The following is a 1,153,433-nucleotide window of genomic DNA, read 5'->3' as shown; positions in this document are numbered from 1 at the left end:
AGTGAAAGGAAGGCTTTCACACAGAAAAAAAGACAGACGTGCTATAATCATTCAATTGAAGAGTGTTTCTTTCTAGCATTTAATAGTTAACCAAATAAATTTCAGGTGTATATGAATGTGTTATGGTCATCCTGCAAAAGCAGAGGCATCTGTTCTCAAAATTTAACAAGACTGATGACACTGCACACATACCAAGAGGCTATAGAAAGTTTATTACTTACATAAGTGAGGTCTTTGGGGGAGAGCAGGGCAAGTCTCTCAAATGGTTCCAGAATTTAAAGGCAAAGGGCACGGGAAGGAGAGTGGCCTGGGAGCTTACTGTGGTTGGGGGAGGGGCTGGGTTCTCGTGTGCAGCCAGGGACTTATATGGCTAGAATTGTCCAGTGGCACCAAAGGAGAAAGCAGCCAGTCTTTCTTATCAGCTTGCCCAGAAGTGGGACACAAGGAGATGAGGAAGGGGTGAGAGTAAAAGCTGACAGCAGACACAACATCAAAATATGGGGTCAGACCACTAAGTGGGGTATGTTTGTGTGTTTGATTATTCTCAACTACTCCTGTCTCTGTGCATGTAAGGCTCTTCTATATATCCACAAGTAACCCTCACCTTCGTGAAATGGCATTGTTTACCTTTGGCTTCTGTTTCTGTAGCCTCAGCAGCCAATTCTTGATTTGCTTCCTCTTTCCAATTTCCTTTGTTCACAAGCATCCTTGATGCCCTTGAGAGCTACTTTTTCATTTATTTGTTTGTTTTAATATAGCCTGGCTATTCTCAAAAATTTTGTGATGCTTCAAGTATTTCTAAAGCTCATGTCCCAAAAACCTAATGAAAAGTGCTTTGCCTTTAAAAAATAAATCCATCATTTTTGTGTAACCAGCACAGAGATAGTTCGCAACTCCAGTTTCTATTCTTGGTCTTAGCAATGGCCACCTCATGGAGAGGAAAATGATAGTGTCCACTGAAGGCAATCCTTGGTTTCCCACTTGTGGAAGGCAGAATTCTAAGGTGGCATCTAAGATCCCTGCCCTGTGGGATACACACCCTGAATAATCCCTAAAGTTTGTCAGTATGATTGATAGTAAATCCCATGAGGAGGTTATGTTAAATGACACAGCTGACATCAAGAAAGGGAAATCACCCTGGGTTGACATGACCTAATTAGATAAGCCCTCAAAGAGGACTGGAGTTTTCCTAAAAAAGCAGATTCTCCATTGCTCGGTTTCGAAACGGAAAGGCCACCTTTCCATGTGTCATGCATTGTTCTCCAAATAGTCACAGGAAAAGACTGAGCTCTTAGTGAAATATTTTTGTTATGGTTGAAAATATTCTCCAACTCCTTAAATAACTTCAGTCATGTAAACCCATGCATACATTGTCCTCTTTATTTTAGTCAAAACCTCATTTTTTACCCTAAATGATATGACTCAGCTGATTATCTACCATACTTCTCAAACTTGTCTCCCAAGGCAGTGGCTGGAATGAAGAAATTTGCCAGAGCAAAGAATCTGTCTGATCCTATGAAAGATAAGGTAGCTTCCAGCACCTGGATATTTTAAAAACTGGCCACACTCCTTAATTCACTGGCTTTCAAATATATGCTTCCTTGGATTATTGAAAAATATTGATTTCATGTCTTGAGATTGGTTAAAAATGTATGTGGTTTGTTTAGCATAGCTCCCCTCTAAACTGCTGAAAAAACAAGGGTCAACTACCAGAAAACATAAACTTAAATTCCAGCTAACATTTTATGCTTGTAACACATTTTTAGCTAAAACTCTGATTGTGAAAAGAAAATGTATATAACTTTACTCCTTTCTGTTTTATAATTGTCCTAGTAATTTCCATCCAGGTTAAGGTAACATTTGTGCCCTTTCCCCCAGCATGAATTCTTCTCTGGACATGAAGGTCAGTGTTTCTTAGATTATCATGGAAAGAGAATGAAACCAAAATACATTCGCAGTGTCAGCCCAACACTGTCCCTCTAGCATTCAAGGCCACATATCAGTACTCATCAAGACATTTTAAGGTAGAATATTACCATTTCACAGGGGAAGAAAAAGAAGATCAAAGAGGCAAATCACTTGCTCTGCATTGATTACCCTCTTCTCCCCAGTTATCCATTACTAAATGGCAATTGTAAGTAACTATGGGAAGATAATTGGTACTGCTCTGACTTTGGCAGGTACAAGTATGCTTGGTTTCCTAAGACAGGGAAGAAATTACCTTGATAATCCCAGGCATTTCTTTATATGGATTGTACATCTGAATCCCTACAGAAAACCCCAGAAGGAAAAAGATACAATCATAATCATACCAATCCACTCCCTTTCCAAATGAATTGATATCTAAGAAGCACTGAAATTGCAAAAGAAGAAAGTTCTAAGTTAATGTCAAGCACTGGTGAGAATAAACAAAGGGGAGAGAAGATGAGGTTAGTGTCATTGGTCTCCCAAACTGAGACCACATGATTGAGGTACACAGAAGACTTATGGATAAGACACCATGTGAAACTTGAATGCAATGTCAAACTGTTCATAAAGGCAAGCAAGGTCAGTGCTCTTACCTTAATGTGATGGAAATAGAGCCAGACTTGAGCAATATCTATATAACTTAAGAAGTTTTTATTTGTGAAATATGAATAGATAGTCCAAGATAACACCTTAAAATAAGGGCGAGGAATATTTTTTTTCCTCCCCGAACTTTGTGGAAGTTTCCAAATCTCATTTTAGCATACATTAAGTCAATTGTATTTTAATCACTAATTTGGGATTTCTTTAAAATTGCAATTATTAGAAAAATGGAATTTTGCATGTGTAAAAAGGTATCTTCTGACCTTTGGAAACCTTTGTTCTTTAGTTAACAAATTGTATGCAAATGAAAAATCAGTGAGCGTATTTAAATGTTAATTTTACATCTTTTCTCTCATTTTTTTTTAAAGTAGTTCTAATTCTTTCATTGGTTTTGTGCCAAGAGCTCAAGAATGTGGTTTATTTATGTTTCCATTTCTGCTGTGTACCTAAGATGTGAAAACAGTTTGTACCATCATTAAAAAGTCATTTTAACAAATGACCATAGAAAGCCTCACTACTTCTATTCACCCTCTTCACTCTCTCAAACGAGCCAGAAGCACTTGGGTTCACACTCCTGTAGAAGCCAAGGCACCCTGCCTCCAAATCTGAGATGCTAATAGCACAATCTTTAGCATGCCCTCACCACCAAGCAAGATTGATGAGGCCTCCACCAACTGACACCACTGAGCCTGTCTGGTTTCTATGTTAGCTGAACAGTTCTCAGTAAAGTCAGTTTTCAGGCTGGTACCAATGTGGTAGACACACAGTGGCACAGGGGAAAGAAAATGAGAAATTCCTACTGAACATGTGGTCTGTACCCCACACTGTGCAAGGCATTTTACATATTTCATGTCATTAAATACTCATAACCCTGCAAAATCAGGCAAACTCAGCATCATCGTACTCATTTCCAAGTGAGAAATATTAGTATCGCATTGAGGGAAAAAACCAACCAAACAAAACAAAACAAAAAAACAACCCAAAGTCAAATAACTAAAAAGTAAGAGGATTCAAATTTAAACCTAGGCTTTTCTGAAACTAGATTCCTCAAGATTATATGATTTATTTTGTTTTATTTGCTTGTTTCAACTCCCGCCTACCGTCCTCCTCTCCCCTAGACATATACAGTCAAATAGACCCTGAGGTTGTGTTTAGCCTTGCCTTATACATCAATTCAGTGAATACTGCTCATGCACTATGACAGAAGGGCTTTGTCAAGAGCTCCTATTTAATAATTCCCCATGGTATTTCTTTGCCAGTGTCTGAAATTCCTCCCATCTGAGATACTGGAGTAGTAGGGGCTTCACCCATATGTTAATTTACTCTTCAGAAGCATTCACCTTGCTTCAACTGTGTCTGTAGTTTGTTCTAATGATCAACTTCAATCAGATAAATGAAAAGTATTAAAGGTGAACCACCTGAACCAAATGCATAATCTTAATTTTCAATAGCAAGCCTAGGCTGATGAGTAGGAATACACAACACAGAGCACATAGGAGCCTGTTGCACCTGTGCTCTTGCCAGGAACTACAAAGCAGCTGACAGCAGAGCATTGTCCTTCATCCACATATCTTCCTTCGTCCTGTCTAACATTGCAGAGACATAAGCCTTCTCTTTGCAACAAGACTCACCTGGCCCAGGCCTTACCATTCAGCTGGAAGAGCAGAGGTACAAAGTCATGGGAGAAGAGTTGACCTTTTTCCATTCTTCAAACCAAGATTCCATGACACTTTGGAGTATTGTCAAAATTACATAGAAAATACTTTTCTTCATGCCCAGGATGTATTTATTGAGTTTAGGCATTGTATCATTGTTAGAGTATAAATTCCATTTTAGTATTAAAAATTGGCTCTCATTATCCCATAAAATTAGACAATATCTAATCCCTCGAATAATGAAATGTGTGAAAGACAATTAGTAAATTAAGAGATGTATATTCACTTAAGTGTTTTAACAGTGCTTTTCACATAGTAACCATTGTGTTTATATATACATATTTTAAATAAACTATCCACCTATCCAAATATCTAATTATTTACTGATGATCTATTCATTAGTCTATTTTCTATTTCTTTATTTATAGTTTTATCTATGCAGAAAGATAAAAAGAGCAAATCAATTCTATGATGGGTGAGTGACTCATCAAGGGGAGAGCATATAGGGATTTATGAAGACAAGTAAAATAAGCTCTTTAAGAACTTATAATTAAAAACTATATACATAAAAATTTCAACAAATACTCCAGAAAAAAATGTGTGTGTGTGTGTGTGTGTGTGTGTGTGTGTATTTGTGATGTGGTTGCAACATGTTCTATAGAAAAGAATAATTTGCAGGCTGGGGAAATCAGAGAAACATTTGGGATATGGGGTTTAAAAGATGAGTAAGGAAGATTATTGCTGTTTTCCAGGCACTAAAGATGGGTGGTAAGTATTTTGCATGACTTCTTTCATTTAATTTTCATAACACAGTAAGCTGGATATTATTTGTCATCATTGTACAGATGAGGAATCTAAGATGAAGGTCACAGAGCTACTGTGAAGTAGAGCAGGTGTTTTGGATTCATACTCCTTTAATCTTCATGAAAGCCTGCCCCTTCAAAGAAGAAAAGAATCCTAGGTTATTTTAGGTGGAGAAAATGGCAAACCCAAATATGTGGCATACAGGAAAGAGGGGAGAACAAAACATTTTATGAAAGTAAAAGGAAGCTAAAAGGTGTTTAGAATTTTAATGTTTATTTCACAATAAAGGAAACCAAGAAACAGTAAAATCACTGTAAACTGTAGCAAAATTCAGCATTTAAAAAAAAAGATTTTATTTATTTGAGAGAGTGAGAGCAAGCTTTGGGGATGGACAGAGGGAAAGAGAGAGAAATAGACTCCCTGCTGAGCAAGAAGCCCAAATCAGGGCTTGATCCCAGAACCTGGAGATCATGACCTGAACTGAAGGCAGATGCTTAGCTAACGGAGCCACCCAGGTACTCCCAAAATTCAGCATTTTGAAGCATTTTGTACATAAATGATTTGCCAAAATACGAATATGATCATCCTGATATTTATCTTGGTTAAACTGCTTCTGTGATTCACCATTGTGTGAGAGATGTGGTCCCAACCTTTTGGTGACTTTAGAAATTGGCCACTGTCCAGCACCTCACTCCCCAATATATATGCACACTATCACACACTCACTCACCTTTCTGCCCTCTTGTTCTCTGGCCCTCCATTACCTCATCAATTTCAATTCCTGCTATATACTTGATCCTCCAAAATCTCTGTAAAGCTTGGAGTTGTTTTCAGCTTGGAATTCTCCATACCACGCTTTGGTGTTTTCACATCCATGTCTTTGCCCATTCTTGTCCATTTCTTGTCTCTCTCTCTTTCTGTATGTAGATGGAGATGTTATAACATATATATATATATATATATACATATATATGTGTATATATATATGAAATCTAAAAATGAATTCTCTTTCTATAAGCCTCCAGTCTAGTGCCCTTGCTTCTGAAGTGTCCCTGACCACTGTAGCTTCCACCAAACCGCCCCCAGATTCATTTAAATGCTGTCTCATTTGCTCTTTGGTATTTATTTCTGTCCTAGAAATTTTGCCATGATTTATAATGATCTATTACTTTATCACTTTCTCATCTAAGGTGTGGACTTCGTTAAGGTATGAATCATGTGTTCTACTCATCTTTGTGGCCCCCATACATGTCAGCAGGCAGGTTGAGAAAAGCCTTTGAATTAATTAATCAAAAATGATTTTTCTCAAATTATCAGGTTTTCAAAGGCTAGAAGATCTTCCAGCACTTCTATTTGGAAAACAAAAACAAAAACTATTAGTTGTAGTTGACACCTTTTGACCCGACTCCTAATGATCTCTGCCTCCTGGTCTTCACATACTTGTGTCATCTTGAAATAGTGAGTATGAACCACACCACATGACTTCTTTCATTAACCAATAGAATAAGACAAAAGTGATAGGATATCACTTTTAAATTGGTTTATAAAAGATAGTGAATTTTCTGTTACTCCCTCTTTGAGCTTCTAGTTTGCCAGTTCTAATGAAGTTACCTGCTGTATGGAGAGGCTCCTGTGGCAAGGATCTGAAGGCAGCTTTTGGTTGGCAGCCAAAGAAATAAGATCTTCAGTCCAATAGCTCAGAAGAAACTTCATCCTGCCAATAACCACATGAGTAATCTGGAAAGCAGATCCTTTCCCAGTCAAGCCTTAAGATAAGACCACAGTCCCTACTGACATGTTGATCATAGCCTAGGAAAGATTCTGAGGCAGAGGGTCACAGCTCAACCACACCTTCTGTACACCTGATATACAGAAACAATGAAATAATAAATGATGTTGTTTCAAGCCACTACATTTTGGGCAGTCATATGCATAACAATAGATGACTAATACATCATGCTATGAGAGTTTAAGCTTTATTGAGTTTGTTTTGCACAGGTACACAAACACACACCCAGTTTAGCAACCTCATTATTTTTAATGATTTGTACAGACCTAATCATATCTACTTACATATTGCTGAAATAAGACATGCTCTCAGTTGTTAAAATGAGTTAGATACTCTTAGAAATTAAAATGGAGCCTGGATATAAAATAACCTTCATGTCTCACAAGCTTTAGAAGGCAAATACTTATACAATTCTAATTTTCACTAGAGAGAGAACTCCTGAAAATCAGACAAATAGTTTTTTAAAGACATCAATTTGTATTTAACCAGGTAATTGTAACTCCATTTAATATCCAATCTCAAATCTAGATTGGGATTCTGTTCAAGGTTTGGTTAATCTCAGGCATTGGAAATGAATTATATTTTGAAGATTATTCAATATACAATCATAATATCTTTTAGTAACAACATTTCAGGGCTGATTTCAGTTTATTCTGGAGCAATCTAATGACATTTATTGTTATTCGTTCACCTAGAGACAGTGACAATATTTTGTTTTTCCTCTCAAAATACCCAGGGATAACATTCAGTATCTTCAATTAAGGAGATTCAAAAACCATCAACTTGGCATCTCAGAGAAGACATAAAAAAACAAAAGGAACAATGGAAACTAGTCAAACAATACAAAGAGAAGGTAAAGTGTCAGGGAAACTTCCTCAACAAGGAATGCTTTAAAGACATGTTTACTTTAAAAATTCTATCTGATTTTTATCTCTAACTCAAAATTCCAAGTTGAATTAGAGCTGAGATATGGAACTTGAAACCACATAAAATATAGTTATTGAGCCAAATACTTCAAGAGGGTCAAACTCACTCATCTCTTCTTAGAGCATGAAGCACAGACAACAAGGTAGGAAGTGAGATGTTTCTAACTGCAGAGCAGTAGCAACCCAGCAGAAGGATTTTCTTACCAAAGGCAAAGGCAATGGGGTTGTTAAAGCCAAGACAATAAGTACATTAAAGAAATAAATTTTAAAAATACATCTTATTTGAACTGATTGCATAGGTTTTTGCCACAAACCAAGGTTCACACTTTTGTGTAACTCTCAGAAAACATGAGAAAATGCAATAATCTTATATATGCCATAGCATAAACACCATAAAAGTAAACTCAGTGGAATATAAAATAATGACACTGTTGAGGTGTATGTTTTTATGCTTCAGTTTATTTTTTATATTTAACAGAACTCACAACTTGAAGCAAGGGCTTTTCTTTTCTTTTTGAAGAAACCATGGGTATTCTAGTGCTGCCAAAAGTGCTTCAGTAATTCTCAGAGTGCATCCTCAAACACCCTTCAGAGACAGTTGGTAAATAATGAACCAAATTCAAATGCTCACAAAGAGGCAGATAATCCAATTAATTTTAGCAGGTTGGTTGAAGTTTGGTAAATGTGATGGAATCAAATGAGCTGGAAGATACGTGTCCCAGGTATAAGGGACAACCTCCAATCAGCTCTGGCAATTGTTGTCCTAAGGGTTCTCTGTTACCAGATGTTCTCAGGTTTAACAGAAACTGGAAATATATATTTAATGTGAATTTCCATGAATTTTATGTTGGTGATTAATTTAAATGCAAAATTCTTTTGTGAACTAAAAGGCTCAAATGAAACAAAACAGGTTGATGAGTCAGATTCAGTTTAGGATAACAGGTTGGTGGTTAATCATTTATTCCATTGGCAACCTAACAGGCTTGGTTGGAAATGGCGATTGGGTGTTAGATAAGGATGGAGGAGGGGAAAGATGCAATGTTGACAACCTTCAGTGAAAAACATTTGAAAAATAAATGTAGGACCAGGGCAGAAAAAAATATATTAAAGGAAGTTTCCAAAGCCTACAACCTAAGATTAGAGATGCATCAAACCAAATGTTGGCATTTAAGAGGAAGAGTTACAAAATAGGGAAGAAATCAATGGAAAAGCTAAAATAACAGAATTTGAAATAACCCTTAAATAAAGAAGGGCCCCCTCATATAGTCTCCTGAGAATGACTCTTGGACTTAGTAACCTACATATGTAGTTCTGTTGCTTATACAGAAGTCTTGTGAAATTACTTTAAGGTTGCTTGTTTGTGAATGATAGCTTCCCAAAAAAGATACATATTTTATGGAATAAAAAGCCAATTGTTAAAATGATCATATTATTTCTGCTTTACACAAATATTTGTCTATTATCAGAATAAATAGGTAGACCAAATAGGAAGATTTTAATCCACCAAAAAATATCTGCTACAGATGTCTTTGCAACTTGGGTAGGCATTGCACTAAATCCATAGGAAGTTTTGAGTAGTATTGCCATCTTAGCAATATTGTTTTCCAGTAAATGAACATGAAATGTCTGTCAATTTATTTATGTCTTCTTTAATTTTTTTCAACCTGATTTTGAGTTTTTAGTGTACAAGTCTGTCACCTGCTTGGTTAAGTTTATTTCTATGTATTTCACTTTCTATTATTCTATTGTAAATGAATTATTTTCTTAACTTTCTATTTGATTTGTTTATTATTAGTTTATAGAAACCCAATTAATTTTTGTGTTGATTTTGTATGTTGCAAATTTGCTAAATTTGTAGTGCTAGTAGGTGTTTTTTGTTAGTTGCTTTGTTGTACAATCTTTAGAGTTTTCTCCATATAAGATCATGTCATCAGTAAACAGGTTTAATTTTACTTCTTCCTTTCTCATTTGTGTGACTTTATTTCTTTTTCTTGCCTAATTGCTCTAGCTAGCCCTTCTAGTACTATTTAAAATTGAAGTGAGAAAAGCAAACATAATTTTTCTTATTCCTGATCATAGAGGAAAACTTTAATATTTCATCATTAAGTATGATGTTAGCTGTGGGTTTTTCATATATGGACTTTATCATCTTGAGAAATTTTCCTTTTATTTCTCGTTTGTTTAGTGTTTTTATCATGAAAGAGTGTTGAATTTTGTCAAATAATTTTTTTTCCTTTTGTGGAAATGAATATTTTTCCCCTTTCATTCTACTAATGTAATGTATTAGATCAATTAATTTCTATATGTTGAAACTTCCTTGGAATAAGGGAATAAATTCTGCTTGTTTAAGGTTTAAAATACTCTTACTACTGTGCTTTAAATTTGGTTTGCTAGTTTTTGTTGGTGATTTTTGCATTGATAGGCATAAGGGGTATTGGTCTATCATTTTCCTTTAGCATATTTGTCTAGCTTTAGTATAAGGTTAATGTTGGTTTTAATAAATGAGTGAAGGAATATTTCTTCATCTTCAATTTTTGAGGACAGTTGACTAATGTTGGTATTAGGTTTTTTTGTTTTGTTTTGTTTTTTGTTTTATTTTGTTTTGTTTATAATAATTTTTTATTATGTTATGTCACCATACAGTATATCCTTAGTTTTTGTTTGTTTGTTTTTTAAGTTTGGTAGCTTTACTAGTGAAGCATCTGCTCCAGGGCTTTCTTTGTTGGACAGTATTTTATTGTTAATTCAGTCAACTTACTACTTATAGGTCTATTCTGATTTTCTATCAGTAATGATTTAGTCCTGGGGGGTTGTTGTTTCTTGGAATTTGTGCATTTTATATAGGTTATTCATTTTCTTGGTATATTCTTTTATAACATAATAATAGTATTATTTCATATATATTTAATATATATGTATATATCATTACTTTATAATCTTTTTATTTCTATAGAGTCTGTAATAATGTCCCTATTTCCATTTCTTTTTTTTTTTTTTTTAAGATTTTGTTTATTTATTTGACAGAGAGACAGGCAGCGAGAGAGGGGACACAAGCAGGGGGAGTGGGAGAGGAAGAAGCAGGCTCCCCGCAGAGGAGCCTGATGCAGGGCTTGATCCCAGAATGCCGGGATCATGCCCTGAGCCAAAGGGAGCTGCTTAATGACTGTGCTACCCAGGTGCCCCCCTATTTCCATTTCTTACTTAGTAATTGGAATATTTCTTCTTCTTTTTTTTTTTTTCTTGACAAACTAATAGTTTATTTTCTGGAATTTTTCCAAGAACCAACTTTTGGGTTTATTGTTTTATTTTATTGTTTTTCTATTTTCTATTTTATGTCTCTGCTGTATTTCTTATTATTTCTTTCCTTCTGCTAGGCATAGGTTTGTTTGCTATTCTTTTTCTAGCACCTTAAGATGTAAATTTATTTATATTTATTTTTTGGAAGATTTTATTTATTTATTTGACAGAAAGAGAGACAGCCAGCGAGAGAGGGAACACAAGCAAAGGGAGTGGGAGAGGAAGAAGCAGGCTCCCAGTGAAGGAGCCTGATGTGGGGCTCGATCCCAGGACTCTGGGATGAGGCCCCGAGCCAAAGGCAGATACTTAATAACTGAGCCACCCAGGCACCCCTTAAGATGTAAATTTAGATTGACTTGACATTTTTCTTCTTTTTTAAAGTAAGGTTTTCCAGCTATATCTTTCCTTCTTAGCACTGCTTTCACAGTATCCCATAACTTTTGTTATGTTGTGGTTTTGTTTTATTTGTCTCAAGGTATTTCCTAATTTACCTTCTGATTTTTTTATCACCTTATCCTTTTTATGAGCAGTGCCCACCACTTTTCCTTTCTGTTTTTTGAGTTATGCACAATAAGGATTATTATCTTTCTTCTGTCCTTTAGATGTCCCCCAGTCCAGTTAGAACAGACTTACACAATAATTTTATTTTTTTAAGATTTATTTATTCATTTTAGAGACAGAGAGAACACAAGCAGGATGGGCAGGAGAGGGAGAGAGAATCTTAAGCAGACTCTGCATTGAGCACAGAGCCCCACATGGGGCTGGATCCCACTATCACTCATGATCACCACCGAGTGGAAATCAAGAGTCCAACACTCAACCAACTGCACTACCCAGGAGCCTCCACAATAATTTTCTGATAAGATCTATTCTGCTTTCTCTAGTTCAGGGTGGGCAATGGGAGCCAGTGGTTGCTGCTAAAGACCAACATTGTCACTGCACCAGGAAGGAGTAGGGCAAGGCTGAGTAAAAATACCATAAACCTTTCTGTTTTGAAAACTGCTTTTTCTTAATTGGGCATTTGCTTGGATGCTGTGAAGTTCTGACTGTTTTTCAGACCTCTAACAATGTTGGTTCAGACAGCTTCTTGTTGTCCCTTTGATGTTTCTGTGGGGAAACAAGAGCTGATTTTTAGTCTGTTTTTTTCTGAATCACTCCCACATTGTCTCCATCTATTTTTTTCTATATGTTTATTTTGATTGGTGGATAATAACATGTCAAAATTATTACTTTTTGATGGTCAGGGACACTCCACTTTTCATGACTTTATGAAGGAGGTATATTTTTCATTTTAAAAGTATTTTGTTTATTGAAGTTGCCACTTTATGCATTAATTTTTTTAATTAAATTTGGCTACATTTTACAGGGTAAAGCATTAGTCATTCTTAGTCTGTTTTTCTTATTGTTTTAAACTTTTAGGAATAAGTGTAGTTTTATTATCTAAAATTTATGTTATGGCACATATGATTAATGATTGATTATAACTTAGCAGAAATTTGTTATCCTAAAAGTCTATCTTTTCAGGCAATACTTTCAGACTATAATATATAGGTTTTCAAGTTTTCTTTTCTCATCCTTGCAAATATTAGACTTCACTTTGGTCTCTCTGTTCCTAATTCCTCCACTTTTCCACTGAAGAAGTATACAAATCTATTTGTAAAGAGTGGAAGTACATTTGCATGTTTATTGTTTTCTCCTCTCCATTCATTACAAATGGATAGATTTCTTTCATGCAAGCAGCATAGACTATTGCCAGGACTGATAACACATTGCTCAGAACAGTTCTGGGCCAGGTTTGCTGCCCAGCATACTGGCTTCCTGATCTGATTACTCTTTCTGACATCCTGACCTACTGAGTTAAGGGATTTTGAAACTGCAACTCCAAATATTTTAATTCATTCAGATGATGCTCATATGATTACATCTTTACAGAACCAATTTCTTCCACTATTTAGATTAAAAAGGGGGGGCATTTTCAAGATCTTCAGGAATTTGAAATTATGTGGTATCAAAATCTTCTTGAGTCAGAAGACTTGGTAAAAAGGAGGGACAGAGTCAGAACACTCTTATCAAATTAGTGCTGGTCAGACCTACTGACCATACACACCAAGAGTTTTGGATACTGGGGGAACAAGGAGGAGTGGGGCAGTTGAAAGATACTGAATTCATGCTGATCAGAAATAAATGTTCTGAAAGTATTACTGTAACTGTCTTAATCATGTATACATGTGCTCACTTATACTTTTATTTATCTCATGTACCTATGAGAAATTCTTTCTCTGTCACCAGCATGCCCCTCTCCAGAACCACCACCAAACCACCAAGAACTAGATTTTAAACAACTCAACAAAATAGTCCCTTGTGTTACTTATTGATTAGACTACAATATACTGTAAATCTAACATGTGTTTCATAAATACTAATTTTTGGTCTGAAGTACAGATGGGTGTGAACAGATGGGCAACTGAGGCTTATGATAGACTCCTTCAATAATGTTATACTAATGAGTATATCCACATTTTGAAATAATTTTCAGTTTACAACACATTTTGATATATGTCATATCATTTACAACTTCATAATAGCCTTGTGGAATATATGCTACAAATGTTTTTGTTATCATTTTCATTAATGATTAAGATTAATGAATTTATGTATCTGATCAAGGTTTAGCAGGTAATAAATCACACAGGCAGGACTTAAACCATAACTTTTAATCTAAATTCAGATTTTTTTTTTCAAAACAGCATAGGTTCCTGACAAAAGATGTTATAGAGATATAGAGACAATCTGAAATGGAAGGTTTACCCATAAAATGTTGGAAACTGGCTATAATAATCAAAGATTTCCCTTAAAAAATCCTGTTCTGTGTCTCTGCCATCACTTTATGGGTTTTGAGTAGCAAAGCTTTGCCATAAGCAAAAATAGGGGAGGATAGTGAGCTGGCTAAGTTAAAGAAAAATTAAACTCTAATATTTTGATCAGAACTTAAACATTTCATAACCAAGATATGTGTCATTTCTGATAAAATATGAAATTAAACTCTGTAATGATATAAATGGCATATTGCATGAAATTGTGGTGCCTAAGCGAAAGTGGCAATAGATTTTGTAATCTAGTTTGAAAAGTGACAGATTTCTTGTAATAGCATTTTCTCTGTAAATGACCAAACTACATAAACATAAAGAAAAAGTGGTGCTTAAAAAGCCAGAGTAAAATATTTAGCAGATATAGTCCATTGTAATCAATAAAATATTTATATGCAGAATCTGGTTTCCTATTTGACTCAAATACATATTTATAGCATATACTATTTTTAATGCTCTTATTTCCTTTATTACAATTTAGGACTAGCTCTGCAGGTCAAATGGCAATGTTGTGTTCTTGAGTTTTTTCTCTCCATCATCCCCTCAAAATAAAATAAAATATGGAGTTACTGATGTTAAATGCCTCAGTCCACCAGTTAGAAATTTTCCGTAAGGAGAGAAAAGAAAAGAAGCCAGAGAGAAAAAAAGTCAAAGTTTTACAGAAGAGTGTATATATTTTCCCCTGAAACCTAATGGAACAACACTGGCAATATGTATATATGAGATAACTCTGATCTCTTAAGATGCAATTATTCATGTATTTGTGTACTGTTTAAACAGATTTATTATTTTGATTTCCAATTCCTAAAACTTGCAGACCCCTCACAGTTATATCTAACACCTTCCAGTTTAGATGCTGGTGCATGTTAAGAATTTTAATCTATTCTGGATTAAATAAAAACCTGATAAAATATGATAAAGCATGTCAAATCTCCTACTTTCCATCTCCACAAAGTCACATAATTTTATTAGACATGCTTAAGGGTTAATCACTGATATTCTCTCTGCCTTAAAATACAAATTGATAGTTACCAAAAAATATTTTTATAAAACAATATTTCATATGCATACTTCATTCTTTTTCAAATTCCTTTGTATCTGTCTAATTCACCTCCACAAACCACCATATAAGAACTAGAAAAAGTATCTCAATTCCTGTTTGACACATACAGGAATTGAGGCCAAGTTCATGGCAAGGTTAATAACATATATCTTGATATCAAGTTCAATGTATGGCAATTAGCTTATGTAAAAACTATTAGAATGATGAAAAAGATGGGTGAAAATATTGATAAGAGCAAATGCTGGAGTGGATGAAATGATGATGAAAATTAGTTGGAACTCTCATAAATGACTGGCGACAAAGTGAAATGTTATAGCCATTATGGAAATCAAATGGCTTTCTCTTATGATGTTTCACATACAGTTACCTTATGATCCAGCAAGCCTACTCCTGGGTTTATCCAAGAGAAATGACAACTTACCTTCACACAAAAAATATGTACATGAATGCACATAGCAACTCTATTCATAATCATCCTAAAATAGAAATAATGTAAATGCCCTTCAATGGTTGAAAAGATAAAGTATGGTCCATCTGTACAATGGAATACTACCATGGAATAACATCAGAACAAACTACTGTTGTATACAATTTAGTTGAATCTCAAAGCTGAGTGAAAGAAGTCCATTTCAACCAGTTACACATGGTATGTTATCAATAATGTGACAGTTCCCAAGGAAATACTAGTGTATCAGAAAACACATCAGTAATTTTCAGGGGTTATGAGTGGGAAGGATAGTGCAACTATAAAGGGATAACATGAGGAAGGATTTTGGGTTGATGTAAATGTTTTGATTCCTGACTGTCCTGGTGGCTACAAGAATCTATAGGTGTGCTGAAATTTTTCAAAGTATATAAAAAATTCCATTTTACCATAAGATAATTTAAAAGCTGTAATCAAAAAAATAACTATATTTTTTTTCACCACTGCTGTTCAACATAGTACTAGAAGTCTTAGCTTCAGCAATCAAACAACAAAAAGAAATAAAAAGCATCTAAATTGGCAAAGAAGAAATCAAACTCTCACTCTTTGTAGATGACATGATACTCTATGTGGAAAACCCAAAAGAGTTCACCCCAAAATTGCTAGAACTCATACAGGAATTCAGTAAAGTGGCAGGATATAAAATCAATGCACAGAAATCAGTTGCATTTCTATACAGCAACAATGAAACAGAAGACAGAGAAATTAAGGAGTTGATCCCATTTATAATTGTACCCAAAACTATAAGATACCTAGGAATAAACCTAATCAAAGAGGGAAAGGCTTTGTACTCAGAAAACTATAGAATACTCATGAAAGGGGGCGCCTGGGTAGCGCAGTCGTTAAGCGTCTGCCTTCGGCTCAGGGTGTGATCCTGGCATTCTGGGATCGAGTCCCACATCAGGCTCCTTGGCTGGGAGCCTGCTTCTTCCTCTCCCTCTCTCCTGCTGTGTTCCCTCTCTCGCTGGCTGTCTCTCTGTCACATAAATGAATAAAATCTTTAAAAAAAAAAAAAAGAATACTCATGAAAGAAATTAAGAAAGACAAAAAGAAATGGAAAAATGTTCCACAATCATGGATTGGAAGAACAAATACTGTTAAAATGTTCATGCTACCTAGAGCAATCTACACATTCAGTACAATCCCTGTCAAAATACCATTGACATTTTTCACAGAGCTGGAGCAAATAATCCTAAAATTTGTATGGAACCAGAAAAGACCCTGAATAGCCAGAGGACTGTTGAAAAAGAAAACCAAAACTGGTGGCATCACAATTCTGAAATTCAAGCTCTGCTACAAAGCTGTAATCATCAAGACAGTATGGTATTGGCACAATCACAGACACATAGTTCAATGGAACAGAATGGAGAACCCAGAAATGGACCCTCAACTCTATGGTCAACTAATCTTTGACGAAGCAAGAAAGAATAGCCAATCAAAAAAAGATTTGTTGTCTCTTCAACAAATGGTGTTGGGAAAATTGAACAGCCACATGGAGAATAATGAAACTGGACCATTTCCTTACACTATACACAAAAATAGATTCAAAATGGAAGAAAGACCTAAATGTGAGAGGGGAATCCATCAAAATCCTAGAGAAGAACACAGGCAGCAACCTCTGTGACCTTGGCAGCAGCAACTTCTTGCTAGTCATGTCTCTAAAGGCAAGGGAAACAAAAGCCAAAAATGAACTATTGGGACTTCATCAAGATAAAAAGCTTCTGCACAGCACAGGAAACAGTCAACAGAACTAAAAGGCAACTGACAAAATGGGAGAGGATATTTGCAAATGACATACCAGATAAAGAGCTGGTATCCAAGATCTATAAAGAACTTATCAAACTCAACACTCAAAGAACAAATAATCCAACCAAGAAATGGACAGAAGACATGAACAGACATTCCAAAGAAGACATCCAAATGGCCAACAGATACATGAAAAAGTGCTTAACATCATGTGGCATCAGGGAAATACAAATGAAAACCACAATGAGATACCACCTCACACCAGTCAGAATGGCTAAATTTAACAAGTGAGGAAGTGGAGGAAGGGGAATCCTCCTACACTGTTGGTGTGACTGCAAGCTGGTGCAGCCACTCTGGAAAGCAGTATGGAGGTTTCTCAAAAAGTTGAAAAAATAGAGCTACCCTATGACCCAGCAACTACACTAATGGGTATTTACCCCAAAGATACAAATGTAGTGTTCTGAAGGGCCACCTGCACCCCAATGTTTATAACAGCAATGTCCACAATAGCCAAACTATGGAAAGAGCCCAAATGTACTTCGACAGATGAATGAATAAAGAAGATGTGGTATATGTATACAATAGAACATTACTCAGCCATCAAAAAATGAAAATCTTGACATTTGCTACAAAGTGGATGGAACTAGAGGGTATTATGCTAAGCGAAATATGTCAATCAGTGAAAGACAATTACCATATAATCTCACTGATATGTGGAATTTAAGAAACAGGGCAGAGGGCCATAGGGGAAGAGGGGAAAAAATGAAAGAAGACTAAACCAGAGAGGGAGACAAACCATAAGACACTCTTAAACAGGAAACAAGCTAGGGTTGCTGGAGGGGAGAGGGGTGGGGTATGGGGTAACTGGGTGAAGGGCACTGAGGAGGATATGTGTTGTAATGAGCACTGGGTATTATATAAGACTGATTAATCACAGACCTGTACCCCTGAAATAAATAATATGTTAAAAAAATAACTGCATTTTTAAAAAACTGTGTATGGGTGGTTTAGGTCAAGGTAAATTTAATTGATTTCCAATACACTTTGCCAAAAATTTATCTACAGTATAAATAACAAAAACAAAGATTTTTTTGGTCAAATCTGAAATATTTTTTAAAACAGCTAAGGAAAAATTACCTAAATGATATATTCAGTGAAGTATCATTTTTAATCATAGCCAATACTTTCTTGATATCTTATAAGACTCCAAACGTACCTTTTTAACCTAGATTGATGGTTGTCAATGTAGGTGTTATGCATTCAAAGTAACTCACATTTGGAGGAAGTTAAGTGATTTACTTTTTAAAAACCCATAGCTGAACAGTTTTAAGAGAATTTATTTGTCACTGATGCTGGGGGAAAAGCTAGAAATAATATTCTCAAAGAAGCCGGTTCAAAATAATAATAGAAATGCTCTGAATGATTGTGGACTGATTAAAGAAGAATTATCCTCTGTTCTCCCCTCTAGGATTCTGAAATTTGCAGCAGGTGCCCATAAATATTGAAGACAGATTCATGAATTCCTCAGGGGTTTCCATTCACAGTTCTATATTATTTCTGATTAACATGCTAATGAAGTGATTTAATTCAATAGTAATATGTTAACATTCAGAAAGCAAGCTGATAATATTCTGTAGATAAATTCAGATTTCATTTAAACGGTTTCCTTTCTATCAGATTATTTTGGGTCAACAAATTCAGATAGAAGTTGCTTCATTTGTGGCTTTTAAATTATAGTTTTTAAATGCACAAATAATTGAGGTAAACAAAATCTACACAATAATATCAGGGGTTCAATAAGATAGATATTTAATGAATAGATTTACTAATAGATGATAGGAGTATCCCACAAAAAAGAAAACTTTTGTGGACTTAGCAATTTTATTAAAATATAATTTACATGCCATGTGATTTACCTATTTTAAAATACAGTAGATTATAACATATTTACAGACTTGGGCCTCCATCACTAAAATATAATTTTAGAACATTTTAATGCTCCAAAAATAATGTTATGTCCATTTGCAGTAAGTTTCCATGCCTCCCACCCCAAGGAAATAATTAATTTACTTTTCATCTCTGTAGATTTGCCTGTTGCAGGCACTTCATAGAAATGGAATCATACAATGTGTGAACATGTGTTTTGTGTGAGTATGTTTTTCTCCTCTTGTGTAGATACTTAAGAGTATAATTTCTGGGTCTTATTGTAACTCTGTGGTTAACATTTTGGGAAAATATCAAACTGCTTTCCAATGTACCGTTAAAAATGGTACCATTTTACATATGTACCAGCAAATTCTAATAATTGTAATTTCTCCACATTTTGCCAATTCTTCTTATTATTATTTTAAAATTTATAGACGTTTTGGTGGGTGTAAAGTGGTATCTCATTGTGGGTTTGATTTTCAATTCTCTAATAACTAATCATATTGGATTCTCATTTCATTTGCTAATTGGCCATTCATATGGCCACTTTTTAAAATTATATGATTTCATATTACTAAGCTGTAAGCACTCCTCATATTCAGGATATAAGACCCTTCTTAGATAAATGATTTCCAAATAGTTTCTTCCTGTCTGTGGATTGACTTTTCACTATTTCCTGCTGGACTTTGGAATGCAAAAATTTTATATTTTGATCATCAAGTAACTTAAGATGTATGCAGAAAATGTGCATTACGAGGGTCATGCAAATTCTAGTATTCTTTGTAATTTCATAATAGACTGAATCATGATCACACATCTATTCTTTAATGTGAATTTTGTGCTGAGCTAAAAGCTAGTGTGTTAGCAATAGTGAGCTGCTATTGCTACAGACGTGTTGTTGAGGTTTTAGTCCAGCTTTCTGGCAGCTGTAATTTTCACCTGCATAACTGTGTGTCCATCCTACTGAGACTCCCAAAATCAGGGGATGGTGGAGAAAGGAGAATGGAAATATTTACAGCTCTTCCAGTATTCCGGTGCTCTCCCTTCCAGGCATGTGTTAAGATTACATTTCTTTATCCTTCTAAAGCTCTGCCCATGTCATGTGAACACAAGTGTCAACAATATTTTGACTATTTGTCAATAGTGATTGTCAAGTACTTTTCCTTATGCCATGCAGGCTAGCAATGTTCAAGAGAGACACTGTCCTCATAGACTGTGTTCTAGACTGACGATGACATGGAGCAGAGCCCCCAGTTCACTTTCAATGGACATGACACATGAGTAAGAAATAATCCTTGGTTGCTTCAAGAAACTTTTAAATTTCATAGTTGTTCATTTCTGCAGCATCACCGAGCTTCCCTGACTTGGCAATTGCAGAATATATTAAGCACACATTTCCCATGGCCATGGGTCATATATTTTCTTACTATTAAATCGGCATTTTATCTCCATTTTGCAAATAAGAAAACTGACTTTTTATAGGTTATAGTGCCTTGGGCATTTTAGTAAATTCCCTTAAACCTCAGAGTTGTCTGAATTTAAAGCTCACATTCCACAAAACTGTTTTCTGGGCCCATGAGTACTTGTGGAAAAAAACACACCTACAATCACCATGACTGAAAATTGAAGTGCTATTATTAGGTTTTGTTTTATCTACTTCCATTTCTTAACATAACATCTCTGTTACAGATTCCTTAATTAATTTAGATCCAGATACTTATATAATTGGATTTCATATTTTAGAGTTATAACCCCCATCCAGAAAACAAACAAAAAACAACAAAACGAAATAAAAGCTGCATTTTGCAACCTCTTTTTTATGAAAAACATATTAGATTTAAATTAAAAACACAGGAAGGCAAGAAGCCTATTTGGCTGAATATTTCATTTGCAGACAAATAAAAATCCATAGAAATGTAAAAGTCAGAAAGGCCTGAAAAAGGACTTAGAGACACTTGAACTCCAGATGCATATAGGAAGCAAAGAAGAAAGAGCGGGAAATCAAGCATACTTAAAGACTAAAGCAAAGACTTTTCCCCAAAAGAGCAAGTACTGGATCTCTACCAGTTATATAGTTATGCCCTGTGATTTGATGAAACAATATGTATTATCAGAGAAAATTCTGTTATCTGTGTCACGAGATTTTACCATATCAACAAATAAATTGTAAGATTTGTGTTGTTGTTTGGTTGGTTTTGCTTATTTGTTTTACCAAAATTGAAAGAAGCAGCTATGAGGTTGTCTGGGAGACATATACAAATTCAATGCCTGAGCTATGCGGGAAAAGAGGAAAATATTCTGTGCCTGCGTGTGTGTGTGTATGCATGTTGTGCACGTGTGTACATGGTTTCTTAGAGACATAGTTGCATGCAGAAAGAAATGGAGATAGTGAGCACAAATCTAAAGCCACCACTTAAGGTGCATTTAGGGGTGGAACAGATGTGCTAAGTGAGGTTGGAACAGTTGCCTTAATCCCATTATTTCCCAGTTAAGGAGAAACGTGGAACAGGGAAAGAAAATGAGTTGGAAATTAGGCTTACTCATTTTTAATCCTTTTTGTTTGTTTTTAATGCATCCGGCTAAGTAGTTTACCTCCTTTGCAAGTTTGTTGTGCAAATTAAAGGAGTGCATCTTGTAATATTCCTGGCATAATGTCTAGCACACAATTTACACTCACAAAAGCACTTGGACAGCATGGGCTATTATAGATGAGAGGACAGTCACACTGAAAGTTTCGTTTCCTTCCCCGTAAACTTATGATAGAAATATTCTGCTGGTTGTAGTGAATACATTGAGAAATATGTGTAAAATGGCAGAAAGCATTAGCCGCTCTCCCTTTATGAACACACACACACACACACACACACACACACACAATGTTTTCCTTTTTTCCCCACATAGCTCGATCATTGAATGTATACTTATCTCAGATAGCCACATAGCTTCTTCTTCCAATTTAAGTAAATTGAATGTTGCTCCTTTCATAACACGACAAGGAAAAATCCTTTCCAAGGGTCATATTAAACTTTATGTGACAAATAAATAAATTTAGGACTTTTCTCAGTTTATTGCTAAATTCAAATTTTCTGACAAAAGCAGAAACAATACAAACACGAGTAGGCCTTCTTAGAATAATCCTGGCATTAAGAATTTTATACAAATTCAGCCACAGTATTCTGCTCTCCTTCTTTCATTTCATGCTAAACTCTCGTCTGAACTTTTAATCCTACCAGTTGTATCTATTAACCTTTCTTATACATGAATCACACATTGGACTTCTGAATGCAAGGCTCTGTTGTACTCTACCCTCTGTGCTTGCAAAGCTCTCATGTATTTGTTGCTTGTTCATTTGATTATGCCTTATTTCCCTAACTAGGGAAGGAATAAGCAAAATTGGGAATGCAGTCACCATTGTATTCTCCGAAGAATAAAGCAAAGTAATTGACATAACCTACATGCGAAACATATGCCTCAATATAATTTAATATTTATCCTTGGATGGGGATTCATATATGTTAGTCCTTATAAAGTCCTGATTAAAAGGACTTTGTAATCAGAATCAACCAGGTTTTAGTCCCAGCTCTGTTACATATTAGATATGTGTCTGTGAAGAGAGCTGTGGAAGCCTCAATTTACTGATCTGTAAAATGGGGATGCTAGTCTTTAGCTCATAGACTATTGTGAGGATTAAAGCATGATTTTCTAACATGCCTAACATGCATAGTGCCTTTCAGTAACGTGGATTTTATGTTTTACAGATGAAGGAACAATGCTTAGGTAAAATGATTTGGTCAAGATCACACAACTTATTAATTACAAAGTCAGGAGACACAATATCTAATCTCCTTTATAAGATTATATCTTGCTGTTCAATTTATGTAAATCTGCAGCTTTTCCTCATGTGAGAGCCAATATCTTTTGTGCTGCCAATTAAAGTTTATTTATAGTCTGACCTAAAGAACCTTTATTTTAAAATTGCTTAGTTATTAGAGGAAGAAAAAAGATGGCGGAGGAGTAGGGGACCTTTTTTCAGCTGGTCCCCTGAATCAAGCTGGATATCTACCACATCATCCTGAACACCCACGAAATCAGCCTGAGACATAGGAAGATACATCTGGATCTCTACAAATGAACATCTCTAGCGCTGAGTATTGAGGTACAAAGTGGGGGGCCATGAATCCATGCACAGATATCGGAAGATAAACAGAAGGGGGAGGGAACCACTGCGCTCAGGCGCCAGGAGGCAGTAGCCACTTGCACTGGGGAGCGGACCAGCACCCGTGAGAAAGCAGACTGAGACCGTGAGCCTGGGAATGCACGTGCGACCAGACTGAAAACCAGGAGCTCTGGGGCATGCACTCGAACTAGACTGAAACTGAGTGCTTGGGAGTGCGAGCACGTATCTAGACTGAAAACTTGAGCTCTGGAGCATGCAGGAACCACACTGAAACAGGGAGCTCAGGAGCGTATGCAGGAACTGGGGGCAGCTGGCAGTGTTAGAAGCATAAAGGACAGAGACATGCAAGCCCTGGGAGTGAGGACTGGGAGAGCGGCTGTGGGGCGCACAACCCAGGATGCTGCAGGGGTTTTTAGCAGCACCATCAAAAAACAGAGTTAAAGTGGACAGGAAAGCTCAGTGGAGAGCAGACTGTGATCTCTCTGTTTTGAGACAGAGGCTAGGATACGGCCACTGCTGCTCTGACTCTCAGAAGAGTCTCAGAAAACCACCGGGAAGGCTGCCAGAGAACAAAAACCCAGAAATACCAGTTCACATTGTGCCCAACCCCACCCCTTCTGGCAGGGGACAGGGCAACTCTACCCAAACAGGGCTGCCTGAGTATCTGTGAGGCAGGCCCCTCCCCCCAGAAGGCAGGCTGAAAAATCAAGAAGCCCAGATCCCTAAGGTCCCTATAAAACAAGTGCACATTGCCTGGATCCTGGTCAATAATTTGGGCTCTGTGCATCTTGGCAACCTTGCCTCATCAGAATGATGAGGAGGAGAAATCCCCCCCAGCAAAGAAAAGATAATGAGTCTGCGGCCTCTGCCACAGAACTGATGGATATGGATATAACCAAATTGTCAGAAATGGAGTTCAGAGTAACAATGGTCAGGATGATGTGTAGGCTTGAAAAAAAATATTAATGAAAATATTAACGAGAATATAGAATCTCTAAGGGTGGAAATGAGAGTGAATCTGGCAGAAATTAAAAATGCTATGAATCAAATGCAGTCTAAACTAGATGCTCTGATGGCCAGGGTAAATGAGGGAGAAGAACAAATTAGTGAATTGGAAGGGGGTATGATAGAAAATAAGGAAAAAATGGGAACGTGGCTCAAAAAAGTGCAATCCCAAGAATGTAGATTATGGGAGGTTACTGACTCAATGAAACATTCCAATGTCAGAATCATTGGCATCCCTGAGGGGGTGGAGAAAGAGAGAGGTCTAGAAGAGATATTTGAACAAATCATAGCTGAGAACTTCCCTAATCTGGCAAAGAAAAAACAAGCATTCCTGTCCAAGAGGCAGAGAGGACACTCCCAAGATCAATGAGAACAGAACTACACCACGTCACATAATAGTACAATTTGCAAATATTAGATCCAAGGATACAATCTTGAAAGCGGCCAGGGGGAAAAGAATCCTCACCTACAGAGGGAGGAACATCAGAATAATATCAGACCTGTCTAAAGAGACCTGGCAAGCCAGGAAAAGCTGGCAAGACATATTCAGAGCACTAAGTGAGAAGAACATGAAGCCAAGGATCCTTTATCCAGCAAGGCTGTCATTCAGAATTGATGGAGAGATAAGGACCATCCAAGACCAGCAGAAACTGAAAGAATATGTGACTACCAAGCCAGCCCTAAAAGAAATATTAAGGGAGGTTCTATAAAAGTAAAAAGACCCCAAGAGTGATACAAAAGAGAAATGTACAATCTATAGAAACAAAGACTTCACAGGCAACATGACATCATTAAAATCATATCTCTCAATAATCACTCTCAATGTGAATGGCCTAAATGCTCCCATAAAACCCCACAGGGTTGCAGATTAGACAAAAAGACATGACCCATCCATATGCTGTCTACAAGAGACTCATTTTGAACCTAAAGATACATCCAGACTGAAAGTGAAGGGATTGAGAACCATTTTTCATGCCAATGGAACCCAAAAGAAAGCTGTGGTAGTAATTCTCATATCAGACAGGTTGGATTTTAAACTAAAGGCTGCTATTAGAGATACAGAAGGACCCCATCTTATTCTTAAAGGATGTAACCAACAAGTGGATATGACAGTTATAAATATCTATGCCTCCAAAAGGGGAGCAGCTAGATACACAAGGCAACTCTTAACCAGAATAAAAAGACATATAAATAATAATACATTAATAGTAAGGGACCTCAACACTCCTCTCTCAGCAATAGACAGATCACTTAAGCAGAAAATCAACAAAGAAACAAGAGCTTTGAATGACATACTGGACCAGATGGACCTCATAGATATATACAAAGCACTACACCCCAGAACAACAGAATACTCATTCTTTTTGAATGCACATGGAATGTTCTTCAGAATAGACCATATACTGGGTCACAAAAAAGGTCTCAACTGATACCAAAAGACTGAGATTATTCCCTTCATATTCTCAGACCACAATGCTTTGAAACTGGAACTCAATCACAAGGAAAAATTTGGAAGAAACTCAAACACTTGGAAACTAAGAACCATCCTGCTCAAGAATGATTGGGTAAACCATGAAAACTAAAAATAAATTTAAACAATTTTTGGAGACCAATGAAAATGAAAGCACATTAGTCCAAAACCTATGGGACACTGCAAAGGCAGTCCTAAGGGGAAAATACATAGCCATCCAAGTCTCACTCAAAAGAATAGAAAAATCTAGAATGCAGTTTTTATATTCACCTCAAGAAACTGGAGCTGGAACAGAAGAACAGGCCTAAACCACGCACGAGAAGGCAGGTGATCAAGATTAGAGCAGAGATCAACGAATTAGAAACCAGGAGCACAGTAGAGCAGATCAACAGAACTAGAAGCTGGTTCTTTGAAAGAATAAATAAGTTCGATAAGCTGCTGGCCAGACTTTTTCGAAAGAATAGAGAAAGGACCCAAATTAATAAAATTATGAATGAAAGGGGAGAGATCACGACCAACACCAATGAAATAGGAAGGATCATTAGAAACTTTTATCAACAGGTTTATGCCAATAAATTAAACAACCTGGAATAAATGGATGCCTTCCTGGAAACCTATAAACTACCAAGACTGAAACTGGAAGAGATTGATTATTTAAACAGACCGATTAATTATGAAGAGATTGAAGCAGTGATCAAAACCCTCCCGAGCAACAAGAGTCCTGGGTCTGATGGATTCCCCGGGGACTTCTACCAAACATTCAAAGAAGAAATAATACCTATTCTCCTGAAACTGTTTCAAAAAATAGAAACAGAAGGAAAACTACAAAACTCATTCTGTGAGGCCAGTATTACCTTGATCCCCAAACCAGGCAATGACGCCATCAAAAAGAATTACAGACTGATTTCCCTGATGAATATGGATGCCAAAATTCTCAACAAGATCCTAGCTACTAGGATCCAGCAGTACACTAAAAGGATTATCCATCAAGACCAAGTGGGATTCATCCCTGGGATGCACGGGTGGTTCGACATTCACAAATCGATCAGTGTGATAGATCATATCAATAAGAAAAGAGTCAAGAATGATATGATCCTCTCAATAGATGCAGAAAACGCATTTAACAAAATACAGCATCATTTCCTGATTTAAACCCTTCAGAGTGTAGGGATAGAGGGTACGTTCCTCAATTTCATAAAAACCATCTATGAAAAGCCTACAGCGAATATCATTCTCAAGGGGGAAAAGTTGAAAGCCTTTCCCTTAAGATCAGGAACATGACAAGGATGCCCACTCTCGCCATTATTATTCAACATAGTACTAGAAGTCCTTGCAACAGCAATCAGACAACAAAAAGGGATAAAAAGAATCCAAATTGGGAAAGAAGAAGTCAAACTGACTCTCTTCGTAGATGACATGATACTCTATATAGAAAACCCAAAAGACTCCACCCCCAAGCTACTAGAACTTATAGAGAAATTCAGTAACGTGGCAGGATACAAAATCAATGCTCAGAAACCAGTTGCATTTCTATTCATGAACAATGAGACTGAAGAAAGAGAAATTATGAAACCCATTCCATTTACAATAGCACCAAAAATTATACGTTATCTTGGAATTAACATAACTAGAGACATAGAGGATCTATATTCTAGAAACTACAAATCACTCTTGAAAGACATTGAAGAAGACACAAAAAGATGGAAAAATATTCCATGCTCATGGATCGGAAGAATAAACATAGTTAAAATGTCTATGCTACCCAGAGCAATCTACACTTTCAATGGCATCCCGATCAAAATACCAATGACATTTTTTGAAGAACTGGAACAAATAGCCCTTAAATTTGTGTGGAACCAGAAAAGGCCCTGAATCACCAAAGAATTGTTGAAAAGGAAAAACAAAGCTGGGGGCATCATGTTGCCAGATTTCAAGCTATACTACAAAGCTGTGATCAGAAAGACAGCATGGTAGTGGCACAAAAACAGACACATAGACCAATGGAACCAAATCGAGAACCCAGAAATGGACCCTTGGCTCTTTGGGCAACTAATCTTTGACAAAGCAGGAAAAAACACCCAGTGGAAAAAAGACAGTCTCTTCAATAAATGGTGCTGGGAAAATTGGACAGCTACATGCAAAAGAATGAAACTTGACCACTCTGTCACACCGTACTCATAGATAAAGTCCCAATGGATGAAAAGCCTCGATGTGAGACAGGAATCCATCAAAATCCTAGAGGAGAACATAGGCTGCAACATTGGCCTATGACATTGGCCACAGCAACTTTTTTCATGACACATCTCCAAAGGCAAGAGAAACAAGAAAAAATGAACTTGTGGGACTTCATCAAGATGAAAAGCTTCTGCACAGGCAAGGAAACAGTCAAAAAAACTAAGAGGCAGCCCAGGGAATGGGAGAAGATATTTGCAAATGACACTACAGATAAAAGACTTTCATCCAAGATCTACAATGAACTTCTCAAACTTAATACACGAGAAACAAATAATCAAATCAAAAAATGGGCAGAAGATATGAACAGGCACTTTTCTAATGAAGACACAGAAATTGCTAGCAGACACATGAAAAAATGTTCAACCTCATTTGCCAGCAGGGAAATTTGAATCAAAACCACCTTGAGATATCACCTTACGCCAGTTAGAATGGCAAAAATTGACAAGGCAAGAAACAACAAATGTTGGAGAGGATGTGGGGAAAGGGGATCCCTCTTACACGGTTGGTGGGAATGCAAGTTGGTACAGCCACTTTGGAAAACAGTGTGGAGATCCCTCAAAAAGTTAAAAATAGAGCTATCCTATGATCCAGCCATTGCACTACCGGGTATTTACCCCAAAGATATACACGTAGTGAAGAGAAGGGCTATATGCACCCCAATGTTCATAGCAGCATTGTCCACAATAGCTTAATTGTGGAAGGAGCCGAGATGCCCTTCAACAGATGAATGGATAAAGATGTGGTCCATATATATAATGGAATATTACCCAGCCATTAGAAAGAACGATTACCCAACATTTGCAGCAACATGGATGGGACTGGAGGAGATTATGCTAAGTGAAATAAGTCAAGCAGAGAAAGACAATTATCATATGTTTTCACTCATTTATGGAACATAAGAAATAGCAGGGTGATCGGTAGGAGAAGGAAGGGAAGAATGAAGGAGCAGTATACAGAGGGGGAATGAACCATGAGAGACTGTGGACTCTGAGAAAAAAACTGAGGGCTTCAGAAGGGAGGGGGGTGGGGGATTGGGATAGGCCAGTGATGGGTATTAAGGAGGGCACATATTACATGGAGCACTCGGTGTTAACTCAAACAATGAATCATGGAACACTGCATCAAAAACTAAAGATGTAGTGTATGGTGACTAACGTAACATAATAAGAAATTTAAAAAATAAAAATAAATAGCTTAGTTATTTAACATATTATATTTAGAAGATTTAATTCATATCTTAGGTGCCTGAATTTATGATTTGGATTACATGTCATTGCACATTTTTGATGTGCAAGATGGTGAGACTGATACTAAGCCAGATGGAATGCTAGGACAACTAATGTGAAATGGAACTGTCCTGAGCAAGGTAGGACACATAATTACTCCATTATAAGAATAAGATCAAGGTGGAAGTCCTAGAAAAAATCAAAGTACTACAACTTTACATAAGTCTAATAATAACTAAATTGAATGGAAGGTGTAAGAAAAAGAAACACCTTGGTGAATCATTAACTCATATCTATGATTATTATTCTGAGTTTTGTGAAATATCCTAGTTAACATATTTGCTAATATTATGAAAGAACAATGTCTGTGTCAATTACTCAGTAACAAATGGACAAGCTGTTTCTTCGAAATGTACTAATGAATCTTCAATGTTATAAACTTGTGCAGGTTAATTCTCTGACATCAATATCTGGGGAGTGTGCGTATGTGGGTTGGGAAATACACCATTGTTTAAGAGACTAGCAGGAAAGTCATCCTAGCCCTTATTTCCCTTCAAGTTTCCAGTCTTACAATGTGCTTATAAAATGACAAAATCTCTCATTATTTTTTTTTTAGTTAGGAAAAATAAAAAAGCACATCCATGCCTCTCAGTGTCTGACTTTTATAAGGTTATGTGCTCATGTGCTCCGTATTTTGGGCACTGATTTGCCATGAGAATGAGTTTTCTAGCTCTCTTCTAGTAACCTATGCAGCTATTACTGACTTTGCAAAAGCAAGAAAAAAATGTTAAAGTCAAATAGTTACAAGTTAAATCCTTGAGATTTAAAATCACAATGCCCACAGGGCACCTGGGTGGCTCAGTCCTTAAGCTTCTGCCTTTGGCTCAGGGCGTGATCCCAAGGTCCTGGGAAAGAGTCTTGTGTCAGGTTCCCTGTTCTGCTATGAGCCTGCTTCTTCCTCTCCCACTCCCCCTGCTTATGTTCCCTCTCTCACTGGCTGTCTCTCTCTCCATCAAATGCATAAATAAAATCTTTAAAAAAATAATAAAATCACAATGCCTGTACATAATAAAATTGAGTACCAATAAGGATGACCTAAAATGAACATTATTTCAAAATTATATTAGCAAGTTTAATTAACTAATACACTCACATCTGCCATTGCATGATATGTATCTTATCATAGAAATCAGGTGGATATAGTTTTCTGCCAGTGTTTCCTCCATGATGAGGACTGACCCAAAGTCTGTCTTATTCACTGTCATCCAAGGACTTAATCTTGAGAGGCACTTATGTATCTGTTGAATGTGTGAAACATGAGTTAATGCAGTGGGTAAATACAGAGCTCCATTTGGAATGGCTATAGTTGCAAACCCACTGCATTTCCTGTATAGAACTTGGATAGGAGTTGCTTTGCGAGTCAGGCCTGAGTTTCCTCACTGTTTTAGTAACTCACTAAACACAGTTTTTATTCTCTTCCTGAATGAGTTATGCCCTGCCCATAGCAACCTATCCCCTAGCTCTGCGGGATGATCTACTACAGTTTACACTTGTAAATTAAGCATATAATCTGTGTTCTAGACATGTTTAATTGATCCTTGTTGGAGGGAAGGAAAAATTAAAGAAATAAAATTAAAACAATAGAGAAAACAGAAAAGGACAAATTCTTATGTGACAAGACTTTTGTGTATACGTTATTTCACATAATCTTCACAAAATATTATATACTTATAATCCCTTATTATATATAAAATATTAATATTATAAAATATGTATAATAAATGCAGTATTAAAATACTAGAGATCCATTAACTTCCACCTTACACATGAGAAAACTAGGATTCAGAAATATTAAGAGATGTAATGAGCACTGGGTGTTATATACAACTGATGAATCACTGAACTCTACCTCTGAAACTAATAATACACTATATATTAATTAATTGAATGTAAATAAAATTAAAAAAGGAAATATTAAGTGATTTGCCTAAGATTATATGTAAGTTTACAAAATGTAGAAATTGTATCTGTCTCATTCAGAGTCATGCTCTTTCAAAATGCCACTCTGCTTTTCCTAGGAAAAGGCAAATTGTGGATTAGGAGTAAGGAAGCTTGGAAAAACAGATGTTAAACTGAAGCAACTGAAAGAACAAATGAAGATTTACTAATCTCTCCCACCTGATTCTTCATCTTGTCACTGATAGCACAGAACTTGGAAGGTCAAGCAGAACACTCAAAAAAAAAAAAATCCCTATGTAACTTTGGGAAGTAATCTCTGTAATTCTCTTTTGTATACATGCATTTGGCAATATGTTTATAGACTCAACAGCTATATTTTAAGTTTTATAAACTTTTGCCAAAAAAAAAGAAGGAGAAAGAAAGAAAGGAATGAAGGAAGGAAAGAAGGGAGAAAAGAAGGAAGGAAAGAAGGAAGTAAGTGGAAAGGAAGGGAAGAGAAGGGAAGGGAGGATGGAAGGAAGAAATGTTTCCACTCTGGCATTCCCTGGTTTCCTCCAGAGCTTGGAAGCATTTTTTCCAACATCTTATGCTTTTATGCTTTCTGCAAAGATCTATGTTCTTTATTTGTTAAGTGTCTAAGAACATTTGCTTATATAAAGGGAGCCTTAAAGTATTAGATATTAAATGTTTGCCTGGTTTAGAGAAACATGGATCTTTTGGAATAAGTAGTTATGCCATCAGCAAAAAACATATTGAATAATAAAATGTTTGCAGTGCCCAGTATTTTTTGTAACTCTAAATTTATTTATAGATTTTGACTTTCTAATAGTAGTCAGTGCATCTCTGTTTTATGGCATGCAAAGGAACCCAGAGGGAGAATTCATTCTAATCATATTTAGCATCTCAGAAATAACCACACAAACAAATCAGCCAGGCCCTCACATTGTAAACACTGGGTAGATAGATGATTACATTGCTAAGTTATTTTACCTTGAAACTAATTCTCACTTGTTGAAATGTTGATTTCTTTTCTACAAACTGCATTTCTTTCAGCGTAAAATAGATTTTAAAAATCTACTAACTTTGGGACAATGTTTGAATATCTCTTTTTCTTTTTACATTATTGATTGACCTATATAATCTAAGAAAGGACCAAATATTTTACAATAAAATGTCAGGTAAGTCTAAAAAAAGTGAATGCATGTAAGAATAAAACAGAATAAAAATAAGGAAGTAGGAGGAAAAAATTACATATAAATTAAGTCACATACATACATCTTTAGTTATTTGCCATGTCAAAAAAGAAAACCAATGTGTTATATTGTTCTGTAGGAAAAGTGGATAACTCGGTCAGAGTCTGTAAATGAAATCCCTCACAATCTTCCATACTTCATCATTTTTTTGTTAGTTTGTACGAAACACCTGTGTTATAACCATTCTTATAATTCTGAATCATAAAAAGAAAGGAGGATGGCATATTAATTAATTTATATATGTATTTCTACTACCAAATAGAAGGCTGAAGCTGTGCCCTTTTTTATTGGCTGTTGTTGTTATACCTCCAATACAGTTTCTTGAAAGGCCAAGGAGTGGAAACTGTTATTGAACCAACCCTGAAATTGGTAATTATATGAGAGAGAGAGGCTTATTAGGAACCCAGGCCATAGGTAGGACAATGCCGCCAAATAATGAAAACCTGAAAATGAGGAAGCCAGGGAAATGAAGAACCTAATTTCACTCACCACCTGCACTCTAATTGGCTATGTCTCCAAGTGGTTAAACCTAACTAGAAGTTGGATGAACTAGAAGCTTCTGCTACAATCCATAGAAATCAGCCCAGCAAGATACAGAACAGCATGATCAAAGATGGAACATGGATCCAGTACAAAATGGAAACAACAGTTAGAAGAAGAGCCAAGACACTCATCAAGAATTTCTAGTTGGAAGGATTTGTCCTATCAAATGTAATGATTTTTTACAAAGGTACAGTAATTAAGACAGAATGGCACTGGCATAAATTAGGTAATTAGAGCAATGGAACAGAATTAAGAGATTAGAAACATTCATGCATGGGTAGATTTTTAAAACAGTAAAAATAGGATAATATTTTCAATAAATGATTTTGCAACCACTGGATATAGTATGGAAAAAAAATGAAACTTTCATTCAATACATAGTGCAAAAAGACTGGAAAGACTAAAAAATTACTCATATCCAGATTGTATAAAGAATATCTATATACTGATGAGAAATAGAAAATCTAATTGTAAAGCAGCCAATGTACTTAAAAATATACTTTATAAAATTGGCTGTTCAATTGGCCAAGCAGTATATGAAAAAATACTCAAGGATCATTTACCCACAGGAACAGGAGGGAATGGAGATTTTGAGGATCAAGATACATGTTGGTAATATGTGTGTGAGAGGAGTATCATAGTTATCTTGCAATTACTTCTATTTTCTCATTGAAATAAGAAACAATGTTAATGGCGATGAGTAAAGATAGTGAGAGGAAGTGCTGGACAGCCTAAAGATATGAATAATTTCCTAGAAATAAACAACCTATCAAGACTGAATGAGGAAGAGACAGTTAATCTGAATAGACAAATAACAAGTAAGGTGATTCAATCAGTAACAAAAACTTACAAACCAAGAAAAGCCGAGAACTAGACCCTTTCACAGATGAGTTTTACTGAAAATTTAAAGAAGTAAAAGGAATCTGAATCAGAAAGAAAGATGCAAAATTGTCTCTGTCTTCAGATGACATGGTCTTATATATAGGAAACCATAAAAACTCCACAATAAAACTGTTAGAATTAATAAGTAAATTCAGTAAAGTTGCAGGATACAGAATCAACATACATAAATCAGTTATATTTATATACACTAACAACAAACTATCTGAAAAAGAAATAATGAAAATAGTCTCACTCACTATAACATCAAAAACAATAAAGTACTTAGAAATAAATTTACCCAAGGAGGTAAAAGACCTATATACTGAAACTTATATGATATCATTGAAAGAAATTAAAGACAGATACTAATAAAAATAAGAACAAAAATAAATGGAAAGATATCTTTTTTTTTTAAGATTTTATTTTTATTTATTTGACAGAGACAGCCAGTGAGAGAGGGGACACAAGCAGGGGGAGTGGAAGAGGAAGAAGCAGGCTCCTAGAAGAGGAGCCTGATGTGGGGCTCGATCCCAGAATGCTGGGATCACACCCTGAGCCGAAGGCAGACGCTTAACAACTGTGCCACCCAGGCGCCCCTGGAAAGATATCTTATGTTCATAGATTAGAAGAATGAACACTGCTAAAATGTCCATACTACACAAAGTCATCTATGGAGTCAGTGTGATCTCTATCATGATTCAATGGTGTTTTTTACAGAAATAGAAAAAAAAAATCCTAGAATCTGTACAGAACCACAAAATATGCCAAGTAGGAAAAGCAATCATAAGAAAGAGAAACAAAACTGGAAGCATCATCCTGCCTGAATTCATGCAAAGCTACAGAAATCAAAATAGTGTGGTACTGACATTAATATAGACACATTAGCAATAGAACAAAATATAAAGCCCAGAAATCAACCCATGAATATACAATAAACTAATGCTTAAGAAAGTCTTGAAGAATATGCAATGGGGAAAGAGTCTCTTCAATAAACAGTGTTTGGGAAACTAGATATCTACATGCAAAAGAGTGAAACTGAACCCCTGTTGTGCATCACTTACAAAAATTCACTCTAAATAGGTTAAATGGAAGACCTGAAACCATAAAACTCCTAGAAGAAAACATAGGGAAAAACTCCTGGGCATGGGTCTTGACAATGATTTTTGGATGTGACACGAAAAACACAAGTAACAAAAACAAAAATAAATAAGAAGGACTACATCAAACAAAACCCATCTGCACAGCAAAAGAAATGATCGATGAAATGAAAAGACAACTTATAGAATGAGAAAAGTACTTGCAGATTGTATTTCTGATAAGAGGTTAATATCTAAAATGTATAAAAGCCTCATACAATTCAATAGCAAAACCCAAATAACTCAATTAAAAATGAGCAAAATACCTGGATAAATACTTCTCAAAAAAGATTAATAAGTACATGAAAAGATGCTTGACATCACTCATCATCAGCGAAAAGCAAACCAAAACCCAAGGCAGTGTCACCTCACATCTGTTAGAACTGCTATGATCAAAATACAAGAGAAAACAAATTCTGGTGAGGATGCGGAGAAATAAGAACCTTGTGCACTTTTCCTGGAAATGTAAGTCGGTACAGCCATTATAAAAATCAGTATGAAGTTTCCTAAAATGCTAAAGGCAGAACTACCATATGATCCAGAAATCCTACTTCTGGGTTTATATCTGAGGAGCTGAAATCACCGTTTTGAAGAGATATGTGCTCCCCCACATTCATTGCAGAATTATGTACATGCAGCCAAGACATGGAAACAACCTAAGTGTCCATTGACAGATGAATGAATAAAGAAAATGTCATATGCACACACACACACACACACACACACACACACACACACACACACAGAGCGATATCATTCAGCCATAAAAAAGAAGGAAAATCTGCCGTATATGACAGATGAACTTTTTAGGCATTGTGCTAAGTGAAAAAATCAGAGAAAAACAATTTCTACATGATCTCACTTATGTGTGGAAAGTAAGAGAAAGCAAGTCATAGAAATAAAGTAGATTGGTGGTTGCCAGGAGTGGGAGTGAGGAAGAAATGGTTTAATGTGGTCAAAGGGCTTACAATTCTGGTTATAAGATGAGTACGTTCTGGGAATCTAAGATGCAGCATGATGACTATAGTTAACAATACTGTATTGTATCCTTGAAAGATGCTAGGAGAGTGGATCTTAAAAGTTCTCAACACACACACACTTACATGAAAGGTTAAGTATGTGAGGTATTGGGGAGCTTAACTATCCTTATTGTGGTAATTGTTTTGCAATATATACCTATATAAAATCATCACACTGGACAGTGGTACAGTTTAAATTTACACAACGTTTAATGTTAGCTATATCTCAATAAAGCTGAAAAAAATGAAAAGAAAACACTCAGCTTTTGAGAAGGCTAAAGGAGATGTGGTTTCTTCAAGGGAAAGTGATGTCAAGGTTCAGAGAAGTGAATGAAGAGGTATAGTGTGCTGATAACTCACTGGGTAGAATGCAGTCACATAAGGACATGTGAGTGTGATTCAGGGAAGGTAACGGTGAAATGATAGGTGGTGGCAGCATCAAGACAAAATCTTAAACCAGAGCCAGAAGGATTTTCCACTGTGTTGAAAGTGTTCTATGAATGAAAGAGGAATCCTAGGTGATTCCATATATTTGAACTTGAGCCTCTGAATTAATACTGTTATTGACCAAGATTAAAAAGGCTGAGAGAATGACAAGATAGAGAGGGGGGTAGGAATAAAGATTTGAGCGTATGGACTTTTAAGTGCCTGTTGGCAGGGAGCTGTTGGAAAGCAAATGGGTGCAACAGGTCAAGACAGCAGTTGGTGACATCAGCATATACCCAGAGTATATTTTTACATTGTTTTTATTGTGAAATATACTTACAGAAAAGGACATAAAATCAATATGTAAACTTAAGCAGATATCAGTAAAGCAAATACTCATTTGCCACCCTTCAGATAAAGAAATAGAGCATTGTAAGAACCCTAGAATCCCCCGGCTCTTGACACCCTTACCTAGGTTAACCTCTCTCTCACCCCAACCAGAAGAAAGCAAATTCCTGAAATATATGATATTAAACTACTTGTTTGCTTTATAATGTTCACATCTGTCAAGGCACTCCTAAACAATATAAGTTAATTTTGTTTGTTTTTGAAATTTACATGAATGGAATTATCTTGTATGTATGCTGCAATTTAATTTTGTTTCTTTTGCTCAGTATTACTCCAGCCAAGACACTTAGGTGATAGAAAGCATCCAAATGGGAAAAGCCAAAATAAAATTATCTTTTTGTAAATAAAATGGTCTCATATATAGAAATTGCTAGAGTCTCTTTCTTGGCTTCTCTCTCTTTTTTTCCCTTTGTTCATTTGTTTTATTTCTTAAAGCCACATATGAGTGAAATCATATGGTATTTGTCTTTCTCTGACTGACTTGCTTTGCTTAGCATAATATAATCTAGTTCCATCCATGTCATTGTAAATGAAAAGATTTCATTCTTTTTTATGGTTGAGTAATATTCCATTGTGTATATATACACATATTTCTTTATCCATTCATCCATTGATGGACACTTAGGCTGTTTCCATAATTTGGCTCTTGTAGCTAATGCTGCTATAAACATCAGGCTGCATGTATCCTTTTGAATTAGTATTTTTTGTATTCTTTGGGTAAATACCTAGCAGTACAATTGCTGGATCATAGATTAGTTCTTCTTTAACTTTTTGAGGAACCTCCATATGTTTTCCAGAGTGGTTGCACCAGTTTGCATTCCCACCAATAGTGCGAGAGGGTCCCCCTTTCTCCACATCCTTGTCAACACCTATTTTTCCTTGTGTTGTTGATTTTAGCCATTCTGACAGCTGTGAGGTGGTATCTCATTGTAGTTTTGATTTGCATTTCGCTGATGATGAATGATGCTGAGCATCTTTTCATGAGTCTCTTGGCTATCTGGATGTCTTCTTTGGAGAACTATCCGTTCATGTCTTCTGCCCATTTTTTAATTGGATTATTTGTTTTTTGGGTGTTGAATTTTATAAGTTCTTTATTATTTTGAATTTCATTTATATTTTCAAATCAAGTTCAAAATATTCATAATACAATCATTTTAATTTGCAAACCATTTTTGTCAATATCCTGTTTTTTTCTTTCCTGGCATTATTTATTTCTGCCTTATTTCTTCTTTATAGAACAACCTTGAAATTTAATATCCCTTTTAAATATGTCTACTTTTAGCTTTGTTGGTCCACTCCATTCTATTTGTTTTCCATGTCATTAGTTTATAATTTTGACTTTATTAATCTGTTTGTACTGAGTTTGTACTACTAGTGCAGTTTATACTGCAGTTCTTTTTAAAGCTTTAGAAATGGATATTTAGCTCATTAATTTCAATACTACTTTTCAGATAAATACATAGAATCTTAATTATTACTTTTAGTTGTGTCATATACGTTTTTGTTCACAATATTTTTATCATTCACTTAAACATATTTCTAAAATTTATCTTTGACACACCATTTATTTAGAATTTTATTTTAAAATTTCCAAATATATGAATCTTCCTAGTTATTTTTATAGTTTTTTAAATTTCTATGTTAATTGCATTGTAATCAGATAATATGTTCTATATGATTTAAAGTAGTTGAAATTTACTGAGACTTGCCTTATGACCTATTGTAATAGTCAGTTTTTGTAAACGTTTAGTATGTGCTTGAAAATTATGTGTTTTCTACACATTTTTGAGAAGCAAGAACAAGTAGGAAGACAGCACCCACTATACCTCTTCTGGGCAATAAGTATTTAGATAGAGAAGCAAGAGAAAGTAAATATTGATCACCCAATTCAAGAGGCAGTTCACAGAGATCTACCAAGGCCATATGTCAGTTTATAGGAAAGGAAATTTATATTTGTATTTATTACTATATTTAATTATGTGAGAGTTTTAGGCTGCATCACCGATAAATAATTAAGAGATGGGGTCCTGCTTGGTAGACTTTCAGTACAAGACAGCTAACTTTGGCTCCCAGTTCTGTGCCACCACTTAAGCATTCATGGTTTCCTGATCCCTGACAATCAGGAAGCTGGAGTTCAAGCCTTGCTTTTATAGATCTGTGATATGTTAAGCCAATGGCTTGAGCCTCCAACCTTAGAATTCTACCAGGATCAGTTGCTTTAGCACTTCAGCTAAAATGTATTTGCATGGAGTTCTATAGAAGATCCATTGTCTAAGGCCAGCCTAAAGAACTCAGTTTTGAACAAATTGACCCACATGGATCCACATACGATATGTCAATTTTAAATTTGCCTTCTATATTAATTTTTTTATGCTAGGTGATTGTTTTCTAATTATTCTATGTGTTATTGAAAGGAGGTTTTTTCTTTTTTAAGATTTTATTTACTTATTTGAGAGAGAGTGAGAAACAGAGTGCAAGCGCGAGTTAGGGGAGGGGTAGAGGGAGAGATAGACTCCCTGCTGAGTGTGGAGCCTGACATGAGGCTTGATCCCAGGACCCTGAGATTGTGACCTGGGCCAAAGTCAGATACTTAAACAACTGAGTCACCCAGGAGCCCCCTGAAAGGAGTTTAATGAACTCCTCCAGGATGGTAGTAGATTTGTCTATTTCCCCTTGCAGTTTTGTTAAGTATTGGATTAAAAATTTCTGACTGTATGATTAAGTACATAGAAATTAAAATTTTATTATTTTTGTATTAAGTGAATGTTTATAAAAAAGGGACACTTTATGTTTAGTGTTACTTTTTCACCTTAAACTCTATTTTATTTGAGTTAATAAAGCTATATATGTTTCTCTTGGTTCATATTTGCACAATTTATCTTTTCTCAACATTTTTCTTTCAAACCTTTAGTATATTTTTTTTAGATAAAAAGATAGCACATAGGCGGCATTTCAAAAATCTAATCTTTGTTATTTCCTACATAACTTGCATTTATAGCTGACCCTAGAATAACATGGGTTTGAATTGCATGGGTGCATTTATATGTGGATTTTTACAGTACAATACTGTAAGTATATGGTCTCTTCATTATGATTTTCTTTTTTTTTTTAAGATTTTATTTATTTATTTATTTATTTATTTATTTATTTATTTGACAGAGAGAGACAGCCAGAGAGAGAGGGAACACAAGCAGGGGGAGTGGAAGAAGAAGAAGCAGTCTCCCAGCGGAAGAGCCCAATGTGGGGGGTTGATCCCAGAACTCCTGGATCACGCCCTGAGCTGAAGGCAGACGCTTAACGATTGGGCCACCCAGGCGTCCCTTCCCTATGATTTTTTTAACAACATTTTCTTTCTTTCTAACTCACTTTATTGTAATACTACAGTATATAATACATAAAAATACATAATATGTGTTAACTGATTATGTACGTTATTGGTAATTCTTCCAATCAATAATAGGCTATGAATAGTTAAGTTTTAGAGAATTAAAAAATTATTCACAGATTTTTGACTGTGCAGGGTGTTGTTGTCCCTAACCCCTGCATTATTCAAGGTCAACTGTAATGTCACTATTGATGAATATTAACAATGAGCATAACATTTTATAACATTTGTTCTATTTATTTCAAATTTTCCATGCTTCCTGTTTTCTTTGTTGACTTCTTTTTGCATTAAATGTTTTACCACTCTTTTCCCCCCATCTACTAATTTGGAGATTGTACACTGTATATTCAGTTGTCTTGGAATATTCAATACACATACTTAAATTACCTGTGTCAGGTTTAACCAATACTTTAAACATCTTCCAGACAGATTAGGGATTTTAAACAATTTTATTTTTCTCACTCCCAATATTATGCTATTATGCCCATGGTATTTTGATTATTTTATTTAACTCTTTTAAAACACTCTACAGGACATTATATTTACTGTTGTACCCACTCAACATTTGTTAAGATTTAATCATAAGTTTAGCTTTCCCCAAATCATTTTTTATTTTTATCTCATGCATTTTGCATTGGGAAACACAATCCTTCTGCCTAAAGTATCTTATTGAGAATCTCCTTTAATGATCTAATGTTCTCAACCCTTTAGTTTTGTTGGTTGAAAAAATGTCTTCAATTTGTCACTGATCATAAAGACAATTTTCCCTGGACATAAAATCCTATGTTGACTGTTCTTTGTAAAATAATAAATATATTTTTCTATCATTTGCCAACTCATCAATGCTGGTATTCTATCGTAACATTAAAATGAATGTGTTTTTGTTGTTGTTGTTGTTTAATCTCCAGCTCCTTTTACAATTTTCTTTGTCTTTGCTGTTTGTTTGTTCTCCCCCCAATGTGCCTCATTGCAGTTTTCTTTATATCTCTCCTGGTTGAAGTCTGTTGTGCTAATTTAGATTAATTTCTTGTATTATTTTTAGAAATTTTTCTCCCATTGTATCTTCAGATATTGCCTCAATTTTGTTCATTCTCCACTCAAATCATCTTATACTTCCTCCTCTATGTTTTTTAATCTTCATCCCAACTTTTTATCTCTGTGCTTCATTCTAGAAGATTCTTCTGATTTACCTTCAAAAATTCTCTCTTGAGCATTATTTATTCTGCTATTCAACCCAACCACTGAGTTTCAAATATTAGTAATTATATTTTCCAAAGATCAATTGGTTTTTCATTTTCAAGTTTACCTGTTCACATTTTTTAGTTTCCCAGTCCGTGGGGAAATTTTCAAGATAGAATTCTTTCTTTCATTTCTCTAAACACAGTAAGCATGCCTGTTGTATAACCCATGTGTCTGCAATGCTCATGCTACTGTCATTATACTATATGTCTATATGTCTGTCTGTGTTATTTTGTTCTTATCTCTCTCATAGTTTCTTCCCTGTGTCTGCCTAGAGTTTTTTTTCCCCACATGTCCTTATTATCAAAAGATTATTTGTGTGGGTTGAGACCTAAGATGAAATTCTCTCCTCTAAAAAATTATCCAAAACCTATATAATACCTGAAGCCCCTGAAAGGAAGTTGACAATTTGAGTTATTCTCCTAAGAAGCATATAGTAGGACTACTACTTGAAATATTTTGAACTGAATACATGGATTGAATATTTGGGCTTTATTTTTGTTTTGGATTTTTATTGTCTTTTCTTTTCAGAGCACATAGTGTCAGATTGCACTTAAAACAACTCAGAATGGCTATTTCCCACCTATTGGATTCTGGGCCACAGTATGTATGCTTTCTAATCCTTGTGATGTGGTGGAGGAAAATTTATGGGGGTTCATCTTTACCCTTATATTACTGTCTCTTTGTGTCTTCAGCCTCCTGTGGCTGGGTCTCCAGTTGGCTAACTTCCTTGGACTGAGGTGTTTAATTTCTGATTCTTGTAAGTTTTGTGAAATCATAAACAAAGTTCATGTCTGTTAGATCAGACATGTTAGATCAGCAAATGCCCTCAGAGCAAAAGCTACTCAAGACTTCTCACTCTGGATTCCAATTTTCCCTTTAACTCTGAATAAACTAGCTAAACTATCTTTAAATTCTTTGATGCTATAAATAAAACATATATATAATTGTTTGCTTTTGATGAGATTTAGTGCAAATAACCTGGCCTATATTAGTTTAAGAAATTATTTTAGGAATGGTATTATAACACAAGTTATTATATCCACATATTAATATCACAAGCTTATTTCAGATTAGAACTGCTAGATCTTACTTATTTTTTTTCTCTTAAGGGGCATAATAGTATGCCATTTGGATTAACAGTGTTTGTTTAATTGGTGGAGTGTCAATGGCCCCAAACTCCCAACTATTTTGAAAAAATAAACAAACAAATGAAAATCCTAAGTAATTTATTTTAAGCAAATAGGGAATCAAAACCACAGCTGCAGGATATATAGAACCTAAATTAGAACATTATACATTGCAAATTATAGAAGTGTTCTTAATAACAGTAAACCCCCTCCAAAAAAATTACTGTTAGTTTAATTTTTTTTTAAATTAGGGGACTTCCACTTCTGGGTACATACACTAGATGTACATTCTCTCTTCTCCCCATTAAGTACAACAAAAATCCATGGCATTATATATAAAACAAGTAAGTGTAGAGAAGGCTGATTATCCAGAAATCGTGGGAACCAAGTAACCACATAACAATGAGTTTTCTCATTCATCTTTTAGCTTTATATATCCCACACTGGATACTGGAGAAGCTGACAATCCAGAAACCAGATGGCACAGATGATAAAAAAAAAAAAAAAAAAAAAGGAAGTTCCCCCCCTCCCAAAGTCTGTTCTCTATAGCCAAAGGACCAAGAAGGGGAAGAAAACTTTTAGATGATGAGCATTCTACTCAAATTCTATATGCATACATAAGTCAGGTGGGGAGCCTAGATTCCTACCCTTGCCAAATTGTAAAGAGACACCTTTCCCACCAGTGTCTGTGGAAACCAGGTTGGGAGCCTGGCTTCCAGTCCAAATGGCAATACCATGGTGCCCTTCCATGTCCTTGTAGGGGTGGTTTCAAAGGAAACCTACTGGAGACCCAAGACTTTCATCACTGCTCAGAAATGAGACCAACCACTCTGCATTGTCACTAGAGTCCATGTAGGGATGATGTATGTCCATCTCCACACAGAACTAGTGATCACCTTCATCTTCCCCACTGTGGTGGTGTGTGAGGAGGCCTGAGAAAAATAAGCATTTATGCCACCTGTCAGTGGTAACAAGTCCACACCTCAGTGGCAGCATGGGAAATCATTTGATGGGCAGTAACAAGGAGCCCCTGGCCTTCCAAGCCAGGATGCAGACAAAGTGAGATGCCTGAGCCTCTGCTCTTCATCAGCAGTAGTAAAGAGCCTACTTCCTGACATCAATGGAAGCTAATTATAGAATCTGGAAATTTGCCACTCATCTGGAAATAATGAGATGGAAACTTCCCTAAACATATTTGAATGCCAACAGAGGACTCTTTCTAAAACATAATATTTTTAAAGATTCAGTTTTAAACAGTAATCACCCTAATGTTCAGTCTTCAATAAAATAGCACATATTATACAAAAACCAGGAAGTTCTTAAACTGAAGGAGAAAAGATAAACTTAAAATGCCGTCACTGAAATGACATAAACACTAGGATTATCTGACAATACTTTAAGTGGCCATCATCAAATGTTCTAGTGAGACGTCCCAAATATGTTTGATACAAATGAAAACGTCTTAAGTGTCAGCAAATAAATAGAAAGTTTCAGGAAATACATAGAAGATATATAACAAGTGGAAGTTTTAGGATTAAAAGTTAAAATAACCAAAATAAAAAAGATAAATAGGCTTAACAGCAAATTGGAGGGCACAGAGAAAAGACTCAGTGAACTTGAAGATAGAACAATGGAAATTACACATTCTGAAATACAAGAAGAAAATAGGCTGGAACAAATTAACAAAGCCCCAGCGACCTATGAAACTACAAGAAAAGATGCCACATTTTAGTCCTCAGAGTCCTAGAAATAAAGAAGAAAGGGGGCAAGTCTATACAAGAACGTAAAGAAATAATGGCTGAAAACTTCTCCACTTTGGCAAAAGGCATAAACCTACAGATATAAGGAGTTGCTGAAACTCTAAAACATGATAAGAAAAGAAATATTAACAAGGATATTTCCTAGTCAAATTCACAAAAACTAAAGATCAAAATAAAATTTGAAAACAGCCAGATAAATAACACATGAGTATAGGCGAATCTATTTGAATGACAGCAGATTTTTGAAAAAAAAAACTGTGGAGGTTGGGGTGAAGTGGAATCATCCATCATCCAATAGATGAAAGAAAAGAACTGCCAGCCTCCAATTCTATATTCAGTGAAAATACCCTCAAGTGTCAAGACTTCTAACAAAGCTGTTTTAAGGTGAAAAAGCCTTCCTCCCCAACATGGATATATTCTAATCCTTGCAATCTGTCAGTCTTATCTTAACTGGAAAAAAGGTCTTTCCAGGTGTGATAAAGGAATGTATTGTAAAAGGAAGAGATTATCCTGGGTTATTTGGGTGGTTGATAAATGCAACCACAGTGTCTTTTTGAGACAGGCAGAGACATTGTAGACACAATGCAATTCTGGGGCAGTGTAACTACGGAAACAGTAGAGTGACACAACTATAGGTTCAGGAGTGCTGGCAGCCACCAGAATGTAAAAGAGGCAAGTGATGGATTCTCCTCTAAAGGCAGAGTATAATCCTACCTAACCTTGATTTCAGCTTGAAAGTAGGGTTTTCGGACTTTGGTCTCCAGAACTGTGAGAGAATAAATATCTATTATTTTAAAATTTATATAAAATCTGGTAATTTGTTACAGCAGCTGCAGAAAAATTATACAAAACCAATGATAATCAAAACTGTGATATTGGCAGAGGGACAGATATATAGATTTGTGCAACAGAAGAAAACAAACTTAAAAATGAACTTACACAACTAGTTGTTGCAACTAGTTGTTAACAAAAGTATGAAAACAATATAATAAAAGAAAGATAACTTCTTAATTAAATAGTGCTGGATAATTTGGACGTACATAGACAAAACAAAACAAAACAAAACAAAACAAAACTTCAACCTGTCTCATGCATGATACAAACATTAACCCAAGATGGATCATGTTCTTAACTGTAAAATGTAAAACCATGCAACCTTTAGGAAAAAATGAGAGAAAATCTTTAGGATCTAAGGCTGGGCAAAGCATTCTTTGACCAGGTTCCAAAAGAATAATCTGTAAAAGGAAAATGTATAAGTAAGACTTCAAAGTTTAAAATTATTCTCCATGAGAGAGACCCTGTTAAGAGCATTAAAAGAAAAGCTAGGAATAGAGAAAATATTTGAAAACTGCATATCTCTTAAAGGGCTAGTATTTAAAATATAAAAATAACTATCAAAATCTAAAAATTAAAACCTAAAATTAAAAAGAAGTCCAAATACAAAAAACACAAAAAAAGGATGAACAGAATATTTGAATGAAGAGAATATGCTGTTGTTAATTAAGCACACGAAAAGAGTATCAGTGACATTGGCTGACAGGGTTTGCAAATTAAACTGTAATCTGATAACACTATACACCTTTAGCAAGGCTAAAATAAAATAGTAACAACAAAAACTCCAAAGATGTGGAAAAACCACATCCTTCATACATTGCTTATTGGAATGCAAAATGTTACAGCCACTCTGGAACACAATCTGACAGTTTCTTATAAAATACATAATTGGCATTCATCCCAGAGCAATGAAAACTTTTTCATAAACTTGTACATGAATATCTATAGGAGCTTTAATCATAATTACTCTAAACAGGAAACAACCCAGTTTTTCAATACATGAATGCTATTTAAATTATTCTTTAAGACTGTAGTACATCCATACCTTATAATACTACTAAGAAATAAAAGGGAATAAATTATTGATACACACGATGATCTGGATAAATGGACAGAAAGCTATGTTGAGTGAAAAAATCAACCCCAAAATATCATATATTATTGCATTTATGCAATATTCTTTTTAATTATTTATTTATTTCTTAATTCAAGTACAATTAACTTAGTGTTATATTAGTTTTAAGTGTACAGTATATGATTCAACAATTCTATATATTACTCAGTGGTTACCATGGTATGTGTACTCTTTATCCCCTTCACCTATTTCACCCTCCCCCACAACCTCTCTCCCCTCTGTCACGGGGGTATATAACATTCTTGAAATAATGAAATTACAGAAAAAGAGAATTGGTTAGTGGTTGTCAGATCTTAAGTAGGGGTGGTAGCAGAAGGGGAATGAGTTTGGCTAAAGAAGGGAATCTTTAGGAAACACAGTGTGGCAGTGATGTAAGGATAGACACATAGAACAATGGGCTGTAATTAAGTGTTCATATAAGTGTGCTAAGACCATCCAGTGAAGAAAGCCAGTCTATTCAACAAATGGTGCTGGGACAACTGAATATCCACATGCAAAAGAATGAAGTTGGACCTTCTCTTATACCATATACAAACTAACAATTCAACATCGATCAACAACCTGAATACAGGAGCTAATACTAGGAAACTGTTAGAAAACATTGGAAAGCATCTTCATGACCTCACAATTGGCAATGGAATCTTAGACTTGACCAAAAGTATGAACGATAAAAGAAAAAAACAAAAGATAACTTAGACTTCATGAAATTTAAAAACATACATGCATCAAAGGACATTTCAAGAAAGTGAAAAGACAGCTTAAAAAATGGGAGAAGATAATTTGCAAATCATGTGTTTGACAAACATCTTACACTGGACTGAGTGTTGTGTTCCAGTACCCATTACATGGTATTTACAGATACAGCCTTTAGGAGATATTTAGGTTTAAATGAAGCCATGAAGATGGGCAGACTCCTGTGATAGGGTTAGTGTACTTATCAGAAGAGGAAGAGACCAGAACCATCTCTCTTCTTCATGTAAAAATACAGATAGAAGGCAGCCATCTGCAAACCAGAAAAAGGGCTCCTGCCAAACACAGAACCTGCTGGTGCCTTGAATTTGGACATCCTGGACTCCAGAATTGTGAGAAATAAATGCATGTTGTTTAAGTCACCCAATCTGTAGCATTTTGTTATTGTAGCCCAATACAATGCAACTAAGACAGCTCTAGTACCTAGACTATATTAAAAAAAATTGTACAGCCCAACAAGAAAAAAGAAAATTAAGAAATTGAACAGTTAGCATAGGAGTTAAATAAGACATTGCTCCAAAGAAGCTATAAAAATAGCCAACAAGCTCATGAAAAGATGTTCAGCATTATTAGTCAGTATGGAAATGCAAGTCAAAATCGCAATATGTTAACACTTCACACCCACCAGAGTAGTTATAATAATATTTTAAAAAAATAAAAACAGAAAATAACAAATTTTGGTTAGAACCTGGAGAAATTGTAACTCTGTGCCCTGCTGATGGGGTTGTTAATTAATTCAGCTGTTATGGTAAACAGTTTGGTGGTTCCTCAGAAAGTTAGACACAGAATTAAGATGGCCTAGCAATTCCATCCCTAGCTATATAACTGAAGGAAATAGAAACATTTATGCAAGTAAATCCATGTGCACATGTGTTCATAGCAGTACTGTTCACAATAGCTAAAAAGTGTAAATGACACAAATGGACATCAATTTTATGGATGTATCAGTAAATTGTCCTGATTCATAAAATGAGATTATTCATATCTCATTGTATTCATTCAATGAGATTATTCAGCCATGAAAAGTAATAAAGTACTGATGCATGCAACAACATGAATGAATCTTGAAAACATGCTAAGTGAATGAAGCCAGACACAAAAGGTCACATATAGCGTAATTCCATTTTTATGACATTCAGAATAAGTAAATCTGTAGAGATATAATACACATTAGTGATTGCCAGATGCTTGGGAGTGGGTGGAATGGTGAGCATGTGCTTGCTGACTGTGGTGTTTCCTTTCGGTGTAATAAAGTCTGGTAATAAATATAGCTGATGGTTACACAACATTGTAAGTGTACTAAAGACCACTGAAGTGTTCACCTTTAAAGGCTTAATTTTATGTTACATGTATTTCAACTTAATAATTTTTTTAAAGATTTATATGGAACCTACCAAAAAAAAGATATTTCTAATGCAGTTTAATTTTTTGAGGAGACACTCTGAATAGATTGTTAAAAAAGAAAGAAGAAAGAAAGAAAAGAAAGAAAGAAAGAAAGAAAGAAAGAAAGAAGAAAGAGAAAGTGCAATGAGAAAACTGCAAGCCAATCTAACTTGTGAATACTAATACTATAAAAATAAATCCAGAATTAATTTACAGAGTCCATCTGTATATTAAAAATATATTAGTCTATGACCAAGTGAGATTGCTTTGAGAAATTACTGAAAATATAGGAAAACTCTTGAAAATAATTAATCAGTTTAACACACTCCAAAATACAACAATATACTTAATCATGGGAAGTAAAAAATAATTGCATTAACAATTCAGAATAAGAACATATTTTCTCCATTGACATAAAAAGATAAGAAAAGAAAATGAAAGTTTATTTACAGAACAGGAAAACAAGAACAACAATCTATTTCTTTTCTGGTAACGTGATAATAGAGAAAAATCAAAGTAAACCAGCTGAAAATTATGATAAGAAATAAGATATATTATTACAAGTCCAAATAGATTCATTAGGATGGCCATCTTTTATGTAATAATTTTGTTTACATTAAGTATTGAAAGAATATAAACCTTACAGTCCAGCAAAACGTATTTGTGGGCAATATTTAATTCTCAATCTGATAGTTGTTTATTTTTGGCAACATTATAGTTAACATTTTTCCTACATTATAACTTAAAAAATTGAGATTTTTTAAAAGATTTTATTTATTATTTGACAGAGAATAGAGACAGCCAGAGAGAGAGGGAACACAAGAAGGGGAAATGGGAGAGGAAGAAGCAAGCTTCCAGTGGAGGAGCCTGATGCGGGGCTCAATCCCAAAATGCTGGGATCAGGCCCTGAGCTAAAGGCAGATGCTTAACAACTGAGCCACCCAGGTGCCCCCAAAATTGATATTTAAAAATATTATACAATGTTTATAAATCTATACTGTGTCAGAACCAGTATTTATATCCTTATCTTTCTGAAACCAAATCATGGGATACAATTACTAATCTAACCTCTAGCAAGAAATAATTAAAGAAGACTGAAAAATGGGTAGTCATTCATGTGTATCTATGTAATTTTAAGAGAAAATAAACATTGGAACCCTACAGAAAAAAAAAATTCACATTAATGGTAGTGTTTAGTCACCAAGTTCCTCCTTCCCTTTGTTCCTTTGTTCCTTCATTCCTTCCTTCCTTCTTCCCTCTGTCCATCTCTCCCGCCTTCCCCTCCTTCCATCCTCACATTTCCTCCCTCCTCTCCTCCCTCCTCTCTTTTTCTCTCTTTCCCTCAATCTGTTACTATCTCCATCTCTTTGTCTCTCTCTCCTCCTTTGTTTTTGGTGAGGGAGGAGTTCTTCAGAAGAACTGCTCTGGTCTAGGCTGATGAAAGTGTACTCCCCAGCACTACAAAGTCACACAGAGCCTAAACTCATGCAAAATATTCAGAGGTTACCAAGAAAGAATGAGAGCAATCAGGACAAATGTAGAGAAAGAGGATAGTGGATTGTTTATCAAAGCCAAAAAATGAAACTGAAAATTCAAAGCCTAAGCACTTTCTGAAACTTTGAAGAAGTAACAAGAATGTAATCTTAGGGTGTGCTGAATGGCTTAAAACTCCAAGAGCCAATTTTAATGGTTCAGGCAAGTCATGCCTTTAATGTTCATACTTTTCTTTAACATCTTTCTAGTTGCTATGTTATGAGACTGTACTTCAGTGAGGCCAGGTGCAAAAAACTCATGAAATTAATGCAATTCATCAAGAGATGGAAAAGAGCCACTAAAAGTTATAATTACCTAAATACTTGCCAGTGATATCATCTTTGCTATAGCAGTATTGTTCAAAGAGATGTAAAGGGCCTTAAGTGAAAATCTGTGACAAAGGGAAAATTCAAGTTATAATGCATTTTATTATAATCAACTGACCTCATCTAAATTAAATTAAATAAACAAATAAAATACGAATTTTTGTCATGCCATTTATCAAAACTGAATTCTACAAGAAGATAATTCAACATATCTGCCAAGTATATAGCCAAAGTATTATTTTTTCAAAATTAAAATAGATACCTTTTTGTGATGAAGAGGTTTTACATTTATCTTTCTACATGTATCAGTCTCAGAAGTGGAACAGGAGTGGTTTACTTGCCATCATGAAAGATAAAGACATTAGCATATTAGCATTCCTTGCAACCTGTCCACCCCCCATACTTGTTGGTTTCATGGGCATCCAATGGGATTGTTTTTTCCCAAAGGAATGATTTTTAAATTATTTTTATGACATATGGCTATTATTTTAAGAATTATAATGTGTATTACATATTATAATATACCATAGATATAAACTCAATTTGATTTTCAAATGTACAACATATTCTCTATAAGACATTTCACATGCAAATTCCTGCTTCCTCTAAATAGATTTCATGATCAAGCTTGAAGTGCTTGTTTGTTCATTTTTCTCCATTAAAAACCAATGGTAATAAAGAGAAGAGGGAAGAAGGTGGAAGAGTAGGGGACCCGCATTTGATCTGGCCCCTTGAATTCAGCTAATTTGTCTATCAAATCATTCTAAATACCTATGAATTCAAATAGATATAAAAAAAATAATTGCTGCCATTCTACAAATAGAAAAGTGATTACTTTTTTGCAAGCAGGGAACAAAAGCCACATAGAGCAATCTGAAGCAGCTTACACTGAGCCTGGCCCCCTGGCAAGGGGTGGTGTAACTCCACCCACGCAAAGACATGAGGAATCAGTGCAACAGGCCCCTCCCCCAGAAGACCAACAGGAACATCAAGGGAATATCAAGTTTATGGATCACTCAGATAGGAAATAGAATTTGAGGTTTTTTTCTCATGAGTCTTTAGTCTTTCAGTTTAAAATTTTCTTTTTCTTTTTTTCTTTTTTCTTCTTTTCAACAAGTTTCTTATTTTATCAACTCTTTGTTTTTAAGTCTTTTTTAAAATTTTCATTTTTACATTTACATTGTCTAGATATAGTCTTCATTTTTGGCTTCCTTTCAATCTATTCAATTTTATTTTTGTATATGTATATTTTTTCTTTTTTTACATTTTTGGGATTTAGTGTCTTCTTTTTTTTTTTTTTTAAAGATTTTATTTATTTATTTGACAGAGATAGAGACAGCCAGCGAGAGAGGGAACACAAGCAGGGGGAGCAGGAGAGGAAGAAGCAGGCTCATAGCTGAAGAGCCTGATGTGGGGCTCGATCCCACAACGCCGGGATCACGCCCTGAGCCAAAGGCAGGCGCTTAACCACTGTGCCACCCAGGCGCCCCGGGATTTAGTGTCTTCTAACAAGCAGACCAAAATATACCCAGGATCAAGTGGATCACCCTGTTTTGTCCCCCTTGAGAGTATATTCTCTCTCCCCCACCCCCTTATTTTTTCTTTTCTTTTTTGGTTTTTGACTTCCTTGGACTTGCCTATTGTGTATTTTGCTGGGGTTGTGGTTGGTATTTTTGATTTTGTTCTCTTGTTTATCTTTTCTTCTCTGGTCAAAATGTCTAGAAGGAGAAATTAACAGCAAAAGAAAGAACCAGAAATAATGCTCTCTGCCATAGATATAATCAATATGGATATAAGTAAAATATCAGAACTAGAATTCAGAATAACAATTATAAAGTTACTAGCTGGGCTTGAAAAAAGCATAAAAGACACTAGAGAATCTCTTAATGCAGAAATAAAATCTAATCAGTCCAAAATTAAAAATGCTTAATTGAGATACAATCTAAAATAGATGCTCTAACAGCTAGGGTAAATGAGACAAAAGAGAGTCAGTGACACAGAAGACAAAATGATGGAAAGGAAAGAAGCTGAGGAAAAGAGAGAAAAACAACTAATGGACCATGAGGAGAGATTTTTGAGAAGTCAGGGATATCATAAAGCAAAATAATATTAGAATTATTGGGGACCCAAAGGAAGAAGAAAGAGAGAGAGGGACAGAAGGTATATTTGAGCAAATCATAGGTGAGAACTTCCTTAATCTGGTGAAGAAAACAGGCATTCAATTTCAGGAGGTATAGAGAACCCCCCTGAAAATCAATAAAAATAGATTGACACCTGAACATATGATAGTGACGCTTTCAAATTTCAGAGATAAAGAGAAAATCCTGAAAGCAGCTTAAGACAAGAGGTCCTTAACATACAAGGGTACGGACATTAGACTGGCAGTAGAGATATCCACAGAAACTTGGGAAGCCAGAAAGTGCTGTCATGATATACTAAATGATTAAACATGCAGCCAAGAATACTTTACCCTGCAAGGCTGTCATTCAGAATGGAGAGAGAGATAAAGAGCTTCAAATAGAAACTAAAAGAATAAGATACCTAGGAATAAACCTAACCAAAGCAGTAAAGGATATGTACTCCACAAACTACATAACCTTCATGAAAGAAATTGAGGAAGACACAAAGAAATGGAAAAACATTCCATGATCATGGACTGGAAGAACAAATATTGTTAAAATGTCTGTGCTACCCATAGAAACCTACACATTCACTGCAATCCCTATCAAAATACCATCGTCATTTTTCACGGAGCTGGAATAAATCATCTTAAAATTTGTATGGAACCAGAAAAGACCCCAGATAGCCAGAAGAATATTGAAAAAGAAATCCAAAGCTGGTGGCATCACAATTCTGGAATTCAAGCTTTACTACAAAGCTGTAATCATTAAAATAGTATGGTACTGGCACAAAAACAATCACATAGATCAATGGAACAGAGTAAGGAATACAGAAATGGACCCTCAACTCCATGGTCAACTAATCTTGGACACAGCAGGAAACAATGTCCAATGGAAAAAGGACAGTCTCTTCAATAAATGGTGCTGGGAAAATTAGACAGCCATGTATAGAAGAATGAAACTGGACCATTTTCTTACACCATACACAAAGATAAACTTAAAATGGATGAAAGACCTCAATGTGAGACAGGAATACACCAAAATTCTAGAGAACACAGGTAACAACCTCTGTGACCCTGGCAACAGCAACTTCTTGTTAGACATATCTCCAAAGGCAAGGGAAATAAAAGCAAAAATGAACTATTGGGACTTTATCAAGATAAAAAGCTTCTGCACAGCAAAGGAAACACACAACAAAACGAAAAGGCAGCCTAAAGAATGGGACAAGATATTTGCAAATATTATATCAGATAACAGGCTAGTATATAAGATCTATAAAGAACTTATGAAACTCAACACCCAAAAAACAGACAATCCATCAAAAAATGAGAAGACATGAACAGACATTTCTCCAAAGAAGACATACAAACACTCAACAGACACATAAAAAAGCGCTCCACATCACTTGGCATCAGGGAAATACAAATGAAAACCATGATGAGATACCATTTCATACCAGACAGAATGGCTAAATTTAACAAGTCAGGAAGCAACAAATGTTGGCAAGGATGCAGAGAAAGGGGAATCCTCTTACGCTGTTGGGAATGCAAACTGGTGCAGCCACTCTGGAAAACAAAATGGAGGTTCCTCAAGAAACTAAAAATAGAGCTAACCATATGACCCAGCAATTGCAGTATTAGGTATTTACCCCAAAGATACAAATGTAGTGATCCGAAGGGGCACTTACACCCCAATGTTTATAGCAGCAATGTTCACAATAGCCAAACTGTATAAAGAGCTGAGATGTCCCTCAACAGATGAATGGATAAAGAAGATGGATAAAGAAGATTATATATATATATATATGATTTTATTTATATAAATTTTATATATATATGATTTTATTTATATAAATTGTGTATATCTAGATAGATAGATAGATAGATAGATAGATAGATAGATAGATATATGAATATTACCCAGCCATCAGAAGGATGAATACTTACGATTTACAGCAACATGGATGGAACTGGAGGATGTTATGCTGAGCAAAATAAGTCAATCTGAGAAAGACAATTATCATTTGGTTTCACTCATATGTGAAATATAAGAAACAGGGCAGAGGATCATAGGGGAAGGGAGGGAAAACTGAATGGGAAGTCATCAGGGAGGGAGAAAAAGCATGAGAGACTCTTAACTATAGGAAACAAACTGAGGGTTGCTGGAGGGGAGTTGGGTGGGAGATGGGGTAACTGGGTGATGGGCCTTAAGGAGGGCATATGATGTAATGAGTACTGGGTGTGATATGCAACTGATGAATTATTGAACTCTACATCTGAAACTAATGATGTACAATATGTTGACTAATTTAAATTAAAAAAATGGTAAGAAAGCTATTGGATCTTTTCATATTTGAGTATGTCTTTGCTTGGGATTCACATGTGTACAATAACTTAAATGCCTGTGGAAATCTCAGTTCAACACAGATATCTCTTCAAAGCTGTATATCCTATTCTATTTCATTCTGGAATATGAATATGTTGTAATTGAATAGAAGTCTGGGAACAGCCTATTTTTTTTTCCTTTTGTACTTTAATCCAGTCTCAATGTTTGTAGGATTTTTTTAATCATTATGCTTAAAATTAAATACTTTCTTAAAATATAACTTCATACATACTACTCCTACTTATCCTAGAGAATTACTACACAACATTTATGAACAAATTCTGTTAGCACATGAATTTTTTCTCCAATTTTATTTGGGAAAATTTCTCTGTTCATTACTATGTTCTCTGTTGGAGAATCTCAACTTCATAAATTTAACTTTCTATTGTCTGTTTTCTTTGAGATACTTTCCTTGAGATCACTAGTGCTGATGACATATTAAATTCTGTGACCATATAATCTGAATATGTGAATTGTTCTATTTGCTCACATAGATATGTTTTTTAAAAATATTTATTTATTTTATTTTAGAGAGAGAGAGAGAGCACACACAAAATGCGGGAGGGGCAGAGGGAGAGAACTTCAAGCAGACTCCCTGGTGAACACTGAGCCAGATGTGGGACTCAATCCCATGACCCTGAGATCATGACCTGAGCTGAAACCAAGAATCAGACACTTAACAAACTGAGCCACCCAGGTGACCCTCAAATAGACACATTTTTAGTCTACATTCTTAACATTGTAATTTTTTGTATTGTTTCACAGTGTTAACACTTTTGTTATTTTCTTTTAGAGAGTAACATACTTTCTGCCTAAAGTCATATTCTTTTCTAGAACTGAATTGTCCCAAACTCTGTATGGTTCTCTGAAAAAATACACATTTTAAAAAAACTTTTCTTTTTTGAAGTGATTTTAACACCTCCTGCAGATTGTTTATATTGTTTGTTCATCTCTGAGTAGAAACATATTTAACCAAGTCTTCCTTTTTCTCTGAAAAGATTCTTCTTGGCAACTTTATTTACCATCACATTACTTCAGTCCCCCTGGTGGGAGTAAAGGTAAAGGGCAATTGCCTCAGATTTCTGTTATATAGGCAACTCTATCACCTGTACAGCCAGAAACCCAGCATTTCTGTAGCTTGCCATAAGAGAAGTTTGTTTCCTGCCTACAGAACAATCCAGTGTTCGTGTTCCTAGTCTGAGGTAATTAAGGAATCTTGGCCTCTTCCATTTTGTAGCCATAGGATTCTCTAGGCTCCAAGTTTTTTGTTTTCAACAAGCTAGCAGCACAAGAAGGCAATGTGGAGAAAATGCCCTGGTGGAGAGTAACACTCTTAGCATTTGCTAGTATTTAATTGGCCAATCTACCCCCTTAGTCACACTTAGAAATGGAAGAGAGGGGCTGGTAATGTGATATCTTCCTGGGCAGCTTCTTTGTATGTCTATATACCAATATAATGGAAGGGAGGGGTATACATGTTGATATACAGCTTCTACCTCTGTGTATTCCATCCCTCTGACCATTATCAATGAACATCCTTCTCACATGTGGTACATATTCATACTTCTCCAAAGCAGACAAGTCAAAGCCTAGTCCAGTCACAAGAACTAGCTCAAAGTTCAGGCTCTCTGGGTGATGTGCAGTCCCCTCATTCAGTTCTGGATGTGGCTTGACATGTCATTTTATCCCTATCAAGGTAGGAAAAAGACAAGATGAACTACAATAAAAACCCCCACTCAAAGAAGGGAAGAATGTGTCCATAGTGAGATAAATACCTGCGAGGCAGGTGTTATGAAGACCCCTGCCCTGGCAATGGGGGCAGTTTCTTGTTTGGATGCTGCTTCTCTCCCTGGGAAAAACTATTTTGTTCAGGTTTCTCCAAATGCCCTTGGCACTGACTTCTGAGTTGAAATTCCTTGTCTTTCCTGTAGCGCTTTCCAAAGCAGTCACTGGGGAGTATGCATTCTTTGGAGAACATACAGCGCCCTCCTTGTGCCAGTTATTATGCAACTGTTTTCAGCTCCAAACACACCCTTTTACCTTCTGCTTTGTGATACTGATGCTGGCACTATGCAAGCCACAGTTCTGCTTTGCCAGCTGGCTCCCTATTAATTTCTGCCAATAGGGGCACTGAAGGAAAACTGTGAGGCAGAAGTAGTGAGAAGAAATGTGTTCTTTCCTGTCTGTACTCCAGAAATATTTCTTCACCACAGCTGTAGTAGTTCCTTCTTCCAGCTGAATCCCTAGAGTTTGGCATTTGTCCAACACTTACAGATATAGCTAGGTTGCACATCCCTCAGAGACACAAACATCAGCCCAGCAGTTCCTCGACCGCACAGGTATGGAATCCCTTCTCGAAATATCTAAGATTTAATTATTTCAACCTCTTTACTTTGTTCCTCCAGCTCTAGGGATATAGCTGCCTCCTGAAGTGATTGCCTCTAAAAATATCTTGGTCTTGTCTCTTTTTAGCCTTTTTAGTTATCCAGTTAACAACTTCATATCTGATGAGCAACTCTTTATATTACATTATCTTTGTTATCTTATGATAATGTCCTCATGATTTCAGCCTGCTGACTGGACCATAGCTGATGTAGACATGGGTATGAGAACAGGTACTAAGAAGTGGAAACCTGAAGATGGCTGTTATTCACCCATGGCTTTTATGACAGATTTTTATGATTATTGTGAAGCATCTACAGAGATTACAAACTAAGGTCATTAGACTCTCAAGTCACAGAGAATGAGAGTGCTCCTAAGGAAACCTTAAATTCTCTCTTTTTTCTTATAACCACAGAAATAGTATTTCTGAAAATAAAACCAAAATTTAATTGTGTGGGTCATGGAGTTACAATGTAATCTGAGTTCACAGTTTCACCAGTCTTTAATGTAGAAATCTTAAAGCATGTCTGAAACTTAGAGCAGGGACTTCTGGGTCGATTCAGATGAAGCTAAGAATCTTGGAAGTCCGTGTCACTGTGAGTTTCCTTTGGCATAGAAGCCCCTTTCCCTACCAAGTCTGTGAAAACTAATATTTTTCTTTAAAACCTTATAGTAAATATATCCAGAGCAGATGATTTATATAGACGTACCAATTATACCCAAAAGCCCACCCCAACCAATCTTTCCTGCCATTGGCCCCACAACTATGGAAACATATTAGCATGTTCCAGGAGTCAATTACAAAATCCGATCCAGTAAGAAGTAACTTACACATCCAAAGTATTGCAAGATTTTATTGATTTGATTAAGCAGAAACTTGAAGAATATGTATATTGTCATTCAAAAATGTTAGACCAAGGAGTACAGAATACAACACTGGATCAAATGTTTTGTTTTGTTGTTGTTGTTTATTTGTTTTGGTTTTAGTTTTGGATTTTTATATACGTACACTTGCTAGAGATTCTAAGAATGTGTCCTCCATTTCATTTGGCTAATCGACTGAACTTGGCTTAGCAATGACTGATATTCAATGAGGTTGAGATGTCAGAATTTCCTTTGCAAACATGGAGGAAGATCTAACAGCTTAGGAAGATAGAAATGTTGGAAAGGATTTATCATATGCATTCCCTTACCTCACCTCCTAAGAGAGCCCAGAGACCACTCTCCTCAGTAAGGCATTGAAAAATCTACTCGTGAGGGGAAAGCTCTATGGTGCTGTCCTGTCTTGGCCAGGAATAATGATGGCAAAGGCCACCATTAAGCTGCCTGATTCAATAGGAATTATAAAATCCCAGAGTAGCAGAGGTCAAATGATGTTTGATTATTAAAGATGAGGCAGGTGCATTTATCTGAATGGTCAGCAGGTACAAAATAGTTATCAGAATGTTTAACTGCAGGATCTTCATCAGTAGCTCATTTATGATGGTGTTCCTAGGAATGAAATAGATGGGTGTTTCCTTCTGTAACAGGAAAAAATTCTGTCCAGTGGCCAGAAACATGAACTGATCACCACAATGAAGAGTCACATCTTTTGGGGGCACCTGGGTGGCACAGTGGTTAAGCGTCTGCCTTCGGTTCAGGGCGTGATCCCAGCGTTATGAGTTCAAGCCCCACATCAGGCTCCTCCGCTATGAGCCTGCTTCTTCCTCTCCCACTCCCCCTGCTTGTGTTCCCTCTCTCACTGGCTGTCTCTATCTCTGTCGAATAAATAAATAAAATCTTAAAAAAAAAAAAAAGAGTCACGTCTTTTCACTCTACTTTCAAATTTAACCCAGTTTGCAGTTTTCATGATTGAAGGAGAGGCTGATTTTCCTTGAATAAAACCTCTACACTTCTGTCACTGTAAATCATCCTCCAAGCCGTCTTCTGAGAAATTAATAACTAATTACTTGAGTAACTGTGTCTTAGGGAAGAGGGATATGTAGTTTTTCAGAGATTACTAGATACTAGTCCTGTGTCACCCTGGGTACTGAGTCCTAGCCACTGTGGTCCATGGTTTAAAATGGCAGTTATGGTGGGGTTTTGACCAAGTTCAAATAAGAATGTGCCATGCACCTATTAGGTCTACATATCCCTCTTGTGGGTTATTTCCCCACTTATTGAATATATACTTGGAATGGCCATTCTTAGAAGATGGTAGAATGCTCCCATTAAATCACAGGATTTTCTACCCGCCTCATGTTCTTTCTGGTAATCTATTTCCTTCAGGAACAACGTAGTCTTCTGATCTATTGCATCCTCCCTGTTCAAAATCCCAGGAACCACATTAAAAGTTATCACTTAGACCTAAACAAAGCTCATAAACGTTTTGTGCTTCCTTGCCTTATTTATGGGGTTGAAATAAGTTAAGAGGTGCTACCATAGGATCATCTAAAAGAAATAGGCTATAATGAGGAGGTAATACCCTTAATCTAATCTGGCCTTCCAAGTTATCATGGGAAAATATTTTACCAAATATTTTGTGTATTTATTATCACAGGCTTCTAACTTTAACATTCGTGATTTTTTTTTCTCTCTACCTGAGGAGAGGGTATGAGGAGCAGGGACTGTGTGGCATACACCTCCAATACCTGGGGTTCCTGGCTATGCTGTCACTGCCTGGGGTAGGAGCTAGAAAAAGTGTGTAGTGTCTAAAAACAAAAGAATGCTAGGGTGCCTGGGTGCTTCAATTGGTTAAGCATCTGCCTACAGCTCAGGTCATGATCCCAGGCTCCTGGGATTGAGTACCGCATCAGGCTCCCTGCTCAATGGGGAGTCTGCTCCACCCCCCTCTCTCTGCCACTCGCCCTGTCTCGTTCTCTCTCTCACTCTCTTTTAAATAATAAATAAATAAATAAATAAACAAAATCTTTAAAAAAATAAACCCATGAAAGCTGTGGCCTACAGGAAGCTAGAACCACAAGGAGTCATCCAGGGGAGAAAGTGTGCTCTGCAGCAGCCTAGTGCTCTAGAACTATAAAGAGACAATCCTTTCTTCTTCCTCTGTTCCCCCTGTGCTTCCTATTGCAAGGCTTGACATTGTACCACTGGCAAAAAGAAATATTTGCAGGACCCAGCTGCATTACAACAAAGCAGGCAAAAGCATCCATTTATAGTTGAGAGATACTACATTGATAAGTGGCACAGCTGGCAGTAACACATCACCCTTGTTCTCAGAGCGTCAGTCATACAGTAACATTCAGATAGGAAGGGGCTGAGAAAATGTACTTCCTGAAGGGCAGACTTTTCTCAATAAATACCATGTCCTGGGACTGAAAAATGGAATTTTCGTGGAAGCAACCATTTCTGGTACAATTCAAGTTATCCATGCATTCATCAGCTTGTTGGGAATCGAGAGAATATGAGACTTAGAGGTTTTTATTTATGTTCATTCTATTGAAATTTATGATAAATCAACTGTGGGTTCAACTTGCTGATATTAAGGAGTTTCAGAATCCCACTGGTATTTATTTCCTGCTCTGATGTGAGCCAATCTCTTTAGTGAGAAGTTGAGAAAGGAAAAAATCAGAACCTCTGTCTTTTTGGATTTGAGGATAGTATATATTATCTAGCATGTAGTTCTCTTTGCTGTTTTCAGTCTACAGTTATGAAAGTTGTTCCCACTAAAATATTTTCTAGGTATACAAGAGCTCCCCACTGACACTGGAGCACCCCCCCCCACCATGTACCATTCTTGATGCTAGTTTTTATACTTTCATACCGGGGATATTAATCATTTCTCTTCAATCCCTACACTGACTTCCTGAATAATATGCTCCCTCTTAAGAAGAAGAACTATATTCCTAATAAAGTTTTGGTCTTTTTTTTCCTTAAGTTTGGTCACATATTCAGATTCTTGGGGGTTTCCTGTTTTAAAAATCAGTTTAATTAATGCATTATTACTAGGAATTATTTACTTACTTTCAATTAAGTTAATTGAATGAAAATATAATTTTGGGACAGACATGTATTAATTGTTGTTAAATTTGTATAAAGAAGCAAAGTAATCCTCAGTGATCTTATAATACAGAAGGTCTACTATTAATTTTAGGGGCACATCTTTATAGTTCCTTTTGCTGCACAAGTTTAATATATTTTAATTTATACTAAAATATACTTTATCCTTTTAAAAATAGGATATGATATTGAATCCTTGTAAACATAGATTGTAATGTTTGCCTAGCACTTACCAATATTAGTATGCCATGTTTGAAGTAGTCACTCCACTACATTTGGAATTTGTATCGGATCTGATTTTTCTCTATTATGCTTAAAATTGTGATAGACAGGTTTACAAATAAAGCAGAAACAAGGAATTGTTCCCCTAAATTTAAGTTATTTAAAAACAGATTTACAAAGGTCAAATTTCAAAATTAAAAATTATGAAATGTTGGGGTACCTGGGTGGCGCAGTCGTTAAAGCGTCTGCCTTCGGCTCAGGGCGTGATCCCGGCGTACTGGGATTGAGTCCCACATCGGGCTCCTCCGCTATGAGCCTGCTTCTTCCTCTCCCACTCCCCCTGCTGTGTTCCCTCTCTCGCTGGCTGTCTCTCTGTCACATAAATAAATAAAATCTTTAAAAAAATTATGAAATGTTTAGGTCTTGGTATATATTGACAATTGTTTTCTAAAATAATTTTTCAACTTGGGGCACCTGGGTGGCTCAGTTGGTTAAACATCCAACTCTTGATTTTGGCTAAGGTCATGATCTCAGGATCATGGGATCAAGCCCTGCAGTGGGCTCTACACTTAGCAGGAAGTCCACTTGAAATTCTCTCTCTCCCTCTCCCTCTGCCCCTCCCCTCTCATGCAGTCTCTCTCTCTCTTTCTCTCTCTCTCAAATAAATAAATAAATCCTTAAAAAATAGTAATGATAATTTTTCATCTTAACAAGAATTATGACATCATTTTAATGAAATCATCACCAGCACCAACACATGTTTTAAATGTCCTTCTACTTGAACTGATATTGTCAACTTATAATATACTTTGCACCCAATTTCATCCTAAACACCTGCTGTTAGAAATTTCTATCATGTGACATTGCAATTATCTGTCTCTGAAAGTCCTCATCTGTCCCCATTTCTTTGGGAGATTATCTCATATCTTTTCTTTAATACTGATATTTTTTATTCTTTCCCTGAGAAGTAACTAGGAAAATAAAACTAGTACTTCTGACATAGGTGTACTTGATTTTTTCATATGTGAGGAGTCTTCTGATATTCTTGATATTTATAGATGACAATACTTCCTATATGAAATCCTATGTAAGAATAAAAGAATTAGCTGTGTCCTGAAAAAAAATATAAGACTCGTGGTAATAACATTGAGTTTGGTGGGCACCTATTTGCCAAATACTTGGTAGAAATTACCATATTCAAGTTTTAAAGTAACTTTGAAATAGTGTTAACTCGGGTACCACATATGATGTTTTCACACAGATACCAACATTCAGTGAACTCAACATAGTGTAGTAGTCATCAGCTTCTTAGCCAATATCCACAGTTGGCTCACATGCCTGCCATTGACTCACTAGCAATACCTCACGTAACCCTCAGTGATTCTCAGCCAGGGAATGATGCCACCTTTTTTTCAGGAAATCATTTCTACTGCATAATGTCATCCCATCCTACACAAAACAAAACAAAATAAAATAAAACAAAAAACAAACCCTTATGATTCTGTCAGCTGGCTAGGTGGATCCTCTGTAGGTTCCTTCTGGTTTACGTAGCAGCTACCAGAGGGTCAGTTTGGAAAGATGACCTCATTCACATATCCAAAAGTTGCCACTGGCTGTTGGCCAGAGAGTCTTGGTTTCTCCTTCATACGGCCTCCCATACTCAATAGGTTAGATTGGCTTCTGTTCATGAAGGTCTCAGGACAGCATTTCAAGAAATCGAGAATAGAAGATGCAAGGCCACTTAAAGTCTAGTCTCAGAAACTGTCTAACATCACTTTTGTTAAATTGTATTGGTCAGTCAAGGTAAATCACAAAGCTAGTCCACATCCAAGGAGTGGAAAATCCAATCCTCCACCTCTGGATTAGAGAAGTGGCAAAGTTACATTGAAATGACCACACATATATGATTGGAAATAATTTATGGCTATATTTTGCAATCTATCTTAGACCTTGTGTGACCACCATTATTCACATTTCTCTTTCATTAAAAATTCACTCACAGGACCCATAAGTTTCATCCAATTATGGTATTGGGCTCAAAATTCCAGTACCTCATGATCTGAATCTGGCTCATATACAGATGAGACTTCTTGGGTATAGCTCCTCTTCATCCAGAAACCTATGAACTAAGAAAACAAGTTATCTACCTCACCCACCTTCCCAATACACCATGACGGGATGGGACAGGATAACCATCAGACATTCACATTCAAAAAACAAGAGTAAGAGAACATAGTAATCCCCAATTTATAGCAATTTGGAAATTCAGTCAGACAGATATTGCCACTTCTCTACTCTGAGATGTTGGTATGATCCTTGATAAAGACCTTTTTTTTTTCCCTCCAGGAATACTTTTCTAGTGCATTTTCCCAAATACCTCTTGCCTCTTCCCTCTTGAATCAACAAAGAGAATTTTTTTAACATGAAAAATAGTTTAAATTTATGACTGCATTATTCTCTAACCCTATTTTTCTGACCATATAAATTTGGTGAAAAAGGTCTCTTTTTATTTTAAACTATCTCAGTTTATTTTTACATAAACTGACACTGGTTTCAATAATACAACTCTATTTTGAAGTATGTGGGTTTCCTAGAAATCTAATTGTCATTTCCTCATGCCTCAATAGACTCATCCATAATTGTTTTGAAAACAATCATTCTACTTTGGGTCATGTGTGATGCTGCCATGGGTTACACACCATATTTCTATTTTTATAAACACTTTTTTTTTTTTAGCTGCAAAGTTTTAGTAGACATTTCTTAAATTTTTCAGAGTGCTTAATAAAGAGTTTTCTGCTTTGTTTTCAAATTTCCTTTTTTGCCTCAGGGTTAATTCTTATTTTGGCAATCTCTTCTGGGCTGACATGAGATGAGAAACAGCTTTATTTCCAATTCAAACATATGCTGAATCTTCTTGATTTTTTTCTATATTCTGCTTGAGAACTAAACATTTCCTTCATAAGTTCATTTCTGTTTCACATGCCTTATAATAGCAATCCAAAAATATTCAGCCGCCACTTTCAGTAGCATGCCTGGAAATCTCTATAACCAGTTTCAGATATTCGTTAATTACGTGTCCAATATTCCACAGTATCATAGAAGACAATTCACCAATTGTTCTGCCACTACTGAACACCAGTTTCCCTTTTTCCGGTCTCAGAGAACAAGTTTCTCATCACTTTTCCAGCCTTGATGCACTTTCTGGTCCCACAGCCAATGCCACATTTGAGGTTTCTATTCAGGCAACACCACATTTCCTGACACCAACTACAGTAACATATAAAAACACCTCAAAACTCAGTGACTTAAAACCACGACTACCATTTATATCTTCCATTTGGTTTTAGGCTTAGCTGGGTGCCTTATCTCTGTTCCATTTGGCTCAGTCATATGTTCCTAGTGATTGGCTGGAGCACAAATCTGCTATCTCAGCTGGCATGACTGGCATGCTAGGATCTGGTTGTTCCTTTCTCTATTCTTGGGTCTTTTTATTCTCCAGGGCTTCTCTTTCCATGTGGCTTTTCATCTTCAAGGAGGTTCCTTTAAGTGGCATCTCAGAGTAGTAAGAGAGCAAAAGCGGTAGCTGCAAATCCTCTTAAGGCCCAGATTGGAATTTTCACAATGACATTTTAACATTCTACTATGGAAAGAAGTCAAGGATCAGGCCAGCTTCATTGTGGAAGGGCAGTGCACAAGGGGGTAAATTTAGCAAGATGTGATTCATTGATGATAATTTTACAACAATCCATCACATCATCCTGGAACAAGTGACATTTTATAGCTCTTTAGGAGATATATAGATGTATATATAGATATATATATATAGTTTTAAATATCCTTCTAGAGATTACATAATTAGGGACAATTCCATTATAACGAATTCCTAAAATGGTTAAGAATATTAACCAAGTAATCGAATAATTGAGGGGAAGCATAGCATAATGGTTAAGTTAAAGTCATAAGCTAGAGAAGGAATACCCAGCATCCTGGGTTGTCTACTTGTTGTTACATAATTTTGCATATTGCTCTTTGAGTCTCAATTTTTTTTATCTTCACAATGGGATGGGGACGCTAATAACTATAACCTATCTTATAGATGAAATTTAAAAGTTTGTAGAATAGTTTCTGGCATAAGGTAACCTTCATCAGCTATACATTGTACAAGTGTATGAATAAAATTGGAGGCAGATGAGAGGAAGGAAAACAAAATTATAGCTGAGGGTTTAAATGTTTTGTTAAATGTATTTTCAAGATCCTAGGGAAGTTCAGAATTGGAGCATGCAAAGAAGATTGGGAGCACTGATCGAATATATGAGTGGGAATAAATGGAAGGAGAAGTGGCAACATGGAACCCCGGGAGAAAAAGAAGCTTGTGGAAATGCAGGGCAGGGAAACTGAGTAGGGCGGGGTCATGGTTCAACAGAAGGAGAGGATCAGGGATGAAGGCTAGGGTCAAAGGGGTCCTGTGGTCTTGATAGGGTATTTCCTTCCCTACTTATATTTATGGGAAGCTATAGATATATCTTATGTAGAGTAATTTCATGCATAGATTTGTATTTTAAAAGAACACTCTGTCTGCAAAGCGATAAAAGTTTTAAAAGACCCTCGGAGAGAGAATCTCTGTAACCTGGTACCTGGTTGGATGGTGCTGTTTGCAAGTGAGAAGAAAGTGTTGATGTTTTAGTGTATAAGAAAAGATTTCTATATACATACTGTTTCTTGGTAACACAGCTGCTGCATAAAATGAGGTGTATATGTACACTTATGAATATGAAAGAGTTTTCCAAAAAGTAATACAGGTCTACAGACATTTATACAAAATCCTGAAAGCCATAAAGCTCAAAAAACAAACTTTCTTTTGGCAACAGAAGCTCACTCTACTTAACATTAGTGGTAAAATTGACTGTGATCGATATGCAGTATTTATTAAGTTTTCCCACTTAAGTAATATTTATACTTTAGCGATTTATTTTTTAACACAGGGTGTATATATTGCAAAATATATATACACCATATTACCATTCTAAAACACTATATATATATATATATATATATATATATATATATATATATATATATATGAATTCTGAAATACTTCTGGTCCTAGGAGTTTAGATAAAAGATTATGTCTCTGTGCTATATAATTATAAGAATTTAATAGCATTATTATCCAAGTCAGAGCAAGAAAAGCAGTCAAAATATCTAATTAAATGCATTTCAAATGGAGAAAAGGAATTATTTCCATACACCTTACATCATCTAGAGCCAGATACTGTTAACTTCCAATCTGGTTGACAACACCAAATTCTGCCCAACCTTGTTACATTCAATCATGACTCCAGTGAACCAGTTGGAATAAACAAGTGTGTTATGACTGTCATATCTTGTTAAAAGGAGATAAAAACACAGAGCTGGAGGAGACCACTGCATATGGTCAGGAGATTGTAAAAGCAAGTACTAACTAGAAACCAGAAGAAGAGCCCACAGCGTTGTTCTCAAACCATCTGCTTACAAACTAGCACTTCAGTGCTTGCAAGATCATTATTTTATAAATTTAAAAAGATCCCTATGTATTTTCATATCATTTAAAATAGTTAAGATGTCATTAATATAGGGAAGCATTTGTAATGATTGTATGCAGCCTCTGAGTCTTCCGAAATTTATTTATTTATTTAAAGATTTTATTTATTTATTTGAGAAAGAGCAAGCATAAGTGGAGCAGGGGCAGAGGGAGAGGGAGAAGCAGACTCCCCACTGAGTGCAGAACCAGACATGGGGTTTCAATCCCAGGACCTGAGATCATGACATTAGCTGAAGGCAGACACTTAACCAACTGAGACACCCAGGAGCCCCTGACTCTTCTGAAATTTAAAAGGTCTCAGGAGAATGGACCTGAATTGCCTTCAACCTGTTTTATATTTTTCATAGCTCCCAGTACAGTGTGACTTGCAGGTTTGGCGTCAGCAAACCCTTATCGGTTGCATTAATTTTCGATTTTCTTCTAGACTTTCGAGGGATCAATGAAGTCACACATAGGCTATTAACTATTAATAATACATGATGTTCACCGTATTCATTTTGGTCAGCCATGACCATGTGAGCACACTGTCCAGTTTTTCTAAGTGTACATGAAATTTAAGGTGTTCGTGATCCTTCTCTTGATGTACCAAAACATTTCAAATTTCCCTATTACAGTAGCATATATAGAGTCCCATAACATATTATAGTTTTATTCCATCACATAAAACTTTTCTTTGGTAGGGCACCTTGGTGGCTCAGTCGGTTAAGCATCCAACTCTTAGTTTCAGTTCAGGTCATGATCTCAGGGTCATGAGATTGAGCCCCACATTTGGCTCCACACTCAGTGGGGAGTCTGCTTGAGATTCTCTCTCCCTCTGCCCCACCCCACCTCTAAAATAAATGAATAAATCTTTAAAAAATTTCTTTGGCCAGTGATGGATATTAAGGAGGGCACGTATTGCATGGAGCACTGGGTGTTATATGCAAACAATGAATCATGGAACACTACATCAAAAACTAATGATGTACTGTATGGTGAATAAAATATCATAATACAAAAATAATAAAAAAATTTCTTCGGCTATCTAGAATTAACTGAACATATCTTTCATAGACAAAAATATGGGATGACAGATGTTTATTATGCTATCAGTGACCAGTCAAATCTGGGAATCTCCTTATGTAACTCTCTCATATAAATGACAACTTGGCTGGATAGATAGATAGAGCCTTTTTGAGACATCAATTTGCTCCCAAAATTTATAAATGGATTCACTGTTTTCCTGGAAATAACACTGTAAAGAAGTCTAACATCACAGTGATATTTCCTCTCTGACCTTCTGTTTGTGCCTCATGCTTAAAGAACACATTACTTAACCTTGAAGTTCATGGCTTTCACCAGGATCTATGTTTTCACATTTGCTGATGTGTGCAGTGAAAAATATTCCAAGGATATATACTTGAAAAAAGTCTTCATGATCTCATAATTTGATGAATGGATTATACTGTATCATCCTTCCTGAAGAACTATGGTACATACTAAAATGTCAAACTGTGAGAAATCTTGCAGTTGGGAAACCTGCTGAATCCTGGCTCTAATTGATTTCTCCAAACTCTTTTAAATATTCAAACACTTGTTTCCTATCACTTCAGCCACATCCATGAACCAATCATTCTCTTAAGAAATGTTTTATAAATATTAGTACCTTTAAGTAATTTTTGACACCTTGTGAGCTTTTTCAATATAGATATAGATAGATTAGATATAGATATAGATATAGATAGATGATATATAGATATAGATATAGATATAGATATAGATATAGATATAGATATATCTCCCCATATTATGTTTCAGTGGAAAAGCTTTGTTATACTGCAATAATTAAAAATTATTGTTTCTATTTTGGTTTTTCTTATCTCTTCAGCAACATTTGACATCCTTCTCCTCTCCTGTATTTACAACATTATTTCCTCTTCGTGTGTTTCCACAACTTTCTGAAGTTTACCTCCAAAATCACATGGATCAGTCAAATTTCTTGGTTCTAGACAACAGAAATGAAATTTTCACAAAATTCAGCAGAAAGGGTATTTGTAGAAAGCATATTTAAATACTGAAATTGCTCCCTGAAGCAGTGAGTGGGCTGCAGAACTGCACACAAAGAGTTTGCAGGAACAGATGGTGGCAAAGCACAGATGAGAGCATCACCAGAGACCATCTGACATAGACACTGCATGGCCATCATGGCCACTGGATACTCACCTGGGTCACTGTTGCCAGTACTCCTGGACATGCAAGAGTGTCTTCTGGTGCTCTGCTCTCCATGACTTTTGCTGCCACACTGCTGTATCCTTGATCTACTAGCAATCTCTCCAAAAATTCCCTAATTTTTCTATGGAGCAGTATCCCATTCAAATTCCTGAGCTGTGCTATCAACCTGGATAACTTTGACCACATGACCTCACTATGTGGCAGAGACACAAAGGGGGGAATATGGACTCTTCTTTAAGGGGAGCAGGGCTTTGTTTCTTTCTCATTTTGAGATCCGCCCCCCCCCCAATTTAAGGGATGCTTTTTGACGAGGCAACCAAAGACACACAGAGCAAAGTCCATTAAATCACTAATTTGCTTTTTGAATTATCCTTTTTAAGGATATGTGTAATGTGAATTGTTTATAATTATGTTGATGCATATTTGATTTTATAGCATTCTTTATATTATCTTGCTTATTTGTTTTAGATTTCTGCTTGCCTTTCAATTAACTTTTCACCTCACACTGTTATCCTATCTTATCTCTCATTTTGTAGAATCCATGCTTCATAAATTTGACTAAGATAACAGCAGATGCTGTTTAAAGTTTACTCCTCTTCCCTACAGTGAAGCTCTTGAAAAATATGTACTTCTGCCTTTTATTGTTATGTTTTGTCTCTTTGACATAATAGAAGATTTCCTTTGGTTTAATATTATTTTTTCCATCTTTATTCATCCTTTTAAAATGAGATAACTGTTAAGATTTAGTGTCTGCTCCTAAAACAAAGTAAGGATAATTGTCTTTGATATGTCACATTTACATTTATATGTTTCCTCTTGTATCTGTGGCTGGTGAGCTGATTCAGCACCCCAGAATATGTACAAAGGGCCGGAGTCACAGGGAATTGAGCAGGGGAAATTCCTGACCCCTGCCAGGCACCAAATCTCATGAGGCTTATATGCTTTCTTGCTACTATCATCTTTAGTATCAAGGAATAGCATATAGTCTTTCTGAAGATACTCCTGTCATTTCTCCAACCCCCCATCAAATTTGTTTGGTGGCTTCCTCCCTGTGCTAACACCTGTCTCAACAGAAAAGAACACTCATGTCTCCAAAGATGCCACAGGGGGCCATTCCATCATTCATGGATTCATGACTTACTGAATCCTGGGTTTATTGGATTATTTTGCACACATTTTCCAGCTCCATTCCTGAAACTGCCCCCTGCTGCCATCTAAAGGACAAGAACTAACTTTTTCTCCATCGAGCCACAGTTGATACCCTTCTTTTAGGTGATGCCCATTCCTTGGACCTCCAAGGTATCATCCCCCTCAATTCTGACTGTCATTTGTCCAAGTGTACTGCCTGTTCACCAGTGCAGCACATTTCTACTCTGCGGAAAATCATTCCCTTGGCTCCACACCCAAACAATTTCATGGTTTTTATTCATTGGATCCACAACAACCTCTACCCTTGCATTTTGCATTTCAGGCTTTCTGTACATCCTTCTAGATTCTTGATGAAAGTACTAAATATAAAAGTCACAATGACAAAAGTGCAGGCCATGTCATAAAAACCCTTTTTCCATCTCCCTAATGTAAAGTAAGGTATCTCATCACAAAGGAAAAAAAATAATGACTATGATTTTCCTTAGTGAGTTTAACTTTCTTTTATTAGTGTGCATAGAAAAGCAGTATCAATAATTTGTCTAGAACTCTATTGTTTCTACATTCTAATTTGTCTAGATTATGTAAGTGCCAAGGATTGGTTGTTTTTTAATTGAACAAAATCTTCTCTGAGCAGAAATTACCTCACTTAGAAATAAACACTTTTTTTTTCTTGATAGAACACAATACTGATGAAGAAGCAAATTCAGTAGTTGTTTTTCATGGTAAAATGAAGTAAATTCCAATGACTCCAAAATTTGACCTGATCACTCTGAACATAATTGTATAATGAAAGATTAGTTTAGAATCTTTTGACATTTTAGAAAATGTACAAGATATTCTTATTCTAATAACCTCTTGTCCCTAAGACCCAAGTCACCATTTCTACTTTGGCAGAAAGCTTCTCCCATGAGTAGGTTCATTGTGAAGAATTAATCTTTTGAAAAAAATCTGTGTTTAATTCTAGGTCACAGTGGGAAGAAGGAAGAGAAATAGGATGGCTGGAGAAGGCCATTTATCAAAGGTGCCATTTCTAAGACTTTAAGGAAAAATAACTTTATACATTACTTAGTCGGTTGGTTATTGGTTTCATTTTAAATTGGCCAGTAAATTAATATGAGGCATAATATAAACTATAGGCAAACTTCACTACATTTTGTGGAGTGTGCTTTTTTGGAAACTTGTTTTTTATTTTATTTTCAGTGAAAGCAAACCCTCAGGTAGACATAGCCGTGAGCAGCCACAATACACAGGCTACCTAGTATTAAACATTTCTGGTGCAATTTAAAAGCAGTTCATGCTTGTCCTGTTTTCTGCAAAGTTCCCAAACTAAGACAGTGGTGTGGTGAAATACACGAGGGTGTGAGGCTTATTTCACTTTTTCTTTCTTGTAGAAAATTAAACATACCAAAATATTTAGGAAAATGTATGTGCTTTCTTAGGTTACTAGATCCTTCTTTCAAAAAGAGAATAAGTAGGGGTATATGTTCTTGATCTTCCAAAGTACATGAATTTAGCACATAAGTAATAAAAACTTGAGGATCTAGATAAAATATTTAACATATCAAATGTTGAAAACAATTATTAAATACAGAAAAATATCAAAACCATTGCTAAAATACTGAACATTGAAAAATCGAAGTTGAAATGTCTTTGGGGTCAAACATAACCATTAAGTTAGACACATCACTGGAAACATAGCTATGGGCTAGATGTGAAGAATAGGTAGAATACCAGGAATTCCTGAGTGGACCCCAGGACTCTGGGATCACGCCCTGAGCCGAAGGCAGACACTTAACAACTGAGCCACCCAGGCACCCCACTGAGTAGACTTTTCTTACAGGTATGGAGAAGGTGTGGAAAGAATGGCAGAAGCAGCAAGGAAATAATTCTGAAGGACAGAGTAGTTCCATCCTAATTATTTTCACTGGTTCCACCAGTGAGAGTCTGCAACCTAAGCTAACATATCCCCAGTAAAATGTGCTTTAATTATGTTTTCTTTTTTTTCTAGTTTTTACATATATTTTATCAGACTTATTCTTATTTGATAATATTTGTTGCCATTATAAATTATATTTTTTTGAATTACATTTTCTAATTTCTTGTGAGAGAAGCAGGCTTCCCACTGAGCAGGGAGCCGGATGCCGGGCACGATCCCAGGACCCTGAGATCATGACCTGAACAAGGCAGACGCTTAACAACTGAGCATCCCAAAATTATGTTTTATTTTCATACACCTATATATACTTATATATACTTATTCATATCAACAAATATGTGTTATTTTTTTAAAACCTGTGAATATTGAAAAGATTATTGGTAATAGTTTAAAATTAAAAAGAATCTAAATGTCTAACAATAAAAATATATTACAGCATACTCAGTGAAATATCAGACTGTTGATTCAAGTGATTGTTCATATCTGATAATAGTTACATGTGAAAATAATTATGATGTATAATTATAAAGTAAAAGTGGTTGTGTTTGGATATCAAATTATGATCCTTTTTGGTTTGAGGATACTTACCCAGTTATGTTAACAAATATTTAATAAAATATGTAGTAGCAATATAAACAACATAACACATTGAATGTATATTATTAAATAAAAGAAACCAGTCTGAACAAGCTACATGCTGTATGATTCCAACTATATGACATTCTAAAAAAAGCTAAACTATGGAGACAGTAAGATCAGTGGTTGTGGGGGTTTGGGACAAAGATTAGGAAGGGAAGGATGGATAGACCAAGCACAGCGGGTTCTCAGGACACAGAAACGACTCTGCATTATATAATAACAATGGAGCCATGCCATTATATATTTGTCCAAACCCATAGAATGTATAACAGCAACAGTGAACTGCCATGTAAATTATGGACTTTGAGTAATTTTGATATGTCACTGTAAATCCATCAATTGTAACAAATGTACTACTCTAGTGGGAAATGTTGATAATGAGGGAGGCTATGCATGCGTGGAGGCAGGGCGTATATGAGAATGCTTTGTATCATCCCTCTAATTTTGCTGTGAACCTGAAACTGCTCTAAAAAACCAACAATTTAATTAAAAAATGTTAATATGGATTTTGTTAAAGCACATTAGTTTAAGTAATAACTCCAAGTACTGTTCCAAATAAGTCCCCAAGCCCTAGGGTTTAAACGTAATAGAACACTGCAGTAATTTTACACTATTTTTAGGAATAAATAATGTATTTGTAAGACAGGTAGCAACCAACACCATCATATATTTAGAGCCTAACAAATTATAAGTACTACATATTCTATCTCCAATTTCAGTACCTCATGCCAATATACATTGCTATGTATCTTTATAAATATGATAACTAGGGGTTGGAAAACTTAAGTAACTTGCCCAAGATCATATTGCAATTAAAAAGAAAAGCCTGGATTCCAATGCATATCTGTGTGACTCCAAGTTCACGTCCTTTTCCACATGGAACGTTCATCCATTCATAAGCCAGTACCTTCATAGTAACAATGAGGAAGCTCAAGGTGACATTTCTCAAGACTTCACTCATGAGGCCTTGAGAAAGAAGACAATATACCTTCACTTTGTCCAATGTTAGTAATTGTTTTCACAAAACTTCAAGCCCCCACTATGAGAAGGTCTGCGTCTGATTAGCTATTACCATCCCCTGATTTACAATAGCCATTAGTTGGGGCAAGTCACTTTTACAGGCATCCATGTTCCAGTAAAGTGATTTGTCCATAGCCGTATATAATTATATCCAATTGGATCAGGCAGGGACCGTCCAACTGCTCAGACATTCATTTTATTATCACCCTTGATTTGAGCTTTAATTAAATAATAATTTATTCAGTACCTCCTTCAAAGCAGCCTGCTGTGATTAATACTCATACATCACTTCAAGTGTCTATACATACTGTGGAAACTCAATAAATGGCGCTAACTTCATGCCTGGTGGAAAGAGAAATATCGTTGAGGCAGTTGAGGTGGAAACAAACCCAGTTGTGCAATATGCAAAATTGAATCAGTTGATCTTTTCATTAGTTAACACAGGGACACAGCCAGGCATCAGATGAGAGGCAATAGTTCAAAGCCATGTAATATCAGAAGCAGCTATCTACCCTTAACTGCTGTGCCCACTGGCTTATTTCCCGTGTCCTTAGAAAGATCAGCTATGGCATTTTCACAAACATGCTGGCATTTGACATACCAAGCTTCCCTGGGGCTAGTTGCATGGCGACCCTGGTCTGAAGCTTCATCAGCCACTGCAAGATAGCACTCTTTCCCCTAAACACTGGGATCCACACAGGAATGGCAAATGCATGCTGTTGACATATAATAATACCATGCTGTTTATTTCTAGGGAAAGGCGTTAAGATTAGTCTGCAGTGGAGGGAGTTCACTAGCTCTGCGCACACCATCTGCATTCTACAGATAAGAATATAAACATCCAATTATAAATAAAACATAAATAAAACAAATGAAGGTAGTCAGATCACATGCACACCATACATACAAAGCACAAAGCATTAACCATGATAATTGAGAAGCGTAAATGGCAATGAATATTTAAGAAGGGACTTACCTATATCAATGGGTCAAATAGATAAAAAGCCAGTGATTTATCACCAAAATTATTCTTAGGTAAATATAAAACACATAAGAATGGATTAATACGCAAAGCCATCTCTGCACCTTTGAATCCCTTGCTTCTAGAAGAAATAGGGATTACTCTGCTCCCTCGTTCTCCATTCCCAAGATCTCCCTTCACTCTCCTTCAGCCAAAGACAACTATGATTTCTCTTTCTGTGGACACACGTCTCATGTTTCTGCTCTTAGGTTAACTATCAGGTTTATTTAATCATAGAGTTTCATGAACCTTTTCCTGAGCAATGAGGCTAAGGGATAATGGGAGCAACATTGGATTCCTTTCTTATGTGAGGATACTTGTATTTATATTAACTTTTTTTTTCTTTTTCAGAAATGGAGCCAGGTTCTTTTCCTAACTAGACAGCTTTTACAAGCTCCTGAGGTTTATCCAGAATTGCAAAGCTGTGGAGCTCATTGTAAACTACAGAGACTAATCAGGATGAAAATAATGACTATCTTGCCAAGCTTCATGACTAAAGGAACTGCGACAAAGAGGATTTTTTGAAATCCATAAGCACCAGTAGACAATGTTTTATAAGTACAAGGGTTCTTCAAAAGTTCTCCTTTACTGGTATTCCCCATTTTGATAAATGAAAAATTTAGTTCACCAGCTGTTTAAAGCCAAACACCCAGAATTATTTTGATTCTTTTCCTTTACTTCTGCTATGCATCAAAGCCATCAGCAAATACCATGAGCTTTGCCTTAGGTTGTGTTCCTGTCTGCCCACTACTTCCTACATTCTCTGCTACCAGCCTAACTAGAGTCTCAGTCATCCTTTGCCTGGAATGTTGGCAATACCATCTAAACTTATCTCTGTTCCCAACATGGCCGCCATATACTCTTTCTCAAGGTATGGGACCTAGCACTATTCTTTTAAAATATTAAACAGTATATTATATTATATTATGGTATCCTTTTGCTTAAAAGCCCTTAAGAACTTTGATTTCATTTAAAATAAACACAAAAACCCTATTGTGGTCGAAAAGACTCTAAATGACCTGGCCCCTGCCTACCTTTCTGTCTTCACTAACGTGGCCTTAACTTTTCTTTGCCACCCTATTCAGATGGGATTCTTACCACAGGCAGTCTCCCACCTTAGTGCTTGCTTGTATTTGATTTTCTCTACTGGGACTTTTCTACAAGGGTAATCTGCACATTCACAGTGTTGTGTAACTATTTATTTCCAGACGGTGTTCATCATTCCAAGCAGAAATTCAGTACAAATTACAAAATATCCCCTTCCCTCCAGAACCTCGTAACCTCTACTCTCCTTTATGCCTCTTTGAATTTACTCCATACAAATGGGCTTATACAGTATTTGTCCTCTTCTGTCTAGCTTATTTCACTTAGCAAACATTTTCAGGGTTTGTATATGTGATTGCAGGTATCAGAATTTTATACCCTTTTAAGGCTGAATAACGTTTCCTTGTATACATATTTCACATCTTGCTTATCTGTGTATCTGTTGGGCATTTGGATTGTTTTCAACTTTGAGCTATTGTGAGTAATGCTTCTATGAACATGGGTATACAAGCATCTGATCAAGTTCCTGCTTTCAATTCCTTCGGGTGTATACCAGAAGCTGAATTACATGGTAATTAAATGTTGAATTTTTCGAGAAACAGCAAAACTGTGACACCCAAAGCATTCCAATTTTTCCACATCCTTACTAATGTCTGATATTTTCCATTTTGTTGATAATAGTCATCCTAGGGGCACCTGGGTGGCACATTCAGGTAGGCATCGGACTCTTGATTTCAGCTGAGGTCATGATCTCAGGGATGTGAGATCGAGCCTTACCTGAGTAGGGGTCCATGGTCAGTGGGGAGTCTGCTTGGGATTCTCTCTCTCCCCCTCCCTCTGTACCTCCCCCCACCCATATTCACTCCCTCTCTAAAATAAATAAATCTTTTTTTAAAAAAGATAATAGTCATTCCAATAAGGATGAGATGGTATCATATCATGGTTTTTATTTTCATTTCCTTAATAACTAGTGATGTTGAACATCTTTTTGTGAACTTATTGGTCATTTGCATATCATATTTGGAGAAATATCTGTTTAAATTCTTTGCCCATTTTTAATTTGGTTTCTTTGTTTTTGCTGTTGAATTTAAGGAGTTTATATATAGCCTGGATAATAATGTTCATTATATAGAGTGGAAATATTTTCTTCTCCCATTCCATTGATTGTTCTTTTCCCAATGTTGACAATGCCCTTTAATGCCCTTTGATGCACAAACTTTTTAATTTTTAATTTCAATGTGGTCCACTTTATCTTTTTTTTTTTCTTTTGTTGCCTGGGCTTTTGATGTCAAAGCCAAGAAATCGTTGCCAAATTCAATTTTGTGAACATTTTCCCCTGTGTATTTATGAGTTTTACCTTTTAATTTTTATTCTATTTTCATCTAGGTTTTGTGTGTGACATCATGTAAGGGTTCAAATGCATGTATCTGCATGTAGATATTCAACTTTCTAAGCACTATTTGTTGAAGACTGTCTTTTCCTATTGAATGATTTTGGCACCCTTGTTGAAAATTATTTGACCATGTATGTGAGGTTTATTTCCAGTCTTCCTATTCTATTTCTTTGGTAAATGTGTTTTCTTACAACAGTACCACACTGAATTAACTACTGCAGCTTTCTAGTAAGTTTTGAAATTAAGAAAGTGTAAGTCCTCCAAATTTGTTCTTTATTCTAGATTTTTTTAGCTACTCCAGGTCCCTTGAGAGTGAGTTTTAGGATTTTTTTTTCAATTTCTATTTTAAAAAATGCCAATGAGATTTTGATAAAAATTGAAGCTAAACTGTAAATCGCTTGGGGCAGTAACATCATTGTAACACTATTAAATCTTCTAATATATGAGCATGGGATATCTTCTCATTTATTTATGTCCCCTTTAATTTCTTTCAGCAGTGGTTTATAGATTTCAGTGTATGCCTTTCAATTCCTTAAATTTATTCCTACATATTTTATTCTTTTTGGTACTATGGTAAATGGAATTGCTTTCTTAATTTACTTTTCAGATGGTTTGTTGTTAAGTGTTTAGAAACAGAACTGACTTTTCTGTTTATATTTTGTATCCTGCAAACTTGCTGAATTTATTTATTAACTCCCACATTTTTCTAATGGAATCTTTAAGGTTTTCCCCATATGAGAGCTGGTCATCTGCAAACATAATTTTAATTACTAAATTCCAGTTTGGAAATTTCTTTACTTTATTTTGTTTTTCTTTTAATTTTTTCTCTTCTCTTTTCTTTTCTTTTTTCAGCTAAGTGCTCTGGCTAAAAATTCCAATACTTTGTTGAACAGAAATGGTGGAAGTGGACATCCTTGTCTTATTCCTAACTTGAGAATAGCTTTCATTCTTTCACCACTGCTCATGACATTACCTGTCAGTTTTTCATATATGATCTTTATCACGTTTAGGTAGTTTTCTTCTATTCCTGGTTTGTTGAAAAGTTTTATAAAAAAAAAGGTATTGAATTTTTGTCAAAGGTCTTTTTTTTCTTCTTTTCTTTTTTTAATTATGTTCAATTAGCCAACATATAATACATTTTTAGTTTTTGATATAGTGTTCAACAATTCATTAGTTGTGTATAACACCCAGCGCTCATCACAACAAAGGTATCAATTTAGACTTTAATGTAGGATTTTTATGTTTAATCCATTAATGTACTATATTACATTTACTGAATTCCATATGTTGAAGCATCCCTGTGTTATAGGAATAAATACAACTTGGCCATGATTATAATCCCTTTAACATATTGCTGAAAATTTTATTAATTTTCAAATCAATATTCTTTTTTTAAGTTTTTATTTAAATTTCAGTTAGCTAACATACAGTGTAACATTAGTTTCAGATGTACAATATAGTAATTCAACACCCATACAGCACCTAGTTCTCATCACAGCAAATGCATTCCTTAATCCCCATCACTTATTTAACCCAACCCCCCACCCCTACCCCCTCCATTCTGGTAACTATCAGCTTTTTCCCTATAGGTAAAAGTCTGTTTCTTGGTTTGCCTTTCTCTTTTTTTCCCTTTGCTCATGTGTTTTGTTTCTTAAACTCCACATGTGAGTGAAATGATAAGGTATTTCTTTCTCTGGCTGCCTTATTTTGCTTAGCATAATACTCTCTAGCTCCAACCATTTCCTTGCAAATGGCAAGATTTCATTCATTTTATGACTAAGTAATATTCCTTTGTGGTGATATATCTATCTATCTATGTATCTATCTAGACCCTCTCTATATATAGATAGATGATAGATAGATAGATAGATAGATAGATAGATAGATAGATAGATGATAGATAGATGATAGATAGATAGATAGATAGATAGATAGATGATAGATAGATAGATAATCTGTTTCCATTCATTAGTTGATGGACATGGGCTGTTTCTATAATTTGGCTATTGTAGATAATGCACATCAGAGTACATGTATCCCTTTGAATTAGCATATTTGTACCCTTTGGGTAAATACTTCGTAGTACAATTGCTGGATTGTAGGTAGTTCTATTTTTAACTTTTTGAGGAACTTCCATACTGTTTTCCAGAGTGATGACACCAGTTTGCATTTCCACCAACAGTACAAGAGGGTTCCCCTTTCTCCACATCCTTGCCAACACCTGTTGTTCTTTGTGTTGTTGATTTCAGCCATTCTGACAAGTGTGAGGTGATATCTCATTGTAGTTTTGATTTGTATTTCCCTGATGATCAGTGATGGTAAGCATCTTTTCATGTGTCTGTTGGCCATCTGGATATCTTCTTTGAAAAAAAAATGTATTTATGTCTTCTGCCTATTTTTTAATTGGATTATTCTTTTCTGAGCATTGTGTTTTATAAATTATTTATATATTTTGGATACTAACCCTTTATCAGGTACATCATTTGCAAATATCTTCTCCCATATTGTAGGTTGCCTTTTAGTTTTGTTGATTGTTTCCTGTGCAGAAGCTTTCTATTTTCAACATATGGTGTTGTGAAAACTGAATAGCAACATGCAAAAGAATGAAACTGGACCACTTTCTTACACCAAATGCAAAAATAAATTCAAAATGGATTGAAGACCTAAATGTGAGACCTGAACTATAAAAATCCAACAGGAGACCATAGGTAGTAACTTCTTTGACTTAAGCCATAGCAACTTCTTTAGATATGTCTACTGAGGCAAAGGAAACAAAAGCAAAAATAAACTATTGGGACTTTATCAAAATAAATCAATACTCAAAAGGGATATTGCTCTATAGTTTTTTGTTTAATTGTTTCTCATGAAATACCTTTGTGTAACTTTGGGATCAGTGTAATGTTGGCTTCATAGAATGAATGAAAAAGTGTTCCATTCCATTCAATACCTTGGAAGAGTTTAAGGAGGATTGGTGTTAATTCTTTAAACGAAGTGAGACTATTTGGCCCAAAGAGTTTCTTTATTGAGGGGTTTTGATTACTGATTTAATCCCCTTACTATTTGTGCATCTATTAAAATTTTCTATTTTTTCATAATTTAGTTTTGGTGCATTGTATTCTTTGTATTTTTCTAGGAACATGTCCATTTTATCTTTGTTATCCAATTTCTTGGGGTAAATTCATTTATAGTATATTCTTAAAATCCCTGTTAACTATAAATTCAGTAATGTATTCACTTTTATTTCTGATTTTATAAATTTGAGTCTTCTTTTTATTAGTCAATCTAGATAATGGTTTTTAAAAAGTATTGCTGATTTCTTCAATAAGACAACTTTGGTTGTATTGATTTTTCTCTATTTTCTTTTTTTAGGGTGTGAAAAATATTTATTTATTTATTGTTGTTGTCAAGTTTTTAATTTTTTTATTTAATAGTATTTTTTTATTATATTATGTTAGTCACCATACAGTACATCCCTAGTCTCTATTGTTTTTCTAAATCAATTCTATTTATCTTTGGTGTAAGCTTTATTACTTCCTTTCTTCTGCAAGCTTTGGTTTTAGTTGGCCCTTTTTTTTTCCTAGTAAAAATTAAATTCCTAGTAAATTTAAGTTTAATGTATGTTTTTACAGGTATAAATTTCCTTCTTATCACTATACTCACTGCATTCCATAAATTTTGGCATGTTGTGTGTTGTGTTTTCACATTATTTGTCTCCAGATATGTTCTAATTTGACAATTGGTTGTTTAAGATATGTTATTTAGTTTTCATATATTTGTGAATTGCCCAGTTTTTTTCTGTTGTTGAATTTAGTTTCATTCCATTGTGGTCAGAAAAGATACCATGCAAGATTTCAATGTCCATAAACTTTTTGAGATGTATTTTGTAGCCTAACAAAAGTTAAACTTCTTTATAGTCTAGCTTGTGCTTTGGTCTTCCTGCAAAATGTTTATTGTGTACTTGAAAAAAAAAAGTGTGTTGTTAGATGGAATGTTTTACATACACCTACTAGGTCTACTTTGTTCATAGTCTTCTTAGTTCTTCTATTTTCTTATTGATCTTCTCAATAGATATTCTATCCATTTTTGAAAGTAGTGTATGGAAGTTTTGTATGTATTACTATAGAGTTCATTCTCCTCTCAATTCTGTTTTTGCTTTATGTATTTTTTGTTCTCTGATGTCTGACACATATATACTTATTATTATATCTCCTTGGTGAAGTGACAATTTTTTAATATAAAATATACTTTTGTCTCTTAAAAATATTTGATATAAGGTCTATTTTGTCTGATATTAGTTTAGCCACCACAGCTGTCTTTTGGTTACTATTTGCATAGAATATCTTTTTCATCCTCTCACTTTCAATGTATTTTATCTATTTAGATCATTTTGACCTATTTATATCTACAGCAGTTTCTTATAGATAGCAGAGAGTTGGATCATGAGCATTTGTCTATTCTACAAGTCTTTGCATATTTACTGTGAAAAAAAAATACGCTTTTACATTTCAAGCAATTACCAATATGGAAGGAATTAATTCTGTCATTTTGCTGTTTGTTTTGTGTATACTTTATGATTTTTGTCCTTCATTAACTCCATTACTTCTTTTCCTGTTTAGTTGTTGTTGTTGTTGTTGTTTTAACAGTGATACATCTAGATTCCCTTATCATTTTATTCTGTGGATATTCTATAGATATTTACTTTCTTACTAATATGAGTATTACAAATAACATCCTGAAATTATATCAATCTATTTCAAATTGATGCTAATTTAACTTCAATTGCATACAAAACTGTAATCCTATTCAACTATGTCCCTTACCCATTTGTGTTATTGGTGTCACAAATTACATTTTTTTAAAGATTTTATTTATTTATTTGACAGAGAGAGACAGCAAGAGAGGGAACACAAACAAGCAGGGGGAGTGTGAGAGGGAGAAGCAGGCTTCCTGTGGAGCAGGGAGCCTGACACGGGGCTTGATCCTGGGACCCTGGGATTGTAATAATATTCACTTTTTTTTCCTTATGTATTTACTTTTACCATAAATCTTTTTGTCTTTAAATGGGTTTGAATTAATGTCTAACATCCTTTTATTTGAAACAAAGATTTCCTTAGCCTTCTTATAAGGCAGGTCTAGTGATAATGAACTCACAGCTTTTGTTTCTTTGGGATTACCTTAATTTACCTTTCAGTTCTGAAGGACGACTTTGCTGGATATAGGATTCTCAGTGACAGATTTTTGTTTGTTTTGTTTTTGTTTTTGTTTTCATTTTTTTTCCCTTCAGCACTTTAACTATATTATTCCACCAACTTTCTGCCTCCAAGGTTTCTGGTGAGAAACTGACTGAAACATTATTGGCAAACCTTTTTATGTGAGTTACTTAACTCTTACTGTTTTCAAGATTTTCTCTTTATCTTTGATATTTGACATTTGGGTTATAATGCATCTTGGTGTGGGTGTCTTTGAGTTTATTCCACTTTGGATTTGTTGAGTTTGTAGAATTGTGTCTTTCATATAATTTGGAAAGTATTCATATATTATTTCTTTGAATATTCTTCTGCCACCTATTCTCTATCTTTTTCTTCTGGAATTCCTACAATGTGTAAATTGGTCTGCACTACGGAATTCCACAAGACCCTTAGGCTCTCTTCACTTCTTTATTATTATATTTTTTCTTTTTGTTGCTCAGACTTGGTAATTCCAGTTGTCGTCCTATTTCATGTTTGCTGATTCTTTCTCCTGAATTGCTCTAATTTTCTTTCAATTCCTCTTGTATAATTTCCATTTCAGTTATTTGACTTTTTTGTTGCAAAATTACTTGTTGGCTTCTTTTTATAATTTTTATCCCTTTACTGATACTATCATTTTGTTCATACATTTTCCATCTTTGTCCATGTCATCCTTTAGCTCTTTGAACATCTTTAAGACAGTTGCTTTGAAGTCTTTGTCTAGTAATTCCAGTATCTTAGTTTTCTCAAGTGTATTTTCCATAGATTTATTATGTTCCTTTGAATGGGTCAGACTTTCTTGTTTCTTTGTATGCATTGTGATTTTATGTTGAAAATAGGACATTTGAATCAGATTCTTCCTATTCCCGTGGGTGTGCTGTTTTAACAGTCATTGTATGAATCAGGATGAAATGGAAGCTTCTTGGTTAAATATTCAGGAAAAAAATCAGTTTCTATGTTATTTATGTTCAGTATAAATAGTGGATGGTTTAAAAATCTAATGTAAAATGCAGAGTCATAAAAACATCAAGAAAAATTTAGTAAGTTGCATTGAGCTTGTAAATGAGTGAGATATTAATGAGCAAGACAAAAACTCAGAAGCTATGATTTGACTATATAAAAAACTAAAAGAGTTGAACAGCAAAAGGAGAAATAAATAAACAAACAAAGTTATATATTGGAAGAAAATACTTTCTTCTGGTAGAGATAACACATAGTAGAATTAGTATCTAAAATTTATGAGTTCTTCAAATAAAAAAGGAAGGAAACAAACAAACCAAAAGATAAATTAACAAAGGATTAAAACTGGCAATTCCACAAAATAAAACATACATAAGGCCTGAATATGTGAAAAGATGTCCCACTTTACTAGTAATTAAAGAAAAGCAAATTAAAATAACAATGTCTACACAGATTGGTAAAATCTGTCAAAGTTTGGTAATATTGAGGGTTGTCATGGGAATGTGGAAATAGAGTGGCTATTTCATAAACTGTAGATACAGAGCAAAAAATTAGTTCAGCCTCTTTGGATTTTCAATATGCACAGCCTTTGACTTAGAAATCGTATTTTTCAGAATTCATCCAGAGAAATATGTATGCAGGTATGAGAGAACAAACTGAACATAGTAAAATAAATAATAATAATAATAATATAGCTATTGTTAGGAATAATAAGGAGTTATTAAAAAGGATGTATGAAGTCTGTATATATTGAAACAGAAAGTTAGGTAAGCTTTATGTTAAAAGCAGAGTGATAGTGCAATACAAATGCCAAGATTCATGTGCGCTTAGAACAAAAAAGTTTGGGAAAATATAGTCCTATTAACAGTAGATATCTTTAAAATTAGTGTCTGAAGAGAGGAAATCAGCTTGGGCAAGTAGGAGGAGAGCTGATGGGAAATTATTACTTTTGCTCCACATTTTTCTGTATCGTTCTTAACAGAAATATATATTCATTCTGTAATGAAAATGAAAAAGTTCCATAATTATAAAATAATATCATCAATGATAGGCATGTCCTGCACATTAGGAAAGGACAGAGGTTATCTAGAACTAGCAGAAAAAGAGTTCCTTAAAAAGTTGGTATAATAAAAAGAGCAGAGGGGTAATATTTTCTGAAAAGTCTGTGCTCTACAAACAGACTTTAAATCACTTCTGATTACTATGATTAGTAAATACTGTAGATGAGTATATCCTAAGATCATGCTTGCCTATATCCTTGAATTTTATCAGAAATTTCCATATGAAATCCAGATTTGTCTATGAGAGTATATATGTGTGTTTGTGTGAATAGTCATGAATTTAAGATTAGAGACTTAAAAAAATATATTGTTTATTTATTACTTATTGTTTTAAGGTATTGATGAGACAGAACTTCAAAGTATTTCCTCTTTAACCTGTATCTCTCATCTTACTATTGCTTGAGGCCTGCTGATGTTTATTTCCAAATAAATTGTGGATATAAAACAACAAAGGAATGATGTTTCCCCTAGATATGCAGCAATTGAAAAAGAAGCTTTTGATCATTTTGGAAAAACTAAAATTCTTCTGTCTCTGTTAAATGTGATTTTTTTTTCTCTAAGGCCTTTTACAGTGTAGTTGCAAGATTGACTACCAATAGCTCTCCCTAGGTGTATTTATTGAATTTAGTACTTTCATTTTGTTGCCAGAAATGTCATAATTGTGAAAAACAGCAAAAGATAATAAAATATAGATAGAACCAGCCTGATCCTGTCATCTCTGGAAATGTTTTTTGTAGGCCTTAAATTTGAATTCTGACTCTATTTCAGTCTGTTCAGTGTTGATGGAACAATGAAAGGCAGACCTTACTAGCCAAGGAAAATACTACTCGAATCATCAGGTAGGTGTGTGGCAGGCAGCCATAGAGGAATTTAAGCTCAATAAATCTAAAAACCCATGCAAAGGGGGAGGCAGGGAGCCTCAGAACACCATTGCTGTGGACAGCATCTGTTCATTTTGCCAATCACCAAAGGCAAGTTCAAAACTCTACATCTCTTGAGAGAACTGAATACACAGATTTTTCATTTATTTCAAAAGATCTAGTCTAGAAGTGTTATCTGTCTCTTAACCAAATCTTTTTAACCAAAACTGCTACTCTATGGCTGGAAAAGTAGTTGCTCACAGAAACTTTTTTTTAGTTAAGTATTTTTCAAAGTACTAGCATATCAGAGCTATGCAGTTTCTGCAAAGATTAATAAATTATCTTCTGTATTTTAGAGATGGGACACTTACGTGCAGTAGAAGTTACCTGACTTGCCTAGATTCATAGCAAATTGACAAACACGAGACCATGTCCAGAATATTTTCTTTCACAATCCAGGGCTTTTTTAATTGAACCACACTAGTTTATTGTAATGAAATGTGAATTCCAGAAACCATTGACAAAGTAGGGGAAAAAGAAGGAGGTTTCACATGAAGCAAAGGAATGGACAGAGAAGGAGAGAAGAGGGCATGAAGAAGAAGGGAAAACAAGATTGAAAATAAGATGAAAATAGAGAAAAAAATTGGAATCAAAATTAAGTAAATCCATTATCAGTTGTTGGTAAAATAATGCATAGGATACAAAGGTTCAGGCATCATTCCTTAGGACATGATTCACTCCAGAAACCTGTATTGAAGATCTACTATGCTACATGAAAAGACACCAAAAGAACACAAAAGAATAGGACTGAGATATGGTCCACCCTAGAAAGAAAGTCAGACACCAACGTTCTGTCAAATCCATGTCATCAAGTCTTTCCAAATAACTCAAGTTAGTTTTTCTGACATAAAAGAGTACAAATGGGGAGGGAAAGAAGGAGGGAGAGAGAGAGCGAGACAGACAAACAGAGAAACAGAGAGAAAGAGAGAGAGAGAGGAATACAGAAGGAAAGAAAGCTGTTTTTTATTGCAGTCATTTAGAATTTGTTCATGTAATATTAATTTAAATTACGTAAAGCACAGAAAATTTGGAAACAACCACATCCAGTAGGAAGAGAATGGAGCAACCATATTAGACAAGGACTTACTAGCAGGGAGTATTCAGGATTCCATTAACATCAGTCTATAAGGTTTATGGAGTGTAGATTAATGCAGTGCATTACTAAGTGGAAGTCAGTTCAAAGAGCTTCTACTGTAAATGACCAATAACCATATGTTGCCCTTTCAGCTCTAGCTTTCTGAAATTGTTCTGGAAATGAACTCAGTTGGGAGGCATTCCTCTAAGTGATTTAAAAGAATGAATTTAGAAGCTTCAAATGTATTCTGACTGTGAATAAACCTTGTTCTAAATTCAGAAATGATAATTTTCTCCTTCCAAGACGATACCTCAAAGTGGGAAACCCCATCTTCCAGCAGCCAGTCAGAGTGATTTCAGCAAACCATTAGCCCACAACTAGGATTATAGACTCCATGTGTGGCATTCTTTCATATGATATCTGTAAGATGTGAGCCAAGTTTTTCGTAATGTTTTTCTCCAAGTTTAAGGGAAAGTAGCTGAGTCAGATGCAAGATAAGTTATTTAAAATTATTCTTTTGAATCATTGAACATTTCTGGTGATAGAAAACATAAATTTGGTAAAAATTAGCTCAGAGTTTCTGAAGAAACAGGTAAAAAACGATATTTTTCAGGATCTGATTACTAAGTCTAAATATGCATACATTTGTGTCCACACACATGTGTGTTCATGTGCACATTGCCTGTGTCCCTTTCTTGATAAAACCCCACTCTGTAACCATCCAAAGAAGCTAAGCAATAATGGGGACAAGTACTCATTTTATAAAAATGTTCACTAAATATTTGCTGAAATAAAAGCTTCTTATGTGTACTTGGTTCCACTGAAACATACTTAGCTTTCTAGGACCACATTAGTGTAAATAACTTGGGATTGATGCCCACCATTAATTCTGCCTTACCATCCACAGAGAATATAATTGAAGGACAATAAAGCTTAAGAGGACACAACTCCATACAGGTGTTTGTCCTGGACCCTTCTTACTTTGCTCATAATCTGCTTTCCTTCTCTGATCCAGTCCCACCCTGCATTTGAATGGGATTATTATTCAACTATCAACCATGGAGGGCCTATTATGTGCCTATTGAGTATTTTAATAATACATATGCCTTTTAATTTTTAAAGCATTTTTGTTACATTTCCTATTTTCTAGATAAGGGGAAAAAATAAACTTGACTAGTGTCACATACAACTATGACTGGAAACATCCACTAACTCCAAAATCCATGGTTTCCCAGAGTGTTTCTTAGCTCCCCAGGGAACATGGGATTTCCACTCACTATTTTCTCTAATTTAATGCACATGAGTAACTTAGCTTAATGCTAGCCTTTTGGTTAGCTCCATTTCTTTCTTTCTTGGTTCTGCAGAACTAGGTTAGTAATATACAAAATACGTATGCAATTAGAAAAAAAAAGACACTATGTGCATTCTGAGATTTCCTTTTGTTTGCCTTATAATAAGCACAGCTAAATTCACTGATATATATAAAAGTATGCCTCAGGAAAAGGCCACATCATGATGTTTTCATACAAATTATTCAAAAATATTATCTTTGGGTTGATGTTCTTAACCCAGTTTTGTCCTGTAGATTTCCAAAATAGGAGTTCTAGTTACAAAATAGGCAAAATAATTCATCAGAGGTAAAGAAATTGCTGGCATGTCTTGGCTTCACACTCACTCCTGCATTAACATTTAACAAATACGCATAACTGCCTTCTAAACTGGTGACAGCACCAGGTCCAGGGGCTCAGGACGGCTACATTGTTTGTAGGGAGGTCTCCCCTACCCCGGGATTGTGCTGGTCCAATTTAATTAACCAGCTGTGCTGGTCTTTTAATTTAAAAAATAAGTTTCAAAAAACAAAAGCATTTCTTTCTAGTCTCTCATTTATTTGTTGTTCTCATGTTAATATTTAATAATGTATTTTTTTATGATATGCTAGTCACCATACGGTACATCCTTAGGTTTTGATGAAGTGCTCCATGATTCATTGTTTGCATATAACACCCAGTGCTCCCTGCAATATGTGCCCTCCTTAATACCCATCACTGGCTAACCCCCCCCCGCACCCCCCCCCCTCTGAAGCCCTCAGTTTGTTTCCTAGAGTCCATAGTCTCTCATGGTTCATTTCCCCTCTGTTTACCCTCTTCATTTTTCCCTTCCTTCCCCTACCAATCTCCCTGCTATTAATAATGTATTTTGTGCATGATTGGCTATTATCCTATCCAAATGCAGATGATTTCAGGAATTGTGCTCTTCTGTTAATAAATGCATGGTCTTTATATATTTAAATAGACTTAGATGTTCCTTTTCATTCACTGCCCATTATTACTACTTTTTAAACAATGAATTATGTTTTTTTTTCATGTAAGAATGGAAAGCTTCTTTATGTCCAAATGCACTATAAACAAAGGGAATTAGGAAAAAATGTTTGCTAACATGTAATAAAACTAATATTCTTAACAAAATTTTACACATCAGGAAGAGACACATTCCTAAATTAAGTGAGAAAAAGATATTAGTGTGTGACACACGCACAGACACAAAATAAAAGAGGCCTAAAACATGAAAAACCATAAAACCTCACTAGAAATAGAAGAAATGCAAATTAAATAACAATGGGCTTCTCATTCTCTTTGTCAAATGAGCATTTATTCAAAGGGTGATGCTCAATGTTGATAGCAGTACAAGAAAAAATCTTTCATACAGGTTTTAACAATCAATTTTAGAATGTTTTAAAACTGATTGGGTTTTGCACCTCTTTAATATCACATAGATTTGGGGAATCTGGGAGGCTCAGTGGGTTAAGCATCTGCCTTCAGCTCAGGTCTTGATCCCAGGGTCTGGGGACCAAGCCCCATGTCAGGCTCCTAGCTCAGTGGGGAGCCTACTTCTTCCTCTTCACCTGCCCCTCTCCCCTGCTCATGCTTTCTCTTGCTCTCTCTCTCTCAAATAAATAAATAAAATCTTTAAAAAAATAAAATCGCATAGATTTGAAAAATCTGTTAACTTTTTTCATCAGCAGTTATCCAATTTTCATATAATAAATATGTATCTTTTTTATAATTAACAATGTACATATATGCATTTTTTAAAATTTTATATAAATGGAAGGGGAGATGAGGAGAAGATGTTCGTTGTTTTCTTTTTTATTGTGGTAAAATACACATAAAAAATTTACCATCTTTTCCATTTTTTAAGTAAACTTTTCAGTAGTATTAAATAGATTCATGTTATTGTACAACTATCACCATCTGTTCCCATAACTCTTTTCACCTTGTGAAATGGAAACTCTATACCTATTGAACAGTAACTATCCATCCCCCTAATACATAATTTTTTAAGATATTTACTAAATATCTGCTATGAGCCAGGCATTGTGCTAGCTACTGGATATGCAATGTAATTAAGAAACATCATCTTTGCTCTCATAAAATTTGAAGTCTAATAGAGGATTTCAGCTCTGACAAGTAAAGGGCATGGAAGTCATTACTCATATCCTTGTAAGAAAAAGCTATACTAATGGAAAATCTCTGACATTTCTTGGATCCACCAGAAAACTATAGCTGTAGGGCAAACTTCCACCTCTAGAGAGTTACAGCTAAAAACTATTTAGGTGGAACAGAAGCTGCTGAGGAATGGACTAACTGGAGCATTTGATTGGTAATTTTGATAAATTGCTGGTAGCTGAGTGTAGGATTAGTATGAGAATGAGAAACTTCTGAGGCTACAACCTAAAGGGGACCCCTACACTTTCACATGCTTTACCTCCAGACACCCCACTAAGTTCTCACAGTGACAATTTTAAAAAGATACCATCCATTATGTAGATATACACCATGAATTTTTAGATAGAACACCAAAAACATGGTCCTTCAAAACAAAATTGATAATTTGAACTTTATTAAATTTAAACCTTCTGCTCTAAGAAAAAAATACTATTAAGGGAATGAAAGGACAAACCCCAAAATCAGATAAATTATTTGCAAATGCATATTTGATAAAGGGTTTGTTTCCAAAATGTAGGAGTATAGGAATAACTCTTATAACTCAACAATAAGAACATAAATAACTCAGTTACAAAATGGGCAAAAGATACTTCACTAAAGGTGTTATATAGATGAGAAATAAATATAGGAAGAGATGTTCAATATAGTCAGCCATTAAGTAATTGCAAATTAAAATAATAATGGGACACCATACACCCCTATTAGAATGGCTAAAATTGGCAAACAAACAAACAAACAAACAAAAACTGGAAATATTAATAGCAAGCAAGGATGAGGAGCAGCAGAAACTCTCATTCACTGCTGGTAGGAGTGAAAATGAAAAATGATACAACCACTTTGGAAGATATTTTTATACCCTCTTACAAAGCTAAATGTAGCCATACTATATGATCTAACAATTGTTTTCCTCTTGATTTGTTCTCCTCTGATTTGAAATCTTGTGTCCAAAAGGAAAAAAATCTGCATATATATATATTTTTTTCTTTTTTTAAATTGCAGCTCTTTTTATTATTGTCCAAACTGGAAGCCACCAAGATGTCCTTCAGGGTTTTGTTTACTGATTGACTCTCCTTACCAGATATAGGTACATTCAGATATTCTATTTCTTCATGATTCATTCTTGGTGGGTTTTGTGATTCTAGAAATACGTCCATTTCATCCCAATTGAAATGAATGGTTACCCCATTTCATCCCAAATGAAATGAATTGGTTACCCAATTCATTGGCAAATAATTACTCATAGTGCTGTCCTATTTTTTTTATTTCTGTAAAATTGGTAGTAATGTTCCCAATTTCACTTCTGATTTTGGTAATTTGAGTCTTCTCTCTTTTTATCTTAGTAAATTTAACTTCAGTTTGTCAATTTTGTTAAGTTTTTCAAAGAACCAATCTTTGGTTTCCTTGATTTTCTCTACTGTTTTTCTGTTCTCTATTTTATCTACCTCTAATTTGTTATTTCCTCCATTCTGCTACTTTGGTTTTAGTTTTCTACTTCCTGAAGGTATAAATTTAGGTTTCTAAATCGAGATATTTCTTACACATTTCCTTCTTAGCACTACTTTCACTGGCTTCAATAAATTGGTATGTTGTGTTTTATTTTCACTTGTCTCAAGGTATTTTCTAAATCTTCATATAATTTTTTCTTTGATTCGTTTGTTGTTTGAGTGTGTTGTTTAACTTCCACATATTTGTGATTTTTCCAGTATTCCTCCTTTGGATCTCTCATTTTATGCCATTGTGATATGGAAAAATACTTTGAAAAATATCAATCTTTTCAAATGTATTAAGACTGATTTGTGGCATAACACATGGTCTATTAAAAAACGATCAACGTACACATGAGAAAAAAAATGCATGCTGCTACTGTTTGGTGGAGTAGTCTGTATATGTCTGTTAGACACACAGTGTGGTTCAAGTCTTCTATTTCCCTATTGATCTTCTATCTGGTAATTCTATCCATTATTGAAAGTGGGATATTTAATGGTTATGCAGAAATGTCTATTTCTCTATTCAATTCTGTTCAGCTTTGCTTCACAGTTTTTTATATTCTAATGTTGGGTGTATATATTTTTATTATTCTTAACTTATTGATTACTGTCCCTTTGATCAATATACAATATCTTTCTTTGTCTCTTGCAATAGTTTTTGACTTAAAGTCTATTTTGTCTAATAATAGTGTAGAGGCCCAGTTCTCCTGTGTGCTCTCTCTCTTTTACAATTTACGTGATGCGTCTTTTTCCATTGTTTCAGTTTTAACCTACTTGTGTCTTCAGATATAAAATTAGTCCCCTATGTGAGCATCATAGAATTGGATGTTTTTTAACACATGTCATCAATTTAAGCCTTTTGACTGAGGATTTTAATCCATTTACTTTTAAAGTAATTACTGATAAAGAAAAGTTACTTTTGCCATCATATTTTGTCTTACTTTTTTTTTTTTGCCCCTCATTTTCCTTATTACTGCCTTCTTTTGTGTATAGTTTTTTTTCTTAGCGACAAGGCTTTTGATTCTCAAGGAATGTCTTAAATTATTCATCATTTTTTAAGATAGTTTCCCTGGATAGAAAATTTCCCCCCAATACCTTAAACATAACATCACACTGCCCTCAGGCCTTCAAGGTTTGCTAAGAAATCTACTGATGATCTTCTTCTTCTTTTTTTTTTTAAATATGGAATCCTTCACGAATTTGCGTGTCATCCTTGCGCAGGGACCATGCTAATCTTCTCTGTATCGTTCCAATTTTAGTATATGTGCTGCCGAAGTGAGCACTACTGATGATCTTCTTGAAGATTCCCTTTTAAGTGACAAATCACTATTCTCTTGCTGCCTTCAAGATCCTCTCTTTTTCTTTATCTTTTGAAAGCTGGATTATAATGTATCTCAGTGTGAGAAGCTTTGGATTTATCCCACTTGGATTTCATCAGTATCTTCCCTTAATTTGAGGGTGTTTTTTGCCATTATTTTTTTTCAAATAATCTGTCTGTCCTCCTTTCACTCATCTCCTTGTGAAACCTCCATAATGCATATATTGATCTGTTTTGTAGTATCCCATAAGTCCTTTTGTTTTCTTTTCTTCACTCTTTTTCCTTTCTGTCCTTAGCCTCAATAATTTTAATTTTCCTGTCCTCAAGTTTACTAATTCTTTTTTTCTGACTACTCAGAATATTCAGTTATTATGCTATTTTAGATCCAGATTTTCTGTTCGGTTCATTTTATCATCTCTATTTCTTTGTTGATGTTCCTATTTTGTTCATATGTTGTATTCCTGATTTCCTGTAGTCCTTTTCTATGTTTCCTTTAGCTTTTTAAATAAAGTTAAGATACTTTTTTAAAAGTCTTTTTCTAGTAAGTTTAATGTCTATACTTCATCAGACATGATTTTTACAAATTTATTTTGTCCCTTTGAATGAATTATGCCTTCCTGTTTCTTTATAGCGTGTGTGTGGGTGGGTGGGTGGGTGGGTGGGTGGGTGTGTGTGTTCAGTGAAAATTGTTGATTTGAGATAACAGTAGCCACAATTCCCAGTTTCTGTAGACTGATTCCATGCCAAGGCAGTCTATCTTTGATTGGCTGGGCCTGCTCTAAGCCCAGGGATCTACCCAAAATGAGAGCTTGAAACATTCCCAGATGTGTTTTGAACATATATCTCGATGGCATCAGATGGTCAACTGTATTCCTCTAACAATTATCTCTTGATCTTTTGTTTCAGGTGTCTGCAGTGCTTCTACAGCTTTCATGACAGGGGGTGTCTGTTTTTCTCTGCCTGAGATTTGAGTTAAGTATGCCAGAAACTTGTCTTTCAGGAAGCACCTAGACATGTTAAATTTTTTAAAATAATCTGCTTGTTGAACTGCTGTTGAAAGGAACTGGGTTATCACCTTCTCCAGAGCAAGGCTATGCCTTACTGCACTGAGAAGTTGTGGAGCTAAGGTGAATAAAGATGCCACAATTTTTCTTGTTATTTTTAAGGTAGGCTTTACTTTATAGGGTATTCCACTGGTTGTTATACATATTTCACTATTTGCGAGAACTTCTATCAGGTTACTTCAACCAGTCTCTTATTGTTTTGTGACATTTTCATGGGACAATGAAGCTTTAGAGTCTCCTTGTCTGTCATTTTGCTATCACTTTCCCAATTAACCTAAACATGTGTCTTGTTACTGAAATAATTATGAGGAAGGCATTTGCCAAAACATGCTGCTACTCCTGCATGTGTGTGTGTGTGTGTGTGTGTGTGTGCACATGTCTATATTTCTAGCAAAGCCCATGTGGAGTTGCAACAAATTACATCTATGAATGGAAAGATGTGATCTTTTGCTGTGCTTCTTCTTGTTGCAATGTCCAAGTACCATTTTTTTTAAGTACCAGAGAAGTGACCAGGCATTGTGCTTTGAACAAAGTATATAAGGGGAGATAGGATAAAATTAACATCTATCCTAAAGATACAAATGGACACCTGCACTCCAATGTTTATAGCAGCAATGTTCACAATAACCAAACTATGGAAAGAGCCTAGATGTCCATTGACAGATAAATGGATAATGAAGATGTGGTATATGTATACAATGGGATGTTATGTAGTTATTCAAAAAAATGAAATCTTGCCATTTGCAATGATGTGGATAGAATAGAGGGTATTATGCTAAGTGAAATAAGTCAATCAGAGAAAGGCAATTATCATATCATATCACATATCTCACTGATATGTGGAATTTGAGAAACAAGGCAGAGGATTATAGGGGAAGAGAGGAAAAAAATGAAACGAGACAAAACCAGAGAGGGAGGTAAACCATAAGAGACTCTTAATCTCAGGAAACAAACTAAGGGTTTCTGGAGTGGAGGGGGTGGGAGGGATGGGGTGGCTGGGTGATGGACATTGGGGAAGGTATGTGTTGTGGTGAGCACTGGGTATTGTGTAAGACTGATGAATCCCAGACCTGTACCCCTGAAACAAATAATACAATTTTAAAAAAGGATATAAGGGGAGATAGGATAAAACTAATGTCTAAAGTGTTTCATAGATTAAAATTAACATCTGAAAATTTCACAGGCAGTTGAACACATTTTATTATAGTTTGAGAGCTGCCACATAAGAAAAGTATACAGGAGGTGGGCATGAAGGAGTAAAGAGGAAGTCATTAAATGTTTTGGCAATGTCAGGAAAGAGTCCCAGAAAAGCAATACCTCAACCAAGTTTGAAATGTAAATCACTATTTGTTTCAGAGAATTGATATAGGATCTGCAGACAAGAAAACAGCATTGCAAAGGTAATCTGTGCTGAATTTAAGAGGATTCACTCATTTATTCAAAAAGTATTTATTAAGTGGCTACCACATTTCAGGTACTGTTCTAGGTGTTAGAAAGGCAGAAGTAGAAAAAAGCAAAGTACCCAAATGTATAAAATTTAAACTCTTTTTGAATAGAGGATAAAAGTTAATGATGATATTCTCCTTTGATTATCAGGAAACATTTTGCTAAGGAGGTAATATTGAGCAAAGTCTTGCAAAAAGTGAGGAAATAAGCTACGTGAATATCTGAGGGAAAATCAACACTAACTGAGAGTTCCATAACTGTAACAATTTTGTAGGTGAAGTATACTTGGCTCATTAAAGGGACAACAAAAATTCTAGGTACCAGAAATAGAAAGTGGAAGGAAATGAAATCACTGAGGTGAGCACATAACACCTTGTTGGCCTTGTTGCATTATGTCTGAAAGTAGACCATAATCATGCCTAGTGCTGTGGAATGGGATGGGGAATTGGTGGTAAGAGCAATGGAGTGGAGAGTTAGATGAAACTCACACAGCACAAACTCAGTAGCTGGTGGTCATTCTGAATTTTACAAAAAAAATACACACATGTGGACAGAGAACAGCTGGAAGCAAACAGATCAGCCAGCAAGATATGTGTGTGTGTGTTTACATTTTTATATTTTATATACTTAATAATATTGATATTCATATTGATATTCATAGAACTCTCTATCTCCCCACTCCCCTCCACAGAGCAGCAGCAATTAAAAATGCTTTGAGAGTAGAGCTTTAGCCTCCCAAAGTTTTCTATATTTTTTCTTCTCTCTTTCTCTCTCTTTTTTTTTTGAACCTCCTAGATTTCTATGATAATTCCCAAACCCTTTCTTATCAAGATGAAATCTTAAGTAATGATAGGGTTTTTTGCTATATAAATTTAGGTTCAAAGCAAATATCTGATTGCAACATACAACTATATTGCCACCCAATAATTTCCTCTTGGGTAAGCCCACGAGCTGGCATTTGTTTTGCATTGAACTTACGTGGATAATGCTAAGGATGTGAGATACAGAGCAGTGTGCATTTTTGATTGGCAGACCAAACACACAGTTACGATACTGGCTGAGCAGGAGTACCAAAGTTATTAAAACTTCCAGGAGAAAATCACTTTTTAAATCTGATTGACTCTTATTTATTTGGGTATTTGAGGGATGGGTAGGGGAAAAATTAGAGTATCAGTCTTTTGGCACTTCTGGCCTCCAGAGTTCTTCCATTGGTCTGATACGGCAATGATAATGGGGACATGGGGACAGTAGACTTGAATGATAATACAGGATGAACAAAACCTGTGTTTGGAAAAAGTCGTCTTGAAGAATATAAAGACAAATACATTCCTTAGAATACCAATTAGAAGGAAGAGAAAATTCCTGCTAAAAGAGAAAGAGATTAACCTAAAGCCCAAGCTGATGTCCCCAGGAATATTGTTCAAAAGAATACTAAAAGCATCTATAAAAAAAAATTAAAAACATTCATGTCAGTTTGAAATACTCTGAATATAATAAAGTTATTTTTTATTTCTTCCTTAAGATGCTTCTTAGCAGTTATGATATTCAAATAACAGTCCCTGTGATTAGGCAAGGTGGGGTATAGAATACAGCATTTCCTCTGATAAAATTACCATCATCCTGCTTTCCTGGGAGTATTCATTAGCACCTCTTAAAAGTGGTATCTTCAATGCCAAATTTGAGAAATTTTTGGGCAGGTAGTATTTTCCTAGAAATGGAGAGCTAGTATTACCTTTTCAATCCTCTACAAGGATGAAGATTCCTTTGGAAGAGACTCTTTTCACAGCAATACCATTAACTTCTTTTTCTTTCCCCAGCTTCATTGAGATATATTAGCAAATAACATTGTGCAAGTTTAAAGTGTCCGATGTGTTGATTTCATGCATTTATATATTGCAAAATGATTACCACAGTAGGGTTGGTTAACACCCCCATCACCTCCCATAACTACCAATTCCTTTTTGTGGTGAGAGCATTTAAGTTGCTGCTCTGAGCAACCTTCAAGTATATGGGACAGTATTATTAACTATAATCACCCTGCTGTATATTAGTTATCCAGAACTAATTTCTCTTACAGCTGGAAGTTTATAACATTTGACCAACATTAACATCTTAAGCTAGTTTTTCTAAAATTTGATATTTATTAACTGAAGCTTGTATTATTTCTAGCACTTAATGACTGAATTTTATTGAGAACCCTGTTTTTTTGATAAGTTACATGCCTCTTCTTGTTTGTACACATTTATAAATAAAATGACTGCAGTTTATGAAAATATACATTGTTAATGTTGGTTTAAGGTAGTCATGGTTAACAATTCCTTGAGCTCTATGTAAATGAACTTTACAATAGTTTTGCAGAATTAGACTTCCTATTGCTGTTCTAGTATAATTGCTATCTTGTAAATATTTTGATTTTTTAAAATTCTCTGGCATCAGTAAGTTCTTACTTCCCTAAAATATAAGAAGAGGGGAGTAATGGACCCAGAGACATTTACCTGGCTTTAAGAGGGCTGCCAAGCAAACAAACAAGGAAAACAAAATCAAACACACACACACACACACACACACACACCACCACCACCACCACCACCAACAACAACAACAAAGAAAACTGGCCAGGAACCACTAATTCACACTTACCACATATATGACTGTATGTTAGCCATGCTGGGAGTATTCCTGAAATTCAAAGCAGTCTTTCTCAATTGTCTTATCTGTAAAACTGCATCTACCTTCTCTGTCATCATGTTTGCTTTTACCCCTCTTTTTTCTCAAAATATATGTCAGTACCTGAAATTTGCTTATTTGGTTTCTAAATTAATTTATTTTCTCATCCCCCTTGAGAAGGCAAACTTCGTATGGATGCTTTACTTTGTCACATTTATTACTAAATTCCTAGTGTCTAGGACAGTGACTGGCACAGAGTAGAAAATAATTATATACATATTTTGCAGGAAGGATGAAAGAAAAAAAGGAAGAGAATAAGGAAAGGTTAAAGGTGAGAAGGGAAAATAGAAACAGAAAGAAGGAAGGGAAAAAAAGAAGGAACAGAGAAAGGAACAGACACAAATAAAGGAAAGAGAGGAAGAAAGCAAAAATTGTCAGGGTCTCATACTCTTTCGTACACTGGTAATGCCCAGCATAATATTTAGCACAGCATCTTTCTTATATAGGCCAATAACCTGAAAATAACCTGAAAGCAAAACTTCAATATCTTGCCCATTGCATTTCTCCCTTGTATTTTGCACTCAACATGTACCAACTCTTCAAGGCTCTTCAATGCTGTGATGTCTTTCCCCTTTGCCCTCCAATCCTTTTGCTATCCTCCTCTTCTAGGTCTCTTTGTACCACATAAGCCCTAGAGAGATGGCCTTTTAACAAGTATCCCTTCATTCTCAAAATCCCGTCAGGTTATTCTTCCTAAAGCACAGATCAATTCATGCCCATTCAAAAAACAAAAATTAAAAGTCCTTAATTCTGTAGAGAACAGGGCTGAGTCTTCTTATCCTCACATTCAATAGATTTTCTCATAAAACTACCCACCAGATTTTCTACTTGATTTCTTACCAATAGTGGTAAAACATGTAGGCTCTGGACACAGACCAAAACAAACAAACAAGCAAAAAGCCTACTCTGAGGTCATGTGGTTTGTTTTCTGTGCTTCCAACTTTCACATAGAAAAAAATGCATATGAAAGATGTACCTATATTATAAACTTGTTACATGATCACATGCTATATATAAAGTGCCTAGCTCTCTGGGTTCAAATCCCAGCCACTCCATACTTACTGTGTAATTTTGACCAGTCACTTAGCCTCTCTAGCCTCAGTTTCTTAACTCTAAAATTAGGATAGTACCTACTTCATAGGCTTCTTCCAAGGATTAAATGAGTTTACAATTTCAAAGTCTCCTAAAGCACACAATAATGTTCATATATGCTAATTCATAATATATTTATGTTTTTATGCAAATTCTCCCTTTAAAAATAGATTTCCCATCTTCATTTTTTTGTATTTTTTTTAACTGAAAGAAAGCCCCTCTGACAAATCTGCCAATCAAAATTATTTTCACTCTTCAAAACTTCTTCCTGAAGCCTTCCCTTCTCCCTTATTGAGGTCCTGATCTACCTGACAATCCTAGTTTCTTTTCTCTTTAAGACTTCACTGATGTGGGGTGCCTGGGTGGCTCAGTCGTTAAGCATCTGCCTTCTGCTCAGGGTGTGATCCCTGTGTTCTGGGATCGAGCCCCACATCAGGCTCCTCCACTGGAAGCCTGCTTCTCCCTTTCCCACTCCCCCTGCTTGTGTTCCCTCTCTCGCTGGCTGTCTCTATCTATCTCTGTCAAATAAATAAATAAAATGTTTAAAAAAAAAAAGACTTCACTGATGCATGGCTTTCTCATAGCATTGTTCTTGCTCTTCATTTACTGACTTATTTAAAAAATAGTTCCTAATTAACTGAAACCTACCTTTTTTTCAGATACTATACTTTTTTTTTGCATAGATAAATAACTTTTTTTAAATTTTTTGTTATGTTCAGTTAGCCAACATATAGTACATCATTAGTTTTTGATGCAGTGTTCAACGATTCATTAGTTGCATATAACACCCAGTGCTCATCACAACATGTGACCTCCTTAATATCCATTACCTGTCTTAAAACTAACTACACTGGGACATCAGGAAGATGGAAGACTAGGAAGCTCCAGTTCCTAAATCTCCAAAGGAAACTAAATTAAAAAAAATAAAAAAATAAAAAAAGACTGAGCCTGGATAGCTCAGTCAATTAAGTGCCTGACTCTTGATTTCACCTCAGGTCATGATCTCAGGGTCTTGAAATCAAGCTCCACATAGGGCTCCATGCTCAGTGCAAGTCTTTTTAAGATTCTCTCTCTCCCTCTGCCCCTCCCCCTGCTCATGCACTTTCCCTCTCTCTCACTAAAAATAAATAAATAAAATACTTTTAAAAAAGAATAAAAGGTACATACAAATGATATGACAATCTTATTCACCCTTACCACATGCTCTCCCTCCTACGGCATGATGAAGAAAAAGAAGCCCAGTTCCTGGTTCCCTCTCTTAGACAGGAAGGAGCAAAGCAGAATTTATTTGCAGAAGTCAAAACTTTCCATGGTGTGCCTCAGGGACTGGTTTGTTTTGCCTGACTAGGAACTTAGATGAGGAAAGGCAGCATAGCTCCAATTTCAGGCTGGGAAAGGCCACAGAAAGAAAAGGTTGACCCCACCATTTGTGACAGCTTTAGGAGGACTAAACACCTAAAGGAACCTGGAACAAGAGATTGTGGCTAGAAAAATACAATCAAACCCCTAAGGCCCTGAGAAAGAACTGAAGTTAGTCTTTGGGAAATTAAGATGTTTAAAAGTCACTGTGTATATAAGGCTTTGTTGTTGTTGTTGTTGTTGTTGTTTTAAAGCACACACAGTCCACATAAGACATTTCTGGAAAAGAGACATGAGACGATACTAAGCTTTCACTTAGAGTTGATCCCAAGTTCACAACATGCCCTATTAATTAATGGAGTTATCTCCTGCCAATCTGCTAAGACTCTGAGAGGTGGCTGTTTTCCCAAATTTGAAACAGAACATCTTCAGGCATACAAAGAAGCAGGAAAATAGAAATCATTCAAAAAAAAACAAAATAAATCTCCAGAAACCATCTCCAAAGAAACACAGGCATCACACTTGCTGGACAAATACTGTAAAAGGACTGTTTTAATATACTTAAATAGCTAAAGGAAAGCATTGATAAGGAACTAAAAAAAATCATGAGAATGATATATGAAGAAAATACAAATATCAACAAAAAGATATATATTATTTGAAAAAAGGAGATGAATAGAAATTCTAGAACTCAAAGATACAGTAACTGAATTTAAAAATCAATGAAGGAGGAATCAAATAGGCTGAAGAAAGAATCAGTAAAACTGGGGATAGGACAATTACAATTACTGAGCCTCAGAACAGAAAAAAAGAAAAATAACAATAATATGGGCCAAAGTGATTATGAGATATGATCAAGTCAACCAATACATATATTGTAGTAGCAGGAGAAAAGAGACAGAAAGAGGCAGAGACTATTTGAAGAAGTAATAGCTAGAAACATCCCAAATTTGAAGGAATACATGAATCTGCAAATCCAAGAAGTCCAATGAAATTCAAGTAGGATAAACCCAAGGAGACTCACATAGAAACACACTAACATCAAATAATTTGAAAGACAAAATGAAAAGAGAATCTTGAAAGCAATACACAAATAGTACCTTGTCACTTAAAAAAGTGATCTTTAAGAAGCTTATCAGCAGATTTCTCAGCAAAATCCTTGGGGGCCAGAAGGCAGTAAGATGATCTATGTTAAGTGGGTTAAAGGAAAAACTATAAACCTAGAATTCTGTATCTGCCAAAACTGTCCTCCAAACATCAGAGAGAAATTAAGGCATTTCGAAATAAACAAAAGTTGAGGGGTTTCATTACCACTACAACTGCACTACAGGAAGTACTAAATGTAGTCCTTCAAGTTGAAATGAAATGAAACTAGACTGTTAGTCACATGAAAATATGAGTTCTCTGTGAAAGGTATACATACATGGACAAATATAAAACCAATATAATCGTAATTTTGATTTGTAACTCCACTTTCTATTTTATACAGAATTTTAAAGACAAATACATATAAAATACTGTAAAATCTATGTTAATTGGTACGTATGTATAATGATGTAATTTGTGACATCAACATCATAAAGTGCAGGAGAGTTTGAACTGTGAGTAGAGTTTTCATATGCAATTAAATTCATTTAGTATCAATTTAAAATAAAGATCAAAAACTTTAGGATGTTATATGAAATCTCTATGCTAATCTTTATGATATAAAGAATATATCTATAGACTATATGCAAAAGAAATGAAAAGGGAATCAAAATATATCACTACAAAAAAATTTTAAGCAAATAGCAAAGCAGTAATAGAGGCAACATAGGACAAGAAGTTAAAAGACACACAGAGCAAATAACAAATACCAAAAGTAAATCATTTCCTAGCAGTAATCACTTTAAATGTAAATAGATTAAATTCTCTAATCAAAAGATGTAACTGGATGAATGAATAAAAAAATAGGATTCAACTACAAGCTGTCTGTGACAGTCTAACTTTAGATCTAAGGACATGCATAGGTTGAAGTTGAAAAAAATGAAGGGAAAAAAGTCCCATGCAAATATTAATTAAAAGAGAGCGGGGATGGCTATACTAACATCAAACAAAAGAGACTTTTAGTCAAAAACTGTAGCAAGAGACAGAAAAAGACATTATATAATGATAAAAGTGTAAATTAACCAAGAAGAGATAGCAATTAAAATCATACTTACACCAAACATAAGAGTTCCAAAATATATGAAGTAAACCCTGACAGAATTGAAGAGATAAATAGACAGCTCTACAATAATAGAAAAGGACTTCAATACCCTACTTTCAATAATGGATAGACCAACCAGACAGAGAATCAATAAAAACATGTGACACAATACTGTGTATAGCATAATGCCATGTTTATCTGTGATCAGAAAAAAATATCCACCTAAGTATTAATAACGACTATACTATACAAATTTCTCTGTTTTGCAAGTTTTCTGTAGTCAGTGTATACTATTTATGAAATGAACAAAATTTATGTTAAAAAAATAAGGATATAGAGGACTTGAACAACACTACCACCAATTAAAACTGATAGCATTTGACAAAATTCAACATCCTATCCTAAGTAAAACAAACAAAACAAAACAAAACAAACAAACAAACAAAAACACTCAACAGACCATGAATAAAAGGAAACTTCCCTGACAGGATATGGGGAATTTTTGTAAAATCCCACAGTCATCAGAGTTGAAAGATGTTTTCCTTAAGATCAAGAACAATGTAAGTGTGACTACTTTTGAGTTCTATTTCATATAGTACTAGAAATTCTAGCCAGATAATTTAGGCAAAAAAAAAAATAAATTAAAAAAAAATCAAATTGAAAAGGAAGAAGTAAAATTATCTTGGTTTGCAAACTACATAATCGTATGTACAGAAAACTCTAAATATTCACACACAACTGGAAAAAATAATAAATGAATTCTGTGAAATTCAACACACAAAATTCAGTTTCATTTCTATACACTAACTGTGAACAATCTGAAAATGAAGTTAAGACAATTACGTTCATAAAACTTTCAACAGGAATAAAATACTTAGAAGTAAACTTAACCAAGTGGCATATTTATACACTGAAAACTACAAAATGTTATTGAAAAAAATTCAAGGTAAACACTAATAAGTGAGAAGACATCTTATGTTCATGCATTGAAATACTTAATATTGTTAAGATGTCAGTAGTAGCCAAATGATCACAGATTCAATACTAAACCTATCAAAAATTAAACTTTTTTTTGCAGGTATAGAAATATCCATCTTAAAATTCAAATAAAGTCTCAAGAAATCCTGGATAGCCAAACAATCTTGAAAAAGAGTAAAGTGGAGGCCTTACACTCCTGATTTGTATACTTACTGCAAAGCTATGGTCATCAAAATTGTGCAGTGCTGGAGTGAAAAAGACATATAGACTAACAGAATAGAATAGATTGCCTAGAAATAAAACCCTACATTTATGGACAAATGATTCTTATCAAGAGTTCCAAGACCATTCAATGGGGAAAGAACATCTTTTCACTAAATGGTGTGGGGAAAACTGGATATCCACATGCAAAATAATAATAATAATAATAATAATAATAATAATAATAATAATAATAATAAATAATAAAGTTGAGCCTTTACGTTACACTATACACAAAATGGATTAAAGACATAGATGTAAAAACTAAAACTCTAAAGCCATTAGACTGAAACACAGGGAAATCTTCATGACCCTGGATTTGGTAATGATGTCTTGGATATGACAATAAAGGCACAGGCAACAAAAGAAAAAATAGAGAAATTGGACTTCATCAAAATGTAAAACTTCTGCACATCAAAAGACACTATAAACCAATTAAAAAGGCAACTCGTAAAATTTGAGAAAATATTTAAAAATCACATGTCTTTTAGGAATCAATATCCAGCATACATGGAGAACTTCTAAAACTCAACAACAACAACAACAACAACAACGAAAAGATTCAAAACTGCGCAAAGGACTTGGATCCTCCAAAGAAGATCTGTTAATGGCTGATAAGCACATGAGAAGATGCTCAATATCACTAATCGTTAGGGAAATATAAATCAAAACCGCAGCAAGATAGCACTTCACACCCACTGGGATGGATGCCTCTTATAAGAACAAAAAACAAGAGAAAATAAGTTTTGTTGGGTCTGTGCAGTAATTGGAAATCTTGCCTACAGCTGGTAGGAATGTAAAATGGTGCAGCTGCTATGGAAAACTGTGTGGTGGTTTTTCATAAAATTAAACATAGAATTAATATATTACCCAGTAATTTCATTTTGGGGCATGTACCTAAAATAGTTACGAGTATGGATTCGAAGAGATAGTTGTACATTCATGTTTATACCAGCATTATTCTCAATAGTCGAAAGGTAGAAACAACGCACGTATCCATCAACATATGATGGCTAAACAAAATGTGATATATAAAACAATGGAATTTTATTTAGCCTTAAAATGTAAAAAAAAAAAAAATTCTAATACATTCTACAACATCAATGAACCTTAAGTATATCATGCTAAGTGAAATCAATCAATTACAATGGTACAATAATTCCTCTTACTTGAGATATCTAAAGTAATAAAAACCATATAGAAAAAAAGTAGAATGATGGTTGCCTGGGTAAGAGAAAGGAGCGATGAGTTGTTTATGTTTAATGGGTACAGAGTTTCAGTTTGAGAAGATAAAAAAAATTCTGGAGTTGGATGGTGGTGATGGTTGCACAACAATGTGAATGTACTTAATGCCTGTGAACATTTAAAAATGGAAAACCTAAAATCACAGTCCAAAAATATAACTCCTATAAAGGAACTTATAATCTATTGGGAATTGCAAACTCACACACTTTCAGCACTGGGCAATGTAAAACAATAGAATAGTAATGATGATGTTATGACAAAACAATGGGTTTCCCACCTAACAGCATTCAAATTTAAACAAGCAGACACATAAACAAAATAAGCCAGTAGATTATATATAACTCACAAGCCTTAAATTTAAGCCTTCTAGTCTAGACAACATTTTTTAAAACACACACACACACACACACACACACACACACACACACACACACACAAGCTGTGAAAGGTATGTAGGTAATGAGTTGCAGAAGAAAAACTGTAGTGATACAATGCTGAATGCATTGAAAGAGAAGGGAGATCTCTCCATGGCGGGGAAGGGGGCTGCGGGGGTTGGGAGGGGCACAGGAGAGCCAGGTTTTTCTGCCGGGCTGGGTACCACTACTGTGTCCTACTAGATTGTCCAATTCTGTTGCCTTCTGTATCTGATGCAGTGCAGATCAGACTTTTGCTAGATGGCCAAGTAATATGTATTAGATTGTATATATTGAATTCCATCTGTACAATCACTCTTGGCTTCCATTCCTGATTCAATTCCTTGACAGCTCATCCTGCTTCTCAACAGCTAAAGACTTAAGCTCTAAATTGACAATTTCCCAAATCAGCCTGAAATCTTTTAATGTGAAAAAATTTCAGCATAAACGCTGCTCTCTGGTATTCCATTCTGGACTCATAGGGGCAGCTCTCTGGGGTTAATAATGTGACATAAAGAGACATTTTTTTCAGTGTTTATAGTTTAAAGGGTCACTGTGTAAAAGCAGTAAAATTAAACTCCCAGAGGTACAATTCAGGCATGAACAGAGCTGTATCATTATTCTTTCAGTTCTACCACCCTTTAAGCAGAGATTTTAAACTTACCCTTCCTATTTCTTTGTCTGTTAATAAGGAAAATTATAGAACTCCTTCTATAGTTGTTTCTTCACTCTAATGACACTTGAAATGTACTGATTAGGCCATTATAGAAAGGACCTTAGCAATCTTGCCTCCTGTCTGCTTCATAGGAAAAAAAAATAGAAGTCAAGGCTATCAATGTGACTGCTAGAAATGATGTCCAAGATGTACACATAGGAGCTTTCTGCCTCTGACTCTTTATCTTCATTTGAGGAAAAGCTTTAGAGGAACAGCATGCCCATGAATCTTTCCCACCCCACCTTGTCCATCAGAATTAATATAGAATGTATTTCTTGTTTAGACCTGCATCTCTTTGGGGTCTTTTGCATGACTCATTCCTAGGGAGAGTCCCTCTTCCCTCAACCCTGCACTTGCTTACTCCCATCATATGTGTCAGTACTTGAATGCAAATAAGAGGAAGTTTGAGCTTGTAGACACTGCTTTGCACTGAGTTCCTTGACAAGTTTTATACTATTACATGCCATCCTTTCTGTGTTCTTGGAGATCTAATCTGCTAATTCGTAGAAATATACTTTTGACCAATACATAGCTCTTGAAAATATGTCCAAATTTAAGAAGAAAAAGAATATAGGAACCTAATCACTGAGGGTTTAGGATTGTAGACAGCATATATTTGGAGAGATTTAGGGGCAAAGAAGCCTTCACAAAGTGACATGCTAAAGCTAGCCTTTTTCCCCCAGAAGTCAGTGTGGCTTCAATATTACTTTTAGAGTAAGATTGGTTGGGATTAACTCACTGAGTTAACATTTCTAACTGTGTGACCTTGGGAGCGTTGCTTGCCTTCTCCGGTGTCTTATTTTCCTCTTCTACAAATTAAGCTATAATAATAGTAATTAAATCAAATCTTTTGTTACAAGGGGCCAATGAGTAGTTCATGTAAAATACTTGAAAAGAGGATGTTTGACAGAAAAGAAGGGCTCAGTAAGTTTCTAACTGCAGGATTCATACTTATTTTGGTATCAGGCTGACTTGGTTCAAATTCCAAACCTACTTCCTAACTTAACTGCAAGAACTTTAGTTTACTCATCTACAAAACACAGACAAAAAGATATATAGGCAGTCACTGAGACAGTGCACATAAAAATCATTAAAATGGTGGAAATCCAATATTAAATAACTTGATAAACATGATGATAATGTATTTAAAATAAGAGGTTAGTATGAAGTCAGTAAGGAATAAATATTAGTTTTCTGTCTCTAATACTCTAACCTCCCACTTTGTCAATGTCTTCAGTCTGTGTAAAAAATGTGGCAGATAGAAGGAAAAAAAAATTATTTGACCCAAATTAGCTAAGATATTTTGTACTTCAAAATCAACCTATGTTTGAAATTAATGACTATAATAGTCACCATTTACTGTTTGTCCTCTTACTGCTTCACACATCATCTTGGTGCTCTGAAGAGTTTTAGAAGCCCATTATTATATAATTATCACTCTTGCTTCTCTGATGGATAAACCATGGCTCACACAATGAACCAAGCCATGCACAGACATCACAGATAATACAAGGCAGAAATTGACTTTGAAAGCAGAAGTGTCCATGCTTTTTTTGTGACACCTGCCTTAAAATTAAAGTAAGTGGTCTCTTTAAATATTATAGACTTAAGTTTTATGAATGTGGTATTCATTTTCAGAGCTCTTTCTATAAATCATTCCTAAATATTGAGACTATTAAAAATAAAAATAGAAAACTAATTCCATTCTGAAACACAAACAAAATATCTAGGAAGCAAATGAGCCTCTTTAAAGAAATGATGACTGAGAAAGGATTATAGAACCACCCTGGGCGGGTAGTTATCTATGGAATAGCCAGCTTTCTTTAAGCAAACAGGCTGGGTGGATATTATACGGTGAAGTCTAACTCAAAGAAAATCACACCTGTTGAACATTTAAAAGAGATTCCTGGACTGTCTTCTCCACTGTTTGAAATGTCTAGGGCTTAGAGAACATGCTGGCATGCATTTAGTGTCTGTTTCTTTCTAATGCTGAGACTTATTAAAGGAGTGAATCATATATAAATTATTGACAATTCTCCTTCATACACTAAAAAGGGCTGGGTTGTAAAATGTTAAAATTCAGTCATAAGTGATATTGGTAATATTGTAATTAAATTATTATCAATTATTGTATTAAATTAAATTATCAATTGTAATTAAAATATTATCAAATATTATGTAATATTTGAATTAAATTAAACTTAAAAACTTAAAGCTTTGAGGAACAGAGAGTCTGACCTGTTTTTTTTATTTGTTTAAATATTTATTTATTTACTTATTATTTGGGAGGCAGAAGGAAAGGGAGAGAGAATCCCAGCAAACTCCCCACTGAACATAGAGCCAGACATGGGCTTGATCCTATGACCCTGAGATCATGACCTGAACTGAAACCAAGAGTCAGATGCTCACCTGACTGAGCCACCCAGGCACCCCTGGCCTGATTTTGAATAAACTTCAGAGTGGTCCTTTGAATAAGAGTTCCACAGAAGAAGAACAAGTGTTGGGTGTTTATACTTAGCTGACTCAGAAAGAATTTAATTCTACCCCTGACTGCCACCTTTAATTTGGTCGCTTTGTCAAGTCTACCCAACCCCAACATAATTCAGTTCAATCACCATTTGGTGTTGACTCTTTTGTCAGGTATCTGCCATTCTTCTTGGCAGTGAGGGTTCAACAGTGACTGCACAGACAGCCTGCTCTCGCAAACCCTCTAGTCTGGTAGAGATGAGCATGAACATTTTCCTTGCAATTGATATTTGCTCCAGTACAGAAGGATAAAGATATTTGCAGATCAGTTCTGGAACCAGGATGGGATGCTGAGATGATCTAGAATTCCATATTGTACTCTGAATATTTCCTTTCATCTAATGTTTAGGTATTGGATAAACTTGGCAGGGCAGAATACACCTGAAGAACTTAATTTATCTGATAAACATTCAAAATTCATTATAGAATTTGTGGAACATATTGCTATAGTTATAGTGAAATAGGTTAACTCTGATGTCAATTTCCCCATCGTTTTAGCCTATAGAACATTCTTCACACTCTAATTTCATCCCCTGTAGAAATGTTCTTAATTTCTATATATTCCCAGCAATGTTATAGTTTTATGTTTACTCTAGTTCTGAGGTGGGGTTTTGGGTTTTTTTGTTTGTTGTTTGTTTTGTCCTGCTGAATCCATTACTAATGTTGTCAGCTCAAGGTTATATTCCCAGTGGCCCCCTTTCAATCAGCCCTGCTGTTAGGCTCTTTCTTTTGACTGCCACTGCTGCTTGAAACTTAGTGATGTGAAGAGATTATATTGCAGCAATGCAAACAACTTTAAATTCAATATTAGACATTTCTATGATTAAAAAAATCACTCTTAGAGGTGGTTTAAGATGGTGGAGCAGGAAAATTCTGAACTCAGCTCCTCCGATAAATATAGAGCTACATGGAGAATAATTTACTCCAAAAAGAACTTGAGAACTTGCTGAACACCTGTTCTACAACGAAAGATGGAATGACCACACTGAGATAGGGAGGAGAAACAGAAACACTTGAGCCCAAAACTCCACCCCTGGGGTAGCAACCCACAATTTGTACGAATCTGAAAAAACAAACAGAAATATAAATGGAATTTCTTCTACAGGGTAATGCCACGCCAGACACTCCAACCTTCAATTCCTGCATGAGAAACAAGCCCCCAAAACATCTGGCTTTAAAAAACTATTAAGATTACATTCAAGGTAAATATAGAGCTATGGAGAATGAAGATTCTGGTCTTTAAGGGCTTGTGTGCAGATCCATTTCCCTCGGGACCCCACACAAAAAGCAGCAGTTTGAAAAGAGCCTAGACTGTAAGTAAAGAAGATTAACTTGCTAAACTTAAAGCATCTGCCAAAAGGGCAGAAGTCTGTTGGGACTCTCTCCAGCAGATAGTGGGCAGATGACATTTTTCTGGGTCCCTTCTACATTACCAGCACTGAGGCTGGTGGGCACCATTTTTGCACCTTAATTCTAATGACCTAACAGCAGCAGGTAAATCCTCCTGCTCCCCCACCACTCATGCAGTAGTTCCAGGCATGAAAAGTGAGCAAATCCACACCCCCTTCTGCTTGTGCTGCTCCAACAGGCACAGCAGGAGACATGTGCCTCCCCCACCACACACCACTCATGCAGCCCCAATAAATAGATGCAGCAGGTGAGAAGTCCTGCCTCCCAGTGCTGCTCATGCAATCTTAACAGAGCCAACAAGTACACCAGCCCACATAGAGGACTCCCCTTGAGCACCAGACTAAAACCACCAGGAAGAATTGTGTTGCTGGACCACACAAGCCAGAAACAAGCAGAGTGAACACAAGAGACAACCAAGTACTATGGAAAAGTTAAATGATAAGGAACATCTTTTACACAGAGCCATTCCTTAAAGACAAGGAGAGATAGCTCTTTCACATAAGACATAGAAACACAGAGAATCAAGCAAAATGAAGAAATAGAAAAATATGTTCTCAATAGTTTCTAAGTGATACAATAGAATGGATGAGTGACTTAGAAGACAGGGGAATGGAAATCACCCAAACAGAACAGAAAAAAAGTATAATAATAATTAATAATAATAATAATATCTTAAGGAATTGGTGGGACATCATCAAGTATATTAACATTTACTTTATAGAATTCTCAGAAGGAGAAGAAAGAGAAAAATGGGCAGATATCTTATATGAAGGAATAATGGCTAAAAGCTTTCCTAGCCCAAAGAAGGAAATAGGATCTAGCTTCAGAAAGCAGAGAGTATTAAGTAAGATGAATCCAAAGGGATCCACACCAAGATATATTATAATTAAAATGTCAAAAGTTAAAGATAAAAAAAGAACCTTAAAAGCAAGAGAAAGATAACTAATACAAAGGAAACCCTGCAAGACTATCAGCAGATTTTCTAGTAGGGACTTTGCAGGCCAGAAGAGAATAGCATGATATATTCAAAGTGCTGAAAGAAAAAAGAAATCCAACCAAAAATACTATACCCAGCAATATTATCATTCAGTATTGAAGGAGAGATAAAGAGTTTCCCACACGAGCAAAGAGAATTCATTACTATTAAACCAGCCTTACAAAAACTGTTAAAGGGATTTTTTTTAAGCTAAAAAGAAAAGGCTATAACCAAAAATAAGAAAATATATGAAAGAAAAGAATTGCACTGGTAAAGCAAGTATATAGTAAATGTATTGGATCAACCACTTACATAGCTAGCATGAAGGCTAAAGGTAAATATAGTGAAATCAACTGTAACTATGGTAATTAAGGAAGAGATATACAAAATAAAGAAATGTAAAATATGACATCAAAAACATGAAATGTGGGTGGGGGGAGTAAAAAGTAGTGTTTTTATAATGTGATCCAACTTAAAATAGACTGTATTTTATAGATGGTAGATGATTGATAGATAGATAGATGATAGATAGATGATAGATAGATAGATGCACTATTATATATGAACCTCTTGATAATTACAAACCAAAAACCTGTAATAGACACACATAAAAATAAAAAAGAAATCTAAACGTAGCACTAAGGAAAATCATTAAACTGCAAAGGAAGAGGGCAAGAGAAGAATAAAGGAACAAAGAAGAACTACCAAAAAAAAAAAAACGGAAAACAATGAATATTATATTCCTCAGCCACAAAAAAGAATGAAATCTTGCCATTTGTGACAAATGGATGGAGTTGGAGTGTATTGTGCTAAGTGAAATAAGTCAGTCACACAAAGAAAGACAAATACCACATGATTTTATTTATATATGGAATATTATAAAACAAACCAAACAAACGCAAAACAAAACAAGAACAGAAACACTGACAGAGAAAGCAGACTGATAGTTTCTTGAGAAGAGGTCGGTGGGTGGGTGAAATGAGTGAAGAGGTTCAAGAGGTACAAACTTAATTATAAAATACATTAGTCATGGGGATGTAATGTGAAGTATGGGGAATATAGATGATAATTATGTATTAATTTTGTATGTTACAGAGGGTAACTGGACTTATAATGGTGGTCATTTTGTAATGTATATACCTGTCAAATCACTATGTTATAAACCTAAAACTAATATAATATCACATATCAATTATACTTCAATGCAAATTTCATTGCCATTTCCCGAATTTAGAGTACAGATTATTGCATTTCCTCTCCTCCCATGTGTTAATCCTCTCTTCTAATCCCCAGGCTCTAGTATCCATTTCTAGTCAGATGATTTGTTCATATATGAATATTTGTGCCTTTGTCTAGAGACAACTTAGGCTCCTAGAGTTTTATCTGCTCCCCCAAGCAACATTCAATATTTCTAAAAGAAAGAGAAATTCTGGGCACTAACTTCAAGATGATATACAGTTCTACTTTTCTACCGTATGTAAATAAACAGATGATTTAACAATGAAAGTCATATATATATCTTGTCTCCCAGATGGACTTTATATTCTTTGTGAATGATATTCATATTTTAAACTCCTTTGAATCCTATATTTCACTTAAAATAGCACTCTAAACACACTACTCATGGAAGGCAGAGAATGTTCTGCATGCTAAGAGAACATATGTTGTCCTTTTGGTGGCAAAAGCAGAATGCAGAAGGTAGAATGTTATGGAAAAACAAGCTTTTGAGCTAGGTTTTATTAGCTGCTTACTGTATGAATTTGGGGTAAATCATTTAATTATTCTGCACTTTAGTGTCTTCATTGGCCAAATTTATTCTATATGTCTCAGTAATGGGAGAACCAAATAAGGTAAGAAATCAAAACACAATTATGTTCCTTTCTCTTCACTGTATATAGTTTTGTGAATAAAAAAATTATAAAATGAAAAGTTTTAGGTGCTCGTCATGGCCATCAAGCCAATGTAAAGGGAAACTTGGTTGATTGAGAGTCTGGGTATTATGTCTTTTTGCCCTTCAGCCAACTTGCATTCACTTCTAGTGGACAACAGTGTGTTGTTGATTATGTTTCTAGCTTCTGTAAAAATGGTGCTTTAACATCTGCCATACATGGATATGCTGGAAACGCTTGGTCTGGGACAACATGATAATATGTCTCAATTACCTGCTCTTAGCTCCTGTCTCCCTTATGGCTCCCTTCCTCCTCAGGAGGAGCCCTCCTTTCACGGGCATAATTTTTAAATACAAAACTAACCAATCTAGAGTTCACACCCCAACCACCTACTTTATCGGGCTCTCAAACTCCAGCTACTATACACCTGTACTAGGTACCAGACAACAAAAGACAGCTGTCATGTTTATTCAAATTAGGGGCACTTGGGTGGCTCAGATGGTTGGGAGTCTGCCTTCTGCTCAGGTCCTGATGTCCAGGTCCTGGGATGGAACCCTGCATCTGGCTCCCATCTCAGACAGGAGTCTACTTCTCCCTCTCCCTTTGCCTCTCCCCCTGTTTGTGCTCTCTCTCTCTTTCAAATGAATAAATAAAAATCTTTAAAAAAAGAAATTGTTCAAATTAGCCAATCCTAGACTGCTGACCCTGCCTTACCTGTTTTATTCTGTATAAATCACAACTAAGGCTCTTACAGTTCTCCCCTTTCCTTCCACCTTATAACTAATCCTGGTGATTGGTTATAATCCTGCTGATTCCCCATTTGCTCCATGACCCCCTCCCACCCCCATGCCATGATGTGTACTCCTCCTCTTGGGATCTGTGAGTAAGCAAACTATCTTTTTAATGACAATCCTCTCCCAATCTATTGTTCTTACTATACCTCAATTTTTTAGTAATACACTTTATTTTAAAACATACTGTCAGCATAAATCTGTGAGGTACCAATAGGAGCTTCTGATTCCTATTGTGCCATTAAGCCAATTAATCCAAGTTGACTTTTTCTCTTAACTAGATTTCTGAAAATGAATTAGATTGGCCTATAGTTATATGATTTATTTCATTTATGAAGAACACTCAGTATTTGGTTTCTTTTTGGACATTAATATTGTTATTTTTGTTATTTTTTTAATATATAATGAACACACAGGTTCTAATGGAACTCAAACACCAGTAGGGGACACACACACACACACACACACACAGAGAAAACAAGATGTAGGTATATGACATACCAGAGAGTTGGTTAAAGAAGAGCTTTGTTGCTTCTCTCTCATCAACCATAGAGTCTTCTGGGGGGGAAAAAAAGTAGAAACCAATAGAACATGTATATTCTTTAAAAATCCACAGAACTCAGCTCAACTGGCATAGTTTTGATATGAAATTTGATAATAGGCACATTTATACTGATTAATGACCAATCCCCCATGTTAAACATATTTGGGGAGAAAAAATAAGTACCTGACACAGCAATAACACAGTATTAGAATACTGACGTTGAAAATGGGACTAACTGGAAATGTAATAAAATATTTCTTCTTTAATGTATTGGAGAGATATTACAGTACATGTAATATATGTTCAATGTGTAGGAAATACCATATCATCCATTTGTTCGTTCCTTTGTTCATCCATGAAATATTTACTAAGTTACTGTGTTATACATATACAGGGTGTGATGAAGAGTCAGAGTTCCCATGTGAAGGCATTTACAACAGAGGTGAGGATACCGTATAGAGACCGACACATCATTACAACACAAGGATAGCTGCACATAAAATGTCCTAAAGGAGACACCAAGGAGGGAAATTAGATTAGACGGAGAGTCCTGAAGGCTTTCTAAAGGAAAAGACACTTGAAAGGAGTCTGAAAGAAGTAAATGGCATTATTCTCACTGAGATTCTTGCCACAACTAACACATAAGCAAAGGAGACAGGCTGAGAACACAAGGAAATGAGAAGATTAGGAATATCTTCTAAAGAAAATTTTATATAATTTTATAATCAGAATCTCAGCAACTTATTCTTCATTTTATAGATAAAGCTTTGCTGAGACCTGGGGAAGTCAAGTGACTTGCTAAGGGCTACACAACTAATTAGCTCCTTAGCCAGAACCAGACTTTCTGCCTCCTAACTCCACAGCATGTGGCAGGAACTAAAGCCATACAGAAAAAGTAAAAGGACTATAACATAATGGTGAGGTATTTTAGGGACATGTTCTTATCCTGGAGTCTTTTTCAAGGCTTTGTGCTGCCAAATGTGTTTGGGAATAGATTCATTTCCCTGTCCCCATGTATCCTCAGAAGGTTACACTGCAATTGACCCTACTAGGAAAAACCCACAGGTGAAAGGAAAGCATCATTGCAAAGAAATCAGCTCACATGTGGGGTCACTAAATAGAGAAAACAAAACTTTAAATCAAGGTTGGAAGAATTTTTTAAATAGTCAGAAACTTAGACAACAAGTATCATATTGACTTATTAGTTTCTTCTCTGTCTTTCCAGAATATATGTTAGCACAAAAGAAGAACAAAAGTTTTTCTTTCTATTTTTGCCTAAGGGACCCAGATAGGGCCTAGAAGGATAACTTTAGTTTTGTTAGTTGTGTCTTCAAAAACCTAAGGCTAGTACATAATTTTCCCTTACCTAAATAGCACTTTTATTAATCAGTTAAAGCAGTCACTCAGAAAATAGTAATTGAGTACTTACCAGTAAGACTTACATTGTGCTACCATTTGAGATAGACCATTATTAAGCTCTCTCTTCATTGAGAGCTTAATATCTCTTAAGGTTGGGGGGGGGGGACCTGAAAACCAAAGGCCAGCCTATCTCTCAGCCTGTGAAATATCCCACCTTTATCGAACTTAGTTGGGCTTACTCTTATGATTGCTTTAAATTTCGACTCACATATCACCTTCTCTTCTTTTCTTGGCCTACCTTTCCCAAAATAGGTCATGTGTTCTTCCTCTGTGCTCTTGACATCACTCTTACATATTTCAATAGTACTGACTGCATCAGACCATGATTATAGGTTTCTTTATTTCTCATTAGATTGTGAGCTCCTGGAGGTCAAGGAATATATTTTATTTTACACACTTTACATTCTGAATAAGATAATATAGAGTGTTGTAGATGCCTAAGCAATGATTAAGTGAAGAAAACTAAACACCTGCCCGACAGCTGTACAGTTTATATAGGTGGGGATTGCATCATATTCATGTTGGCATCTGAGAGAATTCTGAGCTTCATACAGAGTAGGAGCTCAATAAATTTGATGAATGAATGTGAATGAATGGAAGGTAAACTGAGGGGGGAAAGCATTATATGTAACTTATAATAAAGAAGAAAGATATTAATGTTAACTAAAACAACAACAACAAAGGAGGTTTATAGATAATGAGAAGATATTAACTGGACCTTGGAAGAGCCTAGATTTGGATGGACATTCAAGGAAAGGGGCAGGAACTTCAAGTGGGAGATAACTAATACAAAAATATATTAGTGAAAATGAACCCAGAATATCCGAAGATCAGTCTCTTGGCATACGGGTTGGGCAAGTCTGAACAGGCAAATCTACACAAGATTCACATGCCATATCTTACAGGTCCTTGATGGTATATTACGAGAAACATTGAATAGATACAGATTCATACTCCCATTTTAATCAATCAAGCACAGTTATTGCCTTGTGATGTAATGACAAGTTCCTACAACAGTCTTTACATGAGGTTAATCTCTACTCTTCTAATTAATACTAAATGGAGATACAGATTTGTTAGACTTTTCACACTCCATAAGATGTAGCAATATGGCAAATTAGCAGTTAATAAAATTTCTTTGGCAATATTATCTAAAAATACATAAGTTTTCATCAACATGACTTAGACACCGATACTTTGGTTTAATCACATAACTCTGTTAAAGTCACTTAAAGAAAAGTACCAAACCAGAAGATTTCGGTCTTACCTATCCAGGACTGTGTGTTCTGACTAAGATATTTCCAAGGGTATTAGAGATAACTTCCTCCAGAAAAGCCAGCACATGCACTGGAACCAGATGGGTCTTCTTTAAATACCTGCCTCACTACTTACTATTACGGAAGATACTTAACATGTTTGAGCCTGATGCTCATTTGTAAATGCCTACCGTGTGATACTCACCTCAAAGGATTATTGTCAAGATTAAAAGAAATAATGTATACAAGATTTTGAGTATAGTATCTGGAATATATTGGGCACCAATAAATGAAATTATTTTTCATAATTTGTTTATTTTCTTTATTACAGTTCACTTATTTATTGACATTCATGTATTTCTTCATTCATATATTTATTGTGTGATAACTATGTGTGTTTAGTTCTATTGTTATGTGCTGGTGATTCATCAGTCAGTTAAAGAAACAAAATCATCCCTGCTCTCTTTTGCTTATGTTCTGTTGGGGAGAGGGGGAGGAAATAACAACCCCAGTGAAATAATGAAGTAAACCATATAGTATCTAATACAAATGGTAATTACTGGGGAAGGGAGATAAAGTAGGGGGAAAACAGGGAGTGTCAGAGGCAGGTTGCAATTTTAAATAAGGTAGTCAAGGAGTGACTCCCTAAAAACTGACAATGAGCCCTCACTTTTAAGAGAATGAAAGAATGAGCCATTCAGGTGTCAGAGAGAACATTCCAGTCAGAGAAAAGAAAATGTTATACCTTGAGGTGGGGTTGGCCAGACCTCATCTAAAGATAGCAAAGAAAATGGTGTGGTTGGAGCACAGGGAGCTGGGGAAAGCAAAAGATGACTTCAGAGAGGGAGTGGGGCCAGACAACTAAATAATTAGTGGCTTTAGCTTTATTTCTGGGTGACATGGGAAGAGTGGAAGGAACTGAGCAAAGAGATGGTGTCACCTGACAGCTGATAGATTTTAATAAGGTGGTTCTGGCTGCCTTGTGAAAACAGACTACAGGGAGCAAGAACACTAGCTGGAATCAGAGTGGGGACAGTGGAAGGACTAAAATGGGTCAGACTCTGGATACAGTGCAGATATACTAACATAGAATGTGGGAAAAAAAGAACAGTGTCGAGAGCGACAGCAAAGTATATTTGTCAGGACAACTGGGCGGCTCAGTCGTTTGAGCATCTGACTCTTGGTTTTGGCTCAGGTCATGATCTCAAGATCCTGAGATCAGCCCCTCATGGGGCTCCACCTTCAGTGGAGAGTCTGTTTGAGATTCTCTCTCTCCCTTTGCCCCTCCTCTCACTCGCATGCTCTCTCTCAAATAAATGAAGAAGTTTTCCTTAAAAAAAAAAAAAAAGAATGACACCAAGGTCTTTGGTCAAAACCTAGAAGAAAGGAATTGCCTTAGGAGATATGCAGAAAACAGTGGAGGAAACAATCACATCCTTTTGCAGCCCTCATGCCTCCGTCCCAAAACTGCAAATTCTACAAGGACCATATTATGTCTATATTCCACTTGTATCCCTAAGAGGTTCAGAAAAAAATGCTGGTCTCATATAGCCAGTGTTAATAATTACTTGAACAGAAAAAAATTAACTTTTGTTATAGTGTCTCTATGGCACCATACTATGTTAAGAACATCATATACATTATTCATTTAATGTTTGAAGGGTTTTGTGACATTGTTATATTAGTAAGTAAAACTTGAGACTCTGGATGGTCTGTCTACACATTCCATTAAAATTGTCAGTGACTTTTGGCATCTGAAACATATAGTGTTATTACTGATATGTCTCGCAAACCCATTGAACCAGAATTTTTTTTTGTTTTGAGCCCTACAAATCTGAGTTTTTAACAAGGGCATATGATTATTTCAATACACTCCCAAATTTTAGAATCACTATTTCAAGGCATAGCTGGCTGAATGATGGATGATTGTAAAGGAATAAGGGAACAGAATAGATGATCCTCCCTGGTAACTATAATTGCACTCCATTACTGCTTTGGTTCTAGCCATCACTTTGTTTTTACTGCAGATGTTTGAATATGGGTGTCTATAGAACATATCTGCATATAGCTTATTACTTCACCACTGAAAAATTGTGTCAATGTAGGGAAGTCACAGTCTCCAAATAAGCAAGAATAATGTAGTCTAGATTTTATAAGAAGATTATATGTAAAGTGTCCAAACCACACCTCTATTTACAGGCGAGCAAAAGTAATTGGCTTACCAGGTAAGATATTGTTCTTTTATAGGAAAAACACTTAAACCCACAAGTGATATCTGTTCTTGATATCATTCTATAATAATCAGTGTTTAATAGATAGCGTTGGTAGTTTTTTCCTTAACAACAAAAACTTTTGACAATTTCAACCAGAGAGAAGGCTTATATTTTCTTTTTAAAAACATCAGAATTAAGGATTAACTTTTTGGGCGAAAAAAAGAATTCATGATAAAGAAACAGAAGGGCGTTATTACTTAAATAAAATTTAAAAAAACTGGGACTATATTTAGTTTTGTTATTCAAACTGCTTTGTTAGTCACTCCCTGTCTACCACTCACCATGCTCACTCATTGTTGAATTAGAAAACCATAGGCATATCCTGGCTGCAGATTTAGATCTGCAAACAATCCAGATAGTTTTGATAAAGTTAGGAATTTAATGAAAGTTATTCTATTATGCTCACCAATGGCAGTCTAATATTGAATGATTGAGTACAGTTTGTGCCTGTGGCATCTTTTTCTAGAGTTAAATCAACTTCAGCAATGATTTAAGTCCTTTCTTACACATTATAGTTTCCACTGAACTAGATCTTTATTCACGAAAGTATACTTTTCTAATTTGTGTTCTAAGGGACACTAGTTCCAGATAATGCCCTGACGTCAAGAGAATATAGGAAATATGTTGTCTCTTAAAGTATACCATACAGTCTAGCAAAATAAAGGGTCGAGACATCCTGCAATAAATAAATATGTTCAATTTTGTTTACTTCAGTGTTACCCAATCTTATTATATCATGGAACCATTTGCCACCCAACAGTGCAGCAAAATGGAGTATGATGACATGCACTTGGGAAGCACTATTCTTAACCTAACTTACAGGTAACTTTGACCATTAAGTATCATAAGTATGCCAGAGTATATATAGTTGCCATATCACTTCACAACACCAGGGATTTTCCAAGTATTAATTTTCAAGACTATAAGTTCTATAAACTTATCATACTGCCTGTAATCACTGATCCTACTTTGTTCCAGCCACTTTGGTAGGCACTGGGGATGCAGTGGAGAATATAATCTCTCAGCAAGTCACAGCAATAGAGGAAGGGGTGACAAACAGTTAACAACTAGAGTTGTGATAAGGTTTAAAAGAAATAATGCATGTGAAGAACAGTGCCTGGCAGTTGGTATATGTCCTACTGTTATTTTCTCTCCTTTCTCTTCCCTCAATATTGAGAGGTAGCGCTGCGTGAAGAAGTGAGCGGTAGATATTAAAAGCAGGTCTTGGTAAGAGCTCAGTACCAACTCTCAGAAGTCTGTCTATGGAAAATAAGCAGAGAACTCAAATCCAGAGGTGGACGCTGGTGGATGCTTAGTAGACTCAGGAATGAAGATATGTACATGGCAATGTTGTCCCAAAAAGGACTGAGAGTAGCAGTTTGGGGGCAGGAAGGAAGCATCTCATCCCCATCCCCTGCCCTCCCCCACCCAGGATTAGAAAAAAATGAGATTTCTAGTCAAGAATATTAATAAGCAAAAAAGGAGAATTATTTTTGTGAAAATGAAGCAACCAAGCCAGGAAAGGTAATCTTCGGTTTACTGAAGGAAAAGAAGATGACCATTGTATGATCCACACGGTTTGACCTGATGTGAATACCCTGGGTACTGACTTGCCATTACCTAAAAAATCTCCTATCCAGAGTCAAGCAACCTCATGCCTGGGACAGAACTCCAGGTAGGGGACCAAAGGACATCCAGAAACCTCTAATACCTCCAAGGCCATTTTGCTGTCCGGAGAAAAGGGAAGTCAAACTGAATCCAGAACAATAAGCTCTAATCTTTTAGACTGTAAGCCTGAAGTCAGAGTGGTTAAGGTTATAAAGAAAAGTCAGGAATAAAACCAAAATGTTGTACACCCTGGGACAGACTCTTGGGGCTGGTTTCTGCTTTTTGTCCCTGAGCGTCCTGGGTATGCATCTGCACGCACACACACACACACACACACACACACACACACACACACACACATTCTGAAAACAAAGGAGCCTGCTGCTGCTCCTTTAGCTAGACCCCTATGGTAAATTTTGGGCAAGTTATCCCAACTGTCCTAGATACAGTGTCCCATGAAGGGGTTATATGGTGACTTGGTCATGTGAAGAATTCTTTTTTAACCTACAGATTGTTGGCAAATTGTTCTTCTTTTACCAAAGTAGGGGACAAGACAGATCTTTCCACATACCTACCATCTTTTCTTTTCTTCAAGACATGTTACTGTATCAGATAAAAGTGGTCAGCAGAAAACGCTTGTTTGCTAGGTTTGCAAAATAAATATGATTTGACAATGATACATTTCTATTATTCTCTCTCTTTGGGTTGCTATGTGTCTAGTTCAGGTTGGGGGGAGGGGGTCTAGCTACTACCCCCAACTCCCTAAATCCCTTTGCTTTAGTTGTCTACTCAGGCATCTCCTCTTCACTGATGTTTCTGTTTAAAAAATTCTCTTCCCCTTTTCCTCACCCTCAAATGCTCATTTCTTTGGTAGGTGTTATAGAGAAATATGGTTGATTAAAATAGTTTGTGTTAAGGTGCGAATGACTCATAACTCACTTGATGTGCCAATGTGTGTTGCATCTTAATGAACACCTTTCTGGCAATGATAGTGGAAGTAAAGTATTTCATATTAGAAAGAAGAAGAAAGAACCTGCCTAGAATTTTCTAAACCTCATTATTTAATGCAAGTGTTCATTTTTAGTCTCAGTCTTCATAGATGATATGAAATTTGAGGTAACTTTAAACATAAAGAGAAGGGGATAGAATTTGGGTCTAGAATGATCTATATAATTGCTTCAGTTCTGTTTTATTTGGGCTTCTCATAACTGGATTTACCAAGAAAAACTTCTGCAAGAAGCTAACATTAACAATTCCAACAGAGCAGTGAAACTCTAAGAAGTATAGCTAATGGAGAAGCCATACAGAAATAATGAGCTATGAGTTTCAATTGTTGTCAAGCTAATGCTGCATCCTTATGACAGAAACACTAATCAAGTTTAGAACATCCGGTTCATTTCCAATTTTTTTTCTTAAGTAACCAAATTAGTCACCCATACAATATTAAATCTCTTGTTTATTATCCATAAAATGTTTTGCTTTATTTTTGGATAGAAGTTGCTGAAATTAAACAGAGAGTGACACATAAAGCTATAACTAGTTTTCCTGTAAATGGATGTCTTAGTATGGCATATATTTTCCCTTTCTCAAATGCAGTTGGCTTCAAACACATCATAATTCCTGTAGGAAATTCAATTTTGATACTTAAAACAAAAACATTCCTGCAAGTTTTATTGTCCTGTATTATCTAGTGCAACTCTCATCTTCCCAAAAGTTCAGCCACTTTGCTAGAAAAGGGACCAACTGAATTGGTTATCCTTTTGCTAAATTAAGCATGAGTGTGCATGTGTGGGTAGGGTATTTAATAGAGGATCAGACTTAGAGCTGGGTCAGAGTCAGGACTGTGACTCCACATCACTGAAGCTAAATCAGTATCTGATTCTTTGGGCTATCACAGAGCATACTGGAGATTAAGGGAAAGGAGGTGAAGTGGATGGTGAGTAGGAAACTATGTTTTTGTAATCGGCTTGAGATAGATGAAGAAAGCTTACCAATCAACCTATGCTGCAAATAGAAGGCAGAAGGCTGACCTGGTTAGTGCAAGGGATATGGTCAAGAGAGTGTGTCTTTTCTGCAAGGCTGTGTGCTGGTGAGGTCATCTTGGAGAAAGGACCAGGTAACCCTGCACATCTGATAGTGAGGCAAGACTGCTGCTGAGTCGATGCTTACTTTGCAAGTAATATAAGTAAATGAAAGGTATAAACTTCCATTGTATATATGATGACTTTGCAAGTGACACTCTCTCTGAGGCTGTACTTCCTGAGAAAAGGAATGATTAGTCATAAAGAGAATTTCATACAAGCTGTTGTCCCTGGTAGCATATCAACTACCTGGAGAAGAGCTATTTGTTGACTTGAATGCTCATATCTGCAATATTTGCATCTCTCTTCACAGCATAGGATACTGTGCTGCTCTTGTCCTCTTTGTTTGTTTGTTCTTAATGTTTCATGTACCTACCAGATAGTCATTAAGGTCACCACTTAAGCAATAGCCAAGTAGCTGTGTCTATCCATTTAGGAAATGCTATGACTCTTTCTAGGTATTAGGAATTTACTTTGGAGAAATGGCAACAATATTTACTTTATCTCCAAGAGTTTGAAAAGCACCTACTTTTATCTCCAGATGTTGCTTTCAGTGGCCCAAATCCTCTAGTTGCTAAACAACGTTATAGACGCTCGGATTTCCAGTATAGTCAGAGTGGCCAAATCTATTGACAGACTACAGGGTGTTCCATTTTGGACACAGAATTTTAATGAGCAGCATCATACACTGCCCACTGACCTCATAAAAGCATCCCATATCATTAGGCTTTCATTTGGCAGCCCCTCCGCAGGGTTGATTGCCATGAGAAGTTCAGAGAGAACCTCAGGCTATTGGATTATGCTGGAAAATGCCATCCACAACTGGTAGCACCATAAAATTGTGCTAACTGCAGCTGGGCCCCACTGAACTTTAGCATCCCTTTTATTCATCTCTAGTTGGCTTATCAATATCCCTCTGGCAAAGGGGTTTCACTATTTGCAATGCTAAAATCCTCTCACTCACCACGGATGAAAACTTACTAGTGCTTCCCGAAGACCACTAAGGCCTTTCTATAGACGTTTTCTACTTCAAAATGATCTTCCTTGTCCATTTTATCTATCCTTCCTTCAATCCTTCTTTTCTCTACCCTCCTTGGTTTTTCTGCTGTGTTTCCTTCCATTTTTATTTAAATTTAATAAGCACCTACTCTGTGGTTTATTAATCCAGCGGTTTATAATCTAATGCAAATTCCCTTCTGTCTCAAAGTAAATGCCCCTCTTCTTCCTAAAATGAGAATTAAAGACTTAAATCAGGTATAATTTCTTCTGAAAAGTGTTCTCTGAACTTCCTAGGCTGACTTGGATTCTCCCTTTCTGTGCAGTCAAAGACCACATGCTGACTCTTAGCAAACTCAACTGTAATTACAACTCACTGTTACACTGCTGGTTCCACTCACTTGCAATCTCTTTGAAGAGACTAGTTGGCTGCCTTTGGTTATTCTTATGCTTTTTATAGCATCAGGCACAGAGCAAGTTCCCAATAAATATGTGTTGGATCACTAAAACACACATACAGGCAAGCAAAAATTATTTCTGATCCTTCTCTATGCTTTTTTCATGAACAAATTATTCCCTGTCTTTACCTGGAACACACCCCATCTTCCTACCATCTTCTCCTTTTAGCTTAATAGGTGTTTAATCTCCCCCCAATTAAAAAGGCATCTTCTCAATCTTCTTAATAACTCAAAATATCCTTCATCACTTGGGAGAATAATTTCTATTTGTTCTCTCCACTTTATCACCTCTAATTTACCATTCTACTCCAGTGGCTTCTCAAATTGTGGTTCCCAGACAGGCATCATTGACATCTCCTGTGAACATGTTACACATGCAAATGCTTGGTCTCTATCCAAGAGCTAGTAGATCAGAAACTCTAGGATGGAACCGGGGATGTACTGTATGGTGACTAACATAATATAATAAAAAATCATTATTAAAAAAAAAAAAAAAAGAAACTCTAGGATGGGACCCAACCATCTATATTTTAATAAGTTCTCCCAGTGATACCAAAGCATGCTAACGTTTGAGAACCACTGTTTTTGAATTATTTTTTTCCATATGAAAAAACATTGATTTTTTTCCATTGATTCCATATGAATCAAGACCTTGATTTTGTTTTCAAATTAAATACAACTCTTTAGTTTTCTTCCTAATGGAAATTTAGGAAACATTCATAGAGCTCAATAATACATCACATACTATAATGACATATAGCTAAAACAGTACTTAGAAGAAAATTTATACCATTAATTGAAATTTTTAAAATATTGCTTCTTATTTTTCTCCATAAGTATTTATAGTGTCCTTGTTTCTAAATATTTGAGGGAAGTTTTTATTGGTTTCTAATTTTATTTCATTGTGATCAGAAAACAAGATCTATAAGAATAACTATCCTTTGTTATTTTTTGACAATTTCTTTGTGACCTAGTACATGATCACTTTTCCTTTTGTGTTTGAAAAGTATGTGTATTCTATAAATTGTTGGTTATAGTTCTCTATCTATGCTGTTTTAGGCTTGATGATAGGGTTGATAAAAGCTTCTATTGCCCTAGTAGGTTGTTAGGTTGTTGTCATATGGAAATTAATATTACTGACAATAATATTAATTGTGAGTTTGTTAATTTCTACTTCAAATTCTGTTACTTTTTACTTTGTGTAGTTTGATACTATATTATTATGTACATAAAATTTTAGATTTCTTTATATTTTATTGGTACATTATTTTTAGTATTTAGTCCTCTTTAGCTGTAAATGTATGTTGCCTTACTATTATTAATATAGCTATACTAATATCTTGATCATTATTGAATTGTTAGATCTTTTTTCCACTTTTTATTTGTGTGTGTGTGCTTTAGAAGAAATTAGTAATGTGAATTCAGTCAAATGCTTAACAAAAATAAAAATGCATTCTAATTTTTAAAAAAGCAGTTTCTTTTTGGTGGAGGTGATATAAAGTGAAAAACAAGGCATTTTTATGGCAAGAAGCATAAAAGTTGAAAATAGTAAGGAAAGATGGGGTGCCTGGGTGGCTCAGTCCCTTAAGCCACTGACTCGAGAGAGAGAACATGCAGGCACACAAGTGTGAGTTGTGGAGAGCAGAGGGAAAGAGGAGAGATAATCTTAAGCAGGTTCTATGCCTATGGTGGAGCCCATTGTGGGGCTGGATCCCACCACCCTGAGATCATGCTCCTGCATGTTCTCTCCCTCTCAAAAAAAAAAAAAAAAAGAATAAAAAAGAATAAAAAGAAAAGTAAGGGAAGAGATGGGTGCTAAAAATGAAAATGTTGAAATAGAAAAGATCCTTGAAATGATTCAAGGCAGAGGAAAAAGACAAAAAGAGTAATAGAAATAGACTATAAAAGATGTCAGGATGAAGAAGAACTGTATCCTTAGCTCCTGGCACTTCAACTACAAAGAACACTGAACACTGTCCTTTGGACGTGGTGAGGGGTCCCCAGTGACTGGAGGAGTTCTTCTGGAGCAGGGTAGGGAGGACGCCAGAATGGACAGCAGTCATGGAAGAACAAGCAAAGCGAAGACAAGTACAGGCAAATTTTATGAACTGTTGCACTTCCAAAATAATAATGATAAAATAATGTTTAAATCAGTCAGTCATAAAAACTAACTCACTTATAAGGGAAAACACAAGTATAGTTTGCAGGAAGAAAGTGGAATGACATGGAGGATAGAACATTACAAGCAAATAATATTCTCAGTTGATTGATTGACAGAGGACATGAAAGTTATAATCAATGTATACCATGTATAACTTGGAAATACAGACAGTATTCATGTAACTTTCTTTAAAAGAAATAAAACCTGACAAAGTCCAAATAACACAAATGGCTGTGGGCCACACCTCCAAGTATCCAAGCAATTTTAAATGGCCAAATAAATTTATATTTAGCTAGGTTTTCCTTATATTTTAAAAAACAACACACAGACAAGGCCAATAACACGAGAAATCAGAATATGCCAGGTCTGATCTATTTTTATAATAGCTATGTTGTGATGAACTAGGAAAAATATAAACCAAAATAAATGACTGAGGAATGAAAAAGCTATGGCAAACAAACATGCAGTGAATATTTCATCCCCTGAGATACTGAAATAACATTAAAACCATCTGGTAATTACACTTACAGGAAAGAATGCAAATGTTCTGAAATCTAACAAGGTTAATTTTTTTCTCTTCTTACTTAACTAAAAAAATATGGAGGTCAAAGGATGGAAGAGGTGAGAAATCTTATGGTGACTATTTTTTCAAGTTTTGAGGTAGGGAGAAAATCGCTGTATGTAAAATTTAAATATGTTATTAATGTGAAATCATTGTAAATGGAAAATACTAATGCTTTAGAGTAATTTTCATAATTAAAGAGATATTTTAAAAATCAATATTTCTTGTTTTGATTAAATATTTATCTTATGTTTATCCATTTTTAAAAATTCACCTTTGTTTTGTTATTTTCAAATTTGATGATATAAATGAAGTGATATAATTTTATTGTTTTATAAAATTATTTCTAAAAGCCTATTAAGCTACTTATGAATACTTATAAATCCTTTTCTGTATATAACCATAATAAGATTTTTGGAATGTTAGTAATAATTTATACTAGATGATGATATTATTATCCTCTCTCTTTTTTCTATACTTTTTAATACTGTTGAGATTTTGTTGTTGTTGTTGTTAATAAGAGGCAGGAGTCAGATTTATAAAATTATGGTATCTTAAATTTTATGAAATATAATACATTTTTTGGGGCGGTGTTGAGTTTGATAAGTTCTTTATAGATTTTGGATATCAGCCCTTTATCCGAAACGTGATTTGCAAATATCTTCTTCCATTCCATGGATTGCCTCTTAGTTTTGTTGACTGTTTCCTTTGCTGTGCAAAAGCCTTTGATCTTGATGAAGTCCCAAAAGTTCATTTTTGCCTTTTTTCCCTTGCCTTTGGAGACGTGTCTTGAAAGAAGTTGCTGTGGCTGGTGTTGAAGAGGTTACTGCCTATGTTCTCCTCCAGGATGTTGATGAATTCCTGTCTCACATTGAAATCTTTCATCCATTTTGGGTTTATCTTTGTGTGTGGTATAAGAGAATGATCTAGTTTCATTCTTCTGCATGTGGTTGTCCAGTTTTCCCAGAACCATTTATTGAAGAGACTGTGTTTTTTCCATTGGATGTTCTTTCCTGTTTTGTTGAAGATTGGTTGACCATTGAGTTGAGAGTCCATTTCTGGGGTCTCTATTCTGTCCTGTTAATCTATGTATCTGTTTTCGTGCCAATACCATACTGTCTTGATGACTATGGCTTTGTAATATAGCTTGAAGTCAGGCATTGTGATGCCCCCAGCTTTGGTTTTCTTTTTCAACATTCCCTGGCAATTCATGGTCTTTTCTGGTTCCATACAAATTTTGGGATTGTTTGTTCCAGCTCTGTGAAAAATGTCAATGGTATTTTGATAGGAATTGTTTTGGAACTGTAAATTGCTCTGGGCAGCATAGACATTTTAACGATGTTTTTTCTTCCAATCCATGACCATGGAATGTTTTTCCATCTCTTTGTGTCTTCCTCAATTTCTTTCATAAGTGTTCTGTGGTTTCTAGAGTATAGATCTTTTACCTCTTTGGTTAGGTTTATTCCTAGGTATCTTATGGTTTTTGGAGCTGTTGTAAATGGAATTGATTCCTTAATTTATCTTTCTTCAGTTACATTGTCAGCGTATAGAAATGTAATTGATTTCTGTGCATTGATTAATCCAGTAAAAAAATGAGCAGAAAACATGAACAGACACCTCCCCAAAGAAGACATACAAATGGCTAACAGACACATGAAAAAATGTTCAACATCACTAACAATCAGGGAAATACAAATCAAAACCACAATGAGATACCACCTTACACCAGCTAGAATGACAAAAATTAACAAGGCAGGAAACAGCAAGTGTTGGGAATGTTGTGGAGAAGGGGAACCCTCTTGCACTGTTGGTGAGAATGCAAGCTGGTACAGCCAATTTGGAAAACATCATGGAGGTTCCTCAAAATATTAAAAATAAAGCTACCCTACAACCCAGTGATTGCACTACTAGGTATTTACCCCAAAGATATGAATGTAGTAAAAAGAAGGGGCATATACACCCCAATATTCATAGCAGCAATGTCCACAATAACCATACTGTGGAAGGAACTGAGATGCCCTTCAACAGACAAATGGATAAAGAAGATGTGGTCCATATATACAATGGAATATTACTCAGCCATCAGAAAGGATGAATACCCACCATATGCATCAAGATGGATGGAACTGGAAGGGATTATGCTAAGTAAAATAAGCCTAGCAGAGAAAGACAATTACCATATGGTTTCACTCATATGTGGAACATAAGGAATAGAGCAGAGGACCCCAGGGGAAGGGAGGGAAAACTGAATGGGAAGAAATCAGAGAGGGAGACAAACCATGAGAGACTCTGGACTCTGGGAAACAAATTGAGGGTTACAGAAGGGAGGAGGATGAGGCGATGGGGTGACCAGGTGGTGGGTATTAAGGAGAGTACATGTTTGGATGAATACTGGGTGTATACACAACTAATGAATTGTTGAACACTATAACAAAAACTTATGATGTACTATATGTTGGCTAACTGAACAGAATGAAAAATTATTAAAAAATTTTAAAAATATATAATACATTAATTATAAAATAAGTTTTGAAAACTCAAAGAAAAGAATACAGGTCTTTTGTATTCATTCCACCTGGTACTGAATTTACTTTCTTAGAAAATCCTTAGCTCCCCTCCACTGTCTCCAGTATGGAACTCGGTTGACTCCCTAAGTCACAGGCAAACCTGTCAAACCCACTTCATCTCTCTTGGTACTAAAATGTGTCAATTGGCTTTGGGTTGGTAAAATTAGAATATACATATTGAAGTGACCACATAGCTACAAACTCTATTCCGCTCATTTCTTTAAAACGAGACTCTCACTGACGCAAGTCTGTTATTCACGAGATGAGCTTGCCCTGGCAGAGAAGATAGAAGGATGATGTAAGCTTCTGATCCAGTGAATGTGAGGTGGTGGTAAAGAAGTCAGTGGGTGTCATGTAAGCAATAGAAAATGCAGGATTGGGCAGGAGCTCTGGGCTGGCAATCTGCATTAGGGAATGTGAGAGCAGTGGACTCACTGCTAAGTAAGACAAAGCTGTCCAAGTTTTTTGTGGGGGGTCAAGCTGGGTGCAGAGAGTCTCCAGGGGACACCACATGGGCAGGTATCACAGGATGATATCATTATTTCTTTCCCACAGTCATTGAAGAGCAGCACTGTAGCCCATCAAGATTGTCATTTGCAGTCTTTCAGGCGACATGGAATACTGTGTAATTAACACATGTAAAATTAACACCACTGGAAAGCAACTGTATTTCTACCAAAAATTTTCAGTGTTAGGTTTTTCTTTTATTTGTGGTATATATACTGGTTTTAATGTTTCTTTCAAGCTCTGTAGATATGTGTCAGGATAACCAAAGAAGAAAGCGTGAAGGTATATTTCATTCCATTGAATACGTGTATATAAAGGTCTTAGGCATTCTTGGGTGTTGACTGAAAGTTTCATATTTCCTAGGAAATCAGAATGATAGAATCAGAATTGGTGAAGCACAAAGTTTTCCAGATGATCCTCTTATAGACCAGAATGTTATTAAAAATAATTACTAAATAATTCAGTGGTTTTGTCTGCATTTTTTTCTTTCATCACTTCAGCTTAACATTTTGCTGTACTTCATGGTACTCAGTAATTTGGGCTCCAAAAATAATAGCAGAAAATGACACTATCATTTGGTGGAGCAAACATGGACATTAGGAGAAAAAAAAAACTGAATGAGATTCAAATACCAGTTCCACCATTTAATGGCTGTGTGACCTTAGGAAAGAAGTTCACCTTTCCAGTTATAGTTTCCTATGTAGCAACATGGGGCCATGCCCATCACACACAGGGGTTGTAAGGATGATATGTGTGCAAAGACTTTAGAATGTAGTAAGGGTTTAATAAGTGACAACTACTGTTGCAATAGATGGCAGAAAAAATCATATTTTGAAAGTTTTGCCCCTTTAAAGGATGCATAATTTGACATTCCAAAATCCTTATAAATTTTAGCATTTTTTTATTAGCATCCTCATTTCATTAGCAGATGTACTGTCGTTGGCACATGCTGCTATTTCTTAGGTAGGAACATTTGCTTTCAGCTTATTTGGCTGACATTCTCAGTTATATCCTAACTAACTATGATCTCATATTCTGTCCCTGAAGTACTGAGCACTCAAAAGCACACTCAATTTTTTTTGCATGAAACAGACATGAGTATGATTGCACAGTTGTTGATGACATAAAACAGTCATCAATATGGTTTACTCATCTGATCCAAATAAGTTATGTATCCTGGATCAGATTCAATTAGATAAATCTCCCTTTCAAGCCCAAATCCTTAAAACAATTTGGATAAAGAGTAAAGCATGGATTGGACCATGTGTTCTCCCTGTTTGCAATTCTCCTCCACTATAACTCAGCTTATACTTTGAACAACAATGCTTCCATTTGATAATATCTTAAAGATTTTTAAATTGCCCATGTGTGAGGCAATGTGTTAAATGATTTATATACATTAACATATTCAATCCTTAACAACAATCTTGAGAGGTTATTTTCTATTTTAAAGTGAGAAAGTTGAGGTTCAAAGGGATTATATAATTTGTCAGATATCACACAGCCGGAAACCAGCAAAGCTAGACTTTAAGTTGTGTTTTCCTGACCCCTAGTTCCAGAGGTTTTATAGTACACAGCACAGCAAAATTATGGTCACTAAAACATTGTTTTTCTCCCATATGATTTTCCAACCAAATACCCATCACTGACTCCTCATTCCCTCAGAGGAAAAGGTCACATGTTTAGATCATTTATAATCTTAACTCAAACTTTGGTTCAGTTTAATTAAATTACCTATGATATCAAAGAAGGCAACCTGCCTTCTGGCAACCCTGTGTCCCTCATTCTAGTAAGCACCCGGTGTTCTGAACCCACTCTGGAAAGAAATATGTAAATCAAATCTATCTCAAGCCAGAATGACTCAGATGATTTCACAGGGAGCAGTGAAGACCTACAGAAAATGTTAGGGGGCAATTATTAAGGAAATCTTTAGAACACCTTATAGCTCCTTATTTTATTGACTTGTTTTTCTTCTGAAAGTGAGTACTTCCAATGTTCTTTTTATCTACAATAGCTAGGGCATTTTCTTGGTATGGAACATGATACAAAATAGAAAACACAATCTTTGTTTCTGATCACTTTTGATTCATTTCAAATTTTCATTAAGTACATAGTATAGACATATGCTAGGTTTGGTGAAATGCATGGTTAAGTTAAATAGTTCCTTCTATTTAAAGAATGGGATACAAAGGCCATGTCACATTTAGACAGTTTTCAACTATGGGCAGGCTTGCTTGGTGCTAGATGCTCCGTTAAGCCCCAGTGAAAGGGCTGAGAACGAGAGATGGCATCCAAAAGCGAACTGACCATACAGACATAGACTCACTTCTAGTAACCCCTGACTGAGTCCCACATTCATTCTAATTATGAGTTTCAATTTTGGAATTTCATAAGTTGACTTCATCAGAGGAAGTGATTGGATTCAAGTGTACTTATGTAAACTGAATTTACTTGACTCATGTATAAATTACACTTCAGGTGACTTTTATATTTTTTTTTCATTTCCTATAACTGAAATATTTGTCCCACATTCAAGACCCTTCCCTTTTGGTGTCAGGGTCTCTGAAAATTGAATTCATAATCAAAATGTTGAAGCGAAGGAAAATGGATAGTCTCTGGGTAATATTTATTGGATCAACGGTAAGTTTTGTTGAAAAATTTGCCCCAAAATAGGATACGCCACCATAGGGCTCAGAATATCCAGGCTAGGACAATCCTCTGTATTTTTATAAATAATTACCTCTGTAATGATAACACTGCTTGAGAACCGTTTTACTTGTTTCCATTTTTTTTTCTTTGCAGATGACTTCTGCAACTGACTGTATCTCACTCCCTGTGGAAGGAGTCTGTGGGGATCCACACAGTTGTACTGCTGGAAAGGGGTGCCAGTGTGGGTGGTTGTTCACTGAGAGGCTGCCCCTGGCTCTTTCTTGTTCCCAATGAGAGAATCCAGGTTTATTCTTAAGCAGCTCCTCTCTTTCTCCATCCTCCAAGGGGGCTCTTACTTTGTGACATTGACTCTTGTACTTTTGCCATGAATAATAGAGTGAAAATACAGAAGAAAGCAGGTCCCTGAGAGTGCGTGAGAGCCAGGGCGGGGGGTAGTTTTTCAGGGACACTGAGGAAAGTAGCCCCTGTGAAACCATTCACCCTGTTAAGAACTCCCTACTTGGCATGTAACATGCATTGGCTTTATTTGAAGGGGAAAGCAATTGGATTTTTAAAAGCTTACAAAACAGGACTATTTTTGTTGTTGTGAAATTATGCATCTTTTGTATGAAGGAACACAAATAGAACACATAAATTTGAACTTCCACTTGATTTCATAGACTTAACAAAATTAAAAATTAATCCTCTAATTCCTTTCAGCCTGGTACAACCTTACCATGCATTTGTACAGCCCACTTTTTCAGTGTACCGAATGCATAGTTTTGTAGTTACATATTATCGCAAAATGCATATGTTGTTTGCATACTTTTTAAATTTATATAATATTATATTAGGTAGCACAAGATTTCTTCTATCTTTTTATTAATCACTTAGATTTTAAGATTCATCTATATTCCTATGTGTACACCTAATGTAATGCTTTCATTAATATACACTAATATGCTGCAAAAAACTCCAAATGTTTAGCTGTCCACACTGCTGGTTCTAGCCACACAGATCGCTCCCAATTCTCAGACACTACACATAATACTGCAATTAATATTTTTGTATATATTCTTTTATGGACCTAGGTAAAAATTTATTATTATTTTTTAAAGATCTTATTTATTTGTTTGACAGAGAGAGAGACAGCCGGTGAGAGAGGGAACACAAGCAGGGGGAGTGGGAGACGAAGAAGCAGGCTCCCAGCGGAAGAGCCTGACATGGGGCTCAATCCCAGAACTCCGGGATCATGCCCTGAGCTGAAGGCAGACGCTTAACGACTGAGCCACCCAGGCACCCCCTAGGTAAAAATTTATTTGATGGATATATATAGGGATATATTTGAGATACATACCTAGAAGTGGAATTGTTAAGTCAAAATATTTGTATATATTTAATGTAACTGTCAGTACCCACTGCAAACATTGGGCTTTCACCATCTTTATAATCTTTGTCAGATTAAAAGTTTACAACTTAGTATTTTAATTCTAGATGGTGCTATTTTAACGATCTTAAGAATTTTTAAGTGAGTAATACAGGTTACAGTTTTATAAGGACCACAACTCTATACTTCCAATTAAGGAAAAGCAAATAAGGACAATTCTAGTCAAGGGAAAGGTTGAAGCCTACATTTAACTAGTTTTGGTTTGTAAAATAAAAAGAAGGCAAAAGTCAAAGAACTCAAGTAGGCAATTGAGAGCTTAGCATAGTGGCTCTCAAACGTATGATGACCAATATACCATTTTATAAATGTTTCATAATGCCCCTTTACTATTTTCAAGTGGAACTTACAGATAATGTAACTTACCAACACAATAGTTTTAAAACTATTGCTCTAAGACTAATATAAAAGAGAAACAAAGGGAAGTAATTTATAATGAAACAGTATGCTTTCAACTTGCAAATGACCAGAAAGCCCTAGTAAAGAAGACATAAAGGAATAAATGCTCGCATCTGTACACAGAATGATAATGAAACGACAGCTATAGAAGCTGCCTGAAACAGGTGTATTTTATTAGCAATTCAAATAGTACAGCATTGTTGCTCATGATGTGCTTTTCCAAAAGAGTGAACAATTCCTGGCAGCATTCTTAACGGAAAAATAAAAAAGAGTAAAATCTTGCCTCAATTTACAGGTTAGTTGCATTCTTGAAAAAAAATTAGAAATATCATAACCATGAAAAACAAAACCCCATGTTTTCTAAATGCAAAATGGATTTAGCTTCTAGGCTCAAAATTCTTGAACAAGTTTTTCCTCCTATATGAATGCCCGTTCATATATTTGAAATGATGCAGAATGCAGGGTAATTCATTTTGGGGGATCCTGCCATGCTCTACTGTTTGTCTCTCCATTAAACCACCAGCAACACACCTCGATAAACCAAAACATCCCCCAGACACGGAAAACTATTGGCCTGGCTAGGTGATCATTGAAATCAAATATAAACGTGTCATTACTATTTTAAGTGTGGTTAAATCTTCTCAACCTTGCAAGTCACTAACCAGTTACTGTTCAAGCTGAGCAAATACCAACATCTAATTGCTCAATCTAAATAAATTACATACAGAAACCATGATGTGTGTATGAGAATAAACAACTAAATTTGATAAAGTCAGGGTCAACATCTCTCTCATCCTCTATGATAGAAGCAATAGTTGCCAAGAATAGGGAATATAGGTTTTTGATCTATTCAAGTTTGGTTTCTAATCTGATTCTCTCAGTAGGATGTAAAATCAATCAAGTTACATATCCTCTGTAAGCCTCTGACCTAACTCAATAGACCGGGTTGTTGATATTTGATACACTGCATCATTGTTTAGTACAAACAAAATAATATATGCACTACCATGCCCCAGAGCAGACAGCCAATGAAGGTCACTGTACTTCCAATGATGGATAACTATTTCATGTTCAATGACTTCATGTCATTGACTGTAGGAATTGTGTCTGCATGGCTTCATCTCAGTAAGTATACAATAAGTTTTGTGGATTGATCCACTTCTAACTAATTATAGACAGAATAATTTCAAGTAAAATCTGCTTTAGAAGCTGTACTTTGTATTAACTCAAAAGAGAAAAAGAACGATTATTGAGAGGAAATATTAAGCAAGAAATTGGGCAGATGAAACTTTTTGAACATTGGGGTTAGGTCTTTGCTCCCTGATTCATCCTGTAGTGTTTCATGAGTCTTTGGAAGGCCAAGCAGCTCGAGTTTCACTTCGGATGTCTAACACCTCAAAAAACTGCACAAGAAGGATAACATCCTTGCAGTTGTTCTTCAGTCTCTAAAGTGTCCACTGTGTGTGTGTGTGTGTGTGTGTGTGTGTGTGTTTGCATGTGTACATTTAAAGTGCATCTGTCTATTTAACTTTATGATGAGCTTTAGAATTTTAATATATTTAGGTCTCCGGTCTCCTTTATGTGGATTCTGTTATAGTGTGCTATTTAAGAATTGATTTTTTTCAAGTAATCACTCCATCTGTCCTATTTCATGTATCATATGGAGTTGGTCCTAAGGTTTCATTTTCCAAAACTCCTTTTGAGAGACCATTCTCACACAGGAACTACATTTTAATATTTACCTACAATGCCATTTAAACAATTCATACATTTTAGAGAAACAGGAACAGCTCCAGCAAGCACACAGACTCTTTCCATTAGTCTACAATCCACTGACGCAATGCAATGTCATAAAGAGAGTGGCTTGCATCCAATTTCCCCTTTGGGAACTAAGGACAATAGCAAATTTTGTAAAGCATTTATGTAGTGGTTAGAGATCCTGAGATGAAACATATAGGAGAAGGGAAAAGCATTGTAAGTGGAGTACGGTGGCTTTTATCTTTTAAAGGTACAGTATGATCTTTGCTTTCTGCATCTCTTCAGCCAGGCACAATGGGGTAGGGGAGGAGTATGGGAGTGCACAGGCGCACAAGTGTAAGGAAAGGAGATGGGCGCAGGCGGATGAAAAGAGAAGTGGAGGCTCAAAAGCTTCTTTCCAGACTACAAAGCAAGAAGGTTCTTATGAGCAGACAAATTTACAGATGAATTTGATGCTCTTTTATCTTGCTGTTGCTTTTCAACAGTTGAAAGTGTTTAGGGGCAGACAGAGCTGCCTGCATTGAGACTGTTTGTTTTAACAGGATGCTGCATTCAAAGCCTGTCCAACAGCAAGAGTTCAGATGATCTTCTGCCTTCACCTGGAAGAGAAAATAACCCAGTCTCACACCTCCACTGCAGCAAAAGTGTGTGACTAATTATGGGACAGAGTTTCTGAGGTGAGGCCACACATGGCTGAAAATGTAGAAAAACAGGATATTAAGAGCCTGAAATTTGGATAAAGATGCCAATATTACCAAAGAAATGCACTGCAATAAGACCAGATTGGTCATGAGGATAAAGAATAAAAATGGAATGTACTTTTGAACTGGTACATGGGAATGTCAAATTTAGAGAAATCAAGTTAGGCAAATCTTGGGGGACAAGGAAGTTTCGACAGATCTATCAAAATCATAAAGATCAGAAGGATCAGTCAAAATAAAAAGGAAGAGAGGGAAATCAAATTCTTACTCCCTACAGATGGTTAGACCCTGTGCTAAGGCCTTTGTTTTTAACAGTTTAGTGGTTCTCTAACTGTGGCTGCATTGGCATTACCTGAGTTCTTCGCATAATTGTGAATTCTCAGGTTCTACCCCACACCTGGACTCAGAACTTCTAGGGCAAGCTGGAAAATTTTGGCTTTAACACATCTTCAGGAAATTCTGATGTGCCCCTAATTTGAGAAACTCAGTGTTAATTTATGTAATCTTCACAACAGCTCTGCAGGCTGAGTATTGTTTAGATTGACTTTTAAAACAAGGAAGCAACTCAGTGAAATTAGGGAACATGTAGAATGTTAACATCAGGCCTAATTTTCACACCCAGATCTGTCTTGTTTTAGAACCTGCTTCCTGTCTGATTTTTCCCACACTGTTTCCCAATAGGCACTATAAATATCTGGTATGGATGTAAAGGGAGGAGAAGTATTGCATAATCAATCAAGGCATGAAGGCTCAATGAAGATGTAGTAGGAGTTAGGCGAGGAGTTAAAAAGTTTGAGACTGCAAAGGTTTTGGATTCTGACAACAGAATCCTTAGAATTGGTTACTGATAGCAAAAGATTAGAATAGGTTACCCACAACAAACAGCCAAATACTGAGCCCAAAGCGCATGTGAGCCAGTATCTCCCTGGTCAGAGTAATGATTTTCAGTGCGCTCTGGACCAGCAGTATCACTTAGGAACTTGTCACAAATTCAAACTCTGGGCCCAAGAAAGAGGCTCGCATGGAGCAGAGCAGCCTTTATCTTAGCAAACTCTCCAGGAGACCAAGATGCATGCTGAAGTTAAACTACTGAACTGGAGACAAAATTGGGCTCTGAGGGAGGACAGGAGAGAGGTCATGAAGGAAGTAATTAGTAATTAAGTGGATTGGATGAGCGAGGAAAGTGCAGGGAGCAAGCCAGTCTAAAACACGGGGCTGCAGGAAAGAAAAACAAGGAACCTACAGAAGAGCAAGGTGCGCCTAGGGAAAAGAGTCGAGGGCACATCAGTTTTCTTTTCCTCTACCACCTTCTTTCTGCTTGATCAATGCAAACTATGTGTCAAAGGTAATTTATTCACTGCTAGTGATGCAGTTAATGGTGTTGTAATTTTCTTCTGAATAAGATATTATACACTTATTATTTTATGTATTTAACAGAGCTTGAAATTAACACTGTCATCAGACCGAGACTCATAGACGTTGCCTCCAGCCCTGGCAGGAAGTGTCCTTTTGCAGAGGCAGTATCCTCATGCTCCTCTGTCAGTGGGGATGCTTCCAGTGTAGCTGCATGATAGACTCAGAAACAATTAGGTTCCTAAAGTCATTACCATTTTTTGTTATTAGCACTTGTTGTCAAGGTCTGTAATGATCATTTTTCAGTTTATGGGTTTATTTTACTGGTTAGTGAGGTTAGTTTTAGGAAAAGGAACATGTCTGAATGACCTAGCTCATTATGGAGTAAAATAAACATAAGAACTCTACCTTGGATCCTTTTCTATATATTTAGGTAGGGCTACTACCCCCACAACACAGACCCTAGCCACACTATGTCATTTAAGAGGTGACATAAAAGCAAAAGGCAATGAGATTTGGCACCAGGAGAATATAGATCTTTAGCTCATTAATGAACTAGACTGCCCTGAAGAAGTTAAGTTTCCTGATCCTTGGAGCCTCTCTTATCTCAGAGGTACATCAGGAATGATGAATCCTAACATAATCATTGCTTGTGGGAGCCAAACATGATAACAATATAAACAGAATGGAACAAAATAATAGCTAGCTTTTATTGGGTACCTACTCTGATATACACTTGCTCAAGTTTTTTTTTTAATATTTATTTTGTTATATTAGTCACCAGTTCTTGATGCAATGTTCCATGATTCATTTCTTGCATATAACACCCAGTGCACCATGTTTTGTTTTGTTTTGTTTTTTACCCTAGACCTTCTCAAACATTTCCACTGTAATAACTTTAATAGCAAAGGGAATAGAAATGATACCACAACAATCCAGAGACAGAACTCAATGTGACCTACAGATAGCATTAAGTTTGTATGAATACATGCTTTTTTGTGTTAATTTTTATGTGAATTACAAATGTAACTCTGGAATATAATTCTATTTGTTTTTATGAAAATATATTTTTAAATTATTTAATCCAAGTAAATAAGTAATCAGAGATATGCTACCTTTACCCCTGGCTTCAGTTACAATGAATGGTAACAAAAACTAATTGGAAAGCAGAGTGTGTCTTTCCTGCCAGGGACTTGGTGAAAGGATTCCCTTGCATTATTTTCTTTAATAATTGCAATGATCTCATGTGGTGGATTCCACTGTTATTCCCACTTTATGGTTAGAGACAATGCATATTGAGAAGTTAAGTAAACTTTTCAAGATTGCAAATGTTGAAAGGCGTAAGAATTTGAACCCAGGTGGTCGGCCTACAGACACCAGACTCTATTTCACATCCCAGTGAAAGTTTTTTTCTCCTTTGATTTCTCTCCTCATCTATACATGTTTATTTCTGAGTTCTGCTTAGAACTCAATTGTTTTTCTAGTCTCTATTTCATTTATTTCTGTTCTATTTTTGCCATTTCCTTCCTTCTGCTACCTTTGGTCTTAGTTTGTTCTTTTTCTAGTTTCTTGAGTTATAAGGTTGGGTTGTTTATTTGAGATCTGTCTTGTTTCCTAATATAGGCATTTATAGATTTAATCTTCCCTCTTAGATTTGTTTTTGCTGCATTTAATCAATTTTGGTATGTTGTTTCCATCTTCATCTATTAAGATTTTTTTTTCTATTTCATAAGGAGTATATTGTTTAATTTCTACATAATTTTGAATTTTTCCATTTTTAAATAGATAAAGTTAATAAACTTTTAGCTACATCAAGAAAAAAAGGATAGAAGGTTTAAATAAATAAAACTATAAGTGAAAGAGGAGACATTACACCTGGTAGCACAGAAACAAAAAGGATGAGTAATTACACACCAACAAATCAGATAACCTAGAAGAAGTGAATACATCCTTAGAAACATACTGAACCTGAATCAAGAAATAATAGAAAATCTGGAAGACCGACAACGAATGAGGAGATTAAAGCAGTAATCAAAAACTTCCAAACAAACAAACAAAGCCAAGGACCTGATGGCTTCACTGGTGAAATCAACTGAGTATTTATAAAAGAATTAACACCAATCCTTCCCAAATTCCTCCAAAAATGAAGAGCAAGGAATATTTCCAAACTCATTTAATGAGGCCAGAGTTATTCTGAAAATGAAGCCAGGCAAAGATACAAGAAAACTACATGCTAATATCCCTGATGACTACGTGTACAAAAACCATCACCAAAACACTAACAAACTGATTTGAAATACACATTAAAATGATCATATATCATGATCAAGTGAGATTTATCCTTGGAGTGTAAAGATGGTTCAACATACACAAATCAATAAATATGATCCTTAACAGGATAGAGAATAAAAATCACATGATCATCTTAATAGATGAAGAAAAATACACTTGACAAAACTCAACATGCTTTCATGATAAAAACTCTCAACAAATTAGGTATAGGAGGAATGTACCTCAACATAATAAAGACCATATATGACAAGTTCACAGTTAACGTCATAGACAAAGATGAAAAGCTTAAAGCTTTTCCTCTAAGATTGGAAATAAAACAAGAATGCTCACTGTCACCATTTCTACTCATAGCACTAGAAATCCAAGCCAGAGCAATTAGATAGGAAAAAACAAATAAAAGGCATCCAAATTGAAAAGGAAGAAGTAAAAGTATGCCTGTTTGTAGATGATGTGATCTTATATATAGAAAACCCTAAGGGCTCTGCTAAAAAACAAAAACAATAATAAAGTAAAATTTAAAAAATGTTAGCACTAATAAACAATTTCAGTAGAGTTGCAGAATAAAAATTAGATATGAAAAAATAAATTGTACTTCTATATGCTAATGAGAAAATATCTAAAAAAGAAATTTAGAAAATAATCCCATTTATAATAGTACCAAAATAATAAAATAATTAGAAATAAATTTAACAAAGGAGGTGAAAAATCTGTGAAGAGTGAGAGTTTGACCTCTTCTTTGCCAACTTGAATGCCTTTTATGTCTTTTTGTTGCCTGGTTGCTGAGGCTAGGACCTCTAGTACTATGTTGAACAACAATGGTGAAAGCGGGCATCCCTGTTATGTTCCCGACTTTAGGGGAGAAGCACTCAGTTTTTCCCCATTGAGGATGATACTCATTGTGGGCTTTTCATATATGGCTTTTAAGATATTGAGGTATGTTCCCTCTATCCCTACACTGTGGAGAGTTTTAATCAAGAAAGGATGCTGTATTTTGTCAAATGCTTTTTCTGCATCAATTGAGAGAATCATATAGTTCTTGTCCTTTCTTTTATTAATGTGATGTATCACATTGATTAATTTGTGAATGTTGAACCACCCTTGCATCCCAGGAATAAATCCCACTTGGTTGTGGTGAATAATTCTTTTAATGTACTGTTGGATCATACTGGCTAGTATCTTGGTGAGAATTTTGGCATCCACGTTCACCAGGAATATTGGTCTGTAATTCTCCTTTTTGGTGGGGTCAGCCACTCTGGAAAACAGTATGGAAGTTCCTCAAAAAGTTAAAAATAGAGCTCCCCTATGACCCAGCAATTGCACTGCTGGATATTTACCTCAAAGATATAGATGTAGTGAAAAGAAAAGGCACATGCACCCCAATGTTCATAGCAGCAGTGTCCACAATAGCCAAACTGTGGAAGGAGCCAATATGCCCTTCAATAGATGAATGGATAAAGAAGTGTGGTCCATATATACAATGGAATATGACTCAGCCATCAGAAAGGATGAATACTTACCATTTACATCGATGTGGATGGAACTGGAGTGTATTATGCTGAGCAAAATAAGTCAATCAGGGAAAGACAATTATCATATGGTTTCACTCATATGTGGAATATAAGAAACAGGGCAGAGGACCATAGGGGAAGGGAGGGAAAACAGAATGGGAAGTCATCAGGGAGGGAGAAAAACAATGAAAGATTCTTAAATATAGGAAACAAACTGAGGGTTGCTGGAGGGGAGGTCGATGGAGGGATGGGGTAACTAGTGATGCACATTAAGGAGGGCACATGATGTGATGAGCCCTGGGTGTTATACACAACTGATAAATTATTGAAAATACATCTGAAACTAATGATGTACTATATGTTGACTAATTAAATTTAAATTTAAAAAAAAGGAGGTGAAAAATCTGTTCACTGGAATGAAATTGAAGATGACACAAATAAATGGAAAGATATCTTGTGTTCATAGATTGGAATAAGTAATATTATTAAAATGCCCATACTACTCAAAGAAACCTACAAACTTAATGTAATCCCTATCAAAATACCAGTGTTGTTTTTCTCAAAATAGAAAAAAATAATATCAGAATTGATGTAGAATCATAAAGTTCCTGAACAGCCAAAGGGATCATAAGCATAAAGAACAAAGCTAGAGTCATCATGCTTCCTCACTTTAAAATATACTACAAAGCTATAATAATCAAAATAGCACAGTACTGACATAGAAACTGTCATATAGACCAGTAGAACAGAATAGAGAACTCAGAAATATGTCCACACCTTTATGGTCAATTAATCTTCAACAAGTTGCACACAAGGGGTAAGGACAGTCTCTTTAATAAATGGTGTTGGGAAAACTGGATATCAATATGCAGAAGAATGCAATTGACTCTTATACCATATACAAAAATTGACTCAAAATATGCTAAAGACTACATTAAGATCTAAAAATTTAAAACTATTAGAATAAAGCACTGGGGAGAACATTTATGATATTGGTATGGGCTATGATTTTACAGATATGATCCTAAAGGCACAGGCAACAAAAACAAAAATAGACAAATAGTATTATATCAAACTAAGACACTCTGCACACTAAAGAAAATAATCAACAGAGTGAAGAGGCAACCTACGGAATGGGAGAAAATATTTTCAAATCACATCTGATAAAAATTAATACTCAAAATATATAAGGAATTCATAAAACTCAATAGCAATAATAAAAAAAGAACAATTTGGAAATAGGCAAATGACCTTGAATAGACATTTCTTTTTTCTGGGGGAATAGACATTTCTTAAAAGAGAACATATAAATGGCCAACAGGCATATGAAAATATCCTAAACATCATTAATCCTCAGGAAAATGCAAATCAAAAGCCACAATTAGAGGTCACCTCACACCTGTTAGAAACATTAAAGATAAGTATTGGCAAGGATATGGACAAAGGGGAGCCCTTACAAACTGTTGGTGGGAATGTAAATTACTATAGCCGTTATGGAAAACAGCATAGAAAATTGTTCAAAATTCCTCAGAAAATTTAAAAGAAATACACTTTTATGATCCAGCAATACTACTTCTGGATATATATCCAGAAGAAATGAAATCAGTGTGTTGAGATATAAGCACGCCCATGTTCATTGCAGCATTATTCACAATAGCCAAGACATGAAATCAGCCTGAGTGTCTATCACATTTGCAACCATATGGGTGAAACTCGAGCACATTACGCTGAGTGAAATAAGCCAGGCATAGGAAACAAACAAACAAACAAACAAAACTCTGCATGATCTCACTCATGCATGGAATATAAAACAAAACAATTTCACAGAAGAGAGCAGAATGGCTATTTTCAGGGGCTATGTGGGGGAAATGAGAGATGGTCAAAATACACAAAGTTTCTGTTACACAAGATGAATAAATTCTGTAGATTTAATTTACAGCATGATGACTATAGTTTAACTAAACTGTATTTTATACTCAAAATTTACTGAGAGTAGACTTTAAAAGTTCTCACCACACACCCAAAAATAACTATCTGAAGTGATGAAAATGTTAATTAGCTTGATTGTGGTAATCATCTCATGACATATACATATATCAAAATATTTTGCAAAGTAAATATATATAATTTTTGAAAGTTATATCACAGTAAACCTGGAAAAATAGTCTCTCAAAATCTTTCCGTATTCTCCATTCTCACCACTCCTGCTTTTGTTTAAGATTTCCTCATTCTGCAACGAATTACAAGTAAGCAGTTATTATAAGGTAATTATTTCTATAATTGAAGATGGTAAAATTTGTTGCAGAATTCATAACAAATAACCTGATAAATAATAAATAGTACAATCTAACACCAAGATAAATACTTTATTCGTAAAAAGGGTTTCTGTAAATGTTTGCTGAATTTAATAAAAGCTTGTAAGGAAAGCAAGTTAATAAACCAATTTAGTTATCTTAGAAGAAACTACTGTATAAAATTATTATAGTAACTGATTATAACCCAAATATATTTTTTAAATAACTTCCCAAAGTGCCTTAAATTCCTTCAGTGTAATCCAAGCTGTTCATTCACTCCACCATTTATTCATTCATTTATTGAACAAACATTTATCTACTGTTTACAATGTTACAGAAACAATGCTGAATCCAAGAAATATAAAGGAGAATCAAACACAGTATTTGCCTTTCAGAAATCACGACCTGGTTAGACTACTGATAGAATTTGTTTAATTGTTATGTTATCTGAAACGAATGAGGCTATCTTTACAGTCATTCTACATAAGGTTTTTTTTTTTTACCAATTCAGACTAACAAATAATCAAGTTGGTTAAATAAGGAGGATTTGAAGTAGACTTGCCAGATTTAGCGAATAAAAATAGCATGCAATACATTTGCATTTCACATAAGTAGTGAATTTTTTAGTGTAAGTATGTCTCGTGTAATACCTGGGCTATGCTTATGTAAGATGTTATTTTTTGTTTATCTGAAATTCAAATGTATCTGTGTGTCCTGTATTTAATCTGGCCACCCTAGTTTGGAGGCTTTTATAATTGCGTTCCCTCCTGGTTTTAATAGAGTTGTAAAGGTGTACAGAAAAGAGCACAGCCCACTGAGACCTCTTACCTGGGTGCTCAAACCACAGAGTCTCAGCACCTTAAACAAAACTAATGAGGTTTTGAGACCCTTGTATGAAAGGCATTTTTCTCCAGGAAAATTATGTACCCTGTCAGACATATTTTCCACTCAGAGAGCAATAGTTTTCTCATTTAAGTCTGCCTGTCAGGGAATATTTTGAGTGCAGTGATATTTTTAATATCATATTTCACTCAAGGATTTCAAAGTACGTTAGAATAATTACATTATTAATGCCTTGTAACCCCCGTGAAGTAGCTAGGGGGCATGTATTATTTATAATCACATTACGGAGGGAGAAACTGAGATAAAGAAAGGCTTAGTGGTTCGATCAAGGTCACCAGTGAAGCCAAGCCCAGAACTTACAACAGGTGAGCAGTATAGTTCTGTGCACTTAGGCGGGGGTTCACTAGAGGTAAAATTTGGGGGAAAGTTTGAAATAGAGGGGAATCATAACTACAATAAACTGCGATTATTATGTATGTTCTTTCCTTGTCCCTTGCTCATCTCTCCTGCCCCATCCTGTTGCATGGCAGGTGACATGAGAGATGAAGAACTTCAGGGTGTGACATGATCTGTGCTCTGGTCCTCATCCTAACCAGATGAGGCAGACATTAGAACCAAAAAAGGTCATTCTCAGTTCTAGCCCCATCACTGCACTAGATGTGTAACATCTAACTAGGTGTGCAACCTGAGACAGCCACCTAAGTGTCCCAGCTTCCTGCTTTATCTCTATTATAAAGATATTAGTATCAATTTTGACATGTGCCATTCTCAATGCAATTCATAAAAGACTTAGCAAGTTGTTAGTACATATTTTGACCAAACAGGCTAAAATCAAATATTTACATAACTTCTTTTCTCTGGTTCCTGGTTTCATCAGCAGAAGAAAATGATGGCATTAGGAGCAGATGACCTCAGACGTCTTCTCTGGCTTTAAGATAATATGATTTTATGGATAGGAAGCTTTGAAAAAATCATGGAGGTTCACCTTAAAACAATGCTTGGTTTATAAGCTGTCTCTTAAATGACTTCAATTCTGTACGATTCCAGTGCAATGATGCTGCTACTGATAATCCATGTGCAGGGTGCAGGTATCATTCTTTTACACACATATAAGCACCCCCTGATAGCTGATGGTTTATTTTTGACATTAGATAGAACCGTTTTTTTTTTTAAATCTCAAAAGCCTCAAGTTATGGTATTTACATTCAAGCTGTGGCTATAAAAGTGGGGTATCTGCCTGAAACCAATTTCTCTGCATGTTGGACAACCCAGAAACAGCCCTGGACTTTGGAGATAGACCTTCTTTTAACCTTGGATGAGGACATTAACTTCCCTGGACCTTGTTCAGTTACTTTATATGTGAAATAGATGTAAAATGATCTAACTTGTAAGTTTGTTATAAGAATGAAATGACATAGTAAAAATGTTCTCTTACATAACTTTTCATTTTAATTACATTTCCAATGAGTTGAGTTGGAAAACTTCATTCGGTATACGTCCTTTCTATATACAGGTCTTTTCAGGCTACTCTGCAATGAACAAATATAGAAGTGTATTTTTTTAGAGATTCATTCATTCATTCCATTCATCCATTTTCTCATTCATTCATCCCTAAGAATGTTCTCTTTTTTATTTAAAAACAATAGCAAGTTGTTACAAAGAAGGGCATTTTGCTCAGATTAACTAATATACATTATTCTTTTTTCTTAACAATTCAACATTTGAAAACGCGTGCTTATAAGAAAAAGTATCCTTTAATTTTTCTATTATCAGTCGACTAATCTTCCACCCACAATTTGAAATGTCTGCTTAATTTGTGGTGATGTGCCAAATGAGAATAAAAGAAAAAAGAAAAAGTAGAAAACTACAAAATTGGTAGCAAGTTTGCGCACACATGCACGCACACACACAATTAAAAAGAAAACATTGCACTGAAACAACACATTGTTTTAGGTAACTGCTTACAAAATCCCAGAATAATGATTCGCCTTTCAAATCCCATTTCTATCATCTTACCTACCTTTACTCATGCTATTTCAGCACCTCAGACAGAACATCAGAGAGAACTCCTGCCTCATGCAGGGACTATAGCCCTGATTGTTTACCAGGGCAGCAAAACACAAAATTGCTCTCCCACATGGAACCATGATCCCTGAACCACACTGCTTGCCACATCTCCAGGCCACCCTCTCTCTATCTGTCAACCTCCTAGTTGTGACACCCAGGTCTATCTCTCAGTCCAGCTCCATCGGGTACCACTCCCATCCATCTTATGCTCCTTGCCACTGCTCTCCTCTCTCACTTCATGGCCAATAAAATATGAGGACTTCCACACGAGGCTCATGCCTCCGCGTTTTTGCTAGTGCTGCTGTCTCTGTTCCTGACACCACTCCCAACACTCTTCAGTTCCCCTGATGCTCCTCTACTCAGATTCTGTTGCTTCTGTAAAGACTTCCGTGGCCCCTCAGGCTAGCCTAGACACATTTTCTGCTGTGAGCTGTGATCCACGATGCCTCAGTCAGAGCACCTACTACCATATTGCCTGTCTTGAGCTGAGGCAGGCCAGGGCTATGAGAGACCATGTTTTTCATTTCTGATTCCCACTGCCTAGCATGTGAAAGCTAAATATATGGTATATGAGTGAAATAATGGGTAAATGAAAGAACATATTCATTGATGTCTTCCATAGAGGACTCTGTAGCCAGTCTGTAGGATGGTGCCTGGTGCTTTTCAGTATTTATTTATTATTATTTATTTATTATTAGTCCCTATGATTACTATATCCCTTAACACTGATTTAGTGACCTATTGATTCAAAAAATCCACTTGCCACATATATATTGAGTGTCCATGATATCTCAAGCATTCTTCTTGATATTTATTTTATCCTCTATGTGATAAGCTTTTGGTGACTATATTTTTATTGAAGTTAACTGGCATATAATATTATATTAATTTCAGGTGTACAATATATTTTACTTATGTACATTATGAAGTGATCACTACTATAAATCTAGCTACCATCTGTTACCAAACAAAGTTGTTACAATATTATTAACTACATTCCCTAGGTTGTACACTGCATCCTTCTGTCTTATTGCATAACGGGAAGTTTGTACCTTTTAATCTCCTTCCCATATTTCCCCCACTACCTCACTCTCTTTCCCCTCTGGCAATCATCAGCTTGTTCTCTGTAGCTATGAGTCTTTCTCTGTTTCTCCTGTTCATTTGTTTGTTTTCTAGATTCTGCATATAACTGAAATCATACGGTATTTGTCTTTTTCTGTCTGACTTATTTCACTTAGCATAATACTCTCTGGTTCCATCCATGTTGTTGCAAATGGCAGGATTTCATTCTTTTAATGATTGAGTTATATTCCATTGTATATATACATACCACATCTTTATCATTCATCTATTGATAGGCAATAGAGAACATCCAGTATGATTAGCAGCTTTTTTTTTTCCCCAAGAGGTTCCTAATTTTCTTGAAGGTGCGAGCAGATCACTAAGACTCTCTGACATTTCCAGGGCTATTATAAAAAAGGATCCCAGTCTTTGCCTTTGAGGGAAAACAGGATCACACTGGATCAAAGATGTGTATGGCTTTTCTTGAATTTAATTCACAAATTTGATTTAGTGTCTACTATGTGTTGGACAATTTCTTGGGCACAAGGGATAAAAAAGAAAAAAAAAAGAAGCCTAGGCTTTCAGAAGCTCAGTTACAAAAATCAATCATGACAAAACAATTTGAAAATGTCCATCATACACAAGCATAAGCTATGAGAGCATATAAAAGGGGCACCTAACAGTAGGGGAAGGAGTGGGTCAGGGATACCTTCCTAGAGGAGGTGGTGGCTAAAATAAATTTTGAAAAAAATTAGTGTTAATGAGATAGTAAAGGAGAAGTTTTCAGGAATAAAGAATAATGGTTTGAAGGCAAAACATATAAAACAGCAAAATGCACCCAATTGATTATCCATGCATAATTTAGACATGTTTAACCACAATATGCAACATTATTATATACATCCATCTTTGTATTTTAGACAATTAGATTTAAGAGAGGTGAAAATTCAAAAGAATATATTTTGATGCGTAAAGCCCAGATGTACTGTTAGTCCAAATTTTTTGATGAAGCAATTTAACCCTTGATAACTTCACTCCACTTATCTCTCTAGCTTCCTACTTCCCTCTTCCCTAATGCTAGTCTTCATTTTGGGTGTGGGCATAGTTTTTCTGTGAAGGACCAGATAGTAAATATTTTAGATTTTGTGGGCCAAGCAATCTCTGTTGTGTCTACTCAACTCTGTTGTTGCATGGAAGCAGCCATTGGCAGTACATAAACATATGGGTATGGCTGTGTTCCAAGAACACTTTTTTCATGGACTCTGATATTTGAATTTCATGTAACTTTCACGCATTACGAAATTGTATTTTCTTTTGACTTGTTTTTCAATTATTTATAAATGTAAAGTTTGTTAGCATGTAGGATATAAAGAACAAGTGGAGGGCTGGATTTGGTCCTCAGAACTACCAGCTCCTGCTTTAGAAAATCATTACAACTTCATGGTTGAAAGTTAAAGCAGAAGGCTGATGGCATGGGATTTACTCCCAACTCAGTCACTTAATTAACTTTTTAATCTTGAACTTGTTAGACAGAGTTTAAGTAGCTTGCTCGAGATCATCCCCCTGTAGGTGATGGGAAGTCATTTAAAGATTTTAAACAGGACAGCAGAGTAGTATGATTTGCATTTTAGAAAAGCCTTTTTTACTGAAGGGTGGAACTTCAACAAGAAGGAGCCAGTTGGATAAACAGAGGACAGTTAGGAAGAATTGTAGAACAGATTTTATTCATTAGCTATTCTCATTGTTATATCTGAAATCAGAATATACCATATTTAATTGTTTTATGTATCTATACTAAACTTACTGTTTTTTTTCTTAATGTCATTTACAAACATGCCGTATTTTCCATTGCAAAGTATTTAAAGTTCAACTGTATGTGATGACCTTGTGAGTATCATGACAGGAATAGAATCAGAACCTGTGAACTGCAGATAGGAATGCCTTTGTAAAGCATTTTTACCAGGAACATGGACCATCTGTTTCCTTGGGTGATACAGTATCTCAGTCCACGATGTGGTTCCAAATGAATAATGGAGATTGGTTTTTACAAGTCAGCTTTATCTGTTGCAGCAATGATTAATAGCCCCATGGTCTACCTTGCTTACAAAAAGGAAGAAAACATGTGAAAACAATTTTGTATCTGAGTGAGATGAATCCAAATTTTGGAAATAAGATTAAAGTCAACAGACGCAGTTGCCTTTGAGGCTGGAGCTTTTCCTTATTGTTCTGTTTAAGGGAAAGAATGTGGGCATTGGAGACTGTATGTCTTGGGTTTGGAACCAGATTAAGCCTTTTATGTGGCCTCTGACTAATCACCTAACATCACTGAACCTTCATTTCATCTCTGTGAAATGAGGATGTCAACACATGCCTTGTGCTATTTGAGTAAACATTTATCATTTTGCATATATAGGGCCTAGAACATGGTAAACTACACAGTATTCAATCACATATTTAGATTTTTTTGTTTTGCAATGATCTCTGTGTGTGTGTGTGTGTGTGTGTGTGTGTGTGCGTGTGTGTGTTGGGTATACATTTAATTCCATTCCAATCCAAAAAGCTCTTATTCCAACTTAGCTCTCAGTTGGGACCCAATGACCTCCATGTCCTTGAAATAGACTTTTTTTCCCCACTTACCTTATTTAACTTCTAAGCACTATCTATTATTTAAAAAATTATATTCCTTTGGCTTCTTGAATACCACGTTCTTTTGTTTTTATTCCTACTTCTCTGATCTCTCTCTCTTTCTCTCTCTCCTTTTACTCTCTTTCTCTCTTCTTTTTTCCTTCAATAAAAGACCATTAAGCATCGGACCTCTTTAAGGCTCAGTCCTAAGGCATTATTTTCTTTTATCCTATGTTCTAAGCCTAGAAAACATTATTTGTGCCCATGATTTCAAATATTGTCTATACCCAGATAGATGACTTACAATATATGTGTCTAATGCAGAAGTCTCTTTTGTGCTGTAGAATTAATTAAAACCTAATGAACACATGACAACTCTCTTTAGTTGACTAATTCAGCAATTTAAATTCCTTCAAACCCAGTATGTTTGCTGTGTTTCCTATAGTATTGTGACAGTCTTTCTGTTACACAATATCCCTGATACCTCTTCCCATTCACCATCGTTATATCAATTTTTCTCCCAAAATACTTTTTAATAATATTTTTATTATATTATGTTAGTCACCATACAGTACATCCCTAGTTTTTGATGTAAAGTTCCATGATTCATTACTTGCATATAACACCCAATGCACCATGAAATATATGCCCTCCTTAATACCCATCACCAGTCTATCCCATTCCCCCATCCCCCTCCCCTATGAAGCCCTCAGTTTGTTTCCCAGAGTCCACAGTCTCTCATGGTTCATTCCCCCTTCTGTTTACCCCCCCTTCATTCTTCCCTTCCTGGTCCTACCGATCTTCCTACTTCTTATGTTCCATAAATGAGAGAAACCATATGATAATTGTCTTTCTCTGCTTGACTTATTCACAAAACTTATTCAAAAGAATAGAGAAAGGACCCAAATTAATAAAATTATGAATGAAAAGGGAGAGGTCACAACCAACACCAATGAAATAGGAACGATCATTAGAAACTTTTATCAACAGCTTTATGCCAATAAATTAAATGACCTGGAAGAAATGGATGACTTCCTGGAAACCTATAAACTACCAAGATTGAAACTGGAAGAAATTGATTATTTAAGCAGACCGAATAATTATGAAGAGATTGTAGCAGTGATCAAAAACCTCCCCCAGGGGCGCCTGGGTGGCTCAGTCATTAAGCGTCTGCCTTCAGCTCAGGGCATGATCCCAGAGTCCTGGGATCAAGCCCCACATCAGGCTCCTCCGCTGGGAGCCTGCTTCTTCCTCTCCCACTCCCCCTGCCTGTGTTCCCTCTCTCGCTGGCTGTCTCTCTCTGTCAAATAAATAAATAAAATCTTAAAAAAAAAAAAAACTCCCCCAAAACAAGAGTCCAGGGCCTGACGGATTCCCCGGGAATTCTACCAAACATTCAAAGAAGAAATAATACCTATTCTCCTGAAGCTGTTTCCAAAAATAGAAACAGAAGGAAAACTACCAGACTCATTCTATGAGGCCAGTAATACCTTGATCCCCAAACCAGGCAAAGACCCCATCAAAAAGGAGAATTACAGACCAATATCCCTGATGAATATGGATGCCAAAATTCTCAACAAGATCCTAGCTAATAGGATACAACAGTACACTAAAAGGATTATCCATCATGACCAAGTGGGATTCATCCCTGGGGTGCAACGGTGGCTCAACATTCGCAAATCAATTAGTGTGATAGATCATATCAGCAAGAAAAGAGTCAAGAACCATATGATCCTCTCAATTGATGCAGAAAAAGCATTTGACAAAATACAACATCTTTCCTGATTAAAACCCTTCAGAGTGTAGGAATAGAGGGTATGATCCTCAATTTCATAAAAACCATCTATGAAAAGCCTACAGCAAATATCATTCTCAATGGGGAAAAGCTGGAAGCCTTTCCCTTAAGATCAGGAACACGACAAGGATGCCCACTCTCGCCACTATTACTCAACATAGTACTAGAAGTCCTTGCAAAAGCAATCAGACAACAAAAAGGGATAAAAGGTATCCAAATCAGCAAAGAAGAAGTCAAACTGTCTCTCTTCGCAGATGACATGATACTCTATATGGAAAACCCAAAAGAAGCCACTCCCAAACTATTAGAAGTTATAGAGCAATTCAGTAATGTGGCGCGATACAAAATCAATGCTCAGAAATCAGTTGCATTTCTATACACGAACAATAAGACTGAAGAAAGAGAAATTAGGGAATCCATTTCATTTACAATAGCACCAAAAATCATACGTTATCTCAGAATTAACTTAACCAGAGACGTAAAGGATCTATATTCTAAACTACAAATCACTCTTGAAAGACATTGAAGAAGACACAAAAAGATGGAAAAATATTCCATGCTCATGGATCGGAAGAATTAACATGGTTAAAATGTCTATGCTACCCAGAGCAATCTACACTTTCAATGCCATCCCGATCAAAATACCAATGACGTCTTTCAAAGAACTAGAACAAATAGTCCTTAAATTTGTGTGGAAACAGAAAAGGCCACAAATCACCAAGGAACTGTTGAAAAGGAAAAACAAAGCTAGCGGCATCACAATGCCGGATTTCTAGCTGTACTACAAAGCTGTGATCACAAAGACAGCATGGTACTGGCACAAAAACAGACACATAGACCAATGGAACAGAATAGAGAACCCAGAAATGGACCCTCGGCTCTTTGGGCAACTAATCTTTGACAAAACAGGAAAAAACATCCAGTGGAAAAAAGACAGTCTCTTCAATAAATGGTGCTGTGAAAATTGGACAGCTATATGCAAAAGAATGAAACTTGACCACTCTCTAACACCATATACAAAGATAAACTCTAAATGGATGAAAGACCTCAATGGGAGACAGGAATCCATCAAAATCCTAGAGGAGAACATAGGTAGCAACCTCTTCGACATCGGCCATGGCAACTTTTTTCATGACACATCTCCAAAATATTTTTATATCAAGGTTTTCAACCTTAACACCATTGATCCTTTGGGTTGCATGATTCTACATTGCGGGATACTATCCTATGCATTGTAGGAGGCTTAGTATCATCCCTGACCTCTACCACTAGAGGTCCTCCCAAGTTATGACAACCAAAATTACTTCAGCTATTGCCAAATAGCCTGGGTTGGGAGTAGAGAGCAAAGTTGCTTCTGGTTGGGAACCATAGTGTATCTATCCATTTCTGTCCAACTCACTTTGATCACATAGACCAGTTTGTATCTCCCTACTCTGGATGGCGGAAATAGCCTTCTAACTGGGTCCCCATATCTACTCTTCTCTCTTCCCGTTCTCACACTGTAAGGGCAGTTTAGTTTGGGAGTTCACAATGTGGGTGCTGAAGTCTGACAGCTGGGGTCTCCTCTGCCACATTTTTGCTGTGTGAACTTGGACAAGACAATTGCTCTATTCCTCAATTTCCTCACTCTTACAGTGTGGGTATCAATACAAACCCGTAGGGAAGTCATGAGCATCCAAAGTGTAACACAACGATAGTGCTGAGAAGAGTGTCTGGCATAGGGTAAACTCTCAGTGAATATTAGCTGTAATAGAATGATCTTTTGAAAACAGAAATCGATAATTTCAACTCTTTACTAAAAAATATGCTTCAACCAATTTCATGGCTCTTAGAATTAAAAAAAAAAAAAGTCATTAACATCGTCCACGGAATCACCTGACATTGTCCCTATGTATCTCCTCGGTCTTAGCTTGCACAAAGTTTTCTCTTGATACCAAGCCCCAGATGCTTTGTTTGTTTATTTTTGTTTGTTTCATGATACATGTATCACTAATACTTCAGCCTCCAAGTCTTTGCACCTGCTGTTCTTTCTGGAATGCTCTTTCTTCCCCTAACCATATACTCATGGCCTTAATAACCTCTACTCTTCCTTGGGTTTCTGTCCAATCACCATTTCTTCAGAGAAACCTTCCCTGGTCCCCACGACTAAGACCTGTTATCCTTATTTAACCAGTCTATAGCCCCTTATACTTGTTCTTCACATTTACTAAATTTGTTTTATGTGATTCTTTGTTAAATGTGCACTTTCTCCACTAGACTGTACACTCTTTGTGAACAAAGTTTCCTTGTCGTTTTTTAGTTTTGCTTACTATTAGATCCTTGCATCACATAATTCTGGACTTGTAGGCATTCAAGAAATATTTTGTGTTGAATGAAATAGATAATTTTATAACTGATTAAATGACTTCATAGTTATAAAATTAATGTATGCTGGTTTGTTATAAAGACAGATGTCTTTGCTAAGTTTCTTGAAAAAAGCAAAGACTGAGAAAAAGCCTTACGTATAAGAACTTTATCTAGCTGATTACCACTGTGGGTAACGATGTATAGATCCTGCTAGAGAACCCATAGAGAATGCAGCTGAGAATTGTCTAGCCAGTTAACAGAAAAGTGGGTCCTTTATCTACCAGTTTCTATTGCCCATGCTCACGTGTCCATGACATGAGTACTAACCTTCTCATATATCTGTTTTTTTTTTTTCACATGCACTAAGTGGATGCCCATGTGGCAAAATCAGAGAATATACAGAACAGAAAACAGAATAGCTGAAGAGCAAACATTGATGTCTAATCATTTTAATTTATATTTCTAGTACTTGCGTGAAGTCACATTTTCATGTATTTGTTGGCTATTTTCTTGTTCATACGATGTGCAAATGAGTTTTTTGTCTTGTCTGCTCACAATTTTAGGGGATCTTTTCTAGAGTTAATGCAATCTCTATGTCTCTCATCTTTTTTTTAATATAGTCGAATATGATAGTTTGTGCTTTATATTTCTTTGGTTCCTTCTTTTGTTTCCTGATACCAAGGAAAAAAAATAATTAGAATTTTTTTTTCTAAAAGGCTTATACAAAATATGTTATCTTTTTTATGCAAATATTTGATCCACTAAGAATTTCTTTTGGTGCATCTAAGCAATGTATGAGTGATTCAGATCTTTGTCATCCTTGGCAACATTTGGCTGTCATTATTTTTATTTTATTTTTTAAAAGATTTTATTTATTTATTGTCAGAGAGAGAGAGAGCATGCACAAGCACGGGGAGCAGCAGACAGAGGGAGAAGCAGGTTCCCCACTGAACAAGGAGCCAGATGCAGGACTCAATCCCAGGACCCTGGGATCATGACCTGAGCCAAAGGCAGATGGTTAACTGACTGAGCCACCCAGGCATCCTCATTATCACTATTTTTAAAAAGCCATTTTGATAGATGTGTAGTGATATCTCATTGTAGTTTTAATTTGCATTTCCCTAATGGCCAACAGTGTTGAACATTTTTTTATGTGTTTATTCATCAGCTGTATTTCCTCTTCCATGACATGTCTGTTAATATTTTTTTTCATTTCCCAGTTAGATTATTTGTGGATATTTTTTTTCTTTCTTTTTTTTTTTTCTTTTTCTTTCTTTCTTTCTTTTTTTTTTTTTTCACTGTTGAGTTTTGTGAGTTCTTTATACATTTTAATTACTAGGTTATTTTTGCTGAATATGTAGTTTGTAATTATCTTCTCCTACTGTTTAAGCTTGCTTTGACCATTTAATGAGATCATTCACAGAGCAAGAATTTTTAATTTTTTTGAGGACTAATTTATCACTTTTTCTTCACGCTCTCCCCTGAAGTACTCTCTACATTCACTGTTTAAGATTCTCATCAACCACTTAAAAATACAAGCATACAGCTCACAAATGCCATTAGTTACTGTGTAGACCTAATTACTTCTTGTTTTTTTTCCCTCATCTATCAATGATACACAAAAGTTTATCTATAAACAATCTACACATTCATTGAGATATGCTCTCCCTAGAAAGAATAATGTTGAGCCATAGGTTTAAATAGCCCACAGCTGTTTCTACTCAATCAGAGGCATGTGGTTAGGGACAAGAAGAAGAAAAAAAATAAACTGTATTAACACCACATATCTTAAGCAGAGTATAAGTAACTATTAGGAATGTCATGTAAGTATTAAGTGAATGATCTAGTGAAGATAAGCTGTAGCCATTTAGAGTGAAAAGATTATTGTTAGGATAAATTATCCAAGAAGCGCATCTGTTTCATTAGACTCATGGCTTGGAATGCTACGTTCTCCCACCCTGCTACCACCCAGTCGAATACAATCTAGTACAGGAATGGAACACCGACAGCATTGATTTCACATTTGAAGTAATACTAGAAATGAGGATGAACACCAAGGAACAGAGAAAGTAGGAGATTCGTGTTTCCTCTCTGGGAAGATCTAATCTAGCGCAGCAAACAAAATCTAAGGGCCGTGGGACCTCTAGGGCTGGTCTGGAGGAGTTATCAGTTGGAGAGGTAAGTACTACATTTCACAGAGAAAACAATGCAACGAACCTTGTTAGTAACTACAAGAGATGAATCTGAAAGAATTAAGTTGAACTTGTGTTCAACTAGCAAAGAAGGAGTAAGACCTATGGCTGAAGCTAGATTCAGTTGGAGAGAGTCCTGGGGAAAATTGCTTAAGCAAAGTTGTCAGGGGTAAAGGGCATGAGAGCCATGGCTTTAAAACTGAAATCAAACCATTTAGTAACTTGGCTTCATTTAGTTTAATTGCATTTAATGATTATTTCTCCAATTCCAGCTATGTGCTTGGCGGTTAACTAGACATTGGAACTATGAGAGGAAAACCACAGTAAAGGTTGTTAAATAATATTTTAGTATATCAGAGGAGACAATCAGCTAAAATAGTAAAAATCCAATTATAATGACAATGTGCAATAACAGAAATTTGTAGGAGCAAATAGCTTCTATTAATTAAATGGATTATGAGCATGACTTTTAATGAATACAAGAGCCTGGTATCTATGTTACCTTTTCTAAGTGAGAACAAAGGTTGTTAGTGTTACTTTCTTGATCCGACCTACTTTTCCTGCCACTCTCATAATTCTTTCTGGTCCTTATGATACATACATTCCAAACAATATTTTGTTCTTGGGGTTTGCGAACATCTTTCCCCTGTTCTCTCTTGCATTCACCACAGTTAGGCTCTTGTCCCAACCTCTCCACAAAAGCTCTCTCTGTCTTTCTTCCCTATGGATCTTCGATTGCTCCAGCATCACTTCCTGAGAGGATAGCTTTCCTCCCATCAATTGCCTTTGACCTTTGTCAAAACACAGCTGAGCATATTTAGATGAATCTATTGTTGGTTCTCTTTCTGCTTCACTGCCTTCAGTGCCTTTCCTTCTACCAAGACTATGCTATCTTAATTAGTCTAGATAAATATTAGCTCTTCCATAAGGGTAGATTGATTTTTCCCACTTTACTCTCCTTTTACAAGATTTTCTCTTTAGTTACTCTAGTACCTTCTCATATAGATTTCATTTAAATTCTAATGCCTTTTCATATAAACACGTATATCCCTCCCACATTCCCTACTGGGACTTCACTTGCATGTGTGTTAGACCATTTCGTACTCTCCCATAAGTCTCAGATCATCTTTTTGGTTCTTTAAAATCTATTTTGGTCTTCATATGTCAGTTCCCTGATCCTTTTCTTTGTTGTGTCTGGACTATGGTCAAGTCTATCAAATGTCTGTTCATTTCTAATGTATTTTTTCATTCTAAAATTGCCATTTTTTACTTTTTGCAGTTTTCCTTGAGTTGCTAAATTCCTTATCTGATCCTATATATCACTTTTCTTTTCCACTTGGCTTTATTATATATTTACCATAGTTATTTTAAAACCCTTCATTAGCCTGCTGCCCAGCACCAAGCAATGGTCTTGGATGTTTTGGGAGTAGTTTTATTGACTTTATGGCTTACTCCTGAGTCTCTTCTGTACTGCTGCCCTCAGTGGAAGGCCCATGGGAAAAACAAAGTGCTGATTGCTGTAGATTCACTCTGCAGTCAGGATATCTGGGAACTCTCATTCCTCACACCAGGACTCACAGAGTCATTTGAAGGTGGGCTTTTTCTTCAATTCCCTCTTTTATGATTGCTCCGTTTGGCTCTGGACCAGTGATAAAGCATCCACGGGTCTCTACACTCTTAAGAACAGCCTAATCCTTTCAGAAATTTAGCTTATTTATGTTTCTTTGTGTTTTCTGCTTCTTATTAAGTATCTTTTTGTCATTATATGACCAGTGGGCCAGTCTGCTGCAACTTCTTGTAAAATAGAAAAAGAAAAAGGTCTAGAGCGATCTTTTAAAATAAAAATCTTATCATATGATTCTTCCCAAAGTATGTACTAGATAGCCCAACATTAGATAGCTTATCTTCTCTAAGCCAAAACCAAAATCTTAAGAACTTTCTTCCAGACCGGTAAGAGCCAGGGTTCTCCTATGTGATCTCATTTGTTTCTAGTCTCCTCACCACTAACTCATTCTGCCCTACTGATTCCTCTGCTATTCCTCTGACACACCAGGCACATTCCCACCTTTGCAATCATTTCTCCTGCCAGGAATACTCCTGGTCAATAACAGCATGGATTACCCTTGACCTCTTTCAAATTTTAAAAACTAAAACAAACAAACAAACAAAAAACAATCACAAGAGCAACAAAAAGAAAAAAAAAAGGAAAGAAAGGGAAAAATTTAAAAAGGAAGCGCCTTCTCACAGTGATGTTTCCTAACCACACTACTTAAAATTGGACCTCCCCTTCTTTGAAATGTATTTGCTCTTCTTCTTCCCTGCTTTCATTTTCTCCATAGCATTTATCACCGTCACACATAAGGTAGTGTGGTGTATGTGAGGGGTGTGTGTGTGTAATTTACCAGTTTATTATCTTCTTTCCCCAATTGAATGTAAGCTTCACACATGCAGGAATTTTTGCCTAATTTGTGCTCTGCTGTATGAACGACCCTTCAAACAATGCCTGCATGTAGTAAGTGTTTGACAAATACTCCGAAATAAGCAATTAGGTAACACATAGTTTGAAAACATGATAATCTCTTCCATGTCCAAACCTTATTCGTTATAAGCTGTTTAGTGATTTGTGACCACTAAAGAAGGCCTGAGTTTTACATATGGCAACATGAGCAAGGAAACACCCTTGTCAACTTGACAAATTAAAGCTTCTACTATAATATCGTTCTTGCTGAATCCAGTGTACCTGATTTGTATGTATAACTGGATACTTCCTTAGAAATTCTAGGAGTACTGAGGAGATTAATGAGGTAAAATATGAACTATTTTATTTCTTCTTAAGAAAATGTGCCATTCATATGTCTGTGCAACCTCACATGACAAATAATACAACTGAGTAAGTAAACCTCATGGTCAAACCAAGATATACAATTGATTTATGGGGAGAACTTCAACAGACTTTTTCAAAAATCTAATGAATAGAAAAATAGAAAATCGGGAAAATAATCCTTAGTAATTTTTCCCACATTTCACATTAAACCTACAGGACAGCACAAAGTATTCAGATTCACTGGGATAATTCCTAACTCTGTGTTTTGCTGCCCTTAATTTGGCTGGTGTGCCTCGGGTGCCTTGCCACCTAGCCTCTCCATGTGAGAGTGGTGGCTGGATTGGATTTCAGAGCTCTTATGGCTGCAGCAGGGAGCTCAAAGAAGTGAACTTTGACATTAGTAAGTCCTGGTTTATAACCCAAGTTCCATATGATACTAGCTGTGAAACTTCCTCTAGACCCAGTTTCTTTATCTGAAAGTGAAATTATTGACCTTACAGGACTAATATGAGGATCAGAAATAGCAGGTGTAAAGAATTGTGCACATGGTAGGGACTCAGCTAATGGTAGCAGATACTGTGCTAAATGCTTCCTAAGGAGACATGTGCTTGTACTTAGTCTCAGAACAGTACATACAGGCTAAACATGCAAAGATTCTGGCTACAAGACTTCTCCAACTCTTGAAAGACCTCTGAGCCTTGGAGGCATGCTAGAGAGATTTTATAGGACTGAAGATACATGATACTTAATGCGTATATGTTACAACAATGAAAATATTAACTAACAACTTGGAGATGTTTTTAAATATAGTTATTTTAAAAATTATTTTATTCATGATTGTAGAAATATTTATGCCATATATATAATTATAATAATATATAAGTATTATTCAATAATATATGTACAATAATATATAGCATAATACATAATATAAAAATTATAATATACTAACAATAAATATACATATATAAATAATGTTTTATATAATTATAACATATAAAATGTACATATTTCTTATACATATATAATATATAATATACATAGATAATATATATAATATATAGTGATTACTATATATGATATATATAATAATATATTTAAGGCAAAGAAATCTTGAGTACATTAGCTAATATTCACTGAGTTTTTTTCTAGGATCTTCTATACATAGGAATCATCAAAACACATCAAAACAACCCAATTCTGTCTAGCAAAAGCAGAGGAGGGCACACTTGAAGAGTCAGCGGAAAGCAGTGAAGAGGGGAAGGAGGCTGTGCCAAGTTAATGCACACACCACACATATGTTCATGTGAGAAGAAAAAAATGAATTGGAATCTGAAAAATGTGCAGCTATAGCCTCTAAATACATTTATCATTGCAATTTGTCTTCTATCATTATCCTTATTTTGCCTATGAGTAAACCAAAGAACAGAAAGCTAAATTATTTGTCCCAGTTCACACAACTAGTAAGTGGTGGAGCCAGGTACAAACCCAAGCAACAGGACTCCACACCCATAAATCCAAACATGCATTTAAGACTATCTGCATGTTTACATTTTTATTTTTTAGAATATGAATAAGCAAAGTGATGTATCACCTCTTACGTGTCTTAATATTTCACAAACTGTGATTTGTGGGGCACTAGTTCCAGGAAGTTTCACCCTTGGCCATAGAAGGTAGAGATAGACTGATCATTGTCTTCCTTTTTTTTTTTAATAATAATTTTTTATTATATTATGTTAGTCACCATACAGTACATCCTGTCTTCCTTTCTTTGAGACTGACAGTATTTATTAACGTATTAAGGCTCTCTGTAATAAAGAAACCTGTAATAAAAATAAACCATTTAGCTTTAACAGTTATAGAAACAAACTTATTTATGCATGGAGAGAATAAATATTTCCTTTGTTCATCTATCAAGAGTCCTCAGTATGGTATTTCTTTAATAGTACCTTGGGGAGTATGACTCAAGGTCATTCTCAAATTAGGACCCAAGGGTGATGCCAGCGCATTTCCTTCTACAGGAAGATTCGGCACACTAATTAGCTCTGTGGTACATGGTAATATCTTCATTCACTTCAGACCTTCCTTGGCACAGTTTCTGACATAGTCCTGATGAAGATGTCATTTTCTGTTTCCTTCTTAACATTGGTCAAAGTGGGGAAATTTAACTTGCAGGCATTGGGTATTATGTTACAATATTTTCCATTAAGCAAACCCTATCTCAAGCATTACTTATCAATAAGAAATCTGCAGAAAAGTTTTCAAATTCGAGGTTTAATATTTGGCATGTGTTAAGATTCCCAGTTGAAATTTTACAAAAGAAAAATTGAACTCAAAATAAGACAGCCTGTTTTCTAACTGGGAACACACTGAGTGTCTGGGGGCACAGTCTAATCTAAGTCAACAGTCTTCCTCTTTACCTTCGCAGCTTCTGTTGCAAATGAGGCAGAGGGCACAGCTGAGGACAGATTGCCAAGCAAGGAAGGTTCAAACTATGCAAGTTTCTGCACGCTCATCACGTGTCGCTGTGAGAAAAGGAAAATGAATGGGACTGTGAAGATTCACGGGGCTACAGTTTAGAAATCTGTGTTTGTCCTTGCACAGGTCATGTTACAGCTCAGTGCTTCAGGTTCTTTATCTCTAAATGGGTTCCCACATTTTTCTGTTTCTACTTTTAACTTGATAGCTTGTACTAGAGAACACTGTCTACATGCCTACCCCAGTTCCTTCTAAGGACTTTTAGGCAACTTACCAAATTGATAAAACACATTTTTAAACTCAAAGAAAAACCAAAATGAAGTATTTGACCACAGTGAAAGTGAGCACATAGAAACACTTGCATGCATCAAGACTTTCACAAATCTTAAAGATGGGCTATTAGCTTAGCTCAGAATTTCCAGAAGCTAAAGCCAATAGAACAATTGGAGGTCACAAGTTTTGTGTTGTCAAAAAGTACCACTTTCTGGTGCTTTGAAGCAGGAAGGCATTTTTATTGAGAGAGTATGGAGTAAAACAAGTGCGTGCTCCCTGCAAGGGGCTGCACACATTGTTCTGGCAACAGCAGGAAAGTGGTGCATGATCCTGCATCACATCTGTGTGAACAGCTCTTCAACCTGTATTCTTTTACAGCCATTATAAACACATGTGGCAGATTTGATGACATCTCCACAATTAATATACTAGAGACAAGACTTTCAAAGTGGTTATTTCTCATAACATTGATCACAAAATTCAACTCTATATTTATTTGTTATAATTTTTCAAGATCACTGGTTTAAACCCTAATGACAAGCATATTAACTTGGGTTTGTTGCTCAAATAACACAGGCAGCATGGCCACTACCAGCAAAATGTTTCTGATTTGGAGGAAAATAAACTATTTGATTTTAAATACCATTATGGACACTTAAGAGAATGCTTAAGTGACTTTTATAGTTTAGTATATCCTTTATTACCTATGCTCTGCAGGAAATGTGCTTCCTCCACTCCCTGTTTTAATAAGGAAGCCATAGTAGAGAGAACATTGCACTTTCTGGCCTTGTGACTCTGATCTTTCCCGCTCCCATCATAGGATGCTCAACCATATGAAAAAGTCAATGGTGTCTGACTTCTGTATGTAGTAATAATTAATATTGAATTTATTTCATTCAAGGATATTTGTCGGTGGCTACTATTCCAGGTACCAACCTAGGCATCAAAGAAAAAATGGAAAGAGCATGGTTATTATCTAACGATGATGTACCTTAAACCTGTAAAATAGCCTTTAAGTACTAGTTACTATTCTTATTGTTTATAGACAATGCTGATGTTTTAACTAGAACAGGAATAATGGAGATATCAGGTCGATTATGAGTAAAGGTTATGTGATTACTATCTTCTAAACTTCTCATCTGCTCACTGGTATTTGGAAAAGTAGATGGCAAAGTATCTGCAGCTACAGTTTGCTTGAAATGTGGGAATCCGTCCCAGAGATGCCCCTGAGATTTCATTTCCTTATAAGATATATCTGAACTGTGCATATCTGTTCATAAACAATTCATGTGGCATTGTGCTAGGTGATCTAATAGATACAAAAATTACAGAGCATACTCCATATCTTAATTTGACGGAACAGATATAATCCCTTTAAAATGTTAATTATGAGGAAATATGAAATTATTTATTTATCAGAACACCCTGTGGACTATATAAGGATGCAGTCTCTGGACAGACTATAATTGCAACATGACTTCCTCTATGCATGTAAACTTTTTAAGATAGTCCTTCCTTGCTCTAGGCAGATGCAGCTTTATACTAGGACACACAGCTTGAGTAGCCAGCATGTGCTAGATATCTTTCCCCACTCACCCCTTTAGCTGGACAGCTTTGGACAGGTCCCAAAATACAGGGGAGTATGTGCAATCTTGTGGATGCCAGGGTAGTAAAATATTAATTAGAAAATTAGTAAAGCAATATTGGCCTTAAGATATTCAAAGAAGAGCTCCCCTTGGGCCTTTTTTATTTTTTCCAGGAAGACTTTATAAAAGATGAAGACAGAGTAATTGCATTTGGAGGAATAGGTAGAATTCACATAGGTAGAAAAAACCGTAGAGATACTTTCAGTTGGGTAGATGAAACAGAGTGAACAAAAAGTATAAAGATGGGAGAGGGAAATTTGTGAGAACAGCTGGTAAAAACATTTGGTTGGAACTGTTGTATTGAGTGTGAGAATTAGGATAAGAGAGGAAATGCAGCTTGCTGCCAGCTGACAGAGGACTTTGAATATTAGAATAAAGAATTTAAACTCTACCCTTTAGGCAACAACAAATCATTGAAGCATTTTGAGAAAATGATTGATATAATTAAAAGGAATCATTTTGGAAAATGCCAGTACAATACAAAAGAATTTTTTCCACTTAAAATGAAAATCAGTAATGGTTGCTTCTGAGAAATGGTAAAATGCAGATAAGGTAAATAAAATAATCTCTAATTCAACTACAGCAAGGTAATGAGTACTAACGCTTTAGTGTTCTTCAATCTAGTTTCCTTCCATACATATAGTGCATTTCACAATTATATAAGCATATATGTTATAAAAATGATGCCCCACTGTGCATAATATTTTAAAGATACTTTGTCATTGAGCCAGATAATATGGATTTATAGTTAATAAGAAGAACATCTCCTATTGAACCCCATAGAAGTTATATACACACACATGTGTGTGAATTCAATTTAATTATAAGCAGTACAAACAAACTATCATTTGTACACAGATAGAAGTGTGAAACCTGGAAGAAGACTGAAGACCTGGACATAGGCAAACTTCTGTCAGAACTCACTAAAGACAGAATTAATTCCCAAACAATATTGGATTTGAAAAATTGAAAATAATTCTGGATATATAACTGAGATTTAAAAATCAGAAGAAGAAATTATGAATAACTTCAAATTATATATAAGAAAAAAGTAAAAATGACATTTTCTATCAATATATCATTATAAATTATCTACACAAAAATTATAAAATCTAAATATATCCAAAGACATAAAAGAAATTAAATCAGCAAGTAAAAGTTACCACAAAATATTATTTGTTAGTTCAAAATGTTCTATAAGCTAGTGTTAGGAAACCTTCAAGAAAGTAGAAATTCCTACAGTGTACCTTTTTTTTCCCGAAAAACACAGTATGAATATTTGTTTAATAAATAAAAGGAAATGGCTAACAAACTTTAAAAGGATATAGTAAGATTTAAACCAAACAAAATAAAAAGAGTTAAAAAAATATAAATGTTAGACCAACTTTCTTCCTGAAAAAAATGCATTAATAATTATAAAAATAGAAAGCACATAACATTTCATCTATATTAGTTTGTTTAATGTTTAAAAACCACTATGAGATAATTGATATTATTTCACTTTTTATAAAGAAGAGACTTGAGTGACAAGGAGATTAAATACTTTTGTTCATGTCCCAGCTACTTTCTATAGAACCAGGCAGTCTAGGAAAAATATGTTCTTCTACTCCTTTCATTATATTTCACCTCCATATTAAATAAAATATGCTAAATCAAACAAAACAGTATATTTGGAAAAAAATATTCTAAGTGCAAATGGGTTTTATCCCAAGCATGCAAAGTATTTCAAGAAAAGATAATATATTTATGTAATACATATTATTAATAGATTAGGGGAGAAAACATAATTGTATCAATACATGTTGATAAACCACTTGATAAAACCCACAGCTAACATCACACTTAATGGTGAAAGACTAAAAGTTTCCCCCTAAATTCAAAAACAGCACTAGGATGGCCATTCTCATAATTTCTATTTAATATTTTACAAAGATGGTAGCCAAGGCAATTATGCAAAAACAGGAATAAAAGATATTAAGATTGGAAAGGAAGAAATAAAACTATCTCTATTTTCATATGACATGATCTTGTGTATAGCAAGTCCTCAGAAACATATAAAAATATATGAGAAATTATGAGCTAATAAATAAATTCAGCAAGGTTTCAAGATACAGTATCAATATACAAATTTAGTCGTGATTTTATACACTAGCATTGAACAATCTGGAAATGAAATTAAGAAAACAATTTAATTTACAAAAGCAAAAAGTAATAAATTAAGTAGAAATAAAAGAACTACAAAACGTGTACAGTAAAAATTACAAAACATCACTGAAAGAAATTATAAAATACTAAATACATAAAAAGACATACCATATTCATTTACTGGAAGATTTAATATTATTAAAATGGCAATCCTGTTCAAATTGATCTATAGATAAAATACAATTTCTATCCAAACCAGCTAAAGTTTGTTTTGTGGGTTTTTTAAAAGAAATTAATAAGTTGGTCTTCAAAATTTGTGTAGAAATGCAAGGGTTCCAGAATAGCCAAAATAATAACAAAAAAAAGAAAAAATTAGAAAAAAATTAGAAGACTCACACCTCCTGAATTCAAAACTTACCACAAAGCAAAAAAATTAATTCTGTTTGTTATTGGATTAAGAGAAGACAAATGAATTAATGGAATAAAAATGAATGTTCAGAAATAACACCGCACATTTTTGGGAAACTGATTTTTGACAAAGGTACCAAGACAATTCAGTAGGAGGAAGAAGAGTCTTTTCAACCATTAGTGCTGGGGGACAGCTAGTAATCTCATGCAAAGTAATGAAGTTGGACTCCTACCTTACACCATATACAAAAATTAACTAAAAAAAATCAAAAAACTCTAAGAGCTAGAACTATAAAACTCTTGGAATAAAATATGTGTTTAAATATTTGTAACCTTGAATTAGGTAATGGTTTCTTAGATGTAATTCCTAAAGCCCAAACATACGAAGAAAAAACAGATAAATTAGATTTCATCAAAATTAAAAGTTTTTCCATATCCAAGGACACCATCAAGAAAATGAAAAACTACCCACAGAAAGGGTGAAAATATTTGCAATTCATATATCTGATGAGTTCTGCATCCAGACTATATTAAGGACTTTTACAACACAACAAAGAGACAACAACCCAATTAGAAAATAAAGAAAGGACTCGAATAGACATTTCTCAAAGGACTTGAATAGACATTTCTCCAAAGAATACAAATAGCCAATGAGGGCATGCAAGCAGGTACAATATCACAAGCCACTAGGTAAATAGTTATTATAGCCACAATGAAATGTCACTTCATACCCATTAAGATGGCAATAATCAATAAAGTGAGAGAATAAAAAGTATTGCCATGTATGTAGAGAAATTAGAATCCTCATCAATTCCTTGTTGAAACATAAAATGGTGAAGCTCCTCTGTAAAACAATTCGTCGGTTCCTCAAAAAGTCAAATATAGAGTTATCATATGACCCAACAATTCCACTACTAGGTATATATTTCTAATAGAATCGAAAACATATGTTCACACAAAGAAAACCATGTATATGAATGTTCATAATAACATTATTCATAATAGTTCCAAATGGAAACAACACAGATGTTCAACAACTAAGAATTGAGTAAACAAATGATGGTATATCCATACAATGGAACACTATTTGACCATAAAAAGAAATAAAATATTGATATGCACTACAATATAGCTTAATTTTTAAACATTGTGCTAAGTGAAAAAAGCCGGACACAAAAGGCCGCACATGGTGTAATTTCATATAAATGAATTGTCCAGAATAAGCAGATCTAAGAGACTGAAATCAGACTAGTGGCATCGAGGGCTGGGGGAGGAGAGAATGAAACATAACTGCTAGTGGATATGGAGTTTTTCTTTTGGAGTAATAAAAATATTCTGAGCTCCAGATAGTGGTGATGGTTACGGAATCTTGTGAATATACTAAAATCCTAATAAGTACAAAAACCATACACTTTAATAGGGTGAATGTCATGGTATGTGAATTATATATCAAGAAAAAGATACCAAATCTAAATGTGAAGTGTGATTCCAGAGCAGAAGTATAAATTGCTGTAGCAGACATTGTTGAGACAATCAACAAAACTTGAAATCTGTACTGTAGCCAATAGTATTGTATTAACATTAAGTTTCTAGTTTTGGGATAATTTGGGGAGTTGCACTGACATACTTAATGGGAAAGGAGTCAGTAATTGCTGCCTGCTCTCTAATGAATCAGAAAGAGAATAATAAAATAGAATGTGACGAAATTTCAGCAATTGCTGAATCCAGGTAAAAGGCTTAAAGAAATTCTTGGTACTTTTCTTGTCATTTTTAACTAAGTTTAAAGTTGTTTCAAAATAAAAATGTTTGCCATAAAGTCAAAAAACAAGTGAAAAAGAAGGGAAGGAAAACTTAATTTATCTAGCAGCATGTGGATATCATCCTTTCTAAAAAGAGATGTTGAATTCAATGATTCTTTAAGGTTGCTGGAAGCTTTCTCAGCCTGCTATTAGCAGTGACCTTATAACATGTTAAATTAGCTGTTGAAAAAAAAATGTCCACTATTTTGTTAGGAAAAAAAAAAGACCTTTATCTGATGGACTTATAAAATTAATTTTATTATCGATGTTTGAATTTGTTTATATTAGTGAAGTTTATAAAAGATGGATGATAATTTTATGATTCAAATGAACTTCAATCAGAATTCAAGAGAAATGAAAAGAATTATGGATTGATAAAATATTATGATTAAATATTGATACAGCAATTACATTTACATTTCCTGACTCTGCATTATTTTACTTATTAGCATTGTTCCTAAATCACCAAACATTAATATTTTATTTTTGAGTCTCAGAGTTTTTTTGCCCCCTACCTCTATGAATTATTGCATGATTGTTGACATAGCTTTAAATTTGAATTTTTTACTACTAGATTATAGTAGATATTCTGAATGTGAGTTTGTAATAAAGCCAAGAAAAAAGTGCAGATAATTAAAATAATTCATTTTATCTACCCTCAGATGCAAATAAAAATTCATCTTCACTTTCTCCCCACTAGCCCACCAACATTTCTCTCCCACTGAGAAATATCTGACATCAGGGAAGTGGATTAACACTGAAAGACAGGAGAGAAGACTGCCCAGTCCTGCCCAGCACTTTTCGGTCACCAGATGTACTCTTGCACTGAGTATCTGGCACCACAATGGGGAGACCTCTGTCACCTCAATCCTTCACAGTGTTAACCTGCACTAAATACCCTGGCCTTCCTTGTTCTCCATTTTTCTCATTTCTTCCCCATCCTTCTTGCTTCTGAACTTATTTCTCACCAAAGGCATTAGAAGACCCCTATAGAGCCAAGTACAAGCCAGAAATTGTCCTGATGTAGGGATGTAGAGATGAAAAAGACAAAGTCCTTGCCCTTCAGGAGACTCATGTATGTTGGGAGAGGCAGACAAAGCCATGACAGTTCACTATGGTGGCTGATAGTCTGAGATGTGTGGGGAGTGCTGTGGGAAGACGGAGGAGGGACATAAGTGGGACCCTGGAAAGCTTTCTGAAGTGAGTGATGTCTGAGCAGTGTCGCCCAGGTGTTACAGGCTTCAGGTGTTGTGGAAAGGCTGGGAGGCCTGACGGGGATACATTCCCGCATGCCTCCCCATAACTAGGAGGAGTGTGTGTGGGTAGACACACCAACGGTGCCCATTTCTGCATGTGCTTTACCAACTGAGCCAGCCAGACGCCCCGAAATTTTCATTTTTTAAACATATCCTCCGCATTGATCTGGGGTTCAAACCACTCCATTGTGACTACTGATAGATCCTCAGGTTCGAGGCTCCAACGCCAACTCCTTCTGCAGCCCCTGCTGCCATGGCAGCTCCCAGGGCAGTTGTTTTGGGCATCGAGGGCTTCACTGAGGGAACATGGTGACATCAACATCTTTGCAGTTACATATGCCTAAAATACCAGTTCTTCCAAAAGAAATATTACTCTCGAAAGGTAAAGTAATGAAGGCTCACTGACCTACGGGGATATACAGATTGTCTGCTTGCAGCTGCATAAGAATTTTGTTGTTGGTCATTCCTCCATCTACCTGCAAATGACTGAGTGGAATTCCACAGTCCCGGTTCATGGCATCCAAAATCTTAAATAAACCAACGCAATGAAGGTAATTAAACTACTACTCCATAGTGACATCTCTGAAAATGGTAGTCTTCTACTCAAACACCCTCAGGAGCTTCCCAAAGCCTACAGAATCAAATTTAGATTTCTTATTCTCGTCTTCCAAGCCTTCCTTCATGTAGTCACACCAACCTTTCGTCTCACTACCCATCTGCCCGCACCTGTAGAGCCAGCCATGCCGAACACCCCAATTTTGCATCCTGGTTTCCTGCCTTGATGCCTATGTTTGTGCTATTTATTTCCCTCACCTAACATGCCCTACTCAACATCCCCCTAACTGTAAAACACCCAGCACCTGGCAGATGACAGGAACTCAGAAGGTAATGACAGCTAAGAAAAAGAGGAGAAACTTGTATTTATTAGAAGAGAGCTTAGGCAGGCTTAATTTTTGATGAGGTATTTAATAATGAAGTATTTAATAAATTTTCAGCATTAATTAAAAAAAAAAGAAGACCCCTAATAGCTCACACTATATACTTATAATACTCCAGGCTTTGAGTTAAACATCACGTCATATAATCCTCACAAACGTTATCTCACTTTTTTCTCACAAAAATAGGGAAAAGCAGATGGGTTTCCAGTTCTGTCAAGGTGGAGGAGTCCCATTCCTCACAGGTCTTCCCCGACACAGCAAAAAAGCCCTGCACATAAAGCAACAAACAAACATGGAAAGCCTCTGAAAGGTGAGAAGAGGAAAGCATGCTGCTCTGAGAATGGAGGACTTGAGGAATAGCATGGCAGGGGGTTCCCTGGATTTCTTATTGCCCTACGAAAACATCCAATCCTGAACCACCAACAGGAACAAATTAAAAAAGCTCCAAGAAAGCCTGCTACCCTAGCCAAATGGCCCAAAACAAGACAACCCAACATTAGGAGATATTTTCTGGTAATCTATTTTCTATTCCACCTAAATACCAACAGAAAAACCAGGACTCTGCCCTCCCTCCCCACTGTGGTTTCATTGGGACTGAGCAGAAAGCTGATGGTTTTTCTCCCACCTCATCCTCTCTTCTTCTCCCCTCCTCCCACCCTCTGAGCAGGCAGAGTGTTTCTCAGATTACCTCCATTTAATTTAAAATTCCTGAAAAATAAATCTTTGGGCCAAGATTGTTCCTCTGGAGAATTTTAGCAGACATTTAAGGAAAAATTAATACCCATTTTATACAATTACCTCCAGAAAACAGAAGAGGAGGAAGCACTTCTCAAGTCATTTTCATGAAGCTAGTGTTATTTTATTACCAAAAGCAGACTGAGACAGTACAAAAAGAAAAAAAAAATACCCTACAGATAATATCTCTCATGAACTTAGATGCAGAAGTTCTCAACAAAATACAGCAAATCTAATCCAGCAATGTCTACAAAGAATATGTGTACCATTATCAGGCAGGATTTACTCCAGTTATGGTACAGTGTTTTAACATTCAAATACTAATCCCTGTAATCTGCCATATATATGAACAGACTAAAGAAATTGTATAATATCAATTGATACAGAAGTAGTATTTTACAAAATCCAAAACCCATTCATAAGAAAACTTTTTTTTTAAAGATTTTATTTATTTATTCGACAGAGATAGAGACAGCCAGCGAGAGAGGGAACACAAGCAGGGGGAGTAGGAGAGGAAGAAGCAGGCTCATAGTGGAAGAGCCTGATGTGGGGCTCGATCCCATAACGCCGGGATCACGCCCTGAGCCGAAGGCAGACGCTTAACCGCTGTGCCACCCAGGCGCCCCTCATAAGAAAACTTTAACCGTACTAGACACAGATGGGAACTTCTTCAGCTTAATAAACAGCATCTACAAAAACCTCCTATAACCCACATTACACTTAATAGTGGAAGACTGAGTGCTTTCCGTCTAAGATTGGCAACACGGCAAAGATCCCATCGACCATTCTTATTTAACAAAGTATGGAGGCTCTAGCCACTGCCATGAGAGAAAGAAAGCAATATATAGACTGGAAATAAGTAAACAAAACTGCCCCTATCTGCTGATGGTATGACTGTCTATTAAAAATCCATGGGGAACTACCAACAACAACAAAACTCGAGAACTAATTAGTAGTTCAACAAGGTCACAGAATACAAGATCAACACACAAAAAGTAATCACATTTCTACATACTAACGATGAACATGGAAACCAAAATTAAGCACACAATGCCATTTAACTACTGCATAGCAAATTAAAAACATAGCTGTAAACTTAATAAAACATGTATAGAATGGGTGTGCTAAAAATTAGAAAGTGCTGATGGAAAAAAAAATCTAAATAAATATGTGTCCAAGATTCAATGATTCTGTCAATTCTCCCTAAACTATCATTACATTTAATGCAATTCTTATCAAAATCCCAGCAAACATTTTTGCAAAGATAAACTCATAGTAAAATTTACACAAAAAGTCACATATCCTGCAATAGCTAAAGCAAACTTGACAAAGAAAATCACTGTACCTAATATAAGGCCTGATGTGTACCTACAGATATCTGTCAAGGCAATGTGATGTTGGAGGAATGGAAAACACACAGATCAATGAAACTAAACAAGATAACCCAGAAGCAGACCCATACAAATATGTCCAAATGATTTGTTGTCAAAAATGCAAAGAAAAAAACAAACAACGAACAAAAAACAAGCAAACATAATTCAGTGGAGGAGAAACTTCTTAGCAAATGGTACTAGAGAAATTGGGCATCCACAAACAAAATTTTTATTATATTTTTATCTTTATTTATTTATTTATTTATTTATTTAGAGAGGGAGGGGGAGGAGCAGAGACGGAAGGAAAGAAAGAGACTCTTAAGCAGGCTCCACACCCAGCTTGGAGTCCAACGTGGGGCTCAATCTCACAACCCTGACATCCTGACCTGAGCCAAAATTAAGAGTCGGACACTTAACCAACTGAGCCACCCAAGTGCCTCCCATAAGCAAAACTTTAAAAGAACCTAAGCCTAAACCTCGCATCATACCAAAAATTAATCGAAAATATATCCCAAATTTAAATGTAAAACATAAAACTATAAAAGTCTTAGACAAAACTAGAAAAATATCTTAGGATCCAAGACCTTGGTAAAGATTTCTTGGACTTGATACCAAAAGCATGATCCATAAAAGTAAGCATTGAGCAATTGTACCTCAGCACATTTAAAATCATTTGTTCTATAAAAGATCCTGTTAACAGGGGGGAAAAAATGATGTTACAGAATGAGATAAACTATTTGCAAATCACATATCTGACAAAGGACTTTTGTCTAAAATACAAAAAAATAAATAAAATAAAATTCAATATGGAAACAATTCATTTGGGAAATGGGAAAAGGATATGAATAGACATTTCACCAAAGAATATATATAAATATAAATAAGCACATAAAAATATTCAATGTCATCATCAATCATGGAAATATAAATTAAAATCACAATGAATTTTCACTTTGCACATATCACAAAAACTGAAATTAAAAATAATAGTCTCAACATCAAATATCCATGAGGATATAGTAAAACTAGATCCTTCATATGTTGTTGGTGGGATTATACAATGGTACAGTGATTTTGAAAAACAAGTTGTTAGTTGCTTATAAAACAACTTATGTAACAACCAAATGACCCAATTGCATAGTTGGCCATTTACCCCCAAGAAATGAAAATTCATGTTCACCCAAAAAACTGTACACAATTATTCAAAACGGATCCATTCATAATTGCCAAGAACTGGAGATAATACAGACATTCTTTAATGGGCGATTGGTTAAACATCCTGGGGTTCACCCATATCAGGGAATACTACTCAGGAACAAACTCCTGATGCACACAACTACTTGGATAAATTTCTATGTAATTTTCTGAGTGGGGGAAAAAAAGCCAATCCCAAGAGTTTATATATCCAATGATTCATTTATATGACATTCTTACAAATTAGTTGTTGCTGGCGTTCAGGGACCAGAAGAGGGAGGTGGGAAAAAGATGGATGTAATGCTAAAAAACAACAGGAAAAATCCTTGTAGTGATGCATCTGTTCTGTGTCTTGACTCTATCAACGTCAGTATTCCAGTTGTGATATTTTACTCTAGTGTTGCCTGATGTTACTATTAGGGGAAACTGGACATTTTAGTTTTCTAGGGCTGCCATAACAAAATACCACAGGCTTGATGACTTAAACAACAGAAATTTATTTTCTTGCAGTTCTAGAGGCTGAAGGTCTGAGATTAAGGTGTCAGCAGATGTGGTTTCACCAGAGCGGGTTCTGCCTCCTCTCTCCCCTTGTCTGGCAGATGGCCACCTTCTCCATTTGGGTTCACATGCTCTTTCCTCTATGTCTGTGCCCTGTTGTCCTCTTCTTATAAGGACACCAATCAGATTGAATCAGGGGCCACCTGAGTGATCTCATTTTACTTTAATTACCTATTTAACAGCCCTATGTTCAAAACCGACACATTTTGAGGTACCAAGTATTAGGACTTCAACATATGAATTCTGAGGGACACAACCCAGCCCATAACACTGGGTAAAGGGTACATGTATTTTTATGAATTATTTTCTGTATTATGTCTTTTAACTGCATGTAAATTTATAATTATCTCAAAATAGTTTTAGTTAAAAAATAATGTGAATCATTATTATACCTCATTCTATTAAGAAAATAACTGAAACCCAGATCATTGCAGTTACTTTGAAGTTATAGGCATTGCAAGGTAGCAACAGGCTATAATTAATTTATTGCATTCCATTGAGATTTTAATAGGTATCTAATAAGTATCTGGTGTGCCAAGTGGCATAGTAATTTCTTAAGATACAGAGGTAAGAAAGATCTAGGTAGCTGTGATGGTTAATTTCATGTGTCAACTTGAGTGGCCTATAGTATACCCAGATATTTGGTCACACATTATTCTAGATGTTTTTGTTCTTAGATACCCATGAGGGTGTTTTTAGATGAGATTAACATTTCAATTAGGAGACTGAGTAAATCAGATTGCCCTCCCTAATGTGGCTTGTCCTCATCTAATCAATTGAAGGCCTGAATAGAACAAAAAATCTGATCCTCTCCCAAGTAAGAAAGAATTCTTTCTGCCTGCCTGACTTCAAACTGGTATATCTGCTTGTTGGTTTTTTTGTTTGTTTGTTTTTGGCTTTGTCCTCAAACTTCAGTTTCAACATGGGCTCCTTCTAGGTCTGCAGCTGGTACCTTCAGACTAGAACTATACTATCAGTTCTCCTGAGCCCCCAGCTTGCTGACCCACTCTGTAGATCTTGGGGCTTGCCAGCCTCCATAACTGTGAATCACTTTCTTATAATAAGTCTTTCTACACACACACACACACACACACACACACACACACCACCTATTGGTTCTGTTTCTCTGAAGGACCCTAGGTAATACACTGATTCAGAGGCTATAATATTCTCTTCAAATGGAAGATTGATTTTCCCACCCTCAGTTCTCCTCTTTATCCCCATCTTGCTTAAGCACACGTGGGCAGCAGAGTGCTATAAGTTTCTCATAAGATTCGGCTCCCTGAGGAATTGTGTGCTGTTCTTAGAGGCTCTGAGCACCTGAGTCCCACATTTCTCTTTGCCTTCACCTTCATTATTCCTGGAGTGTCCCACTTCCTCTCTGGAATAAACATCACTGGAAACATGTGATTCCAGCTAAATTCTCCCCAGTCAGAGCCTGGTTTGAATGAAGCTCCCTGAGCATGTGTATGCTGTATCACCAATACCTAGAATAGGAAGTCATTAGATAGAGAGAGGTAAATATATAGAAAGATAGATGATAGATAGATAGATAGATAGATAGATAGATAGATAGATAGATAATAGATAGATAGATAGATAGATAATAGATAGATAGATAGATAGATAGATAGATGATAGATAGATAGATAGATAGATAGATAGGATGATTGATTGATAGAGTGATACATCCTATCTATATTTTGAATGAATAAGTCTTTTTTCTTATAAGCAAATTTATATCTAGAATGAGTTTGTGAGCCATATTGAGTCTTATCTAGAAGTAGGTGGGTCAAATAGAGGTTGCAGGTGGCAGATAGGTACTTTCTTTCATAGGTTGTTTTATGTTACTAGGTTCCAAAAGGACCAATGAATGTACCCACATCCAAAGCCTTTCTTCTTTAGTCAATGATACATGCTGGGTTTGAAAACAGGACAATTGCCTGCCTCGAACAATTTTGGTTCCATGTGGCATGACTGCCTCCATACTTGCTAGATGATATATATATATATATATATATATATATATATATATATATATATATATATATATATATATATATATATCAGTTAAAGGTTTGTTCAAGTTAATTTTTCCAGAGGTGAGTTGTCAATATTCGCAGAAGTCCTAAGAGGAACAGGTTAGAAGCAAAGCACAGTGGCACTGCACTCTGAAACCAAGCACCCTAGAGGGTCATACATACATGTAATATTTGAACGGCACACTTCATCAGGGCACCAGGGTGGCTCAGTTGGTTAAGCATCTGCCTTCAGCTCAGATCATGATCCCAGGGTCCTGGGATGGAGCCCTGTGTTGGGCTCCCTGCTCAGTGGGGAGCCTGTTTCTCCCTCTCCCTTGGCCTTTCCCCCTGATTATGCTCTTCTCTCTCCCTGTTCTCTCAAATAAATAAATAAAATCTAAAAAAAAAAAAAAAAGAACAGTATGCTTCATCTTTCACAGTGTGCTCATACCCCTATTTCTCAATAACCATGGGGCACATCATACATCATCCATATAACATTCTTCAACTACGAGACACATTGACTTGCTTGCCAAGAGCTATGATTGCTCCCTTTACTATTCCAGCACTAGAATAGCAGGATTCTTTGATTGGACTGAGGTAACCAGTCTCTTTAGTATATATTTAAGAATCAAGACCACAATCTTATTTAGAAATATCCTGAGGCAAACAGATAGTCAAGCAGATGATTCTTGCTTCTCCCTTAACAATCAAAATGGCCATCATTCAAATTCCTTACAACAGGATGAGTGAATGTCAATATTATTTTTGCTACAATGTCACTGTATTATTAATAATCATTTCCTGTGTGCTGGGGTTGGACCAGGCATGAAATCTATGAATTTTTCTGATAAGAACACAAAATGGGAGTGGGATGGGGAGACTGCCATTTGCTTAGAAAGTGTGGCTATCCAAAGTTGAGTCCATGGATCCTGAAGAAATAGATTAGAATTCAGAAGACAGAAGTTGTTGCAACAGTAACTACGGGCTTCAGTGTGGGAAGATACTGTGTCTTCATTTTTCTCTTCTGTCCAAAATTGTTAACTCCTATAATCGTCTTCTGCTTTTTTCCAGTGCTTTAAATTTCACTGTCCTGGCCCCTAAACTAATCCAACTTACACACTCCCTCTCTGACACAGAAAAATTTTTTTAAAAAGAATTGGCAAATTATTTCGAACATACAGTTACAGGAAATAATATAGCAAGTACATATCAGGCAGATGTGACACATGTTTGCCCTTAATAATAATGTTTCCAATTCTTTTGTTAAAGAAATACAACAGATGAAATCTTCTTCCTAACTCTTCCAGTTGACATTTCCCTCCCATCCCCTCCAGGAATAGCAGGTGTCTGAAGCTGGTGATACCACTTCTCTTTATGTTTAATAATTTTACTCCATATACAAGTTATCACAATCACTACAGTATTGCTTGGTGCGTTTTGAAACATATAGTAGTGGTAACTCTCTCTACGTGTTCATTTGCATCTTCTTTTCTGTAGTGTTTCAAATATATTTTCAAAGGTGAAAGGTGCTTGCATTTCTATCCTTCTAAAAAGCTAGTCTTATCATGTAAATCCCTGGATATAAGTATTCAGAAATCTTTCTCACAACATGAACTTAAGTCTTTCTAACATTGCATAAAAGACAAGGACAGGAATTACATAATTGATATCTACCTCCTTGGCCCTGTGACATAGCATTGAAAAGCATTTTGTAAATGGATAAATGGTCTCCTGTATCCAACTTATATGGTTAAGTCAAAGAGTAAATGAAGCAGTGGAAGTGGGATTGCTTTAAAAGGCTCAAAGTTCAAAATAAAAATGAGGTCATGTGTGTACTCTCAGTGGCCGAAATAATAATAATAACAATAATGTTGCTGAAATCTTATATCCTTACTGCAGTGTGTGAGAATTGCTCCCAACTTTCTTATCCTCTGCAGCCAGGCTATCTGTGGTGCTACAAAAATACATCCAGGATGAGAAGCATATCCACAAAGATGCTTCATAGCTGCATTGCAATATCACTCATTATTGACTCTATAATTGTGAGGACAATTCCTGGTAAAGCTGGCACTATTTTCTTGTACTTTAAATTAAAAATCGTGCTAGACATCATGTAATTCTGTTTAGATGTTTGTATTGAAACACTTCTCACTTTTGATTGCTTATAAATCTTATGGTATTCTCATATAATTCTCATTAATCATGAAAAAATAGTCACAAGTTACACACTCCTTCTTGTTATGGACTCCTGGGGGACCCACATTTGCACTATCTAATTTTATAGTTGGACCATGTTTTGAATGTTTGCAGTTTTGCAACCAGTTCCCCTTCCAGCAACTTGTTTTCCTCTGGCAGACACACTTCACTTTCCAGTGCTTACTTCTCATTTCATGTGAGTTTTATTTCATTTTGTAGTGATTATGGGTGTGCTTCCTCTTCCCCACAGCCCATCTGCACAGATTACACCTTCCTTTAAGTAGTTCCTTTTCTTCCCTTGGGTACCTCTCCTCAAGCTTACCCTGTGGTCTAAATTCCATGAAAAGTGTGCCAGTTTTAAGCTCTTCTCTCTCAGCTTCAAACCTGCAGTTTATACTCTGCTGTATGATGCTGAAACTGATTCTCAAAACCACATTGACACTGTGCACAGCTGCTTCCTGTTTGGCTCTACCTGTGGGGAATGCAGAGGACCCAGCAATGTCTAGAGGGAGAAGAGACTTGTTCCTCCTCTCCTCTTCCTTTCCTGTGAGGATCACACTAGCCTTGCTGCTTCACTTTGATGGCTGTGGTTTATACTAGGAATAGTCATTTAATTCAATTTTCAGTGTTTCCAACATTCGCAAGACTAGTGTCTTGATATCCCCTCAGACCCTCTCCTAAGATGTCTCAGTCCCAGGGAAACTTCAGAGACACCAGCCCCAGTCTAGCCATTTTGTAGAAATCTGAATTCAGCATTGCAGAGTTCCTACTCCAGGTTTCTAAATTTAAATAATCTCAGCTTCATCTGCTTTGCCTAGCCAGCCCTAGGGGTGGCAACTACCTCATCAAAATCTTAGTGTTCTCTTTCTACATTTTTAATCTTTAGACCTAGTTAATTCTTATTTATTCTTTTTTATTTCCTCTGATAAAATATCTAATATGGTTTCTGTCTCCAACCTAGACCCTGCTTGATTAGGGAAATTAGTAACAAAAATAATCTCAGGAAATAGGCCAACAAAAATGAAACTCAGGGAGGGTTTAATGTGAAGCTGGGTAAGTATTTCTGTAAAAAAACAGATAGAAGTAAACACTTTTAGCCTCTTGGGTCATAAAAACACTGTCACAACAACTTAATTCTGTTATCACGTGAAGGAAGTTCTACATAATATGTAAACAGTAGGTGTGGCCAGATTTGACCTATTGACTATGATTTGGAAAACCCTGATTAATGGAAAGGGATCCAGAGTGGATTCTAGAGACAAGAGTTCTAGATCTGAGTGGTTGCAAACAAGCAACCACTGACCTCCTCTCAAAAAGCAGGGTTTGGAGATCAAATATCTCAAAGCTCTTCTTCATCTCTGTATTTCTGTGAATCTAGAATTATTCATTTAACTTAATTATGTATCCATGTACCCGTGGATTTGACACACAAAAAAAAACAGCTGTAGTAATTGACTTGAGGAATGACAGTGAGAGGAGCTCCCCTGACCTGCTCCCCAGTAAAACAAGAAAAATAATCACAAAAAAGCAACTATTTAAAGTCTTTGGGAATAGTCCTAAAGGTATGCAGCAAATGAAAAATATATCTATTCAAGCAAAAGCTACTGAAGTTCAGTAACAACACCAAGAGTCTGTGATATTTCAGAAAAAAAAAGACATTAAGGGAGAAATTTGGGAAACTCGAGAATATATGGAAATTGAAAAACACACTCCTAAATAACCAATAAGTCAAAGAAGAAATCACGACAGCTCAGGTCATGATCTCAACGGACAGATGGAGCCCTGCATTGGGCTCCGTGCTCAGCAAGGAGTCAGCTTGAGGATTCTGTTCCTCCCTCTCCCTCTGCACCTTCCCCAACTCCTGCATGCACATTCTCTTTCTCTCCCTCTCTCTCTCTCTCTCAAATAAATAAATAAATCTTTACAAAATGGAAATAAGACAATACTTTGAGATAAATGAAAATGAAGACACAATCTCCTAAAACTTATGAAGATATAGATAGATCAATGTAAATATCTACGGTAAAAAAGAAGATCTCAAATTAATAACCTAATGTTTCACCTAAGAACCTGGAGAAAAGAAAAGCAATTTAAAAACTAAAACAAGCAGAAGGAGAAACAATAAAAGTTAGAGCAAAAATTAATGAAGTAGAGAATAGAAAAACAATAGAGAATAATCAATTTAAAGAAAGCTGGTTCTTTGAAAAGATCAACAAAATTGACAACATTTTCATTGTATTGAAGACTCAAGTAACTAGAAACAGAAATGAAAGAGGGCTCATTACTAATCATCTTATAGAAATAAAAAGAATTATGAAGGAATACTGTATATAGTCATATGTCAATAATTCATATAAATTAATTAAAATGGGCAAATTCCTGGAAATACATAAGCTACTGAGACTTGACTGAAGAAGGAGACAATCTGAGTAGACTGATTTAAAAAGAGGATTGATTAATAATAATAAAAAATTTACCCCAGCACACACAAAACACCACCCAAATGGTTTCACTGATGAATTATTCCAAACTTTTAAAAAAGAATTAGCACAACTTCTTCATAATATCTTTTATTTTAAAAAAGATTTTATTTATTTACTTGAGATAGAGAGAGAGAGCAAGAGAGCATAAGCCAGCAGAGGGAGAGGGAGAAGCAGGCTCCTGCTTAGGGCTCCATCCCAGGACCCAGAGATCACGACCTGAGCCAAAGGCAGACCCTTAACTGACTGAGCCACCCAGGCTCCCCTTTCATAATATCTTTCAAAAGCAGAAGAGGAGAAAATATTTCCCATCATTTTATCAGGCTGCTTTTACCTTGCTATCAAAACCAGACAATGACACTACAAGACACAGACCACTACCACTTCTGAGTGTACTCTCAAAGTTCTCAACAAAATATTAGCAAACCAAAGCTAGTAGCCTATAAAAAGAATTACACACCATGACTAAGTAGGAATCCAAGATTACTTTAATATTTAGAAATCAATTAATATATCATGTCAATAGAACACAAAACAGAAGACACATGATGATCTCAACAGATTCAGAAAAGCCATTTAACAAAATCCAATACCTGTTTATGATAAAAACTCTCAAAAAACTAGAAGAAAATATTCCGAACCTGGTAAAGGGCATGTAGAAAAAAAAAAAAACCCACAGCAAAAATCATACTTAATGATGGAAGACTGGCTTTCCCCAGTTAGTCTAAAAATAAGACAAGGATATCTGCTCTCATCATGTCTATTTAACCCATCAATTGTACGTTTTAGTCAAGCAAATTAAGCTATAAAAAGTACTAAAAGGCATCCAGATTGAAAAAGAAGTCAAACTATCTCTATCTGCCGATGACAGAATCTCATATGAAGGAAATCCAAAGACATCCACTAAAACATCATTAGAATTAATAGATGAGTTCTGTAAGGTTGAAGGACAAAATCAGTATACAAAATCAATTTTCTTTCCATAAACTTGCAATGAACAATGTGAAAGGGAAACTAAGAAAACAATTCCATTTACAATAGTATTAAAGGGAATAAAATAATTAGAGGTAAATTTTACAAATGAAGTTCAAAACTTATACTCCGAAAACCATAAAGCTTTGTTTATAAAGGTATTTTTAAAATATCTTGAAAATGGAAAAAGATTCTATGTTCATGGATCAGAAGACAACAATGTTAATATGACAATAGTCCCCAACTGTCTTTGTAGAAATTGACACGTTGATTCTAAAATTCATATAGAACTCCAAAGGACCTAGAATAGCCAAAACACAATTTTAAGAAATAACAAATTTGGATGACTCACACTTTCTAATTTTAAGACTTACTACAAAGCTACAATAATCGCAAAACTATGATACTGGGCCTAAGAATAGACATATGGAACAATGGAATAGAAGTGAACATTTTATTCCAACACTTATTTTTATCATCAACTTATTTTTGAGAAGAGGGCCAAGGGCATTCAATGGGAAAAGAGCAGTCTTTTCAGCAAATGATACTAAGACCACTGGATAGCCACATGTAAAAGAATGAAATTAGATCCTTACTTCATCCCACATTAAAACATTAACTCAAATGGATCAAAGGCTAAAATGTAAGAGCTAAAATAATAAAATTCTATATAAATACTATAAAAATCATGGTATTTAATCATTATGACCTTGGGCTGGACCTCAGATGGGTTCTTAGGTATAACACCAAAAGCAGGAACAACAAAAGTAAAAATAAATAAATTGAACTTTATTACAATTAAAAACATTTATGTTTCAAAAGACACTATGAACAAAGTAAAAAACAAACCCACAGAATGGAAGAAAATATTTATAAATTATATTTGAAAAGAGACATATCTAGAACATGCAAAGAACTCATACAACTCCCAGTAAAATCCATGGTGAAGGGGAGAGGGAGGTACAGGTTTTCAGTTATGGAATGAATAAGTCACAGAATAAAAGTTACATCATAAGGAATACAGTTAATGGTATTGTAATAACCTTGTATAGTGACAGGTGGTATCTAACCTGTGAGCACAGCACAACATATACAGTTGTTGAATCACTATATTGTGCACCTGAAACTAACATAACATCATGTGTCAACTATAATCAAATAAACATTTAAAAAATAATATATATTTCAACACAAACACACAAAATATGCAGATGATCTGAATAAATATTCCTCTTAAGATAAACAAATTGCTGGGAAGTACATGAAAAATGTTTGACATTATTTGCCACAATAAGATACTATTTCACAAGAATTAGGATGACTAGAATCAAGAAGTAAGATGACAGCAAGTATTGGCAAAGATGTGCATCACATGGGATGCCTGGGTGGCTCAGTTGGTTAATCGTCTGCCTTCGGCTCAGGTCATGATCCTAAGGTCCTAGGATTGAATCCCACATTGGTGGGGGTGGAGGGGTGGGGTTCCCTGCTCAGCAGGGAGCCTGCTTCTCCCTTTGCCTGCCACCCTGCTTGTGCGCTCTCTCTGACAAATAAATAATAAATAAAATCTTTAAGAAAAAAAAAGATGTGTCTCACTCACTGCTGGTGGAAATACAAAATGATGCAGCCACTTCTGCAACTAGTTGGCAGTTCCTCAAACAATTAAACATCACGTGTAACCCAGTAATTTCCCTTCTAGAAAACTCTACACCCAAAGGGAATGAAATATGTCTACACAAAACTTTTACATGAGTGATTATAGCAGCATAATGACTAATATCCAAAAGTTAGAAACCACTGAAATGTTTGCTGCGTAATGACTGGATTTAAAAAATGTGGTATATCCATATGAAGGCATACTTTTGGTCATAAGAAGGAGCACAGTACTGATACATGCTCTACGTTGATGAATCTTGACAACATCATGCTAAGTGAAAGAAGCTAGTAACAAAAGACCACATACTATATGATTGCATTTATATGAAATTCCTATGAAATATGAAACCTATAGATAAAGAAAGTGAATGAGTGGTTACTTAGGACCAGGGCAGGATGAGATAAGGAAGTGAGAGCTAGAGTGTATGGGGTTTCCTTTTGAGGTGATGAAAATGTTCTGAAATCTGACTATGGTGATAGTTGAACATCTCTGTAAGTACACCGAAATCACTGATTTGCACACTTTAGATGGATACAATAAATAGCATGTGAGTCACAGCTTGATAAAGTTGTTAAAATATTAGCTGTGATGGGAATTGGGACAGAGGTCTAAGCAAGAGGAGTTACTTTAAATCATCGCACATTCAGTTTGCTTACGTGGTTGGTTGTAGTCTTTGAATCCAGATGACTTTTGCAGTTCAGAAGACTCAAAGCGGGAAAGAGTTGAGGATGTCTAGGAGGTGTCATTTTGATCCACTTAAGGGGCATTTGATCTTCTCAGTGATTGATAGGGGCAGAGGTTGGGGATAGGAGAGCCTGCTTTTTTAACCTGCAGCACTTGAAACTGTTGAGTGCTTCCTGGCTTGTGTTGTATGAAATGAGGAAGACCTGGTCCATTTATGTGGGCTTCAGAGGTCTGCATGATCAGGAGCTCTTTGTAGAGGCTGGACAAGAAACCTCCACAAACTGCCAGAGGACATGCTGGCTGCTGTCCCTCATCTTTTCCTTCTATTCTGAAAAACCACCAATGCCTTTTTCTGTAGTTACCTCCCTGTCAAGTTTTAATAGACTGCAATATTTGTGAGGACTTGTGAGCTGAGTCTTCTTTCTGCCTGGGAGTTAGATAAACGAAACTGTCCACTTTGCTTCTCTTCCCTATTTGTGTCTCCACTCCGCTGGTCATTTCCATTAACTCTGACTTATAAGACATCTACTGCTTTGCTTCAGGCTTAAATTTTCCTACAATTTAATAATATTTGGGCAGTGGCCCCATTCTGGAATCCTAACTGGTACATAAAATGCACTCTGAGATGTTTTATTCAAAGTAGTCTATGAATGGGAGCCAAGAGGCCTGAAGGTTGGGGGCTTCGTCTTAATGATTACCTCTGTGGTCCGCAGGAGAGTGACTGGTTCATGGCATGCTTTAGGCGCATGTGTGATGAACAGAACTGAGATATCATCAAAGGTGTCGCAAAAGGAGTGGGGCAGTTGTTTGGGGGCTATGAGTAAGTGTTGACAAGATGCTCAAGGGTCACATGCCCACTGCATCATCACATGAATATGTAAACCTGACCATGTTACCTCCTGATATAATTACAAAAGGATTCCCAGGCTAAACTTTCATTGCGTTTACTTTTCCTGAAACATTAGAGTTACCTCCAACTGCAGGAATCCATACATGAGACATTTTACTTTGTGTTATTTCTGAACGTTAATTTCTTTTCCTATTGTGGAGTCTTGGATTGCATAGCTATGGGCATTCTAAAAATCAATCCATCAATGAATAAAAATGCTGACATTTTTTTACCAAAATTGCTTTTATAATTAAAGAGTGTATGTTTTGCCTCAAATGTTTCCAAACTAAGGAAATAGCCTGTGGGGTAAACTGGGACATGGGTCGCTTTTTCTCTACCAAATAAATTAGTATAAATGAGAAATTGATAAAGTAATTCATTAAAAGTCAACTCTAAAATTCCTAATGTTCCTTGTGACTATGAATCCAAATGCTCGCAGTCTATTTTCTGAGCTCACATAAGAAGAGCGATTAAAATGAGCTCCTGTAAGCTGTGACCTGCTAGGTTTTAGGACTCTGAGGCTGGATAGGCAGGCTATTTAATGGTAAAGAGAGACCATTCTGGAATTCCACACACTTTGAGTGGAGTCCTAGATCCACTACTTACTAGCTGAATGAACTTGAAAAGTTGTCTTACTTTTCTGGATCCCAGTAATTTAATCTATAAGATAAAAGTAAGAACAGAACCTTTGGTGTAAAGTGATTATATGAGTTAAATAGAGAACAAATATAAAGCATTTAGCACAATCCCTGGCACGTGTAAAGCATTCATGAAAAGTCTGTCATTATTATCATTCCTTGGACAATGTGCAAAAGGGTATTCAATTTAGTGCATAAAATGACATCACTAATGCAAATCATGAGAAGTGAGGCCATGAGTAAGCACCTTGCCTCATCACCCTTATTTTGGTTTCAAAAAAATAATAACTCTGATTATGAAACATATTCTTTTCTCATTAAATAATTAGCTTAAAATATACAAATGCAGAAAAATATATAAGTAAAACTTTAAAAAGAATCCCACAACATGAAGAATACAACATTTGGTATATAACTTTTTTCAGCCTTTTTGGGTGTGTGTTTGTGTGTGTTATAGTTACATTTTTTTAAAAAAAGATTTAATGGTTTTTAGAGAGGTTTTAGGCTTAGAACAAAATTGAGAGAAAGGTACAGAGATTTTCCATATATCCTTGTATCGCCCACAAATGCCTCTCCCTTTATCAACATCACTCACCAGACTGGTACATTTGTTACAACTAATGAACCAACCTTGACACATCATAATCTCTCAAGGTCCACAGTTTACATTATGGTTCACTCTTGGTGTTGTGTATGGATTTGGACAACTATATAATGTTATGTATCCAACATTATGGTATGATGTAAAGTATTTTCACTGCTCTGAATACCTTCTATATTCACCTCTTCTTCCCTTCTTGCTCCAGTCCCAACCCCTGGCAACTACTGATCCTTTTACTATTTCCATAGTCTTATGTTTTACAGAATAATATACAGTTGGAATCATGTAGTGTGTGGCCTTTTCAAATTAGCTTCTTCACTTAATACTATGCATGTAATGTTCCTCCATGTCTTTGAATGGCTTGATAGTTCCTTTCTTCTCAGGGCTGAATAATATTCCATTGTTTGAATGAACCACAGTTTATTTATCTACTTACCAACAAAAGACTATCTTGGTTGCTTCCAAGTTTGGGCAATTATTACTAAGGCTGCTATAAATACCCATTTGTAGGTTTTTTGTGGACATAAGTTTTCAACTCCAATAGGTAAATACCAAGGAATATGATTGCTAGGTTGTGCGATAAGAGTATGTTTCATTTTGTAAGAAACCACAAAACTATTTTTCAAAGTGTTTGTACCATTTTGCTTTCCCACCACCACTGAATGAAAATTCCTGTTGCTCTATATCCTTGCCAATGTTTGCTATCGTCCCTGTTCTGGATTTTGGTCATTCTAAATAGGTGTGTAGGAGTATTTCCTTGTTTTAATTTACATTTCCCTCAAGAGATATGATGTGGATGGTTTAAAGTTTTGATCACACCTAATATATATATATTTTTATCATGTGTTTTTTATTTAATTTCCCAGGATTTTTGCAAATTCCTCACTAAAATTTTTTAAAAGAACTGCTTGTGGGAGAGCACAGTGAATTGTGATTAAAGATGCTGGCTTTGGAATCAGGAAAACTTGAGATCAGAGCCTTGCTCTGAAGCTTTCTATGAATGAAGATACTCATTACTTTTACCTCTCCGAAGTCCAGTCTTCTCAGATTAAAATGTGGATAGCATATAATTCTAAATTAAAGATTCATGGGGTAGTTAAATGAAATAGTACATTTAAAATATATAGTGAAATTGCTGACTCAAAGGACTTTTCTAGTAAATAACAGCCATAATTATTATCATGATTTAAATAATTATGACCTATCTCATACATCGCCTTCTCTTCCCCTCCCAGGACTTTTGTATTATCTAATTAACAACATGATGAATACTTTTGCACATGAGGGCTTTTTACAATGTAGACTTTTTCTATAAAGCCGCAACTTTTTTTGAAGCTCTAATTCACATTTTGCATATGTTAGGCTACCATTTTACTGTCACAGTAGCAAAGACCAAATAAGTGTCTTATTCGCATTATCACATAGTCAGTATGACATCACAGGCAGACATGATAAAGTGTGGTCTAGAGCCCAAGCCTCTTGATTTCCAATTCTAAGCTTATTCTATTAAACTCATTTTCTACAGCCCTTGCAGAAGGGCAGATGATCTTTCGTGCCTTCCTGTATGACTCATTGCAACCAAAATGATTTAGTTTGGAGGAAATTTATTCATACATGCACCCAAATATCTCACACCCACATCAATGAACTAATAATGTAAATACTTGCCAATTTCATTCAGAGTCAAAATATCTTAAGCATTAAGATTTTAGGGAAAATGGATTACTACTAATGGCAAACCACCATCCCAGGTCTTGGTCACAGGATATGACATATTTCCTTTGTTTTGTTATGTGGTCCACTAACAGCAGAAAGTAAAAGTCTAAATCAAGTCAATGAAGAAAATGGAGATTTAAGGAGAAAGAGGGAAAAGAGGGGGAAAAAAAACAACTAAGTCTAAGGATCCAGCCCAATTCATTTAGTTTTTATATTTCTGGTCAAACAACCTTACAATTTAGTGAAAGAACAATTTAGTTAATCTGAATTTACAACTAAAATGGTTTATTTTTGTTTGCTTGGCCGTCAGATTGGCAGTATATGATTAGAAAAGTCCTCAAAGGAGCTGGACAGTCCCCCAGGACCAGATATGTGGAGTCAAGAAAAGGAATCCACTAGGAAAAAAATCAGGCCCTGGAAAACAGAGTCAACCTCAAGATGGACTGGTCAGTGTAGGATATTTATCTAGCAGTTCTCAGTGATGGAGATTCCTGCACAGGCCACAGGTTGACTAGTCAGTTATTTTCTTCTGGGATAAAAGCCAACTTGGAAGACCAAATTAATTCAAGAGCTGCAGGAGGAAGGTACCTGAGTGGGAGACTCCATAATAACCACTAATGTCCATTCATCTCATGCTTATTTATTTTTTTCCACCAAGGGATACTTTTCTATTTATGACTGCTCAGTTGAATTAAGTAATTAGCTTAGTTTAAAATGCAGTTCTTATCAGAATGGCCATAAAATAAAAATCATGTTTCTCTCATAGCTGTAGCATTTCATGTGGACATGGGGTGGGATGAACATGTCATGAACTATAGTATTGTACAAAAAAACTGGCTGTGTGTCTTATGATGAACGAACATTAGTTTTGTCAACCAATAAAAGAAAAACACAATTATCACCCTCCCAAGTAGCTGCAAAAGTTAAATAAAATGCAATATATAAATTTCCCTTATGTACTGGACATATTTAAAAAATATTAAAGTGTTTGGGGAAATTAAAAAAAAAATGTTTCCAAAACCTAAACAAAAAACGTTTTCATACCTTGAGGCCAAATTGATTTCATTTAAAACCTTGTAATAATAATAATAATAAATTATTTGACTAGTATTAGGTGCATAATGGGTGCTAGGCATTGCTTTAAGTGTTTTACATATATTAACACAGTTAACGTTTGCAAAAACCCAATAACTCCAAGAAGTAGATATCCTTACCCTCATTTTTCAGATGAGAAGTTCTTAGCACATATGGGTCGAGTGTCTTGCTCAACATCACAGAGCTCTTGTAGGCAAAGTCAGAATTATAACTCAGGCTGTCAGACATTAGAATGTGTCCTCTTATCCACCTTGCCATCTGTGTCAATCAGGATGGATTAAGCTATGCTTCAATAATAACCAGGCTCCAAATGTCAGTAGATTAAAGCAAAAAGTATTATTTCTCACTCATGCATGTCTATTTCAAAACACACAAAAATACGTACGGTCTACAATTGCTTCACTCAAGGCCTCCACCATCTTGAACTGGTAGCCATGAAAATAAGAAGAGAATGTAATAAATATTTTAACGTCATCCACAAGTGACAAATATCATGTCTGCTCACATTTCACTGGCCAAATCAAGTGAGAGGGCGATACCCAACTTCAAAGGAGGGGCTTACACAAATTAACCATGGCAGTAATGAGAATATTGTTAAAGAACACTACTGACTCCGAAACTAGGCATCAAGCACACACTCATACACAAGCATACTTGCATGTACATGTATGCACGCACACAAACCCATCAGAAAGCAGTGTGTATATTATCTCCACATATAGAAGCAAACTGAAAATTTCAGTAAACCATTTTTCTCTTCCTTCTTCCCTTCCTTCCTTTCTTTCTCTCTCCCCCTCTCTCTTCCTATCTTCCTTCCTCCCTTCCTCCCTCCTTTCTTTATTTTTCTTTCTTTCTTTCTTTCTCTCTTTCTTTCTTTCTTTCTTTCTTTCTTTCTTTCTTTCTCTCCAAAATTTTATTTTTATTGAAGATCATTTTGTGCCAGTTACTCTGAGAACTATATGGTAAACTACTAATACAGGATGTCTTTTTTTTTTTTAAATATGAATTTGGACATGCAACAGGTCAAATCCCTACAGTGTGATGTGGAATTACTCTGACATCAAACTCTGATATTCTAATTAGTCTGTGACCTTTAAGCTACATCCTTCTAAGTAGTATTATAAATTACTTTATCAACAGTTGGTCTACAGCTATTCAAGGATATTCAAATAGTTGCATACATTTGTCTGATTTTCATCCAAATAGGAATGTTAGTCTTATTTTCTTCTTGGTAATTTACCAAGCACACATATTTACATACAAGTTTCATTACATATGATTCACATGTAAATCAATCATCAGTTTCTGGTAGCTCCAAGTTTCCTGTCTGTCTTATAACATTTTTAAGGAGTGTCCCATCATAGACATACCAGAAAAAATCCAGCGTACCATCAAATATTTCTGGAGATTTGGAGTAGGAGTGAATAGTTGTAATCTACCAGGGACTTTTTCACTCTAATTGTCTACCTCAGATTTTTTTTAAATCTTTCTTTTGTTTTACTTCCTGCAGTTAATGCTTTTAAGTGCAAACATGGTTACTGACCCTTTTTCTATAATCACTTGTAAATAACATGTATTAGTTTCCTCGGTTTGCCATAACAAAATACCACAGGCTGGATGGCTTAAAAAAATTTTTATTTTCTCATAGTGCTGAAGCCTGGAAGTCCAAGATCAAGGTGTGTTGGCATGTTTGGTGTCTCCTCAGCCCTCTCTCCTTGAATTGCAGATAGCTGCCTCTTCTGTCCTCACATGGCCTTTTCTCTGCAAGAACATTCCTGAGATCTCTGCCTCTTCTTGTAAGTAAACCACTTCTATTGGATTAGGGCCCCACCCTTATGACCTTATTTAACCTTATTTACCTGCTTAAAAGTGCTCTCTCCAAATGCAGTCATACTGGGGGATAAGCCTTCAACACATGAATTTTAGAGAGGACACAATTCAGTTGATAACATAGCACTACATAAGACTCAGGAGTATTCTATACTTCCACCGAAAACATGGCAAAAATAGCATTAGTACATTATGGCACAATCAAAAAACTATATTGTTTTAATTTCATTAGATTATATTTAGTTTTAATTTTTGCTTTTTGGCACTGTGTATAGAGTTCATAAAACAAACAAACAATACTGAAAACTAAATCTTAGACATCAGAGTTCTAGAAAATCTTTTGACATTCTTTCCATTGGGAATTCCTCACTCGTTGCCTCTATATGTACAACCCTGATTTTCATCATGGCTAGGCTCCTCTTCCCTGTCTGTCCTTGCAGTCTAGCTGCCAGTCTTCCACTATTGTTGACCATCCTCAGCCCTTGACTCTGTCTCTGATGTGGAAAAAGTGAGCTGTGTTCTGCCTTCCGTGTCTCCATCAGACCCTATACTAAAGAATTTTCACCTTCCATTCACTACACAGCTTCTTAGAGCATTTTCCTAAACAAAGAGCCAAATACTAGGGAAAGGAATTAGCTCCAGCCCTAGCAGAGGGAAGGCAATACAGCCAACTTTGATTTTTCTATGGATTTTAAGTTGTTAAAATGGTGATTGGAGACAATAAAACCAAAGCTTAGAGTTGCTTTAAAAATAACTTGAGGGGCGCCTGGGTGGCGCAGTCCTTAAGCGTCTGCCTTCGGCTCAGGGTGTGATCCCAGCGTTCTGGGATCAAGCCCCATGTCAGGCTCCTCCGCTGGGAGCCTGCTTCTCCCTCTCCCACTCCCCCTGCTTGTGTTCCCTCTCTCGCTGGCTGTCTCTCTCTCTGCCAAATAAATAAATAAAATCTTAAAAAAAAATAACTTGAGAAACTCTGGGGGCACCTGGGTGGCTCAGTCAGTTAAGCATGGGGCTTGGTTTTGGCTCAGGTTGTGATCTCAGGGTCATGAGATCGAGCTATGAGTCCGGTTCTTCTCTCAGTGCAGAGTCTGCTTAAGATTCTCTCTCCCTCCCCCCTCCCTCTGCCCCTCCTGTTCTTGTTCTCTCTCTCTCTTTCTAAAATTTAAAAAAAAAATTTTTAAAGCAATTTGAGAAACTCTGAAACACAAAGGAATATGTCATATTGTATAGAAATAAAACAAAAGATCCATTCTTAAAGCATATGATAAACTCTGATATTTTCTCTACTATTGCATATGCTGTTTTGACCATTAAATGATTTTACAATCTCTAATGGGTTGTGACCTACAGATTGGAAAACACTAGCTTAAGGAGGTTAAATTAATTAACAAAAATCCAAGAGCTACTCAGTGTTGGAGATAGAATTCCAACACTAGCTTTCCCAGATTGAAAGCTTGTACAAGCACTATTAAAAACCTGAAAAGCTTATGTCTTCTCCAGGGGATGAACAATGTATTCATGAGTCTGCAGGAGTTCCTGGTGGAAGCAGTTCACAGAGAAGTAAAGAAAGAGTTTCCACCTTTTACCCAGAATTTCTCATGCCTGCCTGGGAGGGTGACTGGCTTCTCCTTGAAATGGGAATACAGACTTGGTTAGGCAGTTCACTTTGAAGATGTTTTCACAACTGCTGTTTTAAAGCTGTTTTATAAAACTCAAAGCTGTCATTAGAACTGTGATCCTTGAACAGGGGTGATATCGTAGCTCATTAGGGATGTGCGAGTTTTAATAAAAAGAGGAAGAACTGCATGGTGTACTTAATGTGGTGAGTTTAATACCAAGATAAGTACCTACAGTAGATTTTTTTCCTCTCCATTAGAACTGCACCAATCTTGGATTAAGTACACACACATATACACAAAACTATCTTACAAATAAAAATATTTTATCCCCAATGTCCAAAGGCCAAATGGAAAATATGTAGCAAATATTCAACATTAGTAAGATGGAATAAGACAGAAGTAGATAAGGGCCAAGAATTTAGGACAAAATGGCAAATAGAAATAGCTCCTTTACTTTGTCCATACTTCTAAACTAAGGGCTGCTTCTAGGGCCTGCCTGCAACAGGGGCAGAGGAAACACTCACTTATGGAGATAACAATGAAACAGACTCCAGCTTCACCCACACATCTCCCACTGCCCCATCACTGAAGTCTGAAGGGCCAACTATAGTGGTTTCTTCTCCTGGGTTAGATTAGACAATGACCCTGAAATGAGATGGTACTTAAGTCACAATGGGTGGTGTCCCTGGAACAGAGGACTCAAGGCAGCATGAACACCATTTGGCAAGAATGGAATAACAAATGGGATAGGCAGGAGAACATGAAGGAAAACATATGCATGTCATAACATTTCAAATGTCAAGAATAGGCTTTTCTATTTTCAACAAGACATCCCATATGACCCCTCAAATGAGGTTTGAAGCTATTCCACCACATCATCCCAAACCAGCTATCAAACTGAATATGGTGAAGACCCCCTCTGTTTAAAAAATTCAATCCTGCTGATGGATAGTTTTGTAAAACACAAAACAACCTGGATAATTCGTTCATTTCAATCTCTATACAATATCTAAGCACTTTTCCTACTTTCTTTACTTATCTCATCTTGGACTATAATAAAAAGTTACAGCACTCATGTAACTATGTTTTAACACCTCCAGCATTACCACAAAGATCGTTCTGTCTTGAGGCAAGGTGATTGCATTTCTGCACCTTGACAGAGTGAAGAACATGTGTCAGGCATTCCGCTGGGTGAAGGAGATACAAATGTGAGTAAACAGGATCTGTATATGGAGGAGTTCTCAGCCAAGCCCAGAAACTGTGAAGGTTTGGGGAAAGCTTCCAGAAGAAAGGGTCCAGAGCTGTCTTGGAAGAACAGGAACTAATCAGATATGATGGGGGGAAAAAAGACTGTTTTGAGCAGAACAAACAGCATAACATAAACATATGTTTTCCTAAACTTATGAAAATGTAAATCAGTATACAAAAAACTACAAGCATTCTGGTGTACAGGAGCTTAAAGCTCTCAGTAGCCCCCCCCACACACACACACACACTTCTCTCTCTCTCTCTTCCCCCCCATATAAAGCCATATTGGTCCCTCCGTAACTTCTACTCCCTGATCCTAGTTATACTTGTGGGGACCAATATCAGTTAGGGACTTTATCATCACTAAAGGCCAAAAGAAAAAGAGAGGAAGAGAAATTGAGGGGAGGAGGGAAGGGAGTTAGAGAGGGAGGAAGGAAGGGAGGATAGAAAAAGGAAGCAAGAAATCTCAAATTGCTCTAAAAAAGGAAAGAGAATTGTGTTAAATTTCACAGAAAGGGCAATATTTTCCATTCTTCAAATCTCCAGTCAATTTCTCATTGGTTTAATTAGCTACATTTCCTTAATCTAATCACTCTGCCAGAGCAATGTGGGATATGCGTACAATTGGAACTTCGCACTTTCTACTCTTGAAGCTGTCTCCAGTGAATCCCACCTAAATCACATTGTTGCTAATTAGGAAAGAGAGAATTCTTTGAACAAAAATCAGAATACATTCTGGAAAGAAGGAGAATGGATATGGGTCAGGGCCACGTGAAGGCCACAGTAGGCCTCCCAGCATATTCTAACCCTTCTTACATACGGCAGGATTGCAAATCTTTCAAGCACTTTTGAGCATTCCTTCAGGTTAAACTAACACAGTGTCTTTAAATGTGCCCTATATTTCAGGTTCCCTCAATATCTTGGTGACCATATTTGGGAAGATAAATATATCAAAATATTTCATTTTTAAAAAAGGAGAAATGGAAACTCTTCAGTGACTTCCTGGAGGCCTTAGAACCATGCTTACAAGGTCTAATGTAACCCAAAAGGGTCCCCCATGATAAATCTTGCCCCCAAATCCAGACTATCCTCTGCCATACTACCTCTCAGCTCAGACTATTCCCACTATTCTCACCTGGCTGTCCAAGTCCAACCCCTCCCCTGCCCTGGACCTTTGCACACATGCCTTTTTTGTGCTCAAAACACTCCTTGCTCCCCCATTTGCCTAATGCCCCTCCAACGTCACCTGCACCTAGGTAATCTTTGAGTTCTCTGATTTGATGTCCTGTCTTTACAGAGTACCTCTCCCCCTCCAGTACAGGTTCAGTCTTTCTGGTATATGTGCACACTGAGCTCGCACTCACTCTTCTGCTTTCCTCTTTTATAAAGTAGTTGATAAGAATTGTAACTACATAATAATTGTGATATCTTATTTCCCTCCCTAGGATGAAAGCTCTATGAAACTAGGGAACCTGTTTGTTTGGTCTTTCTACACATAGTATACTGCTTCTCCATATTTGCCATGTAACAACTATTTGCAAATGAGTATGAGAATCTGTCAACTAACATTAATAAGAAGTACAATTTTCTGAGTACTTACTATGTGAATATTTAAAGACCAATATTATTAAAAAGTAAGGCAAGAAGAGATGAACTGACTTGTCTAGGGTGACACAGTTTAGCAAGCAGCCGAGCTGGAATTTGAAGAGTGACAGCTCTACCACAGACTGAATGTACTTACCTATGATGCTCTGCTACCTCTCAGTTACTAATTGTAATGAAAACCCAACACCATCAAAAAACTAGAATTGTGGCTTTCTTTTCCCCAATCTGCACTTAAGCATCTTTCACTCTCACACTGCTCCAATTTATTTAACTCTTCTAGAGCATTTATTGGGAAAGGAAGGATGGGGTTTGGATTAGAAAATTGGAAGCCCATGTCCTGGAAAGTCTTGGCAGTGAATTCACCTTGTGGAAACAGTACTCCATTGCTCCCCTGGCTGCCCAGAGCCTTGACTCTGGGGACAAAGTCCATGAGAAAGACAGCTCTGTAACCTTTTGTTTTGGGGCGAGGAAAGCAGGGAAGGCAAGGTCCTGCAATCTCTGGCATTGATGGTATGGAACACTAAAGGTATGACGAGACTTCAATCCCTCAACGTGGCCCACTATCATCATTGCCAGCTTCCACACTGAGGATTTTATATCATCTCTTGGTTTACGGGGTAGGAGAGAAGAAGGATTCTACAAGATGGCCACTTGATCCCACTGGGAGAAATGGCCTTCATGCAACTCTGCTAACCCCGTAATACCACAGAACAGACATTTCTTTTTTTTTTTTTTAACATTTTATTTTGTTGGTTTTTTTTTTCATCGTGATCAGTGTAGTCTTTAATTCATCAACTATTTCCCCTATCCCCCTACCCACCTCCCCTCTGGTAACCATCAGTTTGTTCTCTATAGTTAAGAGAGACACTTTTTAAAAAAAATTTTTTAAATCAATGGATCATGCCAGAAACAACAAAGCATAAATATGTGAGGAAGAAAGTTTGAAACATTTTCTTGCCTGCAGGAAATATAATTTCTTAGAAAAGGAGATGGTTTTGTTTGAGAAAATACCTTGATAAGCTTTGGGGGAGGAAGGGAGAAGCCTGAAGGTGTTAATGTTGGCAGGAAGCAAACAAAAATAGGAAAAGCTCAAGTCCTCTGCTCCACAGCATTGGCAGACTTGCTTTGTGCTCAGTGAGTGAGGGACAAAGGCTGGGGGGAGGCTGAGAAAGATGTGTGCATTGGTAAGAACAGGGGGCACATGAAGCTGGGTACTCTGCAGGATGAAGCAAGCAGGGAAAGGCCAAGTGCAAGGCTCACCAAAGGTCATTTTAAACCAGAGGATACTTAACATTCCATTTGGGGAGTTTTGCACAGTTGTGATGGATATCTGTCCCCTTCTACACCTCACCTCAATTCTAATAAAGTCTACTGCACACATATGTCCTAGTTTATTTTTTTTTTGCATTGTCTTTTAGGTTGTGTCATTTTATCTGTTATGAAATATAGAAAGGGGCAGTTGCCTGCCTGGAGTGAGGTGGTGCAGAAAGAAACAGCATGTACAAGAAAACAAGATATAGAGATTTAATTAGGAGGAAGTGGGGAATGTGAGGCCCATGAGTCTATGATATGATGCCAGCTGGAATTCTAAGAAATTACAGATGAGAATTTAGATTTTTTCACTCTTGGGATTGTTCCATCTGATTCTATTTAGATGTCAAAGTGACTAGGATCTCTCCCCTACAAGTGAATTAAAATTAATGATCGTTTTATGCACACTGACATCGATTTGTCCTACTTATCTGCCCACACTAGAACCACAATAAGGTTCAGGGCTCAGAAGAGACACACTGCATTAACACACTCTAATGTTCATGTGAAATGCTGATGACAATGAAAGTCTGTTGAGAATAAAAGTGTCAACTGAAGCATTCTCTATCAATATGGGGTTGTTGGTAAACATTTCTAGCCATACACATATGCAGGGTGGCTCAGCCCTGGAGGATAGCGTGTCTGTCCAAAACTCTACTCATATTTACCAACTACCCCTCAAGGTGATCTAAAAATAAATTTTAAAAAATGAAACCTTAAAAGTATTGCTTGAATCACTCACTTTGAAAAGAGAGATGAGGCTTAGTCACCTCCACTGGCCTAGGAGGATCTGTGTCCAGTAGGTCCCGAAGATATCCAAAGGGGTTGTGTTCTTGCCAACACAAAGTTCAACATAATGAGAAAGAAGAAAAGCAACTTGAGAATCTTTCTTTTTTCTTTCTTTTTTCCTTTTAAGAAAGAAAGAAGTTGGGAAATATATCTACTTCAACTTATTTTTACGCCCCTCTACCTTCCATCCTTGTGACCAACTTGATAAAAGTTTATCATTGGCTGTTTGCATTCCTGAAAATAATCGTACTATTGTTGTAGCATGGAGATTCAAGGTCTGCATGTTGGTAGTGAGATGAAAGAAGGAAGGAAGGAAGGAAGGAAGGAAGGAAGGAAGGAAGGAAGGAAGGAAAGGGAGGGAGGGAGGACTGGAGGAGAGAAGGGAGAAGGGAAGGAAGGAGTAACCAGCACTTAGATCCAGAATATCAACAGTACCTCAGAAGTCCCCTCGGTCCACCCCTGGGTTACTATATTCACCCCCAAAGTAATAGGCAATTTGCCTATTTTTGAATTTAAAGAAATAAAAGCATATGGTATATCTTTTTATTCAAAATTACTTTCTTGAGATTCATGTGTATTGTAAAATGTGATTGTAGTTCATTTATTTTCATTGTAATAGGCTGCTCCATAAATACGAAATTTATTATTCCAGTTTACAGTTAACACACATTTGAGCTGGTCTCTCTCTCTCTGTTTCTCTCTCTTTCAGCAACTATGATTAGTGCTGCTATAAATATTTTTGCATATGTTGGTGAACTATTTTATTCCTTACCTGGAGTTCTGTGACATTATCAATTATAACTTCATCTCTCTTCCCATAATACAGTGGCTTCACAAATACATTATTATTTGATGATCTGGCTCTAGCATATGATTCCCTAGAAAATTTGTTATCAGCTACATTTTATGAAAACAAAATTTGTGTCCTTCTCAAAGATGTGATTTCTGGCAACTTCCTTGTCCTTAAAGATTCTCTGAAAGGTGGCAGAATGCTGTTCTTACATAAGGATAATTGGCAGCCAAAGAGCATTACAAAAGATATGAGTCCCATAATGCATGATTAAGATACTCAGGCTTGGCTATAAATTAAGACACCGTGGAAGAATGAAGACCATCATTCCAAAGGGAGATGTTAGTTAGAAATAACAGAAATAATAAGATAATAAAATCATGTAATAATGATGATGATGCTAGAATTTATTGAAGTAGGTAGCATGGCACAGTGGTTAATAGAAAGGGATCGGGATCCAAACTGCTTGGTTGAATCTTAAATTTCAACTCTGCCACTTTCTCGGCAAATGAACTTGTGCCTCAGTTTTATCATCTGTTGGATATGGAGAATAACAACAACCAGGGAGTTGTTGATTAAATGAGATACCGTGTGTAAAAGACAGAGAACAATGTTTGAAATAGAGGAAACGTTGCACATGTATTAAGAGCTGTCATTGGGCACCTGGGTGGCTCAGTCGGTTGAGCGTCCAACTCTTGATTTTGGCTCAGGTCATATCAGGGTCACGAGATCAAGCCCTATGGTGGGCTCTGCTCCCAGTGGGAAGTCGGCTTGAGATTCTCTCTCTTCCTCTCCCTCTGCCCCTCCTCCCTCAACTAAATAAATGAAATCTTTAAATACGAAAGAGTTATAATCAGGATTTTTGAGTATTTACCCACATTATTTCTTTTTTTTTTTTTTTTAAGATTTTATTTATGTATTTGACAGAGAGAGAGACAGCCAGCGAGAGAGGGAACACAAGCAGGGGGAGTGGGAGAGGAAGAAGCAGGCTCATAGCGGAGGAACCTGATGTGGGGCTTGATCCCATAACGCCGGGATCACGCCCTGAGCTGAAGGCAGACGCTCAACCGCTGTGCCACCCAGGCACCCCACCCACATTATTTCTAACTCATTTTACAACCTCTCTAGATAGCTATCACTATCCCTAAACTTATATAAAGTGCCTTTTTTTTCTGATGTCATATTTAATTTTCTAGTCTTCTGTGCTTCACGTGGTTTCTCTAAAAAAAAAAAATGTATCTTGTACCATATGTCATTAACTTGCCTTTTTGAATGCCTGTCTTCACTGGTACTTTCCATCTGTGTTGTCTCAGTGCATTGAAGGCAAATCTAGGTGGAATTTTCTTATAGCCTGCTTTGTGGATTCAGTTATGAGGGCCCATATAAGTTAAATAACTTACCCAAGGCTTTACAGCTTATTAGGTAACCAGATTGGTGTCTTCTTTCCTGCAGGCCCAGAGGTCTTTTCCTCTTTCTTGCTGCCCCCTGTGGCTTAATGGAAAAATCAAGTTTTCCATGAGTGTGGCTATTGTGAACTAGTCTTCATCCTCTGAGTTAGTTAGATACTGACGTTCTGGATCGCCATTCCTGGACCGCCACAGCAAAAAAGTCTTGCCCAAATTGCCGGGCCAAATTTTGATTTCTAATTTTGGTGATTTGAAATGCCATAACTAGCAGAGAAAAAAAATCCAAGTAATGTATATGATGACATAAGTAGTTCTGTCTTTTCTGTGCAGGATTTTTAAGCTATATTGAAGCTCACATCAGTTATAATTTAAAAATAGTTAATAGTGAATTAAGAGATTCTATTTCTGGTAAAGATGAGTAAGTGAGATGTTGATGTGTCTCCCACTAAATGGAACCAAAAATCTGAGCCGAATGTATCAAGAAACTATCTGAGAACTGAAAAATAGATAATGGCAGAAAGATTATAGTCAAAAATGTGATGTTTGGAGCTATTATTGAACTGATGGTAAGTTTCCCTTTTTATTTATTTCTTTCAGTTTTTCCTTAGCCTGGAATCAAAGACAGAATGCTACTCAGAGTGTACACCCAACGTGGACAGAAGTGAACTTCGGAAGAGACTCTCTGTGTAAGCAGTGGGACAGGGAGCAGGTATGAGGACAATATAATAGGAGAAAGGCCACTAATTTTTTGTTCTTCTCTCCTAAGCTGGACCCTTGGCAGTCTCACGTTGGCACAGAAGCAGCAGCAACTTGGAAGACACCTAAAATTCCAAGACAGAAGTATCTGTGGTCTCATAAGAAGGCAGGGGATCCCTATTGTCTAGAGACAGATATAGTCACAGAAAGTTCATGACAGAATAAGATTATGTCCAGGTTTTGCTGTCAGGAGGTCAGAACCTGGATATCCTGGTACAAGAAAGTTTCAAGGAAATTAGGGAAGAAAGACATTTCAAGAACATGATCTCATCCAGTGGTGTGTGCACTACGGAACTCACCCTCAACCTGTGCATGCACATCCATCTATGTAACCTACCAAGAGTCTGGGAACTGAGCTAAAGCACTGACCACCACTCAGGTGCTAGACTGGCCACCGAGTGGTCCGATGAAGAAGACCTGAATAAAACAGCAAAGCCTCTGAAAACTGAGCTGACATGGGCACTGGAGGCCCTCGGGGGTAGAGGGACTTGGCTGCAGAACACAAGGCAGTCGATGGCCTGCTAAAACAGAAAGATCAGGGGCGCCTGGGTGGCACAGTCGTTAAGCGTCTGCCTTCGGCTCACGGCGTGATCCCGGCGTTCTGGGATCGAGCCCCACATCGGGATCCTCCGCTATGAGCCTGCTTCTTCCTCTCCCACTCCCGCTGCTTGTGTTCCCTCTCTCGCTGGCTGTCTCTGTCAAATAAATAAATAAAATCTTAAAAAAAAAAAGAAAAAAAAAACCAGAAAGATCAACATTGTCAGTAGGACTCTGAGACTCATAGTATCTAATAATACACAGATGTAATGCATGACTCTCAATTGGAAATCTTGACATCCTGCGGGGCGGGGGTGGCTGATGTCAACTCTGAGATGACATAGATGTTGGAATTATCAGGAAAAGATTTTGAAACAGCTGTTATTAACATGATCCAAGGAGTCAGGTTGAATGTTTTTGAGACAATTGAAAAGATATAGTCTCAGAATAAAAAATAGAAAATAGGAAAAGAAACAAAATAGATACATTTTATCCCTTTTTGTTGTCTGATTGCTGTTGCAAGGACTTCTAGTACTATGTTGAATAATAATGGTGAGAGTGGGCATCCTTGTCATGTTCCTGATCTTAAGGGAAAGGCTTCCAGCTTTTCCCCATTGAGAATTATATTTGCTGTAGGCTTTTCATAGATGGTTTTTATGAGATTGAGGAATGTACCCTCTATCCCTACACACTGAAGGGTTTTAATCAGGAAAGGATGCTGTATTTTGTCAAATGCTTTTTCTGCATCAATTGAGAGGATCATACGGTTCCTGAGTCTTTTCTTGTTGATATGATGTATCATGCTGATCAATTTGCGAATGTTGAACCATCCTTGCATCCCAGGGATGAATCCCACTTTGTCATGATGGATAATCCTTTTAATGTACTGTTGGATTCTATTAGCCAGGATCTTGTTGAGGATTTTGGCATCCATATTCATTAGGGAAATCAGTCTGTAATTCTCCTTTTTGATGGGGTCTTTGCTTGGTTTGGGGATCAAGGTAATATTGGCCTCATAGAATGAGTTTGGTAGCTTTCCTTCTGTTTCTATTTTTTTTTTGAAATAGCTTTAGGTGAATAGGTATTATTTCTTCTTTGAATGTTTGGTAGAATTCCCCAGGAAAACCATCCGGGCCTGGAGTTTTGTTGTTTGGAAGGTTGTTTATCACTGACTCAATCTCTTCATAATTAATTGGCCTGTTTAAGAAATCAATTTCTTCCTGTTTCAGTCTTGGTAGTTTATAGGTTTCCAGGAAGGCCTCCATCTCTCCCAGATTGCTTAATTTATTGGCATATAGCTGTTGATAAAAGTTTCTAATAATCCTTCCAATTTCATTGGTGTTGGTTGTGACCTCTCCTTTTTCATTCATAATTTTATTAATTTGGGTCCTTTCTCTATTCTTTTGGATTAGTCTTGCCAGTAGTCTGTCAATTTTATTGATTCTCTCAAAGAACCAGCTTCTAGTTCTGTTGATCTGCTCTACTGTACTCCTAGTTTCTAATTCATTGATTTCTGCTCTAATCCTGGTCAACTGCTTCCTCGTGCGTGGATTAGACCTGTCCCTCTGTTGCTGTTCCAGCTTCTTGAGGTGAGAATATAAAAACTGCATTTTAGATTTTTCTATTCTTTTGAGTGAGGCTTGGATGGCTATGTATTTCCCCCTTAGGACTGCCTTAGCAGTAACCCATAGGTTTTGGGGCGTTGTGTTTTCATTCTCATTGGTCTCCATAAATTGTTTAAATTTATTTTTGATTTCCTGGTTTATCGAGTCATTCCTGAGCAGGATGGTTCTTAGTCTCCAAGTGTTTGAGTTTCTTCCAAATTTTTCCTTGTGGTTGAGTTCCAATTTCATAGATTTGTGGTCTGAGAATATGCAAGGAATAATTTCAGTCTTTTCGGTATCGGTTGAGACCTGTTTTGTGACCCAGAACATGGTCTATTCTTGAGAATGTTCCATGGTTAAGAGTTGGCTTGTGTATCTTGCCCCCTGTTGGGGACATATATATTTATAATTGTCATATCCACTTTTTGGATACATCCTTTAAGAATAATATAGTGCAATTGGCAAAGAAGAAGTCAAAATGTCTCTCTTTGCAGATGACATGATACTCTATATGGAAAACCCAAAAGAATCCACTCCCAAACTATTAGTTATAGAGCAATTCAGTAATGTGGCGGGATACAAAATCAATGCTCAGAAATCAGTTGCATTTCTATACACAAATAATGAGACTGAAGAGAGAGAAATTAGGGAATCCATCCCATTTATAATAGCACCAAAAACCATACGTTACCTTGGAATTAACTTAACCAGAGACGTAAAGGACCTATATTCTAGAAACTATAAATCACTCTTGAAAGACATTGAGGAAGACACAAAAAGATGGAAAAATGTTCCATGCTCATGGATTGGAAGAATTAACACAGTTAAAATGTCCATGCTACCCAGAGCAATCTATACTTTCAATGCTATCCCAATCAAAATATCGATGACATTTTTCAAAGAGCTGAAACAAATAGTCCTTAAATTTGTATGGAACCAGAAAAGGCCACGAATCACCAAGGAACTGTTGAAAAGGAAAAACAAAGCTGGGGGCATCACAATGCTGGATTTCGAGCTGTACTACAAAGCTGTGATCACAAAGACAGCATGGTACTGGCACAAAAACAGACACATAGACCAATGGAACAGAATAGAGAACCCAGAAGTGGACCCTCAGCTCTTTGGGCAACTAATCTTTGATAAAGAGGGAAAAAACATCTGGTGGAAAAAAGACAGTCTCTTCAATAAATGGTGCTGGGAAAATTAGGTAGCTACATGCAAAAGAATGAAATTTGACCACTATCTCACACCATACACAAAGATAAACTCCAAATGGATGAAAGACCTTGATGTGAGACAGGATCCATCAAAATCCTAGAGGAGAACATAGGCAGCAACCTCTATGACATCGGCCAAAGCAACCTTTTTCATGACACATCTCCAAAGGCGAGAGAAACAAAAGATAAAATGAACTTGTGGGACTTCATCAAGATAAAAAGCTTCTGCAGAGCCAAGGAAACAGTCAAAAAAACTAAGAGGCAGCCCAAAGAATGGGAGAATATATTTGCAAATGATGCTACAGATAAAAGACTGGTATCCAAGATCTACAAAGAACTTCTCAAACTCAATATGTGAGAAACAAATAAACAAATCAAAAAATGGGCAGAAGATATGAACAGACACTTTTCCAATGAAGACATACAAATGGCTAACAGACACATGAAAAAACTGTTCAACATCATTAGCCATCAGGGAAATTCAAATCAAAACCACACTAAGATACCACCTTACGCCAGTTAGAATGGCAAAAATTGACAAGGCAAGAAACAACAATTGCTGGAGAGGATGTGGAGACAGGGGATCCCTCCTACATTGTTGGTAGGAATGCAAGTTGGTACAGCCACTCTGGAAAACAGTGTGGAGTTCCCTTAAAAAGTTAAAAATTGAGATACCCTGTGACCCAGCCATTGCACTACTGGGTATTTACTCCAAAGATACAGACGTAGTGAAGAGAAGGGCCATATGCACCCCAATGTTCATAGCAGCATTGTCCACAATAGCTAAATCGTGGAAGGAACCGAGATGCCCTTCAACAGATGACTGGATTAAGAAGTTGTGGTCCATATATACAATGGAATATTACTCAGCTATCAAAAAGAATGATTTCTCAACATTTGCTGCAACATGGACGGCACCAAAGGAGATAATGCTAAGTGAAATAAGTCAAGCAGAGAAAGACAATTATCATATGATTCCTCTCATCTATGGAACATAAGAACTAGGAAGATCGGTAGGGGAAGAAAGGGATAAAGAAAGGGGGGGTAATCAGAAGGGGGAATGAAGCGTGAGAGACTATGGACTATGAGAAACAAACTGAGGGCTTCAGAGGGGAGGCAGGTGGGGGAATGGGATAGACTGGTGATGGGTAGTAAGGAGGGCATGTATTGCATGGTGCACTGGGTGTTATACGCAACTAATAAATCATCAGACTTTACATTAGAAACCAGGGTGACTAACATAATATAATAAAAAAACATTAAAATAAAAAAAAGAAACAAAATAGAACATTTACAAATGTAAAACATAATAACGCATTTAAAAACAAACTACATAGGCTCAGTAGTGGATGGAGATACCAGAGGAAATAATTAGTAAATTTGAAGATACATCAATAGAAATTATCTAATATGAAAGAAAGAGGTGGGGGAGAATGAAAATATTAACAGCATCTCAGGGACCTGTGAGATAAAACCAAAGATCTAGCATTTATGTCATCAGAGTCCCAGAAGCAAGGGAGAAAAAGCAGGAAAGCAGGCTCATGGAAAAAAAATAAATAAAATAAAGGAATAATGTCTGAAATAAGATGGCAAAACATATGAATTAAAAGATGCAAAAATATCAGTGAATCCCAAACAGGATAAATTCCAAAATATTCATGCTCTGATACACCATGAGACAACTGAACACTTTTAAAAAATTAAAAAATATGAAAGAAGCAAAAGAAAAATAAAGCATTATTTGTGGGGGAACAAAAATTCAAATGATTGTGGATTTCTTAAAAAAAAAAAAAAAGCCAAGAAGGGCTGAAAACAGTTTATCTTTTTAAAGTGATAACAGAAGGGGTGCCTTGGTGCGTCAGTCAGTTATGCATGAGCTGAAGCCCAGGTCATGATCCCAGGGTCCTGGAATCAAGTCCTGCATGGGGATCCCTGTTCAGCTGGGAGCCTGCTTCTCCCTCTGCCTGCCACTCCCCTGGCTTGTGCTCTCTCTCTCTCTCTCTGTCAAATAAATAAATAATTTAAATAAATAAATAAATAAATAAACAAACAAACAAACAAACTGGTAACAGGAAAGAGCTGTGAACTCAGAATCTATATCCTTCAAAAAATATCTTTAAGGAATAAAGGGGTAATAAAGAATTTTTTAGATAAAGGAAAAGTGATAACATTTGTTAGCAGCAAATCTGTGTTATAAGAAATGCTGAAGGGGGCTGCCTGGGTGGCTCTGTCAGTTGAGTGACCCACTCTTGGCTTAAGCTCAGGTCATGATCTCAGGGTCCTGAGATTGAGCACCCAGCGATACCGCAGTTGGTGGGGAGATTCTCCCGCTCCCTCTGCCCCTCTCCCCCTTCCCTCCCTCACTATAAATGCAAGTGTAAAAGTAAAGGACAGAAAATGGTACAGGATGCAAACACTAATGAGAAGGAAACAGAAGTGATGGGAGACCATCTCCCTGGGTATCTTGCATTTCTGTGTCTCTTGCAAGCCAGCCACTGACTAACCTTTGTTTCAAACTATTTTTTCTATAGTGAATAGTCTTGGGAGACAGACACAGTATCTTACTCTGAGCCAAAAGACGGGCATTTGACTGCCCATTTTGAAAGATGATTGGTCTCCACTTAGACTTCCTTACTTGGAACACAACCTGATGATTATGCACGTGTCCTCTGGTTCCCCTCCTGTTTCCCTGTGGGAACGGGGGCTTGGGAACCCTAACCTAATAGCCCGGATACTGCGATTTCTGTGAGACATAAAGTGCCCTTAATCTCTGACTTGATATTCTGTCCTCCATCAATATTCATGGAATTGTCGCATGCTATTAGCTTGCAAGTAAAGTCTCAGACTCTCACAGCTCTTGACATGGAGTGGCTACATTAGTATGAAACAAAGTATACTTCAGAACAAGAAATATTAGGGAGAAAGAGACATATTACATAATGAAAAACATGTCAGTTCATCAAGAGGACATACAGATCCTGAATGCCTAGATACGGAATAACAGAGCCTCAAAATACATGAAAAAGAGCTGACAAAACAAAAAGGGGAAGTGGACAGATGTACAGGTATACTCGGAAACATCAATATTCTTCTTTCATTAATAGATAAAATCGTATTAGAAAAGATATATAACAACAAAACAATACGATCAACCCTTTGGAATCTAGTTGACATTCACAACACACTCCACGTAAAACAGCAAAACACAAATTATTTTCAAGTGTACATGGAAACTTCACAAAATAAACCATATCTTGGGTTACAAAATATCCTTACTACATTTAAAAGACTTAAAATCACATTTCAAATACATCGCCTGACTATAATGAAATTAAGCTGAATATTAGCAACAGAAAGAGATATGAAAAATCTCCACATATGTGGAAATGAAACAGCACACATTTCGATGATCCATCAGTCGGGGGAGGTCTCAGGTGCGGGTGGGGGAGGATGTAAATGGAACTATATAGCCTAAAAGGATGATCAATTGTGTTGTATAGAAATGTAGACATTTATAACAAAAAGGTTAAAAACCATAGCTAGTGTAGACAAGGAGGCAAACATATATCCACTATTGATAAATTTATTTTTAGCCAGTAGTCATATCACCTTATATGGAATTTTGAGTCTCTGTAGAGCCCAGTACACAGGTATCACCCTCCTGGAAATGGCCAAAGGAGCAGTGCTTCCAGCGCTATAATGCAGCTTTAACTGATTACAAAGGGGCCCGAAGGCCCAAGGTAAATTGAAAATGGCAATGTTAATCATCAAAATATCGGTACATTGAATACACTTGTGAAAGCACCCATTATTCTCACTGCGGAGACCTTATTTATGTATAAAATAATAAGAATGGAGACTCTGGAGAAAACAGAATACACTACTTACTGGCTTATGATCCTGAACCGTTACATAAAATCCCTGAGCCTTAGCTTCTTCATTTTAAAAATGGGGCTAATGTAGTAACTATTTCTCTGAGCTGTAGAAAAGAGAAAATTAAATCCGTATCAAGTGCTTAGAACAGGGCCTGAAAGAGTAAAAAGTCAATATGTGTTAGCTATTATGGTAAGCTGAATAACGCCTATCAAATATGTCCACATCCCAATCTCCAGTACCCAAGAATATACTGCTTTTCATGGCAGAAGGGACTCTTCAGATGTGATTACATTCAGGATCTTCAGAGTATCCTGAATTACTCGGATGGGCCCAATGTTATAGCAAGGGTCCTTTCCTGCAAGTGAGAGAGGGAGGTCTGAGGGTCAGAGTCAGAGAATTCAGAAGATGCTCTGCTATATACTTTTAAGTAAGGGGCATGAGCAAAGGAATGAGGTGACCTCTAGAAGCTGGGAAAAGCAAGGATATCTGTTTTCTCCTGGAGACCACAGAAGGAGCACAGCCCATCGACACCTTGATTTTAGTCCAGAGAGACCCATTTCAGACTTCTGAATGTCAGTGCTGCAAAATAATACAGTTGTGTTGTTTTCAGCCACCATCTGAGGTAATTTGTTGCAGCATCGATAGGGAATTCATGCAATCCTTTCAAGCAAGTAAGTTCTTTCTTGTTTTCTTCAATTTATAAAACTGTTCTTTTGCCACTTTCCCAATACTCTTTCAAATTCTCTGTTATTTTTCTTGCAGAAAATAGACACTTCGAGATCATTCATAAATGCATTTGTGCAGTGATAGAAACTCAGGTTTAGTGTTGACCAAACCTGGATTCAAATTCTGACTCCAACATTTACCGGCCCTATGACTTGCACAGGTTATCTAACTTCGGGTTCGTGTTTCCTTATAACCCATACAAGGATTAAACGTTGTCAGCCTGTAGGGCTGTTATGAAAAACAAGTGAGATATTGTCACAAATCATTTAGCACAGAATCTGGCTCTTAATTAGTGGTCATTAATGAGAATTATTAATGCAATGTTTATCCAACATCCTCACTGTAGATGACGAAATTGACACCCAGAGAAGGGAAAAATCTTGTCTGAGGTACACAGCTGATTCCTAGAATATGTGGGACTAAACCCATATCATTTTGCTCTAAGAAGACTGCAAGCTTCTCATAAAGTTGGCTGTTTCTGAATATCTTTGTTTTTCCTTTAGGAAACTTTGAAGGATAAGCGGAGGTTGGCACTGCTAGGTTATGGACCCTACCTGTCTTCTTATAGAAATCACTGTTCTGGATTCTCCTGAAAAATTTCACATTTCCCTTATCCAATTTCCTTTACCCCATGACAAAGCATTCTTTTGAAAGTATCCTTTCAAAATTTCAATTAAAAACCTGCACCGAGTAAAACTGCCTCCTTTACCCTTGCAAAAATAAAGGTCTCCTATTTTCCTCCCCTTCAAGTGTCTTCTTCTGAAGTAAAATAAGTCAAATGACAATGACAACATCATAACCCCCCAGGTATGAAATCATGCTTCCCTAGACCTTTTTGCTGAAGAGGTGGTAGGAAGAAGAGGGAGAGGGGCCCAGTTGGACCAGGAGTCACTACTGTTTGCCACCTGGTGGACATTTGCTCTTACTGCAAAATAATTTCAAATCCCTGCTTTTAAAAGCATCTTTCTTTTTTTTTAAAGATTTTATTTATTTATTTGACAGAGATAGAGACAGCCAGCGAGAGAGGGAACACAAGCAGGGGGAGTGGGAGAGGAAGAAGCAGGCTCACAGCAGAGGAGCCTGATGTGGGGCTCGATCCCATAACGCCAGGATCACACCCTGAGCTGAAGGCAGACGCTTAACCTCTGTGCCACCCAGGCGCCCCTAAAAGCATCTCTGATCAATAAACTTCATTCCTTGGTTGTGTTTTCTGCCAGTGAGTAGAGATCTACTGACAGGAGGACAGCTATAAGTGTACTTCATTATCCTTACTTTAGGAGAAAAAAGGTCTATATTCAGTAAGTAATTAGTTGCCTGGCAGTTACAATTACAATTTCTTAAATGTTCTCAAAGAGACCCTAAATACAACCCAATGGATCACTATCGCTGAAACCTGCATTTCTCATGGCTTTAAATTAAAATGTTACTACCTGTTGATTATTTTTTAAAAAATGATTTCATATCCTCCAGTAGAGCCAAAGTGTTCAGGGTCTATATATTTCAATTTCCTTGAACAAACCCAAACAAGCCCCCCCCCATCACGCTTGACCTAGATCCTCTTTATGTGTCCATCCTCATCTTTGATCATTTTTTAAACTTCATTACATCCATCCTTCATAGGATCCTTTAGCCATAGTATATAATTTGTAATTGCCTGCTATGGACTGAATGTTTGCAATTCCCCCAAAATTCACAAGTTGAAACTTAATCCCTAATGTGAGGGTATTTGGGAATGGTGTCTTTCCCTTTTAATTCTGTGGAGGTAAGTAGGTAACAAGAGTGAAGGAATCATAAGGGGATGAGTGCCCTTAGAAGAGATAGCAAGCGAGAGTGTTTGTTTCCTCTCTCTCTGCTTTCAACCATACAAAAACGCCTCCATTTGCAAAGCAGGAAGTGGGTCTCTCCAGGAAGTGCCCCAGCCAGCACCTTGATCTTGGACTTTAACAGCCTTCAGAAATGTGAGAACTAAATGTGTGTTGTTGAAGCCCCTGGTGTCAGGTATCTTGCTCTAAGAGCCCCAACTGAGCAGGACAGTATGTGCCATGGTCTCTCCTCTCATGCTTCCCTGCCTTTGCATGTGCTATCTCCTCTTCGTGGGGTGACCTTTCCCCTACTTGTTTTAATGCCATATCTTACTTAGTACAATATATCCTGCAACATGTAATCAATAGACAGAAATAAATAATAATGGGCTTTTTTGCATTTGCTTCTTCAGACTAAGTTTCCAAAATTCAATGTATAGTTTTCACTTACAGAGCATTTCGACGCAGTTAAAAATTTAATTTCTTAGTCATATGAGCCATATTTCAAATAGCCACATGTGGCCCCATTGGACAGAGCTGCTCTATATAATCTGGGACAGACTCACCTCGACACAACCATCATTGAAACAAAGATGATACCATTGTCATATGGAAATTTGCAATATGGGTTTCTGTGTCAAAAGAATGATCTTATTCAATTTTAGCATTTATTGGGCACTAAAATAGATGGAGAGGGCCAGCCAGAGTTGAGACAATATCTTCTTCCTCCATAAAGCCCTTACTTTTTGTATCTAGCTATTTCTATGATTTTTTTCCAATTAGCTCCAAGCTTGCTCTTTTGGAGGAAGCAGAAAGCAGCCCCTGATCTCACAATCTGGTCTAGAAGGACCCTCAGTATCTCCACACATCTTTTATAACAGTATGTCATCAGTGGATTCATTGCTCTGTGCTCTAATTGCCTGTTTGCTTGGCAGTTTTTCCCATTTGGTGGTGTACTCCTTGAGGTGTAGAGTAGCTGCACACCCAGTGCCTTCTCTCTACACCCAGTGCCATAAACACTCCTGGCACAGAGTTGGGCTAACTACCATTTGTTGAAGGAATGAATGTCAATCCTTTTAGAAGGCCTAGGTTAGGTAACAGTCACTACAAAATGTCCAACTGGATGTGATTTGAATTCAAATAACTGGGGAAAAAATACTGCTGCCTTAACCCCATCTGAAACTCTGTTTTATTTATCATACTTATTGAAAATACACTTTTGAGACTTTTTATAATACATCTTGAAGGCATTTTTGCCACATCCCATTGAAATTCTAACCTCTTTGGAATGGGGGTGCTTTTCAAGACATTAGTTATTGTTAAATGGGCTTATCAATAGTGACAGGCAGCTGAAGGTAATGTTCTTTGGGAGGAGAGCAACATGGGGAAAAGGGACTCAAAAATAGAGAGAACGGATTATGAAAAGGCAAAAGTAGCAAAATAGTAAAAACAAGTATTTCTAACAACACAGCTTTGCCTATCAATAGATCTTCCTTCTGCTCAAGGACCTACAATTAATATTTTGTTAAAATACCAACTTGAATTCCATTAAAGCTGAATTCAACTCCAAATTCTCCACCTCTGAAGACTCTGAATGACAGAAAGTTATTCATACTCTCTGAGCTTCACCTTTTCTAATAGAAAAAGAGGGACACAAAGCGTATTTTGCAGGGGTTCTTTGGGGTATGATACACACATGATGCATGCCTTATACGATGCTGGACTCATAGCAGAAACTCAATAAATGGTACAATATAAATCCCTTCTGCCCAGTGCTTAAGGCTGTTTACTATGTGTCAGCAATCTGTCTGATATTTTGTCCAACTTCTTGCCAACAACACAGGCTAACATCCATTTCCTGTGTGCTCTTCATGCATTTGACCACCGTAACTTTCTCCATGCCATTCCTGTACAAATGTGCTGAGCAGATTACTCCCAAACTTTCCTATTAACACAGAATTGTGCATGGATTTTAGAGAAAGCATGTGGGTCGGGGCGTTCATTGCATTTTGGGGTGAAAAAACAGGAACATTTCCTTGTTAATTGGATTTTGGAAACCACTTACTTTGCCAACTAAATGCCTGGCTAAATATATGCACAGGAAGTTTAAACTATTTCACATTTATTGGGTGTCTTTGATGCATAAGACTCAGAGCTGTTTTGTCTATCATCTCTAGCATTACAGGGAGGAAAGTTAACAGTCAAACATTATACGACATTTTTCTACAATACCTTTCCATTTCACCAGAATTAAGCTCTGAATTCCCTTAAATGGTATGTGTAGCCTCTGCACAGGCATATATCTGTTGCCCAAAAGAAGTAGACTACATTCCTAGAAACTCTGACATCAAGTCGTAGGAAGAAAATGTCCCTGAGGTTGAATTAACCATTGCCGATGTTAGGCTGAAGTACAGAGATCCTGCAGGGGCCTTGCTTTTTCACTAAGAAATCTGCTGATGGAGCTTGAGCTCAGAGCTCATAATATCCTGTTCCACCTCAAAATCAAATACAAGTCAATCAAAGATTATTTTGGGCCTGCACTATGTACAATTGCTAGGAAGGCATGATGGGGATGCAGTTAAGTCTGATAATGTGTCTGCCAAGCTGCCTGCATTCCCACAACACAACTAAAAGGGCAACTCCGGGCACAACATCTATTCATCCCCATTTGGAGTATTCATGTACTCGGGGTTGCCTACCACAATTATCACCCTAGGACGATAGCCATATGGTAATGTGGACACATTCTTTTCCATCACCACTTATATGTATTAAATCAATAGCCCACTAGCAGAACATGTTTTCTAACTTCTATAGGATTTTGTCTATTACTGCCGTTGGAAAAATATACTTTTAGGATTTACTAAAAGAAATCTCGAGCTTCTGAGTCAAACTTTTGATGAGTAAACATTACCTTATAAATATACTAAACAGCTAAGGAAATCATCAATTGGAATTACATAATCTCTCTCTCTCTCAAAATGTACTGAGTTCATACAAAAATACAAGGAAATCTGTTCCTCAAACTCCAGTACATAAGACATGTACACACACACACATATTCAAATAGAAAGTATTTGAGGGGCACCTGGGTGGCTCAGTGGCTTAAGTGTCAGACTCTTAGGGTTTCAGCTCAGGTGATGACCTCAGGGTCCCTGGGATTGAGCCCATGAGTCAGGTTCCCTGTTCAGCAGGGAGTCTGCTTCTCCCTCTTCCTCTGCCCCTCCCTCCACTCATTCTCTCTCTCTCTCTCTCAAATAAATAAATAAATAAATAAATAAATAAATAAATAAATAAAGTCTTAAAAAATATATTTGAAAATCCTACATGTGGGATATTATGACAATATTGGATTCATCTCTGAAAACTGTTCTGAGTCCTTTGTAGGGGCTAAGTACTTCTATTCTAATGTTTCCCTAGAATTCTGTGCCTTTTTCTATTAAAAAAAAAAGCATTATAAGACACTATATTTAATTATTATATATTTTAGCATAAATCTGCTTAGGGTCCTATTTTTTGAGAGCATAGTTATGTTTTATTCACCTGAAGTTTTCCCCAGCAAACCACACAGGATTTGGCATACAGGCTGTGCTCAAGAAATATAAGTAAAACTACAAATGAAAAAAATAAATTCAATGTTCAATAAATGTTAGAGACATTAACCACTCATGAAAGTTTGAGAATAAGGTAATCAGTGTGCGATGAAGTTAGGACCGTCATATAAAGGAAATGAGAATAGGTTAACTGTTCAGGATTTGTGAGGAATTTATATTCATCCATACTGAGTTTAAATGGTGTTTTCAGTTCCATTTTTAATTCTGAATTTATCCATTCATTCAAACATATATATTAAGTTTCTTTTCCATACCAAATCTTAAAGTGAGTCCTAGGTTTACAGAAAGTGTAAGAGAATCTCTTGAGGACAGGAATGTATCCTCAAGAAATGTACAAGCTAAGAATTGTATTTGTTGGACAATAACAAATTAATTTAGATAGATTCCTATTTAAAAACCCAAAGAAGAGAAAGTATTATCTTCAATTGATGGGTGAAAACACTAAGGCTCAGGGAGTTTAAGCGATAAACCCTATACATGAAAGGGGTGGATTTGGCTTTCAAACCCAAGACTTCCCAGCTCTGAAGCTGTTTATTTTTTCTACTACACCATAAGGTCATCCATAAACAGGAAGTTGCAGGTAGGTAAAGGGAACAGTGAGAAACATGACCTTTCTATAATAAGGTACATAGTAGCGAGCACCAATGTTGTTTCGGGAGTGATACATTAGGGATATACTTATTGAACGCCCTGAGCCGCTCCTCCTGAGCAGCCAATTTAGGCGCCAATGCAGTTAAAAATAGGTTCTCTAGACATTTTCTGTTGCTCTAGCTCCAGGAGCTGACCACATTACCTCACCTCACCCCCAATTAGTTCCCAATACAAAAGCACTTTGGCTACCAGCCATTTCTAGAGCCAGAGAAGCAGACTTCAGACCCAGCCTGAGCCTAATTCCAAAAACAACACCATAAGGGGAATGATGCAGAGTGGAGAACGTGGGCCGGATGGAGAGAGGTCACCCGACAGCATCATCCACAGTTCATTTGCCATTAATAACAAGACAGCCTGCTTTCCTGGGCCTGCTCCAACCTGATAATAGGTACTCTCTGGGGATGGTCTCAGCCCTCCTCCTCCGGCAGAGTGGAGCCACTGCTGAGGCATCTATGGACTTGAATTCTCATTTCTAACAGCAATCAGACCCTACAGAGTTCTAACCTTTGGTCGCTCCTCCATTCCAGTGGAAGAATTCTGGCTTCCTGGCCCTTCTTGTCTTCTGTATTCCTCATAAATGAGGGCATTTAATATGTCATCCTAATTCTCTTCTGTTTTCCATTTAAACACTCTCTTTATTAGAAGCACAAGAAATTGATTTAATTAAAAGGTTAATACCAGAGCAATCTAATCTTCACTCCCCACCCTTCTCATCTGATTTATCTGGGGTTGTAGCATACATGAGAAATCACATCGAAGGAAAAGGGAAAAAGCATCAGGCTAGTTTTATAACTAGATAAATCAAAGGACAGCTGGGGAGGGCTTAGTATAGTGAACACCGCACTTTGAATGGAGATGTTTTAGATTTATAACTCAGCAAGAATCTCATCACAAGGTGTTTTGGACAAGTCCCTTCCCTCTCTAGGGTTCAGTTTTCTAATCTGCTAAATGAGTGGGGTTTTCCAAACTTGCCTAATTATGAGGATCATATAAGATACTTGTCAAAATAGATTTCCAGGACCCACCTCAGATGAATTAAATCTGAACCTTCAAAGAGGAGGAGGGCACCTTAGGTGTTATTCATGGTCGGTTGAGTTCAGAACACTCTGGGCACATGGGCCCTGCACCCTTGGCCATCTCTGACATCTTGTCCACATCTGATTGTGATTCTATTACATTTGGGTTATAGATAGAATCAAGGGTTCAGATTTTATTTTTTTGATTTTTTTTTCCAAAACGCCTTTGAAGGTGCTAGAATACAGCAGTCAGAATGTTTTCCGGGTCACGATCGTCCCTATAAAAATTCAGAAGACAAACAAGTTTATTGCATATCCTGCCCAAACTGCCCTTTATACAACCCCGCTCTGTCTCCATTGCTCACCTTTTTGGCCAAGGTGCTCTTTGGCCCAAAGCTGGTTTCTGCTTTATCTAGATTGCCCATCATGTCTGCTCCAAGGACTAGTATCCCATTCTCCCAGCCATCCCTTCTTTTCTGTCCCCTATGAAACTATTCTCAACTCTGTCTCACTAGACAGTATCTGAGAACCAATTAATATTTATGTATTAATAACTAGTTTGGGTGTAATGTATTTCCTTAGGCAGAGTATTTGCATTTTAACTAGATATATCACCTAAACTTGAAAGAATTATTCTCTGTTGGAATTTTGAACAACATGCATAATCTGGTGTGGAGCTATCTGGGGCCAATGAGTTGCTTCTGACACACTAAATCACATCATACCATCATGGAAGAAAGTGCACTAATGGGGCTTTATTTTTTAATACTTTGATGTGTATAGAAGATTTAGCTACTAGGCTAAAAATCTCTCTGCCTCATCCACATGAAAAGGAATTTTGAAAATTTAATCAAAAATCCATTTAGCCCTTTCTGATATTACCAACCAAGCTACCTTTTCTCCCCCCCGCCCCCCACTCCTGCCCAAGTTAGGAGTATCCCTAAACCTTGGCTTTTTCCAACAATGAAGTCTGATTTTCTGCAACACAAATCTAAGAATAAATTAGAACCTTATGAAATATGTGTATCTTTGAAATGTTTAGAAAGGAAATATGATTGTAAGTGTCAAAACCACAGGTAACCACATTTGAGAGTAATGCGGTGCACTTTTTTTCCATAAAGCAGAATGGACTCTCTTGATTTTTTTTAAACAATATTTGCAACATTAAGATAGAATGCCTGAGGATTTTCCTGTGTGCAGAATAGAAAACAATGGGAGGATAATGTTACCAGAAGAGACAAAATTTAAAGGAATATATTTTCACCAGTATTCATCTTATAAAGTTCACAGTAAGGCCAAGCAAAAGTGTTTTTTGGTTCTGTAAAGAAATGCACAATGGCTCAGTACCTAGGTTCTAAATACAGACTCTCTGGACTGAAATGGTGGCCTGCCACTTTTAAAATATGAGTCAGTGGGTAAGCAGATTAATTCCCTATGCCTTGGTTTCTTTATTTATAAAGTACTAAAATATTACCTACTCAATAAAATATTACCTACTCAATAGGATTCCTGTGAAGAATCAATGAGATCATGCATACAGGAAGCTCAGAATAGTGCTTTGGTACCCAATTATCATGGAATTTTAGTGACAAGTGTTATTATCATTACTCAACAGGCTTTTTACCCAGAGGAGTTATTAACCAGGAACAATCTTTGCAAATCTGAGCTCTCAATTCCTGTCTATCACTTTGGTCCTGATCATGACCAGCTTCCTTATGAAATGTTGAGAAATAAAGGAAGTCTCAGGACCCTTTTCACCTTTAAGACTTAAAGCTGGCAGAGTCTTGCCCTGAACCACCTGCTCTAGGCTTCCTTTCCCTTCAGCCTCCACCCAAGATGGCAGGATCCTTCCCGATCTTCCCCTACCAGCGCCCTGCAAGGTAAGAGAAGCCCCAGGAGAAGAGCAAGAAAACTCTGTCTCCTTGTCCCCTACCACTTCCACCAATGAAAAGCATGGACCGACATATTCATTGGTGTACATTTGTGACTTTCATTCTCCATGTATCCATTTTCCTTTATCCCCTATTGATTTTAATGTGAGTTAAATGTGTATCCCCTGAGAAGTCAATAACTATTTATTGAGAGCCAACTTTACGGCAAGCACTCATAAGGACTAAAGATATATTGATGAAAAAGACAAATAGGATTCTCCCTCACTGACCCTGATAGTCAAGAGACAAAATAAACATTTTTCAAAGAATTACAAATGATTAAACCATCACAGGTACAATAAGTGCCAAGAAGGAACAGTAGAGGTGGTTTGATGTAGTCAAGGAAGTTGGGAAAAGGACATGTATCAATTGGACATGGGAAAGATAAGTCACAGTTGACAAAGTGGAATAAAGAGAAAAGGCATTTTACTCAGAAAAGAATATATAAGGAGGCCATGTGAAGGAGAATATAACAAGCAAAAGCGTGATGAAAAAAGGAATGGAGGACAGAGCAAACAGTTACCAGAGAGAAGCAGAGCCAGCTCCTTTATGACCTGGGAGACTATGTTAAAGATTTGAGTATTTTATGACAACAATGGAAAATCACTGAAAAGTTTTTACTAGAGTAAATAAAAGTTCGGAATTGTTTTTAAGAGACCAGTTTGGCTGTAGTATAGAGGTGTCTGGCTAGGGGACAAATAGATGGGAGTCCGTTTAGGACACTACTTCAGTAGAATATGTAACATATTATGGTGGGTCTCCCAGTGTGCTAAAAAAGGAGCTGAAAATAAGGCAATAGTCTCTGGACATATACAGGGATTAGAATTAATGGGATGTGTGTGTGAGAAAGAGAAGGTAAAGGAGATTCTGAAAAATTCAGGGAAATGTATTGGGTCTTGTGTGGGCAACACTGGAGTAAGATAACTGGGACATGATAAGTTTGAGGGTGTCAAGGACATCTCAGTAGAGGTGTCAGGCAGGCAGCCGACTATGTGGATCTGGAGTTCAGATGTGTGGTCTTGGCTTTGGATGTAATTTTCAGCAATGAAAGCATGGGAGAATAAGAATTCACCTAGGGAAAGTGTATTCGGTGAAGAAATGAAACAATCTAAAATTGAGCCTTGAGGAACTCTAAAGTTAGAAGAATTAAGAGAAGAAAATAAACTCTATAAAGGAGCTATCAGCAAAGGAGGAGACACTGAATAATCTGTAGATTCCAAGAGGAAAGTGCTTCAAAACAAGACAGTGGCAGAGTATTTCATACTCTCAGAGAGGTCAAGTATGCTAAGAACAGCAATGTTCAATGGCTCTACCATCAGGGAGCACTGGTGATCATACCTTGAGCCATTCTGATGGCTTGATATAGTTGGCATGTGACTGGGAAGTAAAGAAACCTAGATGGTAACTCTAGGGAATTTGTCATGTTTTTTGGTAAAAGGGAGGAGAAAGAATGTGAGAGTTTGATGGAGAATAGAGATCAAGGTAATGATATATAAGGTTGTACTTTGAAAGGCTAAGGGAGGATATCTAGTATAAGGGGAAAAGAAAGAGGTTAATCTATGTCTCAGAATTCCTGAGAAAGTGAAATGAATCAGAGAAGAAGTGGAGATATTGGTTTTAAATTGGAGAAAACATACCCTCAAATCCTTCAGTTTACCAGGAGAGGAGAATACACAAATACATGAAAGTCCTAGTGAAAGCTTTTATATCATTCCTTCCAGGCTTTCTACTGTGAGCTCCACTGTTGTAGTTTGAGCAAGTGTGGAGCATGTGACTTGTCTTTTCACTTCCTTGGTTTTTGAAACAAGATAACCCAAGTCTAGAACTAGTGTAGAGAGGTACATATCACTTTGAGATCCCAGAATGTGACCTTGGTGCTCAGGCTGGATGTATTCTCAGTCGTTTCACTTAATGAAGGTTTGAGTGTGTTCTTTTCTAGAAAATAGCAAACAAGGGACTGAGTTTCTGAAAATAACACACTCTATTTCTTAATCCTTACACTAGATAATCTATCTAAGAATCAGGATACACTAGGTTTATGATACCAAATCAACTATGTCTTTCTTTTGTTACGTGTTTATTTCAGGTTGTAAGAGGGAGGGAAGTTGCTGGCAATGGATGATTCACTGTCTTGTAGCTATACCATCTGAAAGCACAGTCTCCCAGTCAATGGAATAGATGACAAAGAAAGTTGAAAAATTGTATGCCATTTCTTGCATGTTTCAGTCCAGCAAGATAACCTGATATTTCTTCCCACAGTTATAGTGGTTTGAACAAGTCACCTGGTTCTGCCTAAATATAAGAGGGCTTGGAATTCTGGGTGAGCACCACTGACCACTGCCTTTGCCATAATCCACACTTCTGGTCACTAAACAGTTCTTTTCTTTTTCTTTTTCTTTTTTTTAAGATTTTATTTATTTATTTGACAGAGGGAGAGACAGCCAGTGAGAGAGGGAACACAAGCAGAGGGAGTGGGAGAAGAAGAAGCAGGCTCCCAGTGGAGCAGGGAGCCTGATGCGGGGCTCGATCCCAGGACCCTGGGATCACGCCCTCAGCCAAAGGCAGATGCTTAATGACTGAGCCACCCAGGTGCTCCCCTAAACATTTCTTTATACTCTTTTTCTACATATATAACACACTCAAATCCTCAGCAAGTGAAACTACCCAAAGTCTCATCCATCCAGGACATTAAGCTCAAAGTCTGGGATCTCAGGCTGATGTTATGTAGTTTTGTCACTAGTTGCAAGCATAACTTGTCTTAGAATAGAGACCTATAAAGCAAAAATACAAATCATGTACACTACTTAAATTCTTCTGTGGAACAAAGACAAGGTAACCACAATAAGCACCCTTATCTCATTCAGAAAGGGAAAGAAAGAGATAGCCAGCAGACATAGATCTATAGAAACCTGAACATTCATTGGACGAATATTGTGAAGACCTCCTGCTCTGGGTCAGGGAATATTTTTTGGCTGTACTTGTATCCAAAAACTCAAAGCCTCTAGTTCTAGACTCTGGAGTGTTCTTACTTTTCCATTATCATCCTTGGACACATCTGAAGTCATTATTTAGAAATATGTCAGCTTTCTTGAGAGCTATACAGCTTTGAGAAAAAGTTGAAAGACCTAAGAATTACTATGAGTCTCAAAGAGTTTTTAATTTAGCTTAAGCTCCTGGTTTCCTAGCAATACAATTCTCTCAAAAAAATTAGTATGTTTCTTCTGTATTTGATATCAATTAGTTTAAAGATGATGTCTATATTTGCTTTTTTATCACCCACTCCCCTTTCCATTTGAGGGGGCTATCTTGAAACTAAACATAGTTTATTTTTAAAAAAAAAAAACTGTTGCTTTATGATCCTTGCCTGTGTCAGTTAATTCCATTTTTAGGAAAGATTTTACTATGGGGTATATCCTCATATTTGCCCTATGGGATTTTTTTCATTTGAAAAGTTTTATCAACAGGTGTGAATGACATACCTATGTGATATGTGTCAAGAAACTACTTTAATCCTTATCTCTCAAAGATTTCTCAATTTTATTTCTTAGTCTTTGGGATCTCGAGGATATCTGCTCTTTCAGTATTGTAAGGCTGAATTTCTGGAATCACTCTGCTCTGTTTTATTTCTGCTTGACACCTGAACCATTCTTTCCTGAGATGATTTTTTTTCGTGTAATACCTTTCCAAATGCTCTCTGTAAATATTATTTCCTCTCTGATATTTATTAGCTCATATATGGATCATTAAAAATGTCTCTTGATTTCTTTCCCAGTAACTAATCTCTCCTATTGAAATTCAGCTTCTATTTTCCTACCTGATTAAGATCATGAAAGCACAATTCTGATCCCATTTATTTTTTTAAGTATCTTCATATATAACCAAGAGAGCATTTATGTAATGAGTATCCATTTTGTGCCAGACATGGTTTCATGTGTTATCTCATGTAATCCTTGTAGCAATATGATAAATAATCACCCCATCTAACTTGTAGGCCTCTCAGACATAGGGAGGCTGAGCAACTTTTTCCAAGTTAGACAGTATTAACTGGCAGAGCTAGCTTTGAGGCAGTGGACTGCCTTGATTCCAAATCTCATCTCATTCCCTCCCATGCTTACCCCTGAAAGAGTTAAATGATGGATGCAATCTGTAAACTTTAGGCAATTAAATCCCCTGGAGTGCTATGAATGGTTCAGATTTTGCACTCTGCAGATAAGGTTTGTCTGAATTAAAATGTCTTGGGTCCCAGGCACCTTGGTGTCCTTAAGAAGTCACTGCAATTTAACACATCTTCTAGATATATTTAGAATGTCAAATTGTAGGCTTTTTTTTTTCTTTTTTGCTAGCTTTTTTTTTTCCACTTTCTCCTTAATAGAAATCTGGCAAGGATAAGTGTGGGTGAAATGAGGGAAACCTCTTTCAAGTGCAGAAATGACACCAACACCTCAAACTACAACCTGATGACCACATTATCAAAAGCCTTAATTTAAAGAACTGACAGAAATAACACTTGGTGTGTGTGTATGTGTGTGTGTGTGTGTGTGTGTGTGTGTGTGTGTGTTAAAGGTTTTATTTAATTAGAGAGAGAAAAAGAGAGACAATGCACAAGCAGAGGGAGGGGCAGAAGGAGAGAGAGGATCCCCAAGCAGACTCGTTACTGAGTGAGGAGCCCATAGTGAGTGAGTAGAGCCCAGTACAGGCTCAATCCCAGGACCCTGAGATCATGACCTGAGCAGAAGCTGGAGGCTTAACTGCCTGAGCCACCCAGGCACCCCACGTTTTTTAATGTAGCAATTTTGTCTCACTCCTTTTCTCATTTCTTAATTCACACTGTGATACTTCTAGATTTTTTTTTTTTTAACAGGCAACGCTGTTGTTTGGAACACTCAATTCACACTCTATCTTTTCCAGTTCGTTCACACTTCCAGAAAAACATTGCTTAAAACTGCCATTTATATGTCTTAGATCTTAATGTATTACATCTCGTCTTTTGAATTTTAATCTCTTAGTGACTATCTTCCTGAAAAAGAAACAGCCCAAAATAAAATTAAAAAATAATCAACCAATCTGTGCTCACACACAGTGTCTGAAATATAGTAGACATGTGTGATGTTTATAAATGAAACAAAATAATATGAGCTGTGATTTTCTCAGTGATTACACCATTGAGCCAGTCAGCCTTTGTTTTGCAAACTAACGAGAACTGGTCACTTAAGATTTAAAATTTTTGCTCTGGCTTAAAATAATATAAATTTATAGAAAATGTGAAACATTCGATAAAGTAGAAAAACCCCATCAACAAAAGAGAAATATCGCCCACTTTTATATTCATATGTTTTGTAGAGCTGCTTATATATATTGCCCACATGATGTATATTGATTTTCTTTTCAACAATACAAAGAGGCATTTCTAATATCTTTGCAAATATCATTAATGAGTATCATATTCTAATCCATCATGCCTTAATTTACTTAATGGTTAAGGATTTATCTGGCTTTTATGTTCTTGTGGGATAAGTACAACTCAGGCATGGATATCTTTCTAGTGTTATTTCCTTAGAATTGATCCCAAAATTGGTATTTCTGGGTCAAAGTTTAGTGATGTTTTCAAGCCCCCAAATACACATCGTGAGAGTGTTTTCCAAAATGGTTGTACAATTTTAGGGGTTCAACAGTGAATGACTGATAGTCATTTCACTCTAGCGAATGCTGAGATTGGTTAGAACATGTAACATTTTTCATTGATAACTAGTTTATAGTAAGCTTATCTGCTGTATCTCATAATTTGTTAAGTGCTGGTATTTTTAATATGCTTATATATACTATATTTCATTCAGGAAGCCTTGCAAAAAAAAAAGATGGAGAAGCTATTATTAGACTCATATATAGGTGGAGCATTTGAGGCAAATTACAGTCAAATAAATTGCCTAAGTTCACTCAACGGAGGAGCGGAGAGTATATGGGTCACATTCTGCAACCCTCAGGCTGATTCTTTTCTTTCTATCCCATTTGGCTTTGTTTGAATGAGTCCAGAGTCTGTGCATTCTCTGCAGGCAAGAGTCACGCTTCCCTACAGCACTAAGACAGGTGCATGGCCTCCATTTAGCTACCATTTTTTTTTTCTGTCAAACATATCCATTATGATGGGACCCACTAAATCCTTTTATATTATGTCTAGGGCCATATTGATATAAAATACTGCCAAGAGCTGAGATAACCCTTTAAATTATTGGGCCATTTATAGAAAGAAAACTGAGGAAGAAACATGTGCTAGATTCATGATCACGGGGGATACTGGTTCATGCTCATCACTGTTAATAAACCTCATGTGTACATGAAGAAAGTATAGCACAAACCCACGTGTGTGCCTAGCACAGAGCACAAAGCCAGTCCTATTGATTTTCTGTTTTCCCCCTCCTATTGTCTTCCTTGGCCAAATATTGTTGCTTTGAACTCAGAAATATGCGATAAAATCTCACTTCTACCCCTCACTTCTTGCCACCTCATTTGTAGCTTGATTTTATATCACAAACCAGTAATAATTACTATGCTAACATTTTAATTAATGTGGTCATCAGTTGTTTTTTTTTGCTCTATGATATCCATTGCTACATTTTGAAATTATTTTTTAGACCACTAACGGATGTAACAACACTAAAGAAAATTTTCTAAAAGGAAAATCTCACAATGTTTCATTCTAGCATGTCTATTTCAATGTTTGCTTATTCCATTATATCATTTGTCCATATGTACATTATACCCGCATATTTATTAAATTTTGAATCTACATTGTATGCTAATTTCCCTTCTTATGTCATGCAATTTGGGGTCTGTATTTTCTACATAATTATGGTTTGTAATGGTTGTGTAAAGTTTTATTGTATTGTGGGGTGCCTGGGTAGCTCAGTCAGTTGAGCATGGGACTTGTGATTTGAGCTCTGATCATGATCTCAGCATAGTGAGATTGAGCCCCCGCACTCCCCCCCCCATGGAGCTCCACACTGGGCATGGAGCCTGCTTGGAATTCTCTCTCTCCCTCTCTTTCTGCCCCTGCTCTCTGCCTTGCACTCTCTTGTGCTCTCTCGTGCTCTCTCTCTCTCTCAAAAAAAAAATTATATGTACCGTTTGCTTCAGCAGCATATATGCTAAAATTTCATTGTATGTATATACAAAGATTATTTGCTATATATCATATTGAATAGGCAGACTACACATATATATATATTTCTTGAAAAGAAAGCTGTAATAAATATTCTTGTGTATTTTTAGGATTCTGTATGTAGGAAAACTTCCTCATGATAAGTTCTATATTTAGAAGAATCTCCCAAAGGCCACTCCACAAAAGTGACATCACAGTGTAACAAAGTATACACATCTGGCAATTCTTGATATGTATATCATAACTACCTTGCCAGAGGACAGTGCTCTTTTTATTGATTTTTTTCCCTCCAAGTTTTATTTAAATTCCAGTAAGTTAACATATGGTGTGATATTATTTTCAGGTATAGAATTTAGGAATTAAACATTTATGACACCTCATGCTCATCACAAGTGCCCTCCTTAATCCCCATTACCTATTTCCCCCACACACCTCCCCTCTAGTAACCACCAATTTGTTTTCTAGAGTTAAGAGTTTATTTCCTGGTTTTCCTCTCTTCCCCCCCTCCATATTCATCTGTTTTGTTTCTTAACTTCCACATATGAGTGAAATCATATGGTATTTGTCTTTCTCTGACTTACTTTGCTTAGCATAATACAGTCAGTCTAGCTCCATCCATGTCATTGCAAATGGTAAGACTTCCTTCTTTTTTATGGCTGAGTACTATTCCCTTTTGTAGATATAGATAGATAGATATGCATATATCTCTCACATCTTCTTTATCCATTCATCAGTCAATGGACAGAAATGAACTCAAAACTATACGGTCAATTAATCTTCGACAGAGCAGGAAAGACTATCCAATGGAACAAAGACAGTCTCTTCAACAAATGGTGTTGGGAAAACTGCACAGCAACATGCAGAAGAATGAAACTGGGCCATTTCCTTACCCCATAGAAAAATAGACTCAAAATGGATGAAAGACCTCAATGTGAGACAGGAGTCCATCAAAATCCTAGACAAGAACACAGGCAGCAACCTCTTCGACCTTGGCCACAGCAACATCTTGCTAGACATGTCTTCAAAGGCAAGGGAAACAAAAGCAAAAAATAAACTATTGGGATGTCATCAAAATATTTCTATTGATTCTTACAAAGATTTCTGAAGTTGTAGACCATGGTTAACCCATTTTATTGTAGATGTTTTAAGTTGTGTGCTTTCTAATGTAATAAGGAAAGCTGATGGAGATATGTACTAGTGGAACACAAGTCCCCATTATAGGGTATAGCTTGTGATTCCTCTCCTCAAGAAGTTCTTAAGGAAGGAAGAAGAGCTGATATTTGGTCTCTCTTTTCCAGTTCTAAATGGCTAAGTGGGGAAGAATCAGACTAGACCAAACTTTAAGTCCAGTCAGAGCTTTCAAGAAGTTCCTGGTTGTCTCCAAGCCCTGCTTTCACTAGACTGATCCACCAGGCTGCTGTGACTCAGAAGAGAAAGCCATCTGAAACAATGTGCTTTCCTAACCTCTCATACTCTGAGCACAATGAGACTGGAGAATGCCTGATAAGTAGGAGAATGCCTTCAAGAAACAATAAACCCTCTCTTTTATGAAAATGCTAGAATCTGGAGCAAATGTCAGATTTGACAATTTGTTCACAGCTATATATATACACAGACCATTATTTCCTATAGTGGGTTTTGAAGAAGACGTGTCTGTGGCTATGGTTCCACTCACATAATCCTTTAACATTTCTATATCTAGTCTATTTAGAATTCCGTAACATGTTAACTATCATGGAGCTTTAGGGACAATAAGTGTTTGCCTAGTTCTTGCATAAAAGATCACGCCCTAAGTCACTCCAGTTCGAAAGAATATTATGTGAAAATTAATCCAGGGAAACCTCAGTAAAGTAGACTCAGGAAACTAAAAAGGAAGGTAGTGTCACTCAATGTCACTTATAGGAAGGACCGTCAATTACAAATCCCAACAGAAGAATCATCAACAGGAAAGAGTGAGTCATCACAGGCTCCAACAGGACAGATGTAAGTTGAATCTTCTATAAGAAATCAACTACCCCTGCAATTCAGTCAGTGGGAAACCATCATCCCTCTTAACTTTTGCCTTTCTCCATGAACTTTCATTCAAACAACCCCTCCCAACTTCCTCCTTTTTCTCCATAAAATAACATTCCTCTCCATTTTCCACTGGACTTGTCTTAGTTTGCAAGTTCCAAATTACAATCCTCTCTTATTCCCAACAGGGGGAAGAACTTGCTGGTAAAATAAGTAACTTATATTTGAAGGTTAACAGTTTTATGTAGTTATAAACACAGTGAAAAGATCTGTAAGTTGTTGTTTAGAGTTTAAATTCTCTTCAAAGAAATGACTTGATTGCTTACAAAATCATTTTCATATTTGGCCAGTATCTACTTCTGTTGCTTTGGGAATTTAAGAAGTCAGGGAAAACACAACTGAAATTACTTTCTTTATTAAGTAACTCACTGAACTAGCCAAACATTGGTTGCTCTGTTCCCATCCAGGCTAAAACTAATATGAGCAAATTTGAAGGGAGGAAACCAAATATGTTATTGCAATAATTAAAAGTTAAGACATTCAAAAAAAATTTTTTTTCTATTTCTTTACAAAAATTCCATTGGAACTTTGATAAGGCTTGAATTAGTCTGTGGATTGCTTTAAGTAGTATGGATACTTTAACAATATTAAGTCTTCCAATCTGTAAGAACAGGATATCATATTTGTTTGTGTTTTCTTTAATTTTTGTTTTCAATTTTTTGTGGATTTCAGTGTACCATTATTTTGCCTCTGTATTTAGGTTTATTCCTAAATATTTTATTCTTTTTGGTGCTATTGTAAATGAGGATATTTACCTAATTTTATTTTCAGGTAATTCATTGTTAGTGTATAAAAAGGCAAATTTGTTTTTGTTTTTTGCTTGGGTTTTTTTTTTTTTTTTTTTTTTTTTTTTTTTTTTGTATTTTGGTTTGTATCCTGCATCACTATTGAATTCGTTTATTAGCTCCAACTCTGCCCCCCATGGAGTCTTTAGGGTTTTCTGTATATAAGACCATGTCATCTGCAAATAGGGACAGTGCTATTTCTTCTTTTCTGACTTGAAAGCTTTTTATTTGTTTTTCTTGCCTAATTGCTCTGGCTAGGACTTCCTATACTATGTTAGATAAAAGTGATGAGAACAGGCATTTCAGTTTTTCACTATTGAATATGATGTTAGCTGTGGCCTTTCATATGTGGCCTTTATTATGATGAGGTAATTTCCCTTTATTTCTAATTTTTGAAGTTTTATCATGAAAGGATATTGAATTTTGTCAATGCTCTTTCTGCACCTATTTAGATAACCATGTAGGTTTTATCCTTTTTTCTGTCAATGAGGTATATCACATGAATTGGTTTTTGTATGCTGAAACATCTTTGCATCCCGGGCATAAATTCTCCTTGGTCATGCTCTGTGGTGCTTTTATTGTGTTGTTGAATTCAGTTTGGTAGTATTTTGTTGAGGACTTTTTCATCCACATTTATTAGGATATTGGCCTGTAGTTTTCTTTTCTTGTGATATCTTTGTTTGGCTTTGGTGTCAGGGTAATGCTAGCCTCATAAAATGAGCTTGAAAGTGTTCCTTCCTCTTCGATTTTTCTGGGAGAATTTGAGAAAGATTGCTGTTAATTCTTTTTTAAATGTTCAATAGAATTTACCAGTAAAACCACCTAGTCCTGAGCTTTTATTTGTATAATTTTTTTAAAATACTGATTTCATCTCCTTACTAGCTATAGGTCTGTTTAAACTTTCTATTGTTTCAGGATTCAATCTTGGTAGGTTGCATGTTTCCCAAATTTTGTTTATTTATTTTAGGTTATCCAGTTTCTTGGTATATTATTGTGCATATTAGTTTGTTTTAATCCTTTTTATTTCTGCGACATCAGATTTAATGTCTAATCTTCATTTCTGATTGTATTTATTTTAGTCTTCTCTCTCATTTTTCTCCATTTAGCTAAAGGTTTGCTAATTTTGTTTATCTTTTCAAAAAGCCAGCTCAGTTTTATTGATTATTTTCTGTTCTCTATTTTGTTTGTTTCTTCTTTTCATTCTTTTATTTTTGCTCTTCCTTTTTTCTACATTTCCAAAATTCACGAGGAACCCAAGGGATCTTGAATAGCCAAATCAACTTGAGAAAGAACAAAACTGAAGGCATCATACTTTCTGATTTCATAATATATTACAAAGTTACAGTAATCAAAACAGTGTGGTACTGGCATAATGACAGACATATAAACCAACAAAACAGAATAGAGAGCACAGAAATAAGCATGCACATATATAGTCAACTGATTTTTGACAAGGATGCCAAGTCTATAGAATGGGAAAAAGATAGTCTCTTCAACAAATGATGCCAGGAAAACTGGATATGCACAAGAAAACAAAACAAAACAGAAAGCACCCCCCCCCCAAAGGAACAAAAGAAAGAAAGGGAGGGAGGGAGGGAAGAAGGAAGGAAGGGGAAAAGAAGAAAAGGAGGAAGGAAGGAAGGAAGGAAGGAAGGAAGGAAGGAAGGAAGGAAGGAACAAAAGGAGGAAAGAAAAAAAGAAATCCTTATTTCATACCACACAAGATCAACTCAAAATAAAGACCTAAATGTTAGACTCCTAGAAGAAACTGCAAAACTCCTATAGGAAAACATAGGACAAAATCTTTATGACATTAGCCTTAACAATGATTTCATGGATAAGACACCAAAAGCACAGCCAACAAAAGCAAAAATAGAAAAGTAGTACTGAATCAAGCAAAGGCTTATGCATAGCAAAGGAAACACTCAACAGAGTCAAAAGGCTTCCTGTAGAATGGAAGAAAATATTTTTAAACTGTATATCTGATAAAGAGTTACATTTCCAAAATTTATAAGGAATTCCTACATTTCAACAGCAAAAATCTAATAACCCAATTTTAAAAATGGGTTAAGACGTGAATGGACAGTTCCTCAAAGAAACACATAAAAATAGCCAACAGATATATGAAAAGATTCTCAATGTCTCTAATTATCAAATTCAAATAAAAACTGCAATGAGATATCATGTCATATCTGTTAAGAGGGCTATTGTCAAAAAAACCCCAAAGCAATAATTCTGATGAAGATGAAAGGAAACTGGAACATTTGTACACTGTTAATGAAACTATATAATGGTACAACCTCTGTGAAAACCTCTATGTATGGAGATTTCTCAAAAATCTAAAAATGGAGCTACCATAAGATTTAGCAATCCTACCTCTGGGTATTTATCCAGAAGAACTGAAATCACGATCTGGAAGAAATATTAGCACTCCATGCTCATTTCAGTGCTATTCACAATAGCTCAGATGCTGCAATAATCAAATATCCATTGACAGATGAATGATTAAGAACACACACACATACACACACAGAGGAATATTATTTAGCCTTTAAAATTAAAAGAAATTCCCAGTATGTAACAATATGGATGAATCTTGAGGACATTACACTAAATAAAATAAGCCAGTCACACAAAAACAAATAATGATTCTACTTCTATGAGGCATCTAAAACTCATAGACTCAGACAGTGGTTACTAAGGCCTGGGAAGAGGGAAAAAGTTGGGGGGGGGGGTTGCTAATCAATGGGCATGAGGTTTCAGTTATGCAAGATGAATAAGTTCTAGAGATCTGCTATAGAACATTGTGCCTATAATTAACAACACTCTCTCATGCACTTAAAATTTAATTAAGATGGCTGATCTCATTTTGAGTGTTATTACCATAATAACATAAAATAAAATTTAATATAAAATAAAATTTAAAATATTATCATGTTATGTATTCCCATACACTAATAGTGATGGCTATAGCTTTTCTAAGCCCAAACATAAAAAAGATGCTACTTCAGATTAACATTTGCCTTCTGTACTCAAAATCCCCTTTCTGACTAATCAGAAATATAGACAACATTGACACATTTACTACTACATATACTACTTATTCTTCTCATTGTGTCTGTATGCATCCCAGACACACATTTATTTTAGTTTACTAGAAAGGTTCAAATTTTCCCCAGCACATGGCACACAGACTCATAACTTTGGATTTTTGCTTTCTTCTGAAATTCCCTCCTTTGCCTCCACAACAGATGAACTTTTGTTAATTGGCTCTGGATTTAAAAAAAAAAAATCTGTCTTGGTGAGTTTCAGGAAAGCGGAGTCCATTTCTTCCCGCTCTAGCTTTTCCTGATACATTCGTCATTGGTATATATTTAGTGGTTATGATGTCTACCTTACCATCCACCTGTGGGAGCATTTTGGGAGCAGAGAACATGGATTATTTATCCTATAGCTAGTGCAACTCTCATGTTGACCTGGCACCTGGAGGGTGTTCAATATGTTTGTTGAATGTATGAACTCTAAATTGTTTGACTCCTCCTAACACAGACTAAAACCCTACTGCAAAAGGTCTAGAACTACATTACTTATCGAGTCCTCAGGGCTCTGATGACACATCAAGAACATCAAACATGTCTATGGAAATTACCCAAAAAGAAAATATGTGTCATTTTTTGATCAATGTCCCCAACGATCTGCTGTGAAGAATTAACCCACGTAAGCAGAAATGGGTATAATTTCAAGCCATGATTCAAAGTCTTGATAATAGAAGCAAATAGCCTGCATTCCTAAATCAGTCTAAGTAGGGAAATTTGATCTTTCATAAATTAAACCAAAGTTACCAAAGTCTTTAATTTCCTTCTTAGTTACAACACATTATTAAGTGATGCTATCATCTTCCCCTGTTTCACTCTAACACATTTGGTCTGGGCTGGCTTTATTTTCTGTTTAATAGCAGAGCAAATGCCATTACAGAGTTATGCAAATAGTTCAAAGATGGTGAGCTGAAATAATTAAAGTCCCCCTTATGAAAAGCTTGATCAAAATTAAATTGTATATATACTTTATTCATACACACCTTTTCCCCAAAATCTGATTGAATTCTATCCAATCCTATAAATCTAAAGTTGCACACTAGCAATTCATAGACTCATGCTGAATCAAGTTCTCATTTTCATCCAAAGAAAAATTGCTAGAAAACCAAGATGTGGGTTTTGAAACCCATTAATCAGATTTTCTGACAAATAAGAGGAAAAAGATGGTAATACCATTTTATATAGAATTCTAAGAATATAGTTAAGAACATTCCTGAGAAACCAACTAAAGTTTCTCCATTCTCAATACAGTTATGGACAAAATGCTTTCTTGAGTAGGATGACTCTTTTCTAAACCAGGAAATAACATCATACCAAGGAGAAAGAGTTGTACATTAAGAAGTGGAGGTAGTCAGTACATTCTGAGCAATGGAATTTCCTTGAGAAGTATTTGTCTAGTATATTCAGCACCAAACTTTTCAACTTCAGCATCTATAAACCTAATCTTCCCCAATCTCTAATCATTTTAACCAAAATCACTGAGCTACAATTTTTGCTTTTACTCTAAAGTCCTCTTTTTAAAAAAATAAAAAATCCTCTCTAAATAAATTGCTTTCCATCTGTCTTTTTCCCATTATAAATTTTTAAGACAGACTTTATTATGCCAACTCATTCTGGCTGTATTGAAAACAAATTATTTTCAAGGTTGAGGTATCATCATTTAGATTCTGAAACTTGCTATTAATTCTTCAGAAATAAGTCATTGTCCACCAGAAACAAATTGTCAGATACATGCCAAAAACAGAAAATTTGTGTTAGCCACATTCTACAGTCTTGTTTCCCCAGGGGAATATGATTATTGTTGAAAACTACGGTATTGCTACCCCTATGAAGCTTTGCTATGTGAAAGACATTGAAGAGTCCCAAAGAGGACTTGCTGGAAGTTAAATCAACATATTTAACAGCACCAAATTGTGACTAACAACAACCATTTCATGAGGACTTCCAGCACTAAGCACTGTATTTCATTTGTAAAGTGTCACAACCACCTTGTCATTTGGCACCATTCTGTTTTACAGTTAAAAAGAATTTAAATAATTTGTCCTCTATCATATGTCTAAAGTGAGATGAAAACTTAACATATGACTAACACTCTGGACACCAAATCCCAAATCCATAAGCTGATATTTCTTTGAGCAAGATGTTAGATGATGTGGGAAACAAAGGCAGAAGAAAAATTATTAAATTTCCTTACTACCTACAGCCCACTGACAAGTCCTTGAAACAGACAGAGTGACGTTCCTCTAGGGACTCAACTGCCTTGATGTGGACACCTTGCTAAGGGCAAAAGGCCCACTTAGCCAGACCCCCACCCCATCCTGTAAGTCTGCTTTAATATATAAAAATTCCTTCAGAAATAATCCTTTATCTCTAAACCCCCAAGATACGTGTTGACATTCACCCTCCAAGCATATGGTCCACCGATAAATATCTGAAGGGTCTCATAGTTAAGGTTTTATTAGACGGATAAATGACATTTTTCCAACAACATCTAGCCCCCTCAAGGCCCTGGAAACCTTGCTTCCAAATTCCTTAGAGGCTTATATTATCCCTAACCCCCTCCCAACTTAAAGTATATAATGGGCCACTCTGCACGACCCTGGTGAAGCTCTTTTTGCCCACAAGTCCTGTCCCCATGCTTTAATAAAACCACCTTTTTGCACCAAAGACATCTCAAGAATTCTTTCTTGGTCATCAGCTTCGAACCCTAATGTCTTTCCTACATCATCAGAGATATCTAAAGTGAAAACAAATGTTGAAAGGAGGAGTGTACATTATCTCCTTGTAACTACAAATGTATCTCTGAGAAATGACCTGACTGACATCTAGAGCCAAAGAACTACAAAATATGAAACCATGAGTCACTTCCTTCCTTTAAAAAAATAATTAAAAGTCCCTACAATACCTTTACTATCTCCCACAACAGATGCCAAACCCATAACAACCTTTCCATGAGCTGACTCTCAGTGAAATCACTTTTCCATTTGGAAGCTAGCTGCTGGTTGTTCCGGCTGTCTTCCTCCTAGCCATTCTGCTCCCTCCACTCGAGTTCCTTCAACACACCCTCCCCCTCCCATCTCCCTCAGCTCACCTGACAAGTTATTTTCCCTAGGAAACTCCCTGGCCTCAAGAGAGGTCAAGCCCCCTTCCAGGTGTGAGCTCCTGGTGTGTGGGATTTGTTCTCCTTCACAAGTAATGCAATTGTAATTAGCTGTCAGACAGGGACAGAATGCAGATCTCCCTTGACTTGTGGTGGGGTTCTGTCCCGACAAACCCGTGATAAGCTGAAAATATCATAAGTCAAAAATGCCTATAACACACCTAACGTATACCATAGCTTAGCCCAGCCTACCTTAAGCATGCTCAGAACACTTATATTTGCCTACAGTTGGGCCAAATCTTCTAACACAGAGGCTACTTTATAACAAAGTATAATATACAAAGTTGAATATCTCATGTAGTTTATTGAATACTATGCTGAAAGTGAAAAGCAGAATGGTTGTGTATGTACAGAATGTATCAGTTTTTTACCCTCATGATAGCTTTGCTGACAGGGCTCGGTGCTTCACTGTTGCTGCCTAGTGTCATGAGAGAGGATTGTTACCACATTATCACTAGCCCAGGAAAAGATCCAAATTCGAAATTTGAAGTACCATTTCTACTGAATATGTATCACTTTCAGACCAACATAAAGTCAAAAAAAATTATAAATTGAACGAACTTAAGGCAGGAACTGTCTGTGTATTAAACCATGAGTATTCATGAGCTTTCACTGCTATTCTATGCCTGCTACTTTCTGGACCTTTCCTTATGTTAATCCAGGTGTTGGATGAGTCAGAAAATTAGAGGAACTGTAGAAGTTTATGGCCATAGAAAGAAGGGGAAGAGAGGCAGAGAACATATATTATTAAGTAAGTGGGTAAAATTTTTAAAAATGCTTAAAGTAAAATGTATATAATAGGAGTCTTTTGCCATTATATAACTTTGAAAGTATGCCACAATAAATACCAACATGTAAGCATGCATGAACACATGCAGTCAATAAGCAACAGAAGGTTTTTTTTGGAAGACAATCAAAATTGCTCAATAGGGGCACCTGGGTGGCTCAGTCATTAAGTGTCTGCCTTCGGCTCAGGGAGTGATCCTGGCGTTATGGGACACCCATGAGCCCCGCATCAGGCTTCTCCGCTAGGAGCCTGCTTCTTCCTCTCCCACTCCCCCTGCTTGTGTTCCCTCTCTCGCTGGCTGTCTCTCTCTCTCTGTCAAATAAATAAATAAATAAATAAATAAATAAATAAATAAATATCTTTTTAAAAAAAATTGCTCAATAATCTCCAAAGATTAAAAGAATGAGAACGAATGCATTTTATATTTTTTTAAGGAAGTGAAATAATGTGAAGATCCAAACTCAGCACATTTAACAGAAATGTTTTTAACCCAATCTAATTAGCACCAATAAATCTACATATCCAGCCTAGATTTTCCAAGACTTCAGTGATTATTTTGTTAGTCAGCTTATCCCATGGTATCTGATATATCAAAGATAAAAAAGAAAAAAACTCTGAATGGATGAACTGTATCATGTCCTCCATTGTATAGTAGTTCTGTACCTTGTATTCTGCTCCGGTGTTGCACCTAGTAGACTCTACCAGGGGTCAGTAGAGTCATCTATTAAGTAATTTAGGATTTGCAGGTCATATAATTTCTGTGGAACTTCTCAACTCTGCAACCGTAATGCAAAGGCAACCATAGATAACATGTAAACAAGTTACCATGGTTGTATTAAAAAAAGAGAGAGAGAGAGGGAAGGAAGGAAGGAAGGAAGGAAGGAAGGAAGGAAGGAAGGAAGGAAGGAAGGAAGGAAAAAAATTATTTGTAGACACTGAAATTTATTTATAGACTGAAACTTCTTTGTAGACACTGAACTTTGCATTTCATGTAATTTGAAAGTGTCATGATACACTACTCTTTGATTCTTTTCAGCCATTAAAAAAATGTAAAAAAAAAACGTTCATAACTTGTGTACTATTCAAACACAAACAAAAGGCCGGGTCTATTTTATGGGCTAAGGTTCCCCAATTCCTTGTCTCTATCTTTTTTTTTTTTTTTTTGCTTGTATACTAACCATCTTTCTTAGATTGTATAAAGCTTTTGAGCGGTTACTATCTATATAACCCCATCATCTAATTATACATGGGTAGATTTATAATAGGATCCCAGATAGAGATGTTACGTGATTTGAATCAAGACACATTCCACTTAAATGAATTCACGTAACTGATTCTTACTGCAAACATCCCTATTTTAACAATTTTGGCTGGAAAATGTCTTAAGTAATATGTACATATTATTATGACCTTTAAAAGAGAGTTTCTTTTATGCTAAAACAAAAGAAAAATTGTATTTACCATATAGTGAGTTTCCCTGCAATTTGAAGGCACTCATTTTCATAACTATGCCACAATTTCCTTAAAACTGCAGATTGTCCCTAATTAGGCTAGTAAGTGAAGTTTCTCAAACAGGGCAAGAACAGAGGAGACACTTAGTAGATAGTGATTGACGTGACATATACAGAAAATAAAAATGGGCCTATGCAGAAAAAATATATAGTCAAAAAGTCTATTTCACTACACATATATGGAACATTGAAAATATTTTTTTCTAGATTGTGCCGCTTTGAGTGATTAAAAAACTCTAAGTTTTTCATTGAAAGAGAGAGGTGGCATATTTATTTTTAATAAAAATAATTAAGATAATGGATTTTATTCAATATGTCTGATCATAAACTTTTATTATTCTTGGTCATGCATGATTTCTTAATGGACATAATATCAGAGTTGTAAGGAAAAATTTAAAGTAAGTCATCAACAGATTTGGTTTTGTTGCATTACCCTCTTTAGCATCCTCTCTCCACCTTCCCCCAAATGAACAATAATTCAGCAACCTACAAAGTTTCCCACGCTGCTGCTTCAAATCTGCTCCAGGTTTTTTTCTTCCCACTAGTCAACACACCCCCTGCTGGCTCCAGGCTAACATTCATTCCACCTTATTAGAAATGCCAATAAAAAGCAAATTATAGATGTTTTCACTGTATTTTCTATGCTGATTCAAAAGCAAAAGGGACAAAAGGACATAAATGCTAGGGATTAGGTTACATAATGAAATAATCCTTTGAAATCAGCTCTTTCTCCTTCCAAATAATTTATTTCCTGAAAAATATACCTTTAGAAAATGTTAAAATTTTGTAGAAGTTTTCATAGTAGAGCTTACCACAGATCTTATGTTCAGATGTCAGCCTGACTTACCCAAAGATCAGGTGAGTAGTTGGAACTGAACAGATTACCACTGCTCTTCATTACTTTTCTTTAACCAAGTTAGTAATAGCAAGTTGGCTTTAGAGACAGAAGCAGGGCAGCAGTACCCCAAATAATTTTTTTATAGTAGAAATCAAAGTGTCAGTCATATTGGAGATCAAATGAGCAAGTTAAATACACATACACACACACACGATTAATAGATGTATTTCATTTCTAAGCACCTGTGGCACTAGCGATGGCATGATAAACCAAAACTCTGGAAACAGAACCTCTGCATTTCTTCTTAATAGCTTTGTGCTTTGGACAATGTTACTTAATTTTCATGAGCCTAAGTATCCTGATCTGCTAAATGTAGCTAATGATACTTCCCTCAGAATTTTGTCATGAATTCTAAAGAGAAAACAAAGTCACAATGCCTACTGCAGGTTGATACTTAATACATGTTCTGTTTTCCTTTAGAGAACCTAACTAGCAGTGCTTAAACAATACAGACATTTATTGTTCCAGAATAGAAGTAACTCAATATTGTCATTAATACCCATGACATGTCTCTGTTTTTGGCCATGTCATTGTCCTGGCCATTCCCTTATATTCCCAAGCTGGCTACTGGAGTTACAAACCTTATGCCTTCGTGAGGTATTGACCATGCTGTGGGGAAAGCTGCAGGGACAACAGGATTTTTATTCATGCTCCTCTCCCTTTTCTGAGAAGAAAACCTCTCCTTTCACTTAAATGTTATTGGTCAAAAACTGGGCCACAAGACAAGCATCAGATAATCACTCTCAAAGGGAAATGTACTTGTAAGGCTTAGTCAAATCAAGATTCCTTCGACAGCCTGTTTTACAAATAAGGAGGAAGTTGCAAATTGTTGTTGGTCAAGAAACCAATAATGTCTGTCACTTCAATGGACTTGAGAACCACAGAGTTAGTATTTTCTCTCCATAAGCATCCATTACTTACATTTCCATACATTATGGCCCTATCTAGAGATTGAGAGGAGTGTAAGAACCTTGAAGACAGGTCTAGGCCAACTCTTTCTATGGCACCTATTTAACCAAAAGGAAACAATACATGCCTAGGCACATTAGCGTTGCTCAATAAATTAATGTTAGTTAATTGAATTATTGTGATGCCTGTAAGTAATGAATTATGTATATTTCCCATAGAACAGGTAACGTTTTTAGATAGTTACATGTATTTTTACTCCAGGGATGAACTAGCAAATAAAATGCATAAGAAATCCAGTAGTTAGAGGCTGAATAAATTGTTTTCTTTGGACTAGGGCATGATATTTATAACTTGTGCCTATATAACAAAAATGCTTTTACATGTATGATTCTATTCACTATGCCAAAATACTTAAGCCAGAAATTATCACACTTTACAGATGTGGAAGCTGAATCTCAAAAGACCAAATTATTTACTCAAGGTCTTGTACCTGGTAAGCTGCAAAGTCAAGGCTAATGCTCAGGGTTTCTGATTCTAAGCTCAGAACACTTTCCATTAAACTCCAAACAGGTTTGTCCTGAAACATGATAGATATCACAAATGACTTCTCAGTGATCGTAAGGAGGACTCCCCTCAGAAAGAGCCAGAAATAAGTGAAGACGAGAGATCCTTTTCCTGACATATGTTTCTGGATGTGGCATGGTGGGGATTGCACAAATATAATTACATAAATACTTTAGAGGGTGAATTCCTCTCCCCAAAATAAATCCAAGTATTTGAGGAATATATGTCTAGGTGAACTATAAAGTTATTAACCTAAACTCCATACCTATTGATTTTCCATGTAATCGACACCTTGATTTACAAGGTAAATAAGAGTAACTGCCCTCAAAGGAGCCTCTGAATTCTGGTGCAATGGGTGAATAGGAGTGAGGGTAGGGGTTGGACATAGCCTTTTAAAAATTTGACAAGGCCTTTTTTAAATCTAACATTATTCATTCATCAAATATTTTTTGAAAGCCTACATGTATGCTGAAGACTCAGAATTGAATGTTCATTGATAAATTACTCCTGCGAAACTACTCAGAGTTAGGAAAACCTACGTGAACAGAAACATTGCACAGTAATCACCCAAGACTTCAAGAGAGACGTGGTACCTGAATTTGGAGTGGAATGGTCAATGAAAATTAGCCATTTGGGAAGAAGGAGTCCATAGAAGGAAGGAAGGAAGAGTAATATGTGTAAACAGCACGACATATACCAGCTGAGAAACATGCATTTCAGGTAAAGGTACGTAAAGGGTTCATCTATTTGTGGAAGACTGATGTTAGAAGTTGACTAGTTTTGATGTCAAGGGCGAGTATGGTGGTGACAAGACTGAGGTGGCACAAGGAGAGAAAAATAGTGGGGAGAGGCTCAAGTGAATTATAATCAACCTTTGGCTGAGGTTCATTTGCCTGAATAGAAAAGCCGGTCCTGTAAAAGTAGAATTTTGCCTGCAATTCTGCACCCTAAAATGTGACTTCCTGTGAGGCAAAGATACCTGACCTAACCTGACTTGAATAACAATCTTCATGGCCCAGGGTGACTCAAATCCCTTTACGCCCAAAGAGACAACTACTTCATTATGCCAACCACAAGTTTTCCTTCCCAGAGGAAACTATCTTGTCAACTTAAAAACTCCTATCGCACTTATTATCTGAGCCATTTGGCACTTAATCACATGCTAACTTGTATTGTTACCTTAACTTTTTAATGTGTTTATATCCTACTTTCCCAAATCATTTTTAGCTCCACGAGAGCAGGAACATTTTTCCTATTTCCTACACCCTACAGGTGTAGCATGTTACTGGCCCCAAGCTCTGAATAGGAAAAAAGAAAAAAAAAAAAAAAAAGAAAAGAAAAAAGAAAGAAAACATTTTTTTAAAAAAGAAATAAGGGGGGGCACGTGGGTGGCACAGCGGTTAAGCGTCTGCCTTCAGCTCAGGGCGTGATCCCGGCGTTATGGGATCGAGCCCCACATCAGGCTCCTCCGCTATGAGCCTGCTTCTTCCTCTCCCACTCCCACTGCTTGTGTTCCCTCTCTCGCTGGCTGTCTCTATCTCTGTCGAATAAATAAATAAAATCTTAAAAAAAAAAATAAAAAAGAAATAAAAAATAAAAAAGAAATAAGGGTGAAAGGAAAAATATTAAATTAACTTTTTGCCACATCATTACTTTTAAAAACTCTATTTTAAAGATATGAATGGCAGCAGAAATCATCCTTCCAACTTTACAACAAACCATAAATATGTGAACTTGAAATAATCCAAAAGTACTGATACAACATAGTAGCCTCTTGTAACCAATGCCGACTCTTCCCCTATATGTGACAGGTACCCATATGTCACAGTGAATTTGACCTATTAGCTCTCTAAAGATAAAGGAAAAGAGATGAGGGGTTTTCATTTTAAAGTGCGATATGGGCTGGGGCCATTAATTCTGTATGATACTTAACATGTCAATATCTGTCACCTCTTAGGATCCCATCCGTAAAATGCAGATGACCAAACATACCTGCTACATACCTCACAGAGGATTATGAAATCAATGAGGCAAACCACTTGTTGAATATTCCAAGGCTAAGGTGCCAGTTGATGAATGATTCTTTCCCTTCTGCTCTATTAAAGGGAAAGAAATAAAAGGGCCCGAGGGAAAATTAAAGGGACATGAACACCGAATCCTGTCCACTTCATTCCTTTTTTAGGATTTTGGACAGAAGTTTCTCTTGAGAAGATGTTCAGATTTATCATTCTAAAATGCAGGCATTTGAGGATTTCAATTATCTGTTTTCCCCCATTTCCTGTTAGCAATCAATCTGCTCTATCTATGCATAATTTTTAAGCTTCTTCAAAGCAAGGCACTCTGCAAGTATGAGTTCTTCTTCTATATAAAGCAACATGGGGGAAATGGGGAGAAAATTCAGCTTCTATTCCAGCATGTGAAAGGTGGATTTATCAGACTAAAAGGTTTACAGAAGAATTTCAAAAGGTAAATATCAATCTGGCTGAGAACAGTTTTAACAGTGATTAATATTCTACAGCTAATAAAAACTTGTTGGCAAAATGCCCCCAGAAGATGGCATTGTTTACACTATTGTCTAAGAGGAACAGCTGTTTACCCCTCGCACCATTCAGAGCTGCAGTATTCTTACTGAAATGTTAACAAATCTTAGACAAATGTCTGCTGTTTAAGGCTCAAAGTTGCTCTGAGAACAGGTGTATTTGAGAGAGAGAGAAAAAAGCTACAACTGTAAATAGGACTTTAAATTAGGTGCAATTTATGTAGTATACACTAGGTTTGCATATGGGCATCTAAATGCAGAGTTCTAGTACTTACTAATAACCAGAAGATTATTCACAGTTTGGGAGCTTCACATAACAATTTCGCTGGTTGTCTTTTAATATATATCTCAAGCACATTTTATTGACATAGATTCAATTTAAAGTCATTGTGATAGGAAATGAAGCCCACATCTTCCATAATTAAAAAAATATATTTTATTTATTTAAATATTCTTGGGTTGGTGCAGAAGATAGGTGATGTCGTGGAGCATTAAACTCAGTGGACAAAGATTTGTATTCCCTGGGTATCATTTTCCCATCTGTAAAAAGAGAGGTCTTAAAGTTTTGGCGAGGTTACGGAGCTAAGGGGACTCTCACACACTGCCAGTGGGGGAGGGGTGCAAACTGCTAACATCATTTTATAGAGCAACTGGAGAGACCTACTAAAGCTGAGGATAAGCATTTCTTATGACCCAGAAATTCTACTCCTAAGTACATATTTGAGAAATACTAAGGGACAGGTACAAGAGTGTACAGTTTATGTTGAGGGGGGAAAAAAGAAAACAACTCTGGAGGGGTGTCTGGGTGACTCTTGATTTGGGGTCAGGTGATGATCTCAGGGTTGTGAGCTCCAGCCCTGCATTGGGCTCCGTACGGGGCCTGAGGCCTGCTTAAGATTCTCTCTCTCCTTCTGCCTCCCCACACCCCCAAAAAAAGAAGAAAGGAAAAGAAAAAAAAAAAAACCAACAACCTGGAAACAGTCTGTAGATTCATAAGCAGTAGAATTAATGAATAAATTGTGGCATATTTATAAAATGAACTATAACACAGCAATTAAAATGAAAGAATTAGCGCTACATGTATCCAAATGCATAAATTCAAAAAGTATAATGTTGAGTAAACTCCAGGTGCAAAATGAAACAGTATGATACCATTTATATATTGATTAAAGACAACCAAAGTGATACCATATATTGTTTAGGGATGTAAATATGTGTGGTAAATGTATAAAAACATGATGTATAAGAATGAAAAAGAAAGTGTTTACTTCTAGGTATGGTAGGAGATAAATGGGATCAGGCAAGAATGCAAAAGCAACTTAAATTATATTTGTACTATTTTATTTCTTCTAAAACACATCTAAGTGTTAAAGAACATAGAAAGCTGGATAGTGGTGCATATTTTTTCTAGACTCTCTAGTGTCATTAAACTAACCTGATCAAACTAAACTGAAATGCTCAAAGGCCACAGATGGGTGGCAGCCGCCGGGGGCTCTCAGTAGAAGGAGAGGCAGGCCTGATCAGCTTGACTTTGAACACCAGGCCCCCTCCTTACTCAGACCCCTGCCAACCCCAGGGAGCTTTTTGGATCACCTCACCTTTCATGTGTTGTGATTCACCATCTCCTGGGGATGGCCTTCCTCCCACAGGAAAAGCCTATGCTGCAGAAGTCTTCTGGTTGCCCAAGAATCTAGTAGCTAACTAATTATTTTCAGTTAGAACCTTATAGACAAGGTGCGCTGGGGTGGCTTAGTTGGTTGTCTTTGGCTCAGGTCATGATCCCTGGGCCTTGGAATTGAGCCCCACCTCCCTGCTCACCAGGGAGTCTGCTTCTCTCACTTCCTCTTCCTCTCTGCCCCTCTCCCCCCTCTGCCCACCTCCACCCCCTGCCGGCGCTCTCTCAAATAAATAAATAAATAAATAAATAAAATCTAAAAAAAAAAAAGCTTACAGACAAGAGGGTCTATTGTAAGTTACAGGAGAAAAGCCCCTCAGAAATCTTTTTATCTCTAATAAAAGAATAGTGTCACAAATCCAATTGTCATTCAACTACCTTTCCGTATTTCGATGCAGTGAGTCCAGCTCTAACCAAAACCACGAAGTTAACCTCAGAATTCACGCAGAAGCGTCAAGAAACCCAACTCAATCTGCTATTGCCCGTTCATCTGATAGCTGAAGACCAAAGGTTGTTCAGGCATCTATAGTGTGAAATAAGTCCGCCTGGGCGCTGCTGCTGGGGTGGGTGGGTGGGGGGGTAGTGGGGAGGGAAGAGGAGACATCAACTTCCTCTGAAGTGACTCTACCCCTAACTTGATTGTTAGCTTCACATAGGAGAAATCATTACGGTCTCTCATTTTGTTACGGTTTGACAGCTCTCTGACAGCTTCCAATAAAAACAAAATAAATTGATTTATGGTAAAGCAGGAGAGTCCCCAGATGTAAACTAGAAGCCAAAGACAGAACCAGAGTTTCCAATAGGAAGCTTCTAGGAAGAAACCAGAACTACTCTTTACCCATTTTAAATTTAAATCCCTCCATGTAAGGGAGAGGGGGAGGGGGAGGGGGGGAGGCTGGCTCAGATCTCCAATGTTAGGAGCCAACCAGGACCCCTACCCTGACTCGCATCATTTGTCATTGAGAGACCTAATTTGTCTTTCCCTCTCTCGGGAACCTAAAGCCCTTAACACCTTGCAGTACTCGCCCCAATCTACGTGCCAACAGCGAGGAGGGAGGCGTGGATGTGGTCGCCCTGAAAGTGCGAGCGACTGGAGCCGGGCGCGGGTCGAAGAACAGGGACGCGGATGTAACGTTAAACATTTAAATCAGAAATCCCAATATCATTAATACCCGTCGGCTTTCCACAGCAGGAAACAAACACCGGGGGAAAAATCTCGCATCATTCAATAATTCAAGTCTTCCCTCTTCACTCAAAAAAAAAAAAAAAAAAAAGGCATTTCGTGAGCTCTTTGCCAAGCTTTCCAAGGGAAATTCGCTCTTGCTGATGCGTTCTGTCTTCCAACTCCTTTCAGCATCCCATGGGCAGCAATGTTCTTGGAAAACCTGGTTGAAATGTCAGTGTAAATTAGCGGCCCCCCGAGCGGGGGCGGGGCGGGAGGCAGAGGAGGGGTGGAGGGAGAGAGGCGCGCCCGCGGGAGAGGGACCCCGGCCCCCAAGCAGCCGGAGCGCACGGCAGCGGCGCGGGGCCTGGAGCGAGGGCTCCTAAGCGCGCAGAGGACCCGCCCAGGCCGGTCTTATAGGAGAGCGCGGGGCGGGCCTGGCCGGGGGCGGCGCCGCGCGCCCCGCTCGCCTATAAGGAGCGGCTGGCCCGGGTGCGGATTTCAGCGCCGGCGGCCGAGGTGCAGTGGCAGTCCGCCCGGCTCGGCGCCTGGTGTTGCAGCGGGGTTTGGATTTGCACCTTTAAGGAGGGGGGAGAGGAGGAAGAGGCGGGCGAGGAGGGCGAGTACAGCAAGCGGCAGTTGCGGGGACCGTAGCTTCAGCCGCAGCTCAGAGGCAGAACCCGCTACGCTTTCGGTGGAGCGTCTGGACACGGGATGGAGTGAAGCCGCGAGTGCCTCTCTTAGGGGGGGTGGGAGGGGGTCAGGCGGTGCCGAGGAGAGAGGGAGAGAGAGAGAGAACAGAAGAAGAAGCCGCGGCTGGCGCCTGCGAATTTGGGATTCGATTGGGAGGGACCGCTTACTCGGGGGAAATGGATTCTGTACCAAGGCTGACCAGCGTTTTCACTTTGCTGTTCTCCGGCTTGTGGCATTTAGGATTAACAGCGACAAATTGTGAGTACCAGGAGCTGGGGGCGGGTAGATGAGGTGGGAAACGCTAGCGTTGGGGAGAGACACTCAACTGTCCAAGCATGTTCAATTGTCTGCTCTGAGCAGAGGAGACGGGGGGAAATGCTGATTGGTGTGGTTCTATCACTCAAACCATCCCAAAAGTTAGCAGAGCTCGGATGAGCCAGCCCCACTGAATTTCCTGCCCTTCTCCCCGAATCGCAAAGTTCAGGGGAGAAAGGAAGGTTCTCCTCCCTGAGCCTCATGCCAGGTCCGCGTTCTATGCCCGCCTGGTCTCAGCCGGAGCGTTTCTGGAGAAGGGCCCCGGGTTCAGATTGTATGCACTGAGGGCTTCCAGAGAGAGATGCTACCAGCCACCGCACTCGGTGACAGTGGCTCATCTCTGAATGCAGCTGCCTGGGATTTGCAACATACCCAGTACCTCACTAGACATGGCTTTCAGCTCTCGCCTAGGCAGAAGGCTCCAGTTGGGGTATCTTGCAACCAATAGGCATTGCTTTAATAGGATTGGGAGTTTTGGCCTAAGAGTCATGGCCCAATGTAGTCAAACCACAAGATCAATGGCTGCCCCTGTTACAGAAGGAAGAGCTTTGATGCACACTCCACCCCCAAAATCTTTGTGCCAAAGAACACATAATGAGTATGCACTAAGTGTACGCTCTGTCGTCCAAGCTCTAACCTCAGCAAGTGCAGGGCATTTAATTTAATAGGCAGGAAGGCTGGACACCTGGGGATCCGCCACCTGCACTGTGTATTTAAAGAACCCCGTTCGTCAAAGTTGAATAAATCGCTAGAGCCATCAGAGGTTCAAGCTCAATTGCTCAGCTGCCTCTCTAGGCAGAGAGAGGGAAGTTTTTTCCAGCTTGGAAACTCCTAAATGAGAAGGAACGCAATTAAGCCATCTGTGTTGTTTCCAAAGATGGTTTATCAAGGTTCCTTGAGTTTCTGGGCTTGCTCCTCTGTCTGCTAACCCCGCCAGGAACCTCAGAAATGCCTAACTGTACTGGAACATAACACCGCTCTTAGAGAAAGATAGGAAGACTACTTAGTACTTGTGAGTTGCCCTACTTCACTCTCCACCCTCTTAGGTTCAAGAGAACCTTGAGTAAGAGATACTCAACCCAGAGTTGCACCTCAAAGGAAGACAATTAGACGAATGTTGTTTAGTGAAAATGGTCCAAAGCAGAGCCGGTGTTTCTGTGATTGGAAGTTTTGGAGGTTCAGAATCTATAGTTAGTGGTAATGCCTTATAAAAATTTTATTAAAGTTTCTACTCTGAAGGAGCGCTGGAGAGGTCAACCTCTCAAAAAGGGAGGAGCCACAGGGACTTAGTGTAGAAATCGTTTCAGAGAATAGGTAGGAAAAGGTTAGAATCTGATGTTTCTTGTCTCTTCCTCCTCCTCTTGTCTCCTCCCTCCTCCTCCTCCTCCTCCTCCCCTCCTCCTCCTCCTCTTCCTCCTCCTCCTCCTCCTCCTCCTCCTCCTCCTCCTCCTCTTCCTTCTTTTAAGTGAAATTGTTCCCATGGTGCTTTAGAAAAACATCTAAGTGGTTTAGTTAGAGAAGTTAGGCATGGTGCTAAGCTAGCCTCTCTATCTCCTAAAACACTAGAGGTCAGTGTTGTCCTAATGATGCAAAGGTGTAGCAGTGAAAGAGCTGTTTTTCCTTTAGCACAGTTACCTATCTGGAAATAGTGAATATTTTGAAGATCCACAAAGGTGGGGTGAGGAATAAGGGTAAAATAGATAGAACATACTCTATAGGAATATGGTTGGGGCTTCCTTATGTAGCATCTTTTCTTAAGAGCAAGGAAAAAAATAAATTGTAGAATGCCAATTTCTGTAAATTAATTGAATTATGGTTTATATCTTGTAATAATGCTCATAAAACCTAAATGGCATGGATTTAAGGCTCATGCTTATCATTACTGATGCAGCAATAAAGCTAATTCTCAACATTTAAAATGAAACTTTGTGATAATGAGCTTTAGTATTTCATCAGTGACAGTTTAATTTCCTTATTTCCAATCAACATTTCAACTGAATGCATGCTACTTGCTAAATATTTTGGGGTCAGTGTTCTTAAAGAATAATGGTAAATGTTTTTTATTATGCTGAACAAAATGTATTAATTCAATAGCATAGCAGCAGAAAATTACTTCTCGGCTCAGTTTATCTTGGTGGTCTTTCAGAACCTGTGATGCAGAACTCTTAGGGGAAAACATTAGCATTCCACAATTCTCCCCGACTTAAATTGTCCACATACTTTATCCATTAAATTTAGGGCTTTGATTTACTATTTATCTACAGTCCATTAATATTTATATGCATGTATTGAGGAAGCTCAGTCTCCTTTCAAAGAGTCAATTTGTATAAATATACAGATTATTTAGATAATTTTTTTCAAGGAGATTATTATTTTTTGAGATAACATTTTATGTAATTTGTGAAAGTATCCCTAAACATGGGTTATTTAGCCAAAATGTTCCATGGTATCAGTATGCCTGTGAACTGTATTCAAATAAAAATAACTCTTAATTGTTTGTATTATTCTAGTAATAATGTATTGTTATTACTGTTGTTGCATGTAGAATGTATATGTGTGTGTGTTTAATTTTCTTATAATCTGACCAAAACTTGGACATTTGTCTGCAAGAGAGAAATGAATGCTTACCCAATCATAGATTTATAAGTTCCTAATTAAACAAAATTAAAGTCAGGTTAGAAGGCCAGCTACAGAATAGATATTATGAATCTGCGCAGAGAACATAATTACCAACCAGTAATAAAAACTCTGGAAATTCCCCCATTCCAGATTTTCAGGGTATTAAGTAGCTACAACATCTCCTTTGGGTTTACGCTGAGGGAATTAGTTAATTTCGAATGTAGCTATGATAGGCCAGTGTTAAATGAAAAACCATTTTACATATAATATCAACTCCTTTGACACAAGAAGAAACAATGTGACTTGATAGTTGGTTCAAGTGAAACTAGGAGTTTGAAATGCTGCTGGTTTTTGCCCCGGTTATGCCACAGCTAACATGTCAAATGCCCGTCCAGTTATGCAACTTTGCCATGCTCACAGGCTTGGGTATAAAACAGCAATTGAGATATGTATCTTCTCCCAAACAGAACAGCAGCTCAGTATTCTACTGAGGAGATTCTTCAAATATTAGGCGCGTGGAAAGACTATGATAATGCAAGAAGTTGCATTCAGAAGATAAGAGCAATGCACGGCATACTTACAGGGTCACTCTTCACTTTATTTTTGCCAATAATCAGATCTTATGTGATTATGACTGCCTTAATTTTGACCCAGTAAGTCACTTTGATCTCCAGGCATCTTAACCGTTTGGTGCTACACACCAGGTTCAAAGAGATAACAGCCTTGAGAAAGAAATCAAAAACTCTTTATTCTGTGATGATGCCTTTCATCACAGACAGAACTTCATGTAAAATATACAAGGATGTCAATCATATTCATAAACATCTTTAAATAAAGAGATGCGATATACCTTGAGTTATCTGAAGTTTATGCACAAACCCAATCGATAGGTGATATTATAAATAAACAAATATCAGGCTGACTTTTTTCAGCAGGAAAGTGTTTGCGGTATACTTTTTTGGCAATTACACTCAGCAGAAGTGAAGGAAGCACAATAATGTTCATTTGGAAAGAGTCCTGAAGATTTTCCCATGGTTGAACAGGCTTATCGTTGACAAACCATGTGAATTCTCTTTCCCTTCAATCCCTCACAGCCCACATCTCCAGGCCAGATTCATATTTCCACTATTGGAACATGTAAGTGAAAAACTAGAAGAGCCATGTCCACAACTGGGTACAGAATTATGAGAAAATTAGTTTCCATTAGAATAACCTTACTCTAGCCCCTATTCTCATTCAAATGAATGACTGTCTTCTAAGTTAAAGGTTTCTTTTTTCCCCCCTCCTCTTCCCAATTACCTCTTTTTTCTTCAGTAGAACCCAGTTTTGCTTACCTACATCGCTTTACTTTTCAGTGCTCATTTGTTACAAAACAAAGTATTGTGCTATTGTTTGAAATGTTCCTAAAAGCTTTAGTTGGTGATCCAAAGCCCTTTAGTTTGTATGCCAGAGCTCTGCTGAAATATGTTTTGTATATACAAAGCTAATTATCCTCGCTAGTGAGGAAGGTGGGGCCAGGGTCTAGTTACCACAAAGATCATATAATACAGTCGTGATTCGCTCAGTGGAACTTTGTTTTGAAGAATCAGTGTACTCATTTGGAGCTCATAATGGCATTTTTCATACATAAGGGAAGCTGTCTTCATTCATCAAAACTCTGACACTTTCCAGAAAGTGTCCTTGTGGAGTTACCGACTTGTCCTAATGATCGTGGTGTATTAATTGAAGGAGTTGGATCAGATGCTTATTAAGGTCCTATCTAGTCCTAATGTATTTTTGTCTTTACTGATGTTACCTACTTACTGGTTATTCCATTTGGAACTTCTGGGATGGTCATACTCAAAATTGTTAAGCAGTTATATTTAGAATAACAACATAATTGGGTTTTAATTCCTACTAACCGGTGTGCTCTTTGTATCTCTCACTTCATATGCCATGTGCACATGATTTGGCAAGGCAGTACAGCTAGGTAGACTTTATTAAATTCAGTTTACAGATGAGTAAATTTAAGGTTAATAGAAGTTAATAATTTTCCCAGGATCATAAAGCTATGCAATGAAAAAAAAAAAAAAAAAGATCAGGATCTGGCCCTCCATCTATCTCCAAAGATCAGACTCTGCACGATGTGAAATTCATTCCCATGCATTCAGTTGGGGGCTGTGTGTGAGCTGGCAAGTTGCCTTGTGATCTCTATGGTTAGTCTCTATAGCTCTATCCATAGCAAAGGACAGGGAGGTAGCAGTTTCCACCAGAGCCAACTCCTGAGTTACACCTTACCAAAAAAAAATTGGAATGTAGATTTGATGCAAGATGCCTAATATCACAATGGTCAAAAATAAGAGGCCTCATATCTGGATATCTGGATGAGCACCAGATGCTTTAATTTTCTTTTACAAGTTTCAGTAAAGAATTGGGTAGGGCAAGGGCATAGCCTTGATAAAGACGTGTGACCACACACACACACACACACACACTACCATGAAAGCTACCTCTGTTGGCATCATGTCTTCTAAGTCTCTAGATGTCAGACCAAATGTATTAATTAAATAGTAGGAATGACCCCTTCTCCCTGCACAGGGCTGCTCCTAATCTGGCCCTGCCTACTGCTCTAAATTGCATGTCCACCGTTACTGCCCTGTCCCCTAATTTCCAGTTTAGAAAACTCCATATTCTACAGACAAGCCATGCTATCCTGCATCTTCCCTGCATTTGTTTGCATACACTATCTGCTTAATCTAGTTACCTTTTTCCAGTTTTTACACACCCTCACTTTCTCCCAGTTACACACAAACACACACACATACACACACAAACACACACCCAGGGTTTCCCCACACTGGGCCAAATGCCCCTATGTATGACTTAGTATATTTCCATAGCACTTTCTTATAATCTTTGTCTCCCCAAGTAGTTACAAAGCTCCCTGATTATCATATTTCATTCCAATGTCTATATTCAATACATAAAACATTGGGTAAATGAATGGATGAGAGAAACAGTGAATGGTTTCTAAGAATTTTCATTTCTAAACAACAACAAAAAAGTCTTTCTATGGCCCTGTTGCTAAAGTCTTTTAAAATTTACTTGGTTTATTTTGTTTTTAACTGACAAGTCTTATTTATTATTGCTTTGGAAATGCTAAGAAGATCTGACCTCAGTACCAAGTTTGAGCTAATTTTATTAACTTGCTTTTGCAATTTTAATGAACATTTCCTGTGTGGCTGAAAATACACAAATACATAGCTATAAAAATCTTTCTTCATAGCCCAGAATTCAGTATAAAAAGGAAAAGTTTGAATGCTGTTTAATAGGATATTAGTAGTAAATTAGTGGAAAGATTGTATTTTATTGCAGACCGACAACATGACCCCAATAACACTATCCTGAGCCTCTGATACCCTCTCTCTAAGCTGTGATTGGACGATTTAAGTGTTAATAGTTCACGTGTGTTACTCATTTGAAAAACTTATTGAAGAAATGTGTCTCAACCGAAGGCTCTCTTTCCTAAACTCAAGTTTTTCTAGAAACAGTAGAAATAAAGATAAATAAGGAGATACAGTCCATGATCTCAAGGAACTTTGAACATGGACAGCCAGAAAAAAAATCTTTAATCACGTCAATGTGATAAATGCCGTAACATAGTTAAGCACAAGGTGTAATATGAGGCACCAAATGAGCGCCTCAAACTGCTGGGGCATCAAGGCCGGCTCTTGGAGGGAAGTGAGGTGGAAGGTAAGACTTGAACAACATCAGACTTCACTCACTGGAGAAATGGGGGGAGCTTCTCACAGGCTTTTTGTGTGAAGGCTTAAGGGTGAGACCTGTTGTAGTGACTACTTGTGGGAGCGGCTTATAGGCAGAGGGTTAGAAAAAGAAATAAGGGAAATTGGGGGGGGGGTCTTATTTTTACTGTTCAAGCTATGAAGCTTCATTGAAGGATTTTGTATATGTAATTAGATAATACAGAATCAGATATTTGTTTAAAAAATCACTGTGTGAAGGATAGACTGACCCAGGCCAATAATAGCAGTGAGAAAACTAGTGAAGAGCTTATCCCAAGAACCCAGGTTGATAATAAAGAAGAGCCTGAAGAAGAAAGTTTCAGAATCTGCAAAGGTCACAAAGAACCAGAAAGAAAATAATGGCCAAGTACATTGAAAACATAGGGATATATAAACTGGGAAACTCACAGAAGGCACAGATTTGTGGTTAAAATGTATTCTATAGCTGCTCCCATTGTTTTTGACAAATGAGAGCTATAGATGCTAGAAAAGGTGCTCTGTTCTCTGAAATGAAGTTCTTCTCTGGGAATACCAAACGACCATATTCTCAGAGCAGTGTATTTCATATTTGCATGACACTGTATAGCATATGCTGTCTGTATCCGTCATTCTGATGCATCTTCTAGTCTGTAAATTACGCCGATTTTTGTCAGCAGAGTGAGAACTAGTCATTAAGAAATGTGTAATTAAACCTCAGTGTTTCTGTTCTTGATCCTCTTCTGGCAGGGGGTGAACCAGGGATCAGTCCTACTATCAGTGGTTGCTCTTTGGAAAGAGAAACAAGGGGAAGTTGGGTGTGCCACGTTGATTTGCTATCATTGGTAATTGATTTGCTGGCATAAATTCCATGTCTCTACATTTCTAATTGCTTTTGTGCATATTCTTGGGGGTTGATTAATGCCATCTGTTCACTGGATCAGCCGAATTGATTGAGTTTTAAAGGATGACAACAGTAACGTTGAAGATAGGGAAAAAAAACGAAAGGGAAATGCCAAAACACACTCATGATGTATATTATTTTTAACTATCCACCTTTGGAAGCAGAAATATCCCTTTGAAGACAGTCCAAGGCAAATAGCAGTTTAAAGAAATTCGCCTAACAGACAGATGCTTGTAGGTGTTAGTCTAGGCCACTGTTTGCTGAATACGCATGTTCAGTTCTCTCCCTCTTCTCCCCCTGCCCCATCCCTCTCTCCCTCCTCTTGCTATTCCTTCCTCCCTTTCCCACTCCTCTCTCTGTCATGTGGCCATGTATTTTTGGTATTACCATTGGCTCTTCCCTGAGCTCATGATTGTGTTCAGATGTGAGATGAGGGGAGAAAAAAAAGGTCTGTTGTATTCAAGTGCTTCCTTGTTATAAACGACGTGGGCACAGTCACCAAATGTGAAGCCTGACAGGGATCTGCTACCCACAGGACACTTGGGAAAGCCCACTTGATTCCAACACCCCCTACCCATCTGTCCCCAAACAGCTCTTCCGCCAACTCCATCAGTGCCCCAGATTTGTAAATATGGGGAAAAGACTTTCAATGCATGGAGGTAAGCCTTAAGACACAAAGCCCCACTGGAGAGAAAATATAGGGATGTATATCTCTGCTGAACTATTCTCCCCTGAGAGGAATAGACCTTTGCCAGAAAACAAAACAAAACAAAAAGTTAATGGAAGAGAAGATGCTGGGTATTGAAGGAGACGAATGTTCTGAGTGGGGGAAGGGCAAAGAATAGGGATGTTCAAGGTGTCTAAGACAAGTGTTGCCAACTTCCTGATTTTGTCCAGGACCCTCCATATTCCAAGCAGTTGGGCAATGGGGAGGTGGTGAAGGAGAGCGGAAGGGGTGTAGGTCATCAGTTATAATTAGGGCAAAGACGTTTCCATTCTTAAGCAAAGGTGGAAGGACTCACTCTCCCTTCATCTGGGTGAACAGACAGCTGAGTGCCCAGGCAAATAGAGACTTGTTCTCATTCTCTGATGTCAAGAGGTATGTGGGCAGAATCCATTTCCACCTGACAGATACATGACTGCTGAGATTCCTCGCTTGATTCCTGAGCTCTGTCAGAGGATGACCACTGCTTCTGGGCCATGGCCAGTAAAACTGCTACCTGAAAAGCTCACAAGGGGAGGCTCATAAGAGTGGAACAGGGGTGTTCATCTAGAAAAATAAGGAGAGCATTTCCTCCAGAAGTGTGAGCAGATCCTTGCAGATAATGTCAGCATTATGGGAGAAGTGTCCTTGATCAGACCTTGAGAAAAACCAGTGAACCTGGGCAGGAGTATGTGTGAAGTGTTCCCCGCGTCCGAAGCAGGAGGGTCAGGCAGGAGTTTGGGAGAACGTTCTTCTCATGCACTGCTGAATCCTGCCCTGGATGGAAAATAATAGACATGCTCTTGTTAATGTTGAGTTAAAAATCAGGTGCTGGTACAATGATTGGTGTATTATTAGTGCTGCTTCCATTTTCAAGTGAATCATTCATTCATTCATTGATTCAAAAAATGCTTCTGAAATGCCTGCTGTACGTTCATTTCTGTGTGCATTCCTAAAGCCTTTTGTTCATTGACTATCAGTTGATGGGGGATTAGGATTGCTGTCCACATAGCCCCAGAAACAACAACAAAAAATACCAGTAGCTCTTCAAAACAAGGTCGTGGCACTGTAGCCCCTCTGCTCAGTTCTTGATCAATTTCTTAAGCAGCCTTTCCTGTTCCCAGAGCTTTTCTCTCTGCTTCCTTATCTTCAGTGTTTCTTCCCAAATTTGCCCCAACTCGCCTGCCTCCTGATACTGTTTCCTTTTCTTTCCCCTTGTCCCATCCCTCCCTTCATCTACTCTTTTCCTCGTTCTTCCTCAGTTCCATCTCTCTCTCTCTCTTTTTTTTTAAGATTTTATTTATTTATTTGACAGAGAGATAGAGACAGCCAGCGAGAGAGGGAACACAAGCAGGGGGAGTGGGAGAGGAAGAAGCAGGCTCCTAGAGGAGGAGCCTGATGTGGGGCTCGATCCCATAACGCCAGGATCACGCCCTGAGCCGAAGGCAGACGCTTAACCGCTGTGCCACCCAGGCGCCCCCGCAGGCAGACTCTTAACAACTGCGCCACCTAGGTGCCCCCTCAGTTCCATCTCTATCTCTGTTTCTCTTCCTTCACTTGGCCTGTCTCAATCAACATTGACTAAATGACACCTTTTTATGTGTTATGGCCAACATTAACACTTTTCAAACTTTTCCATTGAAGTGCCGCTCACCAGAAAAATAAATAAATAAATAAAAAGAGGGCAGGAAAACCCAGAGGATTCTCAATTCCCCCTCAAGTAGCCACTGAAGCATGTAATTTCTTGAATTTTTGTCTTAAGCTCTCAGACACATTTGCATTCTGCTCTGCATTATACCCATGTTTATATTATGATAAAAAATAGCTTCCCAAGATCTCCAATTAAAAATTGATGGGCAAAGTTGATTCACTTAACCCATGGCAGAAGGCCACATGCACCCGGAGGCTTAGGTCTGAGCTTTTCAGCTCTTTCTCCTTGCATATGCCTTCCAGGGTTCCTGTGTGAAGGAGAACAACTCCCCTGTCTCTCCTCTCACCTTGGAACAATAGCAGCTTCATTTGCCATTAACGGTGACTGGTCTGTGAGCTGCACATTATGATTAATCAATAATGGGAGGTGAGAAGGGCTTATCAATTCACAGGAGGAAAGGAAACCCACAAGCCTACCAAGTGAATGGAAATGGAGCTGTTTGGAGGGGCTGTGGGCAAGCAGTCTGTGCAGCCCCCTCCAGGTCTGGGCTGCACCCCACTGCAGTCACTGGCAGTGTTCTGCCACATGCATGAGGTTTACCTCTGAGTGAATGAGCTCTGCCAGGTGACAGGATTGGGGTCAACAGGGGCAGATTCTTTCTGATTGGACACAGGCTGAGCTCACCAGGATATTAAAAGAGAGATTAATGCCTCTCATTCTACAACAATCAGGAACCTTTTGACACAATCAAAGGAATTGAATCCAGCAGATTGGAATGTTGGAACACTCCAGATTAGAGATAAAGTTAAGTAATGTGTTTCTTCATTGGCAGGGTTTCCAAACCTCCACCTGGTGCCAAGGTTAGGACCTCTGTTCCTAACCGCAGCCATTGTCTTCTCTATAATAGACTGAGGATGTGCTGGTGCGGATAGTCAGGTTATTTACCCAAGACCAAATAGCTAGGAGGTGGTCACACTGGGATTATAGTCCCTGTTTGCCTGACTGCAAAGTCTGTACTTGTTTTCATCGTGCTTGCTGTTTCCTCGAACCCAAAGCCAAGGCTGAGCCATCCTTGAACTCAGGTTGTTGTTCAGCCTTGCAAAGCGAGCCTTCTCTCTGATGCAGGGTGAGAACACCCTTGTGAAGCTAGACCTACAGATTCCTCCCGATTGGCAGGTCATCTTTTTCTAACTTTGTGGGCCATCCTTTCCTAGAAATCCCTGTGGCAAACAGCTCCTGTATCTCTAACCATTTGTAAAAGTTGATTGTACTACTCATTAAAGCTTGTGCCATCAACTCTCTGTGGCCAGGCTCCAGGCTTATCAGTAACGGCGTTATGTATTCCATGATCAGTGCCCACTCTTCGTGTGTCTCTTCCTGTTTCAAGCTCCTTTGGGATCTTCCTCTGTAAGTACAGTATTTTTTTTTCCATTTGCATCATACTGCACTGCTCTTAGAATTTGTTAGGTGGATGTTCTTTCTTTCGTTCTTTTTGTTTTTTAAGTTTGTGCTAATAAGAAAAACCCTATTTGCGATACTTAGGTCACAGGTTTGAATAAGGCAAGGATTGGATGGCCTTCAGATCTGTTCTGCGTCTTTGGGCTACAGAGTTCGCCCCACACACACAGCCCAAAACCTCCTTCCATCCCGTGGGTGTAGATGGGAGGGCGGGTTTAACAAGTGCGTACCCCGTACCTTTACTCTGCCACAGACTAGGTGCGATGATGAGCATGTGCCCTGCTGTGCTTGTAGTGTCTGCTTGATAGAAGAGGACCAGCCCATGTTTGAACTCCCTTTTATCACAAGCTGTGCGGAAAGCCAGGCCAGGCAATGGTTTGCTTTATTCTTCAGCTTTCCTGCACTTGTCCCTTCGATCTGGGCTATTGCTTGGCTCGGTTGTGAGGTGTGTCTTTGTGTGTCTCCTTTGTCCTCTTTGTAAGTGATTTGCTCTTTTCTTGTCTCAGTGGACCTTCTTGCTTGGGTTTAGAGAGGCAGTCTGTTGGCCAGCACCCTCCCAGTCTTGCCTCTCTTCCTCTATCAGTGGCTGTCAGGAAAGGAAACAGAGAATCCCAAAGTAACTTACGCAGAGGCAATTCATAGATGTTGTGTTCTAGCTCTCAGAATCAGTGTTTCAAAGAATAAGGCCTTAAATATTAAAACTTACTTCAAGAGCAGGAATTTTCGGCTTCCAAAATGAACTCTTACATAGACTTTCTGGGTGCAAAAAAAAAAAAAAAAAAAAAAGACAAATACTGCTGTTTGGGGGAAATGGGGAGAGGAGGCAGAGAATTCCACGGCTCAATCTACTCTTTCTGATTCTTCGTAGGAGTATCATGTGAATGAAGCCTCAGGCTTATTTGCAGGAATCTCTAAGTTTGTAATTGTATGCAGATGTGATTAGGCATAGGAAAATTTTGAGGAAGGGGGAGATGGTGCCCTCCACGGTGGCCAACATTTGGCTGGTGGGCCAGCAGCACACCTGCCCTGAGCACTCACCACTTGCATCTGCTTACAACAGTCAATGATCTGCTGTTGAGGTTATGAGGTTATGAAATATTTTGAATATTATCTCTGCCCAGGTGCCCATAATAACCCCTTGGAAATGTATTTTTGTCCTGATGCTATTTTATAGAACTCTTAGGACAAGAGAATCTTATTGGCATTTACAGATTGGAAAAGAGAGGAGTTTATCCAGGACATGTCTCTTCATGTTGATCTCCTCAGTGAAGAGTCAGTAGCACTTCTTATTCTAAAAAAATATTATTTCGTTAGGGCCCTTGAATTATCCACCTCCATCCCCGCTATTCCCTGGGGACCTTCTCAAAAGAAGAGATTTCATGTTAGCCACACAGCAAATAGCAAAATAACTACTTGCTAGACTGAATTAAAGCATAAACACTTTACGTGAAACCCGAGTGCACACAGCAAGCCTGGAAGAGGGACAGGAATAGAGGCAAACCCCTGAATGCTGGCCCTCAGTTCACCGTTCGTTGATGGAGGCATAATCTCATGCCTCTGCCTCTTAACTTTTGTGAGAAAAATAGACCTTCAGTCTCCACCAGTGAGGCCCTCTCAGTGTGCTCCCTAATGTTAATTAATTTGGCTAGAAGTGGTAAAGGTACACAAATTAAATGAAATTGTTGCACATCTGGATTCAGCCTTGGTTCCTGATTCTGTTTAGACTCTTAATTTTAATCACATGCTTGTGTGTTTACTTACAGTTCCGTGCATTAGAAAAATCACATTGCATATGGATCTCCCCTGTACTTATATAGGAAAATAAAACCCCTAGTGAACTCCAAATGCTCTTGTTCTGCATTCTTAATAGAATTTAATATAATAAATAATTTAAGATAATATATATGCATACACATATGTATTATATATTTGAGTTTTCCTTCATGGTTAATACACCAGGTAGAGTTTTACATGTGTATACAGTCTATGTGAACTGCTTATTCTGGCAAATGTCAAAATTTATTATCCCCCAAGGTCAATATTGACTTGGGTGTCACCTTTGTGAATATTTACTTCTGTAGATAATGAATTGAAACGGGCATTTGGATGGAAATTAATATCTATTTATTTTCTGAAATCGAATATGTTTTGCCAGGAAGGTGGATAAATGCTGGGGGTAGGCATGCAGACATGCTGCGCTGTGGCTGCGCTGTTTCAGGGCAGTGGTCAAGTAAGCATCCTTTGCATTCCAATTTACCGTGGTTATTTTTGTATAGTTCTTTCACATGGTTCTTTTACCTAACGGACAGAATGGAAATCTTCAAATATATTCAGCTTGACATTTCAGTAACATAATCGGGAGATAATGATACTTGAGCATCTGGATAAGTATATATGGGATTAGTGAGCGCCTTGACCTTGGAATTTATTTAGGCCAAGATACTATTACCTGAGAAGCACAAAGCTCCTTCAACAATGATCTGATTAAATGAAGAATACAGGAAGAGACATAAAATTATAAAGTGGTTCTTTTGGTTTTGAGGTATTGAGATTTGTCTTGAAATAACCCTATGGGTCGTCATGTTTTTGAAACCCGTGTGTGTGTGTGTGTGTGTGTGTGTGTGTGTGTGTGTGAAGTGCTTGCTTCTTTATTAACAAAAGTTAGTACCACATGTTGGGCACCTTTTAACTATATCAAACCAGGTTAATATTCTTTCTAAAATTGTGAGTCTACGGTAGACATCTTCCTGTTGTTCTTGTCATCACTGTTTTGTCAGTTTTGGGTACTGAGTTGCCAAATACACACACACACGCACACACTCACATACACACACATACTGAGTAATGTTCTGACTTTATAAGAACTGATAAGACACTTAAATGAACGTATAATTGTGGCAGGTCTGTGTGCTGTCATATATGCATGGAATGTAGAGATGCTTTTCTATGCAAATACTCACCCACATTGCATTCCTGATTTTGTCCTTTGTAAACAAGATGGAAAAGTTTAGCTGTCATGTCAGCAAATTTTTTCCTGCCATTAGTGGTCTGGTAAAAGATCTGGACTTAGGAAAGAATATCATAATTAAACACAGACTGTGGCTTAGTAGTCAAGGGAATAAACCACTGTGAAAATTCATTAGTAAAGTTAATCCAAGAAACATTGGAGCAAGTGAAACAAAATCAATTGAAGGGGAGAATGTATAACTCTATTGATGTTCTCAGCCTTGTTGATACATTGTTTGGGGTAAAGATTTCTATGTTTTCTGTATAAATATCAATTTTATTGGAAAATTCAATTTGACTTGTCAGGTTCTTATAGCTAAGTGTTTTGTGGCTTCATTGGGGGAAATGATGTCATTTTGTATGTTGAGAAATAAAAATACCTCACGTAGTGTCCAATGAAACTCTGATGTTACACACCTTCCTATTCTCATTCCAGATTAGAAACCAAAGCCAAGATGGCACCTCTGCTTCTTTTGTGGTAGGAAGATGTAATTCCTAGAAGAAGCCAAAGGCATCGGGTGTTCCTTTGTTGTTGCTTCATGTGCTTGTGCACACACCTATGTAAGACACATACGTGCTCAACGTCCATTAGTTTAGTTTGTGCTTCTCTTAAAAAAAAAAAAAAAATCAACCTGGTAGTGTGAGGTCAGTAGTTCTCAACTGGAAGTGATTTTGCCTCAGGAAACGTTTGTCAATGTCTGGAGATGTTCTCAGTTGCCACATCTGGAGTCTTGCTACTTCATCTAGAGGGGAGAGGAGCCAGGGATGTTAGTAAGCATGCAACAGTGCATGGAATGCGCCCCACATTAGACAAGCAGATAAGTATCTAGCATCGAAATGTCATGATAGCCGGAGTCTGAGAAACTGTTTCGATCCGTCAGTTATTTATGGAACACCATGTGTTAACTGAAAAGACAACACACACACACACACACACACACACACACACACCAAAGCTTTCTTCTAACATCTAGCTCTCAGAAAGATCCTTAGAGCAGAAGAAGAAATATCCTGGTCCTGATTTCGCCACTTACTGGCTGCATGACTTTGTGCTTATCCTTCCGCATTTTTCCCAAATAAGGGTCATGTTATCTGCCCTGACTATCTGCTATTGTAAATAACAAATGAGATAAGGAGTGTCTTTGGAGAAGCTGCACATGCATATGTTTGTTATATTGATATTTATTATAATTTTTTTTTTTAAATTATGTATGTATGTATTTATTTTTAGTTTTTGGAGAAATGATGGTCTGGCTATACTGTCCTGGTAGGCTTTAGACAAACAAAGGCTAACGGGGGAGATGTAGGCACAATGTGAATAAGGACAAAGGAGACGTATCCCTGACTGGGAATGGCAAGATAAATTTCACACCCTTTTTCTAGTTACCTTGTGGTTCAGTTTTAACTTTTATCTTGAAAGTCATCTGGTCATGCCACCTTAGAGTGTCATGGTGCTATCATGCAGTAGTGAAAATCTGTTTCATAGCAAAGCATTTTCTAATTTTTGTCTTTTTTTTCCCCCTTTTTATAGCACCCCCCTCTAGCATACATGTATATTTGGGAAGTTCTGGGAACAAACAAAAAGTGCTAAAGTGGTCTATGGAGGTGCTTCCTGACACTCAGGAAAGGCCATGAACCAATCTATTCAGATGACATTTTCTACTTCATCTAGTAACTCAGAGACCAGTTAGATTAGGACCCTGGCTTTGATTACTTATCTGTTCCAATCAGATCTTCAATTTTTAAAGCAATTAAAGCAGATATACAGCATTAAAGTCTTCTCAATGGAAATGGGATGATTGGCCTTGGCCTCTGCTGGAAGCCTGTTTTTGAAAAAGGCAGGTTATAAACGTCAGAAAATGCAGAATTGGTGGGGTGCCTGGGTGGCACAGCGGTTAAGCGTATGCCTTCGGCTCAGGGCGTGATCCCAGTGTTATGGGATCGAGCCCCACATCAGGCTCCTCCGCTATGAGCCTGCTTCTTCCTCTCCCACTCCCCCTGCTTGTGTTCCCTCTCTCGCTGGCTGTCTCTATCTCTGTCAAATAAATAAATAAAATCTTTAAAAGAAAAAATGCAGAATTGGCAAAGAGACCTTTGAAGTTATGTATCCAGCCATAACTTGTATAACCTACGTAGATCTCCACATTCCCTAAAAGCATTGCAGACAGCTGGTAACTCCATCGTACTTCTTTCATAGGACACCTCACGTTCCTCCCCCAAAATTATAATTAATAGGGCATTCTTTCTTCAAGCCGGCCTCCATGCACCACCAAACCACGGCCCTTAGCTCTGCTCACTGGGGCATCTCAAACCAAGTGCCCTCCCTCTTCATCATGATTTTTCTGCAAATCCATAAGGACAGCAACTCCATTTGTCTTGGTCTTCTAATCTCTTCTTTTCCTTTATTTTTTCCTTCTGCATGGTTACCCCTCCTTGCACTTCCCACCATCATGTTCCCTTATTTTGTACACATTCTACTTTGACAATGCTGTATTTAAAATATAATGTCCAGAAGAGAACACAGTCATTCCTCCAGACTTGTCTTACTTTGTGGGAGCTACAATGTGACGACCATTAGGAAACTTGGATTGCAGAGGAGATTCAGAAAGATTTGACAACGACATAAGGCTTTCAGTTGAAAATGAAGCAAGCTAGCAAGCACCAAATAGATGTGTTGTCTAAAGGCCATCGGTGTCTTTTCTTTCTCCCTATTACTGCTATCACTTAATTAGCCCACCACTGATAACAAATGGTTCTCTTCACTCTGTTCAAGGATATCTTGCAAAGGCTTTTCTTGCTGGTTTCTCCTGAATTCAGAAAAATAGAAACACTCATCTTAACCTCTATCTTCAGAGATCTCCATGGTCCAGTTCTCAGCCTCTCTTCTCTGGACTTCATTACTATTGCTTTCCTTTAAACCCTTAAAGCCTATACAATATATATTATGTCTTTATACCGTCTCTGTTTATAGTATTAGTAGCTACAGTGATTGATTGCTTACTGTGTGCCAGCCCTTGTCATTAACGTGCATTTGCCACTAATCAGCCCCACAACCTTATATGGTTAATGTTTGCTAAGAAACTTAAAGTTTAGAGAGGGCTGAATAATCTTCCCAAGTCCATACAAACATTAAGTAGTTGATGTGAAATCCTGCGCTGGTCTGTGATTCCAAAGCACTATATTCTTTCTAATGAGAAGAGAATTTTAGACCCTTGGTAGGAGCAGAGGTCCTAACAGGTTCTCAATATATTCTGACTGGAGGAAATCACATTCTGGTTGACTGGAGGAAATCACATTCATTTTCCCCAAGTTTCTGGAATACAGTTACAAACTAGGAACCGATTTTAGCTTTTTAGTGAAGAAACACATTCTACTTCTGAATATAAACTATGACTACTTTGGCAGTGAAAGACAGAGTGCCACCAGCCTGGGGTTCTGCTCTTCCAAGGCCATGTTTATGGAGACGGTGTCTGTATTGGCCCTTAGGCAGTAGCCCCCCTCTGTGATTTTACTCTTAAATTTTTCATAAAGCCCTATGGTTGTTCCTGTCTCCTCTACTGTCATGATGATGGATGCTGTGAAATGATCACAGCATGTTTGAGGACACATATCATTCAGGGTGACCTCATCTCTGAACCCAAGCTTTTCAACTGTAGCTTTAGCACTATTCACACCACAGAAGGAAGCAATGATAATGAAGAAATACACACACTCACACGCACACACACATCAGTTTAGTTCCCGGAGAACCAGTTCATACAAAGGTTAAGAAATGCACATTATTTTAATATTAAAGAAAATACAGATATGTTCTGAAGTAGGATATCATGAAATATATCATGAAATATAAATCAAATGGAACCTTAGATCTCAAACATGTCTCTGACTTCAAAATGTGTATCCAGTCAAGGTTTATCGGTTCACCCTTCTCTGACTTCTGGACTCAAGAAAAAACTTGATAGGGTTTCCCAGAGTCCATTTCTCTGGGCCAACATTAAGCATTTCAGTTTGGCCTCCAGTTGAAAACGTCTCTTGAAACACTTTCCCCCCCACTTTAAGACAGAGTTACTAGATTGTGTTTATGTCCTGTTACAAAAGAATGATATTATAGTTGTGTGTGTCTGATTTCTCCTCACCCTCTGATAAAAAGGTACTGTGTGGGTACCTTTTTATTCTAATACCAATTTTTATTTTTTTATTATTTTTTAATTTTTAAAAAATATTTGTTAGAGAGAGGGAGAGAGCATGGCAGGGGGGGAGGGGTGCAGAGGGAGAGGGAGGAGCAAAACCCACGCTGAGCAGGGACCCAACTGTGGCTCAATCCCAGGACCCTGGGATCATAACCTGAGCCAAAGGCAGAAGCTTAACCAACTCAGCCACCCAGGCGGCCGTCTAATACCAATTTTTAAACATAGCTCCACTACTGGCTTGATGTGCTGGGAAAGACAGTGGAATGAAGTGATATTGACAGAAAGCCCATATTTCTGCCCCAGCTCCCCACCCATCCCAACCTCCTCAGGAAGTCCAGCAGGGACCCTGCATTAGCACTCTTCAGGATTTCCACTTTGCGTTTAAGAGGTTCTGTGAATCTCCTGAAATTATGCAGGAATTGCTGTGTTTATATATGCATCTGTGCATTTTTCTTGGATAAAGGGCTTATGTTTCACCTGATTTCCAAAACACATCCATGACCCAGAAAAGATGAAGAGAGAAAGATTTTGAGAGCCTCATTACCCTGCATGTCCTCAGGGAGGGGAGGAGGGGAAGGTCTTATTCTAGATGCCAGTGATTGTGAAATTTTTCTAAGTGTGCATGAGTGGCATATTCTTTCCCAGCTTCTGACAGGATGGGTGTGAGCTCTGTGAGGACTGGCTGGGGGGTGGGGGTGGGGGGATCTGTGTGAGGAGAAGTCCCTCAAAGGGGAGAAGCCAGACAGAATCTGAAAGACAAAGACAAGAAAGGAAAACTTTGAGATTTCACAATTTTGCCAGTGGCCAAATATTCACATGGCAAACAAGCGGAATTTATACAGATGAACATTTTTATTACAAAGAAAAGAGATTTTAAAAAGAACTTATTCAGAGCCTGTGCCTTTGTCTTTTCCAACCCCTCCCCTGTTATCCCTTCATAAAAGAGAAAAAGACAAAGAACACTTAATGTCTGGCATTTGCAAGTCTGTGAATATCCACCTGAAAACAGCTACCCCCCATAGAGAAATCACTGAACCTTAATCATTTTCCATTGCTTGAAAAGAAAGATGGCTGAGGTATCCATTTTTTCCTTTAAATGTCAGGTGCCCACAGCAATTAACTAATCACACTCTTACCAGGTCAGGTTACAGGGTGAGGTACATTTCATACAAGAAAAGAAGACAGTTGGGTCGTTAATGCAAAGGGAACCTTCTATAGAGAGACAGAGAAATGAAGAAAGGTTTTCACAATAGCTGAAGGCTCCCTGGGAGTGGCTTGACAACCCCTGAGTAATCCTGTGCCTTGCGACTCAGAAGCCAGGAAATAAGGGTGAGGCTGGGCTGTAGCCTTGGGCACACATTTTTATTAGGTTAGTACTGGAATGGCCTTTAAAATCTCCAATGTAAGAGATTTCTTTGATACTGAAATCTCAAAAATCCCTAAGACTAAGCGTGGGAGATCAGCTTGTTCAAATCATCCTTCCGCAGTGTCTACCGTGGCCTAAAAATTGAGTGTTACCATGTGACAGCAGTAATAAGAACAAAGAGGGCAAGGAGGCCTAACATTTATGGGACATTACAGACCAAAACAGTCTTCTCATTCACATCTGTTAGCACACGATCTTCGTAATAACCCTGCGTGCTAAGGATATGTCTAACCTGAGTTTACAGATAAGGAAACAGAGGCACAGAGAAGTTAAATCACTTGTCTGAGGTCACACAGCTGGAAAGTAGAAATGTCAGCTCAGACAGTCTGGCTCCAGGACCAAAATCTTTGTGTCTGAGGTTGGTATTATGATACTCATTTAATGAAGGAGAAAATGAAGCTAATCATTAGTGACCATCATTAATGGTGAAGAAGCTTACCCAGGGTTTATCACTGGTTCACACAAAGCTTGGCTTTGACCTAGGTCTGTCTGACTGTCCATACCTTTTCCTGTGCAATATTCCTTCATAGAACCTGTGTTGCATATCATTATTTGGGAATTCAGTCCTGGAGGAGATACTGGTTCCTACTTCTGGTGCCCAAACACAGTGAAGCAGAAAGGCTGTAGCTCAACTGGACTCTATTAAGCTTGTCACCCTGGACCTCCAGTACCTCCAGTCAGTACCTCCACTATGAAAGGTGTAAGATAGAGGCTCCTTACTCAGAAATGTAGTGTCTTCCACAAGCCAGCTAGTGCAGTAGTGATAAACAGCCAGTCCTTGCCATGTGAAACTGTAAGGAAGAAAAATATTATTTCCTCTACTTGTCTAGGTTTTTGGCTAACCCCTACACCCCCATAAAAAAAGAAAGATTAACATGAGCAAAAGACCCCCAGAAGTTTAATAATGTAACGTCATATATACGTGGGAGATAGGGAAAACTTAGTAACTCCCCAGAATGACCCAAGACTTTACCATAAATACTTTCTTCAGCTAAAGACAAAAGAAAGGTGTTGGGGATGGGAGAGGCCAGTTATGGGGGGGGGGGTCACTGGGAAAAGTGCAGTAACAAGGGTACGGTGGCTGTGCAGATTTAAGTCTGCCATCTTCATCGGTGAGTGTTCCCAGAGTTTTAGTCCTCTTCCTCTTCCTGGAACAGAGAGGGAAACACCCTTACAAATGGAGATTTTTCCTTATAAATGTGACTGTTTCTTTCAAGACGGTAACCTCTACTGGGTTTTTAGAGTTTCTCCTGTGTCTGCTGTTTCTTAAAAATAACCAACTCAAGATAATCCTTATGCCAAATAGACATATTTTGGGATAGCACGTCCTGCTCCCCTTAAGCACATAGAGGTCAGGATCGGAGAGGCCTGTGGGGCTCTGTTTCTGGAGCTCTCATTGCTTTCCTACTGTTCCCTGGCCCTGCCTATAGTGAGTGCAGGCACACATATGCGCAGGATGTCTACAGAGACTCAGTCACAGCCGTTCCCAAGCCTATGCTGAGACCTTCATTTCTCTCTGTTCTCTGAGTCCCTTATGCATTTTTCTGCCTGTATTACTAGTTTTCCTGTCATGCGTGTGTCTAATCTTCCCACCCAATAGATCTAGAGCTACTTCTTACGTAGTGGTGGTCATCAGCTCCCATTAAACTGGCAGCATGAGGTAATGAAGGCATGCTTTAAAGTCATACAGACCTGGGGTCAATACCTAGCTCTACTCGAGGAACATCACCTTGGGGAAAAACCTCTAAACCACTCTTTTCCCATCAGTAAAATGAGAATTCCTCTCCCCTCCCCCTCATATTTATTGAACACATTCCTTCCAGATACAATGCTCATATGTCATTTAATGATGACTCTTTCCTTTTTCTCTACATCTAGTAAGTGCTCAATAAAGAGTTTTATTGGTTCTTCCTAAGGTACTGAGGATTAAAGTTGTAGTACTCTTGTTTGCCTAATTTCTTTTTAGGGGTCTGTTAGCTGGGTCAGGGCACAGGGGTCCATGGACATCTGGAAGGTAGAGGCAAACTTGCTTAAATTATATGTGAAGTTGATTGTGCGTGTACTGTTGCATTCATCTTTGGAGGCAAACAATGCCAACAATTCGAGAAGATACAGTGCTGTATTTGCATCTCATGAGACAAGCAGAGGTGGTGGTAGAGCCTGTGTAAATCTTAAGCTAATGTTCAAAGAATGACTCTGGTGTTTATTTGCAACTTGGTCAAAGGTTTGGTGTATAATTTTCACCCTTTGAGGCACAGACCTGTATTTTTCAAACCAGAATAAAATTGTCAGGCCTGCTGTATTTTCTGCATATATTTTATATTTTCTACATATATATACATATATGTACACACACACACACAAATATTAAATAAATAAATAAATAAATAAATAAATAAACACACACAATACTTAGGGATGAGTTGAATCTGAGTTTAAATGTAGGCTCTGTTATATTCTCTAGATTGGGAACTCCCTGAGCTTCATATGGAAGATAATGATAATATCCACCCCTTATGATTAAGGAGAGAGTTAAAGGAGCTACCTTTTACATTATACTTGAAGTATGGTGCTGAGCAGCCAATAGGTGCTCACCCAATAGGAGATATTCTTGGCTTAAAGTCTATGGGCTTAACCACTAGGCAGCACTGCCTTGCTTTGAGAGATATTATTAAAAGCAACTGTGATCATCAAGATTATGTTAGTAAGATCTTAGGAAGGTAGGTTGGGGGTCACAGTAATAAATATGCATGTAGGGTGTCTGGGCTTGTCCTAGCAAACCCCCTAGCGCATTTGGTCACCTCCCATCTGCCCCTGCCTCTGTGCGCTGCTCTTTCTCCTGCTGTGGGGCCTTTGACACGCTGGAGAGAATGTTGAACGGTTTTGGGCCCCAGGTTCCTCTCAGATTTCAAGGCATAGCTCTGGACTTTGATGAAGACTACTTTTGAGTGAATTTCAATTTCTCTAAAATATCAATCTCTCCAAATGTCTGCAGCTTTGGTTACACTTGGCACACTCTGCTCGGGCACTGGCACGTACTGAAATAAAATTTATAGGAGGAACCAGCTCAGAGACACCATCTCTCTTCAGAGTGTGTTATTTCTGAATGAAATAGGCACCAGGAGAAAATCAACAGTGCTTAATCTTAGGCGTGCAGAAAGTTCTCTGGGACTGTAGCATGTTAAATGTCCATGGTCAAAACTTGAAAGAGAAGTGTGCACAGTTTTTCAGTTAATCTAAATTACAGATAGCTGAGGTGGGATAGGAACAGATATAATGGCATGTGGCAAAGGGTTTCCTGGTGACATTACAGCCTATGTGTACATCTACAAGAGTGTGAAGCCTTAACAATGACAAAACCTAGTTTTCTTTCCATCTCTTCTCTCTTGTCAAAACGAACATGTGCACACACACCATCCTTGTAGATAAACACCAAATGTCCCCTTAGACACAAGACATATTTCGAAGTTTAATTGTTCCTGGATAAAGACCTGATGCAAAGACTTCCCCAGTAGAAGCTTTGGTGGCTTCTGAGAGGTCCTTCACTTTGCTCCTCCAGAGTGCTTGGTACCGCCTTTCTTTTAGCTCTAAAGCACTGTGTTAATAGCAAGGGCAACTCTAGGGTCGTACCAGTTATCCAGAATATATTGAAAATCATTGTTGCCTCTGGCGCTGTGCTGTGGATTGTGGACATTCTTTTTGGGTTCCTACACTCAATTCCAATATAGGGGTGGGGTCCTCTACACACAACACCAAGCAATCCTCAGACACCAACAGGGTGTCCAAAAATTCAACTCAAATCTGACACTCTCTACTGAAAATAGCATCAGACCCCACAGGTTAAGGGTTCAGTCCCAAAAGACTGCCTTCCCCTTCCTTCAGAGCTGGTTGCATGCCTCAGACTGTTACCTATGTTTCTACAGACTGGCAGTTCTGATAGTTTCCTCCTCAGGTTTGATTAATTTACTAGAGTGGCTCACTGAATTCAGAGAAACACATACTTAACACTTACCAGTTTATTAAAGGGCATGAATCCACAGCCAGATGAAGAGATGCATGGGGGGAGGTATGGAGAAAGGGCACAGAACTTCCATGCTTTCTCCAAGCACACCACTCTCTGTACTATCCATGTGTTCACCAAACTGAAAGCTCTCTGAGCTCAATCCTCTTGAGTTCTTATAGAGATGTCATTATATAGTCATGATTGAATGTCCCTGGCCATTGGCTGATTCAACTCCAAGCCCCTCTCCCTTTCCTGGAGGGGGGGATTAGGACCCAAAATTCCATCCCTCTAACCACATGGTTGATCCTCCTGGCAACCAGCCCCTGCCATTGGGTGGGGTCCAGAATTCAACTTCATTAAGAAAAGACTCACTTTTCACCTTCATGGCTCTAACATGTTTTCAAGAACTGTGGATGAACACCAAAAATATCAGAATGTGCAAATATATATTTCATATAAATCACTGTATGACAGACATTTAAAATAGTGTATTGTGTGGGCCCTGAACTTAACAACTTTTCCGTCTCTTGAAGAAGCTAAACCTAATTTTAGCAATAAATTCTATACTTTGTAACAGGGGAGAAGGGGGTACTAAAGAGTATTGATTTGGGGGTTACATAGATTTGAGGTTGAATTCCAACCCACATAATCGACATGAATGCTGGCAGCTCCGGTTGTTTCATTTGCAAAGCGGCTGCAATAATGTCCATCTCACAGAGCCTTGGGAAAGATCAAGTGAGACATCCAGTTTACCTGCCCGACATGGTCACTCAGAAATGTGAGGATTGTTTTGCTTTATTTTATATTCTTATGGCATTCATTTTACAACAGAAAGTAGAACAGGTTTCTCAGACTATCTGTGAGGAAGGACCAGTCCCTCCTACATCTCTCCCTCTGGCCCCATCCATCACAGACTAATACATTTGTTAAACACAACAAAATGAATTACTGAAAAAGTAGAATGAAGAAAATGCCAAAGATAAAAAAAAATACAAGCCAAATATTTACCATTAGATTCCACATGGAGAAAATTACACATCCAGGTTGCTATAGGTTTCTAAATGCTCACAGGGAAGTTCTGTACCTGTCCCATCCTGGAGTGGTAGCAGAGGGTTCCTGGGCCTGGCCTGGTCTGCAGTGCGGTCTGCAGATCACAATTTTGAGGAGCACAAACTGAAAGACAGAGACGGTGTCCTTAATGTGGTTGAAAGTGGAAGTCACTAAGTTACTCTATTTGAAGCCTAATATCTCCAGAGAGACCAATCTTCATTTGCAAGTGATGATAAAAAAAAAAAAAAAAAACTGACCCAAAGAAGTAAGCATGCACATACAGGTATCAAGGACAAGAGCAGGGAACTACTCAGAGGACAGTTCCCAGGCACAGCACAAGAGATGAAGGAATTAGAGGCAGCCTGGGCTTTCTACTTAGTCCCTTTCAACCGAGCAGCCTAGTCATAGCATAGAGAAAGTGGAAATTAATGCATATGTTTTGACGTGTAGAACTTTTTGTGTTTTATAGATTTTTCATTCCAAAGTTTCCATTCAGTAATTATTAATGATCCTTTAGCTTTCTGGCTAGGGTGGAGATCACTGGGCCTGTGCTGTGAGCTTCCATCTCCTGCCTCTTTGGGGCCTCTTCCACTTGAATTCAAATGATCTAAATGCACAGTGGTCTATGCCACGCCCCTTTGTGCTGCTTCAAGACCCCGAGGCCTGTTCCTGGCTGACCTCAGGGTTCCTCCCTAGCTCTGCCCTTGCCTGGCATTCAGTATTCTAATTGTTCTGAATCCTTAGCAGTTCCCTCCCTCCCTCCTTGTCCACACCTCACTCCTGCATTCCTGTGTGCCTTCTTTGGTTCATGCCTTTTTCTACTGTGTAGCCCGGCATCGACCCCTCCTTGTCTGGCTGACTTCTAGTTATCCTTCAAGAATAACTTCAGCTGTCCTCCAGAATGTCTGCCCTGACTCTCCCTCCCTCATTCTGAGCTAGATGTCCCTGCTCTGTGGGCCCCTACTTCCCTCCGCATACCTTGACCGCTGAACCGACCACATTATTCAGCAACCATCTGTTTGTCCTCATTTCCTATTCATCGACAAATGCCCAATAAATGTTTGAGAAGTGACCATAACTGAGGTAGCTGTCATGGCCATGTTGAGAGGCACTCAAGGATAGACCTGCATACTGATAAGCCAAAAACCGTAATTTATTGCACAAATTTGGCTGAGGCAAAGCAGAACCGAAGATCATCAGATTCACCTATCAGTTAAATATGTAATCAAGGCAGTCTCTGGATGCAGCTCTTCTATTTCTTTGCCCTGGCTGCCCTTTGATATAAACTAAGTACTTATACATACATTTTAAGCCCAAGTAATTGAGCACCATCAGCCATCAGCACAAAGGTCTCCACTTTGGGGTAGCAAAGAGCATGAGAGATATTAGGCTTGGTCTAGAATAATGGAGAGAGCCCCCCCGTTTGATTGGAATTTTGTCCTTGCTACTTTCAAGCTTAACAGATTGTTGACCTTTCTAAATCTCTGTTTCTTCAACCGAAAAAAAAAAAAAAGTAATAACCTATGTCATAGGATTATTTTGAGGGTTAAGTGGCATGATTTACATAAATACCTGGTACAGTCAGGCACAATAAATGGTAGCCATTGTGATTCTAGGCAACTCTTTATTTATATTCTATTTAAAAGCTTGCTTTATGTTACTCTGCTATGTAATTTCTTACAGTCTAATGTTGCATTCCAGAAACAAAGTTTAGGGGGAATAAACTCTAGAAGGCCTATCACAACATGACTTTACTCTTCTTAAAATCTTCCCTAGAAATTATAACAGACATTTAATCTTAAGAAGTATTTCTTAGCTTTCCCTATAATGAAGATGTTGGAGAATCTGAGTTTTACCAAATTATGGAAACCCTGCTGAGGAACAGGATGAAATGAAATGAAGGCAAGAAAAGATGCCAAATGACTTACTGGAAGAAAATGCCTTCATACTGGCATCAAAGAACAGTATAAATTAGACAGGGATCATGGCTACAAATACAGAGACAGATGCCTCACCTAGCTTAAAGGACCACTAAAGATGCAAGAGAGCCAGTAAAATTCCTACATTTGTGCATAAAAAAGAAACATGTACCCTTTGCCATCTCCCATGAAACTATATACTCTTAGCTTTTTGTCCAGATGCTTGGATTGGTTTTCTTTTTAAGCTATGTGTCTGGGTCGGGGCGCCTGAGTGCCTCAGTCAGTTAAGCGTCTGCCTTTGGCTTAGGTCATGATCTCAGGGTCCTGGGATTGAGCCCCGCATTGGGCTCCCTACTTGGCAGGGAGCCCAGTTCTCCCTCTCCCTCCTCTTGCTGCCACCCCTGCTTGTGCTTTCTCTCTGTCAAATAGATAAATAAAATCTTAAAAAAAAAAAAAAAAAAAAAAAACTGTATGTCTGGGGGAGAAGGGAAATAGGCATTTGGAAAGTGGGAAAATGCTTTTGGTTTTTTTCAGGAATGTGATGTAGAAATATTAAGCAGGGTTAAAAATATTAAAGAACATATTATCGCTGATGCAGTAGGGTCTTTGGGGTCCTGGGACCCTGTTCTCCAGACACCAAGAAAGTTGAACCTAGATCATGCTTCAAAAGGAGCAAGGATTGCAGTGACCTGTCCAGATAGAGCATCTGGCAGTGGCATCACTCCACCTCCAGTAGTCTGGCTGAAAGTTGCTGGAAGCAAGACTCATGAAAAAAGGAGCAAAGAATACAAAAACACTAATTTGAAAAGCTATATGCACCCCTGTGTTTATTGCAGCAGTATTTACAATAGCCAAATTATGGAAACAAACCAAGTGTCCATCTATACATAAATGGATAAAGAAGAGTGCTATATGTATATACAATGGAATATTACTCAGTCATAAAAAAGAATGAGATTTTTGTCATTTGCAACAACATGGATGAACCTAAAGAGTATAATGCTAAGTGAAATAAGTCAGAGAAAGACAAATACCATATGATCTCACTCATGTGTGGAATTTAAGAAACAAAACAAATGAAGAAAGAAAGAGATAAGCCAAAAAACAGACTCTTAAATAAAGAGAATCAACTGATGGTTGCCAGAGAGGAGGTGGGTAGAGGGAATGGGTGAAATGGGTGAAACAGGTGGGGCGAATGAGTGAAATAAGGGGATTAAGAGTACAGTTATCATGATGTATGGAATTGTTGAATCACTGTTCTGTACACCTGAAACTAATATAACACTGTATGTTAACTACAGTGGAATTTAAAAAAAGGGGGGGGATAGAAAACCCAAGGAGGGAAGGATACACAAAATAAGTTTAAATATCTTGGGGTTTTATTGCTGCCCGAATCCCAGATTTACTGCAGTAGATCCTGGCCCCAGGTGCCTTGGTAGTCTGCGACTATTCCTTATAGCTCTCAGGGCTATGAAGACTACAAAACACACTTCACCAAAGCCCTTTATTTCCTTTGCTTCATTGATACAATTACCTTCCCTCATCTAGGTGAAAGAAATACTTGACTTCTCTATTTTCCTCCCTACAACTGCCCCAGAATTCATGCCTTTATTTCCAGAAATCATTTCTGCCATTAGGACAAAGAGAGTAGATTTTCTTATATGCAAAAGGGCTCTCATTAGAAAGTGACTATTGACGCCTTCCCACTAATTATGTACCTAAGAAAGTTTATGGACTGGAACTATATGGGTGGTGGGAGTGTGGACTTGGAAGCCTCTGCTTCCTACCTGTGTGATCTTGGCCAAAATGAGCAGAATCGCTACCTACGTGAAGATTAGATAGAGTGTATGTAAACTCTTTTTCCAACTCAGACAAGGAGTCAACCATTTTTTTTCTCCTTTCCGCGACATCATGGGATAGACTTGAATATCAACATCTTTAAACCTAAAACAGGACACTTATTGAAGCCAATGGTGATTGTCTACTTTGGAAACACTTGATAAAGGATGAAGTACAACTTCTTCAGCTAGACTGGAGATCTTTTCAGAAACTAAGAATCATCTAATTCCATTCTCCAACATCCCCCAACAGTATCCCTCCCCTCCTCATATCTCTTTCAACACTTCTGTATTAATTTATAGCCTTTAGATAATGCCTTTTCACATTTCGTGGTTGCTCATTCCTCTTGCAATGTTTTTCTCCCTTTATTCCACCAGTCCACATTCTGTTGAACTTTTAAAGTTTCACCTCAAACCTCACCCTTTCATGAATCCTCCCCAGAGTGTCCTCATGCAGCTATTCCTAACTAGTGGTGTGTGATCCCCCTAGTGGATCACACAGCTTATCTAAAGTGGACATCAGGTTTTGCCATAAGTTGCTGAGAGTTACCTGACCATGGAAGGTGAGGGAATTCCAGGTCCTTTGGCCCCTTCCTGAGCTGGACCATTTAAATGCCTTGGCCCTATTTCTACATGCCCTTGCTAACCCACCACTCTATGTCCTCTAAGGGGTTATTCACATTTTCATTTCATTTTATTCCAGCTCCTATTTTTACCATCAGATCTCATTATTTTCAGCAAATGTCTCCTAAGTCAGTGAGAAAATGGAAAAATAAAGGCCATCTCTCTGGGGAGACCTTCCTGAACTCTTCCTCTCCCCATTTAAAAAGACACTTATTGTAGCCTTGATTCCTGCTCCTTCACCATTCAAATGTCTATGGTCATGGCTTTGAATTCCACTCCCTCTGTGACTGTACAAATAAACATGCATTTCTCCTATACCTTCATCTCCTCCCTCTCTATGGTCTCTTTCCCCTTTGAATGGAAACATACTTTCATTTTTCTTTCTCAATTTCACATCCCTTCATCTCATGTTTCTTTCCCTTTGTTTTCATACACAAAGTTTTAAAAAGAATCATTGATGTGCAATGCCTCTTGTCTATCACCTGTTATTCACCCTTCCACTTATTGGACATGAGTTTCCTGACATTTCCTTCACAGGTAGCATGTGATAGAGGATGGACTACAGGCTTCCAGACTGAGCAGAGGTGAGGCTAAAGTGAGCTTTCTCCTCTCACAGGCCATGTCTGTGGGCAATTTAATAAGTCTCTTTTGTGTCTCATCATCTTCCATAAATCTGGAGTTAGCATTCTGCCATGTAGTCAGGGTGAAATGCAAATGATAACATCATCAAGTAGAACATAAAGGCTCTGGGCACTTTGAGTCTTTATGAATCTGACATCCCATAAGAATTTTCACACTATAGAAAGTCTCTCTTGGAATTCACTTTACTTTTGTCTTCAGTGATACCTGCCTCCTAATTTTTCTCCTTTCTTTTTCTGGTTATTCTCTCAATTTTCTTTTTCCAAGTTACTATCTTCTATCAAACATTGCCTTCTCCAAAATTCTATGGATGTCTTTGTTTTTCTTGCTTTTTTGTGTTCTTAACTCATCCAGACTCTGACTTTAACAAATAATAACAGTTTGACAGTTATTAGATGCTCATGTCCAATGCTGATCTCCTGAGCTCTGTTACATGAACTGACATCACAATCTGGAAGAAGTACCGGCAAAGAATGCCCACTATGAGCTCATCTCTCCCTAATCAAGCTCCCACATTGTCCTCCTGTCTTCCCTCACTGCATGATAGATAGCACCACTTTTCAAGAGTCATTCTTGAAATCTTTCCTTTTCCTTGTCCCCTACATAAATGTTTTAACAAGTTCATCCTTACTGAGTGCATGTATCACTACTTACCTGGATTATAGCAATAACTTACTAAGGAGTAACTCTGCCTCCCATTTGCCTCATGTTTTTTTGTGTCCGAACCAATCTGCAATTTACTGTACCAGAATGAAACTTTAAGTGGGTAAATATGGCCAATTTGCCCATTTAAAAACTTTCCAGTAGTTCCTGCTCATGAGAGGATTGGGATGTTGGAAGTACCAGAAATACCAGAAGTAGTATAGCCTAGAGTGATTGTTTATAATGCTGATTTCTAGACTTAAACTCACAGTATTTCCTGGCTGGGTGATATTTACACACTAATATTTGGGAACAACTAACTCCAGAATAAAGATCAAATCTCATAGACTGTTACATAAGGCTTTGGATAATTTAGCCTCTGACTGCCTCTCCAACCTCACTGTCAACCTTCTGGCCATATCTCTTGCATGCTCATCACATAGTCTGATCTTTCATACCACTATAATTTTGCATAATGTCAGAGTCCTGCCACTCCTGGTTCATCTTCCACATTTGTTCGTCCTTCTAAGACTAGCTCACATCAATCATCTTCCCCTTAGCACAGCTTCCCAGGAACTCTTTACTCACCACCCATTCAATCTGAGATAAATGTCCATCTTCCATGCTTCCATAATCCAAGGCATCATCAGGTCACAATCCCTTTCCTTCTTGTGCTATCCCCAAAGTCAACAATATTTTTGTACATATATCACTGTCATTAATTGCTTATTTGTCTCTTTCTCTCACCAGCTTAGAAAATTCCTAGCACTTGGAAAAGATGCATGGCATGTATTAGATCCTAAAATATTATTTGTTAATTGAAGAATTTTATCTCTTTAAATCACTATGTCTACTGGTTGTCTCCTACCAGTCCTACAGGCTAAATCTTGTCTATCAGTGACCTTCTGAAATTCAAATGGTAACCTTGTGTGGAAAGTTTTCATCTTCCTGTCCAGTCCTGCTACTTCTAAGCAAGTGCTTTTGTAAGCCGCTTCCCGCTGATCCAATCTGCCAGGGATATTTAATTGGCCTTGTGCCTATTCCCCTGGTATTCTGAAAAGTAAATTATTGTCCCACCTGGTGATGGAATTATTTCTTATTTCATAGGCTTTTTTTTTTTAAGCTATAGAAGTAAAATTATTATCAGGGATATTACTGCCAACAATGTTATTGAAATTTTAGTTGCTAATGTATTTATTGTTCCTTGTTTATGTGATAAGTCATGAAAATAAAATGTATTTTCAATAACACTAGTGCATTTTTTATTTATTATATTTATTCTTTACTCTTACCTTAAGTAGTAAAATTTGCCCTTAGCAGTGTTACTAACATTTTCAAAAACTAATGGACTCATTAGATTTGTTTGTGTGTATTTTAAAGTCATGACTATAAAATGGATTCACTGGTTATTAAAATGATGTACATACATCACATTCCTTTGAGCAATAAATAAAATAATGGAAAAGCCTCTAATCCTATGAATGCCCTCAGAAAATTATGCTTTTGCTTTTTCTCCCCAAAGGGAAGCCATGATACACTTTACTGAGCAGAGCCTTTCAAATCAGACTAGGTTTGGGTCCTGGCTCTCTAAGCTATTAGCATAATCTTCAGATTTTCCTTCTATAAAATGGTGGTAATGATATGAACTTTGTAGGGATGTGGTAGTAGAGGTAAAAATAACTGGGAGTGCTTATTGCTTATTGCTTATTGTGATACCTGGCCCATATCAGGCACTCGATACATATATTTCCTGTCTTTTTATCTTTTTTCTATCATGGTGGGGGGCAGACTTGTTTTTTCATAGATCCGTTAAGGAGTTGAGAAACCACTATTCTCGTGGCTCTGGAGCAGCTTTGTCAGCCTTGATTATCTTCTGTCTGACATCACTGTAAAATTATTCAATATACCTGTGACTCTGGTCTCTCAACAAGATGCAAGTTTGTCAAGGACAAGAGCCCACAACACAGAGTGTGCTCAGTAATAAAAATATCAGATGAATGTAATAAAAAAATGCAGGAATAGCATTATGTAAGGGAAGCAACATTGTGCTTGAAAAATAATTCTCCTTCTCACAAACATAGTTTCCTTAAAATAATGACGTTACAAATGGAGATGCTTCAGATCTTTTCTGATTCTAATGGTCAATGACTTGTCATACTCTTTCTGTAGTTGACTGAGGTCCATAACCTTTAAGCCTCAGCATTTATGTGTAGCTGAAGGAGAGTTTTATTTTATTGTGTGGAGGGTGGCCCTTTTACCTTTCCTGAGCTTAAGCACAAAGTGGAATTAAAGGCTGAGAGAAGCCGGTATGAGAAATCCATCCACTATGAAGACATCTGTCATGATTAATCAGGCTAAGCAATTCTCAATAAGGAAAGCATGAGTGAGTTTGTTTTGCTACAAAGGCATGCCCTGATCACATTAATTTGGGAGGCAGCTGGAGGTGGCAGCTTACCAGGGGAAAACAGATTGGGGGACCTATGAAATTATTCAGATGCTTCTGGGAAACTCTTCCCGTAATCCACAGGCCAGTATTCTTATAGCTGAGAAGCAGAGTTACCTGAAAGTCCTGTCAGAAATTGTAACCCATGGTAGTCAAAAGTGTGAACTGCAAGGAGTCTATGTATGAGACACCTGTGTGAGTGCCTGCTTTATGTGCTTATGTGGATAGGGAAGGTCCTTCAGGCAACAGAAAAATAGATGATAGATAGATAGATAGATAGATAGATAGATAGATAGATAGATAGATAGATGATAGATAGATGATAGAATTTAGCACTGAGCAGATTTTATTTTGAGTCCTAGCTCTGCCACTGCCTGGCTATGTGAGCTTTTGCAAGTCATGTGAATTTGGTATTCACATCTGTAAAATAGAACAATAAGCCATACTGCACAGTTACAAGGATTTAGTGAGACCAGGTTCTTTCACATGTGGTTGATAACAAGAAAAGTCCTCACCCTACCAACTCCTATTTCTAGGTAGTTAGGAATAGGATTTAATAAACATTTGAAAGTTCTTTACAAAATTATCTCCCCCATCATCTTACAGAGTGCCAGAAATTTTCACCATGGTCATTTTGCTCTTATGGTTAAAATAAGGAAGCTGCTTTTTAAAATGCAACACTGCCCTTAGGGGAAAGATGATATATTATAACATAATAATCTTTAAATTCAGATAAACATTTTGGTGGCATCTGGACCTCCAGTGGGCTCTTGAAAGGCTTGGTGTCAGAGAAAGGAAAGTCTGGTGATGAGGAAGTAAGGGTGCATTAGTAACATAGGGGATTTTCTGGATGCTGCCCCAAAAGTCAAGGCCCCCAAATCCATAGAGATTTGTCATCTGGGGGGGGGGGGGTAATGAGATTTATCTTGCCTCACTAGAAGTCTTGCTGGTGTATATGCCATATGCTGCCCTTTACACCTCCAGATTATGCGTTCATCAAGAACATGAAAAATTTCCCTTTCATCTTTGTATTGCCAGTGTCTAGAAGAGAGCCTGATACAGAGTAAGTCCTCAATAAATATTTATCCAGTTAGGTCAAAGTGAGACTTCTATATAGAAGAAAAGACACCAGCAGAGATCCAAGGACCTTTATTTACTTCAGAAAATGAACATCACAACTGAACATAGTATTCCTCAGGGACTACAGCTATAGACTTTCATCTGGAATCTCATGGATGGGGTTTTTCCAGTTCTTTTATAGTCTGGTTTTCTCTGATATTATTGTCACAGATGTTTCTCAGTGCCAGGAGCTTCAGGTCCACATTTTTCCTCTTAGAACCCAGGACCTTTTAAATCTGACTCTCTCCTCAGCCAACTTTGTCTGCCAGACTTTGTTCCAGTCATTCTGGTGTCCTCATCTCCTGCTTGCTCTCATGATCCCATAGTTCAAGTCTGTTGTGTCTTTCTTTCTCCCAAAATTGTGTTCCTTCCCCTACCCCCAGTCCAGCCTATCCACATCATCACAGGGCATCCACCACAGCTGTCTTCTCTGTTTCCTCCTGCACTTAACCAACCCCATGGCATTTCACATTTCCTTAACTCATTGCTTCCCTAATTGATTTGTGTGCAGCCGCTGTACCTCTCCAAATAGACTACAGAGAAATAATGCCTACCTGCGGAACTGTGGTGAGGATTAAGTGAGGCAACAAATGAGACGAAGATTAGCTCAATAAATAGTTCTGATCTTCCTCCTTCCCTTCTTTTACTCTTCACATAGAATCTTAAAATCATCTGGACTTTGGACATTGTATATTTCAAAGTACATTAAGAAATATTCTACAGCAGTGCTTCACATCATAGAGCACAGAAAATCAAAATAGCAACATGGACCCCTAGGTAAAGGCAAAGGCAGCTTTTGGTCATAAACAACTGGCCAGAGACTTGTTTCATCAAGGCCCTGCCTTTCTACTCAAGAGCTGAATCAATTCTTTGGTCTCTCTGTGACCCAATGGTAGCATACTGAACACTATGGCTGAGAGACACACCTCCCTGAGAAAGAGCACTGCTATTGAGAATGCTGGCTTTTACCTCAGGTTGAACTAGAGTTTTTCTCTAAGATCAATGAATCCTTGTTTGGACTTTCTAAAACAATTACAGAAATTAAGTTTAAACCCCTCTTACAAAAAAAAATACGTTAAAAACAAAGAAGATTCTCTCAAGGTGCTCACTCCCCTTATCCTACAGTTTGGAAGCCTGCAATGACTCTGGAGTCCCGCAGCTGACTCTGAAATTCCATAGTTAGAACAGAATCCCACAGCCACTCCAAGAACACTACAATTACTCTAGAATCCCAGAGTTACTCCAGAATCCCACAGACACTCCACAGTCTCACAGCTATCCTGCCACACCTTATAAAATTACATTTTCAGATCTCTCACATCCCTGGCCCATTTTCCTCTGTGTTTACCGTGCCTACTGCTTTCTCATTGGATAGGAAACTTACTGATATAAGCAATTATTATATCGTCCAGGAGTGTATTTAGCACTGCAGTAACTTCTCTGTAATTTCCTAGAAGTGTGTATACAATGTAGGGAAATGACCAGTCTTATATGTGAGTCCCTATCCAAGCATCACCTCACTGAAAGCTGGGACCCCATTTCAATCAATTGTTTTCATTGGAGTACCTATTACAGTCTCTAGCACATAGTAGATGCTCAACAAATGCTTTCCAAACAAACTGAAAGACTTCTCATAGCATGTGAACATGGTTAGAGACAGGATGGGGGCTACAGATTTAAGGCTAGAGGTGCAGAAAGTTCTATGCTGTCCACGTAGGAAATCCTAATCCTGAATTGGAGCCAAGTTGAGTAGAATGCAAAAAAAAGATAGAGGCTTCTTTCCTCTGTGGAGGTTTTTGTTTTTGTTTTGAAGAAACACACAGAGGGTCCTTCTGGCATTTTTCCATGGGAGAGCCAGCATTCATATTTATCTCTCCACATTGGCAGAAAGGACTTTGGGAGGATGTATCACATTTACTCAATTGTGAATTCATCTAATTAATGACTAAAAAGAGTTCTAATTTTAGTGATAAGAGATGCAGGTTGTTACGGGGGTTTTGTTTGTTTGTTTTGTTTTGTTATGCTTTTGTTTCTTTTTCTGGGTTCTAATGATTTTCTCTTGATGGTTGTGTTGTAGCAAAAAGATCAAGAGAAACTTGGGGTCAGTCATATCTTTTTTTTTTTTAATTCCCCATAAAGTCTAAAAAATGATACAACCAAAGTATGAGCTCTGAACTACTAATTTATGAACCAGTAGAAATCACAACACATGGTAAAGGGTAATTTGTCAGTGCAGTTGGAGTTAGAAGATCAAATTATATTTCCAGTTTTGTCATATCAGTTATGTCCTCTTAGACTAGTTAGTGTACATCTCCAAGTGTAACTTTCCTCTTTTTTAAATAGGAATATTGATTTAGATAATTGCTAAGATTCCTTACAACTTTGGTATTCTGATTCTAAATTCTGTAATTCCAGTTTAAGTGATTTCAAATGTATTTACTGAAACCTTTATGTTTAGCAAAACCAGCCACAAAATAAGAAGTTCTGGTTCTTGTTCTTACTGAGTTATCATCTGGAAAGAGAAGTTTAAAGTACAAGAAACATTAAATGAGAATTATGAAAGCACTTACGCTCAGCTTGATTTACAGTACTCAACACGTATTTTTCACATCCAGCACACACTCTTCAAGTCCTTCTATATGCCAGGTACTACAATAAAGTGCCTGCCATACCAAGGGAAAAAAGGCAAAGTCTTTGCCTATAGTATAGAAACACAAACAGTTATTCAAATAATTTTTCATTTCAGTATAAGTGACTTAAAATATAGCATTCATAATAAGTATAAGATGTAACAGGATTATAAAGGAGTAGGCTGTCAAGTTTACCCCTGTTGTATCCTGTGAGACGGGATGGCTTCTTTTCAATAAGATGAAATAAAAATTGCAACAAAAAATATTCAATTTATGCTTCTTTTCCATTGGCTGCAACTTTGTCTCATGCTCACTTACAGCTGTAATATAGACTTTAGTTGTGTAAGCCATGTGCCCAGATGAAACTTAACAGAAATCTATTAGAGGATTGGCAAATCAATTATATCACTGCCATAACATGGTCTTAGCCTGGGGGAGGGAGGTCCCCATGATTAAAATATGGCAGCTATGCAGGATTCATTGGCTGAATAGAGTAGGGATAGAGGTGGGAGATGTGCAGTGGAGTGAGTTTGAGGACAGCATACCAGTTAGGGAGCTACCAAAATCATCTACCCAAGAGACAAGAGCCTTTGTTAATATGAAAGCCATTAGGATAGAGAGCAAGGTCAAGATGCAGCTTCTGATCCAAAGAAGAGTCAGACAGAAATGAACCCAAAGGGGTCTAGGTTGAGAAGAAGGTATGGGGAATCCTTCATTTCCAGGCTTGATAGAGCTCACATCTCAAGACACTAGTGAAGCTGTCAAAGTAGTAGGATAAATCTGAGCATAGGACATTCCACACTGGGTGGATAGTTGAAGGCAAGTATAGTATTTCCATACAAGTGCCAGAGATTTTGTTCAGGGATGGTTAGGACTATTGCTCATTTTGCCCAATGAGATGCAAAGCAGAATCTGCCATATTTTCTGCGAAAGAGAAGCCAGCCTCTTTCTCTTGCTGGAAATGACAAGAAAATATGTTCTTCCAGCTGCTGCAGGAAACTATCTTATAAACACTTACAAAACCAGACCTAGGATGAAGCTGATGCTTATAGAAGGGAAGTATGGAAAGAAATTACCTATCCAATGATATAATGGAGTGGCTAAGTCAATTAACCTTAAGACTGTTCTCCCTTTGGATTTCTGGATATCTAAGATGAAATCCTCCTGCATTGGTTAAGTGCATCAGAATTGGGGTTTCTAATACTTAAGTAGAAAGAATAAAACTGATACTGTGAACAGGCTTCACATTGGTATTAAAGGTCAAGAATTAAGAACACTGCCTGATAAATGTCAATAGTTGTAGGGTTAATCTAATTTGTTTTTCAGGTATAGTAGGAAGAATCCAGGCAAAGATCCATAGGCCTTCCTTTCTCTCATTCAACATGTCCAATCAATCACAAATCCTGTCAATTTTGTGACCCTTCTACGTCTTACTTTGCTCCATATCTAATGAGGTCATCCCAGTGCAGACTGCTGTCTTTGCACACCAGGATCACTGCTCTGCTGTAGGCATCCTACTGTCTCCTACATCCATCCACTTTTCACTCCTCTACTTTATTTATTTATTATACTACCATATAAATCTCACATCATCATTCCCTGGCTTAAAGAACATTTTCAGTGATAGTTCATTGCTCATTGATAAAGTCCAAACTCTTTAAAATAGCTTATGAAAATGTCAGTAATCAGGTTTCTGCCTACTAATCCTACATCATTATTTACCATTCCTCTGTCTTCCATGACTAGATTCTAGGTTTCAGCCTTTCTGAATCTCTTTGAAATCCTACTAATGCATGTGAGTCCTCACATGCCCTTAATCCTCAGACACGCTTTTCACAGGGAGCGTCAGGCATGTCATGCCCTCACAGCAGTCTGACTCCTGACTGTCTTCAGGTTTTGGCTACAATGTCAGTTTTTGTGAAAGTTCTCTTCTTCTTCTTCTTCTTTTTTTTTTTTTAAAGATTTTATTTATTTATTTGACAGAGAGAGAAACAGCCTGCGAGAGAGGGAACACAAGCAGGGGAGTGGGAGAAGGAGAAGCAGGCTCCCAGCAGGGAGCCAAATGTGGGGCTTGATCCCAGGGTCCCGGGATCACGCCCTGAGCTGAAGGCAGACGCCCAACGACTGAGCCATCCAGGCGCCCCATGTGAAAGTTCTCTTCTGACTCAGTTTAGATTGCTTCTTTCTGCGAGACATTCTCATAATACTGTATGTAATTTGTCCGATTCTAGTATAATTGGTTGTTTCTCTTCATTCCTGCAGGTTCTAGTCTGTCTTGTTCACAGTTGTAATCCCCAGTGCCCACCTAGAGTGAGTACTCCATACTTACTGAAGAGGTGAATCATGTGAGGCCCTGGGTAATCAGGCAGACAAGGCCTTAACAAGGCAGTCATATTGGGGCAGACACAGACAATGATGATAAGTAAAAGTGTAGTTTGGCAAAAGAATAACAATTAATTACTCAATATTCTGTCCTAAGAGTGAGCAAATGACAAGCATTAAAAAAAAAAAAAAAATACATGACACATTGGTAGATTCCCTGAAGCGGACCCTGAGCCATGTCATTATTCCTGGCCAGTTTCACTCCAATTGTCCAACCTGGTCCCTATGTGCTGCAGAGGTAATTATTCAAGCTAATTATGTAGGTACTAAGAACAGGAGAACTGCCCAGAGTCAAAGGTGAGCCCACAGTGTCAATATAGAAATGAATGAGTCACAAAGAGCTGAGGTCAGAAGCCAACATGACTAATTTCAAGCTCCGTTACTTTGGTCAAGTTTCTAAATCCCCCTAAGTGTCTGTTTCCACATCTTGAAAGTGAAAGAATATTAATTCTTTAAAGAGTTGTACAAATGCAGACTTTGTATGCATAACGGAAACTATAATGCACTGAAAAATGAAGCTTGTCATTATAATAACACAAAGGATCCAAATTTAGAACACTAGAAGAATGGCAGTAGCAACCAACAGAAATAGGAATTCAAGTGCTGAGCAATAGCCACTTCGTCTCATGGTTGGTGTTCTCAGTTTAACATGGTTGAGCTACAATCCACAAACTAGATGACTCATAATCAAAAGTAAAAAAATCCAATTTAGTTCACAGTGTTGATACTAATGTTAGTCTCCGTCTGGAGGTTTATCAGCTTAAAGTCCATCTGCTTTATAACGCTAAAAAAGCTTGATGTGTTCATAGTCTGATTTCAGTTTCAAACTGAGAAATACTTTCTGGAGCTATTAACAGTAAGTGGATATGCTCTCGAGGTAGAATTTCAAAGTCGCCACTGCAACAGTCAGAGGAATGCCTCAGTGCTTAGATTCCAAAAATCTAAACTCAGCTACCATGGGAACTGTTGCGAGTGCATCAGGGACTGGGGTGGCGGAGCCTGCTGACACGTGGGGTGCAGCATGACAGACAGCATTTCTTTTCTTCTTAGTTTTTGGAGAGGATTACGGACAATAGACACTCCCGCTAAACCTCTAGAATGCTTGTGTTTAATTCCAGTGATTTCACTTTAGCTTTGAGAGGAGGATAAAACCAGTTTACTTTTGGAAAATTATCACATTTCTTGAAATTTAAGATAGGCTTTGTTGTAATATTTCATTGTAGTATTTCATTGAGTTTAGGATATGCATATTTAATCTAGTAGTGAGTTTTTTTCTCTTTGAAGATTGTTATTAAATTAGTGACATTCCATTTAATCAATGGCATCTGAGCATTGAATGAAAATGGTATATACTCTTCTGGGTGGCCAGATCACCTGTCAGTAGGAGAAGATACAATCCTTTTATTGTTCTCAGGACCTTCGATGAGGAGACATGTCACCTGGTCAGTGTTCCTACATCTCTCCTCTGTCTTACTTTTTCATCCCGAAGGTACTTCTAACTGGCACTCAACCCAGACAGTTTTTAATAAAAACACCTTTATTGTTTTCTCATTATTAAAAAATCAGGACATTAGAAAGCATAAACAAAAAGAACATGAAAACAAACACTAGAAACCCACTACCCTGACAAAACTGAATCATGACTTCCTGGACCATATACTTATGAACATTTTTTATGCCCTGCCAAAATTATTTAATGGCACTGGGTTTTTAACATATCAATGCATGTGAAGACATTTCTAGGTGAATACATTGTTTGCAACCACATTTTAAATAGCCAGATAATATTCCACTATGCAAATATGCCACCATTTGTAACCAAGTGCCAGAATTTGAGTGATGACACTATCTTGTAACAGTTCCATTCACCTGTTTATGTAGGTTATGAGCATCTATATGACAGGAGACTTGTCTTATTCAGATTTGTATTCCAGCTGCCTTGTACTTGTAGGTACTTGATAAATGTTTTTGGATTTGAATTAGCTCCACGAACAAAGAGATAATGGGATAATATGCAAACTCCAGGAAGATAATGAATTAGTTTCCTATGGCTGCTGTAACAAATAACACAAACTTGATTTCTTAAATTTCAGAAATGTATTGTGTCTCACAGTGTAGAATCCGGAAGTCTGAAATTATATCACTTGGCCAAAAATGAGGTGTCGGCAGGACAAGCTCCCTGCCACCGTAGACTTTAGGGGATGATTTGTTTCTTGCTTCTTCCAGCTGCTGGAGCCTGCCAGCTTTCCTTGGCTGTGGCTGCACCTCTCCAGCCTCTGCCTTAGAAATCACATTGCCTCTGCCTCTTCTGTGTGTAAAATGCCCCTCTGCCTCCCTCTTATTAAGGATAAATGTGGTTGCATTTAGGTCCTATCTATGTACTGCAGGATAATCTCTCCATCTCAATATCCTTAACTTCATCACATCTGTGAAGACTCTTCTGTTTTTTGTCCTATAAGGAAAATTTACAAGTTCCAGAAATTAGGACATGGATATCTTACTCTTTTTTTCTTCTGGGGAGGAGGATGTTTTTTAGCTCACCTTTAATAGTACACAAATTCAGCTTTTAATCACAGATTATACTTCTGTAGGAAAAAAGATCATAATATCTGTTATGTGCTTGGTATTGTTAGTATTATTACAAATTGTCATTCGCTGTGGGCAAAGCACTTTGCATAGTTCATCTCATTTAGTCTTCAGGGCAATGCAGACATTTCTTCTTTTTCTGTGCAAGTTGAAACTGTGCAAAGCAGACTCAATGGCCAATGCGGAGAAGTATAATTATTCTGTGACTTCTCTTTTTTTGATTTTTTATAAAGATTCTATTTATTTATTTGAGGTGGAGAGAGAGTGAGCACCAAACTGGGGGTTGGCGCAGAAGAAGAGGGAGAAGCAGACTCTTCACTTAGCAGGGAGCCTGACTCTGGGAGCCAAACTCCGGGGCTCAATACCAGGACCCTGAGATCATGACCTGAACTGAGGGCAGCTGCTTAACCAACTGAACCATCCAGGTGCCCTTGTTCTGTGACTTTTAAAAATTACTCTCAAACATTAAAAGACATTCTCATAGTTAATTTTAAATATTTGGGAAAATAGTTAAATTAATAATTAGCTAGTATACTTTAATTTGAAATACTAGAAACACAGGGAATCAAAGTGTTTCTTATTTCTTTGCAAAAAAAAAAAAAACTTACCAAGAACAGTTGGAGCAGTGTTTGCCTTCATCTCATTTTACCACTTACAGTATGGAACAGGCATCTTTTCTGTGCCTTGGTGGATTGGCAAACTTCTTTCTCAGTTTGGATCAGCTTTTAACATTTTATTGTTTGTCCTTTCAGTGTTGAAAAATATCTCTGAGGGTCTCTTATTTATGTATATATTGAAGTATAGTTGACACATGATGTTACATTAGTTTCTGGTGTAGGACATAGTGAGTCAACAAGTCTGTGCCTTATGCTGTGCTCACCACAAGGGTAGCTACCATCTGTCACCATTCAAAGCTATTACGATATCATTGACTATATTCCCTATGCAGTATGTTTTATCCCTGTGACTTATTCATGCCGTAACTAAAAGCCTGTACCTCCCACTCCCCTTCACCCATTTTGCCCATGCCCCTACCCCCTTCCCTCTGGCAACCATCAATTTGTTCTCTGTATTTATGGGTCTGTTTCTGCTTTTTGTTTGTTTGGTTTTTTTTAGTTCCACATAGAAGTGAAACCATATGGTATTTGCCTTTCTCTGTCTGACTTACTTCACTTAGCATCAGACTCTGAGGTTCTCCTTGATGTGGCTTTTTCCGTCATTGTCACTTCCTCTGGAACATCTTCATCGCATTTATCATGACACCTTTTCTCATTTATGTTGATAAGTTTGCCTTCCCTAGAGTCTGGCTTCATATGAAGTCTCTTGAAGAGCAGCACGTCAGAATTCCCAAGGTCAGCTCTTGGCTTTATAGTTCCATTCATATTCAACTGGCATTTCATTTCCGGTGTCACCACTTTTCATTTCTTTACTGCACTTGCATTTTTGCCCAATTTCCTTTTTCAAATACCCACATTTGTAAGATGCCACCTTCCTTGTATCACTGGAACAAGGAAGCAACACAATCATACGCCTGTCTGTCCGCATGTGAACTAAATAACAGGCACAGTGCCTGTGAGAGACGTGACACGATTGGCCACTCACTGACCATGCCACCCATCTGTAATATGTGTGGTGATGTGAGGCCTCAGGAACTAGCAGCCAAGTCTTGACTTATGCAGCTACTCACACTTAATATACCATGGGAACTGAAATTTGAGCCATGTCATTGGAGGACTTTGTTATTTACCTAATGGTGGTAAGTCAAAAGTGTGCATGCCAGAAACATGCAAAGTGAGGATGCTTCTCTCCTGATCTGAAGTAGGGACTATTATTTTGCCCATTTTATGAAAGAGGAAATTGAGCCAGAACAGATTAAATGATTTACCCAAGGTATTAGGAGGTGAAGCCGGAATTAAAATCCAGGCAGCCTCACTCCTTACCACAGCTTCACCTTCACACTTTTAGGCTTCAGCCTGAGCCCCCTTCCACAGCCCTCTGATTGCTAATCCACAGATTCTGATTGCTAATCTCAGTCACTTCTGCCTCTTACGGACAGTAGTTCATTTTGCATCAGCTCTCTTTCAGCAGGGACCCTATCTTCTGCTGTTATTAGAGTCTCTAGCTTCCCCATTTTCCTGAGCAGCTATAGAGTATGTATGGCAATGTCCACATCTGATGTTTCTCCTTGTGTCCTCCACCCCCTGACTATGCCCACTTGTTTGAAAACTTCAAGCTTGTCCTTGAGTCTCCTCCTTCAGTTAACTGTATTGGACCCAATGTCAACTCCCCTTTGGCTCTTGTTTCTTTTCTACAAACACCTTCTTGGTGCCTTTGATGTTTTCCCTCACTAACTTTTGCCAGCAGAGGAGAAACATGTGCAACCCTCTTTTCTTCCCAAGTAGTTCCTTTGCATTTTTCCATTTTCAGGAGAGTGTGCCAACCCTCATTCTCTGACTAAGGGTTGGAATAAGCTTGAGTATTTGGTACTGGAAGGAACCAAAATAGTGCACAATTATTGAAAAGATTGAAAGACATAAAGCCATCTCTTCTGTTCAGATAGCTAGCATCTACTCTTTTCGTGATGCCAACATGACCAATGTCTTCTCTGCTTTTGTTACCACTTTCCAGAAAGAATAACAAACTAAAAAGATAGGGCTTAAAGAGGAGATTAGTGCTTGTTCCTAAGTGGTGATGCTAGAGTTGGAGCCAGCATAATATAGAAGAAACAGCCCCATGTATGAGATGCACAGGCTGGTCCCATCACCTACTATCTCTGGGGCTTAGGGAAAGGCTGAGCATTTTAAAACCTCCTCCATAAAGAAAGAAAAGCTCAAACTCCCATTAAGCAGTAAGAATTAAAAGATAGTTAATGTCAAGTGTCTTGTTATGAAGACTTAGAAAGTGGGACACAATGGCATGTATATTATGCACATTTTTTTCATTCATTCATTTATTCATTTAGAAATATTTTGTCATATGCCCCAAATCTGTGCTCCAGTAATTCTTGTGAGCAAGTTCATAGACCAACTTATTAAGTATATCCCGGGCAGCATGCTTCCAAATGACTCTGAATATAGCCCTTTTAATTTGACAGGTGTAGCCAGAGAACTTTAATTAGAATTATAAACTTTGTTTGAGAAGAGGTCCTTGGCAGTAGATTGTCCTCCTAAGTCAAGCTGTTTGACAAACCACAGGTAATCTCCCAAATTCACACTCCATATCTAGTTTCCTGACATTGATGTTGTCATGAATTATTGGATGACCTTGCTTGAGAATATCTTATGTAATACCCGTAACCAGATAGTAGTGTCTGATGAATATACACAGGTAAGGGTATGTTGGAATAGGTTCTGGCCCCTATAGAACCGTAGAGGTTCTGCTGGAATCCCCCACCTTTTGTCACCCAGGCCTTTGTCCATGTTCTTTCAGCTTTGTATCTGTTTTTAGTGCTCTCCCAAATGTAGTCATGACTTGGGTTTGGACTGGTCCTTCTGACCCTACTTAAACAGATGGATAAAATGAGATTTTAAAGCTCTGATACCAGCTTTAGGGAAAGTCAAGCCAGATTCTCTCTGGCTTGTAATACAACTTGACTTGAATCAGCCTTTCAGAGTTAGGGTTTTGACACTGCTCTAAAAGGATTCTGAGCTATACCATCAGGATATTTGGAAGATATTCGGACATGGTTCTCCATTTCCTTACAAAGCTCACTGCTAGATTGCATGAATGGGGGGGGGGGGGCGTTGAAGGAACAAGGACAGTGTAGTCAACCGTATTATTTGTTGAGTTAGCTCAAGAAATGTATGTTGACTGCAAAAATAAAATGTTACAAAATGTAGAGAAAAAAATGCTAAACAAAACCCAAAATTCTACCCAAAAAAGGGCAACTACTCTTTAAATTATAATATATAGCCATGAAATTTTATTTTTTTATAGTCATGTATACCTTACTCCTATAGATGATATGTTTACAAATAAGATCATGGTCTACATATTGAACTGTAGCCTGTTATTTTTATTCAACAATATGGTATGAACATCCTTCTACATCTATAAATATATTTCATATTTTTATGGGTTCATAACAGTTTATTGTATATAGGCACAATGATTTTGTTTGCATCCATCTTTAATAATACCCTTCAGAGAAACTGCTAGGAAAAAATTCTGGGTTAAATTCTATAATATTATTCTAAGCTGCAGAGGGCTAAGAACTGGCCTGGGTTTGAATTTCAATTTATTTACTAGTATTATGATTTTTGTTCTTAGTTTCAAACTATTTTTGGCTCTGTTTTTGGTTTTGCCCTCTAAACTGTGATAGAGTCTTCACCTAGGAACACTTTATATTATTTGATCAATTATTTGATATGTACTAGGTCTTCCACTAGAGATAGAATATAGTTCTGTCATTTAGTTCTCTTCTCTTAATTCATGTTACACTGATGGTAGAGACTGAGACAAGGATTTGGGTGCAGGTAATTTATTTGCAAGGTGGTCCCAGAAAGAATGAGTAAGGGAGTGGAAAGAATAATACAGAAAAGAAGGGGAAGCCAACATAAAGGACAGTGGCCTGGTAGCTTCTATATGCAATGGGAACTCACTTCTGTGGGATCTCTGTGAAAAGAATAGTTTCCAATTTGTCTGTTCTGAGGACAGGAAGTTGGGGATTTATTCACCAGTTGTAGATTGCCTCCTTGGGCATTAATTCCTCTGAACACGTAGGAGATCGAACAGCTCAAGAAAAGACACAAGGCTGGACTTAAAATGAGACTCCATCAGTGTAAGTCTGAGCTTAGATAAATCTGTCCACTGCGGTTGTGGTTGAACTCATAAGTAGGATGTGATTTCCAGTAGCAAAATCATCTGCTACATTATTCCAGAATAACAGACAAGATCTCAGAGAGATTAATTATTTTCCTGAGAATACTTGGATAGTAATTGGCAGATCCAATCTTCAATTCTGGTTTCCTGGCTCCTGGTTCGACCCATCATACCACATTGCCTCCAAAAATTGTAAGCACTTTATGCTTGTGTGGAAGCTCTAGGCATTTTGCTCTCTTCCATAGCTCCTTGGGTGTATCACAGTGGCTTGCCCTGAGCACCATTCATCAACCTCTAAATCTCCTGTAGCTTCAGTACTTAGACATAGGATCTTCATCCTTTTTCCTTTTGCAACTCCTAATTTCCTGCATAGCACAGATAGTGCACTGTGCATTTTATTTCAAGCAGTAGTTTGCAATATATTGATGGGTTGTGAAATTAGTTTAGTGGGCCTCATCTAGAATTTTAAAAATGAAATAGATGAGAAAAGTATTGCAAGTTCATGGGGTCTGTCATTTCAAAAATGTTTCTTTCCATTGTGTGTGTGTGTGTGTGTGCGCACGCACACGTGTTCACTTTAGGTATCTACAAGGAATTTGTTTCATATAACTTATCCTGGATAAGAAACTTTGAGGGGTGCCTGGGTGGCATAGTTGTTAAGCATCTGCCTTCGGCTCAGGGCGTGATCCCGGCGTTATGGGATCGAGCCCCACATCAGGCTCCTCTGCTATGAGCCTGCTTCTTCCTCTCCCACTCCCCCTGCTTGTGTTCCCTCTCTCGCTGGCTGTCTCTATCTCTGTCAAATAAATAAATAAATAAATCTTTAAAAATAAAAATGAAAAAAAATAAAAGAAACTTTGAAAGTCATTCCTTTGGTGCTTGATAATGTTCAAAACACCTGGGGTGAAATCCCGGTGCCGCTACACATTATCTAGATGTGTCTTATTCTTCCTATCTGTAAATATTACCAACCTGAAGGGCTGTTGAGGAGAATAAATGGATTACTATATATAAAGTGTTGGGAACAGTGTCTGGCACATTAAGATCAATAGGTAAATGTTACTGTTATTGCAAATGTTCAATCAATCCATGAAGTATAAGTTTTTGTGCAATCTTTGTTTAATATGGAGCAAGGGAGATGAAAATCACCAAAATTTTCAAGTGTTTGGACAGACTTATTATTGGGATGGAATTAAAATAAACATTTCCTGGGGCACCTGGGTGGCTCAGTTGGTTATTGGCTCAGGTCATGATCTCCATCCAGGTCCTGGGACCAAGCCCTGTGTCAGGCTCCCAGCTCAGTGGGGAGTCAGCTTCCCTCCCTTCCTCTGCCTTTAGTCCTGCTCATGCATGCTCTCTCTCTCAAATGAATAAATAAAATCTTTAAAAAAAACAACATAAAATAAAAATTTCCTGCAATTTTCTATGTATTGTCTCCCAACTGTTCCTCATTAGCAAATGTTATAGCTCTATATACACAGTGTTTATTAATGTATTAATTTAAATCGTGAATACCTTAAAAATTAATGTAAACATTTTACATTAGTAAGCTAAACTACATTCAAAAATATGCATTTTGTCCAGTGTCCTGGAGGATAAATGATATATGTAATATGACCTATGTCATAAATAGTCTTGCAGTCTAAACAAATAACTCTTAAATTGCCATAAACTAAAATAGAATTATACTTTCTAGCTAGAAAGAACTCTGTAAATTGGGCTTTTTGACTGTGACCTCAAAACCTTGAACGAGTATGGGTGTGTTCTGTTTTTATAATCTAGGGTAGTCATTCCTGAATAGTGTACATCAAATTCATCTGGGGGATTATTAAAAGCACTTTCCCAATTGCACTGGACCAATTGTGTAGGAAACCATGAGAGAGCGCTCAAGTCCGTCCTGTAAATAGTATTCCTGGGAGATGACACTGGATCCAAAAATAAACAGTTCTGAGAATTGAATTTGCAGATTGCTCTTTCTTAGGTTGAAATAATATCATTGCAATTATTTTTAGTACATCTGCAGCAATTATACAATAGTTGATTTTCACAGGTTCTCCAAAACCAACTTCAGAAAATCATAGATCCTAAGATCCTGAAATGTCAAGAAAGGATCTAAGAGATCACCTTTCCCAGAAGGTCAACTGTGATAAGAACCCTTCTTCCAACATCTTAGATGCATTTTGTTAGATCTGCCTGAAGACTTACAGTGATAAACAGGCATGTATCTCTAGTGAAAACCCACACTCACCTTCATGAACAGCCTTCAAAATTGTCATAGTCATGACCCATCTTATTTACTTATAGTTTTCTTTAAAAAAATGTCTTTTAAAAACTAGGTATATTTTTAATAGAGAATGTATATATCCTATTTTAAGTGAAAAATTTGTATTATTAGATGTACTATTTTCATTTTTCTAATACATATACAAATGAGAACATAACAATTAACATGAAATATGTTAGTTCTTACACCACCTAAAATCATCTGTATGAACCACCCTTTGGGAAACACTCTCTATAAGTAAGAGGAAATAAGCTCCCATTTGTCTTGCCTAACAGCCTTTCAAATACATGTACCTGCTAACATTTCTCCTCTCCAGGCTAAATTTCCATATCTTAACTACTTCTCATATGAAATGACTTCCTGACTACTCTCTATCCTATCAACCTTTTTTAGATGCTCTCCGGTTTGTCAAAATAAATTTTAAAATGTAGAAGCTTCTCTAAGGTGTTAATTTATGACTTGTCTCCGGAAAATGTAAGCATTCCACTATAGCTTCCTTTCCTGCACTGCAAACCTAAGGGACTCTCTTCCAGAAAGTGTAAAGGAATCAGTGGAATTTCTTACAGTGCAGTAAATTTTTTTTTCTGTTTCTCGTTAGGGGATCAGATAGTGAGAGTTTGCCTTTATATGAGGACATTGGGTGGAATATCAAATGTACTTTTTTCCAAGGATAAATAGCATAAGGCAAATATCCCACAACATTCTACATTTTAATTATTTTTTAAAATTTTGAGATTATTGTAGCTTCAGATGCAGTTGTAAGAAATAATACATAGAGATCTTATATACCTTTTACCGGTTTCTCCCAATGGTAACATCTTCCAAAAACTATACACCATCACAATCAGGATAATGACATTAATACAATCAAAATATAGAAAATTTCTATCACCACAGAGATCCTTCTTATCACCCTATTTTAGTAAATTTTCTCCCAAACTGAATTTCTCCTTACCTCCTGGCAAGGACTCAAACCTTTATTCCAGTAATTTGTGTCTTATCAACAGGAGTATATGAATGGAATCATACAGTATGCACATTTGAGGGTTGGCTTTTATCACTTAACATAATCCTCTTGAGATTTATATATCAATAATTCTTCCTTTTTCATTGTTGAGTAATTTTCCATGTTATGAATGCACCACTCTTTGTTTAACCATGTACTTATGAAAGGACAATTAGGTTATTTGCAATTGTTGGCTATTACAAATAAAGATGATATAAATTCATGTGCACGTTTTTGTGTGAACATATTTTATTTTTATTTCTTTGAGATAAATTCCCAGAAGTACGATTGGTGGGCCATATGGTAGTAACATATTTACTTTTTGAAAATACTGCCAAACGTATTCCAGATGTCTGTACCATTTTACCTTCCCATCAGCAATGTGTGAATGATCCAATTTCTCCGTATCCTTGACAGCATTTGGTGTTGTCACTATTTTTTATTTTAGACATTCTGATAGCTGGGTAGTGAGGTCTCACTGTGGTTTTAATCAGCACTCCCCTACTGCCTAATGATGTTGAACATCTTTCATGTGCTTATTTGCCATCTGACTATCTTGTTTGGTGAAATTTCTCTCTCTGTCTTTTGCCCAATTGTAATTTGTTTACCCACTATCGACTTTTGAAAGTTAGTTGTATGTTCTAGATACTATTCCTTTGTTGGACATGTGGTTTGAAGATATTTTCTGTCACTCAGTAACTTGTGTTTCAAAACCACATATGGGATATTTTGTGCAGCAGAAGTTATTAATCTGGATGACGTCAAATTTATCTTTCTGAGTTACCTTTTGATGTGAAGTCTAAGAACCCCTAATCTTAAATCCTGTTTTTCTAAAAGTTTTATAGTTTTCTGCTTTATTTAAATTTATTTTAAAAATAATAAATAAATAAATTTGTGATCATTTTGAGTTAATTTTTTTATATACAGTATGAGAATTTAGTCAAGTTTAGTTTGTTTCATTTTCCTTTGTTTTGTTTTGTCTATGGATGTTCAATTTCTCCAACACCATTTGCTTAAATAATGCTTTTTCTCCATTTAATTGCTTTTGAGCCTTTGTCAAAAATCAGTTGGGCATGTTTGTGTGGGTCTATTTCTGAGTTCTTTTTCTTATTCCATTGATCTATATGTTCATCCCTTCACTAATGTCACAGTCTTAATTGCTATAGGTATAACAAATCCTGAAATTGACTAGACTGATTCTTCCCACTTTGGTCTTTATTTTGTGTGTGTATCCAAAATTGTTTCTGCTGTTCTGATTCTGTGGCTGTTCTATATAAATTTTAGAATAATCTTGTCCATATATGCCCCTCCCCCCCAAAAAAAAACTTCCTAGGAATTTAATATAAATTGTGCTAAATCCGTATATCGATTTGGGGAGATTTGACATTTATGTTATGTTGAGTCTTTCAATCCATGTACACTGTATATGTATCTTTCCATTTTATATAGATTTTCTTTGATTTCTTTCATTGTTGTTTTGTATTTGTCAGCATATAACTCCTGCTCATGTTTTGTTAGATTTAAATGTAACTACTTATTTTTGAGTGAGTACTAGTGGTATGGTATGATATTTTTATTTTCATTTGAATTCATGTGTTCATTGCTAGTATATAGAAATACAATTGATATTTTATGTTTATTGTATAATCTCACCGAACTCACTTATAAAGCAGTCCTTTTTTGCAGATTCTTGGCTTTTTTCACTGGCTACTATTTCCAGCATTATGTTAAGCAAGAGTTGTAAGAGCAGGCATTTTGCTTTGTCTCGCATCATAGGGGGAGAACAGTTTTTCACCATTAAATATGTTAGCTGTAGGTTTTTGTTAATGCCATTTATGAAGCTGAGAAAGATCCTCCTGTTTTTATTTTCTGAGAGTTTTTATCATGAGTGAATGTTTCATTTTATGAAATGCTTTCACTTCATTGATTGATATTATGTGATTTTTCTTCTTTAGCCTATTTATATGTTATTTACCTTGTTTGATTTTCAAATATTTAACCAGCTTCACATCCCTGAGGGTGGAGGGGGGAAATTCCGGTCAGTAATCATGTACAATTATTTTTATATATTACTGACTTCTACTTGCAAATTTTTTTCTTAAAGATTTTTGCATTTGTACTCATGAGGAATATATATGTATATACACATATAACAACTGTTGTATAGGGACTTCATATAAAATTAATACAAAATAAATAGTGAAGAGCTTCCCTGTACTCTATTTCCCAGAAGAGATAATGTAGAACTGGTATTGATTCATCTTTAATCCTTTGGTAAAATTCCTCCCTGAAACTCTCTGGGTTTGGAGATTTCTTCTCTGAGAGTTTTAAAAATTAATTCAAGTTTCTTAACAGACATAGGAATATCCAAATAATATATATCATGTTTGTTGAGTTGTGGTAGTTTGTGTTTTTTCAGAAATTGACCATTTCATAAAAGTTTCAAATTTATGAGATAGAGGATTTAAAAAATATATCCCTTTATCCTTTGATGTCTGTAGTGATAGCTCCTGTTTCATTCCTGATAGTGCCTCTTCTCTCTTTCTTTTTTCAGTTTTGCTAAAGTTTTGCCATCCTTATTGATCGTTTCAAAGACTTAGCTCTTTGCTTCATCGGTTTTCTTTATTTTTTCTTCAATTTCTTTGATTCCTGCTCTTTATTGTTGGTGGTGGTATTTTTTTTTTCCTGTCATTTCTGTGCTTTCTTTACTCTCTTTAAGTTCTTGAGGTTAGAGCTTATATTATTGATTTGAGCTCTTTTTTGAAGCATGCTGTTAGTCCTCTAAATTTCCCTCTTAGTCATATGCCCCAAATTTTGACATGTTGTATTTTTGTTTTCACTCAGTTCAATATATTTTTGATTGTCTTCAAAACTTCCTTTTTGGACCTATGGATTATTTAGGATGATGTTGTATAGTTTCAAAGTATTTGGAGATTCTCCTGTTTCTTTCTGTTGCTAACTAGTTCTATTCCATTGTGGTCAGAAAACAGGCACTATTTGATTTTGGTTCTTTTAAATTTGTTGAGGTCTGCTTTATTGCCTAGTATATGGTCTATCTTGGAACTTGAAAAGAATGTATATTTTGCTGTTGTTGTTGGTTGATGGTGTTGTGGAGTTCTTCTATAACCTCACTGATATTCTGTCTTGTTCTATTAATTATTTAGAGAATGGTGTTAAAGTCCCCAACTATAACTGGATTTGTCTATATCTCCTTTTAGTTCTGATAGTATTTGCTTCACATATTTTGTAGTTCTGTTGTTTGCTACATACACTTTTATGATGCTATATCTTCTTGGTGCATTGACCCTTTTATCATCATATAATATCCCTCTCTGGTTATGACAATTTTCTTTGCTCTGAAGTATACTTTATTTGATATTAATATAGCCTGTCCTATTTTCCTTTGATTAAGATTTTCATAGTATATCTTTATAAGTCTACATATATATTTATATTTTTATATATATTATTTATATTATTTGTGTGTGTATATATGTATATATACATATATGTGTGTATATATGTATATATACATATATGTATGTATATATATATATTTTTTTCAACCTGCCTATACTGCTATAACTATAGTAAAGTTTTATAAACAGCATAGTTTGGCAATGGTATATAATCCACCTGATAATCTGTCTTTTAATTCATGTATTAAAACCATTTATATTGGATTTTAATATTGATAAATTAGGGCTTAACATTTGTTTTCTGTGTGTTGTCTCTGTTTTTCACTTCTCTGTTTACATTTTCTTGTCTTCATGTGGATTACTTGAACATTTTTTAGACTTCCATTGTGATTTTTCTATAGTGCTTTTGAGTATCTCTTTATATAGCTTTATTAGTGGTACTGTAGGTATTATATTATACATAAGTAATTTATCAGAGTCTGCTGGCGTCGGCATTTGACCAGAGTAAGTGAAGCATAGAAAGCTTACTTCTTTTTAAGTCCCTTTAGTCTCCTCCATTTATAATATAATTATTTACAATATTTCTTTCACATACAGTTAGAACCACATCAGACAGTGTTATGATTTTTGCTTCAGTTGTCAAAGATAATTTAAAAAAACTCAAGAGGAAGAGAGCCCATTGAATCGATCCACAGTTTTGCTTGCTGTGTTATTTTTTGATGTTCCAGGGTTTCTTCTTTTATCATTTTCTTTCTGTTTAGATAATACTGTCTAGCCATTCTTTTAGGGTAGGTCTTCTGGTGACAAAACATCTTAATTCCCCCCTTTTCTCTATTTCCTCTTGATTCTTTATTTCCTCCTCATTCTTGAAGAATATTTTTGCTGGGTTAAGGATTATGATTGACAGTTTTTTCTTGAATATGTAAAAAATGTTGTGCCACTTATTTTCTGGCCTCTGTGGTTTCTGATGAATAAAATGCTGTCACTCTAATTTTTTTTTTTTTCTTAATTGGTAAGGTGTCATTTTCCTCTGGATGCTTTCAATAATTTTTCATTGCTTTTAGTTTTGAAGTTTAATTACAAAGTGCCTTGATATGGATTTCTTTGGGTCCATCCTACCTGAGGTTTACTTAAATTTTTGAATCTGTAGATTTATGTCTTTTGTCAAATTGGGGAAAATTTCATCTATCATTTCTTTGAGTTCTTTTTCAGCCCCACCCGCTTTCTTCTCTTCTTCTGATACTGCGATGATACAGGTGTTAAATGTTATTTATAGACTCTCGGTCACTGAAGCTCTGTTTTTTCTTTTTTTCAATTTATTTTCTGTATTTCAGGTTGGGTAAATTTTACTGGTCTTTCTTCCGATTTTTGATTATTTTCTCGGTATCTTTTCTTTTTTAAAAATATTTTATTAATTAATTAATTAATTTATTTAAGAGAGAGAGCACACAATGGGAGGGGCAGAAGGAGAGAATCTCAAGCAGAGTCCATGCTGAGTGGGGAACCTGATGCCTAGACAGAACAGGCTTCTATTGGGGTGTTATTTTTTCTATCCCTATAGGTATTTCCAGATTGCCAGTTTCTTCACCTCCGTGTTTGAGGTATGTGGGGCAAAGAGAAATCTCAGGGCACTCACCACTGTGTCCTTCCTCAGGTTTCAAGTTCCCTAGCTGGTCTGTTTTTTTCTCTACTACTTGTTTTAGTTATAATGTCCAGAATTTTCCATTGTACTTAGTAGGAAGAATAGGAAAAAGTATGTCTACTCCATCTTCTTAGAAGCTGAAGACCCCCAGCTTGTACTTGTTTTTTAAGTACAAAAGGAGAAAACAAACATTTTGATGGATTACTGTATCTCAGGCATTTGACTTGCATCTCATTTCATATTTCCCTACTTTCCTTATGTTTTCCCAAGTGTACATATGAAGTATTCGAGCTCCAGAAAGTGTAACAAACTTGCTCTAGGTCACACAGATGGAACATGAAATAGCTGGAGTTCGGGGCCCTGATGTGACTAACTTACCAGCGTATGCTCTACTCACTATGCTTTGTGCCCTCCTTCAATGAGTTAATATTTTCAGGGTAGCAAAAGCTTTATAAAACAGTTTAACAGAAATCATTCTCAAGTGTTATAATAACTTTGTGAAGTTAGTTAGAGGAGGAATTATTAATCAAAATTATAGAACTTGAGAATAAAGAAACCTAAAAGGTAATTTAATTTTCTGAAAGGGGTAATTGTTTAGGTTCAAAATATGCTTCCTAATCCAGATCTCCTTGATCCATGGTGCATTTTCTGCTACAACAAAGGGACAGTGAATTAATCCATTAATCCAATTATGAATTGAACACAGCTTAGTTGAGCACAGCTCTACAGAGATAATAGAATGTTTACAAAGGCGTTGGCTTCCTGGAATGTTCTTGTCTCACCTAATCCCCACCTTTGAGTCCACTCATGGTCATCCTTCAAATCTCAACTTCCAACCTATGAAGCATTACCAGAGCTACCTTTGTACATATGCCATTATGATGGTCATCTCATAGTGCTATGGCTTCCCTGTGAATCTGCATTTCCCCCTGAGAGCACCGTTATTGAGAGAAAATTCGAACTTTCTCTTTACAATACTATCACCTGTCCTGGCCTACCATAACATGGTAGGGCCTCAAGAAACAATATTGATTGAATATACGGATAAGGTAAAGAAAGTATAATTGGCCCAAACAATCATATATTTGTGAAAGGTATTTTGTGATTGTTTTATGTAGTAAAAATATACTGCCTATATTGAAAAATAATTGGAGATGATTGTAAAACTACACAAATTATCAGTCCCATCATGCTCTAATTTTTATATAATCTTTCTCAAAAAAAGAAAAAGAACCAATTACTTTTGATGAGAATATTTGTTTTTTTCCAGTAAAAATACCAATAAGAAAACTTGCAAAGCACTGCCTAAGAGTAAATTTTCTCATGGGGTTATATTGATTACTTTATCTTGGGTTAAAGGTAAAGCCACTGATTTCCCCCATTATCTAAGAGACTCTACTTAATCAATATCAGATATTTTATTGATTGATTCCTGTATGTTCAAAAAATCCCAAAGGCTAGAGTGACAAAAAAAGAACCATATTGTATGGACTTTCCTTTCATGTTATTCACATTGTAATTTACATGGTTTCTATTGGAGAAAATACATGTTTTCTATTGGAGAAAAAAAAAATGAGAGGGAAAAAAATAAGACTGGAAATGGAGCACTGGGTCGTGTAGGGTATGTTACATAAACACAGTGTTAGCCTAAAAAGGAAAAGAAGGAAATCGGCATTAATTGCCTACCATGTAGTAGCCATGATTCACAACACTCTAAATGTTATCCCTCAGAAAAACCCTTCAAAATAGATATCAGTCTCCTTTTATACATACGAGAAATTTGAGACTTTGGGAAGCTGAATAACTTGCTTAATGCTACACATTAACTGAAAGAGCCAGGATCAAATGAGGTTTGAAATAAAATCTATTCTCTGTGGAACACATCAAGCCCATTGAACTGAATAAGCAGTGAGAATGTAATAAATAATATGCATTTTAGAAACTAAGAGAAGAATGAGCAGGAGAGGGAAGAAAAAAGTCTGTATAGAGGAAGCGTGGAGATTAAAATGTGTAGGGTTTGGATCATGGAGAAGAGAAGACGGAGGAGGAGCCTGGCCAGAGGCATGAAGAGACCCTTCAAACAGGGAAGAGCAGATATGGATAGAGATGCATGGGAAGTGAATGAGGCCTCTCCTGGGAGGGTCAGGTGATGAACAGAGGCCTATAAATTAGACTTGATGGGAAAAGAACTAGAAGGACATCAGAAACTTTTGGTCAGAGGAGTAGCATAATTTTGGTATGATTCAGAGGCTAACCTTGCAGTTGGGGCAAAATGGATCAGAAAAAGACATACTCCCAGGGAGGAAGAACAACTAGGGACAGGGGAAGTTTATCCAGGCCTGGATTCAGAGAGGGAGGAGGTATTGTTGGTAGGAAGGACTGCCCCCCCCCCCAGATCTGGGTAGGGGCTGAATGAGAGGGGATGACAGGAATGACTCACATAACTCACACCTGCCTGGTTGTTAGAGCAGGAGAAGCACATGGTGGGAAGATGGCTGTGGCTGTGACCTTTCCACATACTAGTTTGTGATCTGAGAATGTTATTTTACCACTCTGAACCTCTTTATGGGTTCTTCATCATTAAAGTGAGAATATAAGACCTACTCCACAGGGTTACTAGCAAAATTAAATGAAACAAATATGTTAAACACCTGGTCCATAGAGCCTCCCAACAACTGCAAGTTTATATCCTTGGATGGATGGTAGTGCCTTTACAGGGAGAAGAAACAGAAGAGTGGGCAGAAGATGAGTGTGACTTGGGAGCCCTGATGTGTGTTTGTGTAGAGAGCCCACACTCATTTGGAGGGAGACACTTGATGTGAACCCTAATGTAGACCAGGGCCCCTAATCACGAAGTTAGAAACAGCCTCTGTGCCCTAAGATTCTCAGGTAAAAACAGCACAGAGCTGTCTGTGCCTGTGATACTGCACATGGCTTCTGCTGAAAACCCAAAGTAGGTCTAACACATACGACCCCAAGTCCCAAGGGCTTTGCATATGGCATGTCCATGGCTTCTCTGCCATTTCTGTGTCAACCTGGGCCCTTTTGAACTTTAATGAATAATAGTTACCACATCACTTCTTTTTCTTTTTTATTAAGGATTTATTTATTTTAGAGAGAAAGCGAGAGAGAAAGAAGGGGGAAAAGAGAGAAAGCAGAGGGAGAGAAAGAATCTCAAGCAGATTCTGAGCTGATTGTGGAGCTCCATCTCATGACACTGAGATCACAACCTGACCCAAAACCAAGAGTTGGATGCTTAACTGACTGCACCACCCAGAAAGCCCAGGCTCTACATCACTTAAATGCCCTCTTACATTTTTTATCATATTATGCTTTCTGAAAACACTTCCTCCTCTTCCTTCTCCCTCTCCTCCTCCTCCTCCTCCTTCTCCTCCTCCTCCTCTTCCTGCTTCTGCTGCTTCTTCTTCTTCTTCTTCTTCTTCTTTTTTCCCCACAATCTCTGGGCTTTACAATTATCCTATTGCAATGCTAGGCTATATTATATAGGGAAGTAAACTAAGCTACAGGAAGGAGAAGGGATTTAGTTGGGTTATAGAATTGTGGAAGAAACTGAGGATTTGAAGAAATGAGAGCCATCAACTATCTCAGGGGTTGGCAAACATTCTAAAGGGCCAGCTAGTAAATATTCTAGGCTTTGTAGTCTATCTATCCTGTCTGTTACCTGTTATCCTCCCCCTCGTCCTCTTTCTTCTTCTTCCTTTTCTTTAATAATTCTTAAACTTAAGAAAAATAAACAAAAATACTTTAAAAACTTAAAAAAATCATTCTGGCCTGCAGGTTGTACAAACAGTGCATGAGCCAAATTTGGCCCAAAAGCTTTAGTTTGCCAACTCTGAGCTAGTTCAAACATTTCATTTTATAGGTGAGGTAACAAAGAGATGTTTAGTGAGGTGTCCATCTGAAGAGATGGAGATCAGCAGGCTAGAGAGTGACAGAGCTGGGCTAGACTGAATGTTTCCTTGTCACCATAAATCAGTATCTTGGATACTTTCCAGTTGTGGAAATAGTTACTTACCTGTTTAAAGTCCAAGTAGGACCACTTGAAGGGCCATTGGAGATTGCGACAATAGGCCTTGCTTCTCCCCTCTGTACCTGTCCTCATTAATCTTTTCTTTATACAGTTATTTATTGCCTTAGTCCACAGAGTATTTGAGATTGTGTACAAAAGCACAGATAACCTGTGATAATTAAAAAAAAAAAAAAGAAGCTATCACATGAGGCACAAAGTAAAATAAGAAAATAAGAATGCCGGGGGCGCCTGGGTGGCACAGCGGTTAAGCGTCTGCCTTCGGCTCAGGGCATGATCCCGGCGTTATGGGATCGAGCCCCACATCAGTCTCCTCCGCTATGAGCCTGCTTCTTCCTCTCCCACTCCCCTGCTTGTGTTCCCTCTCTCGCTGGCTGTCTCTCTGTCAAATAAATAAATAAAATCTTTAAAAAAAAAAAAAAGAAAATAAGAATGCCAAAAAGATTAGCAGTAGGGAATAAATTTTGCCTTGAACTTCTGAGTACTTATCGCAGAGCGAGATTCATGGTTAGTCACAAAAGCCATGTCCAAAAGATTACAAGGAATCAGTTATACACATTTTCGTAGTTTTGCGATTCCCCAGAAGCTCCACATGAAAAGTGCACTATGTGACAATGTGACCCACGCTGCACAACTAAGATGGATATAATTATAAGACCTGGCATGTTGCTCGGATTCTGGAGAACCCCATTTCTTTTATCTCCAAGATTTGGGAGTGGGGATTCTCATACTTTGGCTAGCATTTTAAGAAGCCTGATTTTCTAAGCTCTTAACAGATGTCAATGTTAGATCCAACTTCTAGGTCTGACAGCTGCAGGGAATAGACTTCCCTGCGCTCTGACCTTTAGCCTCACTGCAGCTGTAAGGCTTGAGATAACGAGGAGGAAGGTGGGGCAGTTGGTGGCAACAAGAGCATACTCTCACCCCTCTGGCCATGTGCCCTAAGCCTGTCCCACTCTCCTTCTGGTCTGAAGACTTTATGAGCCAGACCTTGTCAGAAAGACCAGCTCCGAAGTGGAGGAAGAAGGATAATAAAATCTGGGGAAGGAAGCCAAAGCCTTCCTCATCGAAACAATTCTTATCATACGCAGAGGCTTCATGGCCACGCATTGTTTTCATTCAAATTACCAAACACTCTGCACACAGTAGGTACATAATGCTACTGGATTTCTTGTCCACTCTGCCCTGATGTCCGCCCCTTCCCAATATGGCTGAGGGATTTCGATGTTTCAAGACAGCATTTACTGAATTTTTCACCTAGTCTGGTGACTGTCCTTCATCTTGCTGTCTGATGAGATGAAGGCCAGTCTCAAGTTGTTGAGGCCCAACATGCACCTGGAAGCATCTGAGCTGTTCTCTGAGCCTTTGCCCTCACATACACACAGTTTCCTCCTCTTTCCCTGGCCCGCTTCCTTCTTGGTGGACATTTGCTTATTCCTTCTTTGTTCAGCTTTCTCAGGCTAGGTGCATGCATAATCCCTCATCCTAAACCAAGGTACTAAGCATTTGGAGCCTGTCTGTCCTCTAAGCTCTCCCTTTCCAGGCATTGCTTTATCCCATCTGCTCCTTCTCAGAACCATGGTCCTTATTTTACCTTCTCCATCTGGATATCTTGCAGTTTCTCAAAGACCTACACCTCAAGTCATGCTGTGCAAACAGCCTGGGGATGGTAATTTGGGGGGAATAGTCATTCTTTCAGTGGATATTTAGTGAGCACATTTGGGGTTCTTGGAATATAGTGGCAAACAAAGCAAGGATTAGTGATCCGCTTATAATTATAGAGAGCACTATTCACTGAAGTATTTTCAGGCTTGTACATTTAGTTATCCCCCTTACTGAAGTAGTGAACTAATGGGGACTTGGCTTTCACTTACAATTTCAACAACATGAGCTCACTTCTTTGGGTAGTCAGTATCCTTCTGTTCCCATTAAACACCTGTCCTCCAACAGTCTTTCGTGACATTCCAGGATATTTACAGTGCAACTTTATTTCCACTCATAGAACTAAGGGCATCATCTCTTGCCGACATAATCCTTGTCAGCAAGTGGGAATAGGATTAGGGAAAGGAGGCCTTTCAGCACAGCACAAATCCAGATTATGCAAATGGCTAGATTTTACAGGATCTTCTTCATTTTGTTCATGGTTTTTATTTCATAATTATTATCACTTAAGAGGCTGAGTTTATTGGCCAGACCATGGCCTGTGGAATTAGGCAAGTCCGTTTTGAAATCTTATTCTGGTGTATTCTTGTTATGTGGTTTTGACAAGTACCTTGACCTTTCTCCTCTTCAGTGTCCTTATCTGTGACATGAGAAATAATAATAGCTACCCTAAGGCCTGTGGTAAGGAGAAGTAAATAGATGTAAGCCTCTAGTCAAGGCCAACATGTGATCAATGTTCAATAAATGGTACCTATTATGAATACTCACTGTAGAATTTTGGCTTACATTTTGAAGGAGTGATGATTATTTCAGCGTCAGCAGCTCAGTACTGATTTGGTATCAGATGAATGCTTGATGATTCTCTGTTAAAGCCTGAATATGAATGATTAGACAGTAGATGTTCAGGTTAGTGGAGGAGAGGATGGGATCTTTTCCTTTTCAGGAAAATGTGCACCCATAGTCACATTAAAAATTAAAGAACATTTGACATTGTAAAAGGCAAAGCACAACAAAGCCACAGTTGGTATTCATCTTGCTAAATGTCTAGTTGGAATTCTTATTTTCACACTGTCTCTAATCTCTGTATTCTGGTATAAGATAGGGGAAATAGCTCATGGGATATGGACCACAATAATAATCGCATTGCATTTACAATAATAATCGATGGGGGTGAAAATAAAGATGTTTATTTCAACTCAGCATTATTGTACATGATTTGTATTACTGATATCACAGCTCCAGTGTTCAAAACCAAGCTTGGAAATTTGCAGATGCTACTCAATTATGGGGAACAACAAATAATGAGGTACAGTGCATTCTGATGGAGAAGGAATTTGCTCGTTTGTGCACCTCAGGCAAGCAGAGAGCTAATGGATGGCAAATACAGTTTGGTATAGATAAATGTTGAATAATGAGTTTTGAAATACAGACTAAAGAGAAGGAATGCCTAATGAATTGGAAGTGCTTCTGTACAATGAATCAGAGAAGGTTGGTGAGTTATTAGAGGGGATGGTCTAAACTGAAAATTCAAAGTGTACCTCCTTTGCAGAGTCACTAGAAGGAAGGAATGCGTTGGGCAATTGGGATTTCAGAGAACAGAGAAAGCAGGGACTTTTGAGTCAGGCCTATGTGAATTTAAGGTCTGCTCTGTCATTTTCCAAGCTCATATGATTTGGGACAGTTCTATTCATCTAGCCAAAACTATTTCCCTCTGATAATAGGATTAGTAGTATCTACCAAGGCTGTTTGTATGGTGTTGTTAGTTGAGCACTGTGTAATATGCCTCAGCTGAGGGGGCATTCCCCACATTGGATGCAGGATAGGTTAGTACATTTGTTCTTGCAGATGGCTCCAGATCTTTATGGTTTTTTTTTTAAATCAATATATTATAAAGCATTTCAAATATATGGAGGCATAGTATGTTGAGAAGGGGTGCTTTTTTTTTAAATTGTCAAAGACACCATAGGAAATAATGGCAGCCCCAAAGATTACATGGCTCGAGGTGTGCATAATGCCTGGAACAAGGAGGTACAGAGTAAGGGGCCAGTTTGGGAGTGAAACGTGGACACAAGCTCTAATGGTTACTCCTTCAGGATTGACATTGCCCACCAATAAGATGGTGGCCTCACCAGGGATTGATGTGCGACTATGGAATATTACAGGGTAAATGAACCCATTGAGGGCCACAAGACCAATCAACCAGGTATATACTGACTGTCCTTCTCCACAATCCTACCTTTAAATGCTACAATGCAATTGTCAGTTTAGCTGCCTGGTCTTTCCCTGAAGTGTGAGCTTCTTGCAAGGATGAGGGAAAATCTGAATGTCCCTGTTTCCACAGGAAAATGCCTGAGCATATTAAATATGGGATTCATTGTTTCCAAATCAGTCATGAATGAATCTGTCTTCTGCTGCCTTCCATTGAGAATAAAATCATATTTCTAGGGTAATTTTTTTTTTAACTTGCCATTTTTTTTTCCATTTTCATGTGCACTTTTTTTTTCTCTTCTTTATTTTTGGTTTCGTCAGCTTTTATTGAATGCCCACAGCACGATAGTCATTGTGGTAAACACTTTTCAGTCCTTATTTTATTTTATTTAAACTTTAAAACAAACTTATAAGATAAAGACGTCAGCCCCATTCTCCAGATTTAAAAAATTGAGGCTTAGAGAGGAAAAGAGTAACTGCCCAAGGTTGCACAGTCAGCAGATATCAGAGCAGAGACTCAAAGCTGAATCCACCTGTCTCCAAACTACTCTCAAACCCTACTCCTTAGAATCCTTAACAGGGTTGCTCTGAGCCTTCTCCCCACCCTGCTCCCCAAAGTTACACCAATATTTTCCTGTTAACATTGACCTACAAGTGTTTAAGTATTTGTACCTCACTGCATTCTATTCTGTTAATCTCTCCCATACACACCAAGTGCCCTATGATTAATTCAGCTTTCACTAATTGTCTTTAGTTCCCATTTGTGTTTAGATGAATAACTTACCTAATCAGTCTTAATTTTGTCCAATTTTATATCTACCCATCAAAACACATTTATGTGGGCCATATGGGGACCCTGCTAAAAGAATTACAAGGAGTTCCCTTTGGGCAAGAGTTATGCATGAGAAAATTGAGTTTGGTTTCATCACTCTCGTGCAAAAGCTTCCATTGGGTCCTTTCTGCTGATTTCATCAGCTCCATTGCTTGCAAGTTGGGAGCCTTTCCTTTGGGGTCTAGACACCATTTCCAAACATACTTCTTTCGTATTCCCTGACATAAACCCTTGTGTGACCCCCTGATTAACCTATTCTTTTCAAGGAAAAGAAACATGTCCTATTCACTACAATGAGCTGTTTGGTGAAGTTTATTCACAAGTATGCATGAATTATTTTCCTCTCTGTAACCCAGACAAGCCAGATCTTCTCATCTCCACATTATTTCTCTGGCTGGCTTGTCATTACACTTCTTTGTCATCCAAACTTGACCCATTCTTACTAATAACTAGAATGTGGGTGTTCTTTTAGAGCAAATGAAGCATGTTCATATATATTATCTCACCCAATTCCCACATTATCCCTCTGAGAAAAATATATTAAACATTTTTATTTTTCAGGTGAGGTATGTAGAGGTTACTTGACTGGCCCAAGGGTTGCCAAACTAATGAAGACTCTTGTTGGTTTTCTGACAGAGCCATTCTGATTCTAAAGTTCACCTTTTAGAGTTCTGCCATGCTGCCTCCCCCTGGTTCCATCTGCATCATGATATCTTTGCTTCTGACCACTCCCTCCTCTTGACTTCTTCAACCTCTGATGACAAAGACAGGTGTCTTCTTCAGTCCACCAATGTCATGATTGTATGAGCAACAAAATAAGCACACAAAGTAAAAAAACAGCATGCATGTTTTGCAAACACAGATTAAAAACAAGTCCTTTCCTCTCCTATATTCTCCTACCCTCAACTTTTAATCAAGCTCCTCTTTAAAGACATTCTGGCAACAACAACAGCCTGGGTTGTCTTACTGTGCTGGTGGCACTTAACACATACCACCTTGCAGTGAACGATCAGGTCCTTCCCCTCCATTTTCTCTGTGCTTTACCTAAAGAACAGGGGAGATAACCTTAAAGCACATATCCCAAAATGGGGTAGAGGAGGAAGATCTGCATGATTTAAGCCATTAATAGCAATTAAATTTACTGACTACTTGCCATATTCTAGAGATGGTTCTAATGATATTTTGTGTATTCAGTCATGTAACCCTCACAACAATGCCAAGAGGTGATGTACTCTTTGTATCCCCATTTTACAGATGAAGAAACTAAAACACAAGTAAAAAAAGTACTTGTCCAGAGGCAAAGCTTGGAAGTGTAAGAGTTGGAATACATATTAAGACTATTCTACCCTAGAGGTCTGTGCTCTATGACTCTATCTGTGCCTAGGATAGGTTAGAATTAGAAAAACAAAAAACAAAACCCCAAAAAACCTAGCAAGATGTCAGCTTGAAGAATGACTTGGAGCTCTACACAAACTGATTTTACTCATTTGGGAAAAGTCAGGAAGGGGTATAAAATGTCTGCAGCCCTATGGCAGCGATTTCACATGTGAAAGGGCATCAAGCCTATGTCAGCAACATCAGTCTGGACACTCTGCACCAACTGCCCTGTTAGCAGAAGTAATAATAATACCATCTACTATTTATCAACTAATTCCTATGATTCTCCCTGTCTCCCTACTACCTATGAATAAAGTCCCAAATCCTTTGTGCAGCCCTCAAGAACCTCCACAATTCAGAGCCTGTTCACTTTTTCAGACTCACCTCCCACTTTGTCCCTCCTCATCCTGTAAGCTCTGATAAAAACATGGGGTTCACTGCTCCTACTGCACCCTAATGTTTGAGGGCATTACTTATGCTCTTTTTCGCCTGGAAGGACCTTCTGGTCTCTGGTCCAGGAAGTTTCCTCTGGGCACACAGTTCGGAGGTGAGATCTCTTTCCTCTGGCCTCTAGAGCACCAAGTCCTCACATAACATCTGAATATTTACTTATTATTAGGACCTTGTCAGTTTGTGTATCTGTCATTAACCATGTAGCAGGATCCTTGAGAACGAGTCTGCTGTAATCACTTTTGTGTCCTAGCATCTAACACAGCACCTAACACGTGCTAAGTATCCAAAAGGTACTGAATTATTTATCAGATCGAGTATGGTACCTTGAATCCAGCTCTAATCTCAACAGAGCCTCATGAATGTGACGTTACCAAGCCAACTTTACACATGAAGAAGCATAAGCTCAGAGAAATCAAAGAACATATTCAAAATTTCATCTAATAAGCAATACATATAATAAGGAAGTGATAGAAACAGGAAGGGCTCAAACCTAACACCATTCAGAGTCTGGCATTGGTTCCCAGGTTAGCACACTGCACCACACTGACTTTCTCCCCACAAGTGAGATTACAGTTTGGGAAACAGCAAAAGAATCATGAATCATGAGAAATGCTGACACACAGAATAGGAGGACAGCTTTTGAAAGACTTTAGGCAGTTCTTTCTTAACACCCATGGCTTAGCTAGAAAGGGCTGGGCCCGTAGAACTTGGCCAAGCCTAAATCACAGTAGTAGGGAGGTAAGAGAGCCCTGGGATGGGTCGCATTAATGATGTTCCTCGTGAAAATAAAATAGTCATAGCTAATATTTCCAATCATTTACGATGACGTTGATGGTTTTAACTGCTTTATGTGTATGATAGCTTTCCCTTATAAAACAGGTACCGTCTTGATTTATTAAATGAGAAAACCAAGAGAAATTAAGTGACTTAAAATTTACACATGCCAAGTGAAAGAACCAGATTCCAAAACTCAAACTCAGACTGTCTGACTCCAGATCTTAAACCCATGACGAGAATCCTACACTGTCTGACTGGGGTTGACCTCCAACGAGGTGCTGACTCTGAGCTATGTCAGGATCCCAGACAAGGCCAGACAAAGGATGATGTCACCAGACAGGGCAGGATGTATTTGAGGTGGATTTGGAATTTGCACCGGGAATCCCCAGCATGCATTGCAGCTTCCTTTTTGACACGGGACTTGACTTGAGGGTAGAAGTGCTAAAGAACAAAGCCAGATAAGGTATTACTCTGATTACAGAATATATCCCAAAGTTTAATTTGAAAGCTTGTTTAATTCAGTGATTTGCTCACTCCAGTCCTTATAAACCCATGGATGGGAATGCTTAGGGACTGTGCCAATACACCCCTGATACTTGAACCAAGTCAGAAGCAGCAAGTCAGTGTTACCATGGAGTACTTAAATGGCCACCCCACATTGATCACTTATTTGAGGCCTTTTTGCAAATAGAATTAGGTCAATTGTATTAGACATGTGCTTTATTTAACATGGATCAGTAGTTCTGTCTCAAACCAAGCATAGCTTCCTTATGCCTTCTCTCTCTCTCTCACCAGCTAATGGGGTCCCTGGCAGCATATCCCTGTCAGACTGCTGCCAGCTCCACAAACGCTTGCTTACGTCTTCTTGAACCCACTGCACATGTTAAAGACAACTATGACCTCCCTGTAAACTGAGCCCCTTATAAACACTGAGGCTTCCACATCTCCTCCACCACCACCCAAACTAGAATTCGATATGAGGGAAACAAGATACATTGTACTTTCTAGAACTGACCTCTGAGTTCTCTTTTGCAAATTTTTTTAAAAATGCCACAGGCACAGAAACTCATCCCAATCTCTTGGGTCACTTTTCAATGGAATAAAAAGTAAGTAAACCTCTACAGGAAACAAATGAAGAAAGTACAAAACTACTGGCAAAAATTGCTGAATAATAAAATAAAGAAATTTAAATCATCCTCAGGGGTTAATTATATCCTGGACTCTGGTTGACTTAGCAGATGAAAAGAGCGAGCACAAGGCAACAACCAAAGAGAGCACGGTTTTTATCCCGAGTCTGCCCATCCACTGGCTTCGTGGCTGCACCTCAGGCGAGCTAGCAGACTCTTTGGCGTTCAATTACTCTTCTGCTGCAGAGAAATGATAACACCAGCAGAAGTCACAGAAGCGGACCTGAAAGCATTAGAAAGCCAACCAGTCTGTCTCTGTCTCTCTATTCTCATTGTTAATTCAAATGGAGATCAAGAAACCATCGCCCAGTGCCAAGAATGGAGTCTTCTTCTGATGAAAGTTGATCTCAGTAAAACTGAAGAAAAACTTTAGTTAATCATAGTAGTAAATATAAAGGATATAGATCGTCACCTCTTTGGACCCTTATTCTCATCTAGTGACAAGCTAACTTATTTCTCCATTTTCTTGTATAGCCGGACTTCTTGACCAGGTCCTCAGTATTGACAATCTCACTTCTTTTTCTATTTTTTTAAGGCAAAATAAAAATATAATGAACCCCATGTAATTCTTACTCAGATTAATCAATTATCCACTCATGTTTCATCCAGTTGATCAATTTCCCATTTTGTGCATCATTTTGAAGCAAATTACTGACATCATATAATTTGTCCCTAAATGTCAGTAGGTGTCATTGAGAGGATTATTATTTCTGTTTTTTGAATTTCCAGTCACTCCTCTAGAAGGGTACACTTGTCCATTACAGACATAGATGTGATGACAGATTGGTAGATCTTTCTCGGTTCTCTGGGAACTAGTGCATGGCCTACGTTTCTCCAATGTGTGATTTAACCATTCTGTTCCAATTGCTATATATTTTTTTAAGTTTTTGGGGGGTTTTTTTGGTTGTTGTTTTTCTAAGCAAGGTAGATACAACTTCCACATTGTCCAGTCTAATGGGAACTATTCTGTCCTAGCTATATTTGATTTTCTGAGTCCTTTTAATACTTTACAGTGAGATAGGGCTAAACTAATACTAACATTTGAGGTAAGTTACCTTGCCTTGTTAACATTTATTTTTTTAAAGCTTTAAAATGGGGGAAAGTTATAAAGCATCATATAACATAATTCTTGGCATAAATACCTACTCTATGAGAAGTAACATGACTAACACTACTTAATTTTCCATTTGGTTTCCATGGTGCCTCACCCTCTTTGTTTACTTCCTATTCATCATACCTTCAAATCACTTCACAGCCATAGGTTTTGTCAAGGTTGTTGTATTGGCATTGGAACCCAGGCCTTATTTCTTGGCTTTCTACATAATTATCTTGGGGGAGCTCATAGTCATTGCTTTAGCTCCCAAGTCCATGTATATGGCCTGATTCTCTTTGGCCTGGTTCCCCTTCATCCACTGCCAATGGGTACTTCCACTTGGGTAATCTCACAGGCTCCCCAATTTTTTTTAAATATTATATTTAGGGGCACCTGGATGGCTCAGTTGGTTAAGCATCTGCCTTCAGCTCAGGTCATGATCTTAGGGTCCTGGGATGGAGTCCCACATTGGGCTCTCTGCTCAGTACAGAGCCTGTTTCTCTTTCTGCCTACTGCTTCCCCTGCTTGTATGCTCTCACATGCTTTTGCGTGGTCTCCCCCTCCTCCAATAAATAAATAATCTCGAAAAAGAAAGATTTTATTTATTCATTTGAGAGAGAGAGAGAGTGAGTGGGAGGGAGAAGGAGAGAGAATCTGAAACAAACTCTGCACTGAGCACAGAGCCTGACTTGGGGCTCCATCCACAACTGTGAGATCATGACCTGAGCTAAAACCAGAGTCAGATGCTTAAATGACTGAGTCACCCAGGTGTCCCCACAAACTCCCAAATTAAACATTCTCTAATAAAATCTGTCCCCTTTCATCCCGAACTATTTCTCTATGAATTATCTTAGTTATCCCAGTAACTTTACTGAATCACACAGGCATTATTTTTTTTTATAAAGATTTTATTTATTTATTTGACAGAGAGACAGCCAGCGAGAGAGGGAACACAGCAGGGGAGTGGGAGAGGAAGAAGCAGGCTCCCAGCGGAGGAGCCCGATGTGGGACTTGGTCCTGGAACACCGGGATCACGCCCTGAGCCAAAGGCAGATGCTTAACGACTGCGCTACCTAGGCGCCCCCACACACGCATTATTTTTTGCGCTATATTTGGGGAATCGGGATAAAAAAAATATTACTTTGATTTTCTTGCTAATGAATCTCTCTGACAGCACAAGGTATTTCTACGCCATGTTTTTAATCCTTCATCTACCACACTAGCATTGCCTAGCTCAGTTGTCACTGTGTATTTGCTTGTTCCCTCCCACAGATGCACAGATCCTTCTAGGGAATAAGTCTTTATTTTTTGTAATCCCAGTGTCTAGCTCAGTGCCTGGCACACAGTTTTAAATTAATGCCCGTATTAGATTATTTTTTATATTATTGTGTGAAGTTGAGACCTCATGTGGGGAGACAATGGCAAAGTCTGGTTTCTATTGCTTTTATAGCTGTGGAAAGCACTTGTGAATGCCTGGATTAATTGCACTTTTAAGGTAAATATAAAGAAAGAGATAAGGCTAGAGGTATTTCATTTGGTTAAAGAAGGAGTAGCTACAATTTTACCCTCATCGTCATCATCAACCTTCAATGAAGAGAAAAAATACACCCATACTCATTTTCTCCTTCATCCTCATAAAATTTATTATATTGTATAGATTCAAACTCATCAAAGTACATATCAGATATGTTCAGTTTTTGTATGTCAATTATAGCTTCAGAAGCTGTTAAAAATAAATGAAAGAATGGTGATAAAAACTCCACTTAGTATAAGAAAGCCTATTAATTGCCGTGACAAATGTTAACAAAATTTTCTCCTCCCCCCAGAAGAGATTTAAAAACTGGAAGGAGAAATGAGATATACGTATAAATGACTATATGTAAAAAGCACCCTGCATCGAAGAGGGGTGGCAGGAGTTTTCAGGGAGCAGGCAGGGTATCAGCTGTACAAATCAGGGGAGGCAGAGTGCCTGGCTGGCTTAGTTAGTTAAGCATCTACCTTCAGCTCAGGTCATGATCTCAGGGTCCTGGGATAGAGTCCCTCTTCCAGCTCCCTGCTCAGCAGGAAGTCTGCTTCTCCCTGTCCCTCTACCCCTCCCCCCTGCTTATGCTTTCTCTCTGTCTCTCAAATAAAATAAAATCTTAAAAAAAAAATCAGGGGAGGCTTGGAGAGTGAATATGAACTGGCTTTCAGCTTCAGCAGGAATGGCAACATGCAGAAATAGGAATGGTGGGAGTAAATGTGAGAATCCATGTGCGAGCAATAAAATGAGAAAGCAGTGGATTCAAGGATGCCTGTATGTTTGCCAACAAGTGGGTATTTTGGTATCTTTGGAGCAGAGGAGGATTCACATGGAATGAGGTGGGTGCTGAGTTTGGTTGCAGTGCTTGCCTGGGCTGTGGATGGTCTTGAGTACCACGTGAGGGATGTGGATCTTGGAGGACTATGGAATATACACATCATGTTTGGGGAGAAGAGTGACAGATGTGATATACGAATACTGTGTACTATTTGCGTGTATATAAATGCCCCAAATTAATGTTGGTTTATTACCATCTACTATATGGTATATAGTTATCTATGTCAATATGCAGTAATTTTCTGCAATTTTGTTTTATCCTCTGCGCCCCACCCCCAATATAGGCAGTGTGCAATCCCGTTGGGAGGGTCTGATACTTGGTATAAATAAGAAAGACTTCAGAAGTTATATTCAGTTTCCCAGACTTGATATGAATTCTAGTCTATGATTTTCTAAGTGGAAAAAAAAAAAAAAAAACAGAACAAAACAAAACACAGTTGCTTACCATACTGGTCACTTTATTTTGTTGGGCATAGGGTGGCTATTGTTAATTAATTAATTAATTATAACAATCACATTGTATACTGTTAGAAATGTATATGAAGATAGGCAGATAAAAGTCTCCTGACCTACCTCTCTCCTACAAAACCAGGTCCCCTCCCTGCAAACAACACATTTCCAGTCTACTGTGTACCGTTCAGGGATGTTCTACGAGTATTCAAACTTATGGAGATATTTTTAATACACACATATTGGTGTAAAGATGAGCTGTTTTGCATCTTGCTTTTTTCACTTAACAACGTATCTCTGTGATCCCTTCAGATCAGCACATATAGAACTTCTTCATTCTTTGTTAAGACGTAGAAAATTACCTTGTATAGGTGTAGTATCGTTTCTTTAACCTGTCGTTCACTAATAGCCCTTTAGATTGCGACTAATCACTGCCATTAAAAACAATGTTGCGGGAAATAACTCTTCCGCATTCCACAGTTTGCTAATGTTTGAGTACATGTATAAGAAATTTCTAGGAGTGAGGCTGCTGAGTCAAAACATGAACAATTGCTATTTTTAGAGATAGTGTCAAATTGTCCTCTAGAGAATTTGTACCAATATACACTCTCCAATCAGCAATTAAAAGACTGGGTTTTTCCAAACACTCTCATCAAAATAGTTTTATTAATCTTCCCGATCTGTTCACGTCTAATTAAAGAAAAAATGGTATCTTGGTCTAATTAATTGGCATCTTCTATCAGCTTTGCTTTATCTAGATTCATTAAATATTAATATGTTTGGTATCCATGATTGTCATTTTCTAAATATTCAGCATTTTTTAGTGTTTATCATTCACTCTTTAACATGGGAGTTGTTTTAGCACATCGTTGTCTTTTGCTGTTCGTTCTTGTTGTTATTCAGTTTCCCAGTGGAGGAGTTAATTGATTTCCTAGCTTTTATATTGATTCTAGTTTTGCCCCATTGTGATCAGAGAATACGGTCTGAATTATTTCTGTTTGAAAACATATTGAGAGTTTCCTAGTGGTCATTTATTTAGAATGTTCTGTGGATCATCTGAAAAAAATATTTACTCACAATTATCAGGTTACAGAGTTTAAAATACATCTATTACACCTGCTTCTTAAATTATATTATTTCAGTCATGTATATACCTCTTTTGGCTGACTTGATTTTTCATGAAATGAAAGAGGGGAATCACATTCTACTATCAATTTGTTTCTGTAAATTTTTCCACAGGCCTTCATTTCTTTTTCTTGATATCTTCTTGTTATAGGAATTAGGCCTACACAAATGTAAGAGAAGCTGAAGAAGTGAAGGGCAGCAGGTGGCAGTGGGAGGGTCAGAAGGTCAGAAGGTCCCCCCATGGACTAGCGCTCATGAAACACCAGTGCAGAAGACAGTGGAGACTTTTAGACACTTTGGAGGAGCCATTATGTTCAGTCGTTGAAGTGGGACTGAAATAGAGCTCAGGGAAAACAGAAGCGGGTGGCCTATTGTAGTGAGTGCCTCTGTGGGTCCATAGCCAGCCTCTGGTGACGTACAGGGGACCACTGATAGTCAATAGGACTAGCGGTGGGCGGGGGGAGAAGAGCTGGATCTGGAGTGGAGGACAGTGAGGAAAACTGGAGCCCATACCATCTGTCTGTCTTTTGAACTAACCATGAAGACCTTCCAGAGGACACCTTCCAGTCTACCTCCCAAATCCACCTGAAGTCACCCTTCTGACACAAAGAGCCATATAGGAAAGGGAAATCTGGAGAAATATTATTTCCTGGTTTAACAAGGTTGGCTCAGTACAATCCAGCTCTCTTTGCTCAGTATCTTACTTCTAAACTCTAAATTATTTATTACAAGTGTGTCTCTCATATACAGTATAAAATTGGGGTTTGCTTTTGTCCAATCTTGGAATGTCCTTTTCTCATTTAATAGGTAAGTTCAGCTATACAGAATTTATTTCATGGCAGAAATATTTTTTGTTAGTTCCTCAAATATTTTCCGTACAATTTTATTCCTTGTAGCTTTAGAAAAATACTTTTCCAAGTAGTCTATGAGTTCTTAGCTTTGTTTTGCTTGTTTGTTTGTTTACATATTTATTTATTTTAATATTTTGTTTATTTGAGAGAGAGAGAAAGAGAATGAGAAGCGTAGAGGTTGGGGGGGAGAAGCAGGCTCCCCGCTGAACAGGGAGCCAGACACAGGGCTTGATCCTAGGACCCCAGGAACACAACCTGAACTGGAGGTGGACACTTAACCCACTGAGGCACCCCTTGGTTTTGTTTTAGTGACATCTGTGTGTGTGTGTGTGTGTGTGTGTGTGTGTGTGCGCACACGCGCACGCTGGCACACAGGCTCAGGTGCAGAGTGGGTATCTATTTTGAGTAGTTTGGAAGGCTAATATCTTTGCTCTAGTAGTTAACTTTAGAGCAATGATTGTATATAATATCCTTCATCTTCTCTTTCGTTGAAGAAAAACATCTGGTTATGATCTAATTAAATGAATCTTTCCTCTAACTCGCACTTACCTGTCACCACCTGATCTTAGTATGTGCTCTTTCTCAGTATTTACATTTATAATATTAAATATACTTATTCCCCTATTATTTGAAATTTTGGTGTTCAGCAACAGTCTGTAAAGAATGACTTCCTCTCATCTTCTAATACTTTTGCCCTTCTAAACTTTCTCCTTTACATCTCTCTCTGTACCATGTTTGTAACATGTTTGCATTTCTTTTTTTTTTTTTTTAAGATTTCATTTATTTATTTAGAGAGAGAGTGTGTGAGTGCGGGGAGGGACAGAGGAAGAGGGAGAGATAATCCCAAGCAGACTCCGCGTGGAGCCCAGAACCCAATGTGGGGTTCCATCTCACAACCCCAAAGATCATGACCCGAGCTGAAATCAAGAGTCAAGTTAGCCCAACTAATAGAGCCACTCAGGTGTCCCCATAATTTGTTTCGTATACTGTTGCTTCTTAATGCTTTCATGTCATTTCTCAGAAGAGAAGAGGAAATGCCTACTTCACTCTGTCAGATGCACGTTAGAAGAACATGGGTAATTTTTAACAGTTCAAAATAAATGACTCCCAAATTCGATCCTTTAGATGATATTAAAACCAGTTCATCTGCCACAGAGCATGCTGCTTTTAGGCACACACAAGTTTGTGGAAGCCCCGTAGTGGTGAACCACCTTTTCAGTACAGATATAATAGCAATTTCCTTAATACATTTCAGAAACCAAAAGTAATCAGAAAATGTGTTTTCCAAGTTGGGGTCATAAAGCCTTGCAGGAGATTTCCTTAGTGTCTCGCTTCAGCCGGTGTCCTCTTTATGCACCCACAAGTCTAACAAACCAGATTATGACCAAGTTCCCAACACATTAAAAGCACAAAATCAGAATTTTCGAGAACTGTATTGAGTAAAGCTTACATCCTGGCAAAAAGCAAGGAGATGCCAGGAAATGTAACAATACAAGGTCATCAGGACAAGCTTCATTAGTATGCGTCAATGTGTTCACAGAGCCCCGTGCCCAGAAGTTTCTACTTGCGAACCCTCGAAATTATTAATAATTTTACCTTTGAATTTGTACTTTGTAAGAGATGTCCAGTGGGACAAAGAAGCATGTGTAGGGGGCTTAGAACTTCGGCTCACAGATGGATTTTGAGCTGCCAACTTCCCCACCCACTGATGCTCCAGGCTCCCACTCCTGGCACCCACATAGGGACAGCTGCCACCCTCCACTCATGGCAGGACCTGGTCGCACACATGGAGAGCGTTAGGAATAAACACACATTTCACGGCATCTCAAGGTGGATCATGACAGCTGTCCCTGTGCCAGGTGGGTAACACGAAGGCACATTAGGCAGGTGACTCAGTGGAGGCAAGCCTCTTTCTCACTCCTAATGCAGATGCCAAACATGTCCTGGAACAGACTTCCCAATCCCTTAGGGGCTGCCTACCTGCCATAAACTGGCATGCAGGCCCTTGGGAAGGGGACACCAACTTTCTCACTAAGCCCTGGCCATGGTACATCTGTTGGGCAGCTGGTAGGAGGGATAAACTGACCATTGGTGAGCCCATGAGCACCTGTGAGAGTCTGCACTCACCAAGCGAGTATCCCTTTGCCTGGCCGAGTGTGACGTTAAATTAAAAAAAAAACAAACAACAAAAAAAAAAAACCACTTTGTAACAGGTCAAAGACACTAGGAAGAAAGGAAAATATATGTATATATATTTTAATACTTTTAATGGCCCCTTTTTCTGTTTATTTTTTAAGAAAGGACCCAGGTTTTTATTTTGCAGTGGGGTTCTCAAAGCATGTACTCAGATCCGTAAGTAATTTAGGTACAAGACAAATTGCTTTACTAATGTTTCTAACTTTTATTGCATAATTCCATGAAATTATAATGAGTGCTCAAAAACACTATTACAGTTTATACTCTGGACACCAAGCACATGGAGAGATAGGAATCAGGGTTTGGTTGTTTGCTTGCTTCAGTAGGTCCAGTCATGTGCAGAACATCTCTCCAGGTTTTGATTGTCTTGCTGTCAGCTCAGTGGAAGCATCTGGATTCCAATTTGCGTCATCTTCCCATTAAATCATCTGAACATATGCACGGACTTCCTCCTTGGAACTAAGCCCAGGGCTTCCTATTTAGGAGTGGGTGGGATATGCAAGGGTAGGTGACATGCTGAATAGGGATTCCACTTGTCAAGCTCTCTGTGGGCTCCTACCGTCAGTGAATCCACACGCATGGAGTTGGCACTCTGTTTGGCTCTAGGAGGGGGGAGGTTAAGACAATAAAGAACTTTTTTGTCTTTGGGAGCTTGGAATCAAACTGGCAGCTAAGCACATAGGCACATTAAAGAAAAACAAACAAAAAGCATAATACATTCATGATGCTGCCAAATGAGCCATGCCATCAAAGAGCTATAAGGAAGGGAGAACTCTGCTTTTTGAATACTTGCCATAGACATGGCACCGTGCTAGCATTTCCCATAGGTGACTTCATTTTTTCCTTCCACCCATCCTGAGAGATGGCTATTGGTATTCTCATTGTAATTACAGACAATGCAACTGAGTGGCATATAGCTTAGGCTGCTCCCCAGGGTCACACAAGTGGTTGGCATTCAAAGGCAGGTCTATGTGACCTCAGAGCATTCTACTTTAAGAGCGTACCTCCCAAGGACAACTGTCTCTATTTATTCAGTACATTTACCATTCAAAGAACTCTTCATCTATTACCTCATTTGATCTTCACAAAGGCCCTTGATAGAGAGCTCACCACCAGAAAGGGGAGCCGGGGACACAGAGGGGGTGAAGGACCCAAGTTCATTATCCATTCACACGTGTGGTTGCTCTGATCTCCCATGATCTCTACTTGTCTGGTAAATGAATGGACTGAAAAATGACTGTATAATCAAAGTGCAATTTGTCCAGGGTGGTACTGTATGAATAATTTATGTAGCATAAATACTGCTGGATGGAGCACTTAACTAAACCCTTGATCAGATGCCTGTTATTATCTGGCTGGCAGACAATCAAAAAATGAAATGAAATTTGGGCAAATTCCATACACACTTGGGAAAGGCCACAGAGAGCAAAGGAAGAACAGAAAAAAAGAGGGGGAAGTATTGAGAGTTTAAAGTGAATGTAGATTTCTGGGACTGCTGGAAGCCCATTATGAAAACAGGCTAAAGCATCGCAGCATATCTTAGAGTTAAATTATGTGTAGTGACTGTGATTGCGGATAAACCAGAGCTTCCTTTCTGGCTATGGGATGGGGGTTGGGTGTCTCCTACATTTTCTGCCTGTAGCGACTGATTCTGACATTGTTCCCGGGATCCATATCACCTGTACGCTGATAAATAGGAGTCTGTTACAGTGTATATTTGACAATTCATGGAACATAAAATTAGTGATCTCTCCAAGACCCTCAAATCATTGTACCCTCACCTTGTGCTCCATGAGTGATGTGGATACCTGGAAACAGCCCTCATGAAGAAATTACAAGATGCCTGGAACAAAACCAGAAGGGCAGCCATGATAAGCAATATTGAGTGTTCAAAACTCTGAGGCCCTGGGCCAATGATACATTGGGAGTGCCATAAAAATTTCTGTTAACACCACATTGTCTTCTTTCTGGACTTTGTCCACATTAATCATAGAGTCGGTCTCCCTTCCAAGTAACAGCTTTCATATCTGACTTCACAATTTCTCCAAACCCAGAGCTCTGAATCACCAGCCTGTGCCTGTCCAGAGATTTTTCATCGCCATCTAGTTCAGCACACCCACTGCTATGGTGCTGCTCAGGCCCTTCCCACTTCTGTCCCATCCCGGGAGACATCCCTGATGGGTGACAACGTCTGCAGTGATTTATCCCTCACTGAACATCAGAGTCCCACCTGCTGGAGTTTGCTGGGCTCTTGTGCTGCTATAATATAATAGTAGTGTCTGATATGTCTTCCCAAGGAAATTTAAACGTCTTGAGGGCTAACAGAACACATGTCTTTTCCATTCAGGTATTTGTATGTAAACCTGGCTTGCCCAGTTGTCAAGCTAAAAGAACGAACCAATGCCTGTCACTGGCTGGCTTCTTTAATATTCACAATGATTACATTCCAGTTCACTCACTTTGGTTTTTCATTCCTTGATATCATTTTCCCTAGTTCTCAAAGACATTGAGTTCCCATTCGAGCTCCTAGTGCCGCCTTAGGTTTTCCTAGAGTTGACTGCGTACCTTGACCTGATGTTCAGATCAGATCCAGGGCTCTGTCTCAGACACGAAACATTGTTCTCCCTCCAATTAGAAGCCTCAAAATTCCATCTATGAGATGTTCTGACCACCTGTCTTGCTCAAGGGACCCATGTCAGCTGTGCCAGCTTGTCACACTCCTCTTAAAGAGGACAATTAAATTAGTTATCATCCTTCTTTACAAAATAAAAGTACTTAGCTTAACGATGCATTACAAAGTGATTACCTGTGCAGGTAAGATTCATATCAAGGAAAGAAATATCGCTGCCACCCAAAAGCCCCTGACTGAGCCCCCATACCACCTCCTCCCTCTTCATGAAAGACAGCCACCTCTCCTAGTGTTGTAGTAACCATTTTCATGTTTGTTTGTTTGTTTTTGTAGTTTTATCTCTGCGTAAATCATCCCTAAGCACCATACATTTTTAGCTCTATAAATAGAATCATTTTGTATTTGGCTTCTTTTGTTCCATATTATTTTCTTTTGAGATCCTTTCAAGTTGTTATTTGTAACTATAGTTCATGAATTTCCAATAGTAATTAGGGAAAAATTCACTAAAGAAGACTGCATATACAATTGACAGAAGGTCTAAAATTTTTAAAATCCTGACAATATAAACACCAATAATATCAGGTGTTATACTGCCGGTGGAAATGTAAATATATACAGACACTTTGGAAACCAGTTTGCTATTAGATACTGAAACTTGTGATGTGCATACCCAAGGCCTGTAATTTAGCAATCCTACTCCTAGATATCCATCCCCCAGAAAGGCATGTACTATTTATACCAGGAAACATACACAGGAATGACCATAGCATTATTCACAGTATCAAAAACTGGAAATACTCTAAACAAATCAAGACTAAGAGACAAATTATTACATTCATACAATGAATTATGATGCGTGAGAAATCTTAGAGTTTTAAAGTTTTTTTGTGTATGGAGCATCTGGGTGGCTCGGTTAAGCATCTGCCTTCAGTTCAGGTCATGATCTCAGGATCCTGGGATCAAGGCTGGTGCTGGGTTTCCTGCTCAGCGGGGAGTCTATTTCTCTCTCTCCCTCTCCTTCACCCCTCCCCCACATTCATGCTGGCGCTCTCTCTCTCTCAAATCAGTCATCAATCAATCAATACATTTAAAGTTTTTTGTGTACTTTTCTGTATAGGTGTTATATTTTTCACATATACAAAAAGGCTAAAAAAAAAAACCTTCATTTAACAAATTTGAATAGAAGTAGAACTCTACACCCCCATGCTGAGTAAATGAACTACTGGGTCTGTTCAGGCCTTCTGCCCATTTTTCTATTGGATTATATATATATATATATATACACACACACACACACATATATGTATGTATACATATATATATATTATTTATGGGAATTCTGTGTATATTGTAGATAGAAACCCTTGGTCTATCATGTGTCATAAACATGTCCCATCCTATTGTTTCTTTGTTCGCCCTTCTAATTAAGTTCAAACAGAAGTCCTTAATTTTAATGATTTAGTTCAGAAATGTTTCTCTTTATAGCATCTTGTATCTTATTTAAGAAATCATAAGATGTTCTATCATCTACAAGCTTTATATTTTACCTTTCACATTTGTATCTATCATTTTTCTAGACTGTATTTTTGTGGGTGATGTGGACTGAGGTCACATTTTCTTTTATTTTTTTCCAATTGTCCCAGAATCATTGAAAAGACCATCATGTTTCCAGAGCTTACTGTGTCGCTTTTGCTATAAATCAATTGTCTACATGTATGGGTCTATTTCTAGGTTTCTGATTCTGTTCCACTGGTCTATTTGTCTAACCTGGAGCCAATATCACATGGTCATAATTACTATAGTTATAATAATTCGTGATAGATGAGAGAACAAGCCCTCCCACCTATTCAAGAGCACCATTAGCTCTTCATGTCTTTTGTTTTAAATTTCCATACAAATTTTAAAATCCACTTGTCAAGTTCCAAAACAAAATGAGTTGCAATATTGGTCAGGATTACACTGAAACAATAGACCAGTTTGGGAATAACTGACATCTTTACAACATTAAGTCGTGAGCCAATGAATTTGGTTTGTCTATGTCTCTCTTTTCATTTATTCAAGTCTTATTTTATATTTCTCTCAATAATAGAGTTTTCTACATAGAAGACTGTACTTCTTTTGTTCAATTTATTCTTAGGTATTTTATATTTTTGAGGCTGTTATAAATTGTATCTAATTTTCAAATATCGTCTCCTAATTTTTTGTTGCCAGCACAGAGTAGTAAATGTATTTTAGTAAGTTGACCTTGAATCCATCAGCCTTGCTGACTTCGTCAATCCTAATAATTCATCTATGGATACATATTTTCTATGTATATAATTATAGCATACATGATTAATGCTAGTTATATATTTTCCTCTCTGATCTTAATGTTTAAATCATTCTTTTGCTGTACTGCACTGGATAGGTCCTTTAGTACAATGTTAAGTAAAAGTGAACAATGGACAATCTGTTACTTCCTCATCTCAGAATAATAGCTTTCAAAGTTTCATCAGTAAATATGTCTGTTCGCATTTGTTTATAGATTCCTTTTATCAGATGAAGAATTTCTCTTCATATATGCTATGTTCTATCTCTATATTAGTAATTGCCAAGTACTTTTTCTGCATCTAAGATGATTTTTTCATTTTGTTAATATAATTAATTCCACTAATTAATTTTCAAATGTTAAACCAACCTTGCATTCTAAAATACACCCAAACTGCTCATGAGAAATATTTATATATAAATATACATTTATATATATAAAATGGAATGTTATGATATTATGATAATAGTATCTGATATTATGGTGTTATCATATCATGACATATAAAAATCAAGATTTCTATATATCCTTTTTAGATGTTGCTAATTCAGTTTTTAACATATTTCTGCATCTGCTCTCAGTTAACACAAATCCATAACAATGAAGACAAACATTGACTTATTCGAAGGGCTGGTTTCTTTAGGTAAAAACAAAGAACTGACAGGAAGGAGAATGTGGGAGGAGTTCCTTCCAAAGGAAGGTTCAGACCAGACTGGATCTCAGATTGTGGGTCCCCCCTCTGCTTTTATAACAAGGATAAAGTGGGCAACAGGTGTTCAAACTAGAAAATGATGGACGGGGCACTGCCTGCGAGGGTGTGAGTCCTCCCACCTCAGCCCCCACAGCAGGAGCACATGACCTGTTACTTTCCTCAGGGTTACAGGAGGACAGAGGGTAACTTCTCTTCTGCCCGGTTATTGACACAAAGGAATCTGAGAGAAGGGAAGGGGTGACAAGAGCTGTGCTGGTAGCTAGCTGGGCATCCGCAGTTTTCGTAATTATACCCGTGTACTTGGTCTCCTGAGGTGAGCTTTGCTGTTGCTCTCCATTTTGGTGGCTCAACATGGGCTTCCTGGCTGTGCACGGAGCACAACAGATACCTGGAGTTCTCTTAAGGTGGCTGTGCTCCTCTTAGAAGATGAACTCTTCCTTTCTTACATGATTTTAAATGTGTAGCCCAGAACTCCTGGACATTTTGGGCTGTTTCTATTATGAATTTTGAATTTATCTATTAATAACTTTCAAGTATCTGAGTTTCTGTTAACACTGCCTTAAAGAAGGGCTATTCTTCAGGATCAATGTCCCCTGTGACCTTCTTCCTACATCATCCTACTTGGTTATGTATTTCAGGGTTGCATATATTTCCCCAACAAACTTGGTTCTAAATCCAATACAGTTCACTGCAACTGAACTAGAATCTCAGGTGAAAGAAGGCAGGCCAGGACTTTTAAGAAAATGAAACATGGTTACAATTTTAAGCACAAGTCTTTGGCATGTTTTGCCGGTGTTTCCATTTTACTGCCCTTAAAACTCTAAGGGATTTCTTGAATTACTTTCTCCCCTACCTGTTTCCCCAAAGAGTGCTACAGACTAACAGTATCAACATAATTCTCAAAGTGTTGCTTCAGCTTACCTTCTCCTTACTTCCTTTTGATTTTCTGGTTTGGCTTTCAGAGGATGCAAACCAAACGAACATTTTCAGTCATCCTAGGACAGAAATCTGAGGCCAACTCTGGCCCCTTTAGCTAAGCTTCACGTTTTCTCGAAACTACCTCATTCCACTTTCCCAGTTGATATTTCTCTATCACTATTTAGCATACTATGCATTTTATTTAATTAACTTGTCTCTTCTCCCCTCCCTTACCAGAATATAAACCCCACAGAGGCAGAGATTTGACTATAAGTATCCCTGATGCCTAGAACAGTGCGACATGGCATTTATAGCATATACTCAAAAAATATTTGTCAAGATAATTATCTCAATTTAAAACAAAATGCATTGAATTCTAAATTATCTAGGCTAGTTTGGGGTGAGGAGTTAGGTTGAAGGATGGGGGAAAGGAATATTCAAACGATCAAGCACAAATCTGACCACTGAGAGCAGTGGTCCTCAAATGCAAATTCTGAGTCCCTGCCCCAGGGTGACTAAACCAGAAACTCTGGGAGTGGGATTCTGAGCAACATGGGCTTTAGGCTCCCCAAAGCATTCTGATGAGTGCTCAAGTTTGAGAACCGTTGGTCTATGTCTTCTTTAAAAAGAGAGACCGCTGTTTTATCTTAAAATCATCCTGTTTCCGTTCTGAGAGAGGATTTAAAAAAAGAAGATCATGACTATGCAACATATTCATATGAATATGTAAATGTATACACACATTAAATACGTACACACACTCACACAGGCATTTAAGAGCCACACGTATATCCTCCACTGCTTTGATAATTGAAGAGCGTTAAAAGCCACAATACCTGCCTCAGATTGTCATTTGTGTATGCTACATGTCTTGCATTCATCTTAGAAGAGCTGACAAGTTCTTCTCAGACCTGTCCCTTCCAGAGGACACCCCCGTTAGGGGGTTGATTGAAGGGATAGGAAGGAGGGTGCAAAAATAATGAGGCTTATTTCCCGGTAAGGAAGTGACATGACAGTAAGCCAGTTTGCTTCTTAAATCATCATGACCAGGTCTGCTTGGGGGAATTCTGTGCTTTACAGAGAACATGGGAAGAGTGTTTTGGAGGGGGAGAAGGGTAGCGGAAGGTCAAGGAAAAATAGCTCTGTGATAGAGGTCATTCTTTTTCATCCAAGGTGCCTATTCTATGACTTATGAAAACCTGGTATTGATACCTTAGGGAGATGAGTGAGGTGAGGAGAATAGATATCTGCTAAATGCCCACTATGGACTGAGAGTATCTCAATCTTCATAATGACATACTGTCTAAAATTACATCTCCAATTTAGAGAAGGAAACTGCAGTTTACAGCGACCATACAGTTTGTCCAGGATCATAGATCTAGTCAGTGGGGTCATTCAATAGCAATTACTATATGTTTATTGTTGGACACTCTAAGGCAGTGATTCTCAAACTTGGGACCACCTCAGGGGTTTAGAACATACTCATAGCTAGGGTCCAACTTATAGTTCCTGATTTAATTATTCTGTAGAACAACCTGGACATGAGGATATTGAAAGGGTCCTCAGATCACTGGATGGCACAGCCAGTTTGAGGACATCTGCTCTGGGGATAGAGCACAAGCTTCAGTGGATGTCAGAGTCTGATAAAAGTGACAGACACAGCAGTTATGGTACAGAGCCCGAAGTGGTGTCTAATAATAACAGTGACCTGTGGGTGCCATGGGAGCACTGAGTAGTTGCTTCTTAACCAGTCTGCACGTCCCTGCCCAGAATGTAAGCAGGCTGACAAAGAACAGAGAGACAAAGAAGGAGAAGGGACATTTGTGGCAGAAACATAGTTTACATAAAATGGGGAGGAACAGAGATGAGCTAGAGAGAACGTGGAACCTGAGGAAATGATAGGTGAGGGGAAGGGAAAAAAGCCAGGTCTGGGCAAGTATCTCTGAAAGACTTGAGGCATAAGCAGAATATTAAAAGATGGATAGAATAGGAAGAGTCTTAGAGGAAATGAAGTTAGATTTAGGAGAAGCTAGAGTTATAGAGAGTTTAGAAATGATCTGATCTGATCAGCTCATTTTACACATGAGGAAACTGAGAAGGGGAAGGGTTAGTCAACCTGTCCCAAGCCAACAACCAAATCATGTCAGGGGCAGAGACCCCATATAATAGGCTTGGAGACTTCCAGGCAAGTTTCAACCACTGAAGTGCTGTCAGGAGAAGTTACATTAATGAAAGCACAATGATCTTTGTGTGTCTGAGTGAGAATACTGGTTTTACAGAGAAAAGTAGACACCAACTGAATGGAGACAAATATTGCTTTTATCTTGTTGTATGACCTCAGAAAAGTCCCCAGGCACGCATTCACCCATACTCTGGTCTTGTTTCCAAAGATGCTCTTTTTTTTTTTTTTTTTTTTTAGCACAGTTGTACATGGGAGGACTATATGTTCAATCTATTCTTTGTGTCTTCAGTGTGGTATAAGTGAATAGATTTTGGAAACACCATGGTGGATTTGGGATATTCAGACCGTCCAATGTGTCCCTAGTTTTGGCTACCACCATCGTACTGGCAGTGTTTCTTCACCTTAAAAGGATGGGAGCTTTTGGTATTACTGCTCTACCCACTCCACACACACACACACAGAGGTGTGCACACACATCCATGGCCTTTGCTTTGAATTAAAAGAGTTTCCATAAGTGTCCCGTGAGTTTCTTAACTCAGTCTGCTTTAGGTACAGACTGGCCATTTAAAGCACATTTCATCAATGCAAACCATTGATGAAAAAAATGCAACACTTCCTCCCCAGCTGGTTTTCTAGCACATTTTTACATTTTCCTTCCCTGCTTCCCATACTTATTTTCATCCCCGAAATATTTCAGAGGCTTTCTCCTTTATCTGTATTTTGGTTTCATTGAAGTCTGCACAGTCAACACAATTACTGCTTATGTCTGGCTTCCAGGACTTTTATCATTATTGAGGAGAAACGCAAAACCAAAAGCGCATGCCTTTGTGGTCAAATGCTGAATTGGGCTTTAAAAGAGTCTACATTCGGGAAATTTCTGGCATATTTTGTCATGAGATGTTATCAGAGGAAATGAGATAAGGAACTTATTGTCCCCATGCCCCAACCCAACCTGAATTACCCAATGCACCCAATTTTTGCAACCCCCATCAGGACCTGAAGCTTTCCCTACCACTGCAACCCACGTGTTGATCTTTCCCTTATATGAACATCAGCTGAGTTTTATATCATGTACCAAACAATTTAGCACTTAGCGCTAATTAAATGAGGTTAAATAAAATCACTTCTCTAGAAGTGCCTGCTGTGAACTGTAGTAGACAGATGCATGGGACTATTACCACCATTAATTAGATTAATTGCCTTTTGTATGTTCATTCTTTCTCCTCGACTCTTTTGTAAGCTCTCTACTGAAGGTTTATATCAGCTAATTCATGACAGAAAGAGAGGAGATGCTAAATAGCTGTGGATTAATGAAAGATGGAATTTTGTGGAGGGTCTGATCCATAGCTCCTTATAGAAGGTAGTCTCATTTCCTCCTGCCGCCATTTTCTCCTTGAAAATTCTCGCTCATCCCTGCAAAGGGAACAATGCCAGAACTCTAGCCAGCTATATTTAGACAGCCAGAAATGAAATAACTGTAACATGATTGATAACCTTAAGTCCAGGAAAATATTACTAATTAAATCGTGAAACATTAGGCAGACTGTCAAGCACAGATATATTTAAAGTCGTAACAGCTCTTGCTTATTTTTAAAGTGTTTGCATATTGAATGGTTCTGGTAAAATTGTTTCTATTTATCAGACCAAGTATAAAGTGCTCATTTCCATGGTATCTGCAAGCGTAACAGGCAATCTAAGAGAAATCCGGGTCCAAGAGAGCAATTCAGAGAATTGGTCAGGTTCTACGAATCTGAGCCTCGCTCAATTTTGGAATTAGAAAATCGAAAACTTTATAACTTCTAGAATCAAAGTGTGTGGGTGAGGTAAGACAGAAAGGAAAGATAGAAGTAACCAAGCTACAATTTACTGAATGCCTATTTTGTGTCAGGCTCATCCACAGATTACTAACCTTACTAGTCCCATTTCACAGATGAGAAAACCCAAACACAGAGATGGAAAAAGAAAGAAAAAGTGAACAAAGATCATTTACCCCATATGGTGCAACTAACAAGGGGCAGATCGTGCTTTGAGCTGAGGGCCCTCTAAAGCCAATGCCAGAGCTCCTTCTGCTAGTTGAATTCCACTTCCTCTGAGGGATCTTCCTTCCATGCTTACTACCTTTATATCTGGTAAAACCCTTAAATTTGGTGATAAGAAAGGCTAAGAAAAAATTATCTCACATGAAAGAGTAGGTGAGGGTATAATTCTTCTTCAGAAGTGATCACATTCGTGAGTTAAATCCTTTTAAGGGGTGAATCTCTAAAGCCAGGGAGGAGTGAAGAACCGTTGGTGGGCTTTAGGGTCAAGCAGATCTTTTGTCCCACTGGCAGTCAGACAGAGGATGGTGTGACCACTAACATACTACTCCTCAATTACAGGAGTCCTCGCCCCCTTCTGTAGAATGGGGTAATGATACCTACTTTGATTGTGTTTAAGAAGATTGACTGGAGATAATGGTAAGATATCTACAAGATGAGAAAGGAAAGGGGAAGACGGGGAGAGAGCAGGCCTTCCCAACATTTCCAAAATTGCATTTCTATGAATGTTTGCTTATTCTCTGTTTAAAGATGGCCTTTGATATTGCATATTGTACAAATTTTGGCAAACATAATAGGCACATCCTGCTCCAGCACAAGATATTAGATTGAGCATAATAAAATTCTGGTTTAAGATGAAAGACCTGAAAATCATGTTAAATAGGATAAGGAAGCCTTAATTGGAGCTTCAGCGTGATTGCTTTAAAATCTCTTTATCTCGGTTTGTTATTTTCCCATCTGATCGGGAGGGAAGGATGACCCCAGCTGACCTAGCTTACATTCATTCTAACAGGCTTTCTGTCACTGTTGCAAATGAGTAAACAGATACTGTCCCTAATCCTGAGTGCTGCAGAATCACAGTGAATTACATGCACGGAAGTAAAGAAAGGTCTTTTGGCATTAAATCCCAACCTGGGACCTCATCTTCATTCCCTATGGATTGTCAACTTGCCAAAATCAAGGCTACAAGCTATTGTTGTAATTAGACTTTGAAAATCTTCTTCTGATTTCTCTTTTTCTATAACAAGGATTTGCTAGTTAAAATTATAAATTGCAAATATATTGCCAGGGTCTGGATCTGATCATCTTTCATTTCCTCCCTGAGCTCCAAGAAATTGCTTTTGTTTTCAGTGTTGAATTTGGGTGGTTTAAAAGTGCTAATTCTGCTATGAGTGAGTGGAGGAGGGAACGAGAAGGAAGTGCAGACCCTTTCTTCCGTGGGCAGCAAGGGTCCTTCCCAAGGCCAATGCAGCATCTTTGGCCCCACCTGGTAAGAGTCATCCACAGCATTGCTCTGCAGACTTCCTCCCAGCTACCTGTCCCCTTCTTTCATGCACGCTGATCGTTTCACATGAAATGACTGCCTTTTGGCCTATCCATGCAGTGGTCATATATTTTTGAGGGTGAAAGGAACACAGTTAATTATTATGCCTGAAAAAGATTCATAAACTGAGACCCATCTAGGCCAGCCAGGATATTCTGGTCACCCCAGTTATGCTACCCTCCTCTCCAGTATTCTTTGACACCCTGCCAAACATTCATTGTGAGCCCCCAGGTTCTTCTTGATATTTAATCTTTTCTTTTTTGTTTTTCTGCATGATTTTTTAAAAAATACTTTGAATATGTACTTTATCTCACCAACTAGGTTTCTAACTTCAGCATAGAGACTCTCTTCCTTTAGTGCCTAATAAAGTGTTATGGGGTGGTCAGAGTAGACATTCAAACACTGAATGAATAAATACACATCAATTAAAACTATTTTGGATGGTTTCTTTCTTTCTTTTCTTTTTTTTTTTTTTTGTAAATGGGAAAGAAGAAAGGGGATGCTGGTATAACAGTAGCAATCCCAGAAGGATAAAAATGCCAAGAATAATATTCATAATATTCTGTAAACATTAGCAGCAGCAGCTGCTTTTGAAGTTTGATTTCTTTAGAAAAATCTAACAACCAGGGTACTAGTTGACCTGTTTTCCATTAATATGAGTGCTTGTGCTTTAAAAAAAGAAGCACTGGCCTAAGGACATCAGTTGACTCAGAGTATCTTCTTGACTCTGATTGAACAGCTGTGTGACCTTAAATGTGTTATTTCAAGTTGATGGGGCTCCACTTTTCTGATCTCTTTATTGGGTTAATAAAGCAGATCTTTTTTTCTCTAATTCACAGCCATTCTGTGACGATGCATTTGATACTATGACCATTAAGATCACATTCTAAATGGGAGATGCTTTATTGTTCCTCCTATTAGGAATGCAGTAGGGTGTTTCTGATACAGGATGATTAGTTATTCCTAACTTCACTTGCAGATAAGGAGGTGGAGATGAAGGGTTAAATAAGTTGACCAAGTTTGTAACTGCTGGAGCTGGGATTCAATCGGACTCTGTAATCAGGAATTGAATTGTGTCATTGCTTCAGCAAACCCAACAATTTCCTGATGGGTAGGTGATTGGGAGGTAATAGATTGGGAATTGATCTCAAGATTCATTTAGCTGCAGTGATTCCATGCAGATTCAATCCGAATGTGTTTTTGTAGGTACAGCTGCAAGACATTGCTTTTATTTCTCTATTGAGGAAAGTGGGTGGTTTCTATGCAGAAGCTAAATGAAAGCCTTTTAGAGGGGGGAAAAAAGTCCCACCGGTATGTTACAAGCATTCCTTTGTTTACATACGTTTCCTTCCCACTACACAAGTTTTAGAAAGTGATTCCATCTCTTATGAACCCCACTTTTTAGATCTGCAAGGACAAGGACAATGTTTCATTTAGCTCTCTGTTCTGACACTGCCTCAAGCATAGGCATGTGTAAAGATTGGATGAAAACCAAGGGCCTGGTCCTCTCCGGGTAAGACATCGAAGAGGCATGAGCAGAAGTAGATTCATAAGTATCTATTTAGTCTATTGAATGTGTTCACATTCTTTTCGGGGAAAAAAAAGGAATACATGGGGGTGTCCTGCTCTACCATGGCAGGATAAAGGAGAATATTTAAATGTGCTATACGGGCAGTCCAATTAGGTTTAAAAGGAGCCTGTTTTCAGAGCACACCTGAGCAGGAAAGATGTTGACACACCAAAAGGGCACTGAAACCTCTCCCATGGCCATAGTCTGAGGGGATGCTGCCATGGAGCGGGGGCGTCAGAGAACACAAAAGCAGGGACGTACAGCTAGAGAGACACAGAAGAGCAGAGCCTGGCTCAGAGTCAGCCAGAAAGGACTGGGGCTGTATCCGTGATCAACATCAGGGCCCCAAGAAAGAGGCAGGCATCCAAACTGTGAAGAGGCCAAGCACTGAACCTCAAGCGTGCACGTGTTGAGGCTACGTAACAATTATCTTGTTCCTGAGTGGAAAGGCCTGGATATTTGGTTCTTCTTTTTGCTTCTTCTTTACAGATTGCTGACTATAAGAGCCCACAGCCTTGCAGGTGGTGCTCACTATAAAAAATGGGCATGGTCACTCTCAACAAATCTTTCTGTTGGCTTCAGGCACTGAAGAGTTTATGATAGTTAGATATTTGAATATAGTGTGACATGCCCAGCTATTGGAGTTAAAATTTTCTTGCACAGATAGATATTCCCTATGGAATACGGTCTTCCTGTGACTTGCATTTATCTGGACTTATTACATAATATACTTCCAAATGGGTCATCCGACTTTTCCATTCAGATAATTCTGTGAGATAAACAGAATCAACCTTATTGACCCGATTTCATAGATCAGCTGTTTGGTTAATTATTATTTCTCCTGGCGATATCCAAATATTCAAACAGTATGAACATTTAGTAATTGTGATATAATAATAGTAATACTAAAATAACAATGTTAACTAATAACTAATATCTAATGAGCACTCACTATGTGTCAGGCACTCAGCTAACAATTATCTCCATTTCTCACCTGCAAATTGGAGATATAATTACTGTCTCGTCAATTTCACAGGGTTGTTGAAGAGTTAGATGCAGTAATGAATGGCCAAGTGCATAAATACCACTCAATAATAAGTGTTCACTTATCAGCCTGCCAACTGTATAAACACACTCCTCTCCCTCGCTCACTGAATCAATTGTCAGTTCTGCTTTTCTCAGGCACCTCTATACATTTCTCTCTTTAAGTCCTTAATAATGATAACGACAGAGCAATAATAATAAGGATAATAATACTACATTTCTTCCATTGTGGAAGCCTGTCTGGTTTGCAAAACACTTTACATATTTGATCTACAAACCATTCCTGTGAGGAGAATAGATCAGATACTATAATCCTCATTTTCCAGAAGAGGTGTCTGAAATTCAGGAAGACTGACTTCTCTAATTCATGTCAGTAGCAAGGTGGAACTCACACCCAGAGTTTTGTCATTCTCCTCCACAGCTGCCTCTGTCTTAAGTGCCTGTTCCTCTCCCTTCGAAGTCCTTTTGTCCAGAAAAAAAGTGCCTGGAAGAGTCCCTCCGCCTTCTTCAAAGCTTCTTACGTCAACAGCCACTGCAATGTTACTAGCCGCCCAGGTGACCTGAGCTCCCAGACAGTCTGGAGGAGGCTCTCCTACAATGATCATTTCTTGTGCTGCTTCTCTCTGGAGGACCTGGTCACACAGATGAGGGCCCAGGGGTCACACTGCTCTCTCTACAGGAAATGCTCTTACCCTGCTTATCTCCATGGAGTGTTAGAAGCTGCAGCTCAAGTGTCTCCTCAGCTGGGAAGCCTTTGCCAACACTCTTTCTTCATCAAGCGCTGCTCTCTGTGCGTCCCTTTTGAACCCAGCCCTGATTTTCAGTGAAGCTGGACCACGCTTTCCTTCCCCACATAGTCACAGATCTGTCCCATGGGGTACACTGTGGGACACTCGAGAGGTGGTGCCACTTGGCCTGTCTGTGTGTCCACACTCCAGTAGACACCAAACCCATAGTAAATTTTCGAAATGAATTAATAGGAAAATAAACCAATACATAAAACGTGTTGCTCCCCTAAAAGGACAGAGTGTCTTTTGCTGCAGTAAAGCGGCTGTGGTCTGACGGGAGCTAAAGTGGCCAAAGCAGCCCCCTCTTTTGTCGTGGGTCCTTAATTGCTGTTCCTCCCCACGACATTACCAGTGTAATGTGCTAATTCTTCCTACGCGTCACCTGAACACATTTTCAAGTGCATGTGGAGCCTAATTCTGGTTTCACTCATTTGTAAAGACTAAAGGTGAGATGTTGTGACAGTTTCCTTTCCGTGAATCGATGAGTTTCTTTGGGGTTCATTCCCCGGGGCCATTAGTTACCTCTTCTCACCCTCATTCTCTTCCTGTAGTGAAAAGGAAAAATTACAAGGGCAACGTGACTCTCTCCATTAAAGGGAAAGAGAGGTGAGACGATTAAAAGACGCTTCCCAGACTAATTAGCTCAAGGAAAGAGGGGAAAAGATGGGTAAGTTTTCTCTGACATTTACATTAATGAACTGGGGTTCCAGACAGTAACTGTGGGCCTATTAATAAAAATTAGTTTGGAAACAACATTGTAGTGGGTTCTTTTATATGGCAATCTCTTCTTCAGAAACCTTGCTATTAGTAAAATACCCCCAGCAAGGCGTCTGGCACAATGCTATTTCTATTTCGTAAAATCCATATTGTCTACTTCTAGTCAATAAAACACACTATCTAATAAAACTCAATTGTGCATGGTCCTGGGGCCCGGAAATCATGTGGATAATTGAAATGAAAGACACAGAAATACAAATAATTGGCTGTAGTCAATAGTTCTAACGATCTGCCCCACCTGGTGTTGGAGATAGACCTGCATTTCTCACCACTCTTTCCCGATCTTAGCAGCCAGTATTCCTCAACAGTCCCCTGACCTGACCCCACCCCAATGCTTCATCCTCGTGGAGAACATGTGACATTGTGGACAGAGCACTGAGCGTCACAGTCAGACCCACTAAGCTTCACATTCTGAGGTTTCCTCTTCCCCTGTGTGGTCTGGCATTTTATGCCAGCATTTCACTTTCTTCATTTGTATAATTGGGATAAAAGTATCTACCATAAGATTATTGGGAAAACTGAATTAAATTGAAAGGGACAGGGGCTGCCAGCAGGACTCACTCAGCTCCATCTTAATTCCCATTTCTTTCTCTTTGAAGCAGGAGGTCCTCAGTAGACAGGAAAGAGGGACAAGAAGTAAGAGCCTCAGAAACTCGAAAATTATATAATGCTTCTCTGCATAAGCGGACGGATGGCCAGGCTTTACACCTCTTCTGAAGCCTTATAATTACAATTTTCTGAGGATTCATACCTGCAGGAGAGCAGGGCATTTCCCAAGCCAGCTCTAGTGGAGGGCCAGATGTGTATCCAGAAAGCAAGATGAGTGCTGGCGGCTGATGATTCAGCTTCGCATCAAGGCTCAGCCGTGGGGAAGAGGAGGAACCTGGGCAGTCTTACACCTCTTCAGGTCTCAGTCTTTCCCTATATGAAGAGATGTGTGCTTGATGGTCTCCTTTGCTCTGTTTCTATTATGCACATCTACACTGGATTAGAAAGGATGGGCTTGAAGAGAGATAAGGAAAAAAAATGAATGGACAGCTCAAAGGGTCCTAAAAATAACTTAAGGCATATCTTGCAGATATCATGGGTTTGGCCTCAGAGCACTGCAATTAAGTAAATATTGATATAGGGCAAGTCAAATGAATTTTTTGGTTTCCCAGTGCAAAAGTTATATTTATGTTAGTCTATTAAGTGTCTAATAAGTTTGTTAATCTATTAATTATATGTAGAAAAACAATGTACACACCTTAATTAAAAAATGCTTTATTGCTGAAAATGCTAACCATCTTCTGAGCTCTCAGTGAGTTGTAATCATCGATTGCAGATCACAATAGCAAAGACAATAATAATGAAAAAGTTAGATATATGGCAAGAATTACCAAAATGTGACATAGAGACACCAAGCAAGCAAGTAGTGTGGGAAAAATGGCACTCATAGATTTGCTTAATGAAGGATTGCCACAATCCTTTAATTTATTAAAAAAAACCACACACTATCTCTGAAACACAGTTAAGTGAAGCGCACTAAACTGATGTGTGCCTCTGTATTTGTCAAAGGGATGTCTCTTTTTCCTGTGAAGCTGCAAATATGAGTCCCTCTACTGACTTTCCACTCCTCCTCCTTTCTCTACACCTACTATATGCACCAACATCTAGATCTGCACCTTTATCCGCATCCACATCCATGCATGAAGAAAAATCCTACAAAAAACGAGGTGTGGAGACCTAGGTTTTGTGTGTTTGTTTTGTTTTGTTTCTAAATTGTTTGCACAGACTGTGATTCATGCTGCTCTTTGCCCTACAAACTTCATTTATTCTTATTTCATCCTCTGAAGCTAGGACAAGCACAACCTCTTTCATAAAGATGTATTGATGGCCTTGATCTTTATTTATCATGCAATTCTCTGAACTCCTGCATAATGTATTATGGTGGCAGCCATGAAACCTAAATCTATATGAAATGACTAACATTAGATGAGAAGTGCTGAAATTGTGTCAGAATCTGGGGCATGTGGTCTTCATACTTAGATAATCCGATGTTCATTTCCAATTAAATACAGTTCCCCATTTTTAAGGGTATAGTCTTATCACGTATAACCTGAGGCTTTCAAGGATGGGCCATGGGTATTCCATCATGGTTAGCTCCACAGCTCTAGCTGAATCAGAGAAGCCTGAAAAATGGACACAGGCCTTCACATTTTAAGCTTTTCCATTCCTACAAGCTTAGGGTGACTAGAATGGGAAGAGGAACTAACAATTGGGGGAGAAAGTGAAGCAATGATTGCCACCCGTAGGGCAAAGATATGCACCTGCACAGGTGTGTGTGTATGTTTGTGCTAGAAACCTACAGAATCAAGTTGGAATGCTGAAACTGCTGGCTGGGAGCAGTGGACATCTTCTATACACACTGCTTTGATTAACTGTCAAGTCCTCTAGGAAGTGTCCCTTCATTGGGAAAACTCTGGCCATTGTAAACAACATGCTTTTCTTCCTACATGCTCTGTGCCCTTTGCCATTGTATATCCTGTAAGTGTGTCCTTTGGGGATGCCCTGTCCCAACTTCTTTAGGGACTTAGTCATAGCATCCTTTCCGAGGGGTGACTCTTTCTAATCTAGGTTGGTTAAGATGTCCTTCTCCTGGGTTATTCTGTCTCTTCTTCTTCTTTTTTTTTTTTTTTTCTTTAGCGTGACTCATATTGCATTCTACGTGCATGGCTGTCTTATTCACCAGGTCATGAATTCCTCAAGGGTCAGATGGCCCTTTTCATCTTCACATTCCGTTGCCTAGAATAGGTCCCCCCTCAACATTGACATGCCATCTGTGTTCTTTGAATGCGTGAATGAATGAACACATGAATAAATAAAGCCACCTATTACACTTTTATGTTATTTTTCCTCTGTTTTTTTTTTTTCAAATTTGTTCTTCATGTTAATTTTAGACAGATTTTATTTGTACATAAAAGAAAGGAAAGAAAGAAAAAGCTCAATTCTGACTGATCCACACATGGCTTGGTGTAGAGAAAACCCCACTGAAATCTATTGACCATGAATGGTAATCTAACATAAACTCTGAGCCTGTTCACTAATTATGTAACTTTAATAGCTCAGAACCAAATTACATGTGTGAAGTCCAATTCAAGAGAAATTTTTCTTCATCAGTACTCATGCTTTGAACACACACACACACACACACACAAGACATTGCTCTTTGGATGCTTTAAGAGAATAGAAGATGAAACTAAAACCAGTCTCTAAGTTTAAGAAGCTTATACTCTGTATAAGGTGTGTATATCAGTGCTATTGCCAGGTATAGAAACATTGTCCAAAGCTTTAGAGATTGACATGAATTTGAACTTGCCACTGAAGAGATGGCAGAACATGGGGAGAAGCTGGTGGCCATTCTGGGTTAAAAGAAATCACAGGATTAAGGCAACCAGAGAGTTCTGAGCCTGGAGCCCAATGTTGTTTTGCTGAAGTAAACAGCATGTAGAGAAGGGTATTGGGGTATAAACCAGAAGGTAAGCCAAGGGGATACCCTGTAAAGTCCTTCTCTGTCCCACTTGAGCCATATTTGGGGGGCAATTCAGTTTTGATTGATTTTGTGGAAAACTTCAGCAGTGAACACAGATTTCCTCAATGAAAAAAGGAGAATTGAAAAATGTTAGCTCCAAGGGAAATGTTAGAGATTATCCATTGCAGATGAGGAAGCTGGGAGAAGGAAGGCCATAGGCCCCATGCCCCTGTCAATGTCAGCTTCTCACAAAAGCTTGTGATCAGAGTTGGATAGAACCCAGGTACTGTCTGGAGACGAAATGTATCTGTGCTCCTTTTCCCTTTGCCTCTTCACATGTCCTTTCCTCCACAGCAGCAACCAAGCAAGAGAAGAGGGGAGAGCATATGCTAAGGTCTACTGGTTACTTAAAAACATTCGTGTCATGATTCCATATGCAGCAATTATCAATATTTGTTTTCATTCAGGGTTCTTAAAATTGTCCAACAGCACTGCTCTAGGGGATCTTGCATCCTTAGTGGGGCAGTATTGAAAGAAGTTTTGATATGAGAGTTAGTTCATTTCAAGGCCTATTTGACTGTGACTTTTAGGAATAGATAAGCATGCCTTTTCATAAAGGCCTTAAACTCTATTTTTTTCACTTAAGGGGTTAAGTTTTGCTATTTTATCCCTCAACTGCCATACATTGAAGCTTCAACTATTCTGGCATTGTTGGAACGTCTGGAGCTATAGAGGAAGCTGGGCTCTACTCTCAAAACCAAATTGAAGAATTAGTCCCTGCGGCTGAAAGAAAACCTATTTAATTTGATTATTGACAGAAGAATAAGTGGCTCTATTACTTCTGACTAATCTCTTTAATATGGCTTATACGAACCCACATGATTTGATTCTCTCCAGCTGCTTCCTTTCCTCCAGTCTCTCTCTTTCATCTCTCCCTGTCTCTCTGTCTCTTCGTCTCTCTCTCTCTCTCTCTCTCTCACACACACACACACACACACACACACACCGCTATGTGTCAGCTCCTGGAATTACTCATAATTCTACAAGAAGCTGTGTTCTGCCCACACAGCAAACGTTTCCTCTTCAGAACACTTTTTGCCTAACCCTATTAGCCCCATGGGATGGCATTAGGGTACCGTATACTGAGATGGGTTCCTTTCTACTTCACCCCTACAGCTCTTCAGACTTCCCTTCATCCTGGAAATGAACCTGTCATGGTAATTATTCATTTACTTGTTCTTTTTTCTTATGAGTCACTCCTAGGTAAAGGCCATGCTTTTTATCTTTAATCAAGAAATCCTAGCATATTTCTAACACAACAAATGGTGTAGAACAAAGTATTTAATATGAAAACTTTCTATTTCTGCACACCACAACACACATGCATACACACATATGCGTACACACACACACACACACACACACACACACACACGGAGTCCCAAGCGTTACAGAACTCCACGAAATGCCATCTGATCATCTTCATGCCATTGAGCAAAGACTCGTTGCCAGTTGAAACATACTAAAGATAAGAGAAGTTAAAAGAATCTCCTGAAGTACATCCAGCCCCTGAAAAGTAGTGGGATGGTTTGCTCTGTGACATTGCTTCTCTTGGTGTAGCCTTTCTCCAACTACCCTTCACCTCTTCAGAGGAAGAAAGATGAGGTCTCAGTGTTAACACTCAGAGACAGTATACTTGTCACGTGAGGAAGGCTTCAGTTTGCTCATGTTCAGTGTTCTCTTTAGAGTGGCAAAGGAGACTCTGGTCTATAATTATCTACTTCCTTCAGTTTCTCATTAGTACTTGCTGTTGCTGAATAGAGATAAGTCTATTTTTGAGAATTCTGTGCCCAATCATTGTTATTAATTATAGGGAGGATTTGATGTTTTTAAGTATTTTTAATGGGATTTTGAGCTTTGAATTTCATGGGAAGAATTGAAACTTGATACATGTTGCTACTGACTGTAAATAGTACACAGCTGACAAAAATTCCCATTGCTGGTGTGTTGAATAAATAACACCTTGCAGTTGTACAGCCATTTTTACTTTAAAAGGCCTTTCATGAGAACTGTTTTATCTTCAGAATAGCCCATTTAAAGCAGTAGGGCAGAGGTCACCATACCCATTAACACAGAGTAAGGGAGACCGAGGAGCAGAGAGAAACAGATGGGTACTCGAAGCCAGGAAGCTGGTGCTAGCTCTCCTGACACCTGGGCAGGCGTACTTTCCACTGGAAGCTGCCACTTTGGTTTGCTTCCTAGTTGCTAAATGCCCAGATCCTTAATGTGCCAGAATCACCCGTACTGCTAAGTTTTGTTCCAAAACATGTGTGTGCGTGTGCACGTACACACACACGCACACACACACGCACACACACACACACACACACACACACAAAACCCACCTCTCCTGATGCTTCCTAAAGGAGCGGTGGGACTCAAGAATATTAGAAATTTTTCAAGTCAGATTCAATTTCTTTCAATGCTAATGAGCTTAACAACCTGGCCCTTTCAGGTAGGAGTCCTCCTTCTAGAAATCTATCCTAAATAGATAGAGACATGTGAGCAGATTTTGATGTTCATCTCAGAATTATGAAAGCAAATATTTGAAAATGAACTCCAACATTAGAAGAATACTTAAATAATTTATATTGTATCCATATGCCAGAATTGCATAAAGCTGTTAAATTTCATACTTACCAAGCATACTTCACAAAGACGGGGAATGCTTTGTGACTGAACCTTAAATAAATCAAGAATAAATAAAAATAAAAAAGATACATCAAACTGGTATTAGTATCTTGTATCACAGACTCATGGATGATTTATTTTCTTCTTTCTTCGTTTTAGTTACAAATTTTTAAACTTATCATTTGACTAATAAGAATTTAACAAATATTTTAAGTTCCATTTGTCAAACAACAAACTAAACTAATGTATTCTTTCATTCATTGTGTTTTATGGAGCTCCTCTTATGGCCAGACACTCTTTTAAGGAGATGGTTACATCTTTCCCTGCCCTATGCAGCTCACATTTGGGTGATTGGGAGGTGGGAGTGCGCGATTCACATAATTAACAATAAACATACCAAATAAATGCCATGGCATTTCTTTATTTAACAAACATTTTATAATGCTTTCTCTGCGACAGGTGCTAGTAGTACTAAGTAATTAGGTGGTATGAGAAAAACAAGATACAGAGTTTTCAGGAGAAGGGAAAGCTGCAATTTAAAAAAGTGGTGATTGGAGTCAGCCTCCTCATCAAGAGGGTCATCAAGGAAATGAGAGCCTTAGCCAAAACACAACCCCGTTTTTGAAACCTTGGCAACATGTTTGTTTTCAGAATTTTTTAAAATTTAGAGAAAGAATTCAATGCATGTACTGTACGTTAACTAACACTCCAATGAGGTCTAAGGCAGTATCCTTAATCAAAAACAGTAATATTTCTATAGAAAAATGTGTGAATATTCATACAAAGTGGAATAAATAAAGAGTATATTAGTCTACATTAGCTCAGGGTAGGTTTCTTTCTTTTTTTTTTAATAATAATTTTTATTATGTTATGTTAGTTACCATACAGTATATCCTTAGTTTTTGATGTGGTGTTCCATGATTCATTATTTGCGTATAACACCCAATGCACCGTGCAATACGTGCCGTCCTTAATACCCATCAGGGTAGGTTTCTTCATCAAACAAGCTATGGGAAAAAATGGTTTAATTTCAGATCTTTTTGGATTTCAGAGTGCAGACAGGGGTTGTGAAATTATAATATACAGAGTTCGGTTGAAGCTCTGCAATCTGAAATAACCCTTTATAGTTATTGCCATAAAAGTGTACCATCTTGTTCCAGATGCCTTTCTGACAACGCTGCATCCCTGGGGTAGACTTGGCAATAGTTCAGATGTTAGTAGATGGAGTGAGCTTCTTACAGCCTGTGCTGCTGAGCTGTTTGTCCCCGGGAGTCCAAGTGGGCCAGGCTTTGTACCGGAGAGAATTCTTGCTTTGCAAAGAGGCTTGGGCCAGCTTACCTCCTTGATTGTTCTCTACTTTAAGAAGATTCCAGTCCATCAAGGCATAAACGTACTGCATAATCTCTTGATGCCTGCCTTCCACAGTGACTATTCCAAAGGGAGTACACTGATACAGATGCTGGAAAGATGTTGGGTAAAAACTACCATTTGCCTTTGTAAACGTGATCTTGATACATGTGAAGTATTCAATGAATATAAGTTGAAGGGATTTTTGAATTAATGAAGATGCCTGGCTGCATGCACTTCCACCCATGCTGCTCAAGTCTTGCCCCACCCCAGGTTCCCCCAGGCTGTCTCATGTCTTCAGGGGTTATGGGCTGCTTTAATATATTATCTATTGTTCAAATCACTCTAGTAAGTGTGTTTTCCAAAATTTCCAGGACATTGCCTGATTTAAATATTCTCACTTAGTTTTGGTTTACACATCCCAAGAGCTAATTCAGAAAATAATTTACTGTGGAAACGCCATGAGGCGGGGATTGTGTTTTTTTGTTCCCTGTTATATCCTCATCTTCTTAAACTATGCCTATAAAATAGTAGGCGTTATACACACACACACACACACACAGAACAAATGAATCTTATCAACAGTTTTCTTGAACATATCGAATTCTTATAAAATTGTGGGCAAATATACCATTTTTAACTTTTGTTAATCATATGTATTATTATCATGGAAACTTTCAAGGCTGTTAGTGTTCCATTAAATTCTCTTTTTCCAGCCAGACCATACAGCCCCCTTCAGTCTGTCTGCACATATCTCCTACTCTATTCCACCACTTTTCCAGTAATTACATTATTTTGAGTCCTTATATATTACATTTAATTTTGATAAATCTGTAAGGAGAGAAGGTGGCTGTTTAGACATCACATTTAAATGAGTGTCATTACAAAGAAGACTTAAATGCAGGAAGGAGAGGAAATAGGATTTTGCTACCATGTGATCCAAGGAAGAGGAAGCTAACCCAGGAAAAGACCAACTTTATTCTAATGGTAGTGAAAATGGAGCTTGATACCACAAACAACCAGTTTTATGGCTGCATTATCTGCATTCATTTTTTTAAAGATTTTATTTATTTATTTGACAGAGACAGAGACAGCCAGCAAGAGAGGGAACACATGCAGGGGGAATGGGAGAGGAAGAAGCAGGCTTCCAGTGGAGGAGCCTGATGTGGGGCTCGATCCCAGAACGCCAGGATCATGCCCTGAGCTGAAGGCAGATGCTTAACGACTGAGCCACCCAGGCACCCTGCATTATCTGCATTCAGAACTTTCTTTAAGATGTGTCACCAAGGCAAACAGCATGATTTTCTACATTACTTCTCCTTGGCTAAGAAATTTTCTTCAAATAGAAGGAAAAAATAAACAAACAAAAAACTGAACAATTTTTAAGGGCCATTATGAGTTCTGAGAGCTGCATGGGATGAGTAGTGAGAATCCAAGGGAGAAATCATGGCATCCAGGCAGCCTGCACTCCTTCTCCTTTTGTGACTGTGACTACAAAATAAAATCCTAGAGCTTTAACAGAACCAACAAACAATGGACAACTTACATCTGGCCAGGCCACCTGTGCATCTTTTGTTGCTGTCAAAACAATCCCCTTGTCATCCATGAGTAGCACAGAGGCAGCCTCTTGGCCCTCCCAGACCAGTCCTGCTGGTAATGTGAGGGTCCTGACTTTTGACTTTTGGGCAGGTGTTGCTGCTGTTCACTAACCTCTGTCTTGGCAGTTGAAAATCTAAGCTCTGTCTCTTGTGATTACCTCTGTATCATTCCAAAAACTCTTGGGAATGGTGGAGTGGGGAAGGGAGTCCTTAATTCTCCCTACTACTTAAAAAAGAAAAAATACTGTGGAAAGTAAAGGACTTAACTCCCAATCAAAATATCTATTTTTTTTCTACAAGTCCTGAAAAATTTATTTCTGATTAAAAAATACAACTAGAAAGTATATTTTTGCTATTATATCAAAACATTTAAAAATTTTGGCATCTATTATATTTGTCATTGTGTTGAGTAACTGACACTTGAAATGCAGTGACCCATAGTTTTAAATGTGCCCAATGTGTGATATCTCAGCTTCAACTTATTAATTTCATGCATTCATTTACGGCCTTCCCTAATGAAGGTTGTAGTTCCATGCTAGAGTTTCTGCCAGTAACTTATAAATTGGCTATAAATATGAATTATGGGAGCAAATAATCTTGATATCAGATAGTGGATACTGGATACTTGTTTCTTAGCACCTTCTCCCTCCTCCTGGAGAGCTCTCTGTCCTTCTTTTGACATATCCAGGTCTATTTCTTTTTTTTTTTTATGCCTATTTAACACCTACTGCTTGCCCAGGTGTTAAGCTCCTTGCTGGAGATCCACAAGTAACAGAGAATCAGGATGTGAGAAGTTCTGCAGGCAGAACACAGGGAGTTTCAAGTAGAGGACTTGATCTGCAAAGGGAGGTCCTAGGTAACACCCCAGAGTGGGACAGAGAATGGAAGTTTCCAAGAGGAAGAAGAATATATATCAAGAGCCATTGGAGAGAGAGACTTCCACTGAAAGAACTCCAGGGTAACAAATAGATCATTGAGTACAGCGGGGAGAAGCAGTCAGTGACTCAGGGTGAATTGGTCTGGAGCACACACAGGAAAGCCTTGTGGCTGATATCAGGAGCTTGGGCTACATTTTAAGAGCAATGCCAAGCCATGGAAGGTTTCGAAACAGAAGTGACAGAAACACATTCACTCTCCTGTGTCCTCCAGGCACATCCTGCTTTGCCTGCTCACATGGTCACTGTCCCTTCTCTGACACCCTCCTGAGCACCCAGGACTCGCTCAGTATTGCTAACCTTGCCAGGAGGACTTGGAAGTATGATGAACGAAATTTAAAAATCTGTTCCGCCACTTATTGGTTGTGTGATTTCGACATTGCATTGCTAAGATGTTCTTCCTTAATTGGACCTCCTAATGGGCTACTAATTAAGTCTATGTTTCAACACTTTAAAAATGTTCTCCTCTGTTGTCGTTGTCATATGAATTTCAATTAAATGTCTTAACTCACCGGCCTTAGGCCCTTGAGCGGATTGCCAAGATGAATTCATTTAAAACTATGTATATCTACATTTTGAGACTGCTGTGTTGGAAAGATAACCGAGGACCTAACTTTATGAAGTTGTCTCATATAGACGACGATGCACCCTTGTTTCCTCCGCCTAAATAATCTTGATTTATCCTTCTGCCTAGGTGGGCAAAGCTCTCAGACTCGGGGATCAAGAACACCTACTGTTAACCTTAGCACGCAGGTGCTCTGCATGTGCTTGCACCAAAGGTACTTGTGTCCTCAGTCATATACCGATGCATTAATTATCTGGTGAATGTCTGACACTTACTGTTATTAAGGAAATTACAACTTTGTAAAGGGTAGGTGAGAATAAGTGGGGCAAGGGAAATAAATGCGTGGGACATCCACTAAAAGCACGATGGCAAGGTGCTTCCCATGTGGTGATTCATTGAGTTAAACTTGACCAACATTATGTGAAGTAGGTGGTGGCAGATGCGTCTTTAGATAAGGATGTGGAGCCTGAGTTGCTGAATGCACTCTAGATTATACAGGCCAGTGCACGTGTGTAGGGCAGTCATGAAGCAGGGTTTGTCTGAGTGTCCCATCCGTGCTCCTGATGCGAGTGCTCCCCCATCAAGTGACCCAACAATGAAAGTGGATCCTGATTTAGGTATCGTTTACTGAATGTAGTCTGCATGTCTGTGCTAGGATATTCTGTGCACTATCCCACGGAATCAGTTCTGTTGTTATCCAAATTTTGCAGATGAAGAAACTTGAGACCCTGGCAGGTGAGGCCAAAAGCTCAAGGCCTCAGAGTTGTTAAGTAGCAGAGCTGGAATCACAGACCTGCCTTTTGCCAACTTCTTTGTTCTTAACTCTTCCACCTAAGCACAACAATTTAATTATTATATACATCGTATGGAATTAAAATTGATATATGCCTCAGAGCTGATCCCTGTTAATAAGGACAAGAGGAGATTTTGTTGAGAGAGGAGGCGGCAGGTATGGAACTAGTAGCTGGAGAAAATACAGAAAGGCAGAGAGGAAAATGGAGGGCATTCCAAGCAAGACAACATCACAAGGCAGGGTGTGGGAGAAGAACGTGACAGATTTGAGGGACCTTGAAGAAAACAGACAAGCCAAGATCTAAATTTCAGTTTTGAAGAAAATAGCTGGTAATCCTATCCTATAATAGCATATACCCCTCTGCTTGGTAATCATATTTCATATTTCTCCTCTAGTTTCCTATTAAAAGAAAGTTGTAACTCAGAGATAAGCAAATGAAAATCATCCTCATTTATCAACTTTGGTTGCTATGGAAACTATTGGTGAGGCTCTGTACAAAATCCTGGATTCAAGGTCATCTAGACCATCCCTGGGGTTAATTCCACTTAGAATATTCCAGGAGTGATTAGCCAACCTAAAACTACCCTTAGGCTAGGGCTGGAAGTTGAGGTCAAGATTTATAAAAATTTAACCCTTCATACCATAATGACATGATTTAAATAATTCATATCATCCATTGATTTTCTGAAGAAGGGAGAAAGGATAATGACATTGATCAAAAAGTAGAGAAAATAGAAAACTAGACAAAAATATAGAGACAAAATGTGGGGAGGGTGTGTACAATAAATGCTGCTTAATAAATATTTTAAATGATAGTCTCTATCATTTAGAGAGGACATAGAATGCTCGCTTAGAGTGTGACCCCTGGCATTAAACCATGCTGGACTCAGATCCCAATTTGGCTGCCTGAGAACTGAGTGCAATGCAGTAGCTAGGTAACCTCCAGAACCTTCCATTTTATCTGAATATTTCGGATATGGTCCCCCTTAGTTCCAAGATTTGTTCACTGGCTGGCTTTCCTCATTGTATGGGCTTCCCCAAGTCCAAATGGGCCTAGTTTGGATTCCTCCAGAGCAGACTCTGAGACAGTTATTCAGCTGCAAGGAGTTTGTTTGGGAGGTAAAGGGAACAGCTGTAGGGGACCCGGAAGTGAGATAGAGAAGAGAAAGAAGGTATCAGAAAATGGGTGTTAGGTAATGGAGGTGGGGGGAGGTGGTTGGAACTTAATTCCGCTGGAGAAACTGTGAGGCCCAGTTGTAGAACATACACCTCAGATTCACCGCTCTACGAGATGAGTGAATTCCCATCCGTCCTGGGTTGAGGAACGCTTCCAAGGAGCAACGATGCTCCGGCACTTCTGTCCTGCCATGTGATGTGTAAAGAGGCCTCTCATGGGAACACAAAATCTTCAGATGGTGAAAAACAGGGGCTGCAGTGAGAAGTCTGGTGTGTTGAAGTGTTAGGGGCGAGGGGTATGGGTGGGCACCACGAGCATCTGCTACTCTCCCTGCCTCAGTGCAGAGAATAGGGCCTCCGGTGTTTGCTCCATTAATATCTGTCAACAGAGTGATGACTAAAATGGACGCATTCTCTAGCTCTGTGGTTCTCTATCTGGTTGACACTGGAATCAGTTGGGGAGCTTTTAAGTATCCTAATGTCTAGGCTCCACTGTGGATCCATTAAACCAGAATCTGAGGATGAAACCCCAGTCTCGGAATTTTTAATAGCCGGGACTGAGAACCACTGCTGTTGTTTAAGTAATGTGTGACTTCTTTCTACGAAATCCTTGACAGGTAACCCATACAAGCTTCTTTTTGAAATACTTCATGAGGAAAGACTTTGCTATTCTCAGAAGCAAATCATTCCCGTTTTTGATAGAACTAATTGTTCCAATGTTTTTATACTTATGTTGGCCAAAACTTGCCTCTGTACCTTCCATCAGTCATCCTAGCTCTGCACTTTGGAACAATGAAATGAGTCTATTCCATTTTCTACATGACTGCCCTGTAGATATTCAAAGGCGGTGATAATGCCCCAACTTGACCTTCGTTTTTACACTCTGAACACTCTTAGCTCTTTCAACAACTGCTATTCAACCTCCCCTAATCATATTTGAGTTTGCCAAGTAGCATTTTTTTTCTTTGGTATTCTCAAATGAACCCATAGTCTATGTCTGCACATGGAAATATAAAGAGGTCCATGTGTTAAATGAAATATGTGTGTGTGTTTGCATGAGCACGTGTGTAAAATGTTATTAGTGATGGGTCCACTTAAAGTATATTCACTTTAATTGTCTTATTAGGAAACAGTAGGATTTTCACTCTCTTTTTCATCTCCCAGAAGCTCCCTTTTCTAACCATGTTTATTTTTCTCCCTTGGCTAATTTGTTTGGACACCTCAATCCTTGCATTGCTTTTCAGGGTGATGCAGATATATTTTTAACATGCATAACAGGGATAGAGGAGAGGGGGAGAGTTTACACTGAGGTCTGTCACCAGTTCTTTTGGATTCAAGAACTCAATAAATAAATTAATTAATTAATTATTCTTTGAGAGAAAGACATTAAATCACTGTGGTTCTCTAGGGTAAGCCGTTGTTAGTTCAGTGACTAATTTGGAGCAAGAGCAGTGGAGCCTCTTCTGGACAAGTGCAATGGAAAAAGTCTTTGCTGTTCTAGAGACAGTGTGCATGCCTGGCCACCCCCTCTGTGACACACAACAAGACTCCAGGTGGCTTTGGAAAGTGCTTCTAAAAGTTTGGGGAGAAGGTAGATTTGTGCCAGTTAATGTAACATGATCTCAGAAAACACAGACAAATAGAATTGATGGATGATTACAACCAGCAGTCTCAATCTGTAAATAGGATTAAGATTTGAAGACTCTCATGGTCAAGTCTGAAAAACATGAACAGGTAGTTTGGTATACTGGCAAGTCTGAGGGTAGATGGTAGGAGGACAGTAAAAATGCCTTGAGAGCAAGAGGAGAGACTGGAATCAGAGAGGAAGCACTGTGACCCCAGATCCGACACGGATCATCAGAATGACCTGAGGGTGATCTTGCTTTCCAAGCCTCGGTTTATACATCTGTGAAAGGAAGGAAAACAATCACCATTAGGCCAATGCCCAACTACAGCCCAACATTACTGTAGGAATGGCAGGATCTGATGTCTGCGTCAGGCCCAAAGTAGGACTCAGTGAATGTGAGCATTTTGCCTAATCCTTAAGAGTCCATAGACCTGGAAGCTCTGGCTGGGGCAAAAACTAGCTCCATTATGCACTCAGCAATGTGATTGATCCAGGGAAGTCCCTTATCTCTGTGCCTCAGCTACCACTTCTGTAAAATGAGATGACAACAAAATCTACCTTGCAGAGTTATTATGAGGACTGAATGATTTAATATATATGCAAAGCTTATGGAGCAGAGCCTGGTACATAATAAGCATGCAAAAGACTTTGCTGTTATTTAAGGATCTGTCCCCAAGTGTTCCCATTAGTTCAAAAACCTTTGAGGCTCAGTTTTTTTAAGTGTGAAACAGAGAAGGGGCATTAGAGTCATTTTTGGTGATTCTCTGTTTATTGCAGCATTTGATAAGTTGCCCTGGGAATCCAGTTGCATGTTGGGTCTTGCTCACAGCTGTCTTCTTCCTAAGAGCAGAGCCTGGGTCTTACCTTTCTACCCCAATAGGGTTGACATTTGGCATTTCTTGCAATTGATAAGGTGAATCTGAATTGCCCCTTTTAGGTGGGGGGCAGGTATTCTGGAAGTGTGTTGCATATGGCCAATAGACCGTTGATGACTGAGGTTGTGGGCTGCCTTCAGGGCCCGCAGGAATCTTCCAGTTAAAAGCCTCACACACACAAGTCTCCTTCAAGTAAGAACTCCTTAGTGGTCAGCACAGACCTGTGAGGAAGAAAGTGTATGTGAAGTGGTTCACAGACACGTATATTTTATGGGTTTTATTGTCTGCTCTCCACAGTCCTGTCCCCTAATGGGAACAGCTGCTTTTAACATTGACATCGCACTTGTGACACTGTATAACTCTTGGGATACAAAACTCAGGGTAAAAAATGTCGAACATTGTTGGTTGGTTGGCTTTTCCACTGTCAGATTAACAAAAAAAAATGGATGATAACTCACTGAATGAGTTGGAGTTTTGGAACTGTTCTTCTTGATCAGGGGTTCACAAACTTTTTCTTAAGTGCCCGATAGTAAATATTTTAGGCATTGCAAGCCATATGGTCTCTGTCACAACGATTCACTCTGCATTGTAGCAGGAAAACCATAGAGAATATGTAAACGAATGGCTATGTCATTGTTCCAATAAAATTCTATTTACAAAGATCGGCGGCAGGCCAGATTTGGCCTGTGGACCATAGTTTGCCAACCTCTGTACGTAGTCAGTGAAAAGATCAGTGTGAACATTTTGTCCCTGTTTTGTCACAAACCAACTGTGAGGCCATAGTGAAGTCATTTAACCTTTCTGGGTCCCAGTGTTCCTCACTAGGAAGTGAAGGCACCAGACAAGGTGACCCTCTGTTTCCTTCTACAGCTAATCTATGATGTCCTATGATTCCAGTTGTGACACTGCAAAGGCTTAGTTGAAAACCAAGCAGGCAAGGATAAAAAGGTTATGGTCCTCTTTTGAAAGCCAACTGTCATTTGAGCTCATTATCAAATATCAACAAACAACATGTCTGTCTGTATGAAAAAATCAAGGATTCTAGGGAATCCACAAGAAAAAAAAAAGAGTTCATCCAGGTTTTGAAGGACTTGAGGGATATTTATCTGGAGGGATGAACACATCTGAAGAATGAGGATAGGAAAGTCTATCAGAGTCTCTCAAACACTAAGCAGTATTCCCATTTTTCACAGACTGTTTGTCCTTACAAGTAGCCTATGGTGGAGATATCAGCACTTCTGTCTGAAGAAGCTGAGGTTATGCACAGTCAGGAACATAGACCGATCACTTTATACCAAGTAAATGACAGAGGTTTGAATCCACATCTACTAAATCCCATGTCTTTACCATGGCAGATTTTCCTAAGCTAATGAAGAAAAAGACAGTTATTGCCACCAAGGGAATGAAAAAAACAAAACAAGCAAAGCTACAGTGGGCAGGAGCAGTCCAACATTAGGGTCATCAAATTAACAGCCTGGGTCCCTCTCTTCCCGAACAATCAATTCTTCAGTGGCATGTATCACATGTTTTAGTACTCTTCTGTCCAATGGTTGCTGTCTTTATCATTTTTTTTTTTAAGCTTGAGAGCAATTGACCATGGTACATAAGCAACAAACTATAAAAACTGAGCATGCAGGTGAGGAGAATAGCAGCATAATCAAATAAAACTTACCACAGAGTTAATTTGACACACACCTAATGATATACATAATGCAATTTTGAGGCATGGTAATTAGGTATAAATGGTAAGCTGTTGACATAAATGACTGCGATTAGTATTGCTTCTGCACAGACAGGCCCTGTGTTGAATTTTACATTTCTCACTTTGTTGGTTCTTTGGGATTTATAAATTGTCATCGTTGTTGACAGAGTTTAAAACTGAAGAATGCGAGCCTTTGGGAATTTGTGGCCAAAGGCCATATTTATTTGTTTATTTTATATGTTTGCTTATATTTTTTGTTTATATTATACACTGCCAATTTCACAAAGGCTTTGTGGATTACCTACAATAGCCATATACAATGCAACAGGAAAATATACAAACTCAATGATAAACAAAAAAGCAGGATCAGAGGAAATATCAATGAGGAAAAGAAGTCTAGACCATGAAAGTGGCTGAAAGTTGACTGTGTTTCTTGGAGCAATGGAGAGATGATAATAACTTTTGTGAACTGAGTGCCTAGTACATCAACTTATTTCTAATTATCTTAACAACTCTGCAAAGTAGATATTCTAAACCCCATTTTACATATAGGTCAGAGAGACAAGCATATGTTTATTAAGTTCATTCAGCTAGTAAATTAATAGAGCTGAGATGAGAACTCGGTCTGCATGAGCTCAGACTCATAGTCCACTGTGCTGTGTAGGAGACCAGTGGAGGGGAGACAATGATGCGGGCGGTGATAGGACTGGGATTTGGAGGAAATAAACTGAATTCAGCATCTAGACTAGTGAGGAAGACAGAGAGCCCAGAAGGAAGCTGCCTTGTGAGGTCCACGCACAGATACACACTAATGGGCACCACAGGAAGAGCCCCCCTGGAGACCGCGAGGACTTAGCAAGTACTCAGCATTTATATAGTGATTTATCGATGGAGGTGAATGTCAATAAATTCAAAAATGTATTAAACATGTGAGTGTCAATTTACTACCATTATTACATGTTCATTTTGATTGGACCACTTCCTTACTTTAAAGAGACTGCCATACTTCAAAAAAAAAAAAATCTTGAAAGGAGATTTCTGTGCTTATTGGAAATGTGCAGGTAAAAAAGAAAAAAAAGCAAAGAACAAAAAAACAAAACAACAACTAAAATAAATGGTAACTGCCCTATACTGAAAAGAGCTAATAATGCCATGGCCTATGACCACCCTCTAATTAGAAAACAAACAAACAAACAACAATGACAACAACAACAAAAATGAAACATATCTTGATAATTAAATTAAATTAAATCTTTCCAAAATTCATCCATAGATGTAACAGATGATTGTGGGTGATTGGAAAATGTCTCATGGGGAGATGACATTTGAAACATATACTTACTTATGTCTTGAGATTTCAAGAGTTAAGAAAAAGTGAACAAAGGGAAACTATTTTTTTTTTTTAAAGTAGCAGATGCACACATCATGTGTAGTCTAGTCGCTGTGAGGGTACAACACACCTCTCTGGAGTCACACTGAAGTCCAGCACCATTGACTTGAATGACCTTGGACAGCTACTCACTCCTCTGTACACGTTTCAATCTGTAAAAATCCCTCCAAGTAAAGATTACATAACATAGTGAACCTAAAGTTCACAGCATGGAGTCGGCACATAATAAGTGCTCAATAAAAGCCAGCTCTTTTTATTCTAAATATTGAATGAAAGGTTGGATATGTCTATGTGGGTAGTCAGACACTGGAGTTGGGATATGTAAATACGCCATTAAGAGTACTTTTGAAGCCAAAATTTTAGTTGCTCTTGATCTCCCTCCTTATAAAAGTATTATTTTTTGTTTTTTGTTTGCTTGTTTAAAAGATTTATTTATCTATTTGAGAGAGAGCGAGAGAGCAGGGTGGGGGGGTTGGGTGGGCAGAGGGAAAGGGAGAAAATCTCAAGCAGACTTCCTGCTGAGGGCAAAGCCTGATGAGGGGCTCAATCCCAAGACCCTGAGATCATGACATGAGCCAAAATCAAGAGCTGGACGCTTAACTGACTGAGCCACCCAGGCACCCCAGAAGTATTATTTTGCAATGACAAAAAAAAAAAGATTAAACTCACATTAAGAGTAGTTAGTCCATATTGCATATGTAACTTGTATTTTATTGGCATTCCTCCATTTAACGTTTATAACAAAATTATGAGGTAGGTCCTCTTATCATTTGCATTTTACAAAGAGTAAATCAAGACACCAAGAGGCGAAATGACTCACCAGGCAGTGAAGGTAGCAGCGCTGGGCTTTACACCCAGGTGGTCCAATGTAGATGGTTTGACTACAGGTTAATTTTACTCAAGGTGTCCACACTAGGCAGATAAAACCCTCATCATTGACTTGTGGGTGTTGGTGGTGTTGTTAAAATTGAAGAAAAGTGATTCTCTGTGTTTATTTAAAATCTGTCTTACTCTCATCCATAGTTTGAAATGAAGGGAGGAAAGTAGAAATAAAAAAAAAAGTAAGATAATTAATGCTTGCCCTCCCAAGGATTTTATGTAAGATTAAGAAAATAGAAAAATGCTAATTGATCCTATTTTGAAAACAAAGCTAAGAATTATTTGGCTACTCTATGACTATATGGATTCGTAGCTGTAATAATCATAGTCATCACAGACGTGCCATAGAGTGTATTTCAGGAATGCATCCTATGCATGCCACTGTGGCTTCCCCTCCCTGCACCTCCTCACATTGTCAAGTACCACTAACCCCGTAGAAACCCCAAAGATAGGCAGGGCACTTTGAAACCAAGTGTCCTCTAAGCTAAATGTTCCCTTCAAAGTTGAAAGTAAAAAGAGGGAGCTTAAGTTGCTAATGCGAGTGGACTTCCAAAATACAATTTAAATGTTAGGTTCTTGAACTATTCCTATGACCATTATACATTTAGAATTACGGGATTTTAAATCTGGGGACAGACCACAGGGCATTTTTGATACCATCTATCCTCACATTTCACAAGTGGGGAAACAAAAGCCTAGAAATGGGAGCAAGGGGAACTAATGGCAGAGCCAGAACAGAATGATCGTGACGTGACTACCATGTTTTCTCTTTCAACCATACCACACTGGTCCCACCCTCTCTCCCCAGGCTGCAATGAGGACAGGACATGCAGTCCCCAGGCCTTGGAAGCAGAGCTGGAGAAGTAGTTACTCTTTTATATCAAGTCGTCATCACAGGCAAACGTCAGAAGGAAACTATCTTAACTGTCTACCCACAGAGTTTCCATTTACAGCAAATGTCAAGATGGGATCATGGCGCCTTGAAGAGTCAGGCATGGGGGTCTGCATCTTATTTACATGAAGACACTTCAGGACAGAAATGCTGGCTGTCAAGTCCCATCATTCTACATGAACCTAAATAAGCAGACTCTATTCACCTTCCTTTCTTAAATGTCAATAAAAGCAACATTGACTTTGCTTAAAGCTCCCATTTTGAAATCAGTGTGGTTTCTTCCCTTACATGTGTGCTACAGAAAAGCCACCACCTCCTATGAAGCCCTCAAAATTACACACCTCTCCCTATTCTCTTATCTCTGTCTCTCATCTCATTTTCCAACTTAAGGAAAGGAGAAAAGAAAATAACGTTTATTCTTCTCCCATAAAAAACAAATCTCTTTCTTTTAACTTCAAGTCATTTTCTCTGCATGAATCTTTGAAAGAATTGAAATCTCTCCTAACAACATTCACAGCTTAATTATTTTTATTCTCTGTTCTAAGGTCTATGACTCTATTCTTCACTTACTTAGTGGGAATCCACTGAACATTGCTTTTCTTACATCTGTGTTTATTCACAGCATTTGTTTTTGGTGGATTTCAAAACATGACTGTTCTTGTGTTTTGGCTCTGAAAACATCAACGTACATGCCAAATGTTAGAGAATGTACCTGGGTCCTTGAAATCAGTTGGCCATTCATGAAAAGAGATTTATGTAAGTCAGACTTACTCAGACTGTTCTAATGCTTGGACACAGCTGTGAATGCAGCAATAACCTTATCCTCATGGAACTTGCATTCCAGCGAGGGAGACAGGCAATAAGAAAATACAGAGATAATATAATTTTAGATAGCTCTATGTGATAAAAAGAGGAAACCTCAGTGCAAGGACTCTTATTTTATTTTATTTTATTTTATTTTATTTTATTGATATTTGTTAAAGATCTATTTATTTTAGAGAAAGAGTGCACGTGCTTGTGAGCAGGGAGCTCAACATGAGGCTCAATCCCAGGATCCTGAGATCGTGACCTGAGCCGAAATCAGGAGCCGGATGCTCCACTGACAGCCACACAGGCGCCCCAGGCACTCTATTTTAGATAATTATTTCTAATATCCCCTCTTTGAGGAAATGATATTTGATTATTAAAGTGAGGGAACAAAGTTTGGAAGAAGAAAATTCTCACTGGAAGGGGCAGTCCATGAGACTAAGACGCCCTTGGTTAATTGGAGGAACTTCACAAATGCCATGGTGACTGGAAAGGCAGAAAGAATAGGTAGAGAGGGAGCAGAGGGGTAGGCACGGATAGATTATATAGGGCCACATAAATCCCATGAAAGAATTTGGATTTTATTCTAGGTGGAAGGAGAAACCTTTGGAAGCATTGGAGCAGGGGTTCAAATGACACAGTTTAAACGTTCTCAAACACACCTAGGCAACACTGTAGAGGGAACTTACTGGGGAAGAGAGAGACTGCAGGTTTGTCCTACGCTCTCAGTAGGTGGGTGGAAGGTTGAGCAGTGAGTTTACTCAGGGGCGGGTACAGGTGGACTGAAGCATGGTGGAGCCAGACAGAATTAGGCTTACACCTCGGATCGCAACCTGTGCTTGGGCTGACTTAGCATCTATGCACACTTGGACAAGGAGCTTGACCTCAACTGTGATGTGTAGACACTGCTGCCTGCTCTGCAGGGATATTAGGAGCCATTATGATATAATACAAACAGAGTATGTGGAAGAGCAATTCTTTTTTTTTAAGATTTTACATATTTATCTGAGAAAGAGAGCTACCACTTGCACACATGAGTAGGGAGGGAGTGTTAGAGGGAGAGGGAGAAGCAGGCTCCCTGCTGATACTGGGCTTGATCTCAGGAGCCTGAAATCATGACCTGAGCCAAAGGCAAACAATCAACTGAGTCATGCAGGAGCCCCTTGAAGAGCAATTCTTGCTATTGATGTAAAAGGCATGTTCTTTTGAGTCAACAGACCAGGATTTTAATCTCAGTTTAACTAGTCACTCTTCCTCGGTGCATGGCTTTTAATTTTTTTTTTTTTTTTTTTTTGCATTAGCTAAGACTTGCCCCTCCCTTGAAATGTGTGTAAAATGATATCCATCTTGCATGGTTGTTTTGGGAATTAAAGCCACGTGTGGAAGCACCTGAAGTAAGGTAGATTCAATTCAGTAGCTGCATGATTTTGGATGGGATCCCTTAATTTCTCTTTCTTCCAGTTTCTTCTGCTAGAACATGGCAATGCCTGATACATTTGTGAAAATCAAATGAAAGAATACATCTGTAATGTTTACCAGAATACAGTTTGTGTTAAAAAATGCAAGATAATATAATACTTATCATCAGCACCTTCTTTTCACCGCCCCTGACCCATGCATATGAAACACATTTTCTTGCTAAAGATGTGGCGTATGAATGGCTTTCGATGCACAGCCTAATGGATATCTGCAACCCTCTTTCTCTGCCTTTACATCACTAAAACCTTGAGAAGTGGAATAGCATAGGCTCAAGGACACTTGACAGAACTTGAAATGATATTCATCTGCCCCTGTCACTACCTACCTTCCCATGGAAGAGTCCCTTTCCATCTTAGTACCATTACAACCGTTGGTGTCTTTCAGTCATTTATTCCACACACATTCAAGGGTCCATTCCATTTCAGGGCACTAGCCAATGAAAAAGATGCTAATAACAATAACAATAATAATAATAATAATAATAGGAAGGATGTGTGATATCAATCCTGGAAATATACACAGTTCAGAGGAGAAGTCCCAAACTAATGGCCCATGGGTGCCTCATGGATGGTCCATGCATAAAGATGTTCTATTATCATATTCCAGATTTAAAATCAGGGATTTTTTTTTTTTACATTAGGAGCCCCAGACTATTGACTTTTCCTTGTAAAAATATGAATATTTTGCAACAATTATATGCAGCAGTATAGCAGCTGGCTCTGTCCATGAGGCATGGGCCCTTCATTAAGACACAACCCCCAAAACCCCTATTTACTTTTACCCCCAGCTCCTTCATTCATCTATATTGCCCAATGGGTACACAGGATTGTGAGTGTGAAACCTTGGTTGACTACAAGAAAGAATGTGGTCTAGACACGGAGACTCTCCAAAAATCCGGGTCATAGAATTCATTTTTCTGGTTGAAACATGAATGCTAATATTTCAAACAAAAGTCTCCAAACAGCCAATTATTTGGGTTGTGATTTGCCTGCTTTGCTTCATCATCCATCGCTCCTATGGCTTAACATCTGTGAGTTTGTAAACAGGACATGGATTGAATTACACAGACTGTTGTTTTGTTTAAAACGGATGTGCTATAATCCTGATTAAAGCATCATGTGGGAGATTTTATAAAAATAAGTATACGCAGTTCTCATTAGAGCGAGTAAGAACCTAAATCACATTTAATGATCTAAAGCTTGGAACTAGTTACACTCACTTACCTCAGGGTTTAGGTACAGGGAACCCAAGGATGAGGAAATGGACACAGCTGCCCTGCATACTTGATCGGGTCTTAGACTAACAGGACAGCTCAGGCCAGTTGATATGAAAAGTCTTATCTCGTTTCATTACCTATCACTTACCTAGTTATTGACAGGTTTTCTTTTACCTTGCTCCCTTACTGGCTTCCATTTTTACTTATTCTAAATGGTGGTGGAAATTCTACTATTGTGCATGAAACCCAAGCTAATTAACAAAAGGCACCAAAAAAAAAGAAATACACCATTTCCAACCCCTGGGGGTTCTTTCCAGTGTGTTGGCCACCAGGAGGAATAAATGGGACACCCAGGATATACAACTAGAATATTTACATTGACAAAGATTACACCATTGGGAGCAATGAGGGGTCTACAGAATCCAAGGAATTCCCAAGCTTGAGACACAGGCCACTCTCTCTGTCTTTGGACAGAGCTTCCTTAGTTTCCTCTCCAAACCTTTTCCCAAGAGGGAGTGGGCAGATCAAGTACCCTTCAGTTCCTATTTCCTGTTCCTTTGCTTTTCTCATTTTAGTGTTACTTGCATATGGAAACAGTCTGTAACTAAGGAAGCAAGACCATGAACCCTGGGAAGTTCAATGCTAACACTTTGGCTCTACATAGTAGAATGCCAGTGGACTTTTTTTTATTCCTCTTGTCTCTTGTATTTATGAAGATAAAAACTCTTTATTATTCTCCTCATATTCTATTTTGTCCCATTATCTCCCTTAAAATCTTCAAATTAACACATTCTATTTTGTAAACTTTGTATCATATCTCTTTCTTTTAAAACTAAAGATTTCTAATTAATACACAGGAATGCCCTCTTAATTTCTCTTCCCACCGAAAGATTTACTTTTAAGTGAAATTCTATAGTTTATGGAAACCATATGCAATTCAGAAAAAAAAAAAAATCTTGCTTCTGCTCTTCAAAAACTGTTTGACAGGTGGTCCCTGCTTAATACATTTCTATATGTGCCTGCAGAGTGGCAATCATAAGAGATTAAAAAAACTTTCTCTTACACTCCAGGCCCATTGTTACTTGGCAGGTTCAACTCTACTTATCACTTAGAGTTACCAAGTTAAGAACACAACAGTTTTTAAAAGGTTCTCACTTTTCTCCACACTGGATAAAAATTCCTGAAAGAAGAAAACAAGCAATTTTCCCCACTTTTTTTTTAAAGCATAAGCACAAGGTAGCAAGTTGTATGTGGAGAAACGTATTTCATTATCATGTAGTCTTCATAGGATTCTGAGAACAATCACAAGGTGGTGGAGAACAGTTTGTGCCATTACATCTCCTGTTTGGTCAGTGGCAGAGAGCCTGTCCAGCCTGGACCTTCAAGGGCAGCTGAGCTGCTTCCTTGCAGGGTCAGAGCTCCTCTGCAGTGCAGGAGGACCAGCTCAGTCCTCAAGAGTCCAGAAAGGTCAGGTACACAGAGAACTACTTTCCTCTTCTGTGTGCAGATTGCTGACATCTGAAATTTGCTGAAGGAGGAGAAGGAAAATCCCAAGTGGTACAATGCCAAAGCAGGCAGTCAAAACACATCTGCGGCAAAAAGAAGGAAAGGAGGGAGCAATCAAAGAGGAAGGAAACGTAGGGAGGAAGAAAGGAAAGAGGACCAGCAAGGAGGAGAAGATCAAAAGCATTCTAATTCTCAGCCTTTCCTGGGTGTGTGATCCGGGCAAGGCAGTTCCTTGCTGCAAAAGAGGCAGAGGAGCCCTAAATTTATGAAAAGATCATTGGTTTCCTTCATCTCTCCCGAAAAGTGTTCTCATTGTAAATTATTAATCATATCAAAGAGCAGAAAGCTGGGTTTTTTTTTAATTATTAAATTATTATTGACTGTATTCCCCCATGCTGTACTTTTCATCCCCGTGACTTATTTATTTTATGCCTGGAAGTTTGTACCTCTTAATCCCCTTCACCCATTTCGCTGATCCCCTGCCCCCTTCCCTTTGGCAACCACCAGGCTGTTCTCTGTATTTATGAGTCAGTTTCTGTTTGTTTGTTTGCTTCTTTTGTTGGCTAGGGCTCTTGTGTTTACAGTGCACAGCACAGCATCGACGGGACTCTAATCATTTCCTAAAAGTTTATACAGAAACTAGGCAAAGACCGTACACAGCTCTCGGACTCTTGAGGGCAGAGGAAAACTCTTGACTGCTGAAACATTGTTCCCAGTTTTCAAGATTTTCTCAACGTAGGCTCTGTTTGTTTGGTACTAGTTATGTCACACGTAAGCCTAGTGTCCTTACACCCAAATAGCTCTGTTTATTAGGCAGAAAGTCCTTTTCCTACTAAACTTTCAGGTTAGGGTTGAGAGAGCCCTTATAGCAAATCTGTCCGGACGTGGTAGAAAGAAAGGGTAAGTTAGGAGCTGTTGTCTTGATTTTCTCAGTAGTCTGCCAAAATATCCCTTGTGGGGCAAGGCTTGACGAACCACATAGAGGTGGTGAAGGGGCAGTGCCCTGAATTGTTTAGCCTCCTCTGTATCGTGGGAACGTTAACACTCCTCACTGGCTGCCTCAAGTCCTCTGTACAAAGAGCTGGAGTATAAATAAATACAAATAGCAATTATTATTACCATTACGGTCGAGTGATACATAGCTCTCACCACAAACCAAGCTGAGCATTTATACATAGTAAAGACTGAATTGGGGATAAGGACTGTCTAGTGCTTTGGGTGGATGCAAACTCTAAAAGATCAGTCGGTGAGGCCTCCTTCCCTTTTCTTCCTGGTTTTCTGCACCGTTTTATTTACACGCGTGTCTTCTTGCCACCAGGCTGTAAGCCTCCTCGAGGGCAGAGCTGGACATTATTGATTGCACCCTTCACAGCCAGTTTCTTTTGCAAGTGACGCGGGAAGGTAGCCCGTAAAGCTTTGAGGAGGTAGTGGGTGGCTTTCTGTCTCTCCGTATTGGCTGTGCTGGTGGGTGTTTCAGTGGGGTGAGCTTTGGCCTGGCATGGGGATGGTGGAGATGCAGGTCAGAGCGCAGCACTAAGCAGGTGTCCACTCGCACAAAGGATCCGTGAACACAGCCAAGAAGACGAGTCCCATTCATCCATAAGGGAAAATTAATTGTGAGGATGAAGAAAAAGCACAATAAAGAAAAGGCCTCTCTTTGAAAGAAAACTTTAATATGGGCACAATTTCTATAAAAATCCTTGACTTATAAATAGAAACTGCAAAGACGACATTTGTTGTGAACTTTCATGGAACACTGGACAAAATATAGTTATTAATTTTTAGAAAAATGATAACTAGTAACACTGTGGTGCATTTCCAGCCAAACCCACTGGAAAGCTCCGTTTCTAAGATCCAAGAACCCCAGCCCATTAGCAAGCATTACAATGCCCCAACAATTTAAATATAGTACCCAAATATTCCTATTTTGTTTCTGTTTTTAGGGTGCAGACCAAGTTGATGGTGTATTTAGAGCCTTTACTCAGTCTTAGGCTCAGCATACCTCTACAGCTGATATGAAGGAGAGTCGTGAGAAGGCCATAGCCTCTGGTTCCAGACGTCAGGGTCACTTTGAGCTGAGGTCCAACACTCACCATATCGCATAGATCTGGCTTGCTCTTTTCTTCACGTGGGGAAAGATGGCAGGCAAAAGCCTGGTCAGGAGCAGCACCAATGGAAAAAATCTCTTTATAGCCAAGGGCAAACTGACAGGACAGGGCATTTAAGGGAGCTTTGGAGGGAGAGGAGGCAGGGCAGCTAACCAGGACAGGCACGCTAACAAGTAATACCAGGTCTGACGACTGGAACAGAGAGAATAAAGAGAGGTAGGTGGCATATGGAGACAGTTATGAGGGGATCTGCTTCAAGACTTCACATGCCTTCAATCTTTAATTTTTTTATTTTTCCAGAAAGGGTCGACTTCTGTTTCAGTCACTGACTTAACCTTTACTTTTCTTTCTGAGAGTTACCTTGGGAGAAGCCCAATAAGGATTTGACTTGTTCATTTGACATGATTTAGTACCTGAGTTAGCTTTTCAGAAATCTTGCCAATATTAGCATTGTGTGCAGACGCTTGTCAAATGAGTGGCGCCCTGGGACACTGGCGGAGATGGCCCTGTTAGATCACACAGCAGTGTCCTCTGCCACTCTGAAAGTCACACAGTGGGGCAGCGGCTGCCCGATGCCATCCTCTGGGTCAACCATGGGGGCTTGTCCCAGAGTGTCCCCGGTGCACTGCCATGGTGGTGAGGAGCTGTGGGCTGAGTGTGGGACAGAGACAGGTCAGGGGCAGCTAGGGTGGGCTATGGGCCACGGGGAGCTGTGTCAGTGACTCTCACAGCACGTGGGTACCCCCCTCCGTGGCAAAGAGTAACCAAGAGCTGAAGTAGACAAAGTATTGGTAAGGAACACGGGAGGACGTGCCCCCTGACAAAGAAAGTATAGAAGGGCACAGTGGGAAGACAGAGCTCACAGACCTTGTGGCCTGCCCCTTCCAGTTGAATGACCTTGAGTCAGTTACACTGACCTCCCTGAATTTCAGTCTCATCACTCTCAAACTCAGCAGGCTCCTGTGGCCATGTTCCAATCCGTTTGCATTTGAGAAGCCCCTTGCTTCCTTTCTGCCTCCTCTACCCCACCCAGGTGCACTTTTCCATCTCTAAGTTGCTGAGAACTATAGAAACAACCCCATATGGCTGTCACTCAGAAAGAAAGTTATTGCTTTTTCAAACCAGGATAGAATTACAGCAGGGATATAAAATGTTGGCTTCCATTGAGTAATTTCAGATGTCGTGTTGGCTTCTCTGCCTTCCACAAATGCTCTCTTTCCCTGCCCACTGTCCTGACGATACCTCTTCTCCTTGAGCAAGGTCAGATTAAGGAGCTGCATTTAATTCATGTTATTTATTGAACACACAAATTACAGTATTCCAATTTGCCAGCTGCAAAATGCCCTTGAAGTTTTTGATCACTGGGGGGCTGCATAACAAGATCCCCACTACCCCCCAGCACACAGCTAATGTGAGCTGTTCTTTAGATGTGAAAAAGGTGACGGACTTGTGACAACCCCTGGCTGGACACCAAGAGTCAATGAAAGGCAGAGGAACGGTGGCAAAGTCCGTCTTAAACAGGCCTCACCAGAAATCTTGGGATCACCCAGCTAGCTAGAACTGTCCTCGGAGGCCATATGATACATACAGTTTCTCCTTTTATCTCAGACTCTTGACCTTCTCCTAGTTCTGGTTTTGGAATTTATTGTTTCCCTGGAGTCAGGGCCTGTCTACTAGAGGTGAAGACAAGGTGTCCTCACCATGGTGGGTATTCAGTAGAGTAAAGGTCAAGCTGTTCTGGCACATGTGGAAAATGCCAAAACAGGCCTCTCTGAGGAAATGGTCTAGAAAGGTTTTCTGTCAGCCAAACGAGGTGGTGGTTCATGTTCTTTATCAGCAAAGAGCAGCACAATGACTTCCCCCACCTACGTGCTAGACACAGTCTCTGCTGGTCAATTCATCAGCCCAGTAGCTAGCTATGTTCATTTGTCGTTGTATACTCAAAGCCTGGTCACAGCATCTGTGTCACCATTAGTGACACCAAAATGTTTAATAACTGAGTAATTAAAGGTTAACCATCCTATTTATTTTTCTCTATCAGGATTTAATTAAATGTAGTTCATTTCTTTTTTCCCCCTAAGTACTCAAAGTTTCTATATGCCAGTTGCTCACGTTAAAAACAAATTATCTAAAGGAAGGCTGCACTTCCCTCTCAAGACAGCAGGGAAAATGGTACGAATTTTTAAGTGTAATGGGAAACACATACACCTTGAGATGGGCATTATTATTATTATTATTATCGGGTAAATTGTTAAATAATGTTTTTATATTTTACGGATTATAAAAGTAACACAAGCTCAATTTAGGAAGTTTATAAATTACCAAAAAAAATTTAGAAAACACGTAACACCTATAATGGACTTCCCGAGACCTAATGCCTTAACATTTTGATTCCACGGCATTTATATTGCTGTGTTTTTAAATGCTCTCTCTCTCTCTCTCTCTGAATTGCTAGCCTTAGAATGTATACTTGTGTATGTATCACAGAAATGGGAACTACACATACATACACATATACATACACACGTGTGTGTTCCTAGAAGCCTACATATTCACAATTCAGTATCTTGATTTTTTATACTTCATTTTATATTACGATCGTCTCCCCTGACATTAAATGGTCCTCAAAACTAAGCTTTTACAATGTTTTTAATTTATCAGAATGCAAACTCACACACTTGAATCCTTGAGGCTGAAAATTCTGTGTCCATAGGAGAGTTTGCTATGTCTTTCCCATTCCATTCCCAGAATCTCTCTCTCTTTTCTAATCTCTTCATTTCCCGCTCCCCCATCCCTGGTCTAAAAGAATGAGTGCACTTGCCAGCATGGGCTCCACTAGACTTCAGTCCCCTAAAACACAACAAACGGTCATTAACTGAGAGATAATATCCCTGGCTTCACACCTCATTATTGGGAGACATGAATTAATTTGTGTGGCTGAATTAAGGGGAAGGAAATGCCACTTACTGAGCTTAATGATGAAATAACTCAAAGTAGAAAGCTTGGAGCTCTGAAGAGGCCTTCCTCTCAGGGGTTTTGTGGTCGCCAAGCCAGGCAACTCTCATATCTAGGAGACAGACGACAACTATCTCATTTCTTCACAAAAGCGGCTGGCTTCTCTATCAGCGTCAGAAAAGAAAACGGCGACTGCAGAGTCAGATAGCTCTGGATTCAAATCCTGCCTCTTCCACTTGATACGTGCACATCTATACATGTTATTTCTTCCTATTTATGTGTCATTTTCCTCCTAGGTTAAAAAAAAAGTGGCAAAACCTTATTTTGGTGTTTTGGGGGAAGAGATATGTAGGGTGTGAACAGTGCCCGGCATGCGGGAGTTACGTAATCAGTGCTCATTCTGTGTGCGTGCACCTGCTCACAGGCACGCTGCCCTAAGAACCTGACAGCAAGGCGATATTCCGGCTAAGTGCTGGAATGACTGCAATGGTGGATTAAAAATCCTTCCAACTTACTATATCAACTATCAGATTTTTTTTTTTTTTTTTTTTTTTTTTGGTAATGATTTACTGTTGCCTTATTGTTCCGCTTCTTTGGCAGCCATTCTTGTCACATCTGGCTTATTGTGTACCCTGAACAAATGTCTTTTCTTAAATATCGCTTCCCTTTCAATTGAATCCATTATATGTATAGAAATTGACAACTTCACCCAACCCAGGCCTTTTATAAATCAGTTTTTAAAAATTCTTTCTTAGTGTCTAATTTCTTTCTTTTAAACACAACTGTTGCTTTCCGCTAGAACTTATCCACATTCTTGATATGATCATGCAGTTGCTGAGATTAGAAACTGGGGTATCACTCTAAAGGAGAGTCTGACCACAAAATTTAGGGTCTAATTGGTGTTTTCCCCCATACTGAAATATCCTGTAGTTACTCTTGTTACAGTTTACTATTCCTCATGCACCACCACATAGCTTGTGTTCCACTAAGACCATCGAGTACACTTCGGTCTCAGTCCCTTAGAGGCAGTACTTATTCTCCATCTTAGGTTTGAAATGCTTTTGTTTTTGTGATGCTGCTGGTGGTAGTTGTTTTCGTTTGTTTTAACTCCTGACATTAAGGCAAACTTAAAGTACCTGCATTTTTCATTTTAGATTCTTGGTAGTTTGCTCATTATCATAGGATTACTATAATTTAGAAATAGATCTCCAGAGCAGTAGTTTGAATAAGGAAAAAAATGTATAGAAAAGTTCTCAGAATTTTAGGACTTGCCCAAGAAAGACTGTGTCAAAATAAGTTTCTCACCCAGCCCAATCCCCTCTCACTGTTACTTGTGCCCCTGGCCTGACACACACATGCCTCTGTTCTCACTCTGTAGCTTTAATCAGATATTAGGATAGTATACACCACAAGATCAATTTTACACAAGGGAATGTGTGCATTCTTTTCTTCTTTTTCTTTAATCACAAAACCATGATGTTCAAGTGTTTCTTCGAGTGATTACATTATTGTCAGAGACAGCATTCTACAAAACCAGGAGTGATCAACATTCAAGATGAAGGTGCTTCCTTCAAGTATATGAAATGTCAGTCTGCAGGTCACATGGAGGGGAAGGGGAGATTTATTTCGGTTCACTCAAAGACAGATGCACTTCCAACTTCCAACTATTAAAATCCAAACTCTGTGGCTCTAGCAGAATTAATAGGATTTCAATGCATTCCTGATAGGTTTGACTTTTAGATTTCAGTGTTTGGCCCCATGCCCGTGCTTGACACTGCTCACCTGCTCATTCTGCTCCCTAGGACAAGGCTATTTCAGAGTACACGTTTTGTATTTCCATCAAAACCAGTGAGGGTGTCTCTGAAAAACAAACCTGTGGTATATTTTTTTTCCTACCAATATGATTTGGATGATTCCACAGTAAATAAAAGAGATGAAAAGACATGATTTGAGAAACACTAAGACTATAAATAAGGGGGGGAAATGTTTGGCTTCTGTTATCTTTTCCAACAATTAATTTCATGAAAGAGTATTCTGATAGTTTACAAACAATGCATGAAAATGCGCAATGGTCTTTGACAGGACTTCAAAAAGCCTGCAGAGCTGAGATGATTTCCATCACAGAAAATCAATTTCCTGTAAATGGTGAAGAAGCAAAGATTTTAGGCCAACATCAGATAGGATTCTCAAGAGTCTATTTTCTGCTTGCTTTCTGGAAGTGCTCAATGGAAATTTGAAATAGATACATTGTACCATCATTTAATTTCTCCTTTTTCTTTCCATCATATTCAGTGATATCAAAGTTCATATTTTATGCATATTTTTGGACCTAGTTTTCTTCCACAAAGAAAGTAGTAACATTAAATACATATTGGGTGTTCCCCGTTTTCAGTCTAAACATAAGTACTAGTGAGAGATGAAGGAAAGATAAATGTGTAGTAATAAGTCCCAATTACTGCTCCCCACCAATCTGCCTGTTATCAGGAATGCTAAGCCTAAATCTATACAAATTGAAAGTAAAATGGGAGATTTAGAAAACCTTACCTAAATAAGGTCAAAATCACATTTAGGGACTCCTGAGTGGCTCAGTTGGCTAAGTATCTGACTTAGGTTCAGTTCATGATCTCAGGGTCCTCGGATGGAGCCCCATTCAGTGGGGAGTCTACTTCTCCCTCTCCCCCTGTCCCTCCTCCTGCTTGTGCTGTCTTTCTCTCTCTTCCTAACTTACGGTTAGGAAATATTTTCATATTCTGGGCTCTGGATTTCAGGAAATGAAAATCGCCCCCCTGTTAATTCCAGTGCTGCTGAGTAAGTAACAGGAAATGCCCTGCTCTGCCAGCTCATTTCCTCTTATTGTTCATTTTCAATGGGCCCCTCGGCTACTTTTTTGTGCCACCGTCTCCCCTCAGATGTATTGAGCCTGGTAAAAGCCAGCAGCTTCCACTGGGAAAGATCTGGGTTGGAGATACCAAGAAAAGTATGAGTTCTCTTCTGTAAGAGAAAGTGAAGGAAAGTTATAAAGAAGCTAGAAATTTTCATCTACCAAAGTCTGGGCATTTAGATGGACATTTTAAAGGAAAACAAAAACAGATCTTTTAAAAACATTTCAATGTAATTTTATATTTACTTTCACTTAAATGTTAATTTTGTATTTTTATTATTTATATTTTTAACGTAATTCTGTATCTTTTATAAAACCCTTGATGTTTCCTTGAATAGTCGTAGCAATTAGAACAGTGCCTTGCTTTGGGAACTCAATGAAAAATTATTAAATGAATAAGGATAAAAAGTAAAAGAATTTCTGTGTTCCAAAGAGTGATTTTATTATATTTCTGAGTCAAAACTAAATAGTATATAGGAATTCCTTCCCTTGCACATCATCAAGCTGTGGCAGTTTGGGATAAAATTTAGCACATTGAGCATCATGAAGATATTCTAGGAATATGTGTTACCTGTACGCAGATAAACTTTTATCCAGGTGTTCCTTTTTCCTTCATTCTTTTGTTGGTGGTTTTAAGTTAGCTACCATCTATATCTCTCAACAGGTTCTCATTCTAGAAGCATTTGAACTCTCTGATCTAGCAAACAGATCAGTGGGGACAGTACCTTGGCAAGTTACTTTGTTTTATGTGTTCTATTCTTTTTTTATGTAATGAAAGTCATATATCTGCCTGCATCACAAGTTTGTGGTAAGGAGCAAGTAAGATTATCAATGCATTCTGAAATGTAGAAACTGCTTTATATTTATAAGGCAGTATTATTTACACAATGGTGATAATAGTATTAGGTAAGTGGTAGACCTATATTAACAAACAGATTAGGGTGCTGTTTTCCACACCTTCCATCTTGATCAAATCAGTAGCTGTTTTGGTTCTTAAGATATTTTGAGATTCAAAGTTGGCTATGGGACAGAAGGGTATGTCGTGAATCTAAAAAGAAAGCCATTCAAACAGCTAAGTAGTTTTTTTTGTTTTTGTTTTTGTTTTTTTATTATATTATGTTAGTCACCATACAGTACATCCCTGGTTTCTGATGTAAAGTTCGATGATTCATTAGTTGCGTATAACACCCAGTGCACCATGCAATACGTGCCCTCCTTACTACCCATCACCAGTCTATCCCATTCCCCCACCACCCTCCCCTCTGAAGCCCTCAGTTTGTTTCTCAGAGTCCATACAGCTAAGTAGTTTTGACTTGACTTTAGTTATATATAATCTAGGTAAAGTAGATTCAAGATTATACCTTTCTAAGTATGATTCCTTCCCAAAAGAATCATATTTAAGAACACACTTTTAGCCATTACATTTTCTCTCATTCTCCCAGTGTGATAGAAAAGTAGAAATGTTTGTTTGTTCCTTATCTGCCAACATAGTATTTATTTATAGGAACACATTTATCTGCACTGGAAATCACCCTCACGTTCTCCTCAAAGGAAATACAGAAAGGTAATTATCTCAAACACGGTTATGTATTCTTCATTAAATGTGATGGTTGGCAACATCATAGACATTATCTCACTCAGTTCTCAAAGTACTTCTCACAGGGAGATAAATTACCCCAATTTTACAGATGAAGAAACTGAGACCCAGGAAGATGAAGTCAGTCACTGAAACTCACACAGCTGTCAGGAAATTCCAGTTGGACCCCAGGTTTCTTTGAGTGCTGATCCTGTGCATGTTTGCTTCTCAGTTCTCTGGGGAGCTTAAACCTTGTATCACTCAGATCACGCGTGTTGATTTTGGCACAACAAAGTCCTGGAACTTACTTCATCATTGACAAATCCAGAAAATAATCCTTCTGTCTCATCTCTCTGGTTCTTTAACCATGTGTTTTCACCTAAGTATTTGCCAGTTGCTTAAAAGCGTGTCTACCAAAATTCTCTAATATGTTTATACTTACCAAAAATCTGCCATTGTAATGCTACCTTCACATTCTTGCCTTTAAGTCCTTCTTTGTCTCTAAGGTACTAACTTTTCTCTGACCTCATCTTCTGCCTGTGTCTTGAGTTCCAACAGTCTTGGCTGTGCTGTCTTCTCTCTTCCTGTCAGAAGCTTTCTGTCATTTTGTTCCCTACCAGCAAAATTATTTCACTTTTGCACTTCCAAATTTTCTACACTTAAATTTTGCTTTCCTTACCATGAAACCTTTGCATATTGGATGCAGAAATTTTGTTATTCATTCTCATAAGTAGCAAAGAATTATCAAATCAATCACTCAGTATGGAAGACATTCCAAATTTTCCTTATTCATTTTTGTGACTCGTCCTGGCCCTTCAATATTTGGCTTAGACTTCTCTTCTATCAAGAATTCTATATGATGGCTATGTCACTGATATCATCAGTATGATTTAGACTTTTCTTCAATACAGCCATTTATTTCTGTATCCCTACCACTGGACATAGTGATTGGCATTTTATAAACATTCATTAATGAAATAATAGTGAAGATTTGAATGAATGAATGAAATATATGTCCGTAAATGAGAGGTTGCTTTAAAATTCTCCATTTCTCTGATTCAATTTATAATGTCACCTCCTAAAAAGACACATTGTCTGATAATTATTTTATGGTAACCTTGAAACCCTTAAAAGATTTTACTTCTTAACTGTTTTCAATAAATAGTAAAAATGTCTATTTTCCTTTGAAATATGTTCAAGTCTTACGAAAAGTTGAAAATGAAATGTACATTCAATGTGTTGTAATCCAGTAGAATCAATCGATATTGAATTTATGTCACTGTGCTTCTTCTGAGTTGAATAGCTTCCTTTCAGAAACCATCATCCATTGCATTAATCAATCTAATCAAATAGTAAACCACAGTCAATCCTTTCTCTCCCGACAAATGTATAAAACATAGTTAATGTATTTTACTGCAACCCCCACATGGTCTATGTCTAATTTTTTTCTATGAAAGGTTATAATGAGCTTGACTTAATTTATTCATACATTTACTCAAGCTCCCCCCCCTTTTTTTGGTGTAAGGTACAAGGAACGTCTCAAAGGCTGAGGGTGAAGAGATGAAAGGTAACATCCACCCCCTCAGATGTTCACTATTAAGGTAGAGAGGTAGATAAGTAGGTAATTACAACAGATTATGTTGTTGGGTCTAAGATAGATTGATACCCAGGATTTTATGACAAAGAGTGAAGGAAAAGCCATGCAATTCAGGGGATTTGGAGGATTCCAGAGGAAGTTATATATTTGCTAAAGGTGAGATGCTGGTAGGTTATGGAGGTGGGGGAAGTTGAGGAAGCATTTGAGGGGGAGAGAGCAGTCTGTGAAAAGCCAAATAGATAAGAATAACAGAGATGTGTTTGGTACTGAAAATATATCGGTTGCATGAGAAGAACATTGGAATTGCATATGGAAGGACAACTTGGGGGATAAGTTACTAAAAATCTCAATCTACCCTTTGAGCCACAGTGTCGGGGGGAATGCCCTGTGCTAGATTTCAGAATGTGGGCCACTTTGTGATGGTTACTGAGACTCAAAGAGGTACAGCTTGAAGAGATAGTTGCCTTTAGATCTTTAGACCTTATTTGGAAGTCATTGGATTTTTGGAATGAGAAACTTTACTGGGTAGACACATGATCCACTAGGGACAGGGTGGCTTGTATGCATGTATGCCTTGAAGACTGAGGCAACATAGATGCTGTGGTAAGGAAACCAAGGGATACAAAGACCCAAAGTGCTCATCTTGGTCTTAAGGAGACATTCTCAAACTTGCTCCATATTGGTGTTTGTATGATGCTTTGAACTTTTCAAATTCCTCTCCTACTCACCATCTCACATCCATACCCAGTGGTCTCTCAGTCAGGGATCAGTTATTATTAACCCAAAGTGACAGATAAGGAAATGTACATATGTAGAAAGACTCTGCCTTAGCTCCCCATTTGCTGTTCAAATTCTAGTCGAAATGCCACATTTCCCATGAAAATTTTCGTTGTTTGCATCTACTCTCCCTGCCACTTACAATGTTAACATTATTTTTTAAAATAATTTATTATTTTTAATTAATCTCTACACTCAGCATAGGGTTGGAACTTACAACCCTGAGATCAAGAGTCACATGCTCTACTGACTGAGCCAGCCAGGCAGTTCAATGTCAATGGTATTAAGTCCAAAATAAGGCTGCTCTCTGTGACCTTATTTGATTTTATCTTATACATTCATGTTGCCAGCCACTAGACTATAAGCTTCCAAAAGCCAAGGGCAAATTCTCACATTCATCTGGAAACTTCTGTAGTAGCTTAGTGCATGTTGGGCATTTAAAAGTCTCCTAGTAAATGTTTCATTATTAGACTAACATTGGCACAGCCAGGAATAAAAGTCTCTTGACTTGCAGCCTTCTTTTCTGGGTTATCCTCATACCCCCTTTTTGTTCCATCATTTGTAGAACCAGGCAGAGATATGTTTATGAGCAGAGCAAATACAGAAACTGTAGGTCAAAGTACTATTCAGAAGATACCTCATTTGCCCCCCAGACTTAATTAATGCAGGACTGGGTCTCAACTGCCCTAAAGGGACAATGTCTGTGTAAACCGCACCAGGGTTCAGCCTAGCAGAGTGACAAAGTGAGAGGTCTACACCTGATGCACGCTTACCCTCCTAAGGTGGCTTGCTCCAGTTCTTGGCTCCTTTCCACCAGCATTAGAGGTATGACTTTAGTCCTCCTTGCAGATTCTAGAAGTTCTGAGCTAAGAGGGTGCTGGAATGGCTCAGTTGGTTAAGCGTCTGCCTTTGACTCAGGTCATGATCCTGGAGTCCTAGGATTGAGTCCCCTGTCAGGCTCCCTGCTCAGCGGGGAGTCTGCCTCTCCCTCTGCCCTTCACCCTGCTCATGCTCTCTCTTGCTCTCTCCCTCTGAAATAAATAAATAAAATCTAAAATAAATAAATAAATAAGTTCTGAGCTGGGAAGCAGTGTTACCAGGGTCCCTTTGTATGACAAAGGGATCTATGCACGGACTAGTTATCTGTCCCTAACTAAAGGGCAGTTGCTTTACATTTATGAATATATTCAAGTATTCATTTTATTTATTTGTTAACATAAGAGCATATGTGTATACACCTATATATAAAATATGTGCAAAGTACATTTCCTATGTATTATATAGAACAGTCCTTTTCATTCTAAAGTGTAAATCAGAATTCCCTAGAAGACTTGTTAAAACAAACTTTCTGGATCTCAGGTTTCTGATTCAGTTTGTCTGGGTGAGGTCTGAGAATTTGCAGGTATAACAAGTTCCCAGGTGATGCTGATTATACTAATCAGGGGCCACACTTTGAGATCAATGGGTATAGAATATATAGTCTTATATTATTTTGTGCATGTGTCTTGTATACATTAATTTACGTATGCATGCATCTCTTCCATAGCTGTGGGTTATGATTAGAGACAAATCAATATACATATGCTTATTTATGTATTTAAATACACACACTCATATAAATATATACAAATAATAAGCATATTCATAAAGTTGTTTATATGTGAATATAAATGTATATAAATGCATATGCAAATGTATAAGCCCAAATATATAATTTTATTTATTTAAATGCATGCACACACATTTTTATACATAAAAATATGATCATAAGTATGCTTGTAGGTGACGCTTGCACTGTGTGTGTGCATGTGTGTGTTATCAATGTGTCTTTCCCTTTTACAACAAAACCCTCAGTCAGTCGAACATGGAACTCCATATTTTATGTCAAACTCATCATAAGAAGCATTGGTTAAGTGTTTCCACCTGAAGCAGAAACATCTTCATGCTGGTCCTGTTAAGCTTTCTTAGTGGGATGATCTTTTCAACTTCTCTGGGGTCTCTTACACATTTGCCATATCTCACATCTGAAAGTGCCAAATTAAACAAGCTCCATGTTCTTTTAGAGCCACGATGGTCCTCCTGTGAAGTCAAATTGCAATCATTTCACTTTTTTTTTTTTTTTTTTTTTGCCTTCCTCTGAAGAGATAGTGCAGTCTTTCTGGCATTAACTGGCAAAATTAATGAAAATGTAGTACAAACTGAGTGTGCTGTGTGCTCCTGGGTCATATCTCCTCCCCTTGCTGACAATGTCTGTTTTTGTCAAAGGCAAACATTGTCTCTAGAGGAGGAGTAAACGAGAACCACGAGTTTGGGGTCTGATGCTTGGGAGGGCAGAGGTAGAAATGAAAGAAATGAAAACAACAGGCTTACCAGATTGCATGGGGCACTCAGTATAATAGCTTCTCTCTTCTCCACCCCATCCTCCCCACTCCAACGTTCTTCCAATACAATGGAGGAGAGGAAGGAATTACCTGGAAGAAGATAAGAAAATGCAGAGGGAAAAGATTTCTCTGTGTTTCATGAATGTGATCATGCTCTGCTTATATCTCATGACACCATATTGTAATAAATATTGTCCTTCATGTAAAACTATCTGAGCTGAGCTTCAGTCTTGCAGTGGCATGCTCAAGGACTCTCAACTAAAAAGTAGAAGAGCCGGAATTTGAATGCACATCTGTCTGATTTCAAAGCATATATCCAGAAATTTTGATTAGGGCCTTCCTAAAACAATATGCGAGAGAGGCCCAGATAATAATTCAACATCCCTGGGAATTTATCAAAGTGCATGGTTCCCCATGGGAATGAGAGGAGCTGTAGGAGACCTAGTGGAATTGTGCGTTTTGAACGAGGAAAATAAACTTGAGATGGGAAGGATGGGAGGGCAGGTGTATGTGGTGGGCTGTCAGCAACAGTGGCTGTTCAAATACAGTGTGGTGCATTGGCCAACGGGGATCTTCTTTGGAATGAAGTCTGAAGTTCAGGTACTTTTATGTGCATAGCTTTTATTGGGGTGTTCGGCTTGTGGTAAATTCACAACAAAAATCATTGAGTTAATTGCCAATTTGAGTTGGCCTAGCTTAAAGGTAGTCTTCCCTGACCTGTTCTCTTTTTTTAACAAGGGATAAGATTTTATTTCATAAAATGAGATAATTTAAATGTAAATAATGCAGAGAGAGAAAACATTGACTCAGCACCTGAAAGTATAAATAATCAATGGAGGACCATCTTCTGAGATTATGGTTTATTAGAGAGGTGGAGAAGGACACTGAATGTCCCATCAGAGAGTCAGGTGAGACACAAAAATGAAATAGTCTAGTGGTATCATGTAAAATGTTCTGATCTCACTAATGTTTTGGGAGGAATCTGATATTTTGAGGTGACTTTAGACAAAGGAAAGGTGAGGGGTAACTTTTAGAGCAGGGAGACCCTATGAATAGAGGCTTTCCCGGCAGTCTCTCTATCTGGGTACACTGCTTTTAGACTCTTCACTCAAGCAAAAGGGATAGCTATCATTGCAGACCCATGCAGAAACAAGAGATCCTGAAGGTAGAGAAAACACTGAATCGCTAAATCGGTGCTTCCAGTGATGCTGGGGGACGTTTGGGAATCAAACCCTCTAACAGAACCCAGAGTAAATCCTCAAAATTAAACAATTATTTGAAAGATCTATTCTCACACATACACACAAAAGGAAAGTAAGAAATAAAGAGGAGAGACGTAAAGAGAATTATTTCAATACCAGCCAGTATTAAAGAGTGGCATCTGCCATGCTTTGGACCTTCTGCTGTCATGAAGAATAAGATTAATTGTGGCCTGAGGGATTTTACATTCGGGTGTCTTACAGTCTGGTCTAGATGACTGAACTCAAGACCCTGTGTAATAGGATTTCAGTATTTTGGAGATTAAGCCTTTCATGAGTTCTTCATATGTTTTCTTCCATCAAGCATCAAACTGAAACAAACCAAAATGTCTAGGAAATGCATATTCTAATCATGCACATCCTTGGATGATTAGAAAGTGTCATTTTAAATTTTAATTCCTCTTATTCATACAAAAAATATTTGTTGAGCACCTGTGTCAGGTACTCTTTGAGATGCTGGGGATACAGGCGCCTGGATGGCTCAGTTGGTTAAGCGTCTGTCTTTGGCTCAGGTCATCATCCCAGGGTCCTGGGATTGAGTCTTACATTGGGCTCCTTGCACATGGAGAGCCTGCTTCTCCCTCTGCCTGCCACTCCCCCTGCTTGTGCACTCTCTCACTCTCTGACAAAAAAAAAAAAGATGCTGGAGATATAGCAGTAAACAATGCAGAAATCTTGGACCTTGTGGAATTTATATTCTAGTGGAAGAAAATAAAATAAATCTGTAAAATATGTACTTTTCTGGATACTTTACATCTACGAAAATCTTCATAAAGTCTCCTGGGCCTTGTTCATCAGGGTGTCTCCAGGAGACATTGTTAACCTTGAGAGGAGTGAAAGCCATGTTGTCTGGAGCAGTCCTCACACATCTGCTCTGTAATTTCCTCGTACCTGGAGTCTGGACAGGTCATTGATACACCCTCAGCCCCAATTACTGCAGCCCTAGTGTCATGGTTGTTATATGTACCTTGAAAATTATTGAGAGTTTTATGGGAGATAATATATGTGAAAAACTATGAATGTTAACTAGTGATGAAGAGAGCCCTGGGTAATTGTCATTAACACATTTTTATCCACATAATTAACTCAGAATAACTAAGGAGAAAACTTCCTTTTATCCATCTTGTTTTGTTTTGTCTTGTCTTGTTTGTTTGTGTTTAATGGACTGGAGAGGTCTATATCTTAAGAACTGGCAGGATACTTGTCATTAGATTGCTAATCAATTCCAAAGCCCCTTGTGAGGTCACAGGATTGCTATTCTAAATACATAAGCGATAATGAGCAGGCACCACTTCCATACCTGACTTTCCATCTGCCTTTCATGTTCCCTTTGACCATGTCTTTTAACCTCATCGAGATTCTTTTGCATCTAGAGAATTAGAAAAAATGCCAGCTTGCCTGTTTGTGGGAACTTAGAATTGAGGCTTCTCTCCAAAGGGGGGGGGGGGGAGATACAAAGGCTTCATGCTTGAATTAAAAAGTACAGCCTTCATTGGGCGCCTGGGTGGCTCAGTTGGTTAAGTGTCTGCCTTCAGCTCAGGTCATGGTGTGGCTGGCCTGCCTCTGCCTGCTGCTCCCCTCTGCCTCCATCTCCCTCTTGCTGCCACTCCCCCTGCTTGTGCTCTCTGTCAAATAAATAAATAAAATCTTTAAAAAAAAATTACTACCTTTATATGTTTTGCTAGAACACTTTTCCTAAGTGTCCTTAAGGGTAAGCTTTCTCTCTCTTTGTTCCATAATGAATATGTTATTTAAAGAATTTATTGCTTTGGTGTTCTGAATAGGGATGTGATATGAGCCACTATTAAGCTAACAAATGGTAACAATGATCTTTATGAGAAAACTTCAAGGGTAGTTGGAGAAGAAGTCTAACAGTACCTGTTTTATGAGTTAAACACAACAGTGATAGTAACCAACAAGAAAATCTCCATTAAGAAGGAGGAGGGATTAGCGTAGTTTCAAATAACACACTCTCCCCGTGTATGAGCAGAGAACTCAACTGATACCACACTGACCCCATGGGACACTTACAGGATCAAGTACCCCTAATCTTAAAGTCAGATATAGCCCATCCTTGCAAATAACCATTTATTAGTGTATCAATTAATCAAAAATGTGTGCAGCAAGAGAAAAAAATCTCAATTAAGGTACTTGCACTCCTTGACAACAATGCAATTCCTCACATGATATCCACTTCTTTGAAGCTGCCTCTTCTTAATTAAAACAGAAATGAAGGTGTAGCAAAAGATGCCATCTCTTTACTAAGATCATAAGATATCTAATAATGAATACCACTGTTAAAAACATTATATATAAATATCACATTATCTGTGGTATATATATATATATATCTTTATATTATATATATGTAAATTCCATGTCTATGAAGACTTTGTTCCAAGTACTTTCTCCATCTTTCCTCATTTGTAAAAAATATTGACTATTTTTTTCATAGCATCAATTATTAAGAGATTTATTTATTTATTGAGAGAGAGGGAGTGCGAGCACATGGGTGGGGACAGAGGGAGAGGGAGAGAGAATTCACAAGCCGATACCCCACTGAGCACAGAGCCTGAGGTCATGGGGTTTGATCTCAGGACCCTGAAACACAAAGTCTGATGCTCGCCAACTGAGCCACCCAGGCGCTCCCTCCCCCTTGGCATCAGTTTTATAACTCTTCTGCTCTGGGATGATACCACTCATCAAGATGTTTATTTTTCATCCTGCAAGGGTAGATGCCTCAAATATTGGATGAAAATGGTACAAGCTTGAGTTTTTGTGACATATTTTATTGGACCTCAAAAAGTTGAATACATACTTGACTTTTGTGGATTATGTTTTATTTTTGTTGGTGTCTTTGGAGAAATGTTGCTGTCTTTGGAGAGCAGACACTGAAATGCATCTGGGTTTTCTGACTAAAGGCTTGGAAAAGACTCTGAGTGATCACTTTATTCTATCCATTTCCTTAGGCCTAAGGAAAAGGAAAACAGATATGCATGACACAGACCTGGTGAGATATATATATATATAGACTTTTTTGGTGCGTGGGGAAAACCTCAAAGGACAGGGAATTTATGAACTGCCTTTGTTGTGCATTTCAGTTTGTGCTTGCCCCTTTGGGTTTCTGAACCTCCATGTTCCCACATATGCTTCTTTCACTGAAGAAGTTTTACTTGTGTTCTTTTTTTCTCTTTCAAACAAATTTATAAAAATGCTTCCAGTTCTTGAAAAAGAAAAAAAATTTTTTTAAGTAGGCTCCATGCCCAGCATGAACCCCAATGTGGGGCTTGAACTCACGACACTGAGGCAAGACCTGAGATGAGATCAAGAGTCAGACACTTAACAGCTGAGCCCCCCAGGTGACCCCAGTTCTTGAAATTCTTGAAAATGCTCTAGTTTACGATCAGTTATAAAACTGTGGCATTAGCCTTAACCCGTGCATTAAGAACGATTAAAATGTTTGTATCTCATGTCAGCAATCCCCAAATCTCTAGCTTCCATCATCCACTTTCACTCTCCTCATGTCTGCATGAGTTACACCCTTATGAAGATCCATAAGTGCAACTATTATGTGATTATTTTTCCATTTAGAATAATTGAACTCACATTAAATTGACCTTTTAAGTTTAGTTGCCTTTCCAGTTTGAAAACACAAGACTACAGATTCATAGCCCAAATGTTCTGTTTTCTAAGAGAAATACAGTAAAAAGGAGGGTAATGCGGCTGATATCACATGGTTTGTTACACACAAAAAGATGAATAAAATTCAGGTTTCCTCTTTCTGGCCTTAGTACCATTACACAATTTTTGGTCTTTAAGTTGTTTTTGTTTTTCAAATACATTACTAATAATTTGTTCTTGATTCCCCTTTCTTAAAAAGAGGCATAATCCTCCAAAAGAAAGTTGTATCAGTATACTGTTTAGAAAAGCCGTATTTTTTGGCAAATGTCGATGTTGACCGAAATGGAAGTCTCAGGGGAAATCTGGCTTAACAAGTTAGTAAAGGGTAAGTGTATTTATTAATATGAATGACAATTGTATTCAGACTGAGGAACAAATGTTCTCCTTTCACTGTGGAGTGCTTGATGTTATGAGAATCTAGAGGCTAGTCACTACTGAGAAACTAGAGTTTCTGTTTTTAAAACTGAATAATTTGAGTCAGTATTCTTAATATTAACCACTGCTCTGAAAATGGTTCTTTTTCCTAAGTTACTTTTTCAAGTTAGAAGTGGTAATGAATATAGACTATATGCTGATTTAAAGGCTATTAACCAGATTTCTGAAGACAAAAAAAAAAAAAAAAACCCTATTTTTTTCTTTTATTTCATCTTATAACTAACAGCTCTGACTTTTTTCCTGAAGCAAAATAAACTAGGAAGAAATTATTAATTAGTACTTATAAATCAATAGCTTTAGCTCACATCTTTTTTATTCAGAATAAAAAAATTTTGATGTGTCCAGATGTATCAATGGAAGGTCACATATACTGTTAAATCAATATATTTTTATAGAATCAAAAGGAGACCCAGTACTTGTTCTATTTCTTAATCCTCTAACATCTGAGTGTCCCCAAAGAATAATTTTAACTCTCTATAAATAAAATTATCCAAGGCACATCCCACTTTTGAACCATTGTTGAGATTTAAGAGACTTTATTTCTAGGTATGAATGCACGTATCAGAACAAGAGTGACTCTGGTTTACAATTGAAATTAATTATTTTTATTTTTTTATTTTTTTAAAAAGATTCTATTCATTTGAGAGACAGAGAGAGTACACAAGCAGAGGGAGAGGCAGAGGGAGAGGGAGAAGCAGACTCCCCACTGAACCAGCCAGGAGCCTGATGTGGGGCTTGATCCCAGGACCTGGAGTTCATGACCTGACGCTTAACCATCTGAGCCACCTAGGTGCCCGAAATTAATTATTTTTAAATAAGCAGAGGAGATGTGACATTTTATATTCAGACAGTGAAATCTCCCAGTTAGAGTTAACCCTCGTATTTATATGTGGAATAAAAGAAAAAAGAAAGAGAAAAAAAATACATTTTTTAAAGATTTTATTTATTTATTTGAGAGAGAGAAAGCACAGGGGCAGCGGCAGAAGGAGAGGGAGAAGCAGGCTCCCTGCTGAGCAGGGAGGCTCAAGTGGGGCTCAATCCCATCACCCTGGCATCATGACCTGAGCCTAAGGCAGATGTTTAACTGACTGAGCCACCCAGGCACCCTGAAAAAAAATCTTTTGCAAGCATTGCATAGTTTCCTTGGATGTCCAAATATTGAGGAAATATTATTTGAAGTCACTTCAGATGAAACTACTTGGAAGAGAGGTTTATATTGTCTTTGGGTCCTTCATGGGGTAGAACATACAAGATAACGGGATTATGCTCTTTAAAGGAAACCATGAGAACCAGAGGCAGAGCAGAAAGATGCAGACTCAACATTTACACATTCATTCAACAAAGAGGCATGGGTGCCCATGATACATGACATCTGTACTAGAGAACAAGATGAAGAAAATGTGGATTTCATCACAAGGAGGAAAGATATGGACAAACACATTTCTAAATATGGCAGTGTAATAGGTTAGATGCCACAGGCGATCACAGGGAAGAACCCCTAGAAGAACCCCTAAAACAGATTGGCCTGGCACTGGAGGGTTTAAATGCTTTTGGGTAGAGTGGTGGAAGGAAGGGGGCCCCTTCAACAAGCCCACAGAGGGTGGTTTGGACAGGGTCCACCCCTCCGCCGCTCTCCAGGTAACCTGCTCTGATACGCCCTCCCTGCTTCTGCCTTCTCTCCTGGGAGCATGGTGGCAATGACAGACTGAGCAAACAGTAGATACTGAGGAGATATTCAGGTGGAGAGGGTGACTAGGATTTCCAGGAAGAACAAGAGCGTTCCAAGGCCAGGGAGGCAGGAAAGAGCCAGCCCATTTAGATAATTGAAAGTTATTTGATGTGCCTGGTGAAAGAAAAGGGCGAAAATGGAGAGATCAGGCATAAGAGCTCAGGCAGGGCCATAATTGATGCCATAGTTGATATACTAAGGATTTGACCTGTTTTTAAAAGCTGTGAGGAGACATTGATGAATTTTAATGTGAGTTACATGAAAAGACACAAAAAATAAACTGCTAATTTGTCACACAGGGAGATTACAAAACCCCCTTCCTTGGGAGGCTTTAATGAGCTGCAGTCACTCGGGTTTTGGACTTCGTGTACTTGGGTAGGTGACCTGTGATGGGGAATCTGTGAAGCTCTTTCGCTGCTGCGAAAAATAGCTTAAGTGTTGAATGGAATGCTTTCTGCTGGCTCTGCATATCCACTCTTCACCCTTCCCTGGCTCTGGCCCCAGGGGCCTAACTTCATCAGTTGTTCTTCTTTCTCTCTGGCTTCTGCTGGGATCTGTTGCAGGAGACACAAGGGCTGAGGGAGAATGGGATCAGAGTGTTTATTGTGCAGTCCATTCCTATTCCCTGCTACCCCAGCTGGCTGCCTGTTTTTAGAGGAGGCCTTCGCCACTGTCCTCGTTTTCACTTCCCACTGTCCTTTGCAGCCCTGTTCCTGGACTATCCATGCACACCTTCCAAGCTGACTTCTGCCACTATGGATGACTCATAGTACTCTGTCATTATGTGTGGGTTTCTCTTCACCGTCCCCACACTACAAAGACAGTCCTTTTATTATATTTTCCTCCATGCATTTCCAAGTGCCATCTGCTTCTTGCCAGCACCCAGACTACATAGTGACGTCTAATAACATTTCAGATGTCTAAAATGTCAAAACAAAACTCCACAACACTCTACCTGTAAGCATCTGCATCATCTCAGTTATGTCAATGCCATCCTACCAGCTGTCAAACTGAAAACCTCAGAGCCCCCCCACCCTGCAACTACCCTCTTTCTCCTGTGAGCCACATACAATCTGTTAGGAAATCACACTGGTTCTATCTTCAAAATGCAAGCCTGCCTCTTCTCACCAGCCTCTTGGATGCCATTCAGGTTGGAGTCATCATGGAACCTTGCCTCGATTAGTGCCATAGTGCCTTACATGGTCCCCTTGCAGCTACACTGGCCCCTGATACTTTATGCCCAGTATAGTAATTGTACAACTGCATTACAGTATAATATAGAACATGTCACTCCATAAACCTCCAACCACTGGCTCCCCTCCCACTCAAAGTGGCCAACAAGGCCCTCATGATCTGGCCTGTGACCGCACAGACCCCTTGTTCCACTCCCTTCTCCCTCAATGTTAGCCACACCACCTACAATTTGCTGGACTTTAGTCCATCAATTTCATACCTACTTATCCTTCCCTTAGATATCCTCTGGGCCACCATGCTCAATTCTTGGTAGATGGTATGGTCACAAGAAGCCCTACCTTGACCACACTATTTGGTACTGTACCTCATTTCTTCCTTCCTTAACACCCTTTCTCCTCTTTGTCTTGTTCTATTTTTTCTTTGTTTTACAGCATTTATCATTTTCAAGCATCCATGTGGTATTAGTTCCCTAGGGCTGCTATAACACATTACCAAAAACTGGGTAGCCAAAAACAACACCAATTTTATTGGTTCACAGTTCTGGAGGCTAGAAGTTCTAAATCCAGGTGTCAGCAATGCCATGCTTCCTCTGAAGTCTCCAAGGAGAGGCTCTTTCCTTCTCTCAGTTTCTGGCAGCCTCAGGCCTTCCCTGGCTTGTGGAAGCATAATTCCAATCTCTGCCTCTGTCTTCATGTGGCCATCTTCTCTCTGTGTCTTTGTGTCTTTATGCCATCATATGCAATTTTACTGCCTGTGTGTCTAAATGTCCCTCTTTTTAGAAGGTTGGCAGTCATATTGGATTAAGGCCCATCCTCCCTAATTACCTCATCTTCACTTGATTAAATTAAATCTGCAAAGGCCCAATTTTGAGTAAGGTTGCCGTCACAGCTACTGTGGATTAGATCTTCACCAAATCTTTTTCTTTCTCTTTCTTTCTTTCTTTCTTTCTTTCTTTCTTTCTTTCTTTCTTTCTTTCTTTCTTTCTTTCTTTTTGTGGGCGGGGAGAAGGGGACACAATTCAACCTATAACACATAGTTTTCTTATTTACTGTGTGAATTATTGTCTATCTTCATGGGCCCAGAGTTAGGATTTCCCAGAGTAGGGATCTTTGTCTTCTTTATTTACTAATTCTAAGTACTGAGTCCACTGATCAAGTATCTAAGGTTGTGTGGGCACATAGTGAGTAACAGGCTGTTTTACAGAAGAATGTGAATGGAATTTTATGCTACATGGGAAAAGAAAAGTTTCTGAAGCTCTGGTTTGGCAACCTTAAGTTTTGAAAACCAAAACACTTTACTTAAGATTTAAAAAGACACCAAACCATGAACCTCTTTCACTTGGAAAGCAATACCTCACTGGACATGGTGGATCCCCATTTTACTCTCACGATTTATTTTCCGTATTTTACAACCTGTTCATGCAATTGGAACACTTATTTTTAAGCCAATCTATGTTACTCACACCTTCTGAATTTCATACCTGGGATTTGACTCTTCAGCAGATGTTGATATGTACCTTGGGGAAGAAGGCAAAGTAGGAGGGTGGTGGTGGAGACAGGAGGTACAAACCTCTGCTGTGAGCAAGCTTCAGCAATAAACGGAAGTGAGATGTGGCAGGACCCTATGTGGCACTAGCTTTATTGCTTTCCTCCAGCTCTGGGTCATGAGTGGCCTAATCAAGCTTAGCCAGGCATCTCTTTGCCTATTGCTCTGTGTCTGTTTGCTGCACATGGACCCACCTCTCACTCCTCCTGGGCCTATGGGTGCATCCAGATCCCTTCATAGCTTCCAGAACACAGCTGTTGGAGCATCCCTTCATTTCTAATTGCTGCTCAGCCTCTCCCCCTTTTGTTCTCCTGGGGGCTACTGAGGCTTTCCAACACTTAATGTATCAGCACACTCTTCACATTGTCCCTAGGTGATTCAGTCAGCTATGGAGGAGCAGAAGCAGGAGCAAACAGCTGTCATATATATTAACGAAACCCAAACTGCACATATTACAGATATAAACCAGGTCCCTCATAAATGGGTGCATCATGTCTTTACATAACCCAATAGGGTCTGGATTCTCCAGTCCTGAACCTGTGGTCATTAGACAAAGATGTATCCACTGGGCCTCCATATGCTTCCTATAGTAAGTAATTTCAAATATTTGAAAGTAGTTCATATCAATTATTGAACCGGAGGAAAAAAATCTATATTATTTGCAAGTAAAAGCATACCCATGATAAAACTTAGAATACTTGTTATAAATTTATAACAATGATATGATAATAATATATAATATATGAATATATACTATGCAACATATATAACATTATATATAACAGTATACACAATGTAATGATATATATGTGACATAAAAGATTTTCACGTTATAAAGCTCCATTAATTCATCATTAATCCTCCAAGAAAGGATTTCTTTCAACATTAGACACAATAAGAAAATTTAATAGGGGCTCCTGCGTGGCTCAGTCATTTAAGTGTCTGTCTTCAGCTCAGGTCATGATCCCAGAGTCCTGGGATCTAGCCCCACATCGGGGCTCCTTGCTCAGTGGGGAGCCTGCTTCTCCCTCTCCCTCTGATGCTCCTCTGCTTGTGCTCTCTCTCTCTCTCTGTCAAATAAATAAATAGAATCTTAAAAAAAAAAAAAAGAAAAATTAATAGATGAATGACAGGTGGCAGAAGTTATTTGAAGTGTCCCAATTCAGTAAGGGATTGTTGTCAAAATACATAAGGGTTCCTGCATACCAAAAATAATGCCTGAAAGGACAACCATTCCAATAGAAATAGGCCAAATATAGATCATAGCCACTTTTAGAAGAAATAACTCAAAAAGCATAAAAAGCATCTGAAGAGGAGTTCAATCTCTTTTTAAAGCTCAGTAATGTAAATTTAACCAACAACAAGACGTTATTTAATGTCAATAAACCCGGAAAGAAGCAGACACCTGAGTAAGGTCAAGCGTTGGGTAGACAAGGTGGCGACGGCAGTGTGGGCTGGTGTTACTATGCTGGGGAGCCAGTTGTGGGGGTGCTCACTCCACTGTGATCCCACATTCCTGTCCTGGGCATGTGTCCTAGAGAAAGTCTCACTCAGGTCCATGGAGGCATGCTCCTGACAGTATTTGTTTTTAGTACTTTTTAGGATGTTAGGGAGCACGTGGGAGGCTCGGCACCCCTTGCTGCAAAAGTGGATGGGTAGAGTATGGTCAATGAACACCCTAGAGCAGAGGTAAGCACACTTGTTCCATAAAAGGTCTGGAAGTAAATATATTTGGCTTTGTGAGCAAAAGGGTCTCTCTTGCCATCGCTCAACACTGACACTATAACATGAAAACAGTCCCGTCGACATGACCCAAAGGAGTGGACATGGATGTGATCTATGAAATAGCATTTATAAAAATAGGCAGTGGGTTGGATTTGGCCTGCACTATAGTTTACCCATTCTTACATGACTACTTCTATTTGTAAAGGTAGTGTTAAATATATACGCATGGTTAAAAAAAAAACAATTAACAAAACAATATAATAAAAGATTCACATTAATCACATATGAGTGAGTGCTTGTGGGGAATGGAGAGGGAATAAGGATGAATATAGCAAAGAGTAAGAGGTGGGGCTGTGATGAAAATGAACGTAGAAATAAGGAATATCATTAAGTCAAGATTTTGTACCTAATGCGAAGGCTTAGTTTCTTTTTTTCTAAACAAGGTCAAACAAGCTACAGATTTGAATAAGGAGCTTTAATTTGCTCACAACTTCCAGAACTGAAGTACTCTGTAAGCTCAGCCGAGTGCCCGCTGTGGGTTAACAAGACATGTGGGCCTCGGGTTTGATGTTGTATGCAACTGTGGCAGGGAATCACGGTACTTTGTGCAAAGTCATTTTTAGTGCCCTTCTTTTGAAAAATAAATAGCACTAGGTAAAAATAGCAGCTTCTTTTTTTTCTTGATCAGGAAAAAATAATTTGAAAAATGCCCTAGGGGAGAAGAAAATTGTCAAGCTGCCTGTACAATGGCTTAAATTGTTCAAAATATTACCTCTGAGAAAGAAGACATGGAGCTCTGTCTTACAAGAAATCCCTGTCCGTGTGGGAGATGTAGCAGGGAGAAGTGTGCAACAATGGTTAAAAGCAAGGGATGGGAGTCAATTTGGGATTCATATCCTAGATCGTCCACTTTCTAGCTAAATTACTTAACTTTAGCCAGTCCCTATTTCTTCATGTTAAGATAAAGACACCTTGGGGGATTGTTTTGAGGGTGAGAAGCTCAATTTAAAAAATAGGTTGGGCACACAGGAATAACAGGGTAGTACTCTTATCATGGAAGATGCATTAACGGTTTGTATGAGTAGCAATGCCTCATTTCTGTCTTTCTGCAGGTTTCCATGCAGTGACTGTATACTCATTAACAGGGCGATGGTTGTTGCCACAAAAGAATAGTGTATTTAATGGAAAAACTACCAACTTACTGTCTTGAACCCCAAAGCATCTAGAAAACATCCCAGTTCCCATTGTAAAATACTCACGAAATATTTTTATTTTTATTTTTTAAAGATTTTATTTATTTATTGAGAGAGAGAGGGAGAGCACAGAAGAAGAGTGAGAGAGAGAAGCAGGCTCCCCAGTGAGCAGAGAGCCCGATGTGGGACTCAATCCTGGGACCCTGAGATCATGACCTGAGTGGAAGGCAGATGCTTAACCAGCTGAGCCACCCACGTGCCCCACTCATGAAATATTTTTAAAGAGATTAACTCAAAGAAAAGGCCATGTTAATAAAGTAATTAATTAATTAGAAAATTCATAAAATGCAAAGGAGCACACCATGATGAGCGAAGGTCACCCAGGGTCATCCATGACGCCTCTGACTCAAAAACCGAGTAACAAGCTGCAGACTGTCATCTGCTTTAGTCCTTTCCAAGGACTAAAGTTGCAAGACTTGGAGACGATGTTGGCTTTTTTTAAATATTCAGCCCCAGCCCGATTCCCACCATCTTTTGGCAGTAACACAGGTAGTGAGCCCACTCCCACCACCAAGCCTCCAGGTGAACGATGGGTGGTCTGGAAAAACGGAATTGATGCAGTCTCATGTTTCCAAATCAGTTCTAAATAATGTGTATACTCTGTTCTCACATTAAATAGTTATTTCACCTCTAAAATTCGTTTTTTTATTAAATTGAGAGTTTATTTAAAAACTTTTAAATTATGTGAAAGATAGGAATAATAAACAGTGCATACGTATCTATATGCTCATCATCTCAGTTCAGGGAAAATGACACGGTCATCATGTGAGAATTGGCCTGAGCGCCTCCTCTCCAGTCTTTCTCTCTTTCTTCCACCTGTGCAAGTATTCCATGTCCAGAGAAGTTTTGTGCTTATTGTTCCCTTGTTTTCCTTTAAGAAGATTTTACCACCTACAGTTCTACTTTTAGTTTTTGTGGTTTGAAACTTCATATGAATAGATTAAATTGTTGTATCTTCTTCTATGGCTTGACCCTTCACTCAGTGTTATTTTTTTTTAGTTCCATAGATGTTTTTTGCAGGTAGCTTTAGTTTGCTTCCCATGTGGAATGACTTTCCTTTGTAACAATATACAACGGTCTATTTATCCCTTCCGCTGTTAGTTGATGTCTGTGTTGCTCTGGGTTTTCTGCTATGCCGTGATGAGTAACTTTGCACACATCCTCATGCACTTGGGAAGACATTTGTTGAGAGTGTGCACTGAGCAAGGGGATTTTGTGCTCATCAATTGCGCATGTCTTTAACCTTGTTAACAATATCAAGTCATTGTCCAAAAAGTTTGTACCAACTCACAAGAAATTTGTAGGCCTTCCAGTTGACGTTTATCCTCATAAGAACTTATTGTCAAAAATTTTGTTTTGTCTTAAAATGGAGAGTGTGAAATAGTATTTCATTTCCATTTTCATTTCCCTAAATACTAATGAGATTTTTTTTTGTTGTTAAATCTATGAGCCATTTGAGCCTTTTTTTTTTTTTAAAGATGCTCTTCATATATTTTTCCTTGGACCATATGCCTTTTTAAAGTTTATTTGTAGGCATTATTTATATATTCTGAATTCTATTATTTTGTCAGTTAGATGGTTGTCAAAATTACCTCCCAATCTGGGGCTTGTATTTTTATTCTGCTTTTATGGAATTTTTTTTAATGAACAGAAGTTATTAATTTTTATATGGGGGATTTCATCTTTCATTTTTTGATAATTTGAATTTTCTGTGTTTTGTTAAGAAATAGTTTTCTACCTCAAAGTCATAAAAATGTTCTCTTATACTGTTTCCTAAAATATATATTTTTTAGCTTTGTCTTTTACATTTAAATCTTTAATCTACCTGGAATGTATTTTTTATATATGGAATGAGAAGAGGTTTATCCAATTTCATATATTTCCACATGAATATTTTTTCAGCACCATGAATTGTAAAGTTTATTCCTTCCCTACTGACTCATATGACCAATTCTATAATAAATCAAGTCTCCATATGTTTCAGGGGCTGTGTCAGTTTGAGTGATTGATTCTTGATTTATTTATTTGTTTTTGGATTGGTATATTCTGTCTCATACCAATACTCGTACTGCCTTAGTTACTACAGATTTTTAAATAATTCCTTATATATACCAAAGCATTTTCACTCCTTATTTTATTTTTCTATTTGGGAATATCTCGACTCTTGCGCTCTAACTAAATGTTAGTATCAGCTTGTCAGAGTCATAAAAGGAAGGAAGGAAGAGAGACAGGAGGGGAAGAAATTCAGATATGGCATTTAGGATTGATGTTTCAATAAATTTATAGATCTCTTTAGGGAGTAGTACAATTGCCAGTTTTATAATACCGAGTCTTCCTAATTTCTCTCTATTTACCTGGGTCTTTTAAAATGTCTTTCAGACATGTTTTATAATTTTCTTACTGTTTTTTTAGATTTATTCCAAGCTGCTTGAGACTCTCATAAACTTTGTTTTTAAAATCATATTTTCAATTATTTGCAGCTGGTGTGTATAAACACAATTGATTTTTGTACATTGATTTTATGTCTAGCAACTTGAATGCTCTTATTAATGCTAATAATTTCTATGCAGATTGTTGACAGTTTTCTTCTAACAATTTCTAGATGGACTGTTTATGGTTTTCTAAGTATACATTCATCTCACAGATGATGAGGGCTGTGCTCCCTCTTTTCTAATGATCAAAAATTATTTTCCTCTTTCTTGCCACACTATGCTGGTTAGGCTCTGCATAGAGTAAGAATTGTTCATGATGGGTATGTTGGTCTTTTTTGTGATCCTGGAGAAATGCTTTCAATAGTTGATCACAGAGGATCACGTTTGCTCTAGGCTCAGCATCCATACCCTTCTACTCTAATTGCTACAAGTTTTTGTCAGGAATAAATGTTGAGATATTTTTACTGGGTAATGAATTCTGATATTTCCTATCTATGAACCAATCACATTATTTTTCTCCTTTTATACTTTAATTTAGTAAATCCATATTAAACAACTTTCTAACATGAACAGTCTTTATTGTTTTTTAAGAGTTTATTTATTTATTTTAGAAAGAAAGAAAGTACAAGCAAGGGGAGGGTGAGAAGGAGAGGGAGAAACAGAATTCCCACCAAGCAGGGAGCCCAACACGGGGCTTGATCTCAGGACCCTGGATCATGATCTAAGCTGAAGGCAGACGCTTAAGCAACTGAGCCACCCAGGCTCCCCTAACATGAACAGTCTTGTCATGTTGACTACTGCTGAACCCTCCGTATCTTTTCCTCTACTTGATCAGGTACTGGGCTCTCCTGGGATTTACCTGATGTGGCCATGCTGGTGATCTTTAATACATTGCTGGATCTGTTCTGGATTCTTGCCTCAGTGGTGATGAGAGTGGCCTCAAACTTTATTTCACTGTCTTTGTTGAGTTTCAGTAGTTTCTGTTAGTGTCAGAGAATTAGTTGTAGGGTTACTTCCTCATTTATGTTCTGGACAGATTTATGGAAAACTGGAATGATTGGGTTTTTTTGATAATTTGGTAGAAATCCTGTTAAACTCTTTGGTATACACACACACACACACACGTTTCTTTTTGAGAGACCTCTGATTACATAACATTTTCCCAAGATATTTCCCTTTAACTAGGTTTTCAAATTTACTGGCATAATGTTCAGAATACCCTCCTAATAATTTGAAAATCCCTTCTATACCTTCAGTCACACCCTAATTTTAATCCCTAGCTTTATTCAGGGGCTGCAGGCACTTCTGTCTATCTTGAATTTCTTACCCTTCTACCTGGGTCCTGAACTTCTTGTCCAGAAATTGTCCGCACTCTGGCTGCTTCCAATCTGCTTGTCTAACACCTAACTGCTGTCTGAAACCCGGATTCCCCACAGCTTGGCCATGCTCTCTTAACGAGTCCCTCCAACCATCCTCTGGAGCAGGGCCTTCTTCAGGCTGAAATTTCTCTGAGGCCAAAAGCCCTCTGGATTCAGTCCATGCAGTATCAATACTTTTCTCAGCATCTATTTTGTCCAAAGGCATAGGTGGTGACCTGCTATGCTTCATTTTCTCCCTTTCCTGGACTTCTCCTTCATGAGTTCTGAGAGTAGACAGCATGGCTTAGAAATAAAACTCAATCCAGATACTATTCATTTTCTGTGATTCACTTGAATGGTTATTAGTGCCAGTATGGAACCCTGAGGCTTATAGCACTGCCTTCCCACAGGTCACTCATCCCCTGATTCCTACCTTTGTCTGGACCACTCTGCTTTCTCCTAGTGCTCGGAGTGTTGTCGTGTCTGAATACTGTGGACCAGTACCCAACCTTCCCTACCCATCCAGGCCCATAAATCTTGAGTAGCCAAGCAACACCTGGAGATGCCTTGTGGCTCCTCATTCCAGGGAGTGAGCTTCCTTCCACAGATTTCAGAGCAGTAGCATGAAATTTCAAGGATGGAGCTGCCTAAGCCCTGTCCTTTCTATTTTCTGCTCCATTGTCTAGTTCACAGTCACCAGGGAAGTAAGATATCTTTGAAGGCCATCTTTCTGCCCATTCATTTTAATGTTTCCATTTTCCCTCAGGATGATCTGTTTTCCACTGAATGACCGAAATCACTCCACTTCCCAGGACCCCAAGCTTTCAATGGAGCCCTCCTTCTCTGTCCAGGATCCATATAAGTGTACTAAGGCTCTGTCCTGTCTGGACCTTCCATCCTCATCACACTGTCTTCTTGGAGTCCTTAATCAGAGTCCAGTCTTCCAAGTCCCAAGATATCCCAAGTCCCTATGAACACTCTGTGGTCACTTTTCACTTCCCCAAATGTTTATGTTGCCATTGCTCAGGTGTACACTTACTCAGGGCACCTTAACGGAGTACCTACAATGTGCCCAACCCTGTGGTAAGCACTGGAGATACATGGATGAAAAAGAGAGTTGAATCCTTCGGTAGACTAAGTATGTGGTTGTGCAGACAGACTAGTGCACAGTCCCCTTTCATCCTGGGAGTAGCGGTGTGTGAGGACAGTGGAGAAGAGCAGCTTTGCAGGGACAAGGTAATTCACAGGGAGGGTTTCTGCATCATATGAGGTCAGGGTGAGGCCCAAAAATGGGAAGAGCTGAATTGAGGAAGAAGATGATAGACAGAAGGAAAATCAAGTTTACTGATTTACTGACAGCATTACTGTCATGTTTATGGTGAAAAACTCAGGTTAGAACCAGAATTAGCCTGAAACTTGAGGGGAATTTTAGGCTAATGAAATGTTAGTTTAAAACAAGTAAAGACTGGGAAAAGATGCTTTAACTATGTAATGTGCAAATTAGTATCCAGAATATATGATGAACTCCTAAGAGTCCATCAATAAGAAAGCAAGCAACACAATTAAAAAACAATAACAACAACAACTCAGCAAGGAGTATAAACAGTCACTTCATTCAAGAGAAAATGTAAATGGTTAATAGAATATTAAGAAGACAGCCCCTCCCCATGATCTGGAAAATATCCTTTACCTGACATATTACCCAAAACAAAATATCTACGATATCAAAGGTTGAGAGATATAAAGAATAAACTTAAGTTATCTTGTATTGTTGGGGGTGGGTACAAATTGATACAACCACTTTGAAGAATAATATGAAAATTTCTTCTAAAAATGAAAATGCATGCATATTATAGCCCAGAAACTTTACCTCTGGATACATTCACACATGTACACAATGATGTTTATTGAAATGTTATTTGAATTAGCAAATAATTAAATAAATAAAAGCAATCTAAATTCAATAGGAAAGTGAGTAACTAAAATGAAGAATATTCGCATGATCAAAAACAAATCTTGGGGCGCCTGGGTGGCACAGTCATTGGGCATCTGCCTTTGGCTCAGGGCATGATCCCGGCGATCTGGGATGAAGCCCCACATCAGGCTTCTCCGCTAGGAGCCTGCTTCTTCCTCTCCCACTCCCCCTGCTTGTGTTCCTTCTCTCGCTGGCTGGCTGTCTCTCTCTGTCAAATAAATTTTAAAAAAAATCTTTATTTATTTTTTAAGATTTTATTTATTTATTTGAGGGAGAGCATGATAGAGAGAGCACGAGTGGGGTGGAGGACCAGAGAGAGAGAGAAGCAGATTCCCTGATGAGCAGGGAGCCAAAATTGGGGCTTGGTCCCAGGACCCCAGGATCATGACCTGAGCCAAAGACAGACGCTTAGCCACCCAGGTGCCCCAAAAACAAATCTTTAAAAGAATGGGTAGATTTCAAAGTATGGGTGGGGAGAGAGCTAAAAATCAGTTTTGACTGGAAAAAGAAGTTGCAGAATGATTTAACACTCACTTCCAGTTTTACAGAGTTATGTTTCATTCTGTTTTAGGAAATTCCAAATGATTCTGGAATTGAGAAGTTTCTAAGAAAATTTATGTCTGGAAAATTAGTGTTTCTTTTATTCTTTCCTCCCTTCTCTCCCTCCCTTCTTCTCTCCTTCTCTCCCTCCTTCTTTTCCTTCTTTCTACCCATCCTCTTTCTTTTCTTTTCTTTCTTTTCTTTTCTTTTCTTTTCTTTTCTTTTTTCTTTTTTGTGGGAGGGGCTGTGGTTGGATACAGAATTGGAGGCTGGTAAGTGGTTTGCTGAGGGGGATGATCAGCAGAGATTTGAGTTAAATATAGATTCACTTACATTTTGGAATGCTTGGCTCTTTATAGCAATCATTTCAAATTGAGTCAAAAAAGTCATTTGTATTACTTCTTTTTATCTTCTTTTAAAAGCCAGTGTATGAGCATAAAACTGTTTAACGTTAGTTGCAGTGCCAAGCAAATCAAGAAATAGTTTTATCTTAAGTCTATGAGAATTGAAGAAAGAAAAGGAGTGGGATAAAAATTTGGATAAAATTTTGATAAATTTTGACAAAAACCCAGAGATATCTTCCCAATTCTATGTGAAACAATTTATCTTGAACAATTTTTAATTCTCCTCCTCTTCCAATGAATATGTAGGTCCATATTTTCTTGAAACATCTTTCAGCTCATTCTCCCTCTAGAGGGGGCCATATTGGATCCTTTTCATTAGTTACGGAGGAAAGAGTATAGGCATATGTCTTCCACGGGTCGACAGCCTACAGAAATGAAGACGTGCATCTCATCCTTCTATATGACATCAAAGTGCAAAACAGTGTCTGGCACTGGTATAATAGTCTTTAAAGATAACTAAATTGGGATGACAGATAAAAATCTTCAGGGAGAGCCTTCCAAAGCCCTCCCTTAAGTATGTGCACTGCTTATGAACCTAGTCAAGAAAAATACAAACATGATTAATGTTTCCCAATTTATAATTATGAAAATGATATTAATCAATCAAGTAATCAGGATATTTGACCATAATTGCCTTTGGAAAAAGAACAAGAATGAGCAATTACTAAATCCTTACAATAAATGAAGTCCTTTATATGTTACCACATTTAATTTTCCTCAAAACAATCACACTAAAAAAGGGTAATTATCTCATTTTATGTCAAAGAAAACAAAGTTCGTAAAGGTTAAATAAGTTATTCAAGGGCATGCATCTGACACCCTGTTCCTTTTTCACGATTACCAGTCCCCCATGGGGCTCACCATTAGGCTGGAGTACAGAGGCATGCATAGGTCTCTTCCTGAGGCTCAACATCTAATTGGGGTGACAGTAACTATCATGTGTAGCAGTAAGTGACAGGAGCCACCCCTAGCCTGGTTCCAAAGCAGGGAACAAGAATTCGATCCTTGTGTTCAGGGATGGTGTTTGAAATTGATCCAGAAGATTAGGCATACTTGGATTGGTTCTCAAAAGTCTACTATATAGGTTTACAGAAGCACTATTTCAGGGCACATTCCATATTCCATAGTATTGTTTCATCTGAGGAATCAAAATTGGCCAAGAACTGTAGACTCTGCCCATTAGTCTCATCATGAATATTGTTTTTCCTTTTCCTTTCCCTTTGCTCCCTTAAACAGTGTTTGCATAATTGAGGTCTTATCCATTTATGAAAAGAAACTTCTTGAAGCATGTTTTAAAGATCTATGTTGTAACATAAAACAGTCTGATTCTAATTCAGATATTAATATAATTATGTGTATGCTCTAAATTTCCAGAGATAGCTAATATGAAAAATATGAATATAATCATTCAAAACCTTTTTCAAATCAAGGAAGAATGTATTCTATCATTTAATTAATGTCCCTATAATTCTGGACTGAGGTTTCTCCCAGTTTCCAATTCTCAGTAGAACTGTTACAGTGATAATTCAAATTCCATTACAGCTATACTGGAAATGGATTGTGGTTGTCACTGAGGCCTCACAAAAGTGACTCAGTGGCCATCCCAAGAGCTTTCAGAAGAAGGGCTTGATTCTTACATGCTGGTTTCATGTCAGTATCTCTTCAGTAGTATATAGCTAAAGAACAGAAACTGTCATGCAGGTCTGTGAGTGGGAACCTGCTGGTCAGCTGAGGCTGGACTCTAGAGGAAAGAGAAGAGCCAGCTCAGGAGTGGAGTTTGCATGTCATCTTCCTGGTTAAGCCAGAAGACAGAATCTGAGGGTCCACAGCCAAGTTGTATAGGAAGATCCTCAAAAGCCAAGGTAAACTCCTGTGGAGGTGAGAAAGTTCAGGACAGCAGGAGGACTTAGATCTGAGGTGTCACAGAAGACAAAAATTCTCAATTTCAAGAGGGTGAAACCAATTAGTTGCTGTGCCAGGGGCAGAGGAAGTAGAGTGGACCTTACTCTAAGTCAGTAATCACTCTCCTTTTACTTCCTCTGTGTATCTGGTTGGCTCTGTAGACCCTGGAAATGTAGTCATGGGTGTGTCCAGGATAACTCTACATTCCAGGTAATAGAATCTCTGCAAGGGACTTGGATGAGGTCTTCCTGAGGAAGTTTTAGTAGTGGACCTTTACCCATGCCTACTGATTTAGCTAATTTTTGGTTTGGATATACTCTCCTAAGTGTTGTGATAGCACTTGGCAGAGTGTATGTAAAGATCATTTATATTTTTTCTAAAGGTTACAAGATTCCAAGATTGTTCAAGATATTGAGAAAAAATGAGCAGAATGAAGTGAAGGGTCCTGGGTTAATTCTGTAGGGTAGTAATAAGATAGTTATTGCTAGCAGTCATTGAACAGATTTAGGGCCCATCCAAGCTCTGTAACCTTGGACAAGTTACTTAAATACTCTGAAATTGCTTCCTTATTAAACCAGGAAAATAATACCTAATTCATAATTAGTATTAGGAGGAAGCAATGAGGTAATTTATGTAAATCCCCTGTCACAGTGTGCTGTTGTCTGAATTCCATAAGTGGTGTGTTCTGTTGTAACGCTGGTAGTTATAGCAACTGGAACAGTATACAGATGGCTTATGTTGCAAGACACTCTTGCAAAGGGAAACTTTACCCATATAACTTTTCCATGCTGATAATCTTCCCTTCTTTTCATCTATCATTCTTTTTTCTTCCACCATGGGGTGAGACAGCTTTTCCAAGCTCTCTCTGTGTGTTAGATAGATTCTAGAGGTCCAAATCAGCCAGTGGGGACGGTTACATGAAATAGCAAAATGAGATCAAGCTACAAGATAGAGGCCACAAGTGTCCTAGGGCTTTTTTGACCCACGTGTGGCATCAGAGATCTGGGAGCTTGATCTTGAATCAGGATCTATTCCAGGGAGTGGTACCTCAGGAAATCAAAAGCAGACACCTGGACTGTACTAGGCCACAGATACCATGAGGATGCTGGAATGGGGTTAAGTACTACAGGTAGATGACCAAAGTAGAATTCCATCAGGGTCCAACTGTTTTGAAGGCACAGGAACAGCAGGAACAAAAACAAAAACAAAACAAAACAAAAAAACCCAAAAAACAAAAACTATCTAGTCCAAACATCAGTACATATTAAACATGAACAAATGACTAAATTCTTTCAACTTGTCAGTAGTATTCATAAAAGATTCAGTCCAAGTCTGTGTGGCAAATATAGTATTTAGTATCAAATGGCATGCATTCACATTTTCCTAGTACACTAAATTTACTCCCCGATTAAAATTCCATTTAAACAAACCAGAATGCCTTCCTCGCACATTATACTGACTCTAAGGAACTAGACTTTGTGACCCAGTTCATCAAAATGCACTTGAAAAATTCTGTCTGAAACGCTCAGACCAATGCTATGCATTAAAGGTTTTATTTTTTTCATTCTGTCTTTTCTCTTCCAAGGCTTGACTCATAACCACTTGAGATAGAGCTAAAGCTGACAGAGAAAGTGAAAATCCTCTGCCTTCTTGCCCGCAGGAAATGCTTGGCAGGAGATTTCCAGGCTGTGCTGTCATCAAAGCTAAACTTAACCTTGTTCAGGACTTTCAAACCAACTCCTTGTCAGACCCATTCAACTTGCAGAGTACAATGTGGGGGGAGGGGAGGAAGGAAAAATAGCAATGAATGCATTTCAGTATGAGGTTATTGAGTCTTGAAATGATGACTTCTCATGTTTTGCAATGACATTAAAGTTAAATGTCTTGGTTCACGGCCACTTACCATTCCCTTCATCTCCATTAATCTTTGCTCACAGTTTTGAAATATACCACTTTCTGTCTTGAGCAATGAAATGAAATTTTCCCAGGGTTATAATTGCTTTCCAGTGTGTCTTTTCTCATGTTATTTGATTGCTAAAGATTTCCTCCAAAATGGGAGATATTTAGTGAACACAATACAATGTATTTTCCTGCTATTTTTAATCTGTTCATGCATAATTTGAAGGGTTGGGTATGGGAAAAATGGAAATTGAACTCATCTGACCATGACAGATTTGCAAACTCTGAATACAACTCAAACTTTATTGATGCTTTTAAATTACAGCACCAAATACCTGGACATGTCCATATAACATTTATAGCATTTTATGTCTTCATAGCTACACCCAACATTTGCTTAAGAGTCACAATTGTAATTCAGGATGAGCAAGAAGAGCATTTTATAAGGAAAAGTAGAACATGCTGAAGCATTTTGCCTGGAACAAGCTTTTATTTTTAGCCTGTCCCCAAAAAAATCATTATCTAGAGGCCTGAAATGTCTCAAAAAATCATTATATTTGAGTGCCTGGTAGGTCATTTCATAGAGTCCTGCAGGATCAGATCATATTTGGTATCAGATGGGTAAGCTCTCCGGACCACAAAAACAATTGGTAGAATGGATTGTCTGCTGGAACCTACCCCTTCTTCTGTCTTCTGATGAGCAAACATCTCCAGAGAATGTTTTAACAAATGGCGCACCACACTTTGATCCAGCAAATTATATCCAGGATTTTTATTGAGTTATATAAAAGATAGCATTTCCAAAATTGAAATATGGTAATCTGAGGGGCTTAGAATAATTAATATCTGTCTTCATTTGTATAATAAATGAAGATCTTCTCTCTACTGCTGTAGCTTGGATATATTTTGTACGAGTGATAGAGTACAGAGGGTGGCAAAGACAGAGGGCCAGATCTGAGACTTCGCTCTGCACTCTGCCGTACTGGATAAGTATAATGTGATAGTTACCATTAATTGAGCACTTTTATCTGCCGAGCATTATTTTCTGTGTTGCTTGTTCATAATAATCCTAATTTGTCACAATCTCTCTGTGGAGAACAGGCATCTGCATCACCAGTTTCCAGGGAGGGAAACTGCAGCACAGAGAAAAGAATGGATTTGTCTAAATGTACCAAGTCAGTAGAACAACCAAATGCACAGGCAGGGTGATCCAACCCACAGCGTTAATGTTTTTATTCTACTCTATACTTGCACACTCATTGGATTTGTACAGTCAGGCTTCCCTCTGTATTTACGGGTCTCCAAACCCTGCTTTCTTTACCAGCAGAATTGGGGTGGGGGAGATGTTTGAGGCTAGAACAAGTACTTTGGAGAGAAGATGTCTTTGTCTTCCCAGCTAATAACTGTGCTTCTCACCTGTTAGATGGCCACCATTATGGCTGCCCTACTCGCCTGAGACATTTTTTTTTTTCCTAGAGATCAACTAAAGAAGGTATTTGGAAATCACACACATATAAAAATAGTACTGATGATCTCATCAAAATTCTCTTCAAGCACTCGGTTTTGATTTCACTCCCGTATGTGACTTGGGCAAAGTATTGTTGCAGTCAAATATTCTTCCACTGAGCTATACCCCCAAAAGTCTTTACTTGTTCCCAGACATTTCCCATTTTAGAAAGCTGCCCAGTTCCCACTTAGATTTTTAATCTGGATTTAAGACTCTCCTTCATTTATCTAAGACTCTACTCAACAAATAATTACTGAACAACTGATCTGTGATCATGACTGTGAAAGGCAATGAGGATAGGAAGTAAGACATGGTCCCAGCTCTCAAAGAGCTTGATGGCACAGGTGCAAAAATATCATCAAAATAAAAAGTTATCACTGTGCTAGGGCTTCCTACTGAGGTGGAGTAAAAGACACCCAAAGGAAGAAGCACTTCTCTCTGCCTGAGATGAAGGCATGCTCTGGGAGCATTTGCATCCTGTGCAGGAAACAGGAAATGATGGGTGGGCAAGAGGAAGGTGATGTGGAAGGCATTCATGATGGAGTCACACAGAGAGAGGCACAGAAGGATGGCACAGCATGTCCAGAAAGCTGTCAAGAAGTTGGCAGTGGTTCATATATACAATGGAATATTACTCAGCCATCAAAAAGAACGATTTCTCGACATTTGCCCCAACATGGACGGGACTGGAGGAGATTATGCTAAGTGAAATAAGTCAAGCAGAGAAAGACAATTATCATATGGTTTCTCTCATCTATGGAACATAAGAAATAGGAAGATTGGTAGGAGAAGAAAGGGAAGAAGAAAGGGGAGGTAAACAGAAGTGGGAATGAACCATGAGAGTCAATGGACTCTGGGAAACAAACTGAGGGCTTCAGAGGGGAGGGGGTGGGGGTTGGGATAGGCTGGTGATGGGTATTAAGGAGGGCACGTATTGCATGGTGCACTGGGTGTTATACACAAGTAATGAATCATGGAACTTTACATCAAAAACTAGGGATATACTGTATGGTGACTAACATAATATAATAAAAAATTATTATAAAAAAAGAAGTTGGCAATTTTGAGCACAGACTGAGAAATAAGGAGTGCTAGGAAATAAAATAACCAGCAGTCTGATTATGAATGGCTATAGAGAGGCAAGGAGCTAGAATTATATTCTGAACGATGGGAGAACTACCTACTTCAGGTCAATGTGATGTTTCTCTTTTTCTGAATATAGTACTCACTGCTCACTTCTCTCTTTGGACAATTAAGGATGTGTCACTTTATAACATTATATGACTTGCTATGTGATGTGTGTGTGTGTGTGTGTGTTATTCCCATGACAGTATTTATTATATTTTTCTAAGAAGAAGATGAGGAGTGTTAACTAGACGTTGGAAATCATTTTAATGTGTGGTCATTCATCTCTGTTTTGCTTGATTTAAATTTGTTAATTTTAGAAACTTGTAAGCTTCTAGGTCTCTAGAATGACAAAATAGGTAGTCACTAATACCAGAAACCTTGAAGTTATCCTTTATTCTTCCCTCCCTTTCAATGCACCAAGCAACGAAGATTCTTATATGATATACCTCAATTTCCTTACTTTTTCTCCATTCCAGTTGTCATTGTTTTAGTTCAGGCCCTTATTATCTCTTCTTTACCATTTCTATAGCCTTGATTGGTTCTCCCTGTCTTTTACCCTCACTACTCTGCACCCATCCTTACCCCGGACATCCGTGCACAAACATGCTCCATTCTCTATGCTGAAACCAGAACAAACTTTCCAAAATACAAATTGATGAGACTCTCTTTCCCAGAGCAGTGTTTCTCAGCTTTTTCAGCTTCTGATCTAAAAACACAAACATGGCAAGACCGTTTTTTTTTAATATGTCTAATTAAAAAAAATAAATATAAGGACTAGAAAGAAATCCAAACATTTTCCACAGCCTCATACTTTGTAATGTCACCTAAGCGCTGTGCTTCATGTTCCTCCTAAGACTCACCAGTATATAGGCACCGGGGTGGCTTAGTCAGTTAAGTGTCTGCCATCTGCCATCAGTTCAAGTCGTGATCCTGGGGTGCTGAGATTGAGCCCAGCATCAGACTCCCTGCTCAGCAGGGAGCCTGCTTCTCCCTCTGTCCCTCCCCTTGCTCTTGCTTTCTCTGTCTCTGTTCCTGTCTCTGTTTCCCTCTCTCAAACAAATAAATAAAATCTTTAAAAAAAGATTCACCAGTATAATGGACCAGACAGCATGATGCCTGGCACATTGTACTTAAGAGCTATTGTTGAGGGGCGCCTGGCTCAGTCATTAAGCATCTGCCTTCGGCTCAGGGCGTGATCCCAGCGTTCTGGGATTGAGCCCCACATCAGGCTCCTCTGCTGAGAGCCTGCTGCTTCCTCTCCCACTCCCCCTGCTTGTGTTCCCTCTCTCGCTGGCTGTCTCTCTGTCAAAAAAATAAATAAAATCTTTTTTTTTTTTTTAAAAAAGAGCTATTGTTGAATGCAAGAAAAAAAAGTGATAAAACTTAGAAAGTGTACTGGGTTTGGTCTTGGAGCATAAGTAATGCATAAGCAGAATAGCTCTTGGTACAGAATTATCTTAAGATCCCTGAAATGCTGATAAAGAAACAGTGTTAAAACCATCTGGATGGGAAAAGTCTAAAATATATAATAAGGTATACAAAAAAAATGCCATTTTTTCTAATGCAATGACTGCAACTGGAGAGGGTGAGCTCGAATCTAAGGTAGAAAGAGTGACAGCAAGCGAAGGAATGAACACATATCCAGACAGTGCCAACCACTGGGTTAAATATTTTACATGAATTGTCTCTTTTTGTTCTCATAACAAGCCTGTGTGCACTTATTATCCCCATTATACATAGAGAAGACTGAGATTAAATAACATCCCAAAGGACATATAATTAGTAAGCTGCGGAGTCAGGATCTGAATTCAGACTGGGCTGGAATCCAATGTCTGGGCTCTTTCCAAATATACTACAGTCTCCAAATGGTCCAGAAAGAACACACACACACACACACACACACACACACACACACACACAGTCAGATTATGATCTTGAAAGACTACTGCTTCTGTCTCTGGGCTGTCATTATTTTTTTATCTAAAAGACCAATAAAGATCAATATTTGTTCACATTATTAGTACATGTTTATCCCACCCACTCATAAATGGTTGGCATTGACCTCACTGGGTTGTGCTGTCAGCCAGCTGGCCAGTTTCCAACCCAAGCCTATCTTTTTAATCAGGCTTTTTCCCTCAATTCCAGTGAGCAGATTGATGACACACTGGGATGTTAGTGTTTCCTTTAGAAACTCTGTGCCTATACCCATTAAAGATGAAGAGGTTTTACAAATGTCTAAGGACTGATTGATCTGCACTTTAAAATCAAGGTTTCTGGAGTAACCAGAATTTTCATTGTAATTTAGAACTACTTGATGCAGGATCATGAGTAGCTACTGGAAGTTTAGCTTCATTGTATTCAAAGAAAGAATAGATATCTACTGAAAAAGACACAGCTCCAGAAAAGAAAGTCTCAGCTCTGGTGAGCACTGAATTGCCAGAAACACTATCTTTATAATTCTTCAGTTGTCTCCGTTCCTTCGTATTAATATTCCATGCATAAACCTTTAAATAATGCACTTTTAAAAGTAAAAGGACGTAGTCTGTACTTTTAATTTTTTTAAACCTGTGATCTTATTTTTCCATTTTCATAATCTTCTTCATTCTATATACCCCATTCATTCATTTTTTAGCTTTGCTTAAAAACCCAATACCTTCTGAACCTGATTGACCCTGTACTTTGCAGTGATGTGTGTGTGTGTGTGTGTGTGTGCATGTGCACGTTGTGAGTTGTGTGTAATGTTGATAGGTGTGCTCTGTGCGGGGTGTTGATAGTTGGGGATGGAAGAAAAGAACAGGGGTGTATAGAAAAAAGTTGGATTTAGAATTTTTTTATAATAGGTAACATTTAATTATTTCAAAGATTGCCTTTTCTTTATCATTTGCTTTTAAAAATAATCTAGTCACCAATCTCAGCTTCTCATATTCCAGAAATTCCTAACCCTTTTTGTTTATGAATCTTGCCTTTTCTACCCATCAAAGATTGCATGTCTTCTAACTAATCCAGCTCCTCTATGTAGAAGCATTCATAATCCTGAGTTTAATAACTTTAGCATATTTGAATTTAGGAGCCACGAGTGATGCTTTTGGGGGTCATGGTTCTTGGTCTCCGATTGAAGCTGATCTCAGCAACAAGCTCCTTACTTCTGACTCTGCTGATTGGACCTTGGTTTCTGATTCTTTGACCAGCCTGTGACCCCATCAATGACGCTCTGGGCTTATGGTCAGCTGGGACCTCTTATGTGCTCACAGCTCTCTCTTTGTTCCTTCATCTTTGTGATGCCACCTCTGGGACCCAAATTTCAGGCTGACATACTAGTAGGTCTCGGTGAGAGAAACATGTTGAAAACAGGGGTTTAGAACTTATGATTGAATGAGGATAGACAAACGTGGTAAACTGAGATGGCGGTTGCAAAAATTGTCACATGCTGTTCAAAAAACCTGATATGAGGGACGCCTGGGTGGCTCAGTTGTTAAGCATCTGCCTTCGGCTCGGGGCATGATCCCGGCGTTATGGGATCAAGCCCCACATTAGGCTCCTCCGCTGGGAACCTGCTTCTTCCTCTCCCACTCCCCCTGCTTGTGTTCCCTCTCTCGCTGGCTGTCTCTCTCTGTCAAATAACAAATAAATAAATCTTAAAACAACAACAACAACAAAAACCTGATATCAAGTAGTGGACAAGTGAGAGGGAAAAAAATAAATAAAAGTGTGTGCAAATCTGAGAAATCCTTCTTTCAACTGTTTATTCAATAAATATTTATTAAACATTTATGTAGTACTGGACATTGAGTGCTGGAGTAAAATATCCTCACTCTACCAGATGCTTTGTATGCTTTACATCACCCCACGCTTAGTGTGTATATCATATGCTTCACACGTGAGGGGCTTAGGAAACATTTCTTCAGTTAGATTAAGTCATTGACAATTTATATTTAAGGTTAGAATAGAAAAATAAAACAGTCAATTGTGAACCCAATGGTCTCAACCTGAGAATCAAAAAAAAAAAATCCATCAGTGGCAGTCTGGAGGTGAAATGGAGTAATATGCGAGGAAAGCAACTTAGAAAAGCATATTTTGAGGCATATTTTGAGTTTGGGCTAATTACAGAACATTCATGTGGGGACGTTCTTGAAAATCCAAGAAGGGCTAAACTCACACAAGACAGTCAAATAGAAGACTCGCCCGTGAGCCAATTTTCAAACAGACGATATGCAAAGAATCACACTGCCCTTGGTTCAAAGCCCAGCATAGACATTGACTAGAATGTGAAATGGACTAAAACCCCTGTAGCTGCCTCATCCACACAGTGCGAATGATGGCTTCCCTCTTGTTGACACCCTAGACAGACAGCTGTGCCAGAGGCTGCCACTGCTGCCTTGCTGTTATACTTAACTGGGTTTGATTATGACGCAGTCCTAGCAAGCCACTTACAATTGAAGGGCAGTACCTCCATAACAAATCTAACATAAAATTGTGAGTAGAATTGTTTTTAAAGCTGGGAAGATATCCCAGAGCTCTCTTGTCAACCCCTAGACAGGACTAGCCTCTCTTCTAGAAGCTCATGCAGCCTGCTGGGCCCCATCCATCACCAATCACCAACGCAGAATAGCAAGAGGAGTGCCCATCTCCTCCATGTTTGAGGAGTTTGCTACAATTCCCTTTACTACCTTTGAGGCCTGACAGACACTTAGACGTCTAGAATGTGCTCAGTTAAGGTTTGTTGATTGAAGAAATGAGCAATAACCCCTGCAATTTACAGTTGAGGAATCTGAAATACAGAATGGCAAAATGAGAGCATGTTCACAGTGAAGGTAAAGGAGTACCCAGGATTCCTGGATCCCAAGCCAAAGGTCTTTTGCATGGAATTGTTCATAAACATAAGGAGCTTCTTTAAAAAATATATGTATTATCTTTCAACCCAAAGTAGATGCTTGGTTTCTTGAGCTCAGTGTCTGTGCCTTTGACTTTAATTTTGTCTTCCTACAACAAAGAGCACAATTATGTGTACTCAGGAGGTAGTCAAAAGGCAGGGACTGCATTAAGTTGGAGATGGATGTCAGGACAGAGAAGGTGTAGCCTTCTTTTCATGACTCATTTTAGAGAGCCATGTTTCTTGTTCTGTTCATTATGAAAGAATCTATCTTTTAGGATTTCATGGTGGAAAATGGGAGTGGGGGTCTCAGATTCAAGGGTAATATTAGAGGTAATATTAGAGTATCTATTTTTGTTGTTTACTAAGTGAAATTATAAGTAACAAGGGGAAAAATAAATGAAGCTAGAAGCATGAGTTGTCACTTCTAAGCACCGTTGTAGGCACTACACAAAATGCGTGCTTTCTGTCTTTTAAACAAAGTAGGCCATTAAGTGTGCAATGCTAAGAGGAATTTTATCTCACCTATAAATACAAGTGAATCTTTTAAGCTCCAAATCCCCATATACAGACAATTTACTGTGGTAATCAAGACGATACTCGCAATTTAACTTCGGGGCCATCTGTTACTCTATTGGTATTTTAATAATAATGAATAAAAATATATGTTGGCAACAAAAAAATGTTACTTAAAGTAGAATCATCTTAAAGAGTCAATGATAATTTCTTCTAAGCCGTGTAAATATCATATCTACTCAGAATTCTCTTTTGTGCCTTTACCTTTTAATTAATATGATAGAAGACCTTTAGTATGTAACTGTACATATATATTGAGGAAAAAATAATCCCCACTTCTTCAGACTGAAAATATCAAATAAAATGCTTGACTTGAGGAGCCACACAAATATTCATAAGGAAACAAGTCACTTTTCTCTCTTCTTTTTTTTTAAACCTTCCTTTATTGTTTTCTTTTCTTTTTGATGTTGAAGAAAGAACTAAGAAGGCAAGAAAAAATAGAGAAGACGTTCAAATTCTTTTGAAAATCCTAGGCTATTCTTTATTGTTTTTTCTGTTATCCAGGAGATGCAACTCTGCCCTTCCTTTTGCACAAAGAAAGTTATTCGTTAAAACGAAAGTTATGAAAAATAATATAATAATGATTAACAGACTTATGCAGATGTTGCAGGTAATCTGAGCTTGTGGTCACCATCTAGGGGTAAGGAAATCTGAGCATTGGTCCAGGCTAGTCCATCAGTGAACTGAATAATCCTGAGCAGACTCGTCATCTCCCTAAACCCTGACGTCCTCATTTGTAAAGTGAAGGGCTTGAATTTCACCACTTCAGAGGTTCCTTGGGTTTTGGTATCCTCTTAGTCTATGAATGTAGGGCTAAGTCATTTGCAAATAAGAATGGGGTTGTTCAGCAATTACTGATTGGAAAGAGCTGAGTTACTTTCCATCATACCCATAGGCATGGATTTTTATCTGCCTGGGCATGGGATAGAGTAGGAAGTGACCTTTATGTTATAAAGGAAAAAGGTAAGGATGGCAATGAAGTTATCTGCTGAGAAAATTGGAGAATTAATAAATCACACATGAGTAAGGGTTTGCATTTTTAATAATAGCCTTTTAACTTTGTCTCCTTTTTGCAAATTTTTTAAAAGTTTTTTAAAGATTTATTTATTTATTTGAGAGAGAGCATGGGAGCAAGAGTGGAAGGGGTAGAGGGAGAGGGAGAGAGAAACTCAAGCAGACTCATTGCTGAGTGTGGACTCCGACATGGGTCTCGATCCCAGGACCCTGAGATTACGACCTGAGCCAAAACCAAGAGTCTGACACTCAACCAACTGAGCCACCCAGGCACCCCTGTAAAAAGTCTTTTAAAGACAAGCCCCATCCATGGGATTTTTAAGTGTGTTTTGAAAATATTCTACTATGCCAATGCATGCATCAAGTGTGGAAAATGATATTCTAGTGAAATTATGAAGGTCTATCTCAGGTTGTGTGTCCTCTTGAAAGCTTGACTTTACTCCCTTGGTATGTTTTCCCTAAACTTCAAACATCTCTCTGCCCACCTGAGTTTCTTCACCCTCTCCTCTCTCCTCATGTAAATACAGATAAACATCCGCCGCACTTTTGGAGGAACTGACTGATGGATTTAGCATTGTGCAGACACACTGTCAGAAGGCAGAGATGTGAGTGGTGCCTAACATGTAATGACAACACGGGTTTGCTTATTTAAAGACTGCAGGAATGGTGAAGCAGATGGTGCTTTGTTTCTTTCCTTCCCAGCCATGTGTTTGGTGTGATGTTGGCCCAGTCTCTGCAAGGCTGCTGATCCACAGAGGGGGAGGACTGTCCCGTGCAATATTGTTCTCACTCTCCAGTGATTCTTCAACCCACTCGTTTCCCCTCCATTTCATATTCTCCTTCTCATCTGGCCCTTTAGTGCAAAAAAGCTATCGGTGACATCAATTATTGAGCAGGTATCATGACATATGGACAAGATCTCACAAATAAAATTGTTGAAATTGTTTTTCTTGATTACCACAAATATTACAGACAATAGTGCTTCCTGGTTTCATTCTGCACTTTATCCTTTAAAGGGGGCTTTCTCCCATATTTTCCCATGTCTTCTCGTTCTTTTGTAAGATGATTCTGTGGCTGGATATGTCAGAGATGACTCTCTTCATTTTGCAGACAAAGGTGATGCTGCTTAGTACATTTGAATGTATTAACTGGAGTTGCCAAGGCAAGAGAAGAAACCAATCTAGAAGGACAAGCTCTCAGCTCTAGCCTTCCTGGTAATTTCTACTGTCCCCGGCTGTCCCGAATCATGATTAAAACATGTATGAACTGTCCTCATTTATGCTAGATCATTTCTCTTCTGCTTTCAGAATAAGACACATGTCTAAAAATAATACACTTTTAGACTTAGAATGGTTATATGGGCAAATTCTTAATTCCCAATGACCGGGGTTAATTTGATTAGAGGCCTGATCTATTCTCAATTTAGGTGACATAAAGAAGGCAAAGGGACCTATGTACTGGCTGGGGAGGAGAGGTCTTTCTTCCTTTCCAATTTGAAATTTCCCCATTATTTTCACTTTTAGGAATACAACAAAAGTTCAGCCATGTTCTCTAAAAGCCACTCTTGCAATGCACAGGGTCTGTGATGAGAAGAGTCCTGAACAATTGCCTCTGGACCTTCCCTTTAGCACAGATTGTTTACGATGGGTTTGCCAATTTTCAAAGTGGAAACACTGACCCCACAAACTGTGATACAAGGAGGGTACTATTTAGAAGAGGAAATGGCCAGTGGGGAAAATGGCAGTTGGGGTCAAGAGGCCAAGAGGCTTTGGAAACAAACCTTTCCCTGAGGCCAGCAACTTGCGAAAGGGGAGACTGCATAGGGCTGGAGGAGATGGAGCAGATTACTTGTCTGGATGTCTATATAGTTGGGTCCCCATTTTATTGGCTTGGGTGTAACCTTGGTGAAATTCTCCTAAACTTTCTCATCATAATAAATAAATAAATAAATAAATAAATAAATAAATAAATATTTATTCATTCATTCATTCTATTTCTCAATTCAATTTTACTCAACTCTATCCCCAGTGCTTATCCAAGGTCAAGCATAAAGTATGTCCTTGTAAATATTTTTTGGACTGAATTAAATTGAAACAATTAAGTTACTTCTATTCCTGCTTTAGGGGAAACATAGGGTTAGGGGCACAAAGCTCAAATATGTCATTGGCAACATATTAAAAAAGTCCTAAGGACCTAATAAAAATAGTAACATGGCATTATACATGCTGTATGTTTAAGGAATATGTAAGTAAATGTCTAAATGTATAAACACGGCATTTTTAAAAATGTTCAATTTGCTTGTGGAAGTGGGTGTCAGAAGGGTTGTGAGTGCAAGGAATGCTACCTGGAATTGAAGGATGGTTTAACTACAGATGCAGACAGGTGTGGCTCATAGCATAGCTGCGAAGTATGATGTCGTGTGGTGTTTGATGTGGGCACTTGTACGGGTATATTGTATTTCTGCGGGGCTCAGGTCCATTGAATTCAGTTTCCTGTATTTACCTAATGTTTCCTGATGATGAGATAGGTATAAGCAAATGTAAGATTTGCATCACATCCAAATTGTTTGCTAATATATAAATAGTGTAACCAATGTATGTTTCCAAATAAATGCACTGTATGTGTGTATGCCCCTCCCCTCCCCCACATCGTATGCCTGGAATAAAGCGGCCTGAGCTCTGCTTTCTATTCGCAGAATGACCATAACTGCAGAAGCGTCCTTGCTGTGATTTTTATGTCATTCCTCCTTAGTGAGGATCTGGCTCTGTTTTGTGTTTGTCAAATACCTCAAAATATTTTTCAAACATTTGTGTTTGGGGAAAAACTCAAAATACACTTTGCCAGTTGATTTTTTTAACACATTTAACAAACAAAAATTTAATCCTTATGTTTCTCATTAATTTTCCTGGAGTTAGATGAAATAGTCCTCTCTAAGAATTTTCTAGATAAACAAACAGCCTCCTATCCAATGTACATTTAAAAAAAAATCAGACTCTCCTTTCCTGAGAGCCTTTAATACATGAAGTTTACCTTCGAACTGAATGACATAAAAATCATGTTTGAATGAGGTATGTCTAGATTTAATGACATCATTTTGCCATGTCCTGAAAAGTCAATTGTGTACAGAATGGAAAAATAGGAAAAACATGTTTGTACTGTCGTGTGAACTAACTCCTTCCTTTCTCCCTTCCTTCTTTTCTTCCATCACCATCCATTTCTTTCAATAAACCTTTATTGAAGTCTTATTACAAATCAGCTTATTTGCTAAAGTCCCACAAAGAGTGTGTCATTTAGTGTAAGATGCAAACAAATAGATGAATGATTACAGAACATTTAGATGACCAGTTTGCTCTGTGAAGAGCGGGATCCTCTGCATGAGATTGCATGATCAATCTGGAGAAACAGGTTTATGTTTCCAAGACCACATCTCTCCCCCTGACCCCACACTGTTCCACATTTGGACAGCATCAAAGAAACCTTAGAAAGCCTACCTGTTACATTAGGGAAGGCTGGAAGGGCTGCTCCTGAAGTAAAGATCAGATTCAAGATGTACAAAATCCTTTACTTTGTGGAATAGAAATTAAGAATTAGAATTAGTCTTTCGTACTCCAAAGATTTTCACACAACTAGAAGTGAGACATTCTAAATCATTCTCTCCATCTAGATACACCTATGGCAGGAGTCCTCAGGTACTGAAGATGGGAGAGCAGGTAAACAATTGTATCCTCCCTTCCACAGTGTCCTTCCTTCTAGAATAAGCTCAGTAGCCATAACTTGAGGCTTTGTTCAAGTGATCGATTAAAGGAGCAGATGATCATTAGACAAATCAGTGAGATTTCTGGCCACACCATTTTCTAGTGTTGTGACCTTGGACAAACATCTCTAAAAGTCAGTGTCTCCAACTGTGAAAGAAATTTATACCTGTCTTTCAGGGCTGTGGAGTAAATGAAAGAGCACATGGAAACAAGTGGTACTGGCCTTGTTCAGAGCAGTGGTTGGTAAATGATGTTGGCTAATGCCATGATTCCTCTCTTTACAGGCCATCTCTTGCTAATAGAATTTGCTTTCTTTCTCTCTTATCGTTATAGACAACTGTGATGACCCGTTAGCATCCCTGCTCTCTCCAATGGCTTTTTCCAGTTCCTCAGACCTCACGGGTACTCACAGCCCAGCTCAGCTCAACCGAAGAGTTGGTGAGTAAGGTGACTGAAACTCTAGAGGCAAGTGCTGAATAAGCACAGTGTGGGGACATGGAAGAAAGAGAGCACTTCCATTCCCTGGGATCATGTCCAAGAGCACTGTTCAGAAAAAGAATGGGAAGAGAAGGTTAAAATGGAATTAAACCATGTTTCCCTGTGCATAATGGATATCAAAGTATGCTGGTTCTTATCTCCCCAACCCACACTATTCTTCTCTGATTATTATGAGAGGCCTTTGTGAAATTTAGTTTTTTTTAATTGCTTTCTTTTTATATTTCATGTACCTAACATAAATAGTTACCAAAATATTATTACTGTAGCATGTTTATAGTGAACATGAATTAAATCTACCAATATGTTCCCTTCAATAACTTCAAGTTTTACAATAAAATAAATGTTCCTAATTTAAAAAATATATAGTACTACTAAGTAAAAGTAAGAAAATGCAAATAATGTGTAATCCTACCAGCTAGAGACAGCTGTGACTAGATGTTGGGTGTGTATCTTTAGAACATATGATGGAAGTAAGAGCAGACAACTCTTAACTAATCTCTTATGTGAAATGTCTTTAACAAATATAATGTTGTGTATCTAGGTAGATATATTTTTAGTCAGATTTGATTGACTTTTATGATATACATATGTATGTATACATATATATAGTGGTGTAATTGAATTTTTTAATTTTTGAAGGTTTTTAAAATTTATTGTTTTACTTTTTAAAGATTATTAATATATGATTATATTTGTATATTTTTATATCTAATGAACATTATAAACTCTTCTTCAAGTTGAGGAAAAAATGTGTATGCAACTTTAAGATCTGTTAGAGTTCATATTAATTATTCCTGACTATATCTCCTCATTGATAATATGAGGCCCATCATATTACTGTTTTCCAATATTGGCCCATCTTTGCATTCTGGAATAAGTTATAACTGGTTGTTGTGTTATGGATATAAAGTGCAGGATGACTTAACTTGTTGGCATTTTATTAACTTTTTGACATTTTAATTTATAATTTTGAATTTTCATTAATCATGATAATGATTTGTAATTTTTGTTTGTATATTTGATATTTGTTTTACACTACATTTCACAGGTATTCTGTTATAATGGGATCAGTAATTTAAGTTAGCAAGTTGTATGGTTTTGTTAAGAAAGGAGTTTAAGAATGCTATAAGAGACTCATAACTAAGGAAACAAACTGAGGGTTTCTGGAAGGGAGGTGGGTGGGGGATGGGGTAACTGGTTGAAGGGCATTAAGGAGGGCACATGATGTAATGAGCACTGGGTGTTATATGCAACTGATGAATCACCAAATTCTACCCCTGAAACTAATCATATACCATATGTTAATTAAATTGAATTGAAATAAAAAAATAAAATAAATAAATTTTTAAAAAGAATGCTATCCTAAAGGAAGAAGAGTAACCAATCAAAAATCCGGCAGGAAAATATTAATAACAGTTGTGTACTAACACTACCTTTTTGCTGAATACCCTATGCCAAGAATTTTATAAAGCATTTCACCTTTATTAAGGTGTTTTTTCTTCAGAAAAATGCTATGAGTGGTATTACCTTTTAATTTCAGATACGGTTCCTAAGGCTCAGAAAAGTAGTGTAACATGCTTAAAATCACAGGTAGGAAGGGGAGATGCTTTGATTCAAATCCAAGTCATTAAAAACCCAAGTTTTGCTCCTAACCACCCCATGAACAAATTGGTTCATCAACATAGGTTAAAAAGGGCTATATTAGAAAGAGAATTGGAAACAAATTGGCCTGAGTTCGAATGCTGCCTCTGGCATTTACTTGCAAGCTCTGTGATCGTCTACAAGTCACCTATCTACTCCTGACCTCAGTTCTTTATCTGTAAAGTGGAGCAGTAATGTCTGCCTTGACATATTATGTGCAGACTGAGGAAGACTTTCACATTCGAAAGGTACTTCTCACTGCAGGGTAGAGCGCTGGACCAGAGCAGGGAGGTCCATTTGTCATTTCAGGAAGAAACCCGGTCTGGAAGATTTTAATATGGGCCCCCAATGGGGCATCCAGGCCAGAGTTTGTCCCAATCCCATCCAACTAGGCAGAAAGTCAATACTGCCTAGTAGCACCTGGTCAGTTTCTGGGGCATCTGTGAGTCTGATCATATGCCAGCTCGTCCCCTAGTGGACAGATATTGACAGAGCACAGATGTCTCTGCTCCAATTTATTATAATTATCCTGCTCACTAGCGAGTCTGTGTGCCTGAGCCCAAGGAAAGCATGAATGTGTGCAGAGAGGATATTGAGCTCTCTTCCTTCTCCCAACCAGAGTCCCAAGAAGGAAGGCCATGCAAAAGATGCAGTCTCAGAAAGCTGAGATACATTGGTCTAGAACTCATCTCTAGCACTATTGCCAGGGCTGGCAGCCTCCCCTTCACCCCCTGGGTCCAACCATTGCTCTCAGGGGGAATTTAACACAGCCTCAAGGAGAGGTTCGATCACTGGTTCTCATCCAAGAGCTGTACATTTGAATCACCTGGATAGTTTTATAAGTAACACTGCCTGAGCTCGTACCTCAGATATTCTGAATTAATTGTCTGAAATGGGGCCCAAGGGTGGTATTGATGAAGTAAACAAATACAAGCTTTCCAGGTGATTCTAAAATGCAACAAGAGTTCCAAACTGCTAGGTTGAATGAATTCATAAATAACAAATTCTTCTATTAATATTTATTAATATTAATAGAAGTGCCTACCGTGTGCTAGGCACTCTGTTAGAATTCTAGCACATAATTGGTAAAAATAGGCACAAATCCTATTCATAAAGAGTTTACATGGATAATGTAAATTAGCATATAAGCTAACATTTGTTGTTAGTGATAATATTGATACTATCATCTTTATATATGCAATATAAATAATATATATGTGTGGATAGAGAGAAAACCAATATATATGCATATAGTTTTATATATATATATATACACACAGAGTCATATAGAGAGAAAGAGGTGGATATATACAGGGTATATATATAGAAAGAGAGAGGGAGAGAGAGGTATACACACACACCCATATATTAGGATATATATATATATACATATACACATATACATACATATAGTCATATATATGTACATATGCACCTACATATAATACTTACACAGAATATATAAATATATAGCATATGTTATAATAAAACATAAGTTATGTTCATGTTATTAAGAATAGATTTTTGTCATACAATTTTTCTAAATATAGAAATTTAAAAGTTGAGAAAACTATAATTTTTGTTTAGATTGGAAATGTCAGTATAGTAATGACTTTTTTCTCCTGTTAAAAATAGACTTATATGCTGTCTGCCCACTGAAACAGCCTAGAAGTATTATATATCTCTGTCTAATGAACACTCCTTTCTACATGTCTTTCTCTAAAACTTCCCTTTTATTTTAAAAGAGGAAAAACATCAAATATACCCAGAAATGCAAACTGTTCTGCATGGCTTGAAACTTAGGATACTTTCAGATACACATGGAGATTTCAAAGAACATCTTGGTTTTAATTTGAATTCTCCATATAGTGTTTTGTTAATTAATTACTTTTTTATTCATTCATTCATTTTTTAAAGATTTCATTTATTTATTTGAGAAAGAGAGAGCATAAGTGTGGGGGTGGGCAAAGGGAGAGGAAGAAGCAGGCTCCCCATTGAGCAGAGAGCCAGACACAGGGTTTGATCCCAGGACCCCAAGATCATGACCTGAGTTGAAGGCAGATGCTTAACGACTGAGCCACCCAGGCACCCCAGTTTCTGGATATTTTTTTTTTCTTAACATACTCCATTCATTCATTTGCTCATTCATTCATTCATCATTCACTTATCACAGTATTTTGTGAATTCCTTCTACTCTACCCCATTCAGACTTCTATACGTTTATAAAGAATCTCCCCGGCATGCCACCCAAGATGCAATCCAAGTGGTAAAAATCTTGACTCCCATGAAACTATGTCTCCCTCGTATGGAGTGTGCTCAATAGCATCCTTGTAGCTAGTCACTGTTGAGCTATTTCCCAAAGAGGAACCATTTAACACTGCTGACTCCTGGCAACCATATCCACCTTTTGCATACATTGAACATGGTAATGAAGGACCACTTTCCCTCTCGAGTGTGCTCAGAACTCAAGCATGCACATCTCTGACCTATACACAGGAGGAAGGGCTGCCTTGCTGCTGAGCTGGTCATGTCAGAAGCAGGGATCCGTTCAAAAGCCGAAGAGAAGAAAGGTGTGTTGATGAACATCCTCAGACCCCGAGTGAAGCAAAGGTCTGGAGTTCTGTCAGTGACAAAGTAATCTTTCTGAGAAAAAAGAACTCGTCCTTGGAAATAGCCTTTGCCCTGAGGTACTGCTGTAGGAGCCAAAGTCTGGGCAACACACCAAACCGGGAGGGAGATTAGGTGGTTCGTGCCCACTGCAATAGTGTTCACACCGCTATCTCATCTAGGGAAGGGATTTGCCAAATAGAACTTTTGTTCTCTCCGTCCACACATCCTTCAGCCCTTTCTCATCCACATACAAAGAAATAAAAAGTAAAAAAGAGAACTATTTACTTAAAAACACACAGACACACACAACAAAATGCATTAAAGTGGGGGTCAGATCTCTATTAACGTAGGTTACCAAGTCAATCTATATAATTGTGGCTTAGGAGGGATCTTTGTCAAATGTGATTTGTTTTCTGGCAAGAAAGCTTTTGATCTGGGCTTTACAGTCAGCTGGGCTCCGACAAGTACTTACTGTCAGCAGGACGTGCAGAGTTGGTGGCACAGCGTGATGCCACGGAACTGTGGGTTAGACCTGACCCAAAGTGAGGGGAAGGTTTTAAGTTACTTTATATGATTAAAAGGCAAATAAGAACAGACCTCTCTGGCCCCATGAGAGGAGAGGTTTGTATTTTTCTTCCCCACCCCTCTTTTCCCCCAGACACAGTTTTGCAGACAATTACCTTTACCGTTTGTTCCTTGAAATTTTAATCTCTCTTCCTCACTTGGTGTATATTTGAGATGCTTGCCTGTGTAAGTTGAGATTGTATGTTTCTGGCATGACAATTTTGTTGCCATGGAGAATCTGATTTTTTATGTCAGGGCCTTTTTATCTTCCTGGGCTCGTGGACCAGTGAAGAGGCTCAAAACCCTTGCCCCCATCTGGCACAGATTCCATGCACGCTTTTTATTTTCTCCTTGGACAGCACTGGTTGCAAAAAGCTAAGGACCCCTGAAGGTTTTTGGAAGTTGGTTTTCAGTTTGGTGTCACCGGTCCTTCTGTAAGGAGAAGTGGATTCAGAGCAATTCAGGCGTCAGGGTTCTTGCAATTACGGTGATATTGGCTATCTGGGGACTTGTTCCAGATAGCGAGGTGACAATCCTGAGGATCCAATTTCACAGGCAGCACCATGATGCCCGCTTGCAAATGACAGCTCCAGTCTCCCATCTGAATTGATCGAGCCAGACATGATATGGATATCATCTAATCTGTTTAAAAAGACAGTGAGACGTGCAGACAGAAAGACAGTGAGACGTGCAGAATTCTGTCACCGCATTTCCTCTTCTCCATTTGAAGGGTTCTTTCCTTCTTTTCAGCTCTTTTCCTTTCTTTTATCCTGCCCTCACTGCCCCCCACCCCCTAGCATGACCAGTGTCAAGTTCTGAGCTTTCCTTTGTGACTTTACTCTCTCCTCAATACTCGAAGTGTGGACTCTGTGTGGAGCTTCAAGCATCACCTGGGAGCTGGTTAGAAATGCAGAATCTCAGCCTCTGCCCCCCAAACTTCTGATCAGAACCAGTGCGTTAGCCACAGTGGCATTTACACAGTCCAATTTTCTGCTCCTTCAATTCTTAACTTCTGTGCCTTTTTCAGCTCTGGATCTCAGAGGTGGGTGCCAGGGGGATGGGAGGAAATCAAAGTTATCTAAGTTATTATGAATAAGAAACCATGCTCGAAACCAAGAAGTAGAAACGTAAGCTCTATTTGTGTCGTTACATCGGTACTCTGAGTTGGTATCATTCAATTTTTAAGGATGAGGAAATAAACTCAGAGAGGTCAAGTCACTGACCTAAGGACACAGCCAATTATTTGGAATTGAATCTAAATCTGTCTACCCCAAGTTAACTAATATCTTTATTCATGATGATCTGAGATCTTAATCGGAGTAAAGGTGAGGTTGCCATAATAGTCACTGCTTTCAGGTCATTTTGGCATTTCAAATGGTATCGCCATGTATTTTAACCACAAAGCCTGGATTTTCAGGCATCAAGGGAGAAAGAGAGGTATGGACCCCTGTGCCTCCTTCATGCCCCTGAAATCATACTACAGCCTAATAGGCCTGTGGGCAAAACTAACCTTGACCTAGATATTTAAACAATGCCCTAAGCCTCTTCTCTGACTAGGACGGCAATAGATCATTGAGACACAGAATAGAAATCTTCTGCTATTTAATAGGAGCCTTGGGACCCAGTCTCAATGTAGACAAATCCAACGTGATGACCCTCTCTCTATTCAGCCAGGATAACTGCAAAACCCAGTGATGTTAAGGGGGGAAGGAGGAATCATGATAATATATTTTGCTCATAATAATATAATTCTCCAGAGCTTCTAAACATCAACATTTGACAAAATGAGAGTGATAGATAAACCCATGTAATTGACTCTACTTTTTCTTCTGATAACCGGTCACTTCCTTTAAAATGCCAAGCTGAGATTATTTCTAAGTAGCACTCTGTAAAATGCTAGCTCAAGCAATCACCTATCTGATACCACTAATACTTCGCAAAGAGACAAGATCTTCCGTTTGCCAGTTCACCGCATTTAACTTAAAGCATTGTAACCTAAAAGTATAGTAATGCAACTAAGGGCAGGGTAATTAATGACATATATTTGTCTAGTGATGGACAGTTTACCACTGTATTTGCAATGAAGGTCACACCCAGGTGGAAATAAGTTGTATTTGAATAGCATATTGTATGGTGGATACTTTCACTTTGTCTAACCTGAAGTAGTTAAGTAGGGTCTACTCAATTCTTTGTTTAAAATCTATCTAAAAACCTTTCACTTTAGACATTGTGGAAATGGGAGGCCTGGGTGGCTCAGTTGGTTAAGTGTCTGCCTTCAGCTCAGGTCATGATCCCAGGGTCCTGGGATGGAGTCCCACATCGGGCTCCTTGCTTAGTGGGGAGCCTGCTTCTCCCTCTGCCCCTCCTCCTGCATGTGCTCTCTCTCTCTCTCCCTCTCTTTGACAAATAAATAAAATCTCCAAAGAAAAAGTCTTTGTGGAAATGCCATCAAAAAATGAGCTAAGGATTATTGAATCCACCATATGGAGTGAAAATGGTAACATATAACTGACTTCAAGCAACCAGAAAACAGGAGTTAATATAAACAAGCAGTTCATCTTTCTCCAGGATTCCAGTTTGGGTGCTCCATATCTGGTGGTGGTCTCTTCCCTGGGGGCCCCTTTCGAGTGTCTCAAACTACACTTCTCTTAGACTTGTCTATGCAATCCCTTACTTGTGTTTGGACTTCATTTTGCTAATCAATGTACATGTTTAATAAAAATCCAGATTTTATACGAGATTCTATGTCATTTGTTTTGCTAAGGACTTGCTTCTAATCAATCCCTTCCACAAAAATATTCAGAACAATCAGTATTATCCCTGAGATAGTTCTGTTAGGATAAATTTGTGTGCAAGTAACAGAAATCTCACTAGCTTGAAAAAAAAAAAAAAAGAACTCAGTAGCTTGAAAAAATATTAAATGATTGAAGCTAGGTGCATGGAGATTGAGAGGTATCCATACTTCTGTTTCTTGAACAGCATGGCAGTTGCAAGGGGGTTCACCCTGGAATAGCTTATTAAGCTAAGTATTGGGTTTGTGATGTTTTCTGTATCTGTGTTTTATTCTACTTTTTTTTTAAAGGAATAAAAATAAAATATATTACCCTACCCCACCCTCAGTGAGCACAGGCTCCAGAGCTGGTAGATTCATTTCAACAATGCCATCTTCAGAGTCCACATCCTCCTCCAGCTAATATGCCCACCCTACATCTCAGGCCAGACTCAGCAGCATTCTGGGAAACAGAAAGCCTGGACTCCTAGTGTTTGCTTGTAAGCCATCAAATTCAATTCTTCAGAACAGCAGCATGCTGAATATCACCTCAAAACTTGTTAACAAAAATGTAGATTGTCTGGACTTATCCCAGACCTGGTGGACCAGGAATTCTGGCAGTGGGACCTAAGAACCTCGTTTTTCCATGCCCCTCGACTGATTCTGATGTGCTCAGGTTTGAGAACCATGGCATAGAGCTGTGAGATACTTCCAGGACCCAAGCCTACCCAACCACGCAGCTTTCCATCACCAGCAGTTTTTCTCTGTTCATTTAGCCATAATTTGGGCATATGTCCACTTCTGGACCCAATCACAGTCAAAGGTGGTGGAATTACCTTGGCTGGCTTTAGACTAATTATCTGGTATGGAGTAAGAGAATTAACTATGTTTCTCCTCTTTCTCTCTCCCTCTCTCTCTCTCTCTCTCTCTCTCTCTCTCTCTCTCCGTATCTCCTACCGTTTTGATGGGTTATACTGCACATTTTCCAGTCAAAGGAGTAACTTCCTAATGGGTTGATCTGATGCCAGAGTTAATTTTTAGAACCTAAAATGAGGCTTTTGAAGTAACAATTAAACATACTTGTATTTAACCATTTTGGGGCCATAGTCATAAAACCTATGAGTAGACAAATATCTTGATCCTTGATTCTTGTTAGAGTGGACACTTAACTATATTATTTTTATTGAAGTAGAGAAATTATTTGCCCAAAGTCATGGAGTCGAAAGTGACTCAACTCAAGCAGCAGACTTAGACTAGGCACTGTCTTTCAAACAAAACTGCCCCAGGAAACTAAGGTAAATGTAGTGTGTGAGCTGTGCAAAACGTATGCTGCTCATGAGAGAAAAGTTTTAAGTGGTCATGCCAACAATATGAGATTTGCAGGTTTAAATGACTTTCAATTCCGCTGTTCCATTTTCCCTTCAAAAATCTTGGGAGAGTCATATTTTTCTCTATATGCCTAAAAATAGGGAGAGTGGTTTATCTTGTTCCTCAATCTTTTATACTGCTTTACCCATGGATGGAACTCAATAATTATATCTCCATTAAATGAGGAATAAATAATCCACTAAAAGCACCCCCCATTACCTGAGCAGCCGATAAAAAGAGTTAAGTTATATTGATCCAACAAATTAAATAGAACTCAGCCTCTACCATTTTATAAGAGAAATTCTACAGCAGCGCTAGCCAATAGAAATTTCTGCAAGGATGGAGTATTCTTTATTTGTGCTATCAAATAAGGCAGCCACTAGCTACATATGGCTATTGAAATGTGGCTAAGGCTACTTAAGAACTGAAAGTTTAATTTCAGTCAAGCTAATTTAAATTTAAAGAGCTATATGTGGTTAATAGTTACCACATTGAACAGTATAGTTCTACAGCCTTTTCAAGTTTTATATACATGTTCTTCTCACCTGGGTGTTTTTATGTGTATGTGAATCAATCCTTGGCCTGCAAGGGGCATAAATGAGATACCCTCTTTGGGACTGACCTCCAAATTTTCCAAGCCCCAAATGCCCTCCTGCTGATTTCCCTCACTTCCTGTATAACTTCTGAACTGTGAAATGTGCAGCTTGATATACTTTTCTGATCAATGAGGTTCTTAATGGCTCCACTCTTCACAAAGGAAGTACTCACTGTAGGACATCACAGCTGAACTATCTGAGTAATAAGCATTAGAACCCTTCAGAGTAATAACACAGCTCTCTCTGATAAACACAGGCCCACAGGTGTGTGAACAAGTAAAAATGCTATAGCAAGGGCTGTTGGAACCCATATCTCCTGGACCTCACTGCTTTCAGTACAAGGACAACATCTTAGAAGCTGGGCTGACATGGGACTTCTGATTCAATTTATTTGTGGGGAGTGATTTCTGGAGACAGGTTGTGAGGGAAGGCAGAAGGGAAAGCTAGCAAGAAATGTGATCTCAGCTGAGGCCTAGCTGATGCCAAGAGGAGGTTCTGGACCACGGGTTGCACCAAAAATATCAGCCATGTCTTAAGACAATGGGATTGACTTTTGGAACTTTGTAGCAGTCTGCCACTGGGTGAGATGAGAACCAGGAAGTGGCAGCTTCCTAGGCAAGCACGCTTCTGTTTGGCCAAGGGTAAATCTCTAGAGAAGGGGACAGACAGCTAGTTCTCAGCCTGCACCCACAGTTGGGGGATGAATCCATCAGCTAAGGAAGACCAGAGGGGAACCATTACAATACCTTAGGATATCCCCTAACATAACCAGTTTCAACCCCAACAACTACACCTTCCCTACTCTGCCTGAGGGCTCTCTGTCTGCCTGCCATGATTTTCAAGCAATACTTGACTGAGTTGTTATATATACTATATATATTATATATACCATTTATATATATATATATACCATTCATGTGTGTGTGTGTGTATACATATATATATGTATACACACACACATGAATGGTATATATATATATATATATATATATATATATATATATATATATGAGATAACATTTATGATAACGCTCTGGTAATAGAACGCTAAGCTGCATCCTGCACTGATGGGATTAAGCTTATCCACAGGAGGGCTGGCTTGCTGATGGGCCAAGGATTGGCTCTCCTTCCTTCCCTGTGTCAGCTCCATCTGCCCAACCCAACTTCCTGGGGTCAATTCCCAAATAAATTACTAACACTCAAATCCAGGCCTCATAATTGACTTCTGGGGAACGCAAGCCAAGTCACACAGAGAGCCACTGCCGCCCCGACATTACTGTTGAGGCAGCCTCCATTAGGACCGGATCTGAATCGGACCCAGATTCTCCCCTACCTTTCATGACTCTCCTCTTATAATCCCCTTTGGTCTTCTCTACAAATTGGCCTCAGTGGGGCCACTTCAGTTTTTCCTACAGGTTTGTACCTGTTTTGAAACCCACAGGGTGTTTGATCAGGTTCCCACTTTCTTATTCCCCAAGAGGCTCCTCGGTGCCTGAATAAATGCGCATGTAGAAGTATGGGAGCCCAGGCCAGGGCTGGCCTGGAACACGCAGGTCCTACCACACCTGCCCAGCAGCAGAAGGATGATGCCTAGGCTTCCAGCCAACATCTCCACCAGCCTCAGAAATCCCTGCCCAGCCACAGGTCCTGTTATAAATGGATGATAACAACTCTGTGCGTGGAGGGGCAGGAAGCCCTCCTGAGTGCTGTGTGCAAGTTTGTGAAGTTGTTATCACTCTTACCCATACTGTATAATGTTAAATATTTATGGGACAGTGTCTCTGCCTTTCTCATTACCATCTCTAGGTAGTTTTGTCCCTGAAAAATCTTGAACCTTTGCTTACACAGGCACCAAATATTTAATAATTAATGATGCAGCTAGTAATTCAAGCTAACCTCCCAGTCATTTGTGACAATGTACTTGCAGCTTTTTAGGGCCTTGAGTAAATCTAGGGGAAGGCACGTGCCTAAGAAACTTATTCCCTATAGGGTTTATTTTAGGGTTTTTAAAAATGGCTGTGTGCTTCAAACAGATTAGGTGTGAAAATGCTCTGTGTGTGTGTGTGTGTGTGTGTGTGTGGACTGTTCTAGTTCCTGTCGGTCTTGTACTAAATCGACTCTTTTTTTGAATGATAGCTGTAAAATGTTGCTGAGAGGAGGGCTATATATAATCCATTTTGTGCCCATTTCCAGTGTGTGACATCAATCAACTCTCATTTCCTTTTCTGAGTTAGAAGTGGAAATAAGTGTAGAAACTGAGGGATTTCTCTATTTTCTACCAGTTATTCTCTTTCATGCGTAGAGCCTCCCCCATCATGTGAAGTGAGGAATAAGCATCATGGTGTAAAAGGCTGAGGAGGGAGCTGCTGGGAGTCAGAAGATCTGTTTCTCTTGTCTTAGCTTAAACCTTGTTTAGAATTCTCCATAAGGGTCATTTCTAAGGCTGAAGACACTGGTCCCCATTGGGATCTCAGGCAGGGACGAGACATCAGAAAGACTGGGTCAGAGAACAATCTCTCAACACCATAAGCTGGTTGACCCTTTGAGCCTGCTTTATTCTCTCATAAATGGAAATTAAAAATACATTGCTGATTGTTATGGGAATCAGATGAGATATTCAAAGCAAAATATAAAATATGAATTATGTTTCTCATGAGAATCACCATTTTAGAAAAGAAAAATGAGCAGGAGGAGGGTTTTATGTCCATCCTATTCAGAGGCGGTGTTGCTGAGCGGTTAAGAGTTTGGGCTCTGGGCCCTGCTTTGTGGGTTCGAATCCCCCGTTCTGCCACTTACTAGTTGTGTGATCTTGGAAAAGCTGTCCAACTTTTCTAGCCTCAGTTTCACCACCTGTAAAATGGGCATAATAATAATATCTATCCTATAGAGCTACTGTGGTGGTGAATGAGTCCATGTGTGCCAAGTATGTAGGGTGGTGTTGAGCACTTAGCAAGGACCATTTGTCAACTAATAGTGTATATGAATGAACACTCCAAGGGCGTGCAGGATGGGGGTGATGAGAAGGACCAAAGGGTTAACTGGGAGTATAAATAACTATTCAAGCAAGAGCCGAGGTGGATATTTCTCAATTCACAATTTTTCAGATTTCCTTGGCAATTGTTAAGTTCTGAATTTGCAAACATCTGTGTTTGGTGTGGGGAATTAGGGGACAAATGAAACAAGGCTGTCCACCTTTAGATCCAGAGGCAATTTCAGGTTGTTATTTTTTGTTACTGTTGTTTCTGATAATCAAAAATAGCATGTTGGATTTAAGCTATTTTGGACTACTACATAGGTAAATAAAGCAACTCTTAACGGTAAAATATTAGAACTGAAATTGTAGAAGCTGTCTCATCCAGTTTTTCCCAAACTACTCAGCAAATCAGGAACAACCTTCTAATATGATTATTAAAAAATCAGATTCCCAGGTTAGGCCCTTGAATAAGTCATCAAGGAGAAGGCCCAACAGCATGTACTGTCATCTTCACAAGCCCTCAAGGTGTGTCTGATGATTGAGCCGCTTTGAGAATTCCTCATCCAGTCTAACCTCAGGAGCAGAACTGTGTCTTGAACCAGGTCTCTTTTTGCTTTCAGTCCACAACCTTCTTTTCCCATCCTCTACCCAAAAGTAACATAAGGCAAATGTAGTGTTCGGGGCTTGGGCTGTGCTGAGATAGACCATGGAAATCATTCAGGATCCCACATCTGAAAACTATTGAAAAATTCTAGATGACATTAAAATCTAAAGTGAAGTTAGTTTTCCTTTGAAATTAAAATCTGCCCTTAACTTTTTATTAAATTCTCTTAAATTTAAACCGCAAGGATTATGGGAATTGTAGTTCATAATCATTGCTACCCCAGCCACAAGTATAGACAGCCTTGCCTTAGTTCATAGCTTTGACTTGCCAAACACAGGTATCTATGTGTATGTTACATCCCCAATTTAGAGAATAATTCAGAAACAGAAAGCTATTGTGGGTACAGTGTGTGTTTAGAGTAGCTGCAAATAGTATCTTTAGGCTTTGCTCATCATTTTGAAAACACATTTATTGTTTGGTGCAAGGAACAAAATGTTTGCCATAGCAACCATGGCAACCCTGGATGCCTGGCCTATTAGCTGTAATGCAGGGAACATCTTCAACAGCAGGGAAAGAGTTCTTGGCAATTATCACCCAGACAGTGTCCCTACGTTTTAAGAGCTTAGGTTGAAGCGTCTGGCTTTGGAACATTTTTAACTCAATGTGTTAATGAAGGTGAACAACAACAATTCCATTTTGGTTAATTTCAGGGTGATTAATAAGCTAAGGATTTTACTGTGGGCAAAAGGGAGATGTGATTTTCTTTAGACAAATTCGAAGACATCTTCCAGTATTAACTCTCCCTCTTTTGTTTTGTCTTGGCTTGGTTTGGTTTGGTTTGGTTTTTGGTTAGTCTTCTGTGATTTTATGTTTTGCTAGGTGACAGGGAGAGTTCCTTGCCATTTTGTTTTCTCTCTTCCATTCTTAACATAAATTCTTATCATATATGAGTATGATAATAATTAGAATAAATGAAGAAAAAATCCTAAAGCATGACTAGGAAGTCTGGCTGTGGATTATTGAGGATAAAAGAGAAATAGTTAAGGTTTGAGGATTTTGATGTCAAAAATAGTGATGATCACATAAAAAGTCACAAGTTGTCACCAGCTGTCCAATTGCTGTACATTTTCTTTAGGCAATAAACCACGTAAATGTGAATAATGTGAGTCTCCATTTATATAAGAAAGACATGCTGATAATAGAAAATATGTTACAGGCAAAAAGCATAAAAGGATGAAATCACTCATATTTTCATCACTCAGAAGAAATTGACATCCGAATTTCTCTTCTATCATGTTTTAATACTGTTGAGATCATGTAGTTTATACAACCTTGCTTTTTTTCACTTAAGAAGAAAGAGGCCTCATGAAATGGGCAGGAGGAGAAATTGAATGGAAATAAAGAGTAGGCTCAGAATCTTTTTGGACTTTTTTGATGTAAAAACTCTTCTTAAACCTCCCTGTCAGTTGTGAGAAGTTGTGAGAAGGTAGTCCGGACTGGGAGTTGTGGATATGTTAGTGAAGACAGAGCTGGTTGATAAAAATGTACTTCTGGATCTGCCATGTCAGAATCTCTGCTCAAATGCCTCCTCCCAGTGCCTTTTCTCTTTATTGATTTTCTGGGTTTTTTAGAAACCTTTTATTTTCTGCTACATAATAGTCTCAAAGAGCTATGCTTGAATCCCTACTGTCAGGTGTTCTAAACTTGCTGGATCTCAGTCTCCTGAACTATATAATGGCAGTTGTGCTATTTATTTCACAGGCTATTACGCATGTTTTAAAGTAGGCTGAACTGCAATATCAAAATAGTTCTAATGTGCAATGCCTTCAACAACACAGAGGTTTAGTTCTTGTTCATATTATTATTTGGGGCAGGCATTCAAGTAGACAGATGCTTTTCTTCATGTGATGATACAGGAATCCAGGATCTTTCCATGTTGTTGTTTTGCCATCAAGTAGGGCCTTGGTGCCAACTGCATCCATCAGTCGTAGAAGGGGAAACAAGTGGGAAGAGATCAGTTGGCTTGGAAATGGCACGTCTTCTTCCTAGTCACATTTTGATTGGAGAGAATTTATCTCTGTGGCTATAAGTATAATAGGATAGAGAACTGAAAATGAAATTAAGCTTCACATCCACACAGAAGAAGAGAAATGGATATTAGGGAAATCAGCCATATCTGCCACTGTATCTATGTCTTGTGAAACACTTAATAAAATACATTCCATAATAGATGCTTAGCATGTTTCTTCTCTTCCTTTCCCTGCATTTCATTCTTCTCAGAAAAGTGAAAAAAAAAAATCAAACAAAAGCTTAACAGCAGTAGCTATTAGGAGAGAATCAACACACAACTTGTAGGATGTGCCTATGACTGAAGTAGGGTCCACCTCACATCCTCCATCTCCTGTGTCTATATGTCCACTTCCATCGATGGCAGCCTGTCTGCACTGGGGAGCCAGGGCTCAGAAAAGCTCTTGATTACCAAGGAGAAGTCCCATTGAATCCTTCTGAGATAGTGAGAAAGTAGACTGGGACATTACTAAAAAAGATTTTCAATGACATAGGTTGAAATCAGAAGGGATTTATTGATTAAGTCCTCTAAAGTGAAAATTAATTAATTAATTTAATTAGTTCCCCAACTTGATACCCTTGAGTAAGGTGCTTCACAGAAGTGTTGTTTCCCTCTCATCCCCACCCATGGCATGCACATTCTGCCTTTCCAGGGTTCCACTCCGGATTTGGAAGATTTGTGAACTCTTGGGTCAGTAAGATGATTATTGACTTCAATATTCCTATGTGAAACAAATACAGAAGACAGGCCACAAGTCCTCCAACTGAGCAAGAGCTAATGTTGATCTTCTGTAAAGTTCCAGTGTACCAAATAATAAACTTGTAGGGCCCAAAGGCTTTTGTCCCATGTAAGAATGTTCCTGTGTGTCAAGTATACTGAATCCCACATGGATCCAGAAACGTGGCACATTGTTTCATGTCCCTCTGAGATTTTGGGCATGCTGTTCCCTTGGCCTTGTCAGATCTCTACAACGTTTTCTCTCTTCAACCTTGTTTGCCTGCAACACGGTCATACTTGCTTCAGGCTTCAGCTCTACTCTCTCATCGTCACTATCTCAAAGCCTTTCCGATCACCTACTGAGACATTATGTCCTCTGTGCTCCTATTATACCTTCTGTTTGCCTCTCATAAGGCTTCCCATCACATCACATTGCACATTTTTGCTTGCCTATCTTTCTTCAGTACCCAGAATGCTCAGGTGCTTAGAGAATCTCAGTCGAATGGATGAGACAGAGTCATAGATATAGTCAATGATCTTTCATCTTTGTATCCACAGCAAAAATATCTAGGCCATGGTAGAGGGAGGGATGAAAGAGTGGAGAAAAGAAGGAAGGAAGGAAGGAGATTTCAGTCAGGCAGAGGATAGAAAGCACGTTACAAGATTAAGGTTGTAAGAAAATAAAAATAAATAAATAGTACCGATTGTAGTAGGATTCCAGAAAATGGAAACTAATGCCCGAGGAAAGACAGGAAGAGTTATGGAAGGAACAGCATGAGTTCGAGATGAATCTTGAACCATGAAAGGGAATAGGATGGGAGAGGAGAATGGAAATCAGGCCACGCAAGGATGAACAGGGCACCTTGGGGGGTAAAGACATCTTAGCAGCACACCATTTTGTTTCTCTTTGAGAGCTGAAAGTTGCAGCCATGTGGGATGTTACAACAACTTTCTCTCTGATCTTCTTCCAGGAACTGGTGGTTGGTCCCCAGCAGATTCCAATGCTCAACAGTGGCTCCAGATGGACCTGGGAAACAGAGTGGAGATTACAGCAGTGGCCACGCAGGGAAGATACGGAAGCTCTGACTGGGTGACGAGTTATAGCCTGATGTTCAGTGACACAGGACGCAACTGGAAACAGTACAAGCAAGAAGACAGCATCTGGGTAGGACATCTTTTCTCTTCCAATGAATGAATCTGAGATGTAATAATGGTAACCAGTGAGCATTTCTATCATTTTCCTCTACCCTGATTGTTGGTAGCCTAATAACTGTGGAGTGCCCATTCAGAAATAATTAGATGGTATATGAGTCCTATCTCCAGCATGGCTCCCGTTCCAAGGAAAATTAGGATGCCTGTTGCAAAAAAGTTCTGCGTTTTCCTCCTCTTCTGGTAACTCGAGTAATTCACTGACTGGGTCTCAGTTCTTCATCTATAAAAACAGAAGGATACTCCAAGAGTCTGATTGTTAATGAGAATGTGTTGATTTATTGTGTGTGTGTGCATTTATTCACCTGTTCATTAAGTACCAGGCACTTTGCATACCTTCTAGTGACCCACCCATCTCAGTTATGTAATCTGACCAACGTTGAACAATTTGTAAAAATCTCAGCATGAGAATCTGTCTGGTCTTACTTTAAAGCCACTGTGCTTAACAGCCTATTTTGGAGATTTGAAAACAAAAAGTTTAATAAGACGTATCTTCTGCCCATTTTATGATTTATTTGTTTCTTGTGTATTGAGTTTGAGAAGTTTTTTGTAGATCTTGGATACCAGTCTTTTATCTATAGTATCATTTGCAAATATCTTCTCCCATTCCGTGGGCTGCCTCTTAGTTTTTTTTACTGTTTCCTTGACTGTGCAGAAGCTTTTAATCTTGATGAAGTCCCACAAGTTCATTATATCTTTTGTTTCTCTTGCCTTTGGAGATGTGTCATGAAAAAGGTTGCTGTGGCCAATGTCATAGAGGTTGCTGCCTATGCTCTCCTCTAAGATATGAACAGACACTTTTCCAATGAAGACATACAAATGGCTAACAGACACACGAAAAAATGTTCAAAATCATTAGCCATCAGGGAAATTCAAATCAAAACCACACTAAGATACCACCTTACGCCAGTTAGAATGGCAAAAATTGACAAGGCAAGAAACAATTGTTGGAGAGGATGTGGAGAAAGGGGATCCCTCCTACATTGTTGGTGGGAATGCAAGTTGGTATAGCCACTCTGGAAAACAGTGTGGAGGTCCCTTAAAAAGTTAAAAACGGAGCTACCCTATGATCCAGCCATTGCACTACTGGCTATTTACCCCAAAGATACAGATGTAGTGGAGAGAAGGGCCATATGCACCCCAATGTTCATAGCAGCATTGTCCACAATAGCTAAATCGTGGAAGGAGCCGAGATGCCCTTCAACAGATGACTGGATTAAGAAGTTGTGGTCCATATATACAATGGAATATTACTCAGCCATCAAAAAGAACGATTTCTCAACATTTGCTGCAACATGGATGGCACTGGAGGAGATAATGCTAAGTGAAATAAGTCAAGCAGAGAAAGACAATTATCATATGGTTTCTCTCATCTATGGAACATAAGAACTAGGAAGATCATAGGAGAAGAAAGGGATAAAGAAAGGGGGGGTAATCAGAAGGGGGAATGAAGCATGAGAGACTATGGACTCTGAGAAACAAACTGAGGGCTTCGGAGGGGAGGGGAGTGGGGGAATGGGATAGGCTGATGATGGGTAGTAATGAGGGCACATATTGCATGGTGCACTGGGTGTTATACACAACTAATGAATCATCGAACTTTACATCAAAAACCAGGGATGTACTGTATGGTGACTAACATAATATAATAAAAAAATATTATTATAATTAAAAAAAAGTTTAAAAAGACAAGACAAATACAAAATGTGGAATCATTCTGTCATTATAAACAAACTTCACCTAGGAAGTGAAGGACAGTGTGCTCCAAGTTGTGAAAAAGAACTTTCCTCCCCCACCACAAGGCCCAAGCTTTTGACCTTCTGGTGCAGTGAAAGGCTGTCCCCAGTCTGAGGTTAGAGAGGGAGACAGAGGCACAGAGCAAGAGGCACCTGGAGGGGGCTTCAGAAACTCGTGCACTAAATAAAATAATGTGTTACTTTACATTGCTTATAATTTAAGGAAAAACATCTCCAAATATTTATTTTTCTCTAAATGTACATAAAATGTGGAGATTTGGCAATTGATAAGAGTAATCTGTCCTTCTCATATTCTCCCTTCTTTCTTTCCCCATTAAATTAATGCCAAATATGGTTTCAAATCGCTGTTGTCTATATTTTTCTGTGTTGGCCCCACTTGGTTGGAAACAAATTTCTATTTTATGTTCTTTGTTGTTTGATAATAGCCTACTCATCAGTATTGCTAATTGAAAATAATAGTAAATTGAGGATTGAGATTAGTTATGGCAGATTTAATCTTGAGAATACTATTATTATCATCTTTATTCTGGGTTGCCTGTAATATTAGGTCATAATATTTGCCAGAGCATGGGTTTTCTTCACTTTAAAAATTGGATTTTAAGGGGCGCCTGGGTGGCACAGTTGTTAAGCGTCTGCCTTTGGCTCAGGGCATGATCCCGGGGTCCTGGGATCGAGCCCCACATCAGGCTCCTCCGCTGGGAGCCTGTTTCTTCCTCTCCCACTCCCCCTGCTTGTGTTCCCTCTCTCCCTGGCTGTCTCTCTCTCTGTCAAATAAATAAATAAATAAAATCTTAAAAATAAATAAATAAATAAATAAATAAATAAATAAATAAATAAATAAATAAAAATTGGATTTTAAGGGGCGCCTGGCTGACTCAATCAGAGCAGCATGAAATCTTTGATCTCGGGATTGTGAGTTTGAGCCCCACATTGGGGGTAGAAATTACTCAAATAAATAAAACCAAAAAAAAATTTTTTTTAAATAGGGCTTTGGGGGACTGTTCTATTTTTTCACTCAATTTTGAAGCCTCCATAAATTTTTACAGGTTTTTGCTTTCTTTCGTTTTGCTTTATTTTGAAATGAAAAATAAGAACATCTTCCATTTCAAGGAATTATTTTAAGGTTTTATGTTGACTTGAGAGGAACAAATAGATGTGGGATTATTTCTTTTCTTTGGCATTTTCAGTCAGAACTTGTTTTTCAGAATGAATTGCAGTTTTGAATTTTTTGTCAAATATTTTATTGAGGTATACCTGATATGCAATATTATATTCATTTCAGGTATACAGCATGTGATTCAACATTTGTCTACATTGCAAAATGGTTAACACAATAAGTCTAGTTACCATCTGTCACCATACAATACTGTTGTCCACATAATATTATTGTCTGTATTCTCCATGCTGTACATTATATCCCCAGGACTTCTTTATTTTATAATTGGAAGATTGTACTTCTTGATCTCCTTCACCCATTATGTCCATACACCAAATCCCACTCTTCTGGCAACACCAATCTGTTCTCAGTGTCTAAGAGTCTAGATTTTGTTTTGTTTGTTTGCTTTGTTTTTTAAATTCCACATGGTAAGTGAAATCATGTGGTATTTGTCTTCCTCTTATTGACTTATACTACTTAGCATAATACCCTCCTGGGCCATCCATGTTATTGCAGATGGCAAGAGTTCATTCTTTTTTATGGCTGAGTATTATTTGTGTGTGTGTGTGTGTGTGTGTGTGTGTGTGTGTGTGTGTGTCTTCTTCATCCATTCACCCATTGACGGACATTTAGATTGTTAGCATACCTTGGCTATTATAAATAATGCTGTAATGAACATAGGTGCATATCTTTCTGAATTAGCATTTTCATTTTTTTAGATAGATACCCAGTAGTGGAATTACGGGATCATCTGGTCATTCTATTTTTAATTTTTTTGAGGCATCTCCACGCTGTTTTCTATAGCGGCTGCACCAGTTTGCATTCTCAGCAACAGTGCATGAGGGTTTTTGTTCTGTAAGGCCTTGCCGACACTTGTTATTTCTTCTCTTTTTGCTAAAAACCACTCTGACAAGTGTAAGTGATAGCTTATTGTGGTTTTGATTTGCATTTCCTTGATGATTAGTGATGTTGAGCAACTTTTCATGTACCTGTTGACCGTCTGTATGTCTTCTTTGGAAAATGTTCATTCAGAGTTCCTGCCCACGTTTTAATCAAAATTTTTTTTATTGTTCTCATTGAGTTGTATGAGTCCTCTATATATTTTTTATATTAGCCCATTTTCACATATATGATTTCCAAATATTTTTATGGACTCAGGTCTCACACTGAAACCCTTAATCTATTTAAGTTAATTTGTGTGTGTTATATTATAAGATAGTGGTCCACTTTCATTCTTTTGCATGTAGCTCTCCAGTTCTCCCAGCACCACTTGTTGAAGACGCAGTCTTTTCCCCACTGTAAATTTTGCCTCCTTTGTCATAAATTAGTTATGTGTGGGTTTATCTCTGGGCTCTCTATTTTGTCCCATTGATCTATGTGTCTGTTTTTATGCCAATGCTATACCGTATCTTGATTACTATAGCTTTGTAGTATGGTTTGAAATCAGGAAGCATGATGCCTCCAGTTTTGCTATTTCTCAAGATCGTTTTGGCTATTTGGGGTCTTTTGTGGTTCCATGTAAATTTTAGAATTATTTTTTCTACTTCTATGAAAAATGCCATTGGAATTTTGATAGGGATTTCACTGAATCTACAGACTGCTTTGGGTAGTCTGGACATTTTAACAATAGTAATTCTTCGAATCCATAAGCATGAACTTTCTTTCCACTTCTTTCTGTCTTCAACATCAGGTTCTTACAGTTTTAAGTGTACAAGTATTTCACTTCTTACATTAAATTGATTACTAGGTATTTTGTTCCTTCTTATGCAATTGTAAATGGGATATTTTTCTTTTTCTTTCCGATACTTTGTTATCAGTGTGTAGAAGCACAACAAATTTTTGCGCATAAGTGTTATGCCTACAATTTGCAATAGTATGTTGAATGAAAATGGGGAGAGTGGACATCCTTAGGAGGAAAAGCTTTCAGCTTTACACTGTTGAAAATGATATTAGCTGTGGGTTTGTCACATATGACCTTTATTATGTTGAAGTCCCTTCCCACTACACTTCTTTGTTGAGAGTTTTTATCACAAATGGTTGTTGAATTTCACTAAATGCTTTTTCTGCATCTATTGAGGTGATCGTATGATTTCTAGCTTTCACTTTTGTTAATTTGATTCTTGCATCCCTGTGATAAATCCTACTTGATAATGGTGTATGACCCTTTTAATGTATTGCTACATTCAGTTTGCTAATATTTTGTTGAGGATTTTTGCATCTATGTTCATTGGGATATGGTCTGTAATTTTCTTTTTTGCATTGTCCTTGTCCAGTTTTGGTATCATGGTAATGCTGGCCTCATAAAATGAGTTTGGAAGCACTTGCCCCTCTTTACATTCTTGTAAATTTGAGAATAGGTATTAAATCTTTTAATGTTTGGTAGAATTAACCATTGAAGCTATCTAGTCCTGGGCTTTTGTTTGTTGGAAAATTTTTTATTGCTGATTCAATCTCTTTACTAGTAATTGATCTGTTCAGATTTTCTATTACTTCAGGATTCAGTCTTGGATGAAACTAAATTTTTAGGAATTTAAGCATTTCTGGTAGGTTGTCCAATTTGTTGGCAAGTAATTGTTCATAGTAGTTCTTTTACAATCCCTTTTATTTCTGTGGTATGAGTTATAACTTTTTCATTTCTAATTTCATTTGAGCCCTCTCTTCTTTTTGTGGTGAGTCTAGCTAAAGGTTGGCCAGTTTTGTTTGTCTTTTTAAAGAACCAGTTCCTAGTTTCACTGATGTTTTCTATGTTTTGGGGGTTTTGTTTGTTTGTTTCTTTTGTTTTATTTCACTGATTTCCACTCTGATATTTATTATTTCGCTCTCTCTACTAATTTTGAACTTTGTTTATTCTATTTTTCTTTTTTTAGTTCCTTAAGGTGTCAAGTTAAACTCTTTATTTGAGATTTCTTTGTTTCTTGAGGTAAGCGTGATTGCTATGAACCTCCCTCTTAGAATCACTGTTGCTGCATGCCATAGATTTTGGTATGTCATATTTCATTAGTCTCTAGAATTTTTTTCTCCTTTGATCTCCTCTATGATCCAGTTCACTAACATGCTGTTTAATCTCCATGCATTTGTAGTTTTTCTAGTTTTCTTCTTGTAATTGATTTTTTAAAAGATTTTATGTATTTATTTGTTTGTTTATTTATTTATTTATTTATTTAGGAGAGAGATTGCAAATGGGGGTGAGGGAGAGGAACAGAGGGAGAGGGACAACAAGCAGACTCCATGCTGAGCACAGAGCCTGACTCAGGGCTCAATCCCATGACCCTGAGATTATGACCTGAGCTGAAATCAAGAGTTGGACACTTAACCAACTGGTGCCCCTTGAAATTGATTTCTAGTTTCATACCATTGTTGTCAGAAAAGATGTTTGATATGATTTCAATTTTCTTGAATTTACTGAGATTTGTTTTGAGGCTTAACATGTGATATACCCTAGAGAATAGTCCATGTTCATTTGAGAGGAGTGTGTATCCTGCTGCATTTGAATGGAATGGTCTATCTATACCTGTTAAGTCCTTCTGGTCTAATGTGCCATTTAATGCTGATGTTTCCTTATTGATTTTCTGTCTGGATAGTCTATCCATTGATGTAAGTGGAGGGTTAAAATCCCCTAACATTATTATATTGCTGTCAATTTCTACCTTTAAGTCTATGAATATTTGCTTTGTATATTTGGTGCCCCTATGCATGCTGCACAAGGTATTTGTTACATCTTCTTCTTTTGATTCTTTTACCATTAGGTACTGCCCTCTTTTTCTTTTGTTACAGTCTTTGTTCTAAAGTCTATTTTGTCTGATTGAGTATAGCTACACCAGCTTTCTTTTGCTCTCCATTTCCGTGGAATGTCACTTTCATCCCTTAACTTTCAGTCACTATTGCTTTATCTCCGAAGTGTCTTGTAGACAGCATATAGAGGTATGAGGCTCACAGAAACTGACCCAAGCTCATACTGGTGGTGCCAGAACACAAAACTAAGATTTATTTCTGAATATACGTGATTGCAAAACTGTACTCGCTATTTCGCCTTTATCGCACTTGATTATTTTTTTTTTAAGATTTTACTTATTTATTTGTTTTGTTAATGTTTTTTTATTATGTTAGTCACCATACTAGTTAAAATCAACAAAATTGATTTACTTTCCTCACTTTAAATGTAGACCTTATTGGACCCACTCTGTTAAGCCCTATTGTTTTATTCACACATTGCTAAAGTGTGAGTGAGAACACAGCGATAATATCGAACTGCATTTCTATAGCGTATGGATGGGGCTCAAACTCAGAAACTGCATGCCCGTCAAACAGTGGCTCGGTACTTTACCAAATACTTCGTGGACATATATAAAATCTGACTTGTGGTTAATATTCATTATTATTTCCACAAGATTATGCTGCTGGATCAAGAGATTACCTTGAGAAGTTTTATTTATTCATTTTACTTTTTATTTTAAATTTAAAATTAGAAGGAAGATTATAGATTTACCAGAATTAAGCCTGATAAGCAAGATGAGAGCAATGGCCAAACAAGAGATTTTTATAAAACTCTCTAAATTGTTCTATTTAACTTTTCATAAAAAGTCAATACCTAAAAACATCAGTATCAAGTACTGAATTAATTAAGGATGATATATCGTGGAAGTAGAGAATCTCTCGAATGAGACTTTTATGTGGTCTTTTGCAGATCTTTAATTTTCGGATGATACGGAGTTTGTAATGCTTTTTAAAAATGAGTTAGCAAACAATACAACTTAGGACATGCCGTGGATGGGATATCAATTTACCAGCACTCAAGAGATTTATTTTATTTTACAAAGTTCATGCAGAAGGAGAATCCTGAAAATATATCTATCTATACAATGTACAATATCAAATATTCATGCCCTAAAAATTCAATTTGAAGAATTTCTGATCAGGCACTGAATGGAATGTTCATGAATGAGGCCGCCAAGCAGCAGCTTAGAGATGAATCATGATTTATGAACAAGCCAGAGTTCCCCACTTCACTAAATAATCAGGTGTGAAGGTCTCAGGGACAAACTTAGTGACAATTTTAGAATCTTAGCAGATTTAAAATCTCTTTCTGGTTGGCTTGTAGACATGCCAAAAAAAAAAAAATACAAATGTTAAGATTCTAACTCTGAGTGGCAACATTTGCCTATGTTTGGTAAAGTGGATAAATATATTTGGAACAAAGGAACCTCTAATTAAATCCACACAGAGCAGAGTCCCATTACAGGTCATTTGGAAAGATAGGTCCATAGAAACACTTACCATCCCAAATATGTGCATAAATTACTGCTTCAGTTCTGAGGTCTTCCTGGGTGTGTTGTAACCCTTAACGTACCCACCTCTGTTTCTCACATACATCATGTAAGTGTTCTAAAAATGCATTGCCCTCTATGTGCATTGCCACTTTCTTTTATTTTCTGATATTTATCACTCTGAAATTTCGAAGACAGCCACTTCTGCTTGTGTTTTAATACATGGTATCCTATTTTTAAGTCACTTTATCCACATTGCTCATGTTTGTGTACAAGTCAGTTAGGATCCTTTCCTCTTCTCACCTAAGATAGAATGTCTCCATCTTTTGATCTATTATAAAATTTCAGGGAAATCTTCACGTGTCTTTTTCTTGAGGTCTTTTGCTCCCTCCCCCCATGTTTCTGGGTAAATCAACTGTGCTAAGTGCATTAGCTATGGATGCAAAAGTCTTATATGATGATTCAATAATATTATATGTTTCATTTTCAATATCCTTTCTGATGGCAAGTTCCATACCCATTCTGGCTACAGCAGGGTATCAGGGTAATGTTTCCAGTCAATGGACTCACAAGTATTTAAGAAGTTCTTATTAGAACAGGGCAAGAAACAAGTGCAAGCTGGAGGAGATAATGCTTAGTGAAATAAGTCAAGCAGAGAAAGACAACTATCATATGATTTCTCTCATCTATGGAACATAAGAACTAGAATGATCAGTAGGGGAAGAAAGGGATAAAGAAAGGGGGGGTAATCAGAAGGGGGAATGAAACATGAGAGACTATGGACTATGAGAAACAAACTGAGGGCTACAGAGGGGAGGGGGTGGGGGAATGGGATAGACCGGTGATGGGTAGTAAGGAGGGCACATATTGCATGGTGCACTGGGTGTTATACACAACTAATGAATCATCGAGCCTTACATCGAAAACCGGGGATGTACTGTATGGTGACTAAGATAATATAATAAAAAATCATTATTAATAAAAAAAAAAAAAAAAAAAAAAAAAAAAAAGAAACAAGTGCAAGGATCTTTAACCCATAAGGTAGGCCTTGCCAGTACATGCTAAAAGTGTATTTCACTCACCTCAGAGTTAATTTCCACTGTCATAGCTCCCAGATTCCACCACCTTTCACCACATTTCTTGGATGTAAAAGATGATTTGTATCAAAATTCTATTACCTTTTTGTATCCAAGAACTTCACCCCCAGAAACCCACAGTGTACAAAAGGCAAAGCCCAAGTCCCCAAAGCCATCTTATACCTGATCTCCAGGCCCCCATCTCAACTATGTTTCGTTTATAAATAAAATCCTTTTTATTGAGGCATATTGGATAAAATATTTGCCTTTTCTGACCACTTTTACACATCTATGAAAGTGTTCATACAAACTCTTTCTGTAATTCAACTCTAAGTCCCTCCTACTTAGAGACTTTAATGTCACCTAAAAACTTCAGAAAGTTTTACACTGTCCTACTGCATTTTATTATCCTTCACTGAGGCAATTTCCATGCCAGTAGGCTTGCTCACCGATGGCCAATAATACATGGCAGATTCCAGCCCCCTCACTAACCCATCACTCCCCTCTGAATATACTGTATATTATTGATAAGCAGCTTACAGTTTTCTTTTCTGAAAATCATGTTGGCTCTTCCCAAATACATCAGGAATCTAATCCTTTATTTTAGAATCCTTTGGCTTGTATGATAAGGTAGCTTTATGGAATCTGTCTAATATAAAGGGCTTGCATATGTTACCCCACACTTTTCTCACACAGAGGTCAATTGAAACAATGGATTATACACTTAGCTCATTAGTCCCCTGATTTCATCCTCGAGTGACTTCTGAACTCTGGGAGATGTTCTCTGATCTTTATGATTCATACACATTTATTTTGCCAGTTTAGTCTAGAATATTTTGAGTACTGATCACTGTTTGATATAGTATTTTAAGCCTACCAATTTCAGAAAACAATTTGAGAGTGAGAGTCTCATGACCATCAACATATATATTTTAAACTGTCATTATATGCCAGACAGTGTGCTAGTTGTTGGGCATAAAAAGGGGCTTTCAGGTGTGGTTAATCCCTTCCATGGATGTGCAAAGCCATCAAGGAGAAGGTAAATGATACTGAGACAGAGCATGTGTACAAGCAGCACTGATGGCTGTCCAAGAGCATGAAGCTTTGAGAAGGTGTGCTAGTGAGTCAAGAGTGCAAAGGACCAAGATGAGTCCAAAGGGCAGGGACCGTGTTCAAGTTACTTTGGCTTCCCAGCAACTACAGAAGGCTGTGTGCCTAATACAAACCCAACACATGTAGGAAGGGAGGAAGAGAAAGTGGTAGGAAGAGAAGAATAGTCACAGCAGGATAAGTGCTGTAAGCCAAATCTGAAAGGAAGATGTATAACATGTAACTGAGATGCACAGAATTAATAAATTTAGATACAAGATTTCCCTGCTCGATTCTATGAGATAAATCTGGAGAGCAAAGCTGGCTAGACATTGTGGGCTCCTAGCATGCACATATCGTCTTTAGCTGTAGACCAAGAAAGTAAGTCATTATGTGTTCATTACTTTGTTTTGATGAGGTATTTGGGTTTTTTGTTTTTGTTTTTTTTTTTGGTTATTGTTAAATAACAAAGACCACATATAAGAAAATGCTATCAAATATATTTTTTCAAGATTGTGTTAATAGTTCTCTCCTTGGCTCTCTGTCATATACATATAAGCTTTTAATATAGATATTTATTTCATAGTTGGTCATAACTAAAAGCTCCTTTAAGAAGTTAGCCTCTGGTTAGAATTTTGTCTCTGACTTAATGGAGACCAACAGTGCAAACGTGAGATAGCACTACGCACCAGACCAACAGAACAAGGAGTGAAGGGAAATGCGGAGGCTCTTGATTAGAGTCAGATTCCATTGGTCGCTTGTACGATCTTGAAAATATCACTTAATCTTATTATATTGATTCTCCCCATCCATGGCAGGCCTTTATCTAGAAACTTCCAGGCCCTTTGCATCTATTCCTCTATACTTCCCCTGCTTAGACTCCTTGGTTTATGGGCTGCCATGTGGATTGTAATAAGAAATACCTGGCAATAAAGCCTGAGCTTCACTAGGGATCCAGCTTAAAACAGACAAGGTCCCCTCAAAGCTTGATATTTCCTGTGAATCATCCCTATAGTTTTGTCCTGAGCACTTTTTGTTGACCTTAGATTCTCTTATCTCTGGGTGAGGCTCTGCTGAAAAAGGAAGAAGGAACAACTGGCCAATCAGCATTGTGCAAGCAACAGCTGGCTTTACCCCAGAATCAGTAGGCTTCCCTCCAGCCCTCTGGCTCCACATGAGCCCATGAAAGTTCCACAATGATGCCCGTCTGTTTTCCCTTCTTAATGTTATAATTTGCCGAGATGTTTCAGAGAACTTCCCAACATGGGGTCTAGCCTCTTTAAGGAGTGAATACTTTCACACATTTACACATGTGGCATTTAAACACATCACATGGACAGGGAGTCAACATGTAGTCTTCAGGATTAATATTCATGCGGACACTTTCTAGGGGAGAGCAGATGTTTGCGGTCTCCTACAAACTGGTTGCATTTGTAATGGGATAAGGTCCAAAAGCTGATCATCAAAGGAAGGAGGATAATCTGGTTAAAATTAATTCTTCTAAATCCACTGTTATTAAATTAATCTTATCGTTTAAAGTCCTCAGCAGTTCACAGGAAACTTGACTCATAAGTGTATTTCTGGTATATATAAACCAGTTAGGTTTTGGAGACACCCACTTAGATTTGGAGAAATTGGAACAAATATCTCAACTTGAACATGCAGCAGAGCACTAGATTTTTTATGTGAATATACTGAATTATTTTAGCAAGGTATAATGACTGAGGGGAAGAAATCTAATTAACTTTTATTCATTTAGTCTTTAACTATCATGATTTTTTTTTCCTTTTTCCTTTTTTCCCTTAGATTATATCAGTGTTTGAAGTTTGGCAGCTAGAAATTCCATGACTTTGATAAATGATTTAATCCATAGAAGGCTCAGTTTCCTCCTCTGCAAAGTGGGTATATGAATATTGTTACTTACTGTTGTCTGTGAAGGAGAGATTCTCAAAAATAAATGTGCCTCAAAATGTCCCACAGAGCTTAAGGCATAGATTGCTGGGCCCCATCTGCAGATCTTCTAATCCAATAAATTTGGGATGGGGCTGAGAATTTACATTTGTAACAAAATCCCAAATAATACTGGTGCTGCTGGTCAGGGACCTTACTTTGAGGACCACTGTGTAAACCTTAAATGGGTTAACGTGTGTAAACATACTCAGTGCTAAATAAATAAAGGATAGCTATCACCATCACTATTGAAGGTAGGTGTATGTGATGCATCTGGTAAAGATACCCAAAAGAAACTGTCTCTCACTTTTCTTTCTTTTGAGCTTTGTACACAAAATGGAAAGCAATCTTAATAAGTCAGCTTTTTTTTTTTTTTCCAATAAACTAAATACTCCGTGGAGAAGGTAAGATCTCCTTGTGGTTACAGGCAAAGATAGTTACCCACCTAGGCTCATTAAAAACAATTAGCTGAGAGTCCTGGTAGCAGACAGAAGAGCTAGAGAAAGAGCCTGGGGGAGTTACTGACGCCTAAAGTAAAAGGCTCTGGGCCAAAGTCTGAAGCCCCGGGTGCCTACTTGGCTCTAGTCAAATGGAAGGATTCCAGGGCTGGCAGGGACCTCAAGGAGGCGAAGAGTCTCTCAAGTGTTCTTTAAAAAGTCCAAAAGAAAGCAAGGTTCATTAAGTTTATGATTACAATGATAGCAGTTGATAGTAAAGACAAAAGCATAATCTTGTCAGCACGGGTTTCGATTCCTGTTAAGTCTCATTTCCAGTTTTGTTTGCCTTCACTTTAATAAGAAAAAAAGGAGAGAGAACCGGCAAAATATGAGTGTGAGCAGGAATCGATCTTGTGTTTCAGATCCCTGGCCAATCGTGACTGATCATGCGGGGGAGTATCCCTCCCCCTGCCATGTCACCCAGGACACTGCTCCTGCTGGAGCAGCTGTCTGAACTAGAGAAGGAACTGCATGATATCACGAAATTTGTCTAGACTCTAGCCTTACAAATAATTCCCCAGTTTCACGACTCAAGAGTTATTTGGAAATTAATTCACAAGTCTATACAAAAAAGATCAGGGGTTTTTTGTTGTTGTTGTTGTTTTGGGGTGGGTTTTTGTTTTTGTTTTGTTTTGTTTTGTTTTTTGTCTTATTTAGTTTTTAAGTATTGGAGGAAGAAAGAGGGAGTCATAAAAATCAGGCTGGAATTATTTTGACCTGAACATCACAGGTGCTTCGTTGCGTCGGAAAGATGTACTTGCAGAAAAAAATCTGTAGCAGAGAATCATGGGCCTCTAACATCCTGTCTTATCTGATTGTAATTTAGGATATCAAGCATCTGTTAGGCACATTCTGCATGCAATAAGTTAAGGGGACTTCAAGAGTAAAATGTAGAAATCCCTAGTCAAAGGTAAGATAAATGCCTGGAAAGGTACACAATGCAAGGATATGCACAGATGGGCATATAGATGAGAGCATGAAGTTTCTGAGTTGTCACTAGAGGAAGTGCTATGAGTTTTTCCCCCCAGCAGTTATTTTGATTTTGCAATGGCTCTTCCACAGTTGTGTCCTATCTGTCCTCATTTATGACACCCTGCCATAATCAGCAACCAAAGTCCCATGAGTAGACTTTGAAACAAAGTGGAAGGAACCAATGAGATAAGGACTGAGTCGATAAGCATGAACACGTTAGTGCTATGTTCCGTACACACTGGCTGCCTGTGTGTGGTAGCTTCTGTGAGCGGGAAGGAGTCTGAGCCAGGCAGGAGAAAGGGGAGTGCTGTGTAGGCAGAGACGTCCCTGACACAAGGCTGCATTTACTCTGAGGGGCGGGTGCTTCCTGTCTTAAGTTTCTGTGGCCAGGCTGACCCTCCCCTTTCCACGCTTAGTGCATATTTCTGTGTGGTGTCACGTTATGTTTCAGACATCGTGTTTACATGAGTGGTCTAAGCATGTGAGCATGTCTGGGGGTATGTGTGTATACAGAGGCAGCACTGAGCCATTGCTTGGGAGGGGCATCCTAAGCCACCTGGATCAACAGATAATTTTAGGAAATATCCTGTGCTTGCCAGCCAAGCTGGGCTTGGAGGCCTGTCACTCAATCCCCACTCCATCAAGCAGGCTGCCCTATGACAGTCCTATCCAGAAATGCATACAGAGCTGGCACTGCTGGTGTGGGCGGTGTCTGCAAGGGCACCGCAAGTGGTTCACCGGTGATGACCAACTGTGCTGCCAGCTGAGCCCAGAGCTTCTCTCTGAGACAGCTTGGGGAGAGGCAGCTGCTGTGCACGCCCTTGAGTCCTGTTTTTCGTTCCTTGGTGGGAATTCTAATCTGTTGCTTCTGATTCCTCCAAACACCCTTCTTTCATTCCATATGTGTTCGACTTCACTTTTGACATGGATTTGTCACTTAATGAATCATCCCTGAAACAATTAAATGACAACTCAATAAGTGGCTTTGTCAGTGTCATGCAATGAAAAGCCAAATTATCATGCAAGAAAATGCAACATCTTTCTTCTTGTAACATTGTAAAGAGGTTTTAAAAATAACTACACAGTCACAAAAAATTTTTCAGGTATTTAAATTTGCAAAATCAGTAGGAATACTCTGTACATTTTTTTTTCTGGAAACTTGGAACCTTACATATGACCTGACATACGTAAATATATGAATGAAACTGCTGTGTTAGGAGTGTGATCCTATTATTTAAACTAGAGTTGATAAATTACATTGATATATATGTGTATGTACATATGCATACATGTTAGTATTTAAAGATATATTGTATATATAAATTTATAGATTTAAATTATATGAATATCCTTCTAGATTTAAATATATGTTTGTACATTTATCTTTAAGTAAATTTAAATATATGAGTTGTATATATGTGGGTATACATATATATCATATATCTTTAAATCTTGGCATGTTTTATCTTGATTTCTCCATAACTATAAATTCTGATCCTTCAAATATTTTACCTGAATGCCAGGTATTAGAGGTTTTAGAAGATTTTTGCTCCATTTACTTTGTGTTAAAATGTTGATGTTGGAAATAGATGTCACAGCAGTAGTAATATATAAATTATGCCAAATTAGTGTAAAGTGTTGTTGTCAAAGTCTTATTGAAATGAGCATAGTACTGTAATAACATTATGGCCAAGCTGGACTCTCTACCTTTTGTAATAGATGTTACTTTTAAATGAGAGGCACTATTAGATGGGATTGCAGGTATAGATACAGATACAGACACAGTGATATATATATATATTTTGCCTGAAATCATCTTTCAAGCATATTAGAAACAGTGACACTAGCAACACGTATTGAATGTCTACAATGAACCACATTTGTGCTAATAGCTTTTTATAAATATTGCAAAGGAGTCATCATCCCTACTTAGAGAAGAGAACAGAGGGCTCACGAAGTTAATCATCAACCCAGCCCGATGTGAGTCTCACGACTAAGACCTGAAAAGGGGCCATCTGAACCCAAGGCTCTTGTCCTTCCCATTGCACAACTCATTCACATTCAACAAAAGCACTACCTTCTTGCTAACACAGATGTGGCAGCTACCTTACTTTAAAATGTAGTCATCACAAGAATTCTTTGAAATAATCATAATTCTTGAGGCGCCCGGGTGGCTCGGTTGGTTTAGCACCTGCTTTCGGCTCCAGTTGTGAGCTCAGGGTCCTGGGATAGAGCTCTACATCAGTCTCTCTTTCAGTGGCAAGTCTGCTTCTCCCTCTCTCTCTCCCTCTGTGATCTCTCTTGCTTCCACTCTCTCTCAAATAAATAAATAAAATCTTAAAAAAAAAAAAAAAGAATCGTTATTCTCTGTTTTCTCTAATCAAGATGACCCCTGATGAAGGGACATATTATGAATTTGTTGAGTGTGTTGCTCTGTTGTTCAATGACTTATGTGATTTCCTTATTTAAACATGAAAAAGAAGCCAAAGAAATAAATTAATGTGCTTTGGACGTAATTGGGCACTACTTACCAGAGTTCTTGAAGACTGGATACTAATAAAGAGAGTGGACTCTGAATTAGTTGTCTTCCACTTAGAAATACCTTTTCTTATCCAACACTAGATATAGTGCTGCCAGTAATTGAGACTGTGCTCCACGGATTCACATAAGAGAGTGATGGGGGAAGGCAGATTTTTATTTTATTTTATTTAGTTTTGAAGCTTAAGTACAGTTAACATGCAATGTTACATTAGTCTTAGGTGTACAACAGAGTGATTCAAAATCTCTGTATGTTATGCTATGCTCACTGCAAGTGTGGCTACCATCCATCAGGGAAGGTGGATTTTTGATTCAAACTGGATCTGGATTACTGTTTCATTTGAGTCTCTTTTAATTTAAGTGTGCTTTAAAAAATTCTGCTTTAGGGACAGATTTGGAACATGAATTTTGGATTGAGGCAAATCTGAGTGTGAATCCCTGCTGCTTACTAACATTGACAATCCTGAGCAGCATTTTATGTCTCTGAGCCTTAAAGTTCACTTCTCTAGAAGTTTATAAAACCTACCTCTGAGTGATACAAGAATTCATTGAAGTATCAATCTACATAGAACCCCAGTGCTCCTGAAATATAAGAAGCATTCAAATTAGATCTCTAAGTCCTTACTGGAAGCAACTTGGATTGTTGACCAAGACTGTGTTAGACTTCCAAAAGGCACCTTTTCCCCTCTTCAAACATAAGGTGATAAGTGCAGTCAACACAGCCCTGCTTGTGTTCCCAGTATAGTTTCTAGGCCAGGGGCATTTGCCAATTCTTGAGGCCATGACATACTAGGTGCCTGCTGGTGAGAGACGAGTGGTGCCTTTGAGGCTCTGAACAGTCGAGAGTTTCCCCGTCGGACACTGTACTGCTGCTCAACTTGGTCCCAGGATGAATGAAGCGTCTACCATTCTTGTGCATATATACAGGTTACTAAGTAATGACAGAAAGTGTAAGTGGGCCTGTTAAAAAAAGTAAACCACCTGGAGGGCCAGGGATTTAACACTGAGCAGATTTTTAGTCACTGATATTTTGTTCAAATCAGTTCCCAGGAAAATCATGTCAGCATAGTTTCAAAATAAAAGCTGGGGCCTTGGTTTAGGACGGCATCTTGTGGCAGACATCTTGCTAAAGGCCCATAATCCCCAGAACCATTCATCAACATCCATTCTTGCGATGCTGGGTAACAGCAGAGCATTGTTGTTCATTTCAGAATGGGTTGGCCAGCCAGTCAAAACGAGTCAGTTAGAATTCTGACTTCGGCCTGATTTCCAGAAGCACAAGCTTGTTTTGCAATTTGTTTTACTACTGACATAGATTCTTTAACCTCCTTCCAATAAATAAAGATATTGTCACAACAAGGATTTCCAAGTGCACAAACATGTTGTTACCCAAAGTCTCAAGTAGCAGCAGGTTTTGGGCAAAGATATAGGTGATAAGACGTAAAGAAAGGAGGTAGGGAGGGCGCCTGGGTGGCACAGCTGTTAAGCGTCTGCCTTCGGCTCAGGGCGTGATCCCGGCGTTCCGGGATCGAGTCCCACATCAGGCTCTTCCGCTATGAGCCTGCTTCTTCCTCTCCCACTCCCCCTGCTTGTGTTCCCTCTCTCGCTGGCTGTCTCTCTCTGTCGAATAAATAAATAAAATCTTTAAAAAAAAAAAAAAAAAAAGAAAGGAGGTAGGGAGATATTGGGGAAGTAGTAGATTCTGCACAGGGTACAAGAATAGGGACTCAAGAAAGATCTGGTGGTGTTTAAGAAACAGATTCAAAACCATCTCTATCTAGTGAGACTTAAAGAACTTTTTAAAAGAGGTACCAGGTAGAATGAACACAGGATTTGGAATTAAGGAATCTGTGTTCCCATCCTCACCCTTCCCTAATTGTTGGTATGCATTTTCAGGGCCACTTAAGCTCTCTGAGCCCCCAAGGGTGTGTCTTATTCCAAAGCAAGTACCTTGTCCAGGCACACAGTAGGTATTTAATAAATGCTGTCTGTAATTGCTATATCATTTTCAACAAGTATTAATTGAGTATGTATTGTGACACGTCACAGGATTGAATTTTGGAAAAAAAAAAAAACATATAATATCCTTTATCTGCCCAGAAAATAAAGAAATGCCATCTGTTTGGCTAAAATGCAGGACTTGTGTTGGGCACAAAGGAGATAAGCCTGGATGGGTATATTGGCTGATGCACCTTCTGAATTTGTTCGGGTAAATTTCTTGTTTACACTGGCTTACACCTGCAAGTTTTAATTGTGTCACCTTTCGCTCTCAAATATGTTTTGGTTTGGATGATAAATTATATGGTCAATGTGCTTCTACTGTCCATTAATTTAGCATAAGCAAATTATAATTAACTCAGGAAAAAAGAAGACTAAGGAAATGTAATACCTTTTGAGTGTGTGTGATCAGGGAATGCGTAGTGATATTAATTGATGTTGGATGATCCTTACCCTCGTGTTAATTCAGGAGATGGCCAGCATTTTTTTTAAGAGTTTAAACATAAAGCATGATGAAAGAATGATCATAGATAAAATTTTGGTTTTAAGCCCCCAGTGGTCTTAAAGTTCAAGGTCTTCAGGAATCTATATGACATTAGTGTGAGCAATAATTCAGCATGTAGAGAAACCCTAATTTCTAAGGAGTTCCTTTGGGACACTTGTTAAGATAATTAAAGAGGGAGCTTACCTGCCTCAATTAATTTTTACTAAAGACAAAATGAGTTTATTTGGGAGAAAGATGTCTATTAGAATTCATATCAGTCTGTAACAGACAGATACACTTGGTTTTAAAGCTTCAGAGGAGGGGTGCATGGGTAGCTCAGTCAGTTAAGCCTCTGAGTCTTGATTTCTGCTCAAGTCATGATCTAAGAGTCCTGAGATTGAGCCCCTGTGTGGAGCCCAGCATCAGGCTCTGAGCTCAGAGCAGAGTCTGCTTGAGATTCTCTCTCCCTCTCCCTTTGCCTCCCCCCCAACTCATGAGCTCTCTCTCTCTCTAAATGCATAAATAAATAACATCTTTAAAATAAATACATAAATAAAAATGAAGCTTCAGAGGAGTGGAGCCACTCTTCCATTCAGTGGAAGTCTATGTAGGGAGCACAAGATTAAAGTATCTTCTTTTGGTCACTTTTTAACTTGAGCACAGACTTGTAATGGGCTGAATAGTACCCCCCCAACCCCCGCAAATCCAGGTCCACCAGAAACCTCAGAATGTGGTCTTCTTTGTAAATAAGGTCTTTGTGGATGTAAGTACTTCAGGATCTTGAGGTGAGATCATCCTGGAATTAGAGAGAGCTGTAAATCCAGTGACTGCTGTCCTGATACTAATTGGGGAGGACACCAAGAAACACAAGGAAGGTCATACAAACATGAGGACAGAGACTAGAGTGATGCAACCATGAGCCAAGGAACACCAAGGGTTTCCAGGAGCCACCAGTATCGAGGAAGAGGCAAGGAAGGAATAAATCTTCACTAGAGCTTTCAGGGGGAGCCCTGCCCTGCCAACACTTTGATGTTGGACTTCTGGCTTCCAGGGCTATGAGAGAATAATTTTATTTATATCTCAGTTTGTGGGAATTTGTGTGGCAGCCCTTGGAAATTATTACATTTCATGTACGAGTTTATGAATTGTAGGATTCCACACATATAACCCTGAGCTTAGCTACTGAAGCGTGGTCACTGTTGCATAGCAGTCCTTGTATAACAACCTCCCCGACTGGGGCCCCTGGGTGGCTCAGTCAGTTAAGTGTCTGCCTTCAGCTCAGGTCATGCTCCTGGGGTCCTGGGATCAAGCCCCACACCAGGCTCCTGGCTCAGCAGGGAGTCTGCTTCTCCCTCACCCTCTGTCACTTCCCTCCCTCTCTCTCCCTCAAATGAATAGATAAAATTTTAAAAAGTTAAATGAACAAACAACCTCCCCAACTCACCCACTGGCTCCACAGAGCCACACTGGCTGTGCATTTTAATCCTTTTCTATTTTTAAGCTTTTACTCATAGTAACACCATCATCTGCAATTATTCTTCAATCCCCCCAACCTGCCCTGTGTCCCTTCCACCTCCAGAAGTTATCTCTCTTCTTTTGAGATCCAGGGCAAATATAATCCCAGACCCATAGTGACACTTATCCTGATTCAGTCACTTCAGGTAGAAGTGATCTCTTTCACATCTGTGTTCCCTTTCTACGTTGTTGGTTCATCTCTTAGGATTTATAGCAATTCTTCTTTATATTTTGTTATAATCCCTTCAAATGTTGCTCCATGTGAGCAAGTCTTGTCCAAGAAACTAAACAAGGTACATTTGGAAGGCAGAGCCCAGTCTGATTTCTATCTCTGTCTTTGTACTTTGCTTTGCACAAAGTAAATGATTAACAGTAATATGCTGACTGTTTGCCCCGACTGCTTCATTCCACAGTGATAAAACTGAAATGTTCTCTAAAATTACTTTTCCATCATTATAAATTTGACTTGAAAGCCATGCAATTGATGCATTTGCAAGAGATTATCTTTTGCCCATAGCTCATTAAGGCTGTCCTCATAAAGCACACACATGCATAGAAACAGCCATACGTAAGACCCCAAGTGAAAAAGTGACCCATGCAAATGGCCTGGCATAAGGAAAATACCTACAACAATGTAGCTCATGCAATGACTCTGCTGTGTGGCTACAGATCTGGGATGTGGGCGATGGATGAGCTAACTTGGAGAAGGCAGCCAGAGTTGTCAGGGGAAAGAAGAGGGTGCAATGCCTCATTAATTTGTTCCCAGCAAACAATTTTCAAGGATTAGCCACATACTGATGCTCCTAGAATATGCTCTTTGTAAATGAACAAAGATGATATGACAGGCATTTCAAAACAGTAATCGTTGGATTAATGACACTGCTGAGGAACGAGGGCTCATTATCCCTAATTTAGAAGATTGTGACTATGTTGCGTAGATGAGTTACAAGGTGGAATTTGGCCAAATGGCTGGACAAACGCAAGATGACATTATAGTGCCCCTTTGGATATTTAGATATACAGCACCTTCTCTCATCCTTCATTGTTTGAAGACTATAGAATAATATTGCATATTGAAGTGTACCAGTTCAAACTGAGTCCAGCTGTATGCTGTGATGCAGAAAAGAAATTGGCCACTTGGTTGATAAGCAACGTTCTAGGAAAATGTGAAATTGTAACAATGCTATCCCAGTGCTACACTTAAAAGGACTCCACCAGACTAAAAGTAACACTGTGTCAAAGAGAATTTCATGGCAGCTGCCTTCTGAGACTTACATGTCTTCCTACAACAATGCAAAGTATTCATCAGTGGTCCTTTGACATTAAACAATGTAAAGGATTTTATTTTTCTAAGTTTTTTTTTTTTAAAGATTTTATTTATTTATTTGACAGAGAGAGAGACAGCCAGCGAGAGAGGGAACACAAACAGGGGGAGTGGGAGAGGAAGAAGCAGGCTCATAGTGGAGGAGCCTGACGTGGGGCTCGATCCCGTAACACCAGGATCATGCCCTGAGCCGAAGGCAGACGCTTAACCGCTGTGCCACCCAGGCGCCCCTATTTTTCTAAGTTTTTATTTACATTCCAGTTAGTTAACATACAGTGTAATATAAATTTCAGATGAACAAGTTAGTGATTCAACACTTCCATACAGCACCTGATGCTCATTACAGCAAATGCCCTCCTTAATCGCCATCACCTATTTCACCCATCCCCCCACCCACGTCCTCTCTGGTAACCAGCAGTTCGTCCTTCAACTGATTCTTGGCCTCTCTCTCTCTTTTCCCCCCTCTGCTTGTTTTGTTTCTTAAATTCCACATGTAAGTGAAATCATATGGTATTTGTCTTAACTCTGACTGATTTATTTCGCTTAGCCTAATATTCTGTAGCTCCATTCATGTCCTTATAAATGGCAAAATTTCATTCTTTTTTATGGCTGAGTAATATTCCATTTTATGTATATGCCACCTCTTTTTTATCCATTTCTCAGTCAGTGGATGCTTGGCCTGTTGCCATTGTTAGGCTACTGTAGATAATGTTACTACAAACACTGGGGTACATGTATCTCTTTGAATTAGTATTTTTGTATTCTTTGGGTAAATATCCAGTAGTGCAATTGCTAGATGACACAGCAGTTGTATTTTTAACTTTTTGAGGAACCTCCGTACTGTTTTCCAGAGTGGCTATAATGTGAAGTGATTCTAAATGCATATATCCATAACCAGTAATACATCCAGGAGCATAGGGTAATATGCTCCATAATACAAAACACTTTGGATGACACAGGTAGAGTCTTAGAGTCTAAAAGGAAGTGTTCATTCATCCATGAATAGAGAAAGAGCTACGTGCTGAACTTAATACACCGCCCAATGAAACAGAATCCCTTGCCTGCCAATCTGACACCAGGTAAATATAATAGATAATCATACCTGCACACACACACACACACACACACACACACACAGAAAAAAATGAGTACAATCTTCACATCTTAAGTAATTTTGACGAATTACTAGGTTTACTAAGAATTATCCCCTTCCATAATGTCATTCTAAAATAGCTTAAGAAACATAGCCTTATTTTTTATTTACTTTTTCTGTGGGAACGCATCCCTAATTTTATTCTTCATTTAATTTTGTATAATTTACATAAAAATATATTTTAAAATGAAACTAGAGAGGGCAAGGGGTTCAATGCATCAGAAATTCCATGGCGGTAACAGAAAACCTGAAATGCCATCCTGAAGAGTGATGCACATGGTTACAGAGATTCACGGCAGCCATCTTTATTGGATAATTCAGTTAATCTAGTAACTGGAGAAGCTGTGAGCTTCCTGTGTTGGGACTTCTTTAAATATAGACATCTCTAAAATAGATATCCCCCCCCAGCAGAATTAATCACCTCCATGTTTCCCTGCTACTGCCTCTTAAAGAAGACATGTCACACATTATTCTAATAACTTTTTAGTTTGTCTCTCTCCCCAAAAGAGAGTGAGCTTTGAGAGGTGGCAGGAACTGAGATTTAGGGAGGAAGAGCAGTAAAGATAATAATAATGGCAACACGTCACAGTAGCAGGTGCCAAAGAATTTCCCCTCCCCTGCCCCATGCACACATCTGTGCTTTTGCTTCCTGAGCTCCCAGTGTCCAGATCTGTGGCAAAGGGAGCTCTCCTCTGGGGACACAGTCCACCTGCCTGCTGCCTGTCACAATGTTTGCCTTGTAACCAGGCCACTCTGTACTTGGGAGCTGTAGGCACAATGCTATTTCTGCAGTGACATTTCCTTCTTTCTTGGCTGTCAAAGCAGAGGCTGTTCAGGTACCAATCCTCAGACTCTTGAATAAGAGAAAAATTGCTATATCGGGAGTTGGAGGGGTGCAGGTGGGACCCAAGCAGGGTTTTCCAACTCAAGGGTCAGAGAAGCATGAGAAGAAGATTGGGCAAGTACAGCTCTCAGTTTCATTGTGACTGCAATAGCTGCTTATTAGATATTTACAACCCACCCATTCTAAGCAGAAGAGGGAAGATGGCTTATGAAAATGTATGTAATAGGCAAGTCTGAAATGAAGCAGTGAGGGAATCACAGGAAGAATTAATTCTACAAAAACAAAATTAATCCGTTGTAAGTTTAATACAACAGATTGAATACATAGCAGGTTTCCCTATGACGAGTATCGTCTTTGCTAACACTGCTATTGCATGTGAAATGCAAACATCATTCTGCAAATTTAAGAAGTTAGGATGGAAATATTAGCCATCTGCCCCCTGATCACCTTTTACTTCTATCAAACCAGATAGATACTATGTAGGTCAGTGAAAAGAGAGGTGTTTTGTTGTTGTTGTCTGTTTTCTTTCATTTTGTTTTGTGGAACATAGCATGGAATTTACCCAAAAACCTTCTGGGAAGCAGCAACAAGTGGAGAGGCTTCACCTGTCAGCCCAGAATGCCCACGCCAGCACTGAACAGGAGGTGGAGGAGGCAGGTGGACAGCAGTAGGACATTTGAGATAATGTCTTCCTCTGAGAAATTCCACCTGGATCAATGCCCTTGTTCTTAAAATATACAGAACATGAACCATATGCATTTATCTCATTCACCACTAGTGGATATATGCTCCAGGGTCTCCATGATAAAATTCAAGGAACATCTCTGCCCCCAGCCAAAAATTTAATTGACTTCCTGACCAACCTATCTTAGCGATCCTGACCAATTTTTCAAAGGTCATACATGATTTGGAGGCCCCTTGCTCTCCACCGACACTCTTTTGTATATGACAAGTGCTCCCAAAATCCTACTGAAGGAGGCAAGAGGATGAGGCCAGAAAGAGCACAGGGTATATGTCCACAAAGCCTTTGCTTTGATTCTCAGCTCCCCCGCCACCAACTGCCCTGTGTCCTTAGACCAGTTATTTACACTGCCGCCCTACCCAGTTCCCTTTTCTATGAAATGAAAATCGCAGTGTCTTCTATGTCAGATTATTGGGGAATTAGAGGTAATATATATGAGATATCTGTCACGAAATAGGTGGTCAACAGGTGGTTGACATTATTAGCCACTTTTGCTTTATGTTAACCCATTTTGCCATAGAAGGAAGAGAATATTTTCCATCTCTAAATGCCAGAGCAGAAGAAACCAGCCTGCCCTTGGGACCTATCTGGATACTCAAACAATGGGCATTGATAAGTCACTTCTCAGTTGATTAACAAAATGAGTTCATTTAAACCATGTAAATAGTTTAACCTGTTCTTGTAAATAACTGCCCAAACTAGGCTCTTCCTATAAAACAACACAGAAATGATCTTCTGGCTGACAGTCTTTGAGTAAACTAAATGATGCCCAAATACACACACACACACACACACACACACACATTGATCTCCACGCCCAGTGATCAATATCAGGGTCAGTCCCATCAAGGGTCCTTGGGGAAACTCTAGAATCAGATGTCTGAGAGATACAGTATCCACACCAAGGCCTAGAGCCCAGAACCAAGACTGAATTCAGGCTGTCAAATGGGGATTTCAGGCTCATGGAGGGCATAATGGAGTGAAACCCGATCTGTTCCAAGGTAGGAGGGTCCTAGATGATCACCTCCCACTATCTCTGGTGGTTTTATGAACTTACTCAAAGCCCAGAGGCAGATCAGATAATTAGCACACCTATGGCTGCCCTAGTCATTCTTGTTATTTTACTTGCAGGTGTCACTGTAGCAGAATCTGTCTACAGCACTGTTGTGTGGGCGTGTGCATAGGCAATGTGCCTGTGTGTTTCTGTCTGTGTCTGTGTATTTGAGGATGCCACAATTCCTTTCAATGACAGAGTTTAGCCTGTGGTGAAGGCCGCATGGAGTGTGAGTAACGCTGACCCCATGAGAGGTTCCAGAGTCACAATTGTCACCCTAAGTGGTGCTGCCAGGGTGATGCTAGAGGCTCCAGGAGGCCTTCTGGCTCAAGGTGCTCGGGCCAGGAACATCCCTGTTTTGGGAATGTGAGTTTTCAGGCAGGGACGATGACGAACACTGCCTGCCTCTCTCACAGTTCGTGGAGTGGCACAGCCACCCCACCGGGCCAGAGAAAAGGCTCTGAAGAAAGCTCCCACTGTGTGCACTTTGCCGTCTGGAGTCCCTTAAGTAAGAACCTGTCATTCCAGCTCTGCCCGTTAATTTCTGTCTGCCTCATCCCTCACTGTCAATTTCACTTTCTGTGTCTAATAAGGTCCAAATGGATGGCAGGACACCTCCACACACTCTGGTTTTGCTAATATGGCTCGCTGACCACACTAATGTGGTCATTATCCCCCCTCATGTTCGTGGGGTGCAAACTGCCACTTTAACATCGTTGCTTCTGTCCTGAGCCGCCACTATCCTTCATACCAACCGCTCTTAGAACCCAAGACATCCTGTCTAAAAAGACAGCGTTGTGCCCGTGTCAGAGATGAAAGAAAGGGTACTGAGGGCAACATGCCTGAGAGAGATTATAGCAAGTTAGGGAAGTGAGGAGGCCCTCTGGCAAGGTTTTCAGATGCAGCAAATGAAACTAACTCATGAGTAAAGGATCCTGACATGAAATTGGAGCTGGTGCAGTGAGTGTGTACTGTCTGGCTTATCTCGGTGACAGAGGGCCGGCTTGGGAACCTGGGATCTGTCTTCTGCTCCAGCAGCTCTGGCTGGACGACACAAAATTAATGGGCCTTCACATTTCCATTTGCAGCATGAGAATGGTAAAAAAGAGCAGAGTCAGTCAGTCAGGATTTGGGTCAGTGCAAAGTCAAACAACCAAGCAGATGATCCAACAGCTACAAGGAGACAGACCGCACAGTCTCAAATGTGGCCTGTGTTGACAACCTTCCCTCCGTGCCCAGCACACTGACTATGCTGATGAGTTCAGCCTCTGGGGTCCCACCATCGGACTCCACCCTTATTAGCTGTGTGCCTTTGAACTGTCGCTTAATCGCTCCAAACCTTCATTTCTCCATCTATAAAAAGAAAGAAAATTACTGACCCCAGGAGACTGATGTGATTATTAAGTCTTATCTCCTGAGCCCCCTATGCAGTAAGTGTTTAGCCAGTGGCTACTGATAGTACTTTTCTTTACAGAATCAGATGGAAGTTCAAGAAGTTTGAGGTATCTTAGCTCTGATAGCTCAGCATCACCATGCCTGCTAACCAGTCAGAATTTTCTAGGTGTACGTGACTAGAAATGACCATTTTTAAGGACTGAATTGACATGTTATTAAACTAGATGAAATCAACCACTTGGCACTTATGGATACAATATCAATTTCTTTGCAGACTTCGGAAACTGATTTTGCTCCATTTGACTCTGGGAGAGAGTTAAATTTCACCTTCCAAAAAAAAGTTGGGCAACCCTAAGAATGATTTATGAATAGGTCTCTGATGCATAAAATCTCATTTTCTTCAGTGCATTCGTCAGAAGGTTTTCCAATGTGTGTCTTGTGTAGGATTTGGTTGATGTGATCCCCTCAGCCGCCCAAGCAGGAGGTGTATTTTTGCTGGAACTTTCTCTTGACAGGTCTTGGGATGATCACATTTGACTGATGTGTTGGTGTTCTTCCTTTAACTCCTGCACTATGAACTTTATATCAAGTTTTACTTCCCTGCATATTAAGGCTCGGGTCTTCATGTGCAGATGAAGTGAAGCCATAAAACTGAGTCCCGTCAGCCAATTAGGATTCATCTGACAAGCGACAATTTGTCTTTTGTGTGCTAACCCAGGAACGGTGAAAAGACAGCATCTTGTTTGCCTTTCCAAAAATACACCCCCACAGAATAGAAATTACATACACTTTTTGCTGGCTTAAGCATAATATGGATTTATTATATGGTGAAGATGGATGAGAGATTTTTTTTTTAACGTGCGGCACAGGCTTTAAAATTATTTACTGTCCTCATTATCATTAGGAAGTAGGCGTTATCTGATCTATCTCTCCAGTATTTTATGGTGAAACTCGGTTTTAAGGTTCATAATTTTTAAGCATCGCTTGTTCCTGCACAGAAGATACACACTGCGCGGGAAAGAGTGACGTCTGACGGATGTCCAATTGCTTTCACAAAAGCATATTTGAAAAGTTGAGAACATGTTTTCTAACAGAATGAAAAAATTGGGTCCTAAACAGAGTGGATTGGAAAGGAATGGTTGCTGAATTTATGTAGTGTGAACATTTAAAGTAAAAATTCAAATCTCCACCTTTGGGGTCATGGTGATTAATTTCCATTCCAAATGTAACTCTTCTTATAGGCAAGAAATCCAGTAAATACTCCCCTGTGACCAACAACCCCGTGAGCTGTTGGCAGAATTAATAAAGCTGTCAGGATTTCTTTGGAATATTGCACGTCTCTCTGTATGTCATTTAATTGTGAAGTGTAAATATGCATATGGTACATCCAAGAAGACTAAATATATTAGTCTTTAGGGCTTCAGCTCCTGTTTCTGTACTCATTTATCAATTTTGATTAAATTAGGGGAGAGCATTTTGATACAAAAATATATAAAATTTATGTAGTTTTCCAGGAGAATGAGCTGCATTGTTTATACAACCTAAATGTCCAGGGAGAAATATATATTTTTCTAATATGCAGCTTTGGATAATATAAAATGTTCTGTATATAAGATTATGTTCACAGCTTGGGAGAATTTGGGGAAAATGCTCCTGGCAAGCAAACTGTTTTTAAGAAGAAAAAGTAGAATACCCAAGAGCAGAGGGAAAACGTAATGCAACTTAGTTTCTGGTGCTTTAAAATATGCAGCTTCTAACACTGATTCTCAATCCAAGGGAGGCTTCTCTCAGGAAGATTCTGGGTATGCAGAGGGAGGGGATATATAGATTGAAGGAGAAAGCTTCTGGTTATGTCAAGAGCAAGCTCAATTCTTCAAAGCAATGCTTTCAGTCCAAATGGATCTTATTTAAAAGGAGATTGGCTTGTCCTTTACTGAGTGAACTTGGGGCCTCCCGTCCACCTTGAGTGCTCCCCCCACTAGTTGAACTACCCTGTCTTTGGAATGGCAGATATTGGCACAGACAGGAATAGGTTATTGTTTTGTGACTCTCACTACTGTTTTCGCATTGAAACAGTCAAGAGGGAAGGCTATCTTTTAAAAAGAGTAATAAAACATGTGTAAATGGGTATAATTTAATTTTATTAAAATCCAGGTTTTGACGTTTTTGTTTTGTTTTGATTAGTTTGTTTTGTTTTTGCTTTCCTTTCCAGACTTGAGTATTAGTTTGGAAGAGAAGATTAATACATTTTATTAACTGACCAGTTAACCTATGGTCTGTGTTGTTACAAATATTATAAACTTAACTACATGCACTTTGTAGGAATTATTGTTCCATTTTATAGATTAAAGAATTGTAGTGTAGAGATTAATCCATTTACTTCAAATCACGCAGTGAGGCAGTACTTCCCTGACAATGATGGGGCTTGGGGCAAAATTACAAATGCTATTGTGTTGCACCATATGCCTCCATATGCGGAAGCTATAAATCATGTCAACAAACTGTGAATTAAGTTGTGCTCTCTTTGTTAACAAATATACTTTCATAACAACATGGAGGTCCAGGTTCAAGTCAGAAAATGTGGTACAGCCCACCCTCTTCCCTTCTGACCGGGCATAGTTCCTATTTCCAGGCTCTGTCCACATGTCTCCCAGTGCTCAGCTGACCCTGGCTCATGCCCACACTAGTCTTGTGTTCCTGGCCCACTGTCTCTGAGGAGGATGAGCCTGGGAGGGGGCTGCACACACCCAGGAAGTGGGCTTGGGGTGATTCGGTCAGGGAATTCTCAGATCTGGATACCTGAAATAAAGATGGTCTAGACTAGGATGGAGGAGGGTTACGGGGTGCCTAGGCTCTTAGTGAGCTCACTGCCTGCCTGGCCCCACAGAGTCTACCTCTTCAGCGAGGAACTCCTGAAAAGGAACCCCAGAGTAGGGTCCCTTTAAAGCATGGAGCCCGGGACGGGGCCTCCTACTTGATCTAAGGGGGATACTATAGCCTGGATGTCGTTATTGAAATGAATTGATTGGAACTAAGGTCATGTGACTTGAAAGCTGGCATCTTATCCATTCTACCTTGCTGACTTCCTCGTGCTTTAAATGAAAAAATAAAAATTAAAAAACAACAACAACAACAAAAATGTGAGTTTGGCTCTGTGACAATTTGAGGACTCCATTTCACATGAACAAAATGAAAAGATTTCAAGAGTCAGGCCTCAGTGCAAAGCCTTCTTGTCCCTGTGTGCCCTTGAGAAGTGACCAGGAGCCCCAAATCAGGGCCTTCGTTAAACTAAGCTAGATTTCTTTCTTTGGGGTCTTCTCGAATTGGGCTTTAGGAGCACCTCAGGACCACTTATCTACTAGTAGTGCCTCAGATAAGATATTCAGGGCTCTGCAGATTTCCCAGCTGTGCTTCCAGTGAGCGATAGGAGCTTTGGGATGCTTTGTGTCTGCAATCACTGGGAAAGAGAGGCCATGATAAGCACCAGGGAGAGGGATTTTTCTCGCCTGTAGTCTGAACACAGAAAGTGATAAGAGAGGAAGGCCTCTGCAGACTGACCCCAAAAGCAAATGCAAGCTGAACAAAAGGAAGCTCTGAATGTAAGAAGATAAGGCAGTTGCACAATTGGTAACTGGCTATAGAATGAATATCCATCCATTCAAGTCACAAATGTATCCTACAGCATACATTGGAGGGGGGATATATATATATATATATATAATAAGAAAAAGTCTCAAGGTCTCCACTATTAAAATAGGTCAGAACATCCAATCAGATTTAAATAAAATAAAATAAGGTTAAAACCTAAGTCAATTGGAAAGTCATTGGAAGGCATTGTTTGATCAGATAGATGGCCTACTTTCTCAAACTGTGTCCACAGGTATTAACGAGGACAAAGCAGTGCTAGACAAAAGGAAGCACAGTGGTCTTTACATTAAAAAACTTACAAGTATAATTGTCACTAAATAATTTGTAAAAATGAGATTTCTGATTATGCAGGAGGGAGCGTGATGGTGATACCCCTAACAACCATGAGCTGCAAATCACAGGCACACCCCTCCTTTGCAAGACTGTCTTGGACGGTGAAAGTACAAAGGGAGAGCTTTTAGGCGAACAACTGGCCACAGGCAGTGTGTAGGATGCCCCAGTCTTACTCTGTGTGCTCAGACACAGCCCAGAACCACCTCTGTCCAACAAACATCATATTCCAGTTCTGTGAGTTTTGAAAGGGGGATGAAAATTTCTGTTCCATGCATGGCTTGGCAACTTTTAAGTTTGTTAAGTCAAATGAGTTTGTGTCTTTTTAGACCAAGGCAAAATGTCGCCACATCAAAATTCCTATTAAAAACACTATGTCAAATATCCCTGCTCCAAACAGTATTGAAGGGGCCATATCAAAGTGACTGAATCAAAATATCAGACTTCTCTCTTCTACCCCAGTTCTTACCCTGTTAAAATAGGGTTTGTTTACCACACTATACACCTGGTTTTGGGTTCCCCAATTATGGTCATCAGTGCCATGAAGCAGTTTCTTAGCTGCTAAATTATGGGAAGGAGTAGGTTATTTTTATATTGAGCCCCTGATTCTCAGTCCTTGGAGCTACTGGGCAGGGCCTGGGGAGGGCTCCCGTTCCAATGACCAAGAACCTCATACTGCACTGGGCAAGCATAATTATTGTGTGTTGTGATCTGCAAAGGGTTGGGAGACAGTGGCAGACTGAGTATAGAGAAAGGAAAGGTGAAATTGGGTTGAATAAATCAGAGACAATGTACGGAAGGGGTAGATTTTGACATATGCGTAGAGAGGCACTGAATTTAAAATTAAAAAGGGAAGGGGATAGATTGCACAAGAAAGAAATAATAAGAGACATAGTTGGGAGGGTACAATTAGAAGATGGGAAGGAACGAGTATGGGTGACATTATGAAGGGGTCTTTTCAGGCTACAGAACAAGAGCTGAGCCCAGGCCTCTGGTCCAAAGGTTCTGAGAGTGGGGTGTGGCAAGGTGGCTGGAGGAGGAGGAGATGGAGGGCAAAGATGTGACATGATGAAAATGGGATTCAGGAAAATGCACCCTTTAGCTGCGGGCATAGAGGACAGATGGGAAGAGAAAGAAATGGAGTCTGGGAAATCTGATAAGGGTCGCTGAATCTATACTTTTTCAGTTTTCATCTAAAATTTGGCATCAAAAAGATACAGCTTTAGTTTTCTCCTTCTTTTCAAATTGACTGTATGTATTTAAAAAAATACTTGAGAATTTCATCTTCATTTTGTTTTTAGGTTTTAAATTGTGTGTGCCTGTGACATAAACTTACTTTTCTTGTCCCTCCACATTTGAGACTTCGCTATAGATAGCTATCATCAAAAATTAAGCAGAGACAGAGCTTATTTCTAAGATATTTTTAGTTTTCCCAATCCCTGATCTGGACTTCCTGTTTTCATTTATTTTCTTTAGTTCAGATAAGATGGATTGCTTTGGCTTATGAAGTGAGTACTTTATCCAGCAATAAACTTTACTTTTAAATATGCTATGAAAGTGGATTGAAATGGACTTTAATAGGTACTACTGTAGCATGTACGCACCAGACATCTTTGTACAGAATGTGCTTATGGAAAGGGAGTCTGAAGCCTGAAAACTTTCCAGAAACCATCTGCTCTGTCCCCCACCTCTTTAGGGGAGGACAGAAAGAGAGAGAGAGAGAGAGAGAGAGAGACAGAATGCTTAATCATCAAATTTTAGGGTAAAATAATGTTACTCTAGTCTTATCATTGCACAGAAGAGGAAGAAGGGGTGGGTGAATAAAATAAATTTTAATATAGCTTCCTTGCCATTTATTAGCTGTGGGTTGAAAATCAAATGGCTTAAGTTCTCCGAGTCTATTTTCTCATCTGTGAAATTAGGTAATAGTGTCTACCTTACAAGACTGTTGGAATGATTAAATAGCATAGTGTATATAAAACACCACTCATGAAGTAAGTGTTCAATAAATTATACCTATACATAATTATTTTATTAATATTATTTTCATAAAAATGAATTGGAAACATGACAGCAAAGATCCTCATGTTTTATTTGGAGAAGTAAAGAATTCAGTGCATGAATCTAACTATTCAAAGCATGAAAGACTATCTTTAAGCATCAGATGAGCAAATGCATAAGCTTGTAGGTCATTTCCTCATGATCCTTAGCTCTTGATCTTGTTCTCCAAATGAAATGTTAAAACAAAGAAGGAGTGGTGATAGTCTAGATTCTGATACTTACTAGCTGTGTATCCTTAAGAAAGTCATTTAAATTTTCTTGCTAAGAGATCTATAAATATTAAATACAATAGTGTACAACATACCCAGATTAATGGCTCTCACATATTGTGTTCCATAGGCATTAGTGCCCTATCCTAGCACCTCACCTCTACCCTTAGAATGCTACCAGACTTTCCTACTCTCCAGGGTTATTTGGGGTTCACAAGAGATAGTGGGTGACATAGCAATGTATGTGAATGACCATACATAGGTGAACTTAAAAACAATTACGAGGGGCACCTGGGTGGCTCAGTTGTTTAAGCATCTGCCTCTGGCTCAGGTCATGATCCCAGGGTCCTGGGATTGAGTCCTGCATCGGGCTCCCTGCATGGCAGGGAGCCTGCTTCTCCCTCTGCCTTAGGCTCCCCCTCTTGTGCGCTCTCTTTCTTTCTGACAAATAAATAAATAAATAAAATCTTTAAAAAATAAATAAAAAATAAAAACAATTATCAGATTGGTGTCCTGATAGGAAACAATGGACAAGCAATGGATACTCTGATAGGTTGAAGAGAAAGATAGATGTCCGGGTTTCCCCGTGTCGAATATATGTTCTGCTTCCTCATTGAATCTATCAGTGTCTAGACTTGATACACAAACACTTTTCTCATCTGACCACTGAAAGTGCTGTCCAGAACAACTCAAATGTCTTTCCCACACACAGAACAGGTGTAAAATGTGTTTCCACGTTGGATGCCATATTTGCCAATGGGCTCCAAAGGACCAAAAGAAATGCCCCCCTTCACTCCTCCCTGCCAGGCTGTGAACACTGATTCATCTTCCTATAACTGGAGCTCAGTTCAGTGGTGTCACCAAAGAACCCCAGAGGAAGACAGGTGGGGATGCCACTGGTAAGATCTCCATCATGATAAAACTGTGTGCCCTTTCTAATTTACTGCTTATCTTCACATTAACTCTGAAACAGACATCATTGATACCAATATTTTGGATGTTGACACAGAAGCTGCAAAAGGGTAAGCAACTTTTCTAAAGTATACATGGCAGAAGAAATGGTGTAGGTGCACAGATCTGTGTGATTCCGAAATATATAGGTCTTCACTGCCCAAAAGAAGTAGAATGCAAGCTACATACACAATTTTACATTTTCTAGTAGCTTCATTAAAACAAAAAAAAAGTTGACATTATTTTTAATCATTTACTTTTTTAACCTAATATGCTCAAAATATTATTTCAATATATAATAATGTAAAATTATGAATCAGATATTTTGCTTTTTTGAATTAAGTCTTTAAAGCTCCTTGTGTATGTTATACCACCGTGAGCACATCTCTTTTTTTAACTTGTTTTTTTAGATATGTTTGACATACAAAAAGTTGTACATATTTAATGTATGCAACTTGATGAGTTTGAAGTTAAGTATACATTCATGAAACTACAACCATAGTCTATGCCATAAGCATATCCATGACCTCCAAAAATTTCTTGCCACCCTCTACTATTATTTCACATCGGGGGATAAGAACACTCAATATAAAATCTACTCTCAACAAATTTTAAGTATACAATACGGAATTATTAGCTAAGGCTCCATTGCAGTAGAGTAGATCACTAGCTAGGACTTACTCATGTTGCATAACTGAAACTTTGTTCCCTTTGACTCAGACTTTCCTCAGCCCCTGGCAACCACCATTCTACTCTGCTTCTATGAGTTTGAATATGTTAAATGCCTCCTGTAAGTAGTATCACATAGTATTTGTCATTCTGTGTCTGGCTTATTTCACTTAGCATAATGTCCTCCAGGTTCCTCCATGTTGTCACAAGTAACAGGATTTCCTTCTTTTTTAAGGCTCAGTAATATTGCCTTTTATGTGTATGTCACATTTCCTTTATCCATTCATCTGCCAATGACATTTAGGTTTCTTTCTTGTCTTGGTTATTGTGGATAATGCTGAAGTGAATATGAGAGTACAAATATCTCTTTGAGATCCTGATTTCAGTTCTTTTGGATTTATGCTCAGAAACGGGAATGCTGGATCACATAGTAGTTCTATTTTTACTCTTTTGACTAACCTCTACTATTTTTTTCCATCATGGTTGCACCAATTTACATTCCCAGCAGCAGTGCCCAAGGGTTTCACTTCCTCATTCTTGCCAACCCTTATTATATTTTGTGTTTGTTTTTTCTGTACTGTGTAACTTCCTCCCTTTTCAAAATTTGTCCTCAACGTACAAGATATACACCAGATTTATCCAAATTTGGTGAAATATTGAGTTAATTTAGTGAATCGAAATTAGCCAGGCTGATTATTTGCCTGAATGGATTAATTGGCCAATCCAGTAACAGCTTGTAGAAGTAGGTACAGAATCAACCACCACAAGTTGGGCCCTTCATTGCTAAAACAGAAAATACAGTATCTCAGGGATAAGAGATGCTCATAGGCTGTCCTTTGGGACTCTTCACCTCTTTCTGAGCCTCTGTACCCTCTTTTCCAACTCCAGGTTTGTCTAGGGGCCAATATTAATAAGTGAGGTAAAATTAATCCTTTTTCTTTTGCCTGCTCTTATTTGATATTAGATGCTGGTGATTGAAAACAGACTCCTTTAAACATCATGCTATTTTTGCCTATTTTGCCTATTACACTAACTGAGACACCCCACAATCTGTGTGGGAAAAGTATATAAGTATGTGGTCTTGTCCTCTGTGTACTCCCCCAGCAAGAAAGTTACAGGAATCACCCAGATTCCCACTAAAGCCGATGAGTGATTCTGGGCTATAGTTGCATCCGAACTTGGGAGAAGCAAGATGTGAACAGCAGAACAAGAGACCATTCAAAGGGCTTATCATGCATATTTTGTGTTTTTGATAATAGCTATCCTACCTGGCATGAGGTGATATCTCATTGGTTTTTTTTTATTTGTATTTCTGCAATGATTAGTAATGGCAAGCACCTTTTCATATGCTAGCTGGCCATTTGTATGTCTTCTCTGGGAAAAAAAAAAAGGTCTATTTGGTGTATTTGCCCACTTTTTAATCAAGTCATTTGTGGGTTTTTTGGGTTTTGTTTTTGTTTTTGTTTTTGTTTTGCAATTGAGCTGTAGGGAGTCCCTATATATTTCGAATACTAATCCTTTATTGGATATATGGCTTGCAAATATTTTCTCCTATTCTGTAGGTTGCCTTTTCATATTGTTGACTATTTCCTTTGTTCTTTGGAAGATTTTTAGTTTGATGTAGTTCCACTTGTCCATTTTTTTTTCTTTTGTTGCCTGTGCTTTTTGATGTTATATCCAAGAAATCATCACGAAGACTAATTTCAAGAAGATTTTCCCCTGTGTGTTCTTCTAGGATTTTTATGGTTTCAGGTCTTATGTTTAAATCTTTAATCCATTTTGAGTCAAAGTGATTGACAGATTCAATGCAATCCCTATCTAATTTACAGAATTAGAAAGAAAAATCCTAAAATTTATATGGAACCATAAAAGACCCTGATTATCCAACACAATTTTGAACAAGAAGAATAAAACTGGAGGCAACATACTTCCTTATTTCAGAGTATATTACAAAGCTTCAATAATCAAAATAGTATGGTAATGGCATAAAAACAGACATATAAACAAATGAAACAGAACAGAGAGCCCAGAAATAAACCCATGCATATACAGTCAACTGATTTTCAACAAGAGTCCCAAGAATACACATTGGGGAAAAGATAGTCTTTGCAACAGATGGTGATGGGAAAACTGGATATCCACGTGCAAAAGAATAAAACTGGACTCTTAACTTATGCGATATCCCAAAAGCACATCTTAATTTAAGCTAACAATATATCAATTGCTCAATGGCTACATGTGAAAAGACCAGGTAGATAATTTCACTATATTGTGCTACCTCTCCGTCCAACCTCCCTCATTTGACACATTCTGCAAAGAACATCTAAGTTATACTACATTTGAATTTTCTGATGCTTGTGGAGCCTTGAAAGGAACCAAAAGTGAAAGAAAACAATCTTTCTTCCCTGTATTCTTCCACAGTATTGAATTTCTAAATATCATTGTCAGAATATGTATCCTACTACCATTATCTTACATGCTCCATTCAATCAGTCCAAACAACACATCTGCTTATGAACTACAGACCCCAGCATGCTCACCTTGACCTGAGTTCCTACTTTCAAATACAGCACATAGAGATCCCCAACATGGGCCCAGATCCCACCTCATTATCTTCATGGCTCCACCATCTCCTGGCTGTTGATGCCTTGTATTGATACATTTTTGTTTATTTGAATTTCTGACCCATTGTTTGATCTTAACCTCTGGTCATTTTGTAAACCATAACCCCTCCTCTTGTGGCTGCCTCGATTCTTGCTTCCTACTTCCCTTACCTTCTGAGAGAAGTACCTCTCCACCATGATTTCTCCAACATGGCATCAAACAACTTGCTTGACCCGTGGGACTATTCTTCAGTCTTGTCCATCAGTTCTAGTATTCTTGGCAATTGTTGCTTGCTCACTGGGCTTCAGACCTCCACGCTCTGCAGGATCTGTCATTTGAAGCCTTCCCCAATGGCCTTTCAGGGACTCCTGCTTTGCACCTGGTTGTCAGGCTTTCTCCTCACTTGAATCCCCCTGTGACTCTTAGTCATCTTGCCAAGCTTTGCTGCCAGTAGAACTATCTCATGTCTGCCAAGTGGAAAGGATTGTTGTTTTGGGGGTTTTTTTGGAGGGGTTTGTTTTTTTTTCCCCTTAATTTCAAGTGGCATGAGTTTTCTCAGAAATAAGCCTAGCATCCTTATTCAGCAAACTTCACACAGAAATATTCTGTACTCCTGGGAAATATTTTAAGAGCCACAAAAGCCAAAGGTATATGACAGCAACTTCTTAAACAAGAGATTCCCCATGAATTTAGATTTACTGTGTGTGATAGAATGCAGTTCTGAAGGTAACAAATGCAGGAAACTAGGAAGTAAAAAGGAAGGAAAACTAATGTTGTGTACCTTTGGGTGCAAGTTAAGCAAGCTTCTGATATGAAATAGATTAAAAATAAAAGACCTGGAAAACGGTATGGAGTTCTTTCAAAAAGTTAAAAATAGAGATACCCTATGACTCACCAATTGCACTTTGGATAAATACTAGGTATTTAAATACTATGTATTTATCTAAAGGATACAAACATACAAACATTCAAAGGGCACCTGCATCCCAATGTTTATAGCAGCAATGTCCACAACAGCCAAACCATGGAAAGAGACCAGCTGTCCATCGACCGATGAATGGATAAAGAAGATGTGGTATATTATATATATATATATATATATATATATATATATATATATATATATATATATATATATATATATATATAGTGGTATAGTATATATAATATAATTATATATAATATGATGGAATATTACTCAGTTATCAAAAAAAATGAAATCTTCCCATTTGCAATGATATGGATGGAACTAGAAGGTATTATGCTAAGTGAAATAAGATAGTCTGGGGGCGCCTGGGTGGCTCAGTCATTGAGCATCTGCCTTCAGCTCAGGGCGTGGTCCCAGCATTCTGGGATCAAGCCCCACATCAGGCTCCTCTGCTGGGAGCCTGCTTCTTCCTCTCCCACCCCCCTCTTTGTGTTCCCTCTCTCACTGGCTGTCTCTCTGTCAAATAAATAAATAAAATCTTTTTAAAAAATTGTCAAATACCATATGATTTCACTCATACATGGAATTTAAGAAACAAAACAGATGAACATAGGGGAAGGGGAGGAAAATCAAATAAGATGAAAACAGAGAAGGAGGCAAATCATAAGAGATTCTTAATTCTAGGAAACAAACTGAGAGTTGCTGCAGGAGAGGTGGGTGGGGGGATGGGGTAATTGGGTAGATGACATTAAGGAAAACATTTGAAGTAATGAGCACTGGGTATTGTATACAACTGATGAATTACTAAATTCTACTTCTGAAACTAATAATACACTATATGTTAATTAAATTGAATTTAAATAAAAATTCTAAAAAATAAATTAATTTATAGAAAATAAAAATTAAAATAAATAAAAACAAAATACCTTAATAGGCAAGATTTTCTCTCTGATTTTAACTTACAGAAAAGTTTGTTGACTGATACAATTAAAAACCTAATTAAGAAAAAAATGGATCAACCTATCTCCCAGTTGTAATTTATGAAAATATGCCCCTCGATTTGTTTAAATTACACCTATATCTAGTAAATACCAAAATATGGATCAATCAAAATCTGTACATGTTTGAATAATGGGCCCAATCCAAAGAGAGGACATTTGGGCCCAAACTTCCAATATTCCAAGTTCAGTCTTGGTGAAAACTACTTTCCCACTTAGGGAATTTAACAGTTTTAACAAAGTCTATAGTAGGTAATAGTCAAGTATGTAGCATGCTCTTTTCCCCCAAATTCACTCATGGGAAGGGCTTCAGTACTCTTCTTCTCTGGGTTGGTAAGGAAAATTCTTACCTGGAAATTATGTTGGGTGTTACACATGTAAAGAGTAATACAGAGGGATGAATGTGCACCTAGGGGGGAAGCAACAGGACAGTGAGCACATTAAAGCTAAGTCACATGGAAAAGTTTGAAAAATCCTGCACATGTCCAGTCTAAAGACTCCTATTTTGGCAGGATTGGGAGTAGATGACATGTGGCCTCCATGACAAAAACAAGCCAAAACCAAGGGGCTCTCAGGACACATCAGCCAGCCTGACCAGGTGATGCGGCAAACACAAGATGGGGAGTTAATATCAATGACCTCGAAAAACCACTCTAGCCTTGAGATTCTATCATAAAATATTCCTCTCCCACAACCACATGTAAAATATAAATGTTTCATGAAACACAACCAAGAGAAGACTGCTTTTAACCATGCTAGAAAAGGGGATTCCTGCTAGTGAAGAGTTTGTGCTTTGACCTGGGGCTTGTTTTTCTATAAATATCAGTCATGCACATGGCTATGCAAGGCAGGGTCGGCCCCAGCACATTTTCCTGGCCTCATCTCATTAGATGAAGGGTGGAAAACCAGGCCCTCTCTGGCCTTGGGCAAGGAAGATTTTATTGATTGCACTTGTCATGAGTGATCTGCAGCCAAAGAAGAGAAACCGTGGGAGTCCTATAAACTAGAACTCCTGGTCTTGCATTTGCCATATTTTCAAAATTGATACAATATACAGGAGCTATGCAGAAACCTAAATGGTTCATATCCTTATTCCTGTCTCCAGGAAACCCCAATATTTATTTCCTTTGTAAGTGATTGGGTAAAACCAATCCTCGTTAACTTTCAGCTCCAAAAGGTTTACTACAGAAAGCTGTGTTACATCAAAATATTGAGCCAACCATCCTTTTTTAATTATTATTTTTGTTATTATTATTATTATTATCACCGATGACCTTAGCACATCAATTATGAATAGGTTTATCTACTAGCAAGAACAGGTTTAATGGGATGGGGAAGGAGTGTGTGTGTGTATGTGTAATTATCTACTTGTCTTTTGCAATCAGAAATCCCACGGCAGGCAATTCAGGGCTGGTAGAGGAAATGTCAAGTAACTAGTAAGTGAAGGAGCTAGGATTTGAATCCTGATTCATGTCAGGTCTGGGCCTATGCATTTGCAATCATCACCACGTTGATATACAGAAGAGACCAGCCTCAGGAAATGGGTCATCCCATGACTGACTTTATTACCTTCCTGCCAAGTGTCCCTATGTTCCCAGCAGATGGAACAGCAATGTTCTCATTGTGTTAAGCTGCCAATGCCAATTCATCCTCCATTGAATATTTGCAGCATCTTCACTAGATGTGATTAAAGCTAAGAAAGCTGAAGGAAATTTTAGGGCTGCGAGGCATATTTCATAAATACAAAGACAATGCTTAAGTTAGATGGGATAAGATCATTGGATTTGTACAAAATATCCAAGATCATCAAGTTTAATAGACCCAATGCTATATTTAAGAGGAGACATTGAAAATAACACATTTATAATAAGGTATAAGCACATTCTACTCATTTAATTAATTCCCACCAAGGAATCACAAATTATTTTCAAAAGAAAAAGACTGAAAAAAATGTGGTAATTCAACAAAAAATAAGGCATTTACGTCTACTGAGAAGTAATCCAAACAGACTTTAGAAAACATTTACCTTTGCCTAATTATTCTTTATAGTCAACTTTATATGAAAACGACCAAATCTTAATACCCCAGATGGCCAATTGTGTGTTTGCTTATCTATCCACAATCAAAACAAAGCCCTGGACAGGAAATGACTTCAACATTTTCTACAAATTAGAAGAAATTTTGAACAAACAGGCCTCAAGTGGCTGATACAATACCTTTCCTGAGAGATCAAACTTGGAAGTTAAGATGATGTTGAATCATGTCATTCCAAGCTGTGACTTCTCACTGAAAAAAGGCACCTTTGACAAACAGCTCAAATTAAATGAGACAGATATGTACCCTATTGAACTACAGCTGCTTTCTATCTCTTGATTCTACTAATGTTTTGGAGTGAATCTTTCTTCCCTCCTTTTTTGCAATCCTCTTATTCTTTCCTCTTTTAATTATGTCCTAAGTTCTGTAAGAGGAAACATACATGTCTTTAAAGAATACTTCTAAGTCATCATAGGTCTTATTTATGCCTCTGGTTATGATATGTGTAAAATTTATTTCTATCTCTTTCTTCACTTTTATAGTCAATATTTACTGAACACTCACTAGGTGTCAATAGTTTGGCATTATTCTTTCTAGGGAATAGAAATGCTATTGTTTGCTGCTCCAATGCCCAGATGGAGCTAATCCTAGGTTGATCAAATACAAATGTTTCCAGGGATTCTCTTGTTTTATGCCCACTGTCTGAACCTAAATGTGTTTTGTTTTTCATCTTCAAGTTTGGAGAATAAATTATATGTTTATTCTAGTTAAAACCGTAGAAAATATGGTTTCTTAAGTTGGTGACCATGTTGCATGCCTTCTTATGTATAGTCTCTACTAAGTAAAGAAACCTCAAATCACATGATTTGACAAGCCAGTGCTATTGTTCACATATGGAAAAGAAGAATAAAGTTGGAGGTATCACACTCCTTGATTTCAAACATTATTACAAAGCTACAGTAATCAAAAGAATATGGTTTTGGCATAAAAACAGACACATAGATCAATGTACCAGTATAGAGAGCCCAGAAATAAGCCCAAGAATATATGGACAATTAATTAAAGACAAAGGAGCAAAGAATATACAATAAGGAAAGGTTAATGTTTTCATAGACAAATACTATGGTGCTGGGAAAACTGGACAGTCACATGCAAAAGGGTGAAACCACTATCTTATACCATACACAAAAATAAACTCAAAATGGGTTAAGAACTTGAACACAAGACCTGAACCCATAAAACTCCTAGAAGAAAACATGGGTGATAAGCTCCTTGACATAGGTCTTGATAATGATTTCATGAATCTGACACCAAAAGCAAAAGTGAACAAGTGGGAATGCACTAAACTAAAAAGCTTTTGCACAGCAGAGGAAACCGTCAGCAAAATAAAAAGGCAACCTACTGAATTGGAGAAATACCTGACAAGAGGTTAATATCCAAAATATATAAAAACTCATACAACTGAAAAAAAAAAAACTCATACAACTCAATAGCAAAACAACAAACAATCCATTTTAAAAATGAGCAGAGGATCTGAATAGACGATTTTCCAAAGAAGATGTACAGATGGTCAACAGTAAATGAAAAGATATTCAACATTACTAATCATCAGGAAATGCAAATCAGAAACCACAATGAGATGTGACCTCACACCTGTGAGAATGGCTCATATCAAATAGACTAGAAATAACAAGTGTTGGTGCAGATGTGAAGAAAGGGAAAACTTGTGCACTGTTGGCGGGAATATAAACTGCTACAGCCACTGTGAAAAACAGTATGGAGGTTCCTCAAAAAATTAAAAATAGAACTATCATAGGATCCAGCAATTCCACTTCTTGGTATTTATCCAAAGAAAATGAAAACACCAATTGAAAAATATATATGACCTTCCATGTTCATTGCAGCATTGTTTATAATAGTCGAGATATGGAAACAGCCTAAGCATCCGTATGAATGAATGGATAAAGAAGGTGTGGTATATATACATAATGGAATTTTTTAAATTTAAATTCAATTAGCCTACATATAATACATCATTAGTTTCAGATGTAGGGTTCAGTAATTCATCAGTTGCATGTAACACCCAGGGCTCATCACATCACATGCCCTCCTTAATGCCCATCACCCAGTACATAAAAAATAATGTGATTTTGCCATTTGCCACAACATGGATGGAATCTGAGAGAATTATGCTAAGTGAATAAGTCAGATAGAAAAAGACAAATATTAAATGAGTTCTTATCTGTGGAACATATATATATGTTCATAGCTACACAAAACAGACTCATGGTTGTCAGAGGTGGGGGACAGTTAACAAAAAACCTCAGATCATGATTTGACAAGTTAATGCCATTATTCACATATGAATTCAAGCTCCAACACCTACCAAAAACAAAGTAACCACCTAGAATGCCCCACACAGAGCGTATACCTAGAATGTTCCACACGTGGTTAGCTTGTAGAAGAGAAGTAAAAATAGCTAACATTTATTTTTGACTATATACTGTGTACCAGGCTGTGCTAAGGGCCCTTGACCACCATCTAATCCTCAGGAACAATCTTATCAGGTGGGATTGTTTATTTCCAATTTCTTTTTGAGGATATTAAGGTTCTGACAGGTGAAGGGAGGTGCCAATTACAATCTCACTGGAACTGAACTAGGTGATTATGTATATGGATTCACTATATTAAAACGGTTCTACTCACAAATTACACAGAACCTGTTCCCACTTGTCTGTGGTGGGGACAATGAGCTGGGAGAGAGAAATAGAATCACAGCCTGTGTATTTGATGGGTTGGTGTGGTTTTCCACTCTCTGCTAACATCTGTTGGATTCAGGGACTCATTCCATCATTCACTCTTACTACAGACCCTCTAACCTCCTTACCTCCCCAACCCCTATATATGCACATTACTTATTTGTCACCAAAAAGTAATGCAAATTTAAATTTTGTCTCATGCCTTTCTGACTTCTAGCATTATCCTTCACTCAGTATCCAAGTATATAGCTTTAACATCTATCGAGCATTTGCTTGTAGAAAATGTAACATTCCCCGCCTTTATCAGAGACTTCCTATTGCGTGGGTTTCAAGACCTCATTGATATCCTTAACCTCCAACTCTCTTTTAAAACTTCTTTTATCCCCCAGATTTATTGAGATGTAATTGATGTATAACAGTGAGTTTAAAGTATTCAGAGTGTTGATTTAATACACTTATGTATTGCAAAATGATTACCATCATTACATTGGCTACCACCTCCATCAAATCACACAATTACCATTTCTTTTTTGTGGTGAGAACATTTAAGATCTACTCTTTTAATAACTTTCAAGGTTTTTTAAATGGCCCAGCTGTCTGCTCTGAGATCACTGCTTGCTAAGAGTTCCACACAACACCATATAAACAAGACTGTTTGTTGCAAAACACCGACTTTTACTAAAACTTTGGTGACCATGTAGAGTGATCATAGCACCAGAAAGACACAATGAGGCATTGAAGCTTGGCTGTCACTCTCCCCATAATCATCAGCTGTTCTTTAGCTTTGGGTCTCTAACTGGCCTGTCCCTTCAGAAGCCCCAGTGTCCCCTGAAAACATCCCATCTTCAAGTCAAGCCCCTCCCCTTATCTGATCTTTTTTACAATGCCCCGGGCCCCAGGAGAAAAACAAACAAACAGATTTTGATTTTACCTGCAGTTATTGAACAACTCTAAAAATAATATATATATATATATGATATATATATCATATATATATCTGTGATATATATATATCACAGAACAACCACTTCACCCAAAAAAATGAAGGTGCCTTTTCTTGTTATTGTACCTTAAAGGTTAACTTCCCATAACCAGCATATTCACTGAGCTCTTTTCCTAAACAGATAAACAAGCTCTCTTTCTTCTGCTACTGCTCTGGAGGAAGGAAATAGTGAAATCAGCTTTTAAACTAGTAATTTTCTTCTAATGATAGAAGTGAAATATATTTAATTAATCACTAAAAATGTATTTATTGAGCACCTGTAATTCTCCAGCAATGTGGGGAAGATTATGGGGCTATAAAACAGGATAATATATGGATCCTCAAGGAGCTTTCAAGTCAGTTGAAGAGAACAAATATTCAAAGAACAGATAGAAAGGAGAAAGAGGGTAAAAAGGCGTGGTGTTCCTCCGACACTCTCTTCTCCTACCTAGTTAGACAAAACTGGTTTGAAGATTAAATGGAAAGCATCTATGGAAGGAAATATGCCCTTTAAACTTCAAATAAATTAATTGAAATTAATTCAATGCTTATTTATTTCCTAAACCCCCATCCCTTGAGTAAGTGATAGCAGTCAGAGATTTTGCAGAAAGAGTATTTTAAATTGCTAATTCAAGAAGTACTTTATTGAGCACAAAGTAGAAAAGATAGACTGATGAAAAATAATTTACCGTGGAAAGATTAAAGTGAATGATTTCTTCTCAAAAAGAGATATTGTTTTGTTTTGATTGCACCTGGAGGTATTTAAAAGACTATCATCCCTACAAAGCTAGCGTCATCCTGTAGGTCAACCCCAAGAAAAAGCCAGCTAATTGAAGAAACTCGGCAAATGTGGATTCTCCTGGGACCAATTAGATAAGAATAGGAGAAATGAGCTTTTGCTTTCTTTTGCGGTGGTTTCACAAACTGGCTGCAGGGTTGTTGCTGACCAAGTATGGAAGCCACATGGGACCTTTTAAGCAAGAAAACGAAAAGCATCCTTTATAGCTCTACTTCCTTTAAGCTCAGGTTAAGCACCTAGGTCTTTCAGTAACTAACCCAGTGACTTCCCTCATGCTAGCATGTAACTCCTCCCGGTTGTCCCAATGGCGTTTGCAGGCAGGCTACACCTTCACTCTCACACAAAAACAATATCCTTCTCCTTTCCTCTTTTTTGAGGCTGAATCATCGTCCACCATGTTTGAGATGCAAAGATTCAAAGTAGTGTGGTTTCCAAGCTTTTAAGACAGAGATGTTTCAAAGCTTAAATGAATCATGTAAGTGGAGATTCTAAGTGTAGACAATCAATAAGGGCAAAAGAAATTACTGGTGGCCAGAGGTCTTTGGAATCAGATGCACTATACACTTGTGTTTTTGGATCCCAGCTTTTCAGTAAACCAGCTGAGTGATTGGGGGCTAATGTCTAGCTCAGTCCTATAAGCCTCAGTATACTTACTTCTAAAATGGAAATAATAGCAGGTTCTGAGGTTCAGAATTGATGGGTGTAGATAATCAGGTGTTTAATACGCTATGGTCATGAGGTTGAAATAAAAGTGATATAGCAACCTGGACTTATTTTTCCTTCGTCATTGGAATTGTCTGCCATGGTTGGTATATGGCATGCATGCAAAAGAGCATTGGTGACCGTCTCTGACTGGTTCACATCTCTCCAGTATGTATATTCATAGCATCAAGCACCTCTCCTCAATGTATCACAGTTGGAGTTTTCTATTTCTTCCTGCGTGTTGTTAAAATGTGTCTCCTTCAAGATTGTATGTAAACTACTTAAGGGCAAGTACCACTTTGGTTTTGTTTTTTGCAATCGCATGAGCAGCCCCAGGGCATTGGCACACACAGATCATGATCAAATACAATTTTAAAACCTTGCCTTCCAATTTCACAGGTGAGAAAACTGAGGCTCTGAAGGAATAATTTTCTTGAAGTAACTTAGGTCTTAAGCAGAGAACCTGCTATTCAGACCTAAAAGTGATACTCAAGACACTGTCACATCACCATTATTTTTATTTATTATTATTAGTAGTAGTAGTATTAATACTTTTACAGACAAGTAAACAGAAGCTTAGAGGTTGTTAAGTAATTTTCCCAGGCAGATGCGTGCAGTGCTGGGACTCAAACTCAGTCTTCCAATTAGATGCCTACAGCTCCTTCCCTGTAACCTACTTCCTGTTCACCATGAAAACTATTCTCAGGATATTGCTAGAGCCTTCCTTAACTGTCCTCTACTGGCTGTGCAGGGTTTGCTTGGTCCAGGCAGGAGTGATTCCTTTTTACTTTCTCCCAATGATCTGGAGGAGCCAGTCCTTCCAGAATCTTGGCTTGGCACTGCCTGAGGAGGCAAGATTCAGTTGCCACCTGCTTGCTTCTTCTTGTTTCTGCTGGAGGATATTTTCTCTGAATATTTTTGACAGGCAGCCAGGCCTTTTTTTAAGTGAAAGTGAGCCTAGGAATACACCACAGTGGAGTGTGGGAGTATGACGCTGTCGGGAAGTTAAGTAAAAGAGGTTGCAAGCTTCATCAGCCTAGGAGCAGAGGGTTGAGCAATCCGCCCATAGGATCTGCTGGCCCACCCACATGAGTGCCGAGCTACAACGATCCTGGCAGGTGTGCCTTTGGAGTCAGGGGTGGGCTCTGTGACTCAGGCTTTTGTAAGCCAAGCAGGGATGCAGGCTCAAATACTTCAAGTGTCACTTGTTAAGCCTGCCAAGTGAAATAAACTCAGGAAACTACAGGAAACTGACTCTGTCTTGGCAATCTTAATTTTTGCTATGAAGCTCTGGGTAGTTCACAACTGTTCTCGGGAGTTCCTGTGGGCTAGCCCGGTACCTGTACTTAACCTCTACTTAAATCTAGGATGAATCAGTATTGCTGAAATATCAAAATGGTAGAAAGAGCAAAATATTAAAATATTTCCTTTTCAATTAGCAAAATACCAAAGCTATCCAACCAGCCCCCATAACTTTGTGTCTATCCTGTCTCCTCCCCAGGAACCCCCAGTCGTCTCTGATTCAGCCATGACCCATCTGGAAACTGGTTCCTGTACTTTGATACTGGAATCCTGATGGGCAACAATTTATTACATATTCTAAATACCACTGTGTTTTTGAAATTGCTTTAACATATCTGGTTTCTCTGCTAGACTATCAACTCCTTGAGGGGAAGAATAGTGCTTAGCTCACCTGTTTAGTCCTAACACCTAGCATAAAAATTGGGAGCACCCTATGTTTAAAAAAAAAAAAATTGGAGACACAGTCAGAGCAACTTTTTAGTACAGTTGCTATTTTAAAACAGGTTAGTGGTTGAAGTATGAATAGATACTCAATGGTGTGGATGTGTTTTCTCTTCCTCCAGGACCATGACTGGTTTCAATTTGTAAGATCACAGAGAGCATTCCCTTTGTTGTTCGTTACTCTCTGACTACTTCTGTAATACTGGAGTCCTGCAGTTCCACAAGGAGAGTTGCCCTGGATAATTAGTTTCATGAACCGCGGCCACTTTGGCAGCTTTCCCCTCTCCTGGCACTCCTGGGAATATCTGGGACTTAGGATATGCTTTCTTTTCATAGAGTTATCTTAAATGAAAGTAAGTATACACTATGTAATATATACATTAAACAGTACGAAACTAGATTATATAGAGTCATTTAAAATTGCTGGCCAACTTTTCTATGGCTTTCATCTCATGCACAGTGTTGGACTTTGTGTCTTTCCTTGTGCTCATAAATGGAATCCTGGATCTGTAACACTTGTTAAAATCATTTCATACATTTTCACAGTTCCCAGAACATAATTAAATGCAGGGATTTTGGTCATTTGGATACCTTTTCATCTGGAATAATGAAGTATGTTGTTATTAATAATTTTTATTTAGTGAAAAATATTATTTTTATTTAGTGAATGCTTTTTGTTTATCGATCTCCTTCCATATGACAAGACAATACATTGCCTTTTATTTTGATCATAACACTCCACAGTAGGTATTCTTATCCTCATTTTACCTATAAGAAAACCAAAAGCCAGAGAGGTTAAATAATTTCCCCACGGCCCTCCAGATACTAATTGGTGGTTCTGGGATTCATCTTGAGTCTGCCTGGCTCCAGCCTGCAAACGCCTTTCCCCTGGTACTGCCATGTCTTCCATTCCCCAATGACCCAAGGCTTCCTGAGGACAGCCTGCTTCTGCTGACCAACACAAACCCAACCTTGACAGCAGGTAAGCCATCCTCACAGCTACGATCTGGAACAACGGGTGCCAAATTCTGGGAACCTTAGAATTACCAAGGCAGTTGCAAAAATTACAAGTGCCCAGATGCCACTTCCAGGTATTCTGTTAGGAGTGGTCTGGAGTGGGCCTGAGCATCTGGGTTTATGTTTTACTTTGTTTTTAATTTTCTGTCAATTCAAATGTGCAGCAAAGTCAGAACCACTGTTGCAGTGCAGCGGCTCCCCAAGTTTAGTGTGTATATGAACCCCCTGGGGATTTGTTAAGGATGCTCCTGGATCTGTAGAACTGGCATTGGGCCTGAGTTCCTGCATTTCCAAAAAGCCCCTGTGACCCTGATGCTGTTGGTCCAACATGTTGTCAGGAAGGCCCCAGAACTTCCACTCTTTCTCCTGCCAGCAGACCTCATTTTCTCCTCTCCCATTCACTCTCCTGGGAGAAATTTTCCTGCCAGCGGTTTGCACTGCATTCTCAGCCGCTCTCTTTCAGCAGCCTTGGTAAGTCATGGGAAAGCTCTGGTTTCCACTAAAACAACCTGTTAGCCTAGTGGATGGAGGGTGCTGAGTAATGAAGTCCGGGTCACAAGTTCAGTGCCCAAGTTCAATGCCCACAGGGATCAGTTAGCTTTTCTGTGCTCCTAGCCACAGTCTCCAGGCCAGCCACCGCACACACATGTGTGATTGGCCCTGAGGGATGGATGCTTCAACCACCGTGCATGAAACACTCACCAGAACAGCAGCCAGTGTCTAACTCCTCCCCACGAAGAGGTCAGTAGTATCATCTTGATAGGAAGGAAGCATTCAATGGTATTAGCTATCACTGGGCACTTCCACGTTCTGGGCGCTGTGCTAAACACTGTAGAATCTTCACAATGTTCTATGAGGTATGTGGTCTCATTACCCCCACTTCAAAGATGAGATTGGGCTCATGGTTTTAATCTTTCAGTTAAACACACACACACACACACACACACACACACACACACATATACACACACAGGGCAACTGGCAAGCACCTGGAATTGTGAGGACCGAGGCTAGTGCGCTAATGCTCAGAGCATAAATTAGGGTAGTAAATTATTTGTAATATTTTAAGGTTAGAAACTTTAAAATTCATTCTTCTAGGCCCCCTCTTGATTCCCCCCAATTTACAATGATGACGATTGCCTCACTGTTTTTAGAGAAGCATGAATCAGACTGTCCCTATATTAAACAAAAACAAAAACAAAAAACCAACAACACCTAATTAATTCTGTAATATTGGGAGTGTTTTACCTACATCCATGACGAACAACAAGTGTATCCACAGATTTAGCCACCATAATAAAGGCCCTAGTTTTTCTGACATACCTGTCTTAGACCTTTTTGGTTGTCCTAAGTTTATAAGAAATACATTTAGGTTAGGAGCCCAGGAATTTCTCCATTAAAATTTAGGTTTGCTTTCTGTGTTTCTGACTAGTAGGGTCAGCTTTGTTTTCATATGTTAAAGAATCATTAATTTGGACATAGGTGTTTTGTTTTGTTTTTAATATTTTATTTATTTATTGAGAGAGAGAGAGAGTGCATGCACACGAGGTGGGGGCTAGGGGGCAGAGTGAGAAGGAGAAACAGACTACCCCCTGAACAGGGCGTCCCATGCGGGGCTCAGTTCCAGGACCCTGGGATCATGACCTGAGTTGAAGGCAGATGCTTAACTGCCTGAGCCACCCAGGAGCCCCAGGAGTTTTGTTTTTAAGCGTCAAATTCAAGAGGAAGCTGCATCTGTTTTATTTCAATGTTCAGAAATACACATTTTTGAAATTGATAGTGACTATTGAACGCTAGCAAGTGGGAAAAAAATCGTGATTCCGGTAAGGTCTAAAGTCTGTATGATTTAGCACTAAAGCCAAATTGCTAGAACTCAAGCAGTAGATCACACAACTTTTGGGAGGTATTCCCTATTATAGTTTCCTATTAAGTGCATCGGTTACTCTGAATCAAGCCAATCAATGAGTCAGTGCATTTTTATTGACAACTCTGTATACTGGATACTGTCTTAAGCCCTAGAAATTGAAGCAGTCAGGCATATGGCCTGCCCACAGAGAGATTCCGTCCTTCCTTATAAATGGAAAATTTTATTTTTTTATTGAATGTTTGCTTGCTATCCCTAAGGAGTCTTTTATCTTATTTTAATGGAAGACTTATAAATTCTGATAAATATTTTGCTCTTGAGCTAGTATTCTTCAAGATATGTCAGGTGATGATAAAAAATAAAACTCATAGGTCCCTACTATTTTAACTGAAATATCTCCCTCTCTTAAACTGAAATCCTTCTTGTGATTTTCCAACCCCTCTATCTGTTTCTTTATTGGTATTTTATCACTCTCTGAGATTATTTACTAGTACTTTACATACCCTACCTATCATTCCTGCACTGGATGTAAGCTCTATGGCCATAGAAGTTTTCATCTAGTTTGGTGGTATGTCATTATAACCAAGAACAGTACCTGGAAGATAGGAGGCACTCAACAAATATTCCTTGGAAGGGTGGGTGAATGAATGAATGAATGAATGAATGAATGAATACTGGCCATGGATTCAGCACAGGAAATCCATCACTACAAGATGGATCAGTACAAGAAATCCATCCTACACTGAATGAGAGGTTACTAAAGATGGCTTTTTAGGATTCTCTATTTATGACCATAAGATTTGAGGATTTTACAATTCAGCCCCCCCAATGACCATTAATAATAGTCACTTATTGATCCTGCAGTATGTGATTAGGATGGCTTTGTGGTTAATAGGCCAAGGACACTATAGTCATACCAAAGGAGCATTCAGTATTGACATTCAGTGTTAGGCTATGTTTCAGTATTTGAAGACTTCTGTTGTAAAACAATTTTTATTTTCTTTTGTACCAACAGAAGACCATTTCACTGCCAGGGACCCAAAATTATTGTGCCCTGAATTGCTTTAATAAGGATTGTTTTTAATCAAGTTGGTGACTAGACTATAGCTAACAACAAACTAGAGGAATGAATGAAGGGCAAATTGTCAACTTTAGAGTAAGTGACAATAGGTATAAAATTGGTTGCATATGTTTTAAGTGTAAGGGCATTTAAAGGAATATGTTTAAAGAGTATGAAAAATATGAGTTTATGTATACAAATTTGTCACCAGTTTCCATAATATTAAAACAAGATCTAATGCTTGAAGATTAAGCAAATTGGTTTGGTTTTAGAAGAAGTAAAAGAAAGCAAAATCAATGCATTTTTTAGTAATTACCATTACGAATACCCACTATGTAGCTAGATAGTGGGCCAAGTGGACCAGGCACTAAATATATCTATTATTTCCTATAAACTAAACTATAGTCCTAAGGGGTAGATACATCATAACCATATCACAGATGAAACTGAGGGCCAGAGAGATAAAAGAAATCATGAGAAACCGAATCTGGATTTTGAACCAGATACGCTCACTGTACTTTGGTCTTTGCCTGCTGCAACACTGCCTCCTGTGGTCTAGGCTGAAATTACACACAATAATTCATAACATGCACACATAGCATATATAAAAGATTATTATACATGAAAAATTATACATTATATATATTACAGTGCTAAGATTATGAGTGACTCTTTATATTCTAATTTCTTTTTTTCCTGATTTCTATTTATTGTCCAGATTTCTACAAAGAATATAAGTTAATTTTTACATTTGTATTTTAAAATATCCATTGGGCTTCTTGGAGGGTATCTATAGATCTTTGGAGACTAATTTCAAAGGGCACTAACCATGCTTACCCCAACTGTGTCTTGGAACTGCTGCAAGAAGCAGAATATTAGCCTAACGGATCACTGGTCAGCCTCAGCGTCACATATCTGAAGATAAACTACTCATCGAGTTAAATCGTATGTGACTTCTACTTTTGTAGCACTTCCTGCAACTCGATGCCTAATAGAATGCCATATTCAAATAGCATTGCACTATTTAATGTATTTTTCCCAGTGAGTTGAGTTTGGAAATCACTATATAAGTTATTACTATAATTATTTTCCACCTTCATCTGCCAAAAGAAAGAGAAATCAATTCAGTCCACATCTTGACTGCAAGGCTGTTATAAAAGATCCATTGTCTGCACCTATTCTACACATGGATTTTTGAAATTGAACCCAGTGATGCAACATAAATTTTAGAAAAGTGATCTTCAACTGCCAGGCAGGCCCCAGGACTATTTAAAACATGATTTGGGGACCTCCGTTTCAATTTCCATTACTCACAGGTTTTCACCTTTGCTTAGGCAGGTTCTAGACCTAATGTTCTCATTGAATAGCTCTGTCATCTTCAGTAGGTCGCTTGGTCTCTATCCCAGTTTCTAATTGTGTAAAGAACAGTCACATCTGCAGTTCATTCATCACATCTGCATTTTGTGACTGCTGCTGATCCTGCTGGTGTGAGAAGAACCTCTGGATCTCACATGGTCCTGAACAGCGAGGCTATCTAAGTCAGAATGGCCCTGCCTTCTGGCTCCATGACTTACTTACTTTTCGCGTTGGCATGCCCCCACTCCCTAATGATCAGTTTCCCTATCCTTAAAGTAGGGATGATTATATACATGCCTCAGAGTCATCGTGGATAGGAAATGAAAACTATGGGTAAAGGACTTGGCTCAATGACAGTCACAAAATGAGTTCTCCATGGATGGCAGATGACAGCTGTCCAAAGACGTACATGCAAATCATTTTTAATATTGGTTCTTGTGTTAAGGTTTTGTTATTGTGTGTTTTTGTTGATGGGTATGATAAACAAAATGCATGCATATATGTATATTAGGTATTTATTGTTGAAAATGGAAAAGAAAAAATCACGGTGGGATCCATAATCCTATCACTGCCATTCACTATCATTTTAAACTTACTGTTAACATTTTGGTGTTTCTCTGTTGCATTTATATTAATACTGTAAGTATTTTTATAGATAGAGTCATATATAATTATGTAAGTTTTATTATAGCTTCATCAACTAAGTACTTAATCTTGTTATTACAAATACTGCCAACTTTTGATTACTATTTTCATTATATAAATAAATACTCATATATATTTTTTATTTAGAAACTACAAATAGCAAATTTAGAAAATCATAATTATTTATAATTCCATAGGCCAGAGATAGAGACTACTAACATTTTAAGATATTTTCTTCTTATCTTTTTTTCTTCTGGTCTTTTTTTAGATGTATATATTTATGTTAATATAAAATATCAGCAACTATAAGACCTACCAGTATTTCCTATGAAAGAAAAGAAATGCTACCGATTTGACATTGACACATTGTTTTCTTATCGCTAAGAACTTTTTTTTGCATGTCTTTATCTGACCCTCTTTTTTTTTTAAGATTGATTTATTTATTTGAGAGAGAGAGAAAAAATAGGAGAAGGGTCAGAGGGAGAGGAAGAGAGAGAATCTCCAGCAGACTCCCTGCTGAGTGCAGAGTCCAACACAGGGCTCCATCCTAGGACCCTGAGATCATGACCTGAGCCAAAATCAAGAGTCAGATGCTTAACTGACTAAGCCACCCAGGCACCCTTTAAATGACCCTCTTAAATTATATGGGCAGAGGTTTTTATCATGGTATCATTCTTTATGTAAAAAAAAAGAGAGATGGAAAATAAAATTGATAAGATATTCATAAAACCCCTGCACATTCAGAGTCTATCTGTCCTGAGTCATTGACACATCCATGGTTGTGTCCAATACAATGTCATCTTCTGTGCTGTTGCTCTTCCATGAAAGTAACATGCTTTCAATGCTGAATGGTAGAATAATATTTTAATACCATTTTAAATAGCAGTTAAACTCAACCCATGTGGTACCAACAATGCACATAACTCATACAGTGACAAAATATGCACCTGCTCTGTTCAACGCTACACAATTTTTATGTGGGCAGTACAATTCCATGACGGCCAACCGTGAGCCATTGATGGGAAGATGAGACCCAATTTCAGGCATACTGCAGATGAAAAAGCCATACAGCTTAGAACTACTGGAAAAGGAATATTTTACGTAATTTTTCTGTTACAGTATTTTAGTTTTACCTTTTTATTTTAAATTTCCATTCAATATTAAATTGGGAACATTTCCCAGTATCTTTAAAACTCTTTAGACCGTCATTTCATTCAAAGTATTCAACAAATATAGAACCAAAGAACCTTAGCTTTTGAGGCCTGTAGAAAATTACCATTCTTGAAAACAAAACTTGCAAACAGGAATATATTAAAAATTATTTTTACAAAAGCAAGGGAGGAACTGGACAAGTTAAGTGATGAACGTTCAAATGTGAACAAAATTTAATTTTAAAACTCCATAATTGCATGTTGGAATATCTTGACTTCTGGAAAGAATATTTTGATGAAGCGCCTATTTTTAATTAGATAAATTCATATTCTGTATAAGAAGGGAATGAAATTGGAAAAGCCTATGATTTCACATAAATCTAAATTTTATAAAACATTCAAGAGAATCATAGAGGCAATTTATTTGACAAGTTTTGTTGTGTAAAAATATCTGTCAGAGGAAGATACTGTGAAAGGAGGCAAAAACACTGTATATACAAATTATTTAGGCTCAAATACATAAACATTTCTATACAAAGAAATATTGAGATTCAGAATATCCTCCATTTAGCAAGTTTGCTCTGAATATGTCAATAATTTCTGAAACATAAACTATAATTATGAAGAAAACTGTAAGTAATTATATATTTTAAAGTGTTGTGATATGACCATTTTGAAAAAAGTAAAATTTTCCAAAAGGTAATAATGAGGTGTTATATACAGATTGAGCTAAGGAACTGACTAAAGTATATGAATAAATAATAATTATTTTGTTTATTTTGCTTTTAATAGTCGAATCATTCATATCAAGCTTTAAAAAATGTATGTAATGTACTGGATAATTGTTATTTTTATTTTTTAGAAATAATTTAATGAGCAAAAATTTTATTTCCTCAATTTTAAAAAGCTTACTAGTTATTATATATTACATGTATCTATTATATTTCATATACTATAAAGTTTTATTTACACACTGATTTGTTATTTAGTAAACAAATATTCAATCATTTATTTTAAATGACATATTAAATAATAGACTTAATAAATCTTAAGTAATATTTTTAAATATTTTAAAATCTTCTTACACCAGAAATTAATCATGTTTATGATCTATAATAAAATATTTAATCCTACCCATTGTAAAGCATTTTGAATGCTGCTATTTCCCCTATTGTACTGATTATTACACATATTAAACAGATATCTCTCCATCTGAAATCCTGATCATTTGGTTAGGATAGCTTCCAAGCAGTGGAATTTCTGATAATATGAACACTTTATATCTTATAATATGAACATTTTAAAATTAAATTGCATTAAAGTCTTTTGAAAGATTTAATATGGTCTCTGAATATCAGGAAATAATAGTAATAAAAATCCAATGCATAATTTAAAAAAAGAAATTATTTAAAATAGGTTTTAAATAACTAAAAGAATACCAATAACACTTCACAGAAAGATAATGTTAAGCAAATAATGTGATTAGTACTTGTGAAAATTATTTAAAATAATTATATTTTTGTTCAATCAATTATATTTTTAAATCCAAGGGAGTCATTGGGCACTTGCCATGTTCTTGGAGTTATGCAGAGTGTTCTAGGTATCAAGGTAAATAAGGCACAGACTTTGTCCTCAACGGATTTTTCTGGTGGTGGCCAAAACACAAACAACAGAGATAATTACCACAAACACTTGCAATTGTTAAAATAACAGAACACCTGAGTTCAGTGAGCACAGAGGGTGGCCTGCCCTTCTGCTGAAAGTGGATGTGGTGATGATGGAGTATATACCTGGCAGATTTCATAAGCAACATGACAGAGGAGCTGAGGCTGGAAGGCTGAATAGTTTGATAGCAGAGACCAGGGAAACTATAGATACAGAAGAGCACCATGGACAGAGTCTTCAGATTAGAAAAAGCATAGCGTATATGAGAAATAGAGCGAGGATTGTGAAGTTGAACTTAGCACAGCATGGAGCTGGAAGAGAAGACGAGGCGGGCCAGTGGCAGGGTGTCCAGGATTAAACTGGGATAAGTCTAACTTGTCTCACTATGGATACTGTCATTGTGTTAACTCACACTTTTGTGGCTGAGACTGCCACTTGTGCTACTATTCATACAGTATATTCATTCAAGATTTATTTATTGATATCTTATTTTCTGTGTGCTGGACACAATTCTAATCCCCAGAAACAGCGCTGGGCATCCAGATAAGCACTATGGCAATAAACGAGTACAATAATATGACAATTTAAAATAATGACAAGATTTAGGAAAAAAGGGGTAGAATTTTATTTTTTTAATTATTTTTTTAAAGGGTGGAATTGTAAAGAATGCTTGGCTGATTTGCAACGATGTGGACAGAATTAGAGGGTATTATGCTGAACAAAATTAGAGAAACAAATACTAATATGTGGAAATTAAGAAACAAAACAGATGGATAGGGGAAGGGAAGGAAAAATAAGATGAAAATTGAGAGGGAGGCAAACCATAAGTGAGGCTGAACTCTAGGAAATGAACTGAGGGTTGCTGGAGAGGAAGTGGGTAGGGGAAAGGGAGAATTAGGTGACAGGCATTGAGGGCACTTGATGTAATGAGCGCTGGGTGTTATATGCCGCTGATGAATCACTAAATTCTACCTTTGAAACTAATTTTAAAAAATGCTTGGCTGGAGTTAGATGCGGAAATATTCTGGATCAAGAGGTCAGGGAAGGCCTCTCTGAAAAGGTGATATGTGGAATATAGCAAAATGCTAGTAAGGGTTTTAGCCTTCTTTAGTAGTACAAGAGGAAAACTGGTCCAGACGGTACAAATGGCAAAATAACAAGTGCAAATGCCCTGGGTCAGGGGCAGGCTTGGCACATTTGAAGAACTGGAAGAAAGCCAGTGATTTAATTTCAGGAGCTAAATAAGAATGAGAGGGGTAGAAGAGGATGTAGAGATAAAGGGTAAAATGAATGGGTTTGAATGTTATGTTAAATGTTATGGCAGCTACTGGATTTTTCTAGAGTAAAATAGTGTGATTTTTAAGAGTCTATTTATTTTTATAATACTGTTATTACTCTAATGTAGAAGAGAGTATATGCTACATGTATGTGTCTCCGAATAATGCATCTCCTGTTATATTTAATATTTGAAGACGTAGCTTTGTGTAAAACTAAAGTAGAGTTTGAACATGGTTCCCAAATTTTTTTTATTTTTTTATTTTTTATTTCTTTTAGTGACTATGAAGATAATTCTGGATTGCTCTGCTCTATTGAAAAAAAAAATGTTATTCTCTCTCAAGTTTTGAACTCTCGGGCTCATCCTGGGCAGAGGTGGGATGAGTTACCCATGGCCAGCCAGTGGTGTGGTATAGAGAACATAGGTCTACCATGCAAGATCTCGGTTTTAGCCTTATAAACTTGAGTGTAAAATGGAGCCTTTCCAACAATTTTTCTTTGAGTTTTTTATTACTTCAGAAATAAGTTAATTTCCCCTCTGATTGTCCTTACATCGGTGGTTACTACCATTTTGACTTTGATTGATTTTGCCTCAGCATCTTTCAAGGAGGTAATCATCTGCACAAAATGAGCAATTAAAAATATCCTGTAGGTGATTAAAAAGTAACTAAAATTTGTGGATAATCCTCTCCTAAGTGGTATATTATCTTTGTATATTCAAAAAAGAAAGCCTTAAAAAATAATGATACACATTTATATCACACCTTCACTTCTATTAGTATTTTGGTCTATTTGCTTCTTGTCTCTTCGCGATGAATGTTTTATATAGTTTTGTTCATATCATATAGGCTGCTATTCACGTAATTATAATGCTACTGCACATTTTATGCTATTTGTCAAAGTAATTAATGCTAGCTGCCCACAACAGAAAAACACCTTTGAAATCTCAGTGGCTTAATGCCACAAAGATTTATTTGTCAAGTCATTTCACAAGTGATTGGGTGACCATCCACCATCTTGTACCATTCCATTTAAAACAAGCACCCTGCAAAGTTGCAATGGTAGGGGAAAAAAATGGGAGCATGCAAGCATACTACTTCTTAATTGACCAGAAATGGCCAAAAAAAAAAAAAAAAACCCAAAATACAAATTCTAACAGTCCACTGGACTGATGTGATTTCATGTCTAAGTACAATGCAGGACATGCAATGTTTGATGAGCACTGTCTCTGTCACCACCTGCCCTTCAGTCACCAAATACCTGCCACTCTCTCACACACATACACTCCAACCTTCTCCTATCTCACCACACACTGGACTTCCCAGACCCTTCCTGAAAGAAGACATTTCACGGTCTCATTCATTCATTCACTGCATCTACTCCCAAGTCGGGGTGTCTGGTGGTGTCTCCATAAAGTCTGAATGCGTGTGGCTTCTTTTGGTACAGAGATCTTCAATTTAAGAACAAAGGAAAAAATGAATATCATCTTTTTTCCTCATCATCACCATTCACACGTCATACTTTATACACACATATACAACCAGTGGGCAAAGATGGAGCAGAAACAAAACAGTCAAAATGGACACCCACCACCCAGAGTGGGGACTACTGGGGAAAATGACACAGGTCACCCCACGGTCACTGGGTTGTAGCCTTTCTGCAGTCCTGCTCAGCAAATGCTGAAAAATCCTCCTATCGTGGAAGATGGAGGCTTGATTTGCTCTCTCAAACAGCTCCTTCATCGATCATTATCTGGGCTCCTCAACTCCTCTCTAGAAGGTTCTTCCTATCTTATGACCTTCCCTGGCATCAGCAAAAATGAGCATCAGGGGTATATGCCCACTTTGGGGGCTATAAAGCTTTCTCATCTCACTTCCTAGTCTCAGAAAGTTGGAGCTACCAGGAATATTTTAAGGAGAAATACTAAAAGGCTTTTTTGTTGTAAATCCATGATATGTTTATATATTTACATTTATATTTGCCTCAAAAACTAGAAGATTTCTGATCAATATACTTCCCCTTAGTTCCATGTGCCAATAATCATGCCTGAAGTTCTTTCTGAAGTATATCTTGTGTCTCAGAAGTCCTATTCTCAAAGCCTTTCTCTCTCAACTCAATGACAAATACTTATCTGGAAAAATACATGGAAATGGTACATACTTAATCTGATCTTTGCCTTGATTTGCTTTACCTAACTAAGAGGTCTTACTGGACCTTTGTCACTCCAAAGTCTTTGTAAAGACCCATTATTTCCTTTTGTAACTAGATGCGCTCAAGTTTTTCCAATCAGGAGGACCTCAAATTCCTGTAATCCTTTATCTCTGCGTATAAACTGTCAGATGCTTTCTTGAGTCCTTCTCTGTCTTCTAAACCTTAGCAAATACAGCCAATACACACTTCTCATATTCCAATCCCCAGCCCCCTCCCTAAGCTGTAAGTCCACTGTGTGTATGGTTGGCCCTTCAGGTCAATGATTTCACTAAATGTTTCACCACCGCCAAACATAGATCTCTATCTTTCCCAGTTCCAGTATCAGACTCTGTACTACCCATCAAAGAATCACTAAGCCTGGCCACCAGCATACAATTAGTGACTTATTCTTTCTTTTTCTTACCGTTATTTCTTTTGCAGTAGCTCTTCACTTCAAGGTACTGATTTCTGTATGAATCTAAATAATTAAAGCTAACTCCTCACCAAAGGCAAACTTCTGAAATATCAATGTGAAATGCAACACTTGGTTCCTCACACCTTTTTTAAAAGATGTTATTTATTTATTTATTTATTTATTTATTTGAGAGAGGCAAAGAGCGAGTGTATGCATGTGCATGCACACTTAGAGAGAGTGGGGGAGGGGCAGAAGGAGAGGGAGAGAATCCCAAGCAGACCCCCTGCTGACTATGGAGCACACCACAGGGCTCAATCTCACGACCCTGAGGTCAGAACCTGTGCCAAAATCAAGAAGCCAACACTACTGACTGAACCACCCAGGCACCCCGTTCCTCATACTTAGCTGGGTGTGGATGAGGCAGGCTTTTTTCATCCATGCCATTTGTCACGATGGCCAACACCTTGCTCCATGCATGATACGCACTACTTTCCCTTGTGGCTCTTTGCAGGAACGAGTTTGATGGCCCCAATGTAAATTTAAGTGTGGCTGGGGAATTTAGGGAAACACATGTAACATTTGGTTAAGTCTCTACCGCATTATTGTGAACCACTTTATCTGTTTAAAACTGCTTTCTCATTTGTGATTTAATACGAATTCCAGGTTTCTCTTAGAACTGAGGCAGGAAACTCATGACTCGGTCCAGTTTAGTGTGTAAGAGAAGCTGTGAGGCTGTATACCTGTCTTTGCACTAGCTTTTGTAGCATGCTCTCTTATCTCAGGTTTAGCACCCATAGAAATCTGTTTTATTAATTCTCCAAAAAAAATCACTACCGTAGTTCAACATATCTACAATCATGAAGGTACAAAACCACAGGAAAGATAAATAATTCTAATAAACTATGGCAGAGTCCCCTTAGTCTGTGGGCTAGGAAGTGTCTCCCGGAGGAAGGGGCATTTAGGCGGATATGCTAGGGATGGGTAGAAATGAGCCATTTGAAGCTCAGAGAGGAGGAGAGTGGCCCAGAGACAGAACAGGCAAAGAGGAAGAAGGAACATGAATCCTTGGTATAATGAAAGAAGGTCAGAAAGGCTGTAAGCTGAATGCAGAGAAGGCAGCAGTGGGAAGGGGAAACAGGCAGAGAGCCCAAATGAAAGGTCTGGTAGGCTCTGTTACGGACTGGAGAGTTTATCGTGAGGACAGAAGATTTGGCAAACCGCTGCCAGGAGCCATTCACCTCCTCTGCCTTCCTCCATTGCACTGCCAGCTATGTTAACTTAGAAACATGTTTGGCCTGAGGGCTGACAGCAGTTTTTCAGGACACAGGTTTTCCAGCTGGTTCTTCAAAGGTAATCGAAGGGCAAAGGACCTGACTGTCTTGCAGTTTTAACCTTGAAAACCTGGGCAGAAATGTACTTATCCTTCAGATCTAGTTACAGGAACTATAGAACCCAGATAGTCTGTTCAGAATGTATTTCTGCTCTGGAGACAAATATACCTTCAAATATCTTTGTACAGGGTATAGAAGTAAAAATTAAAAAAGAAAAGATTTTTTTTTTTTTTAATGAGCTCCTCTGAAGAAGTTGCAGGAGCTAAGGGCACACTTGTTTGTTCTCCAACTTGTGATTTAGCAATTATGTGATTAGGCATTACAGGTTTTACAAGGGCATCAGTTTGTTATTGCTACAACCACTAAAGCTTCTGCTTTGATGATGGACTATGTAACACTTGCAACTGATAGTCTCTGAATCTTTATTTTCTTTGCAGAGGCAGTGTGCAAGCTCCAAAAACTGGACAGCTATACTTGCTAAATGAAGTAGAGTATTGATCACACTCTTAAACTATCATGCCTTCTGCAATTTGTGAACTAACATTGCACTATTCATTTTGCCTGTATCCATCACACTCGATTCTTGCATTCATCCTCTTCCTGCCCCTACCCCCAGATATGTGAAGGGAAATCATTAATGCAGAATTTAGGCACAGTGTGGTATTACTGGTTTTCCTACCATAGTTCAATTTTATTCATATTATTTTGAAAAAAATGGTTTTCCATTTGTTACATGTATTGTCTTATTATTAGACTATACTGCTCAGCTTGGTTTACTATCTTTGGTTCTGCCTGACACTCATCCACACACTATTTGGTGGAAGCAAGAATGACACCCACTCATATCTCATGCATTGTGGGCAGACACCATTTTGCATTTGGTCCTTGCTCTTGGTATGTTATCAGGCCTATGGTGATAGGTCTGACGTTTTGCTCTTGCCCTGTTCTCTCTGATCTCTCTGGGGACTAATCTGTGAATCTAATTTAAGTACTCCACTTCAGATTATTTGGGGGAGGATACCCACCAGAGGTGACTCCTCTGGAAAGGAAAGAACTTACTGAAGTAAGACTACTTGCTCTTAAGGATAATGATGATGGTGATAAAAAACACACTTTCTCTAGCTCTTTCCTCTGTTTTGCAATTATGTGACCATTTCTCCATCCACGGATTTGGCCTCTTCCCTCCATCAAAGCAGTTCTAGGCCTGAGTAAACTAAGAATGGTATAAGGAATACTTAGTTTAGAAAGCAGTTAACTCAGGGGTGCCTGGGTAGGTCAGTCAGTTGAGAGTCTGACTCCTGATTTCAGCTCAGATCATGATCTCTGGGTGGTGAGATGGAGACCCATGTGGGGCTCCACGCTGGGAGTGGATTCTGCTTACGATTCCCTCTCTCCCTCCTCCCTCCCCATCCCACATGCTCTCTTATTCTCCCTCTCTCTCTGAAAGAGAAAAAGAAAGAAAGAGAAAAAGAAATCAGTTAAGTTAATATAAAATTCATTTTTTGTCCTCTTTATAATGCCTCTTGTCTCCAGATATCTGGCCAGGATCATGTCCTCCAATGCTCAGAGCTTCTGCCTAAGAATTGAATTTTTTGTTGTTCTTTGTTTTTGGCATTCTGACTACATATGTTTGATCTTTGCCCACAGAAAAGTACAAATATCCACCTACTTGTTTCTTCCTCAGCAAATCTATCTTCTTATATTTGACTGCAGTTCAACATGAATTATGTTTTCTACCAGCTTTCTCTGTGTTGTGGCAACACCCTCCTTCCCCCTCATGAACACTTGGGAGGTCTATTTTGTCATGTCGCTTAAGGCCTGCTTTATCATTTACCTGCATGTGGGGAAAAGGGAGGCAGAAACCTAACATCACTTCCCAGAATTGACTCAAATGGGGCAGTGCCTGTTTGGACACACAGCCAGATGGTCTGGATGATATACATGTAAATTTATGTATTCAATCATGGCACACATTTTCTAAGTGGTGATTTTCAAAACTAGATGGTTCTACCTTGCAAACTCTTGTGCAGATGTTTAGAGCAGACAGATAAACAGCTGCTCACCCATGACACAGTCACGGAAGTGTCTGACCCTTCCTCTGAGGCTAAAAGCAGCTGTTGATGTAGCCCACAACAATCAAGACAGGTGTTCAACTTAGAAACAAACAATCGCTAAGAATGTTACCTCTGCCTGTTTCTATAAAACAACAACACATTAAAGTGAATTGTAGTTTCCAGCTATTCACGACACTAAATGTATGAATTATCTGAAAGAAATGAAAACTATTGCAAGGGCATCCCCTTTGGGCTTAATTGCTTTGACATGGTGAGACATGACCTAATTCACTTCTCGAGACCATTGTCATCATCATTATCACCATCATCATCATCCTCTTAATTTTCATCATAAGTTCTATTTGTGCTGAGAACTATGCAAAGGGCTGGGAATAAATGATGAACAAGATAGGCAAAAGCCTAGTTTTATAAATTATATATTCTAGCCACAAGGATAATTAAGGAAATAATAAGGCAAATAAGTAGAAACATAAATAATTTTAATTACTATGCTAAGAAGAAGTACTTTATGCAGACAGAATTTGTAACTTGAATATTTGACCTCAGCTGAAGTACTAAGAAAGGCTTCTCTGAGGCAGTGACATTTAAGCCAAGATTCAACATAGAAGAAGGAATAATGCTGGGGAGAAAAGTGGAATAGTAGGTCCAGAGAGGGAAAGACTGTGTGAAAACCCTGAACCAAGGGGAGCTCTTTAAAATTGCAGCAGTTAGAGGAGCTAGGGAGGAAAGGGCCAGATCCTTCAGGTTCCTGATGGCAAAGATAAGTTCTTAGAGAACTAGACAGCTCTCAAAGGATAATAAGTGGGGAGTGGTATGATTAGTGATTAGACCCCCCCCCCCATTTAAAAATAACATTCTGGCTACTGTGTGGCTAAGGTGGAGGGAAGCAAAAGCAGTTATGAGAACTAAGGAAGGAAACTTTTATCAGTGAAAAAGTGCCAGTAGCATCTTTCAGACCATACCTCTAAGCATTTCCAGTGACTTTTTAATTTGCTTTCTGTGTTTCCAAAAATATTCATGAGTCCTAGGTGTTTTCATGAAGATGACTTCAATCACTCAGCCACTCATTCAGCCTCACTTTATTATGCACTGACCCTGTGTGAGGGACTGGGTTTCAGGGAGGAAATGCACAACCCCACCCACCAAGGAGCACTCAGGGAAGGGCAGACATGTGACTTATAGTATGACAGGTGTCATCAGAGGAGTAGGCAGGAAAATTAGGGTTGCATTGGAAAAGGTACCTAACCAGGTACTGATCCAGAAAGGTAATGCTGTAGATGATAGAACTAAAATGATAATCACAATTAGCCAGATATCTCTGGCAGTTATTGACTGTTTTCTGTAAGTTGTTAGTTTGAGACTTCAAGAAGTAAAGACAAAACTTCCAAACACTTTTAATCGTATCCTCTTTCGGGGCTTCAAAAAAAAATCATGTTTTCATCTGTGTACTTTATTGCTCACAATAGTAATTGCTTATGTATGCCTTTGTGGAGGTTTCCAAATCTTGCTTTAATCAGGCCTCATTTTTCTTGCCCAAACTCATTTTCCATGCTTTTTCAGCCTTGCCTCTTTCTTGTGTTTGTCTCTGTCTCTTTAATACCTTTTATTAGTCAAAAAACATGAGATTGCATTTGATAGAACCTCAACTGAAATGGTTAATGAAAGAAGGAACATGATTGGTTACATAGCTGATACCAGTTCCAGGCAACCCAGGATATGGAAATCAAATAATGCCCTGGAGACTAGGTCTCTTTACCTCCCCAGCCACTCTCATTTGCTCCCACTCCCATACACATGGTCACTTTTTCTAGCTCCCGTGTGTGCTGTACTCAAAGGCAGACCTTTCCACAGGGAGGCAAGCTAGCCATGTGGTGTCCTGACATTGCAGCCTAGCAGTATATCTAAAACAGGAGAAAGTCATCTTTTCTTTCCAAGTGGTTCTACCAAAGTCCAGAAGTGAGCCCCATATGGTCATATCCAGGTTGGAGAATTAATGACTGTCTCCAGGAGTATGACCTATGTTAGCTGGCCAGATCTCAGCTACACATACTGCATGCATGCATCCATGAAAGAGTAGCAGTGTGGGGGGCATCTGCTCCACACAGATTGTGTGGGTTAACACTGAATATGGTGCAGATTCTCCAGGAGAGTGCTGAAGTGTCAACATCAGAATGGGGAGAAATACAAGGCAGTGTTTGCTACACTTCTCACAGAACATACCTGCTCACTCTGATCTCCCATTTTTGCTAACTTGGTTTTTCATCAAAGTCTTTTCCTCCAATGGAAGCAGAGATGAAGAAGCTTCATCCTTGAAATCACCCACATCTGTTATATCTATAATTCTTGCTGGGCATTGATTCCACCTTTGATTTTTGGCACCAGCATTTTATCTTGGATCTGAAATATGTAGAATTAAGGGATTTTGTCTTCAACCCCAGCTATTTTTTTTTTCCTTTTGGTTGCATTCTGAATATACTATGGGAGATTCTGGCCATCCCTGGAAAGAGTGATCATTTTTTGGGGATTATTCTAGAAAGAAAAACTTTATATACCAGAGACCAGGGACTCAGAAGGTAGGAAGGCAAGGACTTGCATGTTGGACCAAAATGACAAACGTTGAAGATGGCTAAAGGACAGCAAATGCTCCATTGGTGTTTTCTAAGTCTCCAGCAAGGAAGGGAAGACACTGGTAGGGGAAGCAAATTGATGCTTCAGTAGCCAGATCCTATGGTTTTTTGATACATATTGTTTATTTCCCCACTAGTCCTCCATAGCTTCAGCAGAGTCTTCTCTAAAACCTTTCTGGGAGCTGGTTAGAAATGCAGAATTTTAAAACCCATGCCAGGCCTACTGAATCAGAATCTGCAATATATAACAAGGCTTATAGGTTATTGGTAAGCACTTAATAGTTAGATAAACATTGCTCTGAAAGTTTTAGTCTCAAGTACACTGTGCTTTGGGGTATAGGAAGAGATTCAATGTTCTACATTTGACCATAATATTAATGGGACATAAGTATTTAGAAAGTCTCCCCACGGCGATGTGATTTCAAGGGAGAAATGCTGAGCCTACAAGAAAGTCCTTTCCCTGCATAAAAACTCTCCTTTGCTAGTATTGGGAGACTTGTTTTTTTTTTTTTAAAGTTATATTTTGTTACATATAAATGAAGGTTCATTGTGACCTCAGAAGCCTAGGGCCAGTCTTGGCCACTTACCCATGGTTCTGACTTTGCTTCCAAACCTTTTCCCCACACTCTGCCCTGGTTTCTAACATGATTCTGTATTACCTGTTCAGCTAATGTACTGAATTAATACATTTTCCATTTTCTTTGGCAAGAGTAGCCAATTCAATGTTGCTAACTAAAATCAAACCAGATGTGCTAAGAATTTTATTGACTATTTTATGTAACTACTTGAATTACCAGAAGGCTCAAACCAAATTCACAGAAAATTAAAGCATAGGAATCTTAAGCCAGAAACTATTTAAACAGGCTTAAAAGGTTACTACAGGAAAAGAACAGGATCAGTGTTTGAGTGATAAAATAAGAACTTAAGCTGAATCAGGAAAAGAAAACCTGCCTATTGATCTATAGATTTATCTCCTTCATGAAGTATCAGCTGTTTTACTGTTTGGGGAATTAAAGATGAACTAACATATAAATATAAAGTCACCAAATTGGCAACCTTCCACATATTATACTGAAAAATCATTCTGTAGATTTGTAGGATTTGAAAACAGAGACTGTGTAGTAGGGAAAAAGCATGTGTCTGTGAATGAGGTTGAGTTGGTTTCCAATCTGCATGAACCATGCCTTTGGGCAAGGAACTTCGGTTCTCAGATTGGCATTCCTTATCTACAAAATGGAAATAATAATAAAATATATAAAGATCTGTTGTACAGATTAAATGAGATTATTTCTTTATAGAGCCCACCATATGCTACAAATATTCAGTAAAGGGCAGCTAGGAATGTTAGGAGAAATAGTTCGTTAGAGAAGAGAGAGACACTGCATGATGCTAGGGCACATTTGTCAATCGACTTAAAGATTTGAAAAAGAAGGTCATCTCCATATTTGAGACTCCATATTTGAGACTCACAGACAGCCTCTGGGGTAGCAAAGATAGATATTCTGCCAACTTAATAGATGCAGATGAAACACAAAGAACAATGAGATTAAGTGACTGCTTTAAGGCTCTCAGCCCTTCCATTGAAGAGTCAGGGCTGCACCCCAGCTTCCAGACTTTGACATTCTGGGGTTTTTAACCAGCGGGGTGCTTGCTGGGCTTTAGCTACTCTGCATCAGGCATCTTTTAGGGCCATAACCCATGGCCCCTGCTCCATGCTAGTTGCCAGGCTAGTTTTCTGCTAAAACAGTTGAGTGATGGATGAAAATGGAGCTCTGCATAGAATTGAGTGTTGGCTCCACAAGGCAGACGTTCTTTCCTGTTCAACAGATTTATCCCAGGTACCAGAAATAATGTCTCCCACATGGTAGGCATCAGAAATATTTGTTGGGATAATCTCTAAGCATGCGTTTTTATACTATGAGGGAAAGATGGGTAGCCTGCAAGTCAGTCTATGTGTGTGTGTGCATGTGTGTCATGCACAAGGGCATTTGTGATTGTGATTTTGTGATTGTGTGTCTGTGTTTTGATGGTGGGGAAGGATGGAGAAAGACAGTGCCAAGCGTTAAAGAAAACAAGCAAATGTGTAGCACTTCTTACTTAGCAGGTTGGTAAACTCTTTCCCCTGTATTAATAATAACCTTTATCTTTACATCCCTTCAGAAGGAAAGGTCAAGATTGGCTAGAATCATAACTTACCATTATAATTTAATTCCCTTCCTTCCTCCACTGCCCCCTTTACTGTACTCAGCCCCTCCCTTAATGAGCCCTTAGAGAGAGTGAGAAAAGAAAACAGGCCTCATCAATTTCCCTAATGACCCTTTCAAAATGCCTTTTTGTTAAACTTTTTATTTTTAGATCTTTTCAAACAATGTTCGTATTAGAGGGTTGTCAAAGGCCCCGTGGGATTTATGGAAACTTTCATTAAGAAAAATAGGCAATGATTTCAAGGACAGTGTCAAATGTCATAAAAAGAGCTATTTTTAAAGTTATGGATAAGTAGACAAAGTTTCATTAAGTAGTTAACCAGATTCGCCGTGGGAGCTTGAGGTTGGCAGGAGCATAGTATACTGCGGCAGGCTTAGGTTTGAAGCCTGATACTTACTGGCCCTGTGCCCTTATGCAGACGCCTAAGTAAGTACTCTGAGGACAAAGCCCTCTCCTTGAAAGTTCCTCAACTATTTTTTTTTTAATTTTGTATTAAAACGAGGCAGCTTTTATAAGTGAAACACGGTACACATCCCGAGTAGTTAGAAAGGCATCCAACAACCATTGAATGCCTTCCCTCTGACCCTGTTTGAGAGCTTCAAGTCTTATTTGAGTTCTCAAAATCTCTTCAGATGAGCTCTTTTATTCTTTTTTTTTTTTCTCTTAGACTATATCTAATAGACTTTTTTTTTTTTTCCCAACCTGTAGGCATCCACTCAGGCTGCCATAACAAAATACCATAGACTGGATGATTTAAATTTATTTCTCACTGTTCTGGAGCCTGGGAGGGCCAAGATCAAAGTATCAGCCCTTTCAGTTCCTGGTGACGAGTCTCTTCCTGGGTTGTAGGTAGCTGCCTTCTTGAAGTGCACTCACACAGCCTTTCTTTGGGGCATGCGGGTAAAGAAAGAAAAAGTGAGATCTCTGCTCCTTCCACTTCCTTCTTTTTCTTTCTTTCTTTTCTTTTCTTTCTTTCCCTTTCTTTCTTTCTTTCTTTCTTTCTTTCTTTCTTTCTTTCTTTCTTTCTTTTCTTTCTTTCGATTTTAATTATTTATTTGACAGAGACAGAGAGAATGAAGGAGCAGGGTGAACAGCAGAGGGAGAAGTAGAAGCAGGTTCCCCACTGAGCAGAGAACCTGACATGGAGGCTTGATCCCAGGACTCTGGGATCATGACCTGAGCCAAAGGCAGATGCTTTACCAACTGAGCCACCCAGGCACCCCTGCTCCTTCCATTTCTTATGAGGCCATCAATCCTGTAGCATCAAGACACCACCCTTATGCCATCATCCAACTTCAATCCCATCCTAAAAGCCCTATCTCTAAATATAGTCACATTAGGGGTTAGGGCTTCAACACATGAATTTTTTTTGTCAAGGGGGACACAACTCATAAACCACAGTACTACCCAACCCCCTCATGTTCTCCGATTTTCTCATGTTCCCACAGGAAGAAGTAAATCATTTGCATAAGTCACCTAATAGTAACGTATACTCAGTCAATAAAACTTTATTAATAACCTGCTGTCTGGTGGGCTTTATACTAGGATCTGGATTATCCTCATTAATATGACATAATCTGCATGTTATGAAATCTAATAAGAGAGAGAGACGCTTAAAAATAGAAGCGACAGAATATTGCTGATGTGATCACAGAAATAGGTTTATAGTATTGTGGGGTACAAAGAAGGAATACTCGCTTATGGCTGAAAAGGAAGATTCCAGGGAGTCTTGAATTATTAGTAGGAAGGGATGTGGAGAGAGAATGGAAGGCAAGAAGCAGCATAGTGCTAGGAAGGCAATAAACAATCTGCAGACAATTTGGAGGATCTAGCAGTTGGGATTGGAAGTGGGTGACTCAGTGAACCATAAAACCAGTATTTCAGACCAGAACGAGTTTAGAGAAGATGTTATATGTCTTGCTGAAGAACAACTTCTTTGTCCTTGAAGGCATTAACTATATTTTTACAATAAAGTATTGTGCTTGAAATAAGAATTGGGTTGGAGATACGTGGAATTGGGAACAAGAGTAAACTTTTCAACTGAGTAAGAATATAGCATTATAATTGCTAGTGATCAGTTCTTTCACCAGGGGACTATTGCATGATAGGACCCAGGCCTCTGAGTCGGTTGGAAATTACAGTGTATCCATTCTCGATCCATTGCATCGAGAAACCATTTGTCATTGTTTCTCGGTTAACCTTGTGCCATCATAGATATTTAAGTCATCCAGGCTTATGCATTCAGTTCATACCAAAAACAGTCTATGAGGTAATTACTTTCAATTATTATATGATTAATCACTAGTCAGGTGGCTGTAAAATACTTCTAAGTTACTTTTATGAATCAGATCATTAAATAAATTTGTAACAGAAGAGGCAAAAATTCCAGATTCTCCCTTACCACAAAAAAAAATTATTCCAGATTGGGATTCGTTATGTATAGTCAGCCCCCAGCCCTGACACTGGTTGGTACATTAGGCCAGAAGCCCACCCAAGAAACAGAGGAACAGTAGCTAATAGATAACCAAGCTCTAAGGACTCTATTTCTGTTTGCAGAATTGCCTAGAGACCCAAAATTTGGTTTTTGCTCCTTATACCTCTTTCTCTATCTTAATATATTACTTTTTCTCTCTTGACTTGAAAACACAAACAAAAATTTTTGGTTCCATTCTCACACTCCTTCAACCCTTGACAATTATCAAGAATATGCGACTCATGTCCATGTGACTAACTGGGGATACTGAATGCACCCCAGGTGAGCTAGCCCCAAGAGAATAATTTGAAATCCAACAAAGCCGTGGGACCAGCGGGAGAAGTGGGTTATGGTGGTTTGGTGTGGGTAGCGGAGACCGGAAATCAAATCCAGATTATTGATGTTCTCCATTCAGTTGTTAATGGTTTGCCTGGGTCATCAAAATCTGTACTTAAGATAAACTTAGTATTTCCTTCATTTTGTCATCTTTAGTGATAGAGCTAAATCACGGACTTCAGTAGCTTTTCCTAATAACCCAAAACATACTACATTATATCCTTGTCCTTCAAAGTAGCCTTTGATTTGTTGCCCCAAAGGATCCCTTCAGAAATACTGTGGATGGGTGATTTGTAGGAAAGCCAAGATGCTGTATATTTTCCACGTCCTGGATTCCCAAAGAATAATGTGATCATGATGCCTTGGTTTCTTCAGCTTTCAGACGTGGGGCCTAGAGCTGGCAATATGCAATCTCTTGCTACTTCATCTGAATTACTTAAATGGGGACTTCCTGTCTGCATTCTACTACTTATTTTTTATGTCTCACAACTGGCAGTTTCCAAATCTTCAGGGGTAAAGAAGGCATAGCTCAAATTAGAAAGTGCCTTACCAGAGCCCATGAGAACGGCCATTTCTCCATGATTTGCAGTGACTTGTTTGAATCTCCATAGTGGGCCCTGAGAGACCCATGTTTTGTCTTTGGGAGCAAGCACAACACTGAGTTGATTCACGATTTTCGCTGAGGAGACACACTGAGGCACCAATTGACTGAATTATTTTCATGCAGATGATGTGCTTCGGGGCCTCCCGCTTCTCCCAGTCTGAGCTCAGGATTCCCACTTTGATATTTTAAATTAATAATATTCATGGGTTTACTTTTCCATTTATAAAAATAATACATGTTCATTTAAAAAATATTTTATATATATATAGTGTTAAATAAAAATCTCTCACGATCTTACTGTTATTTTGATGTTTTAATGACCACCCAAATGTTTTTATCCAACCATCCATTTATCCATCCATCCATCCACTTGTGCATATCCAGCTTTGTTTAAGAATGTATTTAACATAGCTTACTTTATATTATGAACATTTCCGCATCAAATTATTGAAATACACATCAAAAATAATTTTTCTTATCTGTGACAATTTTTACTTAAAAATATACATATAAAAAGCTGAAAGGGAAACGTATCTGAGTATGTATATAGTATATGTGTATGTGTGTAAATGGTGTGCATAATGCATACAGTAGGTGAATAAACATTTCTGTTTGGCTGGTTGGTTTTGAACTCTGCTTTGCCTGTGCTATTCTTCCTTCAATAAGAGGAAAATTTGATTCTGTAGAGTATATAATTTTAAGGTTGAAAGTGAGCTCAGAGACCATCTGGCCCTGTGGTTTTCAAATCTCGAGGGTTCCAAATAGGTGCCGCAGGGGTTGCCTTGGGCAACAGGGCTTTACCTCCTGTTGGGAGAGCTGCTCCACTTCTGTTTTATAAATAGTGTTGTTTCACATAACAATTTATTTAAATTTGTGTGTGTGTGTATGTGTATGTGTGTGCATAAAGCTTTCTACGGCTTTAAAAAAAAAAGTCTTTAAAACTGTTGATCTTGTTCAACTCCTTACTCAAGGTGGTTGCTTCTCCGCCACAGGACTGTCAGGTGGCCCTTAGATGCCATTTAATTCTCCCCTCCCTGCAGCGACTTCAGCTAAGCATACAAATATAGAAGCTCTCTCCCCAAGGCAGGGGCCTCAATGATTTAAGAAAAATCCACCGCCTCTTGCCAGTGATTTATAGTTCAGGAATTCAGGTATATGTTTCCTCGTGGGCCCATTGTAGGAACAGTAGAAGAATTCCGCTAAAAGCTTTTGAGAAAAAGGTTCCTCAGTTTTGACAAAACAAACACAGAAAACAGAAGAGACAAGCCTTCCTCCTACCTTGCTGTTTTTCACTATGTCTGTCTCCTCTCCTGGACTATGTATGACCTGCCTTTTGAAAGCAAAGATGGGTAGTGCGTTCACTTTTTTATGCTTCCACTTGGCACTGGGCACATTCCCGACAGAGCAGATGATCAGCCAGCATTTGTTGAGTGAGTGACAAAACATCTAGTGTGGCCTGAGAACTCCGTAGATGTGGAAAAGACCGGCCCAAGTGAACTGCCCTACTTCCCATCCTTCCCCACCCCACCCTCAACGCCCAACTATGACTTTTGCTGTAATGAGCCAGGCCAGCGGGAGTTGGGTGGTTCTGCCGCACACCTGCTGATGGACGATGCGAGCCCCACTATGCCTGCAGACTGAAGGCTCGCAGACAAGCTTGGAAACCTGCTGGGCGTCGCACAGTGAGCTGGGCTGAGGCCAGAGGACTCCGACATGATTCCAAGTAGAATCGCCTACTGTTTCTTCATGTGAAAGTTGCCTAATCAGTCTATACCTCAGTCAACGCATGAGCAAACTGGTGATAAATAGCTACGCAATAACGAAGTGACAGAATTGCTAAAGGGCTCATATTCAGGCGTGTGAAGTATCATGCAAAATGTGAGGTGGCATGCTTGTGGCCGCAATGACTGGACTGTTCTAATAACAGCTATCATTTGGGGGGTCTTTTTTGTATGCTGGTGTCACCACAAAATACTTGCCTTTCATGCTCACCCAAAACTCGATGTAGGTATAAGCCTTCAGCTTTATATCTGAAACTGTTCGGACCAGTGTTTTAGAATCCAGAACGTTCTGGGTTTTGGAAAGGTTACGTGAAGCATGTGCCATGTATAATGTGCCATCTTCTCTGTGATCTGGGCAGCACATCATCTCCAAACACATTAATATTTCTACCAAAGAATATATGACTATTTACATTAAATGGTTTTTGTTAAGACCTCACATTGTTACAGAGCTGACGCCACCTTTGGGATATATTCGGGTCAGAGTTTGCCACCAAATGAATTAATAAGAATGCTACCAGTAATGATAATGATAATAATAATCTTCAGACCTTTTTGAAAATCAGAATTGTGGACTGTGTTGCACTTCTCCCATTTCACAGATGAAAAACTAAAACATGAAAAGTGTAAGCAAATTTTATCACATCATACCACTTTTAAGTGGAGAAGCTAAGATTGAATCCCAGTTGCTGGTTCTAGAAGCTCAGCACTCAAACACCCTGCAAACTCTTTTTCATTAAGTTTGCCTGGACAGGTTCCTCTGTCTCCAGCCTCACAGTTGATACAATAATCTACCTTACCTTTTTTTTTTTTTTTAAAGATTTTATTTATTTATTTGACAGAGATAGAGACAGCCAGTGAGAGAGGGAACACAAGCAGGGGGAGTGGGACAGGAAGAAGCAGGCTCATAGCGGAGGAGCCTGATGTGGGGCTCGATCCCATAACGCCGGGATCACGCCCTGAGCCGAAGGCAGATGCTTAACTGCTGTGCCACCCAGGTGCCCCAGGGCTACGCACTTCTGATGTCACATTAAGTATTCTCAGTTTTTAGGAATGTGCCACGATAGGCAACGAGATTTGGTATGAAATGGATAACCACAGGTTTTAGTTTAAAGGAAAATAGAATGCTCTGTAAGGAAGATTGGAGTCACTGCATTCCGGGACCCAGGCAAGCAGTCATTCTAGAGCTCTTGTGGAGTCTTTAAAAGCAGCTACTACAATGTAGCTCCACAGAGGATGAGCTGGAGAAAATAGGTTTACAGTGCAGCAAGAAGGATGTAGGGGCAATTCTTTTTTTTTTTTTTTTAAACATTTTATTTATTTGAGGAGTTTTTTAAGAGGAGTTTTAGAACATCAGAATTATGTTAAAGAAATCTCAGCAATTAGCCCTTGGAGCAGGATAAACAAATACATTTTTCTACCTTTGCTGCTTCCATGTTTTCTGTACCGATGTTTGGTAAAGAGAAGTTAGACACTTACTAAAGTCTCAGACAAAAGAAGTCTAAAAAGAGAGAACAGGCACAGATATAAGCACAGGTGTCAATTTGGTAGTCATTGAAGTCACTGATTTAAACTACAGACATGCTATATATATATCTAAATTCATGCACACATACTATATATACATCTTTATATTTACAGGATATGTGTGTGCCTATTTGTGTGTATGTGTGCATGTTACATCTTCATGTACCAGAACCTATGTGTGTGTGTGTGTCTGTGTGTGTGTGTGTGTCTGTGTGTTACCTATTACGTACCAGAACCTGGGCCCTACACGGATGTGAAACTGGCAGTATGGTAGAGGCAGATAGGCAGATAACCCTCACTTTTTTTTTTTAATTGCAATATGTGCTGTAAATTCTAGAGTGGTATGTGTGCAAGTCTTTATTGGAGAAATGAAAATGAAGACTTCTCCAGTATGTGTTTCCCAGAAGACACAGCACTGCAACTAGACAAGGAGGAAGAGCTGACACCTGTCTGGAGGAAGGGAAGCAGAGGAAAGCGTTTGCCATCCGTGGGAGCGGTGGACGCAAGTGTATCACGTTCCGTGCTGCTCCACCACAGGGCTGCAGGGTGGGCTGTTGACAGGGAAAAGCAAACAGGGGCCAAATCGCAAAGGCCTCTTTTGCTTTGAAGCAGTGCCACTATTTTTGTGTTAAAGTTAATATCTCAACCTTAAATAATCTTAAGCTAGAGATCGCTGTGAAAATATGCCTTCAGTTCAAAAAGCATATATATTTACACCACCCATTTTTATAAATCTAAAGGTATGACTTACATAATCAGCAATTCCTCAAAGTAGGGATGAATCTATCTTACGTCCCAGGTACAATGAATAGACTTGTGATCGGGAAATAATGAGATAATTACATTACTTTATGCTTCACAGTCAGGCTTTATCATTTTTAAAGAATGTCTAAAATTCTATTAAGCTTAATTGTTGCAGCTATTAATAACCCAAGGGAAGAGTTTGGAAAACAGCACTTACAGTTCTACTTTAGTGATTCAAATCATGTCCGAGAATAAGGATCTTTATAAAATCCTGGGACAGGATATTTTTGTAGTATTTCAGCTTATTCCAGTGTGAATAGCTGGCCACAAAACCACTCTGTTTCCTAAGCCAGAAGCCTAGGAGTCTCCTTCACCTTTTCTCAACCCTCACTTCCAATTAATTTGTTATTTCTCTCCCTTTAACCTGTCTCCCTCCCTTTCTCTCAAACCTGTTGCCACTACTATAATTACAGGATCCACTCGCCCTCACTGTCCGTCATGACTCAGCTCCCCATGAAGCTTTCCTGCACCTTCTCGTCTGCCTGAGCAGAACTGATCACTTGTATCTGAAACTCCCACAAGAGCTTGGGGGCTATTTTTCACTATGTCTGTTTCCTCTCCTGGACTATCTATGACCTGCCTTTTGAAAGCAAAGATGGGTAGTGCGTTCGCTTTTTTATCCTTCCATTTGGCAGTCGGCACATTCCCCACAGAGCAGATGATCAGCCCGCATTTGTTGAGTGAATGACAAAACATCTATAAATGTTTTCCTGCCTCGTAGTTCAATTCTTTAATTTCTGTAAATGGTTTTTCCCATTAATTAACACACTCGTTAATAAATAAGGCCAAAGCAGATGGCAATTCTTTGCTCTTGGGATTTTTAGGACGTTGATATGGCAAATGGCAAGAATGCGTACAAACAACTAATTTTCAACATGACACCAAAAAATAAAGAGGTCTCAGAGGTTCCTGAGGAATATTTCAAAGAGTCTTTCCTGTCGCAATTTTGCCTCCTGGCAACATGAAGAAAAGGTAGATTCTAAACTGGGAAGGTCATGATAGGAGCACGACCTCATATTTCAGTATAGTCTTGCATATGCCTGACTTTTGTCTTCATTCTGGTAATGTGTCTGTTTATTTGTTTAGTGCGGGTGCGTGGTGTGTGTGTGTGTGTGTGTATTGGCATAGACTACTTTAAAAATATATATACAGCCATTTTTCTTTTTTCACTTTATCATCTCCCTCCTATGCCTTCTTTCCTCTTTCCATCTTCATTCTCTAGATCAGGGTTTCTCAGCCCAGGCACCATTGACTTTTTGAGTCAGATCATCCGCTGACGTGGGGAGGCTTCCTGTGCATTGTTGGATGTTTAGCAGCACTCTGGCCTCGATCCCCCACGTGCTCCCCCATAGCACCCCAACCCCCGACCCCACAATCCGTGTCAATCAAAATTGTCTCCAGATATTACCAAATGTGCCTGGGGTGCTGAAAGGTTGACCTCAAGTGAAAACCACTCTCCTGGATAGCCGATACTGAGGGTCTGATGCATATCCTTTTACAACTAATTGAATAATCGTATGACCATATATTAGAGGACATGCTTAGGAGTTTTAGTTATTCCTTGTTTTATAAATCAAGATCCTGCTATATCCCCTTCTTGGCTTCCTCTAAGCCAATAAGTAAGGCACACACCTTTCTTTCTTTCTTTCTTTCTTTCTTTCTTTCTTTCTTTCTTTCATGAGGGAGTGTTGGGGGAAGAGCAGTGAGAGAGGAAGAGAGAGAATCTTAAGTAAGCTGTAGGTCCAGCGTGAGGCTCAGTCTCACAACCCTGAGATCATGACCTGAGCTGAAATCAAGAATCAGGCACTCAACCCACTGAGCCACCCAGGTGCCCCCAACCTACTCTTTTTGAATGTCCATACAAGCTTCCTCGGTAGAGATGTGTTGCAGTCTTTGTAGCCATCATCTCTTTGTAAACATTCACTTGGCTTCTATTTAGTTCCAAACACACAATGCTGCAGGAAGTACCTTTGCAGTGATAGCTGTACATGCTGCTGCTTCTGTTTCTGTGGCTTTCCTTCCCTGGGGTGAGCTTTCTGCACTGTTAAGTATGTGTATGTTTAATGGAAATGGATGTTGATAGATGGATTTCCTAAAAGACTGAAACAATACTCATTTTCTTCAGCAATGTATAAGTGGACCCACCCTTCTTCCTGCCTGCTCACCAATCAGCACTAGTTGTCAAGGCTGTACTTTTTTTCCATTCTAATAGATCTAAAGAGCTGTCCCACTGTCACCATAATTTGCATTTCCCTGACTAGCTGTGATGTTGAAGAGCTGGCTTAATGGAGTATCTAACTGGAGTAGCGTGACATCAGACACCTGTGGGACCCCACATCACTACTCCACTGCCCACTTTTAATTTCTGGAGCAGCTGCCTTGGACACTTCAGTGCCGGCACTGACTCACCTCATCTCACATGCATTAAAACAATGTTCTAGGCTATAAGTCCTCAGTCTTTTCATCAAATAAGCTTTCTCTGTACCCCAAATCATCATCGTCGTTGTTGTCATCATAAAATACACGATGATTTGGATATTTTAGTCAGCATCATTCAGAGAAAAAAAATCTATCTATCTATCTATCTATCTATCTATCTATCTATCTATCATCTATCTATCTATCTATCTATCTATATCTATCTATCATCTATCTATCATCTATCTATCTATCTATCATCTATCTATCTATCTATCTATCTATCTATCTATCTATCATCTATCTATCTATCTATCTATCTATCATCTATCTATCTATCTATCTATTATCTATCTATCATCTATCTATCTATCTATCTATCTATCATCTATCTATCTATCTATTTATCTATCATCTATCTATTCATGATTGAATTGTTTTTTGGGTGCTCCTCACGTTTTATATTTGTGGGCATCTGTGTGTTGACTGTGTGTGTGTATCCTCCAAACAGAAAACTGGATACATGTTCACTGGTGGGCTACGCACTTCATTTTTTTTTTTTTTTTTTAAGATTTTATTTATTTATTTGACAGAGATAGAGACAGCCAGCGAGAGAGGGAACACAAGCAGGGGAAGTGGGAGAGGAAGAAGCAGGCTCACAGTGGAGGAGCCTGATGTGGGGCTCGATCCCATAACGCTGGGATCACGCCCTGAGCTGAAGGCAGATGCTTAACCGCTGTGCCACCCAGGCGCCCCAGGGCTACGCACTTCTGATGTCACATTAAGTATTCTCAGTTTTTAGGAATGTGCCACAATAGGCAACGAGATTTGGTATGAAATGGATAACCACAGGTTTTAGTTTAAAGGAAAATAGAATGCTCTGTAAGGAAGATTGGAGTCACTGCATTCCGGGACCCAGGCAAGCAGTCATTCTAGAGCTCTTGTGGGGTCTTTAAAAGCAGCTACTACAATATAGCTTCACAGAGGATGAGCTGGAGAAAATAGGTTTACAGTGCAGCAAGAAGGATGTAGGGGCAATTCTTTTTTTTTTTTAAAACATTTTATTTATTTGAGAGAGAAACAGAGAGAGCTTGGGAGAGGGACAGAGAGAGAGGGAGAAGCAAACTCTCCACTGAGCCTGAAGTCAGATATAAGGCTCAATCCCAGTACGTGAGATCATGACCTGAGCCAAGAAGTCAGACACTTCACCAGTTGAGCCACCCAGGCACCCCAATGTAAGGAAAATTCTGTGTTGGGGCTAAAAATCAAAGAAAGGAGTAGAACTTTTTTTTTTTCACCTTGTCCTTTTATCATCTAATAAGTGGGAAAAATATTAATTTCTTTTTGACTTTTGTGAAAATATTTTTCCATTATAAAAGAACACATGTTCATTAGAGGAGATCTGAATATTTTTTAATAGACATCTAGCAGTGGTGATCTGGAAATTGTGTTTTTCAAGAAAGTTTAATTGGAAGTTAGTGGAAATACCTCCCAGATTCTGGTATTGGGTTGACCATCAGTCTCAATTGTCAGTATGAGTTTTTATGTATTCTGGACTTTAAAATATGAACAAACAGAAAGTTGGGGCAGATTCTATTGGAGCTTCTTGAATTTGAGGCTCCAAATTTAAAGTCTAACATTCTTGTATTGCTTTTATAAGCCATTTTCCTATTGATTTATTTTTCAAAACAAATCTGCAAAAACAACAAATTATTCTTATTTGATAGATGATAAATTTAGAATGTGCCAAGGCCAGTTACATTTGATAGACATTAGTGATGCCCGTCATCATTTCTGGTTCCATCAGAAGTCAGGGAAGTCATTCACTAACTTGTGTTAAGTCTGTTACAAGCTTGAGAGTTTACCATCTGTAGTTACTTAGATTAATCTAAGAAATTTCACAATAGCCAAATACCAGATAAGACAGGTTAGATGCTTGGTTAATGTTTATTGAAAGCATAATTTTGAATCTCTGAAATTTTAAACAGGCAGCACAAGGATGCTAGTGGACTGCAGTTCTACAAGGCAAAGTTTTGTAATCCAGGAGGAAGTGATGCTTTTGTCATCGGAGCACCTACATCATGGACAGTTTTACACAGAAAATTCCAACTGCACAGGGAGGTCATTGCAAAACAAAACAGCTAATAAAATGCATATCAAATTTTCAACCGAGAGTCCCCAAACAAGGTCAAACCAGCTCTACTGAATAGCCATTTAACACACGGACTTACCATCTTGATTTCCATTATTATTATTATTATTAATTTTGTCTTAATACTGGTTGTCAAAATAATTTGATTATCCTTTTATTCCTTTACTCTTTTGCTCCTTAACCCCTTTACAACACATCTCTTGCATCAGCTAAGCTATCCAAGGGAATCAAGAATAGCAAAGTAGCCAGGGGCAGGGGTTCTATCTATAGGAGGAGATGATGGCACATAGGGGTCTAGTCCCTGGGGGACAGAGGCGCCCAGCCAATGGAGATGGGAGCATCATGTGTGTATAGACGTAGCAAAGGGCCAGCTCAATCAGACCTGCCAACCCCTGCCTCCTGGGGAGGCTTTGAAAATTAACTGAACAGTGCTTGTCAAGATGGTGGTGATAACTTAGGTAGGAAAATATTACCTCATCCTTGCTTTGTCCCATAGACCTTCAGTTACTCCTTCAATTATTCAAATTGAAAGTCAAAATGAAGGGGAAAATATTATGGACTTTGTGTATGTGTCAAGATGTGTATGTGAAAGAGGGAGATGGAGAACAGAGAGAAAAAGGGATTTGAGGTGAGTTATAGGGGAAGAAATAGAGAGAGGAGAAGGTATTTGTGTGGGGATCTGGAGGTCCAAATTGGGAAAAGTACTAGATAGAATCTGGACCAAAAAAAAAAAAAAAAAAGCCAGAAATGGATGCATTAATTGACATTCATTAACCTGTTTGCTTTTTAATTTTTAAATTGATCATCTAATATGATAAAGCACTATGACAAACAGTGAGGATGGTGGATGAACAAAACAGATATGGTCCATTCTGGGGTTCCCAGAAACGGAGTGGATGTGAAGCTGTGTTGACAATGGTTATGGAAAACAGGGCCTAGCAATTTAATTTCTAGGTCCATAGGTGTATATGTCAGATCCAAACGGGTCTATGAAAAGTTAAAACAAAGTCAGAGAAAATAGGACTGAAAACGAGGGTGACCAAAGGGAATAAGCAGCTCTGTGGCAATTGGAAGGCAAGACCCAGAATGTGTGGAGTGCTCATGTGTAGAGATAGTTCATCGGATCTGCAAAACTTGAGGGTTTGGGTAAAAAGTGGTCTGTCAGTTTAGATACACGCTAACCCCTGGCTGTTTGAAAGTGAAATGAGGGGCGCCTGGGTGGCTCAGTCCTTGAGCATCTGCCTTCGGCTCAGGGCATGATCCCGGCGTTATGGGATCGAGCCCACATCAGGCTCCTCCGCTATGAGCCTGCTTCTTCCTCTCCCACTCCCCCAGCTTGTGTTCCCTCTCTCGCTGGCTCTCTCTCTCTCTCTCTAATAAATAAATAAATAAATAAATAAATAAATAAATAAATGAAATCTTAAAAAAAAAAAAAGAAAGTGAAATGAGTTACTTCATTCAAGGAATGTGTGGTCCAAGGAGCCAGGCAGTCCTGTCAACTGACAACCTCGAAACATGGTGGATACAATGGAAACAAGAGCCTACAAGTAGGATTGGTGACCAGAGAGAGGGAGCAGGAAAGAGGGCATCCTAAAGACCTCAAGGGGCAGAAAGGGGAACTTAGTTCTTCACAATGGAAAGGGAGCCATTTGTAAAATAAGTTCCCATCAACCTCAAGGGTTTTATAGTTCTATGACTTTGAAAGCAATTAACTAGATCTTCTAGAAATCCTTTGAGTGGGAGTGACATAAGCACACAGTATATGAAATACTGTTTTATTACAGCTCTAAGCAGGATAGTTTGAAAATGAATGGGAAAAGAAAGAGAACCATTCATTCCATAACAGGGTTTCTAAGAATGGGTGGCAAGAGAGTGAATCAGTATCATGACTCTTCATATGGAAGTGAAGAAAAAATTCTCAATCCTATGGTAGAATCCTGTAAAAGCTTTATCTCAATGATATGTGTCTCCATGAAGCTTTTGGGTTTTGGGTTTTTGTTTTTCCTTTTTTCTTTTTGACCCGTAGTGCAACTGGTTAGAAAGCATTAATCTTGGAGTCAAAAACTTTTTCAGACCTCCAAGTCTGGCACTCATTAACATAATTGAAGACATCGATCATTCTCTTCTCCTGCACTGTCTTCTATTCTCCATAAGATGAGAAAGGGAGATGAGCACATTTCCAAGCTTCCTTCCCAACTGAATATTTTATATTCTAACTATTCACATGTCGAAAATAAGGACGAGAATGCGGAAGTAGGAATCTGCCTTAACTCAAATTTATTTAGAGCCATTGAAGAAACTGTCACTGTCAACCTTCCCTGGAGAGTGAGCTGCCCTGGCCGGCCTGTTCCCCTCAGGCGCCTCTAACGTGGGTGGGGCAGTTCAGGGTTTTGTATGGAGAGAATAAGCATGAGCCACACCAGCCAGAGGCTTAAGATTTAAGCACAGCCACTCTGGCTCCAACAATGAAAACACGAAATGAGTATAAGGAGGTTAAATGCAGATAACAAACAAGTAATAAATAGGATTAAATGTTTGCAGAATGTATCAGAGTGGAGCGCAGTCATGGGACAGAGCCAAGAGAACATTAAGTTTAGCCACAAGAGGGTAGGCAGAAGGTGGGTAGGGAGAATGACGTTTTTTTGTAGAAGGCTCCTTATGAAGAATGCATCCCTAGTGAGCCTGTGCATGGGGCTTAAAAGTCCTGATAAGCCATGTGCGTGCCCTTCACAAAATACACTTCCTCCTTGAAGTTGTACTATAATTAGGAAGTTTTCAGTATGATTTTTAAAGCAGTGAGCTTGCTTTTTTGGCTAAAAACTAGTGGTGTGTGTTCGCATGTGCAAGTTCACACTTGTGATGGTTATGGGAGGAAACCCTTAAAGTAAAGCATCAAGTTTTTTATACGTGGCCCCAACTCTGTGTATTAAGCATCTGCTTGACAGAGTATGAATCAATCAGAATTATACTATATTGGAAAGGAAGTTTATTAAAGCAATTATATACATACACTTTGGAGGAAGATTCCTTGGTTGAAATCCCTGCTTTGAAATTTATTATTAGTTGTGTGACCTAAGCACATGGCACTTAGCTTTTCTCTGCTTCACCTTCCTCATGCATAAAATGAATATTATAAAATGCTTCACACACAAGATTGTAGTGAGAATTAAATGAGTATTCCATATTTTAAAAAAACAAACTTAGAGCAGGGCCTACGTTTGTGCTCAAACTGCTGAAGGCTTTAATGCAAAGAGTTTTAAAAACATGTAAGATGCAGAGTGATAGGGAAAACAAAGTGAGGTTTTTTTTTCAGTTAGCTTAATTTCAGGTCCTACAATACATATGTTATATTTTGAAGGACAAATATTGCTCTCATTTTTCTTGTATCACGTAGAAGACAAAGAAGGTGTAGGAACTGTTCCTCTTAGAGTAGAAATTTCATAGGGGAAATATAGTTTTTAAATTGCAGATTTTTATATTGTTCTTCTCTGGTTTTCAAATCAGTAATTTGTGTTCACTCCCCCTCCCCAAGTGGGGCTCTGAGCTACTAGCTCACCTAGCTCACATCACGGATACTGCTCATAATATCTTTCTTCTCACTCAGAATTCTGTGTGTTCATTCAAATCATTCAAATCTTGGTCTTAGCCCAGAGCTCTATCCAAAAAAAAATCTTCCTTTTTGTTCTGTAAATTAGTGACTTCTCCCTCCTCACCCTTCAGGAGTTTCCTTCTTTTTATCACTCCTTTTAAATGCATATAAGCATTGTCCTTTTGCAAGATCTCTCCTCAAAGAAATGCAAATGGTGCAACTATTCTCTTGCTGCAAAGGGTATAGAGTAGACTGAAGAATGCAATATCACCAGACTGGAAGATTTTTGCTGAAAAGTTCTAATAAGACTGGCTGAAGCAAGTATTTCTATGACAGAAATAAAAAAGGAAAGCTAGGGGGATCCAAAGGATGAAATGTTTAATCTAGATAATGTGAGAATAAAAGTTTTCATGGAAAAGGTCCTGTTGAAACTCAACCCTGAGGATGGGTATTGATGAGGTTGTGGAATATAAATAAGGTTCAGTGGGGTGGAGTCCGGAGCCGACGACCAAGAAAGAATTCTTGAGGCGTCTTGGGTGCAAAATGGTTTATTAAAGCACGGGGACAGGACCCGTGGGCAGAAAGAACTGTGCTGCAGTTGTGAGGGGTGGCTGATTATATACTATTGGGTTGGGGGAAGGTATGGATAAAAGGGAGGTTGAGAAAGTACTTTCATATGTTAAAGACTCGCAGGATACTGGAGGCCTTGCTATTGTCAAGTTAAGGTTGCTGACCCCACTAGAATGTGTTAATAGTAAGATAGTTGGGAGCTTCCCAAGAGAATGTTACTTTCCTCCTATCACATGTCCTTGTCAATGGGCTTCAGGTTTAAAAGAAATTCCATTTTATTTACATTTCCTTCTGCCTCAGCCTCCCTCAATTTTATGGAGGGGGTTGGTAACGTTAGAGCTCCAGAAAACCGAATTATGGGTCTCTGAAAGTTAGGCTATTGATAAGAAAGCTTCTTCCTTATAAATCACTAGGACATGCGTACACTGAGGGAGAATTATGGGTCTTGAAGGACTGTGATCTCTGTCAGTTAACCAATAGTTTTTCCTTTCCTTAGTTTCAGGGCAGCCAGGAGTGCCGAGGAATGTTGCATACATGGGGGGGGGGGGTTGCAGGGTGTCAGTTTCTGCTTTGTCCTCAGCTTGCCTTCCGTTCCCTCATCAAGTATGACTTGGTCTTACGGATATGGTAGAGGCGGAGGAACCTCCCAGTGGGTAGAACATCATGAGCAGGGCTAGAAAAGGGGTGGATGGTCAGAAGGGTCTGATTCCCAGAACAGCCAACAACCCTTTTTGTTGGGACTTGGGATGCATGTGGGGGATCAACGTTAGATGAGGCTGCAGAAAAGGAAGAGCACAATCTTCTTGCTGGATTCTTTGTACTTCATTCTGCATCATCTGATCAGACCCTAACTTTGAGAGGTAAATTTCACATCCATTTTACCTGAAGGAAATCATTGGAGTGCTGAAAATCATGCCAAAGATCGCTCAGCTAGAACATGGTAGACCTCTTTGGCTCCTTCCATCCTATGCTGAATGGCCAGAAATGTTTCAATAAGTTATATTAGGTCATTGACCTTTTTTTAGCAGGAATGTAATGTGATTAAAGCTGTAGATGAAGATAAATCCTGTAGAAGTCTGTTGACCAGCTTGGAGAAGAGAAGGAGAAGAGGTGGGAGATGAGTTGTGAAGTGTAGTATAGTCATACAAGGAAAAGTCAACTTGGGCCAGAAATACCTGAATACCTGTGGGAAAGGAAAGTAGAGGATAACTGTGTGTAACCTTGCAGAGTTACAAAGGCCTTTGAATCTAAAGCAATGCAGTCCTTTGACTTTAAGCCATTGAAGGTTTTGTTGTAGCTAGAAGAGTTTGAATGCACTTACCTCCTACCATATTTTAACTATGTCAGAATATGTATTTTAGTCACCTCCATCATGGGGTAATCAGGCAGGCTTCTAAGAAACAATTTCCTCTCACTCATATTTTGCTCTATTACTGTGACCCAAATAAAAACTCAGTGGAAACCAGGACAACATTGTAGCAAGCTCATTAACAGTTGTGTGGAGGTGGAGACCTGCTGTCATTAGCATGGGGGAGGACAGATGCTAAAATCTGACTTTCCCAAAGAGGAATTATACAGCAAATTGAATAGGGGCTTAGAATTGAACAGAAGTGGAAAGAAGTGCTTATGAAAATGTCAGCATTCATAAGTAAAATAATGTAGTGGATGTATTCGCAATACAGATCTAACTCTCTTCATATGTCCTTACATTTACATGATAACCATTATTTTTCAAAGTGTTTTTCATATCCACCATCTCATTTACTCATCACAATAATTGGAATATAGCAGAGGAGAAAGTGAGGACCAAAACGCCAAATGACTTTGCCAAGATGCAGCCAACTTTCTTCCTGATTCAGTATGGCCTCCTTTCCTTATTGAATTCAGTAAACTGCTCCCCCCACCCCCGCCCCAGGCTCCCTCCCCCCAGATCTAGCTTTTTTCCCTCCCATTCACATACATTTACCCAGTCAACTTGAAGTGGTTACTAAAGCTGAGAAATAACAGTAAGGAAAATACCAAGTTGCTTGACCTTGCAATACTCTGAAGGACAGAGCATAAGACAGGTTCCAAACACATGGATCTGTTGGTTTTAAATCAACAGCTTGACACACTAGTGAGTTGAGATCAATTCTAAATCGTACTGTAAATATTTTTCTATCATAATAATGTGTTAAAGTTTGTGAATGATTTACTTTTTAAAATAAACTAAGATGCATTCAAGGTTATCTCAATAGTATCTCTAGAATAAATATTATTCTCACTCTCTTGCTTACTTGAATTCCAATGTATTTTCTTCAGTGGGAAAAAGAAGCATGGCATTACAGTGAACAAAATAGAGAAATATTGAAAACTCTAGCACTGGGGAAGTAACTGTCACTGATACCACGGTATGAGTCTTGAAGTTCAAAATTATCAGCAGGATTTGAGTTGTGATTGTTATGGTTAACTGGTTTCTTCTTCATTTTAACCATGGATAGATTTTTAATCTGGAAGAAAGTAAGTTGGAGGATGAATGTAAAATATTGCATCAGTATTACATATGAATATAAATACTACAAACATATCAATTAGCAATAGAACAGACCCTATGACTTGAACATGAAATGTGAAGGGTGACATAGATGAACATTTTAAAAGTGCTACCTAGTGAATAACATTTTAAAATATGTAAATTCTACTGATTATAATTTTAAAAAAATAAACTACAAGTGATTATTGTTTAAGACTTGTTCTCCTAAGTAGTATTAGATAAAGTGGAAAGCTAGGGAAGAATATCAAGACTTGTTTTTAATAAATGAAATTGTATTTACTTATTAAATGACAAATTTTGAAGATACTTATTACTGATTCTGTACTGAGATGCTTGTAAATAACTGCATATAGTGTCACTAAAATCCAGTACAGTAAGATAATATATCTGGCGTGGTTTTAAGCCACTGACCGTTTGTGGAAATTTGTTACTGCAGCAATGAGAAACTAATACAGTCGTCAAAGTTTGAATGCTTCTTTAACTTTTTCTCAGCCTAGCCTTTAGCTCTTTAGGGGAACACCTGGCAGAAGAAAAGCTATGGCTTCCTTAAATGCTTATTGTTTCTCTTCCTTCCTACCCCTTCTTAACTGGTGAACACTAAGGAGTCCCCAAGAGTGAAGGAGGAAGATAAAGAGAAGCTTCTTGACAGTTGATGGTTAATGGCTGGTCACTGACTCACAAGGGAGCCTCCTGGGGCAGGAGGTCAGGTCCAAGAGCACTTCTAGACAAACAGACAGGTGAGGGGAGGACAGGGGGAGGCTTACAGAGTTGCACAGAAGAAAGCTGTGAAACAGGGTCTGATTCTTTTGATCTGTTTTCCTGGAATTAACTATGTGTGCATTTTTTAGGTGAGCAGGGATGGCCAAAAGCTGGCCTATCATTTGTACAACTCTACAGTGAGGGTACATGGTATCCTGCTCTCTCACACTTCCCTTGTATTCAGGGTGTCCTACTTTGACTGATATTTCTACTTAATGTCTCATACTATTTAACCCAGACTCTTCATTAGCTGCTAATTTAAAATTAACAATGTAAATAATGCCCTTTGCTGCCAACACCTTAGGCATTTAGAAGGTGCATATGTAAGTGTGTCTGTATGTTTACATATACACTCAAATGGACACAAACAACTCACTCATTTGCAATTCGTCCCTCTTAAAGTTTTTACCCATAATGGTGCACATGCTTTTTCTACATAGCCCCTTACAGGAGGGAAAACGGAGAGTGAAAAACACGTGCATAACTGTGCTTTCCAGAATTCATGACCTATTCATTTTCCAAATATGCTCATCATCTAGCAGATTCAGATTTTGTTTTCCCCCTAAGGGCTTGAGACCATATTTAAATAGAAGCGTGTGTGTGTGTGTGTGTGTGTGTGTGTGTGTGAGAGAGAGAGAGAGAGAGAGAGAGAGAATACATGAGATGTTTGGTTTTTTGGGTTTTTTTAGTGGGAAATATATTTGTTATTAAGGTATTACTCACATATCACAAAATTTACCTTTCTAAAGCATACTGTTCAGTGCATATTCACAACAATCACCACAAATTTCAGAAATTTTTATCACTCGAAACCAGCCCCTGTTCCTGTTTGCAGTCACTCTCCATCCCTCTCCCCTTTTCATATAACTCATATTTCATTTTTTAGAAACTAACGAACTGTTTTCCCAATGATTTCACCATTTCATATTCCCACCAATGATGTATGAGGGTTCCAATTGCTCTACAACCTTGGAAACACTTGCCATTGTCTGTTTTTTTGGTTTTAGATTTTAGTCATACTACTGGGTGTAAAGTGGTACATCATTGTGGTTTTGATTAGGATTTCTCTGATGACTAAGTATGCTGAGCAGCTTTTCATGTGGTTATTGGCCACTTGTGTATCTTCTTTGGAGAAGTCTATTCAAATTATTTGCCCAGTTTTAAACTGAGTTATCTTTTTATTGTTGACATGTATTCTGGATACTGGTCCTATATCAGATATATGATTGCAAGTATTTTCTCCCATTTTATGGGCCATCTTTTTACTTTCTTATTTTCAATTTTTAATCCACAATTAAAGAAATTTTAATAAAGTCCAATTTCTCTACCTTTTTTTTTTCTTTTGTCACTTTTGCTTTTGGTGTCATTGTAAGAAATTGTTGTCTAATTTATGGTCATGAAGATTTACACCATATCTTTTTCTGAGAATTTTATAGTTTCACCTCCTACATTTAGGTCTTAGATCCATTTGATGTAAATTTTTATGGATGGTATAATAGAGGGATCTAAATATTTTCTTCTGCATGTGGAATCCAGTTGTCCTGGCACCATTTCTTACAACAACTGTTCTTTCTCCATTGAATTGTCTTGGTATCTTTGTCAAAATCAGTGTTAAGTGTTTACTACAGGACTCTTTTTTTTTTTTTAAGATTTCATTTATTTATTTATTTACTTATATGAGAGAGAGAGAATAAGAGAGAGAGAGAGCACATATACCTGCACATGTACAAGAGCCAGGGGTGGGGGTAGGGGAGGGCCAGAGGGAGAAGGAGAACATATCCAGCCAACTCCCCTCTGAGCACTGAGCTTATATGGGGCTCAGTCTCACCACCCTGAGATCGTGACTCTGAGATCATGACCGGAGCCGAAACCAAGAGTCAGAGGATTAACTGACTGAGCCACCCAGGCACCCCTATTACAAGACTCTTAATTCTATCCCATTTATCTCTAGTTCCGTCTTTATTCCAGGACTACATTGTCATGTTTACTATAGCTTTGTAGAGGTTTTAAAATTGAGAAGTATGAGTTTTCCAACTTTGTTTTTCTTTTTCATTGTTGTTTTGACCATTCGGGATTCTGGGTCTCTTGTATTTTTCATATGAATTTTAGTATTGGCTTATATATTTTTTTTCCAAAAAAAATCCAGACTTCAATAGGGATGGCATTGAATCTGTTGATCAACTCAGGAAGTATTACCATCCTAACAATATGAAGTATTTCAATCCGTGAAAACAGTATGTCTTTCCATTTGCTTCGATTTTTTATTTCTTCAACAATGCTTTGTAGTTTTCAGTGCACACATCTCATACTTTTGTTAGCATTTTTTTTCATATATTATAAATCATTTTCTCAATTTCACTTTCTGATTGTTCATTGCTAATGTATGAAAATAAAATTGAGTTTTTGTATACTGATCTTGGATATTAGTCTTGCTGAACTCAATCGTTACTGTGTGTGTGTGTGTGTCCTTCAGAGTTTTCTATATAGAACTTCTTGTGAGCTGTAAACAGAGATAGTTTTACTTCTTTCTCTCTAATTTGAAAACATTTCATTTCATTTTCTTACCAAATTTCTGGAGCTAGAATCTATAGTAAAATACCAATCAAAGTGAGGAGAGTGGCATTGTTGTCTTGTTCTTAAATGTAGGAGAAAACCTTTCAGTCTGTCATTATTAAATATAGTTCTGGTTATATTTTTAGTAGATGCCCTTTATCAGTCTGAGGAAATAGGAGACATTTTTAAAGGGATTTTCTAATAACAAATCTTCATTTTTTAATTATTAAAGATGCATGATTATTATATTAAATTTAGAAAATGCAGACATGTAGAAAGAGGAATATTTTGAATCCGTCCTCAGCACACTACATAAACAAAACCATCAGTAATGTTCAATCTGGCACACACCAAGAGAAAAATATTAGACTTTAAGCTTTGTCCCCTAGTTTTCACTTTTGTAGGTAATGTTGTAATTAATATATTTGTGTCCACTACATTTTCCCCATTACTATGCATTATTTTCTGAAAGATTTCCAGAAGTTGTGCTTTAAGATCAAAGAATATAAATATTGTGTGGTTTTAATCTCTTATCTCTCTCTCTTATCTATCCTCTGTCGTTTGTCTGTCATCCATCTATCCATTCATCAAATATATATTAAGTATCTAGCTGCATATGTAATTTTCTCTATATATCTATGTATGTAAATACATATAAAATTAAAATTTATTTCCAGGAATTATTGTTTTAATCTATACTCCTCTCAGAAGTGTATGTTTTGATTCTTTGGTATCCCGTAAACATTTGATATTGTCTTTTCTTCATTTTAATATTTGCTAATTTAACACGTAGAGATTGTATAGAATTGTTGCTTTGATCTGGCATTTCTAGTTTAAAATGTTACTTTGAACTACGTGTTTCCCGGATTGTGTGAGCCATTCAGTTTTCTCCCTTTGTGAATTGTTGTTCATATCCTTTACACATCTATTACGTTAATGCTTTCTCTTAAATTGTTTGAGCCCTGTATATAGTAAAAGCACCAATCCTTTGTCTATCATACCTATAATAAGACTGACTCTTTTTAAGATATTAGAAATTATACTTCCGATTAAGTAGCATTTCCTTCAAAATAGTCACTATGGGAAATTACACTTATTTCAATGATGTTTCCATTTATTATAACACTGTAACATATTTTCATTGTAGAATGACCTTACAATCTCTAATGCAAACCACAGAATTAACCCACCTTGTGAACCCAATTCAGTGTTACCAGGTTGCTCATTCACCTATTCCCCAGACTTGATTTTGAAATGACTTCTGGCAATTTCTAAACTAAAATCTGTCTTGAAAGGATGAATATTTGCTGCTATTGATAGCATCAAATGAGATCTTAGTTCCAAAGTAAATTTGTTAGAAACAAAGTGTTATAAACTCTTAAGTAAGCTTAGCATTATCAGGAAAATTTATTTATTTTTTATTTTTTATTTATTTATTTATTTTTTTAAAAGATTTTTTATTTATTTATGTGACAGAGAGACAGCCAGCGAGAGAGGGTACAGAGCAGGCGAGTGAGAGAGGAAGAAGCAGGCTCCCAGCAGAGGAGCCCGATGTGGGACTCGATCCCCGAACGCCGGGATCACGCCCTGAGCGGAAGGCAGACGCTTTAACGACTGCGCTACCCAGGCGCCCCTATCAGGAAAATTTAATCTCCTCCCACCCATGACTATCTGGAATGCTAAAATATTGCTTATGTTGTCTGATACTTCTAAATACCTACGTAAAGACATGCATTTTACAGAAATACAAATAGTTTGTTCCTTGTTTTAATCCCTCATTTCTTCTTGTCAGTTTTTACACTCTATACTCATAAAATGCTGCTTTTTGTTTTGTTTTGTATTTTTACATTTCTTCAACAAATGTACATAAAGCTATCAACCTTTTTTATATCTCTTAAAAAATAAATTTCAATATCTAGAATTTGTGAGGAGACATGACTTTAGTAACTTTAACAAAGAGTAAGAAAGTGCGAATTTTTTTTTTTTGCTAGCTTATCTATAGTTTCTGAATCAAATTAATGGAAATCTTTTGAGTTTATATTTCATATAAGATTCTGTACAGCCTACCCATATGCAAATGCTTAAGAGTAAAATTCCTGGACCCCCCAAATACACATAATGAAGTCTTTGTGCATTCTAAGAAAGTAGCTAGGACTGGTTACCTTATGGCCTTGTGTTTCAAGGACTTCTCTTTCAGTGCTTTACCTGATATTTTAAAAATACAGACAAGCCAGGCTTTTGTGTGTCTCCCCAAAGAGGCTACTGCCCTGAACATCATTAGAAATGTTTCCCTTTAAACTTTCCATTTTTCTGAAGACTTGGGCTTACACAGGCTTACACTCTCCTATATCGTCCCCAAACTTCACCTTATCTGTGCACCACAGATAGTGCCTTTGATAGTTACATTTCTCTAGAGAAGAGAACAAGTTTTGAACATCAAACCCAGAACTTATTCCTTTTGGGGGTTGGGGGAAGTGTTTGCAGAAATGTCATAGAAAAGATTGTTTCTTAAAACCAAAGATATTCTTTACATTCTTTCCCTAACCCTTTGCAGATCCTTGAGAGTGTCCTGGTTTCAGAGATGATCCTTTTCAAGTCAACATCTTTCTTTCACCTCAATGCCAGAGTAAAAGTCAAGACAGAGGCCAAGTATTGGGATAGTTTTCTTCTGTTCTATGGCTATATGCCCCATCTTTACTGTTTGCCCACCCTTTGTCAAGCTCACTTTCTGTGGCAGGCAGGTGCCCCTGGCAGTGCTCTCGTTGGTGTGATAGAAACATCATGATCTCATCTCTAACCTCAGCCACGAGCAGGGAGACCAATGAAATGTGCAAAGAGTGGGTTTGAACGAGTATATTAAAAAATCTCATCTGAATGAGTTTTGAAGGAAGAAGTACCCGTTGATAGTTGGGGATTGGAGGAAGATGATAGAACAAAAAAGATTGAGGAAGCAGAAAGAATAAGAAGAGGAGGAGAAGGACAGTCTTGAAGAATAAGAAAGAAGTGTTTCCCCACATCTGTTGAGTAATCTGTACTTAAGGGGTCTGGGCGAATTGTACAATTGGTAGTGCCAAAGAATATTTTGCTTTGGTATTAAAGAAGATTGACAGTCACTCATTCATCAAATGTCTATTATATTACTTATAATTAATTTCTGTAATGATATTACAGAAATAAAAGTAATAAATGCACAGCTCTACAAGCTGGTATTTACATGGAGGATTAAATAGGTACACAATTTAATATGGTAACTACAATGGTAGAAGTAGGGAAGAAACACAGAAGAAGGACACTGAGCATAATCTTGGGAGTAGGATTCCAAGAATAGTCAATGCTGACCTGTAGTAGTAGGGTGAAGCTATAATTCAAGAGAAAATTTCTGGAGAATGTCAGTGCACTTTTGCCTTTTGATGTACAGATAAGAGTCACACAAGACAGTTATCTGCTATAATGGCTTTTCCTCATTTCACCAAATTCATCTGAAATAAACATTGTTATGAAGATCCATTTTCCTATGACACATGATGTTTTCTACTGGTTGTTCTATCGAGAAGAAAATTATAAACGGAGAAAGAAAGATATTAATATTAAGCATGTCTTTTGTATGCAGAACTGTCTTGCCCATAGGGAGTCTTTATATCACAAGACCAATCTCTACATGAATATTTCACACATGAGGAACTGTGCTTCACCTTAGTGTTAAGAAGTTAAGAAGTTAAGCAGCTTGCAAAGGGTACATGTAGAAGGCAAAGGCTGGAGCTCTTTGTGCTTTCCAGAGCCTTGGAAACAGAGAAATGCCCTGTCTGGAGGAAAGACTCTGGTCCTACAACTACTGGTTGGGACATCGGCCACTAACCAGTTGTGTAAGTGAAAGGAGTCAGTTTCTCTGAGCTTTTGAAGCTGTTTTATAAAGCAAGGACATCAACCCAAAGGTGCAGTAAATATAGAAGCATAGAGAAAGTTTTGTGGGTTCTTTTGTTTTTTTGGCATCTCTAGCAAAAACTATGATTTGATAAGCACATTTCTGGATAAAAGTTTAGGCTCCAGGGCCTAAATATAGGTTGAATTTCTCTGCTTATGAGACAAAAGAAAAATGTTTGGTGTTGCTTCCGAGTGTGAGTAGAGCCAGCAGGATAATTGAAAGCTAGAAATCCATGAATTGACCCTTCCTTCAAACTCCGCAAATCTTTGGTAAAGTTATTAAACTCATAAAATACTTGGTTAAAGGTGTTTAGTTTTGTTTTGTTTTTAATAGGAAGAAAGACCAATAAAGTGGTTGAGTTTCAGGCCTGGATTAAGGTGGGGTGGCAATGGAGCGGGATGTGTAGCCGTGGAACATAGATACAGAGAAAACCGAAAGGGAAAGAAATGTGCTGGACCCTCAGACAGCCATGGAGCTGGGTTTTTAGGGAAAAGAGAGACTTAACTGATATCTTGCAAAATGCTATGAAGATCACAGTAGATGACAGACAGAGAAAGCATATTTTCAATGTAAGATAACACTACTATGATCAATACAATGAGTTTGATGTGCTCATTCTCAGGGGCTTAGGGTGTTGTTATGAATCTAAGATCAGTCTTTGACTCTGTCTTTCCCCATTTCTCATAAAACGAAAAACAAAGAGAGAGAAAGTAAGTGAAAGTAAGAATAGCATCTAAGAAGACAATGTGGCATTAAAATAATTCCCTGAATCTTGAGCTGTATTTTCAGATTAGGAGTCTGGTGGAACCAGAATTTGAAGGTAAATCACAGAACCATGCATGCTCTGCAAACTGTCACCTGTCCTCCTGAAAGTGGAGTGTCCGAAAGTCAGAAATGAAAATGTGTTTCAAGCAGGAATCTAGGCAACTGCTTTATTGCAAGCCTGTCTTGAGGCAATTGCAGTATGTACCATCCTCCTCCACTCCATCTTCATAACAGACGCCTCGGATTCCTACATGAATTTCCCCATTTCCACAGAATGTAGAACAGAAGTAGTCATATCTGTGCAAGCTTGAAAGGAGAGGAAGAATCTGGAGTTGAAAACTAATTATCAGGAAGCGGTAGTCTGCAAAAGTTAAAACTATGGAGGTGGTTGGAGACAAGAATACTCAGAGCACGTGTTTCAGGGGATTTCAATTTTCCTTGTGCTGCTTCTTGTTTCTGTGTATCTGAGCCATAGGTGTGAGGACAGGGTGGGTCACATTTCGGTTGAACAGGGATACTTCTGATAATAGTCTGTTACAGACTGTAAGTTTATCTAAGAGGTACAAATGACAATATGACACCCATCGGGCAGATGGAAATAATTTATTACTTGCACAAGAAGAATGTTTCACAAAATTTCAACAAGATTCAAGAAGACATGTCTACAGTGAAACAAGGACTTAGTATAAATAAGATGCACCAAAGTGAGATGAAATAAACATAGTTAAATAAGAAAGGATTGAAAGGAAATTAAAAATGGACACATAGGATTTATTGTCTTCTTTCCTGGGGGCAGTGAAGAATATAAATAACCCTGAAGATATTTAAAACATAGGTGAAGGGGCGGCTGGGTGGCTCAGTCTTTAAGCGTCTGCCTTCGGCTCAGGGCGTGATCCCAGGGTCCCATATCGGGCTCCCCCTCCGCTGAGAGCCTGCTTATTCCTCTCCCACTCCCCCTGCCTGTGTTCCCTCTCTTGCTGGCTGTCTCTCTCTCTCTGTCAAATAAGTAAAATAAAATCTTAAAAAAAAAAATAGGTGAAGAGAAAATATAAGCAAAAAAACTTGAAAAACTAGTCAAGAGCATGAAAGAATTGAGTTTTTTAATAGTGTATAATGACAACTCCTCAAAAGATACCCATAAAAACACATTGCCTTAGGAAAGCTGATGCATTAGATCTATTGTAATGGGGGAGAACCCTCTTTGTCAGAGTCTCAGTAGTATCTCAGATGAGGAAGGGCACAGGAGTATATTTTTAGGAGTCAAGGACCTGGGCTGAGTTACTTCAAGGCTGATCTCCCAAGATAGGAAATTGGTTGACACTGGGCAGTTTATACCCAATCCCTTTGGATCAATGGGCACAAGGAATCAAGAATCCTGAAGTGAGTCTTGATGAATGGACTGTTAGTCTTAGAAAATAACTATTATAGTTGGTTCACAGTTTTATGTCAGGAGACAAGAATCTTTCAGGGCAAATGGTAAGTCTCTTTGGCTTATTCTCTGTATTAATCAATACAGGGGCAGAAAATTAAGTTGATTTTAGTTCTCAATAGGTAATCTAGTTTTTCTTTCTATATTTTCCCCTTTATTCTTCCATCTTAAAAAAAGCAACAAGATTTTGCTACATGTGGACTTTTTGTTATTAATTTTACTTAAATGTAGTCCTGCCTTTTGATAATCAGAATGAGATTGATCACCAATTTAGGAAGGTCCGGGTGCATTGTTCAGAGTTAACTCTTGTCCTGTGCATGCATTCTTTATTCTGTAGGAACAGTTCTCCCTAAATCAGTCCATGTTCTGTACACTCCATATATATCATCTTTCTCCTCATCGTTTTTTCTTTCTTTTCTGTATAATTTATGTTTTCTAAAAGAAGTGAGTGATAATTTCAAAACTTAAAAATAGACATTTAAATATATGTGTACAAAAAAGGATCAGAGGATAAATGTTCTAAAATCTTTACAAAGTCTGTTTTATTTTGGAAAATGGGCCAACTAGGTGAATTTTTAAAGTCTACTATTCTTATTTTCCACATCCCTTTAAGGAATAGGTATAATTGTGGCCATTGGTGGAAACCTCATTTTAATTTTATAAAAAATGCATAAGAAAAGAGATGTACAAGCCCTCTTTTCCTACTCTTAACTTTTGCAAGAGTACGATTGGTGTGCGAGAGAATGTGCTGGTGGAAGGGAGCAGAGGCTGTCAATGTGGTAGCAGACAGTCCCACAGCAGCAGCACCACTTCCATCCCATGGAACAAACTTTTTCACATCAATTCTTGATGCTACATTTCTACCATCTTTGGTAGAAAACCTGTGAAAATTGAATGACTTTCCTGTAGTCCATCTCATCATAAATGTGTGGTTTTTACAGCCAGGGTCCATTTTTATTTGTCCAACTTATGAGATCTAAACATAGAGGTGAAGTTTGGATATTTCTAATTTGTATTTACTAGACATGATAAAAAGCCATGAATATCCAAGAGGAAGGAGGGTATTTCCATGGTTGGAAAGATCGTAGCTGTGAGCTTCATTTTGCATTTGGCATACCCAGTATCAACAAGGACAGATGAAATGCCAGGATAATGTATCTGCCAATGAACTGGGAGTATCTCTGGCTTTCCCTCATGAATTTTATAATTCTGTGGGTGTTAAGAGCAGGTGATAAACAACGCTTGTAGATGAAACATAAACACAATCTCCTCTCTCTAAGCCTTGGTAATATGGACCAATATATTGTGACCAAATGACAGAATCAAGATTGCCGCATGATTTGAAAAACCATTATAAAAATATGATAAAATCATAACAAATTCTTTGAAGATGTAAAAATTAAAGATAATATCTTGTTTCCACTAAAATGTGTATACACTCAATGATTTTAGCACTTCTCTTTAGAAATATCCTGACAGATGTTGATGCATAGAAACCCAACACCTTAAATTTCATAAAGAAGAAATAGTTAAGTTCTACTGAAAGCCGTAAGTATCATGTGCCTAGGAGTTTCCAGAATCTCATCTCTCTGTTTTGTTTCTCATCATAAATTCAACAAGTAGTTCAGCTTACTTTTATATCATTTGCAACTATTCCAAAATCTAGGCTCCCATTCTGATTTCTTTTTTTTAAAAATTATTTTATTTATTATTTGAGAGAGAGAGAGCACACAAGAGAGAGCTAGCAGGAGCAGGGGGGAAGGGCAGAGGGAGAGGGAGAAGCAGACACCCCGCTGAGCAGGGAGCTGGACCTGGGGCTTGATCCCAGGAACCCAGGGATCACAACTTGCGCCTAAGGCAGACGCTTATCTGCTTGCCCAACTGAGCCACCGAGGCATCCCCGTTCTGATTTCTTTAACCATTGTGTACCTCAGTAACTTTGGGTACATCTTTGAGCTTCTCTACTAAGAATGATTTCAGTGCATAAAGTCAGCAAAAGAAAGCTGTTGTCCACTAGGCTGTGAGGGAATAAACATGATAGCATGCTGGCTGGATACCTCTGCCTTCGCCTGGCTGTCAGTTTTAATTATTTCAGCCCTCCAGGTCCAAGCTTAGGTTTGACCTTATTGAGAGTGCATCTGCATCTCCTCAGTCCAGCTCCATTAACTCACTCTATACCTGACCGCACAGCAATGGATTTTATGTCAGGCAAGCACCCACACTGCATTATCAATAAGTAACTGACTACATTTGATTTGTCTGTACATATTCAATCACTGTTAATATGTTTTTATGACCACACCTACTGTGTGTTGGTCAGTCTTTTCCTAGGAGTTCAAGATATAGCAGAAAACAATCAAATAATGTGGCTTATGGTAAGGAGAAAAAGACACTAAACAAATAAATACACAAATAAGCTTTACTCATTTCAGTTTTATGAAGGGAATATGATTATTTGTAATCCCTCATATTGATTACCCTGCTGCTGACTATCAATCAGGACATGTGCAGATATAATTCCACTATAAATCATATTTTGTCACTTCTTTCTTTATTGGCTCTGTGGATACCTCACACTTTGAGTTTTCCTCTTGTGTCAGTGGTAGATCCTTATCAGAATTGATTGCAAAATTAGTTTCTTTTCTCCTACTTGATCTCAACTATTCTCATGTACCGACATATACATCTCCAAATAGACCCTCTGCTGACCTCTAGACCCATAAGTCCACCTGCCTTCTCAACATCTCCCTTGTAACAACTCAGCACTCCTGAAACAAAATGACTTCCTCTTCAAAGTGGCTCTAACCTCAGCCTTTGAAATCTTAGTGGATGGCAACTCAATCCTTCCAGCAACCCCCAAACCTTAGCTATATCCCTGCAACTTCTCTCTCCCTCATACAACTCATAGTAATTCATCAGCTCTTCCTTCGAAAATACCCCCTAACTTTCACCACCTCATCACTACCCCCTGCTTCAAGCCACTGTCACCCTTCCGTTCACAATTTCATTGCCTCTGTCTTTATCTCTCTGCAATCTATTTTCCACCCAGAAGTCTGAGGCATGCCTTTATAGCTCATGTCAGATTATGCCTCTCCTCTGTTCAAGCCCAGCCAGTGGCTCTTGACTGAACTCAGAATAGTAAAAGACAAAGTCCTTAGAATGGCTTATAAAGACTTACACGACACACATAACTTCCTGAGATCTCTCTGATCTTACTGTTCTTTTACTCCAGCTGCATTGGCTGCCTTCCTCCTGCTGGAACACACCAGAGCCTTTGCTCTGGCTGCTTCTTATTTCTGGATCACTTCTCTAGTAACATATGGCTCACTCTCTGCTCCTTTAATTCTTTGCTCAGATCTCGCTCATTCAATAGATCCTTCCATAATGAACCTCTTTCATGCTGCAAACTGTCCGTCTTCACCTATGACCTCTGCCTTTCCTTACCCTACGCAGCATTTTCTTTTGTCCATAGCACCTGTACCTTTCTATCATACTATTTCATTGGCTTCTGTTACTGTCTGGCTAGAATCTGAGCTCCATGAGAGCATAAGCCTTTTTCTGATTTATACGTTGCTGTACCCCAAATGTCTTGAAGAATATCTGGTACAAAATAGGTACTCAAAGAACATTCAGTGAACAAACCAATGGATGAAAAAATCAATACACTTAATGATCTTTTTAAAAATTTTCTAATGGATGAAACTGATGCTGTAATGCTGGTTAATTACCTGACTTATGATCCTTAGAATACTCTGAATTCAGACAGTGACAGCACTAGGTAGAATACCAGAAAGAATTAATGATAGATAATACAATATAACTTTGGTTCTAACAGTTGTGAGACAAAGCAGTTAATTTCTAAGATATTCTTCATCACCTCCTTCCTTCTCACATGGTGCATGGCACATAGCAGACACACAATAAATGTTTACTGAACTAAACTGAAATTCTAGAAGAGTTATGAATTAACTACCGAAAATGACCACAAAGGTGAGATAGCACTAGTTAATGGTTCTTGAATGGATTTTTCCAAGAAATATTAGAAATCCTAATAGATATTCTATATAATAAGAGGAATGTTAATGGGGAATCTATGGGGAAACTATTTTGGGGATTTTTTGCATACTTTGCCACTTTTCAGAAATGCATGATTCACATGAATAAGTTAGGTTTTGGGGACATATTGAAATAAGGAAACTAATTTAGTAAAGTTTAGCTGATTATTTTCTAAATATTTCACACAACATTGGTGCATAGTGTGGGAATCATTGAAAAGGATGGTCTTGAATTGTCTCTTTCAATAGTAACACTGTAGGGAAGCAGAACAAAAGTTGGACTTTAAATCCGGAGACCTGAACTAAGCTCCAGTTTTACTACTTAGAAAAGTTTTCTTGGGAAGTCCTTCCTACTTTGTGAGACTCATTTTATTAATCTGAAACATGAAGTTGTTAATGAGCTTCTTCACCAAACGGTTGTGGGGATTATAGGCGCCAACTGATAGACCTTCCCTTCTTCCTTCTCCTCTTTCTTCCTCTCCTCCTCCTCTTAAGCAGTTATTTCCTTTAGTCAAATGTATTCAAGTGAAAAATATAACAAAACACAGTCACACTCAATTCTAATCTACATTGAAGTTTGGGGCAAGACTGGCAGTAGCCACCACTGGAAAAATAATGCAGATGAGTATCCTTTTTACTGCAAAGTCTGCAATAAAGAGAAGGAAACCAACCCTGGGCTGAAGCCCTGGTTCCAGAGAAACTTCCTCTGTAGAGAAGTGGCAGCCTGAGCTTTGCACAATCTTACCTCTCAAGGTGTTATTCTAAAGACAAGTCATAGCAGCATAATTCACCAGCCATTTCTTCCACCAGGACCATAAGAACATACTCCAGTTACAAGTCTAGTAGAAAATATATCTAGCCTCACCAATAAAATATTTTAGTTAAGATTATTGATTTAAAGCTATTCATTTTCTGGACACTCTAGGATACTCTCTAATCCTCTGTCTTTGGAAACTTTGTAAGGTAGAGAACATTGCCCCATTTTCAAAATGCAGAAACTGAGCCTTAAGGAGCACTAATGAATTCGTCTCAGGTCACCCAGGTCATCAGTGGCTGAGCCAGGATTCGATCCTTCATCAGTCTGCCTCCAAAGTTCATAGTCTTTAGATTTTTAATTATAAGCAATGACAAACTTGATATGACACCCCCATAACCAACAGGAACCCCAGAGCAAACTGAGGAGGAATTAGGAGAAAACAAAATGTGATGTTGAAATCTATCCCTGCAGAGAACAGAAGATTCTTGGTGACATAACTAGACTAAAATTCAGGCATTATATATTCACTATGTATCCTGGATCACCAGAAGGCTGCACACATCTCCTTTTATTGTAGCAATAATAAGGGGATGGGATGTCTCTGGTGTTTGCTTCTCACCATGATAGTTTCATTAATTCTGAAATTAGCAAAATGCTGGCAGAAAGGATCAATGTCATATGCAGAATAATAATTGCTATACCTGGTACACATACATGATAAAGAACCAGCACAGAGGTTGTCTAGAAAACAAGGTAGAGTGACATATTTAAAGTCCATGACTCTGTGCTCAGATACAACATGTCCAGTATGGAGGCACAGGAGTCTTATGTCTTTACTCTCGGCATCTAGTTGTATGTGCCATATAATAGGTTCTGGATAAATACGTGATGCTGAATGGGTCAGTTAATATTGACCAGCATGTGTGTGCACATTCCAGGGAACTAATGCTCCAGATTAGATGGGTACTCTGGGCGTTGGTCATGTTGCCTGGTCAACACACTTTGGAAGAGAGATTAGTATGTAGGAAGGTTGTTATTGCAAGGTGCTTTGGAAGTCAGTAGCTGTTGAAGGCAAGAAAAGGCAGCATGGCTAGACAGAGGGAGAGGCTGGGCTGTGACGTAATCATATCCAAAGCCAGAGTCGATCTCAGGGAAGCGCTAGAGCTGGGCGAGCCATCAGAGTTGTCCAAATTGAAAAAAGGGGGAGCCTTACTTTAGTCTCCCACAGATGTGGACCAGTCTCAGGGCACAGGCCCTAGGGAGGAGACAGGACCTTGGACAAGGAGGTTAGTTCCACCAGGGCGATTCCCAGGGATGCATCCAGCCAAAGGCTGGCTAGTGCCAACAATCGCATCAGCTGAGAGAATGAGAGCCTCAATCCCGAGTGGGAATTGGGCCCTAAAAAAATGGCCAGCACCCTCTCAGGTACACTTGGTATTTAAGTCAATGCCGTGAATGAGTTAAGGTACTCATTCATTACACAGTCAGAAGAAAGAAAAAAGTATGGTTGGCCTTCGAACACGGTGGAGATCAAGGGCACTGACCCCCAGGCAATCAAAAGTCTGCCTAAAACTTTGGACTCCTCAAAGCTTTACTAATAGCATACTATCGACTTCAAGCTTTACCGATAAGGTAAACAGTCTATTAACGTATTTTTTATGTTATAGGTATCTTGTTCTGTATTCTTACTATAAATTAATCTAGAAAAAAAGGAAATGTTATTAAGAAAATCATAAGGAGATGGGAATACGTTTACAGTACCGTATGGATATTACTGAAAAAGAATTCACAGGCAGGTGGGCGGGGCCGGGGCGGGGTGGGGCTGCAGGGCCGGCCTGGCCTCTTGCAGGCTCTGGACCACAGCCCCCAGGGCCTTTGCTCTCCAGCTCCCTAAGGCCTGCCCACGGCAGCAGCCTGGAGCACAGTACAGCGGCACCATCTGCCTTGAGGTGTACCACCAGCCCTGGGCTCTGGCACGTGAAGCCACATGTGAGTGCTATGGCCCGTTGGAGGTGGCAGGGTCGAGTTGGGGCGCCGCTCGGGCCTGAGACCGCCCCAGTGCTGCCCCTGGGAAGACTGGTCCAAGGGTGCTGGGGCACAGGGCAGCCAGCTCTGTGCCACCCCTGCCATCTGGGAACGTTCTGCATCAGCGTAGCCCCCGCCCGCCGGTCCTGGTGCTAGATCTGATCACTCCAGTGGCACTCCCGGCGACCTTCAGGCTGGCCTGGGCCTAGTCCAGGGGAAGCTGATGACTGTGGCACATCTCCTGGGCACTGAGCGGGCCTCGAGTGCCATCTCTGCATCAGTGTCCTCCATCAAATCCCTTGAATTGGGGGGGCAGCTGCAAATAAATGCCTTGTGCTTCTTGCTGTCAACTCCTAAAAAAAAAAAAAAAAGGCAAATAAAACGCCATGTTTAAGTGGACCCGCACAATTCAAACCTGTGTTGTTCAAGGGTTAATGGTAGTTAGAAGTTCAGAAGACCCTCTAGGATAATTATCAGTTTAAGGTTGGGACTTTTGCTTCCTGAACAGAGACATCCATTTGAACTGGTGAAGACAGATGCTGGTAAGGAGAAACCTTTGTACTAGGGGCTGGAGGCCTGGTTTCTGATTCTAGTTGCCCACCCCAAGCATGATCCTGCGCACGCTACTAGCCTCCTGGCCTCCATTTGACATCTGAAAGCTGTATGTTGATAAGAATTGATTTCTGAGGGCCTTGGGTTTTAAACAGTGCTCCATCTGAACCACGGAAAGGATTTGGTTCCCTGATGTGATGGAAAATTATAAAATTCACAAAACCTTCTAAAATGCTAACTGTTTTATTATGGCTGTTTAATGACCTTCATTCAAAGAGCAATTACTTAGGGAAGGAAATCAATTCTTGGAAGGGAACTAGCAGATAATTTCTGAATGCACTTGCTTTTCAGCGCTGTGAATATGAGCAGCTATTTTGCTCCCGTCAGATACGTAGGTCGTGCGTGGCGTGAAGCACAGGACTGCTGGTGCTCTACACTGCGTGGTTTTCAAATGTGCATTTGTAATTCAGTTATATGGAACAGTAGTTGATTTTTTTTCACATAGAAAATGTTGTGAATACTGGCAAAATTCCCTGACTAGCCCATATATTAGTCTTTTAAGCATATATTGAAACAAACAGTTGCAGTAATAAATAGGAAGTTTGATTGGTGAAATGCTAAGAATTAATATAAGAGAAACCCACAAAGATATAGCTTTAAAATCTAGCTTCCAAACTTTGATCATAATAAGAGGTATGCAAAATAAAACTATGCTGGAAAGCCATTTTCCCCTGTCTGACTGACATACAGATCAAAACGCCTTATAACACAGGTGGAGGTGTAAGGAAAGCCACTTTCTCGGATTTGCTGGTCAAAGTGAAAATTGGTACAGCCTCCAAAGAAATCAATTTGGCAATATCCATCAAAGTTACAAATGTGCATACTCTCACCCAGCAATTTCGTTTCTAGAAATTTATCTTAGAAATATACATCACATGGGCAAACTAATGGAATAAATTAGTTTAGAACCTTTCCTATAATAACAAAAGATTGGGAGCAAATCAAATGTCCATCATCAGTAGAAGAATGAGATATAATGGAAAACACAAAGACATGAAATAGAATAAGGAAGTACTTTATATGCTGATACGGAAAGATATTCAAAATATATTATTCATTGGAAAAAGAAAGATGTAAAACAGTTTATATAGGGTAATATCATCTGTGTAAAAAAAGAAAAAAATACATATCTTTTTTGTATAGGCATCAGATATCGCTGGGAAGATAGAGAAGAAATTAGACATTGTCACTTCTGGGCAAAGAAACTGAACGGCTAGCAGTGAATGCAGGGTTGGGAGAGCAATCTTTACTGAAAACCCATTCAGCTTTTAGCCATGTTAAAAAAAAGTGCTTAGCCATGTGAAATTATTGTCCATATATACCAAAAACATTTTTTTGGAGAGCTTAGGAAAACTGGTAGTTTGAAGAAAAGCTGATTTAATTAGAAAGGGATAAGAGGAAGAAGAAAAAGGACTGTGGGAACTTGGTAGCCCCTGCTTGGGTGAGCCCAGTGGTTCCCCTGGGTCTCAGGGTTTTCTCAGAGCACTGGGGACAGTGGGGAGAGAGCATGATTCTTGGGGAAAGGGAACAAGCGAGCTACACCTGTCATCCAGGTGTTTCAGAAGAGTCAGGGACTCATAATCTCAGTGACTTTAAAGGATTTTGTATATTTGCACAGAAAAAAATCTTGGACACCACTGAGCCTAGACGAAAGATAACCTGAGTAGAAATCAAGAGGTTCTAGTTCTAATTGCAAACAGTCACTTATGTGGTTTTAGTTGTGTCATTTAATCTCATGGTTCTTAACTCTTAATAAGATTGGATATAATTGGAGAGCTTTCAAAAAATATACGTATGTTGGAGGCCTCACTTCAAACCAATTAAAACAGACTCTCTAAAGGGACATAGGCATTGATATTTTTAAAAGAGTCCTGGGTGATTTCAAATCGGAGCCAAGGTAAAAATCATTCTTTTTTTTTTTTTGCTTCGGTTGTATAACTTGTCAAATTGTTATTTCTAAGCATCAAATGAAATAATAAATGGGCAGTGACACATTTTTACTCCATAAAGTGTTCTTAGAATAAGGACACACTTTTAAAGAGCTTGCTGCAGTTTTCAAATAATGTATATACATATATTAAGTGTATATTTTAAACATTTCCATGGGCCATATGTAAGGAGATCCTAATTACACCTGTAGTGATTGTACTATATGCACAGCAAAATCCACTAAAGGCAGTTTCCTTGGACTTAGTAGAAAGGCACCAAATTAAAATCAGAGCCATCTGGGATCATCTGCATTAGTTATTCATTCTCATTCTTTTTTTTTAAAGGTTGAGTCATATTCCATTATCTATATACCACATCTTTATGCATCAATGGACACTTGGTTTGCTTCAATATCTTGACTATTGTAATTAATGTTCCAATAAACATGGCAGGGCATATGTTTTTGTGAATTAGTGTTTTTGTTTTCTTTGGGTAAATACACCGGAGTGGAACTACAGGATCATATGGACAATTCTTTTGTTTTTTTAAAAAATTTTTTCCAGTTTTATTGAGAAATGATTGGCATACATCACTGTATAATATGATGTTTGATTTACATATATTATGAATTGGTTATTACAATAGGTTCCACTAACATTCATCTTCTCATATAGACACAGTAAAAAAAAAAAAAAAAGAAATAAGAATAAAGAAAAAAATTCTCCTTATGATGAGAACTCTTAAGATTTACTCTCGAGAATTTTTCCATCTGTATGTCATAGAGAAGTGTTAACTATAGTCATCATGTTATCACATCCCCAGTACTTATTTATCTTACAACTGGAGATTTGTACCTTTTGACTATCTTCCTCCAGTTTCCCCTCCCCTGGTCCCCCTTCTCTGGTAAGCACAAATCTGTTTTATTTTTCTATGAGTTTGGTATTTTGTTTTCTGTTTCCTTAGATTCTACATATAAGTGAGATCATGTAGTGTTTGTCTTTCTCTGACTTATTTCAGTTAGCATAATTCTTTCAAGATCCATCCATGTTTTTGAATGTATGTATGTATGTATGTATGTAAACCACCACTTCTTTTTCCATTCATCCATTGATTGACTCTAGGTTGTTTCCCATGTCTTGGCTATTATAAATAATATTGCTATGTACATGGAGGTGCAGATATGTTTTACAGTTAGTGTTTTCATTCCCTTTGGATATATTCCAAAAGGTGCGATTGCTGGATCATATGCTACTTCTAGTTTTAATTTCTGTAGATCCTCCATTCTGTTTTCCTAGTGGCTGCACCAAGTTACAATCCCACCAACAATGCAAGAGTTTCCTTTCTCCACACTCACAACAGCGTTTATTATCTCTTGTGTTTTTTATTATCATTCTAACAGGTATAAGGTAATATCTCATTGTGGTTTTAATTTGCATTTCCCTAATGACTAGTGATCTTGAGCATCTTTTCATATACCTGTTGGCCTTGCATATATCTTTTTTGGAGAAATTTCTGTTCAGTAGACAAATCTTGAGACTGTGAAGTCCTTGAGAGAAGCCTGAACTCTTGGATATTTGGGTCATTTTAATTTCCTACTTCCCACTCCAAATCAAGTGAGAGGGAACTAGGGAAATAAAGTTGGATATAAAGTACAGACTGCTGGTTATGAATGATATGTGACATCACAATTTGATTTTTTTTTTAGAACCATGCTTTAGATGCCCTCAGCTGGAGATTGAGAGTACCTCACGGGGTATGGGAAGTATATGTTTGCTCTGACATTTGAAATCTTATCAGAATTGTCTTAGTCTACCAAAGTATGGAATGAGAGATAAAATATCTAATTAAAATAACTATTATATAAAATAGAGAAGCTTTTCTCAAAGTGTCCTTTAGGGAAACACTACCGTAAGATCAAAGAAACTATACGCAACATGAGAGTTCCGTGATAGAGTTAGTTTGGAAAATGCTGGGTTAAATATGCCAAAGGGACTTTTACTTTTAATCACAGAGCTTCTCGTAGACTTAGCATACTAATATGAACTGTGAATCCCCTCTGACAGATATAGCACATAGGTTTCATAAAGTTGTGGGACTCACACAACTGAAATACTCTGAGAAACATGGCAGTCATTGGTAAGAATAAAGTTGAGTAGCAGTAAATGTAGGGGAAGATGTGGACAGATATAGGGAATCATAGATCTGATCTTAACTTACTCTATATAAATATTCAACTTACGGGTAATGAAGACATAGATGGAATGTGTCTACACCATCCCCAGTTTCAGGGATAGATCCAAAAGTACAGAGATTTTGCTGCATTGAGGAGGGCCATATGTCCTAAGTTTTCAAATAGGACTGCAAAGGAGGATTTATATTTTATTGTTGAAGGGAGATAATTTTTCCCTACTTATGAGACCTAGGAAAAAATTTGTCTGGTATCAATTAGCAGCCAATTTCTGACGACGAAGTGAATCAACCTGAAGATGAAGCTGCACTTATGGACAGTAGCAAGGGCAGTCGTACAGAACTAAAGTTTCTGAAGAGATCACAGTACTATTCAGACAGTCAACCCCTAAGCTTCCCCAACTTCTGGACTTACTAATGTCTAAAGTATTAAATTCTCTTTCATTTAAACCAGTTTGACTGTTTATGCTAACTGGCACATCTGCAAAGAATTAATAATATGACACTCATTAACACAGAATAGAAGAGTAACTATGTCCAAAAGAATTAGAAATTTTTGGAAAAAGAAAAATGGAATTGAATATGTGTGTGAGAAAAATACGCTAGTGTCTAGAACTCCTTAAACCTGATGGTTTGAGCACATTTGAGGAACTTTACATACATGCAAAAAATAAAAGCAACAGAAATTATATCATTGAGGGGATATACTACCATTCAATCTCGAGACAGAGATATGGCAGTCCAAAGACAGATAACAGAATAGTCACATATAGGGGCGCCTGGGTAGCGCAATCGTTAAGCATCTGCCTTCGGCTCAGGGAGTGATCCTAGCGTTATGGGATCGAGCCCCACATCAGGCTCCTCCGCTGTGAGCCTGCTTCTTCCTCTCCCACTCCCCCTGCTTGTGTTCCCTCTCTCCCTGGCTGTCTCTGTCAAATAAATAAATAAAATCTTAAAAAAAAAAAAAAGAATAGTCACATATGGAAGGTACCACTGTGTTGGAGCAACATCACTATTCTTGACATTAGCTTGGGGTTTCAGCATAGAGAGGAACGTTTGATAAATTTTGATTTGCTTTACAATCAACCTTAAACTCTTGGAATATAAAAGAAAGGATGAGTACTATTATTTCTTATTCACAATGGGGATGTTTCTTTATAAATTAGAAACAATAGAAGGCTCATGAAAGCACTGAGTCTCATCTGTATCAAGGACTCTAACACACTCATTCAATGGTGACCACAATCACAATTTCCAGAAAGGAAAATTACAAAGGGAATATATCAAGAAAGGTGAGTCACAGTCTGACATGAAATTGTGCTTTAAAAAAAATCAGAAATGACCTTGACAAATGAATTGACAAGGAGGAACTGAAATATTTGAAGTGGTTGCATGAAGTGTTCACTATTAAACTGAAATTTTAGCAAGATGTCTGTAAGTCATGTGAAGAAAGACATGTCATTAAGGATGAATACAAAACCATGGCACAGGATTATAAAAATACTATCTAGAAGCCTAAAGCTCAGAATAATTGAGACTTTCATAAAAGTGCAAAGAAAAACAAAATAAAACAAATACTTTCAATGATGTTAAATACATTTTCAGTTAAATTAAGACCTATGTGTGATGCTTAGTCGGTTAAGCCTCTGCCTGGGATTAAGTGCCTTAATAGGGTTCCTTGCTCAGTGGGGAGCCTGCTTCTCCCTCTGTCTGCAGCTCCCCCTGCTTGTGCTCTCTCTCTCTCTGACAAATAAATAAAGTTTGAAAAAAATTAGGACCTATGTGATTTATTTGTAAGGATCTATCTTAAATAGGTGATTATAAATGTGGACAAAGATTTGTGTACAAAGATGTTTATTACACTGTTACTTATGATAGTACAATATTGAAAGAAAACTAACAATCTAATAATGGAGATTGAGTTAAATTAATTCTAATGAATACATAAAATAATATACTATCTATTACTAAAATTACAATGATGAATAATTTTACATGTGAAATTACTCCCATGATACCATGTTAGTTGAAAATAGCAGAACATAGTAGTATATATTCAGTGTAATCTCACTTTTATGTGTATTTGCATATATGTGTGTATGTGTGCACAATAGGTAAATATATATCTCTGGTGGTAACATTATGGATTTTTTAATTCTATGATGACCTTATATTACAGGGGCTTGGTATTATTTTTAAATAAATAATTATTCTTAAAAAATAAAGACAAACTCTTAAACTTTAAGTATAAAAGGGGATTAAAATGAGATATTTTAAGAAATAATTGTATCAGAAAAATAAGTTTATATAAGGTTATATAAGGAGAACTATGTTTTAATAACAATCAAATGGAAAGTGAAAGTTATGTAGTGCTTTTATTATTTATTTATTTATTTAAAAATCTTTTATTTATTTATTTTAGAGAGGGAGTGCAAGCGGGAAGAGGGAGAGGGAGAAGCAGACCTCACTCTGAGCTTGGAGCCCAATGTGGGGCTCAATCCTACAGCCCTTGAGATCATGACCTGAGCCAAAATCAAGAGTCAGACACTCAACCGACTGTGTCACCCCGGCGCCTCTGTAGTGTTTTATCATAGCCAACTTTCTTCAGATTGGTAAAAACTGAACCAACATGATTAGTGAGGAATTGACTTTCAACTAGTGGAGAGATCATAAAAGAGATTCTAGTTGCTCTCAATGAGTTTAAATCTCCTGGATCCTGTTCTTCAGACATGGTGCTTCTCTGGATACTGAGTGTACATTTGGAAAGAGTCGATACTTTTCCTTTCAGGAATTATGGAGAACAGATGTACGGGAATGCTAGGAATGGCCCCAAATAGCCTTCATTCACAGGAAAGTAAAATAAAAGTAAGAGAGCCCGTAAAATAAATGCTAGTAATGAAATATTTATATTGGGCAAAATTATAGAGTGACTTAGTTAAAAAATTATGTGTGAGTGCCTAGTAAGTGAAATGCTAATTACTACAAGCTGGTAAGAGGTCATTAAGAATAAGTCAAACCTGCTCCAGTAGAAATGAGCACACCTGGTGGCAAAATCTTGGTTTCTAAATACCATTCTCCAATAAACAGAGCCAGAAGCCACTTCGAGAAATGACTGATACCAGAGCTGGGGCAGAATACAAGGTGGGCCTAGAGCATCTTGTGATGCCAAAAAAGTAAGGAAGTGTTGAAAATAAAAGGATGGAGCCGTGTCACAGAGACACAAAGGTCAACCTGAAAGAGCTGGAACAATCTGAGAAACATAATAAATCATGGCCGGAATAGATTATAACCCATAGACTAAACTAAATACCCATGAGTCCATTCTGATATAAGTAAATAACTGAATAAGTAAATAAAAAGTGAGAGAAGGGACTGCTGTTCCTTATAGAAGAATTCTAATTAACAAAGATGATTGAGTGAACAAAATAGAAAATCACCATGGGAGTACCACAGTAATAAGCAGAGTAGAATCATCTATGGATGCTAAAATTAGTGGGTAAGTTTGGGGAGAGACAAGATATCTGCAAAGCCTCAAATTATCTCTCCAAAAAAATTAATTATAAGGGGAAAGAAATTATAACTTTACAATAAAGGCACCTGCAGACTCCTCCATAAGTGATCAAGGGTAGCATCACCAGGAATAAAGCATCAACAATATTACCATCCCCCAACATGATGCACTGGCAAGTGCACAGGGTCACTTCTGCGGGTCCTTGCCCCATACACATAACCTCAATATCATCATTTAAAACTTCAGGCCCGAATTGAGGGGAATTCTTCAAGATAACTGACAAGTAAGCCTTCTGTAAGTCTAAGGGTCATGGAAGATGAGGGAAGACTATGGGACTGTCACTGATTACAGGGGACAAAGAGGGCATGGCAGTGCAATGGATTGGATCCTGGAGTAGAAAGGCGACAGCAGTGGAGACTCTGGCAAAATGCAATGGAACACTACATTAGGGGTCATGGAATGATCTCAATGTACTTTTCTGGTCTTGGTAATTGTGCTGTGGTTACGCAAGTTGTTAACAGCAGGGGGATCTGGCTGAGCAGTTTTTAGGTACTCTCTGTATTGTTTTTGCAATTTTCTTGTAAGTCTAAAATTATTTCAAAATAAGAAGTTTAGAAAAAATAGAGCAGTCCAGCTTAACATGTTCTTGTATATTTATATAGATATAATTTTAAAATGTACTAAATGTTAACACTGAAGAATTCAAAACTGTTGACCACGTAATACTCGAAATGCCTTGTTGAGAGCATCACCCTGAAGAGTGGCCTTAAGGAGGAATCACAAGGTCTTTGCAGACCTTGGCTTGCTGCTCAGCATTGTAATCAAGTTGGGACAGGTAGGAAGCTTGCAAATTTTTCAGAAAATATAAAACTGGGAAGGAGGAAAAACATAATAAACACTAGAACTTTGGTGCCTAACTTGATGAAATGGATGAGAAAATACTGCACTTAGTTTCAAAATAATCATTCACACCAGCATGGAAATGGAAAGATGCTGGTTGTCATGAGTTCAGGTGAAGTAGAATGAGTGACAGCTGCCATTCATATAACAAATCTGAATTCTCTTTATTGAAAATCCATAATGAAGAACATACAGTTTTCTTTTTAATATTATTCTCAAAGACAGAAGGAGAAACAATAATAAAAGTTACTGGGAAGTACATGCTGGCTCAGAATAAGGAAAACCCTCGCAGTGGTTAGTTACTTAAAAGGCAGTGTGTCGCAGGTATGGGGTTCCTTTCAAGAGGAGGGGGTGGTCACTCAAGAGGAGGGGGTGGTCACTTTGTGCCTGATTGGCCAAGATTCTCTGTGCTCAGATGAGTTTTTCATGATCCCTAAGAGTCTGTCTAAACGAAAATGCTGTGACATTAGAGTATATGCTTTGTGTATGTATGTGTGATACAAAGTTGAATGTGCAAGCAATGTTCTTGTTATTATAGTTTGCCATGTGGGGGGTGGCAGTTTGTGGTTGCATAAATGGCTTTTTGTGAGCATGCCATTCCATGTTAATATCCAATTTATCCTCTTTTTTAAGAAGATATTTACTTTGGTGTGAACTTCCACGAAGGGTCCAGATGGCCCAACCCTTTTTCTCTTAAGCTTAAGAAAGTAATGAGAAATGGATTAGAGTTCTTTGATGAGTCAGGCTCCATGCCTCCAGAGAAGTGCTAGGGAAGGCACTATGGATTTATTTTCTTCAACTCATTTCCTGTACTTAAATGGAAATATTGATACCTGTAAACAGGTTTCTCCTGAGGTTTTGGGGATGTCAGGCTGTGTTTTGTATTTGAATCAAAGTAAGATTTAGATTTTATAGCATTAAAGTCAGAAATGTGAAGAATTAAAAGTTTTTGGAGAGAAAGAAGCAGGAAAAATCTTTGCTAATAGCCTGAAAGTAGCCGGACAGGCAGTTACTACATTCAATGATAGTGTGGTAGGCAAAACTCAAGTTTACCAAGTAGGTAACTAAGGAGGTGGTTAGTTACATTATGGACACTTTCTTCCACTTTAGAAATAATTATTTGCTTTAGTAGAGGATTTATTCTTCAAAAAGTGTCTCTAAAGGTTAGCATGCGGGGTACTTTTACTTAAGTGAAAGAATGAAGAGGGTAGTAGGTGTAGAAATGAAAGAATTATAGAGAAACATCGTAGTAGCGGCCACCAAAAATTTCTGTAAGCAAAAATAGGGGTAAGCCATTATCTTAAGAATAATAATCCATGTCACTGGAAAAAAAAAGGAAATGGATTTTGGAAAATTTTGTGGTTAAAGAGAATGCAGTACCTACAAATTAAACTTCCTTTTTAGTACCAGGAAACATAGGAGTTTCTGAGCTAAATGTGTAAATGATGTTGAAAGGAAAGCTTTTATATGTACCTTATGTGCAAATCTTAAGTACTGATTCAAGCAGGGCTCTTGGCTGGGCCAGTAGACAGCCAGGCTTTGGATTCACCCTCTTTGCCACTGGTGATTCTAGGAGCCATTGCTAATTCCTGGAAATGTTGTTTCAGGGTTTCTATTTTTTTTTTTTTTTGTACCCTTTTGGTACCATCGCATGCCATATGCTCATAAGATTTTGTACATGAAGACTGATGCTTACCTAGAATTTTTATGAGATGGTTTAAGAGGATTGAACTGGTCACACACATACATCAAAAAATCCTTTTAATCTTTTAAATAGGGACTTCAGGAAGACAACAAAAAGTGTGAGAAAGAATGAACTCACTCCAGGAATAAACCCTATATCATACAAGTAAATAATTATATATATATAATGAGAGTGGCTATTTTTAGTATTTTTGCATGTGTTTTTTTCCAGATATTTCCCAAAATATACAAGCATAACCATACACATATAAATGTCAAGGGATACATATTTTTAAATTTTTTTTTTCTGTCATCACACGTACATTTGCCTGATTTGTTTTTCAATAGCTGTTTACAATTTCATTAAATGGTCTTACCACTATTTCCTTGATTTTTGGACAATCATGTTGATTTCAACTAGGTTTTCATGTTTCAAAAATAGTGCAGACAGTCCTTGTAAATTTTTCTTGGCATACTTGTGTGAGAAATAGCTAGAGGGTCATTTCCTAGGAGTGGAACTGTTAGGGCACAGGGTGTAAGCATTTATACATGTGTTATTATTGGATGTTGCTTTGTGCTGAGGTATTGTTGACCTCAGTTATTATTGACATTTGGGAACATTTGTTAATCTCTGTTTACATCTTGATAGAGGGAAACAGTGTTTCATCTCAGAATGCCAGGGGAACAAGCTCACTTTCATATGAATTATCCCACATAGGAGGCTTGCTTCTTCTAATGCCCTATGAAAAATAGATAGTTAATTTTTTTTTATTTTTATGAGATCTGGCAGCATGTCAGTGCTGACCTCCCTGAGAATTCTATGCTCAATGCAGTGTTCTGCATCCATCCCTGAGATTCTGCTCCCGTGGATGATAAATGCAGCTTCCTGAGTAGAGTCGATCCTGAACGTGGGTTCATGGTTGGGCAGAAGGGTAGGTGGCATACTGTATCCTATGGAATACCATAATGATATTCAGGGACAGCAGATGGTCAAGGGTGTTACAATTAAACTTGTTGTTTCTCATACTTTGGTTGTGGAAACTTCTTCACATAAAATTTAAGACATAAATCAGAATGGGAATTAGGACCTGGGTTAACATATTTGTGTAATGTTTGTTTTATTGTTTTTCCTTAAGTTGGTTTTCTGTCATTCTGAATACAGTCCATTTTTTTGTATGTCCAGAAATCCTACTTAATTGATTTATCATTGGAATTAATGAAGATTTTGTATAAATTTTAAGACTTGAAGATGTTATTCCAGATATTAATAGCTCTAGTTTATTAAGACTAACCATATGGCAAGAACTGCATTTTTTAAAAAGATTATTTATTTATTTATTTATTTATTTATTTATTTGAGAGAGTGAGAGAGAAAGCACGAGTGGAGGGGAGAGAAAAGCAGACTCCCCGCCGAATAGGGAGCCTGAGGGCATGGGGTCTATTGATCCCAGGACCCTGAGATCATGACCTGAACTGAAGGCAGCCACCTGTCTGACTGAGCCACCCAGGCACCCCAAGAACTGCATTTTGTACATCATCTCATTCAATCTTAAAAAATGATCTTAAAATATAAAAAAAACTGAGGATTTAAGAAATAAGGAAAATTGCCAGAGCTGGTGCATGGCTAAGCTTAAAGGTTCAAAGTCAGGTTTTTCTTCCCGCAATGCTCATAGTTTTTTACTATGCTGACCAATTTATATTGAACTTGCCCTTGGGCAGACTGGGTAGTACGATACTGTGGTAGAGAGGAAGACAGATAAATGCTATAATTCCCTGAAATCATAGACTTCAGTTCATTTCCATCTTCATCAAATAAGCATATTCCTTATAGGATTTGATATAATATCATGTATTTTAACACTTAATTACATATTTTGTTGTTTACTTTTCTCTTTTCCATTGGTTTATATCATCTCCTTCCAAATTTCTAATAAAAACTATCAATTCCTCCCCCTCCCCCCGCCCCCAAAGCAGTTTTGGAGCAGACAGCCAGTCATAACACAAATATTCTTTGGGAATCTTACTAAATGCAAGGCACCATTGTAGACTCTGGGGATAGAACAACAATCAAAACAGAGTCCGTGCCTTCACAAAATTAATATTCCTCTGGAAAGAAAAAAGAAAAACGTACCAAAAATAAAGAAATGATTTTACATAATGATATATATCCTGCAAAAAAAGTAAAATACTAAATCCATGGGATAGAAAATGATTTAGAAACCAGAGAAAGGGCTATTTCACTGATGAAGGGAGAGTTGGAATCTCTGGCACTTGAGCTGGTGCTTAACTGCTCAGAGCAGACAGCTATGGGGGAGGACCGCGGATCTGGGGGAAGTGAGTTCTCTCCAGAAGGAACGTGAAGTGCGGAGAATCTGATGCGGGAGCTAGTTGGATGTGTTTGGGGATCAACACAGGTCTGAGGTAGTTGGGTGGTGAGATACGATGGCAGCGAGAGTCGTAGAGAGCAAGGTAGATACCAGTCATGTAGGGGTCTTGTAGAACTTGGTAAAATGTTTGGAGTTTGAACTTCATTCTAACTGGAACAGGCTGCCAACACAATGCTCGACATGGGGGAGTGGTGTGATTTGTTTTACCTGGGGGAAGAAGTATACCTACTGGAAAAATGGGCAGCAGGCAGAACAAAAGCGAAAGAAGTAGGACCAGTTAGAAAGTCATTGCAGCAGCTCAAGAAAGATGCGATTATGGCTTGGACAAGAATGCAAGGGTGAGGAAATTGAAAAGTGATCATATTTGATAGAGCCAATGGGAAAGGCTGATGAATTAGCTCTGGTATATCAGGAAAAGATGGGAATAAGAGTGTCTCCCAGACTGGGCCTCCTGAGGACATCTTCTTATGGTGGTGGCATTACTGACCTGAGGAAGCATCCAACAAAAGATCATTTGTTGGTGGAGGGGGAGAGGATGGAGGGTTTTATTTCAGTTCTAAAAAGTTTAAGCTGCCTATTAGCCAGCCTGGGAGATGTGAAGCAGGACCTGCAAGCAGGTGTGCTACAAAATTAGACCTACAGACACAGAGTCACTGAGCATATCAGGGGTACTTACAGCTGTGGGTGAATGAGATCGTCTAGGAAAAGACCTTCTCTTGGTGATGAAGAGAATGGGACACAGGACAACTGAGCCCTAGGGCCTCCAGTGGTAGGAAGCAGGAATAGCAGGACCAGGGAGCAGACTGAGAAAGAGACTTGGTGAAAGTTTAGGGAAGCAAGGAGTACAAGGATATCAAGGAGGCAATGTGGGGAAGCAGGGAAACAGAGAAGCAGGGTGTTAGCAGCAAGGGGAAGTGCAATCTAGGTCAGCTTTGTTATTTGCTTTATTTTTGTCACTTGCTTTGTAAGATGAGGGTCCTTGAGGCATACTTACATGCCCACATGAATGATACAATAGAAAGCTAAGGACAAGGAGTAACTGTAGAAGGGAAGGGTGGGCAGAACGGTGAAGATAAGAGTGGTTAGCTGGTCCCACGAGCCAAGGTGGACTCCCAGCTCACTGGCTGCTCTGGATGGCAGGTGGCCTACATGAGTAGATTCAGGAAGGGTATGGCTTTGGGGATGGGTAGATGAGCTAGTTCTAGTCTGTTTCTGTTGTGTTCTAAAAATATGAAGGAATCATCAGCCAAGTGTGGGAGTGAGGAGGGAATTTTGGAGGTTTGAGAAGAGAGAAGATTGCATGAAATTATCTTCTTGTAGAGTGGGAGAGTGAATTTACCCAGTGGTGGTTTTAAAACTCTGAACAACATTTTGAGTTTCAATTTATTCCCCTCCCCAGCTTCTCGATCTTGCAAAAACTGCTTAAATATTTTAACCTAGTCTCTTCCGTCAATACAACTAAAATAATTATTGAGAACCTTTGCATAAAAGCCCTAAGATGTCAGACACCTTCATATACACCCTTCGATTTAATCTGTACAATGAAGATAATGACAGTTACTAGGAGATTATTTGGAGGAAATAAATATATATTTGAAAGGGCAATATAAACTATTTAAAAAAGAAAGCAATTAAAATACTTTGCTACCATTTTTCTTACCCACAAATCTTAGGTCAAACTATTTGGTGGTTGATTCATTCTAAGGACTCTTCTTGTTTAATTCCTATGTCAGAAGTTTGGAAATTGAACCTGTGTTTCTTTTAAAGCAAAACAAGGTATTTAACACAGAAAAAGACTTTTTTTTTCCTTTTAAAGCGTTCTTAACATTCCTCAGTCTAGCATTTTTTTGAAATGAAATTAGGTACCTATTTTGAAATGCCAAGTTTTCAAATGCCCCCTGCAGACCAGCTGCAAAGCCATTCCCTTTGTTTCAGTATGATCTGCAAACATACCTTCAGTTACCTTCCAGACCCCCAGCCCCAGCTCCAAATTCCCATGCGAAGGATCACAATGGCCCTATGCATTTCCCTGTCACCTTCCTTTCAAGGAGTTTAAAGCACTTGGCAAACATTATCTCTGGAGTAATGGTAACAGTTCTTTAGGTTTGCATATCTATAGCCTTCCCTGGAGCCTACTATCTGCATTCATATTACCTGATTTACTCTTCCATTACCATCTTGAAGCAAATGTTAGTTTTGGACATGTGGACAGGGAAACCAAGGTCTTGAAAGTTTACAGGCACGGCTATATCATTTGCCTGTAATGTCCATCTTCCTAACTCACCCGCTTCTAGCAGCCTTCTGAGGCCCGTCGTGGCCCCTCTGCGCCATGCAGTCTTCCCTAATCACTGCAGCAATGATCGACACTGCTTCTGAACTACCTCCGTCACTGTGTTGACGGCCCCAAGCACGGTGCTGCAGGGGGAGGCAATGTATTCTGGTAGAATGAGAAAAACACACATCAGAACCAAACTGGAGCTTCAAGCAAAGCCCATCATTTGCTAGCTGTTACAAAAAATCTCTGAGACTCCCTTTTCCTTATTTGTAGAAATTGCAGGGCTATTATGAAGGTCAATACTAATTTATGCAAAGTGCTTCACGAGCATGTTTCTTACCATAATTGGGCTCAATGAATTATAACTCATGAGCTGTAATCGACATATATTTTATCATTTGCTAATTGTTTCACATAAATATGCTTTTATCTTTTCTATAATAATAAGGTCCTGCAGGATATGATGGATATCACATTGTAAGAACCGAGTTCTTAGGTTCGACTGTGCTCACTTGCCTTCATGCTTCCACGTTTTCTAGCCAGTGTAGCCAAGCTACACATTACTCTCTAGATAATGCTCTAACTTGGATGTGGGGCCTATTCGTTGTTCAGCTTTAAATGTGTTACAATTTCTTGTATTATTTCCCCATGATTTACTCTTAGCGGGTTATTGAGACTCTAGGTATACAATTTTTAAAATTTATTCTTTGATTATGTATTTTTATTGTCTTTCTTTGTGGGCTGTGAACATGGGTCTGTATGTGTTTAATTCCTTGGAATTTATTGAAATCCCTTCTCTGACATCATGTAGGATAGATTTTTTTTCTTTTGGTAGGGTAGGTATTTATAAATATCCCAAGCATGCCAGAGAAGAATGGGCATTATTTGTTATACTGACTTTACATGGCCACATTGTATCAAATTTAACCTGCATAACAGAATGTAGCATTTCATGTCACTTCTCTTTCTCATATGGAAACATACATATATGTGTACTTTGTTGTAGTAGGGAATTTGGAAATTTACTTGAGTTAATCTGGAGAGGTTATGTCCAGTGTAGGATAGAGGATAGAGAAAGGAGCTAAACTTCGGGCAATAAGGAAAGGAGGGGATATTTGTTAAGTAACTATTACGTATCAGGTCCTTCATAGATGTTGCATTTTTATCCCCATTTGGGATAAAGGCATATTATCTTCATGTTAAAGATGAGGAAACCAAAACTTAGAAAAGGTAAGTAAGTTTCAGTCTTAGTTCTTCTGAATCCCAAACTAGCATCCTTCCTCCCATTAAATAGAAAAAAAAAATAGCCATGCTAAATGAGCTGTGGATTTGTTTTGTTCTTCCTCTGCTATTTAACTTCCTCAGTCTTATAACCTACAAGGAAGGAGGTACACCGTCATGGCTAAAGGTGCCTCCACTCATACTCTTCTGTTCCTCACTTTGCCTGCCTTTTCCATCCGCGACTGTGCCCCTACAAGTGAGATTGTAGAAAAAGACACAGATGCTCTGTGGACTCAAATATGGGACACACGCCTCACTGGCTTGACTATTTCCACAGAAGCAGCTGGTACTTAACAAATGATTACAGGTCACTTTGCAGATGGCAGACAACCAGCCATGGAGCAAGAGGTCCCCACCACACCTCATTTTTTGATATAAAATGCATTTTATTTGAACACAAATTGAAGATATAAATTAGTTTTATAGATTTACCAGGGATGTTCAGCTTCAAAATCAGTAAACAAAGGCCTGTTGGTAGATGAGGTGGTGGTTATGTTTGTTCTCATCACAGAGGCATTAATGGGAGAGGCATACACATCATCATCATTGACATTATGTCAATAGTAAGCGTGTTTCCATCATGTATTGTGCTACCACCATGGTAAGCACTCTGCATGCACTGTTTCACTTTACTCCTGTATCAATCCTGAGAGATAAGTGTGTTTATTATCCCTGGCACCCATGGCCAAACTAGGCCCCTGTTCCTCTTATCACAATTATGCTATACAAGTATTTAAGTAAATGAATGTGCAATTAATGACTATCTCCCCCCATAAAGCTATACCCTCTGCAGGGACAGGGTCTGTGTCTGTCTTTTCATAACTCTATTTTCAAAGTGCTTTGTACAATGATACAAAGAATGTATCATTTATCTTGTATCTCTGTAGTGTCCAGCACACAAACAGAATTCACGTTTGTTGAGTGAATGAATGAATGAGTGAAGAAGTGAACTTCTTGGGGGTGAATGCAGCAAATAAATGGCAGGCACATTATACTAACAAGGTTTGAGACCCAGGATCAGACTCTTCACATTGGAAGTGACCTTGGCAATCCTCCAACCCAGTCTTCCGCCTTCAGGAATCCCCCCTCCTGTGTCATCTGTGGAGAGCCTTGACAGCCTGCAGGTGATGCTGCTACCTCCTCATCCAGACTCTCCCATTCTGGAACAGCATTACTCCTAAGAATTCCTTCCATTTTGTTCTATGTCTATAATTTAAAACTATGCAAAAGAAGGTGCATCTTTCTTTAATAATGATCTGATGGTAATTTTCATCTCCCCTTTTCACCATCTTCCCTTTCTCAACATCCCTCTTCCCACACTTTGTGTGTTTATCTCAATATATATATATCATGTCTCAGGCGCCTCACTGTTCCTTATGTGATCATTCCCAAATATCCTTCCGGTCTTGTAACCTCTTCTGATCATGCTTGGTAGATGCTCTCCTAAAAATGCACCAATGCCCTCAACACCCACCCCACATACACACTCTGCATATTTGGCCTGATAAGTAGAGCCTAACTGGAATGTCATCCCTCCACTGGGGACAGGCATTGGCTATTTTGGCTACTATGTTCCATTGCAAATTTTCTTACAATCCATTATTTTCAAGGAAGAGTTTTGTTGTTGTTGTTGTTGTTGTTTTTGTTTTTTAAATTAAATCTCTGGGTTAGTACTCTGAGATCAAAATGAATAGAATGGAGGCTAATTTTAAGTTCAGTCCATTACCCTCTTATCTTTGCCAGTGTTTTCTGAGAAAACCAAGCCTGAGGCCAAAGCTGTTTTGACAAATGCAGTTTCCAGGAAGCAAGAGTGAGGGAAAGGGGATGGAAGAGGGAAAAGAAGGAATGCCGTTATAAAGGAGTGGAGTTCCAAGCTGGCCACTTCTCCTCAAGACTTCCTAGTGGCCTTATGGAGCCACTGAATGTCCTAACAGCACACATGATGACTAAGGGGAGGAATGTCTCCATCAACTGTGTGTCGTTGATCAATTACCTCTCCATGTGTTAACTCTTCACACATTCAGTTGACCATCTGTGAACACAGACTGTGCCTCTGGAGCAGGAGCACAGAGATATGTGGCTTGGGCTCCAGCCGAGGTGCTGTCAGGCTATGGCTGGGAGGGCTGGGCCCTGGAGGGCAGCTGCTGCTGCCGGAGTGATTCTGCCCTGCAACAGCAGCAGCCCCCAGAACTCGGGAGCCATGCAGAGCACCAGGGGGCCACTCCCTCACTGTAGGTGTGGGGCTCTGCAGGGATCTCTGGATGTGACTAAGCACACCTCAGTGGGTTATGTCTTCCCTCCTTCCTGGGTTTAGCAAAAACCTGGGCTTTTAAGAAGCTTACAGATCAGGCTTCATTCAGCTCAAGCATCAGTTTTCTGGGAGGGCATTTTGTGAGGTCAGGTACCAGGATTATGTGTTCTCAAGGCATAGATATGCACCTTTTCTTCCCCTTCATCATCATGCATTAATTTGTGTGGATACGAGAGTGTGTCTGTCCTGGGCCTGACTTTGGCTCTAGCGCCGGGCTTAGTTCTGCTCTCACCGTTATCCCCAGTGCTTCACAGAATGCCAGGCACACAGAAAGGCTCAGGGCTCATTCATTCATGAGCTAGAGTGAATGAACTATGTCCATGGGACCTGAGAGACAAAAGGAAACCATTTCTCCAAACACGTCTTTTCAGAGCCTTGATTCAGAGAGCCAAACTCAGTGTGGACAAATTAAAGGAAACAGAGCTGAAAACAGAACAAAACAAACAGACAAAACACCTTTAATGTGGAGTAATGTTTAGGTAGAGATAGGAAATGCAAACAAAAAGTTTGAAAATCTAATAAAATGCATTGCTTAGAAAAAAAATACATGTGTATATATATATATTTTTTTTTTTCCTACATTTTGGGAAAAAAGATTGTCTACTGGAAATACTAACATTTCGCTGTTCTTTCCAATCCCACTCAAAATAAAATTGTACAGGTTTTCTTTTTTTTTAAGTTTTTTTTTTAAGATTTTTTTTTCTTACCAGTAATAAGAACATAACACTTAGTGTCTTTCTTACTCATTTGACACTTTTCACAGCCCCTGATATGGTTAATTAGCCCATAGGTTATGTCTCTTGCCTTCTAAAATATGCTTTTGCTTCTATGCTTTTCACACCAGGACTAATTTTTGACAGGCAAAAGGCACATTATATTTAACAAATGAATTAATTATCCACATAATATGATTCTGGTATTAGTGACTTTGAGACAAAAAACAAAACCAAGGCATTTATGCTTTTCACAGAGAATAGAGATGCAAACAGTTGCAAAGAACTGGTGGACCCTTGTTTAAAAACAAAACAAAAAACCAAACAACAGTGAAAACAACAAAGCATTAGTTGGTCACTGATGTGAAGGTGAGCCCCAAAGTCTCCTCCAGCTGAAGAATCAGAGGTCTAAGTGCCCCCAAAACATGACTAATCATAACAAAAGGGAAGAGAATTTGGTCTGGTCTCCCAGTTAGCAGACCACGTGGTAGGCCCTCCCCGTGGCTTCAGATAATCCAGCTTTGACCAAGTCACCTGCTAGATGCTTTTCATTGATTTATTGTGTGCATATGTCCATGTGTGTGATTTTAATTCCTCATCTGCATCCTCTGCTTCACCTCTTACCTGTCTACCTAACAGCTTGGCAGCCAGCCATGATGAGTGACTTCTGACTTCCTAAATTTCGTAACATCTGTTCCACTAAGTAGGACAGTTGACTTTCCAGCGGAAGGTTCTCTACTGAAAAGCCACGGCAGCTCACCAGTCCCTGCTTTTCTCCTTGGCTACACTTGCTGATCCCAGTCAGCTTATGAGAAGGGACCCCGTGGAAGACGAAGACAACCGGAGATGAACAAGCTGAAGGAAAATGTAGCTGAGTACAGTCGGAGGATCTAACTGACGAAACTGTACACCTGGGAAAGATTTATTGTGTAGCAGCTAAGGCAAAAATGGTAACATGTTGAGCTGCATGCTCTTCACCTGTATTAATAGAAAATACACATTCAGTTTTGTAGTGAGTTATTTTTTCTACAATTAACTCAAGAAGGAATTATTTAATTGCACCTGTGTATAAAGTCACTGAATGTATCATGGGCAGTGCATTAAATAGTAGTTTTACACACCATGCATAAAAGATGGGATAAAAATGCAGTTCAGCAATATTCTTGCACAAGATCAGGAAAGCATATCCACTCCACATAAAGACAGAACTAGAATCGAGAGTGTTGTAAAGGCATTTCTGCAAGGAAGGTATAATGAGAATTTGTACTGGACATCAGTCTTGAGAGCTCTGGGTTCCCATATTATTCTGCATTGTCCAGGAGAAATGTTAAATTTTGAAGCCAAACCAGCAAGGGTTTAGATCTCGATTCTATGAATTACCAGAAGTGTGCCATGAAGAAGTTATTTGAATTCTGTGGATCTGAGTCTTCATCGAGAGATGGGTATAAATAAATCTATCTCAGAGACTGTTTAGGGAATTAGCTAAAATAACAGATTTCTAGTGTGTGTGTGGGAAAAAGCTATTACATAACAGGCATAATATTTGCTAAGAAGGATGTATAAGAAGCAAGACGTTTTGCATACTTAACATATTTTAAATGTTAAACTATTAACATATTTATGTTAACAAGGGTAAATAATATAGAACTTTTAAACTGAGAGTAGACACGACTTGATCATAAAAATGGACAGACTTGATAAAGTCATCTTGTTGAGTTTAACTCATCATCAACCTGCTCACATCACTTTGTACCTGGTTTAACTCAGGCAATAAAAATAGAAGAAAGTGGCCCCCTTCACTCATTGTCCTCAGGAAATTGCCACTTGCACTGGGGGAATGGTTATGTGGCTGTCCGCCTCCGCGCTTTTCTTTGTAATCTCTGAATCTTTTGTTTTAGCTCTGGTGTAGAAACCCCAAACAGGACCAGTGACACTATCATTAATCCAGAGCACTTGCTGGTCTCACCGAAAAAGGCAAAGTGAGACCAGGCGTCAGGAACGACGGCTGAAAAAGGCAAGGAGCAAGTAATGAGACGCTGCTCAGAGTGAGAGAGGTGACAGAGGACATGGATCTGGATGAAAGACGCAGAGCAAAGTGACTTCTGCCATCTCTGCTTTGTGCCCAGAAACCTTAAATTGAGGCATAAAGATATTTATCATGGGAACCTTTTAAAGGGCCAATTAGCATTTACTATATAGCAAGACTGCTTACTGTGAAGAAACGTTAGGAGGAATGAAGAACTATAAAAGCTGACAAGGAAAAGGTCAAATAATCTAAACAGGATAAAATGGTGTATACTCAACAATTACCCCTGATGATGGAAAGAAATGGCTTTGATTGCCTTTAAAAGGAAAACAGTTAAAAGGATGCTAATCCTTTAAGCCAGTTGTCTTTACAAGTCTCTAGGAATGGGTTAGTTAAATGAAATCTCTAAATAGCTCAGTAAGTCAGCTCACAAAACCGGAATCTCTTTAATGGAGACAGAGCTCTCATGCATTTTGACAGCCACATTGGAAATTAAGACCGAGATTATATCATAACAAAGTAAAGCCATACTGAAATTTGGTCACTCGATCCTGCCATCTCTTTCAGAATCCCTTTCTAGTTCCTGCTCTGAGTAATTTGCTCAGATATGTTTCCTAAGTGTAATATTTGAATAACTCTCACTTTTGATTTATATTGTGTTGTTTTTTAACCAAAAGAAAATACAGAAGAAAGGAAGGAAGGAAGGAAGGAAGGAAGGAAGGAAGGAAGGAAGGAAGGAGGGAAGGACAAAAGGAAAAAAAAACATGCTTTGATCAGTTTGTCTTGGCAATTTTGGTATCAGGTTGACTGAGGAATTATGAAAAAGCACTTTTGATTTAACAATTTTCAGAGCTCTTCCTTAAATATATTCTGGGACGTGCAGACAATTGAGACTAATCTACATTGATCTCAAAACACTCCTAAAAGTTGTTTGGCTTTTTACTTTGCTTTATAACCAATTTCCAAATAGTAGCTTATTTTATCTTTTGTTACTTTTTCTGCCTGGTCATTTAATCTAAACAGAGGAACGAGAGGACATGGTTAAGTGGGCATCGTTTCTGTTCAGGTCTGAGCCCATGCATGGTTACTGTTGCACCCTGTAAAGCATGGAGACTGTGTTGTGTGGCGTGCCTGAGCGCCTGGTCTGCAGGAGCTACCCTTCCCCCTAATTCCCATGTGGCATTAGCCAAGCCTCCATTTCTCATGACTGCTCTGACCTCTAAATATTTCTGAGATGCTGAAAAATACGTACATGTCCTTCAAATCCATCCTGGCGGTTACTCTTCATTTCAGCCAGGACTCCAGGCCTTTTTGCTGTATCAGGATTTACGTCTCTGGGTTTCCCCAAGTGAAGACACAGTTTCCTCGGAGAGTTCTCTAAATACCAGTTAAAACTCAATTGTAGAGTTTGGATATAAGAAGGCTGCTTGGAAATAAGTAAAAGAAAATGACAACCTAGTAAAACTTCCAACCGATTATCACACGTTAAAGCTCCTGGACCAGCTTGCTCAGCACCTCCCAGAGGCTGTCCTGTGGGACGTCTCTCTCTCACCCTTGGCGGATCACTCTGTTGCAGACACTCAGGTGACTGTCTGCCCCGACAGGGTGTCTTGGATTGGACTGCTCCAAAACCGAGGGTGCCACTCCTCCCAGCTTACTCTAAGGGGGCAAGACACTGTATCCCCCACTCTAGGGGACACCTGCTCTGGGCACAGTCAGTATGCAGAGCAGCTACACAGGTCTTTGTCCCAGGTGTCACCACACCCAAACCAGATCGTGGCTTTGCTTTGGGAAGACCAAGGGGCCAAATGAAGCATTGTGTTTTATTTGTACAAAACAATTGTAAAATTTCCTTCTATACATGTATGAATCAATGTAGTCAGCTTTAAATGAGCAGTTCGTCCTGAATTCCAGGCACCAATATTTTAAGATGTTCGGAGTAAATAAGAGAACCCTCTGTAGGAGATATCACTCATATTTTAGGCATTTCTAATATGACTTAATTGTTACAGCCATTGTGTGCTTTCTCTAGCCATTAATAAAAGAGAATAAAGAGATGGAAACAGGAGAGACAGAAATGATACATCACGAGGCCAGCACCAGGAACACAGTCCCTGGCAGAATGTGGCTTAGATCCCCAGGGATAGATTGAGTCCAGCCTGACCCTATCCTGAGAAATGACACATTATTAATGAGAAGGAGAAGATGGATGGTGAACATGTAACGAGCATTTGCTGCATGCAGGATTACTATGTATTTTATATGTATCATTGTCTTTCATCCTTACAATAGCCCTGTGATGCACACAGGGCCCTGATCCCCATTTTACAGGGGAGGAGACAAAGCAAGGAAGGGTAAGGTAACTTATGGAAGCCCCACTGTGATGGAGACAAGACTGCACTCCACTGTGTTGCATTTCACCCTTCCTTTTGAATGTATTCCTACCCTGAATCATGCATTCCGTCTGCATTCCATAGGAATCTAGTGGAGCTCAGACTTAGGCTTAAAATTCCATGAAAGTGTCAAGGCCCCCTGTCGTAGCACTTATTTATATACTTTTTCTATGGGCATATTAAAATAAAATGCTAGGGTGAAAAAGTCTTCCAAAAATTAAGTTCACTGAAGGAATATAGACTCTAACAGAGGAAACAAACATGCCCATTGATGAAGCAAAAGAAAGAACAAAGATGGAAAGCGGCGGGGGGTGTGTGTGTGTGTGCACTGTATAAAGTCAAGCTTTAAGCACATGTTTAATACATGATATTAGACAAGTGTGGACATTATCAGATGGAATTATATATAAAATTCTGTCCTGAAAAATGTTTCTTCTTTCTTTGTAAGAGTCACGTATGTGCATGCATCACTATGATACAAAAGAGAAAGCCCTGACAGAGTTAGAAATAACATATAATTGAAGTTCAGAGGACAGGGAGCCCGTGGCTCCCAAAAAGCAGCTGTGTGGGTCAGGGAGCATGGAAGCTTGGACAGATGAGCAGTCCTGTGCTCACACCCCAGCTCCGCTGTCGGGGACTCACCAGACCTCTAAGTCTCAGTCTCCCAAATGCCCAGAAACAACATAGGATGGGACAAGGACTGATGGGAGAACATGTGCTTAGATCATAATCAATATCCAATAAATGTGAGCTCCCCTCCCTGTTTTGCCTGAGGAATTAGGAATCATTTAATAAATGAATTGACATTCGACATGGGTTTAAAAATAATTATGACCTAACTAATAATAGTTAATATTTCTATAGGTAATAGTTTAGGCCAGAACTTCATATTTGATGCAAGAACTATTCTAAGCAATATCCAAGCCATCTATATGAATGTATGTATTACTCAGGATAATTCTGGCAGGATATATGAGACATGTGTGTGTTAACAAATATACACACAGACATGCCCCTCCCCAACACACTCATTTCAACAATCCCAAGGAATGCACTCTTATCCTCAGTTTAAACTTGGGCAGATATTAGTACAGAAAAGTTAAGTACTCTTCCAAGTCCTCACACCCAGTAAGGATTTGAACTTAGGCACATGCTGCAGAATTTGTCCTCTTAACTCCGCACCAACATGCTGCAAAAGCATAGTACAAAGTTACTGAAAGAAAATTCCATGTAATCCATGGCGAATGACAGTGAAGAACCTAGTTTTTGGAGTTTACAGGGCATGCAGGGATTGTGAGAAATAAGACTCGTAAAAAACAGGATAGGGTCAGCTCACAGGGCCTTAGATGCGACCGTAAAGAGCGGAGCATGCATGTTCGACTTGGTTCAAACATGGTCAACAATGAAGTCAGACCAAGTGTAGAATTACCAAGCTGGGTAGCCTGAAAATGACTATTTCATTTTGGGGTTGAAGTAGAGTATGAACAGGGCCTGAATGTTCCTTGACACAAGGAGGTACAAAGGCATTATTCAAGTTTAATCCTCTGCATTCTCTCCGGAGCATGCCGACCTCCCTGGTACTTAGGTGCAGGGGTAGCTGTTAGCAGTGGAAGACACTGCATACTATTGGAGAAGGGCCCATCAATTTATAGTTCTAAGGAATTGTTTTTTGGAAAAAAGAAAATGTTTAAAAATATTTTATTTATTTGACAGAGAGAAAGAGAGAGGGAGAAAGAGAGAGGGAGAAAGAGAGAGCGCGAACACTCACACACAAGCAGGGAGAGTGGCAGGCAGAGGGAGAGGGAGAAGCAGACTCTCCACTGAGCAGGGAGTCCGATGTGGGGCTGGATCCCAGGACCCTGGGATCATGACCTGAGCTGAAGGTAGATGTTTAATTAATTGAGCCACCCAGGCATCCCTGAAAAAAGGAAGTTTTAATATATAATTCCTTTCCTAAGTATTATTACTCCAATTAAGTAGATAAATAAGCCAAGTTTCTGAAAGACAAAATAATTGACCTTTGGCTATATATGAAATAATGGTAGGAAGTTGTTTTCAAGCGTACCTCCACCCAAAGCCCAGCAGCTTCTTACCACATCATGCAGTTGAGGAACTGGTAACACGTCTCAAGAGGGATCAGGGATAATAAGTGAAATGAAGAATGAAAATGTCATGCATTTCCCCCTGCCCTGTATCAGGTGCTAGAGACACAAAATGATCCAGGGCAGAGGTCCTCAAGGTGATTGCTGTCTACAGGAGGGGACCAGTATAATGCACAGGTTTCAGCCCTGTTGTTGGTATGATGCCATGACAGAAGAGACAGGAGAGATCAACAAGGGGAGTGTTGCCAGCTTAAACAAAGAGGTTGGGAAGAGCGTAGCAGAGATCCTTAAAGAAGGAGTTTGCAGGTGTGTGTGAGGGAAACTCTAGCAGAATGATAGAGTAGAAGGAAGGCGTGGTTAGGAGAGAAGCAGCAGGAGATGGTTCGGAAGACAGAGGGCTTTATAATAGGGCATACTAGAAATTTCTCCTTGATTTTAAAGGTAATAATCTCTCTTGTAAGACTGATTAAGTGGAGTAACACCAGAAGGAGAAATATTATCTGGTGGCTATTGCAGTCACCCAGGAAAGAGCTGATGAAGGTGATGCAGAGAAAGAGAGAAGTGAAACATACACCAGATGTTTTCTTCATTCTCGTTTACTCAGGGCCACACCTCAGGGCTTACAGCAAATACCCAGGTATTTCCTTTCAAGTTATGAGCCACACTGTCAGGAGAAATGAAATATTTTTGCATGTAATTTTTCCTTCCTTCCTACCTCCTTACTTCCTTTCACCTTCCTTCCTTTGTACTTCAAGTATTCCTTTTGAAAATGTCCACCACAGTGAGATATCGCCTCACACCTGTTAGGATGGCTGTCATTAAAAAGACAAGAGATAAGTGCTGGCAAGGATGTGGAGGAAAGGGAACCCTGGTGCCCTGTTGATGGGATTATAAACTAGTGCAGCCATTATGGAAAACGCCATGGAGGATCCTCAAATAATTAAAAAAAGAACCACCATATGGTCCAGCAATCCACTTCTGGGAATATATCCAAAGGAAATAAAAACACTAATATGAAAAAAGATATCTGCACCTCCATGTTAACAGCAGCATTATTTACACATAGCCAAGACATGGAAATAATCTAGGGGTCTATTGCAAATGAATGGATAAAGAAGGTGTGTGGGGGGGAGGGGGACTGGAGGAAGGTGGTCAGAAGCTACAAACTTCCAGTTATCAGATAAGTACGAGGGATGTGACTCACAGCATGATGATGGCTGTGTGATGTTATAGGAAAGTTGTTTTCATCACAAGGAGAATTTCTTTCCTTTCCTTTTTATTGTATTTCTATGAGATGATGGATATTAACTAAACCTGTTGTGGGAATCATTTCACAACATAAGTAAATTAAACCACCATTCTGTACACCTTAAACTTATACAGTGATGCGTATTAATCATTTATCAATAAAACTGGAAAAAAATGGAAATTCTGATTTTCCCTAGAAAGGATCATTGTTTGAGCTACTCACAATTTAATGGAAAAAAAGCTGAAAGTCAGCTAAGAGCAGAAATGGAATAAAGAAGGAAAGGAGAAGAGAAGTAGATCATGATAAACTTGGCCTATAATATGGTTTTGCCAAAGGCTGACAATGAGCTAACATCTTCTCTTCAGAGTGCTAGTTTGAGATCCAAATCTCAGGAAAACGAATGAAAAAAAAAAAAAAAAAGAAATGTGTTGTCTGTTTTCATGTTCTTATTTCCAGAGAAATCTGCTGTCTCCTCAAAGGTTTCTATTCAGTGAGGTTAAATTATCTTAGGAGAAAATCAGTTACATGACAGGTGAATTGGGGCTTATCAGCTGGTGTACACATTGCTGTTTGGAAGTGAGCCCATAAAGCACTGTGGAGGAAATAATGGTAAGGGCATCCTAGAACCTTTTGGTCCTCGCTTGGTCCTCATAGGACTAGCATTAGGCTTAGCCTGTTCTCTGGACAATTAAATGTAAAGGACAGTGGGAACGAGACCCACAGTCTGCAAATAGCTTTTGAGGCCAACAACTGGACCCTAGCAGGCACAGAACAACATCAAGTAAGAAATATGCACAGCGTGTGTCACCCACTCTCTTCTTGTGATACTTATCCCTCAGGTTGTTTCTGATAGGCTGGATAGCACAGGCTTTCTTAACTATATAGATTGGGACTTAACTGTCCCTTTGCCTCTCTCAAGAGCTCTAGTCTATGAATTAAGAGCATTAAAGTCAAAGGACATCTAGGCTTCTGCAGTTTGGCTATTGTGGACATGATGAATAGATAAAGAAGATGTGGTTCATATATACAATGAAATATTACTCAGCCATCAGAAAGGATGAATACCTATCATTTGCATGGGCATGGATGGAACTGGAGGAGATTACGCTAAGTGAAATAAGTCAAGCACAGAAAGACAATTATCATATGATTTCACTCATACGTGGAACATAAGGAATAGTTCAAAGGACCATAGGGGAAGGGAGGAAAAACTGAATGGGAAGAAATCAGAGAGGGAGACAAACCATGAGAGATTCTGGACTCCGGGAAACAAGCTGAGGGTTGCAGAGGGGAGAGGGGTGGGGGATAGGGTAACCAGGAGATGGGTATTATGGAGGGCATGTATTGTGATGAGCACTGGGTGTTATATGCAACTAATGAATCCTTGAACACTACATCAAAAATTAATGATATACTATTTTGGCTAATTGAACATAATAGAAAATAAAATAAAATAAAATTTGTTTCAAGAGAAAAAAAAAGAGCATTAAAATCAGCTGTGGTTGGGGCACCTGGGTGGCTCAGTCAGTTAAGTGTCTGCCTTTGGCTCAGGTCATGATCTCAGGGTCTTGGGATTGAGCCCCGTGTTGGGCTCCCTGCTTGGCGAGGAGTCTGCTTCTCCCTCTCCCTCTGCTCCTCCCTCCTGCTCGTTCTCTCTCTCTTTCTCAAATAAATAAATAAAATCTTTATAAGAAATAAAATAAAGTCAGCTGTGGAAATGGAAAGAACTCTCATATGTAATATTTTTCAGTCCCCCTTTCAACTAATTATCTTTCATTGAGAAGATGTCTTACAACTCCTATCTTTGGTTTGTCCACCGAAAGTGATGAATATGAAATTCTCTCAAGATGATGTTATGTGCACATTTCTAGGGAGCACAATCCCTTTAAGATGTTCCATGAAAAAATAGCAGGGTTCCATAATGAAACAAGTTAGGGGAACAAATGTGGAGCCTTCCTTCATTCAATAGATCTTTCTGGGCTTCACCTGTGATTCCAGGAGACCCTGCTCTCTTGGAGCTTGCAGTGCATGGACAGAGACAAACATGTAAAGTAAGATGACATGTAAAGTAAGATGAGTTTAGGAAGGAAAATAAAGCAAGATAGGAAAACAGGTTGTGCTGGAGAGGGAAAAGGAGTTGGCAAGATCCCCTACTAAAGCCACTGCAGTGCGCATAAAGGGACTGAAGGGCTCAGGAGTCTTTCCATCTTGGTTTTCGCCCATGTCTTTACCCTGGACACAGAGGTTAGATCTTTTCTAGCTCTGGGCCTGGCCCTTACTGCAATGTCCCTTCACTCCACGTCCTGTAATAGAAGATCAGGCCCTCCTGGCAACCCCCACGCTCAGTTCTCTATTTTATTGAGGAGAAAGTTCAGAAAGCGTCTTATTCCTTTTTCAGAAATCAAAAGAGGGCAAAGGCATTACTTCTTTTTGCTTTCATGGAGTGTGAAAAGTCTGATTTTGCTAAGTGGGTATTTCTGTTTCCTCCAATTGCGCACCATATAGTCAAGCTGCCACACATGTTGTTGTCCTAATTCTCAGCACAGAGATGGAAATGTAAATAGATGACACTGTTGTCAACAGTTGCTTTATTACCCCTTATGCTTAATGCGGCAGAAGTTGCACAAAAAGCAGAAGCTCTGAACAAACACAGTGATGATGGTGGAGGAATTTGGTGTCATATATATATACACTTATCTGTACATGCATAGTGTCCTCAAGAATAATTAGGGGTCTGGATCGTCCAAGTCCGTGGTCAAAAAGCCATGTTTTTATTTAGCCGTATGTTGATTTTCATATTAGCAGTTGATCGTATTTTATTTTCAATAAAATGTGACCCAGATCAATAATTGTCACAAGGAAGCTGATAGCCTAATTGTACGCATAAGGTTCCTATTGGTCCAGGAAGGGTTTGAGCAATTTAGAAACTTCTTTCAAATCAATGATGATTTGTTGTTAAAGCTATGAGTGGGGAGAGGCGCATGGTGATTGAGAGCCCTTCAAGTTCGACTTTAACATAGCTTTAACAATGTCCTTTCCTGGTGCTTGTAACTCTTGACATTCAATGAAGTCTCTTTGCACTCGACTTACTGATGGGATTGTTTTCATGTAAGCAGATAACAGAGGAACACACTATTTCATCAAACTGGGAGAATGATGAGGAAATGGGATGTAGAATTAATCACTTTTAATGGGAGAAGTGGAGGTAGAGATCCAGATGTCATGCCTGTGTTGTCCTGCATCTTTGAGAAACCAGCTCTTCCTGCCTGGGGCTGGGTACTGGTTTCTAAAAGCTCTGGTGCCTCCAATGGGAGAGGCATTTAATAGAGGATATTACCTTTAATCTTTGTAAGTTGCTCACTTACTCCGGCTGACAAGTCTCACTATCTCCCTTTACTGGGAATAAGCAAGAATGCATGTGATGGGTTAGTGCATTTGGAGACTTCATACCTGATGAGATTTTCATGCAAATAACCTTAATATGGGTATATTAAAAATAAAGTGGCCAATATTAGGACTTCACATAGGATTCCATTTTCTGAACTGGTCCCACAGTAACCACATTTCACGAGTATGACTGGCAGTTAAAGGAGAGAGTAGGAGCAAAATGACAATTGACCGTTGACTGCACAAGAGCATGTGTGACAAAGGTTGTGTGTCAGGGTCCAGATGGGAATGAAGAAGCTTTCATACCTCATGCTGGAGGCATTTCTACTGCCAGAAACCAGGGAAGAAACAAATATCTCTTCAGTGATACATTCACACAAACTGGAAAGATCAAGAACACATCATTCCTAAGAGAAGGGAACAGGACAGCAGTGCATGATTTTAACTAGCAGGGCTCCACCTGAGAGCCCCGCTCAACTTGTGGTCAAGGTCAAATGGGAGTGACAGTTTTTCTCTACTGACGCCCTGGATCCTTGAGTTGTTCTTCTACTTGGGAGGCTACACCGGCAAAGGAGGAAGAGTGGACAGTGGCATGGATTAGTTTTCCTCTTTGCAGACTATTGGGATCAAGCAACAGAAGTGGGGCCGTTCTTATACAGCAATCAAGTTCAGGGTGGTCTTTTAGCCCAATTAAATAACTGGGTTCCTGAAAAAATTCAAATAGACGACATCTGCACTTACAATGATAAAATTATGTCATGGACACCGTACTGCAAACAAGAATAGGATAAAAAAGAGTTCAGCAGTTTAATTTTCCTTTTTACACCCCTAAAATCTATGACTTAGGCAATATAGTCAGTGACATTGTAATAGCGATGTATGGTGACAGATGGTAGCTGCACTTGTGGTGATCGTGGCATAACATGCGAACTTGTCAAATTGCTATGTTGTACATCTGAAACTAATGTGACACTGTGTGTCAATTATACACAAATAAAAAAACAAATGATAAAAAAATAAGTGCTAAAAAACAAAACAAAACAAAAAAGAATTCCTGTCAGCCAATAGTGTCCAGTGACTAACACCTCTCTCTCTGATTTCCTTTTCTCTAAGTGTCTGCCTGAAATCCATTTCAGCACATACCCCTTCATAGCAGTTTGGAACACTGGAGCCTGAGTGGGTTTATCAGTTTTAGTTTTAACTCTGCAGTTTGCATGTTAATTACCCTCTGTCTTATTAAATATATCTTATTAAATTAAAGACTGTATTTCTAATTAGCTCTGAGCGACTAGTCCTTCCTTAGCTTTAGTTTGTACTGTTTTTTTCTGGGAAAACCCTTTGAATGTCATTCAGAAAATTTAAGTATGATTGACAAATGCCTTGCATGGGGCTTGAGGGTATTAAGTCACTGCTTCAGAATATACTCTCACAGAAAGGTATTTTTACACAAGAATTAGTGATTGGAATTTTTTCTCTCTGTGTGAGAGTGTTGTGTGTATCTGTGAAAGTCTCTTATGTGCATTGTCATTTGCATATAGTATTTAATGTAAGATTCACAACTGCCTTGGAGATTTTATTTTCACTCTTCTCCTGATGAGAAAACCAAGAGTCAGAAAAGTTGTGTTCCTTTGCTCATTCATTCATTCAGTGAATTCAGCAACTTACTAACAATCACGTGAGCAATGTTAAGGTGCTGTTTGTAACTCACTGATTTTGAGGGAACTACAGTGCACAGATTTGGTTTGGGCTACTGAATGCCATTTCAGTACTGTGTTCCGTGCACTAAGAAATACTGTGTTCTGTGCACTAAGAAATACTGTGTTCCGTGCACTAAGAGTTCCAGTGTAAAATAAGATACAGTCTGTATCCCCAAAGGAATTACAGTCCTAGCGCCTTGCTGGGGATGACAGAGCGAATCAGCAGGGTGGTTAGGATTAGCACTCAAAGCTCATCTCCTTTCTCTCCCACTCTCCTGCTTCTTTTAAAACAGACCCTTAGGCAGCATGGTGTTTGGCAGAGCACCAGACTTGAAATAGGTCTTCCTGAGAATTCCTGATATTCCCTGTCAAGGTTACAGAGGCCGAATTTGGCTGTTGCACCTGTTAGTTATTGCTCAGACTGCAGTTAGGCAAATGAGTGACATCTTCCCTGTGGCACCTGGTTGCTTGCGATCTTGCTGCCAATCAAAGTCATCAGTGGGGTTGGCTCAATGTGATGTATTTGTTGAAGCCAAGTGAGTTGCTCTGGTGGCAGCTAACCCAGACCTTCCACTTTCCTTTTTTTTTATTATTATTTTTATGATATATTAGTCATGATACAGTACTTCATTAGTCTTTGATGTAGTGTTCCATGATTCATTGCTTGCGTATAACACCCAGTGCTCCAGCAATATGTCCCCTCCTTAATACCCTTCACTGGGCTAGCCCAACCTCCCACCCCCTCCCCTCTAAAACCCTCAGTTGGTTTCCCGGAGTCCATAGTCTCTCATGGTTCATCTCCCCCTTTGTTTTCCCCCCTTTCATTTTTCCCTTCCTTCTCCTAATGATCTCCCTGCTGTTCCTTATGTTCCACAAATAAATGAAACCATATGAGAATTGTCTTTCTCTTCTTGACTTATTTCACTTAGCATACTGTCCTCCAGTTCCATCCATGTTGGTTCAAATGTTGGGTAATCATCCTTTCTGATGGCTGAGTTATACTCCATTGTATATATGGACCACATTTTCTTTATCCATTCATCCACTTTCCATTGATAAGTGCCAGTGACTATCCCATCTTGGGCTCCTAGTTTGTGCCTACTCTATTTAACTGCCTAGTAAAGAGTACTAAGAGCATCAGTACCTTCATTATAACCAGTGATTCTCCCATTCATTAGCCAAAATGTTGTTTACTGCCAGGGAATGAATGTCTAAGTGGAAGTTGCTGAATACTGACTCTGGCACTCTCATTTTCTTGTGTATGACTCCATGCTCCTGCCGGTGAGCCCCCTTCTCTGTGGTTGTTTCCTCTTATAAGCACACAGGAACTGAACTTCTGTGAGCCTTACATTTCTTTAACTACAGGGGAAGACATGGGGGAAGAAAGATTAGTGCACTGTGTTCTTATGTAGGGAAAAAAAATCAATGAATGGCTTTGTCAAGAACCATATACATGATATTTATAATAATAATAACAATAATAATAATAATAATAATAATGCCATTTATCCAACAGTATGAGAATAATAAAAGGTCTGTGCCCAGATTCAGTATATCACTGCTAGATGTGGGGTGAGAACAAAACAAACTATTCTGAGAAATAGTATATATAATGATGCTCAAAATTAACCTATCTGATTCCCAGGGTCTGCTGGTGAGGTGGGGAACCCTATATGGACTGGCTACACAATTACAAGATGTACTGCAAAGTTCAGAAAGTGTAAATGTGCATGTGTGGGGGTGGGGTTGCCTCCTTTAGTGAGGAAGCTGGCTCAACCTTCCCGATGATACGTGCAGTGAGCTAAAATATGCAGACGCCGGCCTAGGACGTGTCTGGTGTGGAGCAGCCCCTCAAAACTGGTAGCTCTTACTGTGCTAGGGGCAATATTTAGTTTCAGAAACCTGACATACGTGGGTAATAATGGGAATTAAATCAGAGAGTCACTGGACTTTCATCAGAGTCTTTATAATTCAGTCTCAACTTGATAATTTCTTGATTTAGGATTTATGATCCAATTTAAACTCTCTAAAATTAAGTCTCATCTTCAAAATGAAGATAATACAGATTTTCTACCTCATAAGGATGCTCTGTTCAAATGAGTTGATGGATGGTCTTGGTAGTCATTTTCTGTCTCCCATCATCAAGAAAATTACTGATCTGGTTTCTATCATCAGAGCTTTGTTCTGCCCCCTATAGAACTTCACGAACGTAGAATCATGCAGTATGCATTCTTCATGACTGGGTTCTTTTGCTCTTAACACATGGTATGTTGTAGGAGCTGTCAGTTATTTTTTACTACTGAGTAGTAATCTGATCTAATATTCTGAGTTTGATTTACTAGTTTTCTGACTTCTTGGGAAGGAAATGTAGATTTCTTTTTTAACTTGTTCCTTTTAATGTAAAAAAGCATTTAGAGCCATACATTTTCTTCTAAGGACTGTTTTGGCTGTGTTCCAGAAATGTTGATACTGTGTTTTTATCATTATTCAATTCAAACTATAGTCTAGATTCCATTTTGATTTCTTCTTTGACCTATGGGTCATTTAGAAGTGTGTTGACTAACTTCCAAACATTTGAGGGTTTCTTAAATAATTTATTATTATGAATTCCAAACTTAATTATGGTGAGAAAAAAAATATGATTCTTTATGGTATAGAATAAGATCTTTCTTAGTGAATGTTCTATGTGTTCAGTGTTCTGTGAACAATGATTAGGTTGGTTTCACTGTTTGAATATCTATATCCTCACTGGTTTTTTCCCCAACTTGTTCCATCAGTTACTGAGGGAAGATGTTGAAAGTCAACTTTAACTGTCACTGGTTTGCCCCCCCCCCCCCATTTTGTTTCTGTAGGGTTTTGCTTCTGGTATTTCAAATCTCTGTTGTAGGTGTAGACACTTTAGGTTTTTTGTAGTTTCATGATAAATTGACCCTTTGTAATTTTGAAAAGTCTCTCGTTACCTTGCAATACAGCCTCTTTGTCTGATAGTAATACAAAAATTCCAGTAATACAAAAATCTACTATTTGCATGTAATATCTTTCCCTATCCTTTACTTTTAACCTGTCAGTGTCTTTATTATTTAAAAAAGTATCATATAAAAAGTACACAGATGGGCCTTATTTTTTTCCAGCCTGACAATTTCTAACTTTTCATTAGAGTTTTTACTCATTTTTCTTTTAATGTAATTATTAGTTTGCTAAAAATTAAGTCTACTAGAAATTCCTTCTTTCTTTATCCACTCTGCGATTTATTCCTTTGTTTTTAATTTCCTGTCTTATTTTGTGTTAAACTGGGATTTTTGTTTCTGGTTTGTTCTTATTTTATTGTTATTATTATTATTGGTAGTATTTCATCCTTTCTCTTTTATTGGCTTTGTGGCTATAGCTTTTTGGTTTATTTTTATGCATCTTAAACTTACCGTGGTTTACATCAAATTTCTATTATATCACTTTATATACAATGTGGGGCCTTACACTAGTGAAATTCTATTTATCCTATATCCCAACCTTCATAGTTTTATTGACATATGTTTACTTCTCGCTATGTTATAAATCTCAGAATACATTTTTATTTTTCCTTTAAACTGTGAATTAACTTTAAGATGTTTAGGAAAAGAAAGAAATCTAGTCTTTTATTTTTACCCACATATTTACCCCTTTGAGTACTCTTCATTCCTTCCCATAACTTGACAATTCTATCTCAAATGAATTTCGTTAGATTGTAGAACTTACTTAGCAATCTTAGCAGTGGGGGTCTGTAGGCAATAGATTATCTCAGCTTTTGTTAATGAAATTATGTTTATTTTTCTTCAGAACTGAAAGCTATTTTTGCTGGGTATAGAATGCCAGGTTGATGATACCTATTTTCAGCATTGGTTGGTCTCCACCAGTTCTCATGAGAAGTTGGCCATCACCCTTATTGCTTTTATTTGTTATCTTCAGCAGTTGAGCTGGCTTTGGGTAGGTGGTAGCTTCAATGCGTCTAATAGAGCTGTACATTATTCCTTGAGAAACTCCTTTCCCTAAATTCAGAATTTTTACGAGAGTCAGATTCTATTTGACATATGTGAGAACTTGAGGATTTTCTTGGAGTAACGTATGTGGATTTGCGATGATGTTCTTTGAGCTCGGGCATGGGAAGGAGATGCATTAGTATCATAGACCTCACTGAGCCTCCTTTTCTCTCTGCAGACTTTTGCAGGAAACATGAATGCTGATAGCGTGATGCACCACAAGCTACTGCACTCAGTGAGAGCCCGCTTCATTCGCTTTGTGCCCCTAGAATGGAATCCAAGTGGGAAGATTGGCATGAGGGTGGAGGTCTACGGATGCTCCTATAGTAAGTGTATGCATGTAACCTCACTCTGGTGTGTTGTGAGCAGCCTTCCCCACATGGTACCAGTTTATCTACATTGAGATGGTGATCTCAATTGTTTTAACGTTCTTTCAAGTCTCTACTAACTTCTGCACTTTTGAAAATGTAAAAAACTCTTCTGTCTAGAATGAAGGAGCTTTGTGGTGATAATAACATGATAAGAGCTTAACAACAACACAAAGTTCAAAGTTAAGAGCTCTTGGAGTTTGAGCATCATTTGTCCTTGAAGTAGAAGAGTAATTTGAGCTCCATTCTTTCCCAGAAGTGGGGTGAGGTGTTATAAATTTGCCCCTCCTTCAGAACCATGAGGAAAAAAGGTTCTCCCTCTTCACTTGTTCCAGAAGAAAGGAAAAGGAGCATTTCAGCCGTGTAACCCAGGGAATGCTTCTTTCCTGGAATTATGCTAGCCATCCATTTGTCTGTGAGTTGTTGGTACTGAATGTGGAAGTGGTGCTCCATCTTGCAAATAAGAAAGGTTGTTAACATGCATAGAGCTGGCAATCACTCTAGAATAAGGTAACAATTATGTAAGAAATGTAGTCATTCCTATAATTCTCCCCTGTATGTTTTATATTTAAATCTAAAATTGTATCATCATAAATTATTTTTCTACTTTAGCAGTGACACCTCCTGCTAACATGCAAAACCCAATGACTTCCAATGGATGAACACACGTGGTTGCTACCACTAAAATTAGTTCAACAGGTCCTGTTGAAATGTCTATTCGGTGATGTCCTTGTATTGTTTTCTGTAATGTGGTCAACCGAATGCTTGTATCAGAATTATCTGGATTTGTCCTTAAAAATGCATTTGCCTAGCCATGTCCTATACATCCTGGATTAGGATTCTGGGTGTAGGGACCCAGAAAGCTGAGTATTAACAAGCTCCCTAGAGAAGCTACAGACACAGAATGTCTAGTAAAAATAAATTTCTGCACAGAGGGGATTTGCTTGTGAAATGATTGTCTTTATCTTGAACAAGCCTTACAGAAAGAATGTGTTAATACAACAGATACATCAACAAACCATGAGGCTAGGGAGACACTGCCTTCCATGCTAGCCCTTCCATAACAAAGCATAGAAGGTCTATGAGGGTATATGCTTCCCATCCCAGGATCTCTGGCACACCCAGATTCTCTTGTTACCTCTTCTCTTGATAACAGTTGTCACTACTCTGAGCTTTATTTTTAAGTACAATGTTAAGCTTTCATGCTGAAGTAAAAAGGTTATTTATATTATAACTTCAGCCATCCATTTTGGTGTAACAATCCTATTACTATTTAACATGTCCTCATTGTTTTCTGCCAGTCCAGCCTGTTGTCCTTGTTCTTCATGCACATTGTTCTATGTGCATGCACAGAAAGACTCAGAACATTAAATTAAATAGCAGGCTGTAGGGTTGAAAGAGACCTTTGAGCAGCATATTCAACTTTTTCTGGTGCCGGGCCCCTTTGAGAATCTGATGGCTGCAAGGGACCCTCTCTTAAGAAAAGTGCCCACAGTGGGGCGCCTGGGTGGCGCAGTCGTTAAGCGTCTACCTTCCGCTCAGGGCGTGATCCCAGCATTCTGGGATCGAGCCCCACGTCAGGCTCCTCCACTAGGAGCCTGCTTCTTCCTCTCCCACTTCCCCTGCTTGTGTTCCCTCCCTCGCTGGCTGTCTCTGTCAAATAAATAAATAAAAAATCCAAAAAAAAAAAAGAAAGAAAGAAAGAAAGAAAAGTGCCCACAGTAACATTTTTTTTTATAAGTAGATTTTTCTACAATATTGGGAAGTCCACAGATCTGCTAAAGCCCAATTCTTGACCAAATTAACAGCCCCTGATTTGGAGTAGTCCAGTCATTCATGGATTCCTCTCCAGGTAGGCTCCCTGTCTATTGAGTGCATCCCCTCAGGGGATAACTTACTCTTGGGTACCTAGTGTGAGTGATGGGATGTTAGCCGCCTGGGAGAGCTGCTGGACGCAGGTGTCTGTGACCATCCTCAAGCCAGCACCTGGTCCTTTTCAGTCAGTAGTCCCCGTGTTTGGTGTTTTGCTGCTCTTTCCTTGGGGAAAAAACAAAAACCAAAAACCCGTCTCTCATTTCTATCTAAAAACAGGTCTCAGCGTATCCTCTGGATCCCAGCTCTCTTTCAACATCATCTTATCCCTCGTTTCAATGGGATCATTCCTAAAAACATAAAACTTTGCTATATAAGCTATCAAACAAAGCACCACCAACAAAAGCTCCATGGCCCTACTTAGCAGCTACTTCTCCTTCTCTCCCTTCCTTTTCCCAGAATAGCTTCTCTACAAACCTTGTCTGTGGTTACTGACTCCACCTGCTCACCTCCAGGCTCACTGCAGCTGATTCTATTCCATCTGTACACATGTGGTGTTCAGTTTAAAGTGTCAGTTTGGCTAGGCTGCAGTCCTGATGTTCAAGCAAACACAAATCTAAGTGTTACTGTGATGTGGTGAACATCTACAATCACTGAACTTCAGGTGAAGGAGATTATCCTTGATGTCTGGGTGGGCTGGATTCAGTCAGTCAAAGTGTTTTAAGATCAGAACTGAGGTTTCCTTGAGGATGAAGAATTTCTACACGTGTTATGCGGCTTCAGCTCCCACCAGAGTTTCCACCTGCCCCCTCCTGACCTGATTAATTTCAGACTTGTCTAGCCAAACCCCACAAATGTGTAAGCCATTCCTTGTAATGTATGTATATCTGTATCTGTATCTGCACATCTATCTATCTATCATCTATCTATCTATCTATCTATCTATCATCTATCTTTCTATCTCTATCATCAATCATCTATCATCTATCTATATCTATCATCTATCATCTACCAACATCTCTCTCTATATATATCTATATCTATATCTCTCTATATCTATCTATCTAGCTATCTATCTATCTATCTATCTATCTATCTATCACCTAATCCCATTTCCTATGTAGAATGCCCCACAGGAACTACTTTAGTCAAGACCACCAGTGACCTCCACATCGCCAACTCCAATGGTCACTTCATTTTTCTCACTTCACTCAACCCCTCAATAGTATTTGGTTCAATTAGCCACTTTCGCTTTTTAAAAACCTGTTTTTTCCCCTACTAGCTCACTTGTGACCTATGCTAAACCTCAGGGCTCAGTCTCAGGACTTCTTCCACTTTCCAGCTATACCCCAGGCTGAGCTGGATTTACAGAGTTCCATAAGTTTAAATACTGTGGATATGCTGATCACGGTCACATCTGCATCTCCTAGCCTGACCTCTAGAATTATATAGGCAATATGCTAGATGGCTCCATGTGAAAGTCTACTACATTTAATAGGGCAGAAACACAACTCCGGATTACCATCCTGTCCAACACCTGCTGTTCACATCTCCCTCCATCTCAGTAAATGGCACCACTCTTCACTCGCTTGCTAGAGCAAAAACCCAGGAATCAGTCTTGATTCCTCCTATCCTGTAACTTATGTTCCCGTGTGACTTATTTACAGTCAGTCCATAGCAGCTCTATCAGCTCTGTCCTCCAAACCATGCCCTCAATCGACGCACTTCTCCTGCCTTCTAGGGCTGCAGCCTTTGTCAGTACTCACCTTGTGTATTTCAGTAGCCTTCCAGCAGGACTTCCTGCTCCATGCCACAGTGTCCCCAAACCTATTTAACAGGCAGCACCCAAAGTGATCTTTATAAATAAGAGATAAAATGGTATCAGCCCCCTGCCTGCTTCACTTAAAATAAAATCGAGACTCTTTTCTGGCAAGTAAAATTTCTTACTGGATGCTCCATGCCAACCTCTTCAAATTGCTTTTACTGCTTCCTCTCCTTAGAGGCCTTCTTGCTATTACGGAAACATGCCAGGCTTTTTCTACCTCAGGCCTTTGCATTTTCTGTTCCCTAGGCACAGAGCAGTTTTTTCCAAAAATTTACATAGTTAGTTCCTTCAGCCAATGCAATTTTTAATTCTGATGCTGCCTCTTCAGAGAAGTCCACTCTGGTGGCCTCTCGAAAGTCTCCTGCCCTACTCCCTGTGCATCAACCATCATCCCCTGGCTGTGTGATGTGCTCTTATGTTCTTCCTGATGTGTATCACAAACCAGAATCTTGTTTCTTGTTTTGGCTTATTTGTTTGTTGTTTGCCTCCCTAAATCCCTGCCCCAGAATGTAAGTTCCATGAGAACAGGCACCTTGTATGTTAAGTCTCAGTACCTAGTGAGCACAAATAGGTAGTTAATAAACATCTGTGGGATGAATGGATACATTTATCAGCCCAATCTCAGCATGGGCAACCATGTAATTCTTCTGCAATACACCCATTGTAGTTTCTGGGCAACTGGCTTTTTCCTATGTAGTAATAAATCCTTTTCTCAAAATTCCATTCGGGTATGTTGCTCAAGATTGGTAGAAAACTTACAGTTCTATAATTTCTTAAGACTTCAAGTTTTACCAGTTTGAAATATCTGCATATTCATACATTCATTCATTCGTTCACTCATTTATTTATTCAGCTGACAACTTTATTTAGCACTTAAGATACACCAAGCGTGGGACACCAGGGTGGCTCAGTCGATTAAGTGTCTGCCTTCAGCTCAGGTCATGATCCTGGGGTCCTGGGATCGAGCCCCATGTCGGGCTCCCTGCTCAGTGAAGAGTCTGCTTCTCCCTTTCTCTCTCCCTCTGCCTCTCTCCTGCTCATGTTCTCTCTCTCTCTCTCTCTCTCAAATAAATAAATAAAATCTTAAAAAAAAAGATACAGCAAGCATTATTCAGAGCCCTAAGGGATATAAGAAATAAACAAGACCTTTTCCCAGACTTTTAGAAGTTCTGTATTTTTCTCTTTGAAACACTTTTTTATAATCACATATCATTAATTGAGTATATAATTGTTTCTTTGACATATGCCTCCCCCAACTACACTCTAGGCTTTGAAAAGGCAGTCACTGCGCCTGTCAGGTATGTTGGGTATCTGGTATACTTTCAGTAAGCATTTGTCGAATGATTGACATTGCTGATAATCAAAGATGGGGTAACGAACATGTAAATAAAAACATGCCAAAAAAGGACTGAATGTGTCTGGTAGGAATCTTCAAAGGGAGCCACGGGGGCAAAGAGGGCAAAGTAAGCAGGTGTCACTGTTGGTATCAGGAAGATTCAGGAGATATCGTCCACTTCAGCTGCATCTCAAAAGTTGAGTAGTGACTTCCCCAGCACAGAAGGGATCTCCAGGCAGCAGGAGAGGCTGGCACATGGGGAGGCAGGGGCAAGGCCTCAGGGTGTTGTTGTTTTAGTGCACAAGAGGCAATGACAGGAAAATGGGAAATGAAGCCACTCTCCTCTCTCTGCTCCAGCGTTTTCTTTCAGTACCTTAAAAAATTCATCTGGCGTAAGAAGAAAGGCATTGATAGTAAGAGATAGTCCTTCCTCTTTTCTAAGTTCTCTTGGGCTTCACTTCCTTCTTAATAAGGTTCACACTTTCCAGTTTAAAAACCATTCTCCTGGTTGGAGAAGTCAAAGCAGGCCTTCTCTCACTGTCTTTCAGTCATCCATCAACGTTGTGGAATTGGCCCCAACAGGAGGCCTTTGTTCTGTTTCATTTGCTTTCTTTGACCCTCTTTCTTCTTTCTTCAAACCTGGCTTGAAAATCCCATGCCTGCAGATTTCTTTTGCAAACCCCAGTCACGTGACCCTGTGGGTCCTGGTGCCTCTGTGCCTTGGCGACTCTCCCAAGCCATGCTTGTCCCTCTTCTCAGCCAGCATGTCAGCTGCTGTTCTGCTGGTCTCCCTGCTTCTAGGACCTTCCCAAGAGGAGCACCGACTCTCCCTTCAAGGGCTCCTCATAGTGTATGGAAGAGCCCACAGTTCTCTGCCCCTCTCATTTGCTGCATGCCCCATATTCAACTTCCACTGAGTGTACACGTACAGTTCCCTGCAAAGACATGAGCTCCTCTCCGGATTCCAGAGGTTCATATTTGCAGCTGCCGTTGTTTCTCCTGAAAAATCCTCCTTCTCCTTCACCAGGCTGACTGCTGGTTGCCCTTCACCAGCCAGCTCAAATATCACCTACTTTTGAAATATTTTTGCCTCCTGGACCTTGTCATGTGATCCCGTTTTAGGTTTTATGTTTCAGTTCTAGGTTTTATCTTGTTAAATTAAAGTTACCTAGCGCTTCCCCACCTAATCACCAGTCTGTTCTATAAGATGGGATCATGTCAGGATGCCTCGGTGGTTCAGTTGGTTAAGTGTCTACCTTTGGCTCTGGTCAGGATCTCAGGGTTCTGGGACTGAGTCCCACATCAGGCTCCTTGTTCAATGCGGAGCCTGCTTCTCCCTCTGCTTGCTGCTCCATGCTTTACTCTCTCTTTGACAAATAAATAAATAAAATCTTAAAAAAAAAAAAAAAGATGGGATCATGTCCTACCTTTCTGCTACTCAGGACCTAGATCAGTGTCTGAAAACTGCTATATGCTCCATGAATATTTTATGTATATTTAATTTTTAGATCTAGAGGCTAGCCACTCTCACTCATTTTTGAAAGTTATTATTGCATTTTTTATTTTATGTACTTTTTAAAATTATAATACTTTTTTTATAAACTCTTTCTAATGAATGCCTCCTTTCTCTTGTGTGTGCAAGTATGTATATATATATATATATATATATATATACACATTTTATAAGTAATAAAAATTATGAGCTTATTAGAATCTTCCTTGTACATGGGTTTTTTTAATACCTCACACTTTTTCTCCTTGAATAACTGAGATTATCAGTGGTTGCAGTTCCCAAATTGAATGTGTTTAGAGCCTCCTTAGGCTGTTCTGGTATTATTTTGCCTTAAAATCTCTAGAAGTAAAAGCATATTTCCATTTTCCTTAAGTATTAATGTTTTTAAAATCTTTTCTTCTTGATCTCCTTCATTTCCTTTTATTATTTATTTTTAAATATTTTATTTATTTGAGAGAGAGTGCACAAGCAGGGGGAGGGGCAGAGGGAGACAGAAAAGCAGACTCCCCCCTGAGCATGGACATGAGGCTCCATCCCGTGACCCTGAGGTCACTACCTGAGCCAAAACCAAGAGTCAGATGCTTTAACCGATTGCACCATCCAGGCACGCCCTGACTTAATTCCCTTTTATACATTCCAGAGTTACTATCTCATTTTACACAAGTTCCCATTTCTTTCATTTCACCAGTGCCATGGACAAAGGATGTTCAAAGCAACTGATTCCTTTTGTGTGCTCAGATATGAACAATGGAACAAATGGTCTGTTCTTAAAAACATGTTCCTTCCAGGAAACCCTGTTGACTTCTTTGAGCCTCTGTTTCCTCATCTGCAAGTCACAGTGGTAATTACTTTTTTTTTTTTTTTAAGATTTTATTTATTTAGTTGACAGAGAGAGAGACAGCCCGCGCGAGAGAGAACACAAGCAGGGGGAGTGGGAGAGGAAGAAGCAGGCTCCCAGCCGAAGAGCCTGATGTGGGGCTCGATCCCACAAAGCCGGGATCACGCCCTGAGCCGAAGGCAGACACTTAACCGCTGTGCCACCCAGGCGCCCCACAGTGGTAATTACTTTTAAGACTGTGATGTCACTTCAGAGTTATTCTGTATCAAGCATGGAGCAGAGTATGTAGTCAGTAGTCTGTGTACCTGACAGCTAGTAGTAATGTATCCATAGTGCATCCATAGAGTAAATCCCTGTATCACCACTACATGTTGCCTTTTTGGGATGCATTAATCTTATCCTCTATCAGACAAGGGGCCTCTGGGATTCAGATATGTTCTGCTCTTGTCTCTACTTCTGCTGTCATAGGCTCTGGGATCTTAGTTCTTGGCAGCCTTCTCTCTCTGTGCTCAAGAATAGGATCAAATGTGGTCTCCCATGGCATTCTACAAAGACTAAAATGCAAGGTCTTCTCCTATTACTATTGCTACTGCTAAATAATTCCATGGAGAACCAAGAAAATAAATTTTAACATCCTTCTAGATAGTATTCTGAGTACATTATACCCTCTTCTTGCTGTGCATCAAGTTCATTATGGCTATGGCACATTTTCCATGTATGGGTGCTTGGCAACCAAGCTTGCTACATTACATTCTCATAGAATGAATTCTCGAGAATTCTTGAATACCTCCTCCATTACCATTTTTCCTCCTGTGTCAACACTGTTGTCAAATGGGGTATCTGGTTTTTGAGTTTTGCATGGATGTTTTCTCCCTCTGACCACTGTTCCGTTTGATTCATTTTTGGCCAAACCTGTTTGTGTGGGCAAACCAAGTAAGTAAAAGAAATGGGTCCTGCTACCTCACTGAGTTTCTGATGTAAAGATGCACACTTGAAATAAAGATGTCGATATTGAATTGTGCAAAGTAATTCATCTCCTGTAGAGACTACAAAAGAAGAGGTGGAGGAATGAGGAGTACCATTCTGAGTTACGATTAATGGCGACTCTTCTGGGAGAGAAAGCCAGTATCTTCCCTGTTGGTGGCAACTTTTCCATCATTAAATTACAATTTCCATTGGAGAGGTCACCATCATCATCAATATCCTCCTCCTCCACTGTCATTTAATATATTCAGTATGATGCAACATACTCCAAACTTAACAGTCTTTCAAATAGGAATGGCTGACTATTCCTATGTACTATACAAAGAGAGGAATTTATAAAGGTGAAGTGCCTTTTAGATAAGTTAAGTAATTTGCATCCTAAGCCAAATATTTCTTCTGAGCTCTAAAAATATATATTCATTTGCCTGATTGATATCTCAATTTGGTTATGTCATAAATAGCTCAAATTTAACATATCCCAAAGGGAACACTTAAAATCAACTTGTGCCCTCCAACCACGCTCAGTTTCTTCTTCTTGTGGACTTCCCTATCTCAGTAGTTAACACCAGTTGCCTGAACCAACCACGGGGAACTTACTTTAAATCTCTCCTCTCCCTTATTTACCATAGCAGATTCATCAGCAAGTTCTATCAGCATTTCTTCCAAAATTCATAACAAATATGTCCATTTATTTTCCTCCAGCCTGGTTCAGTTACATCTCCTATCACCTGGATTTTTAACTCAGCAACCCACTTTCAATCTTTTTTTTCTTTCTTTCTTTCTTTTAGTCTATTATCTCTGCAACAGTCAGTGGGATTGTCATAAAATGCAGAGTTGAGCCACTTCCTGCCGAAAACCTTTCACTGGCTTCTGCCTGCACTTAACCAAACTCATGTTCATGTAGAAGCAGCCCTGGAGGATCTGGCCCTTCGTTTACTTCCCTGGCCTTACCACCCCGAGATGTCCCCTCCCTACCTGGGCTAAAGCACTGTTGGCTTCTGCTCTGCCTTCTGTCATGCCATGCTGCCTCCTAAATCAGGGCCCTCGAATGGGTTGATCACTCTGTCTGGAGGTCTCCGCAACCCCTCTGCCTTCTTCTTTTTTTTTTTTTTTTAATTATTATGTTCAATTAGCCGACATATAGTACATCATTAATTTTTGATGTAGTGTTCAATGATTCATTAGTTGCGTATAATACCCAGTGCTCATTACAACATGTGCCCTCCTTAATACCCATCACCCGGTTACCCCATCCTCTCACTCCCCCTCCCTTCTGTAATCCTCAGTTTGTTTCCCAGAGTCCAGAGTCCTTCATGGTTTGTCTCCCTCTCTTATTTCTTCCCATTTAGTTTTCCCTCCCTTCCACTACGGCGGTCCTCTACACTATTCCATATCTTCCACATATGAGTGAAACCATATGATAATTGTCTTTCTCTGCTTGAATTATTTCACTTAGCATAATCCCCTCCAGTTCCATCCATGTCCATGCAAGTGATGGGTATTCATCCTTTCTGATGGCTGAGTAATATTCCATTGTATATATGAACCATATCTTCTTTATCCATTCATCGTGTCCACAATAGTCAAACTGTGGAAGGAGCCAAGATGTCCTTCAATAGATAAATGGATAAAGAAGATGTGCTTCATATATACAATGGAATATTACTCAGCCATTAGAAAGGATGAATACCCACCTTTTGGATCGACATGGATGGAACTGGAGGGGATTATGCTAAGTGAAATAAGTCAAGCAGAGAAAGACAACTATCATATGGTTTTACCCCCTCTGCCTTTTTGAGCTCAACTCTTTTTTTTTTTTAAGATTTTATTTATTTATTTGACAGAGAGACAGCCAGCGAGAGAGGGAACACAGCAGGGGAGTGGGAGAGGAAGAAGCAGGCTCCCAGCGCAGTAACCCGATGTGGGACTCGATCCCGGAACGCCGGGATCACGCCCTGAGCTGAAGGCAGACGCTTAACGACTGTTCTACCCGGGCTCCCCTTGAGCTCAACTCTTAAATCATCTCAGCTTTATTATCTTTTTCTCAGAGAGATGCCACTTGATTACGAATTTAAATAAAGTTACTTGTATTTAAAAAAAAAATTTAAAGCATACCATTCTTTTCTTTCAAAACAGGGATCTCTGTCTTCGTCTGGCCAGGCTATTATAACAGAATACCATAGACTGAGTGGCTTATAAACAACGGATATTTATTTCTCACAGTTTGGGAGGTTGGAAATTTGGTGTCTGGTGAGGCCTCACTTCCTGGTTCATAAATGGCCATCTTCTCATAGTGTTCTTACATAACAGAAGGGACAAGGGAACTCTGCCTCTCTCTTATAAGAGCACTAATCCCATTGATCTAATCACCTCCCCAAAACCTCACCTCCAAACACCATTACACTGGGGATCAGGTTTCAATATGTGAATTTTGGGGAGATACAAACATTTAGCATACAGAATGAATACATACATATACAGAGAGAGAGAAAGATAGAAATAGATAGATCGATATAGATATCTAGTAGCTACTTACATGTATATTTCATTGTGAATTACCTGTCTCACCTACCAGTTTTCAAGCTTCAAGGACCATATCTACTTACATACTTAGTTCATAGCACAGAATGAGGCCCATTTCAACTAATAGCAATTGAATTTATTGAATGAACAACTTCCCCAAAATGGCACAACCAGTGGGCTTCTGAGACAGGTTTTGAACCTGGTTCTATACTGTTCCTATATCCTTGGGATTTTCATTATGTGTCTGAAAGAATTTAGTCCTATGACATGAGAAAATCTTACTAGAAAGAAAGCATCATATTCAGTCTCCTAACACCCATATTATTGCTTTATTCACAGCACCCAAAGTGAGCAACCCTCAGTTCCTGAGCATACATAGCTAAAATGTCCAGGGACAGAGTTTAGCTACTGCCCAATCCAGGAGCTCCTTACTTCTTTATCCCTTACCTGCATTCTCAAACCTAATTCTACATAAGAATCACCTGGGGGATATGCTGTTCCTAAATACTAACTAAGGCATAATATCTGGGTAGAGGCCCCAGCATAAGTGATTTTTTGTTCTTCCTAGGGAATTGTTGTATGGGGCCAGAATTTAAAACCCTATTCCCAAATTCCTTTTCTAACTATGAGAGTCATTCTGTTCTTTGACTTCATTGTCATTTTCATGTCTGTGATTGTGAATCTCAAGAATTTAAGATGAAATATAGACACTTTTAAAGATAGTGTACAATAATATTAGACACATGGGCACACTCACCACCAGAGATGCAAACCTAGATTTATCACCTACTGGTTGTATAATCCTGGACAATCTTGGGTCTTCTGTGGACACCGTTTCCTTTTTAGTGAAAAGAGAGGTAAAAATAATGCTCATTTCATATGTGCAAATTGCTTGAAACAGTGCTTGGTATATGATTAGCATTCAAAAAGTATTAGCTATGAACATCATTATCTTCGTCTGTATTTAAGCTGGCCACCACACTTCTCTCCATCTTTCCTTTTCCGTCTTATTCAGGACCACAATTCCACCTGTACCTCAGAAGAAGGAGGTAAACTTTTATATACCCTCATCAGGCCATCTGGTGACTTTAGGCTATGTGGACTTCTGTCTCGGGACTTCAGCTTGAATTCCTTCCCATATGGGAAACTAATTATTTTTAAAAAACATTATAAATTCTGATAAGGCATAATGATCTGTCCGGCTTCCCAATCTCATTAAAAATGACAATCGTCATTTTATAACTCAAGTTGTCTCCTTCCATACAAAAAAAAACCCACTTTGCCCCTATTTGGTTAATTATGGCCAAGTGGTGTCATCCAAAATTCATCAGCCTCAGAGCTGAAGTCACATTCTTTTTCCCCAAGTACATCTCTTTGTCATCCTAGCTTCAGCTGCTCACTTTGTTGTTGTTCTCATCATCTGGGGCCATTTTTCATACATGATAGAAGCCACAAAATTGTAAATTTCATCTTGGGCATGTTAAGGCCCATATCACAGGGGACCTCAAAAGGCCAGGTTTATAGCTATGCAAACCCTGGAGGAGACAGGATGATAGCAGTCAGGCTGGAGGGCTTGGAGACCCCAGTCTTTGGGGTCTTTGGGGGCATCGTATGACAGGAAATACCTTCATGAATGCTTGCTGCAATTCCTTCATTCTATAAAGGAGGAAATTGAGGTCCAGAAAGGTCTTAAAATTTGAGTTAGTCAACTTCTTTCTTTTTCTTTCTTTTCTCTTAGTTCACAGAAGAATAACCAAAAAATCTCCTCTGTCAAGAGACCAATATGCATATATATCTGCAGTGAGAACACATGAACCCGAAAACACTGTGATATTCTACCTTAAGTCAACTTCTCTGATAAATCTGGAATAACTTTTCTTATTGAGAGTCTTGAAAGTCCTCCAACAGAAGGTGAACATTACTCAGTAAGCCCCCTCTCTTCTGGGCTTTGGAGTATAGAAACAAACAAGACAATTCCTGCCCTATAAGAATTCAGGATTTTTAGTTGCTACAAAAGGCAGACAAAGAAATGCTTCTAAACATGGAGGTTGAGGAAACCAAGTGTTTAATAAGTCTAGCAAAGGTGGGGGATCTATAGCTAACAATTTTTCCTGATGAATTGATGTTCTGCAGCTCACTGTGCATTTTGACTGAGTGTATGGCTCTAATCCCTGGGACCTGTATGCTAATGGTTGTGATTTTAAAGGAACCTTAAGGGGCTTCTGGGTGGCACAGTGGTTAAGCGCCTGCCTTTGGTCAGGGTGTGATCCCAGTGTTCTGGGATCGAGCCCCACATCAGGCTCCTCCACTAGGAGCCTGTTTCTTCTTCTCCCACTGCCCCTGCTTGTGTTTCCTCTCTCGCTGGCTGTCTCTTTCTGTCAAATAAATAAATAAATAAAATCTTTAATAAAAATAAATAAATAAAGGAACCTTAAGAGGCAAAGTGAATTAATAGTTAGATCAACTGCTTCATGCAGTAGTAGGTTTCCTTACAAATGTCAAAGCCTTGCCCATTACAGTGTTTTTGTTTTTTGTTGTTTTAATTATTATTATTTTTATTATTTTGTTTACTGTCTGTCCAGATGGTCACTGGAGTGATTTGTTCCCCTCACTGACCTCCTCTCACTCACTTTCACAGATGATACCCAGGTAGAATCATTAGCAAGGGATATTCAATAGCCCCCTAAACTGAAACCACGATAAAGCTTATTTTAGAAAAAAAAATAGTTTTAGGGTGGGAAATAGCAGCTCTTTTCTCCAATTTTGACACTTCTATTTAAACGTGTCTCTTTGCACAAGGACCCTTTCACAGGGAACATTTGTGCACTGTGTCTGAAGATTATTGATGGTGGATAAGGTGAGGGGATAGCTCATAACTGTGTCATACTATTTGCACAACAAGGGCTGGATGCTCAGGGTCAGGCTTTTCCTTGATCATTCCTTCTGGGAACTTGTGCACAGGATTTGTGAAGCAGTACTCCTTTAACAAAACCTTCTGTGAAACTGCTGCCCCTCAGTGGCTGTGACCCTCCACTTCCCGTGGCCCTCCCCATGCGTTTTACTTGGGGTGACTGCATGTCCCAGCTAGTTCTACCCAGTCCTGGTCCATGCTCTTGTTCCACTTGAGTTATCCAATGCTCCCCTTAAGTCTCACAAGTCCCTACTTGCGCAACAAGGTGTATGGGCCGTAATTATGCTTTCCTTTATCACCTCCTTCTCCACCTAAGCAATTCATTTGTTGGGCTTTCATGTTACTGTGTCTGAGTCCCTGGATGGAACCACCCATGTCTCAATCATCTGCATCTTAGAGCTCAGCACAGTGACCAAAAAGAGTACAAAGTATGCCTCATATCTGCCAGTGAATTTAAGAACAAGCAAATCAAAGGACCTCTACCGTTTTTAAATTTTTTAAAAAGATTTTATTTATTTATTTATTTGAGAAAGAGAGAGAGAGAGAGCTTGAGAGCAGGGTGAGGGGCAGAGGGAGAAGCAGACTCCCTGCTGAGCAGGGAGCCCGACGAGACACTCAGTTCCAGGACTCTGGGATCGTGACCTGAGCTGCAGGCAGACGTTTAACCGACTGAGCCACCCAGGTGCCCTGAGATCTCTGCTATTTATTCATAATAATAATTATTATTATCATTAATTGTTGTTGTTGTTGTTGTTGTTGTTATTGGGTCTCTACAATTTAAAAAGTTCTTTAAAATGATTACGCTATTTGAGCATAATCTTTGGAGTTAGTGAACAGTCCAGTTGAACTACAAATGTTAAGTGTGCTCAGAGATGTCGACATGTCTAAGCTATCCAAAAAAACCTAGGCATTTTAAGAAGGCACATCTGACTGTCAGAGCTAAAAATTCTATCTGCTAAAGTTAGGATTGGAATTCAAAGTTTTGCCTTTTTTTTTTTTTGTACTATGACTGTTTTCCATGTTGTTTTCTTGAGATCTATTCTGTGTATTCCCTGCTATCATACACAGAAATGTCAGAAGTTCCATAAGGAAAGCGATTCTTGGGGGTTGTCAGTGCTAACTTTGGAAACTGACAGTGCTTTCACAGTTCATCTGAGGTTATCAAGAGCTTCTGATAAGGCCTGGAAAAGTCAGGATTGGTGGAGGATCAGTGTAAATTTGAGCAGACGGTGGAAACCCTTGTGGTTTGTGGATTGCTAGCCAAAGCCCTGGAGTCCTGAGTGCAAGTTTATGGTCTGAATAATAATCATTTTTCTTATATAATGTATCATGAGCTAAGCTTCACACTGTAATTGTATTGAAAATCATGTTTACTGTGAACAACCAAAGAGTCTGAGTGGGACTAATTGTCTCAGGGTGAATCGATGGTTTCTCCTGTCGCTTTGAGCTGGGGCTTTCATGCCTGTGAGAAAACAGAGTCTGTGTCACGGGCCCATGCCAGAATCCTTCTCAGCTCACTTGGGGATTTGAGCTTGGAATCTTTTATTCAGTGGAGTCCTTGTTTTAGCTGGTTTGTTGACAAGCGACCAACATCCTTCAACTATGCCAGAATATGCCTCCAGAACTCTGTCTTTCTTAGAAAACAAGCTATGACAGCTGGGTCAGCAATTACGGGCCTGGTGGGAAGTCGGCCAGCACTGGCATTTCTCAGCCCCACTGGGAGGGAGGGGAGTGTGTGCTGGGTTTACCTTGACCTAAAAGGAGAGCTTTTTGAGCTATAGGACCTGCCCTTATCCTGAAGACTTTTGGGGTCCCCAAGGGGGCTCGCCTTCATATTCTAGAGAAATCTACCAATGTATAACCACCTTAACGAACCACAAATTGAATTGAACTGAATTCGAGATAATGAGGTCCTAAAAATTGATTTTGAGAAAGAGGAAGAATTTGTCCACTCTGGGAACTAAATATCTTAACAGTTGTGTTCTAGCCAGAATTGTGAATAAAATAAGAAATGCTGAAAGAAGAAATTGGGTAACTCCACTGGGGAGGGGTGGGATGGGTAGCCAGGACGGGAATGTGGACTGACCGAACAACACAGGTGAACTTTCTAAAAACCAGAGTTAGTTCTAAAAACCAGAACTGGCCATACACTTTCCCTACTTAAAATACTTTGACAGTTATTTCTCCATTGACCTCAGGGCCACATTGAAACCCATATTATGTTTAACAGGATGCTCCATCATAAAAGCCCGGACCCTGTCCCCAGCCTCTGGATTCCCTATTGCCTGACAGTCTGTGGTTTAGCACAGAGCTTCTCAGACTTCGCTTGCATTAGAATCACCTAGACGGCTCAATACAACTCAGATTTCTGGGTCCTATGCCCAGAGTTTCTGATTCCACACGCCTGTGGTGAGGTCTGAAAACCTGAAACTCCTCACAAGCTTCTGGGGATACCAAGGCTGCTGGTGCAGAGAGCACACTTCTAGAGCCAGTCTGCCGACAAACCTGAATCCTTGCAGATCCTAGATCTGACCCCATGTCCTCTCCGTGCCTCAAACAGGTGGCTCCTTCCCTCTGCTGGCAATACCCTGTCCTCACACCTCGCCTGCTTGATTTTCACTCACCCCTTAGGACTCAAGAGAAGCATTATCTCTTCCTAGAGAGGGCTAGGCACCCCTCCTTTGGGAATCCCCAGCATACAGTGCTCACCCTCTTCAATCACAGGGATGTGTGATTGTGTGTTTGCTGTCTCTAGCAGAGCCCCCGGGAGAAGGGACTTCTATAGAGTTTATCACTGTCTACCTGTGCTGAACATGGGCATTGCCATGTTGAGGAGACTCAACAAAGTTTTGAATACAAGCATGTCTTACTGAAACGAGACCACAGAAATAGACTAGGATGGGGGTTTGCGCTTAGTGGAGACAGCGAGGGTGGGGAGGGCAATGCATGTCTACCCTAAAAAGTCTCCCAGATGTTTGTGTGGTTTCCCTGGCCCTCTGAGGAAGAGCACTGCTCTGAGTAAACTTGGTCTCTGAGTGAAAGAGGAAGTGCAGAAGAGCAGGGACCACAGGGAAATTCATATCAACTTTTAAGGAAAAGAAATTTCCTACGTAACATTACCCTCCTTTTAAATTGACATCTCCTGCATCTCTGGATGGCTCAGTCATTTAAGCATCTGCCTTTGGCTTAGGTCATGATCCTGGAATCCTGGGATCGAGTCCCATATCGGGCTCCCTGCCCATCTAGGAGTCTGCTTCTCCCTCTCCCTGTGCCCCTCCCCCTGCTCATGCTCTCTCTAGCGTACGCACACTCTCTCTCAGATAAATAAACTAAATCTTTAAAAAATTGGCATCTCTTTTCTTATATACACATTCCCACATACATACATCCTCCCCAGTGCAAGCTTGATGCTGAGTGTACAAAGTCGCGTACATTCTCGTTAGGTATGAGATGTAAATTTCATGTAGTTCTTACACCAACCCCCCACTTTCAAGAGGAAACATTGATGGGAACCAGCTGTGTCACACAACTCATTCCCATGTGTATGCCTTTGGGCAAGGTACATAATCTTTCTGTGCTTTGGCTTCCCCATGTTACAAATGAGAAAAAATACAGACCTCGCAGGGCTGTTAAGAGCATTAAATCAAGCAATATGTGCTAATTTGTTCCTTTTTTCCCCTAGAGAATGGATTACTTCATCCAGAATAAGAAATCTCTATGGGTGGCGTAGAAAGGCAGCGATAAAGAACAAGGAAGATATATTTAGTTTTGTCAGTTACTTTCTTAGTGCCCTTAAAACTATATTCTGAGGTGATTATACACTTTTCCACCTGCCAGTAGGGGCCTATCTCTACACACCTTCCAACACACTCTGTTTTACTTCTTTTCTTTTTTTTTTTTTCTTTTTTCTTTTCTCTTATTTTTCCCTTTCTTGGTATTTTTAAAGAGAATCTTCTTTCAAGTTGCTTGTAAGACATGAAGGAAGGTGTTCATGTCCATAACCAGATCCCACACTGCAAACTAAGTCCTGAAAGTGCTGAACAAGAGAGTCAGGACGAAGCGGTTACAATAAGATCTAAAAAGGAAAAAGCAGCATATAATAGAATTGTTTTTCTTAACAGCCACAGTTTAAAGATATTGGCCTTTATTATTTTCATTTGAAATCTGCTTATCCAAGTGAAGCTGGGAATGCTGGGTACTTCACACAGCTCCATGCCGGGAGGAAGTATTAAGTATTTGGCTGGGGAAGGTTTTAATTTTTCTGTAAACCTCTTTTTCTTTTTTCTTTTTTAACCCCTTGTTTCTCCTTCCAAGAAATGGTTGATGCATTTTGGGTGTGACCCATATTGCAAAGGTTCAGGGTGTTTGCCTGAGTTCTCTTAGATTGGCGAAGTATTTCTCTCATTAGCTGTTGGTAGTCTAGGAGGAAAGCTTCTACTCTCCATCAGGTCAATTCTGTGCTTTCTAAAGGGGGCCTCTCACCTCTGCACCAGTGAGCATGTGTATGTGGGTCATGTAGGCATCACGTGCCATGGGGCTGAGTGTTTGCCTCCAGGGAAATGAATGCTCTGAGTGTGATTCTGCAGCCAGGCTCTTAAAAGGTGTGGGCAAGTGATGTGACAGGAAGTCAGGGGACAATTGGCAGTATTACCTTTGGGCACAGGTTCCTTACTGGGTCGCTAAGTCATTTCACAGGTGTTTCTGGGCAGCATAATGTTCTGGGTCCAGTGCTGGGCTCTGAATTAATGAGGTGGGTAATACACATCTGGCCCCTGCCCTCATGAGATGCGCTGTCATGCTGGAGAGCTGGACTATAAACACATCAGGAAACAACCAAGAATCAAATTCCAGTTGGGAGGTGAATTATGAGTTAAGTAGCAGGGTGTTTAGGGGAGACTAGCTAATGGGAGGAACCTGTTAGGAAAGGCCAACCACCTGCCTGAAAACTGAACATCAGAGCCTCATGCGAGAGAGGGGCAGCCTTCATGAAAGTGCGCAGTGCACGCAGAACAGGTTAGGTCAGTTGGGACAGGTTGGAATCCAGGTTCTGCCACTTGCTAACTTCATACTTCTTTACCTCTTTGAACCACAGTTTCTTCATTTGAAAAATTGGAATAATAGTATATTCCTCATAGGTTGATTGAAATTAAGCAAGCTCACATGTGGAAAACAACAGCAACATTTACACCATTACAGGGCCCCTGTTATGTGTTCTGCATATGTTACCCGGATTAACCCCCGTGTTGCACATGCGCACACATTGAAAGTACATCCTGCATAAAGAGGAGTCAGGGTTGGGGAGGGAAGTAAAAGATGAAGTGGAAAATCAGGAAGGCCAGATCTTGAGAGCTCTGAGAGAGAGAATTTAAAGGGAGTGTAAAGGGAGTTCACTGAAGGGCTTTAGCGAAGGTGATGTGTGATGTTACTTGTGTATTTATGAGGATGAGAGAATGGGTCAAAGGGAGGTAGCAAACATTGAATCAAGGAGGGCAGTTACAAGGCTATTTTAAGAATGTGACAAGTGATGATGTAGACTTGAATGCATACCTGCTCAGTGTGGTATGACAGACACCAAATCAAACCATATTCTTCATATCATCTTTATACTGTAATGCACAAATCTTTACCACTGTAGTAATGCCTTTGGATTAATGATGGATGGGGGGTGTGTGTGAAATACTGAGTGATTCTACATTTCCAGGTATGGTTTTTGTAATTCTCACCATGACTTCGTAGGGTGAGCTTCTCTTAGCTCCATTGCACGGAAGGAAGATTGAAGCCCAAAGAAGTCAAGAAAGTTGCCACAAGTCCTCCAGCTAGTAAATAGAAAGACCATAATGGAAACCTGGGGCAGTTAGACTTCAACAATGTTTTTCTTTGTTTCTGTTTGTTGACTACTCTGTTAACTTTAGGCTTCATGGCAATATGCAGATGTATTTTCTTGGAGATAACCTAGGTTATCAACACTCCATCAAGTAAGTTACTAGACTAGCTAGTCATTTGAGGGAAAGAAATGTAGGTCATTAATGCCATGATGGATCAGAAGAGAGGGGTGTAAGGCCCTGGAGTGGAGAGAAGAAGAGCCTGGGCACTGTATGCTGAGATATAAGGCGTGAGGTGTGTCTTCAAAGCAATAACACATTTCGTGTTTATTCATGAAAGCATTTGTCCCACACTCATAGACAATATAGTGTTTCAGCTTTCTGTTTCCATAGCACTGGGTGTGCCCTCTGTTTTTAGCTCATAAGTCATATTATCTTGGCTGTCCATAAATAGTATGTGTCATGTCCACTCACTCAACACCAAAGCTTCTAAGGATCCAGTTCCTAACCCAGAGTCTGGTGCAATAACAGAAAGAAACAGTCAGAAGAGAACATAGATTCATAATGTATGCACCCTATACACACAAAGAATTTCAACTAGAGTGTGAGAAGCTGAAATATGGCAGAAAAGGGATGTTGGGGCACTCTTGGCATCCCCTGGGCAATAATCCATTGAATAAAAAAGTGGAATTGCACCATTTTGGGTGAGAAGGTGGAGTGTCAGCTACCAGATTGCACTGGTTAGCAACTCAAGTCCCTCCGGCTGTCACAATCACTACTAATACCCCCACCATCTATTATCGATTTAACACAAACAATGTGCCAGACATGATGGCATCACTTTGTATGTCTTATCACTTTAAATGTGTCAGCAGACTTAAGTCTTACCACAGTCTTCTCTAAAGGATGTTAATTACCCCATTTTACGGATGAGGAAATCAAGTCTCAGAGAGAGAGTTGCCCAAAGTGAATCAGCTAACAGGCTATGACTACTATAGTTTAAAATCCATGACCTTATCTATATTATGACCCACATTATTCCATGACTGATCACACGTTGTTGTCTGTAGCCTCCATTTGGTTGGATAGGAGTTGAATTAGGGGACATGTGTAGGAATAGTGATTGGATGGTATGGGAGGGGTCTAAGGGAGGTGGGAATTGGTGAAAACCTCTCTGTATCTGGATTATTTCATTTTTGAGTCTAGAGAGTCATTAGCAACCTTTTGGTTAAAATCGCTTTGTTCCATAGGAATAAATTGTGAAATTTCACTTTAAAACTAATTACAGTAAAAGTATGATTTCATTTTTACTTTCATTTCAGAATTTTGGTTTTACCAAGAATGTTTCAATTTGGGCAGCTTGAACTTGGCCAAAATAATATACTTAATTTATCATTGTGTATGTTCAAGCTGAGCATTTTAATTTCTTGGTGAATACTGAAAAACTGAGTTTTTCTGAGTACTTGATTTCAAATAAGACTAATCCCACCCCCTCCATACACCCATTCACCACTGTCCCACCCACATAAGATGGTATATAATGAATCTGTTTCAAGTTATATTAAATAGCCTTACATTTTTTTCTATTGTAAAAAATAATAAAAGTTCTTTGTAGAAGTTTTTATAATTAAAAATAATGGGAGAAATAATATGAAAATAACATAGAACACCTCCTAAATAGAGTGTCTATTAACTGACTTGTAAAGGCTTTGTTTTTTTAGAGCAGTTTTATATTCACAGAAAAATTAGGTCTGCAGATTTCCTACATACCCCCTGCTTCCATATGCAGAACCTTCCTTATTATCAGCATCCCCCACCAGAGTGGAAAATTTACTACAACTGATTAACCTACACTGACGTATCATAATCACCTGAAGTTAGTAATTTACATTATGGTTCACTATTGATGTGTATATTCTATGCGGCTGGACAAATGTATAATGACATGGTATTTTCATCATTATAGTATCATACAGAGTCTTTTCAATGCCCTAGAAATCCTCTGTACTCCATCAGTTCATCCTTCCCTTCCCCAACTCAGGCAACAACTGATCTTTTTACTGTCCCCATGATTTTGCCTTTTCCAGGACGTTGTGTCGTTGGAATCAAACAGTAGCCTTTTCAGATTGGTTTCTTTCACTTGGTAATATACATTTAAGTTTTGTTCATGTATTTTCATGGCTTGCTAGCTCATTTCTTTTTAGTGCTGAATAATATTCCACTGTCTTGATGTACCAGTTTATTTATACATCCACCTACTAAAGGACATCTTGGTTGCTTCCAAGATTTGGCAATTATGAATAAAGCTGTTATAAACACCCATGTGCAGATTCTTGTGTGAACATAAGTTTTCAACTTCTTTGTGTAAATACCAAGCAGTGAGGTTGCTGGATAGTATGATAAGAGTATGTTTAGTTTTGTAAGAAACCACCAAATTGTCTTCCAAAGCGGCTGCTTCATTTTGCATCCCTACCATGAATGAATGAGAGTTCCTCTTGTTCCACACCCTCACCATCATTTCTCGTTGTCAGTGTTCCATATTTAGGCCATTCTAATCGCAGTACAGTGGTATCCCTTATTGTTTTAATTTGCATTTTCTTAAGAACATGTGATGTGGAACATCTTTTCATATACTTATTTGACATCTCTATATATTCTCTGGTGAGGTGAGAATTTCTGTTAATATTTTGGCATATAATTTTCTTTTTTCTTTTTTTTTTTTTAGATTTTATTTATTTATTTGACAGAGAGAGAGACAGCCAGCGAGAGAGGGAACACAAGCAGGGGGTGTGGGAGAGGGAGAAGCAGGCTCCCAGCAGAGGAGCCTGATGCGGGGCTCGATCCCAGAACGCCGGGATCATGCCCTGAGCCGAAGGCAGACACTTAAGCGCTGTGCCACCCAGGCACCCCAAATTTTCTGATATGTTTATACATATCCACTAAATAAGTTGATTTAGATCATGATTATTTGACTTTCTCTTTTTTTGCTTAATAATATTAATTATAATTATATGTATTATAATTCAATTATAATAATTGGCCATCTTTATATATAAAAAATCAAATTATATATATCACTAACACAAGATAAGGCAGGGATGGTAAGGATGCCATGTATGTGCCCTCCCTATACAAACAGCAGTCTTCCTTTACTGCACGTTCTTTTCCACTGAACTCAGAGGAGGCCTCAGAATCTTTCTCAACAAAGGTTCTATGAAGATAGTACTATTCAGTTAGATGTGGAATAATAGACCACATTTTTCATGTCTAACCTTGAACCTGAGATGAGGGTATCGAGTGGCTTCAACTATCAGAAGCAAATTAATAATGACAATGAATCATGACAGATTATTACTACCAGGCATCTGACACCATAGAGCCTGACATAGGTACTTGTGGTATTCTTACCCTGTCCCCTCTAGCAAAATATGACATATCACTAATGAGGGGTTTTACTTCCAGGCTAATGATCAGTTCACTTTGACTCCGTGTGTGATACTTGCTTGTGAATGAATAATCCCCCTGAGTCTAATTAGGTTGGGTCTATTCTGTATGCTTTCTGTTGATAAGCGACCTTCCAAATGTCAAGAACATTCCTATACATTGGAGAACAACTAAGATGAGAAGCAGAAAGAACAATTTTGAGGATATGCACTAATCTCTCTCTCCCTCTCTATCTCTCCCCGTTCCCAGAGTCAGATGTTGCTGACTTTGATGGCCGAAGCTCCCTTCTGTATAGGTTCAATCAGAAGCTGATGAGCACTCTCAAAGATGTGATCTCTCTGAAGTTCAAGAGCATGCAAGGAGATGGAGTTCTGTTCCATGGAGAAGGTCAACGTGGAGACCACATCACCCTGGAGCTCCAGAAGGGGAGGCTCGCCCTGCATCTCAGCTTGGGTAGGGTCAGGCTTTGTTCCTTTCCATGTTGAGCTATCAGGAACCCTATTCTGTGGGTGGCCACAGTTTCTTATTGCCCTTGTATGTCAGGTGGAAGTCACTGGAATACAATCTAAGTGACATTTTCCCCCTTTACATATTGGGGAAGAAAAAATAAACATTTTGTGAAAGAGTTAAGCCATAGAAAGCATTCTTTGAAACAAGATAATATTGGTAGGTAGGGATCACTACAAGCTCATTGGTATATATATTTACTTATATTAAATATATATATTTACTTATATTAAATATATATACTTACTTATCTATCTATATTTATCTATCTACCTATTTATATATATAAATACATATATATTTACTTATGTATACTTATATATAAATATATATATATATATTTACTTATCTATCTACTTATTTATCTGTTTATCTCTTTTAATACTATTTAACTTGAGCAAGTTTAACACACATGCACACATATTTTAATGAAGCTTGCTCACAATCTATTCTGATTGATACATTTATGAAAGTTCAGTCCCAAGGGAAAAATGGAGAAGAAATATTTTAATTTAGTTTTGTTTTTATTTATTTATTACTATTACTACTACTATGATGATGATGATGATGATTTTAGTTAAGGAGAGAGAGGGTCATATGTATAGTGGAAAGTCTAAGTTTTTGGGCATTCCCATGTCTTGGTAAGGGAAACACTGTTTCCTTTAAGTGCCCTGGCTGTGCCAGGGGGAGCTCTGACTTGACAAATGCCAGCTAAATTAGTACAATGTCCTGCCTCCTGTGTATTTAGGAAACCATCCTCCCCCTGTGGGTTGGCATCTAGCATGGCCTGCTTCACCACAGGTAGGCCATCATTGTAATTTCCTTGTAATCAATTTCCTATCCCAGGGAAAGAGAGAGAAGGGCTCAGCCTCCTTTGTATGCTCAAAGGTAGTTTTGAAGGAAGAGTGAACCAAGCGCTGAGGGCAGGGAGCAGAATTCCCAAAGGTGCAAAGGCAAACCAAAAAGTTCTTCCATAGAAAAAGAAATAAAAGAGAGAGAGAGAGAGAGAGAGAGAACTCAAGTTGAATAAAAAGGAGTGCCATTCTTTATGAGAATGATTCCCTGCCTTTCACTGATATTTGTTAGTATTAGGGGTGAATATTGTACTTGTGGAAGAGAATTGCCACTACGTATTTGCTATCAAAGTAAAGAAGGACAATCGGCAGAACTCAGTTTGTAAGTTTAAGTTTTTTCCCAGTTTAACTGGGAAGGAGCTCAGATAAATACATTTTCACAATTAGAAGGAGAGACATAAAAATGAAGTTTAGTGTGGACTCACCTCAAAAGCCAAACAACATAAGTCTTTATTTTGAGGCATTTCTGAGAATCTTCTTAGCCGCCATGGTGAATATTGGCAGGGAGAACATCTGGAATCCCAAGTTTAATTTATAAAATTGACATCTAATGCATTAGATTAAGTATACACCAAAGGCATATTTAGAAGCAGAATTTTACCCAGAAGAGAGCAGTAAGAGGATTTGCTAGTAACATAACTAATTGTATTAACATAACTAAAGAAGAAACTTATCAATGAATTATCTGAAGGGCAAGCAAACAAATATTCAGCAAAAATGCATCAGTTCATTAGCTGGTCTTTAATTTTCAGGAAGGGGATATGGATGAATGGAGTGCAGTCCTGCAACTGCATATGGCTCAGAGAGCATTGTGCCTTGTGAGTGAAGTTACGCTTACTTGTCAATAGCAGAGCAGGTGTCTTCTACTAGTAACACTGTATCTGCCAGTGACAGCCATTTATATTCCCAAGGAGATATGCCATTCCCCTTCCAAAGCTCTGCTCCAACATGCGCAATCCAATGTTGTAAACCAGTCTCACTCACGGTATTGCATGATGGAAAGGTGGAGGTGTGGTAATACAACAAATCTATCTTAATTGCAGACATGTGCTAGCTATTTGTTATGGAGAAAGTTGCACAACCCAGAAGACTCTGTTTACTTATGTATAATCTGGGGCTAAGGAATAACTGTCTTGCAGAGCATAGACATGAAAACCAAAAATAATATAAATGAATATTCTATGTCAGTAAGTAAACATAATGAAGTATCAAAAAGAGAAGCTCTTAATATTCCTCATTTATTCAACAAACAATAACTGAATGTCCTGTACTCTGTGCTATGCCAGTCTTCCTGAAAAGAAATGGTATATGAAATGACTAGAACCTGTTCCTTGTTGTGATACATGGAAAAGAAAAGTCTTCCCCCCCCCCCCCCAGATTCCATGTTCCCTGTATTTCTAATCATGGTGGTGACAAAACCTCATTTAGTGAATGATTCAGTATTAAGAATATGTTATTTCAGTATTCTGCATAGTTTGAGAATTTTTTCATCTTTTTCATCTGCTTGGAAAGTGAAATCCTGTGGATTTGAGTGTTCCCTGTACTTACTTGTTTGAAGTAGCCACCTAGGTTTCTTGTAAATTAGTACAAATCTTCACTTTTCTTCTCTAGAGTGATGCTGCCACATATCAGTTCTTTAGCCCTTCATATCTCAGAAATAGCCAGCAGATCTCTGAAAGCGCTAAGTTAAGGAGAAAGGAGGATGATAGTTGCTTTGATTTTCTCATAATAGAAAATCTGTAATGTAGGTTGTGCAAGGAAAGACAAAATTTGTTCATTGCTGTAGCTCCAGAAGTTAGGAAAGCACCTGCCTAATGTAGGCACTTAAGTTAAAATAAGTACAATGGAAAAAGGGGTTTCCATCTCAAATATCAGGGCCTGACATATTATACATTGTTAACTTTGGGCTTGCTCATCCCCAAGACTGTGCTCCTGGCTTCCCCATGAGCCTCTCTCTCTCTCCTATGATGAGGCCCTGATATTTACAGAATACCCACAATGTGCTAGTATCCTATCCAATCCTCAAAACAGCCCAGTTGGCTAAGTAAATATTAGCCCCAAATTACCTATAAGGAATATTAGGCTCAAAAAGGATAAACCATGTCTTCAATTTACACAGCTAGCTATTAGGTATGGCCACTATTAAAATGTAGTTATATCTAATCATTTTTTACTATTTTCTTCAGATTATAAAATATATGTCAATTTTAGAAAACCTGAAAAAAAAAGTAATTATATTTAAGGAAAAGAAAAAATGTCACCTGAAATCCTACAATTTGGTCATCTCTCTTATTGATATTTTTGTATATTTTTCAAATGTTTTTCTTAATTATTTACATGAAATTTTACATATTATACAAAATTCATGTTCTTTCCATGTTGCCACCCAGCTTCCAAAATGGAAAGATCTCATATTATCCCTGATCATGTGTATCTTTTTAAAAAATTTTATTTAAAATCAATTAATTAACATATAGTGTATTATTAGTTTCAGAGGTAAGAGTTTAGTGATTCATCAGTTGTGTATGACACCCAGTGCTCATTACATCAAGTGCTTCCTTAATGCCCATCACCCAGTTACCCCATACCCCCACCACCTCCCCTCCAGCAACCCTCTGTTTGTTTTCTAGAATTAAGAGTCTGTTATGGCTTGTTTCCCTCTAGGATTTTGTCTTATTTTATTTTTCCTTCCCTTCCCCTATGTTTATCTGTTTTGTTTCCTAAATTCCATGTATGAGTGAAATTGTATGATAATTGTCTTTCTCTGATTGGGTTGTGCTTATCTTTTAATTTTTTGAATTTTTTTTCAAGAAGTTACTCAATAATGGAAGGGAAAAAGAGAGGAAGAAATGGATGTGAAGAGGAGGGGAGGGAGGGGGAGAGAGAGGCAGAGAGGGAGGGAGGGAAGAAGGAGGGAGGGAAAGACAGAAAGAGAGAGAGAGAGGAAGGGAAGGGAGGGGAGAGCTCGGAGAGGGAGAAGGAGAGGGCGGGAGGGAGGAAAGGGAGGAGGAGGGAGAGCGAAGGAAGGAGGGAGGAAGAATCTGAGAATCCAAGTTAGTGGGCTAAAGGATGGTGCTAGGCCAATGAAGAGGTAGTTTTTCCCTTCCCACATCCCATGGACACTCCAGCATGCATCCTTTAGCGACAGTTCTCCAGTGTGCGTCCCTTATATAATCTGACTTTACAATTCAGCAATTCAGGATAGGAGTGGAGGGGTTCAGCACCATGGCCAGTTGCCAAGGCTGGCCTTTGGATCCACTTTGGTTGTGGTTCTTTTTACGTGATACTCTTTGCTGTCTGATTCATTGCCAATTACCCCTACTGTGGCTGACTTGGACAGGTCAGTTCTATGGTGAAATTGACCTAGGTTATTCCCATTTAATTAATTTCTTAGGGAAGGGGCGCCTGGGTGGCACAGCGGTTAAGCGTCTGCCTTCAGCTCAGGGCGTGATCCCAGCGTTCTGGGATCGAGTCCCACATCAGGCTCCTCCGTTATGAGCCTGCTTCTTCCTCTCCCACTCCCCCTGCTTGTGTTCCCTCTCTCGCTGGCTGTCTCTGTCAAATAAATAAATAAAATCTTTAAAAAAAATTAATTTCTTAGGGAAGAGCAATGATTTTTTTTTCTTAGCAGTACTAATGGGGAAGAGATTTCTTCTTTCAGTCATTCCTCTTCTCACTTTGTACACATCTCATTCACACCACTTAGGGCTGTCTGCCCTCTGCAGAATTCCAATGGCACTAACCCATACATGCAGGTGGGAGAATCAAAGAGCAGATATTACATGACTGAGAAAGTGTTGTAAGAACTAAGCAAGACATCAATAGTACATGTAGGTCATGCATCCTTGTGAGAGTTCAGTGCCTTTGAACTGAGGCAGAATGTGCAATTGCAATGAGTACAGCTGTAGTAAAGTGAGAATCTAGAAATAGCATAAACACATGCACAGCAATGCCCACAGGGAGACAAGCATAGGGTGCAGAGGCCAAAGTAGTTGAATGAATAATCAACTCATTGTGATATCATGAGATATTGGTGAAAGATCTGCACATTCTCCAAAAAGTCAAATGGACATTAGCTCTTTTGAAATCTAGACATTTGAATAAGCCAATGCACACATATTTATAAAATGTTTAACATGTTTCTGAGTTCGTACTGAATACTATGGAAGATATTTTAAGTGTTGCTGTTTTTTGAGAGCCTACACTTGAACACTATACTAGATATATTAAATATGTATTCCATTTAAAATCACATGGCAGTCCTACAAACTATATCCAAACCCACTTTACAGATGAAGGAACTGATGGTCAGTGATGTGCAGTCAGTTTCCCAAGATCTCATAATTCCATTATTGTTGACCTGAGGTTGGAACCCACTCCAGTCCTACCCCAGTGTCCTGACATTAATGATTAAAATGTTCTAAACCTTTATAAAACAATTGCAGTTTAAATATCATGAAGTCAATGTTCATGGTTAAATTATGACAACGGAGGGATCAGGGTGGGGAAGAGGAGCCCAGAAAGGCTTTATGGATGAACCCTGACTTATCTGGACATTTTATTATAAAAAGTGTAGGAATGAAGGTGTTTCAAAGTGTCAGAGGGTCAAGGTACACCCCATTTTTCATAAATTTTGTCATTAATGTAATAGGAATTTATTGAACAAGTACATTAAGTCAGGTGCTGAGCTAGCCACAGATGGTTAAAAGTTGTATTTACCAGTCCCTATTTTCAGGGAGTTCTCAACCTGGTAAAATAATTATTTCTATTTACATTTTAATTTTGTAATATTAATTTGAAGCATATGATTTTATATTATCAAAACCATATACCATAACTGTATTGAGATAGCATTTTTTTAAGGTAGTGAAGTCACAGAAGATGGATACAAATCAGAGGCTGGACTTTAGCAAACACCCTAAATCTGGAGAATGTTTTATTGAATGAAATTTAGAGATTTCTTAACAACTAAAGACCTATGTTTCATTGCTTTAGTGATACATAAAGATATGCTCTGGTTTGAGTGTCAAACCCACTGGAATCATGTTGCTTGCAATTAGTTTCTTACTTTTTTTCAGAAAGTCTCACTTGGGCACACAGGAGAATATTCATTAGCCCTGCATCTTTCCAAGCAAAGGTCTTTACAATACTGGATAACCTATGGAGTTGAAATTTGCCTTCTTATGCTATAGCTTATGCTTCCCCCTTAGCATTGCCCCATTTTTCTTTTCCACAACTCTCTGCTTTCCATCCATCAAATTCTTTCATGAGACTCTTCATTCCTGCTAAGCTAAGCTACATAACTTCCATGTGTGTATGGTGGGATGCAGATATTCAGAAGGTAAGAAATGAGGGTGAATGGGAGTATCATTTTTTCCCAAAAAGGTAGTGGTGAGAATATTAATGTTGGAGTCAGATAGAGCTTGGTTGTCCCCCTAATTCTTTGTGTTCTTGAGTAAGTCATGTGGCTTCTTTGACACAGCACTTTTTGAAGGGTTTTGTTCAGGAAGAATTGAAACAACATATATAAAGTGCTCACTTTATGTGAGAAGCTTATTAATATAAGTGAATACCAATATTGATAATCTGAAAAATTAGAAGTGGAAAGGTCCGTTCTGAAGGTCAGATGTGGGCAGGCTTTGGGAACTTCCATATGAGTGCCCACCTATTTCATTGATAGTAAATGAAGCCCTCTCCACAAGTGACTTTTTGCTGAAATACAGTCTTAAACAAGAGTTCCCATTCCCTTTTTTCAGGCTATCTGAAGTTCAAAGATTGTGAAAGTTAAAGTGACATCCATGTTTGAAGTGTTAAGATAAGACCAAGCAAGAAGATCTAATCAAAGAAGACTTTTGGGTGAAAACACTGTGATATGTATGCCCTTAGATGGAAGATGTTAGTTTTAAGGGTGAAGAAATTGACATGCTTATCCACAGTGTTTTGGTGGGGGAGAAAGATGAAAAATTAAGTTAGAAATATTTTGGAAATGTTTCAAGCTTCCCGTAAAAATTATTACTTGCTTTAGGGCCTTGAGCAGTATTTTACATTGTTCCATTTTAACTATATCTCAAACCACATGAAAACACGTTTTTATTCAATTAGTAAAATGTTGTTTTTTTTCCATAACGTGTTCCTGACTGAAAAGGTAGCTTCTGCATATTTTTGTCTCTGACCTTTACAGTTGCTCATGGGAAATTTTATCTTGCCTTAAGAAATTGGAAACTAGTTAGAGCTAGTAGTTGGACATCACTTGCCACTGAGGTAAAACTGGAGTTATATATGTCCGATTAAAGAGTTTGATAATCTCTCAAGAATTAAGTTTTTCTTAATTTCTGATAATGAACATTTCTAGTAAGATAGAACATTTCCTAGAACTAACCTTCTTCTTTCTTCATAGTAACACCCCTACTGTAGCTACAACTGAAGACATCCTTCTTGATTAATTTCAGAAATTCCCTGTTTCCGTACTTGTTTAAGCAAACTGATTTTCACTCAATTTGTTTTAATACAAGATTTCTAGTGTTACCATGGGGTAATTGATGGAGGAGTGGGTGAAATTTCATTCACATCTGCCGTTTTGTTGTTGTTGTTGTTGTTGTTGTTGTTGTTAATTAAAAAGTAACTTGTACTGGAAGGGAGAGTCCATCATTTACACATCTCTCGTATCTAGTTTTCAGTGAACCAACTATGCAGGATAAGGAATTTGTTTTTAATGAAGTTTATTTATTTTTCCCATTATGAAAGATAGTTATGTCCACTATAAATACAGAGAAAGCAAAAAAGAAAAAAGAAAATCAAAGCTTCTGTTAATATTTTAGTAAATGCATTCTTTGGGTTATTCTCACATAGTGCTTATCTGTTTCTTTTCCAAAGTTGTGATTTAGTTTTTATATGTACTTTTCTCTCCTGCCTTTATATATCTTAAATCAGGAAGGTGTAAACTATTGAATATCCCTTTTATTAGATGTTACCTTTTAATTTTATCAAAAAATGAAAGTCGCTACTGAGTATACTTTTGAAATAATATAAGTACTTTATAAGTATTATTTAGATGTCTAGGGAACATTCTATCTGCTGATTCTGCCTGCTTATTCAGAATTTTAATTTTTTTCTCTCTTTCCAAATGTTTGGACTTTACCTCCAATTTTTAAATTATTAGACATTTTGGGGAAAAAAATCACCATATTTCAGTTTGTTTTCTTAGAAGAGATTTCCAGAATGCTGGTTACTAGATAAAATGTTATAAACAATTTTTTAGTCCCTCAATACTTATTGATTTATGTTTTTTTAAAAAAATGGGAGGATTTTATTTTGCATTATTTTGGAGGCAATAAAAAAGACTTGGCTAAGTAAGTCAGTAATGTAAAGAAGGAACAATATTAATTCATTTTTGAGGGAAGGTCAACAAATTTCCATAAATATTCATGAAAATTTCATAACCTATTTTGCATGAGAAGATAAGTGTGTTAATTAAGGCTCATGTTTTCATTAGATTCAGTAAGAGGGAAGTAGCTGCCTTTTATTTAAGAAGGTACACACTTTTATTCCTCTGAATCTTAGAATTATCAGTGGGATTATTGGATGGAATAGCAAACTTGCTGAGGCAAGATTAGAGTGTGGGAGAGGAAGGTCGACTTTAACCTTGATGAGGATGTGGATGGGGTTATGAATGCTGACTCTGCTTCCTCCTGCCCAAATGTTCTGAGGCATGAAGAGTATGGTGATAACGGTGGCAGTGAACGGCAGTAGAATATGGGGGCAGCAGTCAACTTGGAAATTTAGAGCTTGAAGTTTCAGGATTTAAAGATACCAGTATGCATGTGTGCAGAACCTCAGTCTGATCAACGTAACAAATCAAATCATCCGATTTAGTAGTGTTTCTTATTACATTTGAAAGTTATACACCGGGTTAACTTAACGAAATCACCCAAGGATTTAAAAACAATGGACTTGGGACAGGTAGTTAGCCATTTAAAGAGATAAAATAAGGGAAGAACTCTACCTTATGTCATATACCAGAATAAAATCCAAATGAAATGAAGTGGAAGAAAACGGGAGACTTCTTTAATGATCTCAGAAAGGGAGAGCATGTTAAACTATAATATAAATGCATAAAATAAGTCATAAAAGAAAATGATATCTTTTTCAATAAAAGAAGGTCTGAGTGATAAAAAATTAGAAAAAAAAAAAAAAACAAAGAAAAAAGCCAAAAGCAAAAGACAACAGCAAAAAGATATTGGCACAATTCATGTTACAGAAAATGGACTAAATAGAAATCGATAAGAAAATGACAGAAAAAATAGGCAAGAAATATGAGGAGATAAACATAAAAAAGGAAATAAAAATGAAAAGATTTTCAAACTCATTCACTTTAAGAGAAATGTATATTAAAAAACCTAAGAAATATACTGTTTTTGCCTATCACACAGGCAGAATTCCAAAAGCTTGAACGTATTTTCTTGACAAGCCTGTGGAGAAAAATCACTTCATAAATTGCTCGTAGGAGTTTGAATAGGCACAACTTCTGTAGAGGACAATTTGGCAGCACCTGGCAAAATTGCAAATGTGAAAACTTTTGACCATTCGTTCCTTACCTAAGAATGCATGCTGCCGAAAGCCTTGCGCACATCCAAAATGATGGCTACACACAAGGCATTTCAGCAGTATTAGGTATCAACAATAGATAGAATACCTAAGTATTTATCCATAGAAAACTGGCTAATATCACATATATCATTCAATAAATACTATGCAGCTGCAAAAAAGAATGAGACAACATTTTATATACTGATGTAAGAAAATTCCCAAGATAGATTAAGTGAAAATGAAAAGGTACATAAAAATGTGCATTGTATTTCACCATTAGGGTAAAAAATTAAATGAGGAGAAATAAAGAATACATGTCTTTGCATATATAGAGTCTTGCATATATATTTTGCATTTATAAATTGCATATATAAATAAAGTATATATGTACATATAAAGTATATATATACACAAATACATATATATATACACACACACACACATGGCTTGCATATACCTAATTTTTTTTTTCTGTAAGGAGAAACAGGCCATTAATAACAGTGATTACCTATAGTGGATGTATGGAAGATTAGCATATGGAGGCAGGGATGGGAGGAAGATTCATTACTATATGCAAAAAGTTAAATAAAAAATATAGTCACTTTGACCATTTATAATTAAATTCATCTTTTGAAGCTGGAATAATAGCATAGAAAATATTTAAATATTTGGTCTTAATCATTATCATTGGCTCTCTGAAACTACTCAGTATATCACTAAAACTCACCAAAAACAATAATAAATACGTAGGGAGAAAGGATGTGATTCCTTTTCCTTTTTTTCTTCTTTCCATGACTTACAAAGGATTTACGTTTTCAAATGTTTAATGTTTCTGACTTATTGTTAAGAAATAATTGTTAAATGTCTTTTTCCCTTTTAAGAAGAAAATTGAGGCGCACATCAATGTGAACCCTCTAATACTAATTTTACTTGGCTTATTACCTAGAACTGACTGTTTGTAAGACACACTAAGTTTCCTTCAATAGTTCATTAGCTCTTGCACAAATTTTATTTTATAAATAAAGGGTGTGTGTGTGTGTGTGTGTGTAGAGAAAGGGAGAGAAAGAGAGAGGGAGGTATTCTTGTTTTTCTCTTGTGTGTGTCTCATGGCTGGTACCGCTTTCCACTGACCTGCTCAAGGGAAAAAACAAAACAAAACCCTAGAGGTCATCCTTAGGGGAGTCTCCCTTTATCACCTGCCCTCCAATAGCCAAGTGACAATATCCAAGAGAGGCCACCACCTTATTATCATTTGGAAATCCATCCTTCCTGCCCTCTCTTTACCTAAGGCCCTGGGGCTCCCGACTAGATTGTTGTTGGTCTTACTGCCAGCCTTGCCTTCTAATCAAATTCTCATACAGCTGCCAAAATAATCGTTTTTACATAAGAGGAAGTAAACAACAAAAGAAGTTAAAGACTGTCTTCTCTCATCCTCGGTGTAATTTGGGTTCTTACTACATTTCTTAAATGTTAATTTGAGTTAGTAATCTCTGATTTACTAATTCACCAGACAGACGCCCATTCCTTAAAGGTAAATTAAATGTATAGTTACCTCGCACACTAGTGCACTAGTCCTGGATGATATAAGCCAGGCTGGTATGACCATGGTACTGCTGCATGGACTCCCCCACCATGTTTCCTTGTACCCCCAAGTCTTGGCACATGCCTCACCTGGCTCTGTGATGGTGCTCCCTCTTCTAGCCAAATCTCAGACCTGTCACTGCCCTATGGGAGCTTCGCAGCTCCCTACCTTGCATTTGTTTGGCTACTGGCTCTAAACACTATATGCCACAAGCACACTTTTTACCAGTTTACTTATTGAGAGACTCCATTAAGACTTTTAGGGAGGGGAGTGTGCCTTTTAACTCTATATCTCCTTTATCTCCTTTATATATGACCTGCCACTGTGGCAGGCAGTGGTAGATATCAGTACCTTTTTATGGAAGGAAAGAAGGAAGAAAGACATGGAAGAAGGGAAGGGGAAGAGAGAAAAGGAAGGGATGGAGAGAGAGAAGGGAGGAGGAAGAGAGAAAAAAGAAGAAATAACTTTTAATTGTTAGCATAATTTGACCAATTGTGAGAACTTAAAAGTTGAAGAAATAATGAACAAATTATGAAATAAAGTCAGTGATGAATGCAGCATTTATCATTTTTCAGTTACAATGAATTTGATGCCCACCACCACCCCCATATGAAGCAACCAAGTGTTGTTCAGTGCAGGAAGCAGAGCCTTAGGGCCATAATGGAGGTGGGAGTGAGCAGCCTACGGGGGAAATGGCAGTTCCTGCCCCCTTAATGCCACACTGTTAAGCAGACTCTTGCAGCTGTTCTGGTAAAACGCATCTTAGGAGAGAAGAGGGAGACATTTAGCTTTCAGTTTCTAAGGGAACCAAACAATAAAACATTTAAAAATTTGAAGTTTATAAATTAATTGCATTTAACTGTTCATTTAGCTAAAGTCTGAGCTATTCTGAAGGGGGGGAGATGCTATAATCTTTTTGACAAAATGGTACTGGCAGGAACTTCCATAAAATTGGAGGAGGGACAGAGGGGAGGGAGAACTAGCCTGACTTGATAGAAAAATGTACCTCTCCATCTGAATCTCTCGCAGCCTCCTAAGGGGTGTCTTCCAAGCTGAGTTTAGACTGAATCAATGCATATGGCCCATGCCACAGGCACAGTAAAAATGATCAACTGGACCTGGATTTGAATGCTAGCTGCCCCCCATGCATGCTTAACCTCATCGATCCTCAGGTTCCTTATTCATGGTAATAATTTTCCCTTGGAGGACTAAAAATGGAGGGTATAAACTTCCTACTTAAGTGCTGTTCATATAGGAGGCACTTGAACATGGCAGCTAAAATGATTATTTCCTCACCTTTGCCTCTGCCTTCAGACTTACCTACTCGGTGCCCACTGTCTTCGCTTTACTGATCGAGAATTCACTTTTCCTCCAAAGCATAACTCAGGATTCATTTTCTCCATTCAAGAGCCATTCAAACACAAAGAATGTGTATTATTTCTAAACGTGATACTCCGTTTTCAATATTATTGATGACCATAAGGATATGGTGCCTTTTATTACTTAATTGTTCATGTTTTGAAAACATTTCCTTTCAATCCAGAAGGGGATGTGTATATCAGCTGACCTAGAATTTGGTTCTGGAATCTGTGGGCAAAGCATGTTATTCCTTTACAAACCCAACAGGGTTCTGGTCCTGGAGACAGAGAATCATTCTTTACCTTTAGGATAGAGAGAACTGGCTTTGCTTGCAGAATATTCTAGTATGCAAGGCTGCCCTTGGGCATGGATGCCATCCAGTCTTCCTCTCCCCTTCACAGATGACAGCAAACCTCGGCTCAGCAGCAGCCCACCTTCGGCCACCCTGGGCAGTCTGCTGGATGACCAGCACTGGCACTCGGTCCTCATTGAGCGGGTCGGCAAGCAGGTGAACTTCTCTGTGGACAAGCACACACAGCACTTCCGCACCAAGGGTGAGGCAGATGCCTTAGACATCGACTATGAGGTGAGTTGACTCTCCCTGCAGGTCCCCAGGCCCCTTGCTCAGCATTAGTTAAAAAATCAGAAAAAAAAAAAAAGAACAATGGAGAGAAGATGCGGGGCCCTGATAAGTCTTACCCTGGGCTCATCTCTTCTATCTAAGCCCTTGGAAGAGTCCAAGGGGGGCATCTGAGCAGTGTTTGTGGAGGGAAATGCCTTGGCAACAATGGGACATCAGCAAATTGTGTGCATTTTAAAATAAGAAAATCTCCTTTTTCACTTAAAATTTTTTTAAAATTAAAGATTTTTTAAAAAATTGCCTGTAGCCTTCCTGAATCACTGTGTAGTCTTGTAGTTACACTCAGTTGTTCTTTTTTCAAAAATCAATTTCAGTTGGCTGGGAAAATACAGAAATTATACTAATATATTATTATATGTCAAGTATACTTGAAGAAAAAAAGAGCAAGAAACAAAACCCAAAGGAATCTAAAACCACACTGTAGGCACTTATGTTTAACCTTCATTCCTATGCAAACTTGCAAATGACTGTGGACAGTCATTTCTTTCTTGCTTTCTTGTATGAGAGCAAGAAATGCACCGAGCCTACAATACAAAGAAGATTGCACAAAGTTCTGCAAACTGGCAGCCAAAAGTTATCTATCTTTGTGAGTAGTTCAGTTCAACAAGTGTGCCCCTGCTGTATACCGGACTTTTTTCTAGGCAATAAATATACAGAGGTGGCTGAGACAGGGTCCCTGTGTTGGAGAACCTTACAGGACTTTTTGGAGGATTGTGGCATGGCCAGTTTTATGTTTAGACTAGTAATTTTGAGTGTCTGTTTCAGGAGTCAGCCCAATTAGCATCCCTTGGGGATTTGTTAAAAATGAAAATACTTAGGTCCCACCCAGACCTGCTGAATCAGAAACTCAGGGAGAAGAGCTCAAAAATTTGTTTTAGAAATCCTCCAGGGGACACCCTAGCATTTGAAAAGTACTATTTTAGAGTAGTTACTCTGTAGCTTAGACTAGTGGGGAGGTGGAGGCAGGGGACTGCTGGACAGATGGTGGGAAACTCTGTTAGGTGACAAGTCCAGTCACCAGTGGGGTACATACTAGAACAGTGGGGGTCGAGATGAATAATTGAAAAATTAGGGTCTGATGTACTTTTTATCAATCACCATCATGAGCTATAGGAAAGATTTCCTCTTTTGATTTTAACTTTAGCTTAGCATACTGTTGATAAGATATGCCACGTATTAACTTCAAAAAAGAATTTGTCACTCTGACTCAGAAAGATACCAGGTAGGTTTTTTTTTTTATTTGCTGATAACTGGAAATCTATGAATATCAATCATCTTTCTTTGTCAAGTTTAAATGATTTAAGGTGATTGAAAATGATTTAAGTAATTGAAAAAAGAAAAAAGTAAAGAATACATATGATATTAAAAGAGATGTCTTTTATGAACTTGAGGACAACAGAAAACATAAAATCATCTGTAACTCTACCCGCCTCAGAGATGGTTCTAAAATTCTCCCAGTTGCCTGATAATTTCAAGCCTATGTCTACCTATCTCTTCTGTGTAGAGAATGTTTATGGGCTCACAGCGGAGTGGCATTAAAGTGAATGTCAGCATTTGAGGGAAATGAAATCCAGTGATGTCACTCAGTTTATGAAATTGGAACAGATTTCTTCAGGAAATGCCTGAATTTCATGTTGCCTTATAAAAAGTATCTCCTGGGAAAGAAACATCTCAGAGAATTCCTTTGAAGTAATCTCTGTTTCAGAGAATTCCAGCCCCTGCCAGAGTGCCCAGCCAGCTTGCCCCAATGACCATATAAGGAGACAGATTAACTCTAATGGTGACATTAGAAATTGACTGTACTAGAACATGAGAATTCTGTGTTGGGAGAAGTTTCTGGAACTGGAGCTCTCCAGTCTTTGTAGATTCACCTTAAAGACTGTATGTAAAAGAAAGAGCAGTAGAATAGGAGTCTTGTGTTCTAATTGCCACTTTACCACTAACTAGTTGTGTAAACCCGGAAAATGAAAACTCTTAACTTCATTTACCCAGGAGCAGTAATAGCACCCTATTGGCAGGAATAAAGAGAAATAAAATATCTAAGTCTAGAGATTATTTAGTAACAATGTTGTCTATTAATGAGAATCTAGATTATTGATTTGATTTCTGCCATGGGACCATATGAGCCCATGTGTGCCCTGGATACCACCAGCTAGCAGGATAACTAAAATCGGGTCCTTGGGCTCCTATGACCCATTGTCAGAGCACTGCTGCTCTAAAGCTATGCCTTTCAAATTTCATACCAAGGTTCGTTATATTATGAAAATCTAAGATCCTCTTAAAATTTCAGCATTATGAGCTAATAATCGGCAAGAAAATTTGGTAGCTTTCATCCCTCCATCAAAGACTTAGGGATATCAATGAATGACATCATGACTTTCTATGAGGCCCCCTGAGGACTTTTGTTACACTAAGATATGTTAAGTTGTTTGTTTCTCTTCCCACCTAGGGCTGGGAATCTTCTGTCAAAATAAATAAATAAATAAATAAATAAATAAATAAATAAATAAATAAAAAGAAGCAGAAAGAATGTAGATCCTTTGCTCCTCTTTGGAATGTCATCTTAGTTCACATCACTCAGCCTATATGATTTTCTCCAAACGCATATGAGAAAGACTATAGCAATTCACTTCACTTCTGGTCTAGAGCAGAAGGATTTTAGAAAACAGATATTTTTAGGATCTTAGTTAAGGGTCGATTTTTCTGAGATTCAGATAATCCATTAATTATTTTCCTATCAGAAGTGCTCAATGATCCTGTTTACATAGCTATTTACAAGCACCAGAACTATTAAAAACGTTTTTTAAAATACATGATTTTACATATTTCCACATCATAAATACTGAAAAGTCATTTTACAAAATAAAAAAATATATTTTTTAATAAGAATACTTAGTTAAAAAACTAGATTAGACTAACCCCTATAAGCATTTAAAAATGCATATGTATACATATATCTTCAAATGTAAGTTCTATCAAAACTTCAAAGAAAATATGAGATAGTACTTTTTAATCAAGGATTGTGGGAGGTTCTTCCAAGTCTGACATAAATTTTAGAAACCTGGAAATAAAATATATGAAAAACATCCATATAAAATAAAAAAAAAACTTCCACATAACCTTCCATAAAAATACATATACAGTGATATCACTACCCCAATAACTTAGAAAAGTATTTCAAAATTTAATTAATAAGTAAAAATGTCCTACAAATAATTCTTAATAGATAACTTAAAAGAGAAATAAAGAAAATGAATATGTAAAACAAACAAATCGCTCTCAAATATATGAAAAGATGTTCAACTGCACTCATTAAGAAAAGGAATGCAAATTGAGGCTACAGTGATATTTTTCACTTAGATTGCAAAGACTCAAAATGTTATAATGTCTATAAGGCTATGGAGAGAACAGAGCTATTTCATCCATTGTTAGTGGGATGGTAATTAATATTATATCAAAAAAGGGCAATGTCTTCAAAATTGTAAACACATGGTCTTCAATCCAACAGTTCTGTTTCTAGCAGTTTACCCTACAGTCATAAGTAAATATGTGCAATGGGACATATGTTAGGAATAATAAAAGATTGGAAATTCCCCAAAAGTCCTTCAACAGGGGGTTAATTAAGAATTATGCTAAGCTCCGTAGGGAAAGAGCTCTGCCAGTGTGCCCTGGTGACCTCACACTATCTATGTGGTCCACACAACCAAAGCTTTGCACAACAGCTGATCTGAGTCTTGGCAGGATGCCTTATGATCTTCCTGAAACATCAGAGGTTGGAGGCCTACAATTAGCAGCTTCAAGGCTGTTTCCCATTCAAGGCACCTGCCCCATGGGAGGCTGTCATGACACAGTTTCTTGTTGCCTCCTAGGTTCTGATAAGGCACGAGGTATTCTGCCCTGTGCTCTCATAATAGAGCTGTGTCATCAAGAATTGCATAGCTGAAAGACACGTCTCTTAGAACTCAGACATAATTAAAGGACTGGCCAGACATAATACAACTGCTTATTTAGTGACTGAAATAACTAGAATAAGATCTATAGCAACAAGGAACCCACTAGCTTATATTGTGGTCATCTGATACCCACCCCACCCTTTTTAGCATCATTTTTTTGGTGTGTGGGACAGGTGGGCAGCAGTGTTTGACTACTCTTGCCTTTGTTGACTCTGTAAGTCACAAACCATCTGAATCTACAAGTGGCTCCTTTGCCTTTGCAGGTGGATCATTCAGGTCTTGCTTTGGGCTCACCTTATTTGGTGTGTGTGCTTGACAAAGCCATATAGAAGTATTATGCAGCCATTAGAAAGAATGAGGCAGCCCTATATATCCTAATGTGGAACGATTTGTAATATAAATTGTTAAAGGAAAAGAAAAACAATGTGCACTGCAGTATAAGAATATCTGTGTTTAAGATTAGAAAAAAAACATGGACTTGACAGCAGACAGCATGTAGACAGAAATCTCTGGAAGTGACTACAGGGACAGGCAAGGCAGGTAATAAGAGGATGGGTTCAATAAGAGGGAAGCCTTACTTTCCACTGACTACTTTTTAAAAACATTTTGAATTTTGTTCCACATGTAGAAGTATTTTAAGGAGAAACTGAGGCAATAGAAAGAATATATGACTTAAAAGATATTTCTTTTATTTTCTGCTAAAATTATAACCTCTGATTTATGTTTATTCATAGTTTTTTTCCAAAAACACTTATCACTTCAGAATCTTATTGAATTTACTTATTTTTAATTGTCTATCTCTTCATCCCCACCCCAATCATAGAATTCAAGCTCATTGTAAGGGTTGATGTTTTCTTTTTTACTTTAATTTCTTTTTATGGATGTGTCTAGTACATAATGTGCAGTCCATAATTATGTGTTAAGTAAATGAAGGAAGTTTATTTCTGTAATTATAAAAGGTTAGCAGTTGATGGCCAACTTTGGTGTCCATCAGAAGTTATATATATATATTCTGCCATGCTTGAAGGCCACCTTTTGCCACCACCCTTACTTGACATTGCCTAAAGGACACTTCTCTTAGAACTCAGACATTACTAAAGGGCTGGCCAGACATAATACAACTACTTATTTAGTGATCAAAATAACCACAGATCACTAAGGAAACGGTTTTCCAGATCATGTGGCAGTGTAATCGTTATTGATCCTTTTCTCTTTGGAAACTCAGCTGCAAGGCTAAAGTAGAAGGCCTATGTGGAGGAAAAAAATGAAAGAAAATAAAATAAGGAAAAAGAAAATAAGTAGATACAAAGTGGAAATAAAGAGGAAGAAAGTGGAAGGGGAAAAAAACATGAACTGTTTTGTTGCTATTTTGTGATTTTGTTTTACCTCTAAAGCAACATTGTGAAGAAAATTATTACATCTTACATTACAAACATAAAACCAAGACAAAAGAGACTGATGAACCCCCCCCCCCCCCGCCATTCCCATTCCCCAGTAGCTATTGTGTAACGGAAACAAGATTTGAGCTCAGATCTGTGCAGCTGCTCAACAGAGATCATTCTGGTGACCAGACATTCTCTCTGAAGGAGGAATAATCCGTCAAGATACAAGCACAGGTTCTGGTCCTTATTCTGGTGTCTGCATGTATTCGAGACTTGAAGCCATATTAATCCCTGCCATTTTTCTTTCTGCTTTTAAATTTAAGATCGTTATGATTTGTGGATTTTCTAATGTTGTGTTTCCCGAAGTTTTATAATGGCAAACTGGAATATAAAAACTTCTCTTAAATGTAAATTAAAAGTAAACTAATTGTGCTGAACATGATGGAGGGAGTATTTTAATATTACCATTATATCACAAAGGGAAAAAAAATCTCTGTTTTTATTAACATGAGCTGAAAGAACAAATGAAAAAATTCTATTGGTGGAGGTGGTAGCAGGTTTTAATTATCTAATAAGACATCTTGAGGCTGGCTGAATTTGGGCTGAATTATTATAACCATCAATAAAATATTATAGAATTAGCCAGGCCACAGCTGAATATGTGTAGAGCCTGAGGCAAGAGTACAAATGGAGGCCCACATACCATAAGTTTAAATATTTAAAGGATTACAAATAAGCTAACAAACTGTTGAATAAAATATGTTCTGTTCTCCTGTTTTGATGAATGTACCTTCCCAGCCACATCCCATATGTTCAAGCCCTGTCCATGGTGTAAACAGCTGCCCCCTGGCCACTGCTCAGACCTGTCAGCCCATGGTCTGTCCTCAGGAGGGCAGATGGGGAGAGAAACATTCAGGCCCTCAAAGCACTTTCAGAACTGTTTAGGCAAGAAGCTCTGGGGTGCTGTGTAGGAAGATCATGGTTTATAAGGGTTGTAGCAGCTCCCTATAGCTGTTTCTCCTTGACTCCACCATGAGGAAGAATGGAACTGGAGGATGGTCAGAGTGGGGCCCTCTGGGGTGCCCGGGTGTATGGGGGATACTGAAGTTAGGATTTCCAATGAGCTCCTTGTTTGAATGCTAAAACATACAAAATTTAACCCATTGTCCAAAAACCTAAGGTAAAAGTATTGTAAGTTCACTCAGACAAAACAAATTATAAATATGTGTTGAACCAATTGGGCTGTGTCAGCCCCTGATGTATATGAGTCTGTAAAAAGATACCCATTTAGGAGTGCCTGGGTGGCTCAGTGGGTTAAGCATCTGACTCTTGGTTTCTGCTCATGTCATGATCTCAGGGTCATGAGATCAAGCCCCATGTTGGGCTCCACATTCAGTGTGGAGTCTGCCTGAGATTCTCCTTCTTCCTATCCCTCTGCCCCTCCCCCCGCTCTCTCTCTCTCTCTACAATAATAATTAAATAAACCTTTAAAAATATCATCAGTGTTCCCTCATATTCGATGCAGGGCTATGTCTGGGTCAGATATTGCTCACCTTCTGTCTGCAGTAAAACAGACATAGGACATTTCTTATCCAGAAATAAGAGGACACTGGGAATTTGTGAAAGAATAGGTTATAGAAGCAATGAAGAAGAGGTAGTTTTTAGTTAACATGTAACCAATTACCTCCTCTCAATATGTGACCCTAAAGTAGGGACAAAAATAAGACATCATATGCACCATATGCTTTTTAAAATTAAAGAGATCAGACATTCCAAAGAAGTTACAAACTGAGTCATTGATCAAGTCAAATAGTAAAGAGAAGCCATAAAATGGTGACTCTCGGGAAGATTTGCACTGCTATTTTCTCACTTGGCTTATTTGGTATTTTTCATTTTTAACTATTTGAATTTGGGCTAATATTTAAAAATCAAGAGGAAAATTGGGATTTCTGGTTTCATTTTAAATGCCAGAAACTCATCAAACTTTGAGAAGATTCCAAAGGTCAGTGATGGGCTCCTCTTCCATAAAGGTCATGAACTCTACATATGGCTCAACAAACACAAATCCAGTGCAAAAAAGAAGGCAGCTGTTTGAATCTATTTTCATACACCCTGTATTACAAAGTGGACTATCAGAGCAAAAGTGAGACAAATATTCACAAGCGAGAGACTTCAAAAGTATCAGAAATCCAAGTCTGACAGAAAAAGGAATCTTCCAAACAGGAAGACTCCCAAATTTAAACAGGGCCAGGGAAAAAGCCAACAAGGAGGAATGAACTCATTGCCATGGAAGTAGCATCAAAGATTGAAAAAGATAGAAGCAAATGCCGGACAAAGAAGAGGAATGAGATCAAAGGAAGAGAAAGTGGCAGATTCTGGGACCTCATGCATTTAACATCAAAGCAGGTTTTCTTCTGGGAGTCATCTAGTTGGAGTGGAGCCCACCTGTGACACCAGCAAACCCTTCAGGTTACCAGATGAACTATGTTGCCTAAGACACCGAGACTGTGAGTGAAACTTTACAATCTAACACTTGGTTTTGTTGACTACTAAGATCAATGAAAGGCACACTATACAACTTGCCAAAACCAAACAAACAAGAAAAGTAAGCAAAGAAAGCAGCTGAATTGACCAAAACAAAAGGACAATAAGGCAAAAGCAACTTTAGAAGTAAATTGCTAATGTTCTTTTTTTAAGCAATTCAACAAATATTTGTTAGATTTTTTATGTTTGAATCATACCTCTTGCATTAAATATTAAAAAGTGAATGAGATATTATCTGTCTGTGTCCTTGAGAAACATTTTTAGAGAGATATTTCAAAACATTCAACAAATATTTATTCAGCATAAATACTTATATTTATATATATTTGTACCGGGTATCATTTTAAGCACTTGGAAAATTTGAGTATGTCAAAGAAAAGAACAAAGATGCCTACCCTCGTGGTGCTTAGATTTTAGTAGGAGAGATAAACCATAAGACGCAACTATAACAAGTAAGTAAATTACACATGCAATGGAAAAAAGAACAAAAATATATATGGGTCATGAATTGGAAGTTCAAAGATGAAGGGAAAGGCACCTGGGTGCCTCAGTTGGTTAAGCATCTGACTTGTTTTGGCTCAGGTCATGATCTCAGGGTTGTGAGATTGAGCTCTGTGTTGGGCTCCATGCTGAGCGTGGAGCCTGCTTGAGGTTCTGTCTCTCCCTTTCCCTCTGTGCCCCTACCCTGGCATGTGCATGTGCTCTCTCTCTACATATATATGAAATAAAAATAAAATAAAACAAAATAAAGTAAAGTAAAATAAAATAATTTTTAAAAAAGCTGAAGGGAAACAGTTTGCAATTTTGGATATGTTGATCAGGGTAGACATCACTGAGATGGTGTCAATTGAACAAAGACTTAAAAAAAAAGAAGTGAGTTTTTTAAAGGCTATTTGGAAAGAACTGGCTTAGGGCATCTGGCTCCCTTACACTGTAACAACTCTGCAGTGTTATATGAGCCCATGAGCTAACAGAAACTGGGTTTCCAGCTCTGTGATCCATATCCTGAAGGCCCTTGGGTGACATCATACAGATGATGCACCCTGAAATATAATCTCTGTTCAATATCGTCAATATCTGCCCCACAGTGAAACATGCTGGAGTCTGAATGGGTGGGCAGGATCATATCATCATAATCCTAGACAATGAAATTAGTGAATGAAGAGGTTCATGGAGTACAGCCAGGTTTGTCTTGAAAGCAAAGATTAATTCAACAAGACTCATTAAAGTTTGAAGGAAATACATGGGCAATTGTAAACACAATAATGATATGTGAGGCAATAAAAAGAATAGTTTGTACAACACAGACAATTGAAGTAACTGAAAAAATAAGATAGAAATTCAGGAAATCAAACAAACAAACTTTTTAGAATAATGACTGAATAAAAAAATGCAGAACATGAACCTGAGAAGATATTCCCCCCTACCTGCAGACCAAGTGATATATAATTTTACACTCAACTGTAAAATTACTAGTCTTCCTAAATTTGAAAAGAAAATTGAATATAGACAGTAACCATAAAGTTCTAGCATGGCCTCCCTTTCTTTTTCGTTTCCCACTCAATATAAATGGGAAGCTAGAACCGACCAAAGGGCCTTTTTAAAGGAGCACACAACATATTAAGTTCCAGTGTTCTGAAAATCTGAAAATCAGAAGGAGGCTTCTACAGAATCTTGGGGGAAAGTTTGTCTATCTGTTTATTAATTCAAAACAAAAAAAAGACACTCAATTGAATTGCCATTGAATAAAATATCAATATATAATATCACAAACTTCAGACTAAAAATATTAGAAGAATTACTATCCATATGTTTTTTATTCAGAAATTATTGAATATAATGCCACAAAATACCATTTTGAAAGAACTTCTTAACTGAGAAGTTGTGTCAGTGCGAAAAACCTTACTAACAGCAAGCACTGTGTGCCAGGATCCATTTCAATTCTTCAGGTGTAGGAAAGTTTTTAATTCTCACATTACCTGGTCCAGCTCATTTGTTTATGTGACATAAGTAGTATTATTATCCTCATTTCGTATAGGAGGATTGTGAATCCCATAGAAGTTAGGTATTTTTCCCAAGGCCCCACGGAAAGTGCAAAGCAGATTGGGTTTGAACCAGTAAGAGAAGCTCCTGAAACATTGTCTTTGGACATTTGGCTGTGGAAAGGGAGAAGATGAATGCTGACATAATTTATAAATTTATGCAATTTTGTAACAAATTGGCACATAATGTAATGTCTTAAAAAGGAACTTCAAAGTGGAAAAAAGTAGGCAGACTGATGAATAATAATAATATTAGTTTAAGTAAATAAGATGCAGAACAAGTTGGGGCTGAAGTATAAAAGACAACAATCTGTGCTTCATAGAAAGTAATCCAAAGTCATAGTTTGAGAAGTTAGATAATCACAGTGACTGTCTTCCAAGTCAGCATCAAAACACAGTAAACATTGCACAATAAACTTAAAAATTACCTAAATTTCCTCAAGTGGTAAGTAGTTTCATTGCTCTAATAAACAAACACCAGACACACATGGTTTACAAGAAACACACTTTTGCAGAAATAATCAAAAAATCAATTTTTTTATAAAAATTTGAAATTGGGGACAAAGTTGTACCAACTAAACTTATAGAAAAAGCAGAACTGGAAAAAATAATACCACTGTAAATAAAAATTAAAATCAGAAGATAAAAGTCATCATAAAATAATAATCAGTGTGTTTTCTAATTACAAACATCCATACTAGGCAAATGTGTATCTCGAGTAAAATATCAATCAAATACAAAAAATAACCCCCAAATACAAAACAAACCTGTCCCTTCTGATTAGTTTGATATTGGTTAACACTACCCTTACATGAGCTGCCTGTGTGGCAATTCCAGGATGGGGAGACCCAGGAGCCAAGCTCAAGGAAGTGATCATTGGTTTTCCAGTTATGCTTCTAGATGAATGAACTAATGGACAGCATTAAAGGAGAAAAGCCAGTGTTGCAAACTTGGGAGACAGTCAACCAGATGCCAGGTGAACTAAACAGAATAGCTTGAGAATGATCAATATTCAATTTTTGCAAATAATGGCTAAAATAACTTGGCCATCCCAGGTCACACAGAAGAGTGAGTTTAGTGTGAATGGCTTGGTGGACAGAAACATAGTTTAGAATAAGATTTTAATTTTTATTCTCACAATTTTGATAAATCAGATAAAATATGAACGTTAATGAGCTGAGGAATATAATTATTACTGTAAAATTAATAAATATGTAGCAAGTACAGCCTACAAGTGTTTATGAAGTATTTAGAAAAAATCAATACTATATGTGTAGGAAAGAAATCAGTATATGAAGCAAATTTTTCCATTTTAACTTATCTGATAACAATCTATAATTCAAGAGTATGATTATAACCCCAAATTCTCAGCTACTTGAAAAATTTGAAAATATAAAATACATAAAAAATTTACACTCACACTCAAATGTGCAGAAACATAATTTTGTTTCTTTTCCCCAACTGAATTTGATATGCTCATCAGCCCCTGCTTTCCCTGATGGCAGAAAAATCTAACCTTGGTAATGAACGATAACTAGCTGATGCCCGTTTAAAACTTAGCGCACTGTGTAAATATTGGGTTGTATCGATGTTTCCTCTTTCCCTCTTCTTTACCTTTCCCTGGGCAGATCACTGGCTGGAGGGCTTATGTATTATCCTGCACTAGGAGAGACTTGGGTACAAAATGCTGGCTTCTGTGGCTGCTGTCCATGGTACTTGCTATGGGCTCAGGCTTTGAGGTCTGGTCCCTTGGACTCTCTCAGACCTCCAGATCCAGCCACCATCCTCGGTCCATCCATATCATGCATCCCGCTCTCATAGGCTAGGGGATCCTCAACAGTCTGCCTCCCACTATACTAAAGTGACTAGGTTATTGTGAAGAATACTCAGACCTTTCTGTATTGTCATTTCCCTCAGCCATTGACAGTCTGTCTCCTTTCTGTTGAAGTTTTGCTCTGGGACCCTGCTGAACTTGAGACATCTCTAATAAACTGTAGCCGTCACTGGGGAATGAGGGAGAAGTAACTATGTTTTCCAAGATCTGTCTTGTGATCAATATGAATGTCCTCCCAAGCCTCAGCAGGTTTCAGTTTTGCAGAGAATCCAAGAACAGGACCTACACTACTGTCTAACTATACTTTTGTCTTCACCAAATTTCTCCAAATGTCCCCCACCCGGGCTAGAAACAGCTTTTGTTGTCCTTAGTGTGACAGAAAATTACCATTTTGCAGTAGATAGCATTCTCTATACTAAAAAAAAAAAAAAAAAAGCAAAAAGCAACCTACCACAAATCTTTCAAACATTAATTTTTTTGCTATTTAAAAGATTTTTTTTTTGTCTTTATCTCTTTTTCAAGTATTTCCCTGTGACTCTTACTTTCCTAAATCACAGGTGAGTGAAGTAGAGCGTTAAAAACATTTTTACAAATTGGAGAAGGTGGCCAACATTTAAAAAAGTATCATTATATATTTAAAACTATAAAAATGATTAAGAACTTATGTCCACACAAAAACCTGCACATGGATGTTTGCAGCAGCTTTATTCATGGTTGCCAAAACTTGGAAGCAACAATCATGTCCTTTATGAGGAGAATGGATAGATAAACTATGGTATATCTAGATGGAATATATTCAACATTAAAGAGAAATGAGCCATCAAGCCATGAAAAGGCATGGAAAAACTTTAAATCCATATTACTAAATGAAATAGGCCAATCTGGAAAGGCTACATACTATATGATTCCAACACTATGACATTTTGGAAAGGGAAAATCTATGGAGACAGGAAAAAAAATCAATGGTTGCCAGGGCTTACAGTTGGGAGGCATAGGAGATGTATGAATTGGCAGAGCTCAGAGGGTTTTTTTAGTGCAGTGAAACTATTTTGTAGGATACCATAATGGTATACATGGCACTATACATTTGTCCGAACACAAAGAATACACAACACCAAGGGTAAACTGTAAGGTAAACTATGGCTTTTGGGTGATTATAATGTGTCAATGTAGGTTCACCAGTTGAAACAAATGTACCATTCTGGTGAATGATGTTGATAATGAAAGAGTTTCCCCATGTGTGAGGACAGAGGGCATGTGGGAATCCTCTGTACCCTCCTCTCAATTTTGCTGTGAACCTAAACCTCTCCAACAAATTTTATTTACAAAAAAATAAGTAAAAATAACAAATATTCAATGTAGTTTTTACTGATTTGTGGCAACAATTTAGAAAACAAATAGATCTTTTTTTAATGTAACTGAATCAAATTGAAAATATTTGAATATTTCAACAGATCAATGAGGAAGATTTTATATAAGTTATTGAAGAAAGAATTTTACAAAATATTTCTGAACCAAATAAATTTGTTGATTTTTTTTAAGTTTCCCAGAGTATTCCCCAAGCTTTATGAGCCATCCTTAAATATAATCAAAGATAAAAGTCCTATAGTTGTTCTCAGAGATATATCTAGACTTGATCTAAATACTTGACAAAACACGAAAATTAGAGCTCAGATTCATTTACTATTTAAAATATGAGCACATGTATTTCAGGGCAAATGGAGCACACATGTGTTTCTTTCTTTTTAAAGATTTTTATTTATTTATTTATTTGACAGAGAGAGACAGCGAGAGAGGGAACACAAGCAGGGGGAGTGGGAAAGGGAGAAGCAGGCTTCCTGCTGAGCAGGGAGCCCTATGTGGAACTCGATCCCAGGACCTTGGGATCATGACCTGAGCTGAAGGCAGACACTTAACGACTGAGCCACCCAGGTGCCCCACACATGTGTTTCAATCAAAGAGAATCTATTAATTTATGATCTGTTAATAAAATTCAACCCATTAGGAGTTTAAACAAAATACCCTGTATTTTTATTTAATAGGGAAAACAGCATTCATTTCCAGTTCAAATAAACAAACAAACAAATAAATAAATAAGAAAAGAAATGATTTATGTGTTAAATAGGAGTAGAAGGATATCTCTTTAATGTGATGTGGAGTCAGAATCAGTATTATATGTACTCTGGAAATGTATAAAATATACTTTTTTTTTGAAAAGTTCTGTACTGTGATTATTTAATATCGTTTAAAAAGTTTTGGACAGGGGCACCTGCATGTTGAGTGTCCAAACACCAGTCTGTTGAGTGTCCGACTCAGTATGACACAATGTTTAATTAATGAAAACAATTCATTGATAATGGAATTTTTTGAGATGTATTTCACATATATTAGTTTCAGGTGTACGGCATAGTTACTCAATATGTGTATATATCATGAAATGATCACCACAACAAGTCTTGTTAACATCCATCATATACATAGTTACAAATTTATTTTTTGTGTGATGAGGACTTTTAAGAGCTATTCTCCTAGCAACCTTCAAACATATAATACAGTATTATTAACTGTAGTCACCACGCTGTACATTACATCCTATAACTTATTTATTTCATAACTGGAAGTTTGTACCTTTTGAGTTCCTCTCTACCCCTTTCCTCCCCCCCACCCCCTGTGTCTGGGAGCCACCAATCTGTTCTATCTATGAGTTCATTTGTTTCTTTCTTTTTTTTTTTTAATTCCATACAATAGCAAATTTTAAAAGCATGAAATTCACAGGAACTAATTTAATGATGAATATATGAACTAGGGTAAAAAATGATAACCTTAGGTGATGGGTCTCACCAAAAACATTTGAAAATAGGCTAAGACAGTGTGATCCTATATAGGAAGATGAAATACTTCAAAAATATCCATTCTTCTCCAAGTAAAAGTATCAATGGAAATAACAAATTCTCAATTAAAATTCCCATAAGCTATTTGAGATAAAATAATTCTGAAATTCAACTTTAAGATAAAATAGGCAAAAATATTGAATAATTCTCCTAACAGAATAAAGCAATAATAAGTAAAAGCACACAGCAGGATTAACAATCCTTATCACATATTGCAATTTTTCTAAAATAGTGTGGAACTTTTGAGGAAAAAATAGACATCTAGAAGTAGCGCTGGGTATATGAGTAGCTATTCATATAAAACAAAGGTATTCTGGTTGGGAGAACACATCTTCCTGAAACACACCCAAGCATCAGTACGGTTTAAATTCTTGCTGAAGGTAACATTTCAAAGCAGTGATGAAAATCTGGCTTACACACTGGATCCCATTGTAATAAACATGATTATAGAAACTATCCTGTTTCTCTTGTATAATGGGAAGAATACTCACAACCAGCCAAGTTTGTTCTTTAAATAGTATTAACATTATAAAAGCAATTTGTAGTATTTTACTGGAAAGAACGGTAGTTAAAAAAATACAAAAATGAGTATCTCATGTTCTTCCCAAAGACAACCGTGACTAACAGTTCAGTGCATTTCTTCCAAGTCTGTACTGTATGAACAATTTTTTGTTGTTGACATCATAACTTGATTTCTCAATCAACATTATGCTCATTTGCCATTTTATCACACATGTTTAATAAGCACCATTATTAACAACTAAGTAAGTTTCCATCATATTAATTCTTGATTATTTCCTTTAAAGAAATTATATGGGATATTTGGATTATTTCTCATCTTTCATCTTTAAAGAAAATAATTTGGCAATAATCATGTGCATAGGCTTTTTTTGGTACAATGCAGACTTTTAAACTAGGTCTCTCTGTAGGTGAACAGAGGTATATTATGTTTGTCCCTTGGCTTTCATTTGGCCATACTCTCTCAGATGTTTGCACAAGAGATAAATATAAAGTTGTTGATTTTTTTTTATTTTTCCCTCCTTCTATAAATTATTGTTTTATTTAGTATTAAAAAGGTTCAGAAAGGAAGTGAAATAGTTTTGTAAAATAAGCCCTTAAAAAGCAAGCAATTATAGTTATTTTTATGCGGGCTAATCAGTATCCTTTTAAATGTGCAATCAAGTGGCATCTATAATTATTTGAGCCACTTGGCTCGCACATACAATTGAAACTACTAAAATTCACTCGGTTACTTTTCTTCCCTACTCCTTCAGGGCTTATAACTAAGGGTTGATTTTTTTTTTTCTTTTCATAAAGCTTAGTTTTGGAGGAATTCCAGTACCAGGCAAACCTGGGACCTTTTTAAAGAAAAACTTCCATGGATGTATTGAAAACCTTTACTACAATGGAGTAAACATAATTGACCTGGCTAAAAGACGAAAGCATCAGATCTACACTGTGGTGAGTTAACATCTTTCTCAGCGTGGTGGTTTCTAATACGTTGGAGTAAGTCTTTGTCCCATCCCATCTCCTAACCTCTTTATAATGTGTTTATATTATACTCTTTGAGGTCCTATCAGTCTCCCAGGTGAAACTGGAGAGCAAGAGAAAAGGCAGGAACTGAGTCAGCGTGAATTACGTTATCAGGAGTAACAATACTTTAGAGGCACCTAGAGAATTCCATTCTCCTGGCTATCAGTGGTAGGCTACCTGTGGGGAGTGTTTGCAGCTTACCCTGTGTTAACATCAATCTCTTTATTATCTCTGGGAAATGCAACAGTAAAGTCACAGATTCTATTACATTCTATAGCTTGGGAATTGTGTATTTGTCTCATTATTTATATTAAAATATGGAATTTTGAACAAGAGAGGTTAAACTTTTTGTGTTTTTGAGATTTCCTTTGTAGCATTTATCATGCCGGCAAGTTACATACTTTTCTAATTAATTAACATTTATCTTTCCCAATGGACTGAGGGCCAGAGCTGTCTTTTTCTTTTTCACCACTGCATACCCAATACCTAGCAGAGCACCTTGTGCATAATAGGTACCCAAAATGGTGTTGCTATTTCCAACTATATTTTTGGATTTGTTCTTTTCTCCTTCCACTTCTATCCATTTCACTTCATATATTTTATATCTCTATTGTTTAGTACATACACAGGTTTGCTGTCTTTATGGTGGATTGACCTTTTTATCATTATATAACGTTTTCTCTATGATAATTATCTTTGCTCTGAAATCTACTTTATCTGCTATTAATATAAACACTCCTGTTTTTTAAATTAATGTTTATATGATATATCATTTTTTTCATTCTTATACATTTAACTGGCCTATATCACACATTTGTAGTGAGTTCCTTGTAGATAGTAAATAGTACAGTCATTTTAAATCCACTTTGTCAACCTCTGTCTTCTTCTTTTTTAAAACATTTTCCTTTATCTACCCCTGTTGATTACATAATTCTCTTATCCTTTCCTGTCTCTATATTTAGAATCATTATCAGTGTCATTTTGCTTCAACTTTCAAACATAATTTAGAAAACTCAAGGGAAGGAAAATCCATTTTATTTACTATTTTTGCTTACTGTTATTCTTTATTCCCTCCTGAATTTTCCAGATTCCTTCTTTTATCCTCTTATTTCTGTTTTAAACAACTTCCTTTGCCATTTTTCAAGGTGTGTGCTGGTGACAAATTCTTAGTTGTCCTTCGATCTATAATGTCTTGGTAGCTATTCCATTCCTGAAGGATATGCTCTCTGTATAGAAGACTCTGGTTTGATTGTTTTCTTTCAGTCCTTGAAAAATATTAGGCCACTTTCTTCTGGCTTCAGTGGTTTCTGGTGACAAATCCACTATTACTAAAATATTTTGCCTCATAGATAAGCTGTCATTTCTCTCTCAGTGCTTTCAAGATCTTTCCTTTGTCTTTTGTTTTCAGAAGTTTGACCATTATGTATTGTGTGATTTTTTTTTAGGTTTATCCTGTTGGATTTCATTCAGTTTCTTGAATATGTGGGCTATTGTCTTTCACCAAGCTTAAGAAGCATTCTCTCACTTATTTGAGTAACATTTAGTCCTTATCTCTTTCTCTTATCTTTTCTGAATTCCATGACTATGAATGCTAGATCTTTCATTATAATCCCACAAGTCCCTGATCCTCTGTTCATATTTTCTACTTGGTTTCTTTTGTATTTTGTTCAAATTGAGTACTCTCTATTGTTAGACCTTCAAGTTCACTAATTCTTTCCTTATTCTCTTCATTTTGTTATTGTGCATATCTGTTCATTATTTTTATGGCTGTTATTGTATTTTTCAGTTGTAAAACTTTCATTTGGTTCTTCTTTACCTTTTTTGTTTCCTTGCTAAGACTTTCTATTTTTTACTGGGTCTTTCTATTTTCTTATTTGTCTCAAATATGTGATTGTTCCTTGAAGGATTTTTATTATAATGGCTGCTTAAAACTATTTGTCACATAATTCTAACATTATTTTTTTGTAGTCTCAGGGTTGGCATCTATTGATTATCTTTTTTCATTCAGTTTGAGGTTTTTCTGTTTCTTGGTATGACAAGAGGATTTTTATTTTAACCTGAACATTTTAGGAATTATGCTATGATCAATTGTATTAGCTGTCTATTAGCTATTCTCTATTAGCTGTCTTCCTCTGACACTATTCCGATAGGGTAGAGGGGATTTTACCTCATTTTTCCTAGGTGGGGGTACTGTCCAGGTTTCCCACTCAGACCCCATTGACACCTGAGGATAAGGTGGAGAGGAGTGAGAGCTGCAGCTCCCCATAAGCTCTTCAGTGATACCTCCAGTTGGCTGGGATGTATATGAAAACCTCATTACTATTCTCCACATGACCTCCATTGCCATCACAGTGTGTATGTGTGGGGGGATGTCCTTGTTATCATTAGACTGTGATGAAAGTCATGACTTGGCACTAAAACATGTCCAATACCATCCCTGTAGGAAGTGGATGGGGTCGCTCATAACTGCTCAGCAGGGGTACACAGTCCAAGCTCTACCAGACATGCGGTTTGAACTGATATTACAGGGAGAGCGGCTTAAAGTCCCTGCTCCCTACTCAGTCTTCTCTGACCCAGTCTTGGTCAGGGGATTTGACACCTTGTTATAGCATGGACAAATGGAAACAGGGTCGAGTTTTTTGTATGCTATTTGGTTGACATAGAGCAGTTGCTGTTTAAAGATATTCCGTCTTACTATGCTGTCCCTTTCCTGGGCCTTTGATTATAGAGAGCAGGCTTCTAATTGGGATTTACTTTTTATCTGCACCAGTTGGTCTTTCCAAGTTGCTGACTTCTTCAGCAACAAGTCTAAAATGTATGAGACAAAAGAAAATCTGGGGAATTCTTCACTGTTGTTCACTGGTTCTCAAGATCCTTAAGCATGCTTTCTTTTCTCCACCATTCAGAGTCTTCTTAGGTTTTTTTTTTTTTTAATACATAATCTCTAGCAGTTTTTGGTTGTACTTAGTGGGAATAATAGAGAAAATTACACTACTCTATCTTCCCAGAAGTAGAAGTCCTTTAAACTGACACTCTTCTAAAAGCCATGACCAGAGTAGGCCACCGTATCATTTGACAGGCAAAATCTGATTCTCTTTGTAATCTGGCCAGCAGACTCTCTGGAAAACCTATGGGACCAAATGACCTTGATATTTATTTTCCCTCTTGATAAGTATACCTTATAATGAATATTTTATTTCATTTGGGCATTTGAATTTTATATAGGTAAAGCATTTTCTAAAGGGCCATTGGATTTCAGGGTATGAGATAAACTAGCTTGAGAGGAACCATATGTGTGTTAAAGGTTGCAATTATTTTAAAAGATTAGTGCCAAATTTCTGACTCCTATAGTTTTGAAGAGTAAAGATGGTGCCAAGAAGGGGTTTATCCTCTGACTCTGGTTCTAGGAGAGCCAGTGACATTACTTACCCAACCTTGGCTCATGCTCAGGGGTCTTGACAATTATCTTATCCGTGTGTACTTAGGTTGTCCATCTCCCAATTGACCTAAGCACTAGATTGCTGGTGATATTTTTCTTGAGTCTCGTTCAGGAGACTTGAGCCATGTAAAATATACCCACGCCCATCCCATCCCCAACATTACTAACAAGTATTTCATAATATACCAGTGTCATTGGCAGTAAGATCCCATGCTACTGAAAGTTTAGTTTAGAGTAATGACATGAACATCAACACATCTGAAAGGCAGGACACTACCTGCCATTGTGTAAGGAGTTAGCAGAGTATGTTGAAACACAAGGAGCTCATGACATTGTTCACTTCCATTGTTTATAAACAGGTTCAAAAGTATGTAAGCCTGAGCCTTACATGTAAATAAGTAAAATCTTCATGGATGTATTCAAAAAGGAAATATCCATGCATATTATGCATTAGAAATATCTTTAACGATGATATATATTTAAAAATGTGCTGGTTACACAGAGCAAGAAAAGAACATGGAGAAAAAATGAATTTCTGAATATTGGAAGCTTTCATCATCTCTTTTTTTCTGAGAGAATGATTAACCAAAATTTTAATAAATGTTTTGTTGATTTTATGCTACTTTAGCACTTACCATGTTGCCTGAAACTTTGCTAGCATACTTCATTCCTCAGAGTTTAATTGGTGGTATTGTTAATGTGAAGCACAAGGAATCCATTTAGCACTAATGTACTTAGAAAAAAAAATCCCAAGAAAACTGTTTTACTTTGCAGGTAGAGAACCTTTAGTTTTAACCTTCAAGACTTAAAGGAAAAAAAAAAAAGGAGAAACGTTATTTTTATTCCAAATTGCTTCCATCACCTTGCTTAAGTGAGAATTCATATCACTACACAGACACACACAGACACACAGACACACACACACCTTTATATACCTAGTCTTTTTCCTTAAGGGATTCTGTGAGGGAAGGGAGAGATTGCATTGTTAATTACACGTACAAACTCTTTTATTCTCCTACTCAGGCTTTAAGTGTTCCCCCAAAGACATAATATCAGCTACAAAATCAGCTTTGCTCCAAGTTACTAAGTCACTGCTGTGCTAAGTAAGGGTTTTTGAAAGGGATGGTGCCTTTGTCCTTTGCCAGTGTTCACAGACTCTCACTCAGTTACTGAGTCTTGGAAAGTTCACAGTTTAGCAGGAGAGTTGAGGAATCAACAAATCAGGTAGCAAGGGTATGATAACACCCATAAATTACAAAATGTGATTCAAGGCTCAAAGAAGCACCTGCATTGGCCTCATCCAGCACAAACCTCTGTAGCAAGCAGCACTCAGGGAGCGTCCCCATTGCAATTTGTCATTCCCTTCCATGGGACCTGCCCACTCCCTGGAGATTTAACAGCTGTTCCATGGGGATAATTCAATTTAGTCTTTATGGCTCGATTTGACTACAAGACGATCCTCCACATCCTGAAATGCAGTAAAACTAACAGCTTAAAGTAGACATAAAAAATACCTCTCTATTCTTCCTCAAATCTTTCATCCTGTGCTAATACAGCACCATATAATAAACAATCAGAAAGTAAATGGCCCATTGAAGTGTGTATACAGTACCTGTAATGTGGATTATTATATACATAATATAAGAAATATATTGCCCTACTAGTTTCCTGAAAATGATTAATTTCATACCTTCCACTTCACAAGAAATGCTGCTTCCTTTCAGCTTGCTTTCTGAGTGTTACATCCCCTTTTCTAGAGGCAGGGAGAATAACGTGATTGTTTGATTGGTGGCTGAGGTCTAACTTACTTCACTCTAGGTCTTAAAATTGTTTTTTTTTTTTTCATTTAAAGGAAGAACATATTAGAAATGGTCTTGTTGCTTTACTTTGTCTTCAGTAGAAGAGGGAAAAAAGCAAATGGCTAATAGCAGGACTATGGATATAGACTTGGCTTTGGAGCTAATTGACCATGTCAATTCACTTCTGTGCCTTTGTCTTCAAATAATTGAAATTAAGGAATTGAATGGGCGATAGCCAATACTAAGCACAAAGAATGATACTCCCAGCCTCATGGCTGAAATTGTTTAATGCAATCCCAAAATGTGTTTCCACTCAGCCGACAGGGAAGCCTCTCGGTCTTTTCAAGCCAGCACCTGCAGTAACGTAATGGCTGATAGACCAGTTACAGTCCTAAACACATAATTTCGTATTCTAGGATCCCAACAAATAAAAAAGTAGATTGGTGACAGCTTAGGTTCTACTTCCTGAATCTGAAGTTTAGTTTATGAAATGGGCTTTGAGTAAATAAATGTATTGCAAACTTGTTTACCTAATTCATTTGAGGAAATTGAATGGCCATCTCCAGTCCAGATTTTATCAAATGATGGGCTCCATTGAAATAAGGAACATAAAAAAGATGTTGCCCAGTGGATTTGAGTGTAACAGGGGTACAGATAGGTAAAATAGCAGGCTTCTATGAGGTTTATTGTCTCTTGTTTGCATCTGTGGCCACGACACTCACTGCAGTGTGGTTGTTTATTTCTTGCAGCTCTGAAGCCAAGAAAATACACTCAGAGATAAATATGAGTGTGCAAATGGGATCACACACACACTCACATTGTATATGCACACACACATGAACGCGCACAAAGTGACAGCAACCTTTGTCCTACCTTCCTGTGACCCAGAAGTTCATGAAAAGTGCTCAGAGAAAAGTCCCTAGTGTCTAGTGAAGCCTATAATCTCTTCAGTTTGTCCCCACGATCATGTTTCATCTCTGTGAGTATGCTCTGTGATAAATGATACTTTCCCTTGATGGAAAGAATCACTTGAAAAAGCAACTAACATATCATGTTTTCTCTCTCCACAATCCTACTGTCTTCCACTGTCATTTAACCGTCTGACATTCACATCACCTGCTTCTCTGTTTTATGCTCCTCATAACCTGGAAAAAAAAATCTAAATTATTAGCTTTCAGAGAAGTCGCTTCCTTTCTTTTGGTGGACACATTAAAATTAGTTTCAAGGTGTACGAGGACTAATGTGATGCAAAGTTAAAAAAAATAAATAAACTAACAGTGGAATGGTCATTGTCTTTGAAAATCATTCTACCTTAAATCAATGTTATGGCTTGTTTTTCTAAGATGGTCGATTTCATAGCTCATCTAGTAAAATCATTACTTGAAGGTATTATTCAAAATTTCTTTAAAATTTTAAAATTATACATTTCTGTATATATTTTTTTTAAGATTTTATTTATTTATTTGACAGAGAGAGACAGACAGTGAGAGAGGGAACACAAGCAGGGGGAGTGGGAGAGGGAGAGGCAGGCTCCCAGTGGAGAAGCCTGATGCAGGGCTTGATCCCATAACGCCCGGATCACTCCCTGAGCCGAAGGCAGACGCTTAACAACTGAGCCACCCAGGCGCCCTATCATTTTTGTATATTTTTGATGAATATTTGGGATATACAAAATAAAGCACAAAACCAATCAGAAAGGAAAACACTGTTCTCATCTATATGTATTTTGTTTTCATATTTTAGATGTATATTTTATATAGCATAGACCATATTTTATTGACAATTTTATATCTTGCTTCTTATGGTTAATATTTTTCTTAAAATATGTTTTATATCTTTAAATATTTTTTAAAGATACTGTTATTTATTTGAGAGAGAGAGTGAGCATGAGTGGGGTGAGGGGGTGCACAGTGAGAAGCAAGCTCCCTGCTGAGCAAGGAGTCCAATGCAGGGCTCTACCCCAGGACCCCGGGATCATGACCTGAACTGAATGCAGCCATGGTGTCCCATCTTTACAATTTTTATTAGAAATTTTTAATCTTTTTATATATAAATATAATTTAAACATTAACTCAATTCACCAGAGTGCCTTTAAAATTCTACTGTGCTTAGGGGCTCATGGGTGGCTTAGTTGGTTACGTGTCTGACTTTTGATTTTGGCTCAGGTTATGATCTCAGGGTCCTGGGATTGAGTCCCTCATTGTGTTCCACACTCAGTGCAGAGTCTGTTTGTCCATTTCCCTCTGCTCCTCCCCACTGCTCTCTCTCTAATAATTTTTTTAAAAAATCTTTAAAAAAAGAAAGATTCTACTGTGCTTAAATTTTGACTGGCTTGAATTTTTACTGCCAAAAATAATGTGGAAATTGCAAACATAATGAAAAAGTAATTTTCTAAAAGTTTGAATAGATAACCAGGAGTGAAGATTATTGGGTGAACAATTACGGATTTTTGACTCAATTGTTTACAGTCTGTTCCAGTTTTCCTATACACAAGTGTGCAGAGGCACCTGCTTCTCCTGTTCTTACTTTCCTTTCATTTGAATATTCAAACACCTTTTAAAAGGGTGAGGTTAATTTGCAACAATATGGATAGACATAGAGGGTAGGTCAAGTAAGTCAGAGAAAAACAAATATCATATGATTTCACTCATGTAGAATTTAAGAAGCAAAACAAAGAAGAGGCAAGGAAACAAAAACAGACTTTAAAAAAAAAAGATTTTATTTATTTATTTATTTGACGGAGAAAGAGAGAGAGAGAGCAGAAGCAGGCAGAGGGAGAAGCAGGCTCCCTGCTGAGCAGAGAGCCCGATGTGGGGCTAGATCCCAAGATGCTGGGATCATGACCCAAGCCAAAGGCAGACGGTTAACCAACTGAGCCACCCAGGTGCCCCCAAAACAGACTCTTAAATACAGAGAACAAACTGTTGCCAGAGGGGAGGTGGATGGGGGATGGATGAAATACCTAAAGGGGATTAAGAGTACACTTAAATTGATGAGCACTGTGAAATGTCTAGAATTGTAGAATCATTAGATCATACACTTGAAACTAATATAACACAGTATATTAGTTATACCTCAATAGAAAAATTTAAAAAAGAGCAGATCTAAATGAAACTTGAAATCAACTCAGGTTCTTTTCTTCTGCAAAACTTCCAGCTAATGAGCTAAGTGAATTTTTTTATGTTCTTTTTTCCCCCAATAATACCAGCAATGATAGTCCCTTCCTTTGAAGACAACTTGTTGCAGAGAGCTGTCTTATGGATAATCATGATGCCGCAAATCATGATGCTAATACTAGAGGAGAGTAAAGGGGGGTGACAGATGGACCTGTGGTTGTGTTCACTCCTTTGTCCCTGAAACCTCTGTGAGAGGCAGACAGGGGCAGACATTGTTATCCACACTTTATACTGAAAGATGTTTTATGCCCAGGACCAGGGAAAGTCAATGATATATAGTCAGCGACTGTGTCATTCACAGTCTTCTTCCTCTTCTTCTGGAAAGCACTACACCATCAGCTTTTATTCATTTTTATTATACATCTATTTTTTCCTAGGGCCTTGAATGACTTTCACACCAAAGTGGGGGAAAAAAAATACAAGGCTGGGCAGATTCGTGAACAGCACTGCTTACCTGGGAATTGAAGGTCAATGAGGTGTTTCAGAAATGGCCCCTATGTAATTTGCTAATTGCCAAATAAATCTTCTGGGGTAGCTCTTGCAATGTATGAGCATTGGGGCAGAATCCTTGCCTGCAGCCAGAGGATGAAAGACGGCAGCAGAGACAGTGCCTGGGATGAGTCTAACTCCCTTACACCCACATGGCTGTGATCTTGGCAGGAGCGCCTCACTGGTTTCGTGGCTCTCAGTGTATCCAGTTGCCAGCATCTGGCTGCCAGGCTCTTCCTTCTGCATTTAAGGATGTGTCCGAGAGTCTTGCACAGGGATTTTTTTTTTTTTTTGTCTCCCTCAGCCTTTTGCGACCAGTGGCTCTTGTATTTGGTGATGGAAACTTCTGTGCTAGGTTTTTGAATCCTTCATGATCAGCTCCTCCAAGAGATACAAGTTTATTTCCCACAGTTTCTTGTCAATGCTTCTTTTCTAGCCAGGTCTGGATGCTTCACTGTTTCTGAAATTCACTATATGCAAACCCACTTCTAAGCCTTTTCATTCCATGTTGCTCCTGTAATGAACTGCTTTTCTCCTTTGGCTCTTCCCTGACCTAGCCCCAAACCAGCCATCCTTCTCTAAACTCACAAGTAGGGTTAACATTTTTTTTTAAGATTTTATTTATTTATTTATTTGACAGAGATAGAGACAGCCAGTGAGAGAGGGAACACAAGCAGGGGGAGTGGGAAAGGAAGAAGCAGGCTCCTAGTGGAGGAGCCTGATGTGGGGCTTGATCCCAGAACGCCGGGATCACTCCTTGAGCTGAAGGCAGATGTTAACGACTGCACCACCCAGGTGCCCCTAGGGTTAACATTCTGAATCAGGATGAGACTCAAAATACTTAAGGACTTCTTGAGGTGGAGCAGAGTACTGAAACTCCCAGGCTGGGCTAACCATGGACCCTTGAGTTCCTGCCTTGTGGGGTGGCCCAGAGAGAACTGCCAATCAGGCAGACCAGACTAGGTTCAGGGAGCCCCTTAGGATCTTTGGGCTGTGGCTTTATGGTAAATAATTAGGAAGTTTCAAAACTTTAAAAATGGAACCACACTTAGGGAATACTAGTGTGAACCTGCTACGTCAACTCCAGGGGACTGTCTGCGGCTCTCTGGAGCATAGGGCTGGGGAGAGTCATGGCGTCAGGTCCAGAAGCCTGCATAGAAGGAGGTGCTGTGATCCATAGGCAGAATCCACCATGGGTTTGGGAATGGTGTAGTGTCAAATGTGCTGTGCTTGCTAGCCTTGTGTGGCCATTCCAGATCCCACCTTCTCCTCGGAGCACCTTTCACCACTCAGCTCCATTATGCTTTCTTTGCTGTGACACTCACATTTCTACCACATGACATAACTCAGCATTTGATTCATCATCATCATCAAAACAGTTTATTGAGTATCCTTGCCTTCAATGGATGAGAAACTTGAAGCCTCTCTCTGCCCCAGTATCCACCATACTTGGCATTGGATCACCATTTCAGAACTCAGAATTAAGACCTGATGCACTACTTTGCCTGTCTCCTCATAAGGTGCTTTCTAGTCTCCTGCCCACCATTTTGATGGCTACACCTCCTCATCGCTTCTCACTTGCCTCAATAGTTTGACATATACTTTTTATTCATTTTGCCACCTTGATTACTCTCAATGATTATCAGTGATACTCTCAATGATTCCATTTGGTTTTATAGCCTCTGCTTTCTTACTTTGACTACAACCCTGCCCTCCCAACAGTGCTCCTGAGTACCATTTCCCCAGCCACTGAAAACTATTGGCAGGATGCAAAATATGTTACAAGAATTAAGGAGGAGAAATCGCAGGGCTAGTAGGTTCAGGAAAGACTTCATGAATGTGCAGGAACGTGATGTAGGTTTTGAAGACATCTCTTTGGACAATTCCAAGGTAATAGGAAGGCATTTTGAGCAGGGGTATGGAAACTCAAAATGGGGACATGGTATTTCTGAGAAACAAAATAAACATACCTTTCTGTGCCCCTCATCATGTTGAAATATACGTAATGAAGGCACTGTGTATTGGAGAAGAGAATAATCTTTGAAGGCAGTAAGATTAAATCCCACCATCACCACATAATAGCTACAAAATCCAGACAAAATTACTTGACATCATCATGTTTCAGTGTCATCATCTTCAAGGTAAAACTAATAAATGCCTACTTTATAGATTGGTGACTCCTGGGAAATATAAGCATTGAATCACTAATAGTTAATAATAGTGTTATAGTTATTTTTATTGCCCACTTTGCTCACCATTTCTCATTGTATGTTCCCCCTGAAGACCATAGTCCTATGACTATGCATATCCTGTTATATAAATGGCTTTCTACAAGAACAAATCTAAAGATTTTAAGTCAGTGATTATTAATATTTTAGGGGGCACATATACCTTGAAGAATAGAATGAAAATTATGAAAACATTTATTTTGTATAACATTTTTGGAGCACTAGATACCCCTGAAGTCCATCTATGGACAGTAAGTTAAAAGCTCCAGAATACATTTTAGATTATGAAAATAATAGACAAAATCAAACTTTTTCTGTATCTTTATAAGTTTCTAATAATCTTATATAAATTCCCCTTGTTAGATCATCAGGACCTCAGTAAGTAGGGACCTGACACTGAATCTGTTCCTTGTGGGACAGGTGGACTGGCTTCTTAGATGCTCTTCACCTTGTGCCGCAAGATTTAGAACACACCTCTGTCAAGGTCCAGGTTGTTTGAAAAGGAAAAATTTATTATATATATATATTTTAAAAATGTTAGCTAGTAGAAGGTGGCTAACTGCTAAAATGGGTAAAAGATGACTTAATGGTTCAGAAAGAGCAAGTGCAAAAAATCAGGTACTTTCTCTAGGCTGAGGGAAAATAGTGAAGGAACTAGGGACAAGGAACTCTCCCCTGCCTGCCTCTCAGGCTGAGATTCACACGTCTTCAAAGGGGATGGTTACCAGGGGACCATGCAGTCTGCCGGTAGCAACAAAGCTTGCCAGGTAGCACAGGTCTAAGCTGCCTGTGGGAGCTGCTACCAGTGGGGAAAGTGTGAGCTGAGGGCGCAGCTGGAGCTCAAGTGTGCAGAATTAGTGGGTTCCCCACTGACCATCAATAATGAAGGACAGGAACCCAGCAGAGAAGTCCGCCAAATGGTATCTCCTTACAGTGGCCCTCTAGTGCCCTCTACTGGCAAATTCTAACATTTAGGCGGGAAATGTTTACAGGGTCCAATCTCCGTGTCAAGAGCAGGGCAAAGAAGGGTGGCTTTGGAGCTGAAACTCAGAAACGGATAACTGACACGCTCTCTAATCTCTTTTCTTCCTTTTAAATTGTAGGTTAAAAACCAGAGGCACAGGACATCTGGAAGAGGGGGTAGGGAAGACAAAGGGAGGCACGTGCTTGTTCATGGTTTAATATCACCTGAGCATAGCCTTATGTATGAGCAAACTCTTAAATACAGGTACAGGCTCTTGTGAGTAGGGAGGTACTAATTTATTTCATTTTGTCGTTACCTATTTCCTCAATAGAAAATAGTGAAACTACACTTACTCTCTTTTATAGGTCCATGCAATTTATTACATAAAAAGGAATTTCTCATACTCAAAAATTTGGGGTATGCCATAGGTATACCTGCATTTGAATCACCCAAACAATTTACCCCTCTGATAAGGATTTGCTATGCCACAATTCTCCTAAAACTTACTCGCATATTTCACCTGAATGTTTTCGCATGCAACTCACTGCCCTCCTTTGAAATGGTTTTATTTGTTTGCTATTTCTTTTCACCCTTTTCTCTAATATCCTAGTTCATCTCATCCTTCTATTGCTAAGTCAGCTCATGGGGTTATCCATTTGCACCCATGGTGGTCAATTATTACATCAATTTCTTCCCTGACAATAAGTTCCAAAATTTACTTTGCGTCTCCAAGAAACAAGCCCTCTGAAGGACATTAATATTTGTTCTTATTGCATCAATACAGTCCAGTAGCTAAATAAACATCTTCTCTTTTAAAAATAATAAGGATAATTTAAAAATAATTTAAAAGTGAAATGACTGACTAGGCCTTTAAGAAAGGTACCCTGAGATTAAGAATATGGCTAAATGGACACATTCAGCCTCCACAAGCCACAGTTATGAGTCTGATAGAAATCTTGTGTCCGAATGGATTTGGGGCCAAGGGGATGCCCTAAAATCCACCGTTTACCTCGGTTTTGGATGATGCCTTGTGGAAGCTTACAAGCACAGAATGATTGTTTTGAGCACTGCAAGAACACAGCTGAGAATCAGACCCTGAGGATGGAGCATTCAATGCTAGTTTCGCAAGGTGAATGAAGATCAGACAGCCCCGGAAGATACTCCTAGTTTCATAGGCTGAGGTTTTGGTGAATGCTCATCACTCTATATTCATGGGCAAATACAGTACCCGCTACTGAATCCATAGCAAGAGCCTGTCCTCTATTCTTCCAGGAAACTAGAAAGCCCATGATTTTTACCAGACTTTGAACCTTTAACAGTGTCATGCTGGCAAAAACCATTAAGACAGTCTAAGCATCTTGTTTTTTGTGTTTTTTTTTTTTTTTTCGTGTTTTTACTCATAAACTTAAGTGCTTATAACCAGGGTATGTGTCGAATTTTAGTGCTTTGTGACTGATAGCCCTACAACCTCATACCCTCTTTAAGAAGCAGTGGGTCCCCATGTTTTATAAATGTGTGAGATAATTAGAGCTGATAATGCTCTGGGAAAGCACAAGAATCACAGTCCTCCCACAAATATAATTAAATAACCAGCATATCGACCAAAAGGTATCTTAGAAATGATATGTAATTTCTGCTTTCCCAAGAGAATTCATGTTTACACACTATAGGAAATTTGGAAAACACAGAAAAGTAGAAAGAAAGAAAAAACACCTGCATTCCCATCAAACAAGGGCAACCATAAATGTTGTGCCAATGTAGATTTTCTGGTCTTCTTTCTTAAAAGGAATATTCTTTCATGTAACTTCTTTTCCCCCCTTTTTATCTACATAGTCTGTAATGAAAATAGTAACATACTGAGTATGTTAGTATGTGCCAGACACTCTGTCAACTACTCTTCATATTTATCTATTTCAATCCTTGATTTCACCCTATGAAATGGACAACTATTTGTGGTTTCATTTCAAAGTTGAGAAACATGAGTCTTAACGCTATTAAAGCCAGTTGTCCAAGATACATATTAGGAAGTCTCTATCCCTAGCCTTTCTGATGCCAGATCCATGTTCATCTGCTGTGATATGCCTTATGCACATTTTATATCCTGCTGTAATCATTGAGTTTCTAAATTTTAGCTAAAGTAATATTACATCAGAAAACTGATGATCAACAAATGTTGAATAAGTAAATGGCCTTTTTATAATAGGAGGAGAAAGGACTAATTTGAATTCCCAGCGAGGAAGCTAGCATACTACAGATAGTACGTACTTAAGAAATATTTATTTAAGCTAGTGCTGGGATGATTATACCAAGACAAACTTGCAGCATCCGAGTAGCAGCGAGAATGTCTCCTCATTTAACACTGGAGAGTAGAAGCATCTTCTGAAGGGAGGCTGTTTCTCCCTATACATAGTGATCTTCACATATAAGGAAGAGATCCTTGACACCACCTAACTCTTAACCACCTGAGGTAGAGAATTAGAAGATGATCTTTGGGGGGTGCCTGGGTGGCTCAGCCAGATAAGAGTATGTCTTTGGCTCAGGTCATAATCTCAGGGTTTTGGGATTAAGCCCCACGTCAGGCCCCCTGCTCAGTGGGGAGTCTGCTTCTCCCTCTCCCTCTGCTCCTGCTTGTGCTTTCTCTCACTCCTTCTCCCTCAAGTAAATAAATAAATAAATCTTTAAAAAATGTGATCTTCAGGATATCTACCCCCACGAATGATTTCTATGTCCCTGATGCAGAAGTGGTTGCTGCCTACATAAAAACCACTGTATGAGTCAGGAGCTGTGGCTTCTCCATCTGATATGGTTACTAGATAGTTGGATAAACTTCATGATTAACTTATTTTTTCTGGTACTGTGCCTGGGAAACATTCTTTAGAACATCTAAAATACCTTTCAGGGGCACTTGGGTGGCTCAGTCGGTTAAGTGTCTGCCTTCAGCTCAGGTCATGATCTCAGGGTCCTGGGATGAGGCCCCGCGTCAGGCTCGCTGCTCAGCGGGGAGTATGCCTCTCCCTCTCCCTCTGCCTGCCACTCTACTTACTTGTACTTGTGCTTGCTCTTTCTCCCTCTGTGTCAAATAAATAAAATCTTTAAAAATTGTCTAAAATACCTTTCAACACAAACATTTCATTAAGGAGAATTATTTAAAAACACTCTATCACTGTATTAGTTTACAAGGACTTCCATAACAAACTACCACAGGCTAGCTTGGATCAAACAATAGAAATTTATATTCTCACAGTTCTGGAGAGTAGAAGTCTGAGATCAAGGTGTCAGGAGGTTTGGTTTCTCCTGAGGCCTCTCTCCTTGGCTTGCACGTGGACACCTTCTGCCCAGGGCCTTAACTGGCCTCTCCTCTGTGTCTCCATACAGCTGATTCTTCTCTGTGCCCAATTTTCCTCTTCTGGTGTCTACCAGTTAGATTGGATTAGAGGTCACCCTAATGACCTCATTTTAACTTAATCCCTTCTTTAAAGGTCTCATCTCCAAATACTATCCCATTCTGAAGTACTGGGGGTTAGAGTTTCAACATATGGATTCTGGGGAAACACAATTCAACAATCACTTAAAATTTTATTATCTGAAGACCATAGGAAGTGCTTGTATTAGTTCTCTATAGCCTCCCTTGCCTCCTCAACAAAACAGTAACATAGAGACAAGAGGCCCCAGGAAGCAGTTAGAGACTTCAGACTATTCCACCCTTCAAGGAAGCCATTCTTACTCTGTGGCTTCTATCCTAAGAGTCCCAGTAGGCTTCTGGAACCTGAGGAATCATATCTACATGCAAAGCTTCAGAGGAGGGAGAAAAACAGAGCCAAAAGGAGTATCCCTGTCAGCTAAGTCAGCGCTTTTTAAGGCTTCCAGGAAGTCCCAACCAATGCTTCTGCGCTGCCATGCCTTGTAGACCAGACTAAGTCACCTGAGCATACAGATCTGCAGCGGGAGTGAGGACATGTAGCCACCCACTTGAACATAGTGTTGCCTCAAACAAATTGGAGTTCCACTACGAGAAAAGCAAGGAGAATGGATTTTGAGTAGGTCACTGGGGATGTCTGCCTAAGTCTCTTTGAACAATAAAGGTCAGTATATGAGAATTCTCATGTAAAAAGTGTTACAGTTTTTACTTTGGTGTCAAGGTCTACCATCACCATTATAAGGACACTGTGGACTTGTGCCATCCAATGTGGTAGCCATTGGCCATGTGTGGCTATTGAGCATTTGAAATGTGTTTAGATCAAACTGAGATGTGCTGGAAAAATTAAAAAAAAACTCAGTAATTTTAATATTGACTATATGTTTAAATAATATTTGCATGTATTGAGGTAAATAACCCAATATTCAAATTAAAATTAATTAAGTTAATCTCTTTCATTTTACTTCTTTCTTTTTAATATAGCTACAGAAAATTTTATTTATTTTTTTATTTATTTTTAGAGATCTTATTTATTTATTTGACAGAGAGAGAGCAGAGCAAGACAGAGAAGGATAGCGGAGAGGGGGCAGAGGGGGGCAGAGGGAAAGGGAGAAGCAGGCTCCCCACTGAGCAGGGATCCCAGGACCCTGGGATCATGACCTCTGCCACAGGCAGACCCTTAACCAACTGAGCCACCCAGGTGTCCTGCTACAGAAAATTTTAAATTACATATGTGGCTCACATTATATTTCTCTTAGTGTTGATCTAGCATATTCACCACCCCAAATATAACAGTTTTAGCTTCTATTTTTTAAAGTTATTTTTATTAGGAAAACTTCTAAAATGTTTATTTAGAGATAATTGTAATAATCAGAGTGAGATATGTTTCTTCTCATTTCTAAATCATTATTGATAAAATTGAGAAGCTGACTTTTATAATATATTCATTTTTGAGCTGTAAATTTGCTTAATTTTCCAGGCCAGTTAAGGGTACTTGCCCTGCCCATACACTTGATACTTTTCAGTCTCTTCCCAGGACACCAAGAAGCCCATAGTATGTTTTCAGAGCTAAGAACATTTGTTCCTCACTGAAGTGAATTTAGTCTTAAAAGGCATCACGTACATGCTTGTAGAGTGGAAAGTTGCTTTGTTTGCGGGCCAAACGACTTGTACAAGAGAGTTTACTCAAAAGGAAATGTTCACACATGTTCACACACACACACACACACACACACACACACGCTCACACATGACACCTTCTTTCGACTTTACTACCATAATGACTTGTCACCTTTGCCTACTTTGGTGGAGTAAACACATAACTCAAGATTGCAATGAAAGAACAAACAATTCTAAAATTATTCAGGTGTGGGAACCATTTGAAAACTAGTAGTCATTGGGTTTCATATCCCTCTGCTTCTATCCCTACTTGGATTAACTGCTATTATTTATTTCTCTCAATAATCCACACTAATGTCCTTGATAGCAGTTACTAATTCTCAATATTGTTGTCATGAAAACTTTCAAATGATACTTGGAAAACGATTTATTTATTTATTTATTTATTTATTTAAGATTTTATTTATTAAAGATTTTATTTATTTATTTGATGGAGAGAGAGACAGCCAGCGAGAGAGGGAACACAGGCAGGGGGAGTGGGAGAGGAAGAAGCAGGCTCCCAGTGGAGGAGCCTGATGTGGGGCTCGATCCCAGAACGCCGGGATTACCCCCTGAGCTGAAGGCAGACGCTTATTGACTGAGCCACCCAGGTGCCCCATGGAAAACAATTTAATTTAAACTTCCATTTTAAAAGTTTTAATTTTTCATTTTAAATAAATGTTAAATGAAGAAAAAAATAATTATGTAAATAAAAATCCCCGTAATTCCAGAAGCCAATTAGAGCCACTATTTAGCAAAGTGGTCTCTGTTCTATACCTACATATTTATATATAGGTTTATTTTATCTGATTTGTACATGCAATTTGTATTCTGTTCATTTCATTTGATAGTATATTAAAAGCAATTTTCATGCTTACCATAAAAATTGTTATTAGTGGTGGCAAATAGTATGTCAGATGAATATACCATAATTTATATAACGATTCTTCTAATTTTAAAGCCAGGTTTGTATTATTATAAATAATAGTTGTTTAGTGTGTAAATCTCGGTTTAATTTTTAATTGCAGGTTATTTCCTGAAAATAGGTTTCTAGAAGTGAAAGTAAAGTGTCAAAAAGGATTATTAATATTCTTAAGCTTCTTGATTCATATTTCCAAATAGCTTTACACAATACTTGGAAATAAAAATTAAAGAGTGTTCAGCATAGTTACACCTTTATCTCCTGCCTAAAACTGAGAGGTTATCAGTTTAATCTTGGGTGTGTTTGTCATTCCCTTTTACTCCCCAGCTACCAAGGATGTCCTCTGGGATTTGTTTCTAGGTCAAAGACACAACTATTTGCAAAAACTGAAACTCAGGTGGGGGTGTTCATTTTTGATGCACGGGAATAAGCATGAAATATGGGGCCAGAAATGGGCACACAGGCATGGAACGAACTCTGAATCCATAGCCAAGGAACTGAAATTGCGAGCTTGCGGACTGGGCAAAATAGAAGAAAGTCAAGAGAAAGTGTTTGAGGCCAAAGGCAGCATGTGGCTCTCAGTGGGTCCCTGTTTACTGATATGTACATGTAGCCACCTCATGGAAAGCTGGAGAAGTGGGCTATGTGGGGAACCACCTGCCAGTGTACCCATGCTCTTCAGCCATTAGTGGGACATTCCCTTCATTATTGAAGATGCTTCCCCTAGGTATCCCTCAAATGAAACTGAAGGGTCATGATCTCTATCCTCAAAGGCCTTCTTTGGCAGAAACAATAAATACGTTACCTGTATAGACTGATGCCAGGCATCTAGTTTCCCTTAACTTCCAAAACTACACCATTACTTTCTTTCCAGTGGTTGTCCTCCTCTGACTTCTCACCCTCGACCCCAATCCTGTTCCCACTCCCACTTCTTCCTACTTATCATCCAAATCAAAAGGTACTTCAGGAAGCCCTGTTAAATGCTGTCCCATCAACATAGACTTCTCCCTCCTGGCACCTAATCATAGTTGTGATGACACATTTTGTGTCCTTCATCCTGTGCAGTGCAAGCTCCAGGTGCGCAAACTCTACCTATCTCCCGGGCTGTGTCCTTGCCACTAGAACTGAGCCCAGTCTATATGAACTGCTTAATAAATATCTGTTTAAATACATAAATAAAAAAATGAAGGAGACTATCTTTGTCTAAACATTAAAAAATACCTTAATTTGGCTCCCTGTTCCTCCTAAGTTTGTGAATCAGAAAAATAGCTTTAGCTTACAAGGCAGCCTTTCCTCTACATTTGCCAATAGCGTGCCAGTCAGTCCTGGGAGTTTTCAGACAAATCAAATTAGAAATGGTTGTACTCATTTGGAAAATCAAGAACTGACTTTGAAATCTTTCCCCACAAATTAGATTGAATCAAGATCATTTTCCCCCAGCTTATAAATGCTTGATTGGCTTTGTTTGATGCCTCCTGATTGAAACTCAGCCTTGCACTGCTAGCTTTATTTTTTACTCACCAGGGTGTTGTGATGTCTGGATGATGATTAAAAACAAAACAAACACCCACAATGAAAATGCTTTGTAAATAACAGCTCAGCACAGCAATATAACCCTTAGAAGTGCACATTTAGGAAACTCTAAAACCAGTCAAGGTAAGCAGAACCTCAAGATGGGTCTGCTATATTCCCTTGAGGTCTTAGAAATTGGTTTTCTGGTACAGCAAGATAGCCGTTTCTGACATATCATCTCTACTCAGGACTCAAGGAAGGGATATACTGGGACTTGGTTGTGACAATATTTGAGGAGTCCCAGTGGAAGTAGAGTGGCCAGCAAGACTCCATCTCTCCTAGCCACTCACATAGCCCCTTTATCTAGCCACTGCCTTGTTCCCCAGACTAGATTCAGACTCATACTAACTTTGGTCAAGTTCTTTTCCCAGACTACCTCAATCAATGGCCTCATTTCAACAAATAAATACTGGTCTACTCTTTGAATTCTATTTTGTTTTCCCCCTCTCTTTTCTTGCAGGGGTGGACAGAGGTGCTCTCAAATGAGTGACAACTAGGTGTCCCCAGGGCCAGAGGCTTTGGGTCCCAGATATGGTAGATGGATTTCTGGATCATGCCAACCTTCCAGCTAAAGCCAATCCCCACAGCCACCCCATCACTACATTAGAGCCTCAGTGAAGGTGTGGGCTTGCCCCTTTTTGGGAGAGTGAACTGTGAATGCACATTTACCCTGGGGCACCTCTCTCCCCCATCCTTAGGGAACCAATCCAATTGTCTGCCAATGTTCAAGACCACAACATTCCAACTGCATCAGTTGCACTGCATGTCCTGCTGTGCCAGTGGATGGCTAGTAGGTCCCAGACCAGGACCTGGCAACTGTCTTACCTCTGTCCTCCTCTCCCCAGTTGACTCTAAGCCAGGCTAAGGTCTTATTGTCAGGTAGTGAGCAGCATTTGGTGGGTGAAATGAAGTCCTAGAAAAGAGGCAAGAAGTAGTGGCAAGCCGCCTGATTGAGAATGAGTTAGAGGACATTGACCTTGCAGGCTCCTCACATGCCTTTTATCTATGACTTCTTTATGACTATCATTTAAAGCAGAGGATAACTTTCTGGTGCCTTCCACAAAATAGTTAAATGGCTTGAATCACTATTACAGGCAGGAATAGATATCTTTTTTTTTTTAATATTTTATTTATTCATTTGACAGAGAGAGAGACAGCCAGCGAGAGAGGGAACACAAGCAGGGGGGTGGGAGAGGAAGAAGCAGGCTCCCAGCGGAAGAGCCCGACATGGGGCTCGATCCCAGAACTCCAGGATCATGCCCTGAGCCAAAGGCAGACGCTTAACAACGGAGTCACCCAGGCGCCCCAGGAATAGATATCTTTGAGTAGTGAAATGTGTCGGGAAGGAATGCACTTGCCAAACCAAGATAACTAGAAGAAGGTGGTGCCTATCGTAACTGATCAAAGTTTGACTGGAGGAAATTGCCCACAAGTGACAAATGCCATGAACAGTTCATCACTGATGGCCCCTTTATCCATAACCTGTAGTCTGTGCAGTCAACACAAGCAAAGAACAATCTTGAAATAAAGTGGTTCCCTTATCAGAGGATTAAGGCAAAGGTAACACCTTGGTAGAAATCCAGGCACAGTTAACTTTGGCTGCTATGGTCTAAAAGGTCTCATGTACATCTGTGGCCTCAACCAAAATAAGCAAAGGATTATGTTCAACCCTACATCTGTGAAGTAGGACAGATTAAGCCATTCGTGAGTGTCTTTCTTCTCAGTTTTGTTAGCTTCTTGTTCTAGTTTGGCAAATTATGACATTTTTGCCTTATGCTGTCTGAGGCCTGGCTAACCTATCCAGTGACCAATGAAAAAAATGATTTACATATTTAGCAACGTTTGACATTAACTCACCGTTCAATGCATTTGGGGCTGTTCCCTCTATTACTTGCGTTTAGACCATGATGGTGTTTCTTCCACTGTGTTCATAAGCAGAACAGCATCTTCTGAAGTTTGTTCCTCTGTATGAAAAATAAGTCTTGTTTGTGACAGCTCATCTGTTTCATTCTGTGGTCACATGACAAAGACTTAAATGTGCAGGCTTCTCTCTGTCAGATACTCCTCACTCACAAGTCATCAGGATACCATGGTATTACTACAAAATCTCCTTTTTGATGAGCCCCTCCACCAGGGAAGAAAACTTTTAGTTGGATGGATTTTGTTTGGAATACAGTCAGCATTTGACAAACTTCTGATTTGGTGGCAGAATGACTTGGATTTATTTGGAAGGAGGCTGCTGCTCAGAACCTATGTTTTCTCTCATTGTTTCCTTCTGATTTTCATTGCATGGTCCTTGGACAGCACCAAGCTAAGCAAGTTACATAGAATTTCACCTATTTTATCATCTCCAGGAAACGGTTAAACACTGTAAACCCTGGTGCACTTCAATGTTAACCTAGCATTCTCTTTGTAAAGGGTTTACGGCTGCTTTTTTTGGAGAGGGGGTAGAGAGAAGAATAGTCAGTCAATTGGTTGTTATTCCCTGCTAATCATGTTTATAAAAATTGGGCCTCTTTTTTAAAATATAAAAGAATATCATTTTCTGTTTACTATATTTTAAATATATATCATCATATACGGAGACTCTTGCTTTGTTCCCTGAAGTTCGAAAAGAATTGGTAGGAGAAAGGCCTAAGTGTCCTTCTTTATGCCCTGAATCATTATAAAGAAAAGTATTTGAAAATGTAAATACTTGGTTACATGTCTCATACCAACAATAGGAATGGTTCAGATGATGCCTATGCCCCACTCTAAAGAGAAGACAGATGATAAGGATGTGGGTGTTTAGTTTCAGATACTGTAGAAATGTGGAAGCAGTGGGAACCTTAGAACTGTCTAGTCCAATGGTTTCAGGTTACAAAACAGGAAACTAAGACTCTAGAAGTGACTTGCCTCAGATCACCCAAAAATTGGCAGACCTGGGAAAGCAGAAAAACAACAATCACAATCAATGCTGGGCATGTTGCATGTGTTCTCATTTGATCCCAAGTCAACTCTCTACCTTTATCCTCCAAATTATAGTAGCCAAAAATAAGGATCAGATAGAATATATGGGTTTTCCACTAAATATTTATGATAAGAATCCATTTCTGCCTAAGTTGAACAATTTTACTTCCTTCTCCGAATTCGAAGCAAATGCTCTGTACACAAATACAAATAAATGCATTATTGTGTAAAAGCTATGCAAGTATTCAAGAGTAGCTAATTATGACAAGGCAGTATAAGAGATATGATAAATGTATGGTCATACATGTGTAGATATGCGGATAAACAGTATGCTAACACAGACCAGTGACACATGGTGGAGAAGGCAGCTACCTTGTGGCTGGAAGGATCTGAAACAGGCTTGGGCATGTGGCCCATGGGGGAGGAAGTGGGAAGGTGGGTGCAGATGCTTGAAGAAGCCACTCACTCCTGGTAGAGGGAGAAAGGCAGGAAGTGTGTTTAGGGTGCAGGTTGCCATAGTAACTATACAACTTGATCGGATGAGTGAGCTTAAGGACTTCTGTTTGCTGTCAGTGTGTCTTCGCACTCTAATGGGGTGGATGCCAGCCATGGCAGGTGGCAGTCAGTCAGTGGTCAAGCGCCATCTCTGCTCTTTCCTACCTGAAGTCCCTTGTTCAAGCAGAGGAGAATGGGAGCTATGCTTGATCTTCCTGTCCCTTTACCCTGCACAGCACCTCCTATCAATTTTACCTGCAAAATATTTGTTTGCTTTTCTCCCTCTCCCTCTTTGCCATTCTAGATAGAGCCCTCCATAATCCCTTAACTGCTCTGGTCTACTAACTACAACAGCTGCCTGAGGTGTGGCCCTTGGCCACTCATCTCCTCACACAATACACTCCACTTCCTGAGGAGAGCCCCCTGAGGGATGCATCTGAAGCACTTGAGCGTGTATCCTAACTTCTACATCAATCCCCCCTTCCCCCATTCTCATTCTCTTTTTGTCCATAGCATCAAGTTCTAGTGCCTCAACGTAGTCTAAAGGCTTACATGATTGCCTTTCTTTCTGTCCTTTTGACTTAATATTGCCTGTGGACATCCTGGCTTTTGAACTGTAGTCAGCAGACCTTCTGCTGAGTCCCTGGCTATGCCTGCCACACACCTTCCTGTCTCTGGCCTTAGCAAGTGCTTTCCCTCTGTGCTCAGATGGCATACTTCTTACTTTCCATGTAGCCACTCCTGTACCTCTGTAAAATCTCAATGCTAGTGTCACCTCTCTAAGGAAGCCTTTTGTAACTGTCCAGATTAGGACAGGCTTCCTTTGTCTAGGACCATGTACTACTCCATAGCTATTAATGAGGTAGGGGCTTTTCTCTGCCCTCTGGAGGGAGGGCTCCCTGAGGAGAATGAATCAATGAAAAGGATTTGTTTCCTTCTCTGATACAAACTTGGTTCTTGGGTTTCAAGTCCTGACCACCCGTAGGAGGCCATCAAGCTTCTCATGACAGAGGACATTATCAGCTTTTGTTGTTTATGGTCCAGAACAGCATTTTTACACAGATATGGACAATCTCTCTAAGATGGTCTATGAAAAGATCTTTAGGGTTTCAAAGCTCTGTGCTCCATCTGGAGAGATCATTTTTTTGTCTGAGAAAGGTGGGATGGGAAGTTCTGTGTCTTAAGTGTTATAAAGAAAAGGCCATGGTGGATCCTTGAGAAGGAACATGGATATTGTTTGGGGTTCTCTAATGCACAGATGGCTGCTCTATCTTGGGGTCAGCAGTTTGGGGTACCTCGCCTTTTGGAGAATGGGCACGTATGCACATGAAAAGCATACATGAAAGCACAGGGCACTAAGAACTGCCATCCTGGAATCAAATGGAGATCCCCACTCAGGTGTTCCAGATACCTGTGCCAGTTATTGCCTTGGGGAGGCCTTATCCCAGTCTTGACTGGCAGCCTCAGTCACGTAGTAGAAGGTCACTATCCAACCAGGACATGGTGGAGTTGCAGGAGAAATACATCAGGTACCAAGGATTTAGCTTCTTCAATGTAGAGTAACCAATTTTTGTACAGTAAAAGACCCTTCAGGTCTTGTAATTTATGGAGGGGAGAAAGGGACCCATGGCAGTGATACTGACTTTTTTTTTTTTTTTTTAAATCTCATCTGTAGGGCCAAGGTTCTGTTGATTTATGTTGAAGATTTGGCCATGGTGCACTCCTGTGTCATGGCACACTTTGTACCTATTACAGTCAAAATGTACATTTAAGGACTAATGCAACAGATTTCAATCACATTTATAACTTATGTGTAACTCCTGTGCTTAGCACATTGTTTTATAATGCTCGTGAAATCTTGAATAAATGTTGAAGTATTTAATGAATCAAAAGTGCAATAGAATAGGGAGTCTGAGAAATGGAGCTTCCTTCTTGGCAGGCAGGGAGTGGGGTGGGGGAGATGGAATGAAAGTTGAATTAATAGATTGAAGGGGTATATAGGGTAGAATATAGTCTGTAGACTTTTTACCACTTTTTGTTTTGACAGTGTCCAAAAGTAAATTGTCTTGTTGCCTGCTGTTTCTAAATCATGGTGGGGACTCCCTCAAATGCTGCCTTGAGAAGGATTCTGAAGTCATAAATGGTATTATTGAGAAAGATTAAATAATCCGTGCTGATTTAAAAAGTAGCACTTTTGCATTTAGCTAATTTTTTTTTTCCTTTCTGTCTACTGGGGAGATGGGGGTGGGGGTGGATATCAATGTTTCTCAACACTGTGACATTTCTGCCAACAGCAAGTGTAGCTGAGATGGGATTAGAAGCAGAAATGGCAGCACAGCAGCTGTGTGATGGGGAGCTGAGCTGGAAGCATTCACTTGCCAGGAGAGCTGGGTCAGATTTGGTGTGGAAAGCATTTCCCATCTACTCCTATATCTTCTCTCCTAGTCGTTTGTCCTTGGACTTGCCATCAGAGAACATAGCAGGGGTGTGTTTGAGCAACAGAGAAGTTTGGAAAGCTCAGGCTGCTGCTCCAGGGAAGGACAGCCGAGGACAGTATGAAGGGATGAGGCAAATGGACTGGAGGAGCATGATCTTCAGTGAACCAGGGACACCGCAATGCATTTTAACATTGTCCTGCTCTCCAATGAGGAAAAGTGTTGATCACCACACATGGCTTTACCTTAACCAGAGAGAATCCCTGAGGCATTGATCTGAATTTCTTGCTACCAGAATCCAGTCAGGACACTTGAATGTCCTTCAAGGGATGCTGAGTCCCCTTGTCTATATCACAAGTACCTGAGGTCCATTAGACATTCAGTGGATGGAGCAAGTCTGAGAAAGGGGTCTCCCAGATCTGTCATATATGAGTGAACTGCTCAGATAAGGGGAGAATCTCAGTTTCTGTAGACCCCCACCTCCCATGGCTATCGATCCAGAGAACATCTAGAGAACACTGGGTTGAGCTAAACATTGGATTTGAAATCGGCGAGGGAATGGAACATTTTTATGACCTCCTACTCTTTGCCTGCAACCTCATCACTGCCTCCCAACCATTCCCCCTTCTGCACACCCTCAAAATTGGGGTACGACTTAGCTCTGGCAAATTTGTTACCAGAGGAGGTGATACTGACCTGAGGAAGAGAAAAAGAGGAAGAATGGTTATGCTATCTCTGGACTTTGCTGTAGGAGCATTTGTGATTTTAATTCTTCCAAAATACAGCTCTGCTTCAATCAATCTGCCATCAGTGGGGATATTCTAATTCTTGAAAAGAAGCCCACCAGATTTTTATTTAAGATTTTATTTATTTGAGGGAGAGAGAGAGAGAGAGAGCAAACACAAGCGGGGGGAGGGGCAGCGGGAGAGGGAGAAGCAGACTTCCCGTTGAGCAGGGAGCCAGATGACGTGGGACTTCATCCCAGAACCCTGAGATCATGACCTGAGCAGAAGTCAGACACTTAACCAACTGAGCCACCCAGGTGCCCCAGAAATTTTTTTAAATGCAAATTAGAACAACAATGGATATGATAACCAAATGGGTAGAATTTTTAGAATGGTGTTACCCAGTGCAGAAGAGGGATGTTTCAGAGATGGTGGCTAAATGGCTATAAGGAAAGTCTTCCATGTCTGACAAACAGAGGTTTGTATCCCATTGTCACTGCTAAGGAGGCACATGACTTTTGTTAATCCGCTAAGCTTCCTTAACTTAGTTTGTGAACTATTTAAATGGATCCAGTGTTACTGTGCAGAATACATGAGGTATGTTTGTGAGCACTTAGCCTACTGCCTAAGGCGCGGTGGGGCAGTATGAACTGTAGGCAACTTCTTAATGGATATCAAGGGCCTTGCCCTTTGACACATTAATTAACTTCTGGGGATCTAACCCAAGACGAGGAAACATCTAAACAACTACAACAAATGATTAATGCAAGCATACACTGATAGCAGCATGGTTGGTGAGTGAACCATCAGAAATGTGCTATTGGTTTAAGTTTGTTTGGAGATTGCTGTTTGTTTTCAGAAATGCGGGACTATCATTAACAGACAATGTGGGGACCTAGGGATGTTTTTCCAGACTATGAGGATTTTGGAGTTGAACGATCAACCTGCTCCAGTACTGGGAGCTGTAGTAGGTATATAACCTCCCTATTTGGACACCTTAGTGGAAAATTTGAATTCAGGCAGCCAGTCAAGCTAAGGTGATCCCCCCTGGAAAACTTGGACCAGTTTCCCTCACTTAATGCAAAGAATAATATTCTTCCTCATCTTCCTGATTCTAGCTGATGCACCCTTAATATTCCCCACCTCTAGGCTTCCGCATGCTACTGAAAATCCTCTTCATAGCTTAAAATCCGACCAATGTCACTTTATTGTTTCTAAGTTTGGATGATAACTTTAGCAAACATAAAGGGACTTTTAAACTCTGCCTCTACTCATCTTTATGGTCTCACTGCCTTCATGGCCCCTGGCCTTCCCTGCCTCACTTAATGCTCAGAAATGACAAGTTCCCTGTAATTTCCAGGAATGCCATTTTGCTAATTTCTCCAAATTTTTGCACGCAACGTGCCACTTGCTGAAAAGGCTAGCCAGCACACTCACTTCTCTCCTTCCCACGTCCTTCCAGGAAAGCATCACCTCCCTTGTGAAACCTTTACCTGTTTAGTTATTTCTTCTACTAGGCTCCCCTGGGAGCTTGTGTCTCTCTCTCTCTCTCTCTTGTAGCACCTTCCATGTCATAACAAAGTTTTTTCATGTGTATCTCTCTCTCTTTTTTTTTAAAGATTTTATTTATTTGACAGAGAGAGACAGCCAGCGAGAGAGGGAACACAAGCAGGGGGAGTGGGAGAGGAAGAAGCAGGCTCCCAGCAGAGGAGCCTGATGTGGGGCTCAATCCCAGAACGCCGGGATCACGCCCTGAGCCGAAGGCAGACGCTTAACAACTGAGCCACCCAGGCACCCCTCATGTGTATCTCTTTAAACTTTATCCCCTGCTTGGCCCATAGTTGGTTTGCTGTACATATTTATTCACTGATAAATGTACTTGTTTTCATAACTGGTTCCTTAGAAAATGTTGATGTTTCCCATCCCACCCCCTACCCCAACTGGGGTCTTCGATGGCCTTCTCCAAGATAAGAGTTTGATCTGTAAAACAGGAATGGAAACAATCTCGTGGGCATATTCTGAACAAAACTGACATTTTTTTTCCTTTAAGATCTTGCAGCTGAATGTAGAATGATCCTGAAATTAAGGTCAGCTCCAGGTGGTTGTTTATATCAGCTGTCAGATTGCAGAATAAAAAATGGCTTTTATATGTTTGATTTTTATTGTTTTCCAGGGCAATGTCACTTTTTCCTGCTCCGAACCACAAATCGTTCCCATCACATTTGTCAACTCCAGCAGCAGTTATTTGCTGCTGCCCGGCACCCCCCAAATTGATGGGCTCTCAGTGAGTTTCCAGTTTCGAACATGGAACAAGGATGGTCTGCTTCTGTCCACAGAGCTGTCTGAGGGCTCGGGAACCCTGCTGCTGAGCCTGGAGGGTGGAACCGTGAGACTCGTGATTCAGAAAATGACTGAACGCACTGCTGAAATCCTCACAGGTACCGTCTTCTGACAATTGCTAGGTTGGTTTCTTGTTCAGCCAAGTCAGCACATGTTTGAGATTCTGACTAAAATGTGCAGAATCCAGCTCTAAGGGATGTGGGATGACCCAGTATACACTAATTTACTCTAAGTTTGAAGATGCAAACTTTAAAAAAAACAACATATATATATATATATATTGGCGGGGGAGTAGACAGAAGGGGCAGAGGGAGAAGTAGACTCCTTGCTGAGCAGGGACCCTGACTCAATGTGAGGCTGGATCCCAGCACTCTGAGATCAGGACCTGAGCGGAACGAAGACACTTAACTGAATGAGCCACACAGGTGCCCCAAGGCAACATTTTTTCAAAAAACAAAATGAAATCAACAACAACAACAACAACAAAAAACTACCACTGAATTCAGGCATATCTATTAAACTTTGACAAGTCTCGTAATTTCCTTATTCCTCAGCAAACTTGTTTGAAAAGTGAGAATAAGAATTCCTGCCTATATATAGCATAATGTAGACCATTTTCTGAGCTCTTTGTTGGGTCTCAACAGACACATCATATATTACATGGAGTCTTCATCATGCTCGTTCAAGGAAGGTATTTTATAGGTACTTTATAGATGAGGAAGTGAAGAGTCATGGAAGCTAAGTAACTTCCAAAATCCCACATTAATAAGGGATGGAACCACAATTTCATCCTGAATTTGTCTGGCTTTGAAGTCTGTAGTTTCCCTGTATATCAAACACACTACCATGGACCCTTTGCAACCACCAGATTTTATTTCAAGGGAAAATTAGTGAGTTTAAAAAATACTTTTTAGGGGCACCTGGGTAGCTCAGTCAGTTAAGTGTCTGCCTTTGGCTCAGGTCCTGATCTCAGGGTCCTGGGTTCCAGCCCCTCCCTGGGAGTCTGCTTCTCCCTCTCCCTCTGCCCTTCCCCCACCTTGAGCTCTCTGGCTCTCTCTCTGTCTCAAGTAAATAAATAAAAATATTTAAATTAAAAAATATTTTAAAGTATACTTTAGTATATGGCCTCTAGGTATGGCAAAACTTTTTAAATTGGTCCTTGAATAGCTAATTTTGGAAAGACTTCTATGGCAATGTACAGATTTTAATATGTAGCAATACTACAGAACAGATTTATGAAGAAGTCATGTTTTTCAAAACTCTGATTCTTCCATGTGATATTTTTGTAACACGAGTCGGTAGAACTTTCTCCCTCCCTCTCTATTTGTTATTTTACTAGTGTCTCCTGTCCTTCAAGAAGCAGTACTTAGTCAACAAGAACTTACTGAGGTTGGACCATGTGCCAGGCATTATATTAGGGGGTGAGGCATGTTCCTAAGTCAACAAATCATTTGAAAAGCCTCCCTGGTTCCACAGTCTGAATCAAATACCACTCCTCTGGGCATCCTGGGCCAATATCCATCCTGGATTACATCACATTTTTTCTTAAATGTCTTCCTTCTCCCACTGTACTGCGAGTTTTGTTACCCAAATAAACTAGAGAAACTTGATTTTAATAGTAAAGAGCATGACTTAATACCCAAGATCAGGCCAGACTGTGGGAGAACCTCATATGCCACTTAGTGGAGAAAAAGTCCATTGAATCCCTGGAATAGTAGGAGAGCCTGGGTCTGGAACTTAGGTTCAAAAGATACTGCTTTTCCTTACTATTCTATGGCCCTGAATAAACTTCTTAACTTTGTCTCATATGTAAATGAAACTGTATTAGTTATCTATGGTTGTGTAAAAAACTATAGCAAAATATAGTGGTTGAAAATGTTTATTGTGTCCTAGTTCATAAGTCAGGAATCCAGGGGCACCTTGGCTGGGTATTTCTTGCTTCAATTAAGTTGTTGGTGGGGGCTGCCGTCATCTCAAAGTTCAACTCTGGGTAAATCTGCTTCCAAGCTAACCCATATGGCTGTTGGCAGGCCTCAGAAGATCCACTTCCAAGCTTATCCCATGGTCTCTCCAGAAGGCTGCCGCAAGAAATGATAGTACTTTTATCCCAAAATCAAGAAAGAGAAAGAGCACTCAAGACAAAAGCCATAGTCTTTTTATAACCTAACACCAGGAGTGGCATTCCATTCCTTTTACCATGCTTTGTTCAGTAGTAGAAACAAGGAAATAAGTCTAGGACTTCCTCAAGCCAAGGGTATTATACAAAGCTGTGGATATTAGGAGTCATGGATCATCAAGGACCATCTCAGAGTTTACCTAAAACGTGAGATGGAAAAAAAAAAAGTTCTTACATCAGGAGACTGCCATGATGGTGATTAAACGAGGAATGTACCTAAAATCTTAAGCACCGTATTGAGAAGCTAGTCAGCAAATTCCCTTCCTTTCCATACTGACTCAAAACCTATAGCTAGAAGGGGCCTCCCTCCACAGAGTCATAAAAGCTGAGTCAATTTGTGCAGGCATAGGACTTTTATAAAATTTATAAAATTCCCAGTAATAGAGGTAAGTTAATCACTTAGAAACATAATATTTTTCACGTTCAGAGTTATAAAAGTTAGACCTCAGTCCTCCCTATTTGAAGAAGAAAAATGTGAGCTGGCACTAGGCTGTTTCTCTCTCTAATCGGCAAGATGTTTGAGTACAGAGACTTGTAGGCCTCAGGTCAATAATGCAGTTTTAATATAGGATAGGCCCTGGCGGCACTTTGCTCTAAAGCGTCCAGGTGCTGCCTGTATTATTAAGCACATGTCAGTCCATTAAAACACGTTTATAACTGAGAGAGGCTGGTAAAAGCTGCCACGTTGCCCAGCTGCAGAAGGGGAAAAAATCATCTGTAATTTCAGACCTGTCTCTCAAAAAATGAAACAAGTAAAAGGAAGTTTTAAAAATGTGCTGAGTTCCTGAAGTCTGTCTGAGAAAACTCTTGCTTTATTCTTTCCCCAGGAAGAATTTTTGAATTTTGGAAAATTTGAACTTCTCTCATTTTTTCTTTGAAATGGAGCTATGCTTTGTGTCTGCTGGATTTTTTCTGCCTGGGGAAGGTGGGGGAGAGAAGCTAAACAAACAACAAACAAAAAGTCAAACAAAAAGTTTTCTTGTTCTTTACATTTCTGAGGAAACTTGTTTTCAAAGTACTTGAGATCATAGTGGCTTTCTAAGGGATGATAGCCCCGTGTGAGAAAGCAGGAGGTAATGGCCATGGTGCCGATGATGCTTGAGGCCCAGTGGGGCTACCCTCAACACATAGTACATTATGGAAAACAGATAGTAGCACACCACATTTTGTTAGTGGGACAGGGAATCCAGATATTTAAAGATTAATTGGACACTAGTTCAGGCGTTTCTAACATCTTGGGTCGAAAAGAGAAAGTAACCCTCATGGAAATGGAGGTGCAGAGATGCCTGGCACATTCACCCCTATTTCCAGAGCTTTGTACAGTGTGCATAACTTTTTGCTTTGGAGGTCAGGGATAGAAGTGCAATCTAAATGATTCCTTAAAGTAGAAAGCATCTGAATTTAGTTCTTCTAGAAGATGAAGTTTCCAGAAGATGAAAGACAGCAGTGTAACTCTTCTCTTATATTTTCCTTTACTTTTTGTTTTTGTCACCTCCTTTCTTGAAAGCCTTAATCATGTGGAGACGAGGAAAAGTTGAGGAAATCCTTTCACTGTAAGTGATGTGAGAGTAGAATCCACAATCATGGTAGATCTCTTGTAGGTCAGACATTGTTTCAGGGCCTGGTCATACAATATTGCAGGGCTAAAACAATTCATGAAACTTATGAAGTGGTCATTATTTTACCAACATGCATAGGATGAAACTGGGAAGGAAAAAATTAAGTTAAAGTGACGAAGATGGTGTTCAACCTCAGGTCTTTCTTTTGGATTCTCAAGTTCGTGGTCTCTATGCTGGAACTTGCTGCCACCCATATTCATATTTTATATTGTAATTCAAATGTGAGGAAACTTTAAAGATTTCCAGACGTATGTACAAAAGGCTGTAAAGATAAATAGCTATCTAGTGTCTAAATTTAGTTCTTCCCAGAACATTTTATTGGGTGGCTCCATTGACAGATTCTTGGGTTAGGTGAGATTTACACAAGATGGTGAGTCCATTGTCTTTAAGACTTCTTATATAGTTTAGCCAAGTTTGCCTGTATAATATTATAAAATAGATAATCCATATGTATATATCAATTTACACACACACACACACACACACACACACACACACACACACCAGTATTCATTAAGTATACAAGACATAAATCCTTAGTGCCAATTCCTTAGTAAGATTAACATCTAAGTACTAAGGGTACTAAGCATCATGAAGTACTACTAAGAGTCTATCTGCTTCCAAAGGTTTTGCCCTGAATTATACAGCTTTTCCCATTCTGATCACCCCATGCTCCAAACCCCACATGGAAATCTTGGGGCTGCCCTGGAACAGAAAGGATACCTTCAAGGTGTCCTGCTGCACAGTGAGACTTCCTATTTCTCCTTTCAGGAATCAGAAAAGATATATAGGCAAATCTTAAATAAATGAACAAACACGTGGACTTTCTACTTTATGCATTTCAAGCTCTCAGTTCTTTATTACATTTCATGAGGTGCCATGCGTCACAGGGACTACTCTATCTCTCAAGTCCACACCTGTTCATTGAGCAGTAGATACTCTGTTCTATTTTTTAATGTTGGAAACGGATGCCGTTTTAAAGACTCTTAGAGAGATGTTGAGAATGGAGATTGGTATTGTCCAAACTTATCTGAATTACTAGGAAAACAGGGAAATGTATAAAGGTAAAGAATACCACCTGGTCTGTTTCTTTGGAGAATCAGGGAAGAGCATTTTTAATTTTGCATGAAACATTAAATAATCTACAGAAAAAGCTGGTATCACTATAATTATTTTAAATGTGATCTGAAATTTCAATGTTATTTTATTTTTCTGATGGGAGAATGCTGAGAATGAGAATAGGAAGAAAGAGGTCCGGGGGCTTTAGTCATTAAAGTTTGAGATCTTCTTTTTCTACTATGATGCTTCTTGAAGTGTCAACTCCACACTGAAAAGTGAGCCTGGGCAATGAGCTTGAACTCAGGCTTTGGCATTCAGGGCTCCAGTTTACCTGGGCTCTGCATAGATGTGGAATGTAGTAACTCTTGTTCTGTTAGACCTCATTGTCCTGTTCTGCTAAAGGAGAGACTTGGTGTAAAATTAGTAAAATCCCTTCTAGTCCTTTATATGAGTTCCTGAAAAACAACAGAGGTCAACTCTTTTCCTTATTATATTCAAGGAAATCATCAATCCAAGAGTCTTCTTTTGAAAATAGGGTAAATGGCCTTCATTGGGGGCATATAGGGCCAAGTCCCCTGTCAGAGATCATGTTTCTCAACTCCCAAAATTGTACATTTTGTGAAGTAGGAAAGGTGAACTAGCCTTTGTAATACAATGATTTTTGTGAATGAGGCTTGGATGTCCCAGAAAGGTTATGCATGTGACTCTCAGTGACATGTATAGTTAGGAGCCAAAGATCTCAATATGAGAAGTTGTTTTTTGGGGAACTTCTTTAAACTGAACTAGAATAGAGTGTGTGTGTGTGTGTGTGTGTGTGTGTGTGTGTGTGTGTGTGTGTGTGTTGGTAAGGGGGTGATCAGAGTGTATAGCGTTCTTCAAACTCTGTTAAGAGAGGAACAGTTGTAGGTACTGGAGCTATTACAGGTAGAGAGGAAGCAAGACAGATACATGACAAGAATCTTTGCATATGGGATGGGCTTTCTTATAGTTGAAGGTTGCTTGTTTTGTTGTAATATGTTTATGTGACTTCAGAAAGTAGAATAAGCACCAGTAAAGTCAAATGGCATAAGGACAAGTTTTGACTTTCCATTAGAGAAATAATCTATCCACAGCTTTCCATGGTATCACTAGAGGCATCAAACTCAGAGTGGAGTTTTCAGGATTAAGGAATGAGTGGAACCTGGGAGATGGAAAAGGAAGTCTCCAGGCTGAGAGATGTCAACCTAACAGCTGGGCACCACTGAATGATTACAAGTTGGGAAGATGGAAACTAAAGAACCAGTCCATAGGCACAGAACAGAATTCTTGGGCAAGAGGAGATATAATTAGCAAAGATCCAGAAATCAACCAGATGCCATTGAAATATTTTCAGTTAAGACCAAGAGCTTGTTGAAGAGGCACTCCAGGCTTACCCCATTTAATTCCTAGATACAGGCAACTGTGTTCATCATATTTCCTCAACCACCTTACAACTTTCAGTGTTTCTAGATACTGGCTTGAATAGGAAGAATTCTAGAAAGGGCATTCCCAAAATACCAATTAACTGATCCATTCTAATCAGCTAACCATTTTCCATACTTAGGAGACTTCTGTGACTGAAGATAAGATGAAATTTTAGTGGTATAACCTTAGGTCAGCAGCCATGATAGATGTTTATTTGATCATTATTTAACATTGACTGTTTAAATTAAAAAAGTCCTAGAACTATGGTCAACACCATCCTGCTTATCGTTCAGAATGCATCTCAATTGATATTTTCTCAAGAAACCTTCCCAAAGCCAGCCAGATGCCCCATCACCCAGCCTTTTAGCTCTTCTCCGATGTAGCATTTGTGCTAAGGATACGTGTATGTGTGTGCATTAGTTTGCTGCAGCTACTGTAGGCAGACACCACAGACTAGGTGACTTAGGAATTTATGTTCGTATGGTTCATGAGGCCTAATATTCTCTTCTTGTAAGGACACCAGTCATATTGGATATGGGCCCACTCATATAACTTAATTTACCTCCATTATCTCTTTAAAGGTCCTTGTCTCCAAATACAGACTCATTCTCAGGTCCTGAAAGTAAGGACCTCAGCCTATAAATTTTGGGGAGCACCATTCAGCCTATAAAAATGTCTATTAATTAGTTGTTCATTGCTCCCCTGACTGCTACAGTGTAAAGTTTCATGGGAACAAGAGCACTGTCTTGCTCATCACTATTTGCCCAAGGCCTAGTATAACACCTTGCTAATAACAGGTTTTTGATAGTTATTTGCCCAATGTATAAGCAACTGTCTAAATGAATAAACCAGGTAGAGTCAACCTCCAAAATAATTCAGAAGGATGTAATTTTAACAGTGAAAGAAGAGTTAATAGTGATTTTTTAACAAACATTCATGTTATCACAATTATATTCTGCATAATGTGTCAAAACCAGGGATGAGATACACTCAGGGGAAGTACTAATTAGATAAAGGCCAGTGGAACTCCCAGAGGTGGAGAGATGCCTGGGAGAGCTGCATCATGTGGGGTGGAAGTGCTCACCCTGATTAATACTTGTGGCCAGATGGTTTTAGGCTACAGCCCTGCAATTAACAGAGCTGCTCCCCAAATATTGCCCTTTTCCATGCAAGCGTTTGTATCTAGCCACCATCTGCACATCAAGTAAACATGATAACTTTGTGAACTTCGTCCTCTGCTTCAATTAAGTTGTCATTAATGCCTCTGTATTTCAGCTAAGATAATGTTGATGAGAAAATCCCATTACTGAGGGCAAATACATAAATAGCCACAGGGCTATGACTGTCACAACAAGCTGTCTGCTGAGCACAGAGTTCAAGTTTCAGAAGACAGAAATATGATGAGGCATTCCACTTTATGGGAAACTGAGAAATTCAATTGCCTGAGCTTCAAGATATCCTGTAAAGGTTGGGAATGTTTACCAAAGCAGTGATCTCTTGGGCATCTGCAGCTTTTTCAATTCTGAGTAATGACAGTAGAGTCATTTTATTTCTTAACTTACTCTTCTTTCTTCACCACTCATTCAAAAGAGGAACTGAGGGAGCTCAATTTTTATTACTACATCAGAACACTCTAATAATCAAACCTGATCTCACTTCCTTTGCTCTTTCCTATTTTCTGCTTTGATAATTCTCTCATATAATTTACCTTGCCTCCGTTTAATTCAGGAAGGTTTTGAAGTATCTACTCTCTACTGGCGCTATACTCAGACCTGAGGATGGAGGCATTGCCCACCAGGAGCTCTTAGGGACAGTTGGAAGGGATGGTCTTGAGGTATTTGTAATGCGAGAAGACACATGCTCAGGATAGTAGGGGAGAATGGAGAAGAGTAACCTGGGTGAGTGAGAAAGGAAAGGCTTTCAGGGGCAGGGACAACACAGCTTGGTTTTGGAGGATTGATAGAATTTGGTCAAATAAAGAGGGAAGGAAAGGATGTTCCAATCAGAGGAGAGAAGTAGGAGATTTAGAGGTGTAAGAATCCACAGGTGCCTCAGAATGACTGGGTCACAGAGGGCAAAGGAGGACAGACAGAATATAAAGCGGCATTCTGTAAAGGGACATCTGAGTTTGGGCTGTATCCTGAAGGTGATAGAAAAATATCTGTCTCTGGAGTTCAGCTCAATTTTTACCATGTAGATTTTTGAGCTGAGCTTTCAAGCCCATGTCAGGGAAAAAGGGGTGTAACCATCAACCACAAATCCATCACATTTCCTCTCTGACTCTAGTGGATGGCAAACCCAGATGTTTTCCTTGCATATCCTGACCAAGGGTTTTCAAGATCCAGGTTACCCTGACATATGCACTAGGCTTTAGCAACTAGGAAAGGTTTAACCTATGATTTATAGCCCATGCACCACGGAGACCCTGCTGCTGACAGTTGGCAGTGGAGATTCAGCTGGTGAGATGCTCAATCAATCAATGAGCATTTGGAGACGATGCTGCCCCGTTGATGCTGAGGGGGATACCAAAACAAGACTGAGACTCTGACCCCCAGGAACTTGTAATCTCATTGGGGAGATGAGACTTGCAGTGATCCATTGTTAATTAATGGTAAAAAGCAGTAAATTATATGAACTAAATGCAGGTATTATAGGAATTTGGAATGGGAAATGACTATATTGGTCTGGTCAAGATAAATCTGCTTTTCTCATTTCTTGATTTATTAACTGATTCACTCAATCATTTGGCACTTGTTATATGCCCTGCACTGTGCTAAATAGAAGGTCTAGTAACTGTGATAGAAAACTTAAAAAAAAAAAAGTATGCTTCCTAAGGCACCTGGGTGGCTCATCTGGTTAAGTGTCCGACTCTTAATTTCAGCTCAGGTCATGATCTGGTCTCAGGATCCTGAGATCCAGCCCAGCATTAGGCTCCGTGCTCAGTGGGGAGTTTACTTGGGATTCTTTCCCTCTCCCTCTGCTCCTCCTCCTCCTCCTCTCTCTCTCAAATAGATAATAAATAAATAAATAAACAAACAAAAAATACATAAGTGCATCCTTAAAAAAACATATGCTTCCTGTCCCTACAGTTGAGGAGAAGAAGCTCTAGGACAAATACTGGGTATTGGAAGATAGGGAGATGGACTTATATTGGAGAGTTAGGTAAGTGTATTCACTTGGATCATAATGAATGCACTAACCTAGCTGCAGTAGGGAATTTATGAAGGAATATTGGGAAATGAGACTGAGAGGACAGATGGAGACTTGATTATAGAAGGCATAGATTGTCAAGCTAAGCAGCTGGGAGATTCGTTCTCTGGACTCCATGACCCACTAGAAAGACATTTGCTGTGAGGTGTTACTTAAACAGTTCAGTCTAGCAAGCTTTCCTGTACCAGAAAGAAGTCAAAGGCTGGGAAAAGAGAGAGGCCATCATAAAATTTCCCAGCTGTAGTGATAAAGTATAGAATAAAGGCTGGAGAGGGAATTTGAAGAAAAATTTGAATTCAGTCTACTATATAGGGAAGGGTTAATAAAATTTCATAATTGATGGACAAACGGTATCCAAGAAAAACAGAACACAGAATCTAAATCGTAGCATAATGGTACTAATAATTGTAATATACTCTTTTATGATGTGATTGATATTTTAAGACTGCTTTATTCAATTATTTATGCATTCCCCACTTTGTTCTCACAAAAATTGAAACTACCTTTGAACTATTAAGTAAAGGTAGACATGACAGGATGTGGAAAAAATAGCTGAATTAGGTTTTCTGGAAAAGATAAAGCCTAGAAACTTCCAAGTCAAGCCAGGTAATTCTGTCTGTATTTTACAGATGAGGAAGCAGGTTTAGAGAGATTAAGAAATCTGTCTAAATTCCTGGAAATTATAACTGGCAGGGCCTTGAGCAAGGGGTAACAGGTGAATAAAGGCTTCAAGGAAATCTGTGACAAGTTATTTTCAGGGTTGGAAATAGAGTCTTTGGGGACTCTGCTCTGGCCTGGGCTGATTCTCTGCATGTTGACATGTGGCTGTAACAGCTTAGGCTTAGAGGTCCTTGGATAGACCCTCTGTTTCAAACGTTCTGTATTCAAACCATCAAGAGAGACACTGAAATTAGATGAAAACTAAAATGCAAATACCTGTTCGGTATTTAAGGACAAGAGAAATACAGAAAGAAAGCAGAGTTGAGAGAGAGCACCAAGGCTCGGTAGCCTCCAAAATTATTTAACACGTCATTCTTAACCAACGGAGATTCCCCATCTGCCCATCCCAGCCTCCCATTCCCTCAGACTCACCCAAGGTACTTTTGTCAGTATCTGGAGACAACTTTGGTGCTGGGATTAGGGGGCTGTTACTGGATCTAGTGAGTCAGGGGTAGGGCTAAACATTTTACACAAGAGGCATAATGCATAACACACTATGCCCACTAAAGCATTATATGGTCCAAATTATCAAGTGCCAGTGTTGAGGGACTCTTTTTCAAGGAACACCTTACTTCTATAAAAATTTTAAGCCTTTCAGGATATTACTTAACTGCTCTGAATCTCGGTTCCAACAAATGTGAACTATAAGCTGCTGTGAAGTTCTCATTACAAAAAGTATTTAAAGAGACATATTAAGGGATGCCTGGGTGGTGCAGTTGGTTTAGCATCCAACACTTGGTTTCAGTTCAGGTCATGATCTCAGAGTCTGGAGATCGAGCCCCGCGATGGGCTCCGTGCTCAGCGAGGAGTCTGCTTGAAATTCTACCTCTCCCTCTGCTCTTCCCTCTCTCTCTCTTTCTCTCTCTCAAATAAATAAATAAATCTTTAAAAATAAAAAAAAATAAAAAGACATATTAAATACTCAATAATATCACTTATCTGGAAAAATAAAATCAAAGTAATTACAATTGGCTGGAATTCCAAGTTAGATCTAAGTAGACATTCTAAGAAACAGAAGTTGAATTATATTTTAATTCTTAGAAGCTAGAAGATCCACCAAAGGCCAGGACCAAAGTTTCAACTGAGTATTGTCAAAATGTAAGTTTCCTTGTGAGAAGATGAACCAGCCACTTTGAAAACACTCTGGCAGTTCCTCCAAAGATGAGCTATGAAGTTACATATGACCCAGCACTTCTAATCCAAGATGCACACCTAAGAAAATTGAAAGCTTAGTTCTACACAGAAATTTGCACATGTGTTCACAGAAGCATTATTTTTAATACCCCCAAAATGGGAACAACCCAGATGTACATCAACTGGTGAATGGATAAATAAAATGTGATATAGCCATACAATGGAGTATCATTCAGGTATAAAAATATCCTGATACAAGCTGCAGGGCAGGATGAACCTTGAAAATGTTCTAAGCGAAAGAAGCCAATCACAAAAAGGAGCCTAGTGTATGATTTCATGTATAGGAAGTTCCCAGGACAGGGAAATCCATACAGACAGAAAGCAGACTAGTGGTTGACTAAGGCAGGAGGTGAGGGGGTGAGATTAGGGAGATGATGGCTACATGTTACAGTGTTTCTTTTTGGGGTTATGAAATGCTTTTAAATTAATTGTGTTGATGGTTGCCTAACTCTGTGAATATACTGAAAACCATTAAATTGTGCGTTTTAGATAAATGAATTGTATGGTGTGTGAATTTTATCTCAATCAATTTTTCCAAAAATACAAATAATGAAACACAAAGTTGAATTCAATGGCAGAAAGTAGAGTTTTGCAGAAGTAATTGGCCATCAGTTCCTGGAGTAGGGCAGGGCTGGCTTTGGAGGGGTGGAGAACAGGAGCTAAGCCTGGGTCCCCAACACCACCCCTTCAATTCTGGTCCCAACTCTAGTAGCCATGTGAACCTGGGTAGGCTCTCTGACTTTTCGTTTTAGCATCTATAGCATAAGGACAATAAAACTTGGCCTCCTGGACCATTGTGAGACTTACGAATTACACATTTAAAATGCCTGGCACATCACAGATATTCGATATGCTTAGCGTGCATTATTAGCTATTTTTACAATGGGCCTGTGTTTCAAAAGTTCATTTACAAGTTGTTGCAAAGATGGAAACTGTTTGTTTGTTTGTTTGTTTGTTTGTTTGTTTGTTTGTTTGGGGTTTTTTTAATGGAGAAAAACTTTTAAGTCTTGGTTTAGATCCTGAGCAAAGCACAGAGCAGCTTCTTTAACCCTCTGTGTAAAGGACCTTTTATAGGACTGCCTTAGGCAGAATTCAGGGAACTGGGACCAGCTGCTTTAATCCATGAGGACAAGAAGTGGGAAAATATTTACTATCCCTTATCTCAACTTAAACGGTTTGTTAGTCTTAAAAAAATAATCATTAAAGTTGTACATTTTGTTTTTAGAAACTTTGAAAATTCCAGTGCTCTCTATAAGAAAAAACAAACAAAACAAAACTAATCATTCCAGGTCATTCTAGTATTTTCTCTTTGTAGTAATTTTTAACAAAATGGAAGCCATAACCACATATAGTATTTAGCCTGAGTTTTTCATTTATCAGGATATTGCTTGCATTCTTGAACTTTATAATTTTTAATGATTCTATTATGTTTCATATTATTAAGTATACCATGTTTGATTTAGCTAACCTGGAAATATTGGTAGTTGTGAATTTTTGCTCTTAGAAATAATGGCATCATAGGGGCGCCTGGGTGGCACAGCGGTTAAGCGTCTGCCTTCGGCTCAGGGCGTGATCCTGGCGATCTGGGATCTAGCCCCACATCAGGCTCTTCTGCTATGAGCCTGCTTCTTCCTCTCCCACTCCCCCTGCTTGTGTTCCCTCTCTCGCTGGCTGTCTCTATCTCTGTCGAATAAATAAATAAAATCTTTGAAAAAAAAAAAAAGAAATAATGGCATCATGAACTCTTTTCACTGTAAATCTTGGCTGCAGCTCTTAAACTATTTTAGGATTAATTCTTTGGAATAAAATTTATGGGAAATGAAGTATGGAAGTATGGTATTTTTAGGACATTTTTTTTTTTGATGTTGATTGGTATTTTGCCTTCCAGAAAGAATGCACAAACTTAGGTTGCCACCAACAACATATGAAATTGCCTGTTTCTCTCTTTATTCACTAACTTGGTATATTGGTTTTTATTCTTTGTCTGTCTGGAAGATGGCAAATATTATTTTACATCACTTATGGGTCAGAAAATTTATATTCGTCATCATCCAACAATCTTTCCAGAATCTAAATCCCACATTTTAAGCCTGGTCTCCTAAACCATATGAATGCTTAGAACTCCAAAGTGGCCCTAATTACATCATTCTATCTCCAGGGGCTTTTTCCCATCAGGTGTTCCTGGCCTCAAAGCTTTGCTTTCCCATTCTCTCCACTGAAAACTTCTATTCTTTCAGAACTTTTGTCTCAGGGACCTTTTGGGAGGAAAGCAACCCAATGGAATTGATTTTCCCTAATTTCTGAATAATTAATAGCACTTAAGCCTGTACCTTTAAAAAGAGAATTCTTAGAAACTAAACCTTGAAGAACCTCTAGCACTGTTATTTCGTCATATATATGACACATATGACGTATATGACATATATATATATCGCTATTAACAGAATGAAGTGTGAAGGAGGACCAGGCAGAAAGATTTTTAGAAGGAAATATGTCACTTTGCTCACCTTGGAGTCTGTTCCCAGCTCAGCTCCTCAGCCTTGTTTTTTTCCCAGCTTCTTTTCTTCCTCTTCCGAAACCTCAAATGGTGTACTTCTTAACTCAGGCTGCACAGCGGACTCTCTGGGGATGTTTGAAACTTCCAAGGCCTGGGGCCACCCTGAAGCCTGCCTTAATTAACCTGGTGTGGGGCCCAGGGACCTGTCTTTTCAGAAGCTCCCCAGGTGCTCTCTTTGTGTGGTCAGCATCAGGAACTACTGCCCTAATAATTGTCTTCAGAAGAGTGAAGATTTCATACAGGTTCCCCCTGCAGGGACTCAGGACCATGGAGGAAAAGATCTAAAAGATCAAACCTGAAGGAAAAGCAGACCAAAAAAAAAGAAAGAAAGAAAGAAAGAAAGAAAGAAAGAAAGAAAGAAAGAAAGAAATTAAAGAAAAAAGGAAAAAGAAAACAAACAACCAAGCAAACTGTCATAAATAACAATGTTACAGAGAGCAACTTGGATAGTGATGTGGGAAGGGGAGGGGCCCCATTATCTGAACACAAAGGCCTGTGCTCTGGCCCTGCCATTCACATGGATCAGACCTCTTCCTTTAGGCCACTTTCATCTGTAAAAGGAGAGGATGTGTCTCTGATTAGGTGGGACTCTCCCCATGGCCTCTGTTTCCTTCTTCCTTACTGTAGCCCTGATGCTTAGCAGGGCACTGGGCCCTTAAGGGCTACTTTTTACATCCTCCAAGTTGAATTAGTTACTGACTCCTTTTCACCTCTAACAATCTATAGTTTGTCTGCAGATGCAGCCTCCTATGTTATGCAAATGTATTTCAATCAGTATGCAAATAAGAGTAAAAAGAAATAAAGACCTACAGCTGGGTATGCCCCCCAAATGCCCCTGCCAGAAGTCAAATGTTCATCACCAGGAAACACCTGACAGAGCCTCTACCTCATTAGCAGAGTCCCTGTGGTTAGGACCCAAACTCTGGCTTTTGGGAGGAAGTAAGTCCGCCAGGTTGAGCAGCCCCTGGGTTCACCCCAAGCAGATGTTCAGGGCTGCAGCGAAGACTGCTAGGGAGCTGGCTGGAAATGCGGGAGGGTCCCTTACATCTGGCCTGTTGTGAGCAGATGGGGCACAGCTGCCCTGGTGCAACGCAGCTGGGCCCCCAGCCTGGTGCTGTGCTTCTCCCTGGGCAGCTTCTCCAACCATCTGAGGGCTCAGGGGCACAAGCTCTTCAGTAGCTGTTCTGAGAAGCCCTGCAGACCTCGGCTCTGATTTTCAGTGCTTGCTTCCCAGCTGGTTTCTTAGGGACTGCTCCAGTAGACTCTACCAAGTCTGATCTCTTTTACCTCCAGGAATAGCTCTTAATCCATCCCTTGCTCTCCATTTGCACTGCTGCTACTTTGGCTGAGACTCTCATCATTCTGTCTCTTGGGGCCAGTGCAAGCAGTAAGCCCATCAGTTGTGCTCCCAGCCTTAATTCCTCCCAGCTGTCCTCTGGCACCGGAGTCTTTGGATATGTACCTCCAGCCAGGTAGTTCCCATGCTAAGGACCCCTCATGGATTCGCATTATTCTAAAGCAGTGATTTTCATTCCTGGCTATACATTAGAATCACCCAGGAGCTTTTAAAAAATTCAGATGTCTAGGGTCCCATCCCCAAAGGTTCTGATGGAATTGGCTTGACTAAAGCACTCTCCAGAATCATTTATACAAGGAAATTGTAGAAACCCATTCCTTAGTTTGGCATGCCAGGCCCCTGGGTGATTTGATCCTTTCTCACATGCCTACCTATCGTTGTCTTCTGCTTCTCATTCTAGACCTTTGCTTTTTTGTACAGTCTCTCTGTCTCCTGTACTCTTGCTAAATGAATAGAGAGTTCTTGTGTATTTTTCAGAACTTCCCTGAACTGTCACCATCTTTGCTGCGAAGCCTTTTTGGGATCCTCACATGCCATTACTTACGCTTTCTTTCTTCTCTGCTCCCATATTGCTGCACCACCCAAAATTGCAAGTGTTGTTCTTTGCTTGCTTCGTGATTTATCCCACTACCCTGAACTCAAAGGACAGTATTCTTTTTTTTCTTTTAAAGGTTTTATTTATTTATTGACAGAGAGAGAGAGACAGCCAGCGAGAGAGGGAACACAAGCACGGGGAGTGGGAGAGGAAGATGCAGGCTCCCAGTGGAGGAGCCCGACATGGGGCTCGATCCCAGGATCCCGGGATCACGCCCTGAGCCGAGGCTCAGCGACTGAGCCACCCAGGCGCCCCATCAAAGGACAGTATTCTAATCCTTATTCCATACATCTCTTCCATTTAACGAGAGACTATAGACACCATGTGATGTTTCTCTCCACACTTCCAGATGGGAGGGACCATTTTGCAGTTGTTATTCTGTCCATTTGTTTTAGCTGACATCATTGTCTACTTATGACGTGACATGAACTGTTCTACGTGCACTACCATTTTAACACTGTATAATTCTCACAATGGCATATACGTACAATCATTTCCCCCATTTTGCAGGGAAGAAAACTGAGGCAATAAAAGTAGGAAGGTCACTCAACACATAACAGGGCACAACAGATGTCTACTGAGTGAAAACATGTGTGGCAATGTGCTTTTGTCACAGACACATTTTTGGGACTGGACTGGTGAATTAGACTTGTTTCCTTCAGCAAGCACATGGCACTGACAGTCTTAATAGATGATACACTTTGTAGAAGGAAATAGTCCCAATCTTCATTACTAATTCCCAGATCCGTTTTCTCAGTCAGATAGGCCAGCAGGGTAGTATGCACCAAAGACATCTGGGGCATGAGAACAAGGGAGGATTTAACACGTAATAGACACCTATTACGGGGCACCTGGGTGGCTCAGTCAGGTAAGCATCCGACTCTCGGGTTCAGCTCAGGTCATGATCTCAGGGCATGGGATCAGAGCCTCTGTTCTCAGTAAGGTCTCTGCTTCAGATTTTTTCTCCCTCCCTTTCTGCCCCTCTAAGCTCTCTCTCTCTCTTTCTCAAAAATAAATAAACAAACAAATAAATAAATTCTTAAAACAAAACAAAACAAAACAAAACAAAACACACCTACTATGCCTGCAACTGTCCTAGGAACTTCCCTGCCTGATCTCAATTGATCTTTCAATGATGACACAGAGTCGGAATTATGATCTTTGCTGATGATAAAGCCAGAGTTCAGGGAAGGTAGGTAATTCAGCCAGTGTCACCTAATTAATTAAGGAAAAATGTTGGGATTGAACTAGTCTGTTACTTCTCTTAGATGGGAGGCTGCCTCTGCCTGGCACGTCATTAGAATTTACTATTCATCTACTTTTGCCTTTAAAAACAGTTTAATTTTCCCTAAAAAAGGCAGATAAGGCATTTGTGGAAAACTGTGAGAAAACTAAAGTCGCCTATAACCCAACCACCCAGAGATGAAATCACCATGGACATTTTGAAGTTTTTTTTTTCTTTCTTTCAACCTTTTACTCCAAATTTATATCAAGAGGTCAATTCATATGGCCACGCCTTTGGTTGTAGTACACAAACAAGTGTGTGCTTTCCCTTTTGTTTTGACACCAAAGGTATCAGATGCGGTTCAGCCACTTTGAAAATAATAGAATTAAAGTGGTAAACAGAGGAAGAAAGGTGAAGTTTATGGAAATGCTGGGGTTGTGGTTTAAGCACTGGGAGACATGGGGAGTGCGCTGAGGATGCAGGGGGAGCGCAGCAGGTAAGGAGGATGAGCCCCTCTTGCTCCAGACCTCCCCACTCAATCATCCCTATGCTTGCCTTTCCTGTTTCTTTTGCAGGCAACAGCTTGAATGATGGCTTGTGGCATTCAGTTAGCATCAACGCCAGAAGGGACCGGATCACTCTCTCTCTGGATAATGATGCAGTTTCCCCGGCCCAGGACACCACCCGCGTGCAGATTTATTCTGGAAACAGCTACTACTTTGGAGGTAAATTCCCCAGCTCTTGAAAATAAAGGAGGGAGGGCGAATGCAGTGAACAATTATTTCACCCTGATGATTTTTTTTTGTCAATTAGACCATTCACACTTGCACACACCTGCACACACACACACGGGTACCCACTCCCAAGTACAAAATAATGAGAAGCAAACTCTCTGACAGCTGTGCAAATATAAACTATCTAGGTCAGTACAGAGGGGAAAAAAAAGAAGAAAAAGAAAAAAAAAACTTTAGCTATAAGAGCCGGTGTTACATAACATGTCCAAAGGAGATTTTTGTAGCCATGCCAAGCTCTGTGATCACATTGGGAAGGAGAAAGTCAGCTGAAAACTTGGAGAATATGTACCAACAGTCAGCAGTACGTGAAAAAGGAAAAATCCAGGTGGGAAAACATAACCCGCATGCTCAGCTGTCTGGGCTATTCCTCTGCTGCTTTACTGTCTGAATCCCCTATCTGTTCCTTCCTTCCCAACATCCCTGCAGGCCATGTCCATGGAGTGGGGCTCTAAATATGGGGAAGGTCTAGAAGTCTCATGAGCTTGTAGCTCCACATGGAGCAGACAGTACAGATCCAGCTCTCTCCATTGCAAGGTGAATCCTAGGGACCTTCCCAATGATGAAAACACAGGGCAAACTGGAAAGGATGAAAAATACATGATTAGGAATTCACTACATTTTTATGGATGCATGTGCATTTGTATTTAGTTTTTTTGAGGCATTTCTTGCATTAAAAATATTAGATTCTAATTTCCTAGTCACCTTTTTGCATCAGAGAAACATCTCTGAGAGTACTCTGTATCGCTGGCTGACCTTGAGCAAGACACTGATGGTCCCTGAACTTCCTTATCTAGGACATGGAGAAGCAAAGCCAAATTGCTGGAAAACTTCAGTAAGGTCAGGGTTTAAGTGTGTAGCCCAGTGCTTCTCAGGCAAGGAATGGACAAACTGGCTTCGACTTTTCCAAATATGGGCATGGACTAGACCTTTTCAGGTTACTACTTCTTTTTCCATTAGGAAACTGAAGGGAAGTATTGTGTAAAATTATAAAGTGCGGTCTCTCAAATAGAATTTTCAAATTACTTCTTTCATGTCACGACATGTGGTTAAGCTTTGAAATACAAAATGGGCTTTGCACAGATGTAGCATATGTATCGGGGCATCCAGCATAGAGCAATGTTTTTTATTTTAAGGCCCCAGGAAGGGCCTCTGTCCTTCATTCTAAACCTTCTCCATGTATGCAAGGACAATGGATTCCTCCAAGAGGAGAACTTCCATTCGCTGTAAATGGTTTATGGGTCTTACCTCATTTAATTCATGTGGTAACTTTGTGAGGTAGACAATTTTAGGCCCATTTCACAGATAATAAGACTGGTGTTTGCTGAGATGAAATCATTTGTGTAAATATTAGAACCGGGATTCACCCCCAAGTCTGTGTTCACAACTCGCTAGATTGGGACAGCAAAGGAATGCTAGCGAATGTAGCATAGAGGCTGCAGAAGAAGGGTCTTGGGGGCCCCGAAGGCACATTTCACAGACTGCACAATTTTTGCATCACATGCAGTGTTTCACCAACGAAGAGAGAGAAGCATTCTTGTGCTTATTTCTGGGGAAATCAATGTTCAATAATGGTGGCATCCGAAATGCCTCAAAGGGAAAATGTTTGCCTTCCTCAAGTTTAGGGGGCACTGGGTTTAGAAGGTGAAGATTTATCTGTGATTTAAACAGTATTTAAAGAAGCGTCCCACATGTAGACTGTAAACTTAAGGAAGGTGAAAAATGAGTTTGAGTAATAATAGTTAAGTTACATAAATTCTCTCTACAGCTTCAATTAGAACTTGTAGCATCTCTCCTCATTTTATAGTGTGCCTATGAGTTGTTAACCAGCTGCTAGGCTGAACCCAGCAGTGACTGTCTGTTAGAAATGGCTGAAATAATTCCCAATTATTTATGGGTTATTGCCATATTTTCGAGCTTGCATTCCCATATGCTCCGAACCTATTAAAACCATCGGGATGGAGTTTATAAAGAGCACAAGCACTCATATACCTATGTTGCTCTGTACCTGTCTTAATGAGAAGCAGATATGTCCTGGTTGCAAGCTATGCTAAATCAGTGTAAGACAGTCTTTTTTTTTTTTTTTTAAGAGCACTCTTTAAAAAGGTATGATGTTAACCTTTCACATGTGCTGTTACAGCCCTATAACTATGTGCATTTAAACCCTTAGTTCCTTTGGCGCCGGGATTTGCTTTGCACAACTCTTCAAAATTCCAGTTATGTTCCTATGTGTACCCTTCTCAGGACAAAGCCTGTTAATGCTAACAATTAACCAGACAATTACTCTGCCACCATCCTTACCCAGAGCATAATTTCCTTTGAAAGTGTAATTCAGAACTGAATTGTGCATTTCGAGCGTGTTTTGAGACAGAACCAAAATTCCCAAGTAGTTATAATATGTTGCCTTCTTGAGATGAGTGACGTATACCACGCAACGGAATGGTGGATAGCTTACCAATAGGCCAAAAGAAATAGGAATGAGATAAATGTTATAGTACTGGTATTCCCTTTAACAGATTTTGTTTTCTGTTCTGTATAGAGATTGAGTATGCCCCATTTTGTACGAGTTTCGTCCCTTCTCTGAGAATGCTAGGATTTACAACAAAAATGCGTGCACTGCTGTGAATGAAAAAGCCCTGAAATAATTAGACCTCCAGGTCCTCCGTCAATAGGTAGCCAAAGCAATGACTGATCATTTCAGTATTCTTCATTTTTTTTCTCTGTCCCACAGGGTGCCCTGACAATCTCACCGATTCCCAATGTTTAAATCCCATTAAGGCTTTCCAAGGCTGCATGAGGCTCATCTTTATTGATAACCAGCCCAAGGACCTCATTTCAGTTCAGCAAGGTTCCCTGGGGAATTTTAGTGATTTACACATTGATCTGTGTAGCATCAAAGACAGGTAATTATTGTCTCTTCTCTGTTCTCCCACCCCCTTCCCATTCTCACTGTTCTAAATATGAGTTTCTTTAAGCAAAATTCTAATCCACTGACATTAGCCACATTAGATATAATTGAGTCGCCTAATGGAAAATATTTCTGAAAGGATTTCAGGCCCAGAGAAAAATGGTTTAAATTAGTTGAGTCTCTCTTCATGTTGACTTGCAGTAAATGGGATATGCAAATTAAATCAAAATACAAATTTGTGACAGGATTAAAATTTTATGCATAAACAACATTTGATTACTTTGAAGTTAAGAGTAAAGCATAAAAGAGGGAGGGATTACTTCTCTCCTAAGCCATTTTATTCTCTTCTGCAGTGAGCATCCTTTCTGATGGGGGCAGATGAGCGTCAGGTTCTCACGGTCTAGACCAGAGGTTCAGATGGTGCCAGGGGGGCAGTGACTCCTGGGGCAGCTGAACTTTGCGTTCACTTTGCTAACCCGCTGCTTCTTTGGCCCAGAAGAGACCAGGCCACAGACAGACAGAATCAGCACTTATACTCTGCAACCCACAAATCTAGCAGAAGCTCGGTTTCTCTCTTTATTTCTTCTGGGCTCTGACTCCTCCTATATTTAAAGTTTCTAGGTTCAAAGACATGCTGCAGAAAGTTAAAGAGGACCAATTCTGAATTTTCAGCCAGGTTTATCATGGTTTCCATGTTTTATCTCTAGCACTTACTTCCTTTATTCTCACAATTTTGCTCATCCCCGTCAAAATATCTTTTATTAAATGGGTGAATAATATGTGTTAAGTGCTTGCCTATGTGTTGGTGATACAGGGTCTCTGCTTGTGTCTCATTGGGGAATAAATTAGCTGTTACGAGAAAGTGCAATAAATGCCCAAGAAGGGCACCCTTATTTGTGCGACATATGGCAGCCACAACTCAGTCTGGCCTTGGGCAGAATGAGGTCAAGAAGGTTTTTAGGAAGTGGTGCTGAGCTGGATCTTAAAGGACAAGCAAGACTTGGCTGAGGAGTGGTGAGGGGGTGCTGGGATAGAATGGGTTCTCTTGCATGCCGTGTTGGAAATGGCAGAGAAATAGGAGAAATCATGGCTGGCAAGTATTTAATCAATTCAAGACGCTGATTTTTCATTTTAAAATCTCTAATATTGGGATGCATTTTATAATTGATGGTGTATCATTCAATCAGCAACATTTCTTTCTTAGTGGCATATAAAATAATTGTATGTCTTTACAATGAAGAGTGTCTTAGAGTCAATAAAATATAGCTCGGTGGAGATGGAAGGTCACTGTGGTGGAGTACATGGTGCGAATATGGTTAGAGATGGGGCCAGTAGCAACTGTGAGGAAATTTCTGTGCCTGTGAGATGTGGCCTTATGTGCTAGGTGAGAATCAGAAAGGAAGGTATGAGACTTTCTTCCTAGAAAGAGTACTCAGGGAAAAGTAAGAAGGATGAATTGAAAGAGAACCAGCCAGAGCTGGGAAGGTAACTGCCCCTGTCCCGGGGAGCAATGATGAGAAGTAGCAGGTGCCTCTCCTGAGCAGCACAGAAATCAGCTCTGCAGCTTGTAGTCTCCTCTGATGCTTGGAATGACCAATATAATTTGATGGAGCTTTATGTGCATGTTTCTCTGTTAATACCCTACACATGGGATCCTCAACAAATCACACAGACTTCCTGGCTCTTCTACATTTTTTTTTCTATTTGACCAGCTGGAAAAGTGGGTAATAAAATGTGTGCTTCATTAGAATGTGCTAGCTTAGAGACTTCAGAATAAAAGATACTATACAGAATGGTTGCCACCTCTATAGTCTTTATTAATGACAAGGGGGAAGCATCCAACTTCATCAGCCAGCAGAGCCTTTTGCAAAGTGGAGTTCAATAGAGGGAACATTTATCAATAGGGATCTCTTATGATACCTTAATTTCTAATCAAGGACGCTCTCATTATTTTCGATTACATGAAAGTCATTGCCATCTATACTGCATCATTACTTTTGTGTAATTGTAGTCTGTATAATTATATTACATACAATTGTGTTTTGGTTAATTGTATAATAAGGGATTGTGTTTAGTTTAGTGAGTAAATGGTACGTTTTTCTTGATTTACCAGACAGCGCCTCTAACAGAAGGGGATACTGTGGTAAAAGGCTTTGCTTGATTAATTGTTTCTTGACCTTATATTTAACATTTGTTGGAGAGGGGCAGGAGTTAGAAAAGCAGGTGGGTTCTAATTCGTGTGTTTTATTTTTAATATGTTGGCCAATTGAACTTGATTTAAGGGCAAATGCAAAGTTTTTGTTTAGAGGGAGCTTGCCACTTGGGGGTGGGGTGTGGTGAAAGAGGTTGGGGTGGAGAAACCTGGCTGTGTGTGTGTGCCTGTGTGTGTGTTTTCTCCTGGCTGTGTTCTTTTTCTTCACTGTGCTCCATTCTGGAAAGTCCAAGAAGAACAGCCTTTTATATGGCCTAAGAGTCTCTTCTCTCCCAGACTCAATTCTCTGCCCCTTCCTCTTAGGCTGTAGAGACCAAAGCCTCCTACCCGGACTCTTGGTGGATGCCTGTTCCACCCTGCCTGCCCCACCCCTCTGTCTCCCTCAGAGTGAGCCGACCTGGCTGGCCAGAGGGACCCTGCCCTCTCAGTGTCCTTTAAGGCTCTCAGTACCAGTCACTATGGGAAAACCAAGGTAGCATTCATAGAAGAGGCACAAACATTCCAAAATTTGAAGGGCTTCCTCTAGTGGGGGTCCCTTAAGCAGTTGCATTTGAAGTGGTGCCTCTGCTGCCCAGCCTGAGCAAATTCACAAACCAGCTATGTATGAGGCAATGCTGGTAATAGCTGGGAGGATCCCTTCTCAGGGATTAAGGAATCTAAACTAACAATTTGCATTTCAGTGATAGGCAAATTACCGAGTCTTCTGGTCTCAGGGAAGAAAGGAAGTGGAGTAATTGGCTTGACTCCAGTCTGACAGCAAAGAGGGCTGGCTTTAGGAGGCTCCATCTGTGGAACTTCCCAGTACCTGGCAGTCCAAGGCTGAGTTAGGAGAAGGAGGTAGAGCACTCTTTTAGGAATCACATTTGGGACAAGACAGAGCATTCCTCGTTGACCCCACGCACTTTCAATAGTCTTTCTAAACCTCTAGAATATGATGTTCATCTACTGTCCCTCCTCTGTGGGCTGGATCTTCAACCTCACGTTTTCCACACCCTAGTCCCCTGTTCTTCAAGATCTTCACTTATCTCTTGCAACTGTCTTGGTAAGACATGATATTCTAAATTACATAGAGCAAAGTCACCCTCAATAAATGCTTCATTCCATGAACAATTTTATCATACCCTCAGGTCCTTAACATCATAGATAGGCATTGAGTGAATGAGTGAAGCCCGCATATATATATATATATATGCTTGGGTAGTGTAATATATGCAGTGTATATATATTTTATATATATATTTGGGTAGTATAATATATGGCGAGAGCTGCAGAAGCCCTGGTAGTACAATACCATCAGTGTTCCCATTTTTTAAAAAGGGTAAACTAAGACCTGGAGACGTATGTCACTCTTTCCACGGTCACAGGATTGAAGTTGCGGCTCAGAGTTGAACACTTCTACCCAATAGGTACTGGCCTGGAAACAGCAGTCATTGTGTGTCTGTGGCTCCTACACAAGCAACCCCATCCTCTGCCTAATGTATAAAAGTTTTCAGGGATAATCAATATATTAAATTCTTTGTAAACATTAGGTTCCTGGGCACCTAGGTGGCTCAGTCGTTAAGCATCTGCCTTCAGCTCAGGGCGTGATCCCGGAGTCCTGGGATCGAGCCCCACATCAGGCTCCTCCGCTGGGAGCCTGCTTCTTCTTCTCCCACTCCCCCTGTTTGTGTTCCCCCTCTCTCGCTGGCTGTCTCTCTCTCTGTCAAATAAATAAATACAATCTTAAAAAAAAAACATAAAAAAATTAGGTTCCTAATGAGATTTCATTTAGAAGGGGGACATTCAAAGTGGTATGCAGTGTTAGGCAGGGTCTAAGTAAAGTAAGTTCTGGTCGTCCAGGTCAGGAAGTGCCTCTCTCCCAGGATTTTTATCGAAAGATCTACCAAGTCAGTTGGAGAAGCCATGCCCAGTCCTGCTGAGTCCAAAGTCCAGGGCAAGAGACACAAATCACCAAACATCCACAAATTTGACTGGGAGACAGGATCCAAGGTGTGAAGCCAAACTTGGAGGAGCAAACAGGGTAACTGTGTGAGGTGGGAGCAGGTAGAAGTCACACCTAGGGGAATTCATTAATCTCAGTGCAGGTGGCAGCAAATTTGCGAGGTGATAGAATGTGTTTAATTCCCAGTCTACTACTTATCAGCTTGAGATACGACACATATTATTTACCCTTTTTGTTTCTGTTTCTTCTTTTGCAAAACCAAGATCATAAAACCTATCTTTGCAATGAGAGTTAAATGAGACAGTGTGAGAAATTGGGTGCTCAGCTGCATGTCTAGTAAACGGTAGCTACTCAGTAAATGTTCTCCATGTTAATTTCTATAGCCAAAGGTTTGCTAGCTCTCTAGATTTCATGGGAGGGGGAGAAGGCTCAGGTCTCCCTCTGAAGTTCCTCCAGCCAGACATGGCCAAGTGATCCCCATAGCTTCTGGGGTGGATCTCCATACATATATCTCAAATGTGCCCTCAAGTCAGTCTGCTCAATGACTTGGAATTTGCACTTTGATTTCCTGTTGTTCAGAGGAGCTGCTCCTCTGAGCCACCAACAACCACCCATTATTAGGAAAGTGCCCATTAATTTGGGTGTCAAGGTTGCAGTCTTTGGATTCTCCTAAAGCACTGGTTCTCAGGGCCTAGATAAGATAAGGAAAGCATGTGATCAATATGCCAAGGGCACAGAATTTGAGGCAGTCCTTATTTCTTGATTCATGTACCTGTGGACCCTGAATTTACATAAACCTGAAAGTGAGTGCCTCATTAAACTTTGCAGGCAAATTCCAGCATGTTTTTACCAGATCACCAGGAGGGATTCTTAAAAGCCAAATTACTGGGCCCTACCCCCAGAGTTTCTGATTTTACTGTGGTGGGACAGGGGATCTGCATTTCTAATTAATTCCAGGGTGTTGGTGGGCTGGTCCTGGGAGCATACTTTGAGTACTACTCCCCTAAAACCTCCAATCCTGGAAGTCAAGGGATTGTGTAGATTCTGTACAAAAATGGTGTAGGTGGGGGAGAGGGATTGCTCCTGCCCCCACCATGCCTCCAAGCAACTGCCCTTCTGATCAGAATCTTACAGGGTCTCTGAAGAGTTTTAGCAGCTCTGTCTCAATGTCTATATCCAAAGGGGTGTTGAAATCAGTCCATGAGACACTGTTGGGGGGTGGGCACAATTGAATTCCATCTCTCTCCAGATTTCCCTGGCTTTTGTCACTCAGCTTCTCCTCTGCTTCCCATTACAAACAAAACTTGTGGGAATATAAATGAAAATAGTCGGATCCTCAGCAGTGCCTGAGCGAAGGGATATTTTGGTGTGGAGGGAGTGTGGGTCTTAGAGTGGCTGCAGCTGCCACTCTAAGACTCACAAGTTATGCCAGGCATAAGTTGTCTTTGTGTTATCTGGAGGACAGTTGACTTGCTGGCCCTACTGAAAGTTATAGCTCCAATCTTTCTCCCTCTACTATGCCTCACACCCTGCGGGTGGTGGTGGTACCATTCTAAGGAGAGTGACTTCACCCACCAAAAAATATTACTCCAGCCTTTATGAAGATTGATAGGGACTGATTTCATCTGGTCTTCTGGTGCCTGGCAAAGGGTCTCATGATCATGTGTCCCATTTCCTGACTCCCTTCCTCACAGAGTGATGGTATTGAGGAACTGTCCTCAAAGATTATCCAGCTGTGGTTTTGCATAGAAGCAAATGGAAGTCTAAGCTGAGTGTGGCACAGCCAGATATGGAAGTTGGGTCTTTGCTATTGCATCCTATGGAGACTTTTTTGCTTTGACCCTTTTAAAAACGAAACAATTTGCTTGTTCCAATGAGTGAATCACATGTGAAATGCTGCTTTAAATGTCCTGCAGCCAGATAAGTTATGAAATGTAGCTTCTCACTCCATAACCACTTCCTTTTCCCCCAACACACATTCGTTTAGAAAAGCATCTGCTAAACTCTCCGGTCAAGATTCTTACCTTCTTGGTTCAGAGTTTGGAGTGTTGTAAACACTGAGGGTGGAGAAGCATTATTTTGGATGACCTCCCATAAACAGACTTATGCTAAAAACCCACTCTGTGTGTGGGAGTCTGTTAAAAACAGTAGGCTATATAAAAAGATTACATTACATGGTAATGCATATGTTTTAGTTCTTCTCTAAAATTGAAAGCCTTTCCATTGGGTGCCAGAAAAGCCATTGTAAGGCCAATGCCCACACAATCTGAGCTTCTAACTCTAAAGTGAGAAATGCTACAATATGGTGTTCTCCTTTAACTCATGGGATGGAGCCAACATCAAAACAAGAGCACTTCTGCTGTTTTTATTTATCATCTTAGTTGATTTCATGGAGGAAAAGAAAAGGTTATAATTTATGTAATAGTTATTGAGCAAACGTTCTCTAAATATGATTTTGTTTAATTCTTTCTGCAGTCCTGCAATCCACAGAGTGGTTCTCAAAGTCCGGCTCCCAGACCAGCACCTGTCAACTTGTTAGATATGCATATTCTCAGGTCCCAGCCCATACCTTCTGGATCAGAAACTGGAGGAAGGGGAGCAACCTGAGTTTTAACAAGTGTCCCCTCCCCAGGAGATTCTGATGCACATTCAGATTTGAGAATAATGGGGTTGCTCTATTTTTGTTCTTATAGGGATAAAACCACCCCTGCTTAGGAAGTTTCAGTAAGCTGCCTGAGGTCACATTTTTGGTATTTGGTGGAGCCAGGACCCAAATCCAGATTTTGTTGATTCTTTAATCCATAGAGCGGTGGAGGGCCTATTGCTGAAGGCCAGAGAAAGAGGAAAGATGTGCTCAGGTATTCAGAACAAGTCAAGGGAAATCACTGAGGAAAAAAGATTTCAAGTACTTGATGTAGGTCTAGGGAAGTCAAGCAGGACTGTTTCAGGTGGGGTGGAGTGCATGATGCTGGGACTGAGAATGGGTGAGGTGCTGGGTATTTGTTTGCCTGCATTGGAAAAGCTGCACTGGCATCAATGGGTAAAACAGAACTTGAAGTCAAGGTCATAGGGAGCTTGGAACAAACAGAAGAGTTTAAAATCTGAATAATAGGCCATATTAATAGCTAATCCTAAAAAGTACTTACTGTGTGCCAGGACATTGTGTGTGTGTGTGTGTGTGTGTGTGTGTGTGTGTGATATCCTCACAACAACCCTATGAAATAGGTGATATTATTAACTGTTGTACAGAACGGGATTGAGACCCAGTGGCACTAAGTAACTTGTCCAAGTTCACACAGCAAGTACGTGGCAGAGCCTGGCTACAAACCAAGAGTCAGGTTGATGAGGTTTGGCCTGTCCTTGCAGTTGACCACTTCGAACTTTATAGTTAGGAGGCATCCTACATTCTTCAGCAGGATTACAAAGTGGAGAATGATGTGCTTTCACCATGTCCTAGTCATGAAGTGGGTTGTATTAGTGCAGGAAGAGAAGGGATATGGGCCACAATGGATGGCCCACCACAGATGCCTGATGGGTTGTCATCCTAGCAGCTCATTGTCTCAACCTTGTGACAAGCACGCTGATGCTCAGAGAGCTAAAGCCTCCACCTCTGTATCTTTGGGCTGGTTAGGGAATGGAAGAGCCTCAGAACTAACTCAGAATGACTGTCTTGAGGCAGTAAATTTTAAGTGGACTTGTTATAAGTGTCTTTCATCTAGGAAATACTGATTTACTCATCCGCTTATTAAATGGGAGTTACTCCCCCCTACTACCTATGTTAGACTTCTTTGAAAGTCAGGGGAAAGACAGACTTTGGATATGAACTTGGCTTTGATTTGAGTAAGTGACCATGAAGGAGTACATCCGTGTTCTGTTACTAACCTCATCTCTCCCATCCCTTGTTTTTACAAGAAAAGTGGATCATTATCTTGATGAAATGGTACTTCTTTACCTGTGCATGCAGAAGGGCACCAGGGCACCTTTGATTCATGGGAAAGCACAGAGAACCAACAAAGCCAAAGGTGGGGCTTCATTCTGAAGGTGATGAGACTGACTCTTCCCTCACCAACCAGTAATCTGAAATATTGATGCAGAAAACAAAGCCAGAACAGTGAGCCAGGTGAACGATTGCAAGTACTTCCGAAGATGAAGGATTCATTCCAAGAGCTATAGTTAGAGGTTAAGGTGAGGTGTGCACCTTCAGATAGCAGTAAGAAAATGTCTTCCCAGATCAGGAGGTGCTTGGAGCATCTCTCCCGAGATATACTGGCTAAGAAATTCAGATGTTTTAGATGACATAGAAACCAAGGCAAACTTTTGATCTGGATCAAAACATGGGGGAAAAAAAAAGGCTATTTTAGATTCTCAAGTCACTTCTGGCAGGCAGTGCTTATATTTAACTGCAGAAAACATTTCTAAATTAATAAGAAGAAAGAGATTTTTCTTTCTTGCTCCCTTCACACAATCATTACATCACTAAGCCTCACCCAACATTCTGATAAAGGCCTTCCATCTGTTTCCCTCGTCCTCCAAAAAGTGTGCCTTTCTATGTGGCCCATGTCACATTCGTTTTTTTTTCCTCATTTACATTGATGTCCACTCATGGGACCACTGAGGCAGAGCCCTTGTCATCTTTAACACTATTTTCCCCTAGTCCAAAATCATTCATCGGTGGCTCACTGTAAACACTGTTTATGGGCACAGTTGGAAGAGAAAAGGAGCTTAATATGTTTTTAGTTGGGAAAAGAGCAGATCTGACCTGTGATAAAATGCCTTCACCTATTTCTGCAGCAAAACCTAAATTTAAAATCAGTTCTCTGCTATTTTTATCTTGCATTAAGAGATCTCACAGGAAGTTCCTGAAACTGGAATCTGGCCTCCTGGGTTTTACTGTGACCTGGACTTCCGAAGGCTGGGTTTGCCCCCCCCCCCCCACTGCCTATGTAACATGCATGGTCGGCATGACGATATGCCATTGCTGTAACCACCGCAAAAGGGAACTTTGGCTTTCCTGGTCAGCCGATGAGGAAAACCCACTTTTACATAAATTAAAGAATCTACCTCACGACAGAATCAAACTCAGGCTTTCAAGGTGGTAAAGCCCTTTACATTAAGCCTGTTTACATTAAGCCTGACTTTGGACACAACCAGTCACTGAACCTCTTCCTATCTCAGCTTCCTCCGTGGTCATAAGGGGACAACAGCTGCATTTTATCACTGTAGGGGGTTAAATGAGAACAACGTGATATTATTACTGTCTCCCTCTTGGACTTGTGGCGAGGACTGACTGAGAGAAGGAAGATAAAAGTTCTTAAAGTTAAAAGCAAGAGAGACAGAAATGAATGGGTTTGTATGTATCTCAGCAGGCCAGGTTTTAGAAAACCCATATACAAGCAGAAGAAGATGACACTTTTCTGAATAATTTACCTACATACATAACCTATTTTATTTTTTGGACAAGTGATTAATGTTTTCACTTGGTTCAAGTTACAGATTTGAAATCTTCCCTCCAGGTTTAGCTTCATCTTCAACAGATCACTTCGACATGATTTACTAGGGTCTCTCACTCCTAACATTGGGATATACTGTGGACCGAACAGAAGATTATCTCAACACCTGGAAAATGCAAAGGGAAGCATTACATACCTAAAGCAGATAGTTATGCAGGAGGATATGGACACGTCAAACTTTATAGTCACTACACTTGTGCAATACACCATGTGTCCAGAATACCATTAACTTTATTAATGATAAAAATGTCATTATCATCTTGCTACCTGCTTTTATCCATACTGACAAACACAATTTTCACTATAATAATTAGGTAAGGGGCTATCCCTGCTTTCAATATTAAAATAATCCCAGATGCTGTTAAGCAGCTTTGACAGCTTTGACCGAATAATTCCGTTGAGAATTACAGAAACTCCCACTCTGAAATGAGAAATGGAGGCCTCGGCTTTGCATGTGCACAGACATGCACAGGCATTTACACCCACAGTACACAAAATCTGACACTATCCAGAAAGTCCTGGTGCACTTCTTGTTCCTGCTGCTGAACTGTCCATGCTCTGCTGATCTTCCTGTGGGATCCACACATTCATTCAGCAAATCTTTTCAGAGTTCTTACTATGTGCCAGGTGCATCTTTTGCTCCCTGGATATCAAAGGGTGTACACGACAGACAGTTGGTTTTTCTCCTGCTGTGGTCTTGTCGGAGTCCTTGGATCAGGAGTCTGTTTGTTACTATTGTGAGTCATTCATACACTCTTCACTCATTCATTCATTCATTCATTCATTCATTCATTCATTCAAATCTTGTATTTGGAACATCTCTGCTGGACCAGGTACTGGGTCAGAGCTGAGGTTGTACTTAAGTGCTGAACTGAATAGATGAACCCTGACTTCAGAAAGCTCCATGGAAAGGCACAGATTGACCAAATAATTTTGGACACAGTCATATGTGCTCCCAAATATGAGGATTGGCATGAAGTGAATATACAGAGTGCTAGGAGAGACTAAGAGGAAAGCTGGTTTTTAAAGGGTTAGGGGCCATGTGTTAGGAAAGGGAGAAGTGGGTGTCATTGTCCTCAGACTCTGCAAACAGAACCAACCTGAATCAGTGACTTTTCTCAGAGGTTTGCCCTTTCCAATGCCTTCTATAAACCTCTGGCTGGTGATTCTGGTTTCAATGTCCTGCCTGTGTGTCCTCTGCTGAAATCACTGTTTGCTGTGGGAACTAGGTTATAAGGAGTGGAAAATTCTGCTTTCTTTAGTGGGAAGAAACTTCCTAACTGGGTTTTTAAACTGAAAACAAATACCTTAAATTGTCCCCAAATGTGAGTGTGCTGGGAATTCCTCTGTCTGCCAGTCATAGTAACATCCCCTTAATTCACCCTGGCCCCCACATAAGGCTGTCCTGGCTGCCATGACTAAAGGGTTTACCTTTACTTTGTAGTAGCACATTTCTAATATCATATAGGCTGCCCTTATGCTTAGCAAAATAGAAAACAAAAAACAAAAAAGTCCATGTCTTCCCATCCAAAATAAACACCAGTATAAAGGTGGGAATGATATTTCAGCCAGCAGTTTGGTAAAGCCCAAGAATCTGAACGTGACAGGAGGCATATGCATTTTAAAGGTCATTCCAATTACCGTGCTTACTCATGCTAAGCTGCAACTGTGGGGTTCTTGTGAGAAGATCCACACACTGAGGGGAAAATGAGAACATGTGGTTGGCAGGCACTTGAGCAAATAGTAAGGAGAGAAACACAAATCACTATTGTTTCCAGTGATCTTAAATAATTCTTCAACATCTGAGACATCTGAGAAGAAGAGGGGAGGCAAGCATTGGTAAAGAGCAGTGCGAATCCTCACAGTTCTAAAAGCTGTGATGCCGTGATGTCTTTTCCTGGAATCCACATTTTGCATGATCGTATGGGGACCCATGAGAAGAGGCCCTACGGACGAGTTCCTGGCTGCATTAAATTTCCCATTTGCAACCACTTCATTCTCCACATCATAGTGAATTCATAACACAACTTTTCTTGATAGAATTATCCTAAATGTAGAGCCACTTTTGAGATAGGGAAATAAAATAGCAGAGAACTATTCTCTTAGTGGCAATTTGCCTGTACCTCTCTCTTGCTTCCAGAAATATAGATTTTATTGCAAATCTCGCTGTGACGAAATTCAAATTCTGCGCATGCACGGCACACACCCTCTGGCACTGGATTGAGTGAGGTATTCAACACAAGCATCCACATCCCCTTGCTGGCCTTTTGAGGTCTCCCTTGACCTCTCCTCCCTTTTCCTTCCTATTCCCCTTACCTCCTATATTAATACATCATTCCATCTATGTGCGTTTACCTAGCATCTGCTGTGTTCCACAGTACATATAATATCTGCCTGCAGGAAGCTCAAGAGCAAGAAAGCCAGACAGAATAGCAGACATTGTACACAGGGACACTGGTGGTGCTGAGGGACATGAAGTTACATCCGAGCTACATTTTGTCAGGCAAGAGAAGTGAAAATAGCAGTGGAGGGGCCTTCCCAAAGTGGACATACTCCCTGACCCATAGCAGCAGATCTCATTCCACCCCCCAGGCACTTGGCTGGAGTTCCCTTCCACACTCCTTTTGCCCAAATTCTGCCCATCTTTCCAAGACTCCTTTGGATCCCACCTACTCGGTAAAGTCTCCCTGACTATGCCTGATGTTCACAAAACCCTTTCCTTATGTGGCTGTCTCTAGCACTTTTGTTTCTCTTTCATGTACCCACCACTCGTGACTGTTACCTGTTTTGTACCTGTATCTTGCCTTCCCAGAGAAAGTTCTAGATGCCTACTTCTGCCTTCTGTTGAGACCATGTGCTTTGCAATTATAGTTGAATAAATTGAACCTTCACAGCATCTGCTGTTGGTAATGGGATGAACGGCATGTGTAACGGACAGAACTCGGCACTTCTCTTGGAGTTGGGTGTAGTACCGTCTCAAAGATGGGATGAAGTCAATCACCTTTAATATTCACATCCCAAACCCTGGAAACAGTGGTCCAAGATTTAGGAATTAGAGCCCTTCACCTCTTTCTCATATTGAAAACTTCCCACTGTGGTTCACACCAAGTATCGCTCTATTTGAACAGCTAGAGTGCCTAATAAAAGCAGCTGGTGCCAGCTGTCATCGTTCACGTGGTGTTAAGTGCTCCTTCTGTAAGCACTAGCGAGCAAGAGTATTTTTGTTTAGCAAGGCCATCATAAAATTAGACAAGCAAACCATAGCAATGTATTTGAGCAATGTAGCCTATAAATATTACAGTGGAAGGAAGCACGTGAGCACATTATCCTTATTACAATCTTATGCTTTAAGGAGAAAAAAAGGGGGGGGGGCTCTGCGAGAGAAGGCGAGTCTGAATAGAAGCCTGCTCTAGAAAAACATACAAAATGTCTGTGGTGATTGTCAAAGGATGTCACCAGTCTCCTGGTAATAGGATCTGGGGAGCTCACCCCCTGGATTCAGTGAGCTCTGAACAGCCTCCTGGAGCTGGGAAGGCTTGTGAAATTGGCATTGTTTACCTACTAGGAGTGAGATTTAAAAAAAAAAAAAAGATAGGTGAGGGGGCGCCAGTGTGTCTATAACTCCATCAGCTGTTTATCTGCAAGTGAAATCATTGAAGAAGAGTAAAGGTTTCCCACGAGCCCAGAGAGCAGCATCGGAATCATATATAATCCATACTCTATCCTCTGTCACGTCTTTATTTTTTCTCTTTCCTTTTCTGAAATGCCTGGCAGAGACTTAAACAACATTGTTATTATTCATTGGGCTATGTCAAATTCTCTAGTGTTTTCTAACATAGAGAACTACTTCCAACTTTTGCCAAATGCCATCTAAAGCTTCTTCAATATTATATATGTGTGTGTGTATATATATATATATACATATATATATATATATATACACATATATATACATATATGTTTATTTATTTAAAAAATATATGGAAGATGTATTTTTTTTCTTCTCCTATGTATTTTTTCTCTTACTTGTTTCTATCCTATACCTGGAATTATCTAAATTTAGTAGAATTCAACCATGGGCAGGATGCCATGCTAGGTTTTATCCTCTACTAATTGTCTTGTTGAAATCTATGGAGACCTATATCAAAATGTTCAAAATAAACCATTCTCATTTTATAAAGGAGAAAACTGAGGTTTATAGGTGTTAAAAGACTTTTCCAAGATTATATAGTTAGCAAGTATTTTCATTAGAAGTTAATGGGCTCCCAAGCAACTTGGAAATAAAAGGAATAGTGTTGCCCTTTCAAAATTAAGCCAAACATCTCATAGGTCTTAATAGGTTATCTTGAAGATACACAGCATCTATGCCAGGCTGAATTGTACCTGAATTAATGGCATCAAACGTATATCCCTGCATTCCCATACTCCTGATGTCAGAGTGAAGGACCATCGTGGATCTGACTCTCCCTCCCTAGGGATGGATGAAGCCTATGGAGATATAATATAAATGTCTGTTTCAATGAATTGAATACTAATTGGACTGGACCTTTACTGTCCAGCAGAACATTGTGCAGTGATGGAAATGATCTCTTTTATCTTGTCTCCACCTTATCAGCAGCTACGGAGAACTTGAAGTGTGGATGTTATGACGGAGGGAGTGAATTTTTAATTTAATTTAATTAAGTTTTAATAAATTTAGATTTAGATAAGCATGTGTGACTAGTGTCCACCATATTGCATAATACAGGACTAGACTCTACTTGTGCCAGTCCCCATGGAGCTATATTTGTTTTTCATAGTTCAGCAACCTGGGGCTGTACCTGGGGTAACTCTAAAGATTAAGCATGGGCTTCAGCATCGAGACCTGGTGAGTGGGTATAATACCAACCATAGCAGCACAGGCTGTGTATGACCATGGTATACCTTTCTGTACCTTTCTTCAGAGATACTTATATCAGGAGAGGAAAGCTTACCACTCTTCACTTTAATTTCTCCCAAGATCCTGGGCAGGCAAGTGCTTTAACTGTTATTAGTTCAAAATGTCAAAACCTCTATATTATGTAAGATATAACTATACTATGTCAAGTATTCTTTTGCTCTGTTGACCAGTTACCTTCAAAATAAGGATATATTTTGAACAAATGTGTACTTATAATTTAATTATATATCATCAATAAGGTTTTAGTTTCTAATTTTTTTAAAGAAGAGAATCTTCACTTTTTTTCTTTTAATCTCAAGTATCATAGAACATGCTAGAGCTAGTTATTGATAGATCTCTAAAACCTGGTTGCCTGAATCCAAGCAATCTGGAGGAAGCAGTAGACTGGGAGCCAACAAAAGCTGTGTGAGTTCACTCACAAGTGTGGGTTTGGATCAGTCAGTCTGTCAGAGAGTGCTGGCATTAAATCCAGAAATCCTGGAACCATCCTTATTCTTTTTTTTTAAAGATTTTATTTATTTATTTATTCGACAGAGATAGAGACAGCCAGCGAGAGAGGGAACACAAGCAGGGGGAGTGGGAGAGGAAGAAGCAGGCTCATAGCGGAGGAGCCTGATGTGGGGCTCGATCCCATAACGCCGGGATCACGCCCTGAGCCGAAGGCAGACGCTTAACCGCTGTGCCACCCAGGCGCCCCATGGAACTATCCTTATTCTGATTTCAAGTTTAACTGACTGACATTCTAATATTTTGCAATCTGTGAAGCTTACTTTCCTACAGGAAGAGGACATATAGGACAACTGGTGGAACTACCAGGCCCTCTCTAAATTATACTTTTTGATGTAAATCCACATATAATGGAATTCTAATACACACTAGTGTCCTGTTAGATTTGCTTGCATGATTCACAGTGGTGGAGACTAACGGTCCTGGTAATCTGGGAAGATTGGATTTCAGGGCTTGCAAGTTGAGACCAACCCTTGGATGGGATGCTTTCCAAGGTAAAGGCCACTTAATAGGTCTCTGTAGGCAAATAGTTGACTTCACCTGAGTATTTGTACCAGCACAAATGGCCTAAACTAAAGATTCATACCAGACTGTGGATGTTCACTTAGCAAATTTCCAAAGTTATCAATGGATTAAAAGTAATCTTGGGGTGCCTGGGTGGCTCAGTTGGTTAAGCTTCTGTTTTCAGCTCAGGTCATGATTGTGCAGTCCTGGGATCTAGCCCTGCATGGGGCTCCCTGCTCAGCAGGGAGTCTGCTTCTCCCTCTGCCCCTCACCCGGCTTGTGTTCTCTCTCTCTCTCTCTCTCTCTCTTTCTCTCTCCCTGTCTCAAATAAATAAATAAAAATCTTTAAAAAATAATTTAAAAAAGTAAACTTAAGATTTGACCCCAGCCCTATTGGACAGTAGCTTCAAATTTTAGAATGCGTAAAAATCACTTGAAATACTCTTTTAAAATGCAGATTTCTGGACTCTACAACCCCAGAGATTCTGATTAAGTCCAAATGAGATGGGGAGACATGGAATTTGTATTTTATCAAACACCCTGGGATGTCTGTTGATCAGTCACTCAGAAATATTGTGTCAGCAGATTAAACAAAGAAATTTCCTTATTTTGCTCGTCATAATACAGTCGCATCCAAATTTTCTCTACACAGTGGGGAACAACACTCCTAGTTCTGCCTGATGTTAATGGTATTCTCTGGAAAACGATTGCTTTGTTCAAATAAGTTTGAGAAATGCTGGAGTAAGTAAAATTAAATGGGTTTCTTTACTGCAGGATTTCTCAATGTGTCATGTGGTGGTGGTGGTGGTGGTGGTGGTGGTGTGTGTGTGTGTGTGTGTGTGTGTGTGTGAGAGAGAGAATGTGCACCATGGGCTTACAGGCTGTCCAAGAGGGGAATTAATTAGAAGAAGTTCACAACTTCACAAATATATTTGACTGCAAAACCCTTCTTTCCACAGACTACTCATCCACATAATAAACTTTTGGAAATGCTGCCCTGATGTATAGTAAATATATCAGAGTAAACACCAGGAGGTGGTCAGTAGTGAGACAAAGTGGCTTCAAAAGCTAGCATTAAAGAGAACAAGAGAGTCATAAGCAGATGTTAGTCTTCCTTTTTTCCTTTTTCTCAATAAACATTTTTTCATTAAGGAAAAATTCCTCCTAATTTTGATGCCTAGAACTTCTGCCTTTGATTTGTACACTCCTGGATTTACAGCCTGCTTTTTACACTTCTGTAATCTTAAATAAGCTGCTTAATATGTGATCCTCACTTTCCTAGAGATAGTGATAACTGCCTCACAGGGTTGTTTTATGGATTAGCTGAAATAATTATTGTGAGAGCCTAGCACTAAGTCTAGCACACCAAGTGTAGCACTTAATACGTGGTAGGGAGGTTAACATTCTTCAACATATATAAATATTTGGGGAAAACTCAGGCAGAAAGGGGAAGAGCACAGTATAATTTATTTCCTAAAACCCTAGAGCTTGCAGAAAGACTGCAGTGTTTGTACCCACCGTGATGGTGGCTTAAGACAATATTCCCAGGGATTCCAAGATAGAGTTTAGACTCAAAGGTGAAAGACTGCCGTGGATGACTAGCGGTATGTGCCAAAGAAGTAGGAGGGAGTGAAAGCAACTTTTTCTTAGCCATGCGGGAAATATTAAACACAGAAATGCCAGGTGGCCCTCAGTCATCTAAGAACTGTCTGTCAGCATGCCATTTGATTCCAAATGAATAAAAATACACTTGGTGAACAGTTACAGTCTGAACTTTCCGGTGTGGATTATCAATTTTGAGAAGAGACAGATTAATGTAGGCTTGGAACAAGTGTTCAGTTTTAGGATATCACTTAAGCTAAGCCTGAAATGACAGAGAAGATTATATTTTTTAAAAAATATTATATTTACTTATTTGAGAAAGAATGAGAGAGAGAGAATGAGAAGTGGGGAGGAGCAGAGGAAGATAGAGAAGCAGACTCCCTGCTGAGCAGGTAGCCGGACATCAGGCTCCATCCCAGGACTGCGGGATCATGACCTGAGCCAAACGCAGCTGATTAACCCACTGAGCCACCCAGGCACCAGACAGAGAGGATTCTTGTGCAAAACTGAAGGACAGTGAAAGCAGGCAGGATGTGGATTCATGTGTTAAAATGGGGACTGTGGGCAGTCCCTTAGAAGCCATCTATAATTTTATGTGTCTAGGACCTCTTGCCCCTTATTATCTGGGATTGTTCCTCCTTCCTTCCCTTCCCATGTCTGTGGAAACTCTGTCTCTTACATGGCTCCTGGCCCTCGGCCGGAGTGGACTGACCCATCACGTTGGGCCAAACTGGTTCCCTCCGAGGAGTCCCAAACTTGACATTAGAGAGAAAAGTTCTTTTTTAATAGAGGACACCTTAGATTGCCAAACTTGGCCATTCACAGCCATACTCCCTGCCTCAGGCGGAAGTTAGGATATAAGCAGAGTGAGGGAAGTCAACCCACAGAGCAAAGCAAAGGACAGGGAGCAGGGAATCCATCCTCTTGTATTCAGGTGCACAGGCTCAGCTGCTCTGTATCCCTATTCTCCTTGCTGCTTGCAGTTCCGCTCTTAACTGTATTCTGTGAGCCTGTGTCTCCTCCTTGACCTAGGATGGCTTAAATGCTAAGCATTTTCAACTAAGGTTCTCCTGAATATAAGACATTTCAGATCATGTTTCCATACTTGTAAGTCAGATAAAGAAGAATCTAAGCAAGCCAAAAGGAAAAAAAAAATACAGATATATAATGATCATAGGAAGGATTCGATATTTTCCTTCTTGTTTGTGTTCTCCATAATCTCCTTGTGCAAGGGTCATAGCATTTTAGCTGAAATCGGATTCAGGGCCTATGCCCAGAACATACACAAATTCAGGGACCAAGGAAACTGTTCACTGGACTTGGGCGAAATCACTAGCGACCACCTGTGGCCGCCAGTGGTTTTACTGCTAGGCAGGGCATGGCCCCTGAGGGGTTCAGGTCTCTGCTACCTTACCTCTCAAGCCTCAGACACAGAGCTTAACTCAGAGCCTTGGCTGCTCAGTTCCCTCCAGGAAGCCAGGTTTGCTTGGTTAAGTGGACAGGACACTGATGAAACTTAAATGAGCAAAGATGGAGTGTGACCTTTCTTAGCAGCTCCTGAGGTTAGCAACAGAGAATGGAAATGTAAGATCTGCATAGACAGGCCCAGTAGCAAACTGAGCTCAGCAACTTGCAGACCAAACCTTTCTCTTCATGCGCTGGGAGAAACATATCTGCTACAAAAAGAAAGAAAAGAAAATACACAGTCTGGGTGTGAGTCAAAAACCGCCTGCAAGTATACATGAAAAGAATAATGAGTTTATTGACACTGATTCCTGTTCTGCCAAAAGGCTTTGGAGATTATTTTTGCCTTGACTTTGCTAAAGAGGAAATTAAAGCCCAGAAAAACATAAATAATTTTGAATGTGACAACAGCCAGAAAATGACAGACTAAGATTTGAACTTGGATCTCCCTAATCTGAAGTCTGGGTTGTCCTCTCTGTCCCTGTCCCCTCTGTGAAGGAGCCCACACTGGCCTTCATCAAGGACGCAAGGGGATGGACCCACACCAGCCCTCAGTCATAGCGGGCTCAAAAATGAGGGCTTCTGGTTGAGCCCCTAATTCTCTCTCTTAAACAGCCACTCAAGTTTAATTTGATAGCATGACCTTTAAAGGGATAAATAAAAGAACCTTATAAACATGCCCAAATGGACCAGCATCCCAGATAATCCAGGCCCTGCTGGTGTCCTGTCTGTTCACACTCTTTGTGGATTCCAGGGGCCATGACGGTGACCACAGCAGCCAGGGCCAGCCTGGCCAGCACGAATATCAGCTGGAAAATAAAACCTTGGAGGAGTCTAGATAATAAAACCTGAAAGGAGATTGATGAACCCAATCATAACCTGTGTCCTTCTTGTCTTGTATCTGAGAGGTTTTCCTTCTTTCTTGTTTCGGCAATGGATTTTTTTTTTTATTCCTCCAAATAAAATCATAGGACTATCTATAAAAGATAAAAGCAATATTTGAGGATCCAATTAAATATTTCTAAACTTGGTCTATGAAAACAATGAGGCACTTTGACCGAGTGTCACACATTGCTGTCATGTGTTAGCCTCAGGACTCATTTTGTATAGCTCTTCTAAGTATTTTAAAAATCCTGATTCACATAGGTAAGTAGCTGCCAGCGGATCTAGGTTTTGAATACCTTCCCCTGAAATAGCTGATATTTTCCAATAAGATTTATCCGGAGGTGTTCAAAAGTAGGTATAATTTTTTATTTCAAATCTGAGATCTGTATTCGTTCCTTATAAATACAAAAGCCAGATAAATGCATAGTCAGTGCTATCACTTTCTATAATATGACCATTTTTTGATGTCATGTTCATCCATTCACTTGCTCCAGTTCTTGCTCTGTTATTATGCCATGGAAAGAGCATGTGGCTAGCAGATGTTCCGGAGATTGGCTGGGCTTAAATGGATTTAAGTGGGTTTAAGTGTAGCAGTGGCCTCCCTTCAGCTGCTCTACCTTCTGGGGCCTGAGCAGACCCCATGGCACCCGGCTGATGCAGTACGGCGTCCTTCCTCATAGATGACACTAGTACATTCTTTTTTTTTTTTAAAGATTTTATTTATTTATTTGACAGAGATAGAGACAGCCAGCGAGAGAGGGAACACAAGCAGGGGGAGTGGGAGAGGAAGAAGCAGGCTCCCAGCAGAGGAGCCTGATGTGGGGCTCGATCCCATAATGCCGGGATCACGCCCTGAGCCGAAGGCAGATGCTTAACCGCTGTGCCACCCAGGTGCCCCGACACTAGTACATTCTTATTCCCATGAATACACTGGGAAGGCAGAAGAAGATTGACATCAAGGTCTCCAGGGTTAACCAGGAGTACAAAACTAGCAAATTGATAGTGCGGTGTATTAAAATGTGATATAGGGGCACCTGGGTGACTCAATCATTAAGCCTCTGACTTCAGCTCAGGTCATGATCTCAGGGTCCTGGGATCAAGCCCTGCATCAGGCTCAGTGGGGAGTCTGCTTGAGGTTCCCCCTTTCCCTCTCCACCTCCCCCCATCCCAAATAAATAAATAAATAAATAAATAAATAAATAAATAAATAAAATCTTAAAAAAAATAAAATCTGATACATAACACATTGAAAAGCTATCATGTTTTAATTTAAAATTTAAAAAAATAGAAATATTTGCAAAAAGAGCCCAAGATCTAGAAAAGGGAAAAAAGAAATCTCCATAATTTGCAATCCCTCTGACCCAGCTCTACAGGGTGGTTTTGAACTTGAACTCAACTAGACCCTTGGTATTCACTGCACTGTGAGGACCTGCACCTCTGGCAACTTCAGGGAATTTATTATAAATGCAGAACCTCAGTCTCTACCCCAGACCTACTGTATCACATTTTAAGCAAAATTTAACAAGCACTGAGCCAGACAACAGAATTGTTCCCATTCTCAGTGGGATATGAATGATGGTCTAAATTTTAAGAATAAGACCATTCTAGTAATCTGGAAAGCTCTATTGTTTGCATTTCCTGATTAACTTTAACATAACAATTGCGATGTCATCTCTATGATGCTAAACAAAATCATTCCACTGGAAGGCGCACAAAACTGGTCACCTTACTGATGCGTAGCAGATAAACCCAGACCAAATTTCTCTCCCATGAAGTCCAGAGCCTATCTGTTAATTGTGTGGTGTGTTTCCATTCCAATGAAGCCCTTCTAGGCCATTGAGACAAATGGAGTTATTAGGGAAATTCAATTCTGCCTCATTTTGTCAAAATGATCCGTATCAGGCTAATAGGGAATTCTCTTCCCTTGTGATTTAAAAAACAAAACAAAACAAAACATATTATTATTTGGAGAAAAGGAACATGTATCTTTCTTTGTAAAGTAACTAGGTAGCAATGATTTGGTATTAGTTTCATGGTCTCAGCTTACTTCTCATATTAACGGTATTGGAATAGATAACACTGATATATTCTTGAATCAGAACATCCTCTGCTTTGAAGAAATGACCTTTGAAGAGCGCTGAGCATTTCTGGGTCATAACCTTTAGGTTTGCAGATGAGAGGAAAGAGGACTTTCCTGTTTTGCTATCAAAAGCCAGGGCAGAGAGGAGGCGTGCCCGCTGTGGATGCTGGGGTCTGTGTGGAAGCTGGGCAGTACCAGTGGGATCACTGATGTGCACAGCAAATTCCTTTGACCACCGTTGCTTTGTCCATTATCTGGGGATCTTCTCAGTAAGGACTGACAATTGGCTCCCTGCTGTGAACTAGACCTTGGGAAATTTAGGAAACTGACTTCTGACACTTTTCTTTTTATTCACTTAATTCCTTAACGTCTGCATCTGCTGTAATTACAACAAATTTCAATTATAATGAAGATCCAACTGTGGGGGTAAAATGGGATTATGGTAATTGTTAGAATGGAGAGGCATAGAAATAGGTTTCAAAAGCTTTCAGAGAAGCTATCTGACCAAAATAAGATCAATGCAGTTGGCTGCTAATTAAAGCAAACAGACAAAAGAACGCAACCTAGCTGATTTTTAATGTATGAGCTTCATTAAAAGTCTTACATTAGTCGGCTTGCATTTTGAGGACTATTGAAATGTTTTGTTCTTTTTGTCTCTAAGGAAAGCATATAGAAATTGAAACTGACCTTCAACTGTATAAAGAAGGGATGAGAATTCTTAAAAAGGGAAGTAACTCAATGGAGCATAAATACATTCAGACTCATTTATAGGTAACCATTTATTTGAACATTTGGGAATTTTAAAGGCCTGCCAATAGATGTCCTATTCATTTCAATCTGTTACGGGGAGTGAGGAAGAGGGAAATTTCATACTGAGGAAAAAATATTTCTGTGGGTGTTTATAGAAATACACTGAGTGTTTTTTTAGACTGATCTAAACAGATGACTTCCTCTAGCTGTGTTCAGGTTGGGAATTTTTTAGGGGTATGCATGTGTCTAACAGTGCATGTGTTTAAATAACTGTAATAGAAGGATAGATACTCAGGGACACACAGTTAACCGTTGTGCTGATTTTCTTAGACAAAAGACCCTTTCCTTTTAATTTTTGCAAGAGACTTTTAAAATTACATGGATCAATAGAGGGCCATAATGAATGTGGTCATTAGGAGTGTATTACCAGGTGGGCTTTGTTCCAAGGAACAGAGGCCTCACCCACCGAATTTTATTTTCAGAGTTTAATGAGGGAGGTAGAAGGTAGTCAGTTAGACCTGGATTTGAGTGCCCTCTCTGTTCCAGCGGGTGGCCTGGGAACTCACTGAGCCTCTTCATTCTCCTGAACCTCTTCTGTTGTCCAGCTGGTCTCCTACCTGGGCTAAGAATGTGCCTTGGGACAGCCTGACTCGCTCTTCTTAGAGACCATTTCTTAAGTGAATGAATTTCTCTTTGCTGTTGTCTAGTGGAAAAATAAAATGTGAATGTAAGCCCACATATATGTTTATTTCCAGTTTCATCATAAAGCCATGACCAACCCAGAAACAAAGAGCGGGATGGTACTTTCATTCCCACATTTAACCATTATTAGCAGACTACCGATTTGGGCTATTTCCTTCTAGATCTTATTTTCTCTTTATAACAATGAGGGCAGCAGCAGAAGCTATACATGATACTCTGCAGTTCACTTTCAGTACTTAATAGTATATTACACATGTAGAACTTTCCAGTATCCTTACATATAGATGTATGTATTCATTTTAATTGCCTCATAACATGCCACAGTATGGAGGTGCATTGTTTCTTTAACCATTCCCAAAATGGTGGACTATGTTTCCATTTTTTTAAGTTGTTGGTAATTATAATAATTTTACATATATATTTTTAAAGGAATTTATTTATTTATTTATTTATTATTTATTTATTTGAGACAGAGAGAGAGCACACATGCATGAGTTGGGGGAGGGGCAGAGGGAGAGAGAGAATCCCAAGCAGACTCCACACTCAACATGAAGCCTGACGCTCAATCCCAGGACCCTGAGATAATGACCTGAACCAAAATCAAGTGTTGGATGCTTAACTGACTGAGCCACCCAGGGGCCCCAGTAATTTTGCATATATCTTTGTGTGTGTAAGTATTTCTGGGGCATTATTCCAAGAAGTGGAATTGCTAAGTCAAAGTACATACATAATCAAAATTTTGGAAATGACACTGCATTAGTGGCAATGGCCTTCACAAGTTACATGAACAGCAAGGAACATAATAGGGAAACACTAGGAAAGACTGTAGAGGAATAATGTATGAAATAAGAAAAAATACTCACAAAACATAAAGAAAATTAAAAGAACAACTATTTAATATTAAAAAAAATAATGCAAATTAAAGGAGGTAATGCTTTTTCCCTTGACACTTGCAAATTAAGAAGAATAAAATAAAATCCAAGGATAGCTAGTTTTAAAGAGATTTACCTCACTACTGTTTAGGGGAGATGAAGACATTAGGGAGGAGAATTTGGTTAACAGATTGAACCTAAAATCTATTGTATTCAACCAAAAAGTACTCACTACGGTGACGGTGACGGTGACGGAGACACACAGAAGCAGAAGAACCAGTATTCAGCGCTGAGCAAAGGGAAGTTGCTCTCAGGGTGAAGCTCAGGGGCACTGTGCAGAGCCTGTGGATGACACTGTACTCCCCCATAAAGTGGGTTAGGAAGGTAAGACTTAATACCTGAATAATCAGTCAACACAGGTATGATGACAGCATGGTATGCACAAAGGAGGATTTTTTTTATGCAGGTAAGATGCCCTGTAAGGTTATTTTTGTTTCAAAGAGTGATACTGACTTTCTTAAAATTATGAGCTCAAAATCTTGTTTTTTTAAAGTCTTCTTTTTTACTTTTTAAAAAATCAGTTTATAAAATTGTATTCTATTAAGTCTAGCAAATATTAGAGCTCAGGTCTAAAAGCCCTTTCAATAATGCTTAATCCCATTTATGGATTTAGTTACTTAAATACCTTCAAATGTATTAAACTACGTTTATAATATGATTTATTTACTTTCCAAGTTATACAATTTACTGCATTATAAGAGAGAATGCCACAAATATTTATTAAAGTTAAGTATCCAGAAAATGAACATTTAACTTTGGTGAACTAAATTTATGTTAGATATTGTACTAAGGAAGATTTTTAAGGTCTAAATCAGTTATTCTTCACTTTTTATACTGAAGTTTGCAAGGCTTATATTAAATAGGCCAAATTCCCTTAAAAATTACAAATACCAAAGAACTGTTAAATTTTTCTCCAAGTTTTATTATAATCTTGCTACAGGAGAAAAGAACCATCTCAGGCCAATTCAAAGATCTATTCTTAGCAGGAGCTGTTTTGAGGATACTTTTTTGGGGGCCTTTCAAAGATATCCTTTGTTAGACTGAATTTAAAAAAAATTGAATTCATTATAATTACAGTCCTTGACTTGTTACAAGACTGTTTAAGTTAGGGTCCTTTTAAGGTTGCCCATTGACTGACATTGGTCTTTTTTTTTTTTTAATATTATGTTGGTCGCCATACAGTACTTTATTAGTTTTTGATGTAGTGTTCCATGATTCATTGTTTGCATATAACACCCAATGCTCCTTGCAGTACGTGCCCTCCTTAGTACCCTTCACCGGCTAACCCATCCCCCCACCCCCCTCCCCTCTGAAACCCTTAGTTTGTTTCCAGGAGTCCATAGTTTCTCATGGTTCCTCTCGCCCTCTGATTTCCATACCGACATTGGTCTTTATCCTATTAAAGTCCATTATAAATATGGTAAAGCATTTTATCAAAGTCAAAAATACTAGTTTCTTCCCAGGAAGATGTAGGTTACATCAACAGAAGTTTCTGGCTGAGATCAGCTTTGGGACCATTTTTCTCTTTCAATAACTTATTCCGTCTTAACTCCCAAACATTAATACTAAGGTTTTGATTATCATAAACTTTTGATACTAAATTCGGAAATTTGGAGGTTTAAAAATTTCATGTCTAAAGAGGGCACTGACTATGCTAAGTGATGGAGATATGAGCATGATCCTTGTTGATGCTGGGGGAACACCCTGAGTGCTGTGAACCCATGGGTGCTTGGTCAAGGGCTCCAGGACGTCCTGGTGGGCTGGCCATGAAGCCCATAGTTCTACATTCAAAGGCCAACTTGGATCCTGAATTTATTTTCCATTTTGCTAATAGACCTTGATGGGCTTCTGCGTTTTTCTCTATTGGTGGGATTATAAAATTATGAAGTTTATTTTAAACATTATGCCTTCAATTTTTGGATTGGTTAAGTAGCTTTGTCTAGCTTGGTATAACTTATACATTCTTTCTACTGAAAGCAGGCAGAGACTAGAAACAATCACATTAACTCATATAGGCTTAAGAAATGTAGAGGAAGTCTCTGTCATCTAAAAAAAAAAAAAAAAGGAAAAAGAAAAGAAATCAAAGCAAGAGTACAGCAGGGACAGGGGCTGTCTTAGCAGTATCTTTATTTTAAGAAATTCTTATTATTTTAAGAATTCAACAATTTGGTCATGAAAAGGGATTGAAAATAGAATCAAAATCTCTTTTCCCCACCTGTCATCACTGAATTTATAGAATTTATAGAATGAATTATATATCATTATGATAATTATATAATAAATATATCCTTCATTCTCTAGTTCAGGTTTATTTATTGCCAATTAACCCATTTGTCACTCTCATTAAGACCTCTTCAGCCACCAAAAATATTTTTAAAAACTCTAACCTCACAGCTTCAAGTTTGCTAATGAATTTCTGGGATCAGTGGGTAACTATGTGAAGCCCCCTCCATCCCATTCTTTGCAGAAGTGGTGCCTTAATGCATGCTGAGAGCTCACATTTAAGGAGGTGGATCAACTGGCATTTGGTAGAGAGAGGATGTATGGTGCTTGGGAATACAGGCTTCAGTGACAGGTAGCATAGCTCACGTTCCTGGCTCTGTCACTTCATATTTGGGTAAGTTATTTACCCTCATCTTGCCTTACTTTCTTCACTATCAAATAGGGGAAATAAAACATTAAAGCAACATTTCAGATACGATTGTGAGCACACGTCAAAGTTTCATTTCAAGATTGCTGGTAAGAGAAAGCCTTTGAGAAGGCAAACCTAGACTGACTTTTGGTGGATGTATTTTGTAGGAGATTATCCGTGAAAACAATGTTTGGTTAAACATCATTAGGATAGTCACAAGCCTGGTTAAATGTCATTGCATTTTGCAATATCTGATTAAAGGTGACAATAATCAAGGTGAAGGAAAGTGTCCTGATCATGCTGAAGGCTTTCTTTGTTTAACAGTGTGCACCTGGAGAAAACACATCCATCCAGATCCAGCTGCATATGAAATGTCATTAGAAATTTAGGACATAGGAATTCAGAGTGCTTATCTCCTAACAATTTGAATTGAGGACCTTACCCCTAAGATTGTGACACTCTTAATGGACTTTTCTTATTTTGGTAGCCCCTCCACTCTTCTCTTTCTGGGTCATGCCTTCAGTGCTCAGTTTATGGCAAGTAGACAGAAAAAGAAACAAAGCACCAGCTTAAATAAACTGATTAAAGAATATGGAAATTATACTCATAAAACTGCCCTTGTTAAATAAGCACATTGGGGTTATGCATCTTTTATTTTGAGTGTCAGCTTTACAGATGAGTTTTTCTTTTTTTTTTCTTTTTTTTTTTTTTTTTTAAAGATTTTATTTATTTATTTGACAGAGAAAGACAGCCAGCGAGAGAGGGAACACAAGCAGGGGGAGTGGGAGAGGAAGAAGCAGGCTCATAGCGGAGGAGCCTGATGTGGGGCTCGATCCCATAACGCCGGGATCACGCCCTGAGCCGAAGGCAGACGCTTAACCGCTGTGCCACCCAGGCGCCCCTACAGATGAGTTTTTCTAATCATAGTATGTGTTGAACCAAAATGAACCAAGCTAGAAGCATCCATTAATTTTTTTCTCCTCATTTTAGGAATATTAGATTTTCCTTTACCAAAGCACTCTTTTTCTCTTTCAGAAATATATCATTTTTTTAAAGTGATCATAAGCAATGAATTTCAATCCTACACTTTCCTTGGTAAATTGAGTTTATTAACACTGCAGTACAAAGTCTATGTGAGGCTTATTAAGGATGTGTTCAAAATGCCCAGATATTTCTTACTATTTTCCCCAAGGCCCCTCCTACAACATGCCCAACTGAATTTGGAAATCTTGTCTTTTAAAATATTCTAAAGTATAGAATAGAGGGGAAAATGTGTGTTCTCATTTCTTTTTGTATTTAAAGAATGCTATTTTACAAAAGGTTAAGATTCTGTTAGTTGAAAATCACAGAATCTCGGCTTGAGCCAGCCCAAATGGAATGGGGGTTTTTCTAGAAAGATCTCAGGTTATCTTACAACATGTGATACAGATTAAAACAGCCAAACCTCAGGAAGTTCAGGAGTGCAACCAAATCTTGGAACAGGAACCAGCCACCCAAGTACGTCAGGACTTTCCATCTGTCTTTTCTGCTGCATTCTGTTCCCCAACATTCTCTCTCTCTCTCTTTCACTGCATGCAAGCTTTCTTCTTGTACTTGAAAATGTGGCCCCTGAGAACTTCTAAGTTTTCCATTTTATAGCTTCAGACATTAAAAATAGTCCAATCTGAACCTTCTTGGTACTGAAACCAAAAAAACTATAGGATTTAATGCCAACTGGCCTGGCTTTGCTCGACTTTCTATCTTTATTTTTTTTAAGACATTTATTTATTTGAGAGAGAGAGAGAGTGCGCGCATGGGGGGAGGAGCAGGGGAGAGAGAGAGAGTTTTCAGCAGACTCCCCGCTGAGTGTGGAGCCCTACATGGGGCTAGATCTCACAACCCTAAGATCATGACCTGAGCAGAAACCAAGAGCTGGACGCTCAACCAACTGAGCCACCCAGGTGCCCCTAAGCCTTCCATCTTTATTTATTTTTTTTTTTTAATAATGATTTTTTATTATATTATGTTAGTCACCATACAGTACATCCCCGGTTTTCGATGTAAGCCTTCCATCTTTAAAGCAATTAACTTTATGTTGGGGAAGGAAGGGGAGCAAATAATAGTATAATTTGCCAATCATGGAGTACATGTGAGTTTGTGTGTGTGTGTGTGTGTGTGTGTGTGTGTGTGTGTGTGTGTGTGTATTTGGTGTTGGGGAAAGGGAAGTGGAATGGATTTGGATAGGGGTAAAGACAGGAATATAAGAACTGGACAGTTCCAGAGGGAAAATCTACAGAGAAAATGCACTGCAGGAGCAGCACAGTTCAGAATCAGGAAGGTGCTAGGATGTAACGGAAGAAAGGTGTAGGATGAATGGGTTTTCACAGGCTAGCTCCATAGGCTCTCTGTCAGGGTGCACCCTGAGGCAGAGGTCCTTGCTTGAATATGTAGATGAGGACACTGATGCTCCCAAGTTTCGTAACTTGTAACTTTAAGCAATGGATTGCTTATTCACAAGGTGAGTGGGGGGCGGGGCTTTGGTCCATCTCAGTGACAAATCTGTTTCTTTCCCTCTCTACCAAAACCAGGAGCTGGGAATAGGAATCAAGAGGAAGGATAAAATCTGAATTAGGGAAGGCACCCCTTGTTTTTGTTTATGTATTGATTGGTTGGTTTCTGTGAACATGTTCCGTAGAAAATTTATAGGTTCTTTTTTTCCCCCTTCTGTTCTTTAAGCCATAGTTGGATACCATGGAGTTACCAATATGCTTTTCCAAAACATAAGCTCTGTCAGCACAATTGCATGTTTGCAGTGCTGAGCGGAAAATTTCTAATAATATGTCTGAACATATGCAGGGATATTAGTTTCTGGGCTTTGAAACAATCATTGCTGGAGGGTTTCCTACCTCTATAGGACATTTAGAATAAATCATCTTACTTTTGCTTGCCTCACATTCTCAGAGGCTACACAATGAACCCTTTTATTATATTAGACCACTTCCATAACTTCATTGCTCACACCTTCTCCCCTTTTAAATTCGTGGGATTTTTTTCCCTGTAAAGGTTGTTTCAAGAATTGCAGTATTTATCACTGCTTTTACTCTTAATTTTGTTCATTACAAGTATTGAGCACTTGCCAGGTTATTTCTTGGTCACAATAGTACCTGCCATGTAAAGATTTTAAATCATGTATGTAAGAAGTGAAGAGAATTGCCCAAAGTCACTATGCAGCAAATGGCTGAGCTGGGATTTGAACTCAGATATAAGTGACCCTAAAGCCCATGATCTCTGTCCAGAAGATAGGAATATTGCCTTCACTCCTGTTACCTCAAGTGATGCTTGTCATCTGTCCTTCCTATCAGTTTTGTAATACAGTGTGTTTAGTTTGCTTTGTTGTGGCCACGCTTCATACCTTGAATTTTCACTTAATCCAGTCTCAGCCTGTTATAATCCTTTTTGCTAACCATTTGCTGTAGCTTTATGATAGCCCATTAATTTTATGTACTACAACGTCCCTAAGAAATTTTCCAATGTTGGACATTTATATTGATTCATCATGACTTCTTTGTGAATGATGGTAATTAGCATACATAGTTTTTATATTTTGAAATATATGCTTAAGATAAAGCCATGTAATTGTGATTGCGGGGTCAAAATCTACAAATGCTTCAGAGCATTTTTAACGTGTGTGGTGAAAATATTTTTCAGAATAGTCATGCTGTTTTCATTGTAAGTAGTAAAGGCCTCATTTTAAGGGTGGGTTGGCATTTTTTGACATGACAGAATTTCCTTGCGTGTTAAATGAGCAGATACCATCTTTTCAAATTTCATGTGTAGTTTAAAATAGATTGCTGGCCACCACCCAAAAGAGAATCATGAGGACAGTGACCTCAATTATCTGCCCCTTTCCACTTCCCTTTAAAAATGTAGAACATTTCCAAAATGTAAAACCACAATCTGTACATTTTGTTCTATAGTAAATGAAAAATCTTATAGATTCTGACGACTTCAAATTAACTTTAAGCCAATGGCAATTTGCCCCAATGTTGAAATGCTTAATGTAATTGCCTAAATAGCTCTGAGCCTTTCATTACACAATAGTGCTAGATGGACCCACCTCGTGTGGTAAAGCCATAGAATTATTTTTCTGTTGCTCAAGTCTGACATAGGTATAGACATACAACAGACCGATTTCTACTATCAATTCATGCAGTTGGATATTTGTTTTTTTCCCTTCGTTTCAGCTGAGTTGGTTTATTTTTTTTTTGCTTTTGCTTTATCTTCCGTTAGGTGTTTACCAAACTACTGTGAGCATGGAGGAAGCTGCTCCCAGTCCTGGACTACCTTCTACTGTAACTGCAGTAACACAGGCTACTCTGGTGCCACCTGCCATAACTGTGAGTAGTTATGATTTCCCCCACAGAATGGGCAAACGTCCAGGAATACCAGTGTTAACTTCAGGATGCATTCAGCATGGGGCAGGCACTGAATGAATGTTCATTCATTCAACATGTGTTTCTTGAGAAGCAGTTATATATGCCCATCCCATGCTGTCCATGCGGGATAGATAGATGCATACAGGTCATATCCTCATGGAGTTTATGGCTTGGCAGAAGCACAGACAGGAAGTGGAATCAGTGTTGGAGGCAGAGGTGAGACAATGTGCCTACGCCCACAAAGGAGAGCCACTAAGTCAAGTACATTGTCTAGATGGGCTCAGGTGCGCTGTTGTAAGAAACAATATAACATCTCAGTGGCCTAAGTAGCCAGTCGTTGTGTCCTGCCTGTGTTATGTGCTCATCTCCCATTGGCAGAGGCCCCTCTCCCACTTTGTCCTCATTCTGGGATGCTTACAGAGACTCCGTCACCTAGAAGGTTGCCATGGCAGAGAGAAGCACAAGGAAGCATGTGCTCATTGTTGAAAGTTTCTGCCTGGAAGTGGCAAACATCACTTCCGCTCACATTCTGTTGGGCAAGTAGCGTCATGAGTGTTCACCTGAATTCAAGAGGAGAGGAAGTGCAGGCTTGCCATGGGATCGAAGAGGACAGAACAAGCACATCTTGTTAAGTGCAGATGACTGAACTCTGGTGTTAGGGAGGCTTCATATAGAAGGCCTGAGCTGATCCTTGGTAGGAATGCTGCAGAGAAAGAAAAGCAAAAGCAAACTGAATATCTAAGTGGTTTTGCGTGGCTGGAGAGTGCCGACAATGAGAAGAAGTGGGAAGAGACGAAGCAGGGAGCCAGGCAGACTGGAACACACAAAGAGTAAGGGGTGACGAGTAAAAAACAAATAAATAGCACGAGCCCTGATTACTGTAATTTTATAGTCCCGTTGGGGTCACCAAACAAAAACACATGACAAAATAGAGGTTTGCCATGCAGAGAATTGTGTGTCAAACTGTGTGAAGTGAACTGTAAGTATAATTTAGAAAGACATAATCTGAAGGTGCTGGCTATAGTTGCAGGAGATTTCATCGAAAATGTGAGCTGTGAAATTGACTTAGGAGGTAGTAGAGGGACCTGCTAGAAAAAAACTTAAAAAAAAAAGCCAAGGAGCTGCTAAAGACTACAGTGAGGTCCACTTGGGGCAAAACTCACCAGGGCTTCTTAAATTCCTGCTGTTGCTGGGATGGCACTTAGGGATCTGGAAAATGAATGGGAGATGTCAGCATGGCTGAGATCAGACTCTGATCCAGGGTGGGCAGTGTCATCACTCTCATCCCTGAAGACCTCTCAGCCCTTCTACCCCCTTTCTGTGCCTTGTAAGGTAGCATTGACAAATGATGCCCACAGAGGTGTCTAATCTAATCAGAGAAGACATAGCCCAAAGGTCATCACAGGATGTTACTGCTGTTGGATCCCTATGGAACTGAAAAGCACCACTTGGCTTTATAATGAAGTGTATTACTTACAATTTTCTATTCAGAAATTTGTAACAGTGGTGGGAGCACTGGATTAAGAGAGATGAGATTTAGATTATACCTAGCTCTTGTACTTGAATAAGGGTATGATTGTATCACTCCAGAGCTCAGTTTCTTCACAGACCTTATAAGGGAAATTTAATGAAATCCTGTGGGCCATTTTAAGGAGAAAATTACATGTTTTGCTTACAATTCCCAATGAATACCAATCTATAAGTGTTGAGCCTAGTTCCAGAAATATCATCCTTAAGTAGCCCAGAACAATGTATACATACACAGACACATTGCATGATGTATACAGTACTGTCCAGATTGTCATATCAGTGCTCTTGTAAGAAGCACAGTGATGACCAGAATAGCCATTGATGTAATAGTGAGGACCTCGAAGGAGATTTAAGTCAAAGCTATCCAATTTTTGGCCAAATCACATGACAACATGTCTATGATTTTTCAAGCTGATTCTGTTCACTTTCTCCTAAAGTAATTTACACTAATTTGAGGAGTTCATCTCTATGGATACTATTCTTCTTTCATTTTCTCCATCCATAAGGTTAAAAATAGAATATTTCCATGTTTTTTTAAAAAAACTGTGAAGTTGAAAATCAATAGAGGTGAGGTGCTGATTTTTAAAAGAATGCTGTCAAAGCTGATGAGTAGGAGACTCAACACACAAGGTCTTAAAAAATACCATTCTGTTTTATAACGCCTTCTGATTCCCCTTGCTGTGAAATTGCTCAGTGCCTATACTATAGGTCGCAGCATTGTTAAACTCTTTCTTCCCTTCTGGGCACCCAGCCAGGAGAAATCAGAGGTAGTTGGATGGCTCTGAGGTTTGGCAGACACACCTGGTATACCTGTGTAATTCAGGAATGTGTCACCCTCTAACTCATTTTTTTCCCCTTCCCCAGTTGGGTGAGGACCATTGTTTTGAGTCAGATTTGTAAATTGAGTGAATCAAGGCATGCTTTCCTGCCTGGAAAAACGCAGGTGCCCCCAACGTGGGACATAAAAGATGAGAGATGCCAAAATGCCAAAGACAACACAAAGGATATCTTCGGGTAAAATAAAACAAGCAAGTTCACAGCTCCACTCTTGTAGAAATGGCAGTGTCCTTGGTGGGTTGAGGCATACTTCCCTGAAGCAGTCATCCACAGTCAGAACACCAAATAAAGTCTTCAGATTTAGAAGATATTTATCATGCTATTTAAGGCTGATAATTTCTTGAGTATTCTTAGTCTTCTGTCTCTTCAAGCTCTTCTCGGTTTGTTTTATTTTTTCATTATGGGTGCTTTCAAATGAATGTGAACCAACATGCTGAGGACAGATAGGATTAACTTCTTTCTGTCCAGCCTTTGTGGATAAGAGATGAATCTGGGTGAGGGGGAGAGTATGATGGACTCTAAGAAATAGCAAAATGGGAATTCCCAAAGTCTCTAGGCAGAGCAGGGTGCTGTTAAAAGTAAATATATCACGCCATTTCAATTTTCTTTCCTCCTTACCTGATAACACATAAAGAACTTGGGTGTATAAGTTACATTATTTTTCAAACACACTTTACTCAAAACCACCTGTTCAAGAAGGAGGTGGTGAGTATGTGGACAATTCCTATGCTATCTGGCAGCCTCCTCATATTAGGTGGAAATGTGAGACTCTCATCCCATAAACTGTCACTCAACACCATTATGTCATGTCTTTATGCTGTTTTGATTAGGAATTTTCTTCTCTATGTTGTATCCTATTCTCCAGAGGAATAACTGAAGATATATTAATATTTGCAGTCCACATAAGTCCTGTCAACCCAACCAATGATCAGAGCTTTCAGACGACCAGAGATGTTCACCATGGTTCTTGGTTTTATATAGTGTGCAAGTTTGGAAGGTTGTGTATTAAAAGCCAAAATTCTAAGTATTTAGGGTATATCCTAGTCAAGATATACCATGAATCCAAGTTAATATTAAAAGGAAGAGGTTTTGATTACAGGAGCCTAATGCGTAGTCTACAATGTAATGATAAGGTGAGATGGATATTACTGTCTCCATTTTATAGATGAGCACATTGAGGTCCAGAAAAGTTGCATACCTTCCTCAAGGTCACATAGCTAGTGAAGCTGGGACTTGAATGGTTGGAATCTGGCTACAATGCCAGAAAGAAAAGCCCTGTATCTTTTTTTGGGGGGGATTTAACTTTTTTATTATGTTATGTTAGTCACCATCCAGTGCATCATTAGCTTTTGATGTAGAGTTCCATGATTCATTGTTTGCGTATAACATCCAGTGCTCCATGCAATACCCTCCATGCAATACCCTTAATACCCTTCACTGGGCTAGCCCATCCCCCCACCCCTCCCCTCTAAAACCTTCAGTTTGTTTCCCGGAGTCCATAGTCTCTCATGGTTCATCTTCCCCTTTGTTCCACCCCCGCCCCACCTTCATTTTTCCTTTCCTTCTCCTAACGATCTCCCTGCTATTCCATATGTTCCACAAATAAGTGAAACCATATGATAATTGTCTTTCTCTGCTTGCCTTATTTCACTTAGCATAATCTCCTCCAGTCCCATCCATGTTGATGCAAATGTGGAGGTTCTTCAAAAAGTTAAAAATAGAGCTACCCTATGACCCAGCAATTGCACTACTGGGTATTTACCCCAAAGATACAGATGTAGTGAAAAGAAGGGCAATATGGGCCCCAATGTTCATAGCAGCATTGTCCACAATAGCCAAACCGTGGAAGGAGCCAAGATGCCCTTCAACAGATGAATGGATAAAGATGTGGTCCATATATACAAGGGAATATTACTCAGCCATCAGAAAGGATGTATCTTTTTTTTTAATATTTATTTGTTTATTAGAGAGAGAGAGACCACAAGTACAAGTGGGGGGAGGGGCAGAGGGAGAGAATCTTCAAGCAGACTCTGTGTTCAGCTTGAAGCCCAATGTGGGACTTGATCTCACGCCCATGAGATCATGATCTGAGCCCAAACCAAGAGTTGGAAGCCCAACCAAACTGAGCCACCCAGGTGCCGCAAGCCCTGTATCTTATTTCCTTTCTCAAACAAGTAAGACATTTGCAAACCTCTCTGTTGAACTTAGTGATGTGATATCTGTGACTTCCTTCATATCGCTTGAGACACACTAAGATATCATGGTACTGTAATTGAAAATGCAGTTCTAGAAGACCAAGACATGAGGAAGCTTTTGTATTGTAGAATAATCATGGAATCATCATGAAAGAAAGTAGGATGAAATAGCATTTGATAGACAGCCAAAATTAAAATGAATAAAAGAAATAGGGAAGCCTATTGAAAACAGACAGGCAAGAGCCAAGACATGTTGTTAGGAATATCTATGCTATATTTTGGAATACTGCATATGTTTCCCTGGCTCAAGAAAAGAAAAGTAAATAGCTCTATTCATTCATTCCCAAAGCCCAAATGGTATTCTTATGAAGCACTTTCCCCTAGGGGAAGTCTGAGCTCACTTCCCATTATAACCAAAGCTTTTTATGTGCTATTGCAATATCTATAAATACCACCTTAATGACTACATAATAAATAATCTATTAAATGACTTTATTCAAACATTCTAATCTATTTTTTTATTTTTTAGGGGAGAGGGGGCCTGTGTTGTTTCCAAATATTTATTATTATAAACAACACTGTAGTGAGCACCTTTGTGTTTAAATAATTTTTAAATCTCTCGTGTTCTATTTTTTTTTTTCTTAGAATGCCTTAGCAATGACATTACTGAGTTAAAGATGATGAATAGTGTTAAGGATCTTGATTCATATCTTCAGCTTGCTTTCCTAAAGTCCTGCTACACTTTTTACTCTGATCACTATTTTCTGATATCTTGTTTTATCTTCTCTGCCAGAATTGGTTTACTATTACGAGTAAAACTGTTAGACATGCATTTTTACCAAAACATTTACATATTTAAATGAAAATTATTACTGACCCTCTTGATGAGTTCCAGATGAAGAAAAAGGTGTTTTGTTTTGTTTTGTTTTTTAGGTCACTTACACATAAGATCGTCTCCGCAGAATTCTATTTCATCACTCCAAAGTACCTTTTGAAAGCACATCTGGTCATACCTATGCATTTGATGATTCCTTTCCCATTGAGTGGACCTAATAAGTGATAGAAGTACTTACTTATCATTTTCTCTATGTCTCCTATTGACTGGGATTGTCCTTGATCTTCTCACTATGTCAGATGACATTCACGTGGGCCTTTTGCAGGATCCCTTCACTATTCCGCAGCTGTGCTAATCCCTTTTTGCAGGGCAGCCTCTGACATCCTAACAATGCTCACTTTTTAGCTCACTTTGCAGTTGGGCAAGAGGATGTCAGCTTTCTTCCTCTCCCAAGCCTGATATAGTGCTTCTCCCACTGGGCAGTCAATAGTCAGGTATTGATTAGGAACATGTCAAGTTGTCTGGCTATCAGACTCTACACTAGTCATCACAGAGAGATAACACTTTTGCTGTTTTAGCAGTAGGTAAATGGTCCTCTAACTGTATAGCATTTTGTGGTTGGAGCGACAGGTTGGAGAGGGTAGAGGATTCTGGTAATAAGAGGTTTATTTAAAAGCATCACTTACAGCTCTTAACTCAGAGCAACTCATATCCTAATATTATCCTGTGGGTTTCTCATCAATATCTAAAGAAAATTCATCTTCATACTTAACCCCCAGTGCCTTCTGGCAGGTGTTCCCAGCTACAACTAGACACCTAAAGGAGAAGAAAAAAAATAAATAAGAGTAATGAATTGTTGAATCCACGCCCTGCTTCATTTTACGACACTAACCACAGTCTTTTGTGTCATCATTATTTTTATTTATGTTAACTCCCTTACTGAGACTATAAACTCCTTTAGAGAAGGAACTGTGTCTTGTTTATATTTGTACTAAACATATCCAAGGAATTGGTGACATAAAGGGCATACCATGTAATTGGTAAGACAGACAGTTAAGTGGGAAAGGGTCATTCAGTGCGCCATTAGATGGGAACTCCATAAGGACGGGATGGTGTCTGAATCTTTTCTGTGTCTCCAGCCCCTTGTCTAATACCTGACACATAGTAGAAATGTGCTGTTTGCTGTATATATCAATGGATAAATGAAACACGTGCATGCACACAGTAATGGTGAGTTCCTGGGGCAAGGGCACTGTCATTTTCCAGGGAGGTGGGAAAGTTTTCTCAGCAATTGACCTTGGAGCAGAGCCTTAGAGGATGCAAAAGAATAAGAGCAAGAAGGAGGAAGAGTGAGCAAAATGTACAAAGGCAGAGAGACATGGTCACACAGCACAGAGAGGACTCTCCAATGCCTAGCATGGCTAGAATCTAAGGTGCAATGGGGGAAGATGGAAAGGCAGGAAAGGCAGCCAGAGAGAGGATGGGTGATCATTTCAGAAGGAGCGTGGCTCTCTGTTGAACATTTAGGAGCCAGCCACGGTTTCATGCTTTTGCTTTATTTCTGGGGAATGACTTGTTAATATTTATTTTGTTATTGTTTGTGTTTTGCTTATCAGGTTTCAGTTTTTTTAATGTTTTTTTTATTACATTATCTTAGTCACCATACAGTACATCCCTGGTTTCTGATGCAAGGTTCGATGATTCATTAGTTGCATATAACACCCAGTGCACCATGCAATATGTGCCCTCCTTACTAAGGGAATTATAACTGTGATGGTTTTGTAAAGTACACACTGAAGTTGGAAGACGGAGATGTGGGTGCAAGGAAGAGATACTGGATGCTCTTTGCAGTTGTATGGACAGTAAATGATGAGAGTCAGAGCCAGCTAGAAAGAAGGGACCTGACTTGAAAGGCATATCTAAAATTGGATCAAACAGACTTGAAGACAAATCGAATATAGCAGGGAGAAGGATGATTTTTAGCTTTTTAGTTTGGAAGCCTTCATGAATGAAGAATGTAGTGACTGGGTTCCTAGGTCTGCCTGGGCCTGACAGCCTCCTGTCAAATTGAGGTCCTACAACTTACAAGCTGTATTACCTAGGGCAAGTTATGTGAGTTCTATGTGCTTTAACTTCCTTATTTGTGATATGGGGTTAATAATAGCAGTCACATAATGGAATATGAGGATTAAATAAAATAATCCCCCTAAAGTAGTTAGCCCAACGTCTGGCAAATGCAAAAGTGCCTGTTCCATGTTAGCTGCTATTTGAACAGATAGAGGAAGAGATTCAGTGGATGCTGTTATCAGTTCAGGTTGGGTAACAGTGTCAGTCTGGAGAGGTGCTCATGGTACTGAAGTAGCTGGAAATCTGCGAGTGAAGTCTGGGAAGAAGATCAGAATTGTGAGGTGTGGAGTGCCTGACGCCTCTGGAGTGGCTGAAGTCACTCAAGTGTGCCAGGCCAAGGGTGGAATCTACAAAGTAAACCATTTTAAAAGACTCAAGAAAAAACACAAATGAGACACATTGTGAAAGAACGGTGGGGAAAGAGAAGGGAAGCCTAAAGAAAGTGGTATCTTGAAGGGCAGAAGAGAAGTGTTCCAAGAATAGATTATAAACAAAAGTGTCTGAGCGATAACCCCCAGATTACTTCATCATAGTGTCTGGGGTTGTTGAATGACTAGATGGGTGTTTATAAAAGAAGTGGCCAAAAAGCACAACAAGGGAAAGAAAGAAATCATTTTTCTAGAGGCGATCTGTGACTGTGGAAGTATTAGAACGTACTGGAATTTGCTGTTTCAAGAAAATTTGTGAATTGATGACTATCACAGGTGTTGTCAGGATCCAGGGGATTCCAAACCACTACCTGCCATTGAGATGATTTCATTCTCCTTCAGGAAAAAAGACCATTATCTTTGCATTCATTAATAAACAAGTAACAGAAAGCAGTATGTAAGGATGCAGGGTGGTTGCTTCTCTGTGAAAAAAGAGATTGGAACAGGCTGAGCTGGGATGGAAAGAGTTCTCAAAGGATTGATTGGGTACACAAGGGCCAGATGTGGTTAGGCAGAGAAGTCTTAGGAGAGTGTTTCCAGAGTGAGAACCAGAGGAAGGATTTGATATAAGGATGAGCACTGAGAATATTTGGGTTTCTCTAGAGGCACTAGCCTAGGGGCAAGGGAATGGACATTTGTTTAGCTTATTTTAAGGGCCATGAATTATATTCGGTGGCTTACCCATGTCATCTCACTTTCTGAGGACCCTTCAGTTCTTAGCTTTGACCTTGTTAGACTGTGGCAATTCTTCAAACAACTGGGTCTTTACATGTGCAGATCTCTTGACAAAATCTCTTTTTCCCCAAGTGACCTCATCAACTCCTGCTGGAAACCTACCCAGGACCTTTCCTAGTTGCTGTTCCACTTTGTTCCTTTGGTAACCATTCAAGTAGAATTTATTCCATCATATTAACATGGAAGGTTTTGTTCTTGTTTTCCTTACCAAACTGCTAATGTTTTGTGCATCTCTTTTGTGTAATATATGGCACACACAAGTGCACGGTAGAGGACCCATGGATGTAAATATCTCTTTTATGGCCAAATGCTTAAAGCCACAGAGCTAGAGGAAGTGGGATCTGAACCGAGTTCTAGATGGCTTGAAAGCACTTCCTCTTCACATTATGTCTCTAAGTGGAAGAAAGAGCACTCTTAAATATTTTATAGAACATGACATGATTTAAAAACAAAACTGATACAAAGACTTCTTACCAGAAAGGAGGAGGAAATCAAGGTTTCGTACTCACCTCGAATCGATTTTCTTCCTTTTGAACAAATCTCAATGATGTAAGAGGTTCCCACAGTCATTTCCTACATGTTAATTTGTTCTGTTTGTTCTTTCCTTCCTCTTTTCTCCATCTCTCCCTTCGTTTTCCCTTCCTGTCATTAATTGAGGCTAAGTAAAGCCAACTTCAAATACTTACGTTGGATTGACAATGTGCAAGAAATGTAATCACAAGCTTTGGCTTTATTCCAAATCCTTAGAAGCAACAAAAGATCCCCAAATATGAAAGAATATAATTAACTGGAGATAATTTAATTGTTGATGTTGCCTTCCTTTGGAGAACCATTGATATTTACTTTGAACACTGAGCAGGAACAATGAGCATTTATTTTTAATGTATTTCAATCAACAGAAGACTAATTGCCATAGAAATATAAAGCTCTGGTATGTCCCATGAGTTGGAAGTAATCTGGACTGGATACATACATATTAAACTCAATATATGAAGACGCATTTTCCATCTGTGCCTCAGCTTTGGATCCAGACAGATCTGGGTCATATTTACAACTCTCTGGTCTTGGGCAAATTACTTAACTTTTTCAGCCTTGGTTGCTTGATATCTAAAATAATAACTCATTCAAACAGTTACTATATGCACTACAGCTAAGGAATGAGAAACATCTAGCACCATGTTTGCAATTTGGCATTTCTATGTTAAATGCTATCTATTATGTATTTAAAAGTATGTTTGTGAAAATTTATGTATATTTTCATGTAAGAGACATTCAGTAATTTATCTGCCAATGCTAACAAGTCATATGACTGTAAAAGATCTTTTACACTGTAGAATGCTAAACAGATATTAGGTTCTGGCACAGGTGTTACCATTAGCAAAACTGAGAAGCACCATGTCCAAGCTGGGGCTCAAGGGGCCAGAAGGTAGATCCGTCTCTGCCACAAATGACCTTAGGCAAGTCACATACTTCATATAACCCATATTCCTCAGGGGTACAATGTGGATTATATATGGATTATACATGGTCACTAAGAAAGATTATTTTGATCTTCACTGACAGTTTGACTCAGGACGAGCGTGCTGACTCTCTTCAGTGTGTTGTTATCATACTCCGCTGTTGCTATTTCTCATCTTAGCCATTCTCTATGTTCTAGCTCAGGATATCATTTGCATAGATCATATAGCCCATTTATTGACTGTGGTTTAGAAAACACTAAGGACTCTTTTACAGTGTTACCTCGAAAAATCTTCTGAAGTAAAACAAGTTAAAATGTGAGGGTGTAAGGGTCACACATGCTTAAAGCTCTTGCATCTTGCCCTTGAAGCATTTGGTAGAGTTAAACTGCCGTGGTTTTCATCAGGAACGGTTCAACTCAGGGGTGCCTGGGTAGCACAGTCGTTAAGCGTCTGCCTTCGGCTCAGGGCGTGATCCCGGCGTTCTGGGATCGAGTCCTACATCGGGCTCCTCCACTGGGAGCCTGCTTCTTCCTCTCCCACTCCCCTGCTGTGTTCCCTCTCTCGCTGGCTGTCTCTCTATCACATAAATAAATAAAATCTTAAAAAAAAAAAGGAATGGATCAACTCAAAGAATAATAAGAGGAATAAGGAATAAGAGAATGAGAGAGACAGCATGATCACTTAAATAGTTTCTCAATTTTACTTTATTTTTTAAAAAGATTTTTAATTATTTATTTAACAGAGACAAAGAAGGAATGAGCAGGGAGAGCAGCAGGCAGAGGGAGAGGGAGAAGCAGGTTCCCCGCTGAGCAGAACCTGACAAGGGGTTCAATCTCAGGACCCTGTGATCATGACTTGAGCCGAAGGCAGATGCTTAACCAACTGAGCCACCCAGGTGCCCCTGCCAATTTTACTTTAAATGATAGAGTGAGACTGGACTATCTAACGTGTCATGAAACAAAAGAATTTTTAGTGTGCTCAGCTTGAAACTTGCAAAAATATTTTGACTGTGTAATATAGAGATAAAATTTAGAAAATATTTCTTTATCCATTAAAATTCCATGACACAATAGCACGGTGACCTACGGCAAGTTATTTCACCAGTCTGAGCCTCACTTGCACCATATACCAAGGGAATATGATAGAACGTGTCCCTTATTGCTCCCGGGAGAAATTCATTAATCAATGGGCATGAAATCCCTTTAACAAGTATAAGTCTAGCCCTTCCTTATAGGTTCTTTCTTCTTATATATGTACATAATTTTGTTTCCAAAATGAGGGACAAGGCAAGTATTCATAGGAAGGACCCTGGGTTTAGAGCAGTTTAGAATGCAGAGCCCAACCACATTCAATTACAAGACCCAAGTAGGACTAAAACCTGGATATTCTTGTCGTCTCTAATTTTATCATTGTGTGTATCTAGCCAAGGTAAGTTGTTGGTGATGAAATTCTAGGGTTATTTCAAAATTTAGTTTGTGCTACTTGCTTTCTAAAAGGAACTCTGAGTATATCACTTGTCAGCTTCAGATTCTTCATGGCTCTCCATTATCTTAATGATAAAATCTCTGCTTCTCAGCTCAGTAAATATGGCTCTTCATCCCCTGGAGCCCTCATAAGTCACAAAGAGTTTTCATTAATGGCCCCATATGTATCCGTATTATAGTAGATCTGATTGACTTTCAGTCCTAAGTGCATCAAATTCTTTTTACCTCCGTTCTCCTGACCCTGAATGTTTGTTTGCTTGTGTGTTTTTAAGTAATCTCTACACCCAACGTGGGGCTTGAACCTACAGCCCTGAGATCAAGAGTCACGTGCCCTACTGTTGAGCCAGCCAGGCACCCCTGACTCTGAATGTTTTTCCTGACTTTTCCTTCCAGAGAATTCTCTACTCTGCCTCAACACTCTGCTTGGGTAATCAAGCATTAGTTTAAGCTCCTTGAGTACAGGCACTTGGGCTTCTCTTCATGCCTGTGTCCTCAATACCTAGCATCAGCTCTGGAATAAATGTTGAGAGAATGGAGTTTTAATTTTCACATTGTTGGCTTCACTTCACTTCATACTTCCTTGAAGTGTATTTGTGTGTATTTTCCACTGAAAGGAGAAAGATAAGAAACCATATCATAGCCCATGGCATCCGTTAGGCTTTCTCTTGGTCACCATGAGGAGAAACTTCCTGTTTTTACCTTGACGAGAGACCTGAAGATATGGCTTTGAATTCAGAGCACATTTCTTAGTGACCCCCATGTCTAGTCCCCCATTAGCTTTCTTTTTCTTTTCTTTTCTTTTCTTTTTTTAAATAATAATATTTTTTAATTATGTTAGTCGCCATACAGTGCATCCCTGGTTTTTGATGTAAAGTTCCATGATTCATTACTTGCGTATAACACCCAGTGCACCATGCAATACGTGCCCTCCTTACTACCCATCACCAGCCTATCCCATTCCCCCACCCCCCTCCCCTCTGAAGCCCTCAGTTTGTTTCCCAAAGTCCATAGTCTCTCATGCTTCATTCTCCCTTCTGAGTGCCCTCCTTACTACCCATCACCAGCCTATCCCATTCCCCCACCCCCCTCCCCCCTGAAGCCCTCAGTTTGTTTCCCAGAGTCCATAGTCTCTCATGCTTCATTCCCCCTTCTGATTACCCCCCTTTCTTTCTTTTTTTTTTAAGATTTTATTTATTTATTTGACAGAGAGAGAGACTGCCAGGGAGAGAGGGAACACAAGCAGGGGGAGTGGGAGAGGAAGAAGCAGGCTCCCAGCAGTGGATCCTGATGCGGGGCTCGATCCCAGAACGCTGGGATCATGCCCTGAGCCGAAGGCAGATGCTTAACGACTGCACCACTCAGGTGCCCCATACCCCCCTCCCTTTCTTTATCCCTTTCTTCTCCTACCATTAGCTTTCAAAAGGGCTTGTAAATCACCTTTCAGGTGGTATAGTTGTAGTCACGATTTTAAGATACTAGCACAAAAAGGACATTTGGATAAGTAAATATATGTAGAAAACATAAAAAGCAAATAAAGCTGTCCATCGTCAGAGCGGGACATGTAACTGAGTTTATTAGTCTGTCAACGGAGGAGTTGTCAAAGTCAGTTTTTGGCAGCGCAGATTTCCCGCTTGCAGCTAATGTGATGATGAAGACCTTGGCAATCATTCCCTTGCTCCTGTCTCCCTGATCCTGTTGTCTTGATGGCTGAAAGAGGAAATGAGTGAATCCATCTGCTAGCATTTGATTTCACTGCTGCATGTTGTCTAAATGGACATTCAGTGCAATCACTTGTTATGTAACCTGTAGTCTGGGGATGCCTGGAGCTCACAGGCCATCAGAGTAAGGACCTAGGCTCTCTAGCTTACTTAAGAGACCTCTTCAGTCCGATGACATTCCTAGGGGTTTGTCAAAAGGAGTAGACAATAAATGCTTTTAAGTTTGTTTTGTTTTATGGAGATGAAGCATGAAAAGAGAATTGTTTTTGAAAATAATTCTGCCTGGGGTTCAGATCTAGGCTCTGACAGTTACTAAGTGAGTAACTAGGAAAACTTACTCAATGTCCTTGAAACTTGGTTTTCTCATCTCTAAATTCTAGAAATAATCATGTCTGTATCTTGGGATTTTTTGATGATTTTTGGTGATAAATAGAGAGATCACCTTGGAGCATCAGGTGCAGTGCCTGTTTAGGGGGCTCTTGATTTACTCACTTTCTGTCATAAATCCTCTGCACTTTTACCTTTTCTGGTTTTCTGTAGAGAGCTTTTAGATTAGTAACAGATGCTGATTTCTATGTTTGGAAGGGACCTTTCAGTACAAGTATGTTATTTACATCCTTCCTCAAGTGATGCTGTAGAACCAGGGTGATCAATACCTTCTGCTATTACTGTGCCTCTCTGGTGGGCAGAAGATTTGTTTCTCTTAGAAGCTAGAATGTACCTTCTTTTAACTCTGGTTAGTCTTTCTTGTGTCTTCAGTGAACCCACCATGGACAACCTGCCATTTAAGCCCCTTGCCGGGTGTTGAGAAGTTCCCCAAAGAACAGGACTTGACATCATTTTCTTCCCCCTGCATCACATGTCAGTTGCCTTTAACTAAGGATGTTGTTGGTGGTCTCCATAGTTCCTGTAATGACTGGATTCAGAAAGTATTTAGGTAATATTACTCAGGGAAAGAAATTGCTTTTATTTACATTAAGCAATGATAGTATATTTATTATTATCACACAATAATCACAGTTGATCCCCAAATCTGTGAACATAGGTGATTCCCATACATTATTTTGACTGCTGTTATGTTAGAATTTAATGAAGACATTTATTTTCGTTTAGGACCAATTCGTGACAATCTCTCCTCTTTTCAGATCACTCTTCCATACAACATAATATTCTATCAAGGGTGTGTAAATGGGTGATACCTGAGCAATTGAAGATCGTATTCCTGTTCTCAAGGACTTTAAAATTAGCAGGAATGGTGGGGACCTATATTATATACTCAGAAGATAGCTCAAGATTGTACATGGTCAAATAACTAATTGACTATAGGTAAAGATAAAAATATAGGCATCGGGCAGGAGGGACCAGATGAGACATGAAGCAGGAGAGGGGAATGTTCAGTAATTCTAGACTTGAGATACACCTGATAGGTAAGTGTGATCTGCTCAGCCAGAGAAAGTGGGGGAGGGTCAAGAATACAGGGTGAAATTAACTTGGCTGGAGTTGGGATAAATAAGGAGACTGACTTCTATGGACTGAGGTCTTTACTAACGAAGAAGAATGATGATGATAAACACAATTGGCATTAGTCAGCAGGGTTTAAGCAGAGAAGCAGAATCAGGAGGAGATATGTATTAAGAGATTTATTCCCCCCAAAATGGCCTATGCAAGTATGGGAGCTGGCAAGGCAAGACTGAAGTCGTAGGGCAGGCAGTCAGGAGGGGCAGGCTAGAATACTAAGGCAGCAGCAGGAGCTACAGTGCACAGGTGCAGTTTCTTCTTCAGGGAAGCCACAGCTCTGCTCTTAGGCCTCTCAACTGATTGAAACAGGCCCATCCAGATATTTTAGGATGATCTCTTTTACTTAAAGTCATTTGATTATGAACTTTAATCACATTTCCAAAATACCATCACAGCAGTACCTAGATTAGTGCTTGACTGAATAACTGGGGACTATAGTCTAGCCAAGTTGACACATAAAATTGGCCATTACTGTCTGCCCAACTGTCACCTTCGTACCTATATTCATTTCATCATATTAAGAAATACCATGTCTACCACGTCATACTTCTGCTTGATATGGTACCACTCTCTTGTTACAGCTGATATCATATAGGATTGTTTAGCACCTTAATAATACTAGTTACAATGTTACCACCATCAGCCCTGGTGTAACTAAGATGCTGACCAGGTGATATTTTATGCAATTAAACACAACTCTGTATTTGTTTCCTTACCCTTGCTTTGCATTTTATTTAATGAAGATAATTTCTTCTCCCTTTTGATATAATCTTGGGAAAGAATCAGATTTTCTTCTTATTTGTAGGTGATAAACATTCTTTTGATTCCTTTATATCACAAAACATAAACCCAATGCAAGATTTTAAAAGGAGCATTTTATGATAGGCATTCAGTCTTCAGTCTTCAATCAGAGATGGGATTTTAAAAAGGTGGCAGGGGAGGACCTGTGAGAGGGGAAGGGATATGTGGGTGGAATTAACTGTTTTCACTCAGCATAATTTCCTAAACATTCATCCAGGTTGTTGCCTTTTTTCTTTGCACAGTAGTATTCCATGGAAGCACCAGAGTTTGTGTTTCTGGATAGAGCAGCTGATTCTTCTGCTTCCTATCTGTCTGCTTTCTTCCACGACAGGAGCTGTCCTGTAGGTGCTGCCTGGCTTGCCTGATGCCTTTTGGTGAGGAAGATGAGTGTCAGCCCCAGTGCTGAAGGACACACCTTCCTCTGGCCACTTATTGGTAGTGGGGAATTCCAATGCCAGTTTCTGCCAGGCATTGCCAGGTTCGCCTGGTGTTGTCAGAGGAAGTGTCTTTTGATTCAGTGGGCTGGGTGTCAGGGGAGGATAATCCTATCTGAGCTGCCTTCTGTGCTACATTAAGGTCAGGTAATATTGGCTTTGGGTCACCTTCTTGGGCCAACGGGCAGGTATAGAATCACTATTGTGTTATCCCTTCAGTCCTGAGGTCCCAACTCACGTCACCCTCCTCTTTCCACATCTCAGAGTCCCCTTTGGCTACTTCTTGGATTATTTTCTAAGGTGATAGTTGTAGTTAGCAAGGAAGATCAGAGAGGAACAAATCTAAGTTATCTGAACTGGAAGTCACTCCACAGATTTTAAGAATGTGATTTAAAAAAAATTTTTAAACAATTTTATTGATTTATTTTAGAGAGGGAGAGGGGGGGCAGAGGGAGAGGGAGAGAGAGAATCTCAAGCAGATCCCTCCCTGAGCATGGAGCCTAATGTGAGTCTCAATCTCATGACCCTGAAACCATAACCTGAGCTGATATCAAGAGCCAATGCTCAACCAACTGAGCCACCCAGCACCCCAAGAATGTGATTTTAAATATATTAAAATGACGCTTGAATTTTTTATTTAAATTTTGAATAGGTACTGTGTTCACAAATCAATTCATATAAAAGATATTCAGTGAAAAACTGATTTTTATTCTATCTGCCTAGACCTGCCCTGAGGCTGTTATAGGTAACTTGTGTCTTCTACCTGAGTTTCTTTATAGAAATACAAGCAAATACAAATATATCTTATACACACTATTTTTCAAATAGCGATCTATCTTAGAGCTCATCTTTCCATATCAGCACATAAAGAGTTCCATCATTCTTTTTTCAGTTGTTTGGGATTCAGTTGGAGAGCTGTGCCATAATTCATTGCATAAAGCCTGGATTGATAGGCTTTTGTTGATTTTTTTTTTTTCTAATCCCATATGAATAAAAGCACAATGAATAACTTGAACAGATGCCATTTCACACACTTGCACGTATATCGGTAGTTTAAATTCCCAGAAGAGAGATTGCCAGGTCAAAGGATAGGTGTGATTTTGCTATATATCGCCAAATTGACTTCCACAGGCCTTCAGCCAGTTTTCACTCCCACAAGCAACGTGTGAGAGTGCCAGTTTCTCCACACACTCACTAATAAAGAGCGTTGTCAAAAGTTTGGATTTTTGCCAGCCTGATAATTATTTATTGAGAAAATAGAAATAACATTTTTAAAGCCCCAGTGGTGGTTAGCAAATGATAGGAGAGCCTTATGAATATTCGGTCCTACTTCTCACAGCCTTCAATATGCTTCACGGTTTCATTTGGTCAAAATGCTGGAAAGCATATAATCCATATCTGTGTCTATATCTACATCTATCCCTATATCTATATATCTGTATATGTGATATCTATATAGATATAGATATATAGAGTGTTTGGGGGGCAAAAATCTGTGCATATGGAGTGATTATGAAGGTTAATTCTTTGCTAAATTCTTTTGTTAAGTAAGTTAAGGTTAATCTTTTTTATTATTATTATTATGTTCAATTAGCCAACATATAGTGTAGGTTAAGGTTAATTCTTAACAAAGGTTAATTCTTTGTTAAATAAGTGGAATAGATAAGATTCTAGAGATCAGAACAATTTGGTGTACCTAAGGTTGGGGTACCAGTGAGGAGCAGCAAGTCCTTACAGGACACAGGTGTTTGCACAAGTAAGGAAGACTTAAGGAAAGGAGTCGTGGTAGCAGAAGGAATGTCTCACTTCTCAAAGGCTCTTACTAAAGGATCGTGGCACATTTATAGAGATAATAAAGGGGAGCACAAATAGCCAATATTGCCTTGGGAGCCAATAAGGAGAGCAGGTTGACTGGGCAGATTTTGTGGGGAGGCAATGGGCAACCAAGCTGGGCATCATTATCAATTTGGGGTGGGGATAGCCTCTCTTATACTTTCCAATTCTTCAAAAGTCTTCTTTGAACAATATGGATCTTTTTATTTCTCGATTAGTAGAGATCATTTCAGGTTTCATAATTGTAAGTTAAAATCATGTTAAGGTGGGAATAAAAGTGAAAGGGGAAAAAAGCAAAGGTTGAAATAATGTCTTTGCGATAATCTTCTCTTAGTCGCCTCATTCTTCCTACTTAAAAAAAAAAGAAAAAAAACCACACACACCCTCAAATCTTCTAATTAGAAGACAAAGAATAAAAGGGAGTGCACAGACTCCCTTATGTGATTCCTCCCAGAAATCAAAGCTCTTTCATTTTCAATTTTCTAGCATGACAACATAAAACAATCTCATTAAGGACTTTGTGGAATATTGGTAAAGGTTAGGCAGAGTTCAGGCAGCAGTGACTGAGAAAAAGTGCTTGAGAGTTTGTACAGAAATTGGACAACTTCAGTTAAGTTTTCCAGAAGCTGGGACTACACAAAAAAAGGAAAGCTCACAGGTAATGATCAGTCAGGAGACATTCCCTCAAACCTGAAGACCTGGCAGGCATAGGAGGCAAACAGATGCCTTGAAATCCAAACTTATTAGGAAAAAAAAAATGTGAGGAAAAGATTGTTATATATACACATAATGGGTATCCAAGAAAGACGAAGATTATCCCCGTGGTAGCAGAGGCCATCTTCCCAAAAGTTGACTGTCAGGTTGCAGTATAACTAGTATTACAGGGAATCCACTCCGAAGTCCAAGAACGAGGCACATTCTTAAGCTGGGGCTCTTTTACAGAGAAGGAGTCAAGTTTTTAAGTTACATATTAAAACAGATGGTGAAATTTCTCTACTTTAAATCTGCCTTAAAATGAATCTTGAAAGATTGACATGCAAGCGATCTGGAAAGACTATAAATTGAGGTTGCTGTGTAAATCTGGTGCGGTTTTCAGTGCCGAGGGGTTGCGGGCCATCCTGAGTGAGCTGGTTTTCTTTGGGTCAGAAGGCCTCAGTGTCTATATTGTCTGTCAGTTTGTAGGCACGTGGTTAGGGAATAGAAGCACATGCAAATAGCGAGCGGCCTCTTTAGGACAACGCTGAGGTGGGGGTGATGGCTGCTTCCAGGCTTTGTCCATTCTGGGAATCCGTATTTGACTCTAAGAGGTAGGCGAATTCCCCAGTCAAGCCATCCACTTAAAACAGTTTCCCATCAGGGGCTTTATCTCTACCTGTCTGACAAGGACAAAAGGATAACTGAAGATTTAATCCAATCTAAAATGGGAATTAAATTCAGTTTAATATGCATATTTATAAAAAGCGATGGCAGAATCAGTGAATGATAAAATCAGGCTCCAGGACCCTCTTGCTGGGAAGCTGTATACACTACCTAACCAACAAAGTGACTATATCTCCCAGCCTCTTTCTCTCTTCGATCCCAAACATATCCTTCTGCGCTGTATCTTATCTGTCCCTCACTGTCTGACCAGGGATGGCGTCTTCTTCCTCTAGAAACCTTTGCACAGAGTTCCCACTTGGGTCTATGCAAGTGCTCAGAAAAGATTCTTTATACAGCGAGATGATATGGCTTGTCTTGGTGGAAGGCCATGGTTATTACCCCTGCTCGTCCACTGCTCTGAATGCCTTTGTCCTCTCTCCTCTCCCAGAAAATCCATGCCTCCTTCTCAAAGCATCTCAGAGTGTGTTTGGGAATCCTGAAGAGTTCTTCCACAGTATTTCCAATATTCTAATTTATAGTTTCTGTCTAGTTTCTATTCTCTTCCTCTCACTTTGCCCCTCCTCGATTTCTCAGGCACCTACAACACATCAGACAGTTTAAATGCACGTTCCCATGATCCCATTTACTCTTCAAAACAAGCTCATGAGGTAAACAGTATTATTACATTTTACAGAAGAGGAAATTGCAGTGCGGTGAAAATTGGGTAGCTTCTCAATCCAGTTTTCAATTTTCTAAGACAATGACGCACACATAACTTAAGAGTGAGGTCAAAGGCAAGATGAAGGTCCTTGGACACCAAGTGAAGCCTATGTCAAGAGTCCAGGGCTCCTGCTTGCTTTAGAGAAGAACTCAGGCACTACTAGGAGAGGCAGGCTGCCAGCTTTGCTGCTTGGAAATGATCTACTACCCTTGCTGTTCTCAGTCTCTGTGCTCTGAGCTGGAGCAGATCAAAGTCTGAAAATCTCCAAAACTTATATAATTCTGAAGATCCCATTTAATAATTTTTTCTACATTATTTTTAGAATAGGAAAATAAATCACTAGACATGACAAATTGAAAAGAATGGCACCTATCACAAACATTTCCAAATTAAAAAAAATTTTTTTCATTAAATTCCTGATATAATTTTATAGTCCTCTTATTTAGTTATGTATCTTTTGGCTGTTTTTTATTTGTCCCTCTCTTTTAAAAAGGATTTTATTTATTTCTTTTTAGAGAGCAAGATCATGTAAGCATGAGCAGGGAGGGGCAGAGAAAGAATGGGAGAGAGAGACTCTCAAGCAGACGGCCCACTGGTCTTGGAGCCCGATGGGTTGCTCCATCCCAGAATCCTGAGATTATGACCTGAGCTGAAACCAAGAGTCAGCTGTCGAACTGACTGAGCCACCCAGGCACACCTTTCTTTTTTCTCTTTACAAGATGTTTTTATCCTTTTTTTTTGTAAGAATAAAGTGGTAATTCAGCTTTTCCTCTAGTTATGGTTGATTGAAATAATTTAAAAAATTAAGCTGATCATTTAGAAAATGATCTCTTAGAGTTTTACATTTGTTTTAAGTAATAACACATACACATTCAAAATACCCATTGCTTATTTACTTTAATGTAAAACAGAGTGACTATAGAATCAAAGGTTCTATGAACTCTGGGAAACAAACTGAGGGCTTCAGAGGGGAGGGGGTGGGGGATTGGGATAGGCTGGTGATGGGTAGTAAGGAGGGCACGTATTGCATGGTGCACTGGGTGTTACACGCAACTAATGAATCATCGAACTTTACATCAGAAACCAGGGATGTACTGTATGGTGAATAACATAATATAATGAAAAAATATTATTTAAAAAAACCCCAAAGGTTTCAAACTATCCCATTTTCTCATCTGGTTATCTGATGAACGAAACTTTACATAATAGATACTAAATGTCAACATTTTTAGGCATGCCAAAAATAGAATTATTTTTACAAATATCTTCAGATGTTTGGAGATGAACATTCAAACTTGTTTTATCCCCCATTTTTTTTTGTTATGGTAAGATACACATAATTTAAAATTTACCATCTTTAGCCATTTTTAAGTGTACAGTTCAGTGGTATTAAATACATTCATAATGTTGTACAACCACCCAGACCATCCATCCCCAGAGCTCTTCTCATGTTGTAAAACTGAAACTATACAAATTAAACACAAACTCCCATCCCTGCCTCCTATGCCACATAAACTTTTATGAATGTGGTTGAAATTGGGAGAATTCCTGTCAAGTTTCATAAATTAGAAGATTTAGAAGAATTTCCTACACACAGATTTCTGGCTGTGTACACTTGAAACCCAGTTTTGCCATGAGGACACAGACACTTCTGGTGCTGGGGGCTCCTGGGTTGCTCAGTCCACTAAGTGTCTGCCTTGGGCTCAGGTCACGATCCCGGGGCTCCTGGGATGGAACCTGGCATTAGGATCTCTGCTCAGTGGGGAGTCTGCTTCTCCTTCTCCTTCTGCCCTTTCTCCCTGCTCGTGTTCTCTCTCTCACTTCTCTCTCAAATAAATAATCTTAAAAAAACAAAACAAAACAAAACAAACTTCTGGTGCTGGATGCTACAGGAGACATTTCTCTTGAGATATGACCTCTGGCCCCAGCGCCCTGGTGTTGCTTGAATTTGCAGAGGGGACAGCAGGAGTGTTCACAGAAGCTCCTCCCAAGTCAAGATGGCTCCAATAACAATACGTGGGAATGTCTGCAAACTCAAGGATCTGTGGTTAAATATGTATCCACAGTGTATCTCCCCCTTAACTGGATCTTAAAAGTGTCTCTGGTTTCTCCAGTGCTACCTGGCATGACAAGTGTGACAATCGGAAGGACAAGGGAAAGAGATAGTGGTATTAACCAGTTGCAGATAAATATTTCACTTTTAATTGATAATAATTAAAATATTCCTACTTTTACAAATTTGGTAACTTTATAGGTGTTAACTTGGTTTGGCTGAATGATATTTCCCAGAGCTTTCTTTTCTAAGTGTTTCTACTTAGGGAAGACCAAAAGAGAAATAATTTTAGGAGGTTTGCATGGTGGCAGGGAGGCCGCAACACTGTGTAGTTCACACTCACTGTGATTTGGTGCCTCACTGTGCTTGTTTGGGGCAGGGTCTGTGCCTGCTACTGCTCCACTGTCCTCCGGATCCTCCTTCAGCTGCTCTGATTCCTGGGCCAGGTGGGTGTGTTTAGCTCTGTGGCAAGGGGCCCCAGGTTTTGCAGGATACTCATACCACTAAAGTGAGAGGCAACAAGCCATCTCCTGGATTTTAGTCCATCCTGGGCTCCAGTGCACACTCAAGGGTTCCAGAGTGCCCTTGCTTCCCCCACCTCACATCCATCTTCCCTTCTCAACTATTCTTTCAAGTTCCAGCATCCAACAGAAAAACCACAACCTTACAGAGACTTCTTTGTCAGCTCCCACAAATTCCCTAACAGCTGCCCCCTAATAGACCCATATAATTTCCCAATGGTCTCTTTCTATGATTGAACTCCAAGTGATACACAATGTTTACAAAATGTGTCAACACATTCCTGGGACAGCAGTTAAGGCATTGCAAGGTGGTCACGGAGATTCAGCTTTTTTGGCTTTATAAAATATTCACCCCTAGCCCAGAGATCTGTGTCTCCGTTTCCTCTTTGGTGGTCATATTTCAGGACGATTAGTATTCTGTGAACACTGTGATAATGAGAAGGATTTGCAAGCATAATCTGGTAGTGAGAATTCAGTGGGTTTGACTTTAATCTAGCCAGATATGGGCATCCTACATTGTACCAACGCAAGATGCCATGAGTGACAAAATTAAATATCCTCAGTAAAGGGAGCTTAGAGCATTTTTGTTAATCTCTTTGTGTCAACTACATAGCCTGCACATACTAAAAAAAAAAAGACATTTTTCATTGTATAATGTCTTTCTCACATCTTAAAAAAATAGGCATCTGCCAATTTGTATGGGAAGACACATTCTTTATGGTGTGCAAGTGCAAAGTATTAATTTATTTTACAGTGTGGACTTTATGCAAAGAATTCTGGACTTGTTAACAATGATGGTAAAATATAGACAGATAAATATTGTGTAATTATTTCCAAGATGCCTTCAAGGAACTTTTACTAGGATTGCCCTTATTACTCTGTCTATTTGAGACCAGTTTTAGAAAGTTACGACCACAATATAACTACTTTATGACTTTTTGTTTGTTGGTAGCATTTAGAGGAGAGAGCAAGGAGTTTAGAGTCAGGGAAGCACTGTCAGATTTCCCGACCCACCCCTCACCAGTTGGGATGGCTTGGGGCAAAGCTTTCACACTCTATGAGCTCCTTTGCATTATCCAAAAATAGGAATGCTTGTTACCAAGCTTGGCACTCAGGAATCTCCCAGAAACTGAGCTAAAGTTTTAAAGAGTAAGGGAAAGGTAGGCTAACTAAGGTGCTAGCAACCTCCAAATCTCAGTGAATTACCAAAATAATAGTTTCTTTTTATCTCACATCACACCGTAGTAGGGCTGATCTATGCAGCCATATGGGGATTCAGTCCACTTCTCTCTTAGTATTCCACTTCCTGCTAAGTCCTTGGGAACCAGAAGGTAAGACACACATTTCTAAAGATCTTTCTAAAGATCACACTTTCTAAAGATCAACTTTCTAAAGATCACACCGGGAAGTGGGGCAAATGTCCCTATGCCATTTCTGCTGGAGCAATGGTCAACGAGTCTAGTAGACCACACATATCATGCTGTTCTACCACTGACTTTTAAAACATGCTGTCACTTCTTCTGGAAAGGCTACAGGATTGGTTGTTAGCCTAGGACACTTCCACTCAGCTTTTCATGCCCTGATCAAGTGCCATCAAACTAATGCCTGCAGTAGGCTTGAGTATTCTTTTGGTCAAATATATACTAGACTTCGTATATTTCCTCATCATAGGACATATCATATTATGTTATAAATGGTAACATGTCTATTTCTTTGATATTCGGTTGGAGAATAGAAATTGCTTTTTCTTCTTAAGTCCCTGAAAATTAGTATAGGCATATAGTTATTAGTATAGTAATTGCAGAGCAGAAATGCTATGTAGAAAGACAACAGATGGTGTGGGAAGTATGCTTACTGATTGGATAGATGTTCACCCAATCAGTATACTTGCTGCATATAAACCTTGGATGCAGCGAGAACATGAGCCCTCTGGTGACTTCTACTCTGGGCTAGAATGTTCTCAATCAACACTTGATAAATGTAATTCTATGGAGCAAGGGTAAGAAGAACAGTGGGAACTGACTGATTTTGTGTTTGCTTGGAAATTCATTATAACCTTCTGAAGTAGATCTAGTAACACACTGTCAGGTTTAGGAAAATGTATACCTAGCATGGTAATCAGGCAAGGTTTCTAAGACTCAGAAGCAGGAAGGCTAGGGTTTTAATGCAAAACTCTTTGGCTAAAACAATAACAAAACCTCTTTTTCTCACTATATCCCTGAACCCTACTCTCAAGAAAATTACCATTTGGTTGTGAAGTCAGGTCTTACTCCCATGGAGCAAGCATGGACCATTCCAAACATGATATGAATCTACTTTCCAAAGCATGAGCCCAACCAGGAGCAGGCAGATTAGGGTATATGTGCCTCAAATCAGGTCTTGGGGAGGTGGATGTGGTGGGGCTTAGTTCACTTTTTCAAGCCTGCCTGGGGTAAAGAGGTTGGAGATTCTCACTTGGAGGCTCCCCCTCACCAGATGGCAATTTCAGTACCGAAGCCAAGGGCACTGAATAAGTTACACTATCTTATCTTTCAAGATTATTTTCCAGCTGTATGAATCAAATGGCAATTTGTACTCCTTATCTAATCAGTCCACAGCACCCTAGCCTGCTGCATTAGTGAAGTTTTGTTCTGTGTAAGATGATAGGAATGCCATGAATCAGGGATTCTTGAACACTGTGAGCCTAAGTAGAGGCCAGTTTAGCCCCAGTGGAACTGAGTCTAGAGTTAACACTGGCCTGTCTGCAGGGTTTATGAGTTTTTGTTTGGATTGGATTTTTGTTTTATTTTGTTTTGTTTTTATCTATAAAATGGAGAATAAAATATCCTTATATCATTACTTCAAATATCATCTTAAAATCTTCACCTCTTTATTGTTATTGCTTAGGAAAAGGTAAAGTGATGTGATCAAGTTAGAAGCCCCAAGCAAATGCAAAGACAATTATTATCTGTGGGTGCTTTTCCAAATTTAAGCACTTCAACAATCAAAAAGCTTTCTTTGTTATGGGTAAAGCTAGAAAGTCACAATAAGGTGGCTAGGTCTTTCTGGGGACTTTGGGGGAACTCCCAGAGCTATAAGGGCAGGTCTGTTTACAAAGCTAACTCCAAGGGACACTAGAGAGTTTGTAAATGTTTGTTGGAGACTCTGAAATTGAAATACATCTCTGATTATTGCATTTGACTTTATATTATGTGTATCTGAATGAGATGCGGGAACATCTCTGTGAAGAAGAGAATATGCAGAGCACAGCAATGCCTGGGCTCAGATGTCAGTTGCTGTACTGACGGGTGGGTGAGTGAGTTCAGACAAAATCAGGGTGTCTTCTGAGCCTTTGTTTATACCGCTATAAAATTGTATGAGGTTAGCAATCCTGCATGTAATGTGTCTAAGGCAGTGCCTGACACATAGTAGGCATCATATAGTATCAAATGGTAACTATTGCCATTATGTGACCCAGTGATCTCTCCTTTTGCCATTTCCTTATGCTTGATACATTTGTACCCAGTGTTTTTATGCTTTCTTATTGCATGGTAGCCTAGATTTATACTTAATCTTAGTGTAATTTGAAATGGATTTTTGGATTACAGCGACAGACACATTTAAGGTTTAAATCTTACCATTGTATTAAATCCACTTGTAAACATTTTTTTTTCCTCCAGAAGAAAATAATACTTCTTCCTATTTCTCTTTAACTGATTTCTGATTAATTCTTTCCAAATGAGATGCCCAGATGTATAGAGTCCTAGATAAGCTGTAGAATAATTGTCTTCAAATTCAAACATGCATAAAAACGTCCCTGCACCATGCTTAGGCCACTTTTTAGAAAGATTTACAATGGCTTTTTCTTGCTTAGATTTTCATTCTTACTCAGGGGGACTTTCACAATGGTCTTCTCCCCTGTCTTCCCATCCTCAGTCTAATTTATTTTAGTCTGGCCTCCATAGAGGTCTCTTAGAAGGGCACATCTGAAGACATGTATGGTCCTCATCGGTCCCCACAGGAGCTCTCCTAGCTTGTTCATTTATGTGTTTCTAAATTTGTCAACAGTCATTTGTTGAACACCTACTAGGAACCAGCCTAGTCCCTGAAAATACAGAGACATTCAAGGTTCAACTCCCCCAAAATTTATCACATAAATGGGGAATATAACTCAACTTATACTCTCACCTGACTTAAAATCTGATACCAGGGCAACATTTTATTAATTTTTGTATCCCCAGAACCTAACTCTTTACCTAACACAGGGCTGCTGTGCCGTATATATTTTGATAAATTTCCAGATAAATATCCTAAATTTACTGTGTACATATGCTCAATCATTTTTTGTTTAATTGTTTTAAATGATTTATAAATGATAACAGTTGGAAAGCTCCCATTGTCTGAATCCCTGCTGTGGGGAAAGCGTCATGGCAGCTAATTTCCATATATTACTGCATTTAATTCTCATAAAAATCTTGAAAGAAAAAGAAGAGTCAAGAGATTAAGCAATTTACCAAAGTCTTTTAAATTATTGGTGGTGTTTGAATCCAGAGCCATTGCGCTATAAGCTTCCTAAGGTTTTCTCGAAAGACGTCAAATGGTACAATGATAAACTTAATAACCAATGATAAAAATATAAAAGTAGGGTCATATATTGACTGAGCTTGTAATCACTCTTGATTTACACAGATATATGTTGAACATTACTCCCCGAAAGAAGTGCAGTATCGTGAAGGAAAGCAACAGGGGAAAAAAATATATGGAGACAGAGTTCTGGGCAAGAGTTGAAATTTAAGGAGGGTATATATTGCATGGTGCACTGGGTGTTATATGCAAGTAATGAATCATGGAACTTTACATAAAAAACTAGGGATGTACTGTATGGTGACTAACATAATATAATAAAAATATTATTAAAAAAAGTTGAAATTATTTTGTCTATGGGTATGCCAATGCCAATACTTACTGAAAACTTGAATTTTCAGCAAATGGAACAGAATTATTTAAAAAAAAGTCACGCTAGCTGCCACTATTTAATAAGTGTGGCTTTTAAAGTTTTTTGTTTGTTTGTTTGGTTGGTTGGTTGGTTGTTTGGTTGTTTTTTTTTTTTAGAACAAGGCTTCCCAAGTTTTAACTTGCAAAAGAATCACCTGGAGAGCTTGTTAAAACACAATTTCTATAATGCTCTGCCCAGAGATTCTGATTCAGGATGGAGTCCATGAATTTGCAAGGCTAGTGATCTCAGAGTGATGCCAGTTGTTGCTGGTTTAAGGAGCACACACAGAACCACTGCTTTAGAAGCTGTGTGTGCCCCCTGAGGTTCATGGCAGTAGCTGCCTATGGAATCCCACTGCTTTGCTTCCATGCATCTGATAAGCTAGAATAATTCAGATGTGGATCACTAGGAAAGTTTATATTAAGCGTGCTTACACCTTTATCATCTACATATAACACATTATTAAGATAATTACTATAAGTTTTATAGATTCACTTACTGGATCACAGAGGGTCAAGATGACAGCATAACAGGAGTATTAGACACAAGATTTTCTATTTAGCAACTGTTGTTTCATCTTATCTTCATTTTAATGAAATAAGTTGTGGCTTCTAAGAAGAATATGAAATATTGGTGTAGTCTCAGGTGGCGGTGAAGCTGGGCTCAAGCAGGCTCCTTTGCCTTTGGAACTCACCAGAGTTCATCTGACGGGCATGTTGCCGTAGTCGGACACTGTGGGTCAAATGTAGTAGAGACCAGGGCTCTGATGCAGTGTGTTCTTGAGGTTTAAGGTGAATCATCTTTTGGGATCTTTCCCTTGACCTAACACCCTGCCCCTTAACTTTTTTTTTTTTTTCGGGTTTATCGAGGTCTATTTTTACATCTTGAATTTCACCTGAAGTGTACAGTTCAGTGGTTTTCAGTGTATTTACATCATCACTACCTAATTTAGAACATTTCAATACCTCAGAAGAAACCCCATACACATTAGCAGTCATTTCTCATCCCCGATGCCTACCTCTCAAACACCTACCCTTGGCTGCTGGCAGTCACTAATACACTTTCTGTATATACAGACTTTCCTTGTGTGGACATTTTAGATACATGAAATCATACAGTAGGAGACCTTTCGTGACTGGCAAATTTCACTTAACATAATGGTTTAAAGGTTTAAGGTTCATCCTTGTAGCATGTGTTGATATTTAACTCTTTCTTGTTGCTTAGTATTTCAGTCTATGGACATGCTTCGTTTGTTTCCCCATTCGTTGGCTGTTCCATTGTTTTGCTATTATGAATAATGCTCCTATGAACATTCATGCACAGGTTTTTACGTAGACATGTGTTTTCATTTCTGTAGAGTATATACCCAGAATTAGAATTGTTTGGTCATATCTCCCCTTTTAAAGCTTTTTATTTTGAAATAATTCACAGTAAATTGAAAAAAAAATGGCACTAGGAGGTCCTACATACCCTTTACCTAGTTTTTTCCAATGGTAGCATCTTGCATAACTGTGGTATAATACCAAAACCAGGAAAATGTCATTGGTAATATACACAGTGTTAATTCAGATTGCTCCATTTGGCATGCACTTCTCTCTCTCTCTCTCTCATTCTGTGTGTGTGGTTCTGTGAAATCCTATCACATTGTATGGATTTGTGTAATGGCCACCATAACCAGGATGAGAATACTTTCATCACAAAGTCCCTTCATGATGTCCCTTTATAGCCATACCCCCTCCCTCATTCTCCCCATTCCTAACCTTTAGCCACCACTAATCTGTTTATCTCTCTACTAGCCTCCTTTCCAGGAATGCAGATGCTACAGAATCTATGCCTGTTTTCAACCTGTACCGTCTGTGTACAGACTGACATCAAAAGATCTGTTTTCCAATTTAATTTCTTGACACAGCTTTTGAGCTAATATCAGCAATCCCATCAGTTTTAATATACTATTATATTTTTTTTCATTTTTTTGTACTGAAACCGAACAAGGCAAAGTCCCACAGACCTACTGCACAAGAGGTTTGCTCAATGTACTTAAATAAATGGTTATTAAGTGCAAAATGCTTCAAAAGTATTTACTTAATTACTAGAATGCATTTGATCTTATTTATGTCTGTAGGCTGTGTATGTAGATCTGTAACTAAATATTCAATCGTGTGGTAAATATTAAATAGCCAGGGACATAGAAAGAAAGGAAGGAAATAGGACTGAACCATTTTTAAGACTTCAAAAAATATGTACTTGTCTTATAAGCAAGTTTCTTGTCTATTTCTATAGTTTTACAAAAGGAATGTAAATGGTGGGGCAGAAAAACTACAGCTCTGACCTTGGTACTTGAAAAGGTGAGATCTAAATAAAACTATTTTGCTCTCTGAATACTATCATTATCTTTAATGAGAGTGGGCATCACAAGGACATTTCAAATTGTACCTTAGGCAATAAATTAGCTGCCAGAACTAGATTCAGACTATTTTCCTTAAATATGAAAACACTGATCCATCTGTTTCGTCCAGCTACATTATGTATTTGTTTATATTAATATAAAAATCTATTCTAAAGCGTTTTAATATGTCCATCATTGTCCTTTTCATTGAAGAGCACGTATCTTTATGTGTGCCCTTAATATTAGACCTTCAAATGTAGCCCTCTTAACTAGTGCTGTTTTGAATGGACACAACTCTTGCCCCACTGATAGACAGAGCTTCTTTTGTTTTTCCTTCATAGTCCTATCTTCTTCCTGACAGAAAATGTGGTGCTTCTCCTGTAGGTGACATTCAATGCAATTTAGAGCCTGTATAAGACATAACAAGTCTTTTTTTTAAAAGACTTTGTTTATTTATTTGAGAGAGAAGAGAGAGAGAGAAAGAGTGAGCATGAGCTGGGGGGCGGGGGGGAAGGGCAGAGGGAGAGGGAGAAGCAGGTTCTCTGCTGAGCAGGGAGCCCAAAGTGGGGCTCTATCCCAGAACCCTTGAGATCAGACACTTAACTGACTGAGCCACCCAGTCCCCAAGTCTTTTTAAATCAGTGGAGATGATCACATAATTTTTCTCTTTGGCCCTCATATTGGATTAAGCCCACACATGGCTATGATGTTCTTCCAAATTTGCTGTTGGGTTCTAATTGCTGATATTTTATGTAAAATTTTGTTATTGATATTCATAAGTGAGTCTGTAGGTTTCTTTTTTGGGGTGATCTCTGTTAGGTTTGGAGGTGGCCTTTATACTATACAACACATTGGAAAATTTCTTTTTTTTTTCCCCAATGCTTTGGAGAAATATAAGTAGCATTAGGCTTATCTATTCCTTAAAAGATTCTCTTGAGAAATTATATGATTCTGCATTTTTTTCCTAGGGCAGCTCTTCAAGAATTTGTTTTTCTTTTTATTTTATAGGAATTGGTCTTTTAAATGTTTCTATCTGTATTGGGGTTAGTTTTGGTAAGTTGAAGACCCATAATTACTTGAAATCTAGAATCATGTCTTTTTTATTTAGTTTTCTGAGAGTGTAACATGGAGTTACTGAAAAATGAGTACGTTTTCAATAAATGTGTATGGCGTATTTGCAACACCAGTGGCTGACCAGAGAAGCTCCTGGACTCATACCACCACCAGACCTTCAACTTTAGTGATGGAGTGATCATAAGAGATCTAAAAATGCACATGGCCAGAAGTTAGAGGAGCTGAAGGAGGAGGTGGTCCATCTGGAGTAGCAGCTGGTTTGGCTTGGCTGCCCTATGTTAACAACTTAAGTCAGAAGATAAGTGACAACATTGATCTCCCATAGCCCCTCATGCCCTGCACTACAATCATGAAATAGATATTTGCTGTGTCACTTCCACCTTCCAAATCTCATGTAAAATATCCCTCTCAATCACAGAATCTAAGAAGACCAAGAGAAAATACTGAGACACTGACTTGTCTTTAGGGGTTTCCCACGAAATAGTCCAACCAGATAAACCTACAGTAAAGGTACATGGAAGGCAAACCACAGACATCTTCTGAGAGCAATCAGTATTTTAGAGACCACTGTTAAAATGAGCAATATATATATTCCTCAATATAGAAAATTACCTGACATTCCAGAAAAGAGTCTAACATGAAGGATAAGATGGAGACCAAAACAAAACACAAAATAGTCTAATTAAACACATACACACACACACACACACACACACACACACTACTAGGAGAAATAGTGTATACAGAGAGAAAAAAATGTCAAAAGGGAAACTATAGTATAATTAATATTCTCAGGGATATTAGAGATATATTGCATCAGTTAATCAAGAATTGCATGCCATTGGGGCACCTCGGTAGCTCAGTTGAGTAAACGTCTGCCTTCTGCTCAGGTCATGATCCTGGAGTACTGAGATCAAGCCCTGCATCTGGCTCCCTACTTAGTGGGGAGTCTGCTTCTCCCTCTGCCCTTCCCCTCATTCTTGTGCTTGCTCTCTCTCTTTCTCAAATAAATAAACAAAATCTTTAAAAAAAATGAATTGCATGCTATTAAAAAATATTTAAAGGGGAAAAAACACTCTGAAGAATTTCAAAAGATGCTACAACTGAAATACCCTTAAACTGGAAAACCCAAATGAACTTCAGTTGACTTGAAAGACATTTGGTTAATATTAAATAAATTGTGGTATATCCATGTCATGGTAAACCACTAAGAAATTAAACTATTGATACATGAAATGACTTGAATGTATTTCAAGAAAATTGTGCTGAGTGAGAAAGCCAGTTTTTTTTTTCTTTTACAGAGAAAGGGAAATAGAAAGAGAGAGAGGGAGGGAGTGGGGTATGAGGGGGGCAGCAGAGAAAGAGGGAGAGAGAGAATCCTAAGCAGGCTCCATGCCCAGTGCAAAGCCTGATTCAGGGCTCAATCTCATGACCTTCAGATCATGACCTGAGCTGAAATCAAGAGACAGATGCTTAACCAACTAAGCCACGCAGGTGCCCTGAGAAAGCCATTTTTAAGAGGGAATGCCTGGCGGGGCTCCTTGATGGCTCTGTAGGTTGAGCATCTGACTCTTGATTTTGGCTCAGGTCAAGGTCTTGGGCTCATGCACTCAGCCCCAAAAAGGTCTTGCACTCAGCAGGGAGTCTGTTTCAGATTATTTCCCTCTGGCCCCACCCTCTGCTCGTGTTCTCTGTCTCTCTCTCTCTCTCTCTCTCAAATAAATAAATAAATCTTTAAAAAAGAGGGGGAGATGCCTGGCATGATGGTGGTATGACCAGGGAGACAGCTGTACACCAAATGGAAACCATACGATTCATATTGCAACAGGACAGAAAGATCCAGAAGATAATTTTGCAAAGAAGTTGAAATCCACAGAATACCTGAAATGCCCAAATATTAAAACAAAATATTTATTATGAGAGACATTTTCAAACACACACACACAAAATGATAGAATGGTACAGTTGTTCTCTTTGTACCCTTCTCTCAGTTTCAACATTTATCAATATGCTGTGATTTTTGTTGTTACCATTCCCCTCTTTTCTTCTTCTTCTCCTTCTTCTTCTTCTTCTTCTTCTTCTTCTTCTTCTTCTTCTTCTTCTTCTTCTTCTTCTTCTTCTTCTTCTTCTTCTTCTTTGCCTTCGCCTTCTTCTCCTTCTTCTTCTTTAGATGGAACAATGCATTTTCTTTTTTTAAATTTTAATTCCAGTATGGTAGACAAAGTGTTTTATTAGTCATTAGTTTCAGGTGTACAATATAGTGGTTCAACGATTCAGTACATTACTCAGTGCTCATCACAATAAGTGTACTCTTAATCCCCTTCATCTATTCACCTATCCCTTCACCTGCCTCCCCTCTGGTAACCAGCAGTTTGTTCTCTATATCATTAAGAGTCTGTTTTTTGAATTGTCTGTTTTTTCTTTGTTCATTTGTGGTGGTTGTTTTTTTCTTAAATTCCACATCTGAGTGAAATCATATGGTATTTGTCTTTCTCAGACTCATTTCACTTTTAGCATTATACTCTTTAGATACATCCATGTTGTTGCAAGTGGTAAGATTTCATTCTTTTTTTATGGTGGAATAATATGCAGTGTGTGTAAATACCACATCTTCATTATCCATTCATCTACTAATGGATACTTGGACTGCTTCTATAATTTGGCTATTATAGATAATGCTATGATAAACATAAGGGTGCATATATCTTTTCAAATTACTGTTTTCATATTCTTTGGGCAAATACCCAGTAGTGGAATTACTGGATCATATGATAGTTTTATTTTTAATTTTCTGAGGAAATTCCATACTGCTTTTCGCAGAGGCTGCATCTTTTGCATTCCCACCAACAGGGCATGAGGGTTCCTTTTTCTCCACATTCTCACCAATATTTGTTGTTTTACATATTTTTGACTTTAGCCACCCTGACAGGTGTGAGGTGGTATCTCATTGTAGTTTTGATTTTAATTTCCCTGATAATTATTGATGTTGAGCATCTTTTCATGTGTCTATTGGACAACTGTATGTCTTCTTTGGTGAAAAGTCTCTTTATGTCTTCTGCCCATTTTTAATTGGATTATTCGGTTTTATCAGATATGTCATTTGCAAATATCTTCTCCCATTCAGTAGGTTGTCTTTTAGTTTTGTTGATTATTTTCTTTGCTGTGCAGAGGCTTTTTATTTTGATGTGGCCCCAATAATTTATTTTTGCTTTTGTTTCCTTTGCCTCAGGAGACCTATATCTAGAAAAATATTGCTACAGCCCATGTCAGAAAAATCATTGCAGGTGCTCTATTCCAGGATTTTTATGGTTTCAGGTCTCACATTTAGGTTTTTAATCCATTTTTAGTTTATTTTTGTGTATAGTGTAAGAAAGTGAACCAGTTTCATTATTTGTATGTAGATGCCCAGTTTTCTCAACACCATTTTTTTTGGAGAGAATTTTCCCATTGCATATTCTTGCCTCATTTGTCAAAGTTTAAATAACTATATGATCATGGGTTTATTTCTGAGCTCTCTGTTCTATTCCATTGATCTATGTGTCTGTTTTTGTGTTGGTACCATAGTTGTTTTGATTACTACACCTTTGTAATGTATCTTGAAATCTGGGGTTGTGATACTTATCATTGTTCTTTTTTCAAGATTGCTTTGGCTATTTCAGGGTCTCTTGTGGTTTCATATAAATTTTAGGATTGTTTGTTCTGGTTCTGTGAAAAATGCTATTGATTTTTGATAGAGATTGCATTAAATCTGTAGATTGCTTTGGGTAGTATGGACATTTTAACAATACTCATTCTTCCAATCTGTAAGCATGGAGTATCTTTGTATTTGTTTGTGTAATCTTCAATTTCTTTTATCAGTGTTTTATAGTTTTCATAGTACAGGGTTTCAGCTCCTTGGTTAAATTTATTCCAAGATATTTTATTATTTTTGGTGGAATTGTAAGTGAGATTGCTTTCTTAATTTCTCTTTCTGCTGCTTTGTTATTAGTGTATAGGAATGCAACAGATTTCTTTGTGTTGATTTTGTATCCCGTGACCTTACTAAATTTATTTATCAGCTCTAGTAGTTTTTATGTGGAGTCTTTAAGGTTTTTCTATATACAGTATCATGTCCTCTGCAAATAGTGAAAATTTTACTTCTTCCTTACTAATTTAGATGTTTTTTATTTCTTTTTCTTGTCTGATTGCTGTAGCTATGTTGGGTAAAGCGGTGAGTGTGGACATTCTTGTCTTGTTCCTCGTCTTAGGAGAAAAGCTCTCAGGTTTTCCCCATTGAGTGTGATATTAGCTGTGGATTTTTTACATAGGGCCTTTAGTATGTTGGGATATGTTCCCTCTAAACCCTTTGTTAGGTTTTTGTTGTTGTTGTTGTTGTTGTTTGTGCTTTTGTTTTTAAGAAAGAGAGAGAGAGAGAGAGAGCATGTGTGAGCAGGCAGGAAGGGCAGAGAGAGAGAGGGAGGGAGAGAATCTCAAGCAGGCTCCATGTCAGTGCGAAGCCAGGCATGGGGCTCAATCTCACAACCCTGAGATTATGACCTGACCTGAAATCAAAAGTTGTAGGCTCAACCAGTTAAGCCACCCAGGTACTCGAAAAGTTTTTTTTTTTATTATTATGAGTGGATATTGTACTTTGTCATATGCTTTTTCTGCATCTATTGAAAATGTCTGATGGTTTTTATCCTTTCTCTTATTGATATGATGTATCATGATGATTGATTTGCAATATTGAAACACTCTTGCATCCCAGGAATAAATCCCATTTGGTCATGGTGAATTATTTTTTTAATGTATTGTTGGATTCAACTTGCTAATATTTTGCTGGGGATTTTTGCATCTAAGTTCATCAGTGATATTGGCCTATAGTTCTATGTATTTATTATTTATCTAGTCATATATTTATTGTTTTAGTATCAGGGCAATGGTGACTTCATAGAATGCATTCTGAAGCCTTCCTTCTTCTTCTGTTTTTTGGAATAGTTTGAGAAGAATAGGTATTAATAATTCTTTAAATGTTTCATTGAATTTTCCTTTAAAGCCATCTGGTCCTAGACTTTTTTGGGGAGTTTTTTAACTAATTCAGTTTCATTGCTGTTCATCAGTCTGTTCAAATTCTCTTTTTCTTCCTCATTCAGTTTTGGGAAGTTATATGTTACTAGGAATTTATGCATTTCTTCTAGGTTGTTCAATTCGTTGGCATATAATTTTTCATAATATTCTCTAATAATCCTTTATATTCCAGTGATGTTGGTTGTTATTTCTCTTCTTTCATTTCTGATTTTGCTTATTTGAGTCCTCTTTCTTTCTCTTTTTCTAAGTCTGGCTAAAGGTTTATCAATTATGTGGATGTTTATAAAGAACCAATTCCTCGTTTCACTGATCTGTTCTGCTTTTTGTTTGTTTGTTTCTATTTCGTTTATCTCTGCTCTAATCTTTATTATTTCCTTCCTTCTAAAACCACTGTTTGGGGTATTGTTTGTTCTTTTTCTAGCTCCTTAAGGTTTAAGGCTAGGTCATTTATTTGATATTTTTCTTGCTTCTTGAGGTAGGCCTGTATTGCTATAAACTTTCCTCTTAGAACCACTTTGCAGCATCCCAAAGATTTTGGACCACTGTGTTTTCATTTTCATTTGTCTTCATTTCTTGATTTCCTCTTTGAGTTCTTGGTTGACCCATTCATTGTTTTGTAGCACCTTATTTAAACTCCATGTATTTATGGGTTTTTTTCCAGATTTTTTTCTTGTGCTTGGTTTCTAGTTTTATAGCATTGTGGCTGGAAAAGATGCATGGTATGACTTCAATCTTTTTAAATTTGTTGAAACTTGTTTTATGGCCTAATATGTGATCAATTCTGGAGAATGCTCCATGTGCACTTGAGAAGAATGTGTACGAATATGCTGTTTTATAATATGCATATAACTGTTAGATCCATCTGGTCCAATGTGTCATTCAAAGCCAGTGTTTCCTTGTTGATTTTCTATTTGGATGATCTATCAATTAATGTAAGTGGGTTGTTAAAATCACCTACTATTATTGTATTACTATCAAGTCCTTCCTTTAATAGTTCTTTATGTATTTGGATTCTCCCATGTTGGGTGCAAAAGTATTTACAATTGTTATATCTTCTTTTGGGATTGCTCCCTTTACGATCATATAGTGTCCTTCTTTGTTTCTTGTTACAGTCTTCGTTTTAAAGTCATCTTGTCTAATTATGAGTATTGCTACCCCAGCTTTCTTTTCACTTTGTTTTGTGTGATGAATGTTTCTCCATCCCTTCACTTTCAATCTGCATGGGTCTTTAGATCTGAAATGAGTCTCTTAAGGCAGCATATAGATGGGTCTTCCTTCTGTATTATGAGGTATTTTGAAAACAAATTGTGTACTGATGATTTCATTACAACTACCCCAGTATGTATCTCTAACAAAGAAGACCTTTTTATCTTTTCTGATAAAACCATACTACTGTTATCATACCCAACCAAAATTAAAAATAATTTCTTGATATCATCTGATACCAAATTCGATTTTACTTTTTCTGCTTGTCTTTTTTTTTTTTTTGTAGGTCCACATGTAGTGTTTGATTGGTATGTCTCTTGCATCCCTATCTCCTCTTTACTATTTATTTTTTTGAGAAACTGAGTCAGATATTCCCATATCCTGGATTTAGTTAACTGCATCCTTAGAGTGTGGGTGAGCATGTTTCTTTACCTCTTTCTGTAAATTAGTGTTTAAATCTTAGGGCTTGATTAGATCAGCTTCAAATTTTGACAAGTCTTATGTAGTGCTGTATATTTCTGATTATATCACATTAGAGACACTTTGGGGGAAATGTTGAGCTTGATCCATGAGTTTGGGTATTGTTAATTTAATCCATATGAAAACATCCTCTATCAACTTAAATTTTTTATGGAATATTAAGTTACCATCAAATATATTCCATACGAGAAAGGAGGGATATGATCTGTACTTTTTCCAGTTTTTAGAATAGGACTTTATTCTCTAGCATACTCCAGAGGTAACCAATGGGCTTATGCAGATGGATCAATGATAGAGAGATAGATAGATGATAGATAGGTAGATAGATAGATAGATAGATAGATGATAGATAGATAGATAGATAGGTAGAAAACTAGTAGATTGTTTATCTTCAAATATATAAATGTAGTCATTAGTCTTTTTGATACTCAAATTCTTCCATCAAATTGGCTCCTGTGCCATTTTGACATACTCTAATTTTTGATAGCTTTCTCATTTTCAAGCAAAGGAGACATTCTAATCTCATTCGGTTCTAAACATAAACTCAGTAAAACCCTTCTTCCTTTTAGTGGGAAAATGTGTTTAGAGACCACAGTCTGTGCAATAGGGTGCGTTTAGTACTTTTAGTGGTCCAAATGTGAAAATACATCCTTAAAATAATTAAATAATGAGTTCATACTGATACCACCAACTCAAATTAAAATTTCAGAAATATGTATATTTTTCATTTTATATTTTTATTTTTATGGTAAAATTTTAGCTTCTGTTGTCATTAAGAGCATAGGTAGCTATTAATTGTTCTGGATACATGTAATAGTTTAATAAATCAATACCAATATTATTTAACAAGAAAGTTATTTAATATATTTTAAGATTTTTGTTATTTTTTTCTGATAGATGTATCTACTGTTTCCTACTAGTCAAATTACTGTTTTCAACATGTCTAAATTTGTGAATTTATAATAAAATATTTTCATTTGTAGCTTGTGGAGGATACTAGGGGACAACTTCAGTATTGTGAAAATGATGAATTACAGAGGAAGCATCAGCTATCACTCTTGCTTTTTTCATACAGTCTTGTGGTTTATGGTAAACTAATAATTGATGAGGAATGTTTCATTTTTATAAAATATAACCACTAATAAATCAAGAAAGAATGATAGAATTAGATCAGCAACTTACCAACTGCTGTGTTTTGGGGCAAAGTCCTTATGTTTTATGAGTTTATTTTTAGTATCTATAAGTGGGGATGCTCGTTACCAGGCTTTGCCCTCAGGTATCTCCTTGTAACTGAACCAAAATTTCAGGAGAAAGTATATTAGGAATGGTAGGCTAACTAAAGTAGTAATCAGTCCCCAAATATGAATGCCTTCATAAAATTAAAAGGCTTTTTTATACTCCGATTACATGGCCATGTGACCCTGTTCCATGAAGTCAAACATGATACACTCCACCTCTATCACTCCATTTCCTTTTAGGCTCTTGTGATGCTCTATATGAATTTTGGTTAGCTAAGTGATTTGTTTTAGTCAAAGTTGCTTCAAGAAACATGCAACCAGAGGCCTGACAATTGATTGCCATCTTATTGATCTTGGAGCCTTTACCTATGGGAATTTGCTTGTGAGAGTATGAGAGATCACACAGGGAGAACCAAAGCACCCCAATGGGCAGGCCTCACAAGACATTCTGAGCCTGGCCAGGAACTGCTCAGATTAGCCAAGACCTGTAGAACCCTGGAATGATTGTTGTTTTAAGTCACTTTTGAAATGGTTTGTTATTTGGCAATGAATAACTGATACTCCAAGAATATAGATGAAGCAAAATAAGCCAAATATAATAATGTGATAATATCAGGTTCATTTTATTACTCTGCATTCTTTACGTGAATTTCAAACATTCTGTAATACAAAGTTACAAAGAAACTACTGAATGTCAGTATCCTTTGAGATAATTTTTAGTTAATTTGTTTTAATTTCCTTTCAATGTTTAGGAATTGCTCTTTTTTATTTTATTTGATCTTTAAAAAATATTTAAAATATTTTTTCAAAAATTAAAATATAAATATCCAGAAAGTTCTAGCTTTCATCTCTCTCCCTCATTCTTTCTCTCTCTCCCCTTAGGTATCCATTTATATTTCTTGTTACATAAATATTTTGGGAGGCATTTTAGAAATTTGTTAGTGAATTAGGAGTTAAATTTGTGACCAGTATAGACAACTAGGCAAATGGGAGAATAAGGCTGTTACTGATTTAAACAAAAACCACATTTGTTTCAGAAAAGGAAAATTAATCACATTATAAGATTTGCTATTTGTGAGTGGCATGTATGTTGTCACATCACTGTAAACAGTATCCATTGATCTAACTAAAATTACAATACAACTATATGGGAGGTATGGGGAATAGAAAGTTCTTTGCATGCGGGAGGTGAAGAAAAAGCCAAATTCCTATCTTTTATGTTGGTAAGTTAAAAAATAACCTGTATAAAAAGGGGCGCCTGGGTGGCACAGCGGTTAAGCGTCTGTCTTTGGCTCAGGGCGTGATCCCGGCGTTATGGGATCGAGCCCCACATCAGGCTCCTCCACTATGAGCCTGCTTCTTCCTCTCCCACTCCCTCTGCTTGTGTTCCTTCTCTCACTGGCTGTCTCTATCTCTGTCAAATAAATAAATAAAATCTTAAAAAAAAATAACCTGTATAAATGAAAAAAAAATCAAAAAGTAGCAGTTTGGACATGCTATACAGAGATACAAATAGTCAATACCAGAAGAATGAATTAAGAACTAAAAGACATCGTCTTTGCAGAAGGGATGTAGGACCTGTTGGTTTTTCATTAAGATCCTTATGATTATCTTCTGAGTATCTCTTTGAATCCTTACTAGTTTTATGAGGTAGGCTCTTTCTTATACTTATAGCCCCATTAAGAAAATTAATTCTTTGAGAGTTTATTAACTATTTGTTGCTGCGTAATGACTTATAGCAAAACTCGGCGTCTGAAACAACACATATTATTACCTCATAGTTTCCCTGGGTCTTTGAACAACTTAGCTGAGTGGTTCTGGCTCAATTTCTCATGCAAGTGCAGTTAAGATGTCAGCCAGCATTGCAGTCATTTTGGTGTTTGACTATGGCAGTCTGCTTCAGGGCTCACTCATATGACACGCCCAGAAGCCTCCAAACTCGCTCATATAGACCTCTTCCCAGGGCAGTTTCAGGACAGAGCAGTTGGCTTCTCTGACAGCAAGCGATCCAGGAGCACCCAAGATGGAAGCCACGACCTTTTTAAAATCTAGTCTTGGAAATGACATCTACTACCTGTGTCGTAATCTGTTAGAGGCACATCCATAAGTCCAGCCTGTACTCAAGAGGAGGGCATTAACTGAGGAACAAAATATGAATGCAAGGGTGTGGATAAGATGAGTTATCTTAGAGGACACAGTGGCTTCTTCCAGTTCCCATAAGTAAGTGTAAGTGGTAGCCCTGTGACGCAAAACCACCCAATTTGATTCCAGGGCTCATGTTCTTAACCACTATGTAACCCCCACATTGTTGCTTGTGTAATAGGTATTTACCCTGCATGTGAAAGCAGCACCTCCTTTCACACTGTTGCCATTTTGGAAATGTGGGGGTGGTGGGAGGGATAATACACATAAGAGCTGACTTTCATATATATGGAACACACCCAGATGTGCTAGGTTTAAGCAAACAGAAATAAGCTATATGTTATGCTCAGTATGTATAATGCAAACTATGACTCCCCTATTTACCTCTGGTTCAGAAAGTGTGCATGGCTGTAAGAGAGAATTATAGGAGTACAAGGATAACCTTGAATTCACTCTAATTTATAAAAAGTCAAACCCTCTCAAGCTTTAGAACTTTATTGGTAATGAATTATCTGAGGCACCCCTTACACTTGATCATGACAAAGTGAAGCTTCATATTTCTGGGATGGGGCATTAGTCACAGGGGCATGTTGGCTAAGGTGAGGAGCTGGTGCTATATCTTTAAAGCTGTTGGGAGCCACTGAAGTGTTTTAAGCATGGGAGGATGACATAATTGGATATGTACCTGCTGCTCTGAGCTATACCATTTAAACATCATATGACATTCTACATTCTCATGCATGAGACAGCAGATGCCTCCTTTACACGCCACTGAACTCGTTCATGTTACTGTAATGAGATTTATAAATTTCTCATATCTGCATATTGGTCAAAGTACCCAATCTCAAGGCACCTGTGTCTGCCTCTCTCTGTGCACATAACCACCTTTGTGGCTGCAGCCAGGCTGTGAGCTTTCTATGGAGCAGACTGATTGCCTTATGCATGGTCTGTTGTCAGGTGGCAATCACACTATTGACACATCTTAGGAACTCAATGAATGTTGTTAAGTCAAAATGGACTCAACTTGATTGGGCACCTGCTCTGTTTTAGGTTCTGTACTGAGTTCTAGATGTGTAGAAATAAGATAATGTCATTATAATTTATTAATAAAAAAGTCATGATCATATATCTTCATTCAGTTTTTCATTCATTGATCAAAAATTTTTGAACTGCTGTGAATGTGGCATTGTGCCAGATGCTGGAACACAGCATCACACATCACAGGGCCACTGCTCTTACAGTTACAGTTTCTATGACCACTGTTGGGGACAGAATAGTGTATGATGATCCTGGCTCAGTACATGGTGTGGGCACAGAGTAGGGGCTCATACATCAGTACAGAAAAGGGACATAATTGAGGGAAAGGGAGATTTTTTGGGAGGAGGTAACCTCTGGGTGGTTCAGAAGAATGGATGCTAGGATGAATGGCAGTGCAATTCCATCAAGTATTGGGACAGTGGATTGCTAAGACCTGGGTGGGGGGAGTGGGAAATCAAGGTTATAGCAGGGGAAGGAATCAACAATGAAAGTAAATATTAGTAAGAGTTACTGATCACTCCGAACGGATATACAGAGTCAAGCAAAGCTTCATCTCTGCTGTCTTTGTGTCTTTTCAGCCCTCTATGAGCAATCTTGTGAAGTGTACAGGCACCAAGGGAACACAGCTGGTTTCTTCTATATCGACTCTGATGGCAGCGGGCCACTGGGACCCCTCCAAGTGTATTGCAACATCACAGGTAAGGATCAGAATCCCCACTCATACTTAACCTAGCTATGTGATGGTACACAGCAAAGGGAAGACCACTGGAAAGGAACATGTGTAAATAAAAATTTAAAGAACCAACTTCTGTGGAGGGGGGATGGTATTTAAGTAAATAATAGAAATTAGCAGCTGGGTTATCTTCATGAGAGAGGAAGACTTAATGGTCTTGATCACATTCTGCTGAACCAAGGATTAACTCTGAAGCATTTTCTGGAGAGCTTGCCAAGGACATTTTCTCTCTTAAAACTCAAAAGCAGAAAGAAAAGAGAAATAACTAAACAAACAAAAAACAAAACTCAAAATCAATAGGGAACCCTGACTCAGGAAGTGGGAAAGTGTGATTCATGTCTGGCCCCGGGGATGGTGTGAATCCCATATGCTCTCTAAGCTTCAGTTGTTCATCAGTGAGATGGGAAAAGTAGTTCTTTCCTACCAGAGTTGAAGATGAAACACAATCATGAGTACTGGAGAAATTGGCCAGGCTACTTATCCACTAGATGCCTAAGAAGAAAAGTGAGCTATTTGCATTTTCCTGGCTACGCCCTTCTCAAGTGCAGAAAGACATAGTAAGAATTAATTATTGCATGGATTTAGAAACAATATATGAATAGTAAGTTATTCTGAAAAATAATTCCACAAAGCCAAAACCTAATGTAATAGTTCCTTAAAAATACAACAATGCAAGTACCTTCTCCATTGTGAGTGTCATTAATTGGCACATACTGACCTTTGGAAATGACAACAGAATCATGTAATAAAACAGAAAAGTAGGGGGATATTAAGGCTCATTGAGTCCTCCGGCCTCAGGCTTCCCTGCAACAAGGCAAGCACATTCACCAAGGTCTTTCTGTAGCCACAGGCTGGCCTGGGCATTGAGGACATGCAGAGAAATAAGACACAGCCACTCTCATTTGTGAGGCAGTAATATCAGGGAAAATGCCATACGCTATCACAGGTAGAAATGCAAGCAAACCATTGCAAAACTGGTGATTATGGGCACTTAGTGATTTGTTCATCTGGATACAAACCACACTTCTTCTGCAGCAGATGCTAGTTAAACAGAATTAGATGCATTTCATTGCATTTCCTTAATACTCCATCTCTCCAAACTGCATGTATGCTGGCTACTTCTCAGCTGCCCTATAACATATTTAGAAATTGTGAAACTATTTTCTTTTCTACGTTATGGTAACCTATAGTGTTAAGCTATAGTTGAAGAACTAGTTTTATCCGTGGATCTTGATTATTTTCAAAATGTAATTAACACATGGAGCTCCAGTGATTCTTGTTAAAAATTCAGACTTTGTAGCTTAAGAAATTCAAATTCAGTAAATGCCCTTTTAGTGAGTCCCCTAAGTGATTCTGATGCAAACTGTCCCTGGTCAACACTTCACCAAAAAACAGAAGAAGTGATAAGGACAAGGGGACCAATGCCCACTGATGAGCGATCAGGTGTGATCATTCGGCTCCTAACACTTTGGGAGCTGAACTGAGAGTTTACAAATACCATCTCTTGCACTCCTGACAGTAAAAACCTGAGATAGATATTTTTATCTCTGTCTTACGTAGAAGGAAAGAGAATATGAGAATTTCATGACTTGCTTGAGGTAATAAATACCAGGACTAATAGTCAAGACTCAGGAAGCAAACAAAACCTTCTGGTGCAGTAATAATTTATATCCCTCAAACATTAATTGGATACTTTGTATTGCTTATGTTTTGCTTTAAACGGTGATTTTATTTTTGTTACAAAATAAGTCAATATTAATTATGGAAAATTTAACAAAAAAGGCAAGGTCTGAAGAAATTGTTAAAGTCACATTTAAACCACAATCTACAGATCGCCATTGTTATTTTATTGTTAGGATTTCCTTGGGATTTGTGAATGTATATGTGTCTTTCTTTTATGAATGTATTTATTTTTAAATATATATTTTAAAATCTTGAATTTAATAGATAAGCATAGACTTGCCCTTGTATCATTAAAATATATTTTGAGATTAAAATATATACATTAAATATGGCTTAAAATTATTAAACTCTTCAAAATAATGTAAGCACAGTGACATGAAGGGTATAATTGATTCATAGGTCTCATTTACATGGTGTTCCCTGCCTCTTTGGAAAGACTTCTCTTGGGGCTTATGTACAGTATTTTGTCCAGGAATGGCTAAAGAGGAATACTTACTTGTATTTAAAGGTTGTTATTTTGCTGATGTGATACTGAAGAAATAGGGACCTCGGAGTTGTGTCCTGGAGTTCACAGGCTTGAGTACGCATGACTGGGCATTTCTTTTACATATGCTGTTTTGGTTACATGCAGTTGCAAGACGTAGGTTTTGCTTTTGTTTTGTTTTTGTTTTTCTAAAAGAACTGTAGAAATAAAAGCAAACCTCGGTATAGGCTAACTTCTCTAATTCTTATATTTAACTGACACACATTTTTAATACATAAATATTATGATAATCAAACACATATTATTCTATTTATAGTGGTTAAATGGTCTTAAATATGAATGACTTGTGACACCAGTGAAGGTGTAACATAGTGGCCCAGGGAAGGGAGGGAAGGAGAAGGAAGAGAGGGAATGGACAACCAGAAAAGAGGGAACAGAACAGTGTGAGGTGTGGTGGGAGGGAGACTCCTTCTGTGCTTAACTCCAGGTTCTGAAGACACAAAGTTGCTGTTCTCTGCACTTTCAGCAGCATTATTGGGGTAATCACACACAGAGTGTAAACGGCACTGGAAGGCAGGGGACCTGGATTCTCTCTCTGCACCTTGTGCCAGTCAGCTGAGTGCCCCTGACCTAGTTGCACATAAATAAGATCTGGGATCCTAAAATAAGGATCTGGGGTCAGGTGGTCTCACAGGCCTTCCTCATTTAGAATTCCCTGAGAGATCATTTGAGGTTTGACAGAAAAGGGGACGTTTCTCCTAAGAAATATACAGATAATTGCAAATAGATGTCACGAGGGTGAAGGACAGGTTTTATATTGGAAAACAATAAATTCGAATCACAACTGCATCTGTCTTCACAATGTGCCCTGGGGGGACATTAGCTTCCTGTTCCTATACTCAAGGTGTCACCTTACCCCTCCCAGGATATTTATGTCTGTGGATCTCACCTAGCAGAGGATAATCTTGGGGAGATAAGCTCCCCAAATGCTCACAAAGCAATGACCCCATTCACTGGAAGGCAGCATGATCCCTGCATGGGCACAGTATCCCAATTAATGGGAGTAAGCTAAGGGGGGTGATTAGGCTTATTTATAAAGTGGACTGAATATAAACCTCTACATATTTTGATGGTGTGCCTGCCATACCCCATGCTGTGTTCTAAGTCGGTTCACCAAGGCACTAGTGGGTAGGACAGAGGGAAGACCCATTGTGGAATGTGTAGTGAAATTATGGGTGAGGAAGGTAAAAAGTTTCTGCAGGAATGCACAACTGGCCTACTTCTAACATCTCTTTGTGATTTATAATTCCATTCAGCTCAATATAAATTTGCACATTTTAGGCACTGTACAGACTGCTAAGGATACAAGATAGTGTTTGCACCAGTTTCTCCAGGCTGCTATAACAAATTGAGTGGCTTAAAAATACCCAGAAGTGTATGTGTCACAGTTCTGGAGGCTGGAAGTCCAAAATCAAGATGCCGCAGGGCCATGCTACCTCTGAAACCCATAGAAGGGAATCTTCCCTTGCCTCTTCTGGTTTCTGCTGGCTTGCCTAACCTTTGGGCATTCCTAGGCCTTAGCAGCAGCACTTCAGTGACTGCTTTCCCAGATTCTTACCCTGCTTCCATGTAAGAGAGTCACATGTAGCCTTCTCCTCTCATGTGTTTGTTTCTTCTCTTCCTATAAGGATATCAGTCATATTGGATTAGGGCCCACCCTAATGGAGTATGATCTCATCTTAAATTGATTACATTTGCAAGGAACCTATTGCCAACTAAAGTCATGCTCACAGGTGTGAAGGGTTAGTACTTCCACCTGCCTTTTTGGACAGAATTCAACCCATAATGGTATCATTTCAGTCTCCTTCACAGGTTAATCGTGGAAAAGACACAACAGCAATTGTAATATAAGGATCATGACAGCGTGTGTATAGTGTTCTGGGAGCCCGCTGGAGGAACACCTCACCCAGCCTCCTGTACAGTGGAAGGGCTTTGGGGCAGGCAGATAATGCATATCTCTTAAGAACTGGATGGGGAGTAGGAACTGTCCAGAACAGGCAAAGGACGGCATTTCCAGGAAGAGCAAATGAATGTCAGGAACAAAGTTCAAGGGTCCTGTGAGCCTGCATATTTATGGGGGCCACCAAACTCACCAAGATGAGTTGCGGGTTTAAAACACTGAGAAACTCATCAAACTGAATGGGTAGAAAAGGATCACATTTACTTGAGGAAAAAAAGCTGTTGAAGGTCCATAATCTGAACTGTAGTTTCCCAGGAGGGAAATCTACTTAGTCAATTCCAGGGAAAAGAAGGAATGTTTTATTATAGACAGTTGTTGAGCATGCAGACTAGTTAACTGTCCCTGAATGAAAGATGAACCAGTTTCTGAGCACCAGCCAGAAGATGCCATCCTCTGTCATGCTTTGGCTTTAGCACTGTTATCTCATCTTGAGGACAATGGACCACTCAGAAGGCTTGCTCAAATTAGGGTCTGTTTACAAAGGTGTGAGCCTACAAAAGGAAATTATGGGAAGAAGACCACAGAGCAGAGCTAGTAACAGAGGGGCTGTTCCCATCATCAGGCCCATAGAGGTGAAGGGAGGGAGTGTTGCCAGAGCAGGAAGGAGGGTAGCGTATGGAGAAGCTGTGCCTTGAGAGAACTATGACCTCCTGTGTGGGAATAGCCAACTAGGAGCTTGGGGAGTGCTCCATCTCTCCTTGTTCCTTCCCTATGACTCCACTGAACAAACCCAGCTAGAATTCAGAAGGCAAGAGCAATCGTTGATGTAACGTTTTTCATCAGCCTTCCTGGGCACAGAGAAGGCAGCAGACAGATGGGGAGTACATTGGTGGGGGGCAAATGGAAAATATCAATGTTAGCCTGTTTAAAGAACTGTGCAAAGAAGTCTGGGGCAACAAATGATTAGAATTCATCAAGGATCAAGGATGGTGAAATTCTGTTCCATTTTTGTGCCGGCTATCAGTGAAATCCGCAAAGCATGCAAATATATGAAGCATGGTTTTGTTCAATAGATTCCAACCTGAAGCAGAAAGGACCTCCTTTTGCAGGTTAAATGGGAGTGAGATTAAGATGAATGCAAGAGAGGTGTTCTAGTGGCTTAGTCAGTTGAATATTCAACTCTTGATATCAGCTCAGGTCATGACCTTAGAGTCAAGGGATCGAGCCCCACAATAGGCTCATAGCTCAGAGAGAGGTCTGTTTGATATTCTGTCTTTCCCTCTGCCCCTCCCCCCACTCTCTTCCACTCTCTCTCTCAAATAAATAAATAAAATATTTTTTAAAAAATGAATGCAAGTGTGCAATTGCTGGATCATAGGGTAGCTCAGTTTTTAACTTTTTAAGGGACCTCCACTCTGTTTTCCAAAGTGGCTATTCCAACTTGCATTCCCACCAACAGTGTAAGAGGGATCCCCTTTCTCCACATCCTCTCCAACATTTGTTGTTTCCTGCCTTGTCAATTTTTGCCATTCTAACTGGCGTAAGGTGGTATCTCAAGGTGGTTTAGATTTGAATTTCCCTGATGGCTAATGATTTTGAACATTTTCTCAAGTGTCTGTAAGCCACTTGTATTTCTTCATTGGAAAAGTTCCTGTTCATATTTTTTGCCCATTTTTTGATTTGATTATTTGTTTCTTGTGTATTGAGTTTGAGAAGTTCTTTGTAGATCTTGGATACTAGTCTTTTATCTGTAGTGTCATTTGCAAATATCTTCTCCCAATCCGTGGGCTGCCTCTTAGTTTTTTTGACTGTTTCCTTGGCTGTGCAGAAGTTTTTTATCTTGATGAAGTCCCACAAGTTCATTTTTTCTTTTGTTTCTCTTGCCTTTGGAGATGTGTCATGAAAAAAGTTGTGGTGGCTGATGTCAAAGAAGTTACAGCCTATGTTCTCCTCTGTGATTTTGATGGATTCCTGTCTCACGTGGAGGTCTTTCATCCATTTGGAGTTTATCTTTGTGTATGGTGTGAGAGAGTGGTCAAGTTTCATTCTTTTGCATATAGCTGTCCAATTTTCCCAGCACCATTTATTGAAGAGACTGTCTTTTTTCCACTGGATGTTTTTTCCTGCTTTGTCAAAGATTAGTTGTCTAAAGATCCGAGGGTCCATTTCTGGGTTTTCTATTCTGTTCCATTTTTGTGCCAGTACCATGCTGTCTTTGTGATTACAGCTTTGTAGTATAGCTTGAAATCTGGCAACGTGATGCCCCCAGCTTTGTTTTTCCTTTTTCAACAATTCCTTGGCGATTTGGGGCCTTTTCTGGTTCCACACAAATTTAAGGGCTATTTGTTCCAGTTCTTTGAAAAATGTCATTGGTATTTTGATCAGGATGGCATTGAAAGTGTAGATTGCTCTGGGTAGCATAGACATTTTAACTATGTTAATTCTTCCAATCCATGAGCATGGGATATTTTTCCATCTTTTTGTGTCTTCTTCAATGTCTTTCAAGACTGATTTGTAGTTTCTAAAATATAGATCCTTTATGTCTCTGGTTAAGTTAATGCCAAGATAACATATGATTTTTTGTGCTATTGTAAATGGAATGGATTCCCTATTGGGTAAATACCCTTGCACTACTAGGTATTTACCCCAAAGATACAGACGTAGTGAAGAGAAGGGCCAATATATGTGTGGTCCATATATACAATGGAATATTACTCAGCCATCAGAAAGTACGATTACACAACAATTTGCAGCAACATGGATGGGACTGGAGGAGATTATGCTAAGTGAAATAAGTCAAGCAGAGAAAGACGGAGGGGTGGAGGATTGGGCTAGGCCGGTGATGGGTATTAAGGAGGGCACATACTGCATGGTGCACTGGGTGTTATACGCAAATAATGAGTCATGGAACACTACATCAGAAACTAAGGATATACTGTATGGTGACTAACATAACATAATAAAAAATTATTATTAAAAAAATGAATGCAAGAAACACAAAATGAACAAAGGGCAAAGAGAGCTAACAAACTAAAAGTTGGTAAGTCAGTCAGTTGGTAAATAAGTGAGGGAAACCATGGCATACTAAAATATAATGTTTTGGTAAAAGGGACACCGGGCCCTATGCCATTACCTGGTTGTAAAAATCTCCTGGCCTGGATGTGGATAATTTTAGCCAATGATGTGAAGTTTGTGGTCATCCTTGGCTATGTCAATCCAATTGGGCAAGTAGAGAGGAGTGCATTTAAGACAACAAGAAGTCCAGGCGGGCTCAGAATTAGATTGCTGGAAGAATCATGTAAGGTGGTTTGCAGAGTGGATTAGATGCAAGGAAGTGAAGGAGTTCCAGGCACTGGGATCAATACAAAGAAGATAGGAATGGAGAAAGACCAGCTCACAGAAAGTAGTTGAAATTAGTGAAAACCTGAGGAATCTGTGCAAGAAGTCGAGGTTTAAAGGTACAAGAATGAGTCTTCTCAGGTGTTTCCTGTTTCCCTTGGTGCAGTGGTTAACTTTATGTTTCAACTTGGCTGGACCATGGCACCCAGATATTTGGTAAAAAATTATCATTAATATTTCAGTGAGGGTGTTTTCTTTACATGAGATTAACATTTAAATCAGTGAACTGCGAGTAAAGCAGTTTACTTTCCAAAATGTGGATGGGCCTCATTGGTAAGTTCAAGGCCTTGGTAGAAAAGAGACTGACCTCTACCAAGTAAAAAGAAATTCTGCCGGCAGACGCCCTTAGACTCCAACTGCAACTCTTTGCTGGGTTTCCTGCTTTGTGGTTTATCCTGCAGACATTGGACTTACAAAGCCTCCATGATCTTGGGACCCAATTCCTTAAAATTGATCAATCAATTGATTGATAGACAGATGATAGACTTAGATAGATATAGATATGAGTAGATGCTTATACTCACATCCTGTTGGCTCTTTTTCTCTAGACAAATGGACCTAATAGACTTGGAGTACCTGTAGTTTAGGTGCTCCTGCTCTGTGCTCTCTTCTCATTTCTGTATATTTTCACCATGACAACAATCATATTACATTGTAACCACTAGTGTTTACTTGTGTGTTCCCATGGATCTTTGAGCTCCTTGATGGAAAATGAGAGACAGGGTATGATGAATCCTGAATCTGCTTTATGCATGCTCCGATAAGTTCAATGTAAATGGAACTCTGAGAAATCCCAGCCAAATTAAAGATTAATTTCTACCTTTCCCATTTTTTTCTTCCTTAATCTTTCTAATTTATCTGAGAATAAGGTCCTGTCGCATTAAATTAATAGCAGTTTGGAAATGTGGGTACTGCCTCAATGTCCGATTAAACTGGGTTTGAGTCATTTCTACCACGTGTAATGTCTTCTACAAATACAAGAGTGTAAGTGCCCACGTGTTCCCTCATCGCCTCTAAGACCTCCCATTGATGGCCTTCCCCAAATCCCTTCCTTTCTTAAAACACAGGAATGACATGTGGGAATAGCACATGTTTTGGATTCACATTGCAATTCAGATTCTAGTGCTGGCACATTCCAGCTGTGTGGACTTGGACAAGTCATTCAGAATTTCTGGATCTTGGTTTCCTTATCAGTGAAATGAAGATGTTAAAAATGGCTGCCTTCAATATTAATGTAAAGATTAGAATATATATGCAAACTTCCAGCCCCAAAAAGCAAATGGTCATGAAATTGGGTAACCAAACACCCTGGTGTGTTTATTAATCATGCCCTCATTCTATCCCACTGCTGTCCTAGTATAGATGATATCTGTATAATCATCCTAGCTGTAAAAGATAGCTGTCTCCCTTTGCCAGCAATAAAGTCCGTGCTCCTTCTGCAAGTGCCATGAGACTTCTGAGGTTCTAGGAGCCTGGAGGGAGCATTTGTGAGGGGAAGCTTCTAGTATTGATAAAGCAGAATTAGAAATGTGGGGCATTCTGACAAGGTTTTCCTTAGAACTTGACATTTAAGCTCATTTTACACAGTTTCCATTTTGCCATTTTTAATGTTAACAGGACACCTTGTCAACATGTTAAAAGATTTTTCCCAGCCATACACTGTTTTTCCTCTGTACAGTAGAATTGCATATTGATACGCAAAATTGTTTGTTTAGAGCCACTAACAAAAACACATTTATTTTCTCTCTTGATGGATACAATGCCAATTTCGTGTATCTAGACCTATACAGCAATCATCAGGCATTGCAAGGAGATTACAAGAAATGTTTCGTTAAATCTCTAAAGCAAAACTTGTTTTTCATTCTCAAACAGCTCATAATCCATTTGCAAACCACCTTACAAGTCTCCATATCTTATCACTCGTTATTATGATGCTCTGTTTCTCCCTTCTTTGGCAGCAGGCTCTGTTTTCATTAAAACTCATCAAAGCATGCATAATGGAGTAGGTAGAGAAGCTGCAATTGAAGTCTCTCTAATATTCCTGCACATAATTGTGCAGTGTGATTGCAGGTAATAGATTATCATCCAGACTATTGACAGAAAGAAAGACATGTGTCCATTCAGTTACGTCTAACAGCCTTGCTTTTGAAGTTAGAGCAATGTCTGAGGGTTTGTAGTTTGTGGATGAGCTGTGCAAGGGTCTGTCAGTGTATAGGAAACAAGAATTACCCATGACATTGCACGGAACCAATTTATAGCACATTTTTCTCTCCCTGAGTTTCTTAGTACATTGTTAATTTTCGGCAGCTGTATTTTACACCAAGGAGAAGTAGAATTCAGTTGTTGCTGTCTTGCACATCTGTAATAAAGTTCTGTCCTCATATCTCTTATTGCCATCCCCCTGCTGGCTTCTAACACAAACATTGCACTCCACACACACACACACACACACACACACACACACACACACACACACGTACATGGCACATAAAGGAAGAATTAACTTCCCTGCCAAAGTCTTCTACAAGAAAAATTGAGGCTCAAGTTCTTAAGCTTGTCTTTCATCATAAGTCAGACAGCCATCATTGCAAAAGCACGGTTGCCAAAAACTTGTCATTTGATTATAGACTGCATACAATTGTGCCGGTTATCTGCTAGGTACTGGGTTAGTTCAAGACGCGTCACTGTGAAGTAACTGGAATTGTTTTTACCTTGCAAATATGTTAATGAGGCTAATAAGTTACGGAAATGGGATTCCAATTATAGCCATCAGACCTAAAGCTGTTCCTTTGTCTGTGGGTTCTGTGTCTTACCAGAGGATCTTAAGGAACAGGAAGCACTCTTTCCTCTCTTACTTTAAATTAGTATGCTTTGCTTGTCTGCTTGGGCCAGGCACTGACGAGACACTGAGAATATACAAATGATTAAGATATGTTCCCCCAAGTCCACATAGTTTATAATCCCCTGTCATTGTGGTAAAAAAAGAAAACAGCACCCAACGCCTCAGCCTTCCCCACTCTGATTCATATTCCGTACAACAGCTAGAGGGATCTTTTGAAACACAGGTCTAACTGTGCCTGCCCCCATGCCCTTCTTCTACCTGTGCAAATTCCAAGCTCCTTAATCATGGTTTACAATTTTGAAGGGCATGGTTGTGAGGGTAAGTGAGTTCATATGCATTAATTAAAAGTCTTAGAACAATTCCTGGTGCTTATTTCATCCTTCAAATTATTATAATTAATATGTATTATAATTATTGTCTTGGGACCATTGGCAAGGCCCTTAATCTTTGTATCTCAGTTCCTCCCTCTGTATATGAAGGGTGATAATAACAGCTTTCTGTGATTGGTATGTACACAATTAAATGAGCTAACATTTAAAGAATGTCACAGACTGGCAGAGCAAGTAGTGTAGGGACTGTAGGTCTTTCTCCTTCTCTTCCTTCCCCTTCCCTGGGAAACATGTCCACTGTGGCTCTGGGCCACAGGCTCAGCTCATCCTGGGGAGGAGCCTACAAGCTGTGTCCTCGTCCCCGGGTAGCACAAGCACCACTTCCTGCTTGAGGCTCACTCATGGATGACATATGTGCTGTGGCTCACTAGAAGTTTAATCAGTTGGAATAATACTTGTATTGTTGCTTATATTTCAGAGGGACAATTTGCTTTCTATAAATTGTTTTCCAGAGGACTGTTTTAGGCTGAAGAAGAATGGCAATTCAACAGCTTACAGGAATGAAACTGTTTTGAAGTATCTCTCTCTCTGTTTGATGTCTTATGCTATCAGCCAAGGTGTGGTGACCCCATAGGGCTTCCAGACGGCTGGTCTTTTAGGCGAAGCTAGGGAGCAGATCTGCTTGTGTCGAATGCATGAGCGTTAAAGTGGTCTCTCCGGGCTAGTGGCAGACGGCATAATCTCCTGCTAAATTGGGCCATTAAATAAAACTACTAAGTCATAAAGCTGTAGCATTACCCTGAAATTAAAGCATTGTCACCTTTGAATTGCCAAGAATTTTAACAGGCACTTAGAGAAATTCCTTTCACACACCTATTTAGCATGGCCAGTTGACTCCAGCCACGTGGATGAGAACAGAAGGCTCAGGACAAAAGATGGGAGGGTGATTGCAATGTGCTTTTCATTCATTTGCTTATTCACTCATTCACACACACATCCTTCACTAAGGCACTCACTGATTTCTTGAATTTCTTTATTCATCTCTCATTTATTTACTCATTAATTCTCTCATGTATTTACTTCTGCATTTATTTTTTATGCATGCAGTTACTTATACATTATTCATTCATTCTTTGAGTCAGTCAGTCACTCAGTTATTCAGTTGGTCATTCAGAATTAAGCCATTCACATAAACTTTTGGGAACCGACTGAGTTAGGTGCCAAAATTACAAAATGAATGTCTGTCCTTGTCCTCAAGGAATACACAGTTGGAGGAGAGAGACAGATATTGTAAACAGATCATTTACACATGGTGCAGAAAATAAAATAGAAGCCAATAGATGGTACAGAAATAGTACAAGGAAACTAATATAACAAAATAAAAATTATATAAAAAAATAAATAATACAAGGAAGGCAATGGTTGAATCAAGGGGTCCAAAGACACTGGGGATGGTGGTCGGAGAAGGTATCCTTGAAGAGCTGCCCTCTGAGCTGGGTTTGGTAGTAGAAACAGCTCATATTTAACTGAGCATCTACTAATATGAGGCACCACATTAGGCACTTTACATTAATGGTATCATTCAGTTTTCTTGGCAATGATGTGAAGAAGATACCATTCTTTCCTTTTTATACAGCAGGACACTGAAATCTTGAGAGGCTGAATCACTTGTCCTGGTTCTTACAAGTTGAAATATGTCGGCCAGAAGTTGGAGCTAGGTTTGTGATTCCTATCCCTGGGTCCATAGGACAGGTGACACAGGCAAAGAAAGACCCATGTGTCCAAATAGACTCTTCCTCTGGCTTCCCCTGGCCTGTTCTGCTCTTGCCTATTGGTCAACATCACAGTGAAAAGTTCCTTAAGGAAGTGACCCTGATAGAATGAAGTCTCTACAATATCCACTTCATCTCCTTGATATCACTTTCCTCATCTATAAAATGGGGATCATCATACCCACCCTTCAAAGTTTTCCAAATATTGGATGAGAATTATATAAAGCAAAGGTTCTTAAATGTTATTTCCCCAAAGAATGTCCTGGGATAAAGTTTGAAAATTATATTTTCTAGGATATCCCAGCAATGGTTATTCAGTAGGTTCAGGACAGTGATCAGAAATAGCATTTTTAATAAGCACCTAAAGATACCAGACTTTGGGAAATATCTCCATAAGGTGATTAGCATAGTGCTTAACTCTTAACAAGTCCCTGTCCTTATTCATCTCCTGCTTCTAAGAGGGGCCTGGTCAGTAACTAAAAGAACAGTTCTTCTCAAGACCTGAACACAGAGCCTATCCTGATGCTTTCCTGGTGGACCTTTTGCAGCACATTTTTATTGCAGAGACCTGGTGAAACCCTCTTTTTAGTGCTGTGGGGATCAGGCACAGTCCGATCAACCAGTATTGATTGATATTTCCTTGTGCTCAGTGCTGTACAAGCTACTGTAAGCCACTAACCTCTATGCCCAAGGATCTCATATATAACTTCTAGCTTTTAAAGCACTTTTATCTAGGCCATTCTATTTAAGGTCATGCAATTATCTTGTAGATTTGACAGCCATGGAATGCCAGGCACGTTAACTTCTAAGTGACTCAATTTCCTCATCTGTATAATAGGGATGATCAGTTACTCTTACATCAATGTGCTGATGTGTAGATTAAATAAAATTAAATAAGTGATGTGCTTCATACACTTAATCCAATATGTGGCATTCTCAAAGAGCTTCTGAAATAGAAGCCGTCATCAGCAAGTACCATCATCATAGGAGGATCTTGATGTTGAAGGAATTTAGAGACAGGAGTGATCAAGAAAGGCTTCGTGGGAGACGTGGGACTTAGGTTTGACCTTGAAAGATAGATGTCCCAAGGCTGGGCAGAGAGGGAAAAAGAGAAGGAAAAAATCAGTCCTGTTGAGCTCAGCAGGGTCATGGAAGTGGAGATGTAATGAACAGGTGCCCAAGGAACCTTGGCCTTGTTTGAGGGCTCCTGGCTCACCTGTTTATTCTGATGCAGTGCTACCATTGGGCTGGACACTTTCCTTTTCTGGAAGAGTGAAATAACACATGGGAGTCAAACGTCCTTCCCAGAAAGCTTGCTTGCTCTTGTTCACTTTTCCTCTGAGCCCAGGATTCTAGGGAAAGATGATGAATCGAAGTCAGTCCAAACATTTCAAAGACTAAAAGAGGCAAGATGCCATTCTCTTCAAAGTAGGGGAATCAGAGGAGACATTCTCTAGGGGCCTTTTTCCTATTACTCAAGTCAATGGAGCACCCATCAGCCTTGTGTTCTCAGTATGCAAGTGTTTGAGTATGTTATATGTATTTGCAAGGAGAAGTTGGTAAGAGACATTGACTAGTTAGACTGTCCACTGAGACAGTTTCCACATGGATTTAAGAGTGCCAGCTCTGAGTATTCTGTCCCACCGTCAAGCCTTGTTCCAGGTTCTGTTCTTCTGGAATATAGTTCCCTCACCAACTTCTTTAGACCAAGCTCTCATCCCTTTCTCTTATGAAGCTTCTTTGCCTGTCACAATTCTTATGGCTCCTCCTTCAATTCATGTAAGAGACAAACATGTGCCAAATGTAACATGGTCATTAAGAGCATGGGCTTGGTTTGAATCCAAGCACTGGTGTTTCTTAGTTTTGTCAATTCAGGTGATGTAGTTGAGTTACTTGGCTTCCCTGTTCCTTGGTTTCCTCTTCTGTAATGAATAATAGAATTTATTTTTAAGGTGGTTATCAGGCTTATCTGAGATAATTGATGCAATCTACAAGAAAAAATGCCTGGCATTATATACCTAATACATGATAGTTATTATTACTTGTTTTTACCACCATAGCCCCCAAAACCTTGACTCTGGTTTCTGGGAATGAAGTAATACAAATAACTAATAACTTTTATGAGTGCACAACACCTGATATACTGAAAGCACTCCTGAAAATTAATTCAACATTATTAATAAATATGCACTTGAAAATGGATGTGCTACCGTGTGTGAATGGTTGAATTTGAAACTAATTTTTGCTATTTGATAATTATTTGGCTAATTAGTCCTTAGCCATGTGTGTGTTGGTATAGGGCACATGCACATGAATTTGTCAGAGCATAGTAGAATAGCTGCGAGCACTTAATACAGGTGAAGTACTGTGCAAAGCATTATTTTTTTCTCCCTAAAGTTTTTATTCTAAAATATTCAAACGTACAGAAAAGTTGAAGGAACACTAACATGAGCACCCATACACCTTTCACGTAGCTTCCCCAAATGTTAAAATTTTGGTATATTTGCACATTCGTCCCACCCTCATCTCTGTCTCTCTCCCTCTTTCTCCCCCTACCCCACTTCCCTTCCTCCTGGTATAAAATGCTTCTTTTTTTTTTCCCCTGAACTTTTTGGAAGTAAGTTGTAGACATACTGATAATTTAAACCTAAAGACCTTCTGTTCATATCATTAAGAACAAAGATATTATCCTACATAACCACAATACCGAAACCATGCTTAAAAACATAAACATGAATTCAATCAGAACTCTCCAATATATAGTCTGTCTTGTCCCTACAGTGTCTTTTATTAGCAGCATCTGTTTTTGTATGTCTATTCAGGATTCAAGGAGTGTCCACATGTTGGATTTGATGGTCATATCCTTTTAGTCTGTTTTAACTAGAAAATCCCTTCCCCCAACTCATCACTTTTGCATGGTTTTCATCATTAACTTTTTTGAAGAGTACCAGCCAGTTATTAAGCAAAATGTTCCATTTAAAAAAAAATTTTTTTTCTCATAACTTCTTTATTGTTGGCATGCTTCAGCCGAAAACCTCATAGGTGATGTTTGTCCTCTTCAGTGTATGCCACGAGGAGGCACATGATGTTATTGGGTAAAATACCTCTGCCAGATCTCTGCATTGTAAAGGTGATTTATAATCGTGGAGTTGTCTGTGGGGTTATATGCAGATTCTGTGTGAATATCCAGTTCCTCAACATTTCCTCCCAGTCTGGGAATGACTCTGACCCATATGCTATTACACTGGAGTTTGTAAAATGTTGTTTTACTAATTCGAGAATTCCTTCTGCATTTTCAGCTGTCATTCTGCATTCTTCTCTACAGAAGAGCTTTTTCTTTTTTTAGAAAAGCTTTTTATTCCTTGCCCTGCCTAACATCTCTTGTGTTGCTCTAGACTCATAAATTATTTCATTTTAAAATGTTACTATTATTATAATGTTTTTTTATATTCAGATTGCCCCAAATATAGCTAGTTATGGTCCCACTAATTCTGCTCCTATGTCTTTCTTACCTGTCTCCATTAATCTTGGAGTACTTCCTTGTTTTCTAGCACCAGATGTTACCTTGAACTTGCCTTGCTTAGACCCAGACTCAGCTGTTTTCCCAAAGAAACAAAAGACACATTTTTGCAGCAAATGGTATTTGGAAATTAGGATCTAGGTGTTAGGTTTGTTTGTTACTTCTAGTCCATTTCAGTGGACAGAACTTGAAAATGTGTGTGTGTGTGTGTGTGTGTGTGTGTGCACACTTGTGCTTAAATTATGATTTCTTATGGTTATCTCTAATGCAAATGGAGCACTGTTAGATTTTTCTTCATCATTGTCTCTTCTATATATATCTCTCTTCTCTCACAGTGAGAACCTCTCTCAACAATACCAATATATTATTCATTTGTTCTACCTTACAATATACACAAAATAGTTTCAGAGTCACATCAGCCATATCACTACTGATAACAAAGTAAAGCGTAACACTTACTGAATTTTTCAGTTCTTAGAATATAGTCTACCAAGGATGTATGGCTAGACAGAATACTACATTAAAAAGTTACATGAATTAATATTCCCTTATTCATGGTTCTTTTATCTATTTAATATACAGTTAGGCTTTTTGTTTCTGCTTAATATTCAATTTTAGGGGGTGCCTGGGTGACTCAGTCAGTTAGGCATCTGACTCTTGGTTTTGGCTCAGGTGATGATCCTGAGATCAAGCCCTGCATAGGGTGGGCTCCGTGCTCAGTGGGGAGTCTGCTTGGGATTCTCTCCCTCTGCCTCTTCCCTAACTAGTGCAGACTCTCTCTCATTGTCTAAAATAAATAAATAAATCTTTAGAAAATTATTCAGTTTTAGGGTTTGTCTCTTTTTATATTTTTCATTTAATTATATATTTAATTAATGACTTTGCAAAATATTTTCATGTTACAAAAGCTAATTATATATATTATATTACTTCTATTTATATAATATATACTTTTATGTTTATATTATATATAATATGGTTGACCAAAGGTGTTTTACTCTCCTATTGCAATCACCCTCTTCTTACCCATCTTCTCTAGGTCATCATTTACATTGGTTTATCCTTCCTGTGTGTGTTTTTTATTGCTTCTTTATTCTTGCACAAAATGTAGCATAGTCTTTTACACCTTGAAGCCTTGATCCCGTCATTTTAGGGTACTTACTGGAACACATTATAAATCAGTTTAGAAAGGTCTTGTGTGGTCTTTATTATGAGTGCATAGTACTTCACTGTGTCAATTAACTATGCTTTATTCATTCAGAAACCTCTTGATTGATATTTGAATTTTTTTCTTTTTTTAGATATATTTATTTATTTGAGAGAGAGAGAGAAAGAGAGAGTAAGCATGGGAGGGAGGGGCAGGGGGAGAAGGAAAGGGAGAGAAAGAATTCCAGTCAGATTCCCCACTAAGTGTGGAGCCCAACACAGGGTTTGATCTCATGATGGCGACATCATGACTCCAGCCAAAACCAAGAGTTGGATGCCCAACAAACTGAGCCACCCAGGCACCCCTGAATTTTTTCTTCACTATGCTGTTCTTGCAATAGATGTTCTGGGCTGCAGAGCAGAATTTCAAGTACATATCTAAACATACTTTGCCATCCTATGTCACTTTCTTGCTGATTTCAGGAGCTGTCACTAGAGTCAGTGAGATCCTGGCATTCTGTTGGATATTTAGTTCCATGTTAAGTGAATGCCCACTCTGGGTCAAGTGCTCAGCATACGAATATTTATAAGATCGTCTTTTGCCTTGTAGAGCTTACAGTTTAGCAGGGAGATTTGAGTAAACAAGTTGTTACCATAGTTCTTGAGCAAGACCAGAACCGGATGCTAGTGGAGTTAGAAGAGGCTTCCCACTGGGGAAGACACTGGTGCTCTGGCAATATCATTCATACTGTGATGAGCTCCAGAGCAGAGATGTCTGCTGAAAGAAGGATGAATCATTCCATGCTCCTCTTTGAGTTTCTTTTTGTCAGTCACCTCTAGAACCAGAATATAAGATCCTTGAAACTGTGTATTAGACAGTCTGAGATTTACTGAAGCCGTGTCTTCCTTTGTGACATTGTAAAAGGAGATGTAAATGCTGCCCTTGGGTAGCCCTTCTCAGGATTATGGGAAGACCTTCACAGTCAGCTCTCTCCCTTCCAAACTCCTGAATTTAGTCTTGGCTACTTTAGCTCTTCTTAACAAAGGGATGGAAACTACTTATTCTGTACTTGTGTCCCAGATACTGGGCTATCTTGTCTCAGTGTGTATCTCATTGAATCAACATGATGGAGTGTGAGGTAGAGATCACTTCTCGCTTGTATTTTGAGAAAACAGAGGTTCAGAGAGGTTGACAAGCATGTTCAGCATCCCTCAGCTAGTAAGTACTAGATGTAGGAACTGGATTTAGATCTTTGTGAGTGCCAGTTTTTCCTCAGAATGCACAAAAACAGTGCCTGCTACTAAGGTACTCCTAAAGACTTCAAAAATACTTCTAATAGAAACCAAAGCCTGCCCACCAGCCCCGTAGCCCTCTTCCCATCAGGCGATTTTGGTATGGAGGCTCCTTTCTTCTCTCCCCTCCCCAGAAGGCAGGCATACCTGGCTTGTCCACACCCGCCCCTATGCCCCACATTGCCAGGCTCTGGGTTTCCATGTGAACTTCTTTCCCAGGACCACCCTTGAATGCCCTGAGCTCAGGGTCCAGAGTGTCATTTAACCTCGTACCCTTCCACCTACCTTCCCAGTCCCTAATGTAATGTTCTGCACCCTCCAGACATTTAATACATTTTCCTTGAATAAGCCAGTGAATAACAATCCATCAAGTATGTTACAATGTGCGTGAAGTCTGGTCAACTCCTCCCCGCCCCCCGAACGTAAAACAGATTTCCCAGGTCTCTGTGATCATACCACCTATTTTAAAGCAAAGCAAGAGGAAAAATAACCCCCAAAAAGGTACATAAAAAGTAAAGGCTCCAGCGAAGTAGGAGAATAAATCACAGTCAAGTATGTTGTCTGGGAAGTCCTAAAGCGTGGCCTGCGCGGGCAGGTGGACGAGCAGTAATGGGCAGGAGCTGGTCCTCGGCAGCGCCCCCTGCGCTGCGGTTTCTGCGTTCTAGCTAATGCATGGTGCGCGGGGGCCCGAGTAGGGGCCATAAACCGGTAATGCGCTCCCCGCAGCAGCAGCAGGCCAGACGCTGAAAGCAGCCGCGTCTGCAGTGGTTTTAGCGAGCGCCGTATGGGTGTGTTCTCGCACAGGCAGCTGATAGATCCACCTGGGAGGAAAACAGCTCCTGTGGGAATTTGAAGCCTTATAAAGGTGTTGGAAATTGTTTTACATCAATTGTCCCTCTTCCCTTTGCAGGTTGAGGAGAACATGGCGTTGACCCCCTCAGCACAGGTGCCCATAACTTTTTCTGATAATGAAATGATCCTTTCAGATGCTCCCTGAGTGGCTTCACCAGGAGGGCTGAGAGCAGTGGACTTTGATTTTCTGTCTGGTACCCAGGCTCTGTGCTCAGCTCCCCCCTGTGTGTTTTATTTTGTTCTCACATCGTCACTGCACAGTGGGTTATATCCAGTTTGCAGATGAGAAGACTGAGGCTTGGGGAGGTGAAGTGTCTCTGCCAGTGTTCAGGAATCTGAGCTGGTAGTGTCGACTGAGCCTGCCGATCCCGGTGCCCTCGCTTTTCTCCCTTGCATCTGCCTCCATTTACCAAAGAAGCCCTTGCCAAGCTGATATTTACTCAGCAGTCATTGCCTGTGATTTAAATGGAGAGATAAGGTACAAACATATGAAAAATTAAATAACTATCAATGCAAAACGACAAGAGATGTCACTAGGCTGTACATGCGTAGATGTCAAATGAGTGGTACAGGCAGTGGTTTGAGGATTATTTAAGCTGTCTTTACCCTTGGCACAGAAAATTCACTTTGTCAACATAGATAACTGTACCACAAGTGACCCCAGGGACCTTAATATAGACTTGCTTTATTACAATAGGAGCATAAGTGAATTGGCACACTTTTCAAAGGACTATAAGCAGCTCCCCACAGTGATTTAAGTTCAATTAAGCTGGGTATTGACAATCTGTAGACTTCCCTTCCTCCCAAGCATTGGGATAGAAAAAATTGCACATTTTTTTGGCCCTGTAAAGAGACAGATATGTGTGTAGAATGAGGTCTTATTAATCAGAGTTATTTCTTGTCTCTCTCTCCTTTTTTACTTTCCTTTTATTTGTTCTTTCTTCTGAGTGGTGATCTCCATGGTAACAGAACAGCTTACATCATCTATAATTACTGCTATTATTAATAATAATAATGATCATCATCATAATAGCAATCAGATAAAATGAAAGAAAAAATATGAAGGAAAATTAAATTGTGGGTCTGTATGTAAACAGTTTACAGCTTCTGAAATGAGAGCAAGACGAACCAGCAGGTCACAGAGAGACTCAGGGTGAGGATTCATAGAGGGCTTTCTGGGGTGATGACTAGAAAAGAGTTCACAACAGAGATGCAGATACAGAATGTTCTAGAGCATCCTATCATTACCACTGTGCTAGCACTTTGTGCAACCTCTTTTTCTTTTCTCTTGTTGTTGATACTGTTGGTGATCATATTGAATGTGTGTGTGTGTGTGTGTGTGTGTGTGTTAATCTTATAATTTGCAACTTTTCACATTTGGATCACTACATGTGCATAGAAGAGCTGCTTTGGAAATGCTGGAAGAAAGAACCTGGAAGAAAACAAATGGTGGTGATTAACTGTCTCATCACTTGACGATGATTTCCTGAAATCCTAGAAAGTGCTCGATGGCAGCCTAGGCTCTGGTTGTCTGAAGATGAAAGACTTCTGAAGACCTGTCCATTCTCAAGGAAAAAATTGCAGTCTTTGCTGAGCAAGCTTCTGTAACATCCACTCCCAACCCTGCCCCCACCAGTTCTCTGGACAGACTCACTTACTTTTATTTATTTTTAAAATTTTATTTATTTGAGAGTGAAAGGGAGAGGGAGAGAGTATGAGCGGGATGAGGTGCAGAGGGAGAAGCAGGATCTCCACAGAGAGCCCAACATGGGGCTTGATCCCGGGACTCCAGGATCATGACCTGAGCCAAAGGCAGACGCCCAACCGACTGAGCCAGCCAGGTGCCCCTAGCCTCACTTACTTTTAATCTCAAGAATACTTATAATAGCCTGAGACATTTGTCATTCTTCTGGACACAATTTTCCCTGAAACAATGGCAAGCTTTTAGAGTTAGGCAGTACGTTATCTTTCTGGGCAGGTACCCCTGTGGCTGGCACTGAACTAACTGGGCATATATTTGAACATAAGAATGAATGATATCCTTCATATTCTGGGAGATCTCATAGCTTTATGGGAAGATAGACTTGAAACCTAAATTCACAATGTAGTTTGAGACATGCTTTGCTAGCCTCCATAATACACTGTTATGTCTGTGAAATGATGCTTTAGAATTTTATCATATATGCTCCTTGATGCCCTATGGCCTGTAACTCCTTTATGTATAAAGGTGGCAAATAGCTGGTGAGGGTCTGCATCATGAGCTCATTCACACTCATGCCAGTACATTGGGCATCCTTAAACAATATCCACCCATTTCCTCAAAGTTCTAGTAATTAAAACAGTATAGTACTGCCACAAAAAATAGATATATAGACCAATAGAAGAGAATGGGGGAGCCCAGAATTACATCCCTACAGATGTGTTCAGTTAGTATTTGACAAGGGAGCTAGGAACACTCAATGGAGAAAGGATAGTCTCTTCAACAAATGGTGCTGGGAAACTGGACAGCCACATGCAAAAAAAGAAAGAAAGAAAGAAAGAAAGAAAGAAAGAAAGAAAGAAAGAAAGAAAGAAAGAAAGAAAGAAAGAAAGAAATTGGGCCCCCTTTATACCACTCACAAAAATTAACTCTAAATAAATTAAAAACTTAAACATAGGACCTGATATCATAAAAATCCTAAAAACACAGGGAAATTACTCCTTGACATTGGTCTTGGCAACAATTTTTTGGCTACGACACCAAAAGTACAAACAACAAGAATAAAAATCAACAAATGAGACTACATCAAACTAAAAACGTTTGTACATAGCAAAGCAAGCCATTAACAAAATAAAAATGGAATCTATGAAATGGGAGAAATATTTGCAAACTACATATCAGATAAAGAAGCAAATATATAATTACCATTACTTAAACTAAGATCTTTAATGAATTGAATAAATTCCTGCCACCAGTTCAAAAGTCTCCAAGTGCAGTTTTCCCTTAAGCAGAGAATTTGTCATGGATAATTTAATACATGTATTCCTTTGAACAAGTTAGAAAGGTGGGGTTATGCTTCAGTATACTATTCAGTAGTATACAGTAAGAAATAATAGAGAATGACCTGAGTAGCAAAAAGCAGTATCAGGAGCAGTGTTCTTCCAGGTTTCTGGGATCACGAGGACTAACCAACATAAACCATTGACAAAATTTCAGGAAATGAGAGGGACACAAATAAGTACAGAGACACATGAGACTATTCCAAAGTGAAAAGTTAATTGAACAAGATGGTAATTAGTAATTACACACAACAGCAGCTATATTACAAGAAATTGCAGTCCAGCGCACTTGTTAACTTTGTTTGTTGGATGAGTTCCCCACCCTCAGTTTTCTAGGAAACAAAGTCCAGGTCCTAAGCCTCATGTTATAGAAAAGTTTCAATGTAAGGATTCTTTAATTTTTTGCATACCAGACAGCCTGTTATATGTCCATGTGAAACATGATGCTGAATAACTATATTATCATGGATAAAAAGATTGATATTAATATCCCATTTTCCAAAGTGGAAATTTCAGAGGTTAATGACTTGCTCAAAGCCTCACTGCTGACATGTAGCAGAACACAGTTTACAATCAGAAGGCAGGTTTCCAAAGCCAGGCTGTCTCATGGCACCTTGAAGCCCTCTTCTCTAGAGATGAGAAAGTATTCCCTGTGGTAGAGGGTCTGATCTGGGGGCAGACCAGCAGAGGATGGTGCTTGGAGCCTGAAGGATTTTCTGATGTTCTCCCAATCATAGCATTTAGGTAATTTACTCCTCCGTCCCTGAGTGTAACTGGACCTTCTTGAATTATAGACAAATTTCTAGGTTTCCTTGTGTAATAGTTCAAATTCAGATCTTCTCACACAAACCCCCTCCCCACTTAATCCTTACAACCATTCTATAGAATTGGTATCATTTCTGCTTTCCAGATACTACTGATGAGGAAACTGAACTTTAGAGAAGTAATGATTTGACCAAGACTGCTTAACCAGTAAGTGTCGAGGTGGCACAAAAATCCAGATCTTCTAACTGCAGAGCCCAATCTGTGTCCATAAATATCTATGTACCCATTGACTTAATTGACCATCTTTAACATTTTGCTTCATGGATTCAATTTCAGTTAAAGCATGTGTACATCCATGAATGAATTCGCACCAACATCCACCTAAAAGATGTGCAAAATGAATATTACTCGTTTGAAAATCCTTAGAGCTAACGTTCACCTACACATTCCCTAGCTAAAACCACATGTCCCCATCTTAGACCAGACATCAGAAGCATTAAGCACTAAAGCCAACTTTCATGAGTGGCATTGACCCTTAGCCTTTAATATTTTGTCAGAGTGCAGGACTTAATCTGCACCCGCTACCAATGAAACTTGGGGGTGGGGGCGGGAACAGAAAGCAAGAAGAAATAGTATCCAATTACCTTCTTCTTTTCAATCTTTCTTCTGCTATCTCCCAGGAGAAAAAAATAATCAGAGGACAAAGGGCATCTTTGAAAGGAAAGCCCGCTAAGAGGCTCTAGGTTTCATGTAATCATCTCTCCTCTTGTCGCTCATACTCTGTTTGCAGGGCTTGTGATGCCTTCGTGAATCATGGGGAGCACTTCAGAGCTCTTAACTCTTCCTTCGTTTCTTCTGTATATCTGCATATATCAAAATGTGCCAATAGTTGAGTTGTTAGAACTTGCATTCACCCTCAGGTTCCAGAAGGCAGGGTTGGCAACATTAGTGGCTTCAAGATGAAAGGTTGTCTCTCCTACACATTTTCCTTTTCCATCTTGCTAAAGATAGAATATGATTCTGGCAAAATGAGTCAGTGAGTAAATGAATAAGCAAATCAATGAATGAATGTATGAATAATCAGATGAATGGATATATGGATATATGAATCTGTGCATATTTGGAAGGAAATCTAAATTCGTATGATTTAATGATGCTATGTGGACCACTTCTGGCATCAGATTGGACACAGTGAGACTGCGGACAAGTTTATTTTCTCTCTCTAAGCCTTCATATATCTACACCTCTATGTATATGTTTGTGTCTCTATCTATTGCTGTATCTCTGTTTATGTCTGTCTTTCTCTCTATATATATTTATCTATCTATATTGGAATCTACCATAGTGGATTGTTATGTCTACCAGAGAGAAGGTATATAAAATGTCCTCGCATGAAACAGTAACACAGCATGTATACATTAGACTGGGTGGTTCTTTGCTTCTTCTACATATCATGGACATTTCAAAACTGTTGGTCTTTATTTCTCTTTCTATGCTATTGTGTTATTAAATAATTATTTTTCTTTGGTTATTTATCAGAGTTTGTCTGTATCAGTACCAACATTTTTGGAGTTACGGGTTGACTGTGTAATATTATTATTTTAACCAATTAGAATTAATGTTCTATTATTACTTTCAAAGTCAGAACCTAATAACCTTCATTTTGATTTGTTTTCCAGACTTTATAGAAAATGTAATTCTGCCTCCATTAAACATTGGAGATGTGGTTATCACTGGATTGGTTTTAGGAAAGTCTGAAGATGAATTAGAATTCTTGAACAGAGTTTAATACTTTTGCTTCAAGAAATATTTCTTTTTCTGGAGTTAGAAAATTCTCTAGAGATAATGGAAACCAAACTTTCTCTCCTGTCTCCTTCTAATATAGTGAAACAGAAGTGCAAGCAGCGAAGTTACTTCTCCCAAGTCACATACAGAGTTAGGGTAGAGAAAGTATTAAAACTGGGGATCCTGTGCTTTTCCTTTTTAGGTAAACATGCTGACAGCTGTGATCCTGCTTCTTAGTAGTACTAATTAATAATAGTTACTTTCAGGGTGGACACTCATCACTGTTGCCTAATAGATATGCGTTGGGTCATTGCTTTACTTCCTAGACCTTGGTTTCCTCCTTTATAAAAAACTAGGAGGATGAAGTAGGAGGGAAACCACATGATAGCTATGTTAAGTTATTTTTCATCTCTGAGAATCTATGAAGAGTAATGATGTTATTATGTGGGCAAGATTCTCGGATGACAAAAGCTTTTCGAGTCTTCCTATTTCCTCCTTTGCTTTATTTGTGAGCATGTTTGGAATGAAATTCTATGTCCAATTGCAGTAAATGTTTTAGTATAGGTTATTAGTACAGAAATGTCTGATAGATCTCGGACAGTGCCTTGCAACTTCATGTCTTTGGTTGCTATTCCATAGTAACAGCTCTTCTGCTGGGATTGCTGTCTTTTTCTTTCTTTTTTTTTCTTTTTCTTTTTTTTTTTTTTGATGATAAAACTGAGCCCTAGAAAAATGAAGTGATTTGTCCAAGCTTGTTGTTGGCAGAGATAGGCTTCAAATACACATCTCTCAAGCTGTAAAACTCAAATTTCTCTCCTCTCTCCTCACCTCCTATTCTTACCTATGGTAGGTAAAACATGTCCTCCAAACCTGATGTGAAGTTCCTCATCTCTGCATATTATTTTATTGTAAACCTCTTAAAAGAATTTTTCTGCAAATAGAGGAAGCATAGAGAATTAAAAAAAAAAAAGGAACTTCAGCTAAGTGCCTTGTATGTATTGTGTGGATCATACAATCTCATCGTTGATTAGGTGTATTTTACAGGTACTTTCTATAAGGAGATCTTTCTGTGTACAGCAAACATTCGATGTGATACTTGTGTTTCTGTGAGACAGTTATCTATGCTAGTGTTTGTCTTGTGGAGGAGTGTGTGTCAGTAGCTGGAAGCATGGGCTTTGCGATCAGACACCCTGGATTCCTATTCTTGCTTAGTCACTTGCGCATGGGTAAGCTGCTCAGTCCTGCTCATTCACTTTTCCTTCATTTCTAACATGGCGTTTCTAACTTCCTTCCGATTTAGGTAATGCCAATTTAAAATGAGATGATGGACATTAAATGCTTAGCATAAAGGACTCCACAGATTTAGTTCCGATGTTTGTTAACCCCCTTACTAACTCTGTGTGGAACTCTATGAGGAACAGAAATTCTCTGGTCATTTTTATTTGCATGAGTGGAACACTCAGGTGGATTGATAGCCCCATGTGGAGCCAAGCATCACATTGCTTGTGTGATCCTCTTCCCCACCCCCTGACCCCCAGCTTTATTGAGTTATATAAGTATGATCCTCTTTTGACCTTCCTTCTAATGTCTACTTCCTTGGGTTATGTTTTCTGGACAGAGGACAAGATTTGGACCTCAGTGCAGCACAATAACACAGAGCTGACCCATGTGCGGGGTGCAGACCCTGAGAAGCCCTACACCATGGCCTTGGATTATGGTGGCAGCATGGAGCAACTGGAAGCCATGATTGATGGCTCAGAGCACTGTGAGCAGGAGGTGGCCTACCACTGCAGAAGGTCCCGCCTGCTCAACACTCCAGGTAAGGCTTGCCCCGATTCCTCTGCATGAGCCGCACAGGGTGGCCACAGATAGGCCTGGAAAACATGGAATGTCAAGAAGAGGAGTGTTTGCCCACAAGCGGGCTGCAGTGACGGTTGTTCCCTGTGTGGTGAAAAGAAATGAAGTCAGGAGAGGATTGGGGATATACTCATGCTGGCTCTGATTCCCAGGTGTGACGTAAAGGAAGCCTCTCGAGGTAGCCTCTCAAGTTTCCATACTCATCTTCAAAAAGAAAATGGTGACAATGCGCATCTTTCAACAGTTGGGAGAATGGGAAGTTTCTTGAGATCGGTAGCACTTGAAGAGAGCGTTGAACTAGACATAGACGGTGCGGAGGTGGGAAGGAATGTTTCTGGGAAAGGAAACAGTATATGAGAAAGCACAAAGGATCTCAGCATATTCACCAAAGAACAGTGAGTTATGTGCAGGGCAAGAGATGCAGAGGGAAGTGGTATCAGGCAAGGGGGTCAGGAGGGCAGGCAGGGACAGCCCTGTGTGTTTGCAGTACTAATGTTAATTGGAAAGTGCAGGCCTCAATGGAAATGACTCTTTTTAAAAATAAAGTTTGCTCTTTGAAAACAAAACAAAACAAAACAAAACAAACCAGCAAAGTAACTTCTACGACTACTTACCAAACCGAAAAGGGTTTTTGCAGAATGTCCAGAAGGCTTCGTCAAAGTTCATGGGTGCCCTGGGAGTCAGTCATTTTTGTGAATAATTTCACCATTTGTTCCATGGCACACACATGCACACACACACACAAGCCGAGAATCATAGGGGTGTGGAATATCCAAGAATGTTGTCACAGTCTGTCACCTCAAGAAATTTACAATCCCATGCTTGGAGGTTAGGAATTTTGAAAGGCTTGAGAAGATTAGACAGTGGAATGTCAACAGAGGAGAAGTGATAGAAGCCTAACTAAATATAACACACCGCCTCACTGATCTAGAATCTTTAGGAAAGACGTTGTTCCACATAAGTGAATTTTCCAGATAACTGTCACTTATCCCTTTAAGCGCCAAAAATGTTTTCAAAGAATTTTTAACTATTTGAAATGAAAATCTTTATCAAATGGATTACACGCTTCCCTGCCTTCTTAAACAGAGAGCTCTGAACATAAAATGTAACCTTTTCTTGATGACTCAGGATCATCATTGTGAAAATCAATTATTGTACTCTGCTTGGATTCAGCCATGCTCACGGGGTTGATTAGATCTGAGGCACTGGTTGCTGTCCCTCTTCCTGGCGTTCTTAGATGTTGCTGCTTGAAAGGCTCAGTGTGTATACTTGTTCGTATTTCTTTCTGTCCTGGCTGTCAAGACTGCGCCTGTCACTCTCGGCACTATTCACAGTACCTGTGTCTGGAAAAAACAACCTACCCTCTTTTCACTGTGTGGCTTCTAGTTTTCTAAGGATTGGGTCTGATGGAATTTTAGGAAAAATAGAATTCTGTTCATTCAGACCACAGATTTCCTTTAGTCTTATGTATTATGTGATATCAGTTTGGTGATACTATTGCCTTTTTATGTGCTTTTTTTTTTTTTTTTAAACTCAGCTGTCATGAATTCCTTGGGCATATTCAAGTGGGAGGGCATGGATTTGAGGGCAGACCATACTGAGAATGACTCTGCCTCTTACTACTTATAGAAACTTGTGCAAGTTGCTAAATTTCCACTAGCAATTTCAGCACCTGAGCAATTTACACAAAATCCTCAACTAATAAGGCTGATAAGAGGACGGCAGGAAAAATGTACTCTGCACTCTTTATACTGTGCCGGGTACTCATTAGGTGTTCAACAAACACTGGGGTCTTATTTCTTTCCTCCTTCGCAGCTTCCATCCCAGCAGGGAAGGTCCAAACTTGCACTGTAATGAGAAACAAGCTCAAAGGATCACTTTATTTCTATTTTAATGGTATAAATAGAATAATTATAATAATTATGACTCATGCATGCAGATAATCTCACCACCCAGGGACACCAATGCTGGACTTAGTTGTGCATCATTCCAGATGTTTTCCCATTTTGTGCACAGTCACAAAAACACAGTGAAAATATGTTGTCTATATGTTGAGGTTGAGAATACTCATTAATCCTCTTTTCCCCCTTCATTTATGAATCAAATGAGGTAGATGAAGGAAGACAATGGGAATGGGCACACAGTGTCTACTTTTTTTCTGGTGAGCTGGCTTGCAGAACATGGTGTAGACCAGGCATTGCTTGTGTGGAGGGTGGGAATGCAGACAGACAGCCCCATAGAGATGTGGTCCCAACCTCACACTCCTCAGTGCAGGGACGAGCACTGACTCAGTTGGACTTACCTCACAGAAACAGGGGCAGAGATAATAAATGTGCACCACTGTAGGCACGTGAATCCCAGAGCCAGGGCCTAGCGTACTACCTTCGTTGAGCTGCTATAACAAAATATGACAGATCAGGCTTACAAAAAACAGAAATTTATGTTTCATGGTTCCAGAGGCTGGAAGTCCATGATCAGAGTGCCAGGATGTTTGGCTTCCGGTGAAGGCCCTCTTCAGGTCACAGACAACTCAGGGAAGACTTTTTGTTATATCCTTACATGCCAGAAAGAGAGTGAAAGACCTTCTTGGAGTCCCCTTAAGAAGGGCACTAATCCCATTCATGAGGGCTCTACCCTCATGACCTAATCATCTTCCAGGGGGGAACCTCCTAATATCATCGTATTGAGGGTTAAGGTTGCAACATATGAATTTTGGAGGGACACACTTGCACACACTTGCAAGGTCGGTTTCCTCATCTCTCTGTTTAGGCAACCCCTTTCCCATGGGGAAGACCACAGAAAGAAGGGGAAATGAGTAGAGTCCATCTCCTCCTTACCTACCTGCTGTATAGAAGAGGTGAGCAAGTCTCTCACCTGCTGAAGCCAGAGCCCCCAGTGATACTGTTTTATTACCTTATTTGTCACACACACACACACACACACAGGCACGCACACACACACGGTACACATATCTTTCCATATTAGTAAATATGGCTCTATATCATAATGTTTATTAACAACAGAGTTTTCCATCATATGGACATACCACAACAGATATACAAAATTAACACATCTATTTTGGACATTTAGTTCTCTCTTTTTCCCAATATAGATGCTGCAAGAACATTTTTTGCACATAGATCTTTGTGAACAAAGCTGATTATGTCCTTAGGATAAATTCCTTGAGGTGCCATTGCCAAGGCAAAGAGTGTACATATTTTTAAGGTTTTTGCCATATTGACTTCTGCAACATATCAAATTTATACCAATTTATACTCCCAAGAATACTGTGGGATTGAGTAACCACTTGTCAGCAACATGTATCTTGTTTTCTCTTTGGCAATCTGAAAATGCAGAAGGGAGTCAAAGACAATCATAGTTTTGTTTAATTAAAACAATGTATAGTATGATTCCCTTAGGTTATTGGAGGGAGATACTACTGGTAGCCAGGGTTAGTAGAAGTATAAAGTGTTATAAATTGTGGTGACTGTGGACTTAAATCAATAAGGAGAGAATGTGGAGGATGCTTTATCTGCTATAGATTCTCCTCCATATTACACACAATAGATAATATAGAGAGGAAATAAAAGAAGGCAAGATGAGGGAAAAATAAATAACTGTTCAAATGGCCACCAATGACTAAGCATTTCTTATATTAGCATCTATCTCTGGGGAGCCATATAAGCATTATCTCTAATCCAGGCAAGGGCTCTGCACAGTAAGGGTTGTTACCCCATCTGGATTTCAGGAAACTGAACCTCAGAGACAGGAAGGTGCTTGATTAATGCCTCACAGCTGAGGAGGGGCAGATCAGGCTCTTGGACTGGGCTTCACCTGTGGTCAAAGCAAGGCTGCCATTTCTGATACACCCTGCAAATCTCAAAGAGCCAGAACTTAGAGGGAAATCAAGTAGTCAGGATAAACATGAGTTTCTGTGATTTTCCTTATTTTGCAAGAAAATGGAGATGAAGAGAGAGAAGAGGAGCCAGAGCCTCCTCTTCTAAGGCCCTGTGATTTTCAGGGCGGCTTGAATTAGGGCAAGTTCCTGAGTAGCTACAAGAAGTTTGCAGCACTCTTGCTGAGGTGCAGGAGCTTCCAGGACTCATGCACCCCTTCCCAGGGTGGCCCTGAGGACCTCCACAACGGCATTCCCAGAGCCTCTTTCTGCCTGCTCCCACCTCTGGCTTCAGTTCCATTCATCTAGGAGCAGCAGAGGGAGGAGGAAAAGGAAGGCTAAGTTCAGGCCTGGTTGGTTCACCACTGTGTATTTTTCATTCAGTCAGTGACTGAACCATGACACTGTCATTTCTGACAGTTTCCTCTGATATTCTTCCCCAGAGCTGCTGATAAGCGCCAGCCAATGGAATATGTCATCTGTCTCTTTAACCGAAGGTTTACGCTAGAAACTCTCTTAAGGACCAGAATTCCAAGCCTCAGGGAAAGGTGTCTTTGCTATTCCCATGCATCTTTATAGTTGTCTTCCCTATGTTTCTATTTATTACCCTGAGCTTTACGCAGGGCCTGCAGTCCTGTGCTACAGAGACGTTTCCAAGACAGGATTCATCAGCCTGCCAGTGGTCAGGGTACTCTGTCACTAGGAGAGGAGGTGTCCACTTGTCCCCAGGAATAAAGGCTTCCTGGTTGAGCCCAGACCTTTGTCACTGTCAGCACCTTCATAGGAATTTTGCCCAAGGCTGGGGTCCTGAAGGTAACATGTGATTAGCATATGAAATGAAATAGAACCCAGCTCAGGAAACACTCACACAGAAGACACAGAAATAAATATTGAATCCACAGTCTGGAGGATGCTTTAATCATGTGGCCAATTAGCTCTATAACCCACAGCTTCCCCTTGCAAGGAAGACAAGATTGAAAAGGGCATCAGAAGGTAATCACCTGGGGAAGCCCAGTGCCCAGGTCCCTGCTGGGAGTGAGGATGGAAAGTACTGCCTATCCTAAAACTCTCTTCTATAGTCTCCATGGCACCAAGAATTCCCTCATTAGATTTTTTTTCATTGGAGTGTATTTGGTGTATGTATTTTTTGTACTTACCACTCAGTGTAGTAAAAGTTTATTTTGAAATACCTTTTCCAATAAACCTGTGAGTGCTCTAGGCAGAATGAAATGGTTTGAAAATGCATATGAAAATTGAGACTCCATTACTTTGAACTCTAATAGCCATAGGACAGCTTGAGCTGGAGTTTACTTTGGTTCTGAAAAGAAAGCATTTGCCAAGCAAATCAGGGATGCAAACAAGTTTGCCATGAGGATTAGGTTCCTCAATAGAACTAATTATTCAGTGCTATAGAGTGCTTCAGAGTCCTCATTTCCCTACCTGCAATGGGTGAACATCACTCCTATTAATTCATTCATTCATTCAGGCAGGCAGGCAGGCAGGCAGGCAGGCAGGCAGGGAGGCACTTGAGTGGTTTCCACCTGGGGTCAATTGCTTTATTGCTTTACCTAGTTGTGTTCCCATGGATTTGAAAGCACTGAAATCCTATTTTATTTTTTTTTTTAGGGGAGGGAGAGGGAGAGGGGAAGGGAGGGGCAGAGAGAATCTTAAGCAGGCTCCATGCCCAGCACAGAGCCTGATATGGGCTCAATCTAATGACTCTGAGGTCATGACCTGAGACAAAATCAAGAGTTAGATGCTTAACCAACTGAGCCACCCTGGTGCCCCTAAAATCCTATTTAATTTAAAGTCTTCCAAAACTTTCTGTTTTCTTCTTTATTAGTGATTATTAATTCATGATATTTTAATGAGTTTATGGCTAACTATATATAATATGTGATACATAGTTTAGGTTATATATAAATATATAGTGTATCATGTATGAATATATTATATATACACATTATGCACTATAAGGTACATACTATATAATATATATTATGTAATTGTTTGTCTACTTATATACTTTTTGTACATCCAAATATATCTGTAAATGCACTTGTGTTTATAAACCCTCATGCCTATCTGTAATATTTGGCTTCAGTTGTGTACAAACAAATGATCAGACTTAGAAATCTAGGTAAAGAATTGTGATAGAGAAAAGTCAAATTACAGATAGAAAAAAGTAGCTTTTCAGGATACTCTGGGGTTTATTTAACTTTAAACTCTTTGTCCCCAGTATTTGTACCAAACATGATCAATTAACAGATGATTACATTTTCTTTCAAACAATAAGTATTTATTGATTTTGATGGTGACAAAAGTATTTTGTCACACACTTTTCTGTCCAGTGGGAATGAAATTCTGAAAAAATGAAGTTCTTGCCCACCTGATTGTAGCAGGGGTATGAGAGAGACAGAGAAAACACACCCCCCCCCCACATGTATTCAGTTCATTAGGAACAACAGGAAGAAAAGTCAAGAAGCAAAAGAAGCCTTAAAGTGACCAAGCATGGGAAATTCTGCTTCTTAAAGGGGCAAGAAAGCCTCCTGGGCTAGGAGGGATGCGCCATAGAGTCCTGGGTGAAGGGAGGGTGTGGACCATGTGATATCTTTGACAGAAGATTCTAGGCAGAGTAATAGCAAAGAGGACCAGTGTGGCTAGTGGAGAGAGAAGAGGGAGAGGGTGATAGGAAAATGAGGCTGGGGTGTCCAGAGACCAGATCATGACAGGCCTAGTGCTATGGATTTTATCTGAAGTATGCAGGGAAGTCACTGAACACTAAAGTAAAGGATTACTCTTCCTCTTCCTGTTTCAAATCCTAAGGCAGTCAGTTTATTTAAGTGAGGCTAAACTGGGCATCCATAATTTGCTAAATGCATAGACATTTTAGGTCACTCCCTATGCCTGGTGAACTAGAAATAGCTATGAGCTCCCTGAGTACAGAAGCCTTGTCTTACACAGCCTTGATCCCCACAGTCTAGCTCAGCACTGTCAGCCCTCTGGTTACTTCTGATCCATGGCAATACTTTTGTACGTGTTCCCTCAATTACACTGAATTGGGATTGCGTTGGCCCCTTCACCTACTATTTTACTACCTCCCACTTACCCCCACCACACTCACAAATCCTAGAGGTCTCTAATGGAGCTGGAATCCTTGTCCTCTGCAGCACACCCCTTCCCTTCCCCTCTTCCTTCCTTCCTTCCTTCCTTCCTTCCTTCCTTCCTTCCTTCCTTCCTTCCTTCTTCTGTCCTTCCCTTCGTTCCTGCAACACACACACACACACACACACACACACACACACACACACACGATAGATAGATAGATGATAGATAGATAGATAGATAGATAGATGATAGATAGATAGATAGATAGATAGATAGATAGATTGATGATAGATAGAACTGATCCCAAAGTCCATCTTGGTCCTTTCATTATTGTCACTATACTACTTAAAACAAGAAGAAAACATCTCACAGATGGAAGGAAAATAATAAGAGGAGGATTCAGTTACCCAAGAAAAGGTTCATTTTTTGTTTTGATTATCAATTGTTATGTAAAAACCACCATAAATTTTAGTGGTTTAAAACGATGGTAACATTCATCTTGCCCTCCCATCTGCAGTTTGGTCAGGTGCCAGTAGGATTTGCCCATCTCTGCTCCATCCTGGGTCACCGGAGGATTGGGTGGGAACTGGGTGTGCAGTCATCCAAAGTCTCACTCACTCAGTTGGTGTGGCTGTTGGTTGGGTCCTCGGTTTGGGCATGTGGTCTTTCCATGTGGCTGCTTGGTTTTCTCATATCACAGTGGCTGTGGCTCAGGGACAAATGTCCTAAGAGAGGGGGAGGGACAGGTGGAAATTATACTGCATTTTCTTGCCTAGTGTTGGAAGTCATGCATTATTATTTCTGCCACTTTCTAATTATTAGAAGACGGTCAGTCAGGCTAGCCCACAATAAATGGGAGGCAAATTTCAGTCCATATTTTCATGGGATGAATGTATGAACATGTTTTAAGACTACCATGTCTTCTTCAAAATTTTGCATGGATAGTCAACTAGTCTAAGGAAATAGAGCAAATAGAGGGCAGAATCAGGAGCTCACAGCTCTCCAACTGAGGGTAGCAGCTTACACTCTGATGTCCTGCTAGCCTTGATGAGTCAGTTCTAGTTTAGGCTACAAACCAGTCTGACTCTCCATTTTTCCCTCTTAGGGACTTTTGTTACCCTTAAAGTAGTATGGGCAAAATGTGTTTATAAGAGTTTGCCATAGGTCTTAAAAAAAATATAAAGAGACTATCACATGAATCAAGTCAGTACACTTTACTGTACATGAAAGCCACCTTTCTTAATGTTCTAATAATTCACTCTTGGTGTTTTGCTGGGACATAAAGTCAAAATTAGAGGTGGGTAGATTTTACAAAGAATGCATACACTTTGGTTGGAGCTAGAGATGTGGGTGTGTACCTAAGGAAAATAGAAACTATCCCACATAAATTCAAGAGATGATATGTGCCTCACTGCAAATGAATTGCTTTCCAGACCATTAATTACTTCAGTAGTCAAAGTGGATTGCTCAAGAATCAACATTTGGACCCCGCATGAGATAAAGTTTTTATTTTTCTCACTGCTCTATGAAAGACTGTATTTGCTTAATTTATCTTGAATGTACTTATAGGAAAAAGGGTTCTTTTTTCTAATCTTAAGACATAGTGCGATGGCAGCAACATGAAAAGAGCATGAGTTTTGGAATCAAAGAAAATAGTATGAAATTTTACTTTTTTTTACTTCTTAGCTCTGAGAATGTGAGCATGTTATATGGACTTCCAGAGCCCCAGTTTCCTTATCTATAAATGTAATAAGATAGATGCTGTGTCTTGCTTATGGTAGACATTCAAAATACTATGGTTATTTTAGTCAGTATTTTATCATACTTTCAAAAGAGCAAGGAGAATATTATTCTCCTAGCTACCAGGACAGGGTCTCAGAATCCAGCTAGATATCTGGTGAAAAAGTTGAATTTGGGAATCTGCCTCTCGTTGGTTTATGGGCATACTTACTTTTAAACTGCAGTTTAGGTATCTGTAAATGTGATATTTACCCATCTAATAGCACTGTTGAAAGTTAAAGTTAAGTCTATGCCCACCCCCCCCCTGCCGACCACTCAACTCCACTCATCTTTCTATTTTTCTCATTTCAGTAAATGACATGATCCAGTTTCTTAAGGCCAAAACTAGCTCATTCCCTCCTTAAAATTCCCATTCTTACCCAGCATATCAGCGAATACTCAAACTCATCAGTCAGAACTGACTTTGACCCCAGCCTCTTCCCTTGTTTCCACTGCTACCACTTAAGTTCAGACCTCTTCCTCTCCAGACTGGACAAATGCATCACATCCCTCCTCCTCTCCTATCCCACCCTTACCCCACCTCCTTACAGTTTCTATCTCACACAACAGACAATGTGATGACCTTTCCAGAAAGAGATTATATAAATCTGGTTTTAAACCCTTCCCAGTGCCCTTGAAACAGAACCCTGACTCCTTACCATTGACCTTCAGAGCTCTGAAGGCTGAGCCCCCTCCCCGTTCCTATTCTTCCACCTGCTCTGTAAGCATAGCCCTATATTCTTTATTCTGCTCCTTGCCAAACTAGCCCTCTACATCTTTTTTTTTTTAAGATTTTATTTATTTATTCGACAGAGATAGAGACAGCCAGCGAGAGAGGGAACACAAGCAGGGAGAGTGGGAGAGGAAGAAGCAGGCTCATAGCGGAGGAGCCGGATGTGGGGCTTGATCCCATAACGCCGGGATCACGCCCTGAGCCGAAGGCAGATGCTTAACCGCTGTGCCACCCAGGCGCCCCTAGCCCTCTACATCTTAAACTGATGCACTAGCTGCTCTCTCTATTCAAAACTTTAATTCTTTTTCCCATGATTAGCTCTCAACTTAAATTCTACATACAACTAAAGTATACACTCTCATTCTTTATCACTTCATCCTATTTTAGTATTCTGTGTAGAAGTTATTAATACCCAATATTTTCTATTTGTTTGTTTACTGTCTTCCTCTGTCAGTAGAATGTGAGCTCTATGAGGAAGAGACCTTTTTTGACTCATTCACCATATTATGCCCCAAATGCATAGAGTAGTAACTTACACCTAGCAAACATTTAGTAGGTAGTTGCTGAATGAATAGAAGACTCCACCTCAATTAATAGTATCACTAATGTCCATATTATGTCAGAGGACCCATGATGAAACAAGTGCATTTCACTAAGCCTGCTGCAGAAACCCTTGCAAGCAGAAAGCAGTTTGTGAGTGGGAAGGGTGGGACTGGGAGGTGGGAGGCACTGCCCCACTTCTGGCTCCAAGATAGTCTCTCTGTGACCTTGAGCAACTTACTTACATTTTAATGGGCCTCAAGTTTCTGTTCTTTAATCCTAGTGGGTTATATTTTATTTTCTCCAAGTGTCCTTCCCACCGTGACATTTCATGCCTATACTAACCACTACAAAGTGAGTTAAAATACACATTACAGTTTGTTACTTTCTTGTTACCATAAGGACCTGGAGGAGTTGGTAAGGCAAACACCAAAAAAAAAAAAAAAAAAAAAAAAAGATTTTTCTGACTCTTAAGACAATGAAATATGGTAATTTATTTATATAGTAGGTGATGTCTTTAATACCTTCATGTACCTGGTCTTCTCCTCAGAACATATTTTCCATATGGTAATACTGACTTGTGCAAAGAAGATGTGAAACCTCCCTAAGGTCATAACAAGTCAAGAGTAGTGGGGATAACAGTTTCCTACCTTAAAAGTATGTATGCATGTATTAGACTATTCACTATTTATAAATGCTTTGGTGGTTGTGAGGTAGTAAAGAAATGTTATGATACCCGCACTGATGAGGCCTGCCAGCCTACAGTCTACACAGACTTTGTGCATAATGGCATCTCATCTTGTTATGGAGAGTTAGGGCTGATGCTGGATTTTCGTCCCACCTGGGCTCTCACTATAACCATGCCAAAGGGAAGGCAGCAGTGTGCTGATGAAGAGCCCAGGCTCGGTTTGCCCTGGCTCAAGCACTTGGTCTATTTTGTGTCAACCGTGTGACCTCAGAATATGTACTCAACATCTGCCAGCCTCAGTTTCCCCATCTCTAAGCATGAAGACAACAAAAAATAAATTAATTGTACCCACATCATTTCTAAGGATGAAAATGGTTGGGAACTTGCACTCTTAAGTTCCAAATTTACCTAGTTCATTTGAAATGACAGAGGTGTCTTTCTATACCTAATTCTTACTGTCCTCTCACTTTTGCTGAGATACAGGAATGCATTATGGCATTTTTATTCCTCCATGCTTTCCTGTGTGTGTGTGCATGCCCATATGCATTCCTGTGCATGCCTCTGTGTGTGCGTGCACATATGCGTGCCCGCGTGCAAGCACGTGTGTGTGTATAGGATTTGATGAGAGATACCATGCAGTATGCTGGGTGGTGTACAGGTGTCAAAACATAATCTTAGTATTGCACAGTGGAAACATTTTAGGCTCTAAAGCCATAGAGAGATAGATAGATAAAAATAAAAATACTGAAACCCCCCCCCCCACCGCCACTTCCTTGCTGAGTGGCCATTGTCAGGCCATATAACCAAAGTCTCTGAGCCATGTTTTCTCATCTGCAAAATAGGTAATATATTAACCTTGTAGACTTGTAGACTTTTTCAGGGATTGCAATGCATTTATAAAGGGGTTGGCTATAGTGGCTACTACCATTTAAGGAGCCTGTGCCCTTGTCGGTAGACTTAGAGACAATATTTATAAGTCAGAAAGATGGAGAATGCCCTGGAAGGGAAAAAATCATTTCTACTTAAATGAATCTCAGAGATTTTCTGTGGAAAAGAATCACTTCTTTTTAGACACAGCATGGGTAGGAGTCACTGTGATGGGGGAGGGCATGGAGGCAGACCATTCTTAGGGAATGGGGGAGAATCCTATTTAGGAATGAAGCAGTTGAGGCTGTTGCTGCTTATTAAAGTGAGGAGGTACAGAGGATGGGAAAGAAGATGGGTAAGAAGGAGGGAGGGCCTTCTATGTTGTAGATACTTTGCAACATGCTTCTGTAGATGAATTCCGTTACCTCCACTGAACGAAGACTGGAGAGTGATATAATAAGAAGATTAGTCATATGACTGTAAAGAAAATTGATTGGGTCAGGAGGAGACTACAGGTAAGGAGACAAGTTAGGTCTATCTCTGTGGTCAAGGAGTGAGGTAAGAAGAGGGGGGATATAGAAATAGGAAGAGAAACAAAAGAATGATTGCTCTTGATGAACAAAAGAGACTTAAGCAATGCCGTTCAATGGAAATGTTGCAATTTTCTAATAGCTACATTATAAACATAAAAAGAAATAGATGAAATGAATTTTAATGCTATGTTTTATTTGTGACAATAATCCAAAATAGTATCCATTCCATGTGTAATTAGCAAAAGAAAATTATTAAGATTTATTTTGCATTATTTTTTATTCCAAATCTTCAAAATCTGGTGCACATTTTGCTTTTACAATACATTTTAATTCATATTGACTACATTTCAAGAGCTGAATAATTACATGCAGCTAGTGGTTACCATATTGGATAGTGCAGGTCAAAAATATTTTTATTCTGGATAAGGCTTCCAATGCAAGACCAATAAACAGAAAAGTTGGCATTAAGAGGCTGGAGGGAGTTTATTCTAGTAGGGAATAAATTAGATTTTGTACTAAGTATGTTGATTTTAAGATATGGGGAGGGAAGTCAGGTCAACAAGTGGTGCTGAAGCCTGAGGTTAGAGGTCAGAAGTGATAAGATGGCAAGCGACCAGAGTAGGAGGCATCAGGTCCATTAAAAAGCACAATAGGGCATGCTGCTGAAGGAAATCAGGTGTGTGTGTGGGGGGGGGGTACGAGAAGGCTGTAAGCAGTGAGAATGGGGACCTGGGTACATGTGATAAAGGAAGCTCTGTGGGAGGCAAACAATGCTTGAGCCCTGGAGCTCACATAAGTGCAGAGAGCAAAGGTTCTAAGCAACAGCCATAGAAATATTGTTGGGGGGAATCCCTGCAGGTCTAAGGTTGGCTTACTATAAGGAATACTATACTCTCACAGTCTGGAAGGTTGGTGTAAAGGTACAGAGGGGGTCCAAAGCCCCTGCATCTAGATGTGGTAGACCAGCCAACAAGAGAATCAAGAAATACCACTATTACTAATTATTATAACAATAACAACCCCATCAATGATGTCTGCACCTGCCATCTGCTAACATATGTGTATGTGCATACATACGTATACAGATACATGTATACATGCATGCATATATATGTGTGTGTGTATATATTTACATACATGCAAATTATATTCTCACATCAACCTCTGAATAAGGTGTTATTATTCCAGGTGTATGAATGAGGGGATGGAGACTTCAAGATAAAATAACTTGCCTTAGGTCTTACAGGGAGGATACAAATTCAGGTAGCTCTAACTTAAAAGCTAATGTTCCTGAAAGTCAAGGACAGATGTCAAGAGAAGAAGAAAGAAAAGCAGAATTAAGATTCTGAGTCCAGATACCTTGTTCTGGGTGCTGGTTCTGCCAATGAGAAGAGATGTGTTTACTGAAGAGAGCATTTGGTATAGGCTACATGTAGCTGGGTACAATATGTCATGTGTATATACATATGTAAAACAAACCTTACTTAATTAAATATACCTATATGTGATATGTACACAAACTCTTACTTAAATATACCTGTATATGATATGTATACATACATATTACGTATATATGCATTTTTCTTTTCAGGTTCCTAATAATCCCCATGTAGGAGACACTTAAAATACTTGGAAAAAAGGAAAGTAACAATATTAACATTAAGCCTAGCTTTTGAATCTAATAGCTTTAATGTGCCAGGATTTTTAATACGTGTTTTTAGTTCCTGGTATAGATGGATTGTAAAACCATCTCATTTAATCTTTGTGATCCCATAAGTCAACGGTTTGTGCTGATAAACAAACCGAGGGTCAAAGATGTGAAGTAAAGTAAAAACCACATGACCCTATCCATAACTGAAAAAAATACAAATGAGTCTAATAAAACCTGCTGTGATTAAATGCAGTCTGATGGACGAAAGAAAACCATCCTTGTTTTAGTCTGCCAAGTCACCAGCTACTCAGATGCTGGTTATACAACATACCCTTGAACTGAATCAAGTCAAGGCTGGATTTTGCTAGTAAACCGATATTATATATACAGTCAAATAACTACAAAATCTATCTGGGCAATCATTTCATAAGATGTCCCTAAGAATAGAAAACTAATTCTCTCTGTGAACACATCACTGACAGGGCAAAAAAGTCAGATAAGGAGAAAATCAGAAATGAAGTTGCTGACACTCTAACAATGCATCTGTATATTCAGCAAAGTTTTTGGATTGAGTTTAGAGAGGATAAGATGTCACAATATTGGAGTAGCTGCAGAAACCACCTTGAGAGGATTAAGACAGAGGAAGGAAGGAAGGAAGGAAGGAAGGAAGGAAGGAAGGAAGGAAGGAAGGAAGGAAGGAAGGAAGGGAGGAAGGGAGGAAGGGAGGAAGGGGAGAGAAATAGGTGGCAAGGGAGAGAGGGTGGGCAGGCGGGGAAAGAAAAACAACTTTCTGGAGAATTGTCTGTGAATTAGAATCCTGTATTTTGCCTCATTGTGTATCTTGAAGAAAGTTGAGTAGATTCTCAACTTGGAGGCATGATCCTAGACAAAAAGCCCTATGTCATCTTTCCAAGGTCCTCAAGTTATGGTGTTGAAAACAAGAGTCCATGACAATAGACATGGATATGACAACTATTCCAAACAGCTTATCTTACTATGAGCTTCTAAAAGGGAGAAATTAATATGGTGGCAGTAGGAGCTCAGGGATGGTGATTTGTTGGCAGCTGACAGGCACGGAAGACATCTATTTCTTCAGTGGCCGAATTGAAATAAAAATTCTTTTCTTTTTTTTAAGATTTTTTATTTTTATTTATTTAACAGAGAGAGAGAGAGAACACAAGCAGGGACAGTAGCAGGCAGAGGGAGAAGGAGAAGCAGGCCCCCCTCAAAGCAGGGAGCCTGACTCAGGGCTCGATCCCAGGACTCTGGGATCATGACCTGAGCTGAAGGCAGATGCCTAACCAACTGAGCCACCCAGGTATCCCTAAAATTTCTCTTCCAAGTGAGACTTTTCCACCTTGGAAAACTTGGTCTTATCATTTCTGAACATTTCTAGAGACTTGCCTGATGCCTGACATAAAATAGGGGCTCAAAATTATTTCTTGTATGTGAAAATCATGTAAGAATATAATTTTTTTAAAAGTACTTTGAAAACAATAATTGGCATTCTTATATCAGACAGGATAGGCTATCTGATGACCAGATACTCATCAGGGAGTGGCTGGGGGCTCTGCTGTGTGTCTTCTCCCTCCATGACCCAGAGTGATGGAGCAGATCCCCTCAGGTGCCGCTGGTCACCTTGGAAGAGAAAAAGAGAGCTCTGGAGTGCCTCAACCTGCTACAACCTGTAGTGACATATGTAACCTCTGCTTACAATTCATTGCCCAGAATGAAATACTTAGGGGAGGAAAAATAATTTTCCCTCAAAACTTTTGAGTTTCTTGGCTAAGATCCCTTTAAGAAAAGACAGATGAACAAGAGAAAAACAAACAGAAGTTTGTCAACATGTATCTCATGTATACATAGGAGATGCCCAGGGAAAAATGAACAATTCAAAGAAATGGCTTAGAACTCCAGCTTATGTGGTACCTTCAATGAAGAACATTGAATCTGTGGAGAAATGATAAGACAAAGGAAAACAGTTTTAGGTTTCCAAGAGGAGAGATAAAGGCTAGTTAGTAAAATTTGTAGATTCCTCTGGTGCCTATCTAGGCTGAGAGGGTCTAAAGTTTTTTGCAAATGGTTAACTTTTGTCCTCCTGGAAAAGAAGGGAGTAGGGATACCTTTGTAAATTTGTGTCCTGCTTTCAGGCAAATTTAGGGAGGACAGGGAGCTTTGTTTGTCTCTACTTCTCAGTTACTTCAGCTCAAAATAATCCTTAGGGCAAATGGCATATTTTGAAGTGGCATATTGTGCTAGCCTTCAAATAACCTATAACCCCAAGGGGACCAGGAAGTATAATGCCACCATATGCCCAGCAGGTGAAGAAGCAGAAATAATTGGTGCATAGCCTCAATGCCTATCACACAGCAAGGGGAGGGGGAGAGGGAAGAATAGGGACAAAAAGAAGCAAAAACAAAGTCATACCCAAATTAGAATTGAAATAAAAAGGTATGCTTATAATATCACTTTTCTTATCTACTATAAGGTGTATTATTTTTTAATGTGAGACACACCAAAAAGAAAAGTGTATCAGACCTCCAAACTACTAATCTATTTTGAAATCTGCAAGTCTATTTATAGATCCTCACATATGAATATATATAGCATGGTTTTAGGTTTAACTAAGATAGAATATTTGATTAATATCAAAATTAGCTTTACTATTTAATTAATATTACAGTTTTAGTGTTAGTTCATGATAATGTCAATATAAATTGCAGGGCTAATATTTAGGAAGTATTATAATACTCCTTTTTTTTTTTGAAAATCAAAGCAAATTTTCAAGTTTAATTACGTAGTCAAGAAGCCCTAACATATGTGTGGATAAAAATGTGTCTGTATACATGTGTTGATGTATAGTTGAAAACATTATATATTTTCTGATTCACACAAATGTTTTGATTCACAGAAATGTCACACAAAAGTGTTACTTTTATGAATCCGTTTGCTTCTGAAATATCATTCTTATGTGTGTGTATTTGTGCAAATGTATAAAACAGTACATCGCAGTGCCCTGTTGGTATATTTTCCCTCATGCTCTGAATGCTAGCATCCTCAGTCTGGCATCTGGAGAGCTGACAAAGCAGATGGTGCTGGACACTCTTGGCCAACAGGGCTGGTGCGCCCTACTGCAAGAGCCCCAGGGCGACAAACACACCACTGGGCCATCTTGCACTGAGTTCATTTCAGTAGCTTGGAATGAACTTTACTTTCCCACAGTGGCTTCTTCTACTGCTCCATATTTTATGTTTAGGGGAGTTGCTTTGGTATTTCAGAACTTTCAAATGTGTTCAGGTGATTGGGCATGAACTGCAGCAAAGAACCAAAAGGAGATTATTACTCTGGATGTTGTAAGATAAACATTTTACGGCAGCTAGAAGTGCTTCCTGAAAAAGACGTGGGGAAACTCTGAAATGACCAGGCAGTTAGGGATTGGTAGAAATCCTTCGATACCATGAAGAACTTCAAATATTGTGGCAAAGATTAATCAATCAATGAATGAGGAGAGCTAAAAGAAAAGATGTCCTGGGGTGGTTCATGCTGGAAGCAATTTGAATGTGTCTCTATAGGACCAGATAAGAACATTATCATACTGATGGAATAGCAACAGAAAAACAACCCTACTACCTGCTAAAGGAAGGACTGAAAGGTGAAGGCTCTGCGCTCTCTCCCAGTATTCTTTATTCTACACAACTGTGCTCTGGATGCCACAGAATTATGTCCTTGATTTGGTAATTTAGGTCTCCCGTGTCTTAGCGATAGCATGTTTCTCCCAGTTTCAGTGTCTAAGCTTGCTCTGTCCCACCTGCTCTGCGGTACTATTTTGGTCAAAGTAAGTATAACTCCTCCTCCAGTTATTCATCAGTGCCCTTGGGTCTTTGGGAGATATGTTCTTCTCTGCCTCAGGGCAACGCTAATTTCATTTCTCATCCTCCATCGTGCCTGAATACACAGTTTACCTAAAGGTTAAGAATTATGAGTCTAATTAAGAGGATGGAGCAATTCCACTACATTAACATTAATAGTGCATGGAAAGCACTCCCCGTGGCTTCATTTTTTAAGCAGTAGCTATTTCTATGTCTCTTCTCTCTTTCCTATTTTTCCTTCCTGCACCACTTAATGATAATCTAATGGTAGCAATGGCACCTATGTTGATAAAAGAGAAAAGGTGATAATTGTTCCTGCCTGTCTTTTTCTCATTCCCCCACTGCTAAGGGCAGCGTCCTTGAGACGGTTTGTTTTACTGATCAAAGGCGGTCCATGGGAGGAGGCCCAAAGGATGGGGAGTTGTCAAGAAAGCTCTGCTGCAGACAAATATGATGGAACTCATTCATCAAATGATAAAACGTGAACTTCTTTTCTATCCTGAAATTGAAAGGTCATTATAGTAGAGAGTCAATTTTATAAAGGTTAAGAGTAAGTGACCGATGGTGATGTACCATGGAATTCCCTGGCCTTGTAACACTGCCTGCATCAGGCTCTCTTGCCCTGCTTTAGTTTTAAACAACCAATAGGGCCTCCGAACCAACAGAGAAAGCGTGCTTTAGTCATGCGTCTGTGCAGAAAATCCTCTGGCATCAGGAACTTCCACAGGGAGCAAGCCTGGAAGTTCTACTCTGCTATGGATTTCCTTCAGACTTTCCTCAGGGCTCCCCCGAGGGAGGGGCTAGGGTCTGAGATCTTTAGCTACTAATTGAAAGGTTTAGAAGCAACTATTTAGCATGACATGTGTTCCAGAGGCATTGAAGGGAAAATAACAAATTGAACATATGTCGAATCATTACTAGAAGGAAAAAAATTGCCCACGAAACTAGATGATGTGGAGTGAGACTTCAAAAATATTTTATTTACCAAGACTCGTCAGGCTGCAGCTTATCTTCCCCCCATGGGTCCCTTCTTGTCCTTATTTCTTTATGTGTTATCCTTATATATTATTTATTAATCTATCATTATTTAAATGTGATTTATTTATTATCTTATTTCCTTCCATGGGTCCTTCCTGATACTATATATTTGAGCTCAGGGATTCACAAAGCATGAAATGCAAGAAGGTTTTGTATACGGATGGACTTTTCAAAAATATTATTTGTATTTTTATTTTAACATATGTTAGAAGAAATACATATAATTAACGTATCAACCACATGATTTCAAATCTCTTGTTACTAAGAGAATAGTGTAAGTTGGAAAAAGTTAGTAAATTTTTTTAAAGATCTTATTTGTTTGTTAGAGAGAGAGGGAGAGAGAGAGGAAGAGAGAAAGAGTCAGGCAGAGGGAGAAGCAGGCTCCCTGCTGACCAAGCTGCCTGATGCGGAACTCGATCCGAGGAACCTGGGATCATGACTTGAGCCGAAGGCAGACGCTTAACCAACTGAACCACCCAGATATCCCAGAAGTTAGTAAATTGAAGGTCAATTAATTTTTTAAAAACGATATGAAATTAGGGTGGAGGTAACAAACTCAAAGTTGGTTCTGCTATGACAGAAGGAGGAAGCATTAGGATGCTTTTCCTTCCCCAGTGGGTTGGCTGTGTTACCCTACTATGTCTTATTCATTCCTGGTCCCCCTTCCAGAGGTCCCTGCCCCATGCAGCACTGCTGGTAACATTTCTCCTTTTCCAGGTCTGCTCCCCTGTAAAGCCCACTCTGGTCCATGTAGGCCAAGTTAGTGTCTGCTCTTCTTGCTCTTTTTACTTGGTTTTGATTGTCACTGTATTAAGTATCCACTTTTGTTGTAATGGGTTGCATACCTACAGCAAATGGTATTCTTTTATATATTCCCAATGCATAGGCCTGCATTTAGAAGATGCTACATAATTTCTCTAGACTTTCTCTTAGGAAGCTTACCAATGAGCTTGATAGTTGCCTAATTCCATGCGGATCCTGGGATATCTTCTCTTGATGTAGCAGCATTTGGCACTCCCAGTTTGAAATATATGCTTCATTTGACATTGAAGATACAACATTCACTTTCCTACCTCCTGTGCTTTCACTATTCTTCGCTGATTCTTTCTTTTCTCCTCACAACTAAAATAAGGGGTCATCTTTGGGGCACAGTCTCTGGCTCTCTTCCTCATTCTTCTTTGGGGTTACAATCTATTCACATGCTGGATACTCTCAAACTTAGATCTCCAACCAAGATTACTTTTCTGAATGTAAGATTCACATACCAACCTGCCTACTGGTCTTACAGTGTCCAAAAATAATTTCTGGGGGTGCCCTAGTGGCTCAGTTGGTTAAGCATCTGCCTTCAGCTCAGGTCATAATACTAGGGTTCTGGGTGGAGTACTGCATCAGGCTCCCTGCTCTGCAGGGAGTCTGCTTCTCCCTCTTCCTCTGCTGCTCCCCTCTTGTGCTCTCTCTCTCATCAATCAATCAATCAATCAATCAATAAAATCTTTTAAAAAAAGAATTTCAAAAATAATTTTCTGATCTTCCTCCTCCATATCCCCTGTCCAGCATTCTTGGCCAGCTCTATAAATGGCAACTACTCTGTTGGATGTTCACACCAAGAAACCCTGCAATTATACCTTGATTCCTCTTTTTCCCATGCCTGAATCCTGCTGACTATGATCAAAATGTATTGGGAATTTAACCATTATCACCACCACGCTGGTCACTCCCTGGGGTCCAAGATGCATCATCTCTGATTGGGGTTATTAGGATTGCCTCATAAATGGACTTACTTGCTCCTTCCTATCACACCCTTCAGTTTGTTCCCAACATGCAACTGTGTTTTTCTTCCTGACAAAATGATTCAGTGTCTCCCTGTCTCACTTAATGTAAGACTAATGACTTCTCAGGCCTTCCATATTTTTGAGCCACTTGATTCCTCAGCAACTTGTTACTTTCTCTTTTTTCAATTGTTGCCATCCTAGCAGGAGTGGAGTGATGACCTCACTATGGTTTGGGGTTGCAGTTCTTTAACACTTAATGATGCCGATCATCTTTTCATGTGCTGCTTCCTCATTTGGATATCTTCTCTGGTGAAATGTTTGCTCAAACCCTTTGCCCATTTTTTAGTGGGGTTGTCTTTTTGTCGTTGAGTTATAAGAGTTACTTACATATTCTGGACACCAGACTCTTACCAGATATATGATTACAAATATTCTCTCCCATTCCGTAGTTCACTTTCTTCATGGCGTGTGTCCTTTAGTGTAAGGTTTCTAATGAAGTCCAATTTCTCTGTTTCTTCTTTTGTTGTTTGAACTTTTGGTTTCCAATCACTTGTTCCTCTGCCTGCAAAGTTCTTTTCCAATTTATCACATGTCTTACTACTTTATCTCTTCCAGAACTTGGCATAAATACAACTTCTTAACACGGCCTTCACTGTTGACCCTATTTAAAATGGTAAACCTTCCTGGTCTCAGCACTCCCTATCCTTTTTCCTGCTCTATTTTTCTCCGTCAGTTATTTTCTCATGATATGATTTACTTACTTATGTATACATGCTTGCAGACTTAAGCTAGGTAAGTCAGGTTTTAGTGGCTGATAATATCCTGCCACTGTTGTCATGCCTGGAGCGGAGCCTGCTACAGAAGACGTACTCAATGTACTGACTGGCAAGGGAGTTCAGCCTGTCACCAGGAAGCTGATTCTTCCTGTGTGTAAGCAATTTTATGTCTCCTTGCTCACCTATCTTTGACTTCCAAGTGTTACTTCATCATTGGTGTAATTATCACCATAATCATCACTACCAAGCAATATTTAGAAAGGTGCCACCTCCTCACGGTGCTAAGCTTAGTATAGCTATGGAAGCATGCATCTGGGATTTTCCAGGACAACCTCAACTTAAAAATAAATTTATTAAACAATGTAATCCAGTTTTCCTTCAAAAAAAAATAGGCCTAAGAAACAGCAATTTTGCATAACTGTTTATGAGCTGAGCTTCTGACCTTATGTCAATGTCATGGCTCTTCTGAGCTACAGTTTCCTCATCTATAAAATGAGGTTGTTGTGAGGATTAAGGAAAATCATTTCTCACAATGAGAACTGTGTGCTCAATTTCATTCACTTGTAAGGCGGGCACAGAATACTTAGAATGGTAACTATTGTAAGAAGTATTAAGCTTATTAGTAATAATAACTGTGATGTCTTGGTTGAAGAGTTGGAGTACTCAGTCCAAAGGCACTACATCATCTTAAAAAAATTAACCTGTGCTCAGAATGTGCTTTCTTTTTTTTTTTTTTATAAATTTTTTTAAAAGATTTTATTTATTTATTCAACAGAGATAGAGACAGCCAGCGAGAGAGGGAACACAAACAGGGGGAGTGGGAGAGGAAGAAGCAGGCTCCCAGCGGAGGAGCCCGATGTGGGGCTCGATCCCAGGACCCTGGGATCACGCCCTGGGCCGAAGGCAGACGCTTAACCGCTGTGCCACCCAGGCACCCCTAGAATGTGCTTTCTTAATGGACTTAATTTAGTGACCATGGTAGTCGTGATGGTATTGATGATGATCATTAAAAGGATAAATGCTGAATTAAGAATCCACAGTTCCTGATCGGGTAGTAGTAATACAATGTCATAAACAATGTCAAGTATCTGTGAGATACATTTTTTCTGCCTATTTGCCTGAGTTCCTAAGTATTTCAACTAACTTTTGTTTCTTTAAGGCCTCAAATGTGAAGGTACGTCATATTCCAAATAGGCTTTGTCTGTTGAGACCCGCTTATTTACAAAATAAAGTATCTAACAGGATGATGAAAGCAGAATCCAGTTATTGAAGACCTACTCTGTGCTAGAAAACCAGGCTAATTATTTTGTGCTTTATATAACTTGATCATCACATGTACTATTTTTCTGATTTTATAGAGCACCTGAGGCACAGAAAAAACCAAGGAATTGCTGCAGTTACATAGCTATAAAGGGGAAGTGGAAATTTCAACTCAGTTTTTTTCTGACTTCAAAGCTCTAAAATATTTTCACAATGATGAGGTGCTATTTTTTTTTCAGAGTTTTATTAAAATAAATTTAACATGCCATAAAATTTGCCCAAAGTCTATAGTTTGTGGTTTTGGGTATATTTAGAGTTGTAAACACCACCATAGTCTAAGTTTAGAACATTTTTTAACATCTCCAAAATAACACCCCCTACATATTTACAGTCATTCCCCACTGCTTCATTGCCCACAATTCCCCAGCCCTGGGCAAATACTAATCTACTTTCTGTTCTCACGTGCTTTACCTGTTCTAGACATTTCATGCAAATGTAATCATGAAATGTGTGGGTTTTTTTGTAACTGGGTATTTTTTACTTAGCATAATGTTTTTAAAATTAGTTCACATTATAGGGTGTGTCGGTATTTAATTATTTTCTATTGCTAATTAATACTCCATACATTAATTATTAATGTTTTATTAATATATGGATATACCACATTTTGTTTATCCATTCATCAGTTTATGAGCATTTAAAATTGTTCCCACATTTTTGGCTATTATTTATAATGCCATTATAAACATTAAGGCCAAAATACGTTTTCCTTTCTCTTGGATTATATATATAGGAGTAGAAGAAGTGGGTCATATAGAAATTTATGTTATCACTTTGAGGAACCACCAAAACATTTTCCAAAGCTGCTGAACCATTTTATGCATCCATCAGCTGTGTAGGTGGGTTCCAATTTCAACACATCTTTGCCAACATTTGTTATTGTCCATCTTGCTTATTTTAGTTAATTGAGTGGGTGTGAAGTGATATCTCATTGCAGCTTTGATTGTCATATTTCCTAATCACTAAAGTTGACCAGGTTTTCATGTGCTTACTGGGAACTTTTAGATCTTCTTTAGAGAAATGTCTATATAAATTATTAACCCATCTTTAAACCTGATTATTTGTTTGTTACCAGATATATGATTTGAAAATATCTCTCCCATCTGTAGGATACAGTTTTACTTCTTGATGGTGATCTTTGATGTTCAGTTTTTTGTTTTTTGTTTTTTGGGGTTTTTTGTTTTAATTTCAATGAAGTCCAATTTACCTATATGTTGTTTTTGTCCCTTGTGTTTTTGATGTCATATGTAGGAAACCATTATTTAGACCAATGTCACAAAAGATTTACTTCTATGTTTTCCTCTAGGATTTTTATAGATTCAGCTCTTAAATTTAGAGATATGATCCAGTTTCAGTTAATTTTTGTTTATGGTGTGAGGTAGGGGTTGACTTCATTGTTTTGCATATACTATACCAATTGAACTGGCACCATTTGTTTAAAGAGCTAATATTTCCCATTGCACGGTCTTTGTGTCTTTGTCAAAAATTATTTGATCACAAATGTGAAGGCTTATTTCTGCATTCTCAATTATATTCCATTGGTCTATTTGTCTGTCCTTACTCCAATATCACAGTTTCAATTACTATAGTGCTGGGTTATGTTGTGAAATGGATAAATACTAGCCCTCTAACCGTTAAATCCTTTCAAAAATTGGTTTGGCTATTTTATGTCTCTTGCATTCCATGTGAATTTTCAAATTCATATGTAGTGTCAGTTTCTTAAAGGAAAAGGTATGATTTTGATAAGGATGATGTTGGTCTATAGATTCATTTGAGAATTACCATTATCTTAACAATCTTAACTCTTCTGATCCATAAACATGGGATATCTTTCCCTTTATTTAGATCTTCTTTAAATCATTTCAACAGTATTTTCCAGTGTACACATCTTGCAATTCTTTTTTAAAATTTATTCCTAGTTATTTCCTTTTTATTAATTGTATTATAAATGTTTTCTTGTTTTCTTTTTTCTTTTTACATATCTATTTATTTTCATTATATATTATTTTCTTAATTTATTTTTATCTTATTGCCAGTATATAAAAATACATTTAATTCCCTATATTGATTTGTATCCTGCCACAATCTTAATTTATTAGTTGTATAACTCTTTATTTGATTCCTCAGCATTTTTTATACACAAGATTGTATCATCTGAAAATAGTGAGTTTTACTTCTTTCTTTCTAATGTAGTTGACTATCTCTTCTGCTTGCCTGATTACCCTACTTAGAACCTCCAGTGCAATATTAACTAAAAGTAGGCAAAACTGGAGAGACATCCTTGACTTGTTCCTGAACTTAGAAGGAAAGTATTCAATATTTCTCCATTATGTATAATGGTAGCTATAGGTATATCATAGGTACCCTTTATCAGGTTCAGAAAGTTTCCTTCTAAACCTGGTGTCTGGCTTTTGTTGTTGTTGTTATTGTCTTTTTATAAAAAAATATTATTATGAAAATGTTTTGGGTTTTGCAAAATGCTTTGTGTGAGATTACTGAGATGATTATATAGTTCTTTTTATTTTATTAATATTGTCTGTTATACTATCAATTTTCATATACCAATGAATTTGTCATGTTGTATAATCTTTTTATATGTCATTGAATTCGCTTTGCTAGTATTTCCTTGGATATTTTTACATCAATACTCATCAATAATATTGGTCTCTAGACACTTCTTGTAATGTCTTTGGGTTGAGTATCAGAATAATGCTGGTATCATAAAATGAATTGGGAATTATCCCCTTTTCTGTATTTTTTTGGAAAAGTTTGGGAAAGGAAGGTGTTAATGGTAGAACTACTGAATGAAGCCATCAGGACTGAGGCTTATGTATGTGTGGTTGGGGTGGGAGCGACAGATTATTTTTTGTTCAATTTTTTTTTCAGTAATTCAATGTCTTTGTTACAAGTCTATTCAAATTTTATGTTTCTTCTTAAATCAGGTTCAATATCTTTTTTTGTTTCTAAGAATTTTCCATCTCATCTATCTTATCTAGTCTATTTCTATACAATTATTCATAGTATTTCATTATTGTCCTATATATTTCTGTAAGGTCAGTAGTGGTGTATCTTCTTACATTCCCAATGGTACTAATTTTAGTCTTTGTTGTTGTTGCTGTTGTACTCAGTATAGCTAAAGTTTTATAAAATTTGTTAATCTTTTTAAAGAATCTTTTGGTTTCATTGATTTTTCTCTATCATTTTGCTATCATCTATTTCACTTATTTATTTGCTAATCTTTATTATTTCCTTTTTTCTACTTGATTTTGAATTAGTTTGTTCTTTTCCTAATATCCTAAGGTAAAAAGTGAGGTTGTTCATTGGAGATCCTTCTTTCTTTTTTTCTTTTTCTTTTCTTTTTTAATATAGGCATTAATAGCTGTAGATTTCCCTCCAAGGTTTCTTTAGCTTCATCCTGTAAGTTGTCTTTTGTGCTTTTGTTTTCATTTGTCTCAAACTTTTCTTATTTCTTTTGTGATTTCTTTTTTGACTCATAGGTTAGGAGTATGATGTTAATTTTCACTTATTTGTGACTTTCCCTATTTTATTTTTTAATTTTTACTTTAATTGCAAGATCTTTGTATAACATACTTTGTATGATATCAGTAATTTTAAATTTATTGTGTCTTTATTTCCTAACATATTACCTATTTTGGAGAATGTTTCTTAAGTACTTGAGATTATATATTCTGCTATAATTGCTGAACATTCAAATGATGTCTGTTAGATCTAGATAGTGTTAGATCTAGATGATGTTAGATCTAGATCTAGATCTAGTGAAACAGGCTTCCCCTGCAAAAGGCTCCCTCCAGGGCCAACGAGGTATTGGCTCTGTGTGGGTGGGGAACATCACAATACCCAGGAAGCCAGAGAAGAGGGGTCTGGGATGCGTTTCACACCAGGGGCCTACACTATCTAGTCTCCTGGTTTATTTTTGATCTTCTACCTAGTTCTATCTTTTAACACTGGGATATTGAATTATCCAATTATTATTGAATTATCTATCACTGTCTATCTATCACTCCAACTCTTTACATTTTTGATTCAATATTTCTGGGCTCAGTTGTTAGTTGTATATGTGGTTATAATTATTGTATCTTCCTAATGATTTGATCTCTTGTAATTATAAAATGCACCCCTTTTTTGTCTCTAGTATCAATTTCTTAATATTTGTTTTTGCTTATATTAGTATAGCTATTCTACTTCACGTTTAGTTATGTTTGCATAGTATATATTTTCCCATCCATTTATTTTCAGCATATTTGTGTTTTAAAATATGACATGTGTCTCTTATAGACAACGTATATTTGGATCTTGAGTTTTCTTGTGTATGTCTATTCTCTGTCTGTATCTATCTCTACCTTTGATTGGGCTATTTAATCTATTTCTTATATAATGTGATTACTGATACCATAGGATATACATCTGCTGTTTTCTGTTTGTTTTCTATATGTCTTATGACCTTTGCCCCCAATTTTTAATTCCTGCCTTACTTTTTTTTAGATAGTTATTTTCTAGGATGTCTCTTAATTTTTTTTTTTTTGATGTTTCTCTTACTATATTATTTGTGCCATTTTCTTACTAGTTATCTGGGGGATTACAGTTAGCATCTTAATTTAAAACAATCTAGTTTGGATTAATACTAACTTCTAAACAAAAACTTTTCTATGGCATATTTTTATTCCCTTTCCCACTTGGTATTATCACTGTAATAGTAATTAAATCTTTATACCTTATAAACCCATCCTTATAGTTTGTTTATTTATCACTTTTTGAGATAGTGTTATTATAGTTCCTTTTAATTCTTTTTTTCCTTTTAATTCTTTAGACATGGATGTCTTTCTTTCTTTGAAATATATTTATAAACATTGGTTTAAAGGCTTTTTCTAATTAGTCCAATGTTTGGGCTTCCACAGGGACAGTATTTATTTACTGTTTGTTTGTTTTTGTTTGGGCCATAATTTCCTGTTTGTATTTTATGTTTTTCTCTTCAAAAGTGGACATTTTAGATAATACAGTGTAGCAACTCAGAATCAGCTTACCCCTCCCCAGGTTTTGGTTTTTGTTGCTGTTTTATTGTTGTTGTTTTATTGTTCACACTGATGTTTGTTTAGTGACTTTATGGGACTAATTCTAAAAAGTTTATACTCCTTTTACTTTTCACACATGATCACTGAAGTTTCTGCTCAGTTAGCATTTTTTACAGCTAATGATTGGACGGCTTTCCTTAAATGCTTCACACTAGAAGTCTTCTAGTCTTTGCTTTGGGTCTCTGAGTATGTGTTGGGGCATTACTTCAGTGTAGACATTTACAGCTCTGCCTTTGCCTTCACATCCTGCTTCTGCATATCCTTAAAGTCAGCCATATGTAAGAAGTTAGAACCTTTTTTAGGTCTTTTCTGAGAGTGTGCACAGCTCTGCACATAGCCTTCTAGATGCCCAGAAATCTGCCGAAGTTTTCCAAAGCCCTCTGTAGATACCTCCATTCCCAACTTTTCCTTTTACATTTTTAGTCATCCTCTCAGTAGTCCCACCAGACATCACTGATATTAAACAATTCCTATTGATTGTTTTCAACACATACCCTCAGGATAGGGATGTTCACACAAGAGTGAACAATGAGTTAGGTCATAATAGAGATAGGCTCTGAAACTGGATTATTTCAGGGAGCTTTCAGACAGATCAGATAGTGACAGTTCTCTGGGGTGGGGCTTTTGAGAAAAAAGTAGAATCATTCTACTCCCTTGAGTGGCTGTTAGGCTATGGTAGTTGTGAAGCTGTTAGTTTTCAAGGCTGCTATGATTCTGAAGAGGAGATGAGAATAGGCAGGTTAAAGATCCATATAACTTGTTCTTAATCAAAATTCATTTATAGTTCTTAAATAAATGCTCCTCAGATTGTTGTAAACTTTTCATTAATTTCCGGAGCTCTAGAAAAGTTTAGTTTTGACAATATTCTCATTGTTTTTATGGAAGAGCAAGTTTTCAGAGGTCCTTACTCCACTGTTATGGAAGTATTTTCTTGCAGTTGGGCCCTTGTGTGAGACCTGATGCTTACATTTGCTTGAGATCATTTCCTGTGATGGGAGCATCCTGGTCCAACAAGCATTCCAAATGTGAGGGTAGAGCAGTATACATTATAGCTAAATTAACCCTGTGCTAAGCAAAGGAGAAGCTAGGAAAGGAAGGTACCTGATTTTGCCATGGTTTCCTCTCCTGACTGCTCTCTACTTGGTATTTGTCTTCTCTGAGCTCATTTCATGCTCATGCTTATCTTTATTCCAGTTCTCACTATCCAGTACCTTAACTGTTGCTTCTGTATCCCTTTGCTAGAAATAAGAGCCTCCTCAAGGACAATGATAGAAATGATAACTGTCGCTTCCCCATGGCTGACCCTCATACAAATAAGAAATTTGACAAAGTACCTTGAGGGTATCTGGCTAGAAACCATATACCTTCATCTAGATGTTCATCTAAGCATCAGATAAAATTTCCACTCCTTCAAAACTTCAAAGTGAAAGACTGTAGCAACTAGCATGTCCATTGACTAAAGAGAGGGCGGAGAGAAGGAGAGCCAGTCACAGAGCTGATTCTGAGCCACTTGCGAATGTGAGAAGTCATGTACCCCAAGGAATTAGCAACGAAATGCATCCCCATGGCTTAAATCAGTCCTGGTACACAATAGGCACTCAGTAGCAGTTTATGAAATAAAGTGAACTGCGTACACCTTTCACTTCAGGATCCCAAACATATGTCCCAAACATGTTGAGATCTCTGCTACAAACTCATATCTAGCAGGAAAGTAAAAAAGGGAGAAATGTCTGCAGCACCCACGTTTTCCTTAGAGGAATGATTGGCCTGAGGCATAACCATAAGAAAATGGGCAAGGGGTTGTTAGGGCACAACAGAATGCATCTCCTTCTGGTTTGGGAGGCACGTCTGTGGTAAGCAGGACAAAAACCTGTTAAATGACAGTTCTCCTCAAGTAGTTGAACTGAGCAAAGAGCTGGTGCACACCTGGAAAAGGCAGTGTCTAAGACCCAGGAGTCTTATTCTTTCCCAATAGGGCAAGCCTGCCAAGACAGTTTTCTGTGCCTAATGAAAACAATCCCTATCGCCATTATCACTTCATCCCTTTTGATTCTAAGAGACTTCAGGGTTTACAAAACTCTCACCTATGTGATCCTCATGGTGTTTGTATTATAAGGGGCAGAAGTCAGGTACTTCTCAGTCTCCACTTCACAGGTGAGAAGACTGAAACTAAGGCTCTTTCCTCAAATCATTTTTCAAAATAAGTGGAAGAGCTGAGCTTAGAACCCAGGTTTCTGGCTATTGGTCCCATTGCTTTTATTGTTTCTCTTAAATTCAATGCAAAATGCATTTCCTTGCTAATTCCTTGGGGTATATGACTATTCATTGTCAGGTGGCTCAGCATCAGCTCTGTGACTGGCTCTCCTTCTCTCCACCCTCTCTTTAGTCAATGGACACGCTAGTTACTATAGTCTTTCACTTTGAAGTTTTGAAGGAGTAGAAATTTTATCTGATGCTCAGATGGACATCTAGATAAAGGTATATCATTTCTAGCCAGATACCCTCAAGGTACTTTGTCAAATTTCTCATTCGTATGAGAGTCAGTCCAACTCCTCTCTGTCCTTCAAGATTCAGTTTAGATGGTATATCCTCTGGAAGCTTGTTTTGCATTCCCCATTCTGGGATAGATTCCTCTTTCCTCAACTTCCACAGCGTCCCATACTTTTCTCTACAGAAACATTAGCAATTTGACACTGTGCTGTCACTCCTTGCAATTTTTTTTTCTCACCTTCCGTTTACCAATCTGAGTCAGCAGCAAGGGTAGGAAGCCCAGAAAAGCTAAGAATGACTTATTATTCCCAGCCATATTTCTGTGCCTAACACAAAGTCTGACACATTTTAGGCTCCTATAAGCATTTTCCAAATGACTGTATTGATTTTCTCCCAGCCATCCTTGCTCTAAGTTCAATAGTCACCCCACTGTGAAAGCAGATATTTCCAGGGGAAATGCATTTTGAACAAAAAAATCTGGACAAAATCTTGACCATGGTCTGATGATGATGATGATGCTTTTAATGGAACTACTGATCTCTCCATTGTCTGCAAGATTGCAAGTTATTGGCGACCAAGCCACTGAACTGGGGCAGGAGAGAAAACGGAACATCATACATATCCCTACCGCCTTCCTGAGGTTCAGTAGTTTCACTTGGATAGACAATTTTCAGTTGGTTTTGTGGCTTAGGTTAATTACCAGAGTTCTGAAATGGTTGATTTTAGTCATTCTGCCTGCAGTTTTGTTGTTTTAGAGGGAGGGCAAGTTCAGCAAGGTCCTCACTCTGCCATTTTGGAAGAGGTGCTGATTTTATAATTTTGAACTTGTGAGAGTATAGGCTGAGTATGGAATAAGTTGCACCTTGTTACCAGCTACAGAAAAGGGTGTTGACTAATTAGTGATGTAAAAATAGGAGACAAGCCGCTTAGGTACTTAACGAAACAAATTGTTTCCATCACTCTATAAATATTTACTTATAAGAAAACAACTATAGCAATCATCATAAACTTCTTCATCTATTTAAAACGATTTTATGGGTTGTTCTTGCTGCAATTGGTGGTAGTGGTAGTGGTGGCAGGTGTGTGGGTGTATTGTGTATGTTTAGGGTGTTCATTTTAACTTGAGAACATTTTATTGAGGGTAAAATCAACTATTTTCAGAACTTAAAAGCAATAATCTGGGTGTTTCCTCCAGTTAATATAAATTATTCAAGAGTCTCTGAAAGCACAGTGTGGGTGAAAATGAATATCTGCTATTGGGGGATCAACATGCCTCACTCTTTCCCAAACTCTATGTAGCTAGGTACTTCAGACTGCTTGGTTAGTCCTTTTTAAGCTCTACAAACAGGGGGCTCTATGAAGAATCTTCCAATGATTGCATTGATTTTGTTGTTGTTCCATTAATCACCAGAAGGGAATATTTGTGGCTTTGCTCATCTTAAATTCTGTAATACTAAGTTATGCATGCACTATATTAGTTCTATCATTTTCCTGATAAAAAAGGAAAGAAAATCGTCCTCTAGTCAATCCTCCAAAATGTTAGGCAACTAACATTTAGTGACTGACTAATCACCTTACTTTATTGAGTGAGTAATCATCTTATCTCCACGGTGCCACTGGGGAGATAGTAAATTGTGAAATGCCACCTTGGACAACTCATTCTCTTTCTCTGCACAAGGCTTGGGGATCTTTCTAGCCAGATTGTACTGAAGAATGTCATGTTTCCAAAGGATAAGCTTTATCTTCCGTGAAACAGACCATTTGCAAAATTAATAGGTAAATTAGCAAAGTGTAACAGCCCATTAGACCCACTGTCATAGTTTAGAATCTGGGCTGGGGAAAGGAAGCAAAAGCTAAGTGTGTAAACAGAAGTTCCCTGAAATGACAGGAACTATCTGTCTGTGTGGAGAGTTGTGGCCACTCAAATGGAGCCCACAAACTGCTATTAACATGTGGTCCCCTCAGTGCCTCAGCACATGTGCACCAGGGGCAAGCTCTTGAGCTTTCAGACCTGAGCTAGCAATCTTACTTTGTAAGTTTGCTGGAAGCATTATATTGCAGGAAAAGTGTTACAGCCTAATCTACTAACCATTTCTTCATTTTTTAAAAAAAGTATCTATTGAAAACTTGCAGGGTTGAAATTTTAATAGCCTTTATTATATACCAAGGCCTGCATATGGCCACTGTTTCCCACGTGGAGAGCTAACTCTCTTAATGTAGGCTAGAAACTACTGCCCTCCTGACCAAAAGACCGTGGGCCATACCAGCCAAAATCAGGAATTTACAATCAAATAGACTACTTTGTGACCTTGAGAACTTCTTTGGCCTCTTTTTAAAGCCACTTTCATTTGGTGTAAAGTGAGGATAATATCACTTTGTGAGGTGGTTTAAATTGTAGTAATTACATTTTAAAAAGTCCATGCTAGGGCGCCTGGGTGGCACAGCACTTAAGCGTCTGCCTTCGGCTCAGGGCGTGATCCTGGCGTTATGGGATCAAGCCCCACATCAGGCTCCTCTGCTATGAGCCTGCTTCTTCCTCTCCCACTCCCCCTGCTTGTGTTCCTTCTCTCGCTGGCTGTCTCTATCTCTGTCAAATAAATAAGTAAAATCTTAAAAAAATAAAAAAATAAAAAATAAAAAGTCCATGCCAATAATAACCACAGGTAACTCTTTCTGAATTCTTAGTATGCACTAGGTAGTATGTTAGGAGATTTATAAGCAATATGCACGATGTCACTTAAGTCTCACAACTAACCTGTAAGGTGAGAACTGTTATTATGTACATCTTACATTTGGAGAAACTGAAGTTGGAGACATCAAACAGCTTGCCCAGGGTCACTGAGCAGGTGAACGATGGAGGCAGACTTCAACACTAAGATGTCTGGCCCCAGAGCCTTGATCAGCCTTGACAGTCCATCATCAGACATTATTGTGCTTGTAAATAGTAGCTCTCAACCAGGACCAAGTTCCTTCCTTTGCTCTTATTACCACTTCCACCTCTCATATCTACCATAGGGATTAAAAGTCTATTTGAGTACTTTTCTACCTAACCTCTGAGGTACACTATCTTCAAATTGGTTAATAAAGCCTCTTGATCTTCAAAATGTAAATTACTTGAGTGCTGAGGTGCACCTGGATGAAAATCCCCTTGGATGTTTCTTTTAATTCCAGCTGCCAAAGTGCAAGGGGTTCATTTCCCTTTGCCTCTCTTATAAATTAAAGAAGACACATTATTTCCATTTTCCTGTCTCAGATCTCGTTTTCTTCACTATTTTGGAGGCTGTGCAGAATAAATACTGTAAAATGGCTCATTTCTGCTTACACTTTATTTCTTAGTACCCATATAGATCATCTCAATCACCTATAGAAATATTTGTGTCAAAGGCTAAGGCAGCTGATAAAATTTTTTCCTTGTAGGTTATGAGTCTGAGTATCCCAGCATCTCTGCACTGAAAGAAAAATAGTTACATTTGGTGTTTGTGATGACTTGAGGTAGTGAAAATATTTTTACTGCCAACAAAAGCAGTTTTATGGTGTTCAATCCTGAATCACTAAAATCTGGATTTTCAGTACAGCAATTGCACTGCTTACAACTGAGGTTTTTTAAAATGAGTGCAATTTATTATTTAGGCAGTCTTCATTGGCAAGTTTGTCTATATGGTTAATGTCTTTGAAGAGTCGAGACACGCAACACCTAAAATGTGTGTGTTTGTGTGTGTGTGTGTGTGTGTGTGTGTGTGCGTGCCATTGAGTATTCCTGTGAGAAGGAGGGAATGGCATGTAAGTGAAAATGCTGACCTTGTAATCAATATAAAGTCCAGAAACCTCAGGTTGTAATTTCTTTGAGTTGTCAATTTTGCTGTTGTTTCCTGGTACTGTTTTTATTTTTCATTCCACAGTTAACTTTTCTTAGATTTAAGTCATCTCTACAATTATATTATGAAACTCCTACAATTGTTTTTGAAGCAATATGATGTAGATTAGATCTGAGATTTAGACCTTAGTCCATCTAATTCCAAAGTTTATTTTTATACTACCCTAGACAGAAATCGATGGACACTCTTCTGCTTTTGAACAGAGATAGTGGTGTTTGGGATGGGTGGCTGTGGAGGGCACATTCAATCCATCATTTTATTTATTAATGGGCTAATTTGTGCACAGTGTTCAGCTAAGTACTGGAAGGCTGGGAGAGATACACAGATACTAGATATTTAGGATTTAATTCCTTTAAGAAACAACATATATTTTGGTGGAATGAGGTGGAGAAAGAGGCATGGATTCAAGAAAGATTTGAAGAAAAACATGACACTTAATGTGAATTTAAATTAAGGCTAAAAGCAAAGTAGTCCAATGCAAGTTTATAGAACTATGAACTGAAGTGGCAGATCACTTCATGGAAGACTGTAACTTATGGATGTATTAAAAGTTCTCCAAAGAAGGCTCTCTTTCAAAGGAAGAGGACCTGGGACAACATGGAGAGAGATGGGGGGAATGGGGGAGAGAGAGAGACCCAGCTTACTCAGTTCTCCAACAAGCTCAGCTTTTCCAACATGCCAGTCTGTCAGTCATGGAGGTAAAGTCAACAATCATGGGGTGAAGTCATCTTGACATTCCAACTTCAGCTGACATCTCATCACAGGTATAAGAAACTTTCAGTGAGACTAGGAAAATAATTGTCTGGCTGAGACCTAGTCAACTCACGGAGTTATGAGAAATAATAAAATAATTGTTTAAAGCCACAAATTTTGGGGTGGCTAGTTATGCAGCAATGGATAAGTGAAACAGTGGAGCTTTGAAGCTTGGATAATTTGAATAAATAGATAAGAACTATAAGAAACAGGGGGCGCCTGGGTGGCTCAGTCGTTAAACATCTGCCTTTAGCTCAGAGCATGATCCCAGAGTCCTGGGATCGAGCCCCGCATCGGGCTCCTCAGCTGGGAGCCTGCTTCTTCCTCTCCCACTCCCCCTGCTTGTGTTCCCTCTCTCGCTGGCTGTCTCTCTCTCTGTCAAATAAATAAATAAAATCTTTTAAAAAAAAGAACTGTAAGAACTGGAAGTTATGAGAAATAATTTGATATTTATGTATTATTTCTTTATTGAATTAGTTAAGATTCTAAAGAAATTATCGAATTCATAACTGTCCAATAGAACTGTCTGCAATGGTGGAGACATTCTTTAGTTAGTTTCTCCAGTATAGTGGTCACTTGCAACATGTGGCTATGGAGCTCTTACCGTATAGTAATTGTGAATGAGAAATTGAAATTTTAATTTTAATTAATTTAACTTTAAACTGAAATAACTACGTGCAGCTATAATATTGGACAATATAGCTCTAAAGCTTTGGAAGTGGATACATTTGCATGGTAGTTGATGTTAATTCCTTGCTTTTGCAATCAGAAGTTCACTTGGTAGCTGTGTTCCTTCTAGGTTTGGCATGTGAGTAGCTGGATGTCTAGGGCCAGAGTGATACAAGGAAGGAGTGGTATATTTACTACTAAAAGACTTTAAATCAGTGTATCTCAAATCGTGGAATAAAAGATTGGGGTATCCATTAACAATGGCCCACCCCAGTTGTTCCATATGAAGGGCCTAAGCACTGCATTTTAAGGAGGCCACTGACTGACATAGGTACAGGTGCAGTTCCTGATTATAGTTCTTTTTTAATGATCAATTTACTATGTCTGTGGGTGTAAAACAGGCCTCCTTAAGCCTGGGGTTATTAAGCATTTCATTAGGTATGTTTGACATTCTTCAGGAATCTTTTCCTTTCCTTTTCCTTTCCCTTCCTTTCCCCTCCCCTCCCATCCCCTCCCCTCCTCTTTCCTCTCCTCCCCTTCCCTTCCTCTCCTTTCCTCTCCTTCCTTTCCTTTCTTCTCCTTTCCTTTCATTTCTTTCCTTTTCTTTTTATCTGAAATGCACTGTTCTGGAAGTTTCATAGATTCGTGGGTTTCCTTTTCAACCAGAATTACATTTTTCTTAAGTTCCTCCCTTGAGTGCTTAGAGAATATTGATGTGAAAGGTGGTTGGTAATCATAGGAAGCAATTTCTATATTCAGAAAGGATGGTACTTCCTGTGCATGGAAACTACAGAGAAACCTATAAGCGGCAGACAGGAAGGTCCAACTGAATTACAAAACGTCTGTCATGAAAAATAGCTATTTTTCTTTAGAGCACACATTCTCTTTTGCAAATCTACTCTTGGTTTTAGTGAATACAGAGGATCATTTGTAGTTATTAGTAACCAGGTACATACAATTAGAGTATTGAAATCTTAGGGAATACTGTGGCATCTTAGTAAGTTAATTTTGCCCAATTTATACTAAGTTAGACATTGACTTATTAAAGTATTTATTCAAAAATTGAGGAATTTGTTCAAGTACATTTTACTAGCACTAATCCTGGACTAATGGGGCCCAAATACATGAAATTGCTATATTCATGAGAAGGATGCAAGGTTCCTAGTGTCACATGCTCTCTAGACCTTAGTTTCTTTCTTGTATATATTGGAGGAAACATTGCTATCTAAAAGATATTCATTACTGAGATCTATCTATGAGTCTCTACTCCAAATCCCACTCTTTAAGCAAATAAGGTCTATAATGTTTGCTGACAACAACAACATCTCAAATTGGTTTTTGTTTTGTTGAAACAAAATCATGATTAAGGCTTTGGTGGTGATATTTTTGGAACTGGTGGTTTATTTAGATATTTATTTTTTTAGCAAGCAGAATCCTGAGAACATCTGGAGGGCTTGGGTTAGGGGGTTTCTGGAGCAGGCTAAGCAGTCGTGTGACATGGTCTGGTTTGTGGCTTGGAATTCTCAGCAGAGTGAATTTGAGGGGAGAGACTGAGGTTAGGAGCCTGGTGTTTTTGTCTTAGGGATACTGAGACCAAACCTGGGGCACTGTCAGTAGCTGGGATAGAGAACAGGACCAGTTTCAGAAAAAAGTTTGTCAGCCTCCATGACCATGTAAGATGTCGAGAGATCAGGAAAGGGAGGCAGATAGAATGGTCTGGGGTTCAAGAAGAACTTCTAGAATTTTGGCTTCATGAAGGAGGTAAATGTTACTCATTCAGAGGGGAGGGAGACTCCCTGGTGTGACTGGAAATACAGAGTTCATTTGGGGACATGCAGTTAGCCAGTGAGTGTTATATCTTGGGGCATGGGGAGAAATTAAAAAGCAAAGGTGTGAAATATAGCATCAGATGGGCCTGTTAAGCAATAATGTATTGCCAAACTGATGAAAAGTCATTACCCTTAAATAATGGCCCGCATCTGAAAGTTAATTATTAAAGGGTGAGATTATGGATGCCTCATGCAGATAAGGTCAATTATCTTATGTCCATTTAAAATGTATTATGAATAATTCACAGGTAAAAGTTGGCTGTAAAACATGTTAAAAAATAAAGTTGGGGAAAACATTGAATTCAGTGGCAATGTATTTTGATAATAGCAGGTAAATAATTATACATGGATAATATTAATACTTAGGATATAAAGAATTACTCATTAGAATTAAGACGTTCAACCCTTGCCACTATCCTGCTCCTGAGAATTGTGATATTATTGTTTTTAGTATCATCACTATTTTCATTTTGCTTTTGACCACACCCAGCACAGTAACCATTTATCAAGCATTTACTCTTTGCCCGGCTTTATGGCTTTATGCTAACTCCCAGGGATATAATGGTAAGTAACACAAGAGCACTGCTCCTCAGGAGTTCAGTCTAATGGAGGAGATAAATCAGTAAACAAATAATTTGAAATAAAATAATCATTGTTGGGATGGAGGTAGAGAGTCCCGGCCCTGGGAACGGATTCTTGAGTGAGATTAGATCTAAAGCAAGTCTTGAAGGACCAGTGGGAATTAGGCAAGCTAAGGTAAACACAGAGGCTGCTGTGGCTGGGGACTGAAGCTGAGCCAACAGCATAGGCTCAGCAGTATGAAACAGCATTGTTCATAGACATATGTGTATGCATGCGTGTGTGTATGTATATATGTTTGTGTGTGTCATGGATATGTGTGTATGTGTGTATATGCATATGTGTTTATGTGTGCCATGTGTATGTGTATGTGCGTGTGGCATTTATGTGACTGGAGGAGGGCAGTGGGACCAGAGGTAGTTGGTTTATCTCTGGTGTATAGGTCAAAGGAAATTCAGTCTCGATTTACAATCTCCATGGTGTTTTCTTTTCTCGTTTCCATTGGTTTTGCTCTGAACGCTAACCCAGAGATGCCTATATGAAATAAAATTAACATTACTGTTTCTTTTTATTTCTATTCTGCCTACTTGTGCCCAGGGTAGGACGACGAATCCTCACACTTGTGGGAGTGAAGGAGGGACATGGAAGAGAGCCTAGAAGGGGAAGTTCTCCTGTCCTCTCTTCCTTCTCCCTCTTTTTATTACTCTTCCCTCTTTGGAAAAATTATCTATAATGAATGAATACACTTTACTTATATAACTTGAAAGGAAATAAGAGATGCTTTTAAAACATGTTTAAAAACTTTATATTTAGCACTAATATGAATTCTTGCTTGGAGTTTAAAACACACACACACACACACACACACAGAGCAGTCTCTACCTGTTTAAAATGCATTAAGTGTCCATACAGCGTTCCTTATTAAAGTTAAAAATACTTTAATTCTTGAAAGTCAAATTAATTCTTTGGATTTGTTCAGAATGAAGCTTTATTCCAGCAATCTTACTGCAAGACAGCATGCTTTGTATTTGTTATTTCTTCGTGTACTCTTCCTTGTGCATTGTTCTTCCTTTATGCCAAAGTCTCCTGAAGCAGATTTCCCCCTCATTGAGCAGCATGAATAAACAAAAAGGTTGAAATGTGTTTTCCCAGGTGGTCATCAATTCCCTCCTGTAGTACGTTAATTGCCCTCAAACAGATATCTCTGTTTCTTGTTCACCAATTTCTGTTCTACACAGTTGCTTAAAATTCTTACCATTCTGAAATCCTGCCTCAGATCACTTTTGCCTACAGGGTGAATGGAGGATATCTTTTCATGTCACTCAAGGCCTCTGTGGCTGTTCTGGCCTGGGCCCTTCCAGCACCTTCCCTATCATTTGTGAGCAGTCCCCCTGCGCACTCAGACCCTTCCTGCCTCCTCCCATTTCACACTGTTCTTTCTGACTAAGACATCCTACATCTGGCCCATCATGTAAACCACTCCTTATTTATTAAGATTTTGTTCTGATATTATCTCTTTCTCAAAGCCTTCCTTTGCATTTCCAGGCAGAATTCCCCTCAGTGTGCCCCCCCCCCAGTTCTTTGATCACTCACTTTTCTAGTCTAGAATGTATTATGTTGCTGAAATTATTTTCTTTCAGCTTTCTCATATCATGTGAACTTGAAGAGGGAGAAGTGTCTGTCTCTATCTGTGTCTCTGGCATTCTAGCACAGTGACTGGCACTTACTAAAAACCGAGTTAATAGTTGAGAAATGGGTTATTCCTTTCCATACACTCAGTGGTCCTACTTTTTTTCAGTTAGACCATGAACTTCTGTGACCAGATACCTCTGCACACACCATTATCTTATGGTAAATTATGTGATAAATAAATGTGATAAGTCCTGTAGTAGGTTGTTTGTAAAGGTGGCTGCTGACAATCCCTCTCATTCCTGTATGTGCTCTTCCCATTAGGAGACAGAACCTATTTCCCTTCCCCGTGAGTCTACGCTATCTTGTTGTTATGAATTGCTTTGACCACATAATTAGTTCTGGGCCAATTTTCTGTCCTGGCACCAGGAAACCTAACAGTTTTTATTTTTATACTTTTGGAAATCTGTCTTAACTTCCATGTAAAGAAGTGTGAGTTGGACTGTCGGATGAAAGAGACTGTATGAGAAAAGAAAGGAACAGAAAGTCCCCAGCTGTTCCAACCACTCCATTTGAGGCACCAGACATGTAACTGAAGCTTTTTGGCATGTTCCAGCACAAGCCAACCTCCCCAATTAATATAGTGACAACCAATATCACATGGAAAGAGCAATAGCCCTGAAAATTGTGAGAAATAATAAATTGTTGTTTTCCACAAAGGGTGAACAAACTGTAGCCCATGTGATCCATGGCTTATTTTCTTTTAATAAAGATTTATTGGAACACAGACATGCATATTTATTTATATGTTAACTATACTTTAGTTATAGTTTAGTTTATACTTTAGTTTAGTTATACTTTTAGTTAACTATACTTTGCTGCTTTTGCTACCGGGACAAAGTTGAGTAGTTGTGACTGAGACCAACCTTATGGTTTTCAAAGTCTAAAATATATATTATCTGGTTCTTCACAGGAAAATATGGAAATTCTTTTTTTAAATATATATTTTTTAAAAATTTTAAATCATTTTTAGCATCTATAACCAGCAGCTATTTATTAGATAATCAGTTTATGAGATCTGTGCATCAGGAGTGGCTCAGTTAGGTGATTCTGGTTCAAGATTTCTCATGAGGTTGCAAACAAATATCAGCTGGGGCTGCATCATCTGAAGGCTTGACTGAGGCTGGAGGGGATCCCTCTTTTAAGGCACTAAAAGTGGAAATATAATAAATAATAAGTACACATAAAAATCCATTTTCGTTCTTCTTATAATGAAAACATTTTGTTGTTTTGTTTTACTATGATCAGATATAATCTCATTCAGTGTTCAAAATAAAAATCCCAGAAATATTGCTGCTTTCCCAGAACAGTTTAACAGTGATAACCATTTGGCATAGTTTACTAAGCAGTAATGGATCACTGGAATGAATGCCATCAGATATCAGCTGATCCCTGGAGGAGGAAGGGGTAAAGAAAGATGTCACAGGTGATGTGAGTTAGAGGGAAGACTTTGATGTACAATTATCGATAAGAGTCCAGTACATGACAGTTGGTACAAAGAAAAATCAATACTGTTTTTTTGTTCCAGATCCTTTTCTTTTTCCCTTTCTAGCTAATGTTGGAAGAGAAAATATGAACATAGAGTAAGAGAAATTTAGTCAATATGTTTTGCAATTATGTGCAGGTGATGGGATTTAAGTTGCTTTAAGTATTGTTTTTCTGATATTACCAAAGGGAATCCAAGAATGAACTATTCAAAAGCTAGGATGATAAGCTGTAATGGTCTCTGGGGAATGTCCCATCTGATAAATAGTCCCTTTCTTGGTTTAACTTCCTTTGCTAGCTCTCAACCTTTCCTTGTTATTCCCCAAAGGGGTAATCCATCTGTTTTTTTGAAATGAGACAGAGATTTTTTTTTTCCATGACTCATGAATCTTTTCTGGTGAATTCTGAAATCCTTCATGGACAGATCTAGAGTGTGGAAAGAAGGCAGTATGTGTAGTGGCAAGAACATGAGTTTTGGAGATCCATAGTTCCAGGTTTGAATCCTGGCTTCACCAGTTACTTGCTGTGTATACCTGGGCAACAAAATTTAACTTTTCTGTGCATCAATTTTCTATATAGTATGGACAAAAGTGGAAACATCGTTGGCACATAATATATGCTTTTTTTTATTTTTATAATACGAATGTATTATTTTACTATGTTCAGAGATGATCTCATTCAGTATTCAAAATAAAAATCCTAGGAATATCACTGCTTCCCCAAAACAGTTTAACAGTGATAACCATTTGTTGAGAACATAATGCATCCAAGATATTGTGCCAAGCTCTGAAATTACAAAATTGAATATCATAAGTGATTAAAAAAAAAAAACTCTTTAATATGAGGAATCAGAGATTTTAACTGTTACATCTACTGGGATTTAGGATTAGACTACATTTTATCCAGTATTTTCTGAAATAAGAATGTAAACAACTGGGGCACCTGGGTGACTCAGTTGGTTAAGCATCGTCAGCTCAGGTCATGGTCCTGGAGTCCCTGGATCAAGCCCTGCATTGGACTCCCTGTCCAGCGAAGGAGTCTTCTTCTCCCTCTGCCTCTCCCCCTGCTTTTGCTCTCTCTAGCTCACTCTCTCTCTCTCTCTCTCAAATAAATAAATAAATATTATTTATTTATTTGAGAGAGAGAGCACGAGCAAGGGGAGGGTCAGAGACAGAGGGAGAAGCAGGTTCCATGCTGAGCAGGGATCACAACCAGGACCCTGGAATAATGACCTGAGCTGAAGGCAGATTTATAACCAACGGAGCCACCCAGGGTCCCTCTAACATTTCATTTTAAATGATGTTATGTGGAAAACAAAACAAATACAAGAAAACAAAGCCAAGAAATGTAACTATTGTGTTTCATTACAGCTGCCTCTAACCAGCTGCAGGTGATAAAGGACTGTGAATTTTGATCATTACTTGACCTTGCTGATGATACTTGCCTGACTCATAAGCAAAAATGGGATTTTTTAAAAAAAGATTTTATTTATTTGTCAGAAAGAGACAGAGAGTACAAACATGGGGAGCAGTGGGCAGAGAGAGAAGCAGGCTCCCCATTAAGCAAGAAGCTTGATGCAGGACTCTATCCCAGGACCCCAGGATCATGACCTGTGCTGAAAGCAGACACTTAACCAACTGAGCCACCCAAGCATCCCCAAAATGGGATTTTTATAATCACCTGTGTACAGACTTATTTGCTCTTTCTATTCTTTCTCAGCAGTGGTTTCATTGCTGAGTTGGTATCACTCTACAGTCTCCCCTTTTAACCTCCTAAAACCCTGACTTTCCCCTCTCCAGTGAACTATTTAGTGAATGTGTTTTCAAAAGAATATTCCCTGGTCTGGCAAATAGAGTTAGCATTGTAACTTTTTTTAAAGATTTTATTTATTTATGTCTTTGAGAGAGAAAGCACCAGCGGGAGGGAGGACAGAGGAAGAGGGAGGACGAAACTTCCTACCTAGAAGTGAGCCTGACATGGGGCTCAATCCGAAGACCCCGAGATCATGGCCTGAGTCAAAGGCAGCCATTTAACCAACTGAGCCACTCAGGTGTCTCAGCATTGTAATTTTTTAAAACTTTTGTTTAATCTTTATGCTCCAGTACTTTTGTTTTATTCTTTGATGAGACATTAAGTGCATAAATAATCTGTCTGCAGACATCAGCTTGTAAGTGGCAGGGCTGGAATTTGAACCCAAATAGTCTGGCTTTAGAATACACATTTCTGATATCTTACTATGCTTGCTTGCATATGGTCAAACATTAAATGCCAAGTTCTTTTTTCATAGGAAAATGCCAAGTACTTCAACACAGTTTGGAATGAACTCATAGTGGTATGGGTTAGCAGAAACATTGGTAAAGACCTTAATATATGAAAAGATATGATTCATTCACCATACTGCATGTAAACAATATGTAGACACAGTTTTTTTGGTGCCCATGGTAAATGTTTAACAACAAGCTCTCCAATAAAAATGTTTGTGTGTGTGTGTGTTTGTGTGTGTGTGTGTATGTGAGCGAGTGTTTGTGTGTGCGCATATAAGTTTATTACAAATTTACTTATATAAAGGATGCTTAGCTTACAATTTATAAGTAATAACAAAAATATGTATTACTCTTATTATAAAATTCCATGTTGACATCTGATCATCTGATTCTCACAGAATGATTTTGTTGATTTTTGCCAAATTCTGATATTTATGGTCATGACCCCATGGTTACAGTTGATGAAAAAGTATAGGTCCAACATGAATATTGTTAATATTCTCATAAATATTAATGAGTAAGAAAAAAGTGAGACAATGAAGGCAGATGTTGAAACTTCCCTTGTTTGTTAACGATGTGAGCAACTTCTTTGGTGAATCAGATAATACTTTTCAAATACTAGTAGCATATTTCCTCAAATTTTTGTGTTGTTTAAATGTAATGGATGCAGCATAACACACTTGTAAGTTTTCTCTGTATTATTGTATTTTCTCCAACACTTTCTGAAGTCCAGACAATCAATTAAACAGTAAATCAAGCCCTGATTTATAGTGTTTGCTAGTTTTTGTGGTGTGAACATGCTCACTATGGCTGATTTCATGCTTCCAACACAGCATCACTGAAAGTGGAGCTGGGAAGACATTCACAGCAGTGCAGTGTTCTATGGTATTCAGTTACAGTAGATAAAAAACCCCACAAGAATATAGATAGTTGCAATGAAATGAATGAAAAATAAATATCCTATTCTCTTTGTTTTTAATTTAATTTTTTTTTTTAAAGATTTTATTTATTTATTCGACAGAGATAGAGACAGCCAGCGAGAGAGGGAACTCAAGCAGGGGGAGTGGGAGAGGAAGAAGCAGGCTCACAGTGGAGGAGCCCGATGTGGGGCTCGATCCCGCAACACCGGGATCACGCCCTGAGCTGAAGGCAGACGCCCAACGACTGCGCCACCCAGGCGCCCCTAATTTAATTTTTAATTGTAAGGTTATATACTTGATTTTCTAATAATGAATAAGTTTCACAGCTACCTCATGAAATTTCTGAGTATTTGCCCGTGCACTCTCTTCAGCCAACATAAGCAGACCACAGAACACCTCTGGGAATCCCTGCAGAATTTGGATACAGGAGAAATATAATCTTGATTGTGACTTCCACTTTAAAATATACACCTAAACTATCAGATATTTTCAAGTCATGTAAAAGGGACCAAGCATCTCCTAAACCAAGTAGGATATAAAGAATAACTAAAGAAGGGGCACCTGGGTGGCTCAGTCAGTTAGACATCTGGCTTTGGCTCAGATCATGATCTCAGGGTCCTGGGATCGAGCCCAGGGTCAGGCTCCCTGCTCAGTGGGGAGCCTGCTTCTTCCTCTCTCTTTGCTCTGCCCCCCCCCCCCCATTCATGCTGGCTCATGCTCCCTCTTTCACTCTGAAATAAATGAATAAAATCTAAAAAAAAACAAAGAATGGTTAAAGAAATAATGTGTTAATCAAAAGGGAGCTGATCAGCCTAGGAAACAGATATCCACATTAGGCCCAGAGCTTATGGTAAAGCAGATCTCCTAGGTAAAAGTGTTGTTCCCATTCTTAAAGTAATGAAACTGAGGTTGAAGAAAAGTTAAATAATGTGTTCAAAATCACTTACCAAGTAAGAGGTAAAGAGGTAGAGCCAGAATGTGAACCCAGAAAGAGACTCCAAAGCCTTCATTCTTTTGTCCTGAAGATTGATTAATTGACTGATTGATTTATAAGATTTATTTATTTTAGAGAGACAGAGCAAGCAAGCAGGGGGAGGGGCAGAGGGAGAGACAGAATCCTGGAGCAGACTCCCCACTGAGCATGGAGCCTGATGTGGGGCTGGATCCCAGGACACTGAGATCATGACCTGAGCTGAAATCAAAAGTCGGCCGCTTAACCAGCAGAGTCACCCAGCCATCCTTATCCTGAAGATTTAGCTAGAGAAAACAAAACAAAACAAAACAAAGCAAAAATGTGGTTACCTTGGATGGTGAATACATGTCTTGGTACCACTAAGATCTGCCTCTCAGAAAAATGTGGTCTTTAAATGACCAGTATGATTCCTATGGAAAGTAAGATAATGTTATCAGTAGAAATTTTGGTATATTTGGGAGTATTGCTTTCGAGGTTCTGATTAAGGAAGAAAGCCTTTCAAAGTTTTCTTGTGCCTTTGTTCAAAAATAGCAGTTCCTATGCAGATAAATCAAAGAAGCAGGAAATTATGGTTTAAATACCCCTGATCTCATTTCTTCCTCTTGCACTTTTATCCTAGAGTAGCAATTCAAAATAAAAAAAAAAGGCTTAGAATCTGTTCTTTCCTAGAGAAATAACTCTTCTGACTTCCCATCTCATCTTAAATGCAGTTATTTTATTTTATTTTTTCCTTCTGCCTCTCAGTAAAAAGTCATCTTTAAAGGACCAGCAAAAAGCTAATTATTTCCTCAGAACCATAGTCAGTCAGCTCCGCCTAACCTCTCTCAAGGTACTCTGTTCTGATCTAAACCATTGAGCTTGTGTTCTTGAAGGGGAGCAAGGATGTTGAGTTCATTTAAAAATTCCCTAAAATATTTCCTTTATCCATAAATCAATGAAATCATGAAGATAACCATAGCTCAGACTAACTTGCTGAATTTTGAAGCATCCTAAATGAGTAAGTGACGCTCTTCAATTCTTTTATAATTTTTTAATTTAAGTTCCAGTTAGTTAACATACAGTGTAATATTAGTTTTAGGTATACAATGTAGTGATTCAACACTTCTCAACACCTGGTGCTCATTGCAAGTGCACTCCTTAATCCCCATCACCTATTTCCCACATCTTCCACCCACCTCCTCTCTGGTAACCATCAGTTTGTTCTCTCTATAGTTAAGAGTCTGTTTCTTGGTTTTCCTCTCTCTTTGTTTCCCCTATGATCATTTGTTTTATTTCTTAAATTCCACGTATGAGTGAAATCATATGATATTTGTCTTTCTCAGGTCGATTTACTTTGCTTAGCTTAATACTCTCTAGCTCCATCCACATTGTTGCAAATAAAGCACTCTGTGTGTGTGTGTGTGTGTGTGTGTGTGTATACACATCACTCTTTTATCCATTAATCAGTTGATGGATACTTGGGCTGTTTCCATAATTTGTCTCTTGTTGATAATGCTGTTATAAACATTCTTTAGTTTTTAAATCTACACCTATCCCTGACAGCATCACATCATTATATACACATACACTCACAAATACATACTCACAAGTGCATTTTTCTTTTAATTTTCAGATTAAAATTTGCTTCAACACAATGTTACTTGATACAGCTAGTTCATGACTTATGAATTGAGTCTTTTCTCTCAGAAATTCATGGCATTTTAGAACTTTGTGAGAAAGTAAGTTTTGTTCCTTTTAACCATCTTTTTGCATGAGGAAATACTTTAGAAAGGCTAATTAATCTAAGCCACAGTCATGCATTTACTCAATGGTGGGTCTGTTTATACATCTCAGATACGTTGATTTTTTTAATTATTATTAACATATAATGTATTATTTATTTCAGGGCACAGGTTTGTGATTCACCAGTCTTACACAATACACAGAACTCACCACAACATATAACCTCCCCTCCCCAGTGTCCATCACCCAGCCACCCGATCCTTCCCACAACCTTTCACTCCAGCAACCCTCAGTCTGTTTCCTGAGATTGAGACTCTTGTATCATTTGTCTCTCTCTCTGGTTTCATCTTGTTTCATTTTTTCCTCTCTTCCCCTATGATCCTCTGCCTTATTTCTCAAATTCCACATATCAGTGAGATCATATGACAATTGTCCTTCTATGATTGACTTATTTCGCTTAGCATAATACCCACTAGTTCCATCCACATCGTTACAAATGGCAAGATTTCTTTTTTGATGGTTGTATAATATTCCATTATATATGTATATATATATATATATAATTATTATATTATATATTCTTCTTTATCTTTATCCAAATCTTCTTTATCCATTCGTCTGTCAATGGACATCTGGGCTCTTTCCATAGTTTGGCTATTGTGGACATTGCTGCTATAAACATTGGGGAACAGGTGCCCCTTCATATTACTACATTTGTATCTTTAGGGTAAATACCCAGTAGTGCCATTGCTGGGTCTTAGGGTAGCTGTATTTTCAACTTTTTGAGGAACCTACATACTCTCTTTCAGAGTGGATGCATCAGCTTGCATTCCCACCAACAGTGTAGGAGGGATTCCTTGGGTATTGAGTTTGATAAGTTCTTTAAAAATTCTTTATAGATTTGGATACTAGAACTTTATCTGATACATCATTTGCAAATATTTTCTCCCAGTCTTTTAGTTTTGTTGACTGTTTCCTTTGCTGTGCAAAAGCTTTTTATCTTGATTAAGTCCCAACAGTTCATTTTTGCCCTTGCTTCCCTTGCCTTTAGCAATGTGTATAAGAAGAAGTTGCTGCGTTGAGGTTGAAGAGGTTGCTGCCTGTTTTCTCTTCAAGGATTTTGATGGATTCCCATCTCACATTTAGGTCTTTCATCCATTTTGAGTCTAGTTTTGTGTATGGTGTAAAGAAATGGTCCAGTTTCATTCTGCATATAGCTGTCCAATTTTCCCAACCCCATTTGTTGAAGAGACTGCCTTTTTTGCCATTGGATATTCTTTCCTGCTTTGTTGAAGATTAGTTGACCACAGAGTTGAGGGTCCATTTCTGAGTTCTCTGTTCTGTTCCATTGTTCTATGTGTCTGTTTTTGTGCTAGTACCATACTGTCTTGATGATTACAGCTTTGTAATAGAGCTTGAAGTACAGAGTTGTGATGCCACCAGCTTTGGTTTTCTTTTAAACATTCTTCTGACTATTCGGGTTCTTTTCTGGTTCCATGCAAATTTTAGGATCATATGTTCCATTTCTGTGAAAAAAATTGATGGTGTTTTGATAGGGATTGCATTAAATGTGTAGATTGCTCTAGGTAGCATAGATATTTTCACAATATTTGTTATTCCAATCCATGAGTGTGGAATGTTTTTCCATTTCTTTGTGTCTTCCTCAATTTCTTTCATGAGTGTTCTATAGTTTTCTGAGAACAGATTCTTTGCCTCTTTGGTTAGATTTATTCCTAGGTATTTTATGGTTTTGGGTGCAATTGTAAATGGGATTGACTCCTTAATTTCTCTTTCTTCTGTCTCATTGTTGGTGTATAGAATGCAACTGATTTCCGTGCATTGATTTAGTATCCTGCCACTTTACTGAATTCCTATATGAATTTTAGCAGTTTTAGGGTGGAGTCCTTTGGGTTTTCCACATAAAGTATCATATCATCTGCAAAGAGTGAGAGTTTGACTTCTTCTTTGCCGATTCAGATGCCTTTTATTTCTTTTTGTTGTCTGATTGCTGAGGCTACGATACCTTTATTTTTTAAAGACTATTTTTTAGAACAGCTTTAGGTTCACAGCAAAATCGAGAAGAAAGTACAAAAATTTCCCATGTACCTCTTGCCTCAACACACGCATAGCCCCCTTTATTACAACATCCCCCACCAGAGTGGTACATTTGTTATAATTGATGAGCCTACATTGACCATGATAATTACCCAAATTTCAAACTAGATTAGGGTTCATTCTTCATGTTGTACATTCTATGGATTTGGACAAATGCATAATAATTACATGAATCCCTCATTATAGTATCATACAGAATATTTTCACTGCTCTAAAAATCCTCTGCACTTTACCTTTTTCCCTCTCCAGCCCCCAAATCCTGGCAACCACTAGTCTTTTTTAAGATCAGCATAGTTTGCCTTTTCCAGAATGTAATATAGTTGGAATCATATAGTAGGTAGCCTTTTCAGATTGGCTTCTTTCACATACTAATATGCACTTGAGTTTCCTCTATGTCTTTTCATGGCTTGATAGCACACTTCTTTTCGGTACTGAAAATATTCCATGTATTTGTCCATTCACCAACCGAAGGACATCTTGATTGCTTCCAAGTTTACCTAACTTTTTAAATAGCCTTACTTTTTAGAATAATTTTAGATTTTCAGAAAAGTTGAGAAGATTAAATCAGAGTTTCCATATACCTTATACCTAGTAGTATGATAATTTCTGTTTTTTAAAGATTGTATTTATTTATTTGAGAGAGAGAGCACACATGGGGAGGGGAGAGGGGCAGAGGGAGAGAGAGAAGCAGACTCCCTGATGAGCAGGGATGCGCCCCCCTCCCCAACACCACTGGGCTCATCCCAGGACCTTGAGATCATGACCTGAGCTAAAGGCAGATGTTTAACTGACTGAGCCAACCAGGAGCCCCAGTATGATAATTTGTTTTATTGATGAACCCATATCAATACATTATTATTAACAGAAGTCCATACTTTATTTAGATTCCTTTAGTTTTACCTACTGTCTTTTTCTATTTCGGGATCCTATCAAGCATACCACATTACATTTACTTGTCATGTCTCCTTAAGCATCTCTTGTCTGTGACAATTTTTCAGACTTTCCTTAGTTTTGATGACCTTGACAGTTTTGAGGAGTGCTGGTCAGGTGTTTTTCAGGATGATGCCCTGATTTTGAATCCAATGTTATCTATCCATTTATTCAATACTGACCTTTTTTTTTTAAATGGAAACTTCAACAAGGCTTATCTTAAGTGAGCAATGTTAATAAATGATTTGATGGAAAAGCCCTTAATTAAAAAGAAGAAGGAGGAGGAGGAGATGAAAGAGGAGGAGAAGAAGAGGAAGAAGAAGAAGGGGAAGAATAAGAGGAAAAGAGAAGAAGAAGAGCAAGAAGGGAAGGGGAAGAGGAAGAAAAAGAAAAAGGGAAAAGAAAAAGGAAAAAAAAAGAAAAAAAAAAGAAGAGGGGGGAATCTACCTTCAAAAGCCTGACATAAGGCCTGAGCATCCTCCAACAGAGATTCCTTCATCTGGAATATTCTCTGGAGTGCAGATACCTCCCAAGCTGATGCAGTGCATTAGCCCTCTGTCATCTTTTAATAACCTAGCATGATTGCTTTGTTATCTTTTTTAACTCTCCCTACTACATACCCGATACTGTTCTATGCACTTACGCTAAACATTGCAACAATACAATGCAGAAGGTTCAATTAACATCTTCCTTTTACATAAGGAAGCCAAAGCATATAGCATGCACAAAGACCCAGAGGAGAGACAGAGGGTGGATTCTGAAAGCATTTCAGTGCACATGAAGCCTAGAGAGGAATGAGTGGTAAATGATGGGACTAGCATGATGAGCAGGGACTGCATCTTAGGGCCCCTTACTGGCCATGCTTAAGTCATCAAATTTTCCCCTAGGAGATAGATAATAATGAAAGGGTTATAGAAAGGAGTATGGCATGCTCAGATTTATTTTGTCAGGTAATCACTTTCCCTTTAGTGTGCAGAATGGGTTTGAGATGGGCCAGACTAAAACAGGGAGGCTGTTACCTAATACAGGTGAGAGAGATCGTGGTCTCCATGAAGGCAGGGGCAATGGGGACTTTCCCATTCTTGGAAATTTTGCTTTAGATAGGCCTCACTCGCCCTCATTTTCTACAGATACTTCTGGAGTTGCAACTGGAAAACTCATAGATTTAATAATCCTAAAAATATTATATATGTTGGTGTGTGTGTGTGTGTGTGTGTGTCCATCATGGAGTATTTGACTGATAGCAAATACGAATCTTTTTTTTCATAAACTTTGGAGAACATAAATAGGGTCTTTTTGTATTTTCTTCATTTCAAATTGAATCCGAATCTGAGCTGGTGTGACAAGAAATGCAGTCTTGGTGATTTTTGGTTAATCCTACCTGGTCATGAGGAATTAAGGAAGCTCATACAGTATTCCATAATGAAGAAGGGCTTCTAAGCTTCTGTTTATCATGGTCACCACTAATATTCCCATTGTACAAATGAGTCTTCCATGGCTAACTCCATAGTGATACAGGCCAGAATCTTTGTCTTTCCTAGAAGTGCTGAGGTCTAGGGTCCAGCCATCCTCGATAAACCAGGAGTCTTTCTCTCTGAGAACTTCCTGCTCCCAGCCCATCATTTAGCCTGCCTCTCCTCTCTTTCTCCCACTGTTTCTGCCTCTATCCCTCTCAAGGAAGTTCAGTGTGTCCCATGGACATTCTATGATGGTGGAAATGTTTTATTCTACGCTATCCAACATTGTAGCCACTGGCCACATGTGGCTAGTCTTCACTTAAAATATGTCCAGTGCCAGTGAGGACTGAATATTTAATTTTAATTAATTTAAATTGAAGTTTAAATAGCCTCCCATGGCTATTAGCTACAAAATTGGACAGTATAAGACAGAGAAAAGCCAATAAGGCAGTTGTTCTAAGTAGCTTTCACTTTCCTTGAGATGCAAATCACCCTCAAGACTGGGAACACAGAGGCATGGTTGACTTCTTAGAACAGGGAAGGAAAGATAGTGCTTGCTATCTCAATAAAGTATCCTTGCACAGATATATTCTCTTCAGTCCTTACATGGTTTGGATGTAGTACCTATCCACAGGTTAGGAGAGGAGCTCAGACTAATAATTGAAGCACCATGGGGAGGCTTTCTCCAAGCCCTGTGCTACACTCTCAACACACCAACTGGAAGCCTGGCTGGAATGACACAGAGCTTCAGGACATTCAAAGGTGGGCCAGGTCAGCTTTAGCAACACTTCTGTCCACAGAGTCAAGTAAACAGGCTGTTCTATGAAATGAGATTCCTCAGGTTTCCAGAGCACATGCCAGATGTGCCCACTATCTAGCCTCCCTTGCTCACTCACCAACCCCTCTCTGTGGCATTTCTCACTGCTCCATGAAACACTTGCTTACAAAGCATAAACACCATCCTTTGCAAGCCCATAAGATTAGTTGATTGAGATGGCCAAGGCACAGTGGCTATCACTGTGGTCATGCCAATAAAGTTACTTCCAGGCTCTTTATACACTCTTCTCTATTTTAGATTCCTATGTTTGATTTGTTTTCTTTCCATTCCTCTTTCCTCCCAGCCCATCTTAACCATTAGTCTACTATCTTTATGGATTCATCTTACTGGATATTTCATATAAATAATAACATGTGATATGCTGCCTTTGGTTTCTGGCTTCTTTCATTTTTTGTAATTTCTTTTCATGGTTTGTCCCTGTTGGAGCACGTATCAATACTTCATTCTTTTGTAGGGCCAAATAATATTCCACTGTATGGACATGCCACCTTTCATTTATCCATTCATCAGTTAATGAGCATTTGGGTTATTTCTACTTTGGGGCTATCATGAATAATGCTGCTATGAAGATGATATATTTTGCATGAACATAAGTTTTCATTTCTCCTAGATGTATATCTGGAAGTGAAATGACTGGATCATATGGTAATTCTATGTTTCAGTTTAAGGAAATTATCAAATTATTTTCCTCAGGTACTTCACCATTTTACATTTTTATCAGCAGTGCTTGCTAATTTTTCCACATTCTTGCCAAAGCTTGTTAGTATTTATCTATTTTATTATAGCCCTCCTAGTCAGTGAACTGGTATCTCATTGTGGTTTTGATCTGCATTTTCCTAATGACCAAGGATGTTCAGCATCTTTTCACGGGAAAGGATTTGCTGTGTGTGTGTGTGTGTGTCTGTGTGTTTAAATTGGATTATTTTCTTTGCGTTTTTCTTTGTTGAGTTACTTGTAGGAGTTCTTTTTATATTTTGCTCACTAGACCCTTGTCAGATATATGATTTGAAAATATTTTTTCCATTTTTATGAGTTGTCTTTTCATATTATTGTGTGATTAATTCAAGGAGAGTTTCTATCCTATGTTTTCCAACATCATATTGTAAACTTTTCAAACACACATACATATAAACATTTCAAAATTGTATAGTGGGCAGTCATACCTATTACTGTGATTCTACAATTAATATTCTGCTCTTTTTTGCTTCATCACCTGTCTCTAATCTGCTGATGTTACTTTAATTTTTCCTTCAGACTTTCTGAACATCCCTGGTGCAACCCGTCTCCTTCCTAAACTTTAATACTTCATTTTCTCAACATCTACCAAGGCATTAAGCCATTCAAGACCAGGAGCAAAAGAACAATAATAAGAACAAAACCAAATTGTTCTGCTCAAAAATAAGGATATTTACTTTGAATATTTAAATTTAAAGGGTCCTATCAGTTGTTTTAAGAATTCCAATGAGTGTGAGCACTTCCAACCTTCAGATCATTTGGGATTCAGAGTTATGATGCTCTCCTGCATCATAATGCATAATGATGAGGGTGTATTAGGGATTCCTTCTTTGCTAGTGAAGGACTTCCCAGGGAGAAAGGAGTGATAACACCACGCTCAGCTTCTTGTGTACTCCAGCAACTAAGGTGATCGTTTAGGGATGTGGACTTTTTTTAAAGGTCTTTGAGAGTGGGAAGTTATCTTCTCTAGTGCCTTATTTTATGTCCCTGAATTTAATAGTGCCAATTCCATGGCTGTTGAGTTTACCTGCTTTATTTGCTCTAAAGAGAAAGTTCAGCAGAATTTCAGAAGGGGCTGGAGAATTGCATGTCAAGCAACGCCTGCCCTATATCAATTTCGCACAGCACTGGGGAAATAGAACTGAGATGAAATTTCCCATTATGTAAAATCAGCTATTAAGAAGATGCAAGTGAAGTTAAGATGATTGGCATAGGAATGGGATGCAGCATTAAGGAGAGTTGGGGGCACAGTTAAAAGATTTATTTGCCCCTTTCCCTGTTCTCTCTTTCTGATCCTGTCATTTACTTCAGAGGCTATCAAAGCACACTACTTTAAAACCAATCTGAATTTTTGAGCATTACCATCTGATGTGCTTATTTCAACATATGAACATGAGCAGATGTTTACATTATAATGTTAAATGTGCCAGCTGTTCTTATGTCAGAATAAGCATCTATGCATTTTATTTAAAAGTAAAACAAAGTTTTTAAACGTTTAACTTTTTGCTCTCAAACATCTAAATAAATGAGACTTTCCTTCCTTTCTTCTTTTCTCTTCTCTTGAAAAAACAAAAACAAAACAAAAAACAAGGTTTCTTGGAATGATGTGTGCCATTTTTGGATGTACCACAGATTAGTGCCTGATGGTGTCAGCCAGTCAATGGCATGCTTTCATTGTTTACAGGAGAAAATCAAATTTAAATTTGTCCCAGATATTTAGGCTTGAGATTTTAGGATTTCATCCACAGCTGCAAAAGGCTGGTTATATTGCTGTAGGCAAATGTCCATGAATTGTGATAGCTTGCACCATTTGAATAGTCTTGCCCATCAGGCTTGCTCTTTCCCCCCCTGCTTGTGGTTCACAAACCAGAAGAGCAAGGATTATCCCTATTATATTGGTGCAGTTCTTTATTCTTTATTAAGATATAAAATGAAAGATTTCAGTTTCCATTCTAAGAAATGCACTGGAGATAACTTGATTCACAGGAACAGAATAGGTGGCCTCGATCTAACTCGGTGGTAACAAGTGCAGGTATTCCCCCAGGATTCTAAATAAAGAACGTTTCTACCTGGAAAGGCAGCAGATCTGCATTGAAAAGATCATTAATGCCTAAGTGAAGTGTTTTTTGTTTTTGTTTTTAATAGGTTTTCCTGATTTTCTCAAAGTATTAAACAATTATAACAAGGGAGTGTTTGGGCATCAAGTGTGAAACTCATTATATGATTATTCCCGAAATATGCCAGAGGCTGTATCTGTTTTAAGACTGTGGATTAAGAAGATGTAGTCAGATATACAATGGAATATTACTCAGCCATCAAAAAGAATGATTTCTCAACATTTGGAGCAACATGGATGGGACTGGAGGAGATAATGCTAAGTGAAATAAGTCAAGCAGAGAAAGACAATTATCATATGGTTTCACTCATTTATGGAACATAAGAAGTAGGAAGATTGGTAGGAGAAGAAAAGGATAAAGAAAGGGGTGGGTAAACAGAAGGGGGAATGAACCACGAGAGACTATGGACTCTGGGAGACAAACTGAGGGCTTCAGAGGGGAGTGGGGTGAAGGAACGGCATAGGCTGGTGATGGGTGTTGAGGACGGCACGTATTGCATGGTGCACTGGGTATTGTACACAAGTAATGAATCATGGAACTTTACATCAAAAACTAGGCATGTACTGTATGGTGACTAACATAATATAATAAAAAAATTATAAAATTGAAAAAAAAAAAGACTGTCCCTTTGAAATATAGAATATATACAGTCTGATGTGGTTTTGGGATATCGGCGAGGTGAGGTCCCCGGCTGATGATCAAGAAGAAGTTTTTGAGACATCTTTGGTGCAAAAGGTGGTTTATTAGAGCATGAGGACAGGACCTGTGGGCAGAAAGAGCTGCTGCCCCAGGCTTGTGAGGGGTGGCTGATTATATAGTATGGGGTTGGGGGAGGTAAGGGAAAAGGGAGGTTGAGAAAGTACTTTTGTAAGTTAAAGAAAACTCGCAGGATACCGGAGGCCTTGCCATTGTCAAGTTAAGGTTGTTTTTCCTATTAGCAAGGCATTAACTTGAAGATAGTTGGGAACTTCCTGGAGGAACATTATACTCTGCCTGCTTCAAGTATCTGTCACTGGGCTGCCAATTATAAGGACATTTAATTGTATCTACATTTCCTTCTGGTAGCTAGGCTATTGATAGAAATGCTTTGTTCTTGTAGATCCCTAAGACATTTGTAAACTGAGGGAGACTCGTGTCTGGCAGGACTGTGATCTCTATAAGTTAACTATTTGTTTTTCCTTCCCTTAGCTTTAGGGCAGCCAGTGCCTAAGGAATGTCACATATATCCCATGGGGGAGTGTTGTGGGGTATCAGATTCTGCTTGGCCCTCAGCTTGCCTTCTGTTCCCTCATCACTGCCCTAAATGTTTTTATATAAAAATGTTTTTATGTCATAGGGAAGTAATTTTAAAGTACCCTTAATTGGTAGTGCAGTGTACCTTATAAGAGATTTAAGGTTTAATGTTTTCTCAAACATTTTGGAAAGTGTTTGTCTGAGTGTAAACAGGAAAAAAAAGTCAGGTGGAAAAATACCAGAATATTTAGTTGTCTTCTGATTATAGTGACCTTTGCAGCGGCTACAAATACCTACATAATCTGGCTGCTTCTCTCCCTGTTCCCACTCCAACGTCTAGAATCTCCTCCTCACTTGCCCTCACTCCCCAGTTAAACCAGCGTGCTCATTATTCCTCCAGCTCTTAGCTTAACATCTTCGTGCCAGTTGGTCCTACAGCTTGGAACCTTCTCCCTGTGTGCAACTACTTTGTGGTCCCCTCATTTCCTTCAAGTTTGAATCAAATACTGCTTTGCTGTGGAATGAATATTTATGACCCCCAAAATTCTTGTTGAACTCTAACACTCTGATGGATGGTATTTGAAAGTGGGGCCTTCTGGAGGTGATTAGGTCTTGAGGGTGGAGCCCTCATGAATAAGGGATTAGTGCCCTCACAGAAAGAGACAGGAGAGAGACCATCTCTTTCTTGGCCATACGAGGACACAGCTAGGCACCCGTCTGCTGGCTTCTTGATCTTGGAATCCAGCCTCCAGATCTTTGAGAAACGTGTGTGTTTAAGCCACCCACTCTGTGGTATTTTTGTTATAGCAGCATGAACTTAGTAAAACACACTTTTTTCTAAAAGGTCTATCCTCTTGGAGATACTTCTATTTAGTACGACCCCTGATTTTTCTTCTCTCCATATCCAATTTCCGTGTCTTCTCCTTTCAATTTTTTAGTACTTTCTACTTAATTTTATACTATGTAATTATATTATGCAATATATGGTTATATATTAATGTGTACATATATATATATAATAGAGTGGTGTGTGTGTATGTGTGTGTGTGTGTGTGTGTGTGTGTGTGTGTGTGTGGTGGTGGTGGCGGAGGGTAACTCCCCTATCCAGAATCTAAATTTCATTAGAACATGTTATGTTTGTTCTTTTTATTTATTTATTTTTTATTTTTTAAAGATTTTATTTATTTATTTGACAGAGAGAGATAGCCAGCGAGAGAGGGAACACAAGCAGGGGGAGTGGGAGAGGAAGAAGCAGGCTCCTAGCAGAGAAGCCTGATGTGGGGCTTGATCTCAGAGCACCGGGATCACGCCCTGAGCCGAAGGCAGACGCTTAACGCCTGCGCCACCCAGGCACCCCATGTTCTTTTTAAATCTAGTGATATATCTCATGTGCTTAGAATAGTGTCTGGCATATACTAGGTACTTTCTAAATATTTGGTAAATGAAATGAGGTTGGCTTTAGTTATGATTTGTAATAAGAATAGAGTAATACAATTTGATAAAATGGTGATTCTTTTAAAATGGAGAAGATATACTGCATAATAAAATAAATAGCATAAAAATCAAAGTAAAGTTTCAAGATGTTCAAATGCTTAGAAACAGACTTTGTAATTAATAAGGTAACTGTTAATAAAACATGCTTTACTGCCTGTTACTTTTCATAATATCTTTAGTTTGAAATGGATTTTCAGTTTGACTCTTCCCCTCCAAGTTGCTGGCTTTCCCAGGTGGAGGGGAAATCTAACAGTTCATTCTGCCCAGGTGTCATCCCTCCCACCTGCACAACAGGTGTTGGGCCCAGAAAACAGTAGTGAGTCTTTGTAGGTTTGGCCTTGAAACTTAAGAATTGTGAAGTGTGGTAGCTCTAATCTTAGGTTACTTCTCCATATCATATGAGATTTGATCACTGACGGCAAACAGACTTGGCAAAACAGCAAGTATTCCCTTTCTAAATGTTAGAAATAACTGGTTTTGTGTGACTTGGGGCCAATGTCCATCAGTTTAGAAAGAAAGGAAAAGATTTAAATTCCATGTGGTATCAACTCTTTTGTTGCTCTTACCTGCAACTGAAACCCAATTCTAATTGCTAATTTCTTGATTATTTTATTTTGGGAGAATTTACATTTGCATGAAATCTGATAATATGTGTTTCCTCCGAAGTATTGTTTATTTGTCCATTGCTCATTTGTCATGATTGTTATGGCCTTTGAAGTATCATAGGGTAGAAGAAAAAACTTACAACTATTTAGTGACACTGAGGAGAGAGGTTGGTAGTCCGTGCCCAGTAGGGATCCCAAGAGGTGACCTGGTGATAGGGACAAGAATACAGAGGTGGGGGAAAGGGATTTGATCCCTCTAAAAATTTCCATCAAAATCTGAAATGAAGTTTCACTTCTGATAGGGAAAAATGCCATTTTTTCAAGTAAATGGAAATAAAAATACTTCTAGAAATAATTGCTCATTTATTGAGCTGTATTACAGATTGTATATTATCTAAATAAATTCAAGGTGCAATAAATGTAAATAAAGATTGAAGAAGAAGAAATCACCTACCCCATCATCGCTATCTCTCAGACATTTAGGATACCAATAATCCAAATAAATAATCACTGTTAGATTATGGACAGGAATTGCTAACACATTCAGGGATGGGGGAAAGAAAGGGAAATGGAAACACCAGATTTCATCTGAGTTCTGCAGTGGCTCAGCTCGTGCCACTGAAGATGCCTAACACCTCTCTGTCTCATTTTCTGTTTCTATAAATTGGGCATCTCTTCCTTTATGTTTTTGTAAAGGTCAAGGTTTAGGTAAAAGATTTACCTAAAAAATTTAAATATAAAGGAAAATCTCTCTCATCAGGCTCAAGTATTTAAGTTTCCTTTCCATGCAGGCAAGATTACATAAAATTATGATCCTAATTTGGATATCTTAAAGTGTAAGTGAGGATGAATAGCTTTTTATATACTAGTCAATGTTGTCAGGATAAAATTCAAAATAAAAATTATATCCCTAATGATGTAAATAGAAACTATTCATTTGTGTAAAGGAAATTCATATGTCAAGTAACTAGTTGGAGCCATATGGTGTTCTGGTGATTGTTGTTATTGTTTGTTAAATCATCTGAGTCTTTACAATTGAGCTTATAATGTTCTTTGAGTTTATAACTCATAAATTGAAAATCAAGTGGACTTCCTTTTTCATGTCTGTTAATGTATGATCTAGACGTCAATTCAGTCAAAATGAAGAAGGTTTTTGTTTTCTTTTTGTTTCTTTTTTCCTTTTTTTTATTCCAGTATAGTTAATAGGCAACGTTATATTAGTTTCAGATGTACGATACAGTGATTCAGTAATTCTATACATTTCTCCCTGCTTTTCATGATAATTGTGTTCTTAATCCCCATCACCTGTTTCACCCATACCCCCACCCATCTCCCCTCTGATAACCATCTGTTCTCTATAATCTGTTTTTTTGCTTGTCTTATTTTTTCTTTATTTATTTTGTTTCTTAAATTTCACATATGCATGAATGTATTTGTCTTTCTCTGAGTGACTTATGTCACTTAGCATTATACCTTCTAGATCCAAACATTTTGTTGCAAATGGTAAGATTTCATTCTTTTTTTTTTAATGGATGAGCAATATTCCATTGTGTGTGTGTGTGTGTGTGCACTACATCTTCTTTATCCATGCATCTATTGATGGATACTTAGCTTGCTTTCATAATTTGTCTATTTTAAATAATGTTGAAATAAAGATAGCGGTGCATATATCTTTTTGAATTAGCGTTTTTCCATGTTCTTTGAATAAATAGCCAGTAGTGGAATTACTGGATTATATGATAGTTCTATTTTTATTTCAAAATGAACAGGCTTTAATGAAGGCATTACTTACTGAGGTGAAAGCAGGAATAGGAATACAGTCACAAACTGAAGGCACCTAGACACTAACAAAAGCAGGAGTCATCACTACCCCTGCAGCTGAAGAGGAAAGTAGTGGAAGAGGGCTACCAGATAAAAGATGGATTCTGTTAAGAAGCTCAGTCACTGATAGTTCTAACAATGCAGAGGGGAAGCCAGAAAGTAATATCCTGACCTCTATCTCCTCTGAACTTCCTGCTGGTGCTTTCATTGCCAGCAGACATGGGAGCCTGAGTGGGACAGTCTGCAGAGGCAGCTCCCAAGGCCACTAAGAAGGGCAAACAAAGACAGAGAATGTATCCTGGGGGTTGGAGGTAACAGGGAATAACTAGCATGAGAAGGATGTAAATAACATTGCTGTTTATTATGTCAGACACTGGCATTTATGTGTCTTTCCTGGAACTGCAGTTGCAAAATACCTTCCTGGGACTCTATAGAGATATAGATGCTTCAAATAGTTTCCTTGCTACTACCTGCTTCCTAAGAATGAGTGTGATGTTGTGTGTATGGTGGCAGTGGATTCCCATACCATCGCTTAGTGATTGTTAACCATTGGCGTTAATTGCCGAGTTCTCTGAGCCAGGATTGCTCAGCAGTTGACAATTGTGGTGAATGAGCAATTACTTATGTGCAGTTTTTCTTTAATGTGGTCTTACCTGACTATACAGAAGCTTCAGAAATGGGTTCTTTCTGTTCTGCACCCTGGGCAGAGAGCCCAGCTTGTGACATCCTTCTCTGAACATTAAATTGTAAGGATAACTCTCTCACCAGGTACTGTGTTCAGTTCAACAGAGTGTGGAACACAGTCTGTCTTGGGCAGAACTGTGAAGTGGCCAATCTCTAGCGTTGCTTTTATTTGATATTTCTTCTGCCCCCAGGCCTTTGTAAAAGTACCGTTTCCTTGGGAAATTCCTATTGCAATTATTCACACTGAGATCTAAGTAGAGTTAACAGCTTAAACAGGTACTGCCAGTTTCATGGGTGTGTGTGTGCTCATTTTAATAGAGATCACCAATAGAAGTGTCTATGGAGGCCAAGCTGCTAACATAAATGAAAGCATTTTTCTACAAAGACTTATTTTGTGTAAACAAAAAATACAAACGAAAAGTTATATCTTTCTCAAAAATGTAAAATTATAATTGTCCTATAGTTAAAAACATGGCTTGCATACAAATATAGAATGAATGCATGTGGAAGATTTTTGTAAATCATTACTAAGGGAACCAGCAAGATGGTAGAGTCAGTTCAAAGATCACCTGAGAACACAAATTTACATAGTTACTCAGGAAAGCATGCTAAAACAAGTTAGCTTGTTAGAGACAAAACTGGTCCAAGTTTATAGGTCAATAAAACCATAAATGTTGGAGTTAGGAATCATTTTTATCTCTACTGGACAAAAATCCACTAGTTAACATGTATTGTGGTCCTAATCAATAGTAAAGAACAAGTCAAACAAAGATAAATCCCTTAAAGAAATAATTAATACCCTAGATAATTAAATAATCTTTTAGCGAATTAAATTAAGTATTGGATGGGCCTGTTAAACAATGCTTCGATATGACCTTGAAAGAGTGTTAGCCATCCTTCTGCCTTAATTCTAGGTTTCAAGTAACTTTTCTTAACAAAGGAACATGCTGTCTTCTATTTTTCTTAAACCACAAAACTACCCTGGTATTCTTTGGTTTCACAATTTTTATTCTTTTAATTCTTCTATTAAATTATAACAATAACAACAAAAAATAAGTCCAGATCTCACTGTTTTGCCATCCCTGGTGAAAGAATAGATGGTAGCGGAAACCATCCCTCAGTTCCTGAGGAAGATGTGTTGTGCTGGAGATGATGGGAACAGGAATCAGAAGCCCAGCTCTATCCTTAATGGAGAAACTGGGAATGTGGGCTCAGTAATGCTGTGTCTTCTGGTTTTCTAAGCAGGCCCAGAAATCCAAATTTTTTAGGTTAAATCTCTTGATTTTTAAATGTTGGCAAATTGGTTTGAAAAGTTAAAAACAGGCCATGGGTCAAAAATTGCAGGCTACTTCTGCTCAGGGATCTTCCATCCCAGAATTTCTTAAACAGAATAAGCTATGGTAGGGAAATTTTAGTTTATTTGATACCTTTGTTCATGCATTGTGATAGAAACCCAGTGAATATAGCCTATATGAATTGGATCTTCTTGATGCTACTGCAACTAGTCTCCTAGAGGATACCTCTTTCTTTCCTTCCCAAGTCCTTTGAGTTATTGTCCCTTCACTTTGCAATTTCCCCTTTTTCTATAAGTCACTGGAGTGGCACCAACAGGACTGCCCCCCATCTCCTTGCCCTCAACATCCAAATGGTTCCTGGGTCTTTTATATACTATATCCTTAATATTCCCAAACCACCTGGTCTCCTCTATCTCTACCTGCTTTAGTTCAGGCCCTTCTCATTTTGTATTAATTATAACAGTCAAGATGCCTGTGGACAAAAGTAACAGAATCAGTTCAAAATGATTTAGGCAAAAAAATATTTCTTACCTCATTTACAAAAAGTTTTACATTTTGACAGTCCCAGGATTGTGTAATTCAGCATCTCATCACAAACAAGTTTCTTACAATTTTTTCAGTGTTTTCCTCAAGCTTCACCCTCACGATCCCCTGATATATGTAGGAGTTTCAGCCTCTCTGCAGAAAAAATAGCATCCATTAGCAGAACAAGGCCCTCCTCAGGACCCATTTTAAGCCTCTGGCCTGATATCCTTTTACATCTTATTGGCCAGAATTGTATAATACATCCCTGTCTAAAACAATTACTGAAAAGAAATTGAATTGCATCGATCAGTTTAGGCTAGTTACAGTTTATTTTTCATCTGGAACCCACCTCCTCAGAGGCTCGTGTAGGATGGATACATGAACCAAATAACAACAAGGACAATAATGATAGCTAAACTTGAGCATGCCAGATGCTCTTGTAAGCATATGCTTGTATAACCTCATTCAATCCTCACCACCACCATTATTTGGTAGGTAGAATTATCTCCATTTTTCAGAAGTAAAAACTAAAGCTTAGAAAGTTTAATGGTTTGAACACATTTACATAGCTATCAGGATTTATTATTTTTCATTTTTATTTTTTTAGTTTTTTATTATGATATGTCAGTCACCGTACAGTACATCATTAGCTTTTGATGTAGTGTTCCATGAGTCATTGTTTGCATATAACACCCAGTGCTCCATGCAATATACCCAAGCTGACTGATCCAGAGTTCTGCTCTTTATCCCCATATATCCCACCTAGGTTTTATTAGTAGTGAAAGGAAGATCTGTGGGAGGAAGCATTACTGGATTGGGTGCCAGCAGTACCTGGTGTATTTCTGCCTCAATGACATTCTAATAATGTTTCTTGTTTCCAGTACTGTCTCTCTTGTCACCTCCTTCTCAAACCAGCTTCCATAGTTCTACCAGAGTAAAACACAAATTTGATCATGTTATTCCACTGATATATGAATCTCTCAGTGTCTCACTATTTCCTTTAAGAGAAACTTCAACTTCTTTATGAGAGCACATACGACCCATCACCATCTTACTCCCTCATTCAGATAAACTTCTCTCCTTGAACTCTGTGCTTTAACTTTGACTAGTTAATTACAGCTTTGGATTACAGTATATTCTGTCACATCCCCTCTAATTTGCTTATTTCCCTCCTCCCTCCTCCTTCTCTTTCTTTCTTTTCCTTTTCCTTTTTTTTGCCAGGAATATCCTTGGACTCTTCTTTTCCAAGATTAATATGTCACATCCTTAAGTTTTCTTCCCTGACATCCTTTCCAGTCTCAGTCTGATGAGCTTCATTTTGTTCCCAGAGCACTCCGTGTATTATGACATATTTTGTCTTCCCATTTGTCCCTCTCTTCCAGGGCAGTGTAAGTTTCTTAAGAGTAGTCACCATGCCTTATGCATCTTTATATCCACAGTGCATCTTGGTGTAAACATTTAATACATTTCCTTTTTTTTTTTTTTTACAAGTTTGTATTTAAATTCTAGTAAGTTAACACAGTGCAGTATTAGTTTCAGGTGCAGAATTGAGTGCTTCAACACCTCCATACCATACCCGGTGTTTGTAACAAGTGCCCTCCTTAATGCCCTTAACCCATCTCCCCTCCAGTAACATCAATTTGGTCTCTACAGTTAAGAGTTTGTTTCTTGGTTTTCCTCTATTTTTTCCCTTCCATGTTTTTTTGTTTCTTAAATTCCACATGTGAGTGAAATCATATGATTTTAGTCTTTCTTTGACTTATTTCACTTAGCATAATACTCTCTAGCTCCATCCATGTCATTGCAAATGACAAGATTTCATTCATTTTTATGTCAGTCAATGGACATTTGGGCTCTTTCCATAATTTGGCTATTGTTCATAATGCTGCTATAAACATCAGGGTGCATGTGTCCATTTGAACCAGTATTTTTATATCCTTTTGTATCCTATAAATATCTAGTGCAATTGCTAGATTAGTAGGGTAGTTCTATTTTTAACTTTTTGAGGAGGAAAAGTGAGAAAGGGGGCAGAAAATTTATTTGAGGAAATAATAGCTGAAAACTTCCCTAATCTGGGGAAGGAAGCAGACATCCAGATCAAGGAGGCACAGTGAACTCCCATCAATATCAACATTTAATATGCTTTCACTGAACAGATGCAGAGACCTACCCTCAAGGAGCTCAGAATTTAGTGAGTTAAGGTAGACATTTGAATTAGGTATTTATATAGTAAGGGAAACATTAAAATAGACCATTTATATAAAAACAACCTCATCACAGCTGAATACAATGACATAACTTAACTCATCTCTTATAATCCATGTCCATTTCCTTGATGAGTTGTTACACACACTCAGTGAACTGTAAGGGCTCCACATGGAATGGGAGAACAGATTGTTAGTTTTATTCATTATTTTATACAGTGATGCTCCTTTGGCCATGAATCACGGGCTAGGTGCTCAAGACATGGAAATTGAAGAAGTAAAACAATGGGGCACTTGGGTGGCTCAGTCAGTTGAGCTTCTGTCTCTTGATCTTGGCTCAGGTCTTTATCTCAGGGTCGTGAGTTCAAGGCCCATGTTGGGCTCTATGCTGGACATGGACCGTAATTATTTTTATTAATAATTAATAATAATAAAAATAAGTAAAGCAAAACAAAAAGAAGTAAAACAAAACAAAAGACCATAAGCACTGACATTGTTCTTGCAATTCACTGTCTAGGAGGAAAAGAAATAAGCAAATAAGTAGTAGAAGTAGGATGTGATCCATTCTGTCAGCAACATAAATCCTGGGTGGTACAGGAGCCTGAGGAAGGGTCTCTAATCAACTGGGGTGTGAGGAAAGGCTATGGTATTTACCGGAGAAGTCAAGCTTAATGATCAGGTGTTTCTGTGAGTTATCTGTCAAGAAGGGCATTCTGGCTGGACAATCCCTCCCTGTACATCACTATTTATATCTCCTGTGTTCCCATAGTTGACCTTGGCCCTCTGCTAAACAACTCAGATCTAGTTTTTAACTATTGTCACCCCAAGAAGTTCATGTGCCCTTTGGCTACTGACAACTGCTGCATTAAATAAACAATCCACACAGATTTCACACTGAGTGGTTTTCTGATTGTTGCCCCTAGTGTTTCATTGTCTGAGGACATTTCAGAAAGTATTGTGAGGTACTTGAACCTTGATCCTTGCAATGAGTATATACAAGTTCCATGACAGTTGGGGTCCAAAACATACTGGAATGATCATGCTAACCACTGACAACATAGAATTTACACTCATGGACTACACCAAGCTGACATTGGGCTACTGCAATCATGCGTGTGGGGACCTGGTCAGGAAGAAAATCCTTGGACCAAATGACTAGTTTCCAAAATTCACCTATGCCATTTTAGTGCCTGGGTTTGAGTCCTCACTGGGCTTATGGCATTATTTATTCTCCATTGAGGGCAGGATGGGTGTCCACCTTTCATTGTCTCTCAAGTGACTGCAATTTTGACAAGAAATGCATGGTGATGACATGACACTTTTTAATACTTTAGAACATTGTTTTTGTGTCAAAAATAACTATTCAAAATTTATTTTTGGTTTAAACAATTGATATTCAGTAGCTTATAGTTAAATAGACTTTAAAAACAGAATTTTTAATGTTTTTAAGTTTAGATTAAAATCTTATTCCATGTCTAAGCCTAAAAGATTTTAACAATCACACTTAAAGGAACTTTGAATAAAAATTGGCTCCACTTACAAACCTTGTTAAGCACCTTTAAATGTTTAAATATGCATTTATGAATCTACTCAATCTAATGTTCTTTTTAACTAGAGTGAAGCCTAGTAAAAACACAAATTTTGATGTAAAACCTTTGGTAATTGGCACCTTTTCTTAGTCTGGTTCCCGGTTCTCAAGTGCTGGGGAGGAATGGGTGTCACAAATAAAGTGATTGATTTTATTGACTTCTTCTGCCTCCTACTCCTGCCCTCAAGGGCAACATGAAATGTTTTTTTGTTTGTTTGTTTTTGTTTCTGTTTTTTTCTGTGCTTGGATATCACCCCTGATTCTTTTCTTCACAACAACCTGATCACATATAACGAGGACTGACTAGATTTTGAGTAGAAAACAAATCTTTTGGAAAATATAATCTAAAGAAAGCTCAGATGACTATAATGGTGAAAACCAGAACTCAATTTTGAGGGCTGTAAGCTTTAGGTGTGGTCAAGTGTTTAGATATAGTATTATTTCAAAGACAAAGATATTACCTTCAAGTTGGTATCTAGAACTTACTATTACTGGGTATTTATAAAAAGCTCTTTTGTCTTCAAAGTAAGCCCAAAGTAGTCATTTAGGGAATTCTGGACATGATATTGCTTGTGGATATAAAGTATATAGATATAACGGTGCCTGGGTGGCTCAGTCAGATAAGTGTCTGCCTTCTGGTCAGATCATGATCTCATGGTCCTGGAATTGAGCCCTGCAGGGAGCCTCCTTCTCCTCTCCCTCTGCCGCTCTCCCTGCTTGTGCTCTCTCACTCTCTCTCTCTATCAAATAAATAAATAAAATCTTAAAAAAATAAAGTATATAGATATATCATAGTGTGAATATAGCATTTTGTGCTATATATTATACTTTATAGTATATTAAGATGTATAGATATAGATGTAGATATATAATATAATGTGTGATATGTGAATTATATGTTATATATATATACTATATGTATAGCTATTATATATTATAGATATACTATGTGCAATAATTAAATATTTGGTTATATTTATATGGGGACACATATATTAAATATAAAATTATATTTTACTAGAACCACAGATACATAGATTTTTGACTTTTGAAACACATCTAAAAATCCAGAACCCAGGGGCACCTGGGTAGCACAGTCGTTAAGCATCTGCCTTCAGCTCAGGGCGTGATCCCGGCGTCCCGGGATCAAGTTCCACATCGGGCTCCTGCGCTGGGAGCCTGCTTCTTCCTCTTCCACTCCCCTGCTGTGTTCCCTGTCTCGCTGGCTGTCTCTCTGTCACATAAAAAAAAATTAAAAAATCTTTTAAAAAAAAATCCAGAACCCAATCTGTAAAACAGACAGTCTGGAAAAACCTCAGTCTGTGAAGGTTCACAAAGGCATGTTCTCGACTTACAGAAAATACCTCATTGACACTTTAGGTATAGCTCCAACACATTTTGCTCAGTAACTCTTAAGACAAATTAGAAAATACAAGTTCACAGGGGAGATGAAGAAAGATAGGACTACTAGAACAAGAACACAAGACAGCAGAAAATTGTAAAAAGAGACAAAACATGTTCTCATTGTTGCCCACAGAAATTCAGAGTTATGTACAATATTTGGTCAGATACACATGGCGGCCGAACTTCGTGGGTATTTCTCTGAGGAGGATGCCTTTTGAGCTCCAAGCCTTCTGCTCAACTATTCAAACAATTACTGTGTGTCAGACATTGGGCTAGGATACAAAAACGAGTAAGACATTCCACACAGCTCTCCTGACATTGGGATCCTGTTACTTAGAAAACACATTTGACTGTTGAAATAGAGGCTCAAAATAGGAATGACTTGAACACAAGACACATTTATGTCTCTCACATAATGATCCTTGGTTATTTTAGTTCAGGCTTCTTCTTTCTCATTGCTCTGCCATTTCCAAGAGGCTGAACTTCTCTCCAAGATCTTGGGCCTCTCACCACTATGTTCCTAAGGAGGCTGCAGTACGGAAACAAGGGCATGGTCCCTTCCTTTAAAGGACACAAGTCATTTATACTCATATACCACTAACCTGAACTTAATCACATGGCTTTACCTCACTGCAAGGAAGCATTGGAAATACAACCTTTATCTGGGTGACATACCCCCTAAAATTCCATTGTTATAGGAAAGAAAGAATGGATATGGAGGAACAACTACCAGTATCCATTACCTTGTCCAATAGAGGAAGATGGACATGTGAATAAATAGACAGACACAAATCATGACTTCCCCTTCTCAATGTGCAAAGTTTATAAGTTTAATTCTACCCAAGAAGATCTCCCATTGAAATATACCAGAACCAACCAAAAATACAAGTTTATGACTCATTTAAAATCAAAACTTACTGAGATATATGTTTACATAAGTCCTGTGAGCAGTTACATTTTCAAACTCAGGTATACTTTGATTTAGTTCCTCTTTTATTTCTTAACTATAAGGTTGAATTTAAAAAAAAAAGTCATCTGCTCTCCTCTATTTATTCTCTACATCTTTCTCTTGCCAATGGACAGTTCTTTATTTTTAAATTATCCTCATATTCTTGCCAAGCCCCCTACACAACCACCACCAAAAACAAAATGATAAAAAATTGAAAGAAATTAAAATAGCTCTAATTATTTAAACAAACCCTGGTACATACAGTTCTTACTCATGGTAATGACTTTGAATATATTTTTTTTAAGATTTTATTTATTTATTCGACAGAGATAGAGACAGCCAGCAAGAGAGGGAACACAAGCAGGGGGAGTGGGAGAGGAAGAAGCAGGCTCCCAGCAGAGGAGCCTGATGTGGGGCTCGATCCCAGAACGCCGGGATTACCCCCTGAGCTGAAGGCAGACGCTTAACGACTGAGCCACCCAGGCGCCCTGACTTTGAATGTTTTGAACTATAGTCTCTATTTTAAAAAGTTTGGGTAGATTAAAATTGGTATAAAAACATTACTATAATTATTTTTCTTAAAATTGCATGATAAAAAAATCTGCATCTATCACTTGGGAAGTACACTTATAGAATGCCTCCCTTTCTGAAATTTCTGGACAAATCATGTGTATCAGTAATAGTACTGGTAGTAGTAAAATCTATCACCTACATGATACCTGAAAACTCTAAATATCTTTAATAGGCTAACATCTTACCAATGTGCATTTGTTTTTTAATTACATAGACTGTAAACAACTTAAGAGAAATGAAAAATCTTTGCTTTCTCTATATTCTATCCATACTTAAACAGAAATCTAACACATACTATATGTAAAACCCATGCTAGATATTGGGGATGTCTTGGTGGATGGAAAATACAAACATACACACATTTTTTAGAATAGGCAACTACTAGATGAAGAGTAAATAGGTATTGATTAGCTGATAGATTTTTCTGGCATGGTACCTAGTTAGGATGAGAGGAAATAAAATTAGGCTGTTGGTCTCTTTGCAATTTCCAACAACCTGTGGATAAATATTCATCTCTTGGGAAATCATTCAGCCCTAAAATAGGGCTGGTCTGGCAAAACTTCTGTGGTATTCAGTGAAGTGTTCCTTTGCCTAATTTATTCCTGTTACTCATAATCACCCCCTGCGTAAATACCCTGGGTGCTTATCCTCTTCAACGTGATTCTATATATCTAGATGATCATCCCCCACACTTTATTTTCATTTGGCCAAGCTCCCACTATATGATTATTTTAATCAAGAGCACCATTTCCTTTAACCATGATAGCAAATGATGCCATTTCCAGAGTAGGGTGGAAATAAAAATGGTTAGAATCCAATTTGATTTGCTGTGTGATGGTGATTCAAAGGGGATGGAGGAGAGGAGTGTGTGCTCTGCTTGCCACAGTGAAGTTCAGAGGCTGCATGCTGCCAGATTGGCATAATTTTTACCTCTGAAAGGTTTTTATTTAGAATAGAATTGTGGAATTTGTATTATTGAAACATTTAGGGAGTACTTGAGTAGTGTTGAATATTGTATGTTAACATGTAGAATAAAAGCTCCTGCCCAGAGACTCTCAATAATTGGTTTAAATAGATGATAGCACAGACAATTATAAAATAAACCATTGTCTTGACACAGTGTCCCCCAAACCATGGTGTGCATAAGAATCATCTGGGGGGGGCGCCTGGGTAGCGCAGTCGTTAAAGCGTCTGCCTTCGGCTCAGGGCGTGATCCCGGCGTTCCGGGATCGAGTCCCACATCGGGCTCCTCTGCTGGGAGCCTGCTTCTTCCTCTCTCACTCGCTTGCTGTGTTCCCTCTCTCGCTGGCTGTCTCTCTGTCACATAAATAAATAAAATCTTTAAAAAAAAAAAAAAAGAATCATCTGGGGAACTGCTGAAATGCTGATTTCTAGGCCTTATCCCTAGAAATTCTAATTCAGTTAATGCAACGGAAGGGCCTGGAACCTGGAGTTTAAATAATTGGAGGACACCTTGCATGATTCTATTGCAGCTCAGATATAGATTCCAACCTTCACAGAATATTGGGAGATCTGATATTAACAATGTAAGTCATGGGGCGCCTGGGTGGCGCAGTCGTTAAGCGTCTGCCTTCGGCTCAGGGCGTGATTCCAGCGTTCCAGGATCGAGCCCCACGTCAGGCTCCTCCACTAGGAGCCTGCTTCTTCCTCTCCCACTCCCCCTGCTTGTGTTCCCTCTCTCGCTGGCTATCTCTCTCTGTCTAATAAATAAATAAATAAATCTTAAAAAAAAAAAACAAAACGTAAGTCATGCTGGTTTAAGTTGACTGTGAAATGTAGGGGAATAAGGATGGAATTTTCATAGATCACTCTTACCTTCAAGACGTATTTGATTTGTTCCTCTTGAAATTCATGTCTGTTTGACTGCTGGATACAAATACAAATATGTTCATACAGGGTTTTACAGAAGTAAGTATGGATGGATTGTTCCATAGTAAACGTCAGACACTCCTTATGGCTGGGGATACACAAAGTTCCAAATTGCTTTCCCACTCTCAAAGACGGACTTGAAGTGTGAATGCAGTTTATCCACATGGACGTGACGGCACTAGTCATGTGGTGACATTGCCGTCTGTCCAGAGCAGTTCTTTCAAATCTTTATACCGAATACATTAAAAGATTAACACATGCAAAGAGGAAACAGTTTGCTTGATCTCACCTAAATGCCCAAATTTCCAGTCCCACCTCATTCTAACTAAATGTGATTGAACATGAAACCTTTAAATCAGAAACGTAAAAAAAAAAAAAATAGAAAGACAAATGATTATTATTTATTAAGCTTCCCCCTGCCCCAACTGCCTTGTGCCTGAGAAAGAGATCCTACTTGGGTTTGGTAATAAGGAAAGATAACTTTTTCTAGTTTCACTTTATAAGCCCACCCTTCCATCTAAAGTTTATTTTTTTATTTTTTAAAATATTTTACTTATTTATTTGACAGAGAGAGAGGGAAGAGCACACAAGCAGGCAGAGCGGCAGGGAGAGGGAGAAGCAGGCTTCCCATGGGCAGAGAGCCCAACATGGGGTTCGATCCCAGGACTCTGGGATCATGACCTGAGCCAAAGGCAGTTGCTTAACCTACTGAGCCACTCAAGTGCCCGCCATCCTTCCATCGAGAAGAAAAAATGTAAATATCAGTCCAAAAAACTCTTCATTTTTCAGAAGTTAACATTAGTGAACTTCCCTGACCTTTGTTTTTCCTGTGTGTGTGTTTTTGTGTTCTTTTTTTTTGCATTTTCCAACAATGCTATAATGTGTCAGGGTATAAACTATGGAATGGAAAAAAGAAAAGAGCCCAAACTGTCCATTTATTGAAACACAAACAAACAAAAACCCAACTATTGCCTGCTGTTGCTGAGACAGTGTTGGTGATTATGTGTGCTGAACATAATCCCTTTGGATGTGATGAACTTTCATATTTTGTTTCCTTTGGCACCAAATATGTACATTTGCTAGATGCTGGAAACATTATGGAAGTCGTATGAGGTTAGCGACTTTAAGGAGTGGCAGGACTCATTAAAGGGCAAGCCAGTAACTTTATTGAACAAAGTGTGTTAGTGTGACTCAAGACAGAGCCCTGCCATGGTAAGAGAATAAGTGGATTCTGACAAGGCCCAGTTCTTCTTCTACCTTGGTTAAATTGTTTAACCTCTCCGAATCTCACTCTCTACAGCTATCAAATGGGTCTAAAAAACTCCCTTTATAGAATATTAAAATGATGCATCTAAATCACCTCTTATAATTACTAGTAAGTAATACATGTGTAAGAAATATTTAATTCCTCATTGTCTCCTGTGAAGTGCATGCACCTTAGGGGATACAAAGATTTTTAATACTGTGCTTGACATAAATGTTTTACAAAATAATGAAATAAATTTCCTGTCTTCGAGAGACTATAATCTAAAAGTAAATATGAGGTACAGCCATAAAGAATGGCCTGACCAAGTAGGAAGCTTATTATAGGATTGGAAATGGAGGGGATATCATTTGCACTGATATCCGGTTATTTAAAGGGATTTTTAAATGACATTTAGTATTAATTTCCTTTCTGAATTGCAATTTCACAATAGAAATTTGGAAAATTTCTTGCATGAGGTGATTTTCAATGGCTGCATAATAATTCCTTATGTGATTGTGTGGCAATTTATTTAATCATTCCTCTATTGAACGGATTTAGATTATATCCCAATTTTTTAAAATTCTGAATAATACTACTATGAACATTTTTAGCAAGAAATATTTTAAAAGATCTTTAGAAGTAGAGTTGTAAGACTAAAAAAAAAAAAAAAAGATTGCCAGTGTTCCTCTAGAAAGTTTGTCTAATGTTTCGGACAGCAAACAGCTAAGATTTTCATATGAAAAAAATGAGGTTGGTCCTTGAAGCCCAAGTCTCAGTGGTCAGAATTTTAGTGGAGGACTGTTTGCAGTTTTCTTTTCCTGGAACATGATTTCTTTGGGGAAAGTCCTAGAGAAAGAGGAGACTGGTGAATTCTTAGGTGTGTGAGATTCTCCCAGAGATTCTCCCATGGTCTTTCCTGAATTCAGGATTATGAGTAGCCCAGCCAATGGGAATGAGATGGGAGTGAGGACCTTAGCTCAAAGACAGTTTTGAATTATTTGTGCATCCAGTGCTGTCTATGTCCCCTATGTATCTGGGTTCTCATGTTGACCCCACATGTGGAGACCAGTCCCCAAGGCTGGGCTTCCATTCTTTCATCTGTAAAGAGAGAGTGTGGGCTGCCTGGATGTCTTGTGTTGACTAATTTATTGGTTGTTTTCAGAGTTTGTATCTGAAGAATTTTAACTGCTAAATATTGTCACTAAAGCTGTTGAAAAACCCAGTGGTTTCCTCCTTTGAATATTTTCTGAAAACATGTGTTCCCATTTCCCCCGTCGAAGCTGAATTCAGTCACATCTGGTTGTTTCTCCCAATCCCTGTTCCGTGCTGATGAGTTTAGAGTGTACAACTGATGAAACCAGAAATAACTTAGCAGATGATGGTATTTCAGGAAACAACTTTTTTTTCAATCCCCAATTTTTAAATGACTCAGAAAATGAAAAATTTTTAAATTATTTCAAATTTTCAGGTGACTCTACTACTTTTAGAACTAGTTGTTTTGTGTTTTTTAAAGATTTTATTTATTTATCTGAGAGAGAGAGATCACAAGCTGGGGGCAGGGGTAGAGGGAGAAGAGGGCTCCCCATGAGCAGGGAGCTTAATGAGGGACTCAATCCCAGGACCCTGGGATCACAACCTGAGCCGAAGGCAGACATTTAACCAACTGAACTACCCTGACACCCTGGAACTAGTTTTAGTAGAAACTGGATCATAGGACATGGAGAGAGAAAAGGTAAAGCCAGAAATTTCATTGTCCCTGAACAAGCCTTGCTGGGAGCCTTACAGGAACAAGACACAACTATATTCAGAAATTCAAATGTAAAGTTTAAACCAATTTGGTATAACAAAATATTCATTGTATGTTTCCCCCAAAAGAAAAAATATATCATTTTGTACCTATGTCTCTTTAGGTATAAAAATAAAATGCTTAATTTCTTTGAAGGCTAATGAGAAATTTACAGTTTACTAGATCATATTGAGAATATAATTTTTGAACCCTTATTATTTTTTTCCTCTATGATATATTTTAAGGTGGTAAATGTTTTCTTTAGTATCAACCTAAATAATACTGTTTCACAGACTGTAGAACATTTGTCTGTCTAGCTCCCATCTTTTTGCAACACTCACATGCTGACTAGGGTGTGAAGCTGGCAAATCCTGTTAAACACATAGAAGAAGAGCGTATGTTCCAATACTCACCTTTGCCTCTGCCCAGCTCCCTCTCCATACCAGGTGGTAGACAGATGTCAGTACTCAGAATTGACAGACAGATTTCCACTTTGTTTATCTGTAAGAGTCAAAGGAAGTGTGCTGGAAACAGACAAACCAAACAAAGGAAAAAGCAGAAATCCCAGAAGATACCAAAGTTAGTAGCTTTTAAAAACAAACTGGAGGGATGCCTGGGTGGCTCAGTCTGTTAAGTGTCTGCCTTCAACTCAGGTCATAATCCCGGGGTCCTGGGATGGAGTCCTGCACTGGACTCCTTGCTTAGTGGGGAAACTGTTTCTCCCTTTGCCTGCAGCTCCCTCTGCTTGCGCTCTCTCTCTCTGACAAATTAATAAATAAAATATTAAAAAAAAACAACTGAAAAACTAAATTTGTCTTGCCCTATTTCCTTTCATGAATACCACTATCTCCCTTAATACTTAAGGGACATTAGACTTACCTTCAATGTGTTAGGAATTTTAAAATTCAAAACTCTCTGAAATCAGGTGGAAGTCCCAAATGGTACTGATTTCATTTGCTAGGACTGTTATGATGAAATACCACAGATTGGGTGGTATTGAAAAACAGAAATCTATTCTCTTACAGTTCTTAAAACTAGAAGCCCAAGATTAAGGTATAGGCAGGGTTGGTTTCTTATTCTGAGGCCTCGCCTCTTGACTTGCAGATGTCCACCTTCTTGCTGTGTCCTCACATGGTCTTTCCACTATGCATGTGCATCCACTTGTGTCTTTTCCAAAGAAGAGACTTTGTAAGGGCACCAGTCATATTAGGTTAGTGCCTCACACTAACAGCCTCATTTTAACTTAACCACCTCTTTAAAAACGTTTAGGTACTTGGAGGTGGCACTTCAACATGTGAGTTGGTGTGTGGTGGAGAACATTGCAGCCCATAACAGGTATAAAGAACTAAAAATAATTACACATCATTAATCAGTTACCAGTCTTTTCTGAGAGCCTCAGAAATCACCTCAAATTACCCAGATAGTAATGTGTGTGAGCATATAGGTAAAGGGTCCAACTTCCCCCATCCTTCCCTTCCCCATCTTGAGAACAGAGTGTGAATGGTGGCTTCTTTTTCTCATCTGTTCTCTGAAGCAGTTGAGCCTGATTCAAAGAAGCATCATGTATCACAGACCCTTGTCAGCGAGTCTGTTCTCTAAGTGTCTTCTATCAATCACTTGCACAGAGCCCAGCTCAGAAAAGTAGTATTGGGAGAGGAGAGGATCATAGGAAGGCCATGTACTCAATCTGTTCCTTAATTTCACTCATTAGATCAAGCCTGTAATTTGAAGGCTAATCCTTAACTGTAATACACTGCCTTATCAACAAGTCCCTTTGCTTTTTCCCTTTTCCCAAAGGACCTCCAAGAAGTTCCTCCAAGCAAAATTCAGTGTGTGCTTTTTGTGGTAGGGATGCTATTGAGGACATTTTTCCAGTAGGTTTCTTTGTGCCCTCCTATAGAGGAGCTCATATAAAAACTTACTTTCCAAACTCAGTGTTCAAAAAAAAAAAAAGCCCTTTACCTCTCTTGAGAATTGGTAAGCTTTCTTCTTTTTGTGAGTAAGAAATGTGTAACTGATGGTATCTTTCTTGTCTCTTTTACTGACAAAAATGGAATTTTACCAAATAATTTGTTTCTAGAATTTCATTTTCTCTTCTTACTAGGACAACCTTAATCTATATTTTATCGTGCATGTATTGGTCGTTTTCTTTTTGAAAGCCACCTGAAATCAAAGAATTGAATAGAGACAAAAAATATCGTTCTTTTTCTCAAAGAACATAAAATATCTTTTAAAATACAGAAAGTTTTACAAATACATTTTTTTAAAAATAAAAGTGATAAATCAGTGGTAGCTATCTATAGCTGGAGTTGATCAAAGAAAGCTTCATGGAAGAGGTAACGTTTGTAGTAAAAATAAGGCATGCAGGGGGTCACCTGAGTGGCTCAGTTGGCTAAGCATCTGCCTTCAGCTCAGGTCGTGATCTCAGGATCCTGGGATCAAGCCCAGAGTCCAGAGTTGGGCTCCCTGCCCAAGGGGAGTCTGTTTCCCCCTCTCCCTCTGCCCCTTCCCCAACCAATGAGCCATCTCTCTCTCAAATAAATAAATATGTTTGTAAAAAAATTTTTAAAAAGTAAGGTAAAGGGATATTGGCTTAAAATCTTTAAGACCATTCTAAGTCTTTTTTGAATCTTCTGAATGATCTTTTTTTGGAAATCTGGTAACTCCACAAAAAGAGAGCAGACTGGTCTTTGTAACCCAATATTTAAACCAAACTGAATGGTAATTCATAATTTAACTTATAAACTAAGATATTTTCTGTTGTTCTCTGTTGAATTCCAAATAGAAAGGCATTCTTAGACTGCTGGATAGGACTTTTCACCTGTTTGGGTTAAAGAGGGATCGTTTCAGGCTCCTGGACATAATCGGCAAGGCTCTCCAATGAAACCACAGTCCAGAAACTACCAGACATGGACTATAGGGACCTCACTTGCCAAGTCACCTAGCATCACTTCTGCCCTGCTTTCTTGGTTGAAGCTCACAAGTCCACATGGGGATTTAAAGGAAGAGGAGTCTCAGAATTTGCAGACCCTCCTTTGAAATCACCATATGTATACCCATTTCTTATCTGAAAACACTTGTCTTCAAATATTTTTATAAAATACTTGTGTTGAAGGTCTAATTTAAGCTAGACAGTGAGAAAACTGTTCAAATCCTGATGAATTTTCTGGATTGTTTTCTGTTGTAGACATTATTTTTTTATCCTTGTTATATCTACAACAAACAAACAAATACTAAGCAATTTTCCTAACTAAATAAAAAAGAGCATTAATTGCAGATGGAATGAGTCATGGGAAGCTAGACTATATATGTAAATATAATTGAAAGCAAGTTTCTTTTTACACTTTTAATATCTCTGAAATTAAAATAAATCTTATAATCAATGTTGTATTTTAGTTGAACTGGTAGTAGTTTTTCTTTCTCAGTGGTACATGAAATCATGGCACAACTTATTATCTATGGCAACTAACCTTTGATGAAATGTGATAGCTGTTTTCCACAATTCCAGAATAACCAAAGAAACTTAGCATACAATAATACCCTTCATTTTGAGAGATTTTTCTATATAACCAGGATAAGTCCTAGATCCTAGATCTTGCTTGAATTGCACTGTCCTAGAAACCTGTTAACCCTCAGAGGTATTTTTCCCCTTTGTTAATGTGCTCATTTTTCTAATTTGATTCTAGACTTCTAAGAGCAGCCAACAATGCATTAGCTGTCTCTGTCAACTGAAAGGCCCCTTAATTGACTTGTTCCTATTGACTGAGATCCTAGAAGGCAGTCTCTGTTAATGGTGTATCCTGATGGAGACAAGGACTGGGTTTGCCAGCATTGGGGGCTGAGTGCTAGATGTAGTGTATCATGTTATATTCTCTTCACTTAGCTTTTCCTTATGATAGCAACAAAATGACTTCTTGGAAAATGAAGCCCTGCATCATGTTATTTGATAAAATATATACCTGCTTGTGAGCAATATAGCTACAAATTTCTCGATAATGACACTGTCTCAAATCTTAGGTAAATTATTCATCTTTTGGGAAATGGTATTGAAGTTATCATGAAAAGTGTACTGCTATACTTTTCAAATAGGATTGTGTTTTGTGTTGTGCACTAGATGTTGTGTGTGTGCACACAGACATGTATCTACAAATATATATATATATATATATATGTCTATATATATATATATATATATATATAGTCATTTAATGAATTATTGAGAGTCTAATATACACTGGGTGTCTAATGATTACTAATCATCCCTGCCCTTAGGTAGATTACTGACAACTTCTGCAACCTCATTTCTTCCTCTGTACCTTTTGTGATACAGAAACATAGCAACTAGTATATTGTAAGTCCCGAGTGATCACTAGCCAATGTTCTCACTTTTTTATTTAGAAAATTACTTTGTATCAGCATAGTTAATCAGTTTTTCAACTGGTCATTTTATCTAATTTTTTCAAATATAGAGTACTCTTTTAAATGGCCTATTCCTGCTCAGAAACCAAAATTACCACTTTCATGTATTTTCTGTTTGTAGAATATCTTTCAGAATAATTAAATGACCTTTGTGGTCTATCATGGAACAGAAAATCCTTGAAGGCAGGAAACTCATAGCCTTGTTTTATTTTTTGTTATGTACCCTGCAAATAACCATAAATAGGAGAGTGGTTAATAAATATTATTCAGATTTGGGGATGTGAAATAGGAGATACAGGCATGAAATCCTATTTTTATTACTATCATTATGCTGATGATCTTCTGGCCACTTCTCTCTGGTCTGCGTAATTGCAGAGCTCTTCATATTTTATTCATTAGAAGAGCTGCTCTGTGTCCATTCTTCTTATGTTGCTGCCTTCCACTGTTTCCAGCACTGCCTGGTGGGCGTGATCTGTGGGCCCCATCAACTTTCTGTCTGTGCCTTGTTCAGGTCTCCAATGAATATTAGACTTACAGCCATCAGCTATGTTTTAAGTACAGAAATGAATGAAGGTGGGATTTTTATTTGTTCATTAGCACTATGAAAAGCAAACTCTCCTTCATGCTCTCTTTCATGAATTTGCTCATCTATTATAATTTGAAGGGAAATTTGATTCTTGTAGGGATTTACATAAAGGGTTCTAGCTAGCTTTCTTTTTTTTTTATTGCCTTGTCTTTCTTTTTTTTTTAAATCATAATCAGGTAATGTCTATTAAACATCAGTGGTAGAATATTATAGAATTGTGAACAATTGTTGTATTTGTGATTGCGTTTATGTATTTAAGAAAGAAGAAATTAAGAATTATTTTTGGTAGTAGTTCAATAAAGGGATGAGGGAGAGAAGGACCAAAAGTAATAATGATTCTGGAGGGCAGGATATAAGTGAGAGGAGGAAGGGAGAGAAGATGAAATGAGAAAGAGAAAGAGAAGGGAAGGAGGGGGGAAGGGAGAGACACAGAGTTGGAGGGAGAAGGAAGAAGAGAGAAAGAATGAAAAAGAACAGGAGGCTCAGAGAAGAGGAAAGAATAAATTAAACTGACCACTCAGGCAAGAAAGGGCATGGGTGTGTGGGGGTGTTTCTAATGTTCTGTAATTTATCGTTGGATCTGTAGTAGTTGACCAAAGGACAGGAAATATTGATTGCCTTACATAAACATCCTCACCCTCTGTTACATGGTTTTCAATAAAAAAAAAAAAAAAGCCCCACAAAATATGCCATCAGGAAAAGGAATTTACTATATGGATGGAAACACTCATGCTATAAGCCACAGAGGGGTTAGTTACAGTCTTGATAAATGGTAACAATCACTTAGAGGTGATCTATTAACATGAGTGATCACAATGGCATTTTGATTAGCAATGCAACATTTACTCCTTTCCCACATCAACACACAATTACTGGTTTATCGAGTACCTTATTTAATACAAGACTAGGAGCTGTTTGGGGAATATGTATGTGTGAATACCTCTGTGTTTATATTTTATACACATTCATGTAGGACAATGAGTAATAAATAATTTTTGGACTCTGTGAGGAAGTATTGGAAAATACTGATGGAACAGTTGTGTCCACCAAACAACTCAGGAAAGAATGCAGGGTTGGGAATCTAGGCTTTTTAGGCATTTGTGATAAGTAATAGATGAAATATCTGTGGAGAAATACAAAGAAAACTACTCTGTATCTCCAAGGGTGAGGCCCCCCGAAAGATTGTGTGTGGAAGAAATACTGGTAAAAACAGCCAAATGGACGAATGAATGGATGTACTAATGAGTAGACAGATGGAGTAACAGAATGGATAGATGAGTACTTTCATCATCTTCCCATCGAAACAAATTAAAAGTGAACATGGGAGAGCCATTTGACCCAGGACAGGGAAGGTAGTAACTTTTTGTTCTGTTTTGTTTTGGTTTTTGAGTCAGGTTAGAAGAAAACTAAGAGAAGGTGAACTGGTCCTCCCTAATCTTTCCAAAGTATGGAACAGATTTTGCTAAATAAAATGAACTGAAATGGAATGGGGGTGGGAGCTAGAGAAGGATGGATAACTGTGGGAGACACTTCTCTGGTGAATTTTCTAGGGAATTCATGGAGTTAGCAGCATCAAATGTACATTAACTGGATTTATATTAAACCAAAAGAAAAGAAATTAGTTAATATCTATTTCAGTGACCTTTTCTCAGTTACATGTTAAACTTAATTTCTAGTATGTACTTTATTCATCTCCTTCTATCATTATTTATTTCTTTAGCTGGAAATAATAAAACTTAATGTCTGTGCTTTGGAAGTGGAATTAAATCTAAAACTAAGGAGCGCATTAGTACTTAGTAATCTATAGTGTCATTCAACAAGAATTCAAAAATAAAGGAGGGTGGTATCTGAACCTTTTGAATGTGGTTCAAACCATCTAGCCAATGATTCTAAAACTCCTGTGTGTAAAATTTCAGTGCCATTGTTTGTTGAGTCTGATAGAAATGGAGAGTCTTGGACTCCATTCCCTGGGAAAATACAGAGAACCCTTGTTCTAACGAGCACACCAAGTCATTCTTATTAAAGTCAGAACAAAACTACAATTTGAGAAATACTGATCTATGATTTCTAGAGAGAAATTCCAATTGGTTCCTGTTTACATGATGACCCTGTCACTCCTCAGGTAGCTGACGAGCAGTTATAGAGGTTCAGGCAAACTGGCTCTCTGAGAAACAATGGTAATTAATACCATTTATTTTTTTCAGGTATTGTTTGGGAAGACAATACATTTTGGATTGTTCCCAAGAGAGTTGGGGATACAAACTCAATAAAAAGCCCTCCAGTTTTACCAATAAAATACTTACATGATGTATACTCATAATTTTGACTCAAGACAAATTGCTATGAAGACCTATGATACCCTTTCATTTCTATCTGTTATAGGACTGGGTTTCATTTGATATAGTAAAAATAGTATTGGAATTCAGAGCCTTAAGATCTAAATTCACAACTTCCTAACCATGTGATCTTGGGAAAATTACTAATCTTTTATTACCTTCGATTTATTTGTGAAATGAGAATAAAAATCTTCACAAAACTGCAGTGGGCATTGAATGAAATAAGTTATAAACCTTGTTTTGAAGATTAATGTACAGAAATCCAATTTTATTTCACTGGTTGGAAAACAAAAATGGCAGATATATTTGAAATAAGAATGACACCAGAGTTTTCCCCTGGAACCATGCTTTCCGCTAAATAATAGGCTGTTTTTTCTTCTTGACTCCACATGTTGCTTAAAATTCTACTTCAAATTTATTTCATCCCAAGTTGCATTAAAGATAATGTTCACCTTTTTCTCCCCCTCATCTACTACATTGTGAGGTCCCTAACGGCAGGGCTCATATCTTTTTTGTGGTTTGTATTCCATCCAGACAAGTGTGTTGTCCACTGTAGGTGTTTTATGCCATTTTGTTAAACTCATAAATGAACTGGTGTGTCAACACCGTTGTGAATGGTGATCTCATTCTATGCCACATTTATAGTAAGCACTTACTCAAAGGCTTGATAGACTCTATCACTAAAACGACAAAAATACTTGATGTCTGCAATGATGGCACAGAATGCCAAATATGAATATACCTATAGAAAGACTAAATGCACTCTAATGCTGTATGAATTTCTGTAACAATATATTTTTGTAAAATTATTTTTAATATAATCTGTGCAAAACCTTTCTGAGCTAATGTTTCTTTTTCTTGGAATTTAGTCATTTGTTTATTCAGCAAATATATATTTGGTTCTTGGTCCAAATCAGGCACATTCTACATTCTGGGGATATAGTCATAGAAGGAGACTTAAAAGCCCCTGCTTTAATTCAAATGAGGGTTGACATATGAGGAACATGTTAAACAAACAAATAAAGCAAACAGAAGTATAGTTTCAGGAAGTGGTAAGTACTCCTAAGAAAATAATTGAGTGATTTTGGAGTACTTTAAGGTCAGTGGGGAAGAGGTGAGATTTAATTTTAGGATCCAGTGATACAATACAAATAGCCACTGTAAAAATTCATGAGAAGACAGATTTGGGCAGGGAAGAGCAAACATAAAAAGCACATGTGAGGTTGGTGCAGTTGGAACAGGCTGGAGCGCCGAACAAAATCAGGCTGAGAAGTCTGTGGGAACCAGGCATGCGTAGTTTTAGGGGCCATGGCTAGGAGTTTGGATTTTTTTCTTGTAGTGGGATAATACGGAAGGATTTTAATCGGAGAGGTCAATCATCTAACATACACTTTAAAAATCCTCATTTTCTGTTATTAGAATAACTTTTAGGGGATGGAACAATAGTGGAGGCAGGGATTTTACTTTTGAGTCTGTTGCAGTTACCTGCAAGAGGTCTCTGTGGCTTTGGCCAGGAGCTATCATTTGCTGAGTGACTTTGGACGAGTAATGTCTCCTCTGGCTAATGCCTTTGTTTCCTCATCTGTAAAATGGGATAGAAGAATTTACCTCATAGGGTTATTGTGGAGATTGAATAAACTAGGATATAAAAAGTGCATAGAACTGCCTGAAATATTTCAAATGCTCAATAAACACGGGATGTTTTAAATTAGGACTACTAGTATTAAATTGGCACATTAGCTTTAGTCCCCAGATTTTTGCAATTCTCTATTTCTATGACCATGTGCAGACATTAGGCATTTTACTTTTCTAATTCTGTTTCTTATCCATTATTTTATTTTATTTTTTTACTATATTAATCAGTATAGGTTAAGCTATGCTATGGTAATAAATACACCCCATCCCAAGTCTCTGGGCTTCACACAATGACGGTTTCTTTCTTCTCACATTACAGTTGATATGGAGAGGGAAATCTTGCACCATCCTTCTCACCCAACATCTGAAACTACTACTTTCAAGTTTATCCTACCAGAGAAATGGTGTGTTCAACCAAAGATCTTATTTTATTAGCAGTTCCCACACATTTATCATAGCTGGTCATTTTCCCCTGCAAGGGTCCTATCTCCATGTTTTTGGCACATTTAGAAGTAAAAAGGTCTGTGAGTCTTTGTTGAAGGTAAGTGTTCCAAACATGAGCATGCAGTGGTGGGCCTTAGGGACCCAGAACCACGAGCTCAGGTTTGCCCTCAGTTACCATGTGACTTGGAACAAGTCATTGAACCTTGCAAGGCCTCTTCATTATAGCTCTTAAGATAAAATATACTGCCTAATGCAAGGTATTATTATATTCTCTCACAAAATATAAACAGTGTAAATAGAAATATTTAAGTTATTCATTTTGTCTATCTCTTTGCCTAACCAGGAAGAATCCCTGTGGCCCATTCTAGAGAGGTTTATATAGTCCTGTTTTAAATAACTCCATCAAAGTGATTTTTGTCATTTGTTTTGAGAGGGCAGTATCATTAATCTTTTCTGCCCCCTCCCTTTTGTGCTCGCTTCAATTAAGTAGGCAGGGAAAAGAGACCATTGAACAACATTATAAAAATGTTAATTCCTAATGTCACTGAGTAGCTCTTAATCACACTATTAGACATATGTTCTGATTTAATGATCCTGACCAGCAAACAGTAAGACCAAGATTGACTTTGATGAATGTCTACCATTATTTTCTGATATGGATGAGGTTGTTTTTCTTTCTAACTAAATGTTTCCTCAGAAATGATATTCTACTTAGAAAGATTGTATAAAATGCTTTGTTTGGTGGCCAGAATCTTCTTTCCTAAACCAGTGTTTTGATGATTTGTATTTTGATCATACAAGGAAACATTTTGGTGCAATCACCTGTAATTATTTGCCCTTTCAACTTGGGTGGCATCTTTTTCTCCCTCTTATTTCTCAAGCCCACATGCTCAGTTATAGTCAGTGAAATAGCTTATCTTTAGTATGTGAAGGAATCTTATTATTTCAGAAAGTTGCTTCCTAAGGATGCTGTAGTGAATTTTCAGTCTCCTTTTGTGTCTCATACCTGCACACACTCTTCCCAGTGGCACCATCCCCCCCAATGCCAAGCCTCTAGTCAAATGTCACGATTTCCATGGTATTAAACCATTTCCATGAAACCTTTCTCAGGACTCCTAGATAAAATTTATAGTCTCTTATTCTGGGCTTCCCTAGCCTTTTATTAACTGCTCTATTTTGGCCCTAATGTCATTCTGACTTTCATTTCTCTCAGCTGTGTACACGTCCTTCTTCTCCTAAATGTTATGAGCTCCTCTGGGGCAGTGATAGTCTGTTAAAATTATATCACTGGGCTACACAGCATGACTTTCATATAGCATAGAATTAAGAAATAATTGAATGGAATTATACACACACACACACATACACACACACTAATTTATACCATTATATTTAATTACATTGTTTCATAAATCATAGATATATGTGATATGTATGTATATATATATGTATATGTGTATATGTATGTATATATATATATATATATATATATATTTAAGTCTTATGTTATTCTATTAGTGGAACCTGTGGCAGGTGACAGTCTAGTGATCAGACATTGGAATGATTCCTCCAAAATCCTATGCACAATTTCTAACCAAATGCATGGGTGGGAGGCATTGAGCCTAGAAAAGATGAACCAGGACTATTACCATTGGAGAAAACTGTTATCTGAAATGCAGGAAGATCTAAGCACCATATTTGAAGGGGACAAAGATAGGTGGGACAGTCAAGGTTCCACTGGCAGTAATTAGCACTGAGTGAGGACAGGCTCAGAGTGAACTTAGACTGGGTTCAAGTAAGGAGTATGTGGGAAAGGAAGAAAGGCAACTGCAGAAGGCGACTAGGAAAGACTCCCAGAGCAGCCCCTGGAAGTGCCTGCTGCAACTGCTTACATATATGGGCCGGAAGATAGATAATTAGTTGGGCCAAAACAGAATTGATGTTTCTCTTTATTTTCCTCATCCTATATTTCTCTTTCTTTATGTTTCTAACCAAATTGCAAATCCTTTGAAAGCAGAGCCATCAACCTTTCTATTTATTTCCTTATAATCCCTACAGAATATCTTTATGTGGTTGATATCTATTATATTTTCAGTTATTGTCACACTAGTGTCATCCACTCAGGTGCAGAAGCTCAGTGGCACACAGCATTCAGTACTTATTCTCAGCTCCCATGTCTGTGCATCAGATGTGACAACTGTGCTTCATGTGACTCATCCTGAGCCCAAGTTGGACAGGTTGTGACTCCCTGTGACATGTTCTCCTGGTTGTGTCAGAGAAGATCCCCAGGGGAAAGTGGAACCATACATAACTCTTAAGGTCTAGACTCTTAATGGACACACTGCCATTTGTGTCCACATTCAATGGGCCAAAGTATGTAGCAAGAGCAAGTCTAACATCAAGGGGACAGTGATGTTTACTACTCCCATGAAGCCATTATAACATATATTTACTGATCAGTGTAGACATTTTTGAAGCTGTAAAAGAAATGAGCTCTAAAATCTTTTTGTTGCACATTGAGTTTACCGGAATTTAAGGCTATGAGCATACTACTTGTAAACTTAGAAATAAAATGAGGAAAAACAATAAAAACAATGACAACAGCTCAACATGGTAGCACGGTCTCTGTATATTTACAGAACTTTCCAGCTTCATGCTGGGTTTGTTTGGAATTATGTTTGGACTGTGCATAGTAGTGGCAACAGCCAAATTCTCTTGGCTGTGGCTGTAATTATCACTGAAAAGCTATTGTGCTTATTGTTTCCTCAGTTATCGAGACTTTAATTTAAACAATTGCAAGATTAGGGAGGGATCTCCAATTTGAATTCTGTTCAACAACTCAGTGATTAAGCCATAAAAGTGTGCAGCTAACCTGCATCATGATCTGTTTTAAATTTCTGACATCAGGAAAATCATAACTTGAATTAAACATGTACAGGTTGGGTTTCTGCTTAGGTGTTCTATAAGACTTATTTTGATTTTTCTCTGCTTGAAATCTGTCTCTGTGTATAGCATATAAATGTCTCGCTGGAGGAAGCCTGTGTTTATGCACTGTTTCTCAAAACTCATAGTTTAACCTTCTATAATGCTTTAAGTTCAAATATAATACTTTTCTGATGCTGTTCATATAGGAATTAATATAGGCATAATTTCTGAGGTCAAAAGTGAGGATAAGGACTGCTCCTCATCTGCATTCTCTTGTATCTCTCTGCTTGTCTTTCAATCTCTCTGTCCCTATCTCTCTCTCTCTCTCTCTCTCTCTCTCTCACACACACACACACACACACACACACACACACACACTGCCTCTCTGAACTCAAATTCCTTTTATAAAACATTCTACCATATGCAGTTCATTTCCATCTTCCTTTGGCTCAGTTGTGAAAATTATTTTCCAAGTTTATGTTGCAATACCTTCTTGAGGATAATTAGAATAATAGGAACTTAGGGTTTGTTAATCTAAATGGGATGTAAGGTACACACAGAAATTTCTACATGAGCCCAAGGATAGAGAAAAGCTTTAGAGTCTTGGACTTCATCCCTGCCCTGATTAAGAAAGAGTCTCCTCATGTTGAAATGACCTGAGGGGAGTTTTGTGGTAAGGAGTTATTATGGACAAACCTAAGTCTACATATCCTGAGTGGTCCACTATGTCGAGGGAGTTACATGGTGGTCTGCACAATTTTCTATTTTAACTTATTTGTCAAATACCCTAGCCACATTAAAATTTGGGGAACAATTCAGGTTCTAAGAAATGGGTGTAAAAAAAAAAAAGAAAAGAAGAAGAAAGAAAGAAAACTGAGAAACTCAGAATGTTACAGAGCTTTTGAAAGGAAGTCCAGCTACAGAGCAAAAACTGCCTCTTAGTTTGTGTGCTGTCTTTAGCAAAACCAAGCATACTCATGGCTGTCTTCTAGAAATTCCTGTTGGGGAAGTCCTGGGAAGATCTTAAATTCTGCTGTGGGATTATTAGTGTGTATGAATGTGTAATAGTTAGATATATTTATGAATGTGTTGTCTATATTTTAGTGATTTTAAGAGATTATCCATCACTTGCAATTTTCTTTTCTTTTCTTTTTTTTATTATGATATGTTAGTCACCATACAGTAGTACATCATTAGCTTTTGATGTAGTGTTCCATGACTCATTGTTTGCATATAACACCTAGTGCTCTATGCAATACATGCCCTCCTTAATACCCAACACTAGACTAGCCCATCCCCCCACCCCTCCCCTCTAAAACCCTCAGTTGGTTTCCCAGAGTCCATAGTCTGTCATGGTTTGCCTCCCCCTCTGTTCTCCCCCCCTTCATTTTCCCCTTCCTTTTCTTAATGATCTCCCTGCTATTTCTTATGTTCCACAAATAAGTGAAGCCATATGATAATTGTCTTTCTCTGCTTGACTTATTTCACTTAACATAATCTCCTCCAATTCCATCCATGTTGATGCAAATGTTGGGTAATCATCCTTTCTGATGGCTGAGTAATATTCCACCGTGTATATGAACCATATCTTCTTTATCCATTTGTCTGTTGAAGGGCATCTTAGCTCCTTCCACAGATTGACTATTGTGGACATTGCTGCTATGAACATTGGGGTGCATATGGCCCTTCTTTTCATTACATCTGTATCTTCGGGGTAAATACCCAGTAATGCAATTGCTGGGTCATAGGGTAGCTCTATTTTTAACTTTTTGAGGAACCTCCACACTGCTTTCCAAATTGGCTGTACCAACTTGCATTCCCACCAACAGTGTAAGAGAGGCCCCAATTTTCTTAGTTATCACTTAAATCCACCCATATGTATTTTGTTGAAAGGCCCTAAGTTTTTGTTGCATTTTGTTTCTTTTTTGTTTTGTCTTTTTTTTTGTTTTTTTTTTTTTTTTTTTGGCCCTAAGTTTTTTAACCATGTATCATTTCCCCACTTGCCAGAGCACAGTGGCATAACATAGGGATTGAACCCATAGACTCTTGGGCAAGAATGCTTAGGTTCAAGTCCTGACTCTGAACTTCTAATTGTATGGCCCCAAGAGAGTCACTTAAACCTTCTCTGACTTAGTCCCTTTATGGGTGAAGTGAAGTATAATACCTACCTCCTAGGACAGCAGTGATGATTAAATGGGTTAATATATGTAGAGCACATTAGAATACTGCCTGTAACCTAGCACGTCCTCAGTGATGTTTCCTATTGTCATTTTTATAAGCCTCATGACAAATGATTGATCTTGGTCTGGTGATACTCTATTTGGTACTAACAAAAAGCACCTTCTATGCTTACTTACTGCCACACACTGATATCATTCACTCTAAGCCATAAACTTTCTTAGGAGGGTTTTTTGTTAGATATATATATATAATATATTATATATATATATATATATATATATATTATATATATATATAATGAATTTTCCCAGACCTTGTTGTGTACATGAGGTTACATAACAACAATAATCCCAAATACATAGAAGTAATGGAAATGAATGCAATTTCTTAGTGATTTTTTCTAAATCCTGCATGCAGAAGACCTCACCACCTCTCTGAGGCCTCCGAATCTATTGCGGAGTTCCTGGTGGTGCCATACTCCAGGGGGACCCAGTCATCCCACATTCTTCTCCTAGGTTTTCTTGTGGAAATCCACTGTAAGAGGGGCTGTACATGAAACACTGCTTCTTTGACAAGAGTCTGACCCCTAAAATCCTGTAGCACAAAGCAGTGTGTGGACTTTCCTTTCTGGGGTACATAAACTCTGTCCCTCTCAGTTTAGAGTTCTGATCCAGTAAGTGATACTACGTGTGTGTTTAGCTCCAGGAGAGCCATTTGTCTCTGTGTGTGTGTGTGTGTGTGTGTGTGTGAGAGAGAGAGAGAGAGAGAGAGAGAGAGAGAGAGAGAATGAGAGCACAAGCTGGGGGAGAGGCAGGAAGAGGGAGAAGGCGGCTCCTTGCCAAGCAAGGAGCCCAATGTGGGACTCAATCCTAGGACCCTGGGATCATGACCTGACCTGAAGGCAGACACTTAACCGACTGAGCCACCCAGGCATCCTACCATTTGTCTTATTCATACCTGCCCCATATCTTTTGAGTAGCAGTTCTGTGTTAGTGAAAATTCACATTGTGAGTCCTGCCTCTGCCGCAAGTCAGAATTCACATCCCTGTCTCCTTTCCAACTGGGATGCAAGCATGTCAGCTCTGCTTCCCTAACCAGACCCCTGTGTACAGCTCTGACTTTAGGTGAGCGCTGAGACGCAGGCTCTGCATAGAGCTTCTATTAAGAGAGTTAGGATGAGGGGCCACAGAAACTTCTCTCTTTGGAGGGATGGGGCCTATTGACCTGAGATCCTTAGAAAGGAGTGGTTGTGGTGCTGGCAGCGTAACATCTTCGTCTGGGAAGGTCTCCAACATTTGACTTTCAAGGGCAGTGAGCCAGGCAGAGTTCCCTCCGTAGGCCAGTGAGCAACATGATGTGCCCATTAGCCAAAACCCCATTTCTTCCTTGGTCATGGTTCTGTGGCAGCCTGATATCTTCTTAACAAATACTCTTTGGCTTGGAGCTATCACAGTGGATTCTTAGCTTGTAGCCAAGAACCTGATTAATATATGTTCTATTTTGCCTGTTTCCTGCTACTTTTTTTTTTTTCAATTGAAACTTCCAATTAGAGTTTCCTCCGAATTTTGAAAATTATAGTTTGAAAACCTGGTGATAGATTTTAGGAAATTCCTTTATTTTACATTGATCCTACATTTCCTGATCCTTTACATTGAACGTTTCCTTTGTTTGCTGTGTTATCCTCCAGATGGCCAGTCATGTGTCACTTGTTCCTGATCTGAACTGTTGCTCAGTGTTTATTTATTTATTTATTTTTATCACTTTCTATCTGGACCACTCTAAAATTGCAGCCCACCCTTCTTTGCAGCTTACCTTACCTTGGTCTATAGTATTGTTTACATACGTCTTATTCTTTTCTAAATACCAAATTATTATCGGGGTGCCTGGGTGCCTCAGTCAGTTATGTGTCCAATTCTTGATTTCGGCTCAGGTCATGATCACAGGGTTGTGGGATCAAACCCCATGTCAGACTCCACACTGGGAATGGAGCCTGCTTAAGATTTTCTCTCTTCCTCTCTCTCTGCTCCTTTCTATCTCCCTCTCTCTTTCTCATTCCCTTTCTCTCTTGAATAAACAAATAAATAAATAGGAAATTATTTTATTATGATTACTATCTGTTTCCTATAATTACAAAGTAAACTTTGGGAGCATGTTTTCTTTGCTTTGTTGGTTTGGTTTGTCTTAAACTGATTTATCCCAAGTACCTAGATTAGTTCCTGGGATATTATAGACCTTCAGTAAATATTTGTTGAATGAATGCATATTGAGATATGTCTATATATTTATAATATGCTTTGCTCCTTCACTTTTTTAAACACCTGGTCTGAAGAAAATAAATCCAATTTCTCCAGTGGTTGAAATGTGCACCTAAGGTGTAGATTGCCTTCCTGACTATATCATTAGAGTCATGAATCAGGGCAAGTCCCATCCTTTCCGATCTTCAGTTTCCTTGTTTGTTTTGCTCCAAAGGAAAACAAACACAAAGGTGGGATATCTGAGAGGAAAATTTAGCAATGATTCTTCTGCTTTCAAATATCTGGGGGGTGGGGGTATATATTTTCCCCCCTTTTTTCCTTCCTTTCTTTTACTCATTGACATGCATTCAGTGAACACAATTTAAAGCCTTTATACTAATTTCCAGACATGAGGAGGGGACCCCAAGCCTCAGTTCTACAAGCACTGATGGATTTGAAACAAAACAAAGCCTTGGGCTGCTGTGAAACTTCTAGGGACCTAAGATACCAAGTGAGAATTGGTGAAACTCCTAGAAAGCAACATAGACACCAGAAGCTGTGCACAAATTGGTTGTTCATAAATCATACCATTAGTAATGATGCTATTAATATGATTACAACCTTGGTTTAGCTCATGAACAAAAATAATCCATGATAATATTGAATATTACTATGTAATCTGGATTCAAGATTATGGGGGGGAGAGTCCTGAGCACTGCCAGAAGGAGGGAGAGGTGGGGAGATTTCTTCCCCTTTTTTGGACTCAGGGCCAACGTTGGTAAACATATTCACATATACAATGTTTTACTTTTGTGTTCCCTGGATTCACACACTGGGAAAATCGACCTAAGCTTACTCTACTCCCAAAAGTAGTGCTCTATGCCCTAAATAAACCCACCAGCTCCCTAGGCCACTTGAGTGTGGCTTATCTAAGCTAGACTCTAGAAATAAAGCAATTCATTTGAACTATTGTTCCATGATTTATAGCTGTTTGGAACTAGAGAAAATGGATTTATACTGTTGAGAATTAGTATTTAAAAAGAAGAGTCTGGTTAACAGACCTTGATAATTGGAACTCTAGCTTAAAAGATAATAAGGGGGCTTGGAATATTTTAGGCAGAATCAGGTGTGTTATTTTGGGGAGAGTATGGTCCTTCAGGCTGTCCTCCCTCTAACTCAGTAACTCTAAGATACTTTTGCTTTTCACAGTATCTTCCTGTTCTTTTCCTCATGACCTACTGATTCTTGGAGGCTCCAGATTGTCATTTCTCTTCCTACTTGCCTCAGTGACTTTCATAAGGATATCAGAACTGAGAGCAATCTGGAGAAAGTTGTTGCTGTCTGTGCATATACAAATAATTTGTAAATTATGTGTTTGTATATCAGGAGTTGTATGCACAATTAAATCTTGACTTGGAAAAATTCCAACCTGGTAACATCATCAGACAAGTATTATTCTACTTTAAAATGGTACATCATTTAAAAATGGCCCCTAATAAGCATTTCTTTCATTTTTTAAAATAATCACATGTTAAGTGCCTGTTGTATGCCAAACAGAAACAAAACAGCAATTTCCAAAGGGACCTGGACATAACTCCATGCAGCTTGATGATGTATAATACCTCCATCTCTGCCTACAACCCGTTGCTTGGATGCACTATCATCTTCCCAGTAATAACTTTAATCTACTGAAATATTCCCAATCATAAAAGACAACTTCAATGGATTTTACTATACTAAGCTTTTAACAAAAACAAGCAAACAAACAAGCAAACAAAAAGGAAGAAAGAAATTCACAAAGACAAGACTCCAAAGCAGTTTTCTGTCAACTAGATAAACCAGAAATCAGAGTTTATATACCAACTTTGTATGGGTTAAATATGAACTTTGGAAGGAATTATTTGGTCCAAGCAGTATTGATCTTGAACAGGCTTTATTTTTTTCCTTCAAATCTTTGAATTTGAAATATACGACCTCTCTTTAAACAAATTAGAAGCTATGGCAATTCAGGGTACCAACACTTTTTCTTCACCTTAGTATCCACCTGTCCTCAGAGTCTATCAGAAACTGAGAACAATGTCAGGCCAATCTTGGCCCTCATGCTGTTGTTTTTCCTTTGGTAGTTTTACAATGAAATTAATTTCTGTATCTGTTTCTTAAAAATTTTTGGTCTGCAATACCTGTCTGATTTGAGTTTGTGACTCTGCCTCTGACATTGTGATTGATCTACATACTACTATGTGAATACTTTTCATGAAAGTGTTGTTTATGTCTGTATCTGTATATGTCTATAGATATGGGTATAGATATAGGTATAGATATGTATATGGATTTTATATATATATATATATATAGAGAGAGAGAGAGAGAGAGATTTGTATATATGTATAGATATATATATAGATAGATCCATATACAGGGTGAGAGAGAGAAAGAAAGGAAGGAGGAAAGAAAGGAAGAAAGAAAGAGGAAATGAGAGAGGGAGGATATATACAGATATGTGTATTATATATACATGTTACATGTATAGAGATATACATATATATATATATATATGTAAATATATATTTATTCTTCAAGACAATTTCATGTAAGCTTCTGACACCCTCTGCAAATTATCTTGTTTTTCAGATGGAACACCATTTACCTGGTGGATTGGGCGGTCCAATGAAAGGCACCCTTACTGGGGAGGTGCCCCGCCTGGGGTTCAGCAGTGTGAATGTGGCCTGGATGAGAGTTGCCTGGACATTCGACACTTCTGCAATTGTGATGCTGACAAAGATGAATGGTAATGGGGATCATGATCTTTCTGCAGTTGTGGGGGAAGCACATTAATTGATGCATAAAATTTCCCCCCAGAGAAAAAGACATGGGTGAGAAATTCAATGAACTAGGTCTCCCTAATGATTGTGATTGTTTTTAACTTTGAAAATTGCCAGTTCTATTACTTTTAGGGCTATCGCTGAGGTTTGTAGCATTAAACATGTTGTCACATCATCACCTCCCAGTCTGAACATTCCATTTTGTACAACAGAATGAAATGTAATACTAAGCTTTGTGACTTAGTCGGTGTTTCTATAATGTGTGGACTATAGGTTCTGGAAGAGAGTGTGGGAGATAGGGATGGGCAATTATACAGACCGTATCTTCATTCTCCCATTGTCCCACTGATGTTTCAGTCACCAGACTACCTTATCATAGAATAAAAATATAGCAAAGAAAATTTATATTTATTGAGCATCTACTTAATCTTCACACACACACACACACACAAAACTTATTAATTCCTTATAATTTTCCCACATTTGCATCTTAAGATTGAGGAATACAGTTTACAAGAAGTTAAATAATTTTCCCAAGGTTATACACATGTATTAAGTGACAGGTCCAGAACTTGAACTCAGTTATGGCAGGTACCAGGGTCATTCTTGCTCTCCCACACAATGTTGTTTTTGTAAGATAAAGCTTAGTTTTTGGTTCTTATATCCATAACATCTACTTTGCCTTTGTCCTCCAGGTGAACTGCCTGTTTTTCACTGTATTATGAAAGTATGCACAGAACATTTCCAAACCTGCTTTTGTTTTCACTAAATTTAAGGCATTCTTTAGTTTTGGCTTTGTAATTTTGCTTGCTTCATGAAATTCTGCTCAGATATAATTAAAAATTCCTATGTCAAGCTGCTCTCAACCCACTTGAATTTTCTTTTAAGTACTTTTTCTTCACTGTTCAAATTGATAACAGCAGGGACTGTTTTGAATGAAATTTAAGGTACAGTCAAACTCTCAGTTCAAAAGGGAAAAGAGCAAATGCTTGCCTTCACTGGGTTCTACTAAATGGGCCACCTCATCAGAATGCTGTAGGGCTGCTTGGGCCCCAAGACAAGTTACCTGGCTGCCTTCTTCTAACCTTAAAATCTTCATGTGGGTAAATTCAGACAAAGTTGACTGGAGGTAGTTTGGACTTCTCCATTCTTTGGGCCCCCACTTTACCCTGCAGTGCCTTCTCTCATAACATCATGGAGGAGTGCAATCAAATATAATAATTTTGAATAGTGAGTATGTGTCTTTTAATATTGTATCCCTCAAGATCTACTCCTTGTACAGTAGAAACTCAGTGGTAGTTCCCTGAATAGAATAATTTAGAAGAATTTTGAGGAGAAGGGGTGACCACAAAATGGCTCCTACAAGCTTGAAAGATATGTATGGAGAAGTTATATGGTTTTGTTGCCAGGAAAACATTCAAAATGATCTGCAACCAGTAGCTTAGATTCACTCATTTTTGTGTGATTCATTAATTCCTCTTCTCTATGCTTGATATCAGAAATTTACAGATGTATAGAACTGAATGGAAACACCTTTATTTCATTATGTATATTCAGGGAAGTTGATATGGGGCAGTAGAATATAAAGGGAAGGGGAAGTATTTCTTCTAATTACCTTCACTCCCTTTTGGCTGAATTCTTGATTTTAGCTCATTTTATTTATTTATTTGTTTGTTTACTTGTTTGTTTATTAGCTTGTTTTTATTTCTTGTGGTGTGGCCCTTTCCATACTGAACACTGCCTCGGTGCCTTTCTTTCCTAGGGAACAACCAGCCAGGGCTGGGCTATCAGGGGCAGTGGGGGAGAATGACATCACATTACTTACAAGTGGAAAATAGGCCACCATGTTGAGCTTCCACACTGTCTTCTGTGGTACTTTCCACTGACCATCTCTTTTACTCAGATTCTAGTCTCTTCCTCTATTGACCCACTCACTAGCTCACTAAGCTCTGAACCTTTTATTTATTGACTTGACTTCATCACCTAGGCTGTACTCAGAGGAGTGTTTCAAAATGTCCTTTTTGTCGACTCTGGTGCTATCATACCTCTATCAACATAGAGGTTATTGCATATTTCATAACCCTTTCTAGTTCCTTTACAGTCAGGGAAAAAGTTGCATTATCTGCCACTTTCTGTGGCAAGTGAGCTCTATTAGGGTAGCAACATTTAGTTTTAGATATAAATTTTGTTCAACAACCCACGTAACAAGGATCAAGAGAAATGATCTGAACTTCCTTTTGTAAAGATGCCTACTTCACTGTGACTAGAATAACATGTTGAGCATCTCAGGGCAAAATTCAGGTGTGATCAGGGAGTTCCTTCTGTCATTCTTAGGAAGGAGCAGAGGCTGAGATTCCTGACTTAACTCTTCTGAATTGCACTCATTTGTCGCAGGACAGTCACAGGCTATTATACATGTATCTGGAAAATACTTTGTTATAGAAGCAACTGTACTTACTATTCCATCTGCTATTTACTCATGTATCACCTGTTTACTGCATGCCTGGTCTTTGCCAGTCAAGCAGTCTACTGTGCAGAGAAAGTCAAGGGCATTATAGTCTCTGCCCTTGAGGAACTCCCAGAACAGTGAGAAAGAAAGAGCTAGTTAGTTAGCCATAAATGTACTGTGTGATGAATTTGGTAATAAAGATAAATAAATAAATAAATATGCCGAGAGCTATGGTGGATATGGGCTGGGATAAGTGGCAGTCAGGTTTTGAAGGACCAGAAAAAGTTAGCTAAAATTAGTGTCGTACAGGTAGGTGGAACCTCCATATGCTCAGACAGGGAAATGTGAAATAATATAGAAATCACTACTTCCCCATGACAATATGGTGTGATTATTGCCCCATCTTCATGTGGGGAATTTACAGGAGAGGAAGGCAGGAAAGAAAACCAAATCCAGATCAAGAAGTTCGTTGTATGTGAAATAACAGTGAGATCCCTTTGTCTGTAACAAGATTGTGAACACAGAATATCCATTCCACCATGAAACCTGGCAGAGCCTTGTGGAAATGTCGTACAGGTAGGTGGAACCTCCATATGCTCAGACAGGGAAATGTGAAATAATATAGAAATCACTACTTCCCCATGACAATATGGTGTGATTATTGCCCCATCTTCATGTGGGGAATTTACAGGAGAGGAAGGCAGGAAAGAAAACCAAATCCAGATCAAGAAGTTCGTTGTATGTGAAATAACAGTGAGATCCCTTTGTCTGTAACAAGATTGTGAACACAGAATATCCATTCCACCATGAAACCTGGCAGAGCCTTGTGGAAATGCATTCATTTCTTGTCTATTCAAGTCTATTATTTACTGTAGAAGGGAAAAATGCAGAAGTGTACACAATCGTGAAATAGTCATGCTTTTTTAACATCTTCCAAGCACATTCTTTGCTTCCATGTGGTTAAGCTGGCATTCCAAACATTTCAAATTTTTGTTTCAGTCAAGCATGGTAATATCGCTAGTGTTTCTATGTGCTCCTAAGAAACCTCTAATATATCTGCCTTGTACAATTCCCTCAAGATTCTGCTCTTGGCAAAATTGATCAGAAACTGATTTGGGCTGGTAGAGCATCTAGCAGATAACCGTTTGATGTATTACAACTTCTAGGTAATATTGTTACCTATCGTATACTGTAGTGTTCTTGGCATTTTATATACTTCATCTCATAGCATCATCTCACCAACCCTTGAAGTGGGTTTTATCATCTCTTTTCCCCAGAAAAGGAAACTGAGGTTCTGGCACAGTAAGTGTGTTTAGTTAAGTCATGTGACTAAGGGGGCAGAGTAGGATCCAGCTGAATCCAAGGATGTTCTTGGTGACTACATGAAAGGAGCCACCAAGTTGAGATTCTGAGTTATGACAGTGGGTGGGGATACCAGAGAGACCTCTCCCAGGGCATCTCCAATCACATCGCGGGAGCCCATGGGTTTCTTTTTGCTGAATCAGGCTGCTAGGGGAGGCTTAGCCATCCTCTTGGCCTCTGGTAATTGACAAGAGTTTATTCTGTTTTAATCAACCTCTGTAACTGAATAAATTGCTGCTTTTTTTTTTTTTTTTCAATGAGGCCGAGTAAATGAGGAAAATGATCAAGGGGTGGGTGTGAGGGGAAGTGAGTTAGCTCAGAAGATAGAGGTGGATGGAGGGGAAAGAAGAACTTGATGAACACCCAAAGCATGACTTCTTCTTAGAGTAAAGGGAAGTGTCAGGTAGGCACTGGAAATCAGATATACTACTGAGCTGAAATCTCCAGGGGGATGGAAAAAAAGAAAGAAAAAGAAGAAGAAAAGAAATGAGAAAACTTGAAATGAGTAACAGTTTTACAGTCAATGATAGCTTGCAAAGGAACTTGTCTTCAACTTAATGGTTCAACGTATAGGAGTCCTGCCAATTGGGTGTTTCTGATCCTGTGACTTCTGACTGATAGACAGTAGAGAATAGCAAAGGACAGTGAGGATAGCTCCAGGCTGGAGACAGTGCAGGGGTGGGGCTCTCTAGGGTGTGAAACTGTCAACCAGGTAGACAGATCCAAAGGATGGTTCTGGCAGCAAGTTGAAGGAGGCAAGGAGATCTTTCAAAGTGTGCCTCTTGGTGGTAGACTGCGGTCCTAATGAGGATTTCTTTCAGCCAGACAACCAAGTATAACTGAAACGAAGCTCTATTGCTTAACAGTAGAACATCATTTAAAATTTAGTCATAAGAAAATATAGATATTTTTATTTGATTTTCAGTAACTTTGTTCTTTGCCTCTTGTCCTTTATACGCCCTTATATAAAGTAATATGGTACAAGATAGGAAGAGAAAATGATGTAAGGTTTAAATTCTGGTCATCTGGTCACCCAAAAAAGGGAACCTATTATTCTGTTTCTTAAAAAAAAATACAGGATATTTTTAGGCTTTTTTTTTTTTTGGATATGGAATCCTGAAGCTTCAAACCACTCTTTAGCCATTGATTCCACTTCTCTACCACAGAGAGATTATTTAATAAATGGTGTCAAATCCATGAATGAACAATTGAATGACTTCTATTGGACATATTTTTACTTTTCGTAGGTCAGGCTATGGTCATTCTAGGATTAACTGATCTTTATTTCATTGTTAGCTGTTATCCATCTTTTATAACTTCACAAGAAAAATTTACCCAAAATTTAGCTTAAACTTTCCACTGCACATTCATTTTTCTTCTGGCTATCAAAGAGTAGTTAGAAATGGCCACTCTGCCCCAAAAGTTATCTTTTAAAAAATATTTATTTATTTATTTATTTATTTATTTATTTATTTATTTTGAGAGAGAGAGGGAGAAAGAGAGAGCATAAGCAGGGGGAGAGGCAAAGGGAGAGAATCTCGAGCAGACTCCCCACTAAGCATGGCCCCCAATGAGATGCAATGCTCAATTGCACGACCCCGAGATCATGACCTGAGCCGAAATAAAGAGTTGGATGCTTAAATGACTAAGACAATCCTTGCCCCCCAAAGTTATCTTTTTATACATTTGCCTTCAACTTTTTTCTTTGGTAAAATACATGGTTTTTTTTTTAAGATTTTGTTTATTTATTCGACAGAGATAGAGACAGCCAGCGAGAGAGGGAACACAAGCAGGGGGAGTGGGAGAGGAAGAAGCAGGCTCCCAGCGGAGGAGCCCGATGTGGGGCTCGATCCCATAATGCTGGGATCACTCCCTGAGCCGAAGGCAGATGCTCAACCACTGTGCCACCAAGGCGCCCCATTAAATTGTTGGCCAATTTGATAAGCACTGGCTCAAGTTTGAATCATTTAGAACAGAGCTGTTCATTTTCTTTTTTTTTTTAATATTTTATTTATTTTGGTAAAATACATGTCTTATCCAGTCTCAGGACCTTGACCTTCATGAAGACACTTCATGCTTTTCCCATGAGATTTAATGAGAAAGTTGCCCTTAGGAGGAAGATGCTGGATACATTCAAAGAGTATAGGGTTTCCTCACATAAGCTATTCTTTGATTTCTCAGATCATTCTTCAACCTTCCATCCCTGTGGTTCCCAGACTTGGTGCAGTGAGAGTGCTTCATCCTTGGTAGTGTCTTAAGATGGGGCAGGAATCCTGAATCCTGAGAGAAAGGAAAGGATCATCTCAGAACACACTAAAGCTCTGTCTCTTATTTATTTATTTATTTATTTATTTATTTATTTATTATCTCTGCTGGTTGAATTTTATTATTCATGAAACTGTTTATGAGCTATTCCACTGCCTATTGAGTTTTGGAAGTGCTCTTATTCCTAGCAGGCAGAAATTATGGAAGCTTTATCTGGATTTTTACTCTCACTGAATTTCCATATGCATCTAGCAATATAATCAGGGCCTGCTACTTAGAAGTATCCACGGCATATGGCAGGTCCTTTGTGCATTAACTGCTGAAAGAATGAATGAGATAATGTATATATGGGGTTTCCTTTCTTGAGATCCTCTCTCCCTGGCCAAATATGCCCTTCACTTGCTAGTTATAATCTGCTGTTTCATTTGTTAGTTTTTCACTTAAAATGTATGTTCTAGGGCAACCTGATTTTGGCTTGGTTACACAAAGTATACCATGACTAGATTCTGCATTTTTTTTAGACAGAATATTTTGTGGTATATCAGACTGGAGAGAATAGGAGGCATCGCATTCACAAGAAAAGAAGGAACAATACAAAAAAGGGGAAAAAGAACTTATATCAGAGGTTGATAATTCAAAACCAATACATCAACCACATCATTATTTTATAAAATTCTAGTTGGAGAAAATAGCTGATATTTTACCAAAGACAACATTTAGGATTGTTGATTGTTTGTTTCAATTCAGTGATACCACCATCCTAACATCTATTTGGAAAATACTCAGTATAAGGACTTTAAGAGCTATTGGTTCTGGAAAACAAAACATAGTTATAGGATACTCCCTTTAACGCTTCTAAGAAACAAAGATGTAGACTGAGACTTCTATCACATTAGGTCTCTGTCAAGCTTTACAAATATACTATGTCTAAATTGTCTGTGGCATCACATTACTTGGGTAATTGCAAAGTTGTGAGTATAAGAAATAGAACTTGAAGCCAATATCAAGATTAAGAGTTTGCTAATTATGAACATTTTTTCATGTGTCTGTTAGCCATTCATATGTCTTCTTTGGAGAAGTGTCTGTTCATGTCTTCTGCCCATTTCTTGACTGGATTATTTGTTTTTTGAGTGTTGAGTTCGATATGTTCTTTATAGAACTTGGATACCACCCCTTTATCTGTACTGTCATTTGCAAATATCTACTCCCATTCAGTGGGTTGCCTCTTAGTTTTGTTGACTGTTTCCTTTGCTGTGCAGAAGCTTTTTATCTTGATGAAGTCCCAAAAGTTCATTTTTGCTTTTGTTTCCCTTGCATTTAGAGACTCATATGTGGAACATAAGCAATAGCACAGAGGACCATAGGGGAAGGGAGGGAAAACTAAATAGGAAGAAATCAGAGAGGGAGATGAACAATGAGAGACTCTAGATCCCGGGAAGAAAACCGAGGGTTTCGGGGGGTGGGGATAGGAGTAGGGAATAACAGGGTGATGGGTATTAAGGAGGGCACATGTTGTGATGTGCACTGGGTGTTATATCTAACTAGTGAATCATGGAACACCACATCAAGAACTAATGAAGTACTGTATGGTGACTAACAAAACAGAATAATAAAAAAAAAAAAAGAGTAGCGATTATTGCCCTTCTTGCAAGAGCAACTGGGTGAGAAATACTATATGAGCCAGGTCATTACTGGAATCAGCTGGAGCACCTACATTCTTTCCAGCTGGCTTCCTGGCCAAGACATTGTCCTATTAGCATCAATCTGAATTTCCCATATGCTTGGGCCTCTGACAATCATGAGTTAGTTTCCTCCAGCATGGCCCTACTGAGAACAGATAGTGTCCCTGAAGCTAAAGTGCAGACTCATTCAAAGAAACACAGATTTAAAGTAAAAGTTCTATAATTATAAGCTTTAAGGATTTTCCCTAATATTTCCCCTGGCCCAGAGTGATTTTAAGCTTTAAGGATTTTCCCTAATATTTCCCCTGGCCCAGAGTGATTTTATGGGTGATACCAGGACACCCTAAAATATAATTTTTTAAAAGGCTGCAATTCACTAAATTGGATAGTAGCATTTTAGCAGGTCTGGGGCACCAGTTCTCACTGTCCAATCTTTTAACATTGTCATGACACGTTGATGCATTTCTGTAGCAATCACTTTGGAGCTCTTTCTTACTCCAAGCGTCCTTTGGGGAAGTGATAGCTGCAGCGTGACTAGGGACACACCATCAAGTGTGAGAAGCAACTCTCTCTTGTCAGAAAAAAAAAAGGAAGAAGAAGAGCTGAAACTTGGAAATAAAGCAAAATCATGGATGATATTTATCCAGTAGTGATGCAAATAATTTTTTTCCAGTAAAGCAGATGACTCCAAAGATGGCCTGTTGAACAACACTTTCATGAGGGATAGACTGGAAGCTGCCTCTAGGTCAGACTTGAGAGTGGCACCCCTTTAGCCCTGCTCACCCCCCTTGGATATGCACCCCCATACCATATCCTAAGGGACCTGGCTTAAAACCTCTCCTTCCCATTCAATTATGAACTATGAGAGACTCTGGACTCCAGTAAAGAAACTGAGGGCTCAAGAAAGGAAGGGGGTAGGGGATGGGGTAGCCAGGTGATGGGTATTAAGGAGGGCACGTGTTGTGATGAGCACTGGGTATTATATGCAACTAATGAATTGTTGAACACTACATCAAAAACTAATGATGTACTATATGTTGGCTAATTGACCATAATAATAAAAAATAAAGATTAAGAGTTTGCATTTACATAGTACATTTTATATAACATTTTGATTTGTACTATTATTGTATAACAACACATTATAATTATACTTAAAAATGCAGTGAGTCTTTGGCTTCTATTTTAATTTGCCTACTTATCACTAAGTGTATAGGCATTACTCACCTAACAGTAGCTCTTACTCAGATCCAAATTACATGAGCTGCTTAACTCTTTTATCTACTCTGCAAGTTTGCTCACAATTGTTAGTTCTGATTCACCCAATTTAGGTTTCTATATTTAACAAAGCAAAAGAGGAATATTTCTCTTGCTTTTTTTTTTTAATTTTAGGAGTTGATGTTCATAAAATAAATATGTTCTATTATATCTTTACTATAAAAATTCAAATATTTCAGAAATATTTAAGTAAAAAAGTAGTATCTTCTTCCTCACCACCACTTGGAATCCTTACTTGTACCCCATATGTAAAATCTGACACCTAGAGATAATAGTTGGGCATGTAGGGCATTTCCACATATAAATATCTTCCTATGCATACTCCACATTTACTAAATGTGAAGCCGCAACTTATTTTTTTCACATAAAATACGTCTTGGAGAGCTTATATGTGCCATCGTTAAATAAGCATGGAAATGAGTGCATCTTGTCCATTTTAATGGCTGCAAAGTATCCACAGTATGGTTGTATCATAACTTATTTTACCATTCCTTTATGATAAACATTGAACTTGTAAATGATTTTTCATGCTTAGAAAAAAAGCTACAATGAACGTTTTTCAGTCTTGATTTATACCCTTTTCCACTTTGAAAATTATTACTTCTATTGCAAAGATCCCCAGCTTAAAATTGTTAAATTATCCATTTGTGTTTTGATAGATGTGGCCAAATTGTTGAATGGACTTAGGTTTTTACATAGACCACAAAGGGATCAGGTCAGGACTGGACACCCTGACTCTGTGGGGGAAATGAGCCTCTCTACCTGAGGAGGAATGTGCAGAAGTCACCAGAGTCAAAACAGGGCCACACAGGAAGACATCAGTTATAACCGTTTTTTGCTCAGAACTTGCTGGAACCCTTAGCCAAGCATAAACAGCTGGGATGGACCCCCGGTGTCATTTCTGCCATGCCTGAGGTCCCGGGGGACACTCTTGGCTAACTGCAGATGAATCCCAGCATCTCTGCACTTTTTTCCAAGGTGTAGAGTCTTCATCATTAAGGATAAGAAGGAGGAGGAGAAGAAAAGTAAGAGGGGAGGGAAGGAGGAAGAGAGGAAATAGTTCTATATCTTTTGCAAATCTGCCTTATAGATTTTCAGTGAAAATATCATGAACTAATATGCAAAATACACTTAGAATGTACACAATTGTAGCTACTTTTTCTGGCAACACTCTCATTTTCTGGATATAAAATGTAATTTATCTCTAAGTAATACTTTATTATGTAATGAGATGATCAAATCCCGGATTTGTCACTTATTAACTATACAGCCTAAATCATTTAGCCTCTCTGGGCTTCAGGTTCCTATTTTATTTAAAAAGAAAGAAAGAAAGAAAGAAAAATACAATGAGAAAGAAGAAGAAAGAAAAGAAAGAAAAAGTATCTTTGGGGAGTTGGGAAGTATTGGCTGAGTTAGCAGTAATTTGTGCATCGAGCAGATGTGCCATGAATTTGGTTCTCAAAAATTTGTTCGTCATCATATTTATTATTTTCCCTATTTTTACAGTATCTTAAATAAAAGGTAAGAGTCAACGTTGATTTATAGAAGTTAAACTAATTTCTAAGAAAAAAATACATATATCCATGTATGTAGAATTAAATAGCAGACAGAACAATCAAAGGTATCATTCAGCTATCAAACCCTAGGTGAAATGAGGAAAGAACAAGGAAGGCCCTCTTCCCAAAACAGGGCTGCCCTCTGAAAGTTCACTAGTGAAAATCACATGTAATGGATGGGTCTGCCCACAATAGAAATAAACCAAGAGATTGCTTGTAAATGTGTAACTGAAGAGTTTGTGGGCTCCCAGAACTCCTGTCAAGGTGACCCACATGTAATCTCAGGGAATGCAGGGCTGGAAAATGACTGCAAATTAGTAAACTGAAACCTAGTCGATTGAATTGTATCTTGTGTGGAGAAAGCCTGTGTGAACGGAATGGGGATTGTCAGCCCGAGACCCGTGAGGGCAGCTCAAGGACTCAGGGCTGGTGCTGTTATTCCAGCACTGCCTGGAGAAGATGTAGACTGACTGTGGGAAGGAGCAGCGTCCCCATGCAAGAGAGCTGCTCTCTGTAGGAGTGAGACCAGGAGACCAGAGGAGCACCATGTTTACAGCAAAGGTGTGCTGTTCAAATCCTGGCCCCTCCACTTGCAAATGATGCACCCTGGGAGGGTTAGTCACTTCTATAAAGTTCTGTTTCCTCTCCTCCACAAGGCAGGTGCTGATTACAACGTTGTCACTGGGATGTTCTGGGGATTAAATGAGATCATGTGTAAAAATCTATTTTTATGCTCACATGGCCATGGAAAGGCAAGAGGCAGCTCCCACGCTCACATTCAGTGATAGGAGGCATTCAGCTGAGCCACAGAGTCAGCAGTAGGTTCTAAGAATAGAGCCCTAAACTCGAGGAATACCTCTAACCCCTGTATCATTTTTTTTAGAAAGAACTCTTTGTGAAAGGCAACTGTGATTTTAATAAGCATGTTATTGTCCACTCTACTATGTTAAATATTTTGAATTTGAACCATACCTGGAAGAGACAGAGACCTCTTATCATAACAAGGTTTTAAGCAATAGAATATGAATCATGAATCATCACATTTAAGCAATAGAGTATGAAACTGGGAGTCTTATGGAGGAGAAGCAGAGTAGGAAGATAGTAGCGAGACTGGTAGCAGGAAGCCAGTGTAGGTAGCCATCGCCAAGGACCAGGCAGAGACCCTGGAGCTCCCTCAAGATAGAAGTGAGGCCAGGAGGGTGAGAACAAGGCAGCTGGATGGAATGACATAAAGCAGGTGAGCTTGGTGGAAGCTGTGGATTGAGAATGAGGGAGGAGTGAGGAAAAGAGGAAGGGAGGACGTGTGTATGTATGGCCTCCGCCACTGGGAGCAGGGGGCCTCATCCTTCACAGAACTGAGTAACACATACAAGCAGGGGAGCAGATCTTTGGAGCAGCAACGAGTGGGGCAGGGGGTTGGGTTGTAGCATATTCCTTGGAGGTGACTGTTGACCTCCAAGAGAGGTGGTCAGTCAGCAGCCGTGTTCATTGTGTGTGTGACAGGGAGGAAGGCAACACTGAAATGCTGCCACAGAGTGGAATGAGTTAGGGGCTGACAGCTTCCATGGAAATTAGCAATTACAGAGGACTTGCTTGGCCTGAAAGGAGAGAAGGCTGATTGTGGGAGTTGAAGAGGCAAGGGAGAAAAGGAGCGGGAGATAAGAGGGAGAGTGCAGACAGTTCTGGTAAGAACTTTTCTGGCCCTACTGAATGCTACTTTCATTAATATCCAGAGTGGGTTAATCAAATCACACCTCCAAAAATCTTCATCTGTGGTATCATTTTTTTAAATTAGCTTTATACTCATAAAACTTGAGGGTCATGATAATTTCTGAATAATAAAGTAATATTGGGTGGCCTTTGGCTGTATTCATATACCAAGGCCTGATTTTGTTTTTCTCACATCTATTTGAGAAGAGCACTATGAATTCAAGTTTCTAGAGTATTTACAGAAGAACTGTAGCTTCCAAAATATTTAAATATTTGCAAAATTGTCTTGTTTTGCCCTTCACTTTTCTTATGCTGGTCTCTTATGCTGGGAATGGAAAACAAGACTCCAGACATGGTCTGGTCAGTTTAGGGCAGAGAAGAATGGATATGACCTCCTGGTGTGCACTTGTCTATGTGACCGCAGTGGATGCTTGCATTTGCTTTTTTTGGCAATCAAGTGACAACCAACCTTTAATCTAATCCTCTAGGTTTTTTTTATCAGGAAGTCTTGAGAAGGAAGACAAAGGGGAAATGATTGCCTTAACCAAAGTTAGGGTAGAATTACTGGCAAGCATCAATACAGTACCTGAGACTTGCAGACTTGCTTGTGGGCATCTTGCTGGTCGTTCCTCCCTTGCAGCCACAGGGAGTGGAGGACGTCATGTCACCCACTCAGGGAAGGCTGTGCAGGGGGTCTTGAGGCTCATCCACTCACAGTCACACAGGGGCTTCACATGGGGCTAGGTCTTCAGTTTTTGTATAATTTGCTAGGTTTTCCTACCTTCTGCATAATGTATTTCGTTTTGTTTTGTTTCATTTTGTTTTGTTTCTTTCTTTTAAATGACTAAAAGAAATAAACATAGAATATGGAAACAAAAATCTCTCTTAATAGGCTCAGTTACCCAAACAACTCTGCTAAAAGAAACTTACAGGGCAGAAGTTAACCAAAATTGATTGGTTTATGAAAAAAAAAAGTGATCATGTGACTTTTCACCACATTTTACCCCAATGATTCACTAAAGAAATCAGCTGCCCCTGTTTTGCTCTGCAATCCTGAACCTGGTAAAATCCCAAGATGTACATAAAGAAAGAGGAGACCACATTGCTTCTGACATGTTTTTCCATTAACTCGTGTGTGTGCCTTTTACCCTCGGAGCCTCCATGAGCGGCAGTCTCTGCCTAGCCTCTGCTCATTCATGCCAACAGTGAGGCTCCCTTTCTTACTTTCCTTTAAAAATTCTTTGTATTTCACATTTTTATTTCATACTTTACAGGGAATTTCAGTAACTATTTATTGAATCCCTATTTTGTATTAGTCAGTGTGTTAATAGTTTTATATCCATTATCTCCTTTGATTTATACAATATCAAATTGGCATTATTATCCCCATTTTAGAGATAGAGAAACTAAAGCCTAGAGTGACCTCACTGACATTTTATAATCTAGTATAAACAGTCACATGGATTCAACCCATAATAGTCTGGTCCAAAGGGCAATACTTTTTCACTACAACACAACCATTTCTGTACTTATAAAGTATGTAAGTACCCTGTAGCCTCAGGAAGAATCTTGTATATCGTTCCAAAGGAAGACAAAGTCTATAAAGTGTCTGCCCTTGAGAAGGCAAGTTCAAACAAAAGAGAAAGGAAAACAAGTTAATGTGCAGAAAGAAATGTACAGCGGTAGACTCCCTGCTTATCAATAGGTACCACCCTAATTTGTATCTGTGTATCATCTTGTACATTAAAATCCACCACCCCCCAAATATTCTACCCATTGATGTTTTGAAATGTTTGAATCATACCTGTCACTCACAAACTGAATTAAATCCAATTTTATTCTCACTGTGACCTGAAGAGAATGAATAAATAGGCAAAGGATCCTTGATGCCTAGGTTGTCCATAAGCCAAACACAACCCCCACCCTCACTTGCATTTTATTGGCCAGTGCAGTGTTGGTTCCCATTATTCTTTTTTTTTTTTTCAGAATTTTAAATCCATTGTCAAGATTTAAAATTTGAGAAGTTTTACATTAATATTCCAGTCTGACCCACTTGTTTGACATTCATGAAAAGCATAATTGCTTGTTACTAATGGATATCAGTTTCCTTTAGCCAAAACAAGTATTTTCTACCAGTTTTCTTCCCTCTGTTTCTCTCTTTCTCCCCCCTCCCATGTCTCTCCCTCTGACAATGAAGGTATATGTCAGGTTCCATTTATTTACTTATTTATTTATTTTAAAGATTTTATTTATTTATTTGACAGAGAGAGACAGTGAGAGAGGGAACACAAGCAGGGGGAGTGGGAGAGGGAGAAGCAGGCTTCTGCCTTCAGCTCCGGTCATGAGGACTCTGGGATCATGACCTGAGATGAAGGCAGAAGCTTAACGGCTGAGCCACCCAGGCACCCCATCAGGTTCCATTTATTATCCAAACCAAAGCTGGCTTCACTTGTTTTTGTAACTCATCTGGCCCCTGTAGGAATTTGAGTTTGTATCAAAAAAATATTTTTGGTATTGTGCCTTGCATTATCAAACTAAATCTGAAAATTTTTTCTCTGTTACTTGGAAGAGATTTTTATTCTTAGAGTGCTATTTGTATATCCCAACACTTTGACACAGGACATCAAATTGATGCAGACAAGGTGCCATAGTGGGTAAGGGAGACAGTAGTTAGCACTGATGCAGAGACTTCAGAATCTACCATTTTCACCTTGAGAATAAAAATGGAGAGAAACAAAACCTTAGAGCAATATAGTTTCTTCAGGGTTACATATGGGTTTGTCTTTATTCAACTTTGACTACTTGGAATTTGCTTTGAATTCTCTGCTTGAAAAGATATTGAAATATGAAGACTCAAATTTTATTCTGTGTCTTTGTACATTCTTTGTAACATTCATAGATGTTCTTTCAAACAGAAACAAAAGTCTTATTCCTAATCCTTTGAATGGCCTCTAAATACAGGTACTCAAATAATAGAAAATGGGTAGTGCATTTCTTTATCTTTTTGGTTACTTGACCTGAAGGGTATGTATGTAGGTGATTATTTCATTTATTTATAACCAAATGAACTGATATGTTTTTCTCTAAATCTCATGAGTTGGATCCCAAATATTAACATTTAATTTTCTACAGTGTTCTGCGTAGTATGAGATCTCCAATATAGAATTATAGCTGGAGGCATAAAAAGATGGATTGACTTGCCTAAGGCTACAGAGGTTTCAGGGACAAAGATAAGAACTAAAATGAGTGTTGCCACTGCCATTTTTGAGCATTTACCATAGATCAGGCACCATGCTAAGTGACTATACGATCGCATTTAATTCTCTCAATAACTCTGTGGTATAGACTTTATCTCTATTTTAAAATTGAGGATGCTGGGGAATCTCAGAAATAAAATGATATGCCCACCCTTACACAGCTAGGGACTGGGGACTTGGGATTCCAGAACAAATCTATGTGCTTCTGAAGCTATGTCCTTAAAGCATCGCATCGCACTACTCCTGCCATGCTTCCCCAGTTAAGAATTTGGGATATTATTTTCTTGGTCTCTAAACTCAGAGCTGTAAATGATATGTGATGAGGGAAAAGAAGGCAAGCTGAGGACAAAGCAGAAACTGACACCCAGCAACCCCCCCCCCACCATGGGCTGTATGTGACATTCCTCAGGCACTCCTGGCTGTCCTAAAGGATAAAGAAATAGTTAACCTATAGAGACCACAATCCTGCAAGACTTAAGTCTCCCTCAGTTCACAAATGTCTTAGCAGTTTACAAGAACGAAGCATTTTTGCCAATAACCTAGCTTCCGGAAGGGAATGTAGATACAATTAAATGTCCTTATAATCTGCAGCCTCCAAGAAGTTCCCAACCATTTTAATGTTAACCCCTTGCTAGAGGGAAAAGCAACCTTAATTTGGTAAATAACAGCCACCTCTCACAACCCCGGTGCAGCAGCTCTTTCTGCCCATGGGTCCTGTCCCCGTGCTTTAATAAACCACTAATTTTGCACCAAAGACGCCTCAAGAATTCTTTCTTGGTCGTCGGCTCTGGACTCCACCCCACTGAACCTCACCTATATTCCACAGCCTCATCAATATGTAAATGAAAATGAAATGTAACATTGATTTTGAGGGTGCATTGAGTATTTTGTAGGTTTTTTGTGACTACAGAGAGAAAACCAATATGAATCCGCTCCTTTGTGTTCTTATTATCAAATTGCTACATCATATACTTGGCCCTGAATATTGGCCCACTGTGCTCTGTCTCCCAATTCCCATGCACCGGCAAGGTGATCTGTCCTGTCCTTAACTAAGGCTGTGGAGGGTGGGGAGTCCAGCCCACTCTGTGCAGTTTTCAGACTACCTTATATGACTCAGTTCAGCTTCTCATTTAAAATTGGTAGCACACCTGATGGATGGAGCATGGAAATGAAAATATCCCATCATCTTTTCTAGCAGGCCACCTGATGTTTGAATGAGTTAAATGGAGCAAGACAACAATGCAAAGTTCACCTTGCACACTTACAAAGGCTTTTGAAGAATTTTGGTTACTATTTCAAAACTTGCTCTAATATAACGTGTTTTGTATTCCCCACCACACCCCTGCCTTCTTTGGGAAATTTCAATCTTCTATTAGTCATGAGTTTCAAATTACCACGTTGGAATGAAATGTTAGCACATAATATAGAGGGATCTTCAAAGCATAGGATATATATATATATATATATATATATATATATATATATGTATATGTATATACTTGTTAAATTTAGACATGGCTATTTATGCCATGCTTGTTAAATTTAGACATGGGGTAGATACCATGGATGTGATCAAGGCCCTGCCTTCTGTGCCCTGCCAACTTAGACAAGTTGTCTGATATATATCTTAGACTCAGTTTCCCCATCTGTGAATGAAAATAATGGTACCCACTGCACAAGCCTGTTGTGTGGGAAAACTATACTTATCCCCTAGTATATTTCTAGCTCAGAATAGTTATTCATTCAGTGCAGGTTTCTTCTCTGCATTTTTCTTCTCTCAGTTAAATGGTATGTCCTTACCATGAGTCCAAAAACACAGCTTTAAAAAAGGGAAAGACAATAGCTTCACCCTATTTATTTTTAAGTTTTTTTTTTTGTTTTTTTTGCTTTTTTTGCAAAGGGTGACTAGATATCTATTTGCATAATTAACAAAGATAAAGACTTTTAACTCCCAAGATCTTTAAAACAGAGAGCAAAATGAAAAACAACAAACAGGTAACTCTAAAGACTTGTTTTTACCTAGAGTTAAAAGGTGATAAAAAAAACATCCCAAGCTGATTAAAACCTGTAGGCAGGTGGCTGGAACAAGTCCTGGGAGTGATTTCAAGTGGGATTTGTGGTGCCCATTTCAAGTTAGTTACTAAGATAGCCAATCTCTGTGGTAAGAGAGCTGATGTTTAATGTTACCTCAACAAGGCAGGGGGTAGGGGGCAGGTGGGGTGTTGTCAGCTACAACAAGCAACATCAAGCTCTGTAAATTACCTGTGTTTCCGGAAAGACTTAGGGAAAATGTAAATGCCACCGGTGTTTGGAAGCTGGCCAGGGGTTTTGTAATTGACATTCCAGTCTTTTGCATATGCTTATGAGATGAAAAGCCTTCTGGTTTCCCCTTCCTGGCCTCACCCTGCTGCTGCAACCACCCAACCCACCTTTGAAAAGACGAGTCTTGGTAAAAGAGTCCCTACATTATCCACATTTTCTCCTCTCTTTTCTTAAATTTATGTTTTGCAGGACAAATGATACTGGCTTTCTTTCCTTCAAAGACCACTTGCCTGTCACTCAGATAGTTATCACTGATACCAACAGATCAAACTCAGAAGCTGCTTGGAGAATTGGTCCCTTGCGTTGCTATGGAGACCGTGAGTACTAGACTGAAAGAAGCTTTTTCTCTTCATTACATAAGCACAGGAGTTTTTTATTCCCTTATCCCCTTTCCCTGCAGTGTCCCTCAGTCTTGAAAATTATTCATATGCCCAATGCTTTTCTACATCCCATTCCAAAACAATAAACCATGCTTAAGGATTTTTTCATTTGCAGGGCACTTCTGGAATGCAGTATCGTTTTATACAGAAGCCTCTTACCTCCACTTTCCTACCTTCCATGCGGAGTTCAGTGCTGATATTTCCTTCTTTTTTAAAACCACGGCTTTATCGGGAGTTTTCCTAGAAAACCTTGGCATTAAAGACTTCATCCGACTTGAAATAAGCTGTAAGTGCCCTCATTTATGAATTTGACATAATGCCAACAGAAGTTCGAGTCTTATCTTTGCCACTAACAGCTAGTACATGTTGATACTATCGAATTAATGCCTCTGGAAATCTGTAAAATTAGCCATGATAATTTCTAGTTCCCTCTAATGCTTTTTGTTTTATTATTGCCTATCAGTATTTAATCGTTCTCTCTTCAAAATAGTGCATTCCTCAAATTCCCATAGATATCTATTACAGTGTCCTTTATCTGCCCACGGGTACTGCTTACCTGTGATGTTAAGCTTCCACACCCCAGAACTTTTTCACTACAATTTCCATGGAAAGCTTACTGTGTTATTATTATGCATTCTAGTCATATTTGGGGACTACTTTTTTGTTGTACTTTTGCTCCAAAAGTAACTTCCTGGTTTATTTCCCACCATTAGGAGTGTGTGACTACCCAATCAGAATCCCATTGTTTTTCAACCACTTCACCATAAGCAGTGGTGTAGATAAAGAATTTGAAGCCATAATATGGATCATTTTCTCACATCCCGTCGCCTATATACAAGTTTTATTCAGTAATGATCATAAAGTTAAATGAAGAATAATAGAAATGCAGATGGCAAAATGTCCTAATGAACATATGTGACCAAGCCTATTTAAAAAATTCCTGTACAAAAAAGAAAAGACATGAATATTTTCTAATTACATTAGTCCTTTTTTTAAAAAAATGAAAAGGGCAAAAACATACCTGTATATTGGTTTGTTCCAGTAACAGTCATATTAAAATTTCTGTTCCTTCAACTTTACTTCTGCAAATTTGTGGATGACTTCATCGAAATCAATTGTCTTCACATGTGTACGTTCAAAGCAGAGTATAATCAGATTTTCCCACCTATCTTATATCGATCAAAGGACACTTTTACCAATTTTAAATTTAAAATAATTTTTTTTCACATTAAGCAACAGTCATGTAACTTTTAGGAAAGGTTTAAAACATAAAGATAAGTATGGTAGATATTCATAAAAATATTTTATTTTATAATAAATTCCAGGAATTGTGATTCTTTCCACTTATTTTTTTTTCAGGATTAATTCTAGCAACTTTTAAATATCTCTGCAATCAATAAAAAAAAATTTACTAAAATATTTTCACCAGAAATTTCATCACAGATTACTATTCTATTTGGTAAAATCTTTTGGAGTTCCTAAAGGTTTGGAGTTGTGTGAGCTCTCTTCAGGTGCAATCTGTGTCCACAAGCCCTGTGATAATGTGTATTCATGTGTTTTGACAGTAGCTTTGAGTTAAACAAGGATAGCACAGTAACTGTAAAAATGAGAAATCAGAAGTTCAATTATTACTTTTAAAACTAAGCCCATGTATTTGAGTCTGCATGTTCAGGAGCCAAAGGTACATCTGGAGTTGTCTGTACTAACTTCCCTCTTGAATATAATATTTATTAAGTGGTAAGTAATAAAATATGCTATTTGAGGCTTACATATACATTATTAAAAATTCATACTGACATCAGCATTTGTTAGAACTTAGACCAACAAAAGGCTTTTTTTGGTGGAGGAATGTTTTTTCACTGATACTGTTTAGAATTGCTGGTGCGCGGCAATAATAAAAACATCTACTTTTGGTTGCTTTTGCTGGTTTTCCGATTTTCTGCACTCAGTGTCCCTGCCTGCCTTGTTTCTTCTACATGGACGGACTGATCCCACCATCGTGCCCTTGTTATGCCCATGACCATGATAAGTTGAGCTTGTCATTAGATGTCTCATTTATCAGTGTCTAAATGGATGTTTTCTATAGTTTGATGGAAGCAATTGACCTATACTATGATAATGATGCAACTGCATGAAATACCCTTAAAAGCATAAGTAATGTCTTGGCAACAGGAGCTTGGGAATTTGAGTGCTCCAGAAAAAGAAACAAAAGCAGTAGCTGGATGAGATGACTGGGGTGTTTGCACCAACCCCCTGCAAATCACCAATCAGTTAAGTGTTTCTTTTGCAGTTATAGAACAATACATACAAGGAAAGAGATCTCTTTAATTGGTAGCTTTAACCTCTTTTTACTCTGAAGATTTAGACTATTAATGGGAGGAAGCTCTTGTGGCTTTAGTGTGAAATAAGATCTCTCCTATCTAACTTAGCCAGGCTCTGAAAATGTGGGGTTGAGTGCCAACCATTGCATAATATGGATATAATAACCTCAATGTAAATTTAATAAAAATCAGGCCCTAAGGCCTTTTGATTCATTAAAGTAGCAGCAAATGTCATGGCATATTATCACAAGGTAATGAGCAATGATTTAGTGTTAATTACATTTCAATGTCCAATTTGTTTGTACTTTCTGGTACTGTATTTTGTCCTTCGGGTTATACAAAAATGTTTTAAATGCAGGTGGTATTTCATTTGATGAAAATTTAAAAATCTGTCAATGTAATTATTTGCCATACACTTTTTCACCAGGTTGAAGAGCAAGACTTCATACTTTTCAAAATATTGTATTTTATTAATATTATTTTTTAAAAATTGGAAGGGTCTTGCATTTCTTATTAACAGCTACACTCATCCTATGCCTTTTCTGTAGATAAAATTTTCACCCTAAGGGGTTCATAACAAGATACTTCTACAGATCAGCTACCTATAAAAGAAATGCCCTTTAAACACATGAAGTGGCTCAGAATAGATTTCTCTTCCATCCCCAAGGAGTATTCCTCTGTAACTATCTAAGCAGAAGCTTCCAAAGTTGATATATCCATATTGTTCGACAGGGAACAAGAAGTCTCCATGAAATTTTCAATCCATTTCCTTCTGGGTCACTTCCAGCTAAGATGTGTGAATTATGTAGCCTTGAGATTAGTCCATATTCTATGAGAAACAAGACATTTCACAGTGTCAAGTCTGTTTCAAATCGGATTGAGTGAAAAAATGAGCTCTTTTCACGATTATCTCACAATGGCTATGAGGATGGAAACATATTTTGGAGTGGGTGAGGGGGAGCAGAGGGGAATGGGTGTTGAGAGTCAGTGTGGTGTAGCGGAAAGAGCCTATTGCTTAGAACCCCAAGTGGATTAAAATGTCCATTCCTCTAAGTTTAATTGTGAGCATGTTCTTCACCCCTTCAGTGCTTACTTATGCAAAATGGGATTCATGACACCCATATACCAATCAGATGTATTTGGCTGCAATTAAAAGAAAACTTGATCTGAACGGGTGGACACAAGGATGGGGATTCACTGGTACTGGGACATGTGACTAAGTCTAGAATTGGTGAGACACTATTTCTGGTTAGAATCATAAGTTTCATAATGTTATCTGGATTCAATTTGTTTCTCTCCCTGCACTGACTTCTGAATATCTTCTTCCATCCAAAGCTAGCTCTCCTTCAAGGGAGAGCTACATTTTAGTTGATGGGTGAAACTACTGATGTGCAAGTCACCTGAACACCTCTTACCAATGTCTCTGGCCATGGAAGTAAAGGTTGCAGAGTGGTTTTTGCCAGGGCCCACCTTTACACAGGGCGGGGTGTGGTGGGGAGCAGCTAGCTCTCCCTAAATTCTGTAAAGGAAGAAAAACAATGTCTCTCTTAACTTCTCAGTTCTTGGCTGGGATCCCTGTAATAAAAGACAAAATAACAAGAGAAGAACAAACAGAAGTTTACTAACCTGCACACGTTGTGTGTGCATGGGAGATGTGCAGGGAAAAATAAGTAACTCAAAGAGGTGGCTTAGAACTACAGCTTATTATATAGCATGTTCAATAGAGAATAATAAATTTATAGATAAATAATAGACAAAGGAAAACAGTTTTAGGTTTCTGAGAGTAGTGATGAAGGCTAGTTAATTAAGTTTGTTATGCAGATTTCTCTGGTGCTATCTCTAGACTGATAGGGTCTAAAGTTGTCTCCAGGGGTGCCTGGGTGGCTCAGTTGGTTAAACATTTGCCTATGGCTCAGGTCATGATCCCATGGTCCTGGGAGCAAGCCCCACATCTGGCTCCCTGCTCAGCAAGCAGCCTCCTTCTCCCTCTCTTTCTGCCGCTTCCCCTGCTTATGCTCTCTCTCTCTCTCTCTCAAATAAGTAAATAAAATCTTTAAAAAAAAATAAAGTTGTCTCCAGGCAATTAACTTTTGTCCTCCTGGTAGAGAGGGGAGGAGAGACATCTTGTATATTTATGTCCTACTTCAAACAAATGCGGAGAGCAAGGAGCTCTCTGTGCCTCTGCTTCTCAATTGCCTTCAGCTCAAAATCATCCTAATTTTAAAGTAGCATATTCTGGAGTGGTATATTTCTAGTCTTCAAGCCCATGGACGAAGTGAATGAGATACACATATTTCATATATATGTATATGTATTTGTTATATGATATATATATATGCATATATATGGGTATATATATCTGATATACATATGTATATGGGGGAGAAATAGAGAGAGAGACTTGAGTTGTGATATTCAGCAGTATCATTTCAAGAATAGTATCAAAAAAAAGGAATATTACTGAATATGATAAGAACTTGAAGATGGAATCCTCAGATCCACAGAGATGGTAAAATTAAAACTACTAGTAATTAAATTTATACATTTATATAATATAAAATATAACAGACTAAATTACTGAGTGTCTATTCTGATTAGACACTGTATTAAATGCCTTACATTTATTATTTATTTTGTTTTCAAACAATCCTATTGATGATCCTCAAGATACTGCACTATGATTTTCATTGTTCAACTCCTAGTCCAATGTGCAGATGAGAAAGGTGTCCCTAGAGAGACTTAGTAGCACACCCAGTGTTACACAGATTGTAAGAGTCAGAATCCAAGATCAACCTACCTCTCTCTTCCTTAGTACAACTCCCTATTCTGTTTTGGAAGACTGCCTCAACACCCAAGAATGTTAGGACTCAGAGAAAATAGAATTATTTTTCTCCATGATTTGAAACATAAGACATTCAGGAAGTCCTTGAAATTTTATGTGAAGTGTACATCCTTTTTTCCTAGAGTTGCCTTATTTCCAAAAATGTTTAACAATATGTCATGCAGTTAATATTTCCCATCTTATAGATGTATGCACGGAAGGTCAGAAAGGCTAAGTGACTTCTTTGTCCATAAATGGTCCCGGGGATCTGTCTCATGCCCAACATGGGGTCAGAGCTGAGTACACAGACATGAGGTTCGAGGAAGGGAAAACATTATATAGGAGCCTCTACTCAGAAAGTTTCTCATCTTCTAGAAGTACTTGGTAGAAGTTCTCTTGAACTGACAGCACTTTACTCCACTTAGCATGTTCCTTCTTTGTCAGTCTTGAAAGTACACTGTGAGCTCATTGGGTTTCATTCATCTGTGTATTCTCAGGGCCTAACACAAGGCCTGGATTGATAAAAACCCGCTGAAGGGCTAAGTGACTCTATAGCTTTGTCTTGAACCACAAAGGGAGTAAATGATGAGGGAAGATATTCGTCAGACAGGTGGGAGAAAGGCCTTAGCTGGAGTTAAGGCTGGCACAAGGCTTCTGGTTTTCCCCTCCAGGGCCATCGGGTGATGACCATACCTCCAGGAAATGAGAGCGGACTTATGTCTGCCTCAGGTTCCCATCCTCAGAGTCACTAGGCAATGTTGGAAGTATCACTTATTTACTTACATTATTCTTATTCAGTTGTTTCCAAGCACCTCTATTATATATTCTAGCTTTTATCCCCTGGGGGCACTGCATAGGTTTGGGGGAAGAAGATTTTTTTTTTTCCATAGGAAGAGTGGATTAAAAAATGAGCTCCAGAGACGCATCAGCTGGATTTAAATCTTGACTCTACCCCATCTGGGTTGGAGCAACTTGTCAGCTCATTTCCCTCAGCTACAATATGTTACCTGTCTCATAAGAGTAGAGTGAGGCTTAAAATATTAAGGAGTTCATTCATAAAAAATGCTTAGCAGAGTGTCTGGCTTGTGGTAATCACTCAGTAAACATTAGCTATGATTATTGCATTTTACTAATTGTCCCCCAGTTCTAGGAGGAATGGGCTGAACAAAGTAGGTCTTTAATAGTGACCTAAATAAAATTAAATAATAATTAAACATGTTTTTCAAAGAAGTTAATGCCTTGGTATAAAATTAAAAAAAAAAAACTAAAAAAAATTACAAACTTATATTTAGTATGTGTGGTGTAACATTTTAATGAATGAACCTTTGGTTGGATGAGAGCTTCCTATATACAAGTCCTGGTGCTAGGTGTCAAAAAAGTGAGGTGTTCATCTAGAGTTTGCAGACTAATTCAGGAGACAGACCATAAACAGATCATTATACAACAAGTGGAAAAATGTTGGAGCAGGGATAAGCCTGGAGAGGAACCCTGCCAAGGAGGGGGATGGCAAGAGGTGGCGGGCATATGCAGCAGTAGAGCAAGAGCTCCATAAAGATGTGCTGTCCATGTAGAACTTAATATCCACAAGACCAGCTTTGCAGGAAGGCTTTTAGCAAAATCTTTAACTTTTTTCCTCTCCAATTCTCACCAATCTTTACCTTTGTTCTGTAGAGAAAAATAAATTGAGGTCCCAGTTATCTCGCAGTTAGTGTTTATTTGATCTCAAGATGTGCAGGGCTGCAAGGTGGCATCTGTGGCCTGAATAAGAAACAGGAAATGGCTCAAAGGGCCAACTTCATTCTTATTTAATCTTTTAATTGTTGAACCCAATTTGTTCACCTCAGTTTTGTCTCCTTTAATGCATGGGCTTATGAGCCAAAGCCATGTGGCTGAGTAGGTCAGCCATGCCACTGTAATAATAGCAGTAGCTATCACGTTGAGTACATCTTATGTGCCAGGCATGGTTCTATGAACTTCACCAGGATTAAGTCATAAACAACCTGACAGTTAGGTACTATTTTTATTCCCATTTTACAAATGAGAAAATTGAGGCATGACAAGATCAAAAACGTGGCTCCAGAGTCCATTCTTTCAAATCCCATTTTAGGGCTTCTACCTCCCTGCCTCTCCTTTAGTTCAGGGCTCACCTTGACCAGAATGCAAAACAATTCAAGCTCTTGGTTACTTGAAATACCACCAACAGGGCTTCTTATACTGAGGATGGTTTTCTGTTTAGGTTTAAAAGCTGAGAAGGGAGTGGTCCAGGGTGCTATTTGACCTTTGATATTACTGGTATTCAGTTGATGACTTTGTCAAATAAAAACCCATGTCCTGTTTTAGGTGTAAAGGACAGGGGGCCACCCAAGGTGCTGAGAAGGAAGGGAAGATCTGTCATGGGAAGGCTCCAGTGACTGAAAGGGGACAGTCTTCTCATCAACATCAATTTAAAATTTGCCTCTCCACATCCTTCAGATTTAAAAAATTCTTATGTAATAATAGAAAATACAAAAAGACATACACAATAGAGAAAAATGGAGAAGACTTCTACTTTTGGAGTCAGATTCTTTGTACTGTCTGAGAAACTGAGAAAATTATACCTCGACTGAACTTTAGTTTTCTTTTTTTTATAATAATATTTTTTTATTATATTATGTCAGTCACCATACAGTACATCCCTAGTTTTTGATGTAAAGTTCCATGATTCATTACTCACATATAACACCCAGTGCACCATGCAATACGTGCCCTCCTTAATACCCATCACCAGCCTATCCCATTCCCCCATCCCCCTCCCCTCTGAAGCCTTCAGTTTGTTTCCCAGAGTCCATAGTCTCTCATGGTTCATTCCCCCTTCTGTTTACCGCCCCCCCATTTCTTCTTCCCTTTCTTCTCCTACCGATCTTCCTACTTCTTATGTTCCATAAATGAGTGAAACCATATGGTAATTGTTTTTCTCTGCTTGACTTATTTCGCTTAGCATTATCTCCTCCAGTCCCGTCCGTGTTGCAGCAAATGTTGAGAAATCATTCTTTCTGATGGCTGAGTAATATTCCATTGTATATATGGACCACATCTTCTTAATCCAGTCATCTGTTGAAAGGCATCTCGGCTCCTTCCACAATTTAGCTATTGTGGACAATGCTGCTATGAACATTGGGGTGCATATGGCCCTTCTCTTCACTACGTCTGTATCTTTGGCGTAAATACCCAGTAGTGCAATTGCTGGACCATAGGGTAGCTCAATTTTTAGCTTTTTAAGGGACCTCCACACTGTTTTCCAGAGTGGCTGTACCAACTTACATTCCCACCAACAATCTAGGAGGGATCCCCTTTGTCCACATCCTCTCCAACAATTGTTGTTTCCTGCCTTGTCAATTTTTGCCATTCTAACTGGCATAAGGTGGTATCTCAGAGTGGTTTTGATTTGAATTTCCCTGATGGCTAATGATTTTGAACATTTTTTTCATGTGTCTGTTAGCCATTTGTATGTCTTCCTTGGAAAAATGTCTGTTCATATCTTCTTCCCCTTTTATGATTTGTTTGTTTCTTGTGTACTGAGTTTGAGAAGTTCTTTGTAGATCTTGGATACCAGTCTTTTATCTGTAGTGTCATTTGCAAAACGTTCTCCCATTCCATGGGCTGCCTCTTAGTTTTTTGACTGTTTCCTTGGCTGTGCAGAAGATTTTTATCTTGATGAAGTCCCACAAGTTCATTTTTTTCTTTTGTTTCTCTTGCTTTTGGAGATGTGTCATGAAAAAGTTGCTGTGGCCGATGTGGTTGAGGTTGCTGCCTATGTTCTCCTCCAGAATTTTGATGGATTCCTGTCTCACATAGAGGTCTTTCATCCATTTGGAGTTTATCTTCGTGTGTGGTGTGAGAGAGTGGTCAAGTTTCATTCTTTTGCATGTAGCTGTCCAATTTTCCCAGCACCATTTATTGAAGAGACTGTCTTTTTTCCACTGGGCGTTTTTTCCTGCTTTATCAAAGATTAGTTGCCCAAAGAGCCAAGGGTCCATTTCTGGGTTCTCTATTCTGTTCCATTGGTCTATGTGTCTATTTTTGTGCCAGTACCATGCTGTCTTTGTGATTACAGCTTTGTAGTACAGCTTGAAATACAGCAACGTGATGCCCCCAGCTTTGTTTTTCCTTTTCAACAGTTCCTTGGTGATTCGGGGCCTTTTCTGGTTCCACACAAATTTAAGGGCTCTTTGTTCCAGTTCTTTGAAAAATGTCATTGGTATTTTGATCAGGATGGCATTGAAAGTGTAGATTGCTCTGGGTAGCATAGACATTTTAACTATGTTAATTCTTCCGATCCATGAGCATGGAATATTTTTCCATCTTTTTGTATCTTCTTCAATGTCTTCCAAGAGTGATTTGTAGTTTCTAGAATATAGATCCTTTACGTCTCTGGTTAAGTTAATTCCGAGATAACGTATGATTTTTGGTGCTATTGTAAATGGAATGGATTCCCTAATTTCTCTATCTTCAGTCTCATTGTTCGTGTATAGAAATGCAACTGATTTCTGAGCGCTGATTTTGTATCCTGCCACATTACTGAATTGCTCTATAACTTCTAGTAGTTTGGGGGTGGATTCTTTTGGGTTTTCCACATAGAGTATCATGTCATCTGCAAAGAGAGACAGTTTGACTTCTTCTTTGCCAATTTGGATACGTTTTATCCCTTTCTGTTGTCTGATTGCTGTTGTAAGGACTTCTAGTACTATGTTGAATAATAATGGCGAGAGTGGGCATCCTTGCCGTGTTCCTGATCTTGAGGGAAAGGCTTCCAGCTTTTCCCCAAACTTTAGTTTTCTTACCCATAAAATGGGAATAAAAATTATGCCTTCCTTATAGGGTTGTTCTGAGAATTGAAATGACAGAATCTATGGTCAGTATTTAGTATAGTACTCAGCAGAATCCATTGTACCTATTGTGTTCCTGCTACTTCTCTCTTTCTCTCTCTCCCTCAATGGCTATGTCACCACCACCACTACCATCATTACCACCACCACCACCACCACCACCATTATCACCACCATCATCACCACCATTACTACCATCTCCACCGTCATCATCACCACCAACACCACCACTGCCAACACCACTACCACTGTCATCATCATTGTCATCATCATCATCATTAGTATTATTACTCTTGACTGACTGATCCCTGGCATTGTGATATGCAGATTTTTAGAGAAAGGCAGAAAGAGTCATGGAAGGGGGATGGGGGCTTATATTTGTTCCTAGGTACCACTACTTGCAGTGATTTGTATTTGAGACGAGCAGTTAAACTTTCTGAGTCTCCTTGAAAAAGAGGAAAAAGTTGTAAGAATAGCACAAATGATTATAATCACATCTATTAATGAAATAACATAGAAGAAGACACTGGACTGTTAAGGGTGTGAATCCTCTCCCTTCAGGAAAGCAGCGGCCTCACTAATCCGGTATCTACAGATATCCATGAAGACACAACTGAAGCCAAAAGAGACCCAGAAAACCCAGAGCCTTGGCACCAATGCATGTTTATCAGATCAGCATCTGTGTCCCCGGCCCCTATCCTATTTCTTGAATTCTCACAACGAGTACTAACTGGGCCAAAAAAGAGCTTAGGACTTAGTATTTGGTAATTTTCACAACTAATTGGTAATTTTAATACTGCAGAGATTTCAACTGAAGGCCTCCTTACCTCATAGTGACTTGTAGTCATTTATACCATTCATAAAGGGCATGCTTGTGATCTCAATGCACTGACTGACACCTTCCCTTATCTTCCTACCTGTTTCCCTTGTTGGTTTCAGCTCCGTCTGAGATCACTTTTGCCATCGATGTTGGGAATGGCCCTGTAGAGCTCATAGTTCACTCTCCTTCTCTTCTGAATGACAATCAATGGCATTACATCCGGGCTGAGAGGAACCTCAAGGAAACTTCACTCCAGGTGGACAGCCTCCCAAGGATGACCAGGGAGACCTCGGAAGAAGGCCATTTCCGATTGCAGCTGAACAGCCAGCTGTTTGTAGGTAAGGGACATCTTGAGTCCCCTCTGCGCTAACACCTTACAAGACTTCTGTGTGACCAGGCCCAGGGAAATTATGATTTTGTTTCAGACCTGAGGGGTGGTTAAAATATGTCATAAAGCATTTATAATTATAAATTTGATTTTACAAATTCTTCTTCTATTGGTGCTGGGTGGTGCAGTTGGTTAAGCATCTACTTTCAGCTTAGGTCATGACCCAGGGTCCTGGGATCTAGTCCTTCATCAGGCTCCCAGCTCAGCGGGGAGTCTCCTTCTCCCTCTGCCTGCCACTCCCCCTGCTTCTGCTCTCTCTCTGACAAATAAATAAATAAATAAATAAATAAAATCTTTCAAAAAAAAAATCTCCCATTCTTGCTTCATTAGCCATAACAAAAAGAGATTATGCCACCCCTTGGCAAATTTTGAGGTAGTCTCAGACTCTTTGCCTCTTTTCTCCTTGTACATATTATCTTCAGATGTGTGAGGACCCCTATTATTTTTCATTCTTATAGTCAAAATTCTACTTGTAGGAAAAGAATATATCAGCTATTTACACCTTAGTAGGTGTTGTCTCTAAGTCTGTGAGCCACCCTTCACCCTTCTTAGTGATACCTAACTCCTGATAATTATTGATAACTATGCAATAAAATATGTTACAGCATCTCAAAGGGATTTGTCACTAGTCATATGGTGGGGGAGGGAACTACTGTTTTCCACAGGCTTCTTTGATGCTCCCTGAAATCACATAATTCAGGTGGCTGCCTTACATTTGCATGGAAAAGCAGGCCTGGTTCCCGAGCTGACATCCCTTTATTGGGCAGTTCCTCCTGAGACTCAGAATCAGCCTTTATTTAGACAAGTTTTTCATCTGAACTGACCACCACTGCTTATAGTGGGGACCAGAAAGTTTCAAATGTCACTTACTAAGTCCATTCATTCATTCATTCCATAAATAGTCACTAAGCACTGAAAACAAGTCAGGCACCTTGTTGGATGATGGGAATTTAAATTGTGTAATGACACTGCTTTTCGAAGACCTGTGCATGCCTGTGTGTTTGTGTGTGTTTGTGTGTGTGTGTGTGTGTGTGTGTGTAAGAAAGAGAGAGACCTAGAGACAGCAAGAGAGAGGAAGAGAATTTAGCCACATGAGTTCAGGTAGGAAAGGTCAGCCTCATAGCTATAATTTAGAAAGGATATTTTTGAAAGTAGGTTGAGCAGAGCTTGTAAATCTTTAAAGTACAAAATATAGCTGTAAATATTAGGGCCATGTAATATTATCAAAGCTAAGAAGCTGTTCTTACATAAAACTTGAATTTCAGATGTTTAGAACAGTGATATAAGTAAGGTCCAAACTTCTCCAGTCAACCCAGATTTAATTTTCTTTCCTTATTTATTTGTTTTGCCAACTCTCACACTACAGAGCTTTACTACTAGTAATGAAATGCCATCAGCAATCAATGGGGGTTTCTTACAAGTTTTCTTTAAATTGGGTTGGTGCAACTTTTAACTCTGACAAAAGCAGTCATACCAGCTAAAAGAAAAAAAGAGTAACGGAATATGTCATATTTTCTCTTCTCAAGAGGAATCATATTTCTTTCTTCATCTGTCATGTTTTACCTATCTAGCAGAAACTATGATATAAGTGATTAAAAGCATTTTTATGATTATAAGGCATTTACTTAATTAATAACCTACATGAGTGATATGACTTACTCTTAAAATATTTTTGAAAATTTATATTGCTGTTTTAATTCTATTTAAACATCACATTTCATTTCTCTGAAGAAGTTTGCTAGTCATCAAGATTTAATGTCTTTTTGGTGAAATCAATTCAAGTAGTTTGCAATTTTCATAAATTATGTTCCATGCCAAAGTTTAATTTATCTTCAGGCAGTACTTATGAATCTTCCTGCTGGAAAGGTGTATATAAAGATGGAATCATATTTTTTATCCTTTCATGCACATTTCATGTCGTTATAAAATTATCATATGGCCTGAATATGTGATAAACTTTGTGCAAGTCAAAAGGGAAAAGTCACAGCTGTGTTTCATGGCAGGTTTTTTATCTTCAGATGTTTCAGTTAAATTGATCACAAATGCAGTGAGTTGTAGGAGCATGTCGATGGGTCTGGAGGACATATCTTGCTCGAGCTAGAGCCAAGGTCAGCTGCGGTGAGAGCACCTGCTTCTGTTATGTTTCTCTCCAATAAGTTCCATCTCAGATGTTACTCTGCTTTATTGAATTTGTCTTAATGTACTTGAAGAAGAAAAAAACATGCTGTTGGAGGTCATTTTAGTCTGTTGGTTTGAATTCTGTTGTTTAGTGTTCAGCAATACACTCATTTAGAAATGTCAGGGGGCCAAAAATGCTGAAGTCCTAGTATTTCCATTTTATATAATTCAGTGGCCCAAAACCAAAACCCAAACCCAAAACCAAAACCCTCTATTTAGCTCTAGCAGCCAAAATGAAGAATTACATTCCCTATCATTCAGAAATTTAGAGACACTGGATATTTATATTTGCTAGGCAGAAAAAGATATCATTGGGTGTGTACTTCTTCCCAAGGATAGATTGAAGGTAGCAGTATTTAAATATGCATTTGGATATGCCTGTCTGGATACCTTTAGCTGCTAAAGGATCTTTCAATCAAAACAGAGCATCATTCAGCATTGTAATTGCTGGTGTTGATGTGTGCTCCTGAGTGCTTCCTGAGTACCAGAAACAGGTTCAATTTTATAGGACAGGATGTACCTCTTCACACTGCCCCTGTCATTGAAATGTGACAAGTTGAAGCGCTCATACATGAGTCAATGCATGCTGGATCCCCAGAATCAATGTTTTTATCTTCAGACTTTTATCACCATGATAGCTAGGAACATTTGCAACCATGTCATCCTACTGGTCACGCTTTTTTTTTTTTTTTAACAGAGTAGGAGAAACTTTATAACACATAGATTCTGAAATGTATGATGCAAGCATATAATAGTCTTACCATTGAAACTCTTGGAGGTATTACCCCTCCAGTTTGCTGTTCCCTACGAATGTGCCAGTCAGTGTGCAGATGAGGCAAGAGGAATCCAAGAACTAGCACCCATTGCTGAAAAGTGAAATGGGGAGACATGTGTGTATATTCCAGGTCAAGAGCCAACAGGTCATGAGACACTGGTTAAAAAACACCTAGCCTCTGAATACTCATTGTCTTTACCTGCAAAATGGAAAAGGAGAGTCTGGTAACTGATCTCTTAGGATCCAAGGATCTGCAGTCTCCATGTTTATGTTAGGAAGGACAATCATCCTTATCCTCATTCTCTCCAAATCTGAATTGCATCTTTCAAATTGGCTGCAATTATAGATATTTTGTAAATATGTGGGCCTGTGAGTCTCATTTTCACATGATTTTACAGCCTTCTTTCTTATTCTTATTCTATTTTTTTTCCCCCATGGGCTTGTGTTTTGGTTTTGTTTTGGTTTGGTTTTTCTGTTTTTTCTTGTTGTTTTTGGCTTAGCTGTTTACCTTGTCAGAGTAAACTGAAGTCGCTCCCATTTTACAGCTTCTTGGGAAAAATACTAGACTATGAAAGAGAACAATATGATTCTTGATAAATCATAAAGTTCAAAGAGATCCCTAAAAATGCTGCTCTTGGCTCCATGCTGGTAGGGAACTATTATTTCTATTTTCAGGTGGAGCATGCCAAACTTAGTGGGGTCAGTGGTGAAGCCAGTCAGGGATAGTGCACACACAGTAACTTTGAGCTCTGGAACTGCATAAATAAGTACTCTGTGGCAAAATGCGGCCATACATAGGAGCGACCAGAGAGTCTGTATGTGAATAGTTACTTATATTTATCCTTGTGAATGACTCAGGAGGATGACTTTCCTGATGCAGGCCAGCAGAATTTTCTATTTGAGAAGATATAATGTGTCTCAAAGTACAGGAGGGGGTATGTATCCTTTTCACATTAAAAAGTAACTGAAAAATCACCTTTTAGCATATTTATTATAAAAGCCATAGTGAATAGAAGATGTTACTTAACATTACATCAGTGGGGAAACAAAAAGGAAAGGAATCGTCTTTTCAAACATCATATAAATTTCTGATGATAACATCTAATTAGCAAAAGTGTTTATTTTTTCAAAGGTAAGTCATACGTCAAATATATTTGAATTATTTTTCTTAGTAAAAAAATTGAATATGCGATTTCTGATGTTCCCCATTAATAGTTAAATATAAGAAATTGTTGTGACGAGCTTAAGAAGTTGGTAAAAGACCTCAGAACGGCAGCAGGCAAGTTCCGGAAACGCTGTGCTTCATTGCTGCGGACCAAGTACCTTGAGGAACACCCAGTGTCCACTCAATAAAAAATTCTATGATGGAAAACAAAACAAAACAAAAACCAAAAACGATGCAGAACTACCTGCTTCCCCATACATTTTCCTTCCCCAACACCACTGTTCCACCAAATCACACCCTTACATCTTGAAAGTGTTTTGAAAGAACATTGGTTCTATTTTTATATTCAGAGAAGTGAATGATTAAATCACCCCCTTCTGCAAAATTTTGTTTCTTCTTTAAGATGTACGGAGTTGAAGGCATTTAACCCATTCCAATAGCCCATTTTTAGTGTTTTCTGCCCCCCAATTGTCCAGAAACTTTTTTGAAATGTTTATCTGCAACCCCTTCTGGTTTAAATGAAGCTCATTTCATCATATGCTGGTCTGCATTGGATTGATAATGGCTAATTGAAGGAGAATGTAAAGTTTTCTTGTTTGGTTTGATTGATTGATTGCTGTTGGTAAAACACACCACAAGTCATACTGTCTTTTTTAAAGGAGGGTACAGTATGGCATCATTTTCTCAAGCAAACCCACGGGAAGAAGACCTCTGATTTAGACTACACAAAACCCAACAGGTCTAGAAGCCCTTATGACACTGACAGTCATCAACATTTATAACTCAATAAAGAAAAAATTAGGGCAGTGTCATTTACATGAGCTGGGGTGGTAATCATGAAAAAAGAAAGTAAATCCAGGCTTTTCTGGAAAATATAATCAGTATTCCCTGCACATTCAAGAACCTGATCTAAGGGACAGAAGGGAGGTGAGAAGTTGTTTCTGTTTTTTCCATTGAGCATTAACAATCCGGGAAATTCCAGGTTGGAAAAAAGCAGACTCAGCAAGGAAATGCAGATGCTGGGACCCTATCTGCAGCTGAGTGAACCTGTCTCAATTTCTCCAAGGCTTTGTCGACATAGCTGAGGATTCAGAGAAGGAGGTGAGAAAGCCCTTGAGCAGAGTGATGAAGGGGAAGAAAATGTAATCACAATCCTCTGCAAAGCGTTACTGGCAGATTTACACTCAGTTCGCATGTTGTTACCAAGTTCCTTCTCATCCAACAAGGAAGGGATTTGGCTTCAAAGTCACTTGTGTAGAAGGCGATTTTGTAGACAATGTGAGAAGTGCCGCGTTTTGATTCAGCTTCCTCCATCATCCATGCACCAGGTTAAACTGCGAGGGTCGTCTCAGGACCTATTTATGGTTTAGAGAGAGGCTTAGGAACCCACGGTAGACATGGGAATGTGCTACTCAGGTCCCCCGTCAAGAAGGACTTGTTTTCCTGCCATGGGAAGTCTGTTAGCAGAGAGTCTTCATGTGTCTGCCCCTTCAGGGAGTGTCTCAGCTGCAGAGAAACACCTGGACAGAGTCACATCCTTTACAAGGGTGTCAACAATGACCATTTGAATTGAGGGTATAATGGTTTAGCCATTTTGGCCAAAGGAGGTACAACCCTCCTGGGTTTTTTCTAGCTCTAGTGCTCTCTGTGGGGTTGTTCTAGACTGTCCTTAAATATGCACTGCTGCTATTGCCTCCCCTGCCCCTCCTGCTTTCCTCTTCTCCCATCTACAGGTGTAGTTCCCAAGGACATCCCTAACACACCTCTTGCTGCACAGCCTGCTTGCTGGAGAGCCCAACCTGAGCTAGAATCATATAGATTCCTTGTAAAACACACACACACACACACACACACACACACACACACACACACTTTTTTTTTTAAATCACAGTAATCTCTTAAACAAAATTTATTCTTCATTTCTCTTTAGGATTAGCCATGAAATAGCCCTTCCTCCCCCTTTCTTCTCCAAAATACTCTTTAAAGCTAATGAATTCCTTAGAGTTGTGTTTGCATTGTTTTAATTCATACCTTTTTAATGGTCTTCTCTCTCAAAGTAGGATGGGCGCCTTACCCCTGATCTACCTGACAGACTCTTCTTCATTAATGACATAACTTTCTGATGATTGATGAACTTTCTTCTCATAGAGGAGTGTACTCCCACTCCACCCTCTACCTGTGATCATACCCATCACACCGCGTTATAATGATCTGGTTATTGCCTCTCTCCCCTCTAGTGGTTTCCTTATCGGCAGACATAGTGTCTAATTTATCTTTACATCTTAATGCCTGGTGCAGTTTTTCTGATATATTTTGAATTCAGTAAATGTATAATCAATTATTGAAGGTGATTGGATGCAAAGTTCCAAATGTTGGCCCTTTTAATACTGGCTTTATTTTAAATCATTTACCTTTTCTGAGCCTCAGTTATTCCATCTGCCCACTGGGCTTAATAATCAATATTTCATAAGTCAGTTGCAAAGATTAAATGAACATTTTTCTCCTACTTGAAAATCTCTATCAAGAGTTATTAAATAGGAGTTGCAAGCAAAATATCATTTTAAATGGGAAATTATTTGTGCCCCCACCCCAGGGGGATAACGAGGCACTGCTTTACCTTGAAATTTATGACATTTGACATTTAAAGGACACATTCAGTTAGAACAATAGTTCCCAGGGGAGGGATCCTGCCTCACACTGGGTTTTATCCCTTCTTTTGGAAAATCAGCAAAAGTGTCCCCATGTGGTAGTGTATCTGATGTGTGAATGCCTCAAAAGCAGAGGTAGGGCCTTGATAAAAGGGAACGACAACGGCCGTTGTCTTAGCAACTAGCTTTCAAAGCAAAAGCAATTTTCAAACCCCCATTTTCAGATTGTTACATGGTATGCACAAGCTTGCTCTAAGGTGTTCTCACTGGATTCCCTTTGTGGTTGCTCCTGTTTGTTTTCCCTGTGCTCTGGTGGGTGAAGATGGGCTTATTTATGGCAAATCCTATCAGATCAGAGAAGGTGCCCAGGCCAGTCTCCCCATTTGTGATTCAATGATACTATAAGTTTCATGAAATAAACTGAAAGCCGTCCACATCCAACACCCATTTGTGGAGCAATCATAACCTTCAGTGACTTCCCTTCTCTTAGCCTGTGCTGCCAGTGAGGCAGCAGCAAAAAGCCAAACAAGTTTTGCTTTTTTTTTAATTGGAATAATTTTCAGTTTTTTTTTATTGAAGTATTTTTTTAAGCAAAGTTTATTTTTTGTTCTTTCAAGTATCAGCCTTATCCTCTCTTCTTTACATGTCCAAATAACTCCAAGGACCAATAAGTTTTTCATAACAGATTATGCACCATTTTGCCAGATTGGGGAGGAAACACTGAAAAGTGTCTGATCCTGTCCCTCCATTTGCCACTGTGTCTGTCCTCTCTTCTCTCACTAGTTTTTTGGACATAATTCATTTAACAAATATTTTCTGAACATACTTTGTTTTATCAGCCGTAGGGTAGGCAACAGGAGCATGAACATGAGTAAGATCCATTTGCTATTTAAGAAGTATAGGATTTGAATGAGAAGGAGAGGTTTTAAGCCAGGTCCCTTAGGATATGGTATGGGGGTACATATCCAAGGGTGGTGAGCAGGGCTAAAGGGGTGCCACTCTCAAGTCTAACATAGAGGCAGCTTCCAGTCTATCCCTCATGAAAGTGTTGTTCAACAGGCCATCTTTGGAGTCATCTGCTTTACTGGAAAAAAATTATTTGCATCACTACTGGATAAATATCATCCATGTTTTTTGCTTTATTTCCAAGTTTCAGCTCTTCTTCTTCTTCTTCTTCTTTTTTTTTTTTTGACAAGAGAGAATTGCTTCTCACACTTGATGGTGTGTCCCTAGTCACACTGCAGCTATCACTTCCCCAAAGGACGCTTGGAGTAAGAAAGAGCTCCAAAGTGATTGCTACAGAAATGCATCAACGTGTCATGACAATGTTAAAAGATTGGACAGTGAGAACTGGTGCCCCAGACCTGCTAAAATGCTACTATCCAATTTAGTGAATTGCAGCCTTTTTAAAAAATATATTTTAGGGTGTCCTGGTATCACCCATAAAATCACTCTGGGCCAGGGGAAATATTAGGGAAAATCCTTAAAGCCTATAATTATAGAACTTTTACTTTAAATCTGTGTTTCTTTGTATGGGTCTGCACTTTAGCTTCGGGGACACTATCTGTTCTCAGTAGGGCCATGCTGGAGGAAACTAACCCATGATTGTCAGGGGCCCAAGCTTATGGGAAATCCAGACATTGATGCTAATAGGACAATGTCTTGGCCAGGAAGCCAGCTGGAAAGAATGTAGGTGCTCCAGCTGATTCCAGTAATGACCTGGCTCATATAGTATTTCTCACCCAGTTGCTCTTGCAAGAAGGGCAATAATCGCTACTCTTTTTTTTTTTTTCTGTTTTGTTAGTCACCATACAGTACTTCGTTAGTTCTTAATGTGGTGTTCCATGATTCATTAGTTATGTATAACACCCAGTACACATCACAACACATGCCCTCCTCAATACCCATCACTGACCTATCCCAATCCCCCATCCCCCTCCCCTCTGAAACCCTGTTTGTTTCCCAGGGTCCAGAGTCTCTCATGGTTCATCTCCCTTTTTGATTTCTTCCCGTTCAGTTTTCCCTCCCTTCCCCTATGGTCCTCTGTACTCTTGCTTATGTTCCAAATATGAGTGAAACCATATGATGATTGTGTTTCTCTGCTTGACTTATTTCACTTAGCATAATCTCCTCCAGTCCCGTCCATGTAGATGCAAATGGCGGGTATTCATCCTTTCTGATGGCTGAGTAATATTCCATTGTACATATGGACCACATCTTCTTTATCCATTCATCAACAGAAGCATTTGTAACTTTTCTTTAAAGCTGTTTTTGATACTGATTTTCATCTTCAAAAACTTTGGTGGAAGGGGGCACAGTGAAGCATGAATTGGCACTCATCTTTGCAAGCTGGAAGATGATCGTTGCATCAAAATGGCTCTCGTGTCTATTCTAGACCCATAATTGTGATTGTGGGTACTTTTCTGCCCCATCATCTTGATATTCATACTATTCTCCAAATGGTATGCAAAGCAATATTCAGCCACCTTGAACTACAGTGGGCTCTGTTCCCTATGGCTCCACATTAGCAAGGAAATCAGAAACACAATTCAAGTGCTTGCTTGTTTCTTTCCCCTCCTCCTGAATTGTAAATAATAACCAAATGGGGATTTCCACAGAATGCATATTTAGCACCCTGTCTGGGCAAAATGTTGTGGCCTGCCACCATTCTGTTAAAAAGAAAGCAAATGTTTGTTTTAGGCCAGTAGTCTTGAAAACAAAACAAAACTAAAAGCAAGCATCTCTGCAGAAAATCTGAGTAACAGGATAGATACCTCCTACACACCCTGACCCACACACCAGACACAAATATGCTGATGCTGTCAAAGGTATTCCTTAATATCCAAATACCACATGGATTAATAAATGGCTTGTAGAGATAGACACAATTCTATAGCAAGGAGTTTCATTTGAAACTTGATAATAAATTATTTCTAAAATGACTTTTAGAAAAAGGAGACCAACAGCATTATACACAATATACATAATAAATGAAAAAAATTATTTTAAATTATACAATCAATATGCAAATACATGCTCACTGAAAATTAGTCAATAATACTTCCAAGTACTCTTGTTAGAGGCAACCAATCTTAGCGCTGTATGAGATTTCCCAGGCATTGTTCAAGTTCTTACACACATTTAGGTACCCTTAGGAAACACTGTGCAATATTATTATTTGTGGATATATTTACATAAACAATATATTTATATGTATTATATGTATTCTACCACAGCTTTCTCACTGTTCTTTATTTGTTTTTGTTTGCTTTTTTTTACCTCAAATATGCCATGGAAACCATAGCATGTCAATATACATAGCATATTAAGACTGCCATATAATGTTTTACCTAATATTTTCAGTTTATGCCTATTTTGTTGCTATGTTTGTTTTATGCCTTTAATGCATCTGGAATTTGTTTAAGGTTCTGAGGTAAGATTGTAATTTTATTTATTTTCCAAAATCATATTTTCTCATTTCTATTTATTTCATGGTTCCTCTTTTTCCTAGTTACTTAGAACTCCAATGTATATTATAATGTAAAAAAAAAATCTCTCTCTATAAAGAGTCTATTTCCAGATTTCATAGAAATGTCTGGTTTCATGGGGTGCCTGGCTGGCTCATTCAGTAGAGCATACAGCTCTTGTTCTTGGTGTCATGGGTTCCAGGCCCACATCAGGTGTAGAGCTTACTAAAAAGCAAAAACAGAAACAAAAACAAAACCCAGAAATTTCTGGTTTCTGTTTTATTTAATTAATTTTGTTTTTCCCAAGTACTATACCAACATCACACTTACAGGGTATATTTTGATACTGAGTAGGACAAGTTTTGCCCCTGTGCACACCCAACTCCTTTTCTTTTTAACACTGTATTAACTATTCTCAATCATTTTCCCTTCTTGTGGAATTAGCTTTTCATGTTCTATGAAAATAATTTTTGAGGGACTATTGGTTGGATTTTATTGTGTTAAAGAAATTAGCTGTACATTACTGGATCGTACAGAAACATATTTTACTTCCTTGGGTATTCTTTAGGAGTGAAGGTAAAAGTGAAGGTAAATTGTATTGTTTCCTTCATATATGCACATCTTGTTAACTTCCAGGTGTTTTGCTACTTTTGTTATTAAATAGGATTTTTTCCTAGCTATTCCACTTCCCAGTTGGTTATTGTTGTTATATAGGACCGTGATTGATTTCGTATGCCAATATTTATATCTATCCACATTCTTATACCTTTATTTTATTTAATTAATGTATTTATTTATTTGTTTGTTTATTTATTTATTTGACAGAACAACAGGGGGAGCGGCAGGCAGAGGGAGAAGGAGAGGAGGCCCCCTGCAGAGTGGGGGTTCTGATGCAGGGGCTTGATCCCAGGACCCCAGGATCATGACCTAAGCTGAAGACAGCTGCTTAACTGACTGAGCCACCTAGGCACCCCAATAAATTTATTTTTTAAGAGATTTTATTTATTTATTTCAGAGAGAGAGAGAGAATAAGCAGGGGGAGAGGGAGAAACAGACTCCCCACTGAGCAGGGAGCCAGATGCAGGGCTGGATCTCAGAACCCTGGGATCATGACCTGAGCCAAAGGCAGATACTTTAACTGACCGAGCCACCCAGGCACCCCATATACTTTTATTTTTATTGTAATAATTTGTCATTATTATTTTGGGGGGATTTTCTAGGTAGACAATTATACTATTTGTGCACATAATGAGGTATTTGTAATGACTATGTATGAGCAAAATTAATTATTTTTGGGTTTAATCAATGCTCTCAGCTCCATTTTGGCAATTTTCTTTAAAAAGGTAGAATAAGGCCAGTGATAATAATATTTTCATGACTCTTGATACATATTACTGAATTATTCTTGAAAAGTTTTTCACAGCATTCATTTCCACCAAACAAACAAATAGGAAATACTTTCAATCTGCTGTTAAGTGATTCTAAGTTAACAATCTCTTTCCCAGTTTTTGAGGAGGATTAGTGTTTTATTTGAGGTTCCGTAATTTATAGTGAGGATTAAATCAGAAAGTGTCTGTGAAGCACAGTGTTTGGAAGGTGCTTTATAAGAAGTAAGCTCTTAGTTCAAATTGACTGTTACATCATTATTTTTCTTTTTAAACATCCAGTTAGTCTCACCTGTATTATTAAATGGTGTATGTTTATTGGTTTATGAGCAAGAAATCACTATATCTGGCCAAACTCAACCAGATGCATGCCTTGTTCTTAAGAAAATCACATTTTAGAATAAAGTTTCCGCTAGGATTTCCTTCTGGTACCAAGGCTCTGTCAGTGGGAGGGGCAGGATAAAATCAGAAGATAACTGATGGTTAGTGTATTTGTATTTATTCATCATGTATATGCCAAATCTGCTGCCACTTTAGGATTTGGAATCTAGTTGGTAAATGCACTTGTAGTTCAGTTGGCTATTGTAATTCATATAAAAAATAGCTACTCCCAAGTCAAGGTCAAAAAAACAAGCAAGAAAGGAAGAAAGAAAAAAAAGAAAGTTATTATTTTTGTGAATCAGGAGCCCCGTCTGGCACATTCAGTGTTCTATCAGGAGCCCTCAACAGAGGAGTTTTGCTTGAACATGTGGAGGAAAGAAAGCAGACACCCAGTAGAGAAATAGAGGTTTTAGCACTTGGTGCCAAGGACCACAAAAAATTGAGATATTTTTCTGAAAGTGATAAGCATTTGTGAAGCTGACACATGGAGGTTTTCCAAGACAGTCTTAGAATGATGATAGTGACATTTTTACAAGTTGATTCATACTCAGTCGAAGGAAACATCATCATAATGAACATGCTAGATACCAAGGACAAACTGGAGAGTCTCATGCAGAATTGCTTCTAGCTAGGCCAGCCAACTAATGGTGATGGTTATCCAGAAGAGTGAGGTTGAAGTCAAGAGAATAAATGCATGCATGTATATTACTTACTGGAAGAAACAATGTTAGAGATAAGGGTAGGAAGCTAGAAGGATCACTTAGTTATAGTACTGACTCAAGTTGTCTAATCAAATCATTCATTTTTGGATTTTAGAGCTTTTAAGGTATGCAGGCTTTGAAGGTCAAGAGATGACAGTTTGACAGCTGACTCTGCCATATAAAATCTGTTTGATTCTTGACTCTGGACAAAGCAATCTCTCTGACACTAAGTTTTCTCGACTATGTCATGTGAATAATATGAAGAATACATTCTTTCCTTTTGGGTATTCAGTGAGTTAATGATAAAGTTTCTAGCATAGAAGTAGATTTGAGATGTAATTTTTTTAAAATTAGAAGCATTGTTCTGATTCTCTGTCAGCTTTCAGATTAAATGCAAGCCTCAAAAACATGACTTTCAGCTGCTTTAAGGATGATGCTACAGTTTTGTTGTTGTTCTTCTTCCTCCAACATTTTAGTGAATTCTAGACAAGATGCAGACAAGTAAAGAGAAAGGTATCTTAGAGTAGCAGCTGAAAAACCAAATACTTTCAAGGGCCAGGAAGGCAATATGAATGAATGAAGTGGTCCTGGTGGAAAATGTGGCCAAGTTGGTATTGGAGTCCCTATCTTAAAAGAACTGATCACAGTGCAGCTGCAGCTGAGCTTTGCTGTGCAGGAAAGCAGATTCATTGTTAACAGATCTGATTTTTTCAAAGATTTATTAGGATTTTAAAAATTTTTCTCATTTAAAATCAAATTAAAATAATTAAATACTGGGAAGCAGAAGATATGTGAGGAAGGGATACATATGTATGTATATGAGTGTAGGTGTGTGTTTGTAATCACAGGGATAGAGTACCGTGAGCTGTGGAATGCATGGGGCAGATACCATACTACATAAATACGAAGTACATGAAGAGATCCAAAGTTAAGACAGACCAGAGGGCACTGGGGAGCCACTACTATTTCAGAAGTCCTGGTGTACTAAAGTCAGAGAAGGGAAGGCGGGAGGAGGAAGCTGGAGAAATAAGTGGAGGCCAGATCTTTCATACTGTATCATCTGTGCAACAGAATTTAAACTTGAATATGAGGACAATCAGTAGTCTCTGAAGAACATTAAATAGGAATGGCAAAATCAAATTTTCAAATTTGGTTGATTTTTCTGATTGCAAAGTGGTGAATGGATGAGAAGAGTCAGGACTGAGTGTAGACAGAGTAGTTAGAAGGTTGTTGAAGGGAATCAAGTTGAGGTGAGGAAGATTGTACTAGGACCATGGATCTTGGTGTATAAAGAAGCAGATGGCACTGTATGTTAACGACACTGGAATAAAAAGGAGAAGGAGAAGGAGGAAGCAGAGAAGGAAGAGGAGGAGGAGGAGAGGGAGATGAAGGAGGAGGAGGAGGAGGAGGAGGAGGAGGAGGAGGAGGAGGAGAAGAAGAAGAAGAAGAAGAAGCAGCAGCAGCAGCAGCAAATGGAGCCAGAGATATCTGGAAGAGCAAATCCACAGGGTCTGGGTTGCATGGAAAGGATTGTGAACTAGAAGGGGGAGGGAAGATTGTGGCTGCATCTCTGTAGAGCATCCAAGGTTCAGAGAAGATTCACACCTGCAACAAAACTCTACGTATAGCAAGTAATGTCAGAAAATGGAGAGCACCAACAACCTGACTGGGTGTGAGTGTGTGGGCGAGGAACATCTTTCCAGAATTACTCTATTCTTAGTCTACCTATTACATCTCCATAAAGAAAAAGGAGCCTGAACTCTAGTTTTTATCCTTTGTAACGCATGAAAATCAGGTGAAAACTGAAATTTAGTTCATTGCACAATTTAGTTCATAGTTCTTTGTGTCATGTGTTTTGTCAGCATCTCAGAGTGAAATGATCCTCTTGTTTTGGATCATTCTCTCCATACTCGGTATGTCTCAAACCTCGAGGAGTGCATTTCTGCCAGAGAAACCACACCAGCCACTTTCATCTCCATTTATAAACTTGTTGACTAAGTCACACGTGAGAAAATGTGCAATAGATCTTGCATTCTCCACCTCTGCTAGAAGAAAAATGCCACTAACAAGATATATGAAGAGTTATTCAAATCTACCTCAAGGAGTGACTGCAAAATAAGGGAAAAAAACAAGACAAAACATTTTACTACATAAATCCTCCCCTCTTTATTCTGCACAATCTCTGGGAAAGAAATAATGAACCTTCCTTTATGATCTGATTGTATTTATAATTGATTTTTCTTGTGGTTAAAAGGAGATTTACTCACTAAAATTGAGACAGACAGGAGAATGCAATTTGGGTTTGACCTCCTGGCCTTTTTGAGTATCACTTATCAGACCTGAAAATACAGTAGAGTTTCAGCATTATTTCAGAATAAAAGAGTAGATTAATCCTTTTGGAGTGTCATGTCTGTCTGTGGATGCAGCCAGTGACTGCCATACACATATTTATGTGTCTGTAGACCTGGTGTGATTCAAGGAGGTCACAATACTCCTTCAGCCCCACTCTATACTCCCACCAAACCCATTTCCAGTTATTTCCTTGTCCACAATGCTAGGCTGACTGATGCCAGGAATGTTTAGGTTACCTAACTCATTTCTTTAACTTACTGCTTTGTTTCTTGTTTAACATCTATATTCCTGGTTTGAGATGACACATTTGGAATTCTCATCTGTATCCACCTTGGTGGGAATATATTTTTATCTGGTCATTTGCTAGACCAAGATTTAATAGAGTTGTAGGGCTAGAAATGAATGAGGCTCAGAAAGGAGAGTTGATAGATACAGAAAATAAGTGACAAATCCATCCTGCCCCTGTTGTTTTTGTCTCTGTTAGTACTGTAGACATTGAAGATCTAAGGGTGCCCTCCATTTATCTGTGTGTGTGGACTTGAGCCCGCACTGTTGAAGCTGGACTAGAACTTGTGTGCTTAAAGGCAGGCTGGACCCATGTCTTCTCTGGGATCTCCCATAATTCTGAGCACCAAACAAATACCTGCTCATGGGATTTAGCTTAATTTCTTGGCTTTTGTCTCTCAGTGCATATTTTTTTCTGATATCAGAGGTTTAGGCTAGTAGAATGAGTATCAAGGGGACCCAGAGGATGAGTTGGTCTCTGACTTTGACATTTACAAAGGGGATGAACCATCCAGTGATGGAGAAGCAGAAGAGCCAAGAAGGAAGCACTGAGTAGTCACCAAAGTTTATAAGGAGGCTCTCAAGAGTTTGAGGCCTCGAAAAGTCAGCACTCCAGCCAGTAGCTCTCAGAAGGCCCGAGAAGAGAAGACACTGCTGCTACTAGAACTACAAGATGATGGCTCTGACAGTCAGAAGTCCATGAGTCAGTCTACAGCTAAGCATAAATGACAGACATTTCTTTGGGTACAAGAGAGGCAGGGCCACTCGTGGTGGCAAAAGGGATGCCACCATGAGTGGCCACTGACCCAGGAAGAGCTGCTCAGAGAGGCCAAGATCACAGAGGAGCTTAGCTTACGTTCACTGGAGACGTACGAGAGGCTGGAGGCTGACAAAAAGAAGTAGGTGCACAAGAAGTGGAAGTGCCCTGGGCACTTGCTGGGGAGCCAATCCCTAAAGAAGAGAATGTGGATGTGGATGTGGAAGGACTAGATCCTACTTCCACAGCTTCTGCACTGACTCCCCATGCTGGCACTGGCCCCATCGTCCTTCCAGCGGGCTGTTCCTGTACCTTCATCACTTTTAGTGACGATGCAATATTTGAGGAATAGTTTCCCCAAGGGCGGCCCCAAAGATCCTTGTACGAGAGGTCTGCCCCGTGACCCATTGGCCAGCCCTGTACCGGAACACCTGTGTCACTGCTTGAGCCTTCAAGATCATCCATGAGACCTACAAGAAGTATATCACTGCCCACAGACTGCTGCCCACTGCCTCTGCGCTGGGCACTGGCCCACTACCTCCTTAGCTCTTCCCCAGTTCTGGGCCCTGAGCCTTGAGCCAGAAAATTGTCATCAAATAAGGAGATGTTTAGTCCATGGAAACCTCTTTACTGCCCTGACTTGGGGCTCTTCATATTTCCCCTTCTCTCCCTGCTTCTCCCTTTTGTCAGTTCTGAGCTATGTCCAGCCCTTTTCTATATTTCTTCCCCCCGCCCCCAGGTCCTACTGGTTTTGTGTCGTTTTTAATCTAATAAAAGAGAAAGATCCCCCCCCCCAAATTAAAGAGTGCTCTCAAAACCTGGATTTCCAATGGTTACAACATCTTCTGTCACTTTGAGTCTACTCCATTCTTGGATAATTTGCAACAAGCATTGTGAATCTCTCTGAAAACTTCAGGATGTGCCTGCAGCAGAAAGTTGGGTTAGAATCCTGTTCTGTAATCCAGAAGGACAAATTTGCCTTCCAAATAACAATTTGGAGGTAAGTGCTAGGATATTTCTCTCTCTCTCTCTCCATATATATATATATATATATATATATATATATATATATATATATATATATATGTAAACAACCTATTTGTTTGAGTTATTGTAAGGGCTCAGGAAAGGGTATACCAAAGAGTAATGATTGAATATGTGCTGTATTCTATTCACTAAGCTTTACTGTAAACACACTAAAACTTATTTTTATTTTACAGATCAAGTAGCTAAGGCTGAGGTGATCAGTGGTCAACATGGCCAATCAGCTAGTGACATGGAGTATGACTCCTTTCAGTGCTTGCATTGCACTGCCTGAACAATGCAAATCTTATTTCAGTTTTCTAAGTTAGTGTGCCTAACAGCTTGCTTATAATTCTGTCAGAAGGGACAATCCTTCTTGAGCATTCTACTTCAAACAAAAGTCCGCTATAGACTATGTCATGACACATTTTATTTCATTGGCAAGGAATGTGGTGTTCTGAAGTTTCTGTCTTAAACATATAAAGTATAGGATTCCTCATGAAGTATAGCCTTTTCTTTCTCCCTCCTTCCCTCCCTCCTTCCCTTCCTCCTTCCTTTCTTCCTTTCTTCCTTACTCCCTTCTTCCTTCCTTCCTTCCTTCCTTCCTTCCTTCCTTCCTTCCTTCCTTCTTAAAGATTTATTTATTTATTTGAAAGAGAGAGCAGGGGGAGGGGTAGAGGGAGAGAATTCTCAAGCAGACTCCCCGCTGAGCATGGAGAAAGACATGGGGCTCCATTCCAGGACCCTGAGATCATGACCTGAGCAGAAACCAAGAGTCAGACACTCAACCAACTGAGACACCCAGGCACCACATTTTTATTTTATTTTATTTTATTTTTATTTTTATTTTTTTTTTGGAGTTAGGGGTGAGGAGTTTCCTAGCCCAGAAAGATATGCATTTTGCACATGCTGTTTGAATTCCTAATTCTCACTGGAGACTGTAATGGAAAAGTTCAACACAGCATGACAACAGAACAGTGTTTAACTGTTAGCAGTGTCAATATTAAATCTAAAAGAATTAAACTGTATGATGTCTTACTTTTTTTTTTTTCTTTTTCTTTTTCACTGTTTAGGGGGAACATCATCAAGACAGAAAGGCTTTCTAGGATGCATACGCTCCTTACACTTGAATGGGCAGAAATTGGACCTGGAGGAGAGGGCAAAGGTCACATCTGGAGTCCGGCCTGGATGCCCGGGTCATTGCAGCACTTATGGTAGCATCTGCCACAATGGGGGCAAGTGTGTGGAGAAGTACAGTGGATACTTCTGTGATTGCACCAATTCACCATATGAAGGGCCCTTTTGCAAAAAAGGTACAGTAGATACCTCTCTTTTTCCCCCGGGCTGTATTGCAGTACCTATAAGCCATGGTCAAGTCATGCCGTTAGATAGTCTGTAAGCAATCATTTATCTTCTTCAATTTTGCTCTGTTTAAAGACTCTGTGTAGCCCCTCAAACATGCTCTCCTTGGCTGAGGGGACAGCTCAACACTGGGAGAAATGGGCTTTCATTTCATTTCTGGATGCACTAATCTGTACAGTTCCACTTCCTTAGCCCATGCATGTAATCACAGCATTACAGATTCTACTCCCCTGGAAGACTCTTAGGGATGCTTGAGTCATCTTAAAGTATTTTTACAATAGGGAATTTACAGGTAAGTCAGTAGAAACAATACCATGCATCTAGTAAAATCTCCCTATTCTGCAGATGATGTGAGTGGAGTCTGAAGCTTTAAAAGCCCTGCCTGGAGATTCACATTTAGTTCATCAGGGGGCTGGGAATGGAACACAAGGATCAAAAATCCCTGTCCCAGAGTCTTTCTACATCCTCTCTTATGAATTCATCGCATTGACAAAAGTAACCACGATTGAAGTATACCTTGAAAAAGGAGTGGTGGGGGCGCCTTGGTAGCGCAGTCCTTGAGCGTCTGCCTTCAGCTCAGGGCGTGATCCCGGCGTTCCGGGATCGAGCCCCACATCAGGCTCTTCCGCTGGGAGCCTGCTTCTTCCTCTCCCACTCCCCTGCTGTGTTCCCTCTCTCACTGGCTGTCTCTCTGTCAAAATAAATAAATAAAATCTTAAAAAAAAAAAAAAAAAGAAAAAGGAGTGGTGGTCATGGTGTAAATTCTCTAGAAAAATTCAAGATAACTCTACAAACTATAAAATTGTATTATTCAATATAAATACTTAGTATTTTCTCAAATACAAGGGCAAAAGATTCGGTCTCCTATCAATCTTTGCAGGATTTTAAAGTTTATTTTATTGATGGGGAAAAAATGTTTGTTGAGCAAATAATGTAAACAATGTTTCAAGAACAGCATTTAAACTATTAAAATAAAATGTTCTAATTACTTTGAAACACCATTTACATACAAACAGTGATGGCAATTATACATAATTCTTGTCAATTCATTAAAACACATTTCCCAAACACCTCTACCAAACAATGCTTTATTTAGTCCAATTTACTGTTGGAACCTAAGAACAATAGACAGAAGAAGAGCACCCAGTGTTCTCAGTGAAAGACTCTGTAATTTGAGTTCTTCATCATTTACACTGGCCTTCTCTACAGTTAGATTGAATTATTTGCTTATTATTGTTGAGAATCATTATACTCCTTGGGAGGAAATTAATGGTACAAATTTTAGGGCCAATAGCGTGTTCGGCCCTGCATGGAGCTTGACATAAAGTCGTCCCATCCCTGTAGGTGTTGACCATGGGCTAAGGTAAGCAAAGTGCCACTGTATTTTCACACTGGGGAAAGTGTCTGAATAACTGCCCCTAAAAAAATTTAAATGCCACCCTTAGTCTGGCCCCACATGGCCAGAAGAAGCAAATACAGAATAAACACTATTGGGCCTGCTCACAAAGGTATACCAGCATTGTTCTATAAGATCTATACCCAAGTCCTGTGTTTGGAAAAAATTAAAAATTAAAAAAAAATAAAAAAAAGATCAGTGGGATTCTACATTTCTCCAGGGACATTGCTCAAACATCTCATAGATATATTGTTCTAAATTTAGCCTAATTTTTAATTGGCTTTTGTTTTTTCCTGAAACAACGCCAGTTAATTATCCTCTGTCCATACCATTGTATCTTTGGGCAACACATGTTGAAATAGCCCCACTTTTGTGCTCTCTCCTCACTTGTAACTTCAATCTATAAGCAAAATAGACAAATATGTGCTTAGCCGTTTCAGCTTGCTTCATATTTCACAGTTCAAACTTTCTCCCTTTTCTCATAAATCTAAGGAAATGATTCCTTTCATATTCAGTCACTGCAAAATATGTGGGATGAATCTTTAAACCAAGTCTTCTAGCCATGCCAGTTGCCTGGGGGAAATGTCGCTTGGAATGGAAATGAGAGTCACTAGCTAGGAGATGGTCCTAAACAAGGGCGCTCCCTATTGGGGTAGTCTTCCATGTTAACTTCCCAGGGCATGTGTATTTTAGGGGGAGTAAATACTAGAAATATATGGGGTGAAATTACCAATGCCTGGGCCAGAACTATGATCCATTGACCTACTTTCTGTTTCTGATTACAGTACAAAATAATAATAATCATGCAATTAGCTAGTAATTATTGACCGCAACATACATTCCTTATGGCCAACCTAGTGGGGAAGATATTAACATATTGAGAACATTGAAGTTCACAGAGGTTGAATGGCTTGCTAATAAATGTCAGGGCTGGAGACCCATCCAGTATTTTTTGGTTTCTTTTTTCTCTTTAAAACCCTAATTTCAGGGCTCAGTCCTTAAGTGTCTGTCTTTGGCTCCGGTCGCGATCCCAGGGTCCTGGGATCAAGCCCTGCATCAGTCTCCCTGCTCAGCGGGAAGCCTGCTTCTCCCTCTCCCACTCCTGCTTGTGTTGCTTCTCTCGCTGTGTCTCTCTCTGTCAAATAAATTAAAAAAAATCTTTAAAAAAAATATAAAACCCTAATTTCATTCAGTATAGGAATATAGTAATAGGATTCAAACATGTTTGTTTGTTTTTATGTTTTGCATGTGTTTCTTTTTCTTGTTATTGAGGTTTAAGTTTCATACCTAAAATCCACCCTTTTAAATTGTATAATGCCATGATTTTTAGCATATTCACAAAGTTGCACAACCATCACTATTATCTAATTTCAGAATATTTTCATCACCCTAAAAAGGAATCTTATGCACATTAGTACCTACCCCTCCTTCACCTCTCCCCTCTGTCCCTGGAAATAACTGATATACTTGCTGTCACTATGGGATTTACCTATTCTGGATATTTCATTTAAATGGAATCATACACCATGTGGCCTTTTAGTGTCTAGTCTCTTTCACTTAGCATAATGTTTCCAAGGTTCATCCATGTTGTAGCACTTTTCAGTATTTTGTTCCTTTTTTATTTCCAAAGAGTATTTTATTCCATTACATGGAATTGTTTCAGCCGTTCATCAGTTGATGGACATTGGGATGTTTCCATTACTTTAGCTATTATAAATAATGCTGCTATTAACATCCAGGTACATATTTTGTGTGGATTTATGTTTTTCTGTTCTCTTGGGTATATACCTAGAAGTGGGATTACTTGGGTCATATGGTAACTATATGTTTAACTTTTTGAGGATACTGGCAAATTGTTTTCAAAGTGGCTGCTCCATTTTACATTCTTACCAACAAACTATAAGGATTCCAATTTCTCCACATCCTCACCAACACTTGTTATTATCCACCCTTTTGATAAAAGACATCTTATTGTAAATGTGTGAAATAGTATCTTATTGTGGTTTTGACTTGCATTTCACTAATGACTAATAACATTGGACATTTTTGCATCTTTAGGAAAATGTTTATTTAAAGATTCTGCTCGTTTTTTTGATTGGGTTATTTTTCTTTCTATTGTTTAGTCGTAGGAATTCTTTGCATATTTTGAATAACAATTCTCACATTATATATATGCTTTGAAAATATTTTCTCCCCTTTCCATTCTCTTGATAGTATCTTGTGAAGCACAAAGGTTTTAATTCTCATAACATCCACTTCTTATTGCTTTCTTTCTGTTGCTTGTGCTTTTGGTATTATGTCTAACAAATCATTGCCTCACTGAAGGTCGTGAAGACTTATGTCCATGGTTTCTTCTAAGAATTTTATAGTTTTGCTTTTACATTTAGTCTTTGATCCAGTTTGAGTTCATTTTTGTAGATGGTGTGAAATAGGGGTTCAGCTTCATTCTTTTGCCTATGGATATCCAGCTATTCTAACACCATTTATTAATGTGTACTTGTCTTTAGCCTACCTCCACCCCCACCATTATATGAAGAATCTGGGTATGACTGTCATAGTGGTGTCATTTATTATTTTTTTCTAATTAAAAATTTAGAGAATGTATTTGGAATTCTATTTGGAAATATATTTGGGAATTGAGGAAAAAATCTAATTACTCAGTGACAAACATTAAAAAGAAAATCTGATTTCCTTCTAGCTCTTTTCTTTGTACTTACTATAGCTGTAATAATTCTGTATTTCATTTCTACATTTTATATCTTAAATTTTCTTTTTTTTTCTTTTTTTTTTAAAGATTTTATTTATTTGACAGAGAGAGAGACAGCCAGCAAGAGAGGGGACACAAGCAGGGGGTGTGGGAGAGGAAGAAGCAGGCTACCAAGGAGGAGCCCGATGCGGGGCTCAATCCCAGAATGTCGGGATCATGCCCTGAGCCAAAGTCAGATGCTTAATGACTGAGCCACCCAGGCGCCCCTATATCTTAAATTTTCTTTATTTCATTTTACAGACATTTCTATGTAATTCATCAGTTTTAATGGTTGCAATATATTTCAACTCATGGGATTGCCTCTGCTTACTTAACCCATTCTGTCCGTAGAGCAGTTTAGTTTGGCAATAGCGGCATCATTCTGCACTTGATCTGCCTAAGTTCAGATTCTGGCTCATCTACACTCTACAGTGTATGATGCCACTTGTATAACTCACGTCCCAATTTCTTGGTTTTCCCATATATAGAATTAGAAAATTCAAAAATCCATCACAGAGGGTTGTGGTGAACATTTAATGAGCATTTCACAAAGCACTTGGGTTAATGCCTGGCAAATAAAGTCTCACTAAGTGCTTGCTCTTATTATTGTTTTGGAATTTTATTATTTTTTACTTTTTTTAAAAGATTTTATTTATTTATTTGAGAGAAAGTGATAGAGACAGAGTGAGCATGAGCAGGGGGAGGGGCAGAGGGAGAGGAAGAAGCAGACTCCCTGATGAGCAGGGAGCCCTAAATAGGGCTAGATCCCAGGACCCCGGGATCATGACCTGAGCTGAAGGCAGTTGCTTAACCCACTGAGCTACCCAGTCACCCCTGTTTTGGAAAGTTAGATTGCCCCAACTTTTGCACATAAATAATGCTGTGATAAACACATGTATTCATTATTTACTTGCTAATGGAATTTCAGTGAAAAAATAGTATGTATATTTAAGTACGCTTTACCAGTTGCCAAAAATCTGTTGAAGAGTTCTTCTGCCGATGTACATCATTTTGTTTTTTTTTTTTTTTACCTTTCATTACAAAAAACCCAATTCTCAGTGATAATAGGGAAAAAAGTTTCAGAACCCGCATGCACCCATTATCTACCTTCAAAAATGATCAACTCATGACAATTTTGATTTCATCTACATACTTACATCCTCTTCTTCTCCTTTATTATTTTGAAGCAAATTTCAAATATCACAACATTTCATCTATAAATATTACAATATCTATTGCTAAAAGATAAGAGCTTATTAAAAACACAGAGCCACAGGACCATTATCATAAGAAAAATGAATAATGTCTAATATTATGAAATATCCACTCAGCATTCAAATTGCCAATTGTTTTATTTTTAGTTTGATGTTCTGCTAAATTAATTACAGCTTGGCTGATTTCTAGGTAATCACTAGCCTACTCATTACCTTTATGCTTATTCTAATTCTAATTTGTATCACTATTATTTAGACTAGCCATTGTCTATTGAGTTCCTACTATGTGTTGTGCTTCTACATAATGTCTTCCATTCCTTCTACCCACTGCAAGATTGAATCCATCCCTCTTGTGCATGAGGTTGTGAGCTGAGGTTGAGTGGTATCCTGTGAGAGTGTTAGAGAAGGGGCACAGCCAGGTGTCAGTTCCCATCTGTCAGACTCCACAGCTGGCTCAGATACACACAGTCTTCGGTGCCACAGTGTTTGCTAGCTGTTTCTCTTAGTTCATTCCACACTTTACTCCTGGTCAGTGTGGAGTTCCTCTTTCAGGTCTGCTCAAGCTACTGTGGCCATAGAGACCTCCAGCTCTAAGAATCATTGTCTCTGTCACACATACCACACTCGAGGCTACCTTCCATTGTGTTTTGTTTTGTTTTGTTTGGTATGTGTCCTTCCTTCTCAGAACACAATTAGCATAATTCTTTCCAGGTAGGTGCTCAGTAGATATTGCTAATATTGGTTCTGTGGCCTTGGGGTAGCATGATGGTCATAGATGATCACATCCAAGTTAACATATTTCTTCTAAAGAGCACAGGGGTTTTGTGTATTCAGACAAATCAGTCAGAGAGCTTAAATATGGTCAGGGAGCTTAGACTCTTAGATTATAAAATATAAGAAACTTAGAGAATAATAGAATCAAGGTGTTTTGCTGAAGGAAGCTTTATGTTGAAATTGACAGTATCTAAGTGTTAAATATTAAAATAATTAAACATTAAGAATAATTAGGAACCAGGGGAGAAAGGAAGACAGAAGTTTGGTAGGACATTTCTAGTTTAAAAGTGCTTGGCACTTTAATTACTTGTCCTAAGTATTAAGGAAAAAATGTAATATATATGCCCCTATCTAATATGCTATTCATAACAGAATGCTTTGAATTATAGTCAAATTTGAACACATTCACAACATCAAATAAAAGCCATTATTCTGTTAACTAGGAGATAGTAGCTCAAAATGCAGGCCAAATGTCCCTGAGGAAATTCACTCAAGGAAAGTGCTTGAATCAAGCTGATGATTAACCGGAATCCTTGCTGTCACAAGTCTCTGCTGCATATCTTTGTAATCAGGAGTACTGATGTTGTAACCCGAATGATAAATGCAGAACACATTCTCTGAATCTTTAGTCAAAATGAACTGGTATTCCCAATCTGCTAAGCAATATGCATAAATATGCAACTTTAATTTTTTGGCACTCTTACAGGCTGTTATAGATTTTCACAAAGGTAGAACAAATTTACAATAGAATTAGGAAGGAAAAGCCAGGTTTGATTATGTTCTAGGTGCCACCAACTCAATCAGGGAATTTCATGGGGAATTAGGAAAATTCCACACATCATTCAGGAAAAAGAGAAATCAATCGTGCCAGTATGGGTTCATGTTTCTTATGCTATCTTTATGGTGGGGGTTGCTGCCAGATCCAAGCTATGTTGTTCTATGAAGGAACCTCTCCTCCATGTCCTGATACTGTGTTACTGTATAGAGATAAAATTGAAGGAGAACTTATGAGCAGCCTGGATTGAAAGAAAATAATATCTCAGCATTTGGATGGATATGCAGTCAATAAACGGATAAAGTCTATGAAGGAAATTGCTATGGGTTCAGGCTAAAGTCTTCTAATACAGAGAACCTACAAGATCCAATGATCGTGGCTATCTCTTGCAAGTGTTCTATACACATTATCTCATTTAGCCACCCAGAAATACTGTGGAGGTGTTATGTTTCCCATTCACCAGATGACAAAACAGTCTCCACAGGGGTTCACCAACTTACCTGGGACCACACAGTGAGTATGGTATTGGATGAGGCTTCAGATCCAGAACAGAAGCCAAAGCCTGTGCTAGTTCCACCAAACTAAAAGGATAACAGTTGAAGTGAGCACATGATACAGGGAAGGTGGGTGATTTGCACATTCCTGCTAATTGAATGTCATTGGTTTGTAGATGCTGCCTTTCTCCATGGTGGTGGAAGGACTCCAGCCAACGTGTTATGCTGTAGGAATTGTATCCCATAGGAAGGCCTATTTGTTCAAGTCTTTGCTCTCTTTGGAATTGAATACCAATTCCTAGACATCAAAAAAAAAAAAAAAAAAAAGATTCCAGAGGTTAGATACCTATGCCTTTTCTGCTGGTTCCACTGATTCTCTCTCTTCTGTTTCCACAGATCCTCACATTTTCCCCAGCACCACAGAGAATTACCACTGCCTCCCCCAGTGTCCTATTCTCAGTAACTTAGAACCCACGCACAGTCCTCCAAACACACCAGAAAAGCACAAGCTGGAACTGTTAGAATCTCAGTTTTGAAACTAAGAAAGTCCCAGTAAAATTTATCTCTGTTATGCTGGAGTCAGGGACAGTTTCTCTTTGCTTCTTGAGAAATCAGCCCGGCACATGGTAGTTATACTGCAAATGTATGTTAAACTGAACTAAACTTCAGAATGCAAATCTCAGCTCTCTTTTTTCAGCTGTGCAACCTTATTCAAGGTACTTAGCCTCTGCAAGCCCCATGTTTCTCATTTGTAAATAACAATAATGACTTCTGCCACTTCAAACTTATTGTGGAAAGCATATTATATAATTCAGGTAAAAACCCTCACGCTGTGCTTGATGCAGAGCAAACAATAAACGGTTATTGCTGTCTGAATAATCAACTAAATACTGCAATGTGTGCATTCCCCTCTTCTATTTTTCAGAGGTTTCTGCTGTTTTTGAGGCTGGCACTTCAGTTACTTATATGTTTCAAGAACCCTATCCAGTGACCAAAAATATAAGCCTCTCTTCCTCAGCAATTTACGCAGATGCAGCTCCATCCAAGGAAAATATTGCATTTAGCTTTGTGACAGCCCAGGCGCCCAGCCTCTTGCTGTACATCAATTCTTCTTCTCAGGAGTACCTGGCTGTCCTGCTCTGCAAGAATGGTGAGTACTGACAGCATGAAGCCTGATGGAGTGTTACAGTGGGCTAGAGGGACAGTGCATGCCCTCCAGAACACTGCATAATTTCAACCTAAATTTGGTCCCACCTGGGCAGCTTAATTCCAGACCTCCAGCCAAAGCCTTGATTGTACTTTAGCTTTATGACTTGCAATTGGTATTCAGGGCCAGTGTCAATTCATTGCTGAAGTCTCAAATGCATAGCCCTTAATTTGCTTCAACTGTGTAGCAGTAATTCTTTATTATTTATTCTGTGCTGGAATCCATTAAGTGTAAAGGAGACAATCATAAGCATATATGAATTGCAGAAGGACACTCGTCACATATATCGTGTCATCTTTGCTGCAGTCTCCTTTACTGAGGGCTGTTAAAACAACTAGCATAAATGCAGGCTGTATTAGTAGGAGTTGATTGCCTAGGTCTTGGAGAAAAGTGGTATATGTGAGTCATACCCTTGTGCAATACGGGGCATGGTGCTGAGAATCAGACTTTGAAAAGAATGTGCACAAAATGGAATATGAAAAGGTTAGAAGGGTACAGGGGCTCTGACCCACTTCATGCAAGGGTTGTTGACAGACACTGGTTCTGACAGCTGTTAGTTAAAGTCAGGTTTTCTTCCCTCACTGTGCAATTCCACCTCACGGTGAGGAGGACTGTTGGTCAAGGGCACTGTGAGATCAAAATCCTAGGGGATTTTGACAGGGAACAAATGTTAGAACACACAAAGAGGGTGAAGATGTGGACATTCCTGTAGTCAGGTCTCAAAGGACGTGTTCCTATAATCGAGAGTATGCTCTTCCTCCTCTTGTAATTTGCCGAGATAATGAGAGGAGTCTGGGCTTTAGAACCATCCCCTGGGAGGGACTGTGCTGGGGCAGAGAAGAAAGGAGGCTTGGAATACATAGCGTACATTCTGGCCTCTCTAGACCTTAGGACAGAGACTCCACAGAGACTCCAACTATTTCTCTTGCTCTACTCCTTTTTTTTTGGGGGGGGTGTTATTCTTCTTTGCTTCATCTTGCTTTCTGTCTACGACACTAAAAATAAAGAATGATGGTGGGCCTAACACAAGGATCAACCTGTTGAATCAGGCCTGAAGTACATGAATAATAAGATTCCCACAGACAATAACAGAACTCATTCATTCTAAGAACAAATGCAAGGGAAGGAAGAAAAGAGAGAGTGTTCCTGGGATGGTGACTGAACCACATCAAGACTATCTGATCTTAAAGAGCCTACAAGAGAGAAAGGAACAATTATGCGTTATTAGACCCCTTATTTATCAGCAGACCTTTGTATGATTAGAACCATTATATTACCTTGTCATATCTTAAACTTTGCCCTCATAATGTCTCTGTGAAGTGGATAAGCCTGGCTGAGGATGTCAAGGCATAGATTAACTGATTAACATAGGTCAGCCAGATAATTCATGACATGGTTGGGACCAGAAGACAGATCTCCTGATAATCAGCCCCACCATCTTCCCTTTAAGCTAGACCATCCTGCTGTGATGTGGCTGGACTATAGTAAGATAGTTACAGAGCCCTGAGGTGCAAGATTTTCTCCAAAGCATCTTTTAGGTTTGATTCCATGGCACATTTGTACCCGCCAGGCTATACCTATGGATACAGACAATGCATAACAGGAATAGCTATACTTGATTACACATACATACTGTTCCATATACCCTATCTAACACACACACACACACACACACACACACACACACACACACACACATATTCTGGGCACTATTCTAATTAATGTGCACAGCCCTTAATTCTCACAACAATCCTATGTGGTTGGTGGTATTAATCTCATAGCTCCAGAAACTAAGGCATACAGGCAATAAATAACTAACTTAAAATCTCACGGCAAGTAAGTAGAAGAGTTAGAATTCAATCCTTCATCTCTGACTCTGGTAGTATATTTTGTGTTCTTAACTATAGCTCTAAATGAAGACTGTTATGTATTTTCTAAAACACAGGGTGTTTTAAATAACTTGAATTTATTTAATTGGGAAGGCATTCTTGAATTCTGCCTGATCACCTATTTTCTTATACTCTAAAGCCTCGCTTCCCTGAAGCTTCTACTTGACACCATAGGCATTTGCATTTTTTAAGCGCTGGCTACGGGCAGGAAGCAAGGAGATACTTGTACCTTGTTTGTTTGCTTGTTTGCTTTAAGCTTAGGTTGCAGGGCCAGTGTGAAAATTGAGGCTTCACATCTGAGTCTAACTCACAGGAGATGGATGTCCAGCCAGTGGCTAGTCATGTTGTGCCCCCCTACCCTCACTCTGCCTCAGGGAACCACCTCCCCCATTGCTCTAGGAAACTCTTGTCACACTGGGCAGTGGTAAATGCCTTTCTGATTTAGGATTCTGGGCATTTCCTGCCATCTTATCCTACAGAGAAGCAGTGGAGATACATACTCATTCATTCCTTCTTTCATTGACTCCCCACTGCAGAGTATCAGGAACTATAGAGAGCAGGAAAAATACACAGGATGCTGCACAGTCTAAACATGATAAGGAAAAAGAGAGACTCAAAACCTGCCTTACAGTTTTTGATGGACAATCAAGGTACATGAGGGAATCAGGTCATCCAGACTTCTCAAGCAGTCTAACTGGAAGTTAGATTTTGTCTAACTTTGAGGATGAATCTCCTAGGAATTCAGAGGCTATAACAATAGGGCAAATGCCTTGAGGGAGAGTGGATTCCTTGTCATTGGAGGTCTTCAAACAGTAATTAAATGACAATTTGTTGGAAAAAGTATAATAAGAATACTGGCGGTGGATGAGGGAGAAAAATAACCTCTGAGTTTCTCTCCAAGTCTAAGATTTTGTGATTCTCTATTCCCTTCTTGTGTAGTCTTACATTTATATTTCTTTCTGCTAGGGCTGCATTTGCAGCCTTTGAAATGCTTCTACAAGGAATGAAGAATTGGTATGGGTACAGCTTGTTCCTACTATGCTCACAATATTAGGCCACTGACCTAACTGCCAGTGAATAATATGGGGACCTTGCTTCATGAGGAGCTAAGAATATTTTTAATAAGACTTTGATAGACTTCAGGGAGAAATATACCTCTGAAAATACTAACGGATGCTAAGAACACCCACAGCTTGGGTGGGGGGGGGAGTAGCAAACATGGTAAAAGGTTAACTAGGGAAATTCTTTCTCTGGAAAGGTTTTCTAAGATTGATTCACACCTCTCTGAGATGAAGTTAAGTTTTCTGTTAGTACAGGTTTCTTAACCTTTCTTTGATTTAAGACACCTCTGGGGGGCGCCTGGGTGGCACAGTGGTTAAGCGTCTGCCTTCACGCTCAGGGCGTGATCCCGGCGTTATGGGATCGAGCCCCACATCAGGCTCCTCCACTAGGAGCCTGCTTCTTCCTCTCCCACTCCCCTTGCTTGTGTTCCCTCTCTCTCTGGCTGTCTCTATCTCTGTTGAATAAATAAATAAAATCTTTAAAAAAAAAAAAAAAAGAAACATTTCTAAAAAAAAAAAAAAAAAGACACCTCTGGGAATCTGGTGGATATTATGATGAGAAGATCACTCTTAAATGGAGTCCTTTTTGTTCTCCCCAGGAGGAAGAAAATGCCTATGGCCATGTCATACAAAATGGATCCAATTTCAGCACTGTGGGTTAGGAAGCAAGGGGGTGGAGACAGGTGGATGAACTGCATAAATACTGAACAAAATCCTTGGCTTGCAAATCTATTTAATATGGGTGTACAGGCCAGAGGAGAGAAGAGTAGTGAGACTCAAAGTCATTCTTCTAAGTCTCTCCCTGGCAGGAGTTTGGTTTGGTACACTTGGAATTCCTCTTTGCCCTTTACCATTTTTCTTGAAATTTCTCCAACTAGAGACTTATTCAGGTTAAGTCGTTGCTGTCTTTTCAAATGAAAACAGGTCCTTTCTCCTAAAGGAAGAAAAGGATTTTCATTTCTGGGATGGAAGATTAGAGAATGAAGAGGAGGCATTTGAGGCTAAGAGTCCTTAGGAGAACGAAGGTGGTTGTGGTCCCATAGGCTGGAGCTTTGGACGGCAGGCAACTTCTCAGAGATATGGCTGTTGGACGAGAAGGGGCATATGAAGGAGGAAATGAGAAGGCAATGAGAGTATTCTAAAGATACAGTTAAATTCCACAGCATTTTGTTGAGTGATGGCTCTGCCTTCTGCATGGTACCATAGAGTTCTCCTTCAAACTTGTCATTTAACAAATATTCTCAGAGCATTTACCTCATAGCAGGCACTGTTTCATGCATGGGAGAGACAGATTCAGACAGCAATCTGTTCTGCCTTTAATGATCGAGTCTGGAGACAGAGACACAGCAAAGCAGGACATGTTGTAGATGTGGAATAGAGTCTGTTCCAGGTAGATTGACGTAAAGAAGTAAAGAAGGAAAGAGTGGATGATTCTTTCTGGGAGGGCCTATGGGTTCATGGAGATAGTGAAACTTGAGTTGGGCCATGAAAGATAAAGTGTTTTCCAGGCAGACATTAGATTTTTGTTTAATAAAATGAGAGGTTTCTTTGATTGTTCCTCATTTTCACCATTTTATTTCCATTGCATGTGAAATACACATATTTTTTCCCAGTCAGTTCCCCTTTCTACTCTTTCATCATGTGTCCTTCTTGGCTCCTTGATAGTAAAATAAAAAAATCAAATTTAGAATATGTGCTAAGTCTAAGGCCATCAATCTAGGGTGAAATCATTTGGATACAAAATCCAAGCAGTGCCTTCGGGTCACCTTTCCATGGTGGCTCTTCAGCTGCCCTCCAACACTGAATGGTTTGGTTGACTTTGCTTCAGCATTTCCTTTTTATCAATCTTTTTTTTTTTTTTTTTAACAAATACATTCATAAGGATGCACTGTCTGCATTTGTGATTGCACACACCTTGGAGGGAATGATGATGAACCCAGATACTTAACATTTCGAACAGACTGACTCAAGGGAGACAGGGGTAAGGAGGAATCCAGAGAGGGAGTGTCGTCAAAGTACAAACTTCAACAGCTGTTAACCAGGGCTGGTTTGACCCTAGACTACTCTCTGCCTTTGCTGCTTTCTTGCAGAAGACTTTCAAAGTTCAGTGCTGCTTCCTACCACTCCCTCTCTGACACCAGCATATGCTTAAGTTCCTCAGAGCAGCAGGAATCCTGATAAACAAGCAGAGAAAAGCACACCTCGGAAGGCATCACCATGACCACTTCCACCTCTGGGCTTGTCTCAAGTAACACTTTGCTGTTATTGAACTTAAAATTCCCCAATGTCTTTTGATATTTGTAGGACTGTTTTGGTTGGTGCATTTCCTCCATTTCTGGGCTTTCCAATAGTCTCTTGCTGGGAGGAAATACCAGGTCCTGCTGTGCTTCTCTCCTCCATTTTACGGTAATATGATTATGACACACCATGACCTTGAGAGGGTATCAGGAGACCCTCCTCATCACCTCATCTTAGTGGACAGACAAAAATATGGGCAGGCACAAAAGGCATCTCCAGTATCAGGCAGTTAATCCATTGTGCCAAGGGGTGGGCCTAAGTGCACACATGAAGGTATGGTGAATAAAAACTGGATCCAGGTTGGAGTGCCTGGTGACTCGGTCAGTTAAGCATCTGACTCTTGGTTTTGGCTCAGATCATGATCTCAGGGTTGTGAGGTCAAGCCCCTCATCAGTTTCCATGCTCAGTATGGAGTCTGCTCAAGATTTTCTCTCCCTCCCCCCTACCCCTTCCCTGACTTGTGCTCTTTCTCTCTCTCAAATAAATAAATAAAATATTTTAAAAAACGGATCCAGGTCATCATTCTTGTTTTTTTTCTCTCTGTTTTCATGGATTTCTTATTTTGTAGTGTGCTCATAGGTCCTTGAAGATTGTGTCTCCCTAAAATCCATACGTTGAAGGGACTCCTAGTATTTTTTTTAAAAAGAGTTTTCATTTGTTCATTTGAGAAAGAAAGAGAAGGAGAGGGAGAAGGAGACTGCCCCCTGAGGTGGGAGCCCAAAGTGGGGTTCAATCCCAGGATTCTGAGATCATGACCTAAGCTGAAGTCAGATGTTTAACCTACTGAGCCACCCAGGTGCCCCACCTAGTATTTAGAATAAGAAGGAAGTTAAGGTTAATTTAGGTTATAAGAAGAGAGAACTGATCTTCTAGGGTTAGTGTCTTTAAAAGAGGAGACACCAGACTTTTCTGCCTCTCTCGGCCATGTAAGGACACAGTGAGAAGGTGGCCATCTGCAAAACAAGAGTAGAGTCCTCACTAGCAACTGGATTGGCTGTTACTTTATCTTGCTGGCATCCAGAGCTGTGGGAAAATAAATTTCTGTTGGTTGGTCTACCCAGTGTTCAGTATTTTGTTATAGTAGTTCAGTCAGGCTAAGACAAAGATCACATGAGATAATGCAAGAAGATGTGCTTCGTAGACTGTAAAGAACAAAACACATTGCATTTTCTCATTGATAATAATAATAATGTGAATTATCTGAATGCTTGGGTTGGCAGAGCGTGAATGTGAAGGTCAGGATTCAGGATGACTGAGATTAAAATTTAATATGAAGAGGACATGATAATCACTCATTGTCTAGAGGCAGAGCATCTCATTGGGGAGACATTACCCTGAGGGGGGAGAAAGATGAGGCACAAGGTCCCCTACCTCCATGTTAGCTATTGTCATTAGGTACAGGCAGCAGCTTTTGATATACACACGCATGAAAACAGAACAAAACAAAATTTAAGAACGGCTTTCTCAAATATACTCTGAACTAAACCTTTGGGAACTTGTCTGATGTTTCTGAAATAAAGATAGACAGAGAGAGACATAAAATAACTGAAGAACAGGGTATGTGCATAGGACTAAATAGGCTCTGCTCACAGCCAGGCCCAGCAACATATGACTGAGGAGATAGAGTTAAATGCTTGGGAACCCCCACCTCAAGTCCCAACCCTTCTGGCCGTGGAGCTGGCTGGGCAATAAGTGCCAGAATCAAGGAAACCAAAATAGGAAGAGCAGAGCTACTGAGTCAGTGCTCTCAGTCCCTGGGTGAAGAGCAACAATCAAAGACTAGCATGGAATTAAGGGTGACAAAAATTACAAGGGGCACCTCAGTGGTTGAGTTGGTTAAGCATCTGACATTTGGTTTCAGCTCGGGTCATGATCTCAGGGTCATGAGAGCCTGCACTGGGCTCCTTGCTAGATGTGAAGCCTGCTTAAGAGTCTCTCTCTTCCTCCCTCTGCCCCTCCCCCGCCTCTCCCAACTCACTAGCTTTCTCTCTCTCCCTCTCTCTTAAAAATTACAAAATGCAATTAACTCTATGAACATTTATCTAATACCTACTGTATTTATCTGCCAGGGCTGCCATAACAAATTACCACAGACTAAGTGGCTTAATCCACAGAAATTTATTTTCTCACAGTTCTGAAGACTGGAAGTCTGATATCAATGTGCCACCTGGGTTGGTGTCCGGTGAGAGGTCTCCCACTGGGTTGCAGATGGCTCCTTTCTTACTGTGTGTTCATGTGGCCTTTCCTTAGTATGCATGTGCCTAAGAGAGAAAGAGAGCGTGCTCTGGTTTCTCTTCTGAAATGGACACTCATCCCATTGGATCAGAGCCCCATCCTTATTTAACCGCTATTACTTCCCCAGAGTCTCTGTTTCCAAATTTGGCCGCTCTGGTATTAGGGCTTCAATATATGAATCTGAGGGGGACACAACACCTACTGTATTCTAGATGCTTTCCTATGTGCTCATAATAGAAGAACAAATATGGTATATAGTCGGCTCCAGGGAGAATCTTGGGGTTGGATTCCATATACAATTTTCATCTTTATAAGTTCAGCATCTAGCAGAGTACTTAGCACACAGTTGGCCTCAGTATTCTTGGATTGAGTTATGCCTAGCAAGTGTGAGGACACCCCCCAGAGTCCATGAGAGGTCGTTCTAGAATGTCAGTGGGGCTGTATTGGGGAAGAGAGGGCAGTTCTTCTCAATTTATCACAAAAGGCTTTCTAGTGAATATGGGCATGAACATACATTATATTAATCAAGAATTAATATTCTTAATTCTGGTCTTCCTGAGATTCCATTTTGTCACCTGTGATGTACTTTTGAGAGGCAAGGTTGTTTGGGCAGCAAGGCTCTGTGGAACTGGCATTCTTTGATTTTATTTTCCGAGGGTCTTCGAGGTCTTTGTACTTTCTCAGTTTAAAAAACTCTTGAGCAATTTTCCAAGAATTGAGCAACTGTTTGTTGTTGTTGTTGTTGTTTTCAGCAAGGCTGGTTGCTTACAACTGTACCGTGAGAACTAAGGGAATTATTTTCTGCTCTTATGCATCATTGTTTATAAAGAGAGAAAAGGTGTGCACTTGGTGCCTTGGTTTCTTCATCTATAAATTTGGGATAATTGTAATGGTCAAGGGTCGCGCAGCAGTGTTGTTGAGGATTAATAAGAACCTGTCTGTAAAGAGTTTGAAGGGACTCAGATGAAAGATGTGGAATAAATACAAAGAAGGGTTATTATAAAACAGAGCAAAGCTCTGGCTGGTGACTGAAGCACCTTGATTTTTTTTTTTAAAGCCAGGGTTGGAGAAAACCGGGAACCGGATGGTTAGCTTTTGGACTAGAACTCTAATGAGGGGTTTAAGGATTAAGAAAGTTGTTGAAGTCTGTGTGAAGAAAGCTTTTCTAAGAGAAAAGACATGTTTTTATTCTTCTTAGAACACTTGATCTGTAAATACTTACATCTTGAGATGTGAAATAGTCAGCAGAAAGCCCAAGCTCAGGGTTTATTCAGTTCTCTGTGCAGTTAATTACCTTTTGTGCAGCAAGTAGGCCTTGGGTTATCATTATTTCTTTTCATTCAAAGTTATTGGAGATGTGTTTCCACTTTAATAAGTAGCTTATCCTCTAGAAGTTTAGCAATGAGGGCCCTGGACATCGAATCAGCTATTATAAAGCTGCAGAGGAGTCATGGTGAGCAGGTGCTCAACCTTACGAGTCCAGTCTGAATTTCTACCACCACCCACCGGAGACCTTCCCTGATCTCCCAGCTCAAAACAGTTGATAGCAGCTAATACTTGCCAAGCACTTAACGTTAGCAGTTTTAGTTTTGCATTAGTTCATCTCACTCCCTCACAATGGCTGTGAAATTAGTACCAACATTTCCCATTTTACAGATGAAGAAACTTAGGCACAGAAAGGTTAAGTGACTTGTCCAAGAAGACAGAGCATTGAACCTGTGAGGCTGAAAAGTAAAGCCCACTGATCTCTTTTTAGCTTGTGAACCATTCTACTCTGTTCTCTGACCTCACATTGTTCTGTGTGCTACTCTCATGGCACCTGCTGTTTTCTCTCTGGTGTTTGCTTCAGCTTTCATGTGGGGTGTGTGCTGGGTCACGAATGCTGTATCCACTCCCTGTAGTCCTTCACAGTGCCTTGCTTCCAGAACTCTGTCTAAAAGATGGGCCAGACAGAAAGGATGGGTCAAATATATAAGGAAGACCAAACCCCAATATTTGGAAACACATTGCCAGTGGAAGATGCCCCAGATATCTCCTTCTAATTGGCAAATTGCACTTTGGTGTACACTGAAGCATGCAGGACTATCCAGTGGGAACAAACAAACAAACAAAGACAAACTAGTATTCCTTATTGATGCCAAATTCTGTGATGCAAGTTGCAGAGTATAGCTACAGCCCCCACTCTGAGACTAGCCAGCTAAATTTGACAGTCACTGTCAATTGGAAGTCTGATGTGAAATTGAACTTGGGGGAGTGCTACTTTCTCAGAACAAGTGATTTAAACGTTATTAATAGGACTCAACAGAATTTTTCTGGTTCAGGAAAATCTCAAGTAATAAATGAATATTCTTATTTAAACATGAGGGATAAAGACACAAATTTATTGTTGTTCTCTTCCTACACTCCTCCACAATGACATAAAAAATTTAAAAAATTAAAAAAAAAAAGACAGAACAGAACAGAGCTTAGGATGGGTAGGAAATACGAATGCATTTTTAAAAACTGAACATCAGATGGAGGAGGATAGCTGGCTCGGTCCAAGTCACTAGGAAGGCATGCTAATGGGAAGGTTTCATGGGAGAGGCTCAGGCCTGGGTGTTCTGTACACCATGGAGTCTGGGATGAGGCATGAAGTCAGGGAAGGGGAAATGTGAAGGTTTTGCAGAGAACTATTTTTTTGTTTTTTGTTTTTTTTTTTAAATGGTTGTGCCAGTTTACATTTTTTTTAAAGATTTTATTTTATTTATTTATTCGACAGAGATAGAGACAGCCAGCGAGAGAGGGAACACAAGCAGGGGGAGTGGTAGAGGAAGAAGCAGGCTCATAGCGGAGGTGCCTGATGTGGGGCTCGATCCCATAACGCCGGGATCACTCCCTGAGCCGAAGGCAGACGCTTAACCGCTGAGCCACCCAGGCGTCCCTTTGCAGAGAACTATTGACCTTAAATCCATTTTTTTCTTGTCTGGGAAGATAAGCAAGTTCCTTTTCACCTCTGTCCCTGAAGACCAGACATATTTAGTATCATATAGGAATTGAAACAGAGTTTCCAAAGCTGAGTACAAGATCTAGATATAGGACTAAGGAGAGAAATGACCTGGTATTCCGTACACTGGGATATGAGATCCCTGACTTTAATTTTCCCTTCTTCCAAGAGCTCCTACAGTGAAGCTTTTCTTTCTTCATGCAGGAGATGAGAGAGTTTCCCACAGAAGAACTGAACAACTCCATGAAAAATATATGCGATAACTAGAATTTTAGGGATGCCCCCATTGAAAAGAATAGTTTATTCATGTGGTCACCTAACAGTGAACCCCACCTGTTGACCAACTCCGTCCCTGCACAAAGAATCTACAATCCAATTTGTAGTGCCTCAGTCACAAGTGTGAACAGATAACCAGGACCATCAGATATTTCCATAAAACCTCCAAGATGTAAGAAAAAGATCAAAGCAGATAAATAAACACATATTAGTGGAGAAAACAGAGATAACGCAAGAGGCAGAAGAAACTGAAACTATACTATTTCAGTGAGGTAGGAGAATATATAAATCCACGAAACAAGAACAAGGTGGTTTAAATAAAACTAGAAAACAATAAAAAAATAACTCCTGGAGATGCAGTAGAGGAAATTGTTAAAAATCTAGAAAGTTGGAAGATAAGATTTGAGAAATCTCCTAGAGGGTTGAACAAAAATACCAAAATGTGGGCAATATGAAGACAAAAGAGAAATTGGAGGGTAAAACATGATGTTCAGTATCTAACTAGATTTATAAAAAGGGAGAATAGATGGGGAGAGAACATTAGCAAAGATGTACTGGAAAATATAGAATAAAGGAAATCAGAGGTAAAACTTTGCTTCCCTACCCAGCACAGTGGATAGAAGAAGTCACACACCAAGGTGAATGCAGAACCCTGACTTTGCTAAAGACAGGATCAGGACTCAATCTAGCAAAGAACTTCTTAACAGAAACACTGGAAATTTGAAGATAATGGACAAGCATTTTTGTAATCCTAAGGGAAAATGTTTTTCAAACTGGAATGCTATCCTTAGTCAAATTATTAGTCATGTGTGAGGAAGGAATACAAATAATTTCATACGTAAAAGGTAGAGGTAGCTCAGGTGATTGTTTAAGACTCCCCAAACACCTTTATTAAGATGCTACTTGATATGCATATATTAGTTATCTAATGCTGTTTAAAAGATCACCCTAAAATCTACCACCTTTAAACAACAAAAATGTTTCCCTTTATACAGAGAGGGATTGGCTTAGCTGGATGTTTCTGGCTCATGGTCTCTCATGAGGTCACACCCTTTGGCCTGGGCTGCAGTAGGTGAAGGGACTGGATAATCTGCTTTCTAGCTCCATCATATGGCTTTTGGAGCTTTCAGTCATTAGTTCTTTGACTTTTCCACAGGGCTGCACAGACAGCATGTCAATCAACTCCCCCAAGAGAAAATGGTGGAGAATGGCAGGAGGAAGAAAGAGAGAGAGACAGAAACAGAAAGAGGGTGAGAGAAATACACAAAAGAGAGAGTACCTAAGACAGAAATTGGAGTCTTTTTAGAACCTAAACTCACCTGGTACCATGTGATGTGGGAGGAGATTACACAAGGTTATGACTATTGGTAGGCAGGGATCCATGGGGCCATGTTAGAGGCTGCCTGATACAACGTGCTTCATCCAAAAAATTAGTATGTACAAAAGAATGATATAAGATCCAGGAAACAGATCACCCACCACAGAGTAGACAAGGTGATTTCAGTAGACAAGGTAACTGAAATCCTAGTGAGCAACTGGTCTAGGCCAGCGGTTCTCAACTGAGCATGATTTTGCCTCCCAGGGGACACTTGATAATATCTGGAGACATTCTTAGCTGTCAAGATGAGAAGTGCTACTCTTATATAGTGGATAGAACCTAGGGATGCTGCTAAACATCCTAAGGACCCAGGACAGCCTCCCTTCTCACCCCCCCCCCCCCCACAAAGAATTACCTGGCTCAGAATGAGCACCGAGTACTATATACAACTAATGAATCATGGAACACTACATCAAAAACTAATGATGTACTATATGTTGGCTAACTGAACATAATAAAAAAATTAACAAAATTAAAAATTAAAATTAAAGTTAAAATTAAAATTAAATTAAATTCAGACCTACACACACACACACACACACACACACACACACACAGTGTCAATGACTTTCAGGTGGAGAAAACCTGGTCTTGAATAAGGCATATTGACAGAGGACTTTTGGAGGGAGGTTCTTAGAGAAAATATACAAATGATCGATACCAGCAAAGGGTGATATTTACATCAGACACAGCAATATGGACTCTGAAAACCAACCTAACCAAAATTGTAGATTACCTATATTGGAGGCATGGGGAGGATGGACCCATATTGACTGACAAGAAAGGTAATTCCTTATCTGCCATTGTGGGAATGCAAAATATAATATTTAAAATTACTAAATCAAGAAAGCAATATATTTAATAAAATAAAGTTGAAGGAAAATAACAAGAAAACTAATAGAACTAAAGGTCACTGCATATGGAGGGGAGGGCCCAGACTAGGAAGGTGTGGGACAGGTGTTGCTTTCTCATATTAAGTCTTGCTATCCTATCTGACTTTTTTGACTATACTATTTACCAGTATTATTTTCATAAACAATAGTTAGAAGCATGAATAAATCCATTGTTTGAATATAAAGAAAGAGTTGTATGGTTTTGTTAATAGAAAACTAGTTTTCAGGACAACTGGGTGGCTCAGTCGGTTAAGCATCTGCCTTCGGCTCAGGTCATGACCCCAGAGTCCTGGGATCGAGTCCTGTGTCAGGCTCCTTGCTCAGCTTCTCTCTCTCCCTCTGCTGCTCCCCCTGCCTTTGCTCTCTCTCTCTCAAATAAATAAAATCTTAAAAAAGAAAAAGAAAACTAGTTCTCCCTGCCAGTAAATGAATATAAGTACATATAAATACTAAGTACATATAAATAATAAAGGATATTGGTTGAAGGCACATTAGAGGATTATCTCTGCACAGTTGTATACATACCCCATTTCCCTGTTTTCTGTTAGCGAAGGAAGTCTTGTAATGAATGGAGAGAAGAATAAATGAGTGAAATAATTTAATTGGAAATATTCAGTATAACAAATGATCCTACTTTCATAACCGTTAAGCGCACTTTATTGAAATGGCACATGCCAAGACCACTAAGAAGCCAGCTCACTGCCAGATCTCTTTCAGACCCTAACTTCCACGGGTTTGCTAGAATACATTATGCTGTTGGCTACTTCCTCAGCCTCCAGTGTGAATACCTCATCCTCAGCCTGCCCTTTACACATTGGCTTTCTTGGGGCAGCTCCACCTTTTTACGGAGCAAAGATACACCTTTGCTGAGATATTATCTATTCTCCTGACTTAAATTAGCAATTATACAAATCTTTGTGGCTTTAGGAAAATTGTCCCAACTGCTTGAGGGGGCAACTTTAATTGGCTGTTCCATAGACTCCTCAAGCTCCACGTGTCTCAAATTAACCTCAAGCCTCCCAGCACACACATATGCACACACATGCATGCATGCACACATATGGGTATGTGCACACATGCAGACACACACGTGCATGTACACACATACACACAAACACACTCATATACTCATGCACACAGCTACATCTTCCCTTGCTTGAGTCTTTCTTTTCTCAAAGAAGTGCTCTATGTTCACCCAATCAGAGACATGCTTCACCCATATCTTCCTCTTCCTTATCCCTCCAGAGTCCATCGGTCACCAATTTATTCAACTCTCTTGCATCATGTTGTATCTAATTCCTTAGTCTTTTACATCTGTCACTTTTGTACACTCCTACTATGGTTATCTTTGCTCTGGCCACCCTAACCTCAGATTCAGATTACTGCAACAGTGTCCAAAAACTTCTCCCAGCCTCCAGTCCTGTGCCCTTCTAATTCATTGTCTATTCTGACCAGGGCTATCTTTTTAAAATTCAAATATATTCATGTCATTCATTTCTGATAGCTCCCACTGCCCTTGGGCTAATTTCCAAACTTGGCTCAACCCTGGGTTCTTACTTTCCTGTGAAGTTTCAATTCTTCTTATTCTCACACCCCACTGTACCCTCTCCCCATATTGAATTATGTTCCCAGGTTGAATGCATCATGCTGTTTCACCTCTGGGTCTTTGCACATCTTGTTACCTTTGCTTGAATCATTCTTTCCTTTCCCACCTTCATCTCTTCTTTGTTGGCAAATTCTTATTTCTTCGAGTCTAAACTTAATGTCACTTCTGGGAAACATTCTGATTCCCTCCCAAAGACCGTGTTAAGTGCCCTTCTACTGGGTTTCTGCAGCAGCCTGTTACTGAAATTGTCAGAGTCTCTGTCTCTGTTAACTTGTTGGATCCACCGCTGTAACACTAATTCAAGGACTCGGCACTGGTCTAACACCATTCAGGGGCTCAGTGTCTATGCATACATTGTCACTACAAACAACATTTTCTAGTGAAATTTCTTGAGAGATTTTAATAAAAACGGGGCACATTTTTTTCAAGCAAAAGAGCCTTTTTTAGAAGCATATTCTAATGGTTCATCTTCAAAAGAGTTCACTGTCATATCTTTATGGTGCACTAAAGTGCAGCTAAGAATCAAGGAGAATAAATTAAATTGGATAACAACTTTACTTAAAAGCATGAAGCTAAAATGAGAGAAAAAAACCTTAAGAAATAGCAAATCATAAAAATGGATTACTCTTATCCTCATTTCTAATTTTGATAGGTATTTTTCCTCTCAATGTACACAAAGTGTCTGAGGAAAGATATCTTGAAAGAGAGGGAGTTTGAAACAGATAAAATATTGCATTTAAAAATGGTAGAGGAAAAGCTGTGACCAAGTCATCAGCTCCATGATGGTACTGCTGTTGGGTTTTAGTTGTTTGTGCTGCCATCCTTAGGTGGACGCTCTAAAAGATGAACGAGATTAAAGATGAAATGCCTGATAGTTCAAATGAAAGCACAACAATAAAAATCAGAGAAACAGTGCACATAAATCCCCATTGAAGGTCCTGATTTCCAGCTCTCTGTAGCAATAACTAAGTAAGCTTGGGTGTCCTGTACCATAGGCCACCAAGATTTGTCAGGCTTTCTAATAAATTGGCAATGAAAGACTAAATCCGTGCAAGGTGGGAGATAAATTAGCACACAGCCAAAGTACTGGGGAAATAAGCACTGATTTCGTAGCTGAAATATTTTTTGATAAAGTAATAATCCCCCGTAATCTCTCTCTAGCTTTAAATAACAGCCGGTCTTTGTGCCGGCAGTTTAATTTTGTTGGCTGCCCTTGTCTTACAAATATATTTAGTGGAATCTGGAATATCATTTTGTACTGAAAGCTGAAGCCTTTGTCATGCTGAAGCTGGGCAAAGGCAATAAATCAAGGACAAAGTGAAAGGAGTAGAAAAGGGGTATCGGAAACTTATTTCCCCAGAGCGGGCGAGCTTTCTTCTCGTGCAAGCAGGTGTATTGCATCAGTCATGTCTTCCTGTTAAGTGCCTGTGTTGTAATGATATTGACTTATATCTACATTGCACCCTGGTTGGCATTGCTCCAAAGTACTTAAAATGCATCTATGGGAAATACATGCTGAAAATAGCATCGTGAAAATATACAGCCCCCGGGTTTTTTTTTCTTTTCTTCTTTTCCTCCACTAAGATCATTCTTCCCAGGAACTGTCCTGAGATACCCAATCTTAGCTGCTTCTACCTGTTTTCTCACTTGTGTCTAACCAATTAATAAATGGCTTTTTAAAGGTAAAGGACAGGCGGCTGTAGATTTAAAATGGTTAAACCAGGACTAATGTACTTCATGATTTGCATTTGCCACATTGGTTATTGTCAAAAATGGATTAAAGAGAAAGACTGTTGATTGTTTATAGGGTGTTTGTTTTACCTGTAGCAACACAAAGGATAAAGATTACTATGCTAGAAAGCCAAGGATCTGGGTTCTTACATTAGTTTTCCATTTCCAAGTTAGTGGTTCAGAAGAGCGCACATTTCTTATCTCACAGTGTCTTTGGGTCAGGAATACAAGCACAGCGTATTTGATCTGCTCAAAGTATTACAGGTGGGCTATGGTCTTATCAGGGACTCCACTGGGAAAAGCTTCTGAGCTTCCTCAGGCTGTTGGCAGAACTCAGGTCCTTGAGGTTTGAGAATGGAGGCCCCTGTTTCTTGCTGGCTCTTTAGCAGATCTTGCTCTCAGCTCCTAAGTGTGCTGGCAGTTCCTGGCCACTGGGAGCTCCCTCCCCATAGGCCCTCACAGCTTACCTCTGCAAGCCAGCAAGAGAGTACCAACAGATGTATGAATGGATGGATCTTGATACAGAATCCCAGAAGTGATATCCCATCACCTTTGCCATTTTCTGTTTGTTAAAAGCAAGTCAAAAGTCCCCACCTATACTTAAGGGTTGGGGTTATATAGAGAGTGTGAACATGGGGTTCACTCTGGAGTTTGCCTACCACATTTCTAGTGTTTCTTGGGCATTAAAAACTTTTATATATTCACTCAATGCAGTAAGAATGAATGACTTAAATATACATTAAACACAATTGATAAATCTCACAAATTTACTGTTGAAAGAAACCAGATATAAAAAAGCATATTTCTGTGATTTCAATTTGATAAATTTTAAAAACATGAAAAATTCATCTACGCCATTAGAAATCATGATAATGGTTAACTTTGGCAGGGGACTAGTGGCAATAAGGGGATCTGAGTGCACCTCTGTGGTGCTAGAATACTGTCTCCTGAACTAGAAGCATTCTATTTGCAAATGGTTCAGTTTCATTTAGGCCCCGTGAAAGGCATCTTATCTAAGAGTCCTTCCTGGATCACAGGCTGCAGTATTAGGACCCCGAGAGTGGAGTTCATAAGAACCACACTGTCTCTGAGTCAGGCCATACTTTTCTCTTTCTGCCTGCTACACTGCTTGGTATTCCTTCATCATCTTATTACCTGGATACTACCTGCTATATTATACATGATTTTGTCTGTGCCTGTCATCAAAACCAGAATGTAAGCTCTGGTGATCACAAACTGTCTTTTGTATCTCAACATATAGAATGAAGCTCACTTCATTGTAAACATTCACTAAATTATTAGTCGATTGAATGATTGAAATTTCAGTTTAGCTTTTACATTAGTCATATTAGATCCCCAGCATCACCACCGCAGGGTTCCTGTTTTCTATTGGTAAAATATTCCTAATTAATAAAACAGAAGTACAGGTCTGTTAGAACCCAATGACCTGAGGCTTGTTGGAGATTTTAATCATCTCTTACCAGAGATTCATCATAATTGTCTTTTTAAAAAAAATCAGTACACAGTTGGTGATGCTGTTAATGGAACACTTACATTAAATCAACATTCAACCCAAGATAGAGTTAAAGTTGACTTTAAAGTAATGGTTGGTTAGTAGGACCTGATGAATTGAGATTTGTTTCAATGATTTAATCCTTCAGTTTCAAGCTAATTTTAAAAACCAGACCTGATAATACAGAATTAAGGGAAAGAAATAAAAGCAGAAATGAAAAGAAGCAGGCACAGGAAGCCATAACAGCAAAAGAGTTAAAAAAAAATTAAGAAGCAGAATGAGAGACAAAAGAAAAATAGGAATAGCAGGGAAAAATCCATGCCACCAGGCTACATGTTCTGCAAGCTTTGCTGCCAGTGGTAACTCACCCCATAAAGCTGCATTCTTACCATGTGTCCTTTTCTTCGACTTTATTTTCCTGGCCGCCATGTTTTTCCTACATAGGCTCTGTCTTACTTATTAAGCCTCTGACTCTAGAGATGTTAGTTTAGGAAGTGCAATTGTATATTGCCTTAGGGCCTTAGAGCTCCAGGATTTTGGTTTGATTTGTAAACTGATAGAATCATCTGGAAGGGAGAAGGTTCTCTCCCTTGTAGAAATGGGTCAGGTCTGGACAAAGTCATAGAATCTCCATTAGTGTGCACTGCAGGCTCTTCACGTACCTATATCCTGTCACACACCCAGAGTCACGCTGTTGTCCACTGTGACTTACATTAAGGCCTTAGTCCATTTGTTTGCTTCAAATCACATTTGAAGGTAAAGGTGATTTCAAGTGTTTGAGATACTTTTAAAGATTCAGATTTAGAGGTTTCATCATTCTGATAATCGGGTGATTGTATCCATACATATTACAGTGCTTTTGGCCTATTTTATCATCCTTTGGGAGAACGATGATTTTCTGCTTTGGAACGATATCTAAATCAAGACCCGATTAGGCACCAGGATGGGAGTATCTGCCCTCTCTCTCCATTCATCCCCAGCCCTACCCCTCATGTCAGCTGGGAAAGTAGGGGAAAGCAGAAGTAAAACTGCACAGAAGGTAGGAAAGACAGAAGGAGGAAAGGGGGAATGAATGAGAGATAAAGGAGAGAGAGAGAGAGAGAGAGAGAGGAAGTCAAAGGGAGGCAATGTCATTGAAGAGGCACAGTTAGGAAAATCCCACAGTGGTGCCCCTAAGTTGCCTGGCATCTTGTTTTCACTTTGTAATCCTCCCTAAAATATGGTGGCCCCTCATATTTATTCAACAAGTTTTTATGTGCATTATGTCTTTCCATCTGTATGCGGTGCCTGTGTTAATCTCACTGTCACAACTAACACAACCCAGATCTCAGGGACTCACAACAACAAATACCCACATTATTTCCCTCTGGCCGTGGGGCAGCTTCTGTGATTTTGCTCCATGTGTCATCTCATTTGGAGGCCCAAGCTGAAGCAATAGTTCTACGTGGGATTCCCTCTTCTATGGTAGAGGAAAAAAGCAAGCATGACTGTGGAAACATGCAGTGCTTCTTAAAGCTTCTGCTCATAGGCTTTTGGCCAAAGCAAGTCAGATAGTCAAGCCCAACAACAACCAGGGCACCGCCAGTCTCATGGCCATGGACAAGGGTATGTAATCCTTTATTTATTTTTTATTTTTTTTTAGATTATTTATTTATTTGTTGGAGAGAGAGCACAAGCAGGGGAGCAGCAGGCAGAGGGAGAAGCAGGATCCCCACTGAACAAGGAGCCCAATAAGGGACTTGATCCCAGAACTCTGGAATCATGACCTGGGCTGAAGGCAGGCACTTAACCAACTGAGCCACCTGGGCATCCCAAGGATGTGTAATCCTTTACAAGAAATTCAAATATATATTTGTAGACAACAATACAACTTACCTTAATACCTGAGTAGTAGGTAAGGCTGTGGGTCCACTCCACTTACAGGTAAGAAAATTGAGGGACAAAATGCTGAAATGGTGTGTGTAGACTCATAAAACAGAAACAAAGCTTGGCTTAGATTTCAGGTTATCTGATTTCTAGCCATTGATTTGTACATTCATCTATATCTCTTTCTCCCACCAGCCTTTGCTTTCATCCTAAGGTAGTGCTTCTCAAACTTAGTGGGCATCAGAACTACCCACAGGCCTCCTTGAAGCACAGATTGATGGGCCCCACTCTGAGAATTTCTGGTTTGTTGTGCTTACAGTGGGGCCTAAAGAATTAGATTTTTAGCAAATTTCCAGGCGATGCTGAGGGTGTTGGTTGAGGGACCACACTTTGAAAACCACTGCCTTAAGGTACTATCTCCAGAGCATGGTGCAACGTACAACTCCTACATTAGATGTGTGTGTGTGTGTGTGTGTGTGTGTGTGTGTGTGTTTATTTTGTAAATGGGAACAATGAATTGGATGACTTGGTCTTATATCTTTAATAGTGCCTCCCTAAAATTTAGGAGGATGAAGTGTCCTTACAGCAGTATTTCTCAGTGTGTTGTCCCCAGCCCAGGGGCACCAGCATTGCCTGGGAACTTACTGGAAATGCAGATTATGGTTCTGCCTTGGAACTACTGACTCCTAATTTCTGAGGATGGAGCTGAGTCTTCTGTGTTTTAACCAGTGATCCAAGTGATTTTGATAGACACCTTCGAGAACCATAGTTTGGTCCTACAGAAACTTCTGTGGCTACACTGCAGCACTTTGAAGACGGTCTTCGGGCTCCTCTTATTCAAAGTGTAGCCCACAGAGCAGGAACTGAGAAATGCAGGATCTCAGGCCCCATTCTAGACCTACTGATTTCTCCTCATGTTCTGGGGTTTGTTCTCTTTTCAGAGTACCTGGCTTTTGTCTTTTCATCCAGCCATTTAGTCTGTCACAGCTGACTACTTGCTTGACTTTTGCTTATGATTTTATCCCTGGATGATCCTTAGTTCCATACTCTGTAGGCTTGGGATTTGATAAGGCCTCCCATCTTCCTGGCTAATAGGGGTTCTCAGAACTTTATTGGATAACAGCTTCTGGTCCTCTTCTCTACTAGGTTGGTGTGGGAGGTTTAGGTAGAGGAGTCTTGGAATGAGAACCTCTGATTCTCCCAATTTGTTTTTTTCCATTAAGATCCTTCACCTTCCTTCATTACAACATTATCTATTTAACTCTTCTCTTTTTCCTTTGAGACTAGCATTATGAGCAATTTTAACCAATCTATTAAATAAATAATTATAGCCATACTATTGTGTATTTATGGAACACAAATCATCTGAAGAACCTCAGTGACTGCCTTTGTGTGAATCGTTCATAGAAAAACATTATGTGATTAGTAGCCCCTTGAGCTAGATGCATTATTGCCATTTTTGAAAAGTATTTCTGTATCCAGAAGTTATTTAGGCTTTGCTTCAAGTTAAAAAAAAAAAAAAGGTCAGGCTGCAGACAATGAAATCAGAGAAACAGATCAACATCTCGAACAATTTCTAGGCAAACTCTGAGTCATTTCACTCTAAATCTGTGGTGTTTATATAGTAAATGCAGATGTTATGTTTATTCACTTCATTTGGTAAAAAGGCTTGGCTTGTATGGGAAACTTTCCTGGGATATTTTGTTAGACTGTGCATGTTTTGCCTACTGAGAGAGATTTTAAATTAAAACAAAAACAAAAATAAAATACCAACTAGATCTCTGGCAGAAATTGAGGTAGGTGTATCTTAAGGGAAAACTTTAGAAGAAAATATTGAATATCAAGTCAATATATACTGAGCCCCATGTATACTTATGTGTGCCCAGCATTGTGCTGAAATGTGGAGAGATGGAGGTTTAGGTAGAGGTAGAAGTAGAGTTTAGGTGTATAATACATTCTTTCTGTCCTCAAGGGGCTCATGCTTGCAGAGTAGAAATAACTCAGAAAAAGAAAATGCGATATTTTATCATAAATGCTGTATTAATGCAACCAATAATTTGTCACCAATGCAAGGAAACTTCTGACAGTAAAAGGGGGTGTTAATAATCATTTTACCCTCACAACTGGGGTAATTTGGGGTTGTTCCTGGCACGCTAATTATATGGTCACCCTACCTACAATCAATAAACACAGGTATGATGTAGGCTTGCAACCAACTTCTCCTTGGGGCATGATTCTGGAAAAGTTACCTGGGACACCAGATCAGGTGCTAAAACAACAAACAAATACCTAGCATGCTTCATTGTCATATTGATCTTTAGGGGCCACTTGTTATATATTATTGAGCTATTATATTTGGTGTGGGGTTCACCTTCTAAAGCTGACCCATCATCAAATGCTTAGTGTCCCCTACTCACCAGCAGTCCCTATCCCTGTGATTCTCCTTGCCACCATCATACATTCCACCTTGGCACAGACCTTCAACACACTAACCCTGTGCCCTATAGATTAGATGCAGAAGGAATTACAGAATAAAGTTTACAAGAATCTAAGTTTAACCCTGACTTTATTGCAAACTAGGCATGCCACTTTTTGCAAATCAGTGAACTCCTCCAATCTCAAGAAGGAAAACAAGCATTCCTGCTCACATTGTTCTTTGGTGCCCCCATCAGACTAAAGAGTGGTATAATAGATGGAAACAGGTGGACTTAGGGATGAATCTCAGCTCTGACACTCCCTAGCTGAGTGACCTTGGATAAGTCCCTCAACACATCTGAATCATAGCATCTCCATTTGTAATAACAACAGAACAACAGAGGGCAGTTCTATGGACTGACAGCAATGATGCCTGCCTAATAGAGTGACTATTGCAAAGTAAGCATTTGGTAAAATGGTGTTGAGCTGCCATCATTACTATCACTGATGCAGTTATTGACTGCATCATGGGGCTGGCAAAGAGGAACATTTCTGATGTTCTTTCAGACAAGTGACCATATCCTTTCCCAGAACCATCTGGGAATCATCATTCCTTTTTTCCATCTTTGCATGATATTTTCAATTTTCATGCTAAAATTCCAGAAACAGTTTGCTGCTCATTCCCCTGCTGCATTCCCAAGCAGGAAGTAGCATGCTTGCTGGCAGGTGTTGGCTGTTTGACTGAAAGGAATAAACAAAAAGCTGTGATGACACAGTTTGCTAGAATGTTTTACCCATTGTGTGCAGTGGAAGGGGGTTCATTAGTGAGAAGCTCGCTCTGAAGGGTGCCCAAGGCAGAGTAGTCAGAAGAGGCACCAGTCAGCATTGGCATCTGGTGAATGTTGGCATGAGAAAACCCGTGTCGTGTCAATTATTTAAAAGATCATCTTGTTCAGAGATGGTGATCCTCATGGCAGCTCCCATCGATTAGTAGTGGTGCCCTGATAACAATTGGGAAGCTGCTTGGGCCTGGCTGGAGGGGGGCATGATTAGTGGTGTCTGCCTGGGATAGGAAGGGGAAGTGCACATGCATTCTATCATGGCCCTACCTGTCCTAGTACCTAAATTAATTGCTTGCCCATAGGACTGTCATGTAAGCAAAAGTTCCTATGCTTCATTCACTAATTTCTCCATTTTTAATAGTTCTTATATACCTGGATTTAACATGCCTTTACAAGATCTCAGAGATCAAACAAAGACTTGTTTAATTCAGGTTGTTCTTTCCTACTCACTCCCTTTTGTCCCCCTTGAAAACAGTAGACTTCCTATTCATGCAAATATTACAACTACTCATATACTCGTAACCATTGTAAAAATGGGAGAATGGCCAATAAAGAAGACAATAGCAAAAGCTGGGAAATATTAGATAAATGAAAATAATAATTATACAAGCCATGCGTATTTAGAGTTCTTGATAAAAATACCATTTTCTGCTAAGGTCTACCTACCTTTTGTTTTTTCTACTACAGAGCATAGGGTATGTGTGATGTGTTCTCCTAAACCATAGTTGGGATAACAAATTTATATTCTTAAAGTAATTGGACAACACTGATTTATTTGCCTTTAATAAGAGTTATTTACTATATTTGTATCATCTCCAACAAATACTTGTTTGTATTCTCCAACAAATACTTGTCACCATTGGGAATGTTTTCATGGAGTTGTCAATCTAAAATCTCACTTAAGCCAACTTTCCCTCAGGAAATGTTCTTACAGGTAACAGGGTAAAGCTATGAGAAGCCACTACAGAAATTGATATTGACTGTAGATTCGTCCCTCCCTGTATAGGCAGAACAGAAAGAATAAGGGTGTTATAGGACTGGGAGCAGAACTTCAGGAGGAGAGATGAATGCATCATGAAGGCTCTTTCTTCTTCTAATCAGATGCTTCCCAATCAGAACGGCCTTTGAAATGGAAATACTTGGGGGAGTCATACTTTAGGGCCTAAGAGTGGCTGCCCATCAAGGTTCTCCTTTTATTCTAGAATCTGGGGAAGAGGAAAGGCAGTATGCGTTCTGCAGAAGATCTGCTGTCATACTTACACTTCTTGGAATGGCACCATGAGGCGACCCCCTCCAGCATATCCAGGAATGTCTAGAATTAGATCCATGCATGTTGTGTGCGAGATATTTCTGTGGATAGGATGCCTAGTTTTATTAGAACCACAAAAGTGCCTTTAACTGTAGAAAAATAAGAAGGCTCAGGAAAGAGGCTTTATAGATAACACTGGCTTATTTAATAAAAGATAGCGAATTTAGGGATTTAAATCTCTCTTCTGGCTAGTGTATTTTAGTATACTTTGCTATTTTTATATAACCAAAATACTTGTATACTAGTTTAGTTAACATAACATACCATCAAATGGTATTTTTTTAATCTGTATTATTTGGGTTTTGAGACCTTACCCAGAGATTTACGACCACACTGAATATTAAAAACTGAAAGAGATACCTTAGTTTAAGAAACTTTGGTCAGGGCATACCTGGGTGGTTTATTAGGTTACACATCACACTCTTGATTTTGGCTCAGGTCATGATCTCAGGGTTGTGAGATTGAGCCCCACATCGGGCTCCACACAGGGCATGGAGCCTGCTTAGGATTCTCTTTCACTTTCCCTCAGCCCCTCCCTCACCTCACATGAGCACTTTCTCTCTTCCTTTCTCAAAAATAAATAAATAAATAAATAAATAAATAAATAAATAAATAAATAAATAAACAAACAAATAAAATAAAGAGCAGTCTGTTAAAAAAAATAAAAGAAACTTTATGGTCATATCCTGTTTAAAACCTTTCCAAGGTAATTAATCTTATTTCATCTCATTTCCCAGAGTTACTAGTGAAGTTAAAAATTTTAGTTTAGGTGCATGGCTTTTTCACAGAGTCAGTTTCTGCCCCGTAGATGTTCAGATTTGTTGATGGAGCAAACTTACAACTGGGAGCAGGATAAAAATCCACCACCCCACCCCCGCCCCCCGCAAAAAAAGAAGTATGTACAGAGGGAGGTAAAGAAAGAAGGAGGGGAGGTAAGATGGTGATTGGGCTTCCAGCCCAACTCCCAGCCCCTCTGCAGACCCTGACTACTTTATTCTGGAACACAGCCCAGAAATCCCCCTACTCCCTCACCCTGTTTTGCTTCAGGACCAGATATGTTATCTTAACCCAAAGGATCTCAAAGTGTGGTCTCTGGACCAGCAGCATCAGCATCACATGGGAATTGGCTGAAATGTGAATGCCGATGCTCCACCCAAACCTACTGAATTGGAAATTTGGGGTGGGCCCAGTAATCTGCGCTTTTAGCAAGCCTGCAGGCGATTCTGACATAGGCTCCAGGTTGAGAAACACTACCTTAACCAGATAATATTTCTAAAACCTCCCTGTGATAGGACTCACTGGGACAGTGGTTAAACATATACCTTCCCAGGTCTCTTCTCGCAGATTTTGATTAAGTGGTGCATGATAAGGCCCCCAAATGCTGATTGTTAATGAGTATCTACAGGGATTCTCATCATCAGGAAGCTTTGGGCCCACCAGGCAGGCTTCCCTCCCATACCCCATGGCACATTGCCTGCTGCCCATGGACCATGGCAATTTTCAGCAGCGTGTCCCCTCAACCCTCCATGTCCAGGCAGACCTGGGCCAGATGACATCCCTGGTTGGCCATCTTTGGACAGCCAAGTCGGTTCACTGCAGCATCTTTACAGATACTATGATGAAAATGTCGTGACACCTTCCAGACATGACCCCTCCTCACCTCCCTCCCCCATAACCCACAGGAACCAAGCCCTTCTTTTCTTGTCATGGTCCTGCGAGAGACTCAAGCCACCCAGACAGCAGCCGTTCAGCCCGGCACCCTGGGCCTCTCACATGTACAGCAGTAACTGAAGACAAAGGGAGGAAGCCAGGGAGACCATAGCCCACTTATATCCTTATTTGATTTTTAAATAAAACATCACGCTTTCAGCATTTGTTTTGTGTAATATATTTTGTTTCTTTATTGCAATTATCAGCTAAATGTGATGTATCCTTTTGTAAGTAGTTCCATGTCAGGATAATAAACACTAATGCTTATTGCCTGCTGTAAAAGAGTAGTTCTAAGGCAGCTGTGTTCTCTTGTCTGTGTCTCTAGTTTTTCTCCTGCCTCCTTGCTGGCAGCTGTCTCAGATCAAGACTCTCGGTGCCCAGGGAGCCCGTTAGCGTACTGTCTGCAATCGGTTCTGGTCTGGGTGAACTGTACACTATGTGTCAGGGGTGGATGAAAAGTCAGAGGAAAACAGTCTCCAGGCCAGCTCCAGGTTGCCCTTCCTCCAAGGTGCGTTCGTAATGGGCCATGGCTGAGTGGGGTGACTTGGATGGGATGAGAAACGTTGTATTTCACACATCATACCTGGAGTCCTGATGCCACATAGCATGACCTTGGAAAGCCTATTTCATTTCTCGGAGACCGTTTCCATGCCATAGTTTCTGATAAGATATCTACTTCTCTCTCTCTCTTTCTCTCTTTCTGTCTTTATGAAAAAGGAAGAATTTGTAGAACCCCTAAAACCATACCTGCCACATTAAAAAAAAAAATCCAGGTTCCCTTCTTCTCTTAGTCATTCTTCAGCTGTTTGTATAGTTCACTTGCCTGAGAACTGGCTTCTCTAGAAGTATAATGTAAGCATTTGCTTAACAGGGACCCACCATGTGCCTTGCACACAAAAACCAAGAGGTTAAGGGAACAAACTTACCTAAGGCTTACTACATTTCAGACGCTGCACCTCGTGCTATCCTATGCAGTAGATGCTATTAGTATCATCCCAGATCCCAGATGATGGAGCTGAGGCAGAGCAGGTTTTAATAAATGGCCCATAAAATCACAGATCCAAGATTTGCACCAGATATTCTGCTCTAAAATCTCTGTTCTTCACTATTGATGACCCAGACTTTAGCTTTGAGAGGCTCTCAGGCTAGAGCCTGAAGTCTAGTGTTTTTATTCAAAGAAAGCCCCCCTCCACACACGCACATACATTCACAAATGATGTTTCCCTTAAAAACGAATTTTTAGACAATTGACTCTGTTGTTTCATCTCGCCAGCTGTACTTTCTCTGAAGAGTGAATTTACTGAGCACAAATCCCCAGGGAGAAACGGCTAATTAAGGCACAGGCTTCCTAGCCAGCTGTTGCACGCAGAGAGAGGTAGTTCATGTTTAAATATCCAGGCTGTAAAGGGGAGGTGAGGCAGCAGAAGGCCTCTGCAAGCTGCCAGGAGATATTTCTTGTTGAATGACACTGGAAGCAGGGACTGACACAGCGCAATCTGTAAGTAACAGGACAGCGGGCTCCCCTAAATCATGTCAAGTAAGCTCTGGGTACCACCGTAACCATGGATTCAAGTGCACTATGGCATTGAAGGTGCCACTTAGACATCCAGCAGGTATCTCCTCAATACCTTCCTTTGTTGTACTTGCTTTCAAGATATCTTTAAAATGATTCACAATGAAGACCTACTCTGAAGGGTTATTGTGGAGATTAAATAACAGTGCATACAACAGAGAGCATAATTAATGTGACTTTTATCTGTCTATTCCTATATAAATACAAATATAATCAGTCTATGCATACTGTGTTAGAAATATTCTCCTTTAATATTGTGAAATCTTTCCCTATAGTTATACACTAGCAGATAAATTGTATTAGATGATAACTTGTTCACATTTTCCCCATGTTTGAATATTTAGGTTGATTTTTAATGTTTTACTTCTTTTAATGTTATGATGAATTACTTGCTACTCAATCTTGGGGCCTCGATTATTGCCCTGGTTAATTGCTCAATCTACATGCATGCATATTTTTTAAGGCCTCACATATACACTGCCAAATTGTCAAGAGTGCTGCAGAACTTGCTAAAGGTCCCATGTAACACCTCTGGCCAAGCTTCTAGAATGCAGAGGGGCTTGCCTAGGGGTGAACGTCCTTTAGGGTGGCAACATCCAGAGCCACACACAGTACTAGTGAGTCTAAGTCATAAAGTCATAAAATCCAACCCTGGTATGGCATTTAGCACCACTCTGTCCCCAGACATGGAGCTAGGTGTCTAGCTTCTGGAAATTAGTATTTGCTAAATGCCTGTTATGTGTTGTGTGAGGCTAGAGGCTACGTTAGGTTTTTTTCTTTTCTTTTTTTTTCTTTTCTTTTCTTTTCTTTTCTTTCTTTTCTTTTCTTTTCTTTTCTTTTTCAAAATCTAACAAGACATCTGCAAAATAGATATTAATATTCTTATTTTGGGCTCCTGGGTAGCTCAGTTGGTTAAGCATCTGCCTTTGGCTCAGGTCATGATCCCAGGATCCTGGGAGAGAGCCCTGCACTTAGCTCTCTGCTCAGTGGGGGTCTGCTTCTCCCTATCCCTCTGTGCTCTCTCTCTCTCTTTCTCAAATAAATAAATAAAAACCTTTTAAAAATAGTCTTATTTTGCTTTGGGGAACAGAGAGTTTAGGTGACTTGCTAAAGCTCACACAGTAAAGAATGGCTGCCTAATTCTTTCTATGTGACAGACCTAGCACAGATGTACCAAGGAATTACATCTCTTGCCCCAGATCACACATGCTGGCATCAATAACGAGGACTTCAAGCACATCGTCTCTTCCACTCTCCCATTAGAAGAGTGACATCTCCTTCCTTCCTCTGACCTAATTGAGAGCATATCAGAGAGAGGAAGGGGAGTTGGAATGGAGTTGGGTAGCCCATCGTAGAAAACTTCAACTTTATTCTCTGATGAGCCAGACAAAGATTTAAAGACGTAAAGGGTAGAAAGGGGAATGAGGAGACAGTGGAAAAAAATAGAGCATTTCCTAAGGGATGACTATAGGGTAAAAATGGTTATATAAGCAGATTTAGGAAACTTATTCACCTCGGAACTGTGAGCAAGATTCCAGAGTCACTGGGTGGTTAGTCAGGTGCTTTGTAAAGCTCAGAGCTGCACAGGATAGAGTTGTGTGTTAGTAGCAGTAGTGAGAAGCTAGTAAGTTGGAGCAGATATTTAAATTGTAATGTCATCTAAAAATAAAAGTGGCCTCTAAATTGAAATTGCTCTGCCACGGACAGCTCACCCCCTTTGCAGGTTTTTATTGTATCCATATGTTCAGGTCAAACACCTGTGTCCATTTTGTGAGCTGTTTATAGAGGGAATAATTGGGAATAGGGATTAGTTTTCTATTTTGGTTTATGATTCTTCAGAGAGAATTCTTGGCACATTCAGTCATAATGACTATCACTGTCCTTCCTGCCAGTCCTCAGGCACGGCTAGTGGGGTCATTTCCCAAGTACTGTGGTCTCCTGAGGTGGGGGCTGACTGTGTCCCTGGTAGCTTCTATCCATGCTCTTGAGTGCTCTGCAAATGAATTCTCCCTATATCCAGGATGGAGTATGCCTTGGGTTGTTTTGAAATTGTTTAACTATCTTCCATGAGTGTCAATGTATAAATACACTCTTACCCAAAGAGGCCATAATCCCTACTGAAGAGTTATTAATTATACACGTACCTAGTGTTTGTTTTCCAGCTTTCCCCAGGGAGCTCAAAGCACTTTGCAAATATGAATTGCAAACAATAAATAATGCCTTTGACTTCTAAAAACCTATCTCTGAGGGTTTAAGTCGATGCCTCCCTGAGCATTCTCACAAGAGTGAAACCCTCACTTCTCTAGGGCAAGAAATCACCTCCTGTCTTCTCCTGTAAGAAAGAACAGTGGATTAATTTTACCAAAGTGGGACTGGGGGATGTGAGGGAATACATTTGTAATGATGTTTTAAAAACCAGATAAGTGACATTAAGTGGCTTTTGGAAGGAAAACATGGCTTTATACTAATATTGACCGTCAGAAATTTTCATTAATCATCAATAATGATGAGGAGAGAGGGTGTGTCCAAAGCATGGACTACAATTTGACAATCCCGAGTTAAGTATTGTCTCTGAAGCACCTGAATGACTAAATCTCACCGTTGGCTAAAAGAACTCATTTCTTGCCCTACTGAAGGGATTTATCCAAATGAAATATGTGCAGATAGGATGGAACTATTTATTTCACAGCTTGCTCTATTTTGAGTTCCTCACCCAGGGAAAGCAGCGGAAGAATTATTTGGGCCATGTTTTGGTTTAGCACAGAATCCAACCGCAATTGAATTAGTATGTATGTAGCAAATGTGATATTTTACGCACAGTTTTGTTTGCAAAACAGTAAATAAATGAGAACCACTGGTTGCTTTCTATATAAACCTGCTTCTCCTAGGAAATCCTCTGTTCTGAATTTTCCCTTTCACAAGGCAGAAATTTGAACTTGAGATAAGGATCGGGTCTTTCCAGATTCTTCAAGGCTGCTGCCTACCCAGCAAATTGTACACATTCAATTGATATCAATTGGTAATGAGACCAGCTCTCCAGGTGGCTGTTTCAGAGCTCACCACCACTCTTGCTTCTTTCCAATTCCCCGTTGTGTAAATGGAGCTCTTAAATATGGTGCTGCATTAATAGAGCTCTTTGCAGAATCATTTTACAACAACAAAATGATGACACAGGGTATCAAGCCCAAGCCAACTAGGATGATGATGATGATGATGATGATGATGATGATGATGATGACGACGATGATGATGATGCACCCTTTATCCTGATTCCGTGTGGAATTCTTGCAAAATAGCTTCAGGGATTATATAATATTCAAAATAATAATTATGACACAAGCTAACATTTATGAATGTCATGTTGCAGATACTCTAAAAGTACTTAATATGGCTTCAATTCTCAGAATTTCATGAAGTAAATGCTATGACTATACCCATTTTGCACACAGGGGAAATGAGGTACTGGGAGTTCATTTGATTTATCTAGGGCCTCACTGTTAATATAGAGAGACATTGGGGTCTGATCCTGGCAGACCAGCTAATCATAATTATTATTCTGTCCTGCTTTTCAAAGAACATGTCGATAGGCACACAGGCTCAAGATTTGAACTGGGCCACTGTGTCATGGAATTCTACAATGATTCTGTCATTTGAAGGGATATGGAGAATCTTATGGAAGAACACATCTTTTATTCCCATCCATTACAACCAGTCTTTAAGCTGGAGAGCAATATTCCTAATTTACTATAAAGCAATATCTTATCACACATGGCTGACTGAATCTAATTGGGTTGCCGTCAACACAATCTCCCTGTCAACGTCTCTTAGATTTCTATTTCCAGACAATGCTTTTCTCCATAATTCCAGTTCCCACATTTCTTGCTGTTTGTTGCCATATTCAACTTCATATTTCTATTATAACCTTAATACCTCACCTAAATTTTAGTAGTTAAAACCTACTTTTGTTTCATTTTAAAACTTGTCTTTCTTTTCTTTCCATATTTCCATTATTATTCAAAGATATTCATTAATTCCTTCATTCATTAGATGACTGTTTATTAACTACCATATACCAGATGCCTTTGATAGGTACTGAGGACACAGAGGTGAGTGAGGTAGAGAGGACCTCTGTCCTCCTGGATTTTGTATTCCGTTGGAAGAGTCACATGTTAATACACTAAGAGAAACAGAATTATAAACTGTGGAAAGTTTCCTGTGAGAAAATTCAGGTTATTATGGGGGCTTCTATCAAAACTGGGGGAGGGGTGCAAAGAGGGCTTCCCTGGGGGAGAAATGGTTCTCCTCAAGTAGGTGCTGGTTGGTTGGGTGGCGTGGATTCCTGTAGAAGAGGTATAGAGGAGATACAGCCAGCAGACACTCTCTTAGGAGGACAGACAATGAATGGAGGAGCTGAGAGATCATCCAGTTGGCCACAGAGAATGAGGTGAGTGATGTGAGAGGGGTCAGCTGGCATAGAGCACCCCCAGACCTGGAACCCTATGGTCATGGTTCTTTTCTTTGCCTTAATACACCCAGCCTTTCATCAAATCCTGCTGATGTTGGTGTTGCCCTCTCAAAATTATCTTTCCTCTTATCCAATCTGGCTTTGACTGTGCCTATAGGCCTTTAGCAGGGCTCCCATCCCTTGCCATCCTAAGGCACTGAAGCCTGGAGTTTTTCTCTGCAATTTTTCCAAAATATATCCTACAATATTCTTTCCATTAGAAACTTCACGGACTCTTCAGCACTTGCAGTATAAACCCGGACTCATGGGACAGTGTATACAGCCCCTTAGCATCTGGTATGGACTACTTTTACATAGGGAACTGAACTTCCTGTCAGAAAGTTTCCTGCTTTAAAGCTCTTTTCTCTAAACTAGAATGTATTGTCGACCATGAGGAAATGCTTGGGGAGCTCTGGAGATCTTTGCTAAATATTGGAAAACACAAATGTAATTATTTTATTTTTCTTTCAAGAAAAGCACACCTGTCTCTTTTTCAATGTTTCTGTAAGTGAACAAATATATTTGATGTAGTGAAAAAGTAATATTAGCTTTCTTTGTATGCACAAGTTTTCTGAAATGCATTCATTCCTTCATTTGGCAGGTATTTTGGCAGCCCTTACCATATGTAAGAACAGTGGAGGAAAAACTTTAAAGCACGTGAACCTCTTTTCGCTGCAATATAGGACTGCAGGAAGGATTTGGGGAGATACAGCTAACAGGTTGAGATAAGATTAGGTAATGTAAGTCTTTGGACTTAATTATGTTGATATGTAGGGAGGGTTCTTCACAGTAAAGTAAGGCTGCCAGGTATGATGAAGGAAGGTAAATTTGTTGTTGATACAGGGGAAAGTGCTGGGGAAAAGGTGGTCAGTGGGAAGTCTATGCATGGCTCAGGCATTGTAGAATATTGGGGGGATGTCCCTTGAATAAGGCGGCCACCTTTCCACCTGTTACATGCTCCCATCAAGGATGGGACATTTCCTCTAGGTCATGGTATTTGTTTTGTTTATAAATTTAGGTTTACCTTCCATCTTCATTGGGAGGTGTGAGCTCCATGAGAGCAGAATCTTTGACTGTCCAGGAAAAAAAAAAAAAGGCATGTAGTAGGCACTCAATAGACAAAAACGTGGAGGCTTAATTACATGGCCTCTGATTCTCTTTTTCATCCAAGGACTATTATTAATGTTTGCTCTTGTTTTCTTTTCTTTTCTTTTTTTTTTTCCTTTTTTTTTTTTTTCTCCCATAGGTCTACTACATAACATTGATCATCTCAGTAGAGAACAAAGTTTCTTGTATTTTCTCTTCGGTGCATATGTAATGTCTTTTTGAGAGATTAAACTGCATAGTTAGGCAAGGGCATGCCATGTGTGTAAATGTGCATGGGTGAGAGGGTATGAGTGTGTTAGTATGTCGTGGGTATGGGGGGGAGATGTTCTTCATTATTATTTCATTTCTGTTGTACCTCGTGTTCAGACAAAAGAGGTTGAGGAGAAAAACAAAGCATTTTGGACTGTTACTCTAGTCTCTTCTCTCTGTTCTGTCTCAGATCTGGAGACAGAGACCCTCCTCCAGCTTCTTATCTACTGCAAATCCATAGCAGCATGTAAACACAGTAGTATAGGCCTTGAGTTCAAAACCTCATGTTGCAACTGAGACATCAGGTACATTTTTAATTTCCCTGAGCTTCACTTTTTCTCATCTGTAACAAAAATAATAACTAGTCCAAATTGTTGTCATGTCACAGACTCTGACTCAGGGAAGTGGCTGGTTCCTCTTAGGGGTGGGGCAGGAATCTTGGGAAGGGGTCTTGGGGAAGAGCCAGAAGCAGGCTCTGTAAGTCTGCATCTTGGGACATCCTCAAATGCTACTCTACTCCCTCATCTGGTGAAATGTCCCACATAAATACACAAGAGTTTTTACAAGGAGTGGCATGGGACAGACACTCGGTAAACTTTATTTTTAACTTCTTCTTTGAGCTCATCTCTCAGAAGCAAGTCACCATTTCCATGGCTAAAGCGCATGTTGGAATAAAAAAGAATAAGGGATCCAGAAGGGACAACGTTCTGGATGAGGCCTTCACTTCTGAACAGGTGGGATTCCCTGTTGGAGGAACCCTACGCATCAGGAAAAGCCTCCGTGCAATTGTCTCTGTGCCATTAAACAGGATCCTGTGGTTATATCTTGATGACTTTGCATTGTGAAAAGTGCCTGAAGTTATTCATGAGCTAGTTACACTATTTGTTAATGATTTTAGAAAATGGTTTTGGAAATCATCTCTAATTGACCATCATTTATATTTTCATTTATGGAAGTGCCTGAAGCCAGCACTGACTGCTCTGCAATTTCTGCACTTGGCAGGCTGCATGACACTGATGGGCATCAGGAGAACACAAAGGCCTAGGCATGTGGGTGCTGTTCCAACCATGCTACACCTTTCACACCTTTAAGCTTTTTAACAAATCATCATTCTATGCTCAACATTTTTTTTAATGTTCCTTCTTCACCATTTCCAAATAGTGTGCACTGTATTAGATGCTAAGGATAATATTAGACCTGATTATTAAATGCAGGTTGGCTCAGCTCCCCCATTATATGGATGTATTTGTGCTCTGGGTCAATCACTGCTGGCCCCAGTCCCTGGAATGCATCATTAGAAAATGTATCAGAACTGTCATCCAGAGGAGTGCTTTTGAAACTATCTTTATAAGTAACATATAGAAAAGGCAAAATTATGATTTGAAGAAATAATGGCTCCATAGAGGTAATGGCTTCCTTAAGGAACACAAGGTTTACATCCCAAATTTATTATCTTCTGCTTATTCTCCATGGGCACACCTGCATTCCATCCAACCACAGACATGCATAGCCTCCTCTTTTTCTTCTCCCTACCTTTGACTTGTTATTTCCTTTTTTCCCTCCTTTTTTCCTCTTGTCTCTGTGTCCAAGTTTTGTGTGTTCTTTATGAATCCAGTTCAGGGTTTATCACCACCACTGGCAAGCCTTCCCTAATTTTCCTGTTTTCTTACTCAACAGATGTGTTTCCAGAACTTGTCTTCACTGTACCGTACTAGTCTTCTTATGGTCTTGGGTGACTCACTAGGCTGTGCATGTCTTGGGAGAAAAGCTTTGTCTTTCTTCTCTAAGTCAGTGTTCATAACACCATTCCTGGAACATCATGGTGTGGCCCTTTTGTTTGCTGCACTTTGACAGAACCCCTGCTCCTGCTGAGCTCTACACTGGGCACCATGGGAGGTGGAAAGAAATGAGCACCAGCTTCTAGTTAGAGAGAAGTACTGGTTCTCAGTGACATTTTAGCCAACCAGATAACAAGTCACAAATCGTGACCCAGTATTTCTGTCGTTTTATACTGTCAGTACCGTCATCATCAAAATTTTTTTAAATGTTTACAAATACTTGCACAGCCAACATTAGTTCCAAATATTGTAAAATTTTAAGCACCATGATCAAAAGCGTCTATATTCAAAAGCAATTGGATCATAAAAAGTGAACATAAAATATACAAAGCCGCTTCATCCTGAATACTTTAAAGACTAATTACTATGTTGAGTTCTAATGACTATTGCCTTCAAACCCCATAAATCATATACAAATAAGAGGAGAGAGTTTTTAAATGTAAGTGAACTCTAATTGGGTCTCAGCAGAAAGGAAAATAGATCTTTAGTAGCTCAATGAAATCTTTAAGCACATAAAGCACCAACCAGTGTTTCCCATGGAGTTTTGGGGTCTGTGCCTTTTACACATGCTGTAAAGACTGAATTCAGAGAATAAACCTGAGCCAGAGGAACCTGTTTGATTTCATTCATCTATATCATGTGAAAAATAAAAAAATAAAAACAAAAATAAATTAAGTTCCTAATTTTGTCATTCAGGGTGTTTTTCTTTTTATTGAAAAAAGGCTGACATTCCATAATGTAAGCCATAAGGAAACAGGGGTCTGGACAGAGTACCATGGAAGAGGGGCAGTTGGTCTGCTCTTATTCCCAGTAATGGGACTCTTTTGCTATGCAAATGACTTTTGAGTTAAAGGTAAGACAGGTTGAGGAATATTTTTTGCAAACGTAAACAGAAGCACTGAAATAGAAGAAGATAATTGTTACTTATTAAGGTGCTTAGAATAAGGCTGAGTGAAGTAAACCAGAACCCATCACCGAATAAGCTAGAGGATTTGGTACCTGTTTATGACTTCCTCTGAGAGTTTTCAAGGTTGTTTTTGAATAAGAAATGAATTGAGCCCTAGAAAACTATCATAGCTGAGTGGATCTGGGAATGCTCAGCGCATTGCAGTTACTGACTCATGAGAAATTCTCAAATAGCTGAGGTTTTTTTTTCCTAAGGATAGCTGATTCTTTTCAGTTCTAATCTCTCCTCACCTTGTCCAAGATAGAAGTAGGAAGAACATCCTTAATGTTTAACTTCGCCATGAAAATTGGCTTTATCTTCCATGGGGCTTGCTTCTTTTAGTATAAGTGTCTCCTTTTTCCAAGAAGCTTAAAAATACAAGACTTTTCTTTGTTTTATTTTAGAGACATTTCATTATATTTAGCATTCAGTTGTGCATGCAGTGATTTGAGGACAAGCTCTGGACAATTGAGTTTGGCTTCAGAGTGGCCACAAACTTGGTTTTGGTGTTCTCTCTGTGAAGTCTGGCTGAATAGGGTTATCACGGAGATATACCTTCATCCAAAGGCCTTTATATTTATGTGGTGGGTGTTATAGAAGACATGCAAAGCATGGCTGCTACCCTACAGGGAAATTCAGATTACAGTTAAATTAGAGGGAAAATCTGTGTGAAACGACTGATATCTAAATGTCCCACCAGGTTACACAAACTACATTCTCTTTACATGTAAAATTAGTGTAAAATAATAATGTATATGTCATAATTTTAATGTATAAAGATGAAATATGAGAAAAAAAAAGTTTAGGCAATCCCTAGAACAAAATAGGCAACTGATATTTTAATTCTATTCATTATACCCATGACATTAACTAACAGTTATAGCTATAACAATGATAATTATTGAAATTATCATGATCAACCCTTAAATAATTGTTTGCATTATATATGTTTAAGCATGGATTAGATAAAAGAAATATTTTTCATATATCACCCAAACCATTCACTCATTCAGTCTATTAAAAAAATCAATAAATATTTATGGAGCCCCCCCTATATGCTAGGCGTTTTTTTCTCAGCACTGGATATACCCCAGGAAAAAATACAGGTATAGTTCAGTTATCATGGAGCTTATAATTAAATGGATAATGAAAAACACTAAACAAGTTTAAAAAATGTATGAATTAAGAAAAGAGCAGGATGGTGATAAGTACTCTAAAAACCAGTTGTTTGAAAAAAGCAGACCTTTCTACAGTACAAGTACATGAGAAGGATGAGAAGGAATGCATAAAATGATATTAGGAGAGATCATGGACAGTTTATCTAAGTTAAATAATAGAAGGTAGAATATATGGGTTTAGAAATTGATAGGTTAGTAAATATGGTGGCAGGAGGTTGTAGGAGCTCTTTTCAGGTTGCTTCAGTTTTCTTGGAGGAGCAGGAGGCATCAGCTGAGAGTGGGGAAGAATGCAGAGTAGGGGGCCAGAGGATAGAAGAGAAGACATTAAAGAATTGTCTGAGCCAGCGCGTGCACTGACTTAGTAAATGCACTGAGACAGAGGGGGCATAAGAAAGACCCACTTGAAGTTGTGGATGGATATGAAAGGCCTACCAGCAATCTGCATTATTTGATTGTCTTCTGCCAGCTAAACTGGGTAGAAGTAGAGAAATCACCAGTTGCATTTTAGTAGTTACAGTTCTGCAAGCAAATATGTCCATTCAGTAAAGAATGATCAAGGGAATTAAGACCCTGAAGGAGAGGATGATTTACAGTGATGGACCAGGCAGTTTGAACTGGGTCAGGAAAAAAGAGGATATGAAGGGGCTGAGAAACATCAAGTAGTTGGTGAGATTAATTCTTGCACTAGGGATTATGGGAATCCAGAAATTAAAAGAAGGGTGCCAGATGAGCACTGGGTGTTATATGCAACTAATTAATCATTGAACACTACATCAAAAACTAATGATGTACTATAGAGTGGCTAACTGAACACACACACACACACACACACACACAAGAAATAGAGGGGGAAAAAGGGAGGGACAGAAAGGGAGAGGTTGTATTCAGAGAGTGAGATGCTTTAACTGCAATTAGGGAGGTGCTGACATTATTAGCAATAACAAATATTGAATTCTGTTACTGATTCCATGATGCACTAATCAATCATGACAACAGTTTGGAAAACCTTGTTACATGGAGGTGCTAAGATAGGTGTGTATGGGTATAAAAGGCATGACTGCATGGATCACATCAGATCCATGAGATGAGGAGAGACCTTTGGCAAAGATCTGTAAGAGGAGCTTTCCAGGTGGAGAGAAAAGCAAGTGTAAGACTCTAACGCAGGAATGAACTTGTCACGTAAGAGATCATACAGTAGGTAAATAGTAGTTGGAGCTTAGTGAGCAAGGGCAAATGTGGAATGTAATAAAATCAAAGAGGTGTAGAAGAAGATCATGTAAGATCCTGAAGGCCATGGCAAATACACTGGATTTTATTCCAAGTGTATTGGGGAGCTATTAAAATATTTTAATCAGTGGCATCAAAATTTCAAGAGTTTAACTGATGTGTAGAGAATGGATAAGTGTGGGGAAACAAGAAGTAAGACTAGAATCTTGGAGATGACTTTAGATGTGTTGCAATAGTCCAAGTGAGTGTTGGGGTAGATTAAATTAGGGTGTGGTGGTTGAGCTGGAAAGAAGTGTGGAGATGCAGGATTTACTTTCCAGAGACCAGATGGTTGCTGATGACCTGTGTGTGTATCACGTATGCTAGTGAAGGAAACCAACAAAACAGGGATGATTCCTACAGTTTTGACATAAGCAATGAGTGGATGGGTGTTGCCACCGGGTGAACAGTGAAGATAGACTAGAAGCTAATTGGTGAGAACGGTCTGATTAGTAGAAGCTAAAGTTGGAGTAATAGGGACTGATAGGGAATGGAAAAGATTCAACATTGTAGAAAAGCTCCTGCTTTCAAAGAAAATGATAAAGCAAGAACCTGACAACATTCTGTGGACAGAAATACAAAAATGGACTCCACAACGATGGTCCAGTACCTCCATGGGTGTCTCTTTTGGTCTTGTGAGAACTGATCTTGTGAGAACATTTAGATTGGGCATAAACACTGGGTCTGCAGGCTACTTTTCTTAAGATTCCAGTTTTGGGGGCGCCTGGGTGGCTCAGTCGTTAAGCGTCTGCCTTCGGCTCAGGGTGTGATCCCGGCGTTCTGGGATCAAGCCCCACATCAGGCTCCTCCGCTGGAAGCCTGCTTCTTCCTCTCCCACTCCCCCTGCTTGTGTTCCCTCTCTCGCTGGCTGTCTCTATCTCTGTCAAATAAATAAATAAATAAATCTTAAAAAAAAAAATTCCAGTTTTTGTACATCAGACCAGTCACACGTGTGTCTAAAGGCCTTTATGGGACCCCTCCTTACAAGAACAAGTCTGTATTCATTGTCATTCTAGCATGAGCCTTCTCTGCCCGGCTTTTCTTTACTAATGTCTTCCAAGTTCCCACTCAAGGTGAAGGGTCTTAGTTTTTCCATTTTCAGAATGAAAAGATTGGTTGAGTGCATGTCTGCTAATATTCTCATCAATACAAATGGACTACAGCTTTACTGCTTCAAGCATGGTAAAATTCAGCAGCATTGTTCTTAAATCTCTACAACTGCATAAGCATATCACCTTATATTTTGTTCTGTTTTGTTTTCTTAGTTAACTTCTAACTTCCTCTAGCAAACCTCTTTCTCTGTAAAACACTTTCTTATTAACTCAACCCTTTAACTGCTCATCGTTTTTGTTTTTGTTTTCAGATTTTATTTAAATTCTAGTTAGTTAATGTACAGTGCACTATTGGTTTCAGGAGAATTCAGTAATCACTTACATACAACATTATCATTTTGAATTCACAAAATGTGTATTCTGTATGTTCTGTAAAATCATTTACCTTTCCCTTTGCTCCACCATCCACTTCTCTGTCCTCCACTCATCCATCTACCCCACCACACATCTCTTTGGAGTCAGGGTGCTATAGTGGAAGAAACATACGCTTTAAAATTCTGTACCTCTGAGTTTGAATCTTCTTCTCCTTCTCTATCTTTTTTTTCTTCTCCTTCTCTTTCTTATCATTATTATTATTATTTATTTGTGTAGTTATTTACCTCCCTGAAAATCTATTTCTTGATCTGAGGATTTGATTAAAAATATCAGTATCTTAGGGCACCTGGGTGGCTCAGTCAGTTAAGTGTCTGACTTTTTTTTTTTAAATAAGTTTTGTTTTGTTATATTAGTCACCATACATTTTTTGATGTAGTGTTCCATGATCCATTGTTTGCATGTAACACCCAGTGCTCCATGCAATATGTGCCCTCCTTAATACCCTTCACCAGACTAGCCTGTCCCCTTACCCCTCTCCCCTCTAAAACCCTCAGTTTGTTTCCCGGAGTCCATAGTCTTCTCATGGTTCATTTCCCTCTCTGACCCCCTCCCCTTGATTTTTCCCTTCCTTCTCCTAACGATCTTCCTATTTCTTATGTTCCATAAATGAGTGAAACCGTATGATAATTGTCTTTCCCTGCTTGACTTATTTCACTTAGCATAATCTCCTCCAGTCCGTCCATGTTGCTGCAAATGTTGTGTAATCATTCTTTCTGATGGCTGAGTAATATTCCATTGTATATATGGACCACATCTTCTTCATCCAGTCATCTGTTGAAGGGCATCTCGGCTCTTGAAGAGAAGGGCCATATGCACCCCAATGTTCATAGCAGCATTGTCCACAATAGCTAAATTGTGGAAGGAGCCGAGATGCCTTTCAACAGATGACTGGATTAAGAAGTGTCTGACTCTTGATTTCAGCTCAGGTCTTGATCTCAGGATCTTGAGTTCAAGCCCTACGTTGGGCTCCACACTGGGCATGGAAAGAAAGAAAGAAAGAAAGAAAGAAAGAAAGAAAGAAAGAAAGAAAGAAAGAAAGAAAGAAAGAAAGAAAGGAGGAAGGAAGGAAGGAGGAAGGAAGGAAGGAAAGAAAGAAAGAAAGAAAGAAAGAAAGAAAGAAAGAAAGAAAGAAGGAAGGAAGGAAGGAAGGAAGGAAGGAAGGAAGGAAGGAAGGAAGAAAGAAAGAAAGAAAGAAAGAAAGAAAGAAAGAAAGAAAGAAAGAAAGAAAGAAAGAAAGAAAGAAAGAAAAAATATCTTTAGGGGTGCGTGGGTGGCTCAGTAAGTTAAGCATCTGCCTTTGGCTCAGCTCGTGATCCTAGGGTCCTGGGATCTACCCCCACATTGGGCTCTCTGATCAGTGGGGAGTCTGCTTCTCCCTCTGCACCCCCCACTCATTCTCTCTCTTTCTCTCTCTTACTCTTAAAAATAGATAAATAAAATACTTTTAAAAAACAAAAGAAAATCAGTATCTTTAAGGAAGGATTAAATGTCTAAAATATAGTAGACATGTATGACCTTGCTTTTTCTTTCTACTAGATTATAAACTTCTTAAAAATAGAACTATAATATTGTAAGTATTTGTTTATTTAGTACCTGGCACACATTAGGCATTGAATAATTTTTAGTTTATAATTTTGGTGGAGTAGTAATAAAATTCTCCAGAGTGGATCTTTATTCAAAAATATCTCCCAGAGACTTAAGATAGCAAACACTGTGTTGTCCTTTGCAAACACAAAGATGAATAAGCAACTATCCTTCCTAGGGGGCTTTAAATTCAAGAGGAAAGACAAGATAAACACGAAAATTGGGTTTGTTACTAAAAGTGAGCACAGTGACAATATAGGAAAAGAAAAAAAAATATGCCAGTCTTCGGGGTCAGTGAAGATCTGGGTAGCATGAGCTGGGTTTTAAGAATAAGGAGGAGCTTGCCAGGCAGATGAGGAGGCAGAGGAAAAGAAAAACACACAGAGGTAAAGAGGGGCATTATTTGGACAGATGCTAAGTGTTCAGGTATAATTCAGATACAAAAAATATGTATGTGATACAGTTGGAAAGGTAAAAAAAAAAAAAAAGGCTTCATACAGCAGGCCAAGAAGTTGGAATATATCATGTAGAATTAAGGAGGCTTAGAATTTTTTTTTAAGTTCTAGAGTCACATGACTGAATATGTGTTATAATACTCACTAATGGCAGTGTGGAAGACAGTGGAGTAGGAAGACTGAAAAAGTGGGAACCAGTAAGAGAAAAGAAAACAAACTGATGTTTTTGAATAACTGAGATCCAAGAATCTTTACCCTAAGGCCCAACTCAAGGAATTCAACTAGATATTATTTGGACTTTTCAATTTTGAGTTTCTACTTCATATTTTTCCATTATTATGAGTAGATAATTGTCAAGCAGGATATGAATAATAAAATGACTTGCTAAATGGTATGTGGTATCCTTTGTTGGGTATTAGAGCAGATTTGAAAATAGGGCCAACAGAGAGACTCAGAGAGAAGGTCCTGTGAAGACAAAGGACATCAGAGTGATGCATCTACAAGCTAAGGAATGCCAAGATTGCCAGCATCCACCAGAAGCTAAGAAGAGGAATGAAAGTATCCTAGTGTAGAGGCTTTAAGAAAACATTTTGCACTTCTAACATCCAGAACTATTGTCCAGAGAAAATAAATATATGTTGTTTAAGAAATAAAGAAATAAAGAAATAAGAAATAAAGAAAAAAGAAAGAAAGTAAGTCCAACATCTCCCAAGGGGAGCATGGGGTTCTACCTAAATACTAATGAGAGACAAAATGTTCAAGGCAGTTGGTTGGAATAAAAACCTGAATGAATTCCCTGAAATATCACAGCCTCAGATGCAGGAGGATAAACTAATGCAGACACTACTAAATTCTAGACAGGGCCTTCAGGAATCACCCAGTTCCTTAGGCATGCCACTCCTCATACTCTCCAGAGGTTCTCCCAACTTTGAACCAATAAATACCAAGGTGAAACAGTTTCTAAAGAATAATTCATTGGTCTCTGGATTTATTGAGAATATGTATCACCTAGATTTGTACTATTTCAGAGGAGTTATTTCTTTAGATGTAAAAAGTTTCTAAACCCCACTGAATTTGTCAACCCTTCCTTCCTTCCCTCCTTCCTTCCTTCCTTCCTTCCTTCCTTCCTTCCCTCCCTCCCTCCTTCCTTCCTTCCTTCCTTCCTTCCTTCCTTCCTTCCTCCTTCCCTCCTTCCCTCTTTCCTTCCATCCTTTCCTCCCCCCTTCCTTGCTTCCTTCCTTTCAAATTTACCGTGTATTTACCATGGTCCAGACACAGGGAATCTAAGATATATGCAGATCCTCAAGGAGCTTACAGATTTGTGTAAGAGACAGGTGAGTATACAAATAACACAGCCCAGTACCTGTTAGGGTAGAGATGAGCACAGAGCCTGTAGGAGCAGAAGATACTGATTGCATCAAAACTCCTAAGAAATTGAGATCAGTATTTGTATGGCTCTAGAAGAACTGGTTGAAGTATTTTAGACATAAGATGTGATGATGGGGAACCTTCAGAATACTTTGATAGACAGTGTTCCTATGAGATTATTAACATGTAAGATGCATAATTGTGCAGCAGGCAAAGAGAAGATGTATAAAATAGAGTGATTTTTAAAATGGACAAATGCATACAGGATATGTATGCAGAATCTGTACATGTATATGAATTACCCAGGCAGTGGGATGGCAAGAATCCAAATACCCTCAAGGAATGTGGTACTCATCACCATAACTGACATATAATTATCACATGCTGATTTAGTTTATTGGGTTGAATTAAATGTGAAAACACCCAGATTCTTAGAATTGGAAGGAGTCTGGAAGAGCATGCCACCCAACAACCCACTAGTGCACACACTGGCTGTTTCCTTACCATAGACTCTCTGTGGCCAGGTCCCCTTGCCCTATACCTGCACATTTGCACCACCACCATAGCTCAGCTCCTCCCAGTACCAAATATGCTACTGCTACAGAGCTATTATTCATTTTTAAGTTGTAAAAACCCTAACAATAATAATCAGGAAACAATATTTGGGAATATGCAATGGTTAGAGCAGAAAGGAGAGAGCAAACCAGGGAAACCACCATTAGCTGTAGAGGTTCTTGTATCAACTGATTCAATTGTGTATCGGTCTCATAGGCCAAACATTTTTCTTCTATTCTGGCTTAGATGATTTTATAATCTTATTTCACATTATGTATTATGAAATTCCATGAAGGCAATTAGGAAGAAAAGGAATTATAAGAAGTGGTAGGAATTGAAGAGAGAATGGAAAAGGAGTCTATCTTATTAAAGTTTTGACAATCCAGTTACACAATAGACTTGTGGCTGTTTTATTTTCCAGCCTGACATTATGGTTTTCCAACACACACACACACACACACACACACACACACACACTAATTTTGCACCTATACACAGGATTTTCCATATGGACCAAGATGCTATAGTAATACAGCATTTTTAAAAATTTGAATAATGAAAGGATTGAGACATGGATCCCTAGAAAACAGTTATGATCAACTAAAAGACAATCTGATCATATTTTTGCATTTTATGAATCCTATGTTTAATTCTAATTTCTAATATTTTTTTTTCAAGGAAGCTTACAGGTTCGCTATCAGCTAAGCAAGAAAGAAACCCAGGTTTTCAATATTGATGCAGAGAACTTTGCCAACAGAAAGATGCACCACTTGAACATTAACCGGGAGGGAAGACAGCTTACCATTCAGGTACCTTACTTCTCTTCTTCTCATTCAGCCAAATGTGCTTTGGCTGTTCAGTAAAATTTTCTGAGCTGCTACCCTGAACCAAGTGTGCAACCAAGTTCTGGACAAGCACACTTGACTCCAGCTTTTGAAGAACTAGACAAAATTGAACTACAATGTGTTCCCTTCTTCCTACCAACATCAACATCAACATCACCTGAGACCTTACTAGAAATGCAAATTCTTGAGCCTTATATCAGATCTACTTAATCAAAACTTTTTTGAGGGGCGCCTGGGTGGCACGGCGGTTGAGCGTCTGCCTTCGGCTCGGGGCGTGATCCCGGCGTTACGGGATCGAGCCCCACATCGGGCTCCTCCGCTATGGGCCTGCTTCTTCCTCTCCCACTCCCCCTGCTTGTGTTCCCTCTCTCACTGGCTGTCTCTATCTCTGTCAAATAAATAAATAAAATCTTTAAAAAAAAAAAAAAACTTTTTTGAAAGGGGGGTAGCAGGTGATTCTGAAGCCTGATCAAATTTGATAACCCTGAACTGGAGTATAAGACACACAAATCACAAGACACTGGCAAGGGCTAGGGTAGAAATGTGCACATTTGATATGGGAGCACAGATGAGGTCACTGATCTCTTCTGAGCATCAATATTTGTTTCTTGGAGAAAGTTAGGAATAAACTGAGTCATAAAGGTGAGTAGGAATTAGCTAAGTGGAGAAGAGGGAAAGAAATGCTCAGATGGTGGGTCCACATGAGAATCAGCAGAGATGTCCTGAAGAGCATAGTGTGTGGCAGGCACTATGGAATTCCAGGGGTCTTGGTATAAAAGGCAGGGATCAGGTGAGGGCACAGACAACAGAGAACTGGCAGAGCCCAGATAATCTTATTCAGAATCATGACCTCAAGTGAGCCCTTCAATCACCTCTTATTTTTTTTTAGTCCAACACTGTCTTGATCTCCTGAATGACAATTTTAAATCTTTTTTCTCCTTATACCCCAACAATTACAAACCCATCTTCACTTGTACAAGATGACTTTGTTTTCTTCTTTCTTGTGATAAATGTAGCATTCAGAAGAGATACCTGCATACTCTCACTACCACATTTACCCACCCACATGCATTGGTGTCCAGGCACTCTGTCTCCCTCATGTTGGTGAATATGAGCAGGCAGGGCTTCTAAGACTGAGTCCATGACTTGTGGGACAGGTCTCATGCCCCATGGAAGAACATCACTTCAGCATCTACATCTTTCCCTTCCTTGTCAACATTTCCCAGTTCTGTTGAATGGCTTCTCCTAGCATAAACATACAAGGATTGCATGCATTAGAAACATAATTACAATACAACACAACACAATACAAAATGACAGAAAGCACTCTCTAGGTCAGGGAAGGGAACCTCTATCTCTCATCTGACTTCATATACAGTCCCATTTTCTCTTTCAGTTTATCTCCCACATCCTTGGGAATGTTTATGTATTTGGTCTTCCAAATTGCCTTCCTTTTTCTTAAACCAGTTAAGTGTTTGTCTCTGTTCTGGACTAAAATTATAGTTCTCAAGACACAAATGGTCTTACAGAATCTAGCAGTCTTTTCCTTACTTGTCTTTCCATTGACATTTGACACAGTGATGCCTCTGCTCTTGAGACACATTCTTATTTAGCTTGTAGGACATCACTTTGACCTGCTGTTTCTTCTGTACCTGCTGGTTGCTCATTCTCTTCTCCTTTGTTACCCTCCCATCATTGTCTGAAGTGGAGCATCCCAGGACTCATCTTCATTTCTTTTGTGTCTACACTCACTGTATTCTTGCAACTTCTCAGTCTAAACATTATGGTGTCATCTCTGATATCTCTCTTCTCTTACATGAAACATCCTGTTGATCAACAGCCTCTACCCCACCCCAGCCACCCTTATCTCTTCCTTGGATTATTACAGTTTACATTTGCATCTTAACTGACAGATCCCTCCTTCACTTTTGTTCCCCTACAGCCTGTTCTCAACCTAGCAACCAGAGAGATCCTATTAAAACATAATCAGATGGTGGTGTTGTTCCATCTAAACACTTCAGTGGTATTCTTTCTCATGTATAGTAAAAGCCAAAGACCTTGCAGAGGCTCAAGGGAATCTCCATGACCCAGCATCTGCGGCTCCATTCCCATGTTACTTCTCATCTATCAGTATTTTCTTTGACTCTACTTATGCCACTTTGTTCTCCTTGCTGTTTTCAGGGCTCTTGAACATACTTGAATATGCTTTTCTTAGAATGTTATTGTCCATATATCTACATTCCTAGTTTCATTTCTTTCAGGACTTCACTCGAAAAGCTATTCTCAGTGAGGCCATTTTTGATCACCTTGTTTAATACAGAGAACTAGCCCTTTGACTTCTACCCTACAGTCCTTAACACAATTTAACATTCAATATAATTTATTTATTTATCTAATTTTTTGTCCTCTCACTTCTCTAGAGAATAGGGATTTTTTCTCTGTTTTCATTATCATAGAACCCCGACTTTACCAAGCAGTGCCTAACATACAGCAGGTACTCAATTAATATTTATGAATGAAATTAATGAATTCTACAGGGATTAATGTATTCTGTGGAGGAGATCAAATTGGCCCTGTGGGGAAGTGAAGGGAAACCATTGGATTTTAGGCAGGGGAAGTAGTGTGGTTAGAAATTCATTTTCAGGGGATCACTGTGATCACTGCACAGAAATACACATTTGGGAGTGATGAGACATAAGACAGAGGCCAGTCAGAAAGAGATCATGAGGGCTTCAATTAGTACACTGGGGGAACCATGAAGATGGAGAATGTGAAATGTCATAGAAGTAAAATCAGTAGCATTGTGCAACCTTTTGGATGTGGGCTATGGGAGAAGTCAAGGTTGACTACTAGTTTTCTTGCTTGAGTAGAATTCAAGAATAATTGTCCAATATGTGGTAAAAAAAAAAAAAAAAAACAATCCCTGAGTGATTATAATATAATAAGCTTCCCTCTAGAATTTACTCTTGAAATAAGGGAGACACATCTTTGGAGGAAGTTTGGGTTGGTGAAAGATTGAAGGATAAAAGGGATGGGAATGATGACTTCTCATTTCAATCTTTTGACTGAGGTACTGATGGGGCATGCAGGATGCATTCTGGTGGGCGTGTGTACATATGATTCAGTTTTCCTTCTTTATATTTCCTATATTCTTTTCCACAAATGAAAGACACAAACAGGTCAGTGAGAGAACAATAAGAGGTATTTCCTTCTCTTTTCCATAAAATGGATTTCCACCAATCAATTTAATAGTGAATGAAAAGCACGTGTTGGTTGAAAACATTTTATTTCCAAAACACTGAGGGTGCAGAAAAAAAACTGGAACAGAGACTTTTTAAAAATAATTTTAAATCAGTTTATTGACATAGTAACACAACACAACCTACCTCCCTGATACCCCCACCCCTCTTATCCTAGATCTCTTTTTCCTTCCTGCTTAGAACAAACTGTTCAGTAAAAACAGAAAAGGGTAAGCTCCTTCCTGCCTTTAGGCCCTGTGAAGCAGGGTATAGGCCTTACTCAGAGCTGGTTAGAGAGAGAGAGGGCAGGTGGTCATCACCATACTCAGGCCTTGAGTTGCTATTCCTCCTCCTGTCTTTCTTTATGATGCTAAGAAGGAGGTCATGGAGACTGGGCCCACAATCAGGAGCAATTATTCCTGGAGGTGGTTTGAGAATTGTAATATGGCTCGTGTTTCTTAGGGTACGGCTGCCCCCCAAAATGCCCTGGTGGTGGAGGTGAACTTCAGAGTCCCTATTTAAAATTCATGCATGACATTAAACAATTAAACCACCTTAGCAAAATGCCAGCTCAGCAAGTTATAAAGAAGGAGGTGCTGGGCACTTTTTTTTTTTTAAGGGATAAAGAAATATTTACTTTGTCCAAAATATTTACTTTGTCCAAAAGAATAATATCCCAAGAGTGAGTAAGTCACTGATTCTTACACATAGGTAACGAAAAATAATTCAGATAACAGAAAATGAGAAATCACAGTAACCTGGGGAGACTCTAAAATACGTCTCAGAAAATAACGGGTAAATTAAAAGCAAAATAAGTAATGCCATGAAGGATACAAATAAACACATTCAAATTAACCTAACATATATAATACTAACCTAACAGCCATAAATATGCAACACTCTGGACTCTACATATGAAGAAATCACATTCTTTTCAAAGACCTATGAAATATTCAGAGAATGATCATTTTAACAAAATCTGAAATATTGCTATCCTGTAGGCCATCCACTAACAAATGATAATAGGAAACCAGTGAGAAATCGATGATAAAATTACAGTCCCCCAAAACAATTAACTGGAAATTTTATATTATTTTTATTTATTTATTTATTTATTTATTTATTTATTTATTTATTATTTTCTTTTTTTTTTAAGATTTTATTTATTTATTCCACAGAGATAGAGACAGCCAGCGAGAGAGAGAACACAAGCAGGGGGAGTGGGAGAGGAAGAAGCAGGCTCATAGCGGAGGAGCCTGATGTGGGGCTCGATCCCATAACGCCAGGATCACGCCCTGAGCCGAAGGCAGACGCTTAACCACTGTGCCACCCAGGCGCCCCTATTTATTTATTATTTTCTAATAATTTTTTATTATCTTATGTTAGTCACCATACAGTACATCCTTAGTTTTTGATGTAATGTTCCATGATTCATTATTAGCGTATAACACCCAGTGCACCACGCAAATTGTACCTATCCCAATTCCCCAACCCCCTCCCCTCTGAAGCCCTCAGTTTGTTTCCCAGACTCCACAGTCTTTCATGGTTCATTCCTCCTTCTGTTTACCGCCCCCCCCCCTTCATTCTTCCCTTCCTTCTCCTAACGATCTTCCTATTTCTTATGTTCCATAAATGAGTGAAACCGTATGATAATTGTCTTTCTCTGCTTGACTTATTTCACTTAGCATAATCTCCTCCAGTCCATCCATGTTGCTGCAAATGTTGGGTAATCATTCTTTCTGATGGCTGAGTAATATTTCATTGTATATATGGACCACATCTTCTTCATCCAGTCATCTGTTGAAGGGCATCTCGGCTCCTTCCACAATTTAGCTATTGTGGACAATGCTGCTATGAACATTGGGGTGCATATGGCCCTTCTCTTCACTATGTCTGTATCTTTGGGGTAAATACCCAGTAGTACAATGGCTGGATCATAGGGTACCTCAATTTTTAACTTTTTAAGGGACCTCCACACTGTTTTCCAAAGTGGCTGTACCAACTTGCATTCCCACCAACAGTGTAAGAGGGATCCCCTTTCTCCACATCCTCTCCAACATTTGTTGTTTCCTGCCTTGTCAATTTTCGCCATTCTTACTGGCGTAAGGTGGTATCTCAGTGTGGTTTTTATTTGAATTTCCCTGATGGCTAATGATTTTGAACATTCTTTCATGTGTCTGTGAGCCATTTGTATGTCTTCATTGGAAAAGTGTCTGTTCATATCTTCTGCCCATTTTATGATTTGTTTATTTGTTTCTTGTGTATTGAGTTTGATGCTCAAAAAGAAGATTTGGATTTATAGATCTTGGATACCAGTCTTTTATCTGTAGTGTCATTTGCAAATATCTTCTCTCATTCTGTGGGCTGCCTCTTAGTTTTTTTGACTGTTTCCTTGGCTGTGCAGAAGATTTTTATCTTGATGAAGTCCCACAAGTTCATTTCTTCTTTTGTTTCTCTTGCCTTTGGAGATGTGTCATGAAAAAAGTTGCTGCGGCCGATATAAAAGAGGTTCCAGCCTATGTTTGCCTCTATGATTCTGATGGATTCCTGTCTCATATCAAGGTCTTTCATCCATTTGGAGTTTAACTTTGTGTATGGTGTGAGAGAGTGGTCAAGTTTCATTTTTTGCATATAGCTGTCCAATTTTCCCAGCACCATTTATTTATTTATTTATTTATTTATTTATTTTTATAGTAAAAAATACCATATTTTATTTTATTATTTTTTAAATAATAATATTTTTTATTACATTATGTTAGAGTACATCCCTGGTTTTTGATGTAAAATTCGATGATTTATTAGTTGCGTGTAACACCCAGTGCACCATGCAATACGTGCCCTCCTTACTACCCATCACCAGCCTATCCCATTCCCCCATCCCCCTCCCCTCTGAAGTCCTCAGTTTATTTCTCAGAGTCCATAGTCTGTCATGCTTCATTCCCCCTTCTGAGTACCCACCCCATTCTTTATTCCTTTCTCCTCCTACCGATCTTCCTAGTTCTTATTTTCCATAGATGAGAGAAACCATATGATAATTGCAGCATTGTCCACAATAGCTAAATCGTGGAAGGAGCCGAGATGCCCTTCAACAGATTAAGAAGATGTGGCCCAGCACCATTTATTGAAGAGATGCCTTTTTTCCACTGGATGTTTTTTCCCACTTCATCAAAGATTAGTTGCCCAAAGAGCCAAGGGTCCATTTCTGGGTTCTCTATTCTGTTCCATTGGTCTATGTGTCTGTTTTTGTGCAAGTACCATGCTGCCTGTGTGATTACAGCTTTGTAGTATAGCTTGAAATCTAGCAACGTAATGCCCCCAGCTTTGTTTTTCCTTTTCAACAATTCCTTGGCAATTCGGGGCCTTTTCTGGTTCCATACAAATTTAAGGTCTCTTTGTTCAACTTCTTTGAAAAACATCATTGGTATTTTGATTGGGATGGCATTGAAAGTGTAGATTGCTCTGGGTAGCATAGACATTTTAACTATGTTTTTTCTTCCAATCCATGAGCACAGAATATTTTTCCATCTTTTTGTGTCTTCTTCAATATCTTTCAAGAGTGATTTGTAGTTTCTAGAATATAGATCCTTTATGTCTCTGGTTTAGTTAATTCCAAGATAACGTATGATTTTTAGTGGATTCCCTAATTTCTCTTTCTTCAGTCTCATTTTTCATGTATAGAAATGCAACTGATTTCTGAGCATTGATTTTATATCCCACCACATTACTGAATTGCTTTATAAATTCTAGTAGTTTGGGGGTGGAGTCTTCTGGGTTTTCCATATACAGTATCATGTTGTCTGTGAAGATAGACAGTTTGACTTCTTTGCCGATTTGGATCCCTTTTTTCCCTTTTTGTTGTTGTCTGATTGCCGTTGCAAGGACTTTTAGTACTATGTTGAATAATAATGGCAAGAGTGGGCACCCTTGTCATGTTCCTGATATTAAGGGAAAGGCTTTCAGCTTTTCCCCCTTGAGAATGATATTCACTGTAGGCTTTTCGTAGAGGTTTTTATGAAATTGAGGAATGTACCCCCATCCCTACACTCTGAAGTATTTTAATCAGGAAAGGATGCTGTATTTTGTCAAATGTTTTTTTCTGCTTCAATTGAGAGGGTCATATGGTTCTTGACTCTTTTCTTGTTGATATGATCTATCACACTGATTAATTTGTGAATACTGAACCACCCTTGCATCCCAGGGATGAATCCCACTTGGTCTTGATGGATAATCCTTTTAATGTACTGTTGGATCCTATTAGCTAGGATCTTGTTGAGAATTTTGGCATCCATAATCATCAGGGATATCAGTCTGTAATTCTTCTTTTTGATGGGGTCTTTGCCTGGTTTGGGGATCAAAGTAATACTGGTCTCACAGACTGAGTTTGGTAGTTTTCCTTCTGTTTCTATTTTTTAAAACAGCTTCAGGAGATTAGGTATTATTTCTTCTTTGAATGTTTTGTAGAATTCTCTGGGGAATCCATCAGGCCCTGGACTCTCGTTTTTGGGGAGGTTTTTAATCACTGCATCAATCTCTTCATAATTAATTGGTCTGTTTAAAAAAATCAATTTCTTCCTGTTTCAGTCTTGGTAGTTTATAGGTTTCCAGGAAAGCATCCATTTCTTCCAGGTTGTTTAATGTATTGGCATAAAGCTGTTGATAAAAGTTGCTAATGATCCTTCCTATTTCATTGGTGTTGGTTGTGACCTCTCCCTTTTCATTCATAATTTTATTAATTTGGGTCCTTTCTCTATTCTTTTGTATAAGTCTGGCCAGTGGCTTATTGATCTTATTTCTTCTTTCAAAGAACCAGCTTCTAGTTCTGTTGATCTGCTCTACTGTGCTCCTGGTTTCTTATTCATTGATCTCTGCTCTAATCTTGATCAACTGCCTTCTAGTGCATAGGTTGGGGCTGTTCTTCTGTTCTAGCTCCAGCTTCTTGAGGTGAGAATATAAAAACTGCATTTTAGATTTTTCTATTCTTTTGAGTGGGGCTTGAATGGCTATGTATTTTCCCCTTAGGACTGCCTTTGCAGTGTCCCACAGGTTTTGGACCAATGTGTTTTCATTCTCATTGGTCTCCAGAAATTGTTTAAACTGGTTTTTAATTTTCTGGTTTACCCATTCATTCTTGAGCAGGATGGTTCTTAGTTTCCAAGTGTTTGAATTTCTTCCAAATTTTTCCTTGTGATTGAGTTCCTGTTTCAAAGCATTTTGGTCTGAGAATATGCAGGGAATAATCTCAGTCTTTTAGTATTGGTTGAGGCTTGTTTTGTGACCCAGTATATGGTCTATTCTGGAGAAAGTTCCATGTGCATTAAAAAAGAATGAGTATTCTGCTTTTCTGGGGTATAGTGTTCTATATATATCTATGAGGTCCATCTGGTCTGGTATGTCATTCAAAGCTCTTGTTTCTTTGCTGGTTTTCTGCTTAAGTGACCTGTCTATTGCTGAGAGTGGAGTGTTGAGGTCCCCTAGTATTAAGATATTATTATCTATATGTCTCTTTATTCTGGTTAAGAGTTGGCTTGTGTATCTAGCTGCTCCCCTGTTGGGGGCGTAGATATTTATAATTGTCATATCCACTCTTGGATACATCCTTTAAGAATAATATAGTGTCATTCTGTATCTCTAACAACAGTCTTTAGTTTAAAATCTAATCTGTCTGATATGAGAATTGCTACCCCAGCTTTCTTTTGAGGTCCATTGGCATGAAAAATGGTTTTCCATCCCTTCTCTTTCAGTCTGGATGTATCTTTAGGTTCAAAATGAGTCTCTTGTAGACAGCAAATGGATGGGTCATGTCTTTTTATCCAATCCACACCCTGTGGCATTTTATGGGAGCATTTATGCCATTCACATTAAGAGTGATTTTTGAGATATATGATTTTAATGATGTCATGTTGCCTGTGAAGTCTTTGTTTCTATTGATTGTAAATTTCTGTTCTGTATCACTCTTGGGCCTTTTTACTTTTATACAACCTCCCTTAAAATCTCATGTAGCGCTGGTTTGGTGGTTACAAATTCCTTCAGTTTCTGCCGATCCTGGAACGTCCTTATCTCTCCATCAATTCTGAATGACAGTCTTGCTGGATAAAGGATCTTTGGCTTCATGTTCTTCTCAGATAGAGTTTTGAAAATACCCTGCCAACCCTTCTTAGCCTGCCAGGTCTCTGTAGGCAGGTCTGACATTATTCTGATATTTTTCCCTCTGTATGTAAGGATTTTCTTCCCCTTGGCCACTTTCAATACTGTATCCTCGAATCTAATATTTTTGAAATGCACTATGATGTGACGTGGTGTAGGTCTGTTCCCATTGACTTTGGGATGGGTCTTCTCTGCCTCTTAGACATGAATGCGTGTTTCCTTTGCCAGATTAGAGAAGTTCTCAGCTATAATTTGTTCAAATATCTCTGCTGGATCTCTCTCTTTCTCCACCCTCTCAGCAATGCTGATGATTCTGACATTGGAACGTTTTATTGAATCAGTAATCTCCCATAATCTACATTCTTGAGATTGGATTTTTTTGAGCGAAGTTTCTATTTTAACTTTCTCTTCTCCCATTCCATCCTCCAATTCACTAATTCATTCCTCTGCCTCATTTACCCTGGCCATCAGAGCATCTAGTTTAGACTGTAATTGATTCATACATAGCATTTTTAATTTCTGTCAGATTCGCTCTCATTTCCACCGTTAGGGATTCTATATTCATTAACATTTTCATTAATATTTTTTTCAAGCCTACACATCATCTTGAGCATTGTTACTCTGAACTCCATTTCTGACAATTTGGTTATATCCATATCCATCAGTTCTGTGGCAGAAGCTACAGACTCATTATCTTTTCTTTGCTGGGGGGATTTCTCCTCCTCGTCATTCTGATGAGGAGATATTGTAGGGATGCCCAGAGCCCAAATTATTGACCAGGACCCAGGGAGTGTGCACTTGTTTTATAGGGACCTTAGGGATGTGGGCTTCTTGATTTTTCAGGCTGCCTTCTTGGGGAGCTGCCTGCCACGCTGATAGGCAATCCTGTTAGGTTAGAGTTGCCCTGTCCCCTGCGAGGGGGTATGGGGATGGGCACTATGTGTACTGGTATTTCTGGGCTTTTGTTCTCTGGCGGCTTTCCCTGGTGGTTTTCTGTGTCTCTTCTGAGAGTCAGAGCAGCAGTGGCCGTATCCTAGCCTCTGTCTCAGAACAGAGAGATTGCAGTCCACTCTCCACTGAGCTCTCTTGGCCCCTTTAACTCTGTTTCTGTCAGTGCTGCTAAAAACCCTGCAGCGTCCTGGGTTGTGCACCCCACATCTGCTCTCCCATCCCTCACTTCCATTGCTGGCATGTATCTGTCCTTTGTATTTCTAACACCGCCAGCCACCCCCCGTTCCCGCTTGCACTCCCGAGCTTCCCGTTTCTGTGTGGTTTGCGCTCCGGAGCTCCGGTTTTCAGTTTGAATGCAGGTGCGCTCCTGAGCTCCCGAGCTCCCGAGCTCCTGAGCTCCAGGGTTTGGTCCAGTTCCAGGGAGTGCTCCAGAGCTCTGGTTTTCAGTCTGGTCCCACTCGCATTCCCAGGCTCATGGTCTCAGTCTGCTTTCTCGCAGGTGCTGGTCCATGAGTCTGGCCAGCTCCGCAGTGCAGGTGGCCACTGCTTCACAGTGCCTGAGTGCGGTGGCTCCCCCCCCTTCCATTTTTCTTCCAATATCTGTGCACAGATTCTTGGCTCCCCGTTTTGTACCTCAATACTAAGCGCTGGAGATGTTCATTTGTAGAGATCCAGATGTATCTTCCTGCATCTCAGGCTGATTTTGTGGGTGTTCAGAATGGTCTGGTAGATATCCAGCTTGACTCAGGGGACCAGCTGAAAAAGGGGCCCCCTATTCCTCCACCATCTTTTCTCCTCCTCCTTAACTGGAAATTTTCAACCATATTTCTAAGCAATCCAGGGAAGCAAATGGAAAATACACAGAGAGGAAGATGAACTGTGGCAAAGTCTTTGTCATATGAAAGTTAACTTCAGAAATAAGACTTTAAACAGCCAAGGCTTTCCTCCTCCCCTCCACTACCACCCCCAGCCTCACTCTCTCTATCTTAAACTTATTGACACAACATAATACCACATTCAGGCAAAATCCTGACACAGCCTCCCTCCTCCTCTTCCCCCTCCTCTCGGTGCTAGGCACTTTTGAAACAAAGTAATTACTTCCTTTTTTTTTTTGAGAGATGAAGATCCTGAGGTCACGAGTGGCATCCCTATAGGACTTGAGTGTGAATTTCTGCTCTACAACCTATGTTATATGATCTTAGACCATCCCTCACCTTTCTGAGCTTCAGTATACTGCTTTATTAAAACAGGGGGGGATACATATGCAAACTGAGCTCAGTCAGTTTTTGTAAAGATTATATGAAAGAACAAAGCTAAAAGACAAAGCATGAAGGCTGGCATGCAGGACTTACTCAAAAAAGGTTTGTTCCATTTTCTTCTTTTTCCATCCCATTTAACAACTTGACAAGACCACTGGGCATCCTAGATTCTGAGATCAACAAAGCTTCCCCAGGCCAGATTTCAAACTTTAGACATCCAATAGGTATACAGGACTACTGACAGTATTTCACCCCTTACCAGTCCACCAATTATAATTAAAAACAAAAACAATACTAAACCATAAAAACAAATAAAAGGAAATCTGACAAAATAATGTATTTCCCACTGAATAACTAAATGATTGCAGTAGCCCATATTATAAATGTTGAAGGCCTAAAAATAAACATCTCTGGTACACCCCTCTTTTTTGTTTGTGTGATTTTGTCCTATGAATTTGCTAAGGTTTTTTAAATTAGTAACCCAGCACCTGAACCAATCCTAATGCTTAGGTGCCCATATTCCATGTCATGCCCCAACTATCCATAGTCCAGCAGTAGTCTCACGTATCCTTTGAGTCATCTTTCCTTCCTCTCCAAACCTTTACAAATACTCATTTTTTCCCTAAAATCTCCCTTAATTGAGTGTTATCTACCACCTTCTCTCCTTCGTTAGTCGTCTGGTTTAAGTTCTAAAGACTAGGTAATTCCCACAAAACAGAATAGCAGGATAAGGATGACTCATCTACTTGAACAGTGAACTCTCCCATGTGTGAGATTTGAACACGGACCTGTCAAGCTTCAGGAACAACTTGCACAGGAAGCTGATATTGTGGACCCTGGGGAGAAGGTGAGGGGCAGAAGCTAGGGGAATCTCAGCTCAACCTTCTGTTCTCAGCTCCACAGGAAATTCCCACTCATTTCAGCCTCCTCTCCTACCTGGGCAAGAGTGAGCGCATGAGGGGAGGCCCCTGCCCCTACTCAGTTTTAGAGAGTAGACGAGGCAGGAGAGAGCTCTGAAGGAAGGCAGAAAGAGAACTCCTTCAGGGCAAGGACTGAATCTGAATCCATGAGCATTAAATGAATTGTGGATGGGCACCATGGGGATCAAAAACCCTATGTTGTACTTAAAGGTGTAGGGGCTACCAGGCAGTGAGAAGCATCCTGGTGGTGTGACCAACTATGTCCTCATAACCCCAGGATAGAAAGGGCATTAATACAGGAGGCTTATTCATTCACTCAATAAACCCATGGTAGGAGTTATTTTACCAGTTTCTGTAGAAGGTCCTAAAGAAAACATACACCGCTAAGATGTCTGAATTCTCAAAGATAGTTTAGTGAGGGTGGGAGGGAGAGAGGGAGAGGGAACGAGAGAAGCAGATCTTTATAATGCAGTACTTTAAATTCAAAGTTAGGGGCAGAAGAAAAGCCACCAAGAGCATAGAGAAGGCTGTCAACTGATCTAACCGAGACACCAAGGAAAGCTTCCTGGATGAGGTGGACACCCGGAGCACTTAGAACAGTGTTTGGCACATAGTAGATTCTCAGATGTTTGTTGATGAGTTTTGTTGAAAGCCAGAAGTAAAAATATACAATGATTGTCTACAAGTTGCTCAGATATCTAGAGAGGTGTGGAGAAGTAAAGCAAACACCATACGAGTGATGGGTGGGCCACATGACAATGGGACACTGCTTTGTGACACTGTCTGGCCCTGGCCAAGTTATTGATCTTTAGGATATCTATGCCTCAATCTGTAAAACAGGGGTAATAATGCCTATTTCACAGTATTGAAAGATGCTTCAATATGATGTCTCATACATACCAAGTGTTCAATAAATGGCAAATATTATTCCAGTCTAATTTCATAAATGAAATAGTAACAAACTATCTAATCATACACCACAAGTTATAGTCCATGGCTTCTTTCACAGGAGAAACCACTGCAGAGCCCAGAGGATTCTAGGGGATTGTTAATCTGAGAAGAAGTGGGTGTGGAACAACTGTGGGATCTGGGAAAATTGAGTATCACTCCTGGGTTAGCTGCTTCTGGACTGGAGAGCAGGGCTGAGCACACAATTTTGAGGGTTCTTAATTTCCTTTTTTTCCTAAGTCAGCTGTGAGATAATGAGGATCCTTTCTAAGGACAATATCATGTGAATATTCAGTGTAGAGCTTAGAAGAAATTGCAGATTTTACTAGACCCAAAAGGCTGGAAATTGATGAGTAACATTGCCTTGAAATGAGGAGGAGGGGAAGAAGGGGATAGAGCTAGGATTATCAGTAGGCCAGAGGAAGAGGGTGCCCTAAAGGATTATCCTGGAAATAAAGTCCTAAAGAATCCCAGTGGTGGCTTTTGCTCACCCCTGTGAGGGGGGCTTATCAGGTATTCATGTTGGCAGGACTATCCCTCTAGCCTCTTCTCCCCAGGGTCTGACTGTTTGTCAAACTGAAATACTTGCTCAGCAAAATTTCCCCATCCACACCTGAATGGGACCAGATTAGAATTATTGTAGCAAAGGAGGCAGCAAAGGCCAAATGGGGAGAAGAGGGAAATGGGGAATGAACGTGTGCTTTCCATTCAATGTCAATCCTGCACAGCATGGTCCCAAGAAGGCTTCATTTGTTTGCTTGTTTGCAGCAAAGAACTTGGTGAGAAAATCTCAGTGGGGAGATAAATACCTGTCAAAAGCTGTACAGAATATCCCAGGGAGAAGACTTGTGTGAAAGCCTTTATTTAACCAAGAGCCAAGAAAGGAGTATTTTACGTGCATTGTGGGAGAATTAGTGACACATTTCTCATCTCTCCAGAGAGAAAGTCCCAAAGAGGGGTCTGCTCTGTGTGTGTGTTTCCAAGCTCATTCCAGATGGGAGGATTTTATGCCCTTTACTTACATACCTCTGCTGATGCACCTTTGTTTTCTGTTTTCCTGCAGGTGGATCAGCAACTGCGAATCAGTTACAACTTCTCAGCAGAAGTCGAATTCAGGGCCATACGGTCACTCACCTTGGGCAAAGTCAGAGGTTTGTTGTTCTTGTCCATTCCTTTCCAGTGGGCTTTGTTGAAATCAATGGAGAAATAATAATTTCCATTGGGCTGGCTAGTGATTCAAATCTGGAAGCTCTTGCTCCTTTAACATGCAAGATCTCAAATCAAGGGTTCTGGTATAGGACTTGCTGAGACATCTATGTGGCAGGGTTGGGAGCTGGCATTTATATCTACTTTATAGAAGGCTGAGTAAGGCACATTAACCCAGAAGTTGAGTAAAATAATTAATGTTTACTTACTTTCTAATTAATTAATTAATTTTAGATGTAATTTTTTTAACTTAAATTTCTTAATTTTCACTTAAAGAAATGAAGGATTTGAGCTATCCAATTATTGAATTACTCAAATGTCTAATCTCTTCATTAATTCATCACCAATTAGAAGAGGATTGAAATCTCCTATAATAGTGGATTTTGTTTTTTTCTACTGGAAGTTCTGTGAATTTTCATCTAAAAATAATGAGGTATTTATTAGGTGCATGCAAGTTTGAAATTTTTATATCCTGATGATTTGAACATTTTTTTTTTCATACCGAAGTGGTCTTTTTAACTTAATTTCTCCTTAGGGTTAAACTGTTTTGTCTATTATTAATAAATCTGATTCATTTTTGCTTTAGTTAACATTTGTGTGGTCTATCTTTTCCCCATATATTTCCTTTCAGGTTTTTCTTTTTCTTCCCTTTTTAAATTCAAGTATAATGAATATACAGTGTTATATCCCTTCCAAGTGTTCAATATAATGATTCAGCAATTCTATACATTGCATACTTTAAAAAAATTATTTGTTTGAGAGACAGACAGAGAGAGCACAAGTGGGGTAGGGGCAGACAGAGAGGGAGAGAATTTCAAGCAGCCCCCCACTGAGTACAGAGCTGACCCTGAGATCATGACCTGAGCTGAAATCAAGAATCCGATGCTTAACTGACTGAGCCACCCAGGTATCCCATGATTAGCATAGTCTTGATCTTTCTTTTTCTTTAAGCCTGTGTCTGATCTCATGAAGAACATATGGCTGAATTTTGTACTTTATCTAATCTTACCATCTTTGGGTTATAAATTGGCAAATGTAAGCCTCTCTACATTTTGGGGTTGTTTGTTGGTTGGATTTATCTCTGCTTCCTTATTTTCTATTCATTCAACTTTTTGGGCATTTTGAGCAAGAATGTATTTAACACTGGAAATGAGTTGCTTGAAAAATTGTGGCACCCCTTCCAGTGTTAGTAGATTCTTGCAGTCTTTTGGAATGACTCTTCAGCAGTTCTGAGGGGATTTATGGGGAGCTAGCTACTAGCTCTGAGGCCATCGCTGATGAGAATCTAGAATCCAGAATCCACTGAGGCCCCAGTCCTGCAGTACTCCTCCCCAGGAGGCAGGAAAAGGTCTCTGAAAAGTGATGGTAAAAGACACTTCATGCTACCATCCATGAATTTCCTTGCCAGTAGAAACAGCTGAAAAGGCATAAAAATGACTTCTGTCTCACAGCAGCCTTCCAGATCCATAAACTTATTTAATTTAATAAATTTAATTCTGGACATAATGCATGTCCAGAAACCCAGCTGCAGTTGGGTCTGGGAAATGTCAATTTTACCTTCAAAATGGCAGTTGAATGAGCCAATAACCACTGACGAAACTCTAGATTGAATCTTGTGTGTTTATTTTCTTATTTCCATCCCCCCTCCTATTAATAATAATTTTATGTAGATGGCATTATTATTATTATTAATTTTATTTTAGAGAGAGAGTGCAAGCGGAGGTGGGGAGGGGCAGAGGGAGGGAGAGAGAGAATCCCAAGAAGACTCCAAGCTAAGCTCAGAGACTGGCACGGGGCTCAATCTCACAACCCCAATATCATGACCCAGGCAGAAATCAAGGGTCAGAAACAAGGACTGAGCCACCCAGGTACCCTGACACTATTATTTTGCTTTACCAATGCAGTCACTAATTTACTTGTTCCTCATTCCTTCATATACTTCATAACTTCCTACTTACTACAAGGTTTGAGTTCCTTCTTTCTGAAGTAAATCCTTATGCGTTTCTGTTGTCTAAGTGTCCCTTCATCTGATAAAGGACTTTATTTCACCTTTATTAATGGAAGATAATTTTGCCAGACATATAATTCAATAATAGGATATTTTCCTCGATATTGAGAGAATTATTCAGTTATATAATGGATCTAGCTCACACTAGCTTATGAGACCCTGTTATACACATATATGCCCAATTCTGCATTCACTGATGTTACAATCCAGATTGAAACTGGTTAAACTCAGAGTGTTTATGGAAATCAGAAATGCTACAGGGCTTTCCCACCATTGAGGGGTCAGTTTTAAACCCTCACCAGCACAACACTCTAGTCTTCTGTCTTTTGATATTACTGCTGAAAAGTTGGCTGTCAGTCTGTCCTGCCTTTGAAAATGCTCTGACCACCCCCACCCCCAACACCCACAAGCTACTTTTAAGGTCCTCTTTTTTATTTAGGTGTTTTGCAGTTTTGTAGCCTTGTGTCTAATAGTATATTTCTTTTAAAATATCTTATTTGATGTGTGTGATTCCTATTTGTACCTATTTATTCTTATGTATCTATTTATCTATATCATATGTACTATTCACATGTATCCATGCATCAATTCTCAAAAATTCTCAGCATGTCTAATCAGACTTCTTTCTTATTCTCTCTATTCAATTATTTTAGAACCACAGTAGGTAAATCTTACATGTTCTAATTTTATCTCCATGTTTCTTATTGTACTTTTATAATAAGTATCATTATTATTATTATTATTATTATTTTATCTATCTTGAATTCTGGACAATGTATTGGTTTTTCCCATCTTCAAATTCACGAATTCTCTCTTCAGCTCTCCCTAATATCTCATTAAACCCAGTCAGTGAGACATTTTCATTGATTATCATTTTATTTCTAAAAGTTTTTATTTATTCTTTTTCAGCATATCTGTTTATTGAGTCTGTTGTTCTCACTCATTTTTCTGTTTCTATATTTTTATGTCTTTAATTATTATGTTAATAGCTATTGAACATTTTGCCTCTGACGATCCCAGTATCTGAAGTCTATAGGGGTCTAAATCTGTAGTGTTTGGTTTTCTACTCCTTTCCTATGGTTCCTTGTTGCAGTGTGTGTGTATGTGTGAACACATTGTTTGTTGAAATTAATTTTTTTTTGAAAATTCAATCGTACTCTTTTTTTTTAAAGATTTTATTCATTTGTTTGACACAGAGACAGCCAGTGAGAGAGACAGCCAGTGAGGGAGAGAGACAAGCAGGGGGAGTGAGAGAGGAAGAAGCAGGCTCCCAGCAGAGGAGCCTGATGTGGGGCTCGATCCCAGACTGCTGGGATTATGCCCTGAGCCGAAGGCAGATGCTTAACGACTGAGCCACCCAGGTGCCCCTGTTGAAATTAATTTGTAGGAACATTGATGATCAAAAATTGGGAAGCTTTCCTCCAGGCAAAATTTGCATTTAATTCTGCCAGGTGTCAGGAGGTGCTACCAATTTAGGATTATTTCAATTTCTCACTTTGGGGTTTTTTAATTCTGAAAATAGAGTGATTATATGTTTGAGCTGCAGGCCTGAATGAAAGCAAACTTATGACTGAAGTTTCAGCACAAATTTTGTTACTATTAATATCATGATATGTCATGTTATTACTTTTGTTACTTTTTCTTTTTTTTTTTTACAATTGAAACTGCATCAGAAGTGGACAGATTTTATGTTTATTCCTTTTGCTGTTAGGTGATACTCTTTTCTAGTCTACTTTTCACTAAAGCTTCATGTGAGAGTCTTGGTTTCAACATCTTCACTTGGCAAGGGCACAGGCTTGGATTTCTATTCTTCTCCAAGATGGTGCAAGTATTTCCCCATTTATGGCTCACTGTCTTGGTTTTGTCCTCTCATCTCCCAAAAAACTCTTCCTAAAACTTATGATTCTTTGTTCCTGAAGTTCAGTGAGACAGTAAAAGTATGTTTGTTGATTTTAATGAAGCAGAATTACATTTTAGAATATCAAGTCTATTATAGTCCTCTGCTACAAAAATATATATTGATTCATGTCATCCTCACTTCAGCCAAATCAGAAGAATCTTGGGAGGAAAGATAATTAAGGCTGCATGACCGCACGATTAAGTTGTATTTCATAGCACCTGCTTTGTGCAATGGAAGATTTAGAAACACCCACTTGTTTAAACAGTGTCCCTCCATTAGTCTTGTCACCACGTAGGAGGTTCCTGTCTTCCCATCCTTTGAATTAAACTAATAATACATAAGACCAAAAAGGTAAAATTTTAAATAAAGGTACTAAATCACTGAGGGATACCTTGTCAGTTTGTTTTGGGTACTTTGTGAGGGAAGATTGGAAAGAACTTGGTTAAGGTTGAGGAATAATACTCAGTAAAATTTCCTCCTTGTGCTAATGTCTGGGGACTCCTGACTGCTGGCCTCCCTCCCCATCCAAACTGCTGTTACAGACAGGATCCTCAATTAACCTTACTGCTTCTGGTCTATGCCAGATCTCTAGCTGGAGGTGAAGGAGATGATATGAACATCAGCTTCATTATTAAGGAGGGACACTAATCCTGGGAACTTATTGGAATTAAGCCTTATGCATCAGAAAGAGTATGGTGTAGGGACAGAGGATATGGGAAGGGATGGTACAGAAGTGGGTGAGTGGCATTGATGGCAAATGAAGCCCTATTCCACAATTTTAGAAGAGTGTAGCACTCTTTTGGACATTTTCAACTCTAAAACAAGGATGTGCAAGCATTTTTCATAGTAGATACCCAGGGCAAACAAGTGCAGTAAATGTAGTGCCTCATTTTCCTCAGTATCACTAATAGCATTCCACAATGATACAAGAACAAGTTGGTTTTTTGTGAGTAAAACACTTTTGTCCTGAGAATTCCTGTGATGCAGGGACGAGTCTATGAAAATAACATATAATCATTAACATTAAAAACTTCATTGCAGATGCTCACCCCTGGTAAGTCATGGGATATTGCTAGGTTTCTTCCTTGATTTACTGACACTGTTTGACTTTTAAGGCAGATTTTTTAGCTTGGTTCTATTGCACCAATGGGTTTTCAGAGAAATTAACATTAAAAAGAGAAAAAGAGAGAGTGTGTATTTAGGCAAGCCACCCTTTTGGACAAGATCATCTGTTTTTGGAAAATAAGTTAATTTTTTAGAAAATGTAGGAAGGTATTCTTTAGATTCGAATAGTGTGACTTCTCTGTGTGTTTCTAAGTTTCCGTCTGACTTGTCCTGGGCAAGAGAGCATGGGCATCAGACAGATTTAGGAATTCAAAAACCTTTAAACTTCTAAGAGAAACTGCCTATTTTGGTTTTGTTTTTGTTTTAATGTATTCTTTTTTTCTGGTCCTGGCTTTCCCTAATTTACTGTGCCAGAATATATAATTAAATTTGATTGTAACATTAAAAAAAAAGACAACTGTTTTTGGTATAGCTAATAATTAAGAAATTATTATTATTATTATTATTAATTTTCTTCTCAAGAGGAACCTTCTTAACTGTACTACAGATTTAGGAAGTAGCTACTTTTTAAAATAAGGAAACATGTTAAAGTTTAAGTAGAAAGAAATCATAGCACTGCCTTTATACCATAGCCACCGGATACTGAATAGACACTAACATGAAACTTGTACACAGGGCATGCTTACAGGGCTGTCTGTTTATGAAGCCAACATTGACTAATTCCCTGCCTACTTGCCAATTTGAAAGGCCAAAGCTCACACCTGGCAGAGACATTATTCTTGTGCTCTAATGGCTGTTTGCCCACATAACTTCAAAGTTCAGTTGGTCCTAGAAACCATATAGAAATTGAAAGAATTCCTTCTCAAACTGCATAAAACCCAGCTAACCTGGAAATTGCAGGGCTAGCCATGAGCCCTTGCAGATGCTTTTCGGTCTATTACAATGAAGAGAGTTTTGACTGTGTCTATAGAGCAAGGTTCTTGAACTCTTCCAAATCCCTAAGTTTTGAACTTCAAGCCTACTGTGTGTCTCCAGCAACATCAGAGCATTGTTGAATGAATGCACTGATTATTGTTATGGTTAATTATTTCTCAAGAATCTTGTGGAAGGTGAGTTATGGCTGCCATTTTTAGAAAGCACAGCAGACTTTTACACATAAATGAGAGGTGGGTACTTCAAAGTGCGCATTTTGAAAGACTGTGTACACCCTCATTTCTTTTTGATTTTGTAGAGTCAGATTCCCCTTATGATTCAAATCTGGTAGAGTTGATATAAACTGAGAAGTAAAGTTAAAAAATGAAAGATGCTCAGCTTTTCAGGGACAAAGTGACATATGTTTGGTTCTCTGTGCTGTAATTGCTGTCATGTGGCCACGGGGAAGTTGTCCAAACTGTCTGTTCTTCCTCATCAGTTAAATGAGGATGATGACACCTCATTCATTTAATTCATAGAGCTGTGTAAGGATTATGTGAGACACTGTATACAAAGCATTTGGTATTTAACATACACTCAATAAATGTTAGTTTAAGCAGTTTAAGATTGTAGGAACATAGAGAGCTGATGTTTAGTTTTAAGACTCTGGAAAGGCAACTGTAAATGTTACTTCCAAGGAGGCACACAAATGTGTTCTAAATGGGCAGTTCTGAACCATGGTGGGTCTTGAAGACATGATGTGACTTGCCATCAGTTAGAGCTGTTTCAAAGGTATATCAAGCTTATACCAGCTTGAACAGTGCTGATAGTGAGAATATAAAACTGGGTGAAAATGGAAGGGTCAGAGTGTAAGCTTTGCTTCAGGCACAGCTGGATTCAGAAGCTCAAATGTGACCATGATTTAGTCTTTGTCAATCTCTCTGTTTCTTGCTCTGCTTTTAACTCTGCTTACTTTGTTATTCTTGAAATTCTGCCTGAGAATGAAGCCCCTCTCTTTTCTGACTTCTGATAATGTGGGTAATTGTCTCATGCTATGTCCAGAAATTTCTGTCGTGATACTGTTTCTCTGGGTAATAAGATATTTCAGATTCGTTAATCTAATCTGATCTCCTCATGAAGTGCGTGATGTGTTTTCAAGCGTCCCGGAATATCAGATTGCAGTAATCATGCCAATTTCTTAAACACACACACCTTATTCTTTGTATTTTGAAGATAGCCAGCATTGAATTGCAATTTGGTTATACGGGATTCGCTACTGTTTCTTTTAAAAACAACAAACTGCCTTTGTTCCCCATAGAGAATTTCAATAGATGATTTAGTTTCACCTCATGCAGAAGGAATGTGTGTCATCTTCTGATTTAAAATGCAATTTTATTTTGTGTTTGAAATGAATCACTTCATGATCAGAACCTAGACCTACCCCCTGCTCCGTGCTGCTCTGCAAAAGTCTTCTTTGTAAAGCAAAAGCACGTTTTGAACAACATGCCCCTTAGTTACTCATTCAATATAATCTCTTGCTTGCTCTGTCTAAACTAGTAGGTAATAAATGAATGAAGGAAAGGTATCTAAGATATGTTGTTTCCAAATGTAGACCATCCTCAGCTGTGAGGAGCTGTTTCTAATCTACTTGAAAGAGGTGTGGCCCTTCTAAGGAAGTGTCAAACTTTGTACATCTTTGCCTGGCTCTTATAGCAAAGGATATTTCCTGTGGTCTACCAGAAGTGCCATGACATGGCTGTTATTGATAAAAGTTCAATCAATTTTTATCATAGAAAATTTATTTATTTATTTATTTATTTATTTATTTATTTATTTATTTATTTTTAAGATTTTATTTATTTATTTGACAGAGATAGAGACAGCCAGCGAGAGAGGGAACACAAGCAGGGGGAGTGGGAGAGGAAGAAGCAGGCTCACAGCAGAGGAGCCTGATGTGGGGCTCGATCCCATAACGCCCTGAGCCGAAGGCAGACACTTAACCGCTGTGCCACCCAGGCGCCCAGAAAATTTATTGAGCATTATTATGGATCATGCAGTTTACTAGGCCACCTGGATACCCTGAACAATCAAATCAACAAACAAACTGTCCCTGTTCTAAAGATGCTTCTTACTTTATAATTATTACTCTTTCAAAGGAAAGTCATCAGGGTGAGCTTGGGAATATTAAAAATTTTCAGGGTTTTAGAGTATCTCTTTTAGGCTATGGTAAGTACTAGGTTTTCTTCACTAATCAAATACTAATGATACCTCTATAATATTTATAGCATATTGATAGTAAAAATATAAGAATAACTGGAAATTATTTGTAGTATTATTATTTAATAATATACTGCTCTATGTTAGATCTAAGTTCTTATGTTAACTCATTTTTTTCTTTTATTTTTCTCACAACAGTTCAGGAAGTTCAATGTTATTATATTGCTATTTTATAGGTGAGGAGAGCAAGTCACAGAGGTTAAGTGACTTTCCCAATATCACAGACTTAACACATGGTAGTCTTCGTGTTTAAAGTCGGACCCTGTGAGTCTGGATTCCACACTCCTGATCAGTTCTGTCATAGTTTGGTTTTTAAGGAATGACAGATATTTCAGACAATGAATACTTTCTTTTTTTCTCTAAGGACTCCTGAATTAAAGCCTTATGTCTTTAGCTGTGGTGGGCTTAAAAGTAGAATGTAGGGCCAGGTTTTAATCATGGCAAGAGAATAGCATATTTATTATAAGTCAGGCTTTGGAATCAGCGCTGGGTTCCAATCATAATTCCAGCACTGACTAACTGAACTGTGCAAATAACTTAATTTTCTGAACTTCACTTTTCTCCATTAGAGATAGGCATATATTATTATACTACCTATTACTCTTTGAAAGATAATGATGATCATAATGATGATGATGATGCTATAAGAAGCCACCCCATCTGAACAAACACCTTTTCTTTTGAAAAATAGACTCTAATCTCTAATATCTTCCAGACATGAAGGATGTCTTCCAAGGAAGGAAAAAGGCAGCTATCCACTCCTTGTTTAACAAAACTTGCATTTCACTCTTCCTTTCTGCTCAGGGGAATCAATGAATAAGGTATTATATAGCCTTGACTCTAACTGATGCTTGGTAAATAGCCGATTCGTAGTTTCTGATGAATGCATCTTAGGAGAGTTAAACCAGGCCACACACCTAGTATTATTTACATGTATGTTCTCAACTGCTTCTGATGAATTTTAATGTGATAGCTGTTGGATCAACTAAGCTTAAAAGCATGGGATCCAGTGTGATTTTTAGAAATGTCAACCACCACCTCCCTCCTTCTCTCATTCACAGTATGGAGGAATCATGGGGTTCCCAAGATAGGACCTGAGTCTTATTTATGCTTTATCTCCTTGCTACTATATCAGGAGGCACATATTAAGTACCCTTTAGCATTTCTTGAAGAAAACACAATGGATAATGTGTAAATATTAGAGTTACAGGAATTGAAAGGTCATTCTACTACACATTAATGGGCTCAAGGCCATACAACTCAATTAGCTATAGCTTGATCTTGGATGAAGATCTCTAGGCTCCCTATACACTGTGTTTTTCCTTACAATGGTACCTGGCTGTGAGGTGGAAAATTAATGGGCTTGGAACCAGACAGTATGGGGGTTAAATCCTGTAACAGTCACTTGCTAGCTATGTCACTACTAACTTCACTTCTTTGGGCCTGGCATCCTCATCTCTAAAGCAGTGGTAATACTTGCTGTATTGACTGGTGATAAAGATAAGAGGTAATGTGTGTAAAGTGTCTGGTTCACAGTGGTATTTGAAAACAGCAGCTATTGTTAATAAGATCATACAGCCATCCTGCCTATTGATTTCCTTCAGCTGGTATCCTTTTTCCTTGCCAATGGCCCTGCTATTGATTTGTTTACCCTTGGCCTGGGGGATCTGGGACAATGTTATAAATGTCACCGTTGACAAGGTAATGAAGTGAAGGGGATCCTAGCTGAGTAATGAACTCTACGGCAGCCCTTCAGTTACCTCTTTCCAGCTCAGTGGGAATGGAAGAGCCGGCCTGGTCAGAAGCTGAAAGGGACAGTGGAACAAACACACATTAGAATTCTAGATGTTTTCCCATGGTGTGGAGAGAAAATCAAGGTGCAAAGAGGGTCTGTGACCACTGGTTACTCATTTAGTCCACCAGGGTTTTATTTTTGGAAGATGTCATTAACAATAATAAAATATTAAAACAGGTTGAGATGGCATGAAGTTCATTTCCACTTATGAGTAATTATGGGATATTAGGAGAGATTTGTTCTGAATCCTCGCATTTTTTTTCTATTTCACTTCCACAGGGATTATTCCCAAGTGATCACTGTCAGGACTTGACACCTGTAGCTAATATGCTAATGTTCTCTATCTTTGGCTTGAGAAAAAGTCCCATTGCCTGCTTTCCAATGGGAAGGATAAATAAGTAAATCTTTCTACTTAGAAAATTTCTGGCTTAAGTCGATCCCGTAAAATGTAGCACGACTTTTTCTAATCTATGCAAGACTTGGATATGTGCTTTAGCTTTCCCAGCTATTTCTTTGCTTTTTCCAAAATACTTCTATAGAATATAAACTTTGCATAGGCCATTCCATTCTTAAAAGATTAATGTTATATAAATGTTTGGAATTAGGAGGATTACACCCAAGCATTCTTGGTGGGTAATTAATTCAGTGCAGCTTTTGAGTACCTAATATGTACAAGGCAAGATTTTAAATGCAACTGAGAATATTTTAAAGGGATACAGCCTCAGGATCATTGCTTCTAAGATGATAAAACACAAATCTATGCAGGTAGGACCCTCATTTAATGATTACAATATGAGTAATTTTGCTCAGTGTTTCTAGGATTCTTGAGAGAGAGAGAAAGATCATTTCCAGCCAAGATGATTTGGAGTAGTGTCATGAAACAGATCACCCTGACCCTAGTCTTGAACACAGAGGTGGTCTCAATAGATGGAGTTCATTTTTGGGAAGGACTAGTGTAAACCAAATAAGACAATCAGAAGGCAAAGATAGGGTGCTAGCAACAATGAATATAGGCCATCTTCAGATGTTCTCCTTTGTACCAGAAAGTAGAGAGCAAAAAGGCAAACAGGAAGGTCCAGGTGGGAGCATATTACAGAGGAAATCCTGTGCTCTGCCAAAATGGTCAGACTTCATTATATAAATGGCAGAAACCACTGAGGGAAACTCTCATGGTCAGAGCTGCTGGCGTAACTCTCTTTCATGGGTAACAGGTAGGATGGAGAAGAGAGAGACTTGTGTGGAGGTTATGCTAATATCTGTCCTTTGAGTAGGAAAGGACAAGAGCCTAGACCAGAAGATAGCAGTAAGACTTGGGAGCAGGTGCGGGGGAAGTTTATGAAGTAGAAATTGAAACATCTGGGTAATTCACTGGGTAGGTGAATAGAAGTATAAGGTGGACTGGAAAGGAGCACAACAGAATGGGAACTGAGTTGTAGCTTTGGTCAGTCATTGCAGAGGGAAATCAATAAGTTCTGGTGAGGCCTGAGCTCATGTTCACTAACTTGAGGCAGGCCTCATGGTGGATTATAAAGCTGATACATTACACACTCCCTTTAAGCCAGCACTCCAGGCCTGATCAACTGCTTTTGGATTTGTGAAATCCCTATCATCAAGGACAGGGCAAAGAGCCACAGGCCAGACTGTGTTGGGAAAGTCCAGTTTGGACCCTTCAGTGTGGCGATTTCTGCGTTAGTCCACTTTTGCGTGGGATATCTCTCCCCATCCTGATTTAGCTCACTGTTCCGTGGCTTATGTCTCTTACCTGTGTATGTAGCTGTTTCCCTGGAGAAAACTGTGGTCTTTGAATGCAGGGACTTTTTGTTATCCGTATTCTTATCACTTCCATGTCACAGCACATGCCTTTGTGCTGTGTCTGTTCCCCATATGCATTTTACAATACAGTTCATTTGACTAGTGTATTACAGAGTGCCTGTTCTCAGTACAGGAGGAAAATGCCTGGGTTCATATTCCTCATTTTATAATCCAGTGCTAGAGTGAACAACCATTCTGCTCTGCGGGAGACTAGGTACAAGGAATTCTCAGTGCTAAAACTGAAACAATGTTGGACAACACTGGGCAATTAGTCACTCTGTGCCATGCTTAGTTGAGGGGTTTTGAATAGTTTGGAGGAACTAGACTCAGGGTTTTGGATGCCAGCTGAACAATCAGGTCTCCTGTTATTCACAGTCACAGCAGAGCTGGGGAGTTACTAACGCAGCAGGCTGACCAAAGTGAGGCTGGAGAAGGAGTGAGAAAAAAACAATCAGCTTACTGACTAGCACCTCCCAAGCCCCTGCTGTGGTGCAGATCCTGGCAGCTATGTGTGCAAAGATGACTGGAGAAGGGTGTGCAAGTGCTTCTGCCCTTGCAAATCCAGTGGGCTCAGTGGAGACATGAAAGTGCATGCAAGCAGTAATCACACAACAATTAATCTCTAACTCATGGAAATCAGATTCTAAAGGCATTAAGAGCCCAGAGAAAGGAGGAATCAAAACTAAACCATCTGTAGCCAGGATACCGTTCACCTACTGTTCTGTACTGATTCTGGGTGGGGGAGGTCAGGCCCTTGTTTGTGAACATATCATTTCTAGCTATGCCAAATGGTGGGGTCTTTCCATTAGAGGCACCTTGCAAACACATAGATGTCAAATGCACATAGCGTGAGCTGCTCTTCATCTCTGAACAGGAAAGCTCATATGCATCTTCCATCCAGCAAGGGCTCACATTATCCAGCAAGGGCTCACAATATCTGTGGAAGTTACTTTGCCATGTTATGGAAGGTCGGTGCATTGGTTATTGGTAGAGTGATTCTTCTGAGGTCTGAGTGGAATTTTTATAAATGGGAAGCTTAGTTCTTGCATATTAACATGGGGTTTCAAAATGGAGTTATCTTTTCTTATCATTCTGAGTATACTGGTCTCTGTATGTGTGCATGCGTGTGTGTCCCTGTGTTCTGCTTATTTCTGCATAGTTACTTTGTCCCAAGTTTGTTTTTTTTCTCTGTTATGTCATTTGATCCCCATTATTCTGATCGGAGGATTTTCTCAGCGTTCTAATGATCCCAGGCTTTTTGCCTGTATTTAAGAATGAGCCGGTGAGCATGTGTTGAATGGGAGCTACACTGAAGAAAATGACTGGGCCTTTAATTAGAGAAACTCCAATTGCATCTTCAGGTCATTCTTCTTGGGTTAGCTGTATTTCCCAGGAAAGACCTTTCCAGTCTCCTGCTTGGAAGGAGGGAGGTTCTGAAAGTCATGATGAGAAGAACACTGGTAGGGCTCATTAGCTGCTGCAGAAAAGTCCTTGTATTTCCTTTGTTTCCAGTGGCCTGAGTTGTGGGCATTTCCCTCACTTACCTGTCATAATCCCACAGTATCATAGCACTCACTTATTCATTTCTTCAAGAGGTATGGGCAGTTGAAGTTCTAAAGCGCACTGTTTGGAGCTATTTTTCTCCTTCTCTAGGATTTCTGTCTTTGTGAGGGGATCACGGCAGAGTTGGCTGTAACAGAACAAAAGGCTTTTGGATTCCAAACATTCCAAATTTAGAACCCACTCATATCAGTCAGGGCTCAGCCAGTGAAGCCTAACTGTATACTATATTGAGACTTACTGCAAAGAGCAGGTTTACATGATCCTGGAGGCTGGCATGAGCTCTGAAGTTCTCAGGGTGGGCCCCTGAGAAGTGTGGGCTGGAACTCTCAGGCCTTGGCTGTGCACAGTGGGATTTCTTCTTCAGCAAAGCTCAAAGATCCACTTCTCTCTTAAATCCTTGAAACCGATGGAATCAGACTCACACAGATTATCTAAGATAACCAGTCCACTGATTATGGATTTCATTCACAGCTACAAGATACCTTTATGGCAACAGCTGGATTGGAGTTTGAATAACAGCAGACTGTTGCCTGGCCAAGGTAACATATCAATAGACTGTTGTAGCCCTTTCTCTTTATTCGTATTTTTTTTTATCAAAATAAAATTCTCATAACATAAAATTATCATTTTAAAGTATACAATTCAGTAATATTTAGTACATTCACAATGTTGTGCAAGCATTACTTATATACAATTCCCAAACTTAAACATAAAGGGGAGCCTGAACCAGTTACAGTCACTCCCCATTCCCCTTTCCTCCCTGCTCTAGGCAAGCACTCATCTGTTTTCTATATTTATTGATTTACCTATTCAGGATATTTCATGTAATAGAATCATACAATTTGTGACCTTTGGTGTCTCATTTTGTTTTTGTTTTTTCACTTAGCATAGTTTTTGAGTCTCAGCGACATCGTAGCATGTATCAGTACTTTATTCCTTTTCATGATTAAATAGCATTCCATTGTGTGGATATACCACTGTTTTGTTGTCCGTTTATCTGCGGGTGGATATTTGGTATGTTTTTACCTTTTGGCTGCTGCAAATAGTGTGCTGTGAACATGTATGTACATGTATTTATTTGAATGCCTGTTTTCAGTGTTCTGAGGCAGATCTCTAGGAGTAGAATTGCTGTGTTTGGAAAGCCATCATACCCATGGTTTAGCCAAACAAGAGCAATTTAGGAAATCCTGCATGGTAACCTGTTTCCCCATGCCTCCCTGTCAATCCATAGACATCTTTAAAGAGGACTCTTGCTTATTCTCTTGAAGACCCTACTTGTGTGCATCCTGGAAGAGGCAACCGTACTACTACATCTTATCCTCCTAAGCCTCAGATATCAAATAATTAGAATAAGAACATGTATCTTCCCTTGGGCTCTTGCCCTGGAACCTCTAGAATTCTGTGAGTCGTAGTTAAGTGATTAGCAATTGCAGTTTGCTTTTCAACATGTCAGTAACATCGAAAAGCCCTGAATGCAAAGTTTCAACATTTTTCCTTGGGTGGCTCATGGACAGATACCTTCAGTGGTCATAAGAATGCTTTCTTTGCACCTCTTCCATAGGCATTGAAGTATGGGTTTATCTTACTTATTTATTTATTATTTTATTTTATTATTTTTATTTATTTGTGTGTTTTTTGGTTTGGTATTTATTTATTTATTTATTTATTTACTTATTTATTCTTAGAGAGAGAGAGAAAGCAGGGGGAGCTTAAGCAGGTTCCATACTCAAGATAGAGCCCAACACAGGGCTCGATCCCACAACCTCGAGATAATAACCTGAGCTGAAATCAGGAGCCAGATACTCAAGTGACTGAGCCAGCCATGTGCCCGTATCTTTTTTTTTTTTTATCTTAGTGTTCCCACCTCCCCAAATAGTGTTGCTAGATCTATACCTCTCATTCAGTAGTGAGCTATTTATCAGTCATCAGCTAGGGACTCATCTGAGTAGCTGAGTGCATGCAGTGAAACATGCATACTTTGTAAAGGCAGGAAAGTACAACAAGAGAGCATGAGCTCTGACATCAAGCAGGACAAGCCTGAAGCTTGGCTCAAGCTTGGCTCAAACACTGTTTATGTGAGACGTTGGCAACTTCCTTATTGTATCTAGGCCTCAGTTTTCCTATCTGTAAACCAAGAGTAATCATTGCTTACCTTTCAGAATTATTTTGATACCTAAATAATTTTGTGTGTGTAAGAGTATGTATGCATTATGTATTTGCATACACAGTGTTTAACACACAGTGACTAACTGATGTTTCAGTGCTAAGTAGAAGCACAGTTACAGAACGGGAATCTGAAAATGGAAATCGTAGAAAGTAGTCCTGTGAAAGTCATGCCAGAAAGAAAGCCAGGCCTCCTAACTCCTCTTTCTTTTATAATATCTTTACTCTCAGGGGCACCTAGGTGGCTCAGTTGGCTGAACCTCTGACTCTTGAGTTCAGCTTAGGTCATAATCTCAGGGTCATAAGATCAAGCCCTGCGTTGGGTTCTGGGTTCTGCTTGAGATTCCCTTTCTCGCTTTCCCTCTGCTCCTCCTTTCTCTCTCTCTCTCCTTCTCTCTCTCTCTCTCTCTCTCTATATATATATATATATATGTATAGATAGATGATAGATGATAGATAGATAGATGATAGATAGATAGATACAGATATAGATATAACATCTTTACTCTCTGACATGAGTGTCCCCTTATAAAGGTGTAGTTCTGCTACTAAGGCAGTGGGGATAGGATGAGATGAATGGGCAGGTCCAGATCCTGAAATGTCAAGACTGCTTCTTTGATTTTCTGTAATATAATAGAAAGGCATAGATGGTTTTAATCAAGGAGGAGATAAAATTCTTAAATACACCATTTTGTCTTCTTTACCTAGAGAGCTCTTTTCTAAGCTGTGGTATTATAGCGTGAGGTGTTTTTGTGGTCATATACTCAAGTGCCCCTATATGATATGGCTGATATTTATTGATCAAATTAAAATGCAAATACTCTCTTTTTTAAAATTATGTTCACAGTGTAATACATCATTTGTTCAATGATTCATTAGTTATGTATAATACCCTATGCACATTCTCTTATCTGTTACTGCTAATGCCAATTGCTAGGATAAAAATGGCAGCAGGTGCTTTCCCATTATAATCATGTCACACAAGTTTTTATTCTTTTTCCATTTGCTCAGTATATTCATTTTGCTTTTATTAAAGTATTTGAGTGGTTTAAACTCAGACAGTAGTATCTCTACTGTTATCTCTGATGTTTCTAGGATGACTGAAATAAATATTTTGAAGAGTTATTTATTGTTATTTTCAATAGAATGAGTTCCAGTCAACTATCTTCTACTGATCTCAGCTATTTCCCGAATTTTCTTCTATGATATCTGTGAATTCTACAAGGATAGGACTTTGGGAGTATTATAATACTTTTTGGATTAGTTATTTTTATCCTAATTTGAGAGATGGGGAAATTAAGTTTCAGTAACTTGCCTTTTCTGTTTTAATGCCAGCTCATTTCCAGTTTCTAGCACCTGAAATCATTCATTTTGCTAAAGGCTTTCTTTCGCTACTAAAGCATGCTTTGCCTGTTTACGTGGCAGACCAGACATGTCAGGGATTTACCGTGTGCTGGGAAAAACCCTCAGTCAGTGATAACGTGATCTAGTGTATAAATACCCCAGCTCCTTGCCACCAGTCCAGATAAATCTGATGTGTGTGTGTGTGTGTGTGTGTGTGTGTGTGTGTGTGTGTTCCACATTTTCTTCTAGTGTTTTCCCAGGAGGATCAAGTTCTAGTTGGCCTCTGGTTGGTATGATATTGCATACATACATCACTAGTTTTCTTCCATGTTATCTTCTCCTCCACCCTGCCAGTGCTTTCCTTCACTTCCCAAATAAAGTACTGACACTCTACTGCTTGCCTTAGAGTCTGCTTTTGGAAGAATTCAAACTATAACGCTCAGCCAGCCATTCATTAATTAGCTGAAGTGATAAGCAAACCAGATTTGCCTGGCTCCAGAGATCATATTTATTCCACTACACCATATAGTTTTCAATAAAAAGTATATACAATATAAACCCCATTTCACAGAACTTGTTATCTTATACAAAAAATTAGCACATGAAAAGTGAAGATGGAATGACATAGTTGAATCAAATTAACATGTCAGCTTAATCCTCACACCAAGCATGAGGTAGAATCTTAAGTATCTTTTGCTGGACATCAAACTATCCCATAATTTAATAGTTTAATCCAACATCTATTTAAAAATATTTCATGATTTTGTGGGTTAGGAATTTGGGAAGAGCTTTGTGGTAATTAAAATTTGGGCAGTTCGGAGCCATACAAAGTGGAGAATTTGCAATCACCAACTTTTTGAATGGAAATATTTAAATGAGAAAATTACCATTGTTCTGTATCCACTAAAATATTAGTATTTAAGCAAGTTTTAAAAGTAGAAACAGAACCAGTTTAACATTCACAAATAATGTTCCTGGGTGCATTGCTGTCCTCTTGCTGCTGTAACGAATTATCACAAACCTGGTGGCTTACAACATAAGTTTGTCATATACTTCTGGAGGTTAGAAGTGTTAAATAAGCCTTAGGAAGGTAATATTAAGCAGGGCGTGCTCCTTTTGGGGGCTTCAGGGGTGAATCTCTTTCCTTTTCCTTTTCCTTATAATGGTCACTTGCAAATATTCTTTGGCTTACAGAACTTGCCTCAAATTGCTGAAACTTCTCGCTTTTCTTATCACATCTCCTGCTACTGCCTTTGACACTTCTTGCCTCACTCTTATATGGACCTTTGTGATTACAATGGGTTTACCTGGATAACCCAGAACAATCTATGCATCTCAAGACCCTTACCTTAATCATATCAGCAAAGTCTCTTTTCCCACATATACTGACATATTCAAGGTTCTGACGATTAGGACGTGGACATCTTCAGGGGACTATTATTTTCTACCACACCATAGATCTTGAAAACCAAAACGTCAAAATGTATATCATGGTCAGCTCAATTTCGCCTACCAGGAAACTGAAGCCTAGAGAAATGAAGTGTGTTCTTCATGGTTAACATGTCACAAATGTTATTTTAATGCATCCTGCTTATTTAATAGACAAAGTCATCAACTGCACATTGGATGATACTCTGAGATACAAAGACAAATACATCCTCCCTCCCCCAACAAGGTCCTAAGAGCAGCATAGATGGTGTTAGTCTCCCAGAAAGTTCAGGTACCAGGCCCTTGGACTGTGCCGATGCAGTCACTCCTAAGGACACACAGCCATGGGACACAGAGTTCAGGCTGCACTGGCCTCTGTCCTAAGGTCCCCAGCCCTAAGCCCAGGCCTTGGCCCAGTAGACCTGAAGACAGCTCTTCCTTATAGAGGTTTTCTGTAGCCTCATCATACCACAATATATCTACAGTATACTAATTCATTGTTTAAAATTATAAGATAAACCGTTTTGTAAACTAAGCGAGCTATGCTGGGGGCTTAGTTATTAAGCTCTGGTGTGTGGGTTCAAAGGGATAGTATGATACATAAGAGGAAAAATGTAATGGAAGAGTCAGAAGTTCTAGCTACAGTGCCTTTGAATCTCTATGAATTTACTTTCCTCATTACAGAGAAGGTATAATTCCACACTACTCTGTCTTTTCCAACTCCTAAAGCTGATGTTTTACCACTTAATCTGATAGGTGCTCAATAATTCGTACCCCTAGTATTACTATGGAGCAGTATTTCAAAGGTTGTCCTGAGTGACATAGGCATATAATACTGTCTCGTGTGATGAGGTATGTGATACAGGTTCACACCAGAATAGATGATTGGCACCAAAAAAAAAAAAAAAAAGCAACATCAAATATAATCATCACCAATGGGACAACTCTGCCCATGGCTGGTCCTCATTCAGTCCCTAAAGAATAGCTCTATTTTTCCTTATTTAGAGCAGTGAAATTTAGGTCATTCAATCTTGACATCAAAATCTTTATAAAAGGTCAATAAATAGCTTATCAAAAATAACTGCCTTTTAAGCTGAACGTGTGGGGAGAGGTAAAATTTTTAAAAGGTAGGACTTTTGTTTGCTGAAATGACTTTGTTTTTTAATGTCATTTAGATGGGTTCTTATGTATGTACATATATGTATATATGTGTGTGTATATTTGTCTCTTGCTTGACTTCCAGGGATTGGTTTGTGTGTATGCAACTCACAGTATTGGTTGCCTAATCACCATCCATTTTGACTTCATTCCCCCTTTCTACCAAAATTCCAGTGTTTTTCAAGCATTCATGCTCCTGAATGAAGTCATGTGCTCCTGGAAAGTTTTCCTCCATCTACAATCCTGGAGGATGCCTCCTAATTGGTCTGAAGGAGTGGTTTCCAAAGTTTGATACAAGGGTCATTGCGGGTGGGGTTTGGGGAGATTCTGGGACCCTTTCAGAGAATTCACAACATTAAAACCATCTTCATTTTCATACTAGACATTATGTGCCTTTGTTATGTTCTCTCACACATGTAGAATGGTGTTTTTCAGGGGTTACAAGATGCGTGATGATATCTCTACTCGGACAGCTAATGGAGTGTGTGCTGTTCTTGTTTTCAGATTTCCTCAGTTTTCATTTCTAATACTAAAAGGATATAGATATCTAAAAATCTCCTCCTGATTTTTACGAGTAGAAATGGCTCTTGAGACCAAAAACAGGTCTTAAGAACTTCTGGTCCAAGCGAATGACTATAGTCCATTTTCACTGCCGGAGATTGAGCACATGACACAATCTGGCCAATTAGCGGAAGTCTGCAGGGTACTGAAGTAGATGTGTTTCTGAGAAAGACTTCTTCATTCTTTTTTTTTTTTTAAAGTGTATTTGCTTATTTTAGAGAGAGAGAGAGCATGTGCATGGGGGCAAAGGGCAGAGAGAGTGGGAGAGAGACTTAAGCAGACTGCGCACTGAGCATGGAGCCCCACACAGGGCTTGATGTCATAACCCTGAGATAATGACCTGAGCAGAAACCAAGGGTCTAAACCAAGAGTCCAATGCTTAACCAACTTCGTCACCCAGGTGCCCCAGGATTCTTCATTCTTAAAAAGAAACACAGGATGAAGGATGAGGCAGCCTTTATTTCCCCCCACTTGGACTTTGCTGGATCTGGATGTGGGTGATGGTATGATGCCTGGAAGTGCAGAGACACCTTGCTCCAGCCTGAGGCTGAGACAGCCACAGAGGAGGAGCCCTCACCTTCCATGCCCAGAGCTCTCCCTGCCTCATTTAAATCTGTAAACAAAAAAATAGAAATAACATCAGAGCACTAAAGATGCTCAGAATGGCTTTTACTCTTCTTGGTGCTTTTAACTGCACGACTAACAATTCCGTATCAGAGTAGAATATATTTTTACAGGTTATTTTGGGACTCTGTTAAAAGATATTCTGTTAAAACATGCAGGACCCCAGTTTTGCTCATTTCCTTTAATGGAATAAACAACATAGGTATAAATTAATACATGTGAGTTTGGTTCTGACCCCACATCAAATGATTAGTACCCTAGAAGGAATTATTTTTGTTTCTTTGAATCCCAAAGAATGGATCTATATATCAGCTTGCAAATCCCAGTCTTAAAGTCAGAAAAGTGATTTCTTTTTGGAAAAGAAGCAGAATTAGCATTGAGGGTATGATATCTAGAATTTATAAATTTGGATATTGTTGCTAAGGTTTTACTGATTCAGTAGTCTCTATCTTACATCTATAAAGGTGCCTTTGCATCAGGCACATAAAGCAACCCAATTTAAAAATGGAAAATATGGGGTGCCTGGGTGGCTCAGTCGTTAAGTGTCTGCCTTCGGCTCAGGGTGTGATCCCGGCGTTCTGGGATCGAGCCCCGCATCAGGCTCCTCTGCTGGAAGCCTGCTTCTTCCTCTCCCACTCCCCCTGCTTGTGTTCCCTCTCTCGCTGGCTGTCTCTATCTCTGTCAAATAAATAAATAAAATCTTTAAGAAAAATAAAAATAAAAATGGAAAATATAGTTCAGCTACTGAGTTGTTCAGTTCAAATAATGAATTTTTAAAGGGTGGAACTTTTGTTTACTGAACTGGCCTGGTTATTTTTTAGTCTTCTTGTATCATTAGCATATGTATTTATGTATTTTACTCAAAAAATCATGGAATACCTATTATGGGCCAGACCGTGTGCCATGCGGACTCTGTCAATCATCCAACAGATTTATTTAACAACCTCCATGTCTGAAATACTATGTTAGAAAATAGGTAGTTAGTGGTAGGCAAATAAGCACACTTTCTTCATAAAACTTGTTGTCTAATGTGGTGCATAAAAGCTAAATCAATAAACATACACAGCAATTACAAAGTTTGAGGATATGAATTAGTAAAGAAATCACCTGGGTTCAGTGCTAGAGACTAAGAGAAAGAGAAGGGGGCATGTGCTCCTCAGTAAGGTGTCTAAAGAAGTACTCACTGAGAAAGGGACTTCCAGGCTGACTAAAGAAAATGAGGCTGTCATGTAGGTTTGGGAGATGCTTCCTCAGCCACATGAAGAACGAATGTGCAGGCCCTGACTCTTAAAGTCCATGTATGGGGTCATTCTGAAGAGGACAGACACTATGACATAGAGCAACCGCATGTCCAAGGCCACGCGGAGCCCATATGAACAGTACATTCAGCTCCAGGTAACAAGAGGAGGGTATTGCACGTGAACTCTTGGCAGAGCTGGATGAAATATTAATGAACTTGGCCAGCCTCATCAAAGAGAGGTCCACATAACATGTCCTGAGTGTGAATGTGAAAGTAAAATATGCTGATCAGTGGCCAGAATGAAGAAGTTTGAAATGTATGTAAATATCTCTGATTAGGCTGCATTACTGCTTATATTAGGAAACATTTATTTTTTTCGTTCATTAATTCCTTTTAGTGTTTACTAAATGCACAGTCTGTGTGTTGGGCACTGTGTCCTGGTTAATGAAGGTAGAAATCTGAGAAGGACAGTTCTCCTAAAAGCAGAAAGCTTCCGGTCTTGTCAGGGGACAGACTTAGAAACAATATCGTGAAATAAATAAGGTCATAGAAGTAAGCAAAATGCCTCTTCCTGGCTCCTGCTTATTTTTCTAACACCATCTTTTGCTTAATTGAAGGCGGAGTTAACTTGATTTTTCAGTGTTGTAAATATGCTGGACTTTCTCATTGTGGACCATATACAGGCTTTACTGGAACACTCCGCCCACCCACTCATGCATGATTATTGTCTATTCATCACTCAAGCATTTATTTAAATACAGTTATTTCAAGCCATCTTTGCTAAATCAGTGTTTCTCAGTGTGGTCCATGAAACATCCATATCATATGTGTCTAAGAATGTGCTTTAAAAATGCAAAATTCTTGGGTACCTCCACACCAGACCCACCTACTAAATGATTAGAGATCCAGGAAAGCATTTTCCTACCTTTTGCTGGAAATTCTTTTGCACACGCAGTTTGATCTCCACTGTCCTAGATTGTGTTCAGGGTCTTTTCTGTTTTTGCATAGCCCCAGTGATCTGCCCCTACCATAAGGCTTATTGCCTGAAACCGTTGGGCGTCTGTTAAATTAATCTTCCAAAGTAACTGAAAACTCACAGAGATAGGGAAATGTTTGCTTGCTAACAATTGTTAAGTCCACTGTCTCAGACAGAGCATGGTTGCCATAGGTGGCCAGTACGTAGATGTAAGTTTTACAGCAAAGGAGCAGATATTTTCCAGGTAGTTAAGGGACAGAAAGGCCTTCTAGGCAGAGCGTGTGCCTGTTCCGGTAAGACAAGGCAGTTCAGGTCGTGTGTAGCACAGATGGGGTGGATGGGCGGATGCAAGTGAGCTAGTAAATGGCTGTAAGTCAAGCTACAGAGGTGAGATTTCTGTTCATGTTATCAACAATCAATACCTACAGAAAGGTGTTAAGTATGATGTAATAGGGGGAAAAAAAGAAAAAAAAAGGAGGATAAGATCCAAAAGGCCTAGGTCCCAGACCAGCATTGGCCATGGACTGGTTAAATTTGCTGTAGACAATTTCTTGATCTTATGTCTTAGTTTTAATAATTGGTAATTGGATATAACTATCTCACCCTTTGTCAGTTCACAAGGATGGATATTTACATAGGATATATAAAATAAACATACCATGAAAAGCATAAAGCATTAAGTAAATGCCAAGTATTTTTTTTAATATTGTTTAATATTCCCCTTTAAGGATTAAAAGCTTTATCTGCAGGCTACTTTGGATACTCCTGGTAGTTACATATTCAAACTACTTCTCTTTTACCCAAAAGCCACAATGAACTCTTGAGGGAAAAACTCCTTACTTGTATATACTGTTCTACATTCCATTAATATTGGCTTCCTTTATTTATATTTTATGTTGGTACAACATTTTACTCTTATAAGCTTGGGTTGAATGGGTCTGCATGGCTTGTATTTTGACACTTTAGGATTCAAAAATCATAAATGGCTTTTGATATATAGCAAATGTCATGTTACATCCTAGAGCCATGTCTATTTTTGGCACATGGCTGATCTTTTCTCTCTCTTTCTTTTTTAAATCCAGAATAAAGTTCCTGCCTAAAATCAGCCTGGATTGGCTTGACTAAACTCTTAGTGTCAAATACTTATGACCATGTGAAGTGTTGTACATTTTGTGGCTAAAAGAATCCACTTGCTTTAATAGGGGGCATAACTTTTCTTTGAAGAGATGAGTGTTTCCAAATTAATGTAGCAAGTCAAGTTTTTTGTTTTGTTTTTGTTTTGTTTTTTGCAGCAATATTTACCATAGCCAAGATATGGAAGCAACCCAGATATCCATGGACAGATGAATGGATAAAGAAGATTTGTTATATATATATATACATATATGTATGTATATATATATATACATACACACGTGCACACACACACACACACACACACACACACACACACACACTGGAATATTACTCAACCATAAAAAGAATAAGACCTTGCCATGTACAGCAAAATGGATGGATTTCAAGGGCATTATACTAAGTGAAATAAGTCAGACAGAGAAAGACAAATGACATATGACTTTATTTACATATGGAATCTAAAAAACAAAACAAATAAACAAACAAAAAAACTGACCCATAGATAGAGAACCATAAATACAGAAAACAAACTGTGCCTGCTGGAGGAATGGGAGGTGGGGGAATAGGTAAAATAGGTGAAGGGGGTTAAAAGGTACAAAATTCCAATTATAAAGTAAAGAAGCTGCAGGGCTAAAAAGTACGGCATAGAGAATGTAGTCAAAAATATTGTTGTAACATGTGATAGATGATAACTACACTTATGGTATTTTGTAATATATATAATTGTTGATTCACTATGTTATATACCTGAAACTACTATACTATAACATTTCAACTCAATTTTAGTTACAAATAAAAAGAATTAAGGGAATCTGGGTGGCTCAGTCGGTTAAGCATCTGACTCTTTTTTTTTTAAAGATTTTATTTATTTATTTGACAGAGATAGAGACAGCCAGTGAGAGAGGGAACACAAGCAGGGGGAGTGGGAGAGGAAGAAGCAGGCTCATAGCTGAGGAGCCTGATGTGGGGCTCGATCCCAGAACGCCGGGATCACGCCCTGAGCCGAAGGCAAATGCTTAACCGCTGTGCCACCCAGGCGCCCCAAGCATCTGACTCTTAGTTCTGGCTCAGGTTGTGATCTCAGGGTCATGAGATCAAGCCCCGCATAGGGCTCTGAGCTCAGAGGAGAGTCTTCTTCTCTCTCTCTTCCTCTCCCTCTGCCCCTCCAGCCACTTGAGCTCTCTGTCTCTCATGCTCTCTCTGTAAAATAAACAAATCTTAAAGAAAAAAAAAATAAAAGGAATTGACAACAAGTTAGCATTGTTATCTCCATTTTCTGGGATGTAGAAACTAAAACCCAGAAAATGGATTACTCAGTAATCCACAGAAAGTTGTGGAGATGGAATTCAAACCAGGTGTCTCCAGCGGAGGGAGTTTAACTGAACAGGAAGAGTTAAAAAAAAAAAAAATTCGGTGTTTCAAGTTACAACCCCAACTTCAGCTGAGCCTCAACTTCACCGCACCATCTTTTTGAAATCTTTTAACTTTTCTGAGTGTCAATGTCTTCTTCTGTAAATTTTGGATGATAGTAACAAATATCTGGAAGAACCTTTGAGAGGAAAAGAAAAAATACTTTAAAAATGATTATTGCATAGTTATATAATAAGTACTTAATAGATGGGGACTATCGAGTATTTCCAGCTTTTAAATTTCTTTTAGCAAATGATTACTCCCTACCACATATTAGTTAACAAGGTTATAAGAAGGAAAAATAATTTAGAGTCATCCTAATATTTTTTTTTATTTTTATTTATTTATTTATTTATTTATTTATTTATTTATTGCCTCTCCATATATGTAAAGATCTGAGAAATCATTATATCTAGTCCTCATACCAGGGGTATTTTCTCCTATCAGGGATTCTTATCCTCTTCATTTCTTTTCAGAAACATCTCCAGGTTTCCATCTTTATTATACATATAGAATAAATACACTTTCCTAGACATAAGACTACTCAAAACATCTCTTCCTTTAAGGAGAGAATGTCATTTGCTGTCATTTTCCCCAATTTATCCATGTGTTTTTTCTTGTTCTTGCAGCTTGTATTCCCAGCAGTCACTATAGTGGTCTCCTCTAAGGACCTTGGCCCTGATATAGGCTCCTTTCTAAGAGGGTTCTGGGAATGAGATCTGGCACTTTTGACTTAGACCCTTTAGGTATAGTGGCAAAGACTTGTCACTTTCCACTGGCTTTGAAATCCTACAATGCAAAAACTTCATGCCAGTTTCTGCGTTTCTTCTCCTGTCTTCTGCCTCTTCTTCTAAGTGCTCTGATCTCTCACTTTACCCCCTTGAGAACTACCAATCAGTAGTGAATGTGCATTTGGAATTATAGGTGGGTACAGTGAGTTCTAGTGCCATTTGGCAAGAGTCCCCAGCCTTCATTAAAGAAAGTTTTTTGGCCTGGGAGATTGTTGCATAACAATGTTCAAGATGTCTCTTTTGAGACACTCTTTTGAAGGCCATATTAAGAAATAAACATAAACATATATGTGATCATCTAATGAGTAACAAATATGTACCACTACTGTAGGATATTTATTGGAATATTTGGAAATCCTCAGTTTCCTCCCCCACTCCAATTTTCTTTAACCTTTGAAGAAGTGTCACTTTACATCTCTGTTGAATTTTCATTATCATTACCTGGAAAATTCTCATGGAATCTCAGACATGCAGTAGTAAGAAAAATAATGATCCTCAGAGATATCCAAGTCCTAATCCTTAGAATCTGTGATTGTGTTAAGTGGCAAAGAGGAGTAAGGTTGCAAATGAAATTAATGTTGCTATAAAATGGGGAGATTATCCTGGAACTTTTGAGTGAGCCCACTGTATTCACAAGAGTATTTAAAGTGAAAAAGGGGTGGGAATGCAAGTTGGTACAGCCACTCTGGAAAACCGTGTGGAGGTCCCTTAAAAAGTTAAAAATTGAGCTACCCTATGATCCAGCCATTGCACTACTGGGTGTTTACCCCAAAGATACAGACGTAGTGAAGAGAAGGGCCATATGCACCCCAATGTTCATAGCAGCAATGTCCACAATAGCTAAATCGTGGAAGGAGCCGAGATGCCCTGCAACAGATGACTGGATTAAGAAGTTGTGGTCCATATATACAATGGAATATTACTCAGCAATCAGAAAGAATGAGTTCTCAACATTTGCTACAACATGGACGGCACTGGAGGAGATAATGCTTAGTGAAATAAGTCAAGCAGAGAAAGACAACTATCATATGATTTCTCTCATCTATGGAACATAAGAACTAGAATGATCAGTAGGGGAAGAAAGGGATAAAGAAAGGGGGGGTAATCAGAAGGGGGAATGAAACATGAGAGACTATGGACTATGAGAAACAAACTGAGGGCTACAGAGGGGAGGGGGGTGGGGGAATGGGATAGACCGGTGATGGGTAGTAAGGAGGGCACATATTGCATGGTGCACTGGGTGTTATACACAACTAATGAATCATCGAGCCTTACATCGAAAACCGGGGATGTACTGTATGGTGACTAACATAATATAATAAAAAATCATTATTAAAAAAAAAAATAAAAAAATAAAATAAAATAAAATAAAACCAAAAAAAAAATTAAGTGAAAAAGGGAGACAACAGAAGAGAATTAGAAACAGGTGTGACTGTGGAGGAATGACACAGACATGCAACAGAGCTGGCTCTGAAGAGCGGGGGAGGGGGCAACAAGCCAAGGAATGTGGGTGGCTCATGGGAGCTAGAAAAGGCAAAGAAATGGATTATCCCCTAAAACCTCTAGAAGAAATGCACTCTTGTCAGCAGCTTGATTTTAACCCAGGTAGACCCATATCAGACTTCTACAAAATTATAAGACAATAAATTTGTGTCGTGTTACAATGTTTCATTTAAATTGTTTACATTTGTGGTAATTTTTTATAATGGCTACATAAAATTAATACACATGGTTTCTTTCCTTTTCCAGTAGGAAGAGAGGGTTGATAAACTAGTGAGGTTTGCATGGGTGTCGAAGACGGAGAGTATAAGGACAAAACTAAAGAAGGCATTATAAAGGAATGTTAATTTCTCCTTTTCTTCCATATTCTTATCACATGCTGTCAAAATAATTGTCGCTTAGAGATACATGGAGGCACTTTGACCATTTATGGATTTGAAATAAATTATAATCTGCTGGGTGGAGAGGGAAGTCCTTACCCTTGCCCTCTTCCAGAAAATAAACAGATTATCATAATAAAATAACTATTTGATCCATTTAGGTAGGTTGAAACTGTTACACCTTGAGAAAAAAGAAGCATTTCATGTGTATTGCAGTTTTATGTAATTGTATCTTAGTTTATTCAAATGATCTTTGCTAAAAGAGAGAAAGGGGCTACCGAGTAATCTTAATACAAATCTCGAAGAAAATAAGACATTAGATCTGCTGTGAATCATAAATGATTGCCTCTTCACCTTTTACAAAGACTCAAGATACTTTGGAAGGTTGCTCTCAGAAAATCAGTGCTCCCCAATCAGTACCATGAACAGAACTAAGCACGTGAAAATGTTGAATAGATGGTCAGTTTACACAGGCCACTTAAAACACTGAACGTGAGAAACTTCTGGAAGGGCCACTTTGACTTCTGTTCTCTTTACCCTTTTTCATCTTTTTTTTTTCCTTGTGACATTTTTGAGTACAATATTGTAATGAGCACTGTAGTGTGCTTGAACTAATCCCCAGCATCCATAGATAAATGATGATGGGGATAATGAAATAAATTTTATAAAACATCTAGAGTGTAGAACAGATTTATTAAGTCTTTGCTACAGTTCATAAAATACGTGAATGTGAATTTAGAAGTTTGAAATGTTATCTCAAAGTAGAGATGGCCCTAATAGTTTTCTATGACATGTGGTTGATAAATTGATGCTTATAGTGTGGGAGTAAGGTTTGGGAAGAGAAGATGAAGAGAGACAGGGGATGGTTTCCCTTACTCAAATAATTATAAGAAAAATTCTGTAATTTTAGACATTATTTAAAGAGGATATAGAGCATGCTTTGAAAAAACAAACAAGCAAACAAAAAACAGGAGTGTCTTTCATGTTGCAGAACATCTTGGATTGGATTCTAAAGTTGCCAAAGCCAACACCCTGGGTTTTGTTGGATGCCTGTCTTCAGTCCAGTATAACCAGGTAGCACCCCTGAAGGCAGCCCTGCGTCATGCCACCATTGCACCCGTGACTGTCCATGGGACCCTGACGGAATCCAGCTGCAGCTCCATGATGGATGCAGATGTGAATGCAGTGACCACAGTGCACTCCTCATCAGGTACACAGGAGAATACCCAGGGGAACTGCCTTCTTTTGATAGCACTACTTTCGATACCTCCAAAAAGTTTCTAGGTTAAAGGCTAATATTACTCATGTCTTTACTTTGTATGATTACAGGTAGTTAAGAATTATGACTGGTTTCTCATGGTTGAATTTAAATGTATTGAATATAATCCTACTTTTAATATGATGAGTAATTAGAACTCAATGCATATATATATATATATATATATATATATATATATATATATATTCACCACATTTTAAATGACTGCCACTCTGAGTATTGAAGAGTTTAGGGTCAGAGAGAGGCAGGCTGGTTATTGAACTAATATAATTCATGTGATTAAAATCAGCTTTCCGTAATAATAGGAAAGTCCCACAGAATTATCATCCATGCATCTTCTCTTATTTTACTACTCTCTGAAACATTTTTTCTGTTTTTCCTTAGTCACCGTCATCATGGGTGTCTTGAAATGTCCCTGGGATTTGTCTTAATCAAGTGTGGTAATCAACTGCCAAATAAGTTATTAATCACGAACAAAGAAAGGGAACTGAGTTTTGCTGCTGCCTACTCATCACCAAGCTTGGTGTTTTCCTGGCAGCAGTGAGGTATAATAGAAGGAAACAGAATGTGACAGTTGACTAGCCTTGATATGAATTCTGATTCTGCTACGGATGAATTATAGAACTCCAGACAAGTTACTAAATAACTTTGATCTAATTTCCTTATCTGTGAAGTGGGAAACATAATACTCATGTTGTAGGCGTTTCCTGAGGATACAGGGATACTGATGGCAGCCGCTATAGGTCCTGAAAATTCCATGTGTTATATGCATACATATGGGTATCATTAAATACATTTGCAGATTTGTTAATTAAAAATGTATCTAGCTCAATGGCACCAGGCCAACAAGTGGCAGAGCAAGATTCAAACACAGGTCTGCGTGCCTTCAAATTTGATGTTCTTTTTCCTTCTACCATATATGTTAATGTATGTATAGTGGAAATCCCTGTCTCTGTCAGTGAGGGTTTCTTGGGGGTGTTAATCCTCCAGCACTTTTGTCTTTCCCTGTCAATGGACTCCGAATCTGTGTGCAGCTAAAGAAACCTCTGAAGCAGAGAGCATATGCATGCTTGAGGTAAGAGGCCATTGTCATGAAGACAGACGGAGGGTCCAACAAAGCAGAGAGGGACCTCTAGGTTAGGCTGAGAGGTAAGCTGTAGGCGAAAGCAGATGCAGGTGGGTTCTACCATCATCTGTTTCAGAAGCTGACATAGAAGCTAATGGTCACGGAACTACGGGATGGACGTTGTATACCTCGGGTGCTTTTCCGTGTGTATGTTTGTTTGGGTTCCTAAAAAAATGCAAGCTCACAACTGTTTGAGAGCACTTGGTCTAATCCACAGATGTGTCATCTCAAGTCCATATTGTACACCTCTTTCCCGTATGTGGAGTGATGGTGAAGTGCCATGTCTTTTATTCCTTGCAGATCCCTTTGGGAAGACGGATGAGCGAGAACCACTCACTAATGCCGTACGAAGTGACTCGGCCGTCATTGGAGGTAAACCATTCCTTGTTGCTGAAAGCAGAGGGGACATAAATGATTCTGTACTTGGGAGAAATGTATTTGATTCCTTCCTTAATTATAGCTGTCTAGCGCCGAGAACCCCGCGTGATCTGCAAGGCCGTGAGCCTGCTCATGAGTAGTCACGGGTGCTGTATGATCACAGGCACCCTCTCTCCCAGCATCCATAGATCTATGGACGCACCTGCCCCTGATCCATCAGCAGCTGACTACTGAGTCAACAGCTGGAACATTTACTTAGCGACAGGCAGTGTGCACTCTGTTCGTCTCATCCAGTTGTCAGTTTTCCTAAAGCACAAACAAAGCACACCAATAAAACATATGGGAAGAAGCCATGTTGGGGCAGACAGATGGGTGAAGCCCCAGTCCTGTCGGTTTTCTCCACCAAGTGATTTGGGTTGGATCTAATGAGTAGGGTGAAGTCCACGGGAATGGTATTTCCAATCCAGCCGCACATATGGTTACAGATACAGATATTGTCTGCTTGGTTGTGAGCTCAGCTCTTCCTCCCACCTCCCCTGTCTTTCCATTTTCTCACAGCCTATCGGTCTCACCCCTTTTTATCCTGCCTCAACCTGGCGGCTGCCTCCACTAACTTGTTTTTTCCCTTCTGGGCTTTGCAACACAGAATGATTCCCGAAACTTGTTTAATGTAAGATGCCCACGAGAGACTGAATTCATTGCCATCCAAGAGCCATGGCCCTAGCAGGTGCCCCCATCGCAGCCTCTGGCAGGCTAGATTAACCGATCCACACCAGATGGAGTTCTTTTAAAAGTCGGCAGTATCCATTCATTTAACTTCTATTTAATGAGTCTCAGCTATGGGTCAGGCCCCGTACTAAGTATAGGAACACATGGGTGTGAGGCATGGGTGCTGCCTGCAATGAACCCACAGCAACAACGGAACTAGGAGTGGTGTTTCAAGGGAGGAAGTGCAAATGGTTGTGGGAGCACAGAGGTGCACCATCAAAATGCAGTGGTGAGGAACGAAAACCATGAATTTTCCTTAAGGAAGTTCTTAGAATGTCTGACTTGAGTTTCTGCTTTAAGGAAGAGAGTCCAACTTGATTTTTGTTTGGCACCAAGAAACATAGGAAAGAATGTAGTGCCTGTTTCTCTTCCTACAATTTCACATTTGACAAGGGGAGAAAAGACTTGTTACTGCCAACATTTTCCCACCCAGTTACATGCATCTGTGAGTCTCTAAGAGCAGGAAAGGCCTCCCAACCCCTTGGGAAAACTCCTCCAACTCTGAACAGTCTGTGTAGTCAAGGAGTAGAAACTGATTCTGTATTTTATCTCATAAAGCTGCAGCCCAATCATGGGAGTCACTCACTACCACCCAGTTTATTCTTGTTTGTTAACTTTGGTGGTTTTAATCTGCCGTGTTCTAAAATAGTCAGGGAAAATTCTGCATAGTGGTTTCTGAATATTAAAAAAAAAAATGTAAGCAGTCTGAATCATGGCCCCAGCTCTGATACAAATCAGTGGAAAATGTGCAGTCAATATATTTAACTCTCAAATGTCCATGCTTATGTAAATCAGAATACAGGATGTCCAAAACTTCTTTCTAAAAGAAACATATTTCATCATTATCCATTCTACTTAGAAAAAAAAACAAAAACAGCAGAATATATGCTTTCTTGGGAATAAACTTATATTTAAATATCATAAATACTTCTCATATTTTAATGTTGAAAATCCTACATTCATGTATAGAAGCATTCTCTCTTTAAAAGTCACCAGTTTCTACATTGTCACCCTGCTTTTGCTGACTTTGCTCTTAGCATCCGAGAGGCTTCCTGGCAAAGGTAGGGACAAGACCTTCGCGTCAGCGAGGGCAGCTTGCCGAGTAGATGCAGTAAAATCGCATGCGGTCAAAACAGGCAGAATTCTGACCTACCTGGAAGAAGGCTGCCATTTCAGTTGACTCTGAATCTCTGAACGACAGAAGCATACTGTCTGAACCGTCCCATGCCTAGCAGAGTGCACAGCAGTGTAGGAATGCCCTCATGTTTGGGAAGCATTTCATTATTAACAAAACATGTTTAGCAAAGCGAACATAAACCCTAAGTGAATTTACATCAGGAGAGCATGTACTGAGGTCTGGGATACTTCACTACGGTTTTCTAGCGTACTAAAGTAGTTCTGAAATATTCAGTTGCAAGAAATGACAGATGATTAAACATGACAAATGTGCTAATTAAATGATTCTGTCTCATTCTTTAAATCAAGTGTTGAAGAAATAACTAAGAAATCCTTTGCAAATCTGAGTCCATATTTATAATGATGGCATTCTCTGATTTAGACTGGCTTTCTTCCTGGCCAGCCTGAAAGAGGGGGTTTTTAGTAACTGAAGACTGAACGCATTTCAGCTGGTCTTCAGTTCTGGGCATGTGGCAGAGTTTGTTGCTTTTTGGTTTGTTTTGTTTCTCTCTCCTAAGTGCGTCCCCTGTCTAGACTGAATCATCTCCTTTGAGTGTACAGTCTTTGATGATTTCCTTCTCTCTTTCTTTCCTCTTTATCGACAGGAGTAATAGCAGTGGTGATATTCATCATCTTCTCTATCATCGGCATCATGACCCGGTTCCTTTACCAGCATAAGCAGTCACACCGTACTAACCAGATGAAGGAGAAGGAATACCCAGAAAATTTGGACAGTTCCTTTAGAAATGACATTGACTTGCAAAACACAGTGAGCGAGTGTAAGCGGGAGTATTTCATCTGAAAAACTGCAGGGTCACCTAATATTCTCTTTTGGGTTGTTGTTAAATTTTTCTCCTTTCTCCTATCTTTTAATTTTGGTCATTCTCCTTTTCCTGTCTGTTTGCCAATTATTTTTGGCACATACCTGTATCAACCACAGCATCTATCCCCTTGACCCAGCCCAGAAGACCAGGCAGCTATGGCCACTGCCTTCCTTTCTGACAAACTTATTGTGGTGATAATGATCACTTAAGAGACTGACTTTACTCCTCTAGACAAAGAAGAGACACATGTGTGCACATGTGCATATTTAGTTCTGTATTTCCAGTTTCTAAGTAAGATGCACTCTTTAGTTCCACAGCCGTTCCGTCTTGCATTAAATCTCAGGCTTACTTTGAACCTGAGCTCTGTGACTTAGGCGTGTGACACTCATCCTTGACATCCTCCCCCATCTCAAGTTCATTCCTACCAGGGAACTCAGGGTAAAGAAAGAAGATGCTAAAGGCCTGTTTCACCTCAGTGGCACTTTCAAAAGAATAAGAGAGGTTTGTTTTGTGTTGATTTCCCTTACCATAGGACACCCATTGCCCTAACTCATCACCTTTTTTCACTTTGACTCTTATCCCCTGAGTATTTCAAATATAGGACCCCTGATAGTAGTGAGCTATTCCTTTGCTCCTTTCTTACCACTCTCTCCTGGGGCTGACACTTTAGAACAGCACACAATAGCATAAACCTAGGGGAAGCATGGAAAATAGTAGCTTGAAACTAGGAGGTAAAAAAGAAAGCTGCTAGGAAGTAGATGTTCTGTAACTTCAAAAATGCCTCTTCCAATTTTGTAAGAAATGTTAGCTAGGTTATTCCTGGAATTATTATACTGAGATATATATATATATGCTGCAGCATAAAGAAATTCTAATAAAAGTCTAAAATAGTACCTAGTTCCATGAAAGAGCTTAAACCATCTTAACTGAGCTTTAAAAACAAACAAAAACAAAATAATAATTTTAAAAAACTGCATGAAAGAAGAGAAATACCAAGCAGGATTCTTCCCTTCCATCCACTCACCAAGGATCTGTTGAATAAAGTGAATGCAGGTTTCATGTTTTAGGGCAGACACAATGATCCACCTCTGTCCATGGAGCTATTCTCTGTGAGGCTCTGGGTACACTGATGGTTGGGACATTATAGTTTGTCTAGAGAACCCTCACTGCTTAGTTTCAGAGGAGCCCGTATGTTCCACAGTACATCACGTTTTCAAGTCATCTACACCCTATGTATTATAATGGCTCCCACACACATCTTTTTGTAGACATAGACTCCCAGATGAGATGATGGTAAGTTTCAGGGTCTTTGCTCCTCTTGATAATAAAGCTTCAAAGAAACACAGTCATTTCTTCCAGAAAGCATCTCGAATTCATCCACGAAGTGGTGGTAAGAATCCTGATGATTTTTGCTATGGCAAGAGAGCTAACTCTGCCTCTGGGCCATTTTGGAGAAAAAGAGAAGGGGAAAACAATATCAATCCTCCAGAATGCTGGGAATGCCAATATAATGATCCACAGATGTGGAAAGTACTTGCCGATTCTCTTTACAAGACAGATTCAGATTGGGAAAAAATTACCACATCGCAGTTTGCCAGCCTCAACAGTTAGCAGACATTCCATCTTGTTCTTAGAGTGCCTATAGTTTCTGATTATTTAACACTCCCCTGCAAGGCCAGGCTCCCAATGAGGAATTCATTAGCTCCATCTCACTTCAAATCCATTTCAGGCTTTTCTTTCCGTGTCTGAGCACATGGGTAAGGATTCAGCCTGCAATCATATTTCTCAACTTTAAAATGTTGTTCTAAATATACATTATCTTCTTAAAACTTCCGGTGGATTCTTAATCACTTCATCATTATATCAGGTTTTTAGTAAATTAATTTAAAGTGATTCCAACAAGGGCATCTTTTTTTTTTCTTCTAGATTTTTTTTAATAAGATGAATGATCCATTAATAAGAGCAAAGATCTTTAAATATTGTTTGCTCCTGCCCTGTCCACCCCTATTTCCAATTCGCACTTTTGAATTTTCTATTTCTGTAAAAAGGGTGTATAAATCAGCCTCCTGCTTGGGTACATAGCCCTTTGTCCCCTGAAATAATAGTCACCATGAAGTGCAATGGGTTTAGCCTGAAGCATCTCCAATAATGAAGTGGAAAGGCAAAGGAAGATGTGAGTAATTTTTGAAGCTGGAACCCCTCATTATTCAAGCCTCTGAGAAGTGAGGGCTATATTTTGTTGACATAGTGCTGATAGAAGAAATGGAGAACTAGCAAAGGCCAACTCAGAGTATTTGCTTTCCTCATCTACTTATATACGCTTGTAAGTAGTTCTGTAGGGTGAAGAATCTGTGAAGCTCTATCCTTGCCACATCTGCACTGCAGAATCCACCAGCACACCTCCCCACACATGCAGACGATGTATACATACACACGATGACCCATCACAGACCCAGAAACCAATGCCGAGATCGTGCAATCAGCACATCACTCTTACAAGTAGAGTCTCAGGGCTAAACCAGAATTACTTTTACAGGGTTGGATTATTTCGTAACCTCAGAGAACACTAACTTTCACTAGAAGTATACGGAAACAAGCAAACTGCTCCCTCCAAAGCAAAATGCAATTTTCACTCAGAAATAAGTGCTAACTCTGCCTGTCTTTCCTCAGTGGTACCAAATCCGTGTAGTGTTGTGCAATTGTTCAATTGTGTGTTTCAATCTTTGAGTGATTCTAATCTAAAACAAATAGTCATTGAAAGCATGCTGACCTCTCCTTAACCACTGTTTTCTGCTTGGGTAATCAAGGTTCTTGACATGCTCTACCAGCTGGACCATCATACTCCTCCACTGTAACCCTCGGTCCTTGGTAACTGCTGATTACAAAAAGATTTTATGGAGTGTGGTCACTTTACAGCAAAACCAAAAACACCTGTGCAATTTCACATTCTAAGGGGGATATTTTATTGATATAATTCCCACCAAACAAACCTATTTCTGTAAGCAACAGTACTTTTGCTTACCCTAAAACATATTTAACACCCACTGCATCACTCATTATGGATAGAGGTCAGACTGCCATGGTCTCTATGAGAATTCATCTAGAGAATTAGACATTCATCACTTCTCTAGATATGTATTTATGGATGGCTTAGCCTCTTCTAGCCACTGTCAACTTCATATGGGAGATTTATTTTAAGGATCCTGGGACTAATTTTTTTAAACAGTTTCTGTTCCCTTTAGTAATAACAGAGGTGGTACTAAACTGACTTCTACCCTCTGTTAGCTCCATGCCCACCACAAGGTAGCAGGAACAGAATCGGAACAAAAGAAATAGATTGTTCCCTTTCTTAATTCATCATGAAGTATTTATTGAATGCCCAGTACTCCAAGGGTTGTGCTATAGACATGGCTGTACAAATATAAATTATACCTTGTTCTTGCCCTTGGAGGAGCTCAAAGTCTATCAGGGCAGGCACATATTGTTGTAATAGGGATACACAGAAGTGCTGTAGAATGTAGAGCAAAGGTCCTGCACAATCATTTTTTGCAAAGCCTTGGCCAGAGACTAAAGCAGATAAATTTCTGGAAAATATTCATATTTTGTCTTGTATAGTCCACCTTCAATGTGCTGCTTTGTTTCTCTTCCTCAAAGGAAATATCTGTCTATGCAGATATTTTTTTCTGTAGAGGGAGATGAATTAACTCTTTCAGCACAGCAAGAAAAGATGGTCCTTATCTGTAAATTACCTTGGAGGAGGCCCAATTCTCTCCATTCTTGCTTCATTTCAGGTCGGGGGAGTCTGGAAATCCTCCTTCCCATCAGTCAGACCTGACAGTGATGGCCTGGGGACTCTCTGTGGGGTAGGGACAGCAATCTTCACTTCCACTCCCCTCCTTCTCTCTTTTCTGTTCTTTCAAGGCCATGTGTTTATGACCTCTTGTGTCTCATTTGCTCTTCCGAATGTCCCTTAAGGTGTCTGCTGTCCTTCCACCCCTCCTAAAACCCTTCTTTGTCCCCATGAACATTTGACTCTACTTAAAAATGATCTCTGAGAACTAGATGAAGTATCTTTGAGTAAATAACTGACTAAAAGTTGTTGTCCATCTAAGTGAGGTCTCACCTCTGTGCCCTGGGTGAATTTTTCCAATCCTGAAAGTCACACCTGTCTCTTCTCTGCAGGAAGCTCATTCACTTAGAGGAGCCACACCGGGAGGCTAAAAACAGAGTGTCTTCTCCAAGATATTCAGGGAAATAGAAATCAGGCTGTTGAAAGCTTTCTTATAAAAAGCCTTGACAGTTTGTCCACCAATGCCCTGGCTTCCTTTGAATTCCCCCATAGCTGCAATCCATCAAATCCACATTATAACAACAGCCTGCCAAGGGGAATTTGAGACAGTGTGTAGCTCCGCTACTCATTTTTCTTTAACCTAAAGGCTTTGACATACTTAGGCTTCAATTGTCCTACAGGTCACAAGTGTACCAAGTAAATAAGGAGGTTTCCTTGTTCCTGCAGATGTGAAAGTGGTTAATGGAAGAAGGTGTAAGCAAACCCCAAACTTTCAGAATACAAGGAGGATAACTGAGTGCTATTTCATGTCTCTCATGCAGTTTGAAAATGTTTTCTTTAAAAGACACATAGTGTAATTGAATTTGTTCCACATACGGTTCTTGGTTTTTTCTCAACCTATGCTCCCTTCCCCTCACCCACCCCCTTACTTGGTGAGCATCTAGTTTGTAGATTTGGGTGTCTCCAGCTTTCATCTCTGCTCCTACAAATCCTGAATAGTTGAACCTCTTAAAGGGAAAAACAGTATAAACAGACACCTGCATAAAGACTTTGTAAAATAGGGCTGTTAGTCAAGCTTTCTCCAGGACATCCGATATACACATCTGTTTAGTAGGGATAGACAAATTTCCTCTTGAGTTGGCAGTTATTTGAAACCTTCATATAAGGTTTTAATATTGAACTCTTGCTATGTTTGAGTGATTTTTCTCTTATTTTGCACTAAGGTACTCTGAGGAAGAACAGAAAAGCACATTTTTTTTTTTAGTGAAATATTGTACTTTGTAAGCTAGTTGTCTGTCTTTTGTAATGTTTATAGACTACAAAGTGGCTGAGCAGACATGAGCAAGGATGAAGGCAAAAGTTGGTGTTGTTGTTTTGACCACACCTGCTGAGAACATGTTGAGGAGGAAGAGGGAATCTGTGGCAAGTCAGTGGCCGTCTCAGGTGTGGAGGGTCACTGCTCCCACCATGGATCAGTGGCAGCAGCTCTTCCCACTTTCTTGGCTCCTAATTCAGGAGTCCCTTCAGTGCATTTGGATCATTGTCTAACACATTAGGGAAAGAGGCAATATCATGGGGTATGCATGAAGAATTCATTACCTACCTTTGCATGACATTTTTTTTGACACTTCCCAGCCCTGCTCCAATCACATCATTTTCTTTTTCAATATTTTTATTTCATCAAAATTTTCCCAGGAAGCTTTAGTGATATCACCAGAATGATCTATCCTGCCCAGGTTGAACACCCAGGTACAATTTTAAGGAAAAGAAACTGTCAAAAAACTCTTTAGATCCACAATCCTGAATCATAACTCCCATGTCTGTTAAGTTTTGAGGTCCTGAAATCAGTCTAATGGTCCTTCTTTCCCCTTCATTGGTCTTGCCATAGGCATGATACATTATAAAAAGATATGATACTCTCCATCCTTAACAATGAGTACTACCAGGGACCCACCATCTCACACTACTTGGGAACACTGGCCTTCTGAATCATCCCTAGTGACACAGGGAAAATTTTATAAAATACCAGGATAAAGTTGGGAGAATAGTACTAGACCATGACCAAAGGTGAATCTAATTGTTCCAGTAATTAAACCCTGGTCTTTTTTTCATTTGCATCATGTTCTTCCATGCCTCAGATGCAGCAGCCTCAGAAGACATGAACAAGGTGTTGGGCACACAGGAGGAGCATTATATTACCCTGCAGACTCTTTGAAAGGCCCATAAGTAAAAACTTTCAGTGAATCTTTAAGGATAATATTAATAGGCATCTGCCTAGTCATATTTTTCCATTATAGTCAACCCCATTCCAAAGGCTTTACATGAAATATTAACATAGTCTCTTCTATTTGAATGGCAGTGTAAACTTGTGTAACCTTGCCCTGCCTTAAATACTTGTGCAAAAAATACCAAACCTTGCTTTAAAGCAGCATAGTTATAGTATAAGAGAGACTTTCCACTTAGTGAGGTCCAACACCAAGACTTCTCTCCTTCTGAAGCTGGTAGTTGACAGGCTTCCTGATACCCTGTACTGTCTAAGGCTGTCACTTACCTCAGTCAACTGGAAGAGGCAAAAAGGGTGCAGGGTTGTCACTGGGAATACACTTTCAGGCTAAAGGGGAACCAGGAGTCTGAATCCAGGATTTAATAGGTAAGGAGTCAGCAAATATTTTCTGTTAAAAGGCTGGGTGGTCTATACTTTAGGCTCTGCAAACCAGATAGTCTTGGTTACAAATATTCACTTCTGCTTTTGTAGCAGGAAGTGGGCCATATGTTGACAAAGAGGCATGGCTGTGTTCCAATAAAACTTTATTTACAAAAACAGGCAATAGGTCAGATTTGGCCCATAGACTGCAGTTTGCTGATCTCTATGATAGAGCATTACTATGTCCATTTCAGATGGGAGATCAGTCTCTCTCTGGCATGCAGTAGCCCTCTTTTTTTTTGAGGAATTAGAAGGAGTGGGGAGATTATTTTTAACAAATAAATAATAAAATGCAAAATAACTTCTCCCCCCAAAAAGTATGTCAGACTTTTTGTTATGGCAAAAGCACAAAACAGGTCACCTCCTTTTGTAGATCTGCTGGAGTCTAGATTTCCTTTGGACCTTCTCATTTTTGTTCTTAAAACAGAATCCCAAGTGATGTTGCCTCGTTCCAAGTCAGTTTTGTAGACCACGTAACATGTCTTAATACACTGTATGGGGAAAAATAAAAGTTAGCCTTAGATTTCTTTGTTTTCTATGGTTACTGTTGTACAGAAGAAAGACTTAAACTGTAAATAATGTATATTTAATAAAGAGAGAATTTTGTATGATTTTGTGTGGAAGCCAAATGTGTCTTGCTGTGTTTTCTTGGGCTAATGAGGAGTCAAACAATTAATCCCTTAGCTCCCATTCTCATCCTTTAGACCGTTAACTCCCAGACAACATGACCTGTGGTGTTGCTGGAGAAATATGAAACTACTACTCCCTGGGTCTTTTGATTTAAGCAGTCCTGAAAGTGCTGTCATGGGCTGTCTCATCACTCAGTTGAATTATACTCGCATGCATGCCTGGCTCAAATGTGTATAAGGACAAGCTCATTGACTTGGTCAAAAGTCACATTCAGGGCTTTGGAACCATCCTGATTTCAGATGCCCACATGAAATCCTGGACCTTTGTTAAGACTTTATCATGGCCCATTTCCAGCAGCCACATTTCTTATCTCACCTTGCCTTCCCTTTCTTCTCAGAGCCCTAAGCCCAACTGGACTCTCTGTGTTTGAGATATTAAATATCCATTGTCATGAAATAGAACTCACTTCATATGTTGCTTATTAACACTTCTGTGTATGGGGTAGTTGGTCAATAACTAGAAATTAAAACCTGGCAAAGTTTTTAGACAGGAGAGTGACACTATCAGATTTACCTTTTTGAAAAATCACATCTAATTTCTCAATGAAGAACAGGCCATAGGAAAACAAGGGGGAGGAAGAAAGGACCCATCACTCTGATGGAGGGCAATGGTGGTTTGGACTAGGGCTGTTGTAGAAGAGACTGTAATAGTAGCTGGTCCAGACAGAACTCAGAGAGCTTCCTGATGGACTCAAAGGAGTTTGTGAAGGTAAGAAAGGAATCAAGAAAAATTAGAATTTTAAGCTTAAGCAACTGAATGGACAGAGGCAGATAGCTTTGTTTTGGAGAATGGTGGCTGGGAAGTAGAAAGAGTGGATCATGAATTCAACTTGGGATTTTGTTTGAGATCTGACTAGGCAATAAGTAGAGGTGTCAAGCAGGTATCTGGGTATATGTCTGCAGTTCAGGAGTGTGGTCTGGTCTGGAGAAATACATGGGAGACATATTTATATGTATATGCATGTAGAGGTGTACACGTATACGTGTATGAGTACGTGAGTGAAAGAGAGTCTGGTTGAGAATATCCAAAGCATAACTAGAAAATAGAGCCAGGTTTGTTGGAGGAGAAGGAGCTGGACACTAGGAAGGAGCAAGACTGGGTGAGTAAGTTGGAGCCCAGAAAACCAAGGCCTTAACCAGGAGGAAGTGAACAGTCCTTAAATGCTACTGAGAAAATAAGTCAGATGAGAATTGATAAACACTATGGGCTTTAGCAAGATTAGAGCATTGAAGACCCTTCTTTGAGCCACTTAATGAAGAAGTGGAAAGTAAATACAATTTGGAGTCAGCTGAAAGGATGGAGAAGCTAGAGGGAAGGATGGAATAAGGCTCAAAGCCATGATTATATGGTAGAGATGTATAGACATCAGAGCCAGGCAAACCACCGGGACTCCAATCCCATTAAATCCCATTCTCTAGTTTTGTGACTTGAAATAGATTAACCTCCATTGAATCCTTAGGTTTTGAAGATGTAAACTGGAAAATTAAAAACAAAACATTTAGAGACCTTGATATCAAATGAAGTAATATATGCAAACCACTTAGCCACATACAGGGCAGTGGAGCCCTCCATAAATGCTATTTGTCATTATTTATCTCTTTATCTTTTCGTAATGTTTTGAAAACAAATGACACATATCACACAGAATTTAATACAGCCAGGCATAGAAAAGGCAGTCATGCTTTGTTCTGCAAGGAAGTTCAGTAGTAGTTTGCAAGCAGATTGGACTAGGAAGAGGTCTTGAGTTCTAGCTCTGGCTCTGCTATAAATGCATTTTGGGATGCCCTTTCCCTGCAAAAGTAGGTAAATAATTGTAAATAAGGAAACAAATCAATTATCTTAAATGTTTACAATATTTTTTCATATCAGAGAACTTCATGTCACAGACTTTTGGCCAGAAAGTCAGGGCTTTAAATTCCAACTCTACTAATTAGTAGCTGAAGGACAGTAAACAAATAAATCCTTTCTCATCTCTGAGGTTCAGTGCCTCATCATTCAATGGATTTTAAAACAATACACAGGTACTAAAAATTTATTAGTTTCCCTACCCTCTTTTTCATGAGCTGCTTTCTAGTCACATGGTATAATCAGAGAGTAATGAGCAAAATTAATGAAGAACTGTGTCAATCTTATCCGCCTTGCCATATTTACATTGGGTTTAAACCTGTAAAATAAAAGAGAAAAAAAAATATCTCTGAGTCCAAACAGACCTATAATATGGTGGGGGGAGGCAGAGAAGGAATAATTTCTGTTATTTTTAATGCAATTTTTAAACTGTGTGGGAATTGATTTCATTGTTCATGATGGTTCAAAAAGAACAAATTTCCAAGGGCCAACATTTGATCAGTTAGATGAGCTCACAGCATCTGCACATCTGAGACAGGTTGTACAGTCTCTGACACCAGTGCACCAGCTGCTGAAAGCCCAGTCTGGAATTTGAAATCCATCCGTGGGAAGAAAACACCATCACTAGCGAATGACAGGGCTGACTAGCCGAAAAGGCAAATACACTTCAGCCGCACCCTTGGAGGAGCTCCAACTGTTCAAATAGGCCTTAGAGAATTAAAGCCTGTCTTAGAGCATATCTTTCACTGAACAGAGGAGAAATGCCATCAAGAGAGAGTGCAGGAGGATGCTCCCCGCGAAAGGGCAGGTGGTAGCTTTCAAGTCCCTGACACTTTGGTTTGGAGAGTGTGACAACTTGTCCTTGTCTCCCATGGCCTTTTGTTGTGTGCAAACCTCTCATTCAAGAGATACTGACTTTATGAAAAGAACTGGCATGAGTCAAATATTCTCATACAATAGTAATGTAATAATGAAATAATTACAATTGCTGTGGACTTAGTGTATGCCAAGTACTTATACATACTGCCTTTTTTTGTCACAATGAAACCATCAGAGAGATATTGTTTTTCCCCTTTTGCAGATAAATATATCTAGCATGAGAAGATTAATTTGCTAAAAGAACTGTATATAGTCTTTGATGATACAGACGCTTGGGTTCAATGCCCTCTCTGTTATCTGTGTAGCTTTAGGCAAGGATCTTACCTTGTTTCTGAATCAGCTTCTCATCTGGATAATAGGATTGTTAACACCCACTTTCCAGATTGACTTAAGTAGTTAGTGGAAGAGTAAAGATTTAACCAATTTCAGCCTTAAATACCACATCGAGCTAAAACAAATTCAAACAGTGTATTTTGGCCCTGGTACAACTGCTCTGTCCCTGGTTTCTACTGTTCAGTGAAACTAGATGAAAATCTCCAACTGTAAAGATAAACAGAAAGGCCATAAATAGCAAATTGAGGGGTTCTTAGGCTATAACCACTTACATTGAACCAACACTGAAACTGAGATACCAATAGAGTATGTAGGAATCATTTTGTGTCTGTAGGAAACTCTCTGTGATGTACCTACTCGTCCAGCCAATCCCCTGTGAGTGGGGAGTGTAGCTGATCTTTACTTGTCAGATGTCTTAAGAGGCAGAGCCTCTTCTGGAAGAGAACAGCATTATTCAATGTTCACTTAAAACCAGGGCCCATTGGGGTGCCTGGGTGGCTCAGTTGTTAAGTGTCTGCCTTTGGCTCAGGGCGTGATCCCAGGATGCTGGGATCGGGTCCCACATCAGGCTCCCTGCTGAGTGGGAAGCCTGCTTCTCCCTCTTCCTCTCCTCCTGCTTGTGTTCCCTCTCTCGCTGGCTCTCTCTCTCTCTGTCAAATAAATAAAATCTTAAAAAAAATAGGGCCCATAGAAAACATTTTGAGCACAGAAATTTACAACAAATAAAACAAAATGTTCCTTCCAATAAATAGGCAGATATCTTCCACCAGCCATAGCACCATCTTGGAATTCTGGTGGGATGTTCATGTTGTCATGTATTCCAATGCCTGTGGATCTTCCCTTTGGGTGTCTATGAAGGAGCTGGTGAGCTTATTAAGGAAACTTTATGATGCGACATTAATTGAGAGCCTGCAATGTGCTAGATGCTGAACTTCCTATTTATGCCTTGTTATTTAAATTATAAGGAAAGGCAAAGTTAAAAATAAAACTGTCAGAAATCAAATAAAAAGGAATCAATATCATGTGATGTGTGTTTATGTTCTTTAGCATTTTATCTTATACAAAAGGACATCTTATTTTGTCATCCTTTAGATTTTGTAAGATAACTTTATACTATTAGTATTATAGTATATAATATGAACTTTATATTCTGACAGTAACCATTAATTTCCTCTCTAATTCATTCATTAAACAAATATTACTCAGAAATTTTGATGTGGATCTTGAGAAAGATGATGGGAATAATCACATAATTCTTAGGGAATCCAGCAGATAAACTACAAGCCTATACAGAAGGTGCTATAGAGAATGCCCAGGATCCAATTAGCACACATGAGCAGGGGGCAGGCATTTGATTAGACAAGGTGTGGCTTCAGTTGTGTCTTATATGTCTAGAGGATGATCAGAAGTTAAGTTGAAAATGGCATGTAGGAGAAAGAAAACATTATTTGAAAAATAGCACCAAGGCAAGAGCTAGAGTACCAGTTCAGGAAATTTTACGTAGTTTAATATGGCTTAGAATAAGGTTAGGAAATTCTTATTCAAAATTGACAGGCAACTCAGCAAAGATGTCACAATGACATTTTACATCAAAGTTTCCTCATTGGGATAAGGAAACCAAAGTGACAAACAGGAGATATGCAAAAATGAAATGGAATTATATTTTGGTTACATCATATTCAAACAAGCATTAGATGTGATCTGATGTCAGAAGATTTCCATTTGGTTCCAACCCTCTCTTTTCATCTGTGTAGACCAGGGGCAGTTGAACCACTATTTTGAGCTTTAGGCATCTAATTTATCATATGAGTTGTTATGAGCTATTAATGAAAAAAATACAAAAGTATCTTTTAAAACTATGCAGAGCAATACAAATATTAGTTATTACTGCACCTTCAAACCCAGAGTAGGAGAAAATAATCCATCAATTACAGCAGGGCCAGATAGTTAATATTTTGGGCTTTAAGGGTCAGTGTCTGTTGAAAGCACTCAACTCTGCTGTTCTAGTATGAAAGCAACTATGGATGCTGTGTAAGTGAATGAGCATGGCTGAGTTCCAATAGAACTTTATACATGGAAACTGAAATTTAAATTTCATATAACTTTCACATGTCATGAAATTTTATTCTTCTTTTGATTTTGTTCAACCTTTTATAAACACACACACACACACACACAAAATCATGCTTAGCTCACGAGCTATGCAAAAACAGACAATTGGCCAGATTTGACCCATAGGTCATACTTTATAGACCGCTTAATTATACAAACACTCATTGAATTTGAAGTATATCCACTCTTAGTGTGAAAAGTGGAGATATAAAATATGTGCTTGTTTTCTTTTGGAGACCCATACCATGAAAATGTACACACAGTATAGAAAATAAGGGTGAGAATGCGGAGAGGTCTCTAAGAGGTCTGGGATTCAAGAGATCAAGACTGCTCTTGAGTTGGTTGAATGGGGAAGGGTGTAAAGCAGAACGGTTCCTTGGACCACAGCTTTGACAGACATGGTCTGGATGACCTCAGTTTACTGCTTACCTCAATAAATTGCCATAAAAATAAGAAATAAAAGACACTATGAATATGAAAACACCTGTTAGCCATAAAACATACATAATTGTGAGTTACGATACTCACCCTTTGTTTTAATCTTGTTTGTTAGCTTGTGATACCCAAAGGAAGTTAGCAACTTTTGCAGACGCCACAGGATATGACCAGATTACACATTTAATTGTGTGATCAAGTTAATTAGGTTGAGCAACTGTAAAGAGAAATAAACATTATTGTGGAGAAAGGCAGTTTTGTTGCTCAGCATAAATGATGTTAATGTATAGGGACTATTTTAAGCGTCTAAGACTTCACTGTTCATGGGCAATGGGTATATACTAAGATATTGACTCCTTAATCTCTTGGTGAGGAATTGTGCCAGACTTTGAGTGGTTGGGACACTCCAGCTTGTGACCTTGTCCAAATCTCCTAAAATGATGGCCTGTTTAAAATGGCACTGCAAGGATGGTGAATCAAATTCTAAAAGTCCAGATCTCCATTGTTGTGTTGGGATAGAAAATACAGATGAAATAGCTAAGCAGAAAGAATGAAGAAATGTTATTTAAAGATTAAACTTAGGAAGACTATAGCTAGCAAGACAATGCCAAGGAAAGGAAGTGGAGGGGGAAAAAAGATGAAAATTTATATAAAACATTTGGTCAAAAAGTTTTGCACTCTTCTAGAAAAGAAGAGCTCTTAACAGAAAGCCATAAAAATCCTGAGGGTTCATATAACTTTTTCACTTCTCACTTTTAACAAAACTGGATGTGAATTTTTGAGTTGAATAACTGTCAGTTTTGTTGCAAAGTCAAATCTGAATGTTGAAAGATAAGGAAGAACCAGGAACAGTGTCATATTTAAGTCAGAAGAATTGAATGCCATGCCCTTCAGCCTTTCAATGGGCTTGGCCATGATCTCTGGCATTGACTCTAACTACCTGTTCTAAAGAAGGAAGCATTCAGAAAACCAAGAAAAGAAGGAAGAAGAAGAAGAAGAAGAAGAAGAAGAAGAAGAAGAAGAAGAAGAAGAAGAAGAAGAAGAAAAGAAAAGAAAAGAAAAGAAAAGAAAAAAAGAAAGAAGAAAAGAAAGAGGGAGGAGGGAGGGATGGAGGGAGGAAGGAAAGAAAGAAGGGAGAGAGAAAAAGAAAGAAAGAAAGAAAGAAAGAAAGAAAGAAAGAAAGAAAGAAAGAAAGAAAGAAAGAAAAGAGGAAGAAGAAGAAGAAGAAGAAGAAGAAGAAGAAGAAGAAAGGAAAGAGAAGAAAGAGAAAGAAAGAAAGAAAGAAAGAAAGAAAGAAAGAAAGAAAGAAAGGAGAAAGAAAAGAAAGAAAGGAAATAAACTCTTAGCAAACAATCAAATAACCCATCTGGGATAACCTAAAAAGGCATGAGATGTTATGGTATTAGAACACAAGATTCTGGAAGAAAGCCAACCTTTTTAGACCAATTTAATTTACTTCAGCAAAAGGGTACAAGAATATAAGAATACGATGATGGAAAGAATAACAACCATCTATCTTCTTTTCAAGAAGACTTTGGTCAATTCTATCTCAAAAGAGTTCTCAATAAGTGATGACAGTACAGACCTATGTATAATATGTTGGTACAAAAATAACTGATTTTAAGAGTGATTACTTATAACTCAATCTCAACGAGGGCCATAAATGTTATTTAAGAATAATTAGTCCTAGAATATATTTTAAAACTTGTGATAACTCCTCTTAAATAATTGAGAGTACCAAATATTTAGATGAATCTCACTAGACAGAATTATTAATATAAAAGAAATAAATATATTTCAGGATGATATTATACACTTACTGAAGTATACTATTTAAAAAAAAAGTGACACAATTTGATGACCTGAGGGAATATAACAAACACATTTATAGCAACAAAGGGGAAGGATTTGTATGGGGGAAAATAAACTGAGGTCAAAGAAGACCATACTTCAACGTAAATAAAAGTCAAAATAAAGGACTCTTTCTCCTCTGTGTATTACTGATAGATGCCATAGATGATGGCCCCTCAGCTTTTCTCCTGTTGCAACATAGTTATGCCTCTGTTATTACGACTTTGCTTATCTGTTTCCATGTTTGCTTGTTAGTCTCTGAGCATTTTGAGGGCAGTGGCCAAGCCTTAGTACTGTCCCTTACACACATAAGGGAAAACATAGAAAATATAAAAGGTTTTGGGCCACTCCATTCATATTGTTGGATGGATCAACGGTTAAACGTCAGACTAAAATACCATGATAACGTTATGAAGAAATGTGGGACAGAGAGGTTTGTGATGAGTGCTCAGAAAATAATATAAGGTATTTAAAAATATCTCCCACAAAATATTTAGGGTTTGATGAAAGCAAAACGAAGTAGAATGTAAATCCCTGAAACCCTGAAGAGAAGAAAAAAAATTTTTTTTACCTCAGAAAATTTAACTATTATCCTTACTTTCTTGTCATAAAACATGGAAAAAGGAAAGCATTTAAAAAGTTTAAGGAAAACATTTAAAAAGTTTCAGTTGATTATTAATAACTAAGGAAAAGACAAGTCTTCCACTCAATTTATTAAAATACATTCCAGTAGTAACAAAGTAGGCTATCACAGAAACATCATTTATTGGCCTGTTCATTGATATCATTTTTATTTGATGATGATAAAAATAAGCACTAATATTAAAAACTCACATATCTGCCAGTTTTTCAATAGTCTTGGAGATATGGGATGACTGATAATGGTCCCGGGTTTAGGGCATTAAGTTTAGGCTGAGTTAAGGTTATGGGCGGTAAATGTGGCACCATCTAAACTGTGGTTTTCAAAAGACTTCAAATAGCTGTGCATATTAATTTCCCTGGGATACTAAAATACTATAAAAATTAAAAGGTTTATATGAGTAAATAAATAATCTTTGAAGAGCAAAGTATATTCTCCAAATCTGGTACTTCAATGTATGTGGACAAATTGTAAGACTCTCTACAGTAAAGAAACACAATGAACTTTGTTTATCCCATATACACCAGTGTTTTTGAGCATGGAACATTTTCTCCCAAAATGAATTTGTTTTACTTAACTAATAGCCAGAAACATATTTCTCCCAAATAATTTCTACTTATGAAAGTGAACAGTACATTGGCCCAGGAGACAAAATATCAGCAGGATCTTACCATCAAATCTATTCCCGACATGTTATTTGACCTTGGACAAGACCCTTCTACTTTCAGCAACACAATTTCCTCTAATGTAAAGTGAGAGAGCTGATCCACATGTATCTCAGAGCCTTCACACTTCTCCAGCTTGATGACACAAAGGTTTTGACAGAAAGGACACTACTTCCTCCATACTGATTTTTCACCATGAGCCTAAGTCAACCCTAAAATCATGTAACAATAATTTTAATGAAGAATGAAAGTGAGGACTGGCAAAATTAGTTACCTTTAAAAAAAAATAACATAGATGAAAAACATTAAGAATTTTAAAATTGTGTCCTGAATGATGAGGGAAGAGAAGGCAAGTTGAGGACAAAGCAGAAACTGACACTCTGCAATCCCCGCCCCCCCCATGGGATTACCTGACATTCCTCAGGCATTCCTGGCAAAGAAATCCTTAACCTTTAGATACCACAATCCTGCAAGATTTAAGTCTCCCTCAGTTTACAAATGTTTTAGCAGTTTACAAGAATGAAGCATTTCTGTCAATAACCTAGCTTCTGAAGGGAATGTAGATGCAATTAAATGTCCTTATAATCTGCAGCCTCCAGGAAGTTCCCAACCATCTTAATGTTAATGCCTTGCTAGAGGGAAAAACAACCTTAACTTGACAATGGCAAGGCCTCTGGTATCCTGTGAATCTTCTTTAACATAAGAAAGTATTTTCTCAACCTCCCTTTTTCCTTACCTCCCAACCCCATGGTATATAATCAGCCACCCCTCACAACCCCAGTGCAGTAGCTCTTTCTGCCCATGGGTCCTGTCCCCATGCTTTAATAAACCACCAATTTTGCACCAAAGGAGTTTCAAGAATTATTTCTTGGTCCTCGGTTCTGGACTCCTCCCCACTGAACCTCACCTGTATTCCACAACCTCGTCACTGAATATGATAAAGAATTTGAATGCGGCTGATTCCGAAGGTGATGAACAGGAAAACTGAAGAGTGTTATATAGAAGAGAATGCAAGGATCAGGCACATCAGTCTCAGGATTGTAACATTTTGGCAGAAGACATCAAGAAATGTTTTGTGCAAGACATAAAGTCATCCACAGGATGAAATACACCTTCTCCCATCCCTGTCTACTGCTATCACTATTGATAATCTCCCAGGAATCTATTATCTGTGGATCAATCAACCCTTCTTCAACTTATATCTGAAAGAGGACTTCCACTCTCTCCATTTTGAGCTCAAGCTTTCTAATTGATTAAGTAGTTCTTTCTAGTTTCTCTTAACTCCAGCAAAAGACCTGGTGGGCAGAGAATCCCCCGATGGAATGGAAACTATACCCTCAAGCCATAAGGGTTGCTCTGAGCCAGCAAGACCCTGCCCATGATTGACTCCAAGACAGTAATCAATTTAACCTTCACAGCCCACCTGCAGGTACCCACAACCTTTGCCTCACATTTTCCTTTTATAAACCTGGAGGTATTTTCAGTATCTTGGAGATGGTCTTTGAAAAGCTAGTCTACTCTCTTCCTGGTGTTGGCCTCACTGAAATAAATTCCTTTCTTGTTTCTCCATCACTCATTTATCTGCCTTTGTATTTTGTCAGTGATAAGTGGCTGGATCTGGTCTGTTTGGGACCTGCAGAGCCAGGTACTCTTGTACCCCTGAGCCTAAACTATACATCTTTATTAGGTTACTAAAACTTATCTGATTAGTTAATTTCATAGGTTGAGTCCATAGCAATACAAACTACTTTTGTTTTATTTAACTAATAGCCGGAAGAATTAAGGAAACATCATTTCCTCTAATATTTTGGGATAAATACTGCTTTCCCCAATTTCCCATCGACAGCAGCAGCAGCTTCTGTCTGCCACATGTTGAGTGACTATTTCAGATTTTTACAGAATGAAGTAGAAACATTCTAATCCCCATTTTCCACATACAGAAACTGAAGATAAGCAGGATGAAGGCAAAAGTCCTAGGTTACACTATGAAAGGGTCAGAATTTGAGGCCAGGTAAGTCTGAAGGGATGAGAGGAAAATCTGAGACAGAACAATGTGTAGACAAGGTGAGGCATGGGCACATCACCAAACTCTGCCTTCCTTCTGCAAACTCTGGTTTCCTTTTTTTTATACCTCCAGATGAGGAATGGTCTTAGTTACAAAATGTCTGTATGAGCCATGGAATGATGTTGCCTCCTTTGTCTTGATTTTTTTTTTTTTTATCTCTTTCCATGGTCACAAATGTAGGCTAAAGACACCTAATTGTCACAGCCTGTCCTCACATCCTTTTGTCAGGAAGAACTTCCCCACTGAGTCCATTCAAATGAATAAAATGCCCTTACACCCTGGGAACCTCCCTCTGGCAGGAGAAAAGACAGAACACTGTGGAGATAATGGAGGAGGGAAATGGACCCAAAAGGAGAAATTAGGAGAATTAGCAGCATTCAGATGAAAATTGAGAAGGGTTTAGTAAACATGGTGCTCTTTCCCAGTTTCAAAAATTTGAATATTCAGAAATTTGTCAATCTGAGGAGACTGTTATTTTAAGTGATGCTTTTCTATGGAAACTAGAACAAGCTGCCAGATAAGATCACTGCCCCTATAGCTTGGTTTGAAACAGATCAGAGACATAACTGGGTAGATGAGGGTGGATTTCTGCACAGAGAAGATGCTTTCTTGAGGTTGGAGAGAGAAGTACGAAGCAAAAGGATGACTTAATTGTCAGAGTTTACTTTGCACATTACAGTAATCTCAAATGCTTAAGAGATGTCAGAAAGCAGAATATGGTATTAAGCTTCATCAAAGAACAGACAATGAACACTGCTCCATAAAGACAGGAAGACTTTCAGACTGGGCAGAATTCTTTTCAGGAGCAGTGTGGGTACAGCCCAGGCTTCTGCCATTCTGGGCCTCAGTTTCTTCCCCTTGAAGTGAAGGTAATAGACAAGATGTGCTCTGGGGTTCTTCTCCCCTCAATTTATATGAGTCTGTTCTGAGAAAAGTGAAGTCCACTGAGAGTTCAGAAACATTTTCAGAAGATTTGGGGAAGAATCACAGGATACAAATAGAATCACCTCCCCATTAAAAAACATGAAAATAAATCTTAGTGCCTCTCGTGATCAAATTTTGAAGTGCAATTAATGATCAGTTAATATTTTCTTCGAGCTAGCAGCCATAACAGTGACAACTTGTATTGAACTTATGTTCTACACACTGTATGTCATGCATTATCACTAATCCTCACAATATCTTTGCAAAGCAAATTTCTGCATTCCCTATTTGCTGATGAGAAAATCTAGTCTTCAAAAGATCACATAACTGCTCCAATTTCTGTTCTTTTAGGTATTTGGAAGAGGGAGAAATCCAAAGCAAGGTGATATGATTCAAATGTTCTTCAGAGTAATCAACACCACTATATTCACCTCTTTGTCCCATCTTAAAAGGAGTGTCTTGGGGTGCCTGGGTGGCACAGCGGTTAAGCGCCTGCCTTCGGCTCAGGGCGTGATCCCGGCGTTATGGGATCGAGCCCCACATCAGGCTCCTCTGCTATGAGCCTGCTTCTTCCTCTCCCACTCCCCCTGCTTGTGTTCCCTCTCTCGCTGGCTGTCTCTATCTCTGTCATATAAATAAATAAAATCTTAAAAAAAAAAAAAAAAGGAGTGTCTCAAGAGTAGAAAAAGACAAAATTGAGAGATGTAAATTTGGGATTTGGTACAAAGCAGCTGGTTAACATGAACTTGGTGGCTAATTCTGGGGTTTGCACACTCAGGAGTGATCCTCACATAACCAGTGAGGGTAACCCACATTAATAAATGGAAACATACATTAATAAATTCTCTGAAAATTGTTTAAAAAATTAAAACCAAACCAAATTTTTAAAAAACCCAATATTGGACATTAATTGAAATCTTAAAATGTTAAGTGTTGTGTTAAAACTTTTATGCTTATTGTCCCTCTAATCGATCAGCTCCATGGAATAGGCATTTTTTTTCTTTCTTATTTTTTATTTATTTTATTTTATTTTATTTTTTTGTGCCCTTTTTACTGATTTTTAAAGTAATCTTTATGCCTAATGTGGGGATTGAACTCATGACTCAAAGGGCAAGAGTTGCATGCTGGGGCTACCTGGCTGGCTCAGTTGGTGGAGCGCATGGCTCTTTATCTCAGGATTGTGAGTTTGAGCCCATGTTGGGTACAGAGATTACTTAAAAATAAAATCTTTAAAAAAAGAAAAAAAGGATTTGCTTGCTCTACTGACTGAGCCAGCCAGGTGCCCTGTGACTTTAGATTTAAATATAAATTCTTTTTTAAAAAATATAAATTCTGACTTTGAGCCCTTCATGCATTAAGATTAAAAAAAGTAATTCATTACTAAAATTAAGGTTGCCCATTCTACTTTAAGTCTTCGTGTCTAAATATCTGCATTCTTTTTAAGTTATTTTATTTTATTTTTTATTATGTCCAGTTAGCCAGCATATAGTACATCATTAGTTTTTGATGTAGTGTTCAACATGTGCCCTCCTTAATACCCATCACCTGCTACCCCATCCCCCACACCCCTCACGTCTTTAACCCTCAGTTTGTTTCCCAGAGTCCAGAGTCCTTCATGGTTTGTCTCCCTCTCTGATTTCTTCCCATTCAGTTTCCCTCCCATTCCCTGTGGTCCTCTGTGCTATTCCTTATGTTCCACGTATAAGTGAAACCATATGATAATTGTCTTTCTCTGCTTGACTTATTTCACTTAGCATAATCTCCTCCAGTTCCATCCATGTCGATGCAATTAGTGGGTATTCACCTTTCTGATGGCTGAGTAATATTCCATTGTATATATATATATATGGACCACATCTTCTTAATCTGTTCATCTGTCAAGGACGTCTCAGGTCTTTCCACAGATTGGCTATTGTGGACATTGCTGCAATGAACATTGGGGTTCAGGTGCCCCTTCTTTTTTACTACATCTATATCTTTGGGGTAAATACTGCAAATGCTGGGTCATAGGGTAGCTCTATTTTTAACTTTTTGAGGAACCTCCATACTGTTTTCCAGAGTTGCTGTACCAACTTGCATTCTCACCAACAGTGTGGGAAAAGGGTTCCCCTTTCTCCACTACCTTGCCTACGTTTGTTGTTTTCTGTCTTAATTTTAAACATTCTGAAAAGTATAAGGTGGTATCTCATTGTGGCTTTGATTTGTATTTCCCTGATGACTAGTGATGTTAAGCATTTTTTCATGTGTCTGTTGGCCATTTATATGTCTTCTTTGGAGAAACGTCTTGTTCATGTCTTCTGCCCATTTCTTGACTGGATTATTTGGTTTTTGGGTGTTGAGTTTGATAAATTCTTTATAGATCTTGGATACTAGTCCTTTATCTGATATGTCATTTGCAAATACCTTCTCCCATTCCGTAGTTTGCCTTTTAGCTTTGTTGACTGTTTCCTTTACCATGCAGAACCTTTTTATCTTGATCAAGTCCCAATAGTTTATTTTTGCTTTTGTTTCCCTTGCTTTTATTTTCTTTCCTATTTTTTAGATAAGGAAGCAGAATCTTAGAGAATTTAAGTACCAAGGTCTTAGAACAAGGACTCCAGGACAGATCTTAAATCCAAACCCCATGATCTCAACCACTGTGTTTTACTCCATTCAGCAGTCAGTATGAAAATATATGCAGTGAGAAAGCCTGGACCGAATCTGGTAATATCAGGGTTAGCTCTTAATACTGGGTAAGTACATGCAGGCTCAAGTACCTTCAGTGTTTGAGGTGCATGCATGCGAAGCTGGTAATTCATGAAGAGAGGAAATGCTTTGCTCGGGGTCAACCTTCCAGCCAAAATACCCAACTTAGAATCCAAGTTAAAAACCCTTGAACCTGTAAACTGGGCTTTTTTCCAAACATAGAAGTCACTGACCTAGAAGCCAAGCAACAGCCACCTTTCAACAGTGATGGAGAGGATCTGTGGTCACAAGAGCAAACTAGCTAGTGCATTATTGACTTTTTGAACACTGGAGCCTTAACCACCATCCACTTCTTTTTTTCTTCCTTTCTTTCTTCCTTTTTTTTCTAACTTGGAGCAAAATGGGTATTATTACTTAAATTGTAAAAACAAGACATAACAATGCTGGGTGCTTGCTGCTCTGTCTATCCCATCCCCAGTCAAGCCCCAAGGAAAGTCACAGTTCAGGTATCATAGGATTGAAGAATCTGGGGTTCACATAGTTTAATTCATTTATTTTTCAGATGAGAAAACAGAACTATCACACAACTTGCTCGTTCACCCTAAAATTGTTACTTACAATTTATGTGGGTTTGGGGAAGACGGTCAATTTGTCTAGATCCTCAGGTGTTCCATGTGTAAAAGGGGGATAATAATAATCAGACCTACTGCATGGGGTTGAATCAAGAATTAAATAAATGAAGAGAAATCATCAAGGACAGTATCCGGGACAGAGCTCAGTAAATGTTGAACAAATTTCAGTTCACATCAAATATCTCTTTCTATTAGAAATTGCATCTCCTCTGTGAAGCTCCCCATGACTATTTAAGTCCACATGGGATTGCCTTCTCTGGCTACATATTACTCCAGAAAACTTACCGCTTAATTTTACGTTTCTAAGTAGTTTAATTAAATACAAGCCTTTGGTTCTTAATTCCAGATTCTCCGCAGAATATGTACTGAAATGTCTCCAGGGTCCCCAGTGTCCCCCCATAGTGCCAGCTTTAATGCCTAGGTCATAGTAGGTCCCTACAGCTAACTTTTAACTGAATAATTAACATTTATAATCATCCAACCAACTTAAAAGTCACAGCTATTTTAAAAAGTAAAACTGTTTGATAAGTCTTATAATTGAACTAATCATTCTCAGGCCCACCCACCTCCTCACCTGATTTTAACACCCCAAAGAGAAGGCTTGAATCTATTTCAGTTGTTTCTTCTGGCACCATTCCCTATTTTTCTAAATAACATGTTTCTGCTGCTAATTTTGACTTTTTAGTTGGAGATAGAACAATGATTTTCCTACTCTAGATAATAAGGGTTTAGCTCTTCTTTATAAACTCTCTACCATCCACCCAGAAACATTAACACACAACTGTTGGTTACATAAATATTGTGTTTATATCATTGTGACTACATAAATATTAGCCAACCTAAGGCAATTACTATGTAATAATTGCCTTTATTCTCTTATAAATCTCTATTTCCTTATGTTTTCACTTGCTTGATTGGCCTATCAAAAGTTTATCATTAAACTGCCTGAAGAGTGTATCTCCTTTCATTATGCTAAAGCACATCAAGTATGTGGTTGCGTTTCATCCTTCCCTTCTGAAGCCTTTGATCTGCCTGTTCTAGTCAAGACTTCTCTCAGGCCTGTTGCTGAGCTATTCTCCTGGGGTTTCCCTTCACCATCATGTAAGAAATACAATGTATTGTGCTTTATTTTGCATTATATTTCCTTTGCCTGAATACCATGACTACTCTGTTTTTTTCTCCCTCATTTGGGGAGACTGTGTACTGAGGAAAAATATAACAAGAATAACAACAACAAAAAAAATTAGACCTTGCTTATATATAAAGCCCTGTTTTCTCATACTTGATAACTAGCTAGGTGAAGGACAGAATATTTAGTTTGAAAATATTTTCTCTTAGAATTTTGAAGACATTTCTCCACTGCCATTTTAGCCTCTGATAATTAGGGACTAAAGTCTTATACCGTATACATTCCTCATTCATTATAGAATGACTGCTTATTTACAGGATTTAAAATCTCTCAGGATTTTCCCTTTGTTACTTTTCTGAAATTCCATGATGATATCGCTTGGTATAAGTGTTTTTCCATTCATTGTGCTTTGCCCACAGCAAAAGGGCTGCAGCTTGAAAAGCTCAAGCATTCTTTCCTAAAATTCCTCCTTTCTGATTTCTGTCTTTGTGGATTAAATGATTTGGGGCATCTGAGTCTGATTCTCAATCTCTTTATTTTCTTTCTTTCTTTCTTTTCCTATTTTTCTATCATTTTACTCTTCGTTCTGAGTATTTTCCTTAGTTGTCAGTCTTGTTTTGGGGCTTCGAATTTCTACTATAACTTTGCTTTCCAAGAGTCCTTTTATATTATCTTAAGGTTTCCTTATTATAGCATTCTGTTTTTTTAGTTCATTTTCTATCTTCACTCATGAAAGCTAACTACATTACAAATATGAGTTTCAGTAAATCTACAAATTTGAGTAAATGTAAAAACCTTGCTCAATTTGGCATTGTAATATAGTTTTGAGAAAAACTCATGAGTGAAACTTGCTTTCAGATATGCTCTGTTTAAACTAGATTTGCTCAAACATACATTTGCAATGCAGATTCCTCTCCAAAGGTATTAGTGAGAAAACAGGAGCGCTGTGGGGAGAGTGGGGTAACCAGCCCCTTCTCTCCCTGGGCCTCTCTCACTGCTCTATTCTCCCAAAACTCTTAACCACACTTCACCCCATCTCATCAGCTGGCACGTTGCTGTCACATACATAAATGCAGCACTCAAGAATACTTGCCAGTTGTCTTTTTAGAATTGTTTCCTGGACTGAATTTTGTCACCCCCTCCACAAATTTTTATGTTAAAGCATCAGTGTGACTGATGTTTTCAGTGGAACTGTATCACACTGTATCAGGAGTTAGGGCCTTTCCAGAGGTAATCAAGGTTAAATTAGGTGATAAGGGTAGGTCCTTAATTCATTAGTACTGGTGTCCTTATAAGAAAAGGAAGAGACACTAGAGAGCTCTCTCTCATTCTTCCTGTGTGCAATAAGGAGAGGTGATGTGCCCTGGCCCTCTGTGAACCAAGAGGAGAGTTCTCATCAGACACTGCCCTGACTGCACCTCCATTTTGGATTTCCAGCCTCTAGAACTATGAGACAATAGATATCTGTCCTTTAAGTTACCCAGTCTGTAGTATTTTTCATGGAAACCCTAGCACACTAACACAATTATTTAATAATCAAATCAAATTTTCACAATCTACTTTATGACTGTTCTATACTAGGTCTGGGGGTGGGAGTGAAACCAACCACTAATTTCTAGAAATTATCATCTTAGAAAGAAAGTGAGAATAAACATTGTCTACTCCTGGTGCAAAACTTTGTCTCTACGACTTTCTGATGATCTTAGATAGGTGAAATTCTGGAGTTACTTAAGATCCCAGAGTCTCCTTTCAGCAATTTAAAATGTCCAGAATCAGATATTTATCAAAACTTTACTAGATTTCTTTTTTTAAATTTTTTATTATGTTATGTTAGTCACCATACAGTACATCCTTAGTTTTTGATGTAGTGTTCCATGATTCATTATTTGTGTATAACACCCAGTGCTCCATGCAATATGTGCCCTCCTTAATACCCATCACCTGCCTAGCCCAATCCCTCACCCCCTCCCCTCTGAAGCCCTCAGTTTGTTTCCCAGAGTCCACAGTCTCTTGTGGTTCATTTCAACTTCTGTTGACCCCCCTTCATTCTTCCCTTCCTTCTCCTACTGATCTTCCTGCTATTTCTTATGTTCCATGAATGAGTGAAACCATGTGATAATTGTCTTTCTCTGCTTGACTTATTTCACTTAGCATGATCTCCTCCAGTCCCGTCCATGTTGCTGCAAATGTTGGGTAATAGTTCTTTCTGAAGGCTGAGTAATATTCCATTGTATATATGGACCACATCTTCTAAATCCAGTCATCTGTTGAAGGGCATCTCAGCTCCTTCCACAATTTAGCTATTGTGGACAATGCTGCTATGAACATTGGGGTGCATATGGTCCTTCTCTTCACTACGTCTGTATCTTTGGGGTAAATAGCCAGTAGTGTAATTCCTGGATCATAGGGTAGCTCAATTTTTAACTTTTTGAGGGACCTCCACACTGTTTCCCAAAGTGGCTGTACCAACTTCATTCCCACCAACAGTATAAGAGGGTTTCCCTTTCTCCACATCCTCTCCAACATTTGTTGTTTCTTGCCTTGTCCATTTTTGCCATTCTTACTGGCGTAAGGTGGTATCTTAGTGTGGTTTTGATTTGAATTTCCCTGATGGCTAATGATTTTGAACATTTTTTCATGTGTCTGTTAGCCATTTGTATGTATTCATTGGAAAAGTGTCTGTTCATATCTTCTGCCCATTTTTGATTTGATTATTTGTTTCTCATGTATTGAGGTTGAGAAGTTCTTTATAGATCTTGGATTCCAGTCTTTCATCTGTAGTGTCATTTGCAAATATCTTCTCCCATTCTTGGGCTAGGTTTTTTTTTTTTTTTTTTTTTTTTTTTTTTTTTTTTTTTACTGTTTCCTTTGCTGTTCAGGAGCTTTTTATCTTGATGAAGTCCTACTAGTTTATTTTTTCTTTTGTCTCTCTTGCCTTTGGAGATGTGTCATGAAAGAAGTTGCTGTGGCTGATGTCAAAGAGGTTACAGCCTATGTTTGCCTCTATGATTCTGATGGATTCCTGTCTCACATCGAGGTCTTTCATCCATTTGGAGTTTATATTTGTGTATGGTGTGAGAGAGTGGTCGTTTCATTCTTTTGCATATAGCTGTCCAATGATCCCAGCACCATTTATTGAAAAGACTGTCTTTTTCCCACTTGATGTTTTTTCCTGCTTTGTCAAAGATTAGTTGCCCATAGAGTTGAGGGTCCATTTCTGGGTTCTCTATTCTGTTCCATTGGTCTATGTGTCTGTTTTTGTGCCAGTACCATGCTGTCTTGGTGATCACAGCTTTGTAGTATAGCTTCAAATCAGGCAACGTGATGTCCCAGCTTTGTTTTTTCCTTTTCAACAATTCCTTGGTGATCCAGGGCCTTTTCTGGTTCCACAAAAATTTAAGGGCTGTTTGTTCCAGCTCTTTGAAAAATGGCACTGATATTTTGATCAGGATGGCATTGAAAGTGTAGATTGCTCTGGGTAGCATAGACATTTTAACTATGTTTATTCTTTTGATCCATGAGCATGGAATGTTTTTCCATCTTTTTGTGTCTTCTTCAATGTCTTTCAACAGTGATCTGTAGTTTCTAGAATATAAATCCATTACCTCTCAGGTTCAGTTAATTCCAAGATATTGTATGATTTTTGGCGCTATTGTAAATGGAATGGATTCCCTAATTTCTCTTTCTTCAGCCTCATTGTTCATGTATAGAAATGCAACTGATTTCTGAGCATTGATTTTGTATCCTGCCACATTACTGAATTATTCTATAAGTTCTAGTAACTTGGGGGTGAAGTCCTTTGGGTTTTCCATATAGAGTATCATGTCATCTGTGAAGAGAGACAGTTTGACTTCTTCTTTGCCAATTCGAATACCTTTTATCCCTTTTTGTTGTCTGATTGTTGTTGTAAGGACTTCTATTACTATGTTGAATAATAATGGCAAGAGTGGGCATCCTTGTCGTCTTCCTGATCTTAAGGGAAAGGCTTTCAGCTTTTCTCCATTGAGAATGATATTCACTGTAGGCTTTTCATAGATGGTTTTTATGAGATTGAGGAATTTACCCCCTATCCCTACACTCTGAAGGGTTTTAATCAAGAAATGATGCTGTATTTTGTCAAATGCTTTTTCTGCATCAACTGAGAGGATCATATGGTTCTTGACTCTTTTCTTGTTGATATGATCTATCACACTATCGATTTGCAAATGGTGAACCACCCTTGCATCCCAGGGATGAATCCTACTTGGTCATGATGGATAATCCTTTTAATGTACTGTTGGATCCTATTAGCTAGGGTCTTCTTGAGAATTTTGGCATCCATATTCACCAGAGATATTGGTCTGTAATTCTCCTTTTTGATGGGGTCTTTGCCTGGTTTGAGGATCAAGGTAATACTGGCCTCATAGAATGAGTTTGGTAGTTTTCCTTCTGTTTCTATTTTTTAAAACAGCTTCAGGAGATTAGGTATTATTTCTTCTTTCAATGTTTGGTAGAATTCCCCAGGGAATCCATCAGGCCCTGGACTCTTGTTTTTTTGGAAGGTTTTTGATCACTGCTTCAATCTCTTCATAATTAATTGGTCCATTTAAATAATCAATATCTTCGTATTTCAGTCTTGGTAGTTTATTAATTTTCAGGAAGGCATCCATTTCTTCTAGGTTGTTTAATTTATTGGCATATAGTTGTTGATAATAGTTTTTAATGATTATTTTATTTCCTTGGTGTCAGTCATGATCTCTCCCCTTTCATTCATAATTTTATTAATTTGGGTCCTTTCTCTATTCTTTTGAATAAGTCTGGCCGGAGCTAATCGAATTTATTTATTCTTTCAAAGAACCAGCTTCTAGTTTTGTTTATCTGCTCTACTGTGCTCCTGGTTTCTAATTCATTGATCTCTGCTCTAATCTTGATCAACTGCCTTCTCATGTGTGGGTTAAGCCTGTTCTTCTGTTCCAGATCCAGCTTCTTGAGGTGAGAATATAAAAACTGCATTTTAGATTTTTCTATTCTTTTGAGTGAGGCTTGGATGGCTATGTATTTTCCCCTTAGGACTGCCTTTGCAGTGTTCCATAGGTTTTGGACCATTGTGTTTTCATTCTCGTTGGTCTCCATAAATTGTTTAAATTGATTTTAGATTTGGTTCTGGTTTATCGACTCATTCTTGAGCAGGATGGTTCTTAGTTTCCAAGTGTTTGAGTTTCTTCCAAATTTTTCCTTGTGATTGAGTTCAAGTTTCAAAGCATTGTAGTCTGAAAATATGCAGGGAATAATCTCATTCTGTTGGTATCAGTTGCGACCTGTTTTGTGACCAAGTATATGGTTTATTCTGGAGAGAGTTCCATGTGCATTAGAAAAGAATGAGTATTCTGTTTTTCTGGGGTGTAATGTTCTATATATATATATATTTGAGATCCATGTGGTCCAGAGTGTCATTCAAAGCTCTTGTTTCTTTGTTGATTTTCTGCTTAAGTGATCTGTCTATTGCTGAGAGTGGAGTGCTGAGGCCCCCTACTATTAACATATTATTACCTATATGTCTCTTTTTTCTGGTTAAGAGTTGACTTGTGTATCTAGCTGCTCCCCTGTTGGGGGCATAGATATTTATAATTGTCATATCCGCTTGTTGGATGCATCCTTTAAGAATAATATAGTGTCCTTCTGTATTTCTAACAATAGTCTTTAGTTAAAATCTAATCTGTCTGATATGAGAATTGCTACTCCAGCTTTCTTTTGAGGTCCATTGGCATGAAAAATATTTTTCCATCCCTTCACTTTCAGTCTGGATGTATCTTTAGTTTCAAAATGAATCTCTTGTAGACAGCAAATGGATAGGTCATGTCTTTTTATCCAATCTGCAACCCTGTGGTGTTTTATGGGAGCATTTAGGCCATTCACATTGAGAGTGATTATTGAGAGAAATGATTATAATGATGTCATTTTGCCTGTGAAGTCTTTGTTTCTGTGGATTGTAAATTTCTCTTCTGTTTCACTCTTGGGGCCTTTTTACTTTTATAGAACCCCCCTTAATATTTCTTGTAGGGCTGGCTTAGTGGTCACATATTCTTTCAGTTTCTGCCAGTCTTGGAAGGTCCTTGTCTCTCCATCCATTCTGAATGACAGTCTTGCTGGATAAAGGATTCTTGGCTGCATGTTCTTTTCACTTAGTGCTCTGAATATGCCTTGCCAGCTTTTCCTGGCTTGCCAGGTCTCTGTCGGCACATCTGATGTTATTCTGATGTTCCTCCCTCTGTAGGTGAGGATTCTCTTCCCACTGGCTGCTTTCAAGATTGTATCCTTGGATCTAATATTTGCGAATTGTACTATGATGTGACGTGGAGTTGGTCTCTTCTCATTGATCTTGGGAAGGGTCCTCACTGCCTTTTGGACACAAATGTTTCCTTTGCCAGATTAGGGAAGTTCTCAGCTACAATTTGTTCAAGTATCTCTTCTAGATCTCTCTCTTTCACCACCCACTCAGGGATGCTGATGATTCTGACATTGGAATGTTTCATTGAGTCAGTAATCTCCCGTAATCTGCATTCTTGAGTTTGGATTTTTTTTGAGCCAAGTTCCTATTTCTTCCTTCTTTTCTATCATCCCATCTTCCAATTCACTAATTTATTCTTCTGCCTCATTTATCCTGGCCATCAGAGCATCCAGTTTAGGCTGCATTTGATTCATAACATTTTTAATTTCTGTCATATTCGCTCTCATTTCTGCCCTTAGAGATTCTATATTCTCATTAATATTTTCATTAATATTTTTTTTCAAGACTACACATCATCCTGACCATTGTTACTCTTTATTTCATTTCTGACAATTTGGTTATATCCATATCCATCAGTTCTGTGGCAGAGGCCACAGTCTCTGTCTCCTTTCTTTGCTGGAGATTCCTCCTCCTTGTCATTCTGATGAGGAGAGGTTGTGGGTATGCAAAGAGCCCAAATTATTGACCAGGACCCAGGCAGTGTGCACTTGTTTTATAGGGACCTTAGGGATGTGAGCTACTTGATTTTTCAGCCGGCCTTCTAGGGGGAGGGCCCTGCCATGCTGATACTCAGAAACCATGTTAGGGTAGAGTTGTCCCATCCCCTGTGAGAGGGGGTGGGGATAGGCACAATGCGAACTGGTATTTCCAAGCTTTTGTTCTCTGATGGCTTGCCCTGATGGTTTTCTGTGACTCTTCTGAGAGTCAAAGCAGCAGTGTCCGTATCCTAGCCTCTGTCTCAGAACAGAGAGGTTGCAGTCTGCTCTCCACTGAGTGCTCCTAGCCACTTTAACTCTGTTTCTGTCAGTGCTGCTAAAAACCCCACCGTATCCTGGGTTGTGCACCCCACAGCCACTCTTCCAGCCCTCACTCCCATGGCCAGCATGTCTCTTTCCTTTGTGCTTCTAACAACCCCAGCTTCCCCCGGTTCCCACGCATGCTCCCTTTTTCAGCGTGGTTCACGTGTGCTACAGAGCTCTGGTTTTCAGTCTGGTCACGTGCATGCTCCTGAGTTCCTGGTTTCAGTCTGCTTCCAGTGATTGCTCCAGAGCTCCGGTTTGCAGTCTGGTTGTGTGCACGTTCCCAGGCTCCTGGTCTTAGTCTGCTTTCTCACGGGTACTGGTCCTTGAATCTGGCCCGCTCCCCAGTGCAGGTGGCTACTGCTTCCCAGCTCCTGAGTGCGGTGGCTCCCTCCCCCTTCCATTTATCTTCGGATATCTGTGCACAGATTCATTGCTCCCCGCTTCATACCTCAATACTCAGAGCCAGAGATGTTCATTCGTAGAGATCCAGATATATCTTCCTACGTCTTGGCCTGATTTCGTGGGTGTTCAGTATGATCTGGTAGATAGCCAACTCGATTCAGGGCACCAGCTGAAAAAAGGTCCCCTACTCCTTGACCATCTTTTTTCTTCTTCCCAAAACTTTACTAGATTTAAACTTAAAATTCGTCTCCTTTCCAAGCAAGTGTTGCTTACTTTAAGGATGTATGATGATGATTTTTTTTTTTTTTTTTTGGCCAAATACCCCAGCCTTTGAAGCACCCGCAAGCTGGTATTCCCCACTCCATTAGGGGAAAGCAGAAGAGGTAAGTGGCCAAATGGATCCCAAATGGACTCATTACACACATTCACTTGAAGAGTACGTTAGGAATGGGTTGGTATTGTTCATGCTTCCTCCTGGTACTGTGTCTCTAATGTCTGTGGTACCACACAGGTTCCTGTAGAAAATAAATAATGATCACATAGTGATGAAAACATGAAGAAATAGAACTTCAGTTATTTCAATGTGATCAACTGGAATGCTTTTTGGATTAAACTTTTCTTCAGCTTTATTGAAATAAAATTGAAAAAAAATCTATATATTTAGGGTATACAACATGGTAATTATATATATTATATATATTATATACATATATAATATATAATATAATAATAAATATATATAATATATATAATATATATATAATTACCACAATCAGATTAACTAACATGTCCATCAAAAAAATATATATATAATTATATAAAATATATATAATATATATAATATATAATTATCAAATATATATATATTATATAATATATAATATATAATAAAATAATAAAAAATATATAATATATGTAATATATATATTTCTCAAAATATATATATAATTATATAAAATATATATAATATATATAATATAATATAATATATATATAATATATATATATAATTACCACAATCAGATTAACTAACATGTCCATCAAAAAATGGGAACTATGTTCCATAAGTTCAAAATTTAATTCATACATGAAATGTTATTCATATACAAATATCTTTAAAATAGAAATTCATCCCTGTAATTGGTTGGCCTTTCTTTTGTACTGCAATGTTCACTTTATATTACTTTTATTTATTTTTTGTTTCTTATTGGCATGATTGCAAAGACAAATTTCATCAAAAGAACATTTTCCGAGCACCTGGGTGGCACAGTGGGTAAGTATTGGACTCTTGGTTTCAGTTGGGGTCATGATCTCAGGGTTGTGGGGTAATGCCCCATGTGGGGCTCCATGCTTTTCGTGGAGTCTGCTTGGGACTCTCTCTCCCTCTGCACTCTCCCATCTTCCCCCCCCTTAAATAAATAAATAAATCTTAAAAAAAGGAGAACATTTTCATTGTCCATATTTCCTTTTCTGTCTTGATATTATTTTTGTTGAATTAACAATATTGAAAATAATTGTGTCTAATAAAGGAGGAGATTGATTTTTTAAAATAATTTTTTATTATATTATGTTAGTCACATACAGTATATCCCTAGTTTTTGATGTAAAGTTCCATGATTCATTACTTTCATATAACACCCAGTGCACCATGCAATACGTGCCTTCCTTAATACCCATCACCAGCCTATCCCATTCCCCCACCCCCCTCTCCTCTGAAGCCCCTAGCTTGGGAGGAGATTGATTAAAAAAAAAAAAAAAAGACTTGCTTTAGTTATTAACTAAGCTGGTTGTGCCCTGAGATGTCTACACCAGAGGTGCAGACTGTCTTCTGCTTGCTTCAAGCACAAGCCTTGCCCCTCCTCTGCTGAAGCCTTCACCAGCAGTTTGTTCTAGCCATGGCATTTCCAGAGCAGTTCCTCTACATTGACATACCATTGCTCATGCAATTTCTTCTAAATGGAATTTCTGTTCCCAGTGTGCATCCCTTGTGAATCCTTACAAGGCATTAAAGATTAGAGGCAGTTTTGCTGTCTTCATGAAATCTTTCTTGTCACTGCTCTGAGAATATTGTTCAGCCCCTTATCCAAGCCCCACTGTACTCCATAAATAATTCTCTACTGACTCTTATATAATTTGCTTTTTTTGTGTGAAATACTTCAAATATGTCCTGAGACCACATTAATTATATCTTTTTTGAAATATTTCCAATATAGATAAAAGTACCAAAAAAATATCAAATTCTTATATACCAACGAACTAGATTTAACAAACGGTAACACTCTATTTGGGGTCAGATCTTTTAGTTATTATTATTTAATAATAATATTATTATTTAAAACATAAAATATAATATAAACCATTGAAGATCATTCTCATTCCCATTTCTGTCCATCCATTGGTAAAGGTAAACAATACTCTAAAATTGATACATATTTTTCTGAATGATAGTCTATGCATTTACTATATGTGTGTGGCCATAAAATACCTCACTTTTATGCCCATATTAATGTAACTATATTAAATAAATGTATAATATTTATATACATTGGTGATTTTTTTTTTAATTTTTATTTTTTTAATTAAAATAAATGGTATCATAGTGTTCATATCTTTCTACTATTTGTTTATTTCCACTCACCATTAACTTTTTAAATTTTATCCATTTGGACCAGATTTATTACTGAGAGCTGTTATATAAAATATTCTGTTATACATACCACAATTTAACTATTTGTGTGGTGATGGAAATCTCCAAAACCAATCTATTCTCACATCTTCAAAACATGAGAGGTCCTGCTTCACTACATTTGTGCCAACTTTTAGAAATTGTGCTCTTTTAAACACCTGTGACTTGATGAGTATGAAACGAAATCTTGGTATTTTAATTTGATTTGATTTTCTAATTCCTGGTGAAGTTAATTTATTGCATTGAACATCTGCCATGTGTCCATCACTGTTCTTACCTCCTGGGATACCTCAGTGAACAAATTGAAGAAGGATGCCTGCTCCAATGAAACTGATATCTGTTGGGGAAGGGGAGACAAAGGATAGGATATCAATAATATATAAGTAAATTAATACATAAGACCATAGAAGTACATTACACTTCCATTATATTCTCAAAATATGAACTATTCTAATTAAAAATTAGGGAAAGAAAGACTTAATCAGTTACAGCACTTGCTATCTTCTACCTAGAATGATTGAGAGAAGTTTCCCCACCTAATCTATTGCTTCCATATCAGACAAAACTGTGTACATAGATGTGAATATCATATCATAACTTTGGTTGGTCTTGATAATTTGGGATTATAGTCTTAGGTAAACTGTGAAAAACGTTGTTTTTACTAGTGGATGTATAATTTTTCCAGCTACCTATTGCTGCATAACAAACCACTCCAAAAGAGTAGCTTAAACATTAGCAGCAATCTATTTTGCTCACTAATTTGGGGGTTGGCTGGACTCAGCTAAGCAGCTCTTACTTGGGGTTTCCCCATGCCATTGTAATCAGATGGCAGCTAAGGCTGTAGCCATCTTGGAGACTCCTTCTCTCGCATGCCCAGCTCCTGCGCTGGAGAGATTCAAACAGCTGGACGATGGAAGAGCTGGGGCTCCCTGGGCTTCTCCATCTTTACAAGGGTTTTTCACTGTTTTTCCAGATGTCAGTCTCAAAGTAGCCATACATCTTACATGTTGGTTCAGGGCTCCTGAAGAGAATGTTCCAAGAGAAACTAGAATAAGGTGCACATCCCTTTTTAAGTTAGCTAAGGAAGTCACTCCATGCCATTTTTTGCCACTTTCTATTCACTGAGGCAGGTTCAAAGACCCATCCAGGCTCATGGAGATAGAATGTAGACTCTGTTTCTGACTCTCAAATAATTTGCAATTTTTTTTAAACCACTAGAGTAGCAAATCATGATCACATGTCAAAACAAACATATTTCTACTCAAGCTACTCATTTTAGAAAATACCTAAAAAAAAAAAAAAAAAAAGCTCAGATGATCTACCAGCTACATATAAAATGAAGAGAAATAATTTTGCTGAAACTCTATTTCTAAGAATGTTCTTAACAAAGAGAACGTGTCCATCCTCAAATAATCACTTATGAAGAGCAATTTTTTCCCCTGCTGAATTATTTTACCATCAGCGTTTTATCTCAATAGGATGAAAAAGGGAAAGAAAAGTGCCCAGTGTTACACAGACTGCTACAGACTGCATGGACAGACTTCTATGGACAAGGGCACTTGAAAAATGTATTGCAAACAACCCAACTTCAGAAAAGACAAGAAATCTATCAAAAAAGTGACAAATATTTACTAAAAAGGTACTTCTCTGCAAGACTATAGTATCTTCTGTTTGAAAGTTTCCACTGCACAAATCTCCCCTAGCAAATGATAGCAACTGGGGATATAAGATCAAAATTTATTGAATGTCTTTGACCTTCAAGGTATTGTGGTAGATGCTAAGGATACAAAAAACAAAATAAAACAAAACAAAAAATAAAAACAAAAAACAAAAACAAAAAGTAAACTCCAAAACTTTGGTACAGGATAGCTATCTTTAAAATTTTACACATTTGTGAAGGACAATATATATTTTTAAAAAAATGATAGTGGGATGTCTGGGTGGCTCAGTCAGTTAAGTGTCTGACTCAGGCTCAGGTCCATGGTCTCAGTGTCCTGGGATTGAGGACTCCCCCTGCTGAGCACAGAGCCTGTCTGCTTGACCCTCTGCCCCTCCCCGCATTCATGTTCCCCCTATCTCTCTCTCTCTCAAATAAATTAAAAAATAAATAAATAAAAATAAATTAAAAAATGATAGTAATTATTTTTTAAAGATTTTAATCTTATTTATTTATTTGACAAAAAAAGAAAAGACTACAAGCAGGGGGATGTCAGGGAGAGGAAGAAGTAGGCTTCCACTGAGCAGAGAGCCCAACGTGGGGCTCGATATCAGGACTCTGGGATAATAACCTGAGCCAAAAGCAGACACCTAATCAACTGAGCCACCCAGGCGCCCCCAATAATAGTAATTAAATAATGCCAATTGCAGTTACAACTTCTGGGATGTTGACTGTGTGCCAGACAAATTCTGAATACTACTATGATAGCTCTTTATTCCTGGTTAGATTTCTGATGTGTTCATTTTCCATTAATTTATCAGCTAAGAAAAGTTAAGGGTGAAAGTTGTTATCGCCAACTAAATTAACAGAGAATGCTTTTAGCCACCGTACTAAACTCATAACCACACTCACTACCAGTATGTATATTATGAGTGGTGCACAATGATTGGCAAGCGCCCTAAATACCATCTCAGTTCAGAGGTGGGAGGCATGATGTTGGCTTTGTGGTTGCTAGAAACAGTGTTTGAACTGACCCTTCCAAGATGACCAGGTGTGATTCAGATAAGCAGGAGGGTAAAAGAAATGGCTTTTGCAACAGAAACACTGGAGAAAAGCATTAAGGAAGTGATTTTCTATATAATATATCATGTGGCTGAAAGATAAATTGGAGAAAAAAGTAGTAAAAACAATTTGTCTACTGTTGTACATGAAGAATGCTTTAGAAAAGAACAATCCATTACATATGTCATTCAAATAAGAATTCGTAGATTCTTTATGGATTCATTATGGATTTTTTAGTTTATTCATTATGTATCCAATGGAAATTGATAGTTTATGTGAAACAAAAACTTGTACATGCAGGTAAGGAAACATTCAAGCTTCAAGAATCAGTGTAACTCAGAGCTACAGCAGTGGAGACAGAGAAAAGGAACTTGCTCCTCCTCCATTTGATCAGAACCTGGATATGTCTTCCCTGAAGCCTATAGGCAGCCGCCTTGGGACCTCAGGGGAATCTGAGAGTGATTCAGATAAAAATGTGGAGAACAGCATGATAGAAGGAGACAAAAGATGGAGAGAAAATAGTTTCGTGTTAGTCTCAGAATAACAGGCACATTTCAAGGCAGGCTTATCACTGAACTTCTCATTAGGTGAGTCTTTTTGTTGAAGGCAATTTTTTTTCTTGTTTATTTATAACTAAAAAATTCCTAAGTGATATACCATCTGACTATATGTTATCAGATAATATATAGAATAAAACTCTAAACATAATCAAATTAACAAAAAATATGATTATAATACAGAGTGATCAATGTTATAATGAACAAAAATATTAAGACAAACATTACTTAGACTTACAACATCTAGATTTTGAAAAATGAGGAAAGCTTCAGATGGAAAAAGTTGCTTAAAATGGGACTTAAAGCTTGTCTATTATGAAATTCTTACTCCTTACTTTGCAATAGTTGCATCATGGAGAATTAATTTTTGAGGAGATATAGTTGTATTTTTCTTCCTAAACTCTCTTCAGAACAATAGTGTTTGAACTAACTTCAGTGAAACAGCATGCTTGGAAACCCTTGGTAGAAATAAAACACCAAAACTCCAGGTATCAGGTTCAAGGTATTGATTTAACTGCAGGGAGTGTGATTGTTGCTGAACAGTTTCACAAGGCAGGAATTGGGCCAGATTCAGTGGAGGTCACCAGCAGGTGCTCTGCGGTCTTGGAATGGGGTTCGCATCACTGACATTTAAATGGAACTTTCTTGGAAAACATATTTCTTTGTATCTCCTGAGGACAAGGGAAAGAGTAATGTGTCTGTTTTTTTGGTCAGATTATCTCTGAGCTAAAGTAATATTTTGAGAGCAAGGTAGGTCTATGGAAAGTCATACTCAGACTGTGACATGACCAGAAACTATTTAAATCCAGGCAATGAGGACTCTATATCCACACACACCTGTCCTTTTCCCTTGGCATCTTAAGAACTCAAAGTTTAGAAGTTCAACTAGAACAACAATCACACCTTAGGTGCCTCAGAATGGATCTTTGATTCTTTTATTTCTTTTTAATCTCATTTTATTTGTTCCAACATGTTATTATGAAAATTTCCAAATATGCAGAAAAATGGATCAAATTTTGCAGTGAACACCCTCTACATTCTACCATTATCATTTTACTATGATTGCTTTATCACATCTTTCTATCCACCTCTACCTCCATCGATTAATCAATCCTTTTTGGTGTGTTTCAAAGTAAATTAAATAAATTTGCATGATAAATACTCTACCAGGTATATCATTAACTAGAATACAGTTTTGTTCATAGTGTTTCCCCCCTTTGAGTGGACATTTACAATGATGAACTGCATATATCTTATTTCCTTTCCCTAAGTCTTCACGAATGCATACACTGGAGTAGCCAGACCTCTACCAATATACTAAATTTACCACCATGTCAGAACATTTCTCAATGATCTCTCCAGTCTTTTGTTACCACCACTACCTCAGGCAATCAAAACACTGATTTTTTTTTCCCCAACCATAGATTAGATTTGCATATTTTGGAAATTCATATAAATGGAATCCTGTAGTGTGGCATCTTTCATGTAGAGTTCTTTTACTCAGCATAATAGTTTCGAGATTCACTTGTGCTGTATAGACTTCTTTTATTCTTATTGCAAAATAATATATCTTTCTGTCTTAACATACCACAATTTATTCATCTATTCCTGTACACCAGGATGTTTCCATATTTTGGCTTCTCGTGCATAAAATTTTATGAACACATTGTTTAAGTACTTTTGTGGTTATGTGTTTTCATTTCTCTTAGGTAAATATGTAGTGTTAGAATTGCCGGGAAGGTGTGTTTTTAGTGCCATTTTATATTCATACCAACACTGTAACAGAATTACTATTCCATATACCTGTTAACATTTGTTTTTATTCATCTTTAATTTTGTCCTCCTAGTGCGGGATAGTTGTATCTCACTGTATTTTCCATAGTTTTATCTCTGTTGTCTCATAATTTTGAGAAATTTTCATGTGCTTATGGGCCATTTTTATAACTTCTTTTATGATGTGTCTGTGAAAACATTTTGCTCATTTTTTATAAGATTGCTTGTATTTTTATTATTGAAATGTGGGATTTCTTTATAAACCTTGAATACCAGTCCTTTACCAAATACAGTTTTTCTTAAAAAGAGAAAAAAAAAAAAACGTTCACTGTTTGTGTTTTATCCATTTATTTTAATGAGTGAGAGTTTCTAGTTTGACAAAAGTCTTTTTTTATTTTTTCCATTATTTTGCTTTTTATTATTAATAGTTTTTTATTCTGTACTTAGTCTTGACAGTGTCTTAATCTTTTTGAAAAATAGTCAAATTAGGAGAAGGAGTTCAAGTGGTGGAAGTAGATACCAGCTATGATATTGATAACCCAGTTATTCACTTTTTTTTCTTTTTCTTTTTTTTTTTTTTAAGATTTTATTTATTTACTTGACAGAGATAGAGACAGCCAGCAAGAGAGGGAACACAAGCAGGGGGAGTGGGAGAGGAAGAAGCAGGCTTCCAGCAGAGGAGCCTGATGTGGGGCTCGATCCCAGAATGCCGGGATCACGCACTGAGCCGAAGGCAGACGCTTTAACGACTGAGCCACCCAGGCGCCCCACTTTTTTTTTTCCAAAAGTGAAATTCATTTACCAGTTACTTTGCAGGAATACAGTGGCAAACAAAACAAGAAGTCCTCCTAGAGTGCTGGGAAAGGGACAAATATAGCAAGGAAGGAGGTTAATGAGTGATGAGGAATGCTATTTCAGATAAAAGTGTCAGGAAATACTTTTCTGATGAATTAATAAAGACAATAGTGATAACCAACGTGCCACAGCACATTATGAAACCTTTACCATGAGCCACATGGGCAGTTTTGCTTTACATGCTTTACTGATTTTTTCTTCACACTACTTTATAAAACATTCACTATCCTTAGAAGTGTACAATGTCATCTTCTTTATAATGAGAAAATGAAGCAAGAAGGAGGAGGGAGAAGGGAAGGAGGAGGAAGGGAAGTAAGCAAGAAGGTGAAATAAACTGCATCTTGGTCTACCTGAGTCTAAAGTCTAAGCTCTAAATCACTATATTTCATGGAGAAAATAATTTCTAGTTATAAACATGTATGCAATAAATTTTATGTGTGTGTGTGTGTGTGTGTGTGTGTGTGTGTTGATTTTATGGGTCAGTTTGGCTGGGTCTCAGTGCCCAAATATTTAATATTTATTTGGTCAATACAAATGTTTCTGTGGATCTTCTGTGATGGTGTTTCTTAAATGAGATTAACATTTGAAATTGATAGACTTTGAGTAAAGCAGATTATTCTCTGTAATGTAGGTAGGTCTTGTCCAATTATTTGAAGGCATTAATAAAACAAAATCTGACCTTCCTGAACGAGAAAGAATTCTGCCAGCAGGCAGTCTTGGACTTGAACTACAACATTGGCTTTCCCCAGATCTCTAGTCTGGAAGCCCACCCTTCAGATTTTGGACTTACCATCCTCCGTAATCGCCTAAACCAATTCCTTAAAATAAATCCTTTTCTCTCTATAGAATACACATAGATAAAGATATACACACATGGGTTCTGACTACCATGATTAACACAATATATATATGTACATGTGTATGTGCTGAACACATCTAACACATCCCTCCTGAAAGCTCATTAAACAGTAGTACCAGACTCTTTGTTGTTGATGTCAAAAAACCTACAAGGAAAAACAGAATGGTAGATAAATACAGTGACAGTATATTGAGACTTGGAAAGCACTAGCAACAGGGGGTTATTCACTTGGTCCTGAGAAAGCTCAGTTGTGTGTCATATGGGTAGATAGGTTTGTGGGTAGATGTGAGGGGTATGGACAGAAAAGCAGTATGACTTATATTGCAGTTTCTCCAACAGGCTGGTGTCCCTTGAAATAGATGTAATGGGTGAATAAAATAAAAGATGACTGGTTTGAAGCTGTTGGGAATTAGATCCCCAGATCTTTTCCCTCACTTTGGTCCCCCTGGACTGGTGCTCCCCTCACCCCCTCGATTTCAGGAGAACACTCCAAGTTTTTCACTAAGGAAGATAAAATAAAATATCTCTACACCAGAGGAAGCCAAGATATTTGAGAGCAGGGATGCCTACTGGAACCACAGACACTAAGGGAATGCATACCTACTGTATGAAAGAACCCTGAACTCCAACTGCACTCAGCTTCCAGAATGCTGGTAGTTAAGCCTTTGTCCCCTTGTCTGGAGAATAGAAATGATTTCTTGGGGACTCTGAGCACCCTAACCAAATGGGTCAATCCAATTCCCATCACGGGAATCCATAGTACATATACTCTGAGTTTACAAAATGTCTTAATCCCCACACTTAAGTATGAATAGAGAGTCTAAGATCATTAGGTATCTGAAGAAAGCCTCTAGCATGAGAGATAGAGATCAGATACCAAAAAAGCAAATTTTGAACAGCCTTTCAAGAAGAGCACTTCAAATAAGTATCAATAAATATCCTTAAAGAAAAAATAAAAGACTTGGCAATTAAGAAGAAAGAAAAGGAAATTAGGAGGAAAAGGAATATTCATGGGACAAAAGAACATTCAGAGATTACTCATGAAAAAACTCAATAGAAATTTGAAAGACATAATTGAATGACTAGTGGATGCAGACATCTTGCACAAAGTAAGGCAGAATTAAAAATGAAATTGGTAAAATGAAATGAAGACCAAAAATAATAGAGAAATAATCCAGTGCTTTTAATATGTACCTAAGATGTATTTCATAATAATTGAGAAAATCTCACCAACAAAATTATTGAAATATTCAGACATGCAAGATATGAGTGTCCAAAATAAAAGAGCTCAATTAAAGAGTGTGTTATTAGGGGCGCCTGGGGTGGCACAGCGGTTAAGCGTCTGCCTTCGGCTCAGGGCGTGATCCCGGCGTTACGGGATCGAGCCCCACGTCAGGCTCCTCCACTATGAGCCTGCTTCTTCCTCTCCCACTCCCCCTGCTTGTGTTCCCTTTCTCGCTGGCTGTCTCTCTCTCTGTCAAATAAATAAATAAAATCTTTAAAAAAAAAAAAAAAAGAGTGTGTTATTAGCTCAGTGGATGAAAATAGATCCATGACAAAGTATACCATTAGAAAATATCTGAATATTGAGAACAATGAACAAAGAGAAAAAAATAATAAAACACAGAAGTTACTTTAAAAAAAATCAGAAGTCAATCAGAAAATGGCTTGTCATTTCTCTATACCAAAAGAGAATGAGGTTTTCACTTTTTAAGGAAAAATATATATTTTTTTATATTTAGAATTCTCTTTCAAGCTAAATTACCAATAAAAAAGCAGCATATAGTAAAGATTTTTTGTAAGATACAATGTCTCCAATAATGTACTTACTATGTTCTGCATTTATCAAGAAGCTATGAGAATGTGTGCCACACCAAAAAGAGAGACTAGTCTGAGCAGCAGAGATCCAGGGCCCAGCTATCAGGAGATCCAAAGGAAATCACCACCATAGTGCTGAGAGAAGCCCTGATGGCAGCTTTGTACCAGAATAAGAGGTATTCAGTCTAGGTTTAAGCCAGCCAGAAGTTTCAGGAAAGATTTCTCTAAGAAGATGACATTGACACAATACTTGATATGTCAATGTCTTAAGATATTTTGGAAAGAAATTAGTAATAAATCTATTAAAAAGCTAATAAATAAAACAAAAACAATAATAGCATAATAATTATTCATTCTAGAACAAGTTGTGTTGGAAAGTAATAGTAATCAGTTTACTACATGGTGACCTGCGAATAGCAGTTCAATTGTTAGAATGATGTAGATACTGACTACTCATTAACCCTGATTACAACACTGTCTTGTCGGAAATGTGACAGAGAAGAAAGAGATGTGAGGGGAGGAAGTGGTGTGGGGTGGAGAGGAACATGAATCAATGACAGATTGCTGTGGGAAATCAATAGCTAACCCTTAAAAGTGAAAACCAAAAGTAACAGTAACAGCATGTTGTTTGGAGATATTGAGGTAAATAAGACGAGAGTCCGATAAAGAATTTCAGTGGGTCGACATTGGTGGGAGAAGAGGGAGGCTGAAGAGTAGAATGCCACTTTTCGGGAACAAATCATAAAGAACAACTTGAGTCCTTATTACATTGAAATACTGAGTAAAATTAAAATTTTAAATAAATAAACAGACAAAAATTAGCCCGGTGCCTGTCTGCTTTTCCAAGCAATCTCTCAAAATTTTTAACTCTTAATCTTACGAATGGTCTCAAGAGTTCAGTTGCTATATTGTCAAAATTTTCTGATAGCTGTTTATTTAATATACCTACCAGAGGCACACTGGGATTTTAACACTTTTCTTTCTTAAAGTTTGCTTGTTTGTTTATAGTAATCTCTACACCCACGATGAGGCTCAAACTCACCACTCTGAGATCAAGAGTTGCATGATCCTCTGACTGAGCCAGCCAGGTTCTCCCACTTTATTTTTTATTTTCCTTATATATGAACTCCTTCTTTTACTTGGATTTTATTCCCCCATATGTTTCCTTTTTATTTGGGGGCCCTCATAATAGCACCCCTTAGTGTACAGAAGGGCATTGCCATTTCCTTTTTCCCCATGGCAGCTATAGCCCTTATGGGCCTTGAGAAGAGATTGCTACTGAATCTTGAACATAAAACAGAAACGTAAATGATCAAGCTCCAAGAAATTCTGTACAGAAACCTGGCAAAACATCCATTTTACTTCAGTCCAGTTGAGAAGATTTGGGCACCATTTATTTATTTATTTATTTTAAAAAAGGATTTATTTATTTCTTTGAAAGAGAGAGAGAGTGGGGGGAGGGGTAGAGGGAGAGGGAAGGGGAGAGAGAATCTCCAGCACACTCACAGTTAAGCCTAGAGGGAGAGGAAGAGCTTCACTCCATGACCTTGAGATTGTGACCTGAGCCAAAACCAAGAGTTGGAAGCTTAACTGACTGAGCCACCCAGACACCACCCCTGGACACTATTTAATGATCTGGCCTGAGGTGCTGAAGAATAGATTTGACCCTGACACCTCTTTCCCAGAATGGGAAATGACACTTCTTTCACCTTCCAATCACAATCAGTATGTTCTTCTGGTCCTATAGGGAAGCACAGCAACATCCATGCCTTCTTTAGAACATAGTAATAATCTCCTGAGCAGTTTCTTGTTTTCCCCAATTCTTCCAACATTAAATCTAACATCCATATTGCCATCAAAAAGACTTCTGAAACACTAATATAATTATGTTCCTCTCCAGTGTTTAAATTTTTCCTTTAGTGTTTACCCAGCAAGCTCGGAACAGACTCCAAAGTCTTCTAACAAGTATATCCTGTATTTTCTGATTTCTTTGTACATCTCAGCCTCACATATTCTACCCTCCCACACTTTCTGTTCTCTAACCGCATCTAATCACTTGCTATTTTCCAGACCTGTTGAGTTTCTCATTCCTCTGTGTCATTGTATACACAGCATACCTGTCAGAATTCCAGTGTATCTATAGCCAAATGTTAATGAAGCAAAAGGCTGATCTTTCTCACTTAGGAGAATGGGCTCAGGACTCACCAGAGAACAAGGAAACCACATGAGTATCTTTCCAAGAAAATAAACACCCATCCTACTGGTAGACTAAATGCAGTGCAGAGTCTAGTTGTATCAACACAGTTCTAAACACAGCTACAGCTGAATTTTTGCTTTCTCTTTCTTCAATTATAACACAGAACTCTAAACACAATGTGTTCTCAACCATTTTTGAATAGGGAATGCAGACAAGTGTGAGATGAAGGAAAAGAGAATTAAAAATTCCCCTAGAATCTCTCATAGTAAATAGAGTCAGAACAAAGTTGCTCATAGTAAATTTGACTAAGGGAAGAATTTGCAAATACAGAAGACATTATAATAAACAGTAAGAGGGAAATTATAGCACACAAAAGCTAAAAGACTCCATTTATAACAAAAAAATGCAAGAGATAGAATAAAATATTCATTTGTGTTTTATATCCAAAATAATTTATTATTATTACATTCACAACACTTAGAAGATCAATAAGGAAGTTCAGGACTTCAATAACATTATTAAGGAATAAAATAAAACTAGACCTAACACATGCATAGAAAACTCTACCCACTAACAGCAGAAAGCACATTCGTCTTAAGTGCACATGAAACATTTCCCAAACCATACGTTAGGCCACAAAAGCATTCTCAATTAATTTTTAAAATATTGACAATAGACAAAGCACCTTTTCTTGCCACAACAGAATGAAGTCTAGAAATCAACAACAGAAGAAAAACTGAAAAATTCACAAATATGTGAAAATTAAATAAAATTCTCTTAACCAGTGGTCAAAGAAGAAATCACAAGTAAAATAAAAATGCTTAGAAATAAATTAAAACAAAACTACAACACTCTAAAACTTATAAAATGCAGTACAGGTAGGCTCAAAGTGAAATTTATAGCTGCCACTGCCTATATCAAGAAGAAAGAGAAATCTCAGATTAATAACCTAATTTTACACAGTGAGAAACCAGAAAAAGATGAGAAAACTAAGCCCACAGGCAGCAGAAAATAAATAGATTAGATTAGAGCAGAGGTAAATAAAACAGAGAATAGAAAACCAATAGAATCGATGAAACCAAAAGTTAATTTTTGAAAAAGATCAACAAAATTGACATACTTTTAGCTAGATTTATAAATAAAAGTAGAGAGAAGACACAAATAACTGAAATTTTAAATAAAAGTGTGGATAGTTCTACTGACCTTACAAAATAAAAGAATATAAAAAGAATATAAAAGAATATAAAATACAAAAGAATATAAAAAAAAATACCATGAACAATTATACACCAACAAATTAGGCAGCTTATAACCTTGAAAAATGCAAAATGCCTAAGCTGACTCAAAATGAAATCGAAAATCTCAGCAGACCTGTAATAAGTAAAGAGATTGAATCAGTATGTAAAGCCCCTTAAATAAAGAAGAGCCCAGGGCCAGATCGCTTCACTACAAAATTCTATCAAACATTAAAAAAATAATAATTATTAACACCAACCTTTGTTAAAGTCTTCCCAAAAATAGAGGAAGGAAGAATACCTGATACATTTTAGAGGCCAGTATTAACCTGCTACAAAGCCAGATAAATACATTATAAGACAATTACAAACGAATATATCTTATGGATATAGGTACAAAAAGTCTCAATACAATACTAGCAAACTAAATTCAACAGCATTTTAAAAGGATTATACACATACACATAGTGTACATAATCTGTCACAACTCACACAAGAAGGAATCAATGATCTGAATAGACCTATATCTAATAAAGAAATTGAGTCAATAATAATAACCTTCCAAAACAGAAAACAGTGGGCCCAGATGGGTTCACTGGTGAATTCTACCAAACACTTAAGGAAGAAATTGTACTTATTTTCTACAATCTCAGAAGATAGAAGCAGAGGAAATATTTCTAATTTATTCTGTGAGGCCAGCATTACCCTAATACTAAAACCAAAGACATTACAAAAAAGAAAACTATAGACCAAAACTCTTATGAATATAGATGCAACAAAATATTAGCAAATCAAATTCAATTGTGCATGAAAACAATTATATACTATAATAAAGTGGGATTTATATTATGCAGGGCTGATTCAACATTTGAAAATCAATCAGTATAATCTATCACAACAACAGGCTAAAGAAAAATCACATGGTCACATTAACAGATGTGGAAAAATCATTTGGCAAAATCCAACACTTATTTTTGATAAAACTCAGAGGAAACTAGAAATAGAGGCAACCTTTCTCAACTCGATTAAGAGCATCAACGGAACACCAATCCATAACACACATAATAAAGAGAAACTAGAAGCTTCTCCACTAAGTCAGGAACAAGGCAAGGATATGCCCTCTTACCAGTCAGTTAAAATTATATTGGAAATCTTTGCTAATGCAACAAGATGAAAAAAGGAAATGATAGTTTCCTTTAGATCAGAAAGAAAAAAAATAAAACTATCTATGCAGATGACACAATTGTCTATGTAGAAAATTAGGATCAACACTGCCAACAAAATCTGAAACTAATAAGTGCTTATAGCAAGGATGCAGAGCACAAGCTTTATATACAAAGGTCAATCTTTTCAACATGAAAAAAATGAACAAGAATTATTTTTTTAAAGATAATATTTACATCAGCATTTCCCCTACATTAAATATTTAGGTTTAAATCTAAGAAAATAGGTTAAAGATCTATATTAGGAAACTTATAAACCTCTAATGAAATAAATTTAAGAACATTAAACAAATGGGTAGATATTCCACATTCATGAATAGGAAGATGCAATATTGCGAAGATGTCAGTTCTTCCCAAAATGATCTATAGATTCAAAGAAATCCCCATCAAAATTCTAGCAAGTTATTCTATCGACAAACCAATTCTAAAATTTCTTTGGAGATGCAGAGGACCCGGAAGAGCCAACATGATATTGAAGAAGTACAAAGTTGTAGAACCTACACTGCTTGACCTCAAGACTAACTATAAAGCTACAGTAATGGAGGCAGTGTGGTATTAGAGAAAAAGCAACAACAATAACAAAATAATAGGTCAATGGTACTTGATAGAAAGCTCAGAAATACACAAACACAGCCAATTGATATTTGACAAAGGAGCAAAGGCAATACAATGGAAAAAAAGATAATATTTTCAGGAAATGGTGCTAGGAAAATTGGGTATTCACAGGCAAAAAACCACCAAAACCAAAACCAAAATACTGAATTTAGACATATACCTTATAGCCTTAACAAAAATTAAATCAAAATGGGTTGCACATGGGTCAGAGATCTAAATGTAAAACACAAAGCTTAAAATTCCTAGAAGATAATATTGCAGAATATCTGGATGACCTTTGGTTTGATGGTGACTTTTTGGATACAACATCAAAGGCATGCTTGTGTATATATATATATATATATATATATATATATATATATATATATATATGCGTGTATATATATACACGTATATATATACACAGAGAGAGAGAGAGGAGAACTTGGATCTCATTAAAATTAAAAACTTCTGCCCTACAAAAAGCACTTTCAAGGGAAAACAAACAAACAACAAACAAAAACAACATTCCATTTCAACAATTCCTTGGCGATTTGGGGCCTTTTCTGGTTCCACACAAATTTAAGGGCTGTTTGTTCCAGTTCTTTGAAAAATGTCATTGGTATTTTGATTGGGATGACATTGAAAGTGTAGTTTGCTCTGGGTAGCATAGACATTTTAACTATGTTTATTCTTCTGATCCATGAGCATGGAATATTTTTCCATCTTTTTGTGCCTTCTTCAATGTCTTTCAAGAGTGATTTGTAGTTTCTAGAATATAGATCCTTTACATCTCTGGTTAAGTTAATTCCAAGATAATGTATGATTTTTGGTACTATTGTAAATGGAATGGATTCCCTATTGGGTAAATACCCTTGTACTACTGGATATTTACCCCAAAGATACAGATGTAGTGGAGAGAAGGTCCATATGCACCCCAATATTCATAGCAGCATTGTCCACAATAGCTAAATTATGGAAGGAGCCGAGATGCCCTTCAACAGATGACTGGATGAAGAAGATGTGGTCCATATATACAATGGAATATTACTCAGCCTTCAGAAAGAACGATTACACAACATTTACAGCAACATGGACGGGACTGGAGGAGATTATGCTAAGTGAAATAAGTCAAGCAGAGAAAGACAATTATCATATGGCTTCACTCATTATGGAACATAAGAAATAGGAAGATCGTTAGGAGAAGGAAGGGAAGAATGAAGGGGGGGTAAACAGAAGGGGGAATGAACCATGAGAGACTGTGGACTCTGGGAAACAAACTGAGGGCTTCAGAGGGGAGGCGGGTGGGGGATTGGGATAGGCCATGATGGGTATTAAGGAGGGCACATATTGCATGGTGCACTGGGTGTTTTACGCAAATAATGAATCATTGAACATTGCATCAAAAACTGGGGAGGTACTCTATGGTGACTAATATAACAAAATAAAAATTATAAAAACAAACAAAAAAAACAACATTCCACAGGCTGAGAGAAAATGTTTTCAAAAGACATACCTGATAAAGAACTTATATCCAAAATATAAAAAGGACTTTTAAAACTCAACAATAAGAAAAACAACAATCAGATTTTAAAAAATAGGTTAAAGATCTGAACAGACACCTCACAAAAGAAGATAGACAGATGGCAAATAAACATATGGAAAGATGCTTAGAGTGTGTTAATAGGGAATTAAAAATTAAAATAACAAAGATACCTATACCACTACACACCTATTAGAATGGCAAAAATTCCAAATACTGATAACACTTAATGCTGGTGAGTCTGTGGAGCAACAGATAACTTTTATTAATTTCTGGTGGAAATAGAAAATGGTAGATTCACTTTGAAAGACAGTTTGATAGTTTCTTAAAAAACTAAATATACTCTTAGTATATTATGCAGCAATCACATCCTTGATATTTACCAAAATGAGTTGAAAATTTATATCCCTACAAAAACCTGCACCTGGATATTTGTAGTAGCTTTATTCATAATTGGCTACACTTAGAAGTAACCGACATGAACTTCACTAGGGAATGGACAAATAAACTGTGGTACATTCATACAATGAATATTCTAGTTACCACAGAAAGTGGAATCATAAAGTATCTGTCATTTTTTAACTGGCTTATTTCACTTAGCATAATGTCTTCAAGTTTCATCCATGTTGTAGTGTGTGCCAAATTTCTTCTTTTTTAAACCCTTATGCATTATTGGTGAGAATGTCAATTGATGCAGTCACTATGGAAAACAGTATGGAGGTTCCTCAAAAAATTAAAACAAGAACTACCATTAAAAAAAAAAAAAAGAACTACCATAACATCCAGCAATGCCACTTCTGGTTATTTATCCACATAAAATGAAAACACTAATTTGAAAAGATACATGCACCCCCATGTTTAGCGCAGTATCATTTATGATAGCTAAAACGTGGAAAGAATCTGAATGTCCACCAATAGGTGAATAAATAAATGTGATAGATGATAGATAGATAGATAGATAGATAGATAGATAGATAGATAGATAGATGATAGATGATAGATAGATGATAGATGATAGATAGATAGATAAATATACTATGCATACATATATATATAGTATAAATATACTATGTATACATATATAGCATATATAATGGAATATTATTCCGTCATAAAAGCATATTGAGTCTTGGCATTTATGACAAAACAGTGAACTTTGAGAGCGTTATGCTATGTGAGATAAGTCAGACAGAAAAAGATAAACACCATATGATTTCACTTATATATGGAATCTAAAATAACAACAACAAACACTGATAAAACTGAGCTCATGGAAATAGAGAACAGCCTGATGGTTGCCTGCGGCAGAGGATGAGGGTGAATAAAATGGGTGAAAGGAGTGAAAAGTAACAAATTTCCAGTTACAAAATAAATAAGTCATGGGGATGTAATGTATAGCATGGTGATTGCAGTTAATAATACTGTATTGCATATCTAAAAGTAGCTGGGAGGGTAGATCCTGAAAGCTCTCATCATGAGAAAAACAATTTATAACTATTTAAGGTGATGGATGTTAACTAGACTTACTGTGATGATCATTTTGTAATATATACAAACATCTTTATGTCGTATACCTTAAACTAATATAATTTTATGTCAATCACACCTCAATAAAATATATTATTTTTCCTTCATATGGCTTAATAATTTCCATTTTATGTATATGCCATATTTTGTTTATTCATTCATCAATGAACCCTTGAGCATCTTCCACCTTTTGACTATTGTGAATAATGCAGTTACGAACATAGTTGTACAAATAAATGTTTGAGTCCCAGCTTTTGATTCTTGAGGTATATACGTGGAAGTGGAATTTCTTGATCCTAATGGTAATTCTATTTTCATTTTTTTCTTAATAACTTCATCTGTTTTCTATAGTAGCTACACCATTTTATATTCCCACAAGAGTGCACAAGTGTTCCAATTTCTCCACATCCTCACCAACGTGTTTTTTTGTTTGTTTGTTTATTTTTGGCTAAATGATCTTTGCCAAGATCACCAAATATATTCCATGGGAGAGAGAACAGTCTCTTCAACAAATGGTGCTGGAACAACTGGATTTCCACATGGAAAGAAATGAAGTTAACCCCTACCTCATACCATATACAAAAATTAATTCAAAGTAGATTGACAATCTAAATACAAGAGATAAAATCATAAAGTTCCTGGAAGAAAACTTTATTAAGGGTAAATACTTATGATTTCGGTATTGGTAATGGATTCTTAGATATGACACTGTAAACGTGAGCAATAACAGGAAAAATAATAAATTGGATTTCATCCAACTTAAAATCTTTTGTGCATCAAAAGACATCAAAACAGTTAAAAGACTCTATAGAATTAGAGAAAATATTTGCAAATTATCTATGTCCTAAAATCTTAATATCCAAAACATAGAAAGAAACTCCTACAATTAATTCTATGTTAATGCATGCAACTTAATTAAAAGTGGACATAGGGCTTGTAGAGACATTTCTCCAAAGAAGATGTACCCATAATGGCAAATAAGCACATGATGAGATGTTCAGCATTAGCCATTAGGGAACTGCAAATGACAACTACAATGAGCTATCCCTGTACATCTATCAAAGTGGCAGAAGTGAAAAGTAGGGACAAGATGCAGTACTGTATGATGAGAACCTGGTCTCTCTCACACTGTGGGGAAATGCGAAATGGTACAACCACTATGGGAAACAAATGGGAAGTCTCTTAACAACAAACCAAAACAACGCCCACAAAACAAACAAACGAACATGCAGCTACGATGAGACCCAGTGTTATAGTTCTGGGCTTTGACGCCAGGTAAGTGGATTTATGTTCCCTCAAAAACCTTTACACAATTGTTTCTAGCAGCTTTATTTGTAATCCCCAACAACTGGAAAAATCCAGATGCCCTTCAATGATTAAACAGTTAAACGTAAGAAGGAATGGATTACTGATACAAGCAGCAACTTGGGTGAATTTCCAGAGAATTAAGTTGAGTAAAAAAAGCTCATCCAAAAGATTGCATTCTGTATGAGTTTTTCTCTATCACATTCTGTCAATATTAAAACTGTAGAAATCGAGAACAGATTAGTAGTCATCAAAGCTTATGGGAGTGGTGAATGTGAGTAGGAAATGAGCACAGCTTTAAAAGGGCAACATGAGGAATCTTCCTGCTGATGAATCATTCAGTGTGGTGACTGTATTAATATCAACATCCTGGGTATGATATTGTGCTATAGTTTTGATGTTAAATTGGGCAAAACTGGGGAAGGATGTACAGGATCTCTCTCTCTTACAACCGTGTGTAGATCTGGATCTGTAGCTACCTTAAAAAATCAAAAGTAAAAGAGCAGCATTATTTGATAATAAAAACCAGGTCATAAAGACAAAATAGGGGCGCCTGGGTGGCATAGCGGTTGTCTGCCTTCGGCTCAGGGCGTGATCCCGACGTTCTGAGATCAAGCCCCACATCAGGCTCCTCTGCTATGAGCCTGCTTCTTCCTCTCCCACTCCCCCTGCTTGTGTTCCCTCTCTCGCTGGCTGTCTCTATCTCTGTCGAATAAATAAATAAAATCTTAAAAAAAAAAATAAAGACAAAATAAAAGTGTGAAAATGAGGACCTCAGAACTGAGGAAGTTGTAATAAATGGAGTGATAGCATTAATTCCATCTGACTTTATGGGTCATTATGTTTCAGATGTTTATTTGGTAGGCAATTAACAAACTTAGTAACTAAATTAAATAGTATGTTTTACATAGATTGTGGATTTCTATCACTTTAAAGATGAATATAATCTATTGATCATTTATTTTAAATATTGATACATGACCTTTGTTTCTCATGTGATTTTTTATTATACTGTGAACGTTATTTATTTATTTTTTTTTAAAGATTTTATTTATTTATTTGACAGAGATAGAGACAGCCAGCGAGAGAGGGAACACAAGCAGGGGGAGTGGGAGAGGAAGAAGCAGGCTCACAGTGGAGGAGCCTGACGTGGGGCTCGATCCCGGAACGCCGGGATCACGCCCTGAGCTGGAAGCAGACGCCCAACCGCTGTGCCACCCAGGCGCCCCCGTTATTTTTTTTTTTTTAAAGATTTTATTTATTTATTTGACAGAGATAGAGACAGCCAGCGAGAGAGGGAACACAAGCAGGGGGAGTGGGAGAGAAAGAAGCAGGCTTATAGCCGAGGAGCCTGATGTGGGGCTCGATCCCGTAACGCCAGGATCACGCCCTGAGCTGAAGGCAGACGCTTAACCGCTGTGCCACCCAGGCGCCCCATGAACGTTATTTTTTTTTAATTACCCTTTCAATCTTTCCAGTAAACTTATCAGATTTGTTTTATTCCTTTGTTCTCTCTCTTTTCGCTTGGCTTTGGAAGACTTTCTGATATTTGCCTTATTTTTATAGTTTTACTTAAAATATAACATGTACCCACAGAAAGTTTAGAGTTAAAATCATCTCCTTACCAACAACAGAGAAAATACATGGTATTTTATTTGTGCACTGTGTCCTCAAACTTCAGTTCCGCCTGCTTTAAAATCCAAAATTAGTCATTATTTTTGTTTTTCAGTAGAGGCCTAATTAGTTTTCCACTTATGTCTATGTATGTATTTGCTCACGATTACATCTTGTATGCCTTTCTCTTTATTCTAATATCCCTTTCTCCTGAACTTGTTTCCATGAGGATCTGCGAACTATAAACTGCTTTTGACTGAAAATATCTTGAATTCATCATTCTGGAATGACAGTTTGCTGTGCAGGAAATTCTAGATTGACAGTTATTTTCTATCAGCACAGTGAGAATAAAATTATTCCATTTTTCTGTTTTTTGGTTTTTTAAATTTTTTTATCTCTAATCCCAACAAGTAATATTGTATTATTTCACTAAGTACCTCCCGAGTATGGCTTTAATTTTATTAATCTCACTCAGTACTTGCATGCTTCTATAATCCAAGGCTTCATGAAGTTCATTGAATCTCAGGAATTCTCAACCATTATCTTTTATATTGTATTCTTTCCTTCTCTTCATTTTCTCAATTTCTTTCTCTAGCTCCTTCTGGGTATTTGATGGATCCTAGTATTTTATTATCCTGGTATCCTTTCTGGTCATTTACTGATGTACTTTTCCATCTCCATCTCTCAGTACTCCACTTCAAAGACTTTCCCCATATCGATCAGTTGGATCTACTGGGAAACTGATTAAGTTTTTAATGGAAATGATTACATTTTCTTTTCTTAGCAGTTCCAGTTAGCACATGTTAGAAGATGCTCTATTTTATTTTTATAGTATCTTTTTCTTTTATTTTCCTATTGATTTGCATTCCTACTTTTGGCCCTTAATAATTTCAAAGATATTTACAGTGTCTTTTATTTTTTTAAATTTTTAAAAAAATTTTTTAAAAATATTTTATTTATTTATTTGACAAAGAGAGACAGCCAGTGAGAGAGGGAACACAAGCAGGGGGAGTGGGAGAGGAAGAAGCAGGCTCCTAGCGCAGAAGCCTGATGTGGGGCTTGATCCCAGAACGCTGGGATCACGCCCTGAGCCGAAGGCAGACACTTAAGGACTGCCCACCCAGGCGCCCCTACAGTGTCTTTTAAATTGTCTTATTATCTCAGATTCTCGGGACTGTTAATCCTTCTGACTCTTTGTGTGTTCTCCCCCCATGACCTGTGTGGTTTCCAGGTTTTCTTTCCTGGCCCAGTGAATTTAAGGATTACTTTTTCTGAAATATAACTTTATCCTAGGTTTGTGTAGGTGTCTTTAGCAAGTTAGGTGCAGTGCTCACAGACCAGTTTTGTGTTAAATTCTTAGTTTGGAGATTCATATTCCATATGTGGCATGTAAATTCTGCCTCTCCATTCAGGGGTGCATAGATTTGTGTCTCCCTATTTCACAAGAGGTGCTAATTTTTACTTGGCACTTCCTTAGGCCTGTGGATGATATATTTTAGTCCCTCTTTCAGCAAGAGGTGACTATTCCAGAGTTTCTTTTATTTAGGGTAACTAGTCCCAAAGTTCTTTTAATACGGGCCATGTGTCTTACCCAAAAGTGATATTACAGCTCCGTCCCTGACTCTTAGAGCCCATTTTCTCACTGGATATCATTCCTGGCTATAGCAGATACCTAATCAGCATAGTGTACTGGAAACCCGAGTCACCTCAAAACAACCTCAGGACTACACTCAAAGATTGGTTAGCCATGACTCTCATCCAAGGATATCGGTTAATAAAACGCGAGAGACTTCTGAAAAATATGTTCTCACCTGTCAGCGAAGCCTTTTGCTTTACAGGGAATAAGCCATTGCAAAATATTTAACGGCAATTTTTGGCTGATGGACAATGCCTAATGCCTAGTTATCTTGGAAATTCACATTTTCTGCTCAGCGTTTTAAAAAATTATATGCACCCAGGATTCCAACAACAGACTTTTTCTCATTTCCATGCAATTTTATTGTTGTTGTTGTTGATGTTGTCCTGTTTGCATGCTCACCGTAAGCACAATTAGGACTCATTTGCAGTTGTCTGTTTTTTAAAAGTGAAAATAAACTAGTCAATTTTGGGATCTATTTGTTCTTCCCATGTTTTCAAAGTGATATAGTCCTTTATAAATTGGATGAAAATAGGATAATCAAGGTCATGACATCAAACTTTTGAGCTCTATTTCAACAACTCTGGAATAGGTAATCATGTATGCAGGAAATTGTACAGACTATATTAGATAAGGCATTGATTCTTTTTAGTATGATAATTAAAATTATTATGAATACATGATGTAACAAAGAATTACAATATGATAATTAGCTGGCAATCATCAATAGCCATAGCTCGGGTGAAAAATTAAAGTATTTTCTATTGGCGGTAGATTAAGAGGATATTTTCTCATCTTTCATTGGATAAAAAGGAAGTACATATTAAAGTTTGATGAATAACATTAATCTGCATAGAACATTTCCCTCTAAACCTGCAAGTCATTTTATAATGTTTTGTGCTCAATTCTTAGAAAGAGATGTAGACTCTAAAATCTCCTTCTGGCACTTGTTGTGATGAGCACTGGGTGTTGTATGAAAGCGATGAATCATTGAATTCTACTCCAGAAACCAGAATTGCACTGTAATGTTAACTAACAAAATTTAAATAAAGACAAAACAAAACAAGAAAGTGAAAAAAAGAAAAAAAAAGAAAAACAAAATCTCTGTCTATGGCGTGTGAAGAGACTACATCCAGGGAAGACATAAGGTCCCCCAAATCTCACACTGACCAGCAGGAGAGGTGGGGTGGATGGAGAAGGCCTAACACAAGGTGTTGTGATAGGGCTGTCTAGGAAGCGTTATACTTTCAATAGTGTCATTGGAGTAAGAACCAATACCCAACAGGTAAATCATTTTGCGTGATAAATCAGATTTCCAGATAATAGGTAAGACTTACAAAATCAGAAATAGAAGAGAAACTTCAAACTCAAAGCACTGGTGTTTTTAGCATTTGAGTTTCCTTTCTGTTTCAGAGGTCCTCTGACTCACAGAGAATGGTAATAAGACAAAATTAATGGTGGGGTAAGATGGTATTGTGAGTCCTTTAGTCCTTCCAGCAACTCCACCAGGTCTGTAACATCACTTCTTTATATGCAGAGAAGCAGAGGCTTACAGTTTAAATAGCTTTCCCGAGATCACAAAGTGAGAGGGAACACAAAGCGTAGCAATAGCTACACTTCTAGAACACTTTGGTCAATTATCTATGTTGGCCTAAGGACACTAACCCGTTAGGAGATGGTTTTGACTGTGGGTTTTTTTGTTTTCGGTTTTCTTTGTTTGTTTGTTTACTTTTTAACTAGGGCTAACATAGGAATTAGAAAATCCATTATAGAGAAGCATGGAAATATTTCACATACCATGATAGAAATAAAACTTGCTAAAGCAGAAGTGAGTAATTGAAACTGATTACTTGTTTTATTGCCTCTGGGGAGTAGAACACTTACTCTGGTAACCAGAGAGGACCTACTAAGTCCAAGCACCCATCGCTAACAATACTGGAAAACTCAGTGCATTGAAAAGATAGTAGATTTTATTGGCAGTCTCTGAATTCACATTTTAGAATAAATTATGCACAAATGTCATCAGTAAACATAGTTTATTATTAGGCATCAGTAAACTTAGGAACATCAATAAACATAGTTTATTACTAAACCTCAATAAACATAGGGACATAGTTCTAATACAAATTTTAGAAAAAGAAACAGGTAACAACAAATAATCCCATTTAAGTGTTCTGTGTTATGGTGTTTTTCAAGGCTCTTTTCTAATTTTTCTTATATTTACCTGGTTTCATTGTGGGTTCAGAATGGATGGTGACAAACATGTTCACTCTTGTATTAAGTCTCTTATGATTACTTGATCAATTATTCTGTTTTTGTGGTAACTTCTACGTAAAGTCGTTTCTGCCGAAAAGATTCAATGTAACTTTGGTTTAGCCCAATGTGAGCTTCCCTTTTGTGCGATGATGTCTCTTCTGGGTTGTTGTTGCAAAAGAGGGGGATTTTTATACTCTTCATATGCAAGCATTTCCTAGTCTGGTCAATTCTGAAAACAAATCCCCATGTATGGGAGAACATGTGGGAACTAGAGCAATTCCATGTTTCCTGCATGTTATCATTACACATCCCTGTAGCCTCATGCTTTTGACAACACTGTGAGCGACAGTCCCACTTCAAGATAAGAATCAGTTGCAGCTAAATGATGACTCCAAGTAAAAATCATCAGTTACCAAAGTTTTGTTATGGCTTGAAATCAAATACATTAAATGATTTAGGGAGGCTCAATCAATATTCAGAAACAGTGCATAGGGGCGCCTGGGTGGCACAGCGGTTAAGCGTCTGCCTTCGGCTCAGGGCGTGATCCCGGCGATCTGGGATCGAGCCCCACGTCAGGCTCTTCTGCTATGAGCCTGCTTCTCCCTCTCCTACTCCCCCTGCTTGTGTTCCTCTCTCGCTGGCCGTCTCTATCTCTGTTGAATAAATAAATAAAATCTTTAAAAAAAAAAAAAAACAGTGCATAAAGGTTTTACCCTAAGTTCTGGAATGAAAGGAGGAAAGTGCCTCAGGTTTGACTTGTCTGAAACAGGGTAGGATCTCTGCTTCATACACACAGGGGTTGTATCACCATGTACACATGTGCTTGTGTGCCCGTATGACTGACAGCCCCTCTATAGCAAGAAGGGTTTGATAAAGACTCTCAATCAGACTTGTACTCTTCATCATGGATGCCAAGATTTTTATGGAATATAGTGTTGAAGTCTCTATATTTCAACTTTTCCTCTCTTTATTGTAATGTCACTGAATCAGACTTATAATTGCTCTGGAATTAGGGAGAAATAAGACTTTAAAAACTAGCAATTTATCCCCCATCCATGGAGTAATCTAAGATGGCTCTTTTGTGCCATCCTAAGTGTAAAATATTGCAGTTTACATTTTATTTATGGAAATATAAGTGTGCTGGCAATTTTCTTTGCATAAAACAGATGTGTTTTGAGGAAAATATATATTTCCCATGTACCCATTTATAGATATATGGTTTCTCTTGGGAGCTGAAAATATTTCCATTTTTTTCCTCTCAAATCCCCTTAGTGTTAATTATCTGCTTACAGTTCTTATTTTCTTTTATAACAAAAGTGATATAGGCTACTAAATCAATTAAGGCACTTGGCTTCCCAACTTGAATCTCTTGTTACTAATAAGTAGGGTTTTCAGATTTAACTTTTTATCTTCTAATGAACCAGTGTCTCAGAGTAGAATTTCAGCTTCTCTGATATTTCAGGATTGAAACTCTATACGTCTATTTTTAATCCCATATACATGCAATCATTTGTATATTTGCAATAAGATGAACTATATGCATGCATAAAAATAGATGGAAATAACTTCCTTTCTCCTAACAGTGTTCTATTCATGGTTTTATTTTCAAATATGTAGACCATACATGGACCTTTGTAAGCAATTTTAAATTCATCAAATTCTTTGAAGACATGATGAATTATGAGTATATAAATCATGTATGATATTCCATTTTGGCTTGGGTTTTCATGTTGAGGAACCTGAAGTAGTTTGGTTTTCAATCCAGTCCTAACTGGTTAAGGCATGGAATGCAGAAGGGGAATATGTCAACTCAGTGCATTGATTTTTTTTCCCCTTAGGAATTTTATGCTCTTTTATTGGATAGAATGTTGTAGGCTTTATGTTAGGAGATGCACCAAATAGCTTCCCACCTCTCTCAGCACACAACACAGGGGACCCTCACTTTTTCTGGCAGCTTTTTTGAAGAAAAATCATGCTTGAGATAGGTGTCTAGCTGAAGATGAAGTGCCTGAGCACCTATGGGGTGGGACAGAGAGCTGTCCTTCAGTTATTCAAACCGGGGGCTAATTGTCTTAACTTTTGGCTGCGTTTGAACTCAGATTTCCCATGTATAGAGTCAGGTTGCTCAAGTTCTTTGCTGTCTTTCCTTCCCCTTCACTTTCCTTCACTTTCTGCCTTCTTTCTCTTCCTCGTTTCTTCTCTCCTCTTTCCCAAAATTTGTACGTTGAGTGTTTCATGAATAACAAATGAGACATGCTGCCCATTACCAGACTCTTTCCCTCTCCCCTCCAAGTACCTGCAATAAATGTGTTCAGCCAGTCACTTCATATATGCAAAGATACAGAACAAAGTCTTAACTGTATGAAACCAACATATTTTCTTTCATGGTTTTAGAATGCAATATCTGTTAACCCTTCTGACAGAGAAGTGCTGCTACTTTTCTCAGGATACCTGTGGAAAGAAAAGTTAGATCATGTAAAAGCAGAAGAGTATAAAGACTTAAGACCCTGTAAGAAAAATGGGATTGCAGTGCTTTTGTTTTTCTGTCCTTTATCTTGAGAAATCTTCATTTTATTCTACAGAAATCTTTAGAAATGTCAGTTCTCTCCAGACTTGAATTACCAAAAAGCTGGCATTCTTTGGACACATATCCTAAATAATGCGCTTCAGGAAATCACTCCGCAACCCTAACTTCCCAACAGAACACTCTGCCTTCCTAACCACACTCATCCTAGGCAGAAGATAAAAAGCTTCATTTCTTTTTAGTGGTTGCTCTATGGCAAATTGGATCTTATTGTTTTAAGGGGTTATCCACAGGCAATGAATGTAGCGTTTAAGTCAGTCCTGGGGAGCTGGATGAGTCTTGTTTTCTGTGCACTACACAAGGCAAGCTTTACATGGCCTGCAGAATTCCAGAGACCCAGAGGGGGATTACGAATGTTGCTATTACCCTCTGATTTCAGCAGTATGGGACTGTCTCTATTAAATGAGATTGGACATGAATAAAGCCAGTCTATTCTCAGCTTGCCAGCTGCAGCTCAACTCAGCTTTTGGGTGAAATGAAGTGCTTATCTGCTCTCTTGCTGCAGAAACTCCTTTCATACGAATTCATGTGTGTGCATTTCATTGTAGCATTTTAGATTCTTTCTCTCAACTCCACTCTATCTGCATCCAAGGAATCTTCACAGACTAAAAAACCTAGGATTGGATGGGAAAGAGAAAGTTCTAGAATTATACATGGACTCAATACTGGATTTGGGGACAAGCTGTCTCCACTGATAACAACAAACTTGATTGAAAGTTGTGCCCTGTCTTGTTCAGTCATTCATCTATGCAAGAACCCAAATTCCAGTTTAAGTAATATTTCTGCATGGGCAGATGAAGGGCCTACTTCTGGTAAAATTCCATAGTCCCAGCAGTTTGTCTGCATTCCTTTTCCTCTGCAAGCCCGACACATTGGAGCTTTCGAAAACCCCGATGCCCAGCAATTATATCAGAGTCTCTGAGGATAAAATCTTGGCATAAATATTTTTAAAGCTCCCTTAGTGAGTCTACTGAGGAGGCAAATTTGAGGAATACTGTGTTGAGGAATTTCAGGCATTTGTGGATACAGGGGAATGTATTGTGAGGGACATGAGAAATTTACTGAAGGAGTTGAACACAATATTTCAACAAGTTTTTAATTCATTTAGAATAAAACCAATATCCCTGCCTTGTCAGGAGCTAGCACCTTGTTAAATTCTTTGCAATTTAGAATCTTGCCCTTGCCCTTCCAGACTGAAAACTGGGCTTCTTGCATGTCTACAGAAAATAGGACAAAGTGTCAAGTTATTAAAATATCATCAGTGTGTCAATGTCTCTTTTTATTGATGAGGTGTATGTGGCTCCTATGCAGGGCTTGGTGAATATGAAATTTTACTGTAGAGATGGGGTTAGTTTTCTAAGAACTTTCTTTTAAGAGATAGTGGGCCTCAATAATCCAGTGCTGTCCTCTCTAAAACAAAGCCCCTTATCGGGTCTAAGCTTCTTATGATGTCTGGTTTATCCCTTGCTCTTGAGATGTCAGGAAAAATATTGCCAGTTTTACCTATAGTAGGCATATCAATTATAGTCTCCTTGCTCACATAACTTCTTAGGGACTCTTCCTCACAGTCTTCCTAAGGGCATGCCCATGATCCATCATCACAGCTTAATGGGCTTAGATAGTTAGCTGACTGGAGAGGAACTAATCAGACCACAATTTAGGAATCTAGAACTGGTACAATGACTTATATGCATAACTGGTAAGATAATGATGATCAAACAGTGTGTGTGTGTGTGTGTGTGTGTGTGTGTGTGTGTGTGTTTTGCAAGAGTCAGTGGCCATGGAAGACAAGAGGCAGACCCCACTGAAGTCACTGGGAGCAGCAGCATATGTAAGCAGAGAAAACTGTTCTATGGAGAAAAGTGATGGTGTAAAGTCACTGTGCAGAGAGAAGTGGATACACAAGGCAATGCACTCCCATGAATGATGGGGAATGTACATCTAGGTCCCTTAGTTTCTGTTATATGATATTTCATTTATGTTGTTGGTATTCATGATCGTGTACTGCTACTTTTCAGCCATCTTCTTCTATGTTTCATTGGCATTCTGTCTCCTGCAATTAGAAGTATTAACAAAAGAGGGGCACCTGGGTGGCTTAGTTGGTTAAGCATCTGACTCTTGATTTTAGCTCAGGTCATGATCTCAGGGTTGTGAGACTGAAACCCGTGTCAAACTTCACGCTCAGCGGGACTTCTGTTTGAGATTTTCTCTCTCTCTGTTCCTGCCCCTCCCCCCACTTGTGGGTGTTCTCTCTCTCTCTCAAAATAAATAATAAAATCTTTAAAAAATGTACTAACAAAAGCATCATACCTCAATGCCCAATTGTCTATATATTACTCCCTGTCATCCTACAGATGAATGTTAGTTTTCTGTTGCTACTCTAACAAAGTACCATACATGTCATGGCTTACAAGCACAGTAATTTATTTTTTTCACAGTTCTGGTGCCTGAAAGTCCAAAATCATAATGTTCACAGAGCTGTGCTCCTCTGTAGGCTCTCAGAAAAGAAACCTTCCTTGCCTCTGCTAGCTTCTCTGGTCGTTGCTACAATCTTTGCCTTTACTTAGCTTGCAAACACATTAATCTAATCTCTGCTTCCAACTTCACACAGTATACTCCTCTAAGTTTTGTATGCCTCCGTTTTTCCTTCTTGTAAGTCATTGAGTTAGGGCTCACTCTAATCCAGTATGACCTCATTTTAACTTCACTACATCTGCAAAGACTCCAAATAAGGTTACATTCTGAGGTTCACAGTGGAAGCGAATTATGGGGAGTACACTGTCCAATCCCGTATGTAGTCTATGAAATTTCTCTTCCTCGAATCTGGGCAATATTTTGTTTTGAAGGACCTTCACACTGGGTTCCCACATTGAAGAATCAAGTGATTCCCAGAAATGTTCATTCACCTCACTATACCAAGATAGAAAGGCATTTGGGAGTGAAGAAAAAAATAATAGTTTCTCCTTGAGGCCAAGAATATAAAAAAGGAGTACTAGATCCTGGATATTAAAGATCACAAAAATAAGATAAGATTGGGAGGATCTTCTCAGAGGTTATGAAATAGTGAATCTATAGTCTAAAAGCATCTAGTGAATTGCAATAAATTTTCTCTGACAGAATAGAATTTAATCAGATGATGGTGTACTGGGCAGAAATACCCTCTACCTCACTGATTTTTTTTCCAGTATCTAACATTCTTCACTTGGGTGCCACTGTTCATAGACTGTCCTAACTAGAGAGTGAGAGATAAACTTTTACCATCAATACTTAGACAAAGTATTCTTACTGTCATAATCTTGATGGCATATCCAATCCTAGGTGGTCTCCAACCATTTTGCTGTGAATTTTCTGCTATTCCCTACCTACCTACATTTGAAGAATCAGGCAGAAAGCTATATGAAAATATAAACAGAGTCAACTTTGCTTCTGCGGCCCATTCCTCTGTTTGACACCTGTTCCTTTAATCTATATTGGTGTTTGGATCACAATTTGATGATGATTTGTTCTTTTGAAATAATGATCTTAGATAGATAGATGATAGATAGATGCCCAACTAGACTATATTTTTAATGTCTCTCAGTGTCTTGTCAAGCCCTGAGAACTTATTAAACATTCACTGGCTTTGTGACTGACAGACAAGGAAAAAAAGACCCTATAAGTCCATGAAGAGCTTGATCAAGTCATTGAATATCCCCAAATCCTTGCTCTGAGGAGTGCCAAAGTCAACACTGAATTAATAGAAATAGCACAAGAAGTGGGTCCAGCTCCTTTTCTACTGGACCATGTGACCTAGAACAAAACAGTTACTAACTTGATTTATGCTGCTTTTTGAAACATATTCCATAACAGAACACAATGGAACATGATAAAATACAGCAACTTATCAATTAAAGGATGGTGATAGCTACCTAAATCAAGGTTTACTATAGGAGGACCTTGAGCTATGCATATGTACCCAAAATATCTCATTTAATCTTGACATTAATCCTTAGGTTGCGTGTTATTATCAATAATTTGAAGATGATAAAACTGGGATTCATATAATTTGAATAGCTTGTCCAAAGTGCCAAAGGCAATAACTAGCATATCAGGGTTTCAGATGTAGTTTTTTAATTTTTTTTTAGCATTCAGTATGATATTGGTACGATGAAGAGGGTTGATTTTTGGCACATGCTGGATGACTAGTTTGCAATGGGCACAGTCTATTTTTATTACCATTGTTTTCTCTAAGAAATCTGACTGCACAGATACAGCATGTCCAGCTTCTCTCCCTTGTCCATTGTCATCCTGCTGCTCCCTATAATATTAAGATTTATTCTCTATCTTTTTCACCTGAATTCCCTTTACACTTTACCTTGTTCCCACAAGTATAAAAACAGCACTCCTAACTTAGCTGTTGGCTGTATTGTCTAGAACAAGTCAGAGAAATAGTACATTAGTAAAGAAAATAATACTCATTAAGTGCCAACTCATCAGGTATTCTGTCAGAATGAGTTTGTATATAATGTTACCTAATTTGCAACACCAAAGGCACCGGCTGGTTTTGTGATAATGCATCTTCTGAATTCAGCAGCAATCTATAAGCCTGTAGATACACAAAAACCAGAAGAGAAGAGCAGTCACAAACATTGCCCTGGTAACTCTGTTCCCATCCGCAAGGGCTCCAGCCCCCCGAGGCAAGTGCTCTTTTCCCAGATGGAAGCACTGAAGTCCAGATAATTTAAATATTCTACTCAAGATCAAACAGCTATTCTGTAAGTCTGGATTCGAACTGAGGTTTTTCCAGCCTCCAACTGATCACACTATCTCTACCTTTCCCAATCACCTATTCTGGTTCACTCTTGGAACATATTTACTCTGCATCAGGCCCTGTCCTAGGTGCTAGAAATAGAGCTAAGAAGATGTCCCCATCTCTACTCTCAGTGACCTGATATTTGAGTGGAAAGTAATTGACAATCAGCAAGGAAAATAATACATAATGAAAGGTATCTGTGTGTAGCACTGTTATGAAGAGTATAACTTCAGGGTGTCTATTAGAGAGACTTGGGTCTTGGAGTGCGTGATTTAGATTAGGTGGAAGAGAAGACATTTGCAAGGAGGTCCCTGTGCTAGAAAGCAGCAAACAGAATACAGCCTGGAGGGTAGTATTCTGGGGAGAAGAAGAGCTGGCACAGAGGTCCTGGGACACAAGGGAGCTGGCATGTTCAAGGCACACTCTCAGAGTGTAGCAAGCCTTCCTCTCTTGTCCATTTGTCACTATGGGAGCTGCTGTGGCTTAGCCAAGAAAGAAGCCAGTGCCCTGGACCAGCACAAGGACAGAAATCCCATCTGGGAACCACAGTGGCATTCATCACTCCTGAGAGGGGGCTGCCTTCTCTTTGCTGGGCAAAGGTCAGTCTTGCATGCCAGACCAGTTCAGGCTTTCTGTTCCAGAGGGATCTCTGTAACCCACAAAGCAATTTGGCTTTGTTTTTAAATTACAGAAGTGGCCTTTCTTTGCACAGATTCTAAGCAAAAGTCATAAAACTGCACAAGGAATTGCCACGACGACTTGCAGAAAGTTCCAAAGGGGAAAGGAAATAAACAAAAGGGCTGGAGGAAAAGAACAAGGCATTTCAGATGATGTTAAGCTGACTTTTCTTCATTTCCCATAAGGTCACATTCAAACCTCTCTTTGCATTTGGATAGCTTATAGTGGTTGAGTGTTTATTATAGGAAAATGATCACCTTTTCTGCTACTCCTCCAGTCAAATCCATGCAGTTGATGACAAGAAGGAAGACTAATGCAAAACCATCTGAGACCTTGCTCCCTGATAAGGCACAGGGTCTGGTAAATCACATTAAAAGAAAGCATAGGGGATGTTTTTAAATTCTGATGAAATGATCTGTTCCCTCCTTCTCCCCTAATCTCTAGTATCCCTGCTTTTGCAGGAGGGTAATGGCTAAAAAATATATGTGATGGTGTTCAGGGGAACAGAACCCAGACTATTTCAGGTAACACTTTCCCCTGGGGGAGTCATACTTTTCCAGGTCTGAAAAAGCTGATCAGGTCCTGAGGGAGAGTTTATGGTTTTGCAGTTGACAGTGGTGTTTTGTTTTTGCTTCTATTTCAACATGCTTTCCCTGTTCAGAAGGTCATGCACACAATAATATAGAAACGCCTCACAAAGAAGAAGAAGAAGAAGAAGAAGAAGAAGAAGAAGAAGAAGAAGAAGAAGAAGAAGAAAAAGAAAGAAAGAAAGAAAGAAAGAAAGAAAGAAAGAAAGAAAGAGCCCCACCATCCATCCATCCATCCATCCATCCATCCATCCATCCATCCATCCAAGGGACTGCATATTTCAGTAACCAGTAACAGTGACACATTTACTGAGCACTCAGTATATAAATGACACTATGCTTCTTAAAGGCACATTCACTTTTACTGTAATATTATGAACTGCTAGGGTCTGGGGCAATACATACATACAAGAACATGAAGATAGTGTCTCAACTCATTTGTGCTGAAGAATGGCTTCTCCAAGGCAAAGTTGAATCTAACCAAGACGGTGGGGAGTAGGAAAGGGAATCACAATTAATTGTTCAATGCACATGGTCAAGGTATTTGCTGTGAAAAATTCCATGGTTTTGGCATTTTGAGTGTACTCAATCAATTAAATGTTTTCTAGTTTCACTTCCGAAACCATCGTCTGTCCCCGCATGCCTTCAGACTGCTCCCATGGCCTTAATTCAGGACTTGGACTACAAAGGTAACCAGGACCCCATTTCTGACTGTAGGGACTCACAGTATCCATTAATGAACAGAATGGTTCTGCACAGGGCATAGGGCATATTGTCTGTTTCTGCTTGATGATCACTGAGCTGCCCAGAGCAGATAGAGACCAGGAGTCAAAGCAAATGTGACCCACACAAGTACCTAAGCTGGGACAGTCATCCTCTGTTACATACTAGAAAGGATGATAAGAGGGAAGTGGACGAAAAGGTGTGATAGTATGGAGGGCCTGGGAATATGAGTGGAAGTGCAAGACTGGAAGAAAAGGGGGCACATCCAGTGTGATTTCAGGACAGACAAAGGGGTAGTCTGTTGCAGAAAGTTCCAAACAGACTTCTGTCTCTTCTGAGACAGAAGAGGCAGACATGCTCATGTGCTGCCTAAGCAGATGGTGCTGCACACTCGAAACACCACTGGTGGCGTCAACAGCTCCTGATGCTCTGGCTGCACCCAGATCAATGAAACCAGAATTTTGTGCCTGGGGCCCCAGCATGCTGAACATTCTCAGTGATTACAATGAAGAGCCAAGGCTGAGAACCTGCGAAATAAAAGGTTGGAACTAATGGATAAGCCCCACACAAGGTACCCGCCAGCATCCAGCCACCCTATTTTCCTCTGTTCTAGCCCCCAATCCCAGGGATTTGGCCACATTTCCTCTCTTTCAGAAAGTGCTTCTGCCCACTCTAATTTGGGAATTCCTAATCTTTTCCAAACCTGAATTTTTTTTTTGTTCTCTTAAATACAAGTCCACAAACTCTTCTTAATGATACAGACATAGATAACAAACAATAACAGATAACAAACAATACCTTCTGATGGCAAGTTAACAAGTCTGTGTATGCTACAAGGCTTTAGGATCCGGGAACCCAGTTCCAGGTGTTGTACAAAATGCTTTCTATGCATGATTTCACTGGCTCCTCACAACCATTACATAAAAAAGAAAACTGTTTGTTCCTTTCTACAGGTGGGAAAACAGATGCTTAGAAAAGTTAAGTAACTTGGCAAAGATCCTTTGGCACATCTGTGATCAAGACTGGACATGAGCCCAGGTCTGTGTGATTGAATCCCCCGACCTTAACTACAGGATGCCGTGGTCGTATGGCAATATCATAGAACATGATACTGGCCATTGCTGCTCACTATTCTCCTTTGGATGTTGAAATGCAATCCCCAACTCACCATGGACTTCTGACACCAACTGTAGAAAGGCCCATAGTCTTCTCCATCACGGCCACACATCCCACCTGGGTTTTATCTTTGGGGCTAAGGCTTGAATCCAGGCAGCACAGGACTGGCATAAAGCAGTGTAGGCTTGGGACTCAGAGTCCTCCATTTTAAAACTGTTTGACCTTGTCAGTCACTTCTTTATCTCTTTGAGATTTAATGCTCATCTGTACAATGAGAATTTTTTTTAAAGAAAAGCATTGATAATGAGGACCAAAGGAGAAAGCATATAAAATGCTTATTAAAATGTAAATGCATAACATATTTCTAATAAGTGATAGTGGATGGGGGTGTGGATGGTTTGACTTTCTGAGATGCCATATACCCAAGACCCTTCAGACAAAGAACTATGCTCTGTTTGCCTGATGCTTTGAGGTAGGTATTTCCTTCCATGGGGCCACAGTGGAAGCATGCATAAACCTCAATTATAGTCCAAAGTAGGGAATAGTCCCCATAGCCCTGCTGTAATCAGTGAGGCCATCCCAGCCCTGTGTCATCTCACATTTGCCACTATGGCTGCTCTGGCCTGGCTGCTTCCTACTTCCTCTACCTGTGCCACCTTCACCACTTCCCAACTCGCTCTTAAAACTGGGTTACTAGGTCTGTAAGAATTGCCTTTAAAGAATAATTGATCCTGAGTAAACGCTCTAAGAATTCACACCCAGGGTCAAGAACAGAGCTTCAGTGCAGAATACCTGTAGCTATCATTTTGATACTTCAAAGTCTTGTATGCTATGGAATAGTGGAGAAGGCCACCGTGCCTCATCAACTGAGAACAGTTTATCATGGGACACGTAACTGTCCACATGCCTTGGAAAGTATAAAGCAACAGGCAAACATGGTCTGCCTTCATATACTCGCGTTTTAATAGGAAATTAATAGTGTGATTCTTTTTTTTCTTTTTTTAAAATGTGGCTATTATTAAGTTATGTTCCTCTTAAGATTTTATTTATTTATTTATTTATTTAATTTATTATTTTGAGAGAGAGAGAGAGAACAGAGAGAGGGGCAGAGGGAGAGGGAGAGAGAAAATCTCAAGCAGACTCACCCTGAGCATGGAGCCCAACGTGATTCTCAAACTCACGACCCTGAGATCATGACTTGAATTGAAATCAAGAGTCGGCTACTTAACTGACTGAGCCACCAGGTGCCCCTGATTCTTATTTAAAATGAATTTTCACACACACCTACATCTCCCTAAATACACATACACAAATACACACATAGAATTTCATTAATATTTAAGATAAAATGAGACTTCAAATATATTTCACATCTGGAGTGGGTTGTTTATGATTAAGACCCCATCATCAACCTGAGTTTATTTTCAATTGACTTGGACTTTAAGGGTGCTTAGGTGGGAAAGTCCAAGAAGCTTTGGGAGAGGTATATAGAGGTGGAGACCTAGTGAGCATGGAAAGAGAACATGTGTCATGTTGGTTCAAATTCCAGCTCTGCTACCAGAGAGCTACATGATTTGCACAAGTCGCTTTGAACTTGCACTTCCTACATGTGATAAGGACTGCTGTGCTGGTGGTTTTGTTTGCCTTGTCTCCCCACCTCCCATCCATGTTCACATTTTCTTTGCCTGCCTTGGGTTCTGGAAGGCTGACTCTGTGGACTGCATGATGGAGAGGCCGTGGCAGGGCAGCTCAGAGAAGAAGAGAGACATTGTAAGATGTCACCACTCCCTTTCCTTCCTGTGGAGTCTCAGCAGTGGCTGCATTTCTCTATGGCCTTAGCTCCTGCCTGAGAGTCCCCTTACTAGTTGTAAGTCCTTGCTGGGTCACAGCAACACTATTTCCTCTTTGCCCATTCATGCCAGGGATGAGGGCTTTTCCCCCACAGCCAGTCTCGGAGGCTGCTTGCTTCACCCTCATTCATGGATTCCCTTAACCTTGTCCACACCATCTGCACATCCCTGTTGACAGAACGCTAGTAGGTTCCACAAGTCCTGAGCCATTACTTTTCTACCCCACCCTGACAAATACAATCTCAATACCTGAAAGTGCTGACTTGCTGTGGCTACAGGCACATACGCATTGTGTGCACTTGATAAGCACTGAATAGGTGGTGGCTATTGTTACACGTTTGTTTCGTTCTGGCTACAGGAAAAGCTACAGGGAGATCCCATGTTAGATGTCACAGGTCTTAGAATGTCCAACTTGTTCCAGAGGTTTGGCGTCCCAGGTCGTTACCCCTGCCCTCAGTCCTGCACAGGAAAACCACATGTGTGACGCCATGAATGTTTTCTTCGGGTTTTCCCTTACTCAAACTTCTTCACCTTGGGATTTGTGGGTCATCATTATAGAACCAGACATATTCCCTTCCTGAGCCCTATACCCCTACAGCCCCAATTACTGAGTTAGTGGCTGGCAGGAGTCATACTGGGTCATGAACAAATTTCAGAAGGGGGAAAGCCATGTGACAGAGGTTTCAAAGAGGCAAAGGATCACATACCACAAAGGCACATGTAGAGAGAGCTAACCAACCCAATGACCTGTGCCTCCCTGAAATTCTGTTAATGATGGATGCTAATTAGGCTACCATGATCTTTTTTCCTGCTACTTAAAGATGTATATATTTCATGAATTTCATGTTTTAATTAATTATTTTATGTTCTATATATTACCTTGGCTTATAAATTCAAATGGGCTTTTGGAGTTTCTTCAAGTAGAAAATGCATTCCATAAATGTAAGATTGTTATTAATCTTGATCATTAATATTTAATTTTAAAATGAATAATTAACTTCATTTTAATTCTACTTTTTTATGGTGTTCTTGGAACTCTTGCTTTCTTTCATGTCCAACCCAGACCACCTCACAATTCTGGGTTGTCATTGGCTTTGAAATGTCAGGATCTATGTCATCTTTGCATTCAGGCTTTGTGTTAGTGAGGGCTCCTATTAGCAAGACACACATTAGGACTGGTATGAGCAAAAGTGGAAATTAGTGAATGGATGTCAGACAGAATAGTGAAGGTGAAAAACCTGGCTTATAAATGTGTGAGAACCAAGATGGGCCACAGGTCAGACCACCATCTGCATCCTAGCACTGGGTGAGTGACGGACACCACTGCTCTCATCACTGATTTCAGGCCATCACCAAAGGCACCGCCTAGACTTCTGCAACAAACATGGGCCCAGTCCCCACTGATGACCTTGACACCGTCCTTAGCCACCAGAGAGGCCCGTGTATGGTAGCTGCTCCTCTATGTCACCAGCTCCTGGTCTGATGTAATGACACATGCATCTGTCTCAGTGAGCCTCAATCACTTACCTCCCTGTGCTCTGATGCACGAAAGACTAGCAAACACACACACATACACACACACACACACACACACACACACAACCACACAAAGTTCTGGAGTACTCACATCTCCGGCAGAACTGCATTCCAAATAGACAGGAATTTTAGATTCCAGGACTGCAAAAAAGAAAAAAAAATGCACAGTGCAGTCTCCATCCTTGCTATCTTCACCAAGTGGTGAAATAGTGCAGCCCCACTGCCCGCACTGCTGTGTCTTCAAATAGCACCTCTATTCCTTGTGAAAGGAAAATTCATTTTCTTTGTTAAGAGATTTTTTCCCCTTTTCCTCCTCTACTTTGGCAACACTGGATAGTTAGCAATTCTCCACACTTCCCTTACTTTGCATGTGGTGAAGAATCTTGGCTTTAAAGCTAGACTGACTAGCTTCAGATCTGCCTATCCACTCACCAGTTGTATTTATCTCAACCACCTTGTGCCTCACATTCTGCTCCTAAGAATGAAGATAATGATAGTAACTATCCCATAGATGTTTGTGAGAATCCAATGTGTTAATACAGTTCTATTCAAAGTGTGGTTTGTCGACAAGACCAGCTACATAGTTTACAGGGCTCAGCACAAATGAAAATAAGGGGCCCCTTGTTCAACAATTATTAAGAATTTCAAGATGGTGACAACAGAACATTAAAGTAAGTCTGTGACCCTCTGAAGCATGTGTCCTATGCAACTGCACAAGTCATGTATCCATGAAGGGGCTTTGTCTGTGCGGTATGGTTAAGTTACTGCTCTGGAAAAGGTGAAGAAATGAACAGGAAGCATGAATCATGGAACACTACATCAAAAGCTAATGATGTACTGTATGGTGATTAACATATCATAATAAAAAAATAATGTCGAGAAAAAATATTTGTAGTAATTTGTTATCATCACAACATCTCAGTGTGTGATCCATCAAAATGTCTTGTTGAATAGGACAGATACTGGTTTGGATATTGGCAAACTTAAGTGCTGTGTGGTATGAACTTTGCATTAGTCATACCCAGTGTGATTATTATCCAATTGAACTTATTTAAAAATTAGAAAAAAATAGTTCTTTGTCTATAAGCTTTTGGCAGTACTTGACACATAATTATATGTTCAATAAATGTTTGCTGTTCCTATCTGTGATTATTTTTAACAAACACCATTTTGTTTATGGTATTTTGCATCTGTATGTATGCATAGACATGAGATGTGCTTTTTCAGAATTTTTTGTTTCAACCTTTATCTATCTACTCCTAATTCTTTATGGCTGTCCACTTCCTACTTGCAGCCTTCTGCTAACTGGGTTAGTCTTCCCTCCTCTGTGCCCCTCACTCTCAGGAGCATCTTTAGTGCTAATTCTCTTACTGTATGTATCTCCTTTTCTTGAGATGTTTTCCTTCTTAAACACTTTCTTCTGTTTGTAGGAGGTCCTTGAGGCTGAAGACAGCATATTGTAATTATTTTGAACATATATAAAGCAGCCTATTTGACTCCTCTGGGAACAGAATTAACATGAACTTATTTCTGTTGGTCAGAGTCACACACTTATCCCAGACTCTACCCTATGTGACTCTTTCTTTGTCTAATTTTAATCTGTACCCTTTCACTGTACTAAATAGTAACTGTGAGAGTTGTAGCTTTCAGTAAGTTCTGTGGGATTTTTTAGTGAATTATCAAGCATGAGGGTTGTTCTGGTCTTCAGAATTGCCAAATATCAAGCTTCTAGTGTACAGAGCACCCCTCCACCAAAGATCGTTCACGCTTCTGACAAAAACTGTCCTTTTCGGCAACTGCTAAGCAGTTATCTGAATAATGTCCACCATTGGGAGCTCATAATTGACTTGATTGCTCTCCAAGAGTCCTTTACATAAGGACTCCATTTGTATCAAAGGGAAACCCATGTAAATTATTTACCCTTAACAAAGTGAAATTTTGTTTCCATTTTCTTTTTGTTTTTGTTTTCTGTTCCATTGGATTTAAACATGTCATATCTAAACATGAAATATGAAATAACAAATATGTATTTTAAAAATGGTTATAAAAATTGTTTATAACAGAGAATATCTTGAGATAATTTAAATTCCCAACAATAAAGGGACTATTAAATACATTATGATATAAATTTCTAACAAAAGAATACATAGCTATTAGTAATATTGTTTACTGAGGATTTTTAGATGCATGTGAAAATACTCACCATGTTAATTAGAAAAAACAGAGTGCTAAATTTTATCAGCAGTATGATCTTGACTGATTTTTACTTTACAGCATTTGCTAAATTGAAAGTGACTAGAATGTCAATTTTTGTAATAAAAGCAAGGAAACTTTATTATCATAAGAGATTTGACTTTGGAAAATTATACTGAGCCCAGGGAAACAGGGATGGATCACTTCTGTGCCTCTCCAAATTTCTATGCATTACAATGGAAGGAGTCACCTGAAGTGGTCGGACAAACACTTGAAACACTATATTAAGATTTTTATTGTATTATATATGTAAAATAGTGCTTTCGTTCAATAATATATTTATTCTTATTTTAATTTTTTAAATTAAATTAAATTAAATCAAATTACTTACCTTCAGGAAAATAATTGCAACAGAAAAGACCACAACCTAAATTTTCCAATTATTTATTGTGCATACAAGTTTTCTGCTAGCCCAGCTTTCACAAAATCCATGAGATTCACCAACATGAAATTTTTATTCAATTAGGTGGTGCATGTGTAGCACCAAGTTTTTAAAATTAAAAGTTAAAAAAAGGTCTTTACCTAGCATCTTGTTCAAATGAAAGTATTACTCTGGGAAGATTACTCGTGTTTACCTTGTGGGTTTGAGTGCCCTTTGCCATCTTGGAATGTGCCTTGGTGTAGGGACACGTACCCCTTTTTGAGGAACTTGATCATGTTGAATGTGACATATAGAAGAGTGAACATTTTCTTCATTTTAATTTCTGGGTTTTTTTCTTTATATAAATATATGTGTGTGTGTGTGTGTATTTTCCCTTAAAAGTAGAGAACAGAGCTTGTCAGATGGTACATAATAACTGTACGGATATTTTAGGTTAGGGTAAGGAGATAAAGTAAACCAACTCGCCAAAAGTCATCCTTAAAAATTAAAGAACTGGACTTCCTGTGCCCTGGGATGTTTAAACAGAAGGCGGATTACGTCTCTGAGAGAGGTGCTCAAAACTGGATAGAGTGTGGCTAAGATGACTTCTGAGTCTCCTTCTGAACCTGAAACTGTGTAGAGGATGCCCCCATATCTGTTGAATGATGCCTGACATTACCAGGACGTGTATGCACCGCCACATTCTTCCTCATATCTACAGCTTCTGCTTCACTACTTTTTTCTCCTTCAAATAGTTCCTCTTCCTCAGATGATGCAGCTTTTAATGCTGTGTTCAATTTCCCAATATACCATCCTACGCTTCCCCATACTCCTTTCACTGACAATTAATTCAGGCACTACCTGGTAGGATCGCTGTTTGTTCTACTCCAAATATTCACACACAGTGGCTCTCCTGTACCAGAGTTGAGCTTTACTTGTCTGGTTTCCATCATCCACAGCACCTTGACATGCCCTTTCCAATGCCTTTCTTCCCCCACCTGCAACTCATTTAGATAATTGACTTTTTTTTTTTAATTTTTATTTTGGATATAGCATAAATTGTACTCCTTTAAAGAATGTGATGGCCTGACTGGTTTTTAATGATATGAAGGTGATTGTAATGACAAGTGTTCTCACTAGAAGATGACATGGGGTGAACGGTGGGGAGTAGAAATTTCTACTTCAGTGAACAAGATAAAATAGACCTTCCTCGAAGGAGTGACTTAGGAAAGACACTCCCAGGCACCTTTGGTGAGTAAAAGGTTGGGACACAGAAGAGAGAAGCAAAGAGAAGTTCCTGGAATACAATTCCTGGGGAATGAGACAACCACAACAGCAAAATTCCCAGTAATTTGCAAGCATGTAAAGGAAGCAATAAGGAGCTCTGGAGTCATAAGAACCCATTTGTGTCCTAACTCTACACCCCATTTGCTGCATAACATTGAACACGGTTGTGGACTGGAGCTCAGGATTTGATGGAGACAAATGGCAGGGGAGTGGGAGGAGGAAGAGTGGAGGAGATGAGTCTATATACTTCATCTAGTGTTAGATTATGAAGAACTCTGTGAGTTAAAATACAATTTTGATTTCATTGATGACCAAAAAATCGCTTTGTCGAAGGAGCTAGAGAATGTCTAAAACAACAACAACAACAACAACAACAACAAAAATAGGGGGAGGGACAAATTAAAAGTTCAGCGCAACAACCTGGGTGCTTGAATAAGATAATGACAGTGGTAGTAGCAAGGAGACAGATACAACAACTAGTAAGAGAGATCAATTATATTAGTTGTTTTGGACAAAGGTTACTCCTTGTTTTCTGGTTTACCAACTGGAAGTGTGAATCATAACATTGGAAGATGAGACTTTATGCAAAAAAAATAAGCAATTCTCTTGAGGTCATTTTGACTCAAAGAGTTTATGTATATCATGCAGGTGGAAATGATTTGCAGATGGTCTTACTAAATTAATAGATTTAATGTCTTTCTGCTACCCTGAGCCTGAGCTGCCTAACCATAAAAGGCAGCAGAAGACTAGAGTTAACTATCAAACATCTGGGAATCAAGAACACTCTTTGATGCTGTGAATTAAGGTTCCATTCCTCTGTTCCTATTCATACTTGAGGTCCTATAGCTATTGGCTCCCTTGAATTTGAGCTCCTCTTCCATTAAGAAGATAATTTTATTGACCTTATTTTATAAATATTGAGTTCCTTACATTTGGCAAAAATGATTACCATGACTTTGGGAGTGGGCAGAACTTATATCGTCAGATTTCACCTAGCTTCTTAAGCAAAGGATAGAAGAATCTACTGCTTTTTCCCCTCAAAAAAATCCACTTTATTCAAAATGCTCTATTATAAAGTCTGAAGGGATTCTAGTTACACCAGGAGTTCACCCAGAAGAGCCAACATGTCACCATATCCCTGTCTTGTGGACAAGAGATGCAGATGAAGGTTTCCTGACTAAGCCTCCTGGCCATTTGATTGAACCAACCCCAGTCAGATGTGGACCCATTGACTGGTCAACTGCGACTAGAATGGGCAAGATGACATTGAACACGTGTGATGGTCAGGTGCTCCATCAATCTTACCGAAAGATGGGAGAGAAGGAAAAGAAGTTAGCATTATAAAATTGTATCCTCATAATTTTCTAAAGACCGTTAACATTTTTTTAACCTCAGGAAAGTGTTCAATTTGAGAAATATTTGTAGGACACCTACCATGTTGTAGGAATTGCATGCAGCTTCTGCTCTGTGCTAAATCCCCTGGAAAACCATAGTGATACAAATATCAATAAAAGCCAACTCTCAGCAAAAGCTTATAGGTAGGAATAAAGACAGGGAAATGGGGAAGGCCAGAGATAGCTATCATGACCCTTTTCTATTTTCGTTTCTTTCAAAGTTGAGATCGTAGGAATCTACAGTTTAAGGAAAGACAACACAGGTTAGAAGAATAAAGCAATAGACCTACCCACTGTGCTTTGAGAAATAAATATATAGATGATCAGGAATATCCAAGATAGAAAAGTGCTCTGGGAATGAGGAGGAGAAGGAGAACATACATTGTTGGACAGTCATGACTATCCTTGGTTCTTTATTTCACCTTTCTCCCTGAATTCCATATCACACATTGTGGTATTTCCCATTAGAGCTTCATCAACATTTCTCTTGGGATGAATTACTTTATAGTAAACTTTGCTTTTAAAATAGTGTGACACTGTGCTTTTGGTACTGTATGAGTTACTATTTGAGTTTTGTTAGCCTGTTCTGAAAGCTGACCCTGATTTATATACTCCTTCTATGGGCAAATGTGTTCAGAGTGCCAAACGTAGACCCTGTCTCAACTGGGGGAAGACTTGGAAAACTTCTGCAACTGGAAATCTGTCTATGTCTGGCATCACGGGATGAATCCCAGCCCTCATTGGCAGAGGCACCGATTTCTTCTCATTTCTTTCAGGTCTTGTCAGTGCTCTATAAGCTACCTTTCCATGTGGATGTATGCTCAAAGGAAAAGAAAAAAATATTTAAAACTGATGTTGTCCAGATATATATTAAGAAAAAAGGAACTCCCATTCCATGAGCAATCAATGTCAGCGTATACACTATGGGGCAAATGGAGAGTGTTTAAAGAAGGTTGACTGGTGCCCGATTCATAGAATCATTAAGTTCTGGGCTCCGAGGCTTCAGGTGATATAATTTTTTGTTCAATTCACAGTTTATTAAACTTCCTTATTTTTAAACCACTGCGGCACTTATTGCCTCGACTCTGATTCTGTTACTCTCCATACGGTGAACTGTCGGAATCTGTACATGAGTCTCTTTTCAATTGACTGTAACCTTCTGGAAGGCAGAGCTCAAACTTGGACCATGTTTCCTCACCCGTGAAGTCCAGTTCAGTGCTTGGCACATGTGCTCAGGAATTGAGTGCACATGAATGAATGCATTTGCCAGAAGCTACTACATTTCTGGGCTATTTCATTTAGTCTTCCAGCTATTTCAGGAGTAACTTCCAAATTCCACAACTATAACTAAAAATTGCATGCCTGATACAACCAACTAGTTGGTGAAAATAGCTATTACTGTGATCAATCAACAGATGGGAAGCTTTTGTAGTTGGGAAGGCACAAATAAACCAGCTCCGTATTAGAAAAGACTCCACCTTATTATTATTTTTTTAATGACCACAAACTGTGCCATAAAGAAATAAGTCTTTAAAAGACCAAAGGGAAAATAGACTTCCAAGGAAGAATGCGGGAGATATATTGAGGGGATGTACAAAAGAGAATTAGAAAGCTGAGGAGGGGTTGGCTTGTTGTTTTATTCTTTAAGAGCAAAATGAAGCTGAGATAGAGCTAAAAGCATTACCATTGGCTGCAGTTACTTGATAAGCAGACAGAGTTCAGAGGAAGCATTCAGAAATGGGGAGAAGAGATAGCATCCTTATTTTCAAATGGAGCCACTCCCTTCTGAGGACAAAAATCAGAGCAGCAAAAAGAGGAAGAGGAGACTTTCCAGCTTTATGCCAGCCTCTGGAATATCATGAAATTGTATGTTGTGTTGATTAAACATGTTAGTTTAATCTGTGACAACATGCACAAGATGTTTGCTTCAAATATGACCACCAATTGGGTCATAAAACCTGTGTACCCATATATAGTACCCACTAAACAATGCGGAATCAGTCTTTACCAATGGTTTAATGCAACGAGACATAAATGTTTATAAGGTTGTATAATTTTACTCACTCAATACCAGTTATTCTCAACCAGTGAAGAAACCCCCCTCCTCAAGGGAGATCAGCATTCCAGAGGTGATATGGCAGTGAGGTGGCGTCAAATAACATAGTCAATATTTTGCTATGACTTCATATTTAGAAAATAAATATTTGTTGTTTCATAGTACAAATTGTAGAAATTGTGTCCCTTAAAATCTTCTTGACTGGAGAAAAAAGGGATAAGAATAGTTGAGAAGCACTTGGGGTCCTGGATGGCTCAGTTGGTTAAGTGACCTATTTGTGATTTCATTTTATGATCTCAGGGTCATGGATGGAGCCCTATGTTGGGCTCCATGCTCAGCCGGGGGGGGGGGGGCGGTCTGCTTGAGATTCTCTCCCTCTGTTCCTGCCCTATGCAAATAAATAAAATCTTCAAACAACAACAAAAGAATAATTGAGAAGCACTGAAACAGGCTGTGAGTTTCTTGCAAGCAGAAGGCATATCTCCTGGTTATTTTTATCTCTCTTCCCTATTCTCCTTCTTATGGTTTCTGCACAGTAAGCTCTCTGTAGTTGTGATTTATTAAATGTGGGTTCCCCTTGCTTCATTACCAGGCTCTAGGCAAGACACTGAGGACACAAAGGTAACTAATGCTCAGCCTCTGGCCTCATGACATTCACACTCTAGTGAAGAAGACAGTTAAACATACAGACTGTTGAAACAAAGTAGCAAGGTGTCATCACAGGGAGTTGAGGGGGTATAAGAAAACTCAACCCGTGTTTGAGTTAAACAGAAACATAAAAAAACTGATAAAATGCTCTTAGAGGTTATTCAGCAGGACAATTACTTGTGCAAATATATATTGGTTAAGACCATCTATCCTCAGAGATTGTCTCACAAAGATATTAAGTTTATGTGGTTTCTTTGTCTCTCTTTCACTGGAAACAAGCATTTTGTTCCCAATCCACACATTGAGCTTCTGTGGAATTTATTGCTGGAAATTTGGCAAAATAATTTATGAGTAAGGTGTTTTCAAGTGTTTAATTGGAAATATCTTCCCTTCTGCCTTCATTACATAGAATATAGAGGCATTATTCAGAACTCTCAAAGAAAAATATTTCTAAATCAAATTATTTTTAATGCGGTGTGTGTGTGTGCGTGTGCCTGTGTGTTTCCGGTGGCTTTTTTCCACATGAATAAATATCTCAATTGAGATGTAGAAAACCAATTAGGTCTCCGTTTCTCTCTGCTTTGCAACTGGGTACAGACTTCTCATCATGAGGCTGAGAGCCACAGCGTGTGTGTGTGTGTGTGTGTGTGTGTGTGTGTGTGTGTGTGCGCTGAGGAACCTCCTCACAATAAGGAGGCCAAGTCATCCGTTTCACTTCCTGTCCCCAGCAGAGTTGCCAACGGTCCCAGGAGTCAGTGAACTGCTTTCTGTTGAAAAACAGTAGTGTTTCATCAGAAAGTGATTTCCAAGAATGAGTCTTTTTTTTTTTTTTTTGCTTTCTTTGATTATTTAAGCTCACTGATTAAACAGGGCAGCAGAGAATGGTGGCTCTCCTGTATTCAGACTGCTTCACTTTTATGAACTGAGGGGCTGTGTGCAAATTACTTAGCTTCTCTGAAATGTAATCCCCCCCTCTGTGAGATGTTAGTTAGCCATAATATACGTCCAGCTTAAGGTGCAGTGACCTGTGGTCTTTGAGCAAGTACTGTCAGCAATCTGTACAGACCAATAGCTATAAGATGAAGATAATGATTGTACTTATTTGAAAGGAAATGGCAATTGAATGTGTTAATGTATCCAAATGGCTTAGAGGAGTACCTAGTATATCACAGGCATTAGGTAAAGTGTTTTGTTTTGTTTTTCTTTAATGTTAAACTATTACATTTATTAAATTTCTTGAATTACAAGTATGGGCCATACACTTCACATTGGTTATCTTCCTTTAATTTTATTTTCACAGTGACCTAACAAAGTATTATCGTTCATTTTACAGATGTCAAAACTGAGACTGAAGCTCAGTGAAAGCCAGTTACATAGTATCACTCTGTAAGTTGCTGAAACAGAATTTACATGGAGTTAACTGACGTCTGACTGAGGTTTTGCTATGTTTTTTGAACACCAACTGGAATAATTCCAGAAAATTCCATTTCCAGTAGTAGAAAATAAATAAAACTCTTAACCATTGCAGAGAAATCATTCCTTTACATTAAACAAGTCTGATCACGTACTTCTTTCACTTAAACATGATACAGCCAATGGAAGACATATGCACGAGTCAGCACTTTGACCAAGTCCTAAGACTGAGCCCAAGTGGGTGCCTCATAGCCAACGGGAGCGTTCCTTATCCAAGAGAGCTGTTGGCTTGAGTATTTTCCCAGAATAATTCACATTCTTTAAAGATCCTGGTCCACCTTTTATGTTTAAAAATGATCTTTATTTGTGCAGAAACGCTTGTGTGTATGAGTGAGAAAATGTGTGTGTTTTCATGTGGTGCCATTTGTAAACAGGACCTTAAGGCTAAGCCATGATGGTTGCATTTAGTGAGTAATGAATAATGAATGAGGAGGAAAACGTTGAAAGGAAAAAAATCTGTGAATTCGTACAGCCCCAATTACATTAAATAGAATAAGTCTCTCTCAATTTAAGTAAACTCATCATACAGAATTTAATACTTATCAAGTTGACAAAGTAATAATAAAAAAGATAAAAGCTATCATATATTGACCTCCTACTATTTGTCATTTCCCACATATCTCACCGATCCCCTACAACAATCATATGGGACAGATAATTTATTTTGCAGACATCAAATTAGAAAATCACACTAAGTGACTAAACAAAGCCATACAGCAAGTAATAGTAACAAAGGCTACCACTTTTGAGCTCTTATCACGTGTCATGTACTGTTTTAAGTGGGTGGGTTTTAGGTATTATTCATCAACAATTTATTAAATAAATATTCATGGCATGTCTTTATGTACCAGAACTTTCCTAAACCCTAGAGATACAGCAAGATGCAAAACATGAAGCCCTTGTAGAGTTCATGTTCTAGTGGTGGGACCGTAAACAAATGACTACATTCATAACATTATAGTATAAAAAGGCTATGTAAAGTAGTATATCAAAAGTGCAACGGGGAGGGCTGGCAAGTGGGGACTCAAAATAGGATGGAGGAGATTCCTGTGAAAGTGGGGAGAATGTTCATTCATTTTAGTAGTTCATTCATTTATGCCTAGATGACACACAGCCAGGTTGCACTTATGCAAATCTTGTTGACACGCATCACTGCAGCAGAGACCTAAAAGAGGAACTGGGGTCCAGAGTAGGAGAGGAGGTGCACAATGTCTTCACAGACACTCAGTGGGCTTACACAGAACCAGGCCGCTATGCTGCTTTCACTATTCACTGCTACAGCATAGTTGTTGGGAGCACATGTTTTAGGGATAGCCTTCCTTTGTTTGAATATTGTCTTTAGAGGGCCCCCTTAGGTAAGCTATTTAAATTTGCTGTAAGTTTCCTTAAGTTATAAATTGAAGAACATGATACTGTCTCATAAGTTTCTTGTGAGGGTTAGTGATTCCCTGATGACACTCCCTACCACTCTTCTTCACAGATGTCTCCATTTACACTGTGCAGTCCCATAAGCCCATCTGATTCTGTAAGCTACAACTCCATTCTGCTGGTTTGCGCTTTAGGTAGTCTTTACCTTTCACTCTTTTTTTTTTTTTTAATCCTTCTCAAAGTCCTTTAATTAACTTATTAATTAATTAAGTTTTTCTTTTTTGTCTGTTTTACTTTTCACTCTCTCCAAATTTCATTATGGCTTTTTTTAGTCACCTTTTCCATGTATTTATCCAAGTATCATCTTCTCATTGAGGCCCTTAAGGACTTCACCTGAAGTGAGTGTCTTTTGAGATGGTTCTGTCCTTCTGAAGATTCTCCACACCATCACTTATCATCACCAGGCTGATTAGTAAGGTCAAGTCTCAGCACAGTGCAAATTGGGACATATAGCCCAATATCCAGAAAGACATTGCTCAAAAAGACAAAACAAAATAAAACGAAATAAAAACAAAAATAAACCATCAAGACCTACATAATGAGATACTAGCAGGAATCTGGGAGGGTGAGTCGAAATGGATCCTGAGGGGTTGGAGCAAGAGGTAGAGTGAAGAACTGGACTATAAACGTGGATAGGCAAGAATGTATTGACATAAGAGTGGTGAACTCTGCCTGTGTTAGCAATCTGGCAAGGTCAGCTAAAATTAGCCTCAAAGTGCTGTGGGCATAGCTCCTTGAAGCTTTTAATAATGATGATTAGCAGTAAATGGCATAGAGATGGTAGGACGGCAGTGCCAGAGTATTGAGGTAAGGGCCAGAAGGTTTAGGCAAGTGGGAATATTTAATAAATTTCATATGTAAAACCACCACTTGACCATTTATTCTATGTAGGCCAATCAGGCACTTTAACTAAGATAAAGATGTATGTACTGGAGAGGAGACCTGAGCTTGCTTTCCTCTGCAGGCTGGAGCTGACAGCAGGAGATCCCACCACGGAGTTGGGCTCCCCAGTAACACTGTAGGTGATGAGCAGATAGTAGTAATGAGAGAACACTATACTGGCAGAGGCCAGGTAAAGACATATAATCATCAGAGACAAGATGGAATTACCAAAATATACAGACAGGGTAAAGTGACAATGAGAATGTTTTATCCCCTGGGACCTGTGGTGATGGCCAATAGATTATGGCATGCAGTGAGTCACTAGGTCAACACCCTGTTGAGAGGAAGCTGCTTCCCAGAAGGCACCTGATAGCCCTCATGGAAGACTGTGGCCCTCAATGGAAGACAGGCCCAGGAGTTATCCACAGAAGTGGAGACCAGAAGGAAGGATTTTGCAATGCCACGACAAGTATTTAAATACTTGTATTTAAATACTACCCAAATTCTTTCTGAAAGAAACCTGTGGTTATATATCTGACCAAAATTGTATTAGAGAAAAAAGGATGCCAAGATTTTTTTTTTAAATAAGAATTGTTGCTATAGGTTCTGATATATCATTGGTACCGGAGAACCAAACTGCCATCAGGATCCTCCAGCTAGTAAGAGCCCTATTGAGGCCACTTATAAATGGAATTTTAGGCCAAGTCAACTCCCAATGGATTCAGTATCTCTTTAGACCCTCCCTGTTATCATTTCCCTATTCTCCACATGTATAATTGGGGAAATATATTTAGTATCTGGCAGAACCTCATTTTGGTTCCATGATAATATAGAATAAGAGCCATGATTATAGTAAAGGATCAAGTCCCTGAAATGGCCCTTTGTGACACCCTCCTCCCTCAGCAATGGTAGTAAATCAGTAGTAATAATATATGCTATAGGAATTGTGGAGATTAAAGCCACCATTAAAGATTTAAAGCTTTAAGGGATGCTGCAGTAGTGCTGTCCATTATATTCACATTCAATTAGTTTGTATGGCTTCTGCAAACAAAGATCACTCTTGGAAAATGACAGTGGTCTACCATAAACTTAGCCAAATGATAGCCACAATTGCAGCTGCATGTATGTGATATTTCTACTCAAACATATTAACACAGCCTCCGGTACTTAGTATGTGGCTATTAATCTGGTGAACAGACTCTCTTCAAAACACATCAGTAAGGAGGGGCTGAAGAAGCTTCCCCGCCCGGTTTATTGAGATATAATTGATGAACGACACTGTGTCAAGGTTTCAGATGCATAATGTGAAGATCTGATACATGTATATATTGCTGAAAGTTTGCCACAATAAGGATAATTAACACATACTTCACCTCACATGATTACCATCTCTTTGTTCTGTTATGGTGAGCACATTAAAGCTCTGCTCTCATAGCAACTTTTGAGTATAAAATACAGCTTTGTTACCTAGAGTGATCATGCTGTACCTTAAATCCCTGGAATTTAAATTCATCTTGTAACTGAAAGTTTATATTCTTTGACCAGCGTCTCCCCATTTTCCTACCCCTCAACTTTTGACAACCAGTATTATATGCTCTGTTTCTGAGTTCAATGTTTTTATATCCCACATGTAAGTGAAAATATGCAGTATTTGTCTTTCTCTGTCTGACTTATTTCATTTAGCATAATGCCTTGAAGGTCCAGTCATTTGCCACAAATGGCAGGATTCCCTTCTTCTTATGGCTGAATAATATTCCATTGTGTTTATATAGAAGATTTTCTTTATCCATTCATTCATTGATAGACACTGCTATTGTTTCCATGTCTTAGTTACTGTGAATAATGGGACAACAAACATGGGAGTGTAGATATTTCTTTGATATTATGATTTCATTTTCTTTGGATATATATCTATAAGCAAAATTGCCAGATTGTATGGCAGTTCTATTTTCAGTTCTCCAGGAACCTATATACTGCTTTCCATTGTGGCTGTGCTAATTGATATTCCCACACAGAGAGCACCAGGGATCCCTTTTCTTCACATCTTCAGCAATATTTGTTCTATCTTGTCTTTAGTGATACTTATCCCAACATTGTGAGGTGATATTTTACTGTGGTTTTGATTTGTGTTTACCTGATGATTAGTGATGTTGAGCACTTTTTCACAAATGTGTTAGCCATTTGTATGTCTTTTATGAGAAAATGTCTCTTTAATTCCTTGGCCCATTTTAAAATAAGATTGTGAATTTTGCTACTGAGTGGTGTAAGTTCCTTACATATTTTGGATATTAACCCATCATCAGATATGGCTTGTGAGTATTTTCTCCATTCAGTAGGTCGCCTTTTCATTTTGTTGATTATTTATTCTATTGTACAAAAGCTTTTTTAGTTTGATTAGTCCCACATGCTTATTTTTGCTTTCATTGCTTGTGTTTTGGTGTCATATCAAAAAAATCATTGTCAAGAACAATGTCAAGGAGCATTTTCCCTATGTTTTCTTCTAGGACTTTTATGATTTCATGTCTTATGTTTAGGCCATCATTCCATTTCAACTTAATTCTTGTGAATGGTGCAAGATAGGAAGTAATTCCTCATAAATTTTCAGACTGTTTTTCCTATCTCTATAAAAAATGTTATTGGAGTTTTGATAGAGATTGTCAAATTATCTACAGATAATTTTGGATAGTAAGGACATTTTAACAATATTAACTATCTCAATCCATGACACGTAATATATTTCCATTTGTTTCTGTCTCCATTAATTTCTTTCAGCAGTGTCTTAAAGTTTTAAGTATATATATCTTTCACTCCTTGGTTAAATTTATTCTTAAGTATTTTATTATTTTGATGCCCATTGAAAGATAATTGTTTTCTTTATTTCTTTTTCAGATAGTTCTTTGCTATCATATAGAAATGCAACTAATTTTTGAATATTGATTTTATATTCAGTGACTTCATGGATTTTATTAACTCAGGTTTTGAGGGAGTCTTTTTTTTTAAGATTTTATTTGTTTATTTATTTGAGAGAGAGAAAGAGAGAGCATGAATGATTTGGATGGGGAGATGCAGAGGGAGAAGGAGACTCCCTGCTGAACAGGGAGCCCTATGCTGGGCTGGATCCCAGGATCCGGAGATGTTGATGCCAGGACCCTAAAATCATGAGGTCATGAGATGTTTAACTGACTGAGCCAACCAAGCACCACTGGGGAAGTCTTTAGTAAGACTTTTAATATATAAGATCACGTAATCAGCAAAAGGAGATAATTTTACTACTTCCTCTTAAATTTGTATGTCCTTTTGTTTCTTTTTCTTGCCTAATTGCTCTCCTTAGGAATTCCAGTTATTATGTTAAATTGGAGTAGTAAGAGTGGGAGCACTTGTCTTGTTTCCAAACTTAGAAAGCTTTTAAATTTTCATCAAGAGTGATGTTAATTGTACTTGTCATATATGACCTTCATTACATTGAGGTATATTATCTATTGTACTCAGTTTGTTGTGAATTAGTATCATGAGTTAGTATCATGTAAAATGCTATTTCTGCATCTATTGAGATGCATATTTGATTTTGCCTTCCATACTATTAATGTGGTGTATCACGTTTATTGATTTGCTTATGTTGAAACAACCTTGAATCACAAGGATAAAGTCGACTTGATCATGGTGTATGATCCTTGCAAAGTGCTGTTAAATTCTGTTTGCTATTACTTTGTTGAGAATTTTTGCATCTATGTTCATCAATGATATTGGGTTTTAGTTTTCTTTGTCGTTGTTATTGTTGTTATTGTTGTTGTTGTTATATCCTTACCTGGTTTTGGAATCAGGATAATGCTGACATCATAAAATGGGTTTAGAAGTGTCCCATTCTCTTCAATTTTTTGAAAAGGTTTGAGAAGAATTGGCATTAATTCTTACTTAAATGTTTGTAGGATTCACCCATGAAATCATCTGGCCCTGGATTTTCCTTGTTGGGAGTTTTTTGATTACTGATTTAATTTTACTTGTTATTGGTTGGATTTTTATTTCTTCATGATTCAGACTTGGTAGGTTGTGTGTTTCTAAGAATTTAACCATTTCTTATAGGTTGTTCAATTTGTTGGTGTAAAATTGTTCATAGTTATCTCTTACAGTCCTTTGTATTTGTGTGGTATCAATTGTTATATCTTTTATTTATAATTTTATTTATTTGAATTATCTGTCTCTGTCTCTCTGTTTCTCTGTCTCTTTGGGGGGGCATTAAGTAAATACTAACAGATATAGAGGAAGTAATAGACAATAATACTATAATAGTAGAAGACTTCAAGACTTCACCTGAAACAATGAATAGATCCTTTTTATTCTAATAAATGTTTTACTTGAACTATACTTTAGACCAATGCACCAAATAGACAGCTACAGAATATTCCACCTGACAGCAGTAGAATACACATTCTCAACAACATATAGAATGTTATTCAGGATAGATCATAGGTTAGATCACAGAAAACATCTTAAAAATTTTAAAAATATCAAAATAATACCAAGTGTCTGTTTTGACCATAATGGTATGAAACTACAAATTAATAACAGGAGGAAAACTAAAAATTCACAAGTATGTGGAAATTAAACAACACACTTCCAAACAACCAATGGATCAAAGATGAAGTCAAAAGAGTAATAAAAAAATCTCAAAACACAAAAATGGAAACACAGCATTCTCAAACTTAGAGGAGGCAGCATAAGCCATGCAGAGAGAATTTTATAGTGATAAATGTGTACCTGAAGAGGAAGAAGAAGAAGAAGAAGAAGAAAGAGGAGGAGGAGGGGAAGGAGAAGAGAGCTTATAAACTACATAACAGTACACCTCAAGGAACTAGTAAAAGGTGAAAAAACTAGTAAAAGGTAAAAAAGTCCAAAGTGAGTAGAAGGAAGGAGATAAAAAATATGAGAGCAGAAAGAAATGAAATAAAGAAGGGGAAAAAGTAGAAAAAAGCAAGAGGTGAAGAGTTACTTTTTTGAAAAGATAAATACAATTGACAAAAAGAAGCTTTAACTTATGTGGGGAGGACATCACAGTTAACTGTCCCTAGACACCGTTAAATCTACTCTCTCTCACAATATTGCCCTAAGGAATTTTGATCATTTCAACAATCTCTAGAACATCTTGCTAATCCACTATGCTAATGACTTGATGTTAATAAGATCTGATGATAGTAATTATTATTATTAATGTAGTTGTGGTAGTAATAGTAGTAGTAGCAGCAGCAGCAGTAGTATTCTGACTGCTTATGTACTTGTGTTGAGGAATAAACTGAGGAGATGCACTTCTGCTTGACTGCTGAAATGGAGTTAATCAGAGGTGGGTCAGACCAGTTACAAGAACTCAAAAGCCAATTGTCATGTGAAATAGTTTAGGGAATGGTTCAAAGGCAGTCTTAACACTTGACAATAAAGCAGAAGGCATGAAACCAGAATAGGAACACTGGGAGCTGAAGTATTCTGGCTAAGCCAGGTTGGGAGCCTACTGACTCCTTAATGGGAAGAGACCAGAGATCCACTAGTGAAAGAATAGAGGGATTAGTGTCTGGAAGCATCAAACATCATCCTTGGCTACCAAGTACTTCTCCATTTCTGTGACTTCCTGATGAATGATGATATTCAGGAATAAGCAGTTCCCACAGTTCCCAGTATATATGATGCTATTCCCTTTTCCTCCTGCCAAGGTAGTCTTCAATAATCAGCCCTGACACCCTTTCTAAGAGTTTATGAGACTTCAGAATCATTCTTCCCACCATAATCTGGGCAGCCACAGCAAACAAAGGAAGATAAAATTGTGTATTAATTAGGAGAATCATCACAATGTTGTGGTTAAGAATGTAACAGATACTCCAGCAGAGTTTCTGGTTTATACTGAAGCACCTACTGAAAAAATGCAATACCTAGCCTAGCTCTGTTGTTGTTGTTGTTGTTGTTTAATTCATAGATGCTATTAAAAATCAGATAAAGAGACTTAAGAAAATAAATTTTTAAAGGCTATCTATCAATCACAAGTTCTGGGTTTGTAAGTAGATGCTATTGGCATTTTAGGCAAAAAAAAAAAAAATATGAGGAGGAGGATGTTATTAGAAAATTTGTGCCAGACCTTGTGCTAAATGCCTTAATATATGTTAATTGTCAAACAACTCTGAATGAAAATGATTTTCTATGAATTGGAAATCACTGTGTCTAACCAAAAAGTAAGAAAGGTGAAATAAAGTTGAAATAACTTTTTGAAAGTGAACATTCAGATAAAGGAAGACCATGAATTCAATCACAAGGCAGGATACTTTATCTCTAGAGAAAAAAAAAATAGGAAGATGCAGGAGTTTATAACATGGGATTTGTTAATTATTTCTTCAATTATGTTTTCAATTCAGTTTTCTTTTACAATGTGAATGCAGTTTATTCAATAAACAACTATTAATAACCCTATCTAGCCATGGAGATATGGACAGGAATATCCTGATTCTTCCCTCTAGGAAATGTCTATCTGGAGAACAGACAGGAATAAAAGCCATTATAAAACAGTAATGAATACACTTTGAACAATTTTATAATACGGATACTTTAGAAATCAAGAGATATTGAAGGGTCCTTCTGTTATGGAGTGAGATTAGGGAATGTTGCTTTAATGGAATGGTAGAGACAACAAAATGGAACATGAATTGGAAGTGCTGTGTGGAAAAAATATGATGTCCTGGAAACAAAAGGACTTTGGAATTGGACCATGTGTGTTTTAATCCCCTCCTCCACTTCCTAGTTATGTAATTACTGCCACATTGCCAAAAGGCTCTGAGCCTTACATTTCTTTTCTTTTTTCTTTTAAGATTTTATTTGTTTATTTGAGATAGAGCAAGAGTGAGAGAGAGAGAGAGAGCACAAGCAATGGGAGCTGCAGGCAGAGGGAGAAGCAGGCTCTCCAGTGAATAGGGAGCTCAACCTGGGTCTCCATCCCAGGACATGGGGATCATGACCTGAGCCAAAGGCAGACACTTAACCAACTGAGCCACTCAGGCACCCTGAACCTTACATTTCTATCTATAAAATGGATATAATAACTAAGAGAAGTAACTAATCTTTTTTAAAGCTCGTTGTTAAAGGCTTCAAATACATTATCTGATATAATCTTCTCAATTCTTTTACAATTAAGGAAACGAGCCCAAAAAATTTTAACAAGTTTCCCAGATCACAGAAATATTAATCAGTAGAGCCAAGATTTGAACCCACAACCATCTGATCTCCAAGTTCATGGTTTTCCCTCTATACCACTCTCTGCTTCTAACTCCAAAGTTTTCTCTGGAGATTCCAAAATTTAATACTTAAAAAAAAAATGAATAAACAAACCAACTATCAACTTAGCTGAGTGACTGACATAAAACACATATGAAACAAATACTGACTATTAAAATGGCATTATTCCCATTCTCCTCCAGACTAAATTCAGGAATTTGCATAGAGTCCCAGTGGTAGAATTACTAACTAGCATGGCAGCAACATTGGAACAAGAATCTGTATGTTCTTTGTGGGCAGAGAATGTATATAATCCATTTTGTGTCCCCATCCCTAGAGGAGCACCTTGTCAAATGACAAAGAAAATAACTGGGAAAAAAAATGAATAACCACATTTACACACACTACCCCAGGTTAATATGCACCATGATGGTATAAAGAAAGAGTATTTCCAATTTTGCTTCAAAACCTCTTGCCTGATGACAAATGACTTTCAATTGTTGAATCTCAGGTACACTGGTTATCTGTCTTTAGGGAACCAAGGCTGGCATTTCGTGGTGGTTTTTGGGGTTAGAAACCAAACGTCTGGGACTAATAAGTACTGGGTTTCCTCCTAGCAGGAAAACTAAATAGATTAAAATGATTCATGTTTGACTAAATTATCACTTTATTGTGACCCAATTGACTGAGAAGCTTAATCACAACAAATATTGGAGGGTAAGCCAAGTAAATTTCACATGAAACGTGTGACTTTAAATCATGCCTTCTTGGTGATATTTTAAACCTCTGAATTTGTGCTTTTTAAACCATTGAGATTTAAACCATTGAGAATTTATCTTTTAAAAACACCTTTGATTTCAGGGTTGGAAGCTGGCAAAAACAGCTAAAACTTTCTTGCTGCATACCATAATTACCTAATATAATTCAAAATGCCAATCTCATTACTGCTTCTTTGAATAGACTTTGGCCTTTCTAGATCATTTGGAATTTGGATAAGAGCCCTTTTTACCCAGAGAAATTATAGTGTTTACCTCTGGCCCCAATGGTAGACTGAAACAATAGGGGTTTCTTACGAGGATAGAATAACATGTATGGCATTGACTCTGGAAATAGGAGACATGAGTCCAAACTATGGCTTTATGAGTATGGACAGAAAGTCCTTGGTTTCTCTCTGGGACAACTTAGGAAAGAGTTTGTGGGGAAAGAATTCTCCTGAATGAACTCAGGTCTTTCCAAAAATCAGGAGTGAGTCCAGAAGGAAACACAAAACATTATCATAGTGATCTCATATTTTATATTCATCCAGGTGAAGAAGAGGAAAAGCTATGGCATGTCTCAAACACCCCAGCTGTTTATGGTGTCATGGCAGATGTGATGAGCAAGAAGTGTGACTTTGGGCTCCAAGAGCCATTGAGGAATCACCTAGACCCTGAGAGATGTTCGTGATTCTGAAATCTACTCACTGCCCCTGTCATTTTTATCAGATTTTCCATGTTTGGGCCAAGTCACATCTTAAACATTCCAAGCTTCTGACAATTATTTCTGTTCTCTAAATCTAAACTATTCTAGTTTTCAATAAAAAATTTGTAATTGTATTGTTTTCTCTTTGGATACACTGACAAAGTTCCATACGTTAGAAGATGCAGATCCAGATGTGAGTACGACCCAGTTACCAGCTATATGATTTTAGGCAAGCCAACGTGTAAGCAGTTGATTGCTCCCCTTTTTTCTTCTCTTCTCTCCTCACCTCCTTTTCTTCTTCACTTCCTCCTCTTCCTCCTTTTCACCTCTTCCTTTTCCTTCTTTTTCTTCCTGTGTCCAAAATTAAATGTGAGGATCATTATACATAACTTATCTGACTAGAAAACAAAGATCAAATTAAATATTGTAGATAAAATGGAATGGGGAACTATCTCAGACTGTTTGGGTTTCTGTAACAAGATCTCATAGATTGGCCAGCTTAAACAACAGAAGTCTATTTCTCACTGTTCTGGAGTCTGAGAAGCCCAAGATCAAAGTAACAGTTGATTTGATTCTTGGAGAATCCTCTTCCTGGCTTGCAGATGGTCATTTTCTCATTGTGCCCTCAAATGGCAGAAAGAGAAATGGGACAGAAAGATTTTGTTTCTTCTTCTAAGGGCACAGATTCCATCACATGGGCTCCACTCTCAAGGCCTATGCACCTCCCAAAGTCTCCACTTCCAAAGAGCATCACATTAGGGATTAAGGATTTAACATATGACTTTTTGGGGGGACACAGATATTCAGTCTATAACAGGCAATGGGAACCTCCATGAAAACAGCAAAAACACTAGCCACCCCCTCAAAAAAAAAGTCAAAATCAAGTAATTGAGGACATTAATTAATTAATTAATTAAAGGCTTGCAACAATATCAGGAGTACTTACTCTTAAAAAAAAAAAAAAGGCTGAATCTTGGTAAGAACAGGAAGCCTTGTGCCTTTTGACTTGCTCCAATCCTATCTTCCTCTGCTCAGTTCTGCAGCCTCCTTGAAAACCAGCAGCCTAGCGGACACTAGAGGAATAGGAGTTTGGGAGCCTGGATTTAGTTCCATTCTGATCATTTATGAAACAATTCCTATGTGTATTTACCTTCTAAGACATGGCAAGGAGCCAATATTTTTAGTAGTTGAAATCGTATATCTAATGCCCTAGCAAGAGGTAGGCTGAGCAGGGGACTATTTCTATGTAAAAAATACCTATTAAGTATGCCTCTCTGCTCTAAGGAGTTTAAAAATGTTCTCAGAAAATTCAGAGGTGGATATGTACATATTCTGAAAATAGGAATGATGAAAAGATTTCTCAAGAAGTGAAGGTTCTCGGTAGTACTGGCATCTTGGCTGCGTAGATGTATAAGCAAAGGCATAGAATAGAGACATGTAAAGATGATGTTTATAGTCTAATACATAGTCCAATTGGGTTCATGATCTCCTCATGGATTTTTCTTTTTAAATTTTATACTTTTTAGGTATACTTTTCACCACATTTTGGTGCTAAAAGCCGATTCCATTAACATATCACAATTATCACCTCTCTGAGCACTTTTGAGCAATTTCTCAGTCAATATGACTATTTGCCACACTTCTGGAGCTGTAAGTTTAATTAGTCTTATATTTATGCTCTTTGCTGTGCTATGGAGATTTTAGGAGATTTTTCCTAAGACAAGCCTTCATCTTACGCAATGTAGCAAAACCTATTGCCTGCTCATATAACTTAGTTTTCTTTGATGATCCTGTCTGGTGTAAGAATTTAACTCAGTCCTTCCTCAGAAATTCTGACCCATCCAATGGGGAATAGGCTCTTCGGGAAATTCAGTTGTTGATCCCCCATAACTTACGGGGCCATTCAATCTGCTACTCAATGGCAACTTCATTTGACCTTTCCTGTATGTAATCCTTTTATGTCATGTTCTTCCATTCACCCTTGACTCTTCATTTTTTTTCTGACTCAGACTCAACACCCAATCCCATATTTTCTTCTCTTATGTACCCACAGGTAGGTTCAGCTATGAGCTGGGTGTCACCTTTTACCCAGTATTATTCTTGTCGTTCACCTCCATACATGCTTACACAGGGATTAGTATCTACTGCTCTAAACCAATAAAAAGCATAGTCAAAAGCACTTTGTTTACCTAATTTCTGTCTTTTACCTCATTTTACAGGAACAAAGTCAAACACTGTAAATTCTGTTGCAAAAGACATACTATTTTTCCCCAATAGCTGTCTCATTCCAAAGTACCATTTACTTTCTCACTTTTTATTAATAAAGACCCAATATGCCTGCATATTTCCCAACATTATTGACATTATCAGTTTTCTCCTCACTGCCATTGATTTGCTGATGGTACTTGATCTGATTGACTTTGCCATGGTCATAATTGCTACCATCGCTAATCACATTCATTGTGCATTTTTGTTGCTGTTGGTAGCATTATTCTTCTAATTGGGCCAGATCATATTTTACAGAGGCAGAAACTCTTGCTAATAGTGTTGCCTTTCTCCAAAAGGACTTGCTTAGCAAGTATTATATTCCATTTATGAGAATCACAGTTTAAATGGAAATGGCTAAAACACTGTGGTTCAAAGTACAGAGGGAGGCAGTGTGAAAAGGTATCTCTTGTGAGTTCCCTCTGATTTTCCACCTCCACTGCCTTGATTCAGACCTCTTTGCCAAAGAGCATTACCAAAGTCATCTGCTTGGTCTCCCCATGTCTTACCTAATCCATTCTGATCTATCTTCACAATTATGGAAAAATAGTGCTTAAAATATTTCTTCTGATTATATTTTCTTTCAGGATAAGTAACTGATGAATTTTCTAATTCTATTCCATGTGGGAGAGCATACTGTATTATTTCCATACTTTTTAACTTACAGAGGCTTATTTTATGGCCGAGGACATGACTTAGCCTCAAAAATGTTCCTTGTGCAATTGAGAAGTATGTATTTTCTGCTGTTTTGGGTGGAATAGTCTATAGATGTCTGTTAGGACTAGGGGGGTTATAGCCTTGTTCAAGTTTTCTACTCTCTTATTAATCTTCTTTCTAGTTGGTCTAGCCATTTTAAAGGTAGGATATATAATGCTCCAATTATTATTGTTGAATTGTCTATTTCTGCCTTCTTTTATGTTAGTTTTACTTTGTGTGCTTTGGTACTGTCTTAGGTGTATATATGTTTATAAATAGTATTTCTTCCTAATGTATTTGACCTTTCTTTGTCATTATAAGAGGTCTCTTTTTATAATGTTTTTAAACAAAATCTGTTTTAAATTCTATTTTCATTTTTTAAAAGATTTATTTACTTGACACACAGAGAGAGAACACAAGCAGGGGAAGCAGCAGAAGGGAGAGGCAGAAGCAGGCTCCCCACTAAGCAGGGAGCCAGATGTCAGACTTGGGGCTTAATCCCAGGACCCTGGAATCATGACTTGAGCAGAAGGCAGACACTTAAGTGACTGAGCCACCCAGGTGCCCCTATTATCAAACCTTTATATATTTGCTTAAAAACGTCTTTCTTCATTTGCTGTTGCCCTGAAGACCATAGAGGCTCTAAATGTTTTTTTTTTATTATTATTAATTGTTTGATTTTTGTTTTTGTTTTTAAATGATTTTAAACAGTTTCACTTGGAGTGAGTCACCAGAGTTCCCCATGTTCCCATGCCTGAATCTGATCTCCTGATGAATTTCAACACCAACACCTTTAATATTTGTGTAGTCCTTCTCTATCCCCAACCTCTCTACATACATACACATGCAGGTATACATGCTTATATACAGAGTAACTGTTTTTCTATATCTGAACTAGATTTCCATCCGAATCCTTTATTCTATTATAGAGCAAAGAACCCAATTTGGTCAGTTTTAATGAACTCAATTACTTCAGAGTTTCCCAGTTATTTTAACTCAAACGGTCCATTCAAAATGTTAGTTTATTTTTCTTCTTTCCTTCACTCTGGGATTACTTTAACTTCCCAGGGGACTATATTTTCAGGTATGGAGGACAAATAGGAAAAAGGCATAGTCAACAGAGATCTTGTGGAATACTCTGCAGTGTTCAGTCTTGTCTGATATCAGGTATAGCAAATCTGCCCACCCTGACTTCTTCTGATGCTACTCTGTTCACTGCTCATCTCTCCAGTATCCCAGTGTTCTGATGCTGTCATGGGAGTGTTCAACATTCTCCTCCAGAAATAATTAGAATTCTACTAACAGAGTAGGAAACACAACCTTTCCCCAGCCTTTTCTTCCCCAGCAGGTATCTTGATTTTTCTGTTTCCAAACCACACTGGGGAGAAAAACCTCCTAAATGTTGTTATGTCTCAGAGTTAAAGCACAAAGCTGAATACAATTGACTACTGGTATAAGATGTCCAAACATTCCCTTGGAACTCTCCCTAAGGAGAAGTCCCAAAGTCTCCCTAAGTCCCTACAGAATTCTTTCTTGGCGATCCCACCAATTGCTCTATTTTGCCTTCTCTTTAAATTTTCTTCAATCTATGGCCTAATGATTCCATATCCTTTCTGAGGTATGAACATCACATCTGGAGGTATTTCTTTTTCAAAATCTGTAAGTATTAGGAATTTATGTATATATGTATATAAGTAAAAGTTGAGTGAGGTTTCTCTCCCCTGATTCCTTAGTGATGACACTACTTGGTTTTAGCAGCCTGGATTGTGAAATGAAAAGTTAAAAAGGTAGTATTGTTTCAAGAGTGAGTATGCCCATTGGTTAAACTTTTGAAAAACCATTTTGATATATGTACATGTTATTTCCTCTTCCTGGATTACATTCCCTAACCTACTGGCAAAGTCCGAATAATCCTGTAGGATTCCAAACCTGTAAAACTTTTATGCCTACCACAGAAAATCAGAGGTTACTTTCTTCATATCTCCTCATGTGTGTTTATATCTACTGTTATATTTATTCTTTTATATTATTTCATATCATTTTTGTTTTATTTTGACTTGTCATCCTACCATTTTAGGCTATGCATACTCTGAGTGCTAGTTTTGAGGTTTCATTACTGTATAATACATGTTTTATGAGTGAGTCAAGGAGTGAAGACATGAAGGAAGTACACGCTAAGAGAATAGAATTCAAGAGGGAGATGTTGGAGATTGGTGTGAGGTAGGGATCAAGGGCACAGTTGGTAGTAAGATTCTCCCATAGTGAAAAAACATTCCAGAACTCCTGATTTCTGGGAGACAAAAATGCTTTCAGAGAATCTTAGTACTATTCTTGGTAACAGTAGTCAACCTTTATTTCTTTCTAGTCAACTTTACTTTTATTCTTAGAAGGATGTTTTCTTTGTGCATACGAAGAATCTGAGAAGTCAAGAGGGATAGATGATTGTCACAGACCCAGTTAAATGGTCTGGATAATTTTCATTATAGCTGTTTATGCGCATCTCTTGTCAACACAGCCTAGTGATATCATCTCAGTAGTTTGAAATTGTTCATGTTGAGCACAGTTATGAATACTTACATCACAGAAATCAACAAACCTACAAATTTGTTGTTTCCTCCACCTTCTAGTTTATCATACCCCCAAATTCTTTTATGCTAGTCTTTGGGACAAAGAGAATTTTGTTTTTTATGATAAAGAAATGGAAGTATTTCTTAGTTGCAATCAAATTATATTTTCTATCTTGAGATATTAAGAAGTATTCTGGCCTAAAGTTTAGGACCCGAGTTCTTATTCTGGTTCTGCTGTATCTGTCACCTAATATAAGCCATTCTATTTCCTTTGGGCTCTGTATCACCAGTTTTAAAATGAAGCGATTGAACTAAATGGTGTCCTGGAAGCTTCCAGTTCTATTGATCATGACTTTAGGCTTAGAAGAAATATACTCTGGAATCTACTTGCCTGATAACACATATAAAATTATTTAATAGAAAAAAGGCTGGTTAATGTCACTTAAGATAAAAGATATTGGCCTATGTTGATATAAGCATACTCCTTTTAAGCAGACCTACTTATCTGCACAGGAAAGAGGTGTTCCACCATCACTTGACCTTTTAATCCTTTGAATATTTATTTCAAATTCAATGTTTCACCAGCTTCTTATCTGTTTATGTTGATGCCTTTGAAAGCATTTTGATATTCACACCCCTCTTCTCCTTTTCTTTGCATGCCCCCTCTGCAGATGGTCTGAATCAATTCTGATCTGTACTGCAATTAAAAGAATAAATCATAACTTATTCTCAAATGTTCATTATCTCAATTTTTATTATAATTCCTATTTGTTTTCTTTCTTCCTCATGTTTGCATTTGTGTAAAGACTTTGCAGAAAATTATAGTCAATTTATTCACTTATCTTTAATTACTGATGCTAAGCAATTTCTTCCTTGGTTTGTATGGACAGGAAGACTGGCCCTAGGTGGAGTTACAGAGTAGATGAAACTGGTCTTCTTCACTTTCTTCCTGTCTTTCTTTGATTTCTGATAATAATGTTAATGAAAGTAATAGAAAACAACAATAGTCATCATTCTTTGAATTCTTACTATGTGCAAGGCACTGTCTCATGGCATTATGATATTACCTCCTTTCTTACCCCAGCAGACAGCATATTCTAGTCCCACCTTCATCTCCACCATTCTAGTCCCTTGCACTTACCTCACTTAGGGAATGACCAGATTCCTGCCCTTGCTACTGATTTCAGGCCTTCCCTCTTTCACAGTTTCCTAGTCCCTCAAATGACCCCCTCAACCTTGCCTCAGTCCGTCTATGCCAGGATCTCAGCTGCCTTTCACTTAAAAAATCACCTGACACTAATGGAAAAAAATGCTGTGAAAGACAGTTTAAATTATTTTAAGAGGAGTTTCTATCCACTAAGTATGATTGAATAAAACTAAATACAAAAACAATTGTAATAAAACAATAGGTATTTTCCAATGGTACATCACAAAGTTAGAAGGCAGCCAACCACCCACATCCTTGCTACAGTTTGGGCTTTCCAGAAGCATACACTGATGGAGTTTGAAGTGTGAAGTGTTCATAGGGATCAATACTTGTGAAAGAAAAAGCCAAATTGTAATGCAGGCTCACAAAACTTTAGCCAAACTTGTGGGAGCTCTGGAGAGAATGTTGACTCATGGAGTTGTTTCACTTTGGGTCAAAGGGCAGGGCCTTGGTGTCCCTACCTTGTTCAAAACCACACGTGGGCTATCCTAGGTAATACATGTCCTCAAGTGAGGCTACTCTCTGTAGCTGAAGCACACCCCAGAGTGACGGACAGTTGGCTGTCCCCTGCTGGCACCTCTGCAGCTGAGCAGAAACCCTTTCTTGAACAGGAATGAGGCAGCATAGCTCCATGTTGATTACACCTCATCCACATCTTTTACTGATAATTTCCTTGGTTAGATGACAGAAAAATGAAATTGAGTACATTATGATCCAATTCATCTTCAGAAGAGTGATAAATCTAAAAGTTTACAAATCTCTGAAATGTTGCCATTTTACATGTCTGAGGCTCTCTCTTTCTGGAATTTCTGAAATGCCCAGCCCCATCTCTTTCAAAACCAATAAATACTAGGGGGTACCATGATACCTGCTTGAGGTTGAGATGGTTGTTGATTCCTTTCACTGTGTGACTCTGAAAGTGAGCTTCCTCCTAATTTGGCTTCTCTGAGACATTTAGTTGTTTGTCTTTCAATGTTATCACTGGGCTGTGAGCCCCCCACAAAGCTGAGGCCATGCCTAAAATGTAGGTTTTCCACAGGTACCTACAGGAGGGAATGGATAGCAATTGATGGAACTACAATACAACATAAATCTGAAGTCACTAAAAAAAGAAAAGAAATCTCAAATCCTTTGTTTATCAATTCTCAGGAATATTTTCACATTTTCCAATTTTCTGCAGATGTACAGTATTGACATCGCCTCCTGAGTCCCAGGGATTCATGGATTTCTACAAAGCATAACAGTTGGTGGCTTCGGGGGGTGCCAGGTCGTGCTGGGACAGCCATCACACCCTGAAGAAAGTCACACCAGGAGATCCAGGGCACCAACTGTGTTCCAAATTGTCCTGATGTATGAGCTACTGGCATTCAGAAGGCCATGTGGAGTGAAGCACATGGTTTCTCCTCCAGCAAGACTTTTTTTTTTTTTTTTACTACTGCCAATAAAATAAATTGGGGTGCTGGTGGGGGTGGTGTACAGAGATACACTGGCACAGGAATGAGAAAATATTGCTGAAAGCAGTCTGATGCAAAGAAATCATAGCACCTTGCGTTCGGTAGACATATTTGAACTATTCAAACAACACTATCCTTGAGTCCCTGTAATATCGTGAGCCTGTATAAAGTCACATAGGGTAGCATGTGTTTGACAGAGGAGGGAGTTGGAAGCCTGGAATACTTTAGTATTTAGTCCATGTCATTATCCTTTATATTACTTGGTCTGTCCTTAACACAGGTAGAATATCTCCCTTCTACTCATTGTGAAGAAAGTACTTTGATGTTCAAGTAGGCCTTATGCTGGAATATATATATATAGCTTTATTTTTAAGACTTATTTCTTCTTAAGGACTGTTTCATTTAAGGCCAAATCTCTAATGTGAAACTCATCCCCTCTTTTCCACTTAATGACTTTGTTTCCATAATTATTCTCTTCTTTTAAATATGGTTTTCTTTTTTCTTTAGGGCATTATAATCAGCTTCTAAATAAATTGTAAGATCTTCCACTTTAAAACAAAATTTATTTCTTGACCCACCCTTATCTATGTTTTTAAATTACTCTTTATTTTAAAAACTCCTCAAAGTCACAAAAGATAACCCTCCTTCCTTACCTCTTACCTTCTTGAAGTCACTCCAATTAGACTATGTTTCTGTCTTTGCCACAGAACTGCTTCTGTCTTTGTCAGGATCACTAAAGCCTTACAGTTTTCCAAGTTCAGTGGCCAGTAATTAGTTTTTATGCTATTTGAGGTTTCAACAACAATTAAACAACTGATTATTTCATCCTTCTGTAAATACATTCTATAGTCTCTGGTGTCTAAGATATCATCACTTTCTTCCATTTTCCTTTCAATTCCACTGATGACTCTTCTTGGGTTTTTGTTGGTGGTGGTGGTGGTTTTTTTGTTTGTTTGTTTCTGTTTTGGTTTGGTTTGGTTTGGTTTGGTTTTGGTTTTGGTTTCCTTTGCTGAGTCAACCCTGTCTTTAAATGTTGGCATGTTACGGGCTAAGATTTAATCGTATTGTCTTTTTACCCATATTGATGCCATGGTGCATCACCACATCACCTCCAGTCCTGTGGCTTAAAGGGCTACTTGCAGGCTGAAGAGGCTCAATTATTTCTGGTAAAAACCAGAAAGGCATTTGCATAATAAAGAACTAACATTGCATAGCACCTAACTGAAATCCTAACAATATGAAAAGCTGTAGCTGTTTGCCCATGATCAGACAATGACAACCACATCACAACCACCACCTGACTACCAGTGTCTAAAGAGAACATCAATTGTGTAAAACATTTCTATTTTACGAGGGTGTTAAAGTGTGAAAGAAGAATGAACATTGGAATCAATGAAATGCAGCATATTCCCCTGCCTATTCTATATCCTCACTTGTGTGGCTAAAAGACAATTCAGATTTACCATGCCCAAAACAGAATTCTTAACCTATAACTCCACACATTTACTCCTTCCCCCATTTCCTCCAGATCATTTATTAGGCCCATCTACTCAGTTGCTCAGGTGAAACAAACAAAAAAGACTAAAGTAGAAACAAGCTCTTTTTGGTTCCCCCGTATTTTGCACTCCACAAATTAAACTATTCAGTGGGTATGGTCAGTTCTTCCTTTATTAAATATCTGAATGTGCTACTTCCTACTCCCCTCTTTGCTGCCCTGTTTTTGAAAGCATGACTTCTTATCTAGAGAGGACCACCCCCCATGGTTCTCTCTGTTTCTACTTCTGCATGATAATTTTTCATCTCAAGTGAGATCATATTCCTCCACAGGTTACAATCCTCCAATAGTTCACCCCACATTGGTCAATAAGGTTTCTGCTGAGGAATTCAGTGATAGCCTTATCCCTCTTTTTTCTCTTTTTTGCTTTTTATATTTTTCAACAGTTTTATTATAATAGGAGGAGATCATTTTTATTGAACATTTTTGAGAATTTATGAGCTTCATGAGCTTGGATCTCCAAATCTTTTCCAGAATTGGGAAGTTTTAGCCATTATCTCTACTTTAAAAAAAATAAGTAAGCTCTACACCCAATGTAGGACTGGAACTCACAACCCAAGATCAAGAGTTGTATCCTCTACTGACTGAACCAGCCAGGCTCCTCTTAGTCATTATCTTTATTTTATTTTATTTTTAAAAGATTTTATTTATTTGACAGAGAGAGACACAGTGAGAGAGGGAATACAAGCAGGGGGAGTAGGAGAGGGAGAAGCAGTTTTCCTGCCGAGCAGGGAGCATGATATGGGACTCCATCCCAAGACCCTGTGATCATGACCTGAGCCAAAGGCAGACGCTTAACAACTGAGCCACCCAGGCACCCCTTAGTCATTATCTTTAAATGAGCTTTCTATGCCTTTTATTTCTCCCTTTTCCTTCTGGGACTCCATTATATACCCCTTGTTTCTTATGGTATCTCATAATCCATATAGGCTTTCTTCACTCTTTCATTTTTTTTTCCCCCTTTGTTCCCCTCCATCTGGACAATTTCATATGAGCTGTCTTCCAATTCACAGTTTCTTTCTTCTGCTTGATCAAGTCTGCTGTGGATGTTCTATTGTACTTTTTGTTTATTTATTTTATTCTTCAGCCTCAGAATTTCTGTTTGATTCTTTGTTATGATTTCTATCTCTCTGTTAAACTTCTTGTTTTGTTCATGTATTGTTTTCTGATTTCACTGAATTGTCTTTCCATGTTGTCTTGTACTTCACTGATCTTCCTTACAACAACTATTTTGAATTCTTTATGGGGCAAATTATAGACTTCCATTCCTTTGGGGTTGTTCACTGGAAAATTATTGTATTCCTTTGGTGGGATTATGTTTCCTTATTTTTTCATGTTTGCTGAAGTCTTGCATTGCTTTCTTTGCGTTTAAAGAAGTAGTTACATCCTCTACACTTTGTGGGCTGGTAGTGGGAGAACAATACATTTTTGTCAGCCGTACTGGCCAATCTGATGTTTTCTCAGAACTTTTCTGTGGTATTCTTGCTTCACAACTGTTCCCTAATAGGGGAAATAATATATTAAGGTTGTATGCCTTCCCTCAATCATCTAAAGTCAGCCTGGGTGCTGATAGCCTCCTGTAGGCTTTACCTGGGGCAGTGTTAAATTTTCAGGTTTATGTACTTTCTCTGAATCCCTCAGAAGCCAGCCTCCTGTGCATGCTCACTAGCTGTTTGCAAAAGCTTGCACTCTCTGGCCTTGGGACACAGTACATGGAGCTGGCCACAGGGTGGGTATGTGTGTGAGTGAGGCATGTGGAGCATTTGGGGTGTCTATGGGCCACGGTGGGAGGTATAAGCCAAGACATCCCCAAAAGCTCATGGGTGGGCTTCCTGATGGGATCTGCAGAGTGGTTAGAAGAATTCCCATTCCTCTGATGCCCTTGTAGAACTATGGCTATTGTTCTTTCAGCCCTTGTACACTGCTTCCCCCCTTCCCCACCCAAGTCATACAGCATACCTCATATTCTGGAAAGGACAAGAAAGAAGAGAGCCTGTTTGGCAACACAGGGAGAAAGCCACACACTCACTCACACACTGTGTGCAATCACAGGCTGGAAACATATCTTTGTTCTGAGCTGTGCTATCTTGGAGGAGGAATGCCAGTGGTACAGTGAAACTGTTCTTACACTTTGTTTGTTTTTTTAAAGACTTATTTATTTATTTATTTATTTGTTTATTTATTTATTTATTTATTTTAGGGGGGATGAGGGGCAGAGGGAGAAAGAGTCTTAAGGAGCCTCCATGATCATTGCAGAGCCTGATGGGGGGCTCATTCTCACAACCCTGAGTTCATGCCCTGAGTGAAAACAAGAGTCTGATGCTTAACCCACTGTACCACCCAGGGGTCCCCCTTCTTACACTCTTGAAAGCATCCAGTTTTGGATGGTTCTTCTGCAGTGGTGCTCTGGAACTTCTCACTGACTTCCATAAAGACACTCTCATTCATGGGTGATTGTCAAAATTGGTGATATATGGGTGATTGTCAAAATTGGTGATCTTTCTGAACACAGTCAGAAACTCTTATTCTGCCATGTTTCTGATGTTGTTTTCTCCACATGTCCATATCTCTAACTTCTAAATTAGTGCCTGGCACATAATAAGTACTGGGTAGGTATTTATTTAATGAATAAACAAACACTGCTCTAGTATAAAAAGAACTTGAGGTTAAATGTTGGCAGGTTGTTTTCCATTTTATGATCTTTTTAACTTTGTTTCCCCATATGTAAAATGGAGAGAAATACTTAATTCACACAGTTTAGGTAAGAATTTAAGAAGACTGTTGATGTTAAGTACACATAAATAGTGCAGAATAACTAATACATATTAGTTTTTATTTGTCTTTATTTATTTAACTGTAAGTGAAGGCCTTCTTGTTATTATCCTGATAGGCAATATGAAAAACATCATGAAAAATTAGCCAAGCCTCCTCTGGCTCATTTTACATAATGTTCAGTTTGGCCTGCTTCTGTAGCTGATTGACCTAGGCCTCCACATTATCTGTGGTGTCCTCTATAGTGACCCCATCAACTCCCTAGCACACTTTCTCTGTCACAGCAGGCTTCAAGAACTGGTGAGCCTCCTACAACAGTGGCACAGGCCTGAGCCACACTGTGTGTTGCAAGTTGGGATGGTGGCACCTCTACCTGGAGTTCCCTGCCTCCTGTGGCTTGGTGAGCAGGTGCACCCTCAAGAAACCTCAGCCCAGGCTTGGGGTCCGTAGCCAGTGTATGCTACTGCCTCCAGTTTGTTTGTTTGTTTGTTTATGAAACATTTATGGTGCCCTGTTAGCATACCTCTGCCTCCAGGTTTATTTAGCTTTAATCTCTTTATTTATTGTATGGAAGTTCTAAACTCATTCTCTTTACTGTAATCCAAGTCGAAACTATGACCGAATAAAACAACGAGAGAGTTTTGGATACTAGTTTATGAAATATGAGGCCTTTCCCCACCACCACCACCACACACACACACACACACACACACACACACACACAGGAAAGGGGAATGAAGACTGGAGAGAATTATCCCTTTCATTCTTTTGGCAAGCTGTCCCTTCTTCAAACAATCAAGGAAAAACAGAACTTTACCTTGTTATTGCTTCCCCCCCCCCACCTTTTTAACTAGGTAATCATAAAGGACAAATTTCAAGTAGCATGATGAAACAAATCATTTCCTACTAAACCTAGAAAAATAGGCAGTCAGAATGTATAATTGAGGACATTGTCATATCCTATTCTGTTTCCCCATTGCTAGACCTTTAAAAATAAAGAAAAAGACTAAGGAAATAGCAGGATTAAGGCACATGGATTAAGATTAAGAAATGTGTGGCTTTTCCTGGAAGTGTGCCAGACAAGTCTCCAGCCCTCAAATCTTTCTTTATTAACATCTTAGGTTGACTAAACTCTATTATTAAAAATGGACCCCCTTTGGAATTTGATACATTTTCTGGGTTTAATATTGCAATTAAAATATACCTTTTTTTCTTTATAGCAAATAATTCCATATTTATTTGGTCACACCCAAATACCCCAGGAGTAACCTTTATTGCTTGGAATGGGAGAAGTAAATATTAAAACCTCTGTGTATATTTATTTTTACTTTTTATTTTTTTATTTTACTTATATGTTTTGAGATTTAAAATGCATAAATGTGCTGCTAAACAAGTGACTTAATAGCAATTATATTTTATAATTGGTAACTATTTGAGTAGATAGATAGATATAGATGGTACATGGTCAAAATATTTTTATCAGTTAGCAGAATAAAATTTGAACTCCTTTCTGTTGGATAGAATGGGATACTCAACAGATTCTTTCCTCCTTCTGCAATACCATCACCCATATTTTGTTCTACTTTATACTTAATTAATACAAAACTCTTGAGTTCCTTGAACACTTGAAGTGGTCTCACATCACTCTGCATTTGTTCCCTTAGATCCTTTTCCTGGAACCCCATTTTCTTCTCCACCTACCAAATTCTTATATCAGAACTGTATCAGATCTCAGCTTCTCTGTGCAATGTTTCCTGTTTTTTATAGATCTTTATTGAAATATAATTTAAACATCATAAAATCTACACATATAAAGTGCATAATTCAATGGTTTTAGTACATTCACAGAGTTGTGCCCTCATTGCTACTATATAATTCAACAACGTTTTCACCACTCTGAAAAGAAATCCTGTACCTGTTAGAAGTCACTCCTCATTCTTGATTTTAAAACATATACAGTTACAAACTTCTTGAGGATAAAAACTGTTTCTTATGCATTTCTGATTCCCTAGAAATAGAAAATAGTATTAAGTAGACAAACTTATACTTTAAGGTATAAAGGTACAAAATAGGTATCTAGTATAAGTAGGCATCAGAAATACCTTAGACTAGGAGAGTACCATAAAGTCCTGACCATTAAGACTTTAATGAGGATCAGTTGATGGTCATTTGAGACTTCCATGGATGAACATTGAGTTGAACAGACAGTTTTAGGATGATTAGCAAAAAGAGAAATCAGGAAACCTAAAGGTTTTTAGCTTCTCAATTTTCTTGGAGGCCAATTAAAATTTTCATAGTAAATTTTATATCAGAATGTCATCATGTGCTTGTTCCAATTGCCATGTGAGAATATTTTTTGAAATTTGTATCTTCAAATGTCTCCCAGTCTATGAAAAAAAATGTGATTTCTAGTTTTCTCTTCATAACCCTGGCACCTAAATCACCAAAATATACAATTTTACAAAAAGGCATATGTATGTAATCTAATAGAATTGGTTGAATTAGAAGAAGCTAGGAGGATGAAAGATAATGGAAGAGAAAAATTCAGGAAAAGGAGAGAAGCAAGTGGAGGGATGCTGCAAATCATACTTTCAACGCCATGGTACTTTGAGCTGAGTTTCTCACGCGATGATGCACCATGAAAGGAGTGTCAATCCAGAAGGCAGGCCAACTCTTCTCATAACCAACAAGTGATGTGAAGAGGCATGATGGCTCCAGAAGGTCATAGAAGGGCCATGCAAAAAAGCGATGTATTCTTTTTTTTTTTTAATTTTCACATATGCAAAAATCAGATTGTTTTCTGATTGTTTATCTGATTATCTTCTCATCCAAATATTTGTTTTCTGATTGTTTATCTGATTATCTTCTCATCCAAATATTTGACTTTGAATTGGGGTAAGAAATTCTCCTTGTCCTTTTGAGTGTACTGGTGCCAGGAATATGGTGCTCAGGGCTTGACTATGATACCTCTGATACCACACTCTGATACCTCCTCCCATACCTCTGATACCACGAATACAGTTCAATAGCTATGCTTGTGCTTTACAAGACTATTGGTCAATCACTCTTCCACTGCAAATGTCAACTTCATCTGAGTAGGAGCAAGGTAACAACCTTTGTCACTACAATTCTATGATGCAGGTACCAAATATATCTCCAGCCATATTCAGGCTTGGTTGAATCTCAGTGACTTACTGAATATCAATTATAAGGACTCTCTCATATCTCTACAAAATGTCTTATTCTGTGAGTTAAGAGTATGTTCTACCAAAGAATAGCTGGTGACCACCGACATATACAAAGAGCTTTGAATTCACTTGAAAAACAAAATTGTGGTAAGGACTTGATCTTCAGGCTCCTACTTTAAGCAGGTCTAGGAATGTTCCACTTAATTTCTTTTTAAAAACTTCTCATTGTGTTCTGCCATATTGTTGGGCAATTTCAAGATCCTTATAGGTACCTAGAGGAAATTCTCAAGTGTTTTTCAATGTAGCTTTTCAAGATAAGGACAGAAGGAAGCTCAGCTTTTGTGACCATTCAGTTGCATAGCTCCTGAATTAGCTAGGGTTTTTGGCTTCTCTTCTATGGCTTTTCCAAAGAGCCATACATTCCATACTCTGAAGTCCAGCAGCATCATCAGAGAAAACTAAGCGTAAAAGTCAAACAAAACTTTAGGGGTGCCTGGGTGGCACAGCGGTTAAGCGTCTGCCTCCGGCTCAGGGCGTGATCCTGGCGTTATGGGATCGAGCCCCACATCAGGCTCCTCCGCTATGAGCCTGCTTCTTCCTCTCCCACTCCCCCTGCTTGTGTTCCCTCTCTCGCTGGCTGTCTCTATCCTGTCGAATAAATAAATAAAATCTTTAAAAAAAAAAAAACTTTAATGAAAAGAACATGCTTCAAGTGACTGTTTTCCATGTTCTGAGTCTGATTTGTCTCTTATAATTCAAGATTCTCTGTTCAAAATATAAGCTTTTTTGGAGTGCCACCATTCTTTTAATATAGTCAAATCAGCCGGGGGAATTTTGTTTTTCTTTTTACTAATAAACTGGAAAAAAGATCTTCATCCATGAAGGTAAATTGCTATGCTTACATTTCTTAGTGTTTGTACACACGTACATTGGCTCCTAATATCTAGTTAGGGATCATTTCTTGCTCTGAAACAATAGTGAAGTGTCCCTTCAATCCTTCTTATAATTTTGACTCTCTCAATGACATTCCTTTTTTATCTGCCATCATTTTGTTCTTTCTCCTTTTTCCTTGACTTGAATCCATTATCAGAGCATTTGATTAATAGTCACTTATAATGATTAATTTAGGTCATTGTGCTCATTCTCCAAGAGAACTGGGGTTTGTAGTTGCCTCTTAAAAACAGAGTCTCAGGGCCTCTGGGTGGCTCAGTCGGTTAAGCATCTGCATTTACCTCAGTTTATGATCCCAGGCCCTGGAATCCAGTCGCCACCCCGGCTCCCCGCTCAGTGCGGAGTCTGCTTCTCCCTCCGCCCCTCCCCCCTGCTTGTGCCCTCTCACGTTCTCTCTCTCTCTCACAAAAATAAATAAAATCTTTAAAAAGAAAACAAAAACAAAAAAGTCTCAGACTTTATCAAAATAATGGTGGAAAAATTACAGTGCCAATGCTTCTGAATGTCTCTCCTGAGGATCATATTTTTAGACATTTCTGCTTAGTCATAGTCATGGCCTACACCCTTCTCATAAGATTTCTCACAAGGATGTCTTCGAATACCTAACATATTAGAGCTCTCCTACATTTAGCTGACAAACTTAAATCAACAAAAAATGCAGGAAAGAAAGGTAGAAGTACTTGGTTTATTTGAGACATTATGCTTGATTTCCAGTAGGACATATAACTTGAGGACTTCTAAATCTGTGGTACATGGAATACAATTTATTCTTAAGCTTGTGTCAAATAGTACTTGAAAATTTCTATTTGTTCTTCTGTTTGGAGTGTATATGTATGTTTTCAGACTGAATCTTGGGTGAATTTGCTCCACTGTCAGAATCCTAATCTAACCAGGTTTAGACTGGCATGAGCACTGGTGAATTACAAAACCAAACAAGTAAAACAAAAACAAAACACTTTTGAACTAACTTGCTTCCTTCTCTTTTGGCTTATCACAATCATTTTTCTCAGAAGTATGATACTGAAATCTGGCTCAGGCAAATTCACCTTCTTAGGTTGAAGGCAGTATGGTCCTAGTTCTTGGAATTGTGCTCACAGGAGGAAATTTCTTAAGAGAAATATCTCCTTCACATTTATCTCCAGTTGTCTGTACTTGGCAGTGAGCTTGCCTGGTGATTGTCAGCTCCAAAACACCACACACTGCCAGAATGATGTATAGACTTTCCGTGTCAGCATAGTAGCATCTGCAGCAAACACCTGACCTGCCCGCATTTACTGTGGCTCCGACACAGACATCTCTTTCTTTTCACTTGACTCTTTCCTTTGTACAGACTTGTGTTGTTTGTTTTAGATAAGCCTTGTATCAATAAGGGCCCAAACACTTTGAAAAAGGAAAACAAAACAAAGTAGCAGTGGGTTTATTGAAAATGAAAGCTGGCCTCTTAAAGTAAAGGTAATCCACTTAAGAAGCATAAGTATTCAGTATTGATATGGGGATCAATTGAAGCAATAAATAAAGTTACTAGGTCTGATATTGCTTATGGAGAACTTAATAGCTACCATTTATTAAGCCACTATTGTGGGTGTAACTTGGTACTGGTAGCTTTACATGTAATATAAATCACGCCTTTATTGGTACTGTTTATGAAAAGCCTCCTATGCATGTGCTCCTGACCTAGATGCCACTTGCCTTCTCTATTTGTGGAAGAATAGTTTTTACTCATATTGTGCTGCCCCTGCTATCACTTATTCTATCTCCATTATATATATGGTATTCTATCTGACGGACTGCACTGAATACAAAGAATATTCTGCACTCTTTGTTAAATAGTATCTATGTACTATGTACATAGTATCTATGTACATAAATTTTTATGTATATTAATGATGAGAATATCAGCCACTATATGATAAATGCCTCTGTTTGCTAAACAAGCTACTAGTTTCATTCAAAGAGGTACAATGAAGTGTAAAAGTTTTGCATAAGGAAACTGAGGTTGAGAGACATTAAGTGCATCATCCAAGGTCGCACAGCTGGTAAGTTCAGGGGCTTTGAACTGAATCTGGGTTAGTCTGATCCTGCTTCATGGTCTTATTCCTCTCTGCCACAGTGTGTGTGTGTGTGTGTGTGTGTGTGTGTGTTCATGAACACAATGAAGTTACGCATATTATGCTAACATACACATCTGAAATAAAGGCTCTTAATAAAAGACTCATAACTGGTAACTGACCTTTTTAACAGCCTTATAAGAACTAAAATTATGCATTATTTATAGCAAAAAGAGTTCTTAAAAACTAATTCTGATTTATCAAACCATGATTAAGGTGATAGATTTGATTTGCACTTAAAAAGTATATTTTAAAAATTATCTTTCAAGGAAAGAATATTTTTCTTACCTATTTCATGTATGGGAAACATGAACCAGAATTCAGCAGCCAGGAAGATAGTAATCATGTCTACTTATAAGTTAAAAAAAAAAAATTCCCACAATGAAACAAAGAAGCTGAACTGAATTATTTAAAGCAAGGCAAGTAAACAGGAACCACCATTATCTAGAGTCAGAAATAAAACAAAGCAAAACAGAAGACCACACACAGTTGTGCCTGCTTTAGGCACTGATACACTAATCACTACCCTTCTGTTTTATGGGCTCAGCTCTAACCAATAACTTCATTATTTATGGTTAACATGTCTGCAATAATTATGGTGGAGGCATTTAGCTCAGCCATGCATATTATTACATTCCCAGTATTTCTAGGTCATGGAAAAAAAAGCATCTTAATGAAAAGATATAAGAAATTGAACTACCACATTGCTTTGATCATGGCCAACATCAGGTACAATTGAGAGTATTTGCTTTGCTGTTTTCCATCTGTCTGGACCCTTGGAAAATTCCCCTTCCCATACCCAGAGACCACTGACCATTGACAATGCAAGTCTAACACCACGGCTTTGAATCCTTCATTTCATATTAACTACTGCTTCCTGGCTCATTCCTTGATCCCCATGACTCTCATCTGATTGCCTTATTCTAGCCAATGCTTTGCCCTAAATCTTGTGCCCTGACTCTTATTATTATTCTTCTGGTAAAATTTTAAAAGTCTATCTCAAAAATGAGGCTTTCTACCCCTTTGGGACAGCTTTCTTCGGTTACCTTTGGGATGCCCGGCCCATGCCAATTAAGTATGGGTCCAGTCTGCCGTGGTAGACAAATATTTCGGGTTTTTCTGGGGACTTTCCCAATAGAACCAAATAGTCTGTTTTCCCCATTTTCATCCATCTCGCTTGCTCTGTAACTCTTCTATTTACCAGGTATGCAGAAGCAATCTTTCCTGAGCTGACCTTCTCTGGGTGATCAGTGAGTCATACGTTTATCTCAGACCTATCTAACTTCTTAAAATTTTCCCTACATTTCCTGGTGATTCAGCTCTCACAGAGAAAAGAGACTTGAAAAATCACTCACAAGGGATCAAGACAAAATGGCAGTGAGGTGGAAGGGATGCTTTCAGGCAAAACTACCTTAATTTCCCCTCAAATCACAAATCATGGGCATTCATCTACTCCTAGGGTAAGGTTTGAATTAGGAGCAAACAGAATTGCTATAGATATATCTTTAGATTTAAATTTTTTCCTGAATCTCATTTTAGGTATTAGGAGGAAGAGGAAGTTACAGTGCATAAATGTAGAGCTCCATACTCATAAATTGTGTTCATCAACTTAGTACATTGTTTTATTTAATTCTCTTTTTAATCCTTTGAAGTAAATGTTAGAATTATCTTGATTTTATAAAGATGGGAATTAGTATTAGAAAAATTTTGTAATTGCTTTAAGTTCACATAACAAGTAGGTGAATGAGCATGGATTCATGGTCACATTAATTTGTCTTCAAAGATGACAATTCTGTCTCCTCATGCATTTTTCAGGAAAATGACTTTAGGAAAAAATGCATAAGTTAACAAAGTTATTTTTTTTTATTACAGATGTACATTCTCTCAGCCCCCTTTCCTTATCTATACAGAATTACCCTTTATTAGGTCCCTCATTCACCCATCAATAATCTAATAATAACTATCTGTATCTTCAATTGATTTTAAATCATCATATGTCATCCACTAAGAGACTGTGGGATGAGAAATTACTGGGTTTTTGTTCTGTTTTGTTTTGTTTGCTTGTTTATCTGTTTTTTACTTAAGTATTACTGAGGAACCAGTGATCTCCCAATTAGAAAAAAATATCTGAGAGGAAAAAGGACTCAATACCCCATGTAGGCAACCATATTAGACAGTAGAGTTTCTAGAAGAGCTGTTGTTGTGTTTAGCAGTAAAACAAATTCAGTGTTTAGCACCTGATGGTAATGGTACCATTGTGCTTCATGATAACTGAGGGACAGTTTTGAGTAGTGACAGATTAAATCCTGGATAAAACTTTTTAATCTGACCAAGATAAACTGGATGTTAAGAGATAGTCAGAGATCAAGAAAGTGTTGGGTATGCAATTGAGGACATTATCAGGAGAAGAGCTGAGGGGGAAAAAAAGATGGTATTTTGCCTGTGACAAAGACTTAGGTTAACACTATTGCTGTCTTCAAATACTTACTGGCCTGTGTTAAGGAGAAATTGTTAGGCTTCTTTCTACTTTGTAGCCACAGAATGAAAAACTAAGATCTACAAGTGGAAATTATTAGGAGCTAGATTTGGGCTTAATGGAAGAAAGGACTTTCAAATAATTTAAGTTGTCCTGAAATGGAATGAACTGCGTGGTGAGGCAGTGAATTCCCCAGCACTGGAAGTGTGCAATAAGAGGATACATGACCACTTATTTGGAATTTATGCATCTAGTTAGAGGGTTAATACAGATGACCTAATCTCATTTTCCATTCTGGGAGCCCATGATTCGATACTAGGCTGTGTCTGTTCCAAGAATGTGTTAATGTGATTACTATAGCCTGAGCCAACACAATTTGGTGGATCTATGACCAACTCAGCAGCCTCTTGATTTTTTTTAGTATTTTGCTATTTGTTACATACCTTTTTGAAGTCTATTACAGTTGGAGTCAATAAATTGGCTCTCTTATGTTGATCTGTGGCTGTAGTCCCAGCTTAGCTCCTTCTTCCCACACAGAGAGAAAGAGAGCAATCAGCCATAATGTGTATTTAGGTGAGGGTCAATCACTATTCTCAAGAATCTTTTTCTTCCCTGTACACAGTCCTGACTTTTTTTTTTCTGTCTCCTAATTTACTATTCGAAATGTATCATGAAAATTGTTGCATAGACCAAAGAGGTGAAAGATAATTAGAATCACATAGAAGGCAATTCTGAAATGGGTCTATAGCATTGTAAGGTTTTGAGTTTGTGAGAGTGACCACAGATGCATACAATAAATTCTAATTTATTTAGTCATGAATACAGAACTAAATAGAAATGAGACTCTACAGAGCAAGAGCAGATGGTATATTTCAATAGGCATTTTACTCACCTTTCCTGTCCACAAGAGGCACAACACTACCACATTTTCCATAATGGTAGGGTGCTGAAAAAAGCCAAAAAAGCTGAATTTTTCTAAGTCACTGTCCTTTTTACTTTGGTTCATATCATATTTCCAGAAAAATATACCCTATGATCTACATATTTCCATTTATGTAGGCAATTACAATATACATTAATATATTAACTTGACATTACAACCGCAATTAATTAAAACAAAGGAGAAGTAAATATAGTATTGAGAGATCCCTTGATGCTTAGAAATATTAAAACCATATATAGATTTACTCTACGCCAGTCAAGGCTTAATTATTTTAATTGGTTTCTTTTTAAATTTTATTTTATTTTTTCTGAATTTAAGTATTTTATTTGCTTTATGTGCATTTTATTATTTTCTGGCTTAAATATTGTTTTGTTATCTCTTGGGTGCATTATGGATTTCCAGCTTGCTTTGGGCCCCATCATTGTATTGCATTGACATGCAACTCTGTCCAATCTTCTATTGCCTGTTCATTTAATTTATCTGCTGTTTATCCTCTGTTCCACATCATTAATAATAATGACAAATAAAATGCAACCAACTCTCATCCCTGTGGCACCTCGCAGGGAAGCCTTCTGGCTGAATAAGCTTCTATTTATCATTTAACCTTAGATCTAGACTGTTGGCCATTCTTCAATCCATTAGACAGTGCTTCAAATATAAACCAGGCTGAATTCATGATTTCCAATTATCTAATAGAACCCAGACATTTTGGATCTTTTTGTTCATCGTTAATGTTAATCATAAGAAATCAGGGATGAAGCAGTTTGATAAGCAGCAATTCACATTTTCTTCATCATAAATGCATTATGTTCTTGGATCAAATAAATTTGATTTCATGCATTTCTGTTAATAGTTCCAGTGGAGGATATTAAATATTATGCATGATGATGATCAGATATTATTTCTACAATTTGAAAGCAAACACCCCAATAGACTTCCCATGCCATGTTTTTTTTATTGCTTTTTGAGTTAGAGACATTTCTGATGCAAATAACAGGGGCTTGAGGCGTGCATCAGTCACAGCCTTTCAAAAAATTAGTTTCCTGTCCCTTGTCTAGCTCTTAGGGAAGCGTCATCTGCAATTTATCAATGTAATTGGTCAAAGAATCTTAATTATTTATAAACTGTCCAATGCTTACAGAGAGGAAGGGTTCTTTGGCAAAATATAGCCTTGTTGAGATATCTCCCTGCAAGATTATTTTTTATTTTCTCTTCAGTTTGATAAATCAAAATGATAGTATTCCACAACCAAATTTCTTTAAAAAAACTTTCAACAATTCACCAATTTGCTTAGAAAATGATCTTTTAAATTGATATGTCTTCATTCTCAGACAAAATAATTATTGACTTGGGGAATGGTTTTGTTTGGTTATTGCCCTTGATTATATTATCAAAATTATAATCATAGTATTATGTAACTCATGATGCAGAATTTTTTAAAGCTTCAAGATGCCCAGAACATGTAAAAAATTAATAAATTCAGTGTCATTATTCATAACTTAATCACTCAACTGGGTGTTAAAGGGGGAACTTGTTTGAATTTTATGAGATATTGGAATCAATTTCATGGTAGTTAAAATATGTTGACAACAAATGTAAACCACATTGTGGTATATATATAGATATATCTCTATCTCTCTATCTATCTAATATATATATATATATATATATATATATAAAAACTGGCCAGAAAATCAGATCATAAAATCTATGAATTTCTCAATGATTCTATGATTCTCAATGATTCAATGATTCTGTGATTATGTGGACTAGTGATATCAGTTGCGTGTGACTTGCCAAAAAAAAAAAAAAAAGAAAAGAAAAATTCTATGCTTATTCTCATAGAATATCAGAAAAATGTACCTTTGCACTATATGCCTCAGAAAGTATATCTTATTTTCTACAGAGAAATAAATTGTCCAATTCCATCTAAGACTATCAGTAACTTCCATATTACTTGGAACCCTGAAGTGCAAAGGGGATTATTCTGGGCAACTAAGGTTTCCATATAAACAAAACATTAAAAAACAATGATAATTTTTTAGTTTCTTACAAATTCCTATGCTTATATTTCTCTGAAATATCTGATATTGAAAACTGCTCAATAATGACATAAATTTTGTTCTAAACATAGCAAATTTAAAAGGTCAAAGTTGAAAAGGAGTCATGTATATTGGAAGAAGTGACAAGAAACCACAACATACAAAGATATATGTTTAAATAAGCAATTTCATTTTACGGCACATTCAAAAGACGATCCACTTGGGAAGATGCATTTTATATGTAGTGTAAAATGAGGTCAGATAAGTTAATCGAGTTTACTTATTAGATATCATTGATAGTAAGGCTGAGATGTGGAGATTGTTATAATAGAAAATAGGGAACTCTGGATGATTTTTGATGAGAGACCTGAAAAAAAAAAAAGAATTTAGAATAATAAATCAGCTTGGGAGAATTTGTGTGTGAGTGTGCATGAGTAGCCATAAGGATGTTTTTGTAATATTTTTTAAATTTTAATTTTTAGGGTGAGGTTGATGATTCCCACTGAGACTTGGTTGAAATACACATAAATCAGGACTTCATCAAATATATGAAGGCCAGAATGCCAGACAAAAAGGATAAAGTGATATTATTTTTAAAAATTGCCATATTGGGATGAAAGAAGACAGTAGTTCAAAGATTATTTTTAATTTGGGCCTAAACGAGTTAAATATATTTAGGACCTTATTAAGAGTGGAGAGACTCAGAGAAAGTGTTGCTTTAGGTTTTGACCAAAACTTCAATCTTACGTATGTGGAAATTATTATAATGAGGAGGCACATATGATATGAAAGCAATTATAATAGAGAATAATTATAACCAACATTAGCTGTTTCTATTACAGCTACTGTTTTAACATCTTTATTTTCATTAATTCATTCAATCTCTCCATTAGCCCTAAGAGATTCATAATACCCCTAATAGATACATCCCCATTAATAGGTGACAATACTAAAGTACTTAGAGTTAGAATAATCTCCATGACACAGCTTGTTAATGGCAAACTTGAGATTCAAACCAGAAAGTCCAATTTGTAAGCCTGTTCATTTTATCACTGAATTACAGATGCAAGGCTAGTAGGATTTTAATAGGAAAATATATCTAGAGAGACATTAAGGACAAGGGCTGAGGGCAAGTGAGGGTTGTATGGCCCAAATTTAGGGAGACATATGCATGATCCTGAGAGAAAGTTTCCTTAAAATTTAATCTTTAGGAGAATTTCTCCCAAAGAATTGTGGTCCTGAGACAAAGCCTTGAAGATTCTTAGCATGGACATATACTTTACAGGATCAACAGTGTACAGGTGAGAGGAAGGATTTAGGAAGAAAATCTTGGGGGTCAACATAGGGCCAGAAAAAGACCAGAGCAGGAAAGAGTTGGAACTCTAAAAGGGTTAGGGGTGAAAGTGAGACGATTTTCAGAAGCAAAGTTTGGTAAGCGTATGTTCCAGCTACCAGTTCTGTGTTACAAATTGCCTCAAAATTTAGTGACACAAACCATTTATTGATTTTTTTTTTATGTTATGTTAGTCACCATTCAGTACATCATTAGTTTTTGATGTAGTGTTCCATGATTCATTGTTTGCATATAACACCCAGTGCTCCATGCAATACGTGCCCTCCTTAATACCCGTCACCAGGCTAACCCATCCCCCCACCACACTCCCCTCTAAAACCCTCGGCTTGTTTCCCAGATTCCATAGTGTCTCATGGTTCATCTCCTCCTCTAATTCTCCCCCCTTCATTTTTCCTTTCCTTCTCCTAATGTCCTCTCTACTATTCCTTACATTCCCCAAATAAGTGAAACCATATAATTGTCCTTCTCTGCTTGACTTGTTTCACTTAGCATAATCTCCTCTTGTTCCATCCATGTTGATGCAAATGTTGGGTAATCATCCTTTCTGATGGCTAATTTTCCATTGTATATATAAACCACATCTTCTTTATCCATTCATCTGTTGAAGGACATCTCAGCTCCTTCCATAGTTTGGCTATTATGGACATTGCTGCTATGAACATTGAAGTTCAGGTGCCCCTTTGTTTCACTACGTCTGTATCTTTGGGTTAAATACCCAGTAATGCAATTGCTAGGTCATTGGGTAGCTCTATTTTTAACTTTTGGAGGAACCTCCACACTGTTTTCCAAAGTGGCTGCACCAACTTGCATTCCCACCAACCGTGTAAAAGGGTTCCCCTTTCTCCACATCCTCTCCAACACTTGTTGTTTATTGCCTTGTCAATTTTTGCCATTCTAACTGGTGTAAGGTGGTATCTCAATGTGGTTTGGATTTGAATTTCCCTGATGGCTAATGATTTTGAACATTTTTTCATGTGTCTGTTAGCCATTCATATGTCTTCATTGGAAAAGTGTCTGTTCATATCTTCTGCCCATTTTTTAAATTTGATTATTTGTTTCTTGGGTATTGAGTTTGAGAAGTTCTTTATAGATCTTGGATACCAGCCCTTTATCAGTAGTGTCATTTGCAAATATCTTCCATTCCATGGGTTGCCTCTTTGTTTTCATGACACATTTCCAAAGGCAAGGGGAACAAAAGTGAAAATGAACTTTTGGGACTTCAAGATAAAAAGCTTCTGGAAAGCAAAGGAGACAGTCAACAAAACAACAAGCCATTTATTGATTTTATAGAATTCATGGGTCAGAAGAATTGATACAAGGCATTGTGGGTTTAGATCATCTTTGCTCCATAATGTTTGCAGCTTCCTCTGGAAAGAAGCAAAAGTTGGAGAAACTTAGAAGCTAGAACCTGGAATTATCTGAAGTCTATTCACTCACATCTGGTAGCAGAGCCTGGCTGTTGGCTAGGACATTAGCTGGGCTTCTAGTCTGGACACCAGACACAGCCTTGAATTGTGGCCTGGCCTCTTTACGTTATGGTGGCAGGGCTCAAAGGGAAAGTATTCCAACACAGAGAGCCAGGAAGAAGTTATATTCCTTTTATGACCTAGCTTTGGAGGTCACATAGCATCATTTTTGTCACATTCTATTGGTCGGAGTAGTCATAGTCCTGACCAAAGGGAAGGAAACAGACTATCTCTTGATGGGGCATGAAATGTTCTCAAAGAGCATGGAAGAATAGAAATGTGGAGATTTTTGGAAAATACATAATCTGTATAATCATCGACAAAGGATGACATGAAACATGCTCAAAAGAATGGCCAAGCTGGATGATTTGGCATTGGATTTGAATTAATTTATTTCACAATAATGGTGGATAGAGGGCTCATGCTTAAGAAAATTCGTTGATGAAGAAAAAAAGAAAATTCGTTGACGAGTAGTGTACATTGGTCACTCATTTGAGAATTCTGGTGGCTAGAGGAAGAAAGAAACAGATTAGCAGTTGGAAAGAAGAGCAAGATTGGGTGTTTCTCAAAAGTGTTCAGGAAGTTCTCAAATATTTAGTTAAAAACAAACTTTGTAATACAAATGTTAGAAAGAAGAGGTACAGTTTTCTGGAGGAAGGAAAGCATGTTTTTGTATACCTACAATAGACTGTGATAAGTGTTGCTATAATCTCATTGAATTCCTACAACAAGGTAAATACATTTTTTCTTATTTTTCAGGTATTTATTTAAATTCCAGTTAGTTAATGGTGTAATACTAGTTTCAGGTGTACCATATAGTGATTCAGCACTTCCATACATCACACGGTGCTCATCTACAAGTGCCCTCCTTAATCCCCATCACCTATTTAACACATCCCTCTGCCTACCTCCCCTCTGGCACATATTTTAAAACTTCTTTTATATATAGAAAATGGAAAACATTTAGTTCTGATAACTTTACTAATTTATAGATTAAACAAAGGAGTTGGATTTACGGTGGGCGTGATTCTGAGGTTTGCATTCTTCTGCAACCGATGTGGGAGGTGCTTGAAGAAAACTACAATCAGGTTGGATTGCTGTGACAGTGACTTTCCTAAAATTATTTTGCAATAAGATTTTCAGTCCAGCATGTCTGCTTCTTTACACCTCTGGTTCAGACTATAGTTCCTTTTATTTTTCTGCTGTGATTAGTTAGGCAGAGAATAAATTGAAAGTAAATAGCAGACCAGCGAGCTCTTCTCATGAATATTTAGAATTGGGTGAGAAGGCTAGTATGCTTTTATTTATAGGAGTAAATACTTAGAGTAATGGAAGGAAAGAAGAGCCATTGAGGGGCAAAATACCTAGTGATTTCCTTCGATTTCCAGGCATTGTGCTTAGAGATGGTTCCACAGAAATGCTGCTATGCCCTCCTTAGGTTTCTGATGTCTGAGGTGTAAAAAGGTAAGGTGCATTGTCCAAAGTGATTCATCTAGTTGTCGCTGAGCCACAGTTAAAGTCACGACTTTCAAACTCCAAATCTCTTTTCATGCTGCCTTCTTTGAGATATAAAAGGGTGACTTTACATTATGACAGAAGTTTAAATAAAAATTTAAAAAAATCTTTTATATTTGTCAAGTTGGTACTGATATTTTACATCTCAAATTACAGAAATCTGTTTATAAATACTTGGAGACAATTGGCCATGGGTCTCACATTTGTACCCCTCTTTCAAGCAACAGCACTGGTAGCTTTTCTGTTCAAATGTCCCCTTTCAAGGATGCTTGTATAGTGACAAACCTAGGAAGATGGAGACTTTCCTTCCTTTGGAGAAGAGGAAAGGATTGTTTACTGCCCAGTATAACAAGGATCATATCTCCCACCAGGGTAAATGTTGGGCAACTTTGCTTGAAGCCCAGGTTAAAAGACTCAGATTCCCTAAATTCAGGGTTCCTTAGCTGTAACATGAATTCACTGCATGGAGAGCATCTGGGTTTCTCTATTTTGCCCCTGTGGAATTAAGGTCAGAGCAAAAAGGAAAACCAAAAGGAATACAAAGTTCATGCTGTATTCTTATGCCATGAGCAAACATCCTTTGTTTCTGATCCAGGAGCCTTGTATCTTCTCTCAGATCAGTGAGACTGTGGCGAGCAAGTTTGTTAGGTTCCAAGTATAGTGAAATCTTTGACTCTTCACAGATATTTTACAATAGATCTAATGGATGTTTTCCATCTGGAAAGAAATATTTCACTATTTTTCTTCCTTTTATATGCATCTGATTTTTAAAGAGAAATTTAAAGTATATTTTGAATTTCCCAGGTAAGGCAGAAAATGGGTCCAGATGATAAGAAAGAATAAACATGAGGTAGGAAAAAAATAAAACCCATAGGTGACTATGAGAAAATATTTTACAACTAAATCAAACTTCTATACATCCACATCTATGCAAACTTCTATCCATATCTATGCAAATGTCAAGATTTCATTCTTTTTGATGGCTGGATAATATTCCATTGCATGTATATACCACTCTTTAGTTGTTCATCTGTCAAAGGACATCTGGGCCTTTTCCATATTTTGGCTATTGTGGACATTGATATTATAAACATTGGGTTGCAGGTGCCCCTTTGAATCACTGTGTTTGTATCTCTTGGATAAATACCTAGTAGCACAATTGCTGGGTCATAGGGTAGTTCTATTTTTAATGTTTTGAGGAAACTCCATACTGTTTTCCAGAGTGGCTGCACCAGTTTGCATTTCTACCAACAACGTGAGAGTGTTCCCCTTTCTCTGCATCTTGCCAACATCTGTTGTTTCCTGACTTGTTAATTTTAGCCATTCTGACTGGTGTGAGGTGGTATCTCATTGTGGTTTTGATTTGTATTTCCCTGATGCTGAGTGATGTTGAATATTTTTTCATATGTCTGTTAGCTATTTGTATGTCTTCTTTGGAGAAATGTCTGTTCATGTCTTCTGCCCATTTCTTGACTGGATTTTTGTTTTTTGGGTATTGAGTCTATACATCCTTTATTCTTCCAAATAACGTACAGAGTTTGTGTCAGACAGTGAAGGAAAGAGTGACATTAGGGAATAGCTTGACCCAAGTGACCAAAATAAAAATTTACCAGGGTTTTTTTTTTCTTTGTTCTTGTGTTTAGAAAATGAATATCCAGTAACTCTTTAACTTAAAACTAATGACTGAATTCCACAATATGCACATGTCACTGGAAGAAGATGGACACCTAAGAAAAGCTCTCTCACTGACAAGTATGGATTCTCAAATTAGTTTGGACAAGAGAGGAAACAGAAACATCCTCACATCAGTGTTTAAACATAGCCATTTCCAACAGTTAAACAGGTTGGAAAGGAACACATTTAATTTACATAATCTCTTCAGGTCAGAGTAAAAGCAGTCCTATGAGTACTGGAAAAAATGCATTATGATTTCATTATCTGTTTTTATATTTCTATTAGAGAAAATCAGTTGGAGTACAATTTCATGTAACAGGTATTTATATGAAGAAAAGAGGCATGTCAGTAAAACATATCCTTGATTCATACAGAAGAGAAAACCTAGAGTGTACTGGCCTGTGTGAACATTCTTAAATGGTTGTAGCAGTTAATAATTGAAATTCATGTGTGCCACACATCAGGAATATGACTAATCAGAAAATCACCTAGTGAGGACACTAAATAGATGTATAGCAACAGCTACCATCTATAGGTCAAGCTCTCATCACTTCACCAGGGCGAGAAAAATGGACTTTTCATCATCTCTGTTCAATGTGCTGCCCATAAGCCAGCAGCCTGATATCTTCTGACTACTACAAATGTTACAAAGGTAGAAACTCAGGCACCCCTCAGACCCACTGAATCAGAATCTTAACAAGATCCTCAGGTGATTCACACATGCAATAAATTTTGAGAAACCACTGGATAAAGAGAATGGCTTGATTCTGTCTCCCTCCTCTCTTTCTCAGTTGTCCACTGTAAGGAGATATCTTTCAAAACTGCAAATCTTATCACAGTTCTTCTAATGACACCACATTATCAGATAAAGCCTAGACTCTGTAGTATTCTGTATAAGATCATCTAGACTTTGCTCCTGCCTTTCCCTAACTTCATGCCCCCTCTACCTGTTAAATTCCCCCAACACCTGAGTTCTATCATCTTCTTAGTGTTCCCAGCCTGCGCACACATGTGCCCACCATTCCAACACACTCAATTAGAGTATGGTAAATATGACTTGCCGTTGTGTGCCCCCTTGTCTTCACACAAGATAACCCTACTGTGTGAAATGACCTTTTCTGTTTTGTCTCTCTGTTGGACCTTAGCTCAACAATCAAATATATCTCTTTCATCTCTCCTGCTCTTAAAAACCCTTTTGATCCTCCTAAGTCCTGAGTCCCATCCTTCCAGCCACTCACATCCCACCGCCTCTCAGGCACAGCTGGTCCAATTATCAAATTTAACCCCATTCTGCCTCCTCTCAATTCCTTCTACTTCTCTCACTCATAAACCCAAAGAAGCAATTCTTCAACAGGATGTAGATTATTTTTTTTACCTCTTCCACATTCTATCGCTGTTCCCTGTTTGTGTGCTTTATTTAGTTGGTATCGTCTTCTCATCAACTCTAGTCCAAACCAGATTAATTCCAACCACATTGCATTGATCAGTTTGTTCCCCATAGCTGAAAGCCCACCTTTCTTCTTTCTGGGAAGCTAAATATTACTTGTTCTTAAAGATGCAATAAAAATTCCAACTTTTCTGTAAAATAAGGGTTTCTTGAATATATTAGCCTTATAAAAATGGTAACACTTATAAAATGTGACAGAGTATTGATCGCAAAACAACTCTGATGTAATAATATACTCCCTTAGATTTTCCCATACTCTTGTGTGCATGTATTGTATAGGTGTATACACACACACACACACACACACACACACACACTCTTCTTCTTTTCTTTCTTTTAGATTGAAAGTCATTTGAGGTTAGGGTTTGAGGAAACCACACTCAGGATTATACTTCCCTGCATCCTCTTAACTGATCTTCCATATTTTCTCTTGAATACATCAGTTCATTTTGTTCATCTCCATCCCCTTGCCTTGGATCTATCCTTGCTTCTTTCCTGTATTATTAAAATCAACTTCTCCTTTTTTATTTATTAATTTTTTTTCTTCCAAGATTTTATTTAAATTCAGGTTAGTTAACACATAGAGTACTAGTGGTTTCAGAAGTAGAATTTAGTGATTCACCACTTACATATAACACCCAGTGCTCTTCACAACACGTGCCCTACTTAATGCCCATAACCAATTTAGCCAATCCCTTCAGGCCCCTCCCCTCCAGCAACCTTCAGTTTCTTCTCTATAGTTAAGAGTCTCTTATGATTTGCCTCCCTCTTTGTTTTTATCTTATAAAATCAACTTCTTATTTGCCATGTTGCTTCCAACCTCCAAACTCTCTTCAAGTCTGTCCTCCTTACTTCCTTGCCCTAAATATTTCTGTGTTTCTTGTTATTTCCAAAATTTAGCACCAACTACTTAGCAAGAAACATGAAGCCCAGTGTGATGTGGCTCATGTCATACGTCTTTTTTCTTTTCCATTTGTGTAAGGACCATCTCAACCTCAATGACCTTGAGTTCTCAAATTAAGTCAAACAATTTTTCCGGTTTTTTTCCTGAGATCATATGTTCTTTTGTTTTGTTTTTGGTTGTTTTGAAACAACCATCCTCTCTTTATCCTCCTCCTGAGGTGTTTTTTTTTTTTTTTTAATTCTTCCTTCAAGATATAGCTTAATCTCTCAGAAATATTTTTTGTGCCCTGCAGGTTGTTATGTACCTTTTTTCCATTCTCTGATATCCTGATGTATTACTGATTTTTTTACACTTGCCACACTGTTGCAACCATTAATTTCTAGGCTGAGTCCTTGACAGCTGGAAACGTGTGTCTCATTCTTTTTTAAAAATTAATTTATTGATTTTAGAAAGAGAGAGAGTAGGGGGAGGGGCAGAAGGAGAGAGAGAGAGAGAATCTTTTTTTTTTTTTTTAAAGATTTTATTTATTTATTCGACAGAGATAGAGACAGCCAGCGAGAGAGGGAACACAAGCAGGGGGAGTGGGAGAGGAAGAAGCAGGCTCATAGCGGAGGAGCCTGATGTGGGGCTCGATCCCAGAATGCCGGGATCACGCCCTGAGCCGAAGGCAGACGCTTAACCGCTGTGCCACCCAGGCGCCCCGAGAGAGAGAGAATCTTAAGCAGACTCCACACTCAGTGTGGAGCCACGGGGCTTGATCTCACAACCCTGAGATCACAGCCTGAGCTGAAACCAAGAATCCCCTACTTAACCAACTGTGTCATGAAAGCACCCCTGTGTTTCATTCTTCATACTACGGAGAATGGGACAAAATGTTTGCTGAATAAGTGAATGAATTATATTTCTTTCTTACATTCTTAGAACTTCCCCTTCAGGTAAAGCATTCAGCATTGTAGGTTCTGTCTGATGGGTTCCACTATGAACATGAGGGTAAGGGATATTTATAGTTATCTTCCCTGTATCAGTTGGTTCAGCTGATTAAGCTTCCAAGCAAGGTTTAACTGCCTCATAAATGAGTAATGCTTCTCTGCATACTATCTCAATCTCTCTCTCTCTCTCTCCTCTCCCACCCCCTCTTTCTCTCTCTCATCTGCTATCTTGTTGTCATTCTGCAATGACAAGATTGCACTGAAGTTCTTGCTTGACTCGGAAAATTCTTTTCTCATTTTGCTTCATCTGTCTGCTTTCTGAACATCATATCTGAACTGTTCTCATCTTGTCATTTCTTGAATCAGTGAATCTTAAAATGTAAAAGATAAAGGTAACGTCAGCAATAATTGAGTCCTAATCTTTCATTTCGGAGATAAAGAAAGAAACACACTGAAGGCAGAAAAAGATGGAAACATGAACTAGAATTGCACCCTGACCCACTGTGATGGCTGTGTGTCATTTGTTTTGGTGGCTACCATCTGAAACCCTTGCCTTTGTTAGAAATCCCCATTTAGAAGTCAGAGTTTGGAATTTGCCTCATACTACAGAACTGAAAATGCCACAAACTTTTAAAGCCTTCCTGGATGCTAGGAAGTTCAAGGCTCCAGCATCAGATGCACCCACCTTAGACTTTAAGTTGGAAGCTAGCAATATTATTAAAGTGGGGTGATGGGTATTAAGGAGGGCACGTATTGCATGGTGCACTGGGTGTTACACGCAAGTAATGAATCATGGAACTTTACATCAAAAATTTGGGATGTACTGTATGGTGACTAACATAACATAAAAAAATTATTATAAATAAATAAATAAATAAATAAATAAATAAATAAATAAATAAAAGGATTCAGTAACTTAAAAAAAAAATAAATAAAGTGGGGCTCCCTAGTTTCTCTGAGAGAAGAGGCAACTCCACTGATTGTCCCAAAGCCACATTTGCAGTCATTTCCAGGGTAACTATTTCTGGCTGGTAAACATTTATTTTTAGTAATAAATGAATAAATAAATACAGAATTTTTCTCCCAGTTTTTTTTAATAAGTTGTCTTCTTTTCCCTAAAATATCTCCCCCCCTCTTTGGGTATATGCATCTTGTTTCTTTATTTTTTCATTTACTTGTTGCTGTTGTTACATTTGTTTTTCTTAATCATGTATGGAGTCACTGGATATTCATTTGTAGTTATGGATTAAATGCAATGCTTAGTTAAGAAACTGCCATGAATTTCCTCTGTTCCTAAGAAGAACATAGCTGGAGGCATCATGCTGCCTGATATCAAACTTTATTACAAAGTTACCATAATCAAAACAATATGGTATTAACATAAACACACACATGTATCAATGGAACAGAATAGAGAGCCCAGAATAAACCCATTCATATATATTTAGTTTATTTATTTATTTATTTTAAAGATTTTATTTATTTATTCGACAGAGATAGAGACAGCCAGTGAGAGAGGGAACACAAGCAGGGGGAGTGGGAGAGGAAGAAGCAGGCTCCCAGCAGAGGAGCCTGATGTGGGGCTCGATCCCAGAATGCCGGGATCACGCCCTGAGCCGAAGGCAGATGCTTAACCGCTGTGCCACCCAGGCACCCCATATATTTAGTTTATTTATTATAGTGAAGTCAATAATATACAATGAAGAAAAGATAATCTTTTCCACAAATGGTTATAGGAAAACTGGATTTTATATGCATAGTGATGAAACTAGACTCTTATTTTACAGCATACACAAAAATAAATTCAAAATGGATTAAAGACTTCAACATGAGACCTGAAACTACAAAGATCTTAGAAGAAAATACAGGAGGTCAACTACTTAATATCAGTCTTGACAGTGATTTTTTTCTATATGACACCAAAAGCAAACACTACAAAAGTAAAAATCAGCAAGTGGGACTATATAAAACTAAAAAGCTTCTGCAGAGCAAAACAAGTCTTCAACAAAGTGAAAAGGCAACTAATGGAATGGGAGAAAATACTTAGAAACCATATATCTGATAAAGGGTTAATATCCAAGGTATATAATAAACTCCTACAACTCATTAGTAGAAAAAAACCACACAATCTAATAAATGGGCAGAGAAACTGTATAATTTTTCCAAAGAAGACTTAGAAATAGCCAACTAGTATATGAAAAGGGACTCACATCATTAATCATATGGGAAATGCAAATTAAAACCATAATTAGATATCACTTCATACCTGTTAGGTTGTCTCTTATAAAAAAAAAAAAAGAGAGAGATAACAAATATTGGCAAGGATGTTGAGTAAATGTAACCCTTATACATTCTTGATGGGAATGTAAAATGGTACAGCCACTACGGAAAACAGTATGAAAATTCCTTAAGAAGTTAAATTACAAAACTACCATATGACCCAGCAAACTCACACCTAGGTGTATATCCAAAGGAAATGAAAGCAGGATACTGAAAAGATATTTGCATTCCCAGGTTTACCTCACTGCCCATCAATGGCTGAATGGATAAAGACAATATAGTATAAACATATGATGGAATATTGTTCAACCACAAGGAAAAAGGAAATCTTCCCTTTTGCAACAACATGGTTAGAACTTGAGGGCGTTATACTAAGTGAAACGAGCCAAACAGAAAGACAGATATTGTATGAACTCACTTATTTGTTCACTCTTAAAAAGGAAAGAAAGAAAAATAAATTCAAACTCATAGAAACAAAGTTGAAAAAATAGATGACTAGGTGATAAGGACTGGGAAGTGAGGAAAATAAAGAGAAGCTGGGAAAGGGGTGCAAACTTTTAGCTATAAGGTGAATATATTCTGGGGACCCAAATGTAAAACATGATGACGAGAGTTGATAACACTGTATTCTATAACTGAAATTCACTAAGAAAATAGAACTTAAGTGTTCTCACATACACACAAAAGATAAATATGTGAGGTGATCGATGTATTAATTAACTAGATGTTGGGAAACCTATCACAGTGTATACATATATCAAAGCACCATGACTTACACTTTAAATATCTTGCTATTTTAAATGTCAATTATGCCTCAATAATGGTGAAATCTAAAAATTAATAAAATAAGAGAAATAAGATGACACTATATAATTTCTGGGATTCTATTCAACTCTTCCTCTCATAAGGTAAGTAAAAAATTGTTTTCCTAAATCGGAAATCTTTTGTGACTCATGACACTTGTACCAGTTAATTCAAAGAGTAATTGTCCCTGCCAAGATGGATTGTAATAATTTCACCTTGAATATCAAAATCCGACAGGAAGCTAAATGTCTTGGAATCAAAAGACCCAAAGACATTCAGTGTCACTGCAGCAAACATCAAATGCAACCCCAGGAAAATATTTGATCATGAGTCATAAAGATCTGTTCTGAGCCATGAATTATATTTAGAGGGAGACGGTAAACACAATTTGCTTTCAAGTTTTATATCTTCAGCACACTCATTTTCTCAGGTGTTAATATGAAGAGATGTAAATAGCCCAGGAACTACTTTTCGAAACACAAGCTATAAAATTAATGATCTCTGCCAAAGATTTTCACATTTCTCATCACGATAAACAAATTGGACATAAAACAGCCTGGTTGGATGTGCCTTTGTTGGTAGAGGAGTGTGTGTGGGGGGGCATACTGGGGACTAGGTAGTGAAATAACCTTTTTAAGAAAGGGAGAGAGGAGAGGAAAATAAACAGGGTTTTAAATTATATTGGTCTAAAAATGACAGGTGCTCATTCGAATATCTAAAAGGCACTAGCCAAGACAATCAAACTCATGGTTTGATGAGTGGATGTGTAAAAGTTTAGTTTAAAAAACTTACCATTGGTGAGATAATAGGAAACCAAATATAAGAGATATAAGGCTGTGGACCTGAGAGCTTAGAGTCAATTGCACACCGAGGTGGGGGCCTCTGCCAGGGTAGACGGAGTTATAATTCATTTCTCTCCTTTGCAATCCGCCAATTGTTCACAATAACAGAAAGTGGCAGTACTGCATAGAGTTTACTAGAGGCAAAAGTTAGGAGCCAAAGTCCTTTATAAGGAGAGACAACAAAGAAAACACATCCTAAACACATTAGGGGCATCTGGGTGGCTCATTCGATTAAGATTTGACGCTTGATTTCAACTCAGATCATGACCTCAGGATTGTGAGATCTAGCCTTGAGTGGGATTCCCTGCTCAGTGCAGAGTCTGCTTCTTTCCCACTCCTTCTGCCCCTCCCTCCCCTTCTTCTCTCTCTCTCTCTCTCAAATAATCTTAAAAATATTATAATATAAATTTATTTTTTTCATTTTCTGCAAAATATAAAAGACATATGTTAAATTAAAAAAATTAACACGATCTCAGAGTCATGAGATGGAGCCCCAGTTAGGCTCTGTGCTGAGCACAGTCTGCTTGTCTCTCTCTCTGCCTACCCCCTCTCTTTTTCACTCTCCCTCTAAAAAAATTAAATAAATAAATAAACAATAAATAAAAATCTTAAGAAAAAGGCTTAAATTTTCTAACTTTTTTTTATTAGGAAGGAGTGGACACAAAGATAATATATATTTATATAGGTACTTTTAAAAATACATACAGATACACAGTGATAGATAAGATTTCTACTTTTCCATGGGATTCAATTCAGATGTGTTCATTTTTATACAGATATCTATCATTTATTGTAGGAAAGCCATCTATAAAATTGATAAGGCCTACTGGAAGTATTTGTGGCTTGAATCTAGGTAACTATAGGTGTATTTGAATTTTTCTGTGCTAATAAATATGATGGAAAATAATCTCTAAAAATGAATGAATGAAAGAATGAATGAATGGCAGAAAATTCTCCCAGTATTCTGCATGAATATTAATTTATTTGATGGTAAATCTAAAAGCTTATCCATCCATCCAGAGGATAACAAATCCAACTACTGTTTAGTGCTTAACATGAAAGACTTGTTCCAAGGATCTTATGTAAATTAACTTCTCAGAAATAAGTACTATTATTTAGTAGGTGGTGCAACTGTGAAAGTAAGAGGTTACATAATCTTCCTTTTAGTTTCCAAGACGTAGAGCCAAAATTTGAACCAAAGCCATCTGGTCTCTTGTCCTGAGCTCTAGAAGCATGTGCACATGAATGCTCAAGGATTGGTGGTTATATAGAAAAGAGTGCAGAGCAAATTGGAGCTAACCATGTAAATGATGCCGCCTCCTCTACTGTTCACCCTCCATATCCTCCATGTTTAAAATATTGAATAACTATCATGTGACCACTAAGGAATGAGCATGGTAAAATGAGATGTATGGGTAAATAGGACTTCTCTCTTTGACAGGGATTTAATCTTGAAAAAGAGACTTAAGGTGGGTTTTATCAAATACATGAACTTCCCATAGATAGAGAGGAGATTCAGAATATTCCAATAAATTTAATTATGGATAGAAAATAATAGCTATCAAGCATCTACCTGGTCGCAGGTGGGAGCATTAACCTTGTGAAAGCCTGAATGATTGTTATTGATATCCCGATTTAACAGGCAAGGCCATTTCATTCCTGAAAGTTTAAATAACTTGAATAAGATTGTGAATATTGAAGAAACAGCGAGATTGACATTAGAATACGCATAACCCCCGAATTCTATTGTCTTCCATTAGGGAAAATACTATTATCACCTATGAGCAGTCTAGTGAATGGAACCAACTTTGTGTGCCACAGAATCTGCATTTACAATTAAGTAAATTAATAGTCGTGCAGATGTGGTTCCCTACTGGGACAATTTTCTGCCATTCATTCATTCACTCATTCGGAGTCAAACTTGGTATAGTTTGAGCCATGATCAGGGTGTAGGAGTCCCATGCTTGCCAGGCTGTGTAATATAACACAAATGAGACTCCCTCCGTGTAGGCTGTGTACTTGTGTTTGTGTGGGGAGAGGGTTAGGGAGTGAGAGGGAGGGGTATGAGAATAGCTGGTTTCTTCTGTACCCTACCTTGTGCTGCTTTTCTCTCCCTTCTGTATTGGTTTCTGCATGAAGCTGCTCTGCTTCACGGCTGGGGGAGCTCCCTGAAGGGTGTAGCTTCTCTACTTTTTTTCTGAGGACTACCATTGTAACCCCTAAATTCCCACACCGAAAAGGCTGCCCTCTTCAGACAGACAATTTCTGCAGAGGTCAACTATCAAGAAACCCTCTTTTCAAAACGGACATTCTCTTCAAAATGACCCTGTGGGATCTCAAACCAGTCTATTGTCAAACATTTACCTTTGCCCAAAATAGTTAGAAGCGCTGTTACTCCCTGTCAACCCCCTTCAGACTCTTGAGACATCCTCTCAAAAATAAACTTCCTCAGTGATCAAAATGGGATTACTTCATAGTCCACACTTCAAGGAGAAAAGGTGAAGCTCTGTGAGGTTTTTCTTGAAACTCTCCACATGTGTACTGAGGTGAAAAGAAACCACCTCTCCTATTCCTCAGGACGGATTGAGGGAGATGAAAAGCTACAATATACCAACAATTCCTGGAAAAAATTTAACATGGAAAAAAACAACTAACACTTCATATCTTCCAGTCTTCTGGGGGAAAAAAAACAACACCACCACTACAAAGTCAAAGACAAATGAAAAATTGGGAAAACCTTCACAATAAAGTACAGTTAAGTAGTAACATCTTTAATAAATAGCCATATAAATGTCACTTCGACAGTGGTCCAGCACGTTGCTTTGGCATGTGGGCATATTTGGAAACTCTTGTTTTCCTCTTAGCCTTATCATCAAAAACAAGGGCCTAAGGGTCCCATTCTATCATCCATGCTTCATAGTTTTAAGTCATACATGTATATATTATAAAATTGATACATTCAAATTTGTATCTCATTCTCTGAGCTCTTGGTTCACATCCTTTTTCATTTTCCTAAGGGATTTATTAAATTGCTCTAATAACTCTTATGGCTGTTTACTTATTAAAAATATTATCTACTTATCTGCACTATGAATTAGAAAGGTGTTCCTCAACTTTTAATATGTCTTTTAACTTTGTGTTTTTTTTTAATACGTGGAATCCTTTTTAAACTTCAAATTTATAGGGGCAACTGGGTGCCTCAGTTAAGTGTCTGCCTTCACCTCAGGTCATGATCTTGGGGTCCTGGGATCAAGCCCACATCAGTTCCGAGCTTGGTGGGGCGTATGGTTCACCCTCTCCCTCTGCCCCTCCCCTCTGTTCATGCTTGTTCTCACACACACTCTCTCTCTCAAATAAATACATAAAATCTTTAAACTTCAATTTGTAAAACTTCAAGAATTTTTTATTTTTTGTCATATTTTGAAAGGATCTCTTCATGCTAAGTCATAAAAAATATTTTTACCTGAAGTATTTTATGATTTTATTTTTCATATTTAAATATTTGCTCCATCTGGAATTAATTGTCCTATATAAATTTATCTTCTGGATGTCTACTTAATGTCTTAAAATCATTTATTTAGTAAAGTATTTTTAGGGGATACTTGGGTGGCTCGGTTAGTTAAGCATCTGCCTTCGGCTCAGGTCATGATCCCAGGGTCCTGGGATTGAGTCCCACATAGAGTTCCTTGCTCACTGGGGAGCCTGCTTCTCTCTCTGCCTGCCGCTCCCCCTGCTTGTGCTCTCTGTCTCTCTCTCTGACAAATAAATAAATAAAATCTTTAAACTAACTAACTAACTAACTAAAGTATTTTTAGGCCACTAACATTTCATTACCATATTCATACACTAAATTTCTATATTTATTTATATTTCTGGACTTTCCATTTTGTTACTCTGATGTTTTATTTATTTTAGCTACTTTTAATTGTTGTAGCTATGTATTTGGTTTTGGTAACAGCTTGGGCTAATTTCTGCACACAATCCTTCTATTCGGAATGTTTCTGGCTTTAATGGGCAGAGCTTTTATTTATTTGTATTAAGAATATTTTAGTTCTTTAAAAATCCACTTGTAAATTTAACTAGGAATTCATTACATTTATGTACGAATTTAGGGAAAAATTTAGACTGTGATATTATTTTCTTATGTAAGGAAGCAGTATGTCTTACTGTTTTTCTTTTTTCTTTTCTTTTTTTTTTTTTTTTTTTTGCTCCTCAGATTAGAATTTTAAGGTTTCATTCATATAACCCTAATATATTTCTCATTAAGTTTATCTGTTTTAAAACTTGTTTGTATTACTTCAAAATATTGTAAAATACTTAAAAACAAAATAATGTATTGAAAAATACATTGAATGATGACGTACCCCCTACATCCATAAAAGAAATAATTCCATATCAGTTAAAGCTTCTTGTCAACTCTTTGGTGTCTAGATTTTTGTATTTATAATATTATAAAAATGTATCTATGTAAGGCGTATATCAGTACTTGATTCATTTTTATTGCTGAATAATATTCCATTGTACGAATATACTATGTTTGTTTATCCATTTATAAGCTGACAACTGCCATAATGTTTTCTAGGTTTTGATTACAATGAATAATGTTGCTATGGAATCTGTGTATGTGCTTTTGTGTGACATACACATTCCCCTTCCGCCTCGAGTGAATTCCTAAAATGGAATTGATGAACCATTTGGAAAATTTATATCTAGGCTTTTGAAAAATTGTCAAATGTTTTCTAGTGTGTACCATTATACATTCCTACCAGCAATGAATGAGGGTTCCAATTTCCCCACATCCTTATCACAACATTGCACTGTCTTTTTTATTGTAGTCATTACCATTGATATATAATGGTAATTCATTGCAGTTTTAATCAACATTTCTCTAATTAATATTGATTTGGAACATCATTTCATGTGATCATTAGCTATGTATGTATCTTACATTGGTGAAATTTGTAGTCACATTTTTTGTTCATTATTTAATTGGACTGTTTTATTGTTATTGAATTATAAATTTTTATATACTCTGGATACTAGTCAGATATATAATTCAAGAAAAAGTTTCCTCCAGTCCTAGGAGACTGTGGTTTGCCTTTTCATTTTCTTTCCTTTTTTTTTTTAAAGATATTATTTATTTATTTGAGAGAGAGAGAGACCATGAGTGGGGGAAGGGGCAGAGGGAGAGGGAGAAGCAGGCTCCCTACTGAGTGGGAAGCCTCACATGGGGCTCAATCCCAGGACCCTGGGATCATGACCCAAGCTGAAGGCAGATCCTTAACCCACTGACCCACCCACATGCCCCACCTTTTCATTTTCTTAATGGTGCCTTTTGAAACACAATTTCTTTTCATTATAATGCAGTCTAATTGATTGATTTGTTTTTCATTTATAAATCATGCTCTTAGTGTTTTATCTAAGAAATCGTTGTCAAATCCAAGGTTAGAACATTAATTTATATATTTTCTTCTAGGAATTTTATATTTGTGGTCTATGATCCATGTTGAGCTAGTTGGTGGCATCAAGATCTACAGGG

The 1,153,433-nt window shown here is 38.3% G+C and overlaps 1 protein-coding gene, 1 non-coding gene and 1 pseudogene across 2 annotated transcripts; 2 read left to right on the top strand and 1 right to left on the bottom strand.

Annotated features, from left to right (window-relative positions):
* Nucleotides 1-92,852: 92,852 nt before the first annotated feature.
* On the bottom strand, nucleotides 92,853-92,959 carry LOC113263527 (U6 spliceosomal RNA). The gene has a single exon (XR_003319247.1). It is a non-coding gene; the product is annotated as a U6 spliceosomal RNA (small nuclear RNA).
* Nucleotides 92,960-245,539: 152,580 nt separating this feature from the next.
* Nucleotides 245,540-1,025,738, top strand: CNTNAP5 (contactin associated protein family member 5). Its single transcript, XM_044388305.3, has 24 exons — nucleotides 245,540-246,000; nucleotides 413,504-413,608; nucleotides 430,552-430,745; nucleotides 571,777-571,924; nucleotides 595,224-595,427; nucleotides 608,264-608,448; nucleotides 624,466-624,609; nucleotides 653,122-653,386; nucleotides 671,019-671,168; nucleotides 673,966-674,137; nucleotides 705,073-705,179; nucleotides 747,992-748,111; nucleotides 774,634-774,834; nucleotides 868,660-868,816; nucleotides 886,921-887,048; nucleotides 887,227-887,397; nucleotides 898,058-898,276; nucleotides 916,517-916,756; nucleotides 925,130-925,354; nucleotides 970,205-970,335; nucleotides 984,896-984,983; nucleotides 1,014,074-1,014,292; nucleotides 1,015,788-1,015,859; nucleotides 1,018,415-1,025,738. The coding sequence occupies exons 1-24, from the start codon at nucleotides 245,919-245,921 to the stop codon at nucleotides 1,018,609-1,018,611; spliced, it is 3,924 nt and encodes a 1,307-aa protein (XP_044244240.1). The 5' UTR covers nucleotides 245,540-245,918; the 3' UTR covers nucleotides 1,018,612-1,025,738.
* LOC113263371 (vacuolar protein sorting-associated protein 72 homolog) lies at nucleotides 911,599-915,020 on the top strand (annotated as a pseudogene).
* Nucleotides 1,025,739-1,153,433: the final 127,695 nt, after the last annotated feature.

Source organism: Ursus arctos, unplaced genomic scaffold (assembly GCF_023065955.2).
Source record: "Ursus arctos isolate Adak ecotype North America unplaced genomic scaffold, UrsArc2.0 scaffold_1, whole genome shotgun sequence".
In the NCBI taxonomy this organism is placed as follows: Eukaryota; Metazoa; Chordata; class Mammalia; order Carnivora; family Ursidae; genus Ursus; species Ursus arctos.
Note: the sequence above shows the minus strand (reverse complement) of the source record. Positions and strands in the feature narration are given on the sequence as shown.

Coding starts and splice junctions, on each gene's coding strand:
- CNTNAP5 (XM_044388305.3), top strand. CDS start 245,919: ATGGATTCTGTACCAAGGCTGACCAGCGTTTTCACTTTGCTGTTCTCC. Junction 413,609..430,551: donor TCAGCTCAACCGAAGAGTTG/GTGAGTAAGGTG, acceptor ATCTTCTTCCAG/GAACTGGTGGTTGGTCCCCA. Junction 624,610..653,121: donor AGCATCAGATCTACACTGTG/GTGAGTTAACAT, acceptor ATTGTTTTCCAG/GGCAATGTCACTTTTTCCTG.